We start from the raw sequence: 943,923 nt of genomic DNA, 5'->3' as shown, positions 1-943,923 counted from the left end.
GTGAGGCAATTGATGCTTCACGAGGAGATGTGCAAGTATCCCTCCAGTTATCATCAGTGAGGGGTCCCAGGTCTCCCTCCTACGTCCTCTTCAATTGATCAAAGGAGTCAGGAGTGTTGACCACCATTGAGAGCGATATTTCTGAAATTTGGTGGTAGTCAGATCGCCCAGGAGTATTTTGGCCTCTAAAGGACTATGATCTGGCAGGTCTGTGAGTCCCTTAAAGTATTGGAGGACAGCTTGCCGGAGCTGCAGGTACCAGAAGAATTGTGAACGATGCAAGTCGTATTCCACCAGCAGCTCACAAAAGGATTTCAGTGTTACTCTTGACACGAGGTCCCCCGTGTTGCAATACCCATAATATCCCATGACTTGAAGCCCTCCAGTGCTGTGACTGTTGGCAACCAGGTTTCATGCCACAGTGGGGTTTCTTTCGTCAAGCATTCCACCCACCCTAGAGGGTGTCTCCTGCATTGCCCATGTTTCAGTGGTGTATGCGGGATCAGATGCATTGTTGAACCACCATTCATTTATCACAATGAGATCAGAGGCCATATAGTACCGCAGTGTGACCAGGGTTGTAATGCCACTATCAGAAGGTGATTGCCAGCATTTGGTGATGGCTGTCCGCAAAGTGTGATGTTTCCACAGAAAGACCCACATTAAAGAGTCCAGCTTCTTGTAGAAGGAAGCTGGGAGCAGGAATGGATAATTTTGCAGCTGATACAACAGGAGGGGCAGGATGACCTTCTAATAAAGAAAAAAACTCAGTGGGGCACATCAAAGACAGTGTCTACATTTAAAGATAATTTGATATCTTAACAAGATGAAATGGGAAAACCTATTGAAATCTAACTATAATAATTGATATGATTTCTCCCTTTCCTGAGAAATGTACACAAACTAATTCAAAGAATATGACATATACAAAAGTAAAACTAATTCGAGAAAAAAATATGTCTATGCAAATAGAAATTTTAATACAAAGAAAGAAGAAAATCCTATTATACACATACACATATATACATATACACAAAACATATCGAAAAACAATAAAAAGCCATGACCTTCTCATAGCTGGCTTAGTGTCCGAGTGCAGACAGCGATAGTGTTGTCCAGAACCCAAAATCTCAGGGCATTTGATCCAGGTAAGGCTGGATGTTGCATGCCCAGTCAGGGTCATTGGTCATGTATACTACCAGATATTAAAAGCCCTCCTGGTGAATCTATATGCCATCCACCTAACTGAGTGCTGATCGGGGGCACGCTATGAGGTAGATGGAGGATTAGGCTTTGTTAATGGTAAGCACAGAAAAGGTCCAGAAGACCCCCAAAGTCTGGAGCACTTGGGGCTGGAGTCTCAAGGTCATCAAGAAAGATGGGGATGTGGTCTGCATATAGTGCAATCTAGTCCGAGAACACGGGAGCCCAATCCAAACTCCTGACCAGAACACCCATTCTCAACTACCCAGCCAACGGTTTGATTGCTATGGTGAATAGTAGAGGTGACAAAGAACATCCCTGTCTTGTCCCCCTATGTAGGTGGAATTTAGTGCACAATGAACCTCCCAGCTTGACCCTTGCCTGAAGGTCAGAGATTACTCTTTTAAGTTTAACAATGGTATGTTTCACTTGAAAGCACCAAGAAACTCATGCATACGTTTGGTGTATAAATACAGTTATCAGAAATTAACATACTTTCAATGCTAAGTTGGACCTGTTGCAAGCCAGGAGTGCAGGAACTGTGGCAGAATAGGACATTTTAGTCAGGTATGAAGAACATCCAGAAAGGCAAGAGTACAAATGAGACTTAGGGCCTGATGTATCAAAGAGTTTTACCCATTCTGTGTCTACAGGAAAATGTGATAGTGCATATTTACCACAGTACGTTTGGTGACACCTACCATTGATCTGTTACTGTTTGGGACAAGGGCCTCAGGTAGATGTTCAGTTCTTCAGCCTTAGGTGATAACTGGAGATGGACAAAGCACAGGATGTCCCTCTTCAGTGTGTGCACGCACAGACACTTTTTGACGTTGCCCATGATGAGGAACAGTGATGATGTGGTAAGGCGTCATTCCTAGTTCTCCTGACTTGTCCAGAGCCAGGAGTCAGGCTGCAAGATGTTCTCCACACTACCACCTGGACACGCGGCCCATGAGGCGAGGCTTGAACCTGGTGAGTTGTGGAGAGAGCTGCAATGGGAATGGATGGAGCTCGAGGAAGGACAGAGATTCACCACTCAGAATGTAAATGTAATATTCGCAAGTGCTGGGCAATTGTTAAGGAGCTCACTCTAACAAGTCTGTTCACAATCAACCCTTTTTTGCATACTGTACCTGAAAATATTTATTAGTCAACCAAATTCTAAATGCATAAACGATGGGGCGGGGAGAGGAGTGTGTGTGTGAGAGAGAGAGGGAGACCCCCACACTGTGATGGATCGATCCTCATACTGAACGAACCAGGCAAACACTATGTTTGTGAGAACCAGTGCGCCTTGAGAATCAGTCCCCATGGTGTGTTTAGATACCTTCGAGCGAGTGTAACAAAAAACTAAAAGTGCAGTTATACTTGCCTCGCTTCACTTTATAAACTACCCCTGTATCAAAGTGCAAAGCGCACATGGAGTTAGAAGAGTTAATACAGTGTGTTTTTCCTTATTGCTCATTCTTGTAAATATCTGTTGCAAGCAGTCCTTAGGCGTACACTGTAGACAACTTACCTCATCGCCAACCTCTGCATGTATCAGGTGCGTGCCAAGCACTGCTTCTGTATGTAAAGTGGCTTGAAGTTCTGAATACAGCACTGACATTTCTTACTTCGATTGTGAAGTACTCTGGAACATTCTTCCGTTACCGAGTCAAAAATAGATTATAAACGGGTGTACCTTTTATTCATGTATTTGTGTCTGTCTGAGGGAAGATAGAACCTGCCCCGCGTGGTGGCAATGTTATTTGCTCTGCCCCTCCCTTCTGTTGACCCACGGCGCCGGCGAGAACTCACAGAAAGAACTCCGCGGGAAGTCATTGTGCCATCTCTGACAGGGCACGCACCCGCCGTGCCGGGTGAGGTCACAAGCAGTGGCATTATTAAATAATGCAGCAGAGGTGACCCTCGGCAACAGAGCGTCCTTGGCAACCAACCAGTCGGCGGTGCAGTCTCCAGGTCTAGCATTCCTGCTGCCGCCCCGGTGGGTCGCCATGCCGGGACAGAAACGAGCCGTCGCCGTCTCCGCCGTTCCCCGCCGCTTCACGCTGCCCAGCACCCCCGGACAGAGGATCCTATGCACGGGTAAGAAGCTGCACGTGAGCTGACGAGGGCAGCATAGCAGCGGCCTTACCGGTCCCAGGCTGTCCTGGGTGGGCATCCCCCATGAGAGGTAGACAGACCGCAAAGCTGCGTGGGACATTCCTAGGCACACAAGGCTTTCTCGCAGCTCATTTCATGCAACATGTACACTAACTGGCAGAGGCACTCTCTTCTGCAAGCTCTAGCTTTCTAATTAACACACATTAACCCTTTGCTGGCTGCTCAGAAATAATAAACCACCTGTGCTTATTTAGCAGTTCTCCCATTTTAGATCTGTGTTGACAACACTGCTGTATGTGAACACCAGATAAAAGCTCTGAGAATCAGTACTGGGAGAGGGGCAGCCTATGTGCGAGCAGTATGCCTGAATTAGTAGTGGCGAAAACAACTTGATAAAGGCAGTATGTCGGATCTGTTCATTTAGATACGTTATGTCAGCTGGTTTAAGTGCAGTCTGATTTATTTAGTGCGAAAAGTTACAACACAGGCAAAATATATGATTTATTTATTGTAAAAAGCATGTTTCGAGGCATTAGGACTTTCAAAGTGGATTGTTATCACACTGTTCTAAACCTTGTTGGTAGTTACTTGGTAGTTATTGTGGTGCGCGGACTGTCAGAAGTTACTGTTTTGTTGGTTCCCCTCTGATAAGAGATTTGTATTATAATCCTCTTTGTTAGGACATTTTTGTATATTTCGTATATTGTTTTGCCAACTGCAGTTATGTACACATTTGTTATTGTACTGGTACTATTTAGCCGTGTGTGTAATAAGCACTTTGTAGGCCTGACCACAACAGTTTTAGTTGTCTGTCAGCTTCTTGTGATAAAACAAATACAAGTGAACGCATAAACATACATTCTGGGGCTCTTAGCCAGCCTTCTTAACCAATAGCTCTACTAGAGAGTCATGGCTATTCTGCTTCTGCTCATGACAGCGTCTAGCATGGAGCAATGTGTTAACCCACTTCAGCCGCTGGGTCTTTTGTCCTGTGAATGAGGATATTTTGCCTGACCAAATGTTAACATCTGTCTGAAAATGAGTGTGTTTTGGTGCCAACGGTGATGGCGTAGTCCTGGTCACATTTATGTCACAAGCCTACCTAAACTTCTGTGTATCGAGAAAGTGCATTCACTGCACAGACATGCAGTGTGTTGTAGGGTGCCAGACTAGCGCATGGCTTGGTGTCCTCACAGTGTCTGAAGTGACCTGGAGGGGAGTTCTGCGATCAGTGCATAGTGTTGGACTGGAAGGGTGGTGATAGGACTGCAGAGTGCTGCTCTGGGCAAAGGATGTCATACTTGGGATTTTTCTTCATATGTTAAGCTGACACCATGATGTACAAGAAAGTGAGGTGGACAATCCTTGTGAACTGTCTTTTCCAAGGTGGCAATCTGCGAAGGGAATGCTGCCTAAGGGTCCCAATTCTGGATGAAGTCAGGTCTTTTACAGTGATGTCAGTTGCTAATTGAATCATATAGAAAAGAGACATGGTGGTCATTTTATAATTTCTTATTTTAATTTATCTAACATAGGCTTGCTTATTTAGTGTGGGAGTTTTATTGTGGATGGGAGAAGGGTGGAAACAAGAATGAGTCAGTTGGTTGATGAATGGATGCACAAGTGCAAGCATGAGTGTTCTAAAGAAGAATACACAAGCGTTGCTCTTAATCCAACGCCACCAACCGGAGTCGTCCAGATCATCCAAACTCCCCAACTGTCAAAGAACTCTCGGTTGACAGAGTTCCCAAGATAGTTACAGAACCCTGCAGACAACAGAGTTCTCTGTCCCATATTAAGCACTCTGTCAACTCTTCCTGCAATGAGTTATAACACATCCCCCTTCCCACACAATTATGATTAACATAAGATTTATGAAAACAATAAGATAAAAGAAATATAATAAATGTCACATCACAAAACTGTAGAATACAACAACTTAAGTCACATAGGGGGTCATTCTGACCCCGGCGGTCATGGACCGCCGGGGCCAGGGTTGGAGGGAGCACCGCCAACAGGCTGGCGGTGCTCCACAGGGTATTCTGACCGCGGCGGTTCAGCCGCGGCCAGAAAGGGAAAACCGGCGGTCTCCCGCCGGTTTTCCGCTGCCCTGGGAATCCCCCATGGCGGTGCAGCTTGCTGCGCCGCCATGGGGGATACTGACACCCCATACCGCCATCCTGTTCCTGGCGGTTCGCCTGCCAGGAACAGGATGGCGGTGAGGGGTGTCGTGGGGCCCCCGTAAGAGGGCCCCACTTTGTATTTCAGTGTCTGCCTTGCAGACACTGAAATACGCGATGGGTGCCACTGCACCTGTCGCACCTTCCCACTCCGCCGGCTCAATTCTGAGCCGGCGTCCACGTGGGAGTGATGATTTGCACTGGGCTGGCGGGCGGCCTTTTGGCGGTCGCCCGCCAGCCCAGTGCAAATCCCAAAATACCCTCAGCGGTCTTTCGACCACGGAGCGGTATTTTGGAGGGGGAAACTCTGGCGGGCGGCCTCCGCCGCCCGCCAGGGTGAGAATCACCCCCATAGTCTTTCAACCATTGAGGTTTGCCACAAACTCTGGAACCTCTTCCCAACTTGGTAGAAACTTTGGACTTGTCAGGATGATGCACTGGAACATTGGATCCATTAGAGCTTTGAATGTCAAAATTATGCATTGATGCATTAGGTTCACCAGTTGGGTAGGATGAGACTGTAACAACGTCTGGACCATTCCATTTCTCAATCCGGGACATACTCCACACATCATCGTTGTCCAGAACAACTACATTTCTCCTCACCTCCTTGATACGGAAAGGACCCATAATCCTGATCTGCCTTTCCTTCCAAAACCAGGTTTTCTCACCAACACTATTTCACCTATCACCCACTTGCCCTTAGAGACTCCATGCATAAAATCAAATCCGGACTTATATTTTTGCTGATACATTTTCCTCAGTTGATGTCCTTTGCTCAATTTATCATTATACTTTTCAGGTTGCAACAAAATTCTCTTCATCCATGCTGTATTTATTTTGGTACAACCAGCCCTGCCTCTCATATACTCAAATGGGGCAATAGCAGTAATTGTGTTAGGAGTATTACAATGGGCCCACCACATTTCCCACAACAGGTCAGATAAAGGTGCTCTAGTTTCTACAGCCTCCTGAACACAGAACTTTACCATTCTATTCATGCGTTCAGCAAGACCATTGGCTTGCGGTAGGTGCAGAGCCATCCTCAAGTGCACTATAGCTAAAGACCTCAAAAAGTCTTGCATTTCTTGAGAGGTTAATTGTACTCCATTATCTGTAACCAAGTGACTAGGCATTCCCTCACGAGAAAATTCCTCGTTAAGAAATTCAATAACAGCTCTGGTATCCAACGTGCCTACACATTTAGTCACTACCCACTTCGAGGCATAATCAACTAGGAGTATTACATATCGTTCATTGTAAGGTAATAACTGAAACGGACCCATGAAATCCAACCACAACTTCCTTCAAGGCTTCTCAGGTACCTCAACAGGAGAAAGCGGAGCATTCACCACAGCCTTTGATTTATCACTACACGCACAGGACACACAATCCTTCACCACAGCTTCAACATCACAATCCAACCCAGGCCACCAATACACCTCTCTCAGCCTAGATTTAGTCAAACTTCTGCCCATGTGACCCTCATCAGCCAGGTTGATAATTCTTTCCCTCACACCTAAAGGTGGAATCGTCTTGGTACCTCTGAATAGCTCATATTCACAGCAAGAAAGTTCATCTCTCACATTCCAACACCCTTTCAAGGAAACAGGAACATCCCTTAAATCAGGCTATCCTTTTACAATAAACTCCTTGAGTATATTCCTATCAGCATCCAGCTGTTTTGCAGCCTTCCACTATTCCTCGGAAATAGCTTCTTCTCGCACCCAATTAATCACACACACATCTTCCCCTCCATCCTCATAACTGATTGGAGCTCGTGACAAAAAATCTGCTACACTATTTCTCGAACCTGGTATGTACTCCACTTGAAAATTATACTCCATCAAACCTTCCACCCCCTTTTTTTTTTCTAGGAGTTAATCCTTCACTTTTCTTTGGAGAAAACATTTGAATGAGGGATCTATGATCTGATCTTACAACAAAAGGTAAACCCCATAATTAAAATTTGAAACGTTTAATCCCGCACGCACATGCAGGGGCTTCCCTCTCTATGACAGAATAGTTTTATTCTGCTCCTTTTAATGACTGTGAAGCAATGGCAATTACATTCTCTTCGCCTTTCACCATTTGATTAAAAACGGCTATACAAAATGGTTTTCGCTGTTACATCAAAATGCCCCAGAGTAGGCATTTTGCTAATACTGTTCTTAATAAACTAAAATGCAGATAAACATTCACTTGTCCAATGAAACTCAGTACCTTTCTTCAAGAGAGATCTTAGGGGTTGAACAATGCTCGAAAAATGTGCAATGAACTTGGAATAATATTCAGCCAAGCCCAAAAAAGACCTGACTCCATCTTTGTCTTTTGGTTCAGGCGCCTGGATAATGGAATCAACCAACTCCAATTTGGGTTTAATGCCTTCACCTGAAATGGTGTGACCTAGGTAAGTCACCGCAGTAACTCTTAATTTACACTTTTCTCTCTTAACAGTCACCCCTGAAGAAGCCAATTTACTCAACACCTCTTTCAAAATCATGTCATGTTCATGCTGCGTTTTACCATGCACCAAAATGTCATCCTGAAAGAACAAAATACTTGATATTCCCCCCCAATTTTTTTTTCATAAAGCGTTGAGAACAAGCAGCCGCCGAGGCTAGTCCAAGCGGCATTCTTAGAAATTGATATGCTCCCAAAGGTGTTACAAATGATATTAAATGCCTAGATTCAGGGTGTAGCACAATTTGGTGATATGCTGATGAGAGATCCAAGACACTAAAAATTTTGGAACCACCTAAACCCGATAACTCTTCTGAAATATTGGCTAAGAGTTGCCGATCCACCCATATATGTTTATTGAGGTGCATAAGGTCTACACACATGCGAATCTGTCTCCACGATCCTTAGGTGCCAAAACAATTGGAGCCAACCATTCAGAAGATTCAATCTCTTCAATCACCCCAAATCTAGTAACTTAGTAAGTTCTTCCTTAAGAGGTTCTAACATTAACTTTGAAACTCTCCTCACTTTGTGCACAGAATGAACAGCATTGCATTTAAGAATAATCTTATGCTCAAAACAATTCAAACACCCCAACTCATCAGTAAAAACTGTGGAAAATTCATCAAAGACATCAGAGTTCATGCCTTCATCGCTTACCACCATGACTTGACAAGAAGAGTTGGGATCCAATTTGATACCCATATCACGTTGATGACGCCATCCCAGGAGATTGTTTCCTCGCTTTGCTACGTAAACCTTACCAACTGTTGCCTTGTTTTGGAATTGAATTCTCATAATTTTGTAGCCAACAACATCAATTTTAGTTCCACCATAACTCACTGGATTAATATCAGGGTACATCAAAGGACCAAACTCATCACCAAACATTCTATCCCAATTCTTATCACCTATCATGGTGTAAGGAGATCCTGAATCTGCTAACACTTTAATATCCTTATTGTCCAATTTAACCATTCAGGCATAACAATTGGTCCTTCATCCACACCCACAACTTTCTCTACAGCTTGATTGGCATCAGATTTCACACAAAACAGTCTTGCTAACATTTTCCCTAACAGAATCAACATTCCCTTGTTTGTCAACTTTACAAACTCTTGCATAATGACCTTTTTTCCCACAGTTCCTACATACAGACTTCTTAGCATAACAACTCAAACTATTAGCTGTATGTCCAGGGTTACCGCAATGGTAACACTGCACTCCAGTGTCTCTGTTATCCTTTCCCTTCTCTTTTGAAGAGATTTTATTGTCAAGGCTTACTTTCAAAACCTCCTCACGATCCTGAGTTACCTTTATAACATCAGAATTAGGGGTGCCCCGTGCTTCATGATCATTCATCTCTCTTATCCAGTTGTTAGTACTCTCCATCCCCTCTACTACAGGAGTGGCCTCCTTCAGATCTGGATTTTTTTGTCAACAGTTTCTTCTGAACACGCTTGCTATTAGTGCAACGTACAAGTTGGTCTCGAATAAGAGAATCAGTGATATCACCAAAATCACACGTACGTGCTAAGGTACGCAAAGCAGCCACAAAATTATTTACACTCTCTGTTTTTCCTTGAACTCTTTCAAAAAATCTGTGTCTTTCTAAAATCGCATTGAGTTTAAATTCAAAATGCGCAGCCAACATTGTTACAGACATTTCATATACATCTCTTGGTTCACTATCTGCACCTCCAATAGGTAAGGTTTCTAAACTATCATAAATGTTTCTGCCCTCCACTCCCAAATTATGTAGAAGTACAGCCTGTTTTCTAGCTGGAGAAAATGTTTCACCCCCAATCGCTATTGAATATGAGTCATAAAGATTTTTCCAACACTTCCACAGCAGAATTGGATCACCCTTGTCAGAAAGAAATGCAGGTGGTTGTGACACCGTAGTGGTAGTGGACATTGTGGCAGAAAATCTAGGCAAAGTACAAGTACTAGCAGTATCTGCTAGAATAGTCTAGCTGTATAGCTCTTGTTCCGGTGGGGTATGATTGCAGTAAATGTCTGTTAAATATGAAAACGGTCTAGTGCTTACGTTTCTCTCTCTCTCTCTCCAAGAGACAGTATAATTCAGAGAGAAACGGTGTAGAAAACTCTTCACACACAGTTCCACGAAAATATGCGCATACACAACAGACCTCACAATGTGTTCTAGTTGTCAGGAAGTTGCCTCATGCCGGAGTGCCCATGCGCATACGATCCACAAGACTATGCGCGTACACAATACACTCCGAACCGTGGTCTAGTTGTCAGGAACTGCTCCATGCCGGAGTGCCGGAGTGCTCATGCGCATAAGGTCCGCACCGGAATGCGGCATGGTTGTAGAAAATCCTCTCCCGGACGAATGCGGACTCACCAGTTCGTGTCGGAATATCAATCCGACACAAACCCGCCTCGTCAAAGACCCAAAACAGCACAAGAAATAAAGGTGCAGCGCGGGTCTAGTTGCTGTGTAAAACCTCTGACCGGCCAAACAGCGCGTCAGTGGTTCACCACGCTGAGTCAACCGACACCACTGGCAGAACAGCAAGCCAGCTTCATCACACCGCCCTGGAGGACACAGTGCAGGTAAGCTTCACTCGTGGGTTCGAGGAGGGATTGGTGGCAATGTCTGCCTCCTGTCAGGCACTCGTCGCCAGTGTTGTAAAGACGAATACACAAGAGTTGCTCTGGAAATTGAAGGTTTAATTGAATGCCACCAACTGGAGTTCTTCCAGATCATCCAAACTCCCCAACTGTCAAAGAACTCTCGGTTAACAGAGTTCCCAAGATAGTTATAGAACCCTGCAGACGACAGAGGTCTCTGTCCCATATTAAGCACTCTGTCAACTCTTCCTGCAATGAGTTATAACAATGAGTCACAAAGTTAATGTATGATGAGGTAATGGCTGTCTAAACTCACCAGTGACTTTAGAGGCACTTCTAGTTAAAAGCCAGACCTATTAGCTTAGCAAATGCTTGTTTTTTTTCACAAAGACAGAGGCAGATTGAGCATGAAAGTGGAACAAAAATGCACAATACCCGTTCTTTCATATGTTTATCTTTAGCAAATTGATTTATTTTTTACAACTTATTTTTGGCAAATGTGTACTTGACCTTTTTCTTCTTAAAAATCCATTCTCTAGACTGTTGGAAGTCACCCTTTTTTCTTGTAGAGTGGAACAGGAGAAACAATAGCAGGTAAATTGCTCATTAGAATATTCCTTGGCAGATTTGGGGCTTCAGGTGTAGGAGCTAAATCAAACTCCAAAATGTAAGCAACCCAAATATGTGAGCACCCCAATAATTTACCTCAAGTGTCTCTCCCACAAGTTAAATTGCACATTGTTAGAAATGGGGTCTCTAGTTGGCAGACGTATACACTCTTGTCCAAATAGGCACCACAGTCCTAGTCAGGGTAAGTCGCACACAATCCAAATTATCCTGTGCTCACCCTCTGGTAGCTTGGCACTGAGCAGTCAGGCTTAACTTCCAAGGCAATGTGTAAAGTCTTTGTGCAATAAATCATACAGTAACACAGTGAAAATACCACAGAAACACACCACACAGGTTTAGAAAAATTTATGATATTTATCTGGTTAAATTAAGGTCAACACGATAAAGATCCAATAAGCACAAGCTGAGACATCACTTTTGCAGGTTTAAAAAGAGTCTTAAATCTTAGAACAATTGTCTTGTTTACACAAAGTACCTGGTTTGCATCAAAAGTAACATGCATGGCGACCGCAAAGGAGGAGATGCGTGGAAAAATAGAGTGTGGATTGGATTTTCCGACGTGGCACAGACGATGCATTGTTTTTTTCCACGTTGCAAGGGGCTTTCTGGTGCGCAGTCTTGGTTCTTCACTGCGATGCGGGGATCTTTTTGATGCCCAGGGACGATGCAGGGAAATCTTGGGTGTGTGGGAAGAAGTCACAGGCGTTGCGTCAATCCGGTGTGACGATGTGTCGAACTTCTGTCGCACAGCAAGCGCTGGGTCGATTTTCCACTCGGATAATCAGCTGTGTCGTTCCAGTTCGGCTGTGCATCGATCTGGTAGGGATCTGCGTCGAATTTTCAGTCGCAAGGCAGGCGCTGCATCAAATCTTCACTCGGGAAGTCAGGCTGCGTCATTCCGGCTCGGCTGTGAGGTGATTTCTTGGTTGCAAAACCGCTGTGCGTTGTTTCCGACAGGCTGTGCGTCGATTTTTGGCTCACAATTAGTTTCCTGAAGAGATGATGTCTTTTTGGCCCTGAGACTTCAGAAAACAGGAAGCAAGCTCAGTCCAAGCCCTTGGAGAGCACGTCTCAGAAAAGTCAAAGGGCAGCAGGGCAGAAGGGCAACAGCAGGGCAGCAATCCATGTCATCAAAGCAGTCCAGATAAGTCCTTTGGGCAGCCAGGCAGTTCCTCTTGACAGGTTGCAGATTCAGGTCCAGAAGTGTCTGAATTGATGGGGTCAGAGACCCAGTTTATATACCATAAAATGCCTTTGAAGTGGGGGTGACTTCAAAGAGTGATTTTGCAGTGCACAAGTTCCCCTTTCAGTACAGGTCTGTCTGCCGGGGCCTCAGTAGGGAGATTGGCAGTCCATTGTGTGAGGGCAGGCCACTAGCCTTTGAAATGTGTCGGGCCATCCACCCTTCCAGCCCAGGAAGATCTATTCAGTATGCAGATGAGTGCAAATGTGACTGAGTGAGCTGTCAACCAGCCCAGCCCAGATGTTGATTGGAGACAGGCTGTAAGGCACAGAAGGATTTTAAGTGCAGAGAAATGCTCACTTTCTAAAGGTTGCATATCTAAAATGGTAATATAAAATCCAACCTCACCGATAAGCAGGATTTTCCATCACCATTCTGGCCATACTAAATATCACCTGGTTACCCCTTTCTGATCAGAATCTACCACTCAAACAGTATATGAAGGTAGTCCTAATGCTATCCTATGAAAGGAGGAGGCCTCATAGTAGTGGAAAACAAATTTAGGAGTTCTCTACTACCAGGACATATAAAACACACATGTACATGTCCTGCCTTTTACCTACATAGCACACTGCCTAGGTGTTACATAGGGCCTACCTTAGGGGTGACTTGCATGTAGAAAAGGGGGAGTTTAGGGCTTGCAAGTACTTTTAAATGCCAAGTCGAGGTGGCAGTGAAACTGCACACACAAGCCCTGCAGTGGCAAGCCTGAGACATGGTTAAGGGGCTATTTATGTGGGTGGCACAACCAGTGCTGCAGGCCCACCAGTAGCATTCAATTGACACTTTACTAGGGACTCACAAGTAAATCAAATATGCCAATTGGGAATGAAGCAATGTTACCATGTTTAAGGGAGAGAGCATATGCACTTTAACACTGATTAGCAGTGGTAAATTGCGCAGAGTCCTAAAACCAGCAAAAACAGTGTCAGAAAAGTGGAGGGAGGCAGGCAAAAAGTTGGGGGGATGACCACCCTAAGGCAGGCAGGTCTAACACATGTCAAGACACAACCTTAAACGTGAATTAGCAGAGCAAAAGAGTTCAAATAAATAATGAAGCCCACTCAATAATTGACTTATAGATCAATAAAAGTTAAATGACTTTATTACAAAGTTCAAAATAAGCGATACAGAGTCAGTGCCATCAAGGCTGTCAGGTGCAAAGTTTTACACTGTATGGAAAAATCTGAAATTATTCTAAGCAGCAAATGAGCAGCAAAATCAAAAAAGGAAGTCTAGTAGCATAGGAAAATATTCTGACTCACCCCCGAAATCAAAGGGTTCTTATACACATTTCTTGCATGGCAAATTAAAAAAACTGCAAGATCAATGTGGTGTGAGCAAAAGTATGATTTCTTTAGAAAATCAAAACATGAGAAAAATACACGTCATTGCCTCAACACATAAGCACAATCCCATTTCTGAAAACTTATTTAGCACCTTCTGTGCTGATTTCATCTGGAGATGTTCTAACTAATGTGAAACATCTGAAGAATGGAACTTCCATTGAATGACTAGATTAGTGATTACAGCGGAAGGCAACAAAAGAGACCTTGACATTTCAAGTCATAGAGAACAAGGAAAATTTAATCAAAAGTAATGTGATCATAACAGTGGAAATAAACTACTGCACATAAGCTTGACTGTGCTTTGTGGAGCCCATGGGGCAAAGATATGCATAGGCTGGGAGGGGGTAAAGCAGAATGTTAGTGATGGCATCCATCTTGTTCAAAATGGCATTTTACATATCTGGATCACCTTGGTGCAGTTCCTATCTAAAAGTCTCCCTCTCTTCTCTAGCCATCCACGTATTTGGGCGCTCCTCCTTTTACATATATAGAACAGCTCCACCCTGCCTGTGAAGACACCCTGCTGCTGTCCTTATTTCTGCTAGGGCATCACAAATGCAGTCTTATACATGCTACCTTTGTTTGCATGTTTTTTAGTTATGTTGTATTTAACTATTCTTGTTCTAGATTGTTTCTTATCATAAACGTGGTACCTTCTTAATTACTATGCAATACTAACTGAACCTTGGGATTTCTTGCTCCTACTATATATTCTCATATTGAGTAGGCCACTCGTTTGGTATTCTGTACTTGTCTGTAGCGAATACTCGTAGTTGGCTTTGCATGAGTTGTCAATGTATAATATTACCTGTACCACTTAAACTCAAATAATAATAGTTTTAAAAAATTGCATTTTACATGAAAATCTGGCATTACTAAACACATTAATAAACACATTTCTACTCATCATTAGCAAATAATTTCAATTGCAATTATATCAGCTCAGGCTATTTATGTATTTATGTGCTAAAGAAATGATTAATCATCATTATTAGTGCACAAAATAGAGACACAGAAAAATCATTTAACACAGAGCTGCTTTCAGGGTTTGCCAGGCTGTTCACCCAAGCATAAAACTAGCCATAAGGGAGCTGTGCTCTCTCTCACCATTTGTGCTGTAGTGGAGCAGTGGGCAGAGAAGAGCATGGGACTTGCGTGTGGTGTACAGCTGACCGTGGTTTGAGTAGTGCTGGTTTTGGCAGCAACAAAAAGTATGGTGTCAAGAGCTGCAGGTATGCAAAAGACTACACAACAGTGAATTCCAAAAATCCAAGTCACTCCACCAGAGCAGCCACATTCAGCAGCCACACAACTCTTATGCAGCTGGACAGAAGTCACCAGACCACCAGGAATTTGGAGGAAGGGGTGCCAATGCTGAAACTGGTCTGGTGGTTATGGGACTGTATGTGCAGGGACAAAGTGGCTCCTGGCTTAGCTAATGTACTATACATTTTGGGACATTACAGATACTGTTCATACAACACAATCAACAAGGGAGGAGCCACATTACCTTGGCAAGTACAACCCTATAAAAATAATGCTGCACTCCTGGAGGGAGCAAGCTTAAGCAGTTGCTCCCTCCGGGCAGAAGCAATGCCAGCTCCTGCATAATGTGGAAAGCCAGCTGGGAATGCCGGGGCCCCGGGGCTCTCCCAGACGCACACAACAATATGTCTTGTTGGTGCCCCCAATGGGCCTGGGGCATCCACTTAGATTGCCAAAGGCCCACGGGGATGGGGTCCCTGGGGCCTCTTAAGGCTCAGGAAATGGTGCGACGTGCCCCTGTCCTCTATTATTAGTGGATGGTCCCGAATGATGGGATCACTGGGGCCCATTTGGACTCAGGAAGGGTGGACACATACCCCCCAATCCCTTAAAATAACTGTTTTTGGCTCCAGGAGATGGGACCCCTGGACCTCCTCTCCAGGTGCCCTCTCTTCTATTATTTTGTCTGTCCACAGGAGATGGAGTCTATGAGGCCCATTCTGACTCAGGGAGGGGAGGCATGCACCCTTTCCCTAAAATAACTATTTTTGGCCTCAGGGGATTGGCTCCCATTGGACTCTCAATGGTCAGGGAGGGACCACTGCCCTGTCCTTTATAACTACTATATGGCCCAGAGGGATGCAGTCCCTGGGGCCCATTTGGGCTCAGAGTGGCAGGCAATGTGTCTCCACCCCTAACATAAATGTTTTTGGCCCCGGGGATGGGGTTCCTAGAGCCAATAACGGCTTGAGGAGGGGGCTGCACACCCTCTCCTTTAAAAAAAAAAAAAAGCCACAGAGGTGTGGTCCCTGGGATCTGTAGTGGCTTGGGGAAGGGAAAAAGCAGGACTCCCTCCCCGGCAAGGGGCTAGCTGCTTGTAGGGGGTGAATGCAGAGCCTGACCTGCTGCCACATTCTGTGCCCAACCATATGTTGCTTGGCCAGTGGCCATACGTGGCTGGGCGTGGTTGTCTGCGGGGGGTCATTTGCAAGGCCTAACCACAGGCCAGGCCTTGAAGAAAAGTGCATGCTGTGTATAGCTGAAGCACAGGATTATTCTGTTGATGGTAACTCTCTTTATGAAAGCATTGTTCAGTGCTTGACATATGTCTCTGTGTTTCCGGAAAAATGTTACCTAAGTTTACTCTTGTTAGTTCCTTTTTCAGTAGTTCATTTATTGCACAGGTTGAAATTAAACAGTCAAGGCTTTTGATGTGATTCATTATGAAAATGAAGAGTTTTCTTTTCACATAAAAAGCTTTTTCCACAATATGTTGAACATATTGTTTCTGTATTAATTTCACTGTCTTTCTCCGGGTGAAAGGAACTGTTTGAAGTAGTTTTCTGAGGACACATGTTTTATAATACTTTCCAGTTATATTCCTAATAATGCTTCTTCTTGTAAAAGTGTATAATGTATTTTCCTGGTTGGAATAGCTGCTAATGGAGCTCTCTGTCAATTACTTCCTATGAACCTTCTTACTACTAATGATAGGGTGTCTAAAAAGAGTAGAAAAATTGTAAGTAGTCTTACCAGAATAATTGTTTTCTGTAGGTGTCCTCCTGTCTGTTCAATTATTTTGTTTCTGTTCTCTCTGAAGTACATTTTTGCTTCTCTAGGTATGTTATGTGGGACATCTGTTTTAGAAAAGACATGAAGAAGCAATAGAGTAGAAATTGGCCTAATGCAAGTGTTTAAAAAAAAATCTATTTCCCTGAATTATTAATAATAACAGTAAAACTATACCTGTGTTATGTGGAGACATATAGATTGAAGTGATGCAGTGTAATTACAATCTCTCTGTAATATCTATGAAGAAGAAATGCAGCTGTATTGCTTTCCAGTGATCAGCACAGTGTCTATAGATGTTGCTGTTTTTTGGTAGTATTGGGATGTGTTTATAGCCTACTTTGTGTTATTAACCAATGACACAGTCCTTTACATCTTCATTATTTTTGTTATCTACATTTCTATTTGTTTTCATACTCATGTGAGACGAAATGTGTGTTGAGTAGTATTGGGCTGTGCTTATGGTCCACTTTATGTTAATAATCAACCACATAATGCTTTACATTTAATTGTACTTATCATCTAATTTTAAATGGCTTTTATTGTAATGTGACCAGAATGCGTATTTTTAATGTCTTTGTAATATTGTGAAGATTCATTATTTGGAGACTAGTTTATTTTCTTACAGTATTTTGTTTTCTGGTAAAATTGTGCTAAATTAATAGCCAAATTTGTATTTAAGCCAATAATTGTCCACCTTTCAAAATTGAATTTTTGGTGTAATGTACATTCCTAATGGCCAATTACCTAACACTGTATATCTCTGTGTTCCTCATTCTTCTATTTCAGTGCATATGCAAGACGGTTTGTCTTTGGCTTGTTGGGCACAGTTTCATTTTTTGGGCTAGGCAACACCACCACACCAGGAAAGGAGGTATTGAGACTGATTTAGGTTTGAAAGAAGTGAAAATAATGTTGATGGGTGAAAAAGGTTTAAAAATGATCATTCACTCCCTCTACTTTCTTACGTTAGTGAATATTATCATCCCCACTTTATGTTTATCCACTGTGGTGGCAATGATATAGGTCACTTAACTGGAGTTATACTGGAAATTGACATGAGGGAGACATTTTCCACCTTAATGTCTATGTTTCTAAACACACATTTTGTCTTCTTCAACACTTATCAGAGACAAAAATAAAAGTTGTCTACTCTACATGCTGGTAGGTTTGAAAAGGATCAAAGACATGCCAACAAGGCAGTCTCAGTATTCCTTCAAGATCATGGAATGTCTTTGATTTTTCATTTGAATAACAAATATTCCAATGCACTGTATCATCCCAATTATGTTAGTTTCACAACCTATGGAAACCATTGTTTACTTGCAAACCTTAAAACTGGCTTCAGAAACATTTAAACATGTTTATTTGGAAAAAAAAACAAAGGCTCTTTTAGGAGCCACCCTATATTGAATCTAATTAAATTGGATCACAGATAATTAGTTTTTTGCAAAGGTACTGCAGTACTCTGTAACAATATATTTTAAATAAATTAAAACAGAGCAAAGTCAAAGTGTATTCTAAACAATATGGCTGTCTTTTCATTTCCCAAGGGCTTTCATTAACCAATCATATTGTGTTTTGTCATCGCCAAGTACAGCAGTATACCACAAACGTACTGTGGTATACAGCAGTATACAGCTGCACAATTTATCACTACATTTTTGTGCCTTATAATTTAAAAACTACTGAATTAATTCACTTCAAATACTAACTTTCATGAAAATCTGTGCAACCATGTTGCTGCTTGTCTGTCCAAAAAGTGTATGGAAAACTCATTGGTGGATAAATGTGTTTTGGGACAGCCTTTTTTGATTTGCACCTTCTTAACCAATCACCACAAAACTTTGCATCATCGACCAAAGTTGCAAAAGTAATCGGCCTGCAAAGTTTTGTAAGGATTGATCAAACAGTGACAAAGATATTAGCAAGCAAAAATCAGAGGATTTCCTATCTCTCTTGTTCCTAGCTATAATTACAGAGTGGCTACTGCTCTGCTACTTTTCAAATGCGTCAATGGGAAAGACCAAAAAAGCTCATATCTACCATGATTCAGCATTGTTTTTCTCTCCTCCACCATTAGCTGACTTGTGCCAATGCACACACCCTTGCTATACAGTGCAAGGTTGTGTGCTTTATGTCAAGCATAGATATTGTGCTGGAAGAGGAACCTTCTACTGCATAAACTATGTTTTAAAACTTTTTCCGTTTTGTGTGTGTATTGTACATGTATAGTACAGTGCAGCACACACACAAAGTTTGAAAAGGTTTGAGAACCTAAAAATGTCCTAAAACTTTACAGCTGCCTCAAGTAAGTGTATATTTTTTACATAAATCCTTGTTTATCAATTTTAGTAGGATTTGAATCAAAACCCATGAGAGGTTGAATGGGAAGATCCATGTATCACTCATTGAACTCTACTTAACACAAAGTAGTGCAAAGTAGTACACAGACCTACTCTGTGTTATTTGAGGCAACTTTCCATAACAAACAGGGATTTGCATTGGAAAGTAAACCCTAACACAACTTTTTGGGCTGAGTTTGCATCACTTTTATGATGTTATCTTGGCACAAAGGCCCTCATTCTGACCCTGGCGGTCCTAAACCGCCAGGGCCACGGGCAACGGAAGCACCGCCAACAGGCTGGCGGTGCTTCAGTGCCCATTCTGACCGCGGCGGTAAAGCCGCGGTCAGAAAAGGGGATCCGGCAGCGCCGCCATGGGGATTCCGACCCCCTTCCCGCCATCCTGTTCCTGGCGGTAAAACCCGCCAGGAACAGGATGGCGGGAACGGGTGTCGTGTGGCCCCTGGGGGCCCCTGCACCGCCCATGCCACTGGCATGGGCAGTGCAGGGGCCCCCTAACAGGGCCCCACAAAGATTTTCACTGTCTGCTATGCAGACAGTGAAAATCGCGACGGGTGCTACTGCACCCGTCGCACCCCTGCAACTCCGCCGGCTCCATCCGGAGCCGGCTTCCTCGTTGCAGGGGCTTTCCCGCTGGGCCGGCGGGCGATCTTCTGGCGATCGCCCGCCGGCCCAGCGGGAAAGTCAAAATGACCCCTGCGGTCTATTGACCGCGGTGCGGTCTTTCGGCGGTTTCCGCCCGGCGGGCGGTGCCCGCCGCCCGCCGGGCTCAGAATGAGCCCCAAAATGTTGATCAATCCCCCCATGGTGTCGGAGTGCACTCTGAGAGATGAGTGGTGAAATTACACAAATGGCAGGCACTCTGATAAAGGCTCAGCACAGTTCCAGAGCGAGCGACCCAGAGCGTTTCCTTGGCTTCGCCCACCTGTGAACTATGCAGCGGGGAAGGACCAAATTAAGTGACAGGGTTGACTAGATTATGTGGCAAGAAATGGCAAGTTATGCTGCATAACACTGTACCTTTTGTGATAGTAGTTTGTCATTTGTACACACTTTAAAACTATCTGGACCTAAGTTTCACATCTTTAGTACCAGTTTGACATCCAGACACAGCAGTAAACCGAAGCAAAGGGTCTATCAGTGTACGGCAATAAGTGTTGGTGCGTTTTTAGTAACTTTTTGATCCGTTTGAGCTCAAAACAATTTTTTTGGTCAAAATCTGAAAATTATGAAGCGGTTGTAGATTATGTGGCAAATGAGGAAAATCCAGAATTATGCAGAAACGTAGCAGCTGCAAAATCACATGATTCCAGTGGCCCAGGCTAATGGTGTTGCAGGCTAGCCTATACAGTGCAGAGTTCTACCGGTGAACATACCATGGAATGGCTGACAGTCTAGATGAACTCCTGCACAGACTGCTTTGCACCCAGTAGGTGGGGAAGAATACAGGAGTAGAGTGTTCTGGGATGTGTCAAGTGAAGCCAGCAAGCTCTTACATGGTGGGCTGGGTGAGTGAGTAGGTTCAAAGAGTGCTGCAACCTTAAAATGGAGAACTGTGCCTGTATGCAGTATTATTGGAGATGGGCCCTGTGATGTATCCAGATGAATACTTGACAACAGTGACTGGAGCAAAGAGTGTCTCTGCATCCGGTAGCTGGGAGGGTGCCTGTGAGCTGCTGATAAGTTACAAGGGTGTCTACAGAATAGCCTCACATAGTTTGAAAGCTTTGGTTAGGGCAACAGGCATACTGTGAGTTGGGGATGTGGGTAGTTCTGCACCTGCAGCGCGTATATGCAGAATTGCTGTAGTAGGGTGTACGTTTAGAGTTCTGAAGTCTCTCATCATTAAAGGGGAGGAGTTAGGGATGTGTTGTGAACCATGCTGCATGGAAAGTCAAGATACTATGATGGTAATGCTGGGCTGTAGTTTACATAGATACCATAAGTCAGAATACACTTTATCTTCTTTCCTTGAGTATGAAATTTAGGGGGTGGGCAGGATCCAACATGGTGTGTTCTTGAATTTTTCCAAAGGCATGGTCAGGGTGTCATTCTTATGCAGGCGATACATTTCACAAGCACTAATGGCTGTGTACTTGGCAGTGAGAGATTTGCTTGCCTAGTATAGTGGTTTGTAACCTATTGACTTCTGTGGGACCCCACATTATCTTTATTGGAACCTAGGGACCCCCATTGAATCACTATTGGAATACAGGGACCCCCACTGAGCCATTACAGGAAGCAATGGACCCCAGCCCCAGCAATATTGATGATTTATACCGCAAAACACAAAAAACACAGAAACAGGCAGTCATCAAACAAATAAACAAATGGGGAAATATTTTATTTAATTTACAAACAAAAATAAACAAATACAATTTTTAATTTAATGGGAAAGTCAGAGATTTTCCAAATGTAATTGAGGCCACTGATTACCCATGGAATATTCTGTTTGATGCACTTACACTATTCTTACAAATCAATCTGAAGATACAACTTAATTTTTAGCCTCCAGTTTCAAATTCCTTCACATATACAGAGCACTTTAAAATTGCCAGTTACATTTTTCTCTTCTTTATTTACAGTTTATTAATCTGTGAATATTCTTTCATGTTTTAAGCGCTGTGGAGCCCCAGGGGCCTTGGAGCACAGGTTTAGAACCACTGCCTAGTACATGTGACGTTTACATCTGGTACAAGGGGATGTACGTAGCAAACCTTTTCCAATTGTAGTTAGCAAAACGGGTTAGATATGCAAGGCTGCTTTGCACTGGCAACAGGTGTGTAGGATGGTTAACATGTTATCCTGATATCATTGTCCCTCCCAACGGGGTTTGGATCTCTTCTACTGCAATTCTCGGGGTGGAGGAAGGGTGCAGAATTGTTGGTGGAGAAATTAATAAAGCAGTCGATGAGGGAATGGGCAGATCTTGAGCGAGGTTGGTTACATCCAGAATCTCCATTCAGGGCACCTTTGCTATGCCACTGATTCTGGTGGATGTACAGAAGGAAAGGAAACTCAGGGAAACACACTACTCTTTTTTAGTCTTGTGCACAGAATTATTTATTGAATATAGATTATTTTCTGAACCACAGGCATACCAGCACAGATTTTGTGATAAGTGGAATGAGGTATAGCAGATAATTTCCGTTTATGAAGGATACTGAATGCCAGGGGCAACTGTGGTTCCCATAGATGGAGTCTGAATGGTGTGAAATTTAAAGGTGAGACTCAAATAAACCAACTGAGGGATACCACAGATTATTATTTTAAAGCCATTGTAAGAATGGTGCATTTGGAAGTGACACTACGGGAAGCATATAAAACTGCTTTAAGAGGCTAGTCTTTTCCAGCCTAGCAGAGAAAAGTGTTGTGTAGGTTCTCATATTGGTAATGAGGCTGCTGGATTTGGGAAACAGGATCACATGGATTGTGGCTACTAAGTAGAATTCCACACCACATGACGCCTGTTGGCCAAATCCGGGTTCTCTGGCTAACTAGCAGCGTCTCATCTCGAGCAGAGATGATTGTGGCAACCGGGTGCATTACAAGATGACCCCTCAGGGGAATCGTGGTCGATCAGATCCCATCCTTTTCTCTCAGTTACCGAAAGTCTCATGTAGGCAAAGATGACATAGGCAGAGTATATTTCAATAGGAATTTATTGATGTAACTGCATCTTGGATAAAAAGGCGTGTATTGCAATAACTAGGATGATGAAACACAATAAAAGCAAACAGGTTAGTAACTGATTAAAACACAAGAATAATGCTACAGTATTGTCATTAGGAGTGATGCTTATATATGTTTCCTACCTACACTATGTCTGAGCATAGCGTGATAAGCCTAATCTGCGCTTCGGGTTTCCCCCCTGGGGGTACACCATCCCTCATACCTGAAGTAAGAAGCCTGTGGTCTAGAGAGACACCGTTTCCATGTGGATAAGGGGTCTGGCCGTCTAGGAAAGTAGCTGCAGCGAAGCAATTAGCAATCAGCATACAGTCGTGGTCATCTGGCTGGAATCCCCCTCTACTGTGTCTAGGACAAAGGGGTGTTTTTATAATAAAACAGCTGACATTCTACGAAAAGGTCCCCGCGTATGAGTGTGTGTTTTCTGTGAATGTTGGAGACACAGCATACCACGTTTGCTGGCAACCCTATCTGACTGTAGCCTTGGAGAAAGAACAGAGTGAAATAAATGTCCTACAAGAACGTAATGCTTTCCTAGGCGAAAGTACAATGAGATAAAGAAAATAAAACAGCACCGCAAATATTGCTATCGCTAGAAAAATTAAGCAATGCTGAATAAAATGTAACAGGGTTAAAGTGCACAGCGACAGGCCTATTCTGATGGATACAACTACCTGTGGATTCCTCACCTTATGAATTCTCCCAATGCGGCAGCATTCTACAAACAATTTTCTTCCCAGCTCTCCACGTCGACGAGGACGTCACAATTGCCCTACTCCCATGCGACTCTGTCTGACGTCATCTTGGCAATAAGAGGTCCTCGCCAGCGTACTGACGTCAGTTCCCTTTTTTTCGTGCCTTCGAAGTAAAAGTTTTTTTCCTAGCTCTTGGGAGTTACTGTTGTTGAAGGTGTTTAATTGTAGGTTACAATGTCTCCTCCTCAGAAATCCGGATTCAAGCCTTGTCAGGAGTGCGGGGTGCGCATGTTGGTGACGGACCCGCACAATGACTGCCTGTGGTGCTTGAGTTCTGAGCAAGATGGGAAGGAGTGTGGTTCATGCCAGAGAATGAACCCGAAGGCGCTCAAAGAGCGGGAGGCCAAACTCTTTTTGGCCAAGGCGAAGAAGAAGCATAGGAGTCATCGGAGGTCTTCTTCCGGAACATCCTCGAGGTCACACAAGAAAAGGCATTGGCATGATTCCCGGCGTCGTTCGGATAGAGGTCGGTCCCGATCGAGGTCTCCATCAAGTCGGTGTTGTGCGACGTGGGAAGTTAGTCCGACGGCAACTCCATCACCTCAGAGTCCTCAAGCTTCTCCGGCACCTTCAGTCTTCGAGGTGGTTGGGTCTCAGGAGAGTCCTCGCTTCTCGTCTGGAGCGCAAATGGACGTTCCAGATCCAGCGCCGACGCCACAGGAGGAACAGGGGTATCCTGGCTCCGGGTGCGGATCCAGCGGCATTTTTAAATGCCATGTTCAACATCTTTAACTCTATGGCTCCTGGTGGTGCACCGCCTGGTCCCACAGGTCCTTTGGCCTTTTCAATAGGCACTCCGGCTCCATATAGACCGGCGCCGTTTATGCCCTTTTGCCCTGTGGAGGGTGTTGGTCTGGCGCCGGCGCCGATACCATTGGTGTCGCCCGGAAGACCTTCGACACCGGTGATTTCACCTGCAAGACCACTGGTGCCGATGACATCGCTCCATACTCATTCGACGCCGGTGAAGTGGGCCCGCGTGTCCTCAGTGCGATAGATTCAGTTCCGGCGTCTGATGGATCTGTGGAGCGGGGTGTATCTCCTGGTCCGCGTCAGCCGAGATCTTTGAAGTCAGTGAATTCCATGTCGACGCCAAGAATAGAGGCCAGATTAAAGTCAAGGAGAAAGGCTCTCAGGCTTTTAGAGGAACGAGAGTATCAGAGGCAACTCCTGGAGGAAGGAGAAATTGCTGAGCCCCTGGGGGACTATCAGGGTTTGGACTGGGGAATTTCCAGAGGAGGCAGCCTCTTTTCATACGGAAGGCAGCAGATTTTCTGGACGTCCCACTACCATCTGCAGAGGTCAAGACTAATATCTTAACTGAGGTCCTCCATCCTGCTTCAGCTGCTGCAGAGCCACTACTGCCTTTTAACGATGCTCTTACAGAGCCTATTCTGGAAGTCTGGAAGAAGCCTGTGACTTTGTCTGCAGATCGGTTGCAAGGAGGTATAGAGTGGCTCCGGGGGACCCAGGTTTTCTGTTGAAACATCCAACTCTGGAGAGTTTGGTAGTCCAGGCTTCATGCTTGTCTCATTCAGCTCCTGGTTCCTTCCCTGGTACGCCTTCAGACAGGGAATCCAAGAGGATGGAGCAGTCTGCCAAAAAGACCTTTTCTTCATGTAGCATGGCCCTCAAATCTGCCAATGCGACTTGTGTTTTGGGCAGATACATACATGGTCTGATGGACGCGGGCAAGGCTGTGCTTCCGGATCTGCCTTTGGAGATGCAGGGACTCTTATCGGATGCTCAGGCTGCTGCTACGCAACTTATACAGTCGGGTCTGGACACTACAGACTCTGTGGCCAGAGCGATGGGCACTTCCATTGTCACCAGAAGACATGAGTGGTTGAGGTCTTCTGGGTTCTCGACGGATGTCCAGATGACCCTCTTGGACCTGCCCTTTAATGGGGACAAATTGTTTGGGGCTAAAGATAACTCTGCATTAGAACGCTTTAAGGAGAGTAGGGCTACTGCCAAGTCCTTGGGCCTACAGGCTTCCCTGCCACCCTATTCAGATCCTTTAGGAGGTTTAGGGGGTTCGGACGAGGAGCTTTCTTTCGTGGGAGACCCCAACCAGCACGGCAACAACCCTCAAGTCTGCCCTACAGATCCTATAGAGGGTGGGGTAGAGTTAGAACAAGAGGGGCCACCCAGCAGCACCCTGCCTCTTCCTCCGGGGGGAGGGGGGGTGCAGCAAGGAAAGCAGCCTTAGTTCTCTGCCCATTATGTCTCATGTTTCTCCTGTAGGGGGAGGGGTATTTCATTTTCTCCGCAGGTGGGAGTTAATCACATCGGACTCCTGGGTCCTCAATATTGTGGGGTAAGGTTATGCCCTTCCTTTTCGGGAGTTACCCCCTCCCATCCCTCCCCGTCCATCCTTTTGCACAGAAGACCATATCCTGTTGTTACAGCAGGAAGTTCTAGTCCTTTTATCAAAAGGTGCAGTGGAGTTGGTTCCAGAGCAGGAAACGGGTCAGGGTTGTTATTCAAGATATTTCCTGATCCCCAAGAAGGATGGTCTTTTGAGGCCTATCCTGGACCTGAGGGTTTTTAATTGGTTCCTCAAACAGGAGAAATTCAAAATGCTGACCCTAGCGCAGGTGCTTCAGGCGTTGAACAAAGAGGATTGGATGGTGTCTGTCGACTTGCAGGATGCTTACTTTCATATCTCTATTCTCAAGTCGCACAGGAAGTATCTCCGGTTTGTGGTAGGGTCGCAACACTACCAGTTTGTGGTCCTTCCGTTTGGTCTTACTTCTGCACCTCGAGTCTTGACGAAGGTGATGGCGGTGGTTGCAGCAAGTCTCAGGAGGAATGGAATAGCGGTATTCCCTTACCTGGACGATTGGTTGATCAAAACCAAATCTCCACAGCCCGTGTTGCATCACCTGCGGATGACAACCCAGTTGTTGTTCAATCTGGGCTTTTTGATAAACCGGCCCAAATCTAACCTGGAGCCCTCTCAGCGCCTCCTGTTCATAGGGGCAGTACTGGACACAACGTTGGATTGGGCTTTTCCTCCGCCTCAGTGAATTCAGGACATTCAGGCCTTAAATACAATGTTTCAAAGTGGAGCGGTCGTTCCAGTCCTCAAGGTCCTTCATCTGCTCAATCTGTTCGCTTCATGCATTCTGTTGGTCACTCATGCACACTAGCACATGAGGGTTCTTCAGTGGTGCCCCCGCAGGCAGTGGCTTCAGCACAAAGGGGATCTTGAGGAGTCGATAACGATCTCCAGAGACATGGCAGCGGATCTATGATGGTGGGCTGTGGACGGCAACCTTTCCCAAGGAAGGCCTTTTTCACTACCGCCTCCAGTGGCCACGGTTATAACGGCTGCCTCTACTCTAGGGTGGGGAGCTCATCTGGGGGACCTGGAGGTCAAAGGTCATTGGTCTCCAGTGGAACAGATATTTCATATCAATCTGTTGGAATTGCGGGCAATACGTCTGGCTCTCAAGGCCTTCCTCCCTTCCCTTCGCGGTCAGTCAGTCCAAGTCCTGATGGACAACACTACTGCGACGTGGTATATAAACAAGCAGGGAGGAGTAGGGTCGTACCTTCTCTGCAGAGAGGCTCTGCAGCTCTGGTCCTGGGCTCAGGACCATCGGATTTGCTTAATAGCAAACCATCTGGCCGGAGTTCTGAAGGTGCATGCGGACAGTCTCAGTCGGCATTTCTCGGACGATCACGAGTGGCGGCTCCATCCAGACCTGATCCATTACATCTTCGAAATGTGGGGGTTTCCTCAGGTAGACCTGTTTGCACCTCAGGAGAATGTGCACTGCCCGTCGTTCTGCAGCCTCCAGTATCTGCTGCAAGGAGCATTGGGGGAAGCATTTCAGATGTCCTGGAATGGCCAGTTGCTTTACGTGTTTCCTCCATACCCTTGATTCCTTGGGTTCTGAGGAAGATTTGCCAAGACTGGGCCCAAGTCATCTTAATAGCTCTGGATTGGCCGAGAAGGGTGTGGTACACAGACCTTCTCCAGCTTTCACTGTTCCCTCCGCTCCGTCACCCTCACAGGGCAGACCTCCTCTCGCAGTCGCAGGGGCAGGTTCTACACCCCCACCTCCAGAGCCTGCACCTTCATGCCTGGAGATTGAACGGGCTAATCTGAGTTCCTTTTCTTTCCTCCCAGAAGTGGTGGACATTATTATATCAGCCAGGCGACACTCCACCAAGACTATCTATGCTGGCCGATGGGCAAAATATGTTGATTGGTGTGGAGAGAAGCAAATTGATCCCTTACGAGCCCATTTGTCGGACGTTTTATTGTTTGCATTGTTCTTGGCGCAGAAGGGTTGTGCAGATGCGACTGTCAAAGGCTATTTATCAGCACTGTCGGCCTTTCTGTGCCTTCCTGATCAACCTTCTTTGTTTAAGTCCCCTATAGTTGTAAGGTTCTTAAAAGGACAAACCAATAGGTTTCCTCCCACTCCTTTTGTTATGCCTCAGTGGATTTGAATTTGGTTCTCACTTTTCTGATGGGTTCACTGTTTGAACCTTTGCATTCTTGCCCATTAAGGCTTTTGGTTTTGAAGACAGTTTTCCTCACAGCCATCACGTCTGCTAGGCGTGTGAGTGAGCTTCAGGCTCTTAGTGTTAAACCCCCTTTCACTTCTTTTCATGCAGACAAGGTGGTGCTGAGAACCAGGGCGGCTTTCCTACCAAAGGTAGTTACACCCTTTCATATGGGGCAATCCATCACACTCTTGTCCTTTTACCCTCCCCCTCATCCATCGAAAGAGGAGGAGAGACTGCATCGGCTTGACCCAAGGAGGACTTTAAGCTTTTATATTGAAAGGACGAGATAGTTTAGAGTGGACGATCAACTCTTCATTGGCTATGTGGGGAAGAGGAAAGGCAAGGTCGTCCATAAGAGAACGCTGTCCAGGTGGGTCATTCTTTGTATTAAAATCTGTTATTCTTTGACAAAAGAAGGATCCTCCTGTTGGAATTAGGGCCCATTCTACCAGGGCTAAGTCTGCCACTTCAGCCTTGGCTAGAGGTGTTCCAGTGGCTGACATTTGGAAGGCTGCAACTTGGGCTTCCTTACACATTATTGCTTGGGCTCGGAGGTTAGGAGGGATGGCCATTTTGCACGGTCAGTGCTGCAAGATTTCTTGGTGTGACCACTCAGGCACCTACCTCCGAGTGCAGTACTGCTTTGGGACTCTATTCATAAGGTGAGGAATCCACAGGTAGTTGTATCCATCAGAAGAACAAGTTACTTACCTTCGGTAATGCTTTTTCTGGTGGATACACTAGCTACCTGTAGATTCCTCATGGTCCCACCCACCTCCCCACTGCCTGTCTGGTCATACCAAGTTTTCTTTGGGTGAATATGTATATATATATATAGTGTGTGTGTGTATATATATATATATATATATATATATATATGTATGTATGTATGTTTTTACTGTTTATATTTGAGTAAATATTATGTATTATATTTGATTGATGTATTTATGTTGAGTATGTGATGTCGGTGATCACCGTAAAAAATTGTAAAAACTGACGTCAGCACACTGGCGAGGACCTCCTATTACCACGATGATGTCAGACAGAGTTGCGTGGGAGTCGGGCAATTGTGACGTCCTCGTTGACGTGGAGAGCTGAGAAGAAAATATTTCCGTTGAATGCATCGGGAGAATTCATAAGGTGAGGAATCCACAGGTAGCTAGTGTATCCACCAGAAAAAGCGTAACCGAAGGAAAGTATCTTGTTCGTTAGCCTAAAACCAACATGTCTAAAACATGGCTAAAATAGCTATACAACAAAAGGAGGGAGATTTTGTGAGAGGCCAATGGCACAAAGGAAGCTTTACTTGAGCTGTAGAGAAGATACATATTTAGTAGTGGCCATGCAATAAGTAGGGCTTAACTTTGTCCACTAACGAAGCCCAAACCCATTACACACAAAAGTGCCTATGTGAAGTGGGTAATAAGGTTGGATTAGTAAGAATGAGGAGGAGCGTAGATGGGCTGGTGCGTAGGAGGCCTGTGGTGATGGAGAATGACCGTAGCCCTAGCATTTGTTGAACACCTTCAAGATCTTTACTCCATAAATGTGGGGATAGAAGACTCAGACTTACCATTTATTGATGATCCCACACTTACCTTTATTTGATAGGGATGCCTTTCAATGTGTGTTTATGGGAGATGAGGTTTCAGAAGCAATTGCCCTAATGGAAAGTGGGATATGCACTGACCCGAATCGTCTACTGCTCAAATTGTTTTAATGCTTATCCAGTTGTTATTCATGTTTGAAAGGGATAAAGTAATGGGCTGTCTGCAACATGATTGGAGGATAGGCACAGTAAAACTGATACATAAGGCTGGAGATCTAGAACTAAGTGTGAATCACAGTGGCCCATTTCCGTATTAAATTGTGAACCAAATATTCTTGCTAAGATATTAACATATGAACTCCATAGATTGATAGGAGCACTGGTCTGCCCAGACCAGTCTGGGCTTGTGCAGTATAGAAGTAGCCAAAGTCTCAGGTGCTTCTATGGCTGTATGGAACACAGACAATTTTGGAGCCGGCAACAGTCTTGTCATTGAATGTAGCTAAAGTCTTTGACTTGATTGAATGACCACACATGCTGGCCAATCTCCAGAAAATGGCTAAGGATCCCCATTCTCATCTTAGATTAATCAATTCCATACAGCTTCCATGACCTGAATGAAGTACAATGGGGTCTTGTTGCAATTTTTCCATTTAGAGAGAAGTATGAGTTAGTGCTGCCACCTCTAACGCATGCCCTTTGCCTTGGGATTATAACTATTCATGTGTTGGGTCAGAAAATATGTTCTCCTTAAAGATTTGAGATGAGACAAGCTATGGGATGATATAATATCATTATATTAAGGCAATATTATTGTGTTCTTAGCTGACCCAGAGGTGTCTACTGAGAAGATTCTGTGTATGTTCCAGGTGTTTTGTATGTACTTTGGATTTAGCATTAACATGAGGATGTCAGTGCTATTCTCATTCTTAACCAAGATACCATTGTCAGCAAAGAAACCATTCCCCTCAAAATAACAATTGGTGGCTTTCCATATTGTGGTAAGTACACTGACTATTCTAACTCCTTTTGGGTGGGTAGTGGATTGTGGGAGTTGAGATGTCTGTGTTTTTGCCAGTAGAATGTGATAGGAATGTCAACTCTGGAAAATATGTGGGATTCTAATAACCTAAAAGCTTTGAGCTTAACACAAACAGAAATGTTTTGGTGCCTATAGTCTGGCTATGTGTTGAGCACACACATCTCTAGTAATACCAAAATCGTAGATGGCACTCCATTTGGAGCATACAGAGCTTTCAGTAACCATGGTTAAGAAATTATCTCAGTGCTCTATAAGACCTGATTAATAATATTACAGATGCGCTGGGTAAACTGAGGTCTCCTAGAATGTCAGATCTGGGAGAGCCTGATCACACTGAGGCCCAAATCAAAGTGGCCTTGAGACATACCCCTCTGGGCCATTCAGAGAGTCCAGTGTTTTTGGGTATGATGTTACTGGGCCAAAACATCCCAGACCAGGAAATTCAAGAACTTGTCTCCTAAATGCAGGGATCTTATGAGAGTAAGCTATGTAGTACTCCCAAGAAGTGGCTATGAGAGCTGGATTCTGAGTAGTACAACATTAGCTCTACATAATTGTTAATTAATGTTAAAGAAGCTTGGAAGGATGGTTACTGATTTAAGTCTTAGAGTCAATGGGTGTGTTAGTGACTTCTTCCAAACTGTTTGCCTCTGTACCAAATTGAACCGATTCTAGGAACGGGTAGGTAACTAGCTATGCTAAGGGAATATACACTAATTGAAGGGGCAAACATCATTGAATAAAAATGCATCTTGACACTATGTTAAATTCTTTGAATGTTGGCAGCGGTCTGACTGCCGTATTACGATACATGCGGCTACATAGATGAAAGACTGCCGCAGTCCCACCCATATCACCAGCAAATCTAGCCCGTGGTGTTGGCGAGATCGGCCAATGCATCTATCAGAGGGCGGACCGCCAGTGCATCCGCTGTCCCAATCACTATGTTGCTTCTCGCTGACATGACTGTGGCGGTCCAGCCACCACATTTGAACTGGTGGAAACGGAGGGACATAAGGCCAATATCCACTGCTGCCATGGAGCCAACCCTACATATCCTGCCAATGCTCGTGCTGCTTAATGGTGCACAAAATTAACGTTATTGTGGACGCAACCGACGGTAAGTCAAACACCTACCTGTTTCCTCCAACTCCACATCAACTCAACAGGCTACCATTATGTGTTCTGTGCTCTGTGCCCCAAATATATTTTGAGTGCCTTGGGTCGGAGTTGTACACAACATATGTCCCAACACAGCCCCATGGCACCCCCTATGGCCAGGTCACTGACTGCCACGCCACACAGTACAAAACTTGATATGTGTGCACTTCCCAGTTTCACGGATAGTGATATTTTCAGAACATCGTGTCACACAGTAGCAAATACACATCAATATCACACCGGCAAATTGAAGTGACACCCTCACATTGTACACATTCCATGGCCTGTTGTGATGTGTCATTGAACCCAAACACACCTTCCCTGTAAACTCCTTGTAATGGACTCACACATATCACCCACATTGCAAGAGAATATAAGGTAAATGGGATGCAGATTAATTTGTGTGACAAACATCCAAAGCACACAATGTAAACAATCCCTGTAGAATAGGTATGGCAGTCTCAGAGGCACTCCAGAAAGGCTGCTGCCCTGGGACACATTTAACTTTGCATATGCCTCAAAATATACTATTTGCACAGGAACTGTGGCCTGATCAATATCAGGGACAACCAATAGCATGACCAAGTGCCATGTGTGTGTGGCAAATGTGTATGAGCAACTATAGAAAACAAATACAGCAGTAACAGCATGGGTCACACATTTTGCTGAAGTAGGTGTAAGGTACACCCATTAAAATGTACACATGTCCATTCAATTGTATAGGAAGGTAGCACAATTGAACACCCTCATTGTGAGGACAAACAAACCTCTGGCTTGAACACATTAAACAAATGTCCAATCTACATCGGGGAGAAATGTAACCCAATAGATGTTGACAGTGGCTGAGCCAATAAGAAATACTTACCATATGAAACTGTCGAATGGGCTCTCATTATCCTAATGAGGCTGCTGGATCTGGGCGGCAGCATCACCTGAATTGTGAGGAACCGAGCCCAATCCCACACCATGTGACAACTGTAGGCCTCATCTGTTTTCTGCCAGCTAGCAGCGCCTCATCTCTGTCCAAGAACAGAGATAAATAGGTACACTGGGAGTGGGAGGATGCAACAACCTCCAGTCTACTGTCCATTTCCAGGCCACCATACCATGGAAGAACGTGACATAATAAAGTAGTTCCATCTGAATATGCAAACAATCCAAGATCTATGTCGTCAGTTGGAGCCAGATATCATGCCTCAAAACAATAATCCAACATGTATACCACCCATTGTGAGACTTATGGCAGTATTACACTTCTTGGCCACAGGGTAATTTCAATATACAGTGCCAATATATGGTGGTATGTCACAACCTATGTTCGGTGGTTTTAAAAGACATACTATAAACAATGATGAAGCACATTGACAGCTATATCAGGTTCTCCAACTGGGAGCATTTAGGCCCATGGAAGAATACGGGCCTGTTGAACAGACTTTTGGGCTCCTGAATGCCAGATTTTGCTGTCTGGACATGACTGGGGGTGCTCTCCTCTACTCACCCAGGAAGGTGTGCCAAATCACTGTGGAGTGCTGCCTGCTCCATAACATCGCCCTGTGAATGGAACATCCCTTACATCCCAGGGGAGGGGGAGAATTCAGTGCCACAGGTGAGAATCCAGAAATGCCAAATGAAAATGACAGTGGTTGTTAGACCTGGCAGCTTTTTGGTGTGTCTCCCCTGTCTTCTTGCCTTCTGACCTCCTGGTTTTATGGTGTACTGGACTCTGTTTTTGCTGGTTTATTGTCTCTGCGCACTTTACCACTGCTAATCAGTGCGAAAGTGCAAGTGCTTCCTATTGAAATTGTACTGTTGATTAGTTTATCAATGATTGGCATATTTGATTTACTGGTAAGTCCCTAGTAAAGTGCACTAGAGGTGCCCAGGGCCTGTAAATCAAATGCTACTAGTGGGACTGCAGCACTGGTTGTGCCACCCACATTAGCAGCCGTGTAATCATGGCTCAGACCTGCCACTGCAGTGTCTGTGTGTGCAGTTTTAAACTGTTTTAAACTGCCAATTCGACTTGGCAAGTATACCCATTTTCCAGGCCTAAACCTTCCCTTTTACTACATGTCAGGTACCCTTAAGGTAGGCCCTAGGTAGCCCCAGGGGCAGGGTGCTGTGTATGTTTAAGGTAGGACATATACTAGTGTGTTTCATATGTCCTAACAGTGAAATACTGCCATATTCGGTTTTCACTGTACAAGGCCTATGTCTCTCATAGGTTAACATGGGGGATGCCTTTAAATATCCTTAAAGCATAGATTCCCTATGAGAGCAGATACAAATTTGGAGTTTATGGTCTCTAAACTCACAATTTACATTACATTTTTTAGTGAAGTTGTTTTTTAAATTGTCTGTTTGAAAATGCCACTTTTAGTAAGTAGGCATTTTCTTACTTATACAATTCTGTGACTCTGCCTGTTTGTGGTTTGTCTGTCTGGGTCAGTTTGACAGTTGGGCCGTTTTGCACCTCTCTAGACAGTGACACAAAAGGGGGTGGGGGTGTAGCCTGCATATCCTGATGAGCCATCTCAGCTAGAGGGGAGGGAAGAGTGGTCGTTCACACCTGAAAGGACTGTGCCTGCCCTCACACAATGCAGTCTCTGACCCCCTGGTGTGCATCTGGGGCCTGGCCTGGACAAGGAAGGATCTGGCAATCACTTGGGACTTTGCTTTGAAGTTTGCCAAGTTCAAAGGCAGAAAGGGGTATAAGAAGAAGACCCAACCCCCCAGACTTTCAGATTTTTTCTGCAATCAAGATGAACCTCTGCCCAGGAGAAGGGCTGAAGAGCTGAAGGAGGAGTATTATCCCTTTGCTGTGTTGCTTTGCTCGACTGGTCTGCAGTTGCAGCTTCTGCCTGAAAAGAGTGCAAAGGGTGAACTTTGCTGTGTGTCCTGCTTGAGAAAGTTCTCCAAGGACTTGGAGTAGAGCTTGCCTCCTGTTGGAAGTCTCAGGGACACCAAAGACTTCAGTTTCCTCAACGTACAGCACTGGGAACTGTGTGTTTTGTGCTGTTCAAGAGGAGAAACCATTGCTCTGCCGCCAACGAAGCCGTTAGCTGCACCATGACCTGCTGACGCCGCACAGAGTCGCATTGCCCCGCTTCGCACCGCGACCCTGGTTTCACCGACGCCGTCATCAGACGACTTCACCAAGCCGCTGCTCGCACCACGACCTGTGGGCCCCGCACTCCGGCATCACCTGCTCACACCGCAGCCTGGGCCTCCCCGACGCTGCTGCTCCTGCTGACACCGGCGCCGCTGCCTGCACTGTGGCCTGTGGACACCGCTCATGAGGATCATGAAGCGCCGTCCTGTCCCGCACCGCTGGCTTGGGTCTACCAACGACAGCGCCTCCGCAACGACGACGCCGATGCCTGCACCGTGATCTGTGGACACCGCACGTTGCACCCCCCTGCTTCACACCGCAGCCTTGTCTCACTGAGCCGCTGCCTGCACCATGACCTGTGGGCACCGCACAACGCATCATCCCACTTTGCTCCGCATCCCCAAAGCCATCCACTCCAGGGCTCCTGATTTCATCAGCCCGGAGTTTGATCTGCAACGTGTGTGACTTCAAGGGACCAACGACTCCTGCACCAACTCTGGAACCGACACCGCAATGCCGCTATCCGGAGCTCACCACGAGGACCACGATGCCCTACAAATCCAAGGTACTGTTTACGGGTCTTCCCGACACCGTACTTGGCCTGCGATGCCATGGCCGGCCTGAACTGTTGGTTTTGTTGATCACGACGCTGTGATAGCCCCAGGTGGAGCTATTGACTTTAAGGAACTGTATTTTTGAGTAAATCTTGCAGAATTCATATTTTTATTACTGTATTGTGGATTTTTATCGTATTTTGTCTTGTTTTAAATTTAAATAGATAAATATTGGCTATTTTTCTAAAACTGGTGGTGTGTCCTTTTGTAGTGTTTTCACTCTGTTTTATGTGCAAACGCTTTACACATTACTTCTGAGATAAGCCTGACTGCTCGTGCCAAGCTACCAAGGGGGTGAGCAGGGGTTATCTGAGCAGGTATCTCCCTTATCCTGACTAGAATGAGGGTCCCTACTTGGACATGGTGCAAACTGACTGCCAGCTAGAGACTCCATTTCTAACAGTGGTGAAGAGGTAGGAGCTGACTTGTGACAATTCTCAACACCTTCTCATGAGTGTAAGTATGTCATGAGATGTCATGGCTTTGACTGTGCAATGAATTCTTGTGATGATGTGAGGAGTATATTTTTTAACAGTTTTAAAGCTGAAGCTGTAATGACCCTGTGATCAGAATCTATTGTACTGCCATCTATCTGACTCTTGTATTATATGATGTTGGATTCCTTTTGTGAGGTAGGAGATGTGACTTCAGTTGATGATACCAACCAATTTCATGTTTGTCTGTTCTACAGGACAATGTCTGATATATCCCTTGCCTCCATGGACTGGAGGGCTGCACCTGTAAATCTGAACATTTGCCCTGTATGATTCAATCATGTGTGATTTGCTAAGTCTCAGACATATTGACAACCTATGAGCTGAACAATATAATACATTTTCCTGTTTGACAAGACACTTGTATGGCTGTATTTGTGTGGAATGGTTGTCATTTTATGCAGGACACTATGTATATGCCCCATATCCCTGCTTCCACAAGTAGCTTGTTTTTTAGTTGTATGGGTCACATGTTCTTACATAGCTACTTTGCTAAATGTGAAATTTAAGACAGCAGACAATTAGTTGGTGGCTTGTGAATTTATTACAGTGCTAAGGGTGAAAACAGACTTGTGGAAAACAGTTACATAAATGAAAAGTGAAGGGGTCAGTCATGGTGAATGAAATCATAGGAGTAGATGCCACATCATCTGAAGTACAAAGTCCACAGTACTCCCATCATAAATGGAATGGAGTTTAGGATCAGTCCACAGAGTAAATGTGTGACACACAAAAGAGGATGTTAAGGATGAGGTTTCTTGCTGGCAGTGGTGGGTATCTTGCCATCTGCACCTCCTGGATTCTTGTATGGACGTCCCCACTTGTAAGGGTGGAGGGGGTTCAGATGCTGCAGAGGCAGGGGTGTCTGAGGGTGCTTGGTCCTCTGGTAGGGTCTTCCTTCCTGTATCTGCCGCAGATGTACCTGGGATTGATGTAGTTGGCCCACAGAAAGGGGTAGATGTTGGGGGAAAAGCCCTGCTCAAGGTTAAATGGATGTCCCTCAGCACCCCAGTTAGTCTGCCCATGTTGGAGTTATGAGCTTCCATATGTTGGTTCATGTCTGTCTGCCGTTTCTTGAGTTCTCGGCGTTCGGTTAGCACCTGGCCCATCATGCCTTGGGACTCTTGATGGACCCCAAAGACTTGGCTGATGGCATCCTGGTCATGAGTGGCCCCATTGGCCTCACTCTGGTGACCCATAGCATCCCTCCAATGGACCCTACCCCGCGAACCTGTGCCCTTGGCACAGGGTGCCCCCTCCAACTGGGTCATAGAACTTCAGTGTCAGGATTGTTGGTTTGCACCTCAGGATCCAAGACTGGGGGGCACAAGATGGTAGAAACTGTGCTAGGTACATAGGTTGGAGGGGCACGTTGTCTGTGATGTTGAAGCAACTTTGGTGGGAGGTGTTGTTGTGGGCACAGTGAGACTCACTGTTCCCATCTGACCAGGCTGCCCAGATGGGCCAGGACTGTCATCCACATCCACATGTCCAGGAGTGTTGTCATCATTGAGGGCTTCATCCAGAGGTGGGATGGGAGTCTGGATGGTGGACAATGTCTGTCCAGGTGCTTGGCCAGCTCGATCTGTTAAGAAATAGAGTACAATGTTATTGGTTGAAGTGTGTAATCTACATCCACTGGTTTTGTGTGACTGTAAGTAGAGACTTTGGACACTCTAAAGTGGTAGGTTTGCTGATTGTGCTATATTACCAAAGTATTGAAGTTGTTGACATGACCTGTGATGCTTGCAGAAACTATTAGACTGAAGCAGCTCACTAGATGTGGTGATCAGTTGCACTTTACATAAGAGAATGGACATGACATCTTAGAAACAGTCAAGCCAACACAGGGGAGAGGAAACTTGTTTATTTGACCATTCCCTAGCGTAGTTGTGTGAGAATGCAGCGAACACACAACTCTGTGGTATATGTAGCTGTAGCCATTATATGAGCAGTGCTGCCACTAACAATCTGATGAAGCTGCTTAATGCCTTAGGAATACTTGATGTACACACTTGTTAAGGTGTTATTTCTGTTCTCTATAGGTCATTTTAGGATTCCAGGACAAGAGCAAGCTAAATAGACAGACACACCTCTGAGTTGAACATGATATGTGGATTGCTAATTCCCAGGGGAGGGTACATAATTTGAGAGATGGCACACAGGTGTATTTGGACAAGTGCAGGAATTCCTGGTGGGTGGAGGTACAGAAACAGGGCTTCTTGGTAGTTGTACTCATGTCACTTGCTGCCTCCCCACACTACACAAATTCTAAACTCCCATGGGAGGGTACATCATTTGAGAGATGGCTCACAGGTGTATTTGGACATGTGCAGGAAGGCCTGTTGGTTAGAGGTACATAAACAGGGCTTCCTGGTAGTTGTAGTCATGTCACTCTCTGTACTTCCCAACACCTGACAAATATTTAGTCTTATGTATCTGTTGTCACACTGCATTTAGGCTGGCCCATACATTTACATGTTGATACATACCATGGGTCTTGGGATGATCTTTATTGATGCTGAAACACTTACAGACCCAATTCCAACACATGGCATGTAATGGGGATTGATACATGTGATGTTATGTACGACAATGCACATTGATAAGCTTACATCTCTGCAACTCTGGGTATTGAATGTTAGGAAAGTGGATGAGCAACACAGTGGCAAAGGGTGAGATGTAAGCATGCAGGACATTGAAGATTTGTGACAGTTTTTGTGTTGTAACTTACCAGAATCCACTCTCCCAGGTATTCCTTTCAAACCCTCAGGATGCAGAATGGCCAAGATCTTCTCCTACCAGGGAAACAGTTGTAATTGGGCACTGGGGAGACCACCACCAGTCTTATGGGCCTCTGTGTGTTGCCTGGAGGTCAGGAAACGCACCTTCCCCCTCAGGTCATTTCACCCCTTCCTAAAATCCTCCTTTCTGCACAGGGTGGTACCTACAGTATTCTCTCTGTCGACTATCCTTTGCCACATTTCCATTTCCCCACTGAGAAGAGTATGCTGGACTTGGGCTCCACACATTTGTGGCTCATCCACCATGACTCTCAACTCATCTTTAGAAAATGGGGATTTTTGGAATGTGACATGGGTGTAAAATGAAGTGGGTCGCAGGGACATGGAGTAAATAGACAAAAGTGTGTGAAAGGTGTTGAAAGGGATGGTGAAAAATTGGGTGCCTTATCTATCAAGGATGTGAAAAATGGTGGACTCTGGTCTCTTTCTTGCAGTGGAGAGGCAAAGGATCATGGTCTGCGAAGGGGTGTGTTTTATAGTGTGTTTTACAGGTTTGTCCACTGGCCTAATATATGTCATTTGTGTTGTTTTTGAATCCATACAATGAGCACTTGTCTGTTGCTTTGCTGAATGCGTACCACGACGGCCGACCGCCGGAGGCTGACCAGCTCAAAGAGACTGCCACATTGACCCTGTTTTTGTAATGGGCTCGGCGGTTCCATGCGGCCATGACAGTGATGGAGTGTGCACCTCCAAGATTGCAGAACACCGCGCAGTTAGCAGCAACCATTTTTGTTGGGCAGTTCAGCCTATATACATCGTAACACACTGTTCTGGGGACCGCCAGCGCAGGGGTCTATTTGGGACCGCCACCTTAGTGGTCTGGCGGTCCGACTGTCAAACTCTTAATTGGACCCTTAGTATTCCCTCTCCACCTTAAGCAAAAGTAGTGAAAATGGTGGACTTCAGAGGGGTAAGATTTATTATTCTCACTCCAGCATAAGCAAAAGAATGGAACGTGTAAGACTTTGAAGATGTCCAATTCACTATTCCCGCTCCAATCTGAGCAATAATGGGAAGAATGTTAGACTCTGAAGGGATCAAATTGACTACTCCTGTACCAGCGTAAGGAAAAGAAGGGAAATTGTTGGGCTTTGGATGGGTCAGATTATTATACTCATTCTAGTGTAAGCAAAAGAGACGATAGCATTGGTCTTTGGAGAGATCAGATTTATTTTTCTGGCTCAATCTGAGTGACATTATGGAAAGTGTTGGACTTTGAAGGGGTCAGATTTATTATTCACACTTCAATGCTAGCAATAGTAAAGAAAGTGTTGGACTTCGTCAGGGTCAGATTTACTATTCCCACTCCTATTTTCCTGAAATAAAACATTTAAATATAGACCACAAATGTGTAAACATATTTAAAAGGATAACTGTAATTGACTATTTCCATTCTAGGGTAAGCAATTGTTGTGAAAGTGTTGGATTTCGGAAGGGTCAGATTTAGTATTCCAACTCCAATCAAAACAAAAGTAGTGAACGTGCTTTACTTTGGATTGGCAAAATTTACTATTCCCTCCCCAGCGTAAGCAAGAGAAGGGGAAGTGTTGCACTTCAGAGGGAGCAAAATTCCCCTTCTATCTCAAATTCAAGCAGCAGTAGGGAAAGTGTTGGGCTTTGGAAGGGTCAGATTTTACTATTCCCATTCAAACATGAGCAAAAGTGACTAAAGTGTTGGACAGTGGAGGGGTCAAATTTACTATTCCTACTTGAAAGTAAGCAACAGCAAGGAAAGCGTTGCACTTTGGCAGGTTCAGATTTACTATTCCCACTCCTATTTTGTTAAATAAAACATTTAAATATAGACCAAAAAAGTGTAAACTTATTTAAAAGAATAAATGGAATGGACTATTCCTGATCCAGCTAAAGCAAAAGTTGCAAACATATTGGACTTTGGAGCAGTCAGATTTAGTATTCTGACGATGATCTAAGCAGAAGGAGTGAAGGTGTTTCACTTTGGAGGGTTCAGACTTACTATTTCCTCTTCAGCACAAGCAGAAGAAGGGAAAGTGCTGGACTTTGGAGAGGTGGAAGTTGTTATTCTCAATCCAATTTGAGCAACAGTAGGGAAAGCTTCAAAAACAAACCTGACAATTAAAATTAATTAAAGAAATATGAAAATTAGAAATTATTGCTATAAAAATCAAGTAAAATTAAAACAATTAATAAATATTTTAGTTAATACAATTTACTAATAAAATAAACTGATCAACCAATTTATAATTCATAACAAATCAACAAATAGTTAACAAATAAATTAAATAATGAATACATTTGGATAATTCTCAATTGAAATCAAATTATATTCAAACTGATGATTAATTAAAAGCAAAAAAATACATTTAAAAACGTTCCACCTTAATCTTCTACAAACCCACCACTCTATTTCTAAATTAACAATTTTTTATTAAATTAAAAAAATGTAATTTCATACAAAGGTTCAAAATGTATGTATATTTCATGCCAAGAAGGGTCCGTGGAGCTGACAGATCTAGATGGCATCACATCAACAAAGATGTGATCGCAGCCATTTTAGGAGTTGAGGGCTGACCCCTGGTAGAGTCCCACGGCCTAAATATAAGCATTAAAAAATACAGGGGGTAGGGTAAAAGAAAGAAAGCACTCCCTCCAACCCTCACTGGGTGGAAAACCAACTGTTCTTTTAAAATGTTATTCCAATTTTTTTTTTTAAAGACAGGCTCTTTTTAAAAAATACAGGGTGGGCCAGTTCCCTGGTGGTGGCGCAGCATATATATATTTTTTTTTTATAAACTATTTTTTATTGTTGTTTGCATAGGAAAAAGGGATGGGAAAAACAATACAATACAAACGAGATTAAAGTACAAGGCAAAAGACACATGTAATTTATGCAGTTCCATTAGCAGTTGAGTATAAATTTTCGGCCTATCAGTAGATCCGTCAACATTTTATGTCTCCCCATGACATTATTTATTGTGTGACTAGTCTGGTTTATGTCAGTAAATCCAACCATCGTCGCCATATCTTTTCAAATTTACTTGGGTATCTCTGGACTCAAATACTAGTTTCTCCTGGCTTCACACCAGTCCACCCCCCTTCTCCATTTCTGGATCGATGGGCTCTCTGGGAGGTTCCAAGTTGCGGCAATATCCCTTTTGGCGACTAATAGTTCCGTGGCTGTGAGTGCTCGTTTGGCACGTGTCCCTCCCATCTCCTCCATTATCCCCAATAGGGTTAGCTTCGCCGATTTTTGAATTTCTTGTCCTAGGGCTCTTCCTATATCCCGGAGCACTCCCTCCCAATATTTCTGTATTATGTGACAGGTCCATACCATATGGAAAAAATCTGCTGGCTCACTCGGGCATCTTGGGCATTTGGCAGATGGGCGTGCACCCATTTTGTGTAATTTGGATGGTGTCAGATACGCTCCATATAAATAGTAGAATTGTATCGTGCGGAATCTAGCCGATATCGCCAGCACTTTGGGCGCCATCAGAGCCTCCCTCCATTCCGCTTCTTCCAGGGGTCCAACCCATGACTCCCATTTAGTCCTGAGGATAGCTAAGTTATCAGGGGCATTGTTAATTAGTGTTTTGTAAATTTGAGAGATGCCTTTCCCCTCTAGACTTCCCATAAGTATTTTTCCTTCCAATGGGTTAAAGTCCGGTATGGGGCCTGTGGTAGGTAAGTGGACCCTCAGAGCGTGTCTCAGCTGGAGGTATCTAAAGAATTGTGCCTCATTTAGCTGAAATTCTGTTTGTAGGTCCTGAAACGATTTCATGGCCCTCCCTTCCCATATATCTCCAACTAGGGAAATACCTATTAGGTCCCAGGTGGCGAATCCCTCCAGTGTAGCCGAGGCACATAGCCATTTCCCTCTCCATAGGGGAGTCTGGAGAGTGATAACCGTATTCGAGTGAGTGTAGCGTAGTGCTGCACGCCTTGCCAGGAAGACCACCTTGGTTATTTGTTCTCATTTGGTTACATATCACGGGGAAGCGGTGATCCGTATAGCATATCAAGGATCTGTGGGAAACCAAGGAGTGTCAATTCTGTCCTGTACGCCGGGTGTTCCCAGCCCCCATTAAACCAGTCATGGATCACTATCAATTAGGTAGCCAAGTAATATAAATAGGGGTCTGATGCACCCAAACCCCCGTTGTATGGTCCTCTCCAGCAGTGTTGTGTCGCTACTCGGTGTCTATTGCCCCGCCACAGAAATCTTCCTGTGATGCTTTCAAGGTTTTTGAACCAAGAGTGAGGGATGGGGATTGGAAAGTTTTGAAATATGTATAGGAGCCTTGGTAAGATTATCATTTTGTATAAGGCCACCCGACCCATCACATTTAGTGGCAGTGTTTGCCATCTCTGCAAGTCCGTTTTGACTCGTGTTAGCAGAGGAGCTAGATTTTTCACCCAAGTCAATTCAGGTAGGAGGGATATCCAGATGCCTAGGTATTTAAAACTCAGTCTGCGTAGAGGTGTTGTATTTTGCCAGTCAAAGCAATCACACATGTTCGTAAGCGGGATTAGAATTGATTTGGTGGGATTCATCCTGAGGCCTGAGATTTGTTCATATTTCTGTAGAAGGCACAGGCTTCTGGGACCAGTTATATTCGGTTCTTCCATATATAACAGAACATCATCGGCGCAGCATATTTTTATGGAGAGGAGTGGTATGCAGCACCCTCCCTGATCCTTTTCTAGGCCCTGGTGGGGCCATCTCCTGGGCTGATTCATTTGTAAAAGGGAAAGGGGTGTGCAGCCCCCACCCTTCTCAAGTCCTTGTATGTCCCCAGGAATTCATCCCCTGGGTCCAGCTCAGTGACTGAGTCCCGGGGAACCCATCCACTAGAACACTGTTCTTTCCCTGTCTCCGGGAACTCAGACAAAGAAGAATTCTGAGCTCCTACTCAGAGGAGCAGAAAGGCTCCTGCCTAGTGGGAACACAAATGTTTTTCTCTGCCTGCGTTATCACACATAGGGAAACATAACATTGAGGATGAGTACTGGCAGGGCAATGTCATCTTAAGGATTTTGGGATCCTGGGGCCCCTGTAGAGAACAGATTTTAATTTGTTTATCGGTTTCCTGCTAATTCAAGCCTGCATGATGCCAAACAATACTAAATTATATGTTACATTTTAACAGCATCTCAAAACAACAGTTGAAATAGTTCTCTCCCAGGACCCCAAAGATCCTTAGATGACACTATGGAGAGAGGCACAAGTCAAATATAATGAAAGTTACTTTTCTGGTGGGCCTCTTGGAAGGTAGGGGCCATGGGCTATTTACTACTTGGACTATGCCTTAAAATATCTCCGTGGCAGGGGAGCCAGCAGAGCTGCGGGGGCCAGGGGCCTACCTACTGCAGCCCCCAACATAAAACATGGGGTGAGCTGTCCCAGGTGGGCACCAGGGCACCCCATAGACAAAACAAAAATGACAAAAAAGTGTGGACAGCTCCTGCACAGCCCCATTCCATTTCATGCAGGGAGTCGGTGGGGTTGCAGGCCTCCTGGGGCTCCCTCTATAGTCCCCATCAAAAATTAAAGCTGTGAGTGTCCCAAGTGGGACTGGGACACCCACAAAAATAAACAAATAAAAAAACACAAAAGGAAGAATTCACTGTTCCTTTCAAGGAGCTCCTCATATTTCCCTTCCTGGGCTAATTTACATACCTTGGGCTGCATGATGGTGCCTCATTCGCAGTATGTGCATCACCAGCATGTTTTAAGTGTCACAAGAGGCTGCGGGGAGTGTAGCAGCCCCCCACCTCACACACAAATATTTACAAAATAACCCTATTTTCCTGGAGTCTATATAATATGACCTCAGGAAAAGTTATTTGTGATTTTAAGCCTCCCAGCAGCCACATAGCTTAGAGTCATGTGTGGGGGAAGCTCCAAGCAAGCTGCATACATCCGGGAGATCAACCTGGCGCTACCTGTGCTATCAATCAACAACCAGAGAGTGGGGAAGTCCTCCTGTGCCAGTGGGTAAATGGGAATTAGGTTGTGCAAAGTGCTTTGCAATCGACTTAGAAGAAAGTGATCCATAGCGGTTGCTGCCATGAAGCCGGTATCCTCCGTTCTAGGAAAGATGTGCCCATCTGGGAACAGGTCCCCCATGGTGTGCAGTGAGGGGGCCATCAAAGTGCGTTTAACCAGTGTCTCGCCTGTAAGGGGGAGCCATGGGTGTCCGCCAGAGGCAATGCGGGCGAATACAGGCAACCTCCATGGAGCATGTGGGCCAGCCTGCGCCAGGCCCAGCCCATGTATCTCATTGGGGACCATGGAGAACCCCTGGGGGAGCATTGCGTGTAACGGCGCAGGGATCACCAGATCTCTCTCAGGAATATTATATTGTGAGAGTATCGGGGTGATACCAGTGGAGAAACTACACTGCACAACTAAGTAATATAAAGAAAATGGGGCAGTCCAAAGCAACCATGTTCATATGGAATAACCAATGTGTTCCATGTAAACCACACCAGCCTACGTGCCCAGATAAGTTGCATCAGGAGCTGCCGCAGGGTAGCAAAAGATACTGTTCCAGACTTTGATGGATACATTTTGTTTTACCATTTCACTGAGAGTGAATCAAAAAGAAACATCCTGTTCAGTTCTTGAGGTCTTACTCTGGGCCTTCAAAAAATGATAATATTTAGTATATCTGTCTGAAACAATGTGTGAGTTAGCCTATGAAAACAGAAAATACCCATAAAAAGCATTGAACCGTTTCATTTGCTTTGGAAAAGCCAGAAGATCCATTAAACAGGCTGGTGTATGCCAAGGCTCAGAAGCCACAGGTAGCCATTGTAAATATCGAAAAAGTTAGACTATACTGATTTGAGTTAAGCACAAATGGGGGAAGCAAAAACATATTCTTGAACATGAGAATGAGCTGTTGGTCACCAAAAGACTGTAAAACTTGACCTAATGCAATCTTATTTTCCATGTGACCAGAAATAGCAGAATCATTACACATTTTATTTGCATGCGCATTACATCCAGCTCTAGTTTTTAGTTGGGGCAAGAATGGCTTGTAGACTAAACTGCAATTCAATTTACCAATTTGCCTTAAGGTAAGGATCTTTTTATTCCTTTGTGTCTGTCTGTTTTTGAGTTATCTTCATTTTGTGTAAACAGACTGAACAATTCCAACCACAGGATGAGTAGGAATTACTATCGTGTCATAAGTACCCTCTCCAAATAACAACAATATAAAGCATCAGTCAAGCAGTTCTTACTGTCAAGAATATATGTAAAACCATAGTGTTCAATGAAAAATGCCGATCTAGCTTGTTGGATTATCTTTAATTGTTGTATAAATAAACATCCCTTTGAAAGGTTTAAAGCTTTTCCAACTGGATCATCTCAGTAAAAGCTTTTTCTTGTATTTTCCTACTGCAACTCACAAGTGATATCATTTGTTATCTTTGCAAAGTTCTCGATAAATTGACAATAAAAATTTGCGAATTCAAGAAAACGTTGGGCCTGATTTAAATTTTGGCTGGTGCCAAGCTGTCTGCCAGGAAAGCGGAGTCACTAAGCTCTGCACCCTGTTGGACTACTGCCCACTCTAGTTACACATCTCCACCGGCCTGGTGAGGAAATCTCTGCGCTTTCAGAGGAGCCACCACCACTTTCAGAGGAGCCACCACCACTTTCAGAGGAGCCACCACCACTGCTGCTCCTCTGAAGGTATTGAAAACTTGCTAAGTGGCCGCCGTGTTTCATACATTTTTCATACAACTGCTCAGGAAACCTTTTTCTTTTACAAAAACAAACTATCAAAGTGAGTTTGTTTCTGTGTAATAAAAATAACAAATGACCTTGATACCCTGGGAGTTTTTTTCGCAGTGTGTGGAAGTAATTTTCCCATTTTTCTCCATAGGACATCCAGGCTTTTCCTGGCGGTCCCTAACAGAAAAAAAGTACATCAGACTTGTCCACTCTAAATATGGCTGACATTCTGATATGCATACACCGAAGACCCCAAAGTTGGTTAGGCCATCAGTGTAAGGTTTCTGCCTGCTTGGCAAGTGGTGTCTCTGCCAGAGTCTGGGTGACTCTAAATAGAGCAAGTGGACCACCTGTTTGGCATACAGGATACTCTACCACAGAGAGTGCACCCTGCCCAACAAACTCTAATTCAGTCCCTTTGAGTCACATTAGTAAGTGAAGGCCATTCTAAAATAGCTAAACTCATCTTCTTTGGATTCATGGAAAGGCCAGAGGTGTTCAACCTAAATCTAAGATACTAAACCTCATCCTTTGTGAATTCACACCTCTAAGGTTTACAAAGCAAATGATTTTGCTGATGTCTGGATAACACCAGACTTGCATTTTCTTGATGATCCATAAGAGTATTAGAAACACCAGGATATCATACAGATAGAGCAATAGAAATTGATTCAAGAAAACAGAAAGGTTGATTCCATAATAGGCTGAAAAAATGACTGGGGCACTGCTCAACCTAAATGCAATTACACAATATTCAAAATGCCCAAATGGGGTGTGAACACCCATTTTCAACTCCCTGTGCTTTTTTATACACAAAAGATGAAACACACCTTGCAAATCAAATTTTGTAAAGACTCTTGCTCCATCAATTTGCTCCAAAATATCATTCACAGGAGGCAAAGGATAACAACCCTGGACCTGACCATAACTTGATTTCAATCTCTCTAATCAATGCAAGGACAGAGATCTTCCTTGAGCACAAAAAGCAAAGGTACTCAAGCTGGAGAAGATGATGGCACAATCAACTTATAATGACAATAAGACTTTAGTACCTACTTCTTTTTTTCTGTTAAGGGATAAATATATCCAAAAGAAAGAATAGTGCTGAGTTCCATTAAAATGGTCCAATTGTATTCCCTAAGAGGAGGAAGTGAGCAGACCTCAGTCTTGGTAGAAACTGGAAAACTGATTGTGAAACACTCCGCTGGTTGACTGTAACCCTCAAATTGTAAGCGAGGTCCAAGATGTATGGGCCCCCAGGAATGAACTCCAGCAACATGGGTCAAGAGTGTGTGAAACACATACAATCTTCCTCTCTCTGCAAACAATATACGATAACCTCTTGGCACCGATGAGTTTTTTTTTTTTAGAGCAGTTAAGGATACCCTACAAGAGGGCAGGGTGCACCTTCCATCTCATATGTTCCACCACATCTCAAAAGGTGTATACCAAAGGACACACCCAATTAGATGTCCCCCTAAGTAAATCAGTCAAACATAGATCATCAATGGAGTCTAATTATGTTAGCCAAATTATACAAGAATGTAATTTCAGCAATTTCTGCTTCAAAGTTTAAAGCCAAAGCCCCAATTCCGCATGCAGTGCCTCAGTTTCAACTGGCAGAGGAAAGCCTTCTACTTTTTTCAGTCATTTGATTTCCAAATGCCTGATATTATAGCAACCATCTCAATCTAGTGGGTAAGCACCCCAGTTTGCACTATTTTCTTAAAAGCCTCTAACAAAGGTCTATTTCAATGTCTCCCAATTGCTAAGTTAAACTTTACACCAAGATTTGTGACAACCTGTTTAAAGGGCAAGAGGCAGGGTCTAATTCAGGAGGCCACCAGTCTGATGACCACAACTCCTGTGCCTTGCCAAACAGGACGATCTCTGTTTTTTAGCTATTTAGTTGGAGACAGTTGTTGGTCATCCAATCAGCAAATATCCTTATGCAGTCCAGAAAACATGTTTTAACCATTTCTGGGGCTTACATAAAAGTGATGATTAGTAGAAGGGTGTCTTCAGCATAAGACATGATCTCAAACCCGCAAGATCTGACAATCTGCTCGAGCAGGGCCATGTAGTCATTAAATAATGTTGGGCTCAGGAAGGAACCCTGTGGAACTCCTCTATTAACCGGCATAGTACAGGAACTAAAGGAGACTAACGAGATGGTTTGGGTCTGATTACTGAGAAAATCCCTGAGCCAGTGTAGTGCTTTACCATGTATGCCTGCATTGTGCAGTCTGTGGATTGAGAGAGAATGTGACATTGTGTTGAATGCCACGGACAGATCCAGCAATACCAGCTTGATGGACGGGAATACCTGCATCTGGTGACAGTCTGATGGTATTAGTGACTGCTACTAGTGACTGATACTATGCATTGCTCTAAAGCACGATTGCGAGGGGTCAAGGATCTTGTATTCTTCCAGAGAGGAAGTCACTTGTTTATTTATGTGACGTTCTAGACACTTTCCTCGTAGAAGAAGCAAAGTAAAAGGGTGATAGCTGGAAACAATATCACTGTTGGCATTATTATTTTTTTAAATATTGGAGCCACATAAGCAAAATTCCTTTTGTCCGGAAAAGAGGCAGAGTCTAGAGAAGGGGACTGAAAAGGTCAGTGACCACAGGCACAAAACAGTGGGCTAAGGAGGAAATGATCATGGGGGGCATGCGCCCCGTGCCGAGCCAGATTTAGCCCCGGCCAGCATCGCTTGTACCTGCTCCAGCGGGCATAACTTAAATTTCTCTAATGCTGAGGAACTATTAGGAGAAGGCAAATTTAAATCTACTGTATATAACACCCCAGTTGCCTCTGGGAAGTAGGAAAATTGTCATAGATGTTATTACTCTGGTCTTCAAAAAAGTCTGCTCGAGAATTGCATAGCGATTGGGAGGCTGGGATAGAACGATTACAAGCACACGGCTTCGTAAATTTGTTCAGAGTTTTAGAAAGCTCTTTGGTGAAGTCACCTGCCTGGTTTATTTTTTATGCGATATAGTGTTTGCGGGCTACCTTAATATGTTTGTGATAATTGTTTAGCAACACCCTATACATTTCTTTGTCCAAGGGGCATTTAGTCCCACGCCACCTGCGCTGTAACCTTGGATTTTTCCAGACGCAGTTCATCAGAGTACCATGAAACATGGCCTCTGGTTGCTGTCAGACACGACCATTTAAGTGGAGCAATTTTATCAAGGGCACGAATCAAAAGGCCATTGTATGCTGTTATGACTTGATTTATATCAGTGTGTAAGGGGGCAAGAAGGACGTAAGAATTTCAGCAATGGAATCGGGTGAGACTGCTTTCCAATTTCTTTGTACACTACTAATTCCTGAACTAAAGGGCATATTTACAAGCCTCTAGTGCCACCAGAGCGTCTTTTTTTGTGATGCTCCGGTGGCGCTGTCCGCTGCGCCATATTTACTAGGTGGTGTTAAGCCAGTTTTTGTGGCTTAACATCGCTTTGTAAATATGAGCCCCCCCATGCAGTTTTCTGCGGCAGAGACGCATGCAGTGGGTTTTGCGGTGCCCATTCCACCGCAACACCCATTGCTTTTTGATGCTGCGTCTGATTTACAAGGAAACGTAAATCTGAGGCAGCAGCAAAAACTAACACCGCCGCAGGGGTGGGTTTCGCATGGCGCAAATACTTTTATTTCTCCTCATTTTTGCTATGTGTGCTGCATTCTGCAGCACACTTTGACAGAGCAAAATGCCATTATTGATTGTTTATGTGCAGGAAGGGACAACTTACTGGACATAAACAATAATGGTGCAAAGTTGCCTGTGTTGGCGCTAGGCAGCTAAATTTAGTGACAGCGCTAGGGGAAACACGGGGTGTGTCGTATTTTTGTAAATAAGGCGCATCCCTATATTTCTGAAGTGATGCAGCGCCTATTTCTTGTAAATATGCCCCTAAATTCCTTGACCGCCTGGTCACTAGGGATTAGTAACTTAACTTAACCAAGCAGTGATCAGTCCATGCTAATGGCAGTGGAGGTTCACTACTGATTACTAAAGTATTAGAAAAGATCAGGGCCCATATTCTGAAAGCTGTCACGCAGTGCAGTGCAGCAGCCAAAAAAGCTGCACTGCGCTGTGTTGCGTGACAAGGCGAGAGCAGGAGAGCATCACATTCACAAAGAACTGCCATTCTCCTCCCCTCTCCCTAGCGCTGGTGCTGAATTCAACTGCAATGCACCATGCACACACCTTAGCGCCATACTGCTAGGGTGTGTGCGTGAGTCTAGCATATGTTCTGTACAGAAAGGGTACACTTCCTGTACAAAACACTATGGGGGTCATTCTGACCCCCGCGGGCGGCGGGAGCCGCCCGTCTGGAGGGAGCCGCCAAATGGCCGCTCCGCGGTCGAAAGACCGCGGAGGCCATTCTGGCTTTCCCGCTGGGCTGGCGGGCGACCGCCAAAAGGCCGCCCGCCAGCCCAGCGGGAAACCCCTCCCCACGAGGAAGCCGGCTCCGAATGGAGCCGGCGGAGTGGGTATGTGCGACGGGTGCAGTGGCACCCGTCGCGTATTTCAGTGTCTGCAAAGGAGACACTGAAATACAAAGTGGGGCCCTCTTACGGGGGCCCCTGCAGTGCCCATGCCATTGGCATGGGCACTGCAGGGGCCCCCAGGGGCCCCACGACACCCCTCACCGCCATCCTGTTCCTGGTGGTCGGAGCCGCCAGGAATAGGATGGCGGTGAGGGGGTCGGAATCCCCCATGGCGGCGCAGCAAGCTGCGCCGCCATGGGGGATTCCCAGGGCAGCGGAAAACCGGCGGGAGACCGCCGGTTTTCCTTGTCTGACCGCGGCCAAACCGCCGCGGTCAGAATGCCCTGCGGGGCACCGCCAGCCTGTTGGCGGTGCTCCCGCATCCCCGGACCGCCGGGGTCGGAATGACCCCCTATGACTAGACAAGTGAAAATGCTTCTCTCACTTTGTATGTGCGTTGTACAGTGCTGCACACATGCAAAGTTGGAAAAGCAGGGAGAAATGAAAACATTTCTCCGTTTTATGCCTGCTTTTCAAAGGCATTGATTTTTGGAGATAAACCCTTCCTTCTGATGTTTCAGAATAGGATTTAGCGTCAAAAAGCATGGGTGGTGGCATGGTCATCCCCATGTACCACCCATGTAATTCCACCTTGATGCAAAGTAACACAAAGCAGCATTTCACGCTGCTTTGTGTTACGTTGCCACACAAACCAACGAAAATGCCTATTTGTGTAGGTTTGTGAATGTCAAAAAAAGTTTAATGTCGGTTTAGCGTTAAAAAAGCAATGCTAAACCTGATTGTGTGACCTGCTTGGTCTGTAGGTTTTGTCATTTTTTGAAGGAGCCCAATCATCTCCATGTCCATTATGAGTTGGGCTACACTAGGATCCTCATAATTTTCCCCATGAAATTTAAAATCACCCAGGAACAAAAAGTTGTTAGATGATAGAACCTGTGGAGCAATATAGTCCATGAGTACAATGTAAAATCTTTTTTAGCGCCTGGTGGGCGGTACACAAGAGCCCCTTTCCAACAGTTGGTAGGGGAGATAGTCATTTTGAATATACATAGTTACACCCAAATCTGCAAGTAGGGTATCAATAGTTTCAACATTCAGCAAGTCATGAAAGGTCATAGGGACTCCGCCTGCAAGGTCTGATCTCTCTATCTAGCTTAATCATGGAATAATTCTCTGGTATATCCAGAGGGATGTAATGGAGAACTGTAGAATTAAGCCAAGTCTGTGTACAAAAAACAAATGTCAGGATGCAGAGTAGTAATGAGATCCCAAACTTCAGTAGCTTTCTAGCCATAAATCCAACATTGCAATATAGGCCCTTTATCGCCGATGGTGCTTTAGTAGAGGTAACCTCCTGTCTCTTTGTCTGTTTAGTCATAGGTGTTATAGACAAGGAGGACTGTGCAGACCAGAGAATCCACACTTTATGCATGATGTTGGGCCCTCTAAGAAGGGTAACCGCTTTGTGCAGCGCAGAGATGGATGTCGATGCCCAGGCATGGATATGTGCAGAGCGTCTGCACCCGTCCATGCAGTGACAAGTAATGCTGCAGCAGCCATGAATGGTGAATACAATTGGATCAAGCTCTTTCTATGAAGGAACAAATCAGCACAATCTGTGACACCTGTTTTGCTACTTTAAGTTTACTGAGTAAAATGTTTCCCTGGCTCCCTTCTTCATCCAGAAAAATCCTAGTCCAGGCACTAATTATGAGTCACCTGGACTATGGGAATGGACTTTAGTAGCAGCAAATGAATTGTTGCTGGCTAAGCTCCAAGTGGTGCAGAATACAGCAGCCCGATTAATGTGTCACCTTCTGTCTCAGCCTCTTCTCCCATTTTGCAAGCCCCTCATTTGCTACTTAGCAGGAAACATGTTGTTTTTGAACTGTGCTGTTGGACCCAAAAGGCACTAAGGGTCTTTGTACTTGTGTGTTAGACTCTATTAAAAGTCCATTTAATCCCCACCTCCAGATTGGGTGGCAGATCTTTTTCATATCTTGCCCCATTTCGATGGAGCACGCTCCCTTTGCAAATCAGGACGTGTCTAGACTTCAAAATGTAAAAACGTGGTTGTTTTAACAAGTCAACCTGCACTTGCCATTTCTGGTTGCAGAGCACCGATATACACCTTCGGGTGTGAGTCATGAGCTATAATAAATTCCTTTAACATAACATAACATAACACCATTCCCCTCTGCAGAGCCTTCCAAAAGGTCCTTAGTGAAAGTAATAGCCAAGTACCTGCACACTTATATGACTGTAAATGATTATTTTCCCAAATGCCTGCATCCTCTCAAAGGTATTGTGCTCATATTGACCTTAAGTTTGTTGGTACAGTAGTATGACTGTATAACTGTTAATAACAATTAACATTACAAGATGCAGCTAAAATCAGCTGGAATTTGTTCCAAATACTAACGCATTTACACATCAATATTCATTCAAAATGTGGATCTAGCAGGCGGAGCTTGGCCTCAGTCATGATGGCTGTCCATTGAGAGTTCTCTGCTGGGCAGTAAACCTGGGGCCTGTATGCTTGCGTGTGGTGACTCTTTCATTGACTGCGGTCTACAGGTTTCAACAGCAGATACCAATAGGAACACAAAACCTGGCTTTGGACTGCCTACCCCATCTAAAAGGGGTGCAGCTTCCGAACATCATGTGACCACGCGAAGTAGCCCAAAGCTCTGTAAGCACTGATCAATCAGTTATCTGCCTGAAGATCTCCATTCATGACCCACTATCTTTCCCTTTGGAGCAGCAACTGTGACGGGAAGAGGGCCTACCAGGCCTTTGATGTGAAAAGCTGTGCAGGGTGAGTTTACATGGTCAATGCAGCCATGTTAGTGCTCTGGGGCGACATTTTGAAATTTGTGGCTGTCACATCCCACAAATGGTGACTCTTATCTCTGATGAGCTATTGAATGATTGCTCTTCAAGAGGATGCCTTCTTTGTAAACTTGCCACCTATTTGGATATGAGATGTTTACTACTGTTCTATGGTTCTCTACTCCGAATGTGCAAAAGTGAACTTGATGTGTGACTTTTGCTTCCTGTCTAGATTACTCTTTAGAATCCCAATGTCTTTTGGCCCAACTTTCACCTTCTATCCATCAGTTTCCCTGAGAAACAACACAAATGGCCTTTTGAACAACTTCTCAAACGTTAGACTTTTCCAATGAAGCCAATGCAAAGACACACTGTTTTCTGGCATTACAAACCTGCCTCAGTAAATTGGATATCAAGTTTGGTCTGTTGGACTGACCCACTGTGCTAACAACTGTGCATGATTAAAAAAGGGAAATACAACAAACCAGAAGGATCTGGAGAACTACCTGGAGTCTTTGGAAAACTCTGCCATGGATGTGGTTCCACCTGACTCTGTAAGAAGGAACCAAATCTACTACACTCCCCTCAAGATCGACATCAGGGAATCTAATCAAGGTTCAGGAGTTCCACTTTGTTGTTGAACACGACAGTCTGAACAAAATCATAGATATGTTGCACGCTAACACAGATAACTCGAGCTCACCTGTCAAGGCTTCGCCAGAGGTGAGGAGAGAACCCACTTGACCACTGCGGCTACTTGACAGGGCTCAGTCCTTGAAGACATGCAAGTGTTTTGCTGTTCCTATGGTCTCTTATTTCCTCCTTGAGATGTATTGCTCATCCTCTTTTGGTTTTCACCATTGTCCTTCATTTCTATTATACTTCTGTATTTTCGTAGGGGGTACTGTTTGCTTCACTTTATGGTAGTGATTGGTCCCGCTTTTGCTTGATTTCCTGTAAGGGCTATTGCTTATGAGATAGCCTCACTGTCTTTTATTTCCGGCAATAGACTACCATGGGTTAGCACATTGATGCTCTGTGGATTTCCAGTGAGTAGTGGGTACTTCTTTGGAGTTTAGTGTTGATTCCACATGTCTATCCTCTTCCCCCCACTTTCTATCTTTTACAGGAACCTGCAGTTATGGGCAAACTGCTTACCTGCTTCCAGGCACTGAAAATCGAGCCCCATGAAAGCTGTTTTCAGTAATGTCCGCCACGTAGGAAACTGCCCAGCAGTGCTAAAAATTAAGCTCTTGCACTACAGTTAGCACCGGGTTAGGGTTTTCTACCCAACCAGATTGCATCTCTCTTTTCCCTGTCTCCCTTCCTCTGGCTCCGATCCTTTGCTTTCAATTCATATCTACCCCTATGGGCCTTTTTTGGGGAACTGATTTCAAGCATCACCTTACCTGAACTTCGATGGCATAGTTCTGGCCCTCTAGTGTCTCAGTGTCATTGAAGGCTCCTATGAATAATTATTTTTAATCTGATTTGTTACTCTGAAGTTTACACCTTTATCTGCTAGTGCTCTGTACATATGTCTGCTGGGACTTACTTGTCTATTCTTAATGTTTGGGCATGGCCTCCTTTGCTTCTTTGAAAAAAACCTTTGCACATTATGTGGGCAAGATTTATCAAGGTTCAACACAGCATAATAGAGCAAGCAAGAATGCGCCATATTTACGAACCTGTGGCACTTTCCTGCTCTCTCTCTGCGCTGGTGCATTTTTTGCTGCCAAGGGCCAAAGCACACACCCTTACGCCATGGTGCAAGGGTGTCTGTGTTACATCCAGAGTTGTTTTTGTGCAGGAAGGAACACCTTCCTGCACAAAAACAATCCTTATGGCCTTTTTCCTCTTTCTAAGTGTGCTTAAGAATGCAGCACACTAAGAAAGCCGAAAAAACAAGGAGAAATAATGGTATGTCTCCTCGTTGCTCCTCTATTGAGAAGGCATACAATTTTGAAGTATTCCCAGGTTTACTTGTCTTGGTAAATCTGGGAATGCTCCAAAAAGCATGGGTTGATGCGTGGGAACACTCACGCTCCACCCATGAAGAGTAACGCAAGAAAGCGGCATGTGCTGTCTTGCGTTACTCCAGATTTACCAAGCCACGCAGGGCAGTGCAAGGTGGTTTTGCTTAAATGTTCCTTAAGGATTACGTTGCCCTAGTGTCACCTTCCAGATAAATCTGGCCCTGTGTCTCTCATTTGAATGGTCTCTCCCACTTCGTAAAATGGAAGAACATTTTTCATTCCTTAGACATGGAAAATGTTGAGATTGCGTTACTCTGGACAACGCACCTATCTGCCTCCAAATCCTCTAAGCTAAAAGGGGATTGGTTGGGCTCTGTTTTCAACAACTGGTGGGAGCTTGAGCAAAATGCTCCCTCTACCACTTTTATCTGCTCCAAGAGCTGTCGTGTAGCCATTCTCGTTAACTGCTCCTCCTCCACAAGGTTTTACAAACTTGGTCAGATATTGGGGGATGTTATGTGTTCATCAAGCAACGGGTTATGAAAGATACAGTCATATTGGACTGAACATACGTGCCCAATCAGACTACAGCTTTTTTTGCTAACTTATCTACTTTCTTGCTTGGATTTGGCCTGTTTAAAACTATAATTGGCAGAGGCTGGAGCGTTGTTCTTGATGTGCTACTGGATCAGACTGGCCCGCTGGACAGTTTGAATGGGTCTCACAGAGCCACGCTCTGTGATATGTGACCACGACTTGTCTCTTACCTGGCACTTGACACATTCAATGACACATCCAACCTTTCTTTCGGGCATTCATGGTATGTCATCCTTGCTGGACTACTTCCTGGTGCAGGGTGCTTGAGTGTGAGATTTTGAAAAGTGGGGTGATTGACTATGCTCTAATCCTATTCTCCCTTGATTTTCCATTCTTGAACCCCCTCTGGGACTCTGGCGTGTAAGGGCAACCTCATACAGGTCACTGGGTGATAAATGGGCATGATGGGTCATGTCCAAGATGACTTTGCCATCAATTCTGACTCAATCGTTTTGGCCGAGATACTTTAGGCTTCTGTGAAGACCATGTGGAGAGGAAATCTGATGAGGGATTTGGCTATAGTGAAAAATATGGCTGGGGATGAGTGACTACATACAGCAGCGAATAAAGGATCTAATGACTCTCTATAATGAACCTCCGAATCCTATCCTGAAATATAGAATAGAAGTAGGCAAGCTGGCCTTGAGTGCCCTCCACATCCAAGTGGCACAGCGTACACTAGTTAAGCTTTAAGCTGAAGTTTCAGCACTATAAAAGAGGAGAAAAGGTGAGTGGATTACTAGCTGTCTAATTGAAGCAGAGAGTACCCAGAGTACGATCTTGGTAATTAGGTTCCCAGGCAGTAACATACTGACGTATCATGTTCCTCCAAACTCCGGGTGAAACTGGGATTAATGTAGGCACACCATCTGTCCCAAATGGCCTGTTATATGCCCAAAATGGTGTATGCACTGTGGCCTATATTTATGGGCTTTTGGCACGAGGCAGCGCAGCAACTCACCTTGCTGCGCTGCCCTGCGTCAAAGAGGCAGGAACACACCATATCTGTGGTATACAGCGCATTCCTGTCCTTTCCCACTGCTCTGGTGTCCTTTTGGCATACTATTACCAATGCAAGCACTCTTGCACCATGGTGCAAGGGTATCTTCGCAGTAGGTAGGATTGGTTTTGTGCAGGAAGGGGCACCTTCCTGCACAAAAACCATTCCTAGGAGGCGTTTTCCTCTTTCTATGTGTGCTGCAGAAGGTGTGGGAACACCCACAGCAACCCCATGAATCACCTCCCTTGTAAGACAATGCACCAATTTGCGCTGCCGTGCCTTACTCCATATCTGTGAGGCCATTCAAAGCCACACAGAGTGGCTTTGCATGGCCTCATAAATATGATTTCATGGTTTGCGCCGCTGTTGCATCACTAAAAGTGATGCAACTGCGGCGCAAGGGGCTCGTAATATGCCCCTATGTGTGGATGTCCACTGAGAGGTGCCTCATTCATTGCCTTGCTCCCCATTCTACCAATCTACAGCCGTCTCTCAAGGATGCTATTGGACTTAAGTCCCGGGATAGCTTGTATGATAACAGTGTGGACACAATATCGCAAACTCCTTCTATTTCATCCCATTCAACGTGCCCCTGCTCCGCTAGGGGGGAATGCTGGACTTTTGATCAACAAGAAATCTGTTGTGGGACGGAGTGTGTGGGAAATGGTGTTATCAGATTGGGCTAAGTGATGTCTCTGGGGAATTCAGGGATTTTCAGGATTTACGGAGGGAGTTCATTCTGGCAGTGTGCAATTACTTAGGCAGTCGTAGGAGCAGCTGGCTGTGCTCCCCCCCTCTGGGGCTTCACAGCTCTCCTATTCTGCATATTTGGACATAGGAGGGGTCGAGTGGTGGGGTTTTATGAACTCATGGTAAACTCTCAAGTATTCTAGGCCCACCAGGTGTAGTGGCAGGCCATACTTCATTAGGGTCTGGTGTATTGGTACATTATCATCTTCGCCTTATAGAATTCACTAAAACATTGTTGCAAAAAAGTGGTTCTATTGAAGAATATATTTGAAACAAATTGTTAAAATGTTGTTTTAGAAGTAATGACTCCAAAATAACTACTTCATATCGGACTTTTAAAGAACGAACGTTTTTATGTAGAATCTTTACAAACAAATGTAACCCCTTTCATGAACGTTGACAACAGAGAGGAAAGTGAACGCCACCCTGTTAGGTAATTATTTTAGCCACAAAATACACCCATTTGACTATTAAAAAAATAATATTGCATGGGGGAAGGAGGCATAGGACACTCCCCATTGGTGTCTACTTTTTTTTAATAGGGTGTTGTAATGTAGCAAGCGGATGTGCTGAGAATGTTCTTTTTTAATTCATATAAACTCTACATATTTTTTAATAATTATATTGAAGTATTTTTCCAAAATTCGCTATTATTTAAACAACTCCTTTAAAATAAGTCATTCTTTCTTTTGGTATGTGTTGTCTATATAGTCAACATTTTAAATTATTTGTAAGTATTACTTGTGCTTTTTCTTGCTGTTTTATTCTTGCTATATCCCAAAAGTTTCCTTTAAGAGTCATCCAGAAAAGATCACATAAGGCGTGAACAATAGCTTAAAAGGATGAAGAGTGTAATCCTTAAAGAGCTCTATATTAATCGCTCGTGGTAGCACTGACTGTCTTAAGGCTTCTGGTACAGTATCTATTAGTATGAATTATCTTTTAAAGTTTTAAAACAAAAAATCCTGGTTGTGGTGCAGACAGGTTCTGCCACAATTGCCACGCCGTCGAGCTTTGTACACATATTCCCTCTGCCTCTCGCAGGCCCAGCCAGCAGCAGCAGTTCCCCAATGACTTTGCGTTCGGATTGCATCAAGAGCTGTGCTGCTGCATAATTCATAATTAGACTTGCGGTAGACAGCAGCTCCCCGATGAGCACGGCGGCACAATTTTGCTAATGCACTTGAGAGCCATGAGGTCATACATTTTTGCTCAACAGAGCGGAATTCTGCAAGCATGAATAAAATACGGTATGCTGAACTACTCTCACAGTATGGAAAGCTCCGTAGAAAATGAACAGCAGGTTTGGAGGCTTACGATTTCCGGTCAGACAGTCAAAATACTGCATAGGACTCATTTCATTGGCTGTTTATATAGAGGTTTCATGTTGTAAGCTTCTCGCTAGCTCCTACTTAGTGACTTGTATGGGGAAGCCGCGTTTTATTAACACATGGCTTGAACAATGCTTATTTGAGGGGGCCCACAGCATTTCTTAGGAGCCTCCCGCAGGAGCCGCTGAATGCCAGAGTAGTCAAACACCAATGATGCCTAGCCTCGATTTTACCTCATGCCTCTTTTTAGCTCCACCGTACAGTTCCGGCCTCCTCACATAACTCTAGCTGGGCTTTGGTTATGTTGGCGGGACGGGCGGTATACGAGAGTAAATGCTGCCCCGGGAAATGGGAGAGAATCTGGGCGAGTTGGAACGCTCACAGGGTCACTGTTTGCACGCATGATGAACACTGAACTGCACGAGATCCCGACTCTGGATGAGTGGCCCTGTGTCATGTACATTTAGGATGTAAGGGTTTGGGGAAGAAATGTCATGGTATAATAATCTGCAACAATGCTATGTCTGCTGAATTTGGTGCTTTCATAAGAAGATTTCTTTTTAAACTCTTGCAGGCTCTTTTTCTTATCCCTTCTTTTCTAACTCTTCTTTTGTCATTGTGGTTCTGTCTTTCTCTTCCTCTTTCTTTCTCCCTTTTCTGCCTTTGTCTTGCTCTGGGTCAAAGCCCGATGACGAAGAATAAATTGTGGTCCTCAAAAATGAGTGATGGTGCCAACCATCAGCAACTACCAGCACAAATTAAGCACTGTCTTTGGCAAATTGAATCAGCATTCACGGAAAATGATTTGGCTCTGTATAGAGCGCGCTTACTTAAAGAGTCTTCTTTTAGCAAATTTTGTGGGACAGAGAAAGTTATTTTAGCAGAAAATTATACCAAACTTGAAGGCAGGTATTACTTGTATGTACTGCTGAAGAAAACCAGCTTTGGTCTGTTTAATGTTTTATGCATTATACATGCGACCTTAAAACCTATGCCTTTACTAACCGGTTACAAGTGCAGTTGTCCTGGTCTGCCAACCCATGGTCAGGTTCTTCAGTTTGCAGACTGCAGCATTTCGTAATTTATTCCCATTATTCAATCTGGATTCAATAAAATGTTGGTCATTCTAATTCTATGGAGATAGGATTGGAATGGGAAAATGGTCAGATTTTTTTCAGGTGTAAGAAACAGGACTAAGAAACAGCCGGTATCCAGAGACAAATTACATTCCAACATGATGCCACGATTCCTAGCACTTTCCACAGAGAAAGGGCACTAGCCAATTAGTTGTGGCCATTAGACATGGCCCTGCGAATTTATTTTGTTACTAAATTCTAATATATGTTTTACTAGGATTAGGGTTTAATATCTGTCTTTCATCCATTTTTGTGTCTTGTCTAACATTTCAGCAACCTTGGTGTTACTCTCATCTGAGTTTACTGACAGCTGACCAATAAATTGCATGTCGTCTGTATAAAATTGTGTCTTAATCCCTTGTTCTCATAACAGATGTGCTAACCAGCTTAAATATAAATTAAAGAATACAGGGAGATAATAGATTCTTCCAATACACCCCAAAGCAAAGCATGAAGTTGCTGTAGCGGCCTCTTTTGCATTAACGTATTTAGGTCCATATTTATACTTTTTTAGTGCTGCATTTGCGTCATTTGTTTACGCAAAATTGGCACAAACTTACAAAATGCAATTATATTTTGTAAATTTGCGCCAATTTTGCGTCAAAAAATGGCGCAAATGCGGCACAAAAAAAGTATCAATGTGGGCCTTATTTTTTAACTAAGGGAAAAGGTTTGCACAGGTTTGGAAAGGTGGGGGCTTGGTTTTAATTTTTTTAAAGTACTATTTCTCCATTTTCTTGTGTGTTGTTTGGTAATTTTAAACTGTTATTTTGCTAATTTTACTGTGGGGCCTAATCAGCCCACACCACTGGCCATGGCCAGGCAGCTAGGCACTGGGTATATATTAAACAACGGTTGTTTGTGTGGTATATGCTTTTTAAACATATTGATTTAGGGATGGCTTTGGACTAAATGCAAAATGTGTGTTTTTTTGCATTTTATATTTTTCTTCAAAGTGTTAAAGTATTTTGGTGAGGTAATTTTTGAAGCCCTGAGATGTTTGTGGTTTGTGAATTTTTAAAGTTGACAGACAATTTTAGGTTTAAGCAGTGCTGAATTAATGGTAGTAATTTCATCTTTGTTTACCACGCCTCCTTTATTTGCTGGCCAAGGGACCATTTTTTGTGTGGCCAGTGTGCATGTGTGTTTGCCATAGGCCACCATTTTGTCTTTGTTTTCCATGCCATGCGGCAGGATGGCCATTTTGCTTTGTGTGGTCATTGTGCTTTTTTGTCATAGACCGGCATGTGTTCTTTATTGTTCATGCCTTTGCCCTCAGTGGCCATGTGGCGGGTGGCCATTTTGCAATCAGTGTGCTTTTCTTTTGCCATAGGCCTACATGTGTTCTTTGTTGTCCATGCCTTTACGCTCCATGGCCATGTGACCAGTGGCCATTTTGCCACCAGTTTGCTTTTCTTTTCCTATAGGCCTGCATGTGTTCTTTGTTGTCTATGCCTTCCCCCACGGTGGCCATGTGCCAGTGTGGCCATTTTGTGTAGCCAGTGTGCCCCCTTTCTCCCACTTTTCAAAGCCATTTACTAGGGACAGTGATAGAAGAGATCTATGCCTTCTTGTTTATTTTTTCATTTCTCCCTGATATGAGTTTAATGTGCTTGAGACAGACATGAGGCCATCAGTTAAGCACACCAGCTGAGGTCTCCTCTGCTTCCACTTGTGCAACTAAGTGGCAACTGCCAGAGCTAGGAAAGAACTTGAAGAGGGACCCAAAGAAGGATGCTCCTGCTAACAAAGTGTCCAGTAAGGAGGAGATTAAGAAGGATTTTGGCACCACTGGTGTGCATGCCTCAATCTTTTTCAGGATACATGGTGTACGTGCTGCAACTGCACCTTCCCCTGGGCAGTAAAAGACTGGAAGTAGCACTCCTGCATCATCAATAGCACCACCTCAACCTATGACTATACCCAAGCCCATGTCTCCCAGTGATACAGCTACTGCAGTCATGGCGACAAGCAGTAAGACTGAAATAGATTTGTCTTAGCTGGGAATTAGTACCCATCGCAGTAAAGAGGAAAAAAGGAGCCTCAGCTAGCAACAGTTCTTCTTGAGGTAGGAGCAGAACAGGAGGGTCAGCTTCCTGAAAGGCAATATGTTGCTCTTAAACCACTGGATTCACAATTGCCAGCAACAAAAAGAAAGGGTACTCCATCATCTTCTCCAAGTCCCCTTCTGACGGTCTGGACATGGATTGGACCCCAGCTGAGGGTGAGACCCACCCCAGAAGGCAAGGGAAAAGGAAAGTGTAGTATTTGTTTCTAGAGAAGTTATGTGTTTCTATTTATTTATTTATTGTTTTTGTAATGGTATGCCCCGTCTCCCCCTGTCCTGGCACAATGTGATCTCTTGGAATGCTTGGTGATTCTAGAGAGATCAGTTGGTAGAGAGAGATTGATGTGCCAGGTGTGGGTGGAGTTTCTTGTATATACAACTTATGAATAAATCTGCTGAAGTATATCAACTGGATCTCCAGACCATCTTCATTTCGTGATACAGTGCCTACTACAATAAGTTCCTGAAAGCCTTAGAATTATGGAAACTGACAGTGATGAGGAAGAGCCAGGGATTGCCAGTATGGAGGGTAGCTCAGAGGACACTGAGATAACACCTCCTATTCATCCTGCTCAGAGAGATGTGGTTCCACCACCACCACAACTGCTGGCTACTATATTTTTAAGGTTCCTGTTGAGACCTGCATCCACCAGTACCACAGTCAAAATACACCCTACAGAGAGGCAAATAACACAACCACCTACCTGCAGTTCTTAAGGCATTGGCAGTGACACACAGAAAAGCTATCCTCCCCAGTTTGGGACTTCTCTACAATTAGCAAGTGGGTGGATAACATTACATTATGCTCCATTTGCCATGCAAGTGTTCATTGAGGTGAGTCAGGTTTACACTATAGTACTGGTGGTCAAGCTTCCCATCTGAGAAAGCATCACACAACACGGTGGGAGGAGCACCTTAAAAGATAGCTGGTGGTGGTCATGGTGATGAGTGAGGGGAAGCAGCTGAGTGCACAGTGATAGAAGAAGACGCTCATGAGGAAGAAGAGGATGACAGCATTACACAAAGCAGTCCTGTCCTCTGTAGTGTGCCAGCATCACCTGCAGCAGCAAATGTCCAAATGGCACAAGACTGAGAAGCAGACACCTCCACCACATACAATGATTCCCCCAGGGTGCACACTCAGTCTACCACCTCCTGTACTCTCCGTAAGTCACCTATTTCAGTAGCACCACAAAAGGAAAAAATTCAAGGTGCTATTACGAGCATGTTAAGGCAGGAGGGGGCCCTACGTATATTACCACCCAATGGCACTTATGTACAACAGGATGCTAGCTCAAATGTTAGCACTGGACCTCCTTCATTTTTCTTATGTGGGAGGAGTGGGAGTTTTAGAATTTGTGGCAGTCATCTGCCTAGAATTGAAGGTACCTAGCTGGACCTTTTTTGCCAGAGTTGAGGTACCAGCGCTCCATTATCATATGCTACAATGGGTTGGCCAGCTATTCTCCTGGCAACAGACATGTGAACTAGTTATCAACAACTGATTACATGTGTACCACTGCACACTGGATCTCTTTTGTGGGGGTTAGGCAACACCTATGTGCGCCATGGAGAAATTGCATGCAGCTGCAAACATCTTGAAAGAGTTTAACAACAAGGTGTTTGAATGGCTTTGACCCAGGAGTCTCCAAATTGGATTTGGTGCCATGGAAAGGGCAGTAATATAGTCAAAGCCATGGCAGATGGAGGATATTTCAGGGTCCCGTGTTTAGTTCATTGCATCAACTTGATTGTGCAGGACTTTCTAAAAACAGAAGACATAGGGGGTTATTACAACTTTGGAGGAGGTGTTAATCCGTCCCAAAAGTGACGGTAAAGTGACGGATATACCACCAGCCGTATTACGAGTCCATTATATCCTATGGAACTCGTAATACGGCTGGTGGTATATCCGTCACATTTGGGACGGATTAACACCTCCTCCAAAGTTGTAATAACCCCCATAGTCAGCAACATACTGGTCACCTGCTAAAGACTCTGCACTCATCTCAGAAATTCTTTTAAAACTCGGAAGTAGTTGGGGATCATTTAGCATGCTAACTGAGTACTGTTTAAAGCTCTTATTCAGGAGGTACCAACACACTGGAACTCGACCCACTACATGTTGCAAAGTCTATATTAGCAGTACAAATTGATCATGGATTATGTCCTCCAAAGAGGATGAGATGCAACTAGGAAAAGCATGACCATAGAGATGGACAAATGGAGGTTAGTGAAATACCTCACACAAATGTTACTTCTTTTGAGGTTTTCCACAGGAAGTAAGCAGGGAACAATCCCATTGTTGCATCTGCTATTGACTTAGTTCAAAAAGGTGTCACAAAATTTTGCCGGTGTGAACAAAGAAGCATTTAAGTTGGTTCAGAGCGTAATCCTTCACTTGGCTGTTAAAAACAAAGCTGAAAAGAGAGATCCTGTCCTCCAAAGAGTACATATGTGCCACAATACTTGATTCACTACATATAAATACTGGCCACTTTCATTTCTTTTTCAGAAGGGGATGTTTCACTTCACAAGAGTTGGAGCAAGAGACCCGATGGAAGAACAGCTGGAAGGAGTTTGGTGTGCAGCCTTCAACCTCCAGAGAAGGCAGTACTGTTGTCTGATAGCCATCACCATCGTCACCAGCAACTCCAGCAAGAACAAAATCTGACCCAGCCTCTGCAATAGCTTGGTTTCAAGTGGCAGGGCTTATGTCAAGTGCAGAGGCAAAGTCAACAAAGGTTGAGCAAGTGGCAGTGCTAATGACCAAGAGTCCAAGACTATCTGGATGACCCAAAAGGGGTCAACCTTGATCAAAACCCATTGGTTTATTAGTATGTGAAGATTCAACAATGGTCAGAGCTCAGTAGGCTGGCAATAAAGTATTTGACTTGTATGGTAGCCAGTGTGTCTGCTGAACTCCTCATGTTCAGTGCAGCTTGCGCAGTTGTCACAGTCAGAAGGGCGAGTCCCTCACCTCAAAATGTGGAAAGATTGACCATGGTAAAAATGAACCAACACTTCATACCACAAGATTACACTATTCCTGAAACAACACAGGAGGAGGATGAGAGCAGTTGACCAGACTCAAGTGTGTTAGCTAATCAACTTCTAAGGAAATCCCCTGAGTTTGAGGACAAATTCTACTTCCCTGATTAAGTAGGACAAAACAAAACGTTCATACATTATTGTCAAACTGCTGTGCAAAAACAAAAGAGATATAGAAGAATATTTACATATATTTGGTATCTGACTTATGCAGTTCCACCATTTATTCACAAGTTTGGTTAGAAGCGCATACAAGAAGAAGCTTCCCCATTCACTTAAAGGGCATAAAGACAATGCCTCTCATCCCTATCTTTCTTTTTTTAATTCCCTATCTGGGCTGCCAGTAAAGATCAACAATTTTATAAGACTGCCATTGTTTGTTGCTTCCATGTGAAAAGAGAAGATGTAACAGACAAATGTGTACCTCGCTTGGAACATGTAACTTATTGCACAAATTAAAGTTATATTGAGAGAATAATGATTTGTGTGGTAGGTGGGAGGGTGTTGTTCAACTAATTTGTAAACTTGATTTGCAGTGTTTGGGGCCCGATGGATGATTCTACCTGTATGATTGCCTTGCTTTCACATTTCAGTATAATTTTACTTAAATGGTCCACTCCTTTCCTATACTTTGTTTTCGATGTTCCTCAGAGACCAGTCAGTTTAGTTAACAGAGCTACAAAAATGCTCAAATTCCTTTGCTGTTCTTGTTTATCAATATTACTGGTCAATCTCTTTCAATCTCACTTGGGTCAGGACTCGGAGTCAGGACGGACTACCCAAACAGCCAGAAGAAGAAAGTTAATGCCTATCTACTTCAATGGGAATCAAGATGGCTGAAAGAGGCCTACTCAACCCTGTGGATGGGAGGGAAGTGTGTTGATTTGGGGAATGATAGGTACTGTGCTAACTCAAATGTCAAACTCCTCTACTTAAGTGGTTGTGGTCTGGGGGGACTGTCACTGGACACACATGTCACATGATGTGCACATTCAGCTAGGCCAAATGTTTTGGCAATTGACATTTGCAAGATTGATCAGTCAGGTACATGTAGCTACTTGTCTGGGATTGGTGATAAAAGATTGTTCTCACTTCTTTGTTAATCGCACATCGCTGTACCAGCCGATGCTCTGCCCTCTTGGTCCACATTCACCGTGAAGCGTACCTTCCCCTTGACTGTACAATGCTAAAAAAAAATTGCATTCTGCAGGCCTTCTCTTTTGCACAAAATAAAAGCTCCATAACACTCCTACTCAACAGAGCGTTCTAGCCCTATGCCCAAGAAGGACATTCCGAGGTGAAGAAAGCAGATTCACTGTCCATTTTGGCATTTGTACAGTACCATTTTTCTTTCTTAAAAATAACAATTTGCAGAACTTTGTGGGTCCTCCCTAGTTTACATATGTCTAACCTACGTAACTGGACATTTAGGTAACGTGGGACTCTGAGGTGGAAAGACTGTTTGCAGGGCATTTAGTAACTGAACTGTGTCATTCCTTGATTTCTTCCCACAACAAGTGAGATGATGATGATGATGTGCTGATCATCACTTGATAAATGCTGTCTCTGTTTTACCTTCCCCCAACTCCCCATTCATCAAACCCCTAACTGTCTTACCCCAGGCTGTGTGATCTATTGAGGTGTGACATAACAATCACACTTGGAGGGTTGGATGTGGTGAAAGTGATGTCAACTCACTGTTACAAGATCTTCTCAACTAAACAAAAGTAGCCTATGCCAGTCCGTACTTATCCACACAGGCATGAAAGGGAGTAGGTACATCATCAAGTGCGGAGTTGTAGTTGGAAGAATGTCTGTCCCATGATAGGTAGTACTAATGTGCACTATATCGTCAGATTCACAAAGGTAAAGTTACACTTTTGGTGTAAGTTTACTCTTGCAGTGTGACTGTACTACTACCAATGGTAACTTTATGAGTAGTAACTAACTAGCAGTAATAGTAACTCCTTTCAAGAGATAGGAGTTACTTACTACTCACAAAGTTACTACTCGTAAGGATAATGGTGGAAAAGTTAGTAGTAAAAAATTTACACTGCAAGATTAAAGTAACACCAAATGTGAAACTTACTTTATCTTTGTGAATCAGGCCTTGTTTTGCTTACAAAATCTATGCACCATGGAGTAACCTAACCTTCTAAGTCTAGACTCCTGACTCGAGGTTCTGGCAAGTTTAGTTTTAATTTTTTAAATAAATGTAATAGTTATTGTAATCTGACTTTTTTGTGTCATGGTGGTCTGGTCTCAGTCTTTGATTACCCAGTAACTCTCTGTTTTTTTCAATGTAGTTGCTGTGATGGGTAATCCTTTTTAATGATCCTACAGTTTGAGTTCACCTCATTCAGAATAAGTCAGATTGGGGCATCACTTTGTGATGTCTTCCCTGTTAGTGCTGGCCCACTACTACCACCAGCATTAAGAATCCCCTTTGGGAAATCCTGCATTAAGGTTTTGAAAGATTGAGAGAGGTTGGAGACATCATTTAATCTATTCAAGTAAGAAGAACCAGTCAATAATCTTAATACAGAAGTTGAAGGAGAGATAAATACGATTAAGATTTTTGTGTATGCTGTGGGCAGACCCTATTCGTGGTCAATGTTTACGGTAGGACAAAAGCAGTATCTATTCTAACTAGTATACAGTATCATTGGTTGGCTGGGTGCTGCAAAGCCTCATCAAGCAATAAAGTGAAATAGGATTCAATTGACCAGTTTTTTGTTCCCTGTGCCACTCTGGTGGTGGGGTATATCTACTAGACTGCAGGAAGAAGTTAGTATTCTGCTGAAGAATAAATAGTTGGCAAGGGACTTCAGGTAGGGAAAGTCCAGGGGAAAATTAGTTGGTATACAGTATATTGTGGGATAATTTCAGAGGACAGCTTCTCGTCTCCCTCTTATCGCACAAAAAATACAATGCTGTGCTACTCCTAACTAGCAAATCAAAGAGAGATAGTGAGAAAGAAAAAACTAAAACCAATTTTTTAACATTCAAAAGAAACCTACTTTCTCCACCCACATCAGGCCTAGACCACTCCACAAGCAAAAAAAACTCCCTTCATCCTTTCCCCAACTTCCCTTCCCAAATCCCATCCTCTCCACCCACAGCAGGCCCACCCTCCTGCCCAAGCAAAGAAAAACCCAAATGTACCATTCACCATTTCTCCAGCTTCCTTCCCACCCTCTCCATCCACAACAGACCCACCTCCTCAAGCAAAAAACCCAAATGTCCCAATCACTCTTTCCCTAACTTCCCTTCCCACTCTCTCCACCCGCAACAAGCCCTCTCACCAAAAAGGTCACTAAAAGGGCTTTGAGGGCACTCAGTTCAGTTTTAATGTCGGTCACCTCCTGAGCAAGGTTCTGCTGCCTGCACCTAAGTAACCCCACCTCGGGCCAGAGCAGCGCCAGCTCGTGTAGTGTGCGGTGGAGGAGGCGGTTGGATGATGATGAGGAGGGGAGGCCTGGTCATGTTCCGTATTGGATCCTGGCTGCAGGAGGCAGCGGCTCTGGAGTTGGTGTGGTCGAGTTTGAGGCGGGCGTGGCTGACAGCTCATAGAACTGGAGGCCCATGCCTCCTTCTCCTCTTCCTCCAAGGCATCCAGCCAGTGATATAACCGCTGCCATGGCCTTTGACTTTTGGCTCCACAGCCAGGTAGCTAGCTCCAGCTAGGATGGTTGTTGCTAGCCAGCTCCAGCAGCAGGAGTAGCTATATCAAGAAAGAAAAAATTGTGATGCTCAGCGTAAACACTTGTTATAATGTCTATAGTGGCACAGTAGTAGAACATTGGTGGTCCCCCAGGGCCATTGGAATTTAATTTGGATGTGATAATTAGTCACTACATCACATAATGCAATAGCACTGAATGCAAAGAATCAATTAATCCAGAACAACAACAAAAATCAAAAAGTGATTTTAGTTTAAAGAATTTCACAGTGAAACTGAAAAGAAACTTTGGCCCTCATTACAACCTCGGCGGTCTTTCAAAAAGACCGCCGAGGCTGCGGGAGACAGAATACCGCGGGTGCTGGCAGTATTTCTGGCTCCCTATTATGACTTTTCCGCTGGCCCAGTGGAAAAATCACATCAACATTGCTGCCGACTCGTAATAGAGCCGGCGGCAATGCTGATGTGCAGCGGGTGCAGTAGCACCCGTCACACATTTCACTGCCCCAATCGGGCAGTGAAATGCACGACGGGGCTATGCCTGGGGTCCCCTGCACTGCCCATGCCAAGTGCATGGGCAGTGCAGGGGCCCCCAGGGGCACCCCAAGTCCCCCTTACCGCCAGCCTTTCCATGGCGGTGTTTACCGCCATGGCCAGGCTGGCGGTGCTTGCACCGCTGTCCTGGGGATTATGATCGCCAGGTGAAAGCCTGGCGGTATAGTGGAGGGGCCGGCGGTATAGCTGTGGCTATTGCGCCACGGCCATAATAGCTGGAGTAACACCGCCAGCCTGTTGGCGATGCTACCGCCAGCTTACCGCCGGCCGCCAGGGTTGTAATGAGGCCCTTTATGTGTGTTAATAAATAAATTTGCTGCCATTAACGAGTAATGAAATTAAAAGAAATGACATAGATTTATAAGAACGCAAACATATACCACAAGGCATCAAAGCGCTAAAAAGAAAGAGCTCGGAAACGCAGAAAGGAAAGTTCTTATATCAGATAAGGAGGACTGCTATCGATTAATTGCAGGGTGAAAATCCAAGTCTTCAAGTCTTTTCGAAAGTAAGGTGAATATATGTATACTGCACAATTAATGATTGACTATGCAACATTAAATGAGTTTTTTAAAATCAGATGGCCTATTCATGGTTTCCTAATCCAAACATAAGATTACATTTTGAACTATTCACGCATTCCGAAAATGATCTTTGCTTCCCTGCCCCATTTAGTGGGTTAAGTTGGTCTCCCTTTGCGTACTGCACATGAGGGAGATTGGGACTATGAGTGACATAAAGCCACAGAGAAGAACGCTAACACCCCTGATATACTACTATTGTCAGTGAGTAATATGAGTTGACATCCCTTAAATCAACTCAAGCGAGCACCTGGCTACCTCACAATGGAACAGAACCCTGGCGGTAGAAGTGACTTGACATCCACTCCACTCTTCCGTTCCTCTTCCTTCACCCTCCCCATCAGGCTGGCACCTTGCACCACTGCTCTATCAAGGGTCTGTGTTGCCCTTGCCCAAAGGATTGTTTTTGTGCAGGGAGGTGTCCCTTTTGCACAAAACAATCCAGGGTGCCATGTAAAATGGTACAGTTGCACCCTGGTACAAGGGTGCCTGCATTGGCACTAGGCAGCAGTTAGTATGCCAGCGCGAGGACAGAGCAGGAATGCAGCATATCTTTGATAAATAAATATGTTGCACTCCTGCTCTCTCCCTTCGACTCAATGTAGCAGGTTTTCTTGCTGCCCTGAGATGCTTGAAATTTTGCTAACTCTGGACCCTGGTGCAGTACAATAGATAAACTCTGGGGTATTTACTTGCCCACTCCTTTCGGAACAAAGACAGTGGACGTAACTGCAAGCACTCTTTGATGCAAAAAGTACATTTATTTATGTGAGTGGCATACACTACAACCTCTTGCCTGAACATGGTACCACACTCGTAAATAAAATGTCATTTTTGCACCAGAGAGCACATTCACCCTGAGCTACTAATATTATTACTGCTATAATAATGACCACATCAGACAAGTTTACATTAGTGGGCACTGCGTGCAAGATTACCAGCAGTGGTCACCTCAGTGCAGGGTTGCCAGGAGTGATCACTTCAGTGCATCAGGCAGTGGTACCAAAAGCAATGGAAAAAAGGCTTGGTCAATTTGGAATGCCTTATAAGTAATACACAAACACCATGTCTGCAATGGCCATGGTGCTGTGGTAATATCAGCAATAAGTCTCCCCCAATGCCACTTAATTTATCACTTAAATATCAGTTTAAAATATATTTTGGAAATGTAACTAATTTTCTCCAAACATAAGCTTATGAGATTTGAAAATACACACATTTTCATACTTTTCAGTTTTGGTACACATATATTAATTCAGCCAAGCAAAAGCTTCAAATTTGTTGGTCAAGCAGAGTGTCAACTACTGCTGTGTGCGCTGGAGGGCTGTGCTGCAGTACACACACCTCTGCACTTGCCCCCAGAGCACCCTATGCTCCTGCATTGCAGAACTGTTACCGGTACTGCTGCCAGCATACAAGTGAGGTGGCACTGCTCCCAGAAAATGGCGGTGCCCACTTCTGCCTCGCTCAAGATGGTGCAGGGCTGCTTCCCTGCCCATAGGGGGTTCAGGTGGCACTGCCTGCTTCTGCTGCACCTTCTGCTATTAGAACTTGGGAGGGAGTTGGACTGGGAATGGGAAAGAAAGAAACAGGAGGACAGACAGAGGACAAGCCAAGAAAGGAAAACAAAAAAACAAGCACGAAAGAGTCACACACACACACAAACATAAATACACACAGGGGAAGTAGGGCAGAAATAAGAAAAAGGTGGGATTGGGAAATGGGTGACCGGATGGGTGGATTGGAATGGATTGGAGTGGAGTGGGATGGAATTTACAGCAGGGAGAAAGGCAGGCGGGCAGGCAAACCAAAATGGCCACGTACTTACACACCGTGTGGTGCTGTCCATGTTGATTTTTTAGAGCGGAACCTGCTACCTGCGCTAAATCTCAGAGCAACATGCATTTTCCGCCTGCTTTTGAATCTCTGCAGAATCTCATTGAGTTTTCTTTGTAACTCCGCAGACTTCCACAGAGTGAAATTCCGTGAGTTCAACCTTACCATAAAGCAAAGGACACGTTACTGGTGATGAAGCTGAAAGACCCAAAGTTATGACAAGCTCATACTGGCTTAAAGTCCTCCCTACTCTCAGTATAAATATTTTTGATATTAACTTGCACCAGAGGAATAATAATCAAATCACGTTTATAAATAGAGAAGTCATCCCCCTTTACAATCACCAATTGTAGATTGAATTGTTTTTCAAATTCTTTCCTAATTAGGTTTATTTTGCTTTCAAAATAATGTGTAAGATTATCTTCTAAGGTCTAATTTCTGGCACCTGATTACAGGCTGGGAAACATTGAGTGAGATATTTGATACTGTAATTTGCTGGATTATTATTATTTTTAGCAGCTCTGATTAGGAAGTTAGATTTCCTTAACTGACAACAGCAGGTAGCTCTGGCTTGAGTGTCCTAATTTTTATGCCAATTGTTTTCCAGTTTGGGTTGGGTGATCATTTCTTGTTTAAATTCCGGAGTGTACCATTGGCAAGTTGCATTACTCTTTTTGTTGTTGAAGTGGTCACAAGCATGTCTTTAAAAGACTATAGGGTGTGTCGACCATATCTTTGGAGTTACGTGTATTCCAATGTTTGGCAATATCATTTTATGAATCAAAGAGGGAGTTTACCAGTTTTCCAAAAAATGTTCTGGCTGTATTCTTTTCTGTTCAGTGGTTATCTTTTGCACAGACAGAGCCGTTATTTGCGTTTGTTACATCAGAACAGAAAAGAAGATGAAATTCCGCTAGGAGCAGGGGAATGGTCTGCTGAGGAATAGTGGCCGAACAAATGTATGTGTTGGCGGGGGTACAAACAGTGTAGAAGATGGCTATTAATGTCCGTCGTAGCAGGGTTCATGGTGAATTTCCAACACGAGTCAACAGTTTGTAAAATCGAGGCAACAGCAGATGGTACACCAAGACAGCTGTCTATGGCACCACCAGGAAAGAGGGGAGGTGCCTACCATTCGTTGCTTAGCCTAGATCAGCAAAGTACCCCTTTACTCACGATATATGGCCAATTGTATGGGTCAGGTGAAAATTAAATTACGTCGACTTATCAGGTGTAGGTTTTATGTTGAAGCCTATTAAAAGGGTATTTTGAAATATCGGGGCATTTCTTGAGTACTTGCTCTTGTCCACAGTATTTCTGAAACCAAGCAGCTCTTTCTTACATAACACATTGTATTAAGTATTGTATAACCGGATACATGCGCAAAACAAGTTGGAACAATATTGAGGTCAAGGAATGAAAAGGAAACAACAGAAGGAAAAAAAAAAAACAGAATGGCTCGGATCGCAACCCCACAAAACGTTCCACTCCCCCAAATGACCCCGCACGCGCGGCCCCCTATTCATTGCTCTGAGCCATGTACCCCAGTCCTGATCATATGTCTCTTGTAGGTCCGCATTTCAGTATCAAGCTTCATCATGCGGGCATCGCTGGGAGTAAGAATAGTGCCCCGATATTTTGCCCGTTTTCCCCATATGTTTGTATATTTTGGGGGAGCGCCACTGGTTCTGTTTACTGTTTTTCCATAGACATATAATAATCCAGTACACCCCCTCATCCCTCGATGGAGGGTGGACCCTCATCCTTCAGTGGTTTGTGATGTCCTTTGTGCCATGATCAGCCCCAACCAAAGCAATGCTAATTTGTCACGATCAGCAACAATGTCTGCGTGAATATGTAGCAGGATTAGTTAGGGATCCTCCCATTGAGACCACCCCAGCATCGACCCCCAAGCAGGAGAGCATGCACAGCCAACATTGCGCCACGTTAGAGCAACTCGATATCATGTGGATGAGAACGCTCTCCACACCAAACAATGAAGACAGGAGTAGAGAGGGGGGGGGGGGGGGGGGGGGGCGGGGGGAGCAATCACACTCCACAGCTTATGTTTCATGAGGTATGCTCTATGCAGGTATTCAGTTGTACAAGGTGAAGCCTGGTCGCCATTGTCGAGTATCACAGGGACGCCCTCGCATCCATTCAGTTTCCGTCTTCGAGGGTTCCCACGTCGTTTTCCAGGGACGTAACAAATGCCGCTGCAGCCCCCCCCACCCCACCCCCTCTCAGCGCAGCATCTGTCTTGAGTGAGTCCGGAGGGAGGCCCCCTCCATGATCTGTGCAGGGAGTGGCCCTTCCAGTTTCGTTACGCTACTGTCGTTCTCCCAGACCGTGCAGAGGGCAGCAAAGGAGTCTACTGTGTGATTTTTAAAGTGCGGTTTACCTGAATCACTTTTTGGTCCCTCGGTTCCTTCCATCAGCAATTTTGCCTCTAGGGAATTCAATTCTGGAAGGTTTTCTAAGCCCTGACGTAGGGCGTCAGGGCATGCCTGAGTTGTAGATAGGGATAAAACTGGCTATGGTGTGATTCCAATTTCTGCTGTAGGATGTGGTAGGATTTGAGTATTGTGCCTCCCACCAAGCCACCCTAAAAAGATATTCCTATGACGTCCCATTTCCAGAAGCCCACCAGCTGAGCCACTTGTAGCAGGGTAGCACCCACCCACCCATAGCAGGATCTATCCTATCAGTTTGTAATGCCACCCCATGCATCGCAGTGTGGTCTTCTATATCTGAATTACCACCTCAGTGGCTGGTGGGCATGGGAGTGGGAGTGCCTGGATTGGTGTGTCCCCGACTGCCCATTTTTTTTTAAAGCAAATGTAGGACTTCCTGGAGTGTCGGACCACTATTTATTAATTATCACTAGGTGGGAAACCCTGTAATATGATTCAATATCGGGTGCTGCAATTCCAAGTTCACATGTGGATTTAAAACAGTTACGGCGATGCGGGGTACCCCTGGTCCTACAGTAACCTGCGGAGTATAGAGCTGATCTTGCTAAAAAGGATGCATGGGATTTCATATGGGTAGTTCTACAACTGATATAAGAAGAGAGGAAGTGATATTATATTGAAGATGTCATATCTACCTAGGAGTGCCCACCATGTTTTAATGTTGGATGTCAGTCTATCCATCAGTGGTAGAATGTCTCTCTCCCTTGCCACCTTGGTATTCAGGGTGACATCTACTCCCAAGGTAGCAAAAGTCATTCATGGCTGCCTGTAAGCCAGCCGCCCAGTTTAAGAATAAACACTGGCCTGAAAGATTGACGATTTCGCTATAATAATGAAAAGACCATACGTTTACCAAACTATTCAGAGGATTTGAAGCATACGTGGACCTGAGGCTTCAGGATATGTCAGGAACATCAGTATGTCGCCTGTGTCCGGCCCACTGTATCTAAAATCCATTGATCTTGTTCAAATCCCCTCACCTGCGGGTCAATACACAGCCACTCCACTAATGGCCCTATGACAATGGCATAAAAGAGCGGTGACAGTAGGAAACCCTGTCTCATTCCCTGCATATCAAGAAGGGTTCTGACAATTCTTTGCTCACTTGAACCCGGGCAGTCAGCCCTGTATATACAGCCGGACATAGGCAGTAAATCCTACCCACAGCATCATCGACCAGCCCTTCTGTTCCAATCTCCCCAAGCACAAGCATACCCTCTGGGAGGTCACCCAGAACGTTTGTAGGCCGTCAACTGTGGCATGGAATAGATGTTAAGCAATGTCAATGGCTCTCCATGTTGGAGCCCACTGATTGCCACATACTGACTCCACCTGTTTGACCCATTCCTTTTTGGCCACAAATGGTATAGGTACTATAACAAGAATTGGAACCCCCTGTAGCCCCTCATGAATCCTGTGTAAAAGGTCTGGGAGACCCCAGAGCGGACCAGGAAGGGAACCTTGTTGCCCAGTAAATGGGGTTTTTGAAGAAAAAGAATGTCGGTCTACACCCTCTTGGCTGCCCAGAGAACTGCTGTTCACTTAACCTTGTCCAGGAGGCCATTTACAATCCAGGACATTATTTGCAGTAATTCCTTGTGGGTCTCACTGGAGTGATCAGCCATTAGGGAGGAGGACAGTGCTTTCAACCTCAGGGGTGTCATGGACCACCGGGGAGTATATCAGTGCCTGAAACAGAAACTGACAACAACAAGAACTTCCTATTCCCTCCCTTCCTATACTTCGAGAACATGAAGTATCTGTCACAGCACCGACCCTGGCCCAGCGCTAATGGGACACTAGTGAGCTCATCCCCTAACTCTAACACTTCCAAATGAATAATCGTTAGTGCCGGTGACCCAATATGGGAGTCTCACCCTCAGTCCTGTCTGCAGGGTCCACAGGCGCCCAGGGATGCACGGGCTGCCTTTCCTTGGCTCTACCCACAACCCTCCCCTAAGTCAGAATTATTGCCTCCATCATATGTGACATCACTATTTTGTAACTTAACAGGTCCGGCTGACAGGCTTCTAGGATTCACGTTCTGGGTCACCCCAGAGCAACTGGAATGTTTCATTTCCCCAGAGTGATTTTAGTTTGTTAGTGAGTTGAGATGAATCAAACCTCCCACTGCTCCCTTTGCCTTTGTGTCCTGGTTTTCAGCTGTCTCTCCAAATCCCTCCTGTGATCGTTCCGCTGCAAGCCTTCTGTTCTGCCAGGATGAACAAGAGTGATTCCTGATACACCCCCAATGTTGAGATCTGTGTGGGGATTCTTGGAGTTTGTCTCTGTGGGCGTAGCCATGTTAAATCGAGTGTATTTGTGGGTGGCCACCAGGCTATTTTCTCCTCTGTCTAGCAAAAAACCTTTTCAGGGTGGTTCAAAGAAGAGGATCTGCAATTGGTAGATCACCTCAAGTTTAGCCGGGTATAAGAGCATGTAGGGGATGTCGAAATTGTGCAGCTGTTTCTTGGCTTCTGTGAAGAATTTCCGCTGCTGCTGAACCATTTTAGTGTAATCTGCAAAAATCATAAGGCTATGCGATTAGAATAGAAGGGAATTCTGAAAGCGAGCAAGGTGGATGATTATGTCTCTGTCTGAGTGATTCAGAAAATCAGCAATCAGAGTTGTGGCCAGGGCTCCAGATGGTGGCTCTGGGACCAAAGCCCTTTTAGCCTCCTCAGTAATAAAGCACGGGGACAACGATTCCACAGACAGGAGGGAGTGGCTTCACAGCCTTCCAGAAATCCCTGGAAGTGGAGTTTGTTCTACTGGACTCATCTCTCTGCATCTTTTACTCTCATCGCCAGTTCTTTAGATACAGAGATGAGATTTGTTGTGGTTTTCTTCATCTCTACCACTGTGCTCTCTGCCCCCGAAACTCACTCTTTCACCTCCATTATTCAGTCTACAGCCTGGCGGAAATCCTGATATAGCAGCATGACATCTCACCTATGACTGATTTTGGCTGAAATGCGTCCTGGTCAATACTGTTAGAAATGGGGTCTCTGGTTGGCAGTCTGTTTGCACTCTGTCCAAGCAGAAACCCTCACTCTAGTCAGGGTAAGGGAGATACTCAGCTCAGATAACCCCTGCTCACCCCCTTGGTAGCTAGGCACAAGCAGTCAGGATTATCTCAGAGGCAATGTCTAAATTATTTGAACAAACACACACAGTAACACAGTTAAAACACCGCAAAAGGACTCCACACCAGTTTAGAAAATAGCCAATATTTATCTAAATCAAACAAGACCAAAACGACAAAAATCCAACATACACAAGCAAAGTTATGATTTTTAAAGATTAAACTTCAATATAGTAATTAGAAACACAATTGCTTCAATTTGGTGTTATCACTCCGTTGTGACGGAGTTGCCCCCAACAATCTGATGCCAATGGCGTCAGTCATGGAGTCACATGGACCTCCAGGTACAGTACCTTTTGCAATGAAGAATCAAGCCGGTGCACGCAGTCAGGGAGCTGAGACGTCGTTGGATCCAGTGCGGCGTCAGTTCCTTACTGTGGAGCAGGGAAGGTGATGCAGTGTCAGTGCGAAGCGTCGGTTCCTTACAATCTGGCGGGGTCGATGTATGGTGGGCCCAGATGCGGTGGGGCGACCTCATGGGGTTGCGGTCACGTCATGGGGGTGAGGGTGCTGCGATGGAGTCGGGTGTCATGGACGTCAGTGGCACGCACTCAGGACTTACAAAGTCACAAGACTTCAGTGGGTCTGCAGCGGCATCAGGCCTGCGATGTTGGCTGGGTCGTCGCACTCCAGCGGGGGCTGCATCTTTGGTTGCAGGCTCAAGCAGCAGCATCATTCCGGGCATAGTCCGGAGTCGGTACAACTGGTTTTTATTGTTTTTAAACCAGCTTTCACTCCCAGGGGCCCAGAGAATGGAGTAGGCACCACCTGGTGAGCTAGGATCCACAGCAAGTAGACCCAGAGGCTGGTAAGTGAAGTCTTTGCTGTCCCTGAGGCTTCTTAACAGGAGGCAAGCTCAGTCCAAGCCCTTGGAGACACTTCACAAGCAGGATTGCAGAAAGCAGAGTCCAGTCCTTTCCCTATTAGGCAGAAGCAGTGGCAGCAGGCCAGCACAGCAAAGCAACCGGCAGAGTGGTAGGTCCTCAAGCATCATGCTCTTCTCTTTGGCAGAGGTTCTCCTTAGTCCAGAAGTGGTCTAAAAGTCTGGGATTTTGGGTCCACTACTTATATTCATTTTTTGATGCAAAAGCGGCTCAAACCTGCAAAATACAATTGTATTTTGTAAGTTTGTGCCGTTTTTGCATCAAAAAGCGGCACAAACCTGGTGCTAAAAAGTATAAATATGGGCCTGAGTACCCATAAGAACCACACTGTTTGTCCAGAACGGGCTTTAGCACCTCGTCGGGGCAGTAACCAATTTAGAAATACCAATACAATACAATGTATTCAGAAGGATCAGTTTTTAGAATAAGACATGATAATACCTCAACAAAACTAAACTATCACCTCATACATTATGCACATTGCTTCCACGTACAGTAAAGTTGATAAAGTGTGTTGTTTCCCTCTTATCATATGCAAATAGGGAAGCAAAGTCCCTTGAAAAGCATCTGTGTGCAATGGTTTCAGTTTGAGTTTCGATTTATTAAACTTGTCCAGTCAAACAGAGGCCTAGAGCACATCATTGAAGTCTGACTATCCCCACCCTTGGAGGTTTGTATTCCAGATTCCTGTCCACTTACTTCAGAATGTCACCCTGCATAGTAAGTCACTCAACATGTTAATTTATTGCAGTAATACACTTGAAAACACCTACACCAAGTCCATTACCATCGACCTCTCAGGGCTTTCTTTGGCAAGGATGAAGTGGAATCCAGCCTGGTCTATATGTCTTTTTAAATATTGTTTTAATTTTCTATTCAACAAACCTAGAGGAAGCATACATGGGAAGGTCAATCTTTACTAACAAATATCCATAAATATTGTAAATCCTTTTCCCCCATGTTTTTTTATCACAGAACAAAAATAAATAAAACAAGCTTCCACATCCCGGGGTGGACGTGGCCAGCCGCTGCTGAAAATGGTCGCACACTAGAGGTGCTCTCTAGTTGCTGGCGATAATCCCCTGCCATCCGTCCTAAAACCCTTCCACATCACACTCAGTGGGTTCCTACTGTGCCCCTTTCATCTGAGCCCCATTCGCCGTAGGTGCAGTGACATGTTCCTGGACGGGTCGAGGGCGAACAGAGCGACCCGGCCTGCAGTGGCGCTTCGCCTAATATGACAGCCACGACCGTACACATTCACAGCCAGGAGGTGGCGTAAAGACTGTCGGAGGCTGGAGATGGATACCAGCAGCACTAAATGGAGGAAGGGATTGGTGAAAAAGAGGGCCGCAGAGAGAGGCGCCCGGCTGGTAGTGGATCGTTGACCGACGTTGCTTTGATCCTGGGGGTCGGCCACGGGCTATGCTGCACAGTGCTGGAACTGGCTGCGACCGCGACTGGGGCCTCTGATGACTGTCCGCATGTGGAGCAGTACTCTCCCTCAGTGTTGCATCATCAGGTGAGAGACTGGAAGCTATGGCCCTGTGATGGACTTTGCACTGTTTATTTAGTCCTATTATACTAAGAGGAGGGGTGCCCATGTGCATAGCGGCCCAACTGCAAAGGAAATCCTGAAGCAGGGGTAAAGAAAGAAACATGAGGAATGCAAAGTGGGGACTGCTCCTCCACCACCACCCCCATAGTGCCAGCAGATAGACTGTCTCTCTTCCCACACCACAACTGCTGGCCGTAGGGGTGAAGTGGTCCTGTCCACCATTGAAGGAGTGCCCAAGGAGACCTGGACTGTGAGATATGAATAGGGGGACCTGCCATTGCTTCCTCCCCTTTTTTGTATGCACAGTTGGAAACTATTCACCAGTTGAATAAAGTGTCTGGTGGGGGAACAATGAAAAATGGAATTCTGAGACAAGCAATACTATATGGTACTCATCCTAACCTGGAGAGTGTAGTCCCCTCGGCATGAAGTGGCCCTACTCCACTACAAGGCCTAACCTTGGAGGCAGATATGGTCAAAAACAAGGGTCCACGATCCACATAGATGAATAAACTGAATAAATTTGCAGTTATGATGACTGCACCTGGTGGAGCAATGGGGGATGTAAGTGGCGACAAATCACTGGACATACCGCCTTTAGCTAAACCTTCGCTTCAAAAACTAGTGGATGCGATTCAAAACCTAACAGAGGCAATTGAGACAAAATTATATGCAGTCACCATAGATGTGAAACTCTTACAGGCAGATTTCCATAAAATGTCCGAGAAGGTCACAGTGGCAGTGACTCAGTTAAATGGCGTGCAATCTACCACTAAAAGACTTGCAGGTCATGTTCACTCCCTGACAAAACGGTATGTAGAATTTGCTGCAAAGCTGGAAGATGAAAAGGGAATGGTCCGCCACAACATTAGAGTGGTGGCGACCCCCAGGGGGTGGAGGGACCCAGTGCAGACCTTTTCTGGAAGTTTGTATCCTAAACTCTCTCTATCTGAAAAGACTGTCAAAGTTATTCTTCATCGAGGGGGAACATAGGGCGCTGGGACCCCTGCCACGCCAACAGCTTCCAGGCGCACCTCAGCAGATGATCAACCGAGATGCAATTTTACAAACAGCATGTACTCAAGAAGACCTCCAGTATGAAAATTATATGGTCTGATTCTTTCCTGATTTCACTCTGTAAGTTCAAAGACAGCAGCGTTGCTCTGATGAGGTAAAAAAGGCCTTCCAAGTCAAAGAGTTGAAGTATATGATGTTGTACCTGGCAAGGCTCTGAGTGGTTGCGAAGGGCAAAATGTGACATTTCACCACACCTGAATAAGCGTGGGAGTGGATGAAGGGTTGGCGAGTGTCGGAAGGGCGCTCGTCCCACCATGATATGCACATGCGTGGGGTACTGGAACAATGGGACCCTACCACTTCAGAGACTCAGTGACCTGACACCTCTCTGGTGAACTCTTGAGATAATACCTTCCAGCGTTGAGAGACAGCAGAACTGGCTGTAGTCATCTGCCTCGTAGGTGACACCCCCTGTTGTAAGCAATGAAGATGTGGGGTTGATGGTGCCCTGGAAGATCCAGAAGGAGGAGATTCTCTGACCTTGAATGTTATATGTGAATTCTTTCCTGGTTACCTCTGTATTGAGTTGGGTGGGAGAGGAACAGAGGAGGGTCAATGCTCTTGCAGCCTTTGGGTCAGTGGGGCTTTCAGCTTCATCAAACAGGGGACAAGATGATTACAATTTCTATCCTGTTATATGGTGGCAAGGTGGCTTTGTTCCACATTCGTAGGTTGATGTTCCTTGGCTGACAGGCTCTCTGCAAATTGGGGTGGTGGGTGGACTTAGAATATAAATGGCCTGGGGGCAAAATAAAGCATACGTTGGTTCTTCAATTCTGGCGTAAACATGCCCCAGACCTTATGCAAAAAAAAGGGAGCACACTGCCTCACACTCCAGCAAAAAGTTGGCCCCAATGCATCTTGGTAAATGCAGTCAGATTCGTTTCACATTAACAAAAGTAATCAAAGTCTTTCACCTTAGTAGGTGCAGCAAGTGCTGTGTATCTCTGGACACGTGTTTCTGGGTTTTGCCCGTCATCAGCAGAGAGCAGCATATTTTGTGGGGTTGCTTGAAATGCCACCAAACGTCTTCTCAGGTTTATGTACCACTCTGGTGCGCAGGTGCCTCACCAAGGCTCGTCAGCCCGTTAGCTCAAGGGAGCCGTCATTCGACACAGTGCAAAAAAAAGGGAGCACACTGCCTCACACTCCAGCAAAAAGTTGGCCCCAATGCATCTTGGTAAATGCAGTCAGATTCGTTTCACATTAACAAAAGTAATCAAAGTCTTTCACCTTAGTAGGTGCAGCAAGTGCTGTGTATCTCTGGACACGTGTTTCTGGGTTTTGCCCGTCATCAGCAGAGAGCAGCATATTTTGTGGGGTTGCTTGAAATGCCACCAAACGTCTTCTCAGGTTTATGTACCACTCTGGTGCGCAGGTGCCTCACCAAGGCTCGTCAGCCCGTTAGCTCAAGGGAGCCGTCATTCGACACAGTGCAAAAAAAAGGGAGCACACTGCCTCACACTCCAGCAAAAAGTTGGCCCCAATGCATCTTGGTAAATGCAGTCAGATTCGTTTCACATTAACAAAAGTAATCAAAGTCTTTCACCTTAGTAGGTGCAGCAAGTGCTGTGTATCTCTGGACACGTGTTTCTGGGTTTTGCCCGTCATCAGCAGAGAGCAGCATATTTTGTGGGGTTGCTTGAAATGCCACCAAACGTCTTCTCAGGTTTATGTACCACTCTGGTGCGCAGGTGCCTCACCAAGGCTCGTCAGCCCGTTAGCTCAAGGGAGCCGTCATTCGACACAGTGCAAAAAAAAGGGAGCACACTGCCTCACACTCCAGCAAAAAGTTGGCCCCAATGCATCTTGGTAAATGCAGTCAGATTCGTTTCACATTAACAAAAGTAATCAAAGTCTTTCACCTTAGTAGGTGCAGCAAGTGCTGTGTATCTCTGGACACGTGTTTCTGGGTTTTGCCCGTCATCAGCAGAGAGCAGCATATTTTGTGGGGTTGCTTGAACCCCTGCCACGCCAACAGCTTCCAGGCGCACCTCAGCAGATGATCAACCGAGATGCAATTTTACAAACAGCATGTACTCAAGAAGACCTCCAGTATGAAAATTATATGGTCTGATTCTTTCCTGATTTCACTCTGTAAGTTCAAAGACAGCAGCGTTGCTCTGATGAGGTAAAAAAGGCCTTCCAAGTCAAAGAGTTGAAGTATATGATGTTATACCTGGCAAGGCTCTGAGTGGTTGCGAAGGGCAAAATGTGACATTTCACCACACCTGAATAAGCGTGGGAGTGGATGAAGGGTTGGCGAGTGTCGGAAGGGCGCTCGTCCCACCATGATATGCACATGCGTGGGGTACTGGAACAATGGGACCCTACCACTTCAGAGACTCAGTGACCTGACACCTCTCTGGTGAACTCTTGAGATAATACCTTCCAGTGTTGAGAGACAGCAGAACTGGCTGTAGTCATCTGCCTCGTAGGTGACACCCCCTGTTGTAAGCAATGAAGATGTGGGGTTGATGGTGCCCTGGAAGATCCAGAAGGAGGAGATTCTCTGACCTTGAATGTTATATGTGAATTCTTTCCTGGTTACCTCTGTATTGAGTTGGGTGGGAGAGGAACAGAGGAGGGTCAATGCTCTTGCAGCCTTTGGGTCAGTGGGGCTTTCAGCTTCATCAAACAGGGGACAAGATGATTACAATTTCTATCCTGTTATATGGTGGCAAGGTGGCTTTGTTCCACATTCGTAGGTTGATGTTCCTTGGCTGACAGGCTCTCTGCAAATTGGGGTGGTGGGTGGACTTAGAATATAAATGGCCTGGGGGCAAAATAAAGCATACGTTGGTTCTTCAATTCTGGCGTAAACATGCCCCAGACCTTATACTGCTTCAAGAGACACATCTCTGAGGCACCACTTGTACAGCATTAGAGAGGTTTGGTTATGCTCAACTAGTGCATGCAGGTTACACTACTGATTCATGGGGGATGGGTATATTAGTTCAAAAATCAAGCCCACTTATTCCCCATCATACTTGGCATGATCCCAGTGGCAGATATGTGATCCTGTCTGCCACTTGTGAGGGAATTCATCTTAATATCTATTCCATGTATATTCCACAAAGATGTCATGCCCATTGGAGTGCTGGTACTAGAAGGGGACCCAAATGTGCTTATGGACCCAGAGTTGGACCGAGCGAGAGAGACTGCCCCGGTTGGGCAGGAGGACCACTATGTCCCTTTGCGGAGTCCATGGGTCTGATTGACCTTGGCGTGCTCATAACCTGCATACGAGACAATACAAGTACTTTTCTGCAGCCCACAATAGCTATTCCTGCATTGATCATTTTTACACCCAATTAATTCACGCGCATTCTGGACGGCCACTCTACAGCCCAGTGTTATCTCAGACCACTCTTCAGTTGAGGTCTAGTTGCTAAGTGCGACCCGCCAGTACACATTGGCCCCCAGGTTAGACCCTTGGTACTTCCGAGATAAGCAAATCAATAACAAACTACGGGAGAAAAAAGATGCCTATTTTAAGAAAATAAAGGTACTCTCTCTTCGGCTTGTACCCTTTGGGAGGCCTTTAGGTAGTTATACGTGGACAGGCTCAGGCCCTAATCGGAGGGAAAAATAAAGAAACCATACTGAAATGTGAGCATATAGAAAGGGACATTATGAAATGTGAAGATCGATTGGTGTCTGGGGATACAGAGGAACTCCGTCACCTCTTGCGCCTCTGGCAATGTGATCTGCGTGCCAAAGTGAAGAGAAGGCGCATAGCTATGTCCTAGTTACTCAGCGATGATTATATCATGTGAGTGACAAGGCCAATAAGTTGTTGACATGGCTTGAGAGGAGAAACAGGGGGTGATTCTGGGTCCCAGAGGTGTCTGACGACAATGGCAGGCTTCACAAGAATAGTAACAACATAGAGTCCTTTGCAACTTACTATGAGAACATTTATACGTCCACAGTGACAGTGAGGGCAGAGGACTGTGCGGATTTCCTCAGAGATATTGGTCTCCAGACATTGACAGGGGAAGAGAGAGAGGCTGAAGGAGGCTTAAAAGTATCAGAGATAGCAGTGGCGATCCAAGTTCTCCAGTTAGCTAAGATAGTAGGGCCAAATGGCCTGCTGATTGAAATGAACAAAGGAATGACAAGGTTGCTGCACACATGATAGATATGTTCGAAGGCGCGCAAGAGAGGGTATCCCTCCCAGAAGACCAGAGACTAGCTACGATAGTCGTTATACATAAAGAAGGTAAACTGCCCACATGTTGCAGCTCCTAAAGAGCAGTTTCCCTACTCAATGTGGAAACTAAAATCCTGGCAAAGGCACTGGTGCCTAGATTACGCACAGTTATGACCTATGTGATACATCCTGACCAATCAGGCTTTATGTCTCATAGAAGCACTTGTCTCAATCTATGCCGCCTTTATGGGGTGTTGCACATGATTGATTCCACACATTCGGAAGCAGAAGTAGAGATGGCCCTAGAAGCAAAAATAGCCTTTGACAGTAGAGAATGGAATTACATCTTTGCTACTTTTATAAAACTGGGCTTTAGTCCTAAATTTTGCAGCTGGGTAAGGCTTCTGTGCCAAAGTCCCTTGGCGAGAATAATGGTAAACTGTGCAATATCCCACTTCTTTGCCATGCGCAGGACAATGAGGCAGGTTTGTCCCCTCTCTCCCATGATATTTGCACTTGCACTGGAACTGTTGGCTGCCTGCATTCACCAAGATCCACAGTTGCAAGGAATAAATACTAGAGGGGATTGGGAGGAGCACATCTCCTTACATGGTGATGACATCTTGTTGTATCTAACCCAGCCCAGGGGAAACATCCTGAACAACTAGGTCTAAACCACTACTTGCCTGAACCACTACTGCTAAACAACTAAAAAGTCTCTACAACTAAGTACTGAACAACTACTGTCTAAACAACAATTGTGCCTGAATAACAATTGCCTGAACAACTAATTTTAAGGTAAGGTTTTCCTTTTGGTTTTTATGGTTTATTAGTTGTTTAGAATATATATATATACATTAGTTGTTCAGGCAATTGTTATTCAGATACAATAGTTGTTCAGACAGTAGTTGTTCAGTACTTAGTTGTAGAGACTTTTTAGTTGTTTAGCAGTAGTGGTTTAGGCTATAGTTGTTTAGGACCTAGTTGTTCAGTCACATATTCCCAGCCCAGTCTCTCCATTGATAGAATCCTACAAATATTTGGGATTTTTGGGGACCACTCAGATTACTGTATTAATTGGCCCAAATCCCAAGTCTTCCCATTGTCGAGCGACCTCTGGTGCATTCCTGTGAGGTGTGCGGCACAATTGGTGACAGAGAGTTTCAAATACCTAGGGATCCATATCACCTGAGACCCTAATAACGTTTTGAATCAGAATTTGCTCCCACAGATTAACAGACTTCACTGAGACATTAAGCAATGATGAACGCTGCCCCTCACCTTGATGGGCAGGGCAACTCTATACAAAATGATTTCCCTCCCACACCTAATTTGTGTTCAAGGTTCCACCGGTGCCATTCCAATGAATAAACTGTGCCGTCTGTCTGTTATTATGGAATGGAAACAGCTCCCACATCGCCCTATGCAAACTCCAAAGGGGGTTGTTTGATGGAGGGATAGCAGTCCCAGACACTCTGAAATACTACTGAGCCTCGCATTTGGTGGTGATGAACGACTGAGTCTTTAGTGGGGGTGGGGAACCGGCTTATAGAGAAGACAGAGCTTTCATGGGTAAGAGAGCCTGCATAACGGCATTATATTGCCAGCTACTCGAGCAGATTCTACTGACTCACACCCAGACCTGGTTCGGGTGTGGAGGGAGGCCTCAAATTATCTGGACTGGTGTAATAAACTCACTGCAATGGCACCTTTCTGGGATAGTGATTTATTAAAAGAAGTGGGCGCCTTGATGAGCTTCTGTAAGTGGGAGCTAATTGGCATTGAACAATTGGGGGCTGTGTGGGGGGAGCAGTCCTTCATAAATTTAGAAGTCCTTTATTAAGAATTCAAACTGGCAGAGAACGAAAGATACAAGCATCTCCGACTTGGTTTTGCACTCGGATGTCATATCTGAGAGGGTGAAGAATTGTAAGAAATCACTCCTGTAGAGGATAGGCTACTCATGGAGCCCATGCCAGATACGGCTATCTCGCTGATGTACAGGAAACTGATGAATAACTCCTCAGATCCACTGGTGTCCTTGAGGGGGGCCTGGTCCCAAGACTTGGCCAACCTTGATGATGACGACTGGACAGAAGCATTACAGAGCTCAAGGATAGTATCTATCCACAATTACATTTGATTAGTACAATTGAGAATTCTGCATACATCTTATTACTCCAGGACCCTCCTCCATAAAAAGTCAGCCCACTACAGGGCTGTGTCTTAGAGGATGTGGTCAGGAGGGATCATTTTTCCACATACTATGGGGGGGGAGGCTCGGTGATCCAGACATATTGGCAAGCTATAACCAATAGGATCTCTCGGGTCTTGTGGCAGACCATTCCCTTAGACCCCAAATGATTACTTCTGCTGATATCCGGGGAGGAGTGGTGGCTGAAATACCAGAAAATATACGCAATGCTGGCAAAGGGAGTGGCGAAACATAATGTTGCACGATGCTGAGGTAAACCTACCCCTCCAGATGTTGTGGAACAGAAAGCAGATTCAGCTTGGTTTCAAAAGCAGAGCACGTGGTTTACGAGAGATGGGGTTGCCCCAAAAAGTGGGAAAAGGTGTGAGGGCCTGGAGTGCTTATCGAGGTGGAGGGTGATGGGGAGAAGGTAGTGAAATGGAAGTGATGATGCCCCTATAATGTTCACATTATACTTATTTGTATGCTATTTTTCAAGCTGCGAATCTGCCAGTTTATATTGCATTATTTCTGCAATGGTTGTACATTGCTACCAGTGTTGCAATGATCTTGACATGATAATTCATTGTTATTTGTTGAACCAGCAGTATGACGAATAGTGCATTCATAAAAAAGAGTTTTTAAAAAAAAGAAAGCTTCTACATCTGTTTTCATCTTCGCATGTAGTGTATGTGGCAAAGTCTAGGCATAGGGCCTGATTTAAATCTGTTGCTCTGCCGTGATGGCAGTTCTAAGTACTCCGTCAAGCGGACAGAGTTCTGACCACCGTATTTAGATTTATGGCAGCAGAGTGGAGCCCGCCATGTAATTGGTCTACTGCTGCTGAGGCAGCGGACTCCACTTCTAGCTAACAGTACTCCATCGCTGTCAGGGTGGCGGGATTGCGCTGAGCATATTTAGGTTTCACAGCTTTGCTGGTATGGGGTCCGTGACAGTGGGAGTCCGTCGCGGGACCCACTCAGCATTGTACAATGGCTGTGGCCATTGGATGGATGCTAGATGCACATACCTTATGTATATTGGCCAATTGTGAACACCTGCAAACTACACTATAAAAACACACTCCATTTCAGACCATGATCCTTTGCATTTCATTGCAAAACACCATTTTGCTGCTGAATTTGCCACTCAGAAGTTAGGTTATTTTTTTTCTCCCTCTGCCCATTTTTCATTTGTTCCATTTTTAAAGGGATGAGAAATCCATGTTTTACAGAGGGAGAATTGTCAGTCATGGTGGATGAAATCATCAGAGTAGAGCCACAATTGTTTGGAGCCCAAGTACAAAATACAACTGTATCTCAGAAAAGGCTAATGTGGGCCAGCATAGTTGACAGAGTGAATGCTGTAGCAAACAACCTACGCACACAGGAGGAAATCAGGAAGAGGTGGAATGACCTGCAAGGCAGAGTGCATTCCCTGGCCTCTAAGTGTCACCTGGAGGCCCAGAGGACTGGTGGTGGTTCTCCCAGCCCCCAATACTACTTTTTCCCTGAAAGGAGAATGTCTTGCAGATCCTACATCCTGAAGGCTTGACTGGAGTCCCTAGTGGAGTGGAGGCTGGTAAGTTAAAGTTTTGAATGACTCACTAATCAGAAATGTAGCTGTTGCCTTTAAGTTAGCTGTTGATGTTTTTTACACCTCATTAAAACAGATCAATAACATCTTGAAATATCAAAATGTATTGATATCAACAACTTAGTAGCATTATGGTTGTATTTCTCTTCTTAACAATGATCAATATGTGTTATAATGTGTGTTGTTCTCCATGGATGATCCCTTGCATTTGTCTAGTTCGTAGGTTTGTTTCAATGTATCGTGATGTACTCAAGAAAACAGGTTCCAAACTCCATCTATTTTCACATAAAGAGCTTGTGCACCTAAGTGTCCTTTCTAACTATTTCCACCTATTTACATCCCTCACATATGCATTTAAATATTGCAAATATGTGTTAATTTTTGCTAAAGATAGTTTACTAGGTATATTTAACTCACATTTCTACAAGTGTGTTAATGATGAATAAAAATGACTACAATACCACAATACCCCGTTTTTGTCTCTGGAAAATATTATTGCAATGTGATGTGGGTCATTCTATATTTTTCCATATATGCATTTCTGATGGATACCTGTGGATTCCTCACCTTATGAATTCTCCCAATGCGCCAGCATTCAACGGAAATTTTCTTCCTAGCTCCCCACGTCGATGAGGACGTCACAATTGCATGGCTCTGCACACAACTCCATCTGACGTCATTGTTGCAATAAGAAGTCCTTGCTGGCGTGCTGACATCAGTTCCCTTTTTTCCGCGCCTTAGACGCTAATGGTTTATTCCAACCTCTTGGCAGTTACTGTTCCGAGGAATTGTTGTAGAGCGTTACAATGCCTCCACCGAAAAAATCAGGATTTAAGCCTTGTAATGAATGTGGGGGTCGCATGTCGGTGATGGATCCACATGAAAATTGCTTGTTGTGCCTGAGCTCAGACCACGACGTGGAGGAGTGCGTGTCCTGCCAGCGGATGAACCCGAAGGCCTTGAAAGAAAGAGAGGCTAAGCTTTTCTTGGCAAAAGTTAAGAAGGAGCAGAGTTGTCACCGAAGATCAAAGGCGAGGGAGACATCATCGCATAGATCCTCGAAGTCGCATAAGAAGCGGCGCCGACACGAACCTCAACGTCGTTCTTCCAGAGATCGGTCTCAGTCCTCTCCGAGACGGTGAAACACAGCATGCAAGATCAGCCCTACAGTGTCTCCTCAGAGTCCACAGGCTTCTCTGGTGTCAACTTTGCTTGAAATCTCCGAGACCGCGGAGAGCCCTGTGACTCAGTTTTCTCCTGGGTCTACACATGATCAGGAGTCGGGTGTGCAAGTATCGGAGTTGGTTCAGACACCTCAGGAGGAGCAAAAGTTTCCTGCCTTCCCGGCTCCGGGAGCAGATCCTTCAGCGTTCCTCAATGCTATGTTTAGCATATTTAACAGAGCTATGACCCCTTCTGGTGCACCTGCTGGTTCCACAGGTCCGTTGGCATTGACGCTGGGGTCTCCGGCGCCGTACAAGCAGGCTCCGTTTGTAACCTTTTTTCCTGGTGAAGGGGCTGGCTCGGCGCCGATGACTTAACCTCCTCTACCCCAGATGATGGTGCCCACGGCACCGTTGGAGTCAATACCGGCGCCGGATCGGATGGATCCCGATCGATCCACAGTATCTCACCTCCCTCTCCTCCACCGGAGTGTCCTTCTACTTTGAAACTGGCGTCCTTGACGTCAGCTAATTCTCTGTTGATGCCGCATTTGGAATCCAGGCTGAGGTCGAGAAGGAGGGCCTTGAGACTCTTGGAGTAGCAAGAGTATCAACAACAGCTGTTGGAGGAAGGGGAAATTCCTGAGCCTTTCGGTGAATCTTAGGGCCTAGCCTCTGCTAGTGGTCTGGATACATTACCTGAGGGAGAACTTACAGTGGAGGCAGCTTCTTACTACAGTGTGATGAGAAAGGCTGCTGAGTTTTTGGACCTACCATTACCGACATCAAAGATGAAAACAAACATTTTAACTGAGGTGTTGCATCCATCGGCTACGTCCTCTGAGCCACTCCTCACTTTTAATGATGCCTTTACTGAACCCAGCTTAGAAATTTGGAGGAAGCCTGTCACGACTCCAGAACTGTGGCTAGGAGATACAGTGCTCCAGGAGATACGCAGTTTCTGTCAGAACATCCAATGCCTGAGAGCTTGGTGGTGCAAGCCTCTTGTTCTGCACAATCTGCTCCTGCTTCATTCCCTGTGACTCTATCTGACAGGGAGTCTAAGCGTATGGAGCAGACAGCTAAGAAGTGCTTCTCCTCAGGCAGAATGGCCTTGAAGTCTCTCAATGCTACATGTGTGCTGGGGAGGTATATCCATGCCCTGTTGGACTCCGCAAGAGCTGTTGTGCCAAGATTGCCTCAGGATGTGCAGGGGCATTTTGATGAGCTCCTTCTGGACAGTCAAGCGGCAGCAAAGCAGATCATTCAGTCTGGCTTGGGCACTGCAGATTCGGTTGCCAGGGCTATGGGCACTTCTGTGGCAACCAGGAGGCATGGGTGGCTCAGAGGTTCTGGTTTCTCCTCTGATGTTCAGACTACGCTGATGGACCTTCCTTTTGATGGCGAGAAGTTGTTTGGGACCAAAGCCGACTCAGCTTTGGAACGATTTAAAGGAAGCAGGGCTACTGCAAAAGCCTTGGGACTCCAAGCTTCCTTGTCTGCACCTTTTAGGTCTTTTAGAAGATTCAGGGGTTTTGGCTGTGGGTACTCTTTTCGTAGAAGGCCACAATCCAACGTTCAGCAGCCTGCCAACCCTCTCTACAGATCTTATAGGAGACGTGGGAGGGTTAGAATGCGAGGAGCCACTCAGCAGCCTTCTGCTTCATCCTCTTCCTCTGGGGAGCCCATCAAGGAAAGAAGCCCTACTTTTCTCTCCATATTCCAGCATGTTTTACCCATAGGGGGAAGGCTGTTTCATTTTCTCAACAAGTGGGAGTTAATCACATTGGACTCTTGGGTGCTGAATATAGTGGAAAAAGGTTATACCCTTCCTTTTTGGGAGTTTCCCCCTCCCACCCCTCTCCGTCATTCGTTTTGCATGGAGGACCATCTCCTGTTGCTTCAGCAGGAGGTGAAAGTCCTTTTGTTAAAAGATGCAGTGGAGTTGGTTCCAGAGCAAGTGAAGGGTCAGGTATGTTATTCACGGTATTTCCTGATTCCCAAGAAGGATAGTCAATTGGGGCCTATCCTGGATCTGCAGATTTTGAATTGGTTCCTCAGGCAGGAAAAGTTCAAAATGCTGACCCTAGCTCAGGTGCTTCTTGCGTTGAACAAGGAAGACTTGATGGTGTCTATCGACTTGCGTGATGCTTATTTTCTTAAAAATATAAGTGATACACTGTTCCAACCATGAAGAACGGAAATTAGTGGCAGGGGTCCTAAATTTTAGGAGCAAGAGGCCTCACACATCCATAGGATGTCATGCTTCATCATCGGCAATGCTCCTCGTCAGACCGGCACTGCAATGTCTGACGGGCACCACCCCTGGTGGGGGGGCTCTTTGCCAGAGATCTTTTTTTATGGTGGTGCCGTGACCCCAAAGGTGAAAGAAGAGTCAGCGGAGATCAGAAGAAAAACGTGGTTAAAATTGACTCTCAAAACCGCCACTGAGACAATAGTTTTATTAGACCAGATGGACGGTCAGGGCCAAGGTTAAAAAAGTATAGTCATAAGAGTGAATATAGAAATTAAGATCAATCACTCTATAGAAAAAAATATATCAAAGGGAGGAGTCTGGGGATTCTCCAAAGCCTACCCTCTCATGGGTCAACATGTTTCGCATCCTGGTGGTCCATACGGATCCAGTGATGCTTCATCAGGACCTAGATGACTATGTGTATCTCCTCATTGATAAGGGCCACATATGCTTCCTTAAAAAGTGTACAAGTAACTGAAGGCCAGAAAATACCTGGGAGAAGTAACAGTCATTTACATAAATGCGGAACCGGTAATTCCTAACTGTCGCCCGTCCTAAATTAGAGAACGAGCCGGGGTAGGTTGCCGCCTGGCCAGAGCAGCTCCGACAAACTTCATTTAGCGCTGGACCATTGGTCTTTGTGTTCCTAGGAAGCTCTCACTACAGGAAATGATTCAGACTCCTGGCCTACATGATGTTCAGGTGCCTGTTTTTGTAATATGAGGACATTGTAAGTGTTGAGGGTACTCAACAGGTCACTACAAATTAGTATTTCCTTTGAAAATACAATAGGTAAATATTCTGTCCTACCTTTTAGAAATGCTTGTGAGACATGTTACAAACGTGTGTCACAGCAATACATACAAACAAAACCTCACAAAACATATTTTTCTTTTCTTTTTTATTATCCATATAGAAGAAGACGACATGGAAGGCCATCGGCAAAAAGGTGCGGACCCTGAGGGTCTATAAACGGTGCAGCATCCATTGTGGCCAAATGTGAGAGGACTACGAACCTGGACCCACAAGTCGTCCGAAGTCCAACCTGTTCCGTCCTCCCAATGTGGGAAGCGCGCGCGCCACACCATGACCTCCCTAATGGCCTGCATATTCGCGGTGGCCTATCCGGACCTTGATAGGTATTTGAGAGCCCACCAGCAGCATCAAGGGGGTAAGTTACCTTTTGAGTTCTTATTGTTAACTATTTTTGTTACAGCAATGATTTATAGCATCAACAAAATGGTTGACACACAGCCAATGCACAGGAGGATTTCTGGAATCTGTAAGTTTTACACAAGGTGTATGATGATGTGTTTTGTGTATTGTTTTGTGTTAAAGGTTACCACTAGATTACTTATCACAACCCAAGGACTGTTTAGAACAGACACATGCCTGCATAAGGGAATAAGAGGTACATGGATTTTGTCTGTGTTATGAGGACAGTTGTACCCAACGGCCCCAATTGAGGATTCGGGCAGGTGTGATGCTCCATCACAAATGTGAGGCGGTAATTTTGGCCCTATCATAGGTGACATGGCATACAATGCACTTATGATACAGTGGATGTTTCTGACTTCACATTGGTGAGTTGGTATAATGACCAAACAATATTGAATATCTGGTCCACAATGACTAGGAACATTAGTACATTGCCATTTCTTGGCAAAAACATGTGATAAATACGTTTTCACAGCCAGATTAAAATCAGTTCAGTAGCATATTGTGCATATTAGCCAGTCTATTTAACAAAACATGACTTTAGTAGGCAAACTTCATTGATTGAAACAGACAGGAATGTGTACACATTGGTGACAGAGTTACAGGTACTCCAAACATATTTTTATGTGTCCTTTGTTAGGTTCAGATGAAGAATCAATGTTTGAGCACAGGAGGTTTTTAAAGTGATTTTTGCAGATGGGCAATATACATGTTTCAAAGTTCTTACACTAGATATTTATTTTTGTGACATGAGTTCACTAATCAAAACAACCAATCTGTAGCATTCAGAGATGTTAAACAATTCCATGAGGAATTTGAAGTGTTTAACTGAGATGATCTAAAATGAAATGGGACTAATGATGGTAATTTACTAAACTGTGAGCAAATGGGTTCATAATATTTTTCCTACATGCATGGGGTAATGGTAAGGTACACATAAGTTTAATAGACTTTAAGCAGGTAAAAAATTTAAATTAGGAAATGTTTCCTTGTGACCATTTTGATTTGCACAGATGTGATAAAAATGTTGTCTGGGTCTTTTCAGCATCTGCAGCAGCAGGTGAAGGAGACGTTGACCATGAAGGTGGGGAAGCAGCTGGCCACTGTGTGTCAGGAAGAGAAACATTAGACACTGACGGACACAGTGCATGGAGGGTGAGGAAACTGGCACAGAGGCCACCAGCTCTACATTTTCTTTGAAGGCTTCCACAGAAGACCAATCTCTAGTGGTGGCAGACTTGACAGGGCCTGTCTGATCTGCATCCTTGTCCACCACCCAGATTCCCATCTCCACCCTCCCTCTTGCTCCCCCCCAGTTGGCCAATCCTGCCCCCTAAATAGTCACCTCCCCTCCTGACCCTACCCCCCGCTGCACTCATTGAAGAGGCTATTTATGCAGCATCTCTGTAAGCCAGACAGAGGTTGAAAATGGCATCCAGGGGCTTAGTTGCCAAATGCTACAGATGGTTACATTCCTGGATGTCAATAATAGTTTGATGTCTGGCATGCAGAGTTTGCTTGCAAAGATATCCTCCGAACTGACAGCAGCCTCCCAACGGGCCTCACCTTGTGCTCTACTCCTGTCCTTTCCTCATTACAAATCTCACCTCCCACCCCAAACCCAAGCCCACTCACTTCCTTGCACGCACCAACTCCAACAGACAAAAGCAGCACACCCACATATAAAAACAAACACACCAAGAAAAAGAAACATGTACCCATCCAACAGACACACACTACTGACATTCCACCCACAGGCACCACAAAACCCACCACCACAGACACAACTACCACATCCACAACACCCACCACCTCATGCATCCCCACCACCACAACAACAACCCACAACCACCACCACACCCACAAGCACCACAACCACAACATGCACCTCTATATCTCACTCATCCAAAGACATACAGTCTCTCACACACATACCTAAATGCAATCCAACACCCACCCGATGCACTCAATCACTGGAATACAATACACCTACAAAACCACACACATCCAAACACACACCCACAGAAAGACACATACACCCTAACACCCACTAAATGCAAACTCACCCGAACACCACACACCTTCCAAGACACACACACCCACCCATAGGCCACATACACCTGACCCACATGCACCTGAACAACAGACACACACACACAAAAAACACCCACTCCAGCTCCCTCTACCTCCCAAACCCCATCCTCTCCAACCCCTCCTACCCCTTTTCCTCCACCCGCCTTTACAGATTACCCAGCCCTGATCCCAAAGAAATCCAAGCCCACCCCTCCCAAAAAGGATTATTGAGGTGCCTGCTCTACCCTATAGATGCCCCTTACTGTGGAGGTTGTACATAGCAGGAGGCACGTTCTAGGCCTGAAGCCCACATGTTAATTCCTGGACTCATTGGACAATCACCTTTTTTTTTTAATTTCATGAAGAGAGACGGATCTCATTATTTTAATACATTTTCATTTATTTTCAATACCATTGTCCTGGGATTAATTTTAAATTATGAGTAATTAATTGATTACAATGTTGTTAAGGCAAACATGTGTGAATTAACTTTATTCATTTCTGACAGTGACAAGCACCAGTTTTAGGGCCATATTTATACTTTTTGACGCACAACTGCGCCAACGCAGTTGTGCGTCAAAAGTTTTAACGCCGGCTAACGCCATTCCAAAGCGCCATGTGTGCACCTTATTTATTGAATGACGTTAGCCGGCGCAGCTGACTGGTGTGCGTAAAAAAAAATGACCCACACCAGGCAGCGCCGGCGTAGGGGACAATGGAGCTTGGGCGTCAAAAAATGGGGCAAGTCAGGTCTGAGGCAAAATATTGGCCTCAACCCGATTTGCGCCATTTTTTTTTTACTCCCAACCCCCATTGAAATGACTCCTGTCTTAGCACAGACAGGAGTTATGCCCCCTTGCCCAATGGCCATGCCCAGGGGACTTATGTCCCCTGGGCATGGTCATTGGGCATAGTGGCATGTAGGGGGGCACAAATCAGGCCCCCCTATGCCACAAAAAAAAAAATACTTACCTGAACTTACCTTAAGTTCCCTGGGATGGGTCCCTCCATCCTTGGGCGTCCTCCTGGGGTGGGCAAGTGTGGCAGGGGGTGTCCCTGGGGGCATGGGAGGGCACCTCTGGGCTCCTTCCGAGCCCACAGGTCCCTGAACGCCTGCCCTGACCAGGCGTTAAAAAATTACGCAAAAACGGCTGGACGTCATTTTTTCAGGCCCGCCCACTCCCGTGCGTCATTTTTGCACGTGAGTTTAAATAAGGCGCACATGCCTTAGAGTCATTTTTTAGAACGGAACGCCTACCTTGCATATCATTAACGCAAGGAAGGTGTCCACGCTGAAAAATGACGCAAACTCCAAGATCTTTGGCGCTAGATGGGTCTAACGCCAAAGTATAAATATGGAGTTAGCTTTGCCTCAAAAAAAACGACGCAAATCCGGCGCAAACAGAGTATAAATATGCCCCTTATTTTTGGCATATTCATGTAGTGCATACATTTGTGTTGATGATCATTTGTAATGGACATGTTAATTTTGGTGCAAGCATTTATCATGATACTGGACAGTTACATCAAAATTAAATATGTTTATATTTTTGTAACTTGTGAATGCAGGTGAGTTTATTTGAAAATAATATGTGCTAATAATAAACACACATGCATTACAAATGGAAAATAACACTTTTGAGTTTAATGAAATCTAATGGTTAACAGAAATTGCACAACACAATGTGGAAATGTGACCTTAATACAGCTATGACATGTTTAAAGTTTAGAGGTGACAGTGGATGTACATTTCATGTAAACCTACTTGTTACATTGTGTAGTGCAATTACTACATTGTATTGGATTTATGTAGTTACAATGATGTGTACCTTTCATGTATCTGATTTGGTAGTTTAGGGAAAATGATACACACATGTATGGACACATTCGGAGTTAGGATTTAATGTAACATTTTGTGTAGGTATCCATTGGCATGAAGGCACTTAGTACTACATTGTTGAGTGTAAATAATATGTAGAGGTATATTTCTTTAAGTTTTTTTAAACAGCACATTACACACATTATTACAAAGATTGTACTGCTCAAGCCTGACCTCTAAAGCAAATCTTCTCTAAATATTGGATGCAATCTACAGCCCACCGATTTATTATATATAATGGCACATAGGTAACCTTGCATAGGCAAATATATTACCTACTCCCCCACACAAATTGGGAGGCTAAACAAACTGGTAAAAAAAACAGTTGTGTACATCAACAGCAAAAAAGGCAAATAAACACAAGTTTTTTTCTTTTCAAAAAGATTGTTATTGAATTTTCTTGTAGGGGGGGGAAAGGAGCAAGGACACAAATTGAATACAATGCCATTGTTTTGTTTTAGCTTCTTACAATCATTACTCAATGAAAATATTCAAGAGCAATTACAAACAAGATAGATTCAAATAGGTTGAAAGCATGACACATTCTTTGGAAAATATTCAGAAGACATTTGATAGCAGGATGCTTGTGTAAGGAGCATTGTTGGTGGCTTCATTGAACAGGGAAGAAACAATTTAGAGGAAAGAGAAAGAAAGGAGAAGGGTGGGGGAGAGGAATTGGGTTGATGTTCAAGTCCATCCCTTCTTTTGTGTAAAAGACTAGAAGCGCTAGTTTCATATCATCAGCACTCTGGGTGACATATGTATATGTGACTAGCCTTGACTGTATTCATGGACGGTATATTTTTGGGATATAGAGGTCAACTTTATTCCAAACCCTGTTGAGGATGCGAGGTTAAAGATTTTGTTGTTAATTGTCGCAAAGCAAATCCAAGCCCACCAGGTGTGATATAATATATCCTGGTATGATTTCCATTCGCAGAGAATGTTTTTGACCACTACAGTTTGCACAAAGTGAGGGAGGAAAACCCTGGCATCTTAAACTTTCCCCAAAATAAACATCTCTGTTTTACCCTTTTTTTAAATGTCAGTCAATCAACATTTTCATTAGACTCGCTAGCCTAGAACACAGCCTTGAACTGCCTACCCTCTGAAATGCGCCGCAGAAGTCTACATGGGTTAAGTACACCAATAGCTTCTTGTTTAGTGGATATTGCTCGATGAGAATTTTGAGTACTAGAATGTTATCTGTGGTTGAGCCTTTAGCTCAGAACCCAGTTTGTGCCTTCACTAATCCAAAAGATGAAAAAACGGCACAGTAGCGATACTCACCCTAGAACGAACAATTACGCTTATGGATCTATCATTTCCTGATCATTTCTGGATCCCTTCATGTGAATAGAGTGAATAAGACTCCCTGGGGATGACTAGTCTAACACACACCAAAACATTTTGGCCCCATTGATTGGATTTCTCTCAGGCTTTGTGTGTCATTAAATTCACCCTTCCTACCCCTTGGAGAAATTCCACATGACACCATTTGTTGCATAATCCATCAGTGGTATATGGTCATCTGTGATCTTCTGTAATATAGGGCCAGATAAATATACCTTTAGAATAGCATTTTTTACGAATCTCTATATGGTAATCGCTACAAAACATTAATTCAGACCCTTATGATTCAGTATTTTGAAGGATCATCCGTTCCAAATACCAAGTCGTTATTTGGTCACAAACCCAAATTGCAATTTGGTAATGTCCCTGAATCGCAGTTTGGGTTTCATACATACTAAAATGCTTTTTTACAGTCGCAACGAGCCAAATCTGTCAAAAGGTTTTGTACATTTGGCCCTCAGTGTCTTATTAATTAACAATACTAGCTGCTTCTTAGGTACGAGCCTCCCAGGGCCAAACAATGTTTGTTGTGTGCATATTGTCGGGTGCCTGCAGGATGGTCTGTCAGGGGACTAGCCGGGTGAGACTGGGACAAGAGTGGATAACTGAAGTGAAATATAAACAAGAGAGTACCTGAAGGCTGGAAGGGAAGTAGGACAGGAGCTGAGGACTGAAGCAGCTTAAAACAGGTGGTGAGGAGGGAAAACACAAATACTAACAACAGGAAGATAAAGCAGGGAAACAATAGACAAACTATCATTTTGCAAGAACACCTTCTGATAAGTGGTTGCCTTGCCACCTTACTCAGAAACATGTCACTAAGTGACTAAGCCCAGCTATGGGTTAGCCAGTGCTTTCATTCAACAGTGGGTTACTATGAACCAGCACCCAGAAATGAGTTGCTATCCTGACCTTACCATGCAACCACAATATCATGACACAAAACAATATATCCCACACTTCCTCTGAGAAAGGTAGGCTCAACTACACACCGGTGAACTTTGTCCATCACAAGGGCACTTAGGGCCTAATTTACGAGGCTCGTGGGGGAGGTCAGCACAGCAAGTGCCTTGCTGAGCCACCTTGCGCCACCAGGAAAGGGCAAAAATGCACCATACCTACAAGATATGGCACATTTATGTCATCTCCCCCTGAGTTGGCGCACAAATTGCTGCAAGAATGCCTGTGGCAGGGATGATTATTTTTGTGGAGGTAGGGACACCTTCCTGCACAAAAACAATCACAAGAGGGGTTTCCTCTTTCTATGTGTGCTGCAGAATGCAACACCCATAGAATGCCACTTTCATGCAGTGTTATGCATGAAATGGGTCCATATTTACAAGGCCATGAAAAAGCCACGCAAGGTGGTTTTACACGGCCTTGTAAATATGGGCTGGCACACTGCGCCACCGGAGCGTAAAAAAAAATGACTCTCCAGTGGCTCAGTGTGCTACTAGGGCCTCGTAAGTGAGGCCCTTAGTGCCGACAAGCCAACAGCCCAGACACGTGGGATGAACGGCGATATATGGGGAGTGTTTTACACAGCTCAGTAGATCTGAGAATGAATGCTAGCTCTTTTAGTAAACAATAATGTTTAATGTTGTTTTTCCTTTATTCTCTGATACTGATTGCCTTTCCTGGAGATTTTGTTAAAATCATGATGATTGTAAGCCATATTTTCTATAACAGGTCAAGTATACTAAATGCCCGTTAATTACTTGTTTTGTGTGTACTGATTCGGGGGGGGGGGGGGTGGTGTTGGTTAGGCTCATCTTTTTTCCTGCAAGTTATCTGGTAGGGCTGTTCTTCAAACTCTTTCCTTCCAAATGAGGTAGGGTACGAGATACCGGTCCATTTCCCTTTTCATCACAGATAGATGGGGAGACCTGTAACTTGGAATGCCTACCTAAAAAGGGAGAGTATGCAATACTTTAGAGCTGTGTAGCTGGCATGTGCCACTAACCCCCTTATGGTTTTACTTCACAAGTATGAGCTAATATAGAGACTATCTTAGACCTGCCAGAAACTAAGCAGGGTAAATGTGAATGTGTGGAATCTCCAATGAGTTCTGAAAAAGTTTACCACAGATGTATTTTGATTTTATGATTGCATATTTATTTGATATATAACTAGACCATCCTAAATTCAAATAAATTATACTCAATGTTAGAAACGCATTAGGACCAGTTAATACTAAAAATATTAACAAATGGAAGATAAATAACTTTTTATTAGAAGTTAAAAAGCCTGCATTTCAGTTTCTGTTAAATTGCTAGAATTATTTAATTTCTAATCCCCTCAAACCTCTCCTTAAATCACGATGGTAAGCGCATTCTTTCTTCTAGCCTGTCTTCATAATTCATTTGCAGGGCACTCAACTGACAAGAATAGTATCCCTTGGAATTCAGAAAGTCCTCCTTGATGGCCTAAAACGCACAGTTTTTACAAAATGTTATATAATGTTTAACTCTAAAATATGAAAATTGTTGTTGTTGTTTCCCTTGCTGGACATAATCCACAGGGTGAGAACCTACCATTGCAAGAGCTAATGAGCATTATAATGATAAGTGTGAATGTTAATAGCCACACTAGCAGGCTTACACATACTGTTGTTGAATTTGAGCAATGGCACATTGACGAGGTTATTCTATATTCACATATTGTATAAGAAAGAAAAACAAAAGCATCATGAAGCAACATAAAACATTCACAGCATTTATTCGTTCTCACATAACAATGGAAGCAAGGAATATAGTTAATAGTTTATAAATGTTGATATTCTGAGGATGAGGTTTGTGATACTAATACGGGAATCCCATCTGGATCTGAGACCACACTCCTTGAATCCCTTTTTTGTCAGCTTTATTTATTGGATTTTGAACATACATAATACAGCTCACAAGTAAAGGTCACAGTACTGTATTACATTCTTTGAGCACCCCAACTAGGGAATTACCCTGAATTAATATGGTTGGATAAACCCTAAGCATGTATTACAAAAGTCTCAAATTAGGCCATCCATGTCCCCCAAATTTGATGATGTTTCTGTGGACAGCCCCGTCATTTATACACTGCTTGTTCTGCTGCGGAACAGTAGTTCGTACCATGCCCCCATTCGAATAACTGTGGTGGGGTTTCTCACCTTCAGTGGCGTGACACATCCCTCTCAGTTATGAGGAGACACATTGCCACTAGGAGCCATGTGTGGTGTCCTCCCCCTCATTTGTCCACCAATCCCAGGAGGACTAGTTTTGGTTCGGGCTGCACTGGGCTGCCCAATGCCTCCTTGACTATTTTACAAATATTGTGCCAATATTGTTGTATAATTGGGCATTTGTGGAGGGCATAGTGAAAAGTCCCCGGGGCAGTCTTGCATCCCAGGCAGTGTGGATCCATATCATTGATTTTACGTAATCTAGTGTGGCTGTTTACTAGTGTTTGGTATAGGGTGGAGATGTGTTTGTTTCCCACGCGGGATTTAATTACGTGTGCCATTAGGGGTTTGTAACTCGGAAGAGGTTGCAGTGGGGAGAACCTGTAGGTAGTTGAAAGGACTGTGGTTTATCTTTAAGAGATACATTGTATCTTTTTTCTAGCTTTACAAAAATAAGGATTGAATCTTTCCAGGACTGAACATGTATACTTCCCAATACCTGCCTGAGAGGGTATGTTCAGTGTGCTCAGCTTTATTGCTTTCAGTTAAAACCCATAAGATCCAGCTGTTTGAGATGGTCAAAGGCTTCCTATTTTTCTAACTAGAGTCTTTCTATTTATAAACAGCAAGTAAAGCTTAAGCGACACCACAGAAAATCTAAGACCATTTGCTAAAGGGTGGACTTAGAGAACGGTGGTTCCTAAGTCCATTTCCACCTCTTCCGGCAGTTCATCCACCTCTTGAATATGACGATGCTTCCAGTTGTCCACACTAATTGTTGCTTGATGTGAACATATTATTTAAATTGTTTCATCATTCTCTTTGGGGAAAATTTATTAGCACGCTGCGTTGGATTTGCATCACAAAAGTGCTGCAAACTGGGTGCAGCGCTTTTTGTTATGGTTCACCTTCCAATGCAAATCATGTTTACAGTAGAAAGTTGTCTAAAGTAATCTAAAGTAGCTCTGTGTACTACATTGAGCTTTTTTTCTTTAAGGGGGTGCCCCATGGGCATTCCCATAAAACTCCCCCACATGTTTTTGATGCTAATCGGTGTCTACTAACATTTGTTGACATGCAATTAGGCCAAAAAGTATGCCTCCTCGAAGCAGGCATAACAGAGGAGCATGTTTTAAAAGTCTCCACACTTTTTCCAACTTTTCATGTGTGCAGTACTGCACAGCACACATACAAAGTTGGAAAAGCATTAAACTATTTTTAGCTGAGTTTTTATACTGGAAGGGTCCCATTCCATTACAAAGGCTATATTTGACGAACGCACATGCCCTTGCTGTATGGTGTGAGGGTGTGTGCATTGGTGCATGGCAGCCAAAAGTGAACTAAAGCAGGAAGAGGGGAAAACAGGGAGATAGGCGCTGTTCTGCTTTCTCACTTTGACGCAACGCAGCACAGCAACTTAGGTTGCTGCGCTGTACTGCCCCAAAGTTAGAGAATTCGGTTGTTAGTTGCATAGAGTCAGGGCTGGCACTTGCTTGAGTGTCACCCGGAGCAAAAACAGAAATTAGCCACACTCTCTGCTTTTGGTGAATGTGGGGAGGCCACTTTGTGTCCATGGGTCAGTTGCTGGGTGGCTTGCATCAGGCGCAGGAATCTCAGCACCTTCCCCCTGATTTGCTCACACTTTAGCAAAGTTGTTGGTGGGTGGATGGGGTTGTTGGTGTGTGGGAGGGGATGGGAGATTGGTGTGGGGTCTGGGGTTTTCAAGCTGCACACTGCTGAGCACAGGCACCATGCGAACACTGGCAGTTTGTGGGGTTGGAGGGCGTCAGCTGTGGCAGATTAAGAAGAAATGACTGAAAGAGGACAAGAATAATATTAATTGGAATAAGAATAATTGGAGCCAGGTGGGAGTGATGTTGCTGACAGCTGCCTGTGCCCCTCTGAAGATAGGCTGCCTGGGCCCCGCTCACCCAGGACAAAAGCTGGCCCTGCGTCTAATCTTAGACAACCTTCCATACGGTCCTACTTCTCAGGTACAATATTGCATTCAGTAAACAAAACTCTAATGAAATTAAGATATTTTGGGTTGAATTTTAGGACACCACTTCTCGCATCACTAATTCCTCTTTTTCTGGTTCAACACTCCCCATGTGTGACCCTTTCTACAGCTTTCCCTCATTGGCTAAATCAAGCGAAATTGACGTTACCAAATTCACCTCTTCGTTTACAGTTCGAGTTTTTATGGATTGGAACAAGAAATTGTGGTTCCCTCTGGTTCTCCCAATACTCTAGATAGGTTTAGTGTAAGAGTATGTTTTGCAGTTAAAAATCGGACCTATGGGATTTGCCCTAATTATTTTTGAACTTTAATGAGGTACTTGAGGTTGTTCGTTTCTTCTTGCCCCTTTTGCGTATTTATGATGTGGGAGAAGTCCTGCAGTATTTGTGACGTAATTTTTCGTACCGCACATCGGGCCCATATTTTTTACTTTTTGACGCACAACTGCGCCAACGCAGTTGTGCGTCAAAAATATTACCGCTGGCTAACGCCATTCCAAAGCGCCATGCGGGCGCCTTATTTATTGAATGACGTTAGCCGGCGCAGCGGACTGGTGTGCGTAAAAAAAAAATGACTCACACCAGGCTGCGCCGGCGTAGGGGAAAATGGAGCTTGGGCGTCAAAAAATGGGGCAAGTCAGGTCTGAGGCAAAATTCAGGCCTCAACCCGATTTGCGCCTTTTTTTTTGACGCCCAACCCCCATTGAAATGACTCCTGTCTTAACAAAGACAGGAGTCTTGCCCCCTTGCCCAATGGCCATGCCCAGGGGACTTATGTCCCCTCGGCATGGCCATTGGGCATAGTGGCATGTAGGGGGGCACAAATCAGGCCCCCCTATGCCACAAAAAAAAAAAGAAAAAAAAAACTTACCTGAACTTACCTTTTCTTCCCTGGGATGGCTCCCTCCATCCTTGGGTGTCCTCCTGGGGTGGGCAAGGGTGGCAGGGGGTGTCCCTGGGGGAATGTGAGGGCACCTCTGGGCTCCTTCTGAGCCCGCAGGTCCCTTTACGCCTGCCCTGACCCAGGCGTTAAAAAACGGCGCCCATCAGGCTGGGCGCCGTTTTTTAAGGCCTGCCCCCTCCTGTGCATCAAAATGACGTCACAGTATAAATAAGGCGCACAGGCCTCAAAGTCATTTTTTGGAAGGGAACGCCTACCTTGCATATAATTAACGCAAGGCTGGTTCCCCCTTCCCAAAAATGACACACATGGTGGAACTTTGACGCCCGCGGGGTCGGACGTCAAAGTATAAATATGGGGCAGGGTTTGCGCCTATTGTGCGTCAAAAATTTTGACGCACATTCGGCGCTAAAGAGAGTATAAATATGCCCCCTAATGTCTATTCATCTTACTCCCACCCATCGCAATTTCTGTAGTAACAATCTACATCTAAGCACGTGGGAACATCAAAGAGATCAAAATGGACCAGCAGAAGGAATGTGGATCAAAGGCTTTACATCTTCCTGCGTGTACGCTCTCCTCAACACCTCCTCGTGTGTAGATACCTGAAAGAGAGGGATTTTACCGCAACAGAAGACGTCTTTAGTCTGTGAAAGCCAGACAACACGACGGGCATGACACTCAGGAGGGTTGAAACCTTCTATTTACCCCAACATTCACACACTGCCTTGTCGCTATAAAACAAACTCCTGCACAAAAGCTTGTTAACTATGTAAAATGCTTATTAGGTAGGAGACGAGAAAGTGTGTGTGGTGGGGGTTGTGTTTGCGTGTGTGTATGCGAGCAACACCTTCTTCCTCCCCTCCCCCCTCATTCCACCACAAAATCACTCGCCACAAGGAACAGTTCACTGTATGATTTAGGGGTAGGTCCAGTGTATCCGTTCGCTTTAAAACCATCTCTCGCTTTTCTACCGACACCAGCAACATTCCTGGGCCAGAACTACACATGGCAGCAAAACAACATGTTGTAACTCATACCAAAGATAACCCTTTTGTCACTCTTCGTTGTCCTCCGTGTACTGAAACCTTATACTTCCCTTTTGGAGCTCCTGACTTAGTCACTTCTTTGTCTTCCAAGATTCTCAGGGACCACACCTCACTATGGCATCTAACAGCTTCTACTATATATTTTAACAAGATAGTTCATGCTCATGGCTTCATGTCACCGGATCATATTTTCTAGTTCTTGAATTTCATTTTGTTAGAAACCACTGTGCATTGATACTGGCATATCATTGGTGCATTTGACACAAAGCACGATTCAAATTCCCAGGATGCCTTTGGTTGCAAACTGAAAGCACACTGTGATATGAGCCTTGAGGTGACCACTGCTCAATGTGTGACTTCAAAAAGCTGTAAGGTAGGGGACAAAGATGGACAGTCACACCATGGTGTCACCAGGCCAGCTGCACAGGTGAACTGTCAGGCAGTGTTTCCTTACACCTGCTTCTTTACGTGCCAAGGTGTGCCCGGGAGAGTGTCTGTCTTTTGACACTTTGCCCGCAGGACGCATGCCAATGTACTGTGTAGGCTGTAGAAAGAGAGAGCCAATCATTCCAGCTGCACCGTTCAAAAGTGTTTATACAAATCTGAGCGAGTTTATAGTATTGTGTCATTGCATCCCATATCAAAGAAGTACGTACGTTAATTGAAAACGCCTTTGTTAAGTTATACACAATGACCGAGATGAATTGTTCTCTCCCCCAGAAAACTGAAAAAACGGTGAATTTACCGTCGAAGGGCAAACTCCTGCTGATCGTTTCTTCAGAAATCAAAACATTGCAGACGTACAGTAACTGGGGCCATTTACCCCCCCCCCCCCCGCCCCCCGCCACTACTGCTGCATCGCCTCAGCCTCCCTCGTGTACCTCAACCAGGAGTTAGGTGAGAGTAAGCGGTGCCGGTTCCCCCAGTACCAGCTGGAGGCTTTGAGGCTGTAAGGTCTCTCGCATTTTGGGGCCTTATGTTGTTTTTGGAACAGTTAAAGCAGTACAAGTTATTTTTTATCATAAGGGGTCCAGTTAGGGCGACTAATACATAGATGTTTGATTAACCTAATATACACCAGGACATGAATGTGGGGTTACTTATCGCTAATCTTTATTACTGCGATTATCTTTCCGCGTTCCATTTATTGCAGTCTGAGGTGGTCCATCTCCCATCAGGCACCATGTGAACGAGTTAAAACCCAAAACAATGATTTTCTCCTGTACTGTGCCTATATCCCTCAGGCTCTGCCATTTACCCAGCAGCCTAAAAGAGGAGACCACCAAAGCTCTATATCATTCTAAGGTACATGGAATCTCAGTCACTGACAAGAGAGGGAGGAAGGTACACTGGGACAAGGATTGATAATCGGAGTGCTGAAGATTACTGTTAAATAATCTGTACATTACATCACTAATACATTGCCAATGCCCTAACATTGACTTGATTCGTTATAAAAAAAAGACACAGACTCTAGCGTAATGCCACATATCCATTCAATAAATAAAAATATAATTACAGAAGAGTAACCAAGCAAGAAGAAACAGGCACAAATACTTTGAACTGAAAGTCTAAGGACTTTTGATCCCCACATGCAAACTGTAGTGGAATATAAACATGGAGAGAGCAACCTATGTTGCACTCTACACTGACCTTAATGAAAGCTCCTGGAGCCTCAGCCCAAGAAGCAGCCATTTCACGGGTACGCTGCTCCAGAACCAATCCTGGCAACGAGACCCCTGAAACTAAAAAGCAACGGAAACCATTGTCTTAATACAACAACTTAATGATGAAGAAAAGGCACAGAAGGGATAAAAATTGACAAAAAGACTCTCACAAAGTTATTAGTCAAAGGATCTTGAAAGGAATATCTGTACGGCGCTGAAAGCCAGGAGATGCCAACCCGTTTTCTCCTACTTGGTACTAGAGTAAAAACGTAAAAGAAAATGTTCCTGGTCCAAATGAAAATTAAAAAATAGTTTAGGATGAACCATGGGCCTAGTTACAGAGCTAGCCTTTCTGGAGAGATCTGAAAATATGGAGCTCGGATGGAAAGAGAGCCTAGTTCCCTGACTTGGGGGGTGGGAGTGATGGCCACTGGAAAATAAACTTTTACAGTCACAAAACTGAGGGAGACATCTGCTATATGTTTGAAGGGAGGAAGTTGCAAAATCATAAGCACCAGAGGCAAGTCTCAGGTGGGACTCACTGATCTCAGAGAGGGTGACAAAGAGCAAAACCCTTCAGGAACCTCTAACCCAAGCCACCCCAGTTCCAAGGGACCACCCCAAGGAGCTTTAACTGCTTTACATGCTGCCCATTGGATACATAGGGGCTCATTATGATGTTGGCGGTCTCATGAGCGCCATGTTGGCAGTGGTGGTCGTACTGCCAACAGGCTGACGGAGAGGACCACCAAATTATGACCATGGTGGTAGACACAACAGAATACAGCCAATCCACCACCAGCGCCGCCAGTGTGGTCACACCGCCACGGGTGGCAGGAGGCACCTTCTGCCTGACGGAGACCATGTTACAGCCGGACAGTTTACGAAGTTGCACACCGCCAAGGTTTCCTGCCGCGGTCGCTTCACCATAGAAATCTTGATGGAAACCAACAGTATGAAAGGGGACACCCACCTTCAGGAAGCCACACCCGTCTGGAACCGCCATGGAACCTGAACTAGATGTCTTCCTGGTGCTCCTGCTCGCCCAACGACTTCGGAACCAGTGATGACAATGACAACGGCAGCAACCATGAATACACATACTTACCTGTCACTGATGCATAATGCCAAGGTCGCAATGACCACACAACATACACATCCAGAATGGGTGGCGAGGCTGACAAATACATGTACTCCTACACTGACACGCACATTCACATACAGCAATACAGTACAGGCACTCACAGACTCAGGACACACACCATGGCCAACACACACTACCAAAACACATACCGAGCCGCAGACACACAGCACCGGCACTGTCAAACACTACAACACCAGCAAATTAGACAACTACACAACAACCACAACACCTCAAACGTACCATCAAGACCCTACAACACACACCCCACCTGACAATACATATATACACCACATCGTAACAACACCATTGTACCAAGACACACAATCACACAGCCATACAAGGTATACGTCACACCACAAAAACACCACACAGTGTATTGGACATACCAATCACCACGCATGCACACACTACAACCACACAAGGGCACACCACGCAACAAATTACAAAAGCCAGCACAATCAATGCACATAATATCAACCTAAATGCTTGTCCCACAAACATGCATGCCCAACACACCATACCCAGCCATCACTGTGGGAGAAATGCAGAGCACACACCCACACAAGCAGCTCAGACACAACATGTAGCACAACCACCACACACACATGACACTCACTCACAATATGAAACAGGCAAGACCAGGCATGAGGAATGGGAGAAGAGTAGGGAAAAGGTTCAACTCAGAGAGGAAAAACTTCTTAGGCTCAAGGGGACGGTCATGGCAAAAGGGTTTGGGAGTGGAAGGAGAGTGAGTGGTTGTAAGAGGTGTCTTGGTGGATGTTTTGGGTGCAGGTGTGTGCAAGAAATGCTTGTGTGTTGTGGGTGTCTGTTGGGTGTGTGAGTGTGGGCGTTTATGTGTCTTGGAAGGAGGAGGGGTGGAGGAGTTGGGACATGCTGTGCTGGATCGGTGAGTGTCTGTTGGGGTCGTGACTGTAGGTATGGTGGATGTGCTGCATGTGGGTGTGTCGTGGTTGTGATGTCTGCGTATGTGGTGACTGGGGTGGATGTCTGTGGGTCTGCCATTGTGCTGACTGTGGGTAGGACAGGAGTAGTGGCTGGATTGGTGAATGTTGGCGTGGTGTCTGCTGGTGTGTCAGGTGTAGTGTCTGTGAAGTTAGGGGTGGTGGGGGAGTCTGTGCAGGTAGTGCGTGTTGGTGTGTCTGCCGGTGGGTGTTGTCTGTGTGCATGCTGGTGGTGGGTCTTGTGGTGCATGTGTTTGTCTGCAGTACCCTTGGCTGTTGAGGTGGATGCATGCTTGTCTGTCTGTGTGCTCTGTCTGGAACAGGGAAGAGGGGTGTAGGACTGGGTAGAGGAAGATGGAGGGGGGCGGAAAACAAAGGGTGACTGCCTGCCGTCATTGAGGGAGATCAGAGCCTGAAAGGATCCCTGTAGGCCAGCCAGTGCACCTTGAATGCCCTTCAGGAATGCATTGCTTTGTTGAACTTGAGTTGCAAGTCCCTGGATGGCATTCACAATGGTCGACTGACCCACAGAGATCGACCTCAGGAGGTCAATTGCCTCCTCACTGAGGACAGAAGGGCTGACATAGGCAGGGGCAGAGGTGCCTGCAGCGAAGGAGATGCCCACCCTCCTGGGTGAGCGGGCACAGACAACTGGGTGGGGAGCTACAGGGAGGGCGGTGGTAGTAAGTGGGTGGCGGACAAAGATGGTGCTGGGGTGATCCCATATGGGTCTGCCACTGCCAGGGAGTGTCCATTGGAGTAGGATTCCGAAGATGATGATACAAAATATCCAGTCTCCCGTGTGGCACTCCCCTAGCCCTCTGGGCCACTGGTTCTCTCGCTGTTGGTGGTCGCAGCACTCCGAGTCCTATGGCCAGTAGCATCCCCACTCACCTGTGCCCTACTTCCTTCACCTGCTGATTCTGATGCACACAAATAGAGAGGGAGGGAGGGACAGAGGAGAGAAAGGGTTATTAAATTTCTTAAATACACACATGTAAACATGCACAACTGCAGGTAAACATGACCAGGCGAGGCTATCTCCATTGGCATTACACATACCCTACATCATGTCACATCATGTTACTGTGATCCACCCCTTCATGTCATCCCTCACACCCACATCACGTTCTGAGTAAGTTAGCACAACTGGAGTCAACCATCTCAACACCTGTAAAGCCATGTCAGCATGCAACTCATGCCCTGACAGAAGTAGATATGTCCCATGCACATACTAGATCATATCTCTCCATACTCCTATCACCTATTGGAATAACAGGTGAGTGATCACAACACATCTTGCATGTCCTGATACAACACCTGACCAGTCCATCTCAATTACTAATGTCCCTTGAAAGTGTAGACTACCCAATTCACAGACCACACAGCACCTGCCCTACATATCACATTGCTGGCTGCCCCCTATACATATATACCAACATGGGTACCAGAACTGATGAATCCAAAACAAGTGGCACTCCCCTTCAGGTGACAACTGATGTGTAGAATACATGTCTGGAGAACAGGCATGTCATGACATTTACACAATCGCAGAGGAGAATTGGCACGCTCTAAACACAGATGCACCACAACACTTCATTAATGCATTTGCAGCTACAATGGCCTACATAGCACCCATTACACATCCATAGGCAATCACTGACTGCAGTGTCACAACAACTACAAGACAGGCAGCCACTATTGACATCATAGGCCAACTACCATTCCATCTGGCATGCAGTTGCAGTTCCAGGACTTGACAAAATAAGTAAACCAACATCATTCACACCAGGCCTGGCATGTGAGTACCTGTACCTCACTCCACACTACACAAATTTCACATGGAAATGACATGTACACATGATTTCCACATGGACCTACACGACTGCCAGTGCATTAGATACATTTTCAATTACTACAAACACCTGCTTTGGAAATAGTGGTACTACAAGACCATCACTTCATGACCCCCTAAGTGTTGCAATACCTATTCCTCATCTGACTGGACACATCAGCTAGGTCGAGGGTCCCATGTATTCTCCTAGTCCACATGGTGTGCCCCCCCAAGTAAACATTGAGAGATGATGTAGTTAGCATATTACCAAGGCTGCAAAGGATTTGGAAGGGCATTTGCACACATGCCAATGACATCCAATATTGTATATTGCTGGTTCTGCCAACACACTTACCTTCTCCGTAACCCACCCATTGTGACAAAGATGAAATGCTCACTTTTCAATCATATGGAAAAGCAATATGATTTTGAATACACAAATCTGACCCCCAAAGTAGAATGTCACTTCGTTGCTACGTCACAAACTTCATTGAATGGAGATGAACTGACAATGGGGTTACAACGTCAAACGCAGATATGTACTGTCCTAGACAGGCCATGTGTGTGTTTTACATGAGATTGCAGCCTCACATGGAGTCCATACCTGTACCAGTACAAGATATGTTGGGAGCCTGTACCAAAAAGGTGACTCAACCTGTTTCTACAACAGGTGATCAGCACAGATGGGAGTGGTCAGACACCTTAGAGCCACTGACGCACATATGCAGAGGGATGGACTGGGATAGAGTCAATGAGTAGGGTGAAACACCAGCTCACATGCATAGGAATGACAGGATGTGCAGCACCTGTGCCATTGACATTAGGGCATCTCCACATGCAGTCAGAATGATGTCTTGATACAGGAGTCCAAAAGTTACACATGGCAAACCATGATGCCAGTTCCACATGTCTTGCACTGGCAAGGTGGTACCAACTGATAACCACTAGTCTAGAAACATTTGTCAGCTACTACATCGTCACAGAAGGTACAGTGAGACAGCAAACAGCATACAAGCAGAGCCAAGCACCAGGAAACAGCCAGTACCTACTCCCTTGTGGCTGCTGTGCTGCCCTCAAATGCCCATTCACCTCAGGGTAGGCCACTGCCAAAATGTGGGCCACTAGGGGGGTCAGGGTCCGACTGGCACCCTTCCCTTGTTGGGAGGACATCCCCAGCTGGGCGTCCGTGGTCTTCCGGGCCCAGCGTCTCAGGTCCTCTCACCACTTCCGACAATGGATGCTCCACCGGCTGTGGACCTCCAGGATCCGCACTTGTTTGGCGATGGCATGCCATATCCCCTTCTTCTGATGGACGTTCACCTGCATGGATGACACAGATAAAAGGAGAAAGTCATGTACACATGCCCCATACCAAGGAGCTGACACATCACAACTATAACAGCAAGTGAGCACAAATACCCATCCTCTCAGCACACATGCCTGTATGGTATGCCACATGCATGCATCTACACAAACTTTAGTTCACATGGCCAACTCACCGTCATACACAACATTAATCACACATGGCTGGGGCATTGGACTCACCTGTTCCTCTAGTCCCCCACATAGCTGTTCATACAGGGGTAGAACCTCCTCTACCAGCTTTTCCAGCTCTTCCTGTGTGAAGGCAAGGGCCCTATCACCTGCAGGATGTGGCATGATGGCTCCCAGAGGCAGTGCACAGCAGCTCATGTAGTGGAGGTCTTGCTAGCAACAGTGTCAGGAGTCAAGTGAGCAAGACTGCAGAAAATGGCAGTTACAACCGCCACATACAGGACCATCACTGCTGGCGGTCATTGCCATTGTCCCTAGTCTGCTATAGGCAGAAATGTTAACCTATGACAAGTTGCACGGCGGTTGCGACCGCCTACTGCCATGACGACTTCCACCAGAAAACTTAGGTCAATTCCATCTGTCCCGAACAGTAGGTCAGGCACCTGCAATTTTTGGCACACTTACTCGCAGCATGTCCTTAAATAAGTGTGTCACACACCTGATCGTCCAGAAATCCATGTCACCCAATGTTGTGACTAAATTGTTGTGCTACATTATGGGACAATCATGAGAATTTGATGTGTTGAGCCTGTATATATGTGGATAATTCTGTGTAGCTAATCTACCTATAGGTAGATTTAGTTACATATGTGTCAATAGTGCAGGACTGCACAGTCACCCATATATTTTCACATACATGTCTGCCATATGTCTATTCTAACTGACATTTCAGCCAATGTGCTACAATGATGATGTATGATGTGCATTTACATGGTCTGTAATGTTTATGTGAGCACAGCTACACATCCCTTACACATGTTAGGTGTCTGCAAGTATACCATGTGCTGCTGATGTGTGCCAACTGCATGACTTACTGTACATTCTCTCCTCTCAACATAGATATCCTGCCATGAGGGAAATGAGACATGTACCAGTGTACTGTCCACTGGTAGACCTGGCAACCATGGAGGACAGGCATGTCATCCAGACCTACCATCTGAATCACCAGACCATCATGAATCTATCTAGATAGTCGAGCCAGATCTGATGCCAGGCAATCGCAATCCGTATTGCATACCTCCCATCGTTTAAGTATTGTCAGTGCTACACTTGCTGGCCACAGGATCATTCCAGAATACTGTTGCCTTAACAGCAGGGATGTCTCAGACCATGTTCAGTCTGGTGCTGAGGGATGTACTGTGTACTTTCTTGCAAAAGCTGGTCAGCTACATCAGGTTTCTCCACAGAGCGGATATGGCCAATGTGAAGGGTGCCTTTTATCAGATGTGACAGATTTCTCATGTGGTAGGGGCCATTGATGGCACCCATGAATCCCTGGTCCCTCCCAGTGTCAATGAACTGGTGTATAGGAACGGGAAGAACTACCACTCTATCAACATGCAGGTGGTGTGTCTGGCAGACCAATATATCTCCCAAGTGGCAGCCAAGTTTCCTGGATTAGTGCATGACTCCTACATTATGCGAAACAGCAATGTCCCAACCATGATGGCACGACTACACACAGAGAGGGTCTGGCTGGTTGGTGAGTATGCAGTGTTCTGTGTTTGTATGTAATGTGACCTGTCATCAAAATCTGCATGCTCACAGTATCTTCAATTGACTTTGTACTACCATTGCGTTCACAGGTGACTCTGGCTATCCAAGCCTTCCTTCGCTGTTGACACCTGTGAGGTACCCAGCCACACTAGGGAACTCCATTTCAGTGAGGCCCACGGGAGGACAAGGTGTCTAATCGAGCGTACTTTTGGCCTCCTGAAGGCAAGATTCAGGTGCTGGACCTATCTGGAGGTGCCCTCCTCTACTCGCCCCACAAGGATTGCCAAATCATCGCTGTCTGCTGCATGTTCCACAATCTAGCCCTGAGGCATTGGATACCATCGCTAGCTGATCAGGGGGAAGCTGCGGTTCCTGTGCCTGAAAATGGTGGTATGGAAAGTGATGAAGAGTCTGAGGAAGAAGGAACAGCTGACTGTAGGACTGAGCTCATCAATCAGTAGTTCCTGTGACATTGAGGTATGTGAGGTAGACCTTTTCATGTATTGTCAGTGCACAATCAGAAGTGGATAGCTGACATTACACCTCCTGAGCTTTAGCATATGTGATGGTGTAATGATGTCCAATGCCTGTGTGTGAGTTGTAGTAGCAGACAGATGGAATGTAAGGTGTACAGTATTAGTGGTTCACCCCTAACATGTGTTGTAGCAACTAAATCCAGCATTCAGTACTCTCATGAACTGACCAGATTACAGCTGGATTTCCTACATTCTCATATTGCCATCTCCTGACACCCACAAGATATAGATATTGTATAGGGGTCTGTTACCTAGGGCTTGTGGTATACATTGTCAGTAGTCAATGGTGAAAGCTGTACATAACAGATATCTTGTTAAATGGATATTAAGAAGGGCCTGAGCCTCGTGCTGTATAGGTCCTATCTGGGTGCCCATTATTTTGAGTCATACTACCATAGGTACTCAGTCGAGAACCTGCATATGTGCTTACTGTGTCATCATGCCTTCCATCCTGATGATACTCTCTGTCTTGCTCTATTTGCAGATGGCTCAACGGACTATACCCTGGTGTTACAGTGGATTTCAAAATCACTCTGTGACATCTGTCCAGTGACATTACTGTCATGTGTGTCCTGAGGAGGGGGCCTCCGTCTCATGGCCATTACACTGCTAGTTCGAATCAGGGTGGCATAATCACACCACGTTTGGTTAGAAGGACAATTGTTGTTGTACCATTGAACACACATATTTAGTAGCTGTGTCCATAAGTGCATTTATTGTGCATATCAGTTTTGTGCGATGTGAAATACAGTGAACAACATAACAAACAGGTGATGAGTGGAGTCATGGTAGATGGATTGTTCAGAGTAACTGCTACAACATTTGGTCACACAGGCCAGTGTCCTTGTATCATGGGAAAATGGAGTTAGGTTTCAGAACAGTCAACAGGGCATCTCAGTGGCACACAAGGGTGACAAAGCAGGAGAGGTTCATTTCCTGGCAGTGGGTGTGGTCTTGGCATCTGCTCCAGCCAGATGTCTGGATGGATTTCCACGTTTACGGAGGGGGGGTTCTTCAGCTACAGAGGGAGAGGTGTCAGAGGCTTGGGGTACCCCTGGCAGGGCCTCCTTCCACTACCTGCCTCTGATGTAGAGGGGGCGAATGTAACGTTGCTAGGGGAAGGGGCACGATGGTGGACAACTATATCACACAGGGTGGTGTTGATGTCCCTCAGCACCCCTGCTATGGAGGCCATCAACATGGTGATGATCTGGCCCATTCCTATCAGGGAAGTTTTGTATGCTCCCAGGACTTGGGAGGTGGTTTCCTGGTCAGTGGAGTCCCTTTGAGGCCCCTTCCTCTGGCCCACAGCATTACTCCCACGCCCCCTGCCCCCAGGTGCCCGTGCCCCTGGTACGGTGTGCCCACTCCCCGTGTTAGCAGGACCATAATTGTCTGGGGTGTGAAGGTCTGATTCAGGTCCCTGTACTGTGGGGCATACAGTAGATTGGACAGCCCTTGGGCCACAGGTTTGGGGGGCGCTTGCTTGGCTGGGATGTCTGAGCAACTGGGGTGGGGGGGGTGGTTGATGTGGAGAGGGTGAGGCTGGGAGTCATTGGCTAACCAGGTGTCCCAGATTGGCCAGGTAGGTTGTCAATGTCCAGACATCCAGGTGTGTTGTGCTCACTTGGGCCTTCCTCCTGAGGAGGGCTGGCAGTGTCTGGTCTCCTCTCCATGGTGGCAATGGCAGGGTTAACTGTGGAGTGAGACACACAATACAGTTTAGAAAGTGTGTTTGGTACCCTCTTTATGTGATACAGGCAGTGGCTTAGTATGATTCCCTCAACGACAATGACAGATGCTGCATAGGATCGCTTGGTGGTACATACAAGTCTGTGGCAGGAGTGCCATTCTCCATGTTGTGTGCTGTCATCAATGATTTGTACATATGACACTGCTGACGGGTTTCTATTACTATCTGATACTTGACATGACTAATCGACTCTGCTACCTGGTGAGTAGTCAGGCTTGGTAGTTGTCACACAATTTGGCTTCACATTGCACAATGATGTCCCATTGGGTACAGAGTATGTGGGTATGCAAGGCTAATACTCCAGACTCTGGTTCTTGTTCATGTGCATGGAGACTGGCATCTTACTTTCAAACCCATGGTCAGTCCATTACAGACTTGGGGATATGGATTAGTGCCCATTATGAATTGTTACAGAGGTGTAGCTGTGCTTATCCCTGCTTGCCATTGTGGTGTGCCATTTGCATTTCTGTCATTGCCATGTTCGGGTTCTCAGTCGTACATTCTGGTTGGTGTAGGTAGTACAATAGTCATACATGCATGTAATGTGACGTAATGTGCACATTGCAGGTTTACGCATTGATGGGTTGGTGCATTTTGGGAGTCGTAGTGATAAGATTAGCCTGTGGTATCCGTGACCTTGCCAAGGGCTGTGTGGGGTGGTGGCATGGAGGAGAGGGCCGTTGGGTGATTGGCAGGGAGGTGTAGTGGGAGAATCAGTGAAATATTGGGTATTTGGGTGGTGAAGAAGCATGCAGGACATGACAATGCTGTAACATGGAAATGGTGGGTAATTACCAGACTCCGGACATGACAATTCTGTAAAATGGAAATGGTGGGTAATTACCAGACTCCAGTCCTGGAGGTATTCCAGTCAGGCCCTCTGGATGCAGTATATCCAAGACCTTCTCCTCTTAAGATGTGAACTGTGGGGGAGGAGGTGGGGGCCCACCGTCTATCTTGTGCATGGCTATTTGGTGGCTCGATGCCATGGAACATACCTTCCCCCGTAGGTCATTCCACCTCTTCCTGATGTTGTCCCTTGTGTGTGAATGGCTGCCCACTGAGTTGACCCTGTCGACTTTTCTTTGCCATAACTCCATTTTCCTGGCAATCAACGTTTGCTGGACCTGTGCTCCAAACAGTTGTGGCTCTACCCTGACTATTTCATCCACTATGACCCTCAACTCATCGTCGGTGAATCGTGGGTGCTTTTGTGGGGACATGGTGAGATTGTGTTGACGGTGGGGGGGATGTGTATGAAAGCGTGTTGTGTGGGTGGTGCGTTGTGAGGGATGGACGGTTGCAGCGGAATGTGTGTGCTCATTATGTGTGTATTGTGTTTGTTTAGTTGATGTGTGATGCGCGTGATGTGTGTGCCTATAGTGTTAGGGTGCTCTAACTGTGTATGTGCCTGCTCTCAGTGTCGTGGGATATTTAAACTGTCCAGTGTGGTGTTTTGTTCTGTCAGTGGTGATTTCTGTCCGCGGCAACTCACACCACCAATGTTTTACTGCCATGGAAGAACCGTTGTGGTGATTTGTGGTTTGTAATCTGGTGGGTGGATTTATGTCAGGCTGGCGGTTCTGGTGGTGGAACCACCTCTTTCCCGCCCACCAGTGTCCTGGAGGTTTTGGAAAATTGGCTGTTTTTTGGCAGTCTTCATGGTGTGGCTCATAATACGGCAGTCGGATGGCTGCCAACATGGTTGTCTTTTGGCGGACGCCACCGCTGCGGTCTTGCAAAAAGACCTCCAAGATCGTAATGAGGCCCATAGTGTTGAAACCGCTAATCCCTGTTTAAACTCATCATGCAGAAACTTCAAACTCCACTTAGGCGAACAGCTGCAAGGATCCCGGAAGCCTTCTGAACAGGAAGAAAAAGAAGCCCAGTGGTAATCGTAAGAATGATGCGTAGATATTCTCTGAGATTCTTGAACAGAGGATACCTAAAGGGAGGATAGGCCTAACTGTTGGAGTCCCTTCCTCTCAACCGCCAAGCCAACAGAGCATTGGCAAGCCATTTGTTAGGGAAGATGACTCTAGAATGGGCAAGGATTCTGAGGAAATATACATTCTGGAGACAGAGACATTTTCCTTAGCAGAGGAAACCATCCCAAGTGAGGCCAAAAGTAGCTATCAGGATTAGATACACTTCCTCCCTTAAAGGACAAAGTGACATTTTGGGGATTAACAGAAAAAGAGTAAAGGGGGAGGTTAGAACATTTACTGCTTATGTCTCCACCTCAGGAACCTGGGAGTGAAGTCAAGGTAGGAGAGCACTTCTGGTGCTGGCAAAGAGGTCTAGTTGTGGGATTCCAAATCTTCTGCATATCTCAAGAAAAATGTGTTCTGCTTCTACATTGTCCACCACCTGTCTGTGGGATGCTGAGAAGGCTAACACATGACTTTCTGCCCATCTGTCAGTCCTTACCGTGAGGAAGGCCAGAGCCCAGGAACCTGCCTGTCCCCGACTGTGTTTTGATAGGAGCCTTTGTTACTGTGCTGTTGGTTTTGGCTAAGACCAATTAACCTGTAAAACAGGGATAAACCAGAGGAGGACCCTGATTACTGCAGCCATGTCTCTCCAATTAGACGAGTGAGTTCTGATGGAAGAATTAGCCCCTGTGCAATTGGAGCCCCCAAAGTACCTCTCTTTCCCTTCTTGGTGGTATCTTTTGTACCACTGTGGGGGAAGGGGGGAGGAACACAGGATTACAGGACACAGCCAAAATAGTTTCATGACTTTCATGTCAGAGAGCAATAACCTTGTACTTGTGATCCAAGAGGAGTGATGCACTCATTTGTTTCTCACTGCCCCCACCAATAACCACATACAGAAGAAAATGAGGGCCAGTTGAAGAAATGGGGAGACAAAAATATGCCAAAAGAGAAAACATATACAATGAGCTTCACCACTCTGATTCACAACACTTTTGTGCATTGTAGTCTGCAAGGCTTAGTGGGTGTGTAAAGGCAATAATGATATCTTTAGCAAATTGACATGGCAATTCTGCAGTAAACTGTGGCAGTGTATTTATATATGTTAACAGTATCTCTGTGCAACCAACTCTCTGTACTTTGACGAGAGCTTGTATTCTTGAAACTAACTACAAAAACATGAAATGAAAATCTTAAATACATGTACCAAACACTTCTGTGAGCAGGATACCCATCTCAAGCTTTGTTCCATCTGTGAAACATGAGCTATAGTGTATTCTTGACTCGAGCTGCTGCAAGTTAATTAGCAAACATGAATATTTTGCGGTTCCTAAGTTAGCAACTCTTATAAGTAATACTGGAACTCTGAATACCTTCATATAATAATCATATATACATAGCATGTGCAATATAGTTCAGAATCCTTCCTGTTCCATCACAGGATAACCACAAGTGTACTGCGACAATCCTACAGTCTTAGAAAAGTTAAAGCTAAGTGTTCTAAGTTTGTTTCTAAAACACAAAATGATTTTCAGAATACTAATCTGTATTTCCAATGTCCTTCAAACACTTACAAAGGAAGCAACTGGTCTTTTGCAGCAGAAATTATAAATCCATGTAGCAAGGTCTTGGCTGCAGCAACATTGCATCACAGTTAGCTAGCACAGATGCAGTGGAACACGAGGGCAGCTATATCCAGGTATCCAAGATGGCCACCACATCCCTAAAACTACATTGGTGCTTATGGCCCTCTGGAAAATGTGGTGCTTTGTTGTGGCACTGTTGCATAGTGCATTCTCCACACACATGAAGCCTCACTCCAGAAAGCTGTGACTAAACTGCAGGGACCACCATCTTTCCCTTTTCTGAGATGGATTCAGTGCAAGTAGGTTGGCGTTTTGCTCTCCCATGCCCACCGAGTCTTGAGCAGTATGCCATATTCCCTGCACCACTTCCTGACAAGTCAGTGCTCATGTTAACAAGAGAACAGACAGTCAGTCACCAAGAAGCATCCTGGCAATGTCAGCAAACCCACGTTTTTGTCTATGGTACTCAGCCCCTGCAACGTTGAGCCCAGCTCTCGTGATAATTACCTGGACAGAGCACAAATAGGAATTCTTATCACTGCGGAAGATAACACCAAGACCCATCTCCACATAATCATAATATGGATCACCCACTCATACAATTCTTGGCCCCCAATGGAAAGCTAAGCTCCCTTTCAAGGTTGCACTAAACTGGCCATCCAAATGCAGCAGGAGCGATTCACACTTCTCTGAACCAACTGGCAACCAAGCAAAGCATATTTATGCCAGTCAGCAGTATAGCTGAGGAAAGGGGGTTGGGACAAGAGAGAGAAAAAAAGAGACACTGGGGGGCATCTTTATACTCCGTTTGCGCCGAATTTGCGTAGTTTTTTTCGACGCAAATTCGACGCAAAACTAACTCCATATTTATACTTTGGCGTTAGACGCGTCTAGCGCCAAAGTTCATGGAGTTAGCGTAATTTTTTTGCGTGAACATCTTCCTTGCGTTAATGATATGCAAGGTAGGCGTTCCCGTCTTAAAAAATGACTCCGATGCTATTGCGTCGGATTTATACTCCCGGGCAAAAATGACGCCCTGGAGTGGGCGGGACTAAAAAACCCGCATTTGCGCCGGATTTTAGCGCCTGGGTCAGGGCAGGCGTTAAGGGACCTGTGGGCTCAGAATGAGCCCAGAGGTGCCCTCCCAAGCCCCCAGGGACACCCCCTGCCACCCTTGCCCACCCCAGGAGGACACCCAAGGATGGAGGGACCCACCCCAGGGAAGAAAAGGTAAGTTGTGGTAAGTATTTTTTTTAAAAAAGATTTGTGGCATAGGGGGGCCTGATTTGTGCCCCCCTACATGCCACTATGCCCAATGACCATGCCCAGGGGACAGAAGTCCCCTGGGTATGGCCATTGGGCAAGGGGGCATGACTCCTGTCTTTGCTAAGACAGGAGTCATGTTAATAGGGGTTGGGCGCCAAAAAAAAATGGCACAAATCGGGTTAAGACGTTTTTTTTTGCCTCAGCCTGACTTGCCCCATTTTTGGACGCCCAAACACCATTTTTCCCTACGCCGGCGCTGCCTGGTGTACGTGGTTTTTTTTCACGCACACCAGGCAGCGCCGGTCGGCTAACGCCATTCAATAAATACGGCGCCCGCATGGCGCTTCAGAATGGCGTTAGCCGGCGCTAATTTTTTGGGCGCAAAACTGCGTTAGCGCAGTTTTGCGTCAAAAAGTATAAATATGGCCCTGGCTATCTTCACTCTGCCTATTGTTACTGTTGGCCTCCATCTGCGCTTCAGAAGTGTTGATATCTACAACAAGAAATGACGTAATATTTTGTCAATTACCTTGCAGTTCACTATTTCTTCATTGACATGATCTACCTTGGGATAATCTCTGTATTACCCACTCTCTATTATTGGTGAGTTGCAAAGCCTTACACCAATTGGCACTCATTTTCGGCATGAACTGCTGACTTCGTCTGCAGTGGAAGGATTGAACACCTCTGCAGTTCAGAAGAACACATTCCTGTGCCCGCCCTGCATGCAGTGCTGGCCTTGCATCATGACAGTAATAGACACAGTAAAGAAAAGGGGAATTATTTTGTTTCTGGCTACATCACAAGTTGCTTGGTAGGAGGTGGGATGCCTCGTATTGTAAGTCATTGTATGAGATAGGATTGACAGGAAATATTATCTTGATCAAATGGAGGTTTTGCCCTGTTTATGCGATCCTACACAAAAGATGGATTGTACCGACCTGTTCTTAGAAAACTATTTATTCTTCTCTTCAATGTAGCCTTTTACTACTGTAAAACTAATACGTTATTCCTATGGTGTATAACATTCTGGGATTTAAGTACCATCCCCGTGCGCTTGCTGTAAGTACCTGTAGTTAGCAACATGAATAAAGTATTTCATGACCTGATAGAGCCTGTTTTTTCAATTCATATTTGTATTCATATTAATATTCTTTATATCCCAGCATTTTCGTTTTAATTGCAAATTAGTCAAATTAATATGCACATTAGATTTAAATCAGAAAATAGCGTTGTCAAATCCCCCGTGATGATTACAATTATCACCAAAATATCTCACTAATATATTCATAATACAGTATGCATCACTTTCTGTCTTCTCTGTCTCAAATCTTCTAGAATGTTGATCTCAATATAGGCTTGTGCTTTGATATCCTTCATTTCGTAAAGTTCTCTTATCTTTTATTCAGCGACATTGCTGACCCCTTCTTTGAATACCAACAAATTAGACCCATTTTATAAATGTTAGAATAGAGCACAGCACACTCCCTGTGTACTGACAAACCATCCACCAACCTTCCTAAAACCCTTTCCAATCTCACCAAACCAAGAGCAACCAGTTCCACAACCCATACCCCTTAAGAACTTTTGCTTCACGAGAAATGTTAGTTGCATTTGTTATATAAGCAATGATAAGCTTCCCGTTATCGAGTATGAAGGGAGAGCATGGTTGTACCTTCATCTCATGGCAGACTACACCCTCCCTCCCAGCAGGATATCTAATGCAAGGCAGTTTTGCATAATCCTAGCAAGCATCACCATTACTTCCTCATTCATTTTAGTTAATTCTCAGGCTGTTTTAGAAGCCAGGTGACCTACAAATTTCATATCATTCAAAGCCACACCAAAAGATTAAATCATAGCACCAAGCACATGTAACACAATTTGTTCAAACTCATGCTTCATTCTCTTGAAATCAACAGCATTACTCATTACAGACACATGGTAAACCGGTGTGAATATCAAAACAAGAAAATAACTTCCTACACAGTTATGAGGCAGGTCAAAGCAAGCAGCCACAAAAATAATAAATCCTTCCAAATATAGGCTCTTTACCAATCACAAAACTCATCATCAACAATATAACTCTTTTCACACTCACTCTCTCCAATTAATTCTATTGAACTAGTACTCTGAGACTTCAGGTGCACCATACACAATGCTCCTCTTTACACAAAGTTCCTAAATTTCTCTTCAATTTCAATTTCCATCTTAACCTCACTCACATCCTCCCAATTTCTCAAACGTTTCACCCATTCTTTCATTGTAATCCTTAATAAACTCATGCTCGTCTTCCCTTAAGTTAAGCACAAGTTAAATTTCAGTTTGGGTGATATTCAAGTTAGGTTGTGCAATCAATTTCAACTGCATGGAAAATGTTACACAATTCCCAGCCTTCAGGTGCAAGAATTTTTTCTAAAGTAGTGCTGGAGTCCAAAAGATACAGAGACAGAAACTCTATATTATTAAAAGCACTAGCAAAACTTTACAAGAGCATGAATAGGAGAGGGGTTATTATGAATAGGTTGCATCCTCTGCCACTGATCAAGGTAGGCATGTACAAATAAAATACTCCTTAACATTTATCATACTTGTTTACTTCTCTAATAAATTTAGAGATAAATCCTCATGAAAATTACCTACAGATCTATTTCTATTTGTTAATTTCATGTTTTCTATATCTTTGTGTTATTTCAACTTGTAGTTAATTCAACTGGTAGTGGCGGCATATACCCAACTGGAGAAATCAAGCATAATAGTAGGCCAACTAAAATTATTAATAAAATTATTAATATCATTACCAACGATAATGTGCTTAAACGTTTGGAGCAAATTTGTCTGCAGTTAGCCAGCCTTCTACCAAGCATAAATAACAAATCCCGAACTTCTAAAAGGTACAAAATCAGGCTTCAATTACTTCAGATGTTCAGTTCATTAACTCAGTTTATAAATTTCAAGAAGCCCTGCTACCTTTGTCAGGATACTTAAGGTACAATAGCATAGCAAAACTAATGCGTTCTTCCCCTTTTTTATTATTTAGATTGTTTCTTCTGGTTCTTCCTCAAAAATGAACTGCCAGCAATCTGTTAATTTATAGACTTCCACTTCGGATTCTTCATCTGCAGAAATTGATTCTAGATACATCCATTCTGGTGATGCGTACGTTATGTTTTTTCAATCTCGCTTGTCAGTATTTGGACTACTGGTGATTCACTTTCACTGTTTTCAGAGTCTGCTTCAGTTGTCTCTGGCTTTTCTCTGATTGTCTCTGGTGTTTGAGCTTTCCAGTGCAATAGTTCTCACTATTTCAGGCTTCCTCTACGCACATTTCTCATCTTCAGTTTCTCTGATGACTACTGCTGCATCTTTCGCACTTACAGCTGGATTTGTGGTTTCATCAGATTCAGCCATCATGCTCACTCTGATCTACTTTCCCTTAGGGGTTCTTGAGTCTTCAATTTTCTGTTTAAATTTCACACAAACTGGAGTTTCAGTTGGAGTTTCAGCGTCTTGTTCTTTTCACACATAACATTTCTTCTTCTTTATCTTAAATTTTGTTTACTTCACCCCACTCTAGAACTTCTCTTTCTTCCCCCTCTAGATCTACACAGGAAACTTTAGCTTGACACTGCGATTGTTGTTGTCACTACCTTAGTCTTCAATCTGTTTTTGTGAGCTGCATGGATCCACTATGAAATTCAGGCCCACTTCACATCAGCTTTAGTCACAAGGAGTATCATTACCTTTGCACTGTGGTTCCAAACAGTTCTTTCAAACATGCTTCTTCACAAGCACCCAGTCACCAGGTTGCAATGAATAACACAGAGATTCTTTTGTAAATTGCATTGCCACATTCACCTAATGAGAGAGAGATTTCACTGCATCAGTCAGACCTTTACAGTAGTCCAATACAATGTCATCACTCATTGATACAAGTGCTGCTGATGGATTGCAAGGGATTCTCATATCTCTCCCCATAATGATTCTATGCAGAGAAAGGCCAGTCTTTTTACACCGTCAGTGTTTCTAGTGCTCATAAGCACAAGTAGAAGTGTGTCAGGCCACTTCAAGGTCATTGAGGCACACACTTAAGCCAGCTTGGAATTTATAGTTCCTTTCATCTTTTCAACCAAGTCTGATGCTTTTGGTCTGTAACTGCAGTGGAGCGTTTGCTTAATTTGTACAGCTGTACACAGCAATTTTAGGGTCTCGCTTTTAAAGTGGGTACCTCTGTCTGTCTCAATAGAAGTAGGCATAGCAAATCTAAGGATCAACTCCCTCAATAATACTTTGCTCATTGTCATGCTGTTGCATCTCCTAGCTGAGTAGGCCTCATTCCACCCAGAGAATAAGCAAACTATTACTAAAATGTATATAAAGGCATTGTATACAGTCATCACAATAAAATCTGCCTGTAACCTACTGAATGGTTCCTCAAACCTTACTGTGTGACTTATGGTCACCAATGTTCACTTTCCCTGATTGACTTTCTGACAAAAACAGATTAATGAAATAGATCTTCGACTATAGCTCAAAAGCTAATGTTGTGCCAATATTTTCTGAAAATCCTATTCATACGGTCCCTCCATACATGAGTTTGACAATGAATTAACCTAGCCATAGCTGGCAGCACTGAATTATGAAGTACAGGTTGGTGTTCTAGAGTTACCCATACATTGTTATAGTCTTTTTTTCAACCAGCTGTCTGCACCTTTTCTTTTCATCCTCTGGTATTTCCTCCTGAAGCTCTCTGAGGTCACTCAGTATTGCCTATACTGGATTAAAAAAGGAACAGTTTACATTGTTAGCTTCATCAGCCTCAATTCCACACTTACATTGAATTGTTTCTTACAATTTCAAGAGGACAATATCTAGCAACTTCATTGTGTTACCGATTGTCCATGGTAACCATGCCATCACCAGACTTATGAGCAATACACTTTACAGCTGGGATTTTGTTTGCTGTAGAGTGTTTTCAATAGATTTAAAAAGTATATCCCTTTCCTAATCAGCGTATCTGAAGATGTAATGAAACCCCTTTGTGACCATGATTGGTCAAAATCACATACTACTCCAAATCCATACTGGCTGTCTGTGTAGATTGCCACACTCAGTTCATTAACCAGACAACATGTTCTTGTTAGGGCAATCAATTATGCTGCCTGTGCTGATTTTACAGTACACATGAATGATACTTCAATAATTTCAAAAACAGATAGACTGTGTAAGCTGATCTCAGCATTCCTTGATGGTCTCTCAGACAGGTACCATCCATAAACAAAGTTAGATCACACTCATCAAGTAAAGTATCATTTATGTCTTGTCTTGGCTTGTTGAATAATTCTGTTGCATACAGCAGCAGCATTGCAGGGTTTAAAGTATTGCACCTTCTGATTGACATGTTATCAGCTGCTAGTATCATTTGCTCATATTTTGTTAGGCAGCTGCTTGTCATGTGCTGAGCTTTATTCTGAGTCAGAAAAATCTTGACTGAATGAGGGACTAATGCAAAAAGGGCCTGGCTCACAAAGGTAAACTTGCATGCTGTGTAAGTTTACACTTTTTCAGTATTCACATTTTAATGGTAAGTTTATGAGTGCAGAAACTCCGCAGTCGAGCAGAGACCTCTGAACATAAAAAAGCATACCTGCCCCTTGTGTTTTCTTTCACTTTATGTTTTAAATTAAGAAGCAGGTCATCCTTTGTAAGAACTGGGAATAATTGAACTTTTTGAATCCTGTGATTTTATTTTGAACTCTAAATCTTCATACTAAGGGCCATATTTATACTCCGTTTGCGCCGAATTTGCGTCGTTTTTTTCGACGCAAATTCGACGCAAAACCAACGCCAACTAACGCCATATTTATACTATGGCGTTAGACGCTTCGGGCGCCAAAGTGCCCGGAGTGTGCGTCATTTTTTAGCGTGAACCCCTTCCTTGCGTTAATGAGATGCAAGGGAGGCGTTCCCGTCTTAAAAAATGACTCCCAGGCCTTTACGTGGTATTTATACTCCCGGGCGAAAATGACGCCCGGGAGTGGGCGTGGCCAAAAATGGCGCATTTGCGCCGCTTTTTAACGCCTGGGTCAGGGATGGCGTTAAGGGACAAGTGGGCTCAAAATGAGCCCACAGTGCCCTCCCCTGCCCCCAGGGACCCCCCCTGCCACCCCTGCCCACCCCAGGAGGACACCCAAGGATGGAGGGACCCACCCCAGGGACATTCCGGTAAGTTCAGGTAAGTATAAAAATTTTTGTTTTTATATTTTTTTTTGGCATAGGGGGGCCTGATTTGTGCCCCCCTACATGCCACAATGCCCAATGACCATGCCCAGGGGACATAAGTCCCCTGGGCATGGCCATTGGGCAAGGGGGCATGACTCCTATCTTTACAATGATAGGAGTCATGTTGATGGGGGATGGGCGTCGAAAAAAATGGCGCAAGTCGGGTTACGACGATTTTTTCGACGTAACCTGACTTGCCCCATTTTAAGACGCCCATACGCCATTTTCCCCCTACGCCGGCGCTGTCTGGTGTACGTGGTTTTTTTCCACGCACACCAGGCAGCGCCGGTCCGCTTGCGCCGGCTAACGCCATTGCATAAATACGGCGCCCGCATGGCGCTTCAGAATGGCGTTAGACGGCGCAAAATTTTTTGACGCTAAACTGCGTTAGCGCAGTTTAGCGTCAAAAAGTATAAATATGGGCCTAAGTTTAAATTATGACACCACCTGGTGTACAGTGAGTCATGCAATTCATCTTGCAAAGCAAATCCCATCTATGAGAAGTAGGGTTGCTGGTTGAGGGGGTGAAATTGAGGGTGGTGAAACCCTACTCAAGCAGCAACCAGAATTCTTGTAAAAGTGAAACACAAGCAAACCCCAAATTAACCTGTGCTCAACACTCTGGTAGCACAAAAACAGTCAGGCTTAACTTAGAGGCAATGTGTAAAGTATTTATGCAGCAAAGAGAAATGAAGTGAAACCACAAAACAAGAGTAAAATGTAACAAATTATTTGACATCAAAACAACAAAATCCAATCAGTGGAACCGGAGATGTGCAATTTTAAAGATTTGAGTAAAAATAATGCTGAAAAGCACAAAGTGGCAACTGTGGTTATCTGGTTGTGCTGGAATGGGACAAAGTTCGGTTTGACTGCAATGAAGCATGTGCTGGATCAGGAACCAAGCTTAGGGCTCTGGACAGTACCTTCTGGCTTAGGCCTCAAATTGCAGAATCTGAGGGCAAGATGCTTCAAGTAGCGGTGGTTCCTAGGAGCTGCAGACTGAGATGTGTGGTCCTGTTTTGTAGATGCATCACGCATTGGTGATTCTGATGAGCTGCGATGCGAGGTCCTCTGTTGGCTATGCATCATGCAGTGGCAGTTTAGAGGAGCTGTGGACTGTGATGCAAGGTCATCCGTCGAAGATGTGTCACGCAGTGGCAGTTCCGATGCTGAGATGTGTCGCTTTTGCCCAGAAGACCACAGCTGGCCTGGCAGACCACCTTCAGGCCCACTTCCAGGGGTCCAGAACTGGGGTCGCACCACTTCGGGGGGCAAGACTCACAGCAGGCAAAGTTCAGGTGCATGGTTCAAGGTGGCTGGAGCCTTTTCTGTTCCTGAGGCTCTGATCAGGAGCTTAGCCAACTAGCCCTTGGAGACACTCTTGTGGTCATGGGCTCATGAAGCAGATCCAGTCCTTGTCACTCAGGCAGAAGGGCAACTGGATGTCAAAGTAGCAGGGCAGCAGAGTAGCAGTCCTTCTTGCAGCAGAGCAGCAAGGCAGTCCTTCCGAGTCTTCCCCAAGTACAGAGGTGTACTAAAGAGTTCGGTATGAGGGTCCACTATTTATCTTTCATGCAAGCGCTGAAGTGGGAGAAATTTCTAGAGTCCTCCCCCTACAGAGGTGTTTGAAGTTTATTGTCTTTCTGCCCTGGCCTCAGCTTATCTGGGGGCACAAACGACTTGTGTGAAACCCATTGTGAGTGTGCTGAGGCAGAGCCTTTGTGATGTGTATTTGTGGTAGGCGACAGCTCCTCTCCCCTATCAAGTCAGACATGGTCCATCCTGCGAACACCTATTCCCTCTTTGTCTCATTGTCTGGCAGTAATACACAAAGACCAACTGCCAGCTACAGATAGTTATGTGATCCAGGTTCCAGGCTGCAGGCACCAAATGGTTGAGACAAGAAAATGTCGACTTTCTAAAAGTGGCACTTTCAGAAATGTGACTTAAAATCCAACTTTACATGTAAAGAGGCTTTTAAATTACAATTGAAAGTTATCACTTCATAAATGTAATAAGGTTATCCAATGTTATCCTACGGGCGAGTCAGGCCTTGCTGTAGTGAAAAACTAATGGAAGAGTTTTTCACTACCAGGACATGTAAAAGTTAAAGGGAGATGTCCTACTTTTGAAATACAGTGCCCTTTGGGCTGGTTAGGGCCTACCCTAAGGCTGACTTATATGTATTAAAAAGGCAGGCTTAGACCTTGCAAAGGGATTATTTTGCCAGGTCCGAATAGCAGTTTTAAAACTGCACACAGATGCTTCAATGGGAGGACTGAGGCATGTTTTAAAAGGCTACTTAAGTGGGTAGCACAATAAGTGCTGCATGCCCAAAAGTAGCATTCAATTTACAGTCCTTGGGTACAAGTAGTACTAATTTGTTAGAGATTTACAAGTAAATTAAATGTGCCAGTTGGATGTAAACCCATTCAATCATTTTGAAGGGAGAGGGCACAAGCACTTTGCACTGGTTAGCAGCGGTAAAGTGTACAGAGTCCTAAAAAGAACAAAAATGAATTCAGCAACAACAGAAGCAGTAAGGCTAAAGCTAAAGTTGAAAAGTCTAGCACCTTCATAATAAGTTAACAGGACTTGAATCACGCAGTATGAATTGGTGATCATTTCATTTTCTTTAGAACCAATTTTTAGATGGGCAGTTGCTGAAACTTGATTTGTATGTTTTTTATTGCTTATTCCTACAACTTGAACTTTCAGAGAGAGGTAGGTTTGGAACTTCCATGGAACAAACCATGCAGTGGCTAGTACCAGTATCAAGAAGAAATGATACAGGTGGCCATTCAACTCAAAAGATAGGCCACTCTGGTTACATCTAGGACGGCACCATGCATGCAATCTTCTTCCCCCCTCAAGCACCGTTGTTGGGAATTAATCACATCTGGTGTAAACTGGGGAAACTCACTGTTTACGATCAACCGATCTTTGCTAAAACCCTGAATTCTGACAATGAGGCATTTTATTTCTCATGTTTTGCTGCAACACTGGAGCTACAGGCCCATTCATATGGAATTCACAGGCAATTTAAACCTGTTCAGTTGGAACACAATTTGGCACCATCTGTTTTGCATTTTGCTACATCTGGGGAACAAAATAATTTTCAATTGGATCTGGATTCTGTCTGCACTTGTGCTTCTATTAACTAATTGTTCCGCAAAGATGAGAAGCAGTGCTCTTCTTCAACATACTGATGTTTGTGTTTCTTTCAGAATCCTTCACGAACCCTCTGCCTCTGCTCTGCAGAACCACATTTCCAACCTGTGCATATTCTTTCCTTGCATACCAACTCCTGGCATTCCTTGAGTCCAGTTGGGGAAGATCACACTCCAAAATGTAATAATATGACAAAATGTCCAGATTGCTAATTAAAATGTATCTTAATTCATCAAATGAGACTTAACGGCCAACATGTTTAATTCGTTTTTGACAATTCAAAACCTCTCCAGGACTATATAGTAAGATAAAGCAAACCAGAATTTATACACAGGAAAAAAGAACAATCCTTCATAGTTAAAACACAATTAAAAAAAATCAAAATCTATTAAATAGATATGTTTGAAATCCATCCCAGTTCCTCAGCAGAGGTAAAGTACTAATATGTGTGAAAAGGGTATCATCAAAACAGGTTGGAAGCTAACAAAATAACTCATTCCTCATCCTCTCTCCACTTTTCCTATGACTGTAACAGATATATCCTTATTTTATTTACAAGAAAACCCTCCCTATAGGCTGTAAATTATGGTACTTAAACTTTACAATAAAATACATTATACTGTAAAAATATAATTTATAAATATCAATAAAGAGCAAAAAGCAATAAAGATCATACCAAGAGATCGTGCATATTTCTCAGAGTTGCTTCTGCTGTTAATCCACTGATCCCATGTCCATACTACTTTGTATGTTTAATCACATGATAGTGAAGCTGTAACAAACTGTACAACAGTACAACATGTCATTAATAAATAACACAAATAATCGAAAGTATCACACACCCGTATATGTACAAATATAAGGACACTGCCATAAAGGCAATTGTAAATCATATGGACTATACATTCCACAGCTGCTTGACAAATATAGGGAACAGCATCATCTTAATCATTAAATTATGAACATCATATATATGCTATTACATGAAAGGTTCATCCTCACATGCTTGACTTCAAAAAGTGTTCCCCATTTGTGTGTGCTACTATGTCGGCAGTCAGGATCTTCTGGACAGAAGTAGGACTACCCCCAGGTGTTAGGCCTTATATACCATGAATATGATTACACCTTCCATGTCTCTTTATCCACATCAGATTAACCACGAATGGAAAGACACATATGTGAAAAGACTACAGTATGAGAGCAGCAAGAGTGCTTCAAAAACAACATGTCATTTCAAAACATGCATGCACATTTTGGTGCATGCGGTGTCAATGGGAGATATAAACACTCAATGAATATTATGAAGCAGCAGCCATGTTATTACAAAATGGAGTTGATGCCTAGTTGAGGCCTAGTTTAGCATCAGTCAGAAAAAAGTAATTCTGTACAGCCCGGCATTTTCGTTTTAATTGCAAACGAGCCATGTTAATATGCACATCAGATTTGCATCAGAAAATAGCATTGTCAAATATACTGAGGTACACAATCACATTAAATTTCAAGTAGAACCTTTAGATCTTAAATAATGTTCATTCATCATCCTCCGGTTTAAAAATAAGTTCCCCTATATTAAAATGAAAAGTATGTTAGCTTGCCTTGAGTCATGGATCCTGCTATTGCTTTCATTCAGGAAACTCACCTGCTTAGCCAGGACTACAGAAAACAATATAAAAGACTGAGTAGTTAAGGTCATAAGTAGCATCAGGACTAATAGCGAAGCAATGGATTCCCACCCACCCACCACGGGTACTATGTCTAGCAACATTTTAAGCCAGAGTGGTGCTTACATTAGAGACCCCGTTGGTCTGGAATTCAAGGCCAGAGAGGCCGATGTCCCAGTGACTCCAACTGGGCTTTTAGCTCTTTTCTAAACCGAACCGAACATGAGGGAGGCCATTCCCTGACTGTGTTGGAAGACATTAGGAAAGTTTAATGCAGCCCATAAGATAATTCTTCTAGACATGACGTGGGCTCACCTTGACAAAGAACGTTTATGAGGGAGATTCACTTCTTAAAGCAGTAAGTAGCTCAAGATATGCTGGGAAATTAGAAGGAAAGAATGGGGCACAACAACAAGGTTAGCAGAACTCAAAATCTTTCAGAGTCCTTCTGAATGTGAGGTTGTTGTCCTGACTATGGAAGTCTGAGGACAGACGAATCCACAGCTTTTAACCAAAAAATTTAGACAGTGGCCCCGTTTACAGTTTAACTTGAACGTGGGCACCATGAGCAAAAACATGGGATTGTAGTATCGGGTGCGTGTGGAGTTTAGCCTTACTAATCAATCCTTGACATGACTTCTCCTGCCCATAAGAATCCTATGTATTAGACAAAGGGCCTTGAACTGCACCTCTTTTTGTAACAGGGAGCCAGTGAAATTTCTTGCGGCTAACACTTGCTCATATTTACTAAGTACAGTTGCTTTGCTTACTGCAAGGTTTTGAACAGGGCTACTCTTCAAGGATTGGTGATTGGGGTGTTACACCCCCATAAAAATGTATTCTGTAGTAGATAGTTGGGTACAGGTGCTTTCAGTTGGGTATGGTGAGGTATCTGTCAGATTTCACCCTGGATTTTTCCATGCCCACACACACACACACACACACACTCTCTCTCCCTGTCTCTCTCTCGTCTCTGCCTTAAAACTTGGGCCCCTATTTATATTTTTTTTAGCACCGCATTGCGCCGCTTTTTTTACGCAAAAACAGCGCAAACTTACAAAATACAATTGTATTTTGCAAGTTTGCGCTGTTTTTGCGTCAAAAAATGACGCAAATGGGTCGCTAAAAAAGTATAAATATGGGCTTTGGTTTTTAAAAGCCCCTAAGAATCCACACTCTCCTCTCTTTCCACAGCCCATTAAGCCCCCCTCGTGTCCTGCTTCTCACTTTTGACCCGTGGTAGGTGGGGTGTCAGTGCCACTATCAAGAGTGCTTTTTTCTCCCCCAGATACTGATGAAGTTTGATGCAGTTCAGTTACTCAGAGATATTCCTGAATATATTTGCGTATCCGTCTTTTAAAGCTATTTCCTCATAACCTTGTCTCAGCCTTTATGATGTCAGTCTTTTGGTGAAAGGACGACTAACTAGTATGTGTCATTCCAGAGGAGTCATGAGCCTTTGACTTCCCCTCGGTTCAGCCTCTGGGTAGGATTCTGCTTCCTTGGGGAGAAAGAAGGCAGTGGCACACCCGAGCCCAAGGGCTCTTCTCGCTGTTATTCTCCTTTGCCCCTCATACATAGAAATTGTTTCTTTTCTGTCACCCTCTTTGACAGCAATGTGTTCATCCTGTCAATATTTTCATATCATTTAGAGGAGTCAATTTAAGAATGACGACACTTCAAAGGAGTCTCATTTGTGCTTCTCGTGACTGTGATAGGAAGACACACATAAGTACTTATACACTTGGCCTCCTTGTGGAAATAACTGCTTTAAGCATGTATGCTGCTTACTGTGTTTTATACGGTGATGCTTTAGCACCAGTCAGAGAACGCTTTCAGACTTGTCTGTTGCTGGACTGCATGGCAGGATTGACTGTGACACATACATCAACGGAGGCAGACACATGAAATCCACTGCCTAGGTTAATGCGCATAGATACTTTCTGCATCCTTGAAGTTGCACTGGCCTTTTGAGCTCTTTGTAGAGCATCACCATTCACACATTTTGGTGGTTGCCTGCTCCAGTAAAGCCTGAGGACCGACAAGTAGAACTAGAGACATTGGCTGCATTGTGGTGGTAGGCAGAGCCAGCCTTAATGACAGCAGAACTCAAGAGTGGCATTTGCAGGATTGGCTAGGTCGAATAGCAGCAGGAGTTGCCTGTAAAGACAGAAGAAAGGTCGGGCAGATATGACGACAGAAGTTGTTGCAGGAGTGGACCACAAAACTCAAAGTAACCTCAACAGGACTTGCAGGATATAACTAAAGCCTCTCTGAGAGCAGCGCAAGTGAAACCAGAAGTGAAAAGAGAGGGGTGACAGGGTTACTGACAGTGAATAAAACACATTTACTCACTCACCACCCACATAATCATTTTAGTGCGTTAGGCGCATGCTCCGAATGTCTGTGTGTGACCTACATGGTATTCCACCAAAATATTGTTAGCAAAATATCGTGCTACCATAATTTTGTTTGCAAAACACTGAGGTCCAAAATATTGATGACATAAAAATAAATAGGCAAGTATAGGTTTACTTTACTGAAAGCCACATATGTACTATATATATATATCTGTGGAGTCAAGAATAGTAAACTTTACTTACTAATATGCGCTCTTCTTCTCGATATTTAGGTTCTCAATATTTTGCACATGACATCATGGTAGCACAGTATTCTGGAAATGATACTGTGAAATGCAACCACCACATGACACTGATGTCCGTGCTGTACAGTGCAGGTTCTGTGGTCAATGGAAGCCTGCACTACCACTGCTGTGCAAGATCTCTTTTGCAGCAAAGGGGACCATGCACTTCAAATGCCTTCTGTTAGAGAGGTAAAGGTGTTGGACCTATTCAGTGAGTAAGGGAAGCTTGCACCGCTGCCAGCTTTCTTGCTTTTATATATATATATTTATATATTTACTGAAACAAACAAAGGTTATAGGGACGTCAAAGCTAGGCTAATGTTTTACCCGTACAAAATCATAGAAATACAGCAGTTCTACTTATAGTCATACTTATGTTAAGAAACTAAAACTTGTTGCCTAGATTTACTTTCCAACACAAGTTAGAGTTTCTTCAGATAAGTATATCTACAAGTATAACTATAACTGCTGGATTTCTATGATTTTGTATGGGTAAAATGTCATCCTAACTATAACATCCCTGTAACCTTTGGTATTTCCAATGAATTGCTATGATTTTTGTAACACACACGTTAATATTACTGTTGGGTTGCGGCCATCCAATCAGGGCCTTGCTTTTCCTCTGGATTCAAGGAGGATCCATAGAGGATTCTAGGAGTAATCGAGGATCAGCACATCAATCGAAAAAAAAAAAAAATTTCAATTTGTTGCCTAAGGGACCATTCCATTTGTCTTATGGGATCAGGATTCCTGTATCCTGACCCCTTATATGTTTTACTCTGCTTTTTCCCACCCACCCCAGCCAACGCGAGAAACAAAATGGTGCCCACAACTTTTCTGTCATGTTGCGGCCAGCCAATCGGGACCTTCCTTTTCCTCCGAATCCACGGAGGATACGAGGAGGATCCACGCTTCTAAATATACAAATCTGGTTTTCCTTTAATATCTACTAAAGTCCTGCACGGATTTACAGCAAACAACAAAAAGTGTCATCTATGTACCAAAAGCTACCTTTTTGCCAAATGTGGTGTAAATCCATCCAGCAGTTCCAGCTATAGCCCTGTTCAAAGCGTCTATGGGAATTAACATGGGAAATGCACTCTTTTTTACCCCCATTTTTCTCAGCTCCCGCTCCCCTGCTTGATGGATCACCCTGAAACTTCCCACGCACAACAAGATTCTCAGCACTTATTTTTGAGGGCCAGGGCTTATTCTTCTGCCACAGACACATATGGGAAAGACGGATGAAGGGAAGTACGAAAAGGCGTCACAAAGAGAGAAAGTAGAAAGCTGCAAGAGTGAGCTGAAAGGACAGGGAGTGGCTTTATATGGATTGAAGAGGCCCAAGATTGCTTCAGGATTACGCTGCCTCAGTATTCCGTGTTCAAACATTTAATTGCAGCAGCCGCGTGTTTGAGGAGGGCTTTGGGCACTGGCACCTTTTTATTTACAAATTAAGCACTGGAGGGACTCCATTCACCCCTGTCCACCCCCAGCTTGTGCCCTGCATAAAAGTAATCGATTGAGCCTTTCAACCGTCCACAGGTAAGACTGATATCATGTGACTGTGTCTTCCATCCCTTTGGTCCCTCTGGAGGCTAATGTAACAGGCGACTGACTCTCCCAAGACCTCTTTTATATTCAGAGGCAACTCACAGATGTGACTGACTTTCCCTATCAGTACTCTTTAATTGGAGTCTAGTCTGACATACGGTGACTGAAGTGTGCTTCACAGAAGCCTGAAACATGCATAGTCGCGGCACCATAGTAAATGACACAAACACTCGATTGTTAGCTCAACTGCCACCCAAGAACATGGCTGCTCCTTTTATGAACATGACACATCCATCCACCTAAATTTTCCCCTGAGTGTTTCCTTGTGACACCCAAGACAATTGGTGTGCTCCCTTCACTTTCAGAGCGCACCACATTACATTCCTCTCCAGCTTATACAAACTTGAACAGAAACACAAGCCCTACCATGTGTCTAGAACTAATAGCAGTCCTAGCCCTTTTGGGTCACACCATGAAGTCTCTGAAGTGTCCGGAAGGTGCTGGGTTATGCCTCAACTGGAGCCTGGATTGGGTGCCCTGGGAAGTCTCAGGACTGCAACTCCACTGAGCAGTCTCATTAGCATGGCCGGGGCTGCAGAGTGTTTCGGGGGCCCACTTGTCGCACCTGTATCCTCTGAAGGACTCGTTCTCGAAGGAAACACCAGACAGGGGTCACTCACTTCTTCATCTTCTTCGACACCAGCTTCTTCTCCTTGGTTGAAGGGTGCCACTATAGGATGCGACCCCTGGAAATATTTCTCGTCACTTCTAGGTCGCACCTCTTGGCTTTTACAATACTACCATGGCGCTTCGTCACTTGCCAAGGGGTCTGGCTCATAAGGGATCCTAAATGTACTGCCAGGATACCAGTCCTTGACTAAAACTGCATAGCCCACCCGTATGTCTGAGTGCCGGGCTCATGTTCGAGCACTGTTTTGGGCATAGATCCACTTTCTCTGTTGAAACACCTAAATATCATTCAGAACTCAGGGGACCCAACTTGGGTGATGGGGAATGGGGAATGGCATAATGCACTTAGCGGGCCCATCTTCACCTGAAAGAGAACTATTCCGGTCGTGGCATGTGGGTTCTGCTGATAGTCTCATAGGAAAGAGTAGATAGCCCATTCTAAAGTCTGTGGATCACTGTGAGCAATGCAAATTACTTTATTATTCATGGCTCCCATGAATTGTTCGACCTTGCAATTTGCCTGCGGCTATTATAGCGTTATTTATCTGTACAATTTGTTCCAAGACTTCAGCTACATGGGAAGATCCTGCTCAATAAATGGAGGCCCATTTTAGGCCCAGAGCTCCCTCAACAACCCATGAGTGGTCATGATTCTCTCTAGTGTGGATAGAACTTCATTAGCTGGTGGTGTAGACCAGTGTCGGCCGCTGCAAATCTTAAGGGGGGACAGGGGAAATAATAAAATAATAATAATCAAAAAACACACATTTGCAATGCAATGGGTCTTGTGTTTGCACGAGTTGGAGCTGTTAACATTGTAAATTCCTAACTGGACTTTTCTTCCCACTTAAATTGAAAATGAAAAGTAAAACAGTTGGCATAAGCGAGCTGACTCATGGCCGCCATAAGCATGAGTGCGAATGAGAGACACAAAAGGAGAAAGAAGTTTGCTTGCAGTCAAACGTATCGGCAATCGTGCAATTATCCATGTAACTGGGTTGATGTGCAAGGCGGTAACCAATCCACCCCAAGGAGGGACACACATAAAACATGTACCAATGATAACAAAGGATTTTTGAAAGGCAAGTCCACCAAGGATTGATAGTGATGGGCGTGCTGTGAGAATGGTTGAAAGCCCACAGATAGATTACAACACGTCAGAGCGCTTGCGTGCTCATCCTAAATACGTACCTGTCCTGTCATCGCTGCTGGCTGCATCGCTCCTCTTCTTTTCTGATGGTGTCCCAGCAGTCCCTGGGAGATCAGCAAAGACTGAGACAGTGCATTGGAGTCTGTGATGCTTCCTCAAACCAGCAGTGCAACAGCCAGGTTGGAGAACGCTAAGTGCATGTGTCAGTTTGGCCAGCCTAAGACGGCTGGCCAAACTGACATGCACACTTAAGTGACTCCTCCTCCCCTCTCCTATGGCCCGGCCCCACCCCTCCCTGCACATGCTGGCTCACCCAGCTGCTGAAAAATAAAATGATAATAAAATATTGATTTATTTTTCAGCTGCTGGCTCTTAGCTAGTCGGGCGATGATCCTTCTCCATTGTGGAGGAGCCACCCCTGGTGTAGACACAATTTCAACTTCAGGGTACTTGGAGCAGTCATCCATGACAGCCATCATGTATCTACAGCCAGGGATAAATCCATGTTCACATGAACTCACAGTTGTCAAGGCCCCTCCTCTGTGATAACAGGGCCTGGTGGTCGAGTTGCCCAGTCGATTGGCATGGAATGCAAGTCTTCACAGTGGTTCCCACCACCTCGTCTAAATGCAGGAACCATACCTTTCTGCACAGATGACTTTTGATTTTAACCACACACTAATGACCAGTATTGGGCAGTTTTATCACCTGCCCCACCAGGCTGTCTGGTATGAGTATTTGATAACCTTGAAGAAAACAGCCATTGTCATCTGCCATTAGGTCATGGTAGACATTGTAAAGGGATTGAGGTATCCTTTGGGCTGCCGGGGTCCTCCATACCTAGTGGGACTTGAGCATGTTCCATTGTCCTGTTGTGAATGCACTGAGGGTCATCTGGAGACAGTTGTCCCTTTGGGTGCTGCAGTGATGAAACTTAGTGTCATGGGGTGAGCTCTGCCACATACCCGAGGTATTCTTCTATGTCCTGTGTATCTTGGTCCTCTTGGGGAATCTTTGCTCTGGGATCCTGGGAAAAGTATTCTTCTGGGTTTTGGGAACCTGGCTTGTATTCAACTGTAAATGAATACTCCTGCAGCTGCAGGATTCACTTATCTATGTGGGGAGGAGGCTGAGAGACCAACTCTTAAAAAAGCGGCACTGGAGGTTTATGGTCAGTGTGCACTTCAAAAGGATACTCATATACGTAGCGGTGAAAATATCTGCGGTCGATCTGCTAGCAGCATTTTTCAGTCAGAGGGAGTGCCTGACTCACATAGCCTGCTGGAGCCCATTCACTGCACCTTTGTTTCTGAGACAGCATGGACCCAAGGCCAGTAGGACTGGTATCTACTGACAGTTCAGTAGCTTAGGCTGGATCAAAGTATACAAGAATGGTGTCTGCCGACAGCACCTCCTTGATCCATGGAAATGAGTCCTCTTGAGGTGCACCCCCACATCCAAGACATAGACGTCTTGGTGAGTTCACAGAGGGAGTGGGTGAGAGTAGTCAGGTGTTTAGTAAACCTTCCACAATAATTTACTATCCTTAAGAAACCGTGGATTATGAAGATACAAGACGGAGCTGGTGCTGTCTTGACATCTTGTACTTTGGTAGGGTCAAGAGCCACCCCATTGGCAGAAAACTGGCAGCCCAAAAATAGGTTTGTTTATTTAGGAATTCACACTTTGTGCAGAGTTAGTCCACTCACCTTGAGTCTTTGCAGTACCTTCCTTAGCCTGGCACTGTGCTCTTATGCTGATGCAGCATGAACCAGGTGGTCATCGTTCATGTCTATGACTCCTGGGGGGTCTGACAGCATCTCCTGGGTAACATTCTGGATGACTTTGGTGGCGCTGGAAATGCTGAAGTTTAATTGTTTCTGCCAGCGGAGACCGAGATGGGTGAAGAAGGTGGTAATGTATCATGAGACTGGGTGTAGCATGACCTGATAGTAGCCAGATCAAAGGTCCATTTTCAAAAAACAGCCCACATCACTCAATTCAGTGATGATATCTGGTGCTTTGGGAGTAAGATGACTCTCTCTTTTAATGGCTACATTCAGAAGTCTTATGTCTACACACTCACTTCGCCAGGTTGTTTTGCATCTGTGTGACACAATTAGCAACACCCATTGTGTGGGACCTTCTCAATGATATCTACGTCTTCTAGTTTCTTTAGTTCTGCTTCTAATTTTGGCCTGAGATGAAAAGCTATCTGTCTGTGTAGGAGAGCGATCAACTGGAATGACCAAGCAATGTGGTGAGCTACTGACTCATCTTTAGGCCCCCAATGCCTCGGAACAGATTGTGATACTCAAACCAGATATCTACAGTGCTTACAACATGGACTCGGAGTGCAAATTGTACCAACTTCAGTTCCTCTGCTGTTTGGCAGCTCAGTAACTTTCCTGAGCCTTCTTGACAGATATACACAGCAGTAGTAATCCCCTGTCATCTGTGCTGGACGGCTGTTGTGAATTTGCCCTCTTTCTGCAGTAGTTGTGTCTGCCCATAGGCAAATACTCGGACCTTCACTGGAGTGAGGCTCGGTCACTGAGCTAGTTTGTTGTACGTCTTTTTGTCCATGGTTTTTATGGATATCCTGTCTCTATGACCAGCATCAGTCAGGTTTTTCCAACATAGACTTGGCACTTCGGTGGCCCTGGTTTTGCGGGGCTCTGCTTCACAGCAAACATGATGTGTATGGTGCCTTCAAACCTGTCATCGTCCATGTTGTCTGCTTCATCCCTGGCCTCCCCCGGAGGTTCAGTGAATGCCTGCCCCCAGTTTTTTTTTCAGATGGCATTTTGTGCAAATGGCCTTTGCAAAGTGATAAAGCTTGTTGCAGAACGCACAGGTTTTCCTTCGCACGGGACAGTTACTTGGGCAATGGGCTGGGTTACCACAATATCTGCAGAATCCCCATGTGGTCTGACGTTGCTTGAGTTTGATGGTAGGACGGGCTAGGGAGACTAGATTCACAGGCTCAGCTTTGATCTGCTTGTTCAACACTACCTCGCTGTGGGATGTACAGGCTTTCAACAGCTCCTTCGTACAGCCCAGTGTTGATATATTATTGAGGACCTTCTCTGGCTCTTGGAATATTTGCTCCCTTAGTTTGTATGATGCTCACCCTTGGATGATTTGGTTGCGTATTTCTTCATGTTAGTCCATAAACGCGCATTTGCTTGCCAATTCATTGAGTTGAGCATAGAAAGAGTAGAATGGCTCCTGATGGGCATGGTGAAAAAGGACTCTTTCGTAATTGGGGTTAGCCAAAATGAGTGTTGAGTGCTACGTGTGAGGGGGTCTGTTCTCCAGGATTGTCCAGGACAAATTATATATACCTGCACCTGCAAGATGAGACAGCAATGCTCTCTTCCGTTCTTACTCCACCTCTGTGGCAGTGACGTAAAGATTCAATCTTTCAACTAATAGTTTCCATTTGGGTGCTTATGCTTCAGGGAGCCAGTTATGACGAAGGGCTGATGGCAAGGATGTGGGCCATGGGGCCTGTCAAGGTGTGTGGGTGGCCTAGCTACAGATGCGGGGAACGTGATGGAAAAACCACCACCATGTGGATGCGATGGTGACAAACTATGTTTATGTAGAGTGCGATGGCTCCACCCACTTCATGCAAGTGTTTTGTCCAGGCTTCCGTATGTGCCCTTTGACTGGGGATAGTATATTCTAGACTGGGTCATTTTAGCCTAGAAAATGGGAGGGTGATGAGGCTCATCATATTGCCTTTTTGTTTCTCATCACTGGCCGACCCTCTCTTCCCTCCCTGGCATGGGGCCCACTTATGAGGGTCATGTAACTGGAGCAATATTAGAGCAAGCCAGGCAGAGGGTGTGTGTACACCTCTGGTAGCCCCTCCTGGCAGCGTGGAGCAGTCTATCTGCCATGCCTCCGGAGGACATGCAAAACACTTGTCAGAGTTGGGATGTTAGTTATGGTCTTGGTGCGAGCCCTGCCATGCCTTTCCACTGGAAGCCATTCTCATCCACCAGTAAGGACTGCAGCATGTTACTGGGTATGTGTGCAGGCCAGCCTCTCTCTAGTGTGCATGCCACCCATAGCACTTGGCACAGGGTTGCTCAGCTGAGGGATTGGAGAACAGCAGGTGGGCACTTGGGGCGGCAGCAGCGGCGACTGGTGTTCATGAGCAGAAGTGGCATTGACCTGCCACCCTCAGGGAGAGGAAAACACGGAGCAGCTGAAAAACAATTACTTCTCCAAGTCAGGGGAGCTGAATCTCCTGGGCGAATTCTAGTGAACTTTGCACATATCCTACTATGCAAGTGCCAGCCGGGCGAGGTTTTCTTCCACCTGCAGGCATAAGCTACAGCAGTGACATCACAGGAGAGGGAATGCTGAATTATAAAGCCATGGATCCAGTTCCTTTTGGGGTGCAGAAACAGAGGCCCGGGGAGGAGTTGTCAAAGCTCCATTCACTTCAATGGCCGGGGTGGGACAGGCCGACGAGGACATGGGTGAAATGGTGGATATATAGATGCATGGATGAAAGAGTGAAAGGAAGAGAGGATTTATGAGTGAAAGGGAGAGAGGGTGTATGAGTGAAAGAGAGGATGGATGGATGAATGGATGGATGGATCGACCGATAATGAGAGAAAGGATAGATGGAAGAAAGAGTGAAAGGATGGATGGATGGGTGGAATTGTAAATGAATGGAGGAGTGGATGGATGATGGATTGAAAGGATGGATGGGTGACTGAAAGGATGGATAAGTGAAAGGATGTATGTAAAGATGGATGATAAAAACCAAAGGATGGATGAGTGAAAGGCAGAGTAGATGGATGTCTGAAGGAAAGGATGGATGGGTGGATGAGTGAAACATTGAATTTATGAATGGAAGAAAAGATGGATAGATGGATGGGTGAGTTAAAGGATCGATGGCTGAGTGAAAGGGTAAATGGAGGGATGTATGTGTGGATGGATGGATGGAAGGGTGAAAGGGTGAATGGATGAAGGGGTGGAAGGGTGAACAAACTGAGGGGTGAAAGGATGGATCGATGGATGATAAGATAAAGGATGGATGGATGGAAGAATGAGTGAGTGAAAGGAAGGATGGATAAGTGTAAATGGATGGATAGAGTGAAAATAGGGATGGATGAGTGAAAGGTGTAATCTACAGATGGATGAGTAAAACAATAGATGGATTAGAGAAAGGCAGGGTAGTTGGATGCCTTAATGAAAGGTGGATGGGTGGAATTGACAGATTGATGATTAGATGGATGAGTGAGTGCAAGGATGGATGGCTGAGTGGAAGGGTAAACAGAGGGATGTATGAGTGGATGAATGGGTGTAAGGATGTATGGTTGAGTGAAAGGGTGGACAGGTGGATGTGCCAAAGGGAGGATGAAGGATGGATGGAGTGAGAGGATGGATAGACGGAGCAAAAGGGTGCATGGATGAGGGAAAGAATGTATGAATAGATAGATGAAAGGAGGTGGATAAGTGAAAGGATGGATGGTTGAGTGAATCGATAGGTTTGATGAATAGGTGTCCCTGGATGATTGACGGCTCTCCTTTATGGACTCCACAGCTACACTACACCCTCCTTGTTTTGTGACCCATATTTATTGTATCAAGAGTGAATAATTATTCATTCTTGGTATGATAAAAATATAATGCAAGTACTATTCAGGTCCAGCAACACACTGAAGCAGCTAGTGACATTGATTGCTGATACAGGTGCATGAAGGTGCCTGCACCATTCCATCACTTTGAGTATGTCTGTGTGACTATGTGTGTGAGTTAAAGTGAGATAGAGTCCGTGAGAACGAGTATGTGTGAGAATGAATGTGAGTGAGTGAGGGAGAATGACAGTGAGTGTAACAGAGTGTTAATCTGTGTGAGACACAGTAAGACTGAGTATTTCAGAATGAATGAGTCAGAGTGGAATGAGTAATACTGCATGAATTAGTGAGACCGCATGAGACTGAGCGAGTCAAAGTGAAACAGTAAACTTAATGCAAGAAAGTGTGAGAGAACACTTCAAGAAAAAGCTCATTGGAATTCGAACCAAGGCCTATCCCCACCACTTTTAAAGGTCACCAGCCGCCAAGGGACAGCGGGGCTTTGTCATGTGGCACTATCCATCCACGTCGCCATTGAAGTGTTCTTCACAGAAGCATGAATCACGCCTAGTTGCAGCAGCTTAATAACTGCCACCATCACTCGATTGCTAGCTCAACTGCCAACCTGGAACTTGACGGATCTTTTTATTAACACTTGCACATCACATCCGGACCCAACCACCCGCCTCAACTTTCCCCAGGGGTTTCCCTGTGACACCCATGCCAAATAGTGTGCTCCTTTCACTCTGAGAGCGCACCACAACATTACAGTGACTTTATCCACACCTACATACTACTCGGAAGCTAGTCTGACGTAACTGACTCTCCATGGAAATGTAGGCCTAGTAGTGACTAGTCTGTTGTTACCACCTTTCCTAGTCCTCCCTTCGGAGACTAGTCTGACAGGCTGTTCAGAAGCAATCCACACACGTGACGGATTCTTCCAGGCTAAACATTCTTTCCGAAGGCTAGCAAGATATATGGATGAGACTCTCCAGCACTAAGTGCCAGTCAGTGAGAAAATAAAAATATGTTTTCATGATTAGAGATGCTAATGAGAAGGAAAGGGAACACATTCCTCGCAGAGGCTGTAAATCAGCAGGGTTTTTATGTAGCTATCGGGTCCATCCTTAGCCAGAGGAGATAATGGACAGACAGTACACCACTACCACTACCGCACGAAAACACGCCATCGAGCTCTGGGACCTGCTCGACACCACTACACCTGACGTGGCCTTCCTGACCGAAACCTGGTGGAACGACTCCTCTGCTCCGGACATCGCCATCGCCATACCGGACGGATACAAAATCACCAGAAGAGACCGGACCAACGGGATCGGCGGCGGAATAGCCATCGTTCACAAAGCCACCCTCAAAATCCACACCCACTCGGACGACACCCTCAAAACAGCCGAACACCTCCATTTCCAGATCCACACGGACCCCAAAACAACCCTCAGAGGAACCCTGATCTACCGCCCTCCAGGACCAAGAGCCCCCTTCAACGACACCATCGCAGACCTCGCAAGCTCCCACGCCCTAGCATCCACTGATTACATCCTCCTGGGAGATCTCAACTACCACCTAGAAAATACTTCCGACGTCAACACTACTTCACTGACCTCCAACCTCCTCAACCTCGGACTCCGCCAACTAGTCAACACTCCCACCCACATCGCCGGACACACCCTGGACCCCCTCTTCACCTCAAGCAACCACATCGCTTTCAGCCACACCTCCGAACTCCACTGGACCGACCACCACTGCGTCCACTTCACCTACAAGAAAATCACAGAACATCACCGCATCCAGCCACCTCCCCACCGCCGCTGGGGCAAAATCACCCAGGACCAACTGGCCAGCACCCTCACCAACAACCCTCCACCCGACGCAACCGACCCGAACACAGCCGCCATCAACCTCCATCAATGGATCCTCGACTGCGCTAACACCCTCGCCCCCCTAAAGAAACACACCGCCATCCAAGGAAAGAAAAAACCAGCCTGGTTCACAGATGACCTTACAACCTCCAAAAGCATCTGCCAGAAGCTCAAAAAGAAATGGATCCAAGATCGCACACCCGACAACCTCGCCACCCTCAAAAACGCCAACCGTGAACACCACCAACGGATCCGCGTCGCCAAGCGCACCCATTTCACCGAACGCATCAACAACAACGCCCACGACTGCAAAGAACTCTTCGGGATCGTGAAGGAACTCTCAAATCCTAAAGCCAACTCCAACGACATCCCGCCCTCCCAGAAACTCTGCGACGACCTCTCCACTTTCTTCCACCAGAAAATCGTTACCATCCACGACAGCTTCAACTCCAGCCCACCGCCAGACCCCACCCCCGGCGTCTCCTCCCACGACTGCCGCCTCACCGCCTGGACCCACGTGGACGATGCAGAAACCATAACAACCATGAACACCATCCACTCAGGCTCCCCTACGGACCCCTGCCCTCATCATGTTTTCAACTCGGCAAACGCCACCATCGCCCCCGAACTCCGCAAGATCATCAACCTCTCCTTCTCCTCCGCCACCTTCCCGGACAGCTGGAAACACGCAGAAATCCAACCCCTTCTCAAGAAACCCAAGGCTGACCCCAACGACCTCAAAAACTTCCGACCGATCTCTCTCCTCCCTTTTCCAGCCAAAGTCATCGAGAAGATCGCCAACTCTCAGCTCACCCACTTCCTCGAAGACAACTCAATCCTGGACCCCTCACAATCCGGATTCAGACGAAACCACAGCACTGAGACTGCTCTCCTCGCCGCCACAGATGACATCAGACTTCAAATGGACAAGGGCGAAACCTCAGCACTCATCCTCCTCGACCTATCCGCCGCCTTTGACACAGTCTGCCACCGCACCCTACTGACCCGCCTCCAGGAAGCTGGGATCCAAGACAAAGCCCTCCACTGGATCTCATCCTTCCTCTCCGACAGAACTCAGAGAGTCCGCCTCTCCCCGTTCCGCTCCAAAGCCTCCAACCTCATCTGCGGCGTCCCCCAAGGATCCTCCCTCAGCCCTACGTTGTTCAACGTCTACATGGCCCCCCTCGCCAAACTGGCCCGCCAACATCATCTCAACATCATCTCCTACGCCGACGACACCCAGCTCGTCCTCTCCCTGACCAATGACCCGCTCACCGCCAAAACCAACCTCCACGAGGGACTTAAATCCATCGCCAACTGGATGAACATCAGCCGCCTGAAGCTCAACTCCGACAAGACGGAAGTCCTCATCCTCGGGCGCACTCCCTCGGCTTGGAACGACTCTTGGTGGCCCTCCGCCCTTGGTCCCCCGCCCACCCCTGCCAACCACGCAAGAAACCTCGGCTTCATCCTGGACTCCGCCCTCACCATGTCCAAACAGGTCAGCGCCGTCTCCTCCTCCTGCTTCAACACCCTTCGTATGCTCCGCAGAATCTTCAAGTGGATTCCAACAGAAACCAGAAAGACGGTGACCCAGGCCCTCGTCAGCAGCAGACTTGACTACGGCAACGCACTCTACACAGGCATCCCTACCAAAGACATCAAACTACTCCAACGGATCCAAAATGCCTCCGCCCGACTGATCCTCGACATACCCCGCCGATGCCACATCTCCCCACACCTGAGGGAACTCCACTGGCTCCCAGTAGACAAGAGGATCACTTTTAAACTCCTTACCCACGCTCACAAGGCGCTTCACAACACCGGACCCTCCTACCTCAACACCAGACTCAACTTCTACACCCCAACACGCCAACTCCGATCCGCCAACCTCGCCCTAGCCATCGTACCCCGAATCCAGCGCAAGACCTCCGGCGGCAGATCCTTCTCTTTCCTCGCCGCCAAAACCTGGAACTCTCTCCCCACTCCGCTACGCCAGACCCAGGACCTCCTCACATTCAGAAGGCTCCTCAAGACCTGGCTCTTCGACCGCTAAACAGCCTCTCTGCCCCCCCCCCCCCCCACCTCAGCTCCTCGAAACCCTAACGGGTACATAGCGCGCTTTATAAATACTATGATTGATTGATTGATTGATTACATGTAAAAATGGAAAATCCATATATGTGAACCCAGGCTTTTTGGAATCTATTTTAACCGTTCTGAGATGTGTTGGAAAATGTAATGTAACACCAAGAACAACACTCTAAACTAAATAGGTTTGTTAGGGTGCTTCATGAAGCAGGGATGGTGGGCACTAGGTCTTTATTTTTGTGTTAATTATACCCATTTACACATAAAATCATATATGTATGAAAACTGCATTTAGGACCTATCCTACGTTTATCTGAGCTCATTTTCTGTATTGAGCCTGTTAAGTTCTCACATCAGGGCAGATAGAAGTACAACTGTATGTGGAGTATTTATGATTTACCAAGATCAAATAATTTATTCAAGTAGAATGGAGATTGCAATTCCGGGTTCCTTGATCCAAAACCTATACTTTTCCCACATTTTTGTGAGCATATCATGAGACTGTACATTCTTTCCCGAGTGCTAATGCTCCCTGTGTGTTACGTTCCACTTCTGAGCACCCAGTTACTACCTGTGGTAGCTTGATTCTGAATACTGTTACGCGCAAAAAAAGAAGCAGGGTAGAAAAAGGGAAATGGATTCGCTACAATTTGGTGACGTGGGAAGTCAGGCCTAAATATGGTTCCAAAATGTCCTCCTCGTCCGCTAGACCACAAGTGGAGCATGTGGGTGTCTGAAGGCACTGCTCATGGACTGCCATCGCCATGGAGATGCTCCTGTGATGGAGTGTCTGCCCAAACGTTTAATACAATGTTTATTACAAGCATCGTGAGGCAGGTGGAACTAGTTTTGAAGTCTACGATCCATGGCTACAACTTACTAACTGGACCACATCTAGTGGTGAATATTGTGGTGGGGTCATTCTGCACTGTGGTCTCTGCCCACCCTAATGAATTGCCCAGTGCCCAGGACACGACACGGTTTTGTTCCTATTGAATTACCAATTGAGGGAAGGAGATGAACATAAGGGAGACTTATGAGGCTGAAGGGGAGTCCTGAAAAGATCTGAGAGAAGAGGTTGGAAAACCGACTGGGAAAGATCTTGTTTTGCCAAATATTTTGCCAAAAATTAGGACCACGTTCTCACTAAGGAATGGCTCGTGAAACATCGTGATTCACAAACACGAAGCACTTTTTTGGGTGCTTTTTTTTGGATGTCTATGTCCACTTTAAGTGTCAACTCTGTTCTCAGCAATAGTGAGGACATCTGACAAAAAACAACCGAAATCTCTCCTTCTTCATGAGCTTAAATGCACAAGATTTCATCTTCTTTCTTGGGGGGTTATCTTAAATAACGTAGAGTATCTGGAAATGGTTGCTTCTAAGTACGTGTCCTCGTAGAAAAGTAGCTCTGCTCTCCACAGAGCAGGCCACATCACACTCACAGGTGGCCACTCTGTCGCAGCAAACAGATTAAATATTAACCAACGGACTGCAGCTGTTACAGTCCAAGTGGGTGAGGAAACGGATCACACGCCACACTACAAAAATAACTTGTTGGGACAGTGCATTTGGAGGACTGCAAGCCCAGACATCAATAGGTTGAGTTTAACAGCCCCTTGCAGAGCACACAGGGAAGTCGTGGGGATGACAAGACGCGAACGTCTTGGCTGGATTAGGCATCAACCAGGTAGTAGTTATTCAATAACCAACCACACAAGGCCATTGAAAATGTTTTAATAAACTGAGTTAGAGGAACGAGAAAAGTGAAATGTATGTTAGCTTCCTGAAGATCCCCTCGCTACGACCTATGTGATAACTGCAGTGGGAGATGTTTATAATCAGGTTACCAGACAATTTTCTGATACTCACAGTAACAGTGGTCTCCAGTAATTACTAGGAACTCCAATAGTAATACCTGGAGGTGCACAACCACACACCTCCCATTAATAATTACACAGGTCTCCAGCAGCAAAAGGTTACCTGTGGTGAGCCCAGTTCCTGCCAGTCAGCCACCCACATTACGCCTCAACTTCTAAATATGGTGGGAATGGCTGCCAGTAATGGCATTCCCGGCTCAATCCGTCAGTTGCGTTGATTGGCTCAGATCATTTCATAATCAGAGCGAAACAGTCCAATGGCAAACTGGAAAACATGCCGGAAAAGGGACACCTAGTATTAGCATTACTTGCAGTGACTTTCGGGGATATTTGAATCTTTTTCTGGTGTTCTGAATAATAACCTTCGGGAGTACTGTTTATGCTGGTAGTAAAAGACTGGCAGGCTGAACTATCTTGTTTCGATAAATAAACAGATGTGCACTGTTACTGCTATGCTACAGAATAGAAGGATAAAACGAATCCTTACCAAATATCAAGCATGAAGTGGTGGTGTAACTGTAAATAGGAGGGAGGGGAGAGGTTTGTTTCAGGAGGGCCCGTCCTCCTACTTGCTTAGCTTTTACACCAGAAAAAAGAGAGCCCTAGTGAGTAAGCACAAATACTTTATCCCCTACAGGTAGAAAAAAACACTCTGCCTTGTTTGTGAAACCCTCACCCACCAGGGTTATCCCACGGTGGCATGCTTCATCATAGGGTCCTTCTCGTTCCCTAGCAAAACGGGGCGTGCTACTACCACTGAGAGACACAGGAGCACTACATGGTTGTTACCTTATAATGATCATAATAGGAGTTGGAGGGATTTTTTTAATGTAAAAGTTAAAAATACCTGCCTGATAAGACATCTCTAGTTTTAATAACGTCTTCACGCAATATGATTAAAAAGGGAAGATATGAAAGAAACTGGTGGTTTTAATGACCCATGTTTTATTGGTCGTCATATTTCTAGTCACTCGCCCAGTGGCTTTCATCAGGACCAGGGGACTAACTCCCTGATACCACTCCTAAAATGTAAAAGTGCATTGAAAGCAACATTGAGACCCTGCACACGCGTTGCGGACTACAATAAACATCTCACCTAAGTGCTAAGGGATTTTATACCTGTAATGTATAATGGAAAATGTAAATCAGAAAGGCTTGCGGTTAAGATATTCCTGTACCACAAACACCTCACTCAGTGGGCAACCCTTGTAGTAATCACCACAGGGTTGTCGGCCTGTTTATAGTGAGCAAACCATGAGTCAAAAACTCTGTGGAAACATACCAGACATATAACAAACATGTATGTGTACAATACTACACATACTCCAAGACATATACATACATGTAAAAGTTAAGGGCTTTGCCCCATGGATCCTCCGGTGGACGAATGAGCCTATAGTCACACTCTGGCGGTGTAAATAAATAAATATATAAATATATAGATATAAAAGTCCATTTTAGAATGAGGATTTACTCATCCTACTTCATGCCCCCATGTGGCTATGCTGTACCTACTACGCTAAGGTCTCTTCCAGGTGGAATCACCTACTGAAGATCACCGGGGCCGAATGTTAACTGGTGTCCTGCTCCGGGCGCTTTTATTTACAAAAAAGGAGACGGTTCTGGGGCTTACCAGCAAACATACTGCTGGCATCCTAACTTCTGGGTGGTGGCAATTAGACTGTGCATCTTTCCAAAATGGTGGACGTGTGCGGGACCACTTCCTGATTCCGAGCACACGAGGAATTGAAAACATCTCAAGTTTGCGCTAGTTGCACTGTATTGGCATTCAACTTTTAAGTCTGAAAACATTTCATATGTCACCAAGTATTGCTGTCCATAATAACACTGCCAGCACTAGGAAATCTCTAGGAACAACCTCTCCTGATGATGCTGGATATCCTGTGGATCTCTAGAGACGGTGTAGGGTTCTGAAGCACAGAAGAAGAATTTCAGCATCTTCTCCCTCTGGCATGGATGAACTCCATGTACCCATATTGTCGATACTGTGGCTATCATCCCACTGCTAAAGATATCTATACCAAACCTTGATGAACTGCTTTCCCATCACTCACCTATCCTTCCTTGGCAAGATCATTGAAAAATCAGCCTACAAGAAAAAAAGTTTCTATTCCTACTGCTTTTTAATTAGATTGCCAGAAGGGTGAAATGGTTAGTGGTGCAAATCGCTCTTTAGTGGTCCTTGAGTACACAGGTGACAACTTTCTATGCCTCCTCTTCTCCCCCAGGCCTGTGATGTGACCTTGCTCCCTGTGTTGTGAGGGCCCACCAATAAATGTAAGGTGTCCGCTGAGGTCGCCAGGTGCTCCCCAGCCCTTTCATTGCTTGTGAAAGCCCTTACAGCCCTCATTGGGATTCGTCTGCCAGTGCCCACTGTGTCGTCTCTCTTTTCCCAAGAGTTTCCAGTGGGATCCCAGGCCTTTGCAAGCACCAACGCAAATGACAAATACCTGCCCCGAATTTTTCGTTTTTTATGTCTATGAATGACTCCCAACAGGATAGCTGGATACCCAAAACCCACCTTAATTTTATCACAACGTCCTAGTACAATACAGTAACAATCCACTTTCACTCTTGGAACATAGCTATTGTTCCAACCACAAGTTGATTGTATCACTGTCTTTGACTGTTTCCAGAACTCCAAAGTTTCAACATATGTCCTCCAGATTTTTCACCTCACCAACAAAGCGATGCAACCCATGCACAAAATCTTTGTAAATCACTATATTCAATGCAACTATATTTAAGTTTGTGATCCAAAAAATGAACAAGGGAAAACCTCTTTGTGGAATCATGATGACCAGAAAAGCCGACACAGACACAAATCAGAACCCAAACCCAAGTATCAAGCCAAGAATCTGTTTATTTGGTCGCATCCCAAACAAACCATGCCCCTGTAACTTTGTTTTTGAGGTTCTGGGTACCGAGATCTCTTGATTATGAGACATGTTTGCTCAGCCCTATTGACAGTGCAGGGGATGAAGACTGAATTGCACTTGCCACAGAAAACGGAATGAATAGCCAGAGGGAGCCTGGCTGTTTTGGTGGAATCTATGGTCTGCTAAGACAAGCCATACACGCAATATTCTAAACTTCACTTCTACGGTATTTTGAATTATGCTTTTAGGTAACAAGCAATGTCTCCTTATTTTTTATTTTTTTGTGAGGTTTTAGGTTTACCCAGATATGCGCCTTGCACCCTGTCTACATTTTAGCAAAAAGTGAATGAGCCAACAAATTTACAAAGAGAGCTGAGCCAAGGGTCGGGCGTGGCTTCAAGAGCACATGCATTAACCGAGCAATGAAAATGTATGGTATATAATTTGTGCAACAATTATCTTATATTAAAACACTCATTGACATTGGGGATAGGTCTGGCATATGCCATGGTTTTTCTCATGGCTTTCACATAGGTTTATTATTGAGAAAACACCTGGGCCTTTGACAATCCACAAAATAAAAACAATGGCTAAAAGCAAAAATATTTTTGGGGTGCCTAAAGCCATAAATTGGCATAGTAGTCCCTGGCACCAAAGGAAACTATTTTGTGTGTGACGGTAAGGGACATTACCCCCTATACCCTGTTGCCTCACCCCACTTTGGGCTGATGCATGAGGAAAGCAGTTGTTACTAAAGAACCTGCTTTCTTTGCCTGCTGCATTTAAATGAATCCAGGGGACATATTGTGATTCTTGCACTGTCTCACTTGGCGCTCGAGTGGGCACAGAAGTCTGGCTGAAGTCTGCGCACTGAGCACAGGCTGGGACAATGCGCCATATCACAACAAGGTGGTGTCAGCACTGCAGCCCCGAACCCGCACCTGCAATAGGAACAGCGCATCAGTGAAAGGCAGACCGGCTACTTGAAGCAGCCAGTGTGCCTTTCACTGTGCAGGTGGTAAACGCAGGTAGCATTTGCAAAGGGGCCAGAGATGCTCCTGCATGAGCATGCAGTGAGTGACTACACCTGACTGCAGGGGAAGTCTGTGGAGTCACAAGTGTGCCCCATCTCACTGATTTCAAGGGGCGTCCTTGGAGACAAGTGGTGCGCCACATCAATGTGGTGGCCTTCTTTGCCTCTGTGCCCGCATCTGCAATACAGCATGGAAGCAGATACAAGTGTTCTCCTGTTTGTACAGGGACACGCCTCCATGTAAATGAGGGAACACCCGCTTGTGGTCGTGCCAGTGCACATGTAGCATCAGTGTATCTGTATTACATACAGAAGGAGCCGCGCAAGGGTCTGCGACTCCTTCTTTAATATCGAGGGGCCCCTGGGCCATAAAAGGTGGGAGGAAAAGCCTGTTGCACCTTTGGAGCACTCTAGGAGTGCACCCTCAGCTTCTATTTCAACATTGCTTGATTGCACTGTTTTTACTGTGTTTCTTGTGTCAGAGGTTGTTGGGATAGCCCAGAGCAGAGACCCAGAGGGTTCTCCATCTCCCCACACATACCTAAGTGTCTGCTTGCGGTCGACAACACTGCTGAGGCATAATGGTTAATAAATTACTATTAATGTTTGAACTTGATTTTTTCCCATTTAAACCTCTTAACGCCTACCATATTGTTTAACTTTAGTTTCAGCATTTAGCTTACTTAGACTATCCTCCATTTTGTGGGCTATCTGGACTTGTTGAAACAGGAAAGGGAATCAAACGAGAACAATATTCTGAAGAGTGAATTTGACAGAAGTTAAAACATTAAAAGTGGGGCGTAGCATACGCTTCTTTTGACAAAAGACCAGATCCCATTTAAATAAGCTGCTGTTCAAGAGAGGTATTGCCTCTGCTCAATTAATATTTTTTTCATGTGTTTTTTTTAAGCTCCTGATGGCGTGGGGGATTACAGAACTAGGCGCTATGATTTCACTGCCTATATAGGTGAGACGGAGCCCTCGCCTGAAAGCACGACTAGTGTTGAGCATCTAACTCGGGCTGCCCCAGGCACTTTTGTACCACGCTACAAATATCAGTATCCTGGTGAAGTTGGCTGGAGTGTCGACGAATATCTGTACCTGAACAGAGCCAATCTCCTAAGTGACATGCAGATCAAGGTAAGCCAACTCTAAAACATGGGGCCTGATTTATACTTTTTTAGCGCCGCATTTGCGTCATTTTTTGTTGCAAAAGCAGCACAAACTTACAAAATATAATTTAATTTTATACGTTTGTGCCGCTTTTGCATCAACAAATGACAGAAATGCGGTGCTAAAAAAGTATAAATTAGGCCCATGATTCGGCTCATTCCGAACTTCTGTCTGGGGACATTGTGTGGTGTGAAGTACCTTATTAAACCAGTGGGAACAAGAGAATTCATCAGTTAAATACTTTAATGTATGAGCACGTTGAGCACACCTTCACACTGTTTAAGGCCCTACCCAGCAGCGCTCCTCCGCTAGGGCGGAGGAGCGTCACCCCACTGTGCAAAAAAGGAAAAATAAAATGACAATAACACAATGTTATTATAATTGAATTTTTCTGTGCAAGCCAGGTTAGGGTGGGGCTGGGCTGGAGGAAGGCTGGAGAAGGAGTGCAGTGTACCACAAGTGCGCGTCATACTTTGGCCGGCTGTCTTGGGCCTGCCAAACAGACACGGACACACAGCATTCCTCCACTGGGCTGTATTGCACAGTTGTGTTGAGAACATACACAGTCTCCCACTCCCTATCTGAGCACCAAAGCAGGCCACTCACACCAATCACAACGCTGCTGTCATGCTGGTGACAGCAGCATTGTGATTGGCTTAGGGAAGTCTGGGAGCCTTTGTGCTACCGTGCTGTCAGGAAGAGAAGAAGACAGAGGAGAGGAGGCAGCCATTCACAGTTATGTGAATTTTTTTTGATTTTTTTTTTTTAATCAAGCACCCCCTTTTAATCCCTCCACCCTACCACTACTTTTGCAAAGTGGCTGCCACTGTCGCTACCATATGGCAGATGTAGTCTACACCTAACCTTAGCTCACTGCCTAAGGTGTCATGCCCCTCAGAGTCTTCTGCCCCTGGCCTTCTATGTCACTTCCTCAAGCAGAAGAATGTTCATTCATTCACAGATTTCCAGCTCTCAGGCCCATTACAAGGGAGTGGGAGGAGGCCAAGCGTATTCGCCTCAAGCTTCGCTCTCTCTGCAGGGCACATGCTGCTGCAACCCAGCTTCCTCTCCTATTACTCATTGACTCTACATTTACAGTGGCCTGCTGCCCTGTGGATAGCTGTGCTCTATAGAAATGCTATGTACTTGCACACATACATAGAAGCAGAAATCCAGACTGCTTTTACAATAAAACACAAACATATTGAGAAGTCTAATGTCCAAGTTGCTTTCAATTCAAGATAGCAGCCAGCAAAGAAAAAAAAACGAAGGACAATTGAGATTTCAACTGATCAGATCTCTCACTAGAAATCTGTCAATTGGAGATTAAAGCTAAAATGCATGCAAAATCACCCTAGTGCATATACAAAATCTCTTAATAGAACACAACAGAAACTTCCTACTCTCAGCAAAAACATATCTAATGTGCAGATGTCAGGATCTTTCCCTCGAAGAAGCACAAGATGGCCCAATTACTCTCACAAAATACTGCTTCCTTTCCTAGGTTTGAAAATGAGGTTACACGCTTGAAGATGTACAAAGTGCAGTGCTGAAAACTATGGCTTTCAGGCCCACTAAGCCCGTAAAAGTCTAGCAAACAATTCAATGTCATGGGAAGCTTCAGACAAATAGAAAGCAACATGCATATTTGATTATTAGTTAATCATAACTACATATGTGGTTGTTAACATGACACTTTGTAGAAATATGTGAATATAATATTTACAGGTCCTAAATATGTTTTCACACTGCTAACTATATTGCAGTGTATCCATCATGGAGCCACCAATAGATGCAGAATGAGTTTCAATGCAATCAACCATTGCATCAACACCCTGCCAGACCCACCTATCCTTCACAGAAAAGCCCACTGTCATTAACCTCTTATTCAGTGGGAGAATAAAGAAGATCCAGCAGCATATCAGAAATACTAAGCCTGCTTCATTTCTTAAACACACCCCTTCCCTGCAATGAATAGCCTTTAAAGCCCTATCTTCCACAGATCTCCCTGACAGACTTAACATCCTCAAAGTCACTCTTTATGAAGATGATATCTTGTCCTTCATCAGAGCTCTCTTTGAGGATGGTCTCACCATACTCACTGAAGGCATCTTCCCAGAAGCTCTCAAGACTGCCCATATCACCCCACTCCTAATGAATACTACACTAGACCCTGATGAGTTTGCCAACTAGCAGCTCATTATTCGCATACCATTCATCAGCAAAATCATTGAAAAAGCAGTCTATGGTCAACTCCAAGATCACGTTAATGTAAACTATCTCCTGCACAATTACAGTCTGGCTTCTGATAATGCTGCAGCATGGAGGACACTCCCTTACACATCATAGATGATGCCTTCCTGATCACAGATGAAAATAACCCCAACCTCCTGATATTGCTTGGTCTCTCAGCTGCCTTCAACACAGTCAATCATCCGACTGTCACATGCACCTGTAATAGGATTCACCAGTAATGCACTTTACTTTGTTCTCCTCCTCCTCCCTTTCCTATTGACTCCAGTTTGTTCACAGGGGCACCCAGGCCCCGGAAGATCTCTGTCACTTACATAGGCCACCCAAATGCAACTTACAGTTTCCGAAAGGGTTGAAGATGCACCTCTTTAAAGAACACTACATCACAATGCATGAACCAACCACAAACTTGCTACCTCTCCTATAACTCATTGACTTTATGCTTGTCTTTGACCATGTACAGCGCTTCACTACCTTTTGGCTACTTTGCACTACAGAAGTACCACATACATGCATGCATTTGTATATTAGGATTAGCTTGTTTTTTAGATATAATTATGATGAGGCTGGTAATGCAATTGTCACTAGATGGCACTGTATATTGGTGCTACTTCTAAATGTGTCCAAGGACGTTGTTTTCCTTTTCAACTTGTTCCTTTTTTACCAGGGAGGGATTCAGAAAGGGCCACCACAACACATTTGGGTCCCTGGCCTCACATTATTTGGGGGATAGTGCTGCCTACTCTGGTACACTGTTATTACTGCAGCATCCCAGGGCATAACATTACTATGATACTGAGGTGTAGTGGCAGATTTAAGACAAAGAGTTCTGAAGAAAAAATGGACAAAGGGTCCTGGGTGTGCATGTGGGGTGGATGCGGTACCCACTGTACATCACCTCCCATACATCACGTAAAAACAAAATTTTCATTACATTTTAGGAGAATTTAGTCATTTCATGTAAGTAAATTTAGGGTAAAGTTATTTTATTTAAAAAACGGGACAAAATACATTTAATTAAATCAATTTACAAGATGTAGGGGCAGGGGAGTCCTAATGCCTGAACCAATATAATGCTCCATGATAGTAGAGGGTATGTAGTGATCAAGCAACCAAAAACTTCTCCAGCACATACAACATAATATATAACCAGCATGGAGTAGTTTTGGGACTTAGGGTGGTCAGAGTTGGAGTAGGTCCTGGTTGTGACATTGGTACATTTTACGAATAAATATTTCAGTTTGTTTAAGTTGCCCCTGTTTAATTCTAGGAATCTGCTAATATAATGCCCTCATTGTCATGGTCACTTTCAAATTTCAATTTTGATTTTTGCATGTTTTATCATTTGTGAATTAAATAAAATATATCTTAATTTGTGTGCTTGTTTGATATATTTGTGAGCATTATATTGAGGTTCAACCTGTAGAAATTGCTTATGCTTGGGTCGCCAGTTTCCAGGTGACTCAGGTGGGGGGAGGGGGGGATCAAGGTGCCTCATTTACAAGGATTGACACATTGCTGCATTGCTGCATTAATACAGGTTTCGACTCCATGGATGCATTGTCTTTACAATTTAAGGTAACATGGTGTTAGGCCCCGAGGATGCATCAGAAATTTTGACACATGAGTGGGAACTCTGTCACAATGCATCAGCCCCAAAAGTGACGCATTGCTGAAGTTGACCTCACAAAGGACACAACTTCAGTAATGCATCAAAAGTCAGAGGCGATGTGTCACTTCTGACTGACACAACTGATGCAAGTAGCCTATTGTGTGGGACCAATGTAAAAGACTGTAAAAAGGTGGAATAGCAGAGCACCTTGCACTCTCTTACATTAGCCCTGGATGTAATGTATGTAGTATGGCTATGTGTCACATTACAGTGGGTATTGCCTACTTATGTTTATGTAGAGAACTGAGTATGTGTGACATAGTGAGTGACAGTGTAATGTGAATGAATGCAAGTATATATTGTAATGCTAAGTGGCAATACATGTATTACCTACCTTATGTGTGTACTTACCCTGTTGTCCTTTGGAGCACACTGCTGTGGACTTGGGGACCCATTCCTCCATGGAGAAGTGAAAAACCTGGCCTGTCCCTTACAGGGAGTATACAAGGTCACATAGCCTTGATGCAGTGGATGATGATATCATAGGTGCCATGGTCCCAGGTTGGTCAAGGGGTCCTACAACATGATTGTTATAAGTGTAGACCCACTACTAGCAGAGTCAATGTGAAATACTGACATATTCCAATGTGTAATGTGACTTCAGATGGTCAGATTCCTGTTACACAGCCACTGCGTCAATTCCTATGCTTGAGTTGAAGAGGCAAAATAAATGTTGACACATTCCAGGCTTAGTGCAACGCATCTCTAAGATGCGTCACCCATTACAAAACTTGTGAATATCACTTTGTCAGTTCTAAGTGGGTTTTTATGAGGTAACACCTACCGTGCATACAATATAAACTCTATGGCGCAGTCTGTTCCAGCGCATGTATTTATTTGATGCAGGCCATCTAAAATTGACACACTGGGCCTAATGTGTTGGTTTGTAACTATGGGGCAACATGGAGCCCACGATACGTCAAACAAATTATGCAATGCTGGTCCAAGTTCCTTGTAAATATGACCCCAAAAGTTTAAGAACTGCTGGTGTATAGTCTCTCTTATGAATGTGAGGTGGTAAGAATTGAGTTAAGCTTTTCATTATTACGTGCCTCTGATAAGCCGATGCAAGAGGTTGGAGAAAACCATTAAGGAATGAGGAATTGGATACATGACCAAGGAAGACCCATAGTGATTGACTTGCTAATTGAATTTGGCTTGTCACCTATAGAAGAAAATGACTTAAGGTCTGATTTAGAGTTTGGCAGAACAGAGGTCAATTTGCCGGGATGGCAGAGGACAATATCTCCACCATCCTGTGGGACCCCCACTCAAATAAATTTAGAGTTGTCCATTCGCCCTGCAGAAAACTCTCTACATTGACAGGAATCGCCATAATGGCGGCTCATGTCAATGTGGAAAAAGTTTAGAGGATGGTACTGTCAGCCATGATGAGTGGCTGTTAAATTTTTCAAAAGGTTTTTGTTTTTCGAAAACAAACTCCCAAAGTGGGAGTTTGTTTTTAAAAGTAAAAAACGAATGACCCCCACTTCCTGGGAGTTTCTCCCAGGACTTTGAAGTCATTATTGCTTTTTTCCTGTCCCTCACCACCAGGTTTTTCCTGATGGTAATGGACAGGAAAGAAAAGTCTTTACACCATCCACTCTAAATAGGGAGGATATTGTATAGTCCTTTCTCCATTGGCCCCAGCTCGGTCAGGCCGTCAAAGGAAGTATTCTGTTGATGTAGCAAACAGGGACTCCCTTAGCAGAATACTTACGGTTCGCCCTACTGTAAATGTTGCTGGTGGACTGAGGGTTTGGTGGGCAGGCTCCTCCATCACATTTGCAATGGTATACCCTGTTCATAAAGCTCTAAATCAGGCCCTGTGGCCAACCAGCCCACATGGAGCCAACCCCAGGCTACGCATGGCCTTCAGTAATGCATGGCGGGGGAGAGGTCACAGGGCCTGTGGCTGGCCCTCCCACCCCGAGAAAGGCACCCAACCCCATGCTTCGCAGGGCCTTCGACCATGAGTGGTGGAGGTAGGCCACAGGGCTTGGCCTGTGGACAGGCCCTGCAACCAATCCCCTGCAGGCAGCCAATGCCACACAGGCCACGGCCTTCAGTCATCTATGGCGGGGGTTGAGCCTTTGCCATGCAACATAGGATTGGCATTTGGGCCCCATGGATCCCATCCCCTAGGGCCAAGTACAATTAAACAGGGGAGGTCTCACCCACCTCCCCCGAGCCTTATTAAGTCCTGGGACCCAATCTCCTCGGACTGAGTAATTAATAAAGGGAGGGTGCAGGGGGCTCCCTCCTCGACTCTAATCAGGCCCCAGGGACCCCATTTCCCAGGGCCAAAATATAAATAAAAGTGGAGGGGGGCTTGCAGCCCTCCTCCCCAAGCCTTCATGGGCCCCCCATCTCCCAGGGCCATATATTTTTAGAATGGGGAGCTCCGTGGCCCCCCTTCTCGAGCCTGTTATGGCCTCGGTACCCCATGCAACATTTTAAGGAGGGTGTCCTGGTGCCCATTCAGGGCACCCACCATGCACAACACTGGAGGCCGCGGGGGAAGCTGCAGAGCTCCGCATCACCAGCCAGCCAGCTCCCCTCATGCTGCTGGAGTCAACATTGCTCTAGCCCACAGGGAGCAGCTGTTTATGCTGCTCTCTCCAGGTGGGAGCAATATCTAGATCTGTTTCCCTGCCCACATCAATGCCCGGCCCCCCTCTCTGAGCCTTGTTGGGCCCCGGGTACTACATGTCCCGGGCCACATAATTAAAGGTGGGTGCTCTGGTGCCCACCCATGGCCCCCAGCATATATTCACTGGGGGCCACGGGAGGAGGTACAAGTCCCTTGCGGCCCCAGCCACCTCACCACATGCAGCCGGAGCCATCATTGCTCCTGTCCAGAGGGAGCGGCTATTTATGCTGCCTCCTCTGTGCGGCAGCAATATATTTGAAGCTCCCGCCCACTGGGAGCAGACTTAGTGTGGGAGCAAACACAGATTTCTCTGCCCGCACCAGTGTGGGCAGGGAAACTGCCATGTTAAGGTGGTGGGCTCATAGCTAGTGAGCCACCCCTGGGGGGGCATGGGGTTCCTGGAGTCATTTATGTCAGCCCCCTCCCGTTTTTCGTTTAGTTGGCTTGTCTTTTTGACATATTTCAGCCCCACGGTTGGGCTCCCCAGGGCCGGTGACTGCTGGAAGCGGGAGGCACGTCCCCCCTTCCCATATTCAATTATTTCAGCCTTTGGGTGGGCATCTCAGGCCTGTGATGGCTTAAGGAGGGGGCTGCGCGTCCACCCTTCCCAAATATAATGATTTTAGCCACGGGGGTAAACTCCCTGGGCTTGTGATGACTCTGTGAGGGGTGCTGCTCATCCCCACTCCCCACTCCCCAAATACAATAATTTTGGCCCCAGGGGTTGGCTCCCCGATGCCTGCAAAGGCTAGGGGAGGGCGGCCGTGTGCCCTTCTCCCAGTAATAAAGCAAAGCTGCCCCAGGCACCATTTTGTTTACCGATCCTGCTGGAGTCCCACAGGAATGCAGCAATTATTGCTGAATTTTCTGTTTTTGGCCTCAGGGTGTGTCTCCCAAAGGGGCCTAGGGGTCAAGGTACCCCTACCCCTGCCCCTTACTTTTTTTTAAAGATGTTCAGGACAGGGGACTAAGCCCTTGAGTACTGTAATGGCTGCCAGCAAAATCTTTCTCATGTTCCTGGCAGCCAATCAGAGCCAGAGCACTCACTCCCACAAGAGTCTGACTTCCATGGGAGCAATTTGGCCCAAGAGGGAAAATAAAGCTCCCTGGGCCAACCAGAATGCTCTGTTTTAAAAAAATGGATTTGAGGGACTCTGGCGAGAGTTCCTCTAACCTAACCCTCCAGATATATATATTTTTTTAACCTTCATATCTCAAAAACTACTCAGCGGATTTATACCAAATCACAAAAAGCATAATTTGCATACCAAGATCTAGCTTCCTGCCAAATTTAATGCAATTCCATTCAGCAGTTGTTGCTGTAGCTCTGTCTAAAGAAGTCTATGGAAATTGCATGTGGATTTTGCATTTAAGGACCCCTCTTTTTCCTTGGCCCCAGCTTGATGGATCAACTCAAAACATTCCATGTACAAACAAGTCAAAAATGGGCACCTTTTTCGAAAGTTTTGTGGAGATTTGTCAAACGGTGCCAGAGTTATTAGCAAGACAAAAATTGCTTTTCCTATGGAACAGCTGACCTAACTATAACGTTGCCAAAGGTTTCATGGACGTTATGGTTATTTTCACATTTTAAACATACAAAACCATAGAAATTCACCTGTTATAGTTATCCTAAGTAACTAGAACTTGTGCCCTAAGATAACTATAATTTGCATCCCCGCCATGCAGTTTTTTCGTCAAATATTTTACTGCAGATATTACATTGATATTATCAATGATGTAATCAAAGATGTCATAATTTGTGGGGTAATTAGCAGTGCATGGCATCAAAATACCCTAGGAGGGAGCCCACATGCTCCCCCTTTTTTATTTCAACATGCTCCCAGGACCTGGCCCACTCGGGAGCTTCATAAAAACAAGCGCTGGAGCCTGTGCTTGTGTTTTTTTTATTTTTTTGCTGTGAATTTTCGGCATTATTGCGAAATTGCAATCATTTTTTTAAAGTGCTTTTTTGCCCTTGTGGGGTCCCTCTGCAACCTCAGCCCCAGAGCTAGGGGACAAGGTGTCCCTACCCTGGCCCTTTTTCTTTCTTTTTTTCCACCTTTTTTCTGGGACTCGACTGAAGCCGACTCGCAAGATGGCTGCCAACACTTCCTGGTTTAAAGTGTTGACAGCCAATCAGAGCTATGCACAATCTCTTATTAGTCCCGAAGTTGTCAGGGAGGATTTGCAGTCTTAGATATACAAATTTAGTTTCCCATTAATATTTCAAAAACTACTGAACGGATTTACACCAAATAATAAAACGCACAAAGTCTAGCTTTGTGCCAAATTTGGTGTAATTCCATCCAACAGTTTGGGCTGTAGTTGTGTTCAAAACTCCTATGGAAATTAACATGGGAAACGCACATTTTTTGACCCTCCCTTTTTCTCATATACCACCTGACGGATCACCCGAAACTTCCCATGCCTAGCAGGAATTACTGGCACATGGTGTAAGGATATAGGCAAGTCAAAAAATGTTTTTTGTATAGAAACATGGTCTAACTACCTAGTGGCAACCACCACTAGGTAATATATATTATAGATAGGACCTAGTTTCTATAAAAAGAACGTGTTTATATATATATATATATATATATATATATATATATATATATATATATATATATATATATAAAACCAACTGGCAGTAGGCAGTAATAGTTAGGATCTGCTTTCCATAAGAAAAGTGTTTGTTTTGCTAATAACTTTGGCGCCCTTTGATGAATCTTCACAAACTTTTCAAAGAAAATACAATGCTCACTTCAGCTGCTGTCTGGAGAGTTTTGGGATGATCCATCAAGCCGGGGCTGAGAAAAAGTGGGGGTCCTGAAACTCATTTTCCCCATTCATTTTTCCATAGGTATTTTGAACAGTGATAGGGACAAAACTACTGGACAGAATTACATCAAATTTGGCAGAAAGGTAGCTCTTGGTCCAGAAAGAGCCCTTGTTGTTATTTTGTGTAAATCCATTCAGTAGTTTTTGAGAAATTTAAGGAAATCGAAATTTGTACATATAGGGACGCAAAGGATTTGTGACCCCTCTCGATCTCGTGCTGAGATCTGATTGGCTGCCAACACTTCAGCAAGGAAGAGTTGGCAGCCATCTTGGGATGAATGAAAAAATTAAAGGGGCTAGGGTACAAATACCCTGACCCTCCCAAAGGGAACCCTCCCAGGGCTAAAAGCATTGCCATGCATTGCTAATTACCTCAAAAATTATGACACTCATGACATCCTTAATGATATCATTCATAATATCAAAGTAATATTTGAAGTAACATTTTTGAGGAAAAAAGTGTGCATGGCGGGAACATGAATTATATTTACCTTTGGGCACGAGTTATAGTTACTTGAGATAACTCTAACTAGAAGTGGTGACTTTCTATGGTTTGTTATGTTTAAAATGTGAGCCTAACTATAACGTCCCTGTAACCATTAGTTTTTTAAGTGAATTTATATGTTTTTTCTAATTCTATTTCCCAATTTATAAAGGCCCTGTAACCTTTGTTTTTTTATAAACCTACTGGCGGTCGGCAGTAGGCAGTTATAGTTAGGACCTACTTTCCATAAGAAAAGTTTTATTGTTTTGCGAATAACCTTGGCGCCATTTGATGATTCCTCACAAAAAATGTTAAACTAGTATGCCACTCAGTCCAGCTGCTGTCTTGAACGTTTTGTGGTGATTCATCAAGTAGGCGTCGAGAAAAAGGGGGGGGGCCTCAAAACACTTTTTTCCTCATGTAGTTTCCATAGGGATTTTTAGATAAGACTACAGCCAGAACTGCTGTACGGAATTACACTGAAATTGGCAGAAACCTGGATCTTGATCCATAAAGCATGCTCTTTGTAATTTAGTGTAAACCGTTAGGTAGTTTTGGAGCTATAAAGCAAAAGAAATATAGATATCTTGAGGTGCAAATCCTCCACGGATCAGACAGTCACTGTGCTGATAGCTGATTGGCTGCAAACACTTTGCCCAGGAAGGGTTAGCAGCAATTTTAGGACTCAGATTTTGCTGAGTACCAAAAATAAACGTAAACATTAAGTAAAAGGAGAAGTGTAGGAATATCCTGAACCCCGTGGTCTAGTGCTGGGGTCCCCCAAGGTCCCTACCAGGTCCCCAAAAGTTTTTTTTTTTTAAATATGCTATTAAACCGCAGTGAATGGGGGATTCTGGGATTCTTTTTTTTTTTTTAAACAAGTGCAGTTTCTTGGGGAGATGGACCCCTGCGGCCCCTTCCCCAAAGCCAGTTTGAGCCCCGGGAACCACCACCTCCTTTGATCTTTATGTAATTCAATAATAGGAGAGGACCATGTAGCACCCCTCCGTAGGCCTTTAAACACCCCGGGAACCGCCACCTTCCTGGGGCTTGTCTTGGATATAAGAGGGAGAGGGCTACATGGACCCCCCTCTTGTGCCTAAAATTGCCCCGGGGACTGCCATCTCCCTGGCACACAGAACTTCTAAAAAGGGGTGGGGAGCCATAAGGTAATTATAACTTACGCCCCTGACATGCACAGCTAGTTAGTACCCCACACATTACATCACTAATGAAATCTTCTGTGGCATCATTGATATTATCACTGCAACATTTGCAATAAAATTATTGATGAGAAAACTGTGCATGTCGGTGCGCAAGTTATAGTTACCTTAGGACACAAGTTATAGTTACTTGAAATGGCTCTAACTATAGCAGCTGAATTTCTATGGTTTTGTGTGTGGAATTCAGAACCTAACTATAACATCCCTGTAACCTTTGTTTTTTTCAGTGAATATAGATATAGAGATATAGATATAGATATCTCCAAGCCCAACATGACCCCCCCCTACAGCCAAAAGCTAGGGTAGACTAATCAAGGTTGTCCCTGCTTAGCTGATAGAATGTGGACAATGGGCCTCTTCCTCTGAGCCGGTCAGTTCTATGTTCCTCTGAACCTAGTTGAATCCCTCTGTCAACACTCTCCTGAGCCACTGGACTGACCCATAAGAAAGCTTTTTTGTCACATGAGACCCCAACTGTGAAGCACCTAACCTTAACTTGCTCACAGATGCATCCCAGTATGCAGACAGTACCACCATGGCCAACAAAGTGATGTGGCCCATTCTGCCACGAGGATCAGGCTTATGCCCCTACAGCTAACTCTGCCGAGAAGGACAGCAGACAATGACAGCTATCAATGTCAAGAGCCTGTAGTTGGTTCATTTTTTAGTTCCATTTATATCCAAGGATGAGAATGGAGCACACATAGACTAATGTCATTCTATTATCAATTCTGAAGTGGTCATGAATCACTGAATTATGTAAGAGAACCGTAGTAATATATGTATACCCAAATGTGGTATCAGTGCAATGTATGACGATTTAAGAACTAGAAAAAAATATTTTATAAATCTTAATCAGTAAATTTCCTTTTCAGGGTGAACCACAAAAGTCACTGATTAACCTGTGCTTAACCCTCTGGTAACATGGCACAAAAGTGGTCAAGCTTAACTTAGAGGCAATGTGTAAAATAGTTATGTAGCACACAAACAGTAATAAAGTGAAAACACAACACAAAAAAATCTCACACCAATTTGGAAATATAAAGTAAATTTTAGTAAATAAAATGATATGAAAACAACAAAAATCCCATGAGTAGAACTGGATATATGACATTTAAAAGTTTTAAGCAGGTATAAAGCCTTAAAACACAAAAAGCAACTTGCAGACATCTAGTCATGCTAGACAGGGGGAAAGTCACAAAGTCACGCCGACTGCAATGGAGGGTCGGCCACATACAGAGGCCAGGTTAGTCCCAATGAAAACATTGCCTTCTCAAATTTTGGCATGAAGAGTCCAGAACTTCAGCGCTTTTGCTTTTCTTGTAGAGTAGTGTACTCTGATGCCAACCTAAGTTCCAATATCTGGGTAGGCACCTCTTGGTTATCATGGACTCATTCTAGCAGAGGCCAGCAGGGCTTAGGCAGGTCTGGTTGCAGGTCCAGGTAGGTCCTGTTGCAGGTCAGCTGAGCAGTTGCAAAGAAGCCTTTGTAGCCTGTTGTGCCCCAGAAGCTCAGAAAAGGAAGTCAGACAACTGATCCTTTGAGTCACTTGGGTAGTCTGGGATGAAGGGAGCAGGTCCAGTCTTACTTCGCAGAGAACAGAGAAGCTTCAAGCAGCAGGGCAGTCCTCTAGTAGCTGCAGGACAGTCCTCTGAGGAACACGTCAGGCCTAAAACAGCAGGGCAGTCCACTGGGGAACAAGGCAGTCCTTCTTTTGTAATGTCCCCAGATCCAGGTGTATACTGAAGTGTAGCTCACGAGGTTCAATATTTATACTTGGTGCTATCTTTGAAGTAGGACATTTTATCTAGGCTACCCCCTCATCTGGTTCTGGAAAGTTGCTTCCTTTCCCTTCCAAGGCTCCAAGAAGTCTAGGGTGACAAAAGTCTAGTGTCAGGTTGCTTTATGGGTGCTGGAAGCAAGCCCTTTGAGATGTAAGTGGAGCAGGGAACAGCTCTGCCCCCAACCATCCTTGCAGGACGGCCTATCCTACCCAGTCCCTTTTTCCTCACTGGCTGGGCCCAATACACATTTCTAATGGAGGCCCAGGCAGCTGGAAACTCACAGAAGGCTTCAGAAGCTTTTGAGCAGGAAAATGCCAACTTTGTGAAAGTGGCATTTTCAAAATTGAAATCTAAAATCTGGTTTTACCATTATGGAGGATTTTAAATTACAATTCATGTAAGTCCAAACATTACATTTTTTACCCTTTCCTAATCAAAGGTTAGCACTTATTAAATGTAATAAGGTAACCCAATGTTGTCCAATGGGAGAGATGGGCCTTACAGTAGTGAAAAATGAAATTAGGATTTTTTTCACTACCAAGACATGTAAAACTTAAAAATGCATCCTACGTTTTAAATTAGGGGTGAATTATTTGTATTAAAAAGAAAGATTTAGGCCTGACATAAGGTTTATTCTGCCAGGTCGAAACAGCAGTTTACAACTGCATTTCTGGCTGCAGTGGCAGGCCTGAGACATGTTTTAAAGGGCTACTTTAGTGGGTGGCACAATGAATGCTACAGGCGCACTAGTAGCATTTAACTTACAAGCCCTGGATATATGTAGTAAGATATACTAGGGACTTATAAGGAAATGAAATGTGCCAATAAATTGTAGGCCCTTTTTACCATTTTGTTTAGAGAGAGTGTACAAGCACTTTTGCACTGGTTAGGAATGGTTAAGTGCAGAGTCCTAAAGCCAACAAAAACAAAATCAGAAAACATGAGGGATAAAGGCAAAACGTTTGTGGATGACCCAGCAGAGAGGGTCAAGTTCAGAAAGTAGTAGAAGTAAGACGCCCTGGTGCGTTTTCTATCAGAAGTAAAATAAGTTAGGGCACAAAAATTAAACCATGCGTAAATTAACATTTGCAGTTTTAACTTTGCTTTTTATTTCTTTATTAGACAAACATTTTCCCTTTATAGAAGCACATTACACTTCCTTTTCCCCTTTTATTTTCACTACAGAAAGGTACTTAAATCCTCCTTATAATAGAAGTTGTACCTGCTTTTCCAGGGTAGGAAACTTCATGCAAAATGTTTCTGAATATCTGTAACTTAACTAGTTCAAGTGAAGGGCTGGCTACTGAGAAGTTTTGTTGAGCACCCTTCTTGCTCATGAAAAGAGCAACTCCTTCCAGTAGCCATGGTGCCACCCTGCACAGAATACACTAAGTGAAAGGTGTCAAGTGTCTAGTAAAGAAGATCCCAATTAGGAGGAAAAACACAAAGAGTTAAAAAGTTTGTCTAATAGCTCTTTATTTAAGGGATGAAGATTAATGCTTAAGTGATTAGCAAGATACCAAATGCCCCCTGTCACATAGGCATAATATCCAGAAGTAAGATCCTGCTTGAAGCAAAAATCAGGGACAAATATAGCTGGATGGAAGTAAAGATTGGGATAAAAAAAAGAATTAATATATTGCGCCGCTTCTATCACCTGGAATTGCCTAATTATATGACGTCACAGGAAACGTCTCTACTTCGTCTTGAATTGGGAACCTTGGATAACTTATTTTGTATATACTGCCATCTTGAAAAAGGCAGTTTATGAGGCTGAGCCATGCCTGTTTCCATTAACTCATGGTGTTCGTTTGACAACTGAAGAAGAAGCCAGAGTTTTGATATCCTTCACCTAGCTCTGAATTCGGTAGCCCCACTACCAGCCTTTATGCTTGATGCGCCTGGCAACTTGTGAGGAACGACTAATCCCCTCCACATTCATGAGCTGAGCACAGAGTTCACCAGCCAGGCACCTGACAGCACCTGGACCACACCTACCTCTCCTTAACATTTAGTAGTTTCTGGTAAGCTCTCAGCACTGCTCTCAGCCTAAAAGTAACATGCCAGTCTACTTTGCAAGGCCACCCCTGTCCCTGTAACATCCTCCAAACCATGAGACGCAGCTAATTCAACCTGCAGTTTGTACTCTGTATTCAGAGTTTGCTTAAAACAAAAATACAGGATTTTCAATTCTCTCCGAACTCTAAATGAGTCCCCAAATCCCCAACTTATGAAGATGAAAACCCAGCAATGGGGTGGATTTTCCACAGTTGTAAGGGCATATTGCTGTTTGAAAACTGCACTAATACTAATTCTGTGAATTAAGATAGGAAAGTAGAATCACAAATGATTTTTCCTAAGATGAAATGAGGTGTGAAAAAACCTCTGTGACTCATACCATACATTTCAGTGCAAAGTTTGCAGCTCTTAGCTGCTTTCATGCCTCTCAAGTATTCCCATTCAGATGGGCCTGCAGTTTCTGCATCATGGGCCAGATGTACAACCTTTTGTTTTGCGGCTGGCAATTTGTTTGTGAATCGCAAATTGCGAGTCACAAAACAAAATGTACAACAGTGGTAACCACACTGTTTGCGATTCCCAAATGGGTCGCAAGGGACCTGCCTCATTAATATTCATGAGTCAGATCACATTTGGGAATGGCCGCACTCTATGTCTGTGACTGCTTTTTTAATAAAACAGTTTTTTTTATTTTAAATGCAGCCCGTTTCCCTTAACCCCTTTGCTGCCAGGCCTTTTCCCCCACAGAAAAACAGACACCTAGGGGAATCCAAGATGGGGTGACTTGTGGGGGCTCTCACCAGGTTCTGTTACCCAGAATCCTTTGCAAACTTCAAAATTTGGTAAAAAAACACTTTTTCCTCACATTTCAGTGACAGAAAGGTCTGGAATCTAAGAGAAGCCACACATTTCCTTCCACCCAGCATTACCCCAAGTCTCCCGATAAAAATGGTACCTTACTTGTGTGGGTAGGCCTAGTGCCCGCGAAAAAAAATGCCCCAAAACACTATGTGGACACATAAACATTATCAAATACAAAACTACCTGTTTTTGCGGGGGGGCATGCGTTTTTGGTCCTGGGCTCAGCAGCCATATAGGGAAACCTACCAAACCCAAACATTTATGAAAACTAGACACCTGAGGGAGTCCAGGGAGGTGTGACTTGCGTGGTTCACCCAGTGTTTTTTTTACCTAGAATCCTCAGCAAACCTTAAATTTAACTAAAGAATCACATGTTTCCCACATTTCTATGTGGGATCACCACACTGGGACAAATTTCCTACCACCTAACGTTCCTCTCAGTCTCCCAGTAAAAATTATACCTCACTTGTGTATGTGGGCCAAGTGCCTGTGACAGGGAGGAACCAAAAACATGTTGAAATTGAGGGGGGACCAAAGCGGGTCCAAAAGGGCAGTTTGAAAAAAAAATCATTTTTAGGCTGACAAGTAGGGCAGAATTTTTATCGGTGTGGATGTGACAATGCTGGGTGGTAGGAATTTTGTGGATTCTTGCAGATTCCGGAAGGTTCCATCACAAAAATGTGGGGAAAAATGTGTGATTTCCAGCAAAGTTGGAGGTTTGCAGGGCATTGTGGATAAGAAAATGGTGCAGGGTGCATGTGAAGCACACCACCCTGGACTCACCCAGATGTTTCGTTTTCAGATGTGTTTAGGTCTTGTGGATTTTTCTACATTGCAGCAACTTTCCTATTGCTTGCCATTGGGATAAGATGTTTTAGTGTGAGGGGGAGAGCTGAAAGACTGTTACCCCCTTCAGTTGGGATGAGGGCATAACCATGCCAATACTGGTTGCTAGTCACCACCCCACTATTTTTTATTTGTTTTATTCCCTGGCATCTAGTAGGCTTTCTGCTCCCCCGGGGAGTGGATTGGGGGTAATTGCCCCATCTGGCCACCGGTGGGCAGAACAAATTTGGCCCCACCCTCTTTTAAAAAAAAAAAATCTTCCCTGGTCTCTGGTGGGTTTTGTGCCCTCCTTGGGGGCAGATTGGCCTCCCAAAAATAGGCCAATGTGCCCCAAAAGGGGGTAGATATTGCCAACAGTAATGTGCCCCCATGGGAAGTGATGCTTGCCCAAGGGGCTGCACCCCCAAACAAAACACACACCATCCCATGGTGCATAAGTGGTTTCTTTCCCCGTGTAGGCAGATCGGCTTAATAGAAATATGCTGATCTGCCCCCAAGGGGGGTAGAAATGGCCCATAATAAATGTGCCCCACTAGGGGATCGACCCTTGCCTAAGGGGTCGCTCCCCTTGCATGAAATTGGCACAAAAAAAAATCCCTTGTGCCTAGTGGTTTAGATTGGCCTAATAAAAATAGGCCCATTTGCCCCCAAGGGAGGCAGAACTGGCCTAAAATAAATTGTCCTCCCAGGGGAATGACCCTTGCTGAAGGGGTCACTCCCCTTGCGTGAATTTGATGCAAAAAAAATAAAAATCCCTGGTGTCTAGTGGTTTCGGCCCCCTTGGGGGCAGATAGGCCTAATAAAAATAGGCCGATCTGCCCCAAGGGAGGTAGAAATGGCCTAAAATAAAAGTGTCCACCAGGGGAGTGACCCTTGCGTAAGGGGGCGCTCCCCACGTCTAAAAAAATGATCCTTGGTGCCTAGAGGTTTTGGCCCCCCTGGGGGAAGATCCGCCTAATTACAATAGGCCTATCTGCCCCCAAGGGGGGCAGAAATGGTCTAAAACAAATTTGTTCCCCCCAGGGGAGTGACCCATGCCTAAGGGGTCGCTCCCCTTGCGTGAAATTGACAAAAAAAAATCCCTGGTGTCTACTGGCTTCTGACCCCCTTGGGGGCATATTGGCCTCATAAAAATAGGCTCCCCACGTCTAAAAAAATAAAACAAAACAAACAAAAATGATCCCTGGTGCCCAGAGGTTTCTGCCCCCCCACCCCGGGGACAAATCGGCCTAATTATAATAGAGGGTAGAAACAGCCTCAAAGTAAATTGCCCCCCTGGGGAGCAGCACTTGCCCAAGGCCGCTCCCCTTATAAGTGAATAAAAAAAATAACAAACTCCCTGGTGTCTAGTGGGCATTTATGCTGCCCGATCACATTGCGATTGGGCAGCAGAAATGCTGAGAGAGACATCAAAGGAAAGGAAAGGCCTTTCCTTTGATGCCTCTCTTGCTAAAGCATTTCTCTTCCAATCCGCGCTGGAAGCTGAGGGCAGCCTCTGATGAGGTCAGCACGCAATTGCGTGCTGATGTCGTCAGACGCCATGGGGGGAAAGAGGGGGAGGTGGGGTGGAAGGGAAAGCAATTCCCTTTTCATCCCTGCCCAGGGGAGGGGCGCCAGGCCCTCAGGGGGAGCGCTAGCGCTTCCCCCGAGGGCGGTAGCAGGACGAGGTGCTTACGTTCCTGGTTCCTGAGCGCCACGGCAGCGGACGTAACCACCTCATCCCGGGCACCCGAGAAGTTAAAGGAAAAAGGGATGCATTTAAAAAATATGATGCATTTCAAAAAATAAAAATGAAAAGTTTTCTTTTCATTTTTTCAGAGTAGGCAGTGGCCCGTGGGACCACTGCCTGCTCTCAAAAAAACATTTTTGCTACCATTCACAAAGGAGAAGGGGTCCCATAAGGAATCCTTCACATTTGCGAATGGGTTACCACCAAACTGAAATTGGTGTTAACTGTGATTGTTTTGCGACCACATTAATGATCACAAAACAATCATACATGGGCCTGTGAGTCGAAGTTAGGAATGGATGCCCTTGGCACACCCCTTCCTAATTGAAAGTCGCAATCCCTAGTTTGCGAGCCCGGTAAAGGGATGCCGACTCGCAAAATAGGGATGGTGCATTGTACAAGGCCATTTTGCGGTCGCAAAAGGTGAAATTCACCTTTTGCGACCACACAATTGCTGTGTACATCGGGCCCCAGATTACAGTGGCTGAGGATTCTGAATCCAGCATAGACCATGTTACACCGAATTGCTAACAATTCCTCTCTACCACCTATTTCTTCTTCGCCTGTCAGCCAGAGTTTAACACAATGTTTAAATTGTGGCCTTTGTATGGATTACTAGGTTTATTATCTGATGACGCCATTTGTTTTTCCAGTGCTTATGCTCCTGGGATTCACTAACATGTTTTGCTCCTGTTGTTAATTCAAAGGCTGGAAAGGGCTTTCCCATGAGATAATTGTCCAATTAAGTACAAACACATTGAAGAGGTAGCTGTAGTCCCTAGAATAAGTGCGGAAGTGCTTTCAACTGTAAGTTGAAGAAGTATGTAGCCGGTTATCATTATTGTCACAAATGTACCGCACCTCTGCACAATGTCATTTTACCCATACCAGAAACTAGCGCTGTTGTGTCAATGACACGCACAAGCACCAATAGAATGTGCAGGAAGGCTGGTTTCACAAACTTTTTGCGCATGCAAGTGAAACTTATGCTAGTGAAATAAAAACACAACCAGAAAATTGATCCACCGGCGGGTTTGCTGTGATTCCGGTTCACAGAAGAAGTATTCCATTTCTATACACTCATCAGGCACACAAATGCCGCCAATCCATAGATTGTCTGCATAGGTAACTGATGGGGCACGGGCAGAGGACACAGACGCCGACTTCTGTGGCGACTCGGGTTCGAGCAGCATCCAGTAGTATTTCAACTGAGGGGCTCATAAAACGACATCTTAACCTGGGCTCTTCATGGGGACAACGGCACCGGAACTGAGGCTTTTTTTGCATCTTCTCAATTCAGGCGCTTTCATGTTGATGCTGTTGCTATGCAGCATGCCCACCGGAGGGCTGGAAGTTGCTGGGTGCTGACTCTCAGAGTAGTGGACAGCAAGCAAGCTCCATTTTTAGTGGAATAAGAATGTTTGCCCATTGGCCCCGGAATCCTAACATCTGCACATGAAATGTAATCTCTGTCCAATCACCACTTCACTAATTAAACTTTGATTGGTTGCATGAACAGAGGCTGCAAATCACAAAAAAAGAAACGTGTTTTTCAAGTTTCTACTTAGATACCAAGTGGCCCATTGCCCAGTATGACACTTTCAGCCAGACCTCGCTTTTCAAGCAGAGTAATGCTGCATTCTGGGACTTGTCCTTTTTTGACATTGTAATGTGGCCTGAAAATTCTAAAATAAAAAGTGTTGCTGGCTAAAAAGCCAGGAAAGCCTGAAGGAGTCATCTTGACAAAAGATCACTTTGATGCATTCCTTTTTTTGTTTTACGAAGGGATTAGTGCATTTCCAGTGTGGTTACTACTTGACTGGAGGGTTTAAAACCAAATATAACCCATGGTCACCCATTCTGTGGAAGTACACTATTTTATTCACATCATGCGTGAAAACAAGTACTGACAATGCCATTAGTTTTGACCTATAAATAGCAATTAGGGAAATGCTTTTACCAAGCTTCAGTAACAGCAGGCTGAAACGTATCGAGGGGTACAAACAACGTAGCACCAAGGTGAATGTCTCTGTGTGTTATGACCTATACACACCGGTTTCATGTACTTATTAGAGAGTTCTGGTATCATCCATAGCGGAGAGAATATCTTCGAAATGATTTATACTGGATGTAAACAAGAAAGTATTAATCCAGACATGCTAATAGAGATCTGCTTTGAAAAAGAAACCGCAGGCCACACTGTCACAAACTGTACTGCCTTACACCGCATAATTTGCCTAGCACATAATTTGGCCTTCTTTGCTGCTTGATTCCAGTGGCCCTGATGAATGGACAACACTGGTTTACCATGGGCCGCAGCAGTGCAAGGTTTTTTGAAAGCCCAGAGGCGGATTGGTAAAATGGGAATCTGACATAAGGGTTGTATGAGGGGTGGAATGTATGAAAGTATGTGTGTCTTTCAGTGTTTGTGAGGGTGTGTATGTAGGTGAATTTATGTGTGTGATCGAGAATGCGAGAGAGTTGGAGGCACAGCGTTAGTTTGCCTGAGAGTGAAAGAGTGAGAGAATTTGAGCGAGAGTGTGTGAGAAACATGTCAGAGACTCAGGCCCTCATTTTGAGTCTGGCAGTCCTTGGACCACCAGACTCGCGGTGGCAGTCTTACCACCGCCGGGCTGACAGTAAAGACAGCCATATTACAACTTCAACGGTTTGGCCCGAAGCCAAACCGCCGAAACGCCACCCGTACCGCCAGGGAGGTCGGACCACCAGACCAGAGGTGAGCACCTCTGGCCCGGTGGTAGCCATCATACCACCATCGGTATTACGACTCGGCAGACCGCCAGCATTTTCGTGGCAGTCGCACGGCCACAATAATGTTGGAGGTCATGCACCCGGCGACAGGAATCTTCATTACTGTCGCCGGAAGACACACCCCCACATGACCACACACCTACAGTCCCACTCCCACTCACCCACACATTTGCTAGCATACACCCCCACACACTCGCACCCAAACAAACACTCAGGGAAAAGCCTATCAGACCTTTCTGTGAGGAGCAAACAGCTAAGGTGGAGAGACACAAGACATTGTTGTGAAGATTTTTTTCTATTCATGTTAGAGACACAGGTCTAAAATTAAAAAATAAACAATTGTCATGGAGTTTTTTATGTTTATTCTAAATTCTTTGGAGTGCTATGCGTTTTGTAGGGAAATGGGTCAAAACAATTCTTAAATGAGCCTGTGTAAAGTATAGGTATGCTAGTCTTATCAATGTTAGTTGATAATAAATTTACTTTTACATTGCAGGTGTGTGCACTGAATCATCAAATCGCAATGAGTTTTTAACAGATACAAATAAACTGGATGTGTCACTTTTGTATAAAATTCTATTGAGATTTTGTGTACTGCCCACAACCAATAGGAGTATATGGTATGCTTGCTTTTATGTGTTTCCTGGATTAGCCACTGATATTTTCCTGTCGTTTTATAGCACTCTTAAACCTTTTTGTGTGAAAATATTAAAGCACACACACACACACACACACACAGACCCCCCCACCAAGTAGTAACCTCATACTTTTTGATGTAAAAACTGTTTTAATTTCCATAGCGTAAGGAATTTCGTCAGGCTTGTGAAGACAGAGTGACCCATCGGTATCAAAATCCATGGTAAGCATATCTCAAATTTTATGAGAATTTCCAAAACAATGATGCATCTTCTGTAATCATTCTATGTACTCTGTTTTAAAGACTGGTCTGAATAATTTGGAATATTAAATAAATTGTTTACGTCAACTACGGTAAGCTGTTCATGTCAACATCCAACCCTAAAAATATGAAACCTCCTGAAATACATAGCACATACCAAATAGATTATAACACACTAGAATGAAAATATTTTAAAACCAATATGAAAAAAATGGCAGAAGCAATATATGCCATGTTACAAAACCAATGAGATACACAGCAGAAGGAATACATTACTTAGTGAATAATATGAATAATACATATTGGAAAATGACTAAAACTTATTCTAAAATATGTCAACCAGATTGGAATAATATGGCCCTCACTAAAATAATATCGAAAGCACTGAAATTAATATAACATGCATTGAAAAGAGAATGACATTTAATTTGGTGAAATGGCTGAAAGGAATATGACAGATGTTGAAATGCATATGATGATTTGAAACGAATATATCAATGCCTCGTGGGAGGTAGTAAGGGCTATATAAATACAAATAAAAACAAATTACTTACAATTAAATGATCATGACACAAAAAATGAAAGTACAGTATTCTGAAATGAATATAAGTTTAAAAAATATGACTGTGACACCTTGTAATGAATAGGACTCTTGTTGACGGGAAAAAAAACGGATTGAAATTAATAAAACTCGTAATGAAATTAATTTAAGATGTATTAAAATGAATATAACATATTCAAATGAACAGAAGCTTAGCTGTAATGAGTATGGTAACTGTTAAAAGGTTTGTGATCTATGCTTAAATAAATGTGACATGCCTTTAAATGAATATGGAATGCATTAAGATCAAAATTACACACTTTAATCCCTTCACTGCCAGGCCTTTTCCCCTCAGGTATCGAGCCTTTTTTGGCTATTTGGGGCAATTCGCGCTTAGGCCCTCATAATTGTTTGTCTACATAAGCAACCTACACCAAATTTGCGTCCTTTTTTTCCAACAACCTTGGGATTCTAGAGGTACCCAGAGTTTGTGAGTTCCCCTGGAGGAGACAAAGAAATTAGCCAAAATACAGATAACATTTTGTTTAAAAAAAAAAAGAACTATGGGAAAAAGGGCTGAAGAAGAAAGCTTCTTTTTCCCCCCCTGAAAATGGCATCAACAAAGGGTTTGCGGTGCTAAAATCACAATTTTCACAGCTTTCAGGAACAGGCAGACTTGAATCAGAAAACCAAATTTTTCAACACAATTTGGCATTTTACTGGGACATACCCCATTTTTGCTCCTTCCAGATAGTGCCAGAAATGGGTATGAAACCAATGCTGGATCCCAGACAGTTAAACATTTGTGAAAAGTAGACAAAAGTCTGAAGTCAGCAAGGGGTCATTTGTATAAATCCTTCACAGTTTTCCTACAGAAAGCAACAACTAAAATAAAAAAAGATTGAAATTGAGGTGAAAAAAGAGCTGCTCGCTGTCCACATTTTCTTCTATAACTTTTTCCAACTATGGCAAATTTTTTAAAGCAATATACTGTTACGTCTGTTGGACTGTTGTGGTTGTGGGTATTTATAGGGCTTGTAGGTTCATCAAAAATCCGAGGTACCCAGAGCCAATAAAGGAGCTGCACCTTGCAATGGGTTTTCATTCTATACCGGGTATACAGCAATTCATTTGGTGAAATATAAAGAGTGAAAATTAGATATCATGGAAACATTTGTATTGAGAAGCAGTGGTTATTTGCACATCTCTGAATTCCGGGGTCCTCATACTAGCAATTGCAGGGCATTCCCAAATAGACTTCTTTTTTACACACTGTCTTACATTTGGAAAGAAAAAATGCAGAGCAAGTCAGGGGGCAATAACACTTGTTCTTCTATTCTGTGTTCCCCCAAGTCTCCCAATAAAAATGATACCTCACTTGTGTGGGTAGGCCTAATGTCTGCAACAGGAAACACAACATGGACACATCACATTTTTACAATCAAATCTGATGTGTTTTTTGGAAAGTGCCTAGCTGTAGATTTTGGCCTCTAGTTCAGCCGGCACTAAGGGAAACTTTCCAGACCTGTGCATTTTGTAAAGCTAGACACCGAGGGGAATTCAGAATGGGGTGACTCGTGCGGCTCACACCAGGTTTGGTTACCCAGAATCCTTTAAAAACCTCAAAATTTGGCAAAAAAATACTTTTTCCTCACATTTCGGTGATAGAAAGTTCTGGAATCTGAGAGGAGCCACAAATTTCCTTACACCCAGCATTCAACCAACTCTCCCAATAAAAATGGTACTTCACTTGTGTGGGTAGGCCTAGTGCCCGCAACAGGAAATGCCCCAAAACACAACATGGACACATCACATTTTCCCAAAGAAAACTGACCTGTTTTTTGCGAAGTGCTTTTGGTCTCTAGCCCATCCGGCATCTGGGAAAACCTAGCAAACCTGGACATTTCTGAAATCTAGACACCTAGGGGAACCCAGGATAGGGTAACTTGTGACACTTTCACCAGTTTCTGTTACCCGGAATCCTTAGCAAACCTCAAAATTTGGCAAACAAATCCCTTTTTCCTCACATTTCTGTGCTGCAAAGTTCTTGAACCTGAGGGGAGCCACAAACTTTCTTCTACCCAGCGTTCCCATAGGTCTTTCTGATAAAAATGGTACCTCACTTGTGTGGCTAGGCCTAGTGGCCGCGACAGGAAATGCCCCAAAACACTACGTGGACACATCAAAATGATCAAATACAAAAATACCTCTTTTTGCGGGGGGCCTGCATTTTTGGTCCTGGGCTCAACAGCCATCCAGGAAAACCTACCAAACCCAGACATTTCTGAAAACTAGACGCCCGAGGGAGTCCATGGAGGTGTGACTTGCACAGATCGCCCAGTGTTTTCTTACCCAGAATCCTGAGCAAACCTCAAATTTAGCTAAAACAAATCACATTTTTCCCACATTTCTGTGTGGGATCACCGCACCGGCATCCAACGTTCCCCTGAGTCTCCTGATAAAAATGATACCTCACTTGTGTAGGTGGTCCAAGTGCCTGTGAAGGGAAGAGTCAAAAACATGTCGAAATTGAGGGGGAACCAAAGCAGGTCCAAAAGGGCAGTTTGAAAAAAAAAAAAGTTTTTAGGCTGAGAAGTGGGGCAGAATTTTTATCGGTATAGATGCGATAATGCTGGGTAGTAGCATTTTTTTGTGAATTCCTGCAGACTCCGGAATGTTCCATCACAAAAATGTGGGAAAAATGTCTGATTTCAAGCAAAGTTGGAGGTCTGCAGGGCATTGTGGGTAGGAAAATGGTGCAGGTGCATGTGAAGCACACCACCCTGGAGTCACCCAGATGTTTAGATTTTCCTACATGGCAGCGTCCCAAAGTCCAAAAAGTGCACCCCTCACCATTCCTAGTGGGATGATTTTGAGAGTTAGACAAGCTCTCATGGCCCAAATGTAAAACCAAAACCCCAGATAATCAAATGTCCTCTTGCTTGCTGTTGGGATAAGATCTTTTAGTGTGCGGGAGGAGAGCTGAAAGACTGTTACCCCCTTCAGTTCGGGCAGGGGCATAAACATGCCCATACTGGGTGGTAGCCACTACCCCACTATTTTTTTTAACTCCCTGGCATCCAGTAGGCTTTCTGCCCTCACGGGGAGTGGATCAGGGGTAATTGCCTCATCTACCCACCAGTGACCAGTGGGCAGAACAACTTTGTCCCCATTTATTTGGGGTGGGGGGTATGCCCATATCCCCACCCTCTTTTTTTTGTAATTCTTCCCTGGAGTCTGGTGTGCTTTCTGCCCCCCCCCCTTGGGGGCAGATGGGCCTTACAAAAATAGTCCGATCTGCCCCCATGGGGAGTAATGTTGCCCTCATGGGGAGCGGCCCTTGCCCAAGGGACTGCGCCCCCAAACAAAACACAGACACACACACACCATCCCCTGGTGCCTAAGTGGTTTCTGCCCCCCGCGGGGGGCAGATTGGCATAATAGAAATAGGCCGATCTGCCTTGAAGGGGGCCAGAAATGGCCTAAAATTTATTTGGCCCCCAGGGGAGTGACCCTTGCCTACGGGGTTCACTCCCCTCCTGTAAAAAAAAACAAATTATCCCTGGTGTCTAGTGTTTTCGTTTGGCCTAGTTAAAATAGGCCGATCTTGCCCCCAAGGAGGGCAGAAATGGCTTAAAAATATTTTGCCCCCCTGTAGAGCGACCCTTACCTAAGGTGTCGGTCCCCTCGTGTCAATAAAGAAAAAAAAATCCCTGGTGTCTAGTGGTTTCTGCCCGCCTTGGGGGCAGATCGGCCTAATAAAAATATGCCAATCTGCCCCCAAGGGGAGCAGAAATGCCCTAAAAGCAATTTGCCCCCCAGGGGAGCGACCCTTGCCTGAGAGGTCGCTCCCCATGTGTAAAAAATAATAAAAAAAATGATCCCTGGTGTCTAGTGGCTTCTGTCCCCCCTGGAGGTAGATCGGCCGAATTAAAATAGGTTGATCTGCTCCCGGGGGCAGAACTGGGGTCGCTCCCTTCATGCCAGTTTCATAAAAAAATAAAATCCCTGGTGTCTAGTGGCATTCCTGCAGCCCAATCGCTATGCCAACATGATGGAGGCGACCTCTAATAAGGTCAGCGCGCGATTGCGCGCTGGCATCATCAAACGTCACTGAGGGGGTGGGGTAGCGGTCCCCCGTGGGCCAGGTGCAGGACGAGCTGGTCTCGCCCTCGGCGTAGCAGCGCTGCAGCCGAGGCCAAGACCAGCTCGTCCTTGGCACCGCAGGGGTTACAGACAATATGTCATGTGTTGAAACAAATATGAGATGTTTTGAAACTATATGAAATGCTAAAAAAAATATGAAAGTTGCTAAAATCAATATGATCTATGTTTGAATTGCCGTGAGAACCCTTTTAAACCTGGGTTTGTCACCGCTGTTTTAACTTAGTTTTGCAGCTTATATTTTTATTCACATTTTATTCATGTTAGCATAACTGCTTTTAGGAAAGACTTTTACACATTTTATCAGTTTGCTTTTATTCTAGGAGCACAAGGAACATGCTGGTCGTTTAGCTTAGCCTTTGCATGACATATATAGAACTGTATCCCTGAGGTAGTATGATTTAGTATATAAACTGTGCAATGGCCCAAGAAGGACAGAGGGCATTCCGGTCATGACGTTCCTCGGACACATGCTGTGTGACACACAGCTCAGCTGGCGCTTATCTGCCAGCTCCCTGAGAGGACTGCCATCTACATTACAGGCTGATTCCTGATATTCTATTGAGGTACAGCACTGGGGATTATCCCTTAGATTGGGCTAGGCAGACGGTTACAACCACTATGCTCTCATATATAGAACAGGGTTAGGTAGAAATCTCTAGAACCTCTAGAACATCATCATACAAAAAAGGGCACTGCCCTCTTGGGGGCTCCATGACAGCTTCATTTATTCAGACAGATTTTCAGACCCCACGATTCTGTCTGAATAAATGAAGCTGTCATGGAGCCCCCAGGAGTGCAGTGCCATTTTTGTGTGATGATTAAAAAGGGTTATGGTCTAAAACCCTCCACGTGCACCAGCAGTTGAGTGCCTCGCTATTTTAGACCATTTGGGTTGAACCTCTAGAACATGTAGAGCCACATACATCATGGTTGGACTGTTTATCCTCTTTATACTGATGGTAATGCTGAATACCTTGCTTTGTTTCATCTGCCTATTTAGCGCAGCTCACTCTATATATATTAGATTGTGATTAATTTAATAAATGTATTGAAAACTTATCTTGCATCTTTGTGTCTCACCTTGGCATGTGAGAGTAACTCAGCAAAAGGATTGCGATCGGTTTCTATGGCTTCCCTGGGGAGTCAGAGAGTCATTTTCAAGTTGCCGTAAATACCTTTTACCCCAATGAGTTTCAAGGTTTGGGTTAGGCACTCTGACCTAGCCAGGAGTTAGGCTAACAGCTACTAAAGGTTTGGATTGCATACAGTCTCCCACACTTTACAGTGCTGCCATCCTAAACACGCAGTCCTATTACCAAAGTAGGAACTGCATAATAGAATATGACATGCATTGAAATAAAAATGACCCACATTGAAATAAATATGACAAGAGGATATAACCCCCTTCAAAGAAATATGCCATGCATTAAAATAAATATGGCTTATGCTGATATGAATATGACATACAGTGAAATGAATATGGCATGCATTGAGTGTAATAGGAATAGATTTTGACATGCCTTAAACTGAACTTGACCTACATTAAAATGAATATAACATTTGTTGAAATTAATATGGCATGGATTGAAGTGGATATGACAAGGGTTGAAATGAATATGACGTGCTGACAGGACTATGGAACCTGTTGAAAGGACTATTGCCCATGTTAAAATGAGTCAGAAAATCCTGGAAGATAATATGATTCCACAGAGATAAATTTGGCACGCAAGGAAATGAATAAGGCACATATTGCAATAAATATGACTCCTGTGTAAATTAATGTGACACACATTGAAATGATGATGATATTCAAGGAAATTAATTAATGTGTGTATTGAAATTTGTATTACAAGTGCTAAAATGTATATGAGATGCTGTTAAATTAATATAGCTTGCTCTGAAAAGAGAATACATATTTTTCTTAATGTTTATTTAGATTGTAATCAATAATTGCAGACAAACAATGCAGCACACATGGGGGCATTAAAATACATGGCATAGTGACTGTGTTTACATATCTACAGCATTAATACAAACATGAAAAATGATCAGGGTTGGGCAAGGGGAAATACATTGGTGTACTCATTTCAAGAAAGGTGTAAGATTTATAGTCACTATCAAAGCTGCAAGATAAACATTTGTCTACATCCTGTCACCCTGACACATGCAGTGCTATTATCATTCCCAACATATAGTTTATTTTGCCTGGTTGCATTACAGAAGCGTTACAGTAAATCAGGACTGAGGAAGTTTGATCAGACAGCTACATGCTTGAATGTATTGCTGTTCCATATATCACCTCAAATGGCTCCAGATATCTCCAGGTCTGCATTTCAGGGGTTGTTGCATTGCATAGCTTTGGCAGAGTCATTCAGTAAGCTGCATTCTGCAACCATGCTTCCGTTTTGTGAGGTATGTCTTTCACCCATGTCATTGCTACCCGAACTCTTGGCCAATTACTGATTTTAATTCCCTTTCCCAGTACTGTTTAACTGGAGAGAAAGAGCAGTCATGGCTGCAGCACACCTGCCATAAACCTGGGACACCCAACGTCTTATAATGTCTGATGTTAAGACTTATGTCAGTGAGGTATATTCCGGCGACTAAGGAGGAAAAGTTGGGAATGGAACCCTGGCAGGGTTCTTATGCCTGCAGTATGAAAAGATGTCCAACGGACTGGTCATGGTCAACAGTTTGAATGTATCTAGTGTTACGAATTCCTCCCCTGGAAACAGATGTCCTAGTTGTAGTAGGCCTTTTCTGCTAAGCGTTGCTATAGCTGAGGGTGAAGTGTAGTAGGAAGCAGGAGGTTTCACAGCAGAGTCACAGCTGGGAAATATAGCACATCATGGCCAGCCCTGCATGCCAGAGTCCACCAGGCCCAACATGAACAATGCACAATGTGAATTTCGAGTGACGGCTTAGGGTGCTTAATGCACAATGCTGTCAACAACAAACCCTCATCTACCTGGCCTTTTTCGATCATGAAATATGGCAGCTGGACCAATGTTTCCACCAGTGTACCACATAATGCACTTGTGCTGTTAAATAATACATGTAGAGGTCTGGGACCTCAAAGCCCGTCCTCTTTGGGTTCAGTGCCAGGGTCTCCCAACTCCTCCTGGGCAGTCCCCGAGTGTAAACCAACTTAGTTAGCATAGTCTTTATGGTCTTGAAGAAATTAATGTTGAAAGGGATTGGAATATTTGTAAATAGGTAAAGAAATGGAGGCAATATTACTGTTGTATTATAGCTATATGGCATGCCATTACAAGCACCAGTTTAATCCACGGTTCTACCTGGGTTTTCTGTTTATCTAAGGTCGGGCCATAATTTTCACGATTCAGAATGTCTTTGTCATGGTGTAGTGTGGTACCTAAGTATTTATTGGGGGGGAGGTCTTTCCATTTTATTTGAAACTAGGGATGCGGTAATTGACGGTCCAGACATTCCTTTATAGCGCACTATTTTCCTAAATAGAGTCAAAAGGTTATGTTCAGGATCTCTAACAAATAGAAAGATGCCATCCTCATTTAAGGAAACTATCATTTTTCTGTCTGGGAGTGGTGCTGCCTGATTTTATAGGTGAGGGGTTTGACAGCCAAGGCACATAAAAAAGGAGAGAGTGGACATCTCTTTCTGTGCACTTGTCAATTGGGAGCCAACAGGATAGGATATTATTCACCTTCATCTTACCCTTGGGGTTGGTATACAATAGACTCACCAATTTTAGCAGATATGTAACTAGCCCCACAGGTTGGAGTACAGTGTATCCAAACAACCATTCGAGCAAATCAAATGTCTTTTCTGCATCTAGACGTCCATAACCTCTGGATGCATCGTTCCATTAAGGCAAATAAAGTACGCAAATTATTAGAAAATACTCTACCTGGTATAAGCTGGACTGCTCCGGGAGCACAAGGTTGTTCATATATAAATCTTTTTGCAGTGAGCTTGACAAGATGTTATTGTCCAAGTTCAATAAGGACAAGGGCCGATATGAGTAGCAATTGGTAGGGTCCTCACTAGTCTTTAGCAGTATCATAACTATCGCTTCTCTGGAGGTTAGGAGTATTGCCCTCTCTCCATTACTTTCATCTATACCTCAAGCAGACATAGGGCCAAAGTCTGCTTATATTGCTTATAAACCTCAGCAGTGAGACCATCTGAACTAGGGTTCTTATCACCTGGAAAGCTTTCTTTTGCACTGATTATTCCCTCCAACTGAGATATGGGCTGAATAGGGATCTCTGATTTTGTCCGTCGTACACCCATGCCAATGCAACATCAACTATGTAGTCAGACAAGATCTCAGGGCTAGTAGGGCCCTCCAATATACATAATGTGGCATAGTAATCAACAAATTCCTTCACTATGTCCTCTCTTGTTGTGGCAAAACTTTCATCCTGCATACAAAGCCTGGTAGTTATGGACAGGTGTTGACTTGTAGCTTGAAAGACTCTATTTGATTATTTGCTGTCAGGTATCCCTCAGAATTTCCGTTCGTTTGGAGCTGGCTATCCCACTGACCCAAACTTTAAAACCATTGCAAACCTTGGATTGAATTGTAACAGTGCCCTGGTTGTATTGGAAGAACTCTGTATTTAGTGCCCCCATCTCATCACAGAACATTCGATCATAGAGGGCCATGGATAAAAAAAACCATCCAACCATCCAACATGGTGTGGCAGTGTAATGGGGAGTTGGAAGAGTTAGGAGGACCGTTAGTATTCTGTCAACAGAGCCCCTGTTGGCTTCATTAATGAAACACTTATTTCAAAGTCCTGAAATACAGCCCGTAGGAGGAAGGACTTTACACTATCTGCAATATTTAGGGTGGATGTCATGAAGTCTTTTTTTCTGTCAATCACCACCAGAGAAAGACCTGGTGGGAAGGAACAGAAAAAAAAAGTGATGGGGGTGTCATTAGGTTTGTTGTTTTAAAAAATAAACTCACACTCTGGGACTTTGTTTTTGAACGACAAAAAACATTTAATAAGTTTGACAGCTGGCAGTCACGGCTGATAGTACTGTCCATCATGCTTTTCGTACATTAATAGGAATTAGCATGATATAGGTTCTTGTCAATGTAGAGAATTGTATACTGGGCGAGCGAGCAACTGTAAAATTTGCAGACAGATATCTCTTGTGGTGGTGGAGGTATTGTCCTCCGACCTCCTGATGGCATAAACTCTGTCCGCCAAACTCTCAATCAGACCGTCAGTGCAGTAAGCCAGGGGGCTAATTTAGAGATGTTGATTTCGCATTAAATACACAGCATACTACACAACCCTTAGGCACCTATATTCTTCATTTTTTCATTTTAAGTACATAGCAGTTGCAGAATTCAATTTTTATCACTTATGTTACTCCCAGTAGAAATTCGGAAAAGTCGTAGAGATTACATTGGACTCTCTGGTGGTATAATTACTTAAGGCCTGATTTAAAATTCAGCGAATGGTTACTCTTTCACAGACATGACAGATAGCCCGTATGCCATAGAACAAGTACCATAAGATATAATGCACTTGTAATACAGCGGACGGGATATCCATCATGTTTGTGGTGGAGTAACACCTCTGCCAAACTCTAAATCAAAACCCTACCCTTCACAGAAGCCCTGTTTGCGAGCTTGCTTGTGAGACTGCATTGATGTCTTGAACCTTCTTTGGAGTGAAGCTTACAACTTGGGAGTACGAGTCATGGTTCCCTCTATATTGTTTTTTCTCAATGTTATCAAAGCTGTGGACACGCAAAGTGCACCCCTTTCTTGATAGAGGGATGCTACTTTGCCCTAAACCCATACTGATCAATGAGTGGTGGTGGTATCAGTTGATTTCTTGTCCAGAGTCACTGGTTTTTTTTCCTGAACTCTTGAGGGAAGGCTAGCTACCAGTTATCCCCAGTGAAAGGTCGAGCCGGTCCCTATAATTTGGGATCTTGTCTTCATTGTGTTTGCGACATGAATTAAGGCCCATATTTATACTTTTTGACGCTAAACTGCGCTAACGCAGTTTAGCGTTAAAAAGTTTTGCGCCGTCTAACGCCATTCTGAAGCGCCATGCGGGCGCCGTATTTATGGAATGGCGTTAGACGGCGCAATCAGACCGGCGCTGCCTGGTTTGCGTGGGAAAAAACCACGTAGACCAGACAGCGCCGGCGTAGGGGGAAAATGGCGTATGGGCGTCTTAAAATGGGGCAAGTCAGGTTACGTCGAAAAAATCGTCTTAACCCGACTTGCGCCATTTATTTTCGACGCCCATCCCCCATCAACATGACTCCTATCATTGTAAAGATAGGAGTCATGCCCCCTTGCCCAATGGCCATGCCCAGGGGACTTCTGTCCCCTGGGCATGGTCATTGGGCATAGTGGCATGTAGGGGGGCACAAATAAGGCCCCCCTATGCCACCAAAAAAAAATATAAAAAATAAAAAATTATACTTACCTGAACTTACCTGAATGTCCCTGGGGTGGGTCCCTCCATCCTTGGGGGTCCTCCTGGGGTGGGCAAGGGTGGCAGGGGGGGTCCCTGGGGGCATGGGAGGGCACCTGTGGGCTCATTTTGAGCCCACAGGCCCCTTAACGCCTGCCCTGAGCAGGCGTTAAAAAGTGGCGCAAATGCGCCGTTTTTAGCCACGCCAACTCCCGGGCGTCTCTTTTGCCCGGGAGTATAAATACCACGTAAAGGCCTGGGAGTCATTTTTTAGACGGGAACGCCTCCCTTGCATATCATTAACGCAAGGAAGGGGTTCACGCTAAAAAATGACGCACATTTCGGGAACTTTGGCGCTATTCGCCTCTAACGCCATAGTATAAATATGGCGTTAGTTGGCGTTAGTTTTGCGTCGAAATTGCGTCAAAAAAAACGACGCAATTTCGGCGCAAACGGAGTATAAATATGGCCCTAAGTGTGTGAGGTTTGTGGTTCACAGGTGACCCTCCCGCTGACACTTCTGGGACATGCCGCCCTCTTCAAAATGATGTCGCTGCCTGGCTTCTTATACATATTACAAAACACTCCCTCCCCAGTGCAAAAAAACATACTTTCATGCCATTGAAAGACGGATAGGGACCCTAATTTGGGATGGGGGCCCAGCCCGAATAGCGCAGCACAAACTAACAAAGAGCTGTTACAATGGGGGGGGGGGGGGCTGTACCAGACATTCAGAAGTATTAGTGGGTAGCACACTATCTGCTAACTGTGGTTGGGTCGTAGGAGCCCCATCAAATGGATAAATTAATGCTACAACGAGGGGGACACCACAGGGCACTCTATGGGTCCTCCAAGCGCTCACAACTCAGGGGCTTAACTGCAATAGTCGTGGAAACATGACACACAATCGCTGGTAAACTGGGTTGGACAGGGAAGATCACACAGGCCACACCTTTCTGTGACAGAGCTGCACTGGGAACAGTGAAGAGTCTCCCAGAATTTGACAAGTGGGACTCGTTTGGAAACTCAAAAGTAGGGAATTTGTGGCCACAGGGGGACGCCCCCCCCCCTTTGCTAAACTACAACAAGAATACCAATGGACACACACAGAGGTATTTTGCTTTCTACAGATTAGACATGCGCTCAAGGTGGCGCTGCCAAAGGCCGTGATCCTGCTGGAATCCTCACTACTAGGGGATAAATTACTGGATGAGCTCATGCCACTTAAAGCTATTTCACTAAAATATAAAAAAAATATTACACAACACACCCGATGCGCTGATGCGACTGAGGGAACGTTGGGCCCAGGACCCTTGTAGCCCTGAGGATGACAACTGGCAAGAGGCCACAGCCTCCCCTAAGGAAGTAGCCATACGCTCAAGGTTTCGACAAGTGCAGTTAAAAATCCTACAGCATACATACTTTTCCCCAGTCACCGTATTCGAGATAGGTGAAACCACAAGTGCTATTTGTAGACAGGGAGGGCACCTTCTTTCATGCGATATGGTAATGGTCTAAACTACAATGCTTCTGGAGGGTGGTCTTAGGATGCCTGATCAAAGTGAATGGCACTACCCTCATTCCGACAGCCAAACTGTGCCTCCTAAACATTTGGGAAGGTATAGATTCGACCCGCATGAAACAAATGGGGTTTATTACTGCTAACGGGAATATCGCCAGACTGTGGGGATCAGAGCAAGTGCCCCAATTGGATAACTGGAAGAGAGACATGTTTTTTTAAACATATTTTTATTGCCATTTAAGCAGTACAGTCATGTTGGTCTACAGTAGTCAACATTCTTCTCATAGGAAGGGCTCTGTTTACACAACAATAAACTCCATTCTATTGGTATCCATCAGGGACAACCCTCTCTGTTGGGCTCTCATTTCACTTATCAATTTTACCTTGATATACACAGGTCTCCACTCTGTGGCACTCAGAATAAGTTGTGTGCAATACCTGTCTGATTTACTATGACTGAAATACAACAAACCTTCAATATCATACTGTACAGAGTCTCAAATTACCAGGTGTGAAATAGTGCTAAATAAGCTCTGCTCGACCACTAGCGGAGCTTCAGGGTCTGAGAAGACAGCCAATTGTTGAACACTGGAGAAGAGAAAAGAACAACCAGGGTGGGGAAAACAAAAAACAATAGTAGAAGGGTAAAAGGAGGAAGGTCACTGGGTGGATCAGTCCTAGCCATTGCAGCTTGTAGTACAGGACGCGTATCACAGGCAAGTATCTCAAGGGGGTTATATGTCCAAGTGACTTGAGTATTGGTTAGCATAAACGTATATGGGAGAATGGTGGGGACTGTTGAGGAACTACCAGTCCATGTCTGTGGTCTCCCCACTGTGGGCTATGTCTCACGGAAGAGCCATCTATTCATGTCAGCATGTCAGTAATTCTGAGCCCTCAAACTTGTGTGGGACAGGCTTCTACTTCCAGCACCTCCACCCCAGAATCGTCGCCTTTAGTTTTGTTTGGATATATACTGTCCAGGTCTGAGTCAGTTACTCCGCTAGGACCCTCCCACCTCTCTAACACCTCTGCCATGGGGTCTCTCCTAAACACGGGGGGCCTCTCCATGCAAAATAGTTTCTTCAGCTCTAGTTCATGTTATGACATCTCTGGCCCAAGCGTCCACCCCTAGTCCCATCTTATACTTCCATGTTAGCATGATCCTCCGTGTGGCAAACACAAGCACCAGGTACAGGAATCTGGTGCCAACTCTATGCCTCCTGGCCCTAGGAAAATGCCCCAAGAGGCAGGTGTCCACCGTGCAATGAAGGACGTGCCCTAATGTCCTGCATAGACATAGTAAAACAGCTCCCCAAAATGTCTGGAGCATCTGACAACTCCACAGCATATGTTGCAAGTCCACGTCAAGCAAACAGCATCTGGGACACTCTCTGGCCTATCCCCCATATATAACCTGCAGTCTAGGTGGGGGGAGGTAGGCCAGGTGGAGGATATTCAGCTGTTTATATTGAAGTCTAGTATTGCGTGAGACCGTCTTGGGGTAAGCCAATATCCTATCCCATTCTTGGTCCGCGATCTCATGACCAAGGATGCCCTTCTATCGCGTCCGAAGTGCTCCCAGCTGTCACCGTCCCAAAGTATTCAACAACTGGTATATCATCTCGCCGAGCCCAGAGTAAGGAGCCATTTGAGCACAACATGCTGCGAGGTTCTTCCCTCCCTGTGCCACATAAACCAACAAATGTGCATATTAATTCCCCATGTGTCAGGAATTATCAGCCAAGTAAAGCTTAGGGCTTAGGTACACCTATCTCAAAGCAGTCTCCCACTCTCACCACCCCTCCTTAAGTCCAAGCTTTGAGTTGACCCAGTGTAAAATAACTAACTGGATTCCTGTGCAGGAGCCCAACCAATGGTAACACCGGCGCATATAACCGTGCTTTCTGGGTTCTCATTCTACGTCTACGCCAACAATACGGGGCTACCTATAGCAAGGCACCCTGCTGGTGGAGCACTGCATCTGCATGCAGCATCCTGGCCAGCAAGAGTCCCTGGTATGGCGTTATTCCCTAAGTCATTCCTATGGGTCTTGTCAAGCAACCAGGCCACCCACTCCATCTGCACTGCTAGATAATATAGCTCAAAATCTGGAACCCCCAGGCCCCCTGCAGCTGGTGGTTGCCGCAGCACTCCAAGCGATATCCTGTGGCGGTCCCCATCCAAGATCAAGTACGCAGTAAAGCATCTAGCCTCCGAAATTAGGCCACAGAGACCATTACTCGGAAGTTAGCAAAGAAATATAGAAGCTGAAGGAGCATCACCATGTTGAAGATCGACACCTGAGCCATTAACAGCAATTTTAAAGATCTACAAAAAGTAACACAGGAGCCCATCGAGCACCAGACTCTACCCAGGCTCCCCTCAATGAGCATTGCCACTTGTTTAGTCAAGTCCGTCTGTGCAGGGTCTACCTCCTCAAGCCCGGTCTCCACTCCCTTCACCCTGCACACAAGTTTTTGATGCTCAGCTCTCAAGAAGTCCAGTCTCACTGACACCGCACAAAAGTCCTGCTGCAGAATGGTCTTTGTATCAGTGATTACTGCTAGTATTATATCTAATTGTGATTGCAGTGGTAGTGCTGTGCCCCCTGGGTCTGTTGGCTCCTCTCGTGTGGCAGATGTGGGCTATTCCCCATCTGCGTACTATTCTGCTTAGCCTTAAGCTTTCCCAGCAATAAGGTAAGGACCCCTAATTCCTTCTTCAATAGCACAGTTAGGGTCCCATAGGTGAGCATATGTGTGTGTTGTTCAGGGGCAGTCAGGCACTACAAGAGCATTGTCTGTTTACTCCACAATCCAAAAAGGGGGATGGCATTCCACCCTTATTAAGTGTCTAAACAGCAAGTTCCCTCAAGGGGGTCTCAGGCCAGGGCACAAGGAACAGCAGTTCCCCCCTGGCTCTCCACCAGAGCACCTGTTATATCTTACAGACCTTCACCCGGTCACAACCTACAGATGGTGATGTAGCGACGATTTTAAGCAATTTCATGAACCAAAGTCCTTGTTCAGAGGCAGTAGATAGCAGGGTCAATATTGGCTCCAAACTCCGCTGCACAGTATGGCAGGCCCGCAGTGCTCGAGAATGAAGTAGCCCCCAAGGACCCACCTCCTATTGGAGCCCCAAATGTCCTGGGTCTGCTCTCCCCCCACTCTCAACTCCAAACCACTGTGATCCCAGGTGGTCAGTGTCGCAGTCTCCTGAATGAAAGACAAATGGGATATAGGACAGATATTCAGGGCCCCATCCACCTTTATTGCTGCACCATTCATTGCTGAACAGCGGCAGCTTACGCCAGGCAGTCTCAGCACTTCAGCAGATCGCAAATTGTCCACAAGGGAGCAGGGGATAGGGTGAGGTCCACACCTTGCACCGCCCAATCTTGTGGTTTAACTGGGGAGGGAGGAAGGTTGAACCTTCAACATGTGATGTCCTGTTTTCCACAATGTCCTCTGTTTTGAAAGGTTATGGCTTCTTTGCTGCTGAAACTAAAAAAAAGATTTAAAAAAAACAAAAGCTACATTTTTGCCTATCATTGTCACAAGGGACAGGCTGCACTGTCCCCCATACACTTTATGCTCTACCTCCATCACCCCTCATCGGCCCCATGAGGACCAGGAGAGAGTTGGCCTTCACACCACAGACAGGGGGTCTAATTCTGTTGTTGTAAGGCCACCTTGATTCTGGAACCTTTTGAACCAGCAGTCCCAGAGTGTGTCTTCCTGAAAAGAAAAAAAAAGACATATATATATATATATATATATATATTGTGTTTAGTCAGATTTCGTAGGTAAACGATACACATTCTGAGTAAAAAATGTGCGCTTCTTGAGTTTTGGGATGTCATGACAGAAAGTAGTCCAATTCTTAGAGATACTGGTTCCTAGAGATGCTGCCATGTTTTAAAAGATGAAAAGCATGAAGGATGTGTTTTAAAGCCACTTAAGTATGCCACCCAGGAATCTGTCGCTTTCCCTGGCTGAATCTGTCTGCATCTGTGCTAAGACACCCATCTCCAGCCAGGGATCACACCAGCTTGAATACCTCGAACCCAGCTGGGGACCTGAGCTACAATGGCTGTGAGCTCTTACCGACCCCTCTGGGTCAGAGCACCCCGCATCACCAACCTACTAGCAACTGTCCTCAGGCAATCTCCCCCTCCCCCCCTCCCCCCAAGCCTCTTGGGGGTTGTTCATTGGGGGTGTCACCTGCCAGGTCATAATTAGGAGGCCCAGGTTACTGCTTTCCCTGCTACTACTCTACCACATCCAAGCGACCCTCTGTTCTCAGTAGCCAATTTACCAAATGGTCGAATTGGAGAAGACATACGGCCTCACAGCCCCACCACTCACTAAAGGCACCAAATAGATTGCCATAAAGATTCAGAGAATTCCTACTGCTTCAACTTCATGCTGTTCACAGCACCCTTCTACCATCCACAGAACTCTGGTATTAAACCACTGGTACCTCCCGATGGGCCCCTATCTGTCTTTGGCCTCTCCAGCTGGGCCCACCTCCACGTGGAGTGCAGGATCCGGACTGCTCATCTAATACAGCATTCTCAGTGGCCCCCTCTCTCTGTGAGTCTTAGAGTTTTGCAAGTGGGCCTTAATTCCATTCATGGAACAACACCAATATAATCATCTGGAGTGCTGATCTGGTCTCAGCTCCTGTAACCTCCTCATGCCTGCAACCAAACTTTGGCGGCATTGCTGCAATGGGAAGGGTCCCGTTGACCTGCTCTGAGTTCCTTCCAATGGATGGGCCTCTACTAGTGCTTGGGCATTCCTCAAAACCACCAGTCACAGAAAATTCAATATCATATTAGAGGGCATTAGCTCAACACGCGCCACTCTTGAGGCTACAGTCAGCTTCCCACAGGGGGACTAAATGAAGCTGGCTGAGTGGGTCACTCTAACAGAGAATAGAAGAGCCAAGTTGACCCCAAACGCCCAGGTTCACATTATCACAAATTGCAGGAGTTGACTGAGTGAGTGGAGTCCAAGATGCTGAAGGCCGCTTCAGCCAGAACAGTCTATAGGTGGTTGGGCTCCTGAGGGAGCTTAAGGGAAGAACCCAGCAAAGTTCTTAAAGCAGTGGATCAAATTTTTAACACCTGCTCAGAACCTAACTCTGTTTTTTCAGTTCAGCATGCTCACTGCATACCTCCCCCTAGGTGCACATCCTCACCCTCTATTTGTCTGACTGCTGCAGTATAAGGACAGGAATGAAATACTCAGGGCGCTGTGCCTAGCTAGGCTTATAGCATTTGAGAACCAAGAGATATTAGCCCTCATTACAACTATGGCGGGCGGCAACCGCCGGCCGCCAAGTTGTAACCGCCGTGCGGCCGCTAATGTGGCCGCTCTCCCTCGATGGCCATTATGACATCTCCGCTGGGCCGCCGGGCTGAAACTGAGTTTCCGCCTGCCGGCCCAGCGGGGATGCCGGCCGCAACATGTGAGCCGGCTCCAAATGGAGCGAGGGGTGTTGCGGCCGTGCGACAGGTGCAGTTGCACCCATTGCGGCTGTGCTTCGGGTGCAGTTGCACCTGTTGCGCTTTTAAATGCTTTGTGGGGCTGTGCCAGGGGCCCCCTGCACTGCCCATGCCCAGGGGCCCCATGACTCCCCTTTCCGCCAGCCTTTCCATGGCGGTTCCTACCGACATGAAAAGGCTGACGGGAAGGGGACTCGTTATCCCCTGGGGAGGATTAAATACGCTGGGACCAATGTGGCAGAAAACTGCCGGTCCCGGCGGTGCGACCTCGCACTTCCGCCGCGGTCGTAATATGCGAGTTTGCACCGCCAGCTTGTTGGCGGTGCAACCTCCAAAACAGCCCTGGCGGTCTTTTACTGCCAGGGTTGTAATGAGGGCCATTGCTCTTCCTGGACTACACACTGGCTGACCAATACTAATGTGCCACTTTCCTGCATGTTAAGAGGAAACTCAGGGATATGGGTGTCAAGTAAGTAGTCACGTTACTTCCCTGCAAAGCTCAAGATCATATTATATAACAAGGCACGCTTCTTCATTAAGCCTGAGGCCACCTGGGATTCGGCCAAGAGTTGTTTGCCTTCCTCTCAGCATTCAATGCATCGCACAAGGCAAGGTCAAGGCCCATGCGCTGCTGCCAGCACAATGAACCAAGGTACCTAAACCCACAGGAACTTCATCTATGCTCTTCCCAAACAGGCCCAAGACAGTAGGCAAGCAACCCTGGCTGTGGCAACAACCGTTCGTGACCAACCCCTTGTCTACAGAATCCTCTTCATCTGGTGACAATGACGCCTCCTCAACCCCTGTGCTGCCTGATGGCCTGGGCTCTCTATCGATAGCGACCCTTCAAATAGCTGATTGTAGGAAGCTGGCTCTGAATATACTATATTAAAATGAGATATAGTTTGCACAGAGTCCAGGGGTTCCCCAGAGGCTTAACAGAGGCTAAAGTGGATAATACTAATGCTCTCTTTTGTGGTGGAGTAGTCAAGCAGTTAGGCTTATCAGAGGGTGGTGCAAAGCATTTGTTGTACACACACAGACAATAGGTGAAGCACACACTCAATTACATAACTCCAGACCAATGGGTTTTATATAGCAAAAATATATTTTCTTAATTTATTTTTACAACCACAAGATTCAAGTTGCAGGTGAGTACTTCAATAGATTTACTTTTCACACATATATCAATGATACTTTGCTTGAAATCGATAAGTAATACAGTTTTTTTAATATTGGGAGTTATCTGTTTTAAAAGTTGACAGTGCAATTTTCAGAACCAGTTGCTGGGGGGGAGAAAAGTTAGTACCGAAGGTCGGGTTCTCCAAGGCCTGTGGGCTGCAGGTGCAGTGGTCTTTTCGGCGCTGGATATCTTAGTCCGGAGCTTTCGCTGTCAGGGAGGGTTCTTGAGATTCCCTCTGCAGGCGTCATCCTGGAGGGGTGGAGAGGTCAACCCAGGGTGGGCACTTGCTCACAATTGCCAGGGGACCCTCTCTAGTCAGTTGGACCACCTGGACTAGGGCGTCGGGTGCAGAGTGGTCAGGACTCACGCATTCAGACTGGCGCTGGAGTCCCTGGGTGGTGTTTCTTCTTGGACAGGGCCGCTGTACACATGGGTTCTTGGTCCTTTTGGGTACAGGGCAGTCCTCTGGAGCTTGGCAGAGGTCGCTGGTCCTGCTGGATGCGTTGCTGTTCTTGTGCAGGTTCTTTGAAGCAGGAGACAGGCCAGTAGGGCAGCAGCCAAGTCAGTTGTCGTCTCCCTTCTTCTCTGCTGGGGATTCAGCTAAGCAGTCCTTCTTCTTTCTTGTCAGGTCACCAGGAATCTGGTGAGCTGGGTTCAGGGAGGCCCTTCAAACCTCAATTTAGGGGCGTTTCAGGGGTCAGAGGGCAGTAGCCAATGGCTACTGTCCCTGAGGGTGGCTACAACCGTCTTGTGTCCACTTTCTTTAGGGAGGGGGGCACAACCCTAACCCTATTGGTCCCTGTTCTCCAAACCAAGATGGAGGATTCTTCAGGGAGGGGGTCACCTCAGCTCTTGACACCTTAGGGGTGGTCCTAGCTGAGGTGGTCACTCCTCCCTGTTTTCCCTAAATTTCCCGCCGGACTTGCCTCCAAGAGTGGGGCTTTGTCCGGGGGGTAGACAACTCCACTAGCTGGGGTGTCCTGGAGCACTGTAACCCGAGGCTTGAGTCTTTGAGGCTCACTGCCAGGTGTTACAGTTCCTGCAGGGGTAGAGGTGTGAAGCACCTCCACCCAGGACAAGCTTTGTTTCTGATCACAGAGAGCACAAAGGCTCTCACTCCATGTGGTCAGAAACTTGTCTGAAAGTGGCAGGCTGGCACAGACCGGTCAGTCCTGCACTAGCAGTTTGGCTAACATATAGGAGGCATCTCTAAGATGCCCCCTGGGTGCATTTTTCAATAAATCAGTGTGGGTTTATTGTGCTGAGAAGTTTGATACCAAACTTCACAATATTCAGTGAAGTCATTATGGAGGGGTGGTGTTTGTAATGACAAACTCCCAGACCATACACTCAATACGGCTACACTGCACTTACAATGCATAAGAATGAGGGGCATATTGCTCATGCAGCTATGTCCTCACCTGTGGTATAGTGCACCCTGCCTTAGGACTGTAAGGTCTGCTAGAGGGGTGTCTTCCCTATGCCACAGGCAGTGGTTTGTGGGCATGGCACCCTGAGAGGGGTGTCATGTAGACTTTGCCTTTTTTCTCCACCTGCACACACACAATGCAAAGACAGTGTACATGTGCTTTGTGAGGGGTCCCCCAAGGTGGCATAATACATGCTGCAGCCCTTGGGGGCTTCCCTGGCCACAGGGCCCTTGGTACCATGAGTACCCTTTACAAGGGCCTTAACTGTGTGCCATGGGTGTGCCAATTATAGAAACAAAGGGACAGATTTTGGGAAAGAACACTGGGGCCTGGTTAGCAGGAAGAAAGTGTGTGTGGGGGGAGAGGGTAGCCATGCCAACAGTGGCACTTTCCTACATTGATTAATTAATATGAACCTCCTATCAGCCCCCACCTCCGATCCAATCAAAGGCCACTGGGACACTTCTATGCGCACCTCTGCCAAGATAAACTACCTGGTCCACTATGTATGTTGATGCAAAGTGGGGTTCTACTCCCCAGCTTAAATATTTGTGAGGTGAGCTGATCTATATCCCAGCTCCCCTCTGCCTAGACCAGCATTTCACCTCTCCCAAGCTCTAGCTATATTTCAAGCCACACAACCTCTTAACTACTGGGTAGGCAGGTTGAGCTACTCCCCTTTGCCCATCGTCTTGTTTCCGACCCCACCTCACTAAACCTACAACAGTTCTCACTCAAGTGTGGGTGGCTTGCAGTTTGCTTACTGCTCGGTTTGGTTCCATTACTTCCCATCACCCATTACCCCGGTATTCGACTTCCTCTCTACCCAGAGCCTCATCCAATGCCATAGGCTATTGAATACGTGAGGCACTTCCTCCCCAGCTTTCTCCCAGCTCCATGCAGCTGCCAAATTCCAAGTTGTCTCTTCATATTAAGCATTCAACACTGAACCTACAGTTTATAACTTAATTTCTTGAAACATCAGGGGGATGCACACTCCATGCAGACATTATAAAATACATTCATTTCTTTAGCATAAGGGAGGACACTTCTCCTTACTTCTAAAGACACACATGGTACCATTGGAGGAACAGTAGCTCAGGAAACGTTGGTGGGGGCAGCTTCACTTTACTGGTTATTCGGGCTTTGCAAGGGAAGCTATGATATAGACCCGGGTCAGTGTCCCATTTTCCACAAATTCTACTGTGATAGAACCCAAGGGTAGGTTTGTACTGGTAGAATGCTCCCTAGACAGAACACCATTGGTGTTGAGTAGTGTATATGCCACGAACTCGGACCTTCCCTCTTGCATGACTATCATGTTTTCTTGCACCTTTAGCCCTTCACCCCTGGGTACTTGAATGGGACTTTAAAGCAGTTTGAGGCACATGTTTAGATAGATCATACCCCCTACTACCATAAGCTCTCATGAACAGCAATGTTCATATGGACTGGCTGTGGCACTCGACCTTAGTCGATGTCTGAAGACATCATAACCTAGCACTCCAATTATACTCCTACTACTCGCCCTTCATCTAATGCAAATAGTATGTTCAGCACAACTTTCTTCATTTTGCTCCCTGTCTGACTATTTGGGCAGGAATATATCTGAAAACAGTCCAATAATGACATCTCTCAGTAGTGTCAGACATTCACCCTTATTCCCACTCAGCACCTTCAGGGAGCAATCTTGGAGGATCCTCCCTTTAGAGACTCTCTGGTTCCTGCACTAGTGACTATTTCAGAGTTAACAAAGGCCCTGCCTCATCCTGCTCCATCATGTGGGACATCTTTAAAGGGTCCTACATGACCACAGTATATGTGAGGCCTCAACCACAGGCAGACAAACCAAGAAAACCTTACTGGAGCTCAAGACACAACCAAAAATCTTGAGTGCCTGTTAGCCAGGGAATCGACCTGTGGGAATGCTGTTCGTGTGGCCCATGCCCATGAAGCCTCCTTGTGGGAGAAACAGATTCTTAGATTTATTAAGATACACCGCCCATATGCATGCTGAGGGAAGCAAAGCAGGGAAACTCTTTGCCTGACTAACCACGCTTGATACCTCCCAGACCACTTTCACTGAACTAAGGTGGTCATTCTGACCCTGGCGGTCTTTGACCGCCAGGGCGGAGGACCGCGGGAGCACCGCCGACAGGCCGGCGGTGCTCCAATGGGGATTCCGACCGCGGCGGTAAAGCCGCGGTCGGACCGGCACCACTGGCGGGGTCCCGCCAGTGTACCGCCGCCCCATTGAATCCTCCGCGGCGGCGCAGCTTGCCTCCGCCGCCCGCCAAGGTCAGAATGAGGGCCTAAGTGTTCAAGCAGGATGCTTAGTACATACACAACAGGACATTCTGCAAAGCATCCACGACTGTTATAAGGTCCTTTATACCAAGACCTCTGATGGCCATTGTCTTCATACAGCAGACCTTCCAATCCCCCCACATCTGCCCTCAGGACTAATTGGATGCTCTGATAGCCTCACAATTAATTAAGGCAGCAATCTGCAACCTACCGGCTGGCAAGATGCCAGGGGTGAAAAGCTTCCTTTGGTCTTTTATTACACACTCTCAGGGCTTCTCGCCCCTGGACTAGCTGAACTCTATGCAACATCCTTGGAAAAGGGCAATCTCCTGCAATCCCAAATGAAGGCCCAATTAGTACTCTTGCTCAAACTTAGGTGCACCCAAAATGACTCAATGGCTCTATGGGCCCATAGCTATCCTAAATTCTGAATATAGAATATTGAGCCAAGTCCTAGCCTCTCATATCCTCCTGCCCTTCTCGAAATAATTCACCCAGATCAAAATGGGTTCATACCCTGAAGAAAACCTCAATAAATTCTCCCTCACCTATACAGAATCCTGGAAACTGCTGCTCTGTCCTGGACCATATTTGTGGCCCTCAGCTTGGATCTCAAAAAGGTATTTAACGCCATTCATTTGGACTACCTATTTGAGGTTCTCTGGTGGTTTGGTTTTGGCCCCTCATTATCCAGCTCATTTGGATGCTTCATTTTGCGAGGGCTCAGCAAGGTTGCCCTCTGCCCCCACCCCTCTTCGCCTTGGCCATAGAGCTGTTGGTGATACACCTTTGTGCTGAGGGGTGACCTGGGGAACCTCACTCCCAGATGGACTCTACTCAGTCTTTCCATATGCAGATGGTCTTCTCCTTTATCGTATGTGTAAGGAAATGCCTCCTTGGCATGGTTACCCCCTGACTTTTTGCCTTTGCTGATGCTATGTTTTGAATTGAAAGTGTGCTGAGGCCTGCTAACCAGGCCCCAGCACCAGTGTTCTTTCCCTAACCTGTACTTTTGATTCCACAATTGGCACACCCTGGCATCCAGATAAGTCCCTTGTAACTGGTACCTCTGGTACCCAGGGCCCTGATGCCAGGGAAGGTCTCTAAGGGCTGCAGCATGTATTATGCCACCCTAGAGACCCCTCACCCAGCACAGACACACTGCTTACCAGCTTGTGTGTGCTAGTGAGAACAAAATGAGTAAGTCGACATGGCACTCCCCTCAGGGTGCCATGCCAGCCTCTCACTGCCTATGCAGTATAGGTAAGACACCCCTCTAGCAGGCCTTACAGCCCTAAGGCAGGGTGCACTATACCATAGGTGAGGGTACCAGTGCATGAGCATGGTACCCCTACAGTGTCTAAACAAAACCTTAGACATTGTAAGTGCAGGGTAGCCATAAGAGTATATGGTCTGGGAGTCTGTTTTGCACGAACTCCACAGCACCATAATGGCTACACTGAAAACTGAGAAGTTTGGTATCAAACTTCTCAGCACAATAAATGCACACTGATGCCAGTGTACATTTTATTGCAAAATACACCCCAGAGGGCACCTTAGAGGTGCCCCCTGAAACTTAACCGACTGTCTGTGTAGGCTGACTAGTTCCAGCAGCCTGCCACACTAGAGACATGTTGCTGGCCCCATGGGGAGAGTGCCTTTGTCACTCTGAGGCCAGTAACAAAGCCTGCACTGGGTGGAGATGCTAACACCTCCCCCAGGCAGGAGCTGTAACACCTGGCGGTGAGCCTCAAAGGCTCACCCCTTTGTCACAGCACCGCAGGACACTCCAGCTAGTGGAGTTGCCCGCCCCCTCCGGCCCCGGCCCCCACTTTTGGCGGCAAGGCCGGAGAAAATAATGAGAATAACAAGGAGGAGTCACTGGCCAGTCAGGACAGCCCCTAAGGTGTCCTGAGCTGAGGTGACTCTAACTTTTAGAAATCCTCCATCTTGCAGATGGAGAATCCCCCCAATAGGGTTAGGATTGTGACCCCCTCCCCTTGGGAGGAGGCACAAAGAGGGTGTACCCACCCTCAGGGCTAGTAGCCATTGGCTACTAACCCCCCAGACCTAAACACGCCCTTAAATTTAGTATTTAAGGGCTACCCTGAACCCTAGAAAATTAGATTCCTGCAACAACAAGAAGAAGGACTGCCTAGCTGAAAACCCCTGCAGAGGAAGACCAGAAGACAACAACTGCCTTGGCTCCAGAAACTCACCGGCCTGTCTCCTGCCTTCCAAAGAACTCTGCTCCAGCGACGCCTTCCAAAGGGACCAGCGACCTCTGCATCCTCTGAGGACTGCCCTGCTTCGACGACGACAAGAAACTCCCGAGGACAGCGGACCTGCTCCAAAAAGACTGCAACTTTATCCAAAGGAGCAGCTTTAAAGAACCCTGCAATCTCCCCGCAAGAAGCGTGAGACTTGCAACACTGCACCCGGCGACCCCGACTCGGCTGGTGGAGAACCAACACCTCAGGGAGGACCCCCGGACTACTCTACGACTGTGAGTACCAAAACCTGTCCCCCCTGAGCCCCCACAGCGCCGCCTGCAGAGGGAATCCCGAGGCTTCCCCTGACCGCGACTCTCTGAAACCTAAGTCCCGACGCCTGGAAAAGACCCTGCACCCGCAGCCCCCAGGACCTGAAGGACCGGACTTTCACTGCAGAAGTGACCCCCAGGAGTCCCTCTCCCTTGCCCAAGTGGAGGTTTCCCCGAGGAAGTCCCCCCTTGCCTGCCTGCAGCGCTGAAGAGATCCCTTGATCTCTCATTGACTTCCATTGCGAACCCGACGCTTGTTCTAACACTGCACCCGGCCGCCCCCGCGCCGCTGAGGGTGAAATTTCTGTCTGGGCTTGTGTCCCCCCCGGTGCCCTACAAAACCCCCCTGGTCTGCCCTCCGAAGACGCGGGTACTTACCTGCTGGCAGACTGGAACCGGGGCACCCCCTTCTCTCCATTGAAGCCTATGCGTTTTGGGCACCACTTTGAACTCTGCACCTGACCGGCCCTGAGCTGCTGGCGTGGTAACTTTGGGGTTGCTCTGAACCCCCAACGGTGGGCTACCTTGGACCAAGAACTGAACCCTGTAAGTGTCGTACTTACCTGGTAAAACTAACAAAAACTTACCTCCCCCAGGAACTGTGAAAATTGCACTGTGTCCACTTTTAAAATAGCTATTTGTGAATAACTTGAAAAGTATACATGCAATTGAAATGATTCAAAGTTCCTAATGTACTTACCTGCAATACCTTTCAAACAAGATATTACATGTTAAATTTGAACCTGTGGTTCTTAAAATAAACTAAGAAAAGATATTTTTCTATACAAAACCTATTGGCTGGATTTGTCTCTGAGTGTGTGTACCTCATTTATTGTCTATGTGTATGTACAACAAATGCTTAACACTACTCCTTGGATAAGCCTACTGCTCGACCACACTACCACAAAATAGAGCATTAGTATTATCTCTTTTTACCCCTATTTTACCTCTAAGGGGAACCCTTGGACTCTGTGCATGCTATTCCTTACTTTGAAATAGCACATACAGAGCCAACTTCCTACAGTGGTGGATCAGCGGTGGGGTACAAGACTTTGCATTTGCTGGACTACTCAGCCAATACCTGATCACACGACAAATTCCAAAATTGTCATTAGAAATGGATTTTTTGCAATTTGAAAAGTTTTCTAAATTCTTTAAAGTCCTGCTAGGGCCTTGTGTTAGTCCCTGTTAGCATTTCTTTTAGAGTTTAAAAGTTTGGTAAACGTTTGAATTAGATTCTAGAACCAGTTTTAGTTTCTTAAAAAGTATTCCAACTTTTAGAAGCATAATGTCTAGCACAGATGTGAATGTGGTGGAACTCGACACCACACCTTACCTCCATCTTAAGATGAGGGAGCTAAGGTCACTCTGTAAACTAAAGAAAATAGTAATGGGCCCCAGACCTTCCAAACTACAGCTCCAGGAGCTGTTGGCAGAGTTTGAAAAGGCCAACCCCTCTGAGGATGGCAACACAGAGGATGAAGATAGTGACTTGGAGGAAAATTCCCCCCTACCAGTCCTATTTAGGGAGAACAGGGCCTCTCAAGCCCTGACTCCACAAATAATAGTCAGAGATGCTGGTCCCCTCACAGGAGGGGCCAACAACTCTGAAATCACTGAGGATAACTCCAGTGAAGAGGACATCCAGCTAGCCAGGATGGCCAAAAGATTGGCTTTGGAAAGACAGATCCTAGCCATAGAAAGGGAAAGGCAAGAGATGGGCCTAGGACCCATCAATGGTGGCAGCAACATAAATAGGGTCAGAGATTCTCCTGACATGTTGAAAATCCCTAAAGTGATTGTAACTAAATATGAAGATGGTGATGACATCACCAAATGGTTCACAGCTTTTGAGAGGGCTTGTGTAACCAGAAAAGTGAACAGATCTCACTGGGGTGCTCTCCTTTGGGAAATGTTCACAGGAAAGTGTAGGGATAGACTCCTCACACTCTCTGGAAAAGATGCAGAATCTTATGACCTCATGAAGGGTACCCTGATTGAGGGCTTTGGATTCTCCACTGAGGAGTATAGGATTAGATTCAGGGGGGCTCAAAAATCCTCGAGCCAGACCTGGGTTGACTTTGTAGACTACTCAGTAAAAACACTAGATGGTTGGATTCAAGGCAGTGGTGTAAGTAATTATGATGGGCTGTACAATTTATTTGTGAAAGAACACCTGTTAAGTAATTATTTCAATGACAAACTGCATCAGCATCTGGTGGACCTAGGACCAATTTCTCCCAAAGAATTGGGAAAGAAGGCGGACCATTGGGTCAAGACTAGGGTGTCCAAAACTTCCACAGTGGGTGACCAAAAGAAAGGGGTCACAAAACCTCCCCAGGGGAAGGGTGGTGAGACAGCCAAAAATAAAAATAGTAAAGAGTCTTCTACAGGCCCCCAAAAACCTGCACAGGAGGGTGGGCCCAGAGCCTCTTCACAAAACAATCCTGGGTACAAGGGTAAAAACTTTGATCCCAAAAAGGTCTGGTGTCGTAGCTGTAATCAGCCTGGACACCAAACTGGAGACAAGGCCTGTCCCAAGAAAGGTTCCACTCCAAACTATAATCCAGGTAACACTGGAATGGCTAGTCTCCAAGTGGGATCAACAGTGTGCCCAGAGCAAATCAGGGTCCACACTGAAGCTACTCTAGTCTCTGAGGGTGGGGTGGATTTAGCCACACTAGCTGCCTGGCCGCCTAACATGCAAAAATACAGGCAGCAGCTCTTTATTAATGGGACAAGTGTAGAGGGCCTGAGGGATACAGGTGCCAGTGTCACCATGATGACAGAGAAACTGGTTTCCCCTGGCCAATACCTGACTGGAAAAACCTATACAGTCACCAACGCTGACAATCAGACTAAAGCACATCCCATGGCAATGGTAACTTTAGAATGGGGAGGGGTCAATGGCCTGAAACAGGTGGTGGTCTCCTCAAACATCCCAGTAGACCGTCTGCTTGGAAATGACCTGGAGTCCTCAGCATGGGCTGAGGTAGAACTAAAAACCCATGCAGCCATGCTGGGTATCCCTGAACTGGTGTGTGTAAAAACAAGAGCACAATGCAAGGCACAGGGTGAAAAAGTAGAGCTGGAGTCTGGAAGAAAGGCCCAGCCTACCAAGAGAAAAGGAAATTCAGTTGGGAAACCCACTGCAACACAGTCAGAAAAAGAGAACCTCTCTTCTCAGGAAGAAGTTCTGCCCTCTGAGGGAACTGAGCCTTTGGAGCTTGAACCTTATCAGGTTGAGCTCTTAGGCCCAGGGGGACCCTCAAGGGAGGAGCTGTGTAAGGGACAAGAAACCTGTCCCTCTCTTGAAGGCCTTAGGCAGCAAGCTGCTGAAGAGTCCAAGGGCAAGAAAAATGGAACACATAGGGTCTATTGGGAAGATGGACTCCTGTACACTGAGGCCAGAGACCCCAAACCTGGTGCCACTAGGAGAGTGGTAGTGCCTCAGTCGTTCAGAGAGTTTATTCTGACCTTAGCCCATGATATTCCCCTTGCTGGGCATTTGGGACAAACCAAGACGTGGGAGAGGTTAGTCAACCACTTCTACTGGCCCAATATGTCCCACAAGGTTAAGGAGTTTTGCCTCTCCTGCCCCACCTGTCAAGCCAGTGGTAAGACAGGTGGGCACCCAAAGGCCCCCCTCATTCCACTTCCAGTGGTGGGGGTCCCCTTTGAAAGAGTGGGTGTGGACATAGTCGGTCCACTAGAACCTCCCACAGCCTCAGGAAATATGTATATCCTAGTAGTAGTGGATCATGCTACTAGGTATCCTGAAGCTATTCCCCTTAGGTCAACTACTGCCCCTGCAGTAGCCAAGGCCCTCATTGGTATCTTTACCAGAGTGGGTTTCCCTAAGGAGGTGGTGTCTGACAGAGGTACCAACTTCATGTCAGCATACCTAAAACACATGTGGAATGAGTGTGGGGTGACTTACAAATTCACTACACCATACCATCCACAGACTAATGGCTTAGTTGAGAGATTCAACAAGACATTAAAAGGCATGATCATGGGTCTCCCAGAAAAGCTCAAAAGGAGATGGGATGTCCTCTTGCCATGTCTGCTTTTCGCTTACAGAGAGGTGCCACAGAAGGGAGTAGGATTCTCACCCTTTGAACTTCTGTTTGGTCACCCTGTAAGGGGACCACTTGCTCTTGTTAAAGAAGGCTGGGAGAGACCTCTTCATGAGCCTAAACAGGAAATAGTGGACTATGTACTTGGCCTTCGCTCTAGAATGGCAGAGTACATGGAAAAGGCAAGCAAAAACCTTGAGGCCAGCCAACAGCTCCAGAAGTTTTGGTATGACCAAAAGGCTGCAATGGTTGAGTTCCAACCAGGGCAGAAAGTCTGGGTTCTGGAGCCTGTGGCTCCCAGGGCACTTCAGGACAAATGGAGTGGCCCTTACCCAGTGCTAGAAAGGAAGAGTCAGGTCACCTACCTGGTGGACCTGGGCACAAGCAGGAGCCCCAAGAGGGTGATCCATGTGAACCGCCTTAAGCTCTTCCATGACAGGGCTGATGTAAATCTGTTGATGGTAACAGATGAGGATCAGGAGGCAGAGAGTGAACCTCTCCCTGATCTTCTGTCATCAGACCCAAAAGATGGCTCAGTAGATGGAGTGATCTACTCAGACACCCTCTCTGGCCAACAGCAAGCTGATTGTAGGAGAGTCCTACAACAGTTTCCTGAACTCTTCTCCCTAACCCCTGGTCAGACACACCTGTGTACCCATGATGTGGACACAGGAGACAGTATGCCTGTCAAAAACAAAATTTTTAGACAGTCTGACCATGTTAAGGAAAGCATCAAGGTGGAAGTCCACAAGATGCTGGAATTGGGAGTAATTGAGCGCTCTGACAGCCCCTGGGCTACCCCAGTGGTCTTAGTCCCCAAACCTCACACCAAGGATGGAAAGAAAGGGATGAGGTTTTATGTGGACTACAGAGGGCTCAACTCTGTCACCAAGACAGACGCCCATCCAATTCCTAGAGCTGATGAGCTCATAGACAAATTAGGTGCTGCCAAATTCTTAAGTACCTTTGACTTGACAGCAGGGTACTGGCAAATAAAAATGGCACCTGGAGCAAAAGAGAAAACAGCATTCTCCACACCTGATGGGCATTATCAGTTTACTGTTATGCCCTTTGGTTTAAAGAATGCCCCTGCCACCTTCCAAAGGTTGGTGAATCAAGTCCTTGCTGGTTTGGAGTCCTTTAGCACAGCTTATCTTGATGATATTGCTGTCTTTAGCTCCACCTGGCAGGATCACCTGGTCCACCTGAAGAAGGTTTTGAAGGCTCTGCAATCTGCAGGCCTCTCTATCAAGGCATCCAAATGCCAGATAGGGCAGGGAACTGTGGTTTACTTGGGCCACCTTGTAGGTGGAGGCCAAGTTCAGCCACTCCAACCCAAGATCCAGACTATTCTGGACTGGGTAGCTCCAAAAACCCAGACTCAAGTCAGGGCATTCGTTGGCTTGACTGGGTATTACAGGAGGTTTGTGAAGGGATATGGATCCATTGTGACAGCCCTCACTGAACTCACCTCCAAGAAAATGCCCAAGAAAGTGAACTGGACTGTAGAATGCCAACAGGCCTTTGACACCCTGAAACAAGCAATGTGCTCAGCACCAGTTCTAAAAGCTCCAGATTATTCTAAGCAGTTCATTGTGCAGACAGATGCCTCTGAACATGGGATAGGGGCAGTTTTGTCCCAAACAAATGATGATGGCCTTGACCAGCCTGTTGCTTTCATTAGCAGGAGGTTACTCCCCAGGGAGCAGCGTTGCAGTGCCATTGAGAGGGAGGCCTTTGCTGTGGTTTGGTCCCTGAAGAAGCTGAGACCATACCTCTTTGGGACTCACTTCCTAGTTCAAACTGACCACAGACCTCTCAAATGGCTGATGCAAATGAAAGGTGAAAATCCAAAACTGTTGAGGTGGTCCATCTCACTACAGGGAATGGACTTTATAGTGGAACACAGACCTGGGACTGCCCATGCCAATGCAGATGGCCTTTCCAGGTTCTTCCACTTAGAAAATGAAGACTCTCTTGGGAAAGGTTAGTCTCATCCTCTTTCGTTTGGGGGGGGGGTTGTGTAAGGAAATGCCTCCTTGGCATGGTTACCCCCTGACTTTTTGCCTTTGCTGATGCTATGTTTTGAATTGAAAGTGTGCTGAGGCCTGCTAACCAGGCCCCAGCACCAGTGTTCTTTCCCTAACCTGTACTTTTGATTCCACAATTGGCACACCCTGGCATCCAGATAAGTCCCTTGTAACTGGTACCTCTGGTACCCAGGGCCCTGATGCCAGGGAAGGTCTCTAAGGGCTGCAGCATGTATTATGCCACCCTAGAGACCCCTCACCCAGCACAGACACACTGCTTACCAGCTTGTGTGTGCTAGTGAGAACAAAATGAGTAAGTCGACATGGCACTCCCCTCAGGGTGCCATGCCAGCCTCTCACTGCCTATGCAGTATAGGTAAGACACCCCTCTAGCAGGCCTTACAGCCCTAAGGCAGGGTGCACTATACCATAGGTGAGGGTACCAGTGCATGAGCATGGTACCCCTACAGTGTCTAAACAAAACCTTAGACATTGTAAGTGCAGGGTAGCCATAAGAGTATATGGTCTGGGAGTCTGTTTTGCACGAACTCCACAGCACCATAATGGCTACACTGAAAACTGAGAAGTTTGGTATCAAACTTCTCAGCACAATAAATGCACACTGATGCCAGTGTACATTTTATTGCAAAATACACCCCAGAGGGCACCTTAGAGGTGCCCCCTGAAACTTAACCGACTGTCTGTGTAGGCTGACTAGTTCCAGCAGCCTGCCACACTAGAGACATGTTGCTGGCCCCATGGGGAGAGTGCCTTTGTCACTCTGAGGCCAGTAACAAAGCCTGCACTGGGTGGAGATGCTAACACCTCCCCCAGGCAGGAGCTGTAACACCTGGCGGTGAGCCTCAAAGGCTCACCCCTTTGTCACAGCACCGCAGGACACTCCAGCTAGTGGAGTTGCCCGCCCCCTCCGGCCCCGGCCCCCACTTTTGGCGGCAAGGCCGGAGAAAATAATGAGAATAACAAGGAGGAGTCACTGGCCAGTCAGGACAGCCCCTAAGGTGTCCTGAGCTGAGGTGACTCTAACTTTTAGAAATCCTCCATCTTGCAGATGGAGGATCCCCCCAATAGGGTTAAGATTGTGACCCCCTCCCCTTGGGAGGAGGCACAAAGAGGGTGTACCCAACCTCAGGGCTAGTAGCCATTGGCTACTAACCCCCCAGACCTAAACACGCCCTTAAATTTAGTATTTAAGGGCTACCCTGAGCCCTAGAAAATTAGATTCCTGCAACAACAAGAAGAAGGACTGCCTAGCTGAAAACCCCTGCAGAGGAAGACCAGAAGACAACAACTGCCTTGGCTCCAGAAACTCACCGGCCTGTCTCCTGCCTTCCAAAGAACTCTGCTCCAGCGACGCCTTCCAAAGGGACCAGCGACCTCTGCATCCTCTGAGGACTGCCCTGCTTCGACGACGACAAGAAACTCCCGAGGACAGCGGACCTGCTCCAAAAAGACTGCAACTTTATCCAAAGGAGCAGCTTTAAAGAACCCTGCAATCTCCCCGCAAGAAGCGTGAGACTTGCAACACTGCACCCGGCGACCCCGACTCGGCTGGTGGAGAACCAACACCTCAGGGAGGACCCCCGGACTACTCTACGACTGTGAGTACCAAAACCTGTCCCCCCTGAGCCCCCACAGCGCCGCCTGCAGAGGGAATCCTGAGGCTTCCCCTGACCGCGACTCTCTGAAACCTAAGTCCCGACGCCTGGAAAAGACCCTGCACCCGCAGCCCCCAGGACCTGAAGGACCGGACTTTCACTGCAGAAGTGACCCCCAGGAGTCCCTCTCCCTTGCCCAAGTGGAGGTTTCCCTGAGGAAGTCCCCCCTTGCCTGCCTGCAGCGCTGAAGAGATCCCTTGATCTCTCATTGACTTCCATTGCGAACCCGACGCTTGTTCTAACACTGCACCCGGCCGCCCCCGCGCCGCTGAGGGTGAAATTTCTGTGTGGGCTTGTGTCCCCCCCGGTGCCCTACAAAACCCCCCTGGTCTGCCCTCCGAAGACGCGGGTACTTACCTGCTGGCAGACTGGAGCCGGGGCACCCCCTTCTCTCCATTGAAGCCTATGCGTTTTGGGCACCACTTTGAACTCTGCACCTGACCGGCCCTGAGCTGCTGGCGTGGTAACTTTGGGGTTGCTCTGAACCCCCAACGGTGGGCTACCTTGGACCAAGAACTGAACCCTGTAAGTGTCGTACTTACCTGGTAAAACTAACAAAAACTTACCTCCCCCAGGAACTGTGAAAATTGCAGTGTCCACTTTTAAAATAGCTATTTGTGAATAACTTGAAAAGTATACATGCAATTGAAATGATTCAAAGTTCCTAATGTAGTTACCTGCAATACCTTTCAAACAAGATATTACATGTTAAATTTGAACCTGTGGTTCTTAAAATAAACTAAGAAAAGATATTTTTCTATACAAAACCTATTGGCTGGATTTGTCTCTGAGTGTGTGTACCTCATTTATTGTCTATGTGTATGTACAACAAATGCTTAACACTACTCCTTGGATAAGCCTACTGCTCGACCACACTACCACAAAATAGAGCATTAGTATTATCTCTTTTTACCCCTATTTTACCTCTAAGGGGAACCCTTGGACTCTGTGCATGCTATTCCTTACTTTGAAATAGCACATACAGAGCCAACTTCCTACAGTATGGATTTTCCTGCTTCCAGAGCCAAAATAAAGCACTGCCTCACGTACTTTGCAGCAGACTCCATTTACACTGGCCGAAATTGTTTGTCTTCCTACTGGCCCCCATTATTCCAGTGGGCCTGACTGGACCCTAGGGGAAGGCTCCATTACCGGGAGGGCATGCCCTGCTACCTAGGCTTTAGGATATATCATTCAGATAAAATACCTTCAAGATGGCAACCTGACCCGGTTGGTGATTTCCTTTGCCTCAAAAATATTGTTTTGGAAGGTCCCCCCCCCCCAGCCTCGATTGGGGCCAATGTTATGTAGAGAATGGTGGTCATTCCTCATCTGCTTTATTATTTTTTGCGCTTGCCACCAGTTCTATCCTTAACATTTTTGGGGACTTAGATGAACTAGTATGAGAATTAATTTGGCATAGAGGCAGAAGGAGAGTGGTCCTGGCCTACCTAGGCGGTTGAGTTAGGGGCACCTCATTGTGAATTATAGATCTTGCAGCACAGCTCCAATGATAAGGTGGATGGCTTTTGGGTCTCTTCCTTTGAGAGACAGACCTCCCGGCACCACCATTACAGGTGGAGGACCTAAACAATCACCCTCTCGTGAACACTTGTTGCTTCTATTCCCATCCCAACTCCTCAAAGTAGCTCTACAATGCCATTCACATGCTTTGAATCTTACTAGTCGAGTAACGCCCTAAGCCCTGGCGATTCCCCTTATAGGCCCACCGACCCCTAATGAGCCCATCCATCCAAGGAATCTTCACCTCTGGCATGAGTCAAACCTATTGATCATTGGCGATCTTTTCAACAAAGAGTGCTTGCTCTCCTTTGAGGTACTCATGGATAACGTTGACCTCCATGGTACCAATTTTCACTGTATAACACCATCCAGCATAGGCTGTGGCCCATTTCTGACTCACACTGAGAAGTACACGCATTCATCCAAGCTTTGTACATCATGGGTCACAGATGCAGACATATTTCAAGGTAATACAAGACTCTAATTTCTCATGCCTCCCCTATTGTGATTAAGTTGAGAGACAAGTAGGAGGTTGAAGCGGGCAGAGCCTTTAATGAAAAGGAGTGAACACAAGCACTTGAGTTACCTCACTCAATATTGTGCAATCCAAAATTAAACTGTTATAATACTTAAAATGCAAAGAGCCTACCTCTCCCCTGGGACTATTAACAGATGCTTCCCACTTAAAAAGCCTCATCCTTTGCTCTTGTCCCATATTTGACTTACATAACAAACTTGAGATGGATCATTTCAACCAAACCTGTACCACAGAACTGGTCTTCTATAGCACTAGGAATCTGCAAATGCTCCAAGAAGGACTGTGTTGCCTCAAGGCTGGCTAACCTGGCACTTCTTCGAGCAAAGCATACAATCACTTCGCAATGGAAGTCGAAAATCCCCCTTTCCCTTGCAGCTTGGATCCTGGCCCTTCTCTAGTGGGCTGGCACTGAAACTTTTGCGCTGCATGCAGAAGAGTCCAGGGTGCTTCATAAACACCCCCTTGCATTGAACCGGGACACACTTCTAAAGCACCTAAAAATAAGTCTGACCGAGCGTGCTTCCCTCTAAGAACATACCAACACCACACTGTACTAGAGATCTAAACCTACTAGTCCATTGGCCAGGTTTTAAACATCTACTCATTAACTTGGCAGCATCACATGCTACTTACCGTGATCATCCATCTTCCCATGCCAATTCGCTCTCCCCAAAGTTCTATCATTGGGAACCCTTTCGGCTTTGCATGGACCATCTGCCTAGCTCTACCCCATATCTTCCTCTGTATTTCCTTGCTTAGTATACAAGTTGTTAATAACCAACATCACGAAATGGATCCTCCCCATTTTCAGATGATGCAGACACATGCGGGATACAATGTTACATGCTCCGTTGCTACCAAAACTGTTATTCACCTGTAATTGCTTTCGTATTAAGGCATAAAAATGCACTGCATCTGCAATCTGATATCCTTTCCTATAGTCTAGGATGCACTCAAAGTGATTTCCAATGTTCAAAAACAGAATATACACCTTCCACTAGCTGCGGAGCAGCAGGAAAAATAACTTTTGGAAAGGCAAGAGAGAGCTTAACAGTTAACACTACAATATAGCAAATACAAAATTAGAAGAGATTGCTCCACAGATAGGAGACCTCTACCAGAAAAATCTATGTACTAAATGCAGGAGAGTGCATTAAGCTTGAAATTCAACGTGAAGCCTTGTAATTTGGAGAGGAGAGCCAGTAGTGAGCGATTCCAAGCGCTTGCCCTGTAAGCTGGAAATATGCAGCCTTGTGAGAGTCAAGGCCCAGCTTTACTAAACTTTCACGCAAAGCAACGGGAACTTGCTGTGCTGTGATGCCTGAAAGGGAGAGAGCAGAAATGTGCCCTATTTACTGACATATGGCACACTTCTGCTCTCTTCTTGCGCTGGTGCACTTGTGGCAGCTAAATGGCCAATGCAGACACCCTTTCGCCAGGATGCAAGGGTGCCTGTGTTATGGTTAGAATAGTTTTTGTGCAAGGGATGACCTCCTGCACAAAAACTATTTTTCGAAGCTGATTCCTCTGCATGTGTGCTGTGTAAATGCAGCACACATGCAAAGAGGAAGTAACAAGGAGAAATAAGGATATCAGGACCTCCGGCATGTGCACCATTTTGGTGCAAACCCATATTTTCAGACATTAGTAAATCTGAGTTTGCGTCAAAGTATGAGTGAATGAATGGGAATACACATGCTACACCCATGTAATGGCTCCCCGATGCAAAGTAGCACGATGCAGTGTTGCATTACTTTTTTTTTTTTACAAAGCCTCCAAGTCAGGTTTTGCATGGCTTTTTATATTCTGAAATGCTTTTTTTGCACCCAAAAAAGTGTGGTGCACCCATGATGCAAAATGTTAGGCATCTGAAGCGTACTGCATGGCTTCTTCTCAGCCCAAACTAAGGCCCAGATTTACTGGCATCCTAAAGTGACCACATTCTTAGAAATAACTAAATGTTTAGAGCATACTGGTAGATTTCATTGATCAAGGTCTCCGGGAGCAGCCTGAAGAGAGCCTGCATTTAGACTTTAATGTTTTGGAAACATCTTGAAAGCTTGTGTTGTCCCTTCTATAATGTAAAATGACTAAACGCACATTTTACTCCAGTACAACATGAACTGTAGAGTGGATTTGGCCCCATGAATATGAGATAACGCCTTTTCCTGTGCACTTGTGCCACAATACAGAGGCAAGCACAGGGGGAAAATGTCCCCAAGAACCTCACAGGTGGTGCATAGTTAGGGCCCTCCCAATGGTGCCCTGTGGGAGAGGTTGCTGTAGATCCTCGAGATCGCAGGGACTGCTCCAATAAGGGGGTAACATAGACTGCCCCTCTTCTTGGTGGTGACTTCCTAGGGTGAACATGCCAATACATAGACAGTACTGCAAGAGACGTGGTGTGAGTGTCTATTCACGAGTGCCCTGCACCCCAACATTTGAAGGTGTTCCAGAAAGCACTTACTTCTAAGGGATTTGAACTGCTGCCCAGCAATTTCCTGCTTTACTCACTCCAGTGCATGCTCCAGACTGAAATAAGGAAATAGCTACCCTGACTGAACAATTTGTAAGAACAAATACTTACCTCATTAGTCAACGAGACTGGTCTATGCGAGGAGCAATACCCGCTGGGCATTCCTTCCTTACGTATCATTACGATGGTTGCTGTATGGAGATCCAGGGGTAATATGCCTTTGTGTCTACCCGTTGAAGACATGTGTAGTATGGGTTTAACCACACCTCCAGATAATTTCATGAAAAATAACACAGCAAAACTATTGGGGACCAGTCTTACCCTGTCTCATCTGAGCGATTGCCGCCTCCACTTCCTCAATGGAGATATTGTCCTCTAATCTCTCTAAGTGGCCCAAGTGGATTTTTGGAGTTGACAACTCCCCTATAAACCATTTCCAATGACTCCTCCTTGCCACTCAAGCGAGTAGGATATATTGCTTCGATCTTCACAAATGCCGCTACAATCACTATATTATCAGTAACCAGTCTACCTTCTTCATGTTTCACCTTCTTACCATTTTTTCATTAATCCAGGCCATAATGTACCAGCCTTGTTTTACACCTTGTAGAGACTGCTCCACACTAATACATGGTGGGCCTTCTTTTCATATTTCATTTTTTTACCATAAGTTCCAGCCTCTTAACCAGCATTTAACTTTAGCGTTTGGAGTGGAACTGTTCTGAGTCTGCCTTTCCAGATCAATCAGTTCTTTGTCTTTCAAGGTCTGCTGTCTCATGATCCCCAGACATCTCTTTGCCTCTGTCACCTTAGTGATGATCTGCACCTTCATGAGCATCTTAATTGCTTCCTATAGCATGACCTTGGAATCCAAGCCTTTGTTTTCTTCATAGTATTGTTTCATTGTCACTTTTAATAAGACTGCAACCTTCTTGTCCATCAGATTTACCTTTCAGTCCTTTTCCACTTATCATGGTAGACATAAAGATTGTTACAAGGGCAGAATGGTCGAAAGCCTTGCCAATATTTTCTTATTCCTGAAACCAGAGACATTTGCTACAGGGTAACTATGTAAATTAACCACAAGAGCGTAACATGTACTTCTGAGTGATAAAACAGTTATGTGACCTAACTACGAGAACAATGTTATATATAGGAGAGTCAAAATGCTGAGAGAAAACTCCTCGGTTTCATTGCCCCTCTCCTGTTCCTTGCCCCCATCAACGTACACAAAGTACTTGACAGTTCCTACATTGCAGCCCATGACCAGCACAGCCACTGGAAGGTGGTGCAACAACCAGATACCCTTTCCAATACTATACACGGATTCGCCATACCTTCTGTCCAGTACCAAAGTGTAACACCCCTCCAGGCCCACCCATGTATTCTCCTGGACGAACTGAGAAGAGGAGAATCCTCACCCCATGGAGCTCGAGGTAAACCCTGAATGGGTCCACAAATGGTTTCCCTCGCTGCTCCAGCACATCTCGGAGCAGTGGATCATGTTCTCTCCCTGCTGATGCTTGTGAGCAATGAACCAGCTGCTCCTGCGTGCTGGAGCTTCTTAAGAAACAAACATTATCCAGTTTATCTTGCAATTAAGTTCACCTACTGCGCCCCATTTCTGTCTCTGTGTGCCAGGGACAAGAAGTCGTCCTTTGTATGTCCTGTGAATGTCCTGTCCCCCACAGGGAACCGAATGTGCTCTGCCCTCTAAGCACTTGTAGACCGCCTGCCGGAATAAGCACCACAAGTCGTTCAGGTATTTCACCCTCAGCTACCTCACAGCACTTGCTTAAACACTCTCCGGGGGGTTCATCAGTCTTCACTGACACTTCCACTCTGCAGGCTCCAAGAATTCATCCATCCCCTCCCATGTGCTCCCTCAGAGGGACCAGCCCATTATTCCTCTTAAAAATGGACACAAAAGTATTTTCGGTGCGGGGTGGACCCTCTTCACTGGAGCTTTCCTGCTTGATCCTCACAGCCCCCCTTCTTTGCAACTGAGAATTCAGTCGCTCAAAGGGCAGGCGGTATGCAACTGCCACAGGGCTTTTTCACTCTCCCCAGGGATCTCTCTCTTCAGCCTCTCAGCCATGGCGCTCTCCTCACCACCTCTTACCCGCCATTCCATAAGCCTGGCCGGATGCTTCACCAGCTGCGTCCTGCAGTGGCTCCTCTGCTCTCCTAGACCATCTTTGTAATAGGTTATTCTGGAGTTTATCAATTCTTTGGTGCCTATCATGTATGCCTGTCCTCAGCTCATTGGCATTATTAGTTGTGGTTATTCTTCCTGGGTACCTGTCAGCGACATCTTAAGGATTCTCGGAGCCTGGAGCCGAACATATTCTGGGACCCCTGTTCAGAACAGATTTGAAATTATGATCCAATTTCAGTTTTCATGCCCTCTTTGACCAGGCTACTGACAGTGCACAGGCACACTCAATAAATTCTAAAGTTGTTACATTTAATATTTAGGGATAGTAACCTGTAGTTTCAATATTGTAACAGCAGCAGCTCCTTAATATTACTGCAAGTCATCTCTGTGACACCCTCCCATTTATCACATGCGAGGTCCCATTGTGATCTAAAAGAAACTTATTTTATGGATGTTGCACACAACAAATACATTTCTCTGCAAAATATTTGTAATAGACTCTCACACTTCACCCATGACAGGAAAACAGTATTTAAAACATTCTGTTTAAGAATTGTTCAAGGTCATCAGGCAAGATTCCCTGCAGAATAGAGCTGGCTCCATCAGGGGTGCCCCCTGTAAGGCTGGGGCCCTGGGCCATAGCCCACTTTGCCCATACTTTAAAATGTCTCTGATACCTATTGGGGTAGGCATCTATACTATTACCTCTTCAGGAACTAGAAATTGTGAACTTGTTGTGATGGCTGGGTGTCATCGCAGGGCCGACCTTGCTGTGTGGAATATTTTGGACCCTTAGAAGCTGTCTCGACCTTTACCCATGTTCCATTCAACCTGTTAGGTTCAAGGCACCAGTGTTTCCCTTTTCTTTTTTCAATGTGCATGCTCTCTTGGGCTCATGTTTAGGCCCATATTTATACTTTTTGACGCAAAACTGCGCTAACGCAGTTTTGCGTCAAAAAAATTAGCGCCGGCTAACGCCATTCTGAAGCGCCATGCGGGCGCCGTATTTATTGAATGACGTTAGCCGGCGTTAGCCGCCGGCGCCGTCTGGTGTGCGTTAAAAAAAACGGCATACACCAGGCAGCGCCGGCGTAGGGGAAAATGGAGCTTGGGCGTCAAGAAATGGGGCAAGTCAGGTTGAGGCAATTTTTTCGCCTCAACCCGATTTGCGCCATTTTTTTTCACTCCCAACCCCCATAGAAATGACTCCTGTCTTAGCAAAGACAGGAGTCATGCCCCCTTGCCCAATGGCCATGCCCAGGGGACTTCTGTCCCCTGGGCATGGTCATTGGGCATAGTGGCATGTAGGGGGGCACAAATCAGGCCCCCCTATGCCACAAAAAAAACTAAAAAAAACACTTACCTGAACTTACCTTAATGTCCCTGGGATGGGTCCCTCCAGCCTTGGGTGTCCTCCTGGGGTGGGCAAGGGTGACAGGGGGTGTCCCTGGGGGCATGGGAGGGCACCTCTGGGCTCCTTCAGAGCCCACAGGTCCCTTAACGCCTGCCTTTTGCAGGCGCAAAAAAACGGCGCAAAAGTGGCCGTACGTCATTTTTTTTGACCCGCCCATTCCCGGGCGTGAATTTTGCCCGGGAGTATAAATCCGACGCACATGCCTCGGAGTCGATTTTTTAGACGTGAACGCCTACCTTGCATCTCATTAACGCAAAGTAGGTGTCCACGCAAAAAATTTACGCAAACTCCATGGACTTTGGCGCTAGACGCGTCTAACGCCAAAGTATAAATATGGAGTTAGTTTTGAGTCGAAATTGCGTTAAAAAAAACGACGCAATTCCAGCGCAAACGGAGTATAAATATGCCCCTTAGTTTGGGAGGATGGATTTATTTATTCTTTAGAAAAGGTGCCTTCCTTTCAACTCTTGCTTATGACTTATGAGTTTATGCCCCATTTTCACACACCTGGCAAACTAGATATAACAGGAGTGATGCTAATCTCCTCAATTCCCAGATCCCATTTAGAGTCATGCAAAGGACACTATGCTGATCAGGAGTGGACCTGGGGGAATGGGACAAGGGAGAGAAGCAGAGACACTGGATATCTTCTGTCTGCCAGTTCTTACAGGTGGACATAAGCTGCACTGAAAAAGCATTGATATTTAAAACAAGCGACAACTCATTTAGTATTTCATTGTTAACATTCCAAGGCACTAGTCCTAATATGACAAATGATATACCGTGTGATACTCTTTTTATTTCCAAATCTCCATAGGTGCTTGAAAGTAAGTAAGAAAATTACTTTATTTAGACAATCAAATCCATTAAAAAGCAAGCACAACATATATAAAAAAGATGTATGAATCAAGCACATGTTTCTTTTTAAAAATATGCTGAAAACAAATGAACCTCATTACAATAACCAGTATATACTGTATCTGTTTACAATATCAAAATTACCATGAATCATTGAGCAAAGGAAGATTCAACACGTCCACGGTTTTTGGCCTAGTGTTTCTAAGGCTAAGTGACAACATTTGATTACAGTTGTCGATGCCTACCAAACAATACTGCACACCTGGACCCTAAATTTAAAATACTATATACATTACTGTGCTCTGAAAAGTTAAACTGCTAAATGCAGTGCAAATCAAAAAGTGTAGGAAAACATTTTGCAGACCAAATGACTGTTCTATGTAAATAATGACTAAAGAGTTTAGGAATTACAGAAAGAGAGTTCCACGTCAAGGTATATATCCATGAATGGGCGACCATTGACCTTGTTGTGTGAGTAAAATTATTATACTTTACACTTAAAACTTTCTTTGATCAGGGCAGAGCTATAAGGATTATTAATATAAAAATAAATGAGCTAGCAAGCACAAGAACTTTCAAGCTTGGAATTCATAAAGCATAGAGACTCAAGGAGAAAAAAAGGTTCTCATACTGCAATAAACAGTTGCATAGTCATAGGTGCTTGTAGATCAGAAATACACATTAAACTATAAAGGTGCAATGGAATACCTGAGGCACAATGCTTGTTTCTAAATTGATAACTACCTTCAGAGATTCGCAAATTATACCTGTGTTCTCAATGATTCTTAATGCAACACGTTCATCAGCTGTAACATAATTAATACACATTAGTGTTGTTCCCTCTTGATAACAAGCAATACTTGTCTACCACTGTCAATAATTTGATTCCACACTGAAGTAAAACGAAAATGTAAGTCTGCATAGATAGAGGATTATTTTCATTCATCTCATAGACTACTAAGTGCAATTAGAGTTTGTAATCCTCGAAAGGATGACTCCATTAAGAATGTGCAAATATCAAAAGTCTAAATTCTTGATCTCAAGTATTATCCAGAATGGTTGTCTGTAACCAGCAAGTCTATGAATCCTACAGGCATTGCTCTTTGAATTACAAACATTGGCAATAAGAATCTGGCTGCAACAACTAAGTATCTAGATAACCTAAGAAAAAATGTTCTGAAAAAAGAGAAATCTATTCTCCATGAATTTAAGATGGCCACTGCCATTGCAGGCCTCACGAGAGTCCTGTGATGCACTGTAACTAAGCAGCGCCCACTGTCTGCATGTACAGCTGACCTCTTGTGGGACCCACGAATTGTGGCACCTAATACCACAATATGTATAGGCTAGAATGGGTTCCAGCCATTACCTAAAAGCAATATGATCTCATCTTTGTCTTCAGCTCTTTAGTTGGTTACCACTTGTTATCTCAATAGGTACACGTAATAAAAACTTGTAATGATTCTCAAAGTCAGAGGATACAATTGTTCACTTACCATGGTATCAAGCTTCCTTTTTTTCCATGGCCAGGGTATAAACACTGTCTCTCAACTGTGGCTCAGTTAAGGGAAACTATTGCCTCTGGTTTATTGTAATGCATGTTAATTACACCAACCTCCATTGGCTCTGTAGGGGTTTTCTGAAGGCACAGATAAGTGATGTGCCTTCACACCCCACAGTCAAATAGTATGCTCCCAATTAGGGATATATTACCTTTTCCTTGGGTTTAGCCTGGCTCCAGAAATGAAGCGGATCCTTTCCTTGCTTGTGGGAAGATTGAGGAACTCACTGGTTGAGCCGCACACTCACACTGGTCTTCACAGTAGAACTGCAGGAAAAGGTATGCCATTTATTTGTATGAGGGCAGTATTCCTGCATTACCTACAGAAGCTAAAGGCCTCAGCCAGTAGCGGACTATGATGTTAACATAGCTGTACTTGCATAAGGCAATGAAGAGCAACTAAGAACTAAAGCAAGTAGACCTTCATTGCAACTGTGGCAACAGTGGTGATGAGATTAAAGTGGTTCTCTATATCTTTAACAGAGTTTTAAATTAACCATCTAGGGACTTCAGGGGTGTTTAGAAGTCTTCCGATGTGTGGCTTTAAAAGGTCATACAATACATTTTTAGACTGAATCCCATTCTTTTGATACCATAACAGTATTCTTGATATCTCTGCATCATTTTCCCGAATAGGGTTAGTGGGTTTTGTACATTCTTTGCATTTTGCCAGTCATCAATAGAGTAAATAGCTATCCCGTCTTTCTTATGGCTAGAAGGCATTCATGGCAAATCTTTCAACGTTGATTAAAAAATAGGAGTGGTCATCACCAGTAAGGTGTACCTATAAGACAGGATACTAGCACGTATGATGCTTCCATGTAATTCTGAGAGCTTTTTCCTGTGCTAAGTTTGCCTTTTTACATTGGCTGCTTGTTGAAAAGCCTGCCGCCTTAAATAAGACTATTGGTGCTGTCAGAATTATTTTAGCTTTTGTTGGCTATCACACACGATCCGTCTGAACATGTTGTAGGGTGCGATCTGAATGGTAACATCACATTTAGTCACAATGGACTTGCAGGAAGGCTTCTAGACATCCCGATGCTTGCCTTCAGTTCATGCCAACCCTGCATGTCTCTGGCGTCATCTGTCTCCGAGCATCAGATGTATCTAGGACTCTCACAGACTCACCCCTATGCCTCTCCCTCAGTGTTCGTAGTGGCTACTAAACAAAGCTGGAAGCTACACAAATCATAGCCAATGAAGCATACAGAAAATAATTTCCCACTGTCGCTGCTATTGATCTGATCAAATTGTTTTCCAACTCCTTTTTTGTTTCTCATTGATATTTTCCTGTTGGGTGGCTCTGCCCTCTTCACCGTCCTTTCTTGCTTCTCTCATTAATTCTTCTGTTGCTCTCCACACAAGGCCACCTTTGAGGAATGTTATGGTAAAAAAAGACCCACCTGCGTTAGTGGAGGGTGTTGTGTGCCTGCCAGTCAAATAAATGGCCTTTGCGGCGTGGTCTGGAGGCTGCCAGAGCTGGTTATTGGCCTGATATGGCAGCAGTGAGAGTGTCCCAGTGCAGATGGCTTGGGAGGTGCCATGAGATACAGTACTGGTGGACTGACAGGAGATCGTGGGAAGAATGAAAACAGTGAGCTGCTGTGCTAGCAGGCAGACCATGGTGCTAGCAGCCAGAAGACTCTCAGCTTCTGGCGGAAAGCAGTGAGGAAGTGCTCCTGGGCTGCCATGCTTTAGTGTCCTGCCAGGTGACAAAGTAAGAGTGATGACTAACCTCTTCTGCAAAGGATCTGTACCCATTGATGATTATCGTCCAGCGCCTAACCTCGCTGCCTTGCCTCATAAGCACCTCTCCCCCACAGACCACACAAATACCTAAGACTGGCCTTATTCTGCTGCTTGCACACTCTCTAGACACATCTTACTTTGAAGGTGCTTTCTGACCCATGGCTGGCAGCGATAAGAACCTCCTGAAATTCTGCCAGCTTTCGATTTTCTTGAAGGGTGGAGGTTTCACAGGCGCATTTGCTGACAACCTGTCCCCTAAACCCACCAATTAAAGATCTGGGATTTCACTAAGAAACAAGACCTTTGCCTGTTGATGCAGCATTTCAAGGGCTGGACACATATCTGTGCTCAACAGGATTTGTCCTATTTTGGACCACCTGTGTATCAAGCTCTGGCAAGTCCTCCCTCAAGGGCAGGAGGTAGGCCACTCTCATGGCCAGTTCAAGTAAATTAGAACTATACATGCCAGATACTCGTGTGTTATTGTGGGTAGATGCACATATTTTCCCCACAATACTACACCTCTAAGCCTACACATGAAAGGACCAGCGGTGGAGTGACAGGGAAAGCAGGCACCGCCCAGGACAGCTATAAGCATCATGAACGTCCCTCATGTAGCCTGTCTCTACTATGAATCGGTCTGGTACTTATAGATTTTCACAGTGCGAACAGTTAAAGAGATTTGGAGATTGAATCTGTTTTATGCTTTGGGTTGTATATATGCTTATGTTGAACCAGCCAAGGAGTCCACACTCCTGTTTTCAGGATAAGTTGGTCAAACACAAGTTATACTCTTCCTAGGAGATAATGGAGAGATTTTCATTCTCACAATTGATATCATACATTACCACATCTGCCTCGTTTGGTCACCAGAGATCCACATACCTTACAGATGTTCCCCAACAGGGCAGTCACTAACCCCCTCTGTGGTACTCTCTGTAGTAATCTAAGATCCATAAACGTTAAAAATGCACTCCAACCAGTCAGCCACTAACGCCCCCATGTGGTAGAGTTTTTATTGATATCAACCTGGTGCGGTTCTGTTCTGGGTGCAGCTCCTCTCAGTTTTAGGGTAGGATGACATTCATACAATTGGACCATTGCAGCAGCCACTCACACAATGCAACCTCATGTGTTTGTGACCTGGCAGCCCTCATGGGAGAGTACTTGCTGCACCATTTCAAGGCAGGGTCACAGGCAGGCTCAGATTGATGGATGGATGTCTCCGTTGCTTGCATTGTTCTGAGAAATAGTGTCTTTTGAGCATGCCTCCACTCCCCCTCAAGGAGCGTTAATGGTATTTTTAGCTATTAGCATCATGCTGCTCCTATTTACATTTGAATGGTTATGTCTATCCTCTCACCCACTGGGCTGTATAACCCTCAAGAAAAATGGGAACAAGTCATGAACAACATTTAATTTTGTATTTCACTAGTCTCTCCATTGCACCATAACATATAAGCCATCCCTCACTTTTTATCATACAGTATATTGCGTTGTGGGGCTTGTATTTTTGCCTTGACACTTTCTTTTATGGGTTTGAAATCCCAGAATGCAAGTGATGTTGGCTAGCATGCCTGAACTGGCTGAAGGTGTCATACATGGCATACAACTTCTTGTCAGGTATGATTTAAAATGCTGCAAAGTCATCTAGTCCATTTCAGAATTATAAAATTAAAAGTAAAATCTTCTCACATATTTTATGAGGGTTTACTCTTTCATTCACATCATAAATTTAAATGAGAATTTGCAGCATGATGAAGTTGTGTCTTTTGTGTAATGAGCTTCACATCACAACGAAGGTACAATATGGACAGTAGCAGTGCAGCATTCACCAATTCAAAGAATAAATAAAGGACCGGTGTCTGTAGCAGGAGGAAAATCACATACTTCTCTTACTCATACAGTACTGGTACAACACAAGTAGCTAACGAACTAAAGAAGCAGTGAAAAGAGTTAAAAGACATTGATACAGTCTCTGCAAACACACATAAACATACAAGAAACACAACACATCTGGATGGAAGAAAGACCCAAAGATTTGAATTATAGAATGAAATTTACATTAATGTACTCATAAATGATGATGAAATCCACCTACCATCCATGGTATGGTTCAACAGTGGGTTGCACAATAAGCACTGTTAACATTGAAGAGTACTACTGCTCACTAGTTGTACAGTCTCCTGTTTTCTGGTTGCCTGGTTTAGGTAAGGTTATATTCTCCTTCGTTAAACTCTCAGACCTATATTAAAAAAGTGTGGGAGAGCTAAAATGTACTTGTATCTCCCTACCACAAGAGTAAAAATAGACTGTAGAGTAACAGACCCTGCTTCCATTTTCCATCAGCATGCTTTGGTGCATGAATATTGCTCATTAGGGGATAGGAACTTACTTAGGACTACAGGCACCTCATATCACGTAATGTGGGAAAGTGCCTGTTCATAGGGCATACTATGCAAGTGTTGCATTGGCTCTCACTGTACCAATGAGGCTGCTAGATTTGGGTGGCAGCTTCACCTGCATTGTGGGGAACTGAGTCCAATCCCACACCATGTGACAACTATTGGCCTAATCTGTTTCTGGCCAGCTAGCAGCGCCTCATCTCTGTCCAAAAGCAGGGATGATTTGTAGAAACTGGGCGTATGACATTGTGACTTCTCAGGGAAATCATGGTGGATCAGATCTCATCCTTTTCTCTCAGTTTCATTCATCTCACATATGCAAAGACAGAGGCAGGAAATGGTTCAATAAGGTTTATTCAATCACCTGTGTCTTAGGTAGAATAACATGCAATGCAATAATCAGGCTGATGAAACATACTAGAAGCAAAATGGTGACAAGAAAAGTCCCACCATACAGTCACTATGTACAATAGGCGATTCCTATCTAAGCAAGGTTCGAACACAGCAGGATAAACCCTAATCTGCCCTTCAGGATACCCACCGGGAAGACATCATCCCCCATTATTGGGTATGGCAGTAGTTGAGAAGCTTGTTGTCTATGGAGACACCATCCCCATGTAGGCCAGGGGACCGGTGGTCTCAGCAAGTAGCTGTAACAAAGTCAGACAGCATGTCTTCGGGGTCATCTGGCTGGAGCCTCCCTCTAATGTGCATGGGACAGGGAAATATGTTTATAATAAAACAACTGATGTTCTGAGAAAGTGTCCCCATGTAAAAATATGTATGTCTCTGTGAATGTTAGAGATGCAGTGTACCACTTGTGCAGACAATCCTATCTCACTGCAGCTTTGAAGAAAGCAGAGTGAAAGAATGTCATGCTAAGAAATGTAACGCTTTCATAGGCAAAAGGACAACAAGAAAAAGGAAAATAAAACATCACCACAAATGTGGTTGATTCTAAAAGAATCAAATCAAATGAAATGTTACTAGGCTAAAGGGCACAAGCAGCAGGCCTAGTTGCTAAAATAACATGCCCAGAGGCATCACTAAAATGGCTCCACAAGTGCATTTTATACATACATTTTTTTTCTGTGTAAGCAGTAGAGACACCTTTGTTCAACAGTGAAAACACCCCTTTATACAACAGGTCCACCTTGGGCAGAAATAATGTAAGCTTTCCTCCTCCAGAGGACATTTGTAGTAGGGCAACAGCAGTGCAAAGCTTTCCCTACCATAGGACACATACAAATCAGGTGGCAGCAGTGCAAGGTTTGCTTCCTCACAGAACTGGCACAGGCTGGCACTAGCAAAGCAAGCTTCCCACACACACAGAATGCAGCAAGTGCAATCTTCCATTCTCTGCAGAAGCTCAGAAGCACAAACTAGTACAAGCTTCCATCGCTCACAGAACATGCCCAGTTACGGCATGAGTGACATGCAGGTTGGAGGCACATCTCTGGAGTGGGTGCTTAACTCACTGTGGGAAATCTATGGGTGAAAAGGCGAGTGAATTGCTGGTTCTGACACCATTATCACTAAGTGACTATGCTCTATGCAGGCACAAAGATGGCAACCTCTTCAAAAATGCTTTGAACGCGCGTGCCCCTGGTGCTATGCAATGCCAGCTTCGGTGCTGAACCTGTCCAAAATGTTGAGGGCCGCCAGTGTGTTTCTGTCTTCATCCAAGAGCGGCACAGGATTCCATTTAACCAACACAACCGATGTTACCTTGAAAGATTTTCATACTTTCTCGGGCTCACAAAAACCACTGCAGATCAAGAACAGCTCCCGGCTGCCACCTACTGGCGTGCTGCAAACGCATCATTCTTCTACTTGCAAGAATTGTACCATTGTATTATACAAGTTTGCGGTTTACTACTTTACCAGTGGGTTACAGTAAACTTTAAATGTAGGTTTTTAACATCAGACTGTGCCGTCTGGGATGCAATAATTGCTGCAATTTACAGTGGTTAGAAATGACAAACGTTACAATATGCTGCACAATATAAAAATCATTGTTGCTTATAGATGAGAGAAAATCAACGTGGCGTTATTTGTGTATTTAAAGTTCAGGATGGGGCCCAGTAGTTCTTCAGCAGACGGAGGGCACGGGGGAAGTACATCTTAAATATGAAAGAACATATGGTTCACTTGAAGATTAAGAAAACAAAATGCTCTTTTTTTTAATTTTTTTTATAAACGGCTTTATTATCTTGAGGAAGTGAAAGGAAGTCACTTGCGATGGTGAATGCCTATCTTTATTTGGGCATTAAATGCCAAACGGAGAATGAGTGACATGAGATCTAGAAAGGTGCTGATCTGGCATTCCTAAAAAAAAATAGTAAGACACACTTGGGGCTGTACTATTATAGACAACGCTGGGGATGTGGCGGGGTATCAGAGCCAGGTGGAAGAGGATAACGCCCTCCATGAAACGAAGGAGGGTGCACCTTCTATTTTATTCTAGGAAACAACGCTTCTCTGATGTTAAGACTTGAAGGGTGCCCGCCCCAGTGTGCTTGACTTCTTACTGGGGCTGAACTGTGGATTACGATTGTTAGGGCTGATCTACCAACTAAAGTGGAGGTTTGAGGCACCATTCCTACTATCTCATGACTGGACGGCCTCGCACATCTTGCTTCTGAAGCGGTAAATTAAAATTATCTAACAAACGAAATTCCACATGGCCCGGAGAACAGCAATATGCAACAGAAACAGAAACTATTTTGGAGGATCAAAAGAATAAGGCCATTGAATAGCGGTGTCCAACATACGTCTCGGAGGGCCAGTCCATGGGTTCCACTTACATTATTTGAATTCATATATACCTTGTGTGAATATCCTGAAGATCTCGCCTGGATCTAGCCAGGAAGAGCTATGTTGGACTTGCATGTAGCAGGCTTTCAGAACGGAAGCTAATGCTTTACAGCTCATGAAGAGTCCACATTTGGGAGCCAAGTACAGGAAAGCGTTGTTTTCCCTTCCTGACTTGCTTGTATCGTGGGAAATCCTTCTTTAACAAGACCAATGAGGGTCCTACAGGGCTGTGTATTTTCAGTGCTGCTGGCTAATTCTTAGGGAGGGTGGCCATTATACCACAAGCATCAGTGTTGTTGCTGTGTTTGGTAGCCATGGTGAACCGTCTGCAGTTGTTAAGATGGAGGAAGGATGCTGAGGTTTAGGAGCTTTTACAAGTCCTCCTTAGTTGCAATCTATATTATCTGCTGTCTCTACTGCTGACGGCTTCCAGGACAGTCCAAAACAAGAATAATAGAAGGTCCGGATATTGCATATTGGAGAAATAATAACGAGTTCAACAAAACCTGTTACTGGTAAAACATAAACAAAGCCAATGTCAAGGTTTTAGGGGCACATTATAGTTTATGATAGTAGAAGTGTTATAAGAAAAGAGTTTACGGAAGTGTTATGCAGGACAAAACTTGGACACCGGGTCGAGCAGTGCTTAATTTGTGCGTGTGTTTTCTGTTGTTTCTATTTTTGAAGGCCGGCACTTATTTTTCCGCCTCAAGCATTTACTGCGAGCATAAGACACATATGGGAAAGACGGATAAAGAGAAAAACGAAAAAGCGTCACAAAGGTAGAAAGCAGAAAGCTGCAAGAGTGAGCTGAAGGGGCAGGAAGTGAGTGGCTGTAAATGGATTGAAGACACCCGGAATAACTTCAGGATTACTGCCTCAGTATTCTGTGCTCGCACGTTTAATTGCAGCAGCCGTGTGTTTTAGAGGAGGGTTTTGGGCACCGGCACGTTTTTATTCCCAAATTAAGCACCGGACTGGGCGACTTTTAGGGTGCCAAAGCGCCATGTGCTCCACGGTGACCACATTAAACAACATTATCTTCCCACATATGTCCGAATGGGAAAAATGTTCGTCTGGTCAGGCTGACTTGCAATCAAGTCTCAGCATCAGTGGATCACCTCCATGAGTGCTCAGTGCAAAGAAGCTTAAAGATAACGAGTCAGGTCGTGCGGGAACGGGTCATGCCGGAAATTAAACCAGGATGTGGGGTCCTGGTTTCCTTGTGAGCACTGTAGGTCCCCAGGGAGGTAACTGGTGTAGGGATTATCTGACAGAATTGGGGATTCCACAGATGGGTTCCACCTGGTACTCGCAGTCAGTGCGCGCGGTCATTGCTGAAATTAATATTGAGAAGTAGAACCTGAGAGCAATTTAAGTGCAGGATTATTCTGTGTGCTTCTTCTGTGGAGCCGCGAAAACATCTTTTGTGACTTCTTTCTCAAAACAAAGACACGAGATAAGTGTTTTTTTTTTTTTTTTTGTAGTACTTCAGGATTCACGACACTCAAGTATAGACTATAAGGTTAAGTGTCATGAACAAACACTTTACTAGTGCTCAGAGAAGCTGGCGTCAATGAGGTAGCAGTTGTTGTTTCCTGGTCAGTGCTTGGAGCTGCTAGGATTAGCTTTCAAATAATTTTGTAAATTGCCTTCTAGCAGTAACCCGGAACAAGGGCTGGTCGTGTCTTCATGCAATTCAAATCGAGGGCCTCCTCAACCTGGCAAAGGACCGAGTTAACTTTGAACAGTGAACAAAGCTGTTATGTTGGTAGAAATGTCCCAGTTCACCAATTTATCCTGCCTTGTTAAAAACACCTATCTTAGTCCTCACAAGGACCATTCACAAAGCAGCTGTGGCTGACGAGGTTGTCAGATACCCCAGTAGAATGTGATATTCCGGTTTCCACCGCCAGAAAGTTCATAAGGTTGTGTGAACATCAAGGCACTAACACCACAATTCAGGGCTTTCATTAGGAAGAAGTGAACCAAACAGGGACTGGGGAGAGTTGAAGGGCAGAATCAATTATTTCTAACAGGGCTTCCATCTAAATTGACTGCTTCTGTTTACTCATTTCCCTGAAGGAGGAGACGCCTCCCTTTTTTAGTCTGTTTGGTAACTTTCCTGCTGCCACCTACTGTTTCCTCAGTGAAGGTGACAGAAGTGTTCTGCTAGAAGGTGATGCAGCACCACGTGTTGGCTCCTAAGGACTACTAGGCAATGTACTTCTTGCCTGAGACAAAGTAACAGATTCCCCCATAAACCTGCCGCACCAAGAATAGATCCTATAATTATGTTTTATGAACAAATTAGTTGAGTTATGGTGAATTGACTATGCTGATTATCCTTGGCATGGTTTCCCCCAACTTATTTGCCTTTAAACCTTTTGTGGACTTCTTTTTTCTGGCCTTAGGACTCTGCAAACTTTATCACTGCTAACCAGTGCTAAAGTGCTTGTGCTCTCTCCTTAAAACATGTTAGATTAGCTTATACCTAAATGGCAAATTTACCTTACTTGTAAGTCCCTAGTAACCTGGCACTACCAGTTCCCAGGACCGGCATACTCAATGCTGCTTGTAGGCATGCAGCACTGATTGTGCCACCCACTTAAGTAGCACTTTAAACGTGTCTCAGGCATGCCATTGCAGGCTGTATGTGTGCAGTTTTAAACCACCACCTCGATCTGGTAAAGTAAACCTTGGTGGGGCCCAAACTTCCCATTTTAATACATATGTCACCCCTAGGGTAGGCCCAGGCCAGCCTAGAGGACAATGTATTTAAAAAGTAGGTCATGTCCTTTTAAGTTTTACATGTCCTGGTAATAAAAAATTATAAAATTTGTTTTTCACTACTGGAAGGCCCACCTCTCCAATAGGATAACATTGGAGTTAAGTTACTACATTTTATAAGTGTACTTTCCAAATGGGAACGGGTCACCCGCTCATGTTCAGTGTCCCTGGAATTGGAATTTAAAATCCTAACTTACGGTGAACTTGGATTCCACCAGACACCAACTCTTCAGTACACTTCTGGACCTTTGGATTCCCTACCAGGAAGAAGAACTGTTGTGCTGCTGAAAGGACTGCCACTCTGTTGGACTGCTGCTCTGAAAGAACTGCTGTCCTGCTGTGCTGACCTGCTGCCTTCCTGCCTGGGTGAGAACTGGACCAGCATCTCTTTAAGCCAGAACCCAAAGTGACTCCAAGTACTAGGTGGTTGGGCTCCTGATGTGAAGCCTTAGAGACATAATAGGCTCCCAACTACCTGGCACCTGGACTCTGCCATCTGTGAGTGTACCTTGCCAAGTGGTACTTCCCCAGTCTTGGACCCTTGGAAGTGGGCCCAAGGTGCTTTTCCAGCCAGTGGATCCAGCAGAACAGACACATCTCATCCGCTGCATAGCGCAAACTCAAGCAGAACGGACGCATCATTACTGCTGCTGCATGTATTGGACCTGTTGCAAAGAGCAGCAACAGGTCGCAGCATCCTGGGAATTGCCACTGCACAACATATCCCCAGCACAGGCTCTCACATCTCTCGCCGATGGCAGCCCCAATGACTACACCGGACACTGCATTGCAGCTTCTCAGAAGCAATGCATCACCCTGACTGCTCTGCATCTTCGACGCCTGGCTTCACATCGCAAGCCCGTCAGTGTGATTCTTGCATTGCAGCCTCGCCACTCCTCAGAACTGGTGAATTGCTTCAGCTGACAACACATCTTCAATGCAGATCCTCGCAATACTCCTAAAATTGGGATTTAAGGTACTTTGTTCAGTGGGTCTAACTCGGTCCCTGTAGCAAACCTGTGCTCCATCATGGTTGGCCTTAACTTTTGACTGTCCCACTGTGACGCAACCAGTTATCCACAGTTGGGAGTTTGTGATGTTTGGCGGTGTTTTCACGAAAACTTTAAAAACTGCATATCTCCAGTTCCACTGATTGAACTTTTTGTCAATGTGGTCTTGTTTTCTTTATTATAGAGAGTTCTATTTTTTCTAACTTAGTGTGGGATCATGTTTGTGTAGAGTTTGCAACTTATAACTGTTTGCACAGATAGTTTACATATTGCCTCTGTTAATCCTGACTGCTCTGTGCCAAGCTACCAAAGGGTTGGGCACAGGTTAATTGGGAGTTGGCTTGTTCCTCACCCCAACACGGATTGTGGTTGCTGCCTGACCAGGGAGAGGGAGAAGGAGAAGGAGAGGGAGAGGTAGAAATATATATATATATATATATATATATGTATGTGTGTGTGTGTATATATATATATATATATTATAGAGAGAGATAGATGGATATATGAGTGTGTATGTACATGCACGGAAAGATACTGACACAATCTATTTCACATTACACGTGGTTCAGACTAGAAGTTGTATCTAAATATACAGAGAACTATTCCTAGTAGGAGAGCAATAGAAACAGCACGTGGACAAGTGCTGGTGTATTGAAAATATTCCCCATTAGTTCTTTGCAGAAGTTTCCCCTCAACGGTTCCATGATTGGACTCAATGACAGACATACCAGCCTGCCCCTACGTATTAAAGGACACAATAATATATTATTCTAACAGGTGGTTGGGCTCCTGATGTGAAGCCTTAGAGACATAATAGGCTCCACTTGGAGGAAGTGCGGGTTTGAGTATCTCTCTATGTGCACATGGTATAGGCAGAGGTAAATTAATTTTATGGGGAACTAATTTTGTCACATAACCACAGCACCATTAAAAGTAAGGCAGTCTTGCAGGCAACCGTCTACATTTCATCTCACTTAGCAACAATATGCTTATATTAACATATTAACTATTTAATCAGTTGCCTTTATAACTATATTTGAAACACTGTGACAACTTTCTTGGGAGGAGAGACCTGCCCACCCCCGCTTTCAAACTCTCATGAAGAGGGTCAGATTCACTCACTAACCTCATAAGATCAGTGCAGTCAAGGGCTGGTTTCAACAGGTTTACAAGAGCTGCTTTTAGTTCCCCCCTCAGTCTTTATTTGCTTGCTGCTGGCATGGATCTTTTAACCACTCTGAAGCAACAAGAGTTCTAGGTGATTTCCAAATGTACAGAAATAATGTTTTAATTATCCAGAGAATCAGACCTTTAATCTTTGAAGGCTGTAACAAATGACTATAGGAAACTCCGGGACTTTATTGCTATTAAAATCGCAAATGAAATTAACAACTAATACCAATTAAAAGGTTACATTCCAGTAATAATCTTTTTTCATTTTCTTTCATGCCATAAAATGATAAGTCTGCTAGGTATCCCTCCTTTACTTGATATAATTAGAGACATACTTATTGATTGAAGAACAAGAACATTCTGTGATAATGACAGTGACAAGGAGCAAGGTTAGGTACTCCCAAACTGGCTTGCACATAACGTGCAAGTTGGCAATGATCCAGGGGTGCTCGAATAATTTTCACAGTGGGGGGGTGCTGCCATCACTGTTAAATCACTGAAGTCATAAGGACTGTGAAAAACCCAAGCATCACACAATGAACTGTAGCAAATGAGTCACACCCAGTCAGTCGTAGAATAGTAAGGATGTAGTATGCTGTATTTTGGAGTACACTGTTGCAAACATGTTAATATAGTATGGTACGTTAGCGCATTATCATTTACGGACAGCACATTTTCTATTGAAATGGCCACTAGCACATCACCATGTAAAGTGTTTTGCTTTGTTTTGATTTTATTCAAAATGTTTGCTTCCATCAGACTTCAGAATTATAAAAAAAACAGTACTACCATTCTTTCTTAACTTCTGATACATTTTGAAATATTCGTACAATACATTTACATGTATTACATTTTTTTGTGTTAGAAAAAATTGACATCCTACAGACTTTCCTTTCACATTCCTGAACTTCAGGAAGACTGCCACCTAGTTCACTTTACAAAATCCTCATTTTGTAGTCAGAAAAGGAAAATTAAACACCAATTCCCATGTTAAACCAATTAACAGCAATTTGTCAGAAAAAAATGCCTTATATTTGACCTCTGGCTATGAATGCACAGCAAGCGTAGCAAGATCAAGACAAAATCTCAAGACATCTTCATTGCTCGTTCACCTTCCAAACTCTAGCATGAATATTTCTGGGGTGCGTATGCACTGAATGACCACTTAGTGCATGCAGATAACAGTTAATAATGTGGAAACGCAGCACAGTGGTTGATTCGCATTTGCAGACAGCTTAGCACCTCTAAACCTTTAAGGAGTGCCCTCATGAAGAAAGGCGCTGGCACACACTTGTCAAGGCCTGCCTCAAGGGACGTGGTGTGCCTCTGCAAATACAAACGTTATGGCCTCTGTCAGGGTCTATGGAAGATCACTCATGATGCTTTTCACTCAGAAAGAACACACATGACTACCGTTGGATGGTGCACAGATAATATACCACTCTAAGGCCCTATTTATTCCTGAAAAAACTTGATCACTATAGCACATGTGCACAGCAAAATGAATCCCTTATTTGCATGAGGGCTTCTCTGGAGAAAATGAGGGAGAGGATGTGGCGTAAGGGCCAGAGCTGCTGACTTTGGAGCTGGGGAACCAGGTTCAAGTCTCGGCGTCGGCTCAATATCATGTGATGCGGGGAAAATCATTTATTCTCTCCATGCCTACCAAAACAATCATTTGCTATGCAATAGGTCTCGCATATTTCCAACAATTCCATTGTCATCTTTTGAAAACAGCACCATGAGCGAAAACATAAGAAGAAACTGAGAAAAGACGACTTGTCAAAATAACAGAAAGTTAGCTTTAAAAAAATAAAACTTTGCAATTTTGTGTCTGCTTGGCACGTTTTTGTCAGTTACAAGTCTTTTGTTTGCGGGGCACTAGAAGTTAAAAATAACAAATAGTAACCTCGATCACGTCAGGAGCAGTAGACAGGCACTGATTAAGTTGCACCAATTAGGGCTTGATCCCTGCTCCACACAGAGAAACAGAAATGATGTCCAGCGTGCCTTGACGAATTATGAGGCTATAAAGAAGAGTACCACACAAAAAAAGCACCAGTTCTTACTAGCTACTCGAAGACAGTGAGCATGCGCACATTGCTTTTTTCTGCTGATTAAACCTCTTTCAGAGTATCATGAAATTACCCTCCCTTTTCTTGCCATCTTACCCCCATGGAAATGTTAACGTGTCCCTTTATGACCAATTTGCTCACTATGGGACTCGTTTTAGGCCGATGAATCTTTTGACCCTGATTTAATAGGCCTTAGGACGAGATAGCTAATCAACATGTCAATCAATACATCAATAATGTCATCAATATTTACTACAATAATGCATTTCACCTTAGTCAAAGACATTTAATGAACTCAGGACACCACTGTGACCTTTCAGTCATGAATAACCACACCAGTTTAGTATGAATTATATGATATTTATTCCCTATTGATTACAATTCTAATAGCAAGTTTATTAATCTCAAAACCAAGAAGCTTATTAGCATAGTCACAATATGGCAACTCTGATAAGATTTCATCAAAGCAAGAATCACGAACATCAGAATATAGCAAAACGTGAACATAGACAATCCTTAGCAGAGTATCACTAACACATTATTCAACAAAGCATAGATTCAGTCGTTTGTCTATTTGCGTCAGTTTTAATGAACCCCTCACCTAACCTCGAATTAGCATTGGCATGTTGGGCTTCATGCAAAACAATTTAGTAACACCAATTTGGAAAAACATCTAACTATGGTCTCTGTCAAAAGAAGCAGTTGGTACCTAGAAAGGAAAAGCAAACAGACAATCACAACTCATTGTCATAGTTACTCTCCACTTGAGGTCAGCATTCAGGTTTTGTCTTCGTCTTCAGGACATCAGTTGATTCGCCATCAGTCAGGAACTCAGCTCAGGCAGAAAGGGCAAAAGGGTACTTCCCTCATAAGGAGGTAAAGTATAAACGGGCAATCTAAGGACAAGGATAGTTTAAGGTAAAATCAGCAAGTCACCAAACAGAGTGACAAAGTTTCTGGATCATATCAATAGCATTTCCCTAACCAATCTAAGTAACTCCCTGTGTCATAGGTTTTTATCCCCTTTTCGTTGTACATTCCCCTAAAATCTAATTGGACAAGGGGTTGCACCCCACTATCTTTAACCAATTAACTTCACATTAAGTCATCGAATTTATCACCCCATAACAGTTCTCAGGCATTTTATTGGTCCTTATGATTGACGTCTTTAGAGGTAGAATGCCCGGTATGATTTCATCCTCTTGCGATTCTTTGCACATCTTTGGTCAGTGGCTCCATTGTCCGTACCGGTTTAGGCGACCTTGTATTTAACATTAATCTACAGTGTTGCATTTAGCTAAAATGTTTCTACAGGCAGGATGAATTTCATGAGAACGGATCTACTACAGTTACATTCAGCTTCTAGCTTTGGAAAAAACAAGAGTTCATGTCCTTTAGCAAGTCAGCACACTGCACATTAGAAAAACACATTTAATATGAGAGTCAGGCAGCTAGGCCTCAACTCATGCTAACTAAAGTCTAATGATTTATTAGCAGCATTTCAGCAACATGATCTTTAATAATTAGTGTAAAACCATCTTTAAATGCAATAATTCATCAACATTAGTCATTTTCATTAGTCCCCATATACATTGACGGTCACTCCCCGTGGGCACATTTCAAGCGCATGTTTTAGTAAAATATATTAATACATTTTCTATGCGGCATTATTACACATTAGCTCATAAACATTTCATGTTAATATTGATTATATAAGCTATGCTCTCTCAGTCCCTCCTCTGATGACCTTTGTCATCACACGACCCTTTCCCTTTTTAACCTCTCACTTTCCACATCACTCTCATTTCGACATCTTGGCCCTTGTGTGAACTTTCCCAAATTTCATTAAACATTTTCTCCCTTTCATTTTCTTCATTTCTTTTATTTAGTTTTGTCAAATTTCTCCTAATTCTTGAATTAATTTTACATGATCCCCATAAACCCAATAAATAAACAAGAACAATCAGTAGACCCCCTAATATTTTTACAAGAACCCCGTTCCAAGTATTACTAAACCAATTCCCTACTCTGGTAATTCCTTTCCCCACTTTTTCCCCACACTCCAGGTTCCCTCAGCTCCTTCACATCTGCACGATCTCTTGTTAGGTTAGTAAGCATACTTCAATTTTTTTTGCTGTTATCCGGGATGAACGCACAACAATGGCGCTCATTAAGCATCTTACAGACTCCGCCGCTCTTCGCTAAAAGAATGTCTAAAGCAAGCTGGTTTTGAAGAGTCATATCTCTTTCCCCAGCAAATTCAGTATCCATCAGGAGTATAGCCCCCGTGAAGTTTGTCAGCATGTTATGCACAATAGTAGACAACTTTCGAATCTTTATGGAGTTTAAGATAACCCCTACTGAAGGAATTATGGCTCTAAATATGTCACCAACGACAGCAGCCGCTGTCTCTCTCTTGTGGCTAGTATGTTGTAATTCAGACATTTTTAGGAATTTGCTTTAAGTCATCAATCTGGTAGATCTTTGGGAAAACTATTCCCAAATAACATGTCCCATACCATCCCTTAGGGAGACGGTAATAAGCATTAAGTCCACATATATAATAGATCCCAGGGATCACTGGATCCTGTCCATTTAACATTAACGTCCATTTACTCTGAAACAAGAACACATGCCTGCACTCACTCGTTCCCACAAATAAAGTGTCATGCTCAGATTTCGGCCTATATATACAAAGCCTACCTACATGCAATGCATCTATAGCTAATTTGCCTTGTGTCTTTATTGCGGTGTAAGCATAATCATTTGCATATGTGCGTTTTTCTAATCTCTTTTCTAGCCTCTCTTTCAGTGCTTTGCGTCTATCATCAGTGTGATCTAAGAAGCTCTTCTCTACAGGCGTTAATAAGCAGGTTAGATTGTTGCTGTGCGCATAAGCTGTGCCAAATGTCAGTGTTGGCTCAAAGAAACCCCTAACTAATTTTATGCTGTGCTCTTTAGCTAGTTTGTTTAGAAATTCAATCACAGGCACAATGGAAAACACCACATCCAAATTTGAATAAAAGTATTGCACATGTTCTTGATTATAGAACCTTGTTAACAGCAAACTACAGCTTATCCCGTAGGTTAGTGGCAAGCTATAGTAAGTGACCCCTTCTTGCACTGACGTAGGAATCTTTGTGCACACAACAGTTTCTTGCATCCATTGTGTCAACATACTCATTCAGCAAGCGATAGAAGACATTAGTAGATAGTTCCCCCTTTGAGTTAGTTCCTGCATGTAAGTATTTCGCATCTTGCTCAAATTTCTCCCACAGTGTTAGTGTAGCAGTCTCAGCATTTGAAGATTTGTTAGTCACTTTCTTATCCATCCATGGCATTCCCACAATCACACCTATAATTATTATTGCATACACAATACCTAAAATAGCACTCAACCAACCACACATCCTACCCTTATTACTTTTACCTCTAGTGTAAGCCATGATCTGTAAAAAAATCAGGTAGCAGAACAAACAATCAACTTGAGGACGATAAAAAAAGCTCTCGTTTTTTTTTTCTTCAATGCACAGTCTCTATTTTTCAGCAAGTATTTACAGCGTTTCACTCACTCCAGGACCCTTTTGTCAAATAAGGTTTAGCTTGTCATAATTGGTTTTCAAAGACAATTCAGGTTTTCAGTGTCACAATCCGGTAATTTATCAGTCTCTTTTCTCAGCTTTTCAGCTTTCAATTTTCAATTTCAATTTCACACAGTCTTTTTCTCAGGTTGAATTCAGGTGCCGTAGTATTGACCTGGTACCTCTCGATCAAAACAAAACACCAAGAATTCTTGTTGCCATTCAGCTGACGTTGCATACGCCCATTCATGACCTGCGTACCTTCTGTTTGCAACCCTCTTTCTTTTCAGTCTGCGTTCACTCTGCAACTCTCCTTCACTGAGATCCTCTTTTCTAGTTGTATCGACTTCTTCCTCTATTGTGTCTCCAGGGACCACTTTCTCTATTGCAGTTTGTGGCTCCGGCCAGTTATCTCCTTTATGTGTTTTCTTCCTTCTAGGCCTTTCAGAACGTTGAACAGCACCCTCCTCTTGTGCTATGGTGTTTTCTCTTGACGGACCTGCAACTGGCTCAGGAGGAGTCGGTGTACTTGGACCCCCCTCTGCTTCTTCTCCCTCGTCTTCACGGTCTGTTACGGGCTCAAGCTCAAACCCGAATCCGTCTGCTTCTGGGAGAACCTCTCTTTGTGTTGGCTCCCCTGCTGCCTCAACTGAGATAGGCTCACTGTCACTGCTCTGGAACTCACTTTGAGCGACTAAGCCGTCCTCAGTGGGCTCTCCTTCAATCTCAGTTCCCCTTTGAATACTCTCCGGCCCTGAGACTTCCTTCTCTGCAGTTGTTGTCTTGGACACTTCAAGTTCCTCATCAGTTGGGCACGTCGCCTTCTTTGTGTGACTGGCATGTATCCAGTTTGGAACGCCTACACATTTCACAGCAGTGGTTGTTGTCAGTATCACTTGATATGGCCCCTTCCAACGCGGCTCCAAACAAGACTTCCTCACGTGCTTCTTGACAACCACCCAGTCACCGGCTTTCAAGGTGTGACCTGGATCACTGATCGGTGGCAATGTGTTAGCCTCCACCTGGTGAGAAAAAGAGTGGTCCACATCAGTCAGACCCTTGCAGTAGTCCAACACCATATCATCCATGATATTCACAAGAGCATTTGCAGGCACTGCAGGCAATCGCATAGCTCGACCCATGAGAATTTCATGGGGAGACGGTCCCGTTTTCTTGCCAGGTGTGTTTCTCATTGACATCAGTACTAAGGGCAATGCATCTGGCCACTTCATATTGGTAGCTGCGCACATTTTTGCCATTCTCGACTTCAAGGTACCATTCATCTGTTCCACTAGTCCTGATGCTTCAGGGCGATAGCTACAATGCAGCTTCTGCTCAATGTCCAATGCAGCACACAAGAGCTTAATCACCTCATTGTTGAAGTGTCTGCCCCCATCTGATTCTAAAGAGATTGGGAATCCGAAACGTGGTATAAACTCCCTAAGCAACAGCTTTGCTACTGTGAGGCTGTCATTTCTACGTGTAGTGTAAGCTTCAATCCAATGACTGAAAACACACAATCACCAACACATATCTCAATCCTCCACACACAGGCATCTCAATGAAATCCATTTGCATCTTGCTAAATGGACCTCCAGCTCTCCCTATGTGGCTCAAAGTCACCACAGTCCCTTTTCCTACATTCATCTGTTGACAGATGATGCACCTGTGGCAGACAACCTCTGAGGCTGGTCTGAATTTCGGATTGAACCTATCAATTTTGAACAACCTGATCATTGCATCTCTCCCAAGATGTGCCTGACCATGGTAAAACCTTGCAAATTGTGACAAAAGACTGTTTGGCAAAACCATTTTCCCCTCCTGTGAGACCCACAAGTCGTCAGACCTCTGTACACATTGCATTTTCTGCCAGGAGCGTTTTTCCTGTCTGCTAGCACGACCCTGCAGTGATCTTAGCCTATCTAATATATCAACCACCCTTAATGCAAAGCTTAGGCATGTCTCATTTTCAGTTTCAGGTAACAATTCCCACTGATCCTTGAACGATATACAGTTCAATGCGCAAAACCTTGCGACTTGATCTGCATAGCTGTTTCCCACTGACACAAAGTCTTGTGACTTAACATGAGCATTGCATTTCACCACAGCAATTTCAAGAGGTAACTGAATCACATGCAACAAGTCCTTAATCTTTTCGCCATTTTTCACTGGAGAACCAGAAGAGGTCATGAAACCCCTCTGTGACCACAATTGGCCAAAATCATGCACAATTCCAAATCCGTATCTGCTGTCAGTATAGATAGTGACTTTCAGATTTTCAGCTGCGTGGCATGCCTTAGTAAGGGCAATTAATTCAGCCGCTTGTGCAGAGTACACTCTTTCGAGCCAGGAAGCTTCTAGAATACTGGTAATTGTACACAAAGCATACCCAGCTCTCAGTATTCCAACTGAGTCTCTCAAGCATGAACCATCAACAAACATAATGTAATAATTTTCTTCTAATTGGGTATCTTTAATGTCATGTCTTGGTTTGGTGCAGAGTTCTGTTACCTCAAGACAATCATGTTCTACTTCCTCAGCATTATTAATCTCAGCATTTTCAACAGGAAGTAAAGTTGCTGGGTTCAATACAGTACATCTCTTGAGAGAAACATTCGGAGACGCCAATATAATGGTCTCGTACTTTGTCAGCCTAGCATTTGTCATATGCTGCGTCTTAGTTTGGGTTAACAGAATTTCAACCAAATGTGGAACCATTACTGTTAAGGAATGTCCCATCACTATGCCTTCACACTGTGTGAGGCTCTGACCAACTGCTGCAACTGCACGCAAACAACCTGGTAAGGCTGCTGCAACTGGGTCCAAAGTAGCTGAAAAATATGCTACTGGGTGGCTTGCACCTCCATGGACCTGTGTTAAGACAGACAAAGAACAGGCATCACGCTCATGACAAAACAGTAGAAAAGGCTTCGTGTAGTCAGGCATACCTAAAGCTGGTGCCCTGCACATACACTCTCAACTTCATGAATGCCTCCATCTCTTTCTCAGACATGATTATGGTACCCGGGTCATCCTGAACCTCTTTACCTGTCAGTTTCACTAATGGTTTAGAGATAATCGAGAAATTGGGAATCCACTGACGACAGTAGCATCTCTCTTGGTTGTCGGGGGATTCATCTGCAATATGGCTGTCACCCTTTCCTTGGATACTCTCCTGGAGCCCTTTCCAATCAAGTGACCTAAGTACTTCACCTCTTTCTGACAGTATTGCAACTTCTTCGGGGACACTTTATGTCCGTTCTTTCCCAAATGGTTCAGTAAGGCAATTGTGTCATAACTACAGTGGTCTTTTGTTCTGGACGCAATCAACAAATCATCAATGTACTGCACTAGAGTCGAACTGAAAGGCAGTTCTAACAACTCCAAATCCTTCTTCAATATCTGATTGAAGATGGAAGGTAACTCAGGAAACCCTTGTGGAATTCTACATCAACTGTACACCTTATCCAGGAATTTGAAACTTTAGAGAATTTGGCTATGCTAATGAAGAGGCACCGAAAAAAATGCTTGTGACCGATCCTCAACTGTGAACCACTCTGCATCACACAGAACCTGAAACATGATCACTGCTGGATTTGGCACTATGGGGCAGCATTTTACCACAATCTCATTTATTTTCCTCAAGTCCTGCACAATTCGAACCTTCCCACAAGGTTTTTTCAGATCCATTATTGGTGAATTACACGGGCTGCTCAACACCTCTTTCAGAACCCCTTGCTTTACAAAGTCCGCAATTATCTGTGATACCTGAATGAGGACATCTTGTGCCATGTGGTACTGCGGTACCTGGGGAAACACTGCATTCGGCTTAACCTGTACTTTAACTGGTTCTACTCCTTTTATCAGTCCCACTTCTTTTCCTGTCAGGTCCCACACTTTCTCTGTCACTGTTCACTGCAACTCAGCTGGCAAGTTAGTCACTGTAAGCATCGGGAATAAGGTTATCAAAGGGTATTCCTCATTTGCGGTCTCCATTTCTGATTCTAGAAACTGACCATCGTCCCCTTCATCATCACTGTTTTTCTGCACCTCAATCCCTTCATTGGAACAGGTAATCGAACACCTCGTTTTGCACAGTAAGTCTCTTCCCAGTAGGGATACAGGACTCAAATCACAGACTACAAATTTATGTAATCCCTGAAAATTGCCAATCTCAACTTGGACCGGATCTGTAATCGGGTTTGTCAGGAACCGATTTGCTACTCCTACCACCCTTATGGTACGTCCTGAAAGTGGCAATTTGGAAACTCTGCACTTCTGACTGTAGAGTGTGTAGCTCCTGTGTCAACCAGGAACAAAACCTTGTGACCCATTACCTTTCCCTCTACATAGGGACCCCTCTGATCTACTTCTAGGGACGCTGCAAGTGTACACTCCTCACTGTCTGAACAATCATCCGAACATTCATTGTTTAATCCATCCTCACCACGCAATGGGAACTGTTGCACTGTGTTATTTTGACTCATCGTTTGGCCTGTGACCTGTTGAGGAAGCATCACCTGTTGCTATCCCATTGGAGCTAAAGGCATTTGCATTTGCTGTCTAGGTACCATGGGAACCTGCTGTTGTACCTGCTGCATTTGTGCTGGTTGAACACGCAGCATTTGCATCTGCTGCATGGGCTTTAACCCCTGCATCTGAACCATGTTATTCTGGAAGTTTTGATTTTGGCCCCTCATCTTTGGACCCCTCATATTTTGAAAAGTACCGACATCATTGCTTTGTTGAACAACACCATCCTGCACCACCATTGGGCATTCCCGCTTCCAATGCCGCACGCATGACATGGTGACACCTTCTTCATCCCCTGCACATCATTCTAAACCACAACAGTATTAAGGTCTGGACCGCGCTTCACAAAGCCTCGACCTCGGCCTCTCGGCTGTGTCTGAAACATGCCATTCCCTTGCGGTTGCTGCTGTATCATCTGCTGAACTCCATTTCCCTGCATTCCTGCTTGTGCTGCCTTAATTTGCATCACCATCACTTTCTCCTTCAACTTTCTCTGCTTCAACTCAATCTCGTCACTGCAGTATTTCGCATACTTCAACACCTCATCAATCGGCTTCGCTTGCCAACAGATCAAATGATTCTTAATCATCTGGCTAATCTCTGGCCACAGCCCTTCAACAAACCTGAACACAAGATGATTCATGTCTTTCGGCTCTATGGTTTCAGTGCCACTGAAATGTTTGAACGCTTTCAACAATCTCTCATAGTAATCATGAATCAACTCTTTGGCCTCCTGTGAGGTTCGATCGATTTTCTGCCTATCAGTCACTTTCGACGACACTTTCTGCTTCAAAAACTCAATCACCTTATGATAGCACTTCATCACCTCCTCAGATGGTGCTCCAGTCACCTTATCCCTTGCCGGTTCCTGTGTCGGCCAACCCACACCTCTCTTGCACTCAAGCCATAAGTCAGGTGGAACGATAATCTCAAACAGGGTATTCAAGTCCTCCCTGAGACATTTCGCAAGCTTTACAAACCTATCCGTCTGCTGGTACCACTCTATTGCTTTCTCCCTCAACCTGGGATAGTCATTTGTAAATGACAAAATATCACCCCTAGACCATGGTACATGGACTAGCACCCCTCCGGCTGTCTCTCTCATTGGTAACATTTTTAATGTCCCTGTGTCCGGTGCAGCTTTAGCCTGCTTTGGTTCCGGACTATCACTCTTTTCTTTATCTCTTTTCTTTGCCCATCAGCCTTCCCAGTTCTCTAAGGCTACCCAGATTTGCGCACTTTGCAGTACCTCTTTAAGATGCGCTTTCATTCCGGTAGACCTCATATGATCAAAATCTTTAGAGTTGAAGTCTAATCTGTAGCTTCTTTTCAAATGTTTGGTATTCTCAATGTCTATGTCAGATTTGTCTGCCAGGTTTGCCAACCTCTGGTGCACCTTGCCCACTTCTTTAGTTATTTTGGGGCACAGATATATCAATTCTGCTTCTATGTAGGACTATAATCTGTTCACCCCCATTGTTCCTTCCACTAGTTCAGCAGCTTCCACACCCAGTCTTACAACATTTAAGTATTCATTTCTCTCTGACCTCTCTGCAGTAGTTTGTGAAGCACTGGTCTTTTCTAACCACTCATTCAATTGTTGCACGGAAAAGCCTTGCAACAAAATGTTTCCTGACTGCATCAATGGTGTCTGTGACATATCTGTACTCAGTGTCTGTGGGGCTAGCACACTTAGCCCTGCTTGTCTCATTGCTCTAAAGGAGCCCCAATCGGACTAAGGTCTAACAGAGATCTGAGACCTTCTGCTGCTTGTTCTCTTGGTAGAATGGGCTGGGGAGTTCCTGAGAACCCTCCTCTTATTACCTCTTGGGTCCTTACTCCCTGATCACATGTGCCAGGCTTACCTTGCGCATACAGCGGTACCGGTGGACCAACAGTAATTGGTAACGATATGGCAGCTGATGTCTGACCTGGTCCCAAACCCCGTGGAGCATTAACTCCCAAAGCCTGACTCACCGTGGAGGGTGCAGGTACTGACTAGGGTCCTCCTATTGGATTGTAACCCTGAATCAGCTGTTGCTGCGGTTGGGGCAGCAATTGCAGAGTTGGCTCAATCTGCACTAGCTTTGATGTTGTGTATATCGGATCAGGCGGCACCATCAGACTCATATTTGTCTCTAGTACTGGGACGTCTGGGTAAAGCCTCTATCGGCGGAGATTGCAACTGTATCTGCGCGTCTGGTGCAGTGGGTACACGGACACCATTTTGTATCAAAGCTGAATCACTTGTCTGCACTGTATTTGTAATTCCCTTACTCGGTGCTGGATTCTCAGGACCCGCACTAGTGCTTGGAGCAGCGTAATTTATAACATAAGGTGGAGGGCAATCATGTAGCAACTGATTAAGAAACTCCTCATCGTCTGAATTATCTTCATCTACCCAAGACCTCTTAGTCTCTTTCAGCTTACTAGAGCCCTTGTCTGTCTTACACGTGGCTTTCTTTCCCTGTGTCTCATCTTCCTGCGTTATTGCCGGAAACAATTTAAGTCTGTCAACTATTCCCCTTCTCCACATTCTGCTCTCATTTTCCCATCTAGCCTCCGCTAAAGTCATTTCTGCTCTTTTTATTCTCCTTTCAAGTCTTTGCTGTCTTTGTTGTATGGCCATTAAATCCCAGACTGCTAATGCCTCATACTGAGCTGGTCTCGGAGGCGGCTTTTGCACACTTAACATCCACCTCAAATTTTCTAAGATTCTTGTATTGAACGTTCCATGCTCTGGAAACGCTAAACATCCCTCTTTCTCTGTTAACGCGCGCCACTGCTTCATCCAAAGACAGGGCGCGACTCCCTTTTCCTCCATTACAATGTAAGCTGGAGTACCATCAGGCGGTGTAGGCTCTCCCTCACTCGCCATAATATATGCGTCTCCCTTCAAAGCACTCTTTAGCGCCTTGAAAAACTTAATTTTTGCGCCTTTTATTTTGTTTAGAATCTAATCAGGAAGTGACTAATTCCCAGAACACTCTTCACCCACCTTTCTCAACCTATTGCCTCTCACGGAGGGCTGCCAATCCGTGTGCAACCCCTCTTAGCAACTGACCTATCCCAGCGCGGCACCACTGACATCACACTCACACACACTGCAGCTAACAAAGTCTTGCGGCTTGTCCTTCTCACACACGACTAATGCAATATATTGCGAGCACCTTTAACCACAATAACTCAAATTTGCCGGTTTACTACAGGGAGGGTACACAATTGCTTCATAACTTTACAGAGATTTCACTTCAAGCCTCAGCCGCTACTCTCTCCTTCTTAGCTCCCGCATACGCAAGCAGAATTTGACCGCCAAAGCCTACTCTCGACTTGTCAATGGTTCATCCTAGTGCACTTTAGAACTTGCCAAATCTCCATTGAAGGTTTCACTCACACAATTTGACTCAAACTCGACTTGTCAACCACGCCCGATTGACCTATTAAACCGCACAAATTATGACATAAACCCAAGTGTCTCCTACACTTGTCAATATACTCCGGAGTCTTAGACCACAACGGGTCCGTACGTCACCAACAACCAACCATGTGGATAATTTTTTAGCACAAAGCGCCACACTCATGTGAAGTACGCCGACTTCCCTACTCTCATACTGCGGAGTACGCCCACTCCTACTAAAACAACATTACCTGACCTAAACACACAAACTTCACAAATCACCTGCAATAGGCATAAGCTGAGCAAGCGCAAATTGTACACCACACATGCTAAAATGCCGAGAACATTCCCAACTCACTTAGGCAGGCTCTGAGATTCCGGGAAAGTCATGGGGAATTTAGAAACACATCATACCTCCAATTTGCATTATCTCAGAAAAACAATTTAAACAATAATTCTCCGTCCTAGGGCCCCAAAGGGCCAAACCATCCTCTGCTACCACAACTGTTAACGCGTCCCTTTATGACCAATTTACTCACTATGGGACTCGTTATAGGCCGATGAATCTTTTGACCTTGATTGAAGACACCTTAGGATGAGATAGCTAATCAACATGTCAATCAATACGTCAATAATGTCATCAATATTTACTACAATAATGCATTTCACCTTAGTCAAAGACATTTCATGAACTCAGGACACCACAATGACATTTCAGTCATGAATAACCAGACCGGTTTAATATGAATTTTTGTGATATTTATTCCCTAGTGATTACAATTCTAATAGCAAGTTTATTAATCTCTAACCAAGAACCTTATTAGCATAGTCACAATATGGCAACGCTGATAAGATTTCATCAAAGCAAGACGTGAACATAGACAATCCTTAGTAGAGTATCACCAACACATTATTCAACAAAGCATAGATTCAGTCGTTTGTCTATTTGCGTCAGTTTTAGTGAACCCCTCACCTAACCTCAAATTAGCATTGGCGTGTTGGGCTTCATGCAAAACAATTTAGTAACACCAATTTGGAAAAACATCTAACTATGGTCTCTGTCAAAAGAAGCAGTTGGTCCCTAGAAAGGAAAAGCAAACAGACAATCACAATTCATTGTCATAGTTACCCTCCACTTGAGGTCAGCATTCAGGTTTTGTCTTCGTCTTCAGGACATCAGTTGATTCGCCCTAAGTCAGTAACTCAGCTCAGGCAGAAAGGGCAAATGGGTACTTCCCTCATAAGGAGGTAAAGTATAAACGGGCAATCTAAGGACAAGGATAGTTGTATTGAGTGGTTGTATAGTAAAATCAGCAAGTCACCAAACAGAGTGACAAAGTTTCTGGATCATATCAATAGCATTTCCCTAACCAATCTAAGTAACTCCCTGTGTAATAGGTTTTTATCCCCTTTTCGTTGTACATTCCCCTAAAATCTAATTGGACAAGGGGTTGCACCCCACTATCTTTAACCAATTAACTTCACATTAGGTCGTCGAATTTATCACCCCATAACAGTTCTCAGGCATTTTATTGGTCCTTATGATTGACGTCTTTAGAGGTAGAATGTCCAGTATGATTTCATCCTCTTGTGATTCTTTGTGCATCTTTGGTCAGTGGCTCCATTGTCCGTACCTGTTTAGGCGACCTTGTATTTAACATTAATCTGCAGTGTTGCATTTAGCTAAAATGTTTCTACAGGCAGGATGAATTTCATGAGAACGGATCTACTACAGTTACATTCAGCTTCTAGCTTTGGAAAAAACAAGAGTTCATGTCCTTTAGCAAGTCAGCACACTGCACATTAGAAAAACACATTTAATATGAGAGTCAGGCAGCTAGGCCTCAACTCATGTTAACTAAAGTCTAATGATTTATTAGCAGCATTTCAGCAACATGATTTTTAATAATTAGTGTAAAACCATCTTTAAATGCAATAATTCTTCAACATTAGTCATTTTCATTAATCCCTGTATACATTGGCGGCCACTCCCCGTGGGCAAGTCAAGCGCACGTTTTAGTAAAATATATTAATACATTTTCTATGCGGCATTATTACACATTAGTTCATAAACATTTCAGGTTAATATTGATTATATAAGCTACGCTCTCTCAGAAACATTATAAACTGTGAATAATTATAATTCCTAGGGTGTCAGGGTCATTAGTATTGCGTTTCACAAAAACAAACTTCCACTTTGGGAGTTTGTTTCTGTAAAACAACAAATTTTGATGAGCAGCATAAAACATGGTGGCAGCTCAGCAAAATGTTAGTGCTGTTAGTCTGCTCTACTATAAAAGGACATTAGAGGCGCCATGCATGATGTGTCTGAATCAATGGCAGAAAGAAAATTGAGAAACCACATTGTCGGAAACCAGATCATAGAAAAACTATTTTAAACAAAGGCATTTTTAAGGAAATACAAAAAAAATCTAAAATGAAAGGAAACACTGTAAAGAAAAGATCATTTTAAGGATAAATCCAAAATTACTTTAAAGTTTGGTGGAGTTTATGACTACTGTGGGACTTTTTGGGTTCAAGGATGGGTAATGTGTAGGGTGATGAGGGATTTTACGGGTCAGGAATAACTGGCGCTTGGGCACTGAAAGGGGTTTTTAGGCTTCAGAGATGGGTGGAGTATAGGTGGTGAGGGTTTTTAGTGTTCATGGATGAGTGGTATTTGAGGTATTTTAGGTTCCAGGGATGAGAGGAATGTAAGGGTGTTGAGGGGCTTCAAAGTTCAAGGATGGGTAAAGTTTAGTGCTGGTGAGAGTTTTTACGGCTCAATTATGGGTAGCAACTGGGGTAGTGAAGACTTTTTTACTGTTCAGGATGGGGTGGAGTTTAGGGTGGTGAAAGGGTTTTAAGGATTCAGGGATAGGTGGATTTTAGAAGTAGAAAGGGGGTTTTAGGGTTCAGGGTACAGTAGTTTAGGGTGATGAAGAGTTCTTATGTGTTGTGGATGGCTAGTGTTTAAGCGGGGTGAGGATTTTTTAGGGGTCAGGGATGGGTGGACTTTGGGTGTGCTGAGGTGCTTTAAGGGATATGGAATGGGTGGAGTTTGGGTGTAGAAAGGGGTTTTTAGGATTCAGGAATTGGTGGAGTTAGGGGTAGTGAGTGACTTTATGGTTCCGGAAAGCTGGATTTGTGAGGTAAAAAGGGCTTTTAGGCTTCAGGGATGTGTGTAGTTTAGGTGAGGTGAGGAGTTTTAGGGGGCAGGGATTGATACTGTTGACGGGTTGCGAGGGTGGTGATAGGTCATCAAATTAAAACCATCCAAAATAATTGTTTGACAATGTAAAATATATAAATATGAAATAATGTACTCTGAAGTAAAGCAATGAAATGTATACCTCCGGCAAACATTTTCTGAAATAAGACCTTCAACCATTGCATCTACAATTAAAAAATAAGCATTCATAAGCCAATTTTGACTAGAAAGATATTCTATGAATTGGCTTCCACGGAAAGATAAATGCTTTCATTCAGAAAGTTTCCATTAAACAGTTCAGATGAAATGCTTTCTCAGTAACGGAATTTAATGAAATTATTTTCTATTAGATCGCAACCGTCCTGCAATTCACATTGATGTCTGCAAGGCTGTCTTGAACTTCCATCTTATGTCCCACTCGTGCAGGGATTCAACATAGATTACTGGCTTCCACATTCATACACAGCATATACACCCCACTCACATCCTACCACACATACATAGGTTAAACACATATGCTTCATCCTAGTTGTACATGGAAGGAGCGCAGGAGCCAGCTGCAGAGGACCGTCAGACCAATTTAAAAACAGGAGATTCCAGTAGGCAATTCTACTTAGCAGATGACACGTAGAAGGACCTGTTCTGCCACCACCGTCAGTCCTCCACTGCCCGCTGAGCTGACCGTAATCAAGTGCTGTACAGGAGGGCGCATAGTGGGCCCATGCCCCCACCACCGACCACTGAGCCCTGCTCTGAATTGCACAGGGCAGGTGTGTGCACTCACCAAAGCCATGAAGGTGATTTTTTCTGTCACAACAAAGTGCCCCCATCACTTATTCTCTTATCCAACATTTTGAGCTCAGCGCCATAGCTGCTCTGCTTGCCTGTGATGGACTGTGAACCATGTGCCAAAGGTTTAGCTGAAATCTAAGTAGCCCACATTAATGTAGCTCACGCACATTATGTGGGGATCTAAAAATCGGACTTACAAATGCAGTGCCAAGACTAAACCTCAAGGTCCAGAGATTTCGAAGTCCACAGTATATATATAGATTCTTCTCGCGGGCATCCATCATCCTGATTTGTTCCTCAGACCCTCTCAAAACCTTCTCTGTCAAAGCTCTCGAACATTGCCTCTTCTGCTCTCACTTTCTTGTCCAGCTGACCAGTCAGTTGAGGCCCCCGTTTGGTCGTCTACCACTGCAATAGCTGGGTAAATATGAGCATTTTGGGAACACTATTTCCGTTCATAAGGCTTCTCCCTCATTCCCTTTCCTCTATTCCCTCGTCCTTATTTTTCCAGCTCTCCTGCCCAGCACTTCAACTTGGCCTCGGGCATCACTAGGTTATTTTAGAAGCAAGCAATAAAACAAAACTTTTCCGCTACACTAGGTATTTACAAGAGCAGAGCAATCCGAACAAGTTCTGTACTATTATTGTCAGCTGAAGAGTCTAATAATGGGTTTTAAGCTGTATCCAAATGAAGCTGGATGGGGCTGCAACATTCAAATATATTTGTCCATCAGTACATTGCAGGAGATGGGTAGAGTTACCTTCATAGTGATTCTGTTATTCTTAGCCCGGAGGCTATGTCACATGTGTACTCAGTACCCAAGGGCAAGATCAAGATCTGCCCCAAAAGCTGCAGACCACAGTCCTGCACGTGAGCACCACATACGCACCTATGCACCAGCCTAATCCTGGCTCACTTCTTATAGATGGCTGAGTAAGTGGCTTCCTTTCAGAAGCAATGGGACGGAACATTTTCATAAACATGGGTTAATTAGTTAAGAATTTATAGCAGTGGGAGGCCATCTCCCTGGGTTCAGGAAAAGTCAGTGGTTACTGCATAGCATCAGTGGTAGTTATGTTTAGTTACCTCTGGTGTCCCCGGGTTTTGCACTCCAAATGGATAACCAGGTTATTTCATATACAAGTGTGGCAGCCCAAGGGTAGCAGGTCGAGCAATCCGAGTTTACTTCAGGAGGTGGTGGTAGGTTGGGAACTTGCATATAGTGTGATATATCAAGCCCACTCAACCTCAAGGCCGAGCCAGGATCGTTAATCAATTAAATATTTACTTACAGGAAAGTAACAGAATTTATAACGATATACCAATACCAATATAAACTGAAGGTCCTAGGACATTCAGCAGCTCAAAATTGACCCCAAATATTTTCTTTTTAGCTCTGACGTCATCTGTGCCTCACACTGCTGCAGGTAACATGCTTTCCTTCAAACAACCATAGAGCTGAATTTCAAAATGTGGACATTTTCTCTTTACATAAGTTTTAAAAGTCAAGCCAGCCTGGAGGCTTTACATTTAAGAGACTACCACCGCAGTATCTCCCGTGCTCTCCTTATTATTGAGAAGCAAGTGCAATGTCACCTCATCACACATAGGCTCTGTTAGGTAATCATCAACTCATTGTTCTGGTTAACATATAAGGCCCAGCCTAGGCTCAGATGAGTGATTTTTGTTCAACCTTCCTTGGTCACGAAGTGAGTTTGTTTCAGCTCTGTTCCAGTCAGGAGATATTCTAATTCGAGGTTGGTGTGCAAAACCCATAACTGTTTTGAGTCGTTACCTGGAACAGTGACCAGGATCGGGTGAGGATGGTGCTAGTAGGATTTGGTCAGCGTGGATGCTGTGCTTGGTTGAACAAAGACAGGGTTTAAAAATCCATCCCCCTTTGTACAATTTGAGCGTGGATGCAGTCCTTGAAACTGCAGCAAATTGGGTGGTGGTTGCAAGAGAACACTACTCCCGCCATAATGAAGAAACACACCCGTTAAACGACCATGAATCATTACCTTGGGCATTCACTTATTGTTTAGGGCTACTTTGCTTCCTAGCAGGTGTTTTGCTGTACACATACCTTTACATTTACTACATACATACAACTCACATTAAGAGCCTCCTTTGAAAGTAAATACAGTGCTACGATTGACAAAATATTATTTTTACTGTCAGTGGTTTCGTCCCACTTAGGGATAGCTCCCTTTTGGGGCCAGCTTTTGGCATGGGCGAGCTAGGCCCCGGGCGCCTACAGTTAGATCTGTGGATCACCTCCTGAGCTGCCATGAAAGATGCCTTAATTCCCGGCTGCCGTTGAGTTAATTAGTTTCAGAGTGCAGGCTGTATACTTCTGCTATCCTCACTCCCATTACCTTTCCCCCAATCCTCCTTCATTCTCCCTCGCCCAATCCAATGGACTCTTACTTCTCATTTAGCAACTGAATAGGCGAGTAAGGTGAGGGTCAAGGGGCAAAGCCTGAATACAAAAGGGCTTCCCACTAGGATCGCCAGTGGTAAGGGGGAGTTAGGAAAATGTTGGGGAATGAGGATCAGATGGGGCGCCAAATTAAGTTTGGCCCAGGACGCTGTCTGAGTGAAGGCTGGACCTGCTCCCTTACCTCAGAGTGCTGGGTCAGGGCCGAGGGATTCCGAAGGGTGGTTTGTGGTAGGAAAGGTTAGAGATGCTCCTCTACCAAAGGATCATTGCTGTGAAAGTCCACAACATGCAGAAGAAGTGAAAGGCAGCAGGGTCGGTACTTCAGGGGAGAACATGCAAGCAGGATTCTTGACTTTTAGCTTAATTGTTTAACATATACCACTCAAACATGGGCGTACTTCGTAATGCCAGTCAGACCCTCAGATTATTGCAATAACCAAGAACACTTTTGAACCCTGAACGTTAGCTGATTTTGTATGGAAAAATATTTTGCAATGGAGTCAGATTCAAATGTTTTCTCAGATGTCTTCAGTGTAAATGATGGAGCTCCTGCTTTCTATATAGCAGAGTAGCCAAATAATACAGTATAGCTCTCCCTTGTCTCGAAGATGGTGCTGTAAGTTGATACAGCTGAGGTGCATCCCTTAGTGATGAGTCATTGCGGCTGCAGGTGCACTGAGGGTGGGATATTCCACACCGGGGGTGTACCTGGGTAGACAGCGTCCACCTACTATTTTCTACAGAGTAGATGCTGTCCACCCTCCTAAAAAGTTGGTCCCCACAGAAATATGCTGAACTTGTCCCGGTGTCATTTTCAAGCAGAGGGACACGTTCAGCAGCACCTGCATGTTGTCTGCTGACCATTCCCAGCAGCAACATTTAGGCAGCGAGCAGGTTTTTTTTATTTTCACCTCCTGCCAAACAAAAGCAAACACTCCACTTTCAACGAGGGAGAGCTGTCAAAAATGCCCACCCTTGCTGAAAGTGGAGATTTCATCTCTTTACCTGCCCACAGACATATGGTCAGGGAAAGAGATGAAAGTATTGCACGTGGGCACAGGAAGCGGCATTTACAACAGATCGGGAGTCGGATGGGTCCACAGGGGCCTTGAGGTTCCTCCTGCTTTCCCTTGCAATAAGCAAAAACAACAGAAGCATTTGCTTCTGTAAAGTACAAATCACCCAAGTGTGTTTTGTGTGCAGTTCCACCATAGAAATGTATCCGATGAAGACGCTCGAGGAACAATCACAATGGAAAATTAACAGACACTCAACATCACTGGAGACGTTACCTCTGCATCCTTCACAGAGCTGTAGTGTATGAGATGCTCCAATTATTTACCCAATGAGGTAGCACTTACTAATTAGCCAGTAGAAAATACTTATGCATTCTGCATAAGATGCTGGCCTCTACTTGGATAAATACGCAGGATTCATTCTGGCACAATAATCATTTCACAGAATTAAAACCTCCGCGGGAAACATTTACAGATCTAAATAAAGCAGATGCTCACGCTGAAGCTCCACTTCTGTAAAACGCTAATCATCCAAAAAATGTTATGCATGCTGAAGACAAAGCTGATGTTTTTTTCTCTGCATTTTGACCTTGAAAAGTTATCTGTAAACCTTGATGTAGGTGTTTGCATCCTTGGTTTTTTTAGCGCAGTATGTCATGCAGTGACTGTGAGGAGTGAGTTATTTCGTGTTAACTGCTGGTGAGACCCAACCACCGCCTTGCACGGTCAAAGGGCATGCATGGAGCAGGGTTGAGTGGTTTTAAGGGGTTGGCCACAAGGCTGAATGCCGCGTGCGGTGGTGATTGGATTAACGTATAGTAATTAAAATTATTTTTTGTTAAAAAACCATAGAAATTCACTGAAAAAAACAAAGGTCACAGGGACATTATAGTTAAGAAATATAATTTTTTTAAAACAGACATTCACTTAAAAAATCCAAAGTTTACAGGGACGTTATAGTTAGGCTCACATTTTAAACATACAAAATCGTAGAAATTCAGCTGTTATATTTAGAGTTATTTCAATTAACTATAACTAAAGCCCTAAGTTCATTATAACTTTCACCCTTACCATGCATTGCTAATTACCCAAGATACTACATTACTCACAGTGCTTATTTTGTGCTTGTTGTTTCCGGTGCTGAGAACTTTTTAAGCACTTCATTAGAATATATAACCCCAAAGGGCTTCGGAAATGGGGTAGAAATCAAAGCACAACTGTCATTGATGCAAAACACTAATAGCTTTCTTCTTTCACACAATATGGGAATGCCCTATAATTGAAGGTTATTGGGCACAAATACACTGCAGACTTGAGTAAGTAGCAGGCAGACTGGTAACAGCGTATCCCAAATAAGAAATTCTGGGAATAATGGACATTTGGGAGGGCCCTTAAGGTGCATGCTGATGGTGAAGGGAGAAACTGCTCGCCACTGGCAACTTGACAAATCCTTGTGTGAGTGAATGGCTCAGGGGCTTGGACTCTTGTACCAAGGTGAAGACTTTGTGTAACAGGACTGCCTAATGTTTCATGATGTACATACCGCCTATATTGGAACTAGATGTCCAACATAAAAACACGAAATGTTAAGATCAACTACACCACTATCTAACGAGATGTACGTACTGAAGATAAATACATCACTGCACCGTTACTTTATTGTTGGGTTTAATTTTTTTTTAAAACAACATAAAAGTTGTGAAAAACTGGAGTATCTCCATAGCCTATTTAAAGGCTAAACACTAATTTTCTATTGCAGAGAAATGTAACTCACTAGTTAACAGTTTGTGATTTCTATATACAACAGGTCTTAAGTTTATCAGTTGTTTATGACTGAGAAAATATTGTCCTAATCTAGCTTATGTTTGTAATGTAAAAGGTTTTGACAAAATCAGAGCAAACCAAAGCCGGATCCTGACATAGGTATTAGTTTGTATACCTTTCGCTCATCCTGACTCCTATTTGCACACAAAACCTCCATAAGCGTTGAGCCTTCTGCATCGCTCCTGAAGCGCGGAATGACCAGCGGCCACACATAAGAGCCTCCTCCTTGAATTCTGCAAGAAGTTGAAGACCTGGGTTCTCGAGTAGTCCCACTAGGTCCTGGGTCTGTCTACACTTACACCTGCTCAGTGCCAGGATACCCTTCTAGTGCAGTCTAAGAAACTGCGTAACATAACATTACGCACAATGTGGGAACACTTCCCACGCAGGATCAAAACAAAGACAACACATTTCCAATCACGCACCCTACACTGTTACATGCCACCCATGAAGGCAAGCGATTCAGCATCCCACACAGGAGTAGTGCTCCATAAACGTTGCAGTACAATACAACACAAATCAACCTATTCCTTGCAGCGATGGGTTGACACGAGCGCAGGCGCCCAGTGCCCCCCGTTTCAGACAACTGTCGGGTTAAAACGCTCCGTTGTCCATAATATAGTTATAACAGCTCCCAGGAAGGCCTGTTCAGAGAGCCAAAGAAGGGCGGTTCCGAAAGTTAAATCCCTCCTCCCGCTGTCGAGCACAGCCCCTTTGTGGATGACGTCTACGAGCACAACGGTGACAGTGTTGAACTAGGCGCTAAGGGCTGGGAGGTGTCCTATTTGCTTTGGCCGCATAGATGGAAGCTAGCACGTGGGTAATAAGAAAATACGTAAAATGCAATCACCTAATGGGGCCGTTACCGAAAGGAATGCTCTGGCCGCGCTCCTCCTGTTGCTCTTTTATTCCACTTTAAAAACACAAACTAAAAAAAAACCTTGAAGAGCAGGTTTTTCTGAATGTTCATGAAATATTCAGGAGTCATGGCCGCTGCTGGGTCGCTTACATGCAGAGTTCGGCGCCCAAGGGGGGCGGCGACGACAATCTGCGCCCGCTTTGCAAATGGGTCTCTAGGCTGTTTGGGTGCAGGGTGGCGCAGACTGGTATTACCACACGCGCATCACCCGGGCAGAGGGTGTGCGGACAGAAAATGCTTTCCCCTGAGCAAACGAAATATGTATACGGTTGATGAGGCCCTGGGTGTACTGAAAGTAAACGACCAGTAAAGTATATTGTGCACATCTAGCACACCGAAGGGTGCTATTTGCAAAGGTAGCACAGATGATTCGACTGTAGATCGTTCATAGAAAGAATGGACCCCCAGGGACCCTAAAAGGACAACCAATGGAGGAGTGCAGGGATCTTTTTTACATAGACCACGCGCGACTCCGATTTGCAAATAGACACTTACGCAGGGTGGACCGCAAGCTTATTTCTTTGTTTACTTAACACGGCAAGAAATATATCTCGATTAAAGAAAAAATAGATAGCGTCGCGCAACTTCCATAACTTTCAAAAACTTTCCAATGTGTTTTCATAGGTACCCATCTAAACCAGATCTTCAAAAGCAGGAAGTAAGACGCGAGTCCGTTCATGCACAGCCCCTGGCCAACGAGAACTACAGCCGTGGTAGAGAAACATCGGTTTCTGCAGCTGGAAAAACTGGTGGTGAATAAAGAACATGAGCTTGTTACAGGTAATGGATATTATAAAACCTGATATTATAAAATGGTACATGTAAAAATGATACGAGTAAAATACAAGTAGATGAAAAAAGGCACTGCAGTACCAGGGGCGTAGGAGACAATACATTTCTTGGGGGGACAGGGACAGCATTGGGGACTTTCAATCAACCCTATACAAATATCGCTCGTTGTTTACAAACTGCAGGCTCCGATAAATATACACAATCATATATATATACACAATATATATATATATACATATATATATATATTGGAAGTGAAATAGGGAGAAAGGAAGGCATGTTTTCACAGTCTGAAAGTATATTTTATTGTTATTTACATTCACAAAGTAATTAGCTCAAATATGAAAATAACATGTTGATTAACCTTGCATCTTCATGCACCAAGCAAATCAAGGTAGGAGGGTAAAAAGGAAGAACATACCCTTTGCGCCCCACACCCATCATGCCCTTCGCCTCATGGCAATTGGAACCGCACTGGAGAGATCAAAAGCGATTAGGTACAATAGTTGTAAACTGTGCTCGGAAACCAGAGTTCTAATAACACTTCTACTCCTGTGTGTGATCTTGGGAAGCTCAGCTCCACATCAGTCATAACTAGGAGCATTTCAACTGAAGAAGCTCTTGGAGTTACAGGCTATATAACATGGATTCTCTAATCTCTGTATAAACTGCAGTCACTAATTTCTTTAGAAACGGCTGTTTGTGATGCACCAATTCACAGCGTGTAAAGAAAAGACATTCACTGATTGTAAAGAAAAGACATCAGAAAATGACTATGATAGGGTTATTACAGTCGAGTTCTGACATTACAATGCCTTCTGCCAGAGCTAGCAGCCAAGGTAAAAGGCAGATCAGGTCACAGAGCATAATTAATGCAGCTGTTTAAACCAGAAAATTGACTGTTGCTTTTCTTTCTTCTGCTCTACTTTAATAGCTTGGAATGACAGAAGCTATGCACTATGGTTTTAAGTGGTTTGTGGGAAAGTTGGTGGTGTAAAATACCCCCTGTGTACATAAGGATATTGCAAGTCACTTTAAAGTTCATACCCTATAAACAAGCATTGGCAAAGTCAATAGGTCTCGCCTATGCAAGTTCTATTGCCTTTGCCAATGTGTTTTAGCCACCCTGTACACTAGTGAGACTACTATTCAGCATGGCTCAAAGTTAATGGCATAAAGGAGAATGATGTGTCATCGACTGGTGTGGCGTAGTATCATGGAGTAAGTAGAGCGCCCTAGAATGGAGCAGTAAACTTAACTTTAAAGATACAGGGGTCGCTTGAAAAAAATGCAACACCACTCCCATAAACAATGATATTAAAGTAGTATGCAAATGGAATGTTTTATGCATTTATTCAATCAAAATATAAAAGATCAAATGTAGTGGGAAAACATCAACAGGGGAAATCGAGAAAGACTGGTATTCTGGCATTACACAAGTTATCTGGATGACCCAATGTCGCCAATTACAAGAAAAATGTAAAAAGTAACCTGTATAGTACAGTGGCTTGGAGGAGGCTGGCCTGGTTTGTAGTGGGCACCTATGGTACTTACACCTTATACAAAGTCCAATTATCCCTTACTAGTGAAACGTAGGCAGTGTCTAGATGCCAGGCTCTCTAGGGGTGGCTGTAGTCAAGTCTTATCTAGGAGACATGCAAAACTCATGCAATACCACCGTAGTCACACAGTACTCACACACATGAAAGAAAATACTCAGTGTTATAAAGGTACTTTATTTTAGTGACACAAATGCCAAAAGTACCATAGAGACTATACTCCCTTAGGAGGTAAGTAATACACCAATTATATACACTAGTATGCAGCAATAGCAATAAAAACAGTTAGAAAACAGTGCAATTAGTGAAAATCACAATGGTTAGAAATGGGCCTAGGGGAAACACAAACTATGTACTAAGAAAGTGGAATGCGAATGTCGGTTTCCCACCTAGGCAAGTGTGGTGTGTAGAGGGGCGCTGGGAGTATTAGAAAACACCAAAGGTAAGTAATAAAACCCACCTCAGAGCCCAGGAAAGCAGGAGTAAATCACAGTAACTTTCCTAGAACACACAAGAACATGAGACAGAAGATAATGCAAGAACCAGAAGATACTTCAAGACACAAAGGGTGGATTCCTAGACCTAAAGACCCGTGGAAGAATGGGACTAAGTCCAAGAAGCACAGAAGAGTCCAGGGAGGACAGGGGCCCCTGCTAACCCAAATCAAGGTGCAAAAGAAGAACCACTGGTGAAGTCAGTACTGCACCCAAGAAGATGGATGCGAGTTCGTGGTTGGTGCAGATGATATCCCACACCGGATGGATAATTGCAGTCTGGTTTGCATCGCTGGATTCCACCAACAAGCCTTGGCACAGGAAAAGCTCATGGTTAGCGGAAAATGGCACTGCCTGGGACCAGGTGGACTCTACCTTGGAGGAGGAGTCAGAGGGGGCTCTCTGCAACTCAGAGAGCCCACAGAATACCAGCCAGCGCACACAGGAGTCCCCCAGCACAGAGAAAATGGAGTTGCAAAAGGAGGCCCGCGCAGCACAAAAACAAAGGATCCCACACCGCCAGAGAACCACTCAGGAAGCTGTGCATCTCAGGAAGGAGTGCTGGGGGCCGGAGCTACATTGTGCACAAAGAATTTCATAGAAGGATGCCACACGCCTTGGCAACTGAAAAACACGTGGTGCACGGGGTACTGTCTTGCGTGAGAAGGCAAGCTCTTACCTCCACCAAAGTTGGACAGTAGGACGTCAGGACCATCGGGACCACTTCAGTCTACCACCCGTGATGCAGGATCCATGCAACTCGTCAGGAGAGGGGACCCATGCAGATGGTCATCGTTGCAGAGAGGTGCCTGCTGAAGCAGGGGAGTGACTCCTTCACTCCAAGGGAGATTCATTCATTCTTCTGGTGCAGACTGAAGACAGGCTGTTCTCTGAGGATGCACAACCCGGAAACAGCTTCAGTTGCTGGCAGGAGCTGAAGTTACAATATTGCAGAAGTCATCTTTGCTTCGTTGTTGCAGTTTGTGGAGTTCCTGGAGGGTCCAGATGCAGTTTCTTCAGTGAGAAGGTGAAGTAAAGGATGCAGAGGATCCCTGCTGGAGTCTTGCAATCTGAATCTGAAGAACCTACCAAAGGAGAGACCCTAAATAGCCCTGAAAGGAGGATTGGTCAGCTAAATAGGTAAGCACCTATCAGAGGACGGCTCTGACACCACCTGCTGGCACTGGCTACTCAGATGCTCCCGTAGGTCCTTGCCAACTTGGAATCCAAGATGGCAAAACTCAGGGACCCTCTGGAGGAGCTCTGAGCACCACACCTGGGGTGGTGATGGACAGGGGAGTGGTCACTCCCCTTTCCTTTGTCCAGTTTCGTGCCAGAGCATGGACTGGGGGTACCTGATCCTGTTTAGACTGGATTATGTAAGGAGGGCACCAAATGTGCCCTTCTAAGCATTTCCAGTGGCCTGGGGAAGGAAGCTACCCCTTTCAAACCTATTTCCAAAGGGAGAGGGTGTAACTCCCCTCCCCCAAAGGAAATCCTTTGTTCTGCCTTCCTGGGCTTGAGCTTCTCAAGCAACAGGAGGGCAGAAACCTGTCTGAGAGGTGGCAGCAGCTGGGGCTGCCTGGAAAACCTCTGAAGGCTGGAATGGCAATACTGAGGGTCCTCTAAGGAGCCCCCAGAGTGCATGAAATCATACAACCAATGCTTGCAAAAGCATTGGGGTATGATTCCAACATGTTTGATATCAAACATACCTATGTTCGGAGTTACCATTATGTAGCTGGGAATAGGGAGTGACCTATTTCCAGTACAAGTGTAAAATGTCATCCCCGCACTCCTGAAGTCTGGGAAAATGGTCCTGGAAGTCGGGGGGCACCTCTGCTAGTGCAGGGGTGCCCTCACACACAGGTACTCTGCACCCTGCCCTCAGGGCTGGAGCGCCTGCTCTAGAGGTGACCTATAAGTAACCTGGTGCAGTGTAATTGGCAGTGAAAGGGTGCATGCACCATTTCACGCAGGCTGCAATGGCAGTCCTGCAGAAGCCTTTGCATGGAGTCCCTATGGGTGGCAAAAGAAATGCTGCAGCCCATGAGGATCTCCTGGAACCCCAATGCGCTGGGTACCCAAGTACAATACAATAGGGACTTAAGGGGGCACCAGTATGCCAATCGTGGGTGAAATACTGGGTTACCAGTATGCAACAACAATAATTTAAGGGAGAGAGCATAACTACTGGGGTCCTGATTAGCAGGATCCCAGTAGACACACTCAAACACACTGGCAAACAGGCCAAATGTGGGGGTAACCAAGCTAGAAAGAGGCTACTTTCCTACAAGGTTAGCATCCACAATAATGAGTTACAAGCTTTTATACACCCACTTTTATATGAATGACTCAAATAGTGAATCAAGAAGTCATTAGCTCATAGTACCTATGCTTATGCCAACTTATGTACAATATCACAAATTCAAGTCAAGGTACTTTGGCCGATGATATTTCGATCCCCTAGAAAAGTATCAGGATCATCCTAAGCCTTTGTTAAGCTTGAGTTAAAAGGGTTACAGAGTGCTTGTAACCAAAACGGCGAAGATAAATCTGACTCACGGCTCATATGAGTGACAAGGCAATCAATCGAGATCTGAATATCTAATCAAGCGCCAATGCCATAAAGTAGTAGTAGAGTGGAGTAGTGTCACAGTGTAATAGAGTGTCAGAAAGTGGAGTGGTAGAGTGTCGTAGAGTGCAAAGGCATAAATAAGAGTGAACTGGAGTAGAGTGAAGTAAAGTAACGTGAACTAGCGTAGAGAAAGTTGGGTAGAGTGTTGTTGAGCGTAGTACATTGTTGTATAGTGGAGTGGCATAGAGGGTTGTGCAGTGGCATTGAGTAGATTATCGTGGATTAAAGTGGCATAGAGTGGTGTGGAGTGGCATAGAGTGGAGTAAAGTGGAATGGAGTGGCGTATAGGGAGTTACAGAGTGGAGAAAGTGTTAGAGTTTAATGGAATAGAGTGTCAGAGTCTAGTATCATGGAGTATAATGTCAGAGTGAAGTGTCGTAGAGTGGAGTTGGGTGGTCTAGAGTGAGGTGGCATAGAGTACAGTGGTGCAAAGTAGATTGGTATAGAGTGTGTTGGTTTTGAGTAAAGTGGTGTAGAGTGCATTGACGAAGACTGCATTGGTTTAGCATACATTGTAGTAGCGTAGAGTGGTGAAGAGTCGAGGAGCACAGATTGGAGTGGCACAGCATAGATTGCAGTGGTTCAGAGTGATGTGTCAGAGTGATGCGGTGCATGGTAGAGTGGAGTGGTGCAAGGTAGAGTAGACTGGTGTAGAGTGCAGGGGTGGAGTGCAGTTATGCAGAGTAGAGTGGCATAGAGTGTAGTGGCATATAATACATTGGTGTAGAGTGCAGTAGAGTGGCATATAGTTGAGCGGTGCAGAGTAGAGTGCCGTGGTGCAGAGTAGAGAGGAGTATAGTTCAGTGGCAGAGTGCAGAGTAGAGTGTCATAAAGGGCAGTGGTGTAAAGTAGAGTGGCATAGAATGCATTGGTGTGGAGTGCAGTGATGTAGAGTGATGCAGAGTAGAGAAGAGTGGCTTAGAGTACAGTGGTGCAGAGTAGAATAGAGCTGCATAGAGTGCCGTGGCATAGAGTAGATTGCTGCAGAGTACAGTATAGTGGTGAAGAGTAGATTGTTGCAGAGTGGAGCATAGTGATGTAGAGTGCAGTAGCATAGAGCGTTGCAGAGAAGATTGGAGTGGCGCAGGGTACATTGGAGTGGTGCAGGGTAGATTAGACTGGCATAGAATAGAGTGGAGTTGTGTAGATTGCAGGGTCATAGAGGAGATGATTTCAAAGTAGAGTGAAGTTCCTACAGTGGAGTGGTGTAGAGTAGATTAGAGTGTCGTGGTGCAGAAGAGTGCAGTGGGACAGAGTACAGTGGCATTGAATGCAGTGGTGCAGAGTAGAGTGGCGTGGAGTTCAGTGGCAGAGTGCAGTGTTGCAGATTAGAGGGCCGCAGAGTACAGTGGTGTATTGTAGAGTGGCATAGAGTGCAGTCGCCTAGAGTGCTGTGGCGCAGAGTACAGTGGCATTGAAAGCAGTGGAAGAGAGTGCTGTGGTGCAGAGTAGATTGGCATAGAGTGCATTGGTTTTGAGTAAAGTGGTGAAGAGTGCACTGGCAGAGTGCAGGGGTGTAGTGTACAATGGTTAAAGAAGAATAGCATAGATTGCAGTGGCGTAGTGTAGAGTGCTGCAGAGTAGAGTGATGTAGAGTGGAGTGGTACAGCATAGATTGCAGTGGCGTAGAGTAGCACGGAGCACAGAGTGGAGAAAAGTGGTGTAGGGTGCAGTGGCATAGGGTAGATTGTTTCAGAGTACAGTGAAGAAAAGATAGAGAAAAGATAATATACTTCAATATGCTGAAGTATGTAATGATAACAACATAAATAATAATGCTAGGCATAACAGCCCAAAATGAAATATCGCTTCTCCCTGTGTGCCATGCTATAATCAAGCCCTTCATTACCTAGATAAAATCTTAGAAAAATGTACCCTTCTAATAGCTAAATTGTGTGAAAAGGTCAAATCTGGGCCCAATCTCGACTTCACTGTTTCACCAACTGGTGTGATCTTAGTCAAATACAAATATTGTGTTTCAGAGTCTCCTTTCTAGCCTGCAGGCACCAGGCTGAGTGTGACTCTGTTTCCACTTTAGATCTTCCTCATTGTCCTGCAGCTCCTCTTAAAGGCCTCCTGCAGTGCTCCTCTTCAAGGCGGCAGGTGATGCAGACAGTAATCATCCAAAACTCTTTTCTCCTCCTCGTGCCCTTTGTTCTTATGAGCACCCTTAATGCCCACAGCTGTAAACAGGACAAACAAAAGTGCAGAGGGCACAGGGGGCCTCCTGACTCACCTTCATTCTGTTCCCATCAGATTGGAGGATGGTCGGTACAGGGCTGTTATAAGTAGCGCTTTTGTGCGCTAATGGCCCTCTGAATAATAGATGTAAAAGGGGAAATTGTTTTGTCCCCTTGTCCCCCCCACCTTCGTCCCCCGTGTCTCCCACCCTCCAAAATCTGGGGGGGATATATCCCCCGCATCCCCCACACTTCCTACGCCCATGTGCAGTACTGAATATTCCTTGCTTCTTCGTAAACCTGCTTCACATTACCAACTTCGAAGAATGTTCAGAGATAAGGCAGTGTTGATGAATTCATGAACAGTTTTATCAGTGTACATGAACATGACAAATTGTCTCTGTGTGGTAAAAAAAACAACAACAAAAAAACAACACAGCATAGCGCTGTCTGAGACGGCGGAACCAAGATCAACAATTAGCCTGCAGAACTCAATTTATCACCAATACACCTGTTTTTATAGGTAGGTAAAAAGTTTACTGGAACACGTTTCCATAAAATATTCTAAAACAATAGAACAATTATAACGTAGTATCAACTTAAAAACCCATGGACCCCCCCCCCCGAGCAACGCAACTTATTCTAATACATGCTTAAAACTCTGCATAACAATAAGTATAAAACGTGCAATTCCTACTGCAACATCACAATAGTGCATTTCGGATAGAAGCCCTGTTGCCTCCAACATTGACAGCGATTGGTATTTTAAGAATAGAGGTCTTAAAAACTTGATACGAGCAGAAATATAAAAAAAACACAGTCCATGAATACATGAGATAAGGAGCATTCTACCTTCAGGGAGCACATACAAAATCCATTGCTATCCCGGACAGCATTAAACCACTTAGGGGTCGTAAAGATTGGGATACACCCCACTCTCACTTAAGATTTCATTCCTTAGTCAGAGGTCTCGTACCTGGGCCGAATAGGGAAAAAGCATGTGTGGGCCAAGAGTGTTTAATGTGAAGCTTAGTTTCCCCCTCAATTAAGCTAGATCCAAAAAAAACGCCAACCTTTCCACCGAGATTCTCTCAGTTTGGTTACAGGGGAAAAGGGACTAAGTATCAATTGTAATGCAAAGAGAATGCATTAAAGAGAATGCATTAAAAAAAAATAACAAAAAAAAAATGTATCCTGGCCCTTGCTTCCCTTGCCCACTTTATTTCACTACAGACCATTTCTTCCCAACACAATCTAGAAACATCTGGAACTTAGCTATCGTCTGATGGCTTATTGAGAAATCTCAAAACACGGGGGTTCTCCAGCAAAATACAGAAAACCAGATTCAATCCCCTCCTTATACCCTGAACATGGTTCCAGGTGGCAGCGACAGCCTCCTGAGGTCAGCTCCCTCCATCAGTCCCAGTAGCAAGAGGGGTCAAGAGCAAGTACCTCTGCTCCCTATAATCGCAGCAGGGTATTTTTCCTTCAAAGGCTTTCATTAGTGGTCTAAGGAGCCATGCCCCCATATTTCTGGGTAAATTTTACCAAACAACCTGCTTGCATCATGGACTTCTGCTTAACGTTCCTCATATGGATAACCTACTTTAAATTCCTACTGAAGGACAGCTCTGGGTATTTACAGGAGTTCACCACTTCCACGTCTTTGGCATGCAAGCGCTATTTGAAGTTATTCTCTATTTTTCCAAAGACCACCACTTTTGTTTTATTCAGCTTTATTTTCAGTGAATTCTGCTTACTGTATGCCTCAAGGGAGTCTAATTTTCTTCACAGACCGACAGGAGTGTAATCCAACAAAAAGTTACCTGTATTTAGCCAACAGGAGATATGCTGTTTCCCAACTTTGGGGGAAAATGAATTCGATAGATTTGTGACTACTGGAAGGTCTGCCAAGAATGAGCTAGAAAGCAAATGAGCTAAGACATACTTCTGGCATAGGCCACTTTGGATGGGGATCTTTTACGATAATCCACCAGATTTATCGAATTCAACCTGTGCCCAATTGTCCATATGTAATGTATATACTACACTGAGGAGAGCAATTAGATGTTTCCAGGAGTGAAGCTTCCCCCATTGGAGTCCCCTCCTGTATGGAAATCAATAAAACAACAGCCTTTGGTTCATTTTCAAGGATTTCCGAATAATGGCTCGAAGAGAGCAAAACAATGATCCATGGTTGAGTGACCCTCCCAAAATCATCCTTGCTCAAGTGCCTAGTCATCTTTACAAGACAATAACATTTTTGATAACACAATTTCCCAGAGACATTCAGGAGGCCAACTGGTCTATAATGTGAGGGGCCTAAGCCATTCTCCTTTTATTATTATTGATTTCACTATTGACCCCCTCCAAGATAGGGGATACTGGCCCATTAAGGCTATCCAATAGAACAAACAGGAATACACCTTCACCCACCTGCCACTACTGACTTAATTAAAACTGCTGGGATGTATTAGGGCCCACAGTTCTTGAAAGCTTGATATGGTCAAATTACTGCCCTTATTTCTTTCACAGAGAAACAGATGGGGGGCAGATTCTTAGCAGGGACACATTAAAACGATATGAAATAGATGAGCTACCATAAAGGCCCTCTAAATACGCTGCCCAAGCATCCTGGGCAATCATGCATGTTAGAGCCCCCCCCCATGTGGACTGCAGGATTCATTTATTTTCATCCAGCACTCTTCCTGATCCTGACTCCATGATGTTCAGCATATCCTCCCACATACTATGATAGACAGTGGCCATTTTCTTTTTAATCAGCTGCCTATACAGACACCTTAACCTATCTAATTTCTGTTTGGGATATCTTTCCGACCGCCCATTAACCACGGGATTCTATTTCCTTGTCCTACAGAAAAAGTGTCAGTGTCTTTAGTAGATTGGTATGCAGCCAGAAGCTGGAGGTGGGTTGGATCAAGATGTGTTGAGTCTCTGAGGGAAGGATACCCCCAGAAGCAGCACTTTATCGGCAGCCGCAAGTTCGTGAAAACATAGGACAGCAGACGTAGCCCAATGATCACTTATCCCATAATTTGTTACTTTAAAATCAAAATACAGTCCAAACTGTCTTTTGATTTTAAAGTAACCAAGCAGGATTAAACATAAAGTCAATCAGGCACTCCGAGTGGTCCTGCCAGAACACTGCAGCTGCAGGGGTATACTTTTTGAAACAATCACTTGAGCATATCAGTCCGTTGTTCACCAGCCATTGGCCCAATAACTTGGCTTGCTGCTTTCTTGAACCAGACGGAAAGGTGGCCGGAGGCATATTATAACAATCCAGAACTTCCTTCAACTGAACGTCTGCCTGGCCAGAATTTAAGCAGGTATTAATATCCCTTACCATTATTATAATTGCCTCTAGGAATTTTTCCAGGGTTCCCTGCAAGGAATGATCAAACTGCTCTAGGCAATTATTCATTCCACTGTATCCTCTCTATAGATATATGTTTAGCAATATGAAAAAAAAAAAAAAAATCTATGAATCTTATTATTTAACCCCAGTTCTACCACAGAGATCTGAGTGTCACTTGATAACTTCCACGGATGTTTTAATTCCTTAATAGATATTAGGGTTACTACCCCTGCTCTACTTTATCCTCTCTCAACCAAGACTCCTGGAGGAACACCACATATTAGGGCCTTAGTCTTTGTTCTAGGTCGACAGCCCTCCTAAAGCTCTCAAACCCATGTATGCCCCAGCTCAGGATTCTCATATTAAGAGAGGATTATTCCCTCTATGGACCACTAGGCCAATCATCCCACTCCCACGTGAAAGGGAGCTGCAGCAAGGGGGGAAATCTATTACCCTGCTCCCACTCTGGGACCCCCCCTTTGCTCTAACAACTGGTCGTTCCATTACTACCACCCTTAAATTCTTAGTGGACCATCCAACTTGCCCCCCAACCCCCCATCCATTGGCATCAGCCCATCTTGGGTATAAGATGTAATGTGCTCCCACTGATTGGGGAACAACCCACCGTGCATACATAAAAAGGAAATGGGGTAAGAGCCTGTCACCCTGATGTTCTCTCTGATGAGAATCCTAACTTCTTAGCCCGCCTTAGCTAGGTCCTTTTCTGCCTTTGCAACCAAGAGTGCATCCATTTTAAAAGTCACAAATAGATTTTTTTCTCTCCAAATATCAGCTTCGTAGTTCCTGAAAGTACACAAAATTTGCTATCAAATATAGACTTAACGTTTGATAAATAAGCTCAATTCCCCCTGAAGACAAGCTGACAATTTTCATGAACAAAAGGCTATTTTTGTCTTTTTTTTAAATTTATTCAACTGCAGATTTGGCTCTGAAGCATAACCTGCCATTTTCATCAAGTAGTCACATGGGCGCTGTTAGATCAAGGCTACTATTGGACCACTGCTACAAATACGTAGAGTCTTTCAAAATGATGCCAAGGGGGAACATTACAAAATAAATAGCCTTAATTTTTCTAGGAATACTCCCAAAACAACATGGGCAGTCACAAGTAGGGCACGGCTAATATTGTGCTTGGGATGACAACAAATACATTAGGTTTGCCCAAAGTATGTTAAGGGGCATCAAACGGGCATTATTCCTGGGGAAGCCACAATATTGACCTGAATGTCTAGGAAGAAGCAGAAATTATATGTTTAATCAGGCACAATGTGTCTAATGCACAGGATATGGCAAAATGAACTGAAGCAGTTTCTATACGTGTAGGTATTTGTAAAGTGTGAATCTAGCCCAGGGGTATCGTAGCGGGGTACGCAGCCAAAGGCCAACAACAGGATCCAAATATATAGTTGGAGAAAGGTGCTTGAGGTATTGTGATTTTTTTTTTGTTTTGTTTTTTAAAGGCGAGCCTTCCTTTCTTTTATGAACAGTGGGAGGGGCTTGGGCAGGTATGGCTTTGGAGATTTGGTTTCAAATCCCATGAGTGCAGGTTGAAGATTATAGATGGGGCAGCACATTTTTTTTTTAAAGACATTGAGGCACCTGTTCCGCTATCGCAAGTAATGAGGATTGGGTGGTACTGAAGTGGCTAAAACATATACAGTTGAAATATATTCGTGTTTGTAGCTGGAACAAATCAGTTTTACTTACAAAACAGTTTACTACAAGTACAAAGTACACCACCACCATTTGTAAATAGAACCTCGACTTTTGAGGACATGTCTTTATGTAGAAAACATAGATTAAAGTTAGTAATGCATGGAAACAAGCTGAATGTGCTTACCTCCCTAGACTCATATTTTTAGTTTGAGATGTGCGGTTTCTACATAATTTTTCCATGGTCAATTGTCAAGTTGGGACAATAAGCAGGTGAGTGGGCAACAGCTAAAGAAGGACAGGACTTCAGCAGCTGTGATACAGCTGCCACTGTTGGATTGTTCTTCGGTGCTCAAAGGGTAATGGGCATCACTGGACATAACTAGCCTAAAGCCTGCATTACAAAAAAGTAATGTGCTTTGGAAAAGCAAATATCTTGAGAGTAAGTGCATCAGTTTTAGATTTATTTAACGTTCTTAAAAATATATATTATTATTTTAAATTGTGACAGTGTGTGATTAAGTGTCCTTTTCGGATGTAACATTTTGACTGGGGAAAACGTGCTCAAATGCAAAGTTCAAGTGGCATCCCTAGAGGAACATTGCATGGACTTGAATTCTGAAATAGCTGCTTTTTGATTTAGCACTGAAAGAAAGTATGCTTCGTTACAAAACTCTAGAATCGTGGTTTTTAACCTTTTGACATCTGTGGACTCTCAATCATTACTGGCATCCGGGGACTCCCACTATATCAGTATTGTAATACGCCGTTCCCCACTGAGTGAGTATTGGAATGCTGAGACCCAGGCCTAAGCAATTTCCATGATTTGAACCCCTGAGCAGTGGCAGAGCACAGGTTAAGAACCACTGCACGAGAGCACACATGATGTCGATTTTCACCGCACTTTAATAAATCTCGTTCTGTTTTTACAGGGCGGCCGAAATGTTAACTCTCTCACTGCTGCAAAGAACCAGTACATATCGGATACTTCAAAGGAATAAATGCTCCCGACTAGAGCCTCTACTGAAACCGAATTTGTGATACATTTTCGGCAAATATAGTTACTCAGCTGGCAGCGAATTGAAGCTATTTCGCAGGAACCTGGATATAAAAAAAATACTTTTACAATCAGAATTATGTTTTTATGCTCAAACTTTTGCAACAAATGTCCAGAAAACGGTAAAGGAAATGATCCTTTTAAATTCAGAATATATATATATTTTTTCCCAATCAAACGTTCTCAGCAAATTGTCAGGTAACGGCAAAGGAAACAATCCTTGAGAATTATTTTTTTTGCTCAAACTTTCGTTCTTTTTCAAATAACTCACGAGACAACACATCTGTTTAGCAAACAAGATGAAATATATAACTGAGTGTAAAACTGCAACTTTGTTAAAAACAGAGGCATGTTAATTATATAAAAAACTTTATTGCACCAAACTCCATGTAAATAAACAGTTAATAACGAGTGAACTGATTCAATTCAATATTAACACAGCTTGTCTCAATGTTCCTCCATCATTAAAGAATTACACAAGTGATTTAAACCACTCTAAATCCGATTCGAGCTTATCTGTTTTGAAATAATCTAGCTATGAGCAGTGCATGGATACTACATCGGTTCCAAAATTGAATGTATACCATGGTGAAAAAATGGGCCACAACTACTTTTAACTGCCTACTGTTAAGTTGTTCCAAAACGCAACTGCTGCCCAGGAACTCTAAGGGCGTCCCCATTCCTCTTCATGTGTCTACTTACTATTAACAGTGTTAACAGCGACAAGCACAAGAAAGTGTGGCGTTACCTTACTAGATGTCGGCCTGTACAATCAGTGCATGGGAACGTTTGTAAGTTCAACATCCTGTCATGAATGGTCCGAAAAAGCTAATAGAACCATATTCTTGGGATGTATCATTCATCATATGCCAATGAATGATCACTGCAGCTTTGACGCTGAAATGCTTTTCAAAGTAATCCATTTTTACTCCTCAAAAGTAGGTGTAGGATAGAGTCATTAAAGGTAGTGTTAAAGTAATTCTCACGTACCTCTATCCTGATATGTTATCTTAACGATTACCAATTGCTCACTTTGGGTTAAAAGAAGGACACAGAATGCAAATCATCTATTTTACTATAAACAGTGCTACATCATATTGTCTGCACTCTCCCTTGGAGGAGCATATCATGAATATATATATATTCCACATTAGGTATTTAACATTGCCGCTAGGTGTGGAGTCAATGCAAATGTTAAATCACTTCAGCAAGTATGTATGAAGTATGAATTGGACACATATTGCAATCAGAATTTAAAACAATCGTTTTATGATCATTCCTTGCTTTTAGATAATCCTCATTATCTCTATGCAAACTAATACACAAAAAATGATATTTTGTTAAAGCTAGTAAAGGGAACCTTTATAATTTTCAAAGGAAAAGACTGAAAATAAAAAGTTACAAGTGTAGTAATTCCCAAAATATATACGGCACATTCATTTTAAAGAAGAGTTCTTTTAATTCAGGTAGCTCAAAAGAAAGGTACAGTGTACAATGTCATAGAGTTCCTTCTAGTTCTGCAAAATGTTACTGGGCACATGACACTTATTTTGTGAGCTTTCTTGCTTTATCAATAAAAATTAGCAACAACCCATTAATTAATTGCAAAACTCACTTAATACTGTTAATGTAGATATCAACTGGTAATCTTTCACAGAATTTGAAAGCAAAATTTAAATTTTATTGACAGTTCTAAATTTACTGCTTCCTTACAAAACAAGCTATGCAGTTCACAAAAAAGTGCACTGTTGCCACCCCATTTTTTACACAAGTTATACATCGAAAGCACAGTCTCCATTTCTTTAACAGCAACATACTACAAAAGGTTGAACGTTCAACAAACAAGAGACTAGTATAGTTAATGAAGCCCTACAAGTGGATCCTGTTAGATGAGGTAGTCATTTAAGCAACATATTGACCAATCCTTGGAACAAGGCTTGATCCACACGTCTATAGTAACACTTCATAAAAACATATCTGGAAAGCATTGCACGACAATTACAGTGTGTGGCTTCAAAATATCAAGCATTTAAAAAAACCTGTAAACAAAATCAAACCCGAATTGTGAGGAAGTTTGGTTATAGTAAAGTTGCTCAGCCGAAGAAGCGCAGGTTCACAGGTGCAGCTGAATGCTAGAAAGGGGACTAAATAAATGTGAATTCCACAGTGCATCATGTTCAATTATCACTTGTTTCTATTCCTCAAACTGGGAGTGCTTGAGAAAAGATATAATTCTACTTAAAAATAAACCTGCTGACGATTTACTTGATTTGAAGCGATGACAGCTTGGGGTGTGAAAACAGTTTCATATAAGACCCATGTTAATCTTGAAAATGCCATCGAACATCCGCCTGGACACAGAAAAGTACTAATCGTTTAGTGATCAGCGAGTGTGCCAACATTGTTGGTAGTGTCTGACTCGACACATGATTGTTTTGGGCAAGAGGCTCAAGTTACAGAGACAAATCATTCTATTGGCCAACCTCTCTGGTGAAAGCAGTGAGCCCTCGATGGAAAGAAAGGCACAGGTGATAGTGCAAAGCGGCAGCTCATTTACTGTCCTTGCATTGCAGGAGGTTGCGATCGTTTTTACTTGAACCAACAGAGACACTTGTCAACTAGTTCACAAGGCCACTGAAGGGCATTCCATATGCATTTCACTATATGCATATGAGCCCAGTTGCAGGCTACCATAACCTCCTATACTTGAAATGTTTATAGGAAAAATAAATTTGCAATCAAAAAGCCAAAAGTCACTATTTATCAACATTCTGAAAGTTACTGGGGTTACTAGCAACATTTGTTTACAGACTGTCCATCTCTCTTTTATTTATAATAATGGAAGTGAACTTTTCTGAGAACACCGTAACATAATGTAGCCTTTTATAGCAAACAATAAGATTTCTTGCTATGTAGTGTGTCAGAAAATAAAGCAGGTAAAACAAAATAATCACCTTCTCATATTGGACCCATTTCCGGACTGACTTGGTACAAGACATAGTTATGTATCATTCATTATATGTGCAACACTACATGTAAACTTCCAGCGTATATAAAGTACGAGTCTTTTTGTCAAAATAAATATTTATCCCTTTAAGAAGTATGCTGCAATCCTTAAAACCACTGCCAAGATATTTTATAATGTTTGATCAGTAAGTCAGGAGGCTGGTTCGACTTCTCGCTACTTAGTTTTCTTTGCGCACACATCCAGCAGCTTAATTCCAAGCTTGTTGTTCCATGCCTTTGACTTATCGTCCTTCAACAAACCATCCTCCAGCTCTGCTGAAGAGACGTTATGGTTCGGAATGCTACATACTGTACAACACAGTGAACACAAAAGGCAGACCAAATCTATCCTGAACGGCAGTGTAACGCAAGCAGAACATTTGTAGTTTCCAGTTATATGGCTTGGGGGCACAACCCTGTCACCGTTTGTGCAAGCCCCAGAAGTATCTTAAGTCACTGCTTGAGTATTTTCTTCTGCCTCTTTTTGGTGTTGTAGTTTAAAAGAATTGTAATAAAGAAATGACTCATTTCATGTAAACAAGTTCACTGACAAAGTCTTGAAGCTATGAACCCTGAAAACAAACCACTGGAACAAAGACAAAGCGATGTCCCATCAGTTGCTGCATTGCGGTTTTCCATTTTGGCTCAGAATATCTTCACCTGCTGTCATGTCCACCCTGCAGCAAGGTCATGACTAACCAGACGGCTTAGCTTATAGGAGTATCTGAGCGACGTAAGGAGAGTGAGTGCTGGCTACAGCAGCCAGTAAAGGCAGGTCGTTTGATTCAATCCTAGAAGAAAAAATAATATTCTTAGAGCAATGATTGTGAATGACTGTCAAATAGATTGCAGCAGCTCTACACCACTCAAGTACAAGGATGAACCCTCACTAACACAGACTTACTAATTCATGTATTCTCGGTGTCATTTCATTTCAAAATCGTGAAAGTTCTGCAATGAACTGTGCCATCCTCAGAACAATGGTAATGTATCCCAATTGTCTCACTTTTTAAAACACATTTTATTTTACATCCAGTATGTAGGCCAGAGTCGGTACACGATCATGCTTCTTTCAGAGTCAATGAAAGAGGATGGCAATAAAACTAAAAACTTGCCCCGCAGCTAAATCAAAAACTCAGGCGCTCTTTGTTGAACTCGAAATGGAGTGAAGAAGTAAAACCTGGGCAGAGAGGATGGAGTTCAGATGATCACAGATGGCCCCAGCATAATGCATTTAACATGCACAACCTAAAATACAAAAACTACAACAGCATAATTCAGTTTATCAACAACAATTCTGCAATTAGACGTGTTACTTGTCTAGAACAATAAAAAGGAAAAACTGTTGTAGATCACAAGGAAGGAAAAAAATAGTATGCCCTGACGAACAGGAAGGTCCCCCAGTAGTAAATGGTTATCCTGTCACTAATGTAAAAAAACCTCAGCTCTGAAGTAGAAAATGGATCAAAAATTGGAGGGGAACCCTACAAGGGTTTACATGGCCAGTTCCTAAGTCCTATCCGTTTTAGACACTATGAGCAGTCTTTTCCAAATACTTGTTAGGCTAACAAGTCAAATTTAGGTGTCCATACCCTGACGCCTAAGTGACTGCACTGACTGGTGGATTCATAAAGTGCTATAGAAAATAGGAATGAAAATGTCACTTACCCAGTGTACATCTGTTCGTGGCATCAGTCGCTGTAGATTCGCATGTTTTGCAATAGCTCGCCATCTGGTGTTGGGCCGGAGTGTTACAAGTTGTTTTTCTTCGAAGAAGTCTTTCGAGTCACGGGACCGAGTGACTCCTCCTTTTGTGTCCATTGCGCATGGGCGTCGACTCTATCCTCGATTTTTTTTTTTTTCCCGCTGAGGGTTAGGTAGGAGTTGTATTGTAGTAATAGTGCCCATGCAATGGAGTGACTAAGTATGTACCTATATAAGGTTGAAATGATATATATACAAATAGTTGAAGGTAACTTCCGAACTACTACAGGCTCCCGGGGAGGCGGGTGGGCACATGCGAATCTACAGCGACTGATGCCACGAACAGATGTACACTGGGTAAGTGACATTTTCAGTTCGATGGCATCTGTCGCTGTAGATACGCATGTTTTGCATAGACTAGTAAGCAGTTATCTCCCCAAAAGCGGTGGCTCAGCCTGTAGGAGTGGAAGTAGTCTGAAACAATGTTCTTAATACGGCTTGCCCTACTGTGGCTTGTTGTGCGGATAACACGTCTACACAGTAGTGCTTGGTGAATGTGTGAGGCGTAGACCATGTGGCTGCCTTACATATTTCTTGCATTGGGATGTTTCCTAGAAAGGCCATGGTAGCACCTTTCTTTCTGGTTGAGTGTGCCCTTGGTGTAATGGGCAGCTGTCGTTTAGCTTTAAGGTAGCAGATTTGGATGCATTTAACTATCCATCTGGCTATACCTTGTTTTGATATTGGGTTTCCTGCATGAGGTTTTTGGAATGCAATAAATAGTTGTTTAGTCTTTCTGATGTTTTTAGTTCTGTCAATGTAATACATTAATGCTCTTTTGACATCTAATGTATGTAGTGCCCTCTCAGCTACGGAATCTGGCTGAGGGAAGAACACTGGAAGTTCCACTGTTTGATTTAGATGGAACGGTGAAATAACCTTTGGTAAAAATTTAGGATTAGTCCTCAGGACGACCTTATTCTTGTGTAGTTGTATAAAAGGTTCTTGTATTGTAAACGCCTGAATCTCGCTTACTCTTCTTAGGGAAGTAATGGCGATGAGGAATGCAACCTTCCAGGTTAGGAACTGTATTTCGCAGGAGTGCATGGGTTCGAAAGGTGGACCCATAAGTCTAGTTAGGACAACATTTAGGTTCCATGAAGGAACAGGTGGTGTTCTTGGTGGAATAATTCTTTTAAGGCCCTCCATGAATGCTTTAATGACTGGTATCCTATAAAGGGAAGTTGAATAGGTAGTCTGCAGGTATGCAGATATTGCTGCAAGGTGTATTTTAATGGAAGAGAAAGCTAGGTTAGATTTTTGTAAGTGAAGCAAGTAACCCACTACATCTTTTGGAGTTGCGTGTAATGGTTGGATTTGATTAATATGGCAGTAGCAAACAAACCTCTTCCATTTACTTGCATAGCAGTGCCTGGTGGATGGCCTTCTGGCTTGCTTTATGACTTCCATACACTCTTGTGTAAGTTGTAAGTGTCCGAATTCTAGGATTTCAGGAGCCAGATTGCTAGATTCAGCGATGCTGGATCTGGGTGCCTGATCTGTTGGTTGTGTTGAGTTAACAGATCCGGTCTGTTGGGCAGTTTGATGTGTGGTACTACTGATAGGTCTAGCAGCGTTGTGTACCAGGGTTGCCTTGCCCAAGTTGGTGCTATTAATATGAGTTTGAGTTTGTTTTGACTGAGTTTGTTTACCAGATAAGGAAGGAGAGGGAGAGGAGGAAAAGCGTAGGCAAATATCCCTGACCAGTTCATCCATAGGGCATTGCCCTGGGACTGCCTGTGTGGGTATCTGGATGCGAAGTTTTGGCATTTTGCGTTCTCTTTTGTCGCAAACAAGACTATCTGAGGTGTTCCCCAGATCTTGAAGTAAGTGTTCAGAGTTTGGGGGTGAATTTCCCATTCGTGGACCTGTTGGTGATCTCGAGAGAGATTGTCTGCGAGTTGATTCTGAATCCCTGGGATAAACTGTGCTATTAGGCGAATTTGGTTGTGAATTGCCCAATGCCATATCTTTTGTGCCAACCGGCTCAACTGTGTTGAGTGTGTCCCCCCCTTGCTTGTTTAGATAATACATTGTTGTCATGTTGTCTGTTTTGACGAGAATGTATTTGTGAACTATTATTGGTTGGAAAGCCTTTAGTGCTTGAAAAACTGCTAGCAGTTCTAGGTGATTTATATGCAGTTTTGTTTGATGTACGTTCCATTGTCCTTGTATGCTGTGTTGATCGAGGTGTGCTCCCCACCCGGTCATGGAAGCATCTGTTGTTATTACGTATTGTGGCACTGGGTCTTGGAAAGGCCGCCCTTTGTTTAAATTTATATTGTCCCACCATAGAAGCGAGAGGTAAGTTTGGCGGTCTATTAACACCAGATCTAGAAGGTGACCCTGTGCTTGTGACCATTGTGATGCTAGGCACTGTTGTAAGGGCCTCATGTGCAGTCTTGCGTTTGGGACAATGGCTATGCATGAAGACATCATGCCTAGGAGTTGTAATATCATCTTTGCTTGTATCTTTTGTGTTGGATACATGCGTTGTATGATGTTGTTGAAGTTTTGAATTCTTTGTGGACTTGGAGTGGCTACTCCTTTTGTTGTGTTTATTATGGCTCCTAGGTACTGTTGTACTTTGCACGGCAGGATGTTGGATTTTGCGAAGTTGACGGTGAACCCCAGTCTGTAGAGGGTTTGTATGATTTGATTTGTGTGGTGTGAGCACTTTGATAACGAATGGGTCTTGATTAGCCAGTCGTCTAGATACGGGAATACATGTATTTGCTGCCTTCTGATGTGTGCAGCGACTACTGCTAGACATTTTGTAAAGACTCTTGGTGCTGTTGTTAAACCGAAAGGCAATACTTTGAATTGTTAATGTATTCCTTTGAATACAAACCTTAGGTATTTCCTGTGCGATGGATGTATTGGTATATGGAAATACGCGTCTTTGAGGTCTGAGGTTGTCATGTAGTCGTGTAGTTTGAGCAATGGTAGCACTTCTTGTAGTGTGACCATGTGAAAGTGGTCTGATTTGATGTATGTGTTTACTATCCTGAGGTCTAGGATTGGTCTTAGCGTTTTGTCCTTCTTTGGTATTAAGAAGTACAGTGAATAAACTCCTGTGTTTATTTGTGTGTTTGGTACTAATTCGATTGCATTCTTTTGCAATAGTGCTTGAACTTCTGTCTCCAGGAGCTCGGAATGATGTTGTGATAAATTTTGTGCTCTTGGTGGTATGTTTGGAGGGAATTGTAGAAATTCTATGCAATAACCATGTTGGATAATTGCTAGAACCCAAGTGTCTGTAGTGATTTCCTGCCATGCTTTGTAATAATGACCTATTCTTCCCCCCACTGGTGTTGTGTGGAGGGGATGAGTGACATGTGAGTCACTGCTTAGTTGCAGGGGTTTTGGGGCTTTGAAATTTTCCCCTATTCCTAGGGAATTGCCCTCCTCTGTATTGGCCCCGAAAGCCTCCCCTGTACTGTCCCTGGTAACTGGACGGTGTTGCCTGTGAGGTGCTGGCTTGTGTGGCCTGACCCCGAAACCCCCCTCTAAAGGGTGTCTTGCGGAAGGTGCCGTAGTTTCCTCTGCTCTGCGGGGAGTAGAGTGCGCCCATTGCTTTAGCAGTGTCCGTGTCCTTTTTAAGTTTTTCTATCGCTGTGTCCACTTCTGGACCGAACAGTTCTTTTTCATTGAAAGGCATATTGAGAACTGCCTGCTGTATCTCTGGTTTAAACCCAGACGTTCGTAGCCATGCATGCCTTCTGATGGTCACGGATGTATTAATTGTCCTTGCAGCTGTGTCTGCTGCGTCCATGGAGGAGCGTATCTGGTTGTTTGAAATGTTTTGACCTTCCTCAACCACTTGCTTTGCCCTTTTTTGTAGGTCTTTGGGTAGATGTTCAATGAGGTGTTGCATCTCATCCCAATGGGCTCTGTCATAGCGCGCAAGTAGTGCTTGAGAGTTGGCGATGCGCCACTGGTTTGCAGCTTGTGCTGCGACTCTCTTTCCAGCTGCATCGAACTTGCAGCTTTCTTTATCCGGGGGTGGTGCATCCCCAGATGTGTGGGAGTTGGCCCTTTTCCTAGCTGCTCCTACAACGATGGAATCTGGTGGCAGCTGTGCAGTGATGAAAACAGGGTCTGTAGGGGGCGCCTTATACTTTTTTTCCACTCTTGGTGTGATTGCCCTACTTTTGACCAGCTCCTTAAAAATTTCTTTTGCGTGCTGGAGCATACCAGGGAGCATAGGCAGGCTTTGGTAGGAGCTGTGGGTGGAGGAGAGGGTGTTGAATAAAAAGTAATCCTCGACCTGTTCTGAGTGGAGGCTTACATTGTGAAATTGTGCTGCTCTAGCCACCACTTGAGAATACGCAGTGCTGTCTTCTGGTGGAGATGGCTTTGTAGGGTATGCCTCCGGGCTGTTATCTGACACTGGGGCGTCGTATAAGTCCCATGCGTCCTGATCCTGGTCACCCTGGCTCATGGTGGTGTGAGCTGGGGAATGTGATGGAGTTTGTGCTGGTGAGACGTGAATTACAGGTGGAGGAGAGGGTGGTGGAGTAACCTTTTTCACCACCTTTGTTTGTGGTGTTTGTTCAGTTTGGAACTCCAGTCTTCTCTTTCTTCTAATAGGGGGAAGGGTGCTTATTTTCCCTGTTCCCTCCTGTATGAAGATACGCTTTTGCGTATGGTCTACATCGGTAGATTGCAGCTCTTCCTCGAACCTATGCTTTCGCATTTGGGAGGTTAGTGAATGCTCCTCTGTATAAGAGCCTGAAACTGGGTCGGTTGCAGGTTGTTTTGGTGCCGAAACCCTGTCTGCATCTTTTTTCGGCTCCGAGCTGACTTTTCTTTTTTTCGGGGCCGAAACCTCTCGGCGTCGATCTTCGTCGGTGCCGCTGTCTCGGCGTCGAGCCGTGTCTACAGCGCTATCTCGGTGTCGATGCTTGTCTCCAGCACTTTCTCGGTCCCGAGAAGGCTGCGTACCGGTGTCTCGACCGGAGTCGGACTGTCTCGGCACTGTTTGGGCCTTTTTCGGTGCCGACGGTCGGTCACCGAATTTATGGGTCGAGCCATGGCCTGGTGGCAGTGGCGTCCCCTGGGCCTTGTCAATCTTCTTATGTGTTGTTTTCGACGTCTTACTCACGGTTTGTGGGTCATCGAATTCCTCGGAGTCCGATTCGTGGATCGAGAAGGTACCTTCCTCTTCTTGTTCCTCGAACTCTCGGTGGGCTGTCGGCGCGGACGCCATTTGAAGTCTTCTGGCTCTACGGTCTCGGAGTGTTTTTCGGGACCGGAACGCACGACCGGCCTCGCAGGTGTCTTCACTGTGCTCAGGTGACAGGCACAGGTTACAGACCAAATGTTGGTCTGTATAGGGGTACTTGTTGTGGCATTTGGGACAGAAACGGAACGGGGTCCGTTCCATCGGCGTTCTTCAGCACGCGGTCGGGCCGACCAGGCCCCGACGGGGGATCGAAAAACTACCCCGAAGGGCACCGGAGCTCTTCGATCTTCGATGCGGTGTTGAATCTAACTACGCCGATCCCGAACGCAACAATACCGACGAAAATCTTCAGAATTTAGCTATCTTTCCGTTCCGAAACTCGGAGCGACAGGAACACGTCCGAACCCGATGGCGGAAAAAAAACTATCGAGGATAGAGTCGACGCCCATGCGCAATGGACACAAAAGGAGGAGTCACTCGGTCCCGTGACTCGAAAGACTTCTTCGAAGAAAAACAACTTGTAACACTCCGGCCCAACACCAGATGGCGAGCTATTGCAAAACATGCGTATCTACAGCGACAGATGCCATCGAACCTGTGGTTACCAGATACAACCACTGAATAATTCTTGTCCCTGGTCTTCAAACTTACCATCAGCCTAGTAAATGGATTTTTATTCTACAACGGAGGTATCTCTCTTTTAATGCACCTACATATGCTGTGGCTATACGAGCTGTGCAATAAAAAAATGGTCCCAGGCACAATTCAACAAACCTGGTACATTATGCTGGCGATTTCCATAAGCAGCAGCCGGCAGATTCATCTAATCCCTGCTGCATTTCAAACAGCATTTGGCATGCAGCAAGGATTAGATTAATCTGATTCTATGTGAAACACTGTGTTAAACTACAACAGACTGCAGATCCTAGTATTCAAGCTCAGCAATTTCAAATTCATGTGATCCCTTGGGAGCCGGTCACTTAACAAGTGATCTCCTGCAAATAGCTGTGCCTCACCTTTCACACGCATTTGTAGTGGGAAACCTACCTACTCTAGATGACTAGCAAGGCCAATGCTCACACTCTGGAATGAGGAAATTCAGCTGGAAAAAAACAGAAGCAAACCAGGTCGTCTAGATCTAAGGATGTCTGACCTGGTTTGCCAATCCCGGAAATAATCCAGATGACCAACATAAGTGGCACAGTGAAGGATGGAATTTTGAATATGATCAGAGAGGTTCCGCATATATCATTTTGTTGATGATCCAATCTGTAACCTATTTAAAAAGTTAGATTACTATGCAGCTCCTGAAGGCCTGCAAAGAAGGAAACGAATTGAGATCTAAATACAACCTACCAATTACAAATCTTGTACGAAAAGGGCAAATCCCCATACCTCAAGTTACAAAGTACCTCTGCTGAAAACTGGAGCAACACTAGACTAAATGGATCAGTCGCAAAATTAGTACTCAGAAAACGAAGGGGTAAAGAGATTAGATTTTCATGTTATAATTAAAGAAATAACTAAGAATGGTATAAATTCCTAACAGTGACACACAAACAGCAATAAACACTCAAAACACAATCGAGCAATAGCTCCGAAAACATACAACTCACAATCTGCAGACAATTTACAATATTACGTCCCACCCAATTACTACTATGACAAGAATACTATAATACTACTGAACAACGTAAACAAGTTCTGTGACAGAAGCAACTGGCCCACAGGAAGTCAGTACACTGAGAAGAGCAGAACATTTACTACTCCTTTATTTCCTCTGCTGATAACCGAGGAAGAAAAATAATTTCCCTACCCAGCTGGAGGAGTTAAAATCAGTCATGTATCTAAAAATGTAATGACAAAACCAAAATACCAAAACATCACTTACATCAGCCTAATCAAAGTTAAAAAAGAAGCATTCAAAGGCCAAAACCTCACCTATGACATAAATCATATGCACTTTGAAATGCCCCACCAACCTCATGAATTTTGATGCTTAGGGAGCAGATAAACTGAGGGCACTACAGGACTAGGAAAGCAGGTAAACGTCAGAGATGACCAAAAAAGCAGATGGCTTCGCAGTACTTACAAAATACATGTCTTCTCCTAAAAGGTCTGATTCATGTAGAACACAGTAATACCCAATATACACCAGCATACAGAAAACTAAGCAGTACTTAATACCTCTAAGGCAATCACAAAAAAAGAGCCCGAAAAGGAGCACCTAATCACAGTCAAATGTGAAAGTAAGCGCAAGACATTCAGGGTGTGAAAGAACAATTGAATGTGGAAACAGTCAAAAGATTTAAGCCATTACAACAAGACAATGACAAACCTGCACACCATCCACTGCACCGTGGAAGTACATCGAAGAAATGCAATTTGTCCCTCTTTAGTATATAATTTAATATGAAAGCCAAAAATCAGTTTTCAACAAACCATTCAGCACAATGGCAGTCAGGATAATTCCTTAATTGGTCAGATAATTTAAGGCACGCTTATGGAATTGTTTCTTCCACTCTCAGGCCCTACTTCTGCATTCCCCATGAGGTACCTCAATCTGCCCGAGTACTTAGATCACCTATCCTCCACATCAGGCCTCTACCCTATACTTCAAGACTTGAAGCCAATGAGACCATTTAGCAATTTCAAAGAGAAGAGTAAACCAGGATAGTAGTTATTTGGTTCAACAGTCAAAACCTAGCTCAAAGCAGGTGATGTAAAAGTTGAGACCAGAAGAACAAATTAAGTATCACTGGTAACCCTCTTTCTGGTATATAATCTTTCTAAACGCAGGTTCCTCACCTTAGAATACCCCACAAGCACCAGATTGCATATGGAAACTTTCCTTCTGCATCGCTCTCACAGACTGCTACGGAGAGGAGCCGCAAAGTGCAACCACTGCATGCTGACGTCAGTGTCTTACGTTTCCCTTTCAGTATCCCCAAATGCGGAGAGTAAACAAATGTTAGCACCAGTGTGCTGAATACTAACCTGGAACCTTTTCATATGTTAGAAAGTGATCACTATACAGAGCGTGTGGGAAAGAAGGCAGTGAGGAATCTGCGGTTAGACAAAGTATCCACCAGAAAGAGCGTCACTTAAGGCGAGCAACTTTTTCTTCTAATGAATACTTCTAATCACAGACTTCTCACCTTAGAACAGATACCAAAGCAGTACATTCCCAGGTGGACCGTCTCTGGAGTGGGCTCAGACAATATGTTACTTACCTTCAGTAAAGCTCTATCAGGTAAATACTCTACATAACCACAGATTATTCACATTTAGAATAGTCCTCAGGCACAAAACTAAATCCCAAAGCTTTTCATCTGTATTCTTATGTGCCGCTAGGTGGAGCAGTGCGGCTCCACTCAACCCGAAAATAAAAAGCAGAGCGGCCTTTAAGTGTCACCCTTGAGTGCTGAGGACAGTTTCTTGCTTGAATCTTTCTGCACCCTCAGATGGGAAGCAAAATATAAGTCAGTACCAATGTGCAAATCTCTAATCGGGGACCTTTTGAGACAGTAAAAAAGTCACTCCAGAGAAAGACAAAGTCAGAGGCTGACAAGTAATCTGCATAAACAAAGAGTATTCACACACATTTTTTTTTTTTACCAAAGGTTAAGTAACTTGTTGCTCTGATGGATATATCTAACCCCAGATTACTCACCTTCAGAACAGGTACCAAAGCAGCACCTACCAAAGGTGGATGGTATGTGGAGTACACTCAGACCATGTCTTGCAGGTCCAAGCAGGCAACATATCTTTACTGTTGGACCTGGATATCAAGGCAGTCGTGCTTCATTAACGTGTGAATCGATGCCCAAGTTGAAACAGATTTCAAGGACAGGCACACCGCATGCCAATGCAGCAGTAGCAGCCTTAGCCTTGGGGAATGGGCTCAGTCCTTCCGAAGAACGCTTTTTAGCCAGTGCATAGTAAAAGTTATTGCAATGGACTATTTACCTCAACAGAGTCCTCTTCCGCACAGCCTTCCCATTGTTTGCCTCAGAAACCCCACAAAAAGCTTATTGTCCACCCAATGGTCCTTGATACGACTGATATAAATTTTTAAAGCCCTTTTGTGGCCACCCAATGGACTCTCTCCTCCTTTTTCAAGGGGTGAGGGAAGGCAAAGAACAACAGTAGAGTGATGGATGGCCCAACGTGGAGAGGAGTCATAACTTTTGACAACAAGGCGACCAGAGTCCTCAGCACCAGTTTGTCCAGAAAAAAGGTGGTTAGGGTGGTAGCACTGATATTGCCTGGTGTTCACTCATGTGACAAGCTGAAGTGATCACAATAAAGAAGACAGTTGTTAGAAGTTGGGATCCTGGTTGACTGGGGTGTCAGTCATGGTCAAGCAGCAACCACAATCCTTGTTGGGGTACAGCCCAAGAAACCCCCAAATTAACCTGTGCTCAACCCCGTGGTAGCTTGGCACAGAGCAGTCAGGCTTAACTTAGAGGCAATGTGTAAAGTATTTGTGCAGTACATTAAACAGTAAAATGGTGAAAATACCACACAAAAGCTCCCACACCAGGTTAGAAACATAGAGCATAATTCAATAAATGAAGCAAGATCAAAATGACAACAATCCCATCAGAAGAACCAGAGTTATGCATTTTAAAAGAATAAATTGAAAGATGGTGCCTAAAAGAACAAAGCACCAACTGCAGCTATCTGGTTGTGATGCACTGGATCAAAGTCCAACGTTCAGGCCTACCACAAGATCAAAGTCAAATGTTCAGGCCTACCAATATGGAGCACAGGTCGAATACAGTCCCTGATTAGTCCTGCTGAAGTTTTACCTTCTCAAGCCTTGCCCGGAGGGCAGCAATTCCTTTACTGCAGCAGTCCAGCAGAGTGGCATTTCTTGTAGCAGCACAGCAGTCCTCCCTCCTGACACAGTATCCACAGGCCCAGACATGTAATAAAGAGTTGGTGTCTGAGGTCCTTCTTTTATACTTTGGTGCCCTGGTTCTGGAAGGTGGGAAAGCTTCTAGGCAGAGGCTTTGAAGTGTGCATGAAATGTCCTGCCTCCCCTGCTCTGGCTCCAAGCTGGCTGAAGTGACAATGCAGTCACTAGGCTGTGAAGACTGAGCACAGGTTTTTCAGGTGAAGGTGGGGCTGTGCTCAGCTCCGCCCCACCCTACCAGTAGACGTAATCCCTCTATTGTGTTACTGTCTGGGAGGCACCCACTACGTCTGTCAGCTACACTCAGTCATGTGATCCAAAAGAGGCCACTGGCACAAAAGAGCTAAGGACAGGAAAATGGCAACTTTTTTAAAGTGGCATTCTTTTAAAATTGTGATGAAAAGTCTGACATTACTAATAAAGAGGGTTTTTCATTACAATGTTATAGACACCAAATATGTCATAACCACCAGCTCCCAAATGGAAATTATAGCTTATTAAACGTAGTAAGGAATCTCCAATGTAATCCTAAGGGAGGGGGTTGGCATAACAGTAGTGAAAAAACAATTTAGGAGTTTTTCACAACTAGGACATGCAAACCTCAAGAGTACATGTCCAACCTTTTAAGTACAGAGCACCCTACTCTATGGGCTACCTAGGGCCTACATTAGGGGTGACTTGTGTAACAAAAGGGGAGTTTAAGGCTTGGCATGGGGGTATGAATTCAAGCTGACAAGGCAGTTTAACACTGCATTCAAGCTGCAAACGCAGGCCTAGGATATGTTTTACAGTGCTATGTTAGTGTGTGGCACAATAAGTGCTGCAGGTCCACTAGTAGCATTTAATTTTCAGGCCCTGGGCACTTTACTAGGGACTTTTAATTAAGTTAAATATGCCACTTGGGTGTAAGTCAATTTAACCATGTTTTAGGGGAAAGAGCAGAAACACATTAGCAGTGGTAAAGTGCAGAGTCCTAAGGCCAACAAAAATAAGGTCAGCAAAAGAGGGAAGAGATAATTAAAAAGTTTGGGGAAGACCACTAGACAGGTCTAACAATAATCTTTAAGGTCAGAAGCTACAATGAGCTGTTGTGCATCAGTACGACTGGCGTACACATGAGAAACATCAAGACCAAGTTAAGGTCCTATTGAGGCATCACATGGTTTGGGAGGGGACTTGTGTTAAACTTTTAATAAACCACATCGCCACAGGTGATTTAAACAAGAATAGTTGGTCTAGTTGGAAAAATAAATATATAAAGGCAGGGGCACATGCAGTAATTTGAAAAAAATCTAGGGAGTGTGGGAAGCATCCTGTATGTAGTGGAGGGATGATACATGGGATTGGGTGGGGGGGGGTCATCTTGTGGGAAAGAAACCGGGTGTTACACAATATGTTGAATCAAGATGACGAAACCTGGTGCACGATGTACGAGAGGGAAAGCGGTCTTGGGGTCGGTAATGACAAGGGATTGTACATAACTGGGCTGTGGTGTCGAGGAAAGGAGCCACTACATGACATGGATTTGGACTACTGCTAAACTCTAAAGTAGAGGTTGATGCTACAAGAGATTACACCATCGATTTAACGTGTGCTTTCATGAAAGGTGTATGTTACCTGTTGGGAGTATAAAGTAAACTGAATTGTCTAACCATGGGGGTTATATTGCCTTGTCACTTATGGACACTCTGTATTTTAAGCCAAGTTACTCAATAAAATAATAACATTAAAAAAAAAAGAATGGTTAGTCTAGCAAATGCAAAGAAGCCCCCGTCATTCTTCGGGACCATGCAATAGCAAGAGTAACAACCATCTCCTCTTTCGGAGTTCAGTACCCTCTTAATAGCACCCTTTAAGAGCAACATCCACACCTCTTGCAGGAGAACAGACAGGCACTCATCGGAATTTTTTTCTGATGTGGAGGGAATATTTGGCGGGGCAAAAAGAAAAGGCATGGCATAGAGATGTTGAGCAACTGAGATCTAACTGTGTAATATGATGGATTGCCACCCTGTGACGAAATGATAGATCCCAACCCCCAAGAATAAAAAAGCGCCACGAAGGGTAAACTAAAGTTGTTTGGTGGCTGTTGCTACAGCAGGAGAGGAATGGGAGAACTTGATCTCCCTGCTGGCCCGAACAAAGTCTGCCAGACCCACACCACCTATGGCCATGAAAGGACTGGAGTGACTGGTGTCCTGATTGGGTAGACTGCCTCTGCCCATACTTTACCCCTCTAGAACAGACTCTGAACGTTTTGAACTGATGTGGAAACTGTTTGGGAGGAAATCAACAAACGCAAGAAAATCTGCAAAGTTCTACTCTATTTGAATCACTCTAACGCAGAGCCCGCTTTCTCACCAACGGGGTGTGACTCTACAAAGGGCATATCCACACAGGAGGCACATCACTGGAAAATCACTTGGAATGCATCCACACGTCAACAAAGTAGGACTCTAGTGATGATTGCCCTCGCCAGACAATCAGTAGTATCTAGCCCAGCACGGGTAACATTTGGTCACGTCTTGTCAATCAAGAATTGGTTGAGTTAGAAGCCATGAGGGCCTGATTTACAGTTTGGCAGATGGGGTTACTCCGGCACAAATGTGATGGATATCCCATTCGTCGTATTAAGATTCCAATATAGCCTATTGAAATCGTAACACTGCGAATGGGATATTAATCTGTTTGCCAAACCCTAAATCAGGACCTAAGATCTGCCGGGACTGCGGCAGAATCTCGATGATCGTGTTCCACAGGTAATGTGTATCATGACTCAGTAAGCAAATAGTATATACTGACCGCAATGCCAGATGGTGGAAGAAAACATACTTGCCAAAACCTCATGCTACTTGGATTTCCTATTCATGGTAGGGGCTGGAAATTAGTTGAGATTCACTGGAGACCTGAACCACAAGGCTCTCTGGAGTAGGATGTTTCATCAGAAAGTCAGCGTCACCAGGATTCAGGATGTGTTGTTACTTCCATAATTACAGGCGGGCAGGAACAGGAACCAAGTAGTCATTAACCCCTTCACTGCCAGGCCTTTCCCCCTCAGGTGCCGGGCTTTTTTTTGGCTATTTGGGGTAGTTCGCACCTAGGCCCTCATACCTTTTCGTCCACATAAGCTCCCCACGCCAAATTTGCGTCCTTTTTTTCTAACCTCCTAGGGATTCTAGAGGTACCCAGAGTTTGTGGGTTACCCTGGAGGAGACCAAGAAATTAGCCAAAATGCAGCTTTTTTTTTTTAAATGGGAAAAAAGGGCTGCAGAAGAAGGCTTGTTTTTTTCCCCCTAAAAATGGCATCAAAGGATTTGTGGGGCTAAAATCACCATATTCCCAGCTTTCAGGAACAGGCAGACTTGAATCAGAAAACCCAATTTTTCAACACAATTTTGGCATTTTACTAGGACATACCCCATTTTTAAAAAAATTTGAGCTTTTAGCCTCCTTCCAGTTAGTGACAGAAATGGATGAGAAACCAATGCTGGATCCCGGAAAGCTAAATATTTCTGAAAAGTAGAAAAATTCTGAATTCAGCAAGGGGAAATTTGTGTAGATCCTACAAGGTTTTCCTACAGAAAATAACAGCTAAAATAAAAATAAAATGAAATTGAGCTTAAAAAAAAAACACCAAAAAAACAGCAATTTCTCTCCACGTTTTACTCTGTAACTTTTTCCTGCCATGTCAGATTTTCAAAGGTAATATACTGTTACGTCTGCTGGACTCATCTGGTTGCAAGGATACATAGGGCTTGTAGGTTCATCAAGACCCCTAGGTACTAGAGCCAATGAAGAGCTGCACCTTGCAAAGGGTTTTCGTTGTATACCAGGTACACAGCAATTCATTATGTGAAATATAATGAATTAAAAACAGATATTAAGGAAACCTTTGTATTTCCGAAATGGCACAAGATAAGGTGTTGAGAAGCAGTAGTTCTTTGCATATCAAATTTTTACATTGAAATTTCATGTGTTTTTTGGAAAGTGCCTAGCTGTGGATTTTGGCCTCTAGCTCATCCGGCACCTAGGGAAACCTAGCAAACCTATACATTTTTGAAAACTAGACACCTAGGGGAATTCAGAATGGGGTGACTTGTGGGGCTCTCACCAGGTCCTGTTATCCAGAATCCTTTGCAAACCTCAAAATTTGGCAAAGAAAAAACACTTTTTTCTCATATTTCGGTTCTGCAAAGTTCTGAAACCTGAGGGGAGCCACAAACTTTTTCCTACCCATCGTTCCCCCAAGTCTCCAGATGAAAATGGTATCTCACTTGTGTGGGTAGGCCTAGTGCCCGCAACAAGAAATTCCCCAAAACACTATGTGGACACATCAAAATTATCAAATACAAAACTACAGTTTTTTTGCTGGGGGTGGGGGATGGGAGGGGGGGGGGGGGTTGTGTGGGGGTAACCAGCATTTTTTGTCCTGGGCTCAGCAGCCATCTAGGGAAACCTACCAAACCCAAACATTTCTAAAAACTAGACACCAGAGGGAGTCCAGGGAGGTGTGACTTGTGTGGATCCCAGAGTGTTTTCTTACCCAGAATCCTCAGCAAACCTCAAATTTAGCTAAAAAAGAAAAACATTCCCACATTTCTGTGTGGGATCACCGCACCAGCACCAATTTCCTACCACCCAACGTTTCCTGGCCATCGGGCAGAGTGCTGTGCCCCCCTCCCCAATCCTCCCCTAGAGGGCCCATAGCAGGACATACCGGTTATGTCCTCGGAACCCGAGTGCTACAGCTGAGGACGTAATCGTTACGTCCTGGGCATCCGAGGGGATAAGGTATAAGTAAGGACTTCGATAAGAAGGAGCTAAGGCTCAGAAGTATGGTGCAAGGCTGAATAAATTCTGCCAGACCATTTGTTTTGGTATCAACTGAAGGCAGCTGTAAATCCTGTACCTCAGCTGCCCTCCAGACCACCACTGCAGAGGAGGCATTTTCTTCCGTTTGTGGCCAAAGTGGCAAATCAAGACCTATGTCAGTAGAAGTGTCTTGCAAATCCATGTAGAAGGCATCAATTGTGTAGTGAGGGGTGGGAAAGGCATCCCCCAACACCACCATCATCCACATCCTGGGTTGTTCATTGTTCTGAGTTAGAGAAAAAAAGATAATGGAGTCTCTGATGGCGTGTACTTCCTGGTAGAGGTGCAAGGTCAGAAGTCAGGGTGCGAGACGAACAGTTGCATTTTTGTGATTTCGTAGTGTGACATCTGCTAAGGACAAGCAGAAGTCTGGTGTCAGACAGAACTGGATCTGCTTCTGGCACCACTGACATTGGTATCAGCGTCAATGTTGAAGGGACAGGTGCAGTTCTCGGAGCCAGAATGGTAGTCTGTCCCGGTGTCAGTAAGGGACCTATAACGGATTCCAAGGGGTCAGACGATGTGGAGGATGGATCAGCTGGCGGTAACACAACCACATATTTTTCTACAGTCCTGACCAGGTTTAAAACCTGTCCTTTTTGTTGGGGAAACCATTGCCAGGCAGTCTGGAATTCGCTTTAGATGTGGTAGGAATGCTAACAAGACTGGGAGTAGATACCCGGATTGGCACTGGAAGGTGCAGAAAGAAAGGAACTGAAATCAGTGTAATATGTAATGGGTGGCACTTGCTTGTGGCTCAGGTCCATCACTTCCGGGTTGGTGTGGAGCCAATGCAGATCTGGAGGGTGCCATCTGCTGGCACACGAAGCACTGCTGAAGAATAGTTTCTGGATCTAGTCTGATGCCTGGGGAGTATTCTAATGTGAGGAATTTGGGGTTGGAAGTATCCATCAGAAAGATTATAGAGAAGCTGTTGCAATTTCAATAAAGATTTAATGTTCAGTCACAGTTAGATTGCAAAACATACATTTTTATGGGGCTGAATTTATGTCTGATGATGCTGCGTGTAGCAGGTACGTCCATTAAATAGGTTAGTACCTCAGTGACACACAGTAGGGACATTCTCAAGTGCTGGCAAACTTTGCTTAGTCCTTTAGTTCAGGCATGGGGACAAAGGAGGAGGAAGAAGTGACTTAAATGTTGCCCCAAAATCTTTATGGACATTCGATCTTAAAAACAAAAACATATTTGTGCTAACAGAAGTCTGAAAAGTTCACGCAAGGGGGTCACAGACCATTTTCCTCATACCTATAATTATGATTAGCACACAATCCTAATAACAATTGTGACCATTACCATTCAGAAACAGAAAGGGGCAACTAATGGGCTTAACGGACACAGGGAATAGGAATCACTCCTAGTTGCAGCTCCTCGGACTCCCAAACCTGTAAAACCACCATCCAAGAACTTGGGTAAAGGGATCGAAGGCAGTAACCACTGAGTACCACAGACGGGGTAACCAGTTAAGGGTGTTCCCTATTTCAGGGCACACCAGTGGTGCCCCCAGGGAGAATTAGATTCATAGTTTTGGTGGTCAACTGGATTTAGGGCTCCTCAAGCTGAGGAAAAAAATGATAAGGACCGAGAAACAAGGGGCAAAGGGAAATATTGCACATGTTGGACAGCTAGTACATTAAGCAGTGTACTGTGGACATCCTGTGGTACTTTTCCCTCACACCCCACCCCCCCATCTCCCTGACAAAATCCAATGTCCCTCCTATACTCTTTTCACCAGTCCCTGATCTTCAGCACCCCCCCCATGCACATAACACTTTTCTCACTTACAGCTCAGATACCCTTTTTTACTTTCTCATGAACTAACAGCCACACTGGCACTGTTCTTGATTCATTTGAACATGTATGTTTTCTTGTGACGTCTTCTATCCTGCATTTTGATGCCATATCGAAATGTCTCTCCCACACACAAAACACATGCAAACTAACACACAAGTTTGATCCTTCCTGCGCACGCATACACACATTCATACAATAAAACACAAGTTTGAATGCTACACTCACACTCAGGACAGGATGAGCACATGCTAATGACCAATGTCAAACCCTTTACCATTTGACACAACTAATTCAGTCACAAGAATGGCTCGATGAATGGCAACAAGGCAACTATACAGAGAAGGACCTTTTGAGGTTTCACAAGGAATAGAAGCACAACTGTCAAAATTGCATTCCTTCAGAAGGGAGGATAGATGGTCAATGTGGAAGGAGATGGAAATGACTGGGACAACTTTGGCCCTGTTAAAAGATGCTCCTCTACAAAGCAGGCATACATTTAGTTTCTGAGGAAGGTCATGTAGCGCTCAACATGTTCTGTATTTTGATTTTATCTTATGTGTTAGAGAATTATTTTCAACAAGAAAGAGGCTTTCAAATTTTAGCGCTCATTGGTTTCAATTTTATTTAATTTTTTTTTCCAGGCAGCTCTTCGTATTTGTGTTGAGTCGTAAACATATACATACATTACATTGCCGTATATACAACCAACCAAATGATCGACCATTAGGCCAGCTCTCGCCTGCTGCATCGCTCTCTCCTGTTGTCTGCCTTGTTCTCGCTGCTTTCTCCCTCCTTCCGCCCCATTTTTCTGGGTGCTCTCTCCTAGTTTCTGCCTCATTCGCACTTCCTTCTCCTTCCTTCCCCCCATTTTTTTTTTGTGTTCTCGCCTGCTTTTTACCTCGTTTTCACTGCTTTCTCCTTCCTTCCCGATTTTCTGAGTACTTTCTTCTGCTTTTTGCCTACTTTTTTCACTGTTCATTCCTTTTTTCCACATTGGCGCTCCCGCCTGCCGCCCATCTCCCTGCCTCCTGACTAGCCCCGCTCACTGCCCCTCCCAGGACATACTATGCGAAGGCAGCAGTGCGGGTGCATTGCCAGCATGCCAAAAGCAAGCCTGTATGCATCTGTCCGTGCCTAGACCGCGCCCAGAGTTAGGACCCCTGGTCCTTCCACCCCACGAAGATCCACTGCTGCTGACCTCCGAGCCCTGGACACTCCAACAACCACTGCTGCCACACATCCCTGTGTATTCCCAGAGGACCATTCTCCTGCCGACAATGCCACCTCACCTTCAGCACTGAAGCAACCAACAACACCATCAACACCCCAAATGTGGCTGCACCCGACACTGAGACCATCAAGACACAATGCCAGTGCATCTTATTCAATGCACGCTCACTAGTTAAACACGCCACCGTGTTCTGGGACACAATCTCCTCCCTCACACCGGACATATTCTTCCTCACGGAAAAACCTGGCTCAACCCAGCCTCCGGACTAGACATCGCCACCGCCATCCCCAAAGGCTACAAGATAATACACTGGGACTGAACTAGCAAGCACAGAGTTGGAATCGCCATCATCTAAAGGGACACCATCCGCTGCACAACATCCTCTATCGATGTGACATCGGTAATGGAACACCTCAATTTCCAGCTCCGCAACAGATGGAAAAAGCACCATCAGAGGCACCTTTGCCTAAAGTCCTACAGGAAACGCCCAAGCTTCTGCAACACCATCCCAGATCTCATCGCTCCGCAAGCAAAGGACTCTAAGCACTACTTACTTCTAGGGGACCTCAATTTCCACCTCGATGACCACAGCAACGCCAACTCCACCGACCTCCTGGACGGTTTGAGCAACATCGGCCTCAAGCAGCTCATCACCGACCTGACCCACATCGCAGGACACACGTTCAACCTCATCTTCACCTCCAGCAACAGAGTCAGATACATCCACACTACTCCACTCACCTGGTCCGACCACCATCGCATACACTTCACCATCTCAGGACCCACCTACCCCGGCACCATGCCCCCCCTAGATCCGCGCAAAGAAACTGGAAAAAGGTATCAGAAAACCACTGGGATGACTCCCTCAACAAGCAGCAAAGAGCTTCTCACCGTGGATCACAGAATGCGCCGTCATTGCCCTCACCAAGACAGCCAAAGTCAACGAGCAAAGCAAGAGAGCAAGCTGGTTCACCAAGGAACTGCACTCCACCAAAATGCAACTGCCGACAACTTGAAAGGAATTGGCGCATCAGCAATAAAAACGAAGACCCCACCGCATTCAGGACTGCTCTCAACCACTACCACGCCTCTTGAAAGAAACCAAGAAGAACACACTAGCAGACCAAAGCAACAGCAGCACAAACCACCGCAAAGAGCTCTTCTTCATCGTGAAGGAGTTCGCCAATCCCGCAGCCACCGAGAACGATATCACTCCCTTCCAGGAACTGTGTGACAACCTTGCAGACTTCTTCCACGACACTAACTTTGCCATTTATGAAAACTTTGAACGCCAACCCTCTGCCAAAGACAGCATCAACCAGCTCACACGCACGAACACAAACCCTGAACAACTTCTCACCCACTGGGACCTCCTCACCATGTAACACACTGTTTCCATCATGAACTCCATGCACTCTGAAGCACCCATGGACCCTTGCCCCCACCATGTCTTCAACCTCAGAAGCAAGACAATCGGCGACAAGCTCAGGAAGGTCCTGAATACCTCCGTCACCATGGCCTCCTTCCCAGAGATCTGGAAACGTGAAGTGGGACCCACCCCCCCCTTCCTGAAAAACACATTTGCTGACCCGGACGAATTAAAGAATTACCAGCTTATCTCTCTGCTTCCCTATCCAGCAAAAGTCCTTGAGAAAGCTATTAACCCACAAATCACCCAACACCTTGAAGACCACAACCTCCTGGACCCCTCCCAATCCAGATTTTGAGCTAACCACAGCACTGCGACAGCCCTGATTGCTGCCGCAGATTACAGAGCCTTCCTGGACCGTGAGGAAACAAAAAGCAGCCTTCGCCCTCCTGGATCTGTCCGCCGCGTTTGACACCATCTCCCACCACATTCTGATAAACAGACTCCAGTGCATCAAGATTTGCCCTGAAATTGATCACCTCGTACTTCACTGGCAGAACCCAAAGGATCCATCTTCCCATCGTTCACCTCAGAGTCCAAGAAGATAATCTGTGGAGTCCCCCAAAGATTGCCCCACAGCCCGCACCTCTTCAATGCCTACATGACCCCCATGGCCGTCACGGTCAGGTCACACAGACTCAACATTATCTCCTATGCCAACGACGCAGAGCTCATCCTCTCACAGTTTGAAGATCCCTCCACCATAAAAGCTAACTGCCATAGAATTATGATGAATGATGCAGGCTGGATGTAGTACAACTGTCTCAAACTCAACACCGAAAAAATGGAAGTCTTTATCTTTGAGAACAACACCTTGACATGGACTGACACATAGTGGCCCGCAGAGTGTGGCACATCCCCTGCCCCAAAACACCACGCACGGAACCTCAGCATTATCCATGAAGAAACAAGTTGACGCAGTCTCATCCGCCTGCTTGCACACCCGTCGCATGCTCCACAAATCTTCTGATGGCTCCCAGCAAACACCTCATCACCAGTAGACTGGACTACAGAAGCACACTCTACACAGTAATCACAGCATGACTCCTGAAGAGAACCCAGACAATATAGAATTCAGCAGCAAGACTCATACTCGACCTCCTCAGAAGGACACACATCACACTACATCTCAAGAAACTACACTGGCTCCAGATTCAGAAGAGATGCCAGTTCAAGATGCTAACGCACGCCTTCAAGGCCCTGCAAAATGAAGGACCAGCATACATCAACAAATGCCTGACCTTCCACCAACTGACCGGACACCTCTGATCAGCTTTCCTCTCCCTCGCAGACGCCCCCACGGGTCCGTTGAGCCCACAGCGAAGGATGCTCCTTCTCGCACCTGGCAGCCAAAGCTTGGAACAACCTCATCCTTCACCTCAGGACCGCACCTTCACTCCAGCAATTCAGAAGAGAAATAAAGACCTGAATGTTCGAATGATCATACCTCCATGCAGCAGCATACAGCTCCAGCACCTCAAGACCCTCGTGGGTGAACTGCCGCACTCTATAAATGTTTGACTAATTGAGCGACTTAAGGTGTCTACATACCATGTTTAGTAAAAGTTACAAACCATCCCCCAACCAAAGAAACAAGGTCACACAAACCTATAAATGCGGAGCAGTGTTTCCCCAGTTGGCACACAGCACCAATCTCAGCCATCTTGATACTGCTTTGCCCCATCAACAACCTTATACAGTTGGACAAAGGCACTATTTTACCTGACTGGTCACTGGTGCAAAACCAAGCTACTACATGGAAAAACTGTTTGAAAATGTGTGACTAATTCATCAAGGCTCAGTGATTACTAGATTTGCTTCTTCTGCATTTGAATCACATGCAAGGTTGGAGGCCTACATGGAGCCTAGTTACCAAAGCAGCATATCCAATTCATTCAGATCTCATTAATTTAGATATAATGACTTCGTAACATGTTAAGTGAACACTTTTATGTGACGAGGTGTACATTTAGGAGGGAGAGGGAGAGAGAGAGAGAGAGAGAAATAGTTGACAAAAAAACTAAACCTGAACATGGTAAGCAAGGTCAAAAAGGTTATGCTTGTATCTTACAGGGGGTTAATAGTGCATGTTAACTAATTGTCTGATTAATTCAAGAAGAGTGGACCTCTGGATAAGTACCTTAGATAAAAGAGCAAACAACTGTATAATACCTAGATCTGTTGTCAGTTTGCCAGGTTCTACAGAAAATGTTATACGTCTGGTGATGGTGACAACTAAGATAAGTATATTTAAGGGACGTAATTTAGGAATTTACTTCAAACAAAGACAGACAAGTAGGTCTGGGTAGAACGGAAGAATATTCAAAATGGGGAAAGTGTTGGACTCCACTGCTCCCTACTCTGGTTTCTCTTATCTTAAGAGTAGAAGGATGATGTCTCCAACCTTGCAAGGTTGACACGCTGACACACATCCAACAGAATTAAGGTACTCTAGGAGATATTTAGCTCCTTTTGGTATGTGACCTGCAGGAGTGCAATGTAAACTGGAAATGTGCCCCCAGCTGGGGTCTGTGCTTAGGCAAAGGAGACTACCATGAGAGACTTGCGCTATCATTTATTTCAATAAAGCACAAGAAATTGTTCCTCAGAATACTTCTAACTTTACTTGCTTCCCTTATATTAGGCATGGGAAACAGTGGACTTCATTTGTGGGTTTTGAGCTTATGTCTTCAGTCAATGACCTCATGTAGCGTTGCAATTAACTGATTGAATGTGTGGTGTGGGTTCAGCGAGACGAGCTGCCACTGGTTTGGCTGGTTTATTATTTTTTTAACGTTCTGCACTGTTATATATTATATTAATACTGTACAGAAATGTGTGTAATTTTTCCTGCAGGCACCTCATCGTGTGTCTTGAGAACAGATAACTCCTTTGCAAGTCACTTACTCTAAGTACTTTTTACTTTTTGATTTAGTGTTGTAAAATTGGAAAATGTCAAGTGTAGCTTGGGATACTGTTGTGAAAAGGTCCACTAGCTTGTCCACAACAATTAAGGGAGCCTGCAGATGTCTAGATTGTAAATTATCAGGGTCTAGCTGCTTGATGTTCCTGAATCACTGGATATGAGTGTAGTACGTAATGTTTGTCTGGGGATATGTGGGAGACTGAAGGGTAGTAATCAACATGGGGAAAGTAAGCTAGACTTAAAGAGACCCACGTAGGGGAGGAGTAGAATTAGTACACAAAACGGTAACAAATGCACTAAGATCTTATCAAGTGTGTGTCCTGTCTTGCAAAGTAGTGTTCAAAATTATGCATATCTTGGTAATTTACAAAGTAAAATCTAGTGAATCCAGTATTTTGAGAAATTTGTGCAAGTGACACTTATTTGGTTTTCTAACAAAGGCTAAATAGGCCACCAATCAAAGATGAAGCAAATAGTGAGATAGCCTACAGATGACCAATGTGATAAAAGCATGTTGACTGCTGAGTAGACGTACACCTGCAATATGATCAGAGATAGAATGATGGGTTATGCCTTTACAGAATATGGATTACTCATTATATGAGGTATAAATGCTAAACTAAGGATAAACGTTCATTGTAAAGCTTCTTCTAGAAATCAGCCACTCCCTTGTGACACTTAATTGATGTAGGGGCTAAGCTAGGACATGTTGAATATATATTTTATTTTGTATACTCAGATCACATTGCTATAAACTCCAAAGGGCATTTTAATCTGCTGAGGGCCCAGATGGGATTGGATTATTTCTTGCTTTATGGACAGAGCTGTGATCTAGGGATCCTCGAGCCAAGGACTGAAGAGCCCCATTTTCCGAGAGTCCACCTGAGTATCAAATAGAGGATTAGAAGATAAAGGTCGCTGCCTCTAACATTGTTTTCAATATTTTTTGTGGAACATTCTTGTTTGAGTGTTACAAAGATTTGAGAGCATGCAGCAGGTATTATGGGGGCACAGTAAAGCGACAAGGTAAACACTGTTACATGGAAGGAGCTTCTCCGGTAGGAAGAAAACACATACAGACACATGTATGGGCAGGGGTGTGTTTATAGCTAGTATTGATAAATGTTCTATCACCTTCTTTTGCTTTTTGTCTGATATTTCAATATGCACTTTGAATACAGACCAATATAAGTCCATGCTTGTACTCAAATGGCATTTCACTCTTCTGCATGTGATGTACTCAACAATGTATATGCATTCAAAATTATTTCAAAATCTTACTGGTATGCAATTTAGGAATATTATGAAAGTATCTGATTTCTCTGCAGCACCACACTCTACTACTTTTTAGGGAAGCAGAGTCGTAGGTATCCGTACATATCCTTCAACAACAATGTACAAAAAGTTTAAAGTGGCTTCATACTTACCCCAATACAACACTGAGCTCTTTCACATGAACCCTAGTATGTCCTCGTAAGTACTCAGAGAGCATCTTACTTTTGAAATAAAACTCTTGAAGTCTGTCCTCCAAATGCATTACACACTGCAGAAATAAAATATTTTTTAGATACCATGAATTACAGTTGTGGTTAAACAATGGACGCTAAACAAATATGTTCAAGCACCAAAAAGATACATCTGTCAACACGGGTATAAATCTGCACTTCTTCCAAACGGTTTCTGAGAAATTCTTATTTTAGAAGGGTGCACTGACTGTGCAGACTGACCTACTCCAAAAAACATGCAACTTGAAAAATCGGTTGTCCCGAACTGATATCAATTTTATTTACTGCGTTTTGATGCTGCTTCATGGGGGACATGTGGTCATCACAAAGCTATAAGCACAATTATAAAAAATATCTAAACTCGTAACTGTTTGATTTGCTTGACATGAGGAGATTTAGTCTTGATATTCATAGACGACATCTATTTGTACACAACTTGCAAGATTCACAATTGAGTTATTCTACCTGAATTGGTACACTGCTGGGCTAATACAGGTCTACAGATGGTGCCAAGAAAATGGGAATAATTAAGAAACTGCTAAGGCAGTTAGCAATTAAGTGGCTTAATATAGGTCTGACAATAATTAAGTGAAGGACTGCAGCAGTATCACGTCTCTTTGTTGACTGAAGGTTCCTAGAAAACTGGAAATTAATCAAGATATTGCTAAAGAAGTTTATTAGGAATGACACAGAGAGTGGTCCTGTCCTGTATAGGTTCTTGACGATTGATAGGTTAAATCGGGTTTTGCCAAAAGTCAAATATGCTTATTTTTTAAAATCAATTGGATGCTCTCTATCGCCTTGGTTATGTTGTAAACAATTAACTATGTATTACTGCACTTCCAAGCAGACTGCAGTATATTGCAACACTTTCAAAGCACAATGTACACATGGAATTTTGAGTAGGTGCTTAGAGCAGGTCTTTACCAAACTCAATGGCACACATTTATCAAGCTTATAAGGGTGACAGGCTCTTAGGGAGAGCAAAATGACAAGAATTTGCTGAATGTATGCATGTTTGTTTAGGCCTGGAAAGCTAATTAAATGGTTGTCTGTAGTTTTTGCTTTCATTTGCATTTATGATTTCAGTTTGAAACTTTTTTTAATTAAGGACAGTGCAGGTCTGCAATAGATAGACTGTTGACTGATTAGTTATTATTACTGACTGCAGTAATGGAGAACAAGGAGCAGTATCACGTCTCTTTGTTGGCAAGCTGGTTTCTATCGAGAAAATAATTAATATTTCCTCTCCTCCATTTATGCTCACCTGAGTAAAGTAACACAAACATAATTCAGATTACACTTACACAAAATTCAGACAAGCAGAGGAAACCGTGCTAAAATGAAAATGTCACTTACCCAGTGTACATCTGTTCGTGGCATCAGTCGCAGTAGATTCGCATGTTCTGCAATAGCTCGCCATCTGGTGTTGGGCCGGAGTGTTACAAGTTGTTTTTCTTCGAAGAAGTCTTTCGAGTCACGGGACCGAGTGACTCCTCCTTTTGTCTCCATTGCGCATGGGCGTCGACTCCATCCTCGATTGTTTTTTCCCGCAGAGGGTGAGGTAGGAGTTGAATTGTAGTAATAGTGCCCATGCAATGGAGTGACTAAGTATGCACTTATTTAAGGTTGAGATGATACATATATAAATAATTGAAGGTAACTTCCAAACTGCTACAGGCTCCCGGGGAGGCGGGTGGGCACATGCGAATCTACTGCGACTGATGCCACGAACAGATGTACACTGGGTAAGTGACATTTTCAGTTCGATGGCATCTGTCGCTGTAGATACGCATGTTCTGCAATAGACTAGTAAGCAGTTATTTCCCCAAAAGCGGTGGATCAGCCTGTAGGAGTGGAAGTAGTCTGAAATAATGTCCTTAATACAGCTTGACCTACTGTGGCTTGTTGTGCGGATAACACGTCTACACAGTAGTGCTTGGTGAATGTGTGAGGCGTAGACCATGTGGCTGCCTTACATATTTCTTGCATTGGGATGTTTCCTAGAAAGGCCATGGTAGCACCTTTTTTTCTGGTTGAGTGTGCCCTTGGTGTAATGGGCAGCTGTCGTTTAGCTTTAAGGTAGCAGATTTGGATGCATTTAACTATCCATCTGGCTATACCTTGTTTTGAAATTGGGTTTCCTGCATGAGGTTTTTGAAATGCAATAAAGAGTTGTTTAGTCTTTCTGATGTTCTTTGTTCTGTCAATGTAATACATTAATGCTCTTTTGACATCTAATGTATGTAGTGCCCTTTCAGCTACGGTATCTGGCTGTGGAAAGAACACCGGAAGTTCCACTGTTTGATTTAGATGGAACGGTGAAATAACCTTTGGCAAAAATTTAGGATTGGTCCTTAGGACGACTTTATTTTTGTGTAGTTGTATAAAAGGTTCCTGTATAGTAAACGCCTGAATCTCGCTTACTCTTCTCAGGGAAGTAATGGCGATGAGAAATGCCACCTTCCAGGTTAGGAACTGTATGTCGCAGGAGTGCATGGGTTCAAAAGGTGGACCCATAAGTCTAGTTAGGACAACATTTAGGTTCCATGAGGGAACAGGTAGTGTTCTTGGTGGTATAATTCTCCTAAGGCCCTCCATGAATGCTTTAATGACTGGTATTTTATATAGGGAAGTTGAATAGGTAGTCTGCAGGTATGCAGATATTGCTGCAAGGTGAATCTTAATGGAAGAGAAAGCTAGGTTAGATTTTTGTAAGTGAAGCAAGTAACCCACTACATGTTCTGGAGTTGTGTGTAATGGTTGTATTTGATTAATATGGCAGTAGCAAACAAACCTCTTCCATTTACTTGCATAGCAGTGCCTGGTGGATGGCCTTCTTGCTTGTTTTATGACTTCCATACATTCTTGGGTAAGTTGTAAGTGCCCGAATTCTAGGATTTCAGGAGCCAGATTGCTAGATTCAGCGATGCTGGATCTGGGTGTCTGATCTTTTGGTTGTGCTGTGTCAACAGATCTGGCCTGTTGGGCAATTTGATGCAGGGTACCACTGATAGGTCTAGCAGCATTGTGTACCAGGGTTGCCTTGCCCAAGTTGGTGCTATCAATATGAGTTTGAGTTTGCTTTGACTGAGTTTGTTTACCAGGTAAGGAAGGAGAGGGAGAGGAGGAAAAGCGTAAGCAAATATCCCTGACCAGTTCATCCATAGGGCATTGCCTTGGGATTGTTTGTGTGGGTATCTGGATGCGAAGTTTTGGCATTTTGCGTTCTCCCTTGTCGCAAACAAGTCTATCTGAGGTGTTCCCCAGAGTTTGAAATAAGTGTTCAGTATTTGGGGGTGAATTTCCCATTCGTGGACCTGTTGGTGATCTCGAGAGAGATTGTCTGCGAGTTGATTTTGTATCCCTGGTATAAACTGTGCAATTAGGCGAATTTGGTTGTGAATTGCCCAATGCCAAATTTTTTGTGCTAACATGCTTAACTGCGTGGAGTGCGTCCCTCCCTGCTTGTTTAGATAATACATTGTTGTCATGTTGTCTGTTTTGACGAGAATGTATTTGTGAACTATTATTGGTTGGAAAGCTTTTAGTGCTTGAAAAACTGCAAGAAGTTCTAGGTGATTGATATGCAGTTTTGTTTGATGTACGTTCCATTGTCCTTGTATGCTGTGTTGATCGAGGTGTGCTCCCCACCCTGTCATGGAAGCATCTGTTGTTATTACGTATTGTGGCACTGGGTCTTGAAAAGGCCGCCCCTTGTTTAAATTTATGTTGTTCCACCACAGAAGCGAGAGGTAAGTTTGGCGGTCTATTAACACCAGATCTAGAAGGTGACCCTGTGCTTGAGACCACTGTGATGCTAGGCATTGTTGTAAGGGCCTCATGTGCAGTCTTGCGTTTGGGACAATGGCTATGCATGATGACATCATGCCTAGGAGTTGTAATACCATCTTTGCTTGTATCTTTTGTGTTGGATACATGCGTTGTATGATGGTGTTGAAATTTTGAATTCTTTGTGGACTTGGAGTGGCTACTCCCTTTGATGTGTCTATTATGGCTCCCAGGTATTGTTGTACCTTGCGTGGCCGAATCTTGGATTTTGTGAAATTGACGGTGAACCCTAGTTTGAAGAGGGTTTGTATGATATGATTTGTGTGATTTGAGCACTCTATTAACGAATGGGCCTTGATTAGCCAGTCGTCTAGATATGGGAACACATGTATTTGCTGCCTTCTGATGTGTGCAGCGACTACCGCTAGACATTTGGTAAAGACTCTTGGTGCGGTTGTTAATCCGAAAGGCAGTACCTTGAATTGGTAATGTATTCCTTTGAATACAAACCTTAGGTATTTCCTGTGCGATGGGTGAATTGGTATATGGAAATAAGCATCCTTGAGGTCTAAAGTTGCCATGTAGTCGTGCAGCTTTAGCAATGGCAATACTTCTTGTAGTGTGACCATGTGGAAGTGGTCTGATTTGATGAAAGTGTTGACTACTCTGAGGTCTAGGATTGGTCTCAGTGTTTTGTCCTTCTTTGGTATCAGAAAGTACAGTGAGTAAACTCCTGTGTTTATTTGTGTGTTTGGCACTAATTCTATTGCATTCTTTTGCAATAGTGCCTGCACTTCTATCTCTAGGAGATTGGAATGGTGTGTTGTTAAATTTTGTGCTTTTGGTGGTATGTTTGGAGGGAACTGTAGAAATTCTATGCAGTAACCATGTTGGATAATTGCTAGAACCCAAGTGTCTGTAGTGATTTTCTCCCATGCTCTGTAATAATGACCTATTCGTCCCCCCACTGGTGTTGTGTGGAGGGGGTGAGTGACATGTGAGTCACTGTTTAGTAGTAGGGGTTTTGGGGCTTTGGAATCTTCCTCTATTTCTAGGGAATTGCCCTCCTCTATATTGTCCCCGAAAACCTCCTCTATACTGTCCTTGGTAACTGGACGGTGTGGCTTGTGAGGTGCTGGCTTGTGTGCTTTGACCCCGAAACCCCCCTCGAAAGGGCGGTTTACGGAATGAGCTGTAATTCCCTCTGCTCTGCGGGGAGTAGAGTGCGCCCATGGCTTTGGCAGTGTCCGTATCTTTTTTGAGTTTCTCAATCGCTGTGTCCACTTCTGGACCGAACAGTTCTTTTTCATTAAAAGGCATATTGAGAACTGCTTGTTGAATCTCTGGTTTAAATCCAGACGTTCGGAGCCATGCATGCCTTCTGATAGTTACAGATGTATTAATTGTCCGTGCAGCTGTATCTGCAGCGTCCATGGAGGAGCGGATCTGGTTGTTGGAGATGGCCTGTCCCTCCTCAACCACTTGTTTTGCCCTATTTTGGAAGTCTTTGGGCAGATGTTCAATGAGATGTTGCATCTCGTCCCAGTGGGCTCTGTCATAGCGCGCAAGTAGTGCCTGGGAGTTCGCGATGCGCCACTGGTTTGCAGCTTGTGCTGCGACTCTTTTACCAGCTGCATCAAACTTGCGGCTTTCTTTATCTGGGGGTGGTGCATCTCCAGATGTGTGAGAGTTGGCCCTTTTCCTAGCTGCTCCTACAACAACAGAGTCTGGTGGCAGCTGTGTTGTGATGAAAGCCGGGTCTGTAGGAGGCGGCTTATACTTTTTTTCCACCCTTGGTGTGATTGCCCTACTTTTGACCGGGTCCTTAAATATGTCTTTTGCGTGCCGGAGCATACCAGGGAGCATAGGCAGGCTTTGGTAGGAGCTGTGGGTGGAGGAGAGTGTGTTGAACAGGAAATCATCCTCGACCTGTTCTGAGTGGAGGCTTACGTTGTGAAATTGTGCTGCTCTAGCCACCACCTGAGAGTACGCGGTGCTGTGTTCTGGTGGAGATGGTTTTGTAGGGTATGCCTCTGGGCTGTTATCTGACACTGGGGCGTCGTATAGGTCCCATGCGTCCTGGTCTTGGTCACCCTGGCTCATGGTGGTGTGAGCTGGGGAGTGTGATGGCGTTTGTGCTGGTGAAACGTTAATCACGGGCGGAGGAGAGGGTGGTGGTGTAACTCTTTTCACCACTTTTGGTTGTGGTGCTTGTTCCGTCTGGAACTCCAACCTTCTCTTTCTCCTAATGGGGGGAAGGGTGCTTATTTTTCCTGTCCCCTGCTGAATGAAGATACGCTTTTGCGTATGGTCCGCATCCGTTGCTTGTAGCTCTTCCTCAAACCTATGCTTCTGCATTTGGGAGGTTAGCGAGTGCTCTTCTGTATAAGAGCCTGAAGCTGGGTCGCTTGCAGTTTGTTTCGGCGTCGAAACTGTGTCTGCGTGTTTTTTCGGCTCCGAGGTGACTTTTTTCCTTTTCGGGGCCGAAACCTCTCGGCGTCGATCTGTTTCGGTGCCACTGTCTCGGCGTCGAGCCGTGTCCACACCGGCATCTCGGTGTCGAGGCTTGTCTCCAGCACTTTCTCGGTCCCGAGAAGGCTGCGTGCCGGTGTCTCGACCGGAGTCGGACGATCTCGGCACTGTTTTGGCCTTTTTCGGTGCCGACGGTCGGTCACCGAATTTATGGGTGGAGCCATGGCCTGGTGGCAGTGGCGTCCCCTGGGCCTTGTAAATGTTTCTTTGTGTGGTTTTCGACGTCTTACTCACGGTTTGTGTATCGTCGAATCCTTCGGAGTCTGAGTGTTGGATCGAGAAGGTACCTTCCTCTTCCTGTTCCTCGAACTCCCGTCGGGCTGTCGGTGCGGACGCCATTTGAAGTCTTCTGGCTCGACGGTCTCGGAGTGTTTTTCTGGACCGGAACGCACGACAGGCCTCGCAGGTGTCTTCGCTGTGCTCAGGTGACAGGCACAGGTTGCAGACCAAGTGTTGGTCTGTGTAGGGGTATTTATTGTGGCATTTGGGGCAGAAACGGAACGGGGTCCGTTCCATCGGCGTTCTTCAGCACGCGGTCGGGCCGGCCAGGCCCCGACGGAGGATCGAAAAATTACCCCGAAGGGCACCGGAGCTCTTCGATCTTCGATGCGGTGTTGAATGTAGGTATGCCGATCCCGAACGCAACAATACCGACGAAAATCTTCCGAAATTAACTATTTTTTTCTGTTCCGAAACTCGGAGCGACAGGAACACGTCCGAACCCGATGGCGGAAAAAAAACAATCGAGGATGGAGTCGACGCCCATGCGCAATGGAGACAAAAGGAGGAGTCACTCGGTCCCGTGACTCGAAAGACTTCTTCGAAGAAAAACAACTTGTAACACTCCGGCCCAACACCAGATGGCGAGCTATTGCAGAACATGCGTATCTACAGCGACAGATGCCATCGAACATAACATTACTGGGGAACTCTGTTGCAGTTCCTTGCGCGTGTATGTATTCTATTAGTATACCCAATTAATTTCAGCTAATTGTTAATCTTTTGAGTTACCCCCGAGTATACAATCCAATCTAACTACAAAATAAACATCATCACAAACTTACAAAGGCAGCTGGGAGGTTCAGTTTGTAAAGCTGTGAAATGGACTGGAGTAAACTTGACACCTGACTGGAAACCAAGACCTCTTTGCCCAGCTTTGCGCTGTCCATCGTCCTCCTCTGGCTTGTGGCCACCTGCACAGTCCACTTGTCTGTGTCGGCAATAATGCAGACAGTTTCCGCCACTGGCTCATCCAGCACAGGATGCTGCATGGTAAGAAAAATGCATGCCCAAAATAAAAATCTGCACACAGGAGAAATACAACACCCTCTTATTACACTACTTATGTTCCCATTGCCATCACCTTGAACCCCAATACTAGAGATGCGCAGAGAACATTTACTATAAAGTCCTGGACACCTCATTAGGTTACTAAGTGTCCACTTTTAGTAAATACAAGATAATTCTTTAATGGGTATCTACGAATTCTTACAGTTTATTTTCAGAGACAAGAACTGGCATTCCAACCGTGTCTCAGTAGAACGACATGATAGTGCATTCATATTTTGCTAACAACTTTAGTAAATATAAGATAATCCTTTAATTGGTATCTACAAATCTTTAGTTTCTTTTAATAGATCAGAACTGGCATTCCAATCATGTCTCATTAGAACGACTCATGATACTGCATTCATAATTAGCTAACAGACTGTGTTTTTAAATCAGCCTGTCTCAGTCAATATAGTTCAGGCATCTGAGTTTTTCAGGGCGCCGAGTACTCTTAGCTCTTAGTTGCGATAATGCGTCTGTGTTCTAAAACGAGCAAATCTCTATAGCTTGAAGATGCCAAAATAGCTATGATAGCTCAGTTTCATTACAATGAATCATTGGTTGACCATCAATAGATGTCACTTTTAATTAAGCTTGTGACTATAGAACTGGTCATCATTAACCCCACAAGAGCAGAGTAACAATTAAGCTCCTAGGGTAAAGTCTCCAGATTGGTACAGGTGCCATCCACATAATTGTGGGATACCAATTTCATTTCTTTTCCTGGCCCTATAGGAACTAATCAATGATCAAAAAAATCCCTTTTAAAAAGAGGAGGCTATCATTCAAGGTAGAATGTACAAAGTAGGGTTAAAAAAAAGTGGTGCAAATCATTATTTTCCTCCACAATGTCATACCACGTCATACATTTTCAGTGACAATATAGACTTGTGATACTTTATTTTTTTTCAACTGTTCTTTTAACATTCGTGTTTTTTGCTAAACAATATGCAACCTGTTTTAGGGGCTGTAACATCACTTAAGGCCAGTATCTTTAGTCATGGCTATGTGCAAAAAATATGTAACTGGTTCTATTTGGAATTTGATCGGTTTAGTATGACCCTTACACTTCAGAGTCCTGAAACTGAAACAGCAGCTTGGACTAAATGTTCTACGTCCGAGGCAAACAAGACCCTGTCGGCATATGGTGTGAACCTTTCACTGTCACTGGCTACCATCATCCATTTTTAAGAGAGGATGTTAATTGGTTCTACATGAAGTTACTGTTATAGTCTTAGACTGCGCGTTTTAAAACATCCCTAGACAAATATTATTGAAGAACATAAGAAGGCAACTCCCATGGAACGTATTTCCTCAAGGTCAGCAACGTGAAGAATTATTTTACCTGACAGAAAACAGGAATACATTTTGATTGTTCATACCTAATAGGACCCCTAACATATCAGGGTGTAAAACCCCACATTACAGCATGTATACACCAGAGGCTATTGTTCAAAGGATGCTGCACTTACAGATCCTACTTGTAGCCAGATGATAATTTTAGATTTTATTTATGACTCATAATGACCATCACCAAATATAAGGGGTCTGCTTTTGTTAAGTGCAAGGAAATGAGCTCGAATTTGTTCTTCACAGGGACTCCACAGAGTATTCAGGAAAAATAAATTGAATCCTTTCGTAATCTTGGGCTTGTTAAATGATCACAATGAAAGGCAGTAGACGGCGACTCTATCCGGCAGAATGCACGCTTGTAATTGCTAGTAGTTACATACGGTTTGAGGTATGAAGTTGAGCCCAATTAAAAAAGTAAAAGGTCACAACATTTTATTCAACTCTTTTAGGATCTTAGAAGTCTAAGTCAAATCTCTGGTATGCACAAGTTTTAACTGCTACACTTTTAAAAAGTGCATCCTTTCCCTTCTCAGTAACTGGGACACTAACTTTCAGCTAGGTCACGCTAGTGTGCTATACGAAGGAGTCCAATAAAAAAAATGACTTTACTTTGGTAATGATATTTCTGGTGGACAGATAAATCTTCCAGCAAATTCCTCACCCCAAGAATATCGCACCAGACATCAGACTGGGAGGGAAAACATTCCCTAGAAAGAGGTCTCCAGAGCTACCGGGTAGCACAATGTGGTTTTACCCGCAACTCTGAGCGAGTCTCTTGAGCCCTGGGAAAGGAGTTATTTTGGCATTCATCACTGAAACACTCCTTTACTTTCTCTGTTGCGGACAATCTCGGTCACCTTCAAGACTCCGAGAATGGCATCTTAGCCAGCTTTGACTTTGTCTTAGGTTACTGGGAAGGAGCCCATGGAGGTGCAGCGTCAGGAGGAATCTGGTTGGGAGTCGCTGGAGTTACCAAGATCACAGTGTGGGGTACAACTGTGGGTGCAGGAGCTGTCCTGAACAAGTCCAACTTTGAGACCTTGATGTAAGTATGGTCAGGCAATGGAGCCAGGAACTCCATTATCAATGACAAGTAGGAACCCAGCATCAAGGAACAGTGCTGAGACTCCAAACAGTACCATAAGCAGGACTGCGTCTTAGAGGAAGAGGACTTCTTTTGCTATGGTTTTATTTTTGTGCTTTCTTTGGGATGATCTTAAGGAAGCTCATTCACTGTGAAAAGGTTTACTTGAAAGTGGAGGAAACTGGCCACAAACAGCTTGTGTTTCCAGTGCCTTGAAGCACAGCAGCTGCACACAGCAGCACTGTGTTCCAAGTATTTGAGTCCAACAGGAAATCTACTTTGCGACGTTTACAAGAAGGTTTAAATGCAAACATTTCTGAGTGAGGCATTTGGGACAGTCACTATCAAAATGCTATGGAATTTCGCTGGTAAAGCACCAAGAGTGCTCAGGATCTGTATTGATGAGGCATACAAAAATAGCGACTGACATCAGTGTGAGCGCTGCCACCTAACATACTCAAATGTCACCATGTCAGGCGGTTGAAGTTGAAGCTGAAGCCTCATGGTGCCCCCAGGTGGTGCTGGAAAGCTATGTCTGGAGAAAAGATTTCCAGACCAGTCTAATACCTAGTCATAATCGTAGGTGAGAAATATGTGGAAAGAGGCATTCATCAGGAACAAACTCATACAAAGATTCCATTCAATGTAGTGCAAAATGCAGCAGGGTCTGGCGAGTCTGTCGTTTAAGACACACAAAAAAACAGCCCTAGCACTATTTACCCATCCATGATGAACGTTTGTTCAAAGTAGCATGCCCAACATTTAATGGCATATATGATATGACCCTTCTATGTACTTTACTTCTAAAATTAGCTGCTATTTCCCCTTGCAGTTTCTTACAAAGTTTAGCAGTCAATATAACCTAATAGCTACCTTCACACATGTGTCAAAGGACAAATACCAATTTTCTTTTCAGACCATCCTGACCAGAAAAAGGCCTCCTGGCACACTTCCACTCTTGCACTGATCTGTCAAGCTTCAGTGGCCTATTGAAGGGAATTATTCATTTTTGATGTAGAAGGTTAACAGCTGCTAAAGAGACCCTATCCAGGTATGAGTGCTATGCAAGTGGAGTGACAATCCCTCAGTCACCCAGAAAGGCTTCATTGCATTGAGATAATAGGGGACCACACTTTCGCATAGAGAGCGTGTACCTAAGTATCTGCAAGTCTTCAAATAGGACAAACTGACATAGCACCCAGTTTCATGCATTTGGAAGTCACCAACTATTTTTGCATTAAATTTAAAATGTGCAGATGGGAACACATTCTATGAATAACTTGTAACTTTCTGACGAGGAAGGTGACCACAATTCACTTACTCTCCTTTTGAATATTACTGCCATTCTGAATGTTACACTACTGTGATTAAGAGCATTTTGTTGTATAATGTAAACTTTTTAATGTAACAGTGAACAATTTCTGTTTGTCTTGTAGCTTGCACAAGTACACTGTACGTTAATATTATTACAGTGGCATATATTCTTATTTTTTCCTTTCTTTATTTGTATCTTGTTGATGCATACAGCCCTAAAGAAAATGCTGCATACATCAAATTCACGTGTTGCCTGTCACTGAGATGATTCACAAGATTTGCACTCAATTAAAAAGATTTTAGATAAATATTTGTGTTGCATAGTACTTTATTTTCTAATGCAAATTTTATCTTATGTAAATCGATATAAAATCTATTTTGTAATAAACCAAATTGCTGAACCACATTTATATTGTGCAGTGAATTTAATAATAGATTATTATGTAATGAATATAATGCAATGTAAAGAATATGAAACAATATTATTAATAAACCTACTTAACGATAGGTTTTCTCTTGCTGTTTATTAAATGTCTGTTTTCTAAATAGGCTGGTATTATGGTGTCCGACCTGGTGGGTTTGAGCTTGTGCAGGACCACTGGTGTATGCCTACCCATATATGTCTTTCATTCTCTAAATAACCCTAATCCAGCTGACTAAACCTTAGAACCTCTGAGAGGCAGTCAGAGCGGAAGAACTGCACTTTCTCCAGGCTTCACTAGGCAGTCCTACTGGAAATAATCTGGATGCATGTAAAGTACTAACCACAACAACATGACAATTTCACTCTCAAGAATTTCCTGCACTTTAACAACAACATCATTATTCTTACATCACAGTAAAATAATTGTATTATGCCAAATAATTTTAGCTATAACTGCAAATAAACAGATTGTCAATTTGCATCTCCAAGCGATGCTGAAGCATGGTAAGGTCTGACAAAAGAAAACAAGTATTTTGCACCAGGTGTATAACACACACTTTTCACTGCTATAGCAATACAATAATGTACAGAAGAGTGGTAGACCTTAATTTCAATACTTCTCAGTTTTTGAAACAACATGCCAAGCTACTGTGATCTTAAAATTAATAAGAACCATATTGCAATTGTAAAATACATTAAGCTTGATGCAGCAGCAGGTAGAGTTCAGTTCGAGAATCTCCTGACTGTTGGCCTTATATGTGTAAGTCACTTACGTTCATGGCATGGTCCAGGTCAGCCATCAAACACTGCTTCAATTTTTCATCATTACTGATTCCATGCAGAACAAAATCAGGCAGGTATGTAGAGCAATAACCACCAAAAAGTGACCTGCCAAAGTGGTTCAAACTTTGACTGCTGAAGAAATCCGACCTGAAATGTACACCAATAAATTCAGCAAATTATATATCAACAAGCATCTAATGTACATGCAACACAAGCTGACAGCTACGATATCTTCAGAGTATTCTTGTCCAATGCACAAGTTTGCAAAATTTTGATGTGAAAGAACCAGACCCCAGCACAAGAAAACGTAGTCACATTGACACATGATGATTCTAGACCGTAGAGAATGTAGGAGTGGCTGGACAATAAACATCTATTATCCTGCATATGCTCATAAGGCAAGGAACACTCATCATAGGGGTAAAGAACAGTTTAAATGAAATGTCCACTATCACAACACTAGGTCATTTGATCATTGGATAATAGATGGTGAGGTTCTAAGACCTGACTCATTAGCAGCTACAATTTCCAAATGAAAGCAAAATCCCCTTGGGGATCCACTGTGCTTGTTGCACCAGGAATACACCTTGGAGTACACTGTGCCACAAACTAGAACAAAAAAGATTCTAAATTGGAAAACGATTTCTTTAACTGAAAAATAATTGTGATCACTTGATCTGAACCCAAAATGAAGTGACCTCAAACTTACACAGGAAGAAACCTATGAGGCTAACCCCAAATAACATGTCTTACATTAAAGTGATGTTAGGCAAAATCCCTTTAATTTTGGCAGGGACATGCACCTAGTCCAAGTAGGGACCACACCTCTAGTCAGGGTACATCAGATAGACACTAAAAGATAATCTGTGCTCATCCTCTGGTAGCATAGCAACACAAATCCAATAAGTAGAAGTCGAGTTATGAATTTTTAAAGAATAAAGAGGGTTGTAGTGCTTAGAAGTAATGGGGATTATCTGGTTGCACTGGACCGGGGCAAAGTCAACAGTTCAAGCCGACCGCGATACAGCGCAGACCAGGGACCAGAGCCACGCAGGCACGGTGACCAGAGTATTTTGACCCTAGTTGCAATAGCAAGATGGCAGACGAGCAGAGCATCGAGTGAATCGTTCATGTTGGGCCCGCAGTCAAGGTGATGCATCAATTTTCTTCATGCAGTGGTGGTGATGCGTCGGTTCCAAAGACGAAGCGCCAAGTTCGAGAGGATGCAGTGACCTCTCTAAGCTGCTGCAATGGCAATACACAGTTCCGAGCATCAGGCTCTCAAAGTGAACTTTTGGTTCCGAGAGCAATGCGTTGTTTCTACTCCTGCAACAGGTTCAATGAGCCAATTCTGCTTCAAGAAGACTGGAAATGCATCGATTTTCTTGGCGCAAGTATCTGGGTCCACTTGCAGTGAGCCAGGCACAGAAGCGGGGGTAGAGATATTCTTAAGTCTCAAGCAAAAGGAGGCAAGCCAACAAGCTCTTCGAGATCACTTCAGTTGCAAAGCCGAGTCCAGCTCTCCCTCAGCAGGGTCAGACAGCATCTAGGCAGCATAGCAGAAAAGCAGTCCTTCCAGGTCAGCAGTCCAGCAGAGTAACAGTCCTTGATGCAGCACAGCAGTTCTTCTGTCAGAGTCCAGTTGTAGGTAAAGAAATGTCTGATTTGGTGGGGTCAGAGACCAAGTACTTATACCCAGTTTTGTCTTTGAAGTGGGGGTGTCTTCAAATAAGGGTATTTGAAATGGACAGAGGCCCTCCTTTCTTCCCAGGCCTTGCTTCAGTTCAGTAAGGGGTAATCAGCCCTTCTATGGATACAGGCCCTGCCTATTCAGGTGTAAGCACACATAAAATACAGGTGGTCCCCAAGGGGGGGAAGTGTAATCCTCCACTTCCATGGCAACAGCTTAATAGGAACCTTTCTCCAGAAAAGGGATTACATTTACATTTAATAATGTAATTTACTTATATTCCAATAAATCAATCAATCAATTGGAGAAAGGCAGCAGGCACACAGAGCTGTAAGAGCAGAGAAATTTCTACTTTCTAAAAGGAGCATTTGTAAAAAAGTAATGTTAAATCAGACTTTACCAGTAAAAAAGAATGCATCATTATGATTCCAACTATATGAAACATGATGTAGCTACTCCTTTCCGATTGTATAATACAGTCTACATATATATTAAGGAATTCCTAATGCTGGCCTATGAGAGGAGTAGGCCTCACAGTAGTGAAAAACGAATTTGGGTGTTTTTCACTTCTAGGGCATGCAAAAATGCCCTATCTTTTACTTACACAGCACCCTGCCTTATGAGCTACCTAGGGCCTACCTTAGGGCTGACCTATGTGTAATAAAAGGAGGGGCTTGGCAAAGGGTTTTAAATGCCAAGTCGAAGTGGCAGTAAAAATGCACACACAGGCTATGCAGTGGCAGGCCTGAGACATGTTCAACGGCTACTTGTAAAGGTGGCACAATCAGTGCTGCTAGTCCCCCACGTAGCATTTAATTTACGGGCCCTGGGAATATGGTATACCACTTTACAAGGAACTTACAAGTAAATTAAATATACCAATGTTACCCTGTTTAGGCACATGCACTTTAACACTGGTCAGCAGTGGTAAAGTGCTCAGATTCCTAAGGCCAACAAAATTATTCAGCAAAATGAGGAGGCTATTAGGCAAACAGTTTGGGCTGACAGGTCTAACCTTAGTTCAGCCGAACAGCCAGGTCCTCAACGACTTTCGGAACTCTGAAAGAGATGGAGCGGTCCAGAGATGAAGGGGTAGTTTGTTCCACATTTTCGCTGCAAGCTAGAAGAAGCGTTTTCTGCTCCAGCTTTGTCGGGAGCGAGGGGTGTAGGTTAGCGAGAGGGAAGCACAGCAGAAGGGTCTGGTGACCTGATGAAAATTCAGGAGGTGGTTCATGTAGGTTGGTCCGCAGTTGTGTAGGGCCTGGTATGTGTAAGTCAGCAGTTTGAACTGGAGCTATCTGAGGTAAGGGGTGATGTGGGTTTCTCGTAGGACGACGAGACTGGCCGTGGCATTCTGTATGGTCTGTAGCCTTCAGAGTAGGTGGGCTGCGATTCCTGCATAGAAAGCGTTGCCGTAGTACAGTCAGCTTGAGATGAGGGCCTGCGTGACACTGCATCTTGAATTCTGGGGTAACCATCCAAAGATCTTGCGAACCATGCGTAGGATGAAGAAGCAGGAGGAGGAGACGAAGTTGACCTGGGATGTCATGGTTAATTTGTTGTCCATTGTTGTACATGAATGCATCATTACCAAAGGCATCAACGGCGCGCAGCCTGTCCTACAGCTGCATCTTCACTGTGCACCGACTGCAGGCAGTAGTACTGCATAAATGTGTGGGTGCTCTGCCACACTGCAGCACAGCAAATCTTTTCCAATGGCACACCTGTAAACAGAGCAGCTGTGGTGGATACTGCCCTTGTTTAGTGTGCTCTGGTTTTAGATGTCAGTGGCTTACCTGCCTTTGAATGACAACACTGGATCACAGTGGAAATACATCTTGCGATCATGGCCTTAGTAACTGCAGCTCCTTGATGTGCTAGACTACATGATACAAGAAGTAGATCATATTTGCGTATGTGCTTAGTATGATGCAAATAGTATTTGAGGCACCTCTTTACATCCAGAGTATAAAACGACTGTTCAGCTGAGGTGGCAGGATTTGGGAAAAAGTGTGGAGAATGATTGAGTCATTCAGAAGGAACTGAGTTGGTACTTTGGTAATTAATCGAGGATTCGTTCTTAAGAGAACATAGTCATTGGTAAATTGCATGAATGGTTCCTGTGTCGTGAAAGCCTGTATTCTGCTGACCCTTCCAGCAGAGGTAAGCACCAGTAACAATGCTACTTTCCAAATAAGAAATCTTAAGCTTGTTCTGTGAATAGGTTCAAATGGTGGTTTCACTAGTTGTGACAGAACTATATTGAGAGGCCATTCCGGGGGCGGAGCTCTAACCGGAGGGAAAGCTCGGAATAATCCTTCCGTAAACTTGTCTACTGTTTCAGAGCAAAGGGAAGGAGAATAGGTTGACCGTCTATATCTGGATATTGCTGCAAGTTGGACCTTGAAAAAGCATGCACCAATTCAGATTTAGCTGGTGATAGCAAATATGGCAGAATCTGTTCAGATGATGCTTTCAAGGGGCACAGGTTAGACTGTTGACTCCACACACAAAATCTCTTCTATTTTAATCTGTACATTTTGTTGATGGATTCAGTTCTTGCGTTGGATAGGATAACTCCACATTAATGAGGAATGTTTAGGTCTTTAAACTCATGGAATTCAGGAACCATGCACAGGAATGGAGAGATGGTGGGTCTGGATGGATAATTTGGCCCTTGTTCCTGGTTAATAATGTTGGTAGTGGTCGGAGGTAAATAGGTTTGCATTCAGACATCAGGAGAGGTTCTGTAAACCAGTGTTGCCGAGCCACCTGGGAGCAATTAGGATCAGGCAACAATGCTCCCTCCTTATTTCCCTGAGAACTTTCCGTACAAGAGGGAAGGGTGGAAAAGCATAAGCATAAATCTCTGACCATCTTGTCAGAAGGGCATTCCCCTCAAAACCCTGGAAGTGGGTACCAACTGGCACAGAACTTGCATTTGGTGTTCTTGTCTGTCACTAAAATATCAAATGCCGGTGTACCTGAACATGAGAAAACCCTGTTTAGTGGCGTCTGACCCAACTCCCACTCGTGACAACAGTCCTGATGAGTGTATCCGCCAAAGTGTTGCTGATTCCGGACACATGTTCGGCTCTCAGGGATATGCTGTGAGTAGTGAGCCAATTCCACAGATCCTGAGCCTCTTGGGAGAGTGTTAGCGATCATGTGCCACCTTGCTTGTTAGTGCATGCTGGTTGTGTTGTCTGTACGAACTAGCACCTTTGAGCCTGCTATCCTCAGAAGGAAAGCTTGTAAAGTAAGCAAGATAGCCTTCAACTCCAGACTGTTGATATGCTAGGTTTTCTGTTGCTTCAACCATTTTCCCTGAATTTGCAGGTCTTGCAGGTGTGTTTTTTTACAAACTCTAGAACATGGGAAACAAATGTTAGGCCCTGAGACAAATGGGAATCCTGGGACCACCATACTAGGGCATTCTTCATGGTTGGAGTCATGGTCACAGTGTTGAACGATTCCTCCGTCTGGATCCATTGCTTCTGTAATTCTTCTTGAAGTGGTCTCATCTTCAGTTGTGCAAGAGGTACTAGACTGATTGCAGAAGACATCATGCCTAGCATGGATTCGTACAGCTGTACTGAAGCGCACCTTCTTTTTTCAAGTTAGGCTGCCAGATCTCTTTATATGTGTTGTCTGTCTTGGGATAGATACGCCTTGTTGAGTATTGTGCCCAGAAGAGATCCTAGAAATGGTATGTTTTGTTTTGGGATGGTAACTGATTTTTGCAAATTGATTGCGAGACCTAATTTGTGAAATAGGTCGAGACTGGTCTATGTGGTTTTGGATGTTTGTTGCCTGTGGGGCCTTGAGTAGCCAGTTGTCTAAGAAAGGAAACGCTTGATGACCTTGGTTCCTGCGAGGTGCTGATTTCAATCTGAATGACAGGACTTTTAATTGGTAATGGGTACCGGCTACAGTGAAGGTAAGATATTGCCTGTGCTTGGGATGAATGGGGATTGGAAATATGAGTCTTTCAAAACAAGAGTTGTCATCTCTTCTCCGCTGGTCAGGAGGTTCAGGATATCTGAGAGGGTGACCATCCGAAATTATTTTTTGCGTAAGAATTTGTTAAGTTTTAAGTCCAGGATGGATCTTCATATCCCTGTTTTCTATTTTATCAGGAACAATCTCACATAGAGGCCTATGCCTCTTTGAGAAAACAGAACTTTTGATTGCTCCCTTTACAAGCATGGTGACAGCTTCTTTTTTCAATATGTGAAGACAAGGGTGGTGCATTCCCCTTGGGGTATAGTTTGGTGGTGTTTGTATAAATTCTAGAGTGTGACCATACTCTACCAGGTCTAACACCCATTTGTCTGATGTTATTAATTTCCATTGACGTAGATGTTTGGAAATCTTCGCACCAACCAGATGAAGAGCAGTGTCTGTGGCCAGTACCCGGTGTAGGTCACTGCTTGCAACCGGTCTCTCTAGTCTGGGAGGTTTGTTTTCAGCTGGGCCTTGTTTAGTGTAGGCCACTGCCGGTGGCTGACAGTACTGTTTCTGATATGTTGCCCCGTACTGTGGCTGAAAGGGCTGATACTGCTGGCGCTGGTATGAACCTCTGTAGGATGAGGATCCTCTTCCATGAACTCCCCGAAAGGGAACTATTTTATACTGGAGAGTGCTGAGGGAACTTGCAGTATCCATATCTGTTTTGTGGTTTGTTTTGTGCATCGTCAATGTGCTTACTGAATAATATCTCTCCGTCGTAAGTCTTATCTAGAACTTTAGATTGTACCTCTGGTCTGAAAGATGCTGATTTCAGCCATCCTTGGTGCCTAAGGACTGCTGCTCCAGACAGCCGTTGAGAACCTGTTGAGGCGATATCTAGTGTGCAATCTATTACATCAGAGGAGGTGCGCTCTACTTCCTGTAAAATATTGCTCGCTTCTGGCTTTTTATCTTCCGGGATGAGGTCTATTAGATTGCCAGTGGCTGACCACATGTGCCTATCATAGCGGCCTAAGATAGCCAGGGCATCTTCCGCTTGGACTCCAGTGGCAGACATGAGGGAAAATCTTTTGCCAACTTTTTCCAAACATCTACCTTCCTTGTCTGGTGGTGTGGAGATGGGCACATAAGGGTTCTTGGAGAGTCTTCGAGCTGCCAGTGAAATAACTGAGTCAGGCTTGAGATGACCAGTTAGACAAGAAGTATAAGGCCCCTGAGAATTCCCCTGCATGCCTACCTGGGGTGTGGTGCTGCCGCCACTGTAGCCGGGTTCTTCATAATTTTTATACCCTCCACCCAGATGTAGTGGATTATGGGGATGGCTCTCACTGATTACCTAAAATCAAAAAGCAAACAATCATCCTGTTTGATGGAAGTCGGAAGGTGAAATCTTGTGGCTGCTCTATCAAGTTGTGAAACCACTCTATGTCCGCTGGTGGAAAATCTAATGGATGTGGAGGTGATGGTGTGGGAATGTGAGATTTATCCCACTCCTTTTGTGGAGAAATATTCTCCTGAATTTCTCCTTCTTCTCTTTCATAGTCAGACGAAGAAGGGTTCTCTCTAGGTTGTGCTGCTATCGTTGGAAGTGGTGTAGTTCTGGGAGTTACAGGAGGAGGAATACGCTGAGGCGTAGAAGTTGCAATAGGCTGAGGTGGTGGCACCTGATGTTCTCTCAGGAAATCTCCTCCTATAACCTTGCAACATAGCCTGCAAGTTTTGTACTAAGCAGATAGGCAATCGTACTTCCTCCTGTCTTGCTGATGACAATATTGTTGTTCATAACCTCTCTTTTGTGGAGGAGCATAATACCAATGGTAGTATTGGTCATCATCCTCATACTTCTCAGCATTATCATCCTGACATTTAACCAAGAGTTCAGCTGGACTGTGTGCAGTTCCAAATCGTCCTTCTACATCAGACTCCTCTATAGCTAATATATGTGAAGGAGAGACCTTACTTGGAGAGGTAATAGCTGGTGTAATTGTCTTTGTGGCCACTATTATCATCGTTGACAGTCCTGTCGACGATGGAGTCGTCAACGTGATATCAGACAGCTTGGTCATCGTCGCAGACACTGATGGTTTAGCCGTCGGTGGTGCCTTCTTTGGTGGTGTTGTCGTCGACGGTGGTGCAGTCAACACAGCTGTTGTTTATGGTGGTGAAATCCTCCTCGACGGTATGGGTGCGTCGATGGCCATTGTCATTGTTCCTGCCGGCGATGGTCTTGTAGACGAGACTGTCACAACTGCTGTCGTTGACTTGAGTGCCATTGATGGTGATGTCATCGACTATGTTTTTTTAGCAATCGTGGACATCGAAGTTTCTCCTTATTTGTGAGATGGAGTAGTGGGCTGAGAAGGGACCTTCTCTGTGGTGTTTTTTCTCGTTTCCGAGAGGGTCTGTATGATGGGATTTGAAGACCTTCTCAGCTTCCTCAGATGTTCCCTCAGAGGACCTTGCCCTTTCTCTTGACCTTTCTAAGTGTTGCTGTCCACTTCTGTGGTTGTCTTTTGGCTCTTAGACATCTGTAGCCACAGAAGTAGCCTGCCTTCTCTGTTCTTTAAGGTCGCTGAAGAAAAGGTTCTACATATTTTTGCAGCCCTTCACCTGGTGACTGGGATAAAGGCAGTAAATACATTCTTTATGTGGGTCTTCCACATGCAGACATTTTCTGCCACAGCACTAGCATAGGAATAGTCCTTTTTTAGAGGTTTCATACATTTTTGGTTGAAATTGTATTTCGAAGAAATGAAAAACTAAGCAGAGCTCATGGAGACTCCCTTCACATGATGTGCGGTAGAAAATCTGAGGAAACAGCCTCTCTTGGGAGTGTCCTTGAGGCAGCTGTCACCCGATTGGTCATAATCCAGGTTTGGTCCTTTTTTTTAAACTGACAGATATGTTATTAAAGAGGCTGTTCATTGCCATTGACACCTATGGTAATTATGCATACTGCTATGTTATGGTACCGTGTGACCCCCCACCCCCAACTTCGAAGACAGGGAATGATTCAAGCATGTGCATCTATGAAAGATCCAATACTGGATAATTAGTAATTATTCCCTTTTAACAAAGCTTTTGTTAGCAAAGTGTGGCTAAATCACATTTTGTGAGCGGTAAGTTCAGAGATCAACATCTAAGGTAATAGGACAAAATTGAGTCAGTTGTTTTCTGCGATTCTCATAATATATAATGTTTATTTAAATTAATAATTCCTTTGCCGACCACCTTCCTTAGAACAAACAATTACAGGGAAACAGATCATGGAGCATCAGGTCTATTATAGTAATATTTGCAGGCATCATGTTGCAAGCTTTTCCAATTTCTGTTGCAAAGTTTGTTACACAGTCCACAATAAGTAGCACTGTATAAATAAACATACCATGATGCATTATGAACATAAATCTTCATCATACAAAAGAAACATCTGACGTGAGCTAGAAAGAAATATTTTAAGCATTTATAAAATCAAAGTTTAAAGTGGGTTAAGGCTTAAAGTAAAACATGGATTTGGGAGAGAACTAGTTATAATTTCATATTAGGCTGCATTAGAATTCCTCATTTAATGATCCCTTCAGAAGCTGCAGCTATGATAGTCATCTGTACCATAAGCCTAGTACATTAAACTACTTGTAATTCCAACGTGTAAAGCCAGAGAATCCATACATGAGCCAGTTAAAACATCTGAGGAGAATGTCCTTTCTGTCCACTCACTGGTTTGTTTCCAACAAGAACGTCTGTCCTAAGTAACATTAGGCACCATATTTGAGCCAGGGATGAAAAGTTAACCTTATTAATGAGAGACTATTGATTAAACAGACCAACATTAATACCTTCCACTATTAACTTCTAGGAAAAGATTATCATTAAAGGGAACTTTGTAAACTAGAATACCAGAGTACAAAAGTGGCTTAACTTTTGCAAGTAAAATTTCATAAGAGCTAATCTTGGACACAACGTGCACTTTTTCTCTTCAGACTGAAACGTATTGGGATGAAGAACCTCGTAAACAGTGTCATGCTCTGCATAAAATGCTTCAAGTTGAAGTACTGAACCTCCTACAGTAGGGGCTATCCAGAAGTTCATAAAGTTAAAGTTGTCTAGAATAACTGGTTAAAAAAAAAAAAAAAAAAAAGTTGGTTTCTCACTGGGAAAAGAAATCTAGCTAATCGAAATAACTGTCGTCAACTTCATTGGAAAAACAAAAAAGACTTGCCTTTCAGTAGTTCTGGAAGTATTAATGGCTGCCAAAAAGATCTTACAGGTGTCATCATTCCTGCTTGCAGAACCATGTGAAGAGTAAGCCTGACAACACCACCAGAGGTAACTACTAAGGATCTCCATCTTCAAGGTCAAATAGTGGACAGGACTGCAAGTTAATCTTTTGCCAATAGAACCACTCGCTCCCATGGCAAGTGCTGCTGGCACTGAAACTTCTTAGATGCCATTAGTTTCAGCTGAGTTTAAAATGCAAAAGAAAAGGTACTGCTTGAAAAAAGCAAAACCCTTGTATTTATAACAAAATAAGAGAAGCACATCTTACTCCCTTCTGTTGTCTTCGACGTCCTCAGGGATTTATGAAAGACTGCCTCAATGACCTGCTGCTCTCATGATTGCTCCTTTTTATCGCCACTCCATTCTTCTACTGCTCAAATGTCCAGCTTGTTACACTCTCTCAACCCAAATCTTCTCAACCACATCCACATTTTTAACCTCCCTCCTAATCTCCCTGTCCACTCTTATCCGGCTTTATACACATTTCACCCATCTCCTCACCCTCAATCCAATTCTTTCTCTCCCCCACACCTGCCAGTTTTTTTCTACCTATTTCTAAAATGAAAAAGCAAACAATTTTGAGTTCCATTTTTCAAAAATTGTTAACAAAAATATAATGCTTATAGGATATATAATTTCTGGAAATAAGAATATTGCAATATTTTTATTTGCCAGTCTTTAAATCTACTGAACTTAATGAGAAGGGTCAGTATGTCACATCTTGTCAAAGGAGCGATCATTCCTTTTATTTTGACATTCTAGGCCTGTTTAGTGTTACTCATTCCTAAACTCATAGAGGGCTTGGCACAGTGTGTCTGATCCTTTTAATGATCTATCCAAAGCAGGCTTAAGAGTGTTTCACATTCAAATATTATTTTGAAACTCAACACAATGTCACAGTAGTAGATAGCCCATTCAAATGTGAAAATACAATTCAGCGACCTTGGTCCTTTCAAAGAATCATAAAGATGCCATATTGTTTTGATTTCAAGTAAGTCTGAAAATACAAATTCAACTTAATGCATATCAGGTAGCGAACAAGGAGTTCAGAAGCTCAAAATCAATGGCTCTTTGTCAAAAAACAATAGCAACAAACAGGCCTTAAATGTTATTTTCCTTGTGGCACTGGGTCCCTAAAAAAAATCAGCAGTTTGGGGCTCTACCTAAGGATAGTTCCATCTCTGCATATTTCACTCCTTCAAGTGAATATAAAGCAACACAGGCGATGTTTTGGCAAATATCAATTGCCAAACCTTAATGACGAGTCGACAAAAAAGGTGGAAGGTGCACCCTCCACGTTTAAGTAAAATCATGCATTTAAAAAAATAATAATAATAAATGAGGAAGAAACTGAGCTAAGCATCCAGAGAAGACTGGTGTAAAATGGGTTAACTGCTTTGGCTATTACAGAAGAGGATGCAACTTTCTCTTCTGTACTGAAAGATTTATCATAGAACCAAGCACACGTATCTAGCACTTAACATGTAGTAGCTGGCTGTAGGCCCTACTGAAGAACAATGGTGGGAGATTGAGACAGTCAGACCAAGCTTTAAGGGTTGCTGCAGCTACGCAAATTAGAAATCTGCAGACACCATGTGGAAATAGAACCTCAATGAGAATCTTCAAAAAGCAGCAAAGTCTTTTGTTGGTTCTGTCACTCTGAAAAGTGTCTACTATAGCCTTCGGCTCGGGCCTTTAACACGGGTTCTAAGGCTATTAGAACATTCTGCCACTCGGAGGCAGAATGTGCTATTAAATAAAACAAATTCCTCACGGAGCACGAGGGGATTAAAATCCGCTCGGGCTCCGTGAGGCTTTGTTCACAGCTGTTGCTGTGACCAAAGAGAACATTGGAATGTAAAAGCCCGGAGCACTCCATTGTCTGCAATGGAGATCCGAACATTCCAATGTTCTAATTCTCACTGGAATGGAAGAAAGAAAAGTGAGGAATAAGAAGTGAGAACAGTGGGATACATGACTAAAATAAACTGTCACATAGCTGATGAGCATCTCTTTGTTGTGGTGTCAGTTATCATTGTTTCAGAGTAGTCTTTGTTGCGCAAACAAACAAGGATTTATGAAATTTTTGACTACAGGTTAAACGTATTATCTCAGATTTTCGAAAGCCTATTTTAATCAATGCCCATGACCCTCGTAAGAGGGTAGCAGTGTACCAACCTCTATATAAGAAGTAGATGAACAGTTTGTGCTATTGGCACTGCTCTTTTTCATTTGAGGGATGGACTGGTTCACTTAATAAACTCAAAAGCACTGTACAAGATACATTGGAAACAATGCTTCACACTTAACCAGCTCGCTGTTCCTCTTTTCACTTGAATGAAGAGACAAGCTAATTGAAATATCGGGTTTAAGATTCAGTTGTTCCTGTACATTTGATGTTCTAGTGGTGAGGGGCCCTAACTGGAACCTCTATGATGTAGGGAATTAGTTGAGGATCTAGGAAAACTTGCGCCTTCATATTTGTGATGGACACAAAGCATATATTTTGCCAAATTGCACCAAAGATGCATACACCGTTTGACTTCAGAGTTGTCCGAATCAAGCTTCCAAGGGGATAAGAATATGGAGTCGACCAAGTGAGCCACTGTCTACAACAGTTTTGTATATGAAATGTAACAGTTTCAGCATTTTAATTCCCCGTACTTGCAGGTTTATTTACATATCACACATGTGCACAACATATATGTTCCTTCAAATCACTAATTTAACCCAAACACCACCAACCAGGTAGACAGATCACATAGCAATGCCATGAAGTAGAAATCTTTAACTGATGGCACTTTTAGTTTTCTCTAATCGTTGTAAAACTATAGGTGTTACTTTTACAGGAGAAAAAACTCTTCAACAATGAGAGCAAAAGAAAAATGATACCTCTGGTAATGAGAACTCTGGATTAGGGCGCAGAAATTTAAATCAGCTGAAATGATGAAGTCTTTACTTAGAGCAAAAGGGTACAATTTGAACAAATTCCTCCTGCTATCCCAATCCCAACACAACTTACCAGGGTAAAAGAAGTTCTTCTTCCACAAATTCTTCATGTTGTTCAATGGTAGTAGCCTGAGACGCAGCAGTTAGATTGCCTGTGCTACCTTCGTCATCACTCTCTCCAAGAGCACTGTCTGAGCTCTCATTACTTGGAATGTCTAGATCAACACTGAAGGCAATCTTTTTCATCAAATCCGCACAAGTGATACCGACAGGGCATCCTCGACTACACTTCTGTGTTGGAGAGCATGCTCTTTCTACAGTTAATGAACAACTATGCAGGCTTTTGGAGAACTCAGACACAACTTTAATATCAGAGGTTACAAAGTCCTTTCCAGATACCTCGGGTTGACCACTAACATCTGCGGTACTGGTTTCAATGTTATTACCATCCACAAAATATTCATCAAATATGCTTGTACTACCCTCACACGATGGAATCCTTGCATAGGAAACATTAGGCTTTATGCCGGGCTTCTCAGAGACTTTAAAAGCTGTGGTTTGGTCTTGGGCAAGATCGGTCCGTATTTTGATTGGGTCAATATCTTCAGTTTGTACTTCAGGTGATTTCTGGAATGCCTTTAAGGTTTCATCAATTTCTCTTCTGCAACTTTCAAAATCCGACTCCGAAGAGGCTGAGCTTCCAATGTTGAAAGTGACTCTCTCACACTCACTACTTCGCTGACTAAGCTTGTTTGGGCATGGGCGAGCAGATGAATGACTGGTTGGCTTTCCCAGTGTATAAGGTTTTGCCTTTTCTTTAACAAAAAGGCCAGAAGTCTCAGCCAATAAATCTACTGCCAGGGCTTGCCCCTCCAAACAATGTGCTGCAGCACCTGTAACATTAATTAAACATTCCCGCTTTGTACCTTTTGTTCCTGGTGCTACCTCTTTGCAAGGACCCAAACTACCGTAAACTGTCCTTTCAGGTGAAAGATGAGGGACATTTGAGCAGTGTTCCGGCTGCCTGTTGATCCTGGCTTCCACTTTCGTAGTTTCAAAGCTCTCTGAGCTGCTACATGGAGAGGATGCTGCATTCCTTCTACCACTAATATGAAGAAGGACAGGAGGCACAGTCGACGGTTCGTTCTTTACTGTGACAACCACATACTCCGATTCCTCAACCTCCCCCTTCTCAAGTGCAGTTGTAATCTTGCTCCCATTGAGAATATCTTCACCTTCTTTCTGTTTTGTGCTATGAGACAGCTGATTCTCCTGCAGTTCTGAGCAGCGTATAAAGTATGTGAGGATGTAAAGAATACGATGAACAAGATCTTTTCGTTTTCCAACCACAACAGTGCGAGTTAGTCTGACTGGAGATCCTATTGCACCATAGAGGTCACCTGTGTACAAATAAGGCAAAACAGGATAAGCAACAACCTTCAATTATACTCATTAGTGCTATACAAACTCATTTCAACTAGAAAAACGTTTTTTATATCATGATCCTTAAAGAAACTTTGGTTAATACATTTACACATTTTTGCTAGTTGCTTTTGTAATAGGGAAATACAAAGAGGCTTTCATGTCAAGGTAAAAACGGTGGAAACTTTGTTATAGGTTGATACTAATAAATCATTGAAAATAGGAGATAAAACAAATGACATACTACTCCATGTACACCCCTTAAAAAAAAAACAAATACAAAGGAAACCAGTTTTGCTGAGTTTGCTGTTTAATTGGAAAACCACGGATTGCACTGATATGGCCTGAAACATAGTACAACCTAGTTATTATGTAAAAACAACAAAAATAATTCCAATATGCTCTACAGCACGTTGCAAGCCATGTTCCTTCGCATCGTGAGCTATTACGTCCTTATTTCCTTCAGGGGGTCACAGGTCTTTATTTTAATCACATCCTCCCTTACCCTTTTTCTCCTAATGCTGATTAAGCAAATCTCCCACCACCCACGTCATCTGCCCTCCCAGACTAAATGCTATACAATCAAAAGCATTAGCAAAGCCAGTAAGTATGGCATTAGCTAACAGCCTTTTGGCTTTGTCAATGCTCGTGTGAAAGCTTTTTTTAAAAATCTTTATTTTTGAGGCGTAGCAGGGCCCTTGCTAATATGAAGAATCAACATTATCTAACAGCAACAAAAAAAATTCTGGACTCACAAATCACATTTTGCAATAGTAGTTCCTGGCACTGAAGAGAAGTACTTTGCCTGGGTGATCTCTTCGTGAAAGAGGGGAATGCTGTGACTCACAGTAAACTTATACAGTGGCTTAAGTGGACAGACCCACTGTCCCGTAATGTATGCTGTACTGTGTGTAAGAAAAAAATGTGAAAGACACAACAGAACAATGGCTAAAGAGGGCTGGCTGAAATCTGCAACAACTATATAACATGTAGAATTTTAGGCAAATAAGGTCTATGCTAATGCCAGACCTAAAATAACTATAATATGAGCAATCTTTTTCCATCTTATTCTCCCAATGGAATGTGTATTGCATCTATATACAAAATTACCTACATTTCCAACCACTTTAACTCATTTTTCCAGTCCTCTTCACAGCCACCACTGAGACTTGGATTTGGTGTGAAGCGGCCCTTCACACCAAAAATAAAATTTTCTCTTAGTTAGCACAAAATCAGACAGAACCATTACGACTCATCTCCTCTAGTCATTCTTGGCAATTTCAATATCGAGCTAAGAAATAAATACACTTCTAAACACTAATTCCAATTCCTCTCGCACAATGCAAACCACTGTACCTAATTCCTGTACGAAATCCTTGACTCATTTCCTACCCCTATAAAGACTTCTGCTTCTGACCACACTATTATCCATCCCATTTCAGTGCCTATAAGTAGGCTCCCACTAACCTAACAAACATGTTCCAAGATTCATGTCTATCGTAAATCAATTTTACAACAACCTAGAACAACTGCTTTACCCCACCTCTTCTGATACATTCAATGATACACTGAGATCAGGATTCATCTAACACTACTCATTATTCTAGCTGCCAAACCCTACAGGCACTGAGTTATCCCCATTATTCACTCAATGAAAATTAAAACATTTTACACTGTTCTGCAAATGGTTCAAAGCCAATTCTACAGACCATTTGGTCATTAGACAAAAGGTCTAAACAAGCTTGCAGCTGCACTGAACAGCTTAGGCTGACAACTTACTTGACTTAATCTCATCTCTCCACTCACATCCTCAACAACTTTTGTAATGTTAATGTACCATTATCAAGTTCCTCTGGCCTCCTAGGGCATTCTTTACTCAATCACCTCCATTTGTTCCAGACTTTTACTCATATTTGTTTTCTCAAATTGCTATCACCGAGTATACCATTGCTATCAGCCTCATTTCCCACTTCTTAGGTTTCTCTGGAAATTCAAGTTCAAGTCCATAAGCTATCTGCTCTAAGGCCTACATGTCCATCTTAAATGACCACCATTCTAGAATCTGCTAATCCCTCTTATGCACCATCCCACGTCTTCTATATTCAGACTGTCAAATCTCTGATTGCCTCAACCAGAGTCTTGCCTTGCATGACTTCTCTTCCACTACTTACTCATCTCAGGCCACTAAATTCCATGCTTTAAATCGGCTGTGGTCTTACTTCTACAGAAAAAAAGACAATTGTACATTCACCAATATTGTCTAACTAGTATCATAATTCCTAAACGTGCGTCTCCAAAACCTTGATAAATCTAATTTTAAACTGTCATGCCTCATTTCACATCCATCACAACCTATTTGATCCCCGATATTTAGGTTTGTGAGCTCTCCACTCCACAGACCACTGCCCTCTCACAAGCAGCCAATTTCAGTCCCACACCCCACCATTAGCAACTCTCTTCAATCCTCATAATCCTTCACCTCTCAGCAGTATTTGACACTGTTGATCACTCAATCCTGATATCTACCCTAATCACTTCCTGGTATCAGTGCCAAAGCTCTCAACTTGTTCTCCTCTAATCTTTCCAGCAGATGTTTCTCTGTCTCATGATGTGCATGTGCCGCTCCCTTAGCGGCTCTGAGGATCCCATCCCTCTGGCCAACATTCATAATTAGGGGAGAGGCCCTCGTCCCAAAGGGACAAAGTTTAACCTTTTAGGGAATGGGACATGTGCCACCTCCCCCGCTACCCCCTCCCTCCCCCCGAGCTGTTCACCGGCCCCAGGGACCCCATCCCTCGGGCCAGATGTGAGCAATCCCCCTGGGACACTGCAGTTCAATTTGCTCCCTCACAGAAATATGCTGCTCCCAACCACATCACAATAGGTGTTGGCTGGTTTGCCAGCAAGGGCAACTGGGTCATTAAAGCTCCCCCTATGATTTCAGCTGTTGTGGTGTTCTAGGTGGGCAGCCACTTTGAAAAAATAATAAGCTCCTGCTGGCACCCACTATGGATACTGGTTGGGGACCTGGCTAGGGCAGTGTGAGTCTTGAGCATTCCCCATGACCCACAACTAAAAATAATGGGCGAGTGACCCATATGAAACCCCAAAATTAATAATAATAAAAAAAGAATAATTCATGAGCGGTCAGAGCCACCCACTTATTAATCACTTCTCCTGAAAAAACACCCTCCCCTCCCTCACATAATGCTCTATGTGGGCTATTTTAAATTATATTTTTTGCTTCCTGGTGGTGCCAGTAGAAGGGGCAGGGACACCACCAATCGTTTTGTCAATTTGTTTATGCTGTTAGGGGGCTGCAGGGAGCATAGAAGACCCCTAGCAACATAAAAAAACATAGTAAGTCTCCTGGGTTATTGAATCCATGACCACAGAAGAGGTTAGCACTTTTTTATTTTACCAAAGGACTCCAAGTTGGAGCTGTATGCTCTTCAGCTCGAGTGAAGAGGCCCCTTGTGGTTGGTTCTATAGATGCACTTTGTGGCTTGAAAAATGTTAAAAATAAAAAAGATTCAAAGACCTATTTAGTTTTTGTTAATGCTGTATCAAAATAATTTGAGACAGTCACAATTAGAAACACGAAGTTATGAAATATACATTTAATTAAAGTTATTGGTGACTTTTTGACAGAGTAAATAGGTCTGCTTTATAGAGGTGGATGTGCTGACCCTCTTGATAAAGCCGACAGGCCTGCTGCTTTTTATATTTTGGAATTCTGGCCCTTTGACAAAGTCAGTAGGTGTGCCTTACTGAAAACAACAATTTATATTATTACATGACATAGTTGTGAGCAGCAGCGGGGTTTAGAAGGCCAAGCATGGCAGGGAGTTGGGCACCCATGAGTGCCAGACCCACAGTCCAACCCCACGCCACAGAGGATTAATTTAAAACACATTGTGGGACTTTTGATTGATTATCTGTACTTACTGGATTACGGGTGCTCTTGGTTTCTTTTCTTTGCTGAGGACAATTTTGGGACTGTCTGGTACGAGGTTGTAGGGGAGGTACCTCGTTAGAGCACCGTATAGTTTATTATTATAATTATACTGATGGTGTGCGCCATTCCATTTAATACCACCCCTCTTTAGTGATTCAACCCCACACCACACATGGAAATGGACATCATACTTTACATTAAAAAAATTCATAGAAATTGATTGAAAAAAAAAACCAAAAGGTTAAAGTAACATTATAGTTAGGAGTTGTAATATTAGGTCACTTTATATTACAAAACCCTGAGCAATTCAATGAAAAAACGCAAAGGTAAAGGGACATAAGGTTAAAAGAACATTATATTTGGGTGAAAATGTCAGTTAAAACATACTATTTTGAAATAACACCACTGAAATTCACCAGTAAGTTATCTCAATTAACTAGAACGTGTGCCCTAAACTAGCTACTCACGCCCTTGTCATGCATTGCTAAATACCTCACATATTACATTACTTATGACGAGTTCTATGACACATTGATCATTATCACTGCAACATTTGGCATGGCATCGTTGATGACAACACTGTACATGGTGGTGAGAGTTAGTTACTTTACGAGTTATAGTTACTTCAGATAACTATATATTTATATGTGGGTGTATATGTTTGTGTGTGCATATTTATATGTTTGCATACATACACACTCACAAAATTAAGTTTTCAGCCACGGTTCATGACATCTTGCTGAAATGGCAATGCTGATTTTCCTTGTTAAACAACTACACATAAATACATCTACAATACTCAGTAACAAAATTAATTCCCTTTCCTCACTAACAAATAGTCATTTTGCCATTCAGTGTAATCCCAAATATAAAGTGGAATAACATAATCCACAAAATGCATAATCCAAACCTGCAACGTCTGATTTTACAAAGTGAACTTACTCCACACCGAACAGTTCACTTACATGCAGAACATAAGAAACTGATTTAAATGACTGCCTCAACATGCCTGTGAAACGCTTCATCACCTACAAATGAGAAATGGTATAACCTTGAAAATCAGTGTGATACACTAGAGATGGTCTTTGAACTCATCGAATCCTAACACCAATATTCCTTCTCTTCATACATTTCAAGTCCTCCAATACCACTGTGTTTCATGGTTACTATATTTGGAGTGTTTGAACAAAAGATGCACGTAGAGACTTATGCAGCCTCCTCTCACGTCTCAAAAATTTCATAAAATTCGAGAATTGCTTAGAATTGGTTACTGTCCTATAGGTCCCACATCCTCTATCCCTTCTAAAAATATGTACATGTCCATAAAAAGATACAAGCCCGCACTACGGCGATCGTACCTTGATCTGCGCACATCAGACAAAGCTAACAAAAGGCTTTCCACACAGCATAAGTGGAGGACCCTCAACATAAAAGGGTTCAGTCATGTTAAAGGTGAAACATAGGTTTATTCCATAGTTATTAAAACCTGACAGTTAACTGATAGATAAGGCATGCGTATATGATGTCAACAGGAGAGACATTTAGGACCTGACTTAGATATTGGCTGATGGGTTACTCCGTCACAACGGGAATGGATATCCCGTCAGTTGAAATCTGAATCCTATTATTTGCTGTGGGATTTAGATTTCAGCGGACGGGATATGTGTCACCGTTGTGATGAAGTAACCCATCCGCCAATATCTAAATCAGGCCCTAAGTGCTTTGTGCTAATGGCACTACAACATGTGGACATCTAAGGAGAAAACCCAAAACTGGGTTCCTACCTAGTGCTATCTAGTATTATTGACTGTTTAAAATCTTAAAATCTGTAGCTAGTGTGTGCATTTACTTAAAAACAGGGGTATTTGTAGTTATGCCTGTAATGCTTTTTACAACAAGCTCCAGTTATGTATATTACCTATGAATGCCATATTATTGGAGCCTACCATTGAGAAAAGGTTGTACAAAACTAAATCCTCTATATTATCGATCTAAACTTCCATTTAGCAAGGACCCACTTAGGTTCGTAAACCAAGATACGCTGAATTATCAAACTGACAATGCTAAACAGTCCGTGACACGGTAGCAGAGAAACCCAAATCAAGCAACAAAGCAGCAACATATTGCTACACGTAATATCAACAAACACACAAAAAAAGCATGCATATGCAATGACGCTGCGGCTAAGGAATCCAAAAGCACTTACTACCTATATGTTCTCTAAAAACACACATACAACTACAGCGTATCATTTTAAGCACACCTGCAAGTCTCCAGTACTACCGCCAGATGGCAGCATCATACCATTAATTTAACTTTGTCTTTGTGCAGTGTCTTAAAAGCAACATTGGATTCACTCTAGCGAAAGTAAATACGAAGAGTCAGGAAGACAGACCGCTTTCCCGCATGGAAACAGACAGTTGTCCTAAAAGAGTATATGTATAAAGCAATCGTGGGGCTAGTGAGAAAAAAAAGATAGTGAGATTTAAAAAAAAAAAAAAATAGCCTGCCTCTTCCAACTTAGACGACGACAATTACATAGAACGATCTGTGGGCAGAGTGAGCAATGTCGGAGAAGGGGAGGGAAACGGGGCCAGAGGAGTACATCACAGGTGATGATTTACTCCGAGGGGAAGCAGGGGGCGGGAGTGAAGCGCCAGTAAAGGTCGAGCAGAGGGACGGCTGCGGAGCTGGGGATGATAGGCGGGAGGAGTAGGAGAGGGTGGGAATGGTCACTCTTCCGTGTTGGCCCAGGACCCGGATGGCAACCCAATGGTGAATGTTACTTGAATTGAATGATTTTAGCTCCTGATGGAAGAAGAAGGGTAGAAATGACTGATCTCGACTGTGATGCAATTCCTGATTGAAAGTTTGGAGTCCCCTACTGATGTGAGTGTGTGGGGCCCCTTCAGCATGTCGTGCAGGGGGGTCGGGGTCGGGTTAGATTTTGAGAAATGAAGGAGTCACTGGGGTTTTCAAATCCGGGCAGATGAAGATAAAGTGATATTTAATTCACAAGAATGAAGTGCCATATGTTGGATTAATTCATTACCAAAGGTAAGAGAAACTGGGGGTTTACCAAAGGAATATACCGGACAGTGATGTTTCAAAGAAACATGCCAAACACATGAAAGCCTATTCTCGGTTTCAGCCCAATATTGCCCATCAGTGGCCACATTTTAGAGTAAGTACATAGCCCACTAAGAGGAAGAGTGTTCCAGCCCCTTCAAATCCTGAGCAGGTTACTGAATGACTAATGTAATAAAAATAATAATAATAATTTTAAAAAAAACATCAAGCGGCAGAGAGTGATTAATCAAGGGGGTGCACTTCCTAATGTGGACGATGGCGTAACTGTGCTACTACTCTTTTGTGTATTTATGCTAAGGAAATTCATATGAGTTTAGCAAATGGACATGCTGGAGTTTTGCGGCTTCCGTGAGATGATCGGGCGACATTCATCTAAGGCTGTGGGCCTGGGGCACAGGGCAGAACAGTCAGACAGGTTGCAGTTACTTCCCTGAGAGAGCCACGTAGCTCGATACACAGAATTAATGGAAGAAGAATGACAAGACAGCAAGTCCTAGCAGTGTTTTCTGAAGTATGACTTTGTTTTCCCACAGCAAAGGTGGCTGTAGCGCTTCCCTTAATGCACTACCCTGGAGCCCCTCAAATGATAGCAACAGGAAGCGTACTAGAATCTCGAAGACATGGCGACTCAGGGGAACCTCCCTCTGAGGTAATAAATTGTTGTTGGTGAAACGTGAACCCCAGAAGCAAATACTTTTGGGTGGGTGTATACGGTCATTGAAGGCACAACAGATCAAGCTGTTCTGTACCGCTGACTAGTAGCCGGTAGAAAGGGTGAATGATGGGTGGATGAAGAATGAGTGCACCTGCAGGAATCCAGGCTACGTCAGTACCGGATAACTGCATCTCATGTTGAAAGCTACAGTGGAATGTCCACGCCTTTCCCGCCTTCAGAGAGGCTGCCTCATGAAAGGCAGAGAGAGGAAAACGAACCCTGACGGAACAAGGTCACTATGCAGATAGTGGTGGAGGTGGTAGCCAACCACAGCAGTTTAGCAGGGACACCCAAAGTGCAATCAAACAGAGTTGTAGGGGCCTCCTCCCATTGGGAAACCAGTGAGAGGAGTGAACAATGCATCTCAGGAACTACACCAACCTACCAGATTATAGATGTATGTAATGCCATTAATTGTGTTTGACCGCTGACTTTGTGTTTCACCACTGCACTTATTAGTTGTTCAATGTTCACCAGTAGCACATTACATGTTGTATTCAGTTTAGCTGCCTATTGGCTTTAACGTGCCATTAGACATTACATTGTGTATTCTGTTTAGCTGATTATTGGCTTTAACATGGCATTAGATATTACATTTTGTATTTAGGTTAGCTGCCTATTGGCTTTATCGTGGAGTGAGACATTGCAGATGAGCTGTGTTTTTCCACATGGTAGACCAAGCGGTGTTTTTCGTATTGTGTTCACACCGAACCCTAGCATGATAAGAGAGCGTATATTTTGTGTTTTCCTCTCTACTCAGCCCTGGGAACAAGCGAGGTTTGGAGACTTGGCCACTCTCCAACTCTTGTTCTGTTCCCACTCTGATGTACAGTAGCCAGCATGTTTTGACTAAGGGGCCTGTTAGCAGGCTTTTCATTATAAGACGGTGTCCCTGGGCAGCAGCAAGGGGGAATTTTCCAGGACTTCAGTCAGGAGCGCACGTCAGCTGCCTGACCTCCCGTTTGGGTGGAAAATCTTTTTCTCACAGTTGAACAGGAGTCATCAACTTGCAGGCATGAGAAAGATGACGAGCAGTGATAGGCCCTACGGTGATGAATTTTGACTTTTATTCTTTGCTTTGAAGTTATGCTATAATATAATCACATGTATTTGCTGTTTACATTGCAATTGAGAAGTACTCTGATATATTTTGCTTTCATTGCTGTGACAACTTTTAAACGTGTGCTTCCAACCTTCTAATCTCGCCTCTCCTCCTGGTGAAGTAATAATAAATGTCTTCTTTAAACTAAGAAGTGCATTCCATAGAAGTTTTGTCAGCTCGGTCATAAGATAAAGGAAAGCAAAACAATGTACTAGCCAAGACCACATGGTTTTGGAACAAATACTGTCTTAAGACCACCAAAAAACAAAGTCCAAAGGCCTACAGGTGAGTTATGTGACTTATTTGTGCTGGAGAAGCCAGTTGTGTGGCAAAGGGACCTCACAGTTTGGGAGTCAAACAGTGAAAATAAATGGGGAAGGGAATCTGGCCACCTACTCTAGTGTTGTGCACCAGAATATACCTGCACCATACCAAGTACTTCACTAAATCATAATAGGTTGTGAGTGCTCTTTTAGGTTCCCCGTGAGAAATCTAAGGGCGTAGACATGTAGGAAATCTTAACATGTCTTTATGCTCACATTTTGAAGAGTTTTCATTTTATATAGAAATTGATGTTTAATTAAATAACATTGAATAGTCTAAAACAAGTCACATGTGAACATTTTTCTATGGGTAGGCGCAAATGTGGTAATACCTGAATAATGGCAAATTACTTCAGCAATTTTTGGAAGTTAGAAATAAGCAGACTGGAGGCACTCTGACATGAGCTGAAATAAATGTATTTGCAGTCAGCAACATGGCCTAGCTTGAGCACTAAGGGTTTCATCACTGGTACTCAGATACACTGGCACCTATGAGCCAGCAGCTTGACAAAACGTCAAGTGGCTGACCTTCAGTTCGCTGAGAAGTTTAGATCTCTTGTTAATGGTTGCAAGTAAGGTGGACCTGCTGGTAGAGTAGAGGAATGGTGGAAGTTTATGCATTAAAGAAAGAGGAACTGTAAGATTGACGGCACTAGCACAGGCAAAAGAGGCGTACATTGAAAAGGACCATAGAACAACCCCGTTTGAGATGAGTATATCATTAAAACAGCCTCATCTGGTGTTACCATGAACACTGCTCCTCTTCACCCCTATCTTCATCAGGTGTCTCACTGAGCTCAATCTTATTGTAAACTGAGCTGCTACCCTTTTGGGTGGGAGGACTGACACCGACAATATACTAAATACAATTAAATGTACCAGTCAACTACATGTAAAAGGTACTTTCAGATACAGGGCATCCTAGCAAAAAGGAGAGCATAACCGCTTGCCCTTATGTAATCCAGGCAAGAGAAGTTTTGGGAATAACACATCTGAAAAGATAGTGCCAAAATGTTAAGGTCAGCGACTCCCTGCATTGTTTTTTTTTTTAGAAGATAAACAAGCATTACAAAGGTTGGGAAGACAAAAGGAGGAATTAACTGGGTAACTGCATACAAATTAGAAGCCAGACTTAGTGAAACACATTTCCAGTCCTACTTGTAGCAATCTCTGAAAGTCCACACAGAGGGATAATAAACATTCTGAAAACAGCAGCTTCGTTCAGCCTTTACATAAAGAAAAAAGCTAAATGCTAAAACTTAGTAACATTATTTAATGACTGTTACTCTCTTCTGGCAATGCACAGATTCTGCCTACATTGTATAGGGGACACAACAATCTTGCTTCATACAGCTGATAAAGTCGAACACAATAAGTTATATATATATGTGGAGGGCTCTGTGGCTTTCTTCAGCATGAACTGTGACACATTTCGCATGCTCGTGTACTTACCAAGTTGTGCCCAGAGTGGATTATAAGGATGGGATTTTGCCAGCAAGTTGACAGACTGGGAGGCATGCTTCTCAGAGAAGGACTTAATAGGAGGATGATCGTTTGGCATTACTGTGGGCACCCATGCCAGATGGTAGGTCAGCACAGCAGTAAGTAAAGCAGCCAAAAACCTGGCAATACAAATAATCACTTTAAAAGAAAATGAAAATGTTGTACAATATTATAAAAAGCAGTACAAAGATGACCACATACTGGTTCTTGTTGGTCTGCTCTGTTAGAAGAGTCAGTTCTTTGAGAAAGTGATGGCAGAGCTGGCTCTTTTCAGGCATGTTGGACATCATGGTCAGCCACACTGGTTCTGTGATCCGAGGAATGGAGTATAGATTCCAAATTGTTTCCCTATGAAAAAACAATTACTCTTACACGTGCAAAGAGCCAAACAACACATACTAGAGGATAAATTCTAGTTGACGTATTCAACTTTAAATTGAAACACAGACCTTGGTTTTTACTGCCATTCGTTCCATCAATATACTGCAATTTGGTTCAGCAATATTAAAAGCGTGATTGCCCAAATTCTTGACCAATAACCATTACAAAATAGCATGTCTATTTGACTTTGTTTTTTCTTCACTGCAAAAGCACGCCATCTACCTACTAATAAGTTCAAAAGACCTTCATGGATGCCTTTGATCTACTATAAACAAGAAAACTGTTCATAAGCAGCTACCTCACCTTTTCTACTTCCCTCTAGCACTTTAAAGTAACTTCAGGATGGCACTAATTGCTTTAGAAGCAATGCACACAACAAAACACATTAAACCGAGCTTTCAGAAATAGATCTGTCTAATTGAAATTCTTTGAACACTCCTCCAATACTACATTTTTTTCAAGTAGGGAGCTCCTAATTTTTGGCCGCAGCTATAAAGAACTCAATTACTTTTGTATATGGGGAACAGGAGGAGTCAATCAAAATGTGAAACTATTCAGCTAACCAGTTGATGGATGAATAGACCTTCAAGAACTGGATAAATTTACATTTGAAATGCCAATGATAGTCTGTTTTTACTGAAAATATTTTTAGTATCCATCGTGAAACAGCTACAAGATGCAACACACCACCAATGCTCTTCATGTAATCGAGAAGGTATATTAAGGTCTATTTAAGGATACTGGATTGTCAAATCACAGACAACTGCAAACCTTTATATACCACAAATAATGTTTTGTGCAAGGTTACATAGTACTATAATGCATGAAAACTGGTGGATATGAAGGGATGGAAGGGACCATGCCTAAATGAAAGGTACGCATTGTCCTTTCCAATGCCATTCATACTGGGCTCACATTGGGCCACTTGAACAAGATGCTTCTGCTCACGGTCTGACATTAAAAGTGGTATTATATTGTTTGATATTCCCAAAATGTATCCCACAGAACCAATGTATCCAGATCTTTATGAAAAGAATCTCAACAGCGGCACTAAATAATTGTCCGTCATCATGAAAACATTGGATTCCAATATAATACATATTTCTTTACCTTAATTAGGGTTTTTGAACAATTTAACATGTATGTCTCAGAAATGCTCCAGTCAAATGCTATTTACCACTATTTATTTCCACTAGGACACCAATATTTTTCTCCCTGGTTCAGAGAAAGAACCATGAAACAGTTCCTGAGAGGACTTCCATCCTCTAAACATTTTGTCTCGTAACATGTAGTTTTAGCATCTGATGGCACCAATTCTGATTGTACTATATTTTATTTTCTTGCACTGAAACTATGTAGAGGTGTTCATAGATACAATTGCATTGATGGTACAAGGGAATATATTTTATGTCTGCCATAGAAAACGTTCTCCTGCAAGAAAAACACTGGCCTTTCTTTCCCAGTACATTAATGTATTATATACTTATTGATTTTCATCCTTGTGTAGTTTTTCCTGCAGATAACATTTTCAAATTGCCATGATCTTATCTAGCAGCGTTCATGCATGTAAGGAAAAAAATAGAAATCACAAAATACCTTATAGTTTCTGAGGTGGCCTTACTAAAAAAAAAGTCCAGCGATGACTTAAACATTGCTATCTACTGCAAGAAAGCATCTGTAATAAATTGTGATTTATCTCTAGTATTTGCTATTCTGCCTTTCAAAAATAAAAACAAATTGTACTGACAACGGATTTTAGGAGTCAAACTTGCTCACAGACAACTATATGTTCATTAATAGCAAATTCACACTGGGGATTCTGTTGCATTAAGGGGTACATACATGGAATAAAACGGGAAATGTGGTAGCAAACTGGCTGCCACTCCCTTTTAAGTACAGTACGATGTACACAAAAAACGCTGTCTCTATAAACAGCTATCCGAAGTATGCCATTCTACGCACTGCTGAAGGTTAAAATATTTTAATGAGTGACTAACGGAGCAACAACTGCTCAAAGGGGAAAACAAAACAAGATTTGGTGCAACTTAAAATACAGTAGTAGTCTACTTGTATCCAGAAAAAATGCCTTCCATTGTATTTAAATGTGTATTTGAACAAGTTACTTACCTTCAGTAACAATCTTTTTGGTGGATAGGTTAGTTGAAGATTTCTCACCTGTAGGATCCTATCAGGCGCCAAACTGGGTCTGGAAACTAGAATAGCTCTCCTGCATGAATAAGTGGCCCCATGGCTCTACACCAACTCCAGGGCCCTCTTTGCATACAAGTCACTGAGCCATGTCAAGGCACAGCGAGGTCAGTTCCCCATCCTTTTTTTCACTTGTGAAGGTGGAGATGAGGCTGGGAAGACTGACATAACATAAAATATATGAAGCTAGAGTGGAACCTTATGAAAGAAATGCAGGGCCATTGCTTAGAAAGGGGAAAAGGGATGGAATGGCGAAGAATCTGCAGGTAAAGTATCCACCAGAAAGATCATTATTGAAGGTAAGTAACTTATTTTTCGGGTGGATACGTCAATCTGCAGATTCATCAGCTCTTGAACTGATACCCAGGAGATAGGCCTGAGAACATAGTTAAGCCAGAAGTCTTGCAGAGCCTGAGAACATAGTTAAACCAGAAGTCCTGCAGAGCCAATCTAATGAAACAGTCGTCTCAGGCAGCCTTTGGAGCCTGGTGACGATGTGCACAGATTGCCTGGTCGCCGACCAGCAAATATAAAGCACCATTACGCCCCAGGAAACACTCAAAGAGGCTAGCCTTAGATATGGTGGAATGAGCCCCCATTACCTCCAGAGGATGCGTCTTGGTCATGGCATATTATATCTTACACAAGACGATCTACCAGGAAACTGTCTGCTTTGAATTGCCTTAAAGTTCTTGTGGCCAGCGCAACTTAAAAAAACTTGTCCAACGAAAAGTGTTGAGCCCTATCAATGAATAAGTTAAGGATCTCACAAGGGTTTAAATGAGGTGGCTGTTCCGTCTAGTTGGTGGGATACAAAGGCAGAAAGAACACTAGCAAAGTAATGGAAATGTCCACATGAAAGTACACGTTTGTCTGCAGGACCAACTTGCCTGGAAAACAAAAGTGTAACAGCTATTTCCTGCAGCTCACTAACATACCTAGCCAGCATGACAGCAATTAGGAAAACAGTATTCATAAGTAGTCTCAGGGAATAATTATACATGGTTTCAAAGAGAACAGATCAAGAACGAAAATACAATATTAAGATCCCACTGAAGCACCACAAAGGGTGAGGGGGAAAACAAGTATATCAGCTCCGTCATAAACCATGACAATAGGTTATTGAATAATGAAAACTAATCTGGTGAACAAAGAAAATTGAAAGAGCCAACACATTAACCTTAATGATGTTCACAGCAAAGCCTTGCCGGGCTCGAGATAATGCAAAATGCAACAGTTCAGACAAGTGTGTGCTTGAGGGTATGAACATCCATTCCTGCTCACCAGGAAACAAACCCCACTGTTCAGTGGAAAGGGAATGAGCTAAAAGGATAACATGTACCACATCTGTGGGCAAATGGAAGAAACTCGAATTGCTCTACTCGAATTTCAGGCATGAAGCTGGAGGCTCTGAAGGTTTGGATGCAGGACCTGGACCCTTCTGCTGCTACAGAAGGTTTGCACTGAGTAGAAAAGGAAGAGGAGTGCACAGGGGGAACATATCTTCCTACTATACCCTTCAAAGCCAATTCAGCACAATTTTAAATTGACAAGTACTTGAGGGCTACCACTGCACCAGAATTGGCCTTTTCAAAAGGAATCAATTATTGGAGCATTGCAAGCAACAAAGCCGGATATTCAAGACTTCAGCCTTCTACTCACAGATTCAACATAGACCTACTTTAACTAATCACGCCAGACCTTCACAAATTAATTCTTAGTACTAAGAAGGCACTCAGACAGTGTTGGTGGAATGGCTCCCAGCACAATCTTAAACACCAACAACCTTCCTTGTTGCATTCTGGTAATCAACAACTGGATGTTGATCCTGAAATCTTTTCATCAGAACTAGTGCCAGGTATCCTAATGTAATTGTCAAAATCTGCAATGTTAAGTTTTGCTAGCATTAACCCCATCTATATTAGCAGTCTTGAAGACAGCCTTCTCCAACTCTTCACAATAGGATAATCCCACATTTGACATATCCAGAAAGTGCACCCATAGTTGCCATCCTAGTTCTTTCAATACAAACACACCTATTTGGGTCTCTTGAATGCTATGTTTCACTTTCAGACTGTGAAATGCTGCTGCACGGCTAATGTCAAATCTAAATAACAGAAAGCACATCCTGTTGTCGTCTGTGACTGGCACAGTTTGTGCAGCTCAAGTTACATTTCTTTAGGCACCTGGAATTCTACAAAAGAAGGTGGAAAAGGCTGACAGACATGTCGTCTCAGATTGGTGCCTGTGCTCCTGACATGCCTATTCCGAAAAAACACTGAAACCAATGGACTTCCTTGATTTAAGGTTGTAGAAATTCCTTACTCTTATGAAACAAAGCACCCAAAGCTCTGATCACTAGGCTTTTGCTATGTTGAGCTACCATCAAATTCTCATTTCATACCAATCTCCTCCTCGGTTCCTAGTGGGAAAATGACATTCTTTAGGTGAATCTGTGATTTACAAATATTGAAGATAACTAAAAGAACATTCGATTTATGTTTCTAATACAGAGTGATCCTGGATGAGAAATGGGCTTAAGTTTTCCCTTAGAGAGTGGAATTAGAGGAAATGTGCACTGCTTCATTGCTTAGGGACAAGTAATCTTACCACATACACTGACACAGCTCATTTGGAGGCCATTTGGATTACTGTCCAGTTAGAACATCCACTGCAGTTCACAGTGCTCTGGCAACACGGCAATCCTCACACTTTACTGTAATTGGAAGAAGAGGTTGTATTTTCAACGTGCTGAACAAGCTGTCCCTTGCTTTAGAGACAGATGGAGCTATTCTATCTTGGGAGGCATATTGAGAAAGGTGCTGTAGTGTTAAGTGTACTACAGTAAACTAGCCTGACTTTTATTCTTTTCACTGTATTTTTTTTTTTACAGGTATATAATTTGAGTGACACTTGCAAGAGTGGCACTGGGAGCTGTGTAAAACTACAAATGTGCACCTTAAAAAATTCAAAATCAGAATTATGCAACAGTTGTTTGGCTGAGGCTGTAAGTGGCAGCCACATGCTAATTGGTCATAAGATTCAAATTTAATTATATAGCTAAATAAATGCATGGAATTCAGCTATTTTCAATTAATACATAAATGTTTTCGTTTCCCACTCACTCTCCATTGTCCATGTGCCTACCCATCATGACCCACTCTCCAATGTTCATGCGTTTCCCCATCCCCCGCCCCGTTGTGTGTGCTTCCGCATTTTTCTCCCCCTTCTCACCCGAACTGCATCCTTCTCTCCTGCCTTCCCTCACTCTGTTGCCTCTACTCCACCCGCACCACAATACACTACCTAAATTGCAATAGCTCGATTTGCAAAATATCATAAAAGGGCATTTCACACAACTTTTAATTTACTGAGTCATCTTGGGTTGGTAAACAAAAAAAATTGCAAGTCTTACTTTGTACATGCATGCGTCCATGTTTGTGCGTCCTAACAAAATGACACGATGGCCACATCATATCACATTCAGGTTTTTACATTATTTTAAGCAGTGCTGCTCTACAGCAGCACTTGAAATCACTGTCAAAGCCAATAGGTCTCACAGTTAAGACCTACTGGCTTTGTGTTTGCTTGTTTTAAACTGCAGCTTTAATAATGCTCTGTGTCCCGTCTTCCGTCTTGGTGACTGACTGACAGCAGGTATTGTGGACTGAGAACTCACCTGTAAGAAGTTATTACAGTTGCGCAGCTACATCATTTCTTTATTACAAGCGACTCAGTGTGTCGTAAGTGGCCTGTCATAAGGAAATTAGAAAGTGTTCTTTATACAAGGATTGTAGAATCCCTGGTATTACTGTTGTTGTAAATTTGCTATAAATAAGTGTGAAATTTAGGTTTAATTTTTTAATTGAAAAATAAAACACACTGCATAGTTCAAATTTCTTTATTATGAAACTGAGTAATCAATGTGGAAGCTGCTAGAAACAGAGAGATCCTATTAGCAACAAGGTCACTGTACAGATGCAGTACCACATTACATAGCATATGTTTTTATACTTCAACCGTTTGCGTTCTGAAAATAATTTCAGAAGGGAAACAGATTTTAGCTTTTTTTTGTGGGGGGGGTGGGCGCAAAGAGTACACAGATATGGGGCCCCATTCAGAAATAGCCAACTGCAAACTGCAGCACCCCCGTATGGAAGTAGCTCAGTTGTAATGCGTACCAGCTAGGGGAGCTATCTGACATTACGGTAACATGGAGACTTCTGACACAGATATTCACTCTTTTGCAGGCACCTGCACTGCTAATTTTGTTTAAAATGTTCTATCAGCAAAAAATATTAATGACTTATAACACACCTTTGCAATAGAGGTGACACTTCCAAACATTTACAAGATATCAATGTATGAGCTATGCCTATGGTCAGGCAAGTGCTCTGCACCAGAAATTGAGGGCAGCGGTGAACAGTAATACCAGACGATTCTATAGTATTTTTTCGCTACCATTCCTTAAATAAATAATGACACTTTAATAATACTGTAATAGTCTTACTTCTTTGAGACGTTATGGGGAACAAGTTTTACCATTACCAAACTAAGGGCCCGATTTGAATATTGGCAGACTCCGTCACAACGATGATGGATATCCTGTTCGCCAAAATCTAAACCCCATAGGAAATAATGGGATTTTGATTTTGGCAGACAGGATATCTGTCACCAATGTGACAGAGTAACCCATCCATCAATATCTAAATCAGGCCCTAAATGTTACATATTTTAATGACTTGTGAAGCAATGATCTCCGAGCATCAAAGTCGGTATTTGCTGGAGTTCCAAATCAAAGTGAACTCTAAGATATCCAAATGCCATACCTGAAAGTCCACCAGGGACAGCAGAAACCTATCTATGGAATGGCCTATTTATTAAAAGAGTTAACAATAATGAGTTTGAGAGATCTTTGGGCAGTTCTATCCACTTGGACAACTTTGTTTCCCGGAGTTCCATGATTGAATTAGTGGCATTCAACCAGCCTTTCACTAAAGATCTCAATGTCCTGCGAAGAATGTAAGGTTCAGCCTCATTTACCAATAAGAAGAATCATACTAGTGTAACACATCAGTATACATAATGTATTCCATCAGGCTGAAAACAACCAGTGTAATCTTTGCAGAGTTGTTTTAACAGGGACTTGAGCATAAGCCCATCTACAACTCTTGTTGCATGGTTTTGAATTCTGTGTTAGGATCGCAGGCTGATCTTTCCATTTTATTTTGCTCCGGCAGACTTCAACAAATCAAAAAACAAAACTACATTTAAAAAAACTACAATTTTCGATCAATCCACTCCTTCATGTCAAGCCACTTCTCCGGACTACTCCTCTTACCTTTCTACTCCGGTGGACACATAAGTGTGCCTTAATTCCTTTTCCTTATTGTGTTTTCTGCTTGATTTACACATGTTTTTCTCTGTGCATGTTTGACTGTGCGAAGTTGCTTAACCAATGAGTGCCCCCCAAGGCTCCTTTTGCGGCTGTGTGGGCAATTTCCCTGCACCGGGGTCACGCGAGTGCGGTGAGTGACACAGCTCGAGAGGGAGACTGTCTCTGTGAGACATGCTACGTGCATCTTGCTGATCTGCGCCAGACGTAAATTCCTTTCTCGGTGGTTGTCAGGGATGCAGAGCCTGTCCAAAGTCTACTTCCCCAGGACACCTGAAATCCAAAAACACCCAACGGGGTCTGTAATCTTGTTTTCAGCGGCATTAATGCCCATTTCTATTACGGGTCAGTATTATAACGCCAGAACGCTACGCCCATCTGCACATGGGTCAGTAGGTGGTGTTTCCCTTGTTGCCAGAGCGACACACATATTTTGGTTCCGCTGCGAGCCCGGCTCAGGCAGCATGTAACCCTTGAGACCATTAGGTTGTAAAAGGGCCCCATATTAACACCTGCTGCACATTTGTGTGCTCAAAAAACTACTTAATTTCGCTTTAGCACCATACTGAAGCACTTGTTGCTTGGCTTCTTTATTTCTTGCCCTTTGCTTAGCGCCCAAATCTGAGTGACCCTTCCCAGGGTTCCCATTTTCATTGTTGAAACATACCTATATTGCAGGCCTTGTACATCTGTATGTAATATGGCTGAGTATGTGGAAGAGGAGTCAATCTCTGTGCTGCCAATAGATGAGGGATTCTGCAAAGCAATGAATGTTTCTACCCAGCAGGCTGTGGCCTTAGCGATAGTGTCTTTAGGGCACTGCCTGCTTCAAACTGCTTGTACTGCTTCTACTCCTCTGTCCTTCTCTGGTGCAACAGTCCAGCGTCCACCCAAACGTAAAGCAGACTCAGGTATTGACCTGAGCGCCCTTGAACGCCTTAAAAAGGTGTTTTTGCCTAGACCTCCTCCCTCTGGGGGTGATGACACCTTTGAGGTTGCTCTTGGATCCACTGACAGACGATGGAGTTCTTACCCTGATTGGGACGAAGGGGATTTCCCAGGTGACTACTGATGAGGCAGCACTTCCAGCCCTGGCGCCCATCCACCAAACCTGCTTCCACTGATGACCCAGAAGGCACTTTCGATATGTTAGACCCCAACAACCTTTTTCCAACCCAGGTTGGCTGAACAGACTTTCATCCCCAAAGTTGCCAAATACATAGCAGAACGCATCCACAAGTCCCTGGCTAAGGAAGTGCGGGTTCGCTTGTGGGCCGAATATCCACATCCCTCCCTGACGGACAAAGCAGCCCTCACTCTAGAGAGTGATCCTAGAACGGCCACTTTTCTCTCTAAATAGATATCAGAGATCTAAAGAAAAGGCCTAGAGCTCCTGGTAGGACAAGCTTTTGGATGTGTCTAGGCCCTTTAATTAAGATTTTGGATCTAGCAGAGGAGGCAAAGGCCTCAGGCACCCCAATAGCTTCGCAATCTCGGGTTCCCGGATGGGCACAGCCTGCCATAATCGTCTTAGGGAATGCAACTGAGAGAAAGTTCCTTGTTGATTAAAGTGGACCCAAAACTGGGAGATCTGGCTTTCACGGAGGGAGATCGGTGGCCCAACGGGGTCTGTTTGGTGACCCGTTTATAACCTCCTTGGACAAGGCTCAGGCTTCCTTGAAAAAGATCTTTCACCCCCACATTTTTGTTTTGGGGGGTGGGGGGGACGTCGGTCGTGGTAGGGGGCACTCGACCGGCCACTTCTTCACCCAAGCTCCCTCCAGTGGTCCAACAGTTCAACCGCCCCCATGGCAGGACCAATCCTGACAAGAAGAGTTTGTTCCCCCAAAAGAGGACAGAGAGGCCGAGGCCACTCTTCCTTGAAAGTCCAGTCACACACAGGTCAGTCAGGTGAGTGTGGTTCCTTTTTCCGGAGTAAAGGTGAGAGGCAGGCTAGCGTTATTCAGCCACAACTGGGAAAAGTTAACTGCTGACGCATGGGTTCTTAAGACAGTTCGGGGGTTCCATATCGAGTTTTACGGCACCCCGGTGAAGCCTTGCTGGCCCCGGCCACTATCATTTTTGTCAACCTGTGTGCATTTATAGACCAGGAAGTGGCAAACCTGTTACGCAAGGGGCTATGGTCCAATCTTCTCTCCACCACTAAGGCTTTTTAAGCAATAGGATTCTGGTGGAAAAAAGAGATAGTGGTCATCGGCCGGTGATAAATCTTCAGGAGTTCAACAGCTGGCTGATTTATCGCCATTTTAAGATGGAAGGTATTCATCTCTTGCATGATTGGCAGCAGCCAGACGACTGGATGGTTTGGTTAGAATTTAAGGATGTGTACCTTACCATCCCCATCTTCGTGCCTCATCGCAGGTTCCTCCAATTTCAATTGCGGGATCAAGTCTTTGAGTGCCAAACTCTTCTTTTCAGGCTCTCTTCGGCGCTGTTGTGTTTTACCAAGCTCCTCAAGCCAGCGATGGAGGTGCTCAGAGCTTAGGGCCTCCGCCTGATTATCTATTTAGACGATTTGCTCTTGATGAATCAATGCACAACACAACTCTAAGAACACTTGAACTTAACGATCTATCACTGGAAGTCCTGAGTTTCATAATAAATCAATGGAAATCTCTTTTGACCCATCCACACAAACAACATTTTTAAGGTTTGTCTTCAGTTCCAAAAGACCGGACCCTCAGTCTTCCCTTGAGGAAGATATAGAAGACTGGAGAGAATTCAGACGTAGCTTTGCTCGTCCATCAACATCGCTACGTCCCGTGGCTCAGGTAGTCGGTTTACTCTCCTCCTCTTTTCAGGTGATTTTCCTGCATCATCTTCACTACAGGGTCCTGCAAAGGTTAAATACCTTTCATATTCACAAGGGCCTTTGGTAATCTGATTGAGTTCCACTGACGAAGGACGTTCGAGAGGAGAGGGGATGGTAGCTTGCACACATGGAGGCCTAGAGGCATCTTCAGGTCGGATCCAGACATTGTCATAGGCCGATGTCAGCAAGCTAGGCTGGGGGACTCAATGTGGGGATTCTTCCACAGGAGGAAAATGGTCTGCAGCAGAGCAGCAACTCCACATCAACTGCCTGGAATTAACGGCAGGATCCTTTGCATTCAATTGCTCGGACAAGGACAAAGTGAATTGCTGTGTGCTCTTAAAGATGGATAGCAGGTCGGCATGCCCTATATCAATCATTGGGGAGGGGGGAAATCAAAGATTGAAGATGTTAGCGGATCTAGCCAAAGAATTCTGGGAATTATGCCTAGCTTGCAACATATCCATGACAAGGGAATATCTTTCCAGGGGTATCCAATACAGTGGCAGATCAGTGCTCCAGGGATTGGTCGGATATAAGCCTATGGCAGTTGGATCCGAGAATCTTCTGTCAGAGAAGCAAACCACTTAAAGTGGATCTTTTTGCACCCTGGCAGGATCATCAGGTAGAACGTTTCTTCAGCCGGAAGCCAGATCCTCTGGCAACAGTGACAGATGGATTTCTACAGGACTGGTCAAAGTAGAAAGCTTATGCCCTCCCCCCCCTTTGCAACGATCATGAGAATATCAACTCAGGTGAGACGCCAGAGGGCCAATCTGGTTGAAATAATGTTTTAATGGAGATCGAAAATTTGGTTTCCAGTTTCTCCTGGAACTTTCATGTGATTTTCCAATCCGTCTACCCCATGCTCCAGATCTCCTTCGAGATCTCATGGGGAGTCCTTACCCGCTAATCCTACAAGACTGACTGCCTCTAATGGAGTGGAGGATTATCTGGAGAGATGGGGCACCCGGAACTTTCGGGAGAAACTGAAAGAATGTTGGCCGCAGCCTGGGCAGACAGTACTACCAAATGTTATCGGTCAGCATTGATGCGATGAGTGCGTTCAATCAAGTTGCAATCCCTTGGGGTCTGACACTGTCCAAGTTTTTAGGTCTTCAGATGTAGAGTGGGATTCTCTGTTCCTCCGTGCTTGTTCCTGGATCGTCTATTCCACAGCTCAGCGTCGCGGATGCCGATCCTAGAGAAGACGAGATCAAGAAGGTTAGCATCATAAAAAGTTGTAACGCGCTGCACGCACTTGAAAGGCTTCTGACTGGTTACCTTTGATAGTTGATTGCCAGATGTTCAGTGGAAGGGAATGTTATCAATGTCCATGAATAATTGCTGTCTGCCAAATAATAACGCTCATTGTTGTTAGCTTGCAATGACAGTACAGATTTGAACGCGTGTTGGACAATTATTTTAAAGATGTACTATGAGCAGTTTGTTATAGTTGAGTTTTACGTAGGATTTTTGTGATACCAATCATTGCCTATGATAAAGAACACTCAGTGCTTAGCACACGCTATTTCCAAAACGTGAATTAAAGGTCTGTTATTTCCATGTTCAATTGTCACCATAATGTAACAGTGATGACACTAATTACATACAAAAGTGAGCTTTATTATGTTAACCTTATTCTCTTAGTGTGGTTAAAAAATCTGAACTGTGTTCTTTCCCATACTAACACGCTGCACTGATTAATCCAAGAATATTAGAGAAATCAAAAAACGTAAGAATTGATTTTTATTCTTTATCGCCTGTTATATGTCTATGATTGTGAGTATGACTGTGTTTTAGAAAGTCTCATCTAGACCCAACAAGCAAGACGTACACTGAATTTCTGGAGCACTTTAGGGCGGTCTTCCAGTGGGGCCACAGTGACTTGGGAACAAGGTGGGAATACATGTGGATAGTATAGAAGGCTAAACAGTGTATGTGGCTGCAGGTTCCACACTGTTTCATGAAGATCCCTAGAGAGAGGAGAGAGCCATCAAAAGCTGGAAAGGTGACTGACAGGTACACCTAGTTTGTGAGAATTGGCTAAGAGTAGTTTTAGTATATCAGTTAAATGAAAAGTGTTATTTGAATAAAAGTTTAGTTTATCATAGGAGATATCTGCTCTTCGTAGACCACCGCTAGCCATCTTGATGCTGCCAGGCAACATCCCTGTCTCTCTCTTTCTCATCCATCCCCTTTCCCCCGGAACGTTCCCGTGCCAATCACATACAAGTAAGCGGAGGCACACAATGTGTAGGTGGAGGGAGGAACAAGTAACTTGGGTCAGCATTGCGTCTCCGTGGGATGAACAGGTTAGTGCTTGACACCTGGCCTCGCAGGGCATGGCCTATAGAATGGTGAATACCTTCCGCTCAGCCATCTCGGCAGGTCAAATTTCGATTCAAGGATATCAATTTGGAGAACACCCCTGGGTTTGTAAGTCGATTAGGGTATAAGCCTCTCTTTACCTCCAGAACCCAGGTATTTGGTTTTACAAGATGTGAATCAGATCCGCCTGTTTTTTCAATCTTGGCCTTGAAATGAATTTCATTCCCATAAGCAGAGCTCAGGAAAATTAGCCATGCTTTTATGTAAAGTATCTGATGTAAGAGCTCTTGACCAGACAGGTCGGGTGTGGACCCCGAATGGTTTAACGTTCCATATTTCCCACCAAACGAAGTCTATTTCAAAAGTCATTTCCTTCCCAGCTTTTCATAAGTCTCCAAAACTATGTGTAGTATGATGTTCAAAAGCTTATGAAAACATGACAGAGGAATTTAGGCCTCCGGGGGAACGTCAGTTGTTTATTGCCCTTCAGAAACCTTTCAAAGCTATGTCACCCCCCTCTATAGCAAGGTGGATCAAAGGGATTATGTGAAAGGCTGGCATTGATGGGTCGCAGTTTGGTGCGCACACTACGAGGGGTGCTATGGCTTCAAAAGCATTCAATGTGGGTGCTCCTTAGGAAGACATTCTGAATGCAGCAGACTGGTTTTCGGACTCAATGTTCAAGCAGTTCTACTTTAAACCGGTCTTGGATATAAGCCTCTCTGGTGGTAGACAAGCTTTGAACCAGCATAATCCTCGCCTACGGATCAGACATAGAATGTAAAATTTCTTATCACTTGTAATGGAAGGTTTCAATTCTATTAAGGACACGGAGGCGAAGATTATTCCCACACAAGGTTTCTTTTGGTATTTTTCCCTCCTTGGGCATGACTTTGCAGGTCACGAGGCTTTTAAAACTATGGAAGAAGATTTTCTCAACACTGGTCATATTTGTTGGTTTGGGAATCCTTTTCTTCATCTTCTGTTGTTACATTAGACTTTTTCTTTTGCTATTTAACATGGTGGTTGGCCTTCACAATTGAGAGGTTTTCTGAGAATGTGTCTTATTTTAAGTTTCTTCAGGTTCTGATGCTAATAAAGGGGATTAGAAGTTCTTTGAGAATCGTCACCTGTCACAGGAATGAAAGCGGAGAAGTCAGGAGAAATGGCTCGATATGAAGGACTGAAGAGGATTGTATAGATTGAAAATTGTAGTTTTTTCCCCTGGGAATCATGGGAAGGAATAGTTTACCTGTAACTCCAGTTCTTTCATAGGGGAATTTGCATTTATGGCCTTAAGCACTGAACAGTCCCGTCCACGTGCAGGGACCCCGGAGCACATTTTCACAATATATCTTCTTAAGTGCAGATGTTCGTCTTTCTTTTAGGAAGGCCTGCTGAGTCACTTAAGAGAGAAAAATATTATGTAGCCTATAGGAACAGGCTGCAATGGCCCAATTATTCATCCTGTACTTTAAAAAAGGGCCTGGAGATTATATGTGTATACAATTTCATGCTGCTTTTGTAAAACAGCATAAATGTCTTACACAAACTTTTTTTGGCAGAACAGAGGTGAAGTAAGGTAGGGCAGTGTAGCCCCATAGGCTGCCACTATATGAGTTAAAATAGTGGCTGCACCTTTAAGAACGCAGAGACCACCAGTACCCCATCAAGCTGAGCAGGTGGCAGTTATTCAGTTCTTTTTTTCTGGCTCCTGCTGACTGGACACTGGTGCATTTCGTGCGGTCAAATTTTATCTTTTTTCCTCAAAATCTTCAACTGAATTTAGTTGATAACCATTTCATACAACATTTTTGGTCTCTCTCTGGCTTTTTCCGATTCTCCTGACAGAAAATAGAGGTAATTTGACAGAAAAATACCTTCTCTTTTTGACAGATGGCAAGCCTGTGGGAGAAGAATTGCCAAGACAGACCTTCATGAGGTGTGTATTCTCTGCCTTCCTGAGACTTGTCGCCACTGCAAAAACATTTACCGATGCATCCTGAAGGATAGGGAGAAGATCTGCCTCCATGGTACCGAGGAGTGAAGAAAACAACAGACGCAGTCTGAAAGTGGGACCTTAGGGCAAGGAGAAGGTCAGACCTCTACCAGGGCTCTGTTAGTTGACTCTGGAGGGTGTGCCAGGAAGAAAACAGTAGAAAAACTCTATCGGTCTTGGTCGATATTGAGAGCATCAACGTCGAAGAGAGGTACGACATCTACATGCTCGCCGTCCATCCATGGGTCGATTTCAAGGAAGCGGTGCAGATCAACATCAAGACAAGGAGTATTGATGTCAATAAACTACTGTCAACCAGGAGATTTTGTATGATATCAAGGAGTCCATCGATGTCAAGACCACCAAGAGTCTCCATCAAGATCCAAATCGACGTCAAGGCACACTTCTATGTTGAGACGCCTTTGGCGAGTACGATCAACAATCAGGTCGACATCGAGGATAGTTGACATCCAGAACCCTTTTGATGTCATCTAGGGTACAGGAGACAAGAAAGAAGAGAAGATTTATCTACTCCTCCCAAGATTATGAGTACTCTAGCGTGCCACCTCAGGTCACAGGGCTGATCCTGGACTTCCCAAAGTAAGAGACGGGCCTAGGTTACAGCATACAAGCTGCATTAGCATAACGCTAGGACCAAAATATAAAACTGCGTACCAGAGACTCATACTCTTGGGCACTCAGGGCAGAGAAACCTACTCATACATCTTCCAAAGGACATCACTGTCCCAACACTATGCGGCTATACAATTTTCCAGATAGCAACAATCTTGTGCACACCTTTCAAGCAAAGATCAGGCTTAAATAGAGGTTGTTTAAACCTTGTACTATTTAGCATGTTCTAACCCACTTGCTAGAATCTCGCAATCATAGGCTGTAGTTGTTCATTTAGCTATTTCTGGGAAGGGACAGTCAAACATGCAGTTACTTTTTTCACTCTCAGAATCTACTGCTGACACCTTCTAAATTTGAACAGTAGCATGACTGAGTTTTTTGCCAACAGTGAAATTAATACGCAGGCCCTTGACTTCTAGCCCGAAGCCTTGGTGCCCTATCCATCACCAACAAAACCCAAAAGCCATTCTGGTGGACAATAATCTCTTCATGGCTCAAAAAAAATCCATTTTAAAATCATGCCATTAACAGCCTTGAAAACTGCATCAGGTTTTTCTTTTGCTCCCAGAATACAACTGTCATATGGCCACAGGCTACATCACTCTTCCAGCATTTACCATACCAAAAGTTTTCCGCTTAGCACTCCCAAAGCTTACCATGATCCACTGACCAGAGCTCCAGATTGTGGCTATATGGGTAACCACCTTGCCCAACCAATGGCAACTTTTTCAGTGACAGAGTGATACTGGGAGACAGATATGCTGCCTGGCGTTGATACTAAGAGAGGAACGGTTCTGTGACAGGCCGAACAGTATAAACACAATGGAGAGGTGGTGATAGTGCTTATTTAAGTGGTTTATTAAACAAATGAAAATGGTGAAGTACATAGAATGTCTATTTTAAGGTGATGTTGATTTCTTTCTCAATTATGTTCTCGAGCAATTTAGTCCCGGTTTGCTTAATGTCCTCTGTTCTTTGTTTTCTCTTTCAGATGCAGTCCTGGTGTTTTCACTCAGGTGGATCCAGAACAGTACCGGCTTGCTTAGCCACGACCCTCCAGGGCCGTGGCTGGCGTTATGGCGTTCCTCCGGTCTATCTCCTCTTCCCGGGGTGTCCGGTATAGATTCCTCGTTCTCTCCTGGGTCTCCGCTTCCTCCCGTCCTCGATGGTCCCTTCTTGGAGTAGTCCTCCTCCTTTGGTCTCTCCTCTCTCCCCAGGGTTCCTTTCTCCTCGTCCGTCGTCCTTTCCAGATTCTCTTTCAATCGCGCTCTCCCCCTTCGGTGCTGCGCGTCCTCTTGTACAGCTCCTCTGTGCCGGGAAACCATACTGGTTTCCCTGGCAACGGCCGCGCGGCGGCCTCGGTCCCGTTGGGTTTCCCCGGCAACGGGGAAACGCGGAAATGACGTATCGGAGCCGTCCGATACGTCATTTGAATTACTCGGTGCCGGGCATACCCGGTCACAGGTTCGTCGTGGGAGGTTTACGTGACACTCAGGTGTTCCTGGTCTAAGGAGAGTCCAGTGAACTTCTAAGCCTGTGGTGGCTCAAGGAGTGCATAGTGCATGGATTCAGTGTGGCTGGTGTTTCCCTGCAGGACTGCTAACTCCATTTTGTAATTAAAGTACCAATCTTGAAATACACAGTGAGTTAAAAGACATATTTGCTCATTAGGTAATTATCTAGTCAGGTTTCCAATCAGCGCTCATTGATGCAAGTCAGATTACCTGTTGACAGAGAAGACTCATGATAAGTGTAAGTGCAATTTATTAACAAAGAGCCAAAACAAACCCTGAAGGTGTGCTGATTCACCTATATTATTCAAAGCAAAGGGCAAATGCAATGCAGCAATATGATCTTACAGGTTGTCAGAAAGAAGGAAAGAAAAAAGACTGGGAGCACCATACACATCTGCATCCTGAGCTCAGAGATGGATGTGAGAAGTCATAATAATTTGCAATACTTGGAGCCAGAGTGGGAACAAGCTTAAAGTCTCAAAGATGTTACAAAGGATAAGCACTTCACCCCATTCTAGAACGGATCTTAGATCCATGTTTCATATCTCCTTTCTCCAAGAAGTTAACCCTAGCCAGCAAAGACATGCCACGATTACACCTCCTCTTAACAAACCCCCATCTTTTTGCAATTTTGCAAACCGCTAAATCCCTGTGAAATACACTAAAGTACACTACCTCCAACAACTTTTACCTTTGTTTTTCACGCATGTTCCTCATACAAAAATTCATAACGTCACTTGTCTATATAACTCTCTACTGGTCCTATGCCCAACATAAATAAACATCCTCCAGTCTATGTACATTTGGCCAGTCTTGGTGTTGGCATTGCTGGTAAGTGCTACCAGCCCCCGCCCCACTTTCCTCGCCACACAATCAGCTGTGGGAGCAGAGAACTGCTTAAGTGCCTGTAATGGACCTAAATACTGGGAGACCTTACTTGACCCCGAAGCTTGGAACTGGCTCGAGCAGGATGTAGAGTGGGGTACACAAAAGAATCTAGAGTTGCTCCATGGCTGATATGCACAAGCTCTCCTGAGAAGGAGCTTGTCTGCATATCGATGAGCAACTATCCACCATGGAGTTTTTTAGCACCACTCAGTACCAGCTCCTTCCTGGGTACTGCTAGGGTGAACTGAAGCTGACCTCGCTCACTCCATCCGAGGTCTTTGCCCAGTTTTTAAGCTGGGGCTGAAGTTGGCAGAGAGTTGGCCCAGGAGCATAACAACCCACAGCTGTGCTTGGTGGAGTAGCCCACACAGACCGCAAGCTAGAAAGGTACAGAGCAAACTGCACTGAGGCTAACCTATGATCTGCTACTTAGCGTACTCTGCAGAAAAGTAGGGACAAACTAGCTTTGATACGCTGTAAAACGTTTGTGGTGGATGTCACAATATCGTGGGAGGTCTGTCTTAAGAAAAAAATTGTATTTACCCATTCTTGAACCTACTGTACCCCAATTAAATTCTCAAAACGGAGCTCCCAAGACAACTTCAAGATTATCTGGCCATGAATCACACTGCAGCAACACAATTTCTGATTCAGGCCTTTAAATAGAACTAAATCACCTCTGTCAAACACTAGAACACAGCTTTCACTCTCAATGGATGAGAACAAGAAAATAGACACAATATTCATCGACTCCTTAACAGTCTATAATACTGTATACAGTTCCACGCTGGTTTGAAGAATAGGCTGAAATGTTGGGATCTGTTCAGGAATGAATCGACTCCTTCCTCTCGGACCACAGTCAGAAAATTCAGATTGTGTCATAGGAATCATCATCATGCAGGCTGACAAAAGATGGGCCAAAAGATGGGCCAAGGATATCACTCTCTCTTTCCTGCTCTTTGGAATCTATATAGGCCTGCTTGCAAAGCTCCTACAGCAGTAACTCTGAGCCTCCAAAAGTATACTGATAACACATAAAACCTAGTCAGAAAACACACCACCGAGTAGACCGGTATCCCCACGTGCCAGGACCAGGTGTCCTACTGCATGTTTAAGAGGTTCTTATGCATGAACAGGATCAATATTGACATCCGATAGCTGAATGGAGCAGCCATTGACTCACTCCCCCTTGACAAGCCTCCCAGTCCAGCAGTCTCTCTAGGAATCTCTACATCCTCATTGCTGAAAGTATGGAAACGTGAAGTCCTATTCAATTCAGAAGCTTGCTCCCTTTCCAAGTTAATGTGGTGGTCTGTTGAGAAGAGAAAGTCCCCTGCATGATGTATAGTTGTATTCCAATGCCGTGAGCACCTGATATCCGCGTGTATCTGATATCCTTTTTGTTTTTATTTTGGCCATGTTATCACTGTAATCTAGCATGTGTGCAGAGGCCTACACCTGTCTTTTACCATATGTGAAGTTATAAACCTGTTCTGTGGCCTAAAGGGACTCACTACGCATGCCTTAATTGACTGACTGTGGACTACAGTCCCTGTCACAGGTTTAGCACATGCAGCAGTGGTGGCAGTGTATTGTGTCTGGGGAATCCATAGCTTATCTGTGTAATGCCTACAGACCCATCTGTGTAATGTTTATATTCTTTGTGCTTACCCAACTCATAGCACTAACATCCAAAGTGCATGTTGTACATGGTTGTGTGTGTTGTCTAAGTATAAATGCATGGTGTGCGCCAGAGTAAAGGAGGCCTGTGGAATTCTATTTAGATACCTCAGGCATGGCCTTTTCCAGAAAATGGGAGGTGAGGAGGAAGTCCATTGCTCATATTCCTGAAGCTGAAAGGAGCAATCCCAGACATTGAAGTGAGAAGACTCCTTTAGACATTCAATTAGGCGTTTTTCTTGGCAAGCAGCTGCTAATTAGTCTTCCTGAACACTGTAATTTGGTAATGGTGGGGGTCAAGTATGGGAGAAAAGACGCTGTTGTACAAAGTGAAGTAAATCATCTAGATGAGGCCTTGCCTTTTGTCTATTCCTGATCACACTCAGTTTGGTTGATCACAGGTAGATTAATAAACCTCACAACTCTGTGTCTGTTGGGAGGCTCCAGCCTGTTGACTACCTTGCTGTGAGAAGCATTTCCCTGGAATGTTCCAAATCGGTGCTGAAGATGTAGACAGCGGTCTCACATTTTGCTGTGTAACAACGTTAACCCTTTACCCACAAAGAATAGGAGAGCTCCGCAGGACTGATCTAGAACCAGAGTTGGTGTCGGACTGACAGACATGTTCACAGAGGTGAGGAGACATTATCCGTGTCTGACCTCTTGCTGGACGAGCTGTATATCTGATCGAAAGCTTGTAGAAGCCTTTCTGCCTGCTGAGAGCGGGATGGAGCCTGCTAACTCTGCAGGATGTCTATCCGGAAGGAGCGAGCTGCACCATGTCCCAGGTGTCTGTGAGACATCTAAAGGGAGAAAACTGAGGAGAGCTACCTATGGACCATGGTGTCTGTAGGTCTGCAGTCTATCCAGTGGTTCCAGTCAAGAACACTGAAGACTCAGACTGTGATCCTGAGGCCCAGTCAGGGCTGCGACCCTGAGTCAAAATCTAGACTTTGCATGCCCATGTCATCAACAAATGATTGGCCTATGAGTAGCTGCATTACCATCAGAGGATCAGTCTATGTGTAGGTATGTTGCCATCAAAAAGGTAGGCTGTGTGCTACAGTGCAAGGCAGCTCCACAAGCAGGAGATCGCCTCCTCCTGGCTGCATCAAGCCCAGAAAATGGGCCCCGGCGTGGTTGCTCTGGGCCTGGATAATAGGATCTGCTTCTGTCAAGTGGGCGGTCCTCAGCAGCCAGCACAAAGATCCCAGATAGAGTTGCAGGTAGCGCACTGCCTCTCAGGAACAGAAGAAAGGCAAGCGCAGTGAGAAGGCAGCTGGATGGCTGACCAAAGGACTGATGCACTGCAGGTGATAAGAATCTGCAAAAACTCAACTGTGAGAGACTGAGGGTAAACATGTTAGAAGGGAGATCTGCACCTGGGTCATAACCATGATAATATTCTATCCAGAAGAAGGGAGCAACTGCCTAGACCAGAAGGTGGTACAGAGGGAGATCGTGAAAAGACGTGCTGCCCTCCCTAACAGCAGCTTAGACACTAAACTTTCTTGTGACTATTTCTGTATGTGGTATTCTAGGTCTAGTGGGCATTTAAGTACTTTTTTTCTTGAAAGCCAAACACTGGATTGGACATTTATTTGTCGCAATGCTGTGTGATTATTGAGCTCTGAGCTTCACCATTTCCACACTACCTCCTTGAGAAGCCTGTGACTGTTTGCTATTGTTACCATTGAGAGTCAAGTGCTGAAGAGGTTGTACTTGGCCCAATAAGCACAACCATAGTATGACTGATCCTGGGACATCAAAAGTAAACAACCTCAACCTCTAAAGTTGAGACCCAGAAGTCCATTCTTGCTCTTCCCCACACAGGGTCTAACACGCTCAAAGCACATTAAACTACAGTTCATCCTGAGTCACACCCCACCCCCACTCCTTCAAAACTGGTAGAGGGTAGAAGGGACAGGTACTGGCACACAAACAACATTGTCAACACAGGGCTCCTGATGAAAGAAATCCAAATTTGCCTGGGCTTATGAAAGCATGTGCATACTAAAGCATCTCTGAAAACACTCCAAAAGCTGCAAAGTAAATGCCACAAACAAGTTCAAATGTATCTTCCCCAGACATAAGGTCTTTTGGGGCAACGACCAAGAAACCTGCAAAACTTACCATTCTAGTAATAGTTTAACAGGATTCCTTATTTGGGACACTGTACACATGATCATCTAACAAACCTTAAAATGAATGAAGCAAGGAGGTAGGACCATAAGGGTCCAGGACATCAGACTACGGAATGTCCTGAACCATACCATCACAGCCCCAGACCAATGGCCTGTACCTCTAAAATCTAGTGTAAGGACATACAATAAATACATTTATAGTGTGTCATGCCACAGTACGATAACGAATCGTTAAGGATAAGCTAAAGTAGATTAGCAGTGATTTACTTAAATGCAGCCTCTAGTTTAATGAATTATAGGATGCATGTTGTGATTGATTAGTACTAGAAAAAGCACTATTCTTTGCAGTGGTTTGCAGTGTTCTCCACTTTGCATGTTCACCATTCAGGTTTTGTGTGTTAGCGATAGTGCCTCCTTAAGAATCATATTGTGTTATCTTTCTCTAATAGGTGTTTAGATGACTACTTCCCACTCAGATAGGACTTAAGTGTGTTTATAATTTTGCCTTAGAGCATGATTGGTGTCTGTTCACCTCGTTTGTAGGGATCCATTGCCCTGAATAAGGTCCTTTGTTGTCACTCAGGTAGAAAATGTCTTATGATTCATGAGGAAAGGTTATTTTTGTTGTCTATAATGACCTAGGTAGGTGGATTCAGTCTAAAAAAAGAATTTAAGGACAGGCTCAGAGTGAGGGCAGAAACATGTTGGCATTTTGATGATGCACTGAGTTATTATACTCACGTTCCCCGTCAATGTAGGTTTTTTAACCATACCCTCGGGCACCATTTTTAAAGGTGAAATCTACTGGTAGTGTGCAAAGTATTTTTTTTTAACTAATATGACTCCCTCTGGTGTTGTTTAACCAAGAAGTTTAGTCCGCCCTGGTGGCACTGCCTTACCAGGGTGAGTAGAAGTGGTCAATAATCAAGCATGACACAACTAAGTGTGCGAGACCACCTCTTCCATAAATAGCAATTCCCAGTTTGATAATTAACACAACACAGTCTAAAGGACTATGAGTAATGACTGGGTCACAATCAAAGTGATAGCGGCTATATGAATAAGACGTGTCCCTCCACAGCTTTTGTGTGCAACAACGAATAAATGCATAAGACAATCTTTTTTTGTATTGTACCTGAATTCACCCAGAGCTTCCATGACACGGCTGATGTACACTTGAACGCGCTGACTTGATTCTGCTATCTTCCTGCAGGTTATCATGGCCTTCAAAAGAGAAAACATTAAGAAGAGTTCACCCGCAGAAAATATAATACCCTGTAATGGTAAAGTGAGTTTCTGAAAGGCAATTAATACATATTCAAAACGCAATGACTAACTTTACAAGTGACAAGTACTACAGTGGCTTCCTTCCTGAACAGTGAATTTGTTAAATTACCTATAGGTCTCATGAAATCAGACTTGGTTGAAATTAAGGATGTATCAAAGTGCAAACATTGACAACATGCTGAATCACAGACTTAAAGGGCTAATTCCCTTACCACGTTCTTTACAATGACAATCCAGTTAATATTACCCAGATAGGAATGCAGTTCCTTGCCTTTGCATTGCCTTAAAGTCATGTTCAACACGTTGGTGCAGAATGGTGTTGAGACGACTGCTCATGGAAAACAAGACTCCAAACTGAAGCACTAAAATAATCCTAACCTTCTCTTCTAGAATATTGAGCAATACTGTCCAAGGCAATCGACAACAACCTATTTCCTTAAGACTGAGAGGTCTATTAACAGACTGTTTCCAACATGAATGTCAACAGAACATGACATGGATTTATCTAAACCATTCTGGAAGCCAAATATATTCAACATTACAAAGCTGAAGACTGGAAAGAGTCATTTGAGGTAGGCCATACTGCTGTGTTACAATACAATTTTTTTCCATAACCATCAACAAAATGAAAAGTGTGATGCGACACACTCTCCTAATAATGGAGACCCACCCCCAGAACAAAGGATGCCATAGCTCTGACTGCTGATCTGTGCTTTCCATTAGTGATGTCTATATATATATATATATGGAAACATTTTTAATATATTTTTGAACTTCAGGGCCGACATACTTTTCTCCTGTCACACGTTTTGCCGCAGAGTACAGCTTATTTCCATGACCTCACCATCATTAGCAGACAAAAGATATAACAGATCAGGTGACTTTAGCATCTTGAGCACTTTCTAATAACTTTGCTTGTTTTCCTTCCATTCCTGCAACACAACAGACTGTAGTGCATAAATCAATACTAATAGCTAATTTTTTGCTTCAGTGTCATAGTTCCTTCTGGATAATGATCTAATGACCTCTGGTCTAAATCCATCACAGTTTGGCTAACGTGTGTATCAATGGTAGAGCCACAGCCTGAGTTCTGCATCTTTGATAGATGTAGTGCTGTTGGCAATCCCTAACGTATGAGATGAATAAAAAGCGGACCTAAGAGATGTGCAAAAAGGTGGGGACTTATTTGGCAGGACAAGAGGAAAAAGTGGAAACGTAATACATTTGGGAGATATGATCCAACACAGGATCTTACCAAACTAAGAAGGGGGAAAATAGAAGAATTTCAGAAATGTTATCAAGCATTGTACTCTTCCCTGCAGATATATATATCCTCTGAGTTATCGGGGGCCTCATAGCTTGCAGGCAAACTTCCCTAAAACCACTTAAGCACAGGTCGAATTACTAGAAACATCTACAAGTAATGAGCCAGTACTGTTGGCTGTCCGTGATCTTAAGACCACTGAAGCTCCTAGAGCAGATGGCTACACTGATAATTTCTATAAAACTTTTGCCACACTCCTACTGACTAAACTAAGAGATTTGTACAATTGCTTTAGAAAGACTGAAAGAGTGAGAAACTCAATAGGTGAGGCTATCAAAGTTAACCCTAAGCCTGGTGAGTATACCCTACCTTTCTCTTCATACAGACCAACAGCCATTAATATAGCTGGAGAAATGTAAACAAAAATCCTGGTTTTCAGGCTTAAACAACCGATTCTGGAGCTAGTCCACCCAAATCAATCTAGGTTTGTTAGAGGCAGACAGGTGTACAACAATACTAGATGAGTATGAGCCCAAAGGAAGAAAATATCTGCAATAATAATATCGTTACAACCTAAAAGGCATTAGACAGGGTGGACTGTGACTTTCTTAGACTAGTACGGAGACTTGTTTGTGTGGGTGTAGGCCCCAAAGTCCTTCAAATGGTGATGGCTAGCTACTATAGTTCCACATCAAGAATTGTGTTGAATGATCAGATGTCAGGTTTCATAAAGTTGCACACAGAGATTAGGCAGGGCTGTCCTCTTTCCTTGCTCCTGTTTGTATTACACATCAAACATCTTCTGTGCTGTACTTGCGATATTCAGGGCTTGACATTTGGCCCAGACATACACAATTTAACCTTATTTATGGATAACACCTTCTTAATACTAGGTAGGCATCTCCAAATATTAAAAAAGAAATATCCACACTGTATGAAAATGAGATGTCACACCTTAAGGAACTATAGAGTTTTCAGCGGCTTCAAAACACATGAAGTTCTCTGGGGTTAAAATTGCAATAAGGACGGAGGACCTGGCCAAGGCTAATCACCCATTGTTAATACATGTCTCTAGGCAGCCTAGTTGATAACAGTGATCACAGGGTCCAATTCAGAAACAGATAAGTTACAGCCTCATATAGAAAGAACGGTCATTTGGAGACAACTATGCAATGCTATTTGGCCAAAAAGAGGCCTACAACAAATTAACACATACGTAAACATGTTACAGACCACTCTCACTGTCTGAAGTGGTATTGTTATTGTACAGTTGCTTACTTCATTCCCATGCTCATGTGCGCTGATCCACTCCAACCCAGATTTCACTCCCACGCTCTGTAATGCACAGACTGACACATGGTGCAAGGGAGGTGTATGTTTACTTCTGATATGTTTTTTTCTAAAAAGTTGTAAAATAGATTTCAAACTAAGCAAATTAGAGTGTCGGCATTATGTGCAGGTATGTCATTGGCTATGCACCCAACAATAAAAAAAGAAACACCCATTTGAGAAAAAACAGCTTCAAAAACTTCTGTCCAACATGAAACTCCACTAACAGGATAATCTTAAAAATATATAAACTCCTTCCAGATACTAAAACTTCTACGGTACAGTTTATGGGCCTAGATGGCAGCACCTTCTGCAAAGCTGAATTTCAAATAACGAATAGGAAACATTATGGAGGAACATCCAGGAGAGCTCTATATGTGTGGGGAATAAAAAGAGTCATTACCAATTTGATGAATTATTGATATAATACATCATGTTTTTAATGGCTAAACTCAATGGCTGGAGAGGCTGTGTTTAATGTCTGGGGGATACCCAAAGTGAAAAACCTTCTGAAGGGATATATATTGGGGCCTATTAGTGAGATTCTGGGATATACCAGAGAAAAATCCTGAGGATTAACACTGGGACAATTGGTTACTTAAAAAAAAGACACAATAGTTCTATTATGTGTCAGTGTGTGGCAAAATTAGCCATTGCCGCCAGGTGGAAGAAAACAGAGCCTCCCACTTTGGTAAAGTAGCATGCAAGACTTTAGACCATATTAGTGGTGGAAAGACAATGTCAAAATGGAACACCTGAAATTGAAAGCAGTATGGAAACCACGGTTTGGGGCTACATAAAGGGACCACATTCTTCTATTACACTAGTGCCTCGCTTGAACACTCTAAATCTATTTTCTTGACGTACGAGAAAGTTTGTGATTTGGCTAAATACAGGGAAATAAACAATTGTGGTTCCCTTCTTTACTTGCAAGACATTACTAAAGTTACAATTAGTCATATTAGGTTTGTGAGACTGGATCTCAGAGGGATGGAGGAAGGGTTAAAGGAGGAGTTCAGATTACTTTACACATGGGATGACTAACTGAAATTCTATATCGTTAATATGAGAATTGTATATTGATGCAAATCCCATGCTAATCCCATACATCTGCTGTATGGTTTAGAAGCTAATTAAAAAGCTAAAAAAACAGGTGCATATAAATAGAGAAAACATGAATGATATTTCTTAAACCAAACACATACAAGTATATTCTGCACCGAAAATGAGTTGCTGCCCCTTTGAAGCGACCAGTCAACATCAAAACTATCTTCCATTTTGAAAACACTGACAATGGTATTTTTAGTGTCAAGGATTCTTTCAAAACCACCACCAAGGCATTTGTACCAGACGGGCTAATAATGGAGACACGATGATGTTGAGAAGACGCTCATACTTGAGGATCTCCAGTTTTGTGCCTGATGTTTATTATGCAAACTACCAGGGTCTCCTAAAAAGATCTTTCAGACTCCTGAGAGACAAAGAGGCAACTTTTATCACACCAAGAAAGACTTTCTTCTTCTCTTCCTCTGCCTCAACCCACAGGAGATTTACACACATCTTTTTTTCTAGAAGGAAGACAAGTAAGGAGTCTTCATTTCTACAAAGACACCTAAATGTGGAGACTATATCACAGAATCCAATCAAAGCAATATTCTGTAGGCGTCCCTTAAAGGACTAATTGAATTTCCTCTAAGCCCCTGATCAGACAAAAATACAGCTCATTGCTACCCCTAATTGGACATAAATACAGCTCATTGCTGCTGTTTTCTCAGTTTTAACACAGATGGTATGCACTGTAGGTTAAGGTATGGGATAAATAGCACAAAGGTAATTACAGTTTGAGACATAGGTCTTGGTATGGTTTGCTTTATTGGCATATATCAAACTAGAAACTGGCATGCTGGACATATTTGGTTTCTTACATATGTGGGATTATTTGGTGAAAAGCAGCCAATACAATATCAGTGTAAGATTTCAACACCTTATCCACTTCAGACTAACACCTGGACACATGGTTCAATTTTTTATTGCTTCTGCTTTCAACAAAGACTTCTCTTTACTATACCCTGTTACGGATTTCTTAATGCCTTTGCAAAAATTCCTCCCGGCAGTCTCTCTCAAATTTCAAATGGCACTATTACATTCTCTATGATTGCAAGATGCTCCTTCTAAGTCACTTTACACCAGCACATTTTCCCTTAACCAACACCTTCACAAAAATACCATATTTTCTTCATGTTCCATAATGACTTCTTTGTCAGATACATAAATATCCAGGCACTACGGCATACATACATCTAACTCATTGGCTCAAAGTTGTTCTAACTGAACTTTTTTTTTATAATCCTATTTGCTTCAGCTGAGGAAATATCCCAATTCGTGGTTATAACAAGTGGGAAATGGTAACTCCTCTACTTATCTCTTCCATATTGATGTGCTCAGTTGTTAAATATAATAAATTTGGTGCAACAGTTGAGGCATACAGTCTGGTAGATATTTTCTAAATTGGTCTTAACAACTGCATCAAGACAATTATGCTGTCAGCTCACACTTAACTTTGTGGAAGAAATATGCTGTTGGAAAGTTACTAAGCTTTGGCCTACGTTAGCTGTAATGCTGACAATCAGGCATATCAGAATAAGAGGATAACTCTGCCCATCACTATGCCTAACACAGACTTTAAGTAAAATAAAAGATCTATGCCGAAATTCCAGGTGGTATGTAAACTCTAGCATGAGAGCACACCAGGAGCTGCTAACCCTGCCCTTACACTGGTTGGGAGCATCTAACAAGATAGTGGCAGCAAAGTGAAAGATGCTCTCTGCCCTATTATCTGACCTCTGCTTTGATTACATCAGAGTGTGCTTCTTTTCTCTCTCACAATCACCTTAGGGCGAAAGGTACTGGTTAGAAATGGCCTAAGTGAAATAAAAGGTTTCCACAGAAGAAGCGGGTCACAGAAACTCGAAGACCACCTCTAAAATCATAGTGAAAGGTAACAAAGTGTGAGGAATGCTCTCGAGGGAATAGTCATTCAAATTATAACTACATTTCTTCACAAAAATAAATATGTCCCATGCCATGGAGCAACGGGAATGAGTCAAAAATGTGTATTATGTTTTTTGGCACTCTGTGTCTCATCAGAGCTGCAGTGAGTCCTTTGAATGGCATCTAAGCAAAAAAAACTCACAAGATAAACAACCCTAGACTACTGGAAAATCATCAGATCGTTTAATACTTCACTTTTTAAAAGTATTCCAGAATCTGGCTGCAAATACAAGAATATCCTGACATTCACGACAGGAGAGAATACCCAAGGGAGCAATTACAGTTAAATAATTCGATCAAACTTTTATAAACTTTATCATAATGTTCTGGTTTCTCCATAGTGCCTTGGCAAGATCTAGCATATCCTTCTATACAAAACAATTTCAATATTCTGATCGATACATAAAAAAAATAATATGGGAAAATCTTTCACCGAAGACTACAGTAAAAAGAAGGATTATCCTCATTTGTGTGCCTCAAAATATTGGTTCTCCAGTGAAAGCATGCATACACACAAAACTTCTAATGATGCTACTCCCTTTTCCACTAGAATACACACTACATACTTTTTACCTTCTCGATAGAGCCCTTCAGCTTGTTCATGTGTGATTCAAACAGAGGAAAGTGGGAAAAGAAGAAATCCTGGAATTTCCTCTGTGACTCTTCTCTATCAGACAGGGAGAATATTATGCTAATGGCAATTTTTTTCCGCCGGACCATTGCAGGGTTCGAACTACAGCTTTCATCCGCCATGCTGAATGTTTCCTCCGTCGACCTAAAGAAAGAGCAAATGGATTCAGAAAATTATGCCTGCAAAAAAAACAGATTGCTAAGAACAAGTGGGGGTATTTGGGACTAACACCGTTTGGATATTGTGTTTCCAGACAATGCACACCTAATGTGGTCATAGCTAGAGGTACACATATTCTTAGAAACTTATTTCTGAGAGATAAATAGAATTAAAGTCAAATACTTTAAATAATAAAAATCATCAGCACAATATTTTTTCAAGGATTCTGATTCTCCTTTAACAACGTACTAAACGTGCATGCTCATGTAAAACGAAGATAATTAGACATGGGTGTGATGACTTTAAGAAACATTTAGCTCGGACCGTCAAAGGAAGGACAAGCTGGTATGGCGGGTCAGACAGACAATCAAGAGACAAAAAACCATACAACATTTAATATTTCTGTTTCATCGTGTATACAACATATTACCATGCCGCTTCATGCATTTATGTGTTTAAAGAACAAGGGGAAACCCAGTAACCCTAGGACTTGGGTAATACAAAGATACAAGGAAACAATGGTCCCTTAAAGGGGAAGTGTAAACTTAAACATTCTCTGTAACAGAACACAACAATTCAACAAATGAAAAACAAAGAAGCTTTATTCAATTACTTAATAATAAAATAAAAAGAGAAAATCAAGAAGCCTTAGCATTTGAGGATTTTTTAAAGACATAGTGGTGCTCCCGACGATGTAACCGCACAGTGAAAGTGAAATGAGTGAGTGTGGAGTGCGCAAGTGATATTCAATATATGTACATCAATAGTGACTGTTAAGGATGCTGTGATGTTCAATTCATACTCTAGAACAGAGTGATAAGCTCCAAATCAGAAATACACAGTACATGATTATTGTGTAAACGCTTAGACCCCATAAAGTTATTTGTGTAGGGTCATCATCAGGGCAGAGAAATGGTGATGGGAAACACCCAAAAGGATGGTACTCCTGTAATGGGTGTTTGTACAAGGCAAAAAAAGTCCACTGCGATGGTCAGATAGAACTCAGGTATGGCAATTTATAAGCCTAGTCATAGGTTCCCTAATAAAAAGGAATGATTCAGCAAAGATTATGTGGAATGGGTCTGCCATGCATCAAGAGGTGGAAACTTGGCAAGATCGTCCTAGATAGTTCCATTTGATCATGAACCACCGTAGGAGATTGGTGTGATAAGACACAAAGACTTTTGAACATATTGGGAAAACCCATAATAATGTTGCCAACTGTCCGGGATCAGTGTGAAAAGGGATGTCTGGTCTCCTTAACAACTAGTCTCAATTTACTAGTCCAGTACTCTTCTATATGGCCCCTTTGAATGGTAAGGCTTGCATGTCATTCAACAAGATGAAAAGCTGCTCTCATGTAAGCAAAGGTTGGTAAGGAACTGAAGGGCGTAGCCCTATTGAACAATCCCAAGGACCCATCTGTCGGATGTAATAATTTGCCACCCCTGGAGGAAATATCTGATCTTGCTGCTCATAGAGTGGTGGTGTACCACTAAGGGCAAACTAAGAGGTTGGATGCCGATACTGGAGGGGCACTGGATTGGGAAGGTCTGTGCCCCTGGGGACCAACAATTTGCCTGTCTGTTTCCTGTCCCCGGCCTCAAAAGGACTAGGTTGACCGTTTTGGTGTCGGAGGGCCCTGGTGAAGCCATTATGCCAAAACTCATAAGTAGCCCAAAAACATTCAACAGTGTTATAGAAACTGACTGGCAGGGGTCTAAAGTCACAAAGAACTTGCCATCGCCCAGCTCTCCTTGAAGCGTTGCAGGGCAGAAGAGTCAGTCTTCCCACCAAATAGGTAAGATCTGTTGAAAGGCACATCCATAAGGGCTGCCCTGGACAGTTGCAGAGAAGCCCATAGACCTCATGCATGCATGGCAGAAGCACCATACTAGTGTAACTTCTTATCCCAAACGATAGGTTGTGTCAGGCCAGAATGAATTACATATTTGAGCACATCCTGACCCATCCTCAATGGTTTGAGCCAGGGAGGCCCAAAACCCCTCAGGGACCACAGGCAAGATCTTGCGGATCATGACCCACGGGGCATGCATGTAACATCCAGGTAGGCAACTGGCATTGACCAACCCTAAGGCTAGGCTGTCTGACAAGAACATTGTTTCACAAATGCCTCAAACCTCTGGTCCAGGAAGATTTAGTCACTGGATTTTGGGGAAAGAATTAGGCTTCACTTTGCTGGTCTAAACCTATACCACCTTGCTCTCTAGACTAGAATGTGGAGTCAAAAAAACAGGGTCCTCTAGTGTCAGTCAGTGGCGTCTGGCTACCTGCCTGTTTACCGGTAGGCAAGAACAGGACTTAAAACAGGTGCCAAATCTGAAGAGAAAAAGGGGGGCAGACTTCTGGATCCGCATTCATAGGCACTGAATGAAAGAAATTAACATTAGCATGCAGGGGCAACACCTACATGCGGTTCTGCTCTGTCATTTCAGACTGCAATGGAGTCAATGCAGAGCCACACGGCACCCCCACACTGGTGTGCTGGAGCCCAGCTGAGAAAGCTTTCGGAACGCAGTTTGACACCTTGGGATATTCTAGATATGGGAATCTGCTGTTAGAGGTATCCATCAGAAGCACACTGCTTAGTTGCATCCACCTGTTGGGTACCCCTGACGTTGTGCAGTGCATGGACCTTGACTTTAACCAGGCCTCTTTGTGTGCATTTGTACAGGACAAACTAATTCAGTTACCCCTGAATACGGTTTCTGATGCTTCAGTCCTAGTTATGTCAATGAAGAGTCCCATTAATGGCACAGCACCCTTTTCAATTTGTAATTTTAAAAAATCTGCGTTTATTGCTCACATTCACACTCAAGTGAATGACAGATGCTTAATTGGCACGTCTGTGAAAAAGAGTTTCAAGATTCTAATCTGGGTCAAGGGCCGCTCCAGATATCCGTCACCAATGCGACGGAGTAATCCATCCACCAAGTTCTAAATCGGGATGTAAGGAGAAGAAGGAGTATTCAGTCTTGTAACATTTTAGCATTTACAGTTTTTCCAAACATTTATGGCAGGTAATCGGATATTTGTACAATGACGGGCACCTCTTTGTCCCCTAAATAAAACATTGCACAGATCCAGAAATTAGGAATACTTAAGTGTAAGTCTGTAAATGTTCCACCTAAAGAACTCATTATTCAATAGCAAGCCTGGCATCCAACACTGAATCATTTTTCTAAATTTGGAAGCATGGTATGATGTCACACGGCGATATCCTAAGTCAGCCATGAACAAGCTCCCTTATTAAATTTAACTGCTTCATTAGACAGAAAGCAACTGTAGCTTTCTATGTTCTTGCAGAAGGAGCAATGCAATCTGTACCTGGGCACAAGGGCTACTCACAGATACTCAATGGCTGTCTGCTGCAGACATAAGCGGAGGACCAAATTGGTGAAATATAAATAGTGTGCTTTCTTAGCAAGATACATGTTGTTAGCGACTGAAATATTGAGGTCCTAAGGTACTTACTGTAACCTCAACAGTTGTGCATTATTGACTTCAAAAAACTTGAACACTCAAAGTAAAGTTCAAACGAAAATATAACATCTTATTGATTAGTCCTGCTCTCCTCTCCCCACATCCCCCTGTGAGCTGGTGGCTGCTAGGCATTCCAACTCTCCACCCTTCTATCAACGTTAATGACATTTAAAAATGAAGAACCAAAAAATGCATTACATTTAGATCCCAGTCACAGTACACCTTTTTCACAGGTATACATCAAAGTTACCTTTTCCTCAAAACGCACAATGTTCTGGAAAAGTGTACTTCTAAAGAAACTAAACAATTTCCTAGAAGAAAGTGCAAAATTACCACAATAACAAAATACCTTCCTCTGACACACACAAGCCATGCTTCAACACTGAAGTCGCTTATCTTGACCCGTACTAACCCACATATTACTATGTGAAAAGTAGATTATGGTTCGTAAAGTCTGTATTTCCTCAATGCCCAAGGTGCTAACTCCCCCCTGGCAAGACTCACCAGCGAGGAATAATTCCGTTCTCGACACTGGTGGTCTGGCTTCGCAGCCAACGGCGCTTGTAGCTGCTGGCACAGCTGCTGGTGAAGGGGGAACTTGGCGAAGGCAAAGGAGTGATTAGGAGGCTGCTCAGGGAGGCTGTGGAAAGAAGAGTTTAAGACGGCTTTACACACAGGCCACCTTCTTAGAGATGAAAACACTTCCGAAAGTTCGCCTACGTCCAGCAGCGCATGTCACAGGCATACCGCGGAACAAGACCCCCCTCCTTCCAAGCCGAAGCGCCGTGCCGGGGGGGACACATACTGAGCTTCTATAAACTTATCAAAAGTTGTACCAAGTTTCAACTTACGCTTACTATCTCGCCCCATCTGTATTCTGCACATATTTTTACGTGACAATTTGTGTTTTTCCCCTTTTTGATCTTCTGCCATTTATTCCCATATCCCTAAAAAATTATCGTTTTTACCTCAGTAACACTTCGATAAGAAACAGTTACCATTTCGCTCTTTCAGTGAACAGCAACCGCATTTCACCTTCTGAAAGCAGTGATATACTGCACTCTAGTTATCCAAATGTGTTTATCCCTTCTGCCTGGTATACATGCTTAGTAAGAGCATCGAGCACTGCTCGTGAAGGAAGGACATTATTTTATGGGGTGAGTTTCTAAAGGTCTCCGCGCCTTTCCTCGTCACGATTACAACATTCTTGGGCCACACATTGCCCGAGCCTTCGAGAAGAGACTGCCAGAGCCAGTTGCAAAGCTGGACAATTTAAAAACAACCCCCGGGGACCACCAGAGAGCGCCAGCCGCAGTGTGTACCTGATCGGGCGATGCCGCTGTCCCGGTCTTCGTTCTGTCCTCGGCTGGGCATGTCCACGGGGGTGCTGTGCGCTGCACGGAATAAACGACCTGGTTAGGCACCCGCGGAAGTTAGCAGACCTGTGCTTTCTTTAATAGCTTTTAAGTAATGCAGTTGCGCGGAGCAAGAGGGTCGAGCAGTCTTTCAAAACAGACAAGAGTCAAATCTATCAACTGGTTCACTTATAAACCTTTGAAAACGTTAAATCAATCATGGTTCACCGTAAGTGAATGCAATTCGCTCGTACAGATCACAGTGCAGTCGTCAATAAACATCGTGATTTAGGAGAACGGAGCGCTAAAAATCAACACAAGTTAAGGGGACGGAAAAGAGAAACAGCTCGAGAGCGTGGTAGAATGGATACAAACAAAGAAGACATGGGGGGGATAGAAGAAAAAAGGAAGACACGAGTGACGACACAAAGAAGAATTTAAGACTAAACATAAAAGTCGGGAGTGAAGGACCAGAGTGAACGTGTGAAGGAAGGGGTGAACTGATGACAGAGGAAGGAGAGGTTATACTTGACAGTAAAGTGTTCAGCCGGCACCCTGCGATACTCAGCAGAAAACCATCACCACAGTGTCCCTTTACAGAGTTAGTAGTGTCACAGGTCTTCAGTTAGCATGCCTCGCATTGAACATGCAAGATCTGAGAAGTCAGCCGGCAGTGTGACCTCGGTTTTCAGTGGACACCCTTGAGCGGAGACGAAAATACTCGAGGATTACTCTCTGCCGGGGACTGTGACTGAGGGCTAATCGCATAAACTCTCTGACGCAGCATACTGTTAATACACCCTCGGGGCATCACATGCAGGTAGGAAGATGCTCTCAGAGCCGGATCAGCCCTACAACGTTGCCTAGATTTAGGGCTCTGGAAACAGTGGCTTCAAAACGGATTTATCAAAGGATCAACACAAGGAAAGAAACACCAGTGGATAGGAAAGGAAACTGCACACCAGCAAAAAAATCAAATACAAGAAGAGCAAGGCAAGTCATGAATCCTCTTCAGAAATGCAAGGGCTCAGAGTCTCGCCGGCGCCCTATAGCCAGACCCAGCAGACCCTGTTAGCACGACCGGAGCAAGATGCAGCGCTGCCCACTAGGGCTGGAAGATACCCCCGCTTAAATGAAACAAATACACAACAGACTCCGAGCCCTTCTATTTCCAAAGAGCGATTACTATGGAACCTCATGCCAGAAATCAAGGGCAGTCGAAGGGTACTCTATTGTGTGGGTCACACCGAGCTCAGTCCTCCCCACAAACCTGCAAAGCAAGAGGCGCTGCGCACCAGGCGAATGGGACCCCCATCAGGGACACAGGGCCGCAGCAGCCGGCTACTGCGCAGCTGCGGCAAACCTAGAACAGCAAGCGGGGAGGACAAGTGCGGGGGGAGAAAGGGACACAGAGAAGTTCAACGATGGCTCAGCTGTAACGGCCTGGAATTAATTTAAATATTACATATGGTAATTTGTCCAAAAAATAACAGCAAGAATAAAAAAAAAAGAAAAAATGCCCCTTAATACAAGTCGCGCTGCGCATAACTTAAATCGAACAGAAAAGACGTTCTGCTTAGTGTGCCGTTTGAAGTATTGAATAAAGGCCCTTTTCAAGAATGTCATTCTCTCCTTTCCCGGCCCCACAACCATGCCTGCAGTCGGAACACTTCTTAAGTCCTCTAGTAATGAAGAGAGACACATTAGTTCAAGAAGCGCAAGCCCACACCATCACGACGGAGAAAACAAACCCACTGGTGCAACGCGCACAACTACGGAACATAAAGTTGTGAAGAGGCCGCAAGGTAGGACATCAGCTAAACAATTGGATTTTTTCCATTGACTATCTCTGGCGCTCTAACCAATCCGAACTGGAGTGGAGTGCAACCACTACTGGGCTGTAATACCAGCACAGTTGCAGTACTTTCCAAAGTGATGCAAACCTTGTCGTATAACTTTAGGAAATTACCATAGGAAGGAATATGGAAAGGAGTTTGAATTTAATAGCAGTCAATTTACCCAGGGGTCATCTTATACAAAAATGAATGCCAAGAATATTGTACTATTCAGTATTATGGTATTTGTATTGTGCTTATTAACCGTATGTGGGGTGCTGAAGTACTTGTCCACATGAAGAGCATGTTGAATTGTGTGGGCGTTTGAGTGGAAGTGAGTGCTTTTTGTTTTCTGTCTATATAGAAAGTGTTTCCACATTGTGTGTGAGGACTACTAATGTGCGGTTATCGTGTTATGAGATAGACAGCTCAGCAGGTCCCCTTATTCTATTGGGAGTTTATCTTCAAAGTCCTCTATCCCATTATACATGCTGGCTGCGGCTGGGCGTCATCTACTCTGATCTTATGGATCCGGAGAGTTTTGAAAATTAGTCCTTTACAGGATTGCCTTTGCCAATATGTGATGTCAAGTGAAGAATTTTGCCAAGATGGACTGCGTTATCATAATCCTTTATATTTTAACAGGATGTTAAGTCCACCCCTGCAGGTCCCAAACGGTTACATACCCTAAGCACTATATTAGAGCTCTCTGATGACTAGTTCTTGAGGAAGATCTCTCTGGTCTCAGCAAACCTACAAAGTTTATGTGGAGTGGTTATTTAAGAGGGCTTGTATATCCTGTATCAGCTCCAACCAGTTTACTGCAAGGTTCTACATGTTATATGTGAAATGCCTCTTCCATTAACTGAGCGAATCAGACGATGAACTGGTGATGATGAGATGATATATATGATTATATTCAACACATGAGATAGGAAGTCGCCGGCACCATCAATCTTGTGAGCTCCAACACCATCAACCTTCTTAGTTAGTCACCCCCGACCCTTACAGACAACACTATCACCAACTGGAAACATCTCACTATGCAGAACACAGCTGACCTCATGAGATCCATCCACTCTGGATCCCCCACACACTCTCACCACATGTTCAACCTGAGCATCAGCACCATTGCCAGCAAACGCACAAACATCCTCAACTCCTCAATCAGCACAGTTACCTGCCCAGAAGACTCGAAACATGCAGGAGTCAAACCCCTGCTCAAATAATCCCACAACGATCCCAACAAACCCAAATACTACCAGCCGATCTCCCTACACAGCAAAAGTACTCAAAAAAGCCATCAACCAACAGCTTATGACCTACTTAGAAGACAACAATCTCCTTGACACTTCACAATTCAGCTTCTGCACTAACCACAGCATGGAATCTACCCTGATCACAACCACGGACAACATCAAACACCTCCTAGACCAATGAAACTGTCGCCCTCATCCTCCTCGACCTCTTTGCGGCCTTCGACACAGTCTCCCGCTACACACTGCTCACAAAACTCCACCAAATAGGAATCAGAGGAAAAGCCCTAAATGAATTGCCTGTTTTCTAGTAGGCAGAACTCATAGTCTACCTCCCACCCTTCACCTCAAAGCCCAAGGAGATCACCTGCTGCGCCCCCCAAGGATTATCACTCAGCCCCACCCTCTTCAACACCTACATGACCCCCCTGACCAACATAGTACAAAAACACAGACTCAACATAATCTCCTACACTGACACGCAGCTCATCCTCGCGCACTCCAGAGTCCCCTTCACAATGAAATGCAACTTCCACAACTGCATGAACAATGTCGCAAAATGGATAAAGGACGGTTGGCTCTAACTTAACACTGACAAAACGAAGGTACCACAGTTTGGTAACACTGCCACACTTTGGGATGACTCTTGGTAGCCAGCTGAGCTGGGAACCCCACCTAACCCCACTAACCACACAAGAAACCTAGGAATCATCGCAGACAACAAACTCAACATGAAGCACCAAGTCAACGCAGTCCCCTCTGCATGCTTCATCAGCCTCCAAATGCTCTGCAAGATCTTCAAATGGCTCCCTCTCAACACCAGACGTACTGTCACACTTACAGTGGTTGCTGATTCACATACCTAGCAAGAAAGGCCTGAAAAGCACACTCCATCCTCTCCCCTCATAAGAGCATCTCCTTCCGTTCTGAAGAGGTCTCAAGATGTGTCTGTTTGACTGAGACTGACACAGCTGCAACAGCGCCTAAATACCCTCACCGGTGATCAGTGTGCTTTATAAATCCGATGACTGACTGATGTATACAATATGCAATACAGTATATAATATGATACATATGATGTTTTATATATATATATAAATATATATATATATATATATACACACACACACACACACACACACACTATATGACACATAATGGGAGCTATGATATATAAGATATACGATTATATGATGTGTATAATATATCATACATAACATGGTATAAATGTGATGCTACATATGGTAAGATAATATCAGTTATGATACTCTACATGGTATATCAGATAGGAATAAGGAAATATGCTGTCAGATATTCACAGAATGAGATATGTATCCAATGATTTATGTTGTAGGAAAATGAGGTATTATGCAGTGAGACTGGTTAGGTTTAATTATGTAATATCTTCATGTTACCCTAAATAGGTCCTTTGGACTCACACTAATAAATCCCCAGCTCAGTCCTGGCTTTACTAGAGGAGCATGCATTAATCATTTCAGAGTAACAACATGGGCGATAAGTAAGTGACACGACTCAAAATAAACTGGACACCAATTTATAATATAGCATATTTTTATATAAATTTAGAAACCAAAACGAATACTACTGAATGAGTACAACATGAGTTACGGATTTCTAAAGGAAAAATAAATCAATCCATTGCACTCTTGCATAACTGTAACGTTGCAGTTTATGGGGAAATTTACTAGTGACAATTGGTCTCTTGCAGGTCGAGTTCAGTGGAATCCACAGAGGGTAAACGTGATGGAGGCTCCTGGACCAAGCCTGGACAGTCTGTTGATTTGTACCTGGTTCATACAGCTGTGGTGCAGAGTAGTTCTGGCTGTCCCTGGTGCCGAACGCAGGAGCCGCCGGTATTGGTTTTGCTGCTTAGAGAGTGCTGGTGAGGAAAAGGGTGCAGAATCTCAACAACGGGCCACTGGGGTGTCGGCTGAAGATGCTGCAGGATTCTCTAAAGGCATAGTGTTGAAGAAAGGTGGTGGTAGCTCAACTGGCCACAGACAAACCTAGGTAACAGCAAGCTTAGCCTTTGGTCACTTTGACGTCCCGGAGTCCGGGGGGAAGCAGTAGCCGCCTGAAACTTGTTGAAGGTCAGGAATACTGTTTACATAATTCACTAGACCATTTACTTTTAGGCAATCCCTTAGCAGGCCTGATTTCCAGCGATTCTTTGGTTCCGAGAGTTTGATTTGGGGCTGCTGCTGGAGACTAGACTAGTACCTCTAGTTCATGGACATTCTGGAGTTAACTTTGGTGCGCAGAGGGGGGTTCCTTTTTCCTTTGGAATCGGTATTTGGTCTAGGACGAGTTGCAGTCATGCAGTTTGAAGGATGGTTGCCAGAGGTGCAGTTTTTGGTGCCTTTTTTTTTTGGTCAGTTCTGGGGATTGCAGACTTAGGTCGCTTCTTTGTCCTCGGTTGCAAGTCGATAAGATCTGGGGCCCTGGTGCCAGGGGAGCCTCTTAAATCCTAGATATAGGGGTTTTAGCTAGGTGCTAATAGCCAATGAGTTATTAGTCCCAGCGGCTAATCCACCCCTGGGGTGAGCACTTCCAGAGGAGTGTGGCACCTTTATTACCCAGAAGCCTCTATTCTGCCAGTTTTAAAAATGGCAGAATCCATCTTTGGCTATACAGACCAGATACTCCACCCTAGGGGTGCAGCTAGCCTTCTGTAGGTGTAAGCCGCCAGACTAGATAATTTTCCTGCCTGCCCAGGTTGTAAACGCTCCTGGAGCAGAGGGGGTTGGTTTTCGTCCTCCTCCGGGAGGTAGCCCATTTGCAAATCAGAGGTGGTGTGGCTTTTGAAGCTCACCGCTCGAATGTGCCACTTCACTAGCTATTCTGTCAGGGGGGAAGGTGGCACTTTCCGCTCATCCAGGCCTTTGTTTCTGACGCCTGGGAGTGTTCACACCTCCTAGCGGGCAGGGGGCAGATTCCTGTCTTGGCAGCAGCAGCTGCAGGCTGTCAGCCAGGGCACAGGAAAGGCCAGGGCAACCAAGAGGGCAACCTCTAAGGTAGCAACCTTGGCGCATGCTACATTAGATTCACGATTGGGAACAATTCAGGTTTGATACCAAAAATGACACTTTTAAGTGAGACCATAATGAAGTTGGCAAACCCGGGATGCCCAGGTGCCAGTCCATGTTATTCTATGGCCCCCCTGAACACTTATAGTAGCCTTTAATAGAAAGAGGCTATTATAGCGAATAAAAGTTGCACTTATATAGTCCATACTTTTAATATAATGCACCCTGTCTCATGGGCTGAGGAGCCCTACCTTAGGGGTGACTGGCAAATATTAAAAATAGTGCTGTGACCTTGCTACTCACTCATGGTGAGGGCTAAGGCAAGCCTGAGCAGTTTACCCTGCCCATGCAGTCTGCACGAGGACGGCGGTCATCTTTTCACTTTGGTCACACAGGGCCGCACAATCCCTGCTGCAGGCCCTGGTGACCCATTTAACTCCCAGGCCCTGGGTACCACTGATACCACTTACCAGGGACTCATAAGGGGGTTAAAGTCCTTACCAGATGGGGGTTGCCAATTCACATGGTTCATATTTTAGGGAGAGATCATTGGCACTAGGGCCTGGTTAGCAGCCTTCATCGCACTTTCAGAGTCAAAATCAACAGCATTGGAGAGAGAAAATGTGGGAGTGCCTATACAAAAACTGGACTTTCCTACATATGTGATATGATGTATGATATGAGATAAGTTATGATAATTAGATATAACCTGCTATGAAATGTAATAGGTCATGATGTTATATAAGCTATGATATATGAGATGATATATGAGAAACAATATATAAGAACTAACTATAAAATAGAGACAGATTATATCAAATCGATAGTGGTTGACTGTTAAAGACCAGATAAACCTTCCTTCATTTTGTAGTGAAAGGTAGAAGGTAGGGTAGACATAGTTTTCTATGTTAGCAAAGTGTAGAGGGTTATGGTTAGAGTCCCATGTCATTAGGGACGCTGAGGGCCTTCAGGTGCAATCCCAGTAGGTACATCTATAGTTGACTGGAGAGCCAAAGTTATTATATTACATCTGTATGTCTAGGTCATTGTGAGGTTATGTTGGGTGGGGCTCCCTAAAGTAGGCTGACTGCTTTTGCCAGTCTTTTTGGAATGGTGTGTTGGTCATAACTATTCCCTGAGCTCTCAACCATGCTTATACTGATAAAAAGATTATCATTTTGTGCTCTATCTTATGGTCAGCAGTTGATCTTGAGAATAACCTCTCTTACGAACTTTAAATGTTTCTAGACGCTTTAAAGGTTGGCAGACAATAAGTTCCTGAGCTTGTTGGCCTGTATTGAGCAAGCAGAGCCTCCTATGGATTTCTTAATGTAATGTGGAATAACAATCTGTGGTGCTCGTCTGGAATGCAGTGTCCTATTTTGAGGCTCTATGGACGATGCGAAATACTATGAACATTTAATATCTAGGTACTGGAAGCCAGTGAATTGTTTGTAGGAATTGTGTCAAGTTTTCCCTCAAGTGAAGGTGGAGGAATTTTATTGCACCATTTTGGATTTGTTGCATTTTGCATGTGATTGAAACAGTGGCACCAAAGTGCAGGATACTGGCATAACAGAGTTTGGAGATCACAAGAGCGAGGATAGCTTGTAATCTTTGCTGGTATCCAAGGTATGGGAAGATGCGTTGCAGCACTTTTACTGTGTAGAAGGTGCTCCTTGAGATCTCATTGGCATGTGGTATAATTTTTACTTGCTCTGAGATGATGGAGTCTGTGTACAGTGTGATCTAAGTCTAAGATGCTGCAGGTAAGTTCAGAAGTAGTAGAGCAGCCACTCAGTTTTATCCACTATGAGTTTGAGTTGCATTTTAATTTTTATGATTTATTTATTAAGCCATTTGGTCTTTTTTTTGGATTAACCATGGTAGTGGTGTTTAGCAGTATCTGTATAGTGGAGAACCAGTTGTAGAGGGGTGAGGGAGGGGGCATCCTAAGGTCACATACTGATTGAATTTTCAAGGTAGGAGATGAGTGTTGGGAGGTCATTTCTGCAGTGCTTGTATGTAATGTAGGTATCTGTCTTGGAGGTTTTGACTGGTACTGATCCTGAAGGTAACAACACTGTGGTCGTATCAGAGGAGTGGGAACTGGTCAATTAATGACGCATGCCCTTAGGGGCGAATATGATGTCTAATGTGTGACAAGCAGAGTGGGTTACGCCTGGTACGACTTGTTGGAGGCTAAAGATCTCTAGATTTAACATGATGACAGCGGTTGTTGTTAAATCTTGCGTGCCAAACCAAGTGTTTAGAAGAGTCTTATTCAATGTGTCTACTAAAGTTCCCTTAAAGGTTGCTTTGCAGGGAGGTGGTCTGTATATCAAGGGGAAAGCTGACACTTCATCAGCAAGGACTCTAATTTTCTCATGGCAAATTCTCTGATGCAAGTTATTTGTAAAGATCTCTTGTGGATAATTGCTAGGCCTTCTCCAATATCGCAGATACAATCTTTGTTGCTGGTGCTTACAGATAGTCTGACTTCATGGCTTGCGAGAGTGGAATTTTCAATAAGCCACATTTCTGTGATAAAAGTGAGGTCCGGTGAGGATTCTGGTAGCTGGTCAAACATGTTGTGATGGTGTTTCAAGGCCCTCATGTTGTACAGTAGACAGTTTAGCTGCTTGACCTTTGTCCTCTTGCTGTGCTGACGAAGCAAGGATATAGGAAGTGGTGTAGAGGGAATATGTGTTGTGGGTATGCGTCAAAGGCTGGGATGCTAAGGTTGTCACCGGAGGGTGAATGGGTGAGTGGACCTGCTGGTTAGGGAACCAGGTATAGAAGGAGAGAGGGAGGGAGCTTTATAACAGGTATGGTTAAGGGTCAAAGGGTGAGCTGCTTTGCTTGTAAACTGAGGTAAGATTTAAGGGTGAGCTTGTGGGATGGAGAACCCCAGCATTAGAAGGCGTGGGTATGGTTCAGAAAACTATCTGTGGAAGTAATTTGGTATAGCTGCATGGTTGCATAGTGGGAAGAAGTGAAGGGGAAAGGTGTGACCCGGAAATCTAGCAATCATGCACTTGAGCTGTGCTCTAATCTTTAACTTTCTCTTGTGACAAGTGACATTGTATCTCCTGATTCTGCTCCTTTGGTTATTTTGTTCTTAGTTAATGTATCCCCCGGAGCCCTGTAATAGTTTTCATATATATTAGCTGTATCTAGGAGTGTTATTCTCCTAAATCCAGTACCAACTGTTTCCTGCAATTTTGAGTGGTAGCTTACCTGGAGGCCCGAGTTGGGAGAGGCAGAGTTTGTGGCCCTAGGGTCCTCTATGCCCAAATAGGTAACACCCACAACTTTTCACTCTTTATCTGAAAGTTCTAAAGGTTCTGTTTACATTGGAGCGTAGGCCCTAGTTGTTAGGTGAATTAGGTCCAATGGGAGTCCTAATTGCTTGGTCCAATGAGAGCTCTAACTTTAGCAGTCGGTTGACCTGGGTCTCATGAGGACTATCGCTCGGATCTAATGGGAGCCCTAACCTCTGGAACCAACAGGAGCCCTGGCTCTAATAGCCAGATGACTTGTATCCACTGGAACATTAACGCTTGTAATCAGATGACCTTATCTTAAGACATGCTTCAGAGGGGGTGTGTTGAGGAAAAGCCCTTGTCAGGTGAACGTTAGCCTTGTCCAGTGACTTGGGCTGGATGTGAGATGAGAGGGAGAGGCTGTAGCCTGCTCTTGGGAACATACAAAGCTCAATAAAGTTACAGCACTTAGGCAAGTTAGTAAGAAACTCAACCTCCAGTGCTGCACTTGATCCTTCTTCACAAAAATCACAAAATTGACTGCTAATGGAAGGAGAACAGATTGTGTAGTGGTAATTGATTATACAGGCAGTAAACCGTAAAAAACAAATTCCCTTTCCCCTTTTTTCAATTAGTTAGTTCAAGTCCTTTAAAAGGAAACCAACAGAGCTACAACAATTACCAGATACAAATGATTTGCACCACTAACACTGCTCTTGTGCTATTATAGCTTTTGCTTTGTGGTTTCTTCTAGCACTGGGCTATGTGTTCAAATCAAGTTTCAGGTCTTTTTATATATGACACTCCAGCTACTTAGTCCCAAAATCACAAACCTGTACACAATCACGATTATAGTCATTCAATTTCTTATTCACATCTTATAACAACATTTTAAAAGTGCTTGTGAAGTAAAGGTTGATTTCGTACAGCAGCAGTGGCTATTCAAGTAAAGGTAGTGATAATCAAATTTGTGTGTTGTGATGGGAATTAAGGTATGTGATTATGAGGATGTTGAAAGAGGATGCTGGCTTGGCTATGTGGATCTATGATGGTAGAGGTGTATGTATGGGTTCGTGGGTCTGTTAGTGTTAAAGGGAGCTATGCAAATGTATGATGGTGGGTGTCTGGTTGTGTGGTAATATGTGGATGGGAGTATGATGGTGGATGTGTGGCTGTGTATGATGTGGAATGGCTGTAAAATGCATGGTGTGTGGTACATATAGAGGATTTCTGAGTATAAAATGTGGTGGTTGTGAGATGTGGGTATTCAATGGTGTCTGTGGATGTAGAATGTTTACTATGGGTGTATGATGGTGATATGTTGGCAAATGATGGTTGGCCATATGATGGGTGGTGTGTGAACTATATGATGATGGATGTGTAGCTATTTGCTGGTGTGTGTGTGTGTGTGTGTGTGTGTGTGTGTGTGAGACAGTTGGTGAAGGCACATAAAGGCGGGAGAGGTGTCATATGGTCATTGGTATAAGGATGTCTAAAGGTGGCTGTGTGGACCGATGTTGTTTATTGTGTGGAGCTATTGTGATGGGCGTGCTGCCTTACAATGGCCATGTGATGGTGTGTCTATGCATTTACTTCTGGTAATATGGGCATATAATGGTGGGTGAATTGGCTTAGGATTGTGTTAATGCATGATAGTGGGTGTGAAGGTGCATCTGATTATGAGTGTGCTAACTTATGGTGTGTGTGGGTGTAAGATTGTGACTGTGAGGGATAATTCTGTCCTTATGTCTCAATCCATGTCTCTTTGTCCATGTCTCGCCAACCCTGGCTATCTCCCCATTACAGCCCCCCTTTCCCTGATCCTTCATGCCTGTCCCTCTCTTTGTCTCTGCCCCTGTCACTGGTTCTCTCCCTGTCCTTGTGCAACTGTTTGTTTCACTATTTATGTCCCTGTCCTTCTGTACCCAGCCTTCCAAACAAAAGTTGAAAGAGACAAGAAGAAGAAAAAAAATCAAACCAACTGGGAAGTAAAACAATAAGATGTAATTTAGTACATTTACAAATATAGCTAATTTATTGGCATTGGCCCATACCACAGCCAGGTTCTTGTACAAAATGATAACTTTGTGGACCCCTGTTTTCTAAGGCATTGTTACATCATTTTCTGTATAAAAGAAATTAGCTGTAGCATCGTTATGTACAGAAACCGTCAAATACCATTGCAACTAGTCTGACCTCTGGTAGTGTTGATGTACATTGACAATACATGATCCCAAACACCAAAGAAGAATCGAAAATTGCCCCTCTCTCACATCAAAAAGGAAACAAAGATGGCTGAGTTTTCAAAGCATATTTAAGAGTTAAGTATTATTTTACTATTGTAAAAGCCCAATACGGATGGACAAAACCAGTCCTTTTGGAATTTCACACATGTAGTGCATTCGAAAACGAGAACATTCTGCCAGTATGGTGGAATTTCTGTTAACTGCAAAGTTAGGGTTAGATGCATGTTTGGGTACACTTCTGGGTGGGTCTTTGTCCCGAAGTAGGTTAACACTGACAATTTTCCAGGATTGTGGCTAATTGTTAACTTCTTGAAGGTAATTTCCTGAACTGGAAGCACATGAACATGTAAATCATGCTAAGTGCGTTTTCAAGACGGGAATGGGGAGGGAATACATCCATACTTAAAAGGAGTGTAGGCAGAAGGGATTTCTCAATACAGAAAACATTTGAAACAAAGAAAAAACAACAAAAAAGGTGAATGTTTTAAGTACAAATTTGAAAAACTTACAGCCATGCAGAATTTTCCACCAGATAAAAACTACACTTGTACATATATCATTGGGTGCTGGAAATCAAAGAATGGCATAGATATACAGAACCCATCATGAAGTTCTTTGCAATTCCCATGAAAGTTAGAAACCTGGGTCAAACATTTGAGAAGTCATACCGGATCAAATTCAAGACTTTTTTGATTTAGGAACAGAATACTCTAAGAGGATTCCTAGCACCGCTTACAGTTGTAATTCAAGCTTCTTAAGCGCATGTCATGTTCCACCGCACCTGGAAATAGTGGTAGTACCCATTTTTCTATTGGCATACGGACATTCTACAGATCTAACAGCAGCATTGAGGAAGGACACACCTGCAGTATGAACAACGTACATTTTTGGGACATGCATATTCTACTGTTCAAGGAGACAATGCCTGAACTTAAGTTAAACAGCCTTTACCAATCTCTAACTCAATGACAATGACCCGGATAGGCAGGAAACACCGGCTATGACTTAAAACCATATCAGATAAGACAGAATGAAATTATAAAACATACTGAACTCACCCAAGTTACTTCCACCTCGAGAAGAGCTCAAAACATTCAGATTCACACCCAGCTTTCCTGAGCTTGAATCTTGGTTAATGTATTCAAAACTGTCCTGTAAACTGAAAATAAGACAGCATGGTCAACAAAACAACAAAAGTAATATTAGAAAATGAGTCAAAATTTTACCCTTGAATTAAAAATTAAGTGTAAAATACTATAGGGCCGTAATTGTGCTAGAGAAATATGTGCCCTGGTCACCAAAAAACCTCTATGTAAGCAAGCAACAGAGCACATGCCTGTGTTTAAATCAAGAGATGCCTGTCGCTTGAGATGAGATGGGTGTTACTTGAAGGCTATTCCTAAAATCTGATTATAGGACTGAGCAAAACAGGAGGCTGGAATCAATGTTGAAAAAAATGAAAAGTGGATAGACTCTACTGAATGGGTGTTTGGTTGAAATGCCACAGAGTGAAGATACACTGAGTGGCATAAGAGCGGCAGGTTTGCAAAACATCTAAACCGTGTGCAAGAATGTCAACCCAACTCCGAGATCCAATCAGTGGGCTACGTTAGTTTACATACGGAGTTTACTGGCGAAACATTCAATAAACAGGAAGAAGCGTGGATTGAATAGTCTTCAATCTAGGAGATCGTTCATCATCGTTTTTCAAATTCACGTCTAAATTGATCTTAATGTTGAATTTGACAAAACTGTAAACAGAATTCTGCTTTACAGAATGATTTCTGTTTCGGTGGGGACAGACGACAAAAGATACACATATTACACTTTTTAGCCTATTTAGCAACTGGACGTTTCACATTCTGAAATCACTTTTATCCCTCACAAGCAATGGGTGCATAACACCAGAACAGAATGTTCCAACAGCCACAATACATTATATACCACATCTTTCGTACCCTTAGTGGAACATACAAATTCCAGAATTTCAGAGAAATTTCTTACGTTGTCGTACTGCCACTGAAACTCCCCACTCTTGCAGAGAAAACTTTACTGACCATCAACTGTGAAGGAGAGCTGGAAACACAAACAACATGATTTCACAGATTTATTACAGATTCAGCTCATTTAAAAAAAAAAAAAAAAAAAAAAAAAAAAAAGCTTCTGAGAAGAAATAAATGGAGAAAGTCCAGACGTACCGTATGTAGTGAATTTTTAACGTGGAACCTTTGTAACTCATTGCTACTGAGCCAAACATCATTTCTCCAAGCATATTGACATCTGAGGCTGGTCTCGTGTACTAGAGAATGAAAGAGAAAATAAACACATTGCACTTGCTAGTGAACTTTTAAAATTCAAGAGCTTGTGGAATATTCTACACAAAGTTAAGCATAAAAGCTGGAGGGATTTTTTTTTGAGAGGGGGAGTGGAGGAGGTGGATTCTGAGACCAATTCTGAGACTACCTCATCTCGCTATGCCTTAGTATGACATCATTAATGGGTCCCTTTGTACGGTCTCAAGTCACGTCATGCCTATAGCTTGGACCCAGTATATGGGTGTCTATTCTTACTGATAATGTTAGGAACCCTGGTTGGATTATGTTCTTCGTCACAGTACATGCAGTTTGCAGTCATTATACAGAGTTCGTAGCCTACCCTTGCTCCTATTCCTCTGTCCCTCTGTCGTATAAACTACTAAGAAGCCATACCTGCGATTCTGGCCACCATTTTCTCTTCTTGGAAGACATTCATGGGTCTTCATGCCCCCCATATACCTTTATGGATCCATTAGCATCAGCACTACTTTTCAATAAGTGTTCAACTTTAACCCTGTGGGTGCCTGGGACGAGCTGGTCTCATCCTTGGCTACGGTTCCCATGTACCGAGGACGAGACCAGCTGGTCCTGTACCCGACCCATGAGGGGAGGGCCTCCCACCCACACCCCACATCAGGGGTGGAAGGGGGATCACCGTGCCGGCACGAATTTCCTACCGTCCCTGTTCCCCTCAGCCTCCCAAGTAAAATGATACCTTACTTGTGTGGGTCCCCAAAGCAGAGTCAGCCTAAATATGTATAAAATAAATAAATGTGCTTATCAACTCGCTGTGCTATCCCCTCAATCTCTACGGGTTTTTGGCCTTTTTCTGTTGCAGGCACCTGAGCCACACACACAGAAGTGAGGTATCCTTTTTATCAGCAGACCGAGGGGAACATTGGGTGGTAGGAAATTTGCACCGGCTCAGAGATCCTACAAAGAAAAGGTTGGAAAATATGATTTATTTTGTTTTTAGCTATATTTGAGGTTTGCAGAGGAGTCTGGGTCAGAAAATGTTGAGGGATCCACGCAAGCCACACCTCCCTGGACTCCTCCGGGTGTCTAGTCTTAAAAAATATCTGGATTTGGTAGGTTTACATAGATGATTGCCAAACCTGGGACCAAAAACACAGCTGCCCCCGCAAAAACAGGTAGTTTTGTAATAGATAATTTTTCTATGTCCACATTGTGTTTTGGGGCATTTCCTGCTGCGAGCACTAGGCCTACCCACACAAGCGAGGTACCATTTTTATTGGGTGACTTGGGGGAACGCTGGGTGGAAGGAAATCTGTGTCTCATCTTAGATTCCAGAACTTTCCATCACCGAAATGTGCAAAACAAGTGGGTTTTTTTGCCAAATTTTAAGCTTTGCAAAGGATTCTTGGTAACAGAACCTGGTGAGAGCCCCACAAGTCACCCCATTCTGAATTCCCCTAGGTGTCTAGTTTTTAGAAATGTCCGTGTTTGGTACGTTTTCCTAGGTGCCAGCTGCGCAAGAGGCCAAAATCCACAGCTAAGCACTTTGCCAAAAGCAGGTCAGTATTCTTTAGGAAAATGTGATGTGTCCATGTAGCGTTTCCTGCCGCAGGCACTAGGCCTACCCACACAAGTGAGGTACCATTTTTGTCAGGGGACCTGAGGGAACACTGGATGGGAGGAAATTAGTGGCTCCTCCTAGATTCCAGAACTTTCCATCACCGAAATGTGAGGAAAATAATTTGTCAGATTTTGAGGTTTGCAAAGGACTCTGAGTAAGAGAACCTAGTGAGAGCCCCACAAGTCACCTTATTCTGAATTCCCCTAGGTCTGTAGTTTTAAAAAATGCACAGGTTTGGTAGGTTTCCTTAGGTGCCGGCTGAGCTAGGGACCAAAATCCACAGCTAGGCATTTGGCAAAAAAAAGAAGTCAATTTTCTTTGGGAAAATGTGATGTGTCCATGTAGCGTTTCCTGTCGCGGACATTGGGCCTACCCACACAAGTCAGGTACCATTTTTATCGGGAACCTGAGGGAACCCAGGATAGAAGAACAAGTGTTATTGCCCCTTGTCTTTCTCTACATTTATTCCTTCCAAACGTAAGACAGTGTGTAAAAAAGACGTCTTCTTGAGTAATGCTGTGTAATTCACATGCTAGTATGGGTACCCTGGTATTCAGAGATGTGCAAATAACCACTGCTTCTCAACATCTGATCTAGTGTCCATTTGGGAAATACAAAGGTTTTCTTGATAACTATTTTTGAGTCTTTATATTTTACCAAATAAATTGCTGTATACCCGGTACACAATGAAAACCCACTGCAAGGTAGGCCTTGTTTATTGGCTCTGGGCACCGAGGGTTCTTGACCTATATATTCCCGCAATCAGAAGAGTCCAGCAGAGGTAACAGTATATTGCTTTTGAAAATCTGACCTGGCAGGAAAAAGTTACGGAGTAAAACGTGAAGAGAAATGGCCGTTTTTTTGCCTCAATTTCAACATGTTTGTGTTTCTGCTGTTATTTTCCATAGGAAAACCTTGTAGGATCTACACAAATGACCCCTTGCTAAATTCAGAATTGTGTCTACTTTTCAGAAATGTTTAGCTGTCCAGGATCCAGCACTGGTTTCACACCCATTTACGTCACTAACTGGAAGGAGGCTGAAAGCACAACAAATAGTAAAAATGGGTTATGTCCCAGTAAAATGCCAGCATTGTGTTGCAAAATGTGTTTTTCTGATTCAAGTCTGCCTGTTCCTGAAAGCTGGTGATTTTAGCACCGCAAGCCATTTGTTGATGCCATATTCAGGGGAAAAAACACAAGCTTTCTTCTGGAGACCTTTTTCAAAAATTTTAGAAAAAAAAAAAAAAGGTTTTGCTGTATTTTGGCTAATTTGTTGGTCTCCGTCAGGGAAGCCCACAAACTCTGGGTATCTCTAGAATCCCTAAAATGTTGGAAAAAAAGGACACAGATTTGGTGTGGGTAGCTTATGTGTACAAAAAGTTATGAGGGCCTAAGCGCAAACTGCCCCAAATAGCCAAAAAAAGGCCTGGCAGCAAAGGGGTTAATCTAGAATTTATAATTGTTTTACACTGAACAAGGAATAACATTATAAATAAAACACACACTAAACATCTTTTCTCCTCAATTAATTTCATTTTATACATAAGATTCTTTACTGGACAGCCGTAAGCTGTCGCAAATCTGCAACTGAGACAGTGAAATATATTTGCGTCTAAGAGTTGCAGATACATCAACCAATAACACTATGCTTCATCATATACAACCGGCAAGGTATGGTACTAAAAATGGAGAAAAAAACATAAGCAACAATGAAAACTGATGTGTCTGTTTCATACAACAGCTCCACATGAAGGTAAATTGGTGAAAACAGAATTTCATATTTTGAATCTGATGTCTCTTACCTGGTACTTGGGAAGCTGTTCCTTGGCATGTTGTGGACAACTAGGGGAAGCAGCATGGGATGTGATGGTGCAGGTGCCACTGCTGCTCGTATGGCAGCTTTTAGCCAATGTCTTTAAGTGACCATTTTCTGTAGCCCGCTGTATAGAGAAAACAATTTGACTGATGATGACAAAGTCACTCTGTTTATTTTCAAACAGTTTCATAGAAAAGGCATTTCATGCCTGGCTAAATATAAAAAGATAAACAGTAGCCAGGGAAAACTGTCTTAGGAGGAGTAAATCGAGATAACCCCATACTTTAAGTTTGTGAATCATTACTTGACAATATTGTTAAAAAAAAATAATACAAAGTACACATTTGTTTTCCCATAAATAACAATTTACATTCACAGATCTGTTCGTTCCAACCCTGAGTACAACACTGAATAACCTACGACACAACAGTGAGATTATCAACATCAGGTTTCGGAGTACCTATGAGCCTTCTTCAGGTGTGTCTGCACAAAACCGTTCACATAACATACAAAGCTATAATAAGGAAAAAAAAACCTCATACACATTTTAGCCAATGCTTCTTGGGATTCACAAGAAAATCTAAGCCACGGGCATCAAGGTGAACCTTCCAACTGCCAATCTCAAGCCAAATGACTTGGGACAACATAACATCTTTTTTCTTGTTATTTGATATCAGGCAGACCCATCTCCAAAGAAGAGTAAAGCTCTTCAAATATATCATTTTTATTGTGTCAGAAGCCTTTCAAATTTAAGGTGCTATTGGAACAGGTGTTTTCATGTTCTTAAATTAAGGAAAATTTTACTTACTGAGTAAACATCTGTTTGTGGCATGTAGTGCTGTAGATTCACATGCTTTGCTTAAGTTCGCCATTTAGTGTTGGGCTCAGAGTGTTACAAGTGTTTTTTCTTCAAAGAAGGTTTTCGAGACACAAGATTGAGTGACTCCTCCTCTCGGTAACATTGTGCATGGGCATCGAGTCCTTTGTTAGATTGTTCTCCCACAGGCGGGTAAATTAAAAAGTGTGTACATGTGTACATAGAAAAGATATAAGAAATGAGATGCCCATGCAGAGTATATACATATTTTACATATGTGGTACTACAACAGCTGCAGCCTCCCGGGGAGGAGGGATGGCACATCTGAATCTACAGCACTACATGCCATGAACAGATGTTTACTGGGTAAGTAACATTTTCCGTTCAATGGCATGTGTAGCTGTAGATGCACATGCTTTGTATAGACTGTAAAGCAGTCCCTTCCAAAATAAGCAGTGGCCAGCCTGTAGGAGTTGGAGTAGGATGAAAAATAATGTTCTAAGTACTGCCTGTTCAACATTTGCTTGTTCGCGGGCTAACGTATCTAAACAATAATGTTTAGTAAATGTGTGTGTTGTAGACCATGTAGCAGCCTTACACATGTCTGCTATTGGTATATTGCCTAGGAATGCCACTGAAGTTCCTTTATTTCTGGTGAAATGAGCCTTAGGAGCTACTGGTAATATATTTTAGCTTTAATATAACAAGTCTGGATACATTTGACTATCCATCTAGCTAATCCATTTTTTGAAAATAGGATTACCCTTGTGAGGTTCTAAAAATGGAACAAAAAGTTGTTTTGACTTTCTAAAGTCTTTTGTTCTGTCTATATAGTACATGAGAGCTCTTTTAACATCAAGAGTAAGTAGGGCTCTTTCAACAACTGAGTCTGGCTGTGGAAAGAAGACTAGCAAACCCACTGACTGGTTGATATGAAAAGGTGAAACTACCTTTGGAAGGAATTTTGGATTTGTTCTGAGAACTAGTTTGCCTTTATGAATTTGAAAGAACAGTTCTCCCAAACTGAAAGCTTGAATTTCACTAACTCTTCTCAAAGAAGCTATTGCTACTAAGACAGCAATCTTCCATTGACAAAAATTGTAGCGAACAAGAATGCATGGGTTCAAATTGTGGGCCCATAAGTCTTGTGAGTACAATGTTTAAGTTCCATGCGGGAGCTGGAGGAACTCTAGATGGAATTACTCTGAGTCCTTCAATAAATGCTTTTATAACAGGAATTCCAAATAATGAAATGTTGTCAGTTTTGAACATAAGCTGCTATAGCTGCTAAATGAAGTCTAATAGACAAGTACATGCAAAGTTTGCTTTTTTAAGTGTAACAAATAGCATACAATATCCTGTACTGAAGCTTTAGCCCCTTGGGTGTCCTGGACTAACGGTTACGTCCTCGGCTGCAGCACTGCTGTGCCTAGGACATAACCATTACGTCCTGCACGCGGCCCTAGCGCTCTCCCGTTGGGTCTCCCCCTACCATCCTTACCCAGAGTAGTAGGATGGAAGTGCTTCCCCTGACCTCCCCCATCCTCCAATACCCCCCCAACCCAGTGACGTCTGATGACGTCACCACACAATTGCACGCTGACCTCATCAGAGGTCGCCCCTTTGTGCAGAAGCTCAGCTTCCAGAGCGATCCGAAGAGAAATGCTATCATTTCTCTTCCGATTGGGAAGATCAGAGAGGCATGAAAGGAAAGGCTTTTCCTTTCCTTTCATGTCTTTCTGAGCATTCCTGCAGCACAATCGCATAGCGATCGTGCTGCGGGAATGCCACTAGACACCAAGGAATTTGTTGTTTTTTAGTATAAACAATGAAGGAGGGCAGCCCCTTGGGCAAGGGTCACTCCCCTGGGGGGCATTTTTTTTTTAAAGGTCTTTTCTGCCCCCCTTGGGTGCAGATCGGCCTATTTTCATTACGCCGATCTGCCTCCAAGGGGGGCAGAAACCACTAGGCATTAGGGATCTTCAAAAAAAAAAACGTTTTACAGATGGGGTGCGACCCCTTAGGCAAGGGTCGCTCCCCTGGGGGCAATTTTATTTTAGGCTATTTCTGTCCACCTTTGGGGCAGATCGGCCTATTTTTATTAGGCCAATGTGCCCCCAAGGGGGGCAGAAATCACTAGACACCAGGGATTTGTTTTGTGCCTTGGGCAAGGGTTGCTCCCCATGGGGGCACATTACTGTTGGCCATTGCTACCCCCATGGTCGGCAGATCGTCCTATTTTTGTAAGGCCCATCTGACCCCAAGGGGGGGGGGGGGCAAAGAAGCCCACTAGACACCAGGAAAACATTTTTTTTTTTTTGTTTTTTAAACAGGGTGGGGGTATGACCATACCCCACCCCAAATAAATGGGGACAAAGTTGTTCTCCCCACCGGAGGGCAGTTGGAGCAATTACCCACGATCCACTCCTTGGGGGCGGGGGCGGGGGAGGGAAGCAGAAAACCTACTGGATGCCAGGGACTTAAATTTTTTTTAAAAAAAGTGCGGTGGTGGCTACCAACCAGTCTGGGCATGGATATGCCCCCACCCCAACTGAAGCGGGTAACAGTTTTTCAGTTCTCCCCCCAGCTCACTAAAAGATCTTATCCCAATGGCAAGCAAGTGGACATTTAATTATATTGGGTTTCGATTTTACATTTGGGCTATGAGAGCTTGGCTAACTCTCAAAATCGTCCCAGTTGGAATGGTGAGGGCTGCACTTTTTGGACTTTGGGACGCTGCCATCTAGAAAAACCTACGAGACCTAGACACATCTGAAAACAAAGCATCTGGCTGAGTCCACGCTGTGTGCTTCACATGCACCCCACAGAATTTTCTCACCCACAATGCCCTGCAAACCTCTAACTTTGCTTGAAATCACACATTTTCCCTACATTTTTGTGATGGAACCTTCCGGAATCTACATGAATCCACAAAATTCCTACCACCCACATTGTCGCATCTATGGCTTTGGTTACCCCCTCAATTTCGACATGTTTTTGGTTGTTCCCCGTCACAGGCACTGTTTTTTTATTTTAGCTGTTACGTTCTGTAGGAAAACTATGAGTATAACGTAGTATTGCTTACCTGTGTGTTACTCTCTGTATCTAATTCAGGGACCCTGTTTAGATATGAGGACGTTCTGTAGGAAAGCCTTGAAGGATCTACACAAATGACTTCTTGTTGAACTCCAAATTTTGTCTACTTTTCAGAAATGTGTAGCTGTCTGGGATCTAGCATTGGTTTCACACCCATTTGTCACTAACTGAAAGGAGGCCCAAAGCACAGAAAATAATAAAAATTGGGTATATCCCAGTAATATGTCAAAATTGTGTTGAAAAATGTGTTTTTCTGATTCAAGTCTGCCTGTGCCTGAAAGCTGGGAAGATGGGGATTTTAGCACCGCAAACCCTTGGTTGATGCCATTTTCAGGGGTAAAACTACTTGCTTTTTTCTGCAGCCTTTTTTTCCCAATTTTCTGGAAAAAAAAATCGATTTTAGCTGTATTTTGGCTAATTTCTTGGTGTCTTCCATGGGAACCCACAAACTCTGGGTACCTTTAGAATCCCTGGGACACTGGGAAAAAAGGACAAAAATTTGGCATGGATAACTTATGTTGACAAAACGTTATGAGGGCCTAAGTGCGAACTACCCCAAATAGCCCAAAAAAAGGCTCAGCACCTGAGGTGGAAAAGGCAAGGCAGCGAAGGGGTTAAGAGGCTCTATGTGTTGGGGTTGGCAATAGTACACAAAACGTTTCCATTTGACAGCATAACTTTGCCTAGTTGTGGGTTTGCGTGCCTCTTTTAAAATAACCATGCATTCAGATGGAAGTTTCAGGTAACCAAACTCTAACTTCAAGAGCCACATCGGTCTGATTTGACCTTTGTTTTGGGTCAAGAGATCCGGCCTGTTTGGTAGCTTGTGATGAGGTACCACAGATAGATACAGCAGTGTTGTGTACCAATGTTGACGCACCCATGTGGGAGCTAAGAGAATCAAGGTGATTGAGGTCCGTTTCATCTTTCTTACCAGTAATGGAATTAGTGGGAGCGGTGGAAAACAGTAAGCAAATATTCCTTACCAGTTCATCCATAGAGCATTACCCTTGGATTGTGGGTGTGGGTACCCAGATGCGAAGCTTTAGCATTTTGAGTTTTTCTTTTCTGGCAAATAGATCTATGTCTGGTGTTCCCCACATTTGAAAGTATTTCCAAATTACTTGGGGGTGAATTTCCCATTCGTGGACTTGTTGCTGCGTCCTGCTTAACAGCTACACTAGCTAATTGTTTATTCTTGTGAGATATTCTGCAAGTATTTGAATCTGGTTGTGAATCGCTCATCTCCACATTGACTGTGCTAAGCTGGTTAATTTGGATGAGTTTGTCCCACCTGTTTTGCAGCTAGTACACCGTTGTCATATTGTCTGTGCATATTAACACTACCTTGTGTGAAATTTGTGTCAGAAAAGCTTTGAGTGCTAGGAATACCGCTAGTAATTCCAAGTAATTTATGTGGTAGGTTTGTTGTATGGAATCCCATTCTCCCTGTACAGCAAGATTGTTGAGATAAGCTCCCCAACCTGTCTGTGATGCATCTGTTGTGACTGCTGTCTGAGGCACAGGGTCCTGAAAGAGTCACCCTTTTGAAATGTTGGTGTGATTCCACCACTGCAGAGAGTTGTAAGTCTGGCAGTTCAACAACACTAGATCCTAAAGTCGACACTGACTGAGACCACTGTTGTGTGAGGCACTGCTGTAATGGTCACATGTGCAGTCTTGCATTTGGAACTATGGCTATGAACGAGGCCATCATTCCTAATAGTTTTGTCACTAATTTTACTGTGTAAGTGTGGTGGTGATGCAGTTGAGCTATTAGATCTTGACATGCTTGAATCCTTACTAGATTTGGGTATGCTAATTCCAAGTGAGTGTTGTGAATTGCTCCAAAATATGGCTGTATTTGTAACGGTTGTAGATGGTAATAGAGATAAGTGATGGTGAATCCCAACTTGTGAAGAAGATCTATTGTGTACTGAGTGTGTTGTTGCCATATTTGGCCTGTACTGACTTTTATTAGTCAGTCATCCAGGTATGAGAAGACATGTATGTGTTGTCTTCTGAGGAATGCTGCAACTACCGCTAGACATCTGGTGAACACCGTTGGTGGTGGTGTTGTTACTCTGAATGGTAGTACTTTGAATTGGTAGTGCATTCCTGCAATGACAAATCTTAGATACTTGAAATATGCTGGATGTATAGGAATGTGGAAATATGCATCCTTGAGATCTAATGCCGTCATGTAATCTCTTTTTTGCAGTAAGGGTATGACATCTTGTAAAGTGACCATGTAAAAGTGTTCTGAGAGAATGTATAGATTGAGATGCCTGAGATCTAGAATTCAGCTTAATGTGGCATCTTTTTTTAATTTTTTTTATTAGGAAGTACAGTGAATATACTTCTGATCCCTGTGGGATATGGGTACTAGCTCAATGACTCCTTTAAGTAGTAGTGACTGTACCTCCTCTTTCAGTAATTTGAGATGGTTTTGAGTAAGTCTGTGTGAACGACGGGGAATATTTGCTGCAGTAGTAATGAGTTCCAGATAATAACCAGGTAGGATAATTGAAAGAATCCGTTGGGCTGTATAGTGATGTTTTGCCATTTTCGATAAAAATGTGCCATCCTTCCTCCCACAGGAGATGTATGTGCTGTGGGGCTGGTGAGTTAATCACTGTTTGGTTGCAATGGAGGAAATTCTGGAAGTGGATGACTTGCCTCTTCCTTTATTATTGGACCCTCTGTATGAGCCTTGAAAGGAATAGAATTGTAAAGTTTGTTTTTGTTGGTAAGTGGATGCTGAATCTGGGGCTGCTTGCTTGAAGCCACCTCTGAATTGTGGCCTGCAAAAGCTACCTCTAGCAGGTGTAGCATATAATGCCCCTATTGCCTTGGCTGTTTCTGAATCTTTCTTTAACTTTTTGGTTATGCCCACTTCTGGCCCAAACAGATGTTCCTTGTTGAAAGGCACGTTTGAAACTGCCTGCTGAATTTCCAGTTTAAAGCCTTAACATCTGAGCCATGCATGTCTTATAATAACTATGATGGTATTTATGCCCTGAGCTGCAGTCCGTCTATAGCGCATCTAATGGCATTATTTAAGACTGCTTGTCCCTCCGTAACCATCTTCTGTCCCTGCTTTTGGTGCTCTGGTGGAAGGTATTGGAGCAAGTCTTCCATCTCGTCCCAGTGGACCCTGTCATACATAGCTAAATGAGCTAGACAGTTGGCTATTCTTCAGTAGTTCGCTGCTTGTGAGGCAACCCTTTTCCCCACAGCGTCTAGCTTTTTGCTCTCTTTATCTGGAGGAGGAGCACCCCCTGTTGACTGGCTGTTAGCCCTCTTTCTTTCTGCCTCAATCACTATGGAGTCTGATGGTAACTAAGCTCTTATGAAGTCTGAGTCTGATGGAGCTGGTTTATATTTTTTTTATCAACTCTAGGGAGTGATAATCCAGGCCTTCGCTGGTTCTTTAAAAATGTTTGTTGAGTGCCTGAGAATCCCAGGTAATAATAGGAGACATTGATACTGTTTATAAGTGGATGTGAGAGTATTAAAGAGAAAATCCTTCTCAATGGGGTCAGTGTGCATCTGCACATTATGGTATGAAGCTGCTCTCGCTATGACCCGAATGCATGCTGTAGTGTCTTCTAGGGGAGAAGGTCTAGCAGGGTATAAATCTGGTTCATTGAGTGTAATCGGATCAGGGTCATAGAGATCCCATGGATCTGTGTCCTGTTGAATGTCGCGGAGATCATCCCTGTGTGGTGATGCTGAGGATGTCTGTGGAGAGACCTGCATCTGGTATGTGGGTAATGGTGGTGATCATGGTGTGGAGGGAAGAAGAAGAGAATGTGGTGGCGAAGGTTGTTTCTGCTGCACCGTCTTTTCAGTCGCTTAGTCCTTTGAGATCTTTTTTGGTGGAGGTCCAGCATCCAGGGTCTCTTGAAAGGTTAACTTTCTTTTTAAAGTCACTGGAGGAGAGGCAATTATCCTTCCAGTGCCCTTTTGTATTTATAATTTGAGCTGTCGAGCATCCATAACCTCTATAATTGGCTGTACTTCTGAGGTTTCTTGAGTGGAAGTAGTAATTTTCCCACTTGGAGCTTTCGGTTCCAACTGGTTAGAAGCAGAGTGTTTTACTCGGACCGAAATTATTGGCTCCGAAACAGATAGATGTTTTTTCAGCTCGACATCGAAACAGCTGGACCAGTCTGTTTTGCCGGTGTCGAATGCACTTTGGTCTTTATTGGTCATCAGGATTTGTTTTTCGGATCCGACCATGACCCAAAGGCAGTGAAGGACCAACGACCAGTGCTGGAGACTTTTTCAATGTTGTTGGGTGGTGTGACGGGGCAAGTGTACTCACATACTGCTCTGGATGTATAGGGTGCCAGTCCACATTGGAGTCGGGGTCGGAGTCTGAGTCTCTAATGGAAAGTGCCGTACTCTGTTCTTCCTCCTCTTGCACATGTTCCTCACCAAAAATGTCTGGTGTGTCCTCTGTAGACTTGGACGCCATTTCCAATCGATGAGATCTTCAGTCCCGGACAGTCTTCTTTGATCTAAACGACCTACAGGCGTTGCAAGTCTCCCTTTGATTGTCGGGAGATAAGCAGAGATTGCACACCAAATGCTGGGCGGTGTACAGGAACATGGGTGACACAGAGGACAGAATCGAAACAGAGTCCGTTTCATCAGCTCGACATTGAAGAGAGCCCTCAAAAGGTGAAGCCCCTTTGAGGGTGGAAAAAAAATTGACCCAGACATTTTTAATCGGATCGATTATAGATAGAAACGAGATCAAAACAATACTGACAGTATTACAGAAAGATAGAATAAGTGTAGAAGGCCCGAACCGAGATCCACCGGCGCAAGAGGAAACACGTCCAAACCAGACGGCAGAGAGAAAACAATCTAACAAAGGACTCAATGACCATGTGCAGTATTACTGAGAGGAGGAGTCCCTCAACCTTGTGACTCGAAAACCTTCTTCGAAGAAAAACAACTTTTAAAACTCTGAGCCTAACACTAGATGGCGGACTTATGCAAAGCATGTGTATCTACAGCTACCCATGCCATCAAATACATATTTATTCTCTTAAGCACAAAGAGAAAAATTTGGCCAGGAATGAGTTCCAACTCATGTTCAATGAGTTGCTGAAATGGATACCCTGCTAATTCCAATCATACAACTATGCCATCAAGATGACTCAATGAGTTTATCTTTGCTCAGAGGTACAGCTATCATTAATGTGTCAAATGCTTCAGCAGCAAGGCTCAGAAGAGTGGGGGCCGAGGAGCCATTGCACCCCAATTATGACTGCCTTCTACTCCCCAATCTGGATCCATGGGAGGCCACTTTCCTGACTTCAGATTAGGGCTTATAGCACCCTTGCTACACCAGAGCTGACATTGACATGTATAGTGAGCTGTGGGTTACAAGTCTCAAACAACAGCAACATCAATTTGGCCCTCCATCCTTCCAATACCAGGAAATTCTAAGCGCTAGTATTTACAGCACTTGTGTTGTGTAATAAGCTATATAAAGACAATCTTTGTTGCAGTCTGCAGTACACTCATTACTCACATCTCTAGAAGAGTGATCACGTTAACCAATAAGTCTTTAAAGCACACACTTGTAAACCCCTAATATAGGCTTTTCCTCTCCAATTTTGTTATCTGCCTTTCGTGCATGTTGGTCTGTTCAATCCCTGTCCAACACTGCTCGCGTGTCCAACTACCTTCCAGGGCCTGTCGAAAGCCGACCTTGTGCCTGGTTTTCTGGTGTTATTCCCCATACGCACTCCGTAAGAGTCATAAAATCCAATCATCCCCCCTGTCCAAACACGATCTCTGCAGCCCTTAACTCTTCTCTAGCTCTCTGTCTCTTATCTACATTCCCCTCCAACTGTCTGCCACCTTTGTGTTCAGCTACCCATCTCCTGCACAGCTGGTGTCTTTGTTCTATCATTGATTTGCAGTCTTGCAGCTTCAGTAACTTCCTTTGCCCCCCCTTGTCTATCTCCACATCTCAGCCAAACCTAGTGTCCCCAATAATTTTGCCAGAAATGATTTATGTATTTTGTGTCACTATGAGATCTAACTTAGATGATGTTTATGTCTCTGTTGGTCTTTTATCATTATCTGCATCCAGGGGTATTTTATCTAGAGCACAGTAGTTATCCCAATCTTGGAACAAGCCATTCTAGGAGCAAAGAGTTCCAGCACTTCCCTGGCGGACTATGGTTCAGTGTATCACTTTCAACGTGTTTACCAAAGAGTTTTGGATTTCTCAGCTCCAACAAAGAAATGCATCCAGTTACAACAGATCATTAGAAAACTGTGCTTTGTTCTTTTTTTTTTTATAAGGACCAGATGATACTAGCACAAACAAAAAGAGGCAATGCCAGAATTTTTCTAAAATATTCTCAGAAACATAAACCATCTTGCATTTCAAAAACAGCCCAAGCCTTGACATTTCTAAAGAACATTTTCTACCACCCATATGCCATCTTATTTCATGCTTTGTTGTTTCCCTCTCAGTTTTCAGACAGACTTGTGTATTACTAAATAAGAAGCATCGGTAGCAAAGACATGTTCTGCCGGAATGCATGGCAAAATATGGCCAACAAACGACAAGCACTGAGAAAATAAATTTCCTGATGAACCACCACACAATACCTAAGCAACCAGTAAGACTTTTTTATTGGTCTTTTTGTGTGTTCGAGAGCTGGATTATTTCCTGGTAGAACTTAATTCGCCCTGCATGTGTGTTTTAGAAGCACATATCAACAATAAGATTGCCCTATTATGTTCCAGAAATGTAGACTTATGCGTCCCTTCGTTATCTGATCGAAACATCCACAAACTAAACCGCACATCCTCAACTATGCTCATGAATGCTCTGAACACCAGAGTGAGATGTCACCTCGTCCACTACAGCGTACATAATCTCGTCCTGCAAACCTCAGCCATGCAATGAACAACCACCTTAGCCTTGCTCTCTTCACCCTCGGCCATACCTTTGGCATCCTCAACAAACCCTGCATAACCCCCACCACACTCTGTGCTATGCATACTTCCGGCTCAAATGTATCCACTGTATGAACACAGAGGAGTATACAGTCCTGTCGGGGAGCTAGAACTGCAGAGCAACACATGCTACGTGTCTTGCCAACACTAGAGCAAAAGGGCATCTAGAAGGTTGCACAAAAAGTCACACAGAACAAAAACTCTGCCATCTACTTTGTTGCACCTGTCCAGGGTCTATGGGCAGCTGGAGGTTATCAGCTGCTAGACACCATCTATCTCACCCTGCACACAGAAAGGATGAAGGGGACACTTTGATGATTGTCCCACTGACACAGAAGCTCTAATTCGAGTCTAATCTTGCAGTAGCTCCAATTTCCATCAATCCAAACAAAACTGGAAGAGCATGCAGTCTGACCTATTACATGCAGACACATATCAAGAGGCCTGACATATATTTAGGAATCTTCACGTTCCAGGACCACTGGTAATAATTAGTTACAAGCCTTTCAAGAATGATTCCACAGTTCCATGCTTAACACTAGGTAAGACACATCTCATGCAGAACTACTCTTTAGCAGTTCACCAAACATTACGGCTCCTTTCCACAAAGCATTTTCTATACTTTTAGTAGTAAGCTTCAAAGGTATCAGCACTGCTTAACAACGCAGGTGTTTGCCCCACACAGAAATTCTACCTGTTGCCATCATTCACACACCAAACATTTTCTATGTGCTAAAGGTAGATCATTTTGACAATACAGGGGGTTGAAAAACTTTTCTCCTTTTAGGGCAGAAGAATAAGAAACACATTTTTAAAGTGTATAGGATAAATATATGCCAGAGCAGAATGGAGTCCCTGCACTCAATGACACTTTCTAGACTCCTGTGCAAACCAACAGCCAAGAAGTAAAGTTTGTAGACAAACCAAGAATATGTGTACAGGGCAAAAATTATCAAATTAGCACTGGATGTGAAGGTACTAACAGCCTAGACAAATTAGTAATCTCAAAATAAGAAAAGTAGAATCACGGGGGAGGAAAACAAAATTAAAATAGGAAGCTAGGACTTTGTAATCACAAGATACATAAGTCCTAAATGAGACCTTCTACAACAGTTATTCTTTAGTGTTCAGTTAAGAGTGTAAACCGCTCAGCAAATTCACCAAAGTCTGTGTCAGTCATATGCATGATCGAGTCTTTCTTACAAACATAATACATCAGAAATCTGTACCAACAGCAAATGCTGAAATTCACCCAGCTACTGCTGATCCGATCCTCATGCCAAGTGACATCCGATAATACAATTGAAAATTTACAGCCGTAAAAGGTAAAAGAAACATTCTACTTGACGTTATGGAAGGAGTAGGTCCCATCATTCGGTCTTCCAGGAACCGCTTCCATCGAAATGAATGATGGACTATTTTACATCTGAAACCTACATTCAATCATCATGATATGTGTCACATTCAATTTATCTCTGATGAGCTTTATACAGAAAGGTAATCACATTTGCTACTTTTCCCCCAGTATTGGCAAAGCCAGTGTGGCAGGCACTAATGTTAAACAGCATTACGGCATGCAACACATATAAGCAATATTGGCAAATGGCTGGCTACATGCATAAACACAAGCCAAACCGATTGTCTTTGGCACTATTTGTTTAATAAGCACTGGAATGTTTCACTGACGGTGCAGAGAGGTGGTAACAATTGCCCCGTGTGGGTGAACCTGGTCATAAATATAAACCAATAAAAACTCCAGCTGAGTCAAAATGTCAGAGAAATAGGAACATTGAATTCCTGCAGACAAAACTGACTGGTAATTTGTCATGCAAATTGCATCCCTACTTCACTGTCATGGACCACTTTAAAGTGACACTTTTTATGAAACTGTTGTTAAAGTGCCTTCCCTCCTCTCAATACCCAGCCTGCCTTAGGAGAACCCAGCCATGTACGGAGCACTCTAACCACAGAAATTGCACTAATTCTTTAACTATCGGCATGGAAACACCTCTGTACATTATTTGTTGTTATAGTAGACATAAAGACGGTCCTTAACATTTTCTGACAAAGGAAATATTCCAGACCAACTTGTGTTCAGTACTCATTCATCAGATGGTGTAGTGAATGAGTTCTATTCTCTACAACAAAAACCATGCTCTCCAACAACCAATGAACACAATAAGGTTTGTTCACATGTATGCGGCAGCCACGGTAATGCAGTTTGCAGTAACACAGTCTAGGATACATTGTGGACCCATCACATTCGACCAGCATCCTCTACCACATTATCAACCTAATATCTACTCTAGGTCAACTCATTTGTCCTCCAATACTGCAACAAACAGGCACTTCCATTACAGGCACATGCAGAATCCACAGCATTACATTAAGAAGCGGCATTGTCCCTGGTATTTTGAGGGCTATCTAGAACAACAGAGTACAACGTACATCATAGGGCTCACTACCCCTCACTACATCCTGGCAACCATGTATCTTCTCCACTGCCTACTCAGACCAGTAACACTACAATGACGCATCGGCCGGCCAACACTGAAGTTCAAGCCAACACAAATGGAAGTTGTGTGCCATGGAAATCACATTAACATCTAGCCAACAACAGGTGGAGATGGTCACTGACCTTGACTTTAGGAACCTTCCACCCAGACAAGATGGGTTATCTGCAGCCAACAAGGTGGATCAAGTGCAAGACAAGAAGGTGGAGGAGCTGATATAGACTACATATCCCTGGGTTATTAAGGAAAGTAGACCCCACTGACGCATTTCTGGGTGGCTGTGTATTCCTCAGAGATACTTCCTGGAATTGTAGATGTAGGTTTCAAAGAAGAGTAGTTCATACCTGTGGCTAAATATTCATGGAAGGAGCTGGTTGACTATTACCCAGTCAGTGGTCTGCTACAGAATCTTAAGTTCAAAAATCCAACCAGCCTATAACTGAATAAATCATAAATACACCACATGCTTTTGGGAACGGTTTGATGTGCACCGATATTCACTTTTTTCAAGTACAATTTTAGAGTTCTTCCAATGGCTGACACAATCTATTTACTTTCTCTATCATGTGCTTACTGTGTTAGTTCCGCTCTACAGAAAAAGTATTTCCATTTTCCAGCCAAATTGGATCACCTTTGTAAGAATGAAAGCCTCTACATTGTATCAACAGCTGGGCTAACATGTCAGCTTTTGCTTTTTTGGTCTCCTCTATTCCCCCGCCCATTTAGGACCTTTAAATACAGTTCTTCCAGAAGAGTACTGGACTCCTGAAACCAAAGTGTACCCCCACCTATGGCGAGTGCTGGCTACTGCCTTCTCACCAGGCTAAGGTGAGATGGACTTTTGGTCCAGTAGACTGATGGAGCAAGAGCCTATGACTTTTTTTACTTTAACAGTGGGAGAGGGGCCCTGCTGCATAAAATCTCTTCAGTCCTTCATAACTGGAGCTGTTCTCTTCACGGGGCGTGTGTAATAAGGGTATCTGTAGCCTAAGGTGTGTATTTGCGGTATTAGTGGTTCAGTCCAAAATTGAGGTCTCCTCCAGGTTGTCTGCACTCATTTACATATGCTTCAAAAACTGTTGAGCCACACTGTCGACCCGTTATCCTAAGGAGCATCTAAAATGAGAAGAAATGCGAAGAAATTAAAAGTTAAAATGTACCTGTACTCATCTAATGTTTACTTTCAGTCTATTCAGTAGTTGTTGAGAACGTTAACGCCATACTAAAAATTGCGTTTTATAATGTTATGTCTCTGCCGCGTTTTCTGGAGTGAAGCCAACGGGTTTCACTTGATGCAGAACTGTAATATTTTGTATGACCTGTCTACATATGTACTACTGGACTCTGGCTCCTCTAGCCAGCCCACAGGTAACTACAGCTTAAGTATGCAACCTAAGAAACCGACAAAGCCTGCATGTGCAGCAAGAGAACCAAAAGCACGTCATAAATCACATCAAATGCAATTCATCTGCCCCAGAAACGGCCAAGATACAACAGACACACTTCCTAACTCTAACTGTGTGAGCACACTCCCACATCAAAAGAAGGCATATAAAACAGAAACCCACCATCTTATCCCATTCTATTCCTCTTCAGCAAAGCATACCTCCTCAGACATGCCTGGTTCACTATATAAGCACAAAGAAAAACACTGTCCTTCTTCATATCTTCACATACAAATCACATAAACCCTACCACGTTCACTCAGCACATCAAATCTTCACACTATCAGCCTTTCTGCAATATCCAAATGTCATTTCTTTACAATTAAGTATACCACATTAATTTTCACATAATCCACAAACTACACAACGATTTAAGTACATTTCTTGTGCTGAGCTCTGCCGAAATACAAACGGCAAACCACCCATTTACACACCTCCCCAGTCCCTAAAAACCAGCAGAGCACAAACCATTAACTCCTAGGTGTGAGGAATTGGGCTGTTGGTTGAAGGGGGTGTACGTCTCAAGCACAGCCACAATCCTAGTGAGGGTGAACCACAAAATGTAAATAACCGTTTGGGAGCTTGGCACAACAGCAGTGAGGCTTAACTTAGTGGCCTGTGTAAAACATTTATGAAGCACTTAAACAGCAATAAAGTTAAGACACAACAAAAGAAAATCCCCCATCAATTTACAAAAATAGAGTACATTTTAATGTATTATTTGACAACAAAACAACAAAAATCTAATCAGTAGAACGGGAGTTATAAATGTTTATATTTTAAAGTGAAAAATAGAGTCTAAAAGATCAGAGCACCAACCGCGATAATCTAGTAGCATGAGACATGGGCAAAGCCCAAAGTTATGGATGAATGGCCGACCATGATGAAGAGCAGATCGGATACAGGAAGTGGACTGGGCCCAGTCTCCGCTTACATTCAGACTTGCAAGAAATTTTGAGAAAAAAAATGTATGAGAAGGTAAAGTTCAGCAGGAAAAGGCAGCCAGAGGTGTCTGAGGAGTCGTTGTCAGAGAGCCCTTGGATGAAGTAGCAGTAAAGATTTCTATGTTTTTTCTTAGTCTCTTTTATTGAAATCGAAAATCTTCAGCAGGGTGTGGCAGCAGGTTGTAGCCGAGGAGAGTTCCACAGGGACGTTTATCTTTTCTACAAGGAGCCGCTGAACAGGATGTGCTACTGCAGAGAAGGATGTAACAGGAGGTATTGCGCAGCCATGCCAACCAGCGATGCACCTTGGGCAGATCAGCGAGAAGGTAGGTCCCAGTCTTCTTTCTGTTCTCAGAGCACTTTTTGGATGAAAATTTCACAAGTCCCAAGTTTTGGACTAACTGGGAACCTTTAGCACCACTTCTAAAGGTTCAGGGCAGTGGGGGGCACCACCTGGAGGGTCAGGACTCACTCAGGCTGTGTTTAGGTGCGGGTTGAAGATGGCTGGAGCCTTTTCTGTCCCTGAGGCTCTGAACAGAAGGTCAGGCAACTAGCCTTTGTAGTCACTCTGGAAGTCATGGGTTCAAGTAGAAAAGCAGATCTCAAGCAACAAGGCAATCATCTGAAGACACAAGGCACGCTTCAGTCAGCATGGCAGCTCTCTCAGAGTGCTTTACAGGCCCATAAGTGAAGTGAAGTTAAGAATGGACCGGAGTGTCCTAATTGTATACCTGGTGCCAGCTTTGAAGTGGCAGAAACTGCTACAGTTTTACTCCCGCCCCCCCCCCCCCAGATGGTGTTGGAATTTCCTTCCTCCCAGCACTGGTCTCAGGATGCCTGGGAACACAAAAGGCTAGTCTGAAGTTCTCTCTGTGTGGGCTGAAGCACCACCTTTGATGTGCAAGTGTGGCTGTGCACATCTCTGCCCTCACCATCCGGTCAGGGTGGCCTATCCTGCCAACGCCCACTCCTCCCAATTAAGTGACTGTCTCAGAGGAGTACACAAAGGGTCACATATCTAGTCATGTGACCCAAGAACCAGGCTGCAGGCACCAAATGGTTAGGACAAGAAAATACCAACTTTCTAAAAGTGGCATTTTCAGAATTGGGTCTTAAAATTAAAGAGGATTTCAATTTACAATTTCTTAGACACCAAACATGACAGTTCTATCTGCTCCCAAACAAAATATACCAATTATTAAAATGTAAAAAAGTAGCCCACTGTTATCCTAAGCTAGTGGCAGACCTCACAGTAGTGAAAAAAAGATGTGTGTTTTTCAGTACAAGGACAAGTAAAACGTAAAAGTACCAACTTTTTAACTACAATGCACTCTGTCCTATGGGCTGTTTAGGGTCTACCCTGAGGGCGACCTACATGTATTAAAAAGGGAATTTTAGGCTTCACAAAAGGTTTATTTTCCCAAGCTGAATTGGCAGTTTCAAACTGCTTACAGGCTGCAACTGCAGGCCGGAGGCATGTTTTTGAGGGGATTAATGTGGGTGCACCAAGGTGCTGGAGTCGACTAGTAGCATTTGATTTACCAGCCCTGGGTGTATGGAATGCCATATTGCTAGTATATATAAGTAAATTAATTATTACAATCAGGTGTAAGTCTATTTTACCATGTTTTAGGGAGTGAGCACTTTAGCACTAGAAGGGAATGGTAAAGCGCACAGAGTCCTAAAAGCTATGTCCACCTTCTTCTATCAGAAGATCGCTGACATCCACGACAGCCTTAACACCACGCCTCCGCCAGACCCCACCCCCGAAAACTCCTCCTACGCCAACCGCCTTACCGCCTGGACCCACGTAGATGATGCAGAAACATGCAAGATCATGAACTCCATCCACTCAGGATCCCCTTCAGACCCTTGCCCACACCACGTCTACAACAAAGCCGACTCTACCATCTCCCCCCAACTTCGAAAGGTCATCAACTTATCCTTTGAAACCGCGACTTTCCCGGACAGCTGGAAACACGCCGAAATCCACGCCCTCCTCAAGAAACCCAAGGCTGACCCCAACGAACTCAAAAACTTCCACCCGATCTCCCTCCTCCTCTTACCAGCGAAGGTCATCAAGAAGATCGTCAACGCTCAGCTCACCCACCACCTCGAGGACAACTCCATCCTGGACCCTTCCCAGTCCGGTTTCAGACGCAACCACAGCACCGAGACTGCCCTCCTCGCCGCCACAGATGACATCAGACTACAAATGGACAACGGTGTAACATCTGCCCTCATCCTCCTGGACCTTTCCGCTGCCTTCGACACGGTCTGCCACCGCACCCTACTAACACACCTCCACGAAGCCGGAATACAAGAAAAAGCCCTCAACTGGATCCCCTCATTCCTCTCCGGCAGAACCCAGAGAGTCCGGCTCTCACCCTTCCGCTCCGAAGCCACCAACATCATCTGCGGCGTACCCCAAGGCTCCTCACTAAGCCCAACACTGTTCAACGTCTACATGGCCCCCCTCGCACAACTGGCGCGCCAGCACAACCTCAGCATTCTCTCCTACGCCGACGACACCCAGCTCATCCTCTCCCTCACTAAAGACCCACACACCCCCAATGCCAACCTCCACGAGGGAATGAAGTCCATTGCTGAGTAGATGAGAAATAGCCGCCTGAAATTGAACTCCGACAAGACGGAAGTCCTCATCCTCGGACGCACCCCCTCGGCCTGGGATGACTCTTAAGTCCACCACGCTGGGACCCCCTCCAACGCCAGCCAACGACGCACGCAACCTTGGTTTCGTCCTCGACTCCGCCCTCACCATGTCCAAACCGGTCAACGCAGTTTCCTCCTCCTGCTACAACACCCTCCACATGCTCCGCAAAATCTACAAATGGATCCCGACGGAAACGAGAAAAACGGTGACCCAGGCCCTCGTCAGCAGTAGACTAGACTACGGCAACGCACTCTACACTCTCCACCGCCTGACTGGTCCTCGACGTACCCCCCCCCCGGTGCCACATCTTCCACCACCTGAAGGACCTCCACTGGCTCCCCGTGGACAAGAGGATCACCTTCAAGCTCCTCACCCACGCTCACAAGGCACTCTACAACGCCGGACCCGCCTACCTGAACAACAGACTCAACTTCTACGTCCCCTCCTGCCAACTCCGCTCTGCCAACCTCTCCCTCGCCATCATTCCCCGCTTCCAACGCAAGACATCCGGTGGCAGATCCTTCTCCTACCTCGCCGCCAAGACCTGGAACTCCCTCCCGACCCCCCTGAGACAGACCCAGGATCTTTTCACCTTCAGGAGACTCCTCAAGACCTGGCTCTTCGACCAATAGCAGCACCCCCCCCTCAGCGCCTTGAAACCCTAACGGGTACGTAGCACGCTTTATAAATTTTGTGATTGATTGATTGATCAAAACAGGTTCAGCAAACAGGAGGATTGAAGGCAAAAAGCTTGAGAGTGACTCTGCAGAGAGGGTTAGGTCCAGCACTAGGCATTCCTTTCCTACCTGAAAAACCACACAACTACACAGGAGCATTCATGCACTAAAAACCATTCTGCACCCAGATAATACCCCTCAACCCACAACAGATGTGCGTACTCACTCAACTAAACAATCTCAACAATCATACCATTTCTCATTGCCCATATGTAGGAAAGTGCCACTGTTGGCATGGTTACCACCCCCCCCCCACACACACACACTTTTTGCCTAGTGTTGATGCCAACTTTGATTTAAAGAGTGCTGGGATCCTGCTAACCAGGCCCCAGCACCAGTGTTCTTTACTAAAATCTGTACCTTTGTTTCCACAATTGGCACACCCTTAGCACACAGTTAAGTCCTTTGTAAAAGGTACCCATGGTACCAAGGGCCCTGTGGCCAGGGAAGGTCCTCAAGGGCTGCAGCAGGTACTATGACACCCTAGGGGACCCCTCACCAAGCACCTGCAGACTGCCTTTGCAGCTTGTGTGTGCTGGTGGGGAGAAAGAGGCAAAGTTGAAATGGTGCCATGCCCACAAACCACTGCCTGTGGCATAGGTAAGACACCCCTCTTAAAGCCCCAAGGCAGGGTGCACTATACCACAGGTGCATATCTGCATGAGCAAAATGCCCCTACAGTACCTAATTCCATTCTTAGACATTGTAAGTGCAGTAGAGCCATAATGAGTGTATGGTCTGGGAGTTTGTCATTATTAACTCCACAGTTCCATAACGGCTTCACTGAATACTGGGACGTTTGATATCAAACTTCTCAGCACAATAAACCCCTACAGATGCCAGTGTGGGATTTATTGAAAAATGCACACAAAGGGCATCTTAGAGATGCCCCCCCCGTATGTTAACCAAACTACTAGTGCAGGATTGACCGGTCTGTGCCAGCCTGCCACTTTCAGACAAGTTTCTGACCACGTGGATTGAGAGCCTTTGTGCACTCTGTGGTCAGAAACAAAGCATGTCCTGGGTGGAGGTGCTTCACACCTCCCCACTGCAGGAACTGTAACACCTGGCGGTGAGCCTCAAAGGCTCACCCCCCAAATGCCCCTCTAAACACCCCTGGTCTGCCCTCCGAAGTCGCGGGTACTTACCTGCCTGCAGATCTGAAACTGAGTGCCCCCAGTCTCCATAGGAGCCGACGTTAATTTTGCCTACACTTTGAACACTGCACCCAGCCGGCCCCGTATTGCTGGTGGTGGGAGTTTGGGGTTAACTTGAACCCCAAACTGTGGACTTCCTAACCCTGGAGACTGGAACTGTAAGTGTTGTACTTCCCTGCAAATCGATCTAACTTTTCTCTGTGGGACCCCTGGACTGTGTTCACACTATATCTCCTTTTGATATAGTATATACAGAGCCAGCTTCCTACACCATAGTACACAATCTCATATACCCCAGCCCTCAACCAGCATGGTACACTTTCCCATAACCCACCTTATCACACAGCATGGTAATACCTTCCTCAGTCCACACAGCATACTTTTCCACTCCTAACAACTCACATACCTAAACGTGGACATACTACATACAATTCAACTCAACCAGTGACATTTTCCATCCCGGACTTGTGTATGCACATCACAACCAATCTTGTGTTGCTCAGTGCAGAAATAATAACTCATCTCAAACTCAGTTTCTCTTTGTATCTTAGTTCTCAGCTAGTTTTGTATTATATAAGTAACACATACAAATAAATATACCCTCACTTGGTCCATCCCACCTAATGCACCTGAACATACAAGCACTAATGTAATAAATCACTGAGTTGAATTACTTAGTCAACTCAAACGTTAAGCAGACTTACTTAGTCAACTCAAACTTTAAGCACAATCTTATTCAACAGCATACAGCAGCACTGACCATACCAAAGCAACAGTCACCACAACTCATGCCATGTGCTAGCCTGCAATAACTTAATCAGTTCAATTAGCAGTCACACACAACCAAAAATCTAAACATGAAACCAAAAACAAACAACATCCCTACCGAGAAAACACACACATCACAAAACAAATTTCCAAAACTCATAACCCACCAACCCACACAGCCAACCACACAAAGCAGCAAACATCATTCAACATCAGATGGCAAACCCAACCTTCAACAAAGGGTTTCAGTACTCCTCAGAGCAACGTCTTAAAAACCACAAGTCACGCCAGTCCTACCAAACAAAACACAACATATAGTTCACCAAACAGAGCACAAAAACAAAAATAATACCAAATGAAGCAGAATCTGCAACACCATACAGCCAATTATTGCTATGTAACCATTTCACCGTCTCCCAAATAGCCAACTAACGATTCAACCCTTGCACATACTGCGAGATATATACATGTAATACACAAAGACTGCGACAAAAGGTACAACCCACATCAACACCACTGCCACAAGCATAGCATGGGAAAAAGCACTCATGACCAGAACAGATAGATATGCATGTACAAACAGGCAAAAGGACAGATACAGGTATAAGTACAAGTTGGCTAATAGAGAGAAAAGGCAAAGAGGGGAAAATGCACTCTCGGGGTAAAATGTCAGAGGTGGCAAATACACCGGTACCAAGCCAGAGGAAGATGGAGACAAAGTAAAAATGTCACATGCACACAAACCAGGTATACAAAGGGATAAACAATAGGTGAAACTAGAACCTGATTCATTACAGACACCAACACAATAGGTGAAACTGGAGACTGATTCATTACAGACACCAACACAATAGGTGAAACTGGAGACTGATTCATTACAGACACCAACACAATAGGTGAAACTGGAGACTGATTCATTACAGACACCCACACAAGTTCCTCAGAATGCTTTTGTTGCACTCCTTTTAGAGCCCTCCATTGACGACTCACAGCCAATTATCACAAAGACAGGTACTGTGGAACAGCACAACACCCCCTCCAACTCTCCCATTCTGCAGATTTCCTCAACTGGGGTTAGCTGCGACAGAGAGACTAACTGATCACACTCAATCAGGTAAGGCTGAAGGACTGCAAGCCAGAACCCACCTGGCGACCACATACACACAATTAAAAACTACACACACACACACACGCTATCCACAGCCTACAGAGTGCTGGAATCCCCACAGATATACTGATGATCCAAAGTTTCAAAAGAAGGTCTTGAGACAGCACCCCAAGACCCCCATACAAACATTCCATTGCTAAACGCCACTACCTCCAAAGGATAGTCTGCGCCCCAGTTCCAGGAGTCAAAGTAGTTTGCACTTGCTGAGTTGTGCAAACAAGGGCTAATATAATATTCAAATGGAAACCGTTTCTCGTGATTTGGAAATCATTTAGATCGTGGTTAACATAAATAACCAATGGCCTCAATTGCTACAATATATGAACTTTTTGGCACGTTCTGAACTGCAGCAATATCCAGCTACTGAATTCACATTACAAGTTTATGAGAAGTCTAAAGAGCAGGTTCAAGATAGGCTTTTAAAGGCGGACTGATCTGTTTCAAAGATTACAAAGCACACGGAGGCAGGGCCAGGCATGTGATGTTTTCCTCTGCCCATTTTCCTGATCAACAATCTACGCACGTGCCCCGGTGCTCACCTGCACCACTTTTACAACTGTCGCTTATCAGAGCCACAGCGAGACTATCATTATCAAGGTAAAAATGAACAAAGGACGGCAGTCATGTGCTCGGATCATGATAAAGGAGGTCTGTGAGTCATTAAGCGGGCACTCTCTTTCTTACTATATAAAAAGCAATAGTGGGAAAGCACAAGCCTAGTAGCTACGCGCCAGTCTGCATTGTAAGGTGCCGGAGTAGGCGGAGAATGGGCCACGGAGAAGAAAAAGAATCCCAGGAAGTAGAAGAAAATCGCTATCACATAGCCCTCCCACAAGAGGGGCAGAGAGAAAATCCCAGTCGCGGTTGGCAGCAGGAGAGCTTGAATGCAATAGGTGACATTCTTAAAGTTTCACAGCTATTGGAAAACGATCGATTCGGTTTTTGCGAAGAGGCGGAGAAGCAGAAGTCTCCGCGCAGAGTGAAGCTGCGCTGTTCAGTGCAGTAGCTGGAAGGACTGGCACAACTGAACTACCAATCACCCACCAGCTCATCATCTGGCAGGAAGATCCCGGGTTTGAACAGCTTTTGGCTTTACTTCTCTGACTTCGAGTGAACAGGAGCACGAAAGTTAACGCAGCTATTATTTTGAGATTTTGTACTCCAAAGCATTTTCACCATTAGGAATGTGGAGGTGCACTGCACGAGCAAAGGCAAGATACTTCTCTGCCGCAAGCACATCTAAGCTGAAGGGTAACACTGATTAGCTTTAAAAATAAACTATTTATTTTCAGTCTGGAGAACGTTTACGGCACTTACTGCTTAAAAGGCAAAGCACAGGCGGCCTGTGGACGAGAAGAGATTAAGTTAAAGGAGTGTTATGTCAATCACTCGGGTTTCCGGTGTTAGGCGGTCAATGCAAAGGTGCTGGGAAGAAGCCTCTGACCCCCTAGAAAGAAAGTTTCCTTAAAAATTGGGAGGGCGTTTTTAATTAACAACATATTGGGTGCAGAATAGAATTACATGTGGAGAAATAACATATAGGCATGAAAACGAAAAATAAATACATTTATTTTTTCTTTCTGTGCTTTCCTAGCAGTTGAAAAAAGAAAGGGCAACAATATCTGTAGACTTTAGTTGAAGAATGCACCATCGAGCACATATTTTACTTGGTTGTCATTAGTGACTTAGGGCAGCAGTGTATTATGAATCACTGTTAAAATTTGACATTGGTCCATGTAGTAAGGAAAATGTTACCCAGTAAGCATCTGTTAGTGGCATGCAATACTGTAGATTCACATGATCTGCATACTCCTGGCATCGAGTGATGCAAGTTGTTTTTCTTTGAAAACGTATTCCAGGTCAGAGGATCGAGTGGCTCATCCTCTTGGTGATATGCGCTGGGGCATCAACTCCTTTGTTAGATTACTTTCCCGCAGGTGGGTGACAAAGGAGTGTAAGAAAAGAAAAGCATGGAGAAAGATGTCCATGGAAAATGTAACTACATATGTAGAAATATATACAAAAATAATCTAACTTCAATGGCCATAGGTGTCCCGGGAGGAGAGAAGGCTTATGTGAATTTACAGCACTACATGCCACAAACAGATGCTTACTGGGTAAGTAACATTTTACGTTTGATGGCATGTGTGGCTGTAGATACACATGCTCTGTGTATATTGTAAGGCAGTTCAACCGTAAAAGTGGTGGCAAGCCTGTAGGAGTTGCAGTGGACTGAAAAAGTGTTCGTAACACAGCCTGGCTCACATTAGCTTGCTGGCGTGCTAGCACATCCACATAGTAATGTTTTGAGAATGCGTGTGGTGTACACCATGTAGCTGCCTTACAAATGTCAACTATAAGGATGTTTCCAAGAAAGGCAATGATAGCACCTATTTTCCTAGTAGAATGTGCCCTATGGGTAACAGGTAAAAGTCTCTTTGCTTTAGCATAACTATTTTATATATATTTGACTATCCATTTAGCTATGCCAGTTTTGGATATTGGGCTGCCTTTGTGAGGTAGTGAAAAAACCACAAAGTTTTCCTAAACTCTTTGATTCAGTCAATGTAAAACATGAGTGCTCTTTTAATGTTTAGAGTGTGGAGAGCTCTTTCTGCAACAGAGTCAGGGTGCAGAAAAAAGACAGGTAATTTAATGGATTGGTTTATGTGAAATTGCAATACCACATTAGGTAGGAACTTGGGGTTAGTGAGACGGACTACCTTATCCCTATGAATCTGGAAGAAAGGTTCTTCCAAGGTTAATGCCTGAAGGTCACTAACACGTCTGAGTGATGTGATAGCAACTAAGAAAGCTACTTTCCAAGAACGGTATTATAGTGGACATGAATGGAGTGGTTCAAAAGGTGGACCCACGAGTCTGGTGAGCACAATGTTGAGCTTCCACAATGGTACAGGGGAACTCTAGGTGGAATGACCTGTTTAGGGCCTTCCATGAAAGTCTTAACGACTGGGATTTTGAACAAAGAAGTATGCTGTATGTTTTGTAAATAAGCATCTATAGCTTCAAGACATAGGCAAAATTAAGTGTATGCTAGATTTATTCTGTGCAAATGAAGCAAATAAGCAATCTCTTGAACAGTAGCTTTCATCGGGTCAAATATGTTTGGGTTGGCAGTAGCAAACAAAACTTTACAATTTTGCAGCATAACAGGCTCTAGTTGTGGGTCTACTGCAGAGGTCGACAAACCTTTTGATGCTGGTACCCCCTCTCAAACATTTTTAGGTGAAAGGACCCCCTCCTGACAAAAATTTCTAGAACGTGGTACTCCTCATCAACGACAATCATAAACATCCTAAATTCACACATCATATCATTTTTACGGTGAGGAAATGATATTAAACCACAGTTAGCAGACCAAAGGTGATTGAGTGTGGGGGTATGGTCAAAGTTGTAGCTAAAAACAAAGGTAATAATTTATGAGGAATTGGCGTAGGGCAGTGGCACAAGTCTTCTTGCTACACTACCCTACGTCAATATAAAAGGGCAGGAATGGACCGTATTTATGAAATACAGTGCATTATTGTCCTTTCCCCCTACTCTGCCGAACAAATTGTTGCTTAGCGCCAACATAGGCGGCATTGTTTTTGTGCAGGAAGGGGCACCTCCCTGCATAAAAACAATCATGAGAGGCATTTCCCTCTTTATATATGAATGAATGAATGAATCTTTATTTGCATGATTATTTAAAACCTTTGCAAAAACACAATACATAAGAATTATTACAATCACTACAAAAGCTTAAAATTGCAATGCATCATTAAAAGCCATAACCTTCTCGACATGTATCATCACGCCATTACCTGAATCTCTCTTAAACTAAAATAAGTTTAAATCACAGAGCATGGTGCATGTTCAACAATGCTATGTGACTTAAAGGTCATCTGTAAAAACTATCAAATGCAGACTCCTTATGATGCATGTTTATAGCGCATTACCTAAAATCCTGTGAGTCTACTAAGATTATAGGTTCACTGCAAAATGCTTGTTAAAAGGGATTGTGTGGCTAGAGGCTGCTATGTGTATGAAATGTAGGGTGCCTACAGAGCATAGATGCAAATTGTTTGCTGAGTGAATGCTGAACCTTGTACCTAAAGAGAAGTGTGATAAATATACAGAGAAGTGTAAAATGAAAAGGTATATAAAAATTCTCTTAGAGTTTAAAATTAGAATACAAGTGCCCTGCAACGCAGTTACCTCCTCCGCTAAGTGCCTCCCTTTATGGCAGTGACCAGTTGTTGAGGCACTACTTCCAATCTCATAAGTAAATGCTAGTACAGCGAGCAGTTGACCTCCTAAAAAACTATCGGGGTCAACATTTTGGGGATGCATCAGCCACTTTGTTAGTAACGTAGCTTTAGGTGCTGCCAACTCATTTTTGATTTCTGAGTGTCGGTGACATGTGCTAGCAGTAGATTTTTCCTCATAATGGTGAAAAATTTCCTGAGGCGGGCCAGCTCCATGGGAGCCTCAGCAGTAAATAAGTATTTAACAGCTTCTTTACATGACCGTAGGCCGTGTTTCAAGAAAAGGGGTTTCAAAAGTCGACGTCTCTGAGGCCAATCCCAGGCAGCAGAATATTAAATGACTAATAGATTCGATATGATAGTTACAAAGAATACACTGCTGAGAGGGACCCCACTCTGACTTCCATCTACATCTGAATTCCCAGGCAGGTAGTGTTAGAAGCCACATATGTAGAATGCTCTGAAATGTTCACGCTCCCAGGGCTGCTTTCATATAGGGCTGGAGGTTGGCAGAGCCATGCGACTCGGCTAAACCCTCAGCCCCCCTATTTTCACTGATTATGGCTGTGTCCTTTTCTTTGGAGATTTGCGTGCCATGTTCTCTCAATATCTTTTTCAGGTGGGCCTTTGAAATTCGGGATCCAATGAATACGTGGGGACTAAGTCAAAAGATTCCTCCGCTTGCCTGAGGTAGGTGGCCCAGCTACTAGAAGCGTCTTCAAAGCTTACTTTCAGTGAGCTCCTCAGACTGTCGATATTGGCCCTAGAGACGTCATAAGATAACTTAATTATGTCCTTTTTGCAATTTGTGCCCATACTTGTTATGTTAAATTCTAGGAGGATCCCTGCATGTCTGGTGAACTTGGAGACTTGACAAATCCTTTTATAAACTCTCATTTGGCATGTCTCCAGGAATTTTGTTATCCTGCCAGGATATGCTAAGTGGCCATAGGTAATCATGGGTAAAAGTTTTGCTTTTATGACTTTCTTGATTGGTTCTGTTGTAGGTGATTGAAGCCGGAGATGGAGTTTAGCTAAAGCTTAAGAGGTTCTCTCTGCCTGAATTCTCAGTGCAGTTACCGGGTGAACGATTTTACCGGCGTTAGATAGCCACACTCCGAGGTACTGATACCTTTCTTCTGTGTCTATTCACAATGCGCCGAGCGTCTGACGTCCAAAAAGCAGAACCTTGGTTTTTGCTGCATTAATCATTAGTGCATCTTTTTCATTGTAATCGTGCAGGATGGCCAAGCTCCTTTTCAAGCCTAACTGAGTCTGGGCAAGAAGGACTATATCATCTGCATATTGGATTACGGGAAGCACTGTCTGCCAGTTTCGGGGGAAATGTGTTTCCTCTAAGTAGGACTTTACCAAGGTCGGCCGTATACAGATTGAAGACAGTTGGAGCAACGACACATCCTTGTTTTAGGCCCTTACTGATATATATTCTTTTGGTCACATATGTAGGTGAGATCTTGACTCTCACCCATGTGTCAGAATAAGGAGCCATTATAGCTGCTAATAGGTTCCCTGGTATCCTCCAGGTGGCCAGCTTTTTCCAGAGTATATGGCGTTCTATGCAGTCAAAGGCCGCACTTTAATCAATGAAACACACAAAGAGGCTGAGCGGTTGGTTTCAAGGTTTTCTGTCCTAAGTATGCGAGAGCCAGCACATTATCTAGAGTGGATGAGTTCAGCCTGAATCCGGTTTGGTACGGTGGAATAATAATATTTTCTGTGATCCAGTGTTCCAGTTCTCTAAGTAGGACCCTTGTCTAGGCCTTACCATCCACTTCCAGTAAAGCTATTAACCTATAGCAGTGGTTCCCAACCTGTGGTCCGGGGACCCCTGGGGGTCCGCGAAGCCTCTTCAGGGGGTCCGTGACTGCTTAGAAAATTAAATAATATGAACAGATTAGGTCCCCAGCTTTCAGTAATGACTCAATAGGGGTCCCCGGATTCCAATAATGATTCAGTGGGGGGTCCCTGGGTTCCGGCAATGATAATGCGGGAGTCCACAGAAGTGAAAAGGTTGGGAACCACTGACCTATAGTTTCCCAGGAGTGTGGAGCCTCCCTTTTTAAAGATTGGATGCAATATTGAGCCTTTCCAGGCTCCTCGGACACCTGATTAGCAAAGGCAGTTGTTGAAAAGGGTGGTCAAGCGGGCGGACCAGAATTCTTGGTCGTCTTTAAATATGCTCCCGGGAAGGCCATTTGGGGCTAGGGCTCCATCCCACCTGATGCTGCTGAGGACCATTTTGGTCTATTTGACTGTGACCATTAGTGGGGTATTTTCTAGGCCATCAAGATCGAATTGCCTCCCCATAGTGCCCTGAGCTTCAGTGCATCCGGAATAAACATAAAGAGAGCCCACATGTTTTTCCCAAACGCTGGTAGGAATTGCGTTAGCCTTACTTACTGACCCATGTTCTAATGAGTTAATGTAGTCCCAAAACTCTCTGCTTTTGTTCGGGGGCAACACAGCTTGTAAATGGATCCAGCGTTCTTCAGTCTCCTTCTGCTTCAGTTTCCATGCCTTGCGCTTGAGGTCTTTCCTTGCCTGTCTCCTGAGAGTTTCTACTGCCAGGGATTTGTTCCTTCTATATTTTCTTTCTAACTGCCTGCACTTTCGTTTGCTCTGTATATGTTCCCTTGTTGCAGTGGACAGCCATGCCTTTGGACTTTTGTTTTCTGTAGGCCCTTGTTGCGCTTGGCAGATTAATGAAGTATAAGTTCTTTATCATATGTGCCCACTGCATGCCAACATTACTAGATTCTTCATCTAAGATTGGAGGACCATGGTCCTGCTTCCAAAGCTCCTATTTTACCTAATCCTTCTCACTCCATTTGATTCTCTTTGTCAGTGGGCATGCACTTGTTTCGAGTTGCTGGCCACTGGCCATTTAGGACGGCAGTCTCGCTCCTTCAAGGGCTATTTATATTATGACAGGGTTGTAGTCACTGTCCGATCTTCGGCTCACCTCATAATTTAGGCATCTATGCCATAAAGCCGGTTTCAAGAAAATATAATCTAATGTATAAATATTTTTAAAAGTTGGAATAGATGGGCCCAGCCTCGTGGTCTTAACATGTGAGGATGATCTCAGTTGGTGTTCTATGAAGAAAGTTTCTAGAGCGGATCTCAAGAGATCTCCGGGGAGACTCGCAACCTGTCCGAGATGTTGGGTGTTGAAGTCTCCTGCGATTAGAAGTTCATGACCTGGGAGCTCGTATACATATTCCTTTAGTGTGGACAGGATTGACTTACATTTTATCTGTTTGTTTTCTCGTTTTTGATTATTGTATAAATTTATAAATCGTTATTGGTGCTACTTTTTTGGTCAGGGTAAAACCATATATGGTTATTGTATGGGCATTGCTGGTTGATTTCTCCCAAGGGACTAATTTCATCGATCTAATTTGACATATGTTGCAAGACCACCCATGTGTCGTCCGAACAGGTTTTTCTTTTTTTTGCGGGAGTATGCATAGTTGCGAAACCGGGTATGGTTCTTTCATCCAGGTTTCCTGGAAGCACCGGATGATATCTGCCTTTTTAAAAAAATCCTCCATGTTAGGGCTTGAGATGAGAGAGGCCAACCCTGCCAAATTCCAACTAATGACCTTAATCATTTTGTCTGAGTTAGGGCATAGGGATCCAAAGTTATTAAAGATACATATTCTCTTTGATGTTAAAGGCTGTGGCAAACCATTCCCAGGTCCGCCTGCCCGTAGTGCTGTGGTCCATACTTGCGCACTCCGGTTGGGGCATTCCGGGGTTCTTTGTTAACTGTACAGATTTTTTTTTTAATTATTATTATCAGAGGTTTTACCACTGGGGTGCCCCCCCCCAAAGAGCTGAATGTTTTTTTGACGGGCATGTAGCTTGGGTTTCCCTAGTCAGCACTTGCAGGTAGCGCTCTTTTCTCGGTATGCTAATTTGTATGCCCCAGTCGTCCACGAGTCCCTCAAATTCAAAGATTTTATCAACCATGCCTGGTTAGAGCAAGATGTTAACGTAGACTCTCCTGGGCAAATCCATGGGTATTTGTTGAAATTTACTGTTAGAAGGTCTCCTGATGTGAGGGTGAATAGTGATGGTATGTGATGCAGTAATCTCAAGATATTTGATCTGTTAAGTATACCCCAGAGACCCTGCGATGCATAAAGGGGAGAGAATATTATTGTTGGCTGTTCACCAGTTTCTTTCCTATTTATATTGTTTGTATTAGTGGTCCCCTGGTACACCCACTCTTTCTCTAACCTATGTGTCGTGGAATATTTTGGTTGGCTGGTGTGTACAGACATTTGCTGTCTGTGCTCTCTGCTCGATACACCCTCCTGCGCAGAATCCGTAGCTTCCATTGCTGTCTGTGCTCTCTGCTCGATACACCCTCCTGCGCAGACTCCCTAGCTTCCATTGCGGTCTGTGCTCTCTGCTCGATACACCCTCCTGCGCAGACTCCGTAGCTTCCATGCGTACAGAGGTTTCTTTGTTGGACTTCCAGTCGACTTTTTTTCTCTTGGGCAAAATTCCCAGAGATGATCCTCTTGTCTCCCTTCCTGTTCAGTTCTATTAGCTTGGTTGCTGGGGCCTTGGGTGGGGACTTCCTGGAATTGATGCCAAGTTACAGGACTCGTCGTAACCTTTCTATTATATATTGCATGCTATTTGGGAGCATCCTTATTTGTATGTAAGGTAGTCTCTGCTCCCTTAATCCATGAGATGCTCCTCCTGTCATCTGGAACCAGCTGGTGGGTCGGGGGGTTAGGGGGGTGCTTCTTATTGACAGCCCCTTCTGTGGGGACCTCACCTTCCTCACCTCCTTCAATCGTGGTCAATGGCTCTAGGCCCATACCAACCTCTGCCTCTCCGATCAGTAGAGCGGCTTGTTCTATTGGAGTTGAGTTGACCTTACTATTTCATGATTTTGGCCGTTGACGAGCGTTTGGGCAGGGATGCCTTGTATTTTTTCGGCCCTGCATTTGAGCAGTTTTCCATGTTTATGTCCTTGAGAGACTTTCCTTCCCTTCCCTTCTCCAGCCTGATTAGTTACCATGCTAGTGTGTTTCTGAGTGCAGGTCTCATGTATCACATTTGATTGCGGTTTTTGCAGGAAAATTGGATATATCTCAGTCTGCATAGATACCTGCTGATAACTCCCTGTCAAGCTCTGTCTATTATTTATTTTTTGTTTTGTGACTGTGTTTTTTTTTCAACTTCTTTTTCTGTTGTCTTGTTAATTGTGGTTGATGCTTGGTCCTGAGGTCGTGCTTGCATGCCAACTTATGTTTTGCGTCGACGACTTGCTCTTCTATGCTAATTACAGGCACATTGGTAACTACAGAAGGCTGGACTTCTAGGGGTTTTGCTGTTTGTTGCGTATTGTTTGGTTTCGTCTCACTGCCTCCGTCTTCCCCTTCTATGTGCGCTATTGGGCCTTTGCAGAGTAACTCAAAAGGCCCAGTCTCTTGCTGTTTTTTCTCTGCACAGTTTCCAGTGGCGTTTTTGCAGTGCTGAATGATACTGGTTAATAAATCTGGCAAGGTTGCTAGTTTATCTATTATTTCATCATTTCGGGACCCCACGGCCGCCTCGCCCTTCCTCCAGCTATGATCCCAGTTATCTAGCTTCCCACAAAGTGTGTTCAGTTTGCTGTCTAAGGCTGTTACGCTTTGGGTTAGCATGGGGGCTAATTCTAGATGGATCTCCATTTTGTGTGATTGCCAGGGTAAGGCTTTGACTGCAGCTAAAAGGGAGACATTGATGGTCGCTATGATATGATCTGATCTCGTCGCCTCTCCCCTTTCCTTGTTGGGGAGATTTTGGGGTGAATTTCCCTCCTGGGGACTCTTAGTCCCTTTCCTGGTACTCCCATGTTTGTTTCTCACAATGGCCAATCATCTTGCTCTACAATGATTGGCCTTTCCCGTGAAATTTGCAAAAAAACGTGTAGTGGGGTGGAGCACGCTTGTCGATTGTCTATGAGTTCATTTGCCTGAACTGCCTCTATTTGTGGTAGAGTCTGCTGGTGGATCTCGACCTCTATATCCCTATTGTTTTCACTTGGAGGTTCCAACTTCCTTTGAGCTACCTCTATTTGTGGTTGGTTCTACTGGTGGACCTCAACCACTATTTCCCGGTTGTTTTCACTTGGGGGTTCCATCGTCCTTTGTCCCGATTCCAGATTGACTGTCGCTCTGGTAGATGCTGGTCCTAATGTCTCAGGCTCATACTCGAAGCTTACCGGGTGCATATTACTCCCTTTGGCTCCCCGCTGATCGTATTTTTGTCATAGTTTTTATTGTTGATTTCCCCGTTGAGGCTATCCCAGCTCACTTTCAAGGCAGTGCCTGCCAATTCGACCAGCTCTCCAATTATTGAGGAGCCCATACCAAAGCTTGTTGCACCGCTGCTGGAGTCCTGCTCTTGCTCCTGCTCCAGTCCTTGTTCCTATTTGTGCTCAGTTCATGTTGGCCTTGGTACTGGGATGAACTCCGGTGACAGGAGTAGAGGAATAACTGGTGCCTGTGAAGCAGGAGCATCCATAGATGTGATGGGTTCTACCTGTTCATCTCCCTCTTCATCTCCTGCCCCGCTTCTTGCTTTTGTGAAGTAGTTATGGATGTAGATTTTCTGCCGTGGTCATAGTGTGCCTCAGAGCCCAGGCATGTGGAATTCCTATCGCCCCGACACCCGGGACATCTTGTTTGGGGTCAAGGGCAACACGTTTTTATGTTTACTTTGTCCTTGGGACAAGTAGGCCCAACCCTCTGCAGCACAAACCCTTTGGCTGCCTGTTTACAGAGAGTGGAACTCTCTGCAGTTGAGGTAATGTGTTTCTGAAAGATAATGCTGTTCGAACTTGTATTTATGGTTCATTATTTGAAAGCCTTCATTATTAGGGTGAGTGCTGTAAATAAATGTTTTAAGGTCACACTTCACTACTGACGTTGGTTCCAGTACAACAACAAAAAAAAACGTGTATACACATGTTTGAAAAGTTTAGGCTATGAGGCTAAGTATAATGCTCCCAGAATGCTCTCTGATTAGATGCAAATGAAGTGTCATTTAGTAAAATGTGTTGATGCATGCTAGTATTTCCCAAAAATATTTCTAATGGAAAATCAGTGTAACCATTTTCAACACGAATATGGGAAGCATGAAAATAAACAAACACTGACAAAGCCAACTGGTCTGACATATTTTTATAAGTCTTTTAGTTTCATCAATGCGTGTCTTGTTTTGACATGGCTTTTGTAACACTTTATTGTTGTGGGAGCTACCAGGCCCTCAACATTGTAACAAACACTGGCAAAAAAAAAAAAAAAACGTTTTTGAACTCTAAAAGCACACGTTGCCACCAGTGGCATAACAAAGGCCCCACAGCCGCCCTCCAGGGGGCCCCTTCAGCACAGCACCTGCCCTGAGTGAGTCTGGAGAGGGGGCTCCTCCATGTTCTTTGCAAAGGGGCACCCTCCAGTTTCATTACGTCACTGATTCCCACTGTAGTTCCTGACACTGAACAAAACTACTTTGTGTGCCAATATGCTCCTTGTGGAAGAGCAGAATGCGATTACCCACAGTAAAGCCAGCCGAAAGAGAGAGAAATAGAAGTTTAATAAAAACAAAATGTCTTTGTTAACACCAGACCTAATTAGGGACCAAGACCCACATGTAGGTAGCTTTTTGCATGTCGCAAACAGCGACTTTCGCTGTTTACGACGTGCAAAAAGCACATTGCAATGCACAAACCCAGTTTTGCGATTCACAATTAGGAAGGGGTGTTCCCTTCCTAATTGCGACTCGCAGTGCAATGTAGGATTGTTTTGTGACCGCGAACGCGGGCGCAAACCAATCGCAGTTTGCACCCATTTCAAATGGGTGCTAACACTTTCGCAAAAGGGAAGGGGTCCCCACGGGACCCCTTCCCCATTGTGAATGTCACTGTAAACATTTTTTCAGAGCAGGCAGTAATCCTGTAGACCACTGCCTGCTCTGAAAAAATGAAACGAAAATGTTTAATTTTTCGTTTTTGTAATGCATCTCGTTTTCCTTTAAGGAAGCAGTCACAGACATGGTGGTCTGCTGTCTCCAGCAGGCCACCATCCCTGTGAGGGCCGCTATTCGCAAGGGGGTCGCAAATTGCGACCCACCTCATGAATATTCACTAGGTGGGCATTTGCGAAGCCCTTGCGAATCACAGATTGTGTCAGGGACACCATCCTACATTCGGATTTGCGACTTGCAAATTGCGAGTCGCTCTGACTCGCAATTTGCAGGTCGCAAATCTGAACCTACCTACATGTGGGCCCAAATTCTTAAAGAAAGTCACAAAAGTGCACCCATGGTATATGTCGTACCCCTATAAAATATTTGTGAACTGTATTTTAGCATGGGTAAATACGCATGTGTAGATTTGCTCATGTGAAAATCTATTGAGCATTTGCAAGTTCATTTTCCCTCCAGCCACTTTCTTCCCAACCCTGAAAGAAGTTCTAATCCTGCCATTGTCAGGAGTAAATGTCCAACCTTTCTTATTATGGGAAAATATTAGAGAGAAGCTGGTGAAAATCTTTAAAACATGCAGGTTAGTAGGTTTGCAGACTCAAAGGCATTCCAGCCCTGGAACTATTGCTTACTGCTTCCTCCAGCCCCAGTATGCAGATCTGCAGAAAGGTGGCAAAATAAGGAAATTGCTACAGTAGGGATTGAAACTGCAAGTATTCAAGCCCTACTATGGTAGTAGCCCTGGCATAATCAGAGAGGCAATTATCAGAGCTCTTACAGAATGAGATTGCTGCCATAATGTGTCACCACACTACATGGCACCAAAGGGACAAGTAGATCTTTTTACAGGACAAGTAGATTTGAGAAGCAACCTGTCCCCTGGACAAGTAGATAGTTTAATAAATTCCACACCCCTGAAGCTGCAATGGCAGTGTGTTGGAATGGGTTGAGCACCAAAACACCCGCCCTGGAGAGGGGGTGGGGCACGAGCATGCATGTAGCCTATAGTTGCTTGCTGCTATCCCCGGTTTATGCCATTCTCCCCTTGTGTAGGCCAAAGTCGTGGATTTCTGGGTTTTCTGCTGTCACTGATAGCTGCTACCTTTGCCTGCGCTCCATGTTGCTGTTGGCCAGGGGAGCTAAGGGGGCTATATGGGGACCCTTGACCCGTTCTTGTAAGTTGCACTGGGGTAATAGTCTGTTGAGGTCAGTCCGACTGACTGACAGGCTTCTGCTTTTCAATGATTCAGTGGTTCTATGGTTCAATTTCTTTTTCAGGCTCTCCGCCTCTCAGCCTTTCAGTCTTTTTGGAGACTTCAGTAGTGTTTTAGGAGTCTTTTGGAGTCTTTATCCAAGGGTCTTCCACAGGAACCGGCCGGGAGCAAACCGGTGGACAAGCAGGCAGACAAACCGGCAGTCGAGCAGACAGGCGGGCGAGCAGGCAAAGGCAGAAGGGGCGGAAAGAGACACGTGGGAGTAAGCAAAGATAGTAGTACACGCCAGGAACTCACTGCGTCTCGTTAGGCCGCGGATGTCTCTCTGATGTGGTTGTTGCCCGCACTGTTGTGGCCTCCATGCCGGGCTCTGCTCAGCCCGGTCTTTCGGTCACCTTCCCACCCCACCCCCAAGTCCAGCGTGACACCGGGCTAGCTAACGATGGTACAGGGGGCTGCAGTCGGCAGTTGTAAAATCGTGGAAAACATCTCCTGGTGTTTCCCTCGTGCTAGACCCGGGTGCGCGGCCCTGCACCCGCTGCTCCTCCTGCTGCTTGCCTGCTCACTGCTGCTCCTCCCAAAGTCTGGGTTCGCTATGTCCTCGCTACCACTCATTAGTATGGCGTGACCAAAAGGTCTGTATTTATATATGTGCTTCAGAATGCAACACACTTGAAAAGAGGAAGAATGAAATTAAAACATTTCTCCTCATTACGCCTGCTCTGAGAAGGCGTAAGGTTTTGGCACTGCTCCAGTTTACGTGATTTTGTAAATCTGGTGCAGCACCAAAATACATTGGTGTAGCGTGGGAACATCTACCACAATGCCCATGGAACGCCTCCTTGACGCAGAGTAAGGTAACGCAGCGGTTTGCAGTGCTTATTCCTTACTCCATATGTATAAAAAAAAAAGGGAGGCTACGATGGTGTAAGCCCCTCATAAATAAGCACCAAAATATCCTGTATGTTTTTTTTTTAGGTCTTTCACCGTCGGGTAGCTACATATAAAATAGCAGTCAGCTTAAATGAAAAAGAAAAAAAAGCAAAGTTGTAACTCATTGGGAAATGCACTTTAGTGCATTATCGAACCTCAGTTAATGCACCGCTGAGGTCTGTGTGTCACCGGAGAGCAACAGAATTCAATCTTGGTTGGTGTATTGGAGAATAGTGACTTGTATATTTTTTAGGGCCAAAAGGTCACAGCTGTGACAGAAAACACTGTCAATATATAAGGCATTATTTTATACTTGCATTACATAGAGTATAAGACAGGCCACTACAAAAAAGTTTTAGATAAAACGGTGCTTTCAAAATGTAGATTTAATTAATACCAGAGCATATGCAATACCATTTTTTTTTTTTTTTTTTAATACCTGTCCCTTCAACACCTCCGGGTGAAGTAAGCACTATGTAAATACAATTACAATTAAAAACACACAATTCACAGCACAGTTGTTAATTCTTTGTACTACCACTCAAAAAGAATAAATGTTCATCATCACAAAGCTTTGAGAGATTAGGTCAATTTAAGCCAGAACCGGCTCCCAAGCATCCTTTACATTTACAGATCAACTCGTAGTGCACATTTGCATTTCATTCATGAAGCAGGCATCTGGCACAAAGGCGTCTTTAACTGTCTGTGCGGCTTCGTTTCACAGCACAGGAGACTCCCTGAAGGAAAGTTCACGATCAGAGGAAGTGAGGGGGAAATGGGCCACCCCCTGCCCAGAACTCCATGCCCCCCGGGGATGGGCCTCCACAGATGGAAAACCTCTGGCCTACAGGCTTCCCCGAGAATGGTCATACATTCTGCAGGCAATCCTAAGTAACCAAACTCAATGACCTCAGGAGCCATTTATTAAGGTTGAGTGACTTGGAGTCTGGATGTCTGATTTGTCCTTGATTTTGAGTGAGAAGGTCCAGCCTGTTGGGGAGTTTCTCATGGGGAACTACTGAGAGGTATAGAAGTTTGGTGAACCATGACTGAAGCGCCCAAGTGGGAGCTACAAGGATCATGGTGAGAGATGTTTGCCTGATCCTCCAAACCAGAAACAGAATGAGAGGGAGAGGTGGAAAAGCGTAAGCAAATGTCAATTCATCCATAGAATGTTGCCCTTAGATAGAAGGTGTGGATACCTGGTGGCAAAGCTTGGGCATTTTGCATTTTCTACTGTGGTGAAAAGGTGTATCTGAGGAGTTCCCCACTTTGCAAGGTATGATTGAAGTACTTGTGGGTGGAGTTCCCATTTGTGGACTTGTTGCTGCATCCTGCTGAGCAGGTCTACAAAGTCACAGTACATCCCTGGGAGATACTCTGCCATAAGATGAATGTGGTGGTGGAGGACCCACTTCCATATTGTTTAAGAAAGTTGTGACAATTGCGAGAACCGTGTCAGACTGAAAACTCTGGACACAGGACGAATTGGGTATGCCAACCATAACTCCGTATTTAGGATAGCTCCTAGATAATGCTGCACTTGAAGAGGCTAAAGGTGGGACTTGGAAGTCCCACCAGAAGTTCAGAGTGAAACTCAGTGTGTGAAAGAGATCGACTGTCAACTGGGTCTGATGTTGGCATTGTTATAAGGTACTAGGTCTGATGAGCCAGTCATCTAGGTAAGGGAACTCATGGCTGTTCCGTCTTCTGAGATGTGCAGCAACTTCTACTAAACTCTTTGTGAAGACCCTGGGAGCGGTGGCGACTCTGAAGGGCATGACCTTGAACTGGTAATGTTTTCCTACAATGATAAACCTTACGTATTTTCAGTGTGTAGGGTGATTGGAATATGAAAGTAGGTGTCCTTTAGATCTAGAGCTGTCAAAGTCACCTTGCTGTAGAAGTGAGAATGGCCTGAACAGTAACCATGTGAAAGTGTTATAATAGGATGTAGTTGTTTAACGCTCTGAGGCAGAGAATCAGCAGGAGATAGCGGTCCTTTCAGGGAATCAGGAAGTATAAGGAGTATATTCCTGTCCCTTGGTGTTGCAGTAGAACGGACTCTATGGCCCTTTTGAGAAGAAGGGATTGTAACTTTTGTTGAAGGGTGAGGTGTTCCTGAGATAGCCTGTGAGTGCAAGGAACAATGTTGGGAGGAGTGGTAATGCGCTCCAGACAATAACCATGTTGGATAATGGAGAGGACCCATTGGTCCGTGGTGATATTGACCCATTGTGAATGAAAACGTGGAAGTCTTCCCCCAACAGATGTTGAATGAGCAGGGAGCAGATGGAGGTAGACACTGCTTTGCAGTGAAGGAAGAGTCACTGGCAGCGGAGCTCTTACCTCATCCCTTATTGTTTTTACCTTCATGGATCCTCTGTAGAATCTCCTGGAGTAGGCAGTTTGAGGCTGTCTGGAGTGCGATTTAGACACCCCAGATAAAGTGGTTTTGAAGAAGCTTCTAAAACAGGGGCAACAAAAAGTGCCTCCGTGTGGCGGGGGAATGTAGGGCACCCTTAGTTTTTGCGATGCCTGTGTCTTTTTTGAGCTTTCAAGGGTAAAGTCCACTTGAGGCCCAAAGAGGTGCTCCTTGTCGAAGTGCATATTAAGGACTCCTTGCTGAACCTCTTGTTTGAAACCCAAAAAGCACAGCCAACCGCGATTTCGGAGAAGTACACTAGTGTTAATGCTGCGTGCAGCTGTGTCAGCACCATCTAGGGCACAGCGGATTGAATTGTTTGAAATTGTTTGCCCCTCAGGAACTATTAGTTGTCCACTTTTTCGGTGTGAGTCTGGTAAGTACAGGAGGAGTTCCTCCATTTTGCTCCAGTGAGCCCAGTCGTATCTGGCTAACAATGCTTGTGAATTGGCCATATGCCAACGATTAGCTGCCTGTGCAGCAACCCTTTTGCCCAAAGCATCCTTTTTCTTGCTCTCTTTCTTGGGAGGAGGAGACTCAAGTGGCCTGGTTGTTAGCACGTTTTTGAAATGATTAGAGAGTGTTAATATTTTGATTTGCAGCTTCTCCCTGCTCACATACCTTCAAGGTCTATTGCCCAGGGTCCAGTAGAAAGCAGAGATTTTTAAATTATTTATTCCCAAACTCTGCTCTAACAGAATAACAAACATGAAAAAACAGAAAGCATTTTGATCTCATTTTGTAAAGTATTTTGTTACACCAATGAAGTTTCACATGTATTCTTCCATATTTTCCAAGTGACTCATGCCACATGTCGTTCTATGTACAGAAAGGCTGAATTACTCAGGTTTATTTAGTCCTATTGCGTTACCATTTGACAGTACTTTAATTAATGCAGGTCCAGCAACATTTCCTGAATGAACGAGTTACAGGCTGATCTCTCTTTAAAATACTGCAAATCATCTTCTGTTTAATAGTGTAATTTAGGGGAAAACATTTAACACCAGGTTGTGAGGCACTCTGAAACATTCCTTCTTAGATGACCATGTCAGGGTAGCAAGAGCACCAGTAAACCACGGACATAAAATCATGGATAGCTCAATAGAGAGAGATAGAAGCAACTTCGTAGTTTTACTTAACCCATCAACTAAACCAAGAACACCAAATGACAGGTCATTATTCCTTCTTAACTGAACTAGCCTTCTATTTGTGGAATCCAACATTGGCTTTTGGGGAATACAGGATCAGACAATATTACATGAGAATATTTAGAATGAAGGGACCAGACGAGCTAACAAGTGATGGAGCAGAATGCACACCGTTGTTTCAGATTAAATCTAACATTTCCATCTATCACTTTAGAACCGTCTCGTGATTTGCCCTATGCGGAAAGGCTTTAACATGAAGTTGGCCTGTGCTATAGGAACCTAAGCCGTAACTTGCTTGTGAAGATTAAAAATGAACAAATATAATTGAGCTACTTGTATTACCACTAAGAGTGGATGTGATTTGACATTTCAGGAAGATTTGCACATTGGTCGATTCTGCATGCACTGGCATTACCAGTAGTTCCCAGTGACTCAGCATTTATATCCACCACATTATTGCTGTGTTACTGCCCTAGTGACGTGAGATTTCAAGATGATTTCCCAATTGAGCTTTTGAATACAGCAAATAACAATAACATAAAGATACAGGCCATTTAGTTTAAACAATATGTAGACTATTTCCCTAAAAGGGTATTTATATGTGATCTTGCTACCTGCCTGACAGTTGCTGTACACTGGAGAAGCTTGCTCTAATGTTGGCTAAACATTTCAGCAGGGTTTTTTAAGGTTGCAAATTATTATTTTATTTTAAACTTCACAATGAAAAGTATAGTTTTGTGAGAAAAGAGCTCTCTAAAACATTTTTTAGCTAGAGGATGGCCTCTTTTTGGTAAGAAAATCATCTAACAAAACAATATTAATAGCACATTTTTCTTACTAAAGAAGCTGGAAACTTGCACAAACTGTAAAGTTCTCAAACGTCGAGTGCAATATTTTGAATTACTAACACCACTCCTTCGGTTAAATTCCAATTAAGAATACAGACAAAACAGCGTCTTCTTCCCCACAACCCCCTTGAAAATATAAAATTACTGTAGACCATGTTACAAACACATTCTGGTAGGCAAAACGGGACACCGTAGTACTGAAAAAAATATTTTTGTTAGCAAAACCTAACTTTAACACAAAATGTACCCAAGTCAAGTTGGCAAAACGTCAAGTCAACGAAAAGCTTTGGTACCGATTCCTAGGACAGAAAAAAAAAGTACTTGGTCAAGTAATTCTCAGTGACGAGTACTACTCAGGGCTGGTAAGGTGTGTTTAGGGATCAGGGATGGGTACTGCCTATGGCACGAAGAAGTTTTCATGGCTCAGGGATGAGTAGTAATAACTTCAAACGTAATGACGTGATGTAACGACTCACATTCCTGGGGACACCTCTTTTTCACAGAGTAGCCAAGGGCAGGCGAAGGGTAGGACTGGGAAATATCTTTCTACGCTGAATCGTTGGTATGAGCCCCTTACTGCAGCCCACAATAGCTCTTGAAAGATTAAGAGGATTTGAAGGTACCGACCTGCAAGGCAACTGACTCTGCCCCAGCTCTTCAAGCCAATGTCTAAGAGATTAGCTCGCAAAGTGGCGTCTTTTGGTAGGCACACACATTAACAATGACTTTGGCTTCACTGTTGGCTTCTATGAACAACTGTTTACGTTCCTTAAAAACTCGTATCACTTCAATCAGTAAATGCATTTGTTTTACTAAACTGGTTGGGGAATTTTAAGTACTGATTTCTTGACTTTAAAGTTGTTTTGGTGCTACTAAAAAGGCACACACTGTGTCTTTCTGAGCTACTGCTACCAAAGAGAAGCCCAATTTACTTTTTAGGTGTAATCATTTGAATCCATGGGCTTACACTATTTTTAGGTGTAACGTCTTTACTCTGAACATCCTTGTGTACCACAGACAGCTGCTTCAGAGAGAAACGTGGGTCCTCCCATTATGATCGTCCATATCCAGTTAATAAACGCCACCATTTCTAAAGGAGGAAAACAAATGTTTCTGACAAAACCCAAATCATCCTCATATAATGAACCAGGTCATAAGGCTGGATGTGCACTGGAAAACTAGTGCCTACCACATGGAACACGTTTTGTAATTGGAGTCCAAAAATGTGCCACCACCTTAAGGTTTTCCTTACTTATTGTAATTGGTTACATACCTTTTATTAAAGTGTTTTTCTTTTACAAAGACAAGCATAGACTTAACACTTAATTATTGGGTGCTCCTTGTTGTGCCCTTCTGTATTCCATGGTTCTAAACCCCTCCACCTCCTGGAGTAAGACTTGACTGCTCTCCCTTGCTACCCTGAGAGAGTAAAGTGCCTAAAGAACTTCTTTTGGCTATCCAGTTTGGATTCAACCAGTATTCTTATCGTGGGATTCGAGTGGTACATAACATATTTATGTAAAGCAATGCCCTGTATCCTCCAACACCTCCAGGACTCTCAGAAATGACCTCACAACCATACATAATGGGCCAGATTCACAAAGGAATCTGTGCACCTAAATTCAACTTAGGCGTGCCAGTCCCATGAGTTGCACATGCAAATTCAGGTTTCACAAAAAGCTAATTTACCACTGTAAATTAGTTTGGTCACATGAAATATCATATCAGTGTTCTGTAAGGTTACCAAATCTGTTCTCAGGTGCTGGAAGTTGGTGTTCCAATTTGGAATGCCATGCAAAGTTGGTGAATACCCATAAATGCACGTTTGAGTATTCACAAACATTTTCACAGATGCATCCCACCCTAGAAACACTTGGAGAATTCTTCTAGTCAAGGGCAGGAAGACATCACGATAAGTTGGAAATGTGGACATAACTCCCCTAAAACTGCAAAGGTATAAGGTGATATATCAGAATTTACATTGCTACCTTTGATATCACAGTAATCATCTATACATGACAAACTTTGCATTTTGTTGTTTGAAGTCTTAAGATATTAACTGTAAACTGGTGCACTGAAAGCCCACATTAACGTGCATTCAGTGTAAATTAGTGATCTAGAGTGATGTGGTATAGTCCTAAAGCTTTAAGTATAATCATTTGCTTTGATTTCATGTGTTTTTCTATCATGTTAATTAATAGTTTTTATAAAAATCGTAATCAATTTTTAAAACTAAACGTTTTAAATGTTACATGTAAATGTCGAAAAAGTAGTTCTGGGTCATAGCCAATGGAATGTATTAACAGTTATTTCGATTTAAAACTATTATAACATGAACACTGACAAAGCTTATCAATGATGAATTCATAATTCTGAATGTCATATGTACCTTGCTTGATATAAATAAATGTGCCCTTTTAATTCACTTAGTCAGCCTATGTGAGGCCTGCTAGGCCCGTTTCACAAAACATGTAGAAAAATGTTTAGTCATTTTTGCTAATGTGTCATTTCTTTCAGGTTCTGTTCCCATGAAATATTAGCTTGGAAATACATGTCCTATTATTTTACCTACAGTGAGCCTGAGAAAGTGACCTTGAATACAGTACATTGATCAACTGTGGAAACAGACTATATACAATTGTTTCAACCTATGCAGATGAGCTAAGATGAATGCTTTTCTCATGATGCACTTGGGAAAGTGTTCTTATGTTGCAGTTCCATGTCATGCGATGGACTTTGATTGGACAGTGAAGTCTTCAGATTGAGGTCATGCAGGTGATGAACGGATCATCAGTCACTTTGGACTTCAGTATTCCGATCCCCAGTTTGACTAGCAGCATTTTTCTTTCCTTTCTGTTTAGGAGCAGATTCCCTTTCACTCAGAGAGAGGTACAGACCAGTCTATCCTTACCCTTCGTTTTCAATGCTTTGCTGAGACTCGGAAATTCTTCCCCCTCACTCGTGAAGGAAACTTCACCAAGCTTCTGAAATGCTGACTCCTTCCCTTTTTCCCCAATTTTTCACCAACTTTTGTGTAAACCGCATTTTAGCCCCAGTTGCCGTTTTTTGGTGTCACTTGCACTGTGCTTGTGAAATCTCTTGTATTTTAAAGGAAAAAATCTTTGAAGGGGTTTAGAGCCCACCTATTACTTACCTTTGCTTCTTTGCTTACAATTGGCTGACTCCCATGTCACTCTCACTTCGTATTGGTCAAAGCTTCCTCCGTGCCGCCGTCTTCACTCGAGACTTCTGTGGAGTCTGCATGAAGTACTGCTTTCGTGGTTAGTGCTCTTCCACTGCATGCTCCAGAAGGTACTTTTTTTGTTTAGATTTTGGGCTCTTCTTTGTTATTCCCACCCTCCTCCCACTCATTTGTTTTTAAAACCACCTCTGCCCTCCCCCAGTCTCCATTATTTTTAAATCCCCCTTGTTCACAGTTTGTTTAAAACCCACACTCCCAAAGCCTACTGCCCTTGCCAAAGCTTTTCTTAAACTATTTTCCAACAGCCCTGGATTGTGCTTGCAGCAATGCTGGTGCATGGGCTTGTTTTTTCCTCCAAGGTTCCGTAGCTGTAAATCTCATACTGCTCGGTTGAATGTCCATTTTACCCAAATCTTTCCTCTGCGTAAGCATAAAGCTATCAAGCTCCAGGGTAGAGTTTTAGGACACGTCAATTCCTGGGACCTCTTCACATAAATATTCTTGACTTCCAAATGCTCAGAGGAGAAAAGGGTGCTGTTTGTTTTTCCTCAGTGATTGGTCTTGATATGGCTCAGGTGCAAGACAAGAGGGGAACATGTTTCCACCCAAAGAAGGGCATGTTCAGTCTTCGCATTTCACAAAGCTCTGGGCGTCACTGGTTTACTGACAGGAAAGTGGGTGCATGGTTGCATGTGTTGGCTACTAGACAGAGAGAGAGGACTGGAGCAGCTCACAATGTTTAATTTCAAGAAAGTTCTTGTGGTTTTGCTTTGCATTCTGATACTCATGATTTCGTTTTCCACGATAGACGTAGAAGTACAAGTACCTGACTAATGAGCTTAAACTACTACAAAATTAGAACTCCCCATTTTTTCTAAGTCAGTGTGTGAATAAGCCTTGCAGCCCAGGTTTTACTTTTGACTTCTGAGTCTTGTAGTCTCTATCACCCCATTATAAGATAGGACAATTAGTCTAATGCTTTGTGTTGAATTCAGGGTCTTGTAGTCTTCTTCATCTCTTTATAACATGACAATTCCCACAATGCAGAGTGCTGCTGTACAACAAGTCAAACATTGACAACGCCAGTAGGTCTTGCATAGGCGAAACGTATTGGCTTTGCCAATGCTTGTTCCAAATTCTTTTTTGTCCTTTTCATTTTTACTTTTTGTCTTCATGTATTTCAGCCTCGCACATGTTATCTTGTGGCTTGCTAATTTGAAGGGTATTCCTTCTGCCCTAGCTAGCTAAACTTAGATGACTTTTAAAATGCCTTCATGCTTAAAAGAACTGAATGGCGCTTGTTTTCAACACATCAAATAATTTTGTTGATGTTTTGTATTGCTACTGTCAAGTGTTTAGTCCTTTCGATGTTAGTTCACTGAAACCTTTTCCGTTGCCTTGGTCAATTCATGGTGATTCTGTACCTTTATAGTCTTGTTCTGAGAATTTACATACATTTGTGCCTGAATCTGTAATAAAAATCCTTAACTTTATTCCTGACTTGAGTTTCCTTGTAGGGCCAAATGGGCCATACTGTCATATTGAATTGATATTTGAGATTCGATGCCTATTTTTCCACCCGTTTATGCTGGTTGAAATGACCCATTGACCTTGTTAAAGGCATAACTGAGTAATGTTTTTCCAAAGGTAAAGGTTTCTCCACAGGAAACATGCTTTTCTTGTGGAGAAAACAAAAAATAGCATACACAAATGCACCTTTGTTATTTAGTTTACATAGGCGTAAATTATACCATGAGAATTATTCATGTGCTAACTTCTAGAAAGCGGAGACTGTTTGATCGTCCTGGGAGTAAGTCTTGAATTCTTTCAGCAATCAAAAGTATTTGTACATACTCCAAATGTAGGCGTAAATGTACAGGAGTAGATTAGCATTTTTGTTTATTAATCAGGGACATCTACGTTGGAACTTCAAAATCACATTTAGATATGCTGCCAGAATGGAACATAAATGTTTGAGACTCAAAAGTAATTTCTGTGGGATTTCTGAAATATTATGAAATATTTTTTATGAAACATTAACTCTATCCCCAGTGAGCAGCTGATATCAATTTCCTCCTGTGTTGTGAACAAGGCATATCATGGGAGTCTTTGCTAAGATGTTGCACTTAGCAGAGGGCTCCAGACAGACAATAATGCTGCTGAGTCTGACACTTTATTTACCCTCAAAAGCAGATGATCTCCGAGTCTAGTCATATGATAATGACTGGCTTATGTTAGCCAACCATTTTCTGTAGCAAGATGGAGTACGCTTTAATTTCAGATACCATTCGTTTTCACAAGACAAAAATGGATTCAACTAGTGAGCTGAGCGATCAGTAATGACTAAAAGGATAATTAACTCTTGTGATAGTAAAATCTTCAACTGCGGCCCGATCTTTTAAGATGAGGTCAAAGGACTTTGCTTGGCTCGAAAGCTGGTTATCTGTAAAATGTACACAACTGTATTTGTATCAACAGTTCAGGCACAGTGAAATAGGATTAAACAGATTCGTGGAACAATTTATAAGTAACCAATAAAGTAAAAAAGGCTTTATGTCAGCATAGAAAATAGCTGAGCCCTAAAAAATACTGTAGCCAGTTTAACCAATTCCTGACTGGCACCGTTCGGCAACTTTGAAGACACTATTTGTACCCTGCACTCACTGATGTGCACACGAAATAAAGGATGTAAAATAACCAGATAGAAGCTACAAAATGTGATATTCAAACATGTGAGAGAACATTTGTATATTAAGCCCTTGCATTGTCCATCAGTTTTGGAAGCACTTACAGCATTCTGCTTTTACACTCAGTCCTTGAGATCTTTTGTCCACATATATGTAATGCTCTGTCTTTTGAAGACATTGACACATGCAACAGGCGTTGTGCAAATTGTGCTACAACCCCTGATGTCAAAATTCAGGACCTATATTATTCATAACGACAATATGATGTATGTTTTAACGTTTGATTAATGGAAAATGGTGCACTCAACATCAATAATAAAGTGCACTCACAGTGGTGTCGAAAAATACATATTGTAAGTCTTAACTCTATTAAATGAAATGTAACCAATTAATGTATTTACATAACCATCCTTATGCTGTTTGACTGTATTTGTGTTTAGAAACGATAACGATTTGGGTGATGTGTGCACTAACGTTCTATAGTTTAATGTTGAAATGAACATCTCCACTCTATCTAAGCTCATGTATTATGAAAGGTCTGCATTTATTATGATTGTAACATGTAATCCTAACTGAATCTATGTAATTGACATTGATGTAGCTGTAGAAATTAGCACACAGTATAACATGGAATTAAATGTGCATTGCTGAATAATATTTAAAGATGACCTTACAATGCTTGAATTTCTTTAGCGCCAGAAACATTTTCATTTTCTGCTAAGGCGTCAATTAATTGCAGGTGCATTCACACTAAATGTTAGCTTGGAAATAGGTGTGCTATTGTTTTACTAATAGAGAGTTTGAGAAAAAAAAAAAAACTTTGACAGCAGTACTTGGAGAGACCAAGGGTGAGATGACTGTCTCATATTCATGCATGCTGCAAATGATGTTCAGAGGACCAAGAACAGCGTTCTCAGGACTGCAATGGAAGCGAAGACTTACTTTGCAAGTTACTCCTTGGGATAAGAGAATACAATAGAGCTTGTGATGGCATGACCAGAAAGGTGTTACCTGATTGGATTTTGTGATATTAACTAGGGTTTCACTAATTGATTGTAAAACAGTTCCCCCTGAACTTTGAAAGGTACATACCTCTAACTTTCACCTTGTTCCCCAAGCTTCACTTAGCGTGACTTAGGCTTACACGTAACTCTCTAGATGCTGACACCTTCTTTTCACATTCCCCACTCATTTTTGTCTTATTCCGCTCTGTGCCTATTCTGGATATATTTTTCCTCTTTGCAACAGTTTAGACTTCAATATCTCCCTTAATTGGCTATAGTTCAGCTTAGTTAGATTATTTTAGCTTGCACTAATGTTTAAGAGGGTTGATCAACCATTGTTTTCAGAGATTAAGATCCTGCTTTTTATAGTGTGTATTGCAGTGACAGAGTTTCTGGTTTGTCTTGTGTTAATTCATCTAAATTTCTTCAGAAGGTTTGGTTACCCAATTGCTATTCGTAGTCTTTATAGTGTGTTCTTGATATTTGTTTACATTAACACAAGTGTTATTTTGTAATACTACCTTTTAACTTTACTCCTGATCTGGGTTTCAATTGTGTGGCCTGATTGGTTACACTGTAAATTAATGCTGGCATATTGCTACCCCACTTCCAACTTAATCCTCTTGCAGGGAAAAAGACTGTCGACCTCATGAAAAGAGCATTCAAATGCTCCATCACAACCAGCCCAAATATAGCAAGACTAAGGGGCAGCAGGCTCAACCTGGATCTATTTTCAGAGATTAGGGCAAAAGCCATGGGTGGCAACAAAAGCAGTAAGCGATAGTAGAGGTGTCAGAGCAAGTGGCAGATATGGTACTTTTGTTTCACATAAGTACCTGTGAGATGACATGCTGTGGTGTAGGAATGTCCTTTATGATACACTGTGGTGCAGGGATCTCATGTATAAGAGGAAAGAGGTATGGGATGACTCAGAGTTTACAAGAGAACACCAATCTGCTGTTTACTCTTAAGAATGGTATAAAGCCTTGCCTTTCTGCAGAAACTAGTCAATTTTAAACCCGACTGTACAAACTTGCTGCTCTCAGAAAATACTGTAATCCACTTACATGTAAATAATATTTGGTATGGCTACACAGGAACGGCATAACATGCCCAAGAAATGTATGGGCAGGTGCCACCACATGCAAAAATAGTTTTTTATGTCATCATACCTCAAAGGATGCTGCATCAATCTCACGAACAGCCTTGGAATCAAAGAGGACCTGCCTCCCTCTCCTTTCACAATCTTGGTACACTATCAGCCGGATGTGGCCACGATCAAAGTCAGATGATGACCAGCTGGTGGAGGAGAAACCACAGAGAAACAGGTTAGAGCATCACCAAAATAAAAGTCAAAAGTATCAAACAAAACAAACATCTTATAAAGTTTACTGCAGGAGATGTTCCTCATGCCAAGTACACAAGGGCAAGACAAAGAGCTTGATTCAGAGGTTGGTGGATGAGAAATTGTATCACAAACATGATGCATTATGTCCTATGAAATATAAAACATCAAAATAATACAGAGAACACCTTATATCTGCCACCACAAACGATTCACAAAAACCCCATAACATGTCCCTTCAAAAACCCTTAAATACACTCCATGTACCACAATTAAGAAGAAACACAAAACGAGCGAAATAAGCTTGATGACCTTAAGATCCAAATCAGGAGGGAAATCACCCTCCTTGTGTTGAACAGTAATGAACCGCTCTACTTTTGGAAATTCTGCAGGGCATCCTACTGGTGCTATCAAACTGTCAACACTTCGGTCCCACTCATTTCATTCTTCTGGAACATCCTCCAGATACTGATGAGGATTATACCTTGAGAAGGTACTGGAACAATCAATAGTGACTTCTTCCAAGACAAGCACTATTGTTAAAATGCAGTCCAGACCAGACAAAAAAATTAAAAATCTTAAGGAGTTCTGAGGGGAAATGCCCTGTTCTAGCAACTTCCATCTACTGCCGTCTCCGTATTTGAAAAACAGGGGCCTCAATTCAAACATCTTTAAACCTCCTGTATTAAAAAATCTTTGGTTTTCACTGTCATGTTCCCCCACAAGAAACAAACAAACCATGTTACAGCGCAAACCATCCTTTTTAAACTGGCCTTATTCGTATGGTTGACTGTAACATGTTGTCTCCATATTTGGAAAACATGGGCACCGACTCAAGAAACATTTATTCTTCCTTTTTAAGAAATGTCTGTTTTTTAAGGCAACATCCCCGTATTAGCCTAACGAAACCTCAAACATGGAGACGACCTGTTACAGTGAGCTATAAGAACAGAGCATTGCGATCTAGTGCGACAATGAAACAATCTTTTCAAGAGGATATCCAAGGCCACTGGCAGGAAAATACAGTTTAAGCTGGATGTATGATAGTTGACATCCTCATTTTGATGATAAAGAGATGCCCTTTGAGGTGCCTTGTGAAGCCTAACGCATATGTAATTCAACTGCCTTTATGTGCCACAATAATGTGACAAATGTGCCCCAGACCCTCATTTTAAGGCAGAACCCATATAGAACATATGCTCAGACAGACACAAGCAGCTGGCAAAGAAAAGAGGGAGCGTTTCACACCTGCATAATTTTATATTTGAAAAACTACATGTACCACTGAAGGCTAGGGCCGATGGGGAATCGGAGGTTGGTGAGACATTACGCAGCAGTGAGTGGGCTATGATGTAATGGTACATGAACAATGTGTTGAAATACTCCAGATTTGAAGTGAGGCATAACAAATTTCAATTGCATGTATATACAGTACTACAAGTCGCAACAAGCATTGGCAATGCCATTATGACGGCTTATTAATACAACTGCCTTTTGTGTCATTAATGGGTTTAGGCAATCAATAGGTCATCATACATGTATTCTGTCATTCATTTTTGCACTTGTGCATTCATTCATCCATCCACCCATCTATCTATCCACTGTTGATTCTTGCATAGTACCTCTACACCTTGCAAAACAAACAGACTCATGACACTGAAAATTGCCAGAGTTTGTCAGAGTGGGTATCATACATGAAAACTGTTACCTACTGCGGTAATCTGCAAGGTTATATGTAAAATACCAGTCTATGCCTTGTAACTCAATGTGTTAACATCCAACTATTAAAGACTTACTGGCTTCAACAAATGCTTTACACAATTAATAAGCTAGACCCAGTGTATGTCATAACATTTAATAATAAGCAGAACAGACCTACATTGGATATATTGACTCTCAGTGCACTCATCAGGCCAATAGCTTGTAACCAAAACCAACTCAGACCTACAGTTTTGAGCCAAAGACTTTCCACAAGGCAACCATCAGACACACAGTCATAACATTAGAAAGGTATACACAATTACAGTCAGCTAAGCACAATATTATCTCTCCTAAGTAAGCCTAACAAGGATTCCTAGAGAACAAAACCTTCTAGAACTATGGTTTGTCACACATGGTGGACAATGCCAAAACCACTGCCTACTATGGTAATCTGTGAAATGCCATTTAACAAAATACTTATTGGGGGCCTTTAAGTTAGAGTAATAACAATCTACCTCTAAATGCCTGCTGACTTTAATAAATGCTTTTCAAAATAAATATGTCAGGTCCACTGCCTTTATCATAACATTTCAAAATAAACAGATCAGGCCTATACCTATGATCATTGGCCTGCCACTATAACTATCTCATTCCTGCTGTTTCAAGAATAACCTAACCACAACCAAATAGTGCAATACAGGCAGTCTTTTTAGTGTAAGCACACAATACGGCACTGTCAAATCCTGTTCTCAGTGGAACCTACATTTGGTTAGAACCTCAGCTCCTCTCTCAGTGGTAGTCTGCAAGCACTTTTTGTTAATACCCAAGGGAAAAGGACAGTTTCACTGTCAAGCCAGACCTAAAAATCCATTTGGATTAGTGTAGCTCTGGGCATCCCAAACTGCTCTCAAACACAAAACTGCACCCTGAAGTCTAAAGTTAATGGTGGAAGATGAGGGTGCTGGAACTGCAATCCAACCTTGTGGCTGCTCTCCTCCAATCTGTGCTGTTATCAGAGAAAAACAAACACCACAAATGATTGAGTTATCTAAGACACTTTAACTGCATTACAATGTTGGGTGAGTGCACCTGAAAGTTCAGCTTACTATACCATACTGCTGCTGGTTTGGGAAGCCTTATAAATAAATAAAATAACCACAGATGTGGGGAAGTGAAGTACGTTTTTCTGTGGAAGAACACAACTTCTGCCATGTCAAAACATGTATGTCTGGCTACCAACATCCGGAAGGAGTCAAAGTCGCTCTCTGTAGTACTCGCAAAATAAGTTTTTTAGGTTGATCACAATAGGTTTGGCAACTGTTATACTTTCAAGCTAGACTTAAAATGTTATTCTTGGGATTTCATTAGACTGTTAACAGAACAGCCACTGACACTCCATGTTTTAAAACATGGCTTGGGACTGTATCTCTGCAGCAAAGTTGCAGAATCAAATGACATCATATCAGTTTGAGTTCACTGAATTAAACATCACCAGTTCACTGAAGGCGAACGCTCTGGAGAAGAAAAGTGATAAGCTACTGAAGTGTGAATGTTTATGTTGCCATTAACAAGTTGATGTATTTACTTCATCTGTCAGGAGTTTTGAACAGTGCAACAGAGAAGGTATACCTAATACGTAAGTTAGAGTAGTATATGTAACAAAGAGCCTGAAACATCTTTAACTACTACATCACAATTCTCAAGCAGAAAAAGGTTGTTATTCCTACATCTGTGAAGGAAATCTGCCTTTTCTGCATTATCACCAAAGATTTTCACCTTTTTCTGGGCCTTCATTTTGCTGGATTTAAAAACCTGTGCGCTGTCACCCATGCTAAACAGGAGTAAAGCGGCTGTGCTCACCTTTTAACATAACATGATTAAATTGCTTTATCCCCGAATCCTAGTGTGTATATATTTATATACATATACACACACACACACACACACATTTACACAGATAGATAGTTTAGAAAATGTATCCAGGGCCTGGAAGTTAAAAACAATGTACTGGACTCAGTGGTTTGACTATTTGCAAGCATTCATCCCATCACCTTTTTGGTGTTTGATTGTCAGTAATATGCCTGGAGACTGGCATAGCTTTCCAAACCTACTACCGGCAATGTTTGCAAATTGATAAAAGTAGCACATTTGCACCCATTCAAGGAGTACTTCCATGGGTACAGATTTACCACTTTTGTGGTAAAAGTGTCACTATATATATTTATGACCCAGATTAAAAAAAATAACAAGTTAAAACCTCTTGGCGAAATGAGAAGAATAAGAAAAACGGACACAGAATTAACAGATCCGAATCGGGGCCCTCAAACTCAATTACAAAATCAAGAATGCATTTAAGGGGGTCACACCCTGAAAAAAAACCTGTAGCTATCCCCCTACCCATCCTACCTGGGCCTTGTAGTTCTCCCTGGAACTCATGGAGTCCTTGCCCTAGAATCACTTATTTTACATGTATTTGCACTGCACACACTCTACTTTGTCTCTGCTGCAAGAAGCCTTGACGGTGGAGTTGTCAAACTGATACATGTGAGAGAGCTCCATGTTTCAATGCACCAAGCCAGAATCGCACATATAGCAGGGCACGTAGGCAAATTAGTTGGGCGGGCCGAGCGATGTGTCTGGTTTGGCTCTATGGCTATGTGCATAAGCTGAGCAATGAAAAAGTTTGGTATGTATATTGTACAACACACAATGTAAAAGTATGATACAATCCACTCAAAATTCCAAAAAGTGTATTTCTTTAACAAGCAGAAGCATTTCACCTTAGCACAGAGTATATTTCTGCATTAAAAGTGACAGTTTTTAAAAACATTTATGGCTTGTCCCCCAAAAACAAAGCCTTTAGTGAACTAACAGGCAAGTCGGTAGTCAAGTAAACCTCAAACGTAGCCTAGGTTCTTAATATAGATAGAGCAACATTACAGTCTATAAAATCAAACATAAGAGTAATTAAAAGTAAGCTCATGTGGGATAATAAAGAAAAAGTAGCCTGAGTGAATAAAATATTTGCATAGGATTGCATATTATGGACAAGCATAGAAGCAGGTATCAATTCCATGTTATCTGTTTTCACATTTTGAAATTCAGCCACCAGATACCTCAGTCTCTCCCATTTACAACAAAGGTCACTCTTATCAATTTTATTCTTGGCTCAGGACAAAAAACAAAATGACAGAGGTGGAAGGGGGAACGGGGTGCAACACCCCAAATACCACCCCGAAGCTACGTCCCTTTCTGGCTTAACATCTGCAGCATGACTGAAGTAGTCTAAAAACCTGCTATCAAAACAGTCCCTTATTGACAGGCAGTAAACCCTGCTTTTCAATAAGTCACCCCTAAATCCACTTTATTGCCCACGGGTAGGGTGTCTGATATTTTAAAGGGTAGCAAGTGCAAAATTAAATTTGACATGTTCTTCCAGTGACTAGCCCCCCAAAAATATTGTCACTGGCACAACTGTACTTGGATCCTTGAGAATGGCACAAAGTACTAATTGTAAATTTTAATCTGTAATGTTTGTCAGGAACCGACTAAAACAGTCACTTAGAGACAAATGTTCATATTTACTAACAGACCAAGGGGGTTATTACAACTTTGGAGGAGGTGTTAATCCGTCCCAAAAGTGACGGTAAAGTGACGGATATACCACCAGCCGTATTACGAGTTCCATAGGATATAATGGACTCGTAATACGGCTGGTGGTATATCCGTCACTTTACCGTCACTTTTGGGACGGATTAACACCTCCTCCAAAGTTGTAATAACCCCCCAATTCTTTAATCAAGTTGGAGTTAATACCTATTTAGGAAAAGTTACTTTTTAGAAAGTTATCTTTTACCTGCCTGAAACTCCTGGAGGCTAATTTACATTAGCTTGCAAGCAGATGCCAGGCAAGTGCTCAACGTTAAATAAGTGTGGAAAATCCTCCCAGAGCAGAACAATGGCTACGGCGAGGTGGACTGTGGTGGAAACATGCATTTGATTCCTATCAGTCCAGGAAGCACAGTTGGGGTAGACCCAGGAAATTCATCAACTTGAAGGGGACCAAGGTGAGGCCTGTTCAGTCAAGGTTTAGTGCAAGCAGAGGCCTAAAGAAAGGGAAGGCCTTTGTCCCTAAAAGTCAGCTTAGGCAGGTTGGCTCCAGACCCAGTGGGAGGGAACCTACCCTCAGAATTGATTTGCAACGGCCGGCATATGGGAAAAAACGTGAAAGAATGGTGAGAGTAGATAATTGAGAGGTTATAGGCCTTTTTATAGGGACCCGTGACTGATGCTGAACAATACGGATGTGTAATAGATTAGATGATTTCTCTCAATAAGCTGATACGTATGGACTTAAAATGTTTATGCTCTGCAAGGGGAGAATGTGATGGTTATTAAGTTATTGGCTGGAAGTTTGATTAGTAGCTCTAAGCATATACTTGTGAAGTCTGTCTTCCAGTAGATTGGTATTTTGGCCTTTCAATACGCCCAGGCGTGTCCCTGCTCTCTTCAACATCCCCTCTGTGCTCTTTGGAATGGGTAGCATATATAGGATGCCCTGAGGAAGGTGCATGACTGAAGAGCAGTCTCACACTGAAACAGAGCACGTCGGCACAATACTAGAGGCCTAGCAAAGCTGTCTATGCCTTTCACTGATGGAAAATGAACAGAAGGATCTTCTCCTAAAACACTAAGAAGATGTAGCTTCATTAAAACGTAGTATGCAAATACTGAAGGAAATGTATTCACCAATAATTTAATGTTGAGCATACATTTATTGTGTTATCTGCTAGGCCCAGTTTCACCCTCTTTTAAGGTTTTAGTCTGGTGTGATACATTGAGGGAATGTAGCATGAATGTGGTATGAATGAGAGGGATCGAAGAGTAAAATAAGGTTTTAACTGTACTGGTACGTGGGATTTAAAGTATGAGGGCGAAGAAGTTCTCTTGGGTACTATTTGTGAAGCACACATGTTAATAGGTTTTGTAGTAATGAATATGGCAAACAATACATATATAACAGAAAGGAAGTTTTCTTTGTATAAATGAATAAATGTTTTTTATAGCCTATCTGGACTCAACATTGTTCCGTTGGATCTATATGATTGTAGACCTATGAATATTTCTGAAATATGATGGGGAAGGTGGAATTTCTTTTGTCCGTTTAGTGTACTGTTCTCCTGGCCCACACTCCCTATTCTTTTCACCAGGAGCCCTCTTTCTCAGCAGAGGGGACTACCTATTCATATCCCTAGCCTCACCTCAGGGTACACTCAAGAGTTCTCTAAAAGAAAGAAAGGGTTTCCCAACTTGAATTTTCAGAGTGAGCGGCATTGTGGATTGTTTTTAGTACAGACAACAGGAACCGCTTAAAAAATGGGTAGGATTGTCCCCGGCAACATTTTCCACATTGGTTTTGGAGGAGGCAAGAGTCCCCTCCTCCCACTCACTAGTGCCAACAAAAAAGTGGCACCCCATAGAATGGTCCTCAAAACTCTTTGTGGACCCACAGAAAGTCAGAAGAGGACTTGACCTGCTACTTGAGCTTAGGGGAACTCTGAAGGATTGGACCTGCTCCTCCCTGTACCCAGAACAAAGAGGTGGGCTCCAAAGGTCAGTTTGATGACCTCCTATGTGGCTACAGCGACACAACAAGCTGTAAGTGGCCTTGTTTTCCTCAAGAGATCAGTTGACCAGTAGCAACTAGACTTGGACTAGATCTTGCTGGTACCTTTGCTGGAGTAGGTCCTGACCCCTAAGTGCTGTCCCTGAGGTCCAGGGAGCCTCAGACGTGACCAAAAGGAACTGTGCCAAAAACCCAGAAAAGTCAGGACTTTCAAGAGCTACAGAGCCATGTTATATTATGCTGATTTGTAGAGTCTGCTAATCACCTGTTAGGGTATATAGGCACTTGAGGGGAGCCATGTGGGGGACCTAGAGGCAGGGTGTCTGATTTCAATGCACGTATGTGTTTGTGAAGACCACCATCACCTGCTAGGGTATTCTGGTGCTGAGCACGTGTGTGCCTCGCCCTGCCTAGGATAGGTTGGGTAATTGAAAAGACTGCATTTCAGCTTCATGTGGAATTCAAGGAGAGGAGACGGCTCTGATGTGGAGTGGTAGTTGATTCCACGCCATAGGAGTGATGTAAGAGGACACCATCCTCATGATCTGGTTATGTGTATGAGTAGGATGTGGGCGCCACTGGTGCGCTCGTCATTAGGTAGGTCCTGCGAGGGGGGCAAGGTGTGCAGGGGCAGTGTGCAGACAGATAAAGGGAAATGTAGTTCTCTTACTTTTCGTCTTCTTTTGAAGACTGTTTTTTTTGTGGGCAACCACTTCCTGTACAGACTGATTATGGCAAACACAGTAGTGTCACTTACTGTGCAGATGGATGACAAGATATGTATTGATCTCCCTCCAAGTGCAGATGAATGATGGGAAATTATGTCCAGCCGATAGAGTCTCTCCTTCCAAGGGGTGAGGCGGAGCAAAAAGCCTTAGGAGAAGATGTGAAAAGAAATCAAGTCTTTTGGCAGAAAGGCCACCTTGATCATCAACACCACTTTATCTGGAAGAAGTGGTGTAAGGCAAGTGCACAGATAACTGAGTTCACTCAAGCAACGGAGCTGGAGTTACTGCAACCAGGAAGACCGTCTTCAGAGTCAGGGGACATAGTAGACACCTTTGCATTGGTTCGAATGGAGTGCACATGATGAACTAAAGGGTCAAATTAAGATCCCACTGAGGAATCACAAAGTGTATGAGATAGAAACATGAGTCATACCTCTTATAAGCTTCATCACAACAGGTGATTTGGCCAAGGACAGCTAGTCCATCAAACACAAAAAGGATAAAAAGGGAGGACAAATAGCCTGTAATGGTGTCTAATGCAAGTCCTTGCTTGGTGAGAGATCACACAAACAACAAGAAATTCAAAACATTGGCTTGTAATGGATCCATATTGCAGGTGCAACCCCAGGGGGTGTGGCTAGCCACCTAAGATGGAAAAAAATTTATGAGGCTCCTGGAAGGCGCCCAGAAGATTCTTAAATCTTACAACATGTGAAACGGAATGAACCAAGTGAGGTTGTTTGAGTGACCACAATTCCTTATTCACCAGCCTGACAGCTGGAGAGGTACCCAGAGGTGTGGAATAGTTGAAATGGGCTCCTTGCGGGCTGCGGGGCCATATGGATGAGGTGACCTGGGCCCTGTCATGCCCAAAAGCTGCATCTGTGACTACTTCCACCTCCCATTCGATGCCGCTGACTGGCCTGGCGGGCACAGAGAGCCCCGGCCTTTTCCTACCCCGGAGGATGGTGAACTGTGTTGCGGCACTGAAGGCCTGATTGAGCAGCGTAGGCCGGGCACTACGACATCGCTGGCTACAACTTACTCCTTGTAGGACGGTCTGTGACTGTGGAGTGCGGCCCCGCAGCCGGAATAGCTGACCTTTCCCTGTGGTCACAGAGGCCCTTCAACGCTCCTCGGACCTCATGAGCACTCCAGCTCTCCGTAGGGGGGCAGCTTGAGTGTGCCTGGGTGTCTAAGCTGCCTGGTTCACCCGGGCAGCTCATTTATCGCAGCAGAGGGCATGAAGGTGGGTGCACCGCCCTGTACACTAATACTGCAGCACTAATACTGCAACACCCTTTTATGATGGTATGAAAACTATAACTCAAACTTGCCCTATAGTTTGCCCAGCAGAAACCGATCCTGTGAGACTCGCTCTTTTTGTTGAAGTAGGAGAATAAAATCTTTACAACTGCATGTTGCCTGATCATACCTGGATGACTAACACCTACAGTGGCTTACATGGGAAAATACTTTGCGATCTAGCAGCTGCACCAGACTTTGCTTAACTGCAGGATTCTTCGACTGTCCCTTATTTGCACCACTTCAAATTACCCTGCGTGCTTAGCCTGCTGTTCTCTCCTGTTACCATGGTTTGTTTTTCCACCTGATTTTGTGACACCTCTGCCATCCACTGTTTATGATACTTTCCCTTATTTTCGCATATCAAACAATCTACTCCTGGATAGCCTGAAGATAGCCTTCTGGGTAGGCTGGGGGTCCACACCATCTCATTCACCACTTGTGTTGAGCTGCACTTTGAAATCCTCTCAACCTGTCTCGCGGTGCGATACCCGGGTGGACATGGGTCGCGCCAAAGGCATGAAACAGGCCCTGTCTCCAAGCCAAGACAACTCTCAATCAGGCTGCACCCGCTCTGATGGTTGGCCAGACTATATGGAAATGGACTTTATTCCTCCCGCAAGGCCCAACCAAGGCCTAGACAAGTTGGACCTTATCCTACAGGAAATCCATGACTCCAGGGCTGGTATCGAACATCACATTGGCGCCTTAGCATCCGACCTGTGTCTACTCCGTGACGATCACCGAAGGTTGGCGAAAAGGGTCAAAATAATAGAGATGGACCTCCTTACCCTGGTCCCACAACAGGATGCTCACACTGCAGAAATAAAAGGACCTACGCTGCCAAGTCCACTTCCTGCAGGACAGAGCCAAGGATGTAGAGGTCAGGGCAAGGCGCAATAATCTGCGCATCATGGGAATGCCCGAGGGTACGGCGGGACCTGCCCAACGAAGTTCGTCAAGGACTGGCTGAGCACCAAGGTGACGCCCCAGGGCCTATTGGAGTTATTCACCATGTAGAGGGCGTATAGAGCGTCTGCACGCCAGCTGGCCACGGGGGCTTGGACACCCCTGAATAAGTATTAAACTGGTTAGAAACTCCCTACCCTAATGCCCGTCGGCCCGCTGCATCAGAGGTTGCGTCTGGTCCCCCGTGGCATGCTCCTTGCCAATGGAGGCCGGCAAACCCTCGCCAACGGAGGCCGGTAAATACTCTGAGAATCTTGTCCCAAGCTGCACCGTCCCCTCAACGGGCACTAGAGGGACGACGAGTAGTGCTGGCTACTGTAACTTCCGCCAGGGACCACCGTTCTCCAATACTTCCATCCAGCTCCTCCAGCAACGTGCAGTCGGACTCAGACTCAAATGCAAGTATGGCACTGTTCCCTACGGCGACACCCCAAACCTCGGATACGGTCATCTAAATATTTATATGTTACCAGATATGCCCAGGTGACTCTGTATGCTTTTGTTGTATAGAGGGCAAAAACCAGTGACCTCCTGATTTACTCATGAGGACTTTGCTAGATCTGTTTCTATTACCTTCAAATTATTGTTGTGCTTTGTTCCGATGCATTTTTAACTACATGTGTTGATCTCCCGAGGCGCACTGAGGGACTAACCTCTTTACGTCTCCATTCTAACAAATGCATTGTTTACCAGATTCATTAAGCCTTCGGCCACGCTAGCCTACCCCAATAGCAGCTGCTACAGATTATGTTTTGTGTTGATGAATTTGTTACTGTAGTCAAACAAATGTTCCTCGCTGGACAGAGTATTCAGGAGTTGTTCTTATCCAGGGGTGTGCGAGGGGGGAGGAATTTTTTCTTAATCTTCGGTCACATTATGTGTACTTTCTTCTGGAGGGATCTGAGGGCATGCAGGAAGGCAATATATGTTGCAAGCATTATAAACATCATACTCATAGTGACCATCATAAATTAATATAACAACATGGAATGTCAGGGGGATGGGCACAGCGCACCAACAACACCAAATGCATGCCTAGTTGGGCTGTTGTGTGGCCCAAATAGTTTATTTATATGAGACCTATCTGTCCTCTGCTGAGGCGTCAAAACTCTGTTTGAGGTGGAGAGGGCAGTTATTTGCAATAGCTGTTTCAGCCGATGCACGGGGGAGTGGCTAGTGGAGGAGGAAGAAAGCGCATCTGGTTACGGGCCGGAACACCGTTTGGGGCGATCACCTCTAAGATAGATATACATGGCCGCTATGTATTTGTGTAAGGGAACTTAGATGGCAGTCCACTGGTACTGGGAAGAGTATATGCCCCAAACACAGAACAGGACCTGTTTCTCTTGGACCTTTCCTCTGTACTAGCTGATTGGTCTAATCTACCCTGATTATTTGGCGGGGATTTAAATGCTGTCTTGGATACCTATCTTGACGAATCACACCCTCCTCTTCCCCAGCACCCCATCGGTCAGGCAGGCCAAGGAGCTGAAAGACTGGGCAACGGGATAGTCACTGCTGGATGCTTGGAGGTAACTGAGCACGGGAAATAGGGAATACTCATTCGATTCAGCCCAAATTAAGTTGCACTCCCGCCTGGACCACATTTTTTGTCCCTCATACCTCACTGGGCATGTCTCACGTTCCACATACCTGGGCAAAACGCCGTCCGACCCTGACCCCCTCAAGCTTACCATGTCATGAGGATGAACCCAACACCCCAGTGCCCACTTGGCACTTACAACCACGTCAGTTGTTTTTAAAGATACACTGGCCACAACTATCTCTTACTTTGCAGAAAATGCGGGTTTGGCTTCATCACTTCTAATAGAATGGGAAGCGTTTAAGGTGATAATACATGGAATGTCTATATCCACATCTTCTGTGGCAGAACAGGCAGTCCTACATGATGTAAAGCAAGTAGAGGCGCAGCTAGGAGCACTAGAATGTATGATAGCACATGATGCTACTCATTCTGATGACTTACAGCAATGCCACACCCAGTATGCGGAATTTTATGAATGTTTGTGTCAGACTCTAATGCATACACACACACACACACACACACACACACACACACACACACACACAAAATACACATGGAAGGTGATAAATCAGGAACTTTATTGGCCCCGCGTGATAGCCCCACAATAATCTCCTAACCCCTAACTACTCCATATAGATACCTCCAGGTACAACATGTCAAACACAGGAATCCATCAACACAGCATTTAAGGATTACTATGCACACATATATGGCCCTATCCAGTCTCCTTCCTCTGCTGTTATGGACGCCTTGCTAGATGACCTTCATGTCCCACAGGTCAGAGGTCCCGCTGCTCAGAGCTAGGAGCCCCCGTCACAAGAATAAATCTGACAGGGCAATACCTGAGCTGTCCCGTAACAAGGCACCTGGGCTGGACGGCGTGCCAGTCAAGTTCTATGCTACCTACATTAATCGTTTGTTACCACATCTAGAAACATTGCATAACATCTCACTTCATACTGGTTACCTTCTGCCAACCACCTCCCAGGCACTAGTTATGTCTTTGCTCAAGCCAGGGCTCGAACCAACAGACATGTCGGCATACTGAACGCTGTCCATGCTCTCAACCAAGTATAAGATAATAAGCAAGGTTCTGGTAAACAGGCTACTCCCGCTCCTGCTGGACCGAATTCACACAGATCAAAATGTGTTTGTGCCACGTCGTAGCACCTTCTTAGATATTAGACAGGTTTACTAATTGATGTAAATAGCTAAAACAACATACTTGATTGCTGGTTGCTTATTCTTTGCTCTCACAGCAGGCATTTGACACCCTACGTTAGGACTATATGTTTGTAACACTCACTAAATTTGGTATCCCCTCAACTTATATTAAATGGATAAAACTCCTACATGTTAACCCTACAGCTTGAGCACAAACAGACCCATCCTCCACTTTTCCAATTTTCTGGGGCACAAAGTACGGGTGCCCTTTGTCCCCACCCCTTTTTTGTGCTGGCAGCAGAACCATTAGCACAGATAATCAGGCAGGGGGCGGGTGACTAGGGTATACAGCAGGGACAACAACAACATGTAGTCTCCTTATACGCAGACAACCTCATAATACACATACAGGACCTTACCATGAACATGACTCCGCTGGATACTCTGCTTAGCCAGTTTGCAGACAATTCAGGCTTGCCAGTTAATCACAATAAATCATGTGCATTTATTTTTCAGGTACACAGGTTTGGAGGTAACATACGGCTGGGCCCGCATGACATCCCAATGGCTCAGCATACCTTTCGTTACCTTGTTGTTCCAATCTATAGATCTACTTCTGATCTCCTAGAGGTTAATCTGAACAAAGTCAATATTTCTCTATGCTCACAGGCCCGGTTTTGTATCACCTTACCCCTTTCCATGCCTGGACGACTAACCCTTTCAAAGATGGCGATGCTCCCCGTTTGTTATACTTTTTTGTTAACTTACCTGTAAATCGTTCCTACAGCATACATTCAGCAGCTTAATACTCTACTTCTTGAACTCATATGGGGTGCTGGGCGATGTAGAACAAGACTTGCTGAACTACAACTTCAGCCAGATGAAGGCTGAATGAGTGTCCCATATTTTAGAGCATACAGCTATGTAGGTCAACTGCAATGGCTCTCATATTTGTTAGGGGCTTCCACCTAATGGAAATTAATTATCCACAGTGGGATCTGCGGCGCAGCATCCATCACCACTGTTAGATCTGGGTGGGGCAGGTAGAGGACTAAAGGGGTCTGTTGTTGGTCCAACTACAATAGAGCAGCCACAACTGCAAGTCTTTTGCACTCCCCTACGAAACCTGGATACAATCCTCCATGTTCTCTTGGTGCTGGGCCCTATAAGACTTCAGATTCCACTGCAGAGCCCACATATGCCACCTGGCATAGTCAAAAAGCAGGATGAAGGAGGCTAAGGTTACAGGATGCCTCAGGTCCACTTTCAATGAGACCCAGGACAGAAGGGGGAAGACACGAAAGCACCAGATCCAGAATGGCCCTGATGAAAGGGTTTCTTTGCTAAGGAGTCAGGTGTAATTTTGGCATGTTGATAATGAACCCCACTAAAGTCAGGGGGTAAGCTGTTGCTTAGAGGAGGTCTACAACTGACCCACTTTCAACAGCTACTCATCAGGTTAGGGAAAGTTTTAAATTCCCAACCTCTGAAGATCTGCCAACACTGCTTTCATGAACACCCAGGAGTACTGGTGAGGCCGAAGAGGAGCACAGCAAATTTAAAATGTTCTTAACCTATCTTGAACAGTAAGTAGCTTCTGTGGGATTGCAGGACTGCCACATGAAAGCAGACTTCCTGCAGGTCCAAAGCCACCAATTAGTCACCTGTATCCCGAGCAGTCATAACCTGGGCCAACAAGAGCATCTTAAATTTGTCCTTTGACAAAAAGGCGTTGAGAGGCCAGGGATCTAAAACAGGGCACAGGACTCTAACCTTCTTCAACACAAAGAAATAACAGGATTAACAGCCAGGCCCCATTTCCAGGTCTGGAACCCACTCTATGGCTCCTATGGCCAAAAGAGCCTGCACCTCCTGAAGCAAGATAGGCTGGTGCTCCACTTGAAGCTACTCTGATGTGGGCAGCGGGCTGAAAAGGAATGGTAAGGCACAGCCTCGATGAACAATCTTAAGGACCCACCTGTCGTACGTGATCTTTTGCCATCCTGATCCTGTCTCCCACAGGGTGGTCGTGTGCTACCAAGGACAAATAAAAGCAGGTTGGAAGCTGATGTCCTAGGAGTGGGAAACTGGTATGTTCCTAGACTCTGCTGACCTGATTGTGTCAGCTTGATCCCAACCTGACCCAAAAAGACAGGTATCTGATGCAAGGGTGGTGGGCCTTGATGCTGCCAGTATGTCAGTCCACTAGCCTTGGAATGGGTGAAACTGCCGAGGGCACTGTATTGCAAGGGTAGAGAGACCCAACGAAATTGCCACGGCCTGGCTTCCTTTGAAGCGTTCCAGTGTGGAGTTGCCTTTCTCCCTAAAGTGGTGAGATTTATCTTATGGCTTTTCCATCAGTACTGCCTGCACATTACCAGCAAAACCTGTGGATCTTATCCATGTGTGGGGCAGAAGCACCACACTAGTGCTGAGTGGTCTGCCCAAGCAATCGGTGGTGTTCACTCTACAAGAGATTACGTATTTAACCATATCCTGACCAACTGGACGGTTTGAGAAAGGTTGGCTCAAATTCCTCAGGGACTGCTGGCAGAATCTCACTAACAATGTTTCGTAAAGCATGGCACTATCTCCACAGGGAAGCACTGATCAACGAGAGGGCTAGGTTGGCCGATGAAAATATGTACATCCTGAAAGCCTCAATTCTTTGCACCTCTTTGCCTGGAGTGAATTTGAGAATCAATTTGGATTTTCCCTGCTTGTGGAAACCTGATCCACCAGACTTTCTGGCATAGGGTGTAGAGTCAACAACTCAGTAATCCCTAGTGCCAGCCTGTGGTGCCTGGCTACTTGCCTGGTCACTGGTGGGCAAGAATAAAGCTTAGATCAGATGCCCATTAAGCTGAAAATCATGGCTTTGTTAAATCGCAGTAAGGGCTTTGAGAATGTCTGCTCAGGGTGCAAAACATCCATTAGCACATTGGCTCAGAGTTCCATGTAAGTTAGCTGTTAATCTAGTACCTTTGCTGCATGTCTTAAGACCATAATGATGGAAGCACCCTCTTCTACTGATGGCCCGGAAGGGGGGTGGGGGTTGAAGAACCCAACCCCATTTCCGAAGAAGCATCCAACCTTCTCCAGTTTTATATACAGATCGTCATCATCATAGTGTGGGGGGGGTGGAATCTTCCCCATCTTTAGTGTCACCTAAAAAAGCTGGTTGGCTTTGATCAAAGCCGGAACCAAAAAGTTTGAGCACTGGAGGCCAACCCTGCAGTAAAGGTATGGTTCTGTCAGAATCAGATTGGACTGGGAGCATCTGAACTACTTGGTGATGCAACCTCAGTCATTGTCAAGACAAATTGGGTTCGAACTCAGACACAACTACTGGAACAGAGTCCTCCTCTGGCACTGGCAGAGTCAGGGCTGGCACACAGATCAAACGGACCATGCCAGATAGAAAGTCAGGCTCCAAGGATGGAAAAGAAGCAGAGACGCGCTCGGGATGCACATAGGTCTCCAAGGATCTGCCAAAGTTAATCCGAATGGAGAACTGAGCAAATTCATGGGCCCGAAGACGCGAAAGAGAAAGAGTCAGAAGAGTGCCAAAGATGCGCAACATCAAAAAAAACAATGGATTTAGACCCAGATCTGTGAGTAGGGGGGAGGGGAATGTTTGACATTGTTCAGCATTTTGTTCATCATTTGTTCTTTTTGCCTTTGTCACCCTAATTGTGTGGGGGTAATGCCCAGACACTGGTCCTGGGCTCAATGTGCCACTGGATTCGAATTAGCTTGGTTGATGAGGAGTGGTATCTCGAAACCAGTCCCAGTGTGCTTGTTTCCAGTCCAGGGAGGACCTGGTCTGGCAGTTTGGGCTGGACTGTTCCCATTGGGAGCAGGGCAAGATTGATTTGCATATGGCTGCGTCCAAATTGTGGTGGCATGGTAGGCAAAACAATTATGGATTTAGGCCCAGATCTGTGACTGGGGGGTGAATGTTTGACATTGTTCAGCATTCCGTCCATCATCTGTCATTTTGGCAAGAAGCACATGCATACCATTCTTCAAAAACCTTAATCTGTTGCAAAGTCGCAGATGGCCCCAGATGCATTGAGATTAGTTGTTGAATATGCTCCTCAGCAGGGGACAGGAGTAAGACCACGAGGCACCCCGACATCCAGATCATTCCTCTGACAAAGTGTGGCAGGGTGAGTCTTATTGGTCTTCTTATGCTTCTGCTTATATATACCAGAAGACTTTCACCACAATGGGAACCTGTTGCTGGAGCAGTCTGCAAACGTAACTATGAGCAGGAGCTGGGCTTCCATTACTTCTTTTAGTGTTCAGCAATGTACAGCTTTGCTTAACGTTCCCAGATCGCCTTCAGATACATAAAGGCACACCAGAGACCTACCTCGTGGGGGTCTGTGACTGACATTTGTTTGCAACAGTCCCTGAAAGGTTTAAACTCTGTAGTTTTAGCATGGGACACTGTTCTCTTGCACAATGGAAAAAAGAAGAATTTTGAGGGGAAAAAATGCTGTCAACTTGAAAGAAAAAAGTGGAAACTAGCTACAGATCTGCATATGAAGGAAAGAAAAGAACTGCTGTTGATGCACAGAGATGGTACTTATATGAGGCTCCATGATCACTTGCGGAGTGAAACGAGGCCAATTGCAGAGCTGCACAGAACCACTTACCCGCACATGGGAACAATGCTGTTAAAGTCTTCTGCACCTGGGGATATTCTAAAGGGGAGGAAACTGCAGTCTGAAGTGTCCATCAGAATAGAAGGGACAGGGATGTCCTCAAATGGGTAGAGACAGAACACCTGCATCTGTATATAGTGAGAACTGACCCTAAAGCTGAAGTGGCCATTACAATGTGAAGGATTCTGGTTTGTTCTATGCTGTGAAAACCAGATAACCTCGCCTCTGGTAAATTTGTGTGATAACCTGTGGGGAATAAGCACTCAAAGTTCAATAAACACGTACCTGGACAATTCATGGGGTGGTTTCTGTGTGTGGTAGAACTACAGGAGAGTGTTTGTGTAACTGTTCACATCACTCCAAAGGACTTGTTTTGGTGCATATGTGTTTGAAAAACAATACAAAATTGTTTAATAAATACTTCTCGGACTCTTTGGGAGTCCCATGAAAGTCTGAAATTAGTTAAATGTGTAAAAGTACCACTCAGTTTTGGAATTTCACAATAACCCCTTTGTAAATCGACCCAGAATTTAGTGGAAAAACTGCTAGACTTTCTGCACTCCCACTCTAAACTGGCTTCCGCCAATATTACAGTACCTTTTTAGTACCGTGTGCTATTCTGAGTCCTTTTAAACTCAACTATTCCTCTCTATCACTTCAGGTAGGAGACAATTACATTCCTTAGGACATAGCACGATCAACTATCAAAATAGTCTAGAAATGGGGTCTTCCCCCATCAAGTCTCATAGACTTCACTTCAATATGTTCAATGACTGCCACATATTTTTTTTTATCTCTGCAGAAGAATGCTGTTGCCACCTAGTGATTCCAAGAGTTCACAAAGCAGGTATATTACAGGATATACAATCAACAATAAAAACACCAAAGTGCTTGGCGACATAGGAGGCTTCCCTCCTCAATGAAAGAGAATAAGAAATTGGAATTTAAACTGAATTATTTTATTTACCCCACTTTCTCTTGCAAGTGGTAACGTTCTAAGGGGAACTCTTCGTAATCTGACAGCTAGTTACTGTAGTTTATCTCCCACATTCATCATTTGCTTCTATTTAGGTTACACCTATATCTGATTTTGCCACATTTCCTATTTATGATTAATTCATAACAGGTTGATACGGCAACTTACGATACTCTGTACTGACCGCTGACGTATCTATCCTTCCCTAAAATTTCCAGGACAAAACTATTTGACTCTATATCGCTGTAAGCTCTCTTGCTCTGGGTACTTTGGAAATCACTGAGCCAAGTCTGCGGGTGGCAAGATTATCTGAATTAGATATGTCAATATTTTTGGGATTCTAAATAATCGTCTAATGTAGTTTTTCATACACTAGTTCTGCAAGACAAGGTTGCACAAACTCTCCAGCAGGCGGGCACTGTTCTTTCTGCTACCCAAATACTACTTTATGCTTAGTTTGCTTATTTTTTTAAGCACAAGGGTATACCATGGTACAGTCTGGGACTGAATTCTCAAGTCATGCAGAGAAGCAAGCTCATTCTTCGTGTGTTCCATGGTCCCACAACAGACAGCAAAGGCTGCCATGCAATTAACTGCAATGGAGTTAGTCCTACAGACAGGACCGAAAAAAGCAAATGCTTGAACTAGAGTACACAAATCTTAAGGCAGGATATTTTGCAAAGGGAGTTTCTAATAGTAGTGGTTACATAAGGGTTTAGTTTAGTGATGGCATGAGTAATATATATCCTACCAAATGGAAGGAGGAAGGTCAAAGTATGATCTGGACGTCTTTTGAGATTGTGGCATTCAAGATGTAGTCTTTTGGATGTCTGAAACCATGAGTGAGCTAAACAGCAAATCCCATGCTGGACAAAGCACAAATGAAATGGGTAGTCGAGATGGTAGTCTGGTAAAGAAATGGGAGCAAAAGCAGCCAAAAAACCTCTGGTAGTTGCACTTTCAGCAACATTTAACATAAAAGATAAACATATCATGCAACCATGGAAATTTCAACAGCCTAACATATACAGCTGGGCAATGATCTCGGACTAAAAAGACACACAACAGGTATTTTTGTACTTTATTATCGTTCTTTCGTAGCTACCTCACGCCCAATATAGTGTAATAAATACTAAGTCAAAGAAGACAAATTAACTCTAGGAATCCTACTAGCCTATCAGTGGTGGAAGGAAGATCGATACTGTTGTAGGCCGGCCTATTAGACATACAGATGATGAACAGGTAAAATACATACAGGGGTGTTAGAACACTGTACACCAATGAAATGTAAGTAGATCGTACCGCATAAGGTGGCAGAGCTGTGCTTTATTGCTTTCCTACTGATGCCAAGTGAGAGCTGCATTAATGGCAGGATCCATACACTAAGCCAAGGGACTAGAGGTAGACTGGCACTGCCAATAGAAACACAGAAAGGGGAAGGAGTAGTCCTTATGATGCCAGGCATAACAGGTAGGATATAGAGAGATGAAGGGGTTCATGTGTGGTAAAGTTGTGGGGACCTGAATCAACAAAACTGAATTCGAGAGCTTGAGAATTCCCTCTTAGATAGCTTTCCCTCCGACATTTCTTTTGTCAAAGAAGAGATATAGTTTATTTCATGGACCTTAATTTTAAAGTCATAGACCCATGGTATATATTGAAAGTCAATGCCCCATAAGGGCTATTAAGAGAGATGTTGGTTTTTTTTTTTGAGTCCCCAAATGTGTGCCTTCATGTATAATTTTGTATTTGCTTTATGAAGTTAAGAATGGTGCTCAATTCATGAGAACAGGTGCACCGAAGCATCTCTGCTCAGCACACTGTCCGATTATAGCAAGCCGGATGTGCTCAAGCAGCTGTCAAATTGCTTGGATTTACTAATTTGATCCGCTCTCGAATGTGTCATCATATTAATGTTCTGTTTATCTAGTTAGGTCTTATATACTTTGTTAATATGTTTTTGTGTCCCAGCAACGAGTGGCCGCACTGGTTTGTTTATAGGTTATAATTTGTAAATAACCACCCACAGTTTATGATATGGAATGCAGCACTGTATACATCTTACATATTTGGCAGATTCACGTTTAATCTGATATGCGAGAGAAGTATTGACTTTTCAAGTTAGAATTTTACATAAGAGAGTAGGTGTTTAGATTTTCTTCAAGCCCCAATGCCTCTATTGATTGCCCTTGAGGGAGACTTACTTAAAACAGAGTAAGGAGAATGAATTTAGTAGCACAAGACCACGTCAAAGCAGTGGGGTAGTGCGACAAAGCCATAACTGTCCGCCAAAGGGTGGGCGTTCTAAGAAGTCGTGGATGCTCAGTGGGTACTCTGAGATAATATAAATCTGCAGTTTCAGAGAAAACAGCTGTCACTTCTAAGTCCTTTTTAAAAAGGTTATTACAATGCAATTATCAAAATAATATACAGCTATGAGGCTGCAACTGGCTGCTGGCCATAAACCGCATCAGTGCAGTGAGAAGAATCCAGAAATAATTAGTACATTGGGCCTACGGGCATTGACTGGCAGTCTGCCGGAAATACCCACAGCATGCTTTACAAAAGACTGCACGGCAGCTTTCGCGCCACACTGTCAAGCGGTGGCGCCTTGGTAGCAAGATGACCGATTCACAGGGCTCACCAACCCTCGAGCTGAGCATATAACTTGGGGCTTGAAAAAATAGCAAGTTGCGAACCAGTCACAAACTGTTTGTGACTATAAGGTGTTTTTGATCTACAGAAAGTCGCCAATGGTGCCTTTCTTAAGAGCACACTATACCCTATAATTACCAGTTTCTTGGGTGTTCGATAGAAAATACTGAATCACTAATTGTGATTAACAAATAGCAAAAACGCAATTTCAAAGTACTAAACGTTCACAAATATTAAATTTTCAGTAACACGGCATATTGCATGTGCAAGATAACATCAATTAGAAGAGGGTGGAAATCAGGTGTAAAACACAAAAGTGCATATGCATTACCACAATGTATTTGGAGTGGCTGAAGGTGGGATATGACTGTAATGATGGTGAAACCTACATCGTGCAAGAGGTCTAAGGTGGACTGAGTGTGTGAGAAGCACTGTTGTCTGTTTGGAATCTTCATCAGCCGAGTGTTCAAGTAAGGGAGCACGTGGATGTCTCACCTCCTGAGGTGATCAGCTACCACGGCAAGGCATTTTGCGAACACCTTGGAGCCGTAGTGACCCCAAAGGGCAGCCCTTTAAATTGAAAATGTTAACCACTTACCCCAAACCGAAGTTACCAGCGGTGAGCAGGGTGGATTGGGACATGGAAATAGGTGTACTTCAGGTCGAGAGCAGTCATGACGTCGCCTTGCTGCAACAGGAGAATGACGTCTGCACCATGAGCATGTGGAGGTGCTCCAACAGGATGTACTCATTGAGGGGTCAGAGGTTCAGTAGAGGCCGGAGTGTCCCATCCTTCTTGGGGATACTAAAGTACAGGGAGTACACCCCTTCCCTGCTCTGAAGTGGCAGCATGGGGTCTGTCACCCCTATGATGATGAGCAACTCTTTCTCCTCCTGAAGGAGGCACTGGTGCTCTGTGGAGCGGGTGTGGTTGCAGAGATGGGTGTTTGGTGAGGTCGCAGTGAGTTCTAAGCAGTAACCCATTCTGATTATGGAAAGGACCCCACTGGTCGGAGGTGTTTCCCCCCCCCACACTGAGGGAAGAGCCCCTGAAGTCTTCCTCCAACAGTTGTAGTGTGACTGCGGGGTGGCGGGAAATCACTGTATAGCGGGGGAGGCTCCTTAGCTACACACCCCTATCCCTGCCCTTGGAATAGCTGCCTCTATTGGATCCCTCTAAGTAGCCAACTGTAGGCTGCTGCTACTGTTGCAGCCTCTGGTAGAAGACTGATGGCTTTCAGGAAGTAGCTTTTTTTTTATACCCACACTGAAGTGAGACCTACGAAAGGAACCCCGAAGAGAAGTCCTCTGGAGACCCCCGTACCCTTGTCCGTATCAGAGTTCTTTTTAACCTTTTCCTGCATCTGATCAACTGCCAGGGCGAAAAGGTGCTCCCGTCGAAGGGGAGTTGATCAGATGCTGCTGGACCTCTCGCCATTGCACTTGATGAGGACACAAGAGTTTTCTGCACCGGGCTTCATTATCAGCGGACTCAAGGGCGCACCTTTTGGTAGTGTTTGAGATGAGCTTGCTCTCTGAAACTAGCTCGTAGCCCCCCAGGAGATTGGCATCATAGAAGTCCCAAGGGTCATCTCTAGGCTCAGGATCGTATGGGATATCATATAAGTCTAGAGAGTACAAGGGGCTTCCCCCCAACAGGAAGAATGAGGAGAACGCTCTGGCGAGGGAGGCAGCGGGGGCCATGTGGTGGTTTTGGAAGGGCAGAAGGAGGGAGAAGGACGGGTGTTTGAAATGGTAGTGAGCTAGTGCCCCTGTCCTAGTGTTTCTTCAGCCTGGGTGGAGGTGAAGATTCAAATGCAAATGTAATGATCCTCCTACTCTGTGGGTGGAAGAAGTCTCTTCTGTCGAGCCCCTCCTGGAGACGCAGGAGGATGGGCTGCTCCAGTTCCTCGGATCACATGGTCAAGGGGGCTTTGAGCGCCAGTCGACTCAACGCTGAGGTAGTTTTTGAGCATGGATGCCAAAGTGGGTTTCGGTGTCCGTGATGTTTCAGAGCCGAAATGGGCTTCAAAAGAGCTGTCAGTGCCAGAGGAGGCCAGGGCTTTTGCAACTGTTTTGGCACAGGGGGCTAAGGAAGCCTTTTGACAGTGCTGACCATGGCTTGCAGGCAGTGGGGGATCAGAAGCCTATTACTGAGTTTGGGGGCTCGAAGCTCAATGGCCCTGGGCGGTGCTCGGCCTGTTAATGGTGTTGGGGTGAGGCAAGTGGGAGGAAGGCTGCATTCACAGTCAAACTTTTGCTGCAATCATGTACTCCTTGGACTTGCTGGCCCTCTATCTCTGACTTTGCGGGGGAGCTTGGCTTGGGGCTGAACTGGAGGAGCTGTTCGCTCTAAGGCCCAGGCTCTGGCTCCTACTACATGGCTCCTGAAAATATCAGCGGTGTTATCTTCCTATCACTGCTCTGTGGTGCGTCGAGGAAGGCACCAATCGCATTGGTATTTCAATGTCTTCTTCAATTGGAATGTATGGCAGGCAGAGCAGGTAGTCTGATCCTAAAGTTTCAGACCTTGTGGTGGTCGTTCCAAGGGTGTCAGGAGTGTCCCTGAGGACTTCGGTATATAAACCATAACTACCTTGAGCATATTCCCAGGCATATCCCATCCTTCCGATTTTGCCCCACAATTAGGACTTTGTTTAGTCGCAGAACTGCTGGCTGTGTGGAACAACTGTTTTGTACTGTAAACCAAGCATTTCAAGGCAAATAATGGTTTTAATCAACCACGCGTTTTATCAATAAACTTGTAAACTTGATTTAACACAAATTAAGACTACTTGCTAAAGAAACATTATCACCACAACTGTAAGTCCATTTAATTTGCAAAAGTGATTACAAATATTATATATGTGTATATATATATATACAAATATATATATATATATATATATATATATATATATATATATATATATATATATATATATACACACATTTAAAAAAATCTTTTTGTAACTAAAAAAACAAAGGTTACAGGGACGTTAAAGTTAAAAAATAGAAATTAAGAAACAAATGTACTTAAAAAAAAACAAAAAAAAAACAATGGTTACAAGGACGCTATAGTTAGGCTCACATTTTAAACATACAAAACCATAGAAATTCTATTTTAGTTAGAGTTATCTCAAGTAACTATAACTCATGCCCTAAGGTAACTATAACTTGCACCCTCGCTGTGCACTGCTAATTACCACACAAATTACGGCACTCATGACATCTTTGATAACGTCATTGATATCTATGTAATATTTGCAATAAAAACATTTATGAAAAAACTGTGCATGGCTAGGGCGCGAGTTATAGTTACCTTAGGGCACAAGTAATAGTTACTTGAGGTAACTAAGTATAACTGGTGAATTTCTATAGTTTTGTACATTTAAAATATGAGCCTAACTGTAACGTCCCTGTAACCTTTGTTTTTTTAAGTAAATTTCTATGTTTTTATCTAATCCTATTTTCTAACTAGAACGTCCCTGTAACCTTTGGTTTTTTTTTCAGTGAATTTCTATTTATTTTTTGCAGTGTATTGTAATTTTCATAATTATACATTAATCCAACCACCGCCGCGCATGGCCTTCGGCCAGACGCAGTGCTGGTTGCCAACAGCCAACACCCTATAAGGGCCCAACCTTACATCGTGCACGGCCTTCGCCTGTGTGCAGCAGAGGTTGCTCACAAGACCTGGCCTGCAGCCAGACCCTGAGCTCAACCCCTCTAACCACCAAACCCCATGCTGTGCCCGACCATTTGGTGGTGCACGTTTGGAGTAGTCTCCGGCCTCACAGCGTGTGATAATAGGTGTGAGAGGGTCCATCTGCGGGTGAGAGTGTCTGTGAGACTGCCTGTCTGGGTGTGAGAGTGCATACATCAGTGTTTTAGTTGGTGTGTCAGTGTGTGCACAGGTCTGTGAGTGGGAGCATAAGGGTGTTAGTGGCTCTGTAAGTGGGTGCTTAACTGCCTGAGTGGGTGTGCGAGTGGGTGCATGAGGCTCTGACTGGGGCTTTGAGTGCATGAGGGTCTGAGTGGGTGTGTGAGTGGGTGCGGAAGGGTCTGAGTGCATGTATGTGGGAGAGATTGAAAGAGAGTGACAGAGTGTGAGAGAGAGCGAGAGAGATAGATAGAGTTTTGCAGGCTTTGATGGAAAATATACTTAGAATTAGATATTTCTGCACAAATTGAAAAGACAAACTTATTTGTCAATTAAAATACTTTCAGTATGAACCTAAAACACTTGAATAATAAAAAAATAAAAAAAGAGAAGGAAAAGCCCTTTACTTGCTACCTGGGACCACGGGGGAGCCTCAAGGTGTCCCCGCGGTTCTTATAGCTCCAGCAAGCAGGCAGCTGCTTTTAACAGCAGCTGCCTGGTTGCTGGAGCAATGCTTTAACCTCAGGTTTGCGTGCAGGGAACAGAGATGAAAAGTCGGCTTTCTGACAGTGGGACCTGTTTGACAGACAACAGTTGAAGTAACTGGCAATTTTTTTTGGAAAGTTTCATAAAGGTTCGTCAAGTGGCACCAAAGACATAGGCAAGTAAAACAACGCATTTTATATAGAAACCAGGTCCTAACTATAACCACCTACTGGTAACTGCCACTAGTGTGTGTGTGTGTGTGTGTGTATATATATATTTAAAAAATCCACAACAGATGGAACGGTATCCACCAAGCGGCTGCACTGATCCCTTGACCGTCTCCAACTCGTGAGGACAAAAGGAGTATTAAAAAATTGAATTTCATCAATTTTATTCCATTTGATTGAATCACAGTTCCCTGCACAGAATTTCATGGCGTTTCGGCAAACGCCTTCTACAGGACAAACTTGGCCGAGAAAAAACTGCATCTTATACACATAGTTAAAAAAGCCATCATTTGTTTCCATGTTGTGCTTGTGCAAACTAATGGTGCGGCCATCTTTTAACATACAAATACTTTTAGTTACTTTTAAATGAACCTGCATATACGGGGCACAACATTGCCTTAACAATAAAAAACATATTGTTATTCCTAATCTAGACATCAATATAGCGTATGATCATTATAAGCGCCTTCATTTGTTGTAATAAACGTCAACAGTAAACTGGACCAAAATCTATTAAATTACAATCAAATTCAATTAAATTAAAACCCAACTCAATAACAAAAAGACCCCAGCAAAAAAACATATCTTCCTTGGCTCAATGCCGTTACATATATTTGATATGTTTAAAAATTCTTATTATATATTTTTATTTTTAACCACTTATGTCAATTGTTATTAATTAAAAAGGTTTTAAATATAATAAAAATTGCTCTTAGATATAATTAATACACCGTTTTAAACATTTCTAAATACTATCAAATATAAATATTTTTATTTTAAATACCTATAAAAATGTTTAATTGTGGATAAATCTTAACATATTACCTAAAAAAATACCATTATCATACAAGTCAATGTCAAAAATTGGACATTCATCATCAATTGAATCACAAATAATAAAAATCACTATAAATTTCCAAAATGGTAATTTGACAGATACTAAAATGTCAAATATTATAGGTATTATATTAAATCATCTGGCTGTATTGTTAAATTTTGCTGAGAATGTTTAGAGTGGTGTGGGGCTTATTGTCACACAATTCTATCATGTATTTTAGACCTGTGTGAGAATATTATATCTTTTGGATCCAACTTTTACCCGCGACATTCATAGTGTCTGATTATTCTAACATATAGAATATAATATTGTTTAGTGAGGCAAAATGTACTGATATTTCGTCTTTCATTCAAAATTAAAGTATATGCATGAAATCAAACCACAACGGCCGCTAGCTAAAGTGCAAAGTGCTAACCTTCAAATCCACTTCTACATAGATAGTGAGTGTAACATATAGCAAACAGTGATGGAAAATCCATCTCCTCACCTACTTTCTTAATACTACATGAAGAAGAAAAAATTTAAGAAGTAAAAATAGAAACCAAATATATACACATACTGTTCTATGATTCGCACGGCAACATAAATCCTACGAATCACCACTTATCGGTAATGAATCTAAATATTCTACTCTGCAAAATCCAGCAGATGCTGACTACTACATAAATCAATGGCATTTTCCACTGTATTGTGATTGATATGCATTTCCCATGTTACATCATAAATGAAAATGTAGGTCAGCATCAAGATTATGCCCCCAGGGCGATTCAGAGCCAAGTAATAAAATCATCTTAGATTCCATTTGTCTAAATTCAGATGTTCTATCACCTGCCCTAGAATTGCTTTTGATGAATGCCATAAAATGTTAGCGTACTGGAATCCCCATTGTGTAAATCCCAAAAGTATTTGGCCAGGGGATATGATCTATCATGATTTTTAATGGCTCTAAAATGTTGTAAAAACCTAATTTTCAACTTATGGATGGTGCTGCCAACATATTTTTTGCGACATCCACATTCAACAAAATAAACCATATATTCAGTGTTGCAAGTAATGCGATCCTTGATGTCACAATGACGTCCATCATGTGTTTGGTAATATTGCATGTTTTGTGCATATTTACATGCCTTACAATGGCCACATTTCCAAAATCCCAGACTCTTCTTGCTCAACCATGATGTATTATCTTTTGAGGTAAAAAAAAACCCTGGTCAAATGGTCTCCTAATGAGCGAGCCTTCCAATAAGTTATAGAGGGATGTTGGCCAATTACATCCCTGATATTTTGGTCATTCTGTAAAATATGCAAATCTTTTTGTAATATGGTTTTCAATGAGCCATGTTGTTGATTAAATTCCAAAAATACTCTAGGGGTGATAATTTTGTCTCACTGCTGATGGATTTGTTCTTAAAAAGTAACTCATCTCTACTTTTCTGTTTGACCCTATTCTGTGCATCCACCAAGATTTTTAAAGGGTATCTTCTACTTAGGAATCTTTCTATCATTATCTTGATTTCTGTGTCATATCTACTCTCATCAGAACATATTCTACGAGCCCGCAGAAACTGACTATAAGGTATGCTCCATTTTAATTTCATGGGATGTTCACTGCTGGCATGCAGAATAGAACTGCACGCCGTGGGTTTGCGATAAATGGTGGTCTCTAAATGATCATTTTTCACTTTGAGTAGAACATCTAAAAATGTTATTGTCTTTCTACTGTAGGTGATTTCTAGATGAATATTAAACTCATTATCATTCAATCTATTTACATAATCCAAAAGTGATTGATCAGAGCCATCCCAGATAATAAAAAGGTCGTCAATGTATTCAATGTATCACACCCATAGTACAACTTTGTCCATATAGATGTTATTGTCCTCAGACCAAGCCACCGCCTTCTCCCACCATCCCATATATTAATTAGCATACGTGGGAGCAAAGGACGCACCCATGGCCGTCCCTTGTTTCTGCAAAAAACAATCATTGTCAAATAGGAACAGGTTATGGGTCAGACAAAAGTGTAACATTGACAGGAGCATTTCTGTATGTTCTAGCAATTCAAGTGGCTGTGTTCTTAAAAAGTATCTGCAGGCTTGTATCCCATACTGATGCTTGATAGAGGTATAAAGAGAAGCCACATCCATGGTAACCATTAGATAATCTTTATGCCAAGGAATATTGTGTATCTTGGCCAAGAAATCATTAGTGTCACATAAGTAAGAGGATAATTCAGTGACAAAGGTGCACAGAAACAGGTCTAAGTATCTTGATGTATTTTCCAATAAGGACTGGTTCATACGGACTATAGGTCTGCCAGGGGGACATGATTTATTCTTATGGATTTTAGGCAAAAAGTAGATGCACAGAATTCTCGCATGTTCAATTTTGAGATATAGGTATTCCTCATAATCAATTAGTTGTTTAGTGTTCCATTCTGAGAGCATCTCATGACAGATTGTTTGATATTGGCTAATAGGATTAATCCGTAGCTTGTCATAGTGATCCATATTAGTCAATTGAAAATGAGCTTCCTTTGTGTAATCTTGTATGGCCATGATAACAATATTACTACCCTTGTCTGAGGGCTTGATAATGATGGACACGTTTGATCTTAACGCATTCAAATCTTTCCAGTCTTGTATATATATTTTAATTCCTATGTAATGAACTGACCTGGAGTGTTAAGATACAGTGGCTGAAGTGTCAATATTGAATACTCCAGAGATGGAATCTGGTGGTCTCTCTTAAATATTTCAAAGGTGTAGACAATGGCTCGGTATTTTGGTCCCCACCTGTAGCTGCAGCCTCCTGTCTTCTTTGATACTACCTTCTCCTTCGTGCTGGAAAGCTGGCTGTAATACCAATTCACAATTTCTTCTACCTACCTTTTGGTGATGCCAACAGCACTAACCGTTTGCTGTAGTCTGGTGCCTCAAGAACAGACATGAAAGATTTTACAGACAGTTTAGCATGTTCAGATACACACTCAGCCACGAGAATATCCAGCTTGTTTGCCAAGTTTGTGCTTCCTCTTCCTGCCAACCTCTTTTTGTGGCTCCTGGATATACATGGTGATTTGAATATCTCCTGGGATGACAAAGAAATTCTTTCTGCTAGGCAGCTAAAAGTAAATGCACTTCCTGAAAGGGGTGAGGTCATCACTCGCTGCTGGTGCGGCAGTCATTATTTGCAGCTTACACTGTGAATCTTTACTTATCGCCATTTGCCAGGAGGAAAGGGGAGTACATTATATTTAGTGATTTCTAAATTAAGATTCTGCATTAGCTGCTATTTATTTAGAAGTAGTTGAATATCATTTTCGTACATCAGGCTCCAGAGTCCACTGTACCAGGTTCCTTCCCCAGCTAAAATAAAAAGCCATTCACAAACTATTACTGTTAAAGAGTCATTTCCCGAACAGCCAGAAATTAAAGACTTAAAATCATCCCAGAAATCAGTTTAAGTAAATTTCATCACAGACAGTGGAACGCAGAACATTTCTGATGGTGTAGAGCATATCTACAAATCTAAAAGCTCAAATAAAAGCTCAAAAATGCCCTACTAGGTCACACTATAGCAACTGATGGTAAAACCTGCATTAGGGTGACCACCTAGCATTGAGGCAAATTCTGGATAGGACTGTGAAAAATTCAGGACAAAGGGTCAAAATTCAGGGCAGAAATTCAGGACGAAGGGTCAAAATTCAGGACAAAAATTCAAGAACAAACCTCAGTTTTACAGATCCACCCAAGAGAGGCCATGCCTCACTATGTTATCCGTGCATGTATTTACTTTTTTATCATAACACTATTTTTCACTGTGGTCTTTTTGCGATTGCCTCCTGGTATGCTACATTCCGGTGTCACATTACGTCTTGGTTCAGTAGTAATTTAATGCCCTTCAGCACTGTGTCAAGGCCATCATCCCTACCCAAATCTACTCAATCTTTCTTAAAGAGAAAGTAACAACAACATTTTGATTATGTTTCTGAACATTTTAAAACCACTGGCAAACAGTTTGGGAAACATTAAGGTAATTAACCTTATGCTAGTTTAAACAAATTGAACAAAACATCTGGCTTACCCCAACCGCCCATGGACTTTCAACCTAACAAAAAAAAAAGTAATGAGGCAGAGCAGATGGTGTGGGCGACAATCCCACACCTAATGTCAGGATGTGAGGTAACCACAACTTGTCTGTAGTCTCACAGCACTGGAGTGTATGCCTGGGAATCTACATTTATCTCAGAACTTGGAGCTCAGACTACCAATCAAAGATAATAAAAGAGAAGGATGAAATTAAGATCGAATAGGAGATCCACAGCGATTGATTCAAAGGGTTGTTGGTAAGAACTGGATAAGTAAGGACGAGAACAAGAAGGTGGGACAATTCCCAAAATCAGACAAGATGGGTCCACCAAGACTATCGGACGGTTTTGCGTACTTGGGGAGTTGTCTCTGCTGATAGGGAGGGAAAGAGAAGAGGCACTGTCAAGTGGTTGGACAAACAGCACCCATCCACCCTGGCAAAGTTTTCTGATGCAATAGTCCACTGTTCGTGCTTGTGAAGGGTGAGCAGGAGCTAGACACATTGCAAGGTTGTGCAAGGAAATTGCCTGCTTTGTCCAGGTCTTAAAATGGTTTTGAAATTGAGCAAAAGCCAAACTAGTGATCTGGGTTATCCCTAAGTGACAAGTACACATAGAATCTTCAAAATATTTGGGATGTAAATTGCACAAACAAAATGTAAACATTTTAAAATGCAATTAGTGTTTCTTTAACATAGGGCACTGTTTCCCCTTTATATACAATTAGACCTCAGACTGAACTGGGAACCAGATACCTAGTGATTAATATCTACCTTTTTCCACTGATTTGCAGGATGGAAATCTCAGCAGAGCGTCATGGTTCCTCAGATAGTATTATTTTTACAAACCTTCCCCTGCACGTTGATGTTTCCTTCTTCAGACAAGCCACACACCTGATTTGGTCGCTGGGGCGCAGTCGGGCAGCTCTTTCCACTCTAAAGCTACCCGTGACTGTGGGTGGTTAAGGCTTTCTGGATTTGGAAGGCTATTATTCAGCTGCACAGGTCCAGTTGGTGGCTCGCTGGCTTTCTGCCCGCCCCCTCTGCATGAGATGGGGTTTATCCGTAAAGACTTTTAAGGAGGGCTTACTGCACTGCTCATTGTTTCCTACTGACCATCCTACAGATCACCATCAGGGATTATCATGCACAGCTTTCTCTTGCCTTGCTAGAACCTGTAAACTCACTGACACAAAGAAAGCCTGTGCTCATGCACTACCTTTGCTAAGCCTTCCCACTCGCATAGGACGGCTGTGCTCAGAGCAACTCCATCAGTGGCATGCTGCCGGTGTCTTAGGGGATTTGTTTCTGAATGGTGAGGTACTAAATTTCCAAACCCTTGGGGCAGACTACCATCTTCACCCTGGTCAACTCCTTCCCTACAACCACCTTAAACAATCGTTAGATGCCCTATTTCATGTCTGCCACCTAGCACTAACCCTACATGAGGTGTGCCAGAAGCTCTACACCAAAGGGACTAGTGGCAAACTGATAGAATGGGTGTACAGACCTTTCCTGCAACACTGAAACGACTCCAGGTCTTCTCGTCATACTACCTGGGTAACAGATGCGGCCAAACCTCTGCAAGATATGGACTGGACTAAAAAATTGGACTTCCCCACAAAGTATCCCACAGCTGTCACTTTAAGTACATTCATAGAGCTTGCTGGGGGATGCAAGCTGAAGTATTCTTCAGAGTGCTCCCTTTCTGTAAACAGGCCTGTAAATCTTGTTCTTATCTCGTCACATTTGCTGTGCATTCAAAGAATAAGGTCAAATGTCAGGCTCTGTCTTCGGTGGGAACTTAGTGTTTACTTTTCTTTATCGGACTTCAAAGTGAAAGGTTTTATGCAACAATCTTGCTGGATACAGGGGTTAGGAAAGAGTTTTTTCTATAACATGACAACATTCAAATGAACTTCACAACATAACAGAATTTGGAGTACAAATGAAGCACATTTTTGTTAATTCTGAACTGTGCTGGAAACAAATACCTTTATACGAATAAAGCTAACATTGCGTTAGGTGATGCAGTTTCCACACATCATTGTCTGCACTGTATAGTTTTATTTGAAAACCTGTATGTCTGTGCAATGTAATGGTAATTTCAATAAAAAATGTGTTGTCTGTAATGGCAGTGTGTTACCACACCATGCATACTCCACTGCACCACTCCACTTCACAGCACTCCATGCCACTGCACTGTTACACGCTGCACTCTTCTCCACTCCACTCTATGTCACTGCAATCTATACTACTCCACACTACACCTCTCTACTCTACTCTGTACCACTCTACTCTATGCCAATACACTTTATTCCTCTCTACATCACTGTACTCTGCATGCTATACCAATTCCAGTCTAGGCAACACCAATCTAGGCTGCACAACTCCACTCTATGCCACTCTGCAACACTGCACTGCACCCTATGCTAATACACTCTATGCTAGTGCACTTTAGTCTGTATCACTCAACTCTATGCCCCTGCACTCTACATCAATACACTGTACGTCACTCTAGTCTACTGTATTCCATGGCACACTACACCACTTTACTCTGCGCCATCACACTCTATGCAACTCCACTCTACCCTGCACCTCTCCACTCTACACCACTTCACTCTACTGTGAAACAATCTACTTTACGCCACTGCACTCTGCGCCACTGCATTCTATGCGACTGCACTCTACCCTACACCTCTCTACTCTATGCCACTGCACTCTACTCTGCAACAATATATTCAACATCACTGCACTCTACATCACTCTGCCCCACTGCACTCTACGCTAATGCACTTTAAACAATTGCACTATATGCCACTGCGCTCTGACACTACTCTGCAACACTGCACTGGCCGCCACTATACTCCACACCACTCTACTCTATACTACTGCATCCTGCACCAATGCACTCTATTCCACTGCACTCTGCACCACTCTACTCTGCATAATTCCACTGTACAGCATTATACTCTGCACCACGCTACACTACTTCACTCTGCACCACTCTACGCCACTGCACTCTCTGCCACTCTATTGTATGACACTCTACTCCACTGAACTATATGCCACTCTGCCACTGCACTCTAAACAACTGCACTGTAAGCTACTGCCCTTTACGCCACTGCTCTCTGTACCACTCTACACCACTGCACTGACACTCTACTCTGCAACATGGAGCTCTCCGCCACCGTACTCTACACCGCTCTACTCTATAATTCTGCACTCTATGCCACTGCACTCTATGTCACTGTACTCTACGGCATTATAGTCTACTCTGCATTACACTACTCCACTCTACGCCACTGCACTCTATGCCACGTGAGTGTTCTCTGCACTTTATGCGGATGTACCACTTTGCACTACTACACTCTGCCAAGCTATTGTATGCCACTCTTCTTCACTGTACTCTATGCCACTCTACTCTGTCCCATGCCACTCTATGCCAATGCAGACTAAACTGCTCTGTACGCCACCGCTCTCTTCTCTGCACCACTGTAGCCTTCACCACTGCTCTCTGTGCCACTCTACACCACTGCACTGCCACTCTACTCTGCAACATTGCACTCTCTGCCACTGTACTCTACACCACTCTCCTCTGTACTACTGCACTCTATGCCACCTCACTCTACAGCACCATACTCTATTCTGCACCACTCCACTCTATGCCACGCAAGCCTACTCTGCACTCAATGCCACTGCACCACTCTGCACAACTGCACTCTGCCACTCTAGTGTATGCCACTCTACTCCACTGCACGTTATGCCAATCTACTCTGCCCCACGCCACTGCACTCTAAACTGCACTTGTCCCCACTACACTCTACTCTGCACCACTGTGCTCCACGCCACTCCTATGCCACTCTAATCCACTATGCCACTAATTTTTAGCCATGCTTAACAGCAGCCACTTTGGTGTATAAAATGGCTAAAACACAGTGGCAAAGCCAATAACTCTTGCGTAGACAAGACCTATTGGCTTTGCCAATCTTTGTTAGTACTATGAGGTACCGAGGTCCCTGAAAGAACTGTGAATGTGTAAGACCTTATTTTAAACATGAATTACACACATCATAATATAGGCTGCCACAAAATGCGTAAATACATTTCGGTTAAATAAAAAAACTCCTTCTAAAATACAGATTTGAATAATATACAGTTTATACCTAGTACTAAAAATGTTCATAATAGTCCAATAAAACCACACACTCCACACAGCTCACCTTGGAACACCCTTACAGTACCTCTCTAAAAGAAAATGTCTTTGTCAAAAGAAAGCTTCAAGTGACTCCTTTGATTAAAGTCAAAGCATGTTTCCAAGCCCCTTTACATTTGCAGATTTACCAATTGCGCACATTTGCATTTCTTTAGGGAAGGAGACACCCTGGCAAGGAGGCCTTTTCCTAATTACATTTTGTCCTTTAGGTGAAAGGCTAAAATGATGGACAAATGCTGTCCGTTAAGCCTTTCACTCACGGACAAAGGACGGCAGGGAGAAATTACGGGCAGTCCCTGAAAATTAAGGACGGGTGTTTACCCTAACCTGCATGAGCAACTACCACAACATCATATGTACCGTGCAATGTTATGACACCCTTCACTTACAGATACCTGTCTTCCACAAAACTAAAAACCTTGAACAGCTTTCATACTTGAATGACCTTACCCCTCTGAAACGTGTAACTCAACGACCAATGCACCCCAACCTGGCTCCTTACACCTGCAGCCAGCTGGTCTCATTGCAGGATTTTCTCGACTCTTGCTCTTTAAATGCAGAAGTGGAGTGCAATATAATAAACAACAATTTGGACTAGGGGTTAGTACTGTCACAAGCTGGCGCGAAAATTCACACAAAAATGCTTGTACATAATGTTGCAACAGGAAAATTGCATCATTCATGTGTTTCAATAGCAGGATGCTAAGTACAGATTAAAACTGCATTTTGTCCTTTACGCCCTTCACAATATTTGATGCGATTAAATCTTCTATCATGATCACGTAAGATCAAACATAAAATGGAACGCAAAGGTAGACAAGACGCGTCTTTTAATCACACATTAATTCTGCTTTTGCGGAGCAGGCGATTTTATTTGTGTGGAAAAATGACCAACACTGATGGAAGAGGCAGCAACAGCTCCCACCTCCACGCGAACAGAACCACTAAGCACAAGACTGTCAGATGACCAGCGCCTGCTTGCATTCATCACAAAAGCTGCTGAGCAGGCGGGCAGCCGCCCTTGCAGCACTTCATTGTCTGAGGGGGTGTTCATGCTGCTCAAATCCCGTGCTCTCAGCAGAACTATCGCGCCCACCGGACGCTATTGATCGGGGAAAAAAACTCAAGGATTATAAACTGTCCGGAATGAAAATGAATATTTGCAAACGGCAAACATAGAGGGACAGCAATGACATGTAAAGAGTCAGGAGGTTATCACAAATGTCAAAGCGAGGCTGGCGTGGCCACATTTGTGCATTAAAGCCACCCCATTTCCCCCAATTTAAATGTCACAAGGGCGACTTTTACATATTCCTGTTTATTCAGCCAAAAGAAGTGACACGCTACGCTTTTTAGAGATGGAAAGGATTGATGGTATGAGCAAGACTGCTAGAATAATTACACGTTTTGGAAACCTACCCGGTGAGAATACCTAGTGAGAAACAGCGCCTACATTTTTGTATAGTCTTGCACGGGGATGGGAACTTCTTACAAGGCAGAAGAAATGGAAGTGAGCCAGAGGGTAGCATCACACACGGAGGGCGCCATTTTCCCCATTTAAGTCTGTCTTCTGTTCCAGGTAGAGGAATTGCAGGCAGTGGTGGACAGAGGCACCGGATTCCCTCCCGAAGTCAAGACCACATGTATATCTTTGGCATACATTTGAAGTAAAATTGGAAGTTCCAGATGATAGCCGACAGTGGATTAGGGTAAATATTGAAAATGTAGGATTACAGGTGCCAGACAGGAGGTCTGTAGGGCGGACAGGCAAGAAAGAGGCTAACCAGCCTCAATCCTTTCAAGTCACAATATACATTTCAATCAGTTACTCCTCAGGAACGTGACAGCTGATGGCAATTATAGTTGCTGACACATACTCTAGGAATAAGATGTACAAGAAAACGTGGTGCAGACATTGTACCAGATCTTCCTGGACATTCAGAAGGGCAGCATTGGCTCAGTAACCTGAGTGGGAGTCAGTCTCGAGACTGCAGTAGTCAAAGGGATTTTAATATTTCTAGGGCTTCCTTGAAGCATCTGCTTCAAGAACAGCAATCTCAACTAAAGCCACATGCCTGCAGATCCGCTAAAAGCGCAAGATGTGCACAACTGTTTACATTTGTTTTGCATGAAATTATGCAAATGTTGGGAAAATTACCTTGTAATTAATTTAAATTATGTGGCAATAACTATGGAGAAGGTAGGGACGGCAGTGATTCAAACGCTTCATATATTCCTAGAGGCAAACGATAGAGGACACGTCCTGGAAGACTTTGGACATGCCACAGCAGTAGTCAGACACAAGGAAGAACAATCCGCGGATAAGTGTTTCGCCTCCCACACAATACGTCTCCTGAACTTTGAGATCAAAATCTATGCCAAAATACTGGCAAACAGACTAATGAAGGCAATCTGGGGTATGAGTCACAGATGATCAGGTAAACTTTATGCCAGGAAGGTCCACTTAACTGAATCTAAGACAGCTACACAACTGGAATGACAGGATGAGAGAGCTGAAGGGTCCCCTGGCAACAGTATCATTAGACGCCAAAATGGCTATCAACTTAACTGAATGGAGGTATCTCGCTCAGGTTGGAAAAATTTGAGTTGGATCTACACGTCAGGGCATGGAAGGAATCGTTATACACAGATCCAACAGCCTAGGTGAGGAACTTGGCCTAGGTGAGGTACTTGGGAATAGAAGTGACCCCTGATACCAAAACATTCTGTGATCAAAACTTAGCCCGCACAGTCATACTTATTGATTATGTGAAACATTGGTGCGCACTCCCGCTATAAATAATGGACTGCGCTGCCTTGCTCAAAATGATTTCACTGCTCTGCGTATTTTAGGTCATCCAGATCACCCTTCACCATATTCCAGAGACTACATTCTGAATTTCAGACAGAGAATTACGCATGCTGCTTTGGAATGAGGCGTGAAAGATACCACTATCAACCCTGTGCAGGACACTGTACTGTAGGGGCATGGCATTTCAAAATGTCTGATATTACTAATGGGACATACAAATGGTCATTGTTATTGGGGGGGGGGGATTCAGAGGCAGCCACCCGTATCTGCACGGTACAGCTGTCATCATTTGCACATCCTGTGCGCATCCTGCATGTGGTGCAGCTCCTTTTTTTGTTTGCACGGGCTCCGACGGTGGAGCACCACAGCAGGTACCTGCCGGTACCAGGGGACTATCCTCAGTGCTCCTCGCCCCGGGGGCACCACAAAGAGCCAACTTGCTCTAGCTGATTCCTTGAGACCCACCCGGATCACAGCGGTGATTGCTCACTCTGAAAAGAAAAATGGAAACAGCGCTTTTCACGCGCTTCAAGCAAGAAAAGGGCCAACTGCTTGTTTTGCATTATAAGCACAAGGACGGCAAAGTGCTCTTCTTGCGCTACACTCCAACACAGAAAAAGATCATCACAACACTCCCTCGTGCCGGGATGCAGAGAATAAAGCGCTCTTCTAGTGCTGCGATGTAGGGGACAGGGGCCTCAGCACCCAGCCCCTGGAGACAGTCAAAGGGAGCACAGAGCGGTAGGGCCCAAACAAGCAGGCCAGCACAAAGAGCTGCAGTCAGTAGCAGTTCCTCCTAGTGACTCAGCAGGCCACAGGTCAGCACAACAGCAGCAGTCCAACGTAGGTCTTGGCAAGTCTGTGGGTGGAGCAAGCTGCGCTGCAGGCCCCTGAGTAGCATTTAATTTACAGGCCCTGGGTACAGCGATACCACTGTACAAGGGACTTACAGGTAAATTAAGTGTGCCAATTAGGTGGCAGCCAAACATGCAAAGTTTAGAAGGGAGAGCACAAGCACTTTAGCACTGATCAGCAGTGATAAAGTGCTCAGAGATCTAGAGCAACAACAAGGTCAGAAAAAAAATAGGAGGAAGGCAAAAAGTTTGGGGATAACCCTGTAAAAAAGGGGCAGGTCCAACAGCTACACACGGGGCTTACTAGGGGAAACAACTGGCCTCTATCCAATATAGCCTAACATAGCAGGGACAAGCTAACATTCGGGGACTGTGTGTTTTTTGGGTACCTTTTCCCCCAGTGCATTTTCCGTCCCCTCCCTGTGCTCTGGAGCCTGCTGCATGGGGCAAGACACAGAAGCCTTCTTCAACCCCCTGAATACTGATTAAAAACACGGGTGACCAGACAGAACTTCACTGAAGTGGCTTTGGGTTTTTGTCCTGCATCAACGGGTCTGCCTGGAAGTGGCGCTGCCAAACAACAGACTTGCATCACTGAGAGAGACGCTGCATGGCTTGTGGGGGACCCCATAACCTGTTTTCTCAACGCGCCGCCTCACATAACCCTACAGGGGGTGCCCCACCACTGTACAGCGGAATAACAGACCACCCCACCCCCGACTGCCTGTGGCCCCTGGACAGTCTGCTGCCTGTAATACAGGCCCTCTCAACATACAGCAAGAAGAGGACTACCGGCCCCTTGGGCCATCTGACAGTGGAGGGCTGCACATGCTGCACACCATTTGGTGTGCAAGCGAGCCCCAGAAGTCTCATGTCGCATAACCTAGACTCACTTGGCCGGACTCTTCACTCCATGTCATCTCCTGCTGGGTGGTCCCGGTGGGGCACGGAGCTCAGGAGTAGCTAATGTCACCTTTAAGGGCTCCGGGTGCAAGTCCCACCCCCACGAACAAACTAAGATCTCATTTGAGATCTCCGGTGCTGTTAGTGCACAAACTTGCAGTTCTGTTCCTGGGGGTTCCTAGTCCTGTGCAAAGGTGACACCATTACTATAACAACCCACAAAACACAGAAGTATAGTCTCCTGAGCAGAGAAGGAATTTTCTCCAGGAGTAAGCATTAGTGCGAGATCTAAATGGTTCCCAATAAGTGGCTTAGACCTAGAGACGAGTGCCTGTTCTTCCTGAAATGAGCCACACTGTTGAGCTAAGAGAGAAACGTCATGGCCAAAGACAAAGACAAAGACCCTAAGTCCTCCAAGCAGGGAAAGTTAGACAGCTAAGCGAAAACAATGGCGCCCACGGTGGAGAGGCCAAACCAGCCAGCCCGAATGTGCCAGACAATGCAGCCTTGTGACAAGCAATCCAATCTTCTGGAGAGGACCTGGAAGGGAAGATCGGAGCAGCAAGGTCAGATATATCCCTTATATTACAAGACCTTAAGAACGAACTTCTGAACGAGTCACCATGGCAGTGACTAGGATCTCGGGAGTGGAGGACGTGACCCACAGTCTCAGAAAGGAAGTTTCGGAGCTCAGCGCCATTGCAAAGGATCTGCACTGGTGGGTGGAGAATGCAGAAAACCGTGCCAGGAGGAACAATTTACGCTTTGTGGGTTTCCAAGAGGGGGCCGAGGGCCCCAATACTGGGGCATTCCTAACTAAGTGGCAGGCCTCCCTCCCACTGGAACAGTTCTCCTCTTGGTTCATTAAGGAGCATGCCCACACAGCGTTGAATGCTCGGCCTCCCCAAGTGCCCCCCCCCCCATGTCCAATAATTGCACAAGTTCTAAACTTTTTAGACAGAGATATGATTCTGAGATAAGTCCTTCGCTTAAGGGAGATTTGTTTTGAAAACACTAAAATCAGATTACTCTCATGAGATACAGAAGAAGCACTGCACCTTCAACTCTGTCAAAGCCAAACTGAGATCGCTGTGGCTAAACTATATGTTGCTGTTTCCAGCAAAGCTAAGTTGATGTTTGAGGGGACAGCTTTCTTCTTCCAGACCCCAGAGGAGACCTGGGGGTGGTTGGAGGGACATCTGCCCCTGATAGGGACTGGAGGGGGGTGGGGGGGGCTAGCGACTAGGCAGAGGTGCTCCCTTTTCAGGGGGTGCGATACCCAAGAGGCAGACACCCATGCAGAGAAGAAGGAACTGGGATGGAGGCCCTCAGCAAGGGGGTACCCAATGTGAACGACCGGAATGGAAAGAGGAACTGGAAATATCCTTGAATGCAGAGGGAGAAATATTCTTGCTTCCCAAAAAGTCCAAGCACACCCAGAGGCAAAGCGATCACAACCCAGAAATTACGGAGGGAGACCTTTCCTCAGAGTCAGAAGACCCACATCCGTTGGTTCAGGAGATTGCACTCATGGAACAAGAACATGCAGACACAGCCTCCCCCGCTAGGGACAGCACAATGGGAAAGACTGGGCCGGACAGCTGAATGGTGATACTGAAATTTAATCAGAGCTAAGGGGGGTGTTAGGAGCCCCTCTGCCACACCTCCACAGTGTTAGAAGTGTTTTAAGAGAGTGTTTGAATGTTGGTTAGCTGTTCTTTGGCAGGTTTAGCTAACTGTTACCATACTTGCAACTGGGAAACTACAAGTAATTGTAGGGCGGAGGGCTACAGACCTCTCATACTCTCTCCATGCATGCTTTGATCAGGCAACTGTGGTTCAATGCAAGGCAGGATTATATTGGGATGGGGTGGGGTATGGTTGTTGGGAAGGACGTTTAATAAGTTCTGGTATATTTTGTTTGGTTCTTTTTTAAAGCATACAGTCACAGCTTTGCATTAGGAACGACACACACACAGAGATACATGCATCGACTCATCCCGGAACACTGTCTAACACACTAGAGAACCCTCCATTTGTCCTATTGACCTGGAATGTCTATGGCCTGGGCAACAAAATTAAAAAGGGGTTGGTGGTGAAATATATCAAGTGCGTGCAGCCCAATATAGTTTTTTCGTCAGGAGACCCATCTACAGGGGCCACACTGTAGATTCTTGGAACAGGGGGCATACACCACCCTCTCACATGCGGGATTCTCCAGGGGGCCCAGAGGGGTCGCTATTGTGACCAAGAAAAATCTCCCTTTCCGGGTGATGTGGACCTGGACAGACCCCAATGGCAGATATGTGGGAGTGCAGGTTGTAGGGGATGATCCGAGATGACCTTATTGATTATATACACCCCTCCAAGTCTTCAAGCATCCAACTTGGCCAAGTTGACAGAAATCCTTCTAGAGTCTGCCCCCATGCTACACATAGTGGCTGGGAACTTCAAGGATGTTATGACACCAAGCTTGACCACTAGAAGACAAAGGCAGTGCCCCCACAGAATACTGCATTAGAGCTATTCGCCAATAGGCCGGGGCTGATTGATCTCTGGTGAAATGCACACCCAACAGACAGGAAACACTCTTACTTTTCATGGGCCCATAAGGTCTACTTGAGACATTTTTATACCTGAGGAAGAAATAGGAGAGATTCTGAAGGCTGAATATTTGGCCAGAGGCTTGAACGATCACTCTACCCTAATGGTCCAGATAAGGCGCGTCAGAGACAGAAGTCATACAGAATGGAAACTAAAAGCACGGAAGTTGCAGGAAAGGGGCCTAACACGTGGACTCAAAATAGATACAAAGCTCTATTTTAAGGAGAATGAAGGGACTGCAGAATCCAAAATAACAGAATAGAAGAGGAAAGTGGAGCCGGAGCTTATGGGGCTAGAAAATCAAATACTTCAGCTTGAAGGGTCCTCAAGAACGGAAATGGACCCCTTTGTACTCTGACAAATTGCAGCCTTACAAGCAGAATATAGGGACCTAGCACAAGAAGGGGCTATTAAAAAAAAAACACTAAAAAAACAGACAATGGCCACTGTGCACCGTCGCTACGAGGCAAGAGACTGGGCTAGCAGACGTCTGGCATGGTTGAATAGGAGAGAAAAAGAAACTTGTTGGGTACAAACTATCTTTAACCCTCCTGGGGTAGCACAAGACACTGATACCCTTATGGTTAACAAATTAGCTTGCTACTACGAGGAATTCTATAAGGCTAGACAGCTCCATGATGCAGAGGCCACAGCACACTATCTGGCCACGATTCCAACCCCAGTTCTAGGCACAGAAGCCCATGATTCGTTAGAAGAACACTACTGTCCCAAATACAGGTGGCTACATCTAAACTGTAACCCGGGAGGACACCCTGCTCTAACGGGATACCAGCAGAACTGTACAAATGCTATGCAAATATATTTGGGCCCCACCTCTTGAATCTATTTATAGAGGCTTGAGATGCAGGGAAACTCCCCCCAGACCTACAAAGAGCCCCTATCGTGATTCTCCCCAAAAAAGGAAATCTAGTGTGAATCCCACTGTCTGATATCCCTGCATTGAAACTAAATTGTTGGCTACAGTGCTGGCTACCCGACTGTTAAAAGTAGTCACCCCCCGATATACCGGGACCAATGTCCCGTACGTCAACTCACCTCAACTTGCGTGGAAGCCGCACAGTTGGGTAACTACAGTGCAGACGTGCTCAACCCCTACATGTCTTCCTTTTCCTAGACGCGGAGAAAATGTTTGACGCAATACACCGCGGACCTGGATAGACCCCAATGGAAGATGTGGGAGTGCAGGGTGTAGGGGATGATCCAAGATGACCTTACTGACACTACTCAAATTTGGGTTTTATAAAAACCCAGTGGCGGTAGTCAGGGTTAATGGGAAAACCTTGACAGCCTTCGCCAATTGAAAAGGGAACTCAAATTTGGGTTTTATAAAAAACCCAGTGGCGGTAGTCAAGGTTAATGGGAAAACACTGGCGTCCTTCCCAATTGAAAGGGGAACTAGACAAGGATGCCCCGTATCCTCTCTCCTGTTTGCCCAGTCATTAGAGCCTATGGCATGTGTGGTGCGATTACACCCCACAATTGGTGAGTTTTCTATTTCAGAGACAGAAGGAAAAAAATCTTGCTGTACACGGACAACATCCTCCTGTATGTCGTAGACCACCATCCCAACACTTTTCTGACTATTAAGTGACTATGGGCCCATTTGGGCAATAAAATGAAGTCGGATAAGTCAGTGCTGTACGCGCCGAAAGTATTTAGGGCCCAACTGTCGCTATCTCATGGGCTTCGGGTGGCTGAAGATGGATTTCGATAGCTTGGGATGTTCGTCACTTCACATAGAGAACTGTGCTTGAGTAGCAATGCAGGGAAAATTCTTCAAGATTTTCAAGCTGATGTCACACGGTGGATGGGGCTACCGCTCACCCTGATGAGGTGGGCAGCCCTATTCAAAATGATCACACTCCCCAAATTTCTCTATGTACTACAGAACACCTACTATCCGGTGTCTCAAACATTATTCACCAACATTAACGGGGAACTGAGGAATCTGCTATGGGAAGGGATGGGAGCCACCCGAGAATTTCGTGAAAAACACTGCAACGTAATCCATACAATCGGTGGCTTGCTCTGCCAGACATCGAAGGCTACTACTGGGCGGCCCATCTGAATAATATCACCGACTGGGTATATACCCCGCCACACCACCCAACATTTTTACTCGAACCTGCCCTGTTGGAAGGCAAAACGCACCTGCGCCGACGTTGCAGTCAGAGACACAAGTGTTGCTAGAAGCATGGGAAGAAGCCAGCAAAATGTTAGACTGAGATCATGAAATCACTAAAGAATCACCCCTTTGAAAAGGGGCCTAGCTTTGAGAGTTTTCAAAACTGCAAGGATTTGAACTTTGGGATACCACTGGCATCTCTAAGGTGGGAGATATCCTGGAACGAGGGGATATTATGCCCTTCTCCACAATGCAAAAGGAATTTAATATGCACCAGACCCAATGTCTAAAATACACACAGCTGAGACATGCCTGGCGGGCTGAAGAGCTGGTAGGGGAAGGACTGCCTGATTACACCTCACTAGAGGGTCGGATACTGATGGACGAACTAGGCAAAGGGGCAATAGCCACTGCATACAGAACGATTAACATAATATGCCCAATACCTTAGGCCAACAGTCAGCAAAGTGGCAAAGGGATATGGAAGAACTTGAAGATATAGATTGGGAGGCAGCACTGATGCATCCGCATGAAGTTGCCATCAAATCACACCTCCACTTGATACAGTTCAAAATCCTACACAGGATCTACTTCGAACGCATTAAGTTACATACCATGGGAAGGGCAGCTGCTCCGAACTGCTTACGCTGCGATGATGCGGTGGGGATTTTCATCCATAAAATTGGGGACTGCTCTTGTATTAAAACATACTGTACTACAATCCTTCTGGAACTTTCGGCCATTCTAGAAGTTCCCCTACGGATTGAACTGCGGTTTGTTTTGCTAGGAATTCCAAACAATGTAGAGATACTGCGCGCTTCAAGCTGCTCTTCAGTTCCCTGGACTTGGTAATGACCAAGAGAGCTGTGGCTAGATATTGGGGAGCGTCGGAAGGGCCCTCCATTCGGGATGGCAACGGACCTCTACATGGCAATGGAGAAAGTGACATAAATGAATAGAAGATGCCCCTGTAAGTTCTGTAAGATTGGGGGTGGGAGGGAGGGGGAAACTTACTATGGGTTAGGATCCCTAGAGGAAGACACCAATATGACACCGGACTTAAGTCCCCCCCCCCCCCCCCCCACACCCAATAGGAAGAAGTTGCTACAAGGTTGGTCCTCATTTTTATTATTCATGTGGTAACATTCTCAGTACATTCTCTGTGTGTCCTAAGGAATATCATAATTAATCTAAATCTATTGGAACACTGAACTATAATGACAATTACATATTGATAGTAATAATGCATGAAGCGAATGACTATTCTCTTTGTAGGTTTAAGCATTTCTATGAAAACTGAAATAAAAGTATTAAAAGAAAAAAGTAGGGATTTGAATGGGTCTGACCAAACCTACCAGGCTGATTTTTAATATTCGGATTCATCAGAGAAATTCCTATACCAGCTGTACCTTTTATTTCTGTTAAGAATAAGTGAGATTAATAAAAAGACATACCAACGAAGCCCCTTGCTGGGTTGAGTCCGCTCAGTCACCAGAATTAAATTAAATAAATCCTTATTGTGTGATCAATTCTCAGGAACAAAGACCTTCGGTATCATGATTCAGGTCTTAATTTTGTCATCCAACCTAAGTAGCAGTCAGACCAATTTCAAAGATTCGCACTATAAGGGCAAACTATGCGGTTTCATATTTTACATTGCAGCGTATAATGCATCAAACACAGAAAATATCTGAACGTGATTGTTCATTTTTAACTATGCCCTCGACCTCTGACTGCGTTTTAACAATAATGCACATTTCCCAAATTGCTGATGTTTTTAGGATGCTTGATAGTACAGTGAATACGAAAGGGGATGATCTTGACCATTGTCCTGGTTTCCAAGAATGCCCGGGAATGGGAGGGCACTGTACTCAGTACATCCCGTCAATAAGCAACCTTCGTTGTTGGTCGAGCTTACCTAACAGCTTGCTTTCCAGGAATGTCAAACACGGCCTAGACAACAGTACACAAGGGATGTCTACAGAGAAATTTTCATTGCGGGTCATGTTTGCACAACTGTATGCAGACCAGGCCAAATATCTGCAGCAAAAAGTTACCACGGCTAACATTATAAAGCACTAAAACCAGTCAAAGTAAGCAACAGATTTAAACGTCATAAAATAAACCCCACTGGCTTGTTTCTAGCTATGTGCTGTTTACATAAACTATTGTATGCTAGCAGTTAGGAGGGTCAATGCTAATAATATGCCAGTCATCTTCCTCGGAAGACAAAACTATCAACTTTTGGTGAATAACAGTCTGAACAAGGACTCCCAGAACAGTACCGTTGTATTTCTTATCACTGCTAGCAGGGGCGGGAAGTCCTTACTGCAGATGGATGGTAAGTGGAGTAAAGGACACTTACATGTTCTCGTAATCATCATCCAGAACGTGATTAAAAGACCATGCATACATTAACAGAAGAAAAGGACAATGGGTTCTCGATCCACTGTAGCTACTGGGCTGCAGAAGTATAGCGCGAATAAAAAATAAAAAAACTTTGACAAAAATACTTTAACAGTTAATAAATATTTTTTATATATATATATCTCAAGCTAAAGACTTAACGACATAGAACATCAACATTTAGGAAAGGAAAGAGGCTAGTAGAATGGTAGCAAAGACAGCTGAAAAGAGCTGTTGCAAGAGACATTGCAGGACACTGCAGGCATTTCCTACTCTACCTAAACACGGCCATCCTGTGCCAGGGCAATATCAAGACCAGATCAAAGTACTACGATGTTAAACGTACTCTAGCCAGATTCCTTGACCAGCTAAGTATTGCTCTCAGCTCTTTAGCAGGAAACGAATCCTAACATGACAAACAATGACACTCCGCCTTAGAACACCACCATACAAGAAAAAGACTATAGGTGGTACATCCTTCCCAGTTCAAGCAGCCAAACTATGGAATTCATTACCCCCAACTATAAGAGCCACAGATAACTTTCTTGTCTTCAGAAAACTACTCAAGAATTGGCTCTTTCCTTCATAACCACCATATTCATACAACTATGGACTGCATATTCCTATGTTGATAAATATTGTTTCTGATTATGTGTTCATTTCAAGTTATGTATAGTTCTTTAGAAAATATGTATCGCTACTATGTCATAATAAAGTACACACACACACTCTTTAAACCTGTTTGACTAAGTATATTTACCCATGGTTCTAATTATGTACTGAATGTACATATATGTGTGCATATATGTGTGTGTATATATATATATATACATATATATATATATATACATATATATATATACATATATATATATATATATATATATATATATATATATATATATATATATGTGTGTGTATGTATATGTATGTTGTTTCTGTGCTTGGCAGGTTCGTGGGTCATTGCATGGCTCCTGGGTGGGTTGTTATACTAGATATCTATGAATCTCTGCTCTCATCTTATCACACTTATCTACCCAACATCATATGTCATGTCTCTATCAATCTATCCTCCATCCCCACTCTGACTCATCCCAAATCCATTCGACTACTTTTCATTTCCTAAATAACTCTGCCTAAGCTCTTCCCTCCGCTTGCACATCTAACTCACAAAACCTCACTCTACTACCATGACCTCCCAAACAACCCTACTAAATTTGCCCTCATTTATCTCATCCTGCTACTATGATCTCCTAACCCTTCCACAGAATCTTCCCTCCTCCATCCCACTTTACTCATCCCAAACCCCTGGGATGAGTAAATGAGGGATGTACTCCCAATTAACACTTCTGGATATCTTTCCCCCTCCAACCCTCCATTACTCCTGTCAATCTAACTAACAAACTCTCATATCCACGGCTCAAATTAACTCATAATAAAACTAAAACTGTACTCATATTTCCCGATACTAATCCAGCACTATTTCTTGTTGGGTTCCGGAGTAGCATGCTACTTGTCGAAAAGCGATTCAACGCCTCGTCAGGGGTAGTAAGCGCTATATAAATACTATTGCAATACAATACAATGAGGACCATAACACATTAATCCCACGGAGATTACTTTCCACAATGACTACCACTATTTTCCCTGATATCCCTGCCAAACCCGAACCAAGTGCACAATGCCTAGCTGTCTTCACTTGTCCGAAAAAGTTACTGGCCCACGCGGAAGTCTCAGATGCCCTCCTTCCCAAAATAAATCACTCTAAAGCAGTGACGCTTAATCTGTGGTCTGAGGACCCTTGGAGGTTCACAAGACCTACTCTGGAGTTCACAAGTGGTTTACAAAATTAAAGAATATTAAAATTAATAAATTAAAATGGATAAAGTGTATACAAATAAATAAAAAAATGTGAAAACCTTTTCTACTTTTGATTGTGAATAAGCAAAATATTTCAGTATCAGGGGGTTTGTTTGATGCATACTATAGCCTTAGAAACCGCCGTAGCGGGCTCTACTGGCTAGTAAAGGCCCGCTCCCGCGTTAAAGGCCCGGGCCGAAGGCGAGGGCCTTTAACAAGGGAGAGGGCCTTTACTAGCCAGTAGAGCCTGCTATGGCAGTTTCTAAGGCCATTAGAACATTCAGCCATTAGAGAGCAGAACGTTCCCATAAATAAAACAAAGGCTTCACGGAACCAAAGGGGATTAAAATCCCCTCAGGCTCCATGAGGCTTTGTTCACAGCTGTTGCTTTGAACAAAGAAGATTGGAACGTTGGCGCTCTGCCAGCCAGTAAAAGCCCAGAGCACTCCATTGTCTTCAATGGAGCACAAACATTCCAATGTTCTAATTCTTTTCATATTTGTGTATTGTTTCGAGGATCAAATCATAAACATTGCTTAGGCCAGGGGTCTCCGGTTTCTAATGACTTAGTATAGGTCCTCAAATTCCAGTAATGATTCAGTGGGGGCCCACAGCAGGTAAAAGGTTAAAAACCGCTGCTCTACAGCCCAAGCCACAATGTTCTGATCCGCAGAAACTTGAAACAAAACCACTACAGGAGTTACTTCTTCACAATTTCTGCAGAATCCACCCATTTTTCAGATCCATTCAACTCCATTTAAACTCTCTGTGATGCTGGACTTAATATTACCAAGAGAGTCAAACACTGTCAGACCTTGATACAAGCTGAACGTTACCCAAGACAGTTATACATTTGCTAGTTGTTTTAAATGTACCAACTCACTACAAGTTTAAATACCCTTTTTAGGTTTCGCCTGAGCAGCACACATGCGCAGTCATCAAAATCTATTGTTCATGGAAAAAAAGAAAACCTTAAAACAGGCTTAGAGCTCGCCCCTTACTCACCGTTACTTACCACTGGTTGGCTCTATTGTCATTCTTGTTTCCTTGCTTCTTATCGGTCACAGCCATCCCCTTGGGTTTCTCCAGGGGCTTCTTGTGTGTCCCTGCCATGGAGCACTGGCCAAGTACCGCTTCCTGTCTTCGACCAGTGTCCTTCCACTGGCCGCAGACTCCTGCGGGTACTATTTTTTTTTTTTTTTTTTTTACATGCACTTTCACAGGGTGTATATCTCTGTAGTCCCTTTCCGTCATCACCGCCCTTTTCCCGCTGATGGTGCTCCCACCCTCTTTTTGCTTTACCCCATCGTCCTTCAATGTCCGTTGTTTCAATACTGCCTCTTTCCCACTTCCCCACCCTCCTTCCACTGTCCATTGTTGCTTTCCCACCTCCGCCCTCCTCCGCCTGTTGTCAGTGTTGGCTTTGTCCTCCTGCTATCTGTGCTTGATTTCCCATGCCCCATCCTGCTGGTCATGCTTGAAACTCCCTCCCTTCCTCGTGTTGCTTGCCCCCATGCAGTTTTTGCACATATTTCACAACAACACAGGCTTCTCTGCAACATGGCCTAAAGGATAAAAGAACACTGTGATGTAGTCAACACAGGCTGCATCATCGCACAGCAGCCTATGCTGCTGTACAACATGTCTAAAAAAGCACTGACAAAGCCAATAGATGTCATGTAGGCAAAACGTACTGGTTTTGCCAATGCTTGTTTTTCTACCAATACACACCTGCATTATTCCAACTGTGCTTTACATGGTGTACATATCTGTTTTCACTTCTTCAAAGTTGCTTTGTAACGTCATTTTTTCACAAACATATTGATGCGCCCAATGCAGTGAAATTGATTGGATAGTTAGATGCACACCTGTCTTTCCAATGACTTGATCATTTCAAGTACTTAATTTAACAGACTTATGCAGGTATGCCTGTGAAGGAAGCCAAACAAGGAGAAAGCTTATAAAATTACTGCTAAAGTAACCCCTTAAATGAGTCTGGCAGGCTCTAAGTGCTGGCCTGTGACAGAGGCGAAGAACTTGCACTCTAATCTCAAAACTCCAAGTAGTAGCTGCAGGGAGAAAGAGTGCCCTTTCACCTCGGTTTGTGGGTACCTCGGACTGGGACTGAAAGCATCTGACCCTTGGCTGCCTTACTCTCCATGTTGACATATTGTAGTCACAGGTACATAGCCCAACTCCTCTTCCCAGGTGAGGCACTGGGGGCTCCTTTTCTTGGACTTTTTCTCTGAAATGTACAAGACTTTACATGTCTTACATGTGGGATCACTTCACAAGACATCGAGAACTGAAATTTGAAGAAAAGGTGGGTCTTTTTTCAGCCTGTGCTTATTTCACCATCATAAAGGTTCAGCAGTCTTTACTTCTCATGTCTACTTACCTTTACTTCTCCCAATCTACTCAGTTTTACATCACCTGTTATACCCATTACTTATCAGCCCTCGATACTCCGCCTGCTCCACCTATTTCTTCTTGCTGTACCCATCATTACTCTTTATACTCTATCTTTCTTTACTTCCATTTTCACATCTTTCTTTGAACCATCTAGCTTCACACATTTTTGCTCTACCCATCTTTACCCCAACCCTTTCTTTTTCACCCACTCTTTTCAATTGTGCTTTAAAATCACCCTCTCTCCGCAGGTTCTTACAATATTCTCTATCCCCATCTCTATCTGAATTGTTAAGTCCTCTTTGGTGGGGGGAAAAGGTAATGAAACATGAACGCATATGCGTTTTGATGTAAGTGCATGCATCAGCAGACATCTTCTTAAAAAGAAAATCTATATTAAGGCTGATGTCCATGGACGCACATGCATCATGGTGCATGCGTTTATATGCAGTGATTAAGGGAAAAAAAAAACACTGGCAAAGCCAACATTTCTTCCTTTTAGAACAGAGACCTATTGGCTTTGCCAAAGCTGGATTTCCCCTCCTTCTGGCATGCCTTTTTCCTCTTGTCTCCTTGTTGGGTATCTGGCATCAGTCCCTCATGGCCACCCGTTTTTGTACTGCAGTTTCCTCACTAGATGTCTGGGGAGAAAGACCACACCAAAGCAACCATCGTTGCGCACATCCAATGAGGAATGGAAAATGTGCACCCAGGCCACCCCGCTGTTGCCACTGCATGGCTCAAGTCAAACACCCCACCTTTCCTAAGCCTGCTAGACAGAAAGCCTGGGACTATCGGCACACCGACTCTACCACAGAGCAATGATGCAGCACGTGAGGCACAGTCCTTAAGCACAAATCAATTCAGTCTGCATCAATCACAGAACCTACAGCTGACATCTCAGCCTTTAGCTGCAGCAGCACCCGAGTCAGTGCATGCATTCTGTCACAACCTGCTTCGATCCAGTCACTATTTACCACCCACCCCGTCTACAGCTTTGTCCTCGAGCTTCAACCCCTTCACACTGGTCCTCCCTTTAAAGAAATGTCGCACTCCTGTAAAGGAAAGACACTTTCACGTCTGAGAACGGGTTGTCTCAGTCTCCACTGTGGACTGACTGTCCGTGTACTCAGCTGTGCAGTTAGTGATGGAGCAACAGTTCCCATAAAGTAAGGGAAGCATCATGTGAAAAACGAAGATAAAGAGAAGGGTCGAAAACTAATAGCCTTTTAGGGAACCGTAGATATACGGGAGATAAAAGAAAATTAAAAGCAGCCAACACACAGCACAAATAAAATAAAAAAAGCTTGGATTAAACTGTATACAGCAGTGTCAAGACACGAGTAGAAATGTAATGCGAAATAGGTTTGAGACATTTCTTATTAAAATAAATGACATGCTTTGCTCAAGATCCCACACATGACGGCAATGATACATTAATGGGAAAGAAAATTCTGTAACTGCTGCCAGATGGGCTCTGCTTCAAGGGGGGTGGGGTGCATACGTCTTAAGGTGACCTGTGCTAAATTCCATAAATGACCAGTTATTTCTGCTGACCGAACCACCCAGAAACACTGGGAGGAAATTACTGTCTTGTTGCTTCAGAGCTCTACTGTCTGCAGCCCATGCACTAATTGCGAGCTTCTTTTTTTATTTTATTTTAGTTATTGTGTGTGCTGAAGAACGCAGAAAACAGGATCATGCAACAGCACCGACATGAATCAATTTGGTAGGTACCATACAATGAAGTCGGTAGCGTGAACACGCCCCATGCCCCAAAGTCAGCTTGTTCGGTCTTTACAGGAAATACCTCAGATATTAACTAAAGCAGTAAATTAGCTGGGGGGGGGAGACATCATCGTAAAGGGGGTGGGGGGGGGACATGCCGTTCTCATTGCCCTGTCTTGCATCTCAAACAACCACCAACAATAAGCATTCAAGAGCGCTGCTTTTTATGATGCCTGTTTCGGTTTTTGAGATTTATTATGACATCATTCACCACATGGCCCTTTAGGGTTTAGGTTTCAGGCTCTGATGGAATGACTCAGCCGCACCTCTTTGCAACAAACAAAATACGGACGTCTGGGAACATCGTGACGTTTCATGGGCATGCGCGCTCATTAAAGTAAAACGAAACTTTTCACTTGCCTAGAAAAACTGCTGTACCCCATAAACTATATGTTACAAATTCTAGGCCAACGAGTACCAACGACATTCATTGTATAAACATACTTTGTGGAAAACGTCCACGATGCAATACGATATGTAAACTGTTCATTTAGCAGTCTGAAATCACACCAACTCGTGACGTGTACAAAACATATACACAAACATGCTTCATGGGAAAATGTCTGTACTGCGCTAATATTTCAAGCTGTGCATTACCATACATAACTGAAAGAAGAAGAGAACAGCATCTTCCACACCTCAAAATGATCCGAAACATCAGACTGCGACGAACGAGGCGTCCATCCCATCCACTAAAGTGAAGTGTAAGGAGCGGATGTAGTGAGGCTTCACAGAGCACTTAAAATCACACTAAGGAGTACGGGGTTCTCTTATACACCAAGGGATGGACACAAAGGGTACCAATTGTGCTCTTGGTTCCTCGTGGTCCTCTGTTAGAGGAAAAAGGTCAGTATGAGATTGGTGAGCATTATGAGAAAAAAGGGGGGAATTTCCTTTACGGACTAGGTGGTCTCACACACTATATAGTGTCATGCTTCATCATTTGACCACCTAGCCCCACCCAGGTAGGGCAGTGCCACCTGGGCAGACTCAACCTCACTGTTAAAAGAACAGGAGGGAGTGCGTAAATAAATTCTAGGTTTGGAAAGATCGGGATCCAGCTAATCTAGGGAAAATAAAAACACCTAAACAGCCACCTGTGTAAAGTAACGATTTAATGATGGGGTCTGTTTGGTGTGGTTAAAAGCGTAGAGTGTGACGCCTCTGTATAGTGTGTGAGACCACCTACTCCATAAAGGAAATTCCCCCCTTTTTTCTCTTATAAGAGAACCCCGTACTCTTTAGTGTGATTTTTTTGTTATATAGGGAGCTGAGTACGGTTGTGTTCCTCCTAATATCCCTTTTCTCCCTTATACTCTCTCCATGTGTTTTGATTCACAGAGCACTTGCCAGGGAAGGGTGGTCTCACAAACGTATGTGACCCAGGATAGACTTGGAAGCTTGCCAACCCATGCAATTACATTGATCTCTTGAAAATTAATTCAAGAAAGTTTTTAGAGACCGTATTAGCAGAGTAATAATCAATCACCAAGACATGGCGACTGGGGGGGTGGGGAATGCATGGAAGGATTTTAAGTAACTGAAGGAATTTAAAGATGGCACCACAAGCAGAAGTCACCATATAGATAAGTGCCCGAGAAAGAGTAGAGGTGAGCGAGTCTACAAATTTGACAGGGGCAGCCGAGCCAGGACTGAGCCAAGGGAAGGCTCTGGCTCCCAGAGCCCATGCACGGGCCGAGCCTTGAAGATAGCTTTCATTTAAACAATGCAACAAAGATAATGTTAGAATTTGATAGTTACTTCAAAATTAGAAAATAAAGTAACATGTATTACTTTAACACACAAGTGTTTACCATAATACATCAGATTATTTCAAAAGTATTTTCTTATAAGTAAGAGATTTTAAACATGAACTAAGAACATTCATGCCCCCAACTTGATAACAATGCTATTAGTGAACTAAGAAGAAAGTCAAGGGCCATGTAGACCTTCTATCTGACCTAGTTTCTCATTACAGATGGAGCAACATTATAGGCTATTAAATCTAACGCTAGATGTTTTTGCGCAGCACACATCCTGAACTCGCTTATTTGAAGGTGCTCTCATATGTGATAATGAACAAAAGGGAGACTTGCATAAATAAATTAATTCAGATCACACAATTTGGTCAATCAAGGAAGCCAGGACTGATTACAGGTTTTGACATCAAAGGGTAATGCTCTGTTCCAAAAGCGTGGAGGATGAGATTAGAGTGGGCTTAAGAGGTAGCATTCACATTTCATTTTTGACAGTTTTACAAAGCAATTATTCACAACAGAGAGACTACATCATTTTTCACCACACAGATATTTGCTGGAATTCACAGGATGCTGAGCAGAGAACAAGATTCAAAGTTGGTTTCCAGTGTTGCATGGTTGGCCACTATAGCCAGCAATGTATGTTAAAGTTTAACTCGTTTTGGGCTCGAGGTGTCAAGGCGATCTGGTGTTGAACCAGGATCCAGTTTTCAATGGTTCACCCACAGTGGTTCACTCCAACAAAAACCTTTGGGCCCCTGAGAATATTTTTATTTCCTTTTTATTGTTAAAAATTAAGCACTGTGCTCGCCTATCTAAAAATAGGGCATCTTTTCTTTTACACTGAGTGATGAGTGAACGGTGCCTCCTTGAGGTGAACAGTGGTGCCGCCTTTGCCCCACAACCACTGTTAGCATACAAAGATAACAGCTGTTATCACATATGATGTGGCTTCGTGAGGGCACTGTTAGTCCACCCGCAGGGGCCAGTCCACTGATTATCTCACAATTCTTTCATGGTTCTTCAAATACGTTTTGTGACCGTCTACATTTGGCTACTAATAGTTTGAGTGGTGTGCTTTTTGAGCTTTGCCTAGAGTTTAAAAAAAAAAAGAAAAATAAGTACTATGGTACAAACCCTTCAGATTTTACGACTGCATTATCTATTACATGACCTATTATTAGAAATACCAATAGCTAGCGAGATTGCTCAGTACACGTTAGGGCCCGGGCTGCAATCTGTTGGAAGGAGCAGGCCATAAATTCCAAACTCAGCAACACCATCTCAGCGTTCCATCCTCCCAAAGTGGCTAAACTGAGGAACAATGAGTTCCATAATATCAATACCTCCTATTTACAGGGTATAGAAATAGTTGGTGTTCAGTATGAAGCACTACAGAAAAACACATGCTCCTATGTTAAAAAATATACATTTTTATTTATATAATGTTTTCATCCGAAGTGTTTTACATAAAACATGTCTGCATGCAATTAGGACGTAATCTAACCTGGAATTCAACTCACTCGTGTCGGGAAGAAATGCTAAACTGACCAAACAAGGACCTCACCCAGTGACCTTCAAGTCAGACACAGCGCTCAGCAGTAGGTGTTCAAGTCATGGTGGTTTATGAAATACTGTGTGCAAAGTATCAATGCTATGATTTAACAGGCGAGATGAAACAAAAAGGTTTTAAAGATGATCAAACATATTCCTCCTGGTGACGAGCAGGAATGCTGCCTAGATGAATACAAAATGGAACACTATTAAACACAAGAAAAGAAGGCGTGAGCGTGACCCTAGAATTTTTTACCTAGGAATGCAGATGTCTATAGTTTCGGAATGACTAATGCAATTAGGGATTACTGGAATGCTTTCCGAAGCAGGCTTCTAAAGTCTGAAATGCTTTCACACCTGATCCGATGACGGATTGTGTAAGCAATGCTAGCTTTAAACTCACACAATGAAATATTTATATAGGATGTAATATACATCGATAATTATGCATAAAACATACCCACAGAGGTCCAGACCGTAACCCGGGTGTAAAGGTCCATTGGGAGACCTGATGCATTTGAACTGGACTTGTATGGAGGTCGGTAAACCAGTTTTGTGAGACCAAAATGAAGGAATGACAGGAGTTATGGGGTTGCAAGGAATGCAGCAGCACTGTACTTCGGAGTTAAATATAAGACCTAAAAACAAATTTTGTGGCATGCTGTTTATAAACTATTTACCAAAAGAAATATCCAGGTACACTGACCAGCAAACTGCTACCAGTCTTCTGAAGGGGTTTTTGGAGAACAGAAACCCTAAACAATTATCCCCAGTAGCAAAAGCTCAGAGGCTTGACCTGCTTACTGCAGAAATTCAACCGATCTGCACTGCGTGGTTTCATATATATGATCGACTCTCCACTGCTGAACACAAGGATTGTTTTTTTGCAAGATGTCATGCTGAATACACATTAATAAATATATTAAAACAAACATGAGAAAATAAACCGATTTCCAATTAAGTCAATGGCGTGATAAGGTTGTGTTTATTTGTTTTAAATAAAGTTATATAAACCAGAGTGGTTCCTAAAAAGGGACGACGGAACGGTGTACAAAGGAATATGTTGGGTGTGGAGGGATAATTGTGACTATAGGATGTCTGGGAAGGTGGCCCTGGGAGTTTTAGAGCTTAAACACCTCGCAAATTGGTCTATCCTGTCACCCAATGCCCAGGACATATTGTTTGGGGTCAAACACAACAAGTTGTCATGCAACCTTTTTTTTGCTTTGGACAAGCAGGCCCAAACTCCTGCAGCCTAACCTTTGGCTGCCAATTCACAGTACCACATTATAAATCTGTGAAAGAGCACTGTCTGCAGTTAAAGTAAGATTTGTAACTATAAGTTCATGGCATTTAAACTTGTATTTCTGGTTTGTTAGAGCAAAACCTTTTTTTTTTTTTTTTTTTTTTTTTTTTTTTTTTATTAGGGCATTAGTAGGATGAGCACTTTAAGAAAATGTGAGCTCAGCTTGACAGTGGCGTCAATATAAAACAAGCGAGATCGTGCAGCGAAAAAAAGAGAAAAAAAGTAGTCCTCAAACAGGACGGAAAACAGCGAGCGCTCGAGGAGGGCTAACCACTGGAAAAGGCATGACGTATGCGTGCCTTCCACTAATGAAAGCAAGCAGATTTTAAAAGGCAAGCCCACGAACCAATGAAAGACAGTGACATGACATGGACGGGGCTCTGAGCCCTTTTCTAACTACTACAGCGTCTCGCAAGCTATACGCAGACTCGAACCTAAAAATGTGTACACATTTGTAAGGTTTAACAATTTCAGGCTACATACATACAGTGCTGCCAAAAGTCTCTGAGTAGATGCAAATACCTACAGAAGCTTTAACGCAAGATTGATCATAATTTTCGTTATAAATAAAATGTACACAAAAAATATGCAACTTGAGAGAATTCATTTTGCTAACCTGCCATACACTTTTCAGAGCTTTAAATGGAAAGATAGATGTGCAGGCATTCATCATTTAGAGTATCTTTTTTCTCCTGAGAAGTGCTGGTACTCATCCACTGTAATGTACTGCAACAGCTCTGAGAAGTGCAGGTACTCTCCGCTTCAAATTAAAGAAGTGCAGGTACTCAGTACCAGACCGTACCTGCCAATTTAAAGCACTGACACCTAAGTACCATTTCTTCGATGCATCATTTAGTAAAAACTGTTTTAATGCATACCGGTATTTAAAAATATATCAATAATGGAAAGTGAGTGTAAAATGAATTTCAGCACGATTATGGAAATCGTGAAAATAAACAAGCACTGAGAAAGCTAATAGGTCTGGGGCTTGCTGCCAGTCTTCTGGAATTGTCAATGCATTTTTTGTTTTAATATAGTTTTAGTACAACTTTATTGTTGTGGGAACTGCCAGTCCCGCACCAATACAATAAAACGTTAGCTAAAAGAATAAATATATTTTCTGTTTCAAGAAGCACACATAACCATAGTAGTCCTTGTCGATGTGCTCCTTGTGACAGAGCAGAATGCTATCACTCTTTGTGAAGTTAGCTACATATAAGGTTTTAGATTTTTTAATGAAATCAAGAAGTCTTGGCTAACTTCAGCCCTAATTAGGGTTCCAGTTCTTTAAAAGAAGACACAAATGTGCACTTTAGGCATAGGTTTTTGCTTGAGGATTTAAGACTTCCAGGAATGCACAAGAATGTACAGAAGAAGGCCGGGTTACCGTTCTCCCTTTCCAGACTCACAAGGATTTCAGCACAGTGTGATGAGAGCGAGCAGCACAGTGATTCAGGGGGCTTATGCGGTATTGTGGTACAGTGAAAGGAGCGAAGAACTGAAAGAAAGGAGCGGTGCTGCATAGTCACAAAATGCCAGCTGTGCAATACTACAAGTAAAGCACAGTGTAGAGTGAAAAGGGGTTGTTCATGCGAACCCTCCGAAGGCACTTTTGATATGCAAGTGTGTGGGGCCATGGGATTTTGCTTTCGCTTCATTTTTTTGGTGGCTTTGCTAACAAGTGTCCTTCTGGAGAATCCGCTGTCAGTGAGTACATGTTGGTTGCAAAATGAGTGCTCCTTCAACTGGTGTTGTTTGAATATACGTGCTGCACTGTGCATGCTCACCTCGTCCGAAAGGACAGCTGATATACTTACGCTGTCATCGTACTTACCTTAGCGTTCTGGACCGGATGTTCCAGGAACTGGAATTCAGTGAAAAGAAAGACGCACTATCGAGGGTTTCAAAAACTTTAACTATTACCTGTGCCGTTTCATCACTTGTAAATTTTCTCCATTGCTGAAGTATACCAATGTTTGTGCTCGTACATGGGTTTATTTTAATTAATTCTTCTGGCGATGGGGTTGGCATCATTGGGCATTTAGTGTAAAGAGTGTTTGATTTTGTGTGACATGGAACATGTACTTCTTCACTCATCGTTCAGCTTCGTTGCCAATCTGATTGCGGAGTTGCTTTGAGGTTTTTTTCTTAGTGTGCGCAGTATGAGTTAGTTGGTTCATGATTGGGGAGTGAGTAGAATGTTTAGTGCATTCTGGTATGTGACGACAGTGTCCACATTATAATGTCTATTGGAATACTTCTGGTTGCTGGGCACACAGTAGGGAGTGTGGGCCCCAGGGTATTCTGATGCTGTGCTGTCTGTGTGGAAGTGTACACTCCACTAGATTTGATTACTGTGTGCTGTTGCGGGGAGACTTTGCATGTGGGTGATTGCCACTGGATTCAAGCTAGCCTGGCTGATGAGGGGTGAAACCCCGAAACCGGTCCCAGGATGCTTGTTTCCAGTCCAGGGAAGAACTGGCCTAGCAGTTCGGGCTGGACTGTTCCCATGGGGAACAGGGTCAAGACTGATTTGCATATGGCTGGGTCCAAACTGGAATGGCATGGGCAGCAAAAAAACGATGGATTTAGGCCCAGATCACTGTACTGGGGGTGAATGTTTGACAATGTTCAGCATTCCGTCCATCACTTGTTGTTTTTGCTTTGTCAGCGTACTGGCGGCACATCCTTCTGCTCGAACATACATATTATACTCATTCAATGCTCTTCAGGTGAGTCAATGGTTACGCGGTTTTAAGTCTCACAGTCTCTTCGGGAGTTGGGTTCTTGCTGGTATTGAATGGACTATTCTTGGACATGTAAACCTTTATTTAAGATATCGATGTTAATGTGAGGACTATTCAATATCTTTGCGACGATGGTGGTTAGTGATTTACCAGGGGTCCAAAAAAGAGTGATACCATTTATTTTTTAGTAAATTGGAATTGGAAATTTGGATTCTTTAGTGGTGCTATGATGTGGTTGACAATATGAGACAGAAATATGCCATTTCTTTTCTTGACAGCTAAATGGGATGTGTGGATGTAAGACGGAACTTATAAAAAGGAGGTAACCGGACCTAACATTTTCTTGTTAAACATTGGTACTTATCAGGTAGAGCACTTGGATAGTACTCTTTTTCTTTGTACTCACCATGTTCTGTTGCACATGTAAGTGCATGATGTTTCACATAACTCACATGTGAGGTGTTGAGCATTACATAATACGGATAACTAATGTGATATTGCTATTGTACACATTGTACTATGTTGCTGTTCACTAAGGGGCACATATGATGCTATTGACAATATTCATCATTGCGGCACACTAATTTTGTTTACTTCTGAATCATGAACTGTAAGGTGACTTGCAAGCATTTTGGTTTTCATATCCAGGGTGTTTGGTGACAGAACACTAAACAGCTGTACTTGTGATTTCTTAATTTGTAATGGGATTTATTGTGCTTTTTATGAAGTTTTTAGCCCTGATGAAGTCGTTGGGTTACTTACCAAGACGAAACACTTGTTGGCCGAGTCAAAATTTTAATTATCATCTGGCAAATACGGAAGGATTGGAAAAATCATTTTTATTTTACTGGATTAAAATTTGGAATACTGGCTGAACCATATACAAGGACTAAAGTGTTATTCTTCAATACGCAATAATATTGAACTTAATCAAGATGTATTGATGGGGATCTTGATTCCTCTTCTTATATATATATACACAATGAAAACCTGTAATTAAAGAACAGGATATGATTTATTATGTATGTCTGCATGTGCCTTGAATGTTGACCCTTTAGGAAATGTACAAATGCTATAGAGAAAAGATCTCTGGGAGATGAATAGGTTTGTAAAAAGCCTGGGGAGCTTTGGTTTAAAATATGTGAAGATGAGCCACGTGATATTGTCTAGTGTACCTGTGAAGCAAATGTGGCTGACATGCACATTTATGTAGATTCATGAGTACTTTGAGAAAAGCTAAGCATCATCAGCCAAAAAAAGCTGCTACTAACAAAGTGTTATTGGCTGGTGGAGCATTAGGACATTATAAGCTACAGAGATGCTGGAAAGGAGGCCTGTGTTACAAATTAGTGTCCGGATAGGCTATCCTTGCACGAAAATCCCAATCCATGCTCTATTATGTATAGGCCTCCCCTTCCTCATTTCAGGGGCATTCGTCTCTTCCATCTACCTCAGTAGAAGTAACATCGGCAATGTGCGCTGCCAGGAGGAGAAGACGTTATACCAGAGAGCTACTATTATATCAATATCATAGCATTTTGTATATGTATTTTTCATATCAATATTATAGTCTCTGTTGCATCAGGCAGCTAAAACTGAGAGAGTGCTACCTCAGAGGTCCGACGTAATCAAAACCCATTTTATTCTGCTCTCACACATCAGTGAGGGTTTCTTTGTTAAAAACACAGGTCCTGAACTGCTCTTATAAAGGAGTCAGACAGTCAATTGCATGGGACATGTGTGTAGCCACCTATAACTGTTCTACAGACAGATAGTATTTGTGGCTAGAAAGGCTGGTAAGCGTTGGTTAAGGTCTACAAAGCCTAAAGCTGGGGGAACCAAACGGGATGTCTGTCTATCCATGTCTGTGGTATCCGAAGTCACATGGGTTCGTAGCCTTGGAACTATTCATGGTTCAATCCAAAACTCGACCACAATGGACAAAAACAGTCCCTACACTGACTATCCTCAGTACAGAGGCCAAAGACAAAGTGCAAGTAGTCCCAAGGCAGAATTATTGGCTTTACACTGGAGGGTAATGCGAGGGCTACTGCACTGGGGTGAAGGGCTACACCGTAGTGTGCTCTTAATTCAACGAGTTTCACAAGCAGTACATTCACAAGACCAGTTACCAAAAGAACCTAGAGCACATTCGGTTCTCATTTTGCACAATGAAAGAACGCATTCATTTTGGTGTGACTGCTGTATCGCATCGTATAATGCCAGGGTATTGAAGAAACGCAGTCAAATGCACGAAATATAAAATTCTCATGATCCCACCTGGCATGACTAACTTGAAAACATTTCTAAGTGCTGCAAACTGCTTTTCCATTTTCACCCCTAACCTTCACAAGGCATTTTTCACACGTGCCTTTCAGGGAGGCTAAGAAATGCAGGGACAGTGAAGCATTAATTGTAGTCAAATCAGCTGTAACTGTATTAATGTGATGGAAGGCGTGCTATAATTTGCTGAATGTGCAACGAGTTTGTTTTTACAACAAAGTGGTTAAGGTACAGCAAATCTACAGACACAGTTATACCACCACAACAGTAAGGCTCCAATATATATGATGGGTACAGTCAAGGTCACAGCTCCAAGAAAACTGTTTTAACACAGACCTATTCACATATAGAACTCGACATGTGTAGTTCGACACGTACAAAGCTGATGGCATGAGTTGTGATCTTAAATGCTAACCGTAAATTTCAGCTTATCTGTGGTCGCTACACTGTGATGACTGCGTCGACTCTAAATTACTTCAACTTCATTATTTACCGCCTATTGATGCCACATGGCTGGGCTGCTGGAACCCCAGACTGAATTGGGCAATGTTCTTTGAAGCTGTACATCCAGAAAGAGCATCTGTCCAGAACTTGGGGCGGTGCGGCTTTTGACATGATTAACCGACCAGAAAACACGTATTTTGAAAGATGCTTTGTTAAGCTCTAACTTTCTGCCTGTACAGTCGTAATTATTTCAGGCCCCCAGAAACCCAGAGAAGTATTATACCTTACAAAATCACCTCCAAGAAGTAACTATACCCAACTTGAAGACAATGCTGAAAGAAAAACACAGAGAAGTCACTTGGTGAGAGACGGGCAACACTGATGTGCCCAACTTTCAATTGCTACCCCGATCACTGCCCTAAAAGGAGCCATCTGCCTGGAACAGAACGCCAAAACATGGCGAGTCCATGCATTTGTTCTCAGTTGGATTTCACAAAAACCTGTTGTAGGAAGTTGGCTCTGTATGTGCTATTTCAAAGTAAGGAATAGCATGCACAGAGTCCAAGGGTTCCCCTTAGAGGTAAAATAGTGGTAAAAATAGATAATACTAATGCTCTATTTTGTGGTAGTGTGGTCGAGCAGTAGGCTTATCCAAGGAGTAGTGTTAAGCATTTGTTGTACATACACAAGACAATAAATGAGGTACACACACTCAGAGACAAATCCAGCCAATAGGTTTTTATATAGAAAAATATCTTTTCTTAGTTTATTTTAAGAACCACAGGTTCAAATTCTACATGTAATATCTCATTTGAAAGGTATTGCAGGTAAGTACTTTAGGAACTTCAAATCATCAAAATTGCATGTATACTTTTCAAGTTATTGACAAATAGCTGTTTTAAAAGTGGACACTTAGTGCAATTTTCACAGTTCCTAGGGGAGGTAAGTATTTGTTAGATTAACCAGGTAAGTAAGACACTTACAGGGCTCAGTTCTTGGTCCAAGGTAGCCCACCGTTGGGGGTTCAGAGCAACCCCAAAGTCACCACACCAGCAGCTCAGGGCCGGTCAGGTGCAGAGTCCAAAGTGGTGCCCAAAACACATAGGCTAGAATGGAGAGAAGGGGGTGCCCCGGTTCCGGTCTGCTTGCAGGTAAGTACCCGCGTCTTCGGAGGGCAGACCAGGGGGGTTTTGTAGGGCACCGGGGGGGACACAAGTCCACACAGAAATTTCACCCTCAGCGGCGCGGGGGCGGCCGGGTGCAGTGTAGAAACAAGCGTCGGGTTCGCAATGTTAGTCTATGAGAGATCTCGGGATCTCTTCAGCGCTGCAGGCAGGCAAGGGGGGGATTCCTCGGGGAAACCTCCTCTTGGGCAAGGGAGAGGGACTCCTGGGGGTCACTCCTCCAGTGAAAGTCCGGTCCTTCCGGTCCTGGGGGCTGCGGGTGCAGGGTCTCTCCCAGGTGTCGGGACTTTGGATTCAAGGAGTCGCGGTCAGGGGAAACCTCGGGATTCCCTCTGCAGGCGGCGCTGTGGGGGCTCAGGGGGGACAGGTTTTTGTACTCACAGTCTTAGAGTAGTCCTGGGGTCCCTCCTGAGGCGTCGGATCTCCACCAGCCGAGTCGGGGTCGCCGGGTGCAGTGTTGCAAGTCTCACGCTTCTTGCGGGGAGCTTGCAGAGTTCTTTAAAGTTGCTGGAAACAAAGTTGCAGCTTTTCTTGGAGCAGGTCCGCTGTCCTCGGGAGTTTCTTGTCTTTTCGAAGCAGGGGCAGTCCTCAGAGGATGTCGAGGTCGCTGGTCCCTTCGGAAGGCGTCGCTGGAGCAGGATCTTTGGAAGGCAGGAGACAGGCCGGTGAGTTTCTGGAGCCAAGGCAGTTGTCGTCTTCTGGTCTTCCTCTGCAGGGGTTTTTCAGCTAGGCAGTCCTTCTTCTTGTAGTTGCAGGAATCTAATTTTCTAGGGTTCAGGGTAGCCCTTAAATACTAAATTTAAGGGCGTGTTTAGGTCTGGGGGGTTAGTAGCCAATGGCTACTAGCCCTGAGGGTGGGTACACCCTCTTTGTGCCTCCTCCCAAGGGGAGGGGGTCACAATCCTAACCCTATTGGGGGAATCCTCCATCTGCAAGATGGAGGATTTCTAAAAGTTAGAGTCACCTCAGCTCAGGACACCTTAGGGGCTGTCCTGACTGGCCAGTGACTCCTCCTTGTTATTCTCATTATTTTCTCCGGCCTTGCCGCCAAAAGTGGGGCCTGGCCGGAGGGGGCGGGCAACTCCACTAGCTGGAGTGTCCTGCTGGGTTGGCACAAAGGAGGTGAGCCTTTGAGGCTCACCGCCAGGTGTGACAATTCCTGCCTGGGAGAGGTGTTAGCATCTCCACCCAGTGCAGGCTTTGTTACTGGCCTCAGAGTGACAAAGGCACTCTCCCCATGGGGCCAGCAACATGTCTCGGTTTGTGGCAGGCTGCTAAAACTAGTCAGCCTACACAGATAGTCGGTTAAGTTTCAGGGGGCACCTCTAAGGTGCCCTCTGTGGTGTAGTTTACAATAAAATGTACACTGGCATCAGTGTGCATTTATTGTGCTGAGAAGTTTGATACCAAACTTCCCAGTTTTCAGTGTAGCCATTATGGTGCTGTGGAGTTCGTGTTTGACAGACTCCCAGACCATATACTCTTATGGCTACCCTGCACTTACAATGTCTAAGGTTTTGTTTAGACACTGTAGGGGTACCATGCTCATGCACTGGTACCCTCACCTATGGTATAGTGCACCCTGCCTTAGGGCTGTAAGGCCTGCTAGAGGGGTGTCTTACCTATACTGCATAGGCAGTGAGAGGCTGGCATGGCACCCTGAGGGGAGTGCCATGTCGACTTACTCGTTTTGTCCTCACTAGCACACACAAGCTGGTAAGCAGGGTGTCTGTGCTGAGTGAGAGGTCTCCAGGGTGGCATAAGACATGCTGCAGCCCTTAGAGACCTTCCTTGGCATCAGGGCCCTTGGTACTAGAAGTACCAGTTACAAGGGACTTATCTGGATGCCAGGGTCTGCCAATTGTGGATACAAAAGTACAGGTTAGGGAAAGAACACTGGTGCTGGGGCCTGGTTAGCAGGCCTCAGCACACTTTCAATGGTAAACATAGCATCAGCAAAGGCAAAAAGTCAGGGGGCAACCATGCCAAGGAGGCATTTCCTTACACAACCCCCCCCCAAACGAAAGAGGATGAGACTAACCTTTCCCAAGAGAGTCTTCATTTTCTAAGTGGAAGAACCTGGAAAGGCCATCTGCATTGGCATGGGCAGTCCCAGGTCTGTGTTCCACTATAAAGTCCATTCCCTGTAGGGAGATGGACCACCTCAACAGTTTAGGATTTTCACCTTTCATTTGCATCAGCCATTTGAGAGGTCTGTGGTCAGTTTGAACTAGGAAGTGAGTCCCAAAGAGGTATGGTCTCAGCTTCTTCAGGGACCAAACCACAGCAAAGGCCTCCCTCTCAATGGCACTCCAACGCTGCTCCCTGGGGAGTAACCTCCTGCTAATGAAAGCAACAGGCTGGTCAAGGCCATCATCATTTGTTTGGGACAAAACTGCCCCTATCCCATGTTCAGAGGCATCAGTCTGCACAATGAACTGCTTAGAATAATCTGGAGCTTTGAGAACTGGTGCTGAGCACATTGCCTGTTTCAGGGTGTCAAAGGCCTGTTGGCAGTCCACAGTCCAGTTCACTTTCTTGGGCATTTTCTTGGAGGTGAGCTCAGTGAGGGCTGTCACAATGGATCCATATCCCTTCACAAACCTCCTGTAGTACCCAGTCAAGCCAAGGAATGCCCTGACTTGAGTCTGGGTTTTTGGAGCTACCCAGTCCAGAATAGTCTGGATCTTGGGTTGGAGTGGCTGAACTTGGCCTCCACCTACAAGGTGTCCCAAGTAAACCACAGTTCCCTGCCCTATCTGGCATTTGGATGCCTTGATAGAGAGGCCTGCAGATTGCAGAGCCTTTAAAACCTTCCTCAGGTGGACCAGGTGATCCTGCCAGGTGGAGCTAAAGACAGCAATATCATCAAGATAAGCTGTGCTAAAGGACTCCAAGCCAGCAAGGACTTGATTCACCAACCTTTGGAAGGTGGCAGGGGCATTCTTTAAACCAAAGGGCATAACAGTAAACTGATAATGCCCATCAGGTGTGGAGAATGCTGTCTTTTCTTTTGCTCCAGGTGCCATTTTTATTTGCCAGTACCCTGCTGTCAAGTCAAAGGTACTTAGAAATTTGGCAGCACCTAATTTATCAATGAGCTCATCAGCTCTTGGAATTGGATGAGCATCTGTCTTGGTGACAGAATTGAGCCCTCTGTAGTCCACACAAAACCTCATCTCTTTCTTTCCATCTGTGGTGTGAGGTTTGGGGACTAAGACCACTGGGCTAGCCCAGGGGCTGTCAGAGCGCTCAATGACTCCCAATTCCAGCATCTTGTGGACTTCCACCTTGATGCTTTCCTTAACATGGTCAGACTGTCTAAAGATTTTGTTCTTGACAGGCATGCTGTCTCCTGTGTCCACATCATGGGTACACAGGTGTGTCTGACCAGGGGTTAAGGAGAAGAGTTCAGGAAACTGTTGTAGGACTCTCCTACAATCAGCTTGCTGTTGGCCAGAGAGGGTGTCTGAGTAGATCACTCCATCTACTGTACCATCTTTTGGGTCTGATGACAGAAGATCAGGGAGAGGTTCACTCTCTGCCTCCTGATCTTCATCTGTTACCATCAACAGATTGACATCAGCCCTGTCGTGGAAGAGCTTAAGGCGGTTTACATGGATCACCCTTTTGGGGCTCCTGCTTGTGCCCAGGTCCACCAAGTAGGTGACCTGACTCTTCCTCTCTAGTACTGGGTAAGGGCCACTCCATTTGTCCTGGAGTGCCCTGGGAGCCACAGGCTCCAGAACCCAGACTTTCTGCCCTGGTTGGAACTCAACCAGTGCAGCCTTTTGGTCATACCAAAACTTCTGGAGCTGTTGGCTGGCCTCAAGGTTTTTGGTTGCCTTTTCCATGTACTCTGCCATTCTAGAGCGAAGGCCAAGTACATAGTCCACTATGTCCTGTTTAGGCTCATGGAGAGGTCTCTCCCAGCCTTCTTTAACAAGGGCAAGTGGTCCCCTTACAGGATGACCAAACAGAAGTTCAAAGGGTGAGAACCCTACTCCCTTCTGTGGTACCTCCCTGTAAGCGAAAAGCAGACATGGCAGGAGGACATCCCATCTCCTTTTGAGTTTTTCTGGGAGCCCCATGATCATGCCTTTTAATGTCTTGTTGAATCTCTCAACTAAGCCATTAGTTTGTGGATGGTAAGGTGTAGTGAATTTATAAGTCACTCCACACTCATTCCACATGTGCTTTAGGTATGCTGACATGAAGTTGGTACCTCTGTCAGACACCACCTCCTTAGGGAAACCCACTCTGGTAAAGATACCAATGAGGGCCTTGGCTACTGCAGGGGCAGTAGTCGACCTAAGGGGAATAGCTTCAGGATACCTGGTAGCATGATCCACTACTACCAGGATATACATATTTCCTGAGGCTGTGGGAGGTTCCAGTGGACCAACTATGTCCACACCCACTCTTTCAAAGGGCACCCCCACCACTGGAAGTGGAATGAGGGGGGCCTTTGGGTGCCCACCTGTCTTACCACTGGCTTGACAGGTGGGGCAGGAGAGGCAAAACTCCTTAACCATGTTGGACATATTGGGCCAGTAGAAGTGGTTGACTAACCTCTCCCACGTCTTGGTTTGTCCCAAATGTCCAGCAAGGGGAATGTCATGGGCCAATGTTAGGATGAACTCTCTGAACAGCTGAGGCACTACCACTCTCCTAGTGGCACCAGGTTTGGGGTCTCTGGCCTCAGTGTACAGGAGCCCATCTTCCCAATAGACCCTATGTGTTCCATTTTTCTTGCCTTTGGACTCTTCAGCAGCTTGCTGCCTAAGGCCTTCAAGAGAGGGACAGGTTTCTTGTCCCTTACACAGCTCTTCCCTTGAGGGTCCCCCTGGGCCTAAGAGCTCAACCTGATAAGGTTCAAGTTCCAAAGGCTCAGTTCCCTCAGAGGGCAGAACTTCTTCCTGAGAAGAGAGGTTCCCTTTCTTTTGCTGTGTTGCAGTTGGTTTCCCAACTGACTTTCCTGTTCTCTTGGTAGGCTGGGCCATTTTTCCAGACTCCAGCTCTACTTTTTCACCCTGTGCCTTGCATTGTGCTCTTGTTTTCACACACACCAGTTCAGGGATACCCAGCATTGCTGCATGGGTTTTCAGCTCTACCTCAGCCCATGCTGAGGACTCCAGGTCATTTCCAAGCAGACAGTCCACTGGGATATTTGAGGAGACCACCACCTGTTTCAGGCCATTGACCCCTCCCCATTCTAAAGTAACCATTGCCATGGGATGTACTTTTCTCTGATTGTCAGCGTTGGTGACTGTGTAGGTTTTTCCAGTCAGGTATTGGCCAGGGGAAACCAGTTTCTCTGTCACCATGGTGACACTGGCACCTGTATCCCTCAGGCCCTCTATTCTAGTCCCATTAATTAAGAGTTGCTGTCTGTATTTTTGCATGTTAGGCGGCCAGACAGCTAGTGTGGCTAAATCCACCCCACCCTCAGAAACTAGAGTAGCTTCAGTGTGGACCCTGATTTGCTCTGGGCACACTGTTGATCCCACTTGGAGACTAGCCATACCAGTGTTACCTGGATGGGAGTTTGGAGTGGAACCTTTCTTGGGACAGGCCTTGTCTCCAGTTTGGTGTCCATGCTGTTTACAGCTATGACACCAGGCCTTTTTGGGATCAAAGTTTTTACCCTTGTACCCATTGTTTTGTGAAGAGGCTCTGGGCCCACCCTCCTGTGCAGGTTTTTGGGGGCCTGTAGAAGACTCTTTACTATTTTTAGTTTTGGTTGTCTCATCACCCTTCTGCTGGGGAGTCTTTGTGACCCCTTTCTTTTGGTCACCCCCTGTGGAAGTCTTGGACACCCTTGTCTTGACCCAATGGTCCGCCTTCTTTCCCAATTCTTGGGGAGAAATTGGTCCTAGGTCTACCAGATGCTGATGCAGTTTATCATTGAAACAATTACTTAACAGGTGTTCTTTCACAAATAAATTGTACAGCCCATCATAATTACTTACACCACTGCCTTGAATCCAACCATCTAGTGTTTTCACTGAGTAGTCAACAAAGTCAACCCAGGTCTGGCTCGAGGATTTTTGAGCCCCCCTGAACCTAATCCTGTACTCCTCAGTGGAGAATCCAAAGCCCTCAATCAGGGTACCCTTCATGAGGTCATAAGATTCTGCATCTTGTCCAGAGAGTGTGAGGAGTCTATCCCTACACTTTCCTGTGAACATTTCCCAAAGGAGAGCACCCCAGTGAGATCTGTTCACTTTTCTGGTTACACAAGCCCTCTCAAAAGCTGTGAACCATTTGGTGATGTCATCACCATCTTCATATTTAGTTACAATCCCTTTGGGGATTTTCAACATGTCAGGAGAATCTCTGACCCTATTTATGTTGCTGCCACCATTGATGGGTCCTAGGCCCATCTCTTGTCTTTCCCTCTCTATGGCTAGGATCTGTCTTTCCAAAGCCAATCTTTTGGCCATCCTGGCTAACTGGATGTCCTCTTCACTGGAGTTATCCTCAGTGATTTCAGAGTTGTTGGTCCCTCCTGTGAGGGAGCCAGCATCTCTGACTATTATTTGTGGAGTCAGGGCTTGAGAAGCCCTGCTCTCCCTAAGTAGGACTGGAGGGGGGGAATTTCCCTCCAAGTCACTATCTTCATCCTCTGAGTTGCCATCCTCAGAGGGGTTGGCCTTTTCAAACTCTGCCAACAGCTCCTGGAGCTGTACTTTGGTAGGTTTGGGGCCCATTGCTATTTTCTTTAGTTTACAGAGTGACCTTAGCTCTCTCATCTGTAGATGGAGGTAAGGTGTGGTGTCGAGTTCCACCACATTCACATCTGTGCTAGACATTATGCTTCTAAAAGTTGGAATACTTTTTAAGAAACTAAGACTGGTTCTAGAATCTAATTCAAACTTTTACAAACTTTTAAACTCTAAAAGACAATGCTAAACAGGGACTTAACACACAAGGCCCTAGCAGGACTTTTAAGAATTTAGAAAACTTTTCAAATTGCAAAAATCAATTTCTAATGACAATTTTGGAATTTGTCGTGTGATCAGGTATTGGCTGAGTAGTCCAGCAAATGCAAAGTCTTGTACCCCACCGCTGATCCACCAATGTAGGAAGTTGGCTCTGTATGTGCTATTTCAAAGTAAGGAATAGCATGCACAGAGTCCAAGGGTTCCCCTTAGAGGTAAAATAGTGGTAAAAATAGATAATACTAATGCTCTATTTTGTGGTAGTGTGGTCGAGCAGTAGGCTTATCCAAGGAGTAGTGTTAAGCATTTGTTGTACATACACAAGACAATAAATGAGGTACACACACTCAGAGACAAATCCAGCCAATAGGTTTTTATATAGAAAAATATCTTTTCTTAGTTTATTTTAAGAACCACAGGTTCAAATTCTACATGTAATATCTCATTTGAAAGGTATTGCAGGTAAGTACTTTAGGAACTTCAAATCATCAAAATTGCATGTATACTTTTCAAGTTATTGACAAATAGCTGTTTTAAAAGTGGACACTTAGTGCAATTTTCACAGTTCCTAGGGGAGGTAAGTATTTGTTAGATTAACCAGGTAAGTAAGACACTTACAGGGCTCAGTTCTTGGTCCAAGGTAGCCCACCGTTGGGGGTTCAGAGCAACCCCAAAGTCACCACACCAGCAGCTCAGGGCCGGTCAGGTGCAGAGTCCAAAGTGGTGCCCAAAACACATAGGCTAGAATGGAGAGAAGGGGGTGCCCCGGTTCCGGTCTGCTTGCAGGTAAGTACCCGCGTCTTCGGAGGGCAGACCAGGGGGGTTTTGTAGGGCACCGGGGGGGACACAAGTCCACACAGAAATTTCACCCTCAGCGGCGCGGGGGCGGCCGGGTGCAGTGTAGAAACAAGCGTCGGGTTCGCAATGTTAGTCTATGAGAGATCTCGGGATCTCTTCAGCGCTGCAGGCAGGCAAGGGGGGGATTCCTCGGGGAAACCTCCTCTTGGGCAAGGGAGAGGGACTCCTGGGGGTCACTCCTCCAGTGAAAGTCCGGTCCTTCCGGTCCTGGGGGCTGCGGGTGCAGGGTCTCTCCCAGGTGTCGGGACTTTGGATTCAAGGAGTCGCGGTCAGGGGAAACCTCGGGATTCCCTCTGCAGGCGGCGCTGTGGGGGCTCAGGGGGGACAGGTTTTTGTACTCACAGTCTTAGAGTAGTCCTGGGGTCCCTCCTGAGGCGTCGGATCTCCACCAGCCGAGTCGGGGTCGCCGGGTGCAGTGTTGCAAGTCTCACGCTTCTTGCGGGGAGCTTGCAGAGTTCTTTAAAGTTGCTGGAAACAAAGTTGCAGCTTTTCTTGGAGCAGGTCCGCTGTCCTCGGGAGTTTCTTGTCTTTTCGAAGCAGGGGCAGTCCTCAGAGGATGTCGAGGTCGCTGGTCCCTTCGGAAGGCGTCGCTGGAGCAGGATCTTTGGAAGGCAGGAGACAGGCCGGTGAGTTTCTGGAGCCAAGGCAGTTGTCGTCTTCTGGTCTTCCTCTGCAGGGGTTTTTCAGCTAGGCAGTCCTTCTTCTTGTAGTTGCAGGAATCTAATTTTCTAGGGTTCAGGGTAGCCCTTAAATACTAAATTTAAGGGCGTGTTTAGGTCTGGGGGGTTAGTAGCCAATGGCTACTAGCCCTGAGGGTGGGTACACCCTCTTTGTGCCTCCTCCCAAGGGGAGGGGGTCACAATCCTAACCCTATTGGGGGAATCCTCCATCTGCAAGATGGAGGATTTCTAAAAGTTAGAGTCACCTCAGCTCAGGACACCTTAGGGGCTGTCCTGACTGGCCAGTGACTCCTCCTTGTTATTCTCATTATTTTCTCCGGCCTTGCCGCCAAAAGTGGGGCCTGGCCGGAGGGGGCGGGCAACTCCACTAGCTGGAGTGTCCTGCTGGGTTGGCACAAAGGAGGTGAGCCTTTGAGGCTCACCGCCAGGTGTGACAATTCCTGCCTGGGAGAGGTGTTAGCATCTCCACCCAGTGCAGGCTTTGTTACTGGCCTCAGAGTGACAAAGGCACTCTCCCCATGGGGCCAGCAACATGTCTCGGTTTGTGGCAGGCTGCTAAAACTAGTCAGCCTACACAGATAGTCGGTTAAGTTTCAGGGGGCACCTCTAAGGTGCCCTCTGTGGTGTAGTTTACAATAAAATGTACACTGGCATCAGTGTGCATTTATTGTGCTGAGAAGTTTGATACCAAACTTCCCAGTTTTCAGTGTAGCCATTATGGTGCTGTGGAGTTCGTGTTTGACAGACTCCCAGACCATATACTCTTATGGCTACCCTGCACTTACAATGTCTAAGGTTTTGTTTAGACACTGTAGGGGTACCATGCTCATGCACTGGTACCCTCACCTATGGTATAGTGCACCCTGCCTTAGGGCTGTAAGGCCTGCTAGAGGGGTGTCTTACCTATACTGCATAGGCAGTGAGAGGCTGGCATGGCACCCTGAGGGGAGTGCCATGTCGACTTACTCGTTTTGTCCTCACTAGCACACACAAGCTGGTAAGCAGGGTGTCTGTGCTGAGTGAGAGGTCTCCAGGGTGGCATAAGACATGCTGCAGCCCTTAGAGACCTTCCTTGGCATCAGGGCCCTTGGTACTAGAAGTACCAGTTACAAGGGACTTATCTGGATGCCAGGGTCTGCCAATTGTGGATACAAAAGTACAGGTTAGGGAAAGAACACTGGTGCTGGGGCCTGGTTAGCAGGCCTCAGCACACTTTCAATGGTAAACATAGCATCAGCAAAGGCAAAAAGTCAGGGGGCAACCATGCCAAGGAGGCATTTCCTTACACCTGTCCATTAAGTTCTCCAAAAATACTTCCTTAATCATTAATCTTAATTCTGGAAATGCAGGTCTTTGCAGTAAATAGAGCCTATTACTTACTAGGCATGCAACCATCCAAATATACCTACTGAATACCACTTTCATAAAGGTTTTCTCAACAACCAGGGGTAATTTAACCATTCAAACAAACCTTGTTGCTCATAGTGTCTTACACATAGGTGCCCAATATACAAAAGTTTACTACAGGCTTAAAATAGAAGTTAAAACGTGTCCTCTACGTTAAAACAGATTTAAAACGGTCTTGGTTCAGGAACAACCCCTTGTAATCAGGCCCCCGAGTGCCTCAATGTGCAGCTGCCCTGTACACTGCCACGTCGTTGCTGTGTACTTCCTCGCACACAGGTTTAGTACAGGTTCACCTGTGTGAAGTGAGCATAGCTAAGGGGTAGAAAACAGTTTCAGTACCGGAGCATAATCCATACTTATATTAACTCTGGTTGTAACTTTAATGATCAGTCGAATATACAGCTAATGAAAATATATTCAACATGCTAAATATGGCTAGGACAAAATAGGGTTCTTTCTTTAAGATGGGCATGCCTTATCAGACCCACTCACTTAAGACTTGTGGACCTTTGTCTGAGTGACGTGACCAAAAAAACAGTAAAACAATAGTTACAATACAGACGGCTGTGCCTTTTAAGAATAAAAACTAAACCAGATTGAAATTCTAAAACTAAACATCGTTTGTTCATACTACAATGTACATGTCTAATGTGAAAGCACTCGTAAACCCCCAAACCACTAGAATAAGGCAATAACAGTCTAAGAAAGATTCCAACTAAATAATAGCTCATTATGCTGTCTATCGTACCTCTGCAGCTTCTCGGTAGAGTTGCCGTGATCAGCAGCTTGCAGCCCTGTCCCAGAATCTCTCGAGGTAATCCTGTGATTCTCGGCACGTGCATGCATATCTTTCATAGCGCAGGGGATATCACCGTACCCCGGGCCCTCCAGCTGACCACCTGCGTGGGTCTGAGTGGTCACTCCACACATCGCGCGAGCCGCCCGTCTCTCCCGCGCCGTGGGAGTTTACCACGCTCTTCCGGGGAGTTTCTGCAGAGCTACTGACAGCTGAAACACCATGCTTGAAAAGAAAGAGGCATGCAGCACATTTACCTTCGTATGGATATGTTTGCATCAGAGAAAAAACATCTGCAAAAACAGATTTCCAAAAGGGCGCACTAGAACGCTAAGAAAGTCCAACCAGAGTGCACTCTCCGGGCACTGCTGCCATTTCAGCCAGGGCAGCTGACAGTCACAGCACATGCTGTCTCTCCCTCTGATAGCAGTGTCTCCCCGGGTGGGATTATACAGCAGGCAATTCCTCGGTCACAAGACCTGCCCGGACGGCTGTGCTGTGGTAGGTTTATCCTGTACGTGGTGCCCTGCCCTGCCCCCGGCTGCAAGGGTGCTCCAATGCTGGCCACGCACTTCTCTGTAACGGGCGTCATGTGAGCAGGCGTCATCTGACACGGCCTAGCAACCCGGCGAGCCCAGCATGGAGACCGCAAACACCAGAGCCTGCTATCAGCGCAGCAACTGGCTGCAAGGGCGCCTCGCTCCGGGGATGCATGCGACCCTGCACTCTAAAGAAGACATGGCTCTTTTGAGGCCCTTCAGCAAGAATAGCTCTTGCACTAAATAAAGAAGAGTGCGTTTTTCCTCTGTTTAACCAACATGCCGCAGGCTACTCCTGGACAAGGCCAGGCGCAAGGTTTAACAAAGGCGTTACCACAAAAATCTTATCGTAGGGTCATGCATCACCAGCCCCTTCAACCACGGAGCAGCTAGCAACCTTGTCACAAAAACAACAACTGTTGCCATAAAACATCAAACATTTTTATATTATTTTATTTTTAAGTTGAAATCAGTAGCGGGCGGTACCGCAGGTCAAGTTTTAGCTTCAGGTACACAAAAATGCATTTTAAGGCCTGTGAAAAACGAATGGTGTAAGGAAAACAGTGCAACCGGGGCGATCACCAACTCAATCTTAACTTAGTTCAGATTCACAATCACTTGAAAATAACGTGTTCCCCACCCACTTTTCAGCACAATCGACGTTAAAACTATAACGCCCTGGTGTACATGGTGCTGAAATTACGGGAAGATGCGCAAAATCGCAAATTTTCACCGTATTTACCTGTAGAAACAGGGGACAAATTAGGGAAAATAAAAAAAATACACAAAAATTCAGTCAAAATCTTTCCCAGCTTCATAACCCATAACCACAGCCATGTAAACACTGCAAACATTTTGTGAATTAGATCGCAGGAGTAAATTACACTTCTGAACAGGCGTCTGTATCTCTTTCTGTGAACAAGGCCCTCAGGCTTGAGGCTCTATTTGGTGGTGCTCTACCGCCTGCACTGAGGTTCACTGATAAGAGTGGTGGTTGACGGTCTCGTACAGGAAAGGGGGAGGGAGTGGTGCTATAGGTCAGGTTTGAGGTGCTTTGACCAAACTGTATGAAACACGGGAACAGGTTGGCCCGAGGCAATTTCAGGGTGAACGGGAAGGCGAGGCAGAGGTGATAACTTGTATCTTTATTTCGTGATTGTTATTCACACCTTTGACATTTCACCACTAGTGTTAATAAGAAGTCAGCTAGTGTTAATAAATTCACTTTTTGTCACACATAAAAGAAGGACAAGTCGTCCTTTTGATATTCAAAAAGGTGACCCACCAAATAAATCCAAACAGAGCAAAGTTGTATGTGGCCAAAGGCACAGCATTCAATAGTGAGACGGGTGTAGTGGCACCAGGGTGCGGCCACAAAGCAGGTGATATGGAACCAATTTTACTTACTTGCATTAGGGCTCATTGCTTTTTTGATACACTACTGCATATATGGCTCCCAGTGCGGACATGAAGGGGCAGGCGTTAGAAATGAGAAGATGATCTGTTTTCTTTTTAATAGAATAATTGCTACTGCTGTTCTTTATGTTTCATAGCACTGTGAATATTGGGTGGCAATACTGCACAATTCAAAAGGTTCACACCTAATCAAACTTCACAAAATGAATGGCTGAATCAGCCATGCATTGTATTCAGATATATGACCTGTTCCTGCTGTATACAAATATATGACCTGCAGGTTTCACACACGTCTCAACTGTCTGCGCTATTTTGCTGGCGCATTAACCAGTGCGTGGATGCTTCTCGAGAGATTTGCTGGTCCTTTATTCTTATAATTAGATCACATCTCTAGTGTCCAAAGAAAGGAAGCAAGTGATAAATAGTGCACAGAGGGTACTTAAAAGTGGGGCATTGGGCACAGGTTGTGGCCGCATTGATCTGGAATGCCCACTGAGCAAAGTTCACGGATGTGGACGTGGAGGAGAGGAGAACTGGGAGTAGGGCACAGCCGAAGGCCAATCTGTGCCCACTGCCTGCTAAACATGGCCAAATGCTCACACACTGATCCTAAGCATAGGGGAAGGGGGCACAAGACCAGGCTCTGAGAAACACTCTAAGATAGAGAATGGCACATATTGTTGAAGAACACACAGCAGATTATATTGGTCCATTAAAAATGCTAAAATCACTGTTAAAAGGTGAAATACGGTTCTTCTACTCAGATGAGAAAAGGTACAATACCATCACACTAAGCAGAGGTTATCGACCTGCAACAATTAGAATATGTGCAGAATATAGACTACCACTATGTCGTAAAGATAATCATATTTAAGGAAGTAGTTATTGTTCTTAAATCCACGTCCATTTACCTTGTTTGAAAAATAGTTTGAATGTAAAGGTAGCCGAGCCACTGAAAGCTCGAGCCAGAATCCTGGCTCAGGCTCGGCTGGATGCCCTCTTGGAACTTCGAACCTTACACAAGCCGAGCCTTCACAGGAGGCAACGGAGTCTAGTGGCTGCAAACAACCGCCGAGCATGCAACATGAAAAAACATTCTTTGAATCACAGCAATTGCCCATACGCCAAAAAACATAGTGATAACAGGAGCACAGCATCACTGTCAGACAAGGGTCTCACTATGACATTGTACTTTGTCACCTCTCCTTTAAAAAAAAGAATCCATGAATAGGTTATACAAGGGTCTAAAACTGGAAGATAAAAAGGCAATTTCCTCTTGATCTGAAGAGGAACTGATGAAAGAGAGACCGAGAGCACACTCTGAGAGGGGACAATAAATGAAACCTGCTTCAAAGCATTTTCAATGTTACATTTCTTCACACTCATCGAGATCTTCAAATGCATTTCAGTATGCCTCCCCTCTATTTACCCAGCTGGCCCAGGGGGTAAATACTATTGCTGCTTTACTCCTATGGCCTGAAATAGCCACCCACATCTTTGCAGTTTAGACAATCAGCTGCTCTTCTATAAACTGTTCAAGATTCTGACGTTCACCTCTTTGGCCTTGTTAGCTCTCTAATAATCTGAGTCTAGTGAGCCTGGCCCTACAGTGCTGGGAAGCCCCCAAGTGTCCCCGGGGAAATAATACATGTTATGATACCTTATAAAGAGGTTAATTGTAACAAGATGATGACACTAAAATATGCAATGAAGAAAATGGTCAAATTGAAGATCTGTTACAAAACCAGAACACATTCAGCAGAATAAATGAAGAATAGTCAAGCTGTAAGTGAAACAAGATCAATTCACAGAGACAATAAGGAGACTCATCTTTAGGGATGACCCTAAATGCATAAAGATCTCTGCTATCTTAGCAGAGGAAGATGCAGGAATTACATACATTAAAACAATGTAGCAGACAGTAACACATAACAATATTCTGTAAGAAAATAGGAAACTGCTATGCGGGAAATCCACATGGTAGACTTGGGTTTGACAGGCTATATAGTTGGAGTACACTATAGCTCTAACACAGCCTATCAAAGGAAACAGCTGTGTAAGGGGACTCCAGTGAGGTGAACCAATATTTCCCCTATAGGTGCCCTGTGACTCTCAGTTTGATATCCCAGCTGAACACAAAAATAATCTTATGGAGATATGCAATCGTTTGTAAGGTTACAGTACTTTAACATATTTAAACACATAGGATCTTAAAGGGCAAAAACACAATTTTAATGCACATTACATCATCGACCAGACGTTTTGATGTATAATCTCTCACTCTGGGGGACACATCCATATCTAAATTTCTGGATAGATCAGAGATACATGTTATGCACAATGCATCAAGATGGGAAGAATTTAGAGTCCATGGAGATCCTATATTCATCATTCCCCATGAACCAATCCAGGAACACATCATCGGACACAAACTCTACAGGGATCTTAAAAAACAAAAAATCTAAACAAAAACAACAGTAATTTTAAACTCAAACAAAATTAATGTAACATTAGGATTCTACTAAAGTTGTGATAGCTATTCCATAACATTCAATTGATGTCTTATCAAGGAGAGATGTTAGAATCCATTTTGAATTGCTTCGTTTCTTTTACACGTGTAAGTTTGAGCTTTTGTTGTCTCTGAACGCACTGTCTATCACATATGTTATCTTATGTATATTTGTTTAGGTAAAATAAGCCTGGTTCCACGCCATAGGCTTGCAGCTGGTTTCTTTCCCTAACTGGGGCACTGTACTCATTATAATTGTGTGTTCAAATAACTAACTGACCTCGGCTGTGGTATTTTGGGGAGGGAAAGGCTGATATCTATACCTTTGAACCACGTAATCCTTTGAAGGGTCTCAAGAATGTGGGGAGTCAGGCAGCTGCAGAAGGGAGGCAAGGACAAAGCTGGGAATGGAACCGGTGTGTGGAAACTGATTAACTCCTTAAAATATCTGTATGACGTATATCATTATTTACACATTTTATGTATCCTTTGATGTATGAGTATAAATATCACTGTTAAACGCTTTATGCTAGCACACTTTACTTCGGGCCTGGGATGCCAGTGGTAAACCTGTCCTCTTTGCTGCAGCAAAAATAAACAGACCTTTGGTCATTGATTTTTCACTCCGGCTCTCCGTGTCAAAAACTCCTTTGTAAATGCATTTGTAAGTATCTGCAAATATGTGCATTTGACAATTTGGCGCCCAACGTGGGGACTTCCAGTGGATATCTTCAGTAGCTCTGTCAAGAGACGTGCTGCCAGTGGGGGGACGCCGTTCCGGAGGTGTAGATTCCAGGGGCCCCTGCACAAAGACTTAGTTTCAAAAGCAGCTGCATCTTATCCACCGGGCAGGCCTCTCCCCGCTTTCTCATGATGTCCCAGCGAAGTCCCTGAAAACATCGGTTTTTATCTTGACTGATTAGTCTGACACGGGCGGCCGGAGAGAAATCCAGGAAAAGCAGATAGTCAGGTAAGACTGTTCCTCGCTGGCTATTTGTCTGCTTTAACTTGCATTTGAGAGAATAATTGTTTTTGGATAACTTATCATTTTTGGGAATGATTAGTTCTTGGTAAATTTGCATTTGTACAAGGTACCATTTGACAATTTGTATTACACGTGTTTTTCTTGTTTGAGTAATTTGCCCAGGCCTGGAGCAATTTGTAAGTTGGTAAATATTTGAAAAAGGGTTTTTTTTTTCTTCTTTGGTGCACATTTGAAAAAGGTTTTCTTTGGTGCACATTTGAAAAAGGGTTTCTTTGGTGCATGTTACATTTTGAAATTTGGTGTGTGTTGTCTTTTGAAAATTTAAAAGTTTAGATATGGGAAATAAGAAATGTTGGCAAGGGTTATGTCTTTGTTTTCGCCGAAATCATGTGCCACGTTTAGATAAAAAGCAACCGATCCCAAAAGAGGGAACGCCAGGGTGGGACATGTTAAAGGATTATGGTTTAGAGAATAATTTGTATAATAGTATATGGCGCAGGTATACTAGACATTGTCCTGACCTCCAGTGGCCAGAGGATGGGTCTTTTGATTTAAAGAAACTAACCTACCTACAGGAATGTTTGTTTCATAAAAAGGCTAGACAACATATGTTTGAGGTATACAGAAAATGGGAAATGGAGGCCAATAAAAGAAAAATTAAATCAGATAAACTGATAGAGAGGGAAAATAGGAGAACCATCATGCAGAAGGCCGCCCTTTATCACCAGTCCCAAACCCAGAAAGGGATTGAATCTGAAGATAGAGTCCATAGGGCTCAGGTGGAGGGAAGTTATGTATCAAAGCCAACAGAAACCAAACGTGCATTAGAGGAAGATGAGGTAATGCTACAGCTATTAGATAATGGCCCTACTGCACCTCCACCTTACACACCCCCTGCAGTAGCCCAACCTATCATGGGGGCACAGCAACAGCAGCAAGGGCAAGGGCACAATTTGGGAAATCCAGGTGCACCACTACAGCAGCATGTGCCACAACCACCACAGCCTCTAGCCCAAGCTACCCCAATAGCCCAAGTCCTAATCCCTCCGCCACCTGCCCCACCACTACCAGCCAGCACTGCAAGGTTACTAATAATGTCCCCTGCCCCTAACTCCCCAAATGGACAACGCCGACAGTGCAGAGACACACACTCACTTTCACCCATATGGAGCACACCTATTAAGGCGATTTCGCCCCCTAGTACCCGCTCCACTATTGGGGATGGGGAAAAACGGGTTATCAAGAATCAGTCAGAGAACTGGATGTCACATCCTATTTACACCCACACCGATATTATGGACACAATACAACAGATGTCACATTTTGGACAGCAATTAGCACTACTGTATATGATTGAAAAATTGGAGAGGGATTGGAAGTCTTGTATTACAGATTCTACCCCTCTCCCTTATGAACAAGAATTATACCAATTATGGCGGGACAGTGTGGCTTGTATTCTTGATAGTAACAGCATAAATGAGGGAGTACGCATTTGTGTCATAGCCAGGGAAGATGTTCTAAATAGATATGACAAGGGGTACCCAATGAGGGAAGTGCACCCTGATATGCCCACTGCAGCTGCAGTTGCAGCAGCAGCTGCCGCCGGCCCAATTTGTTCATATACCATGGAAATGGGAGGAGGTAATGGCTATAAAGAAAGACTTGCCAGATCCTCGAAAGAATCCAGCTGGATTCTATCGGGACCTTAGAACTGCCATTTCCACCACAACTATGACACTCAAAGACATTGACTATTTTTTTGGTGTTTTATTGGGTCCTGAAGTTTGGCATAAAATTAGAAGAGTAGATGATGCACCTACTTTGGGAAATACATGGGGGGGTTTAGAAGCACGGGAAGCACAAAGGGCACCAGGAACCCTACCGCATCAGGATATTTTAGATTTACCTAACCGGATATTGACTAAGTTAGAAACTGTTATACCTCTTCAGACTGTGGATTGGGGAAAACTTGCCACTTATAAACAGAAAATAGGTGAAGATGTCCCAGATTATTTTACTAGAATTGAACAAGCTTTCATAGATTTTAGCGGTCAAGACCTCGCCACCGTAACAGGTGTCACACTATTTGTAGAACGCTTTGTTAATGGTCTTCTACCTGAAATATCACAAAAATTAAAAGCAACAGAGAGTTCATGGATGACGAAGGGACAGGCAGAGATTTTACAGATGGCACAATACTATGAGAGCAGGTACAAGGAAGAATTAGAAAAGAATGAGAAGTCAGTAAAAGAATTGAAGAAAAAGGTATTATTACAGCAGGCATACCCCCAGCGGGATACAACCCCTCTGCAAAGGGGTGGCCCACCAAGGGGACGGGGAAGGGGCCGAGGCCGAGGTGCATCTGCACCACCCCAAGACCGCCGATTAAATATCAACCAATGTGCCTACTGTAAGCAGGATGGACATTGGCGTGATACTTGCCCATTACTGGAAGGAAGACAAAGTATGTCACTTCATAGAGGGAACGCAGCAGGTAATGCACGAGGACGAGGAAGGAGGTAGAACTGATCAGAATTCGCAGAATGAGAATCAGGTCCCGCGTAACACTAATATTTTTGACAATGCATTTGAACGACAATATTATGCTGATGATTTCTTTTCTGAATCCTACAATTATTAGGACAGCCACAGACAGGGCCAGGGGCGAGTAAGTATTCCTGTAGATCAGAATGGTCCCTACATTGATGTAAAAATCGAAGGAGAGGGCCATAAGTTTCTTCTAGATACTGGTGCCACCAGAACATCTATTGCACATTCTGCAGTCCCCGGGGCTCCCCTGTCTGGGCTTCATACCACATCAATTGGGATTTCTGGAATCCCCGTGGTGAGCCCCATCTCAACACCTATGAGAGTAACTGTAGGCCCATTTACAGTACACACGCCACTCTCTTTAACATCAGGTTGCAATGAAAACTTGTTTGCATTAGATTTGTTAAAGAAATTAAATGCAGTTATTCACTGTTCAATGGATGGTGTCTATGTAACTATGGATAGTGTTTCCCCAACTCGGTGCATGTTCTCACAGGAATACGACTTACCCCCAGAGCTAAAGGAAATAGACCCTCGCTTATGGGCCAAAGGCAAGAATGATGTAGGCATTATGGATATCGACCCTATTGTAATAAAAATCAAACCAGGTGCCCGGTTACCTCGTGTTCCTCAATACAAATTACCTAAATCAAGCGAAAAAGGGCTCAAGGCAGTCATATCTGATCTTGTGCATGCAGGTGTCATAAAGGAAATAGTGAGCAGCCCATGTAACAGTCCAATCCTTCCTGTTGTAAAGAAACGAAATGATGCTAATAGATTAGATGGTGAGCAATCATTTACTGATAACACAGTATATCGATTAGTTATTGATCTCCGAGAAATTAATAAAATAGTAATTCCCCAGTTTCCCGTGGTCCCAGACATGAATAGTCTTTTCACCATGATTCCACCCTCTGCGTGTTTTTTCACCGTAATCGATTTGAAGAATGCGTTCTTCAGCATTCCAATTGCCGAAGAATCTCAATATTTGTTTAGCTTCGCGATTTTTGGTAGATCATTCGCGATGACAAGAATTCCTCAGGGATTTGTTGAGTCCCCGAGCATATATAGTCAATGTCTTAAACGTCAATTAGACCAATTCAATCCACCTTCAGGCTCTGCATTGTTGCAGTACATTGATGATATTTTAATTGCCTCAGATTCCATGACACAATGTAAGACTGATACTGTTGCATTATTACATCATTTAGCACCTCTGGGCCATAAGGTGTCCCTTCCAAAATTGCAGTATTGTAGAGAGGAGGTCACCTATCTAGGACACCTCCTCTCTAAGGAGGGAAGGAGATTACATCCAGACAGAATTAAACTGGTTCATACAATGACTGCACCACGCACCCCTTCTGAAGTCCGAGCATTTTTGGGATTTACATCCTTTTGCAGACAGTGGATTCCAAATTTTTCACTTATAGCAAAACCATTGACTGCTCTGACACTTTCGGATGTGCCCTCTCCTGTACCTTGGACTGACAAATGTGAGGAGGTTTTTCAAGATTTAAAAAAGGCGATGTGCTCTGCTCCTGTATTGGGTAATCCGGATTACAGCAAACCATTTGTTTTATTTGTGCATGAAAAGCATGGCTGTACATTGTCTGTTTTGACACAGGATCAAGGTGGGAGACAACGCCCTTGTGCATACTTCTCTTCCACCTTGGACACTGTGGCGCAAGCTTTGCCTACTTGTCTTAGAGGAGTGGCTTCTGCAGCAGCTGCGGTGAAACAAAGTGAAGGGTTTGTTGGTGGCAATCCGCTCACTGTGATGGTTCCTCATGCCGTTGATATTTTGTTAAACAAGACACAGACGCAGCACCTCACCAGTGCTCGTCTAACGGGTTACGAATTAACATTGTTCAGTCCAAATATTACTTTGAAGCGGTGCAATGTCTTGAACCCAGCTACGTTACTACCCCTCCCTCAGGACAATGTGGAATTTGATCATAATTGCATTTTTGCCACTGAGGAAGAAACCAAGGGACGGGTAGACTTAACAGACACTCCCCTATCTGACCCACAGGGAGAGCTGTTTGTAGATGGGTCTTGCTTCAAGTTACCAGATGGTACGACCACTGCAGCCTATGCCGTCACCACAGTCAAAACAGTGGTTGAATCTCATAGAATCCCGCAAAATTCGGCACAGGCTGCAGAATTAATTGCCCTCACCAGAGCTTGTGAAATAAGTGAACGTCTTAGTGTTAACATCTACACTGATAGCCAATATGCGTTTGGAGTAGCTCATAATTTTGGGCGACTCTGGGCGAATAGAGGCTTTATCACGTCACATGGCACTACCATTCAGCATGGCAACTTGATTGTGACACTTTTGAATGCTCTCAGCCTGCCCCGTCAGGTCGCAATCATTAAGTGTAGTGCCCACAAAAAAATTACTGATGATATAGGACGAGGAAATGCTTTTGCAGATGCTACAGCGAAAGCAACAGCACGAGCACCAGTTGACAATGCATATGTTGAGAGTAGCATCAAGGGAGAGCCCCAGAACGAAGTACTAGAAAATACCATGCAGTGTGTGAGAGATATTCAAGCAGAAGCAACAGCAGAGGAAAGGGAACAGTGGGAGAAGAAAGGTAGAATAGACAGTGAGGGTTGTTACACAGATGACACAGACAAAAGAAGATGGATGTTACCTAATTGTTATGTACACACTATGGTTACTATGGCCCACAGTCCTGCACACATCAGTGCCCAAGGCATCAGGACAACTTTGGACCATGTTTGGAGTAATCCTCTGATATCCAAAGCTGCTAATAACCTGGTTAAAAGTTGTATGGTGTGTGCAGTGCACAATGCAGGAAAAGGGACCCCTCCGCCCCCTGGCCACTTTGCCCCTCCTGATCTCCCCTTTGAAGCTATACAGATGGATTTTATCCACATGGAACCGTGTAACAAACTGAAATACGTGTTAGTGGTAGTATGCATGTTTTCAAAATGGATAGAGGCCTACCCATTAAAAGACAATGGTGCCCTCTCTACCGCAAAAATATTACTAAAAGAATATTTTCCTAGATACGCATTGCCACGATTAGTCTGGAGTGACAATGGCAGTCATTTTTCTAATGAGGTAATGGAGAAGGTCTGTACCGCCCTTAACATCAAACATCGATTTCATGCTGCAAATCACCCACAATCAGCGGGCCTTGTAGAAAGGTATAATTACACCTTGAAGAGCAAAATAGCTAAGATTTGTGCTGAGACCAACTTAAAATGGCCAGATGCTTTGCCCCTAGCATTAATGTCCATCAGGATGACTGCCAGTAGCAAGTCACGATTATCCCCCTATGAAGTTGTCATGGGGAGGCCAGCCAATATCTGGGGGGTACCACGACCAAAGAAGCTTTCTGAAGTGCAATATCCTTTGTTTGTAGATTACTGTAAACAATTGACTAAAGATTTGCGTTTGATCCACCAACAGGTCAAGGCCAGCCTACCGACTCCTCTTGAAGGCCCTGGTCACCCTTTTAAGCCAGGGGATTGGCTTATGACAAAGAATTTTCAAAGAACCAACAGTCTTCAGCCCAGGTGGCGGGGGCCAGCCCAGGTACTGCTTGCAACACAGACAGCGGTGAAAGTGGAAGGAAGGAAAAACTGGATACATGCTAGCCACTGTAAGCGTGCACCAATTCCACTACAAAGTACTCTAACAGCAGAATTACCATTGTCTCCTGATTACAGAAAAGTAGGGAGACAGGAAACACCTCCACAGGTTTCAAGTGCTACTTCTGCTCCTGAGGTGACACAGCAGCCCAGTGACGAAGAGTTACTGTTTGAAGATCAACAAACTCATCGATACAACCTGCGTCCTCGCCCATCTAAATGAACAGAATTTTGAAGGTGCGTAAGGTGGTGACCCCTACGAAAAGCTACATTTACATCACCCTGATAGCTCCTAGCTTGGAATTGCAAACTGAGGTTTTTTCTGAATGGCCAAGGAATCCTTTGCTCAGCAGAATACGGCACGCCTGCCTTCATGAAATACAGTTCCCCGCTTTCACCGCCACCGGCATTTCCGATGCCATTGATGTACCAGCATTAAAACGAGCTATCCTCACTGTTGTTACGCACACTTTGGGCGACGAGGTTGTAAATGACTGTGATGACTAAATTTTCAGCATGAACAGGAACACGGGTGACTAGCCTGTGCAACGACACCAGAACATTGGTTAGAACAATTGTCTCACCAAGAACACAAGCATAGTGGGATGCAGCTTGTGCAACGCTATTATCGGTGTTAAAAGCAGTGGGTAAATGGAGTTAACAGTTCTGTGACTGGCGAGAAAAACCAAGTACCAGTTCTACGGAAGCGGCCAGCCATTAGGGTTGGTGCGGTTTGTAGTCCCAGCGGTAAAAAAAGGTGCCTTTTTCTGTTTAATACTCAAGCACATCACTGATTTGGTTGAAAATTGCTGGCCTCCGCCCTCATTTTTGCTGAGACACTGAACGAAACTGACAAACTATACTGAAGACGAACTTTGAAGTATCGCGACTTACTCACTGGGAGTTGACTCACCAGGAGTTAAAAACTCGAAAAGGAGAAGATAAGGGACCTAGGATCAAGCCAACATCTATTGTCCTGTATTTGAAAAGAAAAAAACTTGTTCATGGACCAACCAGTGCAGCCTAACTGCTAGAGTGGAAAGCACGGCGGTGCTGAACCCTAGTCGGTGTGAACATTGAAGGAAAATTTACTTATCTGTATCTATACGTATATGATTATTAGTATAGTGATATCAATATTTTGCATTTACATATTTGGTAATTGTGTGGGTATATTTTTGAACACGCGTAGGCGGTTGAGACGAGTAAAACGGCATCATAGAAAGGTTGTAGGACCAAGGAGGAGAGCACAATAAAATTATGAAAATATATCCATTTGGCAGGACAAATATCCCTCTAGAGAATAGGGAAGAGTGGCCTTATAACTATTTCTACAAAACAACAATGAAGTACCTAGTGACCCTTATGTTAATATGTATAATGTCCAGTGGTGTTGCATCATTGCTGCAAAATCCTACCTTACATCCATTGATAAAGGTTCATGGAAAATTAGCGGAGACATTAAGTCTCACTGACTGCTGGATTTGCCGGCACTTGTCTAGACACCCCGAGGATCCTATAGGCCTTTATGAAGTACCAGTATCACCAAGCGAATATGAAAGAGGGGAAGTGTGTCTTGTACCAAATACCACTTGGAGATGTGACCAACAAGAATATCAATGGTACCCTAGGTGTGCGGTGCTCCCTAATACCCAGGCAGAATACAAGCTCTCCCCGATGCCTGGAGAGAATGCCACACTTAAAATGTTTCCCATATGTTTTGGTACCTATTTTTATGGGCAAAACCCAGAGGCAAAATACATGGGAAAGATCCCTCCTGAACAGTGTGTTTACACTTTGTTATTTGATATAAAAACAGGGAATTGGGATCTTGAAGGAGAGGAGAAAATAGACAGAAATTGGACAGCGTTAATTAATGGGACTCATCAAAATTACACTGTAAATTATTGGAACCTGACTGTGGGAGAAAATGAGATTCTAGTAGATCCAGAAGGATTGTTATATGATCCCTCCAGAGAACAAGATAGAAATGGGAAAAATTCACCTGTAATATTGTCCCGGGTTTTCCTTGGCCCCCTCTGGATGGCTAGATGTTCATATGTTGCACCCTGGGCAAATGTATCATTGCTAAATACAATCTGGGAAGATTACAAGTATTGCAATAATTCTGAGCATGACACCCCAGAGGGTGTAGGATTGCCCCGAATAAAATACAGCATTATAAATTCACAAATCCAGGGAGGCATGTACTTCGTATGTGGAAGAACTGCATATAAAGTACTACCTCTAAACTGGGAAGGGATATGTTCACTGGCATATTTGGCACCCAACATTACTGTGATATCAAATATATCATCTTCCCAGCCCCTTAACATGGGGAGTTTTGCACATAGGTACAAACGAGGGACACCCATACTGGAGGAGCGAAAGAACTGGGTATTTCAAGTATTACATGTTCTTATTCCAGGATTTGGAATTTTCGATTTACAACTGGCAATGATGAATATGTCAGCTGAATTAGCCATTGCATTTAATGCCAACAGAGAGGCCATAGGAAGTGTACAGATAGAGAGAAACTCTGCAGCCCAATTGGCGATACAAAATCGGCTTGCCCTAGACTTGATTACAGTGCAACAAGGAGGAGTATGTGTTTTAATCCAACATCAGTACCAGCAAAAGTGCTGTTATTTTGTCAACAAGTCATCAGAGATAGAATTGGATATTGGGAAAATAAAAGAAGCAGTACAGGTATTTGAAAAGGGGGGCCAATATGAAGGAGGCGATTTGAGTTGATCATGGTTATGGTCTTGGTTTGGGGGGTGGGGCTGGTTGTTTAAAGACATACTTTTTATAATAATAGCTATTGTATTAAGTTGTTTATTAGTACAGTGTTTACCTGCTCTCTGTTCCTGTTTAAAATTGTGTAAACTTCCGCCAGTGAAAATACTAGAAACAAATCGAGCTATGATGCAGAGAGAAGAGATAAATTCCCTAATGGCTATTGACCCCACTATCCTCACTACAGATACTGGTTGCTCATACCCATCGGTTGTTTATGTCCCCATGAATGCAAATTTCAAGGAAGTAGGAGTAAAATTCAACATATATGAGGAAATTTAGAACTATTCAAACGTTGATTATGTTCAGAAGAAAAAAAACTCAAAAAGGGTCGATTGTTAGAATCCATTTTGAATTGCTTCGTTTCTTTTACACGTGTAAGTTTGAGCTTTTGTTGTCTCTGAACGCACTGTCTATCACATATGTTATCTTATGTATATTTGTTTAGGTAAAATAAGCCTGGTTCCACGCCATAGGCTTGCAGCTGGTTTCTTTCCCTAACTGGGGCACTGTACTCATTATAATTGTGTGTTCAAATAACTAACTGACCTCGGCTGTGGTATTTTGGGGAGGGAAAGGCTGATATCTATACCTTTGAACCACGTAATCCTTTGAAGGGTCTCAAGAATGTGGGGAGTCAGGCAGCTGCAGAAGGGAGGCAAGGACAAAGCTGGGAATGGAACCGGTGTGTGGAAACTGATTAACTCCTTAAAATATCTGTATGACGTATATTGAAAATGTCACTTACCCAGTGTACATCTGTTCGTGGCATTAGTCGCTGCAGATTCACATGTTTGGCACAGTCCGCTGCCTGGTGTTGGGCTCGGAGTATTACAAGTTGTTTTTCTTCGAAGAAGTCTTTTTGGTCACGGGACCGAAGGACTCCTCCCTCTTTGGCTCCATTGCGCATGGGCGTCGACTCCATCTTAGATTGTTTTCCCCGCAGAGGGTGAGGATGGAGTTGTTTGGTATAAATAGTGCCCATGCAATGGAGTGAATATGTATGTATGATAAGAGTTTCTAATAATTATTTACAAATGTTCAGATGTTTAAGGTTCATGATCTACTTCTAAACGGCTACAGGCTTCCCGGGGAGGTGGGAGGGTACATGTGAATCTGCAGCGACTAATGCCACGAACAGATGTACACTGGGTAAGTGACATTTTCAGTTCGATGGCATATGTTGCTGCAGATACACATGTTTGGCATAGACTATAAAGCAGTTACCTCCCCTAAAAGCGGTGGTTTAGCCTGTAGGAGTTGAAGTAGTTTGGAATAATGTTCTTAGTACAGCTTGGCCCACTGTAGCTTGTTGTGCATTTAGTACGTCTACACAGTAGTGTTTAGTAAACGTATGAGGCGTAGACCAGGTTGCAGCCTTACATATTTCGCTCATAGGAATGTTTCCTAGAAAGGCCATTGTAGCACCTTTCTTTCTGGCTGAGTGTGCCTTTGGTGTAATAGGCAATTCTCTTTTGGCTTTAAGATAGCATGTTTGAATGCATCTGACTATCCATCTAGCAATGCCTTGTTAAGAGATTGGATTTCCTATGTGTGGTTTTTGAAAAGCTATGAACAGTTGTTTTGTTTTCCTGATTAGCTTTGTTCTGTCAATGTAATACATTAGTGCTCTTTTGATGTCTAATGTATGTAGTGCCCTTTCAGCCACAGAATTTGGTTGTGGGAAGAACACTGGCAATTCTACCGTTTGATTTAAATGGAATGGTGAGATTACTTTTGGCAGAAATTTTGGATTTGTTCTTAGAACTATTTTATTGTTGTGTATTTGAATAAATGGTTCTTGTATGGTAAATGCCTGTATTTCACTTACTCTTCTGAGGGATGTGATTGCAATGAGAAATGCGACCTTCCAGGTTAGATATTGCATTTCACAGGAATGCATGGGTTCGAAAGGGGGACCCATGAGTCTTGTTAAGACGATGTTAAGGTTCCATGAAGGAACTGGTGGTGTTCTTGGTGGTATAATTCTTTTTAGCCCTTCCATGAATGCTTTAATAACTGGTATTCTAAATAGAGACGATGAATGAGTAGTTTGTAGGTAAGCAGATATAGCTGCGAGGTGTATTTTTATAGATGAAAAAGCGAGATTTGCTTTTTGCAAATGTAGTAAGTATCCTACTATGTCTTTAGTAGAGGCATGTACTGGTTGTATTTGATTGGCATGGCAGTAGTAAACAAATCTTTTCCACTTAGATGCATAGCAGTGTCTAGTGGAAGGTTTTCTAGCTTGTTTTATGACCTCCATGCATTCTTGTGTGAGGTCCAAGTGTCCGAATTCTAGGATTTCAGGAGCCAAATTGCCAGATTCAATGATGCTGGGTTTGGATGTCTGATCTGTTGTTTGTGTTGTGTTAACAGATCTGGCCTGTTGGGTAGTTTGACATGCGGTACTAGTGAAAGGTCTAGTAGAGTTGTATACCAAGGTTGTCTTGCCCATGTGGGTGCTATCAGTATGAGTTTGAGTTGGTTTTGACTCAACTTGTTTACTAGATATGGAAGGAGAGGGAGAGGGGGAAAAGCGTACGCAAATATCCCTGACCAATTCATCCATAGAGCATTGCCTTGTGATTCGCGGTGTGGGTACCTGGATGCGAAGTTTTGGCATTTTGAGTTTTCTCTTGTTGCGAACAAATCTATCTGGGGTGTTCCCCAAATTTGAAAGTACTTGTTCAGAACTTGGGGGTGAATTTCCCATTCGTGGACTTGTTGGTGGTCTCGCGAAAGGTTGTCTGCTAGTTGGTTTTGTATTCCTGGAATAAATTGTGCTATTAGGCGAATGTTGTTGTGAATCGCCCACTGCCAAATTTTTTGTGTTAGGAGGCACAATTGTGTTGAGTGTGTTCCTCCTTGTTTGTTTAGATAATACATTGTTGTCATGTTGTCTGTTTTGACAAGAATGTATTTGTGTGTTATTATGGGTTGGAAGGCTTTTAACGCTAGAAATACTGCCAACAGTTCTAGGTAATTGATATGAAGTTTTGTTTCGTGTATATCCCATTGTCCTTGAATGCTGTGGTGATTGAGGTGTGCTCCCCACCCTGTCATGGAAGCATCTGTTGTTATAACGTATTGAGGCACTGGGTCCTGAAACGTCCGCCCTTTGTTTACATTTTTGCTGTCACACCATAGAAGCGAGAGGTATGTTTGGCGGTCTACCAACACCAGATTTTGAAGTTGACCCTGTGCCTGTGACCATTGTGATGCTAGACACTGTTGTAAGGGTCGCATGTGTAGTCTTGCGTTTGGGACAATGGCTATGCATGATGACATCATGCCTAGAAGTTTTAGCGCAAATTTTGCTTGTATCTTTTGGTTTGGAAACATAGCACTTATTAGCTTGTGGAATGCCTGCACTCTTTGTGGACTTGGAGTGGCAATTCCTTTTGATGTGTTGATGGTTGCTCCTAGATATTGTTGTGTTTGACACGGTTCTAGGTGTGATTTTGTGTAGTTGATGGAAAACCCCAGTTTGTGAAGGGTTTGTATGACAAAGGTGGTGTCGTTTGCGCATTTTTTTACTGTGTTGGTTTTGATTAGCCAGTCGTCTAGGTAAGGGAACACATGTATCTGTTGTCTCCTGATGTGTGCTGCTACTACTGCTAGACATTTTGTGAACACTCTTGGTGCAGTTGTTATTCCGAATGGCAACACCTTGAATTGGTAATGTATTCCTTTGAATACGAACCGTAGGTACTTTCTGTGAGAAGGGTGTATTGGTATATGAAAGTACGCATCCTTTAGGTCTAATGTGGTCATGTAATCTTGCTGTTTGAGCAGTGGAATGATGTCTTGTAGTGTGACCATGTGAAAATGGTCCGATATGATGTAGGTATTTAGTGTCCTGAGATCTAATATTGGTCTCAATGTTTCGTCTCTTTTTGGGATTAGAAAGTACAGGGAGTAAACTCCTGTGTTTTTTTGTTGTACTGGTACTAATTCTATTGCATCCTTTTGCAGTAGTGCTTGAACTTCTAGTCCTAAAAGTTCTAAATGATGTTGTGACATTTTGCGTGTTTTGGGGGGGATGTTTGGTGGGAAGTTGTGGAATTCTATGCAATAGCCATGTTGGATTATTGCTAATACCCAATTGTCTGTTGTAATCTGTTGCCAAGATTGGTAGAATTGGCTTAGTCTTCCCCCCACTGGTGTTGAGTGAAGGGGTTGCGTGACTTGAAAGTCACTGTTTAGGTGGAGGTGTTTTTGGAGTCTGGAATCTTCCCCTACTCCTTGGGAATTGACCCCCCCGATATCCCCTGAAACCACCCCTTTGGAAGGAACCCTGATATGGTGTGGTTCTTGATTGTTGGCTGGTGGTGTCTGTGGGTTGGCCACGAAACCCCCCTCTAAATGGAGTTTTTCTGAAAGAGCCTCTGCTCTGCGGGGAGTAGAGTGCGCCCATGGCTTTGGCCGTGTCTGTGTCCTTTTTAAGTTTTTCAATGGCTGTATCCACTTCCGAGCCAAACAGTTGTTTCTCGTTGAAGGGCATATTAAGGACAGCCTGCTGGATTTCAGGTTTGAAGCCTGAAGTGCGTAGCCAAGCGTGTCTCCTTATGGTGACAGCAGTGTTGACTGTTCTTGCTGCAGTATCGGCTGCGTCTAGTGAAGAGCGGATTTGATTGTTTGAGATCGTTTGTCCCTCTTCCACTATTTGCTGCGCCCTTTTTTGGTATTCCTGGGGAAGATGGTCTACGAGAAGTTGCATCTCGTCCCAGTGTGCGCGGTCATATCTGGCCAGCAGCGCTTGTGAATTTGCGATGCGCCACTGGTTGGCTGCCTGTGACGCCACTCTTTTCCCTGCCGCGTCAAATTTTCGGCTTTCTTTGTCCGGAGGTGGGGCGTCGCCAGATGTATGTGAATTTGCTCTTTTGCGAGCTGCCCCTACTACCACAGAGTCGGGTGGTAACTGCGAAGTAATAAACACTGGGTCTGTGGGTGGTGGTTTGTATTTCTTATCCACCCTTGGGGTGATGGCTCTTGATTTTACGGGCTCCTCAAAAATTTGTTTCGCGTGCCGTAACATCCCTGGTAGCATTGGGAGACATTGATATTGGCTATGTGTAGCCGAGAGGGTGTTAAATAAGAAATCATCCTCTATAGGATCGGAATGCAGTTGGACATTGTGGAAGTCTGCAGCCCTAGCCACCAGTTGCGAGTATGAGGTACTGTCCTCTGGCGGTGACGGCTTTGTGGGGTATGACTCGGGATCATTGTCCGGCACTGGGGTGTCATACAGGTCCCAGGCGTCTTGATCCTGATCGTCATGACTTATGGTAGTTTGCACTGGTGAGTGCATTTGTGGCGGTGTTTGTGCCGGCGATGCCTGTGGAGGAGAGGGCGGAGGCGTGACTTTTTTAACCACTTTGGCTTGTGGTTGTGTGTCATCCTTTGGAAGTCCGATCCTTCTTTTCCTCATGATTGGGGGAAGGGTTGATATCTTCCCTGTATCTTGCTGGATGCACAGTCTCTTTTGTGTGTAGTCCGATTCTACACTTTGGAGCTCTTGTCCAAATTTGTGCATTTGGCCACTTAGTCCTTGTTCCTCTGAGTAGGATGAAGGTGTGGTATTTTTCGGCGCCGAGAGAGAATCTTTTTTCGGTTTCGGCACGACAGAATTTTTGTTCCTTTCGGCATGGATTCTCGGTGCCGATGTTTTTCGGTGCTGGTATCTTGTTTTTGTCTCTCGGAGCCGCTTTCTCGGCTCCGAGGTTGCTCCATGGCGGTCCCTCGACCGGAGTCGGGTGTCTTCGCTATGGGCGTGCCCTTTTTCGGCCCCTTCGACGGGTCGCCTGATTTATGGGTCGAGCCATGGTCTGTTGGCAGTGGCGTCCCCTGGGCTTTCGGTTTGTCGATGGATTTACTTTTCGACGTCTTACTCACAGTTTGTTGCTGTTGTTCGACGTCGGAGTCTCCGGATTCTGATTCCGGAACCGAGAATGTTTCCTCTTCGTCGTCGAAACGTTGTTTTGTCGACGTGGACGCCATTTGGTGACGCCTGGCTCTTCGGTCCCGGAGTGTTTTTCTGGACCGGAAGGCTCGACAGGCTTCACAGGTATCCTCCTTGTGCTCGGGGGACAAGCACAAGTTACAGACCAAGTGCTGATCTGTATAAGGATACTTACTGTGACATTTTGGGCAGAAACGAAACGGGGTCCGTTCCATCGGCTTCGATGTCGCACGCGGTCGGGCCGACCAGGCCCCGATGGGGGATCGAAACTGCCCCAAAGTCTTCCGATGATCGGTGTCGATGTACCTAACTATCCCGATACCGAACGGAACAATACCGACGCTTTCTTCCGAGATTCTGACTAACTTTCCGAACCGAAACACGGAGCGAAAAGGAATACGTCCGAACCCGACAGCGGAAAAAAACAATCTAAGATGGAGTCGACGCCCATGCGCAATGGAGCCAAAGAGGGAGGAGTCCTTCGGTCCCGTGACCAAAAAGACTTCTTCGAAGAAAAACAACTTGTAATACTCCGAGCCCAACACCAGGCAGCGGACTGTGCCAAACATGTGTATCTGCAGCAACATATGCCATCGAACCATTATTTACACATTTTATGTATCCTTTGATGTATGAGTATAAATATCACTGTTAAACGCTTTATGCTAGCACACTTTACTTCGGGCCTGGGATGCCAGTGGTAAACCTGTCCTCTTTGCTGCAGCAAAAATAAACAGACCTTTGGTCATTGATTTTTCACTCCGGCTCTCCGTGTCAAAAACTCCTTTGTAAATGCATTTGTAAGTATCTGCAAATATGTGCATTTGACAGAGAATGCTGCACTAAATTAATAAAGAAAATTTCACAGTGCTACAGAAAACAATAATATATCAGTGGATAAACTCAGGACACTGATGAGGAGGAGAGGCTTTGGGTTTGCCAAACTACAACAATACAGAAGTTCTTTACATTAAATTGAGAAACTGGAGGTGTAGACTGTATCTTGCAAAAACACCTTTTCAATATAATATTGAGGCGTTATGAACGTCTTTATCCCCTGCTGCTGTGATTGCTGTTATGAATATTTCTGGTAAAGCCAAACATTTGTTGGTCAAGTGTACATGTGTGAGAACATTCTTTAAGAAAAATGTAAAATGTCACCAAATTGGTCTTTTGGATTCAGGGAGCAATCCTAAAAAAAACACTTGGATCAACTCGAAAACATTAAATACAAATAAGTAAAAACAAATGGATAACTAGATGACTCCCCTTCCCTAGCTGAACTGAGAACCAAAAACTAAATTAAAGTGAAAGACAGACACCTACTATTTATCAGATGACCAAAAAAGCAATAGTTTTAGGGGAGACAGAGATCCGGAGATTCCGTCAATTACTAAAATGGGAATCCTCATAAAGTCACCAAGAACCTATATACAACACAAAGAGAAACAAGAGATATTTGACTCAATCCATGAAAAGAACCTAGAATTTACAATTAATTTCACCCAACCGACAAGGGACATACTGTCCTGGACAACCGAAGCTGGGCACTGTCAAACAAATCTTTACTTGCAGCAACAGTGCATTGGTTTTGGATGAACTAGGTGACAATATTCACCTTTCAATATTTTTTTCCACTGAACTGCTTGAAGCAAGCCATCATATTTAACAATTTCGTGAATTGTCTGAAAAAGTGGCACATTAGCATGGATATCACTATTTGTGTGAAAAGTTATTTTGAGAAGTTGGAACATGCATGAAAATTTAAACCTAAAGGATAAACGCATAACTTGAGAACTTATTTTCATGGCCAATGGAAATAATGTGCAATATACTCATGGAAAACAAAAACCATTGGACTTATTTGAAAAGTCAGCATTTTCATTGTTTCTAACAAAAAACATTTTTGTGTTGCTACTTACCTCAACTAAAATGTTTTAATTTTTCAGATACTGCTAATATTGTGCGTCAGAGAGTTAATTTAGGATACATCCTATTTATGCTGGTTGTTTTACAGAATAATTATACATTTAGGAAATAATACTTTTGACATTTATAAATTGATGTTTATGTATTTTAGAAAACATCCAATACTCAAAGCAGTTATTGCAAATTGATACTAAACCCATATCAAAATAAACAAAAAAATACAAAATAAAGTATTGGCTTAGCATTCACCCAAATAATGGTAGTCGGACTGTTCCACCAACCGAACCGATTCCAGTACTGAAGATGACCTTCAGCAAGCTGCAATTAGCACTTTAGTTGCCCTTAATAAGCCCTTGATGTGATCTGGCCAAGGACTTCTAGGAGATGCAAACAATCTTTAGACATGTTGGCTACAACCTAGCTCTGTGCATTCTACAATTACTCTTTTCAGCTACTTTTTCCAGCTTCTGTATTTTTCTTTGCGGCAACACAACATAGCATTTTACATGCCACAGACAAGACTACACAATTCTTCAATGCTAAAGGTAATATAGCAAACTACATCTGTGTGTTCGGTGCCTTGACAGAGGTTCAAGGCCTCATCCTATGTTAAAGTGCAATGAATGTAAAAGTAGAACATTTTGGAGAAAAGGTATCACAACTGAACTGAAGTGAACATCAATACATGGTGGGAACATGATAATTAAATCCATCAGTTTTTCCCACTTAATGCGGCAGCAGTGTTCCTGGGACACAATGAAACTACTAGTTGAAAGAAAGTAGCACCTTGCTGACATAGTTACCCCCCCTTTTTGCTAACCAGGATCCTAGTGTTGGTGTTCTCTCCCCTAAATTTAGTTGGCTGTAAATTGTACACCCTGCAATTGGCATACTGAGGCACTCCTGTAAGTCCCTAGCATATGGTACTCAGGTACCCAGGGCAATGATACACCAGGGGCTCCCCATGGGCTGCAGCATACATTGTGCCACCCATGGGGGTCCATGCAAACTGTGACTACATGCCTGCCATTGCAGCCCGTGTAAAATGGTGAATGCACCTTTTACCCCAGATATAAGGTTTACTTTACATCACGGTCACTACAATCTGACCCTATATGTCACCACTAAGGTAGGCCCCCTCTCCTTTAGAAATAGGTGTCTATGTGCTAGGGTCGGGGTGCCTCTGAGCTCCAACCACACTGCTTTGAAGGGCATTTTTGGTGCACTCCTTGCATAAACTAGTTTACACCAGTGCAGAGCCCCGGGACCCTGCTCTGGCACAAAAAAAAAAAAACACAAAGAAAAGGGGAGTGTCCAACCCCGATCTAGTTCCTCCCCTAGGGAGGTGCCCAGAGCTCTGCCAGGTTGCCTCTTGATTCTGCCATCTTGAAAATAAGATGAGCAGAAACCCCTGGGAGCATCTGACTAGTTAGTCCAGTTGGGTGACATCCCTGACCTCCGATAGGTAGGTCATTGCAGTAAATGTCCAACCCTCTCCCTGGGTTACTTAAGGGCTCCCCTGTGACTGGGGCCCTAGATCCGTCTGTTGATTAGTCTCAGGAACCATCTGGAGATCCTTCTGCAAGACACTTCTGCAATCTGGACACTGGAACCAGTGTTGGACTTTGCCGGGACCCAAGACAAGACTGCAACTAGTAGGAGGGCTCCTACCGCAACTTTGTCCCATAGCACTGCAAGAACTCTGAATCATCCATGGTTGTGGATCCCCCAGAGTCAGAAGGACTCTGCCTGCACTTAAGAGAGCAAGAAGGCGTCTCCCTTCGAGTGAAGGAGTCACTCCTCTGCATCAGCAAGGACCTCAAAATCGACAACCGGTTTGAGGATCCTGCTGTCCCACAATCTCTCCAAGGCTCTACAATACAGGTGGTGGCTCCGTGGCCCTCCTGAGGACTGACCTGTCTTCTTTGCATCTGAGCAGTCTGTGGTCCTCGCTGGAACACTTGTGGCTAGTGTTCATTTGTTGTTGCCAAGGCTTGTTGACCTTTCATTCCAAAGACCTTCTAGCTCAAAGAGGCCCCAGCCTCCAGCACTACACAGTTCAAAGAACAATGTCCTCTCTGCAACTCCTGCAAAGTGGGCACCCCTCTTTGCTGTACTGCTAAGGCCTTTCTGGGACTCCCTGTGCCTGCTGCCAGAGGGTCCTGCTGGGGGCTCCAGTGATTCCTGCTGGCTCTCCGGCTTGCTGCGGGCTGGCCCAGACTTATCTGCAAAGGGTGAGTCTCCCGGATCTTGCTGGTCCCCAAAATCTTTCAACACTCCATACAATGCTTTCTTGCATTTGCCAAGGCTTGCTGGTGGTTCTGTTGACCACGGACCCCTCTGCCACCCGACGACCGGCATGGGACAGTTAGTGGATGACTCCTGGGATCATCCTGCATTGCCTGCACTTCACAGCTGCTCTTCTTCGACCACCGTCCAACAGGAAAGCATCTCCTTGAAGGGTGGTCATTGACCTTGTGCACCTACGGGAGGTCTGGACTCTGTCCCCTCTTTCCTTAGGTCCTCCTCTTCTGCAATCCACACCTGGGTTCAGCGACCTGGTCCATGGGTCACGACAGCTGAGGGACAACCGAGGTCCCCACTGACTTCAACGGGAGGTTCCGACACAATTTCACCCCAACGCACCTGAGCTCCCAGGTGTAGGTACCCCGCTTCTCTGGGTATCCAGAGGTGGGGGCACTCCCTTGTTCCAACGAGTTTCCTCGGGGTACTCTGGAAATGGTCCTAAAACCCAAAAACTCCAACAGCGACTTCCCCACATTATCCTACGGACACCTAACCCCAGGGACTATCTCTGCCAACGGTCACCTGGGAAATTCTACCTACTTGCCTTTGCTGTTCTAGTGCTTCCCCAGTCCTGAGGGTCCTTGGGTGGTAGTTTAGGTTGGTAGTGATTTTCGCATTTTAGTATATGGTTTGGTCCCCCATAGGGGCCCATGTTATTTTATGCTTTTGGCATATCTCCTAACCAGAGATGTGAACATACACAAATCTACTCAGAGTAGATTTGTGTATGTTCACATCTCTGGTTAGAAGATATGCCAAAGTTAGTGTAGTGTTTGTGTTATAATAAATAAGACATTATTTTTCTAACACTGGTGTGGTGCTTTCCTGTGTGTACATCACTGACTGACTGTAGAATCTGCAACTGCTTTACGCCCTCCTGGATAAGCCTTAGCTGCTCTCCAGAGCTACCCTTCAAGAGCTCTGGTTATCTAGAACCTCTTACACTATCACTAAGGGTTGCCTGGACTCAGTATAGGGTGTCTCACCAATAGGTGTACAGCACATACTGAGCCAGCCTCCTGCACTAGCCATTATCTTCTCACAGTGTATGCAGAGAAAATGAGACCAAACAGCATTCACAGCAAGAATACCAGAAACAAACCTGATCACTAGTCACATGCAGCGCTAGTATGTCTTCTGATTGCAGAAAATACATAACCTTGTACCTTTCAAGTGCTTACAGAACATCAGACACCTGAGAAAGGTGAGCTTTATCAGCAAACCACTGAAGAAAGGCAGCGGAACATGGTTATGAGTAGTAACAATAGTTGTTTGTGGACGATTTAAGTAGGTCAATAGTTCCTTATTTATGACTTCCCTAATATATTCTATTGCATTATTTTCGTAATATATTAAATACATTCACATTCCATGAATGTGAGGGTTTCTTATGCACATAATAATCTCAAGTTTATGGAGCTTTAAAGAGCAAAAATAATTTTAATTGTAGTAGTTTGTGAATGGAGACTTGGGCAGTGCTGAAAGGAGCTAAAATAAATAAAATCAGTCTTCCTTAAGGCAAATAGTTGCGAGATTTGGCAAATGGTAATAAGAAGTGTGAGAAAAGACTAATGTGTGTACTAAAGAACAATGCCGGTCCCCTCTTGAAATGTAATTAATACTCGAGTCTACAGTCACAGCACAGAAATACACCTACTATAGCAATGTGTAGGTCTATAGTTTTCCACTTTAGTTACCCAAAATGGCTCACCTAGTAACCAGAAGCACACTCTAAACCAAACACAGCAGGAGAAATCTGTGTCAATAGCCACTTTTCTTCATGGCTCGGTCAACATTTGCAGAATTTATCATGATGGAAACTTCCCTTGTTAGGCACCTCCTTTGTTTCCGCACTTCTGTTCTTCTAATAACAAAATTTAAGATAGGCTCATGAGAAGCTAGTGTTCATGAGTCATCAGGTTTCATACAAGATGTTCAACAAACACTGTAAATATAATTGGCACGGTTGCATCACAATTTCCAAAAACTAAATATTAGAACTTCTGAAATCCTGGTTTCAGGAATTCATTTGGTCTAGTAACCCAACAATGAGGTTTTAGATCCAGACATGAAGTCTTAATACGACCGTTTAGCACCAGAAAGCTCTAACATGCTTAATGGTGGTACCAAGATTCATTGGTGAAATATACCACAAAGTATGTGTTGTTCTATAGGTCTGGGTATGTCGGCATGCAGGGGAGTGAACACCAAGGGAGCTCCATTTAATTTAATTATAATGCAGTAGCTAGTTTTGGCGGAAAACTGCTTGAATGGCAATTATAAATTTATTGATACCAATTAATTACAGTGGCGTGATCTGCTGTAAATGTAACAACTGAATATCAGACAGCTATATAATACCACAACGGTGCATTGTCATTGGTTCCAAACCTCAATATACACCATGGAGAATCGCGGAGAAAGTCTAACAAACACACACAATCCACGTGTAACAACACACTGCTTACAAAATAGCTGTTTTTCAAGATCAAGGAGTTCACATAAAGCGATAACAGTGCTAGCCTGGGCTGGCAGTCATGTTGCTGGGCAAAAGGAGCATTAGTTATCAAGTCTTCAGATAACAAACGTGACTGGGCGAAATAATTGGGCACTCAAATATTAGAGGACATTAGAGGAGAAGAATTTCCAAATCAACTCAGAGTCCAAGTCTTGACTCAGTTTATGGAGAGCAAAGGCTTGTCTTGTGCAAATATTGCACATCGCTGAAGTTATCAAGGGTTGATCTGGAGGAAGGTTCTTCCTGTTGGAGGTTTAATATGTCTCAGGTGAGTCTCACATGCTGGTTGACTACAAAGTGGCTACTGGTTTTTAGAAAGTTGTTTTGTACAGAGGTTCTATTATTTCTGAAAAATGTATTGTTCTGGAACACTAGCTTACAGTAAACCATGTTTACTTTGTAAAGACCCAAAATGTATTCTATGAACAATGGTTTGTCTCATCAGTAATGGTGTCCTGAGAGTTGACAGCTCTTGATGTAGCGTTCTTGTGACAGTCAGCTCCTCGTTTTCTAATTGTAATCAATGCAAGATCTGTGTCACAAGTCCCCCAATGGGCCTTCGTCCTGTTTCTGTCCATTGCTCACCAACTGAGTGGTAACAGATTGCCTGTTGTGTGGTGGATCTGAAGTCCAGCAACACACGGCCATAAGAAATTCAGAAGAACCAAGGCTGCCAAAACCAAAGGTCTACGACCACTGACCAGCCTGACCTGCAATCTCTCTGTGAGCACCCGCAATCTCAATTTAGCGAACTGCCCCTGTATGCCCATTTGTGCTTGCTCTAAAGATAACTGAACCCAGAAGCCCATTTATTCACTATTATTAGAAATGGTAATTATTGGAAGGTGGATTATTGGTAAGGGCAGGTAAGTACCTACACTTAGCAATAGGCCACTAACTCCCCCCCACTAGGTTGGGTCTCAATAAATGAACCCCAGCTCAACCCTTGGTAGCTTGGCAATGAGCAACAAGGCTTAACTTAGGGAGGCAAAGTGTAAAGTATTCAAGTATCACAAAACAGTAATGAAATAAAACACAGGAAATAGTTTAAAAATCCACAACCATTTTATAAAAATAGGAAATACTTTTAGCTTTAAAATGACAACAAAATGAATAAAAATTGGATGAAGGAAACCGGAGATATTACTTTTTAAAGAATTAGTGTTTTTTTAGCGCTTAGAAGCGAATAGCGCCCATTTGGTTGCACCTCGACCGGGTCAAAGTCAAAGTTTAAGGCCAACCGCGATGGAGCCTTGCTCGGCTACAGCAAGCGGAAGCACTTGGTCAAAAGTTTACCTTCGGACCTAGCAGTTTTCTTGAAGATTCTCTTCACCGGGACTAAGTCACCAGTCTGATCCAACCTCCCTGGAGCCCTTCCTCGGACACGCGTCATGGGAGCCCTCAGGGAAGATTTTTACATTTGGACTTAGACAATTTTTCGAGATGAAAATCCTTCGACCGATCTTGATCTGACGGCCCTGGAGCCCTCTTTAGAATTTACTCCTCGTGAGGTCCCGGTCAACTTTCCACATTCGGACGTAGTCAATTTTTTGGAGATTTGTTTTAGCTGGACGAACCTGAAAGTCAGGCCGGGTCGCGGTTGAGGCAAGCCGGCTAGAGTTGTAGTGGTGGGTCGGTCCCTCTATGGAGCTTATTCCAAAAAGTTCTCTAATCATCTAGATCCTCTTCTAGAAGGTCTTTTAAGGTTCTTTTGGAGTTCACAGCTTACCCCAAAGTTCCAAAAGCTCTGAGTCACTCCTTGAGGTTGCGGACGACAACTCCCAGAATGCACCTGGCTCAAACTCCAAAATGGCCACTGGACAGTGGTCAGTTTTTCTTCAGGATCTGAGACAGGGGACTCTGGTGAGCAATTTGTCACGTGTAGCACACAGGAGTCTCTCCTTGAACCAGTTGAAGCCAGGCAAAGTCCTTCTTGTGATGAAGCCCAAGTGTGCAGATGGTGCAGTCCTTCAGAGTACAGTGTCCAGGTGCAGGTCAGGGGTCCAGCAGGGCAGTCCTTATTCTTCTGATGTTCTTCTTTGTAGGGATCTGAGGTGTGGGTGCAGCTCTGCCATATTTATCATTGCCCTTGGGTGAAAAACAGGGGGGTCCTGGTTCTCCAATCAGATGCAGGGTCCTTCCCCTTGTGAGGACCACTTCCTGGGAAGTGTGGCAAAGATCAATCCCATGGAGCAACATTCTTCAAAAATCCATCATGCATGAAACTGATTTTTGGAGGTTACATCTGGCTGAGCCCACCCAATGGTGTGGCTAAAAATCCCAAAAACACCCCTCTCCTGCCCTCTCCTAAACTAATTAAGAGGGCACCTAATTGCCTGGGGTTGCAGGACGTGAGGGAAGTGCTGGGTTGCTCCAAACGTCCTTCCCTGCCTTTGAAAACCAGTTTGGCAGCCCTCCCCCATTCCTGCTTTCTCACCTGCTGAGGTAGTTCTCCTCCCTCCAAGCACATTCCTTGTGTTCAGCCCATGCCACTTCACACCTCATCAAGGCAGCCTGGCCAATCAGAGAAGGGCACTACAGAGCTGAAGTTGCCAACTTTTTAGGTAGAGTTTACAACTCTTTACCTGAACTAGTTATATTAAAATCCCACAATTGTAAATTGTGGGATTTATTATAACAATTAATTTGATACCAAGCTTGAGGTATCTGATACGTAGGGGGACTTTGTTAATTAAACTAGAATCTCCCTATTTTAGCCTACGGAGGCCATTCACTATATTGAGAGAAAAACGGATTTGGCTATTTTACCTCACCAGGGCTTATAAAACATTTTTATAAGGTCCCTGCTTATAGTTACATGGCACCCAACCCTAGGGGCACATAAGACACACCTTAGAGATGACTTTTATGTAAAAATAAGGTAGTTTAAGACTCTGGAAGTACTTTTAATTCCAAAGTCCAATAACATATAACGTTAGTTTAAAAGCAGCCAGCAAGGCAGGCCTGCCTTTAAAATGACACTGGGCACCACAGCAGTGCACACCTGGGTGCACTACCTATGCTGGGGTCCCTAAACCTACATGCCATACCATATACGAGGGACTTATAGGTAGGTTGATACTGCCAATTTTAATTAGCCTAATTTGTACACCCACTTTACAGAGAGCACTGGCCCTGGGACTGGTAAGCAGTACCCAGGGCACAGCCAAGAGTCAGTTTCACCACCAGTATCTGTCCCAAACGCTTGGGGGTGACCAGAGCAAAAACTTTCTTTAAAACAATAAGTAATCCTTTACATTCCTGTAAAGCTATATGAATATGCAGATGATAACAGTACTTGTCTATGCTTGTACAGTCCCTGCCTCAACACCGGTACAACTAGACTTATGAGGAGGAACAAGGGAAGGAGTTTAATTTCGGTATATAGGAATCAGAATTTTCCACACCAAACACGGCCTTCTCAACGGGAAACTTACTAAAGCTATGCCTGCTTAAAGTCACAAATAACATTTTGGAAGCTCCTTAAGCTCTCAGTAATCATCACTTTGCTCTGTGCAACATGTTAACTCTGACCTTCCTTCTGCCTCTCGCCTTTATCTCCTGGGAAAAATATTGCAAGCCCTTAATAAACAGCTGGGTGAAATCATATGGAACAATAGCCATAGACGTGTAGCACTTGTTAAGTTGTGTCTTCCGGTCAAACATGGTGGGGTGGTGCCCAAAATTTGAACTTCGTTGGAAGGAATCTGCTCTGGTCAGGTCACTCTTCAACTAAGAAACTTGAATGGTCTCTTTTTGCAGGGCACTAGATTTGGGGGTGGGCCCCCTCCCCCAGCGTTATGCACTGCAGGGCACTAGATGTGGGGGTGGACCCCTATGCACTGGCCTGAGCTGCTACACACGGGTTTTAACACTTAGCAGAAAGATATGCCAGAAGTCACCTCATATCTACAGAGCTCATGTACTGGTCTGAGGTGAAATATCATGACATGGAGACATGCTGCAAGATGATCACATCTGATGAACTCACGAGAAGAATTTGATGTACATAGTGGTCAATTGGTTGCTTATAGGGTCGGACTAATGTACTCTGAACAAAATGGAAGATTATTGATGAGGAATCCCAAATATGCGGGCAAATACAAATCCTACATGCAAAAGGCAATTGGAGGAGGCTGCTTAGCTGGCTACACAGAGCCCCTCAAACTCATACTCAGCTATCTTTGCAGGGTAAACGTGAAAAGTAGGAAATCCACTTAGGGAGAGCATTAAATGGGAGGGAGCATTAGCAAACCCACACACATTCTCCTGCAACAATAAACAAACATCTAATTTAACAGTCTTCAGTTAGTGTACCTAACTTTCAACAGACGCAACTGTCCTCATTGTACAACGCCCATAGCAGAAGTAAAACCCATGCTGTGATAACGTTTACCCCTAAAAGATTACTGGACTGGAGTGACAGATACATTGGCAAAGATCACTGTCTAACAACCACAAGCATTGGCAGGTGTGTGCCTTGGGTCTCTTTAAGAGCTCTGAATAGAACAAGACAACTGCTTGCTTCCTAGGCCCCGCCCCTTGCTTGCTGTAAGAGTAACATCAAGGAAATAGAAACCTAAAATGACTCTACCCCACCCCCACCAAAAACCTGCCATCAAACCACCCAGAATGTGGCTGCGGCTGAGAGTAAAGCACTGGGCAAGGAGGAAGCTAGAGACTTATAGAAACGTTGGATAGCTGAGGTTTGAAACAATATACTCTTCTCATTAGCAGGCAAACCTAAAAATGACACACTTCCACCATAGTCTTTCACTTTAGTGTTTTGGATTTGGTGGCTTTCTTTTCACTGAGACACAGAATGCACTACATCAATTCATAGCTTCTATGTTGTCAAGCAGTTAGGCATTGCACCTTGGCACAGACAACGATTTCAGCAGCAATGTTTACATTCCATTGAATTCCACATGCACTCAAGCCTCCCTTTAACACTAGCAGGATCACACAGCCACCTTGCTAGTACTAAATGTTGGTCAAATTTAAACATATGCATTACTAGTTTTCATTCCTCGCCTGTTTTGTTTACTAATTGCTAGAGTGTGAAGATGAACGGGCATTTCAAGGCAGTATTACAGACTAGTGTTTTCTTTTCATATAGTATGTTACCAGCAGTAACTATCATTTTCTAAATGAATGCATTCATTTCTCTCACTTACAGCTGCCATAACAAAATGATTGAGGTTGCATATGGAGAATACATCTTGGTTGTTAATCACATGGTTTTTAGGTCGAGCGCGCAAGCACTTTAACCGGTTGTCAATATTGTGGGCTTTTAACCATGCCCACCGCTCGCCTATCACTTTCTTTCGTTCTTTAGGTTGCATTTCAAAAATCCTTTGTTATCATTGGTAAATGCTTTAAGTTTGTCCCTTCTCGGGCGGTTTTGTTATCACCTTGCAGATTGTCCCTGTTACATAGATAATTGCATGATTGACAATACCGCTGACTGGGAGTGAACTTCTTTTTGTGTCTCTCCTTCGCGCTCATGGATCTTTGAATCGGTTTGCTTATGTCAACTGTTTTACTTTTAATTTTCAATTTAGGTGGCAAGAAAAGTCCAGTTAGGAATTTACAATTATAATAGCTCTAACTCATTCTATTCTGTACTAAATCACCAATAAAGAGGATTTTTTTAAAAGAACAATACTCCTTTAAGCTTTTGTGCGTTCCAGAAATAATCAAGGTCCTAAAAACATTCTTCATCCTTCCACATGGAAGGAGCCATTTTCTGTCTATTCAAAGTGTTTCGAAGTGCTCAAGCCGTTGGAGAGTTTTGCAATGTTTCAAAATATCTCTGGCACTTTGTTAAGCAGGTCAATGGTATGCAGCTGTTCTAGGTGGCACTAGACACAGGACGTGGTATGAAAAACAGATTAATTATGGTTTGTTGAATTTAGCAATTTTCTCATTGCTGAACGAAATATTTTGAACATCAGGAAAATTGTAGTTAGAAAAGTAAGTAAACACTATATACCTGAAACATTATCAATACCAAAAATGTCATAAGAAAGTGAATCAAACATCAATGTCAAGGTAGATGTGCCTACACAACATGAAATAGGGCAATCCATTCTTTCCCTAGAAGTATGGGTTTCAAATCAACACCACAGTACTCCAGGCAGAGGACAAACACCTGAAATAGTACATCCAGAATTATTACTATCACATACAGAAAGTCTACTCTAATATCACTATCAACAGAACAAGGAGAATACAAACCTGTATATGTTTCTTTTTTTACAAATAATTGAAAAGAAAAATATCAAAATGTATCAACAAAAAATACATTTAAACATGAAACATATCAAAAAACAGTTTCCAGAATGTTGATGATTTGGGTTCAATCTACGTATATTTGTAAGTGGACCAGCTAACAACTCAAAAATGGTGGGATGGGAGCATGTTGAGCAGTGATGGTGACAAAGATGAATGTGGTGGAATGCAGCATGCCACGTTGGTGATAAAACTATGGACTGGTTTGATATCTGCTGACCGACTAGGGACAAAGGAATGGATCTATCTCAAGGCCCGACCGGTCATGGATACCTACTCCAAATTATTCTGAGTAGAATGCAATGTTCAATCTTATCTAATGAAGCTAAGACACTTGAGAGCATGAGGGTGGTTTGTTTGCCTACACAGAGGGCACGTTTATTTTAATATTGTGCAAAAGAGACCGATTATTAGCCCTTACCATGCCCACTGTATAGTGCGAACATTCTGTATCCCCAAGAAGATGATCAATTGCCTCATTGAGTGAAATGGGAGGCAAGTAATTAAGCCAAGTCCTGGGTCACCAAGACATTTAGCATCTGTGATTTTTTGAGGTTCACTTTAAACCAGATACTCTACCACAACCTTCTAACTCTTCCATCAATGAGGGATATTGCTTGCAAAGGGTCGGTTGGCAAGACTAGTACATCATTAGCATACATAGAGAGTTTTACCGTTGTCCAAGATGATCAGTATCTGATTTATCGCCCTATATCTGTGTACTTTTGCTCATCTCAACACGAGGCAAGAAGCCCCATTGATCCTTATGCTGGCTTTATCTTGCCGTGATCCACTTTTGAAGTTTCGTGCCGAAGCCAAAATGCCAAGGCTCAGAACTTTCAAGCTTCCTGCTTTGCAAACCGTCGCCATTACTGAAACGCCTTCTCAGAATCCTGCTCGCCCCCATTTCTTCCTTCCCTCCTGTGGTTGCTGGTGGCTGCTGACACCTCGAACTGGGAGGTCGGTAACCAAAACTGAGTGAGACTTAACATCCACCCGGGGGAAATTGTCTGTCCAGAGGGTTACCGGTTCACTCACATACTCAATCTCCAGAATCTGCCCTGCTGCTTGTGTCAGTCCTTTTGCCTGCACAGCACCTACACTCATGAACGGGTTTCTTTGTCACTGGTATGTCAGTACAGCAGCTCAACAAGTTCCTTGTCACTTTTGGAGCCGAGAAACATGTTCCACTGGTACGCAGGTACTAAGGTTGATACTTGAAAAGGAACAGTGCAGCTCACAAAATTTTAGTGACATCTTTTCACATTAAATCTACCAGGTAACTAGAAAAAGGAAAAGCTTACCTTCATTGCTTGATCTATCCATACGATGTATTCACCCCTTGTCCTTGTTACTAGATCCAAACATGCAGACTCATTCCCAGAAGCGTGTTCCATAAGGTAATAACACCTTGCGGGTTTAACAACAAAATGTCAGCCCTCAATACTGATTACTTCTGTCCTTGAGCAAGGCTCACCTCATACCATCAGGAAGCTCATTATTAATCCTAATGTAATCTCTACAGAAAACATGCTGCTTGCTAAAGAAAACAGTCTTAAAAACAACAAACCATTGTTTACTGCTTTGAACCATCCAAGTTATTAAACCTTCCCTGTTCAATGACAGACAATAATAAAAGTTATGGTAAACTTTAATCACCACCGCCCAAATGCTGTTTGCCAACACTCTTCCTCCACCTTCTTTTGACTCTGACTCGGATTATCTTTATATCACAACTCGCTAAATGCTATCAATCAAGCAGCGAACACCTACCCCGCCAGGCTTGACTTACTGTTTTGATAATTCAGACCAATTCATAGAGTTCAATAATCCTGTGCCCAATAATCCTCAATTATCAATGCAAATTACTGATCAATGTGTAACCATCGTAGGACCTCTCTCGTAACCAGCTCTCCTCAGTACAGGAGATGACTGTGCTAATAACCCCCCCACCATTACTAGTTTGAACTGCCAAGGGGACAACAAGAGAACACCTCAATACAAACGGCGCCACCAAACTCCACCCTTCTAATGCAAGATTATTCCCTAGCAAGACTAGAGGAGAAGTCTTGATTCAAACCACAATGACTCTAACTTGGTCCTGCTACCTGCTAAAATGAAGATGGGTTTCAAACATATTAGTGAAAGGAAACTAGAAAAAGATGGGCATTTTTTTTTAAACTCAACTGCTCCACTAACACCTCCTCTGCCAGTTTACGAGACTCAGAAGGGTCATAGTTAAACCTCGCAATGAGAATCACACCAGTCAAAAGGAGAAACAAACTGATCAAAAACAGCTTGACAATCTTCTGCAAAAGAGAACAAGCATTGACAAAGCCAATAGGACTCACCTATACAATAGTGATTGGTTTTGGAAAAGTGTTTTTCATGCATAGCTAAGAGTTAGTGGCATGGAGTGTGTCCTGGAGTGGGGGGGGAGTAGACTATTGTAAAAACTGGATTTTTTTGAGTAGAGAGTAGGGGGGGTAGAGTGTTGTAGATGGTAGTAGACTTCAGTGGTTCGGTGGCAGAGTTTGTCGCAGAATGCAGTGTTATACTGTGGAGTGTCGTGGAGTGGGGTGGAATAGGGTGGAGTGGATCGGAGTAGATTGGGTGGATTGGACTGGGGTAGAGTGGGTTGGACTGGACTGGGATAGTGGGTTGGATTGAGTGGTGTGTGGTGGATTGAAATGGGTGGATGGATTGAAATGGGGTGAGGTGAATTGGATTGGGGTAGATTAGATTAATTTGGGGTGGGCGGATTGGAATGATAGGACTGAGGTGGGGTGGACTGGATGAGAGTAAGGTGGTGAAAAAGTGGAGTGGGGATGGATTAGACTGGAGGAGAGGTAAATGTAATTGGAGTGGGGTGGATTGGATTGGATTGGGGTGAGGTGGATTTGGATTGGAGTGGGACGGATTGGAGTGGGCTGGATGGATTGGTTTGATTGGATAGGCTGAATCCCACTGGAGTTGAGTGGGCTGGAATGGACTGCAGTTGATTGAGCTGAATTGGAGTGGAGTGGACTGGAAAGGGTGGATTAGATTGAAGTGGGGCAGATTGAAAAAGGGTGGAGCGGACAGGATTGGGGTGGGTTGGGGTAGGTTGGACCAGACTGGATTGGGGTGGAGTAAAGTGCCATGGAGTGGACTGGAGTGGGATGGGATGCATTGAGGTGGGGTGGATTGGAGTGGGTAAAATGGATTGGGTGGACTGGAGTGAGGTGGAAAATAAGTGAGGGGGAATGCATTGGGTTGAACTGGAGTGGCGTAGTGTGGGTTGGAGTTGAGTAGACTGGATCGCAGTGGAGTAGATTGGATTGGATGGGGTGGATTGGATTGGTGGGGTGGAAAAGAGTGGGATACACCGGATTGCAGTGAAAGGGACTGGTGTGGGGTGGACTGTGGTGGATTGGAATGGAGTGGACGATTGGGGTGGTGTGAACTGGAGTGGGGCAGACTGTTTTAGATTGGAGAGGGGTAGACTGAAATGTGGAGGATTAGACTGGAACAGACTGTTTTGAAATGGAGTGGGGCAGATTGTTTTGGATAGGAGTGGGGCAGACTGATGTGGGGTAGGAGGAATGGAGTGTGGTGGATTTGAGTGGACTGGATTGGGGTGCATGGTCTGGATTAGGGTGGGGTGGATTGCATTGGTCTGGGGCGGACTGCATTGGTCTGGGGTGAACTGGTGTGGATTGGAGTGGGGTGTACTGCACGATTATGTGTTAAAGCATTATTCCAGAAATTACACATAAGAAAGAAAATGTTGCATTGCAATATTTAGAACAAGATAATACTCATCTTTTGAGAACAGCACCAACAAACAAAAACAAAAGAAAGTGTAACTACAACATAAGAAAAGAAGACTTGGCAAAATAAAAGAAAGTTAACTATAGAAAATAAATCTTTTCACTTTTGTTTGCCGTGCTGGGCACGTTTTTAACTGTCACAATCCTTCTGCTTGCATGGCACTAAAAGAACAAAATAGTACCTCATTCACGTAGGGAGCAGTGGACAATAACTGATTAAATTGAATTAATCCATGCTTGGCCCCTGCTCCACAGAGAGGAAAGGAAATTAAGTTTTGCCTGCAGTGTCGAATTATGAGGCTGTAATGAAGAGTGCCAGGCAAGCCAACAAATAATAAACAGCAGGTGGGCTCCAAGCCCCTATTGTTAACAATAAATAAAACTGGCTGCCACACATTTGATGATCTTCGGTGCAGTGAGTTCAAGAGATCAGTCCTGCTAAGTGGCCTTTACTGACCTCATATTATGTATGTGAGCACAATAAAAGAGTCTTCTACTTGCTCAGATGACGTGTAAATGTTTTGGATCATGCCCATGTAGAGAATGATCTGTCTGAATTCGGTTGGGAAGATATTGATGGGGTGCCAAAACCTATGAAATTTCTAAAGCATTTACCCACAGAACTTACATTTACACGTAATTGCAAAACCTGTGCTACTAAAACATGTCCCTGTCAATATGCTCTTTTCAAATGGTCAACATTCTGCAAATGTACCAAAGTGAACTATGAAAATGTGTCTAAAGCAGGAGTGATAAACATAATTTTTTCATATTCAAATCATAAACATTTGTTTTTACATAAAAGGATTAACCCCTTCACTGCCAGGCCTTTCCCCCCCTCAGGTGCCAGGCCTTTTTGTGGCTATTTGGAGCCGTTTGCGCTTAGGCCCCCATAACGTTTTGTCCACATAAGCTACCCACGCCAAATTTGTGTCTGTTTTATCCAACATTCTAGGGATTCTAGAGGTACCCAGGATCTGTGGTTACCCCTGACTGAGACCAAGAAATTAGCAAAAATATAGCAAAAATTTCATTTTTTATTATAAATAAAATGGGGGAAAAGGGCTGCAGAAGAAGGCTTGGTTTTCCCCCCTGAAAATGGCATTAACAAAGGGTTTGCGGTGCTCAAATCACCAGCTTTCAGGAACAGGCAGAGTTGAATCAGAAAACCCAATTTTTCAACACAACTTTGGCATTTTTAGTATTTTTTGTGGTTTTAGCCTCCTTCCAGTTAGTGACAGAAATGGGCGTGAAACCAATGCTGAATCCCAGAAAGCTAAAACAAAGGTAGACAAAATTCTGAATTTAGCAAGGGGTATTTTGTGTAGATCCCCTACAGAAAATAATGGCTGAAATAAAAAAATATTGAAATTGAGGTGAAAAAAAGCAATTTTTCATCAACGTTTTACTCTAACTTTTTCCGGCGATGTCAGATGTTTGAAAGCAATATACCGTTACGTCTGCTGGACTCTTCTGGTTACGGGCATATATAGGGCTTGTAGGTTCATCAACAGCCCTAGGTACCCAGAGCCAATAAATGAGCTGCACCTTGCAAAGGGTTTTCATTCTATACCGGGTATACAGCAATTCATTTGCTGAAATATAAAGAGTGAAAAATAGGTATCAATAAAACCTTTGTATTTCCAAAATGGGCACAAGATAAGGTGTTGAGAAGCAGTGGTTATTTGCACATCTCTGACTTCTGGGGTGCCCATACTAGCATGTGAATTACAGGGCATTTCTCAAACACACGTCTTTTATACACACGGTCTTACATTTGGAAGGACAAAATGTAGAGAAAGACAAGGGGCAAAAACACTTGTTTTGCTATTCTGTGTTCCCCCAGGTCTCACGATAAAAATGGTACCTCACTTGCGTGGGTAGGCCTAATGCTTGCGACAGGAAACACAACATGGACATATCACATTTTTACATTGAAATCTGACGTGTTTTTTGCAAAGTGCTCAGCTGTGGATTTTGGCCTCTAGCTCAGCCGGCACCTAAGGAAACCTACCAAACCTGTGCATTTTTTTTAACTAGTCACCTAGATGAATCCAAGATGGGGTGACTTGTGTGGCTTTCACCAGGTTCTGTTACCCTTTGCAAACCTCAACATTTGGCCCAAAAAAAAAAAAAAAAAAAAAACACACCTTTTTCCTCACATTTCGGTGACAGAAAGTTCTGGAGTCTGAGAGGAGCCACAAATTTCCTTCCACCTAAGGTTCCCCCAAGTCTCCCCATAAAAATGGTACCTCGCTTGTGTGGGTAGGCCTACTGCCCGCGAAAGGAAAAGCCCCAAAACACTTTGTGGACACATCAAAATTATCAAATACAAAACTACCTGTTTTTGTGTGTGTGTGTGTGTGTGGGGGGGGGGGGGGGGGGGGGAGGATGGGTGGCACCTGCGTCTTTGGTCCTGGGCTCAGCAGCCATATAGGGAAACCTACCAAACCCAAACATGTCTGAAAACTAGACTCCAGAGGGAGACCAGGGAGGTGTGACTGGCGTGGAACCCCCAGTGTTTTCTTACCCAGAATCCTTACCAAAGCTAAAAAAAAAAAAATTATAACAAAAAAAGAAAAAGAAAAAGAAAAAAAAAAGAAAAAAGTTCTCACATTTCTGTGTAGGATCACCACGCCGGGACATATTTAGTAACACTCATCGCTCCCCTCAGTCTCCTGGTAAAAACGATACCTCACTTGTGTAGGTGGGCCAAGTGCCTGTGACAGGGAAGAGCCAAAAACATGTCGCAATTGAGGGGGAACAAAAGCGGATCCAAAGGGGCAGTTTGAAAAAAAATATTTTTAGGCTGACAAGTGGGACTGAATTTTTATCTGTATAGATGAAACAATGCTGGGTGGTAGGAATTTTGCGGATTCCTCCAGATTCCGGAAGGTTCCATTAGAAAAATGTGGGAAAAATGTGTGATTTCCTGCAAAGTTGGAGGTTTGCAGGGCATTGTGGGTAAAGAAATGGTGTGGGGTGCATGTGAAGCACACCACCCTAGACTCACCCAGATGTGTCTAGGTCTCATGGATTTTTCTACATGGCAGAGTTCCAAAGTCCAAAAAAGTGCAGCCCTCACCATTCCAAGAGGGACAGTTTTGAGAGTTAACCAAGCTCTCATGGCCCGAAGGTAAAACCAAATCCCCAAATAATCAAATGTCCTCTTGCTTGCCATGGGATAGGATGTTTTAGTGTGCAGGGGAGAGCTGAAAGACTTACCCCCTTCAGCCACCAGCCCACAATTTCTTTTTTTTTTTTATTTTTTATTTTTTTTAATTCCCTGGCATCAGGTATGCTTTCTGCCTCCCCAGGGGAGTGGATCGGGGTAATTGCCACACCTGCCCACCGGTGGGCAGAAAAACTTTGTTTCCATTTATTTGGGGTGGGGGTATGGCCATACCCCACCCTTTTTAAAAAAAAAGAAAAAAGAAAATCTTCCCTGGTGTCAGGGGGGGGTTTCTGCCCCCCCTGCGGGGCAGATGAGCCTTACAAAAATAGGCTGATCTGCCCCCAAGGTGGGCAGAAATGTCCTACAATAAATTTGTCCCCCCCAGGGGAACGACCCTTGCTTAAGGTGTCTCTCACCTTGCGTGAAACTGACCTTAAAAAAAAAAAAAAAATCCCTGGTGTTTAGTGGCTTCTGCTTCCCCCGAGGGCCGGTCCCTGGATGTAATGGTTACGTCCGTGGTACCCGAGCACCACAGCCACGGACGTAACCATTACATCTTTGGCGGGGAAGGGTTTAAACGCCATTATTATTTGTTTAATTTCTATATATGTCCCTTCTTCCTCTTTTGTAGGTGCCATTTTGGAAAATGGTGGAAGGATTGTTCTGAGGAGTTATTTTCTGTTTCCATAAGACTACTTGACCCCCCAAAACCTATGTTTTGACAGCAAAAAGAAGTCTATAGGTTTCATGGTGCATGAAATATTACATTATCACTGCAACACATCGGCCATTTTTTAAAATGTCATCCAGCGGCCCGGATTAGCAATGTCTACCCAATCTAAATTACTTCTCTAATGATACAAAAACACAAATCAAAAATGAAAATCTCAGGATAGATATATATATATATATATACACATATATATATATTTTTTTTTTACAGAGGTATATCAGGGAGCCAGGACTATTATCAGCGACATCTCAGGCTCAGCAACAAAACTAATAAGCAATTTGTGGCAAGGAGCAGGTTCAAAAGAGACAAAGCACTCACTAAAGAAAAACATGCGGATTGATTAGAATGAAATTACGGATGACACATTTCCATAACTACCTTCCAGAAGCACTACACAAATTAAATTCAGAGTCAGGCTGCAGGGGCCTAAATCACTATAATGATGCTGCACCCCACAAACTAATCTGAATTCATAGTATTACTGCAGGAGTGGATAGTTCATAGGGACTACTATTTTAAACTCTCATTGATTGCATTGTAATACTGCATTCTTATGCTAGATTGGTTGGACGAAAAGCACTTGGTCTGAAAGCGTGTGAATGGGGTAGATTGGATTGGAATGCTTGCTGCCTCAAATGTCACCCCTGCCAGGTCAATTTACCACCCTGACACAACTCTTCATAATTTATTAGAGAGTAAATGGGTAGTGGAGGCCCCACTTCTCGATTTGGTATGTGATCTGTCTGAATAGTGCAGCAGTCTGTGAGGTGGGTAGCCACTTTATCACCTGAGATTCTACCACTACTGAGCGGCAAATGACTGTATCCCTAATCTATACTGACTGTCTGGACTTAACAGACCATCAAGTACATGGAGAAAACAGTCAAGTCACTCGTTCTTTTCACTAACTTGTGAGTTATTTGCAACTGCTGTATATGCTACAAGTATGCATGTATCTATATGGCATTTCTATAAAGGCAGCTGGGTACTGTACAGGGTCAAGGACAAACATAATGTCAACGAGTGATAAAAGAGGTTGATGGGTACGGATGGTTAAGGCATTGTGATGAAGTTTTCTTTAGAGAGATGCGTCTTCAACTGCTTCATAAACCAAAGTACTGTTGGAGCTGCCCTAACAAATAGTGGGATGTGGTTTCAGATTTCCAGATTTCCAGATTGTTGGTGCACAGATGGAAACTGCTTTTTGCCTTGCTTTTGTCATTTTTTACTCTTCTTAGTCTGATGTTTGATGATGTCCTGGCTCTGGGTGTATTGGGAACCACCAGAGATGTAAGCTTGTCTGAAAGATAAATGGGTGGGCTGGTCCTGATGACCCTGTAAATGATGCAGCTGGAGATTTGAATGAAGTTTTGAAAACGGTGCAGGGTGGCAAGGGGAGCCAATGGAGTTCCATCTGGATGTGGGTGGTGACGTGATCATAATTCTTCAGGCCCTGGCTGAGACATGTTGCAGCACTGTGGAGTCTGGGAGGCCATGGAATAGAACGTTACCATCATCCACTACGAGAGGAACAGTATGAGGGCTTAAACAACAGATCTTGAGGTGCTTTCTAGAAGAAACGGTTTCATTTTCTTAAGACAAGAAAGGCTGCCAAAAGTCTTTTGATTTTTGCCAATATGTTTCATGAGAGGGAGGTTGGAGTTCAGGGTGAATTCCAGAAACTTGGGATTCAGTGAAAGTTTGGGGTTGAAGCCATCAAACTACATGTAGTCGGGCCAGTGTTGTACTATTTATTGTTTGCTGTTCTTGGCAAATAACAGGATTTCTGTCTTGGTTGGTTTGAGCTTCAATTAGGCGCTGAACATTCAGGTCTGGGTGATTTGCAAGCAGTGTGTGAGGCGTTGGATGTCTGATGCAGAGGACACCTATACGCAGAGTTGTGACCCATCAGCATACTTCATGTTCAATCTTCATGCTCTTATCTGTGGGTCGAGCACTAAACTGCTCCATGTAGAGGTTATATATGACATTTGGATCTGGAGGTGCCCATGTGAACAAACTGGAGTGAGTTGGATAGGAGGGAGGAGAACTAGTGGAGGACATGGTCTATGAATTCCATTAAAGATTCCAGAGTGTGTATAAGGGTGGGACGGTCAACTGTGCTGACGGCAGCGGATAGGTTCACCAGTATCTGGAGGCAGGGATCATCTTCAATTGTGGTCAAGAGGGCATTGTCTACAATGTGTAAGGTAGTGGTCTCCGTGCTGCAGCATGATATGAAGTCAGACTGGTAGTCATGGAGGAGATGATTAGCCCTGCTGCGATCTTGGAGTTGAATATTTTTTCCAATTAATTTGACAACGAATGGTGAGTGATGGGCTAATATTTGGCAAGGTTATCAAGGTCTACTGTAGTTTTTTTAAGGAGTGGGATCATCTGGCCTGTCTTGAGAGCTTCTGAGAAGACGCCTTCAGTTAGGGAGGCATTGTTATAAGTGACTAAGGGAGTTGAGATCTGTGTGAGATAGGGTTTTGAAGGTCGCCCTTTTTAGCACCCCACAATAAGAGGTGGATAATGTCTAAAGAAGAAGGGGTCTCTGAATGGGATGGAATGCATCAATAATGCACTTAAATGTGAGAATCTTGGTACCATATCCACCTCCCATCCACAAAACTTACAGTTTGATTAATTCTTCAATATAAAAACCTTATATTCTGTGAATGTTCTTCTCTCTTTCTTTTTATGTAAAAGGATAAAGCTTACATTCTCCATTATAATTCTTCTATTACATGCACATATGGATGTGGATTTGTTCTATTAATGAGGGATTTTTACCTTCTGCAGCGATTTTTCACTTTATGAAGTTATGTTTTATTATGCTCGATTACTTAGTTGTGAGCCCATCAAAATTGAAAGTAAAAAAAAAAAAGTAAAAAAAAAAAAAAAAAAAAAAAAAAAAACCACACATATCTTCCAGCTCTGCAAAGTGAGTGCCAATGCATGTGCAATTACATCGCACTGAAAACAGATGTAACATCGGTTGTTACCCAACAGGTTTTACATGGGTCATCTGCTGCAAAATGGTTGAAACAGAGCATTCCTTGTACTACGGTACTGAGGAAAAAAGAGAAAACTTGAAATGAATAAAATGGACAGAGCTTGAAGACGTTTGAATACCTAAAAGGTGAGCATGAGTGGAGCGGGTTAATGTGTACACTTCTTGTAAGGATAAAAAGTAATGAATAGGGTGTGCACTCATAGAAGGCCATGGGCACTTTATGTGCACACGTGTGCGGCCACATCTTTGATGAGCAGCTTTGAGAAGCAATTTATAACATTTTACCTAGTGGCAAGTTGGATGAGTGATTCTGAAATAGGAGAGAACAGATTTTGTTTGTGTAGTATACTTTACATTTTAAGCCATTTCAGTGACAAATATCATAACTGTATGAATCTAATACAAATGGACAGGACAAATAAATGGGGAAGGGCTGCATGGACTTTTAAATATAATCACTCATTACGAACCTGGTTCACGGTGGCGGTCGGACCGCCGCCAATGCGGTGGTCAAAGCGCCCTATTACGAACGCAGCTTTTGTGCAGTGGTCGGACTACCACCACTGCCAGAATTAGTCATACTGGCAGTCTGGCGGTCCAGGTGGTCCTAATCCCCCCAGGGGTCTTGGGTTTACAACTTCGTTCTCCACCAGCAATTTCATTGCAGTTTTACCGCCATGAAAAGGCTGGCGGAGAACGGGTGCCGGGGGCCAAACAGGGGGCCCCTGCACTGCTCATGCACTTCTCTTGGGCAGTGCAGGCCTCCCCCCGGCCAGCACTGTTGCAATGTTCAATGTCTGCTGTGCAGACAGTGAAAATTGAGAGGGTGCTGGTGCACCCTGTGCACTACAGCACTGCCCCGGCTCTATTACGAGCCGGAGACAATGCTGTAGGCTGTTTCCTGCTAGGCCAGCAGAAACTGGTGTTTCCACCCACTGCCCCAGCGGGAAACTCGTAATGGGCCCGGCGGAGAAGCAGCCACAATGACGGCAACCTTCCCGTCAGAATTTCGGAGGATGGGCTTTTCCATCCGCCGAAATCGTAATGAGGTACTTAGTGTATGGTGCTTTGGAACAGTGAAGCACAAAAACCCTTGTAATTCTGAGACGTACAGTGAGTTGGAAAAGTAGAGAGGAAAAACGTATCTGTATCAAACTCCCATGGAGCTCTTCCCATTTTACAATAAACGGAAAAGTTAACAAAACTATCATCAGTTGCATAGTTTAGCCTTTATTGAAATTACATCCAGGGGTTTATAAATAGCAATTCTAAACTGCACTTGTTAGTTACATAACATAACTGAAAAGGACAAAACTCTGAAAACACAATAACACGCATGTGGGCTCTGAGGGCAGATGTAAAGAGTCTGTACTTTGGACTTGATTACAGACAACCTTCAAACCTGGTGTCTGGCCAGCTTTGGCTGCCGGGAGCAAAATGTGCCTATATCTTATCTGCAGAGGACTCCTCAGACGCCGGTCATTTGCCAGGCAACCTAGTACAGTCTGGCTTTTCTAGTGACGCGGCACAATAAATGACACGAGCACAGTGCTGGCCAGAACGTGGACCTAGTTCTGAAAACGCTTAGCACTACAGGTACAAGTCTTAAAGCACGTTCTGTCGAAGCAGGTGATCCCCGTGAAGCTCGGAGATGGGTAGTTAAACGACCCACCAAGTAATGTGTGTGCCAAAATACAAGTGTGGTTCACAAGCCACATTAAAAGGGTGCGCAAGAGGCCATTTCAAAAGGTAACCCACAGGGATACTCGATGTAACAGCAGAGATTGAGGCAAACACTGCTCCTACAATCTAAAGAGAAACATTGCAGACTTGGTGAGCTTTGGTTTATTCATCTATTTGTTTGCCGTATCTATGCATCTATAAAGTTATGCCATCTATGTAATGATATTACAGCATGCACATTAAGTACCATTTCCCCAGTTCTACTTGCCTGGCACAACTCATGGACTCAGATAACTCCTTAGTGAAAATGGGTAAGATCTTTCCCACATTTGATACAATGGCGTTTGTATAGCACCCGCCAAAATTAATAAAACTGTGAATTCAAAGTTTTAATTTGCATATCTTCCAGAGGTTACTAACGAGGTGCTGCAGTAATAATAATGAAGGTAGCCCTACTTCTAAATAATGCAGTTCTTCGGAAGCATCTCTGTTAAATACTCAAATATGTAGTCCTATCATGCAACTGTAACTGTTGTGTAGTGGCCTGATACTCTGGTGTCTAGATCATACTACAGAACTCCTTTACAAGAAGTAACAAGCATTTGCAATGCAATAGGTCTTGCATTTGCTTGAGTTGGAGCTATTGGTTTGTAAGTTCATAACTGGACTTTTCTTGCCATATAAATTGGTCAACCCTGCTTCATAATTTGCTCTTTTCCAGCCACATAATTCCAGTGGCCTTGCATATACCTATAGCACTTCCATTTACCTTCTTCTTCTATCTGCAGCCAAAAATGAAAATGTTGCCATTTAGCATCCTATTTTTAATCTGTCATGCTAATTCCAACAGATTACCACTTTCACCACCCCACCATCAGAGTTGCTGGCTGGCTAACAATTCCCCAAAAAAGAAACAAGACAGCCACAGAGGAGAAACGAGAGAAATAAACTAGAAGGGTCATCCAAACATATCAAGAACGTTCAAACAGTCAGTGTAATAAGGATATTAAGTTGGCCTAAATCATGTCCATAATTGCAATAAAGAGAGATTAATAAAACATATACAATTATCATGTAAACCCAATAAAAATCTTAATCAGAAATACACTTTTGGCATTAGACGTAATGCTCAGAAAAGCCCCTAGAGGATACCACAATGAAAATAGCATTTGTAAGAAACATGGTCGTGTAACCATATAGTTAGCCCCTAGAGGGCATAACCACATAAAAAGAAAATGTCAGAAAGAAATTCACTGTAATGATATATTTAGCCTCTAGATGACATAGCACATTACACATTTTTAGGGCTGGCAGGCCTAAAGCAATGAAATGACAAACAAGGCCTTTAAACAAACTAGTTGGAGCTGTGAAACAAAAGTTACAACCATGAGAGCGCTTAAAAAAAACTCACTGAATGGTGGGAGGGGTTAATATTTTGGAGTCCCCACTAACCTAGTGTGGGGACCCAGAGATGATGTAGACAAAAAGAAAACACCGAGGTTAACATTTTGAAGGTGGTCCCACATGTCTGCAAACATTACACCTAGTGCAATGTTATAACAAACGAAGCCCTTAAAAAAAATTACTGCCAGCTGCAAAACAAAAGTCCCAGCCATGAAATGCCACGTTATGGTGAATGTTTTGATGGTGGTCCAATTGTCTTAGGACCACCACAGGCAGAGTTATGAGCAAAAATGCTTTGTAAAAGTAATGCCCTGCAAAGAATTATGGGGAGAGTTTCTGTGCCGCAAATATTGTACTATCTTGATATGATGACGCTTAGAACAACCCCTAAAAGACACCACAATGAAAATAGCTTTTGTAAGAAACACGGTCAGGTAATCATACAGTTAGCCCCCAGAGGGCATAACCACATGAAAAGAGAATGGCAGAAAGTAATGCAGTCTAACCATATACTTAGTCCCTAGAGGGCATAGTGCATTACACATTTTGAACTCTAGCAGGCATATTGCAATAATATAACAAAAAAGGCCTTTAACACAAAATTACTGCCAGCCGTAAAACAAAAGTTCCAGCCATGAGAGAGCTTAAAACGACACAATAGTGGGTGGGGTTATTATTTTGGTGTCCCCATTAACCTAGTGTGCGGAGCCAAAAATGATGTAGGCAGAAAGAGTACGTTGTCATGAACGCTTTGGTGGTAGTCCCATTGTCCTAAGACCACCACAGGCTGAGCTATGAACAAGATCTTTGTCTGAAAGTAATGTCTTGCAGAGCATTATGAGGCCAGTTTCCAGAATGCTGTGAAAAATTGTAGTATCTGTACTCCTGCTGTGTTGCGAGAGCCTTTTTGAGGATTTCTGTGGTTTTCAGGTAAAGTATTTATGAATTACAAGTGTTTTTGTGAAAGTTATGGTGAGTGAAGGAGAAAGCCCAAATAGTTGACTCGGATTAGCCAAAAGTGTAAACAATGTGACTAGTGCTTCAATAACGCAGATGAAGTTTGCGCTGTTCTGCATCGTGAGCGTCATGGAGTATAAAGGGGAGAGACAAAAGAAAAAATAGTTCGCTCACGCTTAAGTATATCAGGAATCATGCAATAATCCATGTAACAGGGTCAGTCTGCAATGCGGTAACAAAACCGCCCCAAGGCAGGATAAACGTAGACATTTACCAATTACCTCAAGGGATTTTTGAAAGGTAGGACCACAATCAAGTGACAGTATGGGCATGAGATGGTCTTAGTTAAAAGCCCACAGATTACTTACAATAGGTCGAAAAGCGATTGACCTAAAAATTACTCTCTGCCCCCACTATGTTCACTACCATACAGATGTGTCACACCTTCACAGCTCGTGGGACGAATACACATTTATGGTCAGGGGGACACGTAGACACAAATATGTATAGCTTTCAAAAGATCAAAACCTGTCCGAAAATCTTGTAGCACACCCACAAACGTTCACCCCTACGCTGGATATCAAATGCAACACCAAGGCTGTAGCAAAATGTAATAAAAGGGTATACTCTACATTTCTGTATAAATGGGTGGAAGATACCACAATTAATTTAACTTGCTTGTTCATAAAATGGTCAGTGGGGCAGTTGAAAAGAAGCATAAAGCTTATGAATAATGGATACCTCCTGTGAATAAACCTGGCAGGAATCAAAACTTTAAGGAACCACAGCAACAGCTTCCTACTAAAAATCTATGATAGCACGGTTCTCTCTACACACCTGAATACCCATAGAATGTGTTTCCATTGCAACTATTTGCATACACATATAACAAAAGTACAATCTCTACAATCCCTTTTCATTTTTTGTTTTGAAATTCACCTAAGGGTGCTTCTCAATTATTTTCATAAGAGCATCTGAAAACATCCGAGTGATACTACCCAAAGGCCTTCTCAGTACATGTACACCATCTTTTTCCATACCAGAGATCCATCTTAGTGTCCATTCCTGAAACATTTCACCATTTCTCAACAGAAAACTACAAAGCTATGTCTGGCGAGCAGTCACCATACTGGGACCAATTTAGGATCTACCCCATATTCCCTCGAAATCAAATTGTGCACTGCACATTAGAAATCCGCTTTCTAGTTACTCATTTGAAGCCTACCTTTAAAAAGCTACATAATTTCACTTATTTTCACTGACTCACCACAAGGTACTGAAAAGCACTCTGTCATAGACTTCCTGTGTATACATTGCAATATACTTGTTCTGAACGTTGCTCAGACCTTATGTGGAAATTCGACAAGAAGCGACAAGATAAACCGGTTTCCTCAATACACTCCCATAGCTCTATTCTCAATTAATAATGTTGAATACCCAGAAGATACAGTGGCTTCTGCTTACCAAATCCTTACTCGGATCCCAGCTCTGTAGGTATATACGCCCTTGCCTCATGCAGTGTATGCTTGATAGAGCAATCCTAGTACTGTAAGCAAATATAGTGAAATTTACGTTTTTAGACTGCACACAGTCTGACAATTGAGAAATCTCAAATTCAGAATGGCCCCACTTTTAATCATGGTCTCATTCACAAACGTTCCACATTTTTAATTGTGCACACAGCAGCTTTTAGGAACACTCAGACAGCGTGACAAGCAGCAGAGTCCAGAGAAGTGCGGTGGCTCTCACCAGGTTTTTTTTTCCTAACCAGAAGTCCTTCCAAAACACATTTCCCTCACATTACTGTGAAAAAAACGTCTGCAAGCTGCAGGAAGCCACAAATGCCCTATCACCGGCATTCCCCCAAGTTTCCCAATAAAAATGGTACCTTATTTGTGCGGATAGGCATAGTGTCCACGACAGGAAAGGGCCCAAAACACAACAAGGATACATCACAATTTGTGCCTGAACACTGACCCTTTTTTGCAACGTGGACAGCTGTGGATTTCGGCCCCTAGGTCAGCCAGCACCTCGGGAAACAAGGCAAATCTGTACATTTCTAAAAACTAGACAACCTCAGAGTCCAAGGTTGTGTGACTTGTATGGTTCTCACCAGGATGTTTTACCCAGAAGCCCTAGCAAGCTTGGCTGAAAACACACATATTCCTCACGAATGTGCGAGAAAACCTTTGGAATCTGCAGGGAGTCACAAATTTCCAACCACCCTGCATTCCCCCAAGTCTCCCAATAAAAAAATGGTACTTCACTTGTGGGTAGGCGTAGGGCCAGTGAGAGGAAAGTTTGCAAAGCACAACACTGACACATCAAATATTCCCACTGAAAACTGACAGTTTTTTCAAACGTTGGTAGCTGTGAATTTTGGGCCCGGGCTCAGCCAGCTCCTGGGGAAACCTAGCAAACCTGCACATTTTTGAAAACTAAACACCCGGAGGGAGTCCAGGGTGGCTGACTTGCTGGCTCTTACTAGGGGTTGTTTTACCTATAAGCCCCAGCAAACTTTAAACTTAGGCTTAACACCCATTTTCCTCACATTCCTGTGAGGTAAACATCTAGAATCTGCGAGGAGCCACAAAGTTCCTACCACCCAGCATTCCTCCCATTGTCCTCATAAAACTGGTACCTATTTGTGTAGGTCTAGTGCCCGTAACAAGAAAAGTCCCACAACAAAATATGGAGATATCAAAATTTTCTGTCAAAACAATGACTTGATTTGACAATAGGGTAGCGGATATATTTGGGTCCAGGATTGGCGGGCACCCATGGAATCCTACCAAACCCAAACATTTCTAAAAACTAGAAACAAAGGGGAGTCCAGGGTGGGGTGCAACAATGTTTTCTCACCCACAATGCAATGCAAAACCCAAAGTTTGCCTAAAATTAAGTATTTTCCTTACATTTCCCCCACTTGTCCCAATAGAAACGCTATCCCCACTTGTGTGGCTGGGGTTAGTGCCCGTGACATACATCAAACTAGGGTCAATGGGAGTTCACCAGGGAAACAATCATTGACCCCAGTTTGATTTGTACCTGTCGAGGGGGACCAGGTCCAGCCACCCAAGTGGAGTAGGATTTTATTTTGATCCTTACAGATTCCAGACATTTACATAACAGAATTGCGAGGAAAATGAACAATTTCAGGCAAAGTTTGAGATTTGCAGGACACTGTGGGAAAGAAAATGTTGTAGGATCCACGTGAGGCACTACCTCATACTCACACGGATGTCTAGTTGTCAGAAATGTCTGGGCTTGGCAGGTTTCCCTGGGTGGCTGCTGGGCAGAGGCCTAAACATCAGAGCTAACACTACTACCGATTTTTCCACATTGTGTTTTGGGGTCTTTTGTATCACAGGTGCTAGGCCATGCCACACAAGGGGGGTAATTTGTTTTATATAGATAAGTGGGAGAACACTGGGTGGTAGAAATCTTGTGGATCCCTAAGGTTCCCATATGTTTACTGCAGAAATTGAAGGAAAAATGTGTAATTTGAGACCAAAATTAAGGTTTGCATAGCATTGTGGGAAAGAAAATATTTTAGGGGCCACAGGGTGCACAGAAATGCCTGGGTTTGAAAGTTTTCCCCAGGTGGCAGCTCCTGAGCTGAAAAACTGCAGCCATTCATCATAGAAGTAGGACTTTATTGGGACTTAGATGAGCTCTATGTGTAAAATAAATCTATAAATAAATAAATCTAAAATAAATCACAATTTGCCTTCTTGACATAGGGATGATAAGTCCACGGGACTCTATTTTGAAATCCCTGATTTTGGGTGTAGGAGGTGAGTCAACAGCTTATCCAGAGATCATGCCGCCGTGCTCCAACCTCAGAACAAGTGCATCAGCCTCTGTGTCTCCCCTAGGGGGTGGATTGAGGGTGTTTACCCAAAATCTGCTGACGGGGGACAGAAAGGTCACTAGACACCAGGGGAAAATAGACCCAAAATAAATAAATTAGGTGGTGGCAGCTCAACCACACATCACACCCTGCACCTATTCCAGAATGGTCACAACTGTTTTTCTGCTTTTGTTTCCCCTCAACTCATGTGACAGATTGTGGTTAAACACCCTCCAATCTCTTTTTTATATGAGACAGAGAAAACTCGTTAGTGTATAGTGAGCTTTCGGCCCTCTCCCCCAGCCACCTGGGTGGGCACAAAGACTGTTGGGACTGTTTTGGGGGTGGTGTCTCGTCCCTATGTCAGGGCAGGCCATCCCATATATATCTCCCTGGTGTCTCAAGAGCTTTCCACACCCCCAAGTGGGGCAGACTTGGGATAAACACCTCTCCTCTCTGACTCCTGTTAGCCAGATGCCTGGGTGGGCCACCCCCAAACCTTTTCACTGTTAAGAAGGAAAAAAAAGTGAGCCCCTCGTGTCTTGTAGGCATTTGCCCCCACTCTCCTGAGGAAGGTGGGAGGGGGCACACTGGAGGTAAGCAGCACGAAGACCATTGTGGCTGGGGTGAGTGAGGGCACTAGCCAATGCCAGCGGGGCTAGTCGCCCATCCCTAGAAAACTCCCTGGTGTCTGGTTGGTGGATCCACACTTATGGACTGCCTTCCTGCAGGGATTCACTATGGAAGGAAACAACTGGAATCAAGAGATTCTCCCGTTTCCAACAGTACCTCTTCCTTTAAAATTGGTGCTCGGGCAGGGATATAACCCCAAGCACTAATACAGTGAAAGTAAAATGAGCAAACTGGCTCATTTTACTTTCACTTTGTAATGACATCAACGTACCATGGATCATTACAAACAACTGAAGTGAAACTGAAAAACGGAAATCCCTTTGGTGCAAGCACCAGAGGGATATTCTGCGCCTAATGCCACAACATGCTGGAGCTCTACAAAGCACCTGAGCACTGCTGCGGTGGACGGCTCCAGCAGGTCCCTAGCATGGGAGACATTAAAAGACTAAAGGATAGCCTAAACAACAGAAGTTAGGCTGCTAACAAAAATTCCTAAAACAGACCGTGGAATCTTCCACGTTGGTACAAAGAAAATAATCATGTCATGTTATTCGAGGTTTGTGCTTGAAACAATCTAAAAATAAAAATTGGGCTTAACTCTGCGGCAATAAGAATGTTTGGCACGGTGGTCAGATGTCTCACAAGAGATTACATTTTGGGCTTATGTAATTCCCCAAAACAACTCTGTGGCAATAATAATGTTTCATGTGATGGTCAGATGTCACACACTAGATTACATTATCAAAGTAGCTGATCTGCAGTAACAAATTGAGAGAAAATTGGAATAACGCAGAGGTACTGTTGCAAGATTTAGTTTAATAGGGAAAAATAGTATATTGGCTGGAGCACATGAGTGAATTGGCAGTCTCCAGCCTTTATAAAGATTTATCCTGTTTTAGGAAGCAACTTGCTTTATGCAGTTTGTATGTGTAATTGTATTTGAAGTAGTACTAATCCTGACTTGTAGCAGGGATAAGTAATACATCGGAATCACAGGCGGAGTTCCCTATCCAGCGCACTTCATGCTACCTGTGGAGGTCAAGCGTTCTTCAAGAGCCTTGATGTCAGAATTTGAAAGATTCCTCTTTAAAAGTTAAATACCTTTATTCTAACTTTGAATCCGCCTGAACGATGCTGAAAAATTAACGTTGCTGCTTTGTCAATCGCTGCATATAACACAATTTGCATGGAAATGTGCTTATACTCCTGTTTTTTAAACTAAAAAACAGCCTTTCAACAAGTGGATAAAGGGCATAACCTCTGAACACAGGGTAAGAATACATGGGTAAAAATAAAATTAGATGTGAAGGCCATTCTACCACAAAAAATCCAACCTACGGAGGATAAAAATAAGGATGCATTTTCGCATCCCCACAATTTAAATTTCTTTTAGCCGAACTGGACACAGCCTAAAATAATTTGCATAGATTATCTCCAAAAGAGGTTGGTCATAAGATAATATCACTTCAATAAAATATGATAAAGTAGTAGACAAGACAGGGATAAGCCTTCAAAGACGAATTAATTTTGTAGGCTGGTACTGTAAGAAATAGGATTATAAATAGAGTCAAAACCAAGGTATTAATTTTTTAAGGAAGATCCAGAACACAAGACCTTGAACAATAATTATGCTAAGAAGCTATCACATTACCAACATCTGGCAGTATGAGGCACATTATAAGTATCTACCAAGCTTTAAATCAAAAGCCTTCTCCTTAAATGTTGCAATGTTGATCATTATCAATTCATCTTTATACTAATTCTCACGGTTATCAGAGCTTCTATGTTTGACTTATGGTGCAGAAGTATTTTAGGTAAATTAACAAAGTTTTTTAATCTACCTTAATGTACGTAGTATACCTTAATGCAATTATAAAACTATTTTTGGCATACTGCGATCATCCTCCCTGACCCAATAAGGTAGCAGTTTGGGCTAACAAATCACTCCTGTCTCAAAAGCTGCCTTTTTGAAGGTGTTATTAAAAAGGAAAAAGTTACAGGAAAATACCTCAAAGTCACTTCAGTGGAAGTAAATAACGATGGGTACTTAACTGAAAGCCTAGAAATATTTAGAGAAAGTATTTTACTGAGTCGCTTGATGACTTTGTGTTAACAGAGGCTTGGGATTTTAAACAATTCATGGGTTTAAATCAAAATTCAAATAAAGTTTTAAAACAAGGAAGCCATGGCTGGCAGATCACTGGGACTATGACAGTCTATTCATCCGTTTATAAGAGGCTTTCCTAGATTTAATGAGCTGGATGTTCGTTTGCTTTTCTTTGGCATAACTCTTACCTTGAACTTTGTTAGGAAATGGAAACTATGTCCGCTGGGGAGAACATGTGGATTTGAATTATAGTCTAGAATCCCTTACACATTTCTGTGTGTGTTCGGCTTTAACCGAAGAATACAGGAAATGGCTCCCACCGTTGTTTATAGAGTTGAACGTCCATAGATATTACTGAACTATTCTACTAAAAAGGGGATCAACAACATGAAGTTAGGTTTGTGAATTCAAGGGATAAAGTTTCTACACAGCACTGTGGAGCAGAAAGAGAACCATCATTTTATATAATGATAACTTAGGCCCCTGTTACTAATTACAGTATACATTTCCTTTAGATAGTGCCAAATTACTGATTTTGTAGGTAATTGCATTTTATTATTTTAGCAGTTTTTAAGTACATATTGCCACAGTTTTATAGTTTGCTTCATGATGTACTATTTATTTTTTCTCTCTCTAACCAAGCAAATGCTTCTAATTTAGTAGGCTGGGATGCACACTGAAGACCTACTTACTAGTAGCTGGAGAGCTACCTGTAGCTCACGAGCTACTCGTTGGAGAAGCCTGCTGTACAGAAAACTGGACTCTGAATCCGCATTTCACATACAAGCACTGCTGCAACATGACTAGAATGTTTGTGCAACTGATGCTATTGTCGGAGCACCTAGAACCAGGGGCACATTATACAATAAAGAACAAAGAACCCCCTGTGGTAATGCTCACCAAATAAATTAATATAACTAACACAAACAAGACTGTGACCATCTGTTGCCAACAAAGAACAAGAGGTTTAATTAATCAGAATCTGTATTCAGTGCTCATGTTCTCATATGGTACACGAATAATATTCAAAGAAGTGTGTCGGTGACAATGGACCACATGAGTTATTGCCAATGTTGGTATCAAACAAAGTCAAAATTAAAATATGAATCCAGTTCAGTCATCAAACTGACAGAATCGCTGACAGTTTCAAACCAATACGATTTGAAAGATAATCATCTTGATCAAGAGATAAATAATAGCATAAGCACAATGTGCGGACACAGAACGGATCATATATTGAGGGGCACATTTGCATATAGCGGAGTCAAGGCGGGAATTATCTTTACTAATATAGATTGGCCCAAAGGATCTACCTCTTACTATAAGTCCGATATAAAAAAAATTAGGTCACAAGGGTATGTACAAGGGTAACTGTCACCAACCACACAATCAAAAATCACTTGTACAGAACTGACAGTTTTGGGTGCAGCCGTGATTTAAAAAAAACAACAAAAAAACAAGGACGTAGGAAAGCTAATCTTCCAAGTTTCAAATAAGGGTTTAATGCATTGTAGCATCCCATGTAGGCAATTTACCTGACCAAATTAATTAGTTCTGGTTGAGCAGGTTACTGCTACAAGAGTCCAAGACCGCCATAATAGGTGTGCATCACTATCAGAGCCATATAAGAGTACACACTAAACACAAAGCAGTACTTATCAAAATAGCCGTTGCATATTCACATGATTTGAAAGGCTCATAAATGTGAATTAAATGACTCGCTAAGAAAATAAAAAATTTTTGGTAGGAAACAATATTCTGACAAGTAAGTAATAATAATAATAATAAAAAATAAAAAAAAATTCATCGAAATTGAAAAAAAGACTGAGTATTGTAGGAAAGTACCCTTTTTATGATCGAGCGCACAAGCGCTTTGACCTGTTGTAAGTATTGTGGGCTTTTAACCACGCCCACCTCACACCCATCACTTTCATTCGTTCATGGGCTTGCCTTTCATAAATCACTTGAAGTCACTGGTAAATGCTTTACATTTGTCCCGTCTTCGGGCGATTTTGTTCCCGCCTTGCAGACTGACCCTGTTACATGGATTATTGCACAACTGTCGATATAGTTCAGCTTCGGCGAACTACTTTTTTCTTTTGTCTGTGCTCCATGGCTACCATGGCGCTCACAGAGCGAACTCAATCGGCGGTAATGGAGCACTGCTCACATTGTTTACACTATTACCAAATAGAAGTCATTTAATTTTTGCTTTTGGCTTTTATTCGCGTGATCTATAAGTTACCGGATTACCTTCTCGGATAATGCATGGGAAATATTTATGTCTTCGTTTTTTTTTATCAGGGCTAGCACTTCCAGGCACATCAGAAAATATTTTCTTTCCAGGTCCAGAGGTGTGATGAAGGCATCATCGCCCGCCGTGCCTGGACAAGCAGTAGAGGGGGTCTCACTTTGTCCAGCGTGGCAAATGAGGTCTCTTTGGAGTCAGAAGCAGGGGGTAGGGAGGGTGGACAAAACTAAGGGTCACCAGGATACATAGCAGAGATCTCAAGTGACTTCATAGTCGAGATTTGACCCAGAGACGGAAATACTAAGCAGTTCTCTCTCCAGAAAGCACATTAATCGCCAGAGTTATTTTTACATTTTTACATTATATGCACTCTGATCTGCTGAGTACACATACTTTGCAGCATACATATTAACCCTCTATGCTGCCTTATGATTACTCCAAGCTTACACTAGACAAAAGTACTTCCTCTCTCCAGAAAAAACATCACCAGAGATATTTTAACATGTTTACATTATATGCACTTTGTGACCTGCCTAGTACACATTCTTTCCAGCAGGCACATTAACACTCATCGCTACCTTATGATGACTACAAGCTTCAACTAGACAAAGGTATGTATTCTCTCCAGAAAGAACATTAATCGCCAGAGTTATTTTGCCATTTTTACATGAGATGCATTCTATAAAGAAAAATGTCACAAATGAGAAGAAAAAAAAAATAACAGCTGTAACAATGAGCTGAAGGGGCCGGGAGTAGCTGGACATGGAATATATAGACCCGATATAGCTTTAACATTACATTTCCTCTGTATTTAGCGCCTTAACATTTATATGCAGCAGCTGTGTTACTGCATAGTGGTTTAAAGCTATTCTCTGCTTTGAAGAGGTTTGGTTTTTTGGGCATCTAGGAATAAGGAGTTATTTATTTGAGCACAATTTTACAACTTTAGTAAACTCCTTAATAAATACCTCTTAAATCTATACACTGCGGCCACTACCAAACCCTGTGCAGGCAGCCAATCCCATCTCATGAGCTGTAGCTTCAGTCCGTGATGAAAACCGTCAGGTAAGGTGCTGAAATCCTGGCTGTGCCGTGTTTTTATTATGATACACTACTATTCAAGAGGGCATTCCAACTGTAATATCGTAAAGTTGGAAGCCGGCCCTTGGAGTAGTATTCGTAGAGTTGTCCAGCTCCCTAGTTCAAAAAGTGATTCATTCATTTAGTTTATGTTTCTGCTTTGCATTCTGGGACTTGTAGTTTTATTTTTATAACGTGATACAAGTGTGACTACAAAGCAGAAACCTAACTAGATTAACTATACATTTGGGTCTGAGAAACTTGAGTTCTGTGATCGTGTATTACAACTACCTTGAGGAAAGCTTACAGTTGATTATGCTGTACAATGGTCAATATTTTATAACTAATATTTCAGTTCAAGACTAGCTGAGGATCGTTAGTATCATGTGAAATGGCTGTCCTCAAGTGTGTGAAAAAAAAATGATGGGCATTTTGTTCGACACACCAGAGTGCAGTAAAGTGCCATTAATCCAGTAAGCATGCATTCTTGGAGTACAATTATTTATTTATTGCCCAGCAGGCAATGTCACCTGTACCAACTGCCAAGTAAATATGTTTTGCACCTGGGATTAGTTTGTGTTTTAAGGACCTTGTTTAAATAAATATTCCAGTAGGAATAATAGCCCTTTAGTTATAAGCAGGGCCACTGGAATTATGTGGCAAAAAGAACCACAATATGCAGCAGGGTTGACCAATTAATATGGCAAAAAGATCCAGTTATGCATTTACAATGCCAATAGCTCCAACTCAAGTAAATGTGAGACCTATTGCATTGAAAATGCTTGTTGACTTGGTTAGCCCCCACTTTTTGCCTGGTTTCTGATGTGGCTAACCAGGTCGCCAGTGCCAGATCTCATTCCTCAAAACTGCACAGTTTTACACAATTGGCAAACTCTTTAGCTACCTCTTTAAGTCCCTAGTAAATGGTACCCCGGGCCTGAGGTACTAAGGAAGGTCTCTGAGGCCTGAAGCACCAGTTGTGCCACCCCCAGAGAACTCTCATCAAACTCACATAAGTGCTGCCATTGCAGAATGCATGAGTTGGGGCAGGCTAAATTGAAAAACCAACCCTTTCCAAACACCAGTGTGCCGGGTCCCCTATCACTGGATGCGTCAAGTGACCCCTAAAGCTGGCTGCACCCAGGCACATGTGAGGTCATACATGCACGTGCAGATATGCCCCTGCTATGTTTCTGCTGATTCTGAGACATAGTAAGTGCAAAGAGAAGCCATTTTAAATGCATGTCCTGGACATTGGTCATTAAGAGCTCCCCGGCTACATGATGGCTGTTAGACCACACAGCCTTAGGGTGGACATCTCCCCAACTTGTTCCCTGCCTTCCTCCACCTTTATGACACTGTTTTTGCTGGTTTTAGGACTCTGTACACTTTACTACTGCTAACCAGTGCTGAAGTGCATATGCTCTCCCCTTTAACATGGTAACATTGGTTAATTCCCAATTGGCATATTTGATGTACTTGTAAGTCCCTAGTAAAGTGCACTACATGTGCCCAGGGCCTGTAAATTGAATGCTACTAGTGGGCCTGCAGCACTAATTGTGCCACCCACATAAGTAGCCTCTTAACCGTCTGTGCATTTTCACAGCCACTTCTACTTGGCATTTAGAAGTACTTGCCAAGCCTTAAAACCCCCTTTTTCCACATGTACATCACCCCTAAGGTAGGCCCTAGGTAACCCATAGGGCAGGGTGCTATGTAGGTAAAAGGCAGGACATGTACATGTGTGATTTAAATGTCCTGGTAGTGGAAAACTCCTAAAATCGTTTTCCACTACTGTGAGGCCTGCTCCTTTCATAGGATAGCATTAATGCTACACTAATACTGTTTGAGTAGCAGATTCTGATCAGAAAGGGGTAACCAGGTCATATTTAGTATGGTCAGAATGGTAATAGAAAATCCTGCTTATTGGTGAGGTTGAATTTTATATTACTTTTTCAGAAATGCCACTTTTAGAAAGTGCACATTTCTCTGCACTTAAAATCCATCTGTGCCTTACAGCCTGCCTTTAATCTAAGTTTGGGCTAGGCTAGTTGACAGCTCCCTTGTGCATTTCACCCAGACAACCACAAACACAGGATACTCAAACACACCTGCACTCCTATGCATGCTGAATAGGTCTTCATGGGCTGGGAGGGTGAAGGGCCTGACACTGACATTACAAAGGCAGACAGACCTGTACTGAAAGGGGAACTTGTGCACTTCAAAACCACTCCTTGAAGTCTCCCCCATTTTAAAGGCATTTTGGGTATATAAACTGGGTCCCTGACCTCACCAAATCAGACACTTCTAGACCTGAACCTGCAATCTGTCAAGAGGAATTGTCTGGCTGCCCAAATGACTCATCTAAACTGCTTTGCTATGAAGGCCTGCTGCCCTGCTACCCTCTGACTTTGCTGAGAAATGCTCTCCAAGGACTTGGATCCTGTTTTTTTTTTTTTTTTTTTTTTTTTAACTCTCAGGGCCATAAAGAATTGAGCTCTTCAAGGAAACGCTTTGTGCGCCGAAAATCGAAATACAGCCTGCCGGAAACAACGCACAACCTGCCCTGCGACAAGAAAAATCATCGCACAGCTGAACCGGAATGACGCAGCCCGACTTCCCAAATGAAGAGCGACGCAGCTCCTGCACTGCCACCCAAAATTCAACGCCCGTCCCTATCAGATCAACGCACAGCTGAGCCGGAATGACACAGCCCCACTTCCTGTTTGAAGATTCGAAGCAGCACCTGCAATGCGACAGAAAATATGACGCATCGCCTACCAGATCGACACAACGCCTCTGACTTCTTTCCACACACCCAGGATTTTCCCCACATTGTCCCTCGGTGTGCAAAGATACTCGCATAGCAGTGAGAAACCAAGACTGCGTGTCGCAAATCGAGGCAAAGCACCTTGCAGCGTGGAATGAAACGACGAATCGTCTGTGCAGCGGCGGAAAAATCCGACGCACACCTTATTTTTCCCACACATCTCCTCCTCTGCAGTCTCTGTGCATGGTAATTTGGGCACAAACCAGGTCATTTGTGCAAACAAGAGGCAACTGTTGATTTCTAAGATTTAAGGTTCTTTTTAAACTTGCAAAAATTATACCTCAACTTGTGCTTATTGAATCTTTATTGTTTTAACCTTAATGTAACCAGATAAATATCTTATATTTTTCTAAACCTGTGTGGTTTATGTTTTGTGGTGTTTTCACTGTGTTACTGTATGATTTATTGCACAAACAATTTACAAATTGTCTTCCAAGTTAAGCCTGACTGCTCAGTGCCAAGCTACCAGAGGGTGGGCACAGGATAATTTGGATTGTGTACGATTTACCCTGACAAGGACTGTGGTCCCTATTTGGACAAAAGTATGTACCTCTGCCAACTAGAGACCCCATTTCTAACAATGGCTTCTCTGTATCCTGGGATGTTTGGTATCAAACATCTCAGAATAAGCAGCTCAGAATAAGCAGCTCTCACTGACGCCCAGTGATGGATTTATTATATAATGCACACAAAGGGCACCTTAGAGGTACCCCCTGAAAACCTACCAGCTACTGGTGTGTTGACTGACTGGTTCTGACTTCAGCTACCAAGGATGCATTTCTGGCCTCCCAAGGTGGCAGCCAGCGCTCTTGAGGGCCAGAGACAAAAGCCTGCACTGGGCAGAGGTGCAACTTCCTCTCCCAGGCAGGAAGGAAGTTTCAGGGTGGGGAACTTCAAAGGCCTTGCCGCCTTTGTAATGTGACCCAGGTCTCTCCAGATGGTGGAGATGACCAGCCCTCCTATCCTGACCCCAACTTTTGGGGGCAGCACAGGTGGGACAATTAGTTAAATTAGGAGGTGTGGCCACTTTATGCCAGTAACACCTGAAGTGGAAACTATTTTTTAGATTCCTCCATCTTGTTTGGAATGAATTAGGCCACTAGTGTTAGGGTTATGCCCACTTCCCAGCAGAAGTGGTCATAAGAAGGGTTTAGTCACGCTAAAGGTGGTCGGCCCACTAGCTACCACCTGGCACTCCCTGTAACGCCCCTAAATTGAGTATCTAGGTGGCCACCATGAACCCTAGAACTCAGATTTTGACAACCTAAGAAGACCAGGACCAAGAAGAGTTTCACCCGCAGAACAGGAAAAGAAGAAGCAGCTGACCTGGACCCAGCCTCTCTGGACTTCCTGCTGACCTTGAAGGATCATGCACAAGAAGCCAACTCGTCCAGCCTTCAATAAAGACTCAAGTCTTTAGTGGGCAATGGACTTGCCGCACAACAGGAAACGCCAAAGAAAAGATTCTGCAGCTGCTGGGTTCCCGTAAACCTGACACCAGAAGTGACCACTGCACCCAACGTCCACGACCTGAGGTGAAGTCAACCGACAGTGCCAGCGCAGGTCCCCAAGCTGCCTAGAGACTAAGTCCAGTGTGGTCTCACCCATCTTGGACTCTCCTGAGATGCCTGCAGCCTCTGCACAAGGGCCCCCCTCTCCCGCAGGCTTGTGGAAAGAGAAAAATCGGACAGCAACCACTGCACCTGTGACCCCTGACCCTAGCTGAGGTGGGTCATCAGTGGCAACATCATCCCCCCAGCTCCTAAGAGCTTGCGTCCAACCTCAGTACACCCTTATCTGACTCCCCCACAACACCTGCAGCCTCAACACACAGGATCCCCTTACCACGAGTGCTCTTGGACGAGAAAACTCAACGCCTAAAGACACCCCTGCAACAGTCGCCCGTGAGCACAGAAGAAGGGGACCAAAGGTGCACTTATGTGCCCAATCACCCCAGGTCTACTACCTACCTGTTTGTTGTCCCCCACTGCCTTCCCAGCCAGAGTCTGCAGTCTGTTTTTCACGGGGTTAAACTCCCAAAGGAAACCGCCAGACACCCAATGCCTTACTGCACCTCTGCACCCGGCCGCCTCATGTAACCTGTTGGTGTGGATCTGATCAGTGTCCAGTACTTACCTTAACTTCTTAACATTGGCTTTGTAAGTCATTGTTAACCCTATATTTGCTGAACATTGTTTTTCCTCCATAGGCTAACAGTGAGAGAACTCTGAAAATTGCACTATTTTTGAAACTGCAAAGTATTTATGCTTAAAAGTCTACTTACCCGATTACGAAGTTCTTGGGTTTGAAACATACATAACAATAATATTTCTAAATTGGTGATTTATTCATTGAGTGGGTCTCATTTACTGCGTCTGCCAGTACAATAAATGCTTAGCACTACCCTCTGATAAGCCCAACTGCTATCCCACACTACCACAAATAGAGCATTAGTTCTATCTATTTTTGCCTCTGCAATACAAATTGGGGATCCACTGGACTCTCTGCACAGTGTACTTCATTTTAGTGCACTATATAGAGAGCCAGATTCCTACAATAATTGAATGGAAAGTCAGAATTATTGTCCTAATAATAAGACTAATTCTGAAAAATATCAAAAAACAAATTGAAAAAAAATAATTGAAGAAATTGATTTGGGCCACAAGAATAGAGAATGTACTAATGTGTGGAGAAATACATTTCAGCAAAAATGGGAACAATACTCACATCTACATTTGCTAAAATACTTGTGAAGATGAGAAAACAAAGAAAACAAATATAGTAAATAATTGTAAGAAATTGGGTTGTTGACTGGGGTGTGAACAATCCTTACCAGGGAGAGGTACACGCTAACAATAAATTAACCTGTGCTCATCAACCCTCTGGTGGCAGTCAGGCTTAACGTAGAGGCAATGTGTAAAGTATCTGTGCAAAACTTCAAACAGGAATAACGTTAAAACACCACACAAAAAGGATCCCATACCAAGTTAGAAAAACAAAACCTATTTTAATGACTAAAACAAGACCAGAACAATGAAAATTCAATTAGAAGAAATGGAGATGTGCAAATTTAAAGATTTAATGAAAAAAGCACCACTGCTCAGGTCAAGTCAAATTTTATCAGTGCACCTAATTAATGAAAACCATTGCACTTATGCACAATGAAACCACATAAAATTGAACCATTACTCTTATAACAAATAAACCCATAAAGTAAAGCCATTACACTTGTTTCCTATTCAATAGACGAGTGTCATTTGATACTGAAAGGTTATTGTTTTTTTCCCCCTGGCAGAAGGCGTGTTACTATGTCTTGTTATCAGCCGTGGTTGCATCAGCCAGGGCGAGCTCCACACCCTCCAGGTATCTCACCATGTGGACGATCAGTTTTTGTTTGGCATAATTAAGGCAGATTTTGGTTGCATCTCTGCATGTATAGACCCCCAGATGAATCCACAGCAATCACACAAGTCTGTGGCGCTCCTTCAGGGTCCTGGAGCAGAGGCAGAACATGTGGGGGACTGTTTTGAGTGTTGACCCTCAGAGCCGTCAAAGTCCGTCTTTTGCGGGCCGTCACCATGGACTCTCATGTATGCCTACTGGGAGGACCCCAAGTGATGAAGCAAGTACTTCCTCTTGATGCTGTAGGTTAATATCTCTCCCATATAGGCTGGGGAGCTAGGGTCTTACAACTGTTTAAAACTAGCCAAGCGCGGTGCCTTTTCTCAAGGGCTGTTTTTTCCTTCAGTGAGGGACAAAAACGTAAGTTTTTGAAATGTTTATGGGTAAACTCCAATGATCACAGGCTCTCGATGTCAAAATGCTTTATTGAGGTGTCAAGGTATTTTTGTGGCGGTGAGCAAGGCTTCATCATTATTTCTTCCCAGATGTCAAGATTTATGATGTTCATGGCCGCACTCCTTGTTTTATTAAAAATGTTTATAAGAGCTGCGCTCCTTGCTGAGACTGTTTGAGTAAACCGAACTCTAGCCTTAACTGTGCTGGTGATGTATGCCTTGGGAGCTTGAACATTTGCAAGTAGATACTCGCTACTGTAAAGTCCAAGACCTTTGAATCTATACCGTGAAGTACAATACTGCCGTAAGCTAATGTGAGGGCCACCTTAGCTGTTGCTACCTCTAGCAGTGGGCTGAGGGTGTTGTGACTTGCACGGATTACACTACATTTCATACCCAGATTGGCCACCAAACATCAAACTTTGGCTAAAATCATGCATTTTCCTCACATTTCTGTGAGGGAACCTTACAGAATCTGCAATACTCACATAATTTCTAACACCAATTGTAACCACAGTTCTCCTCCTAAAATTAGGATTGTGCCTTGACATATTGATCCAAGATGGGAGGTGGAACTTGACCATGGCTAGAGGCTGCACCCTTGAGAACTCTGGGGATGTGCAATCATATTGGGCCCTGTCTATTTCATACATGGAGTCTGTAACCACAAAGACCAGACTGGAGAATGGGGAAGGCCACCACAGACCCTTTGTGGATCCCACTTCCCCAATCCAGGCTGCTGTGCAGGCAAAGAAGAAGACCTAGAGTCATCACACCATTACAACAGAGTACAGCTGACAAAGATCGACAGACAAGAAAGCCATGGAGGGAACAGGAGCTCTGCATTGGAGCCAGTTGCCTGGAAAACATACAAGCCTGGTGTATGCTAAGATCTGTCTCAGTGGATAGACTGTACAATTACAAGCCCCAAGATCCCAGCACTGACAGACTCCATTTTCACTGAAGCTTCTTTGCTCACGGGATCCAGGGGCAAAACACTGCTTTGACCAACCAGATACTATAGCCCTGCATTCCCTTGGAGAAAGGAACGCAAATAGAGTTGCGGGCTTTTCACTTAACTGCTAAAACACATCCCTTCCACAGAAACAACTACCTACACTGAGCTCCAGAACTGAAGAAGATGCATGAATAATGAAATAGGTAAATGTGTTAGCAAGGGTCTATGGTTGACAAAGTGGAGCTGGCAGCCTCGTTACAATACAGACAGAGGCACCCAAGGGGCCAGAGCTAGTATTAGAGAGGGGTGCCGTCTGATCCAGCAAAGACCGAACAGAGTGAAACACCTGAAAGCTATAATATCAAAGGCTTGCCAGACCCCCCATCTGGGAAGAATGACTACTACAACTGCCCAGCTACAGAATGTGAAGCTCCTCTTCTACTTATGACAGAGAGACAGGAATCTAAGCAGGGTATCATAATGGCAAACACCATATTCCTTACGCCCTCAAACCTAGGCGTCCTTCAGCCCGAACACCTTACGAATTGGGTACATTAAGGAGTTGTTCTCTGGATGCTCCTATACACACCACAGTTCAACTGATTGGGTTAACAATCCATTCAACCAGATACTTCCTGTACAGTGTTCCCAAGATACCCCTCAAAGTCGTGACAAGACATTATATGATAAAACGTCGACAATAAGCAAGCCAATCTACATTAGATCTGGGCTCAATTGCATGTCGAAAGGTGAAACCTAGGGAGCCAGTGGGGGTTACAGACGTAGGAAGATTCAGAAGGATTCCTTTCTTACCATCCAACCTGTCAGTAAACCATGGACAGGTGTTAAACATGATCTAGAAACTCAGGAGAATTCCTCCCCATCTTTCTCAAGCTGAAATTCCAAACTGTCATGAATTATTAATGACCCGGCAATAATAAACACTGGTTGCCGGATTCATAGAGCTTGTCTACCCGCTTAGAAGAGAAGAACCTTGAACATACAAGGGCCCAAGCACACATGCCATCATCAAAGCCCCCAACAGTGCAAACAAACAAGTTACTTACCTTTGTAACAATATATCTGGTAGAGACATATTGTAGTTACAGATTCCTTACCTTAGAATGTCCCCCAGGTGTCAGTCTGGATACGGAGATTTTTCTGCTAACAGTACTCTTGTGCACCATCTGGTCCGTCGTTGGTGTCGTGGTCGCCGGATATGACATCGCGGGTCATACATAAGTGTCACCCCAGCGCGCTGACGTCAGTTTATTTTCATAACTTTACATGCCAAAAGCACGAAGCCATGAAGAACACCAATACTGGTGCGCCAGAAGTAGGGCACTGAAAGGGAAGTTCCTGTCCCTAGAAATCAGTTCGCAGAGTGGGGAGAATGGGTGGGTCGGTAAGGAATCTGCAAGTAGAGTACGTCTCTAACAGATTAATTATTACCAAGGGTAAGTAACTTGTTCATATGATAGAGACTTCTTGTTGCAGATTCCTTACATTAGTATAGATACCCAACCAATACCACCCCCTTAAGTGGGTCTGGGAACCAAGATCATACTAGGAAGTCCTGCAGGACTGAACGGCCAAATTAGCTGTCCCTGCGAACCTGACTGTCCAGGCAGTATTGTTTAGTGAACGTGTGCAAGGACACCGACGTTGCAGTCTGACAAATATCCAGAAATGGAACTCCACATGCTAATGCAGTGGTGGCAGTAGTTGCCCTGGTAGAGTGAGCACGCAAACCCTGATTGGGTTGCTTCTTACTTAAATCGTAGAATTAATGCAGCGAACAACCAAACTCAAGATGGTTCTTTTCTGCAATGCTCAACCTTTCTTCGTGCCCACATAGCCTACAAAGAGTTCAACATCCACCTGGAACTCTTGAGTAGGATTGAGGTAGAACACCATGCTCTTTTTGGGTCCAGGAGGTTGAGTCTCTCCTCTTCTTTATAGGAGATATAGGGTGTGTGTAAAAGTAGGCATGGTTATGGATTGGCCTACATGGAAGGGTGTAACCACCTTAGGAAGTAAAGAAGCCCTAGTACCAAGTACCACATTGTCAGGGTGGATGGAGAAGAAAGGTGGCTTAGAAGAAAGAGCCTGCAACTCTTTCACTCTGCAGCCAAAAGGTGAGAGTCACAAGGAAGGCTGTTTTCAGAGTAAGCAGGCAACAAAAACAATTGTGAAGTGGTTCAAAAGGAGCACACACGAGATCAGTGAAAACCAAGTTTGAATCCCACTCGGGCATTATGATCAGAAAAGGAAGAAAGTGATGGGTAAGATCTTTATGAAATCATCCCACAATGGGAGATCTAAACAAGGAGGGTTGGTCAGGCAAGCGTAGGAAAATCAAGATGGCAGACAAACAACCCTTGAGGGTGCCTAGAGCAAAGCCCTGCTGGGCAAGAGAATAAGACAAAATGCCCTCAGAAAGCGAGGCTGGGGGAAAGGTGGGGGATGGGGGCAACAGACTTGTCTGTATACCATGCCTCAAATTTGTTCCAAAGACAGGCGTATACTATTTTGGTGGAGGGATGCCTGGCTGCCAAGATAACATTACAGACTTCGGGTGGAAGGTCAAAAGCTATTAACGGCCGACACTCACTCTCCACCCAAGAAGTTGGAGACTGGACCAGTTTGGGTGGAGATCTGTCCCCTGTTGCTGCAACAGAAGATCCTCCTGAAGAGGCAGTTTGATTGGAGGATCAATGGCCATGCTCACGAGCCCTGGATACAGTCTCTTCTTGCACAGTCTGGAGCCACAAGAATTACTTGGGCCCTGTAGTTCTTGTTCTTCTTGAGAACTCTGGGCAGAAGTGGTACTGGCGATAAGGCGTAAAGGAAATCCGAGTTCCACTCAAGATAAAAAATGTCACAGTGTGTGCGCAGCCTTGGAAACGTCAACAGGCAAAACTGCTGACATTGTGCGTTCTCTGCAGAGATGAACAGATCTAACCAAGGCTCTCCCCACTGCTGAAAGAGATCTTGCACCACCTCCAGATGGAGACGCTATTCATGATTGGCCAGGCATTGACAGCTTAGTTTGTCCGCTCTGACATTCAGAGACCCAGCCAGATGTTGAACCACGAAGGATATGCCCTGATGATCCAGCCATGTCAAGAGGCAAACAGCCTCCTGACAAAGGTTCCATGAACCCACTACACCCGGTTTGTTGCAGTACCACATGGCGTGGTGTTCCATGACCCCACCCTGTTTGTTGCAGTACCACATGGCGGTGGAGTTGTCTGTTACCACCAGCACCACTTTCCCCTTTGAGAGAGGGAAGGAATTCTTTCAATGCTGGTCTGATCGGTCAGATCTCTAAGAGGTTGATATAAAGCTCGGACTCCACCAGCGACCAGATGCCTATGAACTCCAGCTCTCCCAGGTTGCCGTTCCATCCTAGAAATGAAACATCTGTCACTAAAGTCACACCTGGTTGGGGAAGGGAAAGGGATCTGCCTTTGACCCAATCGCGGTTCAAAAGGCACCACTGCAGATCTTGCACAATCCCCTCAAATTTGGATCATGTTGGAGAGATTCCCCTGATGCTGCACCCACTGGAACTTCAGGTCCCATTGCAGAACCCACATATGCTATCTGTGACCAGCAGGATGCAGGAGGCCATGAGGCCCAGAAGCCTCAGCATCATCCTCAACAAGTCCAGGATAGAGGCTGAAACATCAGTATCATAGCCTGAAGATCCTGGACTCACCACTCGGGAGGATAGGGCCCGAAACTGCACTGTACTCAGAACAGCTCCAATGAAAAGGAGCATCTGAGAGGGAGTCGGTGTGACTTTGCGACATTTATAGTGAACCCCAGCAAATGCAAGAGGTCTACCATAGTCTGGAGGTGGGAGACAACAGCCTGGGGTGAACTCACCTTCAACAGCCAGACGTTGAGGTAGAGGGAGACTGAAACCCCTAACCTGCACAAATGATCTGGATTATTTGCAAAACCCACCTGTCTAACGTGATGGTGGTCCAGTGGGGCAGGTGATGGCGAATCCTGCTGCCAACTGATCCCTGGTTGTGAAGCGCCAGATCATGAAGGCTTGCAGGTTGCAGCAGATGGGGAGGCCAGTGGGATGGCTAGACCGCTGGTTCCCAGATCCATGTGAACACTGGATCCCATGTCCTTGCCCACGCAGAAGTTGTGCAGCATGCAGTGCACGATGGCTGGCAGGGAACGAACATGGCTGGGCACCCCTTCCGTAGCCATGAAAGGGGCGAACAGCAGAATCAAGGGGGCGAGGGGCAGCCGTGAGGCCAAGGGACAGAGCGGTAGCCAGAGACTCCTTAAATTGCTTGAGCACCGAGTCTGCTTTGCTCCCGAAGATAAGTGTGCCATCCTAAAGGGCATGTCCATTAGAGTAAATTGGGGATCCCCTGAAAAGCCAGGTGCACGTTACCAGGCATGGCATCTCAAAGCCACAGTCCATGCAACCAATCTGCCCAGAGAGTCAGTCATATCTAGCCCATATATGATGGTACACTTCGCTGTCTCTCTCCTATCAGCAACAGCTTGGGAGAGAATTGGCAGGGCCTCCTCTGAGACCTGTGGCAGCACTTGCGCAACTGTGTCCCATAAAGCATGGCTGTAATGGCCCAAAAGGCATGCAGTGGTTACCGACCGCAATGCCGGGCTGGAGGAACAAAACAACTTCTTCCCAAGATGGTCCAGCCTCTTTGACTCTGTAGCGGGAGAGGCAGAGAATACACCATGGGAGGTTGAGGCTTAGATAACCAAGCTCTCAGGGTAGGGTGTTGGGGCAGGAAAGCCAGGTCATTAGGCGCAGGCCTATGGCGGCAGGCCTATGGCGGCAGGCGATTGTCCTATTAGCAGGGGCCCCCCATGTTCCAAGCAGGACGTCAGTGAGGGCTTCATTAAAGGGCAAAAGGGGTTCTGATGTGGAAGCCCCAGGCTGAACCACCTCAGTCAGGAGGTTGGTCCTGACAGCCACCAATGCGGCTCGAGGTCCAAGACCTCTGCTGCTCTTCTCACCACCACGGAGTAAGAAGCTCCTTCCTCCATAGCCACAGTAGTAGGAGAAAGCATACCAGCTTAAGGGGAGGTATCCAACCTGCTGGCTTTGCCTAGTTCCAGAGCCGAGTCCATAGGATCTTCCAGCTGGTATTCTAAAGGGTCCAGCCACCCCTCCATACCCTCGCCGGATTCAGACCCATAAGAATAAGGGCATAATCTAGGGACCACAGGCCCTGCTGTTGACAGAACTGATGATCTGGCTGTGGTTCGGAGTCGGCAATGAGTAGTGGGTAGACGCCGCCCGTAGGTCTGGCATCGGTGACGTCTGAACCAACGCTGGGGAAGATCGAGGCACGACCGATGCCAGTTCAGATCCGGAAGCGGATCTTTGGGTGCCCCTCGGAGCCGAGGCCAAAGCTGCCAGCGAGGAACCCAAAGGGGTCCCTGCCAACCCTGTGGGGCCTGAGCGCTCGCCAACAGGGTTGGCCAGCCCAGAAATGAGGCGCATGGCTTCATATATATAACTCCGAGTCGGGCCAAAGATGGAGACCTAGAACGAGGACATTCATTCTTCCGCATCGCCCGACCGACAGGGTGAAGTCAAAGAGCACTTGTGCTTCATCGACATCTTCCTCTTACCTGAACTCCCCAAAGATTTAGGATGGGGAGAAGAGGAGTGGTGGTGGTGGCTCTGCGAGCGGTTTCGGGACCTTCTTCTCGACCAAGACCAGAAGTGAGGTAGAGCCGGACGCCGGGCCACAAGCAGTTTCAGAGACTGCTCCCTCAAAGCCACTGGCTTCATGGCCCAGCGGTCGGAGTAAGACTTTGGGCTGTGGTCGCGTTTTAAGCACCACAAACACACCAGGTGCCGATCCGTCACCAAAATCATGTAGTGCCTGGTGTCGCAGGGCTTGAAGCCGGTCTTCTTGGACATCCTTGGTGCACCAGAAAAGTCCAAAAAAACTTCTACAAAAGTCAAAAATCCAGTCAAAAAGCAAATTAGGGCATTTCTTCTCCAGATCTGCGCATAGGCTGGCGCAGAAAGAAAAGAACTGACGTCAGCATGGAGCTTATGTCCGGCCCGTGACATCATATCCTGCGACTACGATGCCAACGACGGATGCAGAGTTGACCAACGTCACCTGACAGCAAGAGTACTGCTCGAAGAAAAATCTCAGGATCCAGACTGATGCCGGGGGGGGGGGGGATTCTAAGGAACGGAATCTGCAACTAAAAGTCTCTATCAGATAATGATATCTATTTCAGCCTTAATACATAAAAGATTAATGGCAGAGTTATCCATCACTAACACCTCTTTAATGACAATGGACTCCAGATTGACAGAAGAGGTGAAATTGATGAAGTTGGAACTGACCTCTTTCAGAATTGCCTCCATACAACAGACCAAAGAATAGCAAGGACAGAAATGAGGTTAGATAGTACACCTGAATGGGGATTGGAAATATGGACATTGAAATGGAAAATCACAGATCTTGAATGCAGATCTCATTTAGACAATGGCAGATTTCATGGCATGTCAGAAACACAAGAGGGAGATCATCTCTTGGCTTTCTACAAGACATGATCCACAAGCTCCTACTCACCAAGACTCAAACAATGTAAATTACACACACACTGCACAGCATCACATGTTGCCATCGATCTCACATATATGCTACTCCAGGCCAGGTTGTGCGCCCCACCACACGCCACCAAAGATCTTTGTCAAGCATGGGTTGCCCCGACACAGGTTTCGGGGCACAAAGCCTGGCCACGGGTCAGGCCCTGCACCCACCCCAAACCAAGCAAGGCCAAGATGTGATTTTGTAAAAAGTTACTTAAAATTGAAAAAAATATAGAAATCCATTGGAAAAAAATAAAGGTTAAAAGTGGCATTATAGTTAGGTATGGTAATAATATCTTACTTTACATTAAAGACAACTGCGAAATTCACTGAAATGGTTATAGTTAGGTGACAATGACAGTTACAACATAACTCTTTAAACTGATATTCTCCAGTTATAGTTAACTGAAGTATCTATAACTTGCGCAATAAAGAATTATACCCTAATATCACATCACTCTGACATGTTCAATGACAGCTTTGAAAACATCACTGATGACATGTGAAAAGACTTCATTTATGACAACATTGTGCATGGCGGAGCTGCAAGTTATAGCTACTCCAGTTAGCTTGCAAATGGTGAATTTCTATTTTTTTTAGTAAATATATTTTCATTGACAAGGTAATAAGGAGAACATGAACGTCTAACCCTCCACAATAAAGGAGGGGTTGGGGGCAGGAATCACAGACAGGTTTGATGTGGACATTCTAGCATGGATTAAGTCAAAGTTTGACTGCCTGGTTCTGGAGACCTGAGAGTCCAGCACTGAGTGTTCTTTTGGGGGAGGGGGGCAAAGTAGGTGTTCCTCTAATCAAGACTTACATGGCCCAAGATTTGTGTAAATTCAACTCTATTATGGAGGCATGGGTGAATTTTTGGAAGAGAGGTAGCTGCATGATTACACCCTTTAGCCAATAGTCCCAGACAAAGGCTCATAATATTATCTAATAGGTGTTCTAAAAAAAAAACAGAACAAAAAGAAACTGTCTTCATATGTCTTTATCAGTCAGACAAGCATCACTCAGAAATAACTTTAGGCTAGTAGTAGGCGACGGGTTGCGTGCGATAATAGGGAACACTTATTTTCTAAAGTACATTAGTCATTTAATGGAACGTTTTCATGCCCAACCTAAAAACAGCATGACGGTGTGGGTGTAAGTACAATGAGAAAATGAATGGGAAGAAATCTGTGAAAAACAGATAAAATTAGATGCTTCATTTCATCATGATGTCTAACTTGTTCTGATAAGATGCAAGCAAAAACAAAGTCCAATGCTCCCCAAGTAGAGAATTAATTTCTAAATTATGACTTTGTAATTATAAAATGCATGAGGTTCGAGTATAAACCTATATCTATATTTGTATGTGGTGTTTTTCAGGTTTAACATTATGAACTCTTCTTTGACGGCACCTGAGAACTCATGCACCTTCTACGATCTAATTTTTGTACCTCTTGATCCGATTTTGGCTGACACAAGAGGTAGGACTTTTATTTTAAATTTTAACTAGTTATTTTTGATGCTGCAACATTTTATAACCTAACCATTTTTCCTTTTAAGGCAATTTTTGCTTTGATGGATGGGGAACAAAGAGAAGCACCTAGGCAGACCACATCCTAAGGCAGTGATAGTCAAAGTACAGCCTGGGGCCCTCCTGACCTTCATAGGCAGGCCCCGCCTGAACGACTACTGTTTACTTTAGACATCACCGACATTCAGAAAAATATTAAATAATGGCCCAAGTGTTTATTTACATATTAACCAAAGTAAAAGAGAAGAAGCAAGTAAGGTGCCTTTCACCACTTAACTTTAGAAACACATTCATTTTTTAAGAAATCTTGTAAAGGTGTAAAAATATGGTGCAGTTTCTTCAGAATTCAAAAACTGCGTTTCATGAACATGCAGACACATATCAGAATATATCACTGCATTCAGAAGTATTTTTTAAAACAGCTTTAAAAAATTAATGCAGAAACATTGAGGCCTCATCCCACCCGTACAAAATTGTCAATAGTGTACTAAGAGGCAAGTCATTTGTCACATGGAACCCTCTGGGTGGCCTGGGTTATTACGTATGGACATCATAGTTTATTAAGTCAAACACAAGAGAAGGTTTTGTACATTGTATATCCTGAACTCATATTTCAAGGTGCTTACTTGTTATAATGAAGACAAATGAAATTAGACAATTGCCTAGGACCACACAATTTAATCAAGTGGGGAAGCCAGGATTGATACTAGTTTTTGGTTTCACATCATGCAATTCTATTTAATTCTGATTCAATTATCAAGCTACTTCTTTTTTCACACTTGACTCTCTCAAGGTAAAGATAGCTAGCAGAGAAGGCTTACCCCAAGGTGCGGTAGAGGGATAGCGATTAAGAGACCGCATGACACAGCATCATCAAATCTATGAATTATTAGAGACTAGAAGCTTCATTTAGAGGACAGTATGGAATGCAACACTCAAAATAACCCCATGACTCACTTCCCCTACCACGTAAACCCCTAACCCTCACATCGCACCACTCCCACCATCTTGCCATTAGTGTGGCCCTCGGCAGACCACAGGCAATACTTTGTGGCCTCTGAGAAAATGTTTGACAGCCGTCGAAATGCATTATTAAAAGTATGGGATGTGTGATACTACATGCAGTGGGGACAGAGTAAATGGTGGTGTTAAAAATAACAAAATATCCTGTAATTATGTTTGGTCTTTCACCCTCAGGTAGCTCATACAGAATAACGTGCAACTTAAATGAAAAATACAATTAACAACTTGTTACTCAGTGGAAAATGCACTAAAGTACATTATGAAACCTCTATTAGTTAATGCACTGCAGAGGTCCTCGTGTAGTGATATGTATTTTTAGTGCTATGAGGTCACAGCCTGTGGAAGAAAGCACTATGAATATAAACTTGCATTACACACAGTATACAGGCCTAGAAACAGTTACTCGCCCACTCACTATGGCGGGTCATATTTTATTAGATCGATCTATATTTAGGACCTACTCGCCCCATCTGGCAAGTTGACAAAGAACAAATGTTCTGTTCCGACAGAAAGTGAAGGAGCAATAAAAATATCTTTAGTCCTGTTCTTATCTTGTCACATTTGCTATGTGTTCAGAGACAGAGGTCAAAAGTCAGTTTGTATTCTTCCAATAATTTTTTCTTCTGACTGCTGAGTTGCAGGACATTTTAAGGTGAAATGCCTGACCTGCTGTACAAAGTTTGAAAACTGAAATGCTGAAAGGTGGCAGGTTTTTCCTAGCACACATTTAAATAACGAAGTCAATTGTACAAACATTTCAAAATATATTTCAGGAGTTGTGAAAGCCCATTTTTTGTGCTTCTGCATGATGAATAAAATATTTTAACAGGATGAAAACTAATCAGAACACTTTACTTGGGGATGTGCAAATGATAAATATGTTTTCTGAAACCCATTTTTCACAGATTATTGTTAATACACTATATAATTTTATCAGTTGCAAGTTAGGGGAAAAGGTTTTTGGACATTTCTTAGAAACTTACTGTCTGTAAATGACAGTGCATTACCACATGCTTTATTAACATATTTATTACACATGAGTGTTTAGACAAACTATGAAACACTCCTGCCCTTATGGCAATTCTATTAGTAAACCAAGAGGCAAGTCATGGATCATGTGTACCCTACGTATGTGCTAGAATCTTATTATTTCCATGGAGCAAATGTTCAGTCTATTTAATAAAACAAAAGAGGCTTTTTGTGGTACAGAAGAAATGCTGAACTCACATACTTGAAAGTGCACTCATATGTGAGAAAGAAGAAAAAAGCGACTCTGTAAAATAAAATGTTTGCTTAGGATCACACAATTTGAGACTCGTTTACGGGCCAAGTGCATTACAGTTAGGCCAAGTAGATTATTCACGTTACTCGAACTGCAGGTCTAGTAAAATTTTTATGATTATTTGAAGCCTGGTATAAGATAGGCAAAAACGTTTAAGCTAAAATGGTGCTTTCAAACTATAGATTTTAGTAATGCCCTTTTATACTAAGTGTTGAAGCATTCACTTTCGATTAGGACTCAATGAAGTCCAGTGAGGCGGAAATGCATCTGGTTGCGTGTGTTCTCGTTCAGAGGGAACGTTGCCTCAGAGTTTGGACTATGCTTTCTCTTTTGTGGAGGACCCTAGAAGAGTTTTTATGAAATAAAAGTTTTAGAATGACCAATTTTCCAGTGAGGCCCGATGTATCAGGCGCTCTCCCTTCCACAGAACAACACTTATTCTGCTGTGTTCAGTATTTACAGAGTCAACATTTTCTGATGGTGATATACAAGAATTGGTGCTGCAGAGGATTAACAATCAACTTGAAATGTTTGATAATTGTACAAGTTTTCCTTCAGAAGCAGCTGTAAAACCCATGGCTTTTTAGCCAACATGGAATACACAAAGGCATTTACAAGTAGGTGTAGAAGTACTTCTGTTGCATTGCATTTCGTTCTCACAAATCACATGGTTATGGGCATGAATCTACACCTATGAGTGTCAGATCTCTTTTATCCTGAGTTCTCTTGCTGAGAATGCATAGACCTCAGAACATGTTTTTTGTTTAGGTGTAAATGTATAAGTGGAAGGGTGGGTGGCTGTAAAACAGGGAACAACGTCAACAAAGGGGGAGGAATAAAGGGAAAATGAAGGAGGGGCAAGTGGAGGCCCATACTAATACAAAAACACACCTAGAAAAGGATAAGCAATTCAGCAAAGTTACAACCACACCTACTCTAGCAGTACTACGGCATCAACAGGGTCCTATCTACTCCTGTCACGCCTGTAGGAAGTGATATACTACACATGGCCACTCAGAGGTATTGCATGAGAATTACACTGAACTCAATTGAAGCAGAATATAACACTACCAGGGAAAACACCGAAACAACAAAGTATTACATTAAAGAGAAAATAGTCATAACTTTGCTGACATAATATTGTTGACACTTCTAAATCACATAGTAGAAAGTTTAAATAAATATAAACTAAAAATATATATATATTTTTTTAAAAGATCATATAGCTTTAGGCAGTACACATACCCATGCAAATCACATTGTAAAATGTAGAAGTAACAGGTGCACATACTTAAAAAAAATGACAAACCTTTTTAATTAAATAAAAAAATTACTCCTCAACAACACTGGTCTACACACACGCATACACACTGCATAATGCACTGCATGTCCCAAACAAATATACACAATACGACTGTAGCTGATGTCTGGTCCCCTGGCATCTTACAGCACAAGGGGAAGAAGACAGAGTCCAGATAAAGCTTGTGTTTATAAACTTCCACTTGACTGTCCGGTTTAAATATATATATTACATATATATATATATATTTTTTTTTAAGTAATACCTGTCTCCATATCCTTTTCAAGTTCATAGTGTTACAACACATACGAAGTGATCTCTGCCCATGCTAGGTAAAATTACATTGGGCAGTATGATATTTAACATAAATCAATAAAGTTACTATTGGCAACTTTACGGTCGTATTTTGCATTTTACGTGTCTCCATCCCCTCATGTAGGAGGGAGGGACACAAGTGATTTACTATGAGGGCTCCTGGGGGTAACACCCTTTGGGTGTTCACCCCCGGGCAGCTTCGGGTGGGTGGTAAAGTCCAGGCCTGTGGGGCATTGCGACTGGCTGCTCGCGGCACTGCCACAGGTGCAAAGTGACGGTTGTTGTTAACCGTTCTAAAGAAGTGCGTCATTCAGACGCTGTGGCCAGAAACCTTCAGGAGGGTAAAAAATGTTGCCGTCATAAAATTCTTTGGCTGTGATGGATAAAGCGACAGCAGTTAGGGAAGCCCTCAGGATAACCTGTGAGGCAGGGAGGGATGACCTTATCCAACCAGGCGTTTTATCCCAAGCCTGGGTTGGTTTGGAACGCCCTAGACGTACTGCGGCTGGCGGCAGCTGTGCTGGCTTGTTCACCGCCGCAACAGCGTTCAGTTAAAAATACAAATGCTTGTTGCCTAGGGATGCATAAGGGCAAATTAAAGAAAGAATCTACACTTACCGATTCAGACGGCTTTGAAATTGTACCTTCACGCGTAGTAGAAGCAGCGCACGCCCGCATGAGTACTTCAAATGTATCAGGGGTGAAGTCTTTAAAGGAGAGGCGGGCCTCTGAGGATCACGTTGAGGAAAGGGGCAGCGAGGTTCAGAAAGTTGTGGCAGCCCCGCCCGCTGAGTCGGAAAGGCCTGAAGTCAAACATGGAAATTTGCCAGATAAAGTACAGTTGCCTGGCAACACGCTGGGGCAATCAACAAGAACAAAGGTTCCTATTTTTAGGAATCTATTACAACGCTCCAATGAAACGCCGGGCGATGCTGATTTTGAGAGGGAATTGCCTGCCATAAGGCCCGTTTGGGACGAACACGACTTACAAAACAATAAAAGCCTTACAATTTAGACAAAGGAGGTCATTCCTGGAGGGGAAATTAGAAATGTATATTCAGAAGCAGAAAGAAAGTCAGAAATTATTTCAGGGAGCGTTACAGATGGGTCAGTAGAGAACCATAATGTAGCGGCTCTACAGTTTGTGGGTGATGAGCGGCTTGAGGGGTCTTTACCTAGAGCTGGGTGTAAGGAGTACCGAGAGAGAAACAAATTAAAGGCCACAGTTCCTGTAGGCTGTGGCGACTTACAGGGCGTCGGTGGGAGAATGCTGCGTAACAAAAAGGTAGATGCAGCGAGTAACAGTCGGCCAAGTTTGGGGTGACTTGAGAGAACCGGCAGGAAGTGAGGGAGAGGTTCAGAGCAACCGTCCAAACAACGAGGGAGTATTAAAAGCATTCAGCTGCGGTAAAAAAGAAGAATATTGATTGGAAGAAGTTTGATGGGGAGGGGGGATGGGGAATGCCCAGGAACAAGTTTTGTGGGGCAGGATGATGTGGAAGTGTGTGAATTGGACTATGAGGATGACAGCAAAGATTTGGAGGAAGGGGAGATTCCAAATTGGTATAAAGAAGGGGAGAGAAAATAACTTTTTGCAACAAAAGGGCATGGGGGGGGGTGATGCAAAATCGCTGTCCAAGGATTATATTTTACAGGTTTCCAAGGAAGTGGAACAGACAAAAAAAATAAAAAGAAAACGAGTTGGCGTGTTAAGAGATTGCGTGGGAAGACAGAGGTGCACGGCTCGGGATGGACACAAGAGCTAAACTGAATACAGGTGAGAAACAATGGTGTTGCAGTTGGGGGGGCATGAATTACGGGATGAGGTTTCGGGTACACACAGAACAACTTTTAAATATTCAGTAGATAAGAGTGTGGGTACCGAACTAGAAGTTGAAGTTGACACAACGGGTACACAAGTGGCAGACACAAGAAATAAAGACATATCCAATGGTGCAGGCGGGGAAAAGAGTGGGGAACAAGAGCAGAAGAAAGGTAAAGTTGAAGAAGATGGAAATAAGAGCAAAGCAGAAGGTTTGAAAAGCCTACCCTATATGCGGTTGTCCATGCTTTTGGGAGCACATCTGAGTGTAGGGACAAAAGAAAAGATCTGGAAAGGCAAATTTATGGATGTTTATAAACTTTTACATCGTGAAATACAATCAAAAGAGGGATCTGGAGAAGAGGCTTGGGAGTTAGCAAGGAGACCTAGAGTTCCAACTATAATTGAGACATGGACATCAGCATTCTTGATATTCGCAAGTGTTTATTGCGAACAATTTCCTGGGAGAGCGGTAGCTGTTTTTAAATACATTGACACGATCAGGAAAGCTAGCATAGAGTTTGGCGGTTTTGCATGGATGCATTATGATGAGTTCAGAGCGAGGATGGTTTTATTACACAAAAAACCATGGGGTGAAGTTGACAATGAGCTATGGGTTCAGTGGATGTATCCACAGCGGCCACCGCCTACGATGCATACTGTTAGTGGGTTGGTTGTGCAGTCTCTGCCTTTTCTCGGGAAACCCACCCCAGAGGGGGTGGGGACGTGGCCAAAATGTCAATTCAGGAGCGTGCTGGGGTTTTAATACAGGATACTTTCCAAGAAACCCATGCAGATACAAACATGAATGCTCTAGGTGGGGAGGGAAGCATGCAGTGTTACAATTATTTGGAGAACAAAGAGGTTTTCACACGGGGCAAGGCAAAGGAAGAGCAGGATCCACTCAATTTGGACAAAAGGGCTTTAACTCCTATTAAACTGGACATTTTAAATTACTGGTTAAAATTTTACCCCAACAGAGAAGATGCAGTGAAGCTGTAATGGGGGTTTAGACAGGGCTTTAGGTTAGGTTACTAGGGCCTGAGAACTAGGAGGTTTGCCGATAATTTGAAATCAGTGAAAGAACACGATCACATAATAAGAGAAAAACTGAGCAAGGAAGTAGTGGAAGGCAGAATGGCAGGTCCTTTCCCTTATTGGCCCTTAATGAATTTGATGGTATCTCCTTTAGGAGCGGTACCGAAAAAGAACAAAGGGGAATTCAGGATGATTCATCATCTTTCATGGCCAGAAGGTTCATCTGTTAATGAATATATTGCAAGAGCAGATGCAGCGGTTCAATTTCCATCAGTAGATGTGACCATGGCTCTTGTGCGAACAGTAGTTCCTGGGGCTGAAATGGCTAAATGCAATATTAGATCAGCTTCTTGTTTATTGCCGGTACATCCTTTAGATTTCCCATTGCTGGGGATTCAATTAGAGAACCAGATTTATGTAGACAAAGTGCTACCAATGGGTTGTGATATTTCTTGTAGCCTGTTTGAATCTTTCAGTACTTTTTAGCAGTGGTGTTTTTCATATTCAACTGGTAGAGAGCTGATCACACACTATTTGGATGATTTTCTGATGGTTGGAGCAAATGGTAGTGGTGAGTGTGCAGCAGCTTTGAAACAATTTCAAGACATGGCAGGAGCATTTGGGGTCCCCTTAGCACAAGAGAAGACTAAAGGCCCTAGTACTCAATTGGTTTACCTAGGGATTGAATTGGATACAGTTCAAATGGAAGCAAGGCTTCAGCGCTGCAAGTTTGAAGAGCTTATTGAAGTTTTGGAAAAAGCAGTTCAAGCTGCCAACTTACAATTGCATCAAATACAATGTCTGTTGGGTCTACTCAACTTTGCCTGTAAAGTGGTAAGAGCGGGTAGGTCTTTTTGCAGATGGTTGGGTTTTTCAATGGCAGGAGTTAGTTTGCCACATCACAGGAGTAAGAATCACAGCTGGCTTACGTGCAGACTTTAATGTATGGTTAGCCTTTTTGAGAAGTTTTAATGGAAGACCATCTGGCTGCCTGATGAGGACTTTGTGTGGATAGTCCACATTTTTTCAGACGCAGCAGCGGCTAAAGGCTTCGGGGTGTTCTGGGATGGGAAATGGTGTGCGGAAAAGTGGCCTGAAGAATGGCTGACTGGGAAAAGAAGCATTGCTTTCTTCAAATGTTTTCCTTTGTTGGTGGCTCTAGCAGTTTGGGGAAAGGATTTGGAGAATAAGACAGTTACTTTCAATGTGGACAACAAGGCAGCTGTAGATTTGGTTAATGGACAGAAGGTCAAGGAAAGGATACTCTTAAAAATGCTACAACAATTTATGCTGGGTTGTTTGATGTTCAATATTTTGTTTAGAGCTAAGCATGTGCCAGGCGTGAACAATAATATAGCAGATGTTTTATCTCGTTCACAGTGGCTGAGATTCCGTGGTTTGGCGCCCGGAGCGGATTTAATGAAAACACAAGTTCCAAAGGAGGTATGGGAGCTAGCAGAATGAGGACGCTAAGCTTGGTTGAAAAGTCATTGGCCGAAAGCACTAAAAAGGCTTACAGGAGAGCATGGGAGGAGTTTTTGGGAACAGGTGCAGTGTTTAGGCCTAATTCTGAGCAAGGCTGGTTGCAAAGAAGAGATGATGTGCTGTCATTCGTAAAGAGCAATATTGACAGACAGATTACGGCCACAACTATTACTGGCAAATTGGCCAGTTTGAGTTTTTATGGCAAGTTTTTCTGGGGTTATGAACCTTCTGCTCGGGAGATGGGTAGGAGACTACTGCAGGGTTGGGCAAAGGAGAAACGGTCTATTCGCTCAAGCAGGGATCCTATATCCATGACGGTTTGGGTACGTTTGTTAAAAGTTTTGGGGTAAGTATGTTTTTCGTATTTTGAGCAGGCATTATTTAGGTTATGCATGTCAAGGTTGTTTTTGGGAGCATTCAGAATATTTGAGCTGCTGGGGAAGACTCAGGAGGCTGGGCTGAGGGAGGAACATGTCACACTATCAGGTGAGTATCTTTCTTGAACAATCCAAAACAGATCAGAAAAAGAAAGGTGCAAATGTGTCATTGAGGAGGATTGGAGGTTTAGTATGCCCAGTAGATAACTGGTTACGTTTTAAGGCACTTCCGCGTAGGAAGTTTGTTTTTGTATTTAGTCATCAGGATGGTATGCGGCTTACCGCTGTGCAAGTTTTGGGGGTATTGAGGAAGGCACTATGTTTGGAAGGTTTGGACCTGACGCGTTTTGGCACACACTCCTTTCGTATAGGGGCAGCATCTGAAGCTGCAAGATTGAGGTTTTCATTTAGAGACTTGAAAAAACTATGTCGCTGGTCATCGGATTGCTGCCTTCGTTATATTAGGGATCTGAAAGAAGCTTTGTTTTTTCCATTCTGCCTAACATTTTTCTTTCATTTCAGGTTGTGTGGCTGGTCCGGATGTGACATTCATGTCAATGTGGATAGTGGGACATTCATTTGTCAAATGGGCGGCTAAACAAGCGGACAGCAGACCGTTCGGAAGGAATTTAAGCTTCAGAAGTGATTAAGTCAAAATAGAATGGTGGGGTAAAGGAGGCATGAGATGGGGGCAGTTGCTTCCTTGCCTTTCAAATTTGATATCTGTTAGAGTTTGTCCTGATGTTGTTCTTTTACATTTAAATGAAAATGATTTAGTACAACTATCTTGTTTAGGCTTGATTAAAGAGATGAAAAAGGATCTGGACACCATCGGGAGGTCTTGGGCTGGGACGAAATTAGTAGTGACAGCTCTAGTCCCTAGAAGGGTGTGGAGAGGGGCAATGAAATATACAGCAGTGGAAAGGGCAAAACGGAAAGTGAACAGAGAAATGTCACGTTTTTGTAAAGGAAGGGGAGTAGGATGATTGGGGCACCATGACATTAAGAGAGAGGATTTTCATTTTTTTTTAAAGATAAGATGGGGTGCATCTTTCATTTATGGGGAACAAATTATATCTTCTGGAAATGAGAGAATAATTAGCGTCCACACTGGGTATTCAACGATGGTGTGCGTAAAAGAAAGTTTTGTTTTCAGTTTACTACTTCAATTTACCAACTTGGCATTTTGGCGATGCCCAGCTGCTTTTACGGCAGTTGTTTCCCCCTTTTTTCTGATTTTTCAAAGGGGGGCAGGAAATAACAAGTAAACAGAAAGGATTGGGGTCATTACAGAGTAGGGGTTGGCAGAGGGGGACACCGGGGAATCACGGGGAAGGTCAGGGGAAGAAAGAAAAGGAAGGGGGAAGACTGAAGCCTGGTAGACTGCTATGAAGTTTTGGGTTGTTTGGGGGGGTGGGGGGGAGGTTTACGGGTGAGGTGTTAGGATTGTTTGTGTATTAGTGAGGCCTTGGTTTTATAATCTGTAAAATGTGTTAAAAGTTTTCTGAACTGCCTGCCTGTCTAATAAAGCGGCCTTTTACTCTCTTGGTTTTGTTTCCTGTTTAATTTGCTATCTCGCCCAATGAGGGCTCCTGGGGGTGACACCCTTTGGGTGTTCACCCCCGGGAAGCATCGGGTGGGTGGTAAAGTCCAGACCTGTGGGGCATTGCGATTGGCTGCTCGCGGCGCGCCCTCAGGTGCAAAGTGACGGTTGTTGTTAACCGTTCTAAAGAAGGTCGTCATTCAGACGCTGTGGCCAGAAACCTTCAGGAGGGTAAAAAATGTTGGCCCCTCCCTCATCAGCAATTTTGTGTGGTTAAGCTTGTTTTTGTTGGTTCTGGCCCGCAGTTCTGAAAGATTGATTTGTCGCTGGACAGGTGGCAGTCAAGTTGTGCGCAGTAAACAGGAAGGATTGGGGTAATTACAGAGTAGGGGAAGAAAGAAAAGGAAGGGGGAAGATTGAAGCCCTTCATAGACTGCTATGAAGTTTTGGGTTGTTTGGGGGGTGGGGGAAGGTTTAAGGGTGGGGTATTAGGATTGTTTGTGTATCAGTGAGACCTTGGTTTTATAATCTGAAAATGTTTAAAAGGTTTTCTGAACTGCTTGCCTGTCCAATAAAGCGGCCTTTTACTCTCTTGGTTTTGTGGCCTATTTAATTTGCTGTCTCGTCCGATGCACCATGAAGCCCAGTCTGTCTTTGAAATGTTCAGGGAAGAAGGAAGCCTCCTTAATCTCCCAGTTTGTTTATCTAATAACAACTTCAACGAATGCGACCCCTCTTCCTCCGAACTATGTGCACAAGTCCCCCACCCCCCGTTCCCAATTTCTATATGCACTACTCCTCTTGGCTTCAGTCTTGCATGCGCATGGAAAGGTGCGAACCCATCACCCGTCCTGAATTTTTAAACCAACGGCTGATTGCAATACGTGTAGTTTGTATACATGTGTTCATAAATCCATGCAACTCTAGAGAGTTGCTGACTAAAAAGGCAGCATTAGGTTAAATTGCAAGACAGAAGGAGGGGACAGTTGACAACTAGGAATCTGAAGCATAATGTCTCTGCACACTGCTCTAATATACTGCACCTCAGCTGTGTGCGCTGTTCTTCGACCCGGTATCCAGAAGTTACTCCTCTTCCACACTGCTCTAATTTAGCACCGACACGATTCACTCTACTCATAAGCATCATGCTACCTACCCTCCTTACCCCACACATAGCCACGCGCACACATCTTTTTATCTAGTGACAAGCATCTAACTCCCCATTTCGTAAATCCCATTCGTATTAAACATTCCTATTTTACCTCCATATATGCCTAAAATTCGCTCCAATTCGCACACAATTGGACTGAAGGGCAATATTCTTTCCAGCCAATACTCACCCCTCCCACCACAAAATGTCGTTGGTTTACCTCGGACCACACTGCTATGCAGGCTCCCCACAACTCACCTTCCACTCCACTCCACCTCCACCTCCACCTCCACCACCACCACCACCACCGCCCTCCACCCAGAAACACGCTTATAAGAGGGTCTGCTCCGCACAATCTCACCTGGGTACTGCTGGCTCTCCAGTGTGCCCCCGGGATGGAGCTCTCCCTGCCGCTGAAGCTCCAGGTCTCTTGCAGAAGAGCTTCTGCAGCAGGGTGGGGGCCATGTCTGCAAATGTTCATATGACAGGGCGTGCAAGCTGCCCCTGCGAAAGAAGCATGACTGCAGGGTGCACACGCAGCGCCGCCAGGCACGCTGTCACGTGTCACGGGCTTACACGGTTTCGCTCTGACATGACTCCTGTGCAGCTGACGTCACGTGCCCCAGGAGTACTCCTAGCTACCGCACGCCTCTCCGCTACTTCGGCTCACAGCGGAGGATTCGAGGCAGCTTCGGATGCGTCATAATGGCAGGACGTTCTCCATTGGCCCATCCGCCCACAGGCAACTGGAGTCTCTCAATGGAAGGAGGGATTTGCGTGGGAGGCGGGGGCCTAGACGTGCGTAGGAAGGAAACCTGCAACGTTTCCTCTTGTTGGTGACATCATCAGCCCTTATTCGCGCCACGTGGTTTGTATTGCTCTGTGAAAGGAGGGGAGGAGAGGAGACGACGTTTTACTGGTCTCAGCAGCAGTACAGTGCGTTGTAAGAAGCAGTGTAAATACACAAAACTTGTAGAAGAACACAAGTTTAATGTCCAGAGCCTTTTCATGCACGTCCACTTCTGTCCAGTGCCTGCCGTTGTCTGCTGATGTTCTATGTATACAGTTCACATGACAACAGTGGAACACACGCAATTGAAAACATAACACATCCCCTTCCTTTTAATGTAACCAAATAAAATAAAAATACTTAGAACAAAAATAACTATGCCAACTACCATTTACACTTAAGCTATACTTATAATACTTTATGAATCCCTGACTATAATTCTATCATAGTTCCACTATACTTTACTAAACACAAATATGCGCCCAACCATACACCTATATAATCATTCCTTGCCCAGAAAAGCTTTTTCTCAAATACAAAGTCCTTCATTACAACCCTGGCGGTTGGTGTTAAAGCGGCGGTAAGACCGCCAACAGGCCAAGGGTAAAAAAAATGAAATTATGACCGCCAACATAGACAGCCACTTACAGTACAAACAAACAGCATGGCGGTCACCGCCAACAGACAGGCGGAAGACAATGTACCGCCCACACCATTAGGAGAGGCCAATCTGCCACCTTTTCCGGGGTGGATTCAGCGCAAACAAAAACACGGCAGAAACTAGACTTGGAAGGGAAAACTCTCACATCTACACACCCCACGAGGAACCAGGGCGCCATGGAGTCGGAACTCCAAATTCTACCTGCGATTGTCTTCCTGCTCCTCTACCAGGAGCACGACCGACGGCGGCGACAACCACGGTGAGTACTGCACCTACGGCACAGGGGAGGGGGGAGGGAAAAGAGAGTGACACACACAGACGCAACACCCCCACCCTCACACACCACACACACACCAATACATGCTGAAACATTACATTTACACCCCCCAAACCTCCCTGGAAGAACGCAAGGACAAAAGGAAATGAGTTGAACGATTGTAATCAGGAAAAATCCATTAGTCAAAAATATATATACACTATTAACAAATATGTACACCAAGAATTCAAGTCCATTTACTGCACCTACATAGTCCGTTGACCACTGCATGGGCGAGGCCCACACTCAATACCCAATCCAAACGGGGAGAACACTGCAGGGGCATCAGATCGAAATAAAACAGGCACCTCAGGGGAAAGGGAAGGGGGGGTACCTCAGCCGGATGAGTGCACAACGCCAGCTCCACGAGGGGGCTCCATGCCCACTGCTTAATCCTGGGGAGTGCAAAGCCACAGTCTCTCAAGTCTCTCCACTGCTGTGGTTTGTCCACTGATTTATCATGGTGAGTGCAAAGCCACAGTGTCTCAAGTCTCTCCAGTGGGTGGTTTGCCCACTGCTTTATCCTGGGGAGTGCAAAGCCACAGTCTCTCAAGTGGATAACAGTCTCCACTGGTTCTGGAGGGGGCTTTGTGCCCAGAGTGCTTCATCCTGCCAAGGACTGAGGTAGTGGATGTGATACTCCACTGGTTCTGGAGGGGGCTTTGTGCCCAGAGTGCTTCATCCTGCCAAGGACAGAGGTAGTGGATGTCATTCTCCACTGGTTCTGGAGATGGCTTTGTGCCCAGAGTGCTTCATCCTGCCAAGGACTGAGGTAGTGGATCTGACACTCCACTGACGGTGGGGCAACATGGAAGCTGTCCAGGCCCCTGGAACTGACCACCAGCCTCGTACGAATTACCACTGGGGATGGCAGCCATGTCTGCTGTGGTGCCACTGGCACAGGATGTGGCGTGGCCGCTGGCGCTGCTGGCGGCGTCCTCAGTAGCAGCGGTGCTTGCGGCGCTTATTGGGCAGCGGTGCTGGTGGGGTGCTCACTGAGCGTGCTGCTGGCGGCGGTGACCTGGGCGGCGGTGCTGGTGGGGTGCTCACTGAGCGTGCTGCTGGCGGCGGTGTCCTGGGTGGCAGTGCTGGTAGGGGGCTCACTGAACGTGCTGCTGGCGGCAGTGTCCTGGGTGGTGGTGCTGGTGGGGTGCTCACTGAGCGTGCTGCTGGCAGCAGTGTCCTGGGCGGCGGTGCTGGTGGGGGGCTCACTGAGCGTGCTGCTAGCGGCGGTGTCCTGAGCGGCGGTTCCCATGGCAGCAGTGCATGTGGCGGTGGCGATCTTGTCCGCCGTGCAGGTTGGCGGCGACTTCCCTTTCTTTCTCTGGCCCTTCCCCACCTTGGATGGTGGCGCAGCTGTCTTGCCACTCTCAACTGTTGTCCTGGCTGAGCCCTTGGTGGCAAGTATTTTGGCCTTCTCCCTCCGGGCTGTGGGCAACTTCTTTTGTTTTGGAGGTGGGGGAATGTCCTTGGCCTGGCTCCTTGGGACACTGGCTGCCCTGCTGCTTGGCGCACTCCAGAAGCCGGTTACTGCTGGCACCACTGTTCCCGGTGATGTGGTGGCTGAGGTGCTGGGTTGGGACCTGGAAGGCGGGCCCTAGGGGATGGAAGCAGTGGTGGAGGTGAAGGGAAGAGGTCAAGGTTTGACAGGAAAAGTTTTTTAGACACACTGGGACGGGTAGATGGAGGGGGTTTGGGAGTGGAGGAAGAGGTAGTGGTTGTAGGAGGTGTTTGTTTGCTGACTTTGGGTGAAGGTGCATGGGCTGGAGGCTGTCGTGAGGTGGATGGCTGTTGGGTGGGTGTGTGACTGCGTTTGGAGAGGGCACAGGGGATGTGTGAATGGTAGTGGGGGTGGTGAGTGCACGTGAGCGGTGTGTGGTGATGGGCGTGCTGGTGATGGAGGTAGTGGCTGAAGATGTAGTGCATGCAGGTGTGAGTGGAGACGTGACAGGGAGGGAGGAGGGAGACGTGGAGGGGGGACACAGTGGAGGCAGTGGCTGTTGGTATGTCTGCATGGGTATGATGCTTGTGTGGGTGCCTGTGGGATGTGTGGTACTTATGTTTGCCAGAGCTACCCTTGTGTGTTGAGGTGTGTGCATGCTGGTCTGATGGTGTGCTTGGGATAGGCGGAGGTACTGTGGATTGGGTCTGGGTGGAGGAAGTTGCAGGGGGGAGGCTGGACACAGGGACAATGGCTGCCATCAGTGCTGAGGCCAGAGTCTGAAATGCCCGCTGTTGGGCTGCCTGACCAGAATGAATGCCCTCCAGGTATGCATTTGTCTGTTGCAGCTGCCTCTCTACACCCTGAATGGCATTCAGAATGGTAGACTGCCCAACAGTGAGGGATCTGAGGAGGTCAATGGCCTCCTCACTGAGGGCAGCAGGGCTGACTGGGGCAGGGGCTGAGGTGCCTGGGGCGAAGGAGATGCCCACCCTCCTGGGTGAGCAGCCACGGGGCACACGCTGAGAGGCAGCTGGGATGGCAGTGCTGGTAGGGGGGGTGGCGGCTGTACCTGTAGATGCTGTGGGCACAGAGGGGCCCACCACCGCAAGAGAGCTCCCATCAGAGGAGGAGTCGGTGTCGCTGGTCTCAGCTCCTGTCCCCGCCGTGGAGCTCCCCTCCGTCCCACTGGTGAATTCTGAGTCCGTAGTCTCGCCCTCCAGGGCCATGTGGGATGCAGCTCCCTCCTGCTCCGGTGGCACAGCTCCTCCACCTGATGATGCTAATGCACACAAGAACAGGGAGACCACAAAAGGGGGGTGGGGGGGAGAAAGTAGAAAGACATGTTCAGTGCATGCAATACCGCTACCGTTGGCGGACACAACAGACACAGCACCCTCTGCACTACGCCATGCACTTAGAGTTCCCTAATTAATCACAGGGACATGGGGTACAAGGCCTATGCCCGATTGCTGCACACATGGAAGTCACAGGAGCCTGACTAGGGGTAGATGGCTCTTAACACTGGTGGGGTGGGGTGCCACATAGCCTGCCTCACGAAGGGACCTTGCCTACAAAACTGGCCCGGGCCTAGGGGAACCCACAGCCCACCTTCCCTACCCAGACACCTCCAATGCACGCTGAATCATATGGATGTGACAGTACTCACCCCCTTGTGGCTGCTGTGATGCCCTAAAGCGCCCATCCAACTCCGGATACGCCACTGCCAGGATCCGGAACATCAGGGGGGTCATAGTGCGATGGGCACCCCTCCCACATTGGGAGGCCATCCCCAGCTGGGCCTCCGCTGTCTTCTTGCTCCAGCGGCGAATGTCCTCCCATCTTTTACGGCAGTGGGTGCTCCATCTGTGGTGGACCCCCAGGACCCGGACGTCCTTGGCGATGGCACACCAAATATCCTTCTTCTGGTGGGCGCTGACCTACAGGAATAGTACAGGGGAAAAGGTACAACATTAACCGTCCGGACCGTCACAGTCATTGGCCCACATTCCCACCCTTGCCCTGACACACATCCACTCACCGTTGTTTTATGCACGCCTCATTCCCCCTCCCTATCTCCCATCCACACCACTCCAAACAGGCATTGCCCATACAGCATGCTCACAGTGTACTCACCTGTTTGTCTGGAGGACCGTAGAGTAGCGTGTACTGGGGGAGGACCCCATCCACTAGTTTGTCCAACTCCTCCAATGTGAAGGCAGGTGCCCTTTCCCCAGACACTTGAGCCATTTTCGCTTCCAGACTGAGGTCACAGCAGCACCTGCAGTGTAGGTCCTCTCCTGTCGAAGATCAGGTATCAAGTGAGTGAACAGAGAGAAAATGGCGGACACCTCAACGGCGGTGCGTACCGTCACTGCCGGCGTACATCGTCATTGGCTCCTGGGACCCATCGGGTCCAATGTTAACCAATGCAGGATTGCGCCTCGGTCTTCAACCGCCTACCGCGACGGTGTACAACGCCAGCGCAGTTACCTCATATCCCCTTGTCCCACATTACAGGTCAGGCAGCCGCCATTTCAGGGGGCCACATGGCATTAATTTTAAATGCGTCACACATATCTAGGCCTTGCCTAGACACTAAGACAGACACATAGCGGATTGACAAATGTGTGCAATAAAGTTTTTTATTTCGTACCTCAGTGTTGGCTGACCCTCTGATAGCTGTTCTCATCCATAGAGCACGTCTGCTGGGGCAGGTGAGGAGATGGCGGCACCCTCCGGTGTACAGACCGCTGGTGGACCTGTCGACAATGGAAGAGCGACATGTAATAGTCACCTACAGACTTGATCGGGCCACAATCCAGGAACTGTGTGCCCAGTTGGAGCCAGACCTGATGTCAGCTATCCGCCATACCACAGGAATCCCCCCTCTAGTGCAGATCCTGTCAGTACTCCATTTCCTGGCAAGTGGGTCCTTTCAAACAACAGTGGCCATTGCATCAGGCATGTCCCACCCAATGTTCTCTAACGTGTTGTCCCGAGTGTTGTCTGCCCTGCTGAAACACATGCGCAGCTACATCGTGTTCCGTCAGGTGGAGGATTTGCCTAAAGTGAAAGGTGACTTCTATGCCCTGGGACATATCCCCAACATCATAGGTGCCATTGATGGGACATATGTGGCCTTGGTACCCCCCGCAGGAGTGACCAGGTGTACAGAAACAGGAAGAGTTACCATTCAATGAATGTGCAGATGGTGTGTTTGGCCGACCAGTACATCTCCCATGTGAACGCCAAGTTTCCTGGCTCAGTGCATTACACTTACATTCTAAGGAAAAGCAGCATCCCTTATGTGATGGGGCAACTCCAGAGGCACCGTTTGTGGCTATTAGGTGAGGACATGGACCCTATACAGTGTGAATAGTTGTCTGGGGTTGTCCCTAAGGGTTAGTGTGTGTATAACAGTTGTCCCTCGACATTTGCAGGTGACTCTGGCTACCCCAACCTTTCATGGCTACTGACCCCAGTGAGGAATCCCAGGACAAGGGCAGAGGAATGCTACAGTGAGGCACATGGGCGAACTAGGAGGGTTATAGAGAGGACCTTCGGCCTCCTGAAGGCCAGGTTCAGGTGCCTCCATATGACATGTGGTTCCCTATACTACTCACCAAAGAAGGTGTGCCAGATCATCGTGGCCTGCTGGATGCTGCACAACTTGGCTTTGCGACGACAGGTGTCTTTTCTGCAGGAGGATGGTCCTGAAGGAGGTGTTGTGGCAGCTGTGGAGACTGTGGACAGTGAAGAAGAGGACATAGACAATAGAAACACTGTGATCCATCAATACTTCCAGTGAGACACAGGTAAGAAGACCTCACTGCCTCCTACATCTGATAAAATTGTTCGACCTCTCATCTGTCTGTCACCTTCACCCAGTGTATGGACCCTGATTTGTCACTTTCCCTTTCGATTTCACAGATGTGGGTCCCACTGTGTGACCTCTGCTATGTTAACTAATGGACTAGCGCTGTAGGTATGTTGACAATACAAAGGACATTGCTATTTCCCTCAGTTATTGCAAATACACAATTGTGAAAGCACAGACTGACTCCAGATTGTTTTGTGATTTAATGGTGTTTATTTAAGTGCTAAAGAGCGGAGGGGGTTGTAAAATGGTCAGGGGTGATGGTGGAGGAATGTCCATGGCAGAGTCCAGTCTATTTGTCTCACAGGTGCATTGTCCAAAGGGGCATAGGAAGTGGAGCTAGGGCAGTTTAAGGATGGACAGGGTGACAAAGTGGGACGGAAGGATGACAATCAGGGTGGTCTCATTTCTTGGTGGGGGTCTTGGCATTGTTCTCTGTCTTTGTCCTGGATCTCAGGGACCGCTTGCGGGGTGGTTCTCCATCTGCAGGGGGTGGGGTGCTGGTGTCGTGGTCCTGTGGCGGTGCCTCCTGTCCACTAGCGCTGGCAGAGGTGGTGGGCGGTTCATCGTCCAGGGTAGTGTCAGGGGCCCCTTGTTGTGCCACAGTGAGTGTCCCTCCTGGTGTTCACGAGGTCCTTCAGCACCCCTACAATGGTGCCCAGGGTGGTATTGATGGATTTGAGCTCCTCCCTGAACCCCAAATACTGTTCCTCCTGCAGCCACTGGGTCTCCTGAAACTTGGCCACTATCGTTGCCATCGTCTCCTGGGAATGATGGTAGGCTCCCATGATGTTGGAGAGGGCCTCGTGGAGAGTGGGTTCCCCTGGCCTGTCCTCCCCCTGTCGCACAGCAGCCCTCCCAGTTCCCCGGTTTTCCTGGACCTCTGTCCCCTGAACCGTGTGCCCACTACCACTGTCCGCAGGTCCCTGCTGTTTTTGGGGTTGTGGGTTAGCCTGGGTTCCCTGTAGTGGTGGACACACTGCTGCTTGACGTGTCCTGGTGACAGAGGTATGGCTGTGCTGGTGTTTCCTGAGGGGGGAGGCTCTGTGGTGGCCTGTGACTGTGGGAGGGGAACCGACTGTCTCGAGGTCCCAGATGGGCCGGGCTGGTCATCTAGATCCAGTTGGACAGAGCTCCTGTCATCACTGTGGGCCTCTTCCGTTGGTGGAGTGGACATGTCTGGAACCTCCTGTCCGGTTATGTTGGGTAGGGGTCCTGCAGGGGTGTAAAGGCATGATTATTGCCTCTGTGTGTGCCATGGTGTGCAATGGGAGGGTGACACTGTACCCCAGTGCTTCCATTCCTGTGTAGGACTTTGTTTGATAATTGTTTAGGGGTCTGTGTGGGTATGTGTAGTGGGCATGCATTGGTGATGGGTGTCCATGCTTTGTTGTTGCATGCAGGGCTTGGTGTTGGGATGTGTAGTTTGTGATAGTGGTATATGTGTGAGGAGTTGGAGTGATGGGGGTGAGGGCGAGGGTGGAGGTATATGATAGTATGCAGGTAGGGTGGGGGATGAAGTAGTGAAAGCTTTGACTTACAAGAGTCCATTCCTCCAGCTACTCCTGCGAGGCCCTCAGGAGGAAGTATAGCCTAGACCTGCTCCTCCCATGTTGTTAGTTGTGGGGGAGGAGGTGGGAGTCCGCCGCCAGTCCTCTGAACCGCAATGTGGTGTCTTGAGACCACGGAATGCACCTTCCCCCGTAGGTCGTTCCACCTCTTCCTGATGTCCTCCTGTGTTCTTGGATGCTGTCCCACTGCGTTGACCCTGTCCACGATTCTGCGCCATAGCTCCATCTTCCTAGCTATGGTGGTGTGCTGCACCTGTGATCCGAATAGCTGTGGCTCTACCCGGATCATTTCCTCCACCATGACCCTTAGCTCTTCCTGAGAAAACCTGGGGAGTCTTTGCGGTGCCATGGGGTGGTGTGGGTGATGTGTGAGGTGGTGTGTGTTGTGATATGTGGGGTGATGTTTAGGGGTGTGTGATTTTTTGTGCGTGGATGTGTATGTGTGATGGTGTTGTGTGCCTCTGTATGCTGGTGTTGTCTTTGCTTTGCTGTCTCTCTGGCCTTCTTCAAATTTTGGGGTTGTAAGGGTTTGTGGGTAATGTGGGTGTGTGTTTTATATTGGATTGGGTGCGTGGGAGTGGTTTGTGTATGTGTATCAGGTGTGTGTATTTAGATTTGTCCAATGTGGTAGTGTTTTGTAAATGTATGTGTATTTTGAGCTCGGTGGTGTGTACCGCCAATGGAATACCGCGGTTGAAAGACCACTGCGTGGATTCGTGGGTCGTGATAGTGTGGGCGTATTCCTGTTGGCGTGACGGTGGAGGTTTTGTTATCCCCAGTTTATCACTGACCTTTGGTGTGGCAGACTTGTGTGGGTGTCTAGATTTTGGCAGGTTCTGAGCTGTGGGTTGTAGTAGCTGTGGTGGAATTCCGCGGCCGCGGCGGTGTGTTGGCGGTCTTCTGCACAGCGGTAAGCGCCATTTACTGCCAATGTTGGAATGAGGGCCAAAGTCTTTAAGCCAACTGGGAGATTTCTTTGATCTCACGCCATCCAACACTTCTAACCCCGTACCCAACTCACTTCTTCTAACATTCATTCACTTCACCCCCTTTTTCCACCACATCTTCACACATCAAATTCCCCAAGCTTGTTGTACGCTCCTAATTTCCATTAAGATACCCCTTCCTCAAACCTCAAATTCCAACCATTGGAAGTCCTCTTTTGAAGAGTGTCAGCCATTTTCCCTTACTTCCTTACTCTCTTTGGCCAATGCTTACCCTGTCTGCCTTATTCCACACTTTTATCTCTTCCTCTGGTTCATAAAATTGACTTTGTCCTTCTATTACCTTACCAGGTATTTTAATTTGAATCCAATCTCTAACTACAATGTTGACTGGTTTTACCCCATGTAGCTCACCATTTTTTTCATTTCTGAATGCTTTTCTTCCATCCTGTTCTGAACTAACTCGAGCGACCACTGTTCCACATTAGGCTGATGTAACCAACTTGGATTATACTTGGACCAGGGCTTCTATCACCTCATTATTACAAATGGTGACAGACAGTCCTGTGACATCGTTTCTCATTACTTTATAGGCCCATACTGCCTTGTGCACTTCTATCTCCCAATCCATGCTATTAGCCATAGCTGACTGAATAACTCCCTTACCACCCTGTTGAATCTCTTAACCATACCGTTGCAATTAGGATTGTAAAGGGATGTGGTTTTATGTTGCACACCAATCATTTTAAAGTAGTCTTTAGATGCATTGTACAAGAACTGAACTTCTTTATCACTTACCGCAGCTTCAGGCAATCCTTAAGACATAAAAACCTTGTCCAAAAACTCCGATACGCACTTTGTGTTCGCCCTTTCCACGATTTCTAGAACAGGCCACCTAGAAAACAAATCCATCAAAACAATGATATACTTTTGATTTTCAACTACTGGGCCTACAAAATCTATTGCCACTGATTCCTATGGTTGTTTCGTAGAATATTTCCACACATTAGTGACCTCAAAGTTTGTAATGTCTTATCAGCCCCAGAACAACTGGAACATTCCCCCACAAACCTTTCAACCTCGGCATCCACATTTGGCTACCAATATAAGTTCTTTATTACACCTTTTGTTCTCACTATGCCAAAATGTCCTTTTGGAGGAACAATCCTTTCACCCCTCACAATTGTACCATTCTCTTCAGATAACGGCAAACACACTTCCCTAAAAGCCTTTACCCCCTCTTGCAATTTACATTTGTCAGGCAGGTTTTCTTGCATAAATTTCTTAACTAATATCAACACCTTATTCTTGTCATACTCAGTCATCCACTTTTCCTTATATACTGCATGACTACCATCCCCATGTACAAAAGTTCCTTGAAAATTATTGCAACCTTCATCTTCACATTCTTTCAACTTGGTAGGCATTCTAGATAAAAAGTCAGCTACTCTATTGTCCTTGCCAGGTAAATATACCAGTTTATGTGTATAATCTTGCATCTGTATTGACAACCTGGCAATCCTTGCTGAGGCATTCACTATACCCTCAGTTGTCAGTAACTCCACTTCACTAGAGGTTTGTGGTCACACAAAATTGTTACAGGCTTGCCCCACACGAAAGCTCTGAAATGATCCAAGGCCCATGCATATTCTAACGCCTCTCTCTCAAATATGGGGTACCTTTCCTCAGTTGGTGACAGAGCTCTGGATGCAAAACGTATTATAAATTCTGTCCCTTCTTTGTGTTTTTGGCTCAACACTGCACCCAAACCTTTACCACTAGCGTCCGCTGTGATACAGCTGTCCAAATTCGGATCATCACATTGCAAAGCCAGAATTTTATCAATTTCCAATGTAATGTGGGCAAATTCTTCCTAGCATTCCTCAGAACATTCAAATTCAGCTTAGTTTTTAAATAGTTGCTGTAGGAAAGTGCCACTGTTGGCATGGTTACCCCCCCCACACCCTTTTTGCCTTTTGCCTAAAGTTAATGCCAACTTTGATTGAAAGTCTGCTGGTATCTTGCTAACCAGGCCCCAGCACCAGTGGACTTTCCCAAAAATCTGTACCTTTGTCCCCAATTTGCACAACCCTGGCACACAGTTAAGTCCCTTGTAACAGGTACCCATGGTACCCTGTGCCAGGGAAGATTCACCAGGGCTGCAGCATGTATTATGCCACCCTAGGGGACCTCTCACCAAGCACATATACACTGCCCTTGCTGCTTATGTGTGCTGGTGGGGAGAAAAAGGCAAAGTCGACATGACACCCCTTTCAGGGTGCCATGCCCACAAGCCACTGCCTGTGGCCAAGGTAAGTCACCTCTCTAGCAGGCCTTACGGCCCTAAGGCAGGGTGGAATATACCACAGGTGAGGGCATAGCTGTATGCGCAATATGCCCCTGCAGTGTCTAAGTCCATTCTTAGACATTGTAAGTGCAGTGTAGCCATATTGAGTATATGGTCTGGGAGTTTGTCCTTACAAACTCCATAGCTCCATAATGGCTTCACTGAAAACTGGTAAGTTTGGTATCAAACTTCTCAGCAGAATAAACCCACACTGATGATAGTGTGGGAGTTATTGAAAAATGCACAAAGAGGGTATCTTAGAGGTGCCACCTGTATGCTAGCCAAACTGCTAGTGTAGGACTGACGGGTCTGTGCCAGCCTGCCACTTTCAGACAAGTTTCTGACCACATAGGGTGAGAGCCTTTGTGCACTCTGTAGAGAGAAACAAAGCCTGTCCTGGGTACAGGAACTGAAACACCTGGTGGTGATCCTGAAAGGCTCAAGCCTTGGATTACAGTGCCCCAGGGCCCTCCAGCTAGTGGAGCTTCCCTCCCCCCGGACAAAGCCCCAACTTTGGTGGCAAGTCTGGTGGGAAAATTAGGGAAAACGAGGAGTGACCACTTCAGCTGGAACCATCCCTAAGGTGTCCAGAGCTGAGGTGACCCCCTCCCTGCAGAATCCCCTATGTTGGTTTGGAGGACAGGGACCAATAGTGTTAGGAATGTGTCCCCCTCCCCTAAGGAGGTGGGCACAGGAAGGGTGTAGCCACCCTCAGGGACTCTAGCCATTGGCTACTGCCCTCTGACTCCTGTAACACCCCTAAATCTTGTATTTAAGGGCTTCCCTGAACCCAAGTCACCAGATTCCTGGTGACCTGACAAGAAGAAGAAGGACTGCTCAGCTGAAACCCCCAGCAGAGAGGAAGGAAGACGACAACTGATTTGGCCCCAGCCCTACAGGCCTGTCTCCTGCTTCAAAGAACCTTCACAAGAACACTGATGCATCCAGTGGGACCAGCGACCGACCTCTGCCAAGCTCCAGAGGACTGCCCTGCACTCCAAAGGACCAAGAAGAAATCAACGACTAAGGACTCCCTCCTCACTCCGAATTTGTGAGTCCTAACCACTCTGCACCTGACACCTACGGCCGTGTCCAGGTGGCCCAACGAGCTAGAGCAGATCCCCAGGCATTGCTGAGCATGTGCTCACCCTGGGTTGACCTCTCCACCCTCCACGATGACGCCTGCAGAGGGAATCTCGAGGACCCCCTGACAGCAAAGCTCCAGATGAATATTTCCAATGCCTAAAGACACACTGCACCCACAGCCCCCAGGCGTTGGAGAACCTGTCCTCCAGTACAGCAACATTCAGCAGGTGGCCCTCCTCCCTGTCCAGTCTGCCGCCTGACTGAGACAACCCCCTGGACCTCACCTGCAGCCTCTGAGTGACCTCCGGGGTCCTCTCATAGACCAGCATTAGTAGCCTGATGTCCTGTTTGCACCCTGCACCCAGCCACCCCTGTGCCACTGAGGATGTGTGTTTGGTGCCTACTTGTGCTCCCCCCCAGTGCTTCTTCAATCCTACCCAGTCTGCCTTCCGATGCACGGGTACTTAACTGCAGGCAGGCCTGATTCTGAGTATCCCCTGTCTCCATAGGGGCCCACGTTAAGTTTGCTCAACTGTGACATCTGCACATGGCCAGCCTGCGTTGAGGGTGGTGGGTGTTTGGGGTTAACTTGAACCCTGACCAGTGGACTTCCTAAAACCCGGAGACTGAAACTGTAAATTGAATACTTACCTGCACATCAAACTTACTTTTCTTCCCCCCAGGAATTGTTTCTGAAAATTGCACTGTGTCCATTTTTAAAACAGATTATTGCCAACATTTCAAAAACTGTATGACTTACCGAATTCAAACAAAGTACTGTTGATACATGTGTGAAATACAAACCTAATGGAATACTTACCTGCTACTTGAGTCTTGTGGCTCTGAAAATAAAGACAATATATATTTGTGCTATATAAAAACCATTGGTCTGGAGTTAAGTCATTGAGTCTGTGCTTCTTCTGTTTTCTGTGTGTGTAACAACAAATGCTTTGCACTACTCTTTGATAAGCCTAGTTGCTCGACCACACTACCACCAAAGAGGGCATTAGTATTATCTACTTTAGCCTCTGTTAAGCCTCTGGGGAACCCCTGGACTCTGAGCACAATATATCTCATTTTGATGTAGTATATACAGAGCCAGCTTCCTACAGTTGCCTTATTTGGAAATGTTTTTCAGCGAACCAGGGAATCAATTTGGTGCAGTATTCGACTAACCCCAAAAATGATCTGACATCATCCTTACAGCAGGGGAGGGACTTCCTTTATAGCATTCACAAGAAATGTCTTTAGTCTGACTCTTGAGCACCAATGTCATGTCCCAAATATGTGACATTCTCCCTTGCAAATTTACACTTTGAAAACTCCACAATTAAACCAAGTTTTTTCCAAAATGTCCATTACATCTTTTAACGTTGTGTCATGCTCCTTTTTATTTTCTCAAAGGATTAGGATTTCGTCCTGGAAGAATTGGATACCAGGATTTTTCTAAAGATCTTGAACATACGTTTCTGAAAGACTGCAGCTGGAGATGCCAGTCCAAAATGCATCCTTTTGTATTGAAAGCACCCAAAAGGTGTGATAAACGCTGTGTACTTTTTGGAGTCAGGCATCAAGGAAATCTGCTGATAAGCAGTTGATAAGTCTATTGTGGAAAATATCTTTGCTCCCTTAAGGCACACCACCATTTAATTTATGTTTGCTCACAGGAAACGGTCAATTACTATACAGTATAGTCATTCGAATGACGCAAATCCACACAAAGGCGAATCTTTCCATTTCTGCATCTGGCTACTGCCAATGGAGAGATTCATTTAGAGGCTTCAGTTGGTTCGATCACTCACTTACACTTGACACTCCTTCTCTAATCATAATCAGAACATTCCTGACCTTGTATACCTTCGGAACAGAATTGATTTTCAAAATGATATGGTGTTCGAATCCTATCAGATTACCCAAGGTTGTGGTGAAAATAGGCAGAAAATTGTGTATCTCTTTAGCAATATCTGATTCTTAATCCACAACTTTCACTTGTTCATCACTATTCTTTTCTCCTCATAATGCCACCATTGAACACCAACTAGATTGCTGCCACCTCATGTACTCATGATTGGACCTGTTGTCACATCTCTCTAGGCCATCGGATGAGATAAGCTTCCCAGCCTAACCGAGACAAAGGCAAATAATCATCAGACGAAAAACATATCAATGCATCAAAACTTCAGCAATTCTCAAAACCCTTCCCAAATCCCCTTTGCTTATCTCCTTTCTACTTCCTTAAAAAAAAGCACCAATCTTTTCCATGCATGCCAAGTAGGAGCTGAAGTTTGTGCCCAACTGTAGTGAGTAATTTGTTATTCTTATTCACACTCTTTTGTCCGTCACAAGTTTGAACTATATTATGATGTCAGCTCACAGTTATTATGTCATTCACGTGCAGTTGTTTGAAACTCTACCCTTTGATTTTCCTCGTGCTGGGCATTCCAATCCAGACGACTGTGGCGGTTTGGATCAGTGAGCACAGGACGACGAATTTCTCCGAGGGCTTCTTTTTTTGAAGGAATAAACTAATCCTTTGACTTACTCACCTGCATCTTTTCATCGTTTATGCTACCATTACATCTGTCGACGAGGATGGTGTTTCAGCAGGAGCCCATTGGATCAGAATGCACATTAATTGTTGTTCGGATTTTAAGCACTTTCGCTTCTGGGATTCTTGCTGAAGTGCTTTCAGGCCTCTTTTTCTTGCCGCTTCGTCATAGCTGTGTCTTAAAAAAAAAAAGCGCACCAGCCAAGTCAACTCCTAGAGGTATGTCTGTCATGCTTGTTTAGCCCCTCTACTGGAGGAAGTCCCTTCATGCTGATTCTTCTCATGTGATCTGTGATGTCACGAAGTCAAGCTTGGCGGCCATCTTGAATTGGGATATTTATATATATATTCTTTTCCTCAATTTTAATATGTCTTTGTTTTAAATACTTTCAATTTTGGATTTCACCTCTGCCTTGTATGTTTTAGCAATCTACTCACAATGTTTATTTTTAACATTTTTTCTTCTTGTGACATGGCTACTGCACATCAGTTTGTACAATTACCTACTTTTCTGCCGTTACCTGGTAAACCTAAAATACCTTGGAAGATTTGGTATCATTCTTTTGAGAATTTTGTGACAGCAATTGATGAAGAGAATTACAACCCAAAAAGAAAATTGGCATTACTATTCAGCTATCTTGGCACTGAGGGACAACAAATATTTGACAATCTTCCTGTATTTAATCTTCCTTCTGGTGATGGTGATAATTGGACTGTTTACACTGAGGCAATTCAGAGACTCAATAAGAATTTTTTAGAAGAACCCAATGTGATGCTAGAACATTTTAATTTCATGAAAAGAAAACAGGAAGTAGAAGAAAGTGTGGAAGAGTACATCTCTGCTCTCAGAAATTTGGCATCAAACTGTAATTTTGGACCAGCGTTGGACACCTATATTAGAGATCAGTTTGTTTTTAGCTGTTGCTTCAAAAAAATACAAGAAAGAATTTTGAGTTGTAGGGATCCCTCTCTTGCTGAAGTTATTAATATAGCGAAAGGGATTGAGCGGGCCATGATGTCTTCCAAATACATTTCCAATGACACTTCTTGTAGTTCTTTCGTGAATTCAATGCATGAAACAGAGACAGTCAATGCTCTTTTAATTAAAAATAAGGCCAGCAAACGTTTATATAGGAAGTCGAACACAGTATGTTATAGATGTGGCTCAAATTCTCATGTTGCTAACAGTCCCAAATGTCCGGCTGCAAGTAAGAAAAGCCTAAAATGTCACAAGATAGGTAATTTTCAGGCAGTTTGCAAAGCTGAAAATGTTCTTCAAGTAAGCAATGTACTAGTTCAGGACAATGTTGATTACGTGCAACATTATTTTCAGAAGATGCTTTTGACAGTTGATACTGTAGTTTCTCCTCAACATCAGGTCATTGGTAAAGGCCTTTTTTGTCAGGTTATGATTGGTGATTGTTCTTTAAACATGATGGCAGACTCTGGTGCGCCTGTCACAATAATTTCAGATCAATTATACTACAAACTCTGGTTTCCCAAAGTTCATTTACTGGAAATAGATATATCACCAAAAGCTGATGGAGACAATGACATCGATATGTTAGGCTGTTTTATTGAATCTGTTTCCTGTTTGGGTAGACAAGTGGTTACCAAAATATATGTGGCACTGAAAGGTAAAATCATTGTCGGCTGGCAAGATTTAGCGAAAATGGAGTTAAACTTGGTTCCTGGGAACATGGCGACTGGGATGGCCACATAACTTGCAGCTCCGACCCCGGCCCGTGTAAAATATCCTTCCCCAGGTGCCTACACCATTCCAAGTGCGGGGCGCCGCATGCTCTGTGCGAGGCACAAACACCACCCGCACTAATTCTGAATGCGACGTCCCTGAAGGGACTGCAGCGCTGAGTGAGGCCGAGCCTGGCGGAGGAGGGTGCGGCCTGCATGCCTTTGCCGCTGGACCACGGCGCCTCCCTTCACTGCCGAAGCCAGGACGGGGCTTGGAGTCGCGTTCCCCAGGAGTTCGACGGACGACCCTGCTGCCGGAGTGAAGGCATCGCTGCCGGAGCAAGTGAGGCTGTGCTAACGACCCTGCTCTGGGAATTTGCTATTATAGCGGCGGCTCTCGCCGGGGGGCTCGGCCGGCTTGGCGGTGTGCTTGGGGTGGGATCGCCTGACTCTTTGAGCCTCGACCCGCGTGTTCGGGCTGAGGCTGCAGATATACCGGGGCGGTAGCAGCCCCTTACAATGCGGACTGTGCCCGGCCTGGGCACCTGTTAAAAGGAAAGGAAAAAAACTGGAAAAAAAAGAAAAAGAAAAAAGTAGAAGAAGGAAGTAAAAAGGAAAGGAAAGAGCAAAAAAAAAAAAAAAAAGGGGAAAGCAGAAACGACGTGGGACACGGATACCAAAGGACACAGGAACTGGGAGTGCACCAGTCCCAGTTCCCAGGCAGATTCACAACAGTGAAACACGCTCCTCAAGCAACAAAATATACAAAAGAGCACAGCTCTGTATCCTCCATTTGCGCTCTATCGGCGACACTAACCGAGTTGCAGCGTACTCAAAAGACTTGAGGCTCTCCATTATACAGAGTATATAAAAACATTAAAAAAAAAGCTATTTAAAAACAGTTTTGATTAATTTAATCTGCTAACTCTGCTGAAACTGACCGAGTTTTTGGATACTTACCGAGCACCCTTAGCAGGGTGAACACCGCGCAAGCAGAATACCCCTACCCAGACCTCTCTATTCCAAATAGCACTAACAGTTCCGAATCTATGTGCCCTGCTCCCCCGCCACGTCTTGCGGCCCTGCTAGTTACCGCGCTCTAAAACCTAAATGCGGAGAAACTTCCACAACCAACACACAGCAAGCATTAAAGGGATAAACCTCTGCAGGCCGAACTAATCGAAGCCATTTAAAATATAATCATTAGCAGCAACACCGTTACAAAAACAATAAATGGGCAAACCGAAGACCCCACGCGCACCCCCAGGGAATATGGACTCTGGAGCACCACTCCCAACTGCGGAAACCTTGGCCACACAACAAGCACTACAAAAGATGGAAATAACACTCCAAACACACACAACGCAATTTGAAAAGATTCTACAAGCTATATTAGACACTAAAATCACCCTGAAATCGAAAATAGGCTCAGTAATTGAAGATATTAATCTGTTGCGCACAGATCACCACGCATCGGCTGAAAAGGTCGCAGGCTTGGAAAAAGATACAGCACACCTCTCACCAGCAGTAATCAAACTCCAGTCACAAATGGGGGCTTTAACGACAGAGGTGGAGGCGCTGAGGCGCAGAGCTGAGGGCGCGGAAGGCAGATCCCGTTGCAACAATATCCTCTTCATGGGATTCCCCGAACGTGTTGAGGGCCCGTCCGCAGAACTGTTTATTGAGCAATGGTTAACAGAAACGGTATTGAAAGACAATATCCGAAGTTCTTTTCTGTAGAACATGCCCATAGGGTTCCTGGAAGACCCATGCCACCTGGCGCTCAGCCTCGTCCACTAATAACAAGATTCCTTAATTACCGTGATAGGGACCTCATACTGCAATTGTTTCGTAAAGCAGGTCCAGTGCGCTTCGAAGGTGCGGAAATATCGGCCTACCCAGACTTCACAACGGAGGTACAGAAAAAGCGCAACTCATTTTTCGGGTCAAAGAGCGATTAAGAGACCACAACATCAAATACGCTCTGCTGTTCCCTGCCAAACTCCGAATTCAGGACGACACCTGCATCCTCTTTTTTGCCTCACCAGAAGATGCATGGACCTGGCTACACGCAAAGGGTCTCGCCGATCCGATAAATGCAAGAAGCCCCACTGACAAAATTCACCCCCCCCCAGAAACAAACGTAGATCCCGTAGGCAACAAGACGCTAAACCTACTCCTGAGCAGTCTTGCATGGAACGTTCTTTACTACTGCAGACTACATCTCTCTTTGTTAATACATCTCCAGAGTCCAGATCAACATAATCGGGAATGGAACCCGATTTAGGTGTAAATTCTGACTCCACGGACTCCGCCAGCGGCCCTAAACTTACACCACGGACAGCAGACGACATCTGCTAGGGATCCTTAGACTCAGATACAACGGCACATGGCTCCACATCCTATAGAAGAAACCACAAATCGCCCGCTAAAACTATTTACAGCCCACCGGCTTTGCCTTTGCTACACTGATACCCCTGTCCGCAGCAATGGGTCCACGGTTGCCCCCAGACAGCAGCAATGTCAACAAGAGAACAACGGGCCGTAATCAACGTTGACTTGAACTTACTAACTTGAAACACCCCCGCACCATATGGACCGTTTCGCCTGGTTGGCAAGTATCATATCAATACTGCCCTTGCCACAACCACAGTTATTGTTAGATATAGTTAATGTTTTTGTTTTAACTAAAAGAGTCACAACCCTGAGGCATATCTTAGCTTACAATGTTCAAAGTAATTGTCATTATAATGCGAACAATAGGTACACACTAGGGGCCAGATGTAGACAAACTGGCCAGGCACAATGGGCAGGAAGTATATTGTTGGCAAAAACAGAGACAAGCCCGTAAATCCACAAAGCGCATACACAAAATTACAAATACTCCATGGCTTCCCAAAGACAACAGTATAACCCACGATATAAAATACCCACATGGAACATAAGAGGCATGGCAACCCCGCGTAAACGACAACAGATCCACGCATACCTTAGGAGACACCAAATACACTTCGCCATGCTGCAGGAGACACATTTGTCTAAATCCTCTCTGGAGTATACAAAAGCAAAATGGAAGGGGCAAATATTTGGTACCACCTTTTCTACATACGCCCAGGGAGTTGCGATCTGGATATCCCCTGGGGTCCCTTACGTTATGTCCCGCGTACAATGCGACCCAAATGGTCGATATGTCCTCTTGGAGGGCACCCTAGATGGTAATCCCATAGCATTGGCCGCAATATATACCCCTTATTCAAATCAAGGGAAATTTCTACGGACACTTAACAGTAGTAAACTCAGCGATCCGGAGACAGATACCATATGGGGTGGCGACTTTAATTGTGTATTAGACACCCAGAAAGACCGCTCAATCCCCTCGTTAGACAACACTCCAGCTAAACACGCCTCACTCGAACTCGCAGAATGGGCCTCCAATAACAGACGAAGTGAAATTTGGAGAACCGGCCACCCCACACTCTGTGAATACTCTTTCTACTCTCCAGTGCACAAACTACACACTAGAATAGACATGATATTCGCAACAACTGACATTATCCCGAAAATAACCACATCAGGCTATCTGGCTCGTACCATATCAGATCACAATCCGCTCCAAGCCACCTTGAGGAGGGGCCGCACACACACGTGTATTCCAACATGGTGCCTACAACCAGATGCCCTCATAGATCCCCCTTTCTATGCAGAACTAACTAAATGCTTATCGGATTATTTTGCCTTGAATAAAAACACAACAGCAGCACGGGCTATGGAGTGGGACGCTCACAAAGTAGTAATACGAGGCCACTGTTTGGCAGCCTCGGTAGGGATCAAAAGAATGCTTAATAAGGAACTACTGGAGCTAGAATCTTAAATGCGTAAGGCAGAGACCGAGGTTACCACAAACGCGACCCCGCTTGAAACATTAAATTCGCTGAAGTCTGAATATAAAGAGGCTGACGCCAGACTCAGCAGACATGACTACAGACATTTTAGAGCCCAACAATATGCAGAAGGAGATAGGTCGGGCAAACTACTATCATGGCTGGTGCGTCAACCGTCACAAGCCTCACCTATAGGTGCAATCAGAACACACTCAGGAGAAGTGGTTAACACTCAAGCTGAAATGAATAAGTCCTTTCACATGTATTATCGTTCCCTATATCAGTCCACTAGTCCCCCAAATGAGCAACAAATGACTGAACTTCTATAGTTGATTCCCCAAAACATAAACATTATCGATAGTGCAGATACACTAGACGGCCCCATCACCATTGAAGAGCTACGCTTAGCTCTATCGCAAATGGCACGCAGCAAAACCCCTGGATCAGACGGACTACCAATGGAATATTATAACTCACTATCCACCCATCTCCTGCAGCCCCTGATTGAGGTATTCAATGAAGCATGAAATAGAAAACAGTTGCCAGACTACATGAGCGAAGCACTGATAGTGGTACTGCCAAAACCAGGACGCGACCCACTTGATGTTAAATCCTACAGGCCACTCTCTCTCTTAAACACAGACTGTAAACTTTTAGGGAAAAACAGATTACTCCCGTATCTACCAAACTTAATTCACCATGACCAATCTGGATTTATACCTGGGAGGAACACTTTTCTAAATATAAGACGTTTAATCCGCATAATGCATAGTACCACAGAAGCATAGGCAGTGGCCGTATCATTAGACATAGAGAAGGCATTTGATACGCTCGGATGGGATTACCTCTTCCCTACTCTTAAAGCGTTCGGCTTTCAAAATGGCTTTATCAGCTGGATCACCACCCTATACTCCAAACCAACAGCCCGCGTTAAAATGGATCAAGTGATATCGGAGATGTTCCCCATCGGTAGAGGCACCAGACAAGGATGCCCTTTATCTCCTTTATTATTTGCAATAGCTATGGAGCCACTGGCAATTGAGCTCCGCAGCGGCGCCTATAAATGGGGCATCCAAGAGTTCAATGCACACCACATTATGGGGGTGATTCTGACCGCGGCGGACGGCGGTCGCCGCCCGCCAAGCTTTTCCCGCCGAAAGACCGCTCCGCGGTCAAAAGACCGCGGCGGTCATTCTGGCTTTCCCACTGGGCTGGCGGGCGACCGCCGAAAGTCCGCCCGCCAGCCCAGCGGGAAACACCCTTCCCACGAGGAAGCCGGCTCAGAATGGAGCCGGCGGAGTGGGAAGGTGCGACGGGTGCAGTTGCACCCGTCGCGAATTTCAGTGTCTGCAAAGCAGACACTGAAATTCTTTGTGGGGCCCTCTTACGGGAGCCCCTGCAGTGCCCATGCCATTGGCATGGGCACTGCAGGGGCCCCCAGGGGCCCCACGGCACCCCATACTGCCATCCTGTTCCTGGCGGGTGAACCGCCAGGAACAGGATGGCGGTATGGGTTGTCAGAATCCCCATGGCGGCGCAGCAAGCTGCGCCGCCATGGCGGATTCCCATAGGCAGCGGAAAGTCGGCGGTACACTGCCGGCTTTCCGCTTCTGGCCGCGGCTGTACCGCCGCGGTCAGAATGCCCGGCGGAGCACCACCAGCCTGTTGGCGGTGCTACCGCCAACCTCCGCCATGGCGGTAATTACCGCCAGGGTCAGAATGACCCCCTATATCTTTATATGCAGATGATGCCTTAATATACTTGCGTAATTATATCCCCTCCCTTCCAGGGGTTATGCAAATCCTGGATAACTTCGCCCTCTCCTCTGGCTTACGCCTTAATTGGGCAAAATCATGTATTTTTCCTCTTATACGCATACCTCCTGAGCGGCAAATGGCACTACCAATGCACCAACTGACATGGGCATATCAGACTTTTAAATACCTAGGGGTTCATGTATACCATTCCATGACAGACCTACGGGAGGGCAACCTTGATAGGCTGCTGCGCTCAACTCGCGGGTCCATGACATTTTGGAGCTCACTTCCACTATCACCCATGGGCCGTATGGCCATAGCCAAAATTCTAATATTACCGAGATTTTTATACTACTTCACAGAGCTCTCGTTGTCCCTGCCACGCTCGTTTTTTCATATACTGCACTCCCTGCTAACTGATCTGTTATGGGGCAGGGACAGACGCAGGGTAGCGCTAGCCATCACACAATACCCACAAGAAGAGGGCGGGCTTGGCATGCCAAACTTTGAATTGTACTATGCTGCAGCCCAGCTTCAATGGGTAACCACGTGGCTCAACTAACTGTCTACACCAGAGTGTACAGCGATAACGGCTTACATGACACCACAAACGATACTGACATCTCCTATGTCTGGACCTCCCTACCCGCCTAATAAAACACCCCTACTGGATACAGCCAGATACTGCTGGCGGAGATATGTCCAGGGAAGAACCCCAATCCCCCCTTACTCACCTTTAATACCATTGGCTCAGGTAACAGGTGTCCAAGCTCTCTCCTCTCATCATGATATACGGGTAATGTAGGAAGTTGGCTCTGTATGTACTATTTCAAAGTGAGAAATAGCATGCACAGAGTCCAAGCGTTCCCCTCAGAGGTAAGATAGTGGCAAAAAGAGATAATTCTAATGCTCTATTTTGTGGTAGTGTGGTCGAGCAGTAGGCTTATCAGAGGGTAGTGTTAAGCATTTGTTGTACACACACAGGCAATAAATGAGGAACACACAGTCAGAGACAATTCTAGGCCAATAGGTTTTTGTATAGAAAAATATATTTTCTTAGTTTATTTTAAGAACCACTGGTTCAAGATTTACAAGTAATACTTCAAATGAAAGGTATTTCATGTAGGAACTTTAGGAACTTTGAATTAGCAAAATAGCATATACAGTTTTCACATAAATGACATATAGCTATTTTAAAACTAGACACAGTGCAATTTTCAACAGTTCCTGGGGGAGGTAAGTGTTTGTTAGTTTTTGCAGGTAAGTAAACCACCTACGGGGTTCAAGTTTGGGTCCAAGGTAGCCCACCGTTGGGGGTTCAGAGCAAACCCAAAGTTACCACACCAGCAGCTCAGGGCCAGTCAGGTGCAGAGGTCAAAGTGGTGCCCAAACGCATAGGGTTCAATGGAGAAGGGGTGCCCCGGTTCCAGTCTGCTAGCAGGTAAGTACCCGCGTCTTTGGAGGGCAGACCAGGGGGGTTTTGTAGGGCACCGGGCGGGACACAAGTCCGCACAAAAAGTACACCCTCAGCGGCACGGGGCGGCCGGGTGCAGTGTGCAAACAAGCGTCGGGTTCGCAATAGGATTCAATGGGAGACCATGGGGTCTCTTCAGCGATGTAGGCAGGCAAGGGGGGGGCTCCTAGGGGTAGCCACCACCTGGGCAAGGGAGAGGGCCACCTGAGGGTCGCTCCTGCACTGGAGGTCGGATCCTTCCGGTCCTGGGGGCTGCGGGTGCAGAGTCTTTACCAGGCGTCGGGTCTTTGAAGCAGGCAGTCGCGGTCAGGGGGAGCCTCGGGATTCCCTCTGCAGGCGTCGCTGTGGGGGCTCAGGGGGGTCAACTCTGCCTACTCACGGTCTCATAGTCGCTGGGGAGTCCTCCCTGTGGTGTTTGTTCTCCACAAGTCGAGCCGGGGCGTCGGGTGCAGAGTGCAAAGTCTCACGCTTCCGTCGGGAAACGTGTGTTGTTTCAAAGTTGCTTCTTTGTTGCAAAGTTGCAGTCTTTGGGGAACAGAGCCGCTGTCCTCTGAAGTTCGTGGTCCTTCTAGATGCAGGGTAGTCCTCTGAGGCTTCAGAGGTTGCTGGACACTGGGAACGCGTCACTGGAGCAGTGTCTTTAGAAGTGGGGAGACAGGCCAGTAGAGCTGGGGCCAAAGCAGTTGGTGTCTCCGTCTTCTCTGTAGGTTTTTCAGTTCAGCAGTCCTCTTCTTCTTAGGTTGCAGGAATCTGAGTTCCTAGGTTCTGGGGAGCCCCTAAATACTGAATTTAGGGGTGTGTTTAGGTCTGGGGTGTTAGTAGCCAATGGCTACTAGCCCTGAGGGTGGCTACACCCTCTTTGTGCCTCCTCCCTGAGGGGAGGGGGGCACATCCCTAATCCTATTGGGGGAGTCCTCCATCTGCAAGATGGAGGATTTCTAAAAGTCAGAGTCACCTCAGCTCAGGACACCTTAGGGGCTGTCCTGACTGGCCAGTGACTCCTCCTTGTTTTTCTCATTATCTCTCCTGGATTTGCCACCAAAAGTGCGGGCTGTGTCCAGGGGGCGGGCATCTCCACTAGCTGGAGTGCCCTGGGGCTTGTAACACGAAGCCTGAGCCTTTGAGGCTCACTGCTAGGTGTTACAGTTCCTGCAGAGAGGAGGTGTGAAGCCCAAAGGCTCTCACCACATGGGGTCAGAAACTCGTCTCTCAGCAGCAGGCTGGCACAGACCAGTCAGTCCTGCACTGAACAATTGGGTAAAATACAGGGGGCATCTCTAAGATGCCCTCTGTGTGCATTTTCTAATAAATCCAACACTGGCATCAGTGTGGGTTTATTATACTGAGAAGTTTGATACCAAACTTTCCAGTATTCAGTGTAGCCATTATGGAACTGTGGAGTTCGTTTTTGACAGACTCCCAGACCATATACTCTTATGGCTACCCTGCACTTACAATGTCTAAGGTTTTGCTTAGACACTGTAGGGGCATAGTGCTCATGCACCTATGCCCTCACCTGTGGTATAGTGCACCCTGCCTTAGGGCTGTAAGGCCTGCTAGAGGGGTGACTTACCTATGCCACAGGCAGTGTGAGGTTGGCATGGCACCCTGAGGGGAGTGCCATGTCGACTTAGTCATTTTCTCCCCACCAGCACACACAAGCTGGCAAGCAGTGTGTCTGTGCTGAGTGAGGGGTCCCTGGGGTGGCATGAGACATTCTGCAGCCCTTAAAGACCTTCCCTGGCATCAGGGCCCTTGATACCAGGGGTACCACTTACAAGGGACTTACCTGGGTGCCAGGGTTGTGCCAATTGTGAAGACAATGGTACATTTTAGGTGAAAGAACACTAGTGCTGGGGCCTGGTTAGCAGGGTCCCAGCACACTTCTCAGTCAAGTCAGCATCAGTATCAGGCAAAAGTGAGGGGTAACTGCAACAGGGAGCCATTTCCTTACAGGTAACTAAAACATTGAACACGGGCGACCTGTTTTCGAGTTCTAAAACAAGTACTTTTGCAGAACTTGTGTCTACCGGAATAATGCAACCTGGGGCCTTCTTAACATTCAGCGCCATTATTAAACTTCTACCAAACCTCTGGAGGAGCAATCCCAACAAACCTGACGAATCCCCTCTACTTACCTCATTTCTCACTATAGGAAACACAAAGGGCATCGTCACTAAATTATATAAAATACTCCTAAAAGATACCTGCACTGCTCTGACACAAGTCAAAAGCCGCTGGGATGCCGTCCTTCCCACACCAATCACCCAGAAATCCTGGGAAGCTGCCCTCACTACGATTAAATCTGTATCCCGCAACGTGAGACTGAGATACACACAATTTAATTACATCCACCAAGCATATCTGTCGCCGGCCTGTATCAATAAAATATACCCAAACTCTAAACCAGAATGCCCTAGATGCGCTACCCCGCCGCTAATTTCTACCATAGTGTCTGGGACTGCCACTCAATAAATACTGGCTGGTGCCGCATCACCAAGACGGTAGCAGACATACTAGACAATACGCTCGCACCCACACCGGAATCCTGTTTGCTGGGTATACGACACAGAAGCAAGAATGAAAAACACACTCACAAGTTTATAGATCTTGTGTTTGTAACTTACAAGCGCTTGATCGCTACACACTGGAAGGCCCCTAATGCTCCCCCTATTCTGCTTGGCTTAAAGACCTACACAGCTCCACACTAGCAGAGGCTTACACACTAAGACAGCTGCAACATAAGGGCCAGATACAAGAAGGTGCTGAACATTGGGACCACTTTGTTGTAAAAATAGAGTCTAGGGATGATATGTAGCCCCCTTGAAACACGAGGCACAAACAAAAAGCCCCCCGGTTAAATACTTAGCAATCATGACAAGGGCCACATCATACTTGCCGTAATACCTCTGTTGATTCCACCGTATTAAACCAAAATATAAAGGTAGGCAACAAGCGTAGATCCACCCAGGTGTGAACATGGAAATTGGTAGCGGCTGCTACTAACCCGTCAGCCCTGCCCCCGCCTCACCACTACTCGCATAACACGCAAGTAAAGCATAAACATCTTTCACACCTACATAGTCGAAAGTTACCGTTATTACTTAGAACACCACGAAACATATTTAAGTAAAAATAAAGATATGCCTATTGTTATAAACCGCACCAATTTAAGTTGTATGTCAGTACACTAAAATGTAAGCGTATTGTATAGAAATTACAAGTACGTGAAGTTGTATATGAAAAGAGAAAATGTTTACTCTCTTACCACTCCAAGAGAAATGTACTGCTGTTTGTGAGTTACGTTTAATAAACATATTTAAAAAAAAAAAAAGTTGGTTCCTGGGTCTGAAAATCCAGTGCAGTTGAACGATTCTCAAATTGCTCTAGTTTCTGATAAATTAGAAGACTCTGAGTTACAAATGCTTTTAGAAAATTTCTGAGAAGTTTTTGATTCCAAAATTGGTAAGATTAGAAAGTTTGAACATGTAATAAAACTCAAACAAAATGCAATTGCTATTGCACTCAAAGCTAGATCGATTCCATTGAGTGTTAGGGATGATCTAAAAAAATTGTTGGATAAATTGTTTTTTGAAGGTGTCATTTCGGCCACAGACTCCTCTGAGTGGGTTAGTCCCATTGTGGTTGTTCGCAAGAAGAATAGTGAGATCAGATTATGTGCAGACTTACGTTCACTGAATAAGAACATTGTAGTTGATTGTCACCCACTTCCTAAAATTCAAGACCTTCTTGCTAACATTGGGGGTGCCAAGATGTTTAGCCTTTTGGATTTAAAGTCTGCATATCATCAGATTCCTTTAGCACCAGAGTCATGTCATCTTACTACGTTTGTCACTCCTTTTGGAGCATTTAAATGTTTATGTTTACCTTTTGGTATGGCTTCAGTAGCCAGCGTTTTACAAAAATTTATGGATCACATTCTGAAAGGGATTGATGGTGTGCAAGCTTATCAAGATGACAAACTTTTCTTTTCTAAAACTATTCAGGATCACTTACTAACTTTGCGTAAGGTTTTAAATGTCTTTAAAGAAGTAGGGATCACTTTGAGTCATCACAAGTGCAAATTTCTATCTGATAATTTGGACTACTTAGGTCATTCTATCACCTCTACAGGTATCAGATCCAAGTTTTCACTTACACAAGCCATAGCTGAGGTACCGCCTCCTAAAGATAAGGGTGCTCTTAGATCATTCCTTGGTTTATCTGAATATTATTCCAGGTTTGTACCTGGGTATGCACTAGTAGTTCAACCTTTACGATCCTTGCTTAGGAAAGGTGTTTTCTTCAACTGGGAGGCCACTTGTGATTTAGCATTTGAGAATGTCAAAAAATTGATTATTAATGCTCCTGGTTTATTGTCTTACGCTTCAGGTCAGAAATGTTACCTCACTGTTGATGCCAGTCAACATGGTTTAGGTGCTGTACTATGTCAATGGATTTCAAGTAAAGAACATACAATTGGTTTTGCTTCCAGAAGTCTCAAACAAGCAGAGACTCACTACAGTACAATTGAAAGAGAAGCCCTTGCCTGTTCTTGGGCCGTGGAAATGTTTAAAACATTTTTGTGGGGTACACATTTCGAAATGTTTACTGATCATAAACCGTTATTACACCTATTGAATGGCAATGGAACAGGCAAGGCTTCTACAAGATTGGTAAGGCTCTTGTCTTGTTTACAAGAATTCAATTTTGTGATGAGATACATTTCTGGAGGTCGTGATATCAGGGCTGATTGTCTATCCAGAATGCCTTTGCAAAATAACACATTAGAGGACTGTCAAGATGAAGTTGAATGTTTTGTGGCTAATATTGAAGAAATGGTGGAATCCTTGGGTGTTATACGTTATAGAGAATGATTTGAGGCTACACAGAAAGATGTATTTCTGCAAGCAGCCATTAGTTTTGTAAAAAAAAGGTTGGCCCAAGGAGCGTTCACTTCCCTCCTCTTTGAAACCCTTTGCACAGGTAGCTACTGATCTATCCTTAGTTAAAGGTATTTTGATGCGTGCTGATGTTTGTATTCCACCTACCTTACTGCGCAAAAAATTTATTGAAGCGGTTCATGAAGGACATTTAGGAGTAGGAGAAACTTGTAGAATTTTAAAACAGTATTTCTGGTGGCCATCTTTGGACTCAAATGTTTCCCATTGGGTTGATAAATGTCAAACGTGTTTGATGTCTGACAAGCATTGGAAAACCACTCATACACCTTTGCATGTTGTCCCGATCCCTAATGAAGCTTGGAGTAAAGTTGCTTTGGAGGTAGCAGGCCCCTTTGATCTTTTACCTTCTTACAAAAAGTATCTTTTTGTCTTGATAGATTATCATTCCAAATGGGTATATTTTGACTTCACGTCTGTTACTAACACCACATCAGCTATAAAGTTTTTAAGCTAAAATTTTAATGTTGAAGGGACACCCAAGGAAATTGTAACGGATAATGGATCACAATTCACATCAATTCAAATGAGTAACTTCTTGTTAACAAACCATATCACTCATTTTAAGGTTGCTCTGTATTCCCCTTCTTCCAATGGACTTGTGGAGAGAATAAATAGATTCATGAAGGAGGGGACACAAACAGCCATTGCTATAAATACACTAGTGGAAGAATTCTTAAAGAAAAAGTTATGGTCTTATTTAATTTCTTCACACTCCACTACTGGTATTTCACCCTTTTGCCTGTTAAGAAAAAGAGATCCTAGATCCAATGTTTGCCCTGACTGGATCAAAGATTTGAACAGTAAACCTAGTTGCTATACGTGTATAGATAGGAATATGTTGATTTCTAATACTACACATAAACAAAGTTTGCAAAAAACCTATTTTGATTCTTTACATCGGATTAAAGATCAACATTTCTGTATCGGAGATTGGGTTATAATCAAAAGCCCTGTGAAAGTAAAAAAAGGTGCTTCTATTTATTCCCATCCTGTACGTATTTTAAAGGTCTCTAAAGGCTCTCTTTTGTTGGATAAAAAAGGATGGTGGAGTAAGAAATGTTTGGTCAAACTTACTCAGGAACAGGCTTGTAGCATTTTGGCTCACAAGAACTTGCAAGGAAATGCTTCAGGTGATTTATTTAATTGGCTTTTTGATGTCACTTTTTCCCATAACAGAACTGTTGATATTTCTCCTTGTCACTCTAATGCTCCCTATGTTTTGCATGATACTAATGAACCACTGGTCACGCAACGAAACATGTTCTCTGATGTGCAAATCACTGGTGATCATGATTCACCAGCAATTGTTGCTAGTCGACTTCAAAGCAGTCAAGACACATTATCTGACACAGGAAATGTTAATTTGTCAGGTGGAAAACCAAAAGATCTTCACGTAATGTTTCTGTACCTACTAGGTACAAAGACTTCCTTCTTTATTGATTGTACTTTCTTAATCAATTCTTCTTTTCAAAAGGGGAAAGAAGTTGTAGTGAGTAATTTGTTATTCTTATTCACACTCTTTTGTCTGTCACAAGTTTGAACTATATTATGATGTCACCTCACAGTTATTATGTCATTCATGTTCTGTTGTTGTTTGAAACTCTACCCTTTGATTTTCCTCGTGCTGGGCATTCCAATCAAGACGACGTGGCGGTTTGAATCGGTGAGTACAGGACGACGAATTTCTCCGAGGGCTCCTTTTATTTGAAGGAATAAACTAATCCTTTGACTTACTCACCTGCGTCTTTTCATCGTTTATGCTACCATTAGACCAACTCTTACAGATTTCTCTCCTTGCAAGCAGTACCAAATAAAATACCAGGCCTCAACGGTGTGGATTGGAAATGAGGCAGTCCACTTCCTGAGGTGCTATTCCAAACAAAATCAAACAGGGGCTTACCTCCATAACGGTACCCAGAGAGCCAGAAATGGTCTGTAACGGGTTCTTTATCTCCAAGTGGAAACGATATTGGAATAATTCGATAGGCGCAGGTTTGAGGGATTAAATGATTTATTTAGCTGTTATTAAGGTTGGCTTTTTATCTCTCTTTGTTCCACAGGGTAACTTCCTATTACGTTCATCCAGTTCCCCTTTCTCTTTTCCAGGGCTCTTATTGCGGTCCCGCTGTGGTCTGGTCCTGATTTGGAAGGGGTCCGGTCTTTTCCCGTGGGGAAGTAGCCGAGGTTTCCCCAAAATAAAAGCAGAATGGAAAACAGGTAAGTGTAGAGGTAAAGTAAGGTCTATAGAGGGTTAATAGGGGTGAGAGGATAGGTATATGTGGGGTTGTGGGGGGATAACCTTCATTCAATTGGTGAGCGTCACCTTCCCGTGAGGTTCCTAGGTTTTCTCCCTTTTCGTGAGTTTCTTTCTCTTTTCTCTCTCTTTTGGGCTTCCCCGTGAGGTTAAGAGGGGGGGGGATAGTTAATGTGGCTGCCCTCGTATCACAGGGTTTCCCCTTCCTGGCAGGACCTTCCCTCTATCCTCCCCGTATTCCCTTTTATGGCCCCTGTTCCCCTTAACCACTTTGGCAAGAACACCCAGTTTCGGTACGAACTTACCTGTAGGGGCCACGCCCCTCCAGGGACGTGGCCGGCTGTTCCGTGGTCTCCCGACTTCACTTCGGCAGGGGCGGGAGGCGCCCTGGGGTTTCTCTCCTTCTCCCGCGGTTCTCCTTTCGCGTCAGACTTCGTTCCGGCGCTCTTCGGCTCTCAGCTCCCACTTTCTCTTTGTCGTGTTCCTCCCGTCTCCTCCGTCTCTCGACTCTCCTCGCCCTCGGGTCCGTCGTTCCTTTCTTTTTCTCCCGCGACGCCTCCTGCGTCTGACGTCACGCCCCCGAGGCTCTCTCGAGTGCCCTGGGGTTATGTCAATTCGGCCCCTGTAGCCGTACTTGGACCGGCGTCGACGGACGTCCGGCTACATGGTCTTACCCACTGATGTCCAAATTCCTCCAGTTTTGGGCAGGAAGCAAACATAAGTACATCGTCTGCCTCATTGCAACCGCACCGCTTACATATTGAAGTTGCACTGCCTCTTATCTTTACCAATTTCTGGGGCATCCATTATGCTCTATGAAGGGTGAGAAAATGGTTTCTTGTTAGCGCATCAGGCTTAACCACTGAATATAAAGCAGAAAAGGATACTTGCCATAACTCTTCTAACTCCTCTTCTGGCAAGTATCCACTCCAGCCGACGTATAATGGTTTAGTCAAGTCCTCCACCGCCGACAGAAGATGCTGATACCACTGTGCCACTTCCTTCTCGAAAGCCCCCTGCGTTTGGAGGTCTAGTTCCATTTGAATTGGTTCAAGGCCCACCCCCCGTTCTTAAGCCACCCGATCACCTGATAGATCTCAAATCTAGATCTGTCTCATTACACCAAAACTCCCATGTTTATCTTAATCCATCGTTAACCATCTGCCCCATCTAGTAACCCCACTTTGTTTTAAAGGCAAAGCTAGACTATCCTATAAACACTCGGGGTCCCAGGTAAGTCCCAGACAGGGGATAACCTACTATAATACCAATACCCAGGAGGGATCTAATCTCATACCAGGTGGTGGCTGCTGCCCGCAAGTATTTCAGGCTGACTTTCTTAAAGAATTTCAGTTCTCCAAATTTATAAGAGAAACCTTCCTTGGGCAAACCTGAAAGCATTGCTCCAAACATAACCCACAATGGTGACTCATCCAGATTTAATAACAGCATCCTATTATTTTTCAGCTGGAAAGCCCAACAATAGAGCCTCAGATCCGCGAGGACCAATCCTTCTCCTCAATTTTTCCAAAGATAAGCGTATGCCTTTACTAGCCCAAATAAAAGAGTTTATTTTCCCTTGAAGTTTTGAAATGGCTTTTTTATCAAAAGTTAACAGAATATTATCAAACAGAAAGGTAATTTTTGGCAAAATTGACATCTTCACTAAATTGATCCACCCATATATAGTGAGTGGAAGATTACCCCACTTTTTTAGCAGAGCTCCAACCTTGCTATCCACCTTCTCCAAATTTAAGGCTGCTATTTTTCCCAAATCATGACTTATTTTTATACCCAAATACTTCATCTCAGAAACCCTTCTTGGATCTCCACTATTAAGATTCCATGTCATTATTTCAGTTTTTTTTTTTTTATCTCATAGCTGGCAAGCTTTGAAAAGACCCTGGCTTCTCTCATAAGATTTGGAAGGGCGGAAGTAACATCCGAGGTATACACCACCAGATCATCTGCGTATAGAGCAATTTTCCTGGAAAATTCACCTTCCTCAAAAGGCCTTATCTGCACATTTAGGGGGTGATTCCAACCCTGGCGGTCGGTGATAAAGCGGCGGCCAACCCGCCAACAGGCAGGCGGTCCAAAAAATGGAATTCTGACCCTGGCGGGAACCGCCAACACAGACCGCCACCTTAACACTCCGACCGCCACGGCGGGACACACAAACAGCGCGGCGGTCACCGCCAACAGGCAGGCGGCAGACAATGTACCGCCCACACTATCACAACTCACCAATCCGCCACCTTTTCCGGGGCGGGAGCCCCGCCGATAAAAACACGGTGGAAACAGACTACGAACGGGAAAACGCTCACCTATACACACTCCACGAGGACGGAGGACAGCATGGAACCCGAATTAAACATCCTACCTGCTCTTGTCTACCTGCTCATCTACCACGAATACGAACGCCGGCGCAGACGACAACGGTGAGTACTGCACCTATGACACAGGGGAGGTGAAAAAGGTTACGGGCACACACATATGCGACCCCCCCCCAACTATCTACACACCAATGCAGAGCAACAAGTCACAGTGACACCACCCAAACCCCCCTGAATAATGCAAAGACATAATTAAACTGAGAAACAAAATTTATGTATAAAATAGGTTCTTTGAAGTCATGGTAAAATAGCAAAATGAATTTTAAAAAATCCAGTAAGAACATTGCAAAACCGATAAACATAGGCAATAAGTCCTGCACAGTCACTTAAATTTCCACTGTCTGTGGGCCAAAGTGAATCAACACATGGGCAAAGCCCACACAGGAGACCTGAGTCCGTTGGAGAGAACACTGCTGGGGCATCAGATGACAAAACTACAGGCACCTCAGGGGGAAGGGAAAGGGGGGCACCTCAGCCACATGAGTCCACAACGCCAGATCCACGAAGGGGCCACCATGCCCACTGTGCCATCCTGGGGAGTGCAAAGCCACAGTCTCACAAGTCTCTACAGTGGGTGGATTGCCCACTGTGCCATCCTGGGGAGTGCAAAGTCACAGTCTCACAAGTCTCTACAGTGGGTGGATTGCCCACTGTGCCATCCTGGGGAGTGCAAAGCCACAGTCTCACAAGTCTCTACAGTGGGTGGATTGCCCACTGTGCCATCCTGGGGAGTGCAAAGCCACAGTCTCACAAGTCTCTACAGTGGGTGGATTGCCCACTGTGCCATCCTGGGAAGTGCAGAGACACAGGCCATCAGGTGGATTACAGACTCCATAGGTAATGGAGGAGGCAGGGTGCCCCGAGTGCAGCGTGAACACTAGCTCGACACAGAACCAGCACTGTCAATGGGCCAGCGGTGCTTGACAGGCAGGGCCCAGCGGAGCGGTGCTTGACAGGAAGGGCCCAGCGGAGCGGTGCTTGACAGGAAGGGCCCAGCGGAGCGGTGCTTGAGACGGCGGGGCCCAGCGGAGCGGTGCTTGACAGGCAGGGCCCAGCGGAGCGGTGCTTGACAGGAAGGGCCCAGCGGAGCGGTGCTTGACAGGAAGGGCCCAGCGGAGCGGTGCTTGACAGGCAGGGCCCAGCGGAGCGGTGCTTGACAGGAAGGGCCCAGCGGAGCGGTGCTTGAGACGGCGGGGCCCAGCGGAGCGGTGCTTGACAGGAAGGGCCCAGCGGAGCGGTGCTTGACAGGAAGGGCCCAGCGGAGCGGTGCTTGAGACGGCGGGGCCCAGCGGAGCGGTGCTTGACAGGCAGGGCCCAGCGGAGCGGTGCTTGACAGGAAGGGCCCAGCGGAGCGGTGCTTGAGACGGCGGGGCCCAGTGGAGCGGTGCTTGAGACGGCGGGGCCCTGTTCAGCAGTGCCTGTCTTGGCGGGGCCCTCTTCAGCGGTGCCTTTCTGCACAGCGGGGCCCTGTTCAGCGGTGCCTTTCTGCACGGCGGGGCCCTGTTCAGCGGTGCTCTTCACGGTGGTGCCCTGTTCAGCGGTGCCTGTCTTGGCGGGGCCCTCTTCAGCGGTGCTCTTCACGGCGGGGCCCTGTTCAGCGGTGCATGTCTTGGCGGGGCCCTCTTCAGCGGTGCCTTTCTGCACGGCGGGGCCCTGTTCAGCGGTGCCTTTCTGCACGGCGGGGCCCTCTTCAGCGGTGTTTGTCCAGTCATTCAAGGGAGCCAGACCTGGCCAGGACTCCCTGCTTAGTCGCCATCCGACCGTGCAGTTGCTGGACCCTTCTGTGACAGAGTCCTGGGCCCATGGGTGTCCTCCCTCACACCCGGGATGGGGCTTGTGGGGCCCTCCTAGTCTGCGCCCCTGCTGGCTGACTTCTCCGCCCTGCTGCCCTTGCCCTCCTTCGATGAGGCTCTCTGGCCCTTGCCTCCCCTGGATGTTGTGGCAGATGACGTCCCAGGACTTTGCTCCTTGGGGGCAGCCGTGTCAGTCTTCTCGCGGCGGCCCTTGATTTTACGGGTCCTCTTTCCAGGGGGGGGGGCTGGCTGTCCCCTTGCTGCTGTCCGATGTATCAGTGCTGGGAAAGGGTGGACTCCAAAACCCGTGTACAATCGTGACACTTGAAGCAGGGCTGGTGGTGGCTGAGGTGCTCTTGGGACTCTTAGCAGATGGAGGGGGTGGGTCAGGTGGGGCAAAGAGGTTAAGTTTGGAGAGGTAAACTTTCTTATGACCAAGGGAAAGGGTAGGTTTAGTGGGAATGGGAGTGGAGGAAGAGGATGTGGTTGTAGGAGAGTCAGGTGTGCTGTCTTTGGGTGCAGGTGCTTGTGATGTAGGCTGTGGTGATGTGGTTGGCTGTTGGGTGGGTGGCTGCCTGCGTTTGTGTGTCTTGGAAGAGGGGGTGACAGACACAGTGGGAGAGGACACAGGGGACGTGTAAATGGCAGTGGGGGTGGTGACTGCACGTGTGCGGACTGTACTGGAGGGTGTGCTGGTGATGGAAGTACTGGCTGATGGTGGTGTGCATGCAGGTGTGAGTGGAGACGTCACAGGGAGGGAGGAGAGAGACGCGGAGGAGGGGGACACAGAGGTGGTAGTGACTGTTGGCATGTCTGCATCTGGGTGTTGCTTGCGTGAATGCTTGTGGGATCTGTGGTGCTTATGTCTGGATGAGCTGCCCTTGGGTGTTGAGGTGTGTGTAGGCTGGTCTGATGGTGTGGATGGGATAGGCTGAGGAACAGGAGACAGAGACAGGGTGGAGGCAGTTAGAAGAGGGAGGCTGGAAACAGGGACAATGGCTGCCGTCAGTGCTGAGGCCAGAGCATTGAACGATCGTTGATGGGCAGCCTGACCCGAATGAATGCCCTCCAGGTATGCATTGCTCCGATGCACCTCCCTCTCTACCCCCTGGATGGCATTCAAAAGGGTAGACTGCCCAACAATGATGGTCTGTAGGAGGTCAATGACCTCCTCACTGAGGGCAGCAGGGGTAACTGGGGCAGGGCCTGAGGTGCCTGGGGCGAAGGAGATGCCCGCCTTCTTGGGCGAGCGGGCACGGAGCGAAGGCTGAGGGGCTGCTGGGAGGGCGGAGCTGGTGCGCTGGGTGGCGGCTGTACCTGTAAAGGCGGGGGGCCCGGATGTTGCCGCCACCGCTAGGGAGCTCCCTTCCGAGGACGTGTCGGTGTCGCTGGTGTCACCACGGGTCCCCGTTGTGGTGCTCCCCTCGCCCTCCGTATCACTGGTGACCTCAGTGTCTGTACCATGGCCCACCGGGGCCTTGTGAGTTGCAGCTCCCTCGTGCTCCGATGCCAATTCTCCTCCACCTGATGATGCTAATGCACACATGCACAAGAAGATAAAGAAAAAGGGTGGGGGGAGAAATAAAAACAGGTTGAGTGCATGCATTGTCAACACCGTTGGCGGAGAGGACAGACACAGGAGCCTCATGCACTACGCCGCGCAATCGTGGTACATTACTCAGTACTTGTGACTAGGCCAACAGGTCTATGGACAACAAATGCGCACATGGGTGATGCTGGACCATCGATTGCTGTACTTGGCACCCTACAGAGGTGGGGGGCGGGGGCACAGGGCCATGCCTAAAGGAGGGGACTACACTACAGAAAGCGCCCTGGCCTAATGTCACCCACAGCCCTCCTCCCCCACCCAGACGCCTCCACTGCGCGTAAAGATAGCAGAATGTGCTGTTACTCACCCCCTTGTGTCTGCTGTGATGTCCTCACGCGCCCATCCAAATCGGGGTAGGCCACCGCCAGGATCCGGGACATCTGGGGGGTCAGGGGATGACTGGCACCCCTCCTAGGTTGGGAGACCATCACCAGCAGTGACTCGGTGGTCTTCCTGGTCCCGCGGCGGATGTCCTCCCACCTCTTTCGGCAGTGGGTGCCCTGTCTGTTGTGGACCCCCAGGGCCCGGACTTCCTTGGCGATGGCACGCCAAATGTCGACTTTCTGATGGGCGCTGACCTATTTGACATGTACAGGGTGGAATAGGAAATATCATCATTTGTCTGCATGTTAGTTGTGATTGCCCCCCCCCCCCAACCTTGCCATGTGGCACATGCTCTCATCTGTCGTGCCTTGCACTACTTATTCTCTCCCCACCCCACCATCTTACATCCACCATACACAACCCAGGCATAGCCCATTCAACGTGCACCCAGTGTACTTACCTGTTGGTCTGGAGGACTGTAGAGTAGCGCATACTGGGGGAGGACCCCATCCACAAGTTTCTCCAACTCTTCAGAAGTGAAGGCAGGGGCCCTTTCCCCAGTCGCAGCAGCCATTGTCTCTTCCAGACCGAGGTCACAGCAGCACTTGCAGTATAGGTCCTCTCCTGTGGATGATCAGGTCTCGAGTGATTAAGCAGATAGAAAATGGCGGTCACGCCCGTGGCGGTGCGTACCGCGGCGGTGCGTACCGCGACCGCCGGCGCACATCGTCATTGGCTCCTGAGACCCATAGGGTTCAATGTTAACTAATGCTGCTTTGCGCTGCGGTCTTCGACCGCCTACCGCCACGGTGTGCCACGCCAGCGCATTGACCTCACATCCCACTGTCACACTTCTCAGGTCAGGCAGCCGCCATTTCAAGGGCCCACATGGCTTAATTTCTACTGCGTCACACAGGCCTAGGCCTTGCATTGCCACTCATACAAGCCATTCAATGCATAGCGATTCGTGTACTGTGCAAGCTGTGGTTACTTACCTGTGGGTTGCTTGACTCTGTACTCCATGTTGTCCTTCCTAGGCACCGTCCGCTGGGACTTGCGAGGAGAAGGAGGAATCCTCCCGTGTACCGACCGCTGGTGGACCTGTCGACAATGGAAGAACGACATATTATACTTCGATACCGACTTGACAGAGCCACTATACATGAACTGTGCGCCCAGCTGGAGCCAGCCCTGATGTCCCCCATCCGCCAACCCACAGGAATTCCCCCTCTGGTGCAGGTTCTGTCAGTACTCCATTTTTTAGCAAGTGGGTCTTTTCAGACAACAGTGGCCATGTCATCAGGGATGTCTCAGCCTATGTTTTCCACGGTTTTGGCCAGAGTGTTGTCTGCCCTGATGAAATACATGCGGAGCTACATTGTTTTCCCTGAGGTGGATGAATTGGCTACAGTGAAGGGTGATTTCTATGCCCTTGGACATATTCCCAACATCATTGGTGCCATTGATGGGACCCATGTGGCTTTAGTACCCCCAAAAGACAATGAGCAGGTGTACAGAAACAGAAAAAATTACCATTCGATGAATGTGCAGGTGGTCTGTTTGGCAGACCAGTACATCTCCCATCTAAATGCCAAGTTCCCTGGGTCAGTGCATGACGCGTATGTTATGCGAAATAGCAGCATCCCTTATGTGATGGAACAGCTACAGAGACACTGTGTGTGGCTAATAGGTGACTCTGGTTACCCCAACCTGCCTTGGCTATTGACCCCAGTGAGGAATCCCCGGACCAGGGCAGAGGAACGGTACAATGAGGACCATGGGCGAACTAGGAGGATCATAGAAAGGACCTTCGGCCTCCTGAAGGCCAGGTTCAGGTGCCTGCATATGACAGGTGGATCCCTAATGTACTCACCAAAGAAGGTGTGCCAGATCATCGTGGCCTGCTGTATGCTTCACAATCTTGCATTGTGACGCCAGGTGCCTTTCCTGCAGGAGGATGGTCCAGATGGTGGTGTTGTAGCAGCTGTGGAGCCTGTGGAGAGTGAAGAGGAGGAAGACGACGGGGACGACACGGACAACAGGGACACAGTTATACAACAGTACTTTCAGTAGCACACAGGTAAGAATCACCCACGCCATTTTACATTTACTTACAGTCTCCTGCATCTCTACTTTCTGTGTTTCCCCCCAGTTCCTTGTAATGGATTTTTGACTTTCCCTTCACTTTTCAGAGCTGTATGACCCACTGCGTGACTTCTGCTTTGTTTGCCCATGGACTAAAGCTCATTGACATTGGTATGTTGTCATCACACTGTAACTGAACATTATTGAACCGTTATGTGTAATACATTTGTTAAGAATACAAGCAGACTCCAGATTTTTGAAGTGCAATTAGTGATTTATTTTTAGTGCTACATATAGGTCCATTATAGTAAAACGGTGATGGGTGGGGGTGGAGTAATGTCCAAGGCAGAGTCCAGTTCTCAGTTTCACAGGTGCATTGTCCATATGCCTGTGGAAGGATGGAGCAGGGGCTGTTTAAGGTTTGACAGGGTGACAATGTGGGACAGTGGGATGACATCAGGGGGTATCTTATGCTGGCGGGGGTCTTGGCATCCTACTCTGTCTTCTTTTGTGATCTCAGGTTCCTCTTGCGGGGTAGTTGTTCTTCAGCAGGAGGTGGGGGTCTGGTGGCCTGTCGTTGTGTGGGGGCCTCCTGTCCACTAGCGCCGGCGGAGGTGGTAGGCTGTTCCAGGTCCAGGCTAGTGACAGGGGCCCTTTGGAGTGCCACATGGTCCCGCAATGTGGTGTCTATCCGGTTGAGGGCCAGGACGATGGTCCCCATTGCGGAACCGATGTTCCTGAGTTCGTCTCTGAACCCCATGTACCGTTCCTCCTGCTGTGCCTGGATCTCCTGGAACCTGGCCAGTACCGTCGCCATCGTCTCCTGGGAGTGGTGGTATGCTCCCATGATGGTGGTGAGGGCCTCTTGGAGAGTCGGTTCCCTGGGCCTGTCCTACCCCCCCTGTCGCACAGCAGCCCTCCCAGTTCCCCTGTTTCCCCGGGCCTCTGTCCCCTGGACGGTGTGCCCACTACCACTGCCCCCAGGTCCCTGTTGTTGTTGGGGTGGTGGGTCAGCCTGGGTGCCCTGTAGTGGCGGACACACCTCTGAATGATGCGTCCTGGAGACAGAGGCATGGGCCCACTGGGTGGGAGCTGTGCTGATATTCCCAGAGGGGGTTGGGTCTGCTGTGGCCTGTGTCTGTGTGTGGGGAACCGACTGTCCAGAGGTCCCCGATGGTCCGGGCTGGTCATCAGGTTCTAGGTCGACAGAGCTGCTGTCATCACTGGGGGCCTGTTCTGGGGGTGGGATGGACAAATCTGGACCCTCCTGGCCGGTGTGTTGGCGTTCGGGCCCTGCAGGGGAAAAAGAGTATGGTTATTGCTTCTGTGTGTGCCATGGCGTGCGATTTGTGGGTGCCCTTGTCCCCCAGTGCTGGCATTCCCTTGTGGGAGGAAATGTGAGGGTGGTTTGTGGGGGGGGGGATGGGTATGTGCAGTGGTCATGCATAGGTGATGGGTGTCCATGGTTTGTGTTGGCATTCAGGGTTTGGTGTTGGGTTGGGTGGGTTGTGCTGGTGAGACATTGGCAGGGAGGATGTGTGCTGGGGGGTTGGGGGTGAGGGTGGGGGTGTGGGTTGGCATGCTGGTGGTTGGGGGGGGTGAAGTAGTTGAGATTAGACTTACCAGAGTCCATTCCTCCGGCTACTCCAGCGAGGCAGTCAGGATGCAGGATGTTAAAGACCTCTTGCTCCCATGCTGTGAAGTCGGGTGGAGTGGGTGGGGGTCCGCCGCCAGTCTTCTGCACAGCGATGTTGTATCTTGACACCATCAAGCGCACCTTCCCCCGTAGGTCGTTCAAGCGCTTTCGGATGTCTTCCGGATTTCTGGGATGCTGCCCCACAGCGTTGACCCTGTCGACGATCCTTTGCCATAGCTCCGCCTTCCTGGCTATTGTGGTGTGCTGCACCTGTGTGCCGAAGAGCTGGGGCTCTACCCTTATTATTTCCTCCACCATGACCCTGAGTTCTTGGTCCGAGAACCTGGGGTGTCTTTGGGGTGCCATGGGGTGGTGTGGATGAGGTGTGGGGTGGTGTTTGTGGTGATGTGAGTGGTGGTGTGTGGTGATGTGTGCATAGATGTGGTGTGGGTGATGATGTTGGGTTCCTGTGTGTGTTGTGGTTTGCGTTCCCTGTGCTCTCTCTCTGTGTATTGCGCCTTGTCTCTGAATTTCGATTTGTAGGGGTTTGTGGGTGATGTGGGTGTGTGTTTTATATGGTGATGGGTGTGTGGGAGTGTTGGGTGAATGTGTCTCAGGTGTGTGTATTTTGAATTGTCCAATGTGGCTGTGTTTTGTAAGGGTGTGTGTATTTTGACCGCAGTGGTGTGTACCGCCAATGGAATACCGCGGTTGAAAGACCGCCGCGTGGATTCGTGGGTCGTAATGGCATGGGCGTATTTCTGTTGGCGTGACGGTGGAGGTTTGGTCATCTCCAGTTTATCGCTGCCCGCTGATGAGGCGGCCTTCCGTGGATGTCGGGTTTTTGGCGGTTTGCCAGTTGGAGGTCAGAATGACCGTGGCGGTTTACCGCGGCGGTGTAATGGCGGACTTCTGACCGGCGGTAAGGGCCTTTTACCGCCGAGGTCAGAATGACCCCCTTAATCTTAAACTCTCCACAAAAAGTTCAATATGAAGGTCGAAGAGAACCGGAGAGAGGGGGCAACCTTTTCTTGTCCCTCTTTCTATTTTCTCTTCTGAGGATAAACAACCATTCACCAAGATCTTTGAAGTAGGTGCACTGTAAATCCTCGCCATCACATTTATCAGAGATTTGCCTATTCCAAAGTGAGCTAAAACCACCATAAGGTATCACCAGTTACCTTATGGTGGCATCAACTGTCACAAATGCTAGTGGTATACTCAAGGTTGTGGCCAAATCGATGGAACCAATCAAAGTGTGATTGAGATCTCTCACACTCCTACCGGCCAGGAACCCTCTCTGGTCGTGATGTACCAAATGCCCTACTACTTTATTTAAATGTGCTGCTAAGATACTGGTAAAAATGTTATAGTCACAATTAAGTAACACAATTGGGCAGTAAGATTGACATTGTAGAGGATTCTTACCCAGCTTCAATATTAATGAAATTACAGCTTTATTCCATGACCTCGGAATTTGGTCATCCTCTAACAATTTAGCGTTAAACAGCTCCACCCAAATTGGGACAGTCACCTCCTCCATCACAGAGTAAAGTTCACTGGGAATCCGATCAGGTCCTGCCGCTTTTCCTTTTTTAGTCTTTCTAATTGCCACCAAAATCTCACTACCAGAAATCTCCTGGCACAAAAATTGTTCCTAATCCCTGGACAGTTTTCAAAGATATTTCTTCCAGAGGCAACTTTACACTTCCTCTATATCTACCTCCATATTTCCTCTGTATATCTCCTGGAACCTGTATAACCCCGGGTCTCCAACCATGATCTTCTTAGTGTTATTCTGGCGCATTTCCAGTCTAGATTTCCAGGCAAGCAACTTCCCACAGCTTTCCCCATGTATCATAGCCCGAGCTCTACTAACTTCCCATTGTTGTGACACTTTTTCTTCCATCCTAACCCTAAACTCTAGCTGCACATCCTGCAAATCCTCCTTCATCACTGTTAGGATCAAGAATGATGTGCAATTTCCCCCGATCAATCCAACCAAATACTGTGGGACCCTTTTTACTTATGGAAAATTTGGCCTGTGTGAGTCTATTTTTGAATCTAAAAATTAACCACCTGTATCCCAACATATCCATTTTCTCTCCACTGTACCTTTTTCGCTTATATGTCTGATTCACATAACTCCCTGCCAATTTCCTTTATAAATGTATCCTTCCATGTTTCTTCATTTATGATAGTAGATGGTGAACCAGAGTCTGCAAAAATGATCATTTCCACACCACTAATGCTCATCCGACATTCAGGGTTATTTTTCATGTACTCTTCACTAATATTTAGAATCTCATTGTTTGAAAGATTCATAACAGGGTTTCACCCTCTATCATCATTCTCTCCATCCGCTCCATTTTCCTGTCCGGGGTTTTCAAGTATGCACTTTAGGTTACTATGTCTTTTGCTGAAACCTTTGCAAATTGCCCAGCTAAGCCACAATTACTACATTTCTTTTTAAGTGCTGGGCAGGTCTTGCTGTAAGCCAGGTTATCTTTGCTGCTGCACCTGTAACATTTACTTTTATCTTTAGAAGGAGGCTTTGATTGTGCATTGAAATTCTTATTTGTACATTTTAAATTCACTTTATAGACCAATTCCGTTCCCTTTTCCTTTGACAATAACTCTTCAGCATAGCTACTGGACATTTCTGCTATATGCACAATATTCATTACATCCTCAAGTGGTGAATCACCATTCGCACATAAATGTTCTCAAATAATTTGGTTACTGACATGCATTACTAATTGCTCTCTAATCAATTTATTCTGTAATGTCCCAAACCTACAATCAATAGCTATTTTTTTTAGTTCAGCTACATAATTGTCCACTGACTCACCTTCATTTTGCTTACGCTGGAAAAATGTATATCTAATTATGACAGTATAAGCCTTTGGAGCAAAAGAAGTGTTGAGATATTTAAATGCTGCCTTAAAGACATTTGAATCCCCCATTACTGGGGCCTTCAATGTTTGATTATACACTTTTAACCCATAAGGACCCAAAGAATGTAACAAAATTATTTTCTTCTGTTCAGCTGACATTTCAACAGACTCATCCACAGTTGCTATGTAATTAACTATACGCCTTCCACTCCACCCATATAAGAGTGGGTTCAGTACCTGTTGGCCAAAATGCATGTGGGGGACATGCTGAATTGCTATGTTGCCATTTTGATGGTGTTCCCATTTTTTCAATTCTTAATGTATGTGAAAGTCAAAACAACAGAACTTGAAAATGTTTTCCACAGCAAGCTATTATTATTTTTCAAAATAACGATCCTTCCGATGTTGTAGGCACTCACTGATGTTTAGTAGGCAGTATTTATTGAGGTGTGCCTATCACGGGTAGGAAAATTGTATCAGCTTACTGGTTCGAGTAAATATACACAACAGTTTCTATTAAGGCCTATGAGAACTACCCCAGAAACTAAAACTAGCTGCCTTTGCGGGATACACATATATGTTTCTAAAGAAATTAGGCCTTGCAAGGTAAACATGAGGAGGGTGGTTTCACAGTTGTTTCCATGGCCAGTAGATGCTCAATATGTTGTGCAGCATGAGACAGCATGCAGCAGTCTCTTCACTCAGCCCACGGCGATGAAGCATAATACACAGTACCCGGCCATCTTTTCACCTTTCACAGAGCTCGTGCTGGCGCTCAAGCATCTCTTCTGTTTGCCAGCATGCTTTTGCACGTGCACTCGCGATCCATGTGCCACAATTGTCCAAACCATAGATAATTGAACTCCTGGAGGTGCAGATTAAACAACGTAGTTAAGCCCTTCTGCCTCCGGCTTCTTAGCACTGAATTGTTCTTTCTTTATAGAATCAAACTTCTGTTTTGCATAGGTTCCATCTCCAAAATATCGTTGCTTTATTGTTGTGTTAATAATTACACAAAACTTGTAGAAAAACACAAGCATTTTCATGCACGTCCAATTGTGTCCAGTATCTGCCGTTGTCTGCTGATGTTCTCTGTTCCACAGAGCACATACAGTTCACAAGACAACAGCAAAACACACAAAAATTGAAAACATAACAGTAAAGTTGGATGAAAAGTACAGTTTATGTTTTGTTTATTAAGCAAAGATAAAAACATCATACACTCTTGCAGAGTTGGTATTTTTATAGTGCGTACGACCCTTGATGAAGAATTGAAGTGTCTTGAACCCCACTAGTAGGTTGGTACAAATTTGGGGTTTATTATGGTTGTTTTTTTGTTTTTTTCTTGTGCATTAGTTGTGGTTGGTTTGTGCTCTTGCATGTTTAGTACAGATGGGAGTAAGGATACAATGATAGGAATGGATTGAAAAAGGGGAGTTTGGAGTAGAGATGCAAAAATAGAAAAGAAATTATGAAGGGGGAATTGATACTTTTTTTAAAGTAATGATCATATGCGCTTGTTAGTTTAGTGCATGGAGTGGTAAAACTTTGAGAAGGGTGTTAGGAAGTTCATATTAGCTAACAATCTGAATGATAATCACAAATACCCCCTCATAGGTCAGTAAACAGGAGTAAGATGCAGTGACATCCCTGCCAAATTTCCCAGGTCCATGTGTGATGAGCTCCTCCAGTCCATGTTTTTCCTTTGATATCTAGGACTTGTATTTTTATTTAGTCCATTATAAAACAGGGCTACAAGTCCCAGAATTCGAAGGAAAAAACTGGACTGGAGCAGCACATCACACATGGACCTGAGAAACTTCGCAGCTATGCAGTGAAGCGTGCACAAATCCCCTCTTTTACACAATAGATGATCATAGACACCACCAGTGTCGCAATATAAACCCTACAGAGGTCACCGGATAGAAGAGCCCAGCTCAGCGTGGTTCCTGGTAGAGATTTCCTCTAGTAATGTTTAATCTTTTTCTGGAAATGCAGCAGGAGGTGTTCTCTTGCATTTTCAGGCTCTATCCTCCTCCTGGGGCTGGGATGGTGTTCACACGGAGAAACCCTAGCTGCATTTTTAGTCACTAAGGACTGCATAGTGGGTTTCACACACTAGGTCAATGAACCGAACCAAATCTTTTTTGAGAAAATGTCATTCGCAATACCTCATAACATCACATATAAGAAATGATAATCATTCCAACTTCAATAACCACACCAGTTTACTAAGAAGTTAAAGATTTATTTCCCTATATTAACTAGCTAAGGTTACAAAAATAATTCTCAAACACAAAGGATACATATAGAGAAACAACAAAGGCTGATTTGAATGCCAAATATATCTAAGTTTAATCAATTCACAAAACAAATTATCTCAATGGTTATTACACAAAACCATAGCAACAAAATTTGAGCAAGAGACATTGAATACATCTGAATAATGATAAGACAAAAATATCAAAGACAATTCATGAGCATGTGAGTAACATCTCTCTAAACACTAATTAGCATCAACAAGTTGGGCTTCATGTAAAAGTTTTAGTAACACAAATTTAGAAAACATCTAACTATGGTGCTATCAACAATAAGAATAAGCAGCAGTAAATGAGCATTTGCAGCTGGTACCTGAAAAACAAAAGACAAATAACAATTCACAATCCATACATTACCAAATCACTATAGAAATCAGCAACAACGTCTACTTCGTTAGTGGGACAGAAACATCAGGTACCAACTTCAAGAAAGGAGCAGGAATAAGGATAGGGGTAATAGCTTAGAATTTTGCTCGTTAAGATACACTAGACCATCTAAGCATAAGTTCAGTATTTGAACAGACATAAACTAATAAAGTACCAGAATGTCAATAGACTATCTGGAAAGCATGAAATGTCAAAGAGACAATTCATAAAGTAATAGAATCTCTAAAACCCAGGATACACGAAAATCCCAAGAATAAATGACCCACAAACAAGGGTGACTAAACATTAACTTAAACTTGTTAAATGAAAATGATTGGATAAAGTATGAAGTGAGAAAGTTATGACCAATCAGAACATTAAGAGATGTCAAAATTATACAATTAGTTTATTCCAAGCTCTTCTATTTGCTGTGATTTAACTGCCGAAATACATTAGTATCCTGCACTTTCTCTTCTTCAGTCTCATCTGTGGATCCATTGTTTCTACTTCACCGGAATATGAAGTCATAGGAAAATGATTACGAAAAACGTTACCACTCTACTTCTTTTCCCTCGAGGAAAGACATACAAGTTAGGAAAACAAATCTTCAAACAATGCAGTCAGTCAAATTACGGAACACACTAGAAACATTTTATCCAGCTTGCATTGCACATTGACCTTGCATCGGCTTCTACTTTAGTCCAGCAGAGGCCACTAAATACACATTTATTTCTACCATTTATTTTAGTTAAGAAACACACTCTCTTGTAAAGACAAAATAATTTCATTCAGTTAGTCACAATTTCGAAACACAATATCAATATTAAATTAATTCACACATTAATCTGTCAGTATAATTACATACGGACTCAACATTTTATAAAGAAAATCTCAGCTCTCACAATCCCTCCTCTGATGACTATATATGTCATCACTCAAAAACCCAAAATAAATGTATTTATTTAATTTCAAAATTTAGAATCTTGATTCATTCACCTTTTTCTAAATGTTCTTTCTCCTTGAATTGTTTCCATAAAATCTTTCCATTTGAACATCTACCCCCCTCTGATTCTTTTCAAATCTGCTTCTTTTAATTATTTGAAATATTTTATATATTCCCCAAAATCCAATGAGACAAAACACAATAATCGAAATCCATTTGACTAATTTTAATATAATACCTTCTCCCAAGTTGCCAAGCCAATTTCCCACTGAAGCAATTCCTTTGCCAGCTTTTTCCAAAATAGTAGTTTCAGTTAATTCTTTTGGTTCTGTTTTATCTTTTGTTAAATTGTTAATCAAACCTCTAACTATTTTACTATCATCTGGTATGTATGAACAACAGTGACACGCACCAAGTAATTTGCAAACTCCGTCCTCCTTTGCTACAAGAATGTCTAACGCAAGGCAGTTCTGAAGAGCCATGGCTCTTTTAGCAGCCATTTCAGTATCTAAGAGGAGAATAGCTCCTGAATAATCCATTAACATGTTATCCACAACTGTAGACAACTTCTGTATTTTCATTGCATTCAGAACAACTCCCACAGAAGGAATTATTGCTCCAAGTATGTCTCCCACAATGCTGGAAACTGATTCTCGCTTGTGTCTCGTTTTAATTTCAGTAAATTTAGGAAACTTACTTAAGTCTTCCAGCTGGTACATTTTTAGAAAGACTATTCCCAAATAACATGTGCCACACCATCCTCTAGGAAGACGATAATAAGCATTCTTCCCACAAATATAATATACTCCAGGCACTGTAGGGTCGTGACCATTTAGCATAAAATTCCATTTACTCTGAAACAAAAAGACATCTATATTCACTCATACCCACATATATTCTATCCAAGTAACTTTGCGGCCTCTATATACAAAGCTTTCCTACATGTTGTGCATTTAATGCTAACTTCACTTCTTTACTGATGTCAGTGTAAGCATGATCAATCTCAGGTCTACGGTGAACTATTCCCTTATCTATTTTAGCTTTAATTACTCTTCTCCTTTCTTCTGTGTTATCTAGAAACTTCTTCTCTATAGGTGAAAGTAAATAGGTGAGATTGTTGCGATGTGCGAAAGCCGTTCCAAATGATAATTTAAGTTCAAATAAACCCTTCCCTATCTCTATGTTGTGATCCCTAGCTATCTTACTAAGATCCTTAATAATAGGCCCAAGAAAACACAACATTTATATTCGAATAAAAGTATTGAATATATTCTTGGTTATAGAACGTGTTAGTAAAAGACAATAACTTATAGCATAAGTAAGCGGTAAGCTATGATAAGCAATTACCTCCTCAACATAGGCTGGAATCTGCATACAGACATAACAATTTTTCGCATCCATTACATCAACATACTCACACAATGTAATAAGCGATAGAAGACGTTAGAAGAAAGCTCTTTCTCCTCGTGCAAGTATTTATCATCTATTTAAACATATCTATTGCTGAAAGAGTAGAGGTAGACTCTAAAGAACTATCAGTTATGAGTGTTTCTATTGAATGGTTGGCTCCATTCGTCTAAAAAACAAACACACTCACAATCAATAACAAACATACTATTACACAAACAATTGCCAAACCAATACCTATACACTTATAACGATTATTGTTAGTGTGTTGATTACTAAAGTTTCCCATGGTCTGTAAAGAATCAAAAAGTAGAAGTAAACATAATTATGGCTATGCAGCAAAAATCTAAACAAAAACAAAAGACAAAAAATTTAACATTCTTCAACTTTCAATCTTCAGTAGTCAATCTTCAATCCCACCTAATTTTTGTGTTTTTTTTTTTCTCTTTTCTCAAAAGTTCATTCACACTATCAGGATTCTTCTTGTCAAAATTCAGTAAAAATTTGTCAAGTAAGTTTAGCAGCTTGTCGAGTCAGGTTATCAATGTCTCTTTAAGTACGACTCCATCAAAGTCTTTTTGTTTAATTTTCAAAAATTCAGCATCAGTTTTTCTCTTTTCTTTTCACGTACCATAATATAAACTCAGAATGTCTCTGTCAAAACAAAAATTCCGAAACTCTTCTTGCCATTCATTAGTAGTTACATACGCCCATTCAGGACCAGAATATTTTCGATTTGCAACTCTCTTTCTTTTCATTCTTTGACTACTACCAGCTTCTTCTTTACTGAGATCTTCTCCTTCATTTAACTAGTTTTCTTCTTGAATTGGTGGAACCACGTTTATCTTTCCTTCTGAACTTTTCTCTGGCCAGTTGTCACATTTCAAAGGCCTTCTTTTAATACTCTTTTCAGAATTGAACTCAAGCTCTTCTTCGACGTTCCCGCAACTGGTTCAGGAGGAGTCAAACCCTCTTGGCTTGGATCTGTCTCAACGCCCTTTCCGTTGGGGTCAGCCACTTGTTCAGTCTGGTTCATCAGACCACCTGCTTCCGAGGACACCCTCCTCTGAGCAGTGTTTCTCTCGACTGGTATTCTCTCTTCTTCTCCTTGGACTTGTTCTTTTACCACTTCATTTGTGGGTGAGTCACCCTCCTCTTTCAGGATTTGCTCCACTTTGCCTGATACAGGAGTAGGCAAATCAATTGGAAAGTTTACAGGTACAGCCTCCAGTTCTTCTCTTTCTTTCTCTTGTCCTGGAATACGTTTAGCTGCAGGTAATCTCAACAGCTCTTCTTCTTGCTTCCAAATGTGGCTTGCATGCACCCAGTTCGCAAGTCCTGCACACTTCACGGTTGTAGTTGTGATTAATATCACCTGTCTCCTAGCACGACTTCACCACATGCTTAAGAATGACAACCCAATCACCAGCCTTCAGGTTGTGTCCTTGGCCTTGAGATTGTTGAAGTGTGGGTGCTTCCACCTAATGAGAAAAAGATCGCACCACATTAGAGAAGCCTTTGCAGTAGTCTAACACCATGTCATCTGTAATATTTATAAGAGCATTTGCAGGTACTGCTGGTAGTCTCATAGCTCTACCAATGAGGATTTCATAGGTCGACAATCCTGTTTTCTTGTCAGGAGTACTTCACATTGACATTAGAATCAACGGCAAAGCATCTGGCCATTTCAAGTTTGTGGATGCACACATCTTTGCCAGTCTGGACTTTAGAGTTCCATTCATTTGCTCTACGAGAACTGAAGCTTTTGAGCGGTAACTACAATGGAGTTTCTGCTCAATGTTTAAAGCTGAACAATGCAACTTTATCACTTCATTGTTGAAGTGGCTTCCTCTATCTGGTTCCAAATAGACCGGGAAACTAAACTTGGAATTAACTCCCTAAAGAGTAATTTAGCTGTTGTGAGACCATCATTCCTCCTTGTAGGATAAGCCTCAATCCAGTGACTGAAAATGCACACAATCACCAATACATACTTCAAACCAGCACATGCAGGCATTTCAATGGAATCCGTTTGCATTCTGCTAAATGATTCCTGCCATGCCAATATGCCCCATATTGACCACTGTCCCTTTGCCAACATTCATCTGCTTACAAACGATGCATCTATGGAAACCTGCTTCGGCAACCTGTCTAAACTTTGGATTACACCAGTATTGCTTAAAACTTCGAACCATTGCATCTCTCCCTATATGTGCTTGATCATGATAGTATCTAGCCATTTGAGTCAGTAGACTATTTGGCAGAACTACCTTCTCTTCTCCTGTCACCCAGACATCATCCTCCCTCTGGACACATTTAAGCTTGATCCAATCTTTCCTCTCTTCTTTAGAAACATTGGCCCTCATTATGACATTGGCGGTAAGTCCCACTTATGGCCATGCTGACTGCCGCCAACATACCGCGACCACGGCGGTATACCGCTACCCGCATTATGCCCCACACATAGAAATCCATCACTATACAGACACACACACAAGTCCGCCAGCCCAAAGGTCAGTGATAAACTGGCGGTCTCAAAACCCACACCGTTACGCCGACAGAACTATGCCCACAGCATTATGACCCACAGTGGACATTCAACCACGGTAAACCATTGGCGGTACATACCGCTGTGCTCAAAATACACACAACCTAACAAAACAACAGCACATTGGACAATTCAAACTACACACACCGGACACACATACACACACCACACCCACACCACCACAACACTATAAAACACACACCCACACCACACTACCCACAAACCTTTACAACTTTAAAACTTTTTACAACTGAGAGAGTGAGACACCAAGAGCACCCACAGAACCAGAGCCACAGAACACCATCACCCTTACACCATCCACACACCACACAGCATACACCCCAAAACATCGCCCCAAACACCCTCACACACACCACTCACACTACACCCATGGCACCTCAAAGACACCCCAGGTTCTCAGAAGAGGAACTAAGGGTCATGGTGGAGGAAATCATCCGGGTAGAGCCACAGCTATTCGGATTACAGGTGAAGCTGACATTTCTAGGAAGATGGGGCTACGGTGGAGAATCGTAGACAGGGTCAACGCTGTGGGACAGCACCCAAGAACAAGGGATGACATCAGAAAGAGGTGGAACGACCTATGAGGGAAGGTGCGTTCTGTGGTTGCAAGACACCAGATAGCTGTACAGAGGACTGGCGGTGGGCCCCCACCTCCTCCCACACAAATAACAACATGGGAGGAGCAAGTCTTGACAATACTGCATCCTGAGGGCCTGGCAGGAATAGCAGGAGGACTGGTAAGTCAAATCTCTATTACTATCACCCCCCCACCTGCATGCCATTACAAACCCCCCCCTACCCTCACCCCCATAACTCCACAACCTCACATACGTCCCACCATCACAACCCACTCATCCCAATGCCAAGTCCTGCATGCAACACCAATGCATGGACACCACTCACAGACCTCCTGCATGGACAACCATCACCACTGCATGCACACTAGAGACAAACACCTAGCCCACCAAATAACTACTCACACTAAGGCTAATCTGCCATGGCAAAATCAACCATGGAGGGCAACATACCCATGCACAAGATGACACAAGCAGAAACTATATCACTGCATTTACATCCCCACAGGTCCCCCACACAACGTCACCGGAGAGGAGGTGCCAGCAACATCCAGTCACCCCACAGAAGAGGACCACAGTGATGACAGCAGCTCTGCACGCCTGGATCAGGATGACCAACCTGGCCCATCAGGGACCTCCGGACAGTAGGTTATCCAGCCACAGTCACATACCATCACACAGCCTCCCCCCTTAGGAAACACTTCCACAGCACCGACCCGGTGGACTCATACCTCTATTACCAGGACACGTCAATCAGCAGTGTGTCCACCACTACGGGGACCCCAGGACACCCCACAAATACAGGACGATCAGGGACCTGGGGTCATTGGCAGTGGGCACACGGTTCAGGGGACAGAGGCACAGGACAATAGGGAAGCTTCTCCACGTGGCACTCACCAACATCCTTGGAGCATTCCACCATTCCCAGGAGACGATGGGCCAGATACTGTCCAAGTTGCAGGAGACCCAGCAGCTGCAGGAGGGACAGTACCTAGGGATCAGGAAGGACTTGAAGGACATAAACACCAACCTGGTCACCATTGCAGAGGTGCTGGCTGACATGGCCAACACCATGAGGGAGGCAGTGGCACACCAACGGGCCCCTGACACTAGCCACACCGATGAACAGCCCTCCACCTCCGCCAACGCTAGTGGACAGGAGGCCCCGCCTCAGGAACAACAGGCTACCAGCACCCCACCCCCTGCAGAAGGAGAACCACCCCGCAAACGGTCCCTGTGATCCAGGCAGAAGTCAGAGAACATTGCCTGACCCCCACCAGGAAATAAGACTCTCCTGAGTGGGGGTGTCCCACTCTGTTACCCTGTCCACCTTGAACTGCCATTGCTCCCCTTCCTATGCCCCATTGAACAATGCACCTGTGATAGAAAAAGACTGGACTCTATCCTGGACTTTCCCCCACCATCACCCAAGCCCATTGCACAACCCCATTTACTTCTCAGCACTTAAATAAACACCCTTTGAAAAAATACAAGTATGTAGTATGGCAAGTGATTTAAGGATGTGTTCAACAATCTGTAGACATTGCAATTAGACTGTACAGTTATGTCTACATAGGTATGACCTGTAATGTGCTGCCGTCAATACACCAGGAGCTAGAGTACGGCACAAATATCTGTGAACAGACATGTTAAAGGGTACAGTAAGTGGCCATAGAAGTGGGAATAGCAGCCTGTCAGAGAAAATTCACTACACAAAACAGCAATGGAAGGTGAAGTTACAGTGTCTTACCTGTGTGTCGCTGGAAGTACTGTTGAATGATAGTTGTTCTGTTGTCCACATCCTCATCCTCTGCCTCCTCTTTGTCACTGTTCACAGGCTCCACCGCTGCCACACACCCATCTCCAGCCCCATCCTCCTGTAGAAAAGGTACCTGGCAACTCAAGGCAAGGTTGTGCAACATGCAACATGCCACAATGATCTGGCACACCTTCTTTGGTAAGTAGCACAGGGATCCACCTGTCAGATGGAGGCACCTAAACCTGGCCTTCAGGAGGCCAAAGGTGCACTCAATAATTCTTCTTGTTCAACCATGTGCCTCATTGTAACGTTCCTCTGCCCGTGTCCTGGCATTCCTCACTGGGGTCAGTAGCCATGAGAGGTTGGGGTAACCAGAGTCACCTGCAAATACCAAGGGATGCCTGTTAGCCACATACTCACCCTTAGGGCCAACCCCACACCCATATACCAACATACACTGGGTGGGGAGCCTGGGCTCATCTATTAACCACACCCTCTGCCTCTGGAGTTGAGCCATCACATATAGGATGCTGCTATTCCTCAGGATATAGGCATCATGCACAGAGATGTACTGGGCTACCAGGCACACTATCTGCACATTCATAGAGTGAAATCTCTTTCAATTTCTGAACACCTGTTCATTTCTCCTGGGGGGGGAAAAAGACAATATGTGTACCATCAATTGCTCCAATGATGTTGGGGATATGTCCCATTGGATAGAAGTTAGCTTTCACTGTGGCCAAATCCTCCACTTGGGGGAAAACGATGTAGCTGCGCGTGTGTTTCATCAGGGCAGACAACACTCTGGTCAGCACTATTGAGAACATTGGCTGTAACATCCCTGCTGCCATGGCCACTGTCACTTGGAAGGAGCCAGTTGCCAAGAAATGGAGCACTGATAGGACTTGCACAAGAGAGGGGATCACAGTGGGCTGACGGATAGCTGAGATCAGGTCTTGCTCCAATAGGGCACACAGCTCTTGGATTGTGGCCCTATCAAGTCTGTAGGTGAGAATAATGTGTCTGTCCTCCATTGTTGCCAAGTCCACGAGGGGCCTGTACACAGGGGGAGGTCTCCATCTCCTAATCATCCTCAGCGGTTGTAATCTAGGGAGCAAAACGGTGAGCAGATGGTCATTTTTAAACATATCCTCTGAGTAAAATGCATTGCATGTTGTTACAGAAACAGTATGTTTACGTGTAGTCCCTAAATGTGCTTATGTCTGCTGTGACACAGCTAGGTGCCATGGCCTGCCCCCCCTGAAATGACGCACGCCTGTCCTGTGTGGAGGGACAGGTGGAAATGAGGTAATTCCGCTGACGTTGTGCGCCGTTGCGGGAGGTGGTCGAGGACCGCCGTGCAACTCCTCATTGGTTATCATTGGGCCCTATAGGGTACAGTAGCCAACGGTTATGTACGCCGGCGGTGGTATGCACCGCTATGGAGGTGACAGTCATTTTCTATCTGTTCACTCACTTGCTACCTGACCAGCAACAGGAGAGGACCTACACTACAAGTGCTGCTGTGACCTGTGTCTGGAACCCACCATGGCTCGAGTCTCTGGGGAAAGGGCCCCTGCCTTCACCGCTGCGGAGATGGAGAGACTGGTGGATGGGGTCCTACCCCAGTACCGATTGCTTTATGGGCCTCCAGACCAATAGATGAGTACACTCATGCAGAGTGCTGCATGTATGGTGGGCAATGTATGTGCGTAAGGGGATGGGAGGGATATGGTGGGCGATGGGTGTAACAGGCCGGACGGTATGACTGATCCCTTCTTCTATATTCATTTCTCTGCAGGTCAGCACCCATCAGAAAAAAGGTATATGGCGTTCCATCACCAAGGATGTGCGGACCCTGGGGGTCTACGGCAGGCAGAGCACCAACTGTCGCAAACAGTAGGAGGGCTGAGAGATGCTGGGCAAGGAAGACAGCAGAGGCCCAGCTGGGGATGGCCTCCCAATGAGGAAGGGGTGCCCGTCGAACCCTGACCCCCCTGATGTTCTGCGGTGGCCTATCCGGAGTTCGATGGGCGCTTGAGGGCATCACAACTGCCACAAGGGGGTGAGTACAATTTCCAGTTCTGCAAATTGCGCGTGGTGGGGTGTTCTCTGGGTGGGGGATGTGGGCCTGTGGGTGCCCCTAGGCCAGGTCGGACATTGCAGGGTAGGTTCTATGTTGGGCAGGGTCTGATGTACACCACCCCCAAACATGCTAGTGAGCATCTACTACTGGGCAGGGATCTGTGGGTCTCAGGTACGCCTTTTGGCATTAGGCATTATTCTCCATGGCCTGGTGACTAGCATTGTGACTGTTAGTGCATCGCCTAGTGCATAGGGCTGTTCCCTGTGTGTTGTGTACGCCAATAGTGGTGTTGTTGCTGGCATTGACCAAGTGTATTCTCTGTATCTACCCCCCCCTTTTTGTTTTGTCACCCTGTCCTTATGTGCATTAGCATCATCTGGCAGAGGAGCAGAGGCACCGGCGATGGAGGGAGCTGCATTCCGCATGGCCCATGAGGCCGAATCCACCAACGGTGAGGGCACCAGTGGGACAGAGTGTGAGGGGAGCACCACAGCGGAGACAGGAGGGGACAGCTCTGACAGTGAGACCTCCTCCGATGGAAGCTCCCTGGTGGTAGCGGACACCTCTGTGGCCACCCCAACTACAGGTGCAGCCGCCACCCACGTACCAGCACCGCCCTCCCAGCAGCCCCTCAGCATGTTTCCCATGTCCGCTCACCCAGGAGGGTGGGCCTCTCCTTCGCCCCAGGCACCTCAGGCCCTGCCCCAGTCAGCCCTGCTGCCCTGAGTGAGGAGTCTATTCACCTCCTGAGATCCATCATTGTTGGGCAGTCAACCATTGTGAATGCCATCCAGGGGCTGGCAGGGCATTTGCAACAAATAAATGCATTCCTGGAGGGCATTCACTCTGGCGTGGCGGCCCAACAGAGATCATTCCAGGCTCTGGCCTCCTCCCTGATGGCAGCCATTGCCCCTGTTTCTAGCCTCCCCCCCTCCAACTTCCTCTACCCAGTCACATTCCCCTCAAGCCCAACCTATCCCAAGCACACCATCAGAGCAGCATGCACCAAGTACAACACACAGGAGTGGCTCAGGCAAACACAAGCACCACACATCATCCCACAGGCACTCACACAAACACCATCCAGAATCAGACATGCCAACATCCACTGTCTCCACTGTGTCCCCCTCCTCCTCGTCGTCCACCTCCCTCCCATTAGCGTCTCCACTCACACCTGCATGCACTACATCGTCATCCACTACCTCCATCACTATCACGCCTATTACTACACACCCCTCACTGGCAGTCACCACCCCCACATTCATGCACACGTCCCCTGTGTCCTCTCCCACTGTGCCTGTGCCCACTCCTCTCAAAGTACACAAATGCAAGCACTCAGACACCCAACAGCCATCCACCTCGCAACAGCATCCAGCCCATGCACCTGCACCCAAGCACAGCAGACAGACACCTCCAACCACCACTCCCTCTTCCTCCACTCCCAAACCTTCACCCTCTTCCTGCACCAGTGATCCTAAAAAGCTTTTCTTCTCCACCCTTGACCTCTTCCCAGCCCCTCCCCCATCCCTCTCTTCTGGCCGGGGTGGGCAGAACCCAGGCCAGTACCTCAGCCACCCAGTCCACGGCTACTGTAGTTTCGGCAGATACTGCAGATGTGAGAGGCTCCAAGGAGACACCCGTCAGCACTGCCAGTGTGCCTGCACCAGCTGCCAAGGGCAAGAAGAGACCATCAGCTACCAAGGACAAGGAGGCACCACCAGCTGCCAAGGGCATGGAGGCACCACCAGCTGCCAAGGGAAAGAAGGGACCACCAGCTGCCAAGGGCAAGAAGAGACCACCAGCTGCCAAGGGCAATGACAAAGGGACGGCCACTGCAGGCAGGAAAGATAGGAGACCTGGTGCTGGAGCTGAATCTGAGCACACAACACCAACCATGGCACTTCAGCCATCTGACGCTGCAGGGGATGGGCCGGTGCCTCCCCCCACCACTGCCAGCACCAGCAGCAGGAGCCCCAGTGGGCCGCCGTCCTAGGCTGCAGGGCAAGGGCTGGAGCCTCCCCCCACCACTGGTAGCACCGACACCAGCACCACTGCCAGCACCACCACCTGCACCGCCATCAGCACCACCACCAGCACCACCACCACCAGCAGCAGCCCCAGTGGGCAGCAGTCCGAGGCTGCAGGGGAATGGCTGGAGCCTCCCCCCACCACTGCCCGCACCGGCACCGGCACTGCCACCACTGTGCAGCCGTTGCCAACGGCGGATGGACTGTAGTCCTTCCTCCATGGAGTGTCATGCATCCTGCCCACTGCAAATCTTATGGGTCTGACCCCCAGGTGAGGGACTGTGACCTTGCACTCCCCAGGTGCTGAATCACAGGACACAAAGCCCCCTCCAGAACCAGTGGAAGAAGCCATCCACTCACACCCTCCTTGCCAGGATGAAGCACACTGGGCACAATGCCCCCTCCAGAACCAGTGGAAGAAGCCATCCACTCACCCTCTCCTTGTCAGTATGAAGCACACTTAGCACAATGCCCCCTCCAGAACCAGTGGAAGAAGCCATCCACTCACCCTATCCTTCCCAGGATGAAGCACACTGGGCACAAAGCCCCCTCCAGAACCAGTGGAAGAAGCCATCCACTCACCTCATACTTCCCAGGATGAAGCACACTGGGCACAAAGCCCCCTCCAGAACCAGTGGAAGAAGCCATCCACACACCCCATCCTTCCCAGGATGAAGCACATTGGGCAAGAGGCCCCCTCAAGAACCAGTGGAGAAGCCATCCACTAGAGAGACTGTGGCCTTGCACTCACCAGGAGTAAGCAGTGGGCAAACTCCCCACGTGAGATCCTGTGGCTTTGCACTCCCCAGGACCACGCAGTGGCCAAACCACCCACTTGAGAGACTGTGGCTTTGCACTCCCCAGGGGCAAGCTGTGGGCAAACCACCCACTTGAGAGACTGTGGTCTTGCACTCGCCAGGAGCAAGCAGTGGGCAAACCCCCCACTTGAGAGACTATGGCTTTGCACTCCCCAGGACCAAGCAATGGGAAAACTACCCACTTGAGAGACTGTGGCCTTGCACTCCCCAGGACCAAGCAGTGGGCAAACCCCTCACTTGAGAGACTGTGGCTTTGCACTCCCCAGGACATCGCAGAGGGCATGTAGCCCCCTCCAGGAGCAGTGGCGTTATACCATCTTCCGGCTGAGGTGCCCCCGTTCCAATTCACCTTGAGGTGCCTGTGTATTTTCAACCTGATGCCCCAGCAGTGTTCTCTCCATATTGAGGCAGGAGCCAAGTGGGGCCTTGGCCTATGTGATATGGCCCTGTGGCGCACAGACATTATGGACTGGGCAGTGTCCCTGCATTTATAAATATGTATATGCGTTTGGTTTTTGTTGTACTTATTCATAGTTTTTTTACGTATTACACTCACTTTCTTCAAATAATTTTGTCCTTGCATTATTCCTCAGGGGTACGGGGTGTATATGTAATGTTACTGAATCTGGTTATGTGTATGGTGTTGGGGAGTTGCGTGTTGGGTGTGTGTGTCACTCTCTTTTTCCTCCCCCTCCCCTCTGTGCTAGGGGCAGTGCTCACCATGGTCATCTTCGCCGGCATTGGTATTCCTGGCATAGGAGGAGGTAGACCAGCATGTGTAACACCTGTAGTTGGGGTTCCATGGAGTCGTGGTTGTTCCCTGAGTGTGTCGTTTCCCTTCTGTGTACTGTTTCTGCCGTGTTTCTAATGGTGTTGGTACCGCCCCGGAAAAGGTGGCGGATTGGCCTCTCATAATACAGTGGGCAGAATATTGTCCTCCGCCTGGCTGTTGGCAGTTACCGCCGCAGTGCTTATTGCTACCGCCGTGGCGGTCGGTGTGTTAAAGTGGGTGTCTGTGTTGGCGGCTTCCACCGTGGTCATAATTCCATTTTTTTTACCACCGGCCTGTTGGCGGTATTACCGCCGCTTTATCACCGACCGCCAGGTTTGTAATGAGGGCCATTGTCTAGTAGAGCTTACAGCTCTTCCAAAATATCAATAATTTGCATAGTAAAACTCGGATACACTTCATCATTTTCAGGAAACATTTTCCCATTTCCTTTGAAAGATATGCCATTCAGGGCACAAAACTGTGCAACCTGATCTACATACACATTTCCCAATGACACGTAATCTTGTGACCTCTGATGTGCAATGCATTTCACCACAGCAATTTTCTCTGGTTTCTGAACAGCTTGTAACAACTCATGAATTTTCTCACCATTTCTCACTGGTGAACCAGAAGAAGTTAAGAAACCTATCTGTGACCATATCTGGCCAAGGTCATGCACAATGCCGAGTCCATATTGACTATCTGTTTAGGTCGTCACTTTCATCTGACTTGAAATTTGACATGCTCTAGTAAGCAGTTCTGCTACTTGTGCAGAAAACACTTCCCGAAGCCATGAAGCTTTCAGTTTGTCAGTGATGGTACACACTGCATATCCTGCTCTCAAAATGCCCACATTATCTCTCAAGTAGGAACCATCAACAAAAATAATTTTATCATTGTCTTCCAGGCAGGCGTCATCAATATCTGCTCTGGGTTTTGTGCCTAACTCTGTAATTTCCAAACAATCATTTTTAGTATCATCCAATTTATCTGAACCAACATTTTTAACCGGAAGTGAAGTTGTTGGGTTAAGCACAGTACATCTCTTAATTGTCACATTGGGAGATCCCAAGATTGCGGTCTCATATCTGGTCAGTCTAGAACTGGTCAGATACTGTGTCTTTGAATGAGTCAACAGAATTTCTATTGAATGGGGAACCATCACAGTAAGAGGGTAGCCCATAACAATATTCTCACTTTGAGCAATGCTCTGCTCTACTGTTGCAATGGACTGCAAGCATCCTGGTAAGGCTGCTGCAACCGGATCCAAAGTAGCTGAAAAATATGCTACTACATGATTGACACCACCATGTGTTTGAATCAAAACAGACAAAGAACATGCATCACGTTCATGACACAAACTTTCTTCCAGATCAGTGGACGCTTTCATACAAGTTGCATCCATTATTATAGGATCGGAAACATCTTTATGAGTCAGTCTCTGTAAAGGCTTTTAAATGACTGAACAATTCGGAATCCACTGGCGACCATAACCAGCCATTCCCAAAACACCCTCACATCTTTTTGTGTACTTGGTACTTTCATCTGCAAAATTGTCGCAACTCTCTCTTTCAAAATTCTCGTAGTTCCTTTCTCAATCAGATAACCCAAATACTTCACCTCTCTCTGACAATACCGCAATTTAGTAGGGGACACTTTATGACCATTGTCTCCAGGAAATTCAACAATGCAATAGTATCATATTTACACTCTTCTTTTGTCTTTGATGCAATCAGTAGATCATCAATGTATTGCACCAATGTCGATTGGTAAAGCATCACCAATGACTCTAGATTATTTTTCAAGATCTGGTTAAAAATAGATGGTGATTCTGAAAACCCCTGTGGAATCTACACCAACAGTAGACTTTGCTCAAGAATTTAAAACAAAAGAGATATCTACTGTCCTCATGAAGCGGCCCGGATAAAAAAGCTTGACACAGGTCTAACACAGTAAACCATTCAGCATCACATGGGATCTGAAACATAAGCACAGCTGGATTTGGCACAATTGGACAACACTTAATCACAATGTCATTCATTTTCCTCAGATCCTGTACAAGACAAATTTTCCCGCTTGGTTTTCTCAAACCCATTATTGGTGAATTACATGGAATACTCAACACTTCTCTCAAAATCCCTTTTCCCACAAACAGCTCTATCAAACGTCTTACACCCTCAATTGCTTGAATTGTCATTGGATATTGTGGAGTTTGTGGAAAAACTAAATTCGGCTTCACTGCAACTCTGACTGTTTCTACTCCTTTGATCAACCAAATATCCTTTCCTGAAAGATCCCAAACTTTAGACTTAACAGTCTTCTGCAAATCAACCAAAAGATCTTTTATTTCAAAGACTGTAAAGAAACCAATGAAATGTACTTCTTCAACCTCTGGCTCGTTGAAACTAATCAAAGGAAATTCCCCAGACACCGACTCATTGTTAACAGTTACCGTCGGATCTTCTTCATCACAGTTTATATGAATTTCAATTCCCTCATCTGTGTACCCAGAAGTGACACTGGACTTGAGTCACAAACCACAAACTTATGTAAGCCCTTAAAATTACCAATTGTAACAATAACTGGTTCTGTAATAGGATTTGTTAAATGTTTGTTTGCAACACCCACAATCTGAACTGTCCTCCCTGACAAGGTTAAATCTGGAACCTCTACAGATTTTACTGTTGAGCATGTAGCTCCAGTATCAACCAGAAAAGAAACTTTGTGACCATGCACTTTTCCCTTAACATGAGGACCTTTCTGATCCACTTCTAATGATGCAGCCATCACATACTCCTCCTCTGTACTGTATTGTCACTCTGGTTTAATTTCTGATTTGTGACCACCTGAGAAAGCATCACTTGTTGCTGATACATAGGGCTCTGCGTTACTTGTAATTGTCTAGGTATTTGAATTTGTTGTGCAGGCACCATCTGCACTTGTGGCTGTATCTGCTATACTTGGGGCATTTGTACTTGTTGTTCCTGTGGTTGAACATTTTGCACATGCTGCATTGGTTGTAAGGGTTGGAAACCCTGCATCAGATCGACATCATTCTGGAAATTTTGAATTTGACCTCTCATTCTTGGTCCTCTCATGCTCTGAAAGGTATTGATACCATTTTTCTATTGAACAACACCCCCCTGATTTAGCATTGGGCACTGCCGTATCCAATGTCCAATTGCCCCACAGACGTGACAAGGTAACATTCTTTTTCCCTGCTGCTCTCCTTGCATCATCACAGAATTCAAATTACACTTCGATTAACAACCGGAAGTGTCATTTCACTACGTCCTCCACCTCTGTTTTGATTCTGAAACATACTATTTCCCTGCGGCTGCTACTGACAATTTCCTTGAATCCCTGTCTGTGCAGCTTTAATCTGCATCACCATCGCTTGCTCTTTCAACTTTCTCTGTTTCAATTCAGTCTCATCACTACAGTATTTTGCATACTGTAATACCTCATCAATCGGTTTTGTTTGCCAACATATCAAATGACTCTTAACCTGTTCTGTGCCACGGACGTAACGGATAAGTCCCGTGGCACAGTGCTCCTGTGCCAAAGACATAACCATTACGTCCTCGTACTGGAGCATGGGGGGAGCACTAGCGCTCCCCTCATGAGCCTTCCCCCCGTGGGCAGGGATCGAAGGGGAACCGCTTCCCTTTCCACCCCTCCACCCCCAATCTAATGACATCATTAGAGGGTGCCAGTCGCACTGGAAGCCATTTGCTTCCAGCGCGTGTTAGGAGCAGCAGGTGAGTTTCTCCACCGTCCGGGGGGGATTCCTAACAAAGAGGCATCAGGGGAAAGGAAGGGGTTTTCCTTTCCCTCGATGTCTCTTTTAGCATTCCTGCTGCCCGATCACAATGCAATTGGTCAGCAGGAATGCCCACTAGACACCTGGGATTGTCTTTTTTGGTGTATTTGTTTACCGGGGAGCCGCCTCTTAGGCAAGGGTCGCTTCCCTTGGTGAGCATATTATCTACGGCCATTTCTGCCTTCTTTGGGGGCACATTTGCCTTTTAATATTAGGCTGATCTGCCCTCAAGGTGGGCAGAAACCACTGGAATACCAGGGATTTTTTTTCTTTGTGTTTTTCTGTGGGACAAAGGTCCCTCCCCGAGGGGGCCATAGAACTGTTGGCCATTTATGCCCCCTTGGGGGAATGCCCACTAGACACTAGGAATTGTCTTTTTTGGTGTATTTCTTTACCGGGGAGCAGCCCCTTGGGCAAGGGTCACCCCCCTTGGGGGGCATGTTATCTATGGCCATTTCTGCCCCCTTGGGGGCAGATCGGCCTTTTAATTTTAGGCTGATCTGCTCCCATGGGGGCAGAAACCACTGGAATGCCAGGGATTTCTTTTTGGTGTTTTTCTATGGGAGGCAGCCCCATGGGTAAGGGTTGCCCCCCAAGGGGGCCATAGAACTGTTGGCCATTGGCAGATCGGCCTATTTTCTTTTAGTGTGAGGAAAAAGTGTTTTTTTTGCCACATTTTGAGGTTTGCACAGGATTCTGGGTAACAGAACCTGGCGCGAGCCCCACAGGTCATCCCATCTTGGATTCCCCTAGGTGTCTAGTTTTCAAAAACGCACAGGTTTGGTAGGTTTTCCTAGGTGCGGGCTGAGCTAGAGATCAAAATCCACAGCTAGGCACTTTCAAAAAACACATCAGTTTTCAATGTAAAAATGTGATGTGTCCATGCTGTGTTTCCTGTTGGAGTCATTAGACCTACCCACGCAAGCAAGGTACCATTTTTATTGGGAGACTTGGGGGAACACAGAATAGCAGAACAAGTTTTATTGCCCCTTGTCTTTCTCTGCATTTTGTCCTTCCAAATATAAGACAGTGTGCAAGAAAGAAATCTATTTGAGAAATGCCCTGTAATTTACATGCTAGTATGGGGACCCCGGAATTCAGAGATGTGCAAAGAACCACTGCTTCCCAACACCTTATCCTGTGCCAATTTTTTAAATACAAGGGTTTCCTTGATACCTATTTTTCAGTCTTTATATTTCACCAAATGAATTGCTATATACCTGGTATGCAATGAAAAGCCATTGCAAGGTGAAGCTTATTTACTGCCTCTGAGCACCTAGGGTTCTTGATGAACCTACAAGCCCTAGATATCCCCGCAACCAGAAGAGTCCAGCAGATGTAACGGTATATTGCTTTAAAAAATCTGACATTGCAGGAAAAAGTTACAGAGTAAAACGTGGAGAAAAATGGCTGTTTTTTTACCTTAATTTCAATATTTTTTTTATTTCAGCTGTTACGAAAACTTTGTAGGATCTACACAAATGACCCCTTGGTGAATTCAGAATTTTCTATACTTTTCAGAAATGTTTAGCTTTCCGGGATCCAGCATTGGTTTCACACCCATTTCTGTTACTAACTGGAAGGAAACTAAAAGCACAAAAATAGTAGAAATGGGGTATGCCCCAGTAAAATGCCAAAAGTGTGTTAAAAAATGTGGTTTTCTGATTCAACTCTGCCTATTCCTGAAAGCTGATAAGATGGTGATTTTAGCACCACAAACCCTTTGTTGATGCCATTTTCAGGGAAAAAACCACAAGCCTCCTACTGCAGCCCTTTTTCCCATAAATTAAAAAAAAAACATTTGCTGTGTTTTAGCTAATTTCTTGGTCTCCATCAGGGGAACCCATAAACTCTGGGTACCTCTAGAATCCCTAGGATGTTGGGAAAAAAAGGATGCAGGTTTGGTGTGGGTAGCTTGTATGGACAAAAAGTTATGAGGGCCTAAGGGCGAACTGCCCCAAATAGCCAAAAAAAGGCTCGGCACAGGAGGGGAAAAGGCCTGGTAGAGAAGGGGATAATCATCTGGCCAATCTCTGGTCTCAGTCCTTCAACAAACCTGAACACAACATGAATCATGTCTTTTGACTCAATTGTTTCTGTACCAGTGTCATGTTTAACCGTTTTTAACAACCTTTCATAGTACGCATGAATAGATTCTTTCCCTTCCTGAGCTGTTCTATCTATGCATTGCCAAGCAATGTTTTTCGGCAAAATTCTTGTCTTCAGGAACTCAATGACCTATAGTAATATTTAATTACTTCAAGAGATGGTGCACCTGTTTTCTGATCTCTTTGTGGTTCACTTGTAGGCCAATCTACACCCCTTTTACACTCAGTCCACAAATCTGCTGGAACAACAATCTCAAAAAGAGTATTCAAGTCCTCCCACAGGCATTTCGCAAGTTTCACAAACCTATCTGTCTGCTGATACCATTCCACTGGTTTCTCTCTCAACCTGGGGTAATCATTTGTAAAACTCAAAATATCACTCCTGCTCCAAGGTACATGTACAAAATTCCCTCCCAGAGTCTCTCTCATTGGCAAAACTTTCACTGGTTCTCTTGTCTGCTTTATATCTACAAGAGGAGTATCTAAATCTTTCCTCGGGGGCGCTACAGAGACTTAAACGCTTTGCAGTGCCTGGCGGGGGGTCGCGTGCTAGTGGCTGGGATCCCCTACCTGGTACCGGATTGAAGCGGGGCTCCACTCTATCCGACCAGGGTTGAGGTTATTCTTCTCTCTGAGGTGGACTCCCCCCATGAAGGAGAATCCTGCACATTCTCAACAGCGCCCCCTGCGAGTGTGACTCTGTACCTGGCCCCAGTGTGCGTCGCTTGGCGGGCTGGCCTTTGCGGGCACCCTTGGGCACCTTATACGTTTCTGGGAGCTCCCTGACACCCGGGGGTTCTATGGTGGCTTTCTGGACAGCCTTCCACCAGGAAATCCCCATCTACTCTTTGAGATGCAGAATTGTAGGTCTGTGGTTATTGTAAGGAAATGCCTCCTTGGCATGGTTACCCCCTGACTTTTTTCCTTTGCTGATGCCAAGTTATGATTTGAAAGTTTGCTGAGGCCTGCTAACCAGGCCCTAGCACCAGTGTTCTTTCCCTAACCTGTACCTTTGTCTCCACAATTGGCACACCCTGGCATCCAGGTAAGTCCCTTGTAACTGGTACCCCTGGTACCAAGGGCCCTTATGCCATGGAAGGTCTCTAAGGGCTGCAGCATGTCTTATGCCAATCTGGGGACCCCTCACTCAGCACATGCACACTGCTTGTCAGCTTGTGTGTACTGGTGGGGAGAAAATGACTAAGTCGACATGGCACTCCCCTCAGTTTGCCATGCCAAACTCACACTGCCTATGGCATAGATAAGTCACCCCTCTAGCAGGCCTTATAGCCCTAAGGCAGGGTGCACTATACCACAGGTGAGGGCATAGGTGCATGAGCACTATGCCCCTACAGTGTCTAAGCAAAACCTTAGACATTGTAAGTGCAGGGTAGCCATAAGAGTATATGGTCTGGGAGTCTGTCATACATGAATTCCACAGCACCATAATGGCTACACTGAAAACTGGGAAGTTTGGTATCAAACGTCTCAGCACAATAAATGCACACTGATGCCAGTGTACATTTTATTGTGAAATACACCCAGAGGGCATCTTAGAGATGCCCCCTGAAAACATACCCGACTTCCAGTGTGGGCTGACTAGTTTTACCAGCCTGCCACACACCAGACATGTTGCTGGCCACATGGGGAGAGTGCCTTTGTCACTCTGTGGCCAGGAACAAAGCCTGTACTGGGTGGAGGAGCTTCTCACCTCCCCCTGCAGGAACTGTAACACCTGGGGGTGAGCCTCAAAGGCTCACCCCCTTCATTACAGCGCCACAGGGAATACCAGCTAGTGGAGATGCCCGCCCCTCCGGCCATAGCCCCCACTTTTGGCGGCAAGGCCGGAGGAGATAATGAGAAAAACAAGGAGGAGTCACTGGCCAGTCAGAACAACCCCTAAGGTGTCCTGAGCTGAGGTAAGTCTGACTTTTAGAAATCATCCAACTTGCAGATGGAGGATTCCCCCAATAGGATTAGGGATGTGACCCCCTCCCCACCGGGAGGAGGCACAAAGAGGGTGTAGTCACCCTCAGGGCTAGTAGCCATTGGCTACTACCCTCCCAGACTTAAACACACCCCTAAATGGAGTATTTAGGGGCCCCCAGAACCTAAGAAGATAGATTCCTGCAACCTGAAGACAAAGAAGGACTGCTGACCTGAAGCCCTGCAGAGAAGACGGAGACACCAACTGCTTTTGCCCCAGCCCTACCGGCCTGTCTCCCCACTTCGAGAAAAACTGCAACGTGACGCGTCCCCCAGGGTCCAGCGACCTCTGAAAACTCAAGAGGACTACCCTGCATCTAAAAGGACCAAGAAACTCCTGAGGACAGCGGCCCTGTTCCACAAAGACTGCAACTTTGCAACAAAGAAGCAACTTTTAAAGACCACACGTTTCCCGCTGGAAGCGTGAGACTTTCCACTCTGCACCTGACGCCCCCGGCTCAACCTGTGGAAAACCAACTCTACAGGGAGGACTCCCCGGTGACTGCGAGCCTGTGAGTAGCCAGAGTTGACCCCCCTGAGCCCCCACAGCAACGCCTGCAGAGGGAATCCAGAGGCTCCCCCTGACTGTGACTGCCTGCTTCAAGGAACCCGACGCCTGGGAAACACACTGCACCCGCAGCCCCCAGGACCGGAAGGATCCGAACTCTAGTGCAGAAGCCCAGGTGGCCCTCTTCTAGCCCAGGTGGTGGCTACCCTGAGGAGCCCCCCCTTGCCTGCCTGCATCGCTGAAGAGACCCCTGGGTCTCCCATTGAATCCTTTTGCAAACCCGACGCCTGTTGCCACACTGCACCCGGCCGCCCCTGTGCTGCTGAGGGTGTACTTTCTGTGCCTGCTTGTGTACCCTCCCCGGTGCCCTACAAAACCCCCCCCCGGTCTGCCCTCCGAAATCGCGGGTACTTACCTGCTGGCAGACTGGAACCGGGGCACCCCTATTTCCTTTGAAGCCTATGTGTTTTGGGCACCACTTTGACCTCTGCACCTGACCGGCCCTGAGCTGCTGGTGTGGTAACTTTGGGGTTGCCTTGAACCCCCAATGGTGGGCTACCTTGGACCCAACTTTGAACCCTGTAAGTGCTTTACTTACTTGTGAAACTAACAAATACTTACCTCCCCCAGGAACTGTTGATTTATGCAGTGTACATTTTTAAAATAGCTTATTGCCATTTTTGCCAAAACTGTACATGCTATTTTGATGATTCAAAGTTCCTAAGATACCTGAGTGAAATACCTTTCATTTAAAGTATTGTTTGTAAATCTTGAACCTGTGGTTCTTAAAAAAAGAAAATATATTTTTCTATATAAAAACCTATTGGCCTGGAATTGTCTTTGAGTATGTGTGCCTCATTTATTGCCTGTGTGTCTACAAAAAATGCTTATCACTACCCTCTGATAAGCCTACTGCTCGACCACACTACCACAAAATAGAGCATTAGAATGATCTCTTTTTGCCCCTATCTTACATCTAAGGGGAACCCTTGGACTCTGTGCATGCTATTTCTTACTTTGAAATAGTACATACAGAGCCAACTTCCTACAGTTATGTCTGGGTTTCAAAGGGAGAGTTCTTCACGCGGGATTGGCCCGCTGAGGTGGGTGGGAAGGAGGGAGGGGAGTATACTGTTTGTTCTGAGTCACACCGACACACATACCTTTGGCACTTGGCACCCTATTGGCCCTGTTTCTGGGCTGCACTCTCCCCAAGACATGGCCAACTAACCTAGCTTTTACCCACGGCAACACTTAAGTTTAGAGATCAGGGCTTCAGCAGTGGGCACGTCTTGCGCTGCCTGAAGTGAAACATCTGGGGGTTGGGAGATCCACGCAAGCGACGCCACATTATAACATACCTGGAACGACACAGAATACATATTGCACTCCTACAGGAGACACATTTCACACCTGGGAAACGAATCACGCTTGCGGATCGCTGGTCCTCTTACAGTCAACACGCCACCTACTCTTCGTACTCCAGAGGCACCTCCATCCTCATATGCAGGGGAACCCCATATGTTCTGTGGGGCTCTAGGAACGACACGCAGGGCAGATATTCCATTATATGGGGCAAGGTGCTGCAACATTCCATTACCATAGTCAACTGCTATGCACCCAATGCCGATGACCCTTCTTTCTTTGACTCCACATGAAGCTGTGTTGCAGAGATTGGCTCGAAATATCTGGCATGGGGTGGGGACTTCAATTTGGCACTCGACCCCCGAGAGGACATAGGGACAGAGGTGACACCCCAGCGACACAGGGCAGCGGAAAGACTTAGGACAAACATTATAGCGCGGGACATGGTAGACGGGTGGCGCTGGCCACACCCTCGAGACAGAGAGGGTACATTTTACTCTGCAGCACACTGAGGCTGGTCGAGGCTGGAGTATTGGCTTATTTCCCGATCCATGGTATCCTAGCTTCTGGGGGGTCACACACATGGCCCGCACGTATTCTGACCATTCCCTGGTCACGCTTGAGCTGAGATTCCCCTCCGCATTGGCCCCTCTTGCATCGTGGCGCCTGTCCCCCACTACATTGTTAGACAACGCTTTTCGTAACGGACTGAGGAACGAGATAACGGACTTCTTTGACAGAAACAAGGGTACTGTGAATAGCGTTGCGGTAATTTGGTAGGCCTTTAAGGTCACCTTAAGGGGATTCTGACCAGGAGGGTAGGCATCTTATGAGACCTTTGATCCACACTCAGTAGGCTGGATTTGCAACTTAAAAGACTGGAGTTGGAGCAGGCCGAGGCACCCTCGGCCGACACTGCACGGCGCTTGCGCGAAACTTTAACTGAATTTCAGGAAACTGCAGAACGTGAAGTCCTATTTAGGGGCAAATATGCCCACGCCTGCTCCTATGGGGAAGGTGAGAGACCGGGCAAGTCCCTTGCCAACACTCTCCGCGCAGCCCGATCCGAGAATAGTATACTCGAAATATCCGATGCCTCCGGCCACCTACTTAGGGATACCCCTGAAATGCTTAAAACCTTTGCAGACTATTACCAACACTTATAATCCTCTACCAGAACAGACCCTCCAGATGTTGATAGTTACTCGACGGAGTTGGCACTGGCCTGGCTTAGTGATGCGCAACGACATTTTTTGGCGGCTCCAGTCTGGTAAGGGCCCGATGGCATACCAGCTGACTTTCATAAAAACTTACGCGGACATACTTGTTCCGTGGTTGGGGGAGGTCTATTGCGAGGCACAACAGCTCTCTTAGTTACCATATTAAAACCCACTAAGCCACCTACCAGTTGCGATGCATATCGTCCACTGTCCCTTATAAACTGCGACGTTAATATTCTGGCAAAGGTACTTGCTAATTGCCTGAGTCTCCAGATGACCTTCTTGGTTAGGCCGGATCAGTCTGGATTCATACCGGTCAGGTCTACCGCATATAATTTGCGAACCTTCTTCGCTGTCCAGCAAAGTATGGATCCCGAAATCCCAGCGGTCGCTGTTTTTCTAGACGCCACCAAGGCCTTCAACACTCTTGAATGGGATTATCTAATGACAATATTAAAGCGCATGGGATTCCCCCACATGTACCTTTCTTGGATTGCCCTACTGTACTCTGGCCCATTGGCCACTGTGCAGATTAATGGCCATCGATCCACGCCAGTTCGTATCGAGAAGGGCACGAGGCAGGGGTGCCCTCTCTCCCCATTGCTTTTTGCTTTGGCGATGGAGCCCTTAGCGCCAGTGCTCCGCCAACATTACAACTACTATGCAGTCCGCACCCCATCCAGTCATATCCTAATTTCGCTCTATGCGGATGATGTTACATTATATTTGAGAAACCCAGAGGAGAGCATAAATCCTGTATTACGGGAATTCACTAAATTTGGCTACATGTCAGGAGTCCAGGTTAACTGGGGAAAGTTGCAGGTATACCCCCTGACTACTTGCACATCACGATATTGCTCGGACTTCACCCTCCAGTGGACTGATACCTCCCTCCGCTATCTAGGCATAGAGATTACCTGAGATAGACAAACTGATGCGCCTGAATTATGGGGTGCTGCTAGAAAACATACAGGCTATGGTCACATGTTGGATTGCTCTGCCCCTCTCTATCGCGGGGCTCATATCACTAATGAAAATGATCATACTCCCTAAACTCCTCTACCTATTTCTGAATATATAGTTCCCTCCCAGCCCAACCTTTTTTTAAAGAACTGAAAACACAGATGATTAGACTGGCCTGCACTGGCAAACAGCTGCGCCTCAAATGGGAGATCATGACACAGCCCTTTGCCTACGGGGGCTTTGAAGCCCCAGATTTTGAACTGTATTATCACTGCGCACAGGCACAATTCGTGCACTACTGATACCACCCACCCCCGTACATGGCACATTTGGCGGTGGAGCAGGGATACATGGCACCAGTCCCCAGCTACGCTTCTCTGAGACCGAACCTGGCTATCACTGGCCCTTGAGACTCGACGGTAAGATGCACCCAGCTAGCCTGGAAAAAAAATAGCTACCCGAATGGGAAGCAGTCTGCTATACTCGCTGGATATGCCACTCCTGGGGCACGAAATTATCTCAATGATGTGCGAGACTGCGGGCGCGAAGCTGCTCACTAGGCTTAATATTCTCACATGGGGATATCTCTATACAGCCTCCTGCTTTCGGGAACGAGACATGTTCTCTCCGGGTGGATCGCTCTCCCCGCTGGAGACCTTCTTGTATCTGCACCTTCAGCGCTCCCTCAGGGCTCTTTCGCCCTCTTTCTCAATAGAACCGGCCCATCTGCACGCGTTCCATGCACTTTTACAATTAAGTTCACTGCGCCATTTAGGCCTTCATTACAACATTGGCGGTAAAAGCCGCTTACCGCCGTGCAGAAGACCGCCAACACACCGTGGAATTCCGCCACAGCTATTATGACCCACAGCACGGAATCCGCCAAAATTCAGACACCCACACAAGTCCGCCACACTAAAGGTCAGTGATAAACTGGTGAAAACAAGACCTCCACCGTCACGCCAACAGAAATACGCCCAAACTATCATGACACACGAATCCACTCGGCGGTCTTCCAACCGCAGTATTCCATTGACGGTACACACCGCTGCACTCAAAATACACTTTTACAAAACACAGCCACATTGAACAATTTAAAATACACACACCTGATACACATACACACACCACTCCCACACACCCATTACAATATAAAACACACACCCACATCACACACAAACCCCTACGACCACAATTACCGAGAGAAGGCCAGAGAGAGACACCACAAACAACTACCAAGCATCCACAGGCACACAATGCCATCACCCACAGAACTTCCACGCACCTCACACAACACACCACTAAATATCACCCCACATATCACTACACACAGCACCCCACACATCACCCACACCACCCCGTGGCACCGCAAAGACACTCCAGGTTCTCTGAGGAGGAGCTCTGGGTCATGGTGGAGAAAATCGTCCGGGTAGAGCCACAGCTATTCGGATCACAGGTGCAGCACACCTCCATAGCTAGGAAGATGGAGCTATGGCGAAGAATAGTGGACAGGATCAACGCAGTGGGACAGCACCCAAAAAAAAGGTATGACATCAGGAAGAGGTGGAACGACCTACGGGGGAAGGTGCGTTCCGTGGTCTCAAGATACCACCTTGCGGTTCATCGGACTGGCTGCGGACCCCAACCTCCTCCCCCACAACTAACAACATGGGAGGAGCAGGTCTTGGCGATTTTGCATCCTGAGGGCCTCGCAGGAGTAGACGGAGGAATGGACTCTGGTAAGTCAAAGCTTTACTATTACATCCCCCACCCTACCTGCATGCCATCACATACCCCCACCCTCACCCCCATCACTCCTACTCCTCACAAATGTCCCACTATCACAACCCACCCATCCCAACACCAAGCCCTGCATGCAACAACAAAGCATGGACACCCATCACCAAAGCATGGCCACTGCACATACCCACACCCCCCCCTAAACCACCATCACACAAGGTCCCACACAGGAATGCAAGCACTGGGGTACACGCACACCCACCTATTGCACACCATGGCACACACAGATGTAATAAACATCCTTTTATACCCCTGCAGGACCCCTACCCAACGTCACCGGACAGGAGGGTCCATACATGTCCACACCACCAACAGAAGAGGCCCACAGTGATGACAGCAGTTCTGTCCAACTGGATCTAGATGACATCCCTGCCCATCGGGGACCTCGGGACAGTCGGTTCCCCTCACACAGTCACAGGCCACCACAGAGCTTCCCCACTCTGGAAACACCGGCACAGCACCCACCCAGCGGGCCCATCCCTCTGTCCCCAGGACACGTCAATCAGCAGTGTGTCCACCACAACAGGGAACCCAGGCTAACCCACCACCCCAACAACAACAGGGACCTGTGGGCAGTGGTAGTGGGCACACGGTCCAGGGGACGAAGGCCCAGGAACACAGGGGAACTGGGAGGGCTGCTGTGCGACAGGGGGAGGACTGGCCAAGGGAACCCACTCTCCATGATGCCCTCTCCTCCATCATGGAAGCCTACCACCACTCCCAGGAGACGATGGCAACGGTACTGGCCAAGTTTCAGGAGATCCAGGACAAAGACAGTGAACGATGCCAAGACCCCCGCCAAGAAATGAGACCACCCTGATTGTCATCCATTTGTCCCACCTTGTCATCCTGCCCATCCTCAAACTGCCCCAGCTCCACTTCCTATGTCCATTTGCGCAATACACCTGTGAGACTAATAGACTGGACTCTGCCAAGGACATTCCTCCACCATCACCCCTCACCATTTTACAACCCCCTCCAATATTGAGCACTTAAATAAACACCCTTGAAGCACAAACCAATCTGGAGTCAGTCTGTGATTTCGAAATAGTGTATTAGCAATTACAGTGGCAAAATGCTCTTTCAATTGTAATGTCAACATACCTATGTCACACATCTCAAGTCCATGAGAAAAGAAAGCAGATGTCACACAGTGGGACCCACATCTGTGAAATCGTAAGGGAAAGTGACAACTCAGTGACCATACACTGGGTGAAAACGACAGACAGTAGAGAGGTAGTAGTGTTAAAGTACATGTAGTAGGCAGGTTTGTATTCTTACTTGTGTCTCACTGGAAATATTGCAAGATCACCGAGTTCCTGTTGTCCATGTCCTCTTCTTCTGCTTCCTCGTCTTCACTGTCCACAGGCTCCACAGCTGCAACAACACCGCCATCTGGACCATCCTCCTGCAGAAAAGGCACCTGTCGTCGCAAAGCTAAGTTGTGAAGCATACAGCAGGCCACGATGATCTGGCACACCTTCTTTGGTGAGTAGAATAGGGATCCACCTGTCATATGGAGGCACCTGAACCTGGCCTTCAGGAGGCCGAAGGTCCGCTCTATTATCCGCCGAGTTCGCCCATGGGCCTCATTGTAGCATTCCTCTGCCCTTGTCCTGGGATTCCTCACTGGGGTCAGTAGCCATGACAGGTTGGGGTAACCAGAGTCACCTGCAAATGGCGAGGGACAACTGTTAGACACACACTAACCTGTAGGGATATCCCCAGACCCAGACAACCATTCCCACTGACTTGCTTCCAGGTGCTCACCTAATAGCCACACATGGTGCCTCTGGAGTTGACCCATCACATAAGGGATGCTGCTATTCCACAGGATGTAGGCGTAATGCACTGAGCCAGAGAACTTGGCATTACCATGGGAGATGTACTGGTCTGCCAAATGCACCATCTGCACATTCATGGAATGATAACTCTTCCGGTTTCTGTACACCTGTTCACTCCTGTGGGGGGGACCAAAGCCACATGTGTCCCATCAATGGCACCTGTGATGTTGGGGATATGTCCCAGGGCATAGAAGTCTCCTTTCACTGTAGGCAAATCCTCCACCTCAGGGAATATGATGTAGCTCTGCATGTGTTTCAGCAGGGCAGACAACACTCTGGACAACACGTTGGAAAACAGAGGCTGGGACATCCCTGATGCTATGGCCACTGTTGTTTGAAAAGACCCACTTGCAAGGAAATGGAGTACTGACAGCACCTGCACTTGAGGGGGGATTCCTGTGGGATGGCGGAAAACTGACATCAGGTCTGGCTCCAGCTGGGCATACAGTTCCTGGATTGTGGCATGGTCAAGCCTGTAGGTGATGATCACATGTCTTTCCTCCATTGTTGACAGGTCCACCAGCAGTCTGTACACCGGAGGATGCCGCCATCTCCTCACATGTCCCAGTGGACGGTGCTATGAAGGACAACAGTGAGCACAGAGTCAAACAACTCAGAGGTACGTACCCACAGCTTACACAGAACACGAATCATAATCTGAAAATTGGCCTGTATGTGTGTTGAGGCTAGGCCTACGTATGTGTGACGCAGTTAAAAATTAAGCCATTTGGGCCCCTGAAATGGCGGCTGTCTGACCTGTAAAGTGGGACAATGGGATGTGAGGTAACTGCGCTGGCGTTGTACACCGTCGCGGTAGGCGGTCGAAGACCGCGGCGCAATGCTGCATTGGTTAACATTGGACCCTATGGGTCTCAGGAGCCAATGACGATGTACGCCGGTGGTGACGATACGCACCGCCGCGGACGTGACCGCCATTTTCTATCTGTTCAATCACTCGATACCTGATCTTCGACAGGAGAGGACCTACAATGCAAGTGCTGCTGTGACCTCGGTCTGGAATAGAAAATGGCTCGTGCGGCAGGGGAAAGGGCCCTGCCTTCACATCGGAGGAGTTGGAGAAACTCGTGGATGGGGTCCTCCCCCAGTACACGATACCCTACGGTCCTCCAGACAAACAGGTAAATACACTGGGAGCATGCTGTATGGGCTATGCCTGTGTGGAGTGGGGTGGATGAAAGATGGGGGGGGGGAGATTGAGGCGTGCATGAAACGACGGTGAGTGCATGTGCATCATGGCAATGGTAGGGATGGGGGCCAATGACTGTGACGGTGCATTTGGTAATAACTTTTCTTTTCCCCCTTTAAAATTCATGTAGGTCAGCGCCCACCAGAAAAAAGATATTTGTTGTGCCATTGCCAAGGACGTCCGGACCCTGGGGGTCTACCACAGACGGAGCACCCACTGCTGTAAGAGATGGGAGGACATTCGGCCGCTGGAGCAAAAAGACGGCGGAGGCCCAGCTGGGGATGACCTCCCAAAGTGGGAGGGGTGCCCATCGCACCATGACCCCCCTGATGTTCAGGATCCTGGCGGTGGTGTACCTGGAGTTGGATGGGCGCTTGGGGGCATCACAGTAGCCACAAGGGGGTGAGTACACTCTCATTCTTCTTCTGATTTTGCGCGCAGTGTAGGTGTCTGGGTGGGGGAGGTGGGCTGTGGGTTTCCCTAAGCCAGGGCGAGTTTAGTAGGCAAGGTCCCCTTGTTCTGGCAGACCCTGTGGCACCCCACCCCACCCCACCCCACCTGTGTACAGTGCCAAATACATCTAGTCAGGCTCCTATGTCATCCATGTGTGCAGATGTCGTCCATAACCTTGTAGGCCATGTCCCAGGGATTGAACAGTGGAGCCCAAGTGTGCGGCGTAGTGCAGGGGGCTTCTGTGTCTGTCGTATCCGCCTAAGGTAGCGGTAATGCATGCACTCAACATGTCTTTCTTCTGTCGCCCCCCCCTTTTTGTGGTCTCCCTGTTCCTGTGTGCATTAGCATCATCAGGCGGAGGAGCAGTGGCACCAGAGCCGGAGCGAGCTGCATCCCAAATGGCCCTGGAGGGTGAGACAACGGACTCGGAGTTCACCAGTGGGACAGATGGCGAGGGGAGCTCCACGGCGGGGACAGGAGCTGACACCAGTGACACGGACTCGTCCTCTGATGGGAGCTCCCGTGTGGTGGCGGCAACATCTGTGCCCCCCACATCTACAGGTACAGCCGCCACCCCCCCACCAGCACCGCCCTCCCAGCAGCCCCTCAGCCTTTGCCCCGTGCCCGCTCACCCTCGGGCAGTCTACCATTTTGAATGCCATCCAGGGTGTAGAAAGGCAGTTGCAACAAACCAATGCATTCCTGGAGGGCATTCATTCTGGTCTGGCGGCCCTTCAGTGAGTTTTTCAGACTCTGGCCTCAGCACTGATAGCAGCCATTGTCCCTGTCTCTAGCCTCCCCGCTCCAACTTCCTCCACCCAGACCCAATCCCCTCTACCTCAGCCTATCCCAAGCACACCTTCAGACCAGCATGCACACACGTCAACACACAAGGGAAGCTCAGGCAAACATAAGCACCACACATCCCACAGGCACTCATGCAAGCATCACACACATGCAGACACACCAACATCTACTGTCTCCACTGTGTCCCCCTCCTCCTCGTCTCCCTCCTCCCTCCCAGTCTCGTCTCCACTCACACCTGCATGAACTACATCTACAGCCACTACTTCCATCACCAGCACACCCACCACCACACCCCGCTAACGTGCAGTCACCACCCCCACTACCATTCACACGTCCCCTGTGTCCTCTCCCAGTGTGTCTGTGACGCCCCCTCCCAAGATACACAAACGCAGGCACACACCCACCCAACAGCCATCCACCCCACAACAGCCTCCAGCGCATGCACCTTCACCCAAAGTCACCAAACGAACACCTCCTACAACCACAACCTCTTCCTCCACTCCCAAACCCCCTCCAGCTATCCGTCCCAGTGTTTCCAAAAAACCTTTCCTGTCCAACCCTGACCTCTTTCCGACACCTCCCCCACCCTGTCCATCTCCTAGGGCCCGACTCTCCAGGTCCCAACCTAGCACCTCAGCCACAACATCTCCGGGACCAGTGGTGCCTGTAGTCACCGGAATCTGGAGTGCACCGGCCACCAGGGCAGCCAGTGTGGCACGGAGCCACAGCACGGACAGTCCCCCACCTGTGAAGCATCAAAAGTTGGCCAGTGCCCGGCGGGAGACGGGGAAGACTCCAGCCACCAAAGCTGCTCCCAGGGGTACAGGTGAGAGTGTGGAGTCAGCTACAACAGCTTCCAAGGTGGGGAAGGGCCACAAGAAAGTCAGCAGGTCTGGGAAGAGCAGCACTGCGGCGAAGACCGCCATCATCCCTGCTGCCCAGGAGCCCACCGCCATCATCCCCGCTGCCCAGGAGGTCACCGCCATCATCCCCGCTGCCCAGGAGGCCACCGCCAGCACCTGCCCTGCTGCCCAAGAGGCCACCGCCATCACCCCCGCTGCCCAGGAGCCCACCACCATCATCCCCGCTGCCCAGGAGGCCACCGCCATCATCCCGCTGCCCAGGAGGCCACCGCCATCATCCCCGCTGCCCAGCAGCTGAGTCACTGCAAAGGACCCCGCCACAACAAGCACCGCTGAACAGGGCACCACTGCCACAAGCACCGCTGAACAGGGCACCACCGCCACAAGCACCGCTGAACAGGGCACCACCGCAACAAGCACCGCTGAACAGGGCACCGCCGCAACAAGCACCGCTGAACAGGGCACTGCCGCCACAAGCACCGCTGGCCCATGAGCACCAAGGGCACTGAGTCTACTGAGTCCGTCACGCGCAGGATGATGCACTCTGGGCACCAAGCCTCCTCCAGAACCAGTGGAGACATACATCCACTACCCCAGTCGTTGGCAGGATGAAGCACTCTGGGCACCAAGCCCCCTCCAGAACCAGTGGAGACATACATCCACTACCCCAGTCGTTGGCAGGATGAAGCACTCTGGGCACCAAGCCCCCTCCAGAACCAGTGGAGAGATACATCCACTACCCCAGTCCTTGGCAGGATGAAGCACTCTGGGCACCAAACCCCCTCCAGAACCAGTGGAGACATACATCCACTACCTCAGTCCTTGGCAGGATGAAGCACTCTGGGCACCAAGCCCCCCCCCAGAACCATTGAAAACTGTCATCTACTTGAGAGTCTGTGGCTTTGCACTCCCCAGGATTGAACAGTGGGCAACCCACCCACTGTAGAGACTTGAGAGACTGTGGCTTTGCACTCCCCAGGATAAAGCAGTAGGCAACCCACACACTGTAGAGACTTGTGAGACTGTGGCTTTGCACTCCCCAGGATAAAGCAGTGGGCAAACCACCCACTGTAGAGACTTGAGAGACTGTGGCTTTGCACTCCCCAGGGTAAAGCAGTGGGCACACCACCCACTGTAGAGACTTGAGAGACTGTGGCTTTGCATTCCCCAGGATTGAACAGTGGGCAAACCACCCACTGTAGAGACTAGAGAGACTGTGGCTTTGCACTCCCCAGGATTGAGCAGTGGGTAACCCACCCACTGTAGAGACTTGAGAGACTGTGGCTTTGCACTCCCCAGATTGAACAGTGGGCATGTGGCCCCCTCGTGGATTTGCCGTTGTGCACTCAACCGGCTGAGGTGCCCCCCCTTTCCCTCCACCTGAGGTGCCTGTTTTATTGCTATCTGATGCCCCTGCAGTGTTTTCTCTGTCATGGTCAGGGATCTTGTGTGAGCCTCACCCATACCGTGTGGGCCCAGTGTTCCACGGACTTCAATGGAGCACTACCTGGACTACTATTCTTGGTGTATATTTTGTTTATAGTGTATATATGTATATTTTTGTGTACTGCATTTTAATATATTACAATGGTTACACTCATTTTCTTTGGTCTTTGCATTCTTCCAGGGGGGCTTGGGGGTGTAACTGTAATAAATCATGCTGTATTAGTGTGTGTGTTGTTGTGGGTGAGGGTGGGGGTGTTGTGTGTTGTGTGTGTGTGTCCCTGTTTTTTCCCTCCCCCCTCCCCTGTGTGATAGGTGCAGTACTCACCGTGGTCTTCGCCGCCGGCGTTCGTGCTCCTGGTAGAGGAGCAAGAAGATAAGGGCTGGCAGGATTTGCAGCTCTGGTTCCATGGCGTCCTGGTTCCTCGTGGGGTGTGTACAGGTGAGCGTTTTCCCTTCGATGTCCTGTTTCCGCCGTGTTTTTGTCCGCGGTGAATCCGCCCCGGAAAAGGTGGTGTATTGGTAGGTTGTGATACTGTGTGCAGTACTTTGTCCTCCGCCTGTCTGTTGGCGGTGACAGCCGCGCTGTTTGTTTGTACCGCAATGCCCGTCGGAGTGTTAAAGTGGCTGTCTTTGTTGGCAGCTTCCGCCACGGTCGTAATTCCAATTTTTTTTACCGCCGGCCTGTTGGTGGTCTTACCGCCGCTTTAACACCGACCGCCAGGGTTGTAATGACCACCTTAGTCTCTATACTTTACTACTTGATTCAGCTGGAGCAGCCGATTCTTGAGGGGGGGTCGCACTGGAGGTGGGAGGAGGAGCTACAGCTGCAGATCACAGAGACATAGTGGTCATACTGTTGTCAGCAGGCGGGGAAACTCACAGCCGGTAGTAGATTGCGAATCATACACTATAACTACTTACACCGTCTTTACCACACAACGGCGAGACTTTGTCGACACAATCTCCGATCTAATGATAACTGTGATAGGTGTGGAGCGGGTAATGCTGACTTCCCCCACCTGGCCTGGTCCTGCCCCCCAGTACTGGACTACTGGAGGAAGGTTGGGGGGGGCTGTCTGTTATGGTCTCCGCTCCATTGACACTCACACCGCTGGTTGCACTACTGGGACACACCAAGGTGATTGCCCTTGGCTATTGCAGATATGTCAGCTTTAGCCTACTACTAGCTAAGCGAAGGGTGGCTTGCAGGTAGGGTAGGGGGAGGGCACCCAAATTCAAAGACTGTCTCTCAGATTTACTATACAGTAAGATGCAGCTGGAGACATACGCTGAGCTGCAGCCTCCCTCATCCCGCCCTAGAGACATCTGGGCCCCATTGGATACATATCTGCTTCAGCATCAAGCTCCTGCCACTGTTGCGTCTCCATGAGGATCCCCCTGGAGAGCGCGAGACTTATGTGACCTGAGAACTATGCACCCCCCTGCCCTGGGAGGGCCTAAATCCCCCCTGCGGGGAGCTCAGAATTCGAGATGGACTGACGACAGCTATGTCATCTTTATTCAAGAGGGCGTAGACTATACCAGAGATGTGGTGAGGTGACGCTGAGACTGTTGCTGGGTGGCCCGCCCTTTGGGGAGGGAACTGATGACTACTAAACACTTTCACTTGTTGTACAGTGCTCTTTTACAATCATCTGATAGGGATAGGATGTGACTTGGGAACGTTGTTGCATGTTAAATGTTACACTATGGATTATAATGTACTTACTGCAAACTTAAAAAAAAAAAAATCTATCCTTAGCCTTTCTCTTTTCTTGACACATCTGCCTTCCCATTTTTCTAATGCTCTCTTTCAAGCAATTCTCTAAGATGTGTTTTTATCCCTGCAGACCCCATGTGTTCAAAATCTTCAGTCTCGAAATTTAACCTATAACTTCTCTTCAGGTTCTTTGTCTTTGTAAGATCTATTTCGTATTTGTCTGCTTAATTGCTGATGCACTTCAGCTGCTCCCTCTGTAATTAATCAACACAAATATCTCAACTGAGCTTCAGTATATGATTCAAGTCTATTTACTCTAATTGTCCCTTCAAGAAGTTCACCTGCTTCCATTGATAATCTCGTTTTGTTTAAAATATTTTTTCCCTTGCTTTGATTCCTGGAACTTTTGAAACACTCAAATTTTCTAACCATTTTGTTATTTCCTATGCAGTCAGACCCTTTAATAAAACATTATCAGGCTGAACACTCTGTAACTGCTGTTGCATTGGGCTCACACACTGGGGAATTAATGATCTCCTCTCCTGCCCACTACATGATCCAGTTATTTCAGAATTTCTAACAGGAGTCAAATCTATTAAAGATCTTGACTTGTTTAGAGTCTGCCCCATTGATGATATTAAGCCAATGTTTCCATTCTGACTTTGAACCCCTTGATTCACTACGACCCTGTTGCCCTGGATATATAATGGCACAGGTGGACCAAACGTAATTGGTACTGAAATCACATCTGGGATTCTGGTTTCTACATTCTGAGGCTGCATTATTCCCATATTCTGCATCTGTGGTATTAATATCAGAGTAGGCTCGTTTTGAATCAATCTCAGCTCCTGTGGATTCTGACCCGAAGATAACACTAAATTAGTAGATGTTTCACATCAGAACATCTGGATAAATCCCAGGAACAATAATCTCTGATTGTTGTCTATTGTCTGTCAAGTGATTAAAGCTACTCTGCATCGGTATTTGCCCTAAAGGACTAGTCTGTCTTGAGCTCTGTGAACTCTGTCCTGAACTCTGGTTCACGTCAGGATTAACCTGTACAGAACTCTCAGTTGTGTTATGATCACTCTAAACTAAACTCGGTGACACTTCAGCTGGTATTAGTGCAGTAGGATTTATACCACTTGTCCCAGAACCTTCTTGAGCCACATATGGTGGTGGACGACTTCTCAAAATCTGTGTAATAAACTCATTGTCCAATTCATCATCATTAAACAAAACGCTTGTAGGCCCTTTTGATTTCTGCTCTCAGACTGCTTAAGAACTCTTTTTAGACTTCTTTGAAACCTTTTTTTATCTCCTTTTCATTGTCCTTTGAAACAATTGAACACCTTGTAAGGTATCAAGTCTCCACTGTCTCTGCTCACTGTCCCATCTAGCCTCCGGTAGTGACTTGTCTGACCTTCTCATTCTTCTCTCAAATTTCAAAGACTGTTGCTGTCTAGCTACTAGCTCTCAGATCGCTAAAGCTTCGAACTGAACTGGTCTTGGTGGAGGTCTTAGACCATACATCTTCTGCCACAAATTCTCCAAAATTCTCAAATCAAATGTACCGTTTTCAGGACAAGCTAAACAACCTTCCTTCTTTCATGATCTTAATCAAGTATTTTAACCAAAGACATGCTCCGGTATCTTTCTCCTCAATTACGATATATGCCGGAGTACCTCTTGGTGGACAAATTTCTCCTTCCCTTGCCAAAATATACTCGTCTCCTCTAAGAGCACTTTTTAAAGCTTTGAAAAACTTAATTTTCCACAAAATCTATTCAAAAATCAATAATCAGGAAGTGACAACAATCCCACAATCCTCTTCGACACCCTTCTCGTCCAATCGCATTTCACGATTGTCCACCAATCCGTGCGTGACTCTTCTCACTAACCAACCTATCCCAGCGCGGCACAAAACTGATGTCACACTTACACAGAGCGGCTGACAAAGTCTTGCAGCTTTTCCTCCTAGACTCGAAACACTCAATCTTAATGTAAAAATTAATCGCGAGCACTTCTTCAAAACCAAGGAAAAAAACAAATTTGTCTATTTACTACAGGAAAGGTAACACAATCGCTTTAGGAACCTTCTAAATTTCACTGTCAGCCTTTGCTCTGGCAGTTATTCTTTTTTCTCAGTTCCCCAGATTCACAAGCAAAATTTGACCTGCAAATTTGACCTTCAACTGATCAATGGAGACCGTCCTGGTGCACAAAGAACTCACCAAATCTCAGTTGAAAATCTCCCAAACATAACATTTAACTCATAAACTCGACTTACCAACCACGCCAACTCCCCTAAAAACTCACAAACAACTCAATCAACTGCAAATTAGCTAAAGCTGTGCAAGTGCATATTCTACTCACTCCATCTAACAACAGAACGCTGAGAACATACCTCACCAACTTAGAGAATCTCCAAGGACTGGGGGAATTCACTTTAGGCATTTAGCAACTCATTTTATCAAATTTGAACAACATCTTCAAAAATAATAATCAAAACACACCAATTAATTTTCACAAATTTATGACGCAAGCAATGACATCATCAAAAAGTCACTTAACCGAACTCTGCTACCAAAACTGTTGACACAGAGAAACCCTAGCTATATTTTTTGTCACCAAGGACTGGATAGTGGATTTCACACACTAGGTCAATTAACCGAACCGAATCTGTTTTGAGAAAATGTCATTTGCAATACGTTATAACATCACATATTACATATGACAATCAATCCAAATTCAATAACCACACCAGTTTATTAAGGAGGTAAACATTCATTTCCCTATATTAACAAAGCTAAGGTCATGAAAATAATTCTCAAATACAAATGATACACATAGAGAAACAACAAAGGCTGATTAGAATGCTGAGTATATCTATGATTAATCAATGCAAAAAGACAAATTATCTCAATGGTTATTACACAAAACCATAGCAACAAAATTTGAGGAAGAGAAATTGAATACATCTCAATAATGATAAGACAAAAATATCAGACAATTCATAAGCATGTGAGTAACACCTCTCCAACCACTAATTAGCATCAACATGTTGGGCTTCATGTAAATGTTTTAGTAACACAAATTTAGAAAACGTCTAACTATGGCTCTATCAAAAATAAGAACAAGCAGCAGTAAATAAGCATTTGCAGCTGGTTCCTGAAAAATAAAAGACAAATAACAATTCACAATCCATACATTACCAAATCACTATAGAAATCAGCAACAATGACTACTTGGTCAGTGGGACAGTAACATGAGGCACCAACATCAAGCCAGGAACAGGAATAAGGATAGTCGTAATGGTATAGAATTTTGGACTATAAGATTCACTAAACCATCTAAGCATAATTTCAGTATTTGAACAGACATAAACTAATAAAGTACCAGAATGTCAATAGACTATCTGGAAAATATGAAACGTCAAAGAGACAAATCATAAAGTAATAGAATCTCTAGAACTCAGGATACACGAAAATTCCAAGAAGAAATGATCCACAAACAATGGTGACTGAACATTAAATTAAACTTGTTAAATGAAAATGATTGGATAAAGTTTGAGATGAGAAAGTTATGACCAATCATAACATTAATAGATATCACAATTATACAATTAGTTTACTCCAAGCTCTTCTATTTGCTGTGATTTCATTGCCAAAATCTAAACTAATACATTAGTATTCTGCACTTCCTCTTCTTCAGTCTCATCTGTGAATCCATTGTTTTCACTCCACCGGAATAAGAAGTCACAGGAAAATGATTACAAAATATGTTATCACTACATTTCTTTTCCCTCGAGGAAAGACATACAAGTTAGGAAAACATATCTTCAAACAATGAAGTCAGTCAAATTACAGAACACACTAGAAATATTGTATCCAGCTTGCATTGCACATTGACCTTGCATCTGCTTATACTTTAGTCCAGCAGAGGCCACTAAATACACATTTATTTCTACCAATATCTGAGATAAAAGCGTATTGTATCTTTTTAACTGTGGTGGCTGGTGAAATTTGATAGTGATGGAGTGTAAGAATAGTTCTTGACATGCACAGAGCAAGTGAGTGTGATTGAATATTAGCTTGTTGTAGCTATCGAGTGGCATAGCAAGGGTGTCATTGGCCCTAGGTCAGTCATGGAAAATGGGCCCTCTCAGCAACCTGTTTAATTCTATGAAAACAAAAAACAAAAAAAACATCAGAGTTGGGATGCAAAATTCCCTTGGGCCAATGTTACTGTACCTCTTACACTGTTTGCAACTATACTGTTGTGGCTGCTGACTGCAGCGTGGCCAGGCAGAGTCCTCAGTGTGGACTAGCACAAATCTTGCAGTTAGGAAGAATTGTTGATCTAGGGTCTAATTTATTGCGGCTTTTTACATTATATGCAGGGCCACTAGAATTGTGCAGCAGGAGAGGACCAAATAATATGGGAAGAAAAGGCAACTATTGTGACGTAACGCAGCAAATGTTGTGATAGTATTACCTCATTATTTTTTCATGTTTATACTTTAACATTGTTTGGGCACAGATTTGTCCTCATTAATACCAGTATGACATCCAATTACAGCAATAAGGTATTGGTTTAGCAAACTCTTGTCCTTTTCAGCTTACAAAAAAGCCTGAAATTACGATTATGGGGCTGAAGCAAATGAAATAATGATGTGAAATAAAATCTATCAAATTACATCACAATTAAGAACATCCACAAGTGAAGATAAGCTCCTTTTATCCATTCATAGAGAATCATTTATTTGAAGAACTAATAAATACACACTACATTTGACAGCTTTTGCAATTACGTTTTCAGCCCTACTCATGTGATATTTTAATTAGCCCCAGGTCTTATGAAAGAAAATATCATCATCATCAGTAGGCAGATCAACTCTAACTAAAAACATATAGCACACTTGTTTCTTCCTACAAAACAACATTAATTCACTGCAACTTTGAGGAACTATAATTTGATGAAAGGAAGCAACAGGCAGTGAGCTCAAAAGTCTGTGCACCTGCTCATGGGCAAACTCCACTACAGACTGGATGCAGCTCCTCATCGCTCCACTTTCATTTGGAACTCCAAATGAAGGAATGACCAAGCAGGACAGGCCTCTGCGCTGTTGTGGTCCATTGTGCGGCGACTCGCTGCGCACAACAGAACTTATCCTAGCTAATCCTGATGCTGCTCTGATGTTGTTTATTACAGTAAAGAGCATGAAAGAATTTTGACTGGCAAGAACAGGATAACCAAATGCTCCACACGAGACTGAGGGGCTGTGATCTCTGCACTCCACAAGCCTTCCATAGCCCAACCACAGAGATGTAAAGAACGCATGTCAGGCTTACCATTAAAAAGGCATTAGTGACATTAACATGTGCAGTTCAATTACACAGCAGAAATAGCCTTCCCTCATTGGCATCACTTTTTACAGCAACACCCTTCCTCGTAGGGTGCAACAGTCTAGCCCCACACATTGTACTAATTAAACCTAAGATACATGAAGGTGATTTGAAGTGGTGAGGCACCACTCTTACACCCTTTATGGTTGAGCAGCCCCTGTTTTTTTAAACTCTACTGATTTCAGCTGACAGATTGCTTCTTGCGCTGATTTTCTTTACACATTTTGTTTACTGTAACTCATCCACTAGAATACTTTTAATTCACATTTTCTTATTGATTGACTTTGACAGTTTCATTTCCTGTAAATAGCATTATCTGTTTGTTAAATTAACTTTTTTTAATTTGCGGGCTCTGGTGGTTTCGCATAGGCTGGAAAGAGTGCATTCACTCTGAACCTTTCATGTAAGCTAAAGAAAACGAATAATATAAATATAAAAACATTCATCAGCTACTTTTGTCATGGGTTCACGTGGTTAAGTTGAAGCAACACAGAACACATGTTCCACAATTTACAAGTGTAGAGTTGCCATATTTGTATTGTATTATATTATAATTGCATTTACATAGCTTTCAGTAGCGTGGCTCGGATCAAGCAAGGAAAATGCCCCCCTTTATTCCTGTTGTGGTAGTGAAGTACAGCTTTTATCAGTGATTATTGGGCCCCTTGCGGCTCAGTGACCCAGTGCCACTTAACCTGCTGCACGAATGGTAGCTATGCCCCTGATAGCGCTTACTATTTTTAAGGAGGTATTGAAGTGTTTTTAGCAGCATACTGTTCTGTAACCCAAGGTTAGTGGTTAATCCAGTGGCTATTGTGATTAGCTGTGTGTTCTCAAGGAAACCATTCAATGCATTTACTCAACATTCTTTATGGTAGATTAAATTAATCAGTGATGTGCGATCATTAGTGGGGAGGTATATGACTTGGTAGAATGAATTAATGTAGAAGAGGAGATTAGGGGCCTGATTACTATTTTGGCAGTCAGACAACCATACCGCAATGTTGGCGGTCCCAAAAAGACTGCTGTGCCGGCAGTCCCCAGGCCGCCATATTATGATGTGTACAGACAGAACCGGCGTCTGCCAAGCCAAAGTGGTGACTGCCAGCAGCGCAGCAGTCTGTTATCTTGATGTTCCGTACTATGGTGCCGTCAGCGCCGCGGCCAAATGCCGACCCTATTACTAACACACAGCCAACGTGGCGATTCCCATGCGGCGGTCAGCCAATGGCAGGCGGCCACTGTGGTACGCGTTCAACAAAGCAACAGACCAAAGCCCATTGGATGAATTAAAAACAACACAGCTGACATTCATGGGCTCAGTGGATACACCTGCAAAGCACACTTTATAACACATCCCTTCACGAACCATGATCCTTTGTATCTCCACTGCAATGGAGTAGAGCCACAATTGTTTAGAGCACAAGTCCAGCACACTCGTCTCAGTAGAAAAATAGAACTGTGGCAAAGGATTGTCCAGAGGGTGAATGCTGTAGGCACCACCTTGCACACAAAGGCAGACATTAGGAAGAGGTGGAACAACCTGAGGGGCAAGGTGCATTCCGTGGCCTCCAGGCAACAGTTGGAGGACAACAAGACTGGCGGTGAAGACTGGCGGTGGCCCTCCCAGTGCCCCATTACACCTCTTTCCCTGGGAGGAGAAGGTTTTGGGCATCCTAAGAGCTTGACAGGAATATCTGGGGGAGTGGAGTCTGGTAAATTACAACTCAAAAACTGTTTCTAAACTGCAATGTAATGCATGCTCACAGCTCAGCTTTTGCCACTGTGTCGTTCATAGACTTTAACAACATTCAATACCCAGGTATCTGAGATGTAATACTGTCAATGTGTATTGTTGGACCTAACATCAAAGCTATCAAGGCCCATTACATGCTATAAGTTGTAATGGTGCCTATAAGTGTGTCCATATCAAAACATCATCCAAGGACTCATAGTATATCTAAATATGTAAATGTATGCTCCAACTTAAATGCAGTCTGGCAACAGATATGTAATACCCAACATTTGCCAAGTGTTGGAGAGTAGAGAGAGTGACTGGGCTGCAAATCCCAGGAGGCCCTCTTTCTGTGATTCACACCAATAGCCCAGTGTTCACTTGCCCAAATACACCTGTTTGTTAACACTCAAATGAAGTTTGCTCACCTGGGAGGATACCGTTTTTCTAGTGTGTGAGGTAGAGGGTCCGACCTGACTACAGCTCCCAGGAGGCCCTGTTTCTGTAACTCCAACAACCAGCCCAGTGTTCACTTTCCCAAATACACCTGTCATTAACTCTCAAATGATGTATTCTCACCTGGGAGGATACAATTTGTCAAGTGTTGGGAAGTAGAAGGATAACCTGACTTCAAAGCACAATAGGCCCAGTTTCTCTAACTCCATCCACCAGCCCAGTGTTCACTTGTCTAAAACACCTATCTGTGAACTCTCAAATTATGTTTACTCACCTGGGAGGATACCATTTGTCAAGTGTTGGGAAATAGAGGGAGTAACCTGACTGCAAAGCACAAGCTCAGTGTTCACTTGCCCAAATATATCTGTATGTGAACTCTCAAATGAAGTTTACTCACCTGGGAGGATACCATTAGTCAAGTGTTGGGAAGTAGACGGCGTGACCTGACTGCAATTCCCTGGAGTCCCTGTTTCTCTACTCCAACTACCAGACCAGTGTTCACTTGCCCAAATGTACCAGTCTGTAAACTCTCAAATGAAGTTTACTTATCTGGGAGGATACCATTTGTCAAGTGTTGGGAATTAGAGGAAATAACCTGACTGCAAAGCACAATAGGCCCTGTTTCTCTATCTCCAACCACCAGCCCAGTGTTTACTTGCCCAAATAGATCTGTATGTGAACTCTCAAATGAAGTTTACTCACCCGAGAGAATACCGTTTGTTTAGATTGTGAAGTAGAGAGAGTGACCTGACTGCAGCTCTGAAGGAGGCCTTGTTTCTCTGACTCCAACCACCAGCCTGGTGTTCACTTGGCCAAATACACCTCTCCGTTAACTTTCAAATGAAGTTTACTCACCTTGGAGGTACCATTTGTCAAGTTTTGGGTAGTAGAGGGAGTAACCTGACTGAAAAGTACAATAGGCCCTCCTGTTTCTCTAACTCCAACCACCAGCCCAGTGTTCACGTGCCCAAATATATCTGTATGTGAACTCTCACATTACTGTTACTCACCTGGGAGTGTAAAATATGTAGATAATGCTCAATTCCGTGTATGTCTACCTAGCTCAATTTTGACCTGGTATCCCATTAAACTATTGAGGACAGGAATGACACCTTACCTAGTGTGTACACCATGTGTTCCCAAGGCCATAAGCTGCATCAGCAAAATGGTAGTAGCAGCACACAGATTGACACACCACTGCACACAAGATGACTGTAGATACAGATACAACAACGTTGTGTGTTTGTCTGTTCCACACTTAACTAGGCCTCCAAATGGTCAAATGCACATGTTGCCTCTCCACTGTGTTGGCTTCACTGTTGTTAAAATGTTGTTTTCATTCCTTCATCCAAAGCGTTACTGATCAGATTAACTAGTGAGCTGCTTGAGTCTAATAGGTTAGGTAAGCTTTGCATGTCATATCAAACACTCAACCATGGTAACATGGCACAATAGGCTAACCTACCACTTAAGAATGTCCAATGTCTCTAATTTATGTAACACAGACACTTTAGAGGTACATGTCACACTACAACAAATAACGATGTACCCTCTTAGTCAGCAGGTGGAGCTGGCACAACCCCTGAGCAGATTGCGTCCACTGACCAGACCCACACTCCATCCCCGGATGAAGCCCTCAGTGATAACAACACTCCGAGACTTGTGGACGTGGAGGATGGTCCTGGCATATCTGGATAACCTGGTCAGACGATAACTGTGAGTCTCACTGTGCCCACAACAACACCTCCCAGCCCTGCTGTGTCAAAATCACAGGCAACAATGCACCCCCCCAACCTGCATACCTACCACTGTTCCAGCCACATTGTGCCCCCCAGTCCTGGATCTTGAGGAGCAACCCAACACTCCTGATACTGAGGGTCCAGGACCCAGTTGGAGACGGCACCCTGTACAAAGGGCACAGGCTCGTGGGGGTAGTGTGCGTGGGAGGGATGCTGTGGGCCAGTGGAGTGAGGCCACTGGGGCTGCTGTTGACCAGGATACCACCAGCCACATCTCAAGCCACGATTGGCCAGGTATTGACTGAATTCCAGAAAATGAAGCAGCTGCAGAGAGACATGATCCAAAGAATGGATGACCACAAATCAAACATAGGCACCCTAACAGGGATGCTGAGGGACAGCCACACAACCATGAGCAGTGCTTCCCCCCCCATCCACCCCTTCCTGTGGGCTAAGTAACTCAAGGCCAAGTACATCTGCAGAAGCCACAGGAAAGGATGGCCTTCCAGAGGTACAACCACCCATTGGCACCACTGCCCCTGCAGCAGCTGATCCCCCCCCTCAGATGCGGGGACATCCATGCAAGAATGCAGGAAGTGTGGATGGCAAGACACCCACCACTGCCAGCAAGAAACCTCAACCTTAATGTCCTCCTTTGTGTGCCACACATACACTCTGTGGACTGATCCTGAACCACATTCCAGTTCCAGTGGGAGGAGTACTCTGGATTTTGGACTTCCAGTAGTGGTGCATCTACTCCAATGATTTCATTCACCATGACTAACCCTTTCACTGTACGTTTTTGTTTCTGTCCCAAATTATTTTTCTGTATTAGCATTGTAATAAATTCACCTGGCACAAACCCATTGTCTGCTGATTTAAAATTCACATTTAGATATGTATGATTAGGTGAACCATTCAATGAAGATACATGCTACTACTGCAAGCATGGATATTTTGCATCTACAATGTGTCCAGCTCAGGAATACAACCATTACACACCAACACATACATACAAGTATCTTCTTTCAGAAGAGGTTTTATTACATTGTTCAGCACATTGGCTGTGAAGATGTCAGAAACTGAGATATTCAGACATGACCATATCAGGCTGTGCAGGCCACAAAATATATTGGTACAGACCCCAAGAACATTGTAGGAATGGACATATCAGACATTGACCTGTTAAATAGGTAAAAATAGATATGGGTGATGTCATCAGTTGGAGCCATATTCCCTAGCTATCAAAAGAAATCCCACCTCATGTAATGCAACACCCAGACACATGGCAGTACAACTCTCCCCGATCATAGTCTCATTACAATCCAGTGCTACTGCATCTGGTAGTATGACACAAACAAATATCAGTTACATGCCACAGGCACTTTGGCCTGCAATGATGAAACACATTAACAGCTACAAACAGTTGAGACAAAAAGAGTGTTTAGCCAGTGTGAAGTGGAACTGACATGATTTTGGCCAACAACAACAATTGGAATGACCACATGAAGACACACCTGAAGCATCATGGCCACCACAGAATGAACAAGTCCAACAGAGTCTTCTGCACTTCCATCCTATTACTGTGCAAGCTGTCTTGACACAGGTCTTCTACACCCAAAGTTTATCAATTCTTTTCCCAGGAACAATCCATGTCCACTTTGTATGTCCCAACAGCAGGAAATACCTGTCAGTGTCACAACTCTGAAATGCCCAAATGAAGATCTCATGATGATGGTACCTGAACAAAGCACAAAAAGAATAGTTATGAAACCATACATTTGCCAAAAGTCACATAGCAAATGTCTGGAGAACAAGGTCCATTTGAAAAATCTGACACAAACAAAGCAATATAATCAAAATGTGAATGTATCCAAAGCTTCCTCATCAAACACCCTTTGGCAAATTTTGCCTGAGCATCAGCTCCCCAGCTATTTCCAAGAATATACTCCACACATTATCACAACTACAGTTCATTGTACAGTCAAAGTAATGACATCTCATTACATGCTTACACTCATGAGAAGAAGCTGTCAACGAGTCCTTGTCGCTTGTCAGCTCTTACCACTTTACCACTATCATCTTCATTTGGCATTTCAGAATTCTCACCCGGTGAAACCGCAGCCTCCTCCTCCTCTGGGATTGTATTGCTTTTTACTTGAAATAATAGGACACGATGGCAAAGGAATTCAGCACTCCTAGTCGAAATAATGTATTTATGAAGGCACTTCCCAAACATCAAATAAAAGAGATGAATACATGAAAATAAGTGTTAGACCTGACGCCTTAGGGTGGTCCTCCCCCCAAATTTTTGCCTGCCTCCCTCCATTTTTCTGACCCTGATTTGGCTGCTGTTATGACTCTGCACACTTTACCACTGCTGTTCAGTGCTAAAGTGCATGTCCTCTCTCCCCTAAACATGGTAACATTGGTTCTGACCCAATTGGCATATTTAACTTACCTGTAAGTCCTTAGTAAAGTGCACTACATGTGACAAGGACCTGTAACTTAAATGCTACTAGTGGGCCTGCAGCACTGATTGTACTACCTACATAAGTAGCTCTTCAAACATGTCTCCAGCCTGCCACTGCAAGGCCTGTGTGTGCAGTTTCACTGCCACTTCGACTTGGCATTTAAAACTACTTGTCAAGCCTTAAACGTTTTCTACATATAAGTCACCCCTAAGGTAGGCCCTTGGTAACCCATAGGACAGGGTGCTATGTAGGTAAAAGGCAGGACATGTAATTATGTGTTTTACATGTCCTAGTAGTGAAAAACTCATAAATATGTTTTCCACTACTGTGAGGCCTGCTCCTCTCATAGACTAGCATTAGAACTGCCCTCATATCCTTTTGAGTGGTAGATTCTGATCTGGAAGGAGTGGCCCTGTCATGTTTGGTATTGCAAGAATGTTAATAGAAAATCCTGCTTACTGATGAAGTTGGATTTAATATTACTATTTTGGAAATGCCACTTTAAAAAAGTTGGCATTTCTCTGCACTTACTACCATCTGTGGCTTACAGCCTGTCTCCAATTCACTTCTGGTCTGTGCTGGTTGACAGATCCCCTTGTGCATTCCACCTAGACAACCATACACACTGGACACTCAGTCACATCTTCATTCATCGGTATACTGAATGGGTTCCCTGGGTTGGAAGTGTGGAGGGGCTCTCTCTACACTTCAAAGGTCAGTGGCCAGCCCTCACACAAAGGACTGATAACCACCTACAAGGATCCTGGCAGACATGACTAGGCTGAAAGGGGAACGTGTGCACTTCAAAACCACACTTTGAAGACTCCCACACTTCAAAGGCATTTTTGGGTATGTAAACTGGGGCTCTGACCCCACCAAATCAGACACTTCTGGATCTACGCCTGCACTCCGTCAGAGGAACTGCCTAGCTACCCAAAGAAATCAAGTGGACTGATTTGCTAAGAAGGACTGCTGCCCTGTTTGTTGCCCTGCTGCTCTGCTGGCCTCTGACCCTGCTGGAAGGACTCTGCCTTCCCCAGAAGTGCTCTCCAAGGGCTTGAATTGAGCTTGCCTCCTCTACTAAAGTCTCAGGGACAGCAAAGACTTTATCTACTAGCTTTTAGCTAGTTTTCTGACTTCAGCGACGCCGCAGCCTGCTCTCGATCCATGAACTTCGCTGCACGCAAAGTCTGGGGACTGCAATGCAAGTCCGACATTGCCGCAAACCCTCTGACATCACGCAGTGTGATCATGACACTGCACAGTCGACTCATCACGTCTTGAGCGACTGATTCATCGACCCGCTGGGTCACAAGGAACCAACGCCTTGCCACCGACGCCACACTAGCTCCCCCTGCATTAGGACTGACCCAACACTTCACCTCCCCTGCCTCGCAGTACGGAACCAGACCCTTTTTTCCCTGGTAAGAGACTGACACCGCACCGGCTCCAGAGAAGCTTCATCTCCACAACTTCGTACAACGTCTTTGTTTCTTCATTTTCAAAGGTACTATACCTGGGGCTCCATGTGATTCTGACCAGCGCCTGTGGAATCAGATTATTGGGAACAACTCAGTCAACAATGCTGTGATAGCCCCAGTTGGAGCTATTGAGTTTCTAAGTGCTTTGGTGGGATTTAATCTTTAAAAATTCATAACTTTACCTGTGTACATTGGATTTTCATCGTTCTGACCTTATTTTACTCAGATAAATATTATCTATATTTCTAAACCTGTGTAGTGTATTTCTGTGATGTTTTCGCTGTGTTACTGTATGAGTTATTGCACAAATACTTTACACATTGCCTTCTAGGTTAAGCCTGTCTGCTCTGTGCCAAGCCACCAGAGGGTGAGCACAGGATAATATGGGTTGTGTTGCAGCTTATTCTGACTAGGATTGTGGTCCGTACTTGGACAAGGGTGTATACCTCTGCCAACTAGAGACCCAAATTCTAACAACGTCTATTAACACACCACTGAACATGGTTTGGGACATACCACCAGATATGGCCACTGCAAATTGGAAGGACCCTGTGTCCAGGAAGTATAATACTGCCATGACTTTAACAATGAGTGGTATGCATGTTGGATTGGTGTTTTCAGGCATCAGATCTGGTTCCAACTGATGACATAAATCCACAATAGTTTGCCTACTGAGATGGAACTGTTTGATGATGTGACGTTCTTCCATTGCTTGAAGGTCTGGCAATGAATGGTATACTGTTGCTTGTCGCCTTCTCCTCCTACGATACCTATTTGCGCAATCAAATGAATTGAAGCATTAGTCACTATGTCCACACCAATATACATAATGAATAGGATCAAAATCATGATAGAAAGCATTACTGTATGGAAATACATTACACCTATTGCACATTAAACCTGTCTACTACTCAAGGGCCAAAGGTGAATCCCATGGTTGTGTACATTTGTCAACAACAAGGATTTGGCCATCACCCTACTACCTGCTCCTCATGTGTGCTTTGAATTTTAACAGTCTGTTCTGACCACAAAAAATACAGTCACTGCCTGTGGACAGTGCACCACCATAATATGTCATCTGTGTCAAGCAACACACTACACTGGTGATTGTGTAGGATAACCTACACAACAAGGCTGCTTTAGATTGTTTGTGATGATCAGACACATATATTGATGTAGAGACAGATTTATCAGGGTCCAATACTATATTTACAACCACCAAAATGGTGGATCCCTGACCTAGTTCACTGGACATTAGGAGCTGCCAGCAGCCGCCAGCAGAAGTTGACCACGCTGTGGCAGTCTCAACCACAGTGGGCACAGCAGCCCTGCTAATGTTGGTGGCTGTGACAGTCGTGGGCCAATGGCTGAGGCTGTTGGCAGCGATGACAGCATATGTGGTGTATATGTACGCCACATTTTGCTAAATCACTCACTTTACTTACACTGCAGCCTTCAACACCTCTACCACTTCATTGCTGTGTGCCACCTATGGGAGCAATCAGGCCATACCAAGCAGGTGAGAGGGCCCTTGCCTTCTCTCCTGAGAAGCTGGAGAGTCTCGTTGAGGAGGTCCTTCCCCTGTATGGTTAGCTCTGTGGCTCACCAGAAGAGTAAGTAAGAACTTCATAGGCATATTTGACTCTGTTCAACACCATCATTTCCTTCCTTAGAGCTACATTATGCCTTTGAGCGCTAGTGAGAATTTTCAAGTGCCTATTGTCACATTATGTATTCCATACATGGGATGTACATGGTGCTGGTAGTGGAGACAAGTACTCTCTGTATTTCAAATTACCATTCTGTTGTGTGATAAACCCTAGATCCTCTTTCTGTTGTATTCATATATCTAGGCAAGGAGACTTTACAGACATACAATGACATATCTTTGTATATGACGTTTGTCAATGTAAAACAACATGTAAGTGCATTACAACTTAAGCTGTGTATGTATACTGTTTGAGTCATGTGAGGATTTTGTTACTGATCATTCAGCCCACATCTGGCCTTGCCAAACTGTTGTATGAGAACCATGTTGAAATCACTGTGCCCTTCAGAGTGCCACTCAACCCTGAACCCACATAGAGGATGGGCACAGGATGTGCTGTCATGCATGGAAGTGATGAAAATGTGAGTGTCATGTGTGTTCTGTATGCTCAGCCTACAGAGACTACGGCCTGTCAATGTTTCTTACAGTATGGGACATAGACCAGGCTGGGGAAGAGTTACAGTACCTATGCAGATTCTTGGATATTGAGAAAATTTGTCTTAAGTGGCAACACTTGGCCTGAAGGCCTTTGTACATTGACTACATTAAGAATGGGTCCTGACGTAACTCCCTGACCTATATCCTGTTTGCGTTGAGCCTTATTGTCAATGTTTGTCATTGACTGATGACAGGCCCCTTACTCCCACAGCTCAGTTGTCACCTTTCCATCAGTCATATTTGTATAATACAGGGGTATTGCACAAGTGGCAAACCTACAGTGCAGAAAGTTAGGTGATTCAGGGTAGGGCATGACGTGTGACCTATTTGCTTCGTTACACGCACCCAATCAGACCAAACATACCTTAGTATGTTGGATGCCATCTCAGGAGGATTCCCACATATGGTAAAATGTGTGTTCTGTGCTTCAAGCACATGCCACACAACCCCACTTTGAAGTGGTATGAGATTACATTGGGTAGCCCACATGTCCACACATGCACAGGAAAGAGACTTCATGTGCCACCCATGGCAGCCCTGTCATTGTCACTTAAGTCTTAGGGTATGGTCTTTACTATGGTATGCATTGGGTCAATGTGGCTGGGTGTAAATGTGCCTGTCTTGTTAGCCAAAGGAGTTGACCCTTCAAAAGGTTACAATGGTGTGTTCTGTTTTCATTGTGACTCACATCACAATACATATTGCTTCAGCATGGGCTACGTCATGTCAGTAGGCTTGCTTAGTGTAGGCCATGAGCAGGGTAGTGGGTTAGTCTACAGCTGACTTCAAAGGTGGGTTTTTGTGTCCCTGTACACATCAGCATGCTTGCTTTGCACTTGTGGTCTGTTGACAATTACAACATTTTTTGTGCTTTATGTTTCTGGAATGTGTGTGACACAACCAGTTGGCAAAAAAACTGGAATAGTGACCTTGTCATTTGTCTATTGCATCCATACAGGTGAACGCCCATCAAAAGTAAGGGATTTGGAGAGCCATCGCCCGGAAGGTGCGGACCCTGGGGGGTCCATTGCCACTGGAGCATCCAATGTTGCAACAGGCGGGAGGACCTGAGATGCTGGGCTCGAAAGATCGTGGAGGTCCAGTTGGCAGTGGCCTACTCTGAGCTTGATGGGCATTTGAGGGGAGTACAGCAGCTACAAGTGCATGAGTCCTGGGCAGATTCCTGCCTGTTACATTGCCAAGTTGATGTGTTGAAGTCTACCATCTCCCCCTAATGATTGGAGATGGGGTATGTGTGACAAACAAGATGTGTAATTGTTTGTGTATGTTTGGATGTTGGTGCATGCTGATGTGCCTTGCCTATTGGCTCAGTGACCTAGGACACAAAAGTGTACCAATTTACTCTCCAGAGCCAACACATGGCTGAGTGCAGTGATCAATCAGGTCATGTTGTTTGTTATTGAGGGTTTCATTTGTACCCAACAATCCACTTGTCTTCATTGTGTCAGCCCCATCAACATACAACATGAGGTAATAGACCACTGTACTCAGCCATGTAGCTGCTCAAGTGAGCATATTGACATCTGTCCCCCACAGGCCACTTGTCATCAGGATATCACAAGTGCTGGGGCCTCACTACTGTCTCTTATGTGAAGGTAGCCATCATACATGTGACAGAGCATACATTGCACTTTGGGTGCAGTGCTAGAGAAATATGTTTCCTTGGTAAGTAGTAATTGTCCATTGAGATGATTTTGGTAACATTGCTGTTGCCATCATTCCTTGTGCTTACATGTTAGCATGTGTACATTTCACTTTTGCCATATAATTTTCCCTGCTGTTTCATGCATGGTCTACCTGTCTTCACGGAATGAAGGCTGGTTTCCTCACATAAGTGTACATGCCAAAATGTGTTAGCAGTTGGACATATGTGATGGGCCTGCAGTTCCTGTGGTACCACATACAGGAGTGTGTCACCATTGCTTGGTGGCTGACACATACCCTCACCTGTCACTCCATGTATTTTGGAATTGTACAATTGCAGAAGCAATGAAGGAAGTGACAGTAGTACTACAGGTTTGACTTACAATGTGCATTTCCATGCAATTGACTCATTTTGCAAACTGCTTAGCACATGTTAAATGTTAAATGGTGATGGGTCATTACCTGAATGTTGACACGCATCCGGGAGTGATTTAGAAGAATGTGGCCACCATATGTGGTTGTGTACACTCATTCATCCAAGGGAATTTGTGTTTGCCTGATGAAAAGGGACAGTGATGTGCCTTCCCATTGAGTAACATGTTAAGGGCGGCCTTCTACAGGTACTGGAGATTCTCTGAGCCTCTACAACATTCAATTGATTATTGGCTTTTACTTATGCAATCTGAGTAGGGTATCCCCAGCAGTACCAATCAAGACAGGCAATTTCCCTGGGGCTAGCTGACTCATTGTGGTATGGATACTTGCAGACAAATCTCCTAGCCATTTGCCCAAATTGTCTCCAGCGTACATTTCTGTGCAAGATGTGTAGTCTATCAGAGAAACATTGGTACTACTTCCATGAGTGTATTTAGACAATGTACATTTTGTGAAGTTACTAATGGGGATTTTTAACAGTGTGACATAGGTGTTTTCCTGTCACCTTCTTCCGGCTACTGAACTTGTTGGTGCAACATGGCTGGATTATTTGGGCATCATTTCATCATGATGCAGTATTGAGTATATGAAGATTAGCTGGATGCATGATCTTGTGTGGGATCTGTGTGATTGAACTTGGCATTGTCATTCTATTTTGTGCCAACAGGTTACTGATAGATGTACATAAGCCAAACCATTCAAGGTAATAAGGTCTCCTACTTGCTCCATGGGTATTGTGATTGCACAAATTCACCCATGCAAATGCAGTTGCCTATGATTCTGAGTTGCATGTCGGCAACTGTTCAGAGTTCATGTAGCATGCATGAATATGGTGTTGCAAATATTGGGGCCACTTTGCAGAAGCTTGTGGCTGGGGGCTACTGTACATTATGGTAATGTTTGGCAATCAAAGCAGTTGTTCAAGTGTATTTAGCCATCAACACTGGCAAGCGGAGGAGACAGGGCCGAAACCAGTGGGGAAGCAGCTGGCCATGGTACCTCCAGTCAATTGACATCAGACACGGGGGGACCCAGTGGCCTGAAGGGTCAAGGGTTTGCCATGGAGGACACAAGATCAAAATCTTCATCTTTGGATTCTTCCTCCAGTGGCCACTCCCTAGTGGTGGTGGACCCATCAGGACCTGTACCTGTTCCATCTTTGTCCACCACCCAAAATCCATCTCCAGCCCTCCCTGTTGCTCCCCACCCAGTTGTCGGTGCCCGGTCACCCAATACAGTGGGTTATCTCCTTCGCACCCGGCACCTCACTCCGTGCCCCATTTAACCCTGCTGCTTTGAGTGAAGAGGCTATTGATCTCCTGAGGAGTATCTCTGTGGGTCAGACTGCAATTGTGAATGCCATCCAGGTGCAGGGCACGCAGCTTCAGCAGGTGGTTGCATGCTTGAAAGGCATTAATACTGCCATGTCTGGCCTACAGAGATCTCTTCAGGCTTTGGCCTCTTCACTGATGGCAGCCTTTCAGCCCCCACAATCCTACACCCCACCACCTACCTCTTCCTCATTCAATATCCCTCTTCCACTACCTGTCCAAAGCACAATCACACATCTGCACGCACCCACCTCAAAACACATAAGCAGCACACATAAGCACAGGCACCACAAGACACACTGGCACGCAAGCAAGTCTCTCAGACAGACAACCAACCCCACCATCCCCACAGACACCACCCCCACAGACTCACCCACCATACCCACCATACCCCCAGACACCTCCCCCACAGACCCACACACACCCATGCCACCAGACACCCCCCCAACACCCACAGACCGACACACCACACACCACACCCATCATACCCACCATGCCCCAGACACCACCCCAGCACCCACGACCCACACACCACACCCACCATACCCAAAACACCTTCCCCACAGACCCACACACCATACCCCCAGATACCACCCCAACACTCACAGACCCACACCTACCACCCAAAACCAGAAGGACCCGACCCACATCCCAACCCATCCCTCTCATGTCCTGTCACACCTGCCTGTGCACACTCTGAAACCAGTCATACGCCTCCGATCCCCAAGAAGAAGCCCATCCCTACCAAAGTTAAGGCCACCCCTCCCAAACTTAAACTCAACCCACCCCACTCCTCCCAAACTTACCCCACACCCCACCCAAGGGGATCATTGAGGGGCCTGGCATGCCCACTTAATGCCCCTTCCTGTGGAGGTTTCTATGCCAGTGGTCAGCAAATCAAGTTGTGGTGCACAGCAGTGCACAACGATGTATATTTGTGGACTGGCCGTTGGCCTTAACACATTTCAAAGTTTTGTTAATACACTCACACTGTTTATTGGGTACACATTTGTCCTGCCATTACTTGTCTACCTTTTTTTGCTGTTTCTAAGTAATTTGTGATGTATGCCTACAGTTTTGTTTGATTCACCCTGATTGCTGAACCATTTACTGTAGGTGGGAAGATCTGACTTTTGGAGCAGTGCTGGTGTCACTCAGAACAATGGGAGATGATCAATGTATAGACATGTGGGTGGTAATCCAATTGGGGTGTCATTACATTGTGTGTTGTTTGATATGGTATTTCATCTTGGCCTGACCAATGCCAACATGTATTGGGTTAGATTCGTCCCCCTGATGTAGATTGTACATTCGTATCAAGCGTGCAAGCTAGAATCTTCTTTGTCTACACATGAAGGGTGTTAAATTGTGCTACCTTCCTATAAATTTGACTGACCACGTGTCCATTTCCATGTGCATAGCTTCCAGCTACTTCATCTACATGTGTGACCCATGCTGTTGCTGTTGTGTTTGCTTTCTTGACTTGAACTTACACATTTGGCAGATAGGCATGTCACTTGGTCATACTATTGGTTGTCCCAGAGATACATGAAGGGCCAGTTCCTGTAAAAGTATTGTTTTTAGGGGCATGTGCAAAGTGAAATGTGTCTTAAGACAGAATCCATTCTGGGTTCCCCCTGATGCAGCCATTTCTATTCTGCAGGTATTATTTACATTGTGAGCTTTATAAATTTGTCTCTCAAAATATTGTGCATCCCATTTACCTCCCATTGTCTTGCAATGTGGGTGAGATGTAGGGTCCATTACAGGAATGTTGCATGGAAAGGGGTGTTTGGCTTACATGAAATATCCATACATATATAAGAACCACAAACACCAGCAAAGCACTGAAGACGGATTCCTGGACCTGAGGACCTGCAAGGCAAGGGGACCAAGTCCAAGAGTCGCAATAGTGTCCGGGGGGGCAGGAGCCCAGGAAACCCCCGAGGAAGGTGCAAGAAGGCTGCCTCCGGATGGAAGAACCCTAGGGTTCTGCAACAACGAAGAGAGCTAGGAACTTCTCCTTTGGATGGAAGATGTCCCACGGCGTGCTAGACGTTGCAGAAGTGTTTCCATGCAGAAATACCGCAAACAAGCCTTGCTAGCGGCAAGGGTCGTGGTAGATGTTTTTGGTTGCTGCTGGGGACCAGGGAGGACCAGGATGTCACCCCTTGGAGGAGAAGATAGAGGGGGCGCTCAGCAACTCAGAGAGCCCCCACAAAAGCAGGCAGCATCTGCAGAAGTACCGGAGCAGGCACATAGAAGATTTGTGAACCAGAGCTGGCTCAGAGTCACAAAGGAGGGTCCCACGACGTTGGAGTCCACCTCAGAGGGTTGAGCACTGCAGGATGGAGTGCTGGGGACCCAGGCTAGGCTGTGCACAAAGGAATCCTTGGAGAAGTGCAAATCACGCAGTACACAGGTTTGCAGTCTAGCTTGGGGGTGCAAGGACTTACCTCCACCAAACTTGGACTGATGGATCACTGGACTGTGAGGGTCAATTGGATAGAGTTCCTGCGTTCCAGGGACCATGCTCGCCAGGATGAGAGGGGATCCAGAGGACCGGTGATGCAGTCTTTTGGTGCTTGTGTTAGCAGGGGGAAGATTCCGTCGACCCACTGGAGATTTATTCTTGGCTTCCAGTGCAGGGTGAAAGCAGACAGCCCCCAGAGCATGCACCACCAGGAAACAGTCGAGAAAGCCAGCAGGATGAGGCACTACAAGGTTGCTGGTAGTCGGCTTGCTACTTTGTTGCGGTTTTGCAGGCGTCCTGGAGCAGTCAGCGGTCGATCCTTGGCGGAAGTCGAAGAGGGAAATGCAGAGGAACTCTGGTGAGCTCTTGCATTCATTATCTGAAGAATACCCCAGAGGAGAGACCCTAAATACCCAGAAAAGGAGGTTTGGCTACCAAGAAAGGAGGATTGGCTACCAAGAAAGGTAAGAGCCTATCAGAGGGGTCTCTGACGTCACCTGCTGCCACTGGCCACTCAGAGCAGTCCAGTGTGCACCCAACACCTCTGTTTCCAAGATGGCAGAGGTCTGGGACACACTGGAGGAGCTCGGGGCACCTCCCCTGGGAGGTACTGGTCAGGGGAGTGGTCACTCCCCTTCCCTTTGTCCAGTTTCGTGCCAGAGCAGGGCTGGGGGATCCCTGAACCAGTGTAGACTGGCTTATGCAGAGATGGGCACCATCTGTGCCCATCAAAGCATTTCCAGAGGCTGGGGGAGGCTACTCCTCCCCAGCCCTTCACACATATTTCCAAAGGGAGAGGGTGTAACACCCTCTCTCAGAGGAAATCCTTTGTTCTGCCTTCTTGGGCTGGGGCTGCCCAGACCCCAGGAGGGCAGAATCCTGTCTGAGGGGTTGGCAGCAGCAGCAGCTGCAGTGGAAAGCACGGAAAGGCAGTTTGGCAGTACCCGGGTTCTGTGCTAGAGACCCAGGGGATCATGGAATTGTCACCCCCAATACCAGAATGACAATTCCATGATCTTAGACATGTTACATGGCCATGTTCATAGTTACCATTGTGACGCTAGACACAGGTAGTGACCGATGTATAGTGCACATGTGTAATGGTATCCCCGCACTCACAAAGTCCGGGGAATTTTTAAATAATTAATGCTTTTTAGCACTTAGAAACAAACAGCACCAATCTGGTCATCTGGTCGCACCTCGACCGGAGCAAAGTCAAAGTTTAAGGCCGATGGTGATGGAGCCGTACTTGGGTACAGCCCGCGGGAGACCTCGGTTAAAAGTTTACCTTCGGACTTTCTTGAAGATTTTCATCAGCGGGACCAAGTTGCCAGTCCAATCTCCTGGAACTCTTTCTCGGATGTGCGTCGCAGGAGCCCTGGGTGGAGATTTTTACCTTCGGACTTAGTTGTTTTTTCGAGATGAAAATCCTTTGACTGGGGCAAATCTGAATCTTGATCCGACGTCCCTGTAGCCCTCTTCGGATACACTGCCTGGGAGGTCCCGGTCAACTTTCTACATTCGGACACAGTGAGTTTTTCAGAGATTTTCTTCACCGGAACGAACCTGCAAGTAAGGCCAGGTCGCGATTGAGCCAGGCTGGCTAGGGTTGCTACGGCAGGTCGGTCCCTAACGGAGCTTTTTTCCAAAAGTTCTCTAAATTCTCCAAACATCTGGATGCTCTTTTAAGGTTCTTTTGAGGCCCACATCTCACTCCAAGGTTCCCAAAGCTCTGAGATGCTCCTTGAGGGTGCAGACTACAACTTTCAGAATGCACCTAGCGCAAACTACAAAACGGCCACTGGACAGTGGTCAGCTGGTCAGTTTCTTCAGGAGTTGGTGCAGAGGACTCTGGTTAGCAATTCATCACCTATAGAAAACAGGGAGTCCCTCCTTGAACCAGTTGAAGCCAAGCAAAGTCCTTCTTGTGGTGGAGCCCATGTGTGCAGCTGGTGCGGTCCTTCAGAGTGCAGTGTCCAGGTGCAGGTCAGGGGTCCAGCAGGGCATTACTTATTCTTCTGTGGTTCTTCCTTGTTGGAATCTGGTAGGAATCTGCTGTGTGGGTGCAGGTCTGCCAGTTTTATCCTTGCTCCTGGGTGAAAAACAGGGGGGTCCTGGTTCTTCAATCAGATCCAGGGTCATTTCCCCTGCGATGACCACTTCCCGGGAAGTGTGGCAAAAATCAGTCCCAGGGAGCAACATCCCTCAAAAATCCATCATGGCTGAAAATTATTTTGGGAGGTTATATCTGGCTGAGCCCACCCACTGGTGTGGGTAAAAATCCTAAACACACCAATCTCCTGTCCTCTCCTAATCTAATCAAGGGGGGACCTAATTGTCTGGGTTTGCAGGATGTGAGGGAGGTGCTGGGTTGCTCCAAATGTCCTTCCCTGCCTTTGAAAACCAGTTTGGCAGCCCTCCCCCTTCCTGTTTCTCCATCTGCTGAGGGAAGACCTCCTCCCCCAGGCACATCTCTTTGTGTTGAGCCCAGGCTACTTCACACCTCATCAAAGCAGCCTGGCCAGGCTGCCAGAGGCTGGCCAATCAGAGCAAAGCAGCAAAACACTACAGGGCTGAAGTTGGCAACTTTTTAGGTAAAGTTTAAAACTCTTTACCTGAACAAGTTATATTAAATCCAACAATTGTAAGTTGTGGGATTTATTATAACAACTAATTTGATACCAAACAAGAGATATCTGTCATGTAAGGGGACTTTATAAATTAAAATAAAGTCTCCCCATGCTAACCTATGGAGGCTATTGACTACAATGAGGGAAAAACAAATTTGGCTGTTTTACCTCGCGGGGGCTTATAAAACTATTTTTATAAGGTCCCTGCTTATAGTTACATGGCGCCCACCCTAGGGGCACATAGGGCACACCTTAGGAGTGACTTATATGTAAAAAAAAGGTAGTTTAAGGCTTTGGAACTACTTTTAACTCCAAAGTCGAATTTGCATGTAACTTTAATTTAAAAGCAGCCAGCAAGGCATGCTTACCTTTAAAATGACACTGGGCACCTCAGCAGTGTACCTATTGGTCATGCTATGCTGGGGTCCCTAAACCTACATGCTCTACCATATAATAGTGACCTATAGGTAGGTTAATATTGCCAATTATAATTAGCCTAATTTGCATACTGGTTTTACACAGATGTCAGGCCCTGCAATGGTTAGCAGTACCCAGGGCACCATCAGAGTCAGGAAAAAGTGAAAAATGGGGGCAAAAAGTTAGGGTGCCTTGGCACTCAGCCCTGATTTCTCACACAGAGGATGGTTGGGAAGGAAAAGCAACAACAGGAAGTTTTAAATCTGGGCCAGTTTTTCATGCAGAGTTTTGGAAATACAGAGGAGTCTTTTTGAGATTGCAAGCAATCTGAAGAAACAATATTATTTGCGTGTGAGATATTTTTATGTTTCAACTTTATTATAAAGTGTTTATATGTGCAATGAGATCTACCTATGATTATTTACAGAAAGCAACATTAAATGGGATTTAATTTCAATACAAATATAAAAAGAGTATAAAAAATGGAAAATGTATAAAACATATTATTTCATTATCCTGGGCAGTATAAATTGGCGAATTTTGTCAACAGAAAATATACCATATCTAATAAAAAGGGTTTTAATATTGGCAAACAAACTGCAATGCTGGACAAACAAAAACAACATAATCAAAATCTTGAACACCCTTATTATATAGTTTGGCCACCATAACTATGATGTTTAAGTTTTCCAGACCCCAGTAACAATCTTGAAATGTAACACGTTCATTTTTAACAATAGAGCCATTCATTGGGCATTGCCATCCAGGTTCCATGACAATTAAGGCTGCAGGCTTTGCTCAGTACAGGATGATACAATAATGTTAAATTTGAGCTTTTTTGAACAATGATCCACTGCTAAATTCATGCTGACCCTTGCTATAGAAGATTTAAGGTAAGGCTATAGCTGTAACAGTGATATAACCTCAATTTGATTTTGCTGAATTTCAAATTGTTCCAAAGCAAGTATGACATTTTTGCAGAATATACTGTATTCTCTTTTTCTTACCATAGGTTTTTAATATAGTAGTTTCCATAAAGAATTTTCTTTGCCCTGAGTTAGTCAGTGCCCCCACCATAAGACAGTCGCTAAACTCAGCACAAAACTGCTTTTTAATCTACACTGCGATTTGATGGCCTGTGTCTCAGCTAAAGTATTCAAATTGTACACATGTTGCCAAATATTCCCTTTAGTGATATTCAGTAATGACCAGTTCTTTTAAGTATCTATAATTTTTATTGTATACATCAATATACAAGGTATTTTAGACGATGTAACATTATAAGATAGAAACAAATGTTTTCGCTCCAGTGCATGGTTAAAACCCTCTAAAAGAGCTTGTATGTAATCTAACTTTTCTAGTCAAATGCTGTAAATTTTCCTTTAGCAGAAAACAGTTTTTAAAATTTAAAGTCTTGCCCCTTCAAAAGACCATATGTAACTAACCATTTTTGATATCCTTTTTTTTATTAAATATTAAGATTTAACTTTTTGATATATTTATCTTAAAAAAATGCCATTTGTCATAATTGCTGTAGGCTTTTCAGGCGTTTTTGAAGGCACTATGGTGTTAAATCTAACATTATGATGTCTTGTGCGTAAACGAAAGGTAATAATTTCTGATCCTTTACTCTTCGGGCATCTCCTTCAGGAGCAGAAAGAGTTAGAAGTAAATTATAAATATAAAGAGAAAGCACCAGGGGTGCAAGCAACCACACTGCTTTAAACCATTATTAGAGGGAATACTAGATGAAAGGGCCTGATCTCCCCCGATAATACATGACACCATGCAGGTGTATGCAAGTCTGTACTAAATCATAGTAGAACTGGAGGGACTCCTAGAATTTGCAGTATCTTCTAGAAGGTTGGTTTGACAAGTTAGTAGAGAAATCTATAATAGTCACATACACTGACATCTGATTGCAACATATTATTATTTATCACCTCTGTTATTCTATTTGATCTAGAATTGAACTGATTGCTTTGGATATCACTTGTTCTATATGTAATAGCTGGTTGTCAACCACCCCACCTTGTAGATGTTCTAACATGCTTTGTGAAAAGACTTTCCCCAGTCAGTTCAACATAACTATTTCTCTGTAATTATTAAGGAGGTTCTGATAACCCAATTTCTATGTAGAAACTACAGTGTTCTCTTTCCAATAACTTCAAACTTTTCTTTTTTATCACAGTTATGGAGGATTCATCAGGCTTCACACCGCTGGACAGTATCGCTTTAAGAATAAAGTCCATGATCTATTCAACAGAACTGGGTTCAGATTCATATTTGTAGGAAGCTGACTCTGTATATACAATATCAAAATGAGATATAGGGGGTCATTATGACCCCGGCGGTTGGCGGTAATATGGAGGAAAGTACTGCGAACAGGCTGGCGGTACTTTCCTCCATATTATGACATTGGCGGTTTGGCTGAAACCAAAGTGCCAATGTACCACACCGACCGCCACAGCGGTAACGCCCGCCGGGCTGGAGACCTCAGTCTCCAGCCTGGCAGCTGTCACTTGCCTGCCTGCGTGGGGTTTTTGACCCCGCCTACCGCCATGGTTTTCGTGGCATCCTTACAGCCACGAAAACTATGGTGGTAGGCACTATCAGTGACAGGGAATCCCTTCCCTGTCACTGACAAGGGTCTTCCCTGCCCCCTCCTCCTCCCTCTCCACACGTTCCCTCCTTCCTCTCCAAACCCCCCATTCATACGCGCGCCTTCCTTCACACATGCATTCACACCCATTCCAACATTTATCCACATATGCATACATCCATTCACACACACATCAACACACACTTACATACATACACGCAGACACGCAGGCACACAACTCAACATACACGCACTCACACCCCCAAACATGCACACACATACAACACACACCCATATACACGCATGCACAGTCACACACACACACATACACACACACACACACAACACACCCACCCCCATCCCCTGTCAGAGCACCCACTTACCTGGATCCAGGGGGTCCTCTGGCAGGAGACGAGGTGCTCCAGTAGCAGCGTCCACCAGCAGAACACCACCAGCACATATTAATTCTCATAATATGGCCGGCGGCGGTCTACTGGCATGGTGTTGCTGCTTGCAGCAGCGCCATCTTACCGCCATCCTCCGGCATGGCCACAGCCGGATTTCCGCGATCCTTCTGGTGGACGTCCGGCTGTGGTTATGATACGGCAGACGGCTGGTAGCCGCGGCGACGGTGTTTTGGCGGCCGTCGCCGCGGTGGTAGGCGGTATATACTGCCAAGGTCAAATGAGGGCCATAGTGTGCACAGAGTCTAGGGGTTCCCAAGAGGCTTAACAGAGGTTAAAGTAGATAATACTGATGCTCTCTTTTGTGGTAGTGTGGTCGAGCAGTTAGGCTTATCATAGGGTAGTGCAAAGCATTTGTTGTACACACACAGACAATAGAAGAAGCTCGCACTCAATGACTTAACTCCAGACCAATGGTTTTTATATAGCAAAAATATATTTTCTTAATTTATTTCTAGAACCACAAGATTCAAGTTGTAGGTAAGTACTTCAATAGATTCGTATTTCAGACATATACCAGCAGTACTTCAAAGGTCAGAGGTCAAAGTTGAGGCAAATTTAACATGGGCTCCTATGGAGCCTGGGGACAAGTGGAATCAGGCCTGCCTGCAGGTAAGTACCTGCAACTTCGGGGGCAGACCTGGGGGGTTTAGAGGAGCACTGGGGAGCCACATGTAGGCACCAAACATACACCCTCAGTGGCACTGGGGTGGTCTGGTGCAGGGTGCAAACAAGGCATTTGGCTTCCAGTGCTTTTTATGAGGGGACACCGGGGGTCACTCAGAGGCTGCAGGTGAGGTCCAGGGGGTCGGCTTGGACAAACCACAGGCTGGACAGGGAGAAGAGCTGCCTGCTGAAGATAGCTGCACCATAGGTCGGTTCTCCAAGGCTTGGGGGCTACAGGTGTAGTGGTCTTTTAGGCATCAGATATCTTCATCAGGAGCTTTCGCGGTCAGGAGGATCCTCGGGATTCCCTCGTGGAGGGGTGGCGATGTTAACCCAAGGTGGGCACTTGCTCACAATCACCTGGGAACTCTCTCTAGCTGGTTTTGCCACCTGGTCACCGCCAAAGGCGTCGGGTGCAGAGTGGTCAGGACTCACGGATCTGGGGAGACTCTGGAGTCCCTTGGCTGTATTTTCTTCTTGGACAGGGCAGCTGTCCACTGGAGTTCTTGGTCCTTTGGGGTGCAGGGCAATCCTCTGGAGCTTGGCAGAGGTCGCTGGTCCCACTGGATACGTCGCTTTCTTGTTGCTTGTTCTTTGAACCAGGAGACAGGCCGGTAGGGCCGGGGCAGAGTCAGTTTGCATCTTCCTTCTTCTCTGCTGGGGGTTCGGCTTAGCAGTCCTTCATCTTTCTTGTCAGATCACCAGGAATCTGGTAAGCAGGGTTCAAGGAGGCCCTTAAATCCTGGATTTAGGGGCGTTTCAGGGGTCAGAGGGCAGTAGCCAATGGTGACTGTCCCTGAGGGTGCCTACACCCTTCTTGTGTCCACTCCCTTTGGGGAGGGGGACACAAACCTAACCCTATTGGTCCCTGTCCTCCAAATCAAGATGGAGGATTCTGCAGGGAGGTTGTCACCTCATCTCTGGACACCTTAGGGGTGGTCCTAGCTGGGATGGTCACTCCTCCCTGTTTTCCCTAAGTTTCCCGCCAGACTAGCCGCCAAAAGTGGGGCTTTGTCCGGGGGCGGGCAACTCCACTAGCCGGAGTGCCCTGGAATACTGCAACAAGAGGCTTGAATCTTTGAGGCTCACCATCAGGTGTTACAGTGTTAAGCACCTCCACCCAGGAAAGGCTTTGTTTCTGACCGCAGAGAGCACAAAGGCTCTCACCCCATGTGGTCAGAAACTCATCTGAAAGTGGCAGGCTGTAACAGATCCGTTAGTCCTGAACTAGCAATTTGGGTAACATACAGGGGGCATCTCTAAGATGCCCTCTGGTTGCATTTCTCAATAAATCCCACACTGGCATCAGTGTGGGTTTATCGTGCTGAGAAGTTTGATACCAAACTTCCCAGTATTCAGTGAAGCCATTATGGAGCAGTTGAATTCGTAATGACAAACTACCATACCATTTACTCAATATGGCTACACTGCACTTACAATGTCTAACGGTGGACTTAGACACTGTAGAGTCATATTGCTCATGCAGCTATGCCCTCACCTGTGGTATAGTGCACCCTGCCTTAGGGCTGTAAGACCTGCTAGAGGGGTGTCTTACCTATGCCACAGGCAGTGGTTTGTGCGCATGACACCCTGGGAGGGGTGCCATGTCGACTTTCCCTTTTCTTCCGCACCACACACACAAGCTGCAAAGGCATTGTGCAAGTGTTGGTGATGGGTTTCCCCAGGGTGGCATAACACATGCTGCAGCCCTTTGGGACCTTCCATGGCCACAGGGCCCTTGGTACCAGGGGTATCTTTTGCAAGGGACTTAACGGTGTGCCATTGGTGTGCCAATTGTGGAAACAAAGGTTCAGATTTTGGGAAAGAACACTGGTGCTGGGGCCTGGTTAGCAGGATCCCAGCACACTTTCAATCAGAGTTGGCATTAAAATCAGGCAAAAAGTGGGGGGGTAGCCATGCCACCAGTGGCACTTTCCTACAATATTCCATTTCAGGGGAGTGGTATTTCTGCAAGCGGTATTTAGACTAAGCCCACTGGGTTAGAAGCATACAGTTCAGACAGATAGTTAACCATTACTTACACTAATAGAGATTGGTTTTACTTCTATTCTGTTACCATTGGACTCTGCAGTATTCAACCAGAATCTTTTTGTGCTCTTTGATGAGTAGTGTCTACCAGACCCATTGCTGATCTGCTTGATGAGTACTGCGTAGTACCTATCAGACGCATTGCTGATTTGCTTGATGCCTTATTATTACGATTTTTTTGTCTAGTTCTTGTCCTTTTTTAGGAAAATCATTATTTTTTGCATCTCAATGGGGAGAAATACAAAAATTTGTGTTTTGCTGATATGTTTGTGTCTCTGATAGGCTGACGTTCTGAGGGTGGGCCCTTCTCAATTGATTTTGTTGAAGAGCCTTACATATTTGTGGTTTTCCTACCATTGAGGGCTTCATATAGAATTCAAACAGTGTAAGCAGATTTTCTCAAACTCAGACATATTATCAATGGCTGTTTTTATCCGTTCACCTAGAATCGCTATTTTGTCAATGTTCCCAGTGGTAGTTCCTCCATGGGAGCAGAGAAGCATCACTCTCCCCACCCCTCCCCCCACTGCAGTGCAAAACATTTTATTACCCCTTTATTTTTATGCTTTCTGCCGGTAAACAGAGGGCGAGGGCAGGGCTGGACAAGTGCATCACTGCTGCCAATGATTGTCAGAAGTGAGGAGTGGCCACTTCAGTTTGAAGTGCGCATGGTTTGGTCGGCTATCTTGCTACATCCAAACCGACATGCATAATTCATACCTCTCCAACATGGCTGTCTTGGACAGCTGGGTTGGAGAGCAGGCACAGTGCCTTTTGGAGCGTGGAGCTGGCCTGCTCCAGCCAATCAAGATGCTTTTTTTATGCTGCTTAACAGCATGCAAACAACGTCTGGATTGGACGAGGGAGGGATCTGGCTGTGGGCTCCGTGCTCGATAGACGTGCTGCAACAGGGACATGCTACAGAACATCAGTAAGGTAGGTTGCTTTTTTATATTTACAGTAGTGGGTATGTGTAAGTATATTAGTGTGCTATGTGTTGTGTGTAGTGTTTTGTGTATGTGTTTTTTGCCCCTCTGTTGTAATTTGCCACCAACAGCCATTGAATGTTCTAATACTTCTTCCTTCAGACTTAGGGGCATATTAATAATGCCCCAGGCGACCTTGCGCAACATTAACGTAATTATTTTTTATATTAAGGGTGTCCAACTAGGCCGAAATCCACACGCTGTATTTACAGGGTGGTGGCGCAATGCATGCATTGCGCCACACTTTAACCCTTTACGCTACATTATGCCTGTGCCAGGCATAATGTTTGCAAATGGGGCGTTCCCCCATTAGGGGAGCCAGAAAAATGGAGTAAGGCAGCATTTTTATGGGACTTTTAACGCCTGCTCAAGAGCAGAAGTTAAAAGGGGGCTTCCATTCTTTAGAATAGGACCCTATGTACTCTGCAGGAGTAGCGCCAATATCTTGCCGCTATTCCTGCAGAGTACATCAATAGCGTCATGAGAGATGAATCTATTGCCCCCTACTATTTTAAATACGGCGCACACGTGGTGACAGTAGGGGGGTGCTAAGGGGCACAGGGAACGTGGTGTTACACTCGTTGCAGTGCTACTTTCCATAAATCTGCTGCTTAATGAGGCATAGCGACTCACACTTAGAGCTTGAAGACAGCTTTCCTTCTAATGAAAGATCAGTGATGAATAACTGGACCTTACGGCTGTAATAAGAATTATCAGTAATATTCAGATCAAACAGTTACCCAGAAATAGAAAAGGAGTGTGAGAGGGTGGGTCGAAAATGGGGTATGAAGGGCTTTTAATCAGGCTTTTTTGCAATGGTGATTTATTTGTGACAAGAAGAATAAAAAATCATTATATATAACCAGTCCCGTTAGCTCCTTTGTCGTTTTGAGGAACACAATAGCTAATCAGGAAAAAAAAATATGATTGTCTGATTATGGACTATTTCTTCTCCTTTTCAGGCACCTTTCGTTAAGACACCCACCGACTTACCCTTGAAAGAAAGTGACACACCCAGGTAAATAAAAAGAAACGTTCCCTTCTGGCGTCTTACCTGGCGCCTTGTAAATCTCCCACAGTGATGGTTAGTTTCATACAGCACAGCTACTAAATACCAGTTCGGATTCTCGTGCTCAGCAGAAAGTGAAGGATAAAGGAACGAATCTGAGCAGGAGCATGAGAGGGTCCTTCGCCACTCCCCTCCTTCCCAACTCTCACTCCTGGGTCTTGATTACTAACACTCACCCGGATTGCCAAAGCCCTCCAGGGATATGGCTTGCTATGAAGCCTCCAACCATATGGATCACCAGTCCTCACACGACATGCGTTCTTTGCTCTCGTTCTCTTCGGCCTCGACCTCACCTCCAGTTTCTGCCTTGTCTCCCTTTTCTGGCTCCCTCTGGGACAAGCGGTCCTCCACGTTCAGTCTCCCAGCTTCCTTCCTCGTGAAGATTCCTAATTCTGCCAGACTTCCTGCTTGGAGTCGGTTTTTAATTTTAATTAAGGCATGCCCTCCCCGTTTCCCTCCGTCCCCTGGAACATGAGTGTTTTCTAGGTTTCCTTTTCTTTCCCTGTAATGTTGTACTTTTTTATTGTTTCGACTGGCAGCATGTGGGATGAGGGAGTTGTCTCATGGGGATTGTGTTGATTTCTTCCACCTTTTGTCTCAAATCTCCCTTCCTTTGCACTCTTCCGCTTCGGAAGAATTATGTCCTGTGGGTATCTTGAACACAATCTTCATTGTCCTGATGTTTTCCCTTCCAGTGACGGATTGTGAATTAAAAAATCTGGAGACCTAAACAACATCTCATTATTCAGGCATTATAAGTTTATTTCTAGCCATCCATTCCAACGGGACATAGACAGTGTATAGTTGGAATTCCCTACGCTGCAAATAGCATCTTAGAGATTCACTGGCCCACTTTATGGCAAGACATTCTTTTCCTACCACTGAGTAATTTTGTTCTCTAGAGAAAAGCTTTCAGCTAATATATGGGCTAGATCTTTCATTCTCGTCAGTGTATTTTTGTGAAAGGATCGCTACCAACCCAACTCCTGACAAATCTGTGTTTCAATGTTTGGCAACTGCAACCCCGGTTCTACATAATGATTATTTTTCACACTTGGATGGCCCATTGTACTTCAGGTGTAGGATTTTTTAAAAGCTGATTAGTGTAAACATTTTTCTTTAAGAGATCAGTTAGGAGTGCTGTGCAATCAGAAAACCATGGAATAAATCTCCAATAATAACTCACCAATCCTAAGAAGGCTCACAGATCTTTGTTAGTTTTAGGGCATGAAATTGTATGGCTACTATTATTTCCTCTTGACCTAATAAAACCTTCGCAGTAAATACCCTCAATATTTCACTTTTCTAAAGGTCTGCTTGCTCTTTTTGAGATGTACTTTTAACCCAAACTGTTCTAATGTTTCTGTGATGGCCAATAGACGAGATAAGTGTTCAGCCCAAATAGAGCTAAAGATACGATAATCAATGGAGGTGGCCGCGTTGGCTTTAAGGGGATGTAGGAGAGTATTAATCAGGGGCAGCTCCTCCACTGAGACGGAGGAGTATTGCCCATCTGCTTTCATGCAGAAGGGGAAGGAAAAATAAAATGATAATAACGAAGCATTATTATCATTTTATTTTTCCTGGGAGCTGGGTTAGGGAGTGGCAAGGCTGGGCTGGAGGGGGCTGGATGACGGCAGGAGGGGGAGTTTAATGTGCACAATAAGTGTGCATGTCTCCACCCGGCTGTGGAGAAAGTGCACATGCCTTCAATCCCTCTGTGAGCGCCGAAGCAGAATGTTCACACCAGTCATGATGCTGCTTTCATGCTGATGACAGCAGCGTCGTTATTGGCTGGGTGCCTGTGTGCTGCTAGGAAGAGGACGGAGGAGACACAAAGATGCGAACATGTCTCCAAAAGAAACAGGTACGTGTTTTTTTAATGTATTTATTTATTTTTTTGTCCCTACCTCGCCACCCCTGTTCAGTGGCAGCCGCCACTGGTATTCATCACCCTTTCAAAGGTTGTCAGGGAACCATGTAATCCAAAATGTAAAACGGTGAACTAAAATAATCCACGTAGAGTATAGAAAGCTGTTGTTTCCTTATCCATGGGATTGAGGGGTACCTAACAATAACCTTTACAAAGACTCAGAGTGCTAATATGTAGAACTTCCCCCAACTTCTCAACTATCTCATCTATTCTAAAAATCTGATATGTATTGAATTTGGATATTTTATTCATTTCCTGAAAGTCAATACAAAACCAGATTGTACCATCTGGTTTTGGGACTAACACTAATAGGGAATTCCAGTTACCCCCAGGGTAAATAGCCTCACTAACCCCCAAATTTAACTCATTCATTACTTCCTCATTTATAGCGGCTTGTCTTACCTCAGGGATTCTGGATAGTCTTAATTTCACTATTGTGCCAGGCTCAGTTGGATTATATTAGTTCAGCCTTGTGTATGGGAAAAGATAGTTGGGTAGCGTTTTAAGGCTGTCAGAAGTTCTTTTGTTTTCTCAATATCTAACTGATTATCGTGCATCCTTTTTCTTGCTCGGGCTGGCAATATATTGGTTCAGTACATAATGCTGGATCGGGCTGTTCCCATTTCTTCAATAGATTCATATGGTAGATCTGGAATTCATTACGAGCAATATTTTATTCTACCCTATATGTTACCCCGGTTATTTGATTACCCACCCTAAAGAGTCTTTGCCACGGACTCAGCATTCTATAATTCAACGTAGGAAGTAATAGAAGAAATATATGCCTTGGTTGAAAAGTTTTTATTTTGGCTTCTTCAATATTTTCAGGATTTTCTGGATTTCTGTTGTCTCTGTCCTCTCTCCATATGTCTCTAATTTTGCCTGTAATTTGATGTCATATTCTAGAAGAGACTTGGTGATATAATTTCAGCTTCCCGTGTTTTCCTCACCATATCAAGCTATGTTCTTGGCTTTCTCCTGAAGAGTAATTCAAACAGGGGAATGCCTTGTTGTCTTTTTTCCTGATGTTTTATAGCAAAGTACGCTAGCGGTAACAACATATGACCCCAGTCATGAGCTTCTAACCCAAGTAACATTTTTGAGGTTGCTTTTAATGCATGATTATATCTTTCCACCAGCCCATTTGTCTGTGGATTATAGGTTAAAGTACAGATCTACTTTATCCCTAGCTTCACACAAATCTGGGCCATTAGGTGTGACACAAAAGAGGTACCTTCATCTGTTATATTTTCCTGAGAGAAACCTTCCCATTAAGAAATGATCAATCATCGCATTAGATAGTGATGTTGGGCTGTTTTAAAGGTATGACCTCATGGTATTGAGTTGCATAATCTACCATGACTAAAACAAATCAATAACCTTTTTTGATGGAGTAAGGGGTCTCTAAAGTCCATCCCTATCCTTTTTAAACAGCTCATCAATAATAGGCAATGGAGATTCCGTGCTTCTTGCAAGAGGGTGGCGTCTCTCTGAGCAGCTCGGAAATCTTGATCATGCCACTAATCCTCTGTCACTAGTAACACAGCTACAGGTGGAGGGGCCTGGTATTTGTCTCTCATTCACCATTTCCTATTTTTTTCTTTTGGCAGCATCTCTTCTCACTCCTCTGCTGAAAATGGGGCTTTTGCTAACCACCCCTCATCCTTTCCATTCTTTATTGTGATAAAGTTCCAAAACTTGGGACACTTCGTTCCTAAAATAATAGATTCCGGGAATTCAATTTCAATGTAGTTGGTTCCTCACTTTAACCAAAGGGTATTCCCTCTGTTTGTACAGACCATATTTTAATGGACCCCTCTGTTGGGTTCAAATCTAGTCCAGTCCTCTGGAAGGTAATGACTGATTGTGTACAACCTGCAATCAGCAAGGCATTTACGGGTTGATCATTCACTTTCAGAAGGTAATGAAATTTAGAGGCTTCTACATAATTCACACACATGACCTTTTTTGTAATGCCAACTCCTATCGGCTTGTCTTCTTTCTTTAGAAACATTGGGCACTCTAGGGATATGAGGACCCATTTTTGCTTTGGGGGAATCCCTGATAAAACTTTCTTTATTGAAGGAGGCTTTAGACACCGGTTAGGGTGATGGTTTTCCCCTGAAAGTCAGTTCTGGTTTTTCCTGCTTTTTTCTCTTGAGCTCAGTTAAATGCTGAAATATCTACAGCAAAGGTTCGCGCAATATTGCCATTTTGCTTTACCCACTTTTGTACCAGTGCTGGGAAAGGATTAAAAAATTGTTAGAGATAAGTGTTTTCAAGTATCTGCTTCTTGGTAGCTGTCACCGACTTTAACCAACGTGCAGCAAGATTCTCTACTCTAAAAGATAAAACAGATTCGGTTTCTCTACTTGTATCTTTCAGCTGGCACAACATTATGCAATACGTTTCACTGTCCAGCCCTAAGCTTTCTCTTATACTTACTTGGATAATCAACAGACTGTGTTAACCCCTTGGGCTTAACTTCTTGGTGTGCCATTTGAAGATCCCCAGTGAGAAACTGTTCTCTATATTGGCCCCATCTGTCAGTCGGCCAAGCTGCCACTTGTGTAATTTTTTTCAAAGTTGGTAAAGAAAAAATCTGTATGTTCCCCAAGGCTATATATTTGTAGAATGGTAGATGGGAGGGTATCGTGACCCCTTTGTTGTCCTAGTACATCTGAAAGCCGTCCAATGGTGGCATATTCACTTTGTGATCATTTTTACCCACTGCTCTGATTGCCGGGGATGTAGCTTACCCAGCGATATTTGGGGGATGTGAATCTCAAATTTTCCAGCCAAAAACCAGTGGGCCACAAGGTGTTTGAAGTGACCAAGATGTGGAATGGACAGTTTCCATGAGGAGCAGGATCAGTACTGGTTTGCATATGTTGGGCCTCAGGGCTAATTTAGAGTTTGAATTTAGAGTTTAGCGGGCAGGTGCTCTCTTGCACCAGAGATGGACAACCCTGTCTGTCAAACCCAAGGCATGCCCACCCAATTTTGGGTTGGGCAGACTGTAATATCTACATTGAAGGAGTCAACTTTACTCCGTCAGTGCAAGGCTTCCATCGATGTCCCAATCAAGAAGGTGCAATCAGAAGTAAGCCATCTGACCGCCCATCCTATTTAGCATGGATGGTCAGATGGCTTTTGTTTAAGTCTTACTCACTGCTTGGTGGTGAGGGGAAAAAAAAGAATAAAAATGATCTGACACCATGGAAGTAAGTAGGTATGAGGGGTCATTAGTTGTTTTTTTTTCCAAAAACAAACTCCCAATTTGGGAGTTTGTTTTTGAAAAATAACAAACTTTGGAAACTTTTGACAGCCGGCTATCATGGTTGATGAAGCTCCCTGTTAAACCTTTATATTGACATTGGTTCCTGCCAGTGTATAGGGCTGGCAGACATTTCTAAGTTTGGCAAACAGAATAAGGGCAGTAAAGTTCTCCACTACCGTGTCTGTCTCTACTCCATCTGCTAAATTCTAAATCTGGCCCTCTGATTAGAGTGGCACAATGGCTGTGAAACAGCGGTTTCAAATGCTACTCTGAGGGATTGCCTGTGGATAGACTATTTACAAGCATTCATCTCGTCACCTTTTGAGGTTTTTGTTGCCAGTTGTAAAAAATGAATTTCCATCTAAGTGTGACACAACAGGATTGCATTTTCCATCTGGCTTCCACCCCTTGAATAATCAGCTAGAAAAGGAAATACTCTTGTTTGAGAATGTGGTTCTCACTTAAATAGACCAGATGTTCGCTAAAGAAAAATATTTCAAATACAACTCATCCAAAGATGAATCTTTGGCTATTAAAGATCTAGTAAATCAAGATAACCTGATTATCAAACCAGCATACCAGGTGGGGTGGGGGGAAGAGGGATTGTTTTGCAAGAAAGGGATAGAAATCTGGATGAAATTGAATGCTAGCAATATATTATGGGAGGTAACAATCAGATCCTACTAATAAAATCCATAGCAAAATCAAAATATTAACTGATCATTCTAGAGAAGAAGGCTGGCTTAGCCAAAAAGAATATGCCTTCTTGAATAATCCACGTGTTCATATTCCTATGCTGTAAAACTTCCTAAAATCCATAAAGACTTGCCCGCACCCCCTGGCCGCCATATTGTGTCTGGAAGCTAATCAATCTTAGAGCCATTGTCCAGGTATGTAGATTTTTTTCCTTAAACCGATAGCACAGTCCACACAATCATATGTGAGAGACAGTATGATAGCACTTTGGGAGATTGAGATTCTGGACTTAATGACTGAGAAAAGGTTTCTGGTGATCCTGGACATAACTGGACATATTAGTTTGCACACTAATATTTTCCAGACACAATCCCTCAGGATAATAATTACTTTATTGTAAAAGAGGCCACATCCACATCAGGTCCACACCCAATTCAATCTAGAAGATAAACCTTTTATTGATTGAAAACAGATTTTACCAACAGATTAAGTGGGCCGCTATGGGTGCATCTTGTGCTCCAGATATAGTGATTATCTATGTTTGATTTTGAAGGGTGCTTTATTTATGATGCGAGTGTCAACCCTTTCTCTCAGAGTACACACAAATGGCTGTGCTATATTGATGATTTCTTCATGGTGTGGAGAGGGCCACAGAAATCCTTAGAATCCTTTTTTGATTGGTTAAACTCTTTAAGTAAGGACATAAAATCCACTATAATACCTGGTGTGGACAAAATTAATTTCTTGGACTTCTTGATTAGAGTCAAAGATAATAAACATTACACTAGCCTGTTCAGAAAGAGCCCAGATAGGAACACATTACTGCATTACACCAGTGCTCATCCCTGTGATTTGAGAGACAACCTACCAATGGGACAGTTCCTCCGAGTGCGAAGGAACTGGAGTAAGGTAGTAGACTATTTCAGGGAAGCAGAGGATTGAGCAATTATACTCAAAGTACATGGCTATCCCCAGAAAATGATAAGGAGGGCTTTAAAACATGCTTGATATATAGATCGCGATAGTTGACTTACAGAGTAAAAAAGACAGGAACAATCACGGATTGTTTGTGTTTCCATTTTTGGCAGCTGCAGCAATTAAATAAAAAATATCATTGTTGAGAATAGCCTTTCTACAGGGTCACCCCAAGACTTTATGCCTTCCTCCTTCTCTTTTTCTAACCTCATTTTTGCTGGCTTTAGGACTCTGCGAACTTTACCACTGCTAACCAGTGCTAAAGTGCATATGCTCTCGCCCCAAAACATGGTGACATTGGCTCATACCCAATTGGCTGATTTAATTTACTTGTAAGTCCCTAGTCAAGGGCACTACATGTGCCCAGACCCAGTAAATTAAATGCTACTAGTGGGCTGCAGCACTGATTAGGCTACCCACATAAGTAGCCCTCTAACCATGTCTCAGGCCTGCCATTGCAGGACCTGTGTGTGCAGTTTCACTGCCACTTCGACTTGCCATTTAAAAGTAATTGTCAAGCCTTAAACATCCCTTTTCTACATATAAGTCACCCCTAGGGTAGGCCATAGGTAACCCATAGGGGCAGGGTGCTATGTAGGTAAAAGACAGGACATGAACATGTGTGTTTTATATGTCCTGGTAGTGTAAAACTCCTAAATTTGTTTTACACTGCTGTGAGGCCTGCTCCTTTCATAGGAGAGAATTAGGGCTACCCTCATATACTGGTTGAGTGGTAGATTCTGATCTAAAAGGGGTAACCAGGTCATATTTAGTATGGCCAGAATGGTAATAGAAAATCCTGCTTATTGGTGAAGCTGGATTTAATGTTGCTATTCTAGAAATGCCACTTTTAGAAAGTGAGCATTTCCCTACACTTAAATCCTTCTGTGCCTTACAATCCATGTCTGGCTAGGTTAGTTGACAGCTCACTTGTGCATTTCACTCAGACAACCCCAAACACAGGATGCTCAGTCACACCTGCACACATCTACCTACTGAGTGGGTCTTCCTGGGCTAGGAGGGTGGAGGGCCTGACACTTACAAGTCAAAGGACAGTGGCCTGCCCTCACATAATGGACTTCCAAACCCCCTACTGGGACCCTGGTGAACAGGATGGAACTGAAAGGAGACCTTGTGCACTTGTAAACCACTCTTTGAAGTCTCCCCCACTTCAAAGGCACATTTGGGTATATAAACTGGGTCCCTGGCCCTACCAACTCAGACACTTCTTAACAAGATACCTACTGGGAAAGTGACTCTGAACCAGAATCTGCAACCTGCTAAGAGAAGCTGCTTGGCTGCCCAAAGGACTCACCTGACTGCTTTGCTGTAAAGGACTGCTGCCTTGCTGTTGCCCTGCTTCCTTGCTGCCCTCTGGCTTGGCTGAGAAGGGCTCTCCAAGGGCTTGTATTGAGTTTGCCTCCTGTTTCCTGAAGTCTCAGGGCCAAAAAGACAAGGCCAAATCTATGCAAAGAACTCCTTGTGCAGCGAAAATCGACACACAGCCTGCCGGAATCGACACACAGTCTGTCCTGTGGAATGAATCAGCCTGACTCCCCGAGTGGAGATCGATGCAGCATGAACTTGGACGCACGGCCCCCTGGATTGACGCATCGCAGAGCCAGAACGACACAGCCCGACTTCCTGCGAGTGGAATCGACGCAACACCTGCTGTGCGACAGGAATTTCCCCGCTTTGCCCACCAGATCGACATAGCTCCTGAGACTTTGTCCTGCATGCCCAGGATTTCTCTGCATTGTCCCCGGGGCGTCCAAATACCCCACAACCTGAAGAGGATCCAAGCTTGTGTGCCGGAAATTGACGCAAAGCCCTTGCTGCGTGGAAAAGCATTGACACATCGTATGTGTGCCCCCGGAGAAACCGATGCACACCTCCCTGTTTTCCATGCATCTCCTCTTCTGCAGTACTGTGAAGATAATTTAGACGCAAACCAGGTACCTTATTCTTGCAAGAGACGATTTTTGCTTTTTAAGAACTAAACACTCTATTTATCATTACAAAAGTGATATTTCAACTATTTATCAAATGTTGATCGTTTTGGCCTCAATTTACTCAGATAAATATTCTATATTTTTCTAAACCTGTGTGGTGTACTTTTGTGGTGTTATACTTCGTTATTGCATGATTTATTGCACAAATACTTTACACATTGCCTTCTAAGTTAAGCCTGACTGCTCAGTGCCAAGCTACTAGTGGGTGGGCACAGGATAATTGGATAGTGCGTGACTTACCCTGACTAGAAAGAGGGTCCTTGCTTGGACCGGGGGTAACCTGACTGCTAACCAAAGACCCCCTTTCTAACAACCATAAAAACAAAACTTGGCATTAACTGACATATGGCAATGATAATATTCCACCTCCTCTTTTTGCTTTCCAGAGGCCCCCAAACTTACATGATAAGCTAGTAAAGGCAATTGTGGAACTATCGCGCTTAAGAGATATCTCAACTAGTTTGGTATTAGTTATGTGAAGCTGTGTTACTTTTCATTTTTAGTTTTTGTGGCAAGAAAAGTCTGGTTAGAAGTTTACAACGCTAATAGCTTTAACTCAAGCAAACACGAGACCCATTTCATTGCAAATGCTTGTTTCCTTTGCACAAGTTTTTATTGCTGCTTGCTAACTGTAGGGTATTATAAATAAACTGAAATAAAAAGAATGCAAGTATGTATACGTATTATGAAATAACTCTTAGCCTAGGGCAGTCTTTGTCATTATGATTGTTTCAGTCAAACGACATGGGTTCTTACAAAAGACCTACATGATTAGCAACATTATATACATTTGTAATTATGTGTTTTATGAAGTAGTTTTGGAAAGCCTGGTTGATCATGAGTTGTACGAAGTACGATTTCTTTGTTCCTTTCAATATTTGTGAATGAACCACTATAGATCAAATGCGATATTCACAATAGGCCTAAGGTCAAATAACTTGTTATAAGGGGACTGAGATTCACTTATCTATATATGATATTGATGTTCTTATTTGGCTTATGACAATTGGATTGCATGTTATGGAATCAATGCAACATTTGTTTCTCTATTTGAAAGTAAAAATGATATACTATTTCTGGAGAGATGAGGATTTTTAGATGTTTGATTAATTGGGTGTAATTATATTCCATTGTAGTACCCCTAAATTGATGGACCTCCATCAACTCGTGAGGATGGTCTCCATGTATAGTTAATAAGGAGACTGAAGCATCAACACAATATGAGCTCTGGAGCAGTATTGAATCTGGATGAAGGAGGAGATTCTAGCTCGATTTTGTTAAACCACCAGGGCTGGACTTCCAGGATATTCTATCCTTTAGCCCTTGGGATTGGTATACACACACACAAACCTATATAAATATGCATGTATGTATATCTATATCTATATATATATATATATATATAGATATATATATAGATATATATCTATATATATATATATATATATATATATATATATATATATCCCAATTTTACAACACTAGAAAAACGCTCACTCAGATGGAAAGGTTGAAAGGGTTTTACTTAAAAAATAACGCATTTCGGCCGACTATCCTACCTTGATCACATGACCTGTGCACTTCATCCCTTGTGGCATAATCACTTAGTGAACATAAAAGAAAGACAAAAAACATCCTGGGCAAAATACCACCATATCAGAATGGTAAAAAATACATATAATGATTCATGTTGTCCAACTGAACTATCAAAACAATCGTTGTCACAACTTCTTTTCAGTTCATTTGTACATATTTTTGACAGACTTGCAAACACCAAATGTAAATGTGTAAATATTTGGCTCCCCGATTTAGAACATTTAGCTGTAAATGTGATCCGCCTTCATGTATAGGATGCGAATGCTCTCTCAATAGTAAGAATAGGCATATTTTGGACAGTGTTCAACCTGTAAAGTCACTCACCTCATTGTATTTCTTCTTTCATATTTACATTTTTAAATTTTTTCTTCTAATTTTTTAATTGTTTCTAAAGGTTTAGCTTATCAATCAAGCCCAAGTGGGCCAGTCGTACATAATGTTATTCCTGTAGGTTTTTAAATTGGACATATAAACAGGTGGATCTATTACCTACACACCCATAATTTTAGTTGTTCCAATAGTTCTAATAGTTCTAATAATTCTAATCCATTCAAAGTTGCACTCACAATTCGAACCCTACATGGCAGATCTTATAGAATCTTGTTTGTATAGGTTTACACACTAAACATAAATTGGGCAGATCTGTCAATGTAAAAACCTCGTTGGAGACATTCCCATCCCCATCACTTACTCAATACAATCAAATGTATATACTAATAATATTAACACACAGACAATAAAAGACACCAACATGCTTATCTGATGAAAGGTGTTGAATACTACCACAGGAAACTAGGGGACGGAGTGCCTAAAGAATCTAAGAGTCCTCTCCCCTCCTCCTGTAAAGAATAAAAGAAATAAAGAGAAAAAGAGAAAAGATACTCATTATAATCAAAGGCTATCATCATAATTCTACTCTGCATAACATTCCATAAACTAGACAGACATACTGAATCTCATAATGATATCAGTTTGCACATTCCTGTACATGTTCTAAGTCAAATATTCCCAGACTTCCATAAGATATATCACATAAGATAAGCAGAAAACTCCCACCAACAGAATCCTGAACAGTCTAGTAACTTGCCTTGGGTTTAAAAGAATATAAACTCTACCTGTGTAGATCCAGTATAGAGATACTATACTCTCAATACATATCTACTCTTATCATTGCAGCTGGATGCTCAGTTCCTCATCTAAATTGAGACCTTCCCAGGCTCAAAGTCTCCAGGTCACTAATCAATTCGGACTCCTTTTGTCTCATCTTACTAGGATCCTTTAGGATTATACCTGATTTGTTCTACTGAAAAAAGGATAATCTATTCAGGTCACTACCATGTTTTTCTTTAAAATATCTGGCCACTGGATATTTGCTATCCTCATGATCTATGTCTCTTAAATGTTCATGTATTCTCTTCCTTACTGCACAGGTTGTGCTGCCCACATACCTCAGAGAACATAGGTACATGAGGATATATATTACATATTGGAAACTGCATGTAAGAAACTGTTTGATCTCCCATTTCTTCTTACCTACCACAGTGTACTCACTTATATTAAAGCTGTTCTTACATGCTTTACAACGTTCACAGGGGAAGAAGCCCTTCAGTTCATGTTCTCCAATACCTTTAGTCAGTGTAATGTCATTATGAACCAAGGAGTCTCTAACTATTCTGGCTTTCCTGAATGTGATCATAGGTCTCACACCCACTTAATTTCCAATAATGGGATCACTTCTAAGAGTTCACCAATGTTTTGTCAGTGTGTGTCTGATCTCACACGAATTGCCATTGAATGTCAAGATGACTCTTAAGGTATTGTCAAGTGCAGGTATTTTATTCTCATAGACAATTGTTTCCCAGTTCATAAGGGAACCCCATTTCACCACTTAGGGTAACCACTTTCTTTGAACCTTGTGAGTCTATTCTTTTGCTCCTCCTTGAAGGCTATATCTGTACTACAATTCCTTTTTGCCACTCCACTTCAAGCTCTCTGGGTGACCACTACAGCTATATAAAGTACTGTTGCCAGGTGTGGGTTTTCTAAAGACATGGGTATGAATCATATCAGCTCTTACCACAACCAGAAGATCTAGATATTCAATCTGAGTTGTGCTCGAAGTGTGTGTAAACACTAAATTCGAAGCATTTTTGTTCAAACAGGCAACAAATTCACTCACACTTTCTTCTGTACCATTCCAAATAATGAACAAATCATTGATGTGCCTGAGCCACAAGACTACTCAGTCCATTAATTTTGTCAGGGTCATATCGGTGAACACCTGCTCCTCCCACCAGCCCAGGAAAACATTGGAAAAGCTGGGGGCAAAACAAGTGCCCATCGCAGTCCTTCATATCTGTCAATACAGATCTCCACTAAACAGGAAGATGTTATTCACCAAACAATGCCTGATCATTTCAGTTATCATATTAGTATGATCTAATAGTCTAATGGGTCTCGCTCTCGGAAAATATTGACAGGTTGGTATTTCTAGCTGGTGATCAATGATGGTATATAATGAATTGACATCCAACGTCATGAGACAGAATTTTGATTTCCACGGGATACCATTTATCTTTCCCAGAAAGTCTTTGCTATCTCTCACATATGACAGTTAGTTCTGTACATAATCCCTTAAAATCTCATCAACATATTTGGAAACATTCTCTGTGGCACTGTCTCTAGACGATACTATGGGTCTTCCTGGTGGGTTCACAGGGTCCTAATGTATCTTGGGAAGCAGGTATTGGACCTGTATCATAGGACATTCTTTTGTCAAGAAACAATACTCATCCCAGACAAGTATACCTTTTTCCTTCCATATTGTCAATTTATGACAGAGAGAGACAATACTGTCAACATATCTAGATCTATTTACTTTTCAAAAAAACATATTATCGTTCAACTGTCTTAATGCTTCTTTAATATATATCTCCCTAGTAAGGACCTCAATGTAACCCCCTTTATCCGAAGGGTGAATAATGATCTCATCTTCCTGAGCCAAAGGATCAATAGTCTTTAACTGTTCTGTCATCAAATTAGTCTTACATTTTTTGTAACATCTCCTTCTCAATTTTTTGAAATCCTGACTTACAACTTCTTGGAACAAGTCTATACTGTTGTGTGGCATATTGGGACAGAAAGTGGAAGGTGGTTTAATCTTACTAGGAAAACCATCATCGTGACTGATACCAAGGGACTCTAACATCTCATTAGTATCTATTGAAACATTATTCAATCCCATTGTCTAATTTTCCAATTTTATAATGTTTATAAGTATGTCAATAAAACTTATTGCCAGAATTTCTGATAGATAATCGATTGGTGTGGAGGTCACAATCTCTTTGGGGGTACTATTAAGGGCATACCATTTCTGTAATTTTAATTTTCTCATGGCATTTAAATGGATCAATCCTAGTTTTGACATACTCAAATCCCTGGAGAGCACAGAAGGATAACCCAAAACATAAGACTTGTTATTTAGAGTCAGTCAGAGCTCTAGCAGAGATTACTTCTCCTCCACAGGGTTGCTGTATGTCTTAACTATTTGCCCTGGGATTCTGTTCCATTGTTTACATTTCCTTTATTGAAGTCTTTGTCTCCTTTGTTTACTCCTCCTTGTCCTCTGCCTCTATTTCGTATGGTAGACCCTCTGCCCCCCTTTTCTTGTAGTTGTGAATTCCTGTGAAACTTGTAGATTCCTTCTGTCTGTCTGTACTGGTCTAAAAAAGTAGTTGATTTTGCACTACTTTCACTGTGTGACGTCATATCAGATGTACCCAAGATGTCCGTTTCATTACTTATATTACTGTCCCTATCATCAATAGATCTTCCTTCAGTGGTTTGTTCCATGTTTTTATTTGCCAATGTACCAAACTCAGCATCAAATTTATGGTTATATGTGAAAGATCTCCCATTTGCATAATCATCACAGTCTCTTTGAAATTTAAACAGTTTCCTCCTTTTTATGCCACCTTCATGGTTAACTAGTCTCTTAGCCATCTCGATTTTGTAATTTTCAATTGTCTTGTGTTCAGATCTCTCCTTTAATTCATTCCGTATGGATTCAATTTCAGCCAACAATCTCTCTCCATCCAACCAGGCATACTTAATCAGGATCTCAAGTATTCTTTTTGAGAATATGTAAATATATATATATATATATATTTATATTAATTATTGCCAAAGGTTACAGGGATGTTATAGTTAGGTTCTGAATTTATTTGTACAAAACCATAGAAATTCAGCAGTTATAGTGAAAGTTCTTTCAAGTAACTATAACTCAGGCCCTAAGGTAACTATTACTCGGTCCCTCACCATGGACAGTTGTCTGATCAATAATTTTATTGCAAATGTTGCAGTGATAATATGAAAGTTGGGATAGAAGATGTCATCAATGATATAACATGGGGAGTAATTAATTGTGCATAACATCCTCCATTTCCTCCGATCTCACTTCTGACACCACTTGTGAGAAGCTGAGTCAAAAAAAAGGATTAGTAGACTTTTTAGAAAGTGTTTGCAATGGTGATTTACTTGAAATTGAACAGATGATTAAATAACTCAATACAACCACTCCCTGTAGTTCCTTGGTCACTCTGAAACAACACATTTTCAAATTCAGAAACAAAACACAGGGTCATCTGTTTCCTTTGATAATGTCCTTTTTCTTCTTCTCCTTCCAGACACCTTTCGTCAGGACCCCACTGACATTCCCTCAAAAGAAAGTTTAAACCCAGGTAAGTAAAATGAAATAAAACTTCACAGTTATTTCTGATATTATTTTGTATACTACTGGTGGCAGTTCCTCCACTAGTGTGATATCTGTTGCCTCTCTCTATATCGTCATCAAGAGATTATATTATGAGACAGGTTAGTAAGCTCATTTTCATTTCACAAAATAGTCTTTTAAAACTCTTAACAACAAAAATGAAATGGCCACAGAAACTTTCACTTCTGACACCTTGCCATTGTGTCTTGTAAATATCTTGCATGTATGGTTAGTTACATACAGCACAGCTCCTAAGTACTGGTTCATGTCTGTGGAAAGGAAAGGAGAAACTAAGCAGCCTTAACTGAAGCATAAGAGGTCTCTTCACCACTCCCAGCTCCTTCCTAGTTCCTCGGTTTTAGTTAATTAAACTCACCAAAGTTGGCACTGCTTTCCAGGGCTTTAGCATGCTATGCAGACCTCGCTTGTGGGGACCACCAAGTCTTGCACCACATGCCTTCTTTGCTCTTGTCCTCTCCAGCCTCTGCTGTACATCCAGTTTCTGCCTTAAGTCCCCTCTCTGGCTTCCTCAGTGACAAGCTGTCTGTGTTTGGTCTCTGGTGTTCTTTTTTGTGGAGACTTCTCTTTCTGCCAGACACCCTGCTTGGAGGTTGAGCCTGCTTTTAATTCCAGTTGAGGCAAGCACTTCTCCTTTTTCCCCACTCCTTCTGATGTGAGTCTCTTCTCTGTGGCACCTATTGTTTCACCATAATGATGTATTTTTTTGTTGCTTAGGCTGGCTAGCAGTGAGTGAAATGAGGGAACTGCTAGGTGGGGATTGTTTTGTCCAGGTAAGTACCGATTTATCCTTCCCCCATTGGTCTCTCAATGAGTCAATATCATGAACTATTATAGAAGAGCTATTGCTGCTGCAATGAGTACAACTTGTGGAAACATACTTTTCTAATCTTACTTTTGCGATCAAACACCCATTTTCTCTTGAGAATTATAAAATTAACAACCCATGATTGTCTGCTTTAATACCAGGAGGCATTATGGGAAAATGAACATTTAATGCTTCTCTTTTTTTCTACATACATACAAATAGCAGTATTTGAGACTTTAGCGTTAAAATTGCATATATATAATATGCTGAGACTGCCTAAACACTGTCTCATGTTTGTATATACTACTGCAACTGTTTAATAAAAATATATTTAAAAAATTAAAATGATCCCTTTTCAGATTTTGAAATGTGATAGGTAAACATTTCTCCAGTTGACTGACGCACAAGTGCCTAATGCTTGTTGCTGGTTCAGTGAAAAATACCCTTTTCTACCATGGTCAAACATCTGGATTGTGACTGGAATCCTACAAATTCTATGATAACGTTGATTAGAATTCTGTTATAAGCACATAGAAACTAAGGGCCATATGTACGAACACATTTTCCCCTTTGACACAGAATGGGAAAAACCCTTTGCTACATCTGGCCCTAAATCCCTGATAAAATAGTACTACTGTGGTTCACAATTGCAACCATATTCTTCTTCTCACAGAGCAAAAAGTGATGTAACGTGTTGTTTGAGGAAATGTCCCATATACAATTATGGGTCCAACAGAAATGATTCAAATTCCTTACATTTTAAAAGATGTGATCCATCTGCTTTTCATATTTCCCAAGAGCCAGAAAAGCTGATAAAAGATGTTGATTGCAAATCACAGACTTAACTATTCCTCACAGTTTATTGATTAACTTTCAGAACATGATTATGCACTCTGGAAAGAGAATATTTACGAAAAAGGTGTGTGGGAACTGCATTTTGGCAAATTAAGGAACAGAAAGCTTGTTTGGAGCATGCATGAATCCCACACAAACTATATTTTTAAATAAGATCCTGCAATGGACAACTTACATGAGCTCTGCGTCTTTGAAAGATTTAAAAACACTGTTAATTGAAAAGATCAATTTGACACACTTTACAGGTTGGAGATAGAAGGCAAACTTGATTGATAATGATTTATATTAAAGGAACATACAATTCAACATTGTTTAATTCAAATAATGTAGCCCTGTGGCCAATAGACACTGATATATATACAAGTACAGGTTTCTATCTAAAACGGCTGGTCCATTGGCAAGTTGGCTAGAGCATAGTTATAACAAATACTGTAACTAAATAAGTGTTGGGAATTTATGTCAATCTAGTTTGGGTGCTGTGAAGGAACGCCTGTCAAAGGTCAGTGAAGATATGGATTTAAGTGGATTTAAGTGATTTCCTTTTGGGGGCGCATCCAGCAAAAAACAAATGATATGTCTATACCCTAATATCGGCTGCTATGGAAAAAAGGGCAGGCATACTCTGAAAGAACAGTTGGAGAAAGAATTAGAGAAACTGATAAATAAATAATGCAAAGCACATTTACATTTATGGACACTGGCTTCCAATCACATTCCAAACGTATATACACAATCTCAACCATCATTTTCTCTGCCCACAGTCTTTTGAAAAAGGATTTAAATCTCCTGTAACAAGGACAGACCCAAATGTGATAATTAACACAATTAAACTGAGCATTACGAGCTCTTAAAATATATAAATACAAAGGCAGCTCATAACGATTCAGCCGTCTTTCTCCCTTACAATCTAACATAAAAACAGATAACAGTTTCCTAGGAGTCATCTAACAATCTTCTCTAAACAGAGCAGATAAAAGTACTCCATTTTCTGCAGCTGAAGATCCACATTTATGTGGCTCCTGCATGGTCTATTCTCTGCCAATTACAGATTTCATTTCTGTGTTTATTAGAAACATACATTCCTTGGCTGATATGAAGGCATGTACAATACGTTTCCTACAACATGTTTGGAAATTCTCTTTTGAGTTCAATTGCTGGACAAAAGACAGTCCGGCATTCATTAGCACACCTCCTTGTGCCAAACTGCTAGGGCAATCACTCCTTTATTATTTTATCAGTATACCCAGCACTTGTAACATTTTGAAGCCTGACCTTGCTTGGAAACTCCTTGTGGCACCTATTTCTTTCATTCCGTGTTATCACACACTTCTAGGATATGGTTCCTAAATCATTAGAAAACATGAAATTTGTTGTGGGTTGCCCCTGGCTTCATGTAGCTAGTAACCATTCAAAAGACAGTACAATTTTGCCATTACATTTTTCCTCCCCAAAGAAATTAAAATTGTTTTCTGGCCTAGTGAGGAAATAAAATTATCTTGAATGTCAGCATGAATGCAGATGGTTCCTACCTGACTAAATACCAATGTTGTGAAGCAATGGCATTCAATGTTGGTGGAGACCTGCTGGCAAGCCTTAGTGAAAACTGACATTACATGTTTTCCTCCCCAAAGAAATTAAAATTGTTTTCTGGCCTAGTGAGGAAATAAAATTATCTTGAATGTCAACATGAATGGAGATGGTTCCTACTTGACTAAATACCAATGTTGTGAAGCAATAGCATTAAATGTTGGTGGAGACCTGCTGGCAAGGCTTAGTGAAAACTGGAGTTTGTCCTTTCACAAGTGTAACAGGTTTTGGTGCATGAACTACTATGAAATAGATTTCCTGAACATTCCAATGGAATAACCATTGCTAATGTTTGTCAACATTTGGGAACTGATTTGACCAATAAGAATACATCAAGCATATTGGACTGCAATGCAGTTGACCATCATCAAAGAGGCTATATATGATAGTAAGTCAACACTATCTCTTATAGCTTCTCCAGTGAGCACTGGACCATTGTCAGTCTTAGCAACCTGAACTATATCTTCAACAGCTATCTTGCCTGCATATTGCCAGATCCAGACTGCCATAACTGAGACAGACTGTGAGCTTCTCAAAGAACAGAAGCTGATTAAAAACAGTTCTGTTATTCAGCAAAGGCATACAGGTTAGAGGCCACCTAAAAACACAGATGAGCTAGAATGAGCTAGAAAGCATGGGTTGAGTACCATGACTGGTGTCAGCATTTAAAGTTTGACTTTTATAAAGGCCATCAACAATGTTGCAGGTCTGTCTAATATTCTATTTATTTTATCACTTTCATTGCCAATGTTTCATTAAGTTTTATAGTTTATTTATTCATATAGGGGCATATTTATGAAAGACTTGCATCGCCTTTCGCCACGCAACAGGGCACAGAAGTGACACAACTATTAAGTTAGATTTATCAAACCAACAAGGCCACCTTGCGTGGCTTTGTCTGGCCTGATAAATCTAGATTAACGCAACACAGCACAAATCTCTCTGTGGCGTTACTCTGCCCTGTGAAGACGTTCCATGGGTGGAGTGTGGGTGCTCCGTCGCATCCATCCACGGATTTCGGCACATTCCTAGATTTACCATTACTATTAGACCTGGGAATGTGTCAAAATCCTTCACCACCTCAGGTGAGGCGTAACAAGGAAAAATATTTATCCTCATTACTTCCTCCTTCTATGTGTGCTGCAGAATGCAGTACGCATAGAAAGAGAAAAATTGATCTCACAATTGTTTTTGTGCAGGAAGGGTCCCCTTCCTGCACAAAACAATCCTCCTTACAACGCATGCACCCTTGCACCATATTGCAAGGGTGACTGTATTGGTGCTAGGCAGCACATTGTGCGCCAGCGCAGGGAAAAGACAGGAATGGACCATATGTTAAGTACTACGCAGTCCTGCCCTTTCCATAACACACAGTGCAGCACAGCAAGGTGCTGCCCGGGGGGCCCCTGCACTGCCCATGCTACGTGCTTGGGCAGTGCAGGGGTCGACTGTGGTCCCCTGCACCTGTTCTCCACCAGCCTTTTAATGGTGATGCCAACCCCCAGGAGACTGCTGAAGGAGAACGAGGTCATAATCCCCAGGGAAGCGCTGCTTGTAGCGCTGCCCTGGTGGATTAGGATTTCTGCCAGACCACCAGGTTCCAAGATCCTGGAGGAGCTGTCAGTTCCCTGGTGGTCCGACTTACGGGGCTGTCATGTGGTGGTCCAGTCTGCCATCGCGAGTGTGGCAGTTGTAGGAGGCTGGCCCTCTATGTAGGGTGCAAATCTAGTTACACTGTGCAGGCGGGTCCAAGCAACCACACGTTGCACTGTGGTTTACAGGGGTAAAAACTAGATCACCTAATGCTCTAATTTTTAAGATAGCTTGGTTGAGCAGTTACGCCAATCTTGGAGAAGTACAAAGCATTTGCTGTACTCACAGCATCAATCTTGCAACTCATACACTCAAAGTAATAACTCAAGAACAATTTATAAAAATATTTCAGGTTTTTATGCAATTTTTAAGACCAAGATTATCAAAACTGGTTAAGTACTTTTTGAGATATGAATTTTTGAAAATAGTATTTTTGTGCATAACTATGCACAATAGGAATCAATGGAAGATCACCTTTAAAAATACATATAAAAACGTACAGTTGGTGTACTAAGTTCGTCTTTTGCAAGTTTGTCGAGGTCATTGGTGGGCACACTGTGGCAGCTGGAGTAGTTCGAGCGGCTTCCGGTTCCAGCGGGAGCAGCAATGAAAGGTCTGTGGAGCTGGTGCAGGGCCACTGCTGGGGACTACTAGAAAAAGCACTGCACAGATAAGTTTAAAAATTATTCCTTGGGGTCCCCTTGGAGTGTCAAGGTAGCAAAGGGTGGGGGACCCTTAGGGCACAGCAGGTTCTTCTATGCAGGGCACAGGGCGGCCGAGTGCAGAGCAAATCAGTGAGCCAGGAGCTATGCACAAGGATGCCTTCAGAAGCAGGAGGTAAGTTGGTTCAAGGGTCGTTTGCAGGACAACGGGGGCACTCTGGTGGGAAGTCCAAGGTTTTCCTGAAGTCCTTTGACTGGGGCTTCCGCCTGGTCCTTTATCAGCCCCGGGCGGGCTGGTTTTCTTGGTGTCCGCGTTAGCTGACTAATCCCCAGGGTATTGGTAGTTTGACCACTGGAGGGCACAGTGCCACCAAACTTAGCACACTTGCAGGGTTTGTCCTTGCAGTCGACGGTGTGTCGTTTATCCAGCTGCGGCTTCCAGTTCAGGAGATAGCAGCTGATCAATAATGTGACCCTCACTGGCTTCTGGTTACTTGCAGGTTGTAGAGTGGTACCTCCACTCTGGAGAGAGTTCTGTGGTGGAGCCTGGAGGTCCTCTGTTTTTTTTTAGAATTTTTCCAGTAGTGCAGAAGCTCCTCAGTGGCGACTGTTGGGTTCTGAGTGCAGCAGGCGGGGTTTGGCACCTTTTCTTTGTTGCAGCAGGTCCACAGTCCTCGTCCCTTGGATATTCTTGGTGCTGGTTTCTTTTGTCCACCGAATCTGATGTCCTGGTCTAGGAATGCCCACTAAATACTGTATTTAGTAGGCATTTTAGGGGGAACCTGGTAGTGACCAATGGCCCATCTACCTTAGGGTGGCCACACTCACAAAAGGGAGCACTTCCTGTGGGAAGGGTCACTTCCCTATCTCTGATTGGCTATTTTCCTTCCATCCAAGAGGGAGGAAAATGAAATGGAGTGCCCACCTTGCAAGCAACACCTTAGAGGTGGTGCATACCAGGTGGAGCCTCTCCTCCTACCTTTTGTGGAGTTTCCTGCCTTTGCTCCCGCCAAAAATGAGGGTTTGCAAAGGGGGTGACCATCTGCTGCTAGCAGCGGGCCTGGGGATCGAGTTTTAAAGACAGAAAGCCCTTTGAAGCTCGCCGCCCAAGCAGTGCACATTCCTGAGGGAGGGGGTGTTAGCACCTCCACCCAGGAAGGGCAGTTCTACAAAGCAGAGACAGATCACTACCCCAAGGTTTGTAGATTGGGTGTCTGGAGGTGGCAGGCTGGATAGGACCAGTAAGCAACCATGCCAGGGTAATTAGTGTTTGCAGGGGGCACCTCTAAGGTGACCACCGGGTACATTTAGCGATAAATCCAATACTGGTACCAGTTTGGATTTTACATTCTGAGTTGTTTGATATCAAACAACCCAGAGTTCAGAGTGGCCATCATGTAGCTGGGAAACTCATATTGACCAGAGTCCAGCACATGTACTGAAATTGCTGCTCTGTTCATTCACTATGTACCAAGTTTGGCAAGGACACAGTGGGGGTATATTGCTCATGCAGCTATACCTTCACATATAATATGGTGCACCCTGCCTTAGGGCTGGAAGGCCTGCCAGAGGGGTGTCTTATCCATAGTGTATGCAGTGTATGATGGTCAGGGCACAAGGGCAGTGTGCCATGTCGAGTTTGTCTTTTAAGCGTGCATCAAGACACCCAGCCTGCAACGGCAGTGCTGGGTGCATCTTAATGCATGGCCCTAAAGGTTCGCACAATCAGTACTGCTGGCCTCTGGGTTACCTAAGCACCTTTTACTATAGAATTATAGTGGTAGCTAAAGCTGTATCCAATTGTGCCAATGCATAACAACAATTTTAGGGAAAAAGCTGTCACCCAGGGAATCTGGTTAACAGAGGCCCCGAGCACTACAATTTTGAGGCTACATCATATACCATACATCAGACAAAAAGTGGGGGCTAACCATGTCAAAAAGAGGCCTTTTCTCACAGTGGTCTCTAGACTGCCACACTTGTAATAAGGCCCTGTGTGTCTAAGGGGACTGCCTAATCCAGCACCTGAGTCAATTTCCGCATCACTTTCCCAAGTATGGCTGTGTCACAGGGCAACTCCAAATGGTGTGAAAGAATGTTCTTTCGTGTCCACATCCCCGTAAGCAGAGTGTGGAGCCCTTCCTACCTTTCTTCTGGAGTAGCACCCTGGAGTAATACGATCTGTGTAGGATTCTCAGTTGCACTAATCCGAATCGGGTACGGATCGCTATATCTCTTGTGCTTTGGAGGGCCTCAGTCCAATCATCTTCTTCAAGTGTTCCTAGATCTCTCTCCCAGGCATTTCTCAAAGCCACCATAGGGTCAGGGGAGTTATTAACCAATGTTTTTATATACTACAGAGATGGCCTTTCCTGCTATAGGCTCCCAGAGCTGCTGAGCGTCTAATCTAACTATGTCGCCTCTGGTAGCTGTTCTCCTTCAACTATGTGTCTCCGAAGAGCATGCCCAATTTGTAAGTATTTGTATCTCTCCTTTTCTGCCATGTTATACTCCTGGTGCAAGACTTCAAATGTAACTAGTGTGTTCCCCCTCCAGATATCTCCTGGTTGCTCTATGCCAATCAGGGCCCACCTTGAAAAGCCCTGCAGGTTGCCAACATCCAGCAAGAGGTCGCTATCCCATAGTGGGGTTTGATTAGTGAGTTTGCCTCCCCATCCCAGATAGCAACTAACTTCTCTCCAAGCTCTTACTACAGTCTGGGTATGTGCCAGTAAGTCTCGTTATCACGCTCTTCTATATAGTACCGCTTCATGCCCTCTAGTGCTCATCACCTATCAACCTGGTAGGCAGGTTTCCCACGGTCATCAAATACCCAATTGTTAACTACCACTAATTGCGCTGCCCAATAGTACTTCAGTATATCTGGGATTGGCAGTCCCTGTCATATACCCCTCTCTGGAGCTTACGCAATGCAATACGTGAGCTACCTTCGTTCCACAGTAGCACTCTGACCTCGTGATCTATTTTCCAAAAAAACTTCGGGGGGATATTAAAAGGCATGTTTTGGAGCACATAGAGAAGGCGGGAGAATCATAATTTTGTATAGGGCAGCTCTGCCCATCAGCGCCAGCGGTAAGTGTCTCCTTTGCTCTATATTCCTTCGGAGTTTGTCAAACTGTGGAAACAGGTTTCTGCACAGCAATACGGTCAGATACAGTGGTATAGATCAGAAGGTACTGAAAGCCCTCCAGCGCCAGTGGCACCTTGCAGCAGAGGGTAAATCTCGGAGTGTACTCTGCCAGGGGCAGACCAGGGACTTATTCTAAGTGATGCAATATCCTGAGTGGTCCCCAAAGATGTCAAATATTTGCAATATTCTGGCTATGGACAGACTAGGATTAATGATGTAGAGCAGCACATTATCTGCACACAGGGAGATGGATTCTTCCCATCCCCCATCATTGCCTATCCCCTGTATGAGCGGATCTTGCCAAACCCATGCTGTGAGTGGCTCAAGCGCAAATGCGAATATCATAGGGGATGGGAGCCATCCTTGCATTGTACCCTTCTGTAGGGTGAATAGTCAGGACACCTCATTGTTGACCTTCACCCTCAGAAGTTGGCCTTGATATACAAGTTGGACCCAGCCACAGAATTTTGGACCAAAATCACATCCTAACCAGAAATTTAGTTCCACTCAAAACGATCAAATGACATTTTGGTACCTAAGGCCATGAGTGCCGCTTGCCAGGCCCCGGCTGACTCAGTCATGTGCAAAACCCTGAAGAGGCACCTCAAATTAAGCCATGTACTCCTGTGTGGCAAAAAACCTGATTGATCCAGGTGAATCACAGAGGAGGTGACTCTCTGTAATCTGGTCACTAGGTCCCTAGCGAGTACATTGGCTTCCAGATTTAACATAAATATATGGGTCTATATAATCTGCAACCTGCTGTGGGTTTCCCTTTTTTATGAACAACCACAATAGTGGCTATTCGTTGGTCCTCTGGAAGTCCCCCCCTTTTGGCGTGTCTCTTGGAACATGGCCTGCATATGATCTGCAATTTTATCTGCCATGCCTTTACACAATTCAGCTGGAAGGCCACTGGACCCCAAAACCTTATGCGTCTGGAGGCCCTGAATCACTTTCACTCTCTCAGCAGCCATAAGGTCTTCCTCCAAAGCTTCCAAGTCCTCCACTGTGAGCGTCAAGAGGTCTATGTTCTTTAGAAAGACTGTAAAGTCCACCTCAGTCATGGCAGTCATTGAGGTGTACATGGTTTTGTGGTACGTGGCAAAGGTGTACGCAAGTGCGGCCTTGGTTCTTTGCGGTATTCTGTCACTATCGAGGACCTCCACAACCCAATTGTGACCCGTATCACTTATGTCCAGTCATACCAGTAATTTGCTAGTCTTTTCTCCCACGTCATATAGTTGATGTTGTGTCGCCAGCGCATAGCTATGGGTCCTGTCTTCTGCCATCTCAAGAAATTCCTGCTGCTTATGTCGGAGTCAGTGGCGAAGGTCAGCACCATCCTCTATCAGGATTTGAGCCTCTAGGGATGCACTATCTCACTCAATGATTTCAAACTTAAGCTTTACTGCCTTCCTTTTGCCCTTTATTGGGGCCTGGGTATGTCCATGGGTGGCTGCTATGAATGCTTCCCACAGGACACACTCAGAGTCCACCGTTCCTTTATTGTCTCGGAAATAGTGCTGAGCTACTTCCCTGAGATTCTCTTTAACATCACTATCCCACTGGTGCCACAGGTCCAGCCTCTGAGGCAGTGTATAATCACAGGCAGTACCCAACAGTACTACTTCTACAGACAAGTGATCCAAAATTCCCCGTGCCATATGTGTGGGGTCTCAAAATTTGCCTGCATGTATTTGCTGGGTGAATATTTGATCAATGCAGGAGAATCTATAGTGAGGTGCGAAGAAGTATGTGTACTGTCGCTGTTATGGATTGTGTGACTGCCATTGGTCCATCAGTCCAACTGCATCTATAAAGGGCTGCAACAGCCCTGTCCTCGACTGGCGGGGCCACCCTCCTAAGCCTGTCGACCCCTGGGTTAGCTACCGCATTCATGCTTCCCACCATTATCACAATCCCAGGTGGCATTTCTAGGAGTAGGGCACTAACATCTGGGAATGTCATCCCATGAAACCTTGGTAATATAGATAGAAGCCAGACATTTAATGTGTAGCCCTCCCAGTTGCATGGACGAGAGTGAAAGACACTGATTTCTTAATGAGAATACCTGTTCTCCTGGCGTCCGTCGTATATCCGGCGTGGGCCACTATGACATGGCCAAATTTATCGAGTGCTTGAAATGGTTTCCCCAGAGATACGATTCCTCCAGAAATACCAGGTCCAGGTCTATTGCCCAGCTCATTACATTCCATGTAAGTATTCTTAACGTTCACTGGGCTTGTACCTCCATAAGTGCATCATTGGTGTGTGCGTCTGCCCCTCCACCCCACCTCTTTGTAGGCTGTGTTGAAGGTCAGTTCCCCTCAGCTCCACTGCTTGTGAGCAACAATAGTTAAAGTACAACAATTAGTTAAGTCTAAACAGTTGTCCCAATCTCATAAATCTGTCCCTCATTGCTACCCTGCACTGTGGGCCCTGAACTATCCACCACTCAAACTAGCAGAGTGCTTGTCACCCCCTAAAAAACTATCAACAACAGTGAGTAGGTTAGTACCACCTCACCAAGTTACCATAAATGTACATATACGAACTGTTGCTTCCCATTCAGCAAACATTTAAATTTGCAACTTTCCTTTTTAACACCTCCTACCCCCCTCAGTCTCCCATAAAAGAGACACATCTCTTTACTTCTGGGGGTGCCTTCCATGGCCCCAACTTGGTGCATCTCTAAATGTCTCTTGAAGCACGTTGCAGCTCCCATAGGTCACAGAGCCAGACACAAGCGCCTGCCTCAAGGATCCTGGAGCTCACATATCCATAGGAGAATCTTGACTCAAGTGCATCTCCTGGGATGCGGGACTCTGGGCTCCTCGCTCGCCACCCATCTGTTTTCCCTTCTGCTGTAGATCTCATTTCAGGTCAACAACACACCATCCCTCAAGCCAGTCCTATGCCTCTTCCGGAGAGTTAAAATGCCACAGCTTGACCTCTGCTACCACTCGCAGTCTGGCCAGGTAAAGCATTATTTACTTAATTTCTTTGGCTCTGAGCATTTTTTTCACCTCCTCAAAGTGTTGTCGCTATTGCTGGACTTGCAGGGTAAAGTCAGGAAAGAAACGGACGGTGACATTTTCATATTGGAGATCCCCGTTGGTTCAAGCTGCTTGAAGGATTGTGTTTCGATCCCTGTAGCTGAACACCCTATCAGTAATAGTTTGTTGTGAGGCACCCAGTCGCAGAGGGGGGACTGGTACCCCTATGTGCCCTTTTAATGGGCAATTAGTTGAATAATCTTTTGGGCAGGAGTGTGTTGAGGATAACATCCTCTAGGAAGAGTTCCACGCTGGGTTCCTTCATTCAGGGACCCCAACCACTCATAAGTTGTTGTGTCTCACCCTTCCCTTCTGGTCTTCCAGTTTGGGTGCAATGATAGTGTTTTGTTTCGTTAGGCTCTGCACCTGCTCTTTAAGTCTTTTGGTTGTTGACAGCAACCCATTAATTTGCATCTCTGCCACTGTGTCCTTGTCTATGATCTTTCTGAGATCCGCACGGAGGAGGTTGATATCACTTGCAACTGCATCCCAGTGGGCTCTATGGTTCTCTTGAGTGACTGTATGGCAGTCATAATTTCGCTCTGCGAGGGTTGGTGCGTAGGCTGCCTCCAGTCTGCCATCTCCAGTACCTCATCCACTCATCTCAGTACCAGGGACCGCCATTACTACTGTATATTTGTCTAAACTTTTAGTCTGGGTCCAGTCTGTAGGATCTGTACTTGTGTCGTCCAAATGATCCTTGCCCCTGGTCTACCTCATGTCAAACTCTCTCCACCATTGATCCTGGGGTGTCCTCAACAGCTTCTGGGCCTCCCAACCCCTGAGCCAGGGATACTGAGCACCCCCCATGTTGGGATGATATCGATGCACCTCACTTGTCCCCGGACAATAGTCACAGGGGCAAAGAAAGCCAGATTGTGGGGGAGAACTTCAGACAAGCCTCAGTCCTTATGCAGCACACAACCCTGGCCTCTCGTAGGTATGGCAGTGGGAGGCTGATGGGCCCAGCAGGCACCTGAGCTATCATAGCTTTATGCCTCCTGCGCCACCCCTGCTGGCCTGCCGGCCCGAGCTCCCTTCGTGCCCTGTCTCTGCGACCTCTGGGTGAGGCCACCACATCTGGACCGGGCCAGAGTCACCAACTGGATCACTGCTTCAGTCCCTCCAATAGGCTCCCTCGGGGAGTTGTCCTGGCTGTCTAACAGTTCCTTACCTGCTCATTCTGGCCTGTGCTAGTTCCGAAGCTCCCTTCAGCCATGCTCCAGGGGGAAGCCTTCTCTATGTGCACATTGCATTACTTAATGGGCGTTCATGCCCTTGGGGTCCACCAGCCCACTTTGTGCACCCATCTCACCTGCTGTCTGCTCACTGTTGAGTGTGGGGAAAGGGTAACAGACCGCCCCTGATCTCTCTGCTCTCTTCACATTTCTTTGGCACCCACCACACCAACGGTCAACAAACTGATGCAGCAGGGTGCAGCTCTTCTCAAGGCCAACCTCCTGGGCCAGGATCAGCACTGCCATGTGGTCCGTCAAAAGTTCTTCGGGGGCCTCTGCCTGGACGCCCTAACCAGTGGTTTAGGAGCCCTGTCACAGGCCTACTCCAAGCTCACCTCCGCTCTTATCAGCAGGCTGTTCACTTCGCAGGAGGAAGGCCCGGGAAGGCCGCCATCTTATTAGGCCCATCTCACTCTTGCAGCTTCTTCAAGTTTGGGCCCATCGGGGTCCCAGCAGCACCACCGGCCAGCAGTGGAGGGGTGGTTCAGGACCTTCCTCGACCTCAGGATGCTAGTGCAAATTGGAGATTTGGGAGGATGTAAGGGAGAATTCAGGCAACGGTCACAGAGCCGACTTAGGGCCAGATGTAGGTAGCCGTTTGCATGGTGCAGTACCGACTCGCAATTTGTGAATGCGACTCGCAAATAGGAAGGGGTGTTCCCTTCCTATTTGCGACTCGCATCGCAATTCAGAATTGCTTTGTGACCGCGAATGCGGTTGCAAAGCAACTCGCAGTTACCACCAGTGTCACACTGGTGGTAACTCATTTGCAAAAGGGAAGGGGTCCCCATGGGACCCCTTCCCCTTTGTGAATGTGGGCATAAAGGTTTTTTCAGAGCAGGCAGTGGTCCTATGGACCACTGCCTACTCTGAAAAAACGAAACCAAATGGTTTCCTCATTTTTTTCATTTTGCAACTCGTTTTCCTTTAAGGAAAACGGGCTGCAAAATGAAAAAAAAAACAGCTTTATTTAAAAAGCAGTCACAGACATGGAGGTCTGCTGACTTCAGCAGGCCACCATCCCTGTGAGTGCAGGGACTCGCTATGGGGTCACAAAATGCGACCCACCACATTAATATTGATGAGGTGGGTCTTTGCGACCCTATAGCGAGACAGACTCACAATTTCCGAGTCGCAATATCGGACTTTGCTATATGTGGCGCTTAGTGTGTGGCCATCTTGGTTGGTGCCTAGCCATGCCCTCCCTTCCCCGCTGCATGATTTCTTAGTAAATATGCCCCACAATCTGCACTGGATTACGGCATTAATAAAACCTTTTAAATACATAGTGTGGATTTGTTATGCTTGTCCATCCATGGATAAGGAAGTTTCTGAACTCAGAAAATAGACACATATACATTCTTCATACCACCCTCAAGTGATGTATGGTAGGTTTGTGGGTTTTAGTCCACCAGATTCCATGTCTCTGGTTGGTAAAATGACTAAGCCTGCACTTCGCCACATGGTTTAGGGCATCTACATCAAGTTTTTTTTTGCGAATAAAGCCTGCAAAAAGTGTGTCCAGCAACAGGCCTTTTCATCCTCAAGGCCTGAAGATGCAGGTCTCAGATCAACAGGTCCTGCAGCTGCATTGCCTGTTACTTCTCGTCCTGCTGCATGTGCCTGCTCAGAAGATCAATAGTTGAGGGTGAGATGCACCCCAGACAGCCTTGATCTGTCACATAGTGCTTGGCCCCAGGCCCCTGAGTATGTGACCCTGCCTGCTTCCCAGGAGACCAGGAGGCAGCGGATTGCTGGTCAGCAGGTGCTCTTTCTGGATGTCAAAGAAATGCTGGCAGAAGTGAGAGCACGCAGAGAAGTGCAGGATGACCAGTACCAAGAGCTCTGTTGCCTCCTTTAGTTCTTGACTGTAGGCATGTGCACTCTTTCTGTCACGTTACCGGCTCATTCCGGTGTCATTGGGTCCTCCAGTACATCGTTCCCCTCTGTTTCTAAACCTACCATAGTGTGTCCAGATTCTTTGCTCACGTCTGGTCCCACCATGAAACCCCAAGTGCCTACACCTGTGTAGGACTTCCAGATGGTTCTACAGTCTGACATAGATCAAGGATGATGGCCAGCTCCTTTATCCCTTAACCCAGAGCAGCCAGTGGAACACTGCATTTTAAGATGGAGAATGGACTTTCACATTCTGTTGGACAATTTCTTTAAATTTGAACATGGGCTTTTGAACTTTGATTTGGACTATATGTTTTTTGGCAAATTTATTATTTGTATATATTATCCCTAATGAACAATGTATTTAATCTGGTTTGCTGATGTTTCCAACTTTTCGTTTTTCCTTTCTCCACGCTCCTCCAAGTTAACTCTTCCTTCCTGGGCTCCAGCACCATTTTTGTTCTTTCTATCCTTCCAAGGACTATTGAACTATCCCCAAATCTCTTGCCAACATTTTAAAAAAAAGTATTTTAAAAATATATTTATAATAAACTTTGTTTTTCATGACTAACATGGATGTGTTTTCACTCTTTTCTATGTGCTTATGGGGGATACTTATAGATATATGTGTGTTGTGTTGTATAGCTTCATGTGAAATCATTCGTTGTCTGCAACACATTATATTACATTATTCTCATACACATCTTTAGGAAGACTGCCAAGATGGTCAACTCAAGGTAGCTCACCTACGAGCTCCAGCAGTCAGTGGTCACAGAGAGTAATAATCCCTCTGTAGTCACCTTTCATTCGACCCTAGCCCATCTGGCATTTCCAAAGAAAAGACACTTTGATCCATCTGTGATCTTACTAGACCGACCAAAACCACCATCCATAGGCCACTCCTCCTGGACAAGTGTAGACTGTATCACTCTTGTGGTAACTTTAGTGAAAAGATCATCCTGAGGCAGCGTAGATTGTTATCTTTTATTAAAACACAAGTACACAACTTCTCCAGTCTTGCTAACTGATGCAGTGCCTCACCACTGATAGGAGCCCAGCATTCTAAATCAGCTCTGCTTCAAGGTTCTAATGTAGCTACCACCAACAGGGGGGAAATAATGGGGGTGGGAAACCAGGTAATACCAACTGCAAAATATAATAGCATTGTTACATTCAGTTCAGAAACACCAGGACTGCTCCATAGGAACCAAGGTGAGTCAACTGGGAGGAGGGATTGTGGAGTCATCAGGGTCTCTGTACCAGTACCAGTAATTCTACTAGCAGCCAATGAGAGTGCCAGACCTAGCAGGGGTATTAAAACGTCTACCTACCCAGAAATACACCCAAGAAAATGGGGAGAGTCTGACTTAGACAGAGAAAAAAGACTTCCTGGTCGAGTAGGTTGAAAAGATAGCCCAGCCTCAGGTAATGGATGAAATGTGACTTTATGAGCAGACAAAAAAGGCTACTGGGTTGGGCAAGCTGATATGAAACACCGGGCACATGTAATTCATTCCCATGGACTTCACAATCTCTACCAAAAGATCACCCATCCAAGCAATTTAATCTTGCAAATGCACCATGACTTACTAACTCATTAAGAAGGAATTCATTTGTATAAAATCCTTTACTTCCTCTACTTATTCAACATGTTCTGAAGGCCTCAAAGATAAAGTACTGAAGAAGAATCCAGACACACTTGTGCACATTATGGGGGTTATTCTAACTTTGGAGGAGTGTTAATCTGTCCCAAAAGTGACGGTAAAGTGACGTATATACCACCAGCCGTATTACGAGTTCCATAGGATATAATGGACTCGTAATACGGCTGGTGGTAAATCCGACACTTTTCCGTCACTTTTGGGACGGATTAACACCTCCTCCAAAGTTAGAATAACCCCCTATATCTGTTCAATCCAGAGTAGGCTGCCACTTGTTTATTTGTTGTGCATTGAGATTATAAGGAAGGAAGATAGTTGTTTTATTTTCCAACATACTTTGAAATACATTAGAATATTAGTAACAGCATAACTGTTTTTGTTGTTTGTTGGCCATTTAAAATCTTACCAGAACGACAGGAAAAAGGAGAAAATTATTAACAAACAAACGTGGGATTATTGAAACCACTAATCATATTCTGTTAAACATTTGAATAAGATCAGCTGGACTGGTATAAGAGTTAGGTAGGATATATATCTAGGTAGGGTTAAAAACTGGGTCACTGTTTTAGTTCTACGTTTTCTTTTAGGAGGGTAGAGCTGCTGTGTACATTTTTCTATCCCTGTGTGATGCACAGTGCAGAGGTTATGGTTATTTTTTCTGAGTCCTCTCACTCACTATGCAGTTAGTACTTTCTGAGACGGCCATCTTTTCACTTCTTAGGTATCTAAGTGAGGGGGCTTATGGTGACGCCGAGCCATTGCTATTGAACCGTTTTACAATAAGAAAGGCAAGGTCAATCTATTTCCAACTTTTTTCAGATTCAATCTTTTTGAACTGGCCTAGGAGACCACGTGTTGGTGCAAATGGATTCTCCCTCTCCTGTGTAATTTCTAAAATAATTTGTGAGTTGTCGCGAGTAGAGCTTCATAGCAGGGCAATCCCAGAACATGTGGAAATAAACAACTGCGTAAGTATGAATGTACTTTCATTCTTTTCATTGACAACCCTATACCACGAATGTTCTGTGCGATGAAACATTATTTGCACATGTTCAGCTCCTGCCTTCCTGGGTCCCATACCCATATTCATCAGCTGTTTGCGGGGTCAGGTTTGCCTAACCAGATTTACTTGTTAAGGACCGGCCAGTCTCTGAGTTTCAGACTGCTGAGTCTGTAGCGTCTTGTCTGTTGGACTAGCAGGCCCTTAGTTATTCCAGTGCTTCCAGGGCTCTCAATGTCATTTCTTCCTCGGCCTTGGACTGTGAGTGTGTGGGCTTATTAATGGGTTTTTTCTTATGTTACTTCCTTTTTGACTGTGGTGCAGCGATAGTGGCATATCACCTAGCTTTAGATGTTTGGTTCCAACCCCACATCTCTTTGTGAGCCATAAAAAAAGGTTTGTCATCCATCATGATCTTAAGTTTCACTGGCAATAAAAGCATGCATAGTATAATAAGGTTGCTTACAGCTGTAAATATTGATCATTGTTGCTGCTCGGCTGCTGTGTGATAAGTAATAAAATCATAGTATTCCTGCACACTTAAATGCATTTTATTTGTACTGCAGCCATATTACTCCATTGTGTATAAGTGCATATTTACTGGACTGTATGAGTAATGTGTGGCTTTATTCTAAGTTTGGCACAACAAATTGCGTATTTTTTTAAATAATGTTGTCAGTTTCTGTTAGTGCCGCTTGTATCATGTTGTGAAGGCTTTCTCACATTTCTTACCGCAAGAAGATCTTGGCATCTGCTCAGTAGTAGCTAACCTCGAGTTCTTACTTTATCACATGGTCTCCCTCCTATTCACATTCACAGGAAAAAATGTATAAAAATGAGTACAAATCATTTGGATTTTAGCAATACATGCTCCAAATGATTAAGAATTCTTACAAAACAATGATTCTCATTGCATTTTGACACTATTTCAATGGAAGGCGAACTCACATTGTACAATCAATGCAACACTAACCAAATAATAATGACCTTAAGAAACAAAACTTGCTCGAGCATAGGCAGAGAACCCACACAGCCCCCATGCACACGACAGGGAGTACCGCACCCGGCTACGGATCGCAGACATCTGGACAGACTAGATAAATACACACTACGTCAATACAGACTGCACCGGGAGGGTGACAAATCAGGCAAACTCCTAGCCTGGGTCCTGTGCAGGGAGACGGCTCCCCGCTCGTTACACACTTATTGACCCCTGAGAGGGTAGGGTCACCTCAAGGATGGGCATAGTGCAAACCTTCAAATAGCACTTGCAACAAGTGTATGCAGCCGACCAGAGTATAGAGACACAGCAATACTTGCAGTTCCTGGAAGGCATTGATATCCCGAAACTCAGCCCAGTGGCAGTGGAAGCTTTAGAAGCCCCTCTGAATTTGGAAGAAATTAGGGCAGCCTTGGGAGTGCAGCTGGCCACGTCGCATGGAGGGTGGCATAAGGGGGACAGCATCCTAGTGTTTGCTCTACTGCGAGGGCAATAGATGAACACAGGGGGCCACCATAGGTAGAAAGAGTTGGCCACCTCTCTGTTTATGGTCCCTGGGCATCAGGAGGGAGGAGGGAGGCCAAGAGGTCTCATAAGGGGTCACCTCCCAGTGCTGGGCCTTTTTGGCGATTGGCGATAAGCAACACCCAGGGAGTTCATTGCACTACCTAGACGACTTCCTCTTTACCGGTAAGGCAGGTTCCAGTGAGTGTAGAAAACCCTCATTGCATTTCAGCACCTCAGTCAGTTATTGGGGGTGCCCTTGGCACCAGGGAAGACTCAGGGACCAACAGAGTGTTTGACATTCCTGGCCATTGAGATTGAGATTGAGATTGATTCAACTGAAGAGATGTGCAGATTACCGGAAGACAGGGTCAACGCTCTTCAATCCGACATTCTGCAGATTCTGAGCTGGGACAAAGCGATGCTAGCCACGATTCAGAGCCTGCTAGGCAGGCTAAACTTTGCAGCAAGGATTATAACAGCAGGTAGAATCTTTGCCAAGCGGCTAGCAAGGGCAACAGTGAAGATTAAGAAAGCCCATCACTTGGTGCGTCTTAGTGCGGGCCTGAAAGAGGACCTGCGCATGTGGCTGTCCTTTCTAGAGGAGTTCAATGGGGCGCTGTTGTGGCGCACTCCGTGGTGCACCAGTCAGCAGCTCCAGCTCTTCACAGATGCATCAGGGAGAGAGGGGTTTGGTGCCTTGCTAGACCGGGAGTGGTGCGCTGCGAAATGGCCCAATCCATGGAGGAAGCATGGACTCACAAAAAACATTACTGTGCTGGAAATGTTCCCAATTGTCCTGTCTCTCCATCTGTGGCCATAAGTGCTAGCCAACAGAAGGATTACATTCTGGTCAGACAATATGGCTGTAGTACAGGCCATTAATTGCCAGTCCAGAAGTTGTCCGGTATTGGTGGGGCTACTGAGGGAACTGGTAAACGGTTGTCTGTTGAGAAATGTGGAATTTTGTGCGTGGCATGTTCATGTTCAGGGGTTGAAGAATGTAGCGGCTGATGCTCTTTCTCGTTGACAATGGGAAATCACATGCATGGGTTTCAGATACCTCAGCGGCAATCGCCCATTTTACAAGGCTAAGAGGGGACGGAGATCCAACTGCAGGCTTCCCACTAAGGGCAGCGCTGAAAGGATTGTCTAGACAAGAAGAAAAGACACCGGACCAGAGGGCACCCATTGATCTGGACATGCTAAGGAGATTGGTAGGGTCACTCAAGGTCATCTGTAGCACACAGTATGAGGAGCTGTTATTCTCTGCCACATTTTCCCCTAGCCTGTTTTTGGGGCGTTCAGGACTTAAGAGCTAGTGGCAAAAGCGAAGAGCGACACATCATATAGGGCGCTGAGGTGGGGTGACCTCAAGATCGGTAAGGACATAGCTGAACTGACAGTGATGCATTCAAAAACAGACCAGAAAGGGAAAGGCACAGTAGTCCATTTGACAAGGCTAGGGGACCCCAAGTGTTACCCAATAGAGCTGCTTGTGAGGTATACAGCATGCCGTCCCAGGCAACCAGGATACTTACTCCTTCACCAGGATGGTCAGCCTCTCACCCAGTTTCAATACAGAAGGGTCCTGAAGTGGGCACTTGCAAAGGCGGGATACCATGGGCACAGATGGTCAACATGTTCCTTTAGAATCAGGGCTGCCACCAAGGCTTTTAAGGTTTGCCGCCAGGGGCGATTAAGCGGATTGGAAGGTGTCAGTCTGACTGATACAAACTGTATGTTCGGATCAGAGACAGGGAAGGGTTGTCATCGCAACCTTCCCAATTGCAGAGTATTTAGTGATCTGTGGGGCATGAGGATTGCATTGGGTCCTATATAAAAAATACAATAAAAAAAAATGTAGCAAATAGTTTGCGTGGGTTTTCAATGTCGTCTCTGCCCCAATAGGTGGGGCAGGGTGTGTTACCAAGAAATGGGTGATTTATGACTCAGATGCCAAACATGTTTTATGCTATACAAAACCAAGCAAGGCACACATATGTAAACATATTGCAACTTCACACAAAATTTTGTTAAGTAGTAATGAAATACAATTCAAAAGTCTTCACAAAACAGTACATCACTCAATTACACAATATGAAATTCATTTAACCAATCTTATTCAACATAACCTCCTATTTATTAGAATTTTTTATTATTCTGATCATTGGTTCAGAGTATAGGTCAAAAACTAAAGATAGAAAAAAGTCGATAAAACAATGTGCTCTCAAAAGAGAGGATATTAAGATATCGTTCAGTCCCAAATTTCTATAATTTGTTGTCGCATCATCAATCTTTCGCCCCTATTGGTAAGGTGCTGGGATCTCAGTCCAATAATGGGAAAAGATTCCAGCCATCCACACGTTTAGAAAGAATAGCCAACGCGTGTTTCGTCCCGATAGAGGACTTCTTCAGGGCTATTAACAAATAATACTAATATTTACATGAAAGTCATTGGTTAATCAATATTGAAAGCTATAGCTGATTAGTACATGATTGATACATGCATAAAACATGCAAGTGAGTTAGTCTTTAGTAATTGTGTCTGTCCAAATATGTGAATCACGGATATTACGTTTGATATCCGCCAAATGGAAATTTATATAATATTATACTGTTGTCTAGATTTTGTAGATCTTATCTACTGTGCAAGCCCTTATGATTTTAGTCTAATTAGCAAAAAGTGCTGAGGTGAAATATATAAACAAATAAAGTAAGATTGAACATGTCCTGTCTGAGTGTCTATACCTAATGGAATGCAAGAAAAACCGTCACCAGATCTAATCCATAGATTTACCCTATATATTAGTCATACCAAGATCTCCATAATAGCTCAAAAGGCACGATCACTAAGAAAAGACAAACATGTTTATCATGTATACATTAATCAACCATATGACTGCAAAATACTATGGACAGCACAGTCCTCCTCTCATAATGTATAGATGTCATGTCACAATCTCAGAATTAGGTATATACAGGACCGTATATTACACTGCGTTTATATATATCCAAAATAAGTCCCATGCCACACAAAATTCCATTCTAATGAGTAGTGTTGGACCTGACCAAAACAATCAGCCATAATGCTGCAAGACATATCGGTTCGTTAATACTAAAGTCTTTTTTTCTTCTTACAATCTGGCACTCAAAAAATTATATACACCAATATCTAAACCTACATTTTAAAATGACCGCTTTACAGGTATAATATAGCGTAGAACCATCTTTCACTGGGAACCAGTACCTAGTGGCAGCGTTGCTTTGGTTGTTTGGCAAAGAATTCGTTTAGCGTACTGACGTACATTTTAAACATTCGTCCAACCAATCCACATATGCATTGGTAGTTTGACATCGTTGTAGACGTGGTAAAAAGCAAACTACCCAAATGGTCGCCATCTTGAAATGTGTAAACAATTCCCTTTCCTCCTAAGCAGTAATAACTCTTATTGCTTCTAATCTCACCATTTCATCACGTTATTCTAAAAAAAATGTGAACAATTATCTTAAACAACGTAGTCCTACAAATATGAACAGGCACTGAGGTATAGATGTTCTATATTCCGCTATTACGCGTTATTCATCAACATGTCTAAATGAAACGAATATGCCAAATACAAAACCAACGTGCATAATTCGTAAATGAAAGTATGGACTGTTAATGTGTTAGAATCCATGGGTTAGATTAATTGATTAAACGTAAAAACGCATGCCTCCAGTGGTGTGTATATCTTCATTATATTAAGTGTGTCCCCATGCAAAGCACAGAAGTCAAACATAGCCAAAGTACACTATCTAACAAATCTCTCTTATGATTCTGTATATATTATAATGTAAATTGTTGGTTTATAATTAGACACACATCTTTCCTCATCAGTAACAATACCTTGATAGCATATTGCAATACCACAAAACACATATTACCTCAATACATTTTTTATAACAAAAATCAACTGTTACGACCAATTTCACAAAAAATTGTATAGTTCATTTTTTCTAAGTTCTAATGTTCGATTTCCACCTATTGGGTTGATATTAGTTTGTGCAAGACCCATAAATTTCATTAGTGGAATCTCTACTATACTGTGTTTGTCATTGACATGTCGTACTACAGGAGATCATGGATCATTACTTCTGAGTGATCGCATATGTTCCTGTATTCTTTCTTTAAGAGGGCGTATTGTGCTGCCTACATATATTTTGCCACATTCACATAGCAAAATGTATGTCACATATTTAGTATTACAATTTATAAAAGTATGGATTCTATATGTATAGCGATAATTAAAGCTGAAGCTGAGTGTCTTATGCAGTGCTTTGCCACACATATTACAACAGCCACATTTGTAGAAACCACAGGGTTTTGTGGATAGCCATGTTTTTGCAACATCCTTAACCGGAGGTAAATAACTACTACAAACAATATTTCTTATAGTATTTCCCCTTCTATGTATCTTTGGTCTGCGGGGATAATACGCGAAAGAGTCTCGTCTGTACCTAAATATGCTATGTTAGTAATGCTGTGCGATAGCGAATATAATGCGATCGCAGATGTCAATAAAGTGTGTGGTAATACTTACCTTCTTGTTTCATTTAGGAGTTAAAACAGTGTGGATGATGGGCCACTCCTTGGTGGCCAGAGCGGAACAGTGGGCCAGAGAGATGAGTTGGAACCACAGTTTCAGTAACGTTGCACTGTCCTGGATGGGAAGCCCAGGAATGAAATCGCCATACTGGAACCTAGAGTTTGCCACTTGTGGGGAAGAGAGGGTTTAAGCCTAACATTCTGTTAATCTATCTAGGGGGAAATGATCTAACATCCTGTGGGAGGGGCCCCCTTTTGCAGGCCATACGGCAGGGTCTTCCCAGGATTGCCACCCTGTGGGAGACGGGGAAATAGTTTGATCAGAGATTATCCAGTGTGGGGTGTGGCAGGAATCCAGATCACCTGCCACTATTGAAATGTCCAGATGGAGAATCAATCGGTCCATACAGAAATTTGCAGTGCAGCATGTATTCGGTTTCATCAGGCATACCCTGCGCAGTAGACAATTGAGTGATAATTTTGCACCAGGTGGTGTACACTTGTCTGATGTGGGCACGGACATTTCCCTACTAAACATTAGGGATGCTCTAGAAAGAGTGGGCTGTACATAATGGGAAAGGGAGGAGCACAGGTGGGGGGCCTCGGTTATCGTGAAGTGCCATCCCTGAGGCTTGGTGGAGTTACAGGGCGATCCTAAAGCTTTAAAATGACAAAAAAGCCCTCCAGATAGTGATTCTTGGAGCCAAAGAGCAATTCCTCAGGTCACTGGGAGTCTTTACGGCGGGGCCTGGGAGGACGTGACGGTGCTCCTTAATCCCTCAAGGGACAGTTGGAATCCTGAGCAACTGTGGAGACTGGCCGGGGGTCTCGCTCTGACTTGTCAGGAGCATTACACATAAGTGAAAGAGAAGGGTGGTAACCCACAATAAAGGAATGAGCTGTAAATAATCTAAGTGCGTTGGTGCTGAGAACACCAAACAGGACAGCTCTAGCTGTCTTAGGAAGGGTGTCGGCCATTTAAGGAAACCACCTTCGACACCTGGATCACCCGTAAGCTAACCCAACCTATGTAATCAATAAACTTGCATTATATTGTATCCACAAATGGTGTCTCTGGCATTTATTATGTTGTATGCATTGTATTGTAGTAAATCTCAAGGTCCACACAGCCCCAAAGGACTAGGGTTAGCAATGCTATGCTACCACACGTGAGGGCACCAGGAAGAGATGGTTTCCCACCCGAATTTTACCAGGCATTCTCGGCGACCGTAACACAGAAGCTCCTGGAGGTGTTCCTGGAGGCGTGAGACGAGGGCTTACTCCTGCTGACCATGAGTGAGGGGAGATAGGCATGCTTTTGAAACTGGGAGAGGGGGCAGCCAGCAAACCTGGCTGCATATCGGCCCATCACTGTGCTAAATACTGATATGAAGGTGCTCTGCAAACTGCTTGCCACTCGCTTAACAACACACATTATCCATCTGGTGCATGAGGATCAATGCAGCTTTGTACCAGGACAGAATACGGGAATGAACATACGGCGTCTATCCAAAATATTACATGAGGTTGAAGAATGCGGTGAGGAGATGGCACTGGTCACCATCAACTTAGAAAAGGCATTTAATACAGTGGACTGTGGATACCTACTTGAGGTCCTGAGGGCGATGGAGTTCGGTCTGCAGTTCTGCCGCTGGGTTAGCCTCCTCTACACAGAGCCAAGGGTGAGAATTAGAGTGGGGCGTACTCACTTGGAAGTATGGACACTGGGAAGAGGGACAAGACAGTGGTGCTCGCTATCACCACTCCTGTTTGTGATTGCTATCAAGCCATTACTGATCTGGGTGCATCAGGACCTACAGGCTTGGGGCATACCTCTAGGGTAGGTCCGACATATTACCTCACTTTAGAGGGACTATGCTTTATTTTATATGTCCTCTCCTCGCATCTCTGTGCCACTACTACTCTGACTGCTGGAGAAATGTGGTGATCTTTTTCCAACTCTGGCTCAACCGAACCAAGTCCTTACTGTTTCCGCTTGCCTCTCTATCCGCCACCCAGCAGGAATAATTGCCCCCTTTGGGCCCAAGGTGGGAAATGGAGCAGTTTAGATGCCTGGAAATCAAAATAGCGCATCCGACTGCACAACAGCTTAGCTTGAATGTGGAAAGGGTCTTAGAGGGACTTGAGTCCTCAATCTGCTTCTGGAACATATTGCCCCTCTCCCTGATGGGTCGCTTAGCCATCTCTAAGATGGTGATGCTTCCGAGGTGTTTATATGTCCTGCAGAATTTGCTATGCCCCACTCCAGTGAGGATTTTCAAACTCATACTCATATCTCTCTTGTGGGTGGGAGGGCATTGCAGGTTGGCCCAGCAGACAGTGAAGAAAATGTACGAAGAGGGTGGTCCAGAGACCCAGAGTTTTGATTTATATTACTACGCAGCAAAATTACAGCATGCAGCTGCTGGCTGGATCCTGACCACAACTGGGAGAAACGCCTATTATCAGGGAGTGTTGCGGTGGAGCGCCTACCAGAGCCCCTGATGGAGGGGGCGGGACTCCCACTGCACATCCCGTACATAATGCAAAGTACGGCATCTATCTGGCAACGGTTTGCTCAAAAAGAGCTTAAAAGAGCCTTGTTTCACCGGGAGCTGTCAGTCTGGATACTAAGGGCCAGATGTAGGAAGCCTTTTGCACCTCGCAAACGGCGAAAAACGCAGTTTGCAAGGCGCAAAAGGCTCAACGCGATGCAGAGTCACATTTTGCGAGTCGGTACCGACTCGCAAAATGTGATTCCGACTCGCAAATAGGAAGGGGTGTTCCCTTCCTATTTGCGACCGCATCACAATGCTGAGTTGCTTTGTGACCGCGAAAGCGGTCGCAAACCAACTCGCAGTTACCATCCACTTGAAGTGGATGGTAACTCATTCGCAAAAGGAAAGGGGTCCCCATGGGACCCCTTCCCCTTTGTGAATGCCCACAAAAATATTTTTGCAGAACAGGCAGTGATCCTATGGACCACTGCCTACTCTGAAAAAAACGAAACCAAATAGTTTCGGATTTTTTTCTTTTTGCAGCTCGTTTTCCTTTAAGGAAAACGGGCTGCACAAAGAAAAAAAAAACTGCTTTATTAAAAAAGCAGTTACGGACATGGTGGTCTGCTGTCTCCAGCAGGCCACCATCCCCGTGAGTGCCTAGACTCGCTATGGGGTCGCAAACTGCGACCCACCTCATTAATATTCATGAGGTCGGTCTTTGCGACCCCATAGCGAGTCGCAGAAGGTGTCTGAGACACCTTTCTGCATCTCGGATTGCGAGTTGCAATTTGCGAGTCGCTATGACTCGCAAATTGCAAGTCGCAATCGGATACCTACCTACATTTGGTCCTAAAACCTGTCAAGCAGCTAATGGAGGAAATATCCTTCCCGGAATGGTGCACAGGGGGCTGTGGCACTCTCAGAGACCTATATCCCGAGGAGGCATGTACGACATCCTCATTGGGCCAGGGCCACTTCCTACATCATGCCGGTTTGGTAGATATAGCCAGGGAAACATGGCCCACGTTCCCTGAGGCCCCTGGAATTATGCACACTCTAGGAATACTCTTATCATGCGTGGCAGGTCACCACTTGATTACATTACTATATAAAGCAATGAGACTGGACAGGAAAGGACACGTCCCACAATCACAGGCTGCATGGGAACATGGCCCAGACGAACAGCCACAGGGTCTCCAGTAAAGCCCGCTTTAAATTAATCCACTATAGTTTCCTGCACAGGATATCTTTAATCCCCCAGGCACTTCACTGAATGTCTACTTCCCTCTCCGACAAGTGTCCTAGATGCGTGATGGTAACGCGGGTTTTCTATATCTGTCCTGCCACTGCTAGGAGGGCCACAAATATTGGCAACAAGTGGTGACAGACTTAAAGAGAACTGTGAACATAAACATAGCACTAACGACACAGCGTTGTCTCTTAGGGAATATACGTCGTCCAAAAAGGAGAAAGATTGCATACAAATTCCTGCATTTGGCACTGGTTCTAGCTAGGTGCCGAGCAGCCATCACATAGACGGGACAAAGGGCTCCTGACTCTAATTGGTGGTATAGCAATGTTAGGGAATGGGCCTTAGCCAAAGAACTCCACATAAAGCACAGGAGACAGGACGATAAGGTGGTGGAGGGCCTCGAGGTTTGGAGGGATCTATGTGATAAACTCCTGAAGCCTGAGTCTCCAGAGGGGACCTCAGAACATGACAGCACAAAGGAAGATGGGGGTATGAAACACATGGAGGGGGAATTTGAGTGGGGGCATTGGGTCGGATGTTTGATGTCGACTTTTGAAAGGGATTTGTACTACAAAAAGGATGCCCTAAACCATGTGAAGAAGGACTGTGTCTTGATGTACTCTCTCATATATTGTTGGAAAATTAATGTCTCAGATACTTTATATACTGCTCTGTGTTTGTTTAAGCAAAAAAATGGAAATAACGTTTTAAAAAACAAATATTAATGACCAGCACATTTGTTTGTTAACAAAAACAGTGTTTATTCACAACTCATGTAAAACAATTTTTGTCATAAAATTAAGGGAAGATGCAATGTGTCCCAACTGAATAAAACCACAACAAAGTCGTTTGTTTGCTACTTATTACTGTCAACAACGTTTCAACCTTATTTCCGGATTTCACAGTGTCATCAGGACTTTAAGGATACAAGAAAACTGCAGTAGTTAATACGGTAAGGTTATGAACAGGTTGAGTATTCACTACGCAGACAAGTGGTACATGGTGACTGACCAATGCTCTGTATAGGAATATAATGACTGGACCTAATGTTATAGGAGTGACAAAATGAAGTGCTCACCTAGATGAAAAATTAATTTGTACTAACTCAAGGGTGTAAGTTATTACCTGTGAAAATTAATCATATCATGAAGGGATGGTAGTATATTGTCCATTGACAGTTGTAAATTAATTACCCCTTTAAAAAGGATTTACCCCCGAGTTTGATTGACCAGCAATGAAAGGTCTAGCCGCAGTGTGGTGAGCTGCCATAGATAGCCACTTGTGAGGGTCCTCGTTGTGAGGAAATATAGCCAGCAAACTGATGATGCGGGGCTGGCATGCAGGAACACACATCCTTCCCGCCACATCTGGAGGCAGCGCGTTAAAAATGAACTGCACTGTCAATCTGGCAATCCAGAGCGCTGTATGCATGCTTCCTCCTGGATACGATATGAATTCCGAAGCCAGGCTTGAAATGCTGCCTACGTTTAAGGGACCGTCAGTGTCATGTTGGGATCAGTGGAGGCTATGTGACCACTGACACATCGGCCTCTGAGTTTTCTGATGTGGAAAACGGAATGAAAAATCAAGGTGCTGGAGTAGGACCATTTAATAAAACCTCTCATATTGATAAATGTGTAACAAACAATACATGGCAGTAGTAAAACCCCTTCATGGATAATTACAACATTTGTAAGATAACAGTATGTAGACAATGAGATAACATATTGAATCACAACAGAAGCATAAGGTTAACAACAATTGATCAAGGGTGAAGTTCTGGTCTGTTGAATTGCCTTGCATTAGTTTTGCTTGCACATTGACTATTTTTGCATTACACCCATGACTTTTGAGGCTTCCCGAAGAGTTGATTTTTATTTTCCAAGCATTGTATTGCATGGGGGAGGGGGGAATGCACTACACAAGAAGGAGATATGAATAATATAACAAAAAATGTTTTGGTCCCTCCTGGGGAAGGATATGAATTAACATCCACGACAGTGGTTGTACCATAAAGAACTTTCTGTACCAATGAGGTTTGTGAGTAATATACCACATTTATTAGAAACTTCAATTCAACAATTTAAAGTAAAGTAATCAAGGTGCTCCTGTATAACGGCACAGTGTGAGTGAATTATGTGTTAGTATAAGTGTTGCAGTGCTATTTACATGAAAACTAAAAACAAACTGTGGTTAAAAGCATAAGGTCTCAAATAAACACCTATAACCATAGGTACTGTGAGCCTGCTGAATTTTTTAACAGTCAATCCACAATTTCTAATAAAATGTCGACCTTTCGACCCCAATCAAAGAAATTAATTCAGGCGGGTCATCATCAGGACAAAATATTGAAATAGGAAGCACCTAGAATACAATACAAAAGCATGAATCAGTAGTTTGCCCTCCATCTGGTCAGCATCTATTAATTCAACAGTACAACATATTGTATGGTTATATTATCAAATCCATATTTAACATGAGGTCACTACTTCTTTATGTGATAGTTAGTCGACCTCTTAAGAGATACAAACAAAAAATACCTAATTAATTTAGAAAATAAACCAATTTGAAGATGTTCTCACCCTTATTTGACGGTACTCGGACACATCCTAGTCGTATTAACAATAAAACTATACCAATTCGCCTTCCATCTTCCATCTCATGTAGCCCTGGTGTGTTGTTAATAATACCACTTTTTTACTTTGCCATCTAGAGAAAAAAAAAAAATTGTCTTATTGTTGTTCCAAGGTCGAGGCTACTGTATAGGGTTTGAAAATAAACCCGAAAATGTATTTATAGTTACTTAATGGCTTCAGGAAGGTCTTAGATTGTTCCGTGAAAATGAGCCAAGTGTTTAAAGTCCTTTTTAAAACTTGTTGGCGTGGTCCCATGTTAAAGTTAAGGATCTGCAGCCCTGATTTAATCAGGTTAAATGCTCTAGTTTTGGGAAGAAAGTAAACAAAATATAATGAAGTCAGATAAATGAGTCTCTGCCACCTAAAAATTTCAGCAATCCTGTTGATTGATCTACTTACTTGGCTGGTAGTTCAGCAGCAGGGTGAATCCATTAGAGCCTGCTGCCTATCTCGTTCTATTTATAGATGAGGAAGCCAGCCTTATGTAATGTGCACAAGGCTAGCCTCTGCTGCCATCTAGTGGCCCAAAAAATAGATTGGTCCTCTATTAAATAAGGAAAGTCTAGTGTTATAATGGCTATTCTTTTGCTAGTCTATGAAAAACAAAATGAGAATTCTATTACTTGGGCCAAAAAGACAGTGGAGGCAAAACTAAAATTATGTAGTGATAGAACATAACCCTCTATGTAAATCCAGGTTATGATTCTATACTGAACCATTTTCATGAATGCATCTTAAGGTTGTGTCTGTATTAATTACTGACTATGATTTCATCCAAGCTGTGACCGTTCTTAATAATATGTCTGTGACAGCTAATAGTTACCCTAAGTCCAGGTTAATTGTTAAAGACATTTTTGGCTTGAATGCTCTTACGCAAAGTCCCATCATGTAGTAGACGTGGACATATACTTAGTTCACAGTGTATTGTGGGTATTTGCTATCAAATTATGCTAAATAAACAGAGCTCTTGAATTGGCAATGCGGTCCTGATTGAAATATTGTATTCCTCGTTCCCATAATAGAACCCTCCAAAAGAAGTGTATATGGGCTCATAGTATATGGATTCGTACCTTCTGTTATACTTAATAAAGTCAAAAGCAGTGGTACTTATAACCAAAACACAGTCAAAGCTCTTCTCACAAGCCAAGATGATAAAGTCCATGATTCTGTTATGTAGCAAAAGCTTGTCTCCAATCCTGCAATATGTATTCAATCCTCGTGAAATTGTGTTGCACCTACTCATCCAATACAGCTCTCTGTTGGATAGAAAAATGTCAATGTCACCTCCTCTTGGTCCCATCCTAACATGTTCGATCACTTGCCACTTTATGTCATCATTGTTATGCTGTAGGCTCTGGTAACGTTCCACAAGACGTGCTCGAATGGTCCCACATTTGATCCTACTTCTATGTTGGAGAATTCTACATTTCACTTTTGTGTGGTTTTTCCTACATACAGTAGTTGGCATGGACACCATATAGCATAAACAACATCTTTCGTACTACAATTAGTGAACATATTTAAAATATTCACACTGTTATCATGAATTAAATCATTGGTGTTGAAACTAAATGTATACGCCAGACACTTCCCATATTTATAGTGTCCTACCACTGCCGGGAGACCCCACAAAGCATTTAGAGTTGTTTTAGGTGGTTCCGGTAATTCAGCTCTCACTAAGGAATCCCTCAAGTTCCTCTCTCTGTTGGATGAAAATAGCGGTATTTCTTAATTGATTAGATGGCCTTCTAACAAACCCCAATGTCGTTCAATGATTTTTCTTATTTCATTGGTAACAGGATTTAAAGTGGTCACACAAACTAATCTGTCGATCTCTTCTTTTCTTTGATTAGGTTGCACTAAAAATTCCCTATGATTAAACCATGCTCTTCTTTTAGCTCTTTTCAGCAGTCTTTTGGGGTACCCTCTTTCTACAAGCCTATTCATGAGTATTCCTGATTCCCTAAAGTAATCCCTCTTCTTGGTAAAATTTTTACAAATGCGTAAAAACTGACCAAATGGTAGATTATCTTTTAACTCCTTCGCTGCCAGGCCTTTTCCCCCTCAGGTGCCAAGCCTTTTTTTGGCTATCTGGGGCAGTTCGCGCTTAGGCCCTCATAACTTTTTGTCCACATAAGCTACCCCTGCCAAATTTGCGTCCTTTTTTTCCAACATCGAAGGGATTCTAGAGGTACCCAGACTTTGTGGGGTCCCCTGAAGGAGACCAAGAAATTAGCCAAAATACAGCAACAATTTCGTTTTTTTTAAAAGAATGGGAAAAAAGGGTAGCAGAAGAAGGCTTGTGTTTTTCCCCTGAAAATGGCATCAATAAAAGGTTTGTGGTGCTAAGATCACTATCTTCCCAGCTTTCAGGAACAGGCAGACTTGAATCAGAAAATCAAATTTTTCAACACAATTTTGGCATTTTACAGGGACATACCCCATTTTTACTATTTTTTGTGCTTTCAGCCTCCTTCCAGTTAGTGACAGAAATGAGTGTGAAACCAATGCTGGATCCTAGAAAGCTAAACATTTATAGAAAGTAGACAAAATTCTGAATTCAGCAAGGGGTAATTTGTGTAGATCCTACAAGTGTTTCCTACAGAAAATAACAGTTGAAAAAAACAAATATTAAAATTGAGGTGAAAAAAAACCAGCTATTTTTCTCCACGTTTTACTCTGTAACTCTTTCCTGCGATGTCAGATTTTAAAAGCAATATACTGTTACGTCTGCTGGGCTCCTCTAGTTGCAGGAATATATAGGGCTTGTAGGTTCATCAAGAACTTTAGGTACCCAGAGCCAATAAATGAGCTGCACCTTACTAAAATAGGTATCAAGAAACCCTTTGTATTTCCAAAATGGGCACATGATAAGTAGAGGAGAAGCAGTTGTTATTTGCACATCTCTGAATTCCGGGGTGCCCATACTAGCATGTGAATTACATGGCATTTCTCAAATAGACATCTTTTTTCACACTGTCTTACATTTGGAAGGAAAAAATGTAGCGAAAGACAAGGGGCAATAACACTTGTTCTGCTATTATGTGTTTCCCCAAGTCTCCCAATAAAAATAGTACCTCACTTGCAAGGGTAGGCCTAATGCTCGCGACAGGAAACACAACATGGACACATCACATTTTTACATTGAAATCTGACATGTTTTTTGCAAAGTGCCTAGCTGTAGAGTTTGGCCTCTAGCTCAGCCGGCACCTAGGAAAACCTAGCAAACCTGCACATTTTTTAAAACTAGACACCTAAGGGAATCCAAGATGGGGTGACCTGTGGGTCTCTGACTAGGTTCTGTTACCCAGAATCCTTTGCAAACCTCAAAATTTGGCCAAAAAAACCCACTTTTTCCTCTCATTTCGGTGACAGAAAAGTCTGGAATCTGAGAGGAGCCACAAATTTCTTTCCACCCAGCACTCCCCCAAGTCTCCCGATAAAAATGGTACTTCACTTGTGTAGGTAGGCCTAGCGCCCGTGACAGGAAATGCCCCAAAAACATAAAGTGGACACATCACATTTTCCCAAAGAAAACAGAGCTGTTTTTTGCAAAGTGGCTAGCTGTGGTTTTCGGCCTCTAGCTCACCCGGCACCTAGGGAAAACTAGCAAACCTGTGCATTTTTTAAAACTAGAAACCTAAGGGAATCCAAGATGGGATGACTTGTGGGGCTCTGACCAGGTTCTGTTACCCAGAATCCTTTGCAAACCTCAAAACGTGGCCAAAAAAACACAGAAAGTTCTGGAATCTGAGAGGAGCCACACATTTCCTGATGGTACCTCACTTGTGTGGTTAGGCCTAGTGCTCGCAAAAGGAAATGCCCCAAAACACTATCTGGACACATCAAAATTATCAAATACAAAACTACCGGGGTGCACCTGCGTTTTTGGTCCTGGGCTCAGCAGCCATCTAGGCAAACCTACCAAACCCAGACATTTCTGAAAACTAGACACCCGAGGTAGTCCAGGGAGGTGTGACTTGCGTGGATCCCCCAATGTTTTCTTACCCCAAACCCTCAGCAAACCTCAAATTTAGCTAAAAAATTACCTTTTCCCACATTTCTGTGTGGGATCACTGCACCAGTACAAATTTCCTACCACCCAACGTTCCCCTCAGTCTCCCGGTAAAATTATACCTCACTTGTGTAGGTGGTCCAAGTGCCTGTGGCAGGGAAGAGTCAAAAACATGTCGAAATTGAGGGGGAACCAAAGCGGGTCCAAAAGAGCAGCTTGTAAAAAAAACATTTTTAGGCTGACAAGTGCAGCAGAATTTTTATTGGTATAGATGAGACAATGTTGGGTGGTAGGAATTTGGTGGATTCCTGCAGATTCCAGAAGGTTCCATCACAAAAATGTGGGAAAAATGTGTGATTTCCATCAAATTTTGAGGTTTTCAGGGCATTGTGGGTAAGAAAATGGTGCAGGTGCATGTAAAGCCCACCACCATGGAATCAACCAGATGTTTCGTTTTCAGATGTGTCTAGGTCTTGTGGATTTTTCTACATGGCAGCGTCCCAAAGTCAAAAACGTGCAGCCCTCTCCATTTCAAGTGGGATGATTTTGAGAGTTACCAAGCTCTCATGGCCCAAATGTAAAACCAAAACCCAAAATCAAATGTCCTCTTGCTTGCTGTGGGATAAGATGTTTTAGTGTGCGGGGAGAGCTGAAAGACTGTTACCCCCTTCAGTTCGGGTGGGGCATAACCAGGCCCATACTGGTTGGTAGCCACCACCCCACTATTTTTTTTTAAAAGTCCATGGCATCTAGTAGACTTCCTGCCCCCGGATGTGGATCAGAGGTAATTGCCACATCTGCCCACTGGTGGGCAGAACAACTTTGTCCCCATTTATTTGGGGTGGAGGTATGGCCATACCCCCACCCTCTTATTTTGACAAAAAAATCTTCCCTGCTCTCTGGTGGGCTTTCTGCCCCCCTTTAGGGTCAGATGGGCCTTTCAAAAATAGGCCTATCTGCACCCAAGGGGGGCAGATATGGCCAACAGTAATGTGCGCCCATGGAGAGCGACCCTTGCCCAAGGGGCTGCCCCCCCAAACAAAACACACACATACACACACACCAATCCCTGGTGTTTAGTGGTTTCTGGCCCCTTGGGGACAGATTCGCCTAACAAAAATAGGTCAATCTGCCCCAAAGGGGGGCAGAAATGGCCTAAATACAATTTGCCCCCCAGGGGAGTGACCCTTGCCTAAGGGGTCGCTCCCCATGCATGAAAACATAAAGTAAATAAAAATATGTATCTATCCCTGGGGTCTAGAGGTTTCTGCCTCCAGGGGGAGCAGAAAAGGCCTACAAATATTTTGCCCCTCTCTGGGGAGCCTCCCTTGCCCAAGGGGCCGCTCCCCTTATGCGTTAGTATAAAAACAAAAAAAATTCCCTGGTGTCTAGTGGGTTCTGCCCCCCGAGGGAAGATCGGCCGAATATAATTAGACCGATCTGCCCTCAGGGAGGGCAGAAATGGCCTAAACATAATTTGGCCCTCTGGGAGTGACCTAAGGGGTCGCTCCCCACATTTAAAAAAAATAAACAAAAATGTATCCCTGGTGTTTAGGGTTTTTCTGCCCCCTAATTATATTAGGCCGATCTACCCCCGGGGGGGGGGGAGCAGAAATGGCCAAAAAATATGTTGCCCCCCTCAGGGAGTAGCCTTTGCCCAAGGGGCCACTCCCCTATGCGTAAGTATTAAAAAAACAAATTCCTGGTGTCTAGTGGCTTCTGCCGCCCCTGGACCACCTAAGGGGTCGCTCCACACATATAAAAAAAAAAAAAAAAAAAAAAAAACATTTGCCTTGGTGTCTAGTGGTTATCTGCTCACCCTGGGGGCAGAAATGGCATAAAAATAATTTGGCCCCCCAGGGAGCGGCTATTGCCCAAGGAGCCGCTCCCCTTATGTGTCAGTATCATTAAAAATAAAACTCTCTGGTGTCTAGTGGTTTCTGCCCCCCCACCTCCCTGGGGGCAAAAATGGCCTCAAAAATATTTGACCTCTTGGGGAGCGGCCCTTGCCCAAGGGGCCACTCCCCTCATGTCCATTTTAAAAAAAAATCCCTGGTGTCTAGTGGGCATTTCTCATCGCGATCGGGCAGCAGAAATGCTTGCAGAGACATGAAAGGAAAGGAAAGGCCTTTCCTTTCATGCCTCTGCTGGCCCCCTCCTCCCGAGCGGAAGAGAAATGCTTTTGCATTTCTCTTCTGCACCGCACTGGAAGCATGCCTGAGAGGCGCCGTCACAGGAGTAACCATTACGTCCGTGGCGTACAAGGGGTGAAGCTTCTAGGGTGATTACTGCTGTAATGTAACAAGGTGTTTCTATCTGTGGGTTTCCTATATATGGAGACATAAATCTTATCATCATCAGCACCCACCCTCAAATCGAGAAAAGGGATACTTGTTTTGCTGTATTCAACTGTAAATTTTATATCTGCGGATCTCATATTGAGCCATGTATGGAAGAACTGTAGTTCAGAGGCTGTGCCCCTCCAATTCAAAATAATTTCATCTATATAACGATACCATTTTCTTATCTGGTCCCCAAACGGATTATCTGGAGAAATGATGTGCTTCAAAGTCAGCCATACAGGAGTTAGCTAGGTTCAGTGCAAAGCTTGCTCCTATCGATTGCCCCATTTTCTCAAAATAATACACAAGAAGGAGAGCACTGGACCGGGCTCCGCACAACCACCCAGGCACCAGAGGTAAGGGTGTAATTTCTCATTGGTGACTGAGGTGAAGTACGTCTCAGGGCTCAACATGGTTATTCGGGTGGACAACTTAAGCATGTTGAAACAAATTTAGGTAAAGTCTAACTGCACTTACTGTGTTCTACTTGTTTGCTTGCCTGTCGTGTATTGTCTTGTACTTCAGTGAAATGAGGTAAAAGTGCACAAAAGGGGTCTTCTAGGTATAAGAATGGAATAATAGACTGGTTGGGGGTGAGAGAAATGGGCATAGTTCAGAGGCAAAGTTTGTGTGTGTGAATCCATGGTTTAGGGCTATCGGGCTCTGCAAATTGTATGGAAATGGGGTAGATAGACCGGGGCACAAGGACCCAAAGCACAGACCCGTGAAGGATAAAGGCATGTGAGAAAGAAGCTCTCTGATCTAGCTGCTCTGGCCCCTTTGCAGTCCCTTTGGGCACATAACCGCAGGTCTGTCGTACGCAAAGAGATATTTGATTGTGTATGTACATGTGATGGGTATAACCAGTCCGACCCTCACTCCAATCTTGCTTGTGCTGACACTGCCCCTAACACCACGGAAGCGACCCGGGAAGACGGCCTTCCCATTGGTTCCCTGACGCCACAGCGGGAACTGAAGGTAGTCAAAAAGAGGCTTCCTCCCTTTCACGGGGAGAGCGATGGGTGTTGGAGTTGGTGTACGAAGGAGTCAACAGGAGACGAGGAACGGAAGCCTAAGGAGGACGCTGCCCCAGAAGGCGCTGAAACCACTCTGCGGACGAGCGGACTGACGTTGGAATCCAAAACGGTGGAGATCCAGGAGAAGCGTGGCCAAACCAGGTACGGGTGTATGGGACAGGGAGAGCGGGAGGTGGGAGGTGGGAGGAGACGGCAGAAAGGAAACACGGGCACTGCACTATGAGCACGGGGGCAAGGAGGAGGGAAGAGGAATAAGCACATAAGCAAGAAAGAAGTAGAAGGATCGGATAAGGAATACAGGAGAAGACAAGGAGCCAAGAAAAGAGACAAAACAAGAGAACAGGCCTAAGAGAAAGAAAAAAAAAGACCAGGACAGTAGAGAAACCAGCGCACTTACGATATTGCAGAGAAAAGACAAAGAGAGACGAGAGGAAGATTACGAGGGAGTAAGAGAAGGGCAAAGAAGAGAAAACCCGCTAACAGCAGGACAGAAGGGAAGACAGGAAAGAAAGAAAACTAAAGAACAGCAATGAAAAGACAACAAGGATAGGAAAAGAAAAGAATGATAGGGAAACCAGGAATGGAGGAAAGAGGAAGGAAAAACAAACCCCACACTTAACGTATCTATTTTTGTTTTTCTGTTTCCACACGCTTCCCGCAAGGCCCTGAAAGAAAGAAAGAAGAGGACGAGGTGTAGCGACCAGAAGGAAAAGACATTTAAACCTTCAACCCATAAAAACTACCCAACAATCATATTATTTATACTGTCTAAAGACCAATAAAGGCAACTTACCTAAACCAAAACCAAGCAGACTGGTGTGTTCGATCGACCATCCTCGTACAAAGTGGTGTCAGAAGTGGGATTGCCGGTCCCCTAAAACCAAAATGGAGGAAAAACCCACCATGGCGGATGTCATCGCCCAACTCGCGGAAGGACAACGCCAGCTCAAGTTGATGTGGGAGCAACAAATGAAGGACACTAAAGAGGAGCGAGAGGCTTTACAAACCGCACTTAAATGTCAGGCCACATCATGGCCAACAACCAACTTGTACACGAGACTGCCCTGAGCAAACTGACGGAAACCATTGCCCACACAAAGGTACATCCTAATGTACCAAGTAATGTGCTACAAAAATATCATGATCAGGAAGATCCTGACTCCTTCTTTCTTAACTTGGAGAGGGTGGCCAGCTCAGCCAGTTGGCCAGAAGAAACATGGGGTCAGTACATTGCCCCACTGTTAACCGGACAGTTACAAGCAACCTATCAAGCCATAAATCCTACTGGTACACTTCCCTATAAAGAGATCAAAAAGACCACACTAGAAAGAATAGGACTGGACAGCGAGAGCTATCGGACCAAATTCCAACACATGAAATGGCTATTACAGGAAAGCCCGCGCACCCTCTATTACAGGGTCCAACATGCTGCTGGGCGATGGTTGCGGCCCACAGAAAAGACTTGTGAAGAGATGTTCGATGTCATAGTACTAGAACAATTCCTGGATGCCCTGCCCCCTTCCACCAGGAACTGGGTGCGCCAACACCCTGGGCTGAGCAATGAAACGGCCATTGAATTAGCCTCTGCTTTTCACAGGAGCCTGAATTTTAGAGCCTCTCCTAGCAGAAATCCAGTCCCCTCGTCGGTGCACCCCAGTATAGGAAATTGAGTTCTTCCCTGACCTCCGGGTTCACATGAACCCGAGCGAGTACGTATACCCCATCCGACCCAAACCTCCTACCCCTCGACCGGACCTCAGTGTTACCATTGTTCGGAATGGGGTCACATTGCAAGGTTTTGTTCTAAAAAAAAAGATATGGAAGAACCAATGGAAATCGGTGTCACAAAAGGAAGGGTATTCTGGGCAGGAGAGACAAAACCTACATATACCCTCCCCATTCTTCTGAATGGACAGGAGAAAGTAGCTCTGGTTGATTCGGGTTGCAGTCAGAGCGTGATACGTCAAGACCTAGTGGGGCCGCGGCAAGGAGTGCCCCAGACCCATGTATTAATTGCGTGTGTCCATGGGGACCAAGCCTATTATCCGGTCGCTATGGTTAAGTTTCAGTGGAGGGGCGAGGAGGAACCCTTCAAGGTGGGGGTGTTGCCACACCTCGAAGAAGATATTATTATTGGGACAGACTATACGGCCTTTCCCCGGTTGTTAAATAAAGCAGGGGAGGAACACATGATGAAAAAATGGTGGGAAGAAGTACCCTATGATACTGAGGTAGCCGAAAACCAACCAGCCAAACCTCATTTAAGTAAACAACAGAAAAGACTCCAGAGACGAGCACATTGGGAGGAGAACCATGGGAACACTAAAACACCAGGAGTCATGGGAAAGGTATATTCTGTGGCAGGTGACTTTAGACAAAGTCAGAGGGAGGACCCCTCCTTAAAACATGCATGGGCAAAGGCACTTAATAACGAGGAAGCAGGGGTAGGACCAACCTTCCATATCCATAATCACCTTTTATGTAGGATACCTCAGTCTGGTGGTGACCAACAGAGACAATTACTAGTCCCTGGCAGCTACTGAGCACAGGTGTTGCAGCTAGCCCATGGTGACCAAGGGGAAGGACATCTCGGAAGGGACAAGACCGAGGAGGCGGTACTCCGAAGATTTTACTGGCCCGGGATCTATGGGGATATCCTTAGGTTCTGTCAAAATTGTCACAAATGCCAACTCTACAATCCTGTCACGCAATTCCCTGCCCCGTTACAACCCCTCCCTGTCATAGAAACGCCTTTTTCTCGAGTGGGTATGGACCTTATTGGTCCCCTCACTCCGTCCAGTAGAGGGAGACAATATGTCCTAGTGTTGGTAGACTATGCCACTCGGTATCCCGAGGCAATTCCCCTCCCCAGTATGCACACGAAAGTAGTAGCTGAAGCAATGATCGAGTTTTTTTCAAGGGTCGGTTTCCCTAAAGAGATCCTGACTGATCAGGGTACCCAATTTATGTCCTGACTTATGGGAGAGGTCAGCAAAACCCTGGGAATAAAACAAATCAGAACCTCAGTGTATCACCCCCAAACTGACGGTCTAGTAGAACGATATAATAGGACTATTAAATCATTACTCAGGAAGAGCATTGCAGAAGACTGAAGGGATTGGGAAAAGAAACTACCCCTCGTACTTTACGCGATACGTTCCCATACACAAAGTTCCCTTGGGCATAGTTCGTTCGAACTGTTATTTGGCCGACCCCCTCGCACTCTCCTCGAAATGTTAGTTGAACAGTGGGAAGAGACAGACGAGGAGGCCAAAGACCTCCTGACATATACTAAAGAATTGAGAGAGAATCTGCAGTCTGTTTGGGATAAGGCCCACGCTAACCTCCGGGTAGCCCAAGACAAACAGAAGAAAGGATACGATTCCAGAAGTGTACTTCGTACTCTTAAGGTCGGGGACAAGGCCCTGATCCTTCTCCCCAGTAGTGAGAATAAACTGTTAGCCCGGTGGCAAGGACCATACGAAGTATTAGAGCAAAACAACCCCACAACGTATAGACTGGTATCTTCCCCACAGGCCCAATAAAGAACAAATTTACCACATAAACCTGTTAAAAAAAAAATGGCAGGAAAATGCTATCATACACAAAGGGGGTCATTCTGACCCTGGCGGTCATGGACCGCTAGGGCCAACGACCGCGGGAGCACCGCCAACAGGCTGGCGGTGCTCCCATGGGCATTCTGACCGCGGCGAATGGCATGGGCACTGCAGGGGCCCCCTAACAGGGCCCCACTAAGATTTTCAGTGTCTGCATAGCAGACACTGAAAATCGCGACGGGTGCCACTGCACCCGTCGCACGCCTTCAACTCCGCCGGCTCCATTCGGAGCCGGCTTCCTCGTTGAAGGTGCTTTCCCGCTGGGCTGGCGGGCGGCCTTCTGGCGGTCGCCCGCCAGCCCAGCGGGAAAGCCAGAATGGCCGCCGCGGTCATTTGACCGCGGTGCGGTCATTCGGCGGCTCCCGCCGGCCCTGCGGTTACCGCGGCCGGCGGGAGTCAGAATGACCCCCAAAGTCCAACACATCACGACAGACCAAAGAGAAGACATACCATAGCCCGCCTTTTTCCCTTCCCAAAACCCGGAGGAAAGTAAACCACAGATCAATACCTCCCTTTCCGAGACGTATAAACACTCTCTCTCGCAGGCAATAAAATCCTACACAGATGTTTTTTCTCGACAGCCCGGTCACACTACATTAACAGAACACAGTATCCGTACTAAGAGCGAGGCAATAGCACGACAAAGACCCTATAGAGTTCCTGAGGCCAAGAAAACTGTGATTGAACAAGAAGTCCAAAACATGTTACAGACAGGTATTATAGAGCCATCCAGTAGTCCCTGGTGTTCTCCTGTGGTATTAGTACCCAAGCCAGATGGGACCACTCGCTTTTGTGTAGACTACAGGAGGGTCAATGAACTAACTTATTTCGACGCAAATCCCATGCCTCGCATTGACGAGCTATTGGAGAAAATAGGGCATGCCAGGTTCATGTCCACTCTAGACCTGACGAAGGGGTATTGGCAGATTCCTTTGAAAGCAACAGACAGAGAGAAAACTGCATTTGCTGCACCCTCTGGGTTGTATCAATTCACCGTCCTTCCTTTTGGGTTGCATGGAGCCCCTGCCACATTTCAGAGGTTAATGGATATGGTCTTACGTCCCCATCACTTGTATGCGGCAGCATTTTTAGATGACATTGTGATATTTAGCGACACATGGTCTGACCACCTCCAACATTTAACAGCGGTCTTACAATCATTAAGAGAAGCACGTTTAACAGCCAACCCACAAAAGTGTAGACTGGGTTTTACCACCATTAGATATTTAGGCTACGTCTTAGGACAGGGGCAGGTCCGCCCACAAATAGAGAAGGTGGAAGCTATTCAACAGATCCCGGTACCAACCTCAAAAAAAGAAGTACGTGCCTTCCTTGGTCTAGTGGGGTATTGTAGCAGGTTTATACCCCAGTTCTCAACCATAGCTGAGCCCCTTACCAACTCATTGCAAAACGAGTCCCCTAAAACCTTTTCTTCTTTATCCGAGGCTGGTATGCGCAGTTTCATTGGTCTCAGGAATGCACTGTCTACTGACCCAGTGTTGTGTTGCCCTGACTTCGGTAGCCCTTTTTATTTACAAACTGATGCCTCCGGAGTTGGACTAGGGGCTGTGTTGTCTCAACCGCAACCAGATGGTTCTGTCCACCCCATCTTATACATCAGTAGAAAGCTTCTCCCACGGAACAACACTATCCTACCATTGAAAAGAAATGTCTGGCCATCAAGTGGGCCATTGAGTCCCTCTGGTATTATCTCAGTGGCCGTCCCTTCACCCTCTTGACGGATCATGCTCCCCTCACCTGGCTCGCTCGCAATAAGGATACCAACCCTCAGATCCTAAGATGATTTCTCTCTCTACAACCTTTTTCTTTTCAGGTACTCCACTCTCCGGTCCGTCTCATGGTGAATGCGGACTTTCTCTCCCGACATCCTACTTCTGAGCATCATCGATAGACGCTCTCTAGAGGGAGTGTTTGTGATGGGTCGAACCAGTCCGACCCTCACTCCAATCTTGCTTGTGCTGACACTGCCCCTAACACCACGGAAGCGACCCAGGAAGACGGCCTTCCCATTGGTTCCCTGACGCCACCGCAGGAGCTGAAGGTAGTCAAAAAGAGGCTTCCTCCCTTTTACGAGGAGAGCGACGAGTGTTGGAGTTGGTGTATGAAGGAGTCAACAGGAGACGAGGAACGGAAGCCTAAGGAGGACGCTGCCCCAGAAGGCGCCAAAACCACTCTGCGGACGAGCGGACTGACGTTGGGATCCAGAACGGTGGAGATCCAGTGCAGAGACGAGAACCGTTGGCCCCGGGGAGCACACGAGTGAGCCGCCACGCTTCAGGAGAAGCGTGGCCAAAGCAGGTACGGATGTGCGGGACAGGGGAGGCGGGAGGTGGGAGGAGACGGCAGAAGGGAAACACGGGCACTGCACTATGAGCACAGGGAGAAGGGGGAGGGAAGAGGAATAAGCACATAAGAAAGAAAGTAGTAGAAGAATCGGATAAGGAATACAGGAGAAGACAAGGAGCCAAGAAAAGAGACAAAACAAGAGAACAGGCCTAAGAGAAAGAAAAAAAAAGACCAGGACAGTAGAGAGACCAGCGCACTTACGATATTGCAGAGAAAAGACAAAGAGAGATGAGAGGAAGATTACTAGGGAGTAAGAGAAGGGCAAAGAAGAGAAAACCCGCTAACAGCAGGACAGAAGGGAAGACAGGAAAGAAAGAACAGCAATGAAAAGACAACAAGGATATGAAAAGAAAAGAACGATAGGGAAACCAGGGAGGGAGGAAAGAGGAAGGAAAAACAAACCCCACACTTACCGTATCTATTTTTGTTTTTCTGTTCCCACACGCTTCCCGCGAGGCCCTGGAAGAAAGAAAGAAGAGGACGAGGTGTAGCGACCAGAAGGAAAAGACATTTAAACCTACAACCCACAAAAACTACCCAACAATCATATTATTTATACTGTCTAATGACCAATAAAGGCAACTTACCTAAACCAAAACCAAGCAGACTGGTGTGTTCGATCGACCATCCTCGTACAGTACAATACATTTCCTCTCCCCGTCCATGAGATCAGTTAGGGAAATAACTGAGGGAATCCCTACTCTGTTTCCTGTTTCTTCTCGGCTAACCTCCCCCCCAACTTCCCCACAGGATGAGCTGCTGGTGCAAGGCTGGCAGAACCTTTTTTCCAGTTTTTTGAGTGCATGTAAATGATAAGAAACAGTGGTAGTGATTGAAAATCATACCATAAGTATACTAAAACCTTGTCCAAATATCTAAACGTATGGGTAATACTCACTAAGAAATATTGGAAGTAGACATTCCCTGAAAATGGTACCTTTGATATAGAAAGATTCTGGAATTTGCAAACAAAGTTGAAAGACCCCAAAACACAGTAGATGCTCAACAGTGGCCATTCGTTTTGCAATGGCTGAGGAAGCCCATAACCATAAACATGAATCCCAATTTTGTTGTATAAACATATCCAAGAACAAATTGGTGTACCAAATAAGTTACCTTAGGAATAGAGCTAGGGCTTGGGCTCAAACTGCTCCTCCTCCTCCCTATCTATTCCCCATGATTACTGAACCAGAAAAGAAAGAGAAAAAAATGAGGACCAAAAGGAGGAAAATTTGTTGGACATGTTCTCCTCTGCCAGCCAAGTTGTTCAGGGGTACAGCCACTGTTGCACCCTGAAATAGAGCAGTAACTGCTGGACCACCTGTGAATGGAGCACAAGGTGTAATGTGCAGTCGAGCTCTGTAATGACTGACTGTAAAGTGTCTGGTAGAGGAATGCAAGTGTCTAGACAAGATGGTGATTCCTCTGCTGTGAATCAATCTACAATATAAGTGCAATCTATCCCCGCTGGAGTAGTTAGACAGAACATTGTAAAAAAAATATTGTTATACAAAGATATTGTTGTAGGAATATCATGATGTCAGAAATATCAAAAAGAACAGCCTGAACTGCTAAGCATCAGGGATTGGTTTCGGAGTATCACCCCTCATCAGCCCGGCTAACTTGAATCCAGTGGTACAGTCTAGGCATACTCTTCCCACTTAGGGCAACAAAAGCAAAAAGGTCAGATGATGGATGGAATGCTGAACAATGCACGCATTCTCTCCCAGTCACAAAGATCTGGGTTTAATCCATAGTATTTTGCCCACCACACCACCCCAGTTTAGACCCAGCCATATGCAAATCAGTCTTGACCCTGATCCCCATGTGAACAGTCCAGCCCGAACTGCCAAGCCAGGTCTTCCCTGGACCTTCAACAAGCATCCTTGGACCAGGTTTGGGGTATCACCCCTCACCAGCCAGGTTCGCTTGAATCCAGTAGTGCAGTGAGCACAGGACCCTCATCTGGGCATACCCTTCCCACTTAGGGTAACAAAAGCAAAAGAACAGATGATGGACAGAATGCTGAACAATGCAAACATTCACCCCCAGTCACAAAGATCTGGGGGTGACCCCATTTTGGACCCAGCCATATGCAAATCCGTCTTGACTCTGCTCCTCATGGGAGCAGCCCAGCCCGAACTGCCAAGCCAGGGCTTCCCTGGTTCCGAAACTGGTCACAGGATGCTTGATTCCGGTCCAGTGAGGACCTGGCCTGGCAGGTCAGGCTGGACTATTCCCAGAGACAACGGGGTCAAGACTGATTTGCATATGGCTGGGTCCAAACTGGTGTGGCGTGGTGGGCAAAAAAACAATGGAATAAAACTGGATCTTTGTAACTGAGAGTGAATGTTTGCATTGTTAAGCATTCTTTCTGCTTTTATCAAAAATATCATGACAGAAATATTGAAGGTAAGTAATCTTTTTTACTCTTGTTTTTAATATTTTTGTAAAATATATATTGTGGCATGTTTGTAGAAAAGTGGAGCTAAACACAGTGCAGCATCACTTTTCTTGCGCTCTTTAGCGCCCCCCCCTACCGCCACCATGTGTGTGTCATATTTAAAATACGGGTCACAATGGAGCAGGGTAGGGGGCAATAGCGTAATTTGTTTTCGCTATTGATGTACTCTGCAGAAGTGGCGCCAACATCCTGTTCATGTCAAGTCACTGTATGTATATTTTGAGTTTATGATAACTAAAAGGGAAGTAGTTTACAAATGTGTTATTCTATTTTAATATTTAGTAAACTTGTATTTTCATTTACACATTCAATTATTTTTAAATTTTTCAAATTACAAATTGTTAATTTTATTTATATTAATTTTGTTAAAATGAGTATTTAATATATTTTTTAATTAAAAATTAGTGATATTTGTTTTTTTTATTTTCAATGAAAAGTTTTAATAATATTTATATTAGTGGGGTGTTGGGTTTATAGGGGAATAGGGTGGAAAGCTATTTAGATTGCTAGTGAAAATGTTGTAGTTTCTAAATATTTAACTTAGATTAATATATATATAGTTCACATCTGTTGTGCATTTTTCTCTACCTCCATGCATGAACATAGTCAGCGTCCCTTCTCATTCTCAAATCCGAAGGTCTCAAAGTTTGTGGCAAAGGCTCCACAAGAATTTACGGAGGCAATATCAATCTTTTTTTAATACTTAAAGAAGGACCTGGACATGTTGATTTTCCTCTGGTATGTACTTCCTGGGTAAGGCTGGGTACTATATACAAAGGATGCTGGGCTATGCTGCTATGGCAAAGCCCCTGCAAAAATATATAAGAAAAGACATCCTCGAACCTCTGCAGTTGTTCAGACAGGCCAAAAATGCATTTGCACAAATAAAACAGGCATTTTCTTTGAGTCTTCCTGATTCTGCTAAACCATTTACTCTGTATTATCATGAACGTAATGCATTTGCTCTTGGGCTGCTGAGCCAAAGCCTTAGCCTATTATTCAGCAGCATTGGATCCAGTTGAAGCTGAACTCCACTCCCACAATGTCTCCACTATATGGCAGCTGCTGATCATCTTGTTGAAGCCTCTGAAAGCATTAAATGAAGTTGACTCTGATAGTTTCTGGGCCCCATGTTGTTGTTGCCCTTGTTCATAACACTAAAACCCAACATCCCTCTAAAGACATATTATCAAGATATGCAATATTATTGCTGCCTCCTTCTCATAGTACTGTTCTATGCTGGCCCACATTGGATCCACATCTCTAATGCCTGTCCTTGGAGCGGGATAACCCCATGACTGCTTGATTGTTGCTGACCATGTCAACAAGCCTTGTATTGGTTTAACTGACATTCCTAATTGGGAGCTGATGTACTTTATTGATGGATCATAACAATGCAGAAGACGTCACGGTTGAAGGATATGCTACATGTACTATACATAATTAATTGTAGGAAGTTGATGATTGCCGAATGTTAAACCTGTATAAGTTGCTAAACTCATTGCATTTACTTGTTGCTGTATGCCGGCTGAGAATGATGTTGTCTCAAAGTATGCACCTGGAGCGACACATGGCTTTGGGCTTCTCTGACAGCAAAGGGGTTTCTGATATCCGCTGAGATCCCTTTAAAATGGTAAATATGTGCACAATTTACTAAATGCCCATATGTTACCATAATAAATTGCTACTGTCAAGTGTGCTACCCACCAATATCCTCACAACAAAATGTCCCAAGGAAATGCCCTGGTTGATTCAGTCACTAAAAAGGCTGTGTTGTCTAAGAATGCTGATGTTCCTATGTATGTAGTACAAACTGACTTGTTTTAATAGATTGGTCCCTGTTTTAGGAACGAGCCCCTGAGAGTGAGAAAAGGTATTGGATCTTTATACCACGATTCGGGAACTAAGTCATCTTTCAAGCAACTGAGGAACATACCTAATTTCAGCTGCGGTCAGCAGATTTGCAAAGCCCTAGGAATGGATAAGCACTTCCTCTGCACCCATCACTTAGAGTCAGCGGGCAAGTAGGAAGGGAATAATGGTACTCTTAAAAATAAAATATCAAAGGTAATTTCTATTACACAACTAAAGTGGTCTGATAGGCTGCCCTTAGCTTTGGGGTCCATTAGTGCTGTATCAGTACAGAAAAGTAAGCAGAGCCCATATGAGATAGACATGGGACGCCCCATGATTTTGCCTTTAAACCCTACCATCTCTGTTCCCAAGTTAGACTTACAACTAAGTGGTGATGCTGTTTTGCAATATTGCAGAAGCTTATGTTCTGTCTCTATAGTTTCTGTTATCAGGTCCAAGCTGCCTTAACTGAGTGACTGCCTGAAGCTTCCCATTCCTTTCAGTCTGGGGTTTGGGGCTTTATACTCATCCATAAGAGAAAGACATCTCTGCAGACTCGCTTGTGTAGCCCCTACCAAATCCTGCTCATTACCAACACAGCTGTTAATTTTAGTGGTCTGGTGACATGGATTCACTCCTCTGAATGCAAGCATGCTGCCCACTTCTGCCTGCCTCCAGGACTGCATCAAGTCCTAAGCTGCAGTCTTCTCATGGAGCTGGTCCTGCTGCTGCCTTGCCACCTGCCAGTGGATTGGCTAGTCTGTGCCCATCTTCTTTGTCTGCGCTTCTACAGCCGTGCAATGATGTGCCCCTCACTCCTCATTGTTACCACCTCCACCAAGGTAAGTGGCCAGGTCCTGGATACTGGATCCTTCTGTGAGTATGGCCTGCTATCTCTGCTGCTGTCCTCGGTGTCTGGCTCATGGTGGAATACATCATTGCTGTGGAATGGGACATTATCACGAAACCTAACTCCACAAAACCTGTCCTTGAGTGGAGTCTCTGCTTTCTGTGTGTGAATAACTCCTACATATTGTTGCTTGAAAAATAGTCAACAATTAATCTTACTTCCTGCTGGATAGGCACTCACTGCCTATTGACATGGGGGAAAGTAAGCCTTTGGTCTTTGAGTGCCTCTCTACAAAAATGAAACTTGCCTTGATTTGTTTAATCAGGGGCACAGACTGCCAAAATGTGCCAGCATTCCCTCTCCCCTCGTTACAGACCTGATGTTACTCATTTTACCATGTCAAAACAGGGGTTGGAGTATGAGCACCAGAAAGCACGCAACCAGAGTGTATATGTAGACTGTAGTGAGTATGACGTTGTAGAGACTGTATGCTTTGAACTACCCCCCTTATGAGTAAATACTTCCCTCTAGTATGGTATTTTACAAATGCCTACATCAAGAAGGATATGCTCATTTCATCTGTGGAATGAAATCCGATCCCTAGCTGCCTTAAGAGTGAGCTGGGGTGTGTTACTTTGGTCATGTCAAACCTACTACTATCAGACATTATGCTGTTCATTCTGTCTAAAGACAATGAGACTGCAGTGAATCTCTGAAAAAAACAGATTTTTTTTCTATTCTTTTTTCCAACTTTTGTGTAGGGCAAGCTATCCTAGAAACAAGACAAAATGCTGAAACACTAGAAGAAGTAGCCAACACAATCACCACTTCTTTAGGGTTGATTAAAGGTTAATTAGATGTCCAGAAACCATGATCTTGCAGAATAGAATACCATTAGATTACCTTCTGGCAGCTAAAGGGGGGGTGCAATAGTAGGTTTTGAGTATTGTTCACATCTCCCCAACACCTCACTTAGTCTACATGAAGAGACAGACAACATTAAGAACAGTGTTAAGAAACTACTTGAAATCCAGAATGATTTGATTTCAGCCTGGGTGGCATCTGGCCTTGGTTGTCAGGGATAGTTGAGAACTGAAGAATGAAGATCTTTGAAGTTGTGATTGTAATTATTCGTTTGATGGTGACCTCATATGCATAAGTTAAACTAATGATGTCCATCATCCATAGTGCTGTTTTTATACGCTTAGCAGGTTTCAGGATGATGAAGATAGTGACAATAAAGAACTTAAAAATAAAATAATCACATAATTTCCAATTCAAATGTTGTAGAGCTTGTGCTTCCAGGCAAAAAAGGGGGCCTGAGAAAGCGGATTCACCCATATATGTGCCACAATACATGTATGTGTACTATGAAACACTAATGCTTATGTGTTTCTTGACGTGGTGTTGTATTTAATGAATCATTTTCTATGTTGTTTCTAGATCTGCTTGAAAACCACTAAATACTAGTATTGCTTCACACTTACACTCATTTTAAATGTACTGCAGCCACACAACTCCATGTTGTGCAATTGCACCTTTACTAAACTCAGTTCAGCATAGCCTCGTTCTGAGGTTTTCACAATAAAGCAAGGATTTTAGAAAGTACTGTAGTCAGCACCTGTTAGTGCTTCTTGTAGCATATTGTCAAGGCCCTCTCACAGCAGGTGAGAAGACCTTGACACCTGCCACGTTAGTCGTTATGTTTGAGTTCTTGCTTCATTGCGTGGTCTTGCTCCCATTGACTTACACTGGAAGAAAATGTATAAAAATATGTAAAAAATCTTATGGATTTTAGCATTACATAGTCCAACTGATTAAGGGTGAAGCTATGGCCCATTGTAATGGCAATTGCTATGCATTATGTGTGCTTGCTTGCTGGCTATTTTGTATTAACATGTTAGACTTTAAGCAGTGGTTCCCAATCTCTGTGCCGCAGCACCCTAGTGCACTGTCAAAACTAGCCGGGGGTACCACGAACAGACTGACACCAAGCACACGCCCGGGATTAAAAACACTGAGGTGGTCATTCTGAGTTTGGTGGTAACCGGACCGCCACGCCAGTGGTGGCAGTGAGAACGCTGCCAGGGTGGCAGTGCAGACTGCTAAATAACGAAAAAGGCGGTGAACCCAACGCAACACAGACAACTTACCACCAGTACCACCACCGCTGACGAGTAGCAGCCGGCGGCCGAAGCCAACTACAGGCTGGCAGAAACCAATGTCCTGCCCACCCTATTACAAGTCACCAGACCGCCAGGATTTCTGGGGCGGGCCGACCGCAACGAAAATCTTGGTGGAAACAGAAAGTACAAAAGGAGACACTCACCTCCAGGTACACAGACGCGTCCGCAGCCACCATGGCAAACGAACTACAAGTCCTTATTGTATCTTGCCATACACATTTAGGGCCAGCAACAACAAAGAAGATGACAACCGTAAGTACGCCTAGCACATAGTGGAAGAAATGGCAGTGATACACACCCAAACATAGCACACACTCCCAGCACGGACAGTGAAGGCCACACACACACGCATATAAACGTACTGTTCCAGCACACACACATATGCACACGCACACGCAAAATACAAAAAAGCCAAGTACCCAATATACACACAAAGCCAAGCAGATATGTGCCAAACACACAGCACAACGCCCACAAACACCACCAACATAGTCATACACATCCATACACAACACCCCATAATCACACGACAACAAGATCACAAACACTTCAACGCAGTCATAGACAGGCACGTTGTGAAACATCACACATCCACACACACAAACAGCTGTATGTAGCAATGACACACAATCAATATCAGTGAGCACACATTCAAACAATGACACAGGTGACATGTCACATACTGCCAAAATACAAAGAAATCCACAGATGCAGCACCATACACACGGACACACACAAACCCCATACAATCCCACAAGCAAGCAGTCAGATACATTACAACATGCACATGGCACAACTCATCTACCCAGCGCATGCAACAACACAGACACAACCCATACACAGACCTCACACACCGTTGCACACAGATGTTAAACCACCATGTAGTAGGAAACCAGGACAAGCATCTCATCTTGCCAACCACAGCAATGTGGGCAGATGTAATAGAAAAATACCAATAAATAGGAACTATATACAGAGAGTGCCAAAGGGCAGGTCCAACGTGCAGAACTGTACGACACATTGTCCACATATCATGACCCCAACTTGACTCCACGTAGGGGCATCAATTGGACATGCATGCACCTCAAGGGTTTGGGGGTGGTGTTGGTGGGTGTGGCTTGGATTTGGAAGGGGGTTGTCTCTGTTTGGGCTTCGGAGGGGAGGCTTTGGCTCTGGGAGGGGTGGACTTTTTGCTGGGTGGAGGAGCAGTGGAAACACCAGAGAGGGCTCTAGAGGAATGGGAGGTGGAAGGGCCTGGGAGGGGCAGGGGGACATGACGTTTAGGAGCAACAGGGGATGGCAGCAAGGAAGACCTTTTTAGGTACACGGAGGCGGTCACATGAATGAGGGATGGGAGTGGAGGTAGAGGGAGTGCTTGTGTGACGTGTTGGTGTGCTGTACGTGGATGCTGGTGAGTGCATGTGTGTGGTGGGTGTATGTTGGGTGGGTGAGTGGGTGCGTGTGTATGTCTCGGGAGGAGGGGGGTAGAAATGCAGGAAGAGGGAATGGAAGACGTGTGAGTGAATGTTGGGGTGGTGTGTGCAAGTGAGGTGGATGTGCTGCAGGTGGCAGAGAAGGTGTTCGTGGTGAGTGCAAATGTGGTGTGTGGGGTGGGTGTCTGTGAGTCTGCTGTTGCAGTGATTGAGGGTATGACAGGAATGCTAGCAGGACCAGTGTGTAATGATCCAGTGCTGGCAGGTGTGAGTGGTGATGTGACTGTAAGGGAGGCAGTGGGGAAAGTGTATGTATGCAGATGTGTGTTGTGTGTGTGCATGCCGGTGGGTTCATTTGCGGTGCTTATGTTTATCTTTGCGCACCTTGTCTGTTGTAGTGGGTGTATGCGGGTCTGTAGGTGTGCCCTGGATGGGTGAAGGGAGAGGGGTTGTGGATTGGGAACAGGTAGCTGGAGGGGGGACGGAAGATGAAGAGACACTGGCTGCCGTCAACAAGGAGGCCAGAGCCTGAAACGATCTCTGTAGACCAGACAAGGTACTGTGAATGCCTTCCAGGTAGGCATTGGACTGCTGCATCTGGGATGCCAGTCCCTGGATGGCATTCACGATGGTTGTCTGCCCCACAGAGATGGACCTCATGAGGTCAATAGACTCCTCATTGAGGGTAGCAGGGCTGAATGGGGCAGGGGCAAGAGGTGAGCGGGCACAGGCAACTGGGTGGGGAGCTACAGGGATGGCGGTGCTGGTAAGGGGGTGGCAGACAAGGATGGTGCTGGGGAAGTCCCATATGGCTCCGCCGCCCCCAGGTAGCTGCCATCGGAGGAAGAATCTGAATCAGATGTTGTGGTAGCTCCAGTCTCCCCCGTAGTACTCCCCTTGCCCTCCATCCCACTAGTCCCCTCGGCTTCACTGTTGCCAGCCTCCTGTGTCCCATGGGCTGCTGCATCCCCACTCACCGGTGCCCTTCCTTCTTCAACAGATGATGCTAATGCACACATAAACAAAGGTGGACAGAGAAGGAGGGTGGTAGCGAAAGAAAGGGAGGAAACTGTAAATACCTACACATCCACTTCACATACAAACAATACAAACATTTGCCCCTGTCGGGAAAACAAGAGCCCATATTGTAGTCATGAACAACAGAGTCCTGCAAGCCATATCCAAACTCATCACCAATTACCTCATCCCTGCAGCCTAGACACCTGATTGAAAACTCCTACATGCCTGTCAGCTGGCTAACTGACTAATCCAACAATTTAATCCATGAACATACCCAAATGCATGTCAGTCATGACAGGATGAAACAAATCTGACCTCAGAGGGACTGTGCACACAAACTAAATGACAGGTATGTGTGGATTGCATTCGGTATAGATGTCTATTGATATTTTCAATTAAATCAATTGCAATGTAAACTAAACATACCTGCCAATACCAAAGTACAGTGCCAGCAAGATCACTTTGGACTGCTACAGTATACGCAGCGAAGGAATATAAAACCAGTAAAATGCCTGAACATTTGAGTATCTCATATGTGCAGTAGAATATGTGTTACAATACCACCACTTTTGTTCCTGCATAGGTTTACATAGTTAACCTATCACTCTCCAACATGATTGGTGTGACAACCAGGACTGTACACTCCCAAATTACATCTGACCACGTAAATCCCAAGTCCACTCAGGGTCACAGTAGACAATCATGCAGAAGTCACCTAACAGTCTATACTCCCCCCCTTGTGGCTGCTGTGCTGCCCTCAAGCGCCCATTTAACTCTGGGTGGGCCACTGCCAGTATGTAGGCCATAATGGGGGGTCAGGGTCCGACGGACATGCCTTCCATGTTGGGAGGCCGTCCCCAGCAGGGCCTCTTCGGTTTTCCGGGCCCAGTGTCTCAGGTCCCTCCACCGCTTCCTGCAGCGGGTGCTCCGCCAGCTATGGACTCCTAGGGTCCGCACTTCCTTGGAGATGGCTCTCCACAACCCTTTTTTTAGATGGGCGCTGTCCTGCGTGGGAAATATTGAGAAAATGGAGGACATGATGTAAATGATACCGATACAGATGCAACCTTTGGCGACACACAACATGCATGGCCCATGCATATTGCCTATATATCACACACCACACACATTATGTGCATGCAAAACCCCAAATCAGTCATGACATGTGCACACACGTTTGCCATTAAACACAACCCGAAATGTGGGACAAAGGACGTTGTACTGACCTGTTGCCTTGGAGCCCCATACAACCGCCCATCCCAGAGTAGGACCTCAGCTATAAAGCCTGGGGCCCTATCCCCTGCAGTACGTGCCATCGTGGCTCCAAGATTCAGGATACAGCAGCACACGAAGTGGAGGTCTTCCTTGCCCGAATGCAAGGAGTCAAGTAAGCTTGCCCATACAAAATGGCGGTCAAGACCGCAGCGGTCATGATCGTCAGCACTGGTGGTGATCGTCATTGGTCCCAGTTTCCCATAGACGTCAATGTTAACCAATGAGGTGTTGCACAGCGGTTTGAAACACATGCTTGCATGACGGCTGCCGCCGGCGGAACGAGGCCACTTCCTATGCATGCGTCCTATGCATGCAAGACAGGCGGATGCTATTTTAGTATGTTACATGACTGTCCTGGGTTCACACTGCGTCATTACCTGCATATTGTCACAAAAAGATTCATGTAGGCTACATTTTGTGAACAATCACATATGAAATGGGTTTCAGGTGACATCACCACACTTTTCACTACATATGTTTGTACTGACAATCCGTATGGTGGAACAAATGGAAAGTCTCCATTTATACATCACAAAGGACACAAAAACTAATAAAATCGGATAAGGGGGACCGGAGGTATGAATTTTTAAAGAATTATTGTTTTCTAGCGCCTAGAAACAAAAAGCGCCAATCAGATCATCTGGTCGCACCTCAACCAGGGCAAAGTCAAAGTTTAAGGTCGACCGCGATGGAGCCCAGCTCGGCTACAGCCCTCGGGAGGCCTCGGTCAAAAGTTTACCTTCGCACTTAGTCGTTTTTCTGAAGATTTTCTTCAGCGGGACGAACCTGCCAGTCCAATCCGACCTCCTGGAACTCTTCTCCGGATACGCATCACGGGAGCCCCGGTGCCCCCTTGAACCAGTTCAAGCCAGGCAAATTCCTTCTTCTGGTGAAGCCCAAGTGTGCAGCTGGTGCAGTCCTTCAGAGTGCAGGTTCCAGGTGAAGGCCAGAGGTCCAGCAGGGCAGTCCTTCTTCTCCTTTGGTTCTTCCTTGCTGGAATCTGATGGGGATCTGAGGTGTGGGTGCAGGCCTGCCAGTTTTATCCTTGCTCCTGGGTGAAAAACAGGGGGGTCCTGATTCTCCAATCAGGTGCATGGTCCTTCCCCCTGTGATGACCACTTCCTGGGAAGTGTGGCAAAAATCAATCCCAGGAGGCAACATTCCTCAAAAATCCATCATGGCTGAAAGTGATTTTTGAAGGTTACATCTGGCTGAGCCCACCCACTGGTGTGGCTAAAAATCGTAAACAAACCCCTCTCCTGCCCTCTCCTAATCTAATCAAGGGGCACCTAGTTGTCTGGGGTTGCAGGATGTGGGGGTGTTGCTGGGTTGCTCCAAATGTCCTTCTCTGCCTTTGAAGACCAGTTTGGCAGCCCTCCCCCTTCCTGCCTCACCATCTATTGAGGTGAGATCTCCTCCCACAGGCACATCTCTTTGTGTGAAGCCAGGCCACTTCACAGCTCATCAAGGCAGTCTGGCCAGGCTGCCAGAGGGTGGCCAATAAGAGCACAGCAGCAAAACAAATGCAGGGCTGAAGTTGGCAACTTTTCAGGTAAAGTTTAAAACTCTTTACCTGAACAAGTTATATTAAATCCCACAACTGGAAGTTGTGGGATTTATTATAACAATTAATTTCATACCAAACTCTTTGTATCTGTCACTTAAGGGGACTTTTAAAATTAAAATAAAGTCTCCCCATTCTAGCCTATGAAGGTCATTCACTACAATGAGGGAAAACTGATTTGGCTGTTTTTACCTCACCAGGGCTTATAAAACTATTTTTATAAGGTCCCTGCTTATAGTTACATGGCACCCAGCCCTAGGGGCACAAAGGCCACACCTTAGGGATGACTTATATGTAAAAATAAGGTTGTTTAAGACTTTGGAACTACTTTTAATTCCAAAGTCGAATTTGCATATAACTTTAATTTAAAAGCAGCCAGCAAGGCAGGCCTGCCTTTAAAATGACACTGGGCACCTCAGCAGTGCACCTATGGGTGCACTACCTATGCTGGGGTCCCTAAACCTACATGCCCTACCATATACTAGGGACTTATTGGTAGGTTGACTTAGCCAATTATAATTAGCCTAATTTGCATACTGATTTTACACAGAGCACAGGCCCTGGGACTGGTTAGCAGTACCCAGGGCACCATCAGAGTCAGGAAAACACCAGCAAAAAGTGGAAAATGGTGGCAAAAAGTTAGGGGGCCTCTGCAATCAGCCCTGTTCTCTCACATCGTACATGGTTCACAACATTGTGAGATGTGCTCAGATTGTTGTTTGTCTCCCTGCCTGGATACTGCCAAAATGGAGTGATGAGGAATGCACCAGTTTACAGGCCCCTAGTAGATCTTGAAACCATGGAAGAGCGCCACATCACCATGACCTATTGACTGAACTGTGTGTTCGTCAAGGAATTGGTCACCCAGTTGGAGCCAGACCTCCTGACGGCTTTGAGAAATCCCGATGCCATCCCTCTAACAGTCCAGGTGTTGGCAGTCCTGCATTTTCTGGCCAGTGCTCGTTTCAGGTGACTGTGGGACTGGCTGCAGGGATGTCACAGCCCAAATTTAGTAAGGTGTTACAGAATGTGATAGATGCCCTACTCAAGCGTGTGAACAGGTACATAAGGTTCCCCCAACATGCTGAATTTCTCACTGTTAAAGCAGCCTTCTACAATATATCACATGTCCCACATGTAATAGGGGTCATTAATGGGACTTACATCGCCTTGGTACCTCCGAGGGCCAATGAACAGGTCTACAGAAACCGGAAGAGTACATATTCGCTCAATGTACAAGTAGTGTGTCTTACAGATGAATACATAACACATGTAACAGTGAAATTCCCTGGTTTGGTACATGATTCCTACGTCCTGAGGAACAACAGTGTCCCTGCATAGATGTTACAGCTACAGGGAGAAACGTCCTGGCTAATAGGTATGTGTATTGCTCTCCATGTCAGGCGTTTGATATCCCTCCCTACAAAGTCTACACTATGCCTAGCATTGTTACCTATCATCATATCTCCTTTTCCACACAGGGTACTATGGATACCCCAACCTGCCCTGGCTCCTAATACCTGTTAGACAACCAACTACAGTAGGGGAGAACAGGTACCATGAGGCACATCCCTGCACGAGGCAAGTGATTGAGAAGATTTTCGGCCTCTTGAAAGCTAGATTTCGTTGCCTCCATGTGTCTGGTTGTGCCCTACAATACCGACCAGGGAAAGTCTGCAAGATCGTGGTTGCATGCAGCTTGCGCCATAATCTGGCCCTCAGAAGGCACATCTCACTTTTAGAGGAGGGGGACATTGATGCTGGAGCAGTGGTTGAGGCCTGTGGCTTTGATACTGAGGTGGAGGCAGATGAGGATGAGGCACATGACAACAGGACTGACCTGATTCGTCACAACTTTCAATGATAAACAGGTATATGTGATTTGGATGTCATGTGCACTTGGACTATGTATTGGTAAAGCTAGTCTATACTGAGATTTTGCATGCATCAAGGTGTGTGTGGAGACTACTGCCTTCCATCTTGGTTTCTGTCCCTGAAAGGTAGCTGACTTACCACAAGGGGTAGTGGAAATGTATTGCTGCCAATGACATGTGTGAAATGCTGGTGTCATAAACATCCTTATGGTTGTACCAAAGGTTTTGATCCTCAGTCTGACTGTTTGTGTAAATGTAAGGGACACTTATCAGTCTTGTCCTGCTGTGTAGGCCTCTCATGCTGCATTGTCAGCTGCTGTGTGGCAACTACCTGTTCCTGACTACGCAAGGAGGTGATCGGTAGAGGATGTCACCTATGTGAAATATTTACTTTACTACACATGTGTGTGAGTGACAATGCAGGCCCTTACATTTGTGGCATCATAGCTGCTGGGGTAATCATCTGGTGTTTGTGTTCTACTGCTGTTGATGGATGGATATGGACTACATGCCTAACAACACTGAGCCTAATTCCATGTCATTTTCCCTCTTCAGGTCACATGCCTGTTTGTAAGCTGATTACTGATATGCCTGTTGGCACCCTTGCCACTGGATGTTACTACAATATGGATGTACTTACACACCTGCTGGAGAGTCCTACTACCTCTGTCACTTTGACATTCTTGTAGTGCTGATATGTGTATTTGATTGTTGCTTGTAAACAGAAATGCCACTTTAAACAATGAAGACACATGCACCATGACTTGTGCTAATTGGTGTTGTTTGAGTGTTTCACATCACAGTCCAGAGGAGTGTGAACTTGGTTTAGGTAAAGATCAGAGTGGGTGATCCAGCTGTATGTTTCACAGGCCCTGTATCCATTAGCCTTGGGATGATGGGACTTGGCATTGGACAACCAACAGGGTGTAACAGTGGCACACAAGGGTGATAGTTCAGGAGAGGGAGCACTTCCTGGTGGGGGATTGCTCTTTGCCTCAGATCTTGCAGGATGTCTGGATGACCAACCTCTTGCTGCAGGGGTAGGTGTGCTGGTGGCCTGTGGGTCGTCCTGCTGGGCCTCCATTCCAGTAGCAGGTGCTGATGTAGAGGGCAGTGGTGTTGTGTGACTACTGGATGGGGTCTGCTGTTGGGTGGAGGACGTATGCAGGATGGTGTTGAGTTTTTTTTAACTCCCCTAACATGGAGACCATGGTGTCATTGAGAACCTGCTACTGCTGCATGGCCTCCTGGTAGTATTCTCCCTGCAGCCTTTGGGCCTCCTGCAAGGTGCTAAGTATCTGGCACATCTTGTCCTGGGATTGCTGGTAGGCTCGCAGGACTCTAGAGACAGCCTCCTGGCCAGTCATGTCCTGTTGCTGCCTCGTCCTTTGGCCCACGATTGCCTTCCCACTGGCCCTTGCCCCCTGTGCCTGTTCCCCTGGTGCAGTGTGCCCGCTCCAGTGACACCAGCACCGTCATTGTCTTGGGATTGCAATGTTGACTCATGCCCCTGTACTATGGGGCACACTGATGTTTGATGTGATTTTGAGACACAGGGTTGTGAAGGTGGGCTCTGCTGTGCAGTGGATGCCACAGGGAAGGTGGTTTCAGTTGTGGGTAGGGTGAGGCTGGTGGTGGTCGACTGACTACTCATACCTGATTGTCAAGGTACCTCATCCCTATCCAGACACCCAAGGAATTCCTCGTCTATTGGACCTGCTTCCAGGGCTGGGCTTTCTGTCTCTGGCATCCTCTGCTGTATGGCAGTACTTGGGAGACCTGTGGAATGAGAGGTATTTTGTAACATGATGGTACATACATGGGTGTATGCCAGCATTGTCTGGATTTGCAGAGCAATAATGGCATTAACAGTAACTACACTACTGCTTGTGTTTGCATCAGTAGACTGTTGCAATGGTCCTATTTTGATCAATAGTTGGTATTGGTCTTGCTACTGTCATTGCCATGTACTGATATGCATTCCAATTGTTGGTGAAGGGGGGTGACATGGTTTTATGTGCAGGTGCACAGATGTGAAGTGGCTTTAGCAGTCATGCAAGGGTAGGGAGTGTTGCACTGTGGTAATTGTGGTACTTGATGCATCGTGGGGAGTATATGCACTCATTGGGCCTATGAGGGAATGGTGTTAGTAGGGAGCTGTGGCATGCAAGGGTTGGTATTGGGTCTATGGTTAGTTTGTGCACGTTAGGGTGATGTGAGGGGGTGAGAGGGTGGTGGGGGTACATGCTGTGCAGGGGTACATGTTGGCCAGGGAGTGTAGTTGACTTACCAGTGTCCAGTCCACTAGGTATTCCCGTCAATCCCTCCGGGTGCAGGATGGCCAAGAGCTTCTCCTCTCACGATGATAATTCTGGGGGTGTTGGTGGGGGCCCACCGCCAGTCTGCACTACGGCTATTTGGTGTTGTGATGCCATGGCCCGTACCTTCCCCCGTAGGTTGTTCCACCTCTTCCTAATGTCGTCCCTTGCGCGTGGATGGTTTCCCACTGCATTCACCCTGATGACGATCCTCTGCCATAAGTCCACTTTCCGGGATATGGATGTCTGCTGGACCTGTGCTCCAAACAGCTGTGGCTCCACTCTGACAATTTCATCAACCATGACCCTCAGCTCCTCGTCTGTGAATTGTGGGCTTTTTTGTGGTGCCATGGTGGTTGTGTTGTGGGTGGTGGGATGTGTGATGTGCAGGGATGCTGGGTGTGCTGTTTGTTGGTGTGAGTTTGAGTGCTAGGATGTGCATGTGGTTTGTGGTGTTTGTGTGCAGTGGCGATGTGTGTATTTTGTTGCTCTTGATTTTGCGTGTTGTGTGATACATGTTCAGTGTGATGATGCCTGTGATATCTAGGTGCAGTGCCTTCTGTCAGTGTGCTCTTGCCTCGCTATATCAGACTTTCTGGGTGCAAAGGATTCTGGGTATGTGTGGTGGTGTGTTTTGTAGTGCTGTCGTCAGGTGTGGGTGGTGTGTGTATGTGTATCAGATGTGGGGTATTGGTATTGTCCAATGTGGTGCAGTGTTCTGGTGGAGGTGCTTTTTTGTCAGCAGTGGTTCGGACTGCCAATGGATTACCGCCGTGATAAGACCGCAGTGTTGATTTGTGATTTGGAGGGTGGGATGTGCAGACGCCTCTTTCACACCGTTGTTCAGGTTTTTGGGGGTTTTTTTTGCGGTGTAGTGTTAGTGACTTGTAATACGGCGGTCTTCAAACCGCCATCACTGGCAGTCTTTCGGCACCAGCTTACACGGCGGTCTTCGGTAAAGCCCGCCAAAGTCAGAATGACCACCTGAGTTTTTATTACATTCTCTACAATAGATCTCATTCAATGGCGAGGCCGGTGCCAGAAAATCAGTCATCATTTCCTTGGAAAGCTGTAACCTTATTGCGGTCCAAGTTGCAGTGTGTTTGTGTTTGCAGGCTGCCTGGTTTTCTGGCTGTCTTGGAAAACTAACTAATCTGGGCCACATACAATAACGTTAACAATGACGCATCTTATTCAGCAGTAATATGAAGTGTTTTTGGGTGAGTTCAAGCTCATGTATGCTTTTTAAATTAGCACAAAGGTATTCTATGAATAGCTTTTTGCATATATTTAATGGCGTAGGCTGATTTTTTTAGGGTCAAGCCTGCTAGTGCAGGTGTTAGTGCATGCGTCTTGCTTCTGAGACACTCTTGTTTACAAAAAAGGCCTTGGAGCCCACCCTTGCTTACCATTTGTTGGCATCAGTGCCCTTCTTTTTTGCAGCCTTCTAATTAACCCTTTCACTGCAAACGTCACATCTGTTCCATTCAGTGGAGCAGGGAGCAAGCACAATTTGATTCAACGTAATCTGTGCCCATCCACTGCTCCTGACGTGAGTGAGGTACTAATTCATCCCACCTACCACTCCTCCACCTGCTTCTCCATTCATAGCACTTGAGCTTAGAACTTCAAATAATAGTGGACTCATGCAGGCGCTATCACTCATGCAGTTTAGAAATCTCTCCCTCTACGTAGCGCCCACCACAATACATCTTCCACAGGAGAATGAGGCAAAATTACATCCTTTGCTGACTGGGTGTGAAATGACGCCTTAACTGGGAGCGCATTAAAAATAGATATGTTTTTGTTTCTTTGATATTATGTTGCTGTAATTCAACGGTATTGTGGTGCTGCACATGAGCACCACTTGCATTCCACAAGACACATTTATTATCATTTTTTTTTTTATGCACAGGGAGATTAAGTGATGTGCCCACAATCACAGGCATGTTAAGGCGATGCTGAGATTCGAACCCCGTTCGGCAGTTTCAGAGACAGCAGATCCGGCCATTAACCCAAATCCTTTCTCCTGTTATGAATGCATTTGAAGTGCATGATGTGCGATCAGAGAGGCAAGTGTGCCATATGCGTTTGAATGTGAACACAGTGAAACCTGTGTTGCCACGGCCTGCTTGGCAGTGAGTTCTCCCTCCAGGAGCATGACGTGTCAGTCTGAAGGCAGCTTGGCTGTAGTCACGCTACAAAACAAAACCTTTGAAGCTGACAGAATGACACTTTTTAAATTATCACACTTTTTTTTATTTACCAATCCAAATCGCTCTGCCATTTTGTTTTTCTCATGTGTGCCTTTCAGCCCAATTCCAGCTCTTTACGCTCTGTGCCATAACTACAATGGGGAAATTAGTGAAAGGATGATTATATTATATGAAGTATTGTTTTGTTTGAGATCACTTTCTTGTTTTTCTTTCTTTTTATTTCACAAGTAAAAACACGAGATTACATTTAAATGTCAGTCAGATTAGAGTAATTATCTCGTTGGGGCATGCAGTAGTCAGTGATCTTCAGTAGAATCCCTCGCGAGATGCAGTAGGCCTTAAGAAATAACGCCACACACCCAAATAACATTGACTGCATGAACTCCAGAGTATTTTAGACAGGTTCAACTGTACCATCTTGCGTGCATTCGTTGTTATACATTTCTATTCATCTTATCTCCCAATTTAAGTCAGCTCGTACTTTAGGCATGCATATTTGTTCTTCCAGCATGCATTCAATTATGCCTTTGTACCATAGTTCTAATGTTGGACCCATGTCTTGTCAAGTGGGATTGTTTGTATATCTTCTTTGGACAAGGGTGTAATTTATTTCCCAACAATAATGTCACTATCCTACACAATCAAATCATATGAAGTAAGTCAGCTTCATCAGATTTACATCTATGTAGACATAGTTGGATATATTTTTGCAGCATGACAGCAGTGAATACACACAATGGAGATATTTAAAATAGAAGGCAGACGTGGGCATTTTTTTACATTTTTTTGAACATCAACCTATTCTATTCGGCATCCATTAGCAGCGCTCTACAGTCTCTGGCTCATGTCGATTTGATTCATAACTCTTGCCTCTCCACATAATGGCGTGTAAAGTGAAGAAGGGCCAGCCCTTCTGAATCAAAGGCGGTAGGTATAGTATAGTATCTGGGTGCCAGATTCCAGCAGCCTTGCCGAGAAACCTTCCCACGTGGTGGGCGCTGATCTACACAGTCTGGCTATAGTAATAAATGTCCTGTAGTTAAAAGTGAACAAGTGTGACACTTGTCAGGAAATGGAATTCAGGAGACTTATGGAGAGAGCGATGATCCATTATCCTCAAAGTCCCCACTCAATAAGAAGGCCAGGTGGTGCAATGCCTCCACCTCGGAACATCATTCTAAAACATCTAGCAGTCTCTTAGAAACAAGGTTCCTCATAGGCTGTTCAATGTTTGTGTGCATATATATATACCATGGTTTATTCTGTGACATTTTATGCTTTATAAGTTGCAGACCACATTGTCTGGCTTGCTAAAGACATCTTGGGGACATTAAGAAAGCTGACCTATGAATGCATTCTGCTGGTTGCTTACCATTGACTATGTGGTTTGTAACTCACATTTTCTGGCTTTCTATTTGCTGGCTTTATTTGTTTCAGGCGGCCCAGCTTAAGTTTGTCGCTTCCTTTGCCCAAACCTAATTTATAGTATCCTTTCTAGTGGTCCCTTTCTGTAAATGGGCCTTCAAATCTTGTTCTTATCTTGTCACAATTGAGGTGCAGGCAAATTTAAATGTCAATTATAAGGCTCCGTCTGCAAGGGAGCTTGGTGTTTACTTTTCTTTCTATGACTGCAAAGTGAGAAGATTTATGTGACAGTCATTCTGGTTACTGGGGGTAATATGGTGGAAATAAATTTGAATACCATCAAAACAAATCACTACAGTAGGTGATGACATTTCCACACATTATACTTTGTGCACTGTATACTTTTATCAGTAAAACTGTCTGTTGGTACAAATGTACTGGTCATTTCAATTTAAGATGTGTTGCTTATAATGGAAGTGTGCTACCACACTATACTTACTCCACTTTACCCCCACTCCACGCCACTGCACTTTACTCTGCATTACTAACCCACTCCATTCTGCGCCACGCCACACGGCATCACTGCAACTCTACACCATTCCCGCTCTATGCTACTCCAGTCTATACCTCTCTATTCTGCAACACTCTACATCAATGCGCTCCATCCCACTCTACTGTACTGTGCACCCTTCAGTACTTCTCTCTACACCACTCCACTCTATGCTGCTCCTCTGTGCCATTCTATGCCATCCATACTACACCACGCAAATCTACTCTGCACCGCTGCACTCTACACCACTATACTCTATGCCAGTGCACTCTACCCTGCACCACTCCACTCTACTGTGCACCATTCCACTGTACACCACTTCACTCTTCTCTGAAACAATCTACTCCCTGCCACTTCACTCTATGCCACTGCAATCCGCTGCACCACTCTACTCTGTGCCACTCTACTCTACACCATCCTCCATCAGTGCACTCTACTCTAACCACTGCACTCTAAATCACTTTACTCTACACCACTGCCCTCTACAATAATCTGCTCTGCACCACTGCACTCTACGGCACTGTACTCTACAACACTCTACATCCCATACACCATTTTACTCTACACCACTGTACACTATGTCAACCTGTTCTACTCTGGCCCATTGTACTCTACACTACTGTTCTCTACGCCACTCTACTCTGCACCACTCTGTGCCAATGCACTCTATGTCAATGCACTCTATGCCAATCTACTGTACACCACTGCATGCACTGTATGACAGTCTACTCTACAACACTGCACTCTCTGCCACTGAACTCTACGCCACTCTACTTTATGCCACTGCACTCTCTGCCATTGCAGCCTACTCTGCACCACTCTATGGCAATGCACTCTACGCCACTTTACTCTGCATCACTCCACTCTACGTAACTGCACTGTACCCGGCACCACTCCACTCTGCACGCTCCAATCTATGCCACTTCACTCTGCGCCAATCCACTTTAAGATACTCTAATCTACTCCACACTACTGCACTTTATGATACTGCAGTCTCATCAATGCTACTCCACTCTTTGCCGCTTCACTCTTTTCTGAAACAATCTACTCTAAGCCACTCCACTCTACTCCACTGTATTCCAATTTGCACTATTCCACTCTACACTAATGCACTCTTTGCCAATGCACTCTATGCCATTATATTATACTCTGCAAGACTCAATGCCACTGCAGTCTATGCCATTGCACTCTATGCCACTTCACTCTAAGCCACTGCACTCTACACTACTCTGTTCTGTATTGTACCACTGTACTCTAAGCCACTGCTCTCTACACCACTTTACTCTGCAGCACTCTATTCTACGCCACTGCATCCTATGCCACTGCACTCTAAGCCACTCTACTATACAGCACTGCACTAAACAACACTCTACTCTGCAACACTGCACTCTTTTCCACTGAACTCTGCACCACTCTACTTTGCGCTACTGCACTCTACGGCACTCTAATCTACTGTGCACCACTGCACTCTACACCACTCTAGTCTAGGCCACTCCACTCTATCCTGCAGCACTCCACTCTAACCTGCAGCACTCCACTCTACGCAACTTTACTCTACTCTGAAACAATCTACTCTACACCACTACACTCAATGCCACCCTACTCTATGCTGGGCTACTCTACACCACTCTACTCTAAACCACTGCACTCTACCCAAAGTACTCTATACTACTTTACTCAAAACCAATGCACTCTACTGCAGTTACTCTACATCACTGCTCTCCACACCACTATCCTCTACTCTGCAACACTCTAGGCCACTGCACACTACCCCACCCTACACCATTGCACTCTACGTCACTGCAACCCACAACACTCTATTCTACTCTGCACCACTGTACTGTATGCTATTGTTCTCTACAGTACTTTACTGTGCAACACTCTATGCCATTGTAGTCTACTCCAATCCACTCTAAACCACTGCACTCTACACCACTGCACTCTAAGAAACTCTACTCTGAAGTGCGGCAGTCTATGCCACTGGACTCTACACCAATGCATGCTATCCCATTCTACACAAATGCGCTCTATGTCACTGCTCTCTATGCCATTCTATTCTACTCTGCACCGCTGTACTGTATGGCACTGTGCTCCACAGCACTCTACTCTGCAACACTCTACTCTACGCCATTGCACTCTATGCCAATGCAGTCTGCACCACTGCACTCTAAGACACTTTACTTTGCAAGCCTGTGCTCTCCACCACTGAACTCTAGGCTACTCTGCACCACTGCACTCTAAGCCTCTGCACTACTCATCTCTACGCAAATACACTCAACACCAATACACTCTGTGCCACTCTAATCCACTCTGCACCACTGCACTCCATACCATTGGACTCTATGCCACTATGTCAATGCAGTCTATGCCACACTACATCTCTGCACTCTATCCTGCACCTCTCCACTTTACCATGCACCACTTCACTCTATTCTCAAACAAGTCTATGCTACTGCACACCCCTGCACTTTACACCACTCTACTCCACCCTGTGCCACTCCACCCTGCGCCACTCCACTCTACGCCATTGCACTCTACACCAATACACTCTACATAACTTTACTCAAAACCAATGCACTCTAAGCTACTGCACTCTATGACAATCTACTCTGCACCATTGTACTTTATGCCACTTCACTCTAGGCCACTCTGCTTCACTCTATAACACTCCATTCTGTGATGCTGTACTCTATTAAACTCTACTACACTCTATGACACTCCACTATACAACACTCTACTCCACTCTATGACACTACCCCACTCTACATTGATGTACGCAACTCCCTCTATGCCACTTCACGCCACTTTACTCCACTCTATTCTACGAGACTACTCAACTCTACCCCACTCCTCCACTTCAATCAACTCTAGTACTCCATTCCATACCACCCAGGCCATGCCAGTTTATGCCACTCCATGACACTCTAGGCAACTCTATACCATTCCAATCTACTACACTACTCCACTCTATGACAATCTACTTCACTTCACTCTACTCTACAACACTCCACTTTACACAACACCCTCTATGCCCTTTACTCCACTCTATTTTATGACGCACTTCTCAACTGTACTCCACAACTCCACTCCAGTACTCCATTCTATGCCACTCCACTCCACTCCATGTCACTCCACTGACACTCTATGCCATTCTACTTTATGACACTCTGTGCCAGTTTATGCCATTCCACTCTACTACACTACTACAATCTATGCCACTCCACTCTATGGCACTCTACTCTGTGTCGTGTCCTAATCCTCATGAGGCTGCTGGGTTCAGGCCGCAGCTTCACCTGAATTGTGGGGAACTGAGTTCAATCCCACATCATGTGACAACTGTCAGCCTTATCTGTCTCCATCCAAATAGCAGCAAATTATCTCTGCCCAAGAGAAGTAATGATTTGTGGCAACCGGGTGCATGATCTAATGACTTCTCAGGGAAACCTTTTCTCTCAGTTACAGTAGTCTCACATATGCAAAGACAAACAGAGGCAGAAAATGGTTCAATAAGATTTATTGAAACAACTGTGTCTTAGATAAAATGGCATGAATTGCAGTAATAAGAATGATGAAACATGCTAGAAGCAAAATGGTAACAAGAAAAGTGAAACACATGAAAGAAAAGTCCCACCATACTGTCACTATGCATAATATATGCGGCTCCTACGTAAGCAATGTTAGAGCACAGCATGATAAGCCCTAATCCGCCCTTCAGGATTCCCCCTGAGAAGACATCATCCCCCATACCTGAACAAGGAAGCCCGTTGTCTCTAATTGATAACACTCAACTCCACTGTACGCAACACCCTCTATGCCACTACACTCTATGCCACTTCATCTTATAACACTGTACTCCAATCTGACACTCTACTCCACTCTACACCACTCAACTCGATGACACTCTGTGCCCTTCCACTCTACGACACTCTACTCCCTCCATGACACTATGCCATTCCACTCTCCTCCATGCCTCTCCACTTCACTCCCCTCTACCTCTACTCCACGCTGCTCCACAACTCTGTATGCCACTCCAGAACCCCAAACTTTACTGCACGCACTCTACTTTATGCCACTACACTACACTCTCTTTTACGCCACTGTGTTTAAGCAGAGCTGAACAGCTGCCAAGCTGGTGTACAACATGGCTAAAACATATTGGCAAAGCCAATAGCTCCTACATAGGTGAGAGTGATTGGCTTTGCCAATACTTGTTGATTCATACTGTGTTTAATAAGAAATGCTGTACAAATAATTGCTTATACTGCCATTGAGCAACTTCCTTCATGAACAATCCTGTAAACATCCTTGTTCCATGGTGAAAGAATTTTAATGATTGAACAGAAATGTTTTTATTTCTCCTTGTTCCTTCTACTTTCTATGTGTGCTGCATTCTGCAGCAAACATAGATAGAGGAATATGCCTCTAAGGCAGTGATTTTCAAACTTTTTTGTGGAAAAAATATCATTGGGCCACCCTCAGGATTTTTTCACAATTTCCTACTAAATTGGCAATGTTGACATTGCAGTTAAGTTCTGTTACCATTTTAACCCCTACGGTGCCTTGGACTAGCTGGTCTTGGCCTCGGCCACGGTTCCCGTGTACCAGGGACGAGACCAGCTCGTCCTGCACCCGGCCCACCCACATCCCTCGTCAGTGAAGGAAGGGGAATCCCTTCCCCTTCCACCCTGACCCCCCCGATCCCCACAAGTAATGTCTGATGACATCAGCACGCAATTGCGTGCTGACCTCATCAGAGGTCACCTCCCATCGCGCTAGGATGCAGAAGAGAAATGCTAAGCATTTCTCTTCCACTCAGGAGGAGGGGGCAGGCAGAGACATCAAAAGAAAGGAAAGGCTTTTCTTTTCTTTCGATGACATTCTGAGCATTTCTGCGGCCTGATCGTGCCACTAGACACCAGGGAGTTTTTTTTTATTTACATATAAAGGGGAGTAACCCCTTGAGCAAGGGTTGCCCCCCTGGGGGGTATTTTATTATTAGTCCTTATCGGCCTATATTGATTAGGCTGATGGGGGCAGAAGGCAATAGACACCAGGGATTGTTTTTTTGTTTTGTTTTTTCTGTTTTGTTTCATAGGGGGAGCGACCCTTTAGGCAAGGGTCGCTCCTCAGGAGGCAATAATTTTATTAGGTCTCTTCTACCCCCCCAGGGGCAGATCGGCCTATATTGATTAGGCCGATCTGCCCGCAGGGGGAGCAGAAGCTGCTAGACACCAGGAATTTGTTAATGAAACTGGCATAAGGGGAGTGACCCCTTTGGCAAGGGTTGCTGCCCAGGGGGCAATATGTTTATTAGGCCTTTTCTGCCCCCGGGGGAAGATCGGCCTATATTGATTAGGCTGATCTGCCCCCAGGGGGGGAAGAAGCACCTAGACACCAGTTTTTTTTTTATTTGTTTAAATTGATAAGGAGCAACCCCTTTGGCAAGGGTTGCTCCCCTGAGGGGAGGGGGAAATTATTTTTATGCCATTTCTGCCCACCTTGGGATCAGAGCAGCCTATTTTTATTAGGTCAATCTGCCCCCAAGGGGGGCAGAAACCACTAGACACCAGGGATTTGTTTTTTTAGCCTATTTCACGCAAGGGGAGCGACGCCTTAGGCAAGTGTCGCTCTCCTGGGGGGACAATTTATTTTAGGCCATTTCTGCCCCACTTGGGGGCAGATCGGCCTATTTCTGTAGGGCTCATCTGCCCCCCAGGGGGGCAGAAACCCCACCAGACACCAGGGAAGACTTTTTTTTTCAAAAAAAGAGGGCGGGGATTTGGCCATACCCCCACCCCAAATAAATAGGGACAAAGTTGTTCTGCCCACCCGTGGGCAGATGGGGCAATTACTCCTGATCCACTCCCCGGGGGGAGGCAGAAAGCCTACTAGATGCCAAGGAATTAAAAAAAATAAAAATAGTGAGCTGGTGGCTACCAACCAGTATGGGCATGGTTATGCCCCCATCCCAACTGAAGGGGTAACAGTCTTTCAGCTCTCCCCTGCACACTAAAACATGTTATCCCACAGCAAGCAAGAGGATATTTGATTATTTTGGGTTTTGGTTTTGCATTTGGGCCATGAGAGCTTGGCTAACTCTCAAAATTGTCCCACTTGGAATGGTGAGGGCTGCACTTTTTGGACTTTGGGACGCTGCCATATAGAAAAATCCACAAGACCTAGACACATCTATATATCAGGGTGAGTCCTGGGTGGTGTGCTTCCCAAGCAACCTGCAACATTTTCTTACCCACAATGCCCTGTAAACCTCCAATTTTTCTGAATATCACACATTTTTCCCACATTTTTTGTGATGGAATCTTCCGGAATCTGCAGGAATCCACAAAATTCCTACCACCCAGCATTGTCGCATCTATACCGATAAACATTCTGCCCCACTTGTCAGCCTAAAAATTTATTTTTTAAAACTGCCCTTTTAGATCCACTTTGGTTCCCCCTTAATTTCAACATGTTTTTGGCTCTTCCCTGTCCCAAGCACTTGGCACACCTACACAAGTGAGGTATCATTTTTATCAGGAGACAGAGGGGAAGGTTGGGTGATAGGAAATTTGTCCTGGTGCGGTGATCCCACACAGAAATGTGGGAAAAAATGTGATTTATTTTTGATAAATTTGAGGTTTGCTTAGGATTCTCTGTAAATAAACACTGGAAGTCACACCTCCCTGGACTCCCTTGGGTGTCTAGTTTTCAGAAATGTTTGGGTTTGGTAGGTTTCCCTTTATGGCTGCTGAGCCCAGGACCAAAAACGCAGGTGCGCACCTCCCCCCCACCCTGCAAAAACAGGTAGTTTTGTATTTGATAATTTTGATGTGTCCAGATAGTGTTTTGGGGCATTTTCTTTTGTGGGCACTAGAACTATCCACACAAGTAATGAACCATTTTTATTGGAGACTTGGGGGAATGCTGGGTGGAAGGAAATTTGTAGCTCCTCTCAGATTCAGAACTTTCTGTCACCGAAATGTGAGGAAAAAGTGTTTTTTTAGCCAAATTGTGAGGTTTGCAAAGTATCCTGGGGAACAGAACCTGGTGAGTGCCCCACAAGTCACCCCATCCTGGATTCCCCTAGGTGTCTAGTTTTTAAAACTTTACATGTTTGGTAGGTTTTCCTAGGTGCTGGCTGAGCTAGAGATCAAAATACACAGCTAGTCACTTTCTTAAAAACAGGTCAGTTTTCAATGTAAAAATGTGATGTTCCATGTTGCATTTCCTGTTGCAGGCATTAGGCCTACCCGTTCAGTCACACAAGCTTTATTCGGTCTAAATAACCATCAAAGCAATAACTTACAACAGTAAAATCATGATCTTTGCATAATAAATTTGTAACAGCAAGACTAAAAGATAGATAATAAAAAATAAGATAAAAGACTATAAAATGAGGAGTCTGCAAGAAGAATTACAATAAAACCTACATATGCGGCCCGTCCTATAAATGAGGAGCAAGAGTCAAAGTTCCATGTGTAGGCTGGCTGCTTTAAAGTTCCTCATCAATAATTTGTATATAAAAAAAATTCAGTAAATAAAACAATTTTACGTTAAATAAGGTAAAATCAAGGATCAGTTAATATCAAATCACTATAAACCTTTTTCTTTTTAAAAAAAAGTGCGTGTGTACCAAGCGGACGTAAGGAACTTGCTGACCGCACAAGTAAGGGGAATGGAACAATCTCTCAGTATCAACCTAAGGGCATCTCTACACGTTCTTATCCCCATGTTCCTACAGGCGGGACGAAGCCATTTCCGCCGAGCCATGCCATAGGCAGGACAAATAAACATAAAGTGCACTACAGTTTCCACAGAACCATTACAGCAAGGACATTTATCAGATGGCAGGGTGGAGCTCCATGAACTAGAAAAGGACTTCAAAGGGAGGCTTCCATACCTAAAACGAACATACAAACTTTTGCTTAGTTGATCGGTAATTAGGTCCAGGAAGGGTTCAAAGTGGGGAAACCACTTATAATCAAGAAAAAGAGACGTCAACCTACCATGTGAGGTGCAAGACAGATGTTTCTCCCTAACATGGGACCAGTAGACAGATTTCAGATGGTCCTTATGGGCCCTCCTAAAAACTATCGGGCTGGCTCCAAAAATGACTAAGTCCCAAGGTATGGAACCATTCTGAGATGTGCTTAAACCAAGGGATAAAAAATACGTTTGGTCTGTCCAGTAAGTCTTGCAAGGATTCCTTGTAGGTGACTGATTCAGGGGTAGTCCAGATACGAACCCAAAAAATTAAAGGCCTTAAAGCTATTACATCAGAGATGCGAGGGAACCCTAGGTCCATAAACATTGGGACAAGGGGCGTACTATGAGGACATGCCACGAGTGATCTTGCAAAGCTATTTTCCCCCACAGATAGCTTGCTAGATTTAGAGCAACCCCAGACCTCAGCACCATAAACCGCTGCACTCTGAGCTTAAGCTAGATAAATTTTAATAGCTGGAGAAACAACTTTCTCAATATTAGACATTTGGAAGCGCAGAATTGCCCCTGACCTATGTGCTAGGAGGGCTGAACTCTTCCCTACCTGGGCCTGCCAGTTCATACCATTACTGATTCTCACCCCTAAATAATCAATGGAGCATACCTTGCTCATGGAAACCCCATTATGCAAAATGTTACATCGTTTAGAGCTGCCAGGACCAAAAATCATGAGTTTTGTTTTACTGGAGTTAGGTTCCAATCCGTGATCTGCACAAAACACACTAAACCTATCCAGGAGAACCTGAAGACCCATTGGTGTTTTAGAGATCAAAAGAGAGTCATCAGCAAATAAGAGAATTGGAACTTTTGAGTTATTCAAGGAAGGGGCATTGTTTTGGGAGTCAGTTACAACTTGCACCACTTCATTGATAAACAACGAGAAGAGAGTAGGTGCCAGGACACAGCCCTGGCGTACTCCCCACCTGATATTAATATTATCAGTAAGTTCCCCCTGGCTGCCCCACCTTACTCGAGCATAGGTATTCTTGTGTAATCTTTGAATTAGATGCACCAAGTTCATCGGGACGCCAATTTTCTTTAAGTCTTCCCACAATTTCTGCCTTGGAGCAAGATCGAACGCAAACTTAAGGTCAGCAAAAACAACATACAAACTTTGTTTGGCCAGGGTAACATATTTCCAGAGTAACAGGAAGAGTCTAAAAACTTGGTCAATAGTGCTGATTTTTGATCGAATCCCAGCCTGGAGGGGTGATAGGACTTGATTAGCTTGGACCCAGTCCGTTAGCCTATCTAGGACTTGCTTAGAAAAAATCTTTTGGAGATTATCAATGAGGCTAATTGGGCGATAGTTAGCAGGCAGTCCCACATCTCCTTTTTTGTGGATAGGGATAATTTCGGCTCCGAGCCACGAGTCCGGAATGGGGCTACCTGCTGCAATAGCATTGGATAAAGTATTAATGTACCACGCCCAAATAACGGGTTCAGACTTAAACAGGTCCCCCGGTATCTTGTCGGGACCAGGGGCCTTGGCTGGTTTCAAGGAATTAATTGCTACTGTGGTTTCAGCCATTGTAAAAACGATTCCCTCCAAGGGACCCTCAATAAGAAGTCTGCATTTGTCACCCGTATAGGCCTCCGGATGCTGTTGCGCAGATGACTCATAGATCTCGGAAAAATGAGCCATCCATCTTTTAGGTTGGATATGAAAATTAAGAGTAGCACAACCCTCTCTTTGCCTGTGCGTCAACAGCCTCCAAAAAGAGCCCTCATCTCGATTATCGACTGCCTCCAGCAGCTTCTGCCAGATCTCGAATTCCCAGTTTTTCTTTGCTAGGTTCAGGGCCTTAGTATAGCCGACTCTAGCGGTCCTGATCTCCTCCTGTGAGTGCTTGCGGAGGGCCAATTTGAGATTGAACCTAGCAAAATCGCAATCATTGTTGAACCATTCCCTGGATCGAATAGCATCTGGAGCATGTCTTTGTAGAAAATATTCTGTAAAAAGTTTATCAATTCAACGTGAATTTTCATGATTGGAAGACTATCGACCTCTTGGTTTTCAAGACCAGAGAACAACTGTAAGAAAAAGGAATAAATTTGTTTGACCAAAAATGGGTTAGATATAACTTTTGGCCAACTAACACGGGTTTGCCTGGAATTTAGGGAAGGGGTCTGGACGTCAGTGATCTCTAGATGTTGAGTTCTCCCAAAGGCTTTGTTGAATAGAGTAAGGCATAGAGGGTAATGATCGCTGTCGTAACGAGATACAACCTTCATATCCAGAATATGTGACCAAAGCCTAATGTCAACAAAAAAATAATCAATGGTACTAAAAGAGCACCCCCGCTTAAAAGTTGGGGCACGATTTAGATCAGATCTGGTCTGACCATTATATTCCCTGAGTCCATGGCGTAGGCAAAGGGATGCCATCTGACTAGCGGCACAAGAACCAGTGCTAGGAGAATCATCCTTCACTTGGGGGATACCCCAGGAGTCGTCTTCTTCAGTTGTTAAATCTCCTACGAGGTTCTGGGATACAAAAGAACAGTTAATATCACCCCCTATCACCAAATGGTTAGAAGGATGCAAAGATTCCATGTACTCTACTAGCTGGGCAAGTACCCTTGATTCCAAGTTGGGGGGACGAACCTTGCGTACACGTTGACCAAGATCACTGTGAAACCAGGGTGGAATATAAGTCTAACACCCATGAGATCTGATGAGTTGAGGGGGAAAACAGAATGGTCGCATTGCAATTTCTTGTTCACTAAAATCATAAGCCCACCCATAGGCCTACCAAAGCCTCCAGAGGCAGGCTGGGCTGCGACAAAATAAGTTGTAAACCCCTCAACATATGTTAACTCTTCCACCCAGGTTTCCTGAAAAAGGCATAAGTCATGCTTGGAGATGAAGTTAACCCAACCAGGATCTCCCAACTTTTTCCTTATTCCAGCCACATTCCAAGATAAAATATTAAGGCCCATATTTATACTTTTTGACGCTAAACTGCGCTAACGCAGTTTAGCGTCAAAAAGTTTTGCGCCGTCTAACGCCATTCTGAAGCGCCATGCGGGCGCCGTATTTATGGAATGGCGTTAGACGGCGCAATCAGACCGGCGCTGCCTGGTTTGCGTGGGAAAAAACCACGTAGACCAGACAGCGCCGGCGTAGGGGGAAAATGGCGTATGGGCGTCTTAAAATGGGGCAAGTCAGGTTACGTCGAAAAAATCGTCTTAACCCGACTTGCGCCATTTTTTAACGACGCCCATCCCCCATCAACATGACTCCTATCATTGTAAAGATAGGAGTCATGCCCCCTTGCCCAATGGCCATGCCCAGGGGACTTCTGTCCCCTGGGCATGGTCATTGGGCATAGTGGCATGTAGGGGGGCACAAATCAGGCCCCCCTATGCCAAAAAAAATTATTAAAAAAAAAAAAAAAAATACTTACCTGAACTTACCTGAATGTCCCTGGGGTGGGTCCCTCCAGCCTTGGGTGTCCTCCTGGGGTGGGCAAGGGTGGCAGGGGGGGTCCCTGGGGGCAGGGGAGGGCACTCTGGGCTCATTTTGAGCCCACTTGTCCCTTAACGCCATGCCTGACCCAGGCGTTAAAAAGCGGCGCAAATGCGCCGTTTTTAGCCACGCCCACTCCCGGGCGTCTCTTTTGCCCGGGAGTATAAATACCACGTAAAGGCCTGGGAGTCATTTTTTAGACGGGAACGCCTCCCTTGCATATCATTAACGCAAGGAAGGGGTTCACGCTAAAAAATGACGCACATTCCGGGAACTTTGGCGCTATTCGCCTCTAACGCCATAGTATAAATATGGCGTTAGTTGGCGTTAGTTTAGCGTCGAATTTGCGTCGAAAAAAACGACGCAAATTCGGCGCAAACGGAGTATAAATACGGCCCTAAGTGCAAAGGGCATGGGTGTGGGTCAGGCTCTTAGGCCTATCCACACAAGTGAGGTACCATTTGTATCTGGAGACTTCGGGGAACACAGAATAGCAAAACAAGCGTTACTGCCTCTTGTCTTTCTCTAAATTTTTCCATTTCCAAATGTAAGATAGTGTGTAAAAAAGACGTCTATTTGAGAAATGCCCTGTAATTCACATGCTAGTATGGGCACCCCGGAATTCAGAGATGTGAAAATAACAACTGCTTCTGAAGACCTTATCTTGTGCCCATTTTGGAAGTACAAAGGTTTCCTTGATATCTATTTTTCACTCTTTATATTTCAGCAAATGAATTGCAGTATACCCGGTATACAATGAAAATCCGTTGCAAGGTGCAGCTCATTTATTGGCTCTGGGGACCTAGGGTTCTTGATGAACCAACAAGCCCTATATATCCCCGCAACCAGAAGAGTCCAGCAGAATTAACAGTATATTGCTTTAAAGAATCTGACATCGCAGGAAAAAGTTACAAAGTAAAACGTGGAGAAAATGGCTGTTTTTTACCTCAATTTCAATATTTTTTATTTCAGCTGTTATTTTCTGTAGGAAAACCTTGTAGGATCTAAACAAATGACCCCTTGCTGAATTCAGAATTTTGTCTACTTTTCAGAAATGTTTTGCTATCCGAGATCCAGCATTGGTTTCACACCCATTTCTGTCACTAACTGGAATGAGGCTAAAAGCACAAAATATAGTAAAAATGGCATATGTCCCAGTAAATTGCTAAAATTGTGTTGAAAAATGTGGTTTTCTGATTCAAGTCTGTCTGTTCCTGAAAGCTCGGCAGATGGTGATTTTAGCACCAGAAACACTTTATTGATGCCATTTTCAGGGAAAAAAACACAAGCCTTCTTCTGCAATCCTTTTTTCCCATTTTTATTTTAAAAAAACGAACTTTTTGCTATATTTTGGCTAATTTCTTGGTCTCCTTCAGGGGAACCCACAAACTCTGGGTACCTCTAGAATCCCTAGGATGTTGGGAAAACAGGACACAAATTTGGGGTGGGTAGCTTATGTGGACAAAAAGTTATGAGGGCCTAAGCGCGAACTGCCCCAAATAGCCACAAAAAAAACTGGGACCTGAGGGGGAAAAGGCCTGGCAGCGAAGGGGTTAAAAATACAATAAATTATTTTCTGCTTGAAACAAAGCACTGTTATCTGCATAATACATCTTTGGGCCAGATCCTGCGGCCCCCCACTGGGATCACTTGAGGCTCCCCTAGGAGGGCCCTCACCCCAGTTTGAAGACCCCTGCACTAAGGATTGATTTTCTACAGGAAGGTACACCTTCCTGCACAAAAACAATCCTGCATGCAACGCAGGCACCCTTGCACCACAGTGCAAGGATACCTGAGTTGGTGCTAGGCAGACCATTGTGCGCCAGCGCAGGGGGGAAAAGTCAGGAATGCGCTGTATGCCTTAAATATGGCACATTCCTGTCCTTTCCCAGTGATGCAGTGCAGCGCAGCACGCCTTTTTGCGCCACAAATCCCACAAATATGTCCCTTGGTGTCTGAAAAATGCTCAAACGGCTTCACGCAGTGACACCATAGACTGCCTATCAAGTAAGGACAATCATCTAACACCTTTATTATTCTGTCTTTTGTGCCAAAGGCAAATAATATATTGAGGTCTGGAACAGTTTATTGCCGGTCTCCCACTAGTGTGTTGTTTCCCTGTTCCTTATCGAAACAAAGCTTAGGCCTGTCCGGCCTAGCACACACTGTACCAAACAATAACCACAGACTGCACTGAGGAGGAGAACCAGTGCTTAATTTGTACTTGTTGTTTCCAGTGCAGAGCACCAGCACTTATTTTTGAGGGTCAGCACTTATTTTTCTGCCTCAAGCATTTACTGCGAGAAAAAGACACACATGGGAAAGATGGAGGAAGAGAAAACCAAAAAGTGTCACAATGGGAGAAAGCAGAAAGCTGCAAGAGTGAGCTGAAGGGGCAGGGAGTGGCTGTAAATGGATTAAAGAGGCCCAATATGGCTTCAGGATTACGCTGCCTCAGTATTCCGTGTTCACAAATTTAATTGCAGCAGCCGGGTGTTTAAGAGGAGGGCTTTGGGCACCGGCATGTTTTTATTTAACAAATTAAGCACTGAGGAGAACTCTAAACAAAAGGGAAAGACCCGTATTTAAAGTGGTCGTCCTATGTCCGTGCAAAACTAAAGTAGGTGAAAGCATGAAAGGATTGTAAGTAAACTTCTCAAACAGTTAATTTTTGGGGCTCTAAGCCTTTTTACAAGCCTAACACTCATGGACGTCAGTTCACCAAAATGCCAGGGGTAGCGGAATCGACATCACATGCCATTTCATATTTAGTTTCACTCACACAGATATACTTACATAAACACACATTCACTCATACACACACTCCCTTTTACATAAGCACACTCTCATCCGCAAACAAGCACATAACCTGTCCTACACTGAAAAATGTTTTTTATTTACCTCAGCTACCAGGGAATGTCATATTCAAGCTAACTGTACTCCATTTTTATTGACTCCATTTTTGTCACACTAATAGCAAATAATGTATTATTCACTATTAGTGTAATAAAAAAAACTGATTGAAAACTAGAAATTGGAGCCCTTAGCAACGCCCATCAGCCCTTGTGTTCCTTGCACTGATGTTGACACCTCTGCGGCCAGGGTCACAGATGCAGTGTCAGGGGTCCAAAGGGGCAAGCTGGGGTCGCAACTGCGACTCCTGGTGATCCCTAAATGACGTCCAGGCTAACACTGCCTCATAAAATGGTATTAGGTCTCAAAAACATTTTAACAAACACAACAAACTAAACCATTCACCCTATTGTACGGGCATCAGTTATGCAGGTGCTCGATGAAAGGGATGCACCCAGCAAACACACTCAGCATCACGAAGTGTTGGCAGTCCTGACAAAGAAACCTCAAAGGCCAGTAGTATTTACACACGCCTCTTGCAGCTCAGCATAGATGAGGTACCCAGTGCGAGACCAACAGACACTGCATGTGCAAGCCGCTTTAGGCAGCAAAGCAAACAATATAACATTTTCTAGCTATTGCGTCAAGAATTTTCAATTCTATTAAGGACACGGAGGCGAGGATTATGCTTCTACTTCTTTACTGTCTATGAAACAGCAGCCAATAAACTTACAGAAAAAAAACTACATTTTCCAAGAACATCAGTAGTCCAAACTGACCAATCCCAGGCTTGCTCCCTCTATAAGAGTCACCATAACAAAAGTCCTTCCTCTTTCTTTGCACCAAATCGAAGTCTTCTCCTCAACATCCAGCAACTTGCAGCAAAACAAGCTGTCCAACGAATGCCAACAGCGGCGTGGTCCTGAATCATCATGGAACTGGTCCATCAATCGCCTTTATTAGCGGAACCTATGGATAAAAGAAATTTACTAATAATATTGTCTGGAAATGAATAAATCATAAGGGGGGGTACAACTTGAAAGTTACATATGTTCATCATAAAATACAAGTTTTTCAACATTGATATGCCATACAAATCATCAATATCAACATAAAGGGTGGGATAATCCTTGCCTCCGTGTCCTTAATAGAATTGAAAATTCTTGACGCGATAGCTAGTAAATGTCATATTCTATGTCAGGACCGGAGGCTTCGGATTATGCTAGTTCATCCACCACTGTCCATGCTATATCAACAATAGGTTTATGATAAAACACTTTAAATTTATTATCTGACGACCAATCTGCCACTGCCATGATGTCCTCTAATCTAGACCAAGCACCAAAAGATTTAGAGGCCATAGCTCCACAAACTGAATGAGCACCAAACACAAAAATGTCCATACCAGTTTCCCCTAAAACCCATTTAACCCATACAGCTAAAGTAGCTGATGATACTGGACCATAAGGTGTTTGCATCCTACATCTCTGTGAAGCTCTCGCGTACAACTCTCATAAGCCTTCAAACATTGTACAACACACAATTTCTGGTTGTGGGGAAAAGCCGGATAAGAAATACATTTAGATGCCATCTTTGTACGTCTAGAAATCATGAAGGAAACTCCAGAAGGAGTAAATACTCTACCTGTCAGATTTAGAGCTTTCACGTCTGATATACATCTACATGAAATAAGACATAGTAGGACTGTAAGCTTGGCAGACAATTGCTTACGCGACAAATCCTCATTACACGGCCAGGATCTGATAAAACGCAGGACGACATCCACATCCAAGAACTGTATATCGTGCTTGAGGAGGTTTAATCATCCGAATACCACAAAGAATCTTAGATATCAAAGGGTTTTCACCAACAGGTTTACCGTCTATGTGCAGATGACCTGCAGAAATTGCCAATCTGAAATTGTTAATGGTTCTATAGGCAAAACCCTGCTGAGTTTCCAATTTCGAAAGAAAATTGGCAATCATGGAAATTTGGGCCCCCACTGGATCAATACTCTGTTCACTGCACCAACTCACCCATCTCCTCTAGGAGGCTTTATAACGTTTATGGGTGGAGGGAGCCCAGGATTGGGAAAGGAAGAACATAGCTTCTCCTGAAACGCCTGGCATCTGCCAATGTCTCCTGAAAGCCTCCATGCCATGAGATGTAACTGGCCCTGAATTATCAGGGGATGAGGAAGACTCAATGGGTCCAGGAGCAACAACGGAAATAATGGAATTAGAACTGGGGGGGCACAGAATAGGGCCCAAGCCTGAGCCTTCCATAGAGGGGTCACTAGAATGATCTCGACCAACTGTCGCTTGACTTGTGCTAGGACCCTCTGAATCATTGAAAATGGGGGAAAGGCATACAGGAGATCCTGGGGTAGTCCTGAAGGAAAGCATGTGATGCCATTGCTAGAAGATCTGGCCTCCAACTGAAAAATCAAGGAAGTTGGCCTTTGAGCCGGGATTTATCAAGCAGGGACCCCATCACTCTGTGAGTATCTGAAAAATCGATTGGTGGAGCTTCCAATCGCTGCTGTCCCTCAGAAAGCGAGAATTCTAATGTGCCGACACTTTGGGGCAGCCCGGAATGTATTCTGCTATCACATGAATTTGGTTCTGCAGACAATAATGCCAAAATTCCTGGGCAATCTCTGGCAGGATGCGACATCTGGTTCCCCCAGTCGGTTTATATATCTCACTGCCGAAATGTTGCCCATCCTCAACAGAATGCAACAACTGGCCTTGACTGGGGAAAGTGAGCGAATCGCAAAAGCTCCCACTAGCAACTCCAAACAATTGATGTGAAGATTCAATTCCTCCAAGGACCACCGTCCTCCCATCTCCACAGAGCCACAATGAGCTCCCCATCTGATTCTATCACCACCTACGGCGAGGACGCAAAAATGGCCCTGCCATTCCACGCTTCCATGTGATCCAGCCACCATGCAATCTCCAACTTGGCTTCCTCCGATAACAGAATCTGCGCTGTATAACCCAGGCCTTTGGGGGGATGCATGATCTTCAGGCGTTGGAGGACTCGATAATGTAATGGCCCCAGAAAGATTGCCTGAATTGACGAAGCAAGAAGGCCCATCAGCCGGGCTTAGATCCGTAATGATATAGTCGGAGAGGCAAGGGCTTTCCGTAACTCTTTCTTGATTGAGGACCGTTTTGACAACGGTAACCTGAGTTGGGCCTGCACAGAATCCACCTGAAAGCCTAAGAATTCTATACATTGCGGCGGGGACGTTACTGACTTTTCGCTGTTGATCTAGAAACCCAGATATTGAAGGGTTTGAATCGCCTAGGTCAGATGAGTCAAGGCTAAGCTCTTGGTCTGGGCCATGATTAACATGTCATCGAGATAAATGATAAGGCGAACGCCTCTTTCTCAAAGGAACTGAGCTACATGTCGTAACAGCTTGGTGAAACACCAAGGGGTCGAGGACAGGCCAAAGGGGAGAACTTTGAACTCGTACCATTGGTGTCTCCAGAGAAACTGAAGAAAACGGCGGTGTGGACAAAAAACTGGTGCTGTTAGATATGTGTCTTTGAGGTTTAGATGCACTAACCAATCCCCCTCTTGCAGAAGATCTCGCAATAAATGGATACCCTCGATTTTGAAATGACGATAAACTATCCAATAATTGAAATCTTTTAAATTTAGTACCAGGCGAAAACCTCCTCCTTTCTTTTGCACCAAGAATATATTGCTGGCAAAACCGTTGGATGTGGAGTTGAGCAGACTATCGCTTGCTTGCGAAGAAGTTCTCATGTTCCATGTCTATGAAAATACTCTCTTGATGGGAAAAAAGGAGAGGAAGAGGAGGATGATTCTGAAATGGGGTGGAGTGAAACTCTAGTCTGTAACCCCGTGCTGTCTGTAGGACCCAAGGATCTTGTGTGATGCGCTCCCAATTTTGAACATGACTCTCCAACCTCCCACCAAGGGTTACCTCTGTAAAAGGAATAATCCTCACCTGAACCGGAAGGGTCTGTACTGCGTTTGGTTCCTTTTCCTCTATAACCGCAACCTCGGCCTCTTCTGGCCCTGGATGGGTAGAATCCTGAGGAGGCCTGGTGGTAGCCTCGACCTCTAGAGGTGTAGTTGGGGGAGGTATGATGAAAATCTCGACCTGACGCTCAACCTCAATAGTATCCGGCCCTGGTAAAAAGGCCCCCACCTAACATTCATTTCATTGAGCTCTGGGCCTTGTCAAGAGCTGAAAAGGTGGAGACATATTTTCCCAGGTCCTTTACGAACCTGTCTCCAAAGAGGAGGCCATTAACAAGAGGCCCAGGTTCGGTAGGAGCAAGCTTCGCTAATTTGGGATCAATGCGCATAAGAAACGACTTTCGTCATTCTGTGGACATAGCACAATTGGTATTTCCTAGAAGACAGATGGCTGTTTGAGCCCACTCGAGAACGGCCTCCGGGTCTAAGGGCGTACTGGACTCTTTAGCTTGGACCGCTAATTCTAGAATCTTGGTTATAGGACCTGAAAGATCCAACATCTTGTCCTGACAACCTTTTCAGGCACGATCCAGCCCCTTCTTGGGATCTTTTGTAAATGTCTTCAAGAAGGTAGCCACACTGGGATCTAATTCAGGAGTGTCAGCTACTTTCCCAAGTAACGAGGGCCGAGGACACTCCGAGCGCAATGTACTGCGCACGTCCTTATCAAAACTCCTGCACAATCTGTCCTGCAGATAGTCAACCACTTCCCACACGGGACCCATTCCGTGGATCTAGGATGAATAATGTTCTCAGGGTCAAAAAGTAAATTTCTCTGCGTCACTTCCTCTTCCGGGACGTGATGAGATTTACGCTTACATTTACCCGTTTGCTTCGGTTCAGAGAATTCAGAATCACAATGAGAGTCAGAGGACTGAGACAGCTCCTTCCAAGAACCTGATGGAGGTGGAAGAAACATCAGGAACATTCGGCAAACCAAGCTCATATTCATGATCTTTAAGGACCGCAGTTGCTATCTGCAAAAGAATCTCTGCTGAAGATAAAGAGCCTAAGGATGCTCTGGGATTCAAACTTCCCTCATCAACCTGAGGTTCTCTAACCCTTGACCCAGAGGGTGGGGGTCCCCTCAATTCTCTCTGCCCAAACCTGACCAAGAACTTGGTAAAAGGTTGTAAGGCTTTAATCAATTCTTGATTAACAGAGTCTTGCACATGGTGGCCCAAGGCTTCAACCAATCTTTCCTCCATCTGATCTTGGAAGTGTCCTTCCACCTCTTCCTGATAATATTTATCCTCTTTGGCAAAATAAGCCATGATAGGAGGCCAGAAGGAGTTCAAGGGGGGGAGGAAAAAGCCCCTACAGGTCAAAAATAGCAGGAATATGCCCAAAAACTAATAGAGACAGTGGCCCTCATTACAACCCTGGTGGTCGGTGTTAAAGCGGCGGTAATACCGCCAACAGGCCGGCAGAAAAAAAATGGAATTACGACCACGGCGGAAACCGCCAACATAGACAGCCACTTTAACACTCCGACCGCCACGGCGGTACAAACAAACATTGCGGCGGTAACTCGCCAACAGACAGGTGGAAGACAATGTGCCGCCCACCCTATCACAACACGGCGATCCGCCACCTTTTCCGTGGCGGAACCAAGGTGAATAAAAACACAGTGGAACCAGTACACAGAAGGGGAACTCACTCACCTCTCCACACCCCACGAGGAATCAGGACACCATGGAGCCAGAACTGCAGATCCTGCCGGCGATGGTCTTCCTGCTCCTCTATCAGGAGCTCCAGAGACGGCGGCGACGACCACGATGAGTACTGCACCTACAACACAGGGGAGGGGGGAGGGAAAAGAGAGTGACACACACACGCAACACCCCCACTCCCACCCTCACCCACAACACCATACACACAAATACATGCTGCAACATTACAAATACACCTCCCCACCCCACCTTGAATAACGCAAGGACAAAAGGAATTGATTTGAACGATTGTAATCAATAAAAATCCAGTAGTCAAAACTCTAAATACAGTATATACAATTATGTGCACCAACTACACAAGTCCGGATAGTGCACCAATTATTGTCCGTGGACCACTGGGCCCAAAATGCATGGGCGAGGCCCACACTAGATACCTGACTCCAAACGGAGAGAACACTGTAGGGGCATCACATAGAAAATATACAGGCACCTCGGGGGAGGGGGAGGGGGGCACCTCAGCCTGATGAACGCACGACGCCACTGCTCCATGAGGGGGCACCATGCCCATTGATGTATCCTGGGGAGTGCAAAGCCACAGTCTCTCAAGTCTCTCAAGTGGGTGGTTTGCCAGCTGCTGCATCCTAGGGAGTGCAAAGCCACAGTCTCTCAAGTCTCTCAAGTGGGTGGTTTGCCCACTGGTTTATCCTGGGGAGTGTAAAGCCACAGTCTCTAAAGTCTCTCAAGTGGGCGGTTTGCCCACTGCTGCATCCTGGGGAGTGCAAAGCCACAGTCTCTCAAGTCTCTCAAGTGGGTGGTGTGCCCACTGCTGCATCCTGGGGAGTGCAAAGCCACAGTATCTCAAGTCTCTCAAGAGGGTGGTTTGCCCACTGCTGCATCCTGGGGAGTGCAACGCCATAGTATCACAAGTGGATGCCTTTCCCCACTGGTTCTGGAGGGGGCTTTGGGCCCAGAGTCCTTCATCCTGCCAAGGACAGAGGTAGTGGATGTGATACTCCACTGGTTCTGGAGGGGGCTTTGTGCCCAGAGTGCTTCATCCTGCCAAGGACAGAGGTAGTGGATGCCTTTCTCCACTGGTTCTGGAGGGGGCTTTGTGCCCAGAGTGCTTCATCCTGCCAAGGACAGAGGTAGTGGATGACTTTCTCCACTGGTTCTGGAGGGGGCTTTGTGCCCAGAGTGCTTCATCCTGACAAGGACAGAGGTAGTGGATGTGATACTCCACTGGTTCTGGAGGGGGCTTTGTGCCCAGAGTGCTTCATCCTGCCAAGGACAGAGGTAGTGGATGTGATACTCCACTGGTTCTGGAGGGGGCCTTGTGCCCAGAGTGCTTCATCCTGCCAGGGACAGAGGTAGTGGGTGCCTTTCTCCACTGGTTCTGGAGGGGACTTCGTGCCCAGAGTGCTTCATCGGATGAATGACCACTGGCTGCGGGCTCTGTGGCAGCGGTGCTGGCGGCGGGCTCTGTGGAGGTGCAGGTGGTGGTGCAGGTGGCGGTCTTCTCCACCGTACAGGTTGGCGTTGACGTGGACATAAGGTGTGACACTGGTCCCTCAGTCAGTGCCACCATGCCCTCTCCTGACCTGCCCTTCAGTTTCTGGCCCTTCCCCACCTTTGAAGTTGGTGCAGCTGTTTTGCCACTATCGCCTTTCGTTTTCCCTGGCCCCTTGGTAGCAGGTGTTTTCAGCTTCTCCCTCTGGGATGTGGGCAACTTTTTTAGCTTGGCAGGTGGCGGGATGTCCTTGCCCTCACTCCGTGGCACACTGGCAGCCCTGATGGTTGGCGCACTCCAATAGCCCGCAGTTGCTGGCACCACTGTGCTTGGGGATGTGGTGGCTGAGGTGCTGGGACCTGGAAAGCCTGGCCCTAGGGGAGGGACGGGGGGGAGGTGTAGGGAAGAGATCAATATTAGCCAGGAAAAGTTTTTTAGACACACTGGGACGGGTAGATGGAGGGGGTTTGGGAGTGGAGGAAGAGGTAGTGGTTGTAGGATGTGTACGTCTGCTGGATTTGGGTGAAAGTGCATGGGCCGGAGGCTGTTGTGAGGTGGATGGCTGTTGGGTGGGTGTGTGCCTGCGTTTGTGTAGTTTGGGAGGAGGGCTCACTGACACACTGGGAGAGGACACTGGGGATGTGTGCATGGTAGTGGGGGTGGTGAGTGCACGTGAGCGGTGTGTGGTGATGGGCATGCTGGTGATGGAGGTAGTGGCTGAAGATGTAGTGCATGCAGGTGTGAGTGTAGACGAGACTGGGAGGGAGGAGGGAGACGTGGAGGAGGGGGACACAGTGGAGGCAGTGTATGTTGGTATGTCTGCATGGGTATGATGCTTGTGTGAGTGCCTGTGAGATGTGTGGTGCTTATGTTTGCCTGAGCCACCCTTGTGTGTTGATGTGTGTGCATGCTGGTCTGATGGTGTGCTTGGGATAGGCTGAGGTACAGGGGATTGGGTCTGGGTGGAGGAAGTTGGAGGGGGGAGGCTGGACACAGGGACAATGGCTGCCATCAGTGCTGAGACCAGAGCCTGAAATGCTCTCTGTTGGGCTGCCTGGCCAGAATGAATGCCCTCCAGGTATGCATTTGTTTGTTGCAAATGCCTCTCGACACCCTGGATGTCATTCACAATGGTAGACTGCCCAACAGTGAGGGATCTCAGGAGGACAATAGCCTCCTCACTGAGGGCAGCAGGGCTGACTGGGGCAGGGCCGGAGGTGCCTGGGGCGAAGGAGATGCTCAACCTCCTGGGTGAGCAGGCACGGGACACACGCTGAGGGGCTGCTGGGAGGGCGGTGCTGGTAGGGGGTGGCGGCTGTACCTATTGATGCGGGGGGCACAGAGGGGCCCCCCACCGCAAGGGAGTTCCCATCAGAGGAGGAGTCACTGTCACTGCTGTCACCTCCTGTCCCCGCCGTGGAGCTCCCCTCGCCCTCCATCCCACTGGTGGGTTCAGACTCCATTGTGCCGCCCTCCAGGGCCAAGTGGGATGCAGCTCCATCCTGCTCCGGTGCCACTGCTCCTCCGGCTGATGATGCTATTGCACACAAGAACAGGGAGACCACAAAAAGGGGGGGGGAGACAGAAGAAAGACATGTTCAGTGCATGCAACACCACTACCGTTGGCGGACACTACAGACACAGCAGCCCTCTGCACTACGCCATGCACTTATAGTTCCTAGATTTATCACATGCCCATGGGGTCCAAGGCCTAAGCCCGATTGCTGCACACATGGAAGTCACAGGAGCCTGACTAGGTGTAGATAGCACTAACCACTAGTGGGGTTGGGGTTCCACTGAACATGCCTCACAAGGGACCTTGCCTACCAAGCTCGCCCTGGCCTAGGGGAACCCACTGCCCACCTTCCCCACCCAGACACTTCATAATGCGTGCAGAGTCAGCTGAATGTGATTGTACTCACCCCCTTGTGGCTGCTCTGATGCCCTCAAGTGCCCACCCAACTCCGGATACACCACCGCCAGGATCCGGAACATCAGGGGGGTCATGGTGCGACGGGCACCCCTCCCACGTTGGAAGGCCATCCCCAGCTGGGCCTCCGCCATCTTCTTGCTCCAGCGGCGAAGGTCTTCCCATCTTTTCCGGCAGTGGGTGCTCCGTCTGTGGTGGACCCCCAGGGTCCGGCTTCCTTGGCGATGGCACGCCAAATATCCTTCTTCTGGTGGGTGCTGACCTAGAGGAATAGTACAGGGGAAAAGGAAAATCTTTACCAGTCCAGACCGTCATACTCATTGGCCCACATTCCCACCCTTGCCCTGACGCACAGACACTCACCGTCCGCTCATGCAGGCCTCAGTCCCCCCCTCCATGTATCTTCCATCCAGACCACTCCAAACAGACATTGCCCATGCGGCATGCTCACAGTGTACTCACATGTTTGTCTGGAGGACCATACAGTTGTGTGTACTGGGGGAGGACCCCATCCACTAGTTTCTGCAACTCCTCCGAAGTGAAGGCAGGGGCCCTTTCCCCAGACACATGAGCCATCGTTGCTTCCAGACTGAGGTCACAGCAGCACTTGCAGTGTAGGTCCTCTCCTGTTGAAGGTCGGGTATCAAGTGAGTGAACAGACAGAAAATGGCAGTCACGTCCGCGGTGGTGCGTACCGTCACGGGCGGTGTACATCGTCATTGGCTCCTAGGACCCATACGGTCCAATGTTAACCAATGCAGGATTGCGTCGCGGTCTTCGACCGCCTATCGCAGCGGTGTAGAACGCCAGCGCAGTTACCTCATATCCCCTTGTCCCACCTTACAGGTCAGGCAGCCGCCATTTCAGGGGGCCATATGGCATTAATTTTAAATGCGTCACATCGATGTAGGCCTTGCATACACACAGTAACAGGCACATTACGGATTAATAACGTTTCTGCAAAATACACATTGTGATACCTCAGTGTTGGCTGACTCTCTGCTCGCAGTTCTCCTCCATAGGGCACGTCCGCTGGGGCAGGTGATGAGATGGCGGCATCCTCCGGTGTACAGACCGCTGGTGGACCTATCGACAATGGAAGAGAGACACGTAATAGTCACCTACAGACTTGATCTTGCAACAATCCTGGAACTGTGTGCCCAGTTGGAGCCAGACCTGATGTCAGCTATCCGCCATCCCACAGGAATCCGCCCTCTAGTGCAGGTCCTGTCAGTACTCCATTTCCTGGCAAGTGGATCCTTTCAAACAACAGTGGCCATTGCATCAGTGATGTCCCAGCCAACGTTCTCTAACGTGTTGTCCAGAGTGTTGTCTGCCCTGCTGAAACACATGCGCAGCTACATCGTTTTCCCTCAGGTGGAGGATTTGCCCACAGTGAAAGGTGACTTCTATGCCCTGGGACATATACCTAACATCATAGGTGCCATTGATGGGACACATGTGGCCTTGGTACTCCCCGCAGGAGTGAACAGGTGTACAGAAACCGGAAGAGCTACCATTCGATGAATGTGCAGATGGTGTGTTTGGCCGACCAGTACATCTCCCATGTGAATGCCAAATTTCCTGGCTCAGTGCATGACGCCTACATTTTGAGGAATAGCAGCATCCCTTATGTGATGGGTCAACTCCAGAGGCATCGTATGTGGCTAATAGGTGAGGACAAGGACCCTATACAGTGTGAATAGTTGTCTGGGTATGGGGTTGACCCTATAGGTTAGTGTGTGTCTAACAGTTGTCCCGCGACATTTGCAGGTGACCCTGGTTACCCCAACCTGTCATGGCTACTGGCCCCAATGAGGAATCCCAGGACAAGGGCAGAGGAATGCTACAATGAGGCACAGGGGAGAACTAGGAGGGTGATAGAAAGGACCTTCGGCCTACTAAAGGCCAGGTTCCGGTGCCTCCATATGACCGGTGGTTCTCTCTAGTACTCAACAAAGAAGGTGTGCCAGATCATCGTGGCCTGCTGTATGCTGCACAACATGGCTTTGCGACAACAGGTGCCTTTTCTACAGGAGGAGGGTCCAGCTGGAGGTCTTGTGGCAGCTGTGGAGCCTGTGGACAGTGAAGAAGAAGAGGCAGAAGAAGAGGATGTCGACAATAGAAACAACATTATCCAGTAATACTTCCAGTGAGACACAGGTAAGAAGATGTCACTGCCTCACACATCTCATACTATTGTTTGAGCTATCATAAGTCTGTCATTTTCACGCAGTGTATGGACCGTGACTTGTCACTTTGCCTTTCCATTTAACAGATGTGGGTCCCACTTTGTGCCCTCTGCTATATTTCATCCAGCCCTACAGCTATGTTGCATCGGTATGTGAACAATTAAATTGACATTGCTATATTCCATTGTTATTGCAATTACACATTTGTGAAAGCACAGACTGACTCCAGATTGTTTTGTGATTGAAGTGTGTTTATTTCTGTGAAACTAAGTGGAGGGAGTTGTAAAATGGGCAGGGGTGATGGTGGAGGAATGTCCAGGGCAGAGTCCAGTCTATTTGTTTCATAGGTGCATTGTCCAAAGGGCCATAGGAAGTGGAGCAAAGGCAGTTGTAGGATGGACAGGGAGACAAAGTAGGACAGAAGGGTGACATTCAGGGGGGTCTCATTTCCTGGTGGGGTCTTGGCAATATTCTCTGTCTTGTTCCTGGATCTCGGGGACCGTTTGTGGGGTGGCCCTCCATCTGCAGGGGGTGGGGTGCTGGTGTTGTGGTCCTGTGGTGGTGCCTCCTGTCCACTAGTGCTGGCGGAGGTGGAGGGCTGTTCATCATCCAGGCTAGTGTCAGGGGCCCCTTGTTGTGCCACAGTGTCCCTCCTGGTGTTGACAAGGTCCTGCAGCACCCCTGCAATGGTGACCAGGGTGGTGTTAATGGACTTGAGTTCCTCCCTGATCCCCTGATAGTGTTCCTCCTGCAGCCGCTGGGTCTCCTGAAAGTTGGCCAGTACCGTTGCCATTGTCACCTGGGAATGATGGTACGCTCCCATGATGTTGGAGAGGGCCTCGTGGAGAGTGGGTTCCCTGGGCCTGTCCTCCCCCTGTCGCACAGCAGTCCTCCCATTTCCCCTGTTTTCCTGTTCCTCTGTCCCCTGAACCGTGTGCCCACTGCCACTGCCCCCACGTCCCTGATTTTCTTGGGGTGGTGGGTTTGCCTGGGTTCCCTGAAGTGGTGGACACACTGATGCTTGATGTGTCCTGCGGACAGAGGTATGGGCCCGCTGGGTGGGTGCTGCAGTGGTGTTTCCTGAGGGGGAGGCTCTGTGGTGGCTTGTGCCAGTGACAGGGGAACCGACTATCCCGAGGTCCCAGATGAGCTGGTCATCTTGATCCAGTTGTGCAGAGCTGCTGTCATCACTGTGGGCCTCTTCTGTGGGGGGACTGGCTATGTCTGGAACCTCCTGTCCGGTGACGTTGGGTAGGGGTCCTGCAGGGGTGTAAAGGCATGATTATTGCATTTGTGTGTGCCATCTTGTGCAATGGGTGAGTGACCCTGTACTCCAGTACTTGCTTTCTTGTCTAGGTCCTTGTGTGATATTTGGTTTGGGGTCTGTGTGGGTATCTGTAGTGGACATGCTTTGGTGATGGGTGTCCATGCTTTGGTGTTGCATGCAGGGCTTGGTGTTGGGATGGGTGGGTTGTGATAGTGGGACATATGTGAGGTGTTGGAGTGATGGGGGTGAGGGTGAGGGTGGGGGTATGTGATGGCATGCAGGTAGGATGGGGGATATAATAGTTAAGATTTGACTTACCAGAGTCCATTCCTCCTGCTACTCCTGCGAGGCCCTCAGGATGCAGTATTGCCAAGACTTGCTCCTCCCATGTTGTTAGTTGTGGGGGAGGAGGTGGTGGTCCACCACCAGTCCTCTGTACTGCAATCTGGTGTCTGGAGACCACGGAACGCACCTTCCCCCGTAGGTCGTTCCACCTCTTCCTGATGTCATCCCGTGTTCTTGGATGCTGTCCCACTGCGTTGACCCTGCCGACGATTCTGCGCCATAGCTCCATCTTCCTAGCAATGGAGGTGTGCTGCACCCGTGATCCGAATAGCTGTGGCTCTACACGGACGATTTCCTCCACCATGACCCTGAGCCCCTCCTCAGAGAACCTGGGGTGTCGTTGAGGTGCCATGATGTGGTGGGGGTGATGTGTGAGGTCGTGTCGGTTGTGATGTGTGAAGGGTTGTGTTGTTGTGTGTTGTTTGAGGTGCGTGGATGTTGTGTGAGTGATGATGTTGTGTGTCTGTGGATGGTAGTGTTGTTTCTGGTGGTGTCTCTCTCTGGCCTTTCGAAACTTTTGTAGTAAGGGTTTGTGGGTGATGTGGGTGTGTGCTTTATATTGTATTGGGTGTCTGGGAGTGGTGTGTGAATGTGTATCAGGTGTGTGTATTTTTCGAATTGTCCAATGTGGTAGTGTTTTGTATATGTGTGTGTATTTTGAGCGCGGCTGGAATACCACAGTTGGCGTGACGGTGGAAGTTTTGTTTTCGCCAGTTTATCACTGACCTTTGGTGTGGCGGACTTGTGTGTGTGTCTGGATTATGGTGGATTCTGAGCTGTGGGTCATAATAGCTGTAGCGGAATTCCGCCGCCGCTGCGGTATGTTGGCGGTCTTCTGCACAGCAGTAAGCGGGATTTACCGCCAATGTTGTAATGAGGACCAGTGTCTCACAAAATAGGCCCAATATAAATGTGGAGGGAGCACCTGTATAACCTCCTAAGGTAAACCTTTAAACGTTTTTGCGCCCCATCAGGCGTTCCAAGGCATTAATTGAGGTGTTTTCCACTGCATAGGGCGTGCAACGAAAATACGATATAAATGATTGGAATTATAGCTGCACGCGCATGTGCGAGGAAAAAACAGAAATAGAGAGTGGACTAGCTCTCGTAGCAGTCCTCGGCGGGTCTCCGAGAGAGAGTGATTAGAAAACCGGCCTGCCGCGCGCAACCGGAAGAGGGAAAGTAAAAACCCTCTAGTTGCGTGGGCAGCCACAGCGGCACTAACTGGACTCTTCAGTCCCGCCTCAGGCAATCGGAGACAAAGAGTCACACACTCCGATAGCGCGGGCAGGGAATCAGGGCAGGAATCGCAAAGCGTGTCCCAGGATATCGAAACCCTCAACCAAGCGCCGCTCAGCCCCACTCCCGCTCTACGGGCCGATATAGAATAAACAACACGATTTATACAATCAAAATACAAGGTGAGAAAAGTACTTATCTTCGGCTGTGCAGCAGCAAAGAAAGACGAAGGACTTTTGTTATGATGACTCTTATAGGGGAAGCAAGCCTGGGATTGGTCAGGTTGGACTACTGATGTTCTTGGGAAATGTAGTTTGTTTTTTTCTGTAAGTTTATTGGCTGCTGTTTCATAGACAGTAAAGAAAGAGAAGCATAATCCGAAGCCTCTGGTCCTGACATAGAATACACTGCTACAGCACAGACAACAGGTACATGGCCAACAGAAAGGAAACAGAAAGTAATAAATAGCATTCACAATGCAAATAACGACGTAGTCCTGTAACAAAGCTTTTGGCTGTGATCCAACAATTACACATTCTTTTTTTTTTTATAAAGAACTTTATTGGTTTTTGCAAAAACAATAAAAATAAAATACACACAACATGGTACCAATTGATACCAAGAGACAGTCACCTCCCACGCCCCGAACAAGCTACCATAGAGAACTTTACTTCCAATGTATAGATGCACAGACATAGTCTAAAAAGAGAAAAAGAAGGGGAAAGGAGAGAAAAGAAAACCCTCCACGAATTGCCGCTAGGAACGGGCTCCCCACGACGGACCGTCCAGCCCATGAGCAGATTAAGTATGCCATGTGGCCTCCCATTTCCCCCACACTTTGTTGTATTTGTTTGGGCACCCCCTGGCTTCATATATTAGTTTTTCACGTTGAGCACACCGGTCTACTCCTCGTCTCCATCTGGCCAACGCCAGCGCTGCCCCTGCCTTCCAGTCCGTCATTATGTCTCTTTTGGCCACCAAACATGCCACACCCAGGAAGGTTCAATCGGCTCTTCTCGATCCCACCCCCCATGACCCCCAGCAGGAGCGTCAACGGAGCCACCTCCACCTCCCCCTGCAGAACCCTAGAGACCTCCCCCACCACCGCCCTCCAGTAAGCCACTATGGTCGGGCAGGACCACACCATGTGGTAAAAATCAGCATCTGGGCCTGTTCATCGAGAAGTCAGCCGGAGGCCCGCTCTATGTAACCTAAGGGGCGTGAGGTATGCTGTGTGTAGGTAGAAGGTCTGTAACACCTGAAAGCGGGTGGCCATGGTTAAGGTCCGAGGGGCCATTAGCACCTCCCTCCAATCCTCCTCCTCTATGGGGCCCACCCACTCCTCCCACCTTTGACGAAGCTCGTCTAGCAGCCGAGCGGTGTTGGTGATCAGAGAGCGGTAGATCTGTGGGACCCACCCCTACCCAGGCTCCCCATCAGCACCTTCGCCTTCATGGGACTATACTCAAGGATGACCTCTCCAGCCCGGACGTACACCTGCCACGCATGACGGAGCTGCAGGTACCTGTGGAACTGGGTCTTATTAAGTGAGAAGAGTCGCTGGAGCTCTTCAAAGGATCGCATGCGTGATCCCCCCAGACGTCTCCAAGCGTGGAGATTCCTATGCTGTCCCATCTCTGAAATCCTTCCAGCGCTGAAACCTCTGCCAACCATCCCCCATGCCATAATGGGGTCTGCTGGGTAAGACAGCCCCACCAACCTGACACCCTCTGGGCCTCGCGCCAGCCCAACAAAACCACCTTAGTCACTTCAGGGGTCACTCGCGGGATTGGACAACCATATAGTGCCTCAAGTACCCTGGGGTAACCCATCGTCTGGAGCTCCAGTTGGTATGCTGGATCCGTCCAGCCCCCCCATCCAGTCATTTATTACGAGTAGGTGCATTGCAAGATAATAATAGTAAATATTGGACATTCCCAGTCCACCATCATAGACGTCTCTTTGGCAGGAATTGAGGGCCAGCCTAGGAAGAGTGCCACACCACAAGAACTGACGTGCTACAGTATCCATTTCTTTGAACCATTTCCGGGGAATTGGGTGCGGAAAGTTCTGTAGTAGGTAAAGGAGCCTAGGGAGGATCATCATTTTATAGAGTGCTATTCTGCCAAGCAGATTGAGAGGTAGGGCCTGCCAACGTTGAAGGTCGTCCTTGATCCGCCAGGAGAGTGGTGAGATATTGAGCGCTCATGCCAGCTCCGGCAACAGGGCCACCTGCACACCCAGATATTTAAAACTATTACGTCTAATAAGAATGCAGGGGGACTAGTAGGGATTTGATGGGGTTTAGAATCAAACCAGAAGCCCCGGAGAACAGACCCAGGAGTTGTAAGATACGAGGACCGCTGCTGGTGGGATTGGCCAAGTATACAAGCACATCATCCGCATATAATGCCATGCGGTCCTCCGGCCCCACGGGCCATGACCAACCTTCAATTAGAGGGTCTTTTCTCAATAGTTTCGCCAAAGGCTCTATCGTGAGTGCAAAGAGCAGCGGGGACAATGGGCACACTTGGCAGGTGCCCTGACAGGTAGGGAACGGATCTGAAATCACCCCATTCACCTGAACTCGGGTAGTCAGATTGGAGTAGAGGAGCTTCACCAGGCCACAGAATTTAGGTCCAAATCTGTTGTTCAGCAGGACTTGGTCCAGGTAGGTCCAATCCACGGTGTCAAAGGCCTTCTCGAAGTCCAGCAGGAGAAGAGCCAAGGGAGACAGAGCTAGGGCGTCGCAGTGGGCTAGGGCTACATGTAGACGCCTGATACAGTGTCTTGTACTTCTTGTGGGCATAAATACGCACTGGTCAGAGTGGACCAGCGTGGGAAGCACCACCCTCAACCTGCTTGCAAGGATCGTAAATAATACCTTAATCTCAGTATTTAATAGGGAGATGGGACGTACGCTGAGCAGTGGCGCGATGGGGGTTGAGTCTTGGGAATCACCACAATGGTGGCCTGGTCGACCCCAGAAGGAAAACGGCCTGTTTTTTCCGCCTCTTCGTACATGCCCAGCAAGTGGGGGCCCAAGATGTCTCTACACTTACCATATAATTCTGCAGGAAAGCCGTCTGGACCAGGTGTTTTACCTGGTGATAGCTTTGCAATCACATCTTTGATCTCTTCGAGGCTTATAGCCTCATCCAGGCTGCACCTGGTCACCTGTGAGATCTTCGGGAGGACAACATCTCCCAGGAGAGGGGCCTCCCTTTCTGCTAGCAGTTGGGGCCGCTCTGCGTACAGTCGTGTATAGTAGGAGTGTAAGGAAATGCCTCCTTGGCATGGTTAACCCCTGACTTTTTGCCTTTACTGATGCCAAGTTATGATTTGAAAGTGTGCTGAGGCCTGCTAACCAGGCCCCAGCACCAGTGTTCTTTCCCTAAACTGTACCTTTTTCTCCACAATTGGCACAACCCTGGCACCCAGGTAAGTCCCTTGTAACTGGTACCCCTGGTACCAAGGGCCTTGATGCCAGGGAAGGTCTCTAAGGGCTGCAGCATGTCTTATGCCACCCTGGGGACCCCTCACTCAGCACAGACACACTGCTTGACAGCTTGTGTGTGCTGGTGGGGAGAAAATGACTAAGTCGACATGGCACTACCTCAGGGTGCCATGCCAACCTCACACTGCCTATGGCATAGATAAGTCACCCCTCTAGCAGGCCTTACAGCCCTAAGGCAGGGTGCACTATACCACAGGTGAGGGCATAGGTGCATGAGCACTATGCCCCTACAGTGTCTAAGCAAAACCTTAGACATTGTAAGGGCCGGGTAGCCATAAGAGTATATGGTCTGGGAGTCTGTCAAACACGAACTCCACAGCACCATAATGGCTACACTGAAAACTGTGAAGTTTGGTATCAAACTTCTCAGCACAATAAATGCACACTGATGCCAGTGTACATATTATTGTGAAATACACCCAGAGGGCATCTTAGAGATGCCCCCTGAAAACATACCCGACTTCCAGTGTGGGCTGACTAGTTTTACCAGCCTGCCACACACCAGACATGTTGCTGGCCACATGGGGAGAGTGCCTTTGTCACTCTGTGGCCAGGAACAAAGCCTGTACTGGGTGGAGGTGCTTCTCACCTCCCCCTGCAGGAACTGTAACAACTGGCGGTGAGCCTCAAAGGCTCACCCCCTTTGTTACAGTGCCACAGGGCATCCCAGCTAGTGGAGATGCCCGCCCCTCCGGCCACTGCCCCCACTTTTGGCAGCAAGGCCGGAGGAGATAATTAGAAAAACAAGGAGGAGTCACTGGCCAGTCAGGGCAACCCCTAAGGTGTCCTGAGCTGAGGTGACTCTGACTTTTAGAAATCCTCCATCTTGCAGATGGAGGATTCCCCCGATAGGATTACGGAGGTGACCCTCTCCCCACCGGGAGGAGGCACAAAGAGGGTGTAGCTACCCTCAGTGCTAGTAGCCATTGGCTACTAACCTCCCAGACCTAAACACACCCCTAAATTGAGTATTTAGGGGCTCCCAGAACCAAGGAAGATAGATTCCTGCAACCTGAAGACGAAGAAGGACTGCTGACCTGAAGCCCTGCAGAGAAGATGGCGACTCCAACTGCTTTGGCCCCAGCCCTACCGGCCTGTCTCCCCACTTCAAGAAAAACTGCACCAGCGACGCGTCCCCCAGGGTCCAGCGACCTCTGAAGCCTCAGAGGACTACCCTGCATCTAAAAGGACCTAGAAACTCCAGAGGACAGCTGCCCTGTTCAACCAACTTGCAACTTTGCAACAAAGAAGCAACTTTTAAAGACCACACATTTCCCGCCGGAAGCGTGAGACTTTCCACCCTGCACCCGACGCCCCCGACTCGACCTGCGGAAAACTAACTCTACAGGGAGGACTCCCCGGCGACTGCGAGCCCGTGAGTAGCCAGAGTTGACCCCCCTCTGAGCCCCCACAGCGACACCTGCAGAGGGAATCCAGAGGCTCCCCCTGACCGCGACTACCTGCTTCAAAGAACCCGACACCTGGGAAACACATTGCACCCGCAGCCCCCAGGACCTGAAGGATCCGAACTCCAGTGCAGGAGTGACCCCCAGGCGGCCCTCTTCCTAGCCTAGGTGGTGGCTACCCCAAGGAGCCCCCCCCCTTGCCTGCCTGCATCGCTGAAGAGACCCCCGGGTTTCCCCATTGAATCCTATTACAAATCCGACGCCTGTTTGCACTCTGCACCCGGCCGCCCCTGTGCCGCTGAGGGTGTACTTTCTGTGCCTGCTTGTGTCCCCCCCGGTGCCCTACAAAACCCACCGGTCTGCCCTCCGAAGTCGTGGGTACTTACCTGCTGGCAGACTGGAACCGGGGCACCCATATTTCCATTGAAGCCTATGTGTTTTGGGCACCACTTTGACCTCTGCACCTGACCGGCCCTGAGCTGCTGGTGTGGTAACTTTGGGGATGCCTTGAACCCCCCATGGTGGGTTACCTTGGACCCAACTTTTAACCCTGTAAGTGCTTTACTTACCTGGTAAACTAACAAATACTTACCTCCCCAGGAACTGTTGATTTTTGCAGTGTCCATTTTTAAAATAGCTTATTGCCATTTTTGCCAAAACTGTACATGCTATTGTGATGATTCAAAGTTCCTAAGATACCTGAGTGAAATACCTTTCATTTAAAGTATTGTTTGACAATCTTGAACCTGTGGTTCTTAAAATAAGCTAAGAAATGATATTTTTCTATATAAAAACCTATTGGCCTGGAATTGTCTTTGAGTGTGTGTTCCTCATTTATTGCCTGTGTGTGTGTACAACAAATGCTTAACACTACCCTCTGATAATCCTACTGCTCGACCACACTACCACAAAATAGAGCATTAGAATTATCTCTTTTTGCCACTATCTTACCTCTAAGGGGAACCCTTGGACTCTGGGCATGCTATTTCCTACTTTGAAATAGTACATACAGAGCCAACTTCCTACACTGGTGGATCAGCGGTGGGGTACAAGACTTTGCATTTGCTGGACTACTCAGCCAATACCTGATCACACAACTAAATTCCACAAATTGTCATTAGAAACAGATTTTTTTAATTTGAGCTATTTTTCTAAATTTTTAAAAGTCCTGCTAGGGCCTTGTGTTAGTCCCTGTTAGCGTTTCTTTTAGAGTTTAAAAGTTTTTGTAAAAGTTTGGTTTAAGTTCTAGAGATAGTTTTAGATTCTTAAAAAGTATTCCAACTTTTAGAGAAATAGGGGGTCATTCCGACTCTGGCGGTCCACGACCGCCAGGGCCGGGGACCGCGGAAGCACCGCCATCAGGCTGGCGGTGCTTCCTGGGCCATTCTGACCGCGGCGGTAAAGCCGCGGTCAGAAAAGGGCAACCGGCGGTTTCCCGCCGGTTTACCCCTGGCCCAGGGAATCCTCCATGGTGGCGCTGCTTGCAGCGCTGCCAAGGGGATTCCGACCCCCTTCCCGCCATCCTGTTCATAGCGGTTTTAACCGCCAGGAACAGGATGGTGGGAACGGGTGTCGTGGGGCCCCTGGGGGCCCCTGCACTGCCCATGCCGCTGGCATGGGCAGTGCAGGGGCCCCCTAACAGGGCCCCATAATGATTTTCAGTGTCTGCTTTGCAGACACTGAAAATCGCGACGGGTGCCACTGCGGAGCCGGCTTCATTGTTGAGGGGGGTTTCCCGCTGGGCCGGCGGGCGGCCTTCTGGCAGTCGCCCGCCGGCCCAGCGGGAAAGCCAGAATGGCCGCCGTGGTCTTTTGACCGCGGTGCGGTCATTCGGCGGTTCCCTCCAGGCGGGCGGCTCCCACCGCCCGCCGGGGTCAGAATGACCCCCATAATGTCTACTGCAGAAGAGATGGTGGTGGAGCTCAACCTCACCCCTTACCTACATCTTAAGGAATAGAGTTAAGGACTCTGCACAATCAAAAAGATAAAAACTGGTTCAAACCCTACCAAAGTACAGCTCCAGGAGCTCTTGGCAGAGTTGGCTAAAAACAACCCCTCTGATGATGTCCTCACAGAGGGGGGAACTAGTGATGTGGAGGAATTCCCACCTCCAGCCCTAGTTAGGGAGACCAGGGTTTCTCCAACCCTGACTCCAGAAGTGATAGTCAGAGATGTTGCTTCTCTCACAGGAGAGTCCAACAGCTCTGGAAGCATTGAGGGCAGCCTCAATGAAGATGACCTCCTGTTAGCCAGTATGGCCAAAATATTGGCTTTGGAGATCCAGCTCCTAGCCATAGAAAGGGAAAGACAAGAGGTGGGCTTAGCTCCCATCAATGGTGGCAGCAATTTAAATAGGGTCAGAGATACTCCTGACATGCTAAAGATCCCCAAAGGGATTGTAACTAAATATGAAGATGGTGATGACATCACCAAATGGTTCACAGCTTTTGAGAGGGCTTGTGCAACCAGAAAAGTAAACAGATCTCACTGGGGTGCTCTCCTTTGGGAAATGTTCACTGGAAAGTGTAGGGATAGACTCCTCACCCTCTCTGGAAAAGATGCAGAATCCTATGACCTAATGAAGGCTACCCTGATTGAGGGCTTTGGATTCTCAACAGAGGTGTACAGGATTAGGTTCAGGGGGGCTCAAAAATCCTCGAGCCAGACCTGGGTTGATTTTGTTGGCTTCTCAGTCAAAACACTGGATGGTTGGATTAATGGCAGTGGTGTAAATGATTATGATGGGCTGTACAATCTGTTTCTGAAAGAACACCTTTTAAGTAATTGTTTCAATGATAAACTGCATCAGCATCTGGTAGACCTAGGTCCAATTTCTCCTCAAGAATTGGGAAAGAAGGCAGACCATTGGGTCAAGACTAGGGTGACCAAGACTTCCACAGGGGGTGACCAAAAGAAAGGGGTCACAAAGAATCCCCAGGGGAAGAGTGTTGAGACATCCAAGGGTAAAAGTAAAGAGTCTTCTACAGGGCCCCAAAAACCTGCTCAGGAGGGAGGGTCCAAAGCCTCTTCACAATCCAATTTTGGGTACAAGGGTAAAAACTTTGATCCCAAAAAGGCCTGGTGTCATAGCTGTAATCAGCAGGGACACCAAACTGGAGACAAGACCTGTCCCAAGAAAGGTTCCACTTCAACTTCTACTCCAGTTAGCACTGGAATAGCCAGTCTCCAGGTGGGATCAACAGTGTGCCCAGAGCAAATCAGGGTTCACACTGAAGCTATATTAGTTTCTGAGGGTGGGGTGGACTTAGCCACACTGGCTGCCTGGTCCCCTAATATGCAAAAATACAGGCAGCAACTCTTAATTAATGGAACTAGTGTAGAAGGCCTGAGGAATACAGGTGCCAGTGTCACAATGGTGACAGACAAACTGGTTTCCCCAGGACAATACCTGACTGGACAAACTTATCCAGTCACCAACACTGACAATCAGACTAAAGTACATCCCATGGCAACTTTAGAATGGGGAGGGGTCACTGGCCTGAAACAGGTGGTAGTCTCCTCAAATATCCCAGTAGCCTGTTTGCTTGGAAACGACCTGGAGTCCTCAGCATGGGCTGAGGTAGAACTCAAGACCCATGCAGCCATGCTGGGTATCCTTGAACTGGTGTGTGTCAAGACAAGGGCACTGTGCAGAGCTCAGGGTGAAAAAGAGGTGTTGGAGCCTGGAATAATGGCCCAACCCTCCAAGAGAAAAGGAAAGAAGACTGGGGAACCAGCTTCAACACAACAACAGAAAAAGAACCTCTCTTCCCAGGAAGAAGTTCTGCCCTCTGAGGGAACTGAGCCCATGGAGTTGGAACCTTATCAGGTTGAACTCTTAGGCCCAGGGGGACCCACAAGGGAACAGTTGTGTAAGGGGCAAGAAACCTGTCCCCTTTTGAAGGCCTTAGGCAGCAAGCTGCTGAAGAGACCAAATGAAAAATCACTGGAACACATAGGGTCTATTGGGAAGAGGGACTCCTCTACACTGAGGCAAGAGATCCCAAACCTGGCGCCACTAGGAGAGTGGTAGTGCCTCAGGAGTTTAGGAAGTTCATTCTGACCTTAGCCCATGATATTCCACTTGCTGGGCATTTGGGACAAACCAAGACTTGGGAGAGGTTAGTCAACCATTTCTATTGGCCCAACATGTCCCAGAAAGTAAAGGAGTTTTGTGTCTCTTGTGCCACCTGTCAAGCCAGTGGTAAGACAGGAGGCCATCCAAAGGCCCCCCTCATTCCACTTCCAGTGGTGGGGGTCCCCTTTGAAAGAGTGGGTGTTGACATAGTGGGTCCACTTGAACCTCCCACAGCCTCAGGGAACCAGTACATACTAGTAGTAGTGGATTATGCTACTAGATACCCTGAAGCAATTCCCCTTAGGTCCACTACTGCCCCTGCAGTAGCTAAAGCACTCATTGGTATCTTTACCAGAGTGGGATTTCCTAAGGAGGTGGTGTCTGACAGGGGTACCAACTTCATGTCAGCATACCTGAAGCACATGTGGAATGAGTGTGGGGTGACTTACAAATTCACCACACCATACCATCCACAAACCAATGGTCTTGTGGAAAGATTCAACAAGACATTGAAGGGCATGATCATGGGGCTCCCTGAAAAGCTCAAAAGGAGATGGGATGTCCTCTTGCCATGTCTGCTTTTCGCCTACAGAGAGGTGCCTCAGAAGGGAGTAGGGGTTTCCCCCTTTGAACTTCTGTTTGGCCATCCTGTAAGGGGACCACTAGCTCTTGTAAAAGAAGGCTGGGAGAGACTTCTTCATGAGCCTAAACAAGATATAGTGGACTATGTACTAGGCCTACGTTCCAGGATGGCAGAGTACATGGAAAAGGCAAGTAAAAACCTTGAGGCCAGCCAACAGCTCCAGAAGATGTGGTATGACCAAAAGTCTGCTATGGTTGAGTTTCAGCCAGGGCAGAAAGTCTGGGTTCTTGAGCCTGTGGCTCCTAGGGCACTTCAGGACAGATGGAGTGGCCCTTACCCAGTGCTAGAGAGAAAGAGTCAGGTCACCTACCTGGTAGACCTAGGCACTAGCAGGACCCCCAAAAGGGTGATCCATGTGAACCGCCTCAAACTCTTTCATGACAGGGCAGATGTAAACATGTTAATGGTTACAGATGAGGACCAGGAAGCTGAGAGTGAACCTCTCCCTGATCTCCTCTCCACTGACCCTAAAGATGGCTCAGTAGATGGAGTGATCTATTCAGACACCCTCTCTGGCCAACAGCAAGCTGACTGTAGGAAGGTCGTACAGCAGTTTGCTGAGCTCTTTTCCCTAACCCCTGGTCAGACACACCTGTGTACCCATGATGTGGACACAGGAGACAGTATGCCTGTCAAAAACAATTTTTTCAGACAGTCTGACCAAGTTAAGGAAAGCATCAAAGTGGAAGTCCACAAGATGCTGGAATTGGGAGTCATTGAGCACTCTGACAGCCCCTGGGCTAGCCCAGTGGTCTTAGTCCCCAAACGTCACACAAAAGATGGTAAGAGAGAGATGAGGTGTTGTGTAGACTACAGAGAACTTAATTCTGTCACCAAGACAGATGCCCATCCCATTCCAAGGGCAGATGAATTAATTGATCAATTGGGTGCTGCCAGATACTTAAGTACCTTTGACTTGACAGCAGGGTACTGGCAAATCAAAATGGCACCAGGAGCAAAAGAAAAGACAGCATTCTCCACACCTGATGGGCATTATCAGTTTACTGTAATGCCCTTTGGCTTAAAGAATGCCCCTGCCACCTTCCAAAGGTTGGTGAATCAAGTCCTTGCTGGCTTGGAGTCCTTTAGTGCAGCTTATCTTGACGATATTGCTGTCTTTAGCTCCAGCTGGCAGGATCACCTGGTCCACCTGAAGAAGGTTTTGAAGGCCCTGCAAGCAGCAGGCCTCTCTATCGAGGCATCCAAATGTCAGATAGGGTAGGGAACTGTGGCTTACTTAGGACACCGGCCAAGTTCAGCCACTCCAACCCAAGATCCAGACTATTCTAGACTGGGTAGCTCCAAAAACCCAGACTCAAGTCAGGGCATTCCTTGGCTTGACTGGCTACTACAGGAGGTTTGTGAAGGGATATTGATCAATAGTGACACCCCTCACAGAACTTACCTCCAAGAGAATGCCTAAGAAGGTAAACTGGACTATAGAATGCCAACAGGCCTTTGACACCCTGAAACAAGCTATGTGCACAGCACCAGTTCTAAAAGCTCCAGATTACTCCAAGCAGTTCATTGTGCAGACTGATGCCTCTGAACATGGGATAGGGGCAGTTTTGTCCCAAACAAATGATGATGGCCTTGACCAGCCTGTTGCTTTCATTAGCAGGAGATTACTGCCCAGGGAGCAGCGTTGTAGTGCCATTGAGAGGGAGGCCTTTGCAGTGGTTTGGTCCCTGAAGAAGCTGAGACCATACCTCTTTGGTACTCACTTTGTAGTTAAAACTGACCACAGACCTCTCAGATGGCTAATACAAATGAAAGGTGAAAATCCAAAACTGTTGAGGTGGTCCATCTCCCTACAGGGAATGGACTTTATAGTGGAACACAGACCTGGGAATGCCCATGTCAATGCAGATGGCCTTTCCAGGTTCTTCCACTTAGAAAATGAAGACTCTCTTGGGAAAGGGTAGTCTCATCCTCTTTCGTTTGGGGGGGTTGTGTAAGGAAATGCCTCCTTGGCATGGTTACCCCATGACTTTTTGCCTTTACTGATGCCAAGTTATGATTTGAAAGTGTTCGGAGGCCTGCTAACCAGGCCCCAGCACCAGTGTTCTTTCCCTTAACTGTACCTTTGTCTCCACAATTGGCACAACCCTGGCACCCAGGTAAGTCCCTTGTAACTGGTACCCCTGGTACCAAGGGCCCTGATGCCAGGGAAGGTCTCTAAGGGCTGCAGCATGTCTTATGCCACCCTGGGGACCCCTCACTCAGCACAGACACACTGCTTGACAGCTTGTGTGTGCTGGTGGGGAGAAAATGACTAAGTCGACATGGCACTCCCCTCAGGGTGCCATGCCAACCTCACACTGCCTATGGCATAGATAAGTCACCCCTCTAGCAGGCCTTACAGCCCTAAGGCAGGGTGCACTATACCACAGGTGAGGGCATAGGTGCATGAGCACTATACCCCTACAGTGTCTAAGCTAAACCTTAGACATTGTAAGTGCCAGGTAGCCATAAGAGTATATGGTCTGGGAGTCTGTCAAACATGAACTCCACAGCACCATAATGGCTACACTGAAAACTGTGAAGTTTGGTATCAAACTTCTCAGCACAATAAATACACACTGATGCCAGTGTACATATTATTGTGAAATACACCCAGAGGGCATCTTAGAGATGCCCCCTGAAAACATACCCGACTTCCAGTGTGGGCTGACTAGTTTTACCAGCCTGCCACACACCAGACATGTTGCTGGCCACATGGGGAGAGTGCCTTTGTCACTCTGTGGCCAGGAACAAAGCCTGTACTGGGTGGAGGTGCTTCTCACCTCCCCCTGCAGGAACTGTAACACCTGGCGGTGAGCCTCAAAGGCTCACCCCCTTTGTTACAGCGCCACAGGGCATCCCAGCTTGTGGAAATGCCCGCCCCTCCGGCCACTGCCCCCACTTTTGGCGGCAAGGCCGGAGGAGATAATGAGAAAAACAAGGAGGAGTCACTGGCCAGTCAGGACAACCCCTAACGTGTCCTGAGCTGAGGTGACTCTGACTTTTAGAAATCCTCCATCTTGCAGATGGAGGATTCCCCCAATAGGATTAGGGGTGTGACCCCCTCCCCACAGGGAGGAGGCACAAAGAGGGTGTAGCCACCCTCAGAGCTAGTAGCCATTGGCTACTAACCTCCCAGACCTAAACACACCCCTAAATTGAGTATTTAGGGGCTCCCAGAACTGAGGAAGATAGATTCCTGCAACCTGAAGACGAAGAAGGACTGCTGACCTGAAGCCCTGCAGAGAAGACGGAGACACCAACTGCTTTGGCCCCAGCCCTACCGGCCTGTCTCCCCACTTGGAGAAAAACTGCACCACGACGCGTCCCCCAGGGTCCAGCGACCTCTGAAGCCTCAGAGGACTACCCTGCATCTAAAAGGACCTAGAAACTCCTGAGGACAGCGGCCCTGTTCAACCAACTTGCAACTTTGCAACAAAGAAGCAACTTTTAAAGACCACACGTTTCCCGCCGGAAGCATGAGACTCTCCACCCTGCACCCGACGCCCCCGGCTTGACCTGCGGAAAACTAACTCTACAGGGAGGACTCCCCTGCCACTGCGAGACCATGAGTAGCCAGAGTTGCCCCCCCTGAGCCCCCACTGCGACGCCTGCAGAGGGAATCCAGAGGCTCCCCCTGACCGCGACTGCCTCCTTCAAAGAACCCGACGCCTCGGAAACACACTGCACCCACAGCCCCCAGGACCTGAAGGATCCGAACTCCAGTGCAGGAGCGACCCCCAGGCAGCCCTCTTCCTAGCCCAGGTGGTGGCTACCCTGAGGAGCCCCTCCCTTGCCTGCATCGCTGAAGAGACCCCCGGGTCTCCCCATTGCTGTTTGCACTCTGCACGCGGCCACCCCTGTGCCGCTGAGGGTGTACTTTCTGTGCCTGCTTGTGTCCCCCCCAGTGCCCTACAAAACCCCCCTGGTCTGCCCTCCGAAGTCACGGGTACTTACCTGCTGGCAGACTGGAACCGGGGCACCCATATTTCCATTGAAGCCTATGTGTTTTGGGCACCACTTTGACCTCTGCACCTGACCGGCCCTGAGCTGCTGGTGTGGTAAGTTTGGGGTTGCCTTGAACCCCCCACGGTGGGCTACCTTGGACCCAACTTTGAACCCTGTAAGTACTTTACTTACCTGTGAAACTAACAAATACTTACCTCCCCAGGAACTGTTGATTTTTGCACTGTGTCCATTTTTAAAATAGCTTATTGCCATTTTTGCCAAAACTGTACATGCTATTGTGATGATTCAAAGTTCCTAAGATACCTGAGTGAAATACCTTTCATTTAAAGTATTGTTTGTAAATCTTGAACCTGTGGTTCTTAAAATAAACTAAGAAAATATATTTTTCTATATAAAAACCTATTGGCCTGGAATTGTCTTTGAGTGTGTGTTCCTCATTTATTGCCTGTGTGTGTGTACAACGAATGCTTAACACTACCCTCTGATAAGCCTACTGCTCGACCACACTACCACAAAATAGAGCAGTACAATGATCTCTTTTTGCCACTATCTTACCTCTAAGGGGAACCCTTGGACTCTGTGCATGCTATTTCTTACTTTGAAATAGTACATACAGAGCCAACTTCCTACAAGGAGGCAAAGCTCCGTGCAATGTCACCTGGTGTCTTGGAAAGAGTTCCTGACTCGTCGGCTATTTCCAAAATAATTCTATTAGCCAGTGGCCGAGTGGCTAGCCAATGTAGGAGCTTCCCATTCTTGTCCCCTCAACCGTACACTCGAGCTCCTGATGCTCGCCAGAGATGCTGCGCTGTCTCTAGCATTAAGTGTCTGATTTCTTCTTTGACCATGGTGAGTTGCCTCGATGTGGAGACTGATGCTGAGACCGCGAGTCGGCGTTCAAGTCGCAATGCTCTTGTCGCGTTGGCTCTCATTATCCTAAATGAGACTACTGGATGTTTGGGTATCAGGGTCGTTTTCAGTGTGGGGGACTAAGTTGAACTCACGGAGAAGGATCCCTGTCACCCTCAATCCGGTTTTGCTCCGGCTAACTAGCAGTGCCTTATCTCTCCCAAAGGGAAGGGATGATTGGGCAGCCGAGCGCATGACATCTTAGAGCTTCTCAGGGAAGTCGTGGTCACTCAGATCTCAACCAGCTCTCTCATACCGAGTGTGGTCTCATATACAAATGACAAAGGCAGTTTAAGTTTTACAGATTGATTTAATAAAACGACTGCATTTTAGATTATAAGGCGTGAGCCGCAATAACCAGAACCATACAACACAGTAGGATTGAAATAGTAACGAGGAGAGTAAAACATAGAAATAACGCTATCATAGTGTTATTGAATTACGTTCTCTCTACTAAGTTCTATTTTGAGCACAGCATGTTAAGCTCTAAGCTTGCCTTTCAGATTCCCCGGGAGGACATCAACCCTCATACCTGAGCAAAGGCCTGTGATCTGGATTAGCATCTGCAACAGGGCAGTCAGCATCTAGTTGTGGTTCCCTGGTCGGAATCTCCCTCTTCCGTGTTTTAGAACTAGGAAGTGTTTTTATAACTAACATGTCGATGTGCTAAGAAACGTCCCTACCTAAGAATGTGTATTGTCTACGCCAAAAGACTAAACTCCTACCACGTCTATCGGCAATGTACCAGACTGTATCCTTGACTGAAGCACAGAGTAGAACTCCGGCGCTGAAGTAGGCTAAACAGTGTGATAGAAAAAAACTAAAACAAGACCGTGAAACTGGTTATTGAAAAATAACAGTGTGAGGCTGAATAAAATGCATCTCGGGCGAAGTGCACAGAGGCCTAATGCTTTAAGCAAACGTGCAAAGGCTATATTAAAAATGGCTACTCTACACTCTGGCCTCAAGTTCTGACACCTGCAGGTTGCGCGCACGCTCTTGTATGCGGAGGAGATTTTTGGATTGTCCCCGGAGGGTAGCCTTACAGACGGCCCAGACCGTGCCCGGCAACTGCACCGACCCTAGGTTTTGTTCGAAGTACTGATTAAGGTGGTCTCTTACCCCTTGGATGTACTCTCTGTCCTGCAGGTGCCAGACGTTCAGGTGCCTTGTCGGGCGCTGGGTGGGATCCGTACCACCCAGACGGATTCGTAGTGGTGCGTGGTCTGAGACCCCGTGTGGCAATATCTCTGCCCCGGTGACATTGGAGGCGTCCAGTGCTGGCATGAAAACGAATTCTAGCGTGTGTCTGGTGGGCAGCTGAGGTATGGGTGTATTGTCGAGTCCTGGGGTGCCAGATTCGCCAGATTTCACATAGACCAAGGCTCTCAGGCCTGATGCCCGGCAGGAACGGCTTGCGGATATGGGACCTGAAACATCCAGCCTGGGGTCTAAGATGGAGTTGAAGTCTCCGCCTATCAGAGTAAGCCCCTGGGGGAGCCCCGACAGCACCTAGCGGAGCGTGAGCAAGAAGCTATCAAACGCATTCGGGGGCGTAGGCGCATATAAAGTTAATCGGCGACCCGTGGAGTGTGCCGGTCACCACGACGAATTGACCCTGTGGATCGGACTGAGTGGCAGTTACCACCATGGGGAGTGTACGGTGGAACAGAATGGCCACCCCCCGGAGACCCTTGAGAATCCCGAATGGTAGACTTTATAATATCCTCCTCGTGTGAGCACAGGGCATTTGGTGCCAAGCAAGTGGGTCTCTTGTAATAAAACCACTGAGGGGGCATGCCTGCGAAGTGTGTTAAACACTGCGGACCTCTTGATCTTGTCTAGGAGTCTGTTCACATTCCATGAAAGGACCTGTGTTAACGAGAGCCACGCGTGGGATACAGTAGGATGTAGTTGAGTGTCGTGTGCCTGTCATTGGGCCTAGGGGTGACCGTCTCAAACAAAGAGATAGATTAAGAAAACAATAAAAGAACCCTATTGAAACATCACAACAAAACACCTCAATGAACTCCCCACCCCCAACTTCCCCCCACCCCATACTTCTACCCCGGAAGCATCTGTCGCCCAACAACCCAACCAAAACTGCACAGCCAAATGGTCTGTCATTGGAGTGGAGTGGTGGACCCCTCCATTCAGTCGGATCATCTGCAATCAAGAAGCGGTAAGCAAGAAGCTCTAAACAATAAGCAAGCCCCACTCTAACCCACATTTGTCTTCACTGGGCAGGATCGGCCTCCCCAGAGGTGTATCAGTCAAGAGCCATGTCTCTGCTTTTCAGCCGAGTGCAGGGGTTTGGGTCAAGCAATCCTCCTCCACCGCACATGCTGGGCCCCAGGTCTCCGAGGCATCTGCTGAATTCCCCTCCGCTTGGGAACCGGGTCCCGGTCTCAAGTCCTCGCCGACAGGGCTATCTGGGCCCCCTTGTCTCCTGCGTCGGGTCCTGGTGCGTTTGCGTCCTCTTCGTGCACTCGTCCGGGCGGGGGGTCCATGTCTCGGGGAGCCTCCCACGGCCCCAGAGGGGGCCTTTCCGAGCCCCGATGCCTTCCTTTGTCAGCCAGTCCCATGCCTCCTCCGGAGATTAAAGAAGTGGGACTTTTCACCCATAAGGACTTTCAGGCGTGCGGGGAAGAGGAGCATATACGTGAGTTGCATCACCCTAAACTTTTGCTTGACGTGCTTGTATGACCGGCGCCGAGCTTGGACCTCCCGAGTGTAGTCTGTGAATATCAAAATCTTGTGGTTGTACCAATGGAGGTCGTGGCAACGCCTGGCATCCTTAAGGATAATGTTGCGGTCTTTGAAGTTCAGGAATCGTGCGATCATCGGTCTTTTCGGGCCTCCCGGGGGGGGGGCCTCGGGGCCAGGGCCCTATGCGCCCACTCAACTGCAAACCAGGGGGAGAGATTCTGTTCTGGCATCCAGGGTTTGATCCAGCGCTCTAGGAATTCAGGGGCCTGGCTTTCTTCTGTTCCTTCCGCAAAACCAATGAAGCGCAGATTATTGCGTCTGGAGCGGTTCTCCGCGTCCTCCGCACGGCGATGCAACTCGCCAGTTCCAGTCTGCAGCTGGGCCACCTTAATCCTGAGATCAGCTAGGTCGTCTTCTGCTTGGGAGACTCAACCTTCCACCTCTGTGATTTGGCCCACTGCGTTTCGGAGGTCTTGTCTTATGAGGCCCATGTCCTCCCGCACTTTACCGATCATGGTTTCCACGGCTAGTTGCGATGTTTGGATGGCCTGAAGGATAGCATTCACCCAATCTGGTGCAGGCCCCCGGACGCCATGTCTCCCTCACTTCAAGAGGCCGCTGCCGTAGTAAATTGGTCAATCCTCTGTTGGGACGCCGGGGCTGCTTGCCGGCTCTGTCCTTGCCCATGTTACTGCAGGGAGTCAGGTGGGCGCACCCACAATACTGCGTGACAACCTCTCCTGGGGCCCCTGACTACACAGTGTCTCCTTTGTAGTCACTGTCTCTCTGAGGGGGACACTTCCAGGGGGGGAAACCCCTGGAGCGGCCAGACAGTCTTTCCAATGATAATCCAGTCCGCAGACCCCAGGCAGCGGACCGCCACCCACGAGGCACGTTTCCTTTCGCACCAAGTTCACCCCCCCTCAGCGATGCAGTGGGGTCCCCAGCAGCTCCCCCCCAGGCTCAGGGGACGGCCGGCCCAGATCCCACTCCCCCTGCCTCCAACCACAACCAGCTGCTCTCTTTAGGGGCCCTTCATTTCCTGATGACCATCATGTTCGTGCTGCCCTTAGGAAGGGGGGGTTCCCCCAGGGGCCGGGGCCAGCACAGCTGCTGCAGTCCTCGCTGCGACCCCCCAGGTAGTAGGCCCAAGGCCGCAGGTCCCGCTCACCACCTCTGTGTCTCTGTTCCTCTGCGGCTCCTCTGGGGTTCCCGGCCTCACCCCCGGCCCGGGGGGCCGCCAGACAGGTCACTCGCGGGGCAGCCACGGTCCCCTCAGTTCGCAAGGGCGGCCCAGGACCACTCACGGCTCACCTGCACTTCAGCGCCGCGGGAGCCCGGTCTCTTCCGAGGCAGCGGCTGCCCGGCTGGCTCGACCGCCATCTCTAGGGGCCCCCAGCGCACTCTGCGCAGGGCCAGCCAGCCACCACTCGGCGCGGCCACTCGGGCAGGCCAGGCCTGGCCGCCTCCACCCCGTCCCTCCTCGGGGGGGGTGCCGATACTGGCTCTCCTGTCCAGGGCCGTGACTCCTGTCCCCTCGGTCCACCGCCACTGCTCCTCTACACGCCAGGTCCCGCGCCTGCTCCCCGGTGCTCATGGGCCCCAGCCCGAGGCTGCCAGGGCCTCCGCCTCCCCACACACTTTTCAGGTTTCGCACCGCCCGGATCACCCCCGGTCACCGCCCCGCCGGGCCTGCTCATCGCCCCCCCCCCGAACTCCCTCTCCGCTCCGCCGGGCCACCGCACCTCCTTCAGTCGGGCAGCGCCACGGCTGGGAGCCCGGGGGCGGTCTCAGCTTTCGGCTGCCATCTTCAGGCAGTTGATCCGATTCGGGTCGTTTGCAGGCTCGCTGGCACCTCCACACAGCACTCGCCTGGCCGCTGACTTCCCAGCCGGCTAGGGATCAGGCAGGAATTACTGGGGGCAATCTCTGGTGCAGGATGGCAGGGGCTTCAATGGATGGATGACGGAGGGGTCCTGAGCACTCTTAGAGTGCGACTGCCATCTTGACGTCCGAACAACAATTACACATTCTTAATGGATATACGCCTGCAAATGTGTTTGAAACATAAGAGTGTGAGCTTTCAGTTTCATTGTTTCTTAAGTGAGTAAATACTTTTGATGCCCTGTGCAAAGCATACCAGTCACTTCACAGAAAACGCTTTCTTCATACTCGAACTCGAGTGCAAACTGCTAAAAGTGCTTCTCAAGAAGGCGCGACTTCTTAGTAACCATGTTGTTTTTTTATTTTGTTATATTTATGATTATAATACCTAATCATTTCAGTGAGAAAAATTGAAGTACTCCAGTACATACATCACCCCCACCAGCCAATAGGTCAAGAGTGCAGTGGATCGAAAAAAGTTTGGGAACCACTGCTTTATAGGCTGTCCCATGTGCTGTGTTTTTGTTTTACACTCCCCTTCTTCAGGCAGGGACTCACCTCTGCGGACCCTGCAGGTCACACACACACTCAGTATACTACATCTCTGGTGGGTTGTATATTCCGTATGGGGGAAGTGACACCCCCCACCCTCTATGTTTTGGGGTACTCCACCCCTCCATGCCTTTATTTGGATGGGGACTGTCACAGCAAAGTGTTTTCAGGAAGGCCTACCTTCTTCTCCATAGGTGTTTGTTAGCCCCTCTGGCTCTGCTCCACCGTGGGCAGCAGCCTCCCTCCTCCTCCCCATGCGAAACTGTGTGCCACTGTTCGTTCTGTGGAACACGCTGACACCAGCTCAGTTCAAGCATGGGCTTTTTGTGAGTGAAGACATGGCACCTGTTTGAGCTCAGAGCTGACCGTGTCCCAGCAACAGGTCTATTCTGTGCTCATCTAGCTGTGATTAGCGGTTCTCTGCTGCAGATTTCTACTGGCCTCTCTTCACTCCCAAGAGTCAGTCCCTTACTGTGTGGTTCATCTCCAGTGCAATTGTTGTTTTCAACCATGCACGGTTTCAGCCTTCAGTGCAATGCTCTTTCAGGGTTTAGAAGTTTAGCACCATCAGCACAAGAGGATACCGTACTCTGGTCTTCACTTAATGTCAACATGTTTTTTCAACAGTACTCAGGCTAGACCATGATAACCACCTCCGGCACAGCTTGCCTATCCTTCAGGTAGCCAGTATTATAGAAGAATGTGAAATATATCTAGAATATTGTTTATTTTCTAGCGAATCAGAAGCTTCCGTCTAAACCATAATGATAGACACAAAACAGATCTTGACGATTATCTGCATTGTGATACAGATTTTCATTCTCCAGTCAAGCATACCAACTCAAATAAGTCATCAGTTGTTTAACAGCGTCCATGTCCCAAGAACATGCAAAACGACCCGATGTGAAAATGTCATCCAATGAAATTCTCAAAACATAGGGAATTTGAATCATTTGCTTAGCACCCTAAATCTGGGATGGGACAGTCTCCTAAATAACTTAGTCAGATAGTAGATATGTGGGGATTTTAACAGCATTACAATTTATTTTAGCTTTCTAGGATTAATAATATGGTTTTGTAAGACACAAAACGAATGCTGATTGTTGTAGGGTAGAAGTCTGGTTCCACACTGTGGATCTTGCTCCACACTTACAATCTTGTAAGACCACTGAAGCAAGGTTATAAATATTGTGGGTTTTTCAATGAGTCGCAAAAAAAGAGAACCCACGACCAGGAAAGCATCCAATGGGCAGAGAAACTACTGGTCAAATGCCAACATTCTGGTCACCCACTGAATGTTCCATAGAACATGGTGTCATAATAAATACAAACTAAATAACAGCAAGAAAAGACGACGAATACATAGCATGTGTAAAGAATGTACTACATCACCCATTCCCTTACACAAAACAGAAAATATAATTAAGGAAAAATAGACCTGTAGCATAAAGTAGTTTACCAAACCAGGGCACAAAAAAATTATTAATACAACTCAAAATCTTTGAATTTTCTTGGTAACTTCACCTGTCTCAAATTCTTTGATCTCAAACTGTGCGATGCAGAAATTCCCATCATATTACCAGAATGGTCATTGGTGGCCTTCGGGTTGAGCATCTCCTGACTCCTTGAAAGTGACCTAGAGACTTTATAATCATGCTTTACAATCTCACAAACATCTGCAAGAAAGCATAGAATCACCCGCCTGAGATTCGAGACAAGTCTGTTGATAAATAATAGCTTGTGCGTCAGAAATGGGGACTACACTATCTCTATTCCACTTCCCCTTACCTTGTAGCAAAAGAGAACCTTTGGCAACCTTTAACACTTTCACTGGTGGAGTTAACTTTGATTATCCTTTCAATAATGTGTTTGGTTTTTTAATCAAAACCCAATCATTAGCCTTGAAATGAGTCTCTCCTACATTTTCAGGCCTCGAAAAATCATAAAAATGTTACTAGACCTGCAGGTCGAGTAGCTTGAACATTCTACTCGACCTAACTGTAATGTACTTGATCCAGAAACGGCTCTCAAATTGTGGGATCCTATGCAAACATTATATTTTACTGTCGCCTTTTTCTTCATTCTCACATTTTGAGTGCCCCTTCAAATATGCAAGTTCAGCATTTCTTTTGTAAAAAAGTCCTCTTTTGTTTGATTAAATACGCTAAACGTTTGCTCCATGTATAATAAATATAGCCCAGATATAGGGTACAAATGAACCATGCATGACTTGCCCCTTAGTTTACTAATAGCTTTGCCATCAGGGCAGGACTGTTTCTCAGTTTATGTTTAAACACTCACTTTTAATGAGTATATTACTAAAGCATGCTGTGTTAGCGCACTGTCATTTACAGACAACAAATTTCCAAGAAATGTCCAAAACCTTCCCACTAACTTGCAGCTTTACTAATAAAACTATATAGTGTATTAATAATAATCTGTAAAGGGACGTGGCCAACCAAGATGGCCAGCAGGATGCAACTCTAGTGTGCTCAGCCGTCCCAATATAATCCTTCAGGGATCCTGGGGTGCCTGACAGTCGTGCACCCGCCAAGAAATGAGTGGCAATGCCCCGACGGCTGCAGCGGGCTAGTGCCCGCTTTTGGTTACTTTTGGAGCCCCGATTGGCTGGAGTGCGGAATTGGGCCTAGGCCGGGTGGGCGTGTCCTTGCGCTGAGCGCGGTGGGCCTGTTACGGCCTTCCCTGGCAGGCGCGGCCACTGGCCGGTCCGGATTTGGGCAGCTGGTGTTCCCCGAGGGGGGTTCTCTGGGGCCGCCCCCCACCTGAGGTGAGCAAGGCGGATGACAGGAGCCGGGACGGGCGTTTGGTCTCGGCCCGCCCCGCAATGCCATTTTGAGGAGAAGGAGGCGGAGGGGGGCACACCCCACTCTTTGGATCGCATTGCAACATATCGGGCTCAGATATATTTCCCCCATGTGCTGAGGATCAGACCTGCACGCAACAGTGAGGTGCGGGGACAGGAGTGGAGGTAGCTGGGTTGCTGAGGAGCGGCCTGGGGTGGCACACTGCACTCCAGAGCTCTCTTATGGGAGAAGACGAGGGTCACCAATCTGGGACTCGACAGGTGGCTGCATTGAGATGTTGAGGTGTCTTTTGCAATTTTGGAGTTTGTGCAGAGGTATGGAGGACTGAGACCTATGACCCCGCTCGCAGTGAGCAAACCTGAGCCACACCGGGTCGGTGTAGACGGCACAGCTGCTTGGGCATTCAGTGGCCCCTACTGTGTATATTTGGGCTGGACTGCTGATCTGCAATGTCCTGGTGGTGACACATCCTATTATCTCTTAGTGGAAGTTAGATGGGGCGGCATTGGCAGACTATGCCTTTGCAGGTGAACACAGTGGAGCAATATACTACACCTATGCCTCTTCCACAGCGACAGACCCATTTGGGGGGGTCTGGAGAGGCATTGGCGGTGTCTGCACTGCAGAGGAGCCTTCACAGGCTGAACTGTTAGCCGCCATTCAGGTGCTAGAGTGGCCCTGGAGGGAAAAATAGAAACGGTGGCTGTGGAGGTGAAACTTCTTCGAGCTGATCTCGGCAAGGATATCTGATAAAGTCAAGGTGGAGGAGGGGTCTATTGTGGACTTGCAGACAGAGGTTGGCACCTTGTACAAACAGATATCTCGGGTCACTTCCACTGTTGGGATGTTGGAGGCGAGGCTCGAGGATTCAGAAGGCAGATCCCGACGGAACAACGTGCGCCTCCTTGGATTCCAGGAACGCGCGGAAGGCTCCACGGTGGAAACTTTTGTTGAGCAATGGATCAGAGATGCATTGCACCTGGTGGGGTTGTCCAGAGTGTTTGTGGTGGAGCGCGCTCACCGGGCTTTGGTTGCTCCTCCTTGGCCCGGGGTGCCACCAAGGGCCATCATAGCACGCTTCCTGAACTATAAAGATAGGGACTGTATCCTGCGGCCCGCCCGTGAGACTGACAGGGCTGTTTTTGAAAATTGCTAAAAATCTATTTACCCGGACTATATGAATAAGGTTCACTCCTCCTGAAAGGGGTTTTTGCAGGTGAAGGCCAAGCTTCGTGCCTTGAACATCAGATAAATGTTATTGTATCCGGCACGTCAGAAGGTGATTTCCAGAGGCAAGTTGCAGTTTTTTGATCATCCCGAGAAAGTCTGGAGATGCCTGGAGATGTGGGACAAGGTTGGCCCGGGTCCTTCTGGGCGGTCTGGAGTCAGCTCAGCTCATACTTCTGGAGTGGACAGTACGGACTGGAGGAAGTGTAGAGATGGCCCGTTGCGGGTCGCTGCGCAGTGTTGTGATAACTCTGTTAACAGAATTTAAATCCAACAGGATGGTACTATGATGGTGGTGGATCCTGAGCAGGCCGTCAAACTTGCTGACTCATAACGTGGGGAAGCTGAGATGCTTTCTGTTGATTCTTGAATATGTTGGCCTTTGATGGATACTGCTCATGTGGTCCCGCTGGGGTTCCTGTGTTCGGCTTGTGGAACACACCTTGCATGATTGGGAGCAATGGAAATGTTATGGATGTTGGTTTAAATGGGCTTCATATGCATTTGAATTTTATGTTTGGGGGGGGAAATATGTATGTTTTACTGTTCATCCGGGGTGGGTATAGGGGTTCGAGGGTTTACAGTTCGCTCAAGGTCGCAGAGGTTTGATGTTTATAACAGTAGTGCATTGCTGAATGTGGGATGGGCAGTAGGGACTTGTCTTGCCTTCTCCTTTTGGGCGTGGGGTTGGAGGAGGGGCTCTAGAGGGAGGGGTAGATATGCATTCTTAACATGGGCCGACAGATTAATATACTGACATGGAATGTTAAGGGGCTGAAGAGCTATACTACACGTTAAAAAGTACACTCCTTCCTGAGGCGACATAAGGTTCATATAGCGTGTCTCCAGGAAGCACATATGACAGAGGAGGAATCACATAAGTTGGCTAAAAAGTGGCGGGGTCAGGTGTTCTCCGTGTCCTTCTCCTCCTATGCAAGGGGAGTGATGATATGGATTGCGCACGGGGTCCCTTTTACACATATCTATAGTGAAGCAGATGTGGAACAGAGATATATACATTTACAGGGCACTTTGGATGCACTGCCCCTTACCATTCTCAGCACTTAAAGCACCTAACATAGACAATCAATCCTTTTATGACAATATACCTGAAATGCTGGGGGAGGGGATAGTCGCCCCTCTAATATGGGCTGGAGACTACAATTGTATATTGGATGGCGAGATGGGTCATTCTCCGTCTAAATTGGGCACCAAATCATTAATGATGAGTTCACTCACAGAGGTTATGCATAATCTAGGGCTCTGGGATCGATGGAGAGAACTACATCCCAAGACTAGGGAATACACCTGTCGTTCTAAAATGCACAATACATATAGTCGGTTGAACCGTTTCCTCTTGGGTGGATTAACTTGTTCACGGGTAATGGATGTCAAGCATTTGGGGAGGTTTTTGTCTGATCATGCACCTGTGCTGATGCACGTGCTGTGGGGATCTGATGCTAAAGTGTCCCGCAGTTGGCGAATGCCTATGTCTTTTTTGATGGATGCTGGTTGTCGTGAGAAAAAGGCAGTGTCCCTTAAGGACTATTTGGATTTGAATTGGGGTATGACTAACTCAAGGGGCATGGAATGGGAAGCCATGAAGGCAGTATTAAGGGGAGTGTGTATCAGCACTTCATGTGGGATGCGCAAACAAATGAAACAGAAACTTACAAACTGGGAGGGTGCACTGTAGTTATTACAACACCAGACACCGATAGCTCGAGAGGTTGAGCAAGAGCAGCTTTTACTGTTTAAGAAGGTCAGTAGCTGCTGGTTCACGCTGGAAAAGGTCACCCTTAGATCGTATAGACAGCGACTACATAGGGAGGGAGACACGTCTGGTAAATTGCTGGCATGGCTCCTATAGAGGGAGGTTGATTCTCCTCCCATCCTGCGCATTAAGAACATGGAGGGGGTACAGGTTACCAATCGTAGAGATATCTTTTGGGTATTAGTGGAGCATTTGCAGGTTGTGTCCAGGGCTGGTCCTCCCATCCTGGGTGTTCGCTTAGGAGAGTTTCTGAAGTGGATGAGACTCCCACAGCTGGAGCCGGACTGTATGGAAAGTCTAGAGGCTGAGATAACAGTTGAGGAAGTCGGTGCGGCTCTGGAGGCGTTGTCAAAATCGAAATCGCCTGGGGGGATGGTTTCTCGATCGAGTTGTACCAAACGTTTTCTCTCCTCCCAAGAGAGAGGTTGTTGGCAGTGTTTGGGGAAGCCCGGGACCAGGGCATTCTTCCTGAGACCATGCGTCAGGGCGTCTGTCTAATACTTAAGCGCAGGGGATCCTGATGACCCTTCCTCATATCGTCCGCTCACTATGCTCAATACGGATGTCAAGATTCTGTGTAAAAGTTGGGCTACCCGACTGCATGCAGTGATCCGGGGTTTGGTACACGAGGATCAATGTGGATTTATTCCTGGTCGTAGTACAACTTACACCGTTTGGCACACGTTTTACATGAAACTTGGGAACGGTAGACAAATTGGTTTTAGTATCGCTGGATCTAGAGAAGGCTTTTGATACTGTGGAGCGGGACTACCTACTGGCAGTCCTGCAGGGAATGGGATTTGGCCCCCATTTTTGTGCTTGGGTTAGTTTGTTGTACACTGTTCCCACTGCACGTGTTCGGGTGAGCGGACAGGTTTCGGACTCTTGGGCTATTGGTAGAGGGACCAGACAAGGACTTCTCCTCTTTGCTTTAGCGGCAGAACCTCTGGTGGTCTGGCTGAGTGAGGTATTGGGGCCCTGGGGTGTTGAGGTGGGACAGGTTACTCATGTTGTCTCCCTATATGCCGACGATGCGTTGATATACCTCCGAGAGCCACGTGTTTCAGCACCTTTGTTGTTACAGTTGTTGGAAGAATTTGGGGCTTTATCTGGTCTCTGGGTGAAAAGGAAACAATCGCTCCTGTTTCCTTTAGGATCACTATGTGATGCCCTGCCAGAGGACTCGCCAGGGGTGAAGCTCAGGTGGGAGCTCAAAAGTTTTTGATATTTGGGCATATGGGTCACACATACGATGCTAGCACACGTGATGCACAATGTTGAGCGGGTGGTGAATGGTCTGGAGCACTCTGTCTGGTTCTGGAATAAGCTGCCTCTCACCGTGATAGGAATGGCGGCTGTGGCCAAGATGGTGTTCTTGCCGCGGTATATTTACCTTGTGCAGAATTCTCTGTTTCCGTTGGCAGCTCGGCTTTTCAGTCACCTGGACAGTTTGTTGATTTCCCTGGTTTGGGCTGGTTTGGGCTGGCCGTCGTAGCAGGGTGGCATTGTCAACGTTAAAAGGGATATGGAAGATGGAGGCTTGGCACTCCTTAGTATTAGACTCTATTATTATGCAGTTCATTTACAATATGCTGCAAAGTGGATGACGCAGTCAGACAATTGTGAGAAGCGACTATTCGCTGGCGTGTTGGGAGGTGAGGCATTGGTGCACGCATTAATGACGGGCGGTCAGTCAGAGAATCCTGTCCCCTAGTTGGTTAAGACTACTGCAGGGGTCTTGGAGCAGGCGGTAAAGAAAATAATTTGACGTGCCCCCTTTGATAGGAAACTAAAGATGATTTATATCCTAACAGGGAGTTTATCTCCTTTCAGGAGGTGCAAGATACGTTCGGATTGAGCGCTGAACAGTTCTTGCAGTATGCCAAGATCAAGAGTGTGGCTCGAGAGGTCTGGTCTGGATTCCCTGTGGCCTCTTCAGCATCAAAGGTGTTGAATGGGTTAATAAATTGGGGAGAGGATTCCCATTTGGTTACCCTGTTTTATAGAGCGTTGCTTTGGGATCGTGCGGGGGTGGAGTGTGCAGCGCGTAGGGCCTGGGATCAAGAACTGGAGGACCCTCTAGAAGATGTGGACTGGAACATGGCACTGAATCTGGTACGCACAGTCTCTTGTAACCACAGATTTAAGTTGTTGCACTTTAATTTTGTTCATCATGTATATATTACACCTGCTCGACGTAACAAGATGGACCCGACAAGGGAGACTGGGTGTCCTCAATGTGGGGAGACAGGTGCTTCCTTTCTCCACTTAGCCTGGTCCTGCAGGGAGGTGCGGCAATTTTGGTGTGTGGTGGTTCGGAAGATAGACGGAGTCACCGGTTTGGGGCTCAAAGCAACGCCTTTGACGTGCGTCCTGGGTATATTAAGGAGACCACGGGGAGGCGTGTCCCATACAGATTTGCACAGCTTGCGTTGGTGCTGGCTAAGCGCAGGGTGGCTCTAGGCTGGATGAGTGCACAAATCCCATCCTTTCCTTGCTGGACCCGTGATGTTTTGGAATGGGGTGTTGCCGAAGAACAAAACATGAGACTGACAACGTAGGAGGAAGGGGCTCTGACTAACATAACGGCTTGGAGTACATTATTAGAACGCTTCACAGGGGTTTAGGAATCTAGCTCTGATTGCAGCACTGATTATGATTGTTGACTGTAGAATTTTATGCTATGCATATAGGTGACAACCCACTCAGGTGATATGGTAATGCTGGCAAACTTAGTATATGATTGACTTGGTTACATGTGAGCTCCTTGGGAAGGGGAGGTGAGGGTAGCTACTATTGGTCTGATTGGATATGTTCCATGTTTCTGTCTGTATGTGTCATCATCATCTGCCCAGGGGAGCAATAGACATTGATATGAACTGCTTTGTTTCTGTCTTTGTCTTTAAGTTGTTCTATTATAAGCTCAATAAAATAGAGTTATAAAAAAAACAATAATCTGTGAAAATTAGGTTCAGAAAAAATATTTAGAATTTGCACATCACCAAGTAAAGTGTTCTGACTTTTTTTTCATCCTATTAAAATATTTTTTCATCACATAAGTACAAAAACTGGTCTTTCACAGCTACTAAAATATATTTCGAAATGTTTCTTAAATTGACTTAGTTATATAAATGTTGTGTGTTAGGAAAAACCTGATACCCACAGCCTTTCATTTCACACAGGCCAGACAGTTAAACGTACAAAATCCTGGAACTCTGCAGTCACAAGGAAAAGTATTTGCACTGCAAGAAGACAAATTGACTTTTTATCTCTGTCTCTGAATACGTTTTAAGTGCACCTTAATTGCTAATTCAGTTTCTGTCTGAATAGAACACCTGTTCTTTCTCCACTCCCCAGAAGGGGTGAGTAGGTTCTAAAAATAGCTCGACCTCATAAAAAGTGACTCATCACAACAAGTGGTCAAGTATATTTGTCGAGCCCTGCATTTTTAAAATCATAATAGCTTTTTTGTTTAGCTTGTTTTGAGAGCACTTTCTTATTACAGCATTACTTTTTTTTTCTTCTAAATTTTGATTTCTACCTCCAGAAGCTAATTCTAGCCACCATAGGATACGTTTGGTTCTAGCTTCTTTGCGACGCACACCTTTGAAAGGAGAAACATCTGTGGTGGTGTGTGGTGTCGTTAAGTAAGACCATATTTTATCTTGTAAAAAACTGACAACATCAGTGTTGGCAGAAATGGCAGTTTGAATTCCTTCTTTGAAGATATGATTTACCATTTCTAGTAATTCATTGGAAGAAGACCTATAAATAGCAACTTGCAAGTGTAGTATGTCTAAAAATTATTAATTTCCTTCGACACGAAGTGCATACGATTATTCTTAACAATATAACAAGGACAACCTTCAATCAAGAATATGTTTTTTTAAAACTGAATGGCTGATTTTGTGTTAGGTGATTTTACACAATTAAAATAAATCCATGTAGAAAAGTAGTCTACCAAAACAATCAAATGCTTTTGTTCTCTGGGAAATAGATGAAAAGGACAAGAAAAGTCCAACGTAACTTTAACCCAGGGAGTTCCAGGAAGTTGTACAGGAAAAAGAGGTTTGTGAGTGGCTTTCCAATGCTTGTCTGACACGATGCATTGAGGACAGCTTTCAATTAATTGATAAACAGTTTTATCTATGTTTGACCACCAAAAATGCTGTTTCAATCTTTTGCCTGTTGGTGATATACCCATATGTTCGTCATGTGCCAATCTAGCTAACTGTTCTCTTAACTCAGCAGGGGGAATAATATGACTATTATGGACACAGATTTGATTTTCACAAGATAACTCAGGTGCAACTTGTGCAAAACATTTGAGTTTCGCTGAAAGGGTTTTTTCTGGAGGCCAGTCAACACTGATATAATGACAAACTGTCTTCAGCACCTCATCTTTCTCAGTGGCAATCAACCATTTTTCTTCAGAAACTAATCCTTTACGATTGGATAGGACATCAATCAGTGCAACTACACATTCATCTTCTTCAATTCTAGTGTCAACACAGTTATTCAAAGTCGGACGAGACAAACAATCTACTCGGATATCTTTCCCTCCTTGTATGTATTCAATCTGAAAATTATACGCTTGTAATTTTGATAGTGTTAGACCTGGCAGCTTGTGTGTCTCCCTGTGGGAAGGTAGCCTCTTTTTAGCCTTGTTACCCCCACTTTTGGCCTGTTTGTGAGTAGATGTCAGGGTGTTTTTACTGTCTCACTGGGATCCTGCTAGCCAGGACCCCAGTGCTCATAGTGGAAACCCTATTTTGTCAGTGTGTTTTATATGTGTCACTGGGATCCTGCTAGCCAGGACCCCAGTGCTCATAGTTTGTGGCCTAAATGTGTTCCCTGTGTGGTGCCTAACTATGTCACTGAGGCTCTGCTAACCAGAACCTCAGTGCTTATGCTCCCTCTGCTTTTAAAATTGTCACCGCAGGCTAGTGACCATTTCTACCAATTCTGATTGGCACACTGGAACACCCTTATAATTCCCTAGTATATGGTACCTAGGTACCCATGGTATTGGGGTTCCAGGAGATTCCTATGGGCTGCAGCATTTCTTTTGCCACCCGTAGGGAGCTCAGACAATTCTTACACAGGACTGCCACTGCAGCCTGAGTGAAATAACGTCCACGTTATTTCACAGCCATTTTACACTGCACTTAAGTAACTTATAAGTCACTCATATGTCTAACCCTCACTTGATGAAGGCTAGGTGCAAAGTTACTAAGGGGGTGATTACAACTTTGGAGGAGGTGTTAATCCGTCCCAAATGTGACGGATATACCACCAGCCGTATTATGAGTTCCATAGGATATAATGGACTCGTAATACGGCTGGTGGTATATCCGTCACTTAACTGTCACTTTTGGGACGGATTAACACCTCCTCCAAAGTTTTAATAACCCCCTAAGTGTGAGGGCACCCTGGCACTAGACAAGGTGCCCCCACATTGTTCAGGGCAATTTCCCTGGACTTTGTGAGTGCGGAGACACCATTACATACGTGAACTACATGTAGGTCAATACTTATATGTAGCTTCACAATGGTAACTCCGAATATGGCCATGTAACAAGTCTAAGATCATGGAATTGTCCCCCCATGCCAAAAATGGTATTGGGTGCCAATCCCATGCATCCCCGGGGCTCCAGCATGGACCTGGGTACTGCCAAACTAGCTCTCTGGGGTTTTCACTGCAGCTACCGCTGCTGCCAACTCACGGACAGTCTTCTGCCCTCTTGGGGTCTGGGCAGCCCAGTCCCTGGAAGGCAGAACAAAGGAATTCCTCTGAGAGAGGGTGTTACAGTCTCTCCCTTTGGAAATAGGTGTTAAGGGCTGGAGAGGAGTAGCCTCCCCCAGCCTCTGGAAATGCTTTGAAGGGCACAGATGGTGCCCTCCTTGCATAAGCCAGTCTTCACTGGTTCAGGGATTTCCCAGCCCCTGATCTGGCACGAAACCAGGCAAAGGAAAGGGGAGTGACCACTCCCCTGTCCATCACCACCCCAGGGGTGGTGCCCAGAGGTCCTCCAGTGTGTCCCCGACCTCTGCCATCTTGAATGCAGAGGTGTGAGAGCACAATGGAGGCCTCTGAGTGGCCAGTGACAGCAGGTGACATCAGAGACTCCTCCTGATAGGTGCTTACCTGGTTAGGTGGCCAATCCTCCTCTGAGGGCTATTTAGGGTCTCTCCTGTGGGTTTCTCTTCAGATAACGAGTGCAAGAGCTCACCGGAGTTCCTCTGCATTTGTCTCTTCGACTCCTGGCAAGGATCGACCGCTGACTGCTCCAGGACGCCTGTAAAACAGCAACAAAGTAGCAAGACGACTACCAGCAACATTGTAGTGCCTAATCCTGCCGGCTTTCTTGACTGTTTCCTGGTGGTGCATGCTCTGAGGGCTGTCTGCCTTCACCCTGCACTGGAAGCCAAGAAGAAATTTCCTGTGGGTCGATGGAATCATCCCCCTGCTAACCAGGCACCAAACTTCTGCATCACTGGTCCTCTGGGTCCCCCCTCATCTTGATGAGCGTGGTCCCTGGAACACAGGAGCTGGATCCAAGTGACCCCGAAAGTCCAGAGGTCCTTCTGTCCAAATTTGGTGGAGGTAAGTCCTTGCCCCCCCATGCCAGACAGTAATCCTGTGTACTGCGTGAACTGCAGCTGCTAGGGCTTCTGTGCTTTTTTGCAATGAATCCATCGTGCACAGCATAGCCCAGGTCCCCATCACTCTGTCCTGCATTGCTCAACTCGCTGAGTTGACCACCGGCTTCGTGGGATCCACCTTGGTAGTGTTGAGATGACCGCTGTGCTCAGATTTCTTGAACGCCTGTTCAAGTGCTTCTGCAGGTGCTGCCTGCTTCTGCATGAGCTCTCTGTACTGCTGAGCACCCCCTCTGTCTCCTCCTCCAAGGGGTGACCTCCTGGTCCTTCCTGGGCCTGGGCAGCACCCATTTTCTTTAACCGTGACTCTTGTAGCTAGCAAGGCTTGTTTGCGGTCTTTCTGCGTGGAAACAACTCTGCATCCTCCAGCACGCTGTGGGACATCTTCTGTGCAAAGGAGAAGTTCCTGGCATCTTCTGTTGTTGCAGAATCTTCAGCTTCTTCCACCCAGAGGTAGCCCTTTTGCACCTTCATCTGGGATTTAGTGGCCTCCTCCCCCCCTGGACACTTGTGTGACTCTTGGACTTGGTCCCCTTCCTTTACAGGTCCAGGAATCCATCTTCAGTGCTTTGCAGTCAGTTGTTGTCCTTGCAGAATCTCCTATCACGAGTTTAGTGTGTTTCTGGGGTGGTAGGGTAACTTAACTCCTACTTTCTAGGGTTTTGGGGTGGGGTATCTTGGACACCCTTAGGCCCATATTTATACTTTTTTAGCACCGCATTTGCGTAGTTTTTTGATGCAAAAGCAGTGCAAACTTACAAAATACAATTGTATTTTGTGAGTTTGCGACGATTTTGTGTCAAAAAACGACGCAAATGCGGCGCTAAAAAAGTATAAATATGGGCCTTAGAGTTTTCTTACACTCCCAGTGTCCCTCCACACAATACACTAGGCCTGGGGTCTATTCGTGGTTCGCATTCCACTTTTAGAGTATATGGTTTGTGTTGCCCCTAGGCCTATTGCATCCTATTGTATTCCAGTGTTTGCACTACTTTTCTAACTGTTTACTTACCTGATTTTGGTTTGTGTGTATATTTTGTGTATTTTACTTACCTCCTAAGGGAGTATATCCTCTGAGATATTTCTGACACATTGTCACTAAAATAAAGTACCTTTATTTTTAGTAACTCTGAGTATTGTGATTCTTATAATATAGTGCTATATGATATAAGTGGTATAGTAGGAGCTTTGCATGTCTCCTAGTTGAGCCTAAGCTGCTCTGCTATAGCTACCTCTATCAGCCTAAGCTGCTAGAACACTACTAATCTACTAATAAGGAATAACTGGACCTGGCACAAGGTGTAAGTACCATCAGGTACCCACTATAAGCCAGGCCAGCCTCCTACACTCCCCTGTCTTTTCGCTTTCTGACCTCCTGTTTTTATGGTTTGCTGGACTCTGTTTTTGCTAGTTTATTGTTTTTGCATTCTTTACCACTGCTGATCAGTGCTAAAGTGCAAGTGCTCACTAGATAAATTATATGGTTGATTGATTTCTCCATAATTGGCATATTTGATTTACTGGTAATTCCCCGCAAAGTGCACCAGAGGTGCCAAGGGCCTGTAAATCAAATGCTACTAGTGGGCCTGCAGCACTGATTGTGCTACCCACATAAGTAGCCCTGTAAACATGGCTGAGACCTGCCACTGCAGTGTCTGTGTGTGCAGTTTTAAACTGCCAATTTGACCTGGCAAGTGCATCCCTTGCCAGGCCCAAACCTTCCCTTTTTGTATATGTAAGGCACTCCTAAGGTAGGCCCTAGGGTGCCCCATGGGCAGGGTGCAGTGCATTCAAAAGGTAGGACTTGTACTGGTGTATTGTACATGTCCTAACAAATTCAGGTTTCACTGTTGCAAGGCCTATCCCTCTCAAAGGTTAACATGGGGGCTGCCTTTAAATCACTTTAAAGCACAGATTTCCTTTGAGAACAGATAGAAATATAGGGTTTAGGGTCTCTGAACTCACAATTTTAAAATACATCTTTTAGTGAAGTTGTTTTTTGGATTGTGAGTTTGAAAATGCCACTTTTAGAAAGTAGGCATTTTCTTGCTTAAACCATTCTGTGACTGCCTGTTTGTGGATTCCCCGTCTGGGTCAGTTTGACAGTGGGGCTGTTTATGCATCTCCTCTAGACAGTGACACAAAGGGAGCTGTGGTGTAGCCTGCAAATCCTGATGAGCCATCTGTGCTGAGAGGGAGGGGAGGAGTGGTCACTCACGCCTGAAAGTGCTGTGCCTGCCCTCACACAATGCAGTCTCCAACCCCCTGGTATGTGTCCGATGCCTGGCTTGGACAAGGAAGGATCTTGCAAACACTTGAGACTTTGCTTTGAAGTTTGCCAACTTCAAAGGCTGAAAGGGGTATAAGAAGAAGACTCAAAACCCAAGACCTTTAGAATCTTTCTGGAATCAAGAGGAACCTCTTCCCAGGAGAAGAGCTGATGCTTTGCTGGACTGGCCTGCATTTGTTGCTTCTGCCTGAAAAGAGTGTAAAGGGTGAACTTTGCTTGAGAAAGTTCTCCAAGGGCTTGGAGTAGAGCTTGCCTCCTCTTGGAAGCTCAGGGATATCAAAGACTTCAGTTTCCTCTTCCTACAGCACTGGGAACTGCGTGTTTTGTGCGGTTTAAGGAGAAAAACCACTGCAACGACGCCACTGGCCTGCACTGTGACCTGCTCACGCCACACAGATCCGCACTGCCCCACTTCGCACTGTGGCCCTGGTCTCACCGACACCATCATCGGACGACTTCACCGAGCCGCTGCTCGCACCACGACCTGTGGGCTCCGCACTCCCGCATCGCCTGCTCACACCGCAGCCTAGGCATCCCCGGCGACGACGCTCCTGCTGACACCGGTGCCGCTGCCTGCACCATGGCCTGTGGACACCGCTCGTGAGGTACATAAAGCACTGTTCCTTCCCACACCGCAGCCTGGGTCCACCGACGCCAGCACCATCGACTCCAGTGTGGTCACCAGGCATCCCTGCCTGCACTGTGGCCAGGGGACACCGCTCGTGAAGGTCACGAAGAACAATCCTGTACGGCCGGCTTGGGCCTACAGACGACATCGCTTCAGCAATGACGCCACTGATGCCTGCACCATGACCTGTGACACCGCACGTTGCACTGCCCTGCTTCACACCGCAGCCCTGGTCTCATCAACGCCATCACCGAGCCTCTGCCTGCACCGTGACCTGTGGGCACCGCACGTCGCATCGTCCCGCTTTGCAACACAGCCCCGACGCCATCCATACCAGCGCTCCTGACTTCATCAGCCTCGAGTTTGATCTGTAACACGTGTGACTTCAAGGGCCCGACAACCCCCACACTGACACCAGAACTGATACTGCGACGTCAGCGATGCTGCTCTCCGGAGCTCACCGCGAGGATCACGATGCCCTGCAATTCCAAAGGTACTGTTTGCGGGTCTCCCCAACACTGTAGCTGGCCTGCGATGCCGCGGCCGGCTTGAACCGTTGGTTTTGTTGATCACAACCTTGTGATAGCCCCAGATTCAGGGATGGACTTCAAGGAACTGTATTTTGGAGTAAATCTTGCAAAATTCATAACTTTAACACTGTATGTTGGATTTTTATCATTTTGGTCTTGTTTTACACAGATAAATATTGGCTACTCTTCTGAAGCTGGTGTGGTGTCCTTTCGTAGTGTTTTTGCTTATTACTGTGTGTTATGTGCAAATGCTTTACACATTGCTTCTGAAATAAGCCTGACTGCTCGTGCAAAGCTACCAAGGGGGTGAGCAGGGGTTATCTGAGTGGGTATCTTCCCTCTATCCTGACTAGAGTGAGGGTTTCCTACTTGGACAGGGTGCAAACCGACTGACAACTAGAGACCCCATTTCTAAGAGATAGTATTCTAACTAATATTGCGGATGCTTTACCCAAACCATTGCGTTTATTAAATAAAATAAGGGTTTATAGTGAGTAAAGAGATTAAACAACATTCTCCAAATATAGGTTTTGAATTTCTCTACTGCCCAGTGCTTGCGAGTGATTCTCTCTCAATAGTGCTAGATTTAGTTTTTGCTTCACTCAGAGTTCTGGAAGCGAAAGCCACAGTGTTTTCCATACTTTCAGCCCACTGCCCGAAAATGGCTCCTAAACCTTTTAAACTGGCATCTACAGAGATAAAAGACCTGTACTGTGGTTGCAGTGTGGGAGCATTAATCACAAGATCTTTAACTTCTTCAAAAGCTTGATTAATTTGAGTAGACCATTCAAATGTGATACCCTTTTTAAATCACGATCTTAACGGTTGCACCAACATGGCATACCCAGGGACAAAATGACTTACTTAAGTGAGTCTTTGTCCATAGGTGGAGGTGCCCTTATTATATAGCCTCTACATTGCAAGTCTTTGGTTTGATTCCTTTGACGGAAATGGTGTGACCAAGATACTCAACTTCCTGTACCATGAATTTGCATTTACTTGGTTTTAACTCTCTCAAGAACAAGAAAGTGTTCTTCTAGAGTTTGTGTGAAAACCAAAAGGTCATCCTGGAAAGCTTGGACCTGAGGGTTATGACTAAATAATGCATCCATGAGTTTTTGGAAGACACTTGTTGCCGATGCAAGACCGAACAGCAATCTTGGGTATTTGTACGCACCATATGGTATCTTAGAGGTAGTTAAAGATTGAGATTCCAGACTGAGGGGAATCTGGTGATAAGCGGAATGAAGATCTATAGTAAAGAAGTATTTAGCATTTCCAATATTAGCTACCATTTCTTGGATGCGTGGTAAAGGAGGCAACCAATCAGTATGTTCTGATTCAGTGATCTGAGGTCGACACACAACCTCAAGTCTCCTTAATGTTTTTTCATGAGAACAATAGGAGAAACCCACTTAGACGAGTCAGTAGTCGTAATGGCACCCTCAAGTACTAATTTGTCCAGGAGACCTTTCAACTCACCTCTAACACTTAACGGTACGGGTCTCACTTTGTGTATAACCGTCATGGCATCTTTATTGAGTTTAATCATATGTTCAAATCCTTTTACAGTGCAAATGGAATCATTAAAAACTGGGGGATATTTATCTATCAATATTTGTACCACATTTTTTCCAGTTTGAATATTACATATCGGAATTTCTCCTAGTATGATAGGTTCTTTATGACCAGGACACAAATAAATACCCAGCTTAGCCAAATCCTTCCATCCTATAATGTCAGGAACTTTCACTGATACAAATATTTTAGTGGTGCTTTGTCTACCTAAACACTCAAGTGATGAAGTAAAGTAACCTAAAGGCTCTACATCTTTCTCACCATACACTTTAGGATTTATATCAGCTGGAACAAGGACCATATTGTCAGGCCACAACTTATAAAAAGTGATATCTGCTAAAATAGTAATTGGAGCTCCTGAATCTGCCATGATGGTGACTACCTTACCACTAATAGTCACCTGACAATAGGGTCCTTTAATTTCTCTATGTGATTGAGAAACTAAACTATGTGACCCTCCGGTATCAGTAGTTAAATCTGTCAATGAATTCTTGAACTTCTTCAGCTTGTTTGGTAACATTTACATTACTAATCTTCACTTTGTCCGCATTAACACCTAGACTTTTGCAAACCACCTAGAAGTGAATAATTTTACGGCATCAGATACATCTTTTGCCAAGTGCAGGACATGAAGGAACACTTCCCAGATAATTTTTTGAACCACATCTAAAGCAAATGGTGGACCCCCTTTTGCTCTGCTGTTCCTACTAACAACACATGGAGGAATCTTCAGTAACTAAATTGATCGGTGAAAAACCCTCTTGGTTACCCCCATGCACTCTGCTCTGATTAGTCAGCACTTGTGTTGATATAATAGATTGCTCAATGGCCTTCCCTATGACTATTGTTTCTGATAATGTGGGATTTCTACAAGTTAACAGACATTCTTGTACTTTCCTCAAGTAGCAATTGAACACAAACTGGTCTCTCATATATTCGTATATATGTCCACATTCTTGAATTCACACTTAGCTGCTAAAACTCTTAAAGTTCAAATATATTTATCAACAGTCTTGTCAGCAACTTGCTTACACTTAAAAAAAAAAATGTGTCTGTCCAACAATACACTTGGTTCTTCTGAATATTGCTAGCTCATTCTGGCCCTTGCTTCTAAATGCATATTCCAGTAAGCTCCTTCACCAGTGGGCAAGGGTATTACAGGCAGATTATCATAAACTCTCTGTCCAGCAGTTCCTAAATGATTAAATAACAATACATTTTTTCTTGCTGGCGAATAGTCGATAGCATCTATAGCCGCCAAGTAATTTTCAAAAATATGCAGGAATTCTCTCCATTTAATATCAGGTTTGCCTGCCCTTTGTAGGAATAGAGGTGGCGGCACTACCCGTTGAACTATAGCCATAGTTATTGTTGTTAAATGAATAGCATAAAAAAATGCACAAAATCTCATCTGTAACAAAATTGTGCAGTGGACCCGAATTCCAGATCCGTCGTAATCAAAATTAAATTCTGATCTGCAGTCATCGTTGCCTGAAAATCCGATTTGTTTTCTCGTTCCAACAAACAATATGGCCGCTTACGTGCTGAATGGGGCCTCGGGGGGAGGACGAGGAATGAGGAGTTCCCACCCGGGGTTTTTGGGGGAGGTGGCACAATCCGTGACGCAGTTGGGCGTCCGGGGTGCCAGTTAAGGGAGGGGTGGGGGCATTATTTAACCGGACATTTTGTACGTCCGGACACCATTTTGATAAAGGTGACCTGGTGGCTGGGACGCTAGTCTTGGGCTCCTCGTTGTTTCTTTTTGAAAGTGGTTGAGCTGAATTTGGTTGGCGTCATTTGAGCAGTTCAGGCAGGTGTTTGGTGGAATAACCAGTTTAGTGGCGAGGACAAGGCAGGTTGTGCGAGTAAGGTTTGGTTTGTGCGAAGTTAAGGGAGGTAGCGATTTTTACCTGCTACTTAGGTGAGGCGGTATCGAGAAATGGATCCCAAAGTGCAGGAGGCTTTGGCGTTGCTCCGGCAAGCAGGACGGTTGGATTTGCTGAAGGAGGAGGCATTAGCGCCCGGCCGGCCGGCGCGCCGTGCCTCGGCCGGAGTTGCCGTGTCGGTTGTGGCGTGCTCCCCGCCGCGCCCAGCCCACGGAGCTCAGGTAGGAGGTTCGAGGGGGAAGGCGGTACACGGGGCGGGGCCAGGAGCCTCGGGGGTTTTTCGTGGGTGGGCTAGAGGATGCGGCCCGGCCCGGGGATCAGGGCCGGAGCCGAGGGCTGCGCGCGGGCAGGAAGGTTGCCCGGCGCAGCCCTGTATTGAGGAGATATGGGCCTCGGCTCGGTGCAGGGGAAAAGACAGGGGCTGAGGCGCCCCTCGGCCACAGGCCGGGCCTTGTTAAGGGTGCGAGGGCGACAGTTGGGAGGGCCAGGACGGCCTATTCGGGGCAACTGGAGCAAGGGGTGGGGGTGGGGGAGCAGGTTTTTGTAGGCAGCAGGGCGGTGGCAGTGGGAGGGTCTAAGGCCCCTCAACCTGGTAAGGGGGAAGTTTCTCAGTTGGATGTAGCAGGGATGAAGGAACAACAGGACCCTAGGATCCCAGTTTAAAAAAAAGTGGCCCACATGTTGGTTTGGAGCAGCAGTGATGAGGAGGGGGTGTCTGGGGAGGTGGGGGATTCCGGGTCAGGCGGGGAGGGCGCTTCAGCAGCAGTGACTAAGGAGGCCTCAGGAAGGGTTTATGGGTCTCGGGGAGGGGTTACGTCAGGGGAGGAAGAAGAGAGCAGTGGGGAGGGAGGGGAGATGGGGGGATAAAGGTAAGGTGCGAGAGGTAAGGGGGGGGGTTTGTTACCTAGTACACCAGACCTGGTTTGGCAGGGCCCATTGGATTTTGACGAGGATGACCCAGGAGAGCAGGGGGCGGCTCTAGTACCCTGGGAAGAAGTGAAGGCTGGCCCTGGGGTGGCTAGCCGGATGGCATCATCAGGACGGTGTGGACGACGGCGGAGGGCTGCGGACGCTTCTTCTGGGCGGTGTGGCAGTGTGGGTGATGCGCCCCGACGCCGCAGCTTGGGAGGAGCAACGTCGGGGCCCAGCACCAAAATGGACTGAAAACGCAAGGGAGTATGCGGGTTGTGCTTGGTGTGGTGGCCATGGTGAGCAGGGTGTGAGGAAAGGATCGGTCAGGGAGGAAAGGATGTCCGATGTGAGTCTTGAGGAGGGAGAGTTGCGTACTAGTGGAAGTGAGACTGAGTGGTGGGAGCGGCAGGGGCGGGGAGTGTCTAACCCTGTCCGTAAGCCGTTGCAGGTGTCGCATGCGGGTCGGCGGCCTAGGGGCGGTTCCCAGGAGAGAATAAGAGGAGAAGAGCGGAAGGTACAGGAGCGGCCCCCGCTTTTGTCTCCAGGTAAGGTTTCATCATCCTCAATGGTGTCTGTAGCGTCGGCAGCGAGAGAGGAGTCAGTGCGATGGGTGAAAGGGGTATATGTTCAGGATATGGGGGTGTCTACGGACGGCGCGGTGGATCGGAAAGGCAGATACCGGTAAAGGGGGAGAGGGAGGTGCGGAAGACAAAGCGGGGAAAGCTAAAGAAGAGAAGGAGAAGGAGCCGGTGTCGAAACGGGTCAAGCTGCCATACATGGGAACGGCAAAACCGCTTGGGGCGCATTTAGTGTCGGCGACGAAGGAAAAGATTTGGAAAGGGGAATATATTGATATACTTAAATTATTACATAGGGAGGTCAGGGCGAAGGAAGGCTCTAAAGAAGAAGAGTGGGAGCTTTCCAAGCAGCCGAAAGTGCCGGTAACTATAGAGAATTGGACGGCAGCTTTCCTGATTTTCGCTAGTGTTTATTGCAAGCGGTTTCCGGAGAGGTCGGTTGCGTTGTTTAAATATATGGATATCATACGAAAGGCGCAACTCAACTACGGTGGTTAGGCCTGGCGGCAGTATGATGAGGAATTCAGGGCGTGATTGTCGGCGGATTCGGAGGTCCAGTGGGGAGAAATTGATTCTGATCTGTGGCAGCACACCATGGGTCCCGCAAAATTTGGCAAGACCGTTTTTACGGCTAGCGGCTTGCCTATAATATATCGGCCCTTTCGGGACCGCCCCACCCAAGGGGTGGGGTCCGGGGGCTCTAGCCCAGGCAGGTCCAACAACATTGGGTCAGGTCGAACGGGAGCTTGCTGAGACTATAATAAGGGACTTTGTACCAGAGAGTACTGCAAGTTCCGGCACGAGTGCTCCAAGTGCGTGGGGAGACATCCGGTCACTTTATGTGGCGGCCAGCAAAATACAACTGGCTCAGGGGGAACCCAGAGTGGGGGCCCGAACACTAGCTATGGTGGTCGAGACGGGCAGCGTCAGCGGCAAGGAGTGGCAAGTAAGGGCTCTTACGGCGGTTAAGGTGGACTTCTTGGAGATCTATTTGGCGGGATATGACAGACCGGGAGAAGCGGAGTTGTTGGTGCGGGGCTTTCGGGTCGGTTTTCGGCTGGGGTATCAAGGTCCGCGGGAGCGGCGCTGGGCGGAAAATTTGAGGTCTGTTCGCGGTAAGGAGGAGCTGGTGCAAGAGAAGTTGTGCAAGGAAGTTCGAGAGGGTCGCATGGCGGGCCCCTTCTCGGATTGGCTGTTGGAGAATCTCATTGTGTCCCCCATTGGGATAGTTCCCAAAAAAGAAAAAGGGCAGTTTCGGCTGATTCATCATTTGTCGTGGCCGGAAGGAACGCCAGTCAATGATTTCATTCCGGAGGAGGTCACTAAAGTCTCATATGCGTCGGTGGATGAGATGATTGATCAGTTGGGCCCCGGGGCTCTGATGGCAAAAAACGACGTGAAGTCGGCATTTCGGTTACTTCCGGTTCATTCAGATGACTTTGAATTGTTGGGCATACAGTTTCAAGGAAACTGGTATGTGGACAAGGCTTTGCCCATGGGATGCTCCAGCTCGTGTGCCTTGTTTGAGCGTTTTAGTAAGGCTCTACAGTGGATTTTCCAGAGGATTACGGGTCACCAATGGGTAACACACTATTTGGATGACTTTTTCTTTGCAGCGCCGCCGGACAGCACGCTTTGTGCGGCGGTGCTGAGCGGCTTTGTGGAAATAATGGGAGACCTGGGAGTGCCCCTGGCTCCTGAGAAGACAGTGGGGCCAACTACGGCGCTGTCTTTTTTGGGGATAGAGCTGGACACGGTGGAAGGGATGGCCAGATTGCCGGCCGACAAAAAAGCAGACGTGATTGAGCGGATTTGTGGAATGCTGGGCCAGAACAAGGTCACAGTGCGGGAAGTGCAGGTGCTGTTGGGCCACTTGAATTTTGCGTGCAGAGTGGTGCGCGCGGGAAGGACATTTTGCAGACGACTTTCGTTGGCGTTATCAAGGCACGCACTTCCGCATCATCATGTGCGGTTGAAGGTGGGGGTGCGTGAAGATTTGCGCATGTAGGCAACGTTCTTGGAATCCTTTAATGGCATTCCTTTGAAGGTGTGGCGGGATTGCGAATGGGATGTCCAGCTTTTTTCAGATGCGGCGGGAGCCTATGGTTTTGGTTTGTACTGGGAGGGACGGTGGTGTGCGGAAGAATGGCCGAGCGAATGGAAGCACGGGGGTCGCAGCATCGCGTTTTTGGAGCTTTTTCCGTTGATAGTGGCGGTTTGTCTATGGGGTGCGGAACTGCGGCATTCGCGGGTGCTTTTCCGGGTGGAAAACATGGCAGTGGTGCAGATGGTTAATCGGCAGTCGGCGCGTGAAGCAGGGGTTTTACAGTTGATGCGTGTATTTGTTCTTCAATGCCTGCGGCATGACATACATTTTAGAGCGAGACATGTGCCGGGGGCGAATAATGACATAGCGGATGCTTTGTCTCGTTCGCAGTGGGAGCGGTTCCATGGATTAACCACGGGTGTCGCGCTGAGAAGAATCTCCATGCCGGAGGTGCTTTGGACAGTAGGCAATCACGGATGCTACAGCTGGTTATGAACTCTCTGGCTCCGTCTACACGGCGGGCTTATGCTAAAGCATGGAAAGAGTTCCTAGGATCTGGGGCTCGGCGACGGGTAAGGCAGGAGGAGGTCGTGGAAGATGTGGTGCAATTTATTATGGATTTAATTGGGAAAGGGCAGTCCAGAGTCACGATTTCGGGTAAGTTGTCGGCGCTCTGGTTTATGGGGAAATTAATTTGGGGTTACCCTCCTTCGGCAGGGCAACTGGGTATGAGGATCCTCCAGGGTTGGGAAAAATCGTTGGGGGCGACGTGACGTGTGCGGCAACCAATATCTATAGCAATTTTTAAATTATTGCTACCGGTGTTGGGGGAGATATGCTATGATGGTTATGAGACTTTAATCTTCAGAACCTTGATGGTGTGGCTGTTTTTTGGGACGTTTCGCGTGTCGGAGTTGCTGGGGTTGCAGGGGAGGTCGGGTATCAGATGGAGCGATGTACAGCAAGGGGAGGAAGGCTGCGCGTTCGGCATTCGAAGACAGATCAAATAGGTTTGGGGGTTACGGTATACCTTAGGCCTTATCCGGTTAGGTATATTTGCCCAGTTTTTTGGGGCGGCCGCTTGCGGGAAGGGGCTACCTCTTTGGATGGTCAGGTTTTTTGTCATGTGGATGGTAGAAGGGTGTCCGTGGCACAGCTTTTAGCAGTTTTGCGAAAAGGGTTGGCCAGTATCGGCCTGGACGCAATGAATTTTGGCACGCACACCTTTAGGATTGGGGTGGCCACTGAGGTGGGGAACAAGGGATGGAGCAGGGAGGAGCTGATGGCCCTGGGAAGGTGGAAATCAGATTGTTTTAGGTGTTACGTGCAGGGTTGGGACGTTTAAAGATTGAAAGTATTGTGTTGTGAGCGGCTTCATACTTGTTTTCTCTTTTTCAGGTGTTGTACTGGCGCCGGAAGCGGACTACCTGAAAATCTGGGTCATTGGACACTCGTTTATAAAGTGGGCACAGCGACAGGCTCGGAGGACGTCCATAGGAGACAGCTTGGGTTTAGATTCGGCGCGCTACCGGTTTAGGTGGATAGGAAAAGGGGGTATGTTATGGAAGGAGCTGTTGCCTCGACTTCAAGCCACAAGGGGCAGGGGACATTGTCCGGACGTGTTAGTTATTCATTTAGGGGAAAATGATTTAGTGCGAACAACGGGTTTAAACCTGTTGAAAATGATGAAAAGGGACTTGCAGCTTTTGTTGGAGCAGTGGAAAGGTTGCCGTGTAGTTTTTACGGCATTTGTTCCGCATCGGGTATGGAGAGGGGCGAGGAAGCCCGGAGCGATCAAGAGGGCCAGGCGTAAGGTTAACAAAGAAATGAAAGGTTTTTGTACAGGTCGAGGAGTAACCTTTTTAGAACATGTAGATTTAAAGTTTGAGGATGTCGAGTTTTTTTAGGGATGATGGGGTACACTTGTCGTTCGTAGGGATGGAGTTGTACCTATTGCAGGTGAAGGAGCAGTTGAAGAATTTGTTCAAGGAGCCTTGGGGTGGGGGCAGAAAAGTCAGGGCCTTTTCTGGTGGTGGGGACAGCTGCAGGGCAGCTATTTAAAGCTCGGGTGGAGGACGGAGTTGGCAGGGCATTTCAGGTATTAGGACGGGAAGGAGTATTAATTAGACAGGGACAGGCAGGGGACTGCTCATTAGCAGACAGGTTCAAAGAAGCGGATGGAACAGGGAAAAGAAAGGAGACAAGAGGAAGGAGGAGACAGGACGAGAATAAGGGGGGGAGGGATCGGGGTAGAGGAGGGGTGGGGATAGGGGAATTGATGTCTAGTGAGGTTTTAGTGTTGTAAGGCAAAGGCCAGGTGGGGTAGGTTTAAGGGCACCTGTTCCAATAAAGCGGCCTTTTACACACACAAAGAACGCATGTTGGTCTGGTCACTCTCTCCCAATGGGGCCTCGGGGGGGAGGACGAGGAACGAGGAGTTCCCCCCCGGGGTTTTTGTGGGAGGTGGCACGACCCACGATGCGGTTGGGCGTCCGGGTGCCAGTTAAGGGAGGGGTGGGGGCATTATTTAACCGGACATTTTGTAAGTTCAGACACCATTTTGATAAAGGTGACCTGGTGGCTGGGACGTTAGCCTTGGGCTCCTCGTTGTTTCTTTTCCCTCCCTTCCTTCCCAATTCATTAGGTTGGTTTGTTGGAGCGGGTGTCCTTTTGGGATAGGTTGTCGCTTGGGACAGGTGCGGGCTGCGGCGGGGACAGCTGCAGGGCAGCTATTTAATGCTCGGGTGGAGGACGGAGTTGGCAGGGCATTTCAGGTATTAGGACGGGAAGGAGTATTAATTAGACAGGGACAGGCAGGGGACTGCTCATTAGCGGACAGGTTCAAAGAAGCGGATGGAACGGGGAAAAGAAAGGAGACAAGAGGAAGGAGGAGACAGGATGAGAATAAGGGGGGGAGGGATCGGGGTAGGGGAGGGGGAGGGGTGGGGATAGGGGAATTGATGTCTAGTGAGGCTTTAGTTTTGTAAGGCAAAGGCCAGGTGGGGTAGGTTTAAGGGCACCTGTTCCATTAAAGCGGCCTTTTACACACACAAAGAACGCGTGTTGGTCTGGTCACTCTCTCCCAATGCAGTGACAACAGGGAGACGGAGCTTCGTGATGCAGGAGCTTTGTGATGCGCGTCGCTCCAGAACTACGGAGTATACTGGAGAAAGGCGCTGACAAACATTTGAGAAAACAAAGAAAAACAGGAGCACACATTGTTTTGACACATAATCGAATGCAGAGATTCATAGGTAAGCACAACTCCAATATGACCATTGTTTCTTAGACCAGTAAAACGGTGCATGGAATATCCCGCACAGAAGTCTATTGGTAGAGAAAAGTGCGCCAAGCAAAATGTCTCACCTCTTATATGAGGAGGTGGTAGTCGATGTTGACAGTCGGTGGGTTCTAAAGAGTAGGGAGCAGCATATACACCTCCCCCACTCTTGGTACCAAAATATGTTGTAGGGTAGAAGAAGTCTTGCTCCACACTCATGATTTTGTAAGACCACTGAGGCAAGGTTATAAATATTGTGGTTTTTTTTAATGAGTCACAAAGAAAGAGAACCCACAACCAGGAAAGCATCTAGTGGGCAGGCAAACCGCTGGTCAAATGTCAACATTCTGGTCACCCACAGAATATTCCATATAACATGGTGACATAATAAATAGAAATTAAATAACAGCAAGAAAATACTACAAATAGATAGCATTTGTAAAGAGTATGCTACATCAGTATTACAGCAAAGATAAAAAATGTGGGACCATGGTGGGCAGGTATACCAGCAAAAGGTAAAAATCCATCTGTAGCATTAACTAATAGTAGAAGTGGATGTTTCTCATGTTTTTTTGACAGACAGACGGAAAACAGCTCCCATTTCAGGATTTGGGTTGCATTATTATCCAGATATTACTTGCAATGGTATCATTTCAACTAATGTCGATTTTTCAGTGGTGCACATAAGGTTACAATTGCAATCAAATCAACCATAGTTAAAGCTGCAGGAGATTCAATTGTTTAAGTTGTTACCTGCACCATGTCTGGATCAGTACTTGATGTTGAGTGTGAAGCTGGAGACATGGCAGGCTCATTATTCCACATAATGGGTCCAACAATTTTCAATCAGCTGTCCTCTTTTTAGAGTAACACTAGAATAAGGAGGATAAACTGGATTAATCTGGAGGGACTTTAGCAACAGCAGCAGGCTGGTGAACAGAATCAACCATTTAGGGGCATATTTATCCTCTGTTTGCGCCGAATGCGCGTCAATTTTGATGCACATTTGGCGCAAACCGTGCACCATATTTATACTATGACGCCCGACCCCGCGGATGTCAAAATTCCTCTGTGTGCGTCATTTTTTGGATGCGGGAAACTGCCTTGCGTTAAGGACATGCAAAGTAGGTGTTCTCACCCAAAAAATGACTTAAGGCCTGTGCGCCTTATTTATAAACCCAGCGTCATTTTGACGCACAGGAGGTGGCCGGCCTTAAAAAACGGCACACAGCCTGATGTGCACCGTTTTTTAATGCCTGGGTCAGGGCAGGCGTTAAGGGACCTGTGGGCTCACTTCCATGGTCGGGGACACCCCCTGCCAACCTCGCTCACCCCTGTAGGACACCCATGGATGGGGCGGCCCATCCCAGGTAAGTACAGATAAGTTGAGGTAAGTATTATTTTATTTTTTTTAAAGTGGCATGGGGGCGGCAGAAGTCCCCTGGGCATGGCCATTGGGCAAGGGGGCATTACTCCTGTCTTTGCTAAGACAGGAGTCATTTCAATGGGGGTTGTGCGTCAAAAAATGGTGCAAGTCCGGTTTGAGCCATGATTTTTCACTCAAACCTGACGGGCACCATTTTTTGACGCACAACCCCCATTTTCCCCTACACCGGCGCTGCCTGGTTTGAGCCATTTTCTTTTACTCGGACCAGCCCGCAGCGCCGGCTAACGTCAATCCTTAAATAAAGCGCCTGCATGGTGCGTAGGAATGGCGTTAGCTGGCGGTACATTTTTTGACGCAAACCAGCGCCAGTAATCCAGTAGTTATTCCAGAAAATTGTAGACATGCTGGCACACAATATTTACTTTGAAATGTGCTACCTAATGGGGGTTGAGATGTTACATTTATGGAAAAGGCACAAAATGCATACAAAACTGAAATATTTTACTCATGGATCAATTTTCCTGCAGTCAATGCCAATACAAATACATTTCATACATACACATTAGCAAATGCTCCACAACAACACAGAGCATACAATTATCTAGAAATACCTCTGACATATCAAGAACATCAAAATTGGTTCCAAGGGCCCTACCACACATTGTTGAACACATCGGATTGGGTACCCTCAGTAATGACTGGGCCATATGTCCAGTTCTACCTGCCTACATACCATATCCAAATATACACATTTTAACAGCAACCAATCTGTGCCATATAGAGTGCAGTGGATTAGAGTGGTGCAGAGTGGAGTGGCGTAGAGTTGAGTGATTTGTTGTTAAGCAGATACAAAGCATAGGCTTGCCTTGTATTTCCGTTGCTACTTTCTTGTCAGATTACATTTTCCTTCTTGTTTTGGTAAAAATAGTTTTGTGTTTGCAGTTGTTAAGATCAAGTAGAGGAGTCACGTTTCTTATTTGCAAGCTTTTTCTGTGTAATCAGTCAATGAAAACCCAGAACAGAAAGGCCATTTCCTGTATGAATAATTGTCCGATGTTATTGCATCCCACAAGTTACGCGGATTGGAAAAAACAATGGGATGGGTGATTTAAAAAAAGGCCATCAATCAGACCTTAAAACCGTGACCTCATTCTTGTGCCACTCCAGGCAAGACATATGCTAACAAGTAGTGAGTTTGACTTGAACACTCTTGTAATACGAAATCACTTTACAGAGGTATCTACAAAGCCATAGCCAGGAAGACATGCTTAGGTAAATAGCATTCATTGATAAGCATCTTGAGTTTGGGGGCCTGCTAAAAACTATTTGGCTGTTTTAAAATGTAAGAATACCTAAGAATAAATGAAAAAACGTTCAGTATGTGCTCCCTTGCATGTCAATGCCCACTCTACCACTTCTTCACCACATCGTGTTTGAGTACTAGCTGCAAGTTTCTTGCCACATGTGTGGAGCACATCTCAAACACCATGCCCTGCTTCCTCAAAGGCAGCACTAGAAAACCACATCCTACCAACCATTCTCATTTAAAGGGACTGCCATTAGATCTTTTTGCAACCTCTTCAGGGATGTGAAGTGTTACAGGAATGGTGTGACTCATGCATTAGAACAGCTTGGCCCCATAAGTATTAGCTTCCACATCCCCACAGTACTGAGCCTTTTTTAAGTCTTGCCTGCTGTTTACTATTGGAGGCTTGGAGTCTGCCCATTGCTTACCATTTGTTTGCTTCATTGTCACTTTTATTTGTTGCCTCCTAATTGGCCAACACATACTGATATCACTTCTAGTTCTTCAGTTTGGGGCAAGGACCAAGTACTGATTGATTTACTTTGATTAGTGCCATTCCATTGTCCTTCCTCTACTCACTGTGCTTCAGGTACTATTTTATTTGCTCCTCCCATCCATGTGGCTGCTTTCCCTCCTGCCCTCCATTGCTTCTTCATCTCCCACCCATCACCCATTGTCTGAGTTACTTCTTCCATCCCACCCCACCCTTGTCCGTGTGGTTTCTTACTTCCCACCCTCCCATTGTCTGTGTTGCTCCCCCACCCCATAAGAAAAAAAAGAGCTATGATGGGGTCACTGCTCACTGCATCATAGCACTTTATAGGTGAGACCTTTTGGCTTTAACTATTCTTGTTTTAACAATGTTTAAACAATGCATGTTTTAAATTGTAAAACCTACTGCCTTACTGCTGCTCGCGGGCCTCCAGCTGAGAGTGGAGGGTCAGAAAAGCTGTTCCAAGGACTTCCCGTGCAAAGGAGAGAGTATAGAGTACTGTGAGTTCGACTGGAAGGATACCCACAACATATCCTCCACTTTCAAACTTGCTCAGCACCGGAGGTCCTCTTAGCACTTGTGGCACCCCCTCTTTCTTCGGTTGTGAACACTTAGGCCCTCATTATGACATTGGCGGTAAATCCCACTTACGGCCAGGCTGACTGCCGCCCACATACCGCCGCAGATATCCACTAACCATATTATGACACACACACACCAATCCGTCACTGTTCAGCCACACACACAAATCCACCAGCCCAAAGGTCAGTGATAAAGTGGAGGTAGCAAAACCCACACCGTTACGCCAACAGAACTACGCCCACAACATTATGACCCACAAATCACCACGGCGGGCATTCAAAGGTGGTAAATCACTGGCGGTACATTCCGCTGCACTCAAAATACACACACACATACAAAACAACACCACATTGGTCAATTCAAACTACACACACCTGACACCCATACATACACCACACCCACACACCCACACCACTATAAAACACACACCCATACTACCCACAGCCCATTACAACTACAAATAATTGCCAGCAGAGAGAGACAGCAAGAGCACTCACACAACCAGAGCCACATACCACCATCACCTATACACCACCCACGCACCTTACATCACACATCCCAACACATCACCCTACACACCCACACCATTCACACTACACCCATGGCACCACAACGACACCCCAGATTCTCTGAGGAGGAGCTAAGGGTCATGGGGGAGGAAATCATCCGGGTAGAGCCACAGCTATTTGGAGCACAGGTGCAGCAGATATCCATTGCTAGGAAGATGGAGCTATGGCGGAGAATCGTGGACAGGGTCAAAGCCGTGGGACAGCATCCCAGACCAAGGGATGACATCAGGAAGAGGTGTAACGACCTAGAGGGGAAGGCACGTTCCATTGCAGCAAGACACCAGTTTGCAGTACAGAGGACTGGCGGTGGACCCCCACTTCCTCCCTCACAACTTACAACATTGGAGGAGCAAGTCTTGGCAATCATGCGTCTTGAGGGCCTGGCAGGAGTAGCAGTAGGACTGGACTCTGGTAAATCAACTCTATACTACTATCAACCCCTACCTGCATGCCATCACATACCCCTGTCGCGTAGGCTCTCATTATCCTAATGAGACTACTGGATTTTTTGGGCGGCAAGATCGTTCACAGTGTGAGTCTGTCCCACGGCGAAGGACCCTTGTCACCCCAAATCCGGGTTGTGCTCCGGCTCACTAGCAGTGCCTTATCTCTCCCAGAGGGAAGAGACAATTGGGCAGCCGAGTGCATGACATCTTAGTGCTTCCCAGGGAAGTCGTGGTCACTCAGGTCACAACCAGTTCTCTCGTACAAAGTGCGGTCTCATATATAAATGACAAAGGCAGTTTGAGTTTTAAAGATTGGTTTAATAAAACAACTGCATTTTAGATAACAAGGCGTGAGCCGCAATAACCAGAACCATACAACACAGTAGGATTGAAATAATAACGAGGAGAGTGAAACATAAGAATAATGCTACCATAGTGCAACTAGATTACGTTCTCTCTCTTAGTTATATTTTGAGCACAGCATGCGAAGCTCTAAGCCTGCATTTCAGGTTCCCCCGGGAGGACATCATCCCTCAGACCTGAGTAAAAGCCTGTGATCTGGATCAGCATCTGCAACAGGGCAGTCAGCATCTAGTCGTGGGTTCCTGGTCGGAATCTCCCTCATATGTGTACCAGGACTAGAAAGTGTTTTTATAACTAACACGCTGGTGTTCTAAGAAACGTCCCTACGTAAGAATGTGTACTTTCTACGAACCTTAAAGACTAAACTTCGACCACGTCTAGCGGCAATGTACCAGACTGTATCCTTGACTGAAGCACAGAGCGAGGAAGAATGTATTGTTTGAGAACTTCAGTGCTGAAGTAAGCTAAACAGGTTGATAGAAGAAAATAAAACAAGACCGTGAAACTGGTTATTGTAAAATAACAGTGCAAGGCTAAATAAAATGCATCTAGGGCAAAGAGCTCAGAGGCCTAATACCTTAAGCAAACGCTCAGAAAGCTACATTAAAAATCCTGGGAGCATACTAACATTCCCAGGATACGCTTGGCCAGATTCCCAACAAGATGCAGGAGAATATGCGGCTGCAGGAGGGACAGTAACTGGGGATCAGGGAGGACTTGAAATCTATTAACATCACCCTGGTCTCCATTGTAGGGGTGCTGGCAGACATGGCCAACAGTTTGAGGGAGGCAGTGGCACAACAGCGGGCCCCTGACACTAGCCAGACTACTGAACAGCCCTCAACCTCCACTGCCGCTAGTGGACAGGAGGCCCCGCCACAGGACCAACAGGCCTCCAGCACCCCTCCACCTGCAGAAGGAGAACCACCTCACAAATGTTCCCTGCAATCCAGGCAGAAGCCAGAGACTATTGCCAAGACCAGCGCCAGGAAATAAGACTCTCCTGATTGTCACCCTTGTGTCCCACTCTGTCACCCTGTCCACCTTGAACTGCCATTGATACCCTTCCTGTGCCCCCTTGGACAATTCACCTGTGCAACAAATAGACTGGACTCTAACCTGGACTTTCCTCCATCATCACCCCAGCCCATTGGCCTTCCCCCCTTCTCTCCAGAGCACTGCAATACACAGACTTTGAAAAAATACAAGTATGGAGTATGTCAAATGATTTCAAAATGTATTTGTTCAACAAAGTTCAAACATTGCAATTCAACTGTATAGTAAAGTTTACATAGGAAAGACCTGTAGTTGGCTGCAGGGAACACAGGAGGAGCAATAGTGGGGCACCAACATCTGCAAAAAGAGTTGCCAATGGGTACAGTGAGTGGGCATAGAAGTAGGAATTCACAGCCTGCCAGTGACAATGACACACATCAAACTGTCAATGAAATGTGAAATAACACTGTCTTACCTGTGTGTCATTGGAAGTATTGACGAATGACTGCACTTCTGCTGTCCTCATCCTCTCCCTCCTCATCTTCACTGTCAACAGGGTCTACTGCTGCCACACGGCTGTCTCCAGCCTCCTCCTCCTGCAGAAAAGGCCCATGGCGTCGCAAGGCAAGGTTGTGCAAAATACAGCATGCCACAATGATCTGGGAGACCTTCTTGGGTGAGTAGCACAGGGATCCACCTGTTAGATGGAGGCACCGAAACCTGGCCTTCAGGAGGCTGAAGGTCCTTTCTATTATCCTTCTTGTTCGCCCATGTGCCTCATTGTGACCTCACAGGGGTCAATAGCCATGAGAGGTTGGGGTAACCAGAGTCACCTGCAAATATGGAGGGACAACTGTTAGCCACACACTAATCCTTATGGCACGCACCATATCCATACACCAACATCCACTGGGTGGGAACCAGGGCTCACCTATTAGCTACACCCTGTGCCTCTGGAGTTGGGCCATCAGATTTGGGTTGCTGCTATTCCTCAGGATAAAAGCATCATGCACCAAGCCTGGATACTTGGCATTGACATGGGAGATGTACTGGTCCGCCAAACACACCATCTGCACATTCATCGAGTGATAACTTTTACTATTTCTGAAGACCTTTTCATTTTGCCGGGGGTGACAAATGCAAGTATGGAGGGACAGGTGGAAATGAGATAATTCTGTTGACGTTGTGTGCCATTGCTGGAGGCAGTCGATAACCGCTGTGCAAATCCTCATTTGTTATCATTGGGCCCTATGGGGTACAGTGGCCAATGGTGATGTACACCGGTGATGGCGGTACGCACCGCCGCAGACGTTACTGCCATTTTCTAACTGTTCACTCACTTGCTATCTGACCTTCAACAGGAGTGGACCTACACTGCATGTTCTGATGTGACCTGTGTCTGGAACCTACCATGGCACGTGTGACTGGGGAAAGGGCCCCTGCCTTCACTTCGGATGAGTTGGAGTGATTAGTGGATGGGGTCCTACCCCTGTACCGACTGCTGTATGGGCCTCCAGACCAACAGGTGAGTACACTGTGAGTACGATGCATGGGGTATGAATGCATGGAGTGCTGTGTGTGAAGACCTCGTGTTGGGGGGGGTTGGTGGATGGGCCCTGGGCAGTGTGCAGCATGCATGTAAGCTGGTGCATGTCTGTGTAAATGGGGATGGAAAGGGGCATGTTGGGCCATGAATGTAACAGGCAGGACAGTCTGACTAATACCTTTCCCTGTGTGTATTTCTCTGCAGGTCAGCGCCCATCAAAAGAAGGGTATATAGCGTGCCATCGCCAAGGAAGTGCGGACCCTGGGGATCTACAGCAGGCGGAGCACCCACTGTCGGAAACGGTGGGAGGACCTGAGACGCTGGGCATGGAAGACTGTGGAGGCCCAGCTGGAGATGGCCTCCCAACGAGGAAGGGGTGCCCGTCGAACCCTGACCCCACTGATGGTCCACATAATGGCGGTGACCTATCCGGAGCTGGATGGGTGCTTGGAGGCATCACAGCAGCAACAAGGGGGTGAGTACAGTGTCCTTCATTACTACTACGCCTGGTGGGATGGTCTCCGTTTGGGGGATGTGGGCCTGTGGGTGCCCCTAGACCAGGCCTGACATTGCAGAGTAGGTTCCATCTTGGGCAGGCATCTAATGTGAAATTCCTCCAACCTAGCTAGTAGGCATTCACTACTGGGCAGGGGTGTGTGGGTGTCAGGTATGCTGCAGTTGGCAGTATGTGTCCCTACCCATGGCCTGGTGACTAGCATTGTAATTGGTAGTGCATTGCCTAGTGCGTAGGGCTGTTCCCCGTGTGTGAGTGTGTTGTGTACGCCAGCAGTGGTGTTGGTGCCGCCATTGACCAAGTATATCCCTTGGCTCTTCCCCCCCCTTTTTTTTGTCATCCTGTCCATATGTGCATTAGCATCATCTGGCAGAGGAGCAGAGGCACCGGCGACGGAGGGAGCTGCATCCCACAGGACCCAGGAGGCCGAGTCCACTGACGGTGAGGGCACCAGTGGGACGGAGGGTGAGGGGAGCACCACGGCGGAGACTGGAGGGGACAGTTCAGACAAGGATACCTCCCCAAATGGAAGCTCCCTGGTGGTGGCGGACACCTCTGTGCCCACCCCAGCTACAGGTACGGCCGCCACCCCCGTACCAGCACCGCCCGCCCATCAGCCCCTCAGCGTGTTTCCGTGCACGCTCACCCAGGAGGGTGGGCATCTCCTTCGCCCCAGGCACCGCAGGCTCTGCCCCAGTTAGCCCTGCTGCCCTGAGTGAGGAGGCTATTGACCTCCTGTGATCCATCTCTGTTGGGCAGTCAACCATTGTGAATGCCATCCAGGGTCTGGCAGCCCAAATGCAACAGTCCAATGTATTTCTGGAGGGCATTCACACTGGCTTGGCAGCCCAACAGAGATCAATCCAGGCTCTGGCCTCCTCTCTGATGGCAGCCATTGCCCCTGTTTCCACCGTACCTCCTCCAACTTCCTCTTCCCAGTCCCATTCCCCTCAACCCCAACCTATCCCAAGCACACAGGCAGATGAGCATGCACACAGGACAACACATAAGAGTGGACATGGCAAACACAAGCACCACACTTCATCCCACAAGCACTCACACAAACACCATCCAGACGCAGACAAACCAACATCCACTGCCTCCACTGTGGCCCCTTCCTCCTCGTTGTCCACCTCCCTCCCAGTTGCATCTCTACTCACACCTGCATGCACTACATCCTCATCCACTACCATCATCACCAGCACACCTATCAGAACACACACCTAACTAGCAGTCACCACCCCCACATTCATGCACATGTCCCCTGTGTCCTCACCCACTGTGTCTGTGCCCCCTCCTCCCAAAGTACACAAACGCAAGCACTCAGACACCCAACAGCCATCCACCTCACAAAAGCATCCAGTCCAAGCACCTGCACCCAAACACCGAAGACTGACACCTCCTACAACCACTCCCTCTTCCTCCACTCCCAAACCATATCCCTCTTCCCGCCCCAATGTCCCTAAGAAGCTTTACCTCTCCACCAGTGACCTCTTCCCAACCCCTCCACCCCCGTCCTTCACGTCAGGCCAGGGTGGGCAAAACCCAGGCAAGCACCTCAGCCACCAAGTCCAGGGGCACAGTAGTGTCCCCAGCAACTCAAGGTGGGAAAGGATCCCGCCCACCAGCCAGCCAGACGGAAAGGATGCCTGCCCCCAGTGCTGCAGGAAGGAAGGGCAAGGAGCCAGCCCCAAGTGCTGCAGGAAGGAAGGGCAAGGGGCTAGCCCCAAGTGCTGCAGGAAGGAAGGGCAAGGAGCCAGCTACAAGTGCTGCAGGAAGGAATGGCAAGGAGCCAGCCCCAAGTGCTGCAGGAAGGAAGGGCAAGGAGCATTCCTCAGCTACTGGCAGGAAGGGCAAGGGGCCTGCACCAAAAGGCAGTAAGGACAAGGGGCCTGCACCAGCAGGTAGTAAGGACAAGGGACTTGGTGCTGGGACTCAGTCGGAGACCCCACCACCAACCAAGGTGGTACAGCCGTCTGAGGCTGCAAGGGATGGGCTGGAGCCTCCCCCACCACCAGCACCGCCACCAGCACCACCACCAGCAGCAGAAGCACTAGTGGGCAGCCGTCCCCCACCACCAGCTCCGCCAGCAGCGCTGTCACGAGCACCAGCAGCAGCACCAGTGGGCAACTGTCCAAGACTGCAGAGGATGGGCTGGAGCCTCACCCCACCACCACCACCACCACCAGGTCCGACACCAGCACCACCACCAACAGCAGCACCAGTGGGCAGCCATCCGAGGCTGCAGGAGATGGGCTGGAGCCTCCCCCCACAACTAGCACCAGCTGCACCAGTGGGCAGCCGTCGAAGGCTGCAGGAGATGGGCTGGGACCTCCCCCCTAAACTAGCACCAGCAGCAGCATCTATGTCATCACTGAACAGCAGTCACCGCCGGCGGACATTCTGTCCATGGGCTGTTGTTTGGCCTGCCCCATGCAAATCCCGTGGGTATAATACTCACCTGAGAGACTGTGACCTTGCACTCCCCAGGATCTGCATCCCAGGGCACGATGCGCCCTCCAGAACCAGTGGAGATGTCATCCACTCACCTCAGCCTCCCCAGGATGAACCTCACAGGGCACGATGCCCCCTCCAGAACCAGTGGAGATGACATCCACTCACCCGATCATCCCCAGGATGAAGCTCACAGGGCACGATGCCCCCTCCAGAGCATGTGGGCAAGACACCCACTTGAGAGACTGTGGCATTTCACTGCCCAGGACAGAGTAATGGGCATGTTGCCCCCTCCAGAGCCAGTGGGCAAGTCACCCACTTGAGAGACTGTGGCCTTGCACTCCCCAGGACCATGCACAAGGCATGTTGCCCCCTCCAGGACCAGTGGGGTTGTACCATCTTCCCGCTGAGGTGCCCCCCGTTTCCCGTCCCCCTGAGGTGCCTGCCTATTTCCAAACTGATGCCCTGCAGTGTTCTCTCCGTGTTGTTGCAGGAGTAAAGTGGGGCCTTGGACTTTGTAATGTGGCCCTGTGGCGCACGAACATTGAGGACTGGGCAGTGTCTCTTCATGTGTAAATATGTATATACTTTTTTATTAGGATGCACGTATTGCTACTATTTTATCTTGTTACACTCTTTTTATTCTATTGGAGTTGCCCTTGCATTATTCCTGAGGGATATGGGGTCAATATGTTATGTTGCTGCATCTGCTTGTGTGTATGGTGTTGAGGGTGGGGGGGGTGTTGCGTGTCACTCTCTTCCCCCCGTGTGCTAGGCGGCTGTACTCACAGTGGTCGTCTTCGCCGTCGTTGGTGTTCATAGTGGAGCAGCACGTAAAATAGCATGGGGAAGACATGCTGCTCGGGCTCCATGACGCCGTGGTTGTTCCCTTAGTCTCCACAGATGAGTCGTTTCCCTTCTGTGCAGTGTTTATGCCAGGCTTTTGATGTCATTGGTACCGCCCTGGAAAAAGTGGCGGATTGGACTGTCTTCATACAGTGGATGGAACATTGCCTTCTGCCTGGCTGCAGGAAGTTACTGCTGTGATGCCTGTTGATTCCGCCCTGGCGGTCGGCGTGTTAAAGTGGCTGTCTGTCTGAGCTGTTTCCGCCATGGTCATAATTTGGCGGTATTTACCGCCAGCCTGTTGGCGGTATTACCGCCACTTTATCACCAACCGCCAGGGTTGTAACGAGGGCCTCAGTGTACTGAAGCTCATGATGATACCTTGTCAGATGTCAGTTCACCCTGCATTGCTCAGCTTGGTTTCAGGTCCCCCATAATGTCCAGAATATACCTCTCTAACGATCTCTAATTTCTCAAAAGAAACTGGGTGCTCTCTCATCTTGATCCTCAGGCATTCTGAGTTTTTGTAGGAAAAGAAGTAGCAGCATGAGAAAAGATTGTGTGGTGGTTCTTTGATGGGTCAGGAATAGTCAACTTCCCTGATCCTGTATGTTATATCCTGTATGTATGCATGTATGTATGTATGTATGTAGTATGTGTATCGTGAGAATCTAGCCAAAGGACAGAAGAGTGCAGTAAAGATTTGAGGGCAAGCATTCAGTCATCGAGTGATAAGAGGAGCAGCTTGGTTCGGTAAGCCGCATTGTATGAGTACTGCACTGTGATATATTGTTCTTTCATAGGTGTGTCTTCAATCTGTTTCCTAAATGGGAGCAGCAATGGGGCGTCCCTGATGGAGATGGGATGTTGTTCCACGTCCTGTTTGCATAGACATAAAAAGCCTGCAAAATTTATTCTGTTTTACACTTCTTAGCCTCCTGTCCGATGGTGTCCTGGCTTCACATGTGCCAAAAACCACCAGGGATGCTGAACCTGTCTGCAAGCAGGGATGTTAGTTGTAATGGGTGTCTAAGTGAAGCAGCTGTTTTTGAAGATGGTGTGAGCTGGCAAGGGAAGCCAATAGAGTTCCATTAGGATGCGGTGGATGTAATAATATTTTGTCAGGAGCAGGAGTAGATGTGTTGAGGCGTGTAGAATGCTGTTAATGGGGTTAAAGTGGAGTCTGGCCGGCCATTGAGCAGTGCGTTAACACCATCCAGCTGTAAGAATATAAGGGCTTGTGCAGCAATACTGAAGTCGCTTTCTGGAAGAAACGGTTTTACTTTCTCTAGAAGAGAGAGCTAGTGCCAGGCTGCCTTTGTTGTTTGGTAGTGTATTTCTTTAGTGTGATGTTAGTGCCCGAGGTGAATCCAAGTGGCTTGGCATTCGATAAAAGTTGGGGTTTGAAGCAGTCAACGTTTATGACATTGAGTCAATTCTATACTATTAGAAACTGGGTCTCTAGTTGGCAGTGTTTTTCACCCTGTTGAAGTAGGGACCCTCAAGGTAGTCAGGGTAAGGGAGTCACAAAGCCAAGATAACCCCTGCTCTCCCCCCTTGGTAGCTAGGCACGAGCAGTCAGGCTTATCTCAGAGGCAAAGTGACACACACACACACATAGTATCACAGCGGAAACTCTACAAAAGGACTCCACACCAGTTTAGAAAAATAGCCAATATTTATGTCAGGAGATTACCCATTAAATCAAACTTCCACATGACTAGATGCCTTTTACCCAACTCCCTCCAACAGATGCATGTTCTGACTTTACTGATTATCTGACATACAGCAGGCCACAATGATCTGGCACACCTTCTTTGGTGAGTACAGAGATCCACCTGTCATATGGAGGCACCGGAACCTAGCCTTCAGGAGGCCGAAGGTCCTTTCTATCACTCTCCTAGTTCGCCCATGTGCCTCGTTGTAGTGTTCCTCTGCCCTTGTCCTGGGATTTCTCACTGGGGTCAGTAACCATGACAGCTTTGGGTAACCAGAGTCACCTGCAAATGTCGAGGGACAACTGTTAGACACACACTAACCCTTAGGGACAACCCCAGACCCAGACAACTATTCACAGGGTATAGGGTCCTTGTCCTCACCTATTAGCCACACACGGTGCCTCTGGACTTGCCCCATCACATATAAGGGATGCTGCTATTCCTCAGAATGTAAGCGTCATGCACTAAGCCAGGAAACTTGGCGTTCACATGGGAGATGTACTGGTCAGCCAAACACACCATCTGCACATTCATTGAATGGTAGCTCTTCCGGTTTCTGTACACCTGTTCACTCCTGCAGGGGGGCACCAAGACCACATGTGTCCCATCATTGGCACCTATGATCCTGGGGATATGTCCCAGGGCACAGAAGTCATCTTTCACTGTAGGCAAATCCTCCACCTGAGGGAACACAATGAAGTTGCGCATGTGTTTCAGCAGGGCAGACAACACTCTGGACAACACGTTAGAGAACGTTGGCTGGGACATCACTGATGCAATGGCCACTGTTGTTTGAAAAGACCCACTTGCAAGGAAATGGAGTGCTGACAGGACCTGCACTAGAGGGGGGATTCCTGTGGGATGGCGGATAGCTGACATCAGGTCTGGCTCCAACTGGGCACACAGTTCCTGGATTGTGGCCCGATCAAGTCTGTAGGTGACTATTACATGTCTCTCTTCCATTGTCGACAGGTCCACCAGCGGTCTGTACACCGGAGGATACCGCCATCTCCTCACCTGCCCCAGCGGACGTGCCATATGGATGAGAACAGCGAGCACAGAGTCATCCAACACTGAGGTAGTAAAAAAACAATTTTATTGCACACATTTGTAAATCCGCTATGTGCCTGTCTTTGTGTGTATGCAAGGCCTAGATATGTGTGACGCATTTAAAAGTAATGCCATGTGGACCCCTGAAATGGCGGCTGCCTGACCTGTAATGTGGGACAAGGAGATATGAGGTAACTGTGCTGGCGTTGTACACCGTCGCTGTAGGCGGTCGAAGACCATCGCACAATCCTGCATTGGTTAACATTGGGCCTTATGGGGCCCAGGAGCCAATGATGATGTACGCCGGCGGTGACGGTACGCACCGCCGCGGACGTGACCGCCATTTTTGATCTGTTCACTCACTTGATACCTGATCTTCGACAGGAGAGGACCTACACTGCAAGTGCTGCTGTGACCTCAGTCTGGAAGTGACAATGGCTCACGTGTCAGGGGAAAGGGCCCCTGCCTTCACATCGGAGGAGTTGGATAAACTAGTGGATGGGGTCCTCCCCCAGTACACGCTACTCTACAGTCCTCCAGGCAAACAGGTGAGTACACTCTGAGCATGCTGTGTGGGCAATGCCTGTTTGGAGTGGTGTGGATGGAAGATACGGGGGATGAGGCCTGCATGATCGGACGGTGAGTGTATGTGCGTCAGGGCAAGGGTGGGAACGTGGGTCAATGACTCTGACGGTCCGGACAGTTAAAGTTTTTCCTTTTCCCCTGTACTATTCCTGTAGGTCAGCGCCCACCAGCAGAAGGATATTTGGCGTGCCATCGCCAAGGACATTGGGACCCTGGGGGTCCACCACAGACGGAGCACCCATTGCTGTAAAAGATGGGAAGACATTCGCCGCTGGAGCAAGAAGACGGCGGAGGCCCAGCTGGGGATGGACTCCCAACGTGGGAGGGGTGCCCGTCGCACTATGAACCCCCTGATGTTCCGGATCCTGGCGGTGACGTATCCGGAGTTGGATGGGCGCTTGAGGGCATCACAGCAGCCACAAGGGGGTGAGTACCATCCATCTGACTCTGCGCGCCTTGGAGGTGTCTGGGTGGGGGAGGTGGGCAGTGGGTTCCCCAGGCTAGGGCGAGCTTTGTAGGCAAGGACCCTTTGTGAGGCAGGCTAAGTGGCACCCCAACCCCACCAGTAGTAAGAGCCATCTACACCTAGTCAGGCTCCTGTGACTTCCATGTGTGCAGCAATCGGGCATAGGCCATGTACCCCATGTCCCTGTGATTAATTAGGGAACTCTAAGTGCATGGCGTAGTGCAGAGGGCTGCTGTGTCTGTAGTGTCAGCCGACGGTAGCAGTATTGCATTAAATGAACATATCTTTCTTCTTTCTCCCCCCCCCCTTTTTGTGGTCTCCCTGTTCTTGTGTGCATTAGCATCATCAGGCGGAGGAGCTATGCCACCAGAGCAGGAGGGATCTGCATCCCACATGGCCCTGGAGGGCGAGACAACAGAGTCTGAAGTCACCAGTGGGACGGAGGGCGAGGGGAGTTCCACGGTGCGGACAGGAGCAGAGACCAGCTACACCGACTCCTCCTCTGATGGGAGCGCCCTTGCAGTGGCGGGCCCCTCTGTGCCCACCGCATCTACAGGTACAGCCGCCACCCCCCCTACCAGCACCGCCCTCCCAGCAGCCCCTCAGCGTGTTTCCCGTGGCCGCTCACCCAGGAGGGTGGGCATCTCCTTAGCCCCAGGCACCTCAGGCCCTGCCTCAGTCAGCCCTGCTGCCCTCAGTGAGGAGGCCATTGACCTCCTGAGATCCCTCACTGTTGGGCAGTCTACCATTCTGAATGCCATCCAGGGTGTAGAGAGGCAGTTGCAACAGACAAATGCATACCTGAGGGCATTCATTCTGGCCAGGCAGCCCAACAGTGAGCTTTTCAGGCACTGGCCTCTGCACTGATGACAGCCATTGTCCCTGTGTCCAGCCTCCCCCCTCCAACTTCCTCCACCCAGACCCAATCCCCAGCACCTCAGCCTATCCCAAGCACACCCTCAGACCAGCATGCACACACCTCAACACACAAGGGTGGCTCTGGCAAACATAAGCACCACACATCCCACAGGCACTCACATAAGCATCATACCCATGCACACATACCAACATCCACTGCCTCCACTGTCCCCCTCATCCACGTCTCTCTCCTCCCTCCCTGTCACGTCTCCACTCACACCTGCATGCACTACATCTTCAGCCACTGCCTCCATCACCAGCACGCCCATCACCACACACCGCTCACGTGCACTCACCACCCCCACTACCATTCACCCATCCCCTGTGTCCTCTCCCAGTGTGTCTGTGAGCCCTATTCCCAAAGTACACAAATGCAGTCACACACCCACCCAACAGCCATCCACCTCACGGCAGCCTCCAGCCCATGCACCTTCACCCAAAGTCAGCAAACGAACACCTCCTACAACCACTACCTCTTCCTCCACTCCCAAACCCCCTCCATCTACCCGTCCCAGTGTGTCTAAAAAGCTTTTCCTATCAAATGTTGACCTCTTCCCTACACCTCCCCACCCCATCCGTCCCCTAGGGCCCGCCTTTCTAGGTCCCAACCCAGCACCTCAGCCACCACATCACCGGGCACAGTGGTGCCAGCAATAGCCAGATTTTGGAGTGCGCCAAGCAACAGGGCTGCCAGTGTCCCAAGGAGCGAGGCCAAGGACATTCCCCCACCTCCAAAACAGAAAAAGTTGCCCACATCCCAGAGGGAGAAGGCCAAAACACCTGCCACCAAGGGCTCAGGCAAGACCATTGTTGGAAGTGGCAAGAGAGCTGCGCCACCATCCAAGGTAGGGAAGGGCCTGAAAATGAAAGGCAAGTCAACGTCGCCACCAACTTGCATGGGGGACAAGGCCGCTGCCGGCACCGCCACATGCACCGCCGCCACGGACACCGCCACCAGCACCCCAGATACTGAGCCCTTCACCAGCACCGCAGACACTGTGCCCTTCAGCAGCACCGCAGTCAGTGAGCCCGCCACCAGCACCACCGCTACTGACACCGCTGCCAGCAAGGCAGTGAGCCAGTCACCAGCACGGCAGTCAGTGAGCCAGCCACCTGCACCGCAGTCAGTGAGGCCGCCACCAGCACCACCGCTACTGACCCCGCCGCCAGCACCGCCAGCGGCCCGCTACATCCTGACCCAGTGGCACCACCGCAGACCTGGCTGCCATCCCCAGTGGTCATTCTTGCGAGGCTGGTGGTCAGTTCCAGGGGCCTGGGCAGCTTGAATGTTGCACCACCGTCAGTGGACTGTCACATCCACTACCTCAATCCTTGGCAGGATGAAGCACTCTGGGCACAAAGCCCCCTCCAGAACCAGTGGAGAAAGACATCCACTACCTCAGTCCTTGGCAGGATGAAACACTCTGGGCACAAAGCCCCCTCCAGAACCAGTGGAGTATCTCAACCACTACCTCAGTCCTTGGCAGGATGAAGCACTCTGGGCACAAAGCCCCCTCCAGAACCAGTGGAGACTGTTATCTACTTGAGAGACTGTGGCTTTGCACTCCCCAGGATAAAGCAGTGGGCAACCCACTGTAAGGAAATGCCTCATTGGCATGGTTACCCCCTGACTTTTTGCCTTTGCTGATGCCAAGTTATGATTTGAAAGTGTGCTGAGGCCTGCTAACCAGGCCCCAGCACCAGTGTTCTTTCCCTAACCTGTACTTTTGTTTCCACAATTGGCACACCCTGGCATCCAGGTAAGTCCCTTGTAACTGGTACCTCTGGTACCAAGGGCCCTGATGCCAGGGAAGGTCTCTAAGGGCTGCAGCATGTCTTATGCCACCCTGGGAACCCCTCACTCAGCACAGACACACTGCTTACCAGCTTGTGTGTGCTAGTGGGGATAAAATGACTAAGTCGACATGGCACTCCCCTCAGGGTGCCATGCCAACCTCACACTGCCTATAGGTATAGATAAGTCACCCCTCTAGCAGGCCTTACAGCCCTAAGGCAGGGTGCACTATACCATAGGTGAGGGCATAAGTGCATGAGCACTATGCCCCTACAGTGTCTAAGCAAAACCTTAGACATTGTAAGTGCAGGGTAGCCATAAGAGTATATGGTCTGGGAGTCTGTCATGCACGAACTCCACAGCACCATAATGGCTACACTGAAAACTGTGAAGTTTGGTATCAAACTTCTCAGCACAATAAATGCACACTGATGCCAGTGTACATTTTATTGTAACATACACCCCAGAGGGCACCTTAGAGGTGCCCCCTGAAACCTTAACCGACTACCCGGGTAAGCTGACTAGTTTTAGCAGCCTGCCACACACCAGACATGTTGCTGGCCACATGGGGAGAGTGCCTTTGTTACTCTGTGGCTAGTAACAAAGCCTGTACTGGGTGGAGGTGCTTCTCACCTCCCCCTGCAGGAACTGTAACACCTGGTGGTGAGCCTCAAAGGCTCACCCCCTTTGTTACAGCACCCCAGGGCACTCCAGCTAGTGGAGTTGCCCGCCCCCTCCGGCCACGGCCCCACTTTTGGCGGCAAGGCCGGAGGAGATCATGAGAAAAACAAGGAGGAGTCACTGGCCAGTCAGGACAGCTCCTAAGGTGTCCTGAGCTGAGGTGACTCTGACTTTTAGAAATCCTCCATCTTGCAGATGGAGGATTCCCCCAATAGGGATAGGAATGTGCCCCCCTCCCCTCAGGGAGGAGGCACAAAGAGGGTGTAGCCACCCTCAGGGCTAGCAGCCATTGGCTACTAACCTCCCAGACCTAAACACACCCCTACATCGAGTATTTAGGGGCTCCCAGAACGCAGCAAGATAGATTCCTGCAACCTAAGACGAAGAAGGACTGCTGAGCTGAAAAACCTGCATAGAAGACAGAGACACCAACTGCTTTGGCCCCAGCTCTACCGGCCTTTCTCCCCACTTCTAAAGACACTGCTCCAGTGACGCGTTCCACAGGGTCCAGCGACCTCTGAAGCCTCAGAGGACTACCCTGCATCTAGAAGGACCAAGAACTCCCGAGGACAGGGCTCTGTTCCACAAAGACTGCAACTTTGCAACAAAGAAGCAACTTTGAAACAACACATGTTTCCCGCCGGAAGCGTGAGACTTTGCACTCTGCACGCGACGCCCCCGGCTCGACTTGTGGAGAACAAACACCACAGGGAGGACTCCCCGGCGACTACGAGACCGTGAGTAGCCAGAGTTGAGCCCCCTGAGCCCCCACAGCGACGCCTGCAGAGGGAATCCCGAGGCTCCCCCTGACCGTGACTGCCTGCTTCAAAGACCCGACGCCTGGTAAAGACACTGCACCCGCAGCCCCCAGGACCTGAAGGATCCGACCTCCAGTGCAGGAGCGACCCCCAGGTGGCCCTCTCCCTTGCCCAGGTGGTGGCTACCCCGAGGACCCCCCCTTGCCTGGCTGCATCGCTGAAGAGACCCCTTGGTCTCCCATTGAACTGCACCTTGCTGCCCCCGTGCCGCTGAGGGTGTACTTTTTGTGCTGACTTGTGTCCCCCCCGGTGCCCTATAAAACCCCCCTGGTCTGCCCTCCGAAGACACGGGTACTTACCTGCTAGCAGACTGGAACCGGGGCACCCCCTTCTCCATTGAAGCCTATGCGTTTTGGGCACCACTTTGACCTCTGCACCTGACCGGCCCTGAGCTGCTGGTGTGGTAACTTTGGGGTTGCCCTGAACCCCCAACGGTGGGCTACCTTGGACCCAACTTTGAACCCCGTAGGTGGTTTACTTACCTGCAAAACTAACAAACACTTACCTCCCCCAGGAACTGTTGAAAATTGCACTAAGTGTCTAGTTTTAAAATAGCTTATTGCCATTTGTGTGAAAACTGTATATGCTATTTTGCTAATTCAAAGTTCCTAAGTGAAATACCTTTTCATTTAAAGTATTGTTTGTAAATCTTGAACCTGTGGTTCTTAAAATAAACTAAGAAAATATATTTTTTTTACATAAAAACCTATTGGCCTGGAATTGTCTCTGAGTGTGTGTTCCTCATTTATTGCCTGTGTGTGTACAACAAATGCTTAACAATACCCTCTGATAAGCCTACTGCTCGACCACACTACCACAAAATAGAGCATTAGAATTAACTCTTTTTGCCACTATCTTACCGCTAAGGGGAACCCTTGGACTCTGTGCATGCTATTTCTTACTTTGAAATAGTACATACAGAGCCAACTTCCTACACCCACCCACTGGAGAGACTTGAGAGACTGTGGCTTTGCACTCCCCAGGATGCAGCAGTAGGCAAACCACCAACTGGAGAGACTTGGGAGACTGTGGCATTGCACTCCCCAGGATAAAGCAGTGGGCAAACCATCCACTGGAGAGACTTGAGAGACTGTGGCTTTGCACTCCCCAGGATGCAGCAGTGGGCAAACCATCCACTGGAGAGACTTGAGAGACTGTGGCTTTGAACTCCCCAGGATGCAGCAGTGGGCAAACCACCCAATGGAGAGACTTGAGAGACTGTGGCTTTGCACTCCCCAGGATAAAGCAGTGGGCAAACCACCCACTGGAGAGACTTGAGAGACTGTGGCTTTGCACTCCCCAGGATACATGGGCATGGAGCCCCCTCATGGAGCTGGCGTCGTGCACTCATAAGGCTGAGGTGCCCCCTCTTCCCTTCCCCCTGAGGTGCCTGTTTTATTTCGATCTGATGCCCCTGCAGTGTTCTCTCCGTTTCGATCGGGTATTGAGTGTGGGCCCCGCCCATGCATTTTGGGCCAAGTGGTCCACGGACTATATAAGTGCAGTACCTGGACTTGAATTCTTGGTGTACATAATTGTTTATAGTGTATATACATTTTTGACTAATGGATTATTCTTGATTACAATGGTTAAAATCATTTCCTTTTGTCACTGCGTTCTTCCGGGGGGGGAGGGTGTAAATGTAATGTTGCAGCATGTATTTGTGTGTATGTTGTTGTGGGTGAGGGTGGGGTTGGGGGTGTTGTGTGTGTGTGTGTCACTCTCTTTTCCCTCTCTCTTCCCCTGTATTGTAGGTGCAGTACTGTAAGGAAATGCCTCCTTGGCATGGTTACCACCTGACTTTTTGCCTTTGCTGATGCTATGTTTTGAATTGAAAGTGTGCTGAGGCCTGCTAACCAGGCCCCAGCACCAGTGTTCTTTCCCTAACCTGTACTTTTGTTTCCACAATTGGCACACCCTGGCATCCAGGTAAGTCCCTTGTAACTGGTACCCCTGGTACCAAGGGCCCTGATGCTAGGGAAGGTCTCTAAGGGCTTCAGCATATCTTATGCCACCCTGGGGACCCCTCACTCAGCACAGACACACTGCTTGCCAGCTTGTGTGTGCTGGGGAGGACAAAACAAGTAAGTCGACATGGCACTCCCCTCAGGGTGCCATGCCAACCTCACACTGCCTATGCAGTATAGATAAGTCACCCCTTTAGCAGGCCTTACAGCCCTAAGGCAGGGTGCACTATACCATAGGTGAGGGCACCAGTGCATGAGCACTGTGCCCCTACAGTGTCTAAGCCAAACCTTAGACATTGTAAGTGCAGGGTAGCCATAAGAGTATATGGTCTGGGAGACTGTCAAACACGAACTCCACAGTACCATAATGGCAACACTGAAAACTGGGAAGTTTGGTATCAAACTTCTCAGTACAATAAATGCACACTGATGCCAGTGTACATTTTATTGTAAAATACACCCCAGAGGGCACCTTAGAGGTGCCCCCTGAAACCTTATCCGACTACCTGTGTAGGCTGACTGGTTCCAGCAGCCTGCCACCCCGAGACATGTTGCTGGCCACATGGGGAGAGTGCCTTTGTCACTCTGTGGCCAGTAACAAAGCCTGCACTGGGTGGAGATGCTATCACCTCCCCCAGGCAGGAGCTGTAACACCTGGCGGTGAGCCTCAAAGGCTCACCCCCTTTGTTCCAGCACCACAGGGCACTCTAGCTAGTGGAGTTGCCCGCCCCCTCCGGCCACGGCCCCACTTTTGGCAGCAAGGCCGGAGGAAATAATGAGAATAACAAGGAGGAGTCACTGGCCAGTCAGGACAGCCCCTAAGGTGTCCTGAGCTGAAGTGACTCTAACTTTTAGAAATCCTCCATCTTGCAGATGGAGGATTCCCCCAATAGGGATAGGAATGTGACCCCCTCCCCTTGGGAGGAGGCACAAGGAGGGTGTACCCACCCTCAGGGCTAGTAGCCATTGGCTACTAACCCCCCAGACCTAAACACGCCCTTAAATTTAGTATTTAAGGGCTCCCCTGAACCTAAGAATTTAGATTCCTGCAACTTACGAAGAAGAGGACTGCTGAGCTGAAAAACCCTGCAGAGAAGACGGAGACACCAACTGCTTTGGCCCCAGCCCTACCGGCCTGTCTCCCTCCTTCAGAAGAAAACTGCTCCAGCGACGCTTTCCCCAGGACCAGCGACCTCTGAATCCTCAGAGGACTGCCCTGCTTCCAAAAGACCAAGAAACTCCCAAGAACAGCGGCCCTGTTCAACAAAGACTGCAACTTTGTTTCCAGAGGAGCAGATTTAAAGACCCCTGCAATTCCCGCAAGAAGCGTGAGACTTGCAACACTGCACCCGGCGACCCCGACTCGACTGGTGGAGAAACAACGCTACAGGGAGGACACCCCGGCGACTCTGAGACTGTGAGTAACCAAAGTTGTCCCCCCTGAGCCCCCACAGCGATGCCTGCAGAGGGAATCCCGAGGCTCCCCCTGACCGCGACTGCCTGACTCTAAACTCCCGACGCCTGGAAAAGACCCTGCACCCGCAGCCCCCAGGACCTGAAGGATCGGAACTCTAGTGCAGGAGTGACCCCCAGGAGGCCCTCTCCCTTTGCACAGGTGGTGACTACCCCGAGGAGCCCCCCCCCCCTTGCCTGCCTGCATCACTAGAGAGACCCCTTGGTCTCCCATTGAAACCTATTGAAAACCCGACGCATGTTTGCACACTGCACCCGGCCGCCCCCGTGCTGCTGAGGGTGTACTTTCTGTGCTGACTTGTGTCCCCCCCGGTGCCCTATAAAACCCCCCGGTCTGCCCTCCGAAGACACGGGTACTTACCTGCTGGCAGACTGGAACCGGGGCACCCCCTTCTCCATTGAAGCCTATGCGTTTTGGGCACCACTTTGAACTCTGCACCTGACCGGCCCTGAGCTGCTGGTGTGGTAACTTTGGGGTTGCTCTGAACCCCCAATGGTGGGCTACATTGGACCCCAATTTGAACCCCGTAGGTGGTTTACTTACCTGTAAGAACTAACAATAACTTACCTCCCCCAGGAACTGTGAAAATTGCACTGTGTCCACTTTTAAAATAGCTATATGTGTTTTATGTGAAAAGTATATATGCTATTGTGATTATTCAAAGTTCCTAAAGTATTTACCTGCAATTCCTTTCAAATGAGATATTACATGTAGAATTTGAACCTGTGGTTCTTAAAATAAACTAAGAAAATATATTTTTCTATACAAAAACCTATTGGCCTGGAATTGTCTTTGAGTGTGTGTTCCTCATTTATTGCCTGTGTGTATGTACAACAAATGCTTAACACTACTCCTTTGATAAGCCTACTGCTCGACCACACTACCACAAAATAGAGCATTAGTATTATCTCTTTTTGCCACTATCTTACCTCTAAGGGGAACCCTTGGACTCTGTGCATGCTATTCCTTACTTTGAAATAGCACATACAGAGCCAACTCCCTACATTGGGGATCAGCGGTGGGGTACAAGACTTTGCATTTGCTGGACTACTCAGCCAATACCTGATCACACGACAAATTCAAAAAATTGTCATTAGAAATTGATTTTTGCAATTTGAACTATTTTTCTAAATTCTTTAAAGTCCTGCTAGGGCCTCGTGTTAGTCCCTGTTAGCATTTCTTTTAGAGTTTAAAAGTTTTGTAAAAGTTTGAATTAGAACCTAGAACTAGTCTTTAGATTCTTAAAAAGTATTCCAACTTTTAGAAGTATAATGTCTAGTGCAGAGATGAATGTGGAGGAACTCGACCTCACACCTTACCTCCATCTTAAGATGAGGGAGCTAAGGTCACTCTGCAAAATAAAGAAAATAGCAATGGGCCCCAGACCTTCCAAACTACAGCTCCAGGAGCTTTTGGCAGAGTTTGAGAAAGCCAACCCATCTGAAGATGGCAACACAGAGGATGAAGATAGTGACTTGGAGGAAAATTCCCACCTACCAGTCCTAACTAGGGAGAACAGGGCCACTCCAACCCTGTCTCCAAATATACTAGTCAGAGATGCTGCTTCCCTCACAGGAGGGACCAACAGCTCTGAAATCACTGAGGATAACTCCAGTGAAGAGGACATCCGGTTAGCCAGTATGGCCAAAAGATTGGCTTTGGAAAGACAGATCCTAGCCATAGAAAGGGAAAGACAAGAGATGGGCCTAGGACCCATCAATGGTGGCAGCAACATAACTAGGGTCAGAGATTCTCCTGACATGTTAAAAATCCCCAAAGGGATTGTAACCAAATATGAAGATGGTGATGACATCACCAAATGGTTCACAGCTTTTGAGAGGGCTTGTGTAACCAGAAAAGTGACCAGATCTCACTGGGGTGCTCTCCTTTGGGAAATGTTCACTGGAAAGTGTAGGGATAGACTCCTCACACTCTCCGGAAAAGATGCAGAATCTTATGACCTCATGAAGGGTACCCTGATTGAGGGCTTTGGATTCTCCACTGAGGAGTATAGGATTAGATTCAGGGGGGCTCAAAAATCCTCGAGCCAGACCTGGGTTGATTTTGTAAACTACTCAGTAAAAACACTAGATGGTTGGATTCAAGGCAGTGGTGTAAATGATTATGATGGGCTGTACAATTTATTTGTGAAAGAACATCTGTTAAGTAATTGTTTCAATGATAAGCTGCATCAGCATCTGGTAGACCTAGGACCAATTTCTCCCCAAGAATTGGGAAAGAAGGCGGACCATTGGGTCAAGACTAGGGTGACCAAGACTTCCACAGGGGGTGACCAAAAGAAAGGGGTCACAAAGCCTCCCCAGGGGAAAGGTGTTGAGACATCCAAAAACAAAAATAGTAAAGAGTCTTCTACAGGCCCCCAAAAACCTGCACAGGAGGGTGGGCCCAGAGCCTCTTCACAAAACAATTTTGGGTACAAGGGTAAAAACTTTGATCCCAAAAAGGCCTGGTGTCGTAGCTGTAATCAGCCTGGACACCAAACTGGAGACAAGGCCTGTCCCAAGAAAAATACCACTTCTAACTCCACTCCAGCTAACACTGGAATGGCTAGTCTCCAAGTGGGATCAACAGTGTGCCCAGAGCAAATCAGGTGTCACACTGAAGCTACATTAGTCTCTGAGGGTGGGGTGGATTTAGCCACACTGGCTGCCTGGCCTCCTAACATGCAAAAATACAGGCAGCATCTCTTAATTAATGGGACAAGTGTAGAAGGCCTGAGGGATACAGGTGCCAGTGTCACCATGGTGACAGAGAAACTGGTTTCCCCTGGTCAATACCTGGCTGGACAAACTTATCCAGTCACCAATGCTGACAATCAGACTAAAGTACATCCCATGGCTATGGTAACTTTAGAGTGGGGAGGGGTCAATGGCCTGAAACAGGTGGTGGTCTCCTCGAATATCCCAGTAGACTGTTTGCTTGGAAATGACCTGGAGTCCTCAGCATGGGCTGAGGAAGAACTGAAAACCCATGCAGCCATGCTGGGTATCCCTGAACTGGTGTGTGTCAAGACAAGGGCACAGTGCAAGGCTCAGGGTGAAAAAGTAGAGCTGGAGTCTGAAAAAAGGGCCCAGCCCACCAAGAGGAAAGGAAAGACAGCTGGGAAACCAGCTGCAACACAACAAGAAAAAGAGAACCTCTCTTCTCAGGAAGAAGTTCTGCCCTCTGAGGGAACTGAGCCTATGGAGTTGGAACCTTATCAGGTTGAGCTCTTAGGCCCAGGGGGACCCTCAAGGGAGCAGTTGTGTAAGGGGCAAGAAACCTGTCCCTCTCTTGAAGGCCTTAGGCAGCAAGCTGCTGAAGAGTCCAATGGCAAGAAAACTGGAACACATAGGGTCTATTGAGAAGATGGACTCCTGTACACTGAGGCAAGAGATCCCAAACCTGGTGCCACTAGGAGAGTGGTAGTGCCTCAGGAGTTCAGAGAGTTTATTCTGACCTTAGCCCATGATATTCCTCTTGCTGGGCATTTGGGACAAACCAAGACGTGGGAGAGACTAGTCAACCACTTCTACTGGCCCAACATGTCCCAGAAAGTCAAGGACTTTTGTGTCTCCTGTACCACCTTTCAAGCCAGTGGCAAGACAGGTGGGCATCCAAAGGCCCCCCTCATTCCACTTCCAGTGGTGGGGGTCCCCTTTGAAAGAGTGGGTGTGGACATAGTGGGTCCACTTGAACCTCCCACAGCCTCAGGAAATATGTACATCCTAGTAGTAGTGGATCATGCTACTAGGTATCCTGAAGCTATTCCCCTTAGGTCAACTACTGCCCCTGCAGTAGCCAAGGCCCTCATTGGTATCTTTACCAGAGTGGGCTTCCCTAAGGAGGTGGTGTCTGACAGAGGTACCAACTTCATGTCAGCATACCTGAAACACATGTGGAATGAGTGTGGAGTGACTTATAAATTCACTACACCCTATCATCCACAAACTAATGGCCTTGTTGAGAGATTCAACAAGACATTAAAGGGCATGATCATGGGGCTACCAGAAAAACTCAAAAGGAGATGGGATGTCCTCTTGCCATGTCTGCTCTTCGCTTACAGAGAGGTGCCTCAGAAGGGAGTAGGGTTCTCACCCTTTGAACTTCTGTTTGGCCGCCCTGTAAGGGGACCACTAGCTCTTGTGAAAGAAGGCTGGGAGAGACCTCTTCATGAGCCTAAACAAGACATAGTGGACTATGTACTTGGCCTTCGCTCAAGGATGGCAGAGTATATGGAAAAGGCAAGTAAAAACCTTGAGGCCAGCCAACAGCTCCAGATGTTTTGGTATGACCAAAAGGCTGCAATGGTTGAATTTCAACCAGGGCAGAAAGTCTGGGTTTTGGAGCCTGTGGCTCCCAGGGCACTCCAGGACAGATGGAGTGGCCCTTACCCAGTGCTAGAGAAGAAGAGTCAGGTCACCTACCTGGTGGACCTAGGCACTAGCAGGGGCCCCAATAGGGTGATCCATGTGAACCGCCTTAAGCTCTTCCATGATAGGGCTGATGTGAATCTGTTGATGGTAACAGATGAGGACCAGGAAGCTGAGAGTGAACCTCTCCCTGATCTCCTCTCATCAAACCCTAAAGATGGCTCAGTGGATGGAGTGATCTATTCAGACACCCTCTCTAGCCAACAGCAATCTGACTGTAGGAAGGTCCTGCAGCAGTTTGCTGAGCTCTTTTCCCTAACCCCTGGTCAGACACACCTGTGTACCCATGATGTGGACACAGGTGACAGCATGCCTGTCAAAAACAAAATATTCAGACAGTCTGACCAAGTTAAGGAAAGCATCAAGGTGGAAGTCCACAAGATGCTGGAATTGGGAGTAATTGAGCACTCTGACAGCCCCTGGGCTAGCCCAGTGGTTTTAGTCCCCAAACCTCACACCAAAGATGGAAAGAGAGAGATGAGGTTTTGTGTGGACTACAGAGGACTTAATTATTTCACCAAGACAGATGCCCATCCCATTCCTAGAGCTGATGAACTGATAGACAAATTAGGTGCTGCCAAAGTCTTAAGTACCTTTGACTTAACATCAGGGTACTGGCAAATCAAAATGTCACCTGGAGCAAAGGAAAAGACAGCATTCTCCACACCTGATGGGCATTATCAGTTTACTGTTATGCCCTTTGGTTTAAAGAATGCCCCTGCCACCTTCCAAAGGTTGGTGAATCAAGTCCTTGCTGGCTTGGAGTCCTTTAGTGCAGCTTATCTCGATGATATTGCTGTCTATAGCTCCAACTGGCAGGATCACTTGGTCCACCTGAAGAAGGTTTTGAAGGCTCTGCAATCAGCAGGCCTCTCTATCAAGGCATCCAAATGCCAGATAGGGCAGGGAACTGTGGTTTACTTGGGACACCTTGTAGGTGGAGGCCAAGTTCAGCCACTCCAGCCTAAGATCCAGACTATTCTGGACTGGGCAGCTCCAAAAACCCAGACTCAAGTCAGGGCATTCCTTGGCTTGACTTGGTACTATAGGAGGTTTGTGAAGGGATATGGATCCATAGTGACAGCCCTCACAGAACTCACCTCCAAGAAAATGCCCAAGAAGGTAAACTGGACTGTAGAATGCCAACAGGCCTTTGACACCCTGAAACAAGCAATGTGCACAGCACCAATTCTAAAAGCTCCAGATTACTCCAAGCTGTTCATTGTGTAGACAGATGCCTCTGAACATGGGATAGGGGCAGTTTTGCCCCAAACAAATGATGATGGCCTTGACCAGCCTGTTGCTTTCATTAGCAGGAGGTTACTCCCCAGGGAGCAGCGTTGGAGTGCCATTGAGAGGGAGGCCTTTGCTGTGGTTTGGTCCCTGAAGAAGCTGAGACCATACCTCTTTGGTACTCACTTTGGAGTTCAAACTGACCACAGACCTCTCAGATGGCTGATGCAAATGAAAGGTGAAAATCCAAAACTGTTGAAGTGGTCCATCTCCCTACAGGGAATGGACTTTATAGTGGAACACAGACCTGGGACTGCCCATGCCAATGCAGATGGCCTTTCCAGGTTCTTCCACTTAGAAAATGAAGACTCTCTTGGGAAAGGTTAGTCTCATCCTCTTTCGTTTGGGGGGTGGGTTGTGTAAAGAAATGCCTCCTTGGCATGGTTACCCCCTGACTTTTTGCCTTTGCTGATGCTATGTTTTGAATTGAAAGTGTGCTGAGGCCTGCTAACCAGGCCCCAGCACCAGTGTTTTTTCCCTAACCTGTACTTTTGTTTCCACAATTGGCACACCCTGGCATCCAGGTAAGTCCCTTGTAACTGGTACCCCTGGTACCAAGGGCCCTGATGCCAGGGAAGGTCTCTAAGGGCTGCAGCATATCTTATGCCACCCTGGGACCCCTCACTCAGCACAGACACACTACTTGCCAGCTTGTGTGTGCTGGGGAGGACAAAACGAGTAAGTCGACATGGCACTCCCCTCAGGGTGCCATGCCAACCTCACACTGCCTATGCAGTATAGATAAGTCACCCCTCTAGCAGGCCTTACAGCCCTAAGGCAGGGTGCACTATACCATAGGTGAGGGCACCACTGCATGAGCACTGTGCCCCTAAAGTGTCTAAGCCAAACCTTAGACATTGTAAGTGCAGGGTAGCCATAAGAGTATATGGTCTGGGAGTCTGTCAAACACGAACTCCACAGTACCATAATGGCTACACTGAAAACTGTGAAGTTTGGTATCAAACTTCTCAGCACAATAAATGCACACTGATGCCAGTGTACATTTTATTGTAAAATACACCCCAGAGGGCACCTTAGAGGTGCCCCCTGAAACCTTATCCGACTACCTGTGTAGGCTGACTGTTTCCAGCAGCCTGCCACCCCCGAGACATGTTGCTGGCCACATGGGGAGAGTGCCTTTGTCACTCTGTAGCCAGTAAGAAAGCCTTTCACTGGGTGGAGATGCTATTACCTCCCCCAGACAGGAGCTGTAACACCTGGCGGTGAGCCTCAAAGGCTCACCCCCTTTGTTCCAGCACCACAGGGCACTCCAGCTAGTGGAGTTGCCTGCCCCCTCCGGCCACGGCCCCACTTTTGGCGGCAAGGCCGGAGGAAATAATGAGAATAACAAGGAGGAGTCACTGGCCAGTCAGAACAGCCCCTAAGGTGTCCTGACCTGAAGTGACTCTAACTTTTAGAAATCCTCCATCTTGCAGATGGAGGATTCCCCCAATAGGGATAGGAATGTGGCCCCCCTCCCCTTGGGAGGACGCACAAAGAGGGTGTACCCACCCTCAGGACTAGTAGCCATTGGCTTCTAACCCCCAGACCTAAACACGCCCTTAAATTTAGTATTTAAGGGCTCCCCTGAACCTAAGAATTTAGATTCCTGCAACTTACGAAGAAGAGGACTGCTGAGCTGAAAAACCCTGCAGAGAAGACGGAGACACCAACTGCTTTGGCCCCAGCCCTACCGGCCTATCTCCCTCCTTCAGAAGAAAACTGCTCCAGCGACGCTTTCCCCAGGACCAGCGACCTCTGAATCCTCAGAGGACTGCCCTGCTTCCAAAAGACCAAGAAACTCCCGAGAACAGCGGCCCTGTTCAACAAAGACTGCAACTTTGTTTCCAGAGGAGCAGATTTAAAGACCCCTGCAATCCCCGCAAGAAGTGTGAGACTTGCAACACTGCACCCGGCGACCCCGACTCGACTGGTGGAGAAACAACGCTACAGGGAGGACACCCCGGCGACTCCGAGACTGTGAGTAACCAAAGTTGTCCCCCCTGAGCTCCCACAGCGACGCCTGCAGAGGGAATCCCTTGGCTCCCCCTGACCGCAACTGCCTAACTCTAAAATCCCGACGCCTGGAAAAGACTCTGCACCCGCAGCCCCCAGGACCTGAAGGATCGGAACTCCAGTGCAGGAGTGACACCCAGGAGGCCCTCTCCCTTGCCCAGGTGGTGACTACCCCGAGGAGCCCCCCCTTGCCTGCCTGCATCGCTAGAGAGACCCCTTGGTCTCCCATTGAAACCTATTGAAAACCTGACGCGTGTTTGCACACTGCACCCGGCCGCCCCCGTGCTGCTGAGGGTGTACTTTCTGTGCTGACTTGTGTCCCCCCCAGTGCCCTATAAAACCCCCCTGGTCTGCCCTCCGAAGACGTGGGTACTTACCTGCTGGCAGACTGGAACCGGGGCACCCCCTTCTCCATTGAAGCCTATGCGTTTTGGGCACCACTTTGAACTCTGCACCTGACCGGCCCTGAGCTGCTGGTGTGGTAACTTTGGGGTTGCTCTGAACCCCCAACGGTGGGCTACCTTGGACCCCAATTTGAACTCTGTAGGTGGTTTACTTACCTGCAAGAACTAACAATAACTTACCTCCCCCAGGAACTGTGAAAATTGCAGTGTCCACTTTTAAAATAGCTATATGTGTTTTATGTGAAAAGTATATATGCTATTGTGATTATTCAAAGTTCCTAAAGTACTTACCTGCAATACCTTTCAAATGAGATATTACATGTAGAATTTGAACCTGTGGTTCTTAAAATAAACTAAGAAAAGATATTTTTCTATACAAAAACCTTTTGGCCTGGAATTGTCTTTGAGTGTGTGTTCCTCATTTATTGCCTGTTTGTATGTACAACAAATGCTTAACACTACTCCTTTGATAAGCCTACTGCTCGACCACACTACCACAAAATAGAGCATTAGTATTATCTCTTTTTGCCACTATCTTACCTTTAAGGGGAACCCTTGGACTCTGTTCATGCTATTCCTTACTTTGAAATAGCACATACAGAGCCAACTCCCTACAAGTACTCACCGTGGTCGTCGCCGCCGTCTTTTGTGCTCCTGGTAGAGGAGCAGGAAGACTATCGCAGGGAGGATTTGGAGTTCAGGCTTCATGGTGTCCTGGTTCCTCGTGGGATGTGTAGAGGTGAGTGTTTTCCCTTCCAAGTCCTGTTTCCGCCGTGTTTTTGTTCGCTTTGAATCCACCCGGGAAAAGGTGGCAGGTTGGCCTGTCATAATAGTGTGGGCGGTACATTGTCTTCCGCCTGTCTGTTGGCGGTGACCGCCATGCTGTTTGTTTTTACCGCCGTGGCGGTTGGAGTGTTAAAGTGGCTGTCTATGTTGGCGGTTTCCACCATGGTCATAATTCAAATTTTTTTACCGGCGGCCTGTTGGCGGTTTTACCGTTGCTTTACCACCGACCGGCAGGGTTGTAATGAGGGCCATTATCTCTTAAAGAAAACATATGCAACAAAGCAACACCATAAGCTATGAATATCAGCATTAATAATGTAATTCAGCAATTAAGTTTGTCAGTCACTTGTCACTGGTAACATCACCCCTAACAGCCTACCTAACCAAGATTAGCATTAGCATGGGGGTCTTTATGCAAAAACATTTTTGAGAAAACATTAATTTGGAAAAATCTACCTAAGTGTGAATCTCTATAAACAGCGCTGTTGGTACCTAGAAGAAAAGGCACAAAATCGTCAGTCACATTTTCATATCTACCTATCCAGGATGGATCAGCAACAAGTCAGTCTTCATCTTCAGGTTATCAATTAGTCAGCTATGGATCAGGCTCACAAAGTATGAGCCCAATATCAGCACCTCGGACAGCGTCCCCTGACGTCATCAATTTTCTCCCCACAGTTCTGATTCCTCACCCCTTTGCATGACTTTTTATTAGGGTCTCTCAGTCCATCCCCCTAATTGCTAATTGGTCAGTGGGTCAGCAGATATGACTTTAACCTTTAGTTTTTGTTTACCGAATCTACTAATTTTAATAAACTTCAAGTTACACAAAACGGATTGGTTCTTCATGCGATGCCCTCATCATCCGGTCTTTCAGGTATCAAAATTGTTGCATATGGCTCTTCAGTCATTGTCTCTATTGTTCAAGTCCTGGGAAAGTACATGTAGCCTGCTCTACACGTAATTGTATCAAATTGTCTTCATCATTTCCTGTCTATCGGTACATTGCAGAAAATTCTAGCTAAGTAACTTGAACTTTGAACGGGTCAAGGCTGCAGCGCACGATTTACAGTCCCTTGCAATGCGTCCAGTTTCTCCATGTTCAGAGTGTGCGAGGCCCAGTGGAACTAGGCCCTTAGTTCAGCTAACTTTTTCACATTTTCAGTTGTTTTAGTACACATGGTGATCATACCCCCAGGGCACATTTTTCAAACATGCACATTATTTTTCTACAATTAATTTCTCTATGAATTTTCACATTAGTAACAACATATAAATCATTAATAATTTTCTTAATTAGCATATCTGCTTCAACAGTCCCTCCTCTGATGACTAAATATGTCATCACACCTTCTCTCATCATTAAATTTACATTTGTGTTTCTGATGTCCCTTGACTTCTCCTTAAGCTTTCTCTATAGATTCTTCTCCTAGGCTGTTCTTACCCCCTCTGATCATTTTTGGATTTCCTTAATTTTATCTTTTGCCATAATTTGCATGTACCCCATAATCTCAATATAGAAACAATCACAATTAATATTCCCTGTACAATTTTCCATAATACCCCATTCCAAATTTGACTAAACTAATTACCCACGGAAGCAAAACCATTTCCAACCTTTTCCCAAACTCCTGGTTCTTTCAATTCATTCAAATCCTTGCTTGAATTAGTTAAGTTAGTAAGTAAGTCTCTTATCTCCTTATCATTTTTGGGTATAAACGAACAACAATGCCTAGCATTAATCATTTTACAGACTCTGCCGTCTTTCGCTAAAAGTATGTCTAAAGCAAGCCTATTTTGAAGCATCACAGCTCTATCTGCAGTCAATTCAGTATCTAACAGGAGTATTGCCCCTGCAAAGTTTGTCAGCATGTTATCCACAATAGTAGACAACTTTTGTATCTTAATTGCATTCAAAATAACTCCTAAAGAAGGAATTACTGCACCTCATATATCTCCCACAATTGCAGAAGAGGTTTCCCTCCTCTGTCGCTCATGATGTAATTCAGTCACTTTCGGAATTTTCTTTAAATCATCGATCTGATAAATTTTAGAGAAAACTATCCCCAAATAGCATGTCCCATACCATCCTCTAGGAAGACAGTAATAAGCCTTAAGTCCACAAATATAGCAGATTCCAGGAATCGCAGGGTGCTGACCATTCAGCATAAAAGTCCATTCACTCTGAAACAAAAACACATGCCTACATTCACTTGTTCCCACAAATAAAGTGTGAGTGCGTGATTTCGGCCTATATATACAAAGCTTTCCTACATGTAACGCATCTAAAGCTTATTTCCCGTGCGTTTTAATAGCAGTATAAGCATAATCATTCTTATAAGTCCTTTTCTCCAATCCCTTCTCTAACTTCTCCTTCAATGCCTTCCTTCTATCATCAGTATGCCCTATGAAGCTCTTTTCTAACGAAGTTAGTAAGCAGGCTAGGTTATTTTTGTGTGCATAAGCAGTTCCAAGTGTTAGTTTTGGCTCAAAGAATCCACTAATTAGTACTATGTAATGCTCTCTAGCTATTTTACCCAAATATCTAATAATAGGAACAAGGGAAAACACAACATCATGGTTAGAATAGAAATATTGAATATAGTCTTGGTTGTAGAATCTGGTTAGTAGCAAACTACAAGTTATGCCATAGGTTAACGGCAGACTATGGTACGTAACCCCTTCTTCCACAGAGGAATGAATTTGCGTACACACAAGACAATTCCTTGCATCCATCGTCTCAACATAATCACTAAACAACCAATAGAACTCATTAGAAGAAAGCTTTCCTTGTGCATTAGTTTAGTCATGCAAGTATTTTTCGTCTAACTTGAACCTCTCTAAAGCTGTTAGTGTAGTAGTCTCAGAAACAGAGATAATAGTAGCCTCTTTCATTTCATGGACAGGCCCACAATCATTATTATGAACATTATTCCACACATAATTCCCACTCCCACACTCAAATACCTACAATATCTAATATTTCTAACACGATTATTTAATTCAGCCATGATCTGTAAAGAATCAGAAAGTAGAAATAACTCTTAGTTAAAGAGCAACAGAAAAATCAAAATTAAGGAAAAATAATTATTTCTCGCAGTTCAGTTTCTCACATAGGAACCCTCTTCTCCTTCGTCAAAAACCGGTTAGCAGCTTGTCACATCCAGGGTTTCAAATGTCATATAATGTTATCAATGTCTTTTCCGGGTTTATTTAAACAGTCTCTTTTCAGATTTTCTTCAGAGTAGCTCAACAGCTCAGTCTATTGATCCCTTTCAGGTTGTATCAAAGTACTGATTCTGAACTTCTCTGTCAAAACAAAAGGACATGAACTCGTTTTGCCATTCACTTGTTGCAGCATATGTCCACTCAGGACCTGCGTATCTTTGACTTGCTACTCTTTCTTTTCAACCTTCATTCGCAACTTGATTCTCCTTCACTCAATTCTTCTTTTCTCATAGTATCCACTTCTTCCTCTATAGGTTATATTTATGACCAACTCCTTCTTTCTCCCAATTCGCACCTCAGGCCAATTGTCTCCTTTTCTTGTTCCTTCAGTCAATATTCGCCTTAGAATTGAACTCTTCCTTTTTTCTCTTTCTATGGTGTTTTCTCTTGATGGACCTGCAACGGGTTCAGGAGGAGTTGGACCACTTCGACCCGTCTCAACTCTTTCACCCTCTTGATCTGGCACTTGCTCTGCTTGTTTTTCAGCACCGTCTGCTTCTGGGAGAACCCGTGCTGTGCCCGGTTCTCCTGCTGTATCCGGTGAGTTAGAATCTTGCTCACCCTCCTGTTATTCTTCACTCTCGTCTCTTACAGGGGTGATTGATCCATCTTCCTCAGGATCAATCTCAGGATCAGCTTGTTCTTGTTCTGACTCATTTACAGTCACTTGCTTCACTGTTGTTGGTACTCTCAACAACACTTCTTCATGCTCTTGCGGGCTCACCACTCTCTTTGTATGGCTTGCATTTATCCAGTTTGGCATTCCTGCACACTTTACAGCTGTCGTAGTTGTTAGCACCACCTGGTATGGACCTTTCCAACGCAGTTCCAAACAGGTCTTTCGAACGTGGTTTTTGATGACGACCCACTCTCCAACTCTCAGATTGTGACCTGGGTCATGGATGGGTGGCAGGGTAACAGCCTGCACCTGCTGAGAGAAAGAGCGAACCACATCAGACAGACCCTTGCAGTAGTCCAACACCATATCATCTGTAATATTTACAAGTGCATTGGCTGGAATTTCTGGCAATCTCATTGCTCTGCCCATGAGGATCTCATGGGGTGACAGTCCTGTCTTCCTGTCAGGAATATTTTGCATTGACTTCAGTACCAAAGGTAAGGCATCTGGCCATTTCAGGTTAGTAGCGGCACACATTTTGGCAATTCTCAATTTCAGTGTACCATTCATTTACTCCACTAGTCCTGATGCTTCGGGCGGTATGTTTAGTGCTGCACATAAGAGTTTGATCACTTCGTTATTGAAATGAGTTCCCCTATCTGATTCTAAAGAGATCGGAAATCCATGGTATTACCTCTCTAAGCATCAGCTTTGCTACTGTGAGACTGTCATTCCTTCGTGTGGGATATGCTTCAATCCAATGTTTAAAGACACACACAATCACCAACACGTACTTCAATCCACCACATGCAGGCATCTCAATGAAATCCAACTGCATCCTGCTGAATGGTCCTGCTGCTCTTCCAATGTGGCTCAAATTCACTACTGTCCCTTTCCCCACATTTAGTTGCAGACAGATTACACATCGATGACATACTGCCTCTGCTGCTTGTCTGAATTTCAGATTAAACCAATCAACCTTAAACATGCTTGCCCGTGGTAATACAAATTGTTTGGCAATACCATCTGACCCTCCTCAGAAACCCAAATCTCATCAGGTCTTTGGATGCATTTTAGTCGGACCCAAAGTTGTTTCTCCTCCTTATCTGCATTCTCTTGCAATGTTTTTAATTCTTCCAGTGTATCAATTACTTTCAAGGCAAAACTTGCACAATTATTTTCTTCTTCGGGCATTAGTTCCCACTTGTCTTTAAACTATATACAGTTCAAAGCACAAAACCTTGCAACTTGATCTGCATACCCATTTCCCAATGAAATGTAATCCTGTGTCTTTTGATGTAAACTGCATTTCACCACAGCAATTTCTTCAGGTAACTGTATTGCGTACAACAACTCTTTTATTCAGTCGTCGTTTCTCACTGGTGTTCCAGTAGAGGTCATAATACCTCGCTGCGACCACAACTGACCAAAATCATGAACAATTCCAAATCCATATTGACTGTCAGTATAGATTGTGACTCTTAATCTTGCAGAAACATAGCATGCTCTAGTAAGAGCTACCAATTCAGCCAATTGTGCAGAGTATACACCGGGAAGCCATGAAGCTTCTAACATGCCTGTAATTGTGCACACTGCATATACTGCTCTCAGTGTGCCTGTTCCATCTCTGAGACACAAACCATCAACAAAGACAATTTGATAATTTTCTTCTAAACGTGTGTCTCTAATATCAGGCCTCGGTTTTGTACACAGTTCAGTTACCTCAAGAACATCATGCTCAACATCTTCTTTTTCAATTTCAACAGTATCACTTGGAAGCAATGTTGCTGGATTCAGCACTGTACATCTCTTTAATGTTACATTTGGAGCACCCAATATACTCGTCTCAAACCTTGTCAGTCTTGCACCCGTCAAGTATTGGGTTTTCGTCCTTGTCAGTAAAATCTCAACAAAGTGTGGTACCATTACCATCAAAGGGTATCCCATGACTACCCCCTCACACTGGGAAAGACTTTGACCAACTGCGGCTACTGCGTGCAAGCAACCTGGTAAAGCTGCTCAGACCGGGTCCAAGGAAGCTGAAAAATAAGCTACTGGGTGATCAGCACCTCCATGGACCTGTGCCAAAACAGACAAATAACAAGCATCACGTTCATAACAAAACAAAGTGAAAGGCTTTGTGTAATCAGGCATTCCCAACGCTGGAGCTCTGCACAAATTCTCTCTCAATTCAGTGAATGCTTTCATCTGATCTTCATCTAAGGTAATGGGATCTGTAACTTCCTTATGTGTCAACTTCTGCAAAGGTTTAGCAATCTCAGCAAAATTCGGAATCCATTGTCTGCAGCACCCCATCCCTCCCAGAAACATCCTGATATCTCTCTGAGAAGTCGGGGAACCTCTCTGCAGAATCATGGAATTCTCTCCCTGGAGATTCTCCTTAATCCCTTTTCAATCTGGTGTCCCATGTGTTTCACTGATTTTTGACAATACTGCAATTTCACAGGTGAAACCTTATGTCCAAATTCTCCCAAATGGTTCAATAGTGTAATTGAGTGATGTTTACACTCATCCCTTGTTCTGGATGCGATCAACAAATCATCAATGTACTGTACTAGCATCGATTAACATGGCAATTTCAATGATTCCAAGCTCTTTTTTGAGATCTGATTAAACAGAGATGGTGACTCCGTATACCCTTGTGGAAGCCTGCACCAGCTGTAGACTCTGTCTATGAATTTGAAACTAAAAATAAACTGACTATCCTCATGAAGAGGCACAGAAAAGAAAGCTTGTGACAGATCTACCACTGTGAACCACTCTGCATTGCAAGGAATCTGAAACAGTATCACTGCTGGATTTGGCACCACTGGACAACATTTAACCACCAAATCATTCACTTTTCGCAAGTCCTGCACTACACCCACTTTCCTGCATGGCTTCTTTAAACCTATTATTGGTGAATTACACGGGCTGCTCAATACTTCTTTCAAAACTCCTTGCTTTAGAAAGTCTCCAATCATTTGTGCCACCTTCATTAGAACATCTTGTGGCATGTTGTAATGTGGAAGCTGCGGAAAAATACTGCATTGGGCTTCAGAGTGATCTTAATCGGCTCTACTCCCTTAATCAAACCTACTTCTTTCCCTGTCAGATACCAGACTTCTTCCTTCACTGTTCCCTGCAAGTCTGCATGCAATTCTTTCACAGTAAACATCGGGAAAAATTTGATCAATGGGTATTCTTCATTAGCGCTGTTAACCATCCTTTCAGTCACCTGTTCTTCTTCATCATCACTATTTGTTTGGATTTCTATCCCAGTGTCTGAACAATTAATGGAGCATCTTGTCTTACACAGTAAGTCTCTTCCCAATAGGGATACAGGACTTGAATTGCACACCACAAATCTATGCAGTCCCTGGTAATTTCCAATTTCAACCTGCAATGGTTCTGTGATTGGGTTTGTCAACTGTCTGTTCTCCACTCCCACAACTTGAACTGTTCTGCCTGAAAGAGGGAAATTTGGGACTTCTATACTCCTCACTGTAGAGCGTGTAGCTCCTGTATCCACTAAGAATGATACCTTGTATCCCATTACATTTCCCTTCACGAAAGGTCCTCTCTGATCTACTTCTAGGGAAGCTGCAAGCATACAAGTTCCTTCATCCGAACTATCACTCATCCATTCTTCGTTTATTTCATCCTCACTATAAAATGGAAATTGATGCACTGTGTTATTACTAGTCTTGTCTCTGACCTGTGACCTGCTCAGTAAGCATCACCTGTAGCTGCTCCATCGGGGCTTGAGGTATCTGCATTTGCTGTCTAGGTACCATGGGAACCTGCTGCTGTATTGGTTGCAATTGGGTTAATTGTACGTGTAGCACCTGCATTTGCTGCACCGGTAAGAAATTCTGTCCTCGATTCTGGACGTTAGGAATAAATCCTTTCATTCTTGAGACTATCACAGTTTGAAATGTACTGACATCACCTTGCTGAACAACACCATCCTGCGCCATCAACGGACACTCCCGCTTCCAGTGTCCCACGTTTCCGCGCCAATGACACGGCAACATCTTTTTCCTCCCCTGCATATCATTCTGAACAGCTACAGTCCCTAACTCTGGACTACACATCATGTCAACTCCACATCCTCTACCTCTCACTTGAGGCTGAAACATAACAGCTCTCTGCTGCGGCGGCATAGGCGGTACTATATCTCCCTGCACTCCTGTTTGAGCTGCCTTTATTTGCATCACCATCGCTTTCTCCTTCAACTTTTTCTGTTTTAATTCAATCTCGTCACTACAATATTTTGCATACTGCAATACCTCATCAATCGGTTTTGCCTGCCAGCAAATCAAATGACTCTTAATCATCTGCCCTACTTCTGGTCTGAACCCTTCGACAAATCTGAACATAAAATGCAACATGTCTTTAGGCTCAATTGCTTCCTTACCACTGTACTCCTTGAATGCCTTTAACAATCTTTCATAATAAGTATGTATTGACTCTTTAGACTGTTGGACCGTTCTGTCAATCCTTTGCCAATCAATATTTTTAGGAGAAATTCTTGTCTTCAGAAACTCGATCACCTTATAATAATTTTTCATTACCTCAGGTGAAGGTGCACCCGTGATCTTATCCCTTTCTGGTTCATTTGTTGGCCAGTTCACTGCTCTCTTACACTAAACCCATAAGTCAGCTGGTACGACTATCTCCAATAGTGTGTTCAAGTCTTCCCACAGACATTTAGAAAGTTTCACAAATCTCTCTGTTTGCTGATACCACTCGACCGGCTTCTCTCTCAATTTTGGGTAATCATTTGTAAATTACAGTATATCACTCCTGTGCCATGGGACATGAACAAACTGCCCTCCTGGAATCTCTCTCATCAGAAGCATCTTTACTGATTCCTTTTCTCTTTGAACCTCCTGAGACCCTTCTTGTGAATCCCGATTCCGCTTAACTTTTTTCTTTGTCCATCTACCTTCCCACTTCTCTAATGCTCCCCAAATCTCAGCGCTCTGCAGCAATTCCCTCAAATGTGCCTTCATTCCTGCTGATCGCATGTGCTCGAATTCCTTTGCCTTGAAATCTAATCTGTAACTGCGTTTTAAATGTTTTGTTTTCTCAATGCCAATGTCATGTTTTTCTGCTAGCTCTGCCAATTTCTGATGTATTTTACTCACTTCTCTTGTAATCTTTGACACAAAGACCTCAGCTTTTCTTCAGTGTAAGATTCCAATCTGTTCACACCCATTGTTCCCTCAACTAGTTTGGTTGCTTCTATATTTAACCTTACATGATTTATCTGCTCTTCGCCTTTGGATGCATTTTGAGACTATCTAACCATTCACTCAACTGCTGAGCTGACAACCCCTGTAATGAAATGTTACTCGCATTTGGCACTTGTAACAGTTGCACCACTGAACGTGAAGCTTGCGTTTCAAACTCTGACTCGCATTCGGGCCATTCACTGCATCTGGAAGCGCTACAAGTGGACTAATATCCATTAAAGGTCTAGATCCATTGAAAGTCTGTCCTGCAGACGACATCATCTGCACAAGATCACTCTCTTCCCTCCCCACGAGACTCTGTGATCTTTAATTCTGTTCTCCTGCATCTGATTTATTTTGCGCAAATAAGGGTACAGCTGGACCATCAGTAATTGGTAGCGATATTGCATCTGGAGCTGCCCTAACACTTGCACCCTGTGGGAATGTTACCCCCATTGCCTGGTTCACGACTGGTGTAATATCTGACTGTGTTCCTGTCATTGGTGTAAACTTCGGCAAACCCTGCACCTGTGCTGAAGGCAATAACATTGGGGTCGGTTCTGTCTGAACTAGCATTGGCTTTGGAAGCACTTGCTCCCTTGGCACCATTATGTTCAAGACTGTCTCAAGAACTGGTACATCTGGATAAATTCTCTGTACCGCAGGTGGATGCATCTGCGCTTGAACCACAGTAGTAGATCCTGCATTAGGTGTACTCTGTACTACCCTTGGTATTTGTCCGCCTTCTGCCTGTAATGCTCCCTCAGCTCCCTGTGCTTGTGCTGGAGCAGTAGTAGTAGCAGCACTAGTGCCTGGACCCCCTGTATAGGTTGTTAAAGGTGGAGGTCGATCTCTTAACAGCTGCATAGTGAGATCCTCAACATCACAATCTTCATCATCAACATAAGACTTTCTCTTTTTCTTTTTCCCTGCACTTTCATCCTCTTTAGCACCATCCTCCTTCTCTGCCTCATCCTCCTCCATAATGGCAGGAAACAATTTCGCACACCGTAGTGTCTCTGCTCTCCATCTCTTCTGTTCCCAATCCCATCTAGCTTCAGCTAAAGATTCCTCTACATGCTTCATTCTCCTCTTAAACTTAATTTCTTGTTGCTGTCTAGCAACCAGTTGACATACCGCTAGAGCCTCAAATTGTGCTGGTCTCTGTAACGGCTTCATCTCATATAATGCCATTTCCAACTGGTACAGAATTCTTAATTTAAATGTCCCATGCTCTGTAAATGCTTAGGATCCTCGCTTCTTAGTTAGCTTACACCATTGCTTCAACCAAAGACATAGTGCTACACCTCGCTCCTCCATCACAATGTAAGCCGGAGAATTTTTTGGTGGGGTCGACTCCCCCACTGACGCCTTAGTGTAAGAATCACCCTTCATCGCACTTCTGAATGCCTTGAAAAACCTAATTTTTGTCTGTTTTGTTTATTTCGATTCAATAATGAAATTACTTTTACTCCCAAGATTCCCTTCACCCGCTTACTCAACCAATTGCCTCTTACGGACGGCTGCCAATCCGCTCGCGGCTCTTCTCACTAACTGACCCTATCCCAGCGTGGCACAACCTGATGTCACACTCACACACAGCGGCTGACAAAGTCTTGCGGCTCGTCCTCCTCAACTCACATGACTAATGCAAATTATTTGGGAGCACTTACAAAAATAACAATAAAGTAAAACAAACCTGCTGGGTTACTACAGGAAGGGACACAACTGCTTCAGAGACCTTACGAATTTTCACTAATGGCTCTTTTGTCTCACGTAGCTATTCCTCTTTCTGTGTCTCCCACATTTGCAAGCAAAATTCGACCCGCAAATTTTTACTCTCAACTGGGTCTGTCCTGGTGCACATAGAACTCGCCAAAACTCAGTCGAAATTTATTTTACTCATTTGTCACACACACTGACTTGTTGACCACGCCCGATCAACCTACTAACCCAGACAGATTACAACATATACCCAAGTGTCTCTTACACTTGTCAATATACTCAGGAGTCTTAGACCACACAGGGCCCGCACATCACCAACAACCACGTGGATAATTTTTTAGCACAAAGCGCCACACACATGTGAAGTTCGACGACTTCCCTACTCTCATACTACGGAGTACGCACACTCCGTCGAACCTCAACTGGAGTACGCAGACTCCCTACTTACCTCACATACATCACAATTCACCAGCGGTTTGATTAAGCTTTTGCAAGCGCAACCTACCACTTTCACACTATCTCAAAACACGCCAAGAACATACCCAACCCCACTAGCAGGATCCAAGATCTGGGAAAGTCATTTCTGGGCTTAAAGGGACATCATCTTTGCTACAATTGCCATTTCAGGAAAACAAAATAAAATTCAAACCTCATAAAATCTGAACAACTAATCCTAACTTAAACTACTACCATGCCCAATAATCACCACATAACTAGTTCCCTAAAGAAACTAACCATCAAGCTGCTACCAAAACTGATTGCACACCTGGTCCTTAGTAAGTAAACTTACAAGGGAACGCATGTAGGGTGATGAACTTTTTGAATCGCATGGAGTATCGTAGTCATGCAGTGACTATTGAATCAATAATCTAACATCAATAATCAAGGAAACCAATCTATAAAACACAATGTTAAACCATACTCATTAAAAATAATCACTACTCAGGAAAAGGGTTGACAAGTTTTATTTCCCTATTGCTTACAATTCTAAATCATCTGTTAGATCAACTTTATTCAAATCAACTCTTTGTTAATCCGTCAGTTAAAAGACATTGGTGGTCGGTGTTAAAGCAGCCGTAAGACTGCCAACAGGCTGGCGGTAAAAAATCTGGAATTACAACTGCGGCGGAAACCGCCAACAAAGACAGCCACTTTAACACACCGACCACCACAGTGGTACAGACAAACAGCTTTTGGCGGTCACCGCCGACAGACAGGCGGAGGACAAAGTACCGCCCACAGTATCACAACCTACCAATCCGCCACCTTTTCCGGGGCGGATTCACCGCGGATAAAAACATGGCGGAAACAGGACTTCAAAGGGAAAACGCTCACCTCTACACACCCCACGAGGAACCAGGACACCATGGAGCCAGAACTCTAAATTCTCCCTGCGATAGTCTTCCTGCTCCTCTACCAGGAGCACGAACGCCGGCGGACGACCACGGTGAGTACTGCACCTACAACACAGGGGAGGGGGGAGGGAAAAAACAGGGGGACACACATGCAACATGCGACACCCCCACCCTCACCCACTACAACACACACACTAATACATTTTTATACAATATAGTTACACCCCTCAACCCCCCTGAAAGAATGCAAAGACAAAAGGAAATGAGTGTAAACATTGTAATATATTAAAATCAAGTACGCAAAAAATATATATATACACCATAAACAAAATATACACCAAGCTTAGTAGTCCAGGTAGTGCTCCAATGAAGTCCGTGGAACACTGGGCCCACACGGTATGGACTAGGCCCACACAAGATCCCCGACCATGACGGAGAGAACACTGCAGGGGGCATCAGAGAGCAAGAAAACAGGCACCTCAGGGGGAGGGAAAGGGGGGGCACCTCAGCCGGTTGAGTGCACAACGCCAAATCCACGAGGGGGCCACATGCCCAATGTTCAATCCTGGGGAGTGCAAAGCCACAGTCTCACAATTCTCTACAGTGGGTGGGTTGCCCACTGTACAATCCTGGGGAGTGCAAAGCCACAGTCTCTCAAGTGGATGACAGTCTCCACTGGTTCTGGAGGGGGCATGGTGCCCAGAGTGCTTCATCCTGCTAAGGACAGGGGTAGTGGATGTATCTCTCCACTGGTTCTGGAGGGGGCATGGTGCCCAGAGTGCTTCATCCTGCTCGTGACAGACTCAATAGCGTCAGTGCACTTGGCACTCATGGGCCAGCGGTGCTTGAGGCGGCGGTGCCCTGTTCAGCGGTGTTTGGAGCGGCGGTGCCCTGTTCAGCGGTGCTTGGAGCGGTGGTGCCCTGTACAGCGGTGCTTAGAGCGGCGGTGCCCTGTACAGCGGTGCTTGGAGCGGCGGTGCCCTGTTCAGCTGTGCATGCAGCGGCAGTGCCCTGTTCAGCGGTGATTGGAGCGGCAGGCTCCTTTGCAGTGACTCAGCTGCTCTCTGTCCCAGCGGGGCTTGTGCGGGCGGTCCTCTCTAGCCCAACGGGGCATGTGCTAGCGGTCCTCTCTAGCCCAGCGGGGCTTGTGCTGGCAGTCCTCTCTAGTCCCAGCGGGGCTTGTGCTGGCGGTCTTCTCTAGTCCCAGGGGGGCTTGTGCTGGCGGTCCTCTCTAGCCCAACGGGGCTTGTGCTGGCGGTCCTCTCTAGCCCAGCGGGGCTTGTGCTGGCGGGCCTCTCTGTCCCAGCAGGGATGATGGCTGTGGCCTTCTGGGCAGCGGGGATGATGGAGGTGGCCTCCTGGGCAGCGAGGATGATGGCGGTGGCCTCCTGGGCAGCGGGGATGATGGCGGTGGGCTCCTGGGCAGCAGGAATGAGGACGGTCTCCTCCGCCGTGCTGCTCTTCCCAGACTTTCCTGGTTTCTTGTGGCCCTTCCCCACCTTGGAAGGTGTCGCAGCTGACTCCACACTCCCACCGGGACCCCTGGGAGCGGCTTTGGTGGCTGGAGTCTTCCCCCTCTCCCGCCGGGCACTGGCCAACTTTTGATGCTTCACAGGTGAGGGACTGTCCGTGCTGTGGCTCCGTGCCACACTGGCTGCCCTGGTGGCAGGTGCACTCCAGATTCCGGTGATTACAGGCACCACTGTTCCTGGAGATGTTGTGGCTGAGGTGCTAGTTTGGGACCTAGGAGACGGACGGGGTGGGGGAGGTGTGGGAAAGAGGTCAAGGTTGGACAGGAAAAGTTTTTTGGAGACACTGGGACGGGTAGCTGGAGGGGGTTTGGGAGTGGAGGAAGAGGTTGTGGTTGTAAGAGGTGTTCGTTTGCTGCCTTTAACAATCTTTCATAATAAGTATGTATTGACTCTTTAGACTGTTGGACCGTTCTGTCAATCCTTTGCCAATCAATATTTTTAGGAGAAATTCTTGTCTTCAGAAACTCGATCACCTTATAATAATTTTTCATTACCTCAGGTGAAGGTGCACCCGTGACCTTATCCCTTTCTGGTTCATTTGTTGGCCAGTTCACTGCTCTCTTACACTAAACCCATAAGTCAGCTGGTACGACTATCTCCAATAGTGTGTTCAAGTCTTCCCACAGACATTTAGAAAGTTTCACAAATCTCTCTGTTTGCTGATACCACTCGACCGGCTTCTCTCTCAATTTTGGGTAATCATTTGTAAATTACAGTATATCACTCCTGTGCCATGGGACATGAACAAACTGCCCTCCTGGAATATCTCTCATCAGAAGCATCTTTACTGATTCCTTTTCTCTTTGAACCTCCTGAGACCCTTCTTGTGAATCCCGGTTCTGCTTAACTTTTTTCTTTGTCCATCTACCTTCCCACTTCTCTAATGCTCCCCAAATCTGAGCGCTCTGCAGCAATTCCCTCAAATGTGCCTTCATTCCTGCTGATCGCATGTGCTTGAATTCTTTTGCCTTGAAATCTAATCTGTAACTGCGTTTCAAATGTTTTGTTTTCTCAATGGCAATGTCATGTTTTTCTGCTAGCTCTGCCAATTTCTGATGTATTTTACTCACTTCTCTTGTAATCTTTGACACAAAGACCTCAGCTTTTCTTCAGTGTAAGATTCCAATCTGTTCACACCCATTGTTCCCTCAACTAGTTTGGTTGCTTCTATATTTAACCTTACATGATTTATCTGCTCTTCGCCTTTGGATGCATTTTGAGACTATCTAACCATTCACTCAACTGCTGAGCTGACAACCCCTGTAATGAAATGCTACTCGCATTTGGCACTTGTAACAGTTGCACCACTGAACGTGAAGCTTGCGTTTCAAACTCTGACTCGCATTCGGGCCATTCACTGCATCTGGAAGCGCTACAAGTGGACTAATATCCATTAAAGGTCTAGATCCATTGAAAGTCTGTCCTGCAGACGACATCATCTGCACAAGATCACTCTCTTCCCTCCCCACAAGACTCTGTGATATTTAATTCTGTTCTCCTGCATCTGATTTATTTTGCGCAAATAAGGGTACAGCTGGACCATCAGTAATTGGTAGCGATATTGCATCTGGAGCTGCCCTAACACTTGCACCCTGTGGGAATGTTACCCCCATTGCCTGGTTCACGACTGGTGTAATATCTGACTGTGTTCCTGTCATTGGTGTAAACTTCGGCAAATCCTGCACCTGTGCTGAAGGCAATAACATTGGGGTCGGTTCTGTCTGAACTAGCATTGGCTTTGGAAGCACTTGCTCCCTTGGCACCATTATGTTCAAGACTGTCTCAAGAACTGGTACATCTGGATAAATTCTCTGTACCGCAGGTGGATGCATCTGCGCTTGAACCACAGTAGTAGATCCTGCATTAGGTGTACTCTGTACTACTCTTGGTATTTGTCCGCCTTCTGCCTGTAATGCTCCCTCAGCTCCCTGTGCTTGTGCTGGAGCAGTAGTAGTAGCAGCACTAGTGCCTGGACCCCCTGTATAGGTTGTTAAAGGTGGAGGTCGATCTCTTAACAGCTGCATAGTGAGATCCTCAACATCACAATCTTCATCATCAACATAAGACTTTCTCTTTTTCTTTTTCCCTGCACTTTCATCCTCTTTAGCACCATCCTCCTTCTCTGCCTCATCCTCCTCCATAATGGCAGGAAACAATTTTGCACACCGTAGTGTCTCTGTTCTCCATCTCTTCTGTTCCCAATCCCATCTAGCTTCAGCTAAAGATTCCTCTACATGCTTCATTCTCCTCTTAAACTTAATTTCTTGTTGCTGTCTAGCAACCAGTTGACATACCGCTAGAGCCTCAAATTGTTCTGGTCTCTGTAACGGCTTCATCTCATATAATGCCATTTCCAACTGGTACAGAATTCTTAATTTAAATGTCCCATGCTCTGTAAATGCTTAGGATCCTCGCTTCTTAGTTAGCTTACACCATTGCTTCAACCAAAGACATAGTGCTACACCTCGCTCCTCCATCACAATGTAAGCCGGAGAATTTTTTGGTGGGGTCGACTCCCCCACTGACGCCTTAGTGTAAGAATCACCCTTCATCGCACTTCTGAATGCCTTGAAAAACCTAATTTTTGTCTGTTTTGTTTATTTCGATTCAATAATGAAATTACTTTTACTCCCAAGATTCCCTTCCCCGCTTACTCAACCAATTGCCTCTTACGGACGGCTGCCAATCCGCTCGCGGCTCTTCTCACTAACTGACCCTATCCCAGCTTGGCACAACCTGATGTCACACTCACACACAGCGGCTGACAAAGTCTTGCGGCTCGTCTTCCTCAACTCACATGACTAATGCAAATTATTTGGGAGCACTTACAAAAATAACAATAAAGTAAAACAAACCTGCTGGGTTACTACAGGAAGGGACACAATTGCTTCAGAGACCTTACGGATTTTCACTAATGGCTCTTTTGTCTCACGTAGCTATTCCTCTTTCTGTGTCTCCCACATTTGCAAGCAAAATTCGACCCGCAAATTTTTACTCTCAACTGGGTCTGTCCTGGTGCACATAGAACTCGCCAAAACTCAGTCGAAATTTATTTTACTCATTTGTCACACACACTGACTTGTTGACCACGCCCGATCAACCTACTAACCCAGAGAGATTACAACATATACCCAAGTGTCTCTTACACTTGTCAATATACTCAGGAGTCTTAGACCACACAGGGCCCGCACATCACCAACAACCACGTGGATAATTTTTTAGCACAAAGCGCCACACACATGTGAAGTTCGACGACTTCCCTACTCTCATACTACTGAGTACGCACACTCCGTCTAACCTCAACTGGAGTACGCAGACTCCCTACTTACCTCACATACATCACAATTCACCAGCGGTTTGATTAAGCTTTTGCAAGCACAACCTACCACTTTCACACTATCTCAAAACGCGCCAAGAACATACCCAACCCCACTAGCAGGATACAAGATCTGGGAAAGTCATTTCTGGGCTTAAAGGGACATCATCTTTGCTACAATTGCCATTTCAGGAAAACAAAATAAAATTCAAACCTCATAAAATCTGAACAACTATTCCTAACTTAAACTACTACCATGCCCAATAATCACCACATAACTAGTTCCCTAAAGAAACTAACCATCAAGCTGCTACCAAAACTGATTGCACACCTGGTCCTTAGTAAGTAAACTTACAAGGGAACGCATGTAGGGTGATGAACTTTTTGAATCGCATGGAGTATCGTAGTCATGCAGTGACTATTGAATCAATAATCTAACATCAATAATCAAGAAAACCAATCTATAAAACACAATGTTAAACCATACTCATTAAAAATAATCACTACTCAGGAAAAGGGTTGACAAGTTTTATTTCCCTATTGCTTACAATTCTAAATCATCTGTTAGATCAACTTTATTCAAATCAACTCTTTGTTAATCCGTCAGTTAAAAGACATTGGTGGTCGGTGTTAAAGCAGCCGTAAGACTGCCAACAGGCTGGCGGTAAAAAATCTGGAATTACAACTGCGGCGGAAACCGCCAACAAAGACAGCCACTTTAACACACCGACCACCACGGCGGTACAGACAAACAGCTTGGCGGTCACCGCCGACAGACAGGCGGAGGACAAAGTACCGCCCACAGTATCACAACCTACCAATCCGCCACCTTTTCCGGGGCGGATTCACCGCGGATAAAAACATGGCGGAAACAGGACTTCAAAGGGAAAACGCTCACCTCTACACACCCCACGAGGAACCAGGACACCATGGAGCCAGAACTCCAAATTCTCCCTGCGATAGTCTTCCTGCTCCTCTACCAGGAGCACAAACACCGGCGGACGACCACGGTGAGTACTGCACCTACAACACAGGGGAGGGGGGAGGGAAAAAACAGGGGGACACACATGCAACATGCGACACCCCCACCCTCACCCACTACAACACACACACTAATACATTTTTATACAATATAGTTACACCCCTCAACCCCCCTGAAAGAATGCAAAGACAAAAGGAAATGAGTGTAAACATTGTAATATGTTAAAATCAAGTACTCAAAAAATATATATATACACCATAAACAAAATATACACCAAGCTTAGTAGTCCAGGTAGTGCTCCAATGAAGTCCGTGGAACACTGGGCCCACACGGTATGGACGAGGCCCACACAAGATCCCCGACCATGACGGAGAGAACACTGCAGGGGGCATCAGAGAGCAAGAAAACAGGCACCTCAGGGGGAGGGAAAGGGGGGGCACCTCAGCCGGTTGAGTGCATGACGCCAAATCCACGAGGGGGCCACATGCCCAATGTTCAATCCTGGGGAGTGCAAAGCCACAGTCTCACAATTCTCTACAGTGGGTGGGTTGCCCACTGTACAATTCTGGGGAGTGCAAAGCCACAGTCTCTCAAGTGGATGACAGTCTCCACTGGTTCTGGAGGGGGCATGGTGCCCAGAGTGCTTCATCCTGCTAAGGACAGGGGTAGTGGATGTATCTCTCCACTGGTTCTGGAGGGGGCATGGTGCCCAGAGTGCTTCATCCTGCTCGTGACAGACTCAATAGCGTCAGTGCACTTGGCACTCATGGGCCAGCGGTGCTTGAGGCGGCGGTGCCCTGTTCAGCGGTGTTTGGAGCAGCGGTGCCCTGTTCAGCGGTGCTTGGAGCGGTGGTGCCCTGTACAGCGGTGCTTAGAGCGGCGGTGCCCTGTACAGCGGTGCTTGGAGCGGCGGTGCCCTGTTCAGCTGTGCATGCAGCGGCAGTGCCCTGTTCGGCGGTGCCCTGTTCAGCGGTGATTGGAGCGGCGGGCTCCTTTGCAGTGACTCAGCTGCTCTCTGTCCCAGCGGGGCTTGTGCTGGCGGTCCTCTCTAGCCCAACGGGGCATGTGCTAGCGGTCCTCTCTAGCCCAGCGGGGCTTGTGCTGGCAGTCCTCTCTAGTCCCAGCGGGGCTTGTGCTGGCGGTCTTCTCTAGTCCCAGGGGGGCTTGTGCTGGTGGTCCTCTCTAGCCCAACGGGGCTTGTGCTGGCGGTCCTCTCTAGCCCAGCGGGGCTTGTGCTGGCGGGCCTCTCTGTCCCAGCAGGGATGATGGCTGTGGCCTCCTGGGCAGCGGGGATGATGGAGGTGGCCTCCTGGGCAGCGAGGATGATGGCGGTGGCCTCCTGGGCAGCAGGAATGAGGACGGTCTCCTCCGCCGTGCTGCTCTTCCCAGACTTTCCTGGTTTCTTGTGGCCCTTCCCCACCTTGGAAGGTGTCGCAGCTGACTCCCACCGGGACCCCTGGGAGCGGCTTTGGTGGCTGGAGTCTTCCCCCTCTCCCGCCGGGCACTGGCCAACTTTTGATGCTTCACAGGTGAGGGACTGTCCGTGCTGTGGCTCCGTGCCACACTGGCTGCCCTGGTGGCCGGTGCACTCCAGATTCCGGTGATTACAGGCACCACTGTTCCTGGAGATGTTGTGGCTGAGGTGCTAGTTTGGGACCTAGGAGACGGACGGGGTGGGGGAGGTGTGGGAAAGAGGTCAAGGTTGGACAGGAAAAGTTTTTTGGAGACACTGGGACGGGTAGCTGGAGGGGGTTTGGGAGTGGAGGAAGAGGTTGTGGTTGTAAGAGGTGTTCGTTTGCTGACTTTGGGTGAAGGTGCATGGGCTGGAGGCTGTCGTGAGGTGGATGGCTGTTGGGTGGGTGTGTCTCTGCGTTTGTGTATCTTGGGAGGTGGCATCACAGACACACTGGGAGAGGACCCAGAGGACGTGTGAATGGTAGTGGGGGTGGTGACTGCACGTGAGCGGGGTGTGGTGGTGGGTGTGCTGGTGATGGTAGTAGTGGCTGTAGATGTAGTGCATGCAGGTGTGAGTGTAGACGAGACAGGGAGGGAGGAGGAAGATGACAGGGTGGACAGGGTGACAAAGTGGGACAGAAGGATGAAATTCAGGGTGGTCTAATTTCTTGGCGGGGGTCTTGGCATCATTCTCTGTCTTTGTCCTGGATCTCAGGGACCGTTTGTGGGGTGGTTCTCCCTCTGCAGAGGGCGTTTCCCCCCTGGTGTTGAGTACTTCCTTCAGCACCCCTACAATGGTGCCCAAAGTGGAATTGATGGTTCTGAGTTCCTCCCTGAAGCCCAAATACTGTTCCTCCTGCAGGCGCTGGGTCTCCTGAAACTTGGCCACTACCGTTGCTATTGTCTCCTGGGAGTGGTGGTAGGCTCCCATGATGTTGGAATGTTCAATCCTGGGGAGTGCAAAGCCACAGTCTCACAATTCTCTACAGTGGGTGGGTTGCCCACTGTACAATCCTGGGGAGTGCAAAGCCACAGTCTCTCAAGTGGATGACAGTCTCCACTGGTTCTGGAGGGGGCATGGTGCCCAGAGTGCTTCATCCTGCTAAGGACAGAGGTAGTGGATGTATCTCTCCACTGGTTCTGGAGGGGGCATGGTGCCCAGAGTGCTTCATCCTGCTCGTGACAGACTCAATAGCGTTAGTGCACTTGGCACTCATGGGCCAGCGGTGCTTGAGGCGGCGGTGCCCTGTTCAGCGGTGTTTGGAGCGGCGGTGCCCTGTTCAGCGGTGCTTGGAGCGGTGGTGCCCTGTTCAGCGGTGCCTGGAGCGGCGGTGCCCTATACAGCGGTGCTTGGAGCGGCGGTGCCCTGTTCAGTGGTGCTTGGAGCGGCGGTGCCCTGTTCAGCTGTGCATGCAGCGGCGGTGCCCTGTTTAGCGGTGATTGGAGCGGCGGGCTCCTTTGCAGTGACTCAGCTGCTCTCTGTCCCAGCGGGGCTTGTGCTGGCGGTCCTCTCTAGCCCAATGGGGCTTGTGCTAGCGGTCCTCTCTAGCCCATCGAGGCTTGTGCTGGCAGTCCTCTCTAGTCCCAGCGGGGCTTGTGCTGGCGGTCTTCTCTAGTCCCAGCGGGGCTTGTGCTGGCGGTCCTCTCTAGCCCAACGGGGCTTGTGCTGGCGGTCCTCTCCAGCCCAGCGGGGCTTGTGCTGGCGGACCTCTCTGTCCCAGCAGGGATGATGGCTGTGGCCTCCTGGGCAGCGGGATGAAGGAGGTGGCCTCCTGGGCAGCGAGGATGATGGCGGTGGCCTCCTGGGCAGCGGGGATGATGGCGGTGGCCTCCTGGGCAGCGGGGATGATGGCGGTGGGCTCCTGGGCAGCAGGAATGAGGATGGTCTCCTCCGCCGTGCTGCTCTTCCCAGACTTTCCTGGTTTCTTGTGGCCCTTCCCCACCTTGGAAGGTGTCGCAGCTGACTCCACACTCCCACCGGGACCCCTGGGAGCGGCTTTGCTGGCTGGATTCTTCCCCCTCTCCCGCCGGGCACTGGCCAACTTTTGATGCTTCACAGGTGGGGGACTGTCCGTGCTGTGGCTCCGTGCCACACTGGCTGCCCTGGTGGCTGGTGCACTCCAGATTCCGGTGATTACAAGCACCACTGGTCCTGGAGATGTTGTGGCTGAGGTGCTAGTTTGGGACCTAGGAGACGGACGGGGTGGGGGAGGTGTGGGAAAGAGGTCAAGGTTGGACAGGAAAGGTTTTTGGGAGACATTGGGACGGGTAGCTTGAGGGGGTTTGGGAGTGGAGGAAGAGGTTGTGGTTGTAAGAGGTGTTCGTTTGCTGACTTTGGGTGAAGGTGCATGGGCTGGAGGCTGTCGTGAGGTGGATGGCTGTTGGGTGGGTGTTTGTCTGCGTTTGCGTATCTTGGGAGGTGGCATCACAGACACACTGGGAGAGGACCCAGGGGACGTGTGAATGGTAGTGGGGGTGGTGACTGCACGTGAGCGGGGTGTGGTGGTGGGTGTGCTGGTGATGGTAGTAGTGGCTGTAGATGTAGTGCATGCAGGTGTGAGTGTAGACAAGACAGGGAGGGAGGAGGAAGACGACAGGGTGGACAGGGTGACAAAGTGGGACAGAAGGATGACATTCAGGGTGGTCTCATTTCTTGGCGGGGGTCTTGGCATCATTCTCTGTCTTTGTCCTGGATCTCAGGGACCGTTTGTGGGGTGGTTCTCCCTCTGCAGAGGGCGTTTCCCCCCTGGTGTTGAGTACTTCCTTCAGCAACCTTACAATGGTGCCCAGAGTGGAAATGATGGTTCTGAGTTCCTCCCTGAAGCCCAAATACTGTTCCTCCTGCAGGCGCTGGGTCTCCTGAAACTTGGCCACTACTGTTGCTATCGTCTCCTTGGAGTGGTGGTAGGCTCCCATGATGTTGGAGAGGGCCTCGTGGAGAGTGGGTTCCCTTGGCCTGCCCTCCGCCTGTCGCACAGCAGCCCTCCGAGTTCCCCTGTGTTCATGGGGCTCCGCCCCCTGGACCGTGTGCCCACTGCCACTGCCCCCAGGTCCCTGTTGTTGTTGGGGTGGTGCATTAGCCTGGGTTCCCTGTAGTGGTGGACACACTGCTGACTGGTGTGTCCTGGGGACGGAGGTATGGGCCCGCTGGGTGGGTGCTGTGCTGGTGTTTCCAGAGGGGGGAAGCTCTGTAGTGGCCTGTGACTGTGTGATGGGAACCGACTGTCCCGAGGTCCCCGATGGGCTGGGCTGGTCATCTAGATCCAGTTGGACAGAGGTGCTGTCATCACTGTGGGCCTCTTCTGTTGGTGGTGTGGACATGTGTGGACCCTCCTGTCCGGTGACATTGGGTAGGGGTCCTGCAGGGGTATAAAAGGATGTTTATAACATCTGTGTGTGCCATGGTGTGCAATGGGTGGGTGACCGTGTACCCCAGTGCTTGCATTCCTGTGTGGGACCTTGTGTGATGATGGTTTAGGGGGGTGTATGTATATGTGCAGTGGGCATGCTTTAGTGATAGGTGTCCATGCTTTGTTGTTGCATGCAGGGCTTGGTGTTGGGATGTGTGGGTTGTGATAGTGGAACATTTGTGAGGAGTAGGAGTGATGGGGGTGAGGGTGAGGGTGGGGGTGGGGGTATGTGATGGCATGCAGGTAGGGTGGGGGATGTAATAGTTAAGATTTGCCTTACCAGAGTCTATTCCTCTATCTAGTCCTGTGGAGCCCTCAGGATGCAGAATCGCCAAGACCTGCTCCTCCCATATTGTTGGGAGGAGGTGGGGGTCCGCCGCCAGTCAGCTGAACCGCAAGGTGGTATCTTGAGACCACGGAACGCACCTTCCCCTGTAGGTCATTCCACCTCTTCATGTTGTCATCCCGATTTCTTGGGTGCTGTCCCAGTGCGTTGACCCTGTCCACTATTCTTCACCATAGCTCCATCTTCCTTGCAATGGAGGTGTGCTGCACCTGTGATCCGAATAGCTGTGGCTCTACCCGGACGATTTCCTCCACCATGACCCTGAGCTCCTCCTCCGAGAACCTTGGGTGTCTTTGCCGTGCCATGGGGTGGTGTGGGTGATGTGTGTGGTGGTGGGTGTGGTGATAAGTATGCTGATATGTAGTGGGGTGTTGGGTGAGGTGCGTGGACGTTATGTGGGTGATGGTTTTGTGTGCCTGTGGATGCTAGTATTGTTGATGGTGGTTTCTCTCTCTGTGTTTCTTTCTCAATTCTGGTCATAAGGGTTTGTGGGTGATGTGGGTGTGTGTTTTATATTGTATTGGGTGTGTAGGAGTGGTGTGTGTATGTATATCAGGTGTGTCTATTTTGAATTGTCCAATGTGGTAGTGTTTTGTAAACGTGTGTATTTTGAGCGTGGCGGTGTGTACCGCCAATGGAATACCGCGTTTGAAAGACCTCCGCGTGGATTCGTGTGTCGTGATAGTGTGGGTGTATTTCTGTTGGCGTGGCGGTGGAGGTTTTGTTTTCGCCAGTTTATCACTGACCTTTGGTGTGGCGGACTTGTGTGGGTGTCTAAATATTGGCGGATTCCGTGCTGTGGGTCATAATGGCTGTGGCAGATTTCCGCGGCCGCAGCGGTGTGTTGGCGGTCTTCTGCACGGCGGTAAGTGGCTTTTACCGCCAATGTTGTAATGACGGCCATTATCTCGACATTAACATATTCGACAAAGCAACACCATATGCTATGCCTATCAGCATTAATAATGTAATTCAGCAATTAAGTTTGTCAGTCACTTGTCACCGTTAACATCACCCCTAACAGCCTACCTAACCAAGATTAGCATTGGCATGGGGGTCTTCATGCAAAAACAATTTAGAGAAAACAATAATTTGGAAAAATCTACATAAGTGTGAATCTCTATAAACAGCGCTGTTGGTACCTAGAACAAAATGCACAAAATCGTCAGTCACATTTTCATATCTACCTATCCAGGATGGATCAGCAACAAGTCAGTCTTCGTGTTCAGGTCATCAAGTAGTCAGCTACAGATCAGGTTCACAAAGTGTGAGCCCAATATCAGCACCTCGGACAGCGTCTCCTGACATCATCAATTTTCTCCCCGCAGTTCTGATTCCTCACCCCTTGTCATGACTTTTTATTAGGGTCTCCCAGTCCATCCCCCTAATTGCTAATTGGTCAGTCGGTCAGCAGATATGACTTTAATCTATAGTTTTTGTTTACCGAATCTACTAATTTTAATAAACTTCAAGTTACACGAAACTGATTGGTTCTTCATGCGATGCCCTCATCATCCTGTCCTTCAGGTATCAAAATTGTTGCATATGGCTCTTCAGTCAGTGCCTCTATTGTTCAAGTCCTGGGAAAGTACATTTAGCCTGCTCTACGTGTAATTTTATCAAATTGTCTTCATCATCTCCTGTTCATCGGTACATTGCAAAAAATTCTAGCTAAGTAACTTGAACTTCGAATGGGTCAAGGCTGCAGCCCACGATTTCCAGTCCCTTGCAAGGTGTCCGGTTTCTCCATGTTCAGAGTGTGCAAGGCCCAGTGGAACTAGGCCCTTAGTTCAGCTAACTTAATAACACAAAACAAATGTTATGCATCTCATTATGCCATATTACTACATTTTTCACATATATTTTCATTATTTTTCACATTTTCAGTTGTTTTAGTACACATGGTGATCATACCCCGAGGGCACATTTTTCAAACATGCACATTATTTTTCTACAATTAATTTCTCTATGCATTTTCACATTAGTAACAACATATAAATCATTAATAATTTTCTTAATTAGCATATCTGCTCCAACATGGGGAACAACTTTTTATATTATGTAATTCATTTAAACATTTTTCATGACAACTCAAGAAAATTGAGATTTTCCTAGCCTTGGTGTCTAAAAGGCTAGATTTTATTAAAGACACAGAGGTGAGTATTATGCAGTCTTTTCTTGCTTTAATTTCAACAGCAGCCAAGAAGAAAAAACTACATTTCCCAAAAAAGTTAAACTACAAAGTGACATCACAAAGGGATATCCAATAAGACGTTGAATGCAGCTATTAATATCTTAACTGCGAACAACAAGTCATCTTTTCTTGATGCGAGACCTAAAGAGGAGAAGTAACCAACAAAATCACATGAAAAATAGATATCACTGTAAGAATGTTAATAAAGCAGTCATGAAGCTGGCGAGCATAGACAAGCGCCCAGGAAGGGGAGCCATTGAAGAAAGTATCCTGTCTTGATGGAACTGAAATAAAGGAATAGGGAAGGGTTAATCGAGTGGTGGAATAATACTCGCCACTGTGTCTTTAATAAAATGTAGCCTTTCTGACACCAAGGCTAGGAAAATCTCAATTTTATTACAAGACCGGAAGCTCATATTATGCATATTCAAAGCATAGCAATAACAGAATCTGAAACATGAGAAATTGGTTTACAATAAAAAGTTCTAAATGTGCTTTCATTAGACCAGTCTGCAGACTTGAGAATATCCTGTAAAGAGGATCTGGCCCAGAAAGCTTGAGAGGCCATGGCCCCTCCGGCAGAATGGGCCCCAAAGGAATCTACATTGATCCCAGCTAAAGACATGATCCATTTGACCCAACGAGCTAGGGTAGGTGAAGAAACAGGTTTATGGGGTTTCTGAAAAGAAATAAGTAATTGGGAGGCAGAGGATGATCTCAAATCTGCAGTATGAGTCACATAGCTCTTTAGACAATTTCCAACACACAGTTTGGGTTGAGAGGGAAAAAATGGGTAATGAACAGATGCTAAGTTAGTTTTAGTACGTCTTTGAACCTGAAAAAAAACACCAAGAGGAGAGAAGAAAAAGGAGGTAACATCCAAAGCTTTAACATCCGAAACTCGTTTAAGGGAAATCAGACATAAAAGTATCGTTAATTTTGCGGAAAGCTGCTTAAGAGAGAGGAAATCATTATCCGGCCAGGCCATAAAAAATCTTAACACTAAATTAACATCCCACATTACATTATATTTAGGAGTTGGAGGAAAAACACATCTTACTCCCTTTAAAAGTTGACAGATGAGAGGATGTTCACCAATCGGTCTGCCATTGACTCTATAATGTTCAGCAGAGTTGGCAGATCTGTAAGTGTTGATAGTGCGATAGGCCTTACCCTGGGAGGCCAAGGAAGTTCACAACCAGCACTACATCAGCTGAAAAGGGATCTGAATTCCTGTCCATACACCAGCTGCACCAAATGGTCCATGCCGATTTGTAAGCCTCGGAGGTACCAGGGGCCCTGGACTGTTGGATGAATTTGAGAGCATCCCCTGAAATTCCTGGGGTTCTCCAGGACAACCCGAAATCTTCCAAGCAATGAGAAACAAGGAGTTGTCGAGAACCAAGTGGTGTTGCCGACCTTGCGGATCTAAGAGGAGGTTGGGGAAATGAGGAAGCCAGACCGGACGGTCTGTTAGTTCCAACAAAGTTGGATACCAAGGCTGAGCTTGCCAAAATGGGGTTATGAGAACTAGTGTGGACTGTTGTCTGCGCGCTTGTGCAAGGACTCGAGGAATCAGAAGGAAGGGAGGAAAAGCTTAAAGAAGAGATGGCGGCCAAATCTGAAGGAAAACATCCGTGGCAAGAGCATGCGGATCCGGCCTCCACCTGAAAAAAGAAGGAAGGTGGGATGCCAAAGATGGAAATAAGACGATTGAACACTGAAAGGTGCAACTGCCAATCGCTGGAATCGTGAAGATGTCTGGAGTACCAGTCTGCAACTGTGTTCAGATTGCCCGGCAGATAAACTGCTCTGACTGAAATTTGCCGAGGAAGACAATATTCCCAGAGATGCTTTGCCAGGGTAGACAAAATCTTTGACCTGGTGCCTCCTAGATGGTTAATTTATCAGACGGCGGTTAAGTTGTCCATTCTGAGAAGAATGGTACACCTTTCTCTGTCCTTTGTAAAGGAGCGGATGGCAAAGGAACCTGCAAGCATCTCTAAACTGTTTATGTGCAAGAAGGACTCCTTCAGAGACCACGAGCCTCCAGTCGAGAACTGACCACATCTTGCACCCCAACCAGTCCGACTTGCATTGGATTCTAATACAAGATCTGGGGCGGCAGAGAAGATAGTTCTTCTGTTCAAAGCATTTAATTGAGTCAGCCACCATAGAAGCTCCTCTTTGGACTCAGCGTCTAGAACACGTGGATCTGAATAGGCAAGGCCCCTGTGAAGATGGCGTATCTTCAGACGTTGAAAGGCGCGATAGTGCAGAGGACCTGGGAAAATAGCTTGAATAGAGGAAGGGAGAAGTCCCACTGGACGAGCTAGAGTTCTGAGGGAGATATGAGAAAGGGACAGAGATTGACAAATTTCTTTCTTGATTAAGGACACTTTGTGCCGAGGAAGTTGAAGAATTGAACGAGTAGTGTCTATGAGAAATCTGAGAAATTCCAATTTTTGAGCTGAAATGATGGCTGATTTCTGAAAGTTGATGAGGAATCCCAACTTGAGTAGAAGATCTTGACAAAAGTGTAGATGAACAAGGAGAAGGTCCTTGTCTTGTGCCATCAGGAGAAAATCGTCTAGGTAAAGAATGAGACAGACACCGTGAGAGCAGAGAAAGGCCGCTACAGGCTTGAGAATCTTGGTGAAACACCAAGGGGCTGAAGAGAGCCCAAAAGGAAGAACCTTGAATTGGTAAAAAGAGTTTTGCCATTGAAATTGAAGACATTTTCTGTGTGAAGGATGAATAGGTACTGTGAGGTAAGCATCTTGAAGGTCTAATCTGACCAACCAGTCATTTTGTAGTAGAATATCCCTGAGGTGGAAGATAGTCTCTATCTTGAAATGTTGATAGACCACAAAATTGTTGAACTTTTTGAGGTTCAGAACTAGTCGAAACTTCTGGTTTTACTTTTGGACCAGACAAATGGTACTGAGAAAACCCGAAGAGTCTAACTGAACTGGTTCTATGGCTTGTTTGGCGAGAAGAAACTGGACTTCATTGTGAAGAAGTTGGTTTTGCTCTTGAGAAAAAAACAAGGGGAAGAGGAAAAAGGGATTGACTTGGGGGTTGATAAAACTCTAAGAGGTAACCTTGGATGGATTGAATTATCCAGGGATCTGATGTGAGAAACAACCATGAATCTAGAAACAAAGCCAGTCTGCCTCCTACTGGAGAAAGGCCAGAATTGGAAACACTTACCAGAAATCTGTTCTCCTTTGTTGACATAACCCCTTGTAAGGAAATGCCTCCTTGGCATGGTTACCCCCTGACTTTTTGCCTTTGCTGATGCTATGTTTTGAATTGAAAGTGTGCTGAGGCCTGCTAACCAGGCCCCAGCACCAGTGTTCTTTCCCTAACCTGTACTTTTGATTCCACAATTGGCACACCCTGGCATCCAGATAAGTCCCTTGTAACTGGTACCTCTGGTACCAAGGGCCCTGATGCCAGGGAAGGTCTCTAAGGGCTGCAGCATGTATTATGCCACCCTAGAGACCCCTCACTCCGCACAGACACACTGCTTACCAGCTTGTGTGTGCTAGTGAGAACAAAATGAGTAAGTCGACATGGCACTCCCCTCAGGGTGCCATGCCAGCCTCTCACTGCCTATGCAGTATAGGTAAGACACCCCTCTAGCAGGCCTTACAGCCCTAAGGCAGGGTGCACTATACCATAGGTGAGGGTACCAGTGCATGAGCACTGTGCCCCTACAGTGTCTAAGCAAAACCTCAGACATTGTAAGTGCAGGGTAGCCATCAGAGTATATGGTCTGGGAGTCTGTTTTACACGAACTCCACAGCACCATAATGGCTACACTGAAAACTGGGAAGTTTGGTATCAAACTTCTCAGCACAATAAATGCACACTGATGCCAGTGTACATTTTATTGCAAAATACACCCCAGAGGGCACCTTAGAGGTGCCCCGTGAAACTTAACCGACTGTCTGTGTAGGCTGACTAGTTCCAGCAGCCTGCCACACTAGAGACATGTTGCTGGCCCCATGGGGAGAGTGCCTTTGTCACTCTGAGGCCAGTAACAAAGCCTGCACTGGGTGGAGATGCTAACACCTCCCCCAGGCAGGAGCTGTAACACCTGGCGGTGAGCCTCAAAGGCTCACCCCTTTGTCACAGCCCAGCAGGGCACTCCAGCTTAGTGGAGTTGCCCGCCCCCTCCGGCCACGGCCCCCACTTTTGGCGGCAAGGCTGGAGGGAACAAAGAAAGCAACAAGGAGGAGTCACTGGCCAGTCAGGACAGCCCCTAAGGTGTCCTGAGCTGAGGTGACTCTAACTTTTAGAAATCCTCCATCTTGCAGATGGAGGATTCCCCCAATAGGGTTAGAATTGTGACCCCCTCCCCTTGGGAGGAGGCACAAAGAGGGTGTACCCACCCTCAGGGCTAGTAGCCATTGGCTACTAACCCCCCAGACCTAAACACGCCCTTAAATTTAGTATTTAAGGGCTACCCTGAACCCTAGAAAATTAGATTCCTGCAACAACAAGAAGAAGGACTGCCTAGCTGAAAACCCCTGCAGAGGAAGACCAGAAGACAACAACTGCCTTGGCTCCAGAAACTCACCGGCCTGTCTCCTGCCTTCCAAAGAACTCTGCTCCAGCGACGCCTTCCAAAGGGACCAGCGACCTCTGAATCCTCTGAGGACTGCCCTGCTTCGACGATGACAAGAAACTCCCGAGGACAGCGGACCTGCTCCAAAAAGACTGCAACTTTATCCAAAGGAGCAGCTTTAAAGAACCCTGCAATCTCCCCGCAAGAAGCGTGAGACTTGCAACACTGCACCCGGCGACCCCGACTCGGCTGGTGGAGAACCAACACCTCAGGGAGGACCCCCGGACTACTCTACGACTGTGAGTACCAAAACCTGTCCCCCCTGAGCCCCCACAGCGCCGCCTGCAGAGGGAATCCCGAGGCTTCCCCTGACCGCGACTCTCTGAAACCTAAGTCCCGACGCCTGGAAAAGACCCTGCACCCGCAGCCCCCAGGACCTGAAGGACCGGACTTTCACTGCAGAAGTGACCCCCAGGAGTCCCTCTCCCTAGCCCAAGTGGAGGTTTCCCCGAGGAAGCCCCCCCCTTGCCTGCCTGCAGCGCTGAAGAGATCCCTTGATCTCTCATTGACTTCCATTGCGAACCCGACGCTTGCTCTAACACTGCACCCGGCCGCCCCCGCGCCGCTGAGGGTGAAATTTCTGTGTGGACTGGTGTCCCCCCCGGTGCCCTACAAAACCCCACTGGTCTGCCCTCCGAAGACGCGGGTACTTACCTGCTGGCAGACTGGAACCGGGGCACCCCCTCCTCTCCATTGGAGCCTATGCGTTTTGGGCACCACTTTGAACTCTGCACCTGACCGGCCCTGAGCTGCTGGTGTGGTAACTTTGGGGTTGCTCTGAACCCCCAACGGTGGGCTACCTTGGACCAAGAACTGAACCCTGTAAGTGTCTTACTTACCTGGTAAAACTAACAAAAACTTACCTACCCCAGGAACGGTGAAAATTGCACTGTGTCCACTTTTAAAATAGCTATTTGTGAATAACTTGAAAAGTATACATGCAATTGAAATGATTCAAAGTTCCTAATGTACTTACCTGCAATACCTTTCAAACAAGATATTACATGTTAAATTTGAACCTGTGGTTCTTAAAATAAACTAAGAAAAGATATTTTTCTATAACAAAAGAGTGTGTGTACCTCATTTATTGTCTATGTGTATGTACAACAAATGCTTAACACTACTCCTTGGATAAGCCTACTGCTCGACCACACTACCACAAAATAGAGCATTAGTATTATCTCTTTTTACCACTATTTTACCTCTAAGGGGAACCCTTGGACTCTGTGCATGCTATTCCTTACTTTGAAATAGCACATACAGAGCCAACTTCCTACATTGGTGGATCAGCGGTGGGGTACAAGACTTTGCATTTGCTGGACTACTCAGCCAATACCTGATCACACGACAAATTCCAAAATTGTCATTAGAAATTGATTTTTGCAATTTGAAAAGTTTTCTAAATTCTTTAAAGTCCTGCTAGGGCCTTGTGTTAGTCCCTGTTAGCATTTCTTTTAGAGTTTAAAAGTTTGTTAAAAGTTTGAATTAGATTCTAGAACCAGTTTAGTTTCTTAAAAAGTATTCCAACTTTTAGAAGCATAATGTCTAGCACAGATGTGAATGTGGTGGAACTCGACACCACACCTTACCTCCATCTACAGATGAGAGAGCTAAGGTCACTCTGTAAACTAAAGAAAATAACAATGGGCTCCAAACCTACCAAAGTACAGCTCCAGGAGCTTTTGGCAGAGTTTGAAAAAGCCAACCCCTCTGAGGATGGCAACACAGAGGATGAAGATAGTGACTTGGAGGGAAATTCCCCCCCTCCAGTCCTACTTAGGGAGAACAGGGCTTCTCAAGCCCTGACTCCACAAATAATAGTCAGAGATGCAGGTTCCCTCACAGGAGGGACCAACAACTCTGAAATCACTGAGGATAACTCCAGTGAAGAGGACATCCAGTTAGCCAGGATGGCCAAAAGATTGGCTTTGGAAAGACAGATCCTAGCCATAGAAAGGGAAAGACAAGAGATGGGCCTAGGACCCATCAATGGTGGCAGCAACATAAATAGGGTCAGAGATTCTCCTGACATGTTGAAAATCCCTAAAGGGATTGTAACTAAATATGAAGATGGTGATGACATCACCAAATGGTTCACAGCTTTTGAGAGGGCTTGTGTAACCAGAAAAGTGAACAGATCTCACTGGGGTGCTCTCCTTTGGGAAATGTTCACAGGAAAGTGTAGGGATAGACTCCTCACACTCTCTGGAAAAGATGCAGAATCTTATGACCTCATGAAGGGTACCCTGATTGAGGGCTTTGGATTCTCCACTGAGGAGTATAGGATTAGATTCAGGGGGGCTCAAAAATCCTCGAGCCAGACCTGGGTTGACTTTGTAGACTACTCAGTAAAAACACTAGATGGTTGGATTCAAGGCAGTGGTGTAAGTAATTATGATGGGCTGTACAATTTATTTGTGAAAGAACACCTGTTAAGTAATTGTTTCAATGACAAACTGCATCAGCATCTGGTAGACCTAGGACCAATTTCTCCCCAAGAATTGGGAAAGAAGGTGGACCATTGGGTCAAGACTAGGGTGTCCAAAACTTCCACAGTGGGTGACCAAAAGAAAGGGGTCACAAAAACTCCCCAGGGGAAAGGTGGTGAGACAACCAAAAATAAAAATAGTAAAGAGTCTTCTACAGGCCCCCAAAAACCTGCACAGGAGGGTGGGCCCAGAGCCTCTTCACAAAACAATCCTGGGTACAAGGGTAAAAACTTTGATCCCAAAAAGGCCTGGTGTCGTAGCTGTAATCAGCCTGGACACCAAACTGGAGACAAGGCCTGTCCCAAGAAAGGTTCCACTCCAAACTCCAATCCAGGTAACACTGGAATGGCTAGTCTCCAAGTGGGATCAACAGTGTGCCCAGAGCAAATCAGGGTCCACACTGAAGCTACTCTAGTCTCTGAGGGTGGGGTGGATTTAGCCACACTAGCTGCCTGGCCGCCTAACATGCAAAAATACAGGCAGCAGCTCTTTATTAATGGGACAAGTGTAGAGGGCCTGAGGGATACAGGTGCCAGTGTCACCATGGTGACAGAGAAACTGGTTTCCCCTGGCCAATACCTGACTGGAAAAACCTATACAGTCACCAACGCTGACAATCAGACTAAAGCACATCCCATGGCAATGGTAACTTTAGAATGGGGAGGGGTCAATGGCCTGAAACAGGTGGTGGTCTCCTCAAACATCCCAGTAGACTGTCTGCTTGGAAATGACCTGGAGTCCTCAGCATGGGCTGAGGTAGAACTAAAAACCCATGCAGCCATGCTGGGTATCCCTGAACTGGTGTGTGTAAAAACAAGAGCACAATGCAAGGCACAGGGTGAAAAAGTAGAGCTGGAGTCTGGAAGAAAGGCCCAGCCTACCAAGAGAAAAGGAAAGTCAGTTGGGAAACCAACTGCAACACAGTCAGAAAAAGAGAACCTCTCTTCTCAGGAAGAAGTTCTGCCCTCTGAGGGAACTGAGCCTTTGGAGCTTGAATCTTATCAGGTTGAGCTCTTAGGCCCAGGGGGACCCTCAAGGGAGGAGCTGTGTAAGGGACAAGAAACCTGTCCCTCTCTTGAAGGCCTTAGGCAGCAAGCTGCTGAAGAGTCCAAGGGCAAGAAAAATGGAACACATAGGGTCTATTGGGAAGATGGACTCCTGTACACTGAGGCCAGAGACCCCAAACCTGGTGCCACTAGGAGAGTGGTAGTGCCTCAGTCGTTCAGAGAGTTTATTCTGACCTTAGCCCATGATATTCCCCTTGCTGGGCATTTGGGACAAACCAAGACGTGGGAGAGGTTAGTCAACCACTTCTACTGGCCCAATATGTCCCACAAGGTTAAGGAGTTTTGCCTCTCCTGCCCCACCTGTCAAGCCAGTGGTAAGACAGGTGGGCATCCAAAGGCCCCCCTCATTCCACTTCCAGTGGTGGGGGTCCCCTTTGAAAGAGTGGGTGTGGACATAGTTGGTCCACTAGAACCTCCCACAGCCTCAGGAAATATGTATATCCTAGTAGTAGTGGATCATGCTACTAGGTATCCTGAAGCTATTCCCCTTAGGTCGACTACTGCCCCTGCAGTAGCCAAGGCCCTCATTGGTATCTTTACCAGAGTGGGTTTCCCTAAGGAGGTGGTGTCTGACAGAGGTACCAACTTCATGTCAGCATACCTAAAACACATGGGGAATGAGTGTGGGGTGACTTACAAATTCACTACACCATACCATCCACAAACTAATGGCTTAGTTGAGAGATTCAACAAGACATTAAAAGGCATGATCATGGGGCTCCCAGAAAAGCTCAAAAGGAGATGGGATGTCCTCTTGCCATGTCTGCTTTTCGCTTACAGAGAGGTGCCACAGAAGGGAGTAGGATTCTCACCCTTTGAACTTCTGTTTGGTCACCCTGTAAGGGGACCACTTGCTCTTGTTAAAGAAGGCTGGGAGAGACCTCTTCATGAGCCTAAACAGGGCATAGTGGACTATGTACTTGGCCGTCGCTCTAGAATGGCAGAGTACATGGAAAAGGCAAGCAAAAACCTTGAGGCCAGCCAACAGCTCCAGAAGTTTTGGTATGACCAAAAGGCTGCAATGGTTGAGTTCCAACCAGGGCAGAAAGTCTGGGTTCTGGAGCCTGTGGCTCCCAGGGCACTTCAGGACAAATGGAGTGGCCCTTACCCAGTGCTAGAAAGGAAGAGTCAGGTCACCTACCTGGTGGACCTGGGCACAAGCAGGAGCCCCAAGAGGGTGATCCATGTGAACCGCCTTAAGCTCTTCCATGACAGGGCTGATGTAAATCTGTTGATGGTAACAGATGAGGATCAGGAGGCAGAGAGTGAACCTCTCCCTGATCTTCTGTCATCAGACCCAAAAGATGGCTCAGTAGATGGAGTGATCTACTCAGACACCCTCTCTGGCCAACAGCAAGCTGATTGTAGGAGAGTCCTACAACAGTTTCCTGAACTCTTCTCCCTAACCCCTGGTCAGACACACCTGTGTACCCATGATGTGGACACAGGAGACAGCATGCCTGTCAAAAACAATTTTTTTAGACAGTCTGACCATGTTAAGGAAAGCATCAAGGTGGAAGTCCACAAGATGCTGGAATTGGGAGTAATTGAGCGCTCTGACAGCCCCTGGGCTAGCCCAGTGGTCTTAGTCCCCAAACCTCACACCAAAGATGGAAAGAAAGAGATGAGGTTTTGTGTGGACTACAGAGGGCTCAACTCTGTCACCAAGACAGACGCCCATCCAATTCCTAGAGCTGATGAGCTCATAGACAAATTAGGTGCTGCCAAATTCTTAAGTACCTTTGACTTGACAGCAGGGTACTGGCAAATAAAAATGGCACCTGGAGCAAAAGAGAAAACAGCATTCTCCACACCTGATGGGCATTATCAGTTTACTGTTATGCCCTTTGGTTTAAAGAATGCCCCTGCCACCTTCCAAAGGTTGGTGAATCAAGTCCTTGCTGGTTTGGAGTCCTTTAGCACAGCTTATCTTGATGATATTGCTGTCTTTAGCTCCACCTGGCAGGATCACCTGGTCCACCTGAAGAAGGTTTTGAAGGCTCTGCAATCTGCAGGCCTCTCTATCAAGGCATCCAAATGCCAGATAGGGCAGGGAACTGTGGTTTACTTGGGTCACCTTGTAGGTGGAGGCCAAGTTCAGCCACTCCAACCCAAGATCCAGACTATTCTGGACTGGGTAGCTCCAAAAACCCAGACTCAAGTCAGGGCATTCCTTGGCTTGACTGGGTATTACAGGAGGTTTGTGAAGGGATATGGATCCATTGTGACAGCCCTCACTGAACTCACCTCCAAGAAAATGCCCAAGAAAGTGAACTGGACTGTAGAATGCCAACAGGCCTTTGACACCCTGAAACAAGCAATGTGCTCAGCACCAGTTCTAAAAGCTCCAGATTATTCTAAGCAGTTCATTGTGCAGACAGATGCCTCTGAACATGGGATAGGGGCAGTTTTGTCCCAAACAAATGATGATGGCCTTGACCAGCCTGTTGCTTTCATTAGCAGGAGGTTACTCCCCAGGGAGCAGCGTTGGAGTGCCATTGAGAGGGAGGCCTTTGCTGTGGTTTGGTCCCTGAAGAAGCTGAGACAATACCTATTTGGGACTCACTTCCTAGTTCAAACTGACCACAGACCTCTCAAATGGCTGATGCAAATGAAAGGTGAAAATCCAAAACTGTTGAGGTGGTCCATCTCCCTACAGGGAATGGACTTTATAGTGGAACACAGACCTGGGACTGCCCATGCCAATGCAGATGGCCTTTCCAGGTTCTTCCACTTAGAAAATGAAGACTCTCTTGGGAAAGGTTAGTCTCATCCTCTTTCGTTTGGGGGGGGGGGGTTGTGTAAGGAAATGCCTCCTTGGCATGGTTACCCCCTGACTTTTTGCCTTTGCTGATGCTATGTTTTGAATTGAAAGTGTGCTGAGGCCTGCTAACCAGGCCCCAGCACCAGTGTTCTTTCCCTAACCTGTACTTTTGATTCCACAATTGGCACACCCTGGCATCCAGATAAGTCCCTTGTAACTGGTACCTCTGGTACCAAGGGCCCTGATGCCAGGGAAGGTCTCTAAGGGCTGCAGCATGTATTATGCCACCCTAGAGACCCCTCACTCAGCACAGACACACTGCTTACCAGCTTGTGTGTGCTAGTGAGAACAAAATGAGTAAGTCGACATGGCACTCCCCTCAGGGTGCCATGCCAGCCTCTCACTGCCTATGCAGTATAGGTAAGACACCCCTCTAGCAGGCCTTACAGCCCTAAGGCAGGGTGCACTATACCATAGGTGAGGGTACCAGTGCATGAGCACTGTGCCCCTACAGTGTCTAAGCAAAACCTCAGACATTGTAAGTGCAGGGTAGCCATCAGAGTATATGGTCTGGGAGTCTGTTTTACACGAACTCCACAGCACCATAATGGCTACACTGAAAACTGGGAAGTTTGGTATCAAACTTCTCAGCACAATAAATGCACACTGATGCCAGTGTACATTTTATTGCAAAATACACCCCAGAGGGCACCTTAGAGGTGCCCCCTGAAACTTAACCGACTGTCTGTGTAGGCTGACTAGTTCCAGCAGCCTGCCACACTAGAGACATGTTGCTGGCCTCATGGGGAGAGTGCCTTTGTCACTCTGAGGCCAGTAACAAAGCCTGCACTGGGTGGAGATGCTAACACCTCCCCCAGGCAGGAGCTGTAACACCTGGCGGTGAGCCTCAAAGGCTCACCCCTTTGTCGCAGCCCAGCAGGGCACTCCAGCTTAGTGGAGTTGCCCGCCCCCTCCGGCCACGGCCCCCACTTTTGGCGGCAAGGCTGGAGGGAACAAAGAAAGCAACAAGGAGGAGTCACTGGCCAGTCAGGACAGCCCCTAAGGTGTCCTGAGCTGAGGTGACTCTAACTTTTAGAAATCCTCCATCTTGCAGATGGAGGATTCCCCCAATAGGGTTGGGATTGTGACCCCCTCCCCTTGGGAGGAGGCACAAAGAGGGTGTACCCACCCTCAGGGCTAGTAGCCATTGGCTACTAACCCCCCAGACCTAAACACGCCCTTAAATTTAGTATTTAAGGGCTACCCTGAACCCTAGAAAATTAGATTCCTGCAACAACAAGAAGAAGGACTGCCTAGCTGAAAACCCCTGCAGAGGAAGACCAGAAGACAACAACTGCCTTGGCTCCAGAAACTCGCCGGCCTGTCTCCTGCCTTCCAAAGAACTCTGCTCCAGCGACGCCTTCCAAAGGGACCAGCGACCTCTGAATCCTCTGAGGACTGCCCTGCTTCGACGACGACAAGAAACTCCCGAGGACAGCGGACCTGCTCCAAAAAGACTGCAACTTTATCCAAAGGAGCAGCTTTAAAGAACCCTGCAATCTCCCCGCAAGAAGCGTGAGACTTGCAACACTGCACCCGGCGACCCCGACTCGGCTGGTGGAGAACCAACACCTCAGGGAGGACCCCCGGACTACTCTACGACTGTGAGTACCAAAACCTGTCCCCCCTGAGCCCCCACAGCGCCGCCTGCAGAGGGAATCCCGAGGCTTCCCCTGACCTCGACTCTCTGAAACCTAAGTCCCGACGCCTGGAAAAGACCCTGCACCCGCAGCCCCCAGGACCTGAAGGACCGGACTTTCACTGCAGAAGTGACCCCCAGGAGTCCCTCTCCCTTGCCCAAGTGGAGGTTTCCCCGAGGAAGCCCCCCCTTGCCTGCCTGCAGCGCTGAAGAGATCCCTTGATCTCTCATTGACTTCCATTGCGAACCCGACGCTTGTTCTAACACTGCACCCGGCCGCCCCCGCGCCGCTGAGGGTGAAATTTCTGTGTGGACTGGTGTCCCCCCCGGTGCCCTACAAAACCCCCCTGGTCTGCCCTCCGAAGACGCGGGTACTTACCTGCTGGCAGACTGGAACCGGGGCACCCCCTCCTCTCCATTGGAGCCTATGCGTTTTGGGCACCACTTTGAACTCTGCACCTGACCGGCCCTGAGCTGCTGGTGTGGTAACTTTGGGGTTGCTCTGAACCCCCAACGGTGGGCTACCTTGGACCAAGAACTGAACCCTGTAAGTGTCTTACTTACCTGGTAAAACTAACAAAAACTTACCTCCACCAGGAACTGTGAAAATTGCACTGTGTCCACTTTTAAAATAGCTATTTGTGAATAACTTGAAAAGTATACATGCAATTGAAATGATTCAAAGTTCCTAATGTACTTACCTGCAATACCTTTCAAACAAGATATTACATGTTAAATTTGAACCTGTGGTTCTTAAAATAAACTAAGAAAATATATTTTTCTATAACAAAACCTATTGGCTGGATTTGTCTCTGAGTGTGTGTACCTCATTTATTGTCTATGTGTATGTACAACAAATGCTTAACACTACTCCTTGGATAAGCCTACTGCTCGACCACACTACCACAAAATAGAGCATTAGTATTATCTCTTTTTACCACTATTTTACCTCTAAGGGGAACCCTTGGACTCTGTGCATGCTATTCCTTACTTTGAAATAGCACATACAAAGCCAACTTCCTACACCCCTGTTCCGATAACCACTTGAACGGCAGGGGTAGAAGCGTGGCTTGTAACCTGTGTAGGTATCGAGTTGATTTTGCTGGTTTTAGGAGTCTCGATTGGAATATTGACCTCTGAGGGAATGGCCGGCAAAGCAACTCCTGCCTTTGCCGGCCCTGGCAAAAACCTGTGATGAAAATATCTTTTTAATAGACAGATGAGCCTTGTCCAGGGTCGCGATGGTGGAGACGTACTTGCCAAGTTCCTTTACAAAGGAGTCTCCAAATAACAAACCTTTAGCCGAAGGGCCTTCATCTTTAGAGGCCAAAGATGCCAGTTTAGGATTGATCTTTAGAAGGAGACTCTTCCTACTTTCAATGGACAATTGGGTGTTCGCATTCCCAAGCATACAAATGGCGCGTTGCGCCCAGTTAGAAAGAACCACAGGGTCTATTGAAGATTTGTCTATTTTGGCCTCCTCAGCCAAATCGAAAATCATGGTGAGATGACCCACCAAATCCAAAAGTTTATCCTGGCAACCTGACCAGGCTCTATCCACACCTTTCTTAGGGTCTTTCCCAAATTTGGTAAAAAACATGAGCATATTTGGGTCAATCACAGGGGTAGCAGTGACATTGTCAGGTAAAGAGGGACGGGGACATTCAGATTTGAGTTTATTCCTGGTATCTTTGTCCAGAGAGTGGCATAAATAAAAAGAGACATAGGGCCTGATTCTAACTTTGGAGGACGGTGTTAAACCGTCCCAAAAGTGGCGGATATACCACCTACCGTATTACGAGTCCATTATATCCTATGGAACTCGTAATACGGTAGGTGGTATATCCGCCACTTTTGGGACGGTTTAACACCGTCCTCCAAAGTTAGAATCAGGCCCATAGTCTGCCACATGGTCAGCAGGATACAATTCCTTAGAGTTTGGATTAACCATGAAGGAAGGATCGAACATGGGTTCACCAGAGTGATCTACCAAGATCTGAGACACAGGGTGAGCGGCACCACCGTCAATAGGAGAAATTCTACGCCTTTTCTCCGGAGGTCCATAAAGATATGGATCCGAAGATCCGTCCATATCGTTTGTATGAGTAGGGGAGTCATCATCATCATCGGTGTCTCTCAAGTGGGCAATGTGGAGAGGAGAGGAGAGGAAGGGACTCCTGATTTGGATACCTCTCGGGTGGGAGGACCAAGAGAAACAGAAATGCCTTTCGAAGGCCCAGGAAGGGTGGCCGCACGTTTCTTGACTTTTATAGAAGGCATATCAGTAGCAGAAATAATCTTGGAAAAAGAGGCTTCTAAATTTTTGGATATGTCCAACATGGAGACAGAAACTGTCTGTTGAACAGAATCCTTAATAAAAGACTTTAAAGTTTCCTTAAAGAATTGGGAATCTTCTTCATCAGACATATTGAAAGAAGAAACTATGTATAAACAAGCACAAAAAACAAAGTTATAACTGAAAAATCAGAGTAGCTAATTTGTTTTGGTAAAAAAGGGGTTATACAATCAGTCTGTGAAGGCAGGGAGTGGCTACAGGGGTGGGCGTGAGGAAACACTCAAAGAAAGGCCTACGCGAGCAAAAGGAGGTGGTATCCGGCAGGAAAAACCCCTCCCAGGGAAGCTGCCCTCAGGGAAGAGGTTGCCTGCCTCCACAACACGAGAAAAAATTAAACACGTTGAGCACGTATAAGGAAACAGCCCAACTCTGAAGCAAATTGAAGCGTCGTCTGTCACACACGGAGACTAGGTAAGCGATGGCTGCATGCGTCTACAATGGTGAAAGAACAACCGTTGGTAGATGCGCACAACATGAATAGAACAAAGCGGCACACGAGCGGAGCGCAAACATAGCTTGAAATACAGTTAGCGCGATAAGCAAACACGGCTAAACAGTAAACAAAAGCAATAAATGTATATATAAGTCATTGGTGTAAAAGAAGAATATTAGTACTTATCTTGACTGCGAGCAGCAAGAAAAGAGGACTTGTTGTTCGCAGTTAAGATATCAATAGCTGTATTCATAGTCTTATTGGATATCCCTTTGTGATGTCACTTTGTAGTTTTACTTTTTTGGGAAATGTAGTTTTTTCTTCTTGGCTGCTGTTGAATTTAAAGCAAGAAAAGACTGCATAATATGAGTCTCTGGTCTTGTAATAAAATCACACTTTCACTTCATATTCCTTAACAAAAAACTTCAAACATGCACCAACAAAGTACTGCGATAAAACCCATGTTCGATAATTTCTGTTGTTTTCCAGTTACTCGTCTCTTTCGGACACTAGTGTAGCACTTCAGATGTGTTACTACCTGTGAAGGGCATTCATCATACACCTGCTTCCAGCAGGCGGCCATTTTATTATCAGGCAATCCTTCCCTTGTCTTTGTATAACCCCTTCTGTGCCCAGGACGTAATGGTTACGTCCTGAGGCACAGTGCTGCTGTGCCCAGGACGTAACCATTACGTCCTGGGCACACAGCCCAGAGGAAGCGCTAGCGCTCCCTCTTTGGGGTTCCCTCCCACCCCCAAGGCAGGGATGGAAGGGTAAGCCCTTCCCCTTCTACCCCCTCCCCCCCCCGCCCTGTGAAGTCAGCGCGCGATCGTGCACTGTTTGTCACAAGGCCTCCTCCAGCTTCCAGCGCGATCGGAAGAGAAATGCTCTGCATTTCTCTTCCGATCACGTGGGGGAGGCCGAGAGAGGCTTCAAAGGGAAGGAAAGTTATTTCCTTCCCTTTGAAGTCTCTCTCTGCATTTCAAAAGCAGGATTGCAAAGAAATCTGGCTTTTGGAACGCCCACTAGACACCAGGGATTTAATTTTAAAAAGGAAACTGGCATTAGGGAACAACCCCTTGGGCAAGGGTCGTTCCCAGGGGGGGCATTTTTTTAAGGCCTTTTCTGCCACAAGGGGGGGCAGAAATCTCTAGGCACCAGGGATATTTTTTTTTTGTTTGTTTTGTTTTTGTTTTAGAGGTGAGGTCGCTCCCATACAGGGCAAATTATATTTAGGCCATTTCTGCCCCCCTTGGGGGCAGATTGGCCTTTTTGTATGAGGCCAATCTGCCCCCAAGGGGGACAGAAACCACTAGACACCAGGGAGTTTTTTTTTTTGTTCGTGAATGTCACGTAAGGGGAGTGACCTTTTAGGCAAGGGTCGTTCCCCTGGGGGGCAAATTTATTTTAGGCCATTTCTGCCCCCCAGGGGGGCAGATCAGCCTATTTTAATTAGGCCGATCTGCCCCCAAGGGGGGCAGAAACCACTAGGCACCAGGGATCTTTTTTTTTGTGCCGTCACGCAAGGGTCGCTCCCCGGGGAGAGGTGGGGAGCAAATTTATTTTATGCCATTTCAGCCCCCCCTGGGGGGAGATCAGCCTATTGTTATTAGGCCGATCTGCCCCCGGGGGGCATAAACCTCTAGGCGCCAGGGCTAATTATTTTTTTGTGTTTTTTTTTTTTGTTTGTTTTAGAGATGGGGAGCGACCCCTTAGGCAAGGGTCGCTCCCCTGGAGGGGCACATTGTGTTTAGGCCATTTCTGCCCGCTTTGGGGGCAGATCGGCCGATTTTAGGTCAATTTGTCCCCAAGGGGGGCAGAAACCACTAGGCACCGGGGATCTTTTTTTTTGCGCCGTCACGCAGGGGGGGTAGGGGGTCAAATTTATATTAGGCCTTTTCTGCCCCCCCTGGGGCCGGCTGAGCCAAAATCCACAGGTAGGCACTTTGCAAAAAACACCTCTGTTTTCTGTCAAAAAATGGGATGTGTCCACGTTGTGTTTTGGGGCATTTCCTTTCATGGGCGCTAGGCCTACCCACACAAGTGAGGTACCATTTTTATCGGGGGACTTGGGGGAACGCTGGGTGGAAGGAAATTTGTGGCTCCTCTCAGATTCCAGAACTTTCTTTCACCGAAATGTGAGGAAAATGTGTTTTTTTAGCAAATTTTGAGGTTTGCAAAGGATTCTGGGTAACAGAACCTGGTCAGAGCCCCACAAGTCACCCCATCATGGATTCCCCTAGGTCTCTAGTTTTAAAAAATGCACAGGATTGGTAGGTTTCCCTAGGTGCCAGCTGAGCTAGGGGCCAAAATCTACAGGTAGGCACTTTGCAAAAAACACCTCTGTTTTCTGTGAAAAAATGTGATGTGTCCACGTTGTGTTTTGGGCCATTTCCTTTTGTGGGCGCTAGGTCTACCCACACAAGTGAGGTACCATTTTTATCGGGAGACTTGGAGGAACGCTGGGTGGAAGGAAATCTGTGGCTCCTCTCAGATTCCAGAACTTTCTGTCACCGAAATGTTAGGAAAATGTGTTTTTTTAGCCACATTTTGAGGTTTGCAAAGGATTCTGGGTAACAGAACCTGGTCAGAGCCCCACAAGTCACCCCAACTTGGATTCCCCTAGGTCTCTACTTTTCAAAAATGCACAGGTTTGGTAGGTTTCCCTAGGTGCCGGCTGAGCTAGAGGCCAAAATCTACAGGTAGGCACTTTGCAAAAAACACCTTGGTTTTCTGTCAAAAAATGGGATGTGTCCATGTTGTGTTTTGGGGCATTTCCTGTCGCTGGCGCGAGGCCTACCCACACAAGTGAGGTATCATTTTTATTGGGAGACTTGAGGGAACATAGAATAGCAAAACAAGTGTTATTGCCCCTTGTGTTTCTCTACATTTTTTCTTCCAAATATAAGAGAGTGTGTAAAAAAGACATCTATTTGAGAAATGCCCTGTAATTCAAATGCTAGTATGGGCACCCCGGAATTCAGAGATGTGCAAATAACCACTACTCCTCAACACCTTATCTTGTGCCCATTTTGGAAATACAAAGTTTTTCTTGATAGCTATTTTTTACTCTTTATATTTCAGTAAATGAATTGCTGTATACCCGGTATAGAATGAAAACCCACTGCAGGGTGCAGGTTATTTATTGGCTCTGGGTACCTAGAGTTCTTGATGAACCTACAAGCCCTATATATCCCCGCAACCAGAAGAGTCCAGCAGACGTAAGGGTATATTGCTTTAAAAAATCTGACATTGCAGGAAAAAGTTACAGAGTAAAACGTAGAGAAAAATTGCAGTTTTTTTACCTCAATCTCAATATTATTTTTTTCAGTTGTTATTTTCTGTAGGAAACCCTTGTAGGATCTACACAAATTACCCCTTGCTGA

The 943,923-nt window shown here is 45.2% G+C and overlaps 2 protein-coding genes and 1 long non-coding RNA gene across 8 annotated transcripts; 1 reads left to right on the top strand and 2 right to left on the bottom strand.

Moving 5' to 3' along the window:
* The first annotated feature begins 3,011 nt into the window (after nucleotides 1–3,011).
* On the top strand, nucleotides 3,012–272,206 carry SPMIP2 (sperm microtubule inner protein 2). Its single transcript, XM_069243429.1, has 5 exons — nucleotides 3,012–3,294; nucleotides 155,936–156,165; nucleotides 178,139–178,197; nucleotides 258,558–258,713; nucleotides 271,582–272,206. Exons 1-4 carry the CDS (start codon nucleotides 3,204–3,206, stop codon nucleotides 258,691–258,693), a joined length of 516 nt encoding a protein of 171 aa, XP_069099530.1. The 5' UTR covers nucleotides 3,012–3,203; the 3' UTR covers nucleotides 258,694–258,713; nucleotides 271,582–272,206.
* On the bottom strand, nucleotides 272,059–600,195 carry FNIP2 (folliculin interacting protein 2). 6 transcript variants are annotated; one of them, XM_069243372.1, is made up of 19 exons: nucleotides 599,747–600,195; nucleotides 592,589–592,773; nucleotides 439,171–439,297; nucleotides 389,928–390,065; nucleotides 386,411–386,511; nucleotides 386,217–386,288; nucleotides 385,271–385,371; nucleotides 373,833–373,925; nucleotides 372,530–372,601; nucleotides 371,712–371,847; nucleotides 367,487–367,688; nucleotides 361,118–361,206; nucleotides 338,178–338,324; nucleotides 337,926–338,095; nucleotides 325,937–327,263; nucleotides 312,965–313,121; nucleotides 307,752–307,952; nucleotides 300,286–300,401; nucleotides 272,059–275,503 (listed from the first exon to the last, which is right to left on the bottom strand). In XM_069243372.1, exons 1-19 carry the CDS (start codon nucleotides 599,864–599,866, stop codon nucleotides 275,425–275,427), a joined length of 3,633 nt encoding a protein of 1,210 aa, XP_069099473.1. In that variant the 5' UTR covers nucleotides 599,867–600,195; the 3' UTR covers nucleotides 272,059–275,424. The 6 variants fall into 6 exon arrangements, with proteins under 6 accessions (XP_069099473.1, XP_069099481.1, XP_069099499.1 ...); XM_069243380.1 differs by lacking the exon at nucleotides 373,833–373,925; XM_069243398.1 differs by lacking the exon at nucleotides 592,589–592,773.
* Nucleotides 600,196–759,008: 158,813 nt separating this feature from the next.
* On the bottom strand, nucleotides 759,009–759,504 carry LOC138295835 (uncharacterized). Its single transcript, XR_011203697.1, has 3 exons — nucleotides 759,446–759,504; nucleotides 759,214–759,347; nucleotides 759,009–759,119 (listed from the first exon to the last, which is right to left on the bottom strand). It is a non-coding gene; the product is annotated as an uncharacterized lncRNA (long non-coding RNA).
* Nucleotides 759,505–943,923: the final 184,419 nt, after the last annotated feature.

The sequence above is a fragment of the Pleurodeles waltl genome, chromosome 1_2, assembly GCF_031143425.1.
Source record: "Pleurodeles waltl isolate 20211129_DDA chromosome 1_2, aPleWal1.hap1.20221129, whole genome shotgun sequence".
In the NCBI taxonomy this organism is placed as follows: Eukaryota; Metazoa; Chordata; class Amphibia; order Caudata; family Salamandridae; genus Pleurodeles; species Pleurodeles waltl.
Note: the sequence above shows the minus strand (reverse complement) of the source record. Positions and strands in the feature narration are given on the sequence as shown.

What these genes read in the sequence shown, in the direction of transcription:
- SPMIP2 (XM_069243429.1), top strand. Translation starts at nt 3,204, where the DNA reads ATGCCGGGACAGAAACGAGCCGTCGCCGTCTCCGCCGTTCCCCGCCGC. An exon ending in ACAGAGGATCCTATGCACGG is followed by an intron (nt 3,295 to 155,935) that starts GTAAGAAGCTGC and finishes GTTTTTTTTAAG; the next exon opens with CTCCTGATGGCGTGGGGGAT. An exon ending in CATCGGTATCAAAATCCATG is followed by an intron (nt 178,198 to 258,557) that starts GTAAGCATATCT and finishes GTGTTTTCATAG; the next exon opens with GTACCCATCTAAACCAGATC.
- FNIP2 (XM_069243372.1), bottom strand. Translation starts at nt 599,866, where the DNA reads ATGAACATTTGCAGACATGGCCCCCACCCTGCTGCAGAAGCTCTTCTG. An exon ending in AACAGCTTCCCAAGTACCAG is followed by an intron (nt 386,512 to 389,927) that starts GTAAGAGACATC and finishes TTCATTCTCTAG; the next exon opens with TACACGAGACCAGCCTCAGA. An exon ending in TCCACTCTGGGCACAACTTG is followed by an intron (nt 327,264 to 337,925) that starts GTAAGTACACGA and finishes ATTTGTACACAG; the next exon opens with GTGACCTCTATGGTGCAATA.